Genomic DNA, 1,153,433 nt, shown 5'->3' with positions numbered 1-1,153,433 from the left:
TCTCTGCATGATCCACTGAATTAGGTTCATCATACAATAACCCTAACACCTGAAAAAAGGTGTCTACATTAAGCAAAGCAGGATTCCCAGATTCCAGGGAAAATGCCCAATCCTGAGGATCACCACGCAACAGGGAAATAACAATTTTAACCTGCTGAATGGGATCACCAGAAGAACGGGGTTTCAGAGCAAAAAACAGTTTACAGTTATTTTTAAAGCTCAAAAATTTGGACCTGTCCCCAAAAAACAAATCAGGAGTTGGAATTTTAGGCTCTAAAACCGGAGTCTGAACGATATAATCGGAAATACCCTGTACTCTAGCAGCAAGTTGGTCAACACGAGAAACCAATTCCTGAACCTCCATGCCAGCGCCAATCTCCTGAGCCACCCAGAGGAAAAGAGGGAAGGAAAGACAAAACAGGCTACAGAAAAAAATGGCTCAGCACTTGTCTTCCCTTCTTCTGAGATGCGTTTAACTCATTGTTGGCCAGTTGTACTGTTATGATCTGGTGGCCTAGGAGCAGCATGAGACGTACTCTAGAGAAGGTGGTACCTGTACTGACCGCAGACCCTGAACTTAGCACCGCAACTAGAAGTAGCCGTGGGATGTACCTAACACTCCCTAGACACCTCGACACAGCCTAAGAACTAACTTCCCCTAAAGATAGAAACGGAAAACTATCTTGCCTCAGAGAAAATCCCCAAAGGATAGACCGACCCCCACAAATATTGACTGTGAGAGGAGAGGGAAATGACATACGCAGACTGAAATCAGGATTTAGCAAAGGAGGCCATTCTAGCTAAAAAGAAAGAATAGGACATAGTACTATGCGGTCAGTATTAAAATACTAGAAAATAGCCACCACAGAAAATACAAATCTCCACATCTGACTAAAGACATGGAGGGTATATCTGCATCTCCAGAGACACAGCTTGGCTGCAATAAATCCTTCACAGACAAAGCTGGACAAGACAAAACATGAAAATGCATTGAACAATATGGTCCACAGCATGTGGACAGCAAAAACAAAGCCAGAACTTATTTTTGGTGAAATGAACAGCAAAACAGGAGAGACCAGGTATGGATGAGAATCCTCCAAAAACAATGGACAACTGGCACTGACTAAAGGATCAAGCAAGACTAAATAGCCCAGTCCAAATTGCAACAAGTGGACACACCTGATAAATGCTGCGATCCAAAGACAGCAGCACTACCACTCATAACCTCCGGAGGGAGCTCAAGAGCAGAATTCACAACAGCTCGATTTGCCTGCCATGCGGGTGGTGTCCACCTAAAAGGACAGAGAGAGAGAGAGGACCTTGTACAAAGCCTCAGGCAGCAAGGGACTGAGAACACAGCGCAGTAAGGAAGGCTTCCAACCCCACCTGGCTAAGGGGATTCCAAATCGCTTCCAGGCTGCCCGGGTTCCAAAGATAACCTGTACCTGAACTGCTTCAGTAAAAGTTAAAGAGACTGCAACCTTGTGTCCTCTAATTCTTTCCTGCACTCCACCATCAACCATCCCTGTTACCATCTTCACAGGGATCCCTGGGGACCAAGCTCTACCTGTGGGGAGCTATACCATCTAAGCTGCAAAACCATCAGCCCCAGAGGACCCCTGTAAGCAGCATTGGCCACCCCTGGCCGAATACCACATGTGGCATCATGAACATTCCTATATTAGACTTTAAATCCCACTACACTTTTCCCCTTTTATTGGACGCCCAGGGCCACGGACAAGGTCACTGCCACGATGACACATCCATTTAAGAACCAGCCCGATACCTGGTTCTAGCCAGCGCTCCATAAGCATCAAAATATTGTTCAAAATATTATCTGTATTATATTGCTCATCCATAGACTATTCTGTGGTTTGGAGTACATTTCATTGGTATATAAACCTCTCAAAACTTTATTGTCTCGATTTTTCTCAGCGGCTTTGTGACAAAGCCTGAAGCAAAACCTGATACCAGGAAAGTGAATGAGAATCCTGAAGTGTCATGCACACGTTGCGTATTTTTGACTTGTAGATTTGGTGCACAAAATAATTTGCAACATGTTAATTCTCTGTGCGTTTTTGCCCTGCATTTTTCAACATTCACTTCATTTAAATCAATCAAAAACACAGGCAAAAGTGCACCAAAAATGCGTGTTTTTGCAGCTGCGTTTTTCCTGCCAAGAGATTTAGAAATGGTGCAGAAATTTTACTCAACACGTACAAATACCCTTATCATTATATTGCTCACTCATAGACTATTCCATGGTCTGTAATACATTTCTTTGGTATATAACCCTCAAAAGTGCACAGCCTTTATAAGTCTAGGAGTACCGATGCATGACAATTTGAACAGAATGTGTCCTTTATGTCTAATACAGTGTGCATCTGAGTCACTTATTTTTGGCACTTCTTGCTTCCTTGATAAATTACACTGAAATTTCCTATTTTTTTAATAAAAAAAATATATTTTGGTTTACTTAAATTTTTTTTCATATTTTGTCTCATATACAAGTCATTATGCAGGAAAAAATGTTTCTTAACTTTTTTTATTGTAAAATTAAATTTCTCGTGGGTTTGAAATGTTTTATTGTCACTCGTTAAAGTGGAGTAAAGGTGTGACACCATTGTTCTCAGCAGTAGTGTTGAGCATTCCGATACCGCAAGTATCGGGTATCGGCCGATACTTGCGATATCGGAATTCCGATACCGAGATCCGATATTTTTGTGGTATCGGGTATCGGTATTGTAGGTGTAAAATAAAGAATTAAAATAAAAAATATTGTTATATTCACCTCTCCGGCGGCCCCTGGAACATCACCGCGAGTCACCGGCGTCCGGCAGGCTTCTTTGTTCAAAATGAGCGCCTTTAGGACCTGCGGAATGACGTCGCGGCTTCTGATTGGTCGCGTGCCGCCCATGTGACCGCCACGCGACCAATCAGAAGCCGCGACGTCATTCCTCAGATAAATTCCTAGAATGAGCGCCTTTAGGACCTGTGGAATGACGTCGCGGCTTCTGATTGGTCGTGTGGCGGTCACATGGGCGGCACGCGACCAATCAGAAGCCGCGACGTCATTCCGCAGGTCCTAAAGGCGCTCATTTTGAACAAAGAAGCCTGCCGGACGCCGGTTCCTCGCGGTGATGTTCCAGGGGCCGCCGGAGAGGTGAATATAACAATATTTTTTATTTTAATTCTTTATTTTACACATTAATATGGATCCCAGGGCCTGAAGGAGAGTTTCCTCTCCTTCAGACCCTGGGATCCATCAGGATACCTTCCGATACTTGATGTCCCATTGACTTGTATTGGTATCGGATATCGGTATCGGCGATATCCGATACTTTTCGGGTATCGGCCGATACTATCCGATACCGATACTTTCAAGTATCGGACGGTATCGCTCAACACTACTCAGCAGCGATCTGGGAGTCAGAGATTCTTCAAGGGTCTTCCCCATGCTGTTCTACTTCCATTCAGCACTTTTCCCATCCATTTGAACATTTGCATCTCTCATCAGACCTCTTTGTAGGGTCTGCGGGTCTTCTGTAAGAAAGCTCGGCTTTCCCATTGACACCCCTTATTTTCATTATTTAAAACGAGCATGCAAGTATTAGGAATTGCTCGATTCAAGCAATGAGCACCCGAAAATTTTAGTGCTCATTCATCCTTAATCACAGGTGTTCATGTTGTGTGATAAATCTGACGTACGTTTCCACAATGAATATTTGGTAAGTTTTGGGTGTTGTAAATTTTCATCAGCATTTCTCATCTATTAGTTAAATAAGGTTACTTCTACTTTTTCATTGTTTTTTTAGTGCATTTTTTTACATTGCATTTTTGACGTCACATTTTTTGTCTCATTTTGGGCTGCCATATATTAAATAAAGCTGCTTTCATTTTGATACTTCCTGATAATTTTATTGATCCAATCAAGTGTGGATTATACAGCTCTGGCAAAAATTAAGATGCCATCACATCAAAACCCAGTCATGGGCAGCCCAATCTCCAGACCTGCTCCCCATTGAAAACCTCTGGAATGTAATCAGGAGGATGATGGATAGTCACAAGCCATCAAACAAAGAAGAACTGCTTACATTTTTGCGCCAGAAGCAGTGTGAAAGACTGGTGGAAAGCATGCCAAGACGCATGAAAGCTGTGATTATAAATCATGTTTATTCCACAAAATATTCATTTCTGAACTCTTTCTGCGTTAAAACATTAGTATTGTTATTTCTAAATGATTATGAACTTGTCTTCCTTGCATTATTTTAGGTCTGAATAACTGTTTTTTTTTTTTTTTAATTTTGACCATTTCTCCTTTTCAGAAAAAAAAATACAAAATTTATTGCTTGGAAATTCGGAGACATGTTGTCAGAAGTTTATAGAATAAAAGAACAATTTACATTTTACTCAAAAATATCTCTATAAAGAGAAAAATCAGGCAAACTAAACATTTTGCTGTGGTCTCTTAATTTTTGCCAGAGCTGTATGTGTCTCTAGTGCATTTCCTCATTGAAAATGGTTTTCTCCTATCATTAAACACTAAAAAGGGACATATAAGCAGTATCCTTGCGCTGTTTTCTTTTCACAGACCTACTGACTTTCATTGGTCGATATGATCGGATCAAAAACAGACATGTCCTCATTTTTAGTAGATATTTGGTACACAAAAAAAGCACATGAAGATATGCATATTAAAACTTTGGGACTATGTTCTGTTCCTGAAAAACACGAATCAAACATATACAGTACATGAGAAAACTGCCATCTGAATAATATCTAAGGGTTTGTTGTGATTAGACAAATAAGCTTGGTTTATTCTAGAAACAGTGCTTTGGCTTTCCATTGGTTGCGTCTGGTATCTGGTCTGAGCTGTGATGCTACACACAGCCTGTGGGCACATATGGCATGGTTCATGTTAAGAAGCAGCCCAGTTCACCTGATTCTGTATTATCCCTTTAACATAATTTTTTTTAGTTTGCATCCATCTGAGAAAGTGTATAAAACTACATCCTATTGTTATGTGATTATACATGTAGTAGGTTTTTGATTCCAAAAATGTATCGTTTTATTTTCCTTAAGAGTGAAAGATTTGTTTTATAATCTGAGTAAACTGGGGAATTTCTAATAAAATGTATATATATAGTACAAGTCATAAAGGTGGCTATAGAGCTTTGACCTGTTGTATTAAACCATAGTTGTCAATGTTTTTTAGCACTTAAGACTTTCTTCTTTCATACTCAGCAAAACTCAGGATGAAAGGGCACACAAAACTGAAAGCTACTGCTGGAAAGTTAAAAACTATCTGCGCAAAATTACAATTTAACGAACAGGATAAAGTGTTCTTGATGATTAGGTCAAAATAAAGGAAAACTAAAAAGAGAAAGAAAAAGCCTTGTAAGCACTAGCATCAAAAACACAAGGGTACTTTTACTCATTGATCACCACTCTTAAGGGTTTTGGTTGATCTTTCTTGCTTCTATGCCAAGTCAACTAAGTTCTTGACTTGATACAACATAAAAAAAACTAAAACTATAAAGAAATAAAAATAAAAGTAAATGAAGTGAAGATCAAACTATTTCCATCTACTGACACTTTGTAAAAAGTGTATACTAGTATCCCATGACATAAACACACCGTTTATGTTAGGTGCATTTATAGTCCTTTGCAAAATTATTCAGCCCCCTTAAAAGGTATCATATTTCTCTGGATTAGATCTCATTCAGATATCAATTTTTATGGTATAAGTACCTACCATGTTTTCTTGTACTTTTGATATTTTATTGCTCTGTTTTGTTCACATGACTAATTTTTTTCCTCAGACTGTGTGGTCTGCACAAAATCAAGGAGATAAGTCTGACAGTGATCCGAGTGTCTGCTCAAACTCGCCATTGCAAGTCTATGGGTCCTTGAAAAGATCCGGACTATACACTGATGCCATCCTTCACAATCTGACTTTCACAGACTGTTTGACAGCAGAAGCTTGAGAAACCTCCACCTTTTTTTCTTAATCTGAGAAAAACTGATGAAACTCTGACCAATCTCTGGTGGTGAAAATGGACACATTGACCAAACTCTAATGTCTATGATCAGAAACACTGATGAAACTGAGGCCAATCTCTGATGGTAAAAATTGAGACGATGAGCAAATGCTGATGACACTTTGATGAAAAAATACTGATGAAATTCAGAACAATTTTCTTGTATTAGAAATTCACTGACATCTAAATGAGACCACTTTTACACGAGTATTTTGGTCCAATATTTCACACAATATTTCTTTTGCAAACCAATATGCTTTTAAATTACTGTATTTTTCGGAATATAAGACGCACATAAGAGGCACCCCAAGTTTAAAGGAGTAAAATAGGAAAAATTAGAAATTTTAACCTGTCATCAGGATAAGGCATGTCAGGGGTCAAAAGTGCATCTTACAATTTACACCACATTGAGCTGAGTGCTTAATCTGCGCTTGCACTGACAACTAGTGCCATTTTCCTGAAGCCCACTGCAAAGTAAATAAGTACAGCAGGGTTTTCACTCCTGCCGCCGCCAGCTTCCTGCAGCAGCAACCCTGCTCCTGCCTCCTGTGACTTCTCTCCACCACTGTCCCCCACCCTGTAAGCTACATTCGGTGTTAGGGCTAGCAGAACACACCAAATAGTATAAAGGGAGATATGAGGTGCATTCACAGTCTGGGGTCCACCGTGCAGAGATGGAACCTGCTGCTGAGTAATGGCAGAGGGACGCTTGCTCACACGTGGGTTAGACCTCACACAGTGTGAATGGGAGTGAACTCTGGTGCTTCACAGAGTCGCTTGAATGAATGCTGTGCCTTGTTAATAGTCACAGGGTGCAGCTGGTGGGATCCCTATGATTCACCCCCTCTATGCTGGTGATTGGACTCGCTCTGACCCTCGGTGGCTTTTGAGCCTGCACCTGAAGATGCCCTGAATCAGATGCTGAGTCCAAGCAATCTTGTCTTGTGCAGGCATGTACTATGGAGGACAGAGAATGAACTTCAATCCAATATTGCAGCCAGCGTGCAGCCAGCGGGTAAGGAAAGGGTGAATCAAAAACCCCAAAACCCCGCCTCCATGGCTGAAGATTGTTCCCTCCAAATTCAGGTGACAGTGTCCCTTTAAGGAGCTTTCACCAGTTTCAGTCATACATCCACACATACACAATATCAGATTTATACTAACGCATGGCCGAGCGGCCATGCAAGCCTTTTATAGATGTAGCCTTCCGGGACCTTCCTAGTCATCCAATTGGAGCTGCTACAGGACCTGGGCATGTGATCTCCGACCTCCAAAGAGCGGTCATCCCATGGGCATGCTCAGTAGATGAAAAGCAGGACTTAGTCCCTGGAAAGTCTGCTTGCCGCTGATCAATACTGGTTACAAAGGCTGAACCTGGGGCAGAAGATGTAACCAGACGCACAGTATCAGCTTGAGCCAGATGCTGGGACCAACATCTCTGCTGAGCAGACTCCACTGTGGCTGGGGAAGAATGGGAGACCACAGAGGACATGGTTCAAGATTCCCCCTGTGCAGCGGCGGGAACTCGACACCTAACATTCGGACTACAAATTTGGGAAAAATAGTGTGTCTTATAGTCCAAAAAATACTGTAAGTTTTCCAATTAAGGTTTTTTTCCTGAGCTGCGAGAAATCCAAGTTTAGACAGGTCAAAGATATTTTTCCAATGATGATAATAAGCCTCTGTCTATCAATCACTAAGGGTAAAGCCAGACAGCAAACTTGTGATATAGTCATCATACAGTCAACAAAGTAAAAAAAAACTGCATTTGGTTGACTGCATGCAGCTATTGCATAAAAAACATACCTTAAAGGGAAACTGTCAGCAGGATTGTTCACAGTAACCTACAGCTACACACAGTGTCAGGTCGGGGCCGTTGTTGCCGATATACTTTCCGCTGAGGGATCAGTGACCTGTCAGAAGCCATACAGATGAAAAACCTAATCAGAGCACCACATGAAGACCACCGACGTGCCACCCCGAAGCACGAGCATATCATTAACTAAAAACTGAAAATAAAGATTAAAAATGAACCACAAGATGGATTTCATCAACCAAGGTATCATTTTAATCTGTATAACAGCGCTGACCTGACAGTGTGTGTAGGTTACTGTGCACAATCCTGCTGACAGGCTCTCTTTAACACAGAACTGTTGTGAACTCCTCTAAGGAGGAGCTAAGCTATGCAACATAAAGCTACAATCGCAAAGTGACTTGAATTGGGCTTTAAAATTTGGATCATTTAGTCATAAAACACTGTCAAAGCATATTTTTCTACTTAACTCACGTGTAGTCAACTGCAGTTATTTGAGCTCTATATTTTCAAGTAAGATCAGTAGCACTGTGACACTGTATCGTGAAGCTATATGCAAACAGTGCATATTTGGTGAAGATATTCTGCATAGAAAATCCACAGTGTAATATAGCACCAGTTAAGTTAAGGAGATCTTAAAAATCTCATCTACATGTTCCAGAAATCTTCCGCACATAAATTGTCCTGCTGTGTGAATTTTAAAATCATATAGAGTAAAGAGAAAGCCAGCTCACCTAGTACTTGAAGTCCAGCTTGCACGGAACCAGATGGATCCACACCAGATAATATGCTCAAGGAAAAAAATGTTGTTGTTCCAGCGTCTGGTAAAATAGTTATTTTTTTATTTATTAAAAATGTACAAAAATTACAAAGGTTGCATAGACAGGGCAAGGGAGCAAGACGCATTTTGAACTCTCACTTGCGTTCTTTATCGTAGCTGTGATAAAAACGCAAGCAAGCATTGGAAACGTCTCTTGCTTCCTTGCCCTGTCTATGCAACCTTTGTAATTCTGAAAATATGAAGCAGAAATCCACATTAAATCAACGTGTGCGTGTACCTTAAAGGTATGTGCATACGATGTCTCTCAGGTGGGTTTGCCCCCAAACTTGCCTGAAAAAGAGACAATTAAAAGTTTTAAAAGATAAAGCTCAAACTCAAGATACATAATAATCAAATACCCTGGAGTAAATAAATAAACAGCAGTAGTGCATGAAAATAATATAGGGTACTTATTTAACAATTTTTATTTAAAAAAAAATGCAAAAGCCATCCCACCCACCAGTTCATGATGATCCTAATCAGGACAATCCTAATCTCAAATATGAAAACCTTACCGTATTTCAAGTGACATTCATGTGAACTGTAGAATGTACGCCCGCAAGGGCAGGGTCCTCGCCCCTCTGTATCAGTCCGTCATTGTTAGTTTGTTTACTGTATGTGATATTTGTAACTTGTATGTAACCCCTTCTCATGTACAGCACCATGGAATCAATGGTGCTATATAAATAAATAAATAAATAATAATAATAATAATAATAATAATAAGGGCTGAGAAGGACTGAGCCCAGCTAGTTAACACAGAGCTATGGGGAACCACGTAGATATAATGTCCAACTTAAAGAAGTGAGTGTAATTGACCCAGCTTTGTGTAGTGCCAGAACCCCTGACATGTAGAAATGGGTGACAGCCCACTGTGTCACCTTCACCATCACCTTCACCTGCATAGGAAGCGGGGAACCCCAAGGACAGTCCGATCTCTCAAGGGTGGTAGCCCCATCTTGAGCTGCCTGGAGGAGCCTCTCTCATGCCTATCATTATGCAACAATGGTTCATTCTGCTCCCTTCCTTCTCAGATCACACCCACCATACCAGTGATGTTGCCCCTCCATTTTCAGGACCGTGACCCTGGTTCCAGCTGTCAGTTATTGCAGCCATCAAGCCAAGAGATCCGTCTCTACTGCCCACTGATTTAACAAGATGTGATGACTGGCCCAAAACTCTTTTATGGACCCCCATCTCTGCTGCCGGTCATATGTAACGACCTCCCCCCTGAATGCGAACAGTCAGTACCTTGCAGCTAGCAGACCCTCTAACATGTCTCCAGCCCTGGTCATGGCTCACCTTTTTCTCTCTTCCGACCAGCCTAAGCTCCACAGTGCACTCACTAGTTCCTAGATCCTGTCTTTCTCATCTGCAGTCTGCAAGAACCCCAGCGGTGAAGGCTGTGACCTGGGTTCGGGCCTTGGTGGTTCTAGGAAAGCAGCCAGTTCTGGACCACAGGCTCCTGCCACCTCCACTGTCATGCCAGCTTGGTCTGGCTAGGATATTCTTCTGATGACTGTCTTGGGAGCTTCGTGGGATTCTTTCATCTTTGTTGCTTTGTAGTCCACTAAGCACATTACTTCAAATCTGAAAAAAATGCCTCCTTTTTTGAAGTGTTATATACCACCGAAATGTAACACAAAGCACCTAATTATCTATAGATGATGACTAATTGAATCCAGACAAATTTTCAACACTTTTTTGGAGTGTTTTATACCACCGAAATGTAACACTCTATGAATGACAATATAGTTATAGTTTACAGACTGTACAGCCCTAAGCCATGCCTTCAGACTGTATTCTGCCACTCTCCAAGGTCCTGTAACTGTCCCTCCCTAGGCTAAATGCAGATTGTATCTGATCAAAACAGCAAAGTACAAAATTAGCTTTTAGAAGGTCTGTTAGTACGATGGTTAACCATCACCACCAGTATCAACACTGGAGGACTGTGCACACAGGCTTATACAATGACTCTCTCAATCCAATGAGAACTGTCCCTGAGCTGTGCAATGGTGTCAGTCTGCTGAGCATGGCAGCGGCTGTCCTTTTTTAACCTGTGCTTGAAAACCAGGAATTCCTGGTGCAGTATCGCGGTGCAATGTCTGTCGCAATGGTTGCCTGCTGTATAGTCCCTGGCTTCCTTCCTTACTGCTGGGTCATGGACCCGATGTCACGTGACATTGCCTGCTCATGTGATAGGGCGGAGCTTACAGGTCCTTGCGTTCAGATGCATAATGCTCAGTAGGCACATAAGTCATGTGACATCGCCCTCTCATGTTATAGGGCAGATCTTACATGTCCTTGTGTTAAGATACGTAATGTGCAGGAAGCACATAATTATATACTAATGACATTTGCTTGGGAATAGAGTTGAGTGACTTTTACTTTTTTAGGATCGAGTCGGGATTTGCGAAACCCGACTTTCTCAAAAGTCGGGTCGGGTGAAATCGGCCGATTATTGCGAAAAGTCGGGGGCCGACCGAAACACGAAACCCAATGCAAGTCAATGGGGAATCAAAGTCGGCAGTGAGTGGAGGACAGGAAAACACCTACAGTGCCCATTTTAATGCCAAAAACATCAATTCTTATTTCTCAAGCTTGTCAATCTTAATTTACTTTATAATAATAGTTAGGTATTGAAAACAGGGGCTCATTTGGCTAAGGTTGTGGGGGGGCAGGGCTGGCTCAAGATTTTCGTGGGTCCAGGAAACGCGGAATACGTCACGGCGGTGGAGCAGGGAGAGGTAAGTATTTCAACTTTGCAAGTGCTGTGATCCTGAGCAAGCAGGGGGGGCCCACTAGTTGGCACTGGCACAGGGCCCCTCGTAGTACGGCGGTGTGTTTGATGGCGGGCGGCGCCTTCCACTGCAAGAGACACTTTTGCGTACTATGAGGGACCCTGTGCCAGTGCCAACAAGTATGCCCCCCACCTGATGAAGGAACCTGCACTTTCATCTGCACCTTCCTCTTTGTCCCCGTGTAAGGTGGTATAGTATGTGGGAAGGGGAACCTGACTTTCAGCAGGGTCAGATTCTGACTGTGTAGAGTGCAAGGGGAATGTAGTGGTCTGGGTCAATGTACCAGCAGACTCATCTAGCAGTGGCTGGGCAATGGGCAGGATGAGGAGGAAACACAGATATAGGCCCAAAATGAAAAAGTAGGCTAAAAGCAGTTCAAAATTGGTAACAGAACTAAACAGGCGGCATTGCTTTGTTCAGCGGAGGACAACTGTAATGAGAGGCTCACACAGACTTAGTAGGCCTAAAATAAAAAAGTAGGCTAAATGCAGTTCAAAATTGTTAAGAGGAGTACACAGGCGACATAGCTTTGTTCAGCGGAGGGCAACTGTAAAAGGAGGCTGACACAGTTACTAGGCCCAAATAAGTAAGTAGGCTAAATGCAATTCAAAATTGGTAACAGGAGTACAAAGGCGGCATAGCTTTGTTCAGCGGAGGGCAACTGTAAAAGGAGGCTGACACAGTTACTAGGCCCAAATAAGTAAGTAGGCTAAATGAAGTTCAAAATTGTTAAGAGGAGTACACAGGTGGCATTGCTTTGTTCAGTGGAGGACAACTGTAATAAGTGGCTCAGACAGACTGAGTAGGCCTAAAATAAAAAAGTAAAGTAAATAAGGCAGCACACTGCAGCGCTGAAACATGCAAACTTGAAACATGAAATTTGAACTGCATTACTGCACTAGAAATATGAAAAATGAGAGCGTTTAGCGCATAAAAATGGCCAATTTTATGTGTACCTGGCAGCCCCTTTACGGCATCTCTCTTATACCAGGTACTACACTTGCCTTACCTCGCTGAGAATAAACATCTCCATCTGAATGGGTACATGTGAAACCTCTTCTTGGACTCAAATTCTCTCTTTCTGTGGAGGGGTATTGGACCTGCTGTAATTAAAACACCTGTGGCTAGGGGGCGGAGTGCACGATCAGTTGGCTAAAGAATACATTTCAAGAACCTGACCGGCACATCCAAACATAGACTAAGTGTGAAAAGGTGCTGAACCTAGAGTCGCCAACTCGTATATAGTTAAGTAAATAAGGCAGCACACTGCAGCGCTGAAACATGCAAACTTGAAACATGAGTTGGCGACTCTAGGTTCAGCACCTGTTCACACTTAGTCTATGTTTGGATGTGCCGATCAGGTTTTTGAAATGTATTCTTTAGCCTTCTGATCGTGCACTCCGCCTCCTAGCCACAGGTGTTTTAATTACAGCAGGTCCAATACCCCTCCACAGAGAGAGAGAATTTTAGTCTAGGAAGAGGTTTCACATGTACCCATTCAGATGGAGACGTTTATTCTCAGCGAGGTAAGGCAAGTGTAGGACCTGGTATAACAGAGATGCCGTAAAGGGGCTACCAGGTACACATAAAATTGGCCATTTTTATGAGCTAAACGCTCTCATTTTTCATATTTCTAGTGCAGTAATGCAGTTCAAATTTTGTGTTTCAAGTTTGCATGTTTCAGCGCTGCAGTGTGCTGCCTTATTTACTTAACTATATACGAGTTGGCGACTCTAGGTTCAGCACCTGTTCACACTTAGTCTATGTTTGGATGTGCCGGTCAGGTTTTTGAAATGTATTCTTTAGCCTTCTGATCGTGCACTCCGCCTCCTAGCCACAGGTGTTTTAATTACAGCAGGTCCAATACCCCTCCACAGAGAGAGAGAATTTTAGTCTAGGAAGAGGTTTCACATGTACCCATTCAGATGGAGACGTTTATTCTCAGCGAGGTAAGGCAAGTGTAGTACCTGGTATAAGAGAGATGCCGTAAAGGGGCTGCCAGGTACACATAAAATTGGCCATTTTTATGCGCTAAACGCTCTCATTTTTCATATTTCTAGTGCAGTAATGCAGTTCAAATTTCGTGTTTCAAGTTTGCATGTTTCAGCGCTGCAGTGTGCTGCCTTATTTACTTAACTATATACGAGTTGGCGACTCTAGGTTCAGCACCTGTTCACACTTAGTCTATGTTTGGATGTGCCGGTCAGGTTTTTGAATCAAAATAAAAAGTAGGCTAAATGCAGTTCAAAATTGGTAAGAGGAGTACACAGGCGGCATAGCTTTGTTCAGCGGAGGAGGACAACTGTAATGAGAGGCTCACACAGAATTAGTAGGCCTAAAATAAAAAAGTAAAAAAAAAACAAAATTGAGCTTAAATTGAGTTGGTACACATGCAGAGGTTAAACGCATGTTCACATTGGACACAAAACATTGAAACCTACAAGAGAAAAAAGTAAACGAAAACCCTGATGTAACTAAGTAAAAAAGCAAAAGTGCATTTAAATAACACAGTTTTTAGTAATACTGTTTTTTGATCAAAAAATAGCACAATAAAAAAGTAGGCTAAATGCAGGTCAAAATTGGTAAAAGGAGTACACAGGTGGCATAGCTTTGTTCAGCGGAGGAGGACAACTGTAATGAGAGGCTCACACAGACTTAGTAGGCCTAAAATAAAAAAGTAGGCTAAATGCAGTTCAAAATTGGTAAGAGGAGTACACAGGCGGCATAGCTTTGTTCAGCGGAGGAGGACAACTGTAATGAGAGGCTGACATTTACTAGGCCCAAATAAGTAAGTAGGCTAAATGCAGGTCAAAATTGGTAAGAGGAGTACACAGGCGGCATAGCTTTGTTCAGCGGAGGAAGACAACTGTAATGAGAGGCTCACACAAACTTAGTAGGCCTAAAATAAAAAAGTAAGCTAAATGCAGGTCAAAATTGGTAAGAGGAGTACACAGGCGGCATAGCTTTGTTCAGCGGAGGAGGACAACTGTAATGAGAGGCTCACACAGACTTAGTAGGCCTAAAATAAAAAAGTAGGCTAAATGCAGTTCAAAATTGGTAAGAGGAGTACACAGGCGGCATAGCTTTGTTCAGCGGAGGAGGACAACTGTAATGAGAGGCTGACATTTACTAGGCCCAAATAAGTAAATAGGCTAAATGCAGGTCAAAATTGGTAAGAGGAGTACACAGGCGGCATAGCTTTGTTCAGCGGAGGAGGACAACTGTAATGAGAGGCTCACACAGACTTAGTAGGCCTAAAATAAAAAAGTAGGCTAAATGCAATTCAAAATTGGTAAGAGGAGTACACAGGCGGCATAGCTTTGTTCAGCGGAGGAGGACAACTGTAATGAGAGGCTGACACAGTTACTAGGCCCAAGTAAGTAAGTAGGCTAAATGCAGTTCAAAATTGGTAAGAGGAGTACACAGGTGGCATAGCTTTGTTCAGCAGAGGAGGACAACTGTAATAATTGGCTCAGACAGACTGATGTTGTGAATTCTGCTCTTGGGTTCCCTCCAGTGGTTGTAGGTGGGAATGCAGTTGTCTCTGAGTCACAGTCCTGGCCAGGTATATCTGCTGATTGCAGTTCTGACTGGGATATTTAGGTGTTCACGATTCATTAGTCCTTGCCAGTTGTCAATGTTTCTTCTGAAGTGTTGGATCACTTTCTGGCTTCTCCTGCTCAGCTGTCAATTCAGCAAAGATAAGTGTCTGGTTTTTGTTTCTGTGGCACACATGCAGTGTGCTTATATTCTGTGATATTCATTTGTTTTTCTCTTGTCCAGCTTAGACTGTGTTAGTGTTTTCTCGGTCTTGTTGGATTCTCTGGAGATGCAGATATACGCTCCACATCTTTAGTTAGATGGTGGAGTTTTTGTATTTTCTGCTGTGGATATTTTTGGAAGGATTTTTAATACTGACCGCTTAGTATCCTGTCCTATCCTTTCCTATTTAGCTAGTGTGTGCCTCATTTGCTATATCCTGTTTCCTGCCTACGTGTGTCTTTTCCTCTACTACTCATAGTCAATATTTGTGGGGGCTGCTTATCCTTTGGGGTTCTGCTCTGAGGCAAGGTAAAAATTCCTATTTCCATCTATAGGGGTATTTAGTCCTCCGGCTGTGTCGAGGTGTCTAGGTTTTGTTAGGCACACCCCACGGCTACTTCTAGTTGCGATGATAAGATCAGGGTTTGCGGTCGGTATAGTTACCACCTACTCCAGTGAAAGTTTTCATGCTGCTCCAAGGTCACCTGATCACAACAGACTGAGTAGGCCTAAAATAAAAAAGTAGGCTAAATGCAGTTCAAAATTGGTAACAGGAGTAAACAGGTGGCATAGCTTTGTTCAGTGGAGGAGGACAACGGTAATGAGAGGCTGACACAGTTACTAGGCCCAAATAAGTAAGTAGGCTAAATGCAGTTCAAAATTGGTAACAGGACTAAACAGGCGGCATTGCTTTATTCAGTGGAGGACAACTGTAATAAGTGGCTGACACAGTTAGTAGGCCAAAATAATAAAGTGGGCTAAATGTCTGCCAAAAAAATGTTCATAAATAAACTGGTGGCATAGCTAGGTACAGGGGTGGGCTCCTCTGCTGAGTAGCAGACAGTGGTAGTTGGTGCAAAGTATTAACTGGTCTAAATGGAGGCCAGGGCCCCTGTATATTTTTACTATCATCTATCATTTCAACAAATTTGTATTGGCAGTGCCATTGAAGGATTTAACAGCACAGACTACACAGTGGTGGAGCAGGGAGAGGTAAGTTTTGCAAGTGGTAGAGCACTGTTCGACCTGGGGGGGAACACTCTCTCGTGGGCGGCAAAACTGGCACAGGGCCCCTCATATTACGACTTTGTGTCTGACGTTGGTTGTGCACCACCACCATGAGAGACACTTCATTGTACTATGAGGGACCCTGTGCCAGTGCCGTCGCCCAAGAGTGGGCACACCCACCTGTCCAGGCAAACGGCACTCGCACGGATGCTTGCGCCAAGTGGTGACCACGGCCCTGTGGAGGGAGTCAGCTCATTTAGGGAGGTATAAAAATGGCCTATGGTGGACATTCAGCAGCTGCAAATGGAGGAATTGGAGCAGTCAGTAAGAGGACGCCAAAAGCAAGACATTTTTCAGGCAAGCTACGTGTCAGCAGGGGAAGGTGGGGCAAAATAATTTGAAATCTATGATTGGTTCATTTTAATGAAGGTTAGATCATCAACATTTCGGGTAGCCAGACGTGTCCTTTTTTTGGTCAGTATTGAACCAGCACCACTGAATACTCTTTCTGATAGCACACTAGCTGCTGGGCAAGCAAGCTCCTGCAATGCATATTCTGCCAATTCAGGCCTGTTGTCTATTTTAGATGCCCAGTAATCAAAGGGGAATGACCTGTAAGGGAGAACATCGATAAGGGAGGAAAAATAGTTCGTAACCATACTGGACAAATGCTGTCTCCTGTCACTTTGAATCGATGCAGCAGTACCTGTCGTGTCTGCCGTCACTGCAAAATCACTCCACAACCTGGTCATAAAACCCCTCTGTCCAACACCACTTCAGATTTGTGCACCTCTAACACCTCTGCCATGTTGCCCCCTACAGCTCGTATGAGAACCATCACCGCCGCTGTGTGCTGGGAATGCCTGAACCAAACGGTCTACAAGAGTTGCTTTGTTTGGTAGCCAATATTTGCTCAAGGTTCTCATGTGGCATGATATTTTGTAATTTTCCTTTATGTCGTGGATCCAGGAGGCAGGCCAAGCAGTACTCGTCATAGGTCATCATTTAGATAATGCAGGGGTCCCTTTTTAGGATACGCAAGGCATACTCAGCCATGTGGGCCAATGTTCCAGGTTTCAATTCACTGCTATTGCTGGGTTGAGGAGCACTTTCCTGCAAATCAACATCATTTGTGTCCCGCAAAAACCCTGTACCTGACCTTGCAACGTCACCAGTTTCTATTGCCCCCTGAAAAGCATCCTCCTCCCATAAATATTCATCCCCATCATCGTCTTCCTCCTCTTCGTCCGCCACCTCGTCCAGGAGAGTTCCCTGAGCAGACAATGGCTGACTGTCATCAAGGCTTCCCTCCTCCTCGGCTGCAGACGCCTGCTCCTTAATGTGCGTCAAACTTTGCATCAGCAGACGCATTAGTGGGATGGTCATGCTTATGATGGCGTCATCTGCACTTACCAGCCGTGTGCATTCCTCAAAACACTGAAGGACTTGACACAGGTCTTGTAGCTTCGACCACTGCACACCAGACAACTCCATGTCTGCCATCCAACTGCTTGCCCGTGTATGTGTATCCTCCCACAAATAAATTACAGCACGCCTCTGTTCGCACAGCCTCTGAAGCATGTGCAGTGTGAAGTTCCACCTTGTTGCAACGTCGATTATTAGGCGGTGCTGGGGAAAATTCAGCAATTGCTGATGGTTCAGCACACGGCTGGAGTGTACGGGCGACCAGCAGATGTGCGGGCAAAGTCTTCGCACCTTCAGGAGCAGGGCTGGTAACCCCGGATAATTTTTCAGGATGCACTGCATCACCAGGTTCAAGGTGTGAGCTAGGCAAGGTATGTGTTTCAGTTCTGAAAGGGCTATGGCAGCCATAAAATTCCATCCGTTATCACTGACTACCTTGCCTGCCTCAAGATGTACACTGCCCAGCCATGACTGAGTTTCTTGCTGCAAGTACTCGGCCAGTACTTCCGCGGTGTGTCTGTTGTTACCCAAACACTTCATTTCTAACACAGCCTGCTGACGCTTACCACTAGCTGTTCGATAATAGGACACCTCGTGTGCAACACTGGCAGCTGCGGATGGAGTGGTCGTGCGACTGCGCTCTGTGGACGAGCTTTCGCTTCTGGAGGAGGAGAAGGAGGGGTGGCGAACGCCTACAGCCAACTGTTTCCTAGACCGTGGGCTAGGCAGAACTATCCCACTATGGCTGTCCCTTGTGGACCCTGCATCCATCACATTAACCCAGTGTGCCGTGATGGACACGTAACGTCCCTGGCCATGCCTACTGGTCCATGCATCTGTTGTGAGGTGCACCTTTCTACTGACTGATTGCCTCAGTGCATGGACAATGCAGTTTTTGACATGCTGGTGGAGGGCTGGGATGGCTTTTCTTGCAAAGAAGTGTCGACTGCGTTAGTCATAGCATGGTACTGCGTAGGCCATCAGGGCTTTAAAAGTTTAGCTTTCAACCAACCAGTAGGGCATCATCTCTAACGAGATTAGTCTAGCAATGTTGGCGTTCAAACCCTGTGTATGCGGATGAGAGAATGAGTACTTTCTTTTCCTAACGAGAGTCTCTTGTAGGGTGAGCTGGACTGGAGAGCTGCATATGGTGGAACTAGCAGGGGTGGTGGTGGACATGGCAGATTGAGAGAGGATCGGTGATGGTATTCTTGATGTTAGCCTACATACAGTGTTTCCTACCAAGAACCTTGTGATTCCCTGACTGCTTTGGCCTTGCGACGATACCTCCACATTTGCTGCTGGTGGTGTCCTAACCGGTGGGCTTACAGTGAGGGAAGCAATGTAGCGTTGCTGACAACCTTCATTCTGAGCTGGTGTACCAACGGTACGGGACGTTTGGTAGTTAGTCCAGGCTTGCAAGTGCATGCTGGATAAATGTCTAAACATGCACGTTGTATTTAAATTTTGGTGATTCTTCCCTCTGCTAAAGGTCTTTGAGCATATCTTATAGATAACTTTGCACTGATCATTCGGATCTTGGTGAAAACATTCCCACACTGCACTCTTCCTACTATGGAATACCTTTTCAGGCATTGCACGCTGTTCTACTTTCACCGGATGGTCACGCTGTCCTAAAACTGTTTTTGCTTTTGACACACGTTTTTGGTCAGATACGGGCCTGCCAGATGAATGCTGTTGCGATGTAGATGGCTGCTGCAGATCATCCTCCTCCACTTCTGAGCTACTGGCAGCGGCACACTCTTCCCCCAATGGCTGCCAATCTGGGTCAACAACTGGGTCATCTATCACCTCCTCTTCAATGTCATGTGCACCTTCCTCTGTGTCACCGTGTAAGGTGATATAGCGTTCGGGACGGGGCACCATAGTCTCATCAGGGTCAGATTCTGGCTCAGTACACTGCGAGGGCAATGTAGTGATCTGAGTCAATGGAACAGCATAATAATCTAGATGTGGCTGTGCATCAGTGCACTCCATGTCCGATTCATCTTGTAATGGGCTGTTAACAATTTCCCTTTCTAACCAAGGCACGGTATGTGTAAAGAGCTCCATGGAGTAAACTGTAGTGTCGCGTGCCGCATCCTTCACTTTTGGTTTGGGTGAAGGACACAAGGAAGTGACTTGTTCCTGACCGGGAGCATCCACTGACAACTCGCTGCTTTTATATTTGGAACTTTCTAAAGAGGAGGCGAAAGAGCTAGAGGCTGAGTCAGCAAGGAAAGCCAAAACTTTTTCCTGCTGCTCCGACTTTAAAAGCAGTTTTCCTACTCCCAGATAAGGGAGCCTTCGAGGCCTTGTGTAGCCAGACGATGACGCTGGCTCAACACCTCAAGCCTTAGGTGCTATTTTGCTTTTCCCACTACCACCAGATGCTCCACCACCACCACCACCATCATTACCAGCTGGCAACGAACGCCCACGGCCTCTTCCACCATACTTCCTCATTTTGGGGAAAATCTAACCAAAATAACAACCGTTATATGGTACTGTAAAGCAACGTAGAAGGTGTACATAAACTTGTTGAGAATTTAAATCTCCCTTTTTTTGGGGAGACTGAACCAAAACTCAGGCCCAGTGTATAACACTACAGATATACGCCAAACAGAGCTGACGTAGGTCCACTTTGTGACAATTTAAATCTCCCTTTTTTTGGGGGGAGACTGCACCAAAACTCAGGCCCAGTGTATAACACTACACAATGTAAGTGGCAGAACGTGCCTGGCTGATGTACGACAAACTAACAGAACTGACGTAGATCCACTTTGTGACAATTTAAATCTCCTTTTTTAGGGGGGCGACTGCACCAAATCTCAGGCCCAGTGTATAACACTACACAATGTAAGTGGCAGAAATTGGCTGGCTGATGTACGACAAACTAACAGAACTAACGTAGATCCACTTTGTGGCAATTTAAATCTCCCTTTTTTGGGGGGAGACTGCACCAAAACTCAGGCCCAGTGTATAACACTACACAATGTAAGTGGCAGAAGGTGGCTGGAAGATATACGACAAACTAACAGAACTGACGTAGATCCACTTTGTGAAAATTTGAATCTCCCTTTTTTTGGGGGGGAGAATGCACCAAAACTCAGGCCCAGTTTATAACACTACACAATGTAAATGGCAGAACGTGGCTGGAAGATATATGAAAAAATACAAGGACTGTAGTACAATTTCAATCTCCCTACAATGATCTCACGACAAGTATGGCAGCAATAAAAAGGACTGCTGCACACAGAAGTGTGGACAAAGAAACAAGAGAACTGTGCAGAAAGGAGCAACAGGATTTTTGCTTTTAAAAAAGCAGTTGGTTTGCACAGCGGTGGACAAACAGCAATGCAGCTATCAGGGAGCCTTATAAGGCAGTCTAATAAGCTACAGCGCTGATGCACAAAAATATAAACTCCACTGTCCCTGCAAACAAATGGTGGTGTTGGACAGTGGAAATCACTACAGCACAAGCAGTTTCGGGGCTTAATCTTCCCTCCCTAACTATATCCCTTCTTCTGATGCAGCTGCGGCAACCTCTCCCTATGCTACGATCAGCAGAAGTAAGATGGCGGTTGGCGTGCACGCCCCTTTATAGCCCCTGTGACGCCGCAGAAAGCAAGCCAATCACTGTCATGCCCTTCTCTAAGATGGTGGGGATTGAGACCTATGTCATCACTCTGCCCACACTCTGCGTCCTCCTTCATTGGTTGAAAAATGGCGCTGAAAGCGTCATACGAAACGCAACTTTGGCGCGAAGATCGCCGACCTCATGGCCGATCCTACACTTGGATCGGGTCGGGTTTCACAAAACCCGACTTTGCCGAAAGTCGGCGATTTTTGAATTTGTCCAATCCGTTTCACTCAACCCTAACCAACAGTCCTTTTTAGGGCTAATTCGAGGGTCCTGAGATTGCAGCGCTAGGTAGACAGGGGAGTCTATGTGCGCATTTCCACATCAGTGCAAGGCCTCCAGGCACTGTATATGAGTACATAGCTCTCACTGCATACCTCCAAAAGCTCCATTACTGTCTGCTACGGCTTATTTAGTATATATCTAGCTGCAGTTTTCTGTGGCTTTTTTCTTCTTCACCTGACACCTGCTCCTTTTATTCTAAAGCAATCCATAGCCCCCTTATTTTAACATTTAGTTGCTTGTTCACACTGCCTACTACAGCCAGGTTATTGAAATCTAAGAACGTGCCAATCTACCATATTTTTTTGTACCAGACACCAGATGTGAGTGCGCCCAAAATTTTTTTTTGTGTCATAGCCAACTTGTTGACACAATTTAGTTGTGCACAAAAAAATCAAGGCCACATTTAGATCAGTCTGTTATCTGAGGCTGACGGCTGATGTATCTGGTGCAAAAATCATAGCTTTGCAGGCATTCGTATCATAGTTCTGTATGCTAGCCTTGTTGTTTTTTTCCTTTTTTAAATTCGCCTAAAATAAAAATATTTTATACAGTCTGTTATGTCAGGCTGAGGCCTGGTGTATCTGTGTTTGAAAAATCGTAGCTTCGTAGGCATAAGTTGCATAGTTCTGTCTGCTAGTTTTGTTCCACTTTTTTTTTTCAAAAATTCACCCCCCCAAAAAAATTTTTTTTATACAGTCTGTTATGTCAGGCTGAGGCGTGGTGTATCTGTGTGCATCAGTTTCATAGTTCTGTCTGCTAGCCTTGTAGTACTCCTTGTTAATTTTTTCCAAATTTCACATACAAGAGAAAAAAAATTATACAGTCTATTTTCTGTGGCTGCGGCCTAGTGATGGAAAAATCGTAGTTTTGCATGCATACGTATCAAAATTCTGTGTGCTAGCCTTGTTCTCCTTTTTATTCAAAAATTCACCCCCCAAAAAAATATTGGTGTATCTGTGTTGGAAAAATCGTAGCTTCGCAGGCATAAGTTTCATAGTTCTGTCTGCTAGCCTTGTAGTACTCCTTGTTAATTTTTTGCCAAATTTCACATACAAGAGAAAAAAAATTATACAGTCTATTTTCTGTGGCTGCGGCCTAGTGATGGAAAAATCGTAGTTTTGCATGCATACGTATCAAAATTCTGTGTGCTAGCCTTGTTCTCCTTTTTATTCAAAAATTCACCCCCCAAAAAAATATTGGTGTATCTGTGTTGGAAAAATCGTAGCTTCGCAGGCATAAGTTTCATAGTTCTGTCTGCTAGCTTTGTTCCACTCTTTTTTTTTTTTTCTAAATTCTCCAAACCCCCCCCCCAAAAAAAAAATTATACAGTCTGTTATGTCAGGTTGAGGCCTTGTATATCTGTGGGAAAATTGTAGCTTTGCAGGCATAAGTTTTATAGTTCTGTCTGAAGGACAACATCTGCAAAGAGTTTGTATGTTCTCTCCGTGTTTGCGTGGGTTTCCTCCGGGTACTCTGGTTTCCTCCCACACTCCAAAGACATACTGATAGGGAATTTAGATTGTGAGCCTTAACGGGGACAGTGATGATAATGTGTGCAAACTGTAAAGCGCTGCGGAATATGTTAGTGCTATATAAAAATAAAGATTATTATTATTATTATTAGCCTTGTCGTACTCATTTTTAATTTTTTTCCAAATTTCACATACAAGAGAAAAAAAAAATTATACACTCTGTTATCTGTGGCTGTGGCCTGGTGTATCGGTGGTGGAAAAATTGTACTTTCGCAGGCACACGTATCATAGTTCTGTGTGCTAGCCTTGTTCTCTTTTTCTTTTCTTTTTTTTTTTTTTCAAAAATTCACCCCCCCCAAAAAAAAAAAATATATACATTCTGTTCTGTCAGGCTGAGGCCTGGTGTATCTGTGTTTGAAAAATCATAGCTTCGCAGGCATAAGTTTCATAGTTCTGTCTGCTATCCTTGTTCCACTCTTTTTTTATTTAAATTCTCCAACCCCCCCAAAAAAAGTTTATACAGTCTGTTATGTTAGGCTGCCGTCACACTAGCAGTATTTGGTCAGTATTTTACATCAGTATTTGTAAGCCAAAACCAGGAGTTGGTAATAAATACAGAAGTGGTGCATATGTTTCTGTTATATTTTTCCTCTATTTGTTCCACTCCTGGTTTTGGCTTACAGATACTGATGTAAAATACTGACCAAATACTAATAGTGTGAAGGCAGCCTTATTGCCTTGTTCCACTCTTTAAAAAAAAAAAAATTATACAGTCTGCTATGTCAGGCTGAGGCCTGTTTTATCTGTGGTGGAAAAATCATAGCTTTGAAGGCATACTGATCAAATATAATTTAGCTCCAAATACATACATTTGTGTTGAGCTTTTGAAATAGTTCAGTAGTCCATTTAAAATGGGCAAGGCAAGGGGCAAGGGACGGGGAAGTGGACGTGAAGCTGATGGTGCATGCAGAGGGCAAGGTCGTGGCCAAGCTGAAAGTGGTCCACAGCAAAGACCCACATGTTCGTGCTCGACCTTCCTGTCCCAATTTCTAGGGGACTGCAGAACACCACTATTGAAGCCAGAGCAGTGTGAAACGTTTGTTGGTTGGATAGAGGATAATGCTTCCAGTCACTTAGCCACTATCACCACTACCATGACTTCCACACGATCAAGTCTGAGAAGCCATGATTGTGGACCAGATTTTACTCACTCTGATCCTCCTTCCTCCCGCCATGCCGAGTGCCCTGAGACAACTGATCCCCCACTTGGACACTCCGAAGAGCTGTTCAGTTTTCCCTTTAAAGATTCTGGACTCTCGGCCGGTATTCCTGTTTTTATTCCTGTCTTCTACTCTACTTATATACAGCACTATTTTACATTAAAAAAAATACAGGCCAGATATTTGGCAGTGTGGTATTTCCGTGACAGGCCTCATATACTGTATATGCGTGCTCCAAGTTTGGGCACTTTAGGGCACTTTAGGCCAGTATTCCAGTTTTTTTCTTGTCTGTTACTCTACTTATAGACACATAGAGAAAAGCAAAAAGCCAGCTCACCAGGCAGCTACAGCAGGTGCACGGAACTTCCACGTTGATCCACGTAGTATAAATAGAAAGACGAAAAAGGGGGGGTATGTTCCAGCTCCAAAGTTTAAAATTAAGTCCTTTATTGATACATGATAAAAGCGTAAGCTGAATAACTCTCCACAGCACAATAGGAAACGAGCTACGCGTTTCGATCTTTGCAGATCTTTGTCAGAGCTACAAATGAATAAAACCAGGAATACTATATAGCCACCACCAGCCAATAGACAACAGTCTCAAAATCACATGACAGGAAAGAATCCCATTGGCGAAAACAATATAAAACAAAGAAGGAAAAATAATACACATATACATTAAAATTTGTGTGAACACATTAACCCTTATCCGGCTGAATAGGTACAATTGTAACTATTCCGTTTTAAAATTGCAATAACTTTTTTTTGAAAAGACGTAGAGGGCTGAAATTTCGTGACATCTCTACATTTTTGGTCCAGAATATATTGGCCAAATTTCAATAAAATATCTCCACCCGCTTCCGAGATAAGGGGTCGAGATCTTTTTGCATCCATAACAAGCTGCATAGGTACAAATGTACCTCATATATTTTGAATGAAGATAATGCAAGGGAAAAAGCATAAATTTTTTTTTAATGATAATGCTATTTAACTATTATAAACAAGTAAAAAACTGTTCATTTACATTATAAAAGAAAATGTAAGAAACTTTTTTTTATTGATTTTCTTTGCAAGTAATGCATGTTGGCTTTGCTACAGAGTGTTCATCGCAAATGGGTTTCACACAAACCACACAAGACTTTCTAGTCTTGCGTTGTTTTCGCCTCAGGTCTCTGCAGACATAGCAACTACCAACAACAGGGGAGGGTCCACGACTACCATGAGGTATTTTGGGGCCAGCTGCTGGCTGCGATGCTACCACAATGCATCGTCCAAGCACCATTTCTACTGCACCTCGAAGAAAATGATTTCTCATTATCATTTTGTTTGTACTACGATCTTCAATTGCAATCATACACAGCTGATTTGCGAGATCTTTCAGGAACTTTCTTCGTTGATCCTTTGCCCTGAAGCTTGGATTGTGTTCTCTGTAGATGATGTAGGATGCTAACCCACTGACATCAATCATATTGTAGAAAAATGCCAAAGTCCAACGTGATGTTCGTCGTTTCACAGTGTACTCTCCCAACATTTTATCCATAACATCAACGCCACCTTTTGTTATGTTGTAGTATTTTATTATCTCTGGCTTGGCTGCTAGTGTCTCTTCAACTTCTCCCGTCATGTGCATAGATGATAGAAGCACGACTGATTTGTTCTTCTTTGGTACATATGAACAGACTGTTGCATCATGATTGTAGGCAAAATTTGTCGAGTATACAGGCCTTTCTTTGGCAGGCTGCATGTTGTTAGGTAGGAACCTTTTGTTTTTTCTCACTGTACCAACTAGTGTCATGTTCCAGGAGTTCAATACCTTAGCTAGTTCCATGGTTGTAAAGAAGTTATCGGTGGTGACATTTCTTCCAGAGCCTTTATACGAGCTCACTAGGTCCAATACTGTTCGTTCTCCAATGTTTACTTGTCGAGGACCATCAGTTGGTTTCCCAGTGTAGAGCTGACCTTGTAAAGGGTAGGCATTTGATGAGTCACAAGCCCAGAAAATCTTTATGCCATATTTAGCTGGTTTTGAAGGTATATACTGGGTAAATTTAGTATGACCTCTAAATGGAAATAATTGCTCGTCGACGGTGATACAATGATATGGCTTGTAGGCTCTCTCCAGATTACTGTTCAGCATTGTCCAGATGTCCCGTATTGGTGCAGCTTTATCTGTTTGCACACGTTCTGCACGTGTATTTTCGTTGTCAAACCTGATAAATCTGAGTATCATCTTGAAGCGGTCACGAGACATGGCTGCACGTATAAGAGGCAGAGCAGCAACATTCCACATTTCCTCCAGATTCTCTTTGTTGGCTCTGTGCACACCAGCAGCAATCAGTATGCCCAAAAATGCATGAAGTTCAGTTTCAGTAAATTGCTTGAATGTTTTTTGTGGTGGCCGTTTGGAAGAATCAGGAAAACGTTGTACCAGTTCGTTGTTGTAAGCATCACAAACTCTCTTGGCCTTTCGATTCGTTTCCCGTAATATGATGTCACACATCTCGGGAGTCATGATGGACTTGAATAGCTCTTTTGCTGTATATAGGTTGCTGATTGCTGCAGGGCCACCTCTTTGTCGTAGGACATTACGAGATTTTGTTTGTGCATTTGGCAGTGGATTACTGCACCATTGAGTTTCATCCTTAGCAGTCCAAATGTCGCCTGCACTTTGAGGCACAGAATCATCCTCAACACTTTCGTCTGATTCGTATTCATTTTCATGCTCTATGACCATTTCTTGTTCAATGTCTGAATCTTCTTCAGTAACATCCACTTGTGGTACATAGTTTTCATCATCAGATGGAACATATGGTTCATCCTCATGCTCAGAATCAGATTCTTCTAGCATTCGCATTATTTCGTCAGACGTAAATCTGTAAATATGAAAAAATGTAAAATAAATAATTTTCCGAAATACTACATTATTGGCTTTTCACAAAATTATACTAACCTGCAAACACGTTTTCTTGGATTATGGCGGAAACTAGATCCAGCATTACTATCACTCATGATGACTTGCTAGATGAAACATCGTAAAACAATATGTAGATACTAATTATTATCCATTTTTCGTATAAAAATTATACCTATAGTGATAAGTTTCATACAAAATATATGTAAGCCAAGTCCAGGCTGAAAGACAATTTGACTGTTCTGTCCCCACATAATGAGAATAAAGGTATAACTGGCTGTTAGATGCTGTGAGACTTTCCTACCTTCGTTTCCAAGAAATTGAAGACTTCACAAGCCTAGAAATGTGTGCTCACAGCAATGAGATGAACAGCAAAATGGCTAATGAGAGGAGGGAGGCAGGAAGACAAGTAGAAGCCACTCCCAGTTTGAATTAACTTAATTGACAGCAACATAAGTGACCAGTAACAACACTGAACAATAGATATCAGCATAACATTTGTAGCTGAATGAACTTTAGTTTCTGAAACCAAGTAAAGTCTTCCCACAGTGGAGGTATATGTGAAGGTACAATTGTACCTATGCAGCCTGTTAAGGTTGTAAAATTATGCAGCCTGACAAGGGTTAAACACATAAGAAAAACACACGTTAGTTTCACATGCTCATGACAGGGACACTAGTAATGATACATCAATTCATTGCGTTTGTTGAGACCAGCAGGGAAGCGAGTGCTCAGGTGATAAATCCAAAATGCCTCACGCATCAGTAGACAGCGTCTGGAATCCCCTCCCTGCAATGGTTTGTTAACTCGTTCTATTCCATAAGCACGGAAACTTTTAGTGCTACCTGAATGCTGAATAATGAAATGCCTGGAGGCTGCCGACACTGAACGAACAGACTCACCAGACTTCCCTATATCGTGTAAATGTTCACTGATCCGAGTCTTCAACTTGCGAGAGGTACAGCCAACATAAGATAAGTTACAAATTGTACAGTCAATTTTATATACTACTGAAACAGTATTGCAATTAATATACCCCTTTATATTAAAGTGCTTGGAAGCACTAGAATCATCAAATGTCTTTGTGACTTATGCATGATCGCACGTCTTGCACCTATTGCTGCCACATTTATAGAAACCCGTATAATTTAACCAGGTTTTATTCTTATTTATACTGGAACAAAACATACTTGGTGAAACCCTATTCCCAACAGTGAGGGCTTTTCTTGATATTACATTAATTCCTGTATCTAAAATTTTGGCCAAACTGCTGTCTTCATACAAAATTGGTAAAAATTTATTAACTATATTTTTTATTTGGTTAAACTGAGAACTAAACTGAATACAGATATATGGCTTACTATTTGTTTTGGCAGAAATAGGTGCAGAAGAAATTGATGTTTTAGGTATAATTAAATCATCACGATCTTTTCGTGCAACAATTTTCTCTGCCCTGTTCAGCATCCAATATGGATAATTGCGGCTTTTTAGTTTACCAGAAGCTATGTTTATTTCATTTTTTAAAATGTTCTTATTACTGCAGTTTCGTTTAATTCTTGTAAATTCCCCAACGGGGATAGATTGGATGGTGTGCACAGGGTGATTACTATCAGCATGGAGTATGGTGTTGCCACTGAGAAATTTGTGATGGGTTCTAGTCTCTATCATCTGATCAGCATCACCAGTCAAACTCAAATCCAAAAAATGTATCTGTTTCTGATCATGTCTATATGTGAAACGTAAATTATACCCATTTGAATTGATGTAACTAATGAAGTCAGGTATGGCAGATACCTCAGCGATCCAAATAATAAGTAAATCGTCGATGTATCTGCCATACCAACCAATCTGTGAACGAAAAGGATTAGAAGCTGAAAATATATAATTATGTTCCCAAAAAGCCATGACAAGGTTAGCCAAAGAAGGTGAAAATTTGGCACCCATGGCCACTCCAGATCGCTGCAAATAATAACGAGAATCAAAAGTAAAAAAGTTATGTGTCATGAGAAAAAAGGTAACTTGCAAAATATATTGTTTCAAATCTATGGAATAATTGCTGAAATTATCAAGATGGAATTTGAGACCTTGCATGGCTACACTGTGGGGAATACATGTGTATAACGAAACCACATCACAGCAGAGCCATGTAGATTCAGCTGTCCATTTTTTATCTGCAAATAAACCCAAAACTTCCTTTGAATCTTTAATATAGCCTGGGATTCTACCCACAAGAGGCTGCAAAAGCGAGTCCACCCACTCACAAAGATGTTCATTGGCTGAGCCTATTCCTGAGACAATTGGTCTCAAAGGAGGAATAGCTTCCTTCTTGTGCACTTTTGGTAGTCCGTGCAAAATGGGACAGATGGGATCTTGTACCACCAAATAATCGAACTGTTTCTTTGTTAGAATACCAAGGCTATAACCTTCCTCTATTATTTTGTCTGCTTTATTCTTAAAGTCATTGGATGGATTAACCTTAAGTTCCGTATATGTTGTCACATCCGATAAAAGTTCCATGATCTTAGAATGATAATCTATTGTATTGAGTACCACCACAATTCCACCCTTATCGGACATTTTTATTATTATGTCCTTATTATTTTGCAATTGCTGTAAAGCATCCCATTGTTTGCGCGAAAAATTACTTGTAGACCTGATTCTACCAGAGGTTACATCATCATCCAAGATTTTTAATTCTCGCTCCAACACCTCCTGGAATCTGTCCATGCAATCAGATCTAGACTGGATGGGATAAAAATATGGATTTTTAGTGGTGAAATTGTGGGATTGATCAATTGTTGCTTCCTCAGATAAATTTTCGTTACTTAATGTCTGCAAGGTGACAAGTGAAATTTGATCTTGAAAATCCAAACCTCGGAATTCATTAATATGTGCAGTATCCTCATGTTCCTGATGCTGGATGTCCAGAACCTCTGAATTATTCAAAAAGTGTTTTTTAATAGTTAGATTACGTATAAATTTATTTATATCCAGAAGAGTGGTAAATAAATCAAACCTTTGACTTGGAACAAAATTTAATCCTAAGGATAAAACTGCAAGTTGATCCTGAGTTAGAGGATGAGACGATAAATTCAAAACATTTTCATTCACTTGAAAAGACGCTTCCTGTTGCGGGTGACAACTCCTTGATTTCCTGCGGTGTTTCCTACCACCACGTCTTTGGCGTTTTTTGAGTGGCGGAAAAATTTCCTTCTTCCCATATTTGCTGTGTCATTTAAAGATACATCTGATACACTAGGATTGTTATCTGAAGAGTCTGGATCAGACGAGGTGAAATTCACATGCGATTTCGCTGCTGTATGCCTGCGGTGAGTCTGATTGCGTTTTAAAATGGACTTCGGGTTCTATTCAAATTCTCCCATTGTCCCCATTCATACACCTTATTGGTGGCATAATCGTTCAGATCTCTGGTGAACTTCCTCTTCTTTCTTTCCATAATATCTTCCTCTAATACTGAAACATTTTCATGCATTTTGTTAATGAGAGACTCAAACTGTGATAACGATTTAAACTGTATTAAGGACGAATTCACATCATCCATTTGTTTTTGTATTTCCTTGAGTCTGATATCCTCATGTTTGACAATAAGTTTCATTAAATTCAGCGAGCAATTTCTCAAGATATTATTCCACTCTTCCATAAAGTCAGATGAATACACAGTGGTGGGTAGTTTTTTTATACGCAAGCCACGCGGAACCATATCCTTAGCTAGGTAATTGTTCAAAGTAGTTTGGTCCCACCACACTTTGGTCTCTTGTGAAAGCAATTTCTCTAAACTGTTCACACCGTCCTGCAAGTCTGGTGTGATGTTAGAGTCAATAGTATCATGAGAAAACACGTGTGCTGCCTTCTGAGATCTGTCTCGGCATAGATCAGTAGCCATAGCTAAATTTTCAAGGAAAATTCCTTTTTCCTAATACATGTGCTTTAAATATGAGCAAAAAATATGCAAAACATTCACGTGGGAGTAATTCCTCGGAGCAACGGCAATCAAAATTGTAGACACATAGAGAAAAGCAAAAAGCCAGCTCACCAGGCAGCATTCAGGTAGCACTAAAAGTTTCCGTGCTTATGGAATAGAACGAGTTAACAAACCATTGCGGGGAGGGGATTCCAGACGCTGTCTACTGATGCGTGAGGCATTTTGGATTTATCACCTGAGCACTCGCTTCTCTGCTGGTCTCAACAAACGCAATGAATTGATGTATCATTACTAGTGTCCCTGTCATGAGCATGTGAAACTAACGTGTGTTTTTCTTATGTGTTTAATGTGTTCACACAAATTTTAATGTATATGTGTATTATTTTTCCTTCTTTGTTTTATATTGTTTTCGCCAATGGGATTCTTTCCTGTCATGTGATTTTGAGACTGTTGTCTATTGGCTGGTGGTGGCTATATAGTATTCCTGGTTTTATTCATTTGTAGCTCTGACAAAGATCTGCAAAGATCGAAACGCGTAGCTCGTTTCCTATTGTGCTGTGGAGAGTTATTCAGCTTACGCTTTTATCATGTATCAATAAAGGACTTAATTTTAAACTTTGGAGCTGGAACATACCCCCCTTTTTCGTCTTTCTATTTATACTACGTGGATCAACGTGGAAGTTCCGTGCACCTGCTGTAGCTGCCTGGTGAGCTGGCTTTTTGCTTTTCTCTATGTGTCTACAATTTTGATTGCCGTTGCTCCGAGGAATTACTCCCACGTGAATGTTTTGCATATTTTTTGCTCATATTTAAAGCACATGTATTAGGAAAAAGGAATTTTCCTTGAAAATTTAGCTATGGCTACTGATCTATGCCGAGACAGATCTCAGAAGGCAGCACACGTGTTTTCTCATGATACTATTGACTTTAACATCACACCAGACTTGCAGGACGGTGTGAACAGTTTAGAGAAATTGCTTTCACAAGAGACCAAAGTGTGGTGGGACCAAACTACTTTGAACAATTACCTAGCTAAGGATATGGTTCCGCGTGGCTTGCGTATAAAAAAACTACCCACCACTGTGTATTCATCTGACTTTATGGAAGAGTGGAATAATATCTTGAGCAATTGCTCGCTGAATTTAATGAAACTTATTGTCAAACATGAGGATATCAGACTCAAGGAAATACAAAAACAAATGGATGATGTGAATTCGTCCTTAATACAGTTTAAATCGTTATCACAGTTTGAGTCTCTCATTAACAAAATGCATGAAAATGTTTCAGTATTAGAGGAAGATATTATGGAAAGAAAGAAGAGGAAGTTCACCAGAGATCTGAACGATTATGCCACCAATAAGGTGTATGAATGGGGACAATGGGAGAATTTGAATAGAACCCCGAAGTCCATTTTAAAACGCAATCAGACTCACCGCAGGCATACAGCAGCGAAATCGCATGTGAATTTCACCTCGTCTGATCCAGACTCTTCAGATAACAATCCTAGTGTATCAGATGTATCTTTAAATGACACAGCAAATATGGGAAGAAGGAAATTTTTCCGCCACTCAAAAAACGCCAAAGACGTGGTGGTAGGAAACACCGCAGGAAATCAAGGAGTTGTCACCCACAACAGGAAGCGTCTTTTCAAGTGAATGAAAATGTTTTGAATTTATCGTCTCATCCTCTAACTCAGGATCAACTTGCAGTTTTATCCTTAGGATTAAATTTTGTTCCAAGTCAAAGGTTTGATTTATTTACAACTCTTCTGGATACAAATAAATTTATACGTAATCTAACTATTAAAAAACACTTTTTGAATAATTCAGAGGTTCTGGACATCCAGCATCAGGAACATGAGGATACTGCACATATTAATGAATTCCGAGGTTTGGATTTTCAAGATCAAAATTCACTTGTCACCTTGCAGACATTAAGTAACGAAAATTTATCTGAGGAAGCAACAATTGATCAATCCCACAATTTCACCACTAAAAATCCATATTTTTATCCCATCCAGTCTAGATCTGATTGCATGGACAGATTCCAGGAGGTGTTGGAGCGAGAATTAAAAATCTTGGATGATGATGTAACCTCTGGTAGAATCAGGTCTACAAGTAATTTTTCGCGCAAACAATGGGATGCTTTAGAGCAATTGCAAAATAATAAGGACATAATAATAAAAATGTCCGATAAGGGTGGAATTGTGGTGGTACTCAATACAATAGATTATCATTCTAAGATCATGGAACTTTTATCGGATGTGACAACATATACGGAACTTAAGGTTAATCCATCCAATGACTTTAAGAATAAAGCAGACAAAATAATAGAGGAAGGTTATAGCCTTGGTATTCTAACAAAGAAACAGTTCGATTATTTGGTGGTACAAGATCCCATCTGTCCCATTTTGCACGGACTACCAAAAGTGCACAAGAAGGAAGCTATTCCTCCTTTGAGACCAATTGTCTCAGGAATAGGCTCAGCCAATGAACATCTTTGTGAGTGGGTGGACTCGCTTTTGCAGCCTCTTGTGGGTAGAATCCCAGGCTATATTAAAGATTCAAAGGAAGTTTTGGGTTTATTTGCAGATAAAAAATGGACAGCTGAATCTACATGGCTCTGCTGTGATGTGGTTTCGTTATACACATGTATTCCCCACAGTGTAGCCATGCAAGGTCTCAAATTCCATCTTGATAATTTCAGCAATTATTCCATAGATTTGAAACAATATATTTTGCAAGTTACCTTTTTTCTCATGACACATAACTTTTTTACTTTTGATTCTCGTTATTATTTGCAGCGATCTGGAGTGGCCATGGGTGCCAAATTTTCACCTTCTTTGGCTAACCTTGTCATGGCTTTTTGGGAACATAATTATATATTTTCAGTTTCTAATCCTTTTCGTTCACAGATTGGTTGGTATGGCAGATACATCGACGATTTACTTATTGTTTGGATCGCTGAGGTATCTGCCATACCTGACTTCATTAGTTACATCAATTCAAATGGGTATAATTTACGTTTCACATATAGACATGATCAGAAACAGATAAATTTTTTGGATTTGAGTTTGACTGGTGATGCTGATCAGATGATAGAGACTAGAACCCATCACAAATTTCTCAGTGGCACCACCACCATGCTGATAGTAATCACCCTGTGCACACCATCCAATCTATCCCCGTTGGGGAATTTACAAGAATTAAACGAAACTGCAGTAATAAGAACATTTTAAAAAATGAAATAAACATAGCTTCTGGTAAACTAAAAAGCCGCAATTATCCATATTGGATGCTGAACAGGGCAGAGAAAATTGTTGCACGAAAAGATCGTGATGATTTAATTATACCTAAAACATCAATTTCTTCTGCACCTATTTCTGCCAAAACAAATAGTAAGCCATATATCTGTTTTCAGTTTAGTTCTCAGTTTAACCAAATAAAAAATATAGTTAATAAATTTTTACCAATTTTGTATGAAGACAGCAGTTTGGCCAAAATTTTAGATACAGGAATTAATGTAATATCAAGAAAAGCCCTCACTGTTGGGAATAGGGTTTCACCAAGTATGTTTTGTTCCAGTATAAATAAGAATAAAACCTGGTTAAATTATACGGGTTTCTATAAATGTGGCAGCAATAGGTGCAAGACGTGCGATCATGCATTAGTCACAAAGACATTTGATGATTCTAGTGCTTCCAAGCACTTTAATATAAAGGGGTATATTAATTGCAATACTGTTTCAGTAGTATATAAAATTGACTGTACAATTTGTAACTTATCTTATGTTGGCTGTACCTCTCGCAAGTTGAAGACTCGGATCAGTGAACATTTACACGATATAGGGAAGTCTGGTGAGTCTGTTCGTTCAGTGTCGGCAGCCTCCAGGCATTTCATTATTCAGCATTCAGGTAGCACTAAAAGTTTCCGTGCTTATGGAATAGAACGAGTTAACAAACCATTGCGGGGAGGGGATTCCAGACGCTGTCTACTGATGCGTGAGGCATTTTGGATTTATCACCTGAGCACTCGCTTCCCTGCTGGTCTCAACAAACGCAATGAATTGATGTATCATTACTAGTGTCCCTGTCATGAGCATGTGAAACTAACGTGTGTTTTTCTTATGTGTTTAATGTGTTCACACAAATTTTAATGTATATGTGTATTATTTTTCCTTCTTTGTTTTATATTGTTTTCGCCAATGGGATTCTTTCCTGTCATGTGATTTTGAGACTGTTGTCTATTGGCTGGTGGTGGCTATATAGTATTCCTGGTTTTATTCATTTGTAGCTCTGACAAAGATCTGCAAAGATCGAAACGCGTAGCTCGTTTTCTATTGTGCTGTGGAGAGTTATTCAGCTTACGCTTTTATCATGTATCAATAAAGGACTTAATTTTAAACTTTGGAGCTGGAACATACCCCCCTTTTTCGTCACTCTACTTATATACAGCACTATTTTGCATTGAAAAAATAAAAAATACAGGCCACTAGGGTTGAGCGAAACGGGTTGGCAATTTTCAGAAGTCGCCGACTTTTGGCAAAGTCGGGTTTCATGAAACCCGACCCGACCCCTGGGTGGGCTCGGCCATGAAGTCGGCGATCTTCTGAATCTGGAATCGGAATTCCGATACCGATTCCCGATATGTTTAAGATATCGGGAATTGGTATCGGAATTCAGATTTAAGTGTAAAATAAAGAATTAAAATAAAAAATATCGCTATACTTACCCTCTGACACGCCCTGGTACTAACCGGGAACCTTCCTTCGAATCAGCGCTTCCAGGACCTGCGGTGACATCGCGGTGACGTCGCGGTTTGTGATTGGTCGCGTGACCGCCCATGTGACCGCTCGCGCGACCAATCAGAAGCCGTGACGTCACCGCGACGTCACCGAAGGTCCTGGAAGCGCTGATTCGAAGGAAGGAAGGCTGCCGGAAAGAAGCAGGGCGCGTCCGAGGGTGAGTATATTCCTATCAGGTATATACTAAGAGATCGGTACAGAGGGGAGAGGACCCTATTCTTGTGGACTTACATTATATGGGATAATGGGAAGAGACAGAAGGGCAGGGTGCGGCAGCTCTTGAAATACAGCTGAAATGTCAAAATATCTAGCTTCTGTTATAGAAAATGCAGGGGCTCCTTTTTAACGTCCTCAACCAACCAGTTCAGTATGAGTAGGTGATGTATTGTCAGAATATGGACCAAGAACAGCAGGCTTCAGTAGTTATGAGTCCTGGCCACGTGCTGTTGCATGTGCTTTTGCTCTGGCTCTTCCAGTCATCTAGAAGATTTTGCCTTCGTAATCCAGAGACAGAGTACAGAGGAGCAGAGTGTGAACGCTTGGGCGGTGTTGTACTCTGTCTCTGGATTACGAAGGCAAAATCTTCTAGATGACTGGAAGAGCCAGAGCAAAAGCACATGCAACAGCACGTGGCCAGGACTCGTAACTACTGAAGCCTGCTGTTCTTGGTCCATATTCTGACAATACATCACCTACTCATACTGAACTGGTTGGATGAGGACGTTAAAAAGGAGCCCCTGCATTTTCTATAACAGAAGCTAGATATTTTGACATTTCGGCTGTATTTCAAGAGCTGCCGCACCCTGCCCTTCTGTCTCTTCCCATTATCCCATAGAATGTAAGTCCGCAAGAATAGGGTCCTCTCCCCTCTGTACCGATCTCTCATTGTAAATTTTTTCTTCTGTAAACGATATCTATTTCTTTGTATGTAACCCCTTCTCATGTACAGCACATGGAATAAATGGTGCTATATAAATAAATCATAATAATACTATATGGTTATTTCCACTTGACAGTCCATCCAACATGTTATTAAATCAAAATCTTGTTTTTCTGAAAACTCTGTTCAGCTGTGCACAAACTATATCAAATTGGTAGCTAGACCCCAGTGGATCTTGTCACAGTGTCATGTTGACTACAGTCCACAGATGTTATCTAGATCCATAATCTCTCCTCTACTTTACCAGCAAGATGAATTAATAGTAAAAGACCGTGGTATTGATGGAGCTGTTGTTTTCTTGCCAAATAAACTCAATAAGATCAATGAGGTGGTTAGCGGCACACAGAATGGAGAAATAGTAAAGATATCAATTACTTTCACATTTGAGTTAACACACACTTCACCAACTTGTTTTCGCTTTTACAACATTATATTCCGAAGCTTTGAAGAAAAAGCTGAATATATTGTGAAACAAATAGCCCTCATTACCCAGGAAGAGGGGGGCGTGTTTAGACAGGGGACCTGACCGTAAGCTGAGGGAAAAAAATGCAAAGCAGAAGTGAGTCCCCAGCTGTCAGCGTGTGACCAGCAAGGGGGCAGTGCATTACGCACCTGAAGCGCCGGCGTTGTGACCAACTGCAACAGACAAATCCAGTGACCTAGAGGCAGGGGGGTCAGCTTAAGAGAAAGCGGGCATGACAGCAGAGATTTTTGGTGTGGATAAGCAGCGCATAAGCTGAGTAGTGTGCTCCGTCCTTAGAGCACTGGCACCGCAAAGGACTGTTCCTATTTGCGCCCGCCAATAAAAGTGGTACTGCCAGAAAGCAAGGAGCCATATGCCCAGTGACCACCAGAGAGCGAGACACTGTGCGCTTTATGACCATGAGTACAGTGCATGTGTGCAGTAGAGAGAGCCAGTTGCTAAACAATAATTAAAGAGCACAGAGGACTAACAGAGGATGTTGGTATGGTCAGCAAGGTACTCCCAAACTTTGCACTCCATGTGAGAGTCGCCTCAGGCCTCAGGGTCAGGGTGATGTGAAAGTCTGAGAAAACTCTTCCCAAACTTTGCCAGTGTTCCACTGCCTCTGCTGCTTTGGTGTAGTCTCTTTCACCTGTACTCCTTGCTTGGCCAACGAACTGTGACCTCTTCTGCCAGCATTTTCAGATTTGAATTTTTCAGCAAGAAGGGCCCTATGGTCCTCCAGCATTGTAGTACACCTGTCTGCCTCTGGAATAAGAGATATAAAGTTCTCCTTGTAGCATGGGTCTAGAGGTGTCACCAATCAGTATTGCCTGTCACCCAAAATTTTGAGAATGTGAGCGTAATGGGAGAGGCAGCGTAACATAAACTCAGCCATGCGTGCAAGACTGCGAACAGTCAATACTTCTGTGTCCTCACCAAGAGGACAACTGACCATGGTCTCCTCCTCCTCCTTGTCCTCAGGCCTCCACGACTTTTGACAAACCTCAGTAATATCATTGTAATTACATTATTGTAAATACATTCCCCTGTAGTTTTTATCTCCCCCACCTCATTGTAGATTGTAAGTTGTCACGAGCAGGATCATTTTTTGAGGGGTTTAATTATTGTTATGATTGTTACTTAGTGTAGATTGTAAGCTGTCATGAGCAGGGTAGTTTTATTCCTGTTTAATTATTGCAGTATTGTTATCGTTGTTATTTAGGTCTGTTGTGTTTGAAACTGTAAATATGTTGACACTATATAAATAACTATAAATATTAATATTAGAACACAGAGAAGCAGGATGGAGATCTTAGTTATGGCGTTATTGCCGCTCACCATCTTGGTGAATTCCTCAAAGTTTTGGAGGATGGTACATATGTCTGACATCCATGTCCACTCCTGAGATCTTATGTGTGAAGTCAGAACTGAATACCGATGGCCTTGTTGGTAGTCAACAACTGCCCTATTCTGCTCACAAATCCTTTCCAAAATATGCAGTGTAGAGTTCCAATGAGGACCAGTCGGTGAGCCAGAAGCTGCAACCACTGCAGAAGCACTGCAAGGGTGGATGAAGCTCTAGCTGACTATCTAAAATGAGTACACAGAGCCTCGTACTTTTCCTAGCAGATCTGGCACCTCCATGTCACTTTTCACTTTTTATGAGGAGGTGCAGGAGCTGGAGACTGTGGGGGCAACCCAGATTGACTTAGGGCCCGCCATACTCTGGGTTGGGAGATTGTGCACCATCCTAAGGTCGGACTGGGTCCCAGCATCCACTATGTTAACCCAGTGTACCGTTAGTGAGATGTACCGTCCCTGACCATGAGCACTTGTCCACGTGTCTGTGGTTAGGTGGACTTTTCCTATAACAGCATTGGAAAGGACATGGGTAATGTTGTGGGACACATGACTGTGTAATGGGAGATCCGCGACTCTGCCCTCTCTTTCAAGATACATATCCAAGCCCTTGCCTCCTCATGCCCACTACAACTAATAAACTTTTCCATGATCCGTACATTCCAAGAAACTGTGAAAATGTTTGTGCACTCCCTCATGATCTCCCGCCTCCACTATTGCAACCTTCTACTCTCTGGCCTCCACTCTAGCTCTCTTGCACCACTCCAAACTATCCTAAAGTCTGATGCCTGAGTAATCCAACTGTCCCTCTGTTATTCCCCAGCCTCTCCTCTCTGCCAGGCCCTTTACTGCCTTCCAATTGCCCAGAGGATACAGTTCAAAACTCTAACTATGACATACAAAGCCTTCCACAACCTGTCTCTATACATCTGTAACATGGTCTCCCAATGTCCGACTGGGTCATGGCTTCCTCTACGCTAAACCAACGTGCCATCAGCGAGATGTACAGTCCCTGCCCACAAGCACTTGTCCACGTGTCCGTGGTTAGGTACCCTTTCCCTGTAACAGCATTGTTGAGGGCCCGGGTAATGTTGTGGGACACATGATTGCTTGTGTAATGTTGCTACAGCAGACCGGGAAAAATTGTGGTGGCTGAGTAACGAGCACCTTGTAATGGTCACCGCCATCAGGTTGCGGAAAGCTTACGTCTCCCACGGGCCTAAAATGCAACATTTCGAGCGCAAGCAGACGAGAAAAGTGTGAATTTAATACTGTGGCATTGGCTGCGTATTTCCGCTTGCGTTCCAAGGACTGGGGTATGGACAACTGAACGCTGCACTGGGACAAGGATGTGGAGGTGCTTGTTGGTGGTAGTTGAGTTTGTGTGCAACTGCAGATGCAGGACATGAGGCATCTTTGCATGCACTATGGATAAGGGATTGGCTTGCACGCACAGCATCGGAAGAAGCAGTGTTATCACCCCCATACACTGTTCATGGAGCCTTGTGTTCAACCAACAAAGTTGGGTGCTTTGCTGCCATGTGCCTGATCATGCTTGTGGTGGTTAGGATGGGAGTTTTGCTACCCCTACTGATGCGGACATGGCCGGTGGTGCAAATGGCCTTTTTGGGGTTATTGGCAGAGTCTTTTAAAAACAACCAGGCTGTTACTGGGACATTGTGCCTCCCTCTCCCACACCACCTCCTCACCTCGACCCCGGTCTTTCGGTGTTCCCCAAGGCTCAGTTCTAGGACCCCTACTCTTCTCCATCTACACCTTCGGCCTGGGACAGCTGATGTAATGGCACGCTTTGCAATATCATCAGTACCCCGATGACACGCAGATCTACAGTTAGGTCCATATATATTTGGACAGAGACAAGATTTTTCTAATTTTTGTTATAAACATTTCCACAATGAATTTTAAACAAAACAATTCAGAAGCAGTTGAAGTTCAGACTTTCAGCTTTCATTTGAGGGTATCCACATTAAAATTAGATGAAGGGTTTAGGAGTTTCAGCTCCTTAACATGTGCCACCCTGTTTTTAAAGGGACAAAAAAGTAATTGGACAGATTCAATAATTTTAAATAAAATGTTCATTTTTAGTACTTGGTTGAAAACCCTTTGTTGGCAATGACTGCCTGAAGTCTTGAACTCATGGACATCACCAGACGCTGTGTTTCCTCCTTTTTGATGCTCTGCCAGGCCTGCACTGCGGTAGTTTTCAGTTGCTGTTTGTTTGTGGGCCTTTCTGTCTGAAGTTTAGTCTTTAACAAGTGAAATGCATGCTCAATTGCGTTGAGATCAGGTGACTGACTTGGCCATTCAAGAATATTCACTTCTTGCTTTAATGAACTCCTGGGTTGCTTTGGCTTTATGTTTTGGGTCATTGTCCATCTGTAGTATGAAACGACGACAATCAGTTTGGCTGCATTAGACTGGATCTGAGCACACAGTATGGCTCTGAATACCTCAGAATTCATTCGGCTGCTTCTGTCCTGTGTCACATCATCAATAAATACTAGTGACTCAGTGCCACTGGCAGCCATGCATGCTCAAGCCATCATACTGCCTCCGCCGTGTTTTACAGATAATGTGGTATGCTTTGGATCATGAGCTGTACCACGCCTTCTCCATACTTTTCTCTTTCCATCATTCTGGTAGAGGTTGATCTTGGTTTCATCTGTCCAAAGAATGTTCTTCCAGAACTGTGCTGCCTTTTTTAGATTTTTTTAGCAAAGTCCAGTCTAGCCTTTTTATTCTTGATGCTTATGAGTGGCTTGCACCGTGCAGTGAACCCTCTGTATTTACTTTCATGCAGTCTTCTCTTTATGGTAGATTTGGATATTGATATGCCTACCTCCTGGAGAGTGTTGGTCACTTGGTTGGCTGTTGTGAAGGGGTTTTTCTTCACCATGGAGATTATTCTGCGATCATCCACCACTGTTGTCTTCCGTGGGCGCCCATGTCTTTTTGCATTGATTAGTTCACCAATGCTTTCTTTCTTTCTCAGGATTTACCAAACTGTAGATTTTGCCACTCCTAATATTGTAAAAATTTCTCGGATGTGTTTTTTCTGTTTTCACAGCTTAAGGATGTCTTGTTTCACCTGCATGGAGAGCTCCTTTGACCGTATGTTTACTTCACAGCAAAACCTTCCAAATGCAAGCACCACACCTCAAATCAACTCCAGGCCTTTTATCTGCTTAATTGAGAATGACATAACGAAGGGAATGCCCACACCTGTCCATGAAATAGCCTTGGAGTCAATTGTCCAATTACTTTTGGTCCCTTTAAAAACAGGGTGGCACATGTTAAGGAACTGAAACTCCTAAACCCTTCATCCAATTTGAATGTGGATACTCTCAAATGAAAGCTGAAAGTCTGAACTTCAACTGCATCTTAATTGTTTTGTTTAAAATTAATTGTGGCAATGTCTATAACCAAAATTAGAAAAATGTTGTCTCTGTCCAAATATATATGGACCTAACTGTACCTATCTGTACCTGACATTACCTCCTTACTGACTAAAATCACACGTCTTCCCACTATTTCACCCTTTTTTTCTGCTCGCTTTCAAAAAGTGGACATGGACAAAACAGAATACATCATCTTTCAACCATCTCACGCTAAATAGACATGAGAGCTGTGTATGCATCATTCGGTACCACTTTAGTAAGAGGGAAAGTTTGCCAGAGGGAAAATGATTTTCCAGACATTCACAACCATTTTTGCACATTTTTTGCAGCTGTGATCTTCATCTTCTTGGTGTGGATGTGGTAAATTTCAAAGTCGTCATTAATACCATCAGTGTCCATATCTTGTAAAGAGGAAATCTGGTGTTTCCCAGGGTCGTGGTTATCTACAGTTAGTGGCATTCCTTTAACAGTGTTCTTTACAGTTGAACAAATAATTTTCGACTGTGAAATTTTGATATTATTGGTAATATGTATGGGTGAAGATGAAGAAGCTCATGCCACAGGTGTGTTTATAGTTACGGACGGTGCACTCCTCTTTAAGCTTAGTTTTTCACAAGCATCCATCAGTTTGTTTGGTTTTCCTCCAACACTGATCTGCTTTCTCTAATTCAGCATCTCACGAACATGTTGCCCTTTAGACAGACTAATGCGTCTTTGGCAACATATTTTTGACAAGCATTTTTTTTGCCGAGTCTAACATGTGCATATGTTACAGCGATCTTCTGACGGGCATGAAGCACATTCTGGTAATTGGTGGTGGCTAAATGACTAATTACTATTATTATTATTTATTTATATAGCACTATTGAATCCAGGGTGCTGTACATAAGAAGGAGTTACATACAAATTACAGATATCACTTACAGTAAGCAAACTAAAAATAACAGACTGATACAGAGGGGCGAGCACCCGGCTCTTGCGGGCTTACATTCTACAGGATTATGTGGAAGGAGACAATAGGTTGAGGGTTGCAGGAGCTCCGGTGTAGGCGAGGCAGTATCTCCGGTAGTGATAAGGAGGCAGCGGGGTCAGTGCAGGCTGTAGGCTTTCCTGAAGAGGTGGGTTTTCAGTTTCTGTCTGAAGTATCCGAATGTGGTTGAATGTCGGACGTGTTGGGGCAAAGAATTCCAGAGGATGGGGGATATTCGGGAGAAGTCTTGGAGGCGGTTGGATGAGGAGCGAATAAGTGTGGAGGAGAGGAGGAGGTCTTCGGAGGATCGGAGATTATGTGAGGGAAGATATCGGGAGATTAATTCAGAGATAAATGGAGGAGATGGGTTATGGATGGCTTTGTAGGTCAGTATTAGTCATTTGAACTGGATACACTGAGGGAATGGGAGCCAGTGAAGAGATTTGCAGAGGGAAGAAGTGGAGGAGTAGCGAGGAGAGAGATGAATTAGTCAGACAGCAGAGTTAAGGATGGACTGGAGAGGTGCAAGGGTGTTACCAGGGAGGCCACAGAAAAGGATGTTGCAGTAGTCAAGGTGGGAGATGATTAGGGCATGCACAAGCATTTTAGTAGATTGACGGTGGAGGAAAGGACAGATTCTGGAGATATTTTTGAGCTGGAGGTGACAGGAGGTGGAGAGCTTGGATGTGCAATTTGAAGGACAGGGCAGAGTCAAAGGTTACTCTGAGGCAGCGGACTTCCGGTGTGGGGGAAAATGTGATGCCATTAATTGCGATAGATAGGTCAGGTAAGGAAGATCTATGGGATGGAGGAAACATGATGAGTTCAGATTTCTCCACATTGAGTTTGAGTAAGCGAGAGGAGAAGAAGGAGGATATGGCTGATAGACACTCCGGGTGCTGGAAAGCAGAGCGGTGACGTCATTGTAATCATTGTAGGCTGTTTCCTGGATCTCATAATTCCCATAGCCACCACTGTTTTTAATCATGTATATTTCCATTCCTGTCATCACCATGCTCCTTTTCCTGATCACTTCATCTAACGATTCGTCTGCCATATTTTTACTAAAAACCAGCACCTTTCCAGCAGCAACTGTGTAGGAAACCACTTTACAGTATTGCAAGGTGTTTATGATGCCCGTAAACAATTTTTTTGTAAAAATTAACCCCCCCATGGGGAAATGTTTGTCAGCCCATGCAAAAAGTGTATGGACTTTACAAGTCTAGGAGATCTGCTCCTTTATATTGGGCCTACTTTTTAATGAGGCCTTCATCAACTTCTCATCATTCTTCACCACTAGATCACCAGGGTTAATGTGTTCTGTGCTGTTACAGTCAGTCCAATTTTTGGCAAGGGTGTCTACAGTGCCCATAAAATATTTTTTAAAAATGTACACCCCATGGGGAAATGTTTGTCAGCCCATGCACTTAGTGTATGGGCATTACAAGTGTAGGATACACGCTCCTTAACATTGGGCCTAGTTTTTAATAATGACTTCCTCCACATATCATCATTCTCCGCCACTAGAACACCATGGTGAACGTGTTCTGTGCTGCTACAGCCATTCAATTTTTGGCCAAGGGCGTCTATGATCCCCATAAATAATTTTTTAAAAATGTAACCCCCATGGGGAAATGTTTGTCAGCCCATACACTTAGTGTATGGCATTACAAGTCTAGGAGACCCGTTCCTTTAAATTGGGTCTAGTTTTTAATGAGGCCTTCCTCCACCTCTCATCATTTGATCACCAGGGTTCACGTGTTCCGTGCTGCTACAGACAATCAATTTTTTGGCAAGGGTGTCTGTGATCCCCATTAAATATTTTTTTAAAATGTAACCCCCATGGGGAAATGTTTGTCAGCCCATACACTTAGTGTATGGACATTACGAGTCTAGGAGACCCGCTCTTTTGTAATGTGACAGTTTTTTTATGAGGCTCTCTTCCATGTTTCTTCCAAGGGGGATTGGGGTGCGTACAATTTTAGGTCAAGGCAGAACTTGCATTCAATGCATAAGGAAACAGTATGGCAGGACCAACTGAAGAATGTGAAGTGGGTTTTCCTGTGGCCATCCAGTACCTGGGTTCAAAGGCTTATTCTGGTGCATATGACTTGATAGCAGGGCAGGCCTTGCAGGTAATACATAAGAAAACAGTATGGCAGGACCAACTGAAGAATGTGAAGTGGGTTTTGCTGTGGGCATCCAGTACCTGGGTTGAAAGGCTTATTGGGGTGCATATAACTTGATAGCAGGGCAGGCCTTGCATTCAATGCAACATTTTTTCAGTAATCTCTCCTGTACCTCTCGTGAAAGGGGTATTGGGGTGTGTTGTACTTTTTGGCAGCCCAGCCACTAACTTTATAGGCAATAACAGCATAGGAGACCCACTGTTTAATAATGGCCCTCTAAGAATATTAATGCACCTGATGCCCCTCTAAAAATAGACTTTGAGACTTTAAGACTGAGTCCCTCTTTCTTAAATGAAACAAGATGTGTCTCCTTTTGTGTCACACACAACATGGCCAGCTAGGTTTACAATGACATTTCCCAGTGAATGCATTTGTATTGTTGAAAGCAATGTAAATGTTGAAAAACGCATCAAAATCGCTGCGTGTGAACATAGCCTAAGTGGTGGAGGAACATTTTGGTTTGAGATTAAGTATTTTGCCTTATATACAAGTCATTACCCTGGAAAGAATGTAGCTTAACATATTTCCCAGCAAAATCCATTTTGGTTTCGTTTTTGTTTGTTTTTTGGTGCACCTGTAAAAATGGCTTGAAACTCTGACAACATTGTTGACAGCTGTGACCTTGGAGTCAGAAATGCTTCCAGGGGCGATCCTCAGGATGTTCCCATGTCATTTGAGCAGAGTTTCCATTATTTCCAGTAGTTTTTAGACCTTAAAAGGACCCCCGGGAGGGATCGCGGTAAAAATACTCGGGTTTCCCCTAGACTTACATTGGGCTCGTTGCTCGGGTCGAGTACCCGAGTATTCCAACTTGCTCGACCCAAGCAACAAGCACCCGAGCATTTTAGTGCTCGCTCATCACTAACTATAACCCTTTGCAAATGTATCTACAGATTTAATGACGATTTTGACTCCAGGGGCATTTTCCAGAAACAAGCAGCAGTGAATGTTGCTGAGTGAAAATTGAAAACTGCTGTAGCAGTGACCAGTACATTATGCCCAGTTCATGCTTCCGGAGACACGCACCAGAAAATTAGGTGGGCTCTGATCACTACAGAAATGCCAAACATGTGGGAGCAAAATATGGTTTAGGCACAATGGGGCTTAGAAGAGTGGTTTGACTTCTGGATTTGGGAGCAGAGAATTTGCTGAATTTCTTTTTGGGGGGCAAGGACCCATTTTGCTTTTCCAGAGCCTTTGTGCTACCAGAAACGTGGAAGCACCTATATGTCTGTTAACAGATGACAGACCTGAGTGAAGGCTTGCTTTTTGTGAATTAAGTTGAAGCTTTTATTGGGAACATTTTACATGCCATTTATTATCTCATTTATCCGGCGCTCTACGCTGAGCACTTACATCGGGGTTTCCATTTAAATCTCTGAGTGACATGACAGATGAAACTCCCGATGGATCCATTCACTATAATGAGGCAGCAGAGTTACACTGGACTCCATCTGGCCTCTGTTCAGCGGTGTTCTTCTTTTCAGAAGTGCAAAAAACTGTGGCCAACAGCACTTTTACGCAATCCTTAAAAGAGCGACACCACTGGATCACAGGTCCTATGGCATCCAAAGTGTCTCCATCTGCCTCATTGTAGGGAATCTTTCACCGGGGGTCCTGTCTGAATCACATATTCAGAGATTTACACTGAAACCCCACAGAGCGCAGGATAAATGTGCGCCGAGCATTACTGCAATCTTTGGGAGGCAGAATTAAAAAATCAACAGCATGTGAAAAATTGGTTTTATTTATTCTTTACACCGTTCCCGGTGCAATATACATGAATAGGTAACTTTATGCTTCAGGTCGGTGTGATTATAGTGATAACAGATTTATTACTGGGTTTTTATGTTTGGCTGCTGTCACGCTCTAAAAGACGCTTTTTATTGCAAAAACTAGTTCTCGCATCACCATATTTTGAGAGCTATAATTTTTCCCTATTTCGGCCCACAGAGTCATGTTATAGCTTGTTTTTTGCAGGACGACCTTTATTGGTACTATTTTTTGATAGCTTTCTATTACGATTTTTGAGAGACAAAATGAACAAAAAACAGCAATTCAGGAAATGCTTTTTGTTTTTGTGTTTTTAGACCTTTCCGCATGAAGTAAACTTGGTAAGGCAGCTTTATTCTTCAGATCTGTACGAATACACTGATACCCAATTTATATTTTGTTATATTTTAGTGCTTTTACACAATAAAAACTATTTTATAGAAAAATAAAATATTTCAGTTTGTTTTTTATTACATTTGCAAAAAATTCTACATTTCTGTTTTTTTTTCAGTCTAGATGGGGTGCAGAGTGTACATTAATGTGACAAAAATTTACTTTTTTTAATTTACCAAATGGTTGCAATGAAACAAAGAGTGAAAATTTTAAAGGGGTCTGAATACTTTCCGTACCCACTGTAAGTGCTGAGTTTCTTTTTACTGTTTTAAATGTCATCCAGAAATGATTCCTTTCCTTTCTAGAATAATATATACAATCTATTTGGTGACTATACCTACAGAATTATTCATTAAATATATATAATAATATATTTTGTTTTTTAAAAAAGTTTTCTTAAAATTATTTAAAGGAAGTTGGATGGGAAGGAAACTGTCCTGATGATAACAAACACATTACACTGGCATTAATAATGCAAATGCTTCTATGAAGCTCAAACAATCTCTGCTATATCTTCAAATTGTTATTGTGGTTTATTCTAAGATTTGGAAAACGCTAGAGAGCGTGGCTTTGTATAGAGATGCTTTTATCTTGACGGAATGAATTTGAAAATGCTTTACAACAATGGCCTTGAGAATACTTTGAATTCACTATGGGCCTCTCCTTTTCATATCCTACTTTAAAATGGAGCTGCTGTGGATGTTGAACCACACCTACAGCTTGTGCCCAGAGAGCAAAGCAAATGAATAGGTCAGGCACCTGACATATTTCCATCCAATTTCAAGGGTAAAATGTGTTCATTTTCTGACTAATGGCATGTCATTTTGCTGAAGCCTTTGGTCGCGAATTAATCCTGGAATCAAAACAGATTTTCCAGGGAGCAATCTTCCATCAAGTATTGATTTTTTTACACTCATGGAGCCCGTACTCCCTAATTTAACCTGACAATGATTCTGAACAATGGGCTAGAAGCACCTTAGAAACTCACAGAAGAACTTTTCACCATAATTCTTTTTCTCTAAAGTACAACACAAAATGTAACCACTGTGTACCGACTGGTCACTAAGGGACACAAATGTTGCAAAAAACTGTTCTAATTTGTTTTTGTTCTGCATTTGCAATGAAAATGAACAATGTCATGTAGTCAAAAGAAATTCTGAGATGTAAAAGGAAAATGCATTCATATATATTTATTACTTTATCCCATTATTTACTTCTGATGCACCGCAACTTGGACATACTTTCTGACTTTATAATACTTTATTTTTTAATGCTTTTAATTTTATTCAATCTCATTCAACCTCTTGTCACCTTTCACAAATAAATGAACACACTTATGAGATGATTCATGTGGCGTAAGAGCATTAATTTACTTTCTGCCTTATGCTCCTGCATGCAGTTTCACCAGCCGGATCAGGCTGGCAGGGCTCTTTAACACTTGGTCATTTTTTATGCGCCAGGAAACCTCTTAATATGGATGACAATATACTTTCATCCACTGGAGGTATATGTTAGAGGTGAAAATTCCATGTATAGACTTAGGTAAGACTAAGGTAATGTCAAAGAATGACCAATAATGTACTATGATAGTGAACTATAAAAAACAAATCTGTCACTAAAAACCTTTGATCCCACTGCTCATATTGAGCTATGAGTTCCTAAATAGTGATGAGCGAATATACTTATTGCTCGAGTTTTCCCGAGCTTGCTCGGGTGATCTCCGAGTATTTATGATTGCTCGGAGATTTAGTTTTTGTTGATTCAGCTGCTTGATTTACAGCTATTAGCCAGCCTAAGTTCATGTGGGGGTTGCCTGGTTGCTAGGGAGTCCCCACATGTAATCAAGCAGTCTAGTAGTCGCAAATCATCTACCTGCGGCAAGGAAAATTTGATCTCCGAACACTAGCAAATTCTCGGAGACCACCCGAGCGTGCTCTGGAAAACCTGAGCAACGAGTATATTCGCTCATCGCTATTTCTAAATATAGAAGTGTTTTTCCTTCATTCAAGGGTTGACTTATTTTCATTAATGGTCAAATTTTCAAAATGCTTGTAATATTAAAAAACTGCAATTTCCATATTACAAATCCTTTGAACTTTCAAGAGCAGAGGGATTTTAAATTGTATAGTTTACTACTAGTGATGAGCGAATATACTTGTTACTCGAGATTTATCGAGCATGCTCGGGGGTCCTCCGAGTATTTCTTAGTGCTCAGAGATTTCGTTTTTCTTGCCGCAGCTGAATGATTTACATCTGTTAGCCAACATAAGTACATGTGAAGATTCCCTAGCAACCAGGCAACCCCCACATGTACTTATGCTGGCTAACAGATGTAAATCATTCAGCTGCGGCAAGAAAAACTAAATCTCCGAGCCCTAAAAAATACTTGGATGACCACCGAGCATGCTCGAGAAATCTCGAGTAACGAGTATATTCGCTCATAACTATTTACTACGCATGGCCTTGGTTACAGGTCACCTCAGAATGGCCATTTCTCCTAGGCAAGGAGCGTGACGCTGATTGCTGTACAACCTTCAAATGCTACTTTGAAGCTGACCGGACTTGGCCAGCCTCAGTGTCCCTGTGCTTCTCAAATTTTGTTTCAGCATAGCATAATGTATAGTTCAGACCAGCAGCACAACCAAGTTTGTGGTCTGAATTGTCAATCTATAGGAAGACACCTACCCCCTCCTCCCATAAGAAGAAATCCGGGAGGCAGGGGAGCAGTGTACTCTTGAAACCAGAATATGAGCACACCCCTTTAAGGCTGTAGCAGGGAATTCAGTTGTGAAAAAATATGAGAGAACATAAGTAAATATAAAAAAAATTGTAAAATAATAAATAACATGAGAACAATAAGAATGCCTCCATCCACCAAAAAACAGCACACATTTACAAATTTAAGCACACTAGTAAACGACATGCTGTGCCTTAAAAGTGATTTTCATGCACATCAAGTGCCAAACAGCCCAAATCATAACCATTACCCCAATCCACCTGTCACGACTCAGTTGTCAGGTGTCCTGGGAACAGTGGCTCCTTCCCTGTCCCTAGCTAGCACTGTTCCCTGGCTTACTTCTGACAATGAAGATGCTGGGGCCACGTACCTTGCCATAGTTCCTGACTTCACCCCCAGTCTGTACCCTTCCCCCACCCAGGGAAGAGGGGAGTAGTAGTGTACTTTAATACACCAAACAGACTAAAAAGGTACCACAAGGATAAAGGAAAATGCCAATTATACAAATATACTCACACAAACAACATAGGAATGCATCGGGGAGTGGAGGATGGGGTAAAACTAAAGTAGAAAAAGGAGGGGAAATTAGCACAGTTAGCAGAGAACACCTATCAACAGTCACAGATAAATCTACCAAATGCCTTCTCAAATAACAACAACTAACCAACTGTTAAGGCTAGCGGAACGCACAGAGTAATGAGAGATAGATACAAGGTGTGTTCACAGCCTGGGGTCCACTGTGCAGAGATACCTGCTGCTAAGTAATGACAGATGGACACAGAGCTCACATGTGGGTTAACCTCACCTCGTGTGAAATGTAAGCGACCTCTGTTGCTTCACAGAGTCACGCTGTACACAGAAAACTATTACCCTAACTAGGGTTGCGCTTGCTCTGGAACTCTTCTGTGCTAACCGCACACATGAAGGAACCAGATGCTAAGCCAAGGCTAATTGCCCCCACTGACGCTAGCTTCCTGCCTGAGTATACAGCCCCAGAGATAAACAGACTCTCCACATATGACTGAGTGGTAGAGTATCCACTGGCAACAGCCAAACAGAATTGATACTAGCGCATGGCCATGCGGCCTTGCAAACCTTTTATAGTTGTAGTTTCTTCAGGACCTTCCTAGTGGATCAATAGGAACTGCAACAGGACCTGAGCATGTGACCCCCGACCTCCAATGAGAGGTCTTCCTGTGGGCTTGCTCAGAAGGAGAAAAGCAGGACTTAGTCCCAGAAGCGTCTGCTCGCCGCTGACCAGTACTGGCTACAATGGCTGAGCCTGGAAGGGCAGTAGTAACCAAGCGCACAGTATCTGCCTGAGCCAGACGCTGGGACCAATGTCTCCACTGGGCAGGCTCCACTGCGGCTGGAGAAGAATGGGAGACCGCAGCGGAGGTGGTTTGAGATTCCCCCTGTGCAGCAGCAGGAACTCGAGACCTAACATTACCCCCCATCTTAGGGCTCCCCTCCTAGGACCTCGCTACGCTCAAAGGCAGCAATGAGCTGCGAAGCTCGAATGTGCTTAGCAGGCTCCCAGGACCTGTCCTCTGGGCCATAACCTTTCAATCCACCAAATAAAATTTTTTGCCACGTACCACCTTACACTTCAAGATAGCGTTCACCTCGTAATCGTCTGTAGAAGAACCAGATGTCCCGGCAGATGACTCAGAAAACCGGGACATGTGTATAGGCTTTAAAAAGGACATATCAAAGGTGTCGTTGATACCTAGGCGTGGAGGAAGGGCCAGATGGTAGACCACAGGGTTAACCTATTCCAGGACCTTGAAGGGACCCAAGTAGCGAGGTGAAAACTTAGTGGACTCAACTTGCAGCCTGATGTTACGGGTGGAGAGCCACACTAAATCGCCAGGAGCAAAGGAGCAACGGTCGGTGTGGGGCTCCGATGTGCATCGGCAGAGGACCTCATTCTCTCCTTGGAGGTCCGTATGGCATCCTGAGTGGGGTCCCAAATGTCCCGTGCCTCCACAGCCCAGTCTGCCACCCTGGAGTCGGCGGAAGGCAAGGGCATAGGCACAGGAACCTGCTCATGCTGACCGTAGTTAAGGAGGAATGGGGTCTGTCCAGTGGAGTCGGCTATGGCATTGGTCGGTGCAAACTCTGCCCACAGTAGCAAGGATGCCCAGTCATCCTGACTGGCTGAAACAAAATGTTGCAGATATGTGACCAAGGTCTGGTTGTCCCTCTCTACCAACCCATTCGTCTCGGGATGGTATGCTGAAGAGAGATTCAACTCGATGCTCAGTAGACGACAAAGCTCTCTCAAGAACCAAGACGCAAACTGGGGACCCCGGTCTCTGACAATATTGTCCGGCATACCGTGAAGATGGAAAATGTGTTTTATAAACAACGCTGCCAAGGCCCGTGCAGAAGGTAGCCGTGGAAGCGGCACCAAGTGCACCATTTTAGAAAAATGGTCGGTGACTACCCAAATGATGGTGCAGCCACGGGACTTGGGTTAGCCCACCACAAAGTCCATCCCGACCATCTCCCAGGGCCTGCCTGCCACCGGCAGGGGATAAAGTAACCCAGCTGGCCGTTGTCGAGGAGACTTATTCTTGGTGCAGGAGACTCACGCCCGAATATAGTCTCCAACATCACGAGCCATATGCGGCCATCAGTACGTCCTCACTAGAAGCTCAGATGTCCTTTTGTAAACCCTGTCAGCACTGACGCGCTGCCACGTCTAAGCAGGGTGACTCACCCACACTGTGGGAGATCCCGAGGTCAGATAGCATAGGGAAAGCTCAGGCAGATAGGACCTGCGCAGCGTGCTAAAGGTAGCAGAAAACAGAAGGACCTATGATCATGTGACCACAGGGGGCGGGGCTTAGCGTCCTGCTACTGGGGATAAGTGCAGGATTCTACAGGCACCCTGAAATAGAGGAAAAGAAAACTCAAGTCGTACAAATGTGGGTCAGACACAGAGAGGGCGGCGAGGTACCGAAGGGACGAGCAGAGAATAGTCAGAACGTAAGCAAGTAGTCATACACAGAGATAGCAGCGCAGTACAAAATGGACAGACAGAACCAGATCAGAACCAGACAAGCATAAATTAGTACAGGCACAAAGCACAGGCACAAAATACAGGCACAACATGGTCACACACACTCGGTCAAGAGTCAGAGTATAAGCGACATAGGATGGCTCCACAATGAGGCTATAAAAAGCCTCCCAAAATAGCAGAGTGAGACCATCCAAGTTAACCCTAAAACCACCTAATCCCAGAAACTCAGCAGACCATGACATTTTGGTCCCAAAGTGTCCACCCACCCTGGACTCACTCAGCCCAGGAGAGAACCTCCAGTCGTGAATTTGATGGCATAAAAATCTTTGCCGGGGGCACAGACTCTAGCGAAACCGGAGCCACGGTCCTCAGGCTCTCAGAAGGGACAATAAGCCGAGGTTCCTCCTCCGCTAATGACACTACAGAGCAGGAGAGAGCTTCGGCACGAATGTTCTTCTCCCCGGAGAGAAAATGGAGGTTGAATTGAAACCGGGAGAAGAACAAGGACCATCTGGCCAGGCAAGAATTTAGCCGTTGGGCAGTCTGTATATAGACAAAATTCTTGTGGTCAGTGTAAACTTGGAAGGGAAAGCGAGCCCCCTCCAGGAGGTGTCTCCACTCTGAGAAAGCCAACTTCATGGCTAGCAACTTCCTGTCACCGATGGAATAATTACTCTCCACCGGTGTGAAGGTCTTAGAGAAAAAGAAGCAAGGATGTTTCTGACCTTGAGCATCCATTTGGAATAGGACTGCTCCAGTACAGAAAGATGAGGCATCCACCTCCATTATGAAAGGTTTATCTATATCGGGGCAATGTAGAATGGGATCGCTAGCAAAGTGGGACTTAATAGAGAGGAAGGCCTTGGAGACCTCTTCCGGCCACAATTTGGGATTTGCTCCCTTTTTGGTGAGGGCAACTAAGGGAGCTACCAAAGTTGAGAAGTGAGGAATGAACTGGCGATAGTAATTAATGAACCCCAAAAAGCGCTGCACTGCTTTGAGAGAATGGGGTTCCTGCCAGTCCATCACAGGCTGTAGCTTGGCAGGATCCATAGCCAACCCCTGGGCAGAGATGATATAGCCCAGGAAAGGTAAGGACTCCTGTTCAAACACACATTTCTCCAACTTTGCGTAGAGGGAATTTGCCCGTAAGAGGTCGAAGACTCTGCAAACATCTCTCTGGTGGGAGTCAATATCTGGAGAGTAGATGAGAATATCTTCCTGATAGACTACGACCGAGGTGGAGAGCATATCCCGGAAGATGTCGTTGATGTTGGTGTGAATGTAGGCAGCTCTGACCGGTACTGAAGTTGTACATTATCAGCAGATGATGATGATATCAGTCCTCCCCCCTCTGCACCCAGGGCTGAGCTGTCTGCTGCCTGATGTGTCTGGGGGTTGCCTACTGCATTGTGTGTAGGGGGATTTTCACCTTCTTCCCCCGATATCACAACTGGCAATGGCTGGACTGTGCCAGGGACACAGAAGGGGTGCCTTGTGCAGTAAGCACCACACTGTTTGAATTGGGCGTTGGCCCAGCAGGCAACAAAGAAGAAGAAGAATCTGAAACAGGAGGAGATATATGGGGCAGAGAAAAAGGAGGACAAGAAGAAGAAGAAGGAGGGGTTGATGAAAGGTGTATAGGAGGAGGAGGTGAGGAGTGAGGAAAAAAGAACAGAGGGAGGAGAAGATAGGAGGTGTGGAGGAGAGAGAAGAGGAGGAAAAGAGAGGCATGGAAATGGGTGTGGAGAAGGAAGAGCAAGAGGAGATAGGTGTGGGGGAGTGAAGAAGAAGGAGAGAAAAAAGGGTGAGTGAAGGAGGAAAGAGGTGTGGAGAAGGAGAAGGAGGAGTAGATGAGAGAGATAGAGATGTGTGGAGGAGAGAGATAGAGAGAGGGAGAGAGAAAAGTGTGGAGAAAGAGGAGAGGAAGGGAGAGTGAGAGAGAAGGAGGAGGAGAGAAAGAGTGACAGAGAAAAAGGAGGATAGAGAAAAGAATTCCTCCTCTTTCTGTGCAGTCTTAGAGGGCCTGGTTGGAATAATGATGCCCTCTCCCTGTAGGGAGGGACGGGGTGCACCACATACTGTGCAAAAACTCTCTATACCATGGATTCTGCTGAGAGCAGACTGCACAGATCTAATGTATGGGGAGGCGCTGATGGCTTAATACCTTTCCCCATTTTATACACATAAAAATCACTTCCTGGTTTGCTCACATATCCTTCTGTACCACCTAAACGATGTAAGCTCTGCTGCTACTTTATACCATGTATTAGTATTCAGCAATTTAACATCAGCTAACTTCCCTTATTTTCCTTTCTACGTCATGCCATTCCGCAGCTTGACGTCTGCCATTCTGATGAATTTCACATACTTTATACCTTCGAAAATTATTCACATACTTAACACCTTCGTGTTCTGCCACTATCTGGGGGGCCGTTTTCTCATCAGGAAGTAAAAGACCCTCCTGTTGCTTGGCCACCTTATTTCCCATTGCAAAAATAAAAAATAAAAAAGACAACAACAAAAAACTTCAAAAAAATTGGTATATTAAAACACAAAAACCAAAAAGGAAAGAAAATCTTTAAAAAATTGGTACAAAAAGTTGAAACCAAAAGAAAAGAAAACCATCAAAAACTTGGTACACAACCAAAACCTTAAAATGTTGATACAAAAGGAAAAACTTTAAAAAAGTAAAGAGACAGAAAGGAAAACGTTGGAAAACTTTAAAAAACTTAAAATTTAAAAAAACTTTTAAATGAAAAAAGGCAGAAGGAAAACCTTCAAAAGAGTAAAAAGTTAAGACGGCTTTCTCTTTTTTTTTTCTCTTCTGTGCTCCATCGCAGTCAGACACACACAATTCCCCTTTTCTTATGCTGCTGTATCTAAAGCCGCTAAAATCACGTATCTGAAAACAAGTATGTTACAGCAAAAATGATAGATACTATTTAGTTTCACTTCTCCAAAAAATAACTACACCATAGCCAGCACTGCAGAAACAGGAAACTTAGCAAAAAAGAAAAAAAAATATGTGACAGTGTGATTTACAATGCATATATCTTTGTTAGCAGCGTGGAGAAGGGGAAAAGAAAAAAAACTTCTCTACACAATTGTATGCTCTTAAAGCAGCAATACACGACATGAACGGAAACAGATACAGATGTCCGGGAGATGCCCTTTTTATTAGTCTGTGACACTTGCAGGTTACTCTGAGAACAGACTACTGCCAATCGCACTGGGCACACCTGTGCCCGGGCCGCCTGAGTGAGAAACACAACAAGCGGGAAATCTACCACCCCGGTGTGGTCGTCCTCACTGGCTCACAGGCACTACGGGAATCTACAGTAGCCCTCTAAGTTATCACTACCCGAGCCTGGAACATGGGACTACTTGCCCTGGGACTACCTGTCCCTCCTATGCACGGGAATCCTGCAATAACTTATCGAGCGATTTGACCTCCTGCAGTCTGTTACCCAGCAACCACAAGCAAAACAGTCACCATTCCAACTGTCTCCTGGATCTTACACAAACATGGAACACATACACGGCACACAGCAGACACCTTGACTTATTTCCCAGGGTTTGTTGGATACGGGCTTGGACTTTTTACACTACCTGTGAATGTGGTGGTGACCACACCTGACCGGCAAGCGGTATAGACCCGGACTGGGCACAGGGGACTTTCAGGTAAGATGATAACATTTTCTTACCTTACTTATGGAGCTGCGCAGTCTCCGTCCAGTGAACCAAGGTCGTGGCCAACACCTCCGTCTCTCCAGTCAGCAGGGTCCCCTGTGTGTTTCGTCCATGCCCCACACTAGGCGCCAGTTGTTATGGAAATTTGGGTTGGATAAATCTATCCCTGTGTGTGCTGCGGCCGTTCCCAATAAAACTGAGTATTTTGTGCGCTCATCAAGAATGGACTGTACACCATTGTGACAGAAAAGCATTCCATCAATACTGATGATTTATTATACATACATAGTTTTATAATTGCATATAGAAAGGAGTGGTTAGGGGTGGTTAGTTATTTACCATATTGTCAAGCTCCTCTGGTATTGGTTATCTAAATATATATGGAATATTGTGATTAATGCACATATGAATGCTGATTAAGCAACTAAAATGTAGTTCTCTGCATCTAGGACAAAGTTGAGACATCTGATCAGCACTTAATACATCTGGTGCTGTTCCGCTTTTGCCTGGAAAACACTGAGGAACCATCTGGCCTAGCTCATGTGGTCAAATCGAGCAATTGATTATAATGTATATATTAGCTGTGGATATATGAGTATATATGATAATAGAGGAGTATACATGCAAGTGAGATCTACATGATATATATATATATATATATTTCTATCACAATGATATAGCCAAGAAAGGCACGGACTCCTGCTCAAACACACACTTCTCCAACTTGGCGTAGAGGGAGTTTGCCTGTAGGAGGTCGAAGACTTTGCAAACATCTCTCTGGTGGGAGTCTATATCTGGAGAGTAGATGAGAATATCATCCAGATAGACTATAACTGAGGTGGAGAGCATATCCCAGAAGATATCATTCACAAAGTCTTGGAAAATGGCAGGCGCATTACAGAGCCCAAAGGGCATCACCAGGTATTCATAGTGCCCGTCCCTGGTGTTAAATGTCGTCTTCCATTCGTCCCCCTCACGGATGCGAATCAGGTTGTAAGCACCCGCAGATCTAGTTTAGTAAAAACCCTTTCTCCCCGAAGCCTATCAAAGAGCTCAGATATCAGTGGCAGTGGGTACTTGTTCTTAACGGTGATGGCATAAAGACCCCTGTAATCTATGCATTGACGTAATTCTCCATTCTTCTTCTGCACGAAGAAGAACCCAACCCCTGCGGGTGACATTGGCTTCCTAATGAATCCTCTTGCCAGATTCTCCTGGATGTACTGAGACATTGTTTCCATCTCCGGGAGAGATAATGGATAGACTCGACTCCGAGGAGGCTCAGCACCAGGCAAGAGGTCAATAGGACAGTCATAGGGGCGGTGAGGCGGAAGGGTCTCCACAGCCCTTTTGGAGAAAACATCCGCATAGGGCCAATAATGCTTGGGGAGAGAGGAAAGATCTGCGGGTACCTCAGTAGTCTGTGGACCACGCTACAGTATATGAGGGGAGTGGTACCGTAACCAAGGTAACCCTAACAGGACCTCATCAATTCCCTCAGGAATGACAAGTAAGGAAATAATCTCCTGATGAGATAGCGATATAAATAGAGTAAATGGGATGGTCTGGTGTGTTATCTGTGAGGGCAGTGTCGACCCATTCACCACTCGGACGGTCACATGTTTGGCGAGCATCACCAGGGGTATTGCGTGTCGTTGGGCGAAGGCAGATGACATAAAATTGCCATCTACCCCAGAATCCATGCAAAGCTCTACTATATGAGTGGATGGGCCTATGGTAATTGTCCCCTTAAAGGATAGTTTGGAGGAAAACGTCACCGTGTCAAGTGTATCTCCTCCTACAACCACTAGACGCTGACGTTTTCCCGACTGCTGGGAACATCTGGAGGCAAGATGTCCTGACTGCCGGCAGATATTACAGACCTTGAGTGCACGAGCGGTCCGGGACTTAGATCCCACTCGTGACACCTCCATGGCCTCATGTGACTCGGGCGCATGGACTGGAGATTCCCAAGGTTTGTCAAAGGTGGGAGCCAGCCGAAACCTCTGCCTACACTGGGCTTGCTCCAACCTTCGCTCATTAAAACAAAGGTCTATGCGAGTTGATATTGCTATTAGCTCCTCCAGTGTGGCGGGAATCTCCCTAGTGGCCAAAGCATCCTTCACATGGTCAGCCAGCCCCACTCCAAAATACAGGGATGAGGGCTTTATCCGACCACTACAGCTCAGATGCTAAGGTGCGGAAGTGGACGGCAAAATGGCTGACCAAGGATGAGCCCTGAGTCAATGCCAACAGTTGGAGCGCCGTATCATGGGTGACTCAAGGTCCTAAAAAGACCTGTTTCAGAGTGCTCAGGAACAACGGAGCACTCTGCACCACATGATCGCCATGCTCCCACAGCGGCATAGCCCACTCCAACGCCCTGTCTGACAGGAGAGACATAATGAATCCCACCATTGCCGGCTCTGTAGGGAAACATGCAGCCAGGAGCTCGAGGTGTATAGAGCACTGGCTCTTGAAACTACTAAAAGATTTGCTATCACCAGAGAATTTAAACCTACATAGAAAATAAATACCAATAATATCTTAAATAAGGAGAAAGGATACTAAAATCTAACATATAAACCCAAAAGAAAGTATCCAAAACCAATATAACAACATATAAATTTTATTTAATAAAACACAACACCACATGATTGTACAACATATTTAAAAAGCATATACAAAATGCTGCAACGAAACATAAAAACAAAGAATTCATGACAAGGTATATACTCAATATGTATGTGAAAAAAATCACCAGAGAATTTATCTGGCAGTGGGAGGCGAGATAAGGTCAGAACAGGGGTGGCAGTGGACAAAGTTGCTGCAGCCATGCTAGCAGCCTGAACAGCTACTGCGGTAACATCCACAGCTGAGGTTGTGCGCTCGAGAGCCGCCAACCTCCCCTCCAGCTGCTGGATGTACCACAAGGGTTGCTGTTAATCCGCCATTATTAGCCAGACCCTGGCGCTAGTATACTGTTAGGGCTAGTGGAACGCACCGAGTAATGAGAGATAGATACGAGGTGCGTTCGCAGCCCGGGGTCCACCGTGCAGAGATACCTGCTGCTAAGTAATGGCGGATGGACACTGAGCTCACACGTGGGTTAACCTCACCCAGTGTGAAATGTAAGCAACCTCTGTTGCTTCACAGAGTCACGCTGTACACAGAAAACTATTATCCTAACTAGGGTTGTGCTTGCTCTGGAACTCTTCTGTGCTAACCATACACATGAAGGAACCAGATGCTAAGCCAAGGCTAATTGTCCCCACTGATGCTAGCTGCCTGCCTGAGTGTACAGCCCCAGAAATAAACAGACTCTCCACATATGACTGAGTGGTAGAGTATCCACTGGCAACAACCAAACACAATTGATACTAGCGCATGGCCGTGCAGCCATGCAAACCTTTTATAGTTGTAGCTTTTTCAGGACCTTCCTAGTGGACCAATAGGAGCTGCAACAGGACCTGAGCATGTGACCCCCGACCTCCAATGAGAGGTCTTCCCGTGGGCATGCTCAGAAGGAGAAAAGCAGGACCAGTACTGGCTACTATGGCTGAGCCTGGAAGGGCAGCAGTAACCAAGCGTGCAGTATCGGCCTGAGCCAGACGCTGGGACCGACGTCTCCACTGAGCAGGTCCACTGCGGCTGGAGAAGAATGGGAGATTGCAGAGGAGGTGGTACGAGATTCCCCCTGCGCAGCAGCGGGAACTCAAGACCTAACACCAACACCCTCCAATCATGCAGAAAAAGCTACAATGGCAATGAGTGCTTGCCAGGGCCCAGAATATAAAAGAAGGAGATGGGATTTGCCCACAGTGAATAACTGGGATCCTTACTGCAGGAAAGCTTCCAGGAGTCCTCAACTGTGCATATTAACCTCAGCACTACTGAAAGAATATTCAGAAAGAGAACCGTAGGAGCTTTCACACATCAGTTTTTTTGCCATCATTCACAATCTGTCGAATTAAGAAAAAACGGATTCGTTGCAGATTGTGAAAAACTGATGTGACGGATCCGTTTTTTTCACTGGATCAACTAGTTAATTGGATCCTAAAAAAATTGGAGCATGCTCAGTTAATAAAAACAGAATCCATAGCCGGATTCCGTCATTTGACGGATCCAGCGTCGCTATAGGCTTCCATCAGTGACGCTGCTACCATTAGGCGATTTGAGCTCTTTGGCTCAGGTGGCAGAAGAGAGGGGGCGGCAGATTCTGTAGTACCCGTATATACTCGAGTATAAGCTGAGATTTACAGCCCATTTTTTGGGGCTGAAAGTCCCCCTCTCGGCTTATACTCGAGTCATACCCGGGGGTCGGCAGGGAAAGGGGGATGGGGGGTGTAATTATACTCACCTACTCCCGGCGTGGTCCCTGCACGTCACAGCTTCTTCCAGCACTGCAGATTCTTCCTGCACTGAGAGGTCACATGGTACCGCTGATTACAGAAATGAATATGCTGCTCCACCTCCCATAGAGGTGACCGCTCAATACAGGAAGAAGATGCAGTGGTGGAAGAAGCAGGGACGCAGCGCCAGGAGCAGGTGAGTATACGGGGAGGGGGAGCGCAGTGCTGCGCGATATTTACCTCTCCTCGTTCCAGTGCGGCTCCGTCTTCAGCGTCCTCTGGCAGTGACACTCAGGTCAGAGGGCGTGGTGGCGTAGTCAGTGCGCGCCCTCTGCTGAACGTCAGTGCCAAAGACGGAGCCGCACGAGGAGCAGGTAAATATTGCCAGTGCCAGGGTCCTGAGCGAAGAGAGGTGAGTATGTGATTTTTTTTTATCGCAGCAAAAGCATATGGGGCAAGTGGCTGTACAGAGCATCTTATGGGGCCATAACACTTGTGCAGCATTATATGGGGCAAGTGACTGTACGGAGCATCTTATGGGGCCATAACACTTGTGCAGCATTATATGGGGCAAGTGACTATACGGAGCATCTTATGGGGCCATAACACTTGTGCAGCACTATATGGGGCAAGTGACTATATACGGAGCATCTTATGGGGCCATAACACTTGTGCAGCACTATAAGGGGCAAGTGACTGTACGGAGCATCTTATGGGGCAATAACGCTTGTGCAGCACTATATAGAGCAAATATCTCTATGGAGCACCTTATGGGGCCCTTATTACCCTTTATGTAGGATTATATGGGGCATATTTTAATATGGAGCATCTAATGGGGCCCATCAAACTTTATGGAGCATTATAAGAGGCTCCTGATTCAATATGGATATTCAAAAACACTTAACCTACTGATGTCTTAATGTGTCTTAATGTAATGTAAATTAATTTTACTTTTATTGGTATCTATTTTTACTTTTGAAATTTACTGGTAGCTGCTGCATTTTCCACCCTAGGCTTATACTCGAGTCATTAAGTTTTCCCAGTTTTTTGTGGCAAAATTAGGGGGGTCGGCTTATACTCGGGTCGCCTTATACTCGAGTATATACGGTAACTGGATTTGCGCTGCTAGGTTTTTTTTGTTTCTTTTTTATAAAACTCTGGGCTCAAGTAACCGCCCCCCCTCCTCCCTCCCTCCTTCCCGCCCCCCCTCCAGCAGGGACTGTGTGGGGGGGGGACCATTTTTCCGTTCGCCTCAGGCAGCAGAGAGGCTAGGTTCACCCCTGACTTCCATTCTAGGAAATGACAAACGGTGAAGGATTTGTCACTGTCCGTTTTTTCGACGGACACAAAAAACGTTACTATGTCCGATTTTCTCCGAACGCCGGATAAATAATTTTCGACGGATCCGGCGAACGACGGATGAAACGTGAGGCCATCCATCGCAATCCGTCTCTAGTACAAGTCTATGAGAAAAAAATGGATCCGGCGGCAACATTTGCCAGATCCGTTTTTTTTCAAAATTCCCCGGAATGAGACTGACGGCAAAAGACTGATGTGTGAAAGGGCCTTATATGTTCTGCAGGGCTGGTATTTACCACTGTCACCATATGGTGGTAATATCGAATTTTGTCTTTGTATGGAGATTTATTTTCAGTAACAGCGCAGTGATCTGCTTAGGCTCCCCTACATCTACTATTAAGGTGCACTACCATAGTTGTAATCAGGGTTACATGGATAGAGACCCATTCAGAAAGTTTCTCCCCCGATCCAAACCCCTAGCTATGCCTCTGATTTGTATCCAATAAAGTGCAAAAATACAGTCCAGCAAGGATATATACGAAAAAGTAGTTCACTTTCAGTGCATACTGCTACTGTACCTCAATGTCCGTTTAAGGGGTATCGGTCAGCAGGTTTTTGCTAGCTCATCTGAGAGCAGCATGATGTAGGCAAAGAGACCCTGAGTCCAGTGATGTACTGTATGGACCAAACGTTTGGACACACCCTCTCATTTAAAGATTTTTCTGTATTTTCATTATTATGAAAATTGTAAATTCACACTGAAGGCATCAAAACTATGAATTAACACATGTGGAATTATATACTTAACAAAAAAATGTGAAACAACTGAAAATATGTCTTATAATCTAGGTTCTTCAAAGTAGCCACCTTTTGCTTTGATGACTGCTTTGCAGACTCTTGGCATTCTTTTGATGAGCTTCAAGAGGTAGTCACCGGGAATGGTCTTCCAACAATCTTGAAGGAGTTCCCAGAGATGCTTAGCACTTGTTGGCCCTTTTGCCTTCACTCTGCGGTCAAGCTCACCCCAAACCATCTCGATTGGGTTCAGGTCTGGTGACTGTGGAGGCCAGGTCATCTGGCGTAGCACCCCATCACTCTCCTTCTTGGTCAAATAGTCCTTACACGGTGTGGAGGTGTGTTTGGGGTCATTGTCCTGTTGAAAAATAAATGATGGTCCAACTAAATGCAAACCGGATGGAATAGCATGCCGCTGCAAGATGCTGTGGTAGCCATGCTGGTTCAGTATGCCTTCAATTTTGAATAAATCCCCAACAGTGTCACCAGCAAAGCACCCCCACACCTTCACACCTCCTCCTCCATGCTTCACGGTGGGAACCAGGCATGTAGAGTCCATCCGTTCACCTTTTCTGCGTCGCACAAAGACACGGTGGTTGGAACCAAAGATCTCAAATTTGGACTCATCAGACCAAAGCACAGATTTCCACTGGTCTAATGTCCATTCCTTGTGTTCTTTAGCCCAAACAAGTCTCTTCTGCTTGTTGATTGTCCTTAGCAGCTATTTTACCATGAAGGCCTGCTGCACAAAGTCTCCTCTTAACAGTTGTTGTAGAGATGTATCTGCTGCTAGAACTCTGTGTGGCATTGACCTGGCCTCTAATCTGAGCTGCTGTTTATCTGCGATTTCTGAGGCTGGTGACTCGGATAAACTTATCCTCAGAAGCAGAGGTGACTCTTGGTCTTCCTTTCAAGGGGCGGTCCTCATGTGAGCCAGTTTCTATGTAACGCTTGATGGTTTTTGCCACTGCACTTGGGGACACTTTCAAGGTTTTCCCAATTTTTCGGATTGACTGACCTTCATTTCTTAAAGTAATGATGGCCACTCATTTTTCTTTACTCAGCTGCTTTTTTCTTGCCATAATGCAAATTCTAACAGTCTATTCAGTAGGTCTATCAACTGTGTATCCACCAGACTTCTGCACAACACAACTGATGGTCCGAACCCCATTTATAGGGCAAGAAATCCCACTTATTAACCCCTTCCCGACCTGTGACACAGCGTATGCGTCATGAAAGTCGGTGCCAATCCGACCTGTGACGCATATGCTGTGTCACAGAAAGATCGCGTCCCTGCAGATCAGGTGAAAGGGTTAACTCCCATTTCACCCGATCTGCAGGGACAGAGGGAGTGGTAGTTTAGCCCAGGGGGGGTGGCTTCACCCCCCCATGGCTACGATCGCTCTGATTGGCTGTTGAAATTGAAACTGCCAATCAGAGCGATTTGTAATATTTCACCTAAAAAACTGGTGAAATATTACAATCCAGCCATGGCCGATGCTGCAATATCATCGGCCATGGCTGGAAACACTTATGTTCCCCCCCCAGTCCACCGATCGCCCCCCCAGCCCCCCGATCTGTGGTCCGCTCCCCTCCGTCCTGTGCTCCGCTCCCCCGTCCTCCTGTCCGCTCCCCCCGTGCTCCAATCACACCCCCCGTGCTCCAATCAAACCCCCCCGCACTCCGATCCCCCCCAGTACAGCGATCCCCCCCAAGGTCCTCCGATCCACCCCCCCTGTAGTCCGATCCCCCACCCCGTGCTCCAATCCCCCACCCCGTGTTCCGATCCACCCCCCCGTGCTCCAATCCACCCCCCCGTGTTCCGATCCACCCCCCGTGCTCCGACGCCCCCCCGTGCCCTGATCTCCCCCCCTTATACTTACCTAGCCTCCCGGGGTCCGTCCGTCTTTGCTGGGCGCCGCCATCTTCCAAAATGGCTGGCGCATGTGCAGTGCGCCCGCCAAATCTGCCGGCCGGCAGATTCGTTCCAAAGTGAGTTTTGATCACTGAGATATAACCTATCTCAGTGATCAAAATAAAAAAAATAGTAAATGACCCCCCCCCCCTTTGTCACCCCCATAGGTAGGGACAATAAAAAAAAATAAAGAATGTTTTTTTTTTTTGTTCCACTAATGTTGGGGTAAGAACTAGGGTTAGGGTTAGGGATAGGGTTAGGGTTAGGGGTAGGGTTAGGGTTAGGGGTAGGGTTAGGGATAGGGGTAGGGTTAGGGTTAGGAATGTGCACACGTATTCTGGTCCTCTGCGGATTTTTCCGCAGAGGATTTGATAAATCCGCAGTGCTAAACCGCTGTGGATTTATCGCAGATTTACCGCGGTTTTTCTGCGCATTTCACTGCGGTTTTACAACTGCGATTTTCTATTGGAGCAGTTGTAAAACCGCTGCGGAATCCGCAGAAAGAAGTGACATGCTGCGGAATGTAAACCGCTGCGTTTCCGTGCAGTTTTTCTGCAGCATGTGTACAGCGATTTTTGTTTCCCATAGGTTTACATTGAACTGTAAACTCATGGGAAACTGCTGCGGATCCGCAGCGTTTTCCGCAGCGTGTGCACATACCTTTAGAATTAGGCTATGTGCACACGGTGCGGATTTGGCTGCGGATCCGCAGCAGTGTTCCATCAGGTTTACAGTACCATGTAAACATATGGAAAACCAAATCCGCTGTGCCCATGGTGCGGAAAACACCGAGCGGAAACGCTGCGTTGTATTTTCCGCAGCATGTCAATTCTTTGTGCGGATTCCGCAGCGTTTTACACCTGTTCCTCAATAGGAATCCGCAGGTGAAATCCGCACAAAAAACACTGGCAATCCGCGGTAAATCCGCAGGTAAAACGCAGTGCCTTTTACCCGCGGATTTTTCAAAAATGGTGCTGAAAAATCTCATACGAATCCGCAACGTGGGCACATAGCCTTAGGGTTAGGGTTGGGTTGGAATTAGGGTTGTGATTAGGGTTAGGGGTGTGTTGGGGTTAGGGTTGTGGTTAGGGGTGTGTTGGGGTTAGGGTTGTGATTAGGGTTACGGCTACAGTTGGGATAAGGGTTAGGGGTGTGTTGGAGTTAGAATTGAGGGGTTTCCACTGTTTAGGCACATCAGGGGGTCTCCAAACGCAACATGGCGCCACCATTGATTCCAGCCAATCTTGTATTCAAAAGGTCAAATGGTGCTCCCTCACTTCCGAGCCCCGACGTGCGCCCAAACAGTGGTTTACCCCCACATATGGGGTACCAGCATACTCAGGACAAACTGCGCAACAATTATTGGGGTCCAATTTCTCCTGTTACCCTTGAGAAAATAAAAAATTGCTTGCTAAAACATCATTTTTGAGGAAAGAAAAATGATTTTTTATTTTCACGGCTCTGCGTTGTAAACGTCTGTGAAGCACTTGGGGGTTCAAAGTGCTCACCACATATCTAGATAAGTTCCTTGGGGGGTCTAGTTTCCAAAATGGGGTCACTTGTGGGGGGTTTCTACTGTTTAGGCACACCAGGGGCTCTGCAAACGCAACGTGACGCCCGCAGACCATTCCATCAAAGTCTGCATTTCAAAAGTCACTACTTCCCTTCTGAGCCCCGAAGTGTGCCCAAACAGTGGTTTACCCCCACACATGGGGTATCAGCGTACTCAGGAGAAACTGGACAACAACATTTGGGGTCCAATTTCTCCTGTAGCCCTTGGGAAAATAAAAAATTCTGGGCTGAAATATTATTTTTGAGGAAAGAAAACGTATTTATTATTTTCACGGCTCTGCGTTATAAACTTCTGTAATGCACTTGGGGGTTGAAAGTGCTCACCACATATCTAGATAAGTTCCTTTGGGGGTCTAGTTTCCAAAATGGGGTCACTTGTGGGGGGTTTCTACTGTTTAGGCACACCAGGGGCTCTGCAAACGCAACGTGACGCCCGCAGACCATTCCATCAAAGTCTGCATTTCAAAAGTCACTACTTCCCTTCTGAGCCCCGAAGTGTGCCCAAACAGTGGTTTACCCCCACACATGGGGTATCAGCGTACTCAGGAGAAACTGGACAACAACATTTGGGGTCCAATTTCTCCTGTAGCCCTTGGGAAAATAAAAAATTCTGGGCTGAAATATTATTTTTGAGGAAAGAAAACGTATTTATTATTTTCACGGCTCTGCGTTATAAACTTCTGTAAAGCACTTGGGGGTTGAAAGTGCTCACCACATATCTAGATAAGTTCCTTTGGGGGTCTAGTTTCCAAAATGGGGTCACTTGTGGGGGGTTTCTACTGTTTAGGCACACCAGGGGCTCTGCAAACGCAACGTGACGCCCGCAAACCATTCCATCAAAGTCTGCATTTCAAAAGTCACTACTTCCCTTCTGAGCCCCGACGTGTGCCCAAACAGTGGTTTACCCCCACACATGGGGTATCAGCGTACTCAGGAGACACTGTACAACAACTTTTGTGGTCCAATATCTCCTGTAACCCTTGGGAAAATAAAAAATTCTGGGCTAAAATATTATTTTTGAGGAAAGAAAACGTATTTATTATTTTCACGGCTCTGCATTATATACTTCTATGAAGCACTTGGGGGTTCAAAGTGCTCACCACACATCTAGATAAGTTCCTTTCGGGGTTTAGTTTCCAAAATGGGGTCACTTGTGGGGGGTTTCTACTGTTTAGCCACATCAGGAGCTCTGCAAACGCAACGTGACGCCCGCAGAGCATTCCATCAAAGTCTGCATTTCAAAACATCACTACTTCACTTCCGAGCCCCAGCATGTGCCTAAACAGTGGTTTACCCCCACATATGGGGTATCAGCGTACTCAGGAGAAACTGGACAACAACTTTTGGGGTCAAATTTGTCCTGTTACCCTTGGTAAAATAAAAAATTGCGGGCTAAAAAATCATTTTTGAGAAAAGAATTTTTTTTTTTATTTTCATGGCTCTGCGTTATAAACTTCTGTGAAGCACTTGAGGGTTCAAAGTGCTCACCACACATCTAGATTAGTTCCTTTGGGGGTCTAGTTTCCAAAATGGGGTCACTTGTGGGGGATCTCCAATGTTTAGGCACACAGGGGCTCTCCAAACGCGACATGGTGTCCGCTAATGATTGGAGCTAATTTTCCATTTGAAAAGCCAAATGGCGTGCCTTCCCTTCTGAGCCCTGCCGTGCGCCCAAACAGTGGTTTACCCCCACATATGGGGTATCTGCGTACTCAGGACAAACTGGACAACAACATTTGTGGTCCAATTTCTCCTATTACCATTGGCAAAATAGGAAATTCCAGGCTAAAAAATCATTTTTGAGAAAAGAAAAATTATTTTTGATTTTCATGGCTCTGCATTATAAACTTCTGTGAAGCACCTGGGGGTTTAAAGTGCTCAGTATGCATCTAGATAAGTTCCTTGGGGGGTCTAGTTTCCAAAATGGGGTCACTTGTGGGGGAGGTCCAATGTTTAGGCACACAGGGGCTCTCCAAACGCGACATGGTGTCCGCTAATCATTGGAGCTAATTTTCCATTTAAAAAGCCAAATGGCGTGCCTTCCCTTCTGAGCCCTGCCGTGCGCCCAAACAGTGGTTTACCCCCACATATGGGGTATCTGCGTACTCAGGACAAACTGGACAACAACATTTGTGGTCCAATTTCTCCTATTACCATTGGCAAAATAGGAAATTCCAGGCTAAAAAATCATTTTTGAGAAAAGAAAAATTATTTTTGATTTTCATGGCTCTGCATTATAAACTTCTGTGAAGCACCTGGGGGTTTAAAGTGCTCAGTATGCATCTAGATAAGTTCCTTGGGGGGTCTAGTTTCCAAAATGGGATCATTTGTGGGGGAGCTCCAATGTTTAGGCACACAGGGGCTCTCCAAACGCGACATGGTGTCCGCTAACAATTGGAGCTAATTTTCCATTCAAAAAGTCAAAAGGCGCGCCTTCCCTTCCGAGCCCTGCCATGTGCCCAAACAGTGGTTTACCCCCACATATGAGGTATCGGCGTACTCGGGAGAAATTGCTCAACAAATTTTATGATCCATTGTATCCTATTGCCTATGTGAAAATGAAAAAATTGAGGCGAAAACATTTTTTTGTGAAAAAAAAGTACTTTTTCAATTTTACGGATCAATTTGTGAAGCACCTGGGGGTTTAAAGGGCTCACTAGGCATCTAGATAAGTTCCTTAGGGGGTCCAGTTTCCAAAATGGGGTCACTTGTGGGGGAGCTCCAATGTTTAGGCACACAGGGTCTCTCCAAACGCGACATGGTGTCCGCTAACGATGGAGATAATTTTTCATTCAAAAAGTCAAATGGCGCTCCTTCCCTTCCGAGCCTTACCATGTGCCCAAACAGTGGTTTACCCCCACATGTGAGGTATCGGTGTACTCAGGAGAAATTGCCCAACAAATTTTAGGATCCATTTTATCCTGTTGTCCATGTGAAAATGAAAAAATTGAGGCTAAAATATTTTTTTTGTGAAAAAAAAGTACTTTTTCATTTTTACGGATCAATTTGTGAAGCACCTGGGGGTTTAAAGGGCTCACTATGCATCTAGATAAGTTCCTTGGGGCGTCTAGTTTCCAAAATGGGGTCACTTGTGGGGGAGCTCCAATGTTTAGGCACACAGGGGCTCTCCAAACGTGACATGGTGTCCGCTAAAGAGTGCAGCCAATTTTTCATTCAAAAAGTCAAATGGCGCTCCTTCCCTTCCAAGCCCTGCCGTGCGCCCAAACAGTGGTTTACCCCCACATATGCAGTATCAGCGTACTCAGGACAAATTCGACAACAACTTTCGTTGTTCATTTTCTCCTTTTACCATTGGGAAAATAAAAAAATTGTTGCTGAAAAATCATTTTTGTGACTAAAAAGTTAAATGTTCATTTTTTCCTTCCATGTTGCTTCTGCTGCTGTGAAGCACCTGAAGGGTTAATAAACTTCTTGAATGTGGTTTTGTGCACCTTGAGGGGTGCAGTTTTTAGAATGGTGTCACTTTTGGGTATTTTCAGCCATATAGACCCCTCAAACTGACTTCAAATGTGAGGTGGTCCCTCAAAAAAATGGTTTTGTAAATTTCGTTGTAAAAATGAGAAATCGCTGGTCAAATTTTAACCCTTATAACTTCCTAGCAAAAAAAAATTTTGTTTCCAAAATTGTGCTGATGTAAAGTATACATGTGGGAAATGTTATTTATTAACTATTTTGTGTCACAAAACGCTCTGGTTTAACAGAATAAAAATTCAAAATGTGAAAATTGCGAAATTTTCAACATTTTCGCCAAATTTCCGTTTTTATCACAAATAAACACAGAATTTATTGACCTAAATTTACCACTAACACGAAGCCCAATATGTCACGAAAAAACAATCTCAGAACCGCTAGGATCCATTGAAGCGTTCCTGAGTTATTACCTCATAAAGGGACACTGGTCAGAATTGCAAAAAAACGGCAAGGTCTTTAAGGTCAAAATAGGCTGGGTCATGAAGGGGTTAAACCTGACAGGGCATACCTATGAAGTGAAAACCATTCCTGGTGACTACCTCTTGAAGCTCATCAAGAGAATGCCAAGAGTGTGCAAAGCAGTCATCAAAGCAAAAGGTGGCTACTTTGAAGAACCTAGAATATAAGACATACTTTCAGTTGTTTAACACTTTTTTGTTAAGTGTATAATTCCACATGTGTTAATTCATAGTTTTGATGCCTTCAGTGTGAATATACAATTTTCATAGTCGTGAAAATACAGAAAAATCTTTAAATGAGAGGGTGTGTCCAAACTTTTGGTCTGTACTGTATCCCTTACAGTGTAGCCTTTCACATAGTTTTTAAATTTAGCAATACAGTAGAGCTGAGAAAGCTAACCCTCCACCTCCAGGCTATTTATGTATGTAGTATATTGACAGTGAGCTTCTTGTCACAGGAGGGTTGCGGAGTCCCATGAGTGTCAATGCAACAGATAGTCACAGCAATGAAAATGTCCTAGTGATAAAACCTTCAATGTAAGTAACCAATACCACACAGCCTGACCTCATTGAATTTTGTGTTTTACCCCCTCCCTCATGCTGTCATCTGATTACATTGCAAAAACCTACTGACAGATTCCCTTTAAGTTAGCAGTATGCACCAAAATATATCCTTGCATAGATGCTTGCTGAACTGTATTTTTGCACTTTATTGGATAAAATATTTCTATTTGAAGAATACTGTTGTAGAGTATTTCAATTTATATGAGATTTTAGAGAATGTGAGACACCTCTGGCACATCGAATTGGACTTGCTGTGCTCGTTCCTGATTTTTTAAAATAATCTGTTCTACTTTACACATATCTACTTTTACATCTTAACTAGAACTTTTGGATCTGAATAATTACCAACTATTAGAGATGAGTGGATTGATCTGCAGAGGATCGAGTTCAAGCTGAATTTCCTGAAGTTCATGGTTACACGCAAATTTGAACTTTGTAAATCTTTTTGCGAGGATAATCCAAAAAACATTAATGCTAGGCACCATTTCCCACAATAATGAAGACGTAGTGAGCGTGCTATAGTTATCTACTACAGCAGTATAGCCACTCACAATGACTGTGAATTGATTGAGCTGTAAAATACTGCAGTAACAGCATCTTAATAGCTTTCATTTTTTTAATACAGTGCAAGCAAGGAGGGTCAGTATTACTCCCATCATTGCTAATTATGAAACTAAAATCAAACTGAATTCAGAGCTTGTGTGTCACTGAAATCTCCATTAGGGTACAGTCAATCAACCGTATAATTTGTACCAAGATTCTACGGCAGTGCACGGACTGGCGGGAGGCTCTCTGGAGCATGACAGCTTCAAGTATTTCTATGCAGCTGTCACGTTCGGTTTGAAAGAGCCATGGCCAGTCCGAACATTGCCATCTGACTGCACTCTTATCCTGAACCTTAAAGGGAACCTGTAAGCAGTTTTGGCTGATATAAGATGCCGCCGCCTTTCAGGGCTTATCTACAGCATTCGGTCCGGTCCGATGGGTGTCGAAGGTCCGAGTCCAGCACCTCCCATCTTCTTGTGCCGCCGCCCTCCTGTTGCTTTCTTCACTCCCCGGCATCACGCTCATGCGCAGGCAAACTTATCTGCCCAGAGTAAAGTACTGTAGTGCGCAGGCGCTGTGCCTCTCTGACTTTTCCAAGTGCCTGCGCACTGCAGTACTTTGGTCTGCCCTCAACAGGACAGATATGTACACCTGCGCAGGAGCGCAGTGCTGGGGATCGATGAAGCAACAGGAGGGCAGCATCGCAAGAAGATGGGAGGCAACAGACTGGGACCTGCGACACCCATCGGACCGGACTGCCCTCCGGGTAAGTATAATAAATCTTATTTTTCTTATCTTTCATGTCGGATTGGGGGCTTATGTACAGCATTATAGAATGCTCTAGATAAGCCCTAAAAGGCAGTGGGCGTATCTTATATCTGCCAATACCGCTGACAGGTTCGCTTTAACATACAGCTGTTTACCTAGCAAAGTAAATGCAAAATTAGTTGTTTAAAATAATATTTTTAGCCCTCTTTATTGCTCTAATAGACTAGTACTAAATGCGTGAACACACCACCTGGAAACAGCAGCCAGTTGCAGTTGCTTGGATTTGGGACCTGATTACACCTAGATATTCTGGTCCTATCCTATTTGGAAAAGGCACGTGGCCATGTTATTTTTTATTTTTAATATAAAAAGTCTTTTTTTTTTCTGTTTTGTTTATTTTATATACCTCTCACCCCACAACCATATTGTCTGATGCTGCCACATGTTCGTTTCTTGTCGTGAACCTGCGAGCAGCAACTTCACAACCTATAATTTTTTTATTTCTTTAAATTACGTTTCAGTTTAGTTGCAGGGAGAGTATCATCAATATTTAAAAAAGAAATAAATAAAAAAAGAAAAGCAATATAAATAAGGTTACATTTTTGCAACTGTTTGAATAGTCGAATTCAACAATCGCAGGCGCCACAACAATACTGTTGGCTGTCGCTGCAAATTTCCATGTATGTACTTAAATAGTAAACTTTTTATTTAGGGTTAAGCATTTTTTGTTAGAGTTTGCAGAATTTTAAACCAAAAATATCTATTCCCCTCTCAGTTTTTCTTTCAAGTTTGCATAAGTTTTACTTTTTGCCTACCTGTTTCAATATTCTAATTTAGCAATGGTCAATCACATAACTACACACATTGGCAAAATTATTGATACTCTTCTATTAAAGTAAGAAAAACCTACAATAGTCACTAAAATAACATACACTGACAAAAGTAATTTCAATTGACCCCTGGACGAAGCATTTCATTGCGAAACGCGAGTCGGGTGTGGTGGGTCTCCAGGAGCGCTCCATGGTAATTATTATATCATATACACTTTGTATTCACTTTATACTGTGTTTTCTTTTACCTATTTTCCTCTGCATGTATGTACATGGTCACTTGGCACATATGTCATGTATTAGGATTTAGTTATTATTATACTCGGAGTGTGCTTCCTGGACAGCCCACCTTCTTTTCCTGTGCTGTGGATTTTATCTATCACTGTTTACATTTTAAGAAATTTTCAATAAAGTATATATGGTTTTTATTTGATATTGTGTGAAGGATGGTTTTCTTGGTGTTTCATAATTTCAATTTAAATAAATTATTGAAAATCAGACATTGCTTTGGAATTGTGGTTCAGCCGAATAATTTAAAAAAAAACTTATGAAGATGGTCTGGACAAAAATGATGGTGCCCTTAACTTAATATTTTGTTGCACAACCTTTCGAGGCAATCACTGGAAACAAATGATTTCTGTAACTATTTATGAGACTTCTGTGCAACTAATAAAGCAAATGATGTTGTCATCGTCGCTCACCATCTTTGTGGAGTCTTCAATGTTTTGGAGAACTGCACAAATGTCAAACATCCATGCCCACATTTCAGTTCTTATGGAATTCTGACCAGAATACTGACTTGCGTATTGTATCTGGTATTCCACAACTGGCCTCTGCCGCATGCGCAGTGTGTCACACACCAGTCGGTGAGTTGGCACTTGCATGTGCTGCTGCAGCACTCCCAGAGCAGTGGCAGCTGTAGCCCACTTGGTGAAATGGGCACTGACTAGGTGTATCTCAACCAAAAGCTCTGACAAATCTGGATAGATTTTCAGAAACTGCTAAACTGCCAAACTGAGCACTTGGGCCAAGCATGGTACATGTGTGAGCTTGCCAAATTTCACAGCCGCCTACAAGTTGCGGCCATTACTATACACGACCCTGCATGGTTGTAGGTTCAGCAGTAAAAACCACAGATCTGTCTGGTCTGTTATTCCTTTCAATAATTCTGCCGCAACGTGCAGTTTGTCTCCAAGCAGAGCCTGTTGCCACTTCGCTGAGGCAGTGCCGCAGAGCTTCCAGCTGATGCAGATGTGGTGCTCTGAGATATTTCACACAAAGCTGGTTCTACAGTATATATGACAATAGTCAGTTTTTGTCGCAAAAACATTTTGGGAACTTTACTAGGCCAAGCATTGTTTAAACATTTTAACCCACCGTAATTTTACACACATCACACTAAACTGTATGGATGACTAATTGAATCCAGAAAAAAGTTTTCAACATAAATATTTTGAAAGTGTAGCTGATGTATTTCTTCACTCATAAATGCTTTGCAGAAAGTGCAAAGCCAAGAAAAAATTATAAGGAGGGTATTACAGTAATCCTCTTCAGATGTCTCCTTCTTCTCTTTAATCTCAGACTGCCTCCACCTGCTTCCTGGAGCCCAATTTCCATTGCCTGGGCTGTCAATGATCCAGCTTCGCGTAGTGCCAAAACCCCAACATGTGGAATTTTGTGACGGCCCAATATGTCACCTTCACCATTGCCTGCTCCCGCAATGAGTCTTGGGGAACCTCAAGGACAGTCTGATCTCCCAGGAGTGATAGCCAATCTCAAGCTGCCTCGAGGAGCATCTCCCAAGCCTGTTCATTTCTCAAGAAGAGTTCATCCTGCTTCCTCCTTTCTGGGATCACACCAACTGCATAGGCCTGCTGGTTGAACAGGATGTGATGACGTGTCCTAAACTCTTCTATGGATCTCCATCTCCACTGCTGGTCATACGTAACAACCTCCCCCAGGATAAAAACTGTCGGTATCTGTGGCTAGCAGGCCCACTAGCATTTCTCCAGCCCTGGTCCTGATTTGCCTCCTTCTCTCTTCTAACTAGCCTACGCCCTTCAGCCTTCTCACTAGCTTGTGGTTCCTGGCTCTCCCATCTGCAGTCTGCAAGAAACACAGCAAGTTAAGGCTGCGGCCTGGGTTCAAGCTTTTGTGGTTCTGGGAAAGCGTCAGGTTCCAGACAACGGCTACTGCCTGTCATGCCAGCTTGGTCTGGCTCCAATATTCCTCTGGCCACTCCCTCAGGAGTCTTTTGAGATTCAGCTATCTTTGCCACCTTGTCGCCCACTAAGCATGTTACACTGTATGGATTACTAGTTGAATCCCCAAAAAATTTTGAACGCTTTTTTGGAGTCTTATATACCACAGAAATGTATTCCAGAGCATGTAATACCCTATGGATGAGTAATTGAATACTGAACATTTTTTGAATGCTTTTTTAGAGTGTTGTATACCACTGAAATGTAACAGAAAGCAAGTGAGTCGCCTGCCAAGGCCGTGGGGTACCCGGTACTGGGTCTGGTGTTCACAGGGGGATGTCATGGTGGCGACCCTGTCCGTGGTCCTGGGCGCCCATGTAAAAGGGGAAATTGCATAAAGTTTATGCTTGTGACGCCACTTGTTGTATTCAGTGAGTGGGGACCGACGCTGCTTTAAGGGGTCCTCTGGGGTGATGTTATCGCAGCTAGATGGTGTAACTTCCCACAGGTAAAATATATCCCCAGGGCTCCCGGTGTGTAGATGGAAGAAGGTGAATCGCACAGTAAAGAACGAGGACACAGGTTTGCAGTCTCTTTACCTGGTTTACTGAAGACTTCAGGTAGCCACAGTCCAGGGTACCAGATCACAGGGCAGGCTGGCTTGGAAGCGAATCCAGAGTCCCCTTTATCAGGTGGAGTTAAAAGCCTTCCTCTAGCGCAGTGGTGTTGTAGTCCCTTACTGCCTATGGCTTCAGATAAGGTCCTCACAGTTCTTCTCTCTGTCCCCCATATAGGATAGGACAATACCTGCATGACAGGTAACTCGAGCCTTTTTATAGGGACTCTATCACGCCCCAGGCTCTATGTGTTGCTGTGTCTCAGGTGTGTGTGGCAGACACATAACTTGCAGTTCAGCTGTCCTGCCGGTTTCTGATGTAAGTCTTAGATTCCCTTACAACCTCGGTGGTCCGGCTACCGGTTATCTGTGCTTAGCTATGGAGACAGTCTGCTCGCTGCTGTCCTCCCCCTGGTGTCTCCTCTTCTGTGCTTTGGTCTCCTGCACACTCACTGAACAATGTTTGGCTTTCTGTATGTCTCTTACTCCAGGAGCTGTAGTACTTCAGACTACACTGCCCATTCAGACCTTCTGACACTCTGTGTCCGTCTGCTCTCTCCTCTGTCTCTGACAATCTGACCTCACTTTCCCTCCAAACCACAATATATATGGGGAGTCATCTAGGAATAGGATCAAAAGCTCCCCCCTGTGGCCTGGTGTGTGAATATGTTGTATGTATTTTGGTTACCTGATAAAAGATATCCTTCATCACTTCATCACTCTCCCCGTGAGGAAAGCAATGCTACTGTGATGACCAGGACCCTGGGCGCCACAAAAGTAATACTCTATGGATGAGTAAAATAAATCCAGATAAGTTTTTGAATTCTTTCTTGGAGTTTTACATACCACCGTAGTGTACCCAGAGCACGGAATACTGTACAGATGAGTAATTGAATACTGAAATATTTTTGTATGCTTTTTTTTGAGTGTTATATATCACTGAATTTTACCCCAGAGCACATAATACTCTATGGATGAGTAAGTGAATACCGTAAAAACGCTTTTTTTTAGTGTTATATAGAACCAAAATGTAGCAGAAAGCATGTAGTAGTATGACATGGACGATTAAAAAAAAATACTAACTTTCTTTGAACGCTTTTTGGAGTGTTATATACCATTGAAATGTACCCCAGAGGATTTTTTCAACGCTTTTCTGCAGTCTTATACACCATCTTCCAAATTATTATGCAAATTATATTTTTCTCGGATTTTTCTAAATGGTAGGTGCAAATGACAGTCAGTCATCACCCATTAGAGTATACATCAAATTTTATTGAAGATACCTCCCAATGATAACAGTATAATCTCCAAAATGAATAAAAACTCAAAATGCACTGTTCCAAATTATTAGGCACAGTAGTATTTCTAAACATTTGATATGTTTTAAGGAACTGAAAATGCTCATTTGTTGAATTTGCAGCATTAGGAGGTCACATTCACTTGTCAAAAAAGCTATTTAACTCCAAAACATCCTAACAGGCCAAGTTACATGTTAATATAGGAACCTTTTTTAGATATCACCTTCACAATTCTTGCATCCATTGAACTTGTGAGGATTTGGAGAGTTTCTGCTTGTATTTTTTGCAAGAAGTCAGAATAGCCTCCCAGACCTGCTGTTTTGATGTGAACTGCCTCCCACCCTCATATATATTTTGCTTGATGATACTCCAAAGGTTCTCTATAGGGTTGAGGTCAGGGGAAGATGGTGGCCACACCATGAGTTTATCTCCTTTTATGCCCATAGCAGCCAATGACTCAGATGTAGTTTTTGATGAATGAGATGGTGTATTGTCATGCATGAAGATCATTTTGCTCCTGAAGGCACATTTCTGCTTTTTATACCATGGAAGAAAGTTGTCAGTCAGAAACGCTATATACTTTTCAGAGGTCATTTTCACACCTTCAGGAACCTTAAAGGGCCCAACCAGCTGTTTCCCCATGATTCCGGCCCAAAACATGACTCCTCCACCTCCTTGCTGACTTCGCAGCCTTGTTGGGAAATGGTGGCCATCCACCAACCATCCACTACTCCATCCTTCTGGACCGTCCAGGGTTGTTCGACACTCATCAGTAAGCAAGACTGTTTGAAAATTAGTCTTCATGTATGTCTGGGCCCACTGCAACTGTTTCTGCTTGTGAACACTGTTTAGGGGTGGCCGAATAGTAGGTTTATGAACCAAAGGAAGCCTTTGAAGGATCCTACACCTTGAGGTTTGAGGGACTCCAGAGGCACCTGCAGCTTCACATATCTGTTTGCTGATTTGTAATGGCTTTTTAGTAGCTGCTCTCTTAATACGATGAACTTGCCTGGCAGAAACCTTCCTCATTATGCCTTTATCAGCATGGACACGTCTGTGCTCAGATTCAGCCACAAACCTTTTAACAGTACGATGATCTTGCTTACGTTTTTGGGAAATATCTAATGTTTTCATCCCTTGGCCAAGGCATTGCAATATTTGATGCTTTTCAGCAGCAGAAAAATCTTCTTTCTTTCCCATGTTACTGGAAAACTGTGGCCTGCTTAATAATGTGGAACATCATTTTTAAGTAGTTTTCCATTAATTGGAATCACCTGGAAAACTAATTATCACATGTGTTTAAGATTGATTTCAGTGATCCATTGAGCCCTGAGACACAATACCATCTATGAGTTTATTTGAAAAACAAAACAATTAAATCTTTATGACACTTAAATCCAATTTGCATAATAATTTGGAACACGGTGTATTCCACCAAAAAGTTACAGAAAGCACCAAATACTATATGGATGACTAATTGATTACAGACAAGTCATGCTTTATTGAAGTTTTATATACTATCAAAATGTCACAGAAAACATCTAATTCTCTATGGATTACTAATTGAATCCAAACATTTTTAAACACTTTTTTGGAGTCTTATATACCACCAAAATGTCAGAGAAACCACCTAATTCTATATGGATGACTAATTGAATACAGAAACATTTTTTCATGCTTTTCTGGAGGGTTATATACACCACCAAAATGTACCCAAGAGCTCTGAATACTTTATGGATGAGTAATATAATACCAGAAAAAATGCTTTTTTTTGGAAGGTTACAAACCACAGAAATGTACCGCAGAGCACGTAATAGTATTTTGATGAGTAATTTAATACAGCAAAATTTTGGAACACTTTTTTGGAGTGTTATATACCAATGAAATGTAACCAAAAGCATGTAATACTCTATATATGAGTAATTTAATCCAGATACATTTTTTAACTCTTTTTTGGAATTTTACATACCATACATTTTTTCATTCTTTTTTGGAGAGTTACACAGGAAAGAAATGTAACAGAAAGCACGTAATACTTTATAGATGAGTTCTTGAATCCAGATATTTTTTAAAAGCCTAATTGGAGGGTTATATACCACCAAAATGTTTCGAAAAACCACTTGCTTTTTCGTCTTCAGCTTCTCTTCCGAAAGCTCTGCAAGTGGACGTGTTAACTTGACTGAAAAGCGCCAGGCAGAGTGCCGATTGGAGGGGAAGTGTTTGTATTATGGTAGTTCAGAACATCTGATCTGCTTCTGTCCCGTGAAGCCGGGAAACTTCAGAGCCTACGGTCGGTAGAAGAGGCTTCCCTGGGTGAGGATTGTCACTCTCCTTTGCTGCAGATAGATGTGTCCTTATCCTTCGGCACGGTCAGTTTTTTGGAGCATGGCTACCTGGACTTTGGGGCCACGGAAAACTTAATTCAACAAGTGGTGGTGGATCGTTACCGGATTCCAGTCCAGCATCTTCCGAATCCTTTGCGGGTGACCTCCATGGATGGCAAACCCTTGACCAAGCCTATTTGGTTCCAGACTGAGCTAGTGGAACTTTGGATAGGCCTGACACATTCAGAGAGAATCTGTTTTTATGTTTTACCAGGTTTATCTCACCCCTTGCTCTAAGGGTTACCATGGCTTCAAGCACATGAGCCCATCTTAAACTGGAAGACTGGAGAAGTTCTGCGATGGGGAGATTTTTGCTCTGATCGATGTATCGTTTCCATCCGTTCTGCTCGGCCTCCAGTGGAGCCAACTGCTCTGCCAGGTTTACCATCCTCTTATTGGGCCTTTTCAGATGTCTTTGGGAAAAAAGAAACAGAAAGGCTGCCTCCACACAGGTTGTATGACTGTCCCATTGATCTTCAGGCATGTCTCCTCCACGGGGGCAAATCTATCCTCTTTCTCATGCAGAGACCCAGGCCATGTTTGAGTATATCCAGAAGAACTTGGCTAGAGGTTTTATCCATAAATCATCTTTCCGGCCGGTGCGGGATTCTTTTTCATCAAGAAGAAGGATGGATCTCTATGGCCCTGTATCGACTGCAGAGGGTTGAACCAGATCACGGTAGAAAACAGATACCCATTGCTGCTTATTTCAGAGCTGTTTGATCGCTTCAGGGGAGCCAAGATCTTAACCAGATTAGATCTCAGAGGTGCCTACAACCTGATCCATATATGTCAGAGAGACAAATGGATAACAGCCTTCAACACTCGAGATTGACACTATGAATACCTGGTCATGCCATTTGGCCTTAGTAATGCACCCACGGTCTTCCACGAGTTCATAAATGACATTTTTAGAGATCTTCTCTATTCCTGTGTAGTTGTCTACTTGGATGACATTTTGATTTACTCCACTGATTTAGCCACTCATTGAAGGCATGTTCGCCAGGTCTTGCTAAGGCTCAGGGAGAATAGATTGTACGCCAAGTTTGAGAAATGCGTCTTCGAGCAATCCTCTTTGCCTTTTCTTGGTTATATTGTCTCGTCCACAGGTCTAAAGATGGATCTAAAGCGATACAACAGATCCTGGAGCTCGTTAACTATTACCGTCAATTCATTCCACACTTCTCAACTCGAGTGGCACCCATCTCGGCTCTAAGTCAGAAAGGCGTTAACCCCAGCAGAGGAGGCCTTAACTTCACTGAACAGAGCCTTCTCTTCTGTGCCAGTGCTCCATCGACTGGTTACTGATAAACAATCTTTCTCAAGGTAAATGCTTCCTCTAAAGGTGCTGGAACGGTACTTTTCCAAAAGCCTTCTACCGGTCTCTTGTGGATTTTTTGAAGGTTTTTTTCCACTGCCAAAAGGAATTATTCCATTCCAGATCGAGAATTGCTGGCAGTCAAGTTGGCTCTGCAAGAATGGCAACACCTCCTCAAAGGAGCAGTCCATCAGGTTGTCATATTCATCGATCATAAAAACCTTGCCTACCTCCAATCTTTACAGAGGTTGATTTAACTTTGTCCTTCATTTTCGCCCAGCTGATAAGAACATCAAGGCCGATGCACTTTCTAGAGCCTTCCTGCCTCCCGACCTTGGAGAAGAACTTCAACACATCATTGATCCATTCAGGTTAGTATCAGTAGCCTCTGTCAATCTTTCTTGGCTTCCTCCCAGAAAAACCCTCATCTCCGCCTCAAACAGGAATCGTGTCCTTCGGTGGGGTCACTCCTCCAAATTGAGCGGTCATGCCGGACAAAGGAAAACTTTGCAACCTATTTCCCATTATTATTGGTGGCCTACGATGGGGAAAGATATCCTGGAATATGTCACAGCCTGCCCTTCATGTGCCTGTAACAAGACTGCTAAGCGTCTTCTGGACGGTCATCTCTTGCCACTTCCTGTCCATTCCGTTCCCTGGCAGCACATTGCTATGGACTTTATTACGGATCTTCCCATCTTTTCTGGCTGTTCTGCTATCTGGGTAGTGGTGGATCACTTTTCAAAGATGGCTCACTTTGATCCTCTGTCTGGTCTTCCTGCTGCTCTTGAGTTTGCCTGCATTCTGTCTGTGAACCGTCAATGTCCAGCCAGTATCCTGCTAACACTGTTTGTCTTCTCAGACTGTCTACCATTCGTTACTCCGCTACTCAGGACTATACCAGTGCTGCCTGTTACAGCCCCGTCTCACTCAGCTGCTCGTCATTCCATCATCCAAAACAACATCTGTACTGCCAGTGCTAGTTCCGTCTTGCTCAGCCGCTTGCAGTCGGTCTAGCCTACCACCACCTGCTATCTCGGCCACTCCACCTGCTCTGCTGGGCCAGCTGCCACATGTCCAGGGTCTAACTGGAGGTAGCACCTGCATCCCTTGGACATTCCAATCTGACCCTGCTCAAGGGGTCTTACTTCGTGTGTCTAGGGCTTGCATAGTCACGCCCCCTTCGGAGCCCCCCAAGCTGTGGTCCTGAGCTTCCACTAAAATATCAATAAACGAATGTACACTGCAACATCTGTGCCTCCGCTTCCATTCATTCAATATACTATATCTACTACATTTACCTTATCCACCCAGTCAGTGATTCCATCATAGAAGGAAATTAGATTAGTCTGGCATGACTTGTTTGCTATAAACCCATGCTGGCTCTGGTTAATTACTGTATCCTAGTACTTACATACATGCTGTTTAATATCCTGTTCAGAGATCTTTCCTGGTAGAAAAGTAAGGCTCCAGCTAATAATCGCTGAATAACTAGCACTTCCGATCACCCATATACTTGAGTGATATCTGAGTATCTCCGAGCACATTCACTCATTCCTAGTGGATATCTGATATTATGTCACTTAAAGCTTTTACTTTACTTTCAGTAACATCTTGACAAACGTAGAAACCTAGAATTAATGTTGCAAGAACCATTGTATATTTTAATATATCAATGGAATAGCCTTTTATAATGGATTGCCTATTGAGCTAATAATGGTAAACAATGCACTTTAATATATTATTAGAATATCTTTATATGACGCATCATCGTTTGAGTAAAGTACTTCATATTTACATCATTTTGAGAGTGTGTAATGAACTTTTTTAGGTGATGCAATACTACCCATCTTAGCTTTCTTGCACCTCTCCTCTTCCAAAATGAGTTAACTCCACAATTAAGTTGACTTCAGTACTGCCACTGCTGTTGCTGGCCGTAAACTGCCGCACATCTCCTTGCTTGCCATGATATTAGTCTCTAACGTGCTGTTCCACTGTAACAGCCACTGCTGCATCCTTGGAACAGCTATGCCAAGCACATATTTCTTGACTGCCCAATGTGTTCATAGTGCTAGACTGTATTGCTATTGCTAGTGCTGAGGCTGCTGTTATTGACCCAAAACTGCCAGCATCTCCTTGCTGTCCTTGTCCTAGCACTTTAACATCCTTCTCCTTGCTCAGCCAATGCACAGTCACAAATCTCCTGGTTGCCCAAGGTGTTTCAAAGTGCTGGCCAGGCTTGCACAACAGAAGGCTCGCCAAATGATGTTGTGCAACTTGCAGAAAACTGGCAGAATCTGGTTCTCATTTCCCTATATTCAGCTGTGCTCTCGTCTTTAAGACATGAATATTGTTAAACTCTTTGGCGCTGGGACAGGGGCAGAGCAGAGCAGCGCTCAACAGCCCTGGCCCGACATGCCCTGGCCCCGATGAGGCCATTATGCAACGCTGTGATCTCATCATACTGCTGTCGGTGCAACAATACAGAAGAGGCCAGGACGCGACCGGAAGCAATAAGCTGTAAGAGTCAAACATTGAATATCCTATTATAGGAGGAGGGGGTTGCTGTTGCTTTTGAAAGGAGCTGAGAGAGGGAACATTATAGAGATGAACTGTGTGTTGAGGAATATTATAAACAGGAGCTGTGTGTGTGGGGATAATATGGAAAGGAGCTGTTTGGGAGGGAATATTAGAGGGGGTAGCTGTGGAGGGAGGAATACTACAGAGGGAATATGTATGGGTTGAATATTACAGAGAGGAGCAGTGTGAAGATGATATTACAGAGAGGAGCTGTATGGGGAGAATATTATACAGAGCAGATGTTTGGGGCGGAATATTATGGACAAGAGCTGTGTTGGGCTACATTACACAGAGGTGCTGTGTGGGAGGACATTACAGATAGCAGCTCTTTGGGAAGACATTATTGAGAGGAGCTGTGTGTGGGGACATTATAGAGAGTAGCTGTTTGGAGGGAATATCATAGAGAGGAGCTGTGTGGTGGGAATATTAAGAAGATCAATGGTGTAGGGGGAATATTATGGAGAGTTGTGTGGGATGGATATTATGGAAAGGACAAAGTGAGGGAATATTATAGAGAGGGGCAGTGTGGGAGAATATTATGGTGAGGGCAGTGTGAGGAGGACATTTTGCAGAGGGGCAGTGTAGGGGGATATTTTTTGGAGGGCCTTTGTTGGGGAGATATTTTGCAGAGTGGCAGTGTGGAGGGATATTTTGCAGAGAGGCATTGTGGGGAGATGTATTGCAAAGGGGCAGTGTGCAAGGGATATTTTGTAGAGTGGCAATATGGGGGATACTTAGAAGGGCAGAGGGGATATATTCTGGAGAACAGCAGTGTTTAGGGGTATTTTGTGGAGGTAGCATGGTGAGGAGACAATTATTTATTCAATAGTGCAGCATGGGAGATATCTTTATTTATGCAGCGGTATAATGATACTTATTTTTAAGGGCACTGTCTCGGGAAGCACCGCTGAAGACAGAAAAAAGGGAAGTCTGCAGAAATTAGCTCTGGGCATGAAATCTCATCATGACATCTCGACTACATGGAAACAAAAGGGATGGGAACAACCAGAGAAGATTTCAACTATAAGGTGGCTAGATGTAAATGTTTATTTGTGATACTGCCTGTGTTTCATCAGTACTGTGTTCCTGTATAGTTCATAGTCTGATAATGGCTGGTAACAACAACTCCCAGTATCTCTGTACCATTGTTAAGGACCTACTGGGAGTTGCAGGTTTACGTGACACAAGTGTATATGAAACTGACCTGAAACTGCAATTGATTACTCTATTAAGCTTTCTGATGTATTCCTGTACTGACAATGGTTCTGGTTCTGCATTCATATACTGACAGTGGTTCTACTCATGTAGCAACTCATAATGTGCTTCATGTTAAAATTGAAAATTACTGAAAACTTTTTAGTTTTTAGATTATGAGAAGGGTTTGGTTGAGTTTCTGCTCCAAATACTCATTGTAAGTTTGGGTGTGTTTACATTGATTTTATGGAGCATTAACTCTCCAAATCCTTCTGAAATACTCAAAACTTGGTTTTGTTGATGTATTCATGTGAATACCACTTTAACCCCTTAACGACCGCTGATACGCCTTTTAACGGCGGCAGTTAAGGGTACTTAAACCACAGCGCCGTTAATTAACGGCGCTGTGGAAAAAGTAAATAGCGCCCCCCAGAGTCCGATTTTCTCCGGGGTCTCGGCTGCCAGGGGTAGCCAAGACCCCAGAGAACATGATTCGGGGGGGTTTTTACTGACCCCGCTTTTGCGAACGTCGGTAATTAACCGTTTACTGGCGATCGTAAAAAAAACGCTGTTTCCCTTTTAATTTCTCTGTCCTCCGATGTGATCGCACATCAGAGGACAGAGAAATGGGGTCCCAGATAACCCCCAATACTCACCTGTCTCCTCCAGTGCTCTTCGTGGCTCCCGATGGGCACCGCCATCTTTTTCCGGTGGGCGCATGCGCAGTGCGCCCGCCGGCCGGCACCGGGAGGATCTTTGGGGTCTCGGCTGCCGGGGGTAGCCGAGACCCCAAAGAACATGATCGGGGTCGGTTATACCGACCCCTGTTTTGCGATCGACGGTAATTAACTGTTTACCGGCGATCGCAAAAAAAATAAAGTGGTGTGTAATTCTCTGTCCTCTGATGTGATCGCACATCAGAGGACAGAGAAATAGGGGGATTCGGGGACCCTATTATACTTACCGGTGTCCCTGGGTCCTCCTGCGTCCTCTCCTGCCCGCCGGCGTCTTCTTTGGGAAACAAAATGGCGGGCGCATGTGCAGTGCGCCCGCCATCTGTCGCCATCTGCCGGCCGGCAGGAGAAAGCAGTTGGGGCTAAAATTAGGGTTAGGGTTAGGGCTAGGGTTAGGGCTACGGTTAGGGCTAGGGCTAGGGTTAGGGTTAGGGCTAGGGTTAGAGTTAGGGTTAGGGTTAGGGCTAGGGTTAGGGCTAGGGTTAGGGCTGAATTTAGGGTTAGGGTTGGGGCTAAATATAGGGTTAGGCTTCTTTCACACTTGCGTCGGTACGGGGCTGTTGCAATGCGTCGGCCCGACATACCGATGCACGTTGTGAAAATTGTGCACAACGTGGGCAGCGGATGCATTCTTTCAACGCATCCGCTGCCCAATCTATGTCCTGGGGAAGAGGGGGCGGAGTTACGGCCACGCATGCGAGGTCAGAAATGGCGGACGCGACGTACAAAAAAAGTTACATTGAACGATTTTTTGTGCCGACGGTCCGCTAAAACACAACTGATCCAATGCACGTCGCGATCCGTCGGCAATACAAGTCTATGGGCAAAAAACGCATCCTGCAGGCACATTTGCAGGATCTGTTTTTTGTCCAAAACGACGGATTGCGATGGATACCAAACGATGTAAGTGTGAAAGTAGCCTTAGGGCTAGGGTTAGGGTTGGGGCTAAAGTTAGGGCTAGGGTTGCGGCTAAAGTTAGGGCTAGGGTTGCGGCTAAAGTTAGGGCTAGGGTTGCGGCTAAAGTTAGGGTTAGAGTTGGGATTAGGGTTAGGGTTTGGATTAGGGTTGGCATTAGGGATACGCTTGGGATTAGGGTTAGGTTTGGGATTAGGGTTAAGGTTAGGGTTGTGATTAGTGGTGTATTGGGATTAGGGTTAGGTTTGAGGTTAGGGTTGAGATTAGGATTAGGGGTGTGTTGGATTTAGGGTTTTGATTAGGGTTATGGTTAGGGTTGACATTAGGGTTGTTTTGGGGTAAGGGTTGTGATTATCGTTAGGGTTGTGATTAGAATTATGGATCGGGTTGGGATTAGGGTTAGGGGTGTGTTGGGGTTAGGGTTGGAGTTAGAATTGGGGGGTTTCCACTGTTTAGGTACATCCCAGGGGGTCTCCAAACACGATAGCCAATTTTGCGCTCAAAAAGTCAAATGGTGCTCCCTCCCTTCTGAGCTCTGCCGTGCGCCCAAACAGTGGGTTACCCCCACATATGGGGCATCAGCATACTCGGGATAAATTGGACAACAACTTTTGGGGTCCAATTTCTCCTGTTACCCTTGTAAAAATAAAAACTTGGGGGCTACAAAATCTTTTTTGTGGAAAAAAAAATATTTTTTATTTTCACGACTCTGCATTATAAACTTCAATGAAGCACTTGGGCATTCAAAGTTCTCACCACACATCTATATAAGTTCCTTGGGGGGTCTAGTTTCCAAAATGGGGTCACTTGTGGGGGTTACTACTGTTTAGGTACATCAAGGGCTCTGCAAACGCAACATAACGCCCACAGACCATTCTATCTAAGTCTGCATTCCAAAACGGCGCTCCTTCCCTTCCGAGCTCTGCCGTTCGCCCAAACAGTGGCTTACCCCCACATATTGGGCATCAGCATACTCGGGATAAATTGGACAACAACTTTAGTGGTCCAATTTCTCCTGTTACCCTTGTGAAAATAAAAACTTGGGGGCTACAATATCTTGTTTGTGGAAAAAAAAATATTTTTTATTTTCACGACTCTGCATTCTAAACTTCTGTGAAGCACTTGGGCATTCAAAGTTCTCACCACACATCTAGATAAGTTCCTTGGGGGTCTAGTTTCCAAAATGGGGTCACTTGTGGGGGGTTACTACAGTTTAGGTACATCAGGGGCTCTGCAATCGCAACATAACTCCCACAGACCATTCTATCAAAGTCTGCATTCCAAAACGGCGCTCCTTCCCTTCCGAGCTCTGATGTGTGCCCAAACAGTGGTTTACCCCCACATATGGCACATCAGCGTACTCGGGATAAATTGGACAACAATTAATACTGTCCAATTTCTTCTGTTACCCTTGTGAAAATAAAAACTTGGGGGCTACAATATCTTTTTTGTGGAAAAAAAATATTTTTTATTTTCACAGCTCTGCATTCTAAACTTCTGTGAAGCACTTGGGCATTCAAAGTTCTCACCATACATCAAAATAAGTTCCTTAAGGGGTCTAGTTTACAAAATAGGGTCACTTGTGGGGGTTACTACTGTTTAGGCACATCAAGGGCTCTGCAAACGCAACATAACGCCCACAGACCATTCTATCTAAGTCTGCATTCCAAAACGGCGCTCCTTCCCTTCCGAGCTCTGCCGTGCGCCCAAACAGTGGTTTACCCCCACATATGGGGCATCAACATACTCGGGATAAATTGGACAACAACATTAGTGGTCCAGTTTCTCCTGTTACCTTTGTGAAAATAAAAACTTGGGGGCTACACTATCTTGTTTGTGGAAAACAAAATATTTTTTATTTTCACGACTCTGCATTCTAAACTTCTGTGAAGCACTTGGGCATTCAAAGTTCTCACCACACATCTAGATAAGTTCCTTGGGGGTCTAGTTTCCAAAATGGGGTCACTTGTGGGGGGTTACTACAGTTTAGGTACATCAGGGGCTCTGCAATCGCAACATAACGCCCACAGACCATTCTATCAAAGTCTGCATTCCAAAACGGCGCTCCTTCCCTTCCGAGCTCTGCTGTGTGCCCAAACAGTGGTTTACCCCCACATATGGCACATCAGCGTACTCGGGATAAATTGGACAACAATTAATACTGTCCAATTTCTCCTGTTACCCTTGTGAAAATAAAAACTTGGGGGCTACAATATCTTTTTTGTGGAGAAAAAAAATATTTTTTATTTTCACAACTCTGCATTCTAAACTTCTGTGAAGCACTTGGGCATTCAAAGTTCTCACCACACATCTAAATAAGTTCCTTAAGGGGTCTAGTTTACAAAATGGGGTCACTTGTGGGGGATTTCCACTGTTTAGGCACATCAGGGGCTCTCCAAACGCGACATGGCGTCCGATCTCAATTCCAGCCAATTCAACATTGAAAAAGTAAAACGGCACTCCTTCTCTTCCAAGCTCTGCGGTGTGCCCAAACAGTGGTTTACGCCCACATATGGGGTATTGACGTACTCAGGAGAAATTGCACAACAACTTTTGTGGTCTAATTTCTCCTGTTACCCTTGTGAAAATAAATATTTGGGGGCAAAAAGATCATTTTTGTAGAAAAAATTTGATTTTTTATTTTCACGGCTCTACGTTATAAACTTCTGTGAAGCACTTGGGGGTTCAAAGTGCTCACCACACATCTAGTTAAGTTCCTTAAGGGGTCTAGTTTCCAAAATGGTGTCACTTGTGGGGAGTTTCCACTGTTTAGGCACATCAGGGGCTCTCCAAACGCAACATGGCGTCCGATCTCAATTCCAGCCAATTCTGCATTGAAAAAGTCAAAAGGCGCTCCTTCACTTCCAAGCTCTGCGATGTGCCCAAAAAGGGGTTTACCCCCACATATGGGGTATCGACGTATTCAGGAGAAATTGCACAACAATTTTTGTTGTCTAATTTCTCCTGTTACCCTTGCGAAAATAAGAATTTGTGGGCGAAAAATCATTTTTGTGTAAACTAATGCGATTTTTTTATTTTCACGGCTCTACGTTATAAACTTCTGTGAAGCACTTGGGGGTTCAAAGTGCTCACCACACATCTAGATAAGTTCCTTAAGGGGTCTAGTTTCCAAAATGGTGTCACTTGTGGGGGTTTCCACTGTTTAGTCATATCAGGGGCTCTCTAAACGTGACATGGCTTCCGATCTCAATTCCAGCCAATTCTGCATTGAAAAAGTCAAAAGGCGCTCCTTCAATTCCAAGCTCTGCGGTGCGCCCAAAAAGTGGTTTACCCCCACATATGGGGTATTGGCGTGTTCAAGAGAATTTGCATAACAAAATTTATGGCTACATTTCTGTTTTTACACATGTGAAAATTTAAAAAAATGGTTCTGAATTAAAATGTTTGCAAAAAAAAGTTAAATGTTCATTTTTTCCTTCCACATTGTTTCAGTTCCTGTGAAGCACGTAAAGGGTTAATAAACTTCTTGAATGTGGTTTTGAGCACCTTGAGGGGTATAGTTTTTAGAATAGTCTCACACTTGGTTATTTTCTATCATATAGACCCCTCAAAATGACTTCAAATGTGATGTGGTCCCTAAAAAAAAATGGTGTTGTAAAAATGAGAAATTGCTGGTCAACTTTTAACCCTTATAACTCCCTAACAAAAAAAAATTTGTTTCCAAAATTGTGCTGATGTAAAGTAGACATGTGGGAAATGTTATTTATTAACTATTTTTTGTGACATATCTCTCTGATTTAAGGACATAAAAATACAAAGTTTGAAAATTGCAAAATTTTTAAGATTTTCGCCATATTTCCATTTTTTTCATAAATAATCGCAAGTAATATCGAAGAAATGTTACCACTAACATGCAGTACAATATGTCTCAAAAAACAGTCTCAGAATCAGTAGGATCCGTTAAAGCATTCCAGAGTTATAACCTCATAAATTGACAGTGGTCAGAATTGTAAAAATTGGCTCGGTCATTAAGTACCAAATTGGCTCTGTCACTAAGGGGTTAAATGTTCTAAAATAGGTCTTTTTTAAAAAGCTTGTTGACAACAAGCCATAGTTTTTTGATTTGATAACAGTATTCCAGATTTGTGTCCAAAAAGATCATTTTTGTATGGCATGAAATAAAGCCTTTTTAAGAGTATGCACAGCAGAAACTTTTGCACCTAAACTGCTGCACCAATATTTTCAGTATGCAGTGCTGAAAAATAATTGATTTCAGAAATTTCATGCACATGCTCCTTTTTTTATTGCATATTTGAAGCAGTTTACAATCTGCAGCATGACAATTGACATTTTTTCAGTGTTTTTGCAGTGTTTTTAATCCATTCTAATGAATAGGAGGGAAAAGTATTAGAAAGCATGGAAAACATGTCAAAGCTGTAGCTGTCTTGCAGAAATCGGTGCTGGCATGGCGTACCTTGACCAGAAGCTCTGGTAAATCTGGGTATGGTTTCAGGAACTGCTGAACTGCCAAACTGAGCACATTTGCCAAGCATGGTACGTGTTTGAGCTTGTGAAGCTTCACAGTCGCCACCAGGTTACATCCATTATCACACACAGCCATGCCTGGCTGGAGGTTCAACTGTAAAAACCACAGGTCTGTTATTCCTTTAAGTAAGTCTGCTGCAGTGTGCGGTTTGTCTCCTATACAAATTAGCTTTAGCATAGCATATTGCTGCTTCGCTAAGTTAATTGTTATGAAGGCAATCCAGTAACACAGTGTGCCAGTAATCAGAGCACATACAGTGATCTGACAATAACCCAAAAACAATAGAACGAGCTCTGAGACGTGGAATCTCTGTAGACCGCAATACCTGAACCTATCCTAAACACAATTAAAGGCAGCTGTGGATTGCGCCTGACACTACCTATGCAATTCGGCACAGCCTGAGGAGCTGACTAGCCTGAAGATAGAAATACAAGCCTGACTTGCCTCAGAGAAATACCCCAAAGGAAAAGGCAGCCCCCCACATATAATGACTGTTAGCAAGATGAAAAGACAAAACGTAGGGATGAAATAGATTCAGCAAAATTAGGCCCGATATTCTAGATAGAGCGAGGATAGCAAAGAGAACTTTGCAGTCTACAAAAAACCCTACAACAAAAAACCACGCAAAGGGGGCAAAAAGACCCACCATGCCGAACTAACGGCACGGCGGTACACCCTTTGCGTCTCAGAGCTTCCAGCAAAAACGAATAGATAAGCTGGACAGAAAAAAAAGCAACAAAAGCAAAGAAGCACTTATCTAAGCAGAGCAGCAGGCCACAGGAAAGATCCAGAAGCTCAGATCCAACACTGGAACATTGACAAGGAGCAAGGAAGACAGAATCAGGTGGAGTTAAATAACAAGGCAGCCAACGAGCTCACCAGAACACCTGAGAGAGGAAGCCCAGAAGCTGCAGTACCACTTGTGACCACAGGAGTGAATTCAGCCACAGAATTCACAACAGTACCCCCCCCTTGAGGAGGGGTCACCGAACCCTCACCAGAGCCCCCAGGCCGACCAGGATGAGCCACATGAAAGGCACGAACAAGATCTGGAGCATGGACATCAGAGGCAAAAACCCAGGAATTATCTTCCTGAGCATAACCCTTCCATTTAACCAGATACTGGAGTTTCCGTCTAGAGACACGAGAATCCAAAATTTTCTCCACAATATACTACAATTCCCCCTCCACCAAAACAGGGGCAGGAGGCTCAACAGATGGAACCATAGGTGCCACGTATCTCCGCAACAACGACCTATGGAATACATTATGTATGGAAAAGGAGTCCGGGGGGGTCAGACGAAAGGACACAGGATTGAGAATCTCAGAAATCCTATACGGACCAATAAAACGAGGTTTAAATTTAGGAGAGGAAACCTTCATAGGAATATGACGAGAAGATAACCAAACCAGATCCCCAACACGAAGTCGGGGACCCACACAGCGTCTGCGATTAGCGAAAAGTTGAGCCTTCTCCTGGGACAAGGTCAAATTGTCCACTACCTGAGTCCAGATCTGCTGCAACCTGTCCACCACAGAATCCACACCAGGACAGTCCGAAGACTCAACCTGTCTTGAAGAGAAACCAGGATGGAACCCAGAATTGCAGAAAAATGGAGAGACCAAGGTAGCCGAGCTGGCCCGATTATTAAGGGCGAACTCAGCCAACGGCAAAAAGGACACCCAATCATCCTGGTCAGCAGAAACAAAACATCTCAGATATGTTTCCAAGGTCTGATTGGTTCGTTCGGTCTGGCCATTAGTCTGAGGATGGAAAGCCGAGGAAAAAGATAGGTCAATGCCCATCCTACCACAAAAGGCTCGCCAGAACCTTGAAACAAACTGTGAACCTCTGTCAGAAACAATATTCTCAGGAATGCCATGCAAACGAACCACATGCTGGAAGAACAAAGGCACCAAATCAGAGGAGGAAGGCAATTTAACCAAGGGCACCAGATGGACCATTTTAGAAAAGCGATCACAGACCACCCAAATGACTGACATCTTTTGAGAAACGGGAAGGTCAGAAATGAAATCCATCGAAATATGTGTCCAAGGCCTCTTCGGGACTGGCAAGGGCAATAGCAACCCACTGGCACGAGAACAGCAGGGCTTAGCCCTAGCACAAATCCCACAGGACTGCACAAAAGTACGTACATCCCGTGACAGAGATGGCCACCAGAAGGATCTAGCCACTAACTCTCTGGTACCAAAGATTCCTGGATGACCAGCCAACACCGAACAATGAAGTTCAGAGATAACTTTACTAGTCCACCTATCAGGGAGGAACAGTTTCTCGGCCGGACAACGATCAGGTTTATTAGCCTGAAATTTTTGCAACACTCGCCGCAAATCAGGGGAGATGGCAGACACAATGACTCCTTCCTTGAGGATACTCGCCGGCTCACATAAACCCGGAGAGTCGGGCACAAAACTCCTAGACAGAGCATCCGCCTTCACATTTTTAGAGCCCGGAAGGTACGAAATCACAAAATCGAAGCGAGCAAAAAATAACGACCAACGGGCCTGTCTAGGATTCAAGCGCTTGGCAGACTCGAGATAAGTAAGGTTCTTATGATCAGTCAATACCACCACGCGATGCTTAGCTCCTTCAAGCCAATGACGCCACTCCTCGAATGCCCACTTCATGGCCAGCAACTCTCGGTTGCCCACATCATAATTACGCTCAGCAGCAGAAAACTTCCTGGAAAAGAAAGCACATGGTTTCAACACTGAGCAACCAGAACCTCTCTGTGACAAAACCGCCCCTGCTCCAATCTCAGAAGCATCAACCTCGACCTGGAACGGAAGAGAAACATCTGGTTGACACAACACAGGGGCAGAACAAAAACGACGCTTCAACTCCTGAAAAGCTTCCACGGCAGCAGAAGACCAATTAACCAAATCAGCACCCTTCTTGGTCAAATCGGTCAATGGTTTGGCAATGCTAGAAAAATTACAGATGAAGCGACGATAAAAATTAGCAAAGCCCAGGAACTTTTGCAGACTTTTCAGAGATGTCGGCTGAGTCCAATCCTGGATGGCTTGGGCCTTAACCGGATCCATCTCGATAGTAGAAGGGGAAAAGATGAACCCCAAAAATGAAACTTTCTGCACACCGAAGAGACACTTTGATCCCTTCACAAACAAAGAATTAGCACGCAGGACCTGGAAAACCATTCTGACCTGCTTCACATGAGACTCCCAATCATCTGAGAAGATCAAAATGTCATCCAAGTAAACAATCAGGAATTTATCCAGATACTCACGGAAGATGTCATGCATAAAAGACTGAAAAACAGATGGAGCATTGGCAAGTCCGAACGGCATCACTAGATACTCAAAATGACCCTCGGGCGTATTAAATGCCGTTTTCCATTCATCTCCTTGCCTGATTCTCACCAGATTATACGCACCACGAAGATCTATCTTAGTGAACCAACTAGCCCCCTTAATCCGAGCAAACAAGTCAGATAACAATGGCAAGGGATACTGAAACTTAACAGTGATCTTATTAAGAAGGCGGTAATCAATACACGGTCTCAGCGAACCATCCTTCTTGGCTACAAAAAAGAACCCTGCTCCCAGAGGTGATGACGATGGGCGAATATGTCCCTTCTCCAGGGATTCCTTCACATAACTGCGCATAGCGGTGTGTTCAGGCACGGATAAATTAAATAAACGACCTTTAGGGAATTTACTACCAGGAATCAAATTGATAGCACAATCACAATCCCTATGCGGAGGTAGGGCATCGGACTTGGGCTCTTCAAATACATCCTGATAATCAGACAAGAACTCTGGGACCTCAGAAGGAGTGGATGACGAAATAGACAAAAATGGAACATCACCATGTACCCCCTGACAACCCCAGCTGGATACCGACATAGAGTTCCAATCCAATACTGGATTATGGGTTTGTAGCCATGGCAACCCCAACAAGACCACATCATGCAGATTATGTAGCACCAGAAAGCGAATAACTTCCTGATGTGCAGGAGCCATGCACATGGTCAGCTGGGCCCAGTACTGAGGTTTATTCTTGGCCAAAGGTGTAGCATCAATTCCTCTCAACGGAATAGGACACCGCAAAGGCTCCAAGAAAAACCCACAACGTTTAGCATAATCCAAATCCATCAGATTCAGGGCAGCGCCTGAATCCACAAACGCCATGACAGAATACGATGACAAACAGCATATCAAGGTAATGGACAGAAGGAATTTGGACTGTACAGTACCAATGACGGCAGACCTATCGAATCGCTTAGTGCGCTTAGGACAATCAGAAATAGCATGAGTGGAATCACCACAGTAGAAACACAGCCCATTCAGACGTCTGTGTTCTTGCCGTTCAACTCTGGTCATAGTCCTATCGCACTGCATAGGCTCAGGTTTAATCTCAGACAATACCGCCAGATGGTGCACAGATTTACGCTCGCGCAAGCGACGACCGATCTGAATGGCCAAAGACATAGACTCATTCAAACCAGCAGTCATAGGAAAACCCACCATGACATCCTTAAGAGCCTCAGAGAGACCCTTTCTGAACAAAGCTGCCAGCGCAGATTCATTCCACAGAGTGAGTACTGACCACTTCCTAAATTTCTGACAATATACTCCTATATCATCCTGACCCTGGCACAAAGCCAGCAAATTTTTCTCAGCCTGATCCACTGAATTAGGCTCATCGTACAGCAATCCGAGCGCCAGGAAAAACGCATCGACACCACTCAATGCAGGGTCTCCTGGCGTAAGAGAAAATGCCCAGTCCTGAGGATCGCCGTGCAAAAAAGAAATAATAATCAAAACCTGTTGAACTGAATTACCAGAAGAATGAGGTTTCAAGGCCAGAAATAGCTTACAATTATTTTTGAAGCTCAGAAACTTAGTTCTATCACCAAAAAACAAATCAGGAATAGGAATTCTTGGTTCTAGCATAGATTTCTGATCAATTGTATCTTGAATCTTTTGTACATTTATAACGAGATTATCCATTGAAGAGCACAGAGCCTGAATATCCATGTCCACAGCTGTGTCCTGAAGCACCCTAATGTCTAGGGGAAAAAAAAGACTGAACACAGAGCTGAGAAAAAAAAAATGATGTCGGAACTTCTTTTTTCCCTCTATTGAGAATCATTAGTATTGGCTCCTTGTACTGTTATGAAGGCAATCCAGTAACACAGTGTGCCAGTAATCAGAGCACATACAGTGATCTGACAATAACCCAAAAACAATAGAACGAGCTCTGAGACGTGGAATCTCTGTAGACCGCAATACCTGAACCTATCCTAAACACAACTAAAGGCAGCTGTGGATTGCGCCTGACACTACCTATGCAACTCGGCACAGCCTGAGGAGCTGACTAGCCTGAAGATAGAAATACAAGCCTGACTTGCCTCAGAGAAATACCCCAAAGGAAAAGGCAGCCCCCCACATATAATGAATGTTAGCAAGATGAAAAGACAAAACGTAGGGATGAAATAGATTCAGCAAAGTGAGGCCCGATATTCTAGATAGAGCGAGGATAGCAAAGAGAACTTTGCAGTCTACAAAAAACCCTACAACAAAAAACCACGCAAAGGGAGCAAAAAGACCCACCGTGCCGAACTAACGGCACGGCGGTACACCCTTTGCGTCTCAGAGCTTCCAGCAAAAACGAATAGATAAGCTGGACAGAAAAAACAGCAACAAAAGCAAAGAAGCACTTATCTAAGCAGAGCAGCAGGCCACAGGAAAGATCCAGAAGCTCAGATCCAACACTGGAACATTGACAAGGAGCAAGGAAGACAGAATCAGGTGGAGTTAAATAACAAGGCAGCCAACGAGCTCACCAGAACACCTGAGAGAGGAAGCCCAGAAGCTGCAGTACCACTTGTGACCACAGGAGTGAATTCAGCCACAGAATTCACAACAGTTAATGCTGCAGAGCTTCTGGCTTCCAGCTGATGTGGACAATGTACTCTGAGATACCACTTTGGAGATGGAGGACGAAGAGGAGCAGAGGGGTTGCAGGAACTACTGTAGGAGGCGGAGGCAACCTTGATAGGAGTAGGGCCAGCAATCCTCAGAATCAGGGGCACATACGCCTTTCCAGGGTGTGACTCTGCCCCAGTCTCCACAGTGTTCCCCGTTGGACGTCATGGAAATGTAGCATCCCTGCCCACAAGTGCTCATCCACTTGTCGGTCGTTAAGTGAACAAAGCCAGCAAGTGCGTTGGTAAGGGTATGGGTGATTTTCCTGTACACGTGCTGGTACAAGGCCGGGAAGAAACACCAGGAGAAAAACTGGTGACTGGGGACAGAGTAACAAAGGATGGCTGCCGCCATGAGTCAGCAGAAATCCTCCGTGTCTACTAGCCTAAATGGCAACATTTGCATGGCAAGCAACTTGGAAATGTGCCCATTTAGCATTTGGGCCTGTGGTTGGGTAGCTTGGAACTTTCTTTTTTGTTATAGGGTCTGGTATAGGGACGGCTAGATGCTGGACTGGGACAAGAATTTGGAAGTGATTGATAATGGTAATTCAGAATGTACAAAGATAGGTGCAAGACAAGAGGCATCTGTTCCAGTGTTTTGGACTGGGGATTGGGAAGCATCAATGGTGATTGAGAAGAACCAGTGGTGTCACCTGATGGCACCAATCATGGACCCAGGCATTCGGCCCACCGAGTCGGGTGTTTAGATAACATGTACATGATCATGCTGGTGGTTAGATTCTTAGTGGTCAGGTCCCTCCTGATCTTTACATGGCACAGGTTGCAAATGGCCATTTTGTTTGTCTCATAACTCTTTTAAAAGTCCCAGACTGGGGAACACCAAACTCTTTGATGGAGAAAATCAAGAATGTCAGTGATCTGCAGAACAGTTGCCCCCCTTCTCCCTCTGATTACCCCACTGGCTCTTTCTGTCTGCTTTGGTGCAGCTGAACTCTCCCCCTCAGTGCTGCTGGCCTCACTCTGCTTGCCAGTTTCCTGTTTGGGTCAGTGACTTCGTCATCCATGACCTTGTCTTCCACCACTGCACCCTGGTCCTCCTCACTTCATGACCTAATAACAACGAGACGTGACAACTATGTCTCATCATTATCTTACTCCATGTCCCAAATTTTCCATTCCCCAACATCATTTTCTTGTGGCTGGGGCTTCTTTAAGGTTTGCGTATCATTAAACAGCATGTCCTCCTGTCCCTCTTTTTAGCCTGCAGATTGAGAGTGCACAATCAAGAAATTTTGTAAAACGCTCCTTGGAGTGTTCCAATGTGGGATCACTAGTCTAATGGGACTCAACATGGTGGGAGGAAGGAGGATAAGCGCTCCAGACATTAGGTTGGTTGGACTTGATCGTGTGGAAGACTGTGTTGTGCTGCCAAGCCTGCTGGAAGCATTGTCTGTTATCCAATCAACCACCTCTTTACACTGCTCTGGCTTTACATTGCTCTGGCTCTGTACTGTGCCTGTCTGAGAAGTGAAACAGGAGCCTATGTGTCGTGGATGTTTTTTGTGCTCCAACAACAGGCATAGCCACACCTGCCCCACGTCCTTGGCATCTGAAATGCAGCAGGCAAGGTCTAAATCAAGCCTCTATTAATACTTCTTTTTTGGGGAATATATGGATCGCCCCCAGACACAGGGCCACAGGTTACTCGGTACCGGTCCTTTCTGTTTCAGTTCTGGGGTTGTCACGGTAGCTGGACCCGGTTGTTACCCTGCTAAGGGGCGTCCAATAAAGGGTGATGGTGCATAGTGCAAGGAATAACGAGGACACAGGGTTCAGTTTCTTTACCTTTTACTGAAGGTTTCAGGATCCTCAATCCAGGGCACTGTCAACAGGGCTGTCTGAGACCGGCCGGTCTGAAGGCACATCCAGAGTTCCCTTTGCAGGTGGAAATCAGTGTCTACCCACTAACGCCTGTGTGTTGTAGTGCTTCCCTGCTGAGCATTCAGGATAGTCCTCACAACTTCTGTTCTTGTTCTTTCTAGACCTTTCTCTTCTCCGTCCCCCAGGTATGTTATGGCTAGGACGCAACTTTATGACAGGTAGGCCTGGAGTTATTCTGGAACCCTAGTGTCGCCCCTCTCCCACGATTGCCTCCTATGTCCTTCTTAGGTGTTGTATGGTAGACAGTCAACCTGTAATTAACTGTCCTGCCGCCGTTTGAAGTAATGCGTGGAGACTGTTACTTCTTCGGTGCTCCGGCCACCGACTATGCGCCTCAGTAAGATGTTGCCGTTCTCGGGGCACGACTCCTACTGGATCTCCTGTGTGCTGATCTCGTTTCTCACTGTTCCACAATATCCTTCGCTTCGTGTCTCTTTCTTAGGATACCGCCGCAAGGTAGTGCAGGCGCGGTTCTGTAACAATCTGTCCTTTCGCTAGGTACCTGCCAGATTTCCCAGTTCTGACAGGTCCTCCCTGGAGCTCTCCCAGGCTTCGTTCTGCCTAACTTCCTGTCCGACCCCTAGTTTTACCAATGTGAGAAGTGGGCCCATAAATAAGCCTTTTGCTCCCCCTAGTGGCCGGAGTGTGAAGTGTAATGTGTGCTGGTGATACCTGGTCAGTAGAATCCCTTCAGTGCCATCAGACGTACCATCACTCCCCTTAGTGGCAGAGCGATGTTACTGCAACGACCAGATCTCTGGGGCGCTGCACTCTCCCCCGGTGAAATCCAGTACTCCCGGACTGGGAAAAGAAGAACAACAATACATGTTAATAGAAAACACACAAAAATTCTTATATATATACTATGAACAAATAAATATTACAGTGCTTTCCGTTATGGAAGGTAAGGACGCTTGAATGTTGTAAAAGATTGGTCATGCACAGTCCATGACTCCCAGTTCTGTAGGTGCAACCATAGAATAGCAGGGAGCACGGGTAAACAAAGGGGCCCCTGTGAAAGTTTTGGAGTGATTCACTGTCCATCACACCATTGTCCATTTTTAACCTATAACACAGATATTTACACAAGCATTTTCAACCAAATAACAACTATCATTAGTATCGCCAAGGTCTATAACGAAGTGGAGTCTGATTCTTGGTGCTACGCGTGGACCTCCGCAGCGCAGGGGTTGCTACTGGCCTGACAGGACCCGCTACGCTTGCTATCGCTAGTGTACTGCACTGTCTTCTAGCTACACTTCTAGTGAGTCTGGGCAGCACTGGCATACTTGCGTCCTCAGTGCTACCACTATTAGTGGTGGGCATGGCAGATTCACCGATGACAGAGGGAGGACCCGCTGGTTCGACTGTTGGCATCGCATCTTCTGGTGGGGTCGGCTGCGCTGGCGGGTCCAGCTGCCCTGGCACCACATTTAGTTCTAGCGGTTTCGGTTGACGGAACGTTAGGACAGGTACCACAATGGCCTGATTTATTTGAGTCCAGGACTGGGGAAAATCGACAAGAACATTGTGTATCATCTTCTCTTCTTCCACGGGCGGAGAAGTCCTGGGATCTATTTCCCCATCTTTCAGCTTATCAGGGCATATTTTCAGGTGGTCTCGGGATATGGCCGCTGAGGTCTCTCCTCCGTCTCTACTGATGAGACAGACCTTTGTATTGTCGAAGTCGGAGGGGAGAATGGTATACGGTTCCTCTTCCCATTGATCAGCAAGCTTGTGTAGTCTCCTCTTTCTTTTTAGTACTTGCTTACCAGATGCCAATGCAGCCGCGGGAGCATGCTGGTTGTAGTCCCTCTCTTGCTTCTGTCTGGCCTGAGCGAGACTCTTTTCCACACATTCCTGTACTTTGCGGTACCTCTGCTGTCTCTCGGTATCCCAATCCGCATCTGGTGATATATCTTCGGGGGTCAGAACCCCCATGTCCAGATCGACGGGTAGCTTGCTAGACCTTCCTCGCATCAGGTACACTGGGGTGCAGTTGGTGGAATTCACCGGGATGTGGTTGTACATGTCCTCCAAGTTTGGTAACTTTGTAGGCCACAAGTTCCGCTCCTCTACAGGTAAGGTTTTCAGTAAGTCGATCACCACTTGGTTCATCTTCTCACACATCCCGTTGGTCTGTGGATAGTACGGCGTGGTTCCGATCTTCTTACACCCGTCAAATTGCAGAACTCCTGGAACACCTCCGCCTCAAATGCCGGCCCTTGATCGGTCAACACCTTCTCTGGGTACCCATGGGGTCGACAGAAGTACTGCTGGAAGGTTTTGGCAGCCGTCCTAGCTGTCAGTTCTTTGACTGGTATGACTACCAGGAATCTGGAATAGTGGTCCACAATGGTGAGAGCGTAGATATACCCTGACCGGCTAGGTGTTAGCTTTACGTGATCCAGCGCGACCAACTCGAGCGGCCGTTTGGTGATGATGGGCTGCAAGGGAGCCCGTTGGCTGTCACGATCCTTCCGGCGTAGGCTACAGGGGCCACACTCGACACCACTTCTCGATGGCCTTCCTCATGCCGACCCAGTAAAACCTCCCACGGAGTAGCCTCTCCAGCTTTCTCCATCCGAAGTGTCCTGCCCCGTCGTGGTACGCTCCCAGGACCATGGGCACATCTTGTCTGGGGACCACAATCTGCCACACTAATTCATGGGTGCGAGGGTCGATGTTCCTTCGGCACAGCTTGCCATCGTGAAGAAACAGTTTGCCCCTCTCCTTCCACAACTGTAATGTCTCCGGTGGATCATCCGGGCCAGGATGCAAACCTGCCTATGTCAGGAGCTCCTTCACCCAACGGACCGCAGGGTCACCATCCTGGTTCTCTGTCCACCCGTGGTGGGGCAGGGGATTCAACAGGGTGCCCTTTTTGTTTCTGCGCCTGTTCTCCACCTGTGGGAACACTGAGTTGCCTTGGGATGATGGAAAGCGGGCAGCTCCACTTCTTCAAATGCTTCTGGGTCTTCCTCCGTTTCGGGTAGGTGAGGCATTCGGGACAATGCATCGGCATTCGCATTCTTGTGCCCCGCCCGGTACTTGATGGTGAAGTCGTAATTGGACAACCGGGCCATCTACCGCTGCTCCAAGGCGCCGAGTTTCGCTGTGTCCAAGTGCGTAAGTGGATTATTAATTTCGCTGAGGCCAGATAGTGCTTGAACCTCTCCATCATGGCCCAAACGACTGCGAGGAACTCCAGCTTGAAGGAACTGTAGTTGTCTGGGTTCCTTTCAGTGGGGCGAAGCTTCCTGCTGGCATAAGCGATGTTTGTTCCTTCCTGTTTTGCCTTTATGTGTAGTAAGATGTTATTCTAAAATAAAATTTATTATAGTAGGTTGATCCCACTGTGTGCATATTCTTTTCTTTTGTGTTTGGTTTGTACATTGTATATGCACGTGGCTGATCCCTTGAGCATACATATTTTTTGTGCGGTGCCCGCCTCTTTCTGTTTTTCAATTGTTCGTTTTGTGCCTGGTGTACTTATTTGACCAGGGTTTCTTGGCAGTGGCACGCATACATTTATTATTATGGATTTAGAAACTCGTGAGGCCGCTTGGCGTGACCAGGCGTCGGATGTTTTTGGTGCGGGAGTTGGTGTAGAGGGTGTTGTTGTTGAACAGGATGAGGGTTTTTCCAAGCTATGTAGCGATATTGCTTACCTACACAAGTCATTGACTAAGGTGTGGTGGAATACGAAGAGCTTAGAGGAGTATAAAAGATTGGGCCTGATCCCTAGGGGACTGCGCGTGTAGATCTTCCCGGCTTGGGAAGTGGATCCCACATTTAAAAAGACCTGGGAGGATGGCTTATCAAGGTGCTCAACTATACTGATTGATATGTTACTTGAACATGATCGTGCCCTTTTGGTTCAACTTAGGGAGGATATTAAGTTGAAGGAGGGTAAGCTTCAGGCCTTTGACCTGCAGAATCAGGTTACCCCCTTCAAATTACGCCTAAAAACCTCCATTGATACCTTTGAAAAGGAAGTGATTAAAGGTAAAAAACACAAATTCCAACGAGATAAATTGGATTTTGATAATTCAAAGGCTTACAGATGGTCACATCGTGGTAACAATAGGAGGGCGGTTCCGATAACACAAGGGGACAGAGCACAAGTTGAACCAATTGAACCCGTCTCCAGCGATTTTTTATCTTCGGACATAAGCGATCAGGAAGGCGGAGCAGGAGGGGGAGACGTAGGCGCCCCCAGTCTAAGGCCCAGGAGGGGACCTCTACAGAATTGGACAGTGGGTCGCAAGAGAACCACGAGGAAGAACAATCGGAGATTTTAATGCAAGATAGTGCCAGGGGAGATGGGTTGGGTAAGTTGCAGATTGTTAACCTGTCAACATACTCTTTGTCACCTGAAGAGATCTCCTTGCTTTCTAAAGGACTGTCTTTCTCCCCCACGAATTCACTCAATAAATTCGAACTAACTAAAGACTTGTATCTATTTTGTAGGCAGCTTATGTTCAAGTTGCTCTACCATAAACCACCAGTGATTGATACCATGCCGGATGAGGACAGACGGGTATTTCGTGATTTGCTGGAGCTCCTTGAGGAAAATGAGAGGGATGATGGTAAGTCCCGTAGATTTATGGGGCGGATTCCGTCCCAAGCCTCACCACCTTTTTTCCTGTTTCCAGTCATACAGATTTTTTTTGAAACTGTCAGTAGAGATATTCAGAATCTTAGGGTAAGGCATTTGGGTACAAAAAATCTGACCCGGGAGGAGGCTCATTCTTTGCAACATCTAAAAAACAAGATTCTTTCGTCATCAAAGAGGCGGATAAAGGGGGCAATATCGTGATCTGGCCCAAAGATATGTATGTGACTGAGGCTAAGAGACAACTACTAAACACTTCTCATTATCAGGTCTTGCCCTCGGATCCTACGGACATCTTTAAGAAGCATCTTGATGGTCTTGTCTCGACTGCATTTGACTTGGGAATTATCAACAAAAGGGAAAAGGCTTTCCTGAGTATTGATATGCCTAGAATACCAACGTACTACATGCTCCCCAAGGTCCATAAATGTCTGGACAACCCCCCAGGTAGGCCGATCATATCGGGGATTGGGGGGCTATTTGAGCGGCCCTGTATATACTTGGACTACTTCCTGCAGCCTCTGGTCTTTACTCTGGAGTCATATATACGGGACTCGATGCACCTAATAGAAAAGATTGGTAAGCTGGAAATACCCAATGACACCTTTATCGTCACACTTGACGTAGAGTCCCTATACACCAGCATTGACCATAGGCTGGGTTTGGAGGCAGTCACATACTTCTTGGATAAGAAGTCAAGCAGGGACAGGGATCATGACCGCTTTTTACTTGATCTGCTGAAAATAGTCCTGGAGAAAAACTATTTTGTCTTCGACCGCGTCTTTTATAGACAGGCATCTGGCACCGCTATGGGTGCCAGGTGCGCACCATCATACGCCAATCTCTATATGGGGTGGTGGGAGGAGACTCATGTTTACAAACTTCAGCAATATCGGGAACGGGTGCTTGAATGGCACCGTTTCATCGATGATGTTCTCTTTTTTTGGACAGGGACTTTGGATGCATGTAATGAATTTATCAATTTGCTTAACAGGAACCCATGGAATATCAGACTCACATCCAAAATATTCTCTGCTGAAGTGGATGTCCTGGACCTGAACATCATCAGGAGCAATAATTGTATCACTACGAGCCTACATAGGAAGAAGACGGCCACCAATAGCCTACTTCATTATGACAGCACACACCCGACCCATCTCCGCAATAGTATACCTAAAGGACAATTTCTGAGGGTTAAGAGGAACTGCTCGGCTGAGGATGACTTTCGGGCAGAATCAAAAAAACTCACGGAAAGGTTCCAAGCCAGGGGGTACCCGCTTAAGGTGATTTCACGAGCGTTCCAACACTCTCAGCAGTGTGAGCGGGAGGACATTTTGAAACCAAGACAGAAGGAAAGCACACGGACAATAGACTTGATAACTGTATATCACAATCAGTGGGGAGATGTTTATGATATTCTTAAGAAAAACTGGAGTATCCTACTCACGGAACCTAAATTACATCCTTGGTTGGCCCCCACGCCTAGGATGGTGGCCAGAAGGTCGCGGAATCTCAAAGATGAGTTGGTGTCTAGCCATTTTAAACGGGCATCTATGAAGATTGGCACTGGGGGCCGCATCTTTGGGTCTTACCCGTGTGGTGGTTGTAACATTTGTGGTTTCATGATATCCGACACGGGTCTAACACTACCACACATTCCAAAAAGGATTGAACCTTTATCGTACTTTAACTGCCGCACCAGGAATCTGGTGTATGCCCTGGTATGTGGGTGCCCCAAGTTATATGTGGGGTACACGACACAGGAATTAAGACGTCGGGTGCAACAGCACCTATCTGGCATTAACACGGCCAGAAAGGACTGGGAGAAGGGCAAACAACTTTCATCGGTGGCAGGACATTTTTTAAAAGAACACGGGGGCTCTGCAAGGGGTCTGAGAGTCATGGGGCTTGAGGGGGTTAAACCTGACATTAGGGGTGGTAATATGGTGTTGGACTTGGTACTGTATTGCCTTTATGTGTAGTAAGATGTTATTCTAAAATAAAATTTATTATAGTAGGTTGATCCCACTGTGTGCATATTCTTTTCTTTTGTGTTTGGTTTGTACATTGTATATGCACGTGGCTGATCCCTTGAGCATACATATTTTTTGAGCGGTGCCCGCCTCTTTCTGTTTTTCAATCATAAGTGATTACTCGTTCCTTGCCCTTCTGGACCTGGGACAGCACCGCTCCCTGCCCCACGTTGCTGGCGTCCGTGTACAATACAAATGGTTGGTCGTATTCCGGGTAGGCTAGTACTTCCTCTCCCGTTAATGCCGATTTTAAGCAAGTGAACGATCCTTCCAGTCCATCGTTCCAATCCAACTGGGTATTCTTACCCTTGGGTTTCTTGGGCTGGCCCACCAACAGGTCTTGCAACGGCGCGGCCTTCTTGGTGAAGTCCTTGATAAACCTCCGGTAGTAACCCACCAACCCAAGGAACTGCCGGACCTCATGAATGTTACTGGGCTGCGGCCAGTCCTTGATCACCGTGACCTTGTCGGGGTCTCGGGCCACTCCTTCGGCACTCACCACATGGCCCAGGTACTGTTTGAGCAGATGGCATTTGGACGGTTTCACCTTTAAGCCAAAGTTGGACAGCGCTTCAAAGACCTCGGCCAGGTGCTTCAGATGGTCTTCATAGGTCTTAGAGAAGACAATGACATCGTCCAGATACAGCAGCACGGTCTCAAAGTTCTTGTGTCCCAAACAGCACTCCATCATCCTCTGGAACATCCCCGGGGCTTTACACAATCCGAAGGGCATGTAGTTGAACTCGCAGAGACCCATCGGCGTCGTGAAGGCTGTCTTTTCTTTGTCCGCCTCTGCCACGGGAACCTGCCAATACCCACTGGTGAGATCTAAAGTAGAAAAGTAATTAGCAGACTTTAACCCAGCCAAGGACTCCTCTATCCTAGGCAGGGGGTATGCGTCCTTATGTGTAATGCGGTTTAATTGCCTATAATCCACACACATCCTCATGGTGCCATCTTTCTTTCTAACGAGGACTAATGGAGGTGCCCAGGGGCTACAGCTGTCTCTCACTACCCCAGCCTCCTTCATCTCTCGCAACAAGTCCTTGGCACACTGATAATGAGCTGGGGGTACAGGACGGTATCTTTCTTTTACGGGCGGGTGATCTCCTGTGGGGATGTGATGTTGAATCCCTTTTACCTGCCCGAAATCAAGGGGGTGTTTGCTGAATACCCGCTCATACTCGTGAACCACCCTGTAGGCCCCCTGTATCTGGTGAGATGGAGTAGCATCAGTGCCCACATGTAATTCTTGGCACCAATCTTTTGATTGCTCTGCAGAGCCGTTGTCCTCCGCCGACTTGGACGGAGCCAAGGGCCCAGGTGCCTGTATCACACTATTATTAACAGTAAACAGCTTGGCAAGTGTGACATATTTAGTTAGGTGGACTTCCTCCTCCCCGCAGTTAAGAACACGTACCAGCACCCTCCCCTTGCGGACGTCAACCACCCCTCTGGCTGTCAGGAGGGTAGGCCTATTCTCTGAATACACAGGTTCTACCAGGGCCTGATAGTCTTTACCCCCGAGACCTATGGCTGCCCGACACCATATTAACATTTCACTCCTGGGGGTATTGCAATGGGGTTCGAATCACTCACTGTGACCCGGCCAATTTCACCACCAGTCAGCTCCACTTGCTGTCTCCGCATTAGGGCTCTGATTTCTTTCTGTAAGGCACGTTGTTCACTGTGACCAGCTGTCTCTGCCACTTGCTGCAACAAAACAATAACTTCGGCAAGACAATTTTCTATGACATTAGTACCGATGTTCATCATGGGGTTATGTTCACGCCGGTCAATATCAACAATGACAATTCCTTGGGCCTCCAATTCTACCCACCCTGTTGTGAATTCTGTTGTCAAGCTCCCTCCTGTGGTCATGAATGGTACTTCGGCTGGTTCTGTCCATGGGCTTCCTCTGGTGGTTGTGAGTGGGGCTGCGGCTTCTGAGTTTCCTTCCACAGGTGACGAGGTTAATTCGTTAGCTGGCTGCTCTATTTAACTCCACTTAGATCATTGCTCCATGCCACCTGTCAATGTTCCAGTATTGGTCTGTTCGCTCCTGGATCGTTCTTGTGACCTGTCTTCTCCAACAGAAGCTAAGTTCCTGCTTGTTTTTCTCTTGTTTGCTATTTTTCTGTCCAGTTTGCTATTTTGATTTTTGTCTTGCTTGCTGGAAGCTCTGGGACACAGAGGGAGCGCCTCCGCACCGTGAGTCGATGTGGAGGGTCTTTTGCGCCCTCTGCGTGTTTTTTTTGTAGTTTTTGTGCTGACCGCAAAGTCACCTTTCCTATCCTCTGTCTGTTCAGTAAGTCGGGCCTCTCTTTGCTAAATCTATTTCATCTCTGTGTTTGTGATTTTCATCTTAACTCACAGTCATTATATGTGGGGGGCTGCCTTTTCCTTTGGGGAATTTCTCTGAGGCAAGGTAAGCTTATTTTTCTATCTTTAGGGCTAGCTACTTCCTTAGGCTGTGACGAGTTGCATAGGGAGCGTTAGGAGCAATCCACGGCTATTTCTAGTGTGTGTGATAGGATTAGGGATTGCGGTCAGCAGAGTTCCCACGTCCCAGAGCTTGTCCTGTATTATTGTAACTATCAGGTCTTTCCGTGTGCTCTTAACCACCAGGTCCATTATTGTAATAACCACCAGGTCATAACACCACCCCACCTTAATAGTGACCTCTTTATATCCCACTTGCGGCAGTGGCTGACCATTGCTAGCTATTATGGTGAAATCATCATCAGGGGCACGGGTGATGTCAGTGTCCTCCCAATAACGCCTATAAAGAATGTAGGGCATAGTTGTCACCTGGGAACCGGTGTCCAGCAAAGCGTTCATGGGGATACCGTCGATCATGATGGGGAGAACAGGACGCCCCCCGACATATTTGGCTCTCCAATTTTGCGGGCCTGGGCATTCTACTCCTGGGGGCTGGCCCTTGGCCCCAGGGGTTGCTCGTTTAACTGACAGTACCTTGCAAGATGGCCCACCTGATGGCAGCGGCGGCAGATAGTTCGTCCATCCTGATGAAAACGATCGTCGTCTCTGCCTCTGGTCGATGGAACCCTCCTTGGTCGTTGCCAGGGGACATCCTCCGGTCTGGAAGCCAGCTGGATCTTCTCCTTGGGGGCCTCCTGTATGGACTTGATGGTCCGGGCTAGGGCAGCAATGCTCCTGGTCAGTTCCTGTACCTGGAGGCGCAGTCCTGCAGGGGAGTCGTCGTCCAGGATCTGGGCATCGGCCTCGGCGGAGACAGGTGCGTCCGGCGCCACCTCCTGGTGGTATGTGAGGGCTTGCCACCTGGGAAGTGTGGCACGGCTGGGCTACCGCTCCGGTAGCCCCTGGATAGCTTTATCTTTGAATTGCGCGAAAGTCAGGTCTGGATTCTGCATGGCCAGGAAGTGTAGCTGGGTTCTTTGGTTACTGCACAGGAGCCCTTCGATGAACCGCTCTTTCAGGAGTTTATTTTCATCTTGCATGCTGCTTGGATCACTTTGCTTGATGGCCTGCAGCGCCTCCTGCAGATTAAGGGCATAGTCCCGTAAGCTATCCTGCGGCCGCTGCTTGCACTCATAGAACGTCAATTTAATTTCCGTAGCGGTGCGGGTGTCAAAGGTGGCTTTAAGCTTGGCAAATACTTGTTGCGCAGTTTTCTTGTCCGCAGCGGGCCAGGACTTTACTTCCCTCAATGCCACTCCAAAGAGTTGGCCGATTATCATATGAACCTTCTGAGGCTCCGTCAAGGGATAAAACTCGAGCAGGCTACAAATCCCTTCTTTAAAGTCAGCTAACGTATGAGCTTCTCCAAAGTATCGCGGGAGCTAGGCGGCCCCCGGTAGGTACGGCATAGAGAAGGGCATTATGGCTGCTGTAGCGGCGGCACTATCTGGCTGGTTGGTGGGAGCGGTAAGCCCCGCGGCCTCTAGCGGTGATACCAGGTTTGTGGCTGCGCTTACCGCGGAATCCGGAAGTGCTCCCGAGTCTGCAGCTGTGGCCGCCGCCTCCGCTCCTCCGGGATCCGACATGGCCATTCCTCCCCTTTGCTAATCTGTCGGGGTCAGGGTTCTCCTTCCGGGGTCGGCGCCTCACCGCGTCTTCCGCTCCACGCACTTTTTCAGCCAGCTCCACCCACGAAGCTATGGCTCCTCTCTTCGCGCTCCACACAGCGCGGCAATGGCGGACTTTTGGCGGCAAATAGTGGTACACAGTCTTTGCAATAAGTCACAGTTCAATCACAGTTCCAAGGCACACATGACCTGATTCTTCAGGCTTAAGTACAATCTTGTTTGTGACGCCAAGTTGGATCACCCCCAGACACAGGGCCACAGGTTACTCGGTACCGGTCCTTTCTGTCTCAGTTCTGGGGTTGTCACGGTAGCTGGACCCGGTCGTGACCCTGCTAAGGGTGATGGTGCGTAGTGCGAGGAATAACGAGGACACAGGATTCAGTTTCTTTACCTTTTATTGAAGGTTTCAGGATCCTCAATCCAGGGCACTGTCAACAGGGCTGTCTGAGACCGGCCGGTCCGAAGGCACATCCAGAGTTCCCTTTGCAGGTGGAAATCAGTGTCTACCCACTAGCGCCTGTGTGTTGTAGTGCTTCCCTGCTGAGCATTCAGGATAGTCCTCACAACTGTTCTTGTTCTTTCTAGATCTTTCTCTTCTCCGTCCCCAGGTATGTTATGGCTAGGACGCACCTTTATGACAGGTAGGCCTGGAATTATTCTGGAACCCTAGTGTCGCCCCTCTCCCACGATTGCCTCCTATGTCCTTCTTAGGTGTTGTATGGTAGACAGCCAACCTGTAATTAACTGTCCTGCCGCCGTTTGAAGTAATGCGTGGAGACTGTTACTTCTTCGGTGCTCCGGCCACCGACTATGCGCCTCAGTAAGATGTTGCCGTTCTCGGGTCACGACTCCTACTGGATCTCCTTTGTGCTGATCTCGTTTCTCACTGTTCCACAATATCCTTCACTTCGTGTCTCTTTCTTAGGATACCGCCGCAAGGTAGTGCAGGCGCGGTTCCGTAACAATCTGTCCTTTCGCTAGGTACCTGCCAGATTTCCCAGTTCTGACAGGTCCCCCCTGGAGCTCTCCCAGGCTTCGTTCTGCCTAACTTCCTGTCCGACCCCTAGTTTTACTAATGTGAGAAGTGGCCCAATAAATAAGCCTTTTGCTCCCCCTAGTGGCCGGAGTGTGAGGTGTAATGTGTGCTGGTGATACCTGGTCAGTAGAATCCCTTCAGTGCCATCAGACGCACCATCACTCCCCTTAGTGGCAGAGCGATGTTACTGCAACGACCAGATCTCTGGGGCGCTGCATATACATGGTCCACAAAAAGAAAAGATGAGGCGTGGGGGCCAGTGCTATCAGGGACACAAGGTATCAAGTGGTCACATGCTTGCAGTTAGTCAACCCCCACTTGTAGTAAAAATCTCGTCAAAAAATGTAGATAGAAACCAACTTTCTCAACTACTAAAGATATTTTGTTTTGTCCCTCATACAGGTACAACTTAACTTAAATATGGGCCTGCAAAGGTTCTATTGTAACTTGCACCTTAGAGCACAGTTCTCTAAACCGGAAAACACTATAAGACTGATGGCCCACCATGGGTCACATGTGTGTCAGATGCTACGACAGTCACTCTTCATCTGACTGCAGAAGGTCTCTGTGTTTGGCATTGCAGACATCTTCTTAATGCTTATGAATTGTGGAGCCAGTGGCAACCTCCCTCTGGCTCTAGTTCACACACCTGGACCTGGGTGTTTATAGACTCTCAGTCTGCTTCAGAGAGTCGCTGGTGATATTCACATTTTTCCTTGGAAAGTCTTGGAGCTATTGCAGTCAGCTTACTTCTCTGGTGCTGTTTGGTGTTACCTCTCTGAGTCTGCTCAAGCTAAGTTGCTTCCCCCCTGTTCGTCTCCCTCCTTCTCTTTAGTGTACAGTAGGGACTGACCAGTACCATCCCCCCTTCTCTATACAGGGCCTAGCTCTAGGATTATATTAGGTTCCTGCTCTGCAATTGGTGTGGAACCAATATAGAGACGGTAAGGGAGGCAGGGTGTTTTTAGATCTGCCTAGTTGTCTCCACTCCTCCTTTCCCTTGTGTTTGTGTTTCCTTCCTCTCTTCCCCTCGTGTTGCACTTAGGTCTCTTTCACACTTCCATTTTTTACAATCAGTCACAATCCGTCAAAATGTTGAAAAGACGGATCCTGTGCAGATTGTAAAAAACTGAAGCACTGGATACATTTTTTGATGGATCCGTCAAGGCAGTTGTTGCCAGAATTTAAGGCTACGTGTACACGTTGTGTATGCGTCTTCGCCGTGTTTTTTTGTGTGTTTTTTCCCCGTTCCCAGTGATGCCTTGTGAGACAATGACTTGTGATAACGTAGCGGTGTCACGAGACCGCTACATCATCGGGTTACTGTTGCAAGGCATCACTGGAAATGGGAGCTGCCGGGAGCATCGCGAGCATTGGGAAGGCTGCGGGGGACGCAGGAAGCTGAGAATATCATGTTTTTTTATTTTTTAAATTATTTTTAACATTATATCTTTTTACTATTGATGCTGCATAGGCAGCATAAATACTGTAGTAAAAAGAGAGAGCGAGAGAGAATTTCCCTGACTCAAATTTCTTCCAGGCATGCTCAGTTTCAAAAGACGGCATCCGTCGCTGGATTCCTGCTTTTGACAGTCAGTGATGGATCCTGCGTCCATAGGCCTCCATTATAGCCAACGACAGACAGCACAGCATCTGTCGCTGACCGATTTTCTGACGCACACAAAAAAACGTTTCTATGTGTGTTGTCCGACGGAGAGCAATTTTGCGATGGATCCAGCGCATGACGGATGAAACGGAAGACCATCTGTGTTATGACCTGGTGGTCAGGACAATAATGGACCTGGTGGTTAAGAGCACACGGAATGACCTGATAGTTACTGATAATAAAGGACGAGCTCTGGGACGTGGGAACTCTGCTGACCGCAATCCCTAAACCACACTAGAAATAGCCGTGGATTGCGCCTAACGCTCCCTATGCAACTCGGCACAGCCTAAGAAACTAGCTAGCCCTGAAGATAGGAAAATAAAGCCTACCTTGCCTCAGAGAAATTCCCCAAAGGAAAAGGCAGCCCCCCACATATAATGACTGTGAGTAAAGATGAAAATACAAACACAGAGATGAAATAGATTAAGCAAAGTGAGGCCCGACTTACTGAACAGACCAAGGATAGGAAAGGTTACTTTGCGGTCAGCACAAAAACCTACAAAAAGACCACGCAGAGGGCGCAAAAAGACCCTCCGCACCGACTCACGGTGCGGAGGCGCTCCCTCTGCATCCCAGAGCTTCCAGCAAGCAAGACAACAAATTAAATAGCAAGCTGGACAGAAAAAATAGCAAACCAAAGAAATACAAGCTGGAACTTAACTTCTGATGGGAAGACAGGTCACAAGAACGATCCAGGAGTGAACTAGACCAATATTGGAACATTGACAGGTGGCGTGGAGCAAAGATCTAAGTGGAGTTAAATAGAGCAGCAGCTAACGAATTAACCTCGTCACCTGTGAAAGGAAACTCAGAAACACACACCAGAGGAAGTCCATGGACAGCACCAGCCGAAGTACCATTTATGACCACAGGAGGGAGCCCGACAACAGAATTCACAACAGTACCCCCCCCTTTGAGGAGGGGTCACCGAACCCTCACCAGAGCCCCCAGGCCGACCAGGATGAGCCAAATGAAAGGCACGAACCAGATCGGCAGCATGAACATCAGAGGCAAAAACCCAGGAATTATCTTCCTGACCATAACCCTTCCACTTGACCAGGTACTGGAATTTCCGTCTCGAAACACGAGAATCCAAAATCTTCTCCACCACATACTCCAACTCCCCCTCAACTAACACCGGGGCAGGAGGATCAACGGATGGAACCACAGGCGCCACGTATCTCCGCAATAACGACCTATGGAACACATTATGGATGGCAAAAGAAGCAGGAAGGGCCAAACGAAATGACACAGGATTGATAACCTCAGAAATCTTATACGGACCAATGAAACGAGGCTTAAACTTAGGAGAGGAAACCTTCATAGGAACATAACGAGACGACAACCAAACCAAATCCCCAACACGAAGTCGGGGACCCACACAGCGCCGGCGGTTAGCGAAACGTTGAGCCTTCTCCTGGGACAATGTCAAATTGTCCACCACATGAGTCCAAATCTGCTGCAACCTATCCACCACAGTATCTACACCAGGACAGTCTGAAGACTCAACCTGCCCTGAAGAGAAACGAGGATGGAAACCAGAATTGCAGAAAAACGGCGAAACCAAAGTAGCCGAGCTGGCCTGATTATTAAGGGCGAACTCAGCCAACGGCAAAAAGGACACCCAATCATCCTGATCAGCAGAAACAAAGCATCCCAAATATGTTTCCAAAGTTTGATTAGTTCGTTCGGTTTGGCCATTTGTCTGAGGATGGAAAGCCGAGGAAAAAGACAAATCAATGCCCATCCTAGCACAAAAGGATCGCCAAAACCTTGAAACAAACTGGGAACCTCTGTCAGAAACGATGTTCTCCGGGATACCATGTAAACGAACCACATGCTGGAAAAATAATGGCACCAAATCAGAGGAGGAAGGCAATTTAGACAAAGGTACCAAATGGACCATCTTAGAAAAGCGATCACAAACCACCCAAATGACCGACATCTTTTGAGAGACGGGGAGATCCGAAATAAAATCCATAGAAATATGCATCCAGGGCCTCTTTGGGACCGGCAAGGGCAAAAGCAACCCACTGGCACGAGAACAGCAGGGCTTAGCCGGAGCACAAGTCCCACAGGACTGCACAAAAGAACGCACATCCCGCGACAAAGACGGCCACCAGAAGGATCTAGCCACCAAATCTCTGGTACCAAAGATTCCAGGATGCCCAGCCAACACTGAACAATGAATCTCAGAGATAACTCTACTAGTCCATCTATCAGGGACAAACAGTTTCTCCGCTGGGCAACGGTCAGGTCTATCAGCCTGAAATTTTTGCAGCACCCGCCGCAAATCAGGGGAGATGGCAGACAAAATTACCCCCTCTTTGAGAATACCCGCCGGCTCCGGAACACCCGAAGAGTCAGGCACAAAACTCCTTGACAGGGCATCAGCCTTCACATTCTTAGAGCCCGGAAGGTACGAAACCACAAAATCAAAACGGGAGAAAAATAACGACCATCGAGCCTGTCTCGGATTCAACCGTTTGGCAGACTCAAGATAAGTCAAATTCTTGTGATCTGTCAAGACCACCACGCGATGCTTGGCTCCTTCCAGCCAATGATGCCACTCCTCGAATGCCCACTTCATGGCCAACAATTCACGATTACCAACATCATAGTTACGCTCAGCAGGCGAAAACTTTCTAGAAAAGAAAGCACATGGCTTCATCACTGAGCCATCAGAACTTCTTTGCGACAAAACAGCCCCTGCTCCAATCTCAGAAGCATCAACCTCAACCTGAAACGGAAGCGAAACATCTGGCTGGCACAACACAGGGGCAGAAGAAAAACGACGCTTCAACTCGTGAAAAGCCTGTACAGCCGCAGAAGACCAATTGACCACATCAGCACCCTTCTTGGTCAAATCAGTCAACGGTTTAGCAACAGTAGAAAAATTAGCGATGAAGCGCCGATAAAAATTAGCAAAGCCCAGGAACTTTTGCAGGCTCTTCACAGATGTCGGCTGAGTCCAATCGTAAATGGCCTGGACTTTAACAGGGTCCATCTCGATAGTAGAAGGGGAAAAAATGAACCCCAAAAATGAAACCTTCTGAACTCCAAAGAGACACTTTGACCCCTTCACAAACAAGGAATTCACACGAAGGACCTGGAACACCATTCTGACCTGCTTCACATGAGACTCCCAATCATCCGAAAAGACCAAAATATCATCCAAATACACAATCAGGAATTTATCCAGGTACTCTCAGAAGATGTCATGCATAAAGGAATGAAATACTGATAGAGCATTGGAAAGCCCGAATGGCATAACCAGGTACTCAAAATGGCCCTCGGGCGTATTAAATGCTGTTTTCCATTCATCGCCTTGTTTAATACGCACAAGATTATACGCCCCTCGAAGATCTATCTTGGTGAACCAACTAGCCCCTTTAATACAAGCAAAGAAATCAGACAGCAACGGCAAAGGATACTGAAATTTGACTGTAATTTTATTAAGAAGGCGGTAATCAATGCAGGTCTCAAAGAACCATCCTTCTTGGCCACAAAAAAGAACCCTGCTCCTAACGGTGATGACGACGGGTGAATATGGCCTTTCTCCAAGGAATCCGTTATATAACTCCGCATAGCGGCGTGTTCTGGCACAGCTAAATTGAACAATCGGCCCTTAGGAAACTTACTACCAGGAATCAAATTAATTGCACAATCGCAATCCCTATGAGGAGGTAGGGCACTGGCTTTGGGCTCATCAAATACATCCCGATAATCCGACAAAAACTCTGGAACTTCAGAAGGTGTGGAAGACGAAATAGACAAAAATGGAACATCACCATGTACCCCCTGGCAACCCCAGCTGGACACAGACATAGATTTCCAGTCCAATACTGGATTTTGAACCTGTAGCCATGGCAACCCCAAAACGACCACATCATGCAGATTATGCAACACCAGAAAGCGGATATCCTCCTGATGTGTAGGAGCCATGCATATGGTCAATTGGGTCCAATACTGAGGCTTATTCTTGGCCAAAGGCGTAGCATCAATTCCTCTCAATGGAATAGGATACTGCAAGGGCTCCAAGAAAAAACCACAGCGCCTAGCATACTCCAAGTCCATCAAATTCAGGGCAGCGCCTGAATCCACAAATGCCATAACAGAATAGGATGACAAAGAGCAAATCAGAGTAACAGACAATAGAAATTTAGACTGTACCGTACCAATGGTGGCAGACCTAGCGAACCGCTTAGTGCGCTTATGACAATCGGAGATAGCATGAGTGGATTCACCACATTAAAAACACAGCCCATTCCGACGTCTGTGTTCTTGCCGTTCAGCTCTGGTCAAAGTCCTATCACATTGCATAGGCTCAGGCCCATGCTCAGATAGTACCGCCAAATGGTGCACAGCTTTACGCTCACGCAAGCGTCGATCGATCTGAATGGCCAAGGACATAGACTCATTCAGACCAGCAGGCATGGGAAACCCCACCATGACATCCTTAAGGGCTTCAGAAAGACCCTTTCTGAAGATTGCTGCCAGGGCACATTCATTCCACTGAGTGAGCACAGACCACTTTCTAAACTTCTGACAATATATCTCCGCTTCATCCTGACCCTGACACAGAGCCAGCAAGATTTTCTCTGCCTGATCCACTGAATTAGGTTCGTCATAAAGCAATCCAAGCGCTAGGAAAAACGCATCAACATCACGCAATGCCGGATCTCCTGGCGCAAGGGAAAATGCCCAGTCTTGAGGGTCACCACGTAACAAAGAAATAATGATCTTTACTTGTTGAACAGGGTCACCTGAGGAGCGAGGTTTCAAGGCAAGAAACAATTTACAATTATTTTTGAAATTCAAGAACGTAGATCTATCACCAAAAACAAATCAGGAATAGGAATCTTAGGCTCTGACATCGGATTCTGAACCACAAAATCTTGAATGTTTTGTATCCTTGTAGTGAGATTATCCATCCAAGAGGACAGACCTTGAATGTCCATGTTTACACCAGTGTCCTGAACCACCCAGAGGTAAAGGGGAAAATTGAGACAAAACACACTGCAAAGAAAAAAAAATGGTCTCAGAACTTCTCTTATCTCTCTATTGAGATGCATTAGTACTTTGGGCCACCTGTACTGTTATGACCTGGTGGTCAGGACAATAATGGACCTGGTGGTTAAGAGCACACGGAATGACCTGATAGTTACTGATAATAAAGGATGAGCTCTGGGACGTGGGAACTCTGCTGACCGCAATCCCTAAACCTATCAACCACACTAGAAATAGCCGTGGATTGCGCCTAACGCTCCCTATGCAACTCGGCACAGCCTAAGAAACTAGCTAGCCCTGAAAATTGGAAAATTAAGCCTACCTTGCCTCAGAGAAATTCTCCAAAGGAAAAGGCAGCCCCCCACATATAATGACTGTGAGTAAAGATGAAAATACAAACACAGAGATGAAATAGATTAAGCAAAGTGAGGCCCGACTTACTGAACAGACCGAGGATAGGAAAGGTTACTTTGCGGTCAGCACAAAAACCTACAAATAGATTACGCAGAGGGTGCAAAAAGACCCTCCGCACCGACTCACGGTGCGGAGGCGCTCCCTCTGTGTCCCAGAGCTTCCAGCAAGCAAGGCAACAAATTAAATAGCAAGCTGGACAGAAAAATAGCAAACCAAAGAAATACAAGCTGGAACTTAGCTTCTGATGGGAAGATAGGTCACAAGAACGATCCAGGAGTGAACTAGACCAATACTGGAACATTGACAGGTGGCATGGAGCAAAGATCTAAGTGGAGTTAAATAGAGCAGCAGCTAACGAATTAACCTCGTCACCTGTGAAAGGAAACTCAGAAACACCTACCAGAGGAAGTCCATGGACAGAACCAGCCGAAGTACCATTCATGACCACAGGAGGGAGCCCGACAACAGAATTCACAACACATCTGTCACAATCCTTCGCTAAAACAAGTCTATGAGAAAAAAAACGGATCCAGCAGAAACATTTGCTGGATCCGTTTTTTTCAAAAAACGATGGATTTTGATGGAAACAAAAAGACGGAAGTGTGAAAGAGGCCTTAGTCTTCCCACACTGTGTGTGACACCATGACACCTCCTGAATAGATCTCAAATACCTTGGTCTATGCTCTCCTAGTACCTACATGCCCACCAGGGACAACCTCCCTGTGGAAACCTTTATCTCACTTGTGCACAGAGACAACAGTGTTATTGAGATGGATATATATTTTGGAAGTACCATTAATCTAGGTCGGTAATTAGTTTATGGTTATAGAGAAGGAGATCAACCGCGGTATGCTATATTGCATAGCAAACCTATCTAAACAAGAGAGAGAATCCAAATAAATATTGCCTAAAGACAAAACACTTGTAATAAAACCAGCGGATAAGGGAGGACAGAGAGTGTTGATGGACCAGACTATCTAGCTGAGATTTACCTACAATTAAGCAACACACAGGTATACAGAGCAGTTTCACATAACCTAACATCCTAAATTGCCACCAAGATTAACCCCTTAGCGACCGCCGATACGCCTTTTAACGGCGGCCGCTAAGGGTACTTAAGCCACAGCGCCGTTAATTAACGGCGCTGTGGAAAAAGTACATAGCGCCCCCCAGAGGCCGATTTTCTCCGGGGTCTCGGCTGCCGGGGGTAGCCGAGACCCCAGAGAACATGATTCGGGTCGGTTTTCACCGACCCCGCTTTTGCGATCGCCGGTAATTAACCGTTTACCGGCGATCGCAAAAAAAAAAAAAAACGCGATTAGTATTGTGTTTCTCTCCCCTCTAATGTGATCGGACATTAGAGGGGAGAGAAATAGGGTCCCCCGAGCCCCCCACGGTACCTTATGTACCGGAGAAGGTGCCCCCCCGGTCCCCGACCCTCCTCCTTCCTGCCCGGGCTCCAAAATGGCGGGCGCATGTGCAGATGCGCCCGCCAAAGCCTAGCTTCCCCCGGTGTATTGGGGTCTGTTTTTACAGACCCCCTGGAGCGATCGCAGACCCCCTGGAGCGATCGCAATCCCAGGGGTCTTTACAGACCCCCGGGATTGCGATCGCTGCAAATAGTTTGTAAAAAAAAAAAATGCTTTGCATTTCTCTCCCCTCTGATGTGATCGCACATCAGAGGGGAGAGAAATAGAGCCCCCGAGCCCCCCACCATACCGCCTGCTCCTGTCCCCGGTCCTCAGTAGTGGTCCCCGGTCCCCAGCCCACTGCTCCTGGCCCCCCTTCTTCTTCTCTGCTGGAAGAAAATGGCGGGCGCATGCGCAGTGCGCCTGCCATGATCTGCCAGCAGAGACCCAGCAACCTATGAGAATTTTCTCATTGGCTGCTGGGTTTTGATTACTGTAATATGCCCAATTACAGTGATCAAAACCCCTAATATTTGATAAACATGGCAGCACTTGGGCTGTACCTTTCTCTTCTCTCCTTGTAGTTGTTCTAGGAGAGAAGAGAGAGAGACTACAGTTCAAGTGCTGCTCTGTCAGTGACAAAAAACATAATATCTGCCTCCGCCAGCATCCCATTTACCCACCCCCGTTCTCCGTAATCCCAGAGGATTATAAAAAAAAAAAAAAAAAAAAGAAAAAAAAAATTATAATTTTTTTTTTAAATTTTTTTTAGGGTTAGGGTTAGGGTTAGGGTTAGGGGTAGGGTTAGGGTTAGGGTTAGGGTTAGGGTTAGGGTTAGGGGAGGAATTAGATAAAATGGCTCGCAGAACTTTTAGCGCGGAGCAAGCTTACAGCCTGCTTTGCTCCGGCAGCTCCGGCAGCGAAACAGATTCTGCCCCTGAAGTTGAGCAGTTTTCAGACAGTGATGACGACTCTTCCTCCACGGGATCCCCCAGCCCGGTGGTAGCGGAGTCGGTCGTCACTGCTGAAGCTTCAGAGGCAGGACCAAGTACCGCAGTCCCCCCACCGCTGTGGTATAATGACACCTCATTTTCCCCTCAAATTCCCCCTTTTTCTGCAGTCCCTGGAATAAAAGTAGATGTCGCCAATTTTACCCCCATTGATTTTTTTGAAATTTTCATTAGCCCCGAAGTCCTGCAATTAATCGTCCACCAAACTAACCTATATGCCCGGCAATATATTTCCCAAAAACCCACTGCCTTTCATTCCCGTTCCTGGATCCCCACAAATGTCCCCGAAATTAAAAAATTCTTAGGCCTCACCCTGAATATGGGTATAGTAAAAAAACCCACTCTCCGCTCTTACTGGGCAACAAAAGCTGTCCACTGCACCCCTGTATTTGCAGCCATCATGTCCCGAGCCCGTTACGAAGCCCTGATGAGATTCCTCCACTTCAGTGACAATGCCCAAGCTCTCCCAAGAACTGACCCCAACTACGATCGGCTAAATAAATTAAGACCCCTAATTTCCCTCCTAAAAACTTCCTTTCTAAATTCCTATACCCCAGAGCAAAATATGGCAGTCGACGAGTCCTTGATGAGCTACAAGGGCCGTCTTTCATTCCGCCAATTTATTCCCTCCAAGAGAGCCAAATACGGCGTAAAATTATATAAAGCTTGCGAGAGCTCATCAGGGTACACGTCCACCTTCCTAATTTACGAAGGTAGGGACCGCCAAATAAACCCCCCAAACTGCCCCCAGACAATTGGTATCCCAGGCAAAATTGTCTGGGAGCTAATGACGCCCTTTCTCAATCAAGGGTACCACGTGTACACAGATAATTATTACACGAGTATCCCCCTATACAAATCCCTCCATGCTGCAAGTACAGGGGCCTGTGGGACAGTGAGGAAAAACAGAGTGGGGTTTCCGTCACAGTTGGTGTCCAGACGTTTGGAGAGGGGGGCGTCATTTTCACTTGCAAGCGACCAACTACTTGCAGTGAAGTGGAAAGACAGGAAGGACGTCTATATGCTTTCCACACTGCATACGGACACCACTGTGACGGTCAGAGAGAGGGGTGCCACCAGGGACAAAGAAAAACCTGTCTGCGTCACAGAATATAATAGACATATGGGTGGCGTAGACCTGTCAGACCAGGTTCTGCAACCATACCTGGTCAAGAGGAAGACCAGGGCGTGGTATAAAAAGGTGGGAATCTATCTAATTCAGACTGCCACCTACAACAGTTTTGTCCTATACAAAAAATCTCAAGGACCACTAACTTTCCTGCACTTTCAGGAAAAAGTAGTAGAGAGCCTCATATTTGAGTCCATGGCACCGGGGGAAGCCTTCGACTCTGAGGATTCCCGGAGACTGTCAGAACGCCATTTTCCTCACCCTGTCCCTGTCACTCCCACCCAAAGGTATCCTCAAAAAAGGTGCCGAGTTTGCAGAAAGCATGGCAGGCGGAGTGATTCCCGATTTTATTGCCCCACATGCCCATCCCAACCAGGCCTTTGTATCTCCCCCTGTTTTGAGACCTACCACACCACCTACAATTATTAGTTTGTTTGTTTTTTCAATCATTTTTATTTTCTGCTTAGTGGCCCCAGTAGTACAATTTGGAACAATTGATAAATATTTTAATTAGTAGATCCCATTTTACCCCATTTCACAATTAATTCCAGAATTTGATCAATCCCATACCAAACTACTATTCCAACAAATTCTCATCCACGTACCCACGTCTGTACGCTCTAGAGTGTGGACCCCACAAATGTTCTTGCAAAGTCAGGTCATCTGAAAATTCTACGACTCGATCAATCCCATACCAAACTACTATTCCAACAAATTCTCATCCACGTACCCACGTCTGTACGCTCTAGAGTGTGGACCCCACAAATGTTCTTGCAAAGTCAGGTCATCTGAAAATTCTACGACTCGATCAATCCCATACCAAACTACTATTCCAACAAATTCTCATCCACGTACCCACGTCTGTACGCTCTAGAGTGTGGACCCCACAAATGTTCTTGCAAAGTCAGGTCATCTGAAAATTCTACGACTCGATCAATCCCATACCAAACTACTATTCCAACAAATTCTCATCCACGTACCCACGTCTGTACGCTCTAGAGTGTGGACCCCACAAATGTTCTTGCAAAGTCAGGTCATCTGAAAATTCTACGACTCGATCAATCCCATACCAAACTACTATTCCAACAAATTCTCATCCACGTACCCACGTCTGTACGCTCTAGAGTGTGGACCCCACAAATGTTCTTGCAAAGTCAGGTCATCTGAAAATTCTACGACTCGATCAATCCCATACCAAACTACTATTCCAACAAATTCTCATCCACGTACCCACGTCTGTACGCTCTAGAGTGTGGACCCCACAAATGTTCTTGCAAAGTCAGGTCATCTGAAAATTCTACGACTCGATCAATCCCATACCAAACTACTATTCCAACAAATTCTCATCCACGTACCCACGTCTGTACGCTCTAGAGTGTGGACCCCACAAATGTTCTTGCAAAGTCAGGTCATCTGAAAATTCTACGACTCGATCAATCCCATACCAAACTACTATTCCAACAAATTCTCGTCCACGTACCTATGTCAATAAGCGTTAGAATGTGGACCCCAGAAATGATCTTGAAAAGTGAGATTATCTGAAAATGAATTCTAGGACTTTATTACTCAAACATTTTTGACCATTTATCTAACTTTGACTGTTTTTATAACTGTCTTGCTACACAAAACTTTGGCTTCCATTTATATTACTTATATTTATGTTGATGATACGGGCATGATCATTTTATTGTAGGATTTCTAAAAAATGAGGAAGTTCCGTACTTATACACTATGGGCTTTACTTTATGGTTCTTGCCGAACCTCTGGTACCAGACAATACTTTCTATAGAGAACTGGTTGTTTTGTGCATATAGCGGTTCTGACCTTGGCGGGTGGGAGCTTGCTATGGTGTACCACGTCTATTGGCACATTCGTCTCTCATATAGGGATTGATGGAGCTAAAAGGACGTTGTACGACCAGTCTCTGAAAGTGTCTGCCATTCTAGCCCTGATGGTGTTCTTTCATCTTTGGAACAAACTCCGCTTTGCCACATAGTTGGCTGCATTTTCCTACACATTTTGCCCTTCATTCCAGTACAGTTTATTCTTCCTGCTACAATATACGCAAATGCGGGACAACTGTTTTGTTAGCAAGACCAATTTTATAGTCAGCCATTGTGTTTTAGGAGCATGCCTCCCTCTGTGAGTAATAATTCCTGGAAGGATTTTCTTTTTTGCTCAATGTCTCTAGAAGCTTTGAATGGGTCCTGGATCTTCAATTTCAAATAAAGCCAAATTTGTCACATTGTGCCCCTTTCTGTCCAAGCCCTGCCATTTGTCCAAACAGAACTTTTTTACTACATATGGGATATTGCTGCACTCATAATAAAGTGGGTAACGAATTGTGGGGTCCACTTTTTGATGTTATTTCTGAAAAATCGAGACATTCAGGTCTAAAACAAGATTCTCGTGGAAAAAAATGAATTTTTTCAATATGACAACCTAATGTTATCAAACTCTGTGTCATACATGTGGGTTCAAATTGCTCAATATACCCCTGATTAAAATCTTTGAGGGGTGTAGTTTCCAAAACGGGGTCAGTTGTGGGGGGTTTCTGCTGTTAGGCACATCTACAAACCCAAAATGACGTCCGCTCTCACAATTAAGAGATTAAAAAGTCAAACAGCGCGCCTTCCCTTCCAAGCTCCGCAGTGCGCCCAAACAGAGGTTTACCCCCACATACAGGGTATCGACATACTCAGGACAAATTGCACAACAACTTTTGGGGTCTATTTTGTCTTGCTACCCTTGGGAAAATAAAAAATTGGGGGTGAAAAGATCATATTTGTGAAAAAAAAATGATTTTTAATTTTTTCGGCTCTACGTTATAAACTTGTGTGAAGCACTTGGGGGTTCAAAGTGTTAACCACACACCTAGATAAGTTCCTTAGGGGGTCTAGTTTCCAAAATGGTGTCACTTGTGGGGGGTTTCCACTGTTTAGGCACATCAGGGGCTCTCCAAACGCGACATGGTGTCCTATCTCAATTCCAGAGAATTCTATGTTGAAAAAGTCAAATGGCGCTCCTTCCCTTCTGAGCTCTACTGTGCACCCAAACAGAGGTTTACCCCCACATACGGGGTATCGACATACTCAGGACAAATTGCACAACAACTTTTGGGGTCTATTTTGTCTTGCTACCCTTGGGAAAATAAAAAATTGGGGGTGAAAAGATCATTTTTGTGAAAAAAAAATGATTTTTAATTTTTTCGGCTCTACGTTATAAACTTGTGTGAAGCACTTGGGGGTTCAAAGTGTTGACCACACACCTAGATAAGTTCCTTAGGGGGTCTAGTTTCCAAAATGGTGTCACTTGTGGGGGGTTTCCACTGTTTAGGCACATCAGGGGCTCTCCAAACGCGACATGGTGTCCGATCTCAATTCCAGAGAATTCTATGTTGAAAAAGTCAAATGGCGCTCCTTCCCTTCTGAGCTCTACTGTGCACCCAAACAGAGGTTTACCCCCACATACGGGGTATCGACATACTCAGGAAAAATTGCACAACAACTTTTGGGGTCTATTTTGTCTTGCTACCCTTGGGACAATAAAAAATTGGGGGTGAAAAGATCATTTTTGTGAAAAAAAAATGATTTTTAATTTTTTCGGCTCTACGTTATAAACTTGTGTGAAGCACTTGGGGGTTCAAAGTGTTGACCACACACCTAGATAAGTTCCTTAGGGGGTCTAGTTTCCAAAATGGTGTCACTTGTGGGGGGTTTCCACTGTTTAGGCACATCAGGGGCTCTCCAAACGCGACATGGTGTCCGATCTCAATTCCAGAGAATTCTATGTTGAAAAAGTCAAATGGCGCTCCTTCCCTTCTGAGCTCTACTGTGCACCCAAACAGAGGTTTACCCCCACATACGGGGTATCGACATACTCAGGACAAATTGCACAACAACTTTTGGGGTCTATTTTGTCTTGCTACCCTTGGGAAAATAAAAAATTGGGGGTGAAAAGATCATTTTTGTGAAAAAAAAATGATTTTTAATTTTTTCGGCTCTACGTTATAAACTTGTGTGAAGCACTTGGGGGTTCAAAGTGTTGACCACACACCTAGATAAGTTCCTTAGGGGGTCTAGTTTCCATAATGGTGTCACTTGTGGGGGGTTTCCACTGTTTAGGCACATCAGGGGCTCTCCAAACGCGACATGGTGTCCGATCTCAATTCCAGAGAATTCTATGTTGTAAAAGTCAAATGGCGCTCCTTCCCTTCTGAGCTCTACTGTGCACCCAAACAGAGGTTTACCCCCACATACGGGGTATCGACATACTCAGGACAAATTGCACAACAACTTTTGGGGTCTATTTTGTCTTGCTACCCTTGGGAAAATAAAAAATTGGGGGTGAAAAGATCATTTTTGTGAAAAAAAAATGATTTTTAATTTTTTCGGCTCTACGTTATAAACTTGTGTGAAGCACTTGGGGGTTCAAAGTGTTGACCACACACCTAGATAAGTTCCTTAGGGGGTCTAGTTTCCAAAATGGTGTCACTTGTGGGGGGTTTCCACTGTTTAGGCACATCAGGGGCTCTCCAAACGCGACATGGTGTCCGATCTCAATTCCAGGGAATTCTATGTTGAAAAAGCCAAATGGCGCTCCTTCCCTCCTGAGCTCTACTGTGCACCCAAATAGTGGTCCCTCCCCACATATGGGGTATCGGCATTCTCCGGACAAATTGCACAACAAATTATGTGGTTCATTTTCTTTTTTTACACATGTGAAAATAAAAAAAATTGATTCTGAAGTAAAATATTTGTGAAAAAAAGTAAAATGTTCATTTTTTCCTTCCACATTGCTTCAGTTCCTGTGCAGCAACTGAAGGGTTAATAAACTTCTTGAATGTGGTTTTGCGCACCTTGAGGGGTGCAGTTTTTAGAATGGTGTCAATTTTGGGCATTTTCTGCTACATAGACCCCTCAAACTGACTTCAAATGTGAGGTGGTCCCTAAAAAAAATGGTTTTGTAAATTTTGCTGTAAAAATAAGATATTGCTGGTCAAATTTTAACCCTTATAACTCCCTAATAATTTTTTTTTTTTTTTCCAAAATTGTGCTGATGTAAAGTAGACATATGGGAAATGTTATTTATTGACCATTTTGTGTGACATATCTCTCTGATGTAAGGGCATAAAAATTCAAAGTTTGAAAATTGCAAAATTTTCAAAATTTTTGCCATATTTCCGTTTTTTTAATAAATAAACGCAAGTAATATCGAAGAAATGTTACCACTAACATGAAGTGCAATATGTCACGAAAAAACAATCTCAGAATCAGCGGGATCCGTTGAAGCGTTCCAGAGTTATAACCTCATAAAGTGACAGTGGTCAGAATTGTAAAAATTGGCCTGGTCATTAAGTACCAAATTGGCTCTGTCACTAAGGGGTTAAGATACTCCTTGACTGCCACTCACAAAGGGGCATGATAAACCAAGAGGTAAGGGAGTATCTAACAAAATCAGATCCAATTCATAAAAAATTAAATAAACCTCTTGGAAGACCTATAGTGATGAACAGAATCCAGCTTATCCCCATTGGCCATACTAATGGAGTGAATCCTAACGCCATTAGCTAAAAAAAACGAAATATTTTTTGTTGGACTTCAATTAATTTATGCACCTAATAAAATCTTTAGGTTTCCTATCACCCTCGGCCTTCCTTGTAACCTGAGATATTAGTAGTTTAAACATGTCCATGACTCATGAAAAGAGTCTAAGAGCCACAGACAAATTATTAAGAGAGGAAAATATGGACAGGGAAACAAGGGATTTTTGTTCCGATTTATTATAACTGGTATTGAAGGAAAATTTCTTCACCTTTCAAGACAACTTTTACAGTATATTCAAGTACAAGGGACAACCATGGGAGCTAACGTGGCGCCCCCCCATGCAAATTGCATATTTGTCATTTTTGAGGTAGACCGCAGTTATACCAATTTACTTTTCCGTCATCACTCATACCTATGGCATGGATACCTTGATGATATTTTCTGTATGTGGGACTGACCATTGGAACCACTTTTAAGTTTTGATACCTCTATTAATAACTAGCTGAAGAGCCCAGCGTTGCCCGAGCATAGGAACTAACTGTGGTTAGTTATAGCACCTCACTTCACTCATTTTCAACCTCACATCTCTCATTTTTCCCCTCACTCCTCTCATTTCCCCCTCACACCTCTCATTTTTCCCCCACACCTCTCATTTTCACCTCACACCTCTTATTTTCCCCTCAATCCTCTCATTTTCCCCTCTAACACCTGTCATTTTGACCTCACACCTGTCATTTTTCAATCACTCCACTATTTTCCCCTCACTACTCTCCTTTTGCACTCACACCTCTATATTTTCACCTCACACTTCTCATTTTCACCTCACAGCTCTCATTTTCCTCTCAGTATATACCTTTATGTCATCTCCCCTGTACATAGTATACTAGATGGTGGCCCGATTCTAACGCATTGGGTATTCTAGAATATGTATGTATATAGCAGCCACATAGTATATAGCACAGGCCACGACATATTCTTGAATACCCGATGCGTTAATACAGGGCACGCAGTATATAACAGTTGCCATGCAGTATATAACACAGCCAAAACAGTATATAACACAGCCCACGCAGTATATAACATTGCCCACATAGTATATAACACTGGCCACATGCAGTATATAACGCAGCCCACACAGTATATAACACTGCCCACATAGTATATAACACTGCCCACGTAGTATATAGCAGCCATGTAGTATATAACGCAGCCCACGCAGTATTTAACATTGCCCACATAATATATAACACTGCCCACATAGTATATAGCAGCCATGTAGTATATAATGCAGCCCACACAGTATATAATATTGCCCACATAGTATATAACTCTGCCCATGTAGTACATAGCAGCCATGTAGTATATAACGCATCCCACGCAGTATGTAACACAGCCCACATAGTATATAGCAATGTGGGCACTATATGAGTGGTTAAAAAAGACTTAAAATAAAAAATAAACATATACTCACCTTCCAAAGGCCCCTTGTAGTCCTGGCACCTGTGTGCGGTGCACGTGGCAGCTTCCGGTCCCAGGGTTGGTATGAGCGCAGGACCTGTGATGACGTCGCGGTCACATGACCATGACGTCAAGGAAGGTCCTTCTCGCATAGCATCCTTGGCACCGGAACCTGCTGCTTGCACTGCCGAGGACAGCGCACACGTCGGCAGGTGAGAATAACCTTTTTTTATTATTATTTTTAACATTAGATCGTTTTACTATTGATGCTGCATATGCAGCATCAATAGTAAAAAGTTGGTCACATAGGGTTAATAGCTGTGTTAATGGAGTGTGTTACACCGCGGCATAACGCGGACCATTAACGCTGCCATTAACCCTGTTTGAGGGCTGACTGGAGGGGAGTATGGAGCGGGCACTGACTGTGGGGATGAAGGAGCGGCCATTTTGCCGCCGGACTGTGCCCGTCGCTGATTGGTCGTGGCAATGGTCGTGGGCGTTTTGCCACGACCAATCCGCGACTTGGATTTCCATGACAGACAGAGGCCGCGACGAATGAAAATCCGTGACAGACAGACAGACAGAAAGACAGACAGACAGACGGAATTGACCCTTAGACAATTATATAGTAGATACCTGTATGTCATCTCCTGTATGTAGTATATACCTGTATGTCCTCTCCCCTGTATATAGTATATACCTGTATGTCATCTCCTCTTGTATGCAGCGCTGGCAAAAATTAAGAGACTACTGCAAAATTTTCAGTTTATCTGATTTTTCTCTTTATAGGTATATTTTTGAAGAAAATGTAAACTATTGACAACATGTCTCCAAAGTTCCAAGCAATAAATTTTGTATTTATTTTTTGAAAGTCAGAAATGGTCAAAATAACAAAAAAGTGCATTGCTTACAGACCTCAAGTAATGCAAGTAAAACAAGTTTATAATCACTTAGAAACAACAATACTAATGTTTTAACTCAGGAAGAGTTCAGAAATAAATATTTTGTGGAATAACAATGATTTTTATGCACAGCTTTCATGCATCTTGGCATGCTTTCTACCAGTCTTTCACAGTGCTTTTGGGTGACATTATGCCACTCCTGGTACAAAAATTTAAGCAGTTCTTCTTTGTTTGGCTTGTTGTGACTATCCATCTGCCTCTTGATTACATTCCAGAGATTTTCAATGGGCTTCAGGTCTGGAGATTGGGCTGGCCATGACAGGGATTTGATGTGGTGGTCCTTCATTCACACCTTGATTGACCTAGCTGTGTGGCATGGTACATTGTCCTGTTGGAAAAACCAGTCCTCAGGCCAGGATACTGTCATCTGATAAAATGCCAAGCAACCATATGTTGGCTGAATCAATATGATTCATCCTCATGCTCAATGTTAGCTTTTTCTTTCTTGTTCTGTGTGATGTCCTCTCCTTTTTTAATTATTCTTTAGATATTATTCAATAAAGTGTCCATTTTATTTAAATTTATTGCAGGTTAATCTTTGCGAAGGACGTATGAATTAAGCTGCAGACAAGGTTATCCTGGAAAAAACAGCTGATTCCTTCTGCTCTGGCAGTTCCCCAATTCTGAGGACTGGTTTTTCAGCAGGACAATGCACCATGCAACACAGCTAGGTCAATCAAGGTGTGGATGAAGGACCACCACATCAAACCACGGCCATGGCCAGCCTAATCTCCAGACCTGAACCCCACTGAAAACCTCTGGAATGTAATTAAGAGGAAGATGGATAGTCGCAAGCCATCAAAGAAGAACTGCTTAAATTTTTGTAACAGGAGTGGCATAAGGTCACCCAAAAGCAGTGTGAAAGACTGCAGGAAAGCATGACAAGACGCATGAAAGCTATGATTAAAAATCATGATTATTCCACAAAATATTGATTTCTGAACTCTTCCTGAGTTATAACATTAGTATTGTTTTTTTTCTAAATGATTATGAATTTGTTTTTGTTTTTCATTATTTGAGTTCTGCAAACAATGCATTTTTTTGTTATTTTGACCATTTCTCATTTTCAGAAAATAAATACAAAATGTATTGCTTGGAACTTCGGAGATATGTTGTCAGAAGTTTATAGAATAAAAGAACAATTTACATTTTACTCAAAAAATAAAAGAGAAAATGTAAAGAGAAAAATCAGACAAACTGAACATTTTGAAGACACAAAAGAGAATAGTAAAACCAAAAACACTCAGTTTGAAAAAATGTTGCAGTAATCCGCAAGTGCTAGTAAAAGATGTAAAAAACAGGGTATTTGGTTGATACGTTTTTTGCAAAAAATGTATACTAAGCTGCTCTACCAATCTTCACGGTATACCCTTATCAGAGCAGTCCTAACTAATGTATGCAATCCCTATCTGATGTATTTAAAAACCTGATCATCTGTATATAACCTGTGTGAACAGGGTTCAGAGAGGAAAAATCCATGTGTGCATACAGGGTAGAACAGCTTTTGTGCAGATAGCCCAAGAGGAGTGGTGGAACTCCCCAGTCTTGTAGACACAAGAGAACAATTATGGAAACAGGAACACATGGGCTACTTGCACAGTGAACAAGTCTGTATGATCATGTTCACACACCACCAAGAAACCTGAAGACACAAAAGAGAATAGTAAAACCAAAAACACTCAGTTTGAAAAAATGTTGCAGTAATCCGCAAGTGCTAGTAAAAGATGTAAAAAACAGGGTATTTGGTTGATACGTTTTTTGCAAAAAATGTATACTAAGCTGCTCTACCAATCTTCACGGTATACCCTTATCAGAGCAGTCCTAACTAATGTATGCAATCCCTATCTGATGTATTTAAAAACCTGATCATCTGTATATAACCTGTGTGAACAGGGTTCAGAGAGGAAAAATCCATGTGTGCATACAGGGTAGAACAGCTTTTGTGCAGATAGCCCAAGAGGAGTGGTGGAACTCCCCAGTCTTGTAGACACAAGAGAACAATTATGGAAACAGGAACACATGGGCTACTTGCACAGTGAACAAGTCTGTATGATCATGTTCACACACCACCAAGAAACCTGAAGACACAAAAGAGAATAGTAAAACCAAAAACACTCAGTTTGAAAAAATGTTGCAGTAATCCGCAAGTGCTAGTAAAAGATGTAAAAAACAGGGTATTTGGTTGATACGTTTTTTGCAAAAAATGTATACTAAGCTGCTCTACCAATCTTCACGGTATACCCTTATCAGAGCAGTCCTAACTAATGTATGCAATCCCTATCTGATGTATTTAAAAACCTGATCATCTGTATATAACCTGTGTGAACAGGGTTCAGAGAGGAAAAATCCATGTGTGCATACAGGGTAGAACAGCTTTTGTGCAGATAGCCCAAGAGGAGTGGTGGAACTCCCCAGTCTTGTAGACACAAGAAAACAATTATGGAAACAGGAACACATGGGCTACTTGCACAGTGAACAAGTCTGTATGATCATGTTCACACACCACCAAGAAACCTGAAGACACAAAAGAGAATAGTAAAACCAAAAACACTCAGTTTGAAAAAATGTTGCAGTAATCCGCAAGTGCTAGTAAAAGATGTAAAAAACAGGGTATTTGGTTGATACGTTTTTTGCAAAAAATGTATACTAAGCTGCTCTACCAATCTTCACGGTATACCCTTATCAGAGCAGTCCTAACTAATGTATGCAATCCCTATCTGATGTATTTAAAAACCTGATCATCTGTATATAATCTGTGTGAACAGGGTTCAGAGAGGAAAAATCCATGTGTGCATACAGGGTAGAACAGCTTTTGTGCAGATAGCCCAAGAGGAGTGGTGGAACTCCCCAGTCTTGTAGACACAAGAGAACAATTATGGAAACAGGAACACATGGGCTACTTGCACAGTGAACAAGTCTGTATGATCATGTTCACACACCACCAAGAAACCTGAAGACACAAAAGAGAATAGTAAAACCAAAAACACTCAGTTTGAAAAAATGTTGCAGTAATCCGCAAGTGCTAGTAAAAGATGTAAAAAACAGGGTATTTGGTTGATACGTTTTTTGCAAAAAATGTATACTAAGCTGCTCTACCAATCTTCACGGTATACCCTTATCAGAGCAGTCCTAACTAATGTATGCAATCCCTATCTGATGTATTTAAAAACCTGATCATCTGTATATAACCTGTGTGAACAGGGTTCAGAGAGGAAAAATCCATGTGTGCATACAGGGTAGAACAGCTTTTGTACAGATAGCCCAAGAGGAGTGGTGGAACTCCCCAGTCTTGTAGACACAAGAGAACAATTATGGAAACAGGAACACATGGGCTACTTGCACAGTGAACAAGTCTGTATGATCATGTTCACACACCACCAAGAAACCTGAAGACACAAAAGAGAATAGTAAAACCAAAAACACTCAGTTTGAAAAAATGTTGCAGTAATCCGCAAGTGCTAGTAAAAGATGTAAAAAACAGGGTATTTGGTTGATACGTTTTTTGCAAAAAATGTATACTAAGCTGCTCTACCAATCTTCACGGTATACCCTTATCAGAGCAGTCCTAACTAATGTATGCAATCCCTATCTGATGTATTTAAAAACCTGATCATCTGTATATAACCTGTGTGAACAGGGTTCAGAGAGGAAAAATCCATGTATGCATACAGGGTAGAACAGCTTTTGTGCAGATAGCCAAAGAGGAGTGGTGGAACTCCCCAGTCTTGTAGACACAAGAGAACAATTATGGAAACAGGAACACATGGGCTACTTGCACAGTGAACAAGTCTGTATGATCATGTTCACACACCACCAAGAAACCTGAAGACACAAAAGAGAATAGTAAAACCAAAAACACTCAGTTTGAAAAAATGTTGCAGTAATCCGCAAGTGCTAGTAAAAGATGTAAAAAACAGGGTATTTGGTTGATACGTTTTTTGCAAAAAATGTATACTAAGCTGCTCTACCAATCTTCACGGTATACCCTTATCAGAGCAGTCCTAACTAATGTATGCAATCCCTATCTGATGTATTTAAAAACCTGATTATCTGTATATAACCTGTGTGAACAGGGTTCAGAGAGGAAAAATCCATGTGTGCATACAGGGTAGAACAGCTTTTGTGCAGATAGCCCAAGAGGAGTGGTGGAACTCCCCAGTCTTGTAGACACAAGAGAACAATTATGGAAACAGGAACACATGGGCTACTTGCACAGTGAACAAGTCTGTATGATCATGTTCACACACCACCAAGAAACCTGAAGACACAAAAGAGAATAGTAAAACCAAAAACACTCAGTTTGAAAAAATGTTGCAGTAATCCGCAAGTGCTAGTAAAAGATGTAAAAAACAGGGTATTTGGTTGATACGTTTTTTGCAAAAAATGTATACTAAGCTGCTCTACCAATCTTCACGGTATACCCTTATCAGAGCAGTCCTAACTAATGTATGCAATCCCTATCTGATGTATTTAAAAACCTGATCATCTGTATATAACCTGTGTGAACAGGGTTCAGAGAGGAAAAATCCATGTGTGCATACAGGGTAGAACAGCTTTTGTGCAGATAGCCCAAGAGGAGTGGTGGAACTCCCCAGTCTTGTAGACACAAGAGAACAATTATGGAAACAGGAACACATGGGCTACTTGCACAGTGCACAAGTCTGTATGATCATGTTCACACACCACCAAGAAACCTGAAGACACAAAAGAGAATAGTAAAACCAAAAACACTCAGTTTGAAAAAATGTTGCAGTAATCCGCAAGTGCTAGTAAAAGTTGTAAAAAACAGGGTATTTGGTTGATACGTTTTTTGCAAAAAATGTATACTAAGCTGCTCTACCAATCTTCACGGTATACCCTTATCAGAGCAGTCCTAACTAATGTATGCAATCCCTATCTGATGTATTTAAAAACCTGATCAACTGTATATAACCTGTGTGAACAGGGTTCAGAGAGGAAAAATCCATGTGTGCATACAGGGTAGAACAGCTTTTGTGCAGATAGCCCAAGAGGAGTGGTGGAACTCCCCAGTCTTGTAGACACAAGAGAACAATTATGGAAACAGGAACACATGGGCTACTTGCACAGTGAACAAGTCTGTATGATCATGTTCACACACCACCAAGAAACCTGAAGACACAAAAGAGAATAGTAAAACCAAAAACACTCAGTTTGAAAAAATGTTGCAGTAATCCGCAAGTGCTAGTAAAAGATGTAAAAAACAGGGTATTTGGTTGATACGTTTTTTGCAAAAAATGTATACTAAGCTGCTCTACCAATCTTCACGGTATACCCTTATCAGAGCAGTCCTAACTAATGTATGCAATCCCTATCTGATGTATTTAAAAACCTGATCATCTGTATATAACCTGTGTGAACAGGGTTCAGAGAGGAAAATCCATGTGTGCATACAGGGTAGAACAGCTTTTGTGCAGATAGCCCAAGAGGAGTGGTGGAACTCCCCAGTCTTGTAGACACAAGAGAACAATTATGGAAACAGGAACACATGGGCTACTTGCACAGTGAACAAGTCTGTATGATCATGTTCACACACCACCAAGAAACCTGAAGACACAAAAGAGAATAGTAAAACCAAAAACACTCAGTTTGAAAAAATGTTGCAGTAATCCGCAAGTGCTAGTAAAAGATGTAAAAAACAGGGTATTTGGTTGATACGTTTTTTGCAAAAAATGTATACTAAGCTGCTCTACCAATCTTCACGGTATACCCTTATCAGAGCAGTCCTAACTAATGTATGCAATCCCTATCTGATGTATTTAAAAACCTGATCATCTGTATATAACCTGTGTGAACAGGGTTCAGAGAGGAAAAATCCATGTGTGCATACAGGGTAGAACAGCTTTTGTGCAGATAGCCCAAGAGGAGTGGTGGAACTCCCCAGTCTTGTAGACACAAGAGAACAATTATGGAAACAGGAACACATGGGCTACTTGCACAGTGCACAAGTCTGTATGATCATGTTCACACACCACCAAGAAACCTGAAGACACAAAAGAGAATAGTAAAACCAAAAACACTCAGTTTGAAAAAATGTTGCAGTAATCCGCAAGTGCTAGTAAAAGATGTAAAAAACAGGGTATTTGGTTGATACGTTTTTTGCAAAAAATGTATACTAAGCTGCTCTACCAATCTTCACGGTATACCCTTATCAGAGCAGTCCTAACTAATGTATGCAATCCCTATCTGATGTATTTAAAAACCTGATCAACTGTATATAACCTGTGTGAACAGGGTTCAGAGAGGAAAAATCCATGTGTGCATACAGGGTAGAACAGCTTTTGTGCAGATAGCCCAAGAGGAGTGGTGGAACTCCCCAGTCTTGTAGACACAAGAGAACAATTATGGAAACAGGAACACATGGGCTACTTGCACAGTGAACAAGTCTGTATGATCATGTTCACACACCACCAAGAAACCTGAAGACACAAAAGAGAATAGTAAAACCAAAAACACTCAGTTTGAAAAAATGTTGCAGTAATCCGCAAGTGCTAGTAAAAGATGTAAAAAACAGGGTATTTGGTTGATACGTTTTTTGCAAAAAATGTATACTAAGCTGCTCTACCAATCTTCACGGTATACCCTTATCAGAGCAGTCCTAACTAATGTATGCAATCCCTATCTGATGTATTTAAAAACCTGATCATCTGTATATAACTTGTGTGAACAGGGTTCAGAGAGGAAAAATCCATGTGTGCATACAGGGTAGAACAGCTTTTTGTGTTCCTGTTTCCAAACTGAACATTTTGCAGTGGTCTCTTAATTTTTGCCAGAGCTGTATACAAGAGGAGATGACATACAGGTATATTCTATATACAGGGGAGATGACATACAGGTATATAATATATACAGGGGAGATGACATACAGGTATATACACAGGGGGAAATGAGAGGTGTGAGGGGAAAATGGTGGAGTGATCAGAAAATGACAGGTGTGAGGTCAAAATGACAGGTGTTAAGGGGGAAATGAGATATAGCTGTATGTTATCTCCTCCTGAATATAGTATATACCTGTATGTAATCTCTTCCTGTATATAGTATATGTCATCTCCCTTGTATATAGCATATACCTGTATGTCATCTCCCCTGTATATAGCATATACCTGTATGTCATCTCCTCCTGTATGTAGTGTATACCTGTGTGCCATCTCCTCCTGTATATAGTATATACTTATGTGTCATCTGCTCCTGTATATAGTATATACCTGCATGTCATCTCCTCCTGTATGTAATAGATACCTGTGTGACATCTTCTCCTGTATATAGTATATACGTATATGTTATCTCCTCCTGTATATAGTATATACCTGTGTGTCATCTGCTCCTGTATATAGTATATACCTGCATGTCATCTTCTCCTGTATATAGTATATACCTGTGTGTCATCTCCTCCTGTAAATAGTAAATACCTGTGTGTCATCTCCGCTGTATATAGTATGCACCTGTATGTCATCTCCTCCTGTATATAGTATATACCTGTGTCATCTCCTCCTGTATATAGTATATACTTATGTGTCATCTGCTCCTGTATATAGTATATACCTGCATGTCATCTCCTCCTGTATGTAATAGATACCTGTGTGTCATCTCCTCCTGTATATAGTATATACCTGTGTGTCATCTCCCCTGTGTATAGTATGTACCTGTGTGTCATCTCCTCCTGTATTAGACCTCATTCACACATTATTAGGTCAGTATTTTTACCTCAGTATTTGTAAGCTAAAATTTGGAGTAAAACAATCAGAGGAAAAGTACCGTATATTAGAAACACGTCACCACTTCTGTATTTTTCTCCCACTCATGGTTTTGGCTTATAAATACTGAGTTAAAATACTGACCAAATACTGAATGTGTGAATGTGGCCTTATACACAGCCTCCACCTGCAGCACTTCACTCTTCTCTATATACAACCTCATACTGCAACAGCACCTCACTTCTCTCATTTTCCCCCTGACGTCTCTCATTTCCCCCACACATCTCTATCCATGAGGCTCCTCCCTTTCCCTTGATGTCATACCTCAGAAAAGCAACTCCATTCTAGACATGACGGAGCTAGATGTGGCCTGTGCCTGCTATGTGGAGTGGGCGTGGCTATGTGGAGTGGGTGTGGCTCGAAACATACACACAAACATACACTCAACTTTATATATATAGATGTGCAGCCAGAACTACAGTTCAACATGCAACACAGTAAATCTAAAATCAACTTTTTAGACACTTTAATCTGCAAGGACAAAAATGGGATCCTATCCATTGATATCTTCACCAAGGACACAGATCGGAACAGTCTACTAGATTTCTCAAGTTTTCATCCCTAAAAAATCAATCCCTATATCACAATTTGAAAGAGTAGACAGAATAGTGTTCTAGGAACACACTAAACAGATCAGATTAGAGGAGATGGAGAATAAGTACCTGGCCAGGGACTACCCTGGTAAACTTCTCTCTGGAGCAAAAAGTAAACGATCAGAACCAAGAGAAATGAATACTTTTAAGAGAGTCGCTTCTGTCCATACTTACTCTTACCGCATTCATAATGTCATTAGCAAACACTGGTCCGTCCTCTGCAATAGTTACCTGAACATTACCGAATTCCAAGAACCATTCCTTCCCTGTTACAGATGCCCCACTAATCACAAGAACAAATTTGTTTAGCAGATGCAGGCTCAAAATCACTAGTCCCCAAAAAGTTGTTCCTTCTCACACAAAAACAGTGAACCTTCCTCTGTTTGAATTGTATACAGTGCAACAATGTACAAAAGGGTCAACTGATATTCAGGCCCTATACAGGTCAGGGAATCCCTATAGAAGGCTTTTTCACTTGCAAACCATCTTATGAGGTTTATGCTATCAAATGCCCATGTGGTCTAATATATGTAGGAGAAATGACGCAACTAGTACGGAATAGAATCTCACAATATAAATGGAACATAAGATGCAATTACCTCTTCCCTTTGATTTCCATGAAATGGGACATAATGTTGTACAATGGAGATTCTAGGTATTTGAACAAATCCAACCATTCAGAAGAGGACAAAACAGGATTAAATTCCCCCCAAAAAGAGGCTTTTTGGACCTTCTCTCTACAAACGTTGGAACTGAAGGGTATATAACACAGGCAACGCAGTATATAACACAGGCAACGTAGTATATAACACAGGCCATGCAGTATATAACACTGGCCATGTAATATATAGCACAGCCCACACAGTATATAGCATCCACATAGTAGATAACACTGCCCACGCAGTATATAGCAGCCACGTAGTATATAACACTGCCCATACAGTATATAACAGTGGCCACGTAGTATATAGCACGCAGTATAGAACATAGCCGACGTAGTATATAACACTGCCCACATAGTATATAACACTGCCCACATAATATATAACACTGCCTATGTAGTATATAGCAGCCACGCGGTATCTAACACAGCCCACATAGTATACAGCAGTGTGGGCGCCATATCCCTGTTTAAAAAATAATTAAAATAAAAAATAGTTACCCCTGGGATCCAGCGAAGCTCCGGCGATATGCGCACAGCTGCCGCCTTCCTCCGTTCACTGATATATACATACATATTGTAGAATAGCCGATGCGTTAATACAGGCCACACAAAATATAACAGTGGCCACCCAGTATATAACACAGCCACGTACTATATAACACAGCCCACGCAGTACATAGCAGCCACGCAGTATATAACACAGGTGACGTAGTATATAACACAGGCCACGCAGTATATAACACTGGCCACATAATATATAGCACAGCCCACGCATATAGCAGCCACATAGCATATATCACTGCCCACGCAGTATATAGCAGCCACATAGTATATAACACTGCCCACGCAGTATATAACAGTGGCCACGTGGTATATAGCATGCAGTATAGAACATAGCTGGCAGGCCACGACCAATCAGCGACAGGCTTAGTTCGGCCGTGAATTGGCCCCTCCCTACTCTCCTCCAGTCAGTGCCTCCTCCCTACTCCCCTCCAGTCAGTGCCAGTGTGTCACCCCATCCCAGACCAACTTTTTACTATTGATGCTGCCTATGCAGCATCAATTGTAAAAAGATATAATGTTAAAAATAATAAAAAAATAAAAAATTGTGCTATTCTCACCTTCCGACGTCCACCGATGTGCGCAATGCTGCTGCCAGCTTCCGTTCCCATTGATGCATTGCGAAATTACCCAGATGACTTAGCGGTCTCGCGAGATCGCTAAGTCATATGGACGACGGATGGTGAGTATATAACTATTTTTTATTTTAATTTTTTTTAACAGGGATATGGTGCCCACACTGCTTTATAGTACATGGGCTGTGTTATACACTGCGTGGGCTCTGTTATATACTACGTGCCCTGTGTTATATACTACATGGGCTGTGTTATATACTGCATGGGCAGTGTTATATACTGCGTGGGATGTGTTTATACTGCGTGGCCTGTGTTATATACTGCATGGCCTGTGTTATATACTATGTGGGCTGTGTGATATACTGCGTGGGCTGTGTTATATACTATGTGGGCTGTGTTATATACTGCGTGGGCTGTGCTATATATTATGTGGGCTGTGCTATATATTACATGGGCTGTGTTATATAATACGTGGGCTGTGTTATATACTATGTGGGCTGTGTTATATACTGCATGGGCAGTGTTATATACTGTGTGGGCTGTGTTATATACTGCATAGCCTGTGTTATTTACTGCGTGGCCTGTGTTATATACTATGTGGTCTGTGTTATATACCACGTGGGCTGTGCTATATATTACGTGGGCTGTTATATACTACATGGCTGCTATATACTATGTGGATGTCTGTTGCGTGGGCTTTGCTATATACTATGTGGCTGCTATATACTACATGGCTGAGCTATATACTACGTGGCTGTGTTATATACTACGTGGCTGTGCTATATACTACGTGGCTGTGCCAAGCGCGACGTACATACATACATACATATTCTAGAATACCCAATGCTTTAGAATCGGGCCACCATCTAGTATAATATATTTCTTTATCAATTGATGTATGGTCCAGATACGTGCACATGTCTTTTTTACTTATCTAGTACTACTGTTTGCCACTATCTATTTAATAAAGGCAATTTTTTATTGATTATATATTGTTCGGTATTTTTATGATAGTCCGTCTCTTTGGGGTTTTCTTTTAGCTTAAGCTATAGACGGAGTAAACGTTATAAGGCAATGGACGTCAGATTAGATAAAAATAAAAGGTACCTTGTTTCCAGCACTTGTTAGGTAAAATAACATCATTTTAAATAAAGTGATTTGCCTATGTACAACATTATTTACCAATTATGATCATGTCGTCAAAGGACAGTGACCATTTGTGGTTTATTAATTTTATAAAAAATTACAAGTGATCAATCAGCCACACAAGGGCACTGCCAAATTGCATGGCCACTAAAAATAACCAAATGATATACCTCTATATGGCAAATTTTAAATAATTTGATAAATAACAGCTCAGAAAGTAAAAGTATTTGATTTAATCAGTTGATTGATCTATGATCTTTTCACTCTTGATTCATCACAATGTAAATCTCAGTAATATTTGTAAATACAAATAAAATATAGATTATCATTCACTGTAAAAATAATTCTACTAAATTTGAAATTGTTGTAGTCTTTTGACAATATGAACAATCTTTTATCTTATGTTTATATGGGAATCTCTGAAGTTTCTGTATTTTATGAGCACAGTTCTAAACTATAGAAACCACTCTAACTAAGGCAATGTTTACTGGATGCTTACTTGGTTTAGTAATAAATCCTTCAAGTCTCTTGAACTAAGAGAAGTTGGAAAAATATTCTTTTGTTTCTGTTTTTTTCATGTAGGCATAAAGATCTCCAGAGGGCATTAACTGCAGACAATGCTGTATGTTACTGTCGCCCAGATCTCAATCTTGATTGGCCAGATGCCTCTCACCATGGTATAATGTAGATTTACAACCTCAATGTGCTGCATTCTAGCAGACTGTGCTGTCTTAAGCATTTTAGATAAATATTTCCCCATACACTCTGAGTTAGGTTAACCATTGGCAACACAGATAACAGCTTTAAGCTTACAGTTACATTTTCTATCCAAAATGCCTAAATGGCCAGTTACAAAGCTAAATTGGCCTCTGGAGAGAAGGAAAACACTGGACTTATTTATCAGCCCACATGTCACTTTAAGAGCTTTTGGCACTCTACCAGACTCTATGAATTTGTCTTTCACTTCAGACACAATGAGATATCTAGTACAGAGAATTGTACTGTGCATATGTTCCTTATAAATTGTAATATCTATGACTTCAATTTGTGCGTCTACTTTGTTTTTTTATAATGCAAACACATACATACATATAAATCAACAGTTTGAGGTTTAATATGAATCGTAGATGATTTACTTTTAAAGGGTGTCTCAAAAGAAATGAAACGCCAATAAATAATTCAAATGGTTCCACAGATGGTGATCTAATTTTTTACAACAAGCTGTAAGCCATGTCACCAATATTTTAGCCATATTGAATTAATCTTCAGTTTTCCAAACGGGATAATAGGTTTGTGACACATCAAACTAATACAGTAGAGAATTTGACGAGTAAAACAATGGAGTGTTTCATGTTAATGTCACTTTATTCACTTTGATGTTAAAACGTTTTTCTTCTGTACATAGGACAGCACGGTGGCTCAGTTGTTAGCACTGCAGCCTTAGAGTGCTGGAGTCCTGGGTTCAAACCCCACTAAGGACAACATCTGCAAAGAGTTTGTATGTTCTCTCCGTGTTTGCGTGGGTTTCCTCCCATATTCCAAAGACATACTGATAGGGAATTTAGATTGTGAGCCCCAGCGGGGACAGTGATGATAATGTGTGCAAACTGTAAAGCGCTGTGGAATATGTTAGCGCTATATAAAAATAAAGATTATTATTATTATACAGGTAATGTAAAGAATGGAATTATCTCAACCAGAATGTGTTGAAATTGGCCTCATTTCTGGTAAATGAATCACAGGTCATCAAAGAAGATTTCAACAAATGCTACCTTTCATTAGCCACTATCCACAGAGCAGCACCTGAAAGGGAAAATGAGGGTTTATACAATGCTGCTGTGTCACTCATTGTGCAACATCTATTTAATGGTCTATAGCAGATGCAGCAGCATTTACATTTTATTAGGGTATTATTTATGTGTAACCAGTATTTGCTGATTTGAAGCATGGCTGACCCCATATTGCCCAGACCCATGACTAGTCTTACACTTCAAGTTCTTTCTGAAAAAGACCTGAAAATCAAAGCTTTTTTGTCTTCTAGATTTTGATTTATTTACTACATAATGTGAACTTTGAAATTGGTAAGAAGTTTTACAATTGCCCTGTGGTTAATGGAGGGCCAATTTGGGTGGTATTGGATGAAATCTACTACAATGATATTTTATTTACCAGAAAAGACGACAATCTCAACATTTTATGTTTTGGGAAAATACCATCCCTGTTAGGGCTAGCGGAATGCACCAAATTATAAGAGAGATGGTATAAGGTGCGTTCGCAGCCCGGGGTCCACCGTGCAGAGATGGAACCTGCTTCTGAGTAATGACGGACTAACTTCAACCTGTGTGAAGGAAGCAAACCCTGTTGTGTCACAGGGCCGCAGTACTGCACCAAGAGCGCAAGCAAGGAGTCTCAGGACTCTATCCCAAGACACAGGATTATAGTACATTCAAACCACTTGCACTCGACACCGCAACTGGGGTGTCAAAGTAACAGAAAATATAACTTAAAGCGCAAGAGTGCGTGCTGTGCCGCTTTGGCGGACGCCACTAGCCACCCATACTTGGGATAGGAAAATGCTCTATAAGTGCACGGCGCCGCACTGGCAGTTACAGCAATAGATGCTGTATCGTGTGTCTTTATGTTGACAGCTTAGTCGGGCGCTAGACAGCAAGCATCCACCTTTTGCAAACAGTCATGCACAAGGGAGGGGATTTTAAAGAACGACTTGCACTCATCAACACACACATGATTCCAAATGTACACTAGCACATGGCCGTGCGGCCATGCAAACCTTTTATACCTGCAGCAAGAACAGGACCTTCCCAGAAGTACCAATGGGAGCCAGCCACAGAAGAAGAACACCTTCAGGACCTTCCTAAAGGACCAATTGGATTTGCTGCAGTATCTAAGCATGTGACCCTTGATCTCCAATGAGAGATATTGCCCTGGGCATGCTCAGAAAGGGAAGAGCAGGACTTAGTCCCAAACACGTCTGCTCACCGCTGCCCAGTACTGGCTACAATGGCAGAAGCTGGAAAGGCTGCAGAAACCAGTCGTCCAGTATCAGCCTGAGCTAGACGCTGGGACCGATGTCTCCGCTGAGCACACTCCACTGTGGCTGGAGAAGAATGGGAGACTGCAGTGGAGATGGTTCGAGATTCCTCCTGTGCAGAGACAGGATCTCGACACCTAACATGGCTTCCCCCTCCTTGGACCTTGCTACGCTCGAAGGCAGCAATGAGCTATGGAGCTTGAATGTGTTCAGCAGGCTCCCAGGACCTGTCCTCTGGGCCATAACCCATCCAATCCACCAAATAGAATTTTTTGCCATGTACCAACTTGCACCCCAAAATAGCGTTCACCTCGCAATCGTCTGTAGACGAACCCGATATCCCAGCAGATGACGCGGAAAACTGGGACATGTATACGGGCTTCAAGAGGGACACATGAAAGGGCATCTAAAATAGACACCTGGCCTGAATTGGCAGAATATGCATTACAGGAGCTCGCTTGCCCAGCTGCTAGTGTGCTAACAGAAAGAATCTTCAGTGCTGCTGGTTCAATACTGACCGAAAAAAGGACACCTCTGGCTACCCGAAATGTTGATGATCTAACCTTCATTAAAATGAACCAATCATGGATTTCAAATTATTTTGCCCCACCTTCCGCTGCTGACACGTAGCTTGCCTTAAAAATGTCTTGCTTTTGGCCTCCTCTTACTAGCTCCATTTCCTCCATTTGCAGCTGCTGAATGTCCACCATAGGCCATTTTTATAACTCCCTAAATTGGCTGACTCCCCCCACAGGGCAATGGTCACCACCTGGCGCAAGCACTCCGTGTGAGTGCCGTTTGCCTGGACAGGTGGGTGCGCCAACTCTTGCACTCGGCACTGGCACAGGGTCCCTCATAGTACAATGAAGTGTCTCTGATGGTGGTGGTGCACAACCAACGTCAGACACACCGTCGTAATATGAGGGGCCCTGTGCCAGTACCGCCGCCCACGAGAGAGTGTTCCCCCCAGGTCGAACAGTGCTCTACCACTTGCTCTCCCTGCTTCACCACTGTGTAGTCTGTGCTGTTAAATCCTTCAATGGCACTGCCAATACAAATTTGTTGAAATGATAGATGATAGTAAAAATATACAGGGGCCCTGGCCTCCATTTAGACCAGTTAATATTTTGCGCCAACTACCACTGTCTACTACTCAGCAGAGGAGCCCACCCCTGTACCTAGCTATGCCACCAGTTTATTTATGAACAATTTTTGGGCTGACATTTAGACCACTTTATTATTTTGGCCTACTGTTGTGAATTCTGTTGTCGGGCTCCCTCCTGTGGTCATGAATGGTACTTCGGCTGGTTCTGTCCATGGACTTCCTCTGGTGGGTGTTTCTGAGTTTCCTTCCTCAGGTGACGAGGTTAATTCGTTAGCTGGCTGCTCTATTTAACTCCACTTAGATCTTTGCTCCATGCCACTTGTCAATGTTCCAGTATTGGTCTAGTTCACTCCTGGATGTTCTTGTGACCTGTCTTCCCAGCAGAAGCTAAGTTCCAGCTTGTATTTCTTTGGTTTGCTATTTTTCTGTCCAGCTCGCTATTTTTATTGTTGTCTTGCTTGCTGGAAGCTCTGGGACGCAGAGGGAGCGCCTCCGCACCGTGAGTCGGTGCGGAGAGTCTTTTTTGCGCCCTCTGTGTGGTCTTTTTGTAGGTTTTTGTGCTGACCGCAAAGTAATCTTTCCTATCCTCGGTCTGTTCAGTAAGTCGGGCCTCAGTTTGCTAAATCTATTTCATCTCTGTGTTTGTATTTTCATCTTTACTCACAGTCATTATATGTGGGGGGCTGCCTTTTCCTTTGGGGAATTTCTCTGAGGCAAGGTAGGCTTTATTTTTCTATCTTCAGGGCTAGCTAGTTCCTTAGGCTGTGCCGAGTTGCATAGGGAGTGTTAGGCGCAATCCACGGCTATTTCTAGTGTGTTTGATAGGATTAGGGATTGCGGTCAGCAGAGTTCCCATGTCCCAGAGCTCGTCCTTTATTATCAGAAACTATCAGGTCATTCCGTGTGCTCTTAAACCACCAGGTCCATTATTGTCCTGACCACCAGGTCATAACAGTACAGGTGGCCCAAAGTACTAATGCATCTCAATAGAGGGATAAGAGAAGTTCTGAGACCATTTTTTTTTCTTTGCAGTGTGTTTTGTCTCTCTCTTCCCCTTTACCTCTGGGTGGTTCAGGACACTGGTGTAAACATGGACATTCAAGGTCTGTCCTCTTGGATGGATAATCTCACTACAAGGGTACAAAACATTCAAGATTTTGTGGTTCAGAATCCGATGTCAGATCCTAGGATTCCAATTCCTGATTTGTTTTTTGGTGATAGATCTAAGTTCTTGAATTTCAAAAATAATTGTAAATTGTTTCTTGCCTTGAAACCTCGCTCCTCAGGTGACCCTGTTCAACAAGTAAAGATCATTATTTCTTTGTTACGTGGTGACCCTCAAGACTGGGCATTTTCCCTTGCGCCAGGAGATCCGGCATTGCGTGATGTTGATGCGTTTTTCCTGGCGCTTGGATTGCTTTATGACAAACCTATTTCAGTGGATCAGGCAGAGAAAATCTTGCTGGCTCTGTGTCAGGGTCAGGATGAAGCGGAGATATATTGTCAGAAGTTTAGGAAGTGGTCTGTGCTCACTCAGTGGAATGAATGTGCCCTGGCAGAAATCTTCAGAAAGGGTTTCTCTGAAGCCCTTAAGGATGTCATGGTGGGGTTTCCCATGCCTGCTGGTCTGAATGAGTCTATGTCCTTGGCCATTCAGATCGATCGACGCTTGCGTGAGCGTAAAGCTGTGCACCATTTGGCGGTACTATCTGAGCATGGGCCTGAGCCTATGCAATGTGATAGGACTTTGACCAGAGCTGAACGGCAAGAACACAGACGTCGGAATGGGCTATGTTTTTACTGTGGTGATTCCACTCATGCTATCTCCGATTGTCCTAAGCGCACTAAGCGGTTCGCTAGGTCTGCCACCATTGGTACGGTACAGTCTAAATTTCTATTGTCTGTTACTCTGATTTGCTCTTTGTCATCCTATTCTGTTATGGCATTTGTGGATTCAGGCGCTGCCCTGAATTTGATGGACTTGGAGTATGCTAGGCGCTGTGGTTTTTTCTTGGAGCCCTTGCAGTATCCTATTCCATTGAGAGGAATTGATGCTACGCCTTTGGCCAAGAATAAGCCTCAGTATTGGACCCAATTGATCATGTGCATGGCTCCTGCACATCAGGAGGATATCCGCTTTCTGGTGTTGCATAATCTGCATGATGTGGTCGTTTTTGGGTTGCCATGGCTACAGGTTCATAATCCAGTATTGGACTGGAAATCTATGTCTGTGTCCAGCTGGGGTTGCCAGGGGGTACATGGTGATGCTCCATTTTTGTCTATTTCGTCTTCCACTCCTTCTGAAGTTCCAGAGTTTTTGTCGGATTATTGGGATGTATTTGATGAGCCCAAAGCCAGTGCCCTACCTCCTCATAGGGATTGCGATTATGCAATTAATTTGATTCCTGGTAGTAAGTTTCCTAAGGGCCGATTGTTCAATTTATCTGTGCCAGAACACGCCGCTATGCGGAGTTATATAAAGGAATCCTTGGAGAAAGGCCATATTCGCCCGTCGTCATCACCGTTAAGAGCAGGGTTCTTTTTTGTGGCCAAGAAGGATGGTTCTTTGAGACCTTGTATTGATTACCGCCTTCTTAATAAAATTACAGTCTAATTTCAGTATCCTTTGCCGTTGCTGTCTGATTTGTTTGCTCGTATTAAAGGGGCTAGTTGGTTCACCAAGATAGATCTTCGAGGGGCGTATAATCTTGTGCGTATTAAACAAGGCGATGAATGGAAAACAGCATTTAATACGCCCGAGGGCCATTTTGAGTACCTGGTTATGCCATTCGGGCTTTCCAATGCTCCATCAGTATTTCAGTCCTTTATGCATGATATCATCCGAGAGTACCTGGATAAATTCCTGATTGTGTATTTGGATGATATTTTGGTATTTTCGGATGATTGGGAGTCTCATGTGAAGCAGGTCAGAATGGTGTTCCAGGTCCTTCGTGCGAATTCCTTATTTGTGAAGGGGTCAAAGTGTCTCTTTGGAGTTCAGAAGGTTTCATTTTTGGGGTTCATTTTTTCCCCTTCTACTATCAAGATGGACCCTGTTAAAGTCCAGGCCATTTACGATTGGACTCAGCCGACATCTGTGAAGAGCCTGCAAAAGTTCCTGAGCTTTGCTAATTTTAATCGGCGCTTCATCGCTAATTTTTCTACTGTTGCTAAACCGTTGACTGATTTGACCAAGAAGGGTGCTGATGTGGTCAATTGGTCTTCTGCAGCTGTAGAGGCTTTTCAGGAGTTGAAGCGTCGTTTTTCTTCTGCCCCTGTGTTGTGCCAGCCAGATGTTTCGCTTCCATTTCAGGTTGAGGCTGATGCTTCTGAGATTGGAGCAGGGGCTGTTTTGTCGCAAAAAAGTTCTGATGGCTCGGTGATGAAACCATGTGCTTTCTTTTCTAGAAAGTTTTCGCCTGCTGAGCGTAACTATGATGTTGGTAATCGTGAGTTTTTGGCCATGAAGTGGGCATTCAAGGAGTGGCGTCATTGGCTGGAAGGAGCCAAGCATCGCGTGGTGGTCTTGACAGATCACAAGAATTTGACTTATCTTGAGTCTGCCAAACGGTTGAATCCAAGACAGGCTCGATGGTCGTTATTTTTCTCCCGTTTTGATTTTGTGGTTTCGTACCTTCCGGGCTCTAAGAATGTGAAGGCTGATGCCCTGTCAAGGAGTTTTGTGCCTGACTCTCCGGGTGTTCCTGAGTCAGCGGGTATTCTCAAAGAGGGGGTAATTTTGTCTGCCATATCCCCTGATTTGCGGCGGGTGCTGCAAAAATTTCAGGCTGATAGACCTGACCGTTGCCCAGCGGAGAAACTGTTTGTCCCTGATAGATGGACTAGTAGAGTTATCTCTGAGATTCATTGTTCAGTGTTGGCTGGGCATCCTGGAATCTTTGGTACCAGAGATTTGGTGGCTAGATCCTTCTGGTGGCCGTCTTTGTCACGGGATGTGCGTTCTTTTGTGCAGTCCTGTGGGACTTGTGCTCCGGCTAAGCCCTGCTGTTCTCGTGCCAGTGGGTTGCTTTTGCCCTTGCCGGTCCCGAAGAGGCCCTGGATGCATATTTCTATGGATTTTATTTCGGATCTCCCCGTCTCTCAAAAGATGTCGGTCATTTGGGTGGTTTGTGATCGCTTTTCTAAGATGGTCCATTTGGTACCTTTGTCTAAGTTGCCTTCCTCCTCTGATTTGGTGCCATTATTTTTCCAGCATGTGGTTCGTTTACATGGTATCCCGGAGAACATAGTTTCTGACAGAGGTTCCCATTTTGTTTTGAGGTTTTGGCGATCCTTTTGTGCTAGGATGGGCATTGATTTGTTTTTCTCCTCGGCTTTCCATCCTCAGACAAATGGCCAAACCAAACGAACTAATCAAACTTTAGAAACATATCTGAGATGCTTTGTTTCTGCTGATCAGGATGATTGGGTGTCCTTTTTGCCGTTGGCTGAGTTCGCCCTTAATAATCGGGCCAGCTCGGCTACTTTGGTTTCGCCGTCTTTCTGCAATTCTGGTTTCCATCCTCGTTTCTCTTCAGGGCAGGTTGAGTCTTCGGACTGTCCTGGTGTAGATACTGCGGTGGATAGGTTGCAGCAGATTTGGACTCATGTGGTGGACAATTTGACATTGTCCCAGGAGAAGGCTCAACGTTTCGCTAACCGCCGGCGCTGTGTGGGTCCCCGACTTCGTGTTGGGGATTTGGTTTGGTTGTCATCTCGTTATGTTCCTATGAAGGTTTCCTCTCCTAAGTTTAAGCCTCGTTTCATTGGTCCGTATAAGATTTCTGAGGTTATCAATCCTGTGTCATTTCGTTTGGCCCTTCCTGCTTCTTTTGCCATCCATAATGTGTTCCATAAGTCGTTATTGCGGAGATACGTGGCGCCTGTGGTTCCATCCGTTGATCCTCCTGCCCCGGTGTTGGTTGAGGGGGAGTTGGAGTATGTGGTGGAGAAGATTTTAGATTCTCGTGTTTCGAGACGGAAACTCCAGTACCTGGTCAAGTGGAAGGGTTATGGCCAGGAAGATAATTCCTGGGTTTTTGCCTCTGATGTTCATGCTGCCGATCTGGCTCGTGCCTTTCATTTGGCTCATCCTGGTCGGCCTGGGGGCTCTGGTGAGGGTTCGGTGACCCCTCCTCAAGGGGGGGTACTGTTGTGAATTCTGTTGTCGGGCTCCCTCCTGTGGTCATGAATGGTACTTCGGCTGGTTCTGTCCATGGACTTCCTCTGGTGGGTGTTTCTGAGTTTCCTTCCTCAGGTGACGAGGTTAATTCGTTAGCTGGCTGCTCTATTTAATTCCACTTAGATCTTTGCTCCATGCCACTTGTCAATGTTCCAGTATTGGACTAGTTCACTCCTGGATGTTCTTGTGACCTGTCTTCCCAGCAGAAGCTAAGTTCCAGCTTGTATTTCTTTGGTTTGCTATTTTTCTGTCCAGCTCGCTATTTTTATTGTTGTCTTGCTTCCAGGAAGCTCTGGGACGCAGAGGGAGCGCCTCCGCACCATGAGTCGGTGCGGAGGGTCTTTTTTGCGCCCTCTGTGTTGTCTTTTTGTAGGTTTTTGTGCTGACCGCAAAGTAACCATTCCTATCCTCGGTCTGTTCAGTAAGTAGGGCCTCACTTTGCTAAATCTATTTCATCTCTGTGTTTGTATTTTCATCTTTACTCACAGTCATTATATGTAGGGGGCTGCTTTTTCCATTGGGGAATTTCTCTGAGGCAAGGTAGGCTTTATTTTTCTATCTTCAGGGCTAGCTAGTTCCTTAGGCTGTGCTGAGTTGCATAGGGAGCGTTAGGCGCAATCCACGGCTATTTCTAGTGTGTTTGATAGGTATAGGGATTGCGGTCAGCAGAGTTCCCACGTCCCAGAGCTCGTCCTTTATTATCAGTAACTATTAGGTCATTCCGTGTGCTCTTAAACCACCAGGTCCATTATTGTCCTGACCACCAGGTCATAACAGCCTACTAACTGTGTCAGCCACTTATTACAGTTGTCCTCCACTGAAAAAGGCAATGCCGCCTGTGTACTCCTCTTACCTATTTTGAACTGCATTTAGGCTACTTACTTACTTGGGCCTAGTAACTGTGTGAGCCTCTCATAACAGTTGTCCTCCTCCGCTGAACAAAGCTATGCCGCCTGTGTACTCCTCTTACCAATTTTGAACTGCTTTTAGCCTACTTTTTTATTTTAGGCCTAGTAACTGTGTCAGTCACTCCTTACAGTTGTCCTCCGCTGAACAAAGCAATGCCGCCAGTTCAGTCCTGTTACCAATTTTGAACTGCATTTAGCCTACTTTCTTATTTGGGCCTACTAACTGTGTCTGCCCCTCATTACAGTTGTCCTCCGCTGAACAAAGTAATGCTGCCAGTTTAGTCCTGTTAGCAATTTTGAACTGCATTTAGCCTACTTACTTACTTGGGCTTGGTAACTGTGTCAGCCACTCCTTACAGTTGTCCTCCGCTGAACAAAGTAATGCCGCCAGTTTAGTCCTATTAGCAATTTTGAACTGCATTTAGCCTACTTACTTATTTGGGCCTAGTAACTGTGTCAGCCACTCCTTACAGTTGTCCTCCGCTGAACAAAGCAATGCCGCCAGTTTAGTCCTGTTAGCAATTTTGAACTGCTTTTAGCCTACTTACTTTTTGGGGCCTACAAACTCTGTCAGCCTCTCATTACAGTTGTCCTCCACAGAACAAAGCAATGCCGCCAGTTTAGTCCTGTTACCAATTTTGAACTGGATTTAGCCTACTTTCTTATTTGGGCCTATATCTGTGTTTCCTCCTCATCCTGCCCATTGCCCAGCCACTGCTAGATGAGTCTGCTGGTACATTGACCCAGACCACTACATTCCCCTTGCACTCTACACATCCAGAATCTGACCCTGCTGAAAGTCAGGTTCCCCTTCCCGCATACTATACCACCGTACACGGGGACAAAGAGGAAGGTGCAGATGAAATTGCAGGTTCCTTCATCAGGTGGGGAGGCATACTCATTGGCACTGGCACAGGGCCCCTCATAGTACGCAAAAGTGTCTCTGGCAGTGGGAGGCACCGCCCGCCGTCAAACACACCGCCGTACTATGAGGGGCCCTGTGCCAGTGCCAACTAGTGCCCCCCCTGCTTGCTCAGGATCACAGCACTTGCAAAGTTGAAATACTTACCTTTCCCTGCTCCACCGCTGTGACATATTCCGTGTTTCCTGGGCCCACGAAAATCTTGAGCCAGCCCTACCCCCCCACAACTTTAGCCAAATGACCCCCAGTTTTCAATGCCTAACTATTATTATAAAGTAAATTAAGATTGACAAACTTCAGTAATACAAATTGATGTTTTTGGCATTAAAATGGGCACTGTAGGTGTTTTCCTGTCCTCCACTCACTGCCGACTTTGATTCCCCAATGACTTGCATTGGGTTTCGTGTTTCAGTCAGCCCCCAACTTTTCGCAATTATCGGACGATTTCACCCGACCCGACTTTTGAGAAAGTCGGGTTTCGCGAAACCCGACTCGATCCTAAAAAAGTAAAAGTCGCTCAACTCTAAGAGGGAGGTCTCCCTCTCTCATATAATTTGCCCTCCTGTGATTCGTTCACTGGGTGCTAAAGGTTGTGGCAACCAAAGGTGAAAGAATGACATCTGATTCAATCTGGGAGCCTATTAGGTACTGCCATTAGCAGGGTGTAACAAGTGTATTGTCAGTGACGCTGATATGTTGCTTTCTATTCTATTGTATTAAACATAAGTATTGCAGGGCATTAGACCAGTGATTAAACTGTCAAATGTTCACGTTTCCAAGAGGGTCTAATTAAAAAATGGAAAAATAAAAAAATTATGGCTCTTGGAATATGGCAATACATAAAAAAAATTTCCTACAAAATTGTTCTTCATGTACAAAAAGTTTCTCAGCATAAAAAGCCTATAAAAATGTGGTATCACTGTAATTGTACTTGATGCAAAGACTATAGCTTTTTTAACACGCTTATTGCATTGTGTACAGCGCAAATTAAAAAAAAGCTGATCTTGAATTGCCATTTCTTATTCATTCCTCCTCCCAATAATAGGAATAGAAAGCGATCAAAACATGCTATGTACCTCAAAGAGGTACCAATAAAGAGTTCAACGCATCCTCCCCCAAAAAACAAAACGAGCCTTCATACAACTCTGTCAGTTATAAAAATAGAAAGATTATAACTCTCAAAATGTGGTGTTTAAATGTAGCTAAACATAAAAAACTACAACTGTATACATGTGATATTGCTGGAGTCATACTGCCCCGAACAATAAAGCCGTCTTATTACTTATACCGCAGTGAATGGCTTAAAAAAATTAAAACAATTCTTGACCTGCTATTGATTTGTTGTTCATTCTGTCTCAAAAAAAAAATGAAGCTTGGTTTACATTTTCCTGTGCTCTGCCATGAGCACTTACACTGGGGTTGCCATCTAAATCTCAGAAAAACTGTATTCAAATGAAACCCCCTACAGAACCATTTGCTATATTGAGACAGATGGAGTTACTTTAGACTCCAGCTAGCCTTTTTCCTCCTGACAGTGTCCCATATTTTTTGGCATGCACAAAAGCACAATTGACCACACTTTTGTGCCCCCTAAAATGATGGGCACTGTCGGAACAGACGCCAGACGGAGTTAATAAGGACTATGTCATTAAAGTAAATGTATTCCGTCTGAGTTCCATGTTTCGCCGAATTAGAAACAACGATGTAAGTGCTCATCATAGAACACCAGATATCAATTAAAGCTTCAATTCAACAAAAAACAAGCCCACACTCAGATTTGTCCTCTGTCAGTAGAAATATAGGGGGGTTTATGTCAGTAGTAGCACAAAGGCTATGGAAAAGTGAAATTGATCACCTTAAAAAAATTCCAAGTAAATTTACTCTCCTAAATGTCCTCTTCTCTTCTGAGTCTCACAGTGTACCTAAACTTAAGTGTCCACATAAATGGTAGCGGAAACCCCACTTTGTGGATTTCTTGAGGAATGTAGTATTCCTAATGGGGTCACTTGTGGTGATTTTCTGCTGCTTCTATTTATCAGGTGCTCTAGTACATTTATTTAAACCAAAATTTCACTCCAAAAGTCAAATAGTACATCTCCCCTTCTAATCCCCTCCAAGTGCCTAAACATTAGTTTCGACCACATATGGAATATTGCCACATTCAGGAAAAAAAACATTATTTTTCATTTTAATGGCCCTTTGTTATAAAATTCTTTGAATCACCTGTGGTTCTAAATTCTCAATACATCACTAGTTGAATTCTTTGAGGACTGTAGTTTCCAAATTAAGGTCACTTGTCGGGGGTTTCAACTGTTTTGTCATTTCAGCAGGTTTTCAGATTTGAAATGGCATCAACAATCTATTCAAGCAAAAATTATGCTCTGAAAGTTAAATAGTTTTCCTTCCATTCTGCGTTCTCCGACAACATATGGGGTATTGACATATTCAAGAGAAAATGCACAACAAATTATACAATCCCTTTTTTTGTCAACTCTAGATGTTTGTGGAAAAAAATATTTTCATTTTTTAAAATGTTTCATTTTCCTAACCCACTGTTATAAAATTCTGTGAAGCACCTGTTGGTTAAAGTGTCTCAACACTCCACTAAATGAATTTCTTCATGGGCGTAGTTTACAAAATGAGTCACTTGTGGGGGGTTCTGCTGTTTTGGCATCTTTTGGACTCTGCAAATATGATATGGCATCCTTAATTTGTGGCAGAGACATTTACAAATAAAAGTCAAATAACAGGCTCCTTACCTTTTTAGTACTGCCATGTGCCCAAACAGTAGTTTTGGGCTATATCGGGTCTAAGGTCTAACGTTTCTTCTTATGGAGAGTGACATACCAGCTCTGGCTTGTCAAGGTAAGGAGGCTTATTTGCCGTGCAATGCTCCTCTGGGAAATTTAATATGCAAATTGCCTCTTCAGAGAAAAAGAGGACTTAAACTCTATAGCGCCACCTGTTGGAAATAGCGATCATACAAGTCACAATCAACCTTTTAACGAGTCGTGCAATATGACTTAAGATAAAAGCCAAATCAGTATCTCAATTTGCAAATTCGTAGTATCTCAATTCGCCCCGGCTATATCGGGGTATTGACATACTTGGCAACAAATTTAGAGATGTTTTTTCCTCCTAACCATTCTGAAAATGAAAAATTTGTAGATAAAGCAACTTTTTTTTGAAGAAAAATGTACTTTTTAAAGCTCTTTTTTCACTACCTTAATTTCTGTGAAGAGCTCACAAACTTAATTTATGGAGTTTTGAATACCAAGAGGGATGCCGTTTTCAAAATGGGGTATCATTAGAGTTTTTCTGACGTGTAGCCGCTACAAAGTCACTTAAAAACTGAAGTGGTCTCTAAACACAGGTTTTATATATTTCATGGAAAGAAAAATAAAAAATTGTTGTTTAAAGGGAACCTGTTACCGGAATTTGGCGGGGAAAGCCGAAAAGCATTAGTGCGCATGCGCCGGAGCGCTATGTCCCGGAAGTATTTAGCTGTGTTCCGGGACATAGTGTGTCAGCGCATGCGCACTAATGCTTTTCGGCTTTGCCCGCAGTTGGGCAAAGCATACTGCGTGTGCGCAAGGCAATCTTGCCTTGCGCAGGCATGTACTACGAGGACAGAGAATGAACTTCAATCCAATATTGCAGCCAGCATGCAGCCAGCGGGTAAGGAAAGGGTGAATCAAAAACCCCAAAACCCCGCCTCCATGGCTGAAGATTGTTCCCTCCAAATTCAGGTGACAGTGTCCCTTTAACAATACAATAATTAAAGCAACACAAGACGACCCTGCTCGTGAGAGCTTACAATCTACAATGAGGTGGGGAAATACAAAGTAAAGGTGTGAGTCTATTTGCCTACCAGGAGTGGTGGCTGCTGTGAAGTGGGGTCCCAGGGTCGCTGCTGGAGATGGCAAGAGTGGAGTGTTGCTGCAGGCCGCAGGCTGGGATGAGGGGTTGTTCGGATGTGCGGCGTGCCACTGCGGGTGTTTGATGCTGAAATGTCATCTGCTGAGATCTTGGTGCCGAGATCTCCCCAGGCAGCCATTTTCACAGAGTCCACTGCATAGGAAACCATGTAACTGCGGGGGCTCTGGCCTTTCACAAAACGTTGTAAGAGCCCCCGCAGCTCCAAACACCCCTCATCCCAGCCTACAGCCGGCAGCAACCCTTGCCTCCTCCAGCAGCAACCCTGGGAACCTGCTCCACTGTGGCCTTAAGGCATATCCGCATTATAAGACGTACCCCCATTTTCACAAATTTTTTGGGAAAAAAGTACGTCTTAAAATCCAAAAAATACCGTAACTATTTTGTGAGGCATCTGTTTTACGGACATAGAAAAAAATTAAATTAAGAATTTGTAGACTTTTTTATCAAATAGCCAATATTTTTATATTTTTACAAATAACCACAAATCATATCTATCTAAATTTACCACTAACATAAAATGCAATCTATATATATAATTGTCTAAGGGTTTTTCTGTCTGTCTGTCTGTCCTGGAAATCCCGCGTCTCTGATTGGTCGAGGCCGCCAGGCCTTGACCAATCAGCGACGGGCACAGTATCGACGTAAAAATCCCGCGTCTCTGATTGGTCGAGGCCGCCAGGCCTCGACCAATCAGCGATGGGCACAGCGACGATGATGTCATAAAGGACGTAGACATCCCGTGTCTCTGATTGGTCGAGGCCGCCAGGCCTCGACCAATCAGCAACGGGCACAGCGACGATAATGTCATAAAGGACGTAGAAATCCCACGTTTCTGATTCAGCGACGGGCACAGTATCGACGTAGATGTCATAATGGTTGCCATGGCGACGATGATGTCATAAAGGTTGCCTCGACCAATCAGCGACGGGCACAATCTGCCGTGAATTCTGGAATCATCATTGTCCATATACTACGGGGACATGCATATTCTAGAATACCCGATGCGTTAGAATCGGGCCACAATCTAGTCTTCTATATATATAATTGTCTAAGGGTTTTTCTGTCTGTCTGTCTGTCTTTCTGTCTGTCTGTCTGTCCTGGAAATCCCGCGTCTCTGATTGGTCAAGGCCGCCAGAATCGGGCCACAATCTAGTGTATCAATAAACATTCTCAGAACCACTGGGATTGCAGAAACATTCCAGAGTTATTACCACAGAAAGTGATATGTCCGATTTAAAACATTTGGCCTGGTTAAACACTATAAATTACAAAACTTAATATCTGCCTTTTTGTGATTAAGGTAGCTGATAAACCCCCTGCATGTCGTCAACATTCACAATTTTTTTTTATAGACTTTATAACTTGTTACTGGGAAAGTTCATTTACCTCGATTGCATACTTTTCTAACACATGGTTTTGTTGCCCTCTTCAACAAATATGATTTTCATGATATACTTGGATCTGAAGTCATTCAATACTAATGACATTTTGCATTGATTTTACTCTTACAATTATCATAGGGTCAAAAACTTTGTGGTAGGAATCACGCTTCTCAAATTTCATTTAATTTACCAATCACTTGGGCATCATGTATAGTGCTTTTGTCAGAATGAGGTAATTCTTTTATCCTAGAAATACACAATTACACAGCAATTAGGTGAAGTACATTGTCTATCTTTGTGTCCAGAAGCGAGATATTAATTTTAAAAGGATTGACGTCAAATTTTATATCTATGGATCTTTTTTTCTTAATGGTAGTTTGTTGTCATTTTATTACTGTTGTATTGTAAGTATATAAATATCTATTTTTTACGATTGACTATTTTTTCATGTGGAATTTTTACCTGAAGTTACTTTATTTTTGTTTGTACATTATAATTTTGTCTTCAGAAAACATGAATCTTTAAATATTAAGCAATGTAAGTAAATCTATATAATATATACACCATGGCCCCGATTCATCAAGGCGTTTAAGCAAGAAACATAAAATTGCGCCAAAAATTTAGCAACTTTTCACATTTTCTAGTCAGTTTTGAGTGCCTCCACCAAAATGGGCGGAGTTGTGAGTGATTGGGGCAGGATGGGCATATCTCGCCCTACACATCCAATCAATCAGAAGTGGTGGTGTTTCTTACACTTTAAGGCCAAAGTCACACTAGAGAGTTTTACGGACGTATGAGAGGCGCAAAAACTACGCATTGCACACGGACCAATGATTCTCTATGGGGCAGCTCCTATTTGGCGTATATTACGCATCCGTATTTTACGGGCGTAGAAAATCACAGCAGGCTGCGTTTGTCAGTGCATTGCACAAAAAATACGCCAATGAAAGTCTGTGGGTGCGCGAAAAATACGGATTACACACGGACCAACAGTGTGACTTGCGTAAAATACGCAAGAGTTCAGCAGGTGACAGGAAATGTGCCAAGCCCTCAATCAGGAAGCTTAGACATGCTAATTAGCTGAAAAAGCCAGAGAGACACCTCCACGGAGTCTCCTGCAGCATGGCTTCAATAATAAATGTGGACATGCTTCTCATCCTGGTCAAAGAAAGGCCCTAAATTTTTTGACCAATGGGATGCAAACTATGCGAACAGGGCAAGGAAAGAGGCTGCTTGGAGGAGCATATGTGGAATCCTTTTCCCAGAATATGAGCAGCGGCCACATGAGGTCCAGAGGCAAATTAGTAAGTACACACATGTTTCTCTATTAATTAATATTGCAAACTGCATTACCTACATGGATGTAGGCCTATTGTTATTTTCATTAAGATTAATATAATTTATTTATATATCACCATTAATTCCATGGTGCTGGACATGAGAAAGGGGTTACGTACAGAGTTTTATAGATGTCGTTTAAAGTAACCAAATTTACAATGACATACTGCTACAGAGGGGAGAGAACCCTGTCCTTGTGGCCTTACATTCTATGTATGTTCCATTATATCGTATTGTGCTGTTTGTGATCTTTTTTAAGAAATGCAGGTTACTAGGCCACTTTAAAATCTGTTAAATCACTGACACCTTGTGGTACCACTGTGCACAAGGGCCTTATATATATATTTTTTCTCTTTCATTGCAGTGGAAGATGTTACGAGACGATAGCGCAGCATACGCGACCAGTATAGGAAAGAATGGTAGCAGCGGGCCTGGAGTGGGTCAACAGCGCCTGCCAAAAAGCGCAAATACATTTATTATGACCGACTCTCCTTTTTGGATCCCGTAAGTAAAAACATCAAAACACATTACACATATGTTTTTTAACGGTAAAATTTAAAATTTTAATTACTTATTCTCATACTTTACTAACAGAACACAGTCCAACCTCACTGAGAGGGAGACCAGCTCAGACTTGGAGGCCATGATAGATCCGGTTGGGGAAGGAGAAGAGGAGGCTGGCCCATCTTCACATCCTTTCAGTGACATCCCTCCTGCAACATCTTCAGTTGCACCACAAGATCCGGCAACAACTGGCCAAGAAGCTGCACCACCACCCACAGCAGCACTAGATCCAGTAAGCCAGGATGATACAGGAAACAGTAGCAGCCCTACTGTTCCACTGGAGACATCCCCACAGCCTGCTGTCATTTCCCGCCATGGCTGCAGAAGGAGAGAGCTGCAAGAAAGTCGCAGGAATGTGGACACTGGGGTCCTTAATTATTTGGCCAGGTCTGCACAGGATGATGGTGAGGAGGGCTATGCGAGGAGCCTGGCCTGGTACCTCCGTCCCATACCCAGTGAGGTGAGACTTCGTGTTAGAGGGTGTTTTCAAATACTTATTGATGCATGTACCCCACCAAATGAACCGTATGAATGGTTTGAGTTCATTGAGAGGTGGCAGTTGTCAGCACGTAATGTCCTGCGCCTTCCATCATCTCAACAGGTGCATGCTCAACAGGTATTTGAAGCACCCCCTCCACGTGTTCCTACACCTCTACCCATTACCACCCAAAACCCAAGGCCAGCACATTACAATATGCCATCATACCATCAACTTTCCCAATATGGCCACTTGTCCAGACCCAGTGCTGGAGGCTTGTCCAACCTGGGTTTGAATGACATGGCCATATTGGGGGGGGGGGTTATGAGGCAAGCCTTATTTACAGCATCATGAGGGCCATACTCAAAACCCTTATAGCCAATACCCAACTGGCCAATATGAGCAAGGGCATCATTTTGAGCAGGGACCGATATTATACACACAGGATGATGGACAATTAGCCCAACAAAGGCCACCTGACCAGGACTCTGAGCTGCCGCCATCATCTACACCAACTTACTGAAATCTGTAATGAGAATTGTTTTATGATGATTCAATTTTTTTTGGTGCTAACCATGTTTTTGTTTGACTCTGCTGTGATAGCACTTTGTTATATTTATCTTACAAAATGGGTTATGTCAAGTTTAAAAAAAAAAATCATATGATATTAATATGGTGTTTAAACACAAAAAAAGGCTTTTGCTATATTAAAAAAGTATAGTCAAAAGTCAATTTCAGTTTGTTGGACCAATCATTACAACATCATACTCAATTACTCAGTTCATAAACATCTGTTACATAAGTCAATGAATCACACATCGTTAAGTAATTTAAGTAATTTATGCATATTTTAAGAAAATATATATAAATATAAAGGAAAAAAATTACAACATAGAAACAGCATTATCTTGCCAGGGAGTAGCTCCCTGAGGAGAAACAAAATAATTTGTAAAACTATCCCTAACTTTTATGCCAGAAAGGGGACGCCACTGAGGAAGGACTTGTGTTGTAGGCCTACCTACATTTGCCAACATTCCTTCACCACTGTCAGCTGAGGAGCACTCATGAATTCTTGTTATGTTGTGTAAAACAACACAAGCTTTTATGACTTTATTAACATTTGCCTCACTCAGCTGAATGGCAGACTGGAGAACACGCCATTTGGATGCCATAATGCCAAAGGCGCACTCCACCAGTCGCCATGCCCGTGAAAGTCTGACATTAAACACACGTCGCCGGTGGTCCAGGTTGCGCCGGGGATAAGGCTTCATGACATGCCTGGTCAATTGAAAGGCCTTATCTGCCACAAGTACATGTGGGACTGCTTCAGCATTGGAGCCTGGGAGTTGTCGTGGTGGTGGGAGGTCCAACAGGTTTTCACGTAGCCGCCAACCCATAATGGATGCATTGAAGACTCTAGAGTCTTCATTTCGCCCATATTCCCCAATATCTACAATTATAAACCTGTGGTTACTGTCAAATACAGCTAACAGAACTACAGAGAAAAATTGCTTATAATTGAAAAATTGGGTGACCGAGTTCGGCGGCTTACGCACCCTGATATGTTTCCCATCCAGGGCTCTAATAGAGTGTAGAAATTGACAAGAATCAGAAAATCCACGGGCTATTTTCAGTCAATCCTCCATTTTGGGCTCCGGCATCACAAGTTCATGTAGTTTGGCCCATATTTGAACATATGTATTACGCACAATGCCTGAAATAGTGGACCGCCCTATCAGAAATTCAAGATGTATTCCCGCATAAGACAATCCACTTGACAGGAATCTGAAAGCACACAAAAAACAAAAAAAAAATTAGCTATGTTACAATGCTTTGAAAAAACCCTAACAAAGCAAAGTAATATGAGGATATAAAAAGGCAGGAGACCAGTGTACCTTTCTAAATTTACACTGGATACTAGCATTTACCATTTACTACATATTTGTATAGGATTTAGTAAAAATCGATTCATATAATTTAAATATGATGCTATGAAAATAAAAATAGTACAAAAAACTTCATCAACATACAGTATGTGAGGATGGTGAATACATACCGTAAGGTAAGGAGAAGACGCTCCTCTGCAGATATGCATTTCTGCATCCTGGTATCCTGATATGTTATTCCTGGACATACTGTCTCCAACAAGATATAAAAGGTGGGTATTGTCATGTGACAGTATTGGAAGAATTTGTCCGGATGTTTCCGCAGAGCTGAATAGAGCCTGTGAAAATACCCTTTAGTGAGGCGTTGACGCAAAAGTGGATGCACCCACATCCCTCTCCTCCACCTTCGCGGATCAACTACCACGGGGTATGGCTGGCCAAAGTAGCATGACAAGACCCAATTAAATATAAACATAAGGATGAATGACCTCGGGGAGATCAAAACATCCAACACCGTGGAGACACCATCACGTGTTTCTCAACGCAGTGATCCAGAACACTGCCCCCATCCCTTATGGGAAATATGCAAATGCATGTAGAAAAGCCGCGAAGACACCATCACGTGTTTCTCAAAGCAAGCAATAAATAGCCAGGTCTTTCACCGGGAAGGAACAACCACGGGAAGGGCAGCATCCAAAAAGGAAAACCACCTATGCCAAAACATGGTATCCATCCACAGACAGCTGTTTCGGGGTATTTGCCCCTCTTCACTGTGGAGTAGGAAACTGGCTATTAGGAGCAGTGCCTAGTAAAAGGACTATAAACATAAGGATGAATGACCTTGGGGAGATCAAAACATCCAACACCACGGAGACACCATCATGTGTTTCTCAACGCAGTGACCCAGAACACTGCCCCCATCCCTTATGGGAAATATGCAAATGCATGTAGAAAAGCCACGGAGACAACATCACGTGTTTCTCAACGCAAGCAATAAATAGCCAAGTCTTTCACCGGGAAGGAACAACCACGGGAAGGGCAGCATCCAAAATGAAAAAGGAAAACCGCCTATGCCAAAACATGGTATCCATCCACAGACAGCTGTTTCGGGGTATTTGCTCCTCATCAGTGTGGAGTACGAAACTGGCTATTAGGAGCAGTGCCTAGTAAAAGGACTATAAACACAAGGATGAATGACCTCGGGGAGATCAAAACATCCAACACCGCAGAGACACCATCACGTGTTTCTCAAAGCAGTGATCCAGAACACTGCCCCATCCCTTATGGGAAATATGCAAATGCATGTAGAAAAGCCGCGAAGACACCATCACGTGTTTCTCAACTCTAGCAATAAATAGCCAGGTCTTTCACCGGGAAGGAACAACCATGCGAAGGGCAGTATCCAAAAAGGAAAACCACCTATGCCAAAACATGGTATCCATCCACAGACAGCTTTTTTGGGGTATTTGCCCCTCATCAGTGTGGAGTAGGAAACTGGCTATTAGGAGCAGTGCCTAGAAAAAGGACTATAAACATAAGAATGAATAACCTCGGGGAGATCAAAACATCCAACACCGTGGAGACACCATCACGTGTTTCTCAACGCAGTGACCCAGAACACTGCCCCCATCCCTTATGGGAAATATGCAAATGCATGTAGAAAAGCCGCGGAGACACCATCACGTGTTTCTCAACGCAAGCAATAAATAGCCAGGTCTTTCACCAGGAAGGAACAACCATGGTAAGGGCAGCATCCAAAAAGGAAAACCACCTATGCCAAAACATGGTATCCATCCACAGACAGCTGTTTTGGGGTATATGACCCTCACCAGTGTGGAGTAGGAAAATACCCCGAAACAGCTATCTGTGGATGGATACCATGTTTTGGCATAGGTGGTTTTCCTTTTTGGATGCTGCCCTTCCCATGGTTGTTCCTTCCCGGTGAAAGACCTAACTATTTATTGCTTGTGTTGAGAAACACGTGATGGTGTCTTCGCGGCTTTTCTACATGCATTTGCATATTTCCCATAAGGGATGGGGCAGTGTTCTGGATCACTGCTGTTGTGAATTCTGCTTTTGGGTTCCCTCCAGTGGTTGTAGGTGGGAATGCAGTTGTCCCTGAGTCGCAGTCCTGGCCAAGTGTATCTGCTGATTGCAGTTCTGACTGGGATATTTAGGTGTGCAGGATTCATTAGTCCTTGCCAGTTGTCCATGGTTCTGGGAGGTTGTGGATCTTCGTCTGGTTCCTCCAGCCTTGCTGCCATTTCAGCAAAGATAAGTGTCTGGTTTTTGTTTCTGTGGCACACATGCTGTGTGCTTAATAATTCTGTGCTATTCATTTGTTTTCTCTTGTCCAGCTTAGATTGAGTCAGTGTTTTTCTCTGTCTTGCTGGATTCTCTGGAGTTGCAGATATAGGCTCCACATCTTTAGTTAGATGGTGGAGTTTTTGTATTTTCTGCTGTGGATATTTTTGGAAGGGTTTTAATACTGACCGCTTAGTATTCTATCCTATCCTTTCCTATTTTAGCTAGAGTGGCCTCTTTTGCTAAATCATGTTTCCTGCCTGCGTGTGTCTTTCCTCTACTACTCACAGTCAATATTTGTGGGGGGCTGCCTATCCTTTGGGGTTCTGCTCTGAGGCAAGGTAGTATTCCTATTTTCATCTATAGGGGTATTTAGTCCTCCGGCTGTGTCGAGGTGTCTAGGATTTGTTAGGCACACCCCACGGCTACTTCTAGTTGCGGTGATAAGTTCAGGATTTGCGGTCAGTATAGTTTCCACCAACTCCAGAGAAAGTTCCATGCGGCTCCAAGGTCACTGGATCACAACACACTGCATTGAGAAACACGTGATGGTGTCTCCGCGGTGTTGGATGTTTTGATCTCCCCGAGATCATTCATCCTTATGTTTATAGTCCTTTTACTAGGCAGTGCTCCTAATAGCCAGTTTCCTACTCCACACTGATGAGGGACAATACCCTGAAACAGCTGTCTGTGGATGGATACCATGTTTTGGCATAGGTGGTTTTCCTTTTTGGATGCTGCCCTTCCCGTGGTTGTTCCTTGCCGGTGAAAGACCTGGCTATTTATTGCTTGCATTGAGAAACACGTGATGGTGTCTCCGCAGCTTTTCTACATGCATTTGCATATTTCCCATAAGGGATGGGGGCAGTGTTCTGGATCACTGCGTTGAGAAACACGTGATGGTGTCTCCATGGTGTTGGGTGTTTTGATCTCCCGAGGTCATTTATCCTTATGTTTATAGTCCTTTTACTAGGCACTGCTCCTAATAGCCAGTTTCCTACTCCACACTGATGAGTGGAAAATACCCCGAAACAGCTGTCTGTGGATGGATACCATGTTTTGGCATAGGTCCTATTCCTTTTTGGATGCTGTCCTTCCCGTGGTTGTTCCTTCCCGATGAAAGACCTGGCTATTTATTGCTTGTGTTGAGAAACACATGATGGTGTCTCCGCGGCTTTTCTACATGGATTTGCATATTTCCCATAATGAATGGGGGCAGTGTTCTGGATCACTGCGTTGAGAAACATGTGATGGTGTCTCCGCGGTGTTGGATGTTTTGATCTCCCCGAGGTCATTCATCCTTATGTTTATAGTCTTTTTACTAGGCACTGCTCCTAATAGCCAGTTTCCTACTCCACACTGATGAGGGGCAAATACCCCAAAACAGCTGTCTGGGGATGGATACCATGTTTTGGCATAGGTTGTTTTCCTTTTTGGATGCTGCCCTTCCCGTGGTTGTTCCTTCCCGGTGAAAGACCTGGCTATTTATTGCTTGTGTTGAGAAACACGTGATGGTGTCTCCGCGGCTTTTCTACAAGACCCAATTAAATAACACCCACTGAGTTGGTGTGAATTGCAGGAGGTCACACATATTTCACAAGTACCACCAAGAAACCTACACAAGCACAGCAACAAAATGGCCATATGGGAGGGTTTCAGCTGTTGTAGAGGCCTTACATAAGGTTTATGCTGATGATTTAAATTATTTTCAGGCCTCAAAATGTCCATTTTGTAAGGTTGCATGAAAAAAACGCATTACGGATGCCATACGGATTACTGTACATACGGAGGTTTACATGCGTAAAATATGCAGCCACACCTTGCCTACGAATGACATACAGATCACTGTTTTGGGATCATTTCTGCGTATTACACCTGTAAAAAATGGACCGTACTTTCATACGCCAAATGTGACGCTGGTCTAAATGTTACTGAAGTCTTTATCTATACTAACACCAGACACACAGAGGTGCATGCCACTAATACATTGGGCCAAATTCCTTTAGTGGCATGCGCCTCTTAATGAATTCAGCTCATACCTTTCCTGCATAAATATATGCTTTGGTTTCTATGCTATGTTTTGTTCTGCTATCTCTCTCGGTGACTCGGAGAAACTTATCCTCAGAAGCAGCGGTTACTCTTGGTCCTCCTTTCCTGGGGTGGTCCTCATGTGAGCCAGTTTCTTTGTAGTGCTTGATGGTTTTTGCCACTGCACTTGAGAACACTTTCAAAGTTTTCCCAATTTTTCGGACTGACTGACCTTCATTTCTTAAAGTAATGATGGCCACTCATTTTTCTTTATTTAACTGCTTTTTTCTTGCCATAATACAAATTCTAACAGTCTGTTCAGTAGGACTATCAGCTGTGTATACACCAGACTTCTGCACAGCACAACTGATGGTCCCAACACCATTTATAAGGTGAGCTAGACCGCAGAGTGAAGGCAAAAGGGCCAACAAGTGCTAAGCATCTCTGGGAACTCCTTCAAGATTGTTGGAAGACCATTCCCAGTGACTACCTCTTGAAGCTCATCAAGAGAATGCCAAGAGTGTGCAAAGCAGTATGTAGAAGGGAGGTTCTCCAAAATGTATATCTTTTAGTGATATATAATTCCCCTACATGTGCTCAGTTGCCCCCTCCTCAGGCTGGTATATCAGGTTTCATTTAGGACTTAGGCCAGTGGGCAATAGACTTGTGACCTCACCCCCACACACCTGGGGCTGGACATGCTTCTTCTAGCTGGACATAAAAGGCACAAGACACATGTGCTCTGCCTCTTTTGCTGTGCCTGCATGCTGGAATGATCATGGATCCACATGTTGGATAAGTACTCTGTATCCCCTTTTCTTACTAGGCCCTGTAACCTTTTAGGCCTTAGGGTTAGTAAGCTATAGATGGGGATGGCTGATATTGTATGTGTTATTTGGGTAATCGGGCAGTTAATTGTGGGTTTTTATATTGTGGTGATATTGTTGTGATATTATTGGACATTGTGGGTTATTACTGTGTGATACTGTTGAGATATCACTGTATACTGTAGTGATATTACTGTATCAGAGTTGTGATATCTGTATATTTGTATATATATATTTATAGTCGCCAGTTGGGTATAAATATATATGTATGTTATAAACTGCAGACTTGTGTGTGTGTAATAAATACCCTTTATTGTTACACTGTTTTGTCTCAGTTAGTATATAGCATAAGGAAAAGATAACGTTGAGGCGAATTAAGTGGATATTAATTGTTAATAGCCAAGTTCGGCGATAATAGTTAATATCGGACTTCAATAGAGGTGTAGGGAGCGTTCTTCCTTTGGTAACCATAAGGTTTAATTTTTTGTGGGGGGAGCCCTTCCTTTTACACAGTCATCAAAGCAAAAGGTGGCTACTTTGAAGAACCTAGAATATAAGACATAATTTCAGTTGTTTCACACTTTTTTGTTAAGTATGTAATTCCACGTGTTAATTCATAGTTTTGATGCCTTCAGTGTGAATGTACAATTTTCATAGTCATGAAAATACAGAAGAATCTTTAAATGAGAAGGTGTGTTCAAACTTTTGTCTGTACTGTAGAGACCCTATAAAAAGACTCGCACTGCCCACCATATGGGTAACTGTTCCAGTGCAGGAGAGAGAGGGCTTTGTCAGGGAGCCACAGGCAGCAAGAACCTTTCATACGAGCGTGAGCAGGAAGGCTTACGGACCTCACCTGGGAGAGGGATCCACCATTGCCTCCCAGCCAGCTGAACCATATCACCACTTGTTCCTGGTACCCAGGACTGTGGCCTGCTACCACCAGTAAACCAGGTCAAGATGTTACAACCTTGTGCCCTCCTTTTATTTGCCAGCATTCACCACCCTTGCCATACAGATTGGGAACCATGGGGACCCCACTTCACCTGTGGGAAGTGTCACCAACTTTGCTGCAGTAACATTACCCCAGAGAACCCCTTTGAGCAGCATCGGTCCCCTTTGACCGATAACCACAGGTGGCGTCACAAACACAAATTTTATTACAACTCCCTTAAAAGACCTTTCCCTTTTACTTGGGCACCCAGGGCCATGGACTGGGTCTCAGCCACCGTGACATCCCCTTTAACTACAGGACCTGGTACCGAGTGATCCCACTGCCCTGGCGAGTGACTCAACCTGGCATCACAAACAGGATGGACTGACCCATTAAATTGGGTCCTGTGCACCATGAACTGTATTGGACTGTGTAATGGCCGTCATTATTGCAGCACGAGATAGATAGAGAACAGGAGAAGATGTGTTGCCGTGGGTGGAGTTCAAGAACCGGCACGAAAGCTGGGCCCGCCCACTACAGAGACTTTAATGCGGAAAAAACATGTCCGTCAGAAGGATGGATCTGCCCCCGGAGATGGCCGGCGGGAAAGAGGAGCAAAGACATCCCATGAAGCAGGAAGGAGGGAGATGTGGGAAAGTGTGGCCGCAGCATGGCTGCACGCTACCCGGTAGAAGCAATGGTGGACAGCAGTGAAGAGCCACCAGGACCTGCTGACACCAAAGAGAATGTCCCCGGTCAGCAACAAGAAACCCCCGGACCTGATGACCACCTTGGATCCGGAACTCCTCGGTGCGGAGATAGAGGAGCTGGCCTGACAACTCATGTGGACCCAGATGACAGTGGTAGCAGCATGGAAGCAGTCCCTGATCAGAAGGATGATGACAGAACAGCAACAAAACTTACCACCAGCGCTCACAACCCGAGCCAGAAAGAGCGGTACTGCTGAAAAAGATGGCAGCGCCGACAAAAGACCCGGAGCCCGCACCTTTAACCCCAGCAGAGCTGGAAAGTGAGACGATGCCGAAGGAGACGACGACATCACAGCAACAGGCCCTGCAACCAGTGCACCTGACCCCAGCGGAGGTGGAAAAGGACACGGGCATAGGAGAGACAGGTATGCAAACTGCCCCGGTAGCTGAAGAAACCAGGAGACAAAGTAACCTTTACCCAGCACCATGGTGAAAGCGGATATTATGCCCTATGTGTAAAAGGTGCCCAGGACAATGTACCAATACCCGTGTAGCCACTGAGAGTGGAGTGCATAACCAGGCTACACAAACCCCTGTTGATGGACTGTTTCCTATGGAGTCACCTGTTGTGACATACACCAAAGAACTTCCCCAGTCAGGAAGCTGTGGACACCAGGATCTACCCTGGAAAAGGAAGTAAAGAGACAGTTGCCTGCTTTTAAAATGTTTTGATTATGTTTATTGATGTTTCTTACAGTTTAAAGAGACAGTAAGGTAATGAACAGTGCTTACCTGAGAACATTCACTTGTATATAGTTGGCACCTCTTAAGGTGCCCCTTATTGGTTTTACCATGCGCCGGCAGCGTGTGTGGAATCCGTTTGCCCTGTTGTTTTACAGACAGAAGAAAAACCGTCTGACGGGGCTGAAGACCAGGTCTGGTTGTTGTGCCTTGTAGCCCACACAAGAACAATATTGGGGGTTTATGATGGTTCCCCGGTATCATTGTTGCTATTGATGCACAAGGACACCCTGTTATTGAAATGGTCGCAATTTCCACATGTTTGCACTTTTCTGCATTTTTGTAAATATGTTATGCAATGTTTTAAGAAACTATACCTCCCATAAAGGGAAGCCTAAGTTTTGCCTGTTAAACCTGTTGACATGCATGTCCAAAAATGTTTGCATCTTTAACCTGTACTGTTGTTTTTCTTTTCCAAGTCCGGGAGTACTGGAGTTAAAGGGGGGGAGTGTAACACCCCAGGTAACTGGTTGTTACAGTGATGTTGCCTTCCTTTTGAGGAGGGTGATATCATTCTTGGAGGCAAGGAGGATTCCCTTTACCAAGTAAAGCACCTACATGTAACACATTCTGAATCCAGGCCAGAAGGGGGAGCTCTGAACCCGGATTCAGGGGAGCTTCCCCCAGATATATGTATTCTGGTCTGGCAGAGGAGTTAGAGAGTTGTTCAGAAACAGTGGAGGAGAGAGGGAGAAGAGCAGAGAACGGGGCCGTGCAGCCACATGTGAGCTGCAGCTCCCGGAAAGGAAGATAATCTGAAGGGTTGGAATGTAGTGAGCATCTGAGGAAAGGAGCACTGGAGAAGGAAAGAGCTTAGAGGGGAATTGTGACTGGGCACTCTCTGAGTCAAAGCTCAGGAACCGGGCACCGGGAGCCCAAGGTTGCGTTGAACTCTATGTTGCACCGCAAGACCTTTCCCTTTTACTTCGGTGCCCAGGGCCACAGACCGGGTCGCAGCCACCATGACATCCCCTTTAAGTACTGGACCCTTTACTGAGTAACCCCACTGCCCTGGGGAGCGACTCACACGCACACTTATTGTGGTAAGCTGACTATTCTACCTTTTTTCCAGTCACACAGACACGTTTAGTCCACCATGCCGGCTAACATCCTATTGGTCATGACAATAATAATAGATTAGGCTGTAACTACACTTAAGAACCCTTTTTTCTAAAGCTGGCAAAGCCATAGACAATTTTCCAAAATTATTGTTCATTGAATAAAATTCAACAACAAATTATCATGAAAACCATAAAGTGTGGAAACTGTACTTTGTGACTCTATTGAAGTAGGCAAAGTGGGCCTAATGCAATCTGACACAGTGACATAAAAGTTCCATTTAAACAAGACAACTTCTGTTCCTTGTTGTTGGTGTGCAAAACTAACTTAAAGCCTTTACATTTGGTCAAAATACACAAAATTAACTTAGTTGAGCACCAACTAAACATTACAGTCACTTACAGGCCAGTACACATACTACAAAACTACAAACACTTTCTACATATTGTTTCCCCTCGCCCAAATTTCATTATAGAATGTAAGCTTGCGAGCAGGACCATTACTACTCCTCTCACTGTTTAACTATGTCAGAGAAACAATAGAAATAGAGAAAAAGACTAGCACATCCAAACTAATGTGAACAGGCGACAACCAAAAAGATATGTATGTTGAAAAATGATAAAGGTTGCACCATGATTTACCAAGAATGATAACTCTAGAACAGGGGTAGGCAGTTATTTTTTCAAAGGACAACATAAGAAACTGGGACTGTGGTGGAGGGCCAAACCAATTGGCTGATCATAATTCTCTTTACGGCTATGTTCACACACAGCGTTTTGTTTCTGAAGCCAAAACCTGCTCTCTTGGCAGTAAAACTACAGTGTTGAAAACACCAGTTTTGCTGCATTTTGTTCGGTGTGGATTACAGGTGTGCTTTGTCTACATAAGTAGTCTAATAAAGTTGGTTTTATTTCCCAGAAATGCTTAAAAAATGCTGCAAAAACAGTTATTGGGTATTTTGCTGCATTTTTGCACTTCTCATAACTTTGTGTGGGTGTCAGTGGAAAACGCTGAAAGAATTGAAATGCTGCAGACTAAAAAAACTGCCATTCTCAAATTCTCATCGCTTCGACTCATACTGTAAAATGCATCCTAGGACCAGCGCTGAGTATCCATGACAGTTCCTGGTGCCTGTTATTGTCTGAAGTGCTCACGTCACGTCTACAAAGCTGCAGCCAGTCGATGAGCTCATTGGCTATGGGCGAGTCATGGCGTCAGTGCACATGGAGCACACACAGATCAGCCACCAGAGAACATGGGGCACACACAGACCAGCCACCAGAGTACATGGGGCACACGCACAGACCAGCCACCAGAGTAAATGGGGCACACACAGACACACATGCATGCACACACACAGACCAGCCACCAGAGTACATGGGGCAAACATACAGGCACACACACACAGACATGAGCACACACACACAGACACAAGCACAGACCAGCCACCAGTACATGAGGCACACACAGACACACGCATAGACACACACCAGAGTATATGGGGCACACACACAGGCGCACACATACACACACAGGCAAGAGCACACTCACACAGACACATGCACAGACCAGCCACCTGTACATGGGGCACACATGCACGCATACAGACACACACACAGACATACATGTGGCACCCCAGGAGTACAGGTACCACAGTGGTATTGCCTTCCTCTCGGGGAAGGTAATGCCATGCCTGGAGACAGGAGGGATCCCTTTGGCAGGTAATCTTACATGCAACATTTTCTGACTCCAGGCCAGAAGAATGAGCTCTAAACCTGGCTTAAGGGGAACTTGCCTGTATACATCCTGGTCTTGAGGAGGAGTCAGTTAGTCTGCTGCAGACTAGAGGACAGTTGAGCATTGGTAGCAGACAGTGAAGGAGCAGAGAAGGACTTAGGAACTAGAGGAGGACTGCTACTGGGCCTCTCTAAGCTAAGCGCAGAAACCGGGCACTGGGAGCCCTAGGTAGTGAGGAACTACAGAATCGGAGGGCAGGAAACTAAAAGGGACTTGCCCACATAATACCTGAGGTACAGCAGCAATCAGAGTCTGAAGTCACCGTGGACAGAGAACCCAAAGAGACGGCTCAAGTTTCCTATCTTGCAGGTACTGTCCCTGGACAGGGAAGAAAGAGGGCCTTGTTAGAGAGCTACAGGCAGCAAGGGACCACAGATCAGCGCATAGTGGAAGGCTCCCAAACTGACCTGTCAAGGGGATTTCCACCTGTCTTTGGGCTGCCTGGACTCCATCGTAACCTGTTGCCGGTACCCTGGACTGAGGAGGTTTAACACCAGTAAACCAGGTAAAGACTGCAACTCTGTGTCCTTCATTTATTTGTCAGCATTCACCATTCCTGCCAAGTGCAGCGGGAGCCCTGGGGACATTGCTTCACCTGTGGGAAGCGACACCATCTTGGCTTTAGCACCATTGCCACCAGAGGACCCCTTTAACCCCTTTACCCCCAAGGGTGGTTTGCACGTTAATGACCGGGCCAATTTTTAAAATTCTGACCACTGTCCCTTTATGAGGTTATAACTCTGGAACGCTTCAATGGATCCTGGTGATTCTGACATTGTTTTCTCGTGACATATTGTACTTCATGACAATGGTAAAAATTCTTTGATAGTACCTGCGTTTATTTGTGAAAAAAACGGAAATTTGGCGAAAATTATGAAAATTTCGCAATTTTCCAACTTTGAATTTTTATGCAATTAAATCACAGAGATATGTCACACAAAATACTTAATAAGTAACATTTCCCACATGTCTACTTTACATCAGCACAATTTTGGAACCAAAATTTTTTTTTGTTAGGGAGTTATAAGGGTTAAAAGTTGACCAGCAATTTCTCATTTCTACAACACCATTTTATTTTAGGGACCACATCTCATTTGAAGTCATTTTGAGGGGTCTATATGATAGAAAATACCCAAGTGTGACACCATTCTAAAAACTACACCCCTCAAGGTGCTCAAAACCATATTCAAGAAGTTTATTAACCCTTCTGGTGCTTCACAGGAATTTTTTGAATGTTTAAATAAAAATGAACATTTAACTTTTTTTCACAAAAAATTTAATTCAGCTCCAATTTGTTTTATTTTACCAAGGGTAACAGGAGAAAATGGACCCCAAACATTGTTGTACAATTTGTCCTGAGTATGCCAATACCCCACATGTGGGGGTAAACCACTGTTTGGCCGCATGGCAGAGCTCGGAAGGGAAGGAGCGCCGTTTGACTTTTCAATGCAAAATTGACAGGAATTGAGATGGGACGCCATGTTGCGTTTGAAGAGCCACTGATGTGCCTAAACATTGAAACCCCCCACAAGTGACACCATTTTGGAAAGTAGACCCCCTAAGGAACTTATCTAGAGGTGTGGTGAGTAGAGTTGAGCGACCTTGACCTTTTTAGAGTCGAGCCGGGTTTCGCGAAACCCGACTATCTCAAAAGTCGGGTCGAGTGAAATCGGCTGATTATGACGTAAAGTCGGGATCGACCGAAACACGAAACCCAATGCAAGTCAATGGGGCAGCATAGTCGGCAGTGAGTGGGGGCCAGGAAAACACCTAGAGTGCCCATTTTAATGTCAAAACCATCCATTCTTCTTAATGAAGCTTGTCAAGCGTAATTTACCTTATAATAATTGGAAGGCATTTGAAATTGGGGGTCATTTGGCTAAAGTTGTGGTGGGTAGGGCTGGTTCAAGTAATTAGTGGGCCCAGGAAATCTGGACCACGTCACGGCAGTGGAGCAGGGAGAGGTAAGTATTTCAACTTTGCAAGTGCTGTGAACCTGAGCAAGCAGGGGGGGCCCACTCGTTGGCATTGGCACTGGCACAGGGCCCCTCAAAGTACAGCGGTGTGTTTGCACGGCGGGGGCGCCTCCCACCGGCAGCAACACTTTTGCGTACCATGAGAGGCCCTGTGCCAGTGACGTCACCAACTAGTATTCCTCCCCCCACCTGATGAAGGAACCTGCACTTTCATCTGCACCTTCCTGTTTGTCCCCGTGTAAGGTGGTATGGTATGCGGGAAGGGGGACCTGACTTTCAGCAGGGTCACAATCTTGCAGTGTAGCGTGCACGGGAAATGTTGCATTATGGGTCAATGTACCAGCAGACTCATCTATCACTGGCTGGGCAATGGGCAGGATGAGGAGGAAACACAGATATAGGCCCAAAGAATAAAGTGGGCTAAATGCAGTTCAAAATTGGTAACACAGGACTAATCAGGGGGCATTGCAGTGGAGGACAACTGGAATGAGAGGCTGACACAGAGAGTAGGCCCAAATCAGTAAGTAGTCGAAATGCAGTTCAAAATTGGCAACAGTAGTAAACAGGCGGCACAGCTTTGTTCAGTGGAGGAGAACAGCAAGGAGTGGCAGACACCGATAGTAGGCCCCAACCCAACTAGTAGGCCAAATGCAGTCTAACATTAACAACTACTTAACGAGCGCCTGAAAACGGAATTTCAGGACAGGAAACCAGGAGAACAGCAAGGAGCGGCAGACACCGATAGTAGGCCCCAAACCAACTAGTACGCCAAATGCAGTTGTTCCGTTTAACCACAATTTAATGAGAGCCTGAAGATAGAAGTTTAGGAAAGGCAACCTGGAGAACACCTTGGAGTGGAACACACCATCTCTCTACACCCCATACCCAATTTGTAGGCCTAATGCAGCGTAGTTTCCAACAACTACTAAACGAGAGCATGATGATCGAAGCATTGGCGAGGAAACCTGGGGAACACCTTGGAGTGGAACACACCATCTCTCTACAGTGGAACACACCATCTCTCTACACCCCATACCCAATTTGTAGGCCTAATGCAGCGTAGTTTCCAACAACTACTAAACGAGAGCCGGAAGATCGAAGCAATGGAGAGGAAACCTGGGGAACACCTTGGAGTGTAACACACCATCTCTCTACACCCCATACCCAATTTGTAGGCCTAATGCAGCGTAGTTTCCAACAACTACTAAACGAGAGCCGGAAGATCGAAGCTCAGGAAAGGCTACCTGGAGAACACCTTGGAGTGGAACACACCATCTCTCTACACCCCATACCCAATTTGTAGGCCCAATGCAGCGTAGTTTCCAACAACTACTAAACGAGAGCCGGAAGATCGAAGCAATGGAGAGGAAACCTGGGGAACACCTTGGAGTGTAACACACCATCTCTCTACACCCCATACCCAATTTGTAGGCCTAATGCAGCGTAGTTTCCAACAACTACTAAACGAGAGCCGGAAGATCGAAGCTCAGGAAAGGCAACCTGGAGAACACCTTGGAGTGGAACACACCATCTCTCTACACCCCATACCCAATTTGTAGGCCCAATGCAGCGTAGTTTCCAACAACTACTAAACGAGAGCCGGAAGATCGAAGCAATGGAGAGGAAACCTGGGGAACACCTTGGAGTGTAACACACCATCTCTCTACACCCCATACCCAATTTGTAGGCCTAATGCAGCGTAGTTTCCAACAACTACTAAACGAGAGCCAGAAGATCGAAGCAATGGAGAGGAAACCTGGGGAACACCTTGGAGTGTAACACACCATCTCTCTACACCCCATACCCAATTTGTAGGCCTAATGCAGCGTAGTTTCCAACAACTACTAAACGAGAGCCGGAAGATTGAAGCAATGGAGAGGAAACCTGGGGAACACCTTGGAGTGGAACACACCATCTCTCTACAGTGGAACACACCATCTCTCTACACCCCATACCCAATTTGTAGGCCTAATGCAGCGTAGTTTCCAACAACTACTAAACGAGAGCCGGAAGATCGAAGCTCAGGAAAGGCAACCTGGGGAACACCTTGGAGTGGAACACACCATCTCTCTACACCCCATACCCAATTTGTAGGCCCAATGCAGCGTAGTTTCCAACAACTACTAAACGAGAGCCGGAAGATCGAAGCTCAGGAAAGGCAACCTGGGGAACACCTTGGAGTGTAACAAACCCTCTCTCTACACCACGGAAGGGCTGATTCTTAGGAAGGAAGGCTGTCGGAAAGTAGCAGGGCGCGTCCGAGGGTGATTATATTCTTATTAGGTATATACTCACCCTCGGACGCGCCCTGCTTCTTTATTTGTAATGAATGTTTATTTGCAATGTGGTTTTGACTTACTCTATTTTTTTGGTAAATAATGATTTTATTATTTTCATTGTTTTGCATCTTCTTGGCAATAATATAAAGAAGACGCGACAGGACAACACTCGGTGGATGCCATATCTGTGTTTAAAATTGAAAAAACCTTTCAGTTAACTACTTGCAGGAGAAAGTTATTGTAGCTGGTGGCCATTTTTAGTACTGTACCAGATTTTTGTTGTATGTGTTTGTTTTTAATGTTAAAATGTCTGCATTTGATATCTCTCCAGTATTTTCTTTTTTATAAGCAAAATACTTATTTTTATATTTTCTGATGTTGGTTCCAGGGGTACACGGGCAGCAGTGGTGTGGTCAGTGGAGGCCTAGTGGAAGGAGTGACCGCAGACAGGCATCGAAGGCCTAAAATAATAACACATGGCTGTAGGCAATTTTAAATTGGTTACAGGGGTACACGGGCAGCAGTGGTGTGGTCAGTGGAGGCCTAGTGGAAGGAGTGACCGCAGACAGGCATCGAAGGCCTAAAATAATAACACATGGCTGTAGGCAATTTTAAATTGGTTCCAGGGGTACACGGGAAGCAGTGGTGTGGTCAGTGGAGGCCTAGTGGAAGGAGTGACCACAGACAGGCATCGAAGGCCTAAAATAATAACACATGGCTGTAGGCAATTTTAAATTGGTTCCAGGGGTACACGGGAAGCAGTGGTGTGGTCAGTGGAGGCCTAGTGGAAGGAGTGACCGCAGACAGGCATCGAAGGCCTAAAATAATAACACATGGCTGTAGGCAATTTTAAATTGGTTCCAGGGGTACACGGGCAGCAGTGGTGTGGTCAGTGGAGGCCTAGTGGAAGGAGTGACCGCAGACAGGCATCGAAGGCCTAAAATAATAACACATGGCTGTAGGCAATTTTAAATTGGTTCCAGGGGTACACGGGCAGCAGTGGTGTGGTCAGTGCAGGCCTAGTGGAAGGAGTCACCGCAGACAGGCATCGAAGGTCTAAAATAATAACACATGGCTGTAGGCAATTTTAAATTGGTTCCAGGGGTACACGGGCAGCAGTGGTGTGGTCAGTGGAGGCCTAGTGGAAGGAGTGACCACAGACAGGCATCGAAGGCCTAACATAACAAAAATGTCAATACAATGGTATTGTCAGTGGCAGGCATTGAAGGATGTCAGCGCATAGACTAAACATTGGTGGAGCTGTGAGATAATTTTGCAAGTGGTAGAGCACTGTTTGAGCTGGGGTGGGGGGAAACTGTCTTGTGGCCGGCGGTACAGGCCCAGGGCCCCTCATATTACAACGGTGTGTCTGACGTTGGGTGCGCACCACCACCGCCAGAGACACTTTATTGTACTAGGAGGGACCCAGTGGCAGTGCCGTCGACCAAAAGCGGGCACACCCACCTCTTCAGACAAACAGTACTCTCACGGGTGCTGGCGCCAAGTGGCGATACCACGGCCCCGTGTGGGGACTTTGGCCATTTAGGGAGGTGTTAACATGTCGGATGCTGGACAATCAGGTGCTGCAAATTACGAGATTGGAAAAGTCGTTCAGAATAGTCCACAGGCAAGACCTTTACATAGGAAAGCTAGGTGTCAGCCGGGCAAGGTGGGGCAAAAGATTTCGAAATCCAGTTGTGGTTCATTTTAATGAAGGTTAGATCATCTACATTTTGGGTAGCCAGACGAGTCCTTTTTTCTGTTAGTATTGAACCTGCAGCACTGAATACTCTTTCTGATAGGACACTAGCTGCCGGGCAAGCAAGCTCCTGCAATGCATATTCTGCCAATTCTGGCCAGGTGTCTAATTTTGATGCCCAGTAATCAAATGGGAATGACGGTTGAGGGAGAACATCGATAAGGGATGAAAAATAGTTTGTAACCATACTGGACAAATGTTGTCTCCTGTCACTTTGAATTGATGCTGCAGTACCTGTCCTGTCTGAGGTCATAGCAAAATCACTCCACAACCTGGTCAGAAAACCCCTCTGGCCAACGCCACTTCTGATTTCTGCCCCTCTAACTCCTCTGGTCTGCTGGCCCCTGCAGCTCGTGTGAGAACGATCACGGGCGCTGTGTGCAGGGAATGCCAGAAGCAAATGGTCAACAAGAGTTGATTGTTTGGTTGCTAATATTAGTTCCAAGTTCTCATGTGGCATTATATTTTGCAATTTGCCTTTATAGCGAGGATCAAGGAGGCAGGCCAACCAGTAATCGTCATCATTCATCATTTTAGTTATGCGTGTGTCCCTTTTGAGGATACGTAAGGCATAATCCGCCATGTGGGCCAAAGTTCCAGTTCTCAAATCTGCGGTTGTGCTTGGTTGAGGGGCAGTTTCAGGCAAATCCACGTCACTTGTGTCCCTCAAAAAACCAGAACCCGGCCTTGCCGCGCCATCAATTTCCAGTGGCCCCGGAAAAGCTTCCTCATTAAAAATATAATCATCCCCATCATCCTCCTCGTCCTCCTCCTCCTCTTCGCCCGCTACCTCGTCCTGTACACTGCCCTGGCCAGACAATGGCTGACTGTCATCAAGGCTTTCCTCTTCCTCAGCTGCAGACGCCTGATCCTTTATGTGTGTCAAACTTTGCATCAGCAGACGCATTAGGGGGATGCTCATGCTTATTATGGCGTTGTCTGCACTAACCAGCCGTGTGCATTCCTCAAAACACTGAAGGACTTGACACATGTCTTGAATCTTCGACCACTGCACACCTGACAACTCCATGTCTGCCATCCTACTGCCTGCCCGTGTATGTGTATCCTCCCACAAAAACATAACAGCCCGCCTCTGTTCACACAGTCTCTGAAGCATGTGCAGTGTTGAGTTCCACCTTGTTGCAACGTCTATGATTAGGCGATGCTGGGGAAGGTTCAAAGAACGCTGATAGGTCTGCATACGGCTGGAGTGTACGGGCGAACGGCGGATATGTGAGCAAAGTCCACGCACTTTGAGGAGCAGGTCGGATAACCCCGGATAACTTTTCAGGAAGCACTGCACCACCAGGTTTAAGGTGTGAGCCAGGCAAGGAATGTGTTTCAGTTGGGAAAGGGAGATGGCAGCCATGAAATTCCTTCCGTTATCACTCACTAGTCACTACCTTGCCTGCCTCAAGATCTACAGTGCCCAGCCACGACTGCGTTTCTTTCTGCAAGAACTCGGACAGAACTTCCGCGGTGTGTCTGTTGTCGCCCAAACACTTCATAGCCAATACAGCCTGCTGACCTTTGCCAGTAGCTGCCCCATAATGGGAGACCTGGTGTGCAACAGTGGCAGCTGCGGATGGAGTGGTTGTGCGACTGCGGTCTGTGGACGAGCTCTCGCTTCTGCAGGAGGACGAAGAGGAGGAGGAGGGGGTGCGAACGGCTACAGCCAATTGTTTCCTAGACCGTGGGCTAGGCAGAACTGTCCCAAACTTGCTGTCCCCTGTGGACCCTGCATCAACCACATTTACCCAGTGTGCCGTGATGGACACGAAACGTCCCTGGCCATGCCTACTGGTCCATGCATCTGTTGTCAGGTGCACCTTTGTGCTCACAGATTGCCTGAGTGCATGGACGATGCGCTCTTTAACATGCTGGTGGAGGGCTGGGATGGCTTTTCTGGAAAAAAAGTGTCGACTGGGTAGCTCGTAGCGTGGTACAGCGTAGTCCATCAGGGCTTTGAAAGCTTCGCTTTCAACTAACCGGTAGGGCATCATCTCTAACGAGATTAGTCTAGCTATGTGTGCGTTCAAACCCTGTGTACGCGGATGCGAGGCTAAGTACTTCCTTTTTCTAACCATAGTCTCATGTAGGGTGAGCTGGACTGGAGAGCTGGAGATCGTGGAACTAGCGGGGGTGCCGGTGGACATGGCAGACTGAGAGACGGTGGGAGATGGTATTGTTGCCACCGGTGCCCTAGATGCAGTGTTTCCTACTACGAAACTGGTGATTCCCTGACCCTGACGGCTTTGGCCTGGCAAAGAAACCTGCACAGATACTGCAGGTGGTGCGGAAAATGGTGGCCCTACACTGCCGGAAGGGATGTTGCGTTGCTGACTAGCTTCATTGGCCGAGGGTGCTACAACCTTAAGGGACGTTTGGTAGTTAGTCCAGGCTTGCAAATGCATGGTGGTTAAATGTCTATGCATGCAACTTGTATTGAGACTTTTCAGATTCTGTCCTCTGCTTAAGGTAGTTGAACATTTTTGACAGATGACTTTGCGCTGATCAATTGGATGTTGTTTAAAAAAATGCCAGACTGCACTCTTTCTAGCATCGGATACCTTTTCAGGCATTGCAGACTGAGCTTTAACCGGATGGCCACGCTGTCCTCCAACAGGTTTTAGCTTTGCCACACGTTTTGGGCAAGATACGGGCCCGGCAGATGGAACCTGGTGCGATGTTGATGCCTGCTGCGGCCCCTCCTCCTCCGCTTCAGAACTGCTGCCGCCTGCACCCTGTTCCCCCAATGGCTGCCAATCGGGGTCAAGAACTGGGTCATCTATTACCTCTTCTTGTAGCTCGTGTGCAACTTCGTCTGTGTCACCGTGTCGGTCGGTGGTATAGCGTTCGTGATGGAGCAACATAGTCTCATCAGGGTCTGATTCTTGATCAGCACCCTGCGAGGGCAATGTTGTGGTCTGAGTCAAAGGACCAGCATAGTAGTCTGGCTGTGGCTGTGCATCAGTGCACTCCATGTCAGATTCAACTTGTAATGGGCATGGACTGTTAACTGCTTCACTTTCTAAGCCAGGGACGGTATGTGTAAAGAGCTCCATGGAGTAACCCGTTGTGTCGCCTGCTGCATTCTTCTCTGTTGTTGTTTTTGCTGAAGAGGACAAGGAAGCGACTTGTCCCTGACCGTGAACATCCACTAACGACGCGCTGCTTTGACATTTACCAGTTTCACGAGAGGAGGCAAAAGAGCTAGCGGCTGAGTCAGCAAGATAAGCCAAAACTTGCTCTTGCTGCTCCGGCTTTAAAAGCGGTTTTCCTACTCCCAGAAAAGGGAGCGTTCGAGGCCTTGTGTAGCCAGACGACGAACCTGGCTCCACAGCTCCAGACTTAGGTGCAATATTTTTTTTCCCACGACCAGCTGATGCTCCACCACTACCACTACCCTCATTACCAGCTGACAATGAACGCCCCCGGCCACGACCTCTTCCACCATACTTCCTCATTGTTTTAAAAACGTAAACAAACTAACGGTATTTGTTGCTGTCACACAAATTACACGGTGAGCTATAACTTCAGTATGATTTAGCTACCCCTTTACAGGTGAGTGAGACCACAATGAAAATCAGGCACAATGTTACACACTCTGTTGTTGGTGGCAACAAATGAGAGAGATGCCACACACGCAGGACTGTCACTGAAGCACAAATGTAAATATTAATCTCCCACTGATTTGATTTTTTTTTTTTTTTCAGGGAGACTTTAGGAAAAAAAAAAATAGAATAAAATGATTTTTTCAGGAACAATTTAGAAACCAAAGAAAATAAAATGATTTTTTCAGGGAGAATTTAGAAAACAAATAAAACAAAAAAAGGCTTTCTATGGCCCACTGAGTGAGAGATGACGCACACAGGAGTCAGGAGTGGCACACAAGCCCAGAGGCCAATATTTATCTCCCACTGATTGATGTAGTGATTTTTTCAGGTAGATTTTGGAACCCAAATCAAGCTAAAAAAAATAATAGGCTTTCTATGGCCCACAATTGGAGAGAGAGAGAGAGATGGCACACCCAGGAGTCAAGACTGGCACACAAGCAGAAAGGGCAATATTAATCTCCCACTGATTTGTTTTTTGTTTTTTTGTTTTTTCAGGGAGACTTTAGGAAAAAAAAAATAGAATAAAATGATTTTTTCAGGAAGAATTTAGAAACCAAATAAAATAAAATGATTTTTTCAGGGAGAATTTAGAAAACAAATAAAACAAAAAAAGGCTTTCTATGGCCCACTGAGTGAGAGATGACGCACACAGGAGTCAGGAGTGGCACACAAGCCCAGAGGCCAATATTTATCTCCCACTGATTGATGTAGTGATTTTTTCAGGTAGATTTTGGAACCCAAATCAAGCTAAAAAAATAATAGGCTTTCTATGGCCCACAATTGGAGAGAGAGAGAGATGGCACACCCAGGAGTCAAGACTGGCACACAAGCAGAAAGGGCAATATTAATCTCCCACTGATTTGTTTTTGTTTTTTGTTTTTCAGGGACACTTTAGGAAAAAAAAAATAGAATAAAATGATTTTTTCAGGAAGAATTTAGAAACCAAATAAAATAAAATGATTTTTTCAGGGAGAATTTAGAAAACAAATAAAACAAAAAAAGGCTTTCTATGGCCCACTGAGTGAGAGATGACGCACACAGGAGTCAGGAGTGGCACACAAGCCCAGAGGCCAATATTTATCTCCCGCTGATTGATGTAGTGATTTTTTCAGGTAGATTTTGGAACCCAAATCAAGCTAAAAAAATAATAGGCTTTCTATGGCCCACAATTGGAGAGAGAGAGAGAGATGGCACACCCAGGAGTCAAGACTGGCACACAAGCAGAAAGGGCAATATTAATCTCCCACTGATTTGTTTTTTTTTGTTTTTTTTTCAGGGAGACTTTAGGAAAAAAAAAATAGAATAAAATGATTTTTTCAGGAAGAATTTAGAAACCAAAGAAAATAAAATGATTTTTTAAGGGAGAATTTAGAAAACAAATAAAACAAAAAAAGGCTTTCTATGGCCCACTGAGTGAGAGATGACGCACACAGGAGTCAGGAGTGGCACACAAGCCCAGAGGCCAATATTTATCTCCCACTTTTTTTTTTTTGTTCCAGGGAAAATTTATAAACCCAATAAAAAAAATAATAAATAGGCTTTCTATGGCCCACTATCTGAGAGACAGAGAGAGATGGCATGCTTAGGACTGGCACACAAGCCCAAAGGCCAATATTATTCTCCCTTTTTTTTTAAGGGAGAATTTATAAAACGAAAAAAAATAAAATAAATAGGCTTTCTATGGCCCACTATTTGTGAGAGAGATGGCACGCTCAGGACTGGCACACAAGCCCAGAGGCCAATATTAATCTCCCACTTTTTTTTTTTTCCAGGGAAAATTTATAAACCCAATAAAAAAAAAAAAAATAAATAGGCTTTCTATGGCCCACTATCTGAGAGAGAGAGATGGCACGCTTAGGACTGGCACACAAGCCCAAAGGCCAATATTAATCTCCCACTGATTGATTTATTGATTTTTTCAGGTAGAATTTAGAACCCAAATAAAGCAAAAAAAAAAAAAAAAAGGGCTTTCTATGGCCCACTGAGTGAGTGATGATGCACACAGGAGTCAGGAGTGGCACACAAGCCCTGAGGCCAATATTTTTCTCCCACTGATTGATGTAGTGATTTTTTCAGGTAGATTTTAGAACCAAAATCAAGCAAAAAAATAAATAGGCTTTCTATGGCCCACAATTGGAGAGAGAGAGAGAGATGGCACACCCAGGAGTCAAGACTGGCACACAAGCAGAAAGGGCAATATTAATCTCCCACTGATTTGTTTTTTTTTTTGTTTTTTTCAGGGAGACTTTAGGAAAAAAAAAATAGAATAAAATGATTTTTTCAGGAAGAATTTAGAAACCAAAGAAAATAAAATGATTTTTTCAGGGAGAATTTAGAAAACAAATAAAACAAAAAAAGGCTTTCTATGGCCCACTGAGTGAGAGATGACGCACACAGGAGTCAGGAGTGGCACACAAGCCCAGAGGCCAATATTTATCTCCCACTTTTTTTTTTTGTTCCAGGGAAAATTTATAAACCCAATAAAAAAAATAATAAATAGGCTTTCTATGGCCCACTATCTGAGAGACAGAGAGAGATGGCACGCTTAGGACTGGCACACAAGCCCAAAGGCCAATATTAATCTCCCTTTTTTTTTAAGGGAGAATTTATAAAACCAAAAAAAAAAAAATAAATAGGCTTTCTATGGCCCACTATTTGTGAGAGAGATGGCACGCTCAGGACTGGCACACAAGCCCAGAGGCCAATATTAATCTCCCACTTTTTTTTTTTTTTCCAGGGAAAATTTATAAACCCAATAAAAAAATAAATAAATAAATAGGCTTTCTATGGCCCACTATCTGAGAGAGAGAGATGGCACGCTTAGGACTGGCACACAAGCCCAAAGGCCAATATTAATCTCCCACTGATTGATTTATTGATTTTTTCAGGTAGAATTTAGAACCCAAATAAAGCAAAAAAAAAAAAAATGGGCTTTCTATGGCCCACTGAGTGAGTGATGATGCACACAGGAGTCAGGAGTGGCACACAAGCCCTGAGGCCAATATTTTTCTCCCACTGATTGATGTAGTGATTTTTTCAGGTAGATTTTAGAACCAAAATCAAGCAAAAAAATAAATAGGCTTTCTATGGCCCACTGAGTGAGTGATGATGCACACAGGAGTCAAGAGTGGCACACAAGCCCTGAGGCCAATATTATTCTCCCACTGATTGATGTAGTGATTTTTTCAGGTAGATTTTATAACCCAAATCAAGCAAAAAAATAAATAGGCTTTCTATGGCCCACTGAGTGAGAGATGACACAGACAGGGATGGCACTCTAGCAGAAATGTCAATCTTAATCTCCCACAAAAAAAAAAAAAAAAAACAGGGAGTGTCCTTCAATTACTATCTCCCTGCAGTGATCTCAGCCAGGTATGGCAGGCAGCAATAAGGAGTGGACTGATGCACAAATTAAATAAAAAGTGTGTACAAACCAAAAAGATAGCTGTGCAGAAAGGAAGGAACAAGAGGATTTGTGCTTTGAAAAAAGCAGTTGGTTTGCACAGCGGCGTACACACAGCAATGCAGCTATCAGGGAGCCTTCTAGGGCAGCCCAATGAGCTACAGCGCTGAGGGGAAAAAAAAAAAAAATGTAGCTTCCACTGTCCCTGCACACCGAAGATGGTGTTGGGCAGTGGAAATCGCTACAGCACAAGCGGTTTGGTGGTTAATGGACCCTGCCTAACGCTATCCCTGCTTCTGACGAAGCGGCAACAACCTCTCCCTAAGCTCAGATCAGCAGCAGTAACATGGCGGTCGGCGGGAACTCCCCTTTATAGCCCCTGTGACGCCGCAGACAGCAAGCCAATCACTGCAATGCCCTTCTCTAAGATGGTGGGGACCAGGACCTATGTCATCACGCTGCCCACACTCTGCGTTTACCTTCATTGGCTGAGAAATGGCGCTTTTCGCGTCATTGAAACGCGACTTTGGCGCGAAAGTCGCGTACCGCATGGCCGACCCCGCACAGGGGTCGGATCGGGTTTCATGAAACCCGACTTTGCCAAAAGTCGGCGACTTTTGAAAATGAACGACCCATTTCGCTCAACCCTAGTGGTGAGCACTTTGACCCACCAAGTGCTTCACAGAAGTTTATAATGTAGAACCGTAAAAATAAAAAATCATATTTTTTCACAAAAATGATCTTTTCGCCCCCAATTTTTTATTTTCCCAAGGGTAAGAGAAGAAATTGGACCCCAAAAGTTGTTGTACAATTTGTCCTGAGTACGCTGATACCCCATATGTGGGGGTAAACCACTGTTTGGGCGGATGGGAGAGCTCGGAAGGGAAGGAGCGCCGTTTGACTTTTCAAAGCAAAATTGACTGGAATTGAGATGGGACGCCATGTTGCGTTTGAAGAGCCACTGATTTGCCTAAACATTGAAACCCCCCACAAATGACACCATTTTGGAAAGTAGACCCCCTAAGGAACTTATCTAGAGGTGTGGTGAGCACTTTGACCCACCAAGTGCTTCACAGAAGTTTATAATGCAGAGCCGTAAAAATAAAACAAAATTTTTTTCCCACGAAAATTTTTTTTTTAGCCCCCAGTTTTGTATTTTCCTGAGGGTAACAGGAGAAATTGGACCCCAAAATTTGTTGCCCAATTTGTCCTGAGTGCGATGATACACCATATGTGGGGGGAACCACTGTTTGGGCACATGGGAGGGCTCAGAAGGGAAGGAGTGCCATTTGAATGCAGACTTAGATGGAATGGTCTGCAGGTGTCACATTGCGTTTGCAGAGCCCCTAATGTACCTAAACAGTAGAAACCCCCCACAAGTGACACCATTTTGGAAAGTAGACCCCCTTAGGAACTTATCTAGATGTGTGCTGAGCGCTTTGACCCACCAAGGGCTTCACAGAAGTTTATAATGGAGAGCCGTAAAAATAAAACAAAAATTTTTTCCCACAAAAATTATTTTTTAGCCCCCAGTTTTGTATTTTCCTGAGGGTAACAGGAGAAATTCGACCCCACAATTTGTTGTCTAATTTGTCCTGAGTGCGCTGATACCCATATGTGGGGGGGAACCACTGTTTGGGCGCATGGGAGGGCTCGGAAGGGAAGGATCTCCATTTGGAATGAGGACTTAGATGGAATGGTCTGCAGGTGTCACATTGCATTTGCAGAGCCCCTAATGTACCTAAACAGTAGAAACCTCCCACAAGTGACACCATTTTGGAAACTAGACCCCATAAGGAACTCATCTAGATGTGTTGTGATAGCTTTGAACCCCCAAGTGTTTCACTACAGTTTGTAACGCAGAGCCGTGAAAATTAAAAAAAAAATCTTTCCCCCCAAAATTATTTTTTAGCCCCCAGTTTTGTATTTTCCCGAGGGTAAGAGGAGAAATTCGACCCCAAAAGTTGTTGTCCAATTTGTCCTGAGTACGCTGATACCCCATATGTTGGGGGAAACCACCGTTTGAGCGCATGGCAGAGATCGGAAGGGAAGGAGCGCCATTTGGAATGCAGACTTAGATGGAATGGTCTGCAGGCGTCACATTGCGTTTGCAGAACCCCTAATGTACCTAAACAGTAGAAACCCCCCACAAGTGACCCCATATTGGAAACTAGAACCCCCAGGGAACTAATCTAGATGTGTTGTGAGAACTTTGAACCCCCAAGTGTTTCACTACAGTTTATAACGCAGAGCCGTGAAAATAAAAAATCTTTTTTTTTCCCACAAAAAATATGTTTTAGCCCCGAGTTTTGTATTTTCCCAAGGGTAACAGGAGAAATTGGACCCCAAAAGTTGTTGTCCTATTTGTCCTGAGTACGCTGATACCCCATATGTTGGGGTAAACCCCTGTTTGGGCACACGGGAGAGCTCGGAAAGGAAGGAGCACTGTTTTACTTTTTCAACGCAGAATTGGCTGGAATTGAGATCGGACGCCATGTCGCGTTTGGAGAGCCCCTGATGTGCCTAAACAGTGGAAACCCCCCCAATTATAACTGAAACCCTAATCTAAACACACCCCTAACCCTAATTCCAACGGTAACCCTAACCACACCTCTAACCCTGACACACCCCTAACCCTAATCCCAACCCTATTCCCAACCGTAAATGTAATCTAAACCCTAACTGTAACTTTAGCCCCAACCCAAACTGTAGCCCTAGCCCTAACCCTAGCCCTAACCCTAGCCCTAACCCTAGCCCTAACCCTAGCCCTAACCCTAACCCTAGCCCTAACCCTAGCCCTAACCCTAACCCTAGCCCTAACCCTAGCCCTAACCCTAGCCCTAACCCTAGCCCTAACCCTAACCCTAGCCCTAACCCTAGCCCTAACCCTAGCCCTAACCCTAGCCCTAACTCTAACCCTAGCCCTAATGGGAAAATGGAAATAAATACATTTTTTTAATTTTTCCCTAACTAAGGGGGTGATGAAGGGGGGTTTGATTTACTTTTAGAGCGGGTTTTTTAGCGGATTTTTATGATTGGCAGCCGTCACACACTGAAAGACGCTTTTTATTGCAAAAAATATTTTTTGCGTTACCACATTTTGAGAGCTATAATTTTTCTATATTTTGGTCCACAGAGTCATGTGAGGTCTTGTTTTTTGCGGGACGAGTTGACGTTTTTATTGGTAACATTTTCGGGCACGTGACATTTTTTGATCGCTTTTTATTCCGATTTTTGTGAGGCAGAATGACCAAAAACCAGCTATTCATGAATTTCTATTGGGGGAGGCGTTTATACTGTTCCGCGTTTGGTAAAATTGATAAAGCAGTTTTATTCTTCGGGTCAGTACGATTACAGCGACACCTCATTTATATCATTTTTTTATGTTTTGGCGCTTTTATACGATAAAAACTATTTTATAGAAAAAATAATTATTTTGGCATCGCTTTATTCTCAGGACTATAACTTTTTTATTTTTTTGCTGATGATGCTGTATTGTAGCTCGTTTTTTGCGGGACAAGATGACGTTTTCAGCGGTACCATGGTTATTTATATCTGTCTTTTTGATCGCGTGTTATTCCACTTTTTGTTCGGCGGTATGATAATAAAGCGTTTTTTGCCTCGTTTTTTTTTTTTTTTTCTTACGGTGTTTACTGAAGGGGTTAACTAGTGGGCCAGTTTTATAGGTCGGGCCGTTACGGACGCGGCGATACTAAATATGTGTACTTTTATTGTTTTGTTTTTTTTATTTAGATAAAGAAATGTATTTTTGGGAATAATATATATTTTTTTTTTCATTATTTTGGAATATTTTTTTTTATTTTTTTTTACACATTTGAAAATTTTTTTTTTTACTTTTTTACTTTGTCCCAGGGGGGGACATCACAGATCAGTGATCTGACAGTTTGCACAGCACTCTGTCAGATCACTGATCTGACATGCAGCGCTGCAGCCTTCACAGTGCCTGCTCTGAGCAGGCTCTGTGAAGCCACCTCCCTCCCTGCAGGACCCGGATCCATGGCCATCTTGGATCCGGGGCTCGAGCAGGGAGGGAGGGAGGTAAGACCCTCGCAGCAATGCGATCACATCGCGTTGTTGCGGGGGGCTCAGGGAAGCCCGCAGGGAGCCCCCTCCCTGCACGGTGCTTCCCTGCACCGCCGGCACATCGCGATCATCTTTGATCGCGGTGTGCCAGGGGTTAATGTGCCGGGGGCGGTCCGTGACCGCTCCTGGAACATAGTGCCGGATGTCAGCTGCGATAGGCAGCTGACACCCGGCCGCGATCGGCGGCGCTCCCCCCGTGAGCGCCGCCGATCGCGCTGGATGTACTATCCCGTCCATGGTCATAGGGGCCCACCCCACATGGACGGGATAGTACGTCCGATGTCAGAAAGGGGTTAAGCAGCGTCGGTCACCTCTGACCGAGAACCACAGGTGGTGTCACGAACTTTCATTATTTCCACAACCCCTTTAAAGGCTTTAAAGTCCGTCCCTTTTACTTGGGCGCCCAGGGCCATGGACCGGGTTGCCACCACCATGACCACCCCTTTAATTGCGACCGGACCCGGTACCAAGAACCCAACTGCCCTGATGGGGACTCAACTTGGCGTCACAAACAGGATGGACCGACCCAGCAAAAGGTTTTGTGCGCCTAAGAGACTGTACTTATAGGCTGAACTGGATGGACAAATGTCTTTTTTCGGCCTTACTAACTATGTTACTATGTTACTATGTTACTTAAAAGAGAGACTTTATTGTATTGTGTGCCAGAGACTTTAATGGGTTTCTAAAACATCGCCATCAAAACATCGCGATAACTGTGTCACATCATAACTGCTGCCATAACTGCGTCACATGGTACGTGCACTTTATTTTCAAAATAACCAGCAAAAACATCCGCCAGAAAGAACGCCGCAAGGAGCGCAGGAAAAGTGGGGTGTGCCATTGTGGGCAAAGCCTGAAGAGAGAGCGCGAAGAGGAATCGGGTGCCGTGCTGCGAGAGGAACCGCAAGTGAAGACGCCGTGCAGCAGAGCCACAAGTGAGGACGCCACAAAGTGCTCGACGGAGGACCGGGAGAAGTGCCCAGCTGTGCAGAGGAGGAACCACCGCAGACCGCGCACAGGAGAGATGCCGGGCCTCTACATGGTTAGCAAGGGGACATGTCTGACCCAGGAGGATAATTGGTGGCGGACAAAGCCGCAGGCCCCATGATGCCCCCAGACCCCACTGTGGTCACAGCCGCGGGTCCAGTAATGCCACCAGGTCCTGCAGTACCCGCAGCTCTTACAAGCCATCTGGACCCCGCCGCAGTAACCTCTCCCATAATGCTGCTATCCATGCCCAATGTACCAGGAGCGGCCTGGCTTCCATAATATTCTGGGGAATCCCATAAACTCAGTGACTTTAAGGAAAGGCTCTGCAGCCTATTTGAGGTCTTTTCCCTGACAGAACATCAAAAGATTAGCATCCTAACTGGCCAACTGATTGGCGCAGCCCTAAAAGAAGTAAAATCCTGGCCAGATATGGAAAAAGGAACTGTGCAGCAGATATTTACCAAACTTAAAACCACTTTTGACACCCGCACTGCTGCAGAAATTAAAATTAGTTTTTTTTCGGGTGCAAACAACAGGCACAGGATAGCATATGGGACTATGCCCTTAATCTGCAAGAGGCACTATGGGCCATCAAACAGGTTTACCCTAACAGCTTACAGGATGAGGACAGGCTCTAAAAGGAACAGTTCATTGAAGGGCTCCTGTCCAACACCCACAGGACTCAGCTACGCATCCTGGCCTTGCAAAACCCTAACCTGGACTTTGCACAATTTAAAGATAGGGCCATACGGGTGCTGCATGAACCTCAGCACAGTGCCCTCTAGGTGTCCAGGCCTCATGTGCCACCTGGAGGTGGAACCCTGCCATCAGGTCCCTGTTGAGGCCAACGCACAGATCTTGGATGATGACCCCTCCACAGGACTACTCCTCCAGGTGCAGGAACTGACTAAAAGCGTAGCTGCGCTAGCCAGGACTGTGCAGTCCCTACAGGAACCCCCAAAGGAGAAGATCAAGCTGGCGTCCCCTGGTGATGACAGAAGAGGATCCCGCCGACCAGAGGAAGAGACGATAACCATTATCATCAGGACGGATGACCCATCTGCCGCCGCTGCAACCAGGCAGGACACATTGCAAGGTACTGCCATTTAAATTAGCGACCCCTGGGGTAGAGGGCCAACCCCTTGGAATAGGACGACCAGGCCCACAAAATTGGCGAGCCAAGTACGTTGGATGATGACAGGTTCTCCCCATTGTGATCGACGGCATCCCGATATACGCTTTACTGGACACTGGCTCTCAGGTGATGACTATGATTTACATTCTCTATAAACGCTATTGTATGGATTTTGATATTACCCGTGGCCCAGATAGTAATTTGACAATAGTAGCCAGTAATGGTGAGCCTTTGCCACATGTGGGGTACAAGTAGGTAACCATTAAGGTGGGGTCGGTAAAATTGAAGGCCCATGGACTGGTGATTGTTGATATTGACCGACGAGAATGTAATCCCATGATGACCTTAGGTACTAATGTCATAGAAAACTGTCTGGTCAAGGTTATTGTCTTGTTACAGGTGGCCGAAACTGATGGTTCCAGTGAACAACGTGTCCTGCAAAAAGAAATCAGAGCCCTGGTGCAGAGACAACAGGTAGAATCATCTGGTGGAGAAATTGGACATGTCCCAGTGAGTGATCCGATCCCCATTGCAATACCCCTCAGGAGTGAAATGTTAATATGGTGTCGGGCAGCAATAGGCCTCAGAGGTAAGGACTACCAGGCCCTTGTAGAACCTGTGTATTCAGACAGTAGGCCCACTGTCCTGACAGCCAGAGGGGTGGTTGATGTCCGCAAGGGGAGAGTACCAGTACATGTCCTTAACTGTGGAGAGAAAGAGGTCCATTTTCCCAGATATGCCACTCTTGCTAAACTGTTTACTGTTAATAATAATGCAATACCAGCAACAGAACCCTTGGTCCCATTCACCAATGTGCCAAGAGTATGTTACGAGAGATGATGGAGGCTGGGGTAATCAGAGATAGTTGTAGCCCCTGGGCAGCTCCATTAGTTCTCATCAGGAAAAAGGATGGTACAATGAGGATGTGTGTTGAGTACAGGTAGATAAACCGCATTACACACAAGGATGCCTACCCGTTGCCCAGAATAGAAGAGTCATTAGCTGCTTTAAAATCTGCTAACTATTTCTCCACCTTGGATCTCACTAGTGGGTATTGGCAGGTTTCTGTAGCAGAGGCGGATAAAGAAAAGACTGCCTTCACGACACCGATGGGTCTCTCTGAATTCAACTACATGTCGTTCGTACTCTGCAACACACCAGGAACATTCCAGAGGATGATGGAGTGCTGTCTTGGGCACAAGAATTTTGAAACCGTCCTGTTGTACCTGAATGATGTCATCGTCTTCTCCAAGACCTATGAAGACCACCTGAAACACCTGGTCAAGGTGTTTTTTAAGCTCTGTCTAACTTTGGCTTGAAGGTAAAGCCATCTAAGTGTCACCTGTTAAAGCCCAAAGTGCAGTACCTGGGCCATGTGGTAAGCTCTGAAGGAGTGGCACCAAACCCTGACAAGGTCACCGTGATCAGGGACTGGCCGAAGCCCAGCAACATCCACAAAGTCTGGCAGTTCCTCGGGTTGGTAGGCTACTACCGAAGATTCACTAAGGATTTCACTAAGATAGCCACACCCCTACAAGACCTGTTAGTGGCCCAATCCAAGAAGTCCAAGAGCAAGGGCCCTCTGTTTGAGTGGAACCATAGGCTGGAAGGATCCTTCACTCAGTTGAATTTGGCTCTCACGGAAGATGAGGTACTGGCTTACCCTGACAATGACCAACAGTTTGTGCTGTACACGGATGCCAGCAATGTGGAATTGGGAACAGTGTTGTCCCAGGTGCAGAAAGGCAAAGTAAGAGTAATTGCCTACGCAAGCAGGAAGCTTCGTCCCACTGAAAGGAATCCCGAGAACTACAGTTCCTTCAAGCTGGAGTTCCTCGCCATAGTCTGGGCAGTAACAGAGCGCTTCAAACACTACCTGGCCTCAGCAAGATTCACAGTTTTCATGGACAACAACCCGCTGACACACCTGGAGACTAGTGATGAGTGAACATGGTCGCCACTACTCACCTGAGTATCACTATGATTGGTGTACTCGGCGAGCACCGAGCATTTCCGGGATTATTCGGTGGAAACCCAGCATTTTTGGCGGACTTTAGAGACCCATTTACAATGCAAGGATTGTCTGCCAGCTGCCAGGCCAGGCAGCCATCTTTGTTATGGTCGTGCAGTGATTGGCTTGGCCACACAGCATCATTCCGAGTATAAGAGACCTGGCGCCGCCCTGCTCGCCGCATTCTGCTACGGATTCAGTGAGAGTAGGGAGAGCTGCTGCCAAGATAAGGTGGATTTTAGAGTTAGTATAGGTCTGCAACTCTTAAATCCACAACTCCTGAGAAACCAACAGTCCTTTTCAGGGCTATTTCGTGGGTCCCTATATTGTAGTGCTAGGTAGGCAGGGCACAGCATATCCACATCAGTGCAAGGTCTGCAGGCACTGTCTGTGCATCCATTGCTCCCACTGCATCCCTCCCAAAGCTCCATAACTGTCTGCTGCTGCTGCAGCTTCTTTACTATATACCTAGTTGCATTTTTTTATTTACCAAAAATTCACCCCCCCCCCAAAAAAAAAAAATATACAGTCTGTTCTGTCAGAATGAGGCCTGTTTAAAAATCATAGTTTGTCAGGCATACGCAGCATAGTTGTGTGTGCTATCCTTGTTCCACTTTTTTTTTTTTTTTGGTGTTTTAAATTCACCAAAAAAGCCTCATATATCTGTGTGATCCAAGTTTTTGTATTATAGGCTGTTTTGCCACTGTTTTTGCTGTCTGCTACTCTAATTATATACAGCATTTAAATAAAAAACAGGCCCCATATTTGCCAGTGTGGTATTTCCGTGACAGCCCTCATATATCTGCGTGCTCCAAGTTTGGTCATTGTAGGCCAGAGGACCACAATTTTGGCTGTCTGTTACTGTAATTATATACAGCACTATATAGCTTAAAAAATATAAAAAGGTCACATATTTGCCAGTGTGGTTTTTCCGTGACAGCCCTCATATATCTGCGTGCTCCAAGTTTGGTCATTGTAGGCCGGTGTACCACTTTTTTTGCTGTCTGGTACTATAATTATAAACAGCACTATTTAGCTTAAAAAAATATATAAAAAAGGCCAAATATTGGCCAGTGTGGTATTTTTGTGACAACCCTCATATATCTGCGTGCTCCAAGTTTGGTCATTGTAGGCCAGTGTACCACTTTTTTTGCTTGCTGTCTGATACTCTAATTATATACAGCACTATTTAGCATAAAAAAATATAAAAAGGCCACATATTTGCCATTGTGGTTTTTCCGTGACAGCCCGCATATATCTGTGTGCTCCAAGTTTGGTCAATGTAGGCCGGAGGACCACTTTTTTTGCTGTCTGTTACTGTAATTATATACAGCACTATTTAGCATAAAAAATATTAAAAGGCCACATATTTGCCAATGTGGTATTTCCATGACAGCCCTCATATATCTGTGTGCTCCAAGTTTGGTCATTGTAGGCCGGAGGACCACTTTTTTTTGCTGTCTGTTACTCTAATTATATACAGCACTATTTTGCATAAATTAACTTCACAAAAAAGCCCCCAAAAATTGAATACACGATATATGAATAAGAGGGTGCTCGACTGTACTGTAGAGGTGCCAGGAGAAAAAATAAACTATTATCTTAAAATAGAAACTCCGGCACACAATAAAAATGCGTATATTCAATTGTTCATCAATTTTATTCCAAAGGAAAAAAGGTTGGTGGGTTCCACATGCAAAAGAAACTTTAAACAGCTTATATGTAGTCTCAACGTTTCGGCATATAATTGTAAAGCCTTTTTCAAGAGATCGCTGTTTATAAGTATATAAAGCAAGGGTGGAACTCCCACTTAGCAGAAAGACGCCGCTTATGAGTCCGGTGTGGAGGTCCGGGAGGTCACAGACTCCTCCCGGACCTCCACACCGGACTCATAAGCGGCGTCTTTCTGCTAAGTGGGAGTTCCACCCTTGCTTTATATACTTATAAACAGCGATCTCTTGAAAAAGGCTTTACAATTATATGCCGAAACGTTGAGACTACATATAAGCTGTTTAAAGTTTCTTTTGCATGTGGAACCCACCAACCTTTTTTCCTTTGGAATAAAATTGATGAACAATTAAATATACACATTTTTATTGTGTGCCAGAGTTTCTATTTTAAGAAAAATTGAATACAGTCTGTTATGCTTTTCTGGCACCTCAGGTGCTCTGCTGATGTGACATGGCACCCTCAAACCAGTCAAGCAAAAATGTGAATTCCAATATGGTGCTTCTTCCATTCTGAGCTTTGCCTCAAAAGTAGTTATCAACCACATATTGGGAATCGGCGCACCCAGGAGAAACTGCACAACAAATTTTGGGGTCCTTTTTCTTGCTATCCTTGTGAAAATGTAAAAATTGGGCTAAAAACATTTTTGTGGGAAAAATGTGATTTTTTTAAATTTCACTGCTCTGCTTTATTAAATTCTGTGAAGTAGCTGCGGGGTCATAGTGCTAACCACACATCTAAATACTTTCATTGAGGGGTTTAGCTTCCAAAATTATGTCACTATTGGAGGTTTTACTCTGTTTAGGCACATTGGGGGCTTTCAAAACACGACATAGCACTGGCAGACCATTCCATTAAAGTCTGTGTTCCAAAACGTCACTCCTTTTTTTCCGAGCCCTGCAGAGAGCCTAAACAGTATTTTACCCCCACATATGGGGTATCTGTGTACTCAGGAGCAATTGAACAACATATTGTATGGTGTAGTTTCTCCTGTTACCTTTATGAAAATGCAAAATTTGGGACTAAAAACTTTTGCGGGGAAAATGTGATTGTTTTTACTTTCACAGCTCAATGTTACAAACTTCTGTGAAGCAAATTGGGGTTCATGGTGCTCATCACACATTTAGAAAAGTATTCTGAGGGGTCTAGTTTCCAAAATGGTGTCATTTGTTGGGGGTTTCTACTGTTTAGGCACATCAGGGGCTCTACAAACGTGATATTTTGCATTTAAAAAGTCAAACGGTGCCCCTTCCCTTGCAAGCCTTGCTGTGTACCCAAAAAATAGTTTCCCCCACATATGGGGTATCGGCATATTCAGGAAAAATTGCACAACAAATTATATAGTACAGCTTCTTTCTGTTGCCTTTGTGAAAATGCAAAATTTGGGGGTAAAAAACATTTTTGTGGGGAAAATGTAATTTTTTTATTTTCACGGCTCAATGTTATAAACCTCTGTGAAGCACCTGGGGGTTCAATGTGCTCACCGCACATCTAAATCAGTTCCCTGAGGGGTCTAGTTTCCAAAATGGTGTCACTTGTGGGCTGTTTCCACTGTTTAGGCACACAGGAGTTCTCCAAATTCATCACTATCGTCCACTAATTATTCCAGCAAATTCCATATTCAAACAGTCAAATGGCACTCCTTCCCATTCAAGCCCTGCCGTGTGCCCAAACAATGTTTTTTCCCCACATAAGGGATCTCGATATGCTCAGGTGAGATTGCACAGCAAATTTAGGGATCAATTTTTTTCTGCTACCTTTGCGAAAATAAAAAAATTGGGGGTCTAAAGTAACATTTTTGTGACAAAAAGTTAAATGTTCATTTTTTCCTTCCACATTCCAAAAATTTCTGTGAAACACCTGAAGAATTAATAAACTTTTTGAATGTGGTTTTTAGCACCTTGAGAGCTGCAGTTTTTAGAATGGTGTCAATTTTGAGTATTTTCTGTCATTTAAGCCTCTCAAAGTCACTTCAAATGTGATGTGGTCCCTAAAAAATGGGTTTGTAAATTGTGCTGGAAAAATGAGAAATTGCTGGTCAACTTTTAATCCTTATAACTTCCTAACAAAAAAAATTATGTTCCAAAAACTATGCTGATGTAAAGTTGACTTGTGGAAGATGTTATTTATTAAGTACTAGCTGAAGAGCCCGGCATTGCCTGGGCATAGTAAATATCTGTGGTTAGTTATAGCACCTCACGTCTCTTATTTTCCCATCATGCCTCTCATTTTCTCCCTTACACCTCTCATTTTCCCCCTCACTCCTCTTATTTTCCCCCTTACACCTCTCATTTTCCCCCTCACTCCTCTTATTTTCCCCCTCACTCCTCTCATTCCCCCCTAACACTTGTCATTTCGACCTCACATCTGTCATTTTCCGATCACTCCACTATTTTCCCTCACTCCTCTCATTTTGCACTCACACCTTTTCAGTTTCACCTCACACCCCTCATATTCACCTCAGTATATACATGTTTGTCATCTCCCTTATATATAGTATACACCTGTATGTCTTCTCTTGTATATAGTATATACCTGTATGTCATCTCCCCTGTAAATAGTATATACCTGCTGTATGTCATCTCCTCCTGTATATTGTATATACCCATGTGTCATCTCCTCCTGTATATATTATATACCTCTATGTCCTCTCTTCTGTATATACTATATACCTGTATGTCATCTCCTCCTATATATAGTATATACCTGTATGTCATCTCCTGTATATAGCATATACCTGTATGTCTTCTCCCCTGTATATAGTATATACCTGCTGTATGTCATCTCCTCCTCTATATGCCTATGTGTCATCTCCTCTTTTATATAGTATATACCTGTATGTCATCTTCTCCTGTATATAGTATATACGTGTGTCATCTCCTCCTGTATATAGTATGTACCTGTAAGTCATCTCCTCCTGTATATAGTATATACCTGTATGTCATCTCCTCCTGTATATAGTATATGCCTGTGTGTCATCTCCACTGTATATAGTATATACCTGTGTGTCATCGCCCCTGTATATAGTATGTACCTGTATGTCATCTCCCCTGTATATAGTATATACCAGGTTGTCATCTCCTCCTGTATATAGTATATACCTGTATGTCATCTCCTCCTGTATATAGTATATACCTGTGTGTCATGTCCTCCTGTACATAGTATATACCTGTATGTCATCTCCTGCTGTATATAGTGTATACGTGTGTCATCTCCTCCTGTATATAGTATATACCTGTGTCATCTCCCCTGTATATAGTATATATGTGTGTCATCTCCTCCTGTATATAGTATACACCTGTGTGTCATCTCCTCCTGTATATAGTATATACCTATGTGTCATCTCCTCCTGTATATAGTATATACCTGTATGTCATCTCCTGCTGTATATAGTGTATACGTGTGTCATCTCCTCCTGTATATAGTATATACCTGCAAGTCATCTCCTCCTGTATATAGTATATACCTGTGTGTCATCTGATCCTGTATATAGTATATACCTGTGTGTCATCTCCTCCTGTATATAGTATATACCTGTGTCATCTCCTCCTGTATATAGTATATACCTGTGTGTCATCTCTCCTGTATATAGTATATATCTGTGTGTCATCTCCCCTGTATATAGTATATACCTGTGTGTCATCTCCCCTGTATATAGTATATATGTGTGTGTCATCTCCCCTGTATATAGTATATACCTGTGTGTCATCTCCCCTGTATATAGTATATATCTGTATGTCATCTCCTCCTGTATTAGACCACGTTCACACGTTATTTGGTCAGTATTTTTACCTCAGTATTTGTAAGCTAAATTGGCAGCCTGATAAATCCCCAGCCAACAGGAAGCCCTCCCCCTGGCAGTATATATTAGCTCACACATACACATAATAGACAGGTCATGTGACTGACAGCTGCCGTATTTCCTATATGGTACATTTGTTGCTCTTGTAGTTTGTCTGCTTATTAATCAGATTTTTATTTTTGAAGGATAATACCAGACTTGTGTGTGTTTTAGGGTGAGTTTCATGTGTCAAGTTGTGTGTGTTGAGTTGCATGTGGTGAAATGCATGTAGCGACTTTTGTGAGATGAGTTTTGTGTGGTGACATGCGTGTAGCAACTTTTTGTGTGTCGAGCTGCATGTGACAGGTTAGTGTAGCAAGTTGTGTTTTGTGCAGCAAGTTTTGCGCATGGCGAGTTTTGTGCGTGGCGAGTTTTATGTGTGGTGCATTTTGAATATGTGCAAGTTTTGTGTGAGGCAACTTTTGCATGTGTTGCAACTTTTGTGCATGTGGCAATTTTTCCGCGTGTGCAAGTTTTGCGTGTGGCGAGTTTTCCATGAGGTGAGTTTTGCACATGTGGGAGTTTTGCGTGAGCCTAGTTTTGCATGTGGCGAGTTTTGCGCGTGGCGAGTTTTGAGCGGCGACTTTTGTGTTTCGACTTTTGGTGTATGTGTGGTGAAATGTGTGCTGAGGGTGGTATATGTGTTCAAGCACATGGTAGTGTGTGCGCCTTTTGTGTGTGTGTTCATATCCCCATGTGTGGTGAGTATCCCATGTCGGGGCCCCACCTTAGCAACTGTATGGTATATACTCTTTGGCGCCATCGCTCTCACTCTTTAAGTCCCCCTTGTTCACATCTGGCAGCTGTCAATTTGCCTTCAACACTTGTCCTTTCACTTTTTCCCCATTATGTAGATAGGGCCAAAATTGTTTGGTGAATTGGAAAGCGCGGGGTTAAAATTTTACCTCACAACATAGCCTATGACGCTTTCGGGGTCCAGACGTGTGACTGTGCAAAATTTTGTGGCTGTAGCTGCGACGCCTCCAACACTTTTCCTTTCACTTTTTCCCCATTATGTAGATAGGGGAAAAATTGTTTGGTGAATTGGAAAGCGCGGGGTTAAAACTTCACCTCACAACATAGCCTATGACGCTCTCGGGGTCCAGACGTGTGACTGTGAAAAATTTTGTGGCTGTAGCTGCGACCGTTCAGATCAATCCCGGACATACACACACACACATACACACACACATTCAGCTTTATATATTAGATTTTGTGTGATGTAAGAGTAAAAGTATGCAAAAGTTTCAACATTTTTGCCAAATTTCCTTTTTTTCACAAATAAATGCAAGTCATATTGAAGAAATTTTAGCACTCTCATGTAGTACAATATGTCACAAGAAACTAATCTCAGAATCAGTGGGATCCATTGAAGCGTTCCAGAGTTATTATCACATAAAGTGACACTGGTCAGAATTGAAAAATTTGGTCTGGTCATGAAGGTGAAAACAGGCTCGGGGTGAAGGGGTTAAAGGCATAAAAATTAAAAGTTTGAAAATTGCTACAATTTCAATTTTGTTGCCAAATTTTTGCTATGTTCATAAATTAACACAAATATTATAGAGCAAAATGTACCACTATCATGAAGTACAACATGTCACGACAGAAAAAACAGTCTCAGAATCACCGGGATATGTTGAAGCGTTCCAGAATTATTACATCATAAAATGATTGTGGTCAGAATTGTATAATTTAGCCTGGTCAGGAGGGGTTAAGCATGGTGACCTGCACACCAAAAAAAAGTGTTATGTGTCAAGCAGTCTTTTTTTATAAATTGGTGTCATAAATCAGCAGTGTAGACTAGACAAAATACATTTACTGTATCTCATGAATATTTTGACAATAGAGAACAAGTCAAAGGATCAGACTTACTGTTAATTTTTCAAATTAATTGGAAATGTTATTTAAATGGTATAAAATTGATTCGAAAGGAAATATTTATATCTTTGGTAAGTACATCTTCTAATATGTCAATTTATTGACAAATGTTTTGTATAAAATAGCAACTGGGTTGATGATGTAGAGAAGATACTCCTTTTGTTAGAAAACCTAGATTACATCACCAATGCAGACACTACCAATGTCAGCAATGGGAAATTCTGTAGGAGACTTTAGCATTTACAGCAGTATGCGTTTAGCATAGCATATGAGTGCAGCGCCCCAGAGATCTGGTCGTTGCAGTATGACACTCTGCCGCTAAGGGGAGTGATGGTACGTCTGATGGCACTGAAGGAATTCTCCTGACCAGGTATCACCAGAACACATTACACTTCACACTCCGGCCACTAGTGGGAGCAAAAGGCTTTATTTATTGGGCCACTCCTCACACTGGTAAAACTAGGGGTTGGGGAGGAAGTTAGTCAGAAGCTGACTGGGTTGGATTCAGGTAACATCCCGTGGCAGGGGGTGTTGCAGGGAGAAGACACAGGGGGGTCCCTGTCAGGCGTGGGAACCTGGCAGGTGCCTAGCAAACAGAGCAGAACGTAACAGAACCGTGCCTGCACTACCTTGTGGCGGTATCCTAAGAAAGAAACACGAAGGGAAGGATATTGTGGAACAGTGTAAACGAGATCAAGCACAAAGGAGAACCAGTAGGAGTCATGCCGTGAGACCGAGGCAACATCCTACTGAGGCGCGTAGCCGGTGGCCGGAACACCGCGGGAGTAACTGACTCTAGGCCTTACTTCGAACTCCGCAGGACAGTTAATTATAGGTTGGCTGTCTACCTTAAATTTCCTACGAAGACATAGGGGGCAACGCATGGAGAGGGGCGTCTCTAGGGTCCCGGAAGAGCTCTGAGCCTTCCCGTCATACGGGTGCGTCCTAGCCATAACATACCTGGGGGACGAGAAACTAGTAACATCTGGAACTAAAGAGAGAGAGAGAGCTGTAGAGACCGAACGAACGAACGAGAACAGCAGTTGTGAGGACTATTCCGAATGCTCAGCAGGGTAGGACTACAACACACAGGCGCTAGTGGTAGGCAACGATTTCCATCTGCGAAGAAAACTCTGGAAGTGCCCATCGGACCGGCCGGTCTCAGATAGCCCTGTTAAACGTGCTCTGGATTGAGGATCCTGAAATCTTCAGTAAAGAGGTAAAGAGACTGCAACCTTGTGTCCTCGTTATTGACTGCACCTCACACCATCACCATCCACCTTACTGGGAAGCCCTGGGGACACACTTCACCTGTGGGAAGGTATACCATCTAGCTGCCATTCCATCACCCCAGCGGACCCCACAGCAGCGTCAGTCACCCTGACCGAACACCACAGGTGGCGTCACAAACCCCTGATAGACTGTACTACCCCTTTCATTGGACGCCCCTTAGCAGGGTCACGGACCGGGTCTAGCCACCGTGACAGCCTCAGAACCGAACCAGAGAGGCCCGGTATCGAGAACTAGTGGCCCTGTGTCTGGGGGCGCTCCATGACCAAAAAAGGGCAACGTTAGGGAGGTGCTCTCTGGTGAACTATCTTAAGGCTGAAAGAGAGGAGACGCTCTTCTGGTGAGCTGTGCAAAAAAAAGCATAGCACAATCTATATTTTCTGTCTGTCTCTTTTTCGGGTCACTTTAGTCAGGGTATCGTGAGTAGAACAGATGATTTCCGATAGTTGAAGTTTCCACCAGGTGTTGTCATCTTGTATTAGCAGAACATGTAGAACTTGATTATTGCTCATGTTAGCATATTTAAGAAGTTACAAAAAGTAGAACAAAATGTGATACCTTGTATAAAATCTGCCACCCTGTATGATCATTGGAGTTCCTACTCTGCATCCTCATCAATCGGCAAAGAAAAGGGGCAGCAGGGATTATTTAGTCCTACGCTCCTTTCTAAATTATGAACGGGACGATGCTGTAGAAAAACAGTAAGAGGGGCACAGAGGTCAATCTGCCTTTCCATTCTGAGGAATAATGGACCCCAAATGACCATAAAATGAGGATATTTTCTATTTTAATAGACCATTTATATACCATCACCTTATAATATTAGAATACTGCTAAAAAAAGGATATTTACTTGTGTGTTAAAAGAAAACAAAACTCTGACCAAATCGTCAATGCTTATCAGCAATGAACATGCACATATAGTGCCTTGAAAAAGTAATCACAGCCCATGAACTTTTCCACATTTTTTCACGTTAAACCCACAAGCATAAATGTGTTTTATTAGGATTTTATGTGATATACCAGTAACAAGTATTTATGAAATGTAAAGGAAAAGCATAATTTAACTATGATTACTGTAAAGGGAATCTGTCACCAAGTTACTAATCTGAAAACAGTATAATGTAGAGATAGAGAGCCTGATTCCAGCGATGTGTCACTTACTGGTCTGCTCAGTGTAGTTATTATAAAATCATTGTTTTATTAGCAGAAGATTATCACTAGAGGACTACTTGTTCTGCTGCCAGCTAGTCCAACCCCACCTCTTCCACTAATTTCCACAGTGTACACAGAAAGTTGTCAACCAGTGATGTCGGCAGGGTGACACAGAGCTCAGCATTCAGAGAACTGCTAGATCTGCAGCAGATAAAATAGGGATTTTATGAAAACTGCAGACATCAGTAAAGGCTGCAATCAGGGTCTTTGTTGCTATCGCATGTTGCCCTCAGATGAGGCAAAAACCTGGTGACGTTCCGTTTAAACATTTTAATTTTCTGTCCCCCTCGCTATAGGATAATATTAGGACACTTAAACTGAAGCACTTGATTTAGGTACAGAAACTGTTGCAATTTATAGGTATATTTATACAGAAATCATATACTGAAAATGACTAAAAAGTCTTAAAAATTCAACTTTATATCACATTTCATGTCAAACAATTCTTTATTCTTATGGTACAAATTAAAAGTGACAGATCTGAATCTTTTAAGAAATACACAAAGTGCAGCTTTTACAGACCATACAGATATTGCTCTAGATTAATTACAGTTTTGTTCCAGTCTATAAAATTTAAAGCAACCTGTGCAGTTAAATCAGCTTTGGTTTCAGTGTCAGAGCAGTAAGGAGCTTCCAGAATAGTTTTTTATCCTCCAAGTCACAAGTCCACCACATTAAAACGCCACTTCCCGAGGAAACATAATTTGTTTCTCAGCGCTGTCTTTTCATTAAGTTCAATGCTAGGAATGAGAATCTAAAGCAGTGTGTTATTCCAGTCTGTTCGACCATTTGGTAAGCACGTAGAATGAGAAAAAGCTTTGGTGTGCCACAAATGAAATGCACAAAGTAAAATACATCGAGAGTAGAAGTGAATAATAAAACCTCTCCAGAGGTGGAAAAACTGACGTGAATTTACTACCGCAGGATTTCAGCCATTTGTGCTGTATATGCACCAACGTCTACAATATTGGAGCCTTGAAGAGCAGCGTCGTGAAGCCACGAGGAACATGTATGTTCTGTTTTCTTTGTCACACCTTAATATTGCAAGATTGTCAGCAACATTTAGCCATGGTTATACAATGTGCATATACCTTCATACATTGAGCTTTGGTCCAGCATTAAGACAAGCAAAGGCATTTTACATTTGTCTTTTTGGTTACAGCTTGATTTTTTTGATACGCCTCTACTTTTTCGAAAATTTTCCATCTCTTATGTCTGTCAAAGATTTATTAGGAAACCAAAACCTTAATCAAATATTCGGTTAAAAAAAGATAAAACTGGAAGGCTGAGTTTTTGTAAAGTAGCAGATCCACATTTTTGTGTAAAAGAGAAATATGCTATGGATACAGACAAATCTATATTTAATATTCTGTTGTTTTTTTTTTATATAAAAGGAAGCTAGAATCTGATTCATGCTGCCCAAACCATGGCCGACATGAATCGGGCACTGGCTGTGTAATTGCAGTTGTGTATGTTTCACTCAGAATCTCTGAAATTTCAGAGAGAACACACTTTAAAAAGCCGGCCGAGGACTGTGCGTGTTGGAAGACTAGTCCAAGGCAGGTCCTTGACGGCCTTTCCTCTCCTCAGTCCTCCTGGCAGGTATGTTTCTCCCTAAACTCAAACAAAGGGTTCCCTTTGAGTCTAATGCATACTTTACCTTTATGTCTCTTAATTTCTACTTGGACACAAATAATTTTTAATTTTATCTGATTTGCGAAAATTAAATTGTGTCAAGCTTCATTGTAATGTATAATGGTTGCATTGTCTTCTAGAAGTATTTCTCCTTCTGAACAATATGGCTAGGTTCACATTGCGTTAGGGCAATCCGTTAAGCGCATAGCGCTAGCGGATTGCGCTAACGCAATGTTTGTTTAGGGTCCGCATTCGGCGTCCCTGCTAGCGCAGATCCGTGATCTGCGCTAGCGAGGGACGGACCTCGGACGCACCTCGGCAAGAAGCGTCCGAGGTCCGTCACAAAAGAACAGCACATCGCTAGCGCGTGCCGAAAATGGCATGCGCTAGCGATGCGCTACAGCAAAAAATAACATTGCTGTCAATGAGTGCGCTAACGGACCCGTTGCATGGCGTTAATTGCGACATTTTCGCTGTGCAATGTAGTCCGTTAGCGTTAACCCATTAACGCAATGTGAACCTAGCTTCCTTGTAGGGCTCATGCACAGAACCGATTGCATCGTACAAGTGCTTTTTCTGGTTTTCACAGATAGCACTTACCTTATGATATTTTATGGTGCTGTGCACATGTCCAATTTTTGCTCAGACTGAATGTTCTGAGGGAAATTTGGTGACGTCCAATTTCCATCCACGTGAGGTCCGATTTTCATGGATTAACATAATGAAGAGGGTGGAGAAACTTTTCTTTTTTTCTCTCTCCATCTCCAAGAAAAATTGATGCCCCTCTGATTAGAGGCTGATCAGAGTCTTATAACCAAAATCGGACCATTTTTCTTGGATGTAGAGAAAACAGTCTCAGTCTACATGTGCACCTACCCAAAGGAAAATAATGTGGCACACAGGGTATCTGCAGTTTACAATGCAGGACTCCAGGGTCTCCTCGTGCTACCTCTCCAGATGACACTTGTGGGTCATGCATTTGACATATTTAGGCCGGTTTCACACTTGCGTTCCCCTGATGTGCGGCGGGATGCGGACTTCCTCCGTGAAGCCCCACCCTCAGCCGCACCTCCGCTATTATCTCCGCCTACATCTGTATGCGGCCTGCACGCGACCTGCGTACCTATATTTAACATTAGGTACGCAGGTCGTGCGGCTGTATGCAGATGGTGCCGCATGCGTCGTTTTGACGATGCGGCAAAAAAAAAATGCTACATGGCTGCGTCTCCGCTGGTCGCCGCATCGTCAAAACGACGCATGCGGCACCATCCGCATACAGCCGCACGACCTGCATACCTAATGTTAAATATAGGTACGCAGGTCGCATGCGGGGAGGTGAGGCCGAGGGCGGGGCTTCACGGAGGAAGTCCGCAGCCCGCCGCACATCAAGGGAACGCAAGTGTGAAACCGGCCTTAGATACTTCCAATGCTAGATCATTTCTATTTGTTCAGACTGTTAAAGTATGATCTCATGCAAAAAAATCAGGTATTTGCTTCTAGGCTTAAAATGAAAGGTATTCACAGCCAACCACAGTATGAGTAATACTGGGCAATGCTGGTCTATTAATTAGTCAGTCTATTAAATCTGTGTTATCTTTACCTTTAGAATAGTTAATTTGACATTTTTCTACTTAAAACAAAGTAATAATTTTGAAAAAAGTTATAACACTATGAAGATTTTTTTTACTATTTTAATGGCTATAAATTATTTTATAACTAATCATTTCGATAACGAAGATCTAAATCCCAGAAGACCTTTTAATTTTTTTTTTTTTTAAGATACAGTGTGGATATTTCATTTGCTTCACGATAGTAAAGTTTGATTTGCCAAGTTAACTCTCAGATCTAAATTTGAAAGCAAAAAGTTTTGTTTTCTTTTTGCTATATGCATGATCTAATAAATTCTAGACTTGTTAGCTTGTTTTGAAATAATGAAGCATAGAACATTTCATTGATTTCTAACTGAATAAGTTTACACAGTATTATATTCATTGTGGAAGTAGTATGAGAATCTGAGCCAAAACTTGAATAAGGGTTTTACATGATATTGATGACGTTTTGGCCATAGGTTTCACTCGTTGTATTACATTGAATGCCCTTGGGTGACAGAGGGGCTCCACATTCTCTGCACCTCATTTAGTTATGGATCTTGATCTAGCCCTGGGATAGATAATGTTTAAACATTAAGTTTGCACATTTTTTTCTACCACGCATTATTTGGGAGACAAGTTGGAAGTGAACCTGTGCCTATGATTGGGATGTGTGATATCCGGAAAATTCTTACTCAAATCTTGATGTCACTCACTACAACTCACAATTGTGGTGGCCATCTTTGTAAAGCCTACTCAGAACACCGTTTACTATTGTTTTTCTGTTCATGGTCTGTTCAGTGGAGCTGCTACTTTGGGTCTCAGCACAAAAGTGGACATCAACATATTATTTTAAATGAAAGTTTAACTATACAATAAGAATTCTTCAGCTTCCATTCAATATACAGTGTCCAAAACACAAACAATTAAACATAAATGTACAAAAGAAAAGTGCATATTTTCCCCATTTTTGTTTCTCTTTTTTTTTTACAAAAGTGATATGATCTTTATATGCAATAAGTTAAAAGGGATAAGAGGCTACAAACAATTATGGTTCACATATTTACATTACATCTTTCTCATCGAGTTTTTTATTCTTGTCGGGCCTGCAAAAATTACTAAAATGAATATCGGAAGCATTACATCACATTTCAAGAATACAAAAACATAATATAAAATTATAAAACAGTAAAAAATGTTACCGTGTGTCAAGAGCTGACTCAGTGGCTCAATGTAGAAGGGACTGACTGTTTTTGGAGACTTGCACATATTTTGTGGATATTTACACTCGCTTTATAAGCTGTGTTAGAAGAAAAAAACGTGCAAGTTTCTCCAATGGTGGAGACAGATCAGTATATACACACATCCCATATCATTTTGGTTTTCTGCTGCTTTAACAGTCCCACTCCAGACTGCAGACTAATAAAGAATTAAATCATTCTTAGATTTTTATGACTGATATTTGGATATAAAAAACATAGGTGTTCTATTTCTAAAAGATTTTTCCTTTGGTGTGTACATTTTTGAGGTAAACATAATTGTGCATCGTTACCTATCATAAACATTTGTGGCCAATTTGCTGAAAATCGCATAGATTTAAACACTAGGTTTTATTCTTTTTATTTATATGCTGATATTATTTTGTCTAGAATGCATGCTGGTCCCAACTAGCTCTGAAAAACATATACACACTTATTTAGCTATGCTTTTAGCATAGTTTTCTCAAGGTAAATGGTGTGAAATGACCAGTTTTGGAAAAAAAATGATTTTGCTATACTCTGGTCAGGAGATGTTTATGCTATATGTGTTAATACGTAACTACCCAGTGGTTGCGATGTGAATTGTCAATATTGTCAATATTTTGCATTTTTATGGTGAAAAATTGGAGTCATTAACAAAATTTGCAGAAAGAAAAGGGTGGATAAATCTGTAGATGAACACTAGTGTTTCTTAGAGTTTGCAAGTTGTGTATTTGCAGTAAGAATTTGGACATGCAACACAGTGGAGACAGTAGTTGTATAGATTGTTGACACACACTTGTCCATACATCCTAAATCATGAAAAATGTTAGCTTCCCCCTCAGCATAATTTGTTTAATTGGCAAACCAGCATTCATTTACATTTCTTATCATTCACATTTGTAGATATACAAATAAGTTTGTAGATGTACATATGGTCCAAAGCTGCATTCACCAGTTTCTGTGTTTACGTGCTGAAATTTCCCAGCATTCCTTGTTGCTTCAAAAAATGAACATGCAGCTCTGTATGGGAATTTGTATTCAATTTGTAATCTGGGAAGCATCATCATTGTACTGGTCATTGTACAATAACAGGAATTAGAAAAAACGAATTCTCCCACTGATCAGAGGAGCTCAGCTAAGCAGTCACAGATGTATCTCACAAGAATCTGGTTGTTTCCAATGATGACCAGCAGAATTCTGAATGCAGCTCTGAAATGTAATACTAGTTGCAAGCTAGAATTAGCAATGTATTGTTTTTACAAAGCTACCAAATTATTTGTAAATTAATCCTGTATAAAAATTTGAGATGAGGGAATTTCACAAAATTCATTTTCGGCAGTTTCACTCTAATCGGTTGACATATTCAATTAGATTCAAACACAATTTGGTTGTATCAAAAGTGCCCTCTCCAGACCTCAAAGCATGATAAACAGAGGGGAGGGAAAGGGTTAAAAAAAACAAAAAAAAAATCATATTTGCATGTCCAGGACCAGGGAAGCTACGGTGGTGAAAGGAGTCACTTAAAGGTCTATAACAGATGTATGTAAAATATATATTATTTTAACCCATTTCAAGCTCTAAAAAAATACAAGAAAATGGCAACTAGCTAATAATTAATTAATATTAATATTGAAGCGTAACTGTACTTTCAAGAAACTTTTCAGAAAAACCTGTCGTCTTTGTGAGCACAAAGAATATACCTGGTAAATATATGCAGTGTATTCCGCATGTTCACCAGTTTCCCCACTGCAGGCTCTATCTTTTAATTTGAAATGTACTCTTCATTCCTTAATTAGCATACAGAAAAAGCAGCAGCAGAAGGTGGAGGAGATTGAGCAGCAGTACTCAGCTGTGTGGATGTGAATCAGCTATCGGGTAAGGTAAAGACTTGTTAGAAAGCTCAGAACAATATTTTTGTGTCTCTGCCTTTTTGCTCACTTTATTCCTTATACCCCATCTTACCCACAGTTCTAGCATGAAAAGCATGTGATTTATTCTGTGTTTCTTTAAAACATTTTGCTTTAACAGGATAGGGAAGACGCGAGAAGACATCTGAATTCATCACAGTGCACAACACAGCATTGCAAATAAAATACACAAATATACTTTCCGGAACTTTTCAGAATAAACTATCATATGTTTGCACATAAAGGGTACAACTATATTAACGATTGTGTGCTTATAATCTTCACTTTCACCAATTTTCCCCTCTGCAAGGCTCTTTTCTTTTAATTTGCAAGTTACTCTGAGCTGTTAGGAGATTAGCTATTATGAGATCTTCTAAACCTATCAGAGCACATTTTTAGGGTACACACGTCATTTTTTAGTTTGCACACAAAACGTAGCAGCAGAGTTATGAAGGAAATTACAGTGTGATTTGCATAAGGGTGAATCTAATGCTAGGGTAAGGTAAAAGATTTGTTAGAAAGCTCAGCACAATCTCCCTCTGCCTGTTTTCTCATGCTGCTCCTCACATCTTACCCCAATTTCATCTTCTTTGAGTATAATCAGAGATGTAACCAAACACCTCTCTGTGCTCGCTCTCTATCTTCTGTTAAGCAAGACAAGATGTAGCTATTTTTCAGAGTGGATGATAAGTTTTGTAGGTAGTGGGAGAGTACTATAGATTTCTCTGGTAAGATTTGTTACAAAGTTTCTAAAAGCCCAATACATATGAAATAATGGGGGCGCAGCAAACAACCATTCGTCAGTTGGGTTGGTCTGCAGTAAAAAAAAAAAAACTACAATGGTCATGTTTTTTATGGTTTGATGATACAGCTGGTGTTTATGATTGTCAGAATATACCTAACATATTAGATCAATTTTGTGAATGCTAACAAATGGTCGTCAGTTGGCCATTGGTGGCAAATAACATTCATTCCCTTTGCCAAGTTAGCAGACGATCGTTCATTTTGAGTAAAACCAGTCATCTCGGGCCAGTTTTCAACAGATGTGTTTGTGGACTTTTAGATTCTCTTGTGCTTTTAATTCATACAGTTTGTTGAAAATACAGTTCCCATATAAACATGTCTCATCAAAAAATTAATGCTATATCTTAAGCTTAAAGATAGTTGCAGGATGATATTACATTCTGAGCTTATTGTTTGTTTGCGTTCCTACAATTTACTATGCTCGATTTTTGTAATATGAGGAACCAATCCTTACTTTCTCCCAATTCTTTGATTTGTGACCTTTGCACGGAGTCCATAAATGTGGCAGTTCTGTATACTATTCATTCTGTTTGTGTAGTGCATCAGGCATTTACAATATCTCTTATCTGAGTGGCCACACTCCACAAATAGCATAGCACTTACATTTGATGCAAATAACATTCACTTAGCAAATGCAACATCTGTATTTTACTCTGGTTGAAATGTATAGAGCCCCAAAATAAGATCATGTGGCTATTGGTTTAAGAGGATCTGTCAGCGGGATATTCGACCCCTAGATAAAGGCATGAGTGTAAAGCCCCTTTAATGCTTATTACATTCGAACCTTGCTTGTAGTAATCTGTTGGGTCATTTTTGAGATATCTATCCTTGAAGTTTTAACCGTAAGTGCAGCGGGGTGGGCGCTACACTTCCTGCTCTCCTGTGCTCTCTCCCTTTTCCTTGTCAACCGCAAGCCTTCCTTTTTTGATTTGATAGGCATCCATTGATCTTGTGGCATAATTAAAAGCTTGCTGCGCATATGCCATTTTTTTTGATGAATCAAACCCAGACAATGACAGTGGTTGCGCAGGTTACTGAGAGAAAAGTGACCTGTCTATCAAAGTCTGGAGGCCATTGGGGGGTGGACAAAAGGCAGAGCATACAGAAAGGCTGGAAGTGCAGTGTCTGCCCCTCTGAACTTGAGATTAAAACTTCAAATATGGATTTCTCAAAAATACCCCAACTATGAATGGGGTATGAATATATAAACATTAAAGGGGTTTAATTCATATAACTTTAGTTAGGGGTCAAGTACCCTGCTGACAGGTCGTCTTTAAAGAAACAGTGATATCAGTAGCATGACGAGTGACATCCCATGCTAATGACCCATAGATAATTATTTTGTTGTATTAACATATATGACATTATTTATGGTTGTACATGCAACGTCATGAGGACCATCACCAAAATTTGTAGTTGATAGCATGTTTTGGTGAACGTGTTAAGATTCAGCAACAGCCGATAGTAAAGTTCATTCTGTTGTGACATTGTGCGGCACCTTACCTGACAAGTGACATACGCATTAGCACATTTAAATAGCACACGTTACTTCATACAATGTTCTTAGTGTGACTTTATGATACTGCTGTCGGACATTGATTGTCTATGTGTGGCCCTAGCCTTAGACACTACCTGCAGCTTCCTCTAAACTTCAAGGTTAAAGGACCAACACTTTTAATATTCGAGATGAGTAATATGGAGAAAAACTGTGTATGTTGAGCTGTCTGCAAGTATCTCATCATGCACTGATTTCAGTCTAAAAACACGGAAATCTCTTGTTTCTTTCTGGTCAGATTCACACTATAAAAGCATTAAACACCCGGTCACATAAACCAATAAACAGCTCTCTATGCACATGTGAGAAACACCCTATTGTTCCTTCAGTTTACTATTTGGTTTGTTTTGTTGAGCTGCTTTTTAAGATTGTGAATATTTTTCTTTGGCTAAGAGACTTTGGAGAGAAATCAGAAAATGGCTGCAGAACACAATCGTGGAAACTCTATTTCATCTCCTATCATTTTGGAATGGAAAAAAAATGTCCTTGGTGGACAAGGAAACTACACGCACCAAGAAAATAATAATTCATTGGCACTGTATGATACAAACCAAATAGAATTCATTCTTCTCATGTATAAACATGAAAATGGCTGTTCGCATAACTGCTTTGCCTTAATGTAACACAGTTGAAATTCTAGTGAAAAAATAGTACGTGACAAAATATACATAAAGGAACAGTTTTAAATAAAACGTAAATTGTTCTTATTTTTGTTTTTCGCACAATAGAAAGTGAGATGTGAAACACAACCTTAAGCTCATTATAGAGAAGTCCAACAATCTAGGTTTGCAACACCATTTTTCTGGCTTTGGTTATCAGTGAAGATTTTGTAGTGAATGAGCACTTTAGAACCTGAAAGTCTACAATCGATCCTCCAGGTGGCAGGCTTGTTTTCTTTTTACATAGATAAAACATTATCCTGTTTTTCAAACACTGTTCGCATTGTCATATTATACACACAGAGTATTCAGTTATTTGGTATTTTTTTGACGTCCATAGAAAAAAAATCCTTTTTTTTTCTGAACTACTATCACACACACTAAGTGTTGTGCAATGTTTTTGGAAAACTCATGAATACAGTTCATTAATAAATTGTTCTGTCCACCTGTGTTTTGCTCAATTTTTTACTTACAAGAATGATGAACAGGCATTTCACAGAGTTCAATCTCAAAGTTTTAGGAATTCTCTTCCATTGAGTCTGTTAAAGACTCCATAGGGACTCCTGTGCCTGGCTCATGCTGTTTTAAGCGTTTTATTGTGTTCTTGAGTGCCTGTCGCTTGTTGCAGAACCACACCCGGACAACTTCCCGGTCATAGTTCAGCTTCTCTGCGATTTCCGTCATTTCCTGTCCGGATGGGTGTGTGTTCTTCTCAAAATGGGCGTTCAAGATCTCTAACGCCTGTGGAGTGAATGACGTGCGCCTCTTGCGTTTTTTTGAAGGCTCGCTGCCGATAAATTCTGTCAGATTCTGCATACCTGCTCGGTGGCGGGCCTCAGCCTCGGCCATCCACCTCTCAAGGACTGGCTTTATCTTCTGGGCACTTTTAGGGGTGATGTCCAGCTTTTCAAACCTGGCAGGATACAAAAGGCCAGGGTTCAGTTTGGCTGTCAGACTGCTAGCTATAGTGTTCTCTTGGGCTTCCTGTGGTAGGAAAAAGTGGCTTCTCAGGATGGTGTGTCTGAGGGGAAAATTGAAAAAGAAGAGTCTTACACTGATGCTCTGCCAGGGTGGGACTTCCTGCCTGCCTAACCAATGGACTGGCAGAGGTAATTAATAAGGACATTATGTTCTATGATAAAACAATTCTAATCACAGACATGCAACATTTAAAATATCCATTATTAAAGAAAGAAAAATGTATAACTTATTGTGAATCAAAAAACAAAATAAAGTGTACTGGATCAGCAAGAAGCGCAGCTTCACGGTTTGGAATAAACTTCAGTTTTGTTTGTGCCACTTTTTAAAATTTTTTTTTGCATAGTAGGTTATAAAAATGATGATTGACTGATTTTAGTAATGATTTAGGAAAGCAACAACTTTTCCTGTATAGCCCATTTCTGGCATGTACATGCATAGCGGATGACTGTGAAGTCTAGGTTGGTAAGTGTTGGTAACTCTCTAACATAGGTTGCTTTTGCTATTTGTACAGAATCTGAAGCCCCAGAGGCATCATACTTTTCTCCTGGATGAAATACTGCTGGAGATGTTAAAACAGTTGTCCACTTTTGGGGACCTATTTTTTAATTAAATGCATGAATTTGTGGCTAAAATATTTTTACAGTTGGGTTTTAATAAAAAATGTTGAACCATTTGGCTATTGCAGGAGAAAAAACTGGGTGACAAACAGAGTGCAATAGGGTTTGTGATCTGATGGTATAGGAATAAAGAATGAGAAAATTGCTCACCTGATAAGGTTGTGATCACACAACTCTTTCTGAGCAATAAAACCAGCTGCTCCAAGCCACCGGTTAAAAAATCTGAAACGTATTTCGAAGAACATGAGGGTCGTTTTATGCACTTCTGGTGGAGTTACACGTATGAATCAGGACACCCAAGATGGATCAATACGTAGTTTTATTTTCTACGCGTTTTGAAGTTATCCAACTTCTTCTTCAAGAAATAACAGTAAAAACTGTGGTTATTTCCTGAAGGAGCTGAATAACTTTGAAACGCGTAGAAAATAAAACCGCGTATTGATCCATCTTGGGTGTCCTGATTCATTGGTGTAACTCCACCAGAAGTTCAGAAAACCACCCTCATGTTCTTCAAAATACATATTTGGCTATTGCGGGCTCTTTGTTTCCATGCGCATTCAACTTTTATGTGGTCTGCATTCATAAATCACTTGAGAGGAGCAAAAAAAGACAGATGAAAAAAGCGGCCTGACGGATTCTCAGCTAACTCATCCTGCAACCAGCAATAGATAGACTGCAACACAGAGATGATAGAAAGCAAATGGTGAAAAATGATTAATGAAACCCAAATGCAAAAATGATATTTAGCCTCAATTACATACATTTAAGTAAAAACAAAAATTTCCGGAATGGTGGGCAACGCCTTGAGCCACACCGAGTATTAAATTGAGCAGGAAAACACTTATTAGACATATAACGTAGTAAGATTGCTCTTTACCTTGTGTTAACCTTCCTGATATCTCTGCTGCCACCAATGACCATTAACATCTGGCTTATTGTATATTGGGTTCAGGACAAAAATGAAAGGTAAATTCAGTGTTGTTTCTTTCGCTGGGGGTTACTATAAACTTGTGAGAGCTCAATAAAAACATGTTTCAAAAGCCCTGCTGTAGACAATTGTACAGATCACTGATTCCTCAGATTCTTTGATTATATGAACTGTGTTCTATTTCCACTGAAAAGTGTTGCCTCACTTATAATCAAGTCTAAATTTTTAATTGAACCTGACATATGATCCATTGGCAGCATGCATCAAGCACTAATTGTATGATTTCAGCCAGGTATGTTTCACCCTGAAATGCTGCGGAATTTCAGATAAAAAATATACTTTCAAAGCTGTTGGGGACCGAACTTTGCAGGAAACTAGTCAGAGAGGTGTGTCCTAGTGGCTCTTCCCTGCCCGTTTCCCTAGATTGACAGGTCTCTGCCTATGTCCATGAAGGACACTTTTAGAAAGACTTCCCTGAACAACAGATGAGTGTAGCTGATTCTTATGGATTCCTACCATTTCTGGGTTGATGTCACTGCTGGACATCTTCCATTTTTCAATGGAAGTAAGCATGTCTTTCATCTGCAGCACTAAGTTTCTTTGGCATATCAATACGCCTACAGTCCTAAACATTGTTCATTTCATTTTCTATTGCTTCTACAAAAAAACTTGACCAGCACATGAAACCCGTCTGTTTTTAACTCTTTGCCTGGGAGGGAGAGACTTTGCTGATACAGTGTAACTAGCATATGTTTTGCTGCTGTTCTCAGTCTTGCCATTGGATATGACATGTGACATGAAAATGTTTTCCACAACATTAACTTTGTCTGCTTGGCCAATACAAAGTAGCATGCCACGCTGCCACTGTAGTATAGTACATAGTTGGTGTTTGCAAAACCGATGTGGCTATTTTGCAGTTAGTAAAGTACAATGATTGTGGAAATACAATGTGTAGAGAGAAAACTGTATGTTACTGGAAGTATTTATACATATTTGTATTCTATTTCTGTATAATGATACACTGCTGGTTTATGGATTTGAGTGCACCTGCACGTCCAATATAAATAATATTAACAGTAAATTAACACATTCTTATGTTTTATTCAAAGCTTTATTCCATGAAATGGAGAAAATCCTAAATTGTTACTCAACAGAAAAGGAGGTGGTATTTAGATCATTGGTGTTTCTTATCTGTGTTGATTCTTCACTACATGAGATTTGGTATAACAATATACAAGTCATGAAACAAATTTCCCAGCAGTGATATCCTTGTATAGACTGAATAAAGGTTATTTTCTACAGGGAGGTATCTTATAAGAAAAAACAGTAGGGGATGCCATAGAAGTGAGAGGATCCTATGGAGCTTTTTGTATTTAACAACAATCAATGGGTTTTATGGAAAATCATTGAGCAAAATGTGAGCTGCAAGCTCACTACCCCATACTGATGTTATTTATAACCTTAGTCTTAAACTGCGGGAAAAGTACACTTCTGTTCTACAGGGAATACATTAAAAATATAAAGAGCGGATAAAGAGACAGAGCATTTCATGGATCACCAAGAACAAAATCCACTTAAATGAGCCCAGATTTGGTTGGCTTTTTGTGACAAACTCCAAGGTCTCAGAAAACAATAGAAACCTCTTCGCTAAATATTTGCTGCCTTAATCATAAAGTTCATTTTAAAGGGAGTCTGTCAGTCCAAACTCACAGTATAAACTAAGCACATCACCTTGTAAGAGACATAGCCCCTGGAATAAAATTGCTCTTCTAGTGTTCTAATGACTGCCTCCATTCTACAGACATTAAAGTTTAATGAAATATGCTAATTAGGAAGCTCAGTGCACCCTTGGTGTGGCCAAGAGGCTAAGTGCACCATTTAGTCCACTGGATTAATATGCTGTGGTGTTCCTCAATCGTAATTAGAGTTGGCTTGTCTGGTGGAAGCATTGGCTGCAGAGAAAGCTCAAACGAGCCAGTAGTGTCAATCACAAGTGAGGGAGGCAGGGCCATGTCAAACAGTTGGTTGGAACGGTGTGCTGAGCCTCTTGGCCACACCAAGGGTGCTCCGCATATCCCAATTAGCATTTTAGATTAAACTTTAGTTTCTGCAAAACAGAAGATCACCCACTTCTATTTTAGTGATCTGTGGAGGTTTCTGCAGCTGGACCCCTATTTTAAAGTCATTTTCTGACTTATCAAGGAACTGAAAAATGTTCACAATAACACACATGAGAACCATGATTTATGTCACATGCCACCATATATAACTCTTTATCCCTATATACAGTGGGGAAAATAAGTATTTGATGCGCTGCCGGTTTTCCCACCTACAAAGAATGGAGATGCCTTTAATTTTTATCATAGGTACACTTCAACTGTGAGAGAATCTAAAAATGAAACCAGAAATTCACATTGCATGATTTTTTAAAAATTAGATTGCATGAAAAAGTGTTTGATCACCTACCAACCAGCAAGAATTTTGAGTCTCACAGACCTGTTAGTTTTTCTTTAAGAGGTCCTCCTACTCTGCACTCATTACATCTATTAATTGCACCTGTTTGAGCTCATTACCAGTATAAAAGACACCTGTCCACACACTAAATCACTCTCCAACCTCTGGCCAAGACCAACACCATGGCCAAGACCAAAGAGCTATCTAAGGACATCGGGGACAAAATTGTAGACCTGCACAACGCTGGGATGGGCTACAGGACAGCAGGCAAGTAGTTTGGTGAGAAGGCAACAACTGATGGCAAAATTATAAAAAAATGGAAGAAATACAAAATTACTGTCAATCTTCTTTGCTCTGCGGCTCCATGCAAGATCTTGCATCGTGTGGTGAGGATGATTCTGAGAAATATAAAAATCAGCCTAGAAAAACACGGGGGGACCTGGTCAATGAGCTGAAGAGATCTGGGGTCACAGTCTCAAACATTACCATTAATAACACACTACTTAAAATTCTGCAGTGCACGCAATGTTCCCCTGCTCACGCCAGCACATGTTCGGGCCCATTTGAATTTAGCCAATGCCCATCTGGATGATAAGTTTGCTAAGTTGGCAGATGAGGGGGGTGCCAGTACAGGGGTAGCACTGCTGCAGCCAGACATGTCCTCTGAAAGCTGGAGGAGTGACTGCTCCAGTAAGGAGGGAAATAGGAGAGCAGGGCAGGCCAGACAGGTGCTGGTAGTGGGCGACTCAATTATTAGGGGAACAGATAGGGCAATCTGTCACAAAGACAGGGATCATCGAACGGTGTGCTGCCTACCTGGCGCTCGAGTCCGACACATCGCTGATCGGGTGGACAGATTATTGGGAGGGGCTGGTGAGGACCCAGCGGTCATGGTGCACATTGGCACTAATGACAAAGTTAGAGGTAGGTGGAAGGTCCTTAAAGATGATTTCAGGGAATTAGGCTGCAAGCTGAAAGCAAGGACCTCCAACGTGGTATTTTCCGAAATACTGCTGGTACCACGTGCCACGCCAGAGAGGCAACGGGAGATTAGGGAGGTTAATAAGTGGCTCAAGAATTGGTGTAGGAAAGAGGGGTTTGGGTTCCTGCAGAACTGGGCCGACTTCTCAGTTGGCTACAGGCTCTATGCTAGGGACGGGCTGCACCTCAATGGGGAAGGTGCAGCTGTGCTGGGGGAGAAAATGGCTAGAAGGTTGGAGGATTGTTTAAACTAGGAATTGGGGGGGAGGGTATTCATTTTATAGGAGGGGAAGATAGTGCAGACAGAGACCTGGGCACAAATAAGGAAGTTGGGGGTGGCGGTGGCATGGGGGGTGGGGTCAGAACAGTTAATAATTTAAGAAATAGAAGTACAGAGAGGAACATAAAGTGCATGTATACTAATGCCAGAAGCCTCGCCAACAAAATGGACGAATTAGAACTAATGTTGTTGGAGCATAATTATGACATGGTGGGGATATCTGAAACATGGCTGGATGAGAGCCATGACTGGGCTGTTAACTTGCAGGGCTATAGCCTGTTCAGAAATGACCGTACAGATAAGCGAGGGGGAGGGGTGTGTCTATATGTAAAATCGTCCTTAAAACCCATCCTGCGCGATAATATAGGTGAATTTAATGAAAATGTAGAATTCCTGTGGGTGGAGATAAGGGGAGGGGGAAAAAATAATAAATTACTGATAGGGGTTTGTTATAAATCTCCAAAAATAATGGAAGCAATGGAGAATATCCTCGTAAAGCAAATAGATGAAGCTGCGACTCAAGGAGAAGTCATTATTATGGGGGACTTCAACTACCCTGAAATAGATTGGGGAACAGAAACCTGCAGTTCCAGCAAAGGTAATCGGTTTTTGACAACTATGAGAGACAATTACCTTTCACAACTGGTTCAGGACCCAACAAGAAAGGGGGCACTGCTGGACCTAATATTAACCAACAGGCCAGACCGCATATCAAATATAAGGGTTGGGGGTCACTTGGGAAATAGCGATCACAAAATAATAAGTTTTCATGTATCCTTTAAAAAGATGTGTAGTAGAGGGGTTACAAGGACACTAAACTTCAGGAGGGCAAATTTCCAACGGATGAGAGAGGATCTTGGTGCAATTAACTGGGACGATATCCTGAGACACAAAAATACACAAAGAAAATGGGAGACGTTTATTAGCATCCTGGATAGGACCTGTGCACAGTATATACCGTATGGGAATAAACATACTAGAAATAGGAGGAAACCAATATGGCTAAATAGAGCTGTAAGGGGCGCAATAAGTGACAAAAAGAAAGCATTTAGAGAATTAAAGGAAGTAGGTAGTGAGGAGGCATTAAATAAATACAGAAAATTAAATAAATTCTGTAAAAAGCAAATCAAGGCAGCAAAGATTGAGACAGAGAGACTCATTGCCAGAGAGAGTAAAAATAATCCTAAAATATTCTTTAACTACATAAATAGTAAGAAACTAAAAAATGATAGTGTTGGCCCCCTTAAAAATAGTCTGGGTGAGATGGTGGATGAGGATGAGGAAAAAGCCAATATGCTAAATGACTTTTTTTCATCAGTATTTACACAAGAAAATCCCATGGCAGACAAAATGTCTAGTGATAAAAATTCCCAATTAAATGTCACCTGCTTAACCCAGCAGGAAGTGCGGCGGCGTCTAAAAATCACTAAAATTGACAAATCTCCGGGCCCGGATGGGATACACCCTCGAGTACTGCAGGAATTAAGTACAGTCATTGATAGACCATTATTTTTAATCTTTAAAGACTCCATAATAACAGGGCCTGTGCCACAGGACTGGCGTATAGCAAATGTGGTGCCAATATTCAAAAAGGGAACAAAAACTGAACTCGGAAATTATAGGCCAGTAAGCTTAACCTCTACTGTGGGTAAAATCCTGGAGGGCATTCTAAGGGACGCTATACTGGAGTATCTGAAGAGGAATAACCTCATGACCCAGTATCAGCACGGGTTTACTAGGGACCGTTCATGTCAGACTAATTTGATCAGTTTCTATGAAGAGGTAAGTTCCGGATTGGACCAAGGGAACCCAGTGGATGTAGTGTATATGGACTTTTCAAAAGCTTTTGATACGGTGCCACACAAAAGGTTGATACATAAAATGAGAATAATAGGGATAGGGGAAAATATGTGCAAGTGGGTTGAGAGCTGGCTCAGGGATAGGAAACAAAGGGTGGTTATTAATGGAGCACACTCTGACTGGGTAGCGGTTAGCAGTGGGGTACCACAGGGGTCAGTATTGGGCCCTCTTCTTTTTAACATATTTATTAATGACCTTGTAGGGGGCATTCAGAGTAGAATTTCAATATTTGCAGATGACACTAAACTCTGCAGGGTAATCAATACAGAGGAGGACAATTTTATATTACAGGATGATTTATGTAAACTAGAAGCTTGGGCTGATAAATGGCAAATGAGCTTTAATGGGGATAAATGTAAGGTCATGCAGTTGGGTAGAAGTAATAAGATGTATAATTATGTGCTTAATTCTAAAACTCTGGGCAAAACCGTCAATGAAAAAGACCTGGGTGTATGGGTGGATGACAAACTCATATTCAGGGGCCAGTGTCAGGCAGCTGCTACAAAGGCAAATAAAATAATGGGATGCATTAAAAGAGGCATAGATGCTCATGAGGAGAATATAATTTTACCTCTATACAAGTCACTAGTTCGACCACACTTAGAATACTGTGCACAGTTCTGGTCTCCGGTGTTTAAGAAAGACATAGCTGAACTGGAGCGGGTGCAGAGAAGAGCGACCAAGGTTATTAGAGGACTGGGGGGTCTGCAATACCAAGATAGGTTATTACACTTGGCTATTTAGTTTGGAAAAACGAAGACTAGGGGGTGATCTTATTTTAATGTATAAATATATGAGGGGACAGTACAAAGACCTTTCTGATGATCTTTTTAATCATAAACCTGAAACAGGGACAAGGGGGCATCCTCTGCGTTTGGAGGAAAAAAGGTTTAAGCATAATAACAGACGCGGATTCTTTACTGTAAGAGCAGCGAGACTATGGAACTCTCTGCCGTATGATGTTGTAATGAGTGATTCATTACTTAAATTTAAGAGGGGACTGGATACCTTTCTGGAAAAGTATAATGTTACAGGGTATATACACTAGATTCCTTGATAGGGCGTTGATCCAGGGAACTAGTCTGATTGCCGTATGTGGAGTCGGGAAGGAATTTTTTTCCCCAATGTGGAGCTTACTCTTTGCCACATGGGTTTTTTTTTGCCTTCCTCTGGATCAACATGTTAGGGCATGTTAGGTTAGGCTATGGGTTGAACTAGATGGACATATAGTCTTCCTTCAACCTTAATAACTATGTAACTATGTAACTATGAAGCATAGGAAAAGGTCATGTGGTCAGATGAGACCAAAATAGAACTTTTTGGTATCAACTCCACTCACCCTGTTTGGAAGAAGAAAAAGGATGAGCACAACCCCAAGAACACCATCCCAATCATGAAGCATGGTGGGGGAAACATCATACTTTAGGGGTGCTTTTCTGCACAGGGGACAGGACGACTGCACTGTATGGAAGGGAGGATTAATGGGGTCATGTATCGTGAGATTTTGGCTAATAACCTCTTTCCCTCAGTAAGAGCATTGCAGATGGTTCGTGGCTGCATCTTCCAGCATGATAATTGCGCAAACTACACAGCCAGTGCAACTAAGGAGTTTATCCGTAAGAAACATTTCAAGGTCCTGGAGTGGCCTAGCCAGTCTCCAGACCTGAAACCAATACAAAATCTTTGGAGGGAGCTGAAACTCAATGTTGCACAACAACAGCCCCAAAACCTGAAATATTTGGAGAAGATTTGTATGGAAGAGTGGGCCAAAATCCCTACTGCAGTGCGTGCAAACTTGGTCAAGAACTACAGTAAACATCTGACCTTTGGAATTGCAAACAAAGGTGTCTGTACCAAATACTAAGTACTGTTTTTCTATTGTATCAAACACTTATTTCATACATATAACATGCAAATAACAATAACATGCAAATTAATTATGTAAAAATCATAAAATGTGATTTTCTTGACTTTTTTTAAGATTCTGTCCCTCACAGTTGAAGTGCACCGATGATAAAAATGATAAAAATTGCAGGCCTCTCCATTCTTTGTAGGTGGGAAAACTGGCAAAATCTGCAGTATATCAAATACTTATTTTCCCCACTGTAGGTTCTTATTACGAATAATTTTAGATGTTGTACAATTCTGAAAATTCTTTTTTATGCATGAATATTTATAAATTAAGAAACAGGGGCACACATACATTTGATCATTCCCAATGGATCCAATTCAGGAAGCTTTGGCAGTCTATTCCAGCACTAGAAATGATGTGTGAGAAAATCAGATGTCAACAAAACCACTGAAATCTGTAATTGGCTGCAACAGTCAGGTGTTTAAAAGAGTACTCTATCAGAGGAAAATCTTATGATCTTATCGTGAATGCTAGTAGCCACTTGACTGTTGCTGCCAATAACAGGCTTCAGTGGTCCTGTTGAAGGACAGTGCAGATATTACAACTGGAGTCCTCCAGTGTGGCCTGTACCAAATTCATAGGGGTAATAGAAGGTGAGCATGCCTCCATTTGTTAATTGGAAAATATTTATGGGGAAAAAATTACAGCTTTGGACACCCCTTTTATTTCTAAAATATTTTAAAGCTTCTACTAAGATCTACTCTTTTTTTACTATTTATTATTTTCTATATTTATTCTTGATGTTCAGTTTCAATATTACCTTAGGTTTTTATGGGTCTTTTGTGACAATAAGTTAATTTTTAAAAGTTAAAATCGCCTTAGTTTGTTAGAGGGAACTGCATAAAATGTACTTGCTTAATTGTGATTGATTAGGTTTTATACTGTTATGTAAATCTTATATATAATTGCCTAGAATTCTACTTCCTGCAATTTGTGCCAACTTCCGTGGCTTTGTCCGGAGCTAATGTCCGGAGCTAATGTCCGGAGCTAATGTCCGGAGATAAGTGACGTCAACAGTGTCCAGTGTCTGATTGGTTGCCGCCTCCTGCGAGCGACCAATCAGAAACGTGCCGTACTGTGACACACTCCGCCCGCCATTTTGGTGTGATTTTTGAATTTTTACCTCACAGCAAGTTTCTACTGCGTGGAGGCGGGCCCAGTGACGTTGCTCTTCAAGCTCCTGCCGAATTTCAAGTATATATGGATTCTAGACTCCCGATTCTTTAGAATCGGGCTGCCATCTAGTAATAAATATTTATTTAATAAAAAAATAAGTTATCTATGTAACTTTTTAAGTCATTTCTATTTAACCCCTTAAGCCCCGAGGGTGGTTTGCACGTTAATGACCGGGCCAATTTTTACAATTCTGACCACTGTCCCTTTATGAGGTTATAACTCTGGAACGCTTCAACGGATCTTGGCGATTCTGACATTGTTTTCTCGTGACATATTGTACATCATTTTAGTAGTAACATTTATTCGATATAACTTGCATTTATTTGTGAAAAAGACGGAAATTTGGCGAAAATTTAGAAAATTTCGCAATTTTCCAACTTTAAATTTTTATGCCCTTAAATCACAGAGATATGTCACGCAAAATACTTAATAAGTAACATTTCCCACATGTCTACTTTACATCAGCACAATTTTGGAACCAAAATTTTTTTTTGTTAGGGAGTTATAAGGGTTAAAAGTTGACCAGCAATTTCTCATTTTTACAACACCATTTTTTTTTAGGGACCACATATCATTTGATGTCATTTTGAGGGGTCTATATGATAGAAAATACCCAAGTGTGACACCATTCTAAAAACTGCACCCCTCAAGGTGCTCAAAACCACATTCAAGAAGTTTATTAACCCTTCAGGGGTTTCACAGGAATTTTTGGAATGTTTAAATAAAAATGAATATTTAACTTTTTTTCACACAAAATTTATTTCAGCTCCAATTTGTTTTATTTTACCATGGGTAACAGGATAAAATGGATGCCAAACATTGTTGTACAATCTGTACTGAGTACGCTGATACCCCATATGTGGGGGTAAACCACTGTTTGGGCGCATGGCAGAGCTCGGAAGGAAAGGAGCGCCATTTGACTTTTAAATGCAAAATTGACAGGAATTGAGATGAGACGCCATGTTGCGTTTGGAGAGCCCCTCATGTGCCTAAACATTGAAACCCCCCACAAGTGACACCATTTTGGAAAGTAGACACACTAAAGAACTTATCTAGATGTGTGGTGACCACTTTGACCCACCAATTGCTTCACAGAAGTTTATAATGCAGAGCCGTAAAAATAAAAAATCATATTTTTTCACAAAAATGATCTTTTCGCCCCCAATTTTTTATTTTCCCAAGAGTAAGAGAAGAAATTGGACCTCAAAAATTGTTGGCCAATTTGTCCTGAGTACGCTGATACCCCATATATGGGTGTAAACCATTGTTTGGGCGTATGGCAGAGCTCGGAAGGGAAGGAGCGCCATTTTACTTTTCAATGCAAAATTGACTGGAATTGAGATGGGATGCCATGTTGCGTTTGGAGAGCCCCTGATGTGCCTAAACATTGAAATCCCCACAAGTGACACCATTTTGGAAAGTAGACCCCTTAAGGAACTTATCTAGAGGTGTGGTGAGCACTTTGACCCAACAAGTGCTTCACAGAAGTTTATAATGCAGAGCCGTAAAAATAAAAAATCTTATTTTTTCACAAAAATGATCTTTTCGCCCCCAATTTTTTATTTTCCCAAGGGTAAGAGAAGAAATTAGACCACAAAAGTTGTTGTGCAATTTGTCCTGAGTACGATGATACCCCATATGTGGGGGTAAACCACTTTTTGGGTGCATACCAGAGCTCGGAAGGGAAGGAGCGCCATTTGACTTTTCAATGCAAAATTGACTGGAATTAAGATGGGACGCCATGTTGGTTTGGAGAGCCCCTGATGTGCCTAAACATTAAAACCCCCCGCAAGTGACACCATTTTGGAAACTAGACCCCATAAGGAACTTATCTAGATGTGATTTGAGAGCTTTGAACCCCCAAGTGTTTCACTACAGTTTATAACGCAGAGCCGTTAAAATAATTTTATTTTTTTTCGCAAAAATTATTTTTTAGCCCCCAGTTTTGTATTTTCACAAGGGTAACATAATAAATTGGACCCCAAAAGTTATTGTCCAATTTGTCCTGAGTACGCTGATACCCCATATGTGGGGGGGAACCACTGTTTGGGCGCATGGCAGAGCTCGGAAGGGAAGGAGCGCCATTTGGAATGCAGACTTAGATGGATTGGTCTGCAGGAGTCACGTTGCATTTGCAGAGCCCCTGATGTACCCAAACAGTACAAACCCCCCACAAGTGACCCCATATTAGAAACTAGACCTCCCAAGGAACTTATCTAGATGTGTTGTGAGAACTTTGAACCCCTAAGTGTTTCACTACAGTTTATAACGCAGAGCCGTGAAAATAAAAATTCTTTTTTTTTTCACAAAAATGATTTTTTAGCCCCCAGCTTTGTATTTTTACAAGGGTAACAGAATAAATTGGACCCCAAAAGTTGTTGTTCAATTTGTCCTGAGTACGCTGATACCCCATATGTGGGGGGGAACCACTGTTTGGGCGCATGGCAGAGCTCGGAAGGGAAGGAGCGCCTTTTGGAATGCAGACTTAGATGGATTGGTCTGCAGGCGTCACGTTGCATTTGCAGAGCCCCTGATGTACCCAAACAGTAGAAACCACCCACAAGTGACCTCATATTTGAAACTAGACCTCCCACGGAACTTATCTAGATGTGTTGTGAAAACTTTGAACCCCCAAGTGTTTCACTACAGTTTACAACGCAGAGCCGTGAAAATAAAAAATCCTTTTTTTTCCCACAAAAATGATTTTTAGCCCCCCAAATTTTTATTTTCCCAAGGATAACAAGAGAACTTGGACCCAAAAAGTTGTTGTCCAATTTGTCTCGAGTACGATGATACCCCATATGTTGGGGTAAACCCCTGTTTGGGCGCACGGGAGAGCTCAGAAGTGAAGGAGCACTGTTTTACTTTTTCAATGCAGAATTGGCTGGAATTGAGATCGGACGCCATGTCGCGTTTGGAGAGCCCCTGATGTGTCTAAACAGTGGAAACCCCCCCAATTATAAATGAAACCCTAATCCAAACGCACCCCTAACCCTAATCCCAACTGTAACCCTAACCACACACCTAACCCTGACACACCCCTAATTCTAATCCCAACCCTAATCCCAACCGTAAATGTAATCCAAACCCTAACCCTAGCCCTAACCCTAGCCCTAACCCTAACCCTAATGGGAAAATGGAAATAAATACATTTTTTTTAATTTTATTATTTTTCCCTAAGGCTAGGTTCACATTGCGTTAGGGAAATCCGTTTAGCACTAGCGGATTGCGCTAACGCAATGTCTTTTTAGGTGTCGTGTTTAGTGGTCGCGTTAACGTCCCCGGTCTGGAAGATCGGGGATAGGACCTCGGGCGTGCCGCGGACGCTGCAAGAAGCGTCTGAGGCGCGCCACAAAAGAATGGCACCTTGCTAGCGCGAGCCGAAAATGGCACGCTCTAGCGATGCGCTACACCAGAAAATCACATTGCTGTCAATGGTTGTGCTAACGGACCCATTGCACGGCGTTAATTGTGACATTTTCGCCGTGCAACGCTGTCCGTTAGCGTTAACCCATTAACGCAATGTGAACCTAGCCTAACTAAGGGGGTGATGAAGTGGGGTTTGATTTACTTTTATAGCGTTTTTTATATCGGATTTTTATGATTGGCAGCCGTCACACACTAAAAGACGCTTTTTATAGCAAAAAAGTTTTTGCGTCTCCACATTTTGAGACCTATAATTTTTCCATATTTTGGTCCACAGAGTCATGTGAGGTCTTGTTTTTTGCGGGACGAGTTGACGTTTTTATCGGTTACATTTTCGGACATGTGATAGTTTTTGATCGCTTTTTATTCTGATTTTTTGTGAGGCAGAATGACCAAAAACCAGCTATTCATGAATTTCTTTTGGGGGAGGCGTTTATACCGTTCCACGTTTGGTAAAATTTATGAAGCAGTTTTATTCTTCGGGTCAGTACGATTACAGCGATACCTCATTTATATCATTTTTTTTATGTTTTGGCGCTTTTATACGATAAAAGCTATTTTATAGAAAAAATAATTATTTTGGCATCGCTTTATTCTGCGGACTATAACTTTTTTATTTTTTTGGTTATGATGCTATATGGCGGCTCGTTTTTTGCGGGACAAGATGACTTTTCAGAGGTACCATGGTTATTTATATCCGTCTTTTTGATCGCGTGTTATTCCACTTTTTGTTCAGCGTTATGATAATAAAGCGTTGTTTTTTGGCTCGTTTTTTTTTTTTTTTTCTTATGGTGTTCACTGAAGGGGTTAACTAGTGGGCCAGTTTTATAGGTCGGGTCGTTACAGCCGTGACGATACTAAATATGTGTACTTTTATTGTTCTTTTGTTTTTTTTTATGTAAAGAAATGTATTTATGGGAATAATATTTTTTTTTTTCTGCTTTATTTAGGAATTTTTTTTTTACAAGTGTGGAAATTTTTTTTTTTACTTTTTCACTTTGTCCCAGGGGGGGACAATACAGATCACCGATCTGACAGTGTGCACAGCACTCTGTTAGATCGGTGATCTGACATACAGCCGGGCAGGATTAGAGCTGCAGCTACAGCCTGATCCTGACCCGGAAGTGCTCCCTGCAGGACCCGGATGCAGCCCGGCGGCCATTTTGGATCCGGGGACTGCAGGGAGAAGACGCTCGGTACACGGTGAGCACATCACCGTGCACCGATCGTCTCAGGGAAGCCCGCAGGGAGCCCCCTCCCTGCGCGATGCTTCCCTGCACCGCCGGCACACCGCGATCATCTTTGATCGCGGTGTGCCGGGGGTTAATGTGCCGGGAGCGGTCCGTGACCGCTCCTGGCACATAGTGCCGGATGTCAGCTGCGATAGGCAGCTGACACCCGGCCGCGATCGGCCGCACTTCCCCCGTGAGCGCGGCCGATCGCATATGACGTACTATCCCGTCCCTGGGAATTAAGTCCCAGGTCACCTGGACGGGATAGTACGTCATATGGGATTAAGGGGTTAAAGGAGTTTTGGGAATTACTTCATGAAACAGTGCCACTCTTGGTCATAGACTTGCATAGACTGTCTGATATTGCATCCCAGCACCATTTCAGTAAACTGAGTAAACAAGTGATACTGCCTATGGACCTACCACATGTGCATGTCAGTGTACATGAATGACATTCAGGGCCGGACTGGGACTAAAATTCAGCCCTGGCATTTGAAGTTACACAGGCCCACTTGTCACATGGTGACTGTATAATATCTTTGTACACTTGTAGGTTACAAGAAGTGAGGGGAGTGTAACTCGACTATATAACATATAATCACAGCTGTATCCAGCATTACAGCTCAGTCCTATTTATTGCTTTTAGATGCAGTACCAAGAAAAGCCGCTACTTTACCTACATAATTGGATCTCATAGATAATGAAGGGATGAGAAGGCCAAAGGCTATGGAACCTCATTCTGATGCTCCATAAACTTTGTCTACAGACACTTTTGGTTCCGCTGCGCAGCACGAGACCCGGTGACTCTGAAGAGCGGTGACTTTAGTAACATCACCGCTCTTCAGATATTCAGAGTCTTGCGCTGAGCTCGGCGACTGTGAAGAGCGGTATTGTTACTACCGTCACCGCTCTTCAGAGTCGCTGGGTCTCGCCAGGTCTGGGCTAGTAGTGGGGGTGTCTGATAGGCACCTCTCCATTACTTACATCAGGGATTGATAGCAGCTGACATTACAGAGCTGACATCAACCCTAAAAATGATTACACATACCAGAATTAAATGCTCTGGCAGCTGGGAAAAGCAGTAGAGTTAGCGCTATTCCCAGGTGTCGGGTGCCAACTACAACTGTCATCATCCTTGCCTCATCTCCCTGCGAAGCATTTCTGTTGTATTTACATGCGCTGATCTCAGGCCGCTAAACGAGTGTGATCGACAATAGTGAAGTCATTCGCTTGTTTCCCGGTCTCTTTACATCAACTGAGAAAGAATGATGGGGACAGAACAATCACAATTAGATCAATCTGTCCCCATACAGTATCATGTTATCAGCAGCACATCTACAGTTTACACCAGCGATGTGCTGCTGAGAACAAGGATTTCTGTTCCCACATAAACAATCCAATCACTCGATGAATAAGCAGCATTTTACATGTTTAGTATAATACACCCCATAGTCCTCCATATATTATAATGTGCACCTCAGTCCTCCATATATTATAATACACTCCTCAGTTCTCCATATAGTATAATACACTCCTCAGTCCTCCATATAGTATAATACACTTCTCAGTCCTCCATATAGTATAATACACTCCTCAGTCCTCCATATAGTATAATGTACTGCCACAGTCCTCCAAATAGTATAATATACTCCTCATAGTGCTCCATATAGTATAATGCACTGCCATTGTCATCCATGTAGTGCAGTTCACTTCCCATAGTATAATGCACCCCATAGTTCTTCATAAAATATAATGTATTCCCCATAGTCCTCGATACAGTATAATGCAGCCCACATATAGTATAATGATACCACTCCAGCGTATAATGCAGCCACCCCACAGAATATATTGTAGCTCCCTGAGTATAATGTAACCCCCCAGAGAATATAATGCAGCCCCCTTCTATAGTATAATGCAGCCCCTGCATATATATGGTAGCCTCCTCATAGAGCATAATGCAGCCCCCATAGAATATAATGTAGCCCCTCCATATAATACAATGCAGCCCTCCTCATATAGTATAATGCAGCTCCCCATAGAGTATGATGCAATCACCCCTCATAGAATATAATACAGCCCCCATAGAATATAATGTAGCCCCCATAGAATGTAATACAGCCCCCCATAGAATATAATACAGCACCCCATAGAATGTAATACAGCCCACCTCCCCACAGAATATAATACAACTCCCCATGGAATATAATGTAGCCCCATAGAATGTAATACAGCCCCCCCATAGAATGTAATACAGCCTCCCCATAGAATGTAATACAGCCCAGCCCCCATAGAATGTAATACAGCCCAGCCCCCATAGAATGTAAAACAGCACAGCCCCATAGAATGTAATACAGTCAACCCCCATAGAATGTAATACAGCCCCCCCATAGAATGTAATAAAGCCCCCCATAGAATGTAATACAGCACAGCCCCCATAGAATGTAATATAGCCCTTCCCCATAGCATGTAATACAGTACAGCCCCCATAGAATGTAACACAGTCCAGCCCCCATAGAATGTAAAACAGCACAGCCCCATAGAATGTAATACAGTCAACCCCCATAGAATGTAATACAGCCCCCCCCCCATAGAATGTAATAAAGCCCCCCGTAGAATGTAATACAGCACAGCCCCCATAGAATGTAATATAGCCCTTCCCCATAGCATGTAATACAGTACAGCCCCCATAGAATGTAATAGAGCCCCCCATAGAATGTAATGCAGCCAGCCCCCATAGAATGTACAGCAACCAGCCCCCATAGAATGTAATAAAGCCCCCAATAGAACGTAATACAGCAATGTAATGCAGCCAGCCCCATAGAACGTAATGCAGCCAGCCCCATAGAATGTAATGCAGCCAGCCCCCATAGAATGTAATGCAGCCAGCCCCCATAGAATGCAATGCAGCCAGCCCACATAGAATGTAATAAAGCCCCCAATAGAATGTAATACAGCAATGTAATGCAGCCAGCCCCCATAGAGTGTAATGCAGCCAGCCCCATAGAATGTAATGCAGCCAGCTTCATAGAATGTAATGCAGCTAGCCTCCATAGAATGTAATGCAGCCAGCCCCCATAGAATGTAATGCAGCCAGCCCCCATAGAATGTAATGCAGCCATCCCCCATAGAAAGTAATGCAGCCAGCCCCTTAGAATGTAATGCAGCCAGCCCCATAGAATGTAATGCAGCCAGCCCCATAAAATGTAATTTAGCCAGCCCCCATAGAATGTAATGCAGCCAGCCCCATAGAATGTAATGCAGCCATCCCCCATAGAATGTAATACAGCCAGCCCCCATAGAATGTAATGCAGCCAGCCCCCATAGAATGTAATACAGCACAGCCCCCATAGAATGTAATACAGCACAGCCCCCATAGAATGTAATACGGCCCCCCCAATTGCCCCACAATCCAGTTTTTACTCACTGATATATTACAAAAAACACTCCTCAGTGTCCTCACCTCTCCTCGTGCCCAGCGCTGCTCCCCAGTCCTGTCTCAGCAGCTGCAGTCTGCCCGCCCGACACACAGCAGGTGCGCGTTGATATGACGTCATCGCACGCCCGCAGTGTCAGCGCGAGGCAGAGCGAGGAGTGATGGGAGAGGGAGCGACAGCGGACGCTCTTTCCTCCATCATTGCATTCAACTGTACCAGCATGATGCCGGTATAGTTGAATGCGGGGCGGGTGATTGGGGGGGGTGAGTTGGCGCTGGCAGGGGGAGTCGGCCCTGGCACTGATGATAGCGGCAGCGGCCAACTCCTGGCACCGGCCCCTCTGGTATTTGTCAGAAGTGCCCGATGGCCAGTCCGGCCCTGATGACATCACAGTAATATTCTGAATGATTTGTCAAAAAAAGAGTGATCAGATATTGAAACAATAGGAAAACTCTGGTCCTAAATATAATAATAATAATAATAATAATAATAATAATATTTTTTATATTTTGGGGGCATTGTATAGTAGCTATTCCTCATTTGCAGAAAATATTAAAAAAAACTTTATAGTATAAAAGATTTTTTATGAATTAAAAAAAAAGTTGCAACAGAAATTTTGTGCAAATACAGGAAGGTAGTCATGCAATAATATCTGATATTCTTTACGTATATTCATGTACAATGTGTCCTTACCTGCAGATAGCTGACTGGCTATAGGCCGGACCTTCTGTGGCGCTTAAAGCTTGGCCCACTTGCGTTTGAGTCAAACCAAGTGAAAGGCGTCTAATTTTAAAAGCTTTAGCAAACTCTCTGATTTCTTCCAGATTTACCCCATCAACCTCTCCACTGGCAGTTTGCGGATCTGTTAAAGAAATGGTGATGATGAGACGCATGTATTTATTTTGTTTGCTTATATAGCACCAACATTTTCTATAGCACTTTACATGCATTGTCTCCATTGGGCCTCACAAAGTTGAGCGAATTTGTTAGGATTTGGTCAACAAATCAGAATTTGCCATATTCGTGCCATATTTGAACCCTATTCGTGCCGAATGTATGTTTGATGACTGGTTCCGAACATATTTGGTCATTTCTACTCCCATTGACTCTAATGACATTCGACTGTGTTCAAGAAATATTGCAAAACAATATTCGATGCTGATCGTATTTGGAACCGAATCCAAACAAATTCGCTCACCTCTACTCACAATCTGTCAGTATGTCTTTTAGAGCATGGAAGAAAATTCATGAAATCTTCAAGATGATGTTTACATTGATAAGGTTTAACCCCTTCACGACATGCGCCGTACTAGTACTGTGCATGCCGTGTCACCCCCTTTGATGTGGGCTCCGGCGGTGAGCCCACATCAAAGTCGTGACATGTCAGCTGTTTTGTACAGCTGACATGTGCGCGCAATAGCGGCGGGTGAAATCGCTATTCACCCGCCGCTATTAACCTGTTAAATGCCGCTGTCAAACACAGACAGCGGTATTTAACTACCGCATCCGGCCGGTCAGCCAGAAATGACGTCATCGCCGACCCCCGTCACATGATCGGGGGTCGGCGATGCATCAGGAAGGTAACCATAGAGGTCCTTGAGACCTCTATGGTTACTGATGCAGGCCTGCTGTGAGCGCCCCCCTGTGGTCGACGCTCACAGCACACCTGCATTTCAGCTACATAGCAGCGATCTAATGATCGCTGTTATGTAGCTGAGCCGATCAATTGGTGCCAGCTTCTAGCCTCCCATGGAGGCTATTGAAGCATGGCACAAGTAAAAATAAAATGTTTTTAAAAATATGAAAAAAATATAAAAAATATAAAAGTTTAAATCACCCCCCTTTCGCCCCATCCTAAATAAAACAATAAAAAAAAAATCAAACATACACATATTTGGTATCGCCGTGTTCAGAATCGCCCGATCTATCAATTAAAAAAAAGCATTAACCTGATCGCTAAACGGCGTAGCAAGAAAAAAATCTGAAGCACCAGAATTACGTTTTTTTGGTCGCCGCGACATTGAATTAAAATGCAATAACGGGCGATCAAAAGAACGTATCTGCGCAAAAATGGTAACATTAAAAACATCAGCTTGGCACGCAAAAAATAAGCCCTCACCCGACCCCAGATCACGAAAAATGGAGACGCTAAGGGTATCGGAAAATGGCACTTTTTTTTTTTTTTTTTAGCAAAGTTTGGAATTTTTTTTCACCACTTAGATAAAAAATAACCTAGTCATGTTAGGTGTCTATGAACTCGTAATGACCTAGAGAATCATAATGGCAGGTTAGTTTTAGCATTTAGTGAACCTAGCAAAAAAGCCAAACAAAAAACAAGTGTGGGATTGCACTTTTTTTGCAATTTCACCGCACTTGGAATTTTTTTCCCGTTTTCTAGTAAAAGACATGGTAAAACCAATGGTGTCATTCAAAAGTACAACTTGTCCCGCAAAAAATAAGCCCTCACATGACCATATTGACGGAAAAATAAAAAAGTTATGGCTCAGGGAAGGAGGGAAGTGAAAAACGAAAACGCAAACCAGCGACTTGAAGGGGTTAAGCCCATGACCCCAGTTCTGCAAGTCAACAGTGCTAACCACTGAGTAGCAGAAATATTATGTTCATGCATGCTTTTTCACATATTTTTTTAGTGCAGTAGATTGATTAGCATCATAATTAAAGGGTATCTGTCATTAAAAAAAAATAGTATCATCCTGCAGCCTAAGTGCTAATCTGTGGGTAAATACTAGAATTGCAGCTGCAGGGAGAAAATAAAGTTATATTCTCCCTGCAGCAGCTTGGTTCCAGTCGAGCGGGTGGTGCCGGAGGCTGTAATCTGTCTGCATTCTGTACAGAATGACATGCTTGTATTACACCCATTGATCCTTGAGTGATATCTGAGCCGGATGCCATTCAAGGTGCAAAGTGATTGATTACAGCATGTTCATTATGTACTGATCACAGATCCTAGCGCCACTCACTTAAAAGGAGCCGCATAGCTTTAGGGAGAATAAAACTTAATTTTCTCATTGCAAAAGAACATCCCATTATATAGCCACATATGTTTTAGATGGTTTTTATCTGCGGATTAGTACTATTGCTAAAGATTAATGTCATTTTTATGACACAATGATTAAAAGAATATTCACCTTTAGAAATTCAATTCAGTCTTTTTTTGCCATATGGCATAAAAGGAAGCAGAAGATCAGAGATCAGAAATGTATATCATGTTCATACTCTATGGAAGTACAGTAGAGGGACATCTGATCATCTGGATACATTATAGCTATAATTGTAGTCAACAACACATAAAAATGCCAACATAAATTGCTATAGTGAGATAAAAAATAACTACCCAAACCCACAAGGATAAAATAACAAAGCAATGTACAGTGTGTGTTAAAGATGTGGGCAAAGATACACAGTACATTATTGCTATGTGGGATACAGCAACTATCCCCTTTAAGTATTATTTTGGTTGTCCTTTAGCATTTTATGAGGTCACAAGCAAAATGCCATAAAGTATTTTTTCAAATTTATATATTTTTTCTGAAAAGCTTGTAGCCAAAGCAGCTTTTGCTTCTAAAAAGGGCACCTAATTGTAGACACATACTAGGTGAGGAAGATCCCTTTGGCGCCAGATAATGCAGTCAATTTAGGACTTATCAAGGGAAATGACATAGCTGCTGGAGACCACAACTTTTTACTGAACCTTGCGTAAAGAAGGTTTTCGGACAAATAAAATCACCCTAAATCATAAAGGTAGAGACACGGATTGTGAAACTCAGCTGTATTCTCAATGTAATTTTTATGTTCATCAGTATAGAATGTTACAGTATCTTAACTTTACAGAAGTTAAGAAAAACCTAGAATATTTAGCTCTTGTGTTTAGAGCCATGGCCAGACATTGACTGCAAATGGACCCTGTGTAAGAAAAGTGTCAGGGCCTACAAACCTTCAAATGCAACAATATAGACAAAGATACAATACATACACTTACATACTACACAGAAACCACACACATTTGAACACAGGACAATAGCTGCTCACACATTACACACATGACACACACACCAAGCACACATGACACACACACCATGCACACATGACAGACACACACACCAATCAAACATGAAACACACCAAGCACATATGACACACACACCAAGCACACATGACACACACACACCAAGCACACATGACACACACGCCAAGCCTACATGACAAAACACACCAAGCACACATGACACACACACCAAGCACACATGACACACACCAAGCACACATGACACACACACCAAGCACCCATGACACACACACACACACACCAAGCACACATGACACACACGCCAAGCCTACATGACACAACACACCAAGCACACATGACACACACACCAAGCACACATGACACACACCAAGTACACATGACACACACACCAAGCACACATGACACACACCAAGCACACATGACACAAACATCAAGCACACATGACACACACACACCAAACACACATGACACACACCAAGCACACATGACACACACATCAAGCACACATGAAACACACACCAAGCACACATGACACACACACCAAGCACACCTGACACACATATCAAGCACACATGACACACACCAAGCACACATGACACACACATCAAGCACACATGAAACACACACCAAGCACACAACACACACACCAATCACACATGAAACACACCAAGCACATATGACACACACACCAAGCACACATGACACACACACACCAAGCACACATGACACACACACCAAGCACACATGACACACACATCAAACACACATGACACACACATCAAGCACACATGACACACACATCAAGCACATATGACACACACACCAATCACACATGAAACACACCAAGCACATATGACACAACACACCAAGCACACATGACACACACACACCAAGCACACATGACACACATGCCAAGCACACATGACACACACATCAATCACACATGACACACACATCAAGCAGACATGACACACACATCAAGCACACATGACACACACACCAAGCGCACATGACACACACACACCAAGCACACATGACACACACCAAGCACACATGACACACACCAAGCACACATGACACACACCAAGCACACATGACACACACATCAAGCACACATGACACGCACACCAAGCACACATGACACACACACCAAGCACATATGACACACATCAATCACACATGAAACACACCAAGCATATATGACACAACACACCAAGCACACATGACACACACACACCAAGCACACATAACACACATGACACACACATCAAACACACATGACACACACATCAAGCACACATGACACACACATCAAGCACACATGACACACACACCAAGCGCACATGACACACACACCAAGCGCACATGACACACACCAAGCACACATGACACACACCAAGCACACATGACACACACCAAGAACACATGACACACACACATCAAGCACACATGACACGCACACCAAGCACACATGACACACACAGCACACATAACACACACCAAGCACACGACACACACCCCAATCACACATGACACACACACCAAGCACACATAACACACACATCAAGCACACATGACACACACACCAAGCACACATGACACACACCGAGCACATATGACACACACCAAGCACACATAACACACACATCAAGCACACATGACACGCACATCAAGCACACATGACACGCACACCAAGCACACATGACACACACACCAAGCACATATGACACACATCAATCACACATGAAACACACCAAGCATATATGACACAACACACCAAGCACACATGACACACACACACCAAGCACACATAACACACATGACACACACATCAAACACACATGACACACACATCAAGCACACATGACACACACATCAAGCACACATGACACACACACCAAGCGCACATGACACACACACCAAGCGCACATGACACACACCAAGCACACATGACACACACCAAGCACACATGACACACACCAAGAACACATGACACACACACATCAAGCACACATGACACGCACACCAAGCACACATGACACACACAGCACACATAACACACACCAAGCACACGACACACACCCCAATCACACATGACACACACACCAAGCACACATAACACACACATCAAGCACACATGACACACACCAAGCACACATGACACACACCGAGCACATATGACACACACCAAGCACACATAACACACACATCAAGCACACATGACACGCACACCAAGCACACATGACACACACAGCACACATGACACACACCAAGCACACAACACACACCCCAAACACACATGACACACACACCAAGCACACCTAACACACACATCAAGCACACATGACACACACAGCACACATGACACACACCAAGCACACGACACCCCCCCAAGCACACATGACACACACACCAAGCACACATGCAGCAGATAAGCCAATTACAGGCCTCACACAAAGGATAAAGGCTGCACAATAATACGTAAACTACACCTGCCAATTGCTCATTAAATGCGCACCATATAACATTTTCTCAGAAATCAAATGATGGTCACAAACCACTTTTACATAGGACACAGGCAGAAAATGCCACAGACAAGCCAGTTACAGATACTAACACGTGTTGCAGCAAGATATTATGGTGCATAAAAGTGTAATTCTACACAAAATGTAACTTCTTCATTGGCTTTTGCTGGGGTATTTTATCCAGTGACAGTTTTCTGCTGCACCTAGTTAACTAAGTGATACGTCATGGGAAACGGGGTCCCTAACTCATGCTACTATAAGATTACATAACAAAAATCTGCTGACAGATTCCTTTAATCCTACATTATTTGCTGGCAGCTGAAATTAATAATTCTCTTCCTCTGGGCCCCTTTGCAGAAGTACCGATTGAGCATACGGTATGTCCATTCCTGTCTACAGGCACAACAATTATTATGCTATTTGATCTTGTATGTTTTTTTTCAGAGTCCACATTGGCTCACTAGTTAGATGCCACAGTGGTTTTAGTATGTTAAAAATTAGTGATAATACTTTGACCCTTAAAGTTGCATAAGCAGACAGGGCAAAGAAAATATACTCTATGGGTCATTGAATGAATGACAACAATTTAGTTATGTGACAGAGTGACTAATGAAAACTAGACCTACTGTAGTGTCATTGCGATTGGGCCAAACGTCAGAGCAATAGTAGAAAGTAAAATACAATAGTAAAGTATTTGGAAAAATAGCAATAAAAAGAATGCATATGTGAAAACAAAAACAGCCATCATTTCCAGTGTAAATACTGCAAGTCTCAGCACATTCACCCTGACAATGATGTGTCTTATGGAGAATGTCAGTTTTATGTTAGGGAGTAAACTGCTCTGGATAATGAGCGCTGTGTTGTGTTTGCAGGTTACGGGCAACAAGGCCATCTTCTTCTATAAATTACTAAAATGTGTTTGGTGTTTTAACATTATTAAGGAATTAAAAACAACTGTGACAGGCTATAGTTATAATACCTTTCTAAGAAACCAAGGCAAGAAGTAACCGAATAGAAAAAGAATGACATCAGAAGTAAATACTTACTGCTGACTAACTGACCAACACTCAAAGCTGAAGAAGAGGAAGAAGAAGAGGAAGAAGACGAAGATTGGCGGACTGGACTTTGAGCCATTGATGCTTGATTATGAGCCAAGTGCAAAAGATTTGCCTGTGATGTTGCTGGACCCACTGGCACTTGTGCTGGTTGATGGAGCTATATATCAAAATATAAGAATATGTGCATTGATCATATGTGCTAGAAATAACACAGATATACGTACAAAAAATGTTATTCAGATTTTACATTTCTTATTGTATTTTAACTTGTGCCAAACTGTGCTGCAAAATAGTAGTTATTACTCATCTAAATTAAACAGTGGTCTAATCCGATACCTATTTTTAAACCTTGTGAATTAAGATGAAGAATAGAGCTTATTTCCTTCACTGGTAGCGTAGAAACTGGGGAGCAAACAAAAGCACAATAAGGTCTTAACTTGCAACACGGTGAGAAACCAATTGTGGGTGCTAACTCAGCTGGTGCGGTTGCAAAATAGCAACATGCACAACAACATAAATCAGCTGCAGTAGGACACGGGTCCGTAGACCGAAGAGGATATTCAACCAGTGGAGGAAAATACATATCTGATTTAATCAGCAGCAGCGCAGAATCAGACACCATATCCCATATAGGGACTTACAACTGGTGGTGCTAAAATAAGAAATACCACATCTCCTCTTCAGGACATTGCCTCAGAATGGAATAGCTTGGGAAATGCTAGTGACTTCACTGGCTGTTTCTATCTGCCCCACTGACTATTATTAAAGTCGGCATGTTCATACTACCACAGCAGGAAGTGGTAATCTAAAAGTCACTATGACATTGATTGGAGACATGGGGGTAGTAACTAACATCTGCTACTAACTTAATGGGTAGTTCTTCTTTATTCGTGAGCTCCCCTCTCTCCAGCCTCCCAGTTTACTGCTTGCCAGGGGGAGGTGTGCTCCTGAAGATTCACAGTTCAGACTAGCAGCATAATGAGCCGATGCTCTTAATGGTACTCTCTCAGATGCTGCTAGCAAAGGCAGCTTTGCCACTAAAGCGTCAGAGAAGGGCAAGATTCCTGAAGCTGTTATGGCTAGTTTCAGGGCAACAGCCTGCAAAAAGTGCACTTTCCTTCACATATGTCAAAACTTATAGTTTGCAAAGGTGGTCAGAATTTTTTAGAAGAATTTTTCAATGTTACCATTTGAAAAGTTGAGACCGTGCCTTTAAATGAACTATAAATATAAAATACTGCAAATAAAAAACCCTGCAACATCTCAATGAAAGAATACTTAAAATGTTGGAAAATGTTTGATATGTCATAGTGATATGTCACAAGTTTTGCTGAGACCCCCACAGATTATTAAAGATGAAAAACAAGCTCAGCTGGGTACTGTAGCCCAAAGTTTCTGATCGGCTTCTGCCACTTCATTTGTGAAATGATGCTACAATTTAAACTGCTAAAACAATTGAGAAGTCTCTTTGTGTGTAACAATGATGGCCATTTTTCCCCTTCCTTCCTCCCCTCAGTCATGAAGCTGTCTGCAGCAGAAGTTTCCCTCCTCCACCCTATATGCGGTAGTACTCCAAAAATGCTAATTCCTGCCCCTTTGCTGAGCCCTGCCCTTCATCCGCTGTCAGCAGAAACAGTTCTCATTATTTTTCCAGAGCTTATATGAAATAAGACTGGCAAACGGTAAGGCTGGAGTCTCACTTGCCATATAACAAATTGGTCCGATTTTGAGGCCGGGAATCGCACAAATTTTCCCGAACATTGATCCATGTGTAATCCGTTTGCAATGCGAGGATGTGATTTCCTCGCATCTAGAAACAATGTGACATCCGTATGCAATGCGATTTTAACATGAGCTTTTACATACAGCAGTTCTCTCTATGTAAAAGATCATGTTAAAATCGCACTGCATACGGATGCCAAACGGATGTAGCACTGATGGTCCGTGTGGTGTGCAAGTTTTTCTCGCACCCATAGACTTGCATTGGCGAGTCTCGGCCGATATACGTTGCAGATTGCAGCATGCTGCGATTTCATTCGCACGTATAAAACGGCCGAGAAAAAAACGGTGATGGGAGCTGCCCCATAGATCAACATTGGTCCGAATGCTATGTGATTTTTTCTCGCATAGCACTCATCCATATTATACGGTAGTGTGACTCCGGCCTTACGTTCATCATTTATTTCTAGGTTCACTGTTTGTTTAAATGGGTTCATACAATACACCTCTGGGAGACCTGCTCCTTCTTTTGTGGTCACATGAAAGCAAGGTATGTGTACAGTAGAACCCTTGATCACAAACTGTGATTTCTAAATTGGATTTAGTTGTATGGAGAAGGGATCAAAGTGATTAGAGATCTGTGAGTGAAGAAGAGAATAAAGGTTACAGTTACTCCAGTAAGGACAGCTACACATTATAGTCTTATCCTAAAAGAGAAGAGTGGTATAAAGGAAAGTTTTATTTTTTTCCCTATTAGTTTTGGAGGTTGAATGTACCATATACATTAAAATTACTCATAGTGTAGAATGTCTGGCAATATATCACTGGCAAATCAATCCTGACAGCTTAAAAGAAAGACACTTTCCAACTTTTAGCTCAAACATAGTAAATGAAAGGGGTTGTCCCACAACTGCAAATAGGTAGATATAGTAGAACTGTTTGGAGGGGTCCAATATCTTTGTTCCAGACTTAGGAAACATTTATCTTAAGCACAATGGCCCCTTAAGACCCTTTTTGTTTTTGGGATAGCACAGCTCTTTAGTGTGCTCTGTCAGGTACCATAGTCCCCTCATTCTAGGAAATAGTGGGGGCTTGACCTTTCCGCAAGATGTTATAAATTATAGTTTGTTGTTGCATAATGAAGTCTACTGGAGTGCAAGCAGTGTCCAGTACCTCTAAGGAACTTGTCATTAGTTAGAAGTATGGTACATGGACTGACCATTCACAAAATATCATTTTGTTGCTAATCATTTTTCATAACATAAAAAAACTGCTGACACAAATCTTTGTTTAGACCTTTGGGGGTAAGTTAAAAAGCTAACGCATGCACCCAAGCGACATACTTAGGGCTGTCTACTGAAAACACTCAAAAAGGAATTATTCTAAAAAGGACTGTTTGCCAATTACAAATTAAGTACATTTTAAGATAAAGAAAAATATTTTCAGTGACTTTTTATTTTCTCAGCTTCATCTGTGCACTGAGCATGTGCTGAGTGGCGGTAGAAGGGAGAAATACATTCAAACTTCCCCTTCAAAGCACCATTTATAATAACAGTGTCTTCTTATGAGGGACATTGGGTCATCTGTAGACATTGGGAACCTAGATGCAACTACTACCTGTGTGCCCCTTATGGATGCAAAGATATTGATCATGGGTTGATTAAAGAGCATAGGGTAATAATGTTTCCCCATGTGCTTTTGATTTTAAGCACATAGATGGCACATTGGCTTTTTATAAAATGAGGTGCGGTAGGTAGAATCTCAATCCGCTATCTATTATCAAATTTAACATTCCATCCCATCAATGGCCCAATTCAGCTTTTTTTTAATTAGATAATAAAATAAAACTTTAAAAGGTCACAACATATTTTGCAACTCATAGTTGCGCAAACATTTTATGACTTCTGGCATTTTTTTTTACAACAGTCTCAACCAGTTCCGACAACCATTTAAAATAAAGGGATAGCTGAATCGGGAGAGGGTGTTGCTGAGCGTTGTTGATATTTTAATCACAATTTATGCTCCAAAAATGGTGTAAATTACAAAAGAATGGTGTTCCAGTTTGGAGGTCGGTTAAAAGATGGAGTGGAGGACTGTTAAAAGATGCTCTAAATTCAATAGGAAGAGCACACCTCTTAATAAATTTGTGGCGTCTAACGCCAAAGCACCCTTGCAAAATACTAGCCAATGCGGCCAGTTAATGTTCTTTATGTAGATAATGCACAAGTTTTGTTTTCAGTCTTGTGACATTCATCAGACAAGCTGTGGTAAAAAATATACTTAATAAGTACATAGCAGACCCATCTATATATAAAAAGGATGAGATAGAAGACTATAATGAAATATTACGTTATCTAATCAGTCTAAACAATTACCCTGTTCTGGACTAGTGTTACTTAACAAATCTACATTGAAGACACGTACCTGAGGAATGTCAGCACTTATACATTTTGGATTACAACACATCTCATAGAGTTATATATATAAACCCAGTAAATGGATACGGATCACAAATTTGTAAACTAACAATAATAACACTGAGGTACACAGCAGTAAGGCTAGGTTCAGATTGTGTTAGGGCAATCCGTTTAGCACCTAGCGCTAGCGGATTGCGCTAACGCAATGTGTTGTAAAGGGGTCGCGGGGAACGGACCGCGTGCGCGCCTCGGACGCTGCAAGCAGCGTCCGCGGTGCGCCACAAAACACCGGCACATCGCTAGCGCATGCCGAAAATGGCACGCGCTAGTGATGCGCGTCCCCATTGCTGTTAATGGGCGCGCTAACGGACGCGTTGCACGGCGTTAATTTCGCCATACACCTTAGATGGCTGATGGAGGAACAAAGCTTTGGCCGATCATTTGCCCAACTTTCATCTCAGCCGTCTCTTACACAGATATAGACAAAAAGCGAAGGCAGCACACCAGTTCATGGTGAAAAAAGATGGCTATTTAATTGTCCACATATAGATTTGTTCTTCTGTCCGCTCCTTTGTTTCCTATGAAAAAGCTTCTGACAGAATTCTCTGTCAGTGACTTATCTCTAGAAGAAAAATGTGATTGATAATCTGAAAGTGAATTTACCCTATTAACATCTTCCCAAGAATCAGTCGGACAGTGCCCCTATACACTTTAAAGTATTGGCCGAACCTCTTGATATCGGTGGACGACATGAGACTAAAGGTACCTTCACACTGAACGATATCGCTAGCGATCCGTGAGGTTGCAGCGTCCTGGATAGCGATATCGTTCAGTTTGACACGCAGCAGCGATCAGGATCCTGCTGTGATGTCGTTGGTCGCTGCAGAAAGTCCAGAACTTTATTTCATTGCTGGACTTCCTGCAGACATCGCTGAATCGGCGTGTGTGACGCCGATTCAGCGATGTCTTCACTGGTAACCAGGGTAAACATCGGGTTACTAAGCGCAGGGCCGCGCTTAGTAACTCGATGTTTACCCTGGTTACCAGCATAAATGTAAAAAAAACAAACACTACATACTTACCTTCTGCTGTCTGTCCCTGGCGCTCTGCTTTCCTGCACTGGCTGTGAGCGCCGGCCAGCCGGAAAGCACAGCGGTGACGTCACCGCTGTGCTCTCCGGCCGCTGTGCTCACAGTCAGTGCAGGAAAGCACAGCGCCGCGGACAGACAGCAGAAGGTAAGTATGTAGTGTTTGTTTTTTTTACGTTTACGCTGGTAACCAGGGTAAACATCGGGTTACTAAGCGCGGCCCTGCGCTTAGTAACCCGATGTTTACCCTGGTTACCAGGGGACCTCGGCATCGTTGGTCGCTGGAGAACTGCCGGTGTGACAGCTCTCCAGCGACCAAACAGCGATGCTGCAGCGATCGACATCGTTGTCGGTATCGCTGCAGCGTCGCTGAGTGTGAAGGTACCTTAATGCGTATGGAAGGATTAACCCCTTAGTGACCGAGCCAAATTTTTGAAATCTGACCAGTGTCACTTTATGTGGTAATAACTCTGCAACGCTTCAACAAATCCCAGTGATTTTGAGAATGTTTTTTTGTGACACATTATACTTTATGATAATGGTAAATTTAGTTCAACATTTTTGTGTTTATTTATAAAAAATATAAAAAATTTGAGAAAAATGTTAAAAAATTCGCAATTTTCTAAATTTGAATGATTATCCCTTTAATCCAGATGGTCATACAACAGCAAACCATTAATAAATAACATTTCCCACATGTCTGCTTTACATCAGCATCATTTGTAAAATGTTATTTTATTTTGTTAGCATTTTAGGAGGTTTAAAAATGTAGCAGCAATTTTTCATTTTTTCAAAGAAATTTACCACATTTATTTTTTAGGGACTTATCCATGTTTGAAGTGACTTTAGGGGTCCCATATATTGGGAAACCCCCAAACGTGATACCATTTTAAAAACAGCACCCCCTGACATATCAAAAACTGCTGTCAGGTAGTTTATTAACCCTTCAGGTGCTTTACAGGAATTAATGCAAAGTGGCATGACAGAAATGAAAATGTGTATTTTTACCACCTAAATGTTGCTAACTTCTAAACAGATTACAAAAGCAGTCAGACTCTAAGGCCGCTATTTGGTCATGAATTGCCATCGCAAACATCAGGACAGCAAAATCATGATCTGAGGGCACCAATTGGGATAAAGAAGAAGCCCCCACACTCTGTTAACCGTTTATAATGATGTAGTCACTATTGACAGCAGCATCTAAGGGGTTAAACAGATTTAGATGGTGCAAATACTGACCGTGGCTGATGCAGCAAGTTGTCAGCTATAGTGTACAACCAACAGATGCTGGATTGTCATCTGTATGGGGAGGCTATTCTCTTATATCTCAGGTCAGTTAAAAGACGTATTGGCGGTCATTAAGGGGTTAAGAGACATTGTACCCATTGGTGCAGGACGTAAAAGGCAGAACATCCATAAACAGCGCTGTAGACATAGCAATGCTGAACAGGAAAGCATCTCTGATTTTACACTCCTTATCTGTTAAAAAATGTTCACATGCTCCCATGACATGTTATCATATGGTGTTATTTTCCCTTATTAAGGACCTATATTATGGACCTGCAGTGAATTCCACTTTCCACTGTGTGGATCCAAACACAAGGCTGAGGTCAATGGGGTCAATGGAAACCACAACATCTTGTTTATCAGTAAACTGTAACTGATTTTAATAGTCATGTATACTAATGAGCTAATAATCCTCCAAATGTATATTTCATTAGAGGCATCAATGGTAATGGCAGCAATGTATGTACATACAGTAACATCCACGTTTAATAGCCCAGACTTTTAGCATTAGGAAAGGCTGATTTTATTGAAGAGAGTTGCAAAGTCATACAGTGTGACTACTTTTAGACTTTGATGTATGAGGCCCAAGGTATTTTCAGCAGTACTCAGCATGAACAAAATTAATTTCTTTTATTATAAAATGCCAAGCCAATAATCTGTAAACAGCTATCTCCATGGCCGCCTAAGGGCTAACTACATTTTCCCATATGAACTCACTTACTAGACACTATTGGTTGATACTACAATGGATGTCACAGAAATCGCCCCCTACTTAATGAGCCTTGGAGACTTTTTTCCCTACGTGGAAATCATGCACCAAACACATGATGACTAAAATGAACACTTAGAACGTGGAATGTGCCAATTGTTATTTCAATGTTTGTAGAAACTTCACATTCTAATGTCAGAACCTGTTTTTTATAGAGATAATGGATTCTATTTATTATTACTGTTATTACTATTATTTTTAATATATTTATATTACTTTTCCAGGCAACAAGATGACTTTTGGCATTAGTGGCATCTCATGGTCTTTCTTTTTTTAAAAAAAATAGGACATTCTTCAACAGATGGAGAGTTTCTTAAAAAAGCACTTTGTTAATCAATCACAATACGCTACAAATGCAGTAGAATGCTGCAGCCCTTCAATAAATGCACACAGATTGTGGTCTTCAACTTTCTTAATACTTCTGATATATTTAAATAGAGCCTTTCACTGCTTTTTTCATGCTAAACTCGGTACCTTATGGTAAAGTGACTGAAAATTAATAAAATTTACTTCTCTCTGTTCTGAAGATATTTTCTTTCAACGTTTAGGGTGGGGTCTAAGGGGTAACGTTTCTCCTTATGGAGAGTGACATACCAGCTGGATTGTCAAGGTAAGGTGGCCGTTCAATGCTCCTCTGGGAAATTAAATAATCAAATTGCCTCTTCTGAGATAAAGAGGACTTAAACTTTATAGCGCTCTCCATAACTCTCCATAAGGAGAAATGTTAGCCCTTAGACCCCAGTCCAGAGCCTCTCACCTAGCCAAATCAATTCTCATGCTTCACACTGACGAGGGCAAACAGCCCAAAACACCGTGTCTGCGAATTGAGATACTGATTTGGCTTTTATCCTAAGTCATATTGCACGACTCGTTAAAGGGTTGATTGTGACTTGTAGGATCGCTACTTCCAACAGGTGGCACTGTAGAGTTTAAGTCCTCTTTATCTCAGAAGAGGAATTTCGTTGCCTGTGTGGATTGGACCTTTAGAAATATGTTTACTTAGAAAATTGGTGACGTGTTCAATACTTCTTTCACCCGCTGTATCTCTATAATGCTTTACATTAAGGTCAATGGAGTATGAATCGGACAATGAGTGTAATAAATTCATGACGTTTCCTATGTCTTCACACATGTAAAACCCCCAGTAATGCACACTGCAGAGATACCGCAGTTCAGTTTTACAAAATATTTAAGCTTATTTTGCTTGTAATACAATAATTCATAAATACCTTAAAAAAGCAAATGGTTATATTTAATAAGCAAATTACCTGTTGGCCAGGTTTGAGTGGAGAAAGCGTAATCCCCTGGGTATTGATCACTGGTAAAATTTGGTTTCCTATTACAGTGGCAATGATCTGTCCCTGGGCGTTGGTCAGCAGCTGTGGAGTGATGGGTTGCACTTGAAGTCCCTGAGCTCCGCTTCCCGCTTGGTTTGATGACACTGGGCTTGGCATGAGTGGAATTGTTCCAATAATCTGTAAAGAATGACAGTCGTCCGCATATTATTAACATTTAATGATAAAGTTCCTTCTCCAAATATATAACATGGACAACAGTTATCTATGATGATTTCAATTGTACAACATAGGCCAAGTGACTCGCAAGAAGGTTGAGATAAGAAAATAAAAGTCTAAAGGCCCCTTCACATTAAGCGACGCTGCAGCGATTCCGACAACGATCCGGATCGCTGCAGCATCACTGTTTGGTTGCTGGAGATATTGGGTATCTGCGCTAGCGGGATCGGCAAACGCGATCCCTTTTGAGACATTGCATTAGCGCAGTCCGTAGCGCTATGCGCTAAACGGACTGCCCTAACGCAATGGGAACCTAGCCTTATTCTGAAACATCATAAAAACTTTCTGGTTAATGCAGCTGGAACTTCTATACTGCTTTACTGCATATATGGAATCATATGTATAGACGATCTCAGCATTTCTCTGATTAGATGTCCCATCACTTTTGCCTCCATTGGATTTCTTAGCAGTCCTAAGTGAAATATAAGGGTGCTTTGTGGCCCTTGACTTGAGTATCTAATGCTGATTTATTACTGACTATTCACTGCTTTCAGATGTCCACACCGCACCATATTTGTTTGTTTTTTCTTTACTACTTCATTTTTCATTCTAAATTAATTTTAAATTTGTTTACCTATGTTGACTTAATTTCTTTAAATACAATTTGTTTACCGCTCCCATTGTATGGCCTTCATTATGTGGATGGAGCTTTTTTCTCTTATAGTCTTGTCTCTACTGTATTCTCTGATATTTACATTGAGAATGTTTTTTTCTGGAGTATTTGACTGTTGACATTTTGTATGTCTATGGTTTATACATACTGCTGTGCTTTTTTATGTTTGCTCTGATTGGCTGACCCATGTGGTTTGTTTTTTCCATGAAGTAAAAAATTATTCCAAGAAACTAAATATAAACACTTGCATAGTTTTTATAAAAAATGGACTCAATGGGGATCCCTGGTCTACTCTGTGGTGGTGCATTATTTGCATTTAGCTTTAAGGTGGTAAGAAATGTTAAATATCTAACGTACTCTCGCCACATTGATTATATTTTAGCTGGTATATTATTCTGACATTTACAGGCACTTAAGAACTATCAGCATTATTGAAAGTCGTTATTTGAAACCTAACAAGAATTACAAGTTTCAAGCCAGTGTATGACTTCAAGATCTGAATATTGAATTATGTGATTTTAAGCAAAAGTTGTTAGTGGGCTACAATAAATTGTGTTCACTTAATTGAAGGTATAAAACTTTTTAAGAAACCTGACAGCTGGTATTAGAGGGACTTCAGATAGACCCTTTTCTTGTTGCACCTATGGTCTTTCCTTTTTAAGTCTACTCAAGCCCAAAATTCTGTTTAGAATAATTATATAATATATTTTTAAGGTTAGGGCTCTGTTTTTTTAAAACAGAAATCTGAACCACCTATGATATAGTTCAATGTTAAAATTCTGGCTGCCTGTAGTCATCACCTTGGGGGGAAACTTTAAAGCTCTCTGAAGGTGAATATATTATGTTTAAAGGGAGCTATATACATCTGTTTGAACAGGGGCATAACAATCGTGGTCGCAGGGGGTGCGACCACAACTGGGCCAGTGTGGGAGGGAGGCCCCTCTACGCCTACTTCAACTGGAATTAAATTTGAGGATGAATATTCAACTGAAGCGCATTGCAGTGCATGAGTCCCTTCACTGCAATACAATCCGCAGGCCAATCAAAGGCTAATAGGTGACAACGGCCTGCCAGTCACGTGCGGCGCATGACAGTGATGTCATGCTCTGCCTGTGCTGCCACATTGAAATCAGCTGCAGAAGACACCACATGTCATGGGTGTGTAAGAAGGTAAGAATTGTTTTTTCCTTTAATATGTAGGAAAAGAGCGGCAGAACATTTTTCCAGTAAGGGGCCACGGATGATGCTCTAAGCCAGAAAAACCAAGGAAAGGTCCTTCAGGCGCTAATTCTTAGGATGGAAGCGTCCGAGGGCGCGTCCGAGGGTGAGTATATTCCTAATAGGTATATACTCACCCTCGGACGCACCCTGGTTCTAACCCGCAGCCTTCCTTCCTTCCCGCATGACGCCCATGTGACCGCTCACGTGACCAATCACAAGCCGCGACGTCATCGAAGGTCCTTCAGGCGCTGATTCTTAGGAAGGAAGGCTGCCGGTGAGAACCAGGGCGCGTCCGAGGGTAAGTATATCAATATTTTTAATTTTGATTCTTTATTTTACACTTAAATATGGATCCCAGGGCCTGAAGGAGAGTTTCCTCTCCTTCAGATCCTGGGAACCATTAGAAACCCAATGCACTGCATTGGGTTTCGTGTTTCGGCCGACCCGGACCCCGACTTTTCTATAGGATTGGCCGATTTCACTCGACCCGACTTTTGAAAAAGTCGGGTTTCGTGAAACCCGACCCGATCTTATAAAAAGAAAAGTCGCTCAACCCTACTGAGGAGTCTTGATACTCTATCAGAGACATCTTTGATTTGGGCACCTGGAAGACAGCACACTTTTCGAGAGATGATATCCTGTCGGCAGATAGATGCTTCTGTTCCTTTCAGTGGGGAACCTCCCATGACAACCGCTTTCCTTTTCTTCTTCAGCGCAGAGCTCCTTTTTCTCCCTTCAAGAGGCTCCTGATTGCAGAACAGAGTGTTCTTTGTGGGCAAAGCACTTTTTGATTTACATCTTTGTAGTAGTTCTGTGTGACTGCCTGGTAGCAGTTCTTCAGTCCATCAGAGTCCGGCAGCTGACAACGGCATGCCAGTCACAAGCGACGCATGGCAGTGACATCATGAGCTGCCGATGCTGTCACACTGAAATCGGCTACAGAAGAGGATGCGGCATGTCATAGGAGTGTAGGAAGGTAATTATAAAAGGAAGGGACCCATGATGGTGGACATTACAGTAGAAAGAGATACAGGATGGGGGTCATTATAACAGAATGGGGCTTAGGATGGGGGTCATTTTACCAAGAAGTGTCCCAGGATGAGGGACAGTATACTAGGCTACTGGACATTGCTAAAACATGGAGGACATTATAACAAGAAGAGGCTAAGGATAGGGGACATAGGGATACTATACCAGGAAGAGGCTAGGACAGGGGGTATTATAACCAGAAGGGTCACAAGATGGGGGACATTATACAAAAAAGGGGCCTAATATGAAAGGAATTATTACATAATGTGGGCCACAATGCGGAGATCATTAAAGGAAACAGCCAGTATGGGGAACATTATTATATGGGGGCAGACACACAAATCTTTACAGGATCCTATCCCATTGTACTCTAGATATGCCACTGTGTTTGACTCAAGTTTTTCTTTTTGGTGCCAGAAGAAAAAGAAGCACAAGAACATAAAGAGAAACTAACTTCATGATAGCAAGGACGTTGTTAATAACAAGAGAACATTTATAAGACCTATTAAAGACTTGCACCGTGGTGTCAAGAGAATGGTAAACTTCCATTTCTCAGATTTCTTTTAAATCGGTACAATAGATAACTAATGCCATATTATTGAACAATGCATGCATGTATTTGCTATGACTCAAAATGCAAGTTTTTATTACTGCTAAGGTTATTGAAAAAATACTTTCCCGAGCTTCTTCCTTCTCATAGCCTTAGGGAATTTATAAGAATTGGTCATCATATCCAAATAGCTGTAACATTCATTGTGGAGACGTAGCATTGTATCTTAATTGACCAGATGACTATTTTTAGCAAACCAAGAAGAAGACTGTTATCTGTATGTTGATTTTAGAATTTATTTGTTGGTCAAGAAAACAGACTTTTGCTTGTATAAGCCTGTAATATTGACATTTCATATAACATAATGTGCTCTTCTCCTTGATTACTAGCGATGTTTACTGATATGCTAATTATGGATTGTGCAGGCCAGATAGTTTGGTGACTTTGAAAACAGAGAAGGAAAAACTATGCAAATAGATTAAATAATCAAGTAATTCTACTTAATCTCATCTCCATTCTTACCCTTTATGTCAATGCTGAATGAAGGACACTTGTTATGTATAAAAATATGTTGCATATGTGAAAAAAAGGGAATCCAGCTCCAAGAGATAAAATCACTTAACTTTAATAGTATTCATTTAAAATAGAAGTAGGCTGTAAGACATACAAAAACCTGGTATACCGGAAGGAGAGTGCCTGTCTAAACTGTATGCGTTTCGAATACACAAGTGTTCTTAGTCTCAGTTAGCTCTGACCAGGCATAGCATCAACTTATACAAAGACATAATAGGTGTGGAAAGAGTGGAAAAACACCTTCAACAAATGTATAAGACAATGAATTAAATGTCAAAAAACTGGACTTGTCAAACTTATGTCGATGAAACAAACAAAGAACAGTCAATAACGCAACATAATTTATTTTTTAAGGTTCAAACCTGATGGAACATGTATATTTAACAAATATATCCAAAACACTTCCTTATCACTTAATTTCATCTCTCTGTCCCCACCCAGTGGTTTGTCTATTGTAAACGGTAACAAAATGTTTTGATAAATTAGAAATATACGTGTAGTTGGTTGTGAAATGTCATATAAATGTTCTCTTATTCTATTTTTTAATATGCGAATAGTGGAAGCAATATATTGGAGTTTACATGCTGAGCACTCAATAATATAGACCACATGGTCAGAATTACAATTCAAAACATTTTAATTTTGTAGATTTTTTCATTTTTATTATCTGAAAAAGTCAAAGTTTTTTAGAATGTGAACAAGTGTTACATGGAAATTGTCGACACTTGTAAAATCCTGTCATGGTCAACCAATGAGATGGTCTCGAATTCGTTTTTGGATTGTTAAAGCTTGGAGACAAATACGGTAACTCTCTTACGTCGGTGCACTTCTTGCCACTATCTTAAGGCCATTTTTTAAAATATTGCCCATAGCATCATCATTTCTGAGAATATTCAAATTGCGATGTATAATATTTGAAATTGCTTTAAAGTGAGAGCTATATGTCAGTGCCAAAACAGGTTGTTCTGATTTAGGGTTTGCAATGGTATTACAGCCACTATTCACACTAGGATCAGGATTGATTAGATCCTGTCTAGATCTGGAATCTACAATTTGAAAAGCTTGATTAATAGTCCAGCTGGGATATTTCCTTTAAATAAGACGGCTTTTTATATTGTTCTTTTCAGTTTGAAAAAAAGAAAGATCACTACAATTGCATTTTGCTCTTAATGTTTCACCTAGTGGAATTGATTTACTGGTATGGAAAGGGTGGAAACTGTGTGCATGCAGTATGGTGTTCCCTGCAGCTGATTTGCAATGTGTGCAGCGGGTGATGGCTTGGTGTGGAATTCCTGATAAACAAAGATCAAGAAAATGTATTGACTTTTTTTGAAAAAATATGTAAATTTTAAATTGAATGGATTATTATTGATGTAATTAAAAAATATAGGAATTTTAGAAACATCATTATTCCAAACAAGCAAAAGTCATCAATATATCTAGAATACCATTGTATGGACTCAAAAATGGATTATAAGTGGTAAAAATCTATAAATCTTTCCACCAAGTCATCACCAAATTGGCCACCAACAGGGAGAATTTAGCACCCATGGAAACTCCACTGTTTCGAAGTTCTCTGCCAGACTCATCTCTAGCATATACAATATATTATCACTGATCATTGCATTTTGACAGGGGGAATGCAGTATGTAAAAACAACTGGTATTTCATTTTTTTTTTCTTTACAGTTGTCACAATCTTAGTCAGGAACTTGCAGCTCTCTGGCGCCCCCTACCCTGCTGGCCAATAAAGGTATTGACAGAGAATAAGAAAATGAGCGCAGCTGCCCTAATTTATGTTGAATATTGCGGCACGTGATGTGATGGGATGTATACTGCATATAACACCGGTTCCTCATAGCAACAAATATATATCCCGATCCAGTCACCATCAAGTCCCCAACACCACATAAATATGAAAACTATGCTGCCACCATGGACCTCTTATAGGTGGATCAGACACCTATTTGGTAGCATGAATTTGAGCGGAGTACGACGCGGATCGCTCATAGAGGAAGAAGAACGTAGCTAGCAAATTTATAATTATAATCCGGAAAAATCGGCAGTGTTTACAAAACATACAAACGATATTACTAAAGAGACAAAATACAAATATGTACAAACAGTTATGAAATAAAACAGGTTGAAATATGAAACTTGTTAAATGTCAGAAACAGGTATAACGTGTCGATAAAGGGGAGGAGAGCATGGTGTCCAGCTGTCTTTCCTGGCTCTGAATGCATGCCAAAGATGGGCAATCCTGTTTTATGCTTCCGCCATAAAACTAAGAACTCCCACTTTGCTGACCTCACATATGGGCTGTTTTCTGGGAGATACACCTATTTTGGAATGTTATCAATAACTTCTTTTCTTCATATCTTTGGCCTGGAAACTCGCAGTCCAACAATATTGGCATTATTTTTCCCTTGCAATTTTACAGTTTTTTAGAGTCCACACAGACGGTATGTCTGTGAGTTGCTGGTGGGCAGAAATTCATTTCCCAGGTTTCTGAAAGCCCTAGACGCTGCAAAATGCTACCATGCATAACCCAAAGTGCCCAGATCCTGGAAATCTAATTTTCATGTTTCTGGGATTAATGTTCATTATTAAATTTGACTTTGAGTGTTATGCCTAGATGAAAAAAATGTAGGTAAAAAGTATTCAGCTCTGTTAGTGCTTGTAGGTAGGGTTGAGCGAAACGGGTCGGTCACTTTCAGAAGTCGCCGACTTTTGGCAAAGTCGGGTTTCATGAAACCCGACCCGACCCCGGTGTGGGGTCGGCCATGAAGTCGGCGATCTTCTGAATGTGGTATCGGAATTCCGATCCCGATTTCCGATATGTTTGCAATATTGAAAATCTGTATCGGAATCCATATTTAATGTAAAATAAAGAATTAAAATAAAAAATATCGCTATTCTTACCCTCTGACGCGCCCTGGTACTAATCGGGAACCTTCCTTCCTTCAAATCAGCGCTTCCAGGACCTTGCGGTGACGTCGCGGCTTGTGATTGGTCGCGCGGCCGCCCATGTGACCGCTCGCGCGACCAATCACAAGCCGCGACGTCACCGCGACGTCACGCAAGGTCCTGCAAGCGCTGATTCTTAGGAAGGAAGGCTGCCGGAAAGAAGCAGGGCGCGTCCGAGGGTGAGTATATACCTAATAGGAATATAATCACCCTGCTTCTTTCCGGCAGCCTTCCTTCCTAAGAATCAGCGCTTGCAGGACCTTGCGTGATGTTGCGGCTCGTGATTGGTCGCGCGAGCGGTCACATGGGCGGCTGCGTGACCAATCACAAGCCGCGACGTCACCGCGACGTCACCGCAAGGTCCTGGAAGCGCTCATTCGAAGGAAGGAAGGTTCCCGGTTAGTACCAGGGCGCGTCCGAGGGTAAGTATAGCGATATTTTTTATTTTAATTCTTTATTTTACACTTAAATATGGATCCCAGGACCTGAAGGAGAGTTTCCGCTCCTTCAGACCCTGGGAACCATTTAAACCCAATGAACTGCATTGGGTTTCGAGTTTCGGCCGACCCCGACCCCGACTTTTTTATAGGATCGGCCGATTTCACTCGACCCGACTTTTGAAAAAGTCGGGTTTCGTGAAACCCGACCCGATCCTATAAAAGTAAAAGTCGCTCAACCCTACTTGTAGGCAATAAAACTCAGCATTCCAAAGCTGTCCATTTGCCTGAAGGGAGGGGGGGGTGGAAATCCATAGAGAGAGAGAGAGGGGCTGCATGCAGGTCCCACAGAAACCAATGGTGGGAGTGGTAGTAGTGGGCCAGCTCAGGACCAATGGAAAATAATTCATATTTTCCTGACACCTCCCCCTTTTAGACTGCGCTACGGAGGCAGGACCTTTCGGTGCTCCTCCATGCACATCTCTGCGGGCTCTCCAGAGATAGGCTTCTTTGTGGGTTACTCAGCGTCTTCTGACAGGTCTGGGACTCCTGGCTATGGGTAGCCAGATGTGATGCTAAGGCCCCGAATTTACATGAACCCTCTGGGACCCATTCTGGGTCAATCCCACTTGATGATGAGAGTCCAGAAGACAGGGCGTTTCTTGCACTCTGGGCTCTTGGGCCGTGGGTGACAGCGCCTGGACAGGCTGTCTCCCCAGGGGAATACATTTTCCTATTTCTCCAACAGGCTATGGGACATACCTTGACGGACTCTGGGTACAATTGTCCCACTTCTCTGACAGGCTAGGGGCATCTTCCTGACAGACAGTAAGACTCACCTTTTCTTCACCCTGCCCGGCTGTAGGACATACCTTCCCACACCCTGGATGGGCTGAGGGTAACACCTTCCCTGGTCTCCTTTTTAACTTAGAGGCTTTCCTAACTGGGTGCAGCTATCATGGGCCATGTCACAGTCCATCGTAACACTGGTCAAGTGCACAGGACTACCTGTTTCATGATCTCTGAGCCTGCTCCCATTACCCTTAGCATTTATGCTGGCTCCTTTTTGGAGACCCTCAGCAGCATCACCCCACAGCGTGATGTGGCTGAGCCCTCCTGTACCACAACACACATTTTTATTATGCATCACATTAACATTATGGGCACTTGCATCACATGACTTATTAAGATCTGGGAGGGTTGTCAGGGATGTATCAGGCAACCAACCATCCCAGATCAGTTCCCAATAAAACATTGTTGAGGAGGTTCTCCAACACCCCCTCTTCCCTTATTCCCCTTCCTGCACCCCAATCCAGAAAAACCCGGGTCATCGGTAAGAGATGGCAAACACCCCCAAAAACAGTGACAGTCAGGGTCTTCCCAGGAATGAGTTCCTCCGGTAACACAATCTCAGGGTGCTATAGAGTTTGTTCTGCACCAGTGTCCTTAAGCCCAACAATAATGGTGTTGCCCACAGTAACGGGTTGCAAATTTTCACAGACTATCCTAATGAACCCCCCCACAAAAAGAATAGCTGCACTAGGCCCTGGGGCCTCAGGTTTGGGGTTCATCTTCTGCCTCTGGGCAGACAAGGCTGATGTGACCAGTCCGGTCACAGGTATAGCAGTGACGGGAGTCATATGCAGGGCGGGTGCTGGAAGATGGGGGCAGTCCCCCTGAAGGCCAGCTGACAGGGGCACTGGGGTGGTCGATGGCTTACCCCTGTTCTTGCTGACAATGACTGGCTTCCACATCTCCAGCTTACGATTGGCCTTGTAGGTGTCGGCAATCTGCACTGTTTATCCACCTCTTTTGGATCCCAGTCCAGCACGAACTGTCGCCCCTCAGCCGGACAAAGATGTAGGAACTGGTCTTTCACCATCAGGTTCTTTAGCTGCTGATAGGTGGTCGCTGACAGTCTTTGGACCCACTGCTCAAAGTGGGTTCTGAGCCCATGAACCACATCGCTCATTGGTCCACATTATGGGTTCTGGAACCTTTTAAGGTAGACCTCAGGAATCAGCTGGTACTTTCTTATCAGGGCCTGCTTGATTGCCTCATATTCCCCATCTTGGTCTCGAGGGTGAGAAGCAAACACCTCCAGAGCTTTCCCTCTGAGCCCGGGAGTCAAATATTGGGCCCATTGGTCCTCAGGCAGCTGGTACTGTCTGCACCCTTTTTCAAACCACTCGCTGCTAAAAGTACATTTTTCTCTGAAATTTCACAGTGTTTCAGAGTCAAATACATGATGCCCATGGTTTGGGCAGCATGTATCACTTCACGGGTTCCCTTTAATTGAAAATTTGAATTGCCACCAATTATTGGTAGTACAGTAAATTCTATAATAATGTATGCATTTATTTAGAATATATAATAAGACAATATTAAAAACATAATTTCCTTAATTTGGAAAACTAAATTTAATATGGAAGACAAGTCTATTTGTCCCTAAATATTTTCATTATATACTGCATGTCCTGTTCCCCATTGGCCTATAAACTACACTGGGTATAAAGAGTTTCACGTCTCCAATGTAATTTATGAGAAAACCTCTTATGAGAGAATTTAGATGCAACTGTGCATGGCTGTCTGACATTTTTCTATTTGTTTCATCAGAAAATAGTTATCATTCTCTGGAATACAGATACTATTTTCAATTTCCTGTTTTCAGCCTTAAAATGTTCCATGGCTTGACAGCCTTAGATCTGTCATCACATTTCTAAACCCAAGAATTATGCTGATTCTTCAGTGAGGGGATGACTTGTGGCATAGTGTTGCATTCTTAATTTTAGGAGATTGGTTGGATTTCTACTTATAACATCCATATATACAGATTCATTACTTTTCAATACTTTTTTTTATATATTGCTGGCTTTCAATTGAACCCTTTTCATTTGTATGACACTATATTTGGGGATACTATGTAGGGCGCTATTTTTGGGGAGCACAATATGTAAAGGGCAATTTTGACCTTAATATCTATGGCACAAATTTTAGGGAGGGCAGATGGAGTGTTTGCAACTAAGCTCACAAGCTTTTAGCTAATACCTGTACATATTATGGTGGTGCATAGTCTACACATTTAGCACCCGGGCAAGTGCCAGGGCCCAGAGCAGGCGGGGACACTGATGCGCTATGAGCGCCTAATGCTAGTGCCACGAGTGATGACACGCCTGTGAGACTTCTGCCCGAGCAGTCACGGCGCAGAGAGACGGAAGATGGCGACGCTGAGGAGTCCAGAGCAGAGTAACAGCCAGCGAAGGGAGGTGAGTATTTAAATTTTTTTTATGTTTGAAGCATTATATGGGGCCCATTATTTACTGGAGCATCATATGGGGCCCATTATTTACTGGAGCATCATAAGGGGGCCATTATGTATGAGATTATATGGGAAACAATATATATAGAGCAATATATGGGGTTCATTGTGTATGGAGCATTAGATGGGGCTCATTATTTATGGAGCAATATATGGGGCTTGTTATATATGGAGCATTATACAGGGACCATTATATACTCTATGGAGTATTATGTGGGGAACATTATGTATGAAGCAATATATGGGGCTTATTGTGTACGGAGCAATATATGAGGCTCATTATGTATGGAGCCTTATATGTGGCTCATTATGTATGGAGCAATATATGAGGTCCATTATTCTGTATGCAGCATTATATGGGGTTCATTATTCTGTATGAAGAAATAAAGGGGGTACATTATTCTGTATGGAGCACTATACTGTTCAGTTTCTGAGCTATTGATATCACTCATGTAATGTAAGAAGTAAGTTAAATCTTTGGCATTGTTTTACACCTATATTTCTCTGCTGTATCTGTGCATAATGAATTATGGTATGTGTTAAAGGGGACCATTAAGACTCTTTCGCCTGGGGCCCATAAAAACTGGGAGCCGGCCCTGGCCCTGTCCATGTCACAGACATCTAAAAGGATGTTTTATGATGAACTATTGGACAACAAAGGTCCTATACATTGTTCTTGCATAGGTGCCCTCTTCTGAATATGTCCTCCCCAGAATAGCATCCAGTCTATACCACATTGCCCAGAACAAGAGCTATTTGGCCTCCCTGGAGTGCTGTACAGGCTCTATGCACATGGCAGTACCAATAAGTTTATCTGATCTTTTAAATAATGGGATTAATAGTGGCAGGTAGAAGGCAAACAAGTATCAGCCCTGTTTGTCCTGCTATAAAGCTTTTGGGGGTATACAGGCAGTGGTAACTAGATTTTGCCATTTCCAAATCTGTAGAAAATGGCATTATTAACATTTTTGCTAAGAATTTTTTGATTTTTTTTCTATGCAATGCATTGATATTTCATAGTCCAGATTCTTATTTTACAGAATATCATTGCAGACCATGCATAAAAATAATTAAGTAAAAAGGGCAGCACACTGCAGCGCCAAAACATGCAAACTTGAAAACACGAAATTTGAACTGCATTACTGCACTAGAAATATGAAAAATGAGAGCTTTTAGCGCATAAAAATGGCCATATTTATGTGTACCTCGTAGCCACTTTACGGCATCTCTCTTATACGAGGTCCTACGCTTGACCTACCTCACCGAGAATAAACGTCTCCATCTGAATGGGTACATGTGAAACCTCTTCTTGGACTCAAATTTTCTCTTTCTGTGGAGGGGTATTGGACCTACTATAATTAAAACACCTGTGGCTAGGAGGCGGGGAGTGCACGATCAGAAGGCTAAAGAATACATTTCAAAAACCTGACCTGCACATCCAAACATAGACTGAGTGTGAACAGGTGCTGAACCCAGAGTCGCCAACTCGTATATAGTTAAGTAAAAAGGGCAGCACACTGCAGCGCCAAAACATGCAAACTTGAAAACACGAAATTTGAACTGCATTACTGCACTAGAAATATGAAAAATGAGAGCTTTTAGCGCATAAAAATGGCCATCTTTATGTGTACCTCGTAGCCACTTTACGGCATCTCTCTTATACGAGGTCCTACGCTTGACCTACCTCACCGAGAATAAACGTCTCCATCTGAATGGGTACATGTGAAACCTCTTCTTGGACTCAAATTCTCTCTTTCTGTGGAGGGGTATTGGACCTACTATAATTAAAACACCTGTGGCTAGGAGGCGGGGAGTGCACGATCAGAAGGCCAAAGAATACATTTCAAAAACCTGACCTGCACATCCAAACATAGACTGAGTGTGAACAGGTGCTGAACCCAGAGTCGCCAACTCGTATATAGTTAAGTAAAAAGGGCAGCACACTGCAGCGCCAAAACATGCAAACTTGAAAACACGAAATTTGAACTGCATTACTGCACTAGAAATATGAAAAATGAGAGCTTTTAGCGCATAAAAATGGCCATATTTATGTGTACCTCGTAGCCACTTTACGGCATCTCTCTTATACGAGGTCCTACGCTTGACCTACCTCACCGAGAATAAACGTCTCCATCTGAATGGGTACATGTGAAACCTCTTCTTGGACTCAAATTCTCTCTTTCTGTGGAGGGGTATTGGACCTACTATAATTAAAACACCTGTGGCTAGGAGGCGGGGAGTGCACGATCAGAAGGCTAAAGAATACATTTCAAAAACCTGACCTGCACATCCAAACATAGACTGAGTGTGAACAGGTGCTGAACCCAGAGTCGCCAACTCGTATATAGTTAAGTAAAAAGGGCAGCACACTGCAGCGCCAAAACATGCAAACTTGAAAACACGAAATTTGAACTGCATTACTGCACTAGAAATATGAAAAATGAGAGCTTTTAGCGCATAAAAATGGCCATATTTATGTGTACCTCGTAGCCACTTTACGGCATCTCTCTTATACGAGGTCCTACGCTTGACCTACCTCACCGAGAATAAACGTCTCCATCTGAATGGGTACATGTGAAACCTCTTCTTGGACTCAAATTCTCTCTTTCTGTGGAGGGGTATTGGACCTACTATAATTAAAACACCTGTGGCTAGGAGGCGGGGAGTGCACGATCAGAAGGCTAAAGAATACATTTCAAAAACCTGACCTGCACATCCAAACATAGACTGAGTGTGAACAGGTGCTGAACCCAGAGTCGCCAACTCGTATATAGTTAAGTAAAAAGGGCAGCACACTGCAGCGCCAAAACATGCAAACTTGAAAACACGAAATTTGAACTGCATTACTGCACTAGAAATATGAAAAATGAGTGCTTTTAGCGCATAAAAATGGCCATATTTATGTGTACCTCGTAGCCACTTTACGGCATCTCTCTTATACGAGGTCCTACGCTTGACCTACCTCACCGAGAATAAACGTCTCCATCTGAATGGGTACATGTGAAACCTCTTCTTGGACTCAAATTCTCTCTTTCTGTGGAGGGGTATTGGACCTACTATAATTAAAACACCTGTGGCTAGGAGGCGGGGAGTGCACGATCAGAAGGCTAAAGAATACATTTCAAAAACCTGACCTGCACATCCAAACATAGACTGAGTGTGAACAGGTGCTGAACCCAGAGTCGCCAACTCGTATATAGTTAAGTAAAAAGGGCAGCACACTGCAGCGCCAAAACATGCAAACTTGAAAACACGAAATTTGAACTGCATTACTGCACTAGAAATATGAAAAATGAGTGCTTTTAGCGCATAAAAATGGCCATATTTATGTGTACCTCGTAGCCACTTTACGGCATCTCTCTTATACGAGGTCCTACGCTTGACCTACCTCACCGAGAATAAACGTCTCCATCTGAATGGGTACATGTGAAACCTCTTCTTGGACTCAAATTCTCTCTTTCTGTGGAGGGGTAATGGACCTACTATAATTAAAACACCTGTGGCTAGGAGGCGGGGAGTGCACGATCAGAAGGCTAAAGAATACATTTCAAAAACCTGACCTGCACATCCAAACATAGACTGAGTGTGAACAGGTGCTGAACCCAGAGTCGCCAACTCGTATATAGTTAAGTAAAAAGGGCAGCACACTGCAGCGCCAAAACATGCAAACTTGAAAACACGAAATTTGAACTGCATTACTGCACTAGAAATATGAAAAATGAGAGCTTTTAGCGCATAAAAATGGCCATATTTATGTGTACCTCGTAGCCACTTTACGGCATCTCTCTTATACGAGGTCCTACGCTTGACCTACCTCACCGAGAATAAACGTCTCCATCTGAATGGGTACATGTGAAACCTCTTCTTGGACTCAAATTCTCTCTTTCTGTGGAGGGGTATTGGACCTACTATAATTAAAACACCTGTGGCTAGGAGGCGGGGAGTGCACGATCAGAAGGCTAAAGAATACATTTCAAAAACCTGACCTGCACATCCAAACATAGACTGAGTGTGAACAGGTGCTGAACCCAGAGTCGCCAACTCGTATATAGTTAAGTAAAAAGGGCAGCACACTGCAGCGCCAAAACATGCAAACTTGAAAACACGAAATTTGAACTGCATTACTGCACTAGAAATATGAAAAATGAGAGCTTTTAGCGCATAAAAATGGCCATATTTATGTGTACCTCGTAGCCACTTTACGGCATCTCTCTTATACGAGGTCCTACGCTTGACCTACCTCACCGAGAATAAACGTCTCCATCTGAATGGGTACATGTGAAACCTCTTCTTGGACTCAAATTCTCTCTTTCTGTGGAGGGGTATTGGACCTACTATAATTAAAACACCTGTGGCTAGGAGGCGGGGAGTGCACGATCAGAAGGCTAAAGAATACATTTCAAAAACCTGACCTGCACATCCAAACATAGACTGAGTGTGAACAGGTGCTGAACCCAGAGTCGCCAACTCGTATATAGTTAAGTAAAAAGGGCAGCTCACTGCAGCGCCAAAACATGCAAACTTGAAAACACGAAATTTGAACTGCATTACTGCACTAGAAATATGAAAAATGAGAGCTTTTAGCGCATAAAAATGGCCATATTTATGTGTACCTCGTAGCCACTTTACGGCATCTCTCTTATACGAGGTCCTACGCTTGACCTACCTCACCGAGAATAAACGTCTCCATCTGAATGGGTACATGTGAAACCTCTTCTTGGACTCAAATTCTCTCTTTCTGTGGAGGGGTATTGGACCTACTATAATTAAAACACCTGTGGCTAGGAGGCGGGGAGTGCACGATCAGAAGGCTAAAGAATACATTTCAAAAACCTGACCTGCACATCCAAACATAGACTGAGTGTGAACAGGTGCTGAACCCAGAGTCGCCAACTCGTATATAGTTAAGTAAAAAGGGCAGCACACTGCAGCGCCAAAACATGCAAACTTGAAAACACGAAATTTGAACTGCATTACTGCACTAGAAATATGAAAAATGAGAGCTTTTAGCGCATAAAAATGGCCATATTTATGTGTACCTCGTAGCCACTTTACGGCATCTCTCTTATACGAGGTCCTACGCTTGACCTACCTCACCGAGAATAAACGTCTCCATCTGAATGGGTACATGTGAAACCTCTTCTTGGACTCAAATTCTCTCTTTCTGTGGAGGGGTATTGGACCTACTATAATTAAAACACCTGTGGCTAGGAGGCGGGGAGTGCACGATCAGAAGGCTAAAGAATACATTTCAAAAACCTGACCTGCACATCCAAACATAGACTGAGTGTGAACAGGTGCTGAACCCAGAGTCGCCAACTCGTATATAGTTAAGTAAATAGGGCAGCACACTGCAGTGCCAAAACATGCAAACTTGAAAACACGAAATTTGAACTGCATTACTGCACTAGAAATATGAAAAATGAGAGCTTTTAGCGCATAAAAATGGCCATATTTATGTGTACCTCGTAGCCACTTTACGGCATCTCTCTTATACGAGGTCCTACGCTTGACCTACCTCACCGAGAATAAACGTCTCCATCTGAATGGGTACATGTGAAACCTCTTCTTGGACTCAAATTCTCTCTTTCTGTGGAGGGGTATTGGACCTACTATAATTAAAACACCTGTGGCTAGGAGGCGGGGAGTGCACGATCAGAAGGCTAAAGAATACATTTCAAAAACCTGACCTGCACATCCAAACATAGACTGAGTGTGAACAGGTGCTGAACCCAGAGTCGCCAACTCGTATATAGTTAAGTAAAAAGGGCAGCACACTGCAGCGCCAAAACATGCAAACTTGAAAACACGAAATTTGAACTGCATTACTGCACTAGAAATATGAAAAATGAGAGCTTTTAGCGCATAAAAATGGCCATATTTATGTGTACCTCGTAGCCACTTTACGGCATCTCTCTTATACGAGGTCCTACGCTTGACCTACCTCACCGAGAATAAACGTCTCCATCTGAATGGGTACATGTGAAACCTCTTCTTGGACTCAAATTCTCTCTTTCTGTGGAGGGGTATTGGACCTACTATAATTAAAACACCTGTGGCTAGGAGGCGGGGAGTGCACGATCAGAAGGCTAAAGAATACATTTCAAAAACCTGACCTGCACATCCAAACATAGACTGAGTGTGAACAGGTGCTGAACCCAGAGTCGCCAACTCGTATATAGTTAAGTAAAAAGGGCAGCACACTGCAGCGCCAAAACATGCAAACTTGAAAACACGAAATTTGAACTGCATTACTGCACTAGAAATATGAAAAATGAGTGCTTTTAGCGCATAAAAATGGCCATATTTATGTGTACCTCGTAACCACTTTACGGCATCTCTCTTATACGAGGTCCTACGCTTGACCTACCTCACCGAGAATAAACGTCTCCATCTGAATGGGTACATGTGAAACCTCTTCTTGGACTCAAATTCTCTCTTTCTGTGGAGGGGTATTGGACCTACTATAATTAAAACACCTGTGGCTAGGAGGCGGGGAGTGCACGATCAGAAGGCTAAAGAATACAGGTGTTTTAATTATAGTAGGTCCAATACCCCTCCACAGAAAGAGAGAATTTGAGTCCAAGAAGAGGTTTCACATGTACCCATTCAGATGGAGACGTTTATTCTCGGTGAGGTAGGTCAAGCGTAGGACCTCGTATATGAGAGATGCCGTAAAGTGGCTACGAGGTACACATAAATATGGCCATTTTTATGCGCTAAAAGCTCTCATTTTTCATATTTCTAGTGCAGTAATGCAGTTCAAATTTCGTGTTTTCAAGTTTACATGTTTTGGCGCTGCAGTGTGCTGCCCTTTTTACTTAACTATATACGAGTTGGCGACTCTGGGTTCAGCACCTGTTCACACTCAGTCTATGTTTGGATGTGCAGGTCAGGTTTTTGAAATGTATTCTTTAGCCTTCTGATCGTGCACTCCCCGCCTCCTAGCCACAGGTGTTTTAATTATAGTAGGTCCAATACCCCTCCACAGAAAGAGAGAATTTGAGTCCAAGAAGAGGTTTCACATGTACCCATTCAGATGGAGACGTTTATTCTCGGTGAGGTAGGTCAAGCGTAGGACCTCGTATAAGAGAGATGCCGTAAAGTGGCTACGAGGTACACATAAATATGGCCATTTTTATGCGCTAAAAGCTCTCATTTTTCATATTTCTAGTACATTAATGCAGTTCAAATTTCGTGTTTTCAAGTTTGCATGTTTTGGCGCTGCAGTGTGCTGCCCTTTTTACTTAACTATATACGAGTTGGCGACTCTGGGTTCAGCACCTGTTCACACTCAGTCTATGTTTGGATGTGCAGGTCAGGTTTTTGAAATGTATTCTTTAGCCTTCTGATCGTGCACTCCCCGCCTCCTAGCCACAGGTGTTTTAATTATAGTAGGTCCAATACCCCTCCACAGAAAGAGAGAATTTGAGTCCAAGAAGAGGTTTCACATGTACCCATTCAGATGGAGACGTTTATTCTCGGTGAGGTAGGTCAAGCGTAGGACCTCGTATAAGAGAGATGCCGTAAAGTGGCTACGAGGTACACATAAATATGGCCATTTTTATGCGCTAAAAGCTCTCATTTTTCATATTTCTAGTGCAGTAATGCAGTTCAAATTTCGTGTTTTCAAGTTTGCATGTTTTGGCGCTGCAGTGTGCTGCCCTTTTTACTTAACTATATACGAGTTGGCGACTCTGGGTTCAGCACCTGTTCACACTCAGTCTATGTTTGGATGTGCAGGTCAGGTTTTTGAAATGTATTCTTTAGCCTTCTGATCGTGCACTCCCCGCCTCCTAGCCACAGGTGTTTTAATTATAGTAGGTCCAATACCCCTCCACAGAAAGAGAGAATTTGAGTCCAAGAAGAGGTTTCACATGTACCCATTCAGATGGAGACGTTTATTCTCGGTGAGGTAGGTCAAGCGTAGGACCTCGTATAAGAGAGATGCCGTAAAGTGGCTACGAGGTACACATAAATATGGCCATTTTTATGCGCTAAAAGCTCTCATTTTTCATATTTCTAGTGCAGTAATGCAGTTCAAATTTCGTGTTTTCAAGTTTGCATGTTTTGGCGCTGCAGTGTGCTGCCCTCTTTACTTAACTATATACGAGTTGGCGACTCTGGGTTCAGCACCTGTTCACACTCAGTCTATGTTTGGATGTGCAGGTCAGGTTTTTGAAATGTATTCTTTAGCCTTCTGATCGTGCACTCCCTGCCTCCTAGCCACAGGTGTTTTAATTATAGTAGGTCCAATACCCCTCCACAGAAAGAGAGAATTTGAGTCCAAGAAGAGGTTTCACATGTACCCATTCAGATGGAGACGTTTATTCTCGGTGAGGTAGGTCAAGCGTAGGACCTCGTATAAGAGAGATGCCGTAAAGTGGCTACGAGGTACACATAAATATGGCCATTTTTATGCGCTAAAAGCTCTCATTTTTCATATTTCTAGTGCAGTAATGCAGTTCAAATTTCGTGTTTTCAAGTTTGCATGTTTTGGCGCTGCAGTGTGCTGCCCTTTTTACTTAACTATATACGAGTTGGCGACTCTGGGTTCAGCACCTGTTCACACTCAGTCTATGTTTGGATGTGCAGGTCAGGTTTTTGAAATGTATTCTTTAGCCTTCTGATCGTGCACTCCCCGCCTCCTAGCCACAGGTGTTTTAATTATAGTAGGTCCAATACCCCTCCACAGAAAGAGAGAATTTGAGTCCAAGAAGAGGTTTCACATGTACCCAATCAGATGGAGACGTTTATTCTCGGTGAGGTAGGTCAAGCGTAGGACCTCGTATAAGAGAGATGCCGTAAAGTGGCTACGAGGTACACATAACTATGGCCATTTTTATGTGCTAAAAGCTCTCATTTTTCATATTTCTAGTGCAGTAATGCAGTTCAAATTTCGTGTTTTCAAGTTTGCATGTTTTGGCACTGCAGTGTGCTGCCCTTTTTACTTAACTATATACGAGTTGGCGACTCTGGGTTCAGCACCTGTTCACACTCAGTCTATGTTTGGATGTGCAGGTCAGGTTTCTGAAATGTATTCTTTAGCCTTCTGATCGTGCACTCCCCGCCTCCTAGCCACAGGTGTTTTAATTATAGTAGGTCCAATACCCCTCCACAGAAAGAGAGAATTTGAGTCCAAGAAGAGGTTTCACATGTACCCATTCAGATGGAGACGTTTATTCTCGGTGAGGTAGGTCAAGCGTAGGACCTCGTATAAGAGAGATGCCGTAAAGTGGCTACGAGGTACACATAAATATGGCCATTTTTATGCGCTAAAAGCTCTCATTTTTCATATTTCTAGTGCAGTAATGCAGTTCAAATGTCGTGTTTTCAAGTTTGCATGTTTTGGCGCTGCAGTGTGCTGCCCTTTTTACTTAACTATATACGAGTTGGCGACTCTGGGTTCAGCACCTGTTCACACTCAGTCTATGTTTGGATGTGCAGGTCAGGTTTTTGAAATGCATGCATAAAAATAAGACATGTGAAGAATATGTGCATTATATGTAACAAGTTGTATAACCTGCCTATATAATGATACATGAAAAGTTTGCACATGGATGGACGTTAATGTAACACAATAGCTTCTTATATCCTAGATAACCAGATACCAAGACATTAGACTGACATCTTCAAGTGAATTTGCTCAGTGAACGTAAACATTAACCTTACATTACTAGCTTTTATGCTTTCCTATATGTATAGTCTTTTGTTGGCCACATTAGTCTACTTGTAACCCTCCAATGGTTCTGAATAGACCGCTTTATACTCTTTGCTAATTAAAGCTCTATTAAAAAGCAAACTTTGTATTTCATTAACCCATGCGTACCAGAGTAGATGGTTCAGAAATCCATACAAACAGCCCATAGCAATTTTTAGGGGCTTACAAATAAATAATGTTTCTTTGATGGCTCTGACCATCTTTGTGACCTGATTATGTCACAGAGTGTCAGCCACAGAGACACTACAAAGGGCATAGCATCCCATCAATTCTATTTCCTATCTCTTCCATGAGCCTTGTTAGAAGCACAAAATCTATCAGGCCTCATTAGCACCATTTACCATCAATGAGCACGGAGAACCCCTTCATCACAATAATGAGAACAACTGCACTCATTCTCTCGTCTAATTGGATCAACTCACCCTTCCCATCTACTTATCCATTAGCAGCTAATTGTGTATTAAAATGCTCTGAAGGTTGCTTAACGGCGTAGGTCCTGACCACGAGTTCAATTTCCTGAAGCAAAAATATGTTGATCTCCTTTTTCAAGGCGTGTGTCCCTGAGAAGTAAATTTGCAGCTGTTTTCTAGCGGGGCTTGCTATATTTATTATATATTACATACAAAACATAATGCACAGATTTGTTTTAGTAATTTTAACCCCATCAAGGTGCAGCCTATTTTGGCATTTGGGATGTGGTGATTTTTGTTTTTTGTTCTTTTATCTCCTCCCTCTGAGAGCCATGGTTGTTTGCAGAATTACCATGTAGATTAATTTTAGGCTATGTAGGTTGTGGTGACTTTTTATTCAGTTTTTTGGAAGCAGAATAAATAAACATTAATTCTGACTTTTTTGTATAGAATTCACTAGGCAGGTTAGATAGAGTGATCATTTTATAATTTAGGTTGTTAGGATTGCGGTAATACTGGTTAAGTAACATTTTTTTGCTTTTGTTTTTTTTACTTAATAGAGTATTTCAAACAGTGAAGTTAAAAAGTCATTTATTAGCAGTTAGCAGTACCAAACACATTGGTAAAAGCATTGCAAGAGCAATAATATAGCCTATGTTCACACTGCATAATAAGGGCTGGTTTTAGTGGCAGAGGAGGTGTTAGCTGGAGCATGTCCAGATTATCCATATACCCTTTTAATTTTGCTTGAAGTGAGCCATTAAAGTGGTAGTCCACTACTTTTTAATTGACTGATCCTCAGGATAGGTCATCAGTGTCTGATTGGTCGTGCTCCTACACTCTGCACCCCCCCATCGATCAGATGTTATCAGTGCCGGTGTTAGCGGATGTCGGCCAGAACTGCACAATTGCAGAGCTGATCAGTCTTCTGGTAGTGGATGCAGTGGGGGTGTTGTGCATCTGCCTCCTATTGACTTGAATAAAAGATGGATGTGTAGTACTCTGCCGTTTTCACTACCAGAAGATGGAGTAACTCCGCAATTTCTGCCCAGCAGCCGTCACCACTGATGCCAATAATAGCTGATCGGCAGGGTGCCAAGTGTCGGGTCCCATCCGATCAGACATTGATGACCTAAGATAGGTAATCAGTGAAAAAGTAGTGGACAACCTCTTTAACTTTTTAAAAGATGCCCTGGAGCGTCACTTTCAACTGTGTCTGTATTGTGTTAGTACTGAGACTTATGGAAGATCAGAGCACTTATGGCTATCTGCCTTGCAAGTCCCTCTTTCTCTTGGGCCACAGGCCTGTTACGGCACCTTTAGTATTATTTAAAAATTTTGGTGAAGAAAGGGTTATTACCATTTTCTAAATATTTAGAATTGAGAGTCTCCAGTGGTTGATACCTTTTAATGGCTAACAAATTGCAAGCTTTCGAGACTACTCCAGTCCCTTCATCAGGCATAGACTAATACAAATTCTGAAGAATCACATATTTATTCACAATACAGCCCAGAAATAATGCCATAGATTAGGCAGGTGACGTGAAGCAGAACTAACATTATATGAGAGCGATAAACAGTTGTGTCCATAAATATTGGAACAGTTCATAGATAAGGAGTGTGAATGTTTTATTGTCCTCTGACTGGGGTCTGGTTCCGTGTTATGATGCCCCCACATGGTCTGAGGAGCAAATTCCTTAATTGATGTAAAAAGACATTGGAATTTGCATAGGACTCTCAATTCTAAATATTTTTCTATCCACTGGCTAACATGGTACCAAGATATATATCTTTCCTATACCATTTCCTATGGGACACAAAGGAATAGTGGCACTCAGCGGTCCTGTAAAATCCAATGACCATGAACAGTAGAAGTGCGGGAGAATGCAAAATGATCGTCATCCTGCACATGTTCCCTCTCTGCAGCCAGTTTTGAATATGTTTTTCTGAATAAAGACATTGGATTTTACAGGACCATTAAGTGGCACTATTTTTTCTTCTCATATACATGAACACTATTTTTGCCAGACGTACAAATGGTGGCCAGTATATGTGGAGAGTACAGAGAGCAAAATTTTACCGGGTGGGGCACTATTACCATCTTTTAAAACCCTGGTGCACAAAAATGGGGCTCAGCTATGACACCTTTATTTTTAGGACATTCTCTATAGAATCTAGCACTAATATTTTCACATGCACTGTGTGGCACTTTTTTTTTTAGAGGACTAGTCAGTGGTACCAGGCCCGTGGTACCAGGCCGCTAGGCGAGAGTCTCGCATACCTCTTACCTTCTGACATCCCCTAGATGGCATTTGATTTGCCAGGGCTGTTGCAATGTCTTCTGTGCTACACGACACACAAATGGCATTGTGCCAGCCATGCCTAATCAAACGTCACACCGAAGATGCTAGAAGGTAAAAGATCCAGAGGACTCACTCTCATCACTGCTCATCTCCAATGCCAATGCATTCTGATGACTGTAGTACACTCTTATAGCACATCTGGCCATTGAAAACTACACTACCATACCACATAACAAATGTTTGTTTTTTACAAACATCTCTTAGTTTTTGTCACTTTGTACATTTATTGACATTTTGTGTTATTCCTGGTTTTTAGAATGTTCCATTAGAGAAACATAGAGAAAATGCCAGCAAAAGACAAATACTGTGTATGTAGAATTTTTAGCGTTTTACTACAAACTTTGTAATACTATTTGTTGTTAAAAGTATGTTAAAACAAGTAAATCCAGTTTAAAGAATACAAACTACAACATGATCCCTGAAATTCACCCCCACTATCATGGTGATTGATCTCGCTCTGACCCTCGGTGGCTATTGAGCCTGCGCCTAAGGGGATGCCCTGAGTCAGGTGCTGAGATCAAGTGGGGGTTCCCACCCTACACTGACCGGTTGTCAGGACTAATTAAAGATGTACCGCACAGAGTGCGTACAGCGCTGCTCTGGTGGACGCCACTAACCACCCTAACTAGGGCTAGGAAAGCACACTAATTGTGCACGGCGCAGCACTGGTGGTCGCTGCTGGTTTGACACAGTAAGGATAGTGCTCTTGTGTTAAGGATAGCACTGACAGGCGCTAGGTAGCTCCACCATTCGCGAGCAGTTATTAACACTAGGAATTGGTATGATTTAGGAGCATTCACCAGAATAGGCATACATCCACAAACACACGATAACAGGTTTATACTAGCGCATGGCCGAGCGGCTATGCAAACGTTTTATAACTGTAGCATTCTGGGACCTTCCTACTGGTCCAATTGGAGCCCCCACAGGACCTCAGCATGTGACCCCCGACCTCCAATGAGAGATCGTCCCTTGGGCATGCTCAGTAGAGGAAAAACAGGACTTAGTCCCAGGAGTGTCTGCTCGCTGCAGATCAGTGCTGGTTACAATGGCTGAGCCTGGAAGGGCAGCAGTAACCAAGCGCACAGTATCTGCCTGAGCCAGATTCTGGAACCGACGTCTCTGATGAGCAGGTTCCACTGCTGCTGGAGAAGAATGGGAGACCGCAGCGGAGGTGGTTTGAGATTCCCCCTGTGCAGCAGCAGATACTCGACACCTAACATGGGGGAGCTGGGAAGTAGACCCCAATCAGTCTGTACTGCTGACTTAACCTAAGGACAACCCCTCAAATTAAAAAATAATCTAGTGCTACAAATAAGCCATGATGTGGTCAGACATTTGGAGCACTAAACAGGATAACAGTAAGTATAATGTAAATTTGTCAACAAACATTATACAAAAATGCAAATAAAAAGAAAAAATGGTAAAATACTGAAAGCTTCGCAGTTTGCAGTTTGGTTTCCTTGTAGGTAACGTATGCAGGTAGTGGCAAACTGTTCATTTTTCAGTATTCACTGTTACTTTTCAAGAATCCTTAACAGTGGGAATTCTCTTTAATAGTAACCTATACAAGACATGAATCATGGACACTGGAAATGAAAGTAGCCAACAAAGGTTGGAATGTGCACCTCAAGTTTAACATTGCCGATTTAGAATGTTGTCAAGTCCGGACTTTATTCCGTCCCATTGATCTAACTTCACACTACCAACTTTAACAGAAAGCTCAGCATGAGGCAGAAAGTACAGTGACTCTACTCAAAGGACCTTTCAAGTATTGCGAAGGAAAAACTCTTAATATACCCTAAATCTCATAACTCAACTTGTCAAGGACAGTGCCAGGGACAATATAAACTATTTATTAAAATGTAGAAGGGAAACATAAGAGAAATATCTGATTGTATGCAGAATTATCAGAGTCTTATCTTTCTTTACTATATTGAAGATTATCATCATTACCTTGACAATTTTATATGGTTCACTAAAGGAGACTTGCTGTCCTGCTTTCCTACTTTGCATTTGCTTTCCTGACACTTTTTCTAACATTTTAAAGCAATTTTTAAGTTTATATTTTTTCTTCAAAATTTCCTTGCAAAATAATTACACAAAATTTTTTAAATGTATTACCATGTATATTAATATATAGATCCTATAAAAAATGTAAAGCCATAAGGGTATATTTATCAAACTAAACGGTGCTAGAATTTAGGCACAATTTGCACAAAAAACTGTCTTTTATGACTTCCACCATAATTATTATGTGTTTTTGCACCTTCTCCAATAAGGAGGTTTAATCTCACTGAAAACGGTGTAGTTTGTTGGAAAGATAGTGTGGCAGAATCTAAGCTTACCAAGTGATGGGTTAACAAAATATGGCTTATCAGAAAAAATCCAGCTAAAATATAACATTCATTTGACTCAAATATTAAAATAGTCAAAAAGGAGACCAGGAAAAGATTATTGCATACCGTATAACAATAGCAATAAACTGTAAGATACTATAAGCATTAGATAGCCAAAATTTAAATGTGGAGTACTCTTTCACCCTAGTGATGCCCTGAGAATCATCCCTTCCTGGCTGCGGAGGTTGGCACCCTAGCTTGGATGCAATCTGGCATCCACGCTCACCAATAGCTAGCCCTAATGTTCCCTGTTCTACTCTGATCTAGGGTTACTTATCACCTTCAAAACAGCCAACAAACCTCTAAAGTCATTATCCATTAAGAGGGGATAGAAATTCACTCTTAGGGTGGTCAAAAAGCAAGGGACTATATATTGGAAAGAGGTAAACCATACGTAGTCCAAAGCCATAAAAAAATAAAGAGATTTTCACACATCGAACTATAACATAAGTGATTAAATACCACTAAAGAAATTACACACGTACAGTATAAAATCCAAATACTTGAACAGGCCACATATTTTGCACATACCTTACTCAAGTGAATATAACCTTTCCATATAATGCCACAACAATAAATACTAATAGATAAATGAGGTAATTGTCCAGCCAGATAAATCAGATGGGAATCCTCACTTTCTCTCATATGTCCCTAGTAGATGTCCCTGCCTCGCTGCGGAAGTTGGCACCCTAGCCTAATCACAATATGACACCGCCGCTCAGCGACTGCTACTCCTGCTTCAACCTAGTATATGTCCTATGCTATAATAAGCCTGATAAAGACAGCATCCTTATAACCATGATGCTACTCAGAAACAAGTCAAAAATTGATGTAAGAAGGACCATGACCAGATTATTAGATAGCCTAGGTCAGATCTTGACAGTAGAAATTGAAAAATTCCAATACAACACAGATATATAACCTAATTCAGGTATGTCAGTAGAAATTAAAATACTTAAACACAACACTGATATAACAGTGGATAATGTCTTGATCATTTTTAACATACACACGTGATCCCCTAAATATCTGCACAGGATGCAGTGCCCCTTATGGCAGGTGAAAACAATCAAGTCTATGTAGCAGTTCAAGGGACATTCGAATCACAAAGGAAACAAATAGGGTATAATAAATTCAAAGGCCTATAGTGAGCCAAACAAAATAACAAAATTAGAAAAAGGCAATAAACTCAAATATAAATTCAAATGCATATACCAAGGCATCAGATTGTGTACTACTTATCTGCAGGCGCTGTCATACAAGTATACTCGATGCATTTCCCCTCCGTCCTATGGTTCCTCAGGAGGCTTATGGAACAAACCATGGCCAAAGGACATCTGTAGTTGGTTGTGGCCTGTTTGCACTAAAAACGGTGTAGCTTTTTGGAAAGAGAGTGTGGCACCAACATTTGCAAATTTCTGGCATGAAGTAAGCCAATAAATAGGTGGTATAATGATATACTTATCATTATTATTATACTCTATGGTGTGGGGATGATGAATGAGGAGTAGAATGAAGAACCAGGGAGTGAGAAACACAGATAGATCATGCAGAGCTTTCTAGCAAGTCTTCTACCTCACCCATAGCTGGATTCATAGCCACACAGCTCAGTATTGCAATGTAATATCTAGTAATATCTGCAGCGTAATATCTGTAATGCTGCTACGGATTTTCTATGCGTTAAAAAGGAATAAAGAGCAGGAAGATTTCATTTCTATTATGGAAGACATCATGGCAGCTAGTTTTCTTCCATCAGCTCAGAGTCAAAAGATGGAGCTTGCAGAGGAAAGAGCTGGTGAAAATACAGGATACCATTCATATAATGGTCAGAAATGATGTTATTCTTCATTTTCACACAGGACCCGCTTTTTCTGAAAAGTTATTTGAAAGTATGATTACTAGTGATGAGCGAGTATACTCCCTCATCACTAATTATTACCTTTTAAGTTTAGAAAAATGTCTCTTTTCAAAATGTTGAAATGTCTTCCTTTCACTTCCCACCTAAAACATTTTATTACCTATTAAAATAGGTGTTAGTTACAAGTGATTCTTTATTATTTCCACAAATATTATGCAACATGTTTTTTGTTTTATTGCTTTTCACATGGTATTGAGTAAAATAGCTAGTATTGTCCTAATACTCTCATGTGAGCAGCTCAGATGACAATGAGTTACAATTTTAACAGTGCTTTTTCCTTTATGCTCAAACTGACCAATAATCGTAGAAGTCTTTGAAGAAACTCTGTTTAAGATCTGCTGTTTGCGATGATCGTCTGATGAAAGGGATTGAAAGACGGGTTAAAGTAGACATTGAAAGGTTATTGTAGAGGGCACATTGTTCATACAATCCTCTTTTAATATGTGCGGTGTGCACCTGCGATAAGATGATTCATTAGATATGGTCTCATTTTGACAACCTCCATCGTTCAACAACCAGGATGGTGATGGAACAATTCTGCTCAAACCCTATAAATATGACAAGGTCAGCAAATTTTCGGGATCTTAAATGGGAGTTAAAAAGGCTTCAGATGTATCTTTGTTTAGTATGTAAGAAAAAAAATGGAACTGAGGAAAAGATGTTCAATTAACTAAACCCTTGCAGAAATAATCAACTAATGAACAAACAGAAAAAATGCAATGAATGCTTTTACCAGTCAAATAAATGATTATTAACTATTGCTTATTTGCAATAGTGCTCATATTAATAAGGGAGGCATATTACGCACCTTGAAAAAGAGCAGCGAAACGCGCATCGGTGGCGGCGTGGCACGGGTCTGGCTATTAAACATACAATGGGTAAGCATAATTAAGTTTGGATATGTATTGTGAGCTGCTACTATGCAAAAAAATACACTTGATTGATTGAATTAGCTCCTTTGTCACATTTGTTATGCCTCCCTTGTTAATATGAACACTTGGCACTTTACTGTTTTGTTACATTCATGCTGCGATACCTGTGACCAGTTGGTATCCAATCTCTTTCTATTTGTATGTTTCTTTTAATTGTGATTTAATTACCATGTTACTATATGATGGATAATAACATTTGTATATTTTATGATATCTTTGGACATATTACTCCTATTTTTTTCTGGTTGAAGGTTACCAAAATATGCTTAAAGTAGTGTTCAGGCTTGAGGTTAAAGTCTGCAGCCATCCTATGTGAAATCAGATTGGATTCTTCCGTGCTGGCTTTGGGAGCAGGCGGTCAGTAACTTGAAGTGACTGCAGACTTTTGAATCCTCACAACATGTACAGTGCAAGCTATAAGGACTCTCTGGTGTCAGCAAAGCGGGTGGTCACATGACCACAAGCATTTAATTTAAATACTTATGGACACATTCTGACTAGACGCGCCACGCACATCTAGTTGGCACGTAACCAAATGTTTGCAGATTGCATACTTGTGGTCACGTGACTGTCCACCCTACCACTGAATCCTTAAAACATGTGTACACATTGTCAGGATTCAAAAGTCTGCAATCATGTAGAGTGACAACAGACTTTAGCCTCAAGCTTGGAAACCCATTTAATAACTAAACAGAGCAAATGGTCAGCATAATAAACTTAAAGGGAATATGTCAAATGATCAATTTATTTGAATCAGATTTTTATGATAGTTATTTTTTAAGTTTGACAATTTTTTTCATATTACGTAAAAAAATCTGAAATTTTGCAATTTTCACACTGAATAGTATGCAGTCCAGCGGTTATGGCCACAGGAGCAGGCTGGCACTCAGTAGGCGCTGCAGAGATAGGACTCAGTGGTACCTCTGTGATGGTGAGCGTAACGATGCTCTGAAGTCTGTACTTGTCACTGTGCAGGAATCCCTCTGGGCTTTGTGTTGTCAGTCAGGAAGACACTGCTAACCGAGTGGGAAGGCACGGATAGCTGGCGTGAGGGAGTAAACCATCTCTGTGCTCTCACACTGGTTCCCTGCCAAAACCCCATCTTCCCACGCACTCCGCTATTTAAGTCGGACCCGCCCCCATCAGTCAGGTGTCCTGAACTGCTCCGGTCTACAATCTCTTCGCCCCGGAATAATGGTGACAGCCCTGACAGTTCCAGCCCAGACACGCAAGAGATACAGTTAGCCTGGCTCTCCTCCCTACACCTAATTAAAGACTCTCACTTTATTTTTGGCATAGACATTGGAAGTAAGACACTGCCTTGAACCCTAACTTTTGTATAGAAGTGATCTGAGCTTCATACATGAGAATGCTCTGGCAATGTCAAAAGTCATTATGAAGGGAGGAGGAGCAGATGAGCTTGTACATCACCTATGGTGAATGGTGGATCATGTGTTATCTACTGTATATAGAGGCATCACCTTTCATCGTCTGTGATGATAAAGACACTGCTAAAAAGGCTTCTGAAAAGATCAGGATGTGTGGTCCTTTAAATTAAGACTAGGGATGAGCAAGCACTTAAGTGCTCGGATGCTTGTTACTCAAACCAAATAATTCCTAATACTGCGATGCTCATTTTGAGTAACAAGTATAATGGGGGTCAACACCTCCAAGGCATAGAGGGACAGCTCATGATAGGTGTCAAACTTTGAGACTCAATAGTTGAAGGTCACAGAGGCATTAGTGAGTATGCTGGTTTTGTCTTTTCGCTCCTTGCCAGAAATACCCAGTCATCAGACTATTGATGCTGGGAGGGTGTCATTAAATTGGCCCAGTCCTTTCACAGTGTACCCTTGCCACTGCTGCACCTGATGTCTATCTCCCTCACCTCTCCTCCTTGGTTGAGCAAGGGAGCTTGCCCACTGAAGATAGCGTCTGATTGGAATTTATTCAACATACAGTATTTTCAACCATGGCCTTCAGGTATAGCACCATTTTAGTAGACCACTCTGCCTCAGGAAGGAGAGATGCATGGTTCACCTTGTAGTGTGGGTCTAGCAGGGTGACGAACCAATACTCTTTTTTGGCCAAGATGACTATAACGTGAGGGTCACAGGAAAGCCAGCAGTACATAAAATCGGCCATATGTGCAAAGGTCCCTACAGCCAAAACATCCATGTCTCCAACATGATGAAGAATCTCCATCATCTCCTTCTCTTCTTCCCTCTGTTCCTCCTCACTACCCTCCTCAGCTTATCCATATAGGAGATATGGTATGAAACTTGTGTGTATTAGCCTCTGTTGCGCTAGCAAACAACTCCTGTTCCATCTATTACTTCTCAGCCTCCACCTCCTTATTGTTACCTAATTTGCAATGAGCACATGAGAAGAGGTTGGGCTGGGTAGTATCTACCGGTCACATGTCTTCCTCTACCTCCACCTGGTCTGCATGCAAAGCTTTAGGTTTAATTGCCAGCAGCGACTGTTTAAGTAGGCTCAGAAGCAGGATTGTTGTTCTGATTATGGCATCATCACCGCTCGCCACCTTTGTGGAGTCCTCAAAGCCTTAGAAAATGACACAAATGTCAGACATCCATGCCCACTCTTCTGTTGTTATATGCAGAGGCTGACCAGAATATTGATGGGTGTGTTGGAGCTGGTATTGGAAAGATGGCCTCTGCTGCTCACAAAGCCTTTTCAGCATGTGCAGTGTGGAATTCCAGCACGTGGTGACACTGCACATCAGTTGTTGAGCTGGCACTTGGATAAACTACTGCAGCACTGCCAGAGTGGTTGCAGCTTTAGATAACTTGCAGAAATGGGCGCTAATGTGGCGTACCTTGACCAGAAGCTCTGGAAAATCTGTGTATGTTTTCAGAAATCGCTGTACTACCAAGCTGAGCATGTGGGCCAAGCATGGTACTTGTGTGATCTTGCAAAGCTTCAAAGCCGCCACCATATTATGGCCATAGTCACACACTACCTTACCTGGTTGTAGGTTTATCAGCAAGAGCCACAGATCTGTCTGGTCTGTTATTCCTTTCAATAACTCTGCAATGGTGTGCAGTTTGTCTCCTACACAAATTAGCTTCAGCAGGGCCTGTTGCCGCATCATTGAGGCAGTGCTGCAGAGCTTCCAGGTTCCAACTGATGTGGATGACGTGTTCTGAGATAACACATCGGAGATGGAGGATGAGAAGGAGCAGGAGGAGATGCAGGATTTGGTGTAGGAGGTGGAGGAAATCCTGATAGTAGTAGGACTAACCATCCTCGGCATCAGTCGCACATGTGCGATGCCAGCGTGGGACTCTGCCCCAGCCTCCACAATGTTCATCCAGTGTGCCATCAGGGAAATGTAGCTTCCCTGGCCACAACTGTTATGTATAGAATTACCAATTAAAAATTAGGTTGTATTAGCAAGGTAGAAGGTAATAAATTAAAATATAACCTTTAATGATAAAATTTAGAAGAGATCATCAGACTCAAGGACTAAATAATAAACATATAAACACACAATGGCATTCAAAATACACCAGCAATATTGTGATTTGAAGTGTGGGACAGAGAAAAATGTGTCCTCATACACAATAAAATATAGCTTATAAACTATGAGTTAGCAGATAAATAAGTAAATAGGAATGTTCTTACGAAATTTCTGAGTGGATGTTTACAAATTAGAACCAGATCTAGTCCCTCTGCTGTTACAATAAAGTGGAGGTTCCTATTTAGAATTAAAGAGGTGGAGGGGCTAATTTCATAGCCGCACATTACCCCATCATCAAAAGAACCTCATATGATCACTGCTGTCAATGCCCCTTGGTACTACCATGGGCATGGTACCATAGGGAGATTGTTCCTATTTACCATATAAACTTGTGTATAAGTTGAGATTTTCAGCACATTTTTTTGTGCTGAAAATGCCCCCCTCAGCTTATACACGAGTCATGGTCCAGAAAGCCATCTGGGGAAGGGGAGATGAGCAGCGGCAGGAGCCAGTGGCTGTGACATCATACTCACCTCCTTGTGCCATCGCTGAATGTCCCTTCATCTCCACTGTCCCAGTGCAGCAGCGCTTCCTGTGTTGAGCGGTCATGTGGTACCGCTCATTAAGGTGATGAATATTCATGTGTCTCCACTCCCATAGGCATGAAGCGCATATTCATTACCTTAATGAGCGGTATCACATGACTGCTCAGCACAGGAAGAGCTGCCATCGGGACAATGGAGTTGCAGGGACGTGCAGCGACGGCGTGAGGAGGGTGAACATGATGGAGGAGGATGGGAGAGGACGGGGAGAGCCGAGCTGAGCCATGCATACAAGAATGGGATGGAGGAGCCCACCCATGCATACAAGATAGGACGGGGGAGCTATGCATACAAGGATGGGACGGGGGAGACGAGCCATGCATACAAGATGGGACAGGGGGGAGCCATGCATGTAACATGGGGACCGGGGGAGCTATGCATACAACAGGGGGAGCCACACAGAGCAGGACCGGATGGGGGGAGCCACACATAGCAGGACAGGTTTGAAGGAACAATACATACCCGACTTATACTTGAGTAAATAAGCTTACCCAGTTTTCCATGGCAAAATTAGGTGCCTCAACTTATACTCGGGTCGGTTTTTACTAGAATATAAATGGTACTTATTTATCTGCTAACTCATAGTTTATAAGCTGTACTTTATTGTGTTTGAGGACACAGTTTTCACTGTTCCACACACCAAATCACAATATTGCTGGCGTGTTTTGTGTCATTGCTTGTATACTACATATGATTATAATTGAGTCCTTGACCCTGATGTTCTCTTTTAAATATTATCATTAAAGGTTACTGTATATTTTAATTTATTACCTGTGATTGGGTGTCCGGGAACTTTCATTTTAGTTTCAAGGCCTGTGGTAGGGACAGCTGAATGCTGTGCTGTGACAAAGATTAGGAAGTGTCTGATGATGGTAAGTCATAATGTGCAAGGATAGGTGCAGGGTGGGAGGTATCTGTGCCAGTATTTTGGACAGGGGAATAGAAAGCACCTAGGACAGTGGAAGAGGCAGTAGTGCCACCTGCTGGCATCAATTGGGGCCCAGGTATTTGACCCACCGAGTTGTGTGCTGAGATGACATATGCCTGATTATGCAAGTGGTGGTTAGTCTCTTAGTAGTCAGGCTCCTGCTGATCTTGGCATGGCTAAGGTTGCAAATTACCATTTGTTGTTGTCCCAGAACTCTCTTTAAAAAAGTCCCAGACTGGGGAACACTTAACTCTTTGATGGAGAAATTCATGAGTGTCGGTGCTCTGCGGAACAGTTGCCCACCTTCTCCCTCTAGTCACCCCACTGCCTCTTTCTGCCTGGCAACATGTCATCCTGTCTCTTTCATTCAAGAAATGATGATTTAAGGAGCTCCTCAGAGTGTCCTAGTGTGGGATCACTGGTCTCCTGGGACTTGACATGGTGGAAGGAAGGAAGATCAGGGTGAGGAATAAGTGATCCAGACTCTTGGGTGGTGAGACTGGACTATGTGGAAGACTTGGTGGTAATGGCAAGTATGCTGAAAGCATTATTAGCTATTCGACCACCACCTGTTTGCATTAGTGTGGCTTCAGAAGTGGTGTCCCGTGTCTCCTTACAAAGTTGGATAGGAAGCTATGTGTTGTGGATGTGCGTGTTGCTTGTGCTTCAGCAACAGTCGCACCTGTCCCATGGACTCACCGTCTGCATGCACCATCATTAGCACTCCAGTTGATCATCCTTTACCACATGCCTTACACATTTTCTAATTGCTCGGTGTCTGGAAACCAATTGAAACTAATTGAAAGATTAATTTTATACAAAGTTGCTTCAGCTATGTATTTAGCAACAGATTGAAAAGCCCTAAGCCCTGACTAGAGGCTGTATTCAGCCACTCCCTTTGCTGCAGCAGTTGTTTTTAGGCTAAATGCAGAATGAATTGCATAAAAACAGAAAAAGCATGAGCACCAAAAGCACCACTAGAGGACTCTGATTAATTAAACCGTGCACTCAAAGGTCTGAACAACTATTCTCTCCCTCTAATCACAAATGTCCCTGAGCTGCACATGACATCAATGTGCTGTGCATGATGGTGCCAGTCCTTTTCTAATCTCTGATGAGGTATGTGGCCATAAAACCACAGTAATGCGATGTGTAAGAAATTTCTCACTTTAAACTGTGGTGAACTCACTGAGCTCAGCAGTGCACTATGAGACTTTTTCTTACAGTGATAGTAGTGATCTCCGTTAAGTCATCACAGTTCATTGGCCCAGCTCACAGCAAAGTGAGCTGGGTACACCACCTTAGTGACCTGCGGTAACCTCAGAGGTGGACTGGGCAGGGTGGCAGAGAGGCATTTGCCCCCCAGGCCGGTTAATTATCAACAGAAAGGGCCACCCTCCCACCTGCAGCATGTACTATCTATTCAAGACCATCTGGCTGCAGCCACACACAGTTGACAGCGGGCTGGACACTTCACACACTGTGCAGTCTGAGACTGCATTGCTATGGCACCCATCTCGCTGGGCTTGGATGAGCGAGCTGGCCAGGGTTCACACAGGGTTCAGAGAGGTGTTTCATGTACAGCGTGCTACGTAATCACGTCTCTAAACCCTGAGACTGAGGGTGAAGACATCCAGCCGATGCCATTACAGTGCCACAGGCTGCAGCTTTTGAATGGAGAGAAAACTAGTGTATATAGTGGTCCCACAGTCCACTCCCACACTCCCTGCTGCCCAGTGCCTGTGCCCTGCCCTGCGGTAAGTGAGGTAGTGATGTGTCTGAAGGATCTGAGAGGAAGAGCAGACTGTTTGATGTGAATGACTGGGAGCTAAGCCAAATTTTTTTCTTCCTTGCTGTTTGCTTAGCTTCCTCCTACTTGACTGGAGGCTGGGAGGGGTTGTGGAGCAGAGCAGTGTTTACAAGTGGGGAATGCTTGACTTGTTGCATCCTTTCTTAACCCCTTAGTGACAGAGACAAATTTAAAAAATCTGACCAGTGTCACTTTATGTGGTAATAACTCTGGAACGCTTCAACAAATCCCAGTGATTTTGAGAATGCTTTGCCATGAAACATTATACTTCACAATAATTATTAGGTTGATATGTTTTGCTTTTATTTATAAAAAATATCAGAAATTTGACAAATGTAAAAAAAATAGCAATTTTCAAACTTTGAATGACTATCCCTTTAATTCAGATAGTCATACCATAGCAGAACATTAAGGCTGTGTGCACACGTTGCTTTTTTTTCGCGATGAAAACGCTTAAAATGCTTACAAAATGCTTCCCATTATTTTTAATGGAATTCCGCATTGTTGTGCCCATGCTGAAAAAAAACGCAGCATGTTCATTAATTTTGCGGAATTTCGGCGGATTTGCCGCTATATTATTGTATTGGGAAGCTCCTAAAAAAGTGAGAAAAACGCAAAAAAAAGCAAGCGGATTTCCTGCAAAAGGAGTCTGGTTTTTATCAGGAAAATTTGGCAAACATTCTGCAACGTGTGCACATAGCCTTATAAATAACATTTCCCACATGTTTGCTTTACATAGGCACCATTTGTAAAATGTTATTTTCAATTATTAGCATTTTAGTAGGTTTACAAATGTAGCAATAATTTTTCATTTTTTCAAGGAAATTTACAAAATAATTTTTTTAGGGGCCTATCCAGGTTTGAAGTGGTTCTGGGGGTCCTATATATTGGAATACACCCAAACTGATACCATTGTAAAAACAACACCTCCTGACATACTGAAAACTGCTATCAGGTAGTTTATTAACCCTTCAGGTGCTTTTCAAGAATTAATACAAAGTGGCATGATAGGAATGAAAAAGTAGATTTTTACCACCTAAATATCGTAAACTTTTTAACAGGTCAGTGTAGCCGGCAGACTAAGGCCGCTATTTGCTCATGAATTGCCATGACAAACATCAGGACCACCCAGTCATGATCTCAGTGTGCCGATGGGGATAAAGAGGGAGAAGCCACACTCTTTTAAACATTTATATGACATAGTCGTTATTGACAGCAGCATCTAAGGGGTTAAGCAGATGTGGATGGTGACAACACTAATCGTGGCTGATGCAGCAAATTGTCAGCTATAGTGTCCAGCTGACGGCTGCTGGATTGTCTCCTGTATGGGGATGCTGTTCTCTTATATCTTAGGACAGTTAAAAGACGTATTGACGGTCATTAAGGGGTTAAAGGGACCACCGATATTAGCTGGTGCGGGGTCACGCAGGACAGAATCACTGAAGAGCTGCTTACATAACGAGCTCAGGAGAAAGACACCAGACACTGCTGCTCAGGGGTACTCACTGCCAGCGAGCGGCATCACAAGGTGGCTACAGTCATCACATAATATGTAATAATGGTATAATCACCAGTGACACTGAGAAAGCTTTAATTGTCAGAGTGCCCCCATAAGCAGTCAGGGAGTACACATGAACTATGCCATAGCGCCCCCATAAGCAGTCAGGGAGTACACATAAACGATGCCAGAGCACCCCCATATGCAATCAGGGAGTACACATGAACAATGCCAGAGCGCCCCCATATGCACTCAGGGAGTACACATAAACGATGCCAGAGCCGAGCGCCCCCATAAGCAGTCAGGGAGTACACATCACAATAATAGAGCACCCCCAGAAGCAGTCAGGAAGTAAATATAACAATACCAGTGCAAAGAAACAATGCCAAAGAGTACATATAACAGTACCAGAGTGCCCCCATAAACAGTGTCAGACAGTACACATAAGCAGCGTCAGGTTATCCATATAAACAGTGTCAGACCTTACACATAAGCAGAATACACATAAGTGCCAGAGTGCCCCCATAAACAGTGCCATATTGTCTCCAGTGTCATATTGTCCTCATAGACAGTGTCAGACAGTACACAAACAGTACCAGAGTGCACCAATAAACAGTGTCAGTATGCATAAGCAGAGCCAGAGAGAACAAATAAACTGTACCAGAGTGCCCCATAAACAGTGTCAGAATGCCCCCATAAACAGTGTCAGTTGTCCCCATAAACAATGCCAGAGAGCACACAGAGCCAGGGTGCCCCCATAAACAGTGCCAGGGTGCCCCCATAAACAGTGGCAGACAGTACACATGAACAAACAGTGCCAAAGGGCCCCTACGAACAGTACCGTTGTCCCCATAAGCTGTACCAACCTACCCACACTCAGTGCCAGAATGCACCATAAACATTGCCACGGTCTCCCTATAAAAGTGCCAGAGTTCCACTAACAGTACCCAAACGGTGCCAGGATGTGCCCATAAAAGTGCCAGTGTGTCCTATAAACAGTGTCAGTGAGTACACATACACTGTACAAATGTGGAAATGTCGTCTACAAATATCAGATATTAGAAAATAACACAAGTCAGCAATACAAACTAGGAGGGCCTGATCCCAGGAGTTACAATCTGAGAAAATGGCTAAAAAGCCTTCACTAGACACCTGCACAGCCGTATATTGAGGCCCAGGCTTTATAGGTAAGGGACTGGAGTGATAACAGTGGGAAAAGTAGCACTATGTGCAAGAAGAGACGTTTTTTGAGGCAAAAAGAGCCGTCTCCTTTTGTTGAGCGGAGCCGAGTGAGCCGGATCACCAAAAAGAGCTGGACTGCCCATCACTAGTGTCCAGTGTTCATCCATGTCCATACATCCCCTATCCTGGCTGCACACACTGCTGGAGAGTGCTGTTAATGGCCATCTGACTCTGCAGCAGTGCAGTGCTCCTGTGACAATGAATTCATTATAGTCTCTCATCCAAATAAAGATCCAATAAGTGATGTCCGTGTGGAGTGTAATGAAATACCTGAACGCCGCTGTAGTGTTAGGGTATGTTTCCACGTGGCGTATTTGCTGTAGATTGGATGTTGTGTGGCGCCCCAGGGTCCAGGTCGTCACAGTGGCATTGCTTTCCTCTCGGGGAGAGTGATGCTACGTTTGGAGGCAAGAAAGGATAACTGCATCCAGGTATCACAAACATGCAACACATTCACACTCCAGGCCACCAGGGAGAGCTCTTGCTCCTCTTTATTAGGTCATTCACCACATATATATAACTGGTAGTCTGTAGGGAAAGTTAGTCAGTTCCAGACAGAAGTTAGTTGCTGGCTGAGCTCAGCTTAGTTAGTTTCAGACCAGAGTCTGAGGAAGAGAGAAGGTTAACGGAGCTGTGCATGCTCTCAGACCTGCAGCACCCAGAAAGAGACATTGAAAGGCAGAATTGTATTGCAGCGAGCATGAAGGAAGTTGAATCAAAGGAGAGGATGCCAGAAGGGGACCAGCCCTGCTCAGGCTGTCACCTTCTGAGGCGCAGAATCCTGGTAGCCGGAACACCGAGGGAGTAAGGACCTCTATGCCTTATCTCAGAGACCGGCAGGACAGCTAATTGCAGGTTACCAGTCCGCACCTACACCCAGGAGGCACGGTGACGCCTACAGAGCCGGGTTATCTAAGAGACTCTATAAACAGGCTTAAGTCACCATTCTTACGGGTTTTGTCCTATCCTAAATGGGGGACAGAGAGAGCACATCTGTGAGACCCTTATGTGAAGCCATAGGCAGTAAGGGACTACACCACCGCAGCGCAAGGGAATGTGTTATGATCTGGTGGCCTAGAAGCAGCATGAGATGTACTCTGGAGAAGGTGGTACCTGTACTGACCGCAAACCCTGAACTTAGCAGCGCAACTAGAAGTAGCCGTGGGGGGTACCTAACACTCCCTAGACCCCTCGACACAGTCTAAGAACTAACTTCCCTGTTGTGAATTCCGTTCTTGGTTGTAAGTAGTATTTTTGTGAGTTCTGCTCTTGGGCTCCTCCTGTGGTCTTTAGTGGTATTGCTGCTTCTTGGATTTAGCTTCTCAGCTGTTTCCATTAATTGTCTTTTGGGCTCGGCTATATTAGTCTGGCCTTAGCCCTCAATCAATGCCAGTTGTCAATTGTCTCTGCCTGGAGTCATTGCTCTTTGGATTGTCCTGACTCTCTGACCAAGTTCTGCAAAGCTAAGTCCTTCTATGTCCTTTGCGGTTCACTTATTGTGGACTTGTTGTTTTGTACTGTCTTGTTTTTTGCTCATTTGTCCAGTTTATCAGTATGGATCTATTTAGCTAAACTGGAAGCTCTGGGCAGCAGAGTTTGCCCTCCACACCTTTAGTTAGGTGTGGAGATTTTTGCATTTCTCTGCGGTGGACTTTTTCTAGTTTTTTCTACTGACCGCACAGAGCTCTTTCCTGTACTTTCCTTTTTAGCTAGAAGTGGCCTCCTGTGCTCAATCTTGTTTCATACTACGTATGTCATTTCATTCTCCTCTCACAGTCATTACATGTGGGGGGCTGTCTTTCCTTTGGGGATTTTCTCTGAGGCAAGATAGTTTTCCTGCTTCTATCTTTAGGGGAAGTTAGCTCTTAGGCTGTGACAAGTTGCCTAGGGAGCGTTAGGAGCAATCCACGGCTGCTTCTAGTTGTGTGTTGAGCTTAGGGTCTGCGGTCAGTATAGATATCACCTGCTCAGAGCTAGTCTCATGTCGCTCCATAATCACCAGACCATAACAGTACAACTGGCCAAAATTGAACTGAATGCCTCTCAAAAGAAGGAAAAGAAAAGGAGTTTTGAGTCATTTTTTTTTCTTGGGTTTGTTTTGTCTTTTTTTTTCCTCTTGATTTCTGGGTGATTCTGGATTTGGATGCAGGCATGGATGTTCAAGGGTTATTTTCTCGTGTGGATCAGCTTGCTGCAAGAGTACAGAATATCAAAGATTTTGTTGTTCAGACTCCTGCCTTAAAGCCTAGAATTCCTACTCCGGATTTGTTTTACGGGGATAGATCTAAGTTTCTGAACTTTAAAAATAATTGCAAATTGTTTTTTGCTCTGAAACCCCGTTCCTCTGGTGATCCCATTCAGCAAGTAAAGATTGTTATTTCTCTGCTACGTGGCGATCCTCAGGACTGGGCATTCTCTCTTGAGTCAGGGAATCCGGCATTGCTTAATGTAGATGCATTTTTTCAATCGCTCAGATTATTGTATGATGAACCTAACTCTGTAGAGCATGCTGAGAAAACACTGTTGGCCCTGTGTCAGGGTCAGGAAGCAGCAGAGTTATACTGCCAGAAATTTAGAAAATGGTCTGTGCTCACTGGATGGAATGAGGATGCTCTGGCAGCCATTTTCAGGAAGGGTCTTTCTGAAGCCCTTAAAGATGTTATGGTGGGGTTTCCCACGCCTATTGGTTTGAGCGAATCTATGTCTCTAGCTATTCAGATTGATCGTCGCCTGCGTGAACGCAGGGTGGTGCACCATATGGCAGTGTCCTCTGAGCAGAGTCCTGAGTCCATGCAATGTGATAGGATTTTGACTAGAGCGGAACAGAGGGGGTACAGACGTCAGAATGGGTTGTGTTTTTACTGTGGTGATTCAGCTCATGCTATTTCTGATTGCCCTAAGCGTATTAAGAAGGTCGCCAGATCTGTTACCATTAGTGCTGTGCACCCTAAATTTCTCCTGTCTGTAACCCTGATTTGCTCATTGTCATCTTTTTCTGTCATGGCATTTGTGGATTCAGGTGCTGCTCTGAACTTAATGGACTTAGAATTCGCTAGGCGCTGTGGTTTTTCTTTGCAGCCTTTGCAGAGTCCCATACCCTTGAGGGGTATTGATGCTACACCATTGGTCAAGAATAAACCTCAGTATTGGACTCAGCTGACTATGTGCATGACTCCTGCACATCAGGAAGATTGCCGTTTTCTGGTGTTGCATAATTTACATGATGATGTTGTACTGGGTTTTCCATGGTTACAAGTACACAATCCAGTGCTGGATTGGAAATCAATGTCTGTGACTAGTTGGGATTGTCAAGGGGTAGATAGTGACGTTCCTCTGATGTCTATTTCCTCTTCCCCCTCTTCTGATGTTCCTGAATTTTTGTCGGATTTCCAGGATGTATTCGATGAGCCCAAGTCCAGTTCCCTTCCTCCACACAGGGACTGTGATTGTGCTATTGACTTAATTCCTGGTTGTAAATTCCCTAAGGGCCGACTTTTCAATCTGTCTGTACCAGAGCATGCCGCCATGCGGAGCTATGATAAGGAGTCTTTAGAGAAGGGGCATATTTGGCCGTCTTCATCACCATTGGGAGCGGGATTCTTTTTTGTTGCCAAGAAGGATGGCTTCTTAAGACCCTGTATTGATTATCGCCTTCTTAATAAGATCACGGTCAAATTCCAATATCCTTTACCTTTGCTCTCTGATTTATTTGCTAGGATTAAGGGGGCTAGTTGGTTTACCAATATTGACCTTCGAGGGGCATATAATCTTGTTCGTATTAGAAAGGGTGACGAATGGAAAACTGCATTCAATACGCCCGAAGGCCATTTTGAATACCTGGTGATGCCTTTCGGGCTTTCTAATGCTCCTTCTGTGTTTCAGTCCTTTATGCATGATATTTTCCGCAATTATCTTGACCAATTCTTGATTGTGTATTTGGATGATATTTTGATTTTTTCTAATGATTGGGAGTCTCATGTGAAGCAGGTCAGGATGGTGTTCCAGATCCTTCGTGATAATGCTCTATTTGTGAAGGGGTCTAAGTGCCTATTTGGAGTTCAGAAGGTTTCTTTTTTGGGGTTTATTTTTTCCCCTTCGTCTATAGAAATGGATCCTGTTAAGGTCCAAGCCATTCATGACTGGATTCAACCCACATCTGTGAAGAGCCTTCAGAAATTTTTGGGCTTTGCTAATTTTTATCGTCGTTTCATTGCTAACTTCTCTAGTGTGGTTAAACTCCTGAGCGATTTGACTAAGAAAGGCGCTGATGTGACTAACTGGTCCTCTGAGGCTGTCGAGGCTTTTCAGGAACTTAAACGCCGATTTACTTCTGCCCCTGTCTTGCGTCAGCCGGATGTTTCTCTTCCTTTTCAGGTTGAGGTTGACGCTTCTGAGATTGGGGCAGGGGCCGTTTTGTCACAGAGGAATTCTGATGGTTCCTTGATGAAGCCATGTGCCTTCTTTTCTCGGACGTTTTCTCCTGCGGAACGCAATTATGATGTCGGCAATCGGGAGTTGTTGGCTATGAAGTGGGCATTTGAGGAGTGGCGTCATTGGCTTGAGGGAGCCAAGCACCGTATTGTGGTCCTGACCGATTTACCTTGAGTCGGCCAAGCGGCTGAACCCTAGACAGGCTCGGTGGTCCCTGTTTTTCTCCCGTTTTGATTTTGTGGTCTCGTATCTTCTGGGATCTAAGAATGTTAAGGCGGATGCCCTCTCTAGGAGTTTTTTGCCTGATTCCCCTAAAGTCCTTGAGCCGGTTGGCATTCTTAGGGAAGGGGTGATTTTATCTGCCATCTCCCCTGATTTACGGCGGGCGCTTCAGGAGTTTCAGGCTGATAAGCCTGAACGCTGTCCTGTGGGGAAGCTGTTTATCCCTGATAGATGGACAAGTAAGGTAATTTCTGAGGTCCATTGTTCTGTGTTGGCTGGTCATCCTGGAATTTTTGGTACCAGAGATTTGGTTGCTAGGCCCTTTTGGTGGCCTTCCTTGTCGCGGGATGTGCGTGCTTTTGTGCAGTCCTGTGGGACCTGTGCCCGGGCTAAGCCTTGCTGTTCCCATGCTAGTGGGTTGCTTACACCTTTGCCCATTCCGGAGAGGCCTTGAACGCATATTTCCATGGATTTTATTTCAGATCTTCCTGTGTCCCAGAGGATGTCTGTTATCTGGGTGGTTTGTGACCAGTTCTCTAAAATGGTCCATTTGATACCTTTGCCTAAATTGCAAACAGTTTCCCCACTGGACAGCGGTCAGGTTTATCAGCCTGAAACTCCTGAAGAACCCGTCGTAAATCAGGGGAGATGGCAGAAAGAACTACCCCTTCCTTCAGAATGCCGACCGGCTCAAGAACCCCAGGGGAATCAGGAAAAAAGCTCCTAGAGAGGGCATCCGCCTTAACATTCTTAGTACCAGGAAGGTACGAGACCACAAAATCAAAACGGGAGAAAAACAGGGACCATCGAGCCTGTCTAGGGTTCAGCCGCTTGGCCGACTCAAGGTAAATCGGTCAGGACCACAATACGGTGCTTGGCTCCATCGAGCCTGTCTAGGATTCAATCGTTTGGCAGACTCGAGGTAAATCAGATTCTTATGATCGGTCAGGACCACATGGTATCCATCCACAGACCCCGAAACAGCTGTCTGTGGATGGATACCATGCTTGGCATAGGTGGTTTTCCTTTATTGGATGTTTTCCTTTATTGGATGCTGCCCTTCCCTTGGTTGTTCCTTCCCGGTGAAAGGCCTGGCTATTCACTGCCTGCGTTGAGAAACACGTGATGGTGTCTCCGCAGCTCCTCTACTTGCATTTGCATATTTGGGAGCAGTGTTCTGGATCACTGCGTTGAGAAACACGTGATGGTGTCTCCGCGGTGTTGGATGTTTTGGTCTCCTGAACATCCATGTTATTACTAGGTTCCGTAGCCACCCAGAGATTAAGAGGGAGGAAAAGACAAAACAGGCTAAGGAAAAAAAAATGGCTCAAAACCTTTCCTCCCTTCTTCTGAGATGCAATTAACTCATTGTTGGCCAGTTGTACTGTTATGATCTGGTGGCCTAGGAGCAGCATGAGACGTACTCTGGAGAAGGTGGTACCTGTACTGACCGCAAACCCTGAACTTAGCAGCGCAACTAGAAGTAGCCATGGGGGTACCTAACACTCCCTAGACCCCTCGACACAGCCTAAGAACTAACTTCCCCTAAAGAAAGAAACAGGAAACCTATCTTGCCTCAGAGAAAATCCCCAAAGGATAGACAGCCCCTCACAAATATTGACTGTGAGAGGAGAGGGAAATAACATACGCAGACATGAAATCAGGATTTAGCATAGGAGGCCATACTAGCTAAAAAGAAAGAATAGGACAGAGTACTATGCGGTCAGTATTAAAACACTAGAAAATATCCAAAACAGAAAATACAAATCACCACATCTGACTAAAGACATGGAGGGTATATCTGCATCTCCAGAGACACAGCTTGGCTGCAAAAAATCCTTCACAGACAAAGCTGGACTAGACAAAACATGAAAATGCACAGAACTATAAGGTCCACAGCAGATGGACAGCAAAAACAAAGCCAGAACTTATCTTTGTTGAAATAAACAGCAGAACAGAAGAGACCAGATATGGATGTGAATCCTCCAAAAACAATGGACAACTAGCACTGACTAAAGGATAAAGCAGGACTAAATAGCCCAGCCCAAATTGCAAAAAATAGAAACACCTGATAAATGCTGCGATCCAACTACTGCAGCACTACCACTCATAACCACCGGAGGGAGCCCAAGAGCAGAATTCACAACAGGAAAGCTACTGATTTCCACCTGGACAAGGGAACTCTGGACTTGCCTCCAAACCGGCCGGACTCTGCCTGCCCTGTGATCTGGTGCCCTGGACTGTGGATGCTGAAGTCTTCAGTAAAGGTAAAGAGACTGCAACCTTTTGTCCTCGTTCTTTTCTGCACATCTCACCCTACCACCATCTACACACTCGGAAGCCCTGGGGATATACTTCACCTGTGGGAAGGTATACCATCTAGCTGCCATAGCATCACCCCAGTGGACAAAGCCAGAACTTATCTTTGTTGAAATAAACAGCAGAACAGAAGAGACCAGATATGGATGTGAATCCTCCAAAAACAATGGACAACTAGCACTGACTAAAGGATAAAGCAGGACTAAATAGCCCAGCCCAAATTGCAAAAAATAGAAACACCTGATAAATGCTGCGATCCAACTACCGCAGCACTACCACTCATAACCACCGGAGGGAGCCCAAGAGCAGAATTCACAACAGGAAAGCTACTGATTTCCACCTGGACAAGGGAACTCTGGACTTGCCTCCAAACCGGCCGGACTCTGCCTGCCCTGTGATCTGGTGCCCTGGACTGTGGATGCTGAAGTCTTCAGTAAAGGTAAAGAGACTGCAACCTTTTGTCCTCGTTCTTCTCTGCGCATCTCACCCTACCACCATCTACACACTCGGAAGCCCTGGGGATATACTTCACCTGTGGGAAGGTATACCATCTAGCTGCCATAGCATCACCCCAGTGGACCCCTTAAAGCAGCATCGGTCACCCTGACCAAATACCACAGGTGGTGTCACGAACATAATCTTTATCCCTTTAAAGACCTTTCCCTTTTATACGGATGTCCCAGGGCCATGGACCGGGTCAGCCACCGTGACATCCTTCTGTGAACATTGGACCCAGTACCGAGTACCCCACGGCCCTTGGGGGTGATCCAGTTGCATACAGATAGATATAGTATATAATATATTCAATTATATTTGTTTTGTGTGTGCATGGTATGTGATATTATGGTCTTCAATGGAGTATGTAAAAGAAGAGGTTGGACAAGGAACTGACATCACAATTATTTTATTTATTTTTTGTTAAATAATATATCTTTATTTAGCTTTCAAAAATGCATACAAATATGCAGAGAAAGCCTCATGAAAATACGCATTAAATCCATGCGGATTTTTACATGTGTTTTCTGGCAAGAGAGGAAGAATCTGTGCAGAAAATTCCACAGGCAAATCCGCAACGTGTGCACATACCCTTATAGTGCCATTGTTTGGACTTTGCAGCCTTCTGCCCCGATCAGGAGTCAGATATTTAATTACACTCCATTTTATCACATAGTGGATCCTTCTTTGCATATATTCTGCTTATATTTCTTTCTCACTTTGACTGTAATAATATAGGCACATAGAAACCTTTGGGTTGTATTACGTCATTTTTTGAATAGCAAACTGAATTAGATAGTATTAACAGGTATATATGCAAAGATAGTGTTTGTGCCAGTCTTATTAGTGCATTTGCTCGGTAGAACACTTAAAGTCGTCTATCTGATATTTATTGATTTAAAGGGAATCTGTCACCTACTTTTGCCACTATAAACTGCGGCCACCGTAATCAGAGGCTTATCTACAGCATTCTGTAATGCTGTAAATAAGCCCCCGATGTAACCTGAAAGATAGAAAAACAAGCTATATTATACTCACCAGGGGCGGTCTGATGCGGTCTTGGTCCGGTGCCTCCTATCTTCATACAATGTTGTCATCCTCCTTGCTTCTGTCGTGGCTCCTGCACAGGCGTAATTCTCTGGCCTGTTGAGGGCAGAGCAAAGTACTGCAGTGGGCAGGTGCCAGGAAAGATCAGATAGGCCCGGTGTCTGCACACTGCAGTACTTTGCTCTGCTCCCAGCAGGGCAAATCAGTACGCCTGTGCAGGAGCCGCAACAGGAAGCAAAGAAGAGGACGACATCATATGAAAATGGGAGGTGCCGGACTCAGACCGTGACGCCCATTGGACTGGACCGAACCGGGACCGCCCCTGGGTGAGTATAATCTAACTTGTTTTTCTTATCTTTCAGGCTACATTGGGGGGGGGGGCTACTACAGGAGACCCAAGCCTTAAGATAGGTCACGGCCCGTTTCACAGTGGGCCACTGCATTGTGCTTGCCCCCAGGCTAAAATTTGCAAGCCAGCCCTTGGGTAACCTCAATGACGTCACTGCTAGTCACTGATTCTGCTGATTATTCTCCCGTGGTTTTCAGCATGGACTATCGCATCTTGACACTGTCCAGGTTGAAAACCACTAATCCCAGACATGGATTATGGCGTGGGACAGTACGTCAGAAAGGTCAGGGATATGTTTGTTTTTTGTTTTGTTTTTTTTTACAGGAGACCTGGGCTTCAATGGAATGGGTGTTAGATGAACATTATTGTTGTTTATTATTTTCTGTTTTTTAAAGGGGACGAGGGCTTCAATGGAATGGACATAAGGTGAGTATAACTTTGTTTTTTATTTTTAAATAAAAAAATAAAACAGTGTGTATTTTTATTTCAAATAAAGGACTATGGAGTTAGTAATGGATAGGTTGTCTTACAGACGCCTCTTCATTAATAATCTTTGGGCTTGATGTTACCTGACAGTGCAAAGGTTACATCAACCTTTCAAATATTAACACCACTTGCCACTGCTACAGGTCAAGTGGGAAAAGGCAGACAAAGCACCAGAATTATCGCATCTAATAGATGCGTCTTTTCTAGGGCAGCTGTGAGATGCTATTTTTAGGATGGGAGGGGCAATTACCGTGGCTCCTTATCAGCCTGAGAATACCAGCCCCCAACTGTCTGTGTTAGCTTGGCTGATTGTCAAAAATGGGGGGACCCAATTCCTTTTTTTTTAATTATTTATTTAAATAATTTTAAAAAAATGGCATGAGGACCCCTCTATTCTTGATAACCAGCCATAATAACACTGACAGCTTTTTAAAAAATTTTTATAGTGCAGGCGCCAGCTGATGAACACTTTCATCAGCTAGAGTCTACTCTCGCTGTTATTTGTGGCAGCAGGTGTAGGCTGTTGGGAGTAGTACTTTCTCATCAGCCGATGCCTCGTTGACTGGAGGTAAGGAGGTAAACGTTTTACCGCCGATCAGAGCTGCCGGTGACAGCGTGGGAAACACTCAATGTTCGGGATACCGAACCCGAACAGTAACACAGACTTCCTAGAGAAGTCAGTATTCGGTGTCCGTGCCAGAATATTAGATGTTCGGTATGGAATCTGAAATTTATTGTTAGGGTTTGCACTTCTATATAGATCAGACTTTTATAGACAGGCTGACACTTGATATGTTTATTTTCTTAATTGTTTAATTTCTTTATTCTTGAACAAGGAAAAGGGGCAAGGTTTAAACTTTTTTCTATGATATTTTTGCAACTTTTTTTACTCTTTTTTTTAAATTCCTTTTAGAGGACTTGAACTCGTAATCATTTGATTGCTCAGATCATTTATTGCAAACCTACAGAATTCCAGTATACAGGGTTACTTATGTTCTCCTATGAACCTCAGCTCAAAGTAAGACTAAAATGTGAATCATGGAGGCCTTTAGCAGGACATTAACTTCCATGGTAACCCAACTGCTCCCCTTGATTGCATTGCGCAGGTGGGGATTTAGCAAACAAGCCATTAAAATTTTAATGATTGACAGTAGCATTTAAAAGGTTAAAGGGGAACATTCAAAGCTAGCGCCATCTTTCTACTCTTACAGGAAAATTCTGGCTGTGTAAAACATCCTGCATCTGTCTGGTAGGGAGCATAATTAGTCTCTAAGCCCACTCTATACACCCTGCACTTGACTTATATGAAAATTTCATTAAGACCCTAAGGTGGTGCTTCTGTTTATATGTATGGAAGTCTTAGGTTATGTACACACAGCATCTTTTTTTCAAGCAGGTCCGCTCCAAAACCTACCTAAAAAAATGCCCAGAGAATGCTCAAAAATTAATATATGCTTTTCCATATAAAAATGTCTTGCTGTTAATAGGTTCAGTATTTTGAGTGTCTTATAACCACTTCAGATTTCCTAAGACATCAAGTGGTGGAAGTAAACTGACCATTCTTCAGGCAGCTTCCTCTCTAGAGACGCTGTGTACAAGTCAATGGGAAGGCTCAAATGCCACCTGGAAGATGCACTGGTGTCTTGAGGATTATAGCAGCATGCATGCTTCAAAAAATGCGAGTAGCTTCTTCATTGATCATGAATGAAGTAAAAAAAAAATCTGAAAATTAAAATAAAACATGTGCATAAAGTACGATGATGTAAAAAATTGCTAAAAAAGACGCTTCAGAAAAAAAATGCTGATGTCTTGAAAATCTTAATCGGATCACCCACAAGAAAAAGACGTTGTCTACACATACCCTAATGTATCCCATTGACATTAATAGGATCCTACTACTGTGAAAGAAAATGCTTCCATTTCCATGAAAAACAATTACATCTTATGGAAAAATATCTCATTGGTGCCTACTGGTCACAAACAAAATAAACTGGAATATTGCCAGAAACTTTCTTATAAATTTACAGAACACTTAAAAAAACACAGTGCCAAAGCAAACATATTTTCAGCCTGTATATCTCTGGAAATTATTTCAGTGATGTAAAATTATTTGGTAGTCTAAAATTAAAGATGTATTGAATGAATCTGGGTTTTTTTGTGTGTAGAGTTGCTCTTGCAAAATCCACAGTAGCAAACAAATCTGACCATTGTGAATTTACCCATAAAGTAGTGGAAGTTTCTACAGAAGTCAGTTTGACTTCACAATCTATGACAACGTCATCCATGACTGAACCACAGAACAGTGAGAACGCCATCAATGGATTGTGCACCTATAGCTCCTCTCCTACATAATTTTTTCGATAATTGTCAGGTGCTCCATATTTATTTCTTTTTATGTAATTCCTTATACATGACAATTATATTAAAGAAAAAAAATTGACTAAAAACTCATACATACCTGTCCTTGTGCATTTGTGACTAGCTGACCAGTAACCCCTTGCAGACTGGAGAGTGCATTCCCAAATGCTTGTGAACTTGCTATGGAGCCCATGGCAGCGGCTGCAGCTGCTGCCTGGTTTGCTAAGGGATTATTCACCATCTAAAAGAATAAAAAAGGGAAACATAACTAAAAATAGTTTTCATGTGTAAGTGTCTTAATTTTAGTTATTATGTTATATAGTGTCATCGTATTCTGCAGCGCTTTTCGGACATCATCTTTACCGACCCCATTGGGGCTTACGATTTAAATTTCTTGTCAGTATGACTTGGGAGCATGGTAGCAAACCGGAGAACCCAGAGGAACCCCACACAAACATAGGGAGAATATACAAACTCCTTGCAGATGTTGTCCTTGGTAGAAATTGAACCCAGGACCCCAGGACCCCAGGGCTACAGTGCTAACTACTGAGCCACCATGCTTAATCTTACTACATAACAATATTTAATATACTTTATTCACAAACTGGGCCCTTTTATCAATATTAGGCACTTCAAGTACATTTGTCTGGCAAAATTCTTATTAGGTCTCTAAAGCACTGTATTGCTGACATTTTCTCCCATACAAGCAGTGCTTAGCAAGACATTTTTCAACAAAGGTTAGAAAATCAAGCCATGCCTCTAGAATAAAATACATACACAGGTACATTATGGATTTGTAGACCCTGGCATAATATACCCTCACCGGCACTTCACTTCACATGAGAAATTTCTCACGGTGCTTGCGGTGATCTCATTGAGATCATTGCAGCTCATCCTCACAGCTCACAGTTAAATAAGCCTGGGAACGCACCTTCAGTGACTGGCGGTTACCTCTATGACATCACCGCTCGTCACTGAAGCTGTGCTCACAGCACCTCATTCCGTCCTGGTTTTCAGCCTGGATGGTTGTATCATGGCACCTTTCAGGTTGTAATCCAGTTATTGAAGAGATTATTGAGAATCTTCACTTTGTACAGGTGAGGTATATGGTTGTTATTATTTTTGTTTTTTTACAGGGCATAAGGTGAATATAACTGTTCTTTTTTATTTGTATTTCAAATAAAGGAGTCTATGTCTTTCTTTCAATAAAAAGACTTTATTCTGATTGTGTCGTTTTTTGCAATCTAGCTATGGGTTTAGTAATGGGGGTGTCTTATAGACTCCTCTCCATTACTAACTTGTGAGCTTGATGTCCGCAGCCATAAAACATCTGACATCAACCCCTCAACCACTACCCCACTTGCCACTGCACAAAGGCATGTGGGAAGAGCAGAGAAAATTGCCAGAAATTGGGCATCTAACAGATGCACCTTTTCTGGGGTGGATGCGAGCTGCTATTTTTAGGCTACAGGGGCCAATATCCATGTCCCTTTACCAGCTTGAGAATACAAGCCCACAGCTGTCTGCTGTACCTTGGCTTGTTTTCAAAAATGATGGGACCCACACGCCATTTTTTCTAAATGATTTATTTAAATTTTTTTTTTTTTTTAAACGGCATGGAGACCCCTTTATTCTTGACAACCAGCTATGATATAGCTGACAGCTATAAGTTTTGCTAGCACTGGTTATAAAAAATAAAAGAGACCCCCACATCATTTTTATTTATTTATTTTTAGGACGGGTGTCAGCTAGTGAATACTCCCATCAGCAGCGCCAGCGTCAGCAGGCGTAGGCTGATGGAAGTAGAACTCTCTCTTCCCAGCTGATGCATGTGATCAGAGGTAACCTTTTTACCGCCAGTCAGAGCTGATGGCTCGTGCTATAATCTAACAGCATGGGAACTTCAGCTCTCTGACTGTTATGGCTGGCAATCAGGCAACACAGCGTGCAGTAATCAGCGCACATACAGAGATCTGGCAATAACCAAAAACAATAGGACAAGCTCTGAGACGTGGAATCTCTGTAGACTGCAGTACCTGATCTATCCTCACACAACTATAAGCAGCAGTGGATTGCGCCTATAACTACCTATGCAACTCGGCACTGCCTGAGGAGCTGACTAGCCTGAAGATAGAAATACAAGCCTGACTTACCTCAGAGAAATACCCCAAAGGAATAGGCAGCCCCCCACATATAATGACTGTTAGCAAGATGAAAAGACAAACGTAGGAATGAAATAGATTCAGCAAAGTGAGGCCCGATATTCTAGACAGAGCGAGGATAGCAAAGAGAACTATGCAGTCTACAAAAAACCCTAAAACGAAAACCACGCAAAGGGGCAAAAAGACCCACCGTGCCGAACTAACAGCACGGCGGTGCACCCCTTTGCTTCTCAGAGCTTCCAGCAAAAGTTAATAGCAAGCTGGACAGAAAAAACAGAAAACAAACTAGAAGCACTTATCTAGCAGAGCAGCAGGCCCAAGGAAAGATGCAGTAGCTCAGATCCAACACTGGAACATTGACAAGGAGCAAGGAAGACAGACTCAGGTGGAGCTAAATAGCAAGGCAGCCAACGAGCTCACCAAAACACCTGAGGGAGGAAGCCCAGAGACTGCAATACCACTTGTGACCACAGAAGTGAACTCAGCCACAGAATTCACAACAGTACCCCCCCCTTGAGGAGGGGTCACCGAACCCTCACCAGAACCCCCAGGCCGACCAGGATGAGCCACATGAAAGGCACGAACAAGATCTGGGGCATGGACATCAGAGGCAAAAACCCAGGAATTATCTTCCTGAGCATAACCCTTCCATTTGACCAGATACTGGAGTTTCCGTCTAGAGACACGAGAATCCAAAATCTTCTCCACAATATACTCCAATTCCCCCTCCACCAAAACAGGGGCAGGAGGCTCCACAGATGGAACCATAGGTGCCACGTATCTCCTCAACAACGACCTATGGAATACATTATGTATGGAAAAGGAGTCTGGGAGGGTCAGACGAAAAGACACCGGATTGAGAATCTCAGAAATCCTATACGGACCAATAAAACGAGGTTTCAATTTAGGAGAGGAAACCTTCATAGGAATATGACGAGAAGATAACCAAACCAGATCCCCAACACGAAGTCGGGGTCCCACACGGCGTCTGCGATTAGCGAAAAGCTGAGCCTTCTCCTGAGACAAGGTCAAATTGTCCACCACCTGAGTCCAGATCTGCTGCAACCTGTCCACCACAGAATCCACACCAGGACAGTCCGAAGACTCAACCTGTCCTGAAGAGAAACGAGGATGGAACCCAGAATTGCAGAAAAATGGAGAGACCAAGGTAGCCGAGCTGGCCCGATTATTAAGGGCGAACTCAGCCAACGGCAAAAATGACACCCAATCATCCTGGTCAGCGGAAACAAAACATCTCAGATATGTTTCCAAGGTCTGATTGGTTCGTTCGGTCTGTCCATTAGTCTGAGGATGGAAGGCCGAGGAGAAAGACAGGTCAATGCCCATCCTACCACAAAAGGCTCGCCAGAACCTCGAGACAAACTGGGAACCTCTGTCAGAAACAATATTCTCAGGAATGCCATGTAAACGAACCACATGCTGGAAGAACAAAGGCACCAAATCAGAGGAGGAAGGCAATTTAACCAAGGGCACCAGATGGACCATTTTAGAAAAGCGATCACAGACCACCCAAATGACCGACATTTTTTGAGAAACGGGAAGGTCAGAAATGAAATCCATCGAAATATGTGTCCAAGGCCTCTTCGGGACCGGCAAGGGCAAAAGCAACCCACTGGCACGTGAACAGCAGGGCTTAGCCCTAGCACAAATTCCACAGGACTGCACAAAAGCACGCACATCCCGTGACAGAGATGGCCACCAGAAGGATCTAGCAACCAACTCCCTGGTACCAAAGATTCCTGGATGACCGGCCAGCACCGAACAATGAAGTTCAGAGATAACTTTACTAGTCCACCTATCAGGGACGAACAGTTTCTCGGCCGGACAACGATCAGGTTTATTAGCCTGAAATTTCTGCAACACTCTCCGCAAATCAGGGGAGATGGCAGACACAATGACTCCTTCCTTGAGGACACTCGCCGGCTCAGATAACCCCGGAGAGTCGGGCACAAAACTCCTAGACAGAGCATCCGCCTTCACATTTTTAGAGCCCGGAAGGTATGAAACCACAAAATCAAAACGAGCAAAAAATAATGACCAACGGGCCTGTCTAGGATTCAAGCGCTTGGCAGACTCAAGATAAGTAAGGTTCTTATGATCAGTCAAAACCACCACGCGATGCTTAGCACCCTCCAGCCAATGACGCCACTCCTCGAATGCCCACTTCATGGCCAGCAACTCTCGGTTGCCCACATCATAATTACGCTCAGCAGCAGAAAATTTCCTGGAAAAGAAAGCACATGGTTTGAACACTGAACAACCAGAACCTCTCTGTGACAAAACCGCCCCTGCACCAATCTCAGAAGCATCAACCTCGACCTGGAACGGAAGAGAAACATCAGGTTGACACAACACAGGGGCACAGCAAAAACGACGCTTCAACTCCTGAAAAGCCTCCACGGCAGCAGAAGACCAATTAACCAAATCAGCACCCTTCTTGGTCAAATCGGTCAATGGTCTGGCAATGCTAGAAAAATTACAGATGAAGCGACGATAAAAATTAGCAAAGCCCAGGAATTTCTGCAGACCCTTTAGAGATGTCGGCTGAGTCCAATCCTGGATGGCCTGAACCTTAACCGGATCCATCTCGATAGTAGAAGGGGAAAAGATGAACCCCAAAAATGAAACTTTCTGCACACCGAAGAGACACTTTGATCCCTTCACGAACAAGGAATTAGCACGCAGTACCTGGAAAACCATTCTGACTTGCTTCACATGAGACTCCCAATCATCTGAGAAGATCAAAATGTCATCCAAGTAAACAATCAAGAATTTATCCAGATACTCACGGAAAATGTCATGCATAAAAGACTGAAAAACAGATGGAGCATTGGCAAGTCCGAACGGCATCACCAGATACTCAAAATGACCCTCGGGCGTATTAAATGCCGTTTTCCATTCATCTCCTTGCCTGATTCTCACCAGATTATACGCACCACGAAGATCTATCTTGGTGAACCAACTAGCCCCCTTAATCCGAGCAAACAAGTCAGAAATCAATGGCAAGGGATACTGAAACTTAACAGTGATCTTATTAAGAAGGCGGTAATCAATACACGGTCTTAGCGAACCATCCTTCTTGGCTACAAAAAAGAACCCTGCTCCCAATGGTGACGACGATGGGCGAATATGTCCCTTCTCCAGGGACTCCTTCACATAACTGCGCATAGCGGTGTGTTCAGGTACGGACAAATTAAATAAACGACCCTTAGGGAATTTACTACCAGGAATCAAATCGATAGCACAATCACAATTCCTATGCGGAGGTAGGGCATCAGACTTGGACTCTTCAAATACATCCTGAAAGTCCGACAAGAACTCTGGGATGTCAGAAGGAATGGATGACGAAATAGACAAAAATGGAACATCACCATGTACTCCCCGACAACCCCAGCTGGTTACCGACATAGAGTTCCAATCCAATACTGGATTATGGGTTTGTAGCCATGGCAACCCCAACACGACCACATCATGCAAATTATGCAGTACCAGAAAGCGAATAACTTCCTGATGTGCAGGAGCCATGCACATGGTCAGCTGGGCCCAGTACTGAGGCTTATTCTTGGCCAAAGGTGTAGCATCAATTCCTCTCAACGGAATAGGACACCGCAAAGGCTCCAAGAAAAATCCACAACGTTTAGCATAATCCAAATCCATCAGATTCAGGGCAGCGCCTGAATCCACAAACGCCATGACAGAATACGATGACAAAGAGCACATTAAGGTAATGGACAAAAGGAATTTGGACTGTACAGTACCAATAACGGCAGAGCTATCGAACCGCCTAGTGCGTTTAGGACAATTAGAAATAGCATGAGTAGAATCACCACAATAGAAACACAGTCTGTTCAGACGTCTGTGTTCTTGCCGTTCTACTTTAGTCATAGTCCTGTCGCACTGCATAGGCTCAGGTTTACTCTCAGACAATACCGCCAGATGGTGCACAGATTTACGCTCGCGCAAGCGACGACCAATCTGAATGGCCAAGGACATGGACTCATTCAAACCAGCAGGCATAGGAAATCCCACCATTACATCCTTAAGAGCTTCAGAGAGACCCTTTCTGAACAAAGCCGCTAGTGCAGATTCATTCCACAGAGTGAGTACTGACCACTTTCTAAATTTCTGACAATATACTTCTATATCATCCTGACCCTGGCATAAAGCCAGCAGATTTTTCTCAGCCTGATCCACTGAATTAGGCTCATCGTAAAGCAATCCGAGCGCCAGGAAAAACGCATCGACACTACTCAATGCAGGGTCTCCTGGCGCAAGAGAAAACGCCCAGTCCTGTGGGTCGCCGCGCAAAAAAGAAATAATAATCAAAACCTGTTGAATAGGATTACCAGAAGAATGAGGTTTCAAGGCCAAAAATAGCTTACAATTATTTCTGAAGCTCAGGAACTTAGTTCTGTCACCAAAAAACAAATCAGGAATCGGAATTCTTGGTTCTAGCATCGATTTCTGATCAATAGTATCTTGAATCTTTTGTACATTTTCAACGAGATTATCCATTGAGGAGCACAGAGCCTGAATATCCATGTCCACAGCTGTGTCCTGAAGCACTCTAATGTCTAGGGGGAAAAAAAGACTGAAGACAGAGCTAAGAAAAAAAAAAATGATGTCAGGATTTCTTTTTTCCCTCTATTGGGAATCATTGGTGTGGCTCCTTGTACTGTTATGGCTGGCAATCAGGCAACACAGCGTGCAGTAATCAGCGCACATACAGAGATCTGGCAATAACCAAAAACAATAGGACAAGCTCTGAGACGTGGAATCTCTGTAGACTGCAGTACCTGATCTATCCTCACACAACTATAAGCAGCAGTGGATTGCGCCTATAACTACCTATGCAACTCGGCACTGCCTGAGGAGCTGACTAGCCTGAAGATAGAAATACAAGCCTGACTTACCTCAGAGAAATACCCCAAAGGAATAGGCAGCCCCCCACATATAATGACTGTTAGCAAGATGAAAAGACAAACGTAGGAATGAAATAGATTCAGCAAAGTGAGGCCCGATATTCTAGACAGAGCGAGGATAGCAAAGAGAACTATGCAGTCTACAAAAAACCCTAAAACGAAAACCACGCAAAGGGGCAAAAAGACCCACCGTGCCGAACTAACAGCACGGCGGTGCACCCCTTTGCTTCTCAGAGCTTCCAGCAAAAGTTAATAGCAAGCTGGACAGAAAAAACAGAAAACAAACTAGAAGCACTTATCTAGCAGAGCAGCAGGCCCAAGGAAAGATGCAGTAGCTCAGATCCAACACTGGAACATTGACAAGGAGCAAGGAAGACAGACTCAGGTGGAGCTAAATAGCAAGGCAGCCAACGAGCTCACCAAAACACCTGAGGGAGGAAGCCCAGAGACTGCAATACCACTTGTGACCACAGAAGTGAACTCAGCCACAGAATTCACAACACTGACAGGCGGTAATGATCTTACTACCAATCAGATCCATCGCTGTTTCTCGCGCTGTCTTGCAGATGATAGTGTGGGAAAAAAACAATGTTTGGGGTGCCGAACCCGAATAGTAACACGGGCTTCCTTGCAAAGTTGGTGTTCCGGGTCCATGCCCGAACGCTAGGTGCTCTGTACAGACCCCAAACTTTACTGATCGCGATTGCCCATCCTATTCCTGAGGCTATTTAAGAACTGAAGTTGAGAATTAGTGCAGTATACACTATGTAATAATATTCTATGTTCTGCATACAGACAGCTGCTACAGTATATACATCATAAATAGCATATTGATCAAGTCCAGGATTGTCTTGACATCTTGTCTTTAGCATTTTGATTTCACTCGAGCATGCGAGTGTTCTACGCAGTATCTGGGGGAGATAAAGCTTACAACTGGGAGCTCTGCTAATGCGACCGCTCCCGACTGTAGGCTACCGGGGAATGAATGAGACACAGCGGGCGCAGGCTCAATAACTAGCGGTGACGTCACCGAGACTGCGCTCCCTCACTGCCTGACCGGAGGTAACCTCTGGACCGTGGGAAAATGCCAGGGAAGAGGATACCGCAGGTAATGTATCTATTCTATTCTATATATTCTATCAATCTATCTATCAATCTATCTATTCATTCTATCTATTTTATCAATCTGTCTATTCATTCTGTCTATTCTATCAATCTATCTATTCATTCTATTGATCTATTCATTCTATCTATCTACAGGAAGTTGTTTTTTTTTCTCTGTGTGCACTCAACTTTATTGGCATGCACAAAGAGAAAAAAAAACACATGAAAAAAAACGCATCAAAAACTCAGGGAAAAACGCACCTAAACCTGAGTTTTGGTGCAGCTTCTTTCCTGCCAAGATGATCAGGTTTTGCTGCAGAAAAAAAATGCAGCAAAAAAGCCCTGTGTGAACTTACCCTGAAAATTACTTTACTAGGACACTTGTTTTCATTCCAGTAGAAAAAAAATGCTTGTAGGTGGTTTCCAATCCCCTGCCTTTCCAAAGTATACTTTCCTGCCTTTAGCTTCAATGCTATTAGAACATACTCATTTGGAGTACAGATGATGGCAGTAAAATGGTCAGATCAGTCCCTGTATCTCACTACCTCCATCGATAAATCGTGGCAGGAGATTGTTCTAATAACCACAACACTCAGACAAAGAGACAGCTGCTATCATCTGTACTCCAAATAAGATCAATGCAGCTGAAGGCAGGCAATTAGACGGGTAAATGCATGAGTTTTGAAGCCACTTACAACATTTTTTTTACAGGAAAAAAGATTTAGTGCCCAGTTCATCAATTCTTTTGTGCCACTATTGTCATGTAAAAAGCTTTTAAAAGTCACATAATATTGACACAAATGGCGGCTGCACTAATCATATGCATCTTTTGGAGTTCTCACACCATTTTCGTCAAGCTACAACAAGGTGGGCAAAGCTGGTGTGGGTTGGGGGGTGGCAATTACCATTTATCAAATTCATCATGAGCGGTGGCTTTCGCTACTCCACTCATTGTATTTGTGGTATGGAGTACACAGAGGTGCACACCACTTGTCCAGCATTCCTGATTCATGAAGAGGCACATGCCTCTTCGTAAATCAGGAGCAGCGTTAGACTGGAGCACCATGGGCCCACCAGAGAAAATCATTCTTGGGGCCCACTATGTAGCTACATAGAAATAAATACAAGACCACCAATTGTGTGGTAAAACACGCTAGTATCAGGGTATAATATAAGGTAGTACAGATCTTAATTATGTAGCAGGGGTTGGGGTAGAATCATAGAGGGGTAGCCCCCTCATAGAATATAATGTTGCCCCCTCATAAAATAATGCAGCCCCCCTCATAAAATATAATGCAGTCCCCACCATAGAATATAATATAGCACCCTCATAGGGTATAATGCAGCCCCCTTCATATAGAATAATGCAGCCCACCACAGAATATAATGCAGCCCCCCCCATAGAGTATACTGTAGCCCCTCATAGGGCATAATGTTGCCCCCTTATATAGTATGATATAGCCCCCAGAATATAATGTAGTCCCCTGAGAGAATAATGCAGCCCCCCCCATAAAGCATACTGTAGCCCCCTCATATAGTAATATGTAGCCCCCGGAATATAATGTAGTCCCCTGAGAGAATAATGCAGCCCCACCACAGAATATAATGCAGCCCCCCATAGAGTATACTGTAGCTCCCTCATATAGTATGATGTAGCCCCCCAGAACATAATGTTGTCCCCTGAGAATAATGCAGTCCCCCCACAGAATATAATGTAGCCCCCTAATAAAGTATAATGCAACCCCTCTGCACCCCCATCTTTGTCCTCATCACCACCTCCATCATTACCTTCTCCCCCACCACCCCTATCATTCTCCCCCACCACCCCCATCACTGCCCATTCCACCACCTCCATCATTGCCTCCTCCCCCACCACCATTATTGTCCATTTCATCACGTCCATCATTGCCTCCCCCACCACCACCATTGCCCTTTTTCATCAAATCCATCATTGCCTCCCCCACCACAATCATTGCCCATCACCTCCATCATTGCCTCCCCCACCATTATTGCCCATCACCTCCATCATTGCCTCCCCACCATTATTGCCTATCAACTCCATCATTGCCTCCCCCACCATCATTGCCCATCACCTCCATCATTGCCCATCACCTCCATCATTGCCCATCACCTGCATCATTGCCTCCCCCACCATCATTGCCTAATCATCTCCATCAGTGCCTCCCCCAACATCATTATCCATCACCTGTATCATTGCCCATTACCTCCATCATTGCCTCCCCCACCATCATTGCCCATCACTTACTTCATTGCCTCCCCTCACCATCATTGCCCATCACTTCCATCATTGCCTCCCCTCACCATCATTGCCCATCACCTCCATCATTGTTTCCCTCCAACACCATCATTGCACATCACCTGCATCATTGCCTCCCCCCACCAATATCATTGTTCTTCCACACCACCCCTCACACACACACACACACAGCACCGTATCACTCTCTCACACTCACACACAAAGCACTGCACTACAAACACACACGTAGGCACACAGACATACACACACTCACACACAAAGCACTGCACCACATACACACATGCAGGCACACAGATGCACAGCACAGCTCACCTCCCCACAGCAGCAGCACATCCAGGCAGCCTCTTCCTCGCCGGCAGCTTTCTGTCTGAGACAGCATGCTGGATGATGACGTCATCCAGCTCTGCTGTCTCAAACAGGAAGCAGGACATCGGGATGTGCTGCGCTGTGTGTCTGTGTGCCTGCGTGTGTGTATATGTGGTGAGGTGCTTTGTGTGTGCATGTTTGTGGTGCAGTGGGGGGGCTTTACATGTGGGCAGTGTTAGCTGCAGCCTGCGGCTAACGCTGCCCGCTATTAAAGAGAAATGTTAATATTCATTTTGCTTTAGCAGCGGGGACAGGATCCTGTCTCCAGCTGCTGCTAGGCTGGCACAGCGGGGTCCCCTTGACTGAGGGGCCCCATAGCCACTGGCTGGTGGCCCCTGGAGCAGTGGGGGCCCTAGGCAGCTGCTGGCATAGTATGCCAGCAGGTGTCAGTACCTGGGCCCATCAGAGAATCCTCCGGTTCAATGCTGGTCTTGTATCAGGCCCTTATCCCCTGATAATGGGATTTGAACATTTTTGCAGCTTTTCATGTTTCATAAAGTTATTAAAGAAAATGATGAAAGTTTAGCTATTCATTAACAGCTACATGTCCATCCCTAAGGTTTGTTGATGCTATAATATAAGCCTTATTGTAACGCACCAATTACACTTGGTAATAAATACATCATTGTTCATGTTGTTGAAGAAGCTTTGAAAATGTTTTGAATACGTTGAAGAATTTCAGGATAACCCCCTTCAATTATTCAAGGCTTATTTCTGGGAAAAAAACAAAAACGAAAAACAGAATTATTGGTTGTGCCTTTCAGGAAGAACTGTCATAGATAGATTGATGTCCAACTAATAGGTCTCTATTCTATACAGTGTGATTTTTTTTCCCTTTCCCTTAGGAGATAACTACCGTCTTTGAACACTTTTCCTTCATTCAGGAGACGTATTGAATTTTCTTTTTAATGTGAACCATATAACTTTTTCTCCTGCGCAGGTCATGAATCCTATGTAAGAGGGAAGGAGTATGATTCTTTGAAGACTAGAGAATCCTGCTTTTGTTAGGGCCAATGTGAAACTGCACGACTTTTTGTTTTGAAAGCAAGAAATGTCATAGGTCTGTCTATAATGAAAATAGAGAAACTATATTTTGCCTCGATTACATTGCCATTCACGCTTATAACAGATATATATTTTACTTTAGAGCATGTGGCTGGTACAGTCTAAACTAAATATGCAGTAAGTGCCAAATCTATGGGTAAAATACTGTTTGTCAAATGACTTCCACAAGCAATGCTACATTCACATATAAGTTTCCATTTTTATATTTGTGTAAAACAGACCAATTTTCTTGCATATGTCTTCATTTCACATGTTGTTTCTTATCCTTTGTTAAAATCTGAAGCAGCCCGTCTCCTCCACCCAACTTCATTGGATTGCAAATTACAGATAGAACATGCAGAGGGGAAAACTGGCAATAATGCAGGATAGAAGTCACATAATGGCCATAAATTGTGTTATTGCTAATGTGAACATAGGACAGTCTATTTTGAAATGTTACTTGAAAGCATAGCTATTAATAAATAGCAGTTATTATTATTATTATTATTTATTTATATAGCACCATTGATTCCATGATGCTGTACATGAGAAAGGGTTACAAACAAATTACAGACATCACTTACAGTAAGCAAACTAACAATCACAGACTGATAAAGAGGGGAGAGAACCCTGCCCTTGCGTGCTTACATTCTACAGGATGGTGGGGAAGGAGACAGTAGGTTGGGGGTTGCAGGAGCTCCAATGGTGTTGGTGAGGCAGTAGCTCCAGTAGTGGTGAGGAGGCAGTGGGGTCATTGCAGGCTGAAAGCTTTCTTGAAGAGGTGGGTTTTCATGTTCCGTCTGAAGGATCTAAATGTGGTTGATAGTCAGAAATGTTGGGGCACAGAATTCCAGAGGATGGGGAATATTCAGGAGAAGTCTTGGAGGTGATTAGGTGAGGAGTGAATAAGTGTGGAGGAGAGAAGGAGGTCTTGGGAGGAATGGAGATTAGGTGAGGAAAGATATCGGGAGATTAGGTCAGAGATATATGGAGGAGACAGGTTGTGGATGGCTTGTAGGTCATTATTAGTAATTTGAACTGGATATGCTGAGGGAATGGGAGCCAGTGAAGAGATTTGCAGAGGGGGGAAGCACTGGAGTAGAGAGGAGAAAGATGGATTAGTCGGGCAGTAGAGTTAAGGATGGACTGGAGAGGTGCGAGAGTGTTAGCAGGGAGGCCACAGAAAAGGATGTTGCAGTAGTCGAGATGGGAGATGATGAAGGCATGCACAAGCATTTTAGTAGATTGAGGGTTGAGGAAGACATGGATTCTGGAGATATATTCTTTAGCTGGAGGCGACAGGAGGTGGAAAGAGCTTGAATGTGTGGTTTGATGGACAGGGCAGAGTCAAGGGTTACTCCGAGGCAGCAAACTTCCGGTATGGGGGAAAGTGTGATGTCACTAAGGGCTCATACTCACTTGTGAGATACTCGGATGAGTCTCGAATGTTAATATACCCGGCGCTGCTGCCGGCACTCAGATCAGAGCGTGTAGCCGCATGCTCCGCTCCTGAGTGCCATGTGCAGTGCCGGGAATTAACATGCGAGACTCATCCGAGTTTCTTGCAAGTGAGTATGAGCCCTAATGGTGGTAGATAAATCAGGTAAGGAAGATCTGTGAGATGGAGGAAAGAAGATTAGTTCAGATTTGTTTAAATTAAGTTTGAGGAAGCAAGAGGAGAAGAAGGATATGGCTGATAGACACTCCGGGATTCTGGACAGCAGTGAGGTGACGTCTGGGCCAGAGAGGTAGATCTGAGTGTCATCAGCATATAGGTGGTACTGGAATCCATGGGACTTTATAAGTTGTCCTAGGCCAAGTGTATAGATAGAGGTGTGTGAACAGGTTCCTACAGACTTGTTCAATGTGCAAGTAGCCCATGTGTTTCTAGTTCTACAAGTGTATAGATTGAGAAGAGTAAGGGTCCTAGAACAGAGCCTTGGGGGACTCCAACAGAAAGACGGTGGGATGAGGAGTTAGTGTGGGAGAGGGAGACACTGAATGTTTGGTTGGAAAGGTATGAGGAGATCCAGGATAGGGTGAGGTCTTTGATGCCAAAGGAGGAGAGGATCTGTAGTAGGAGGCAGTGGTCAACTGTGTTGAAAGCAGAGGACAGGTTTAGAAGGAGGAGAATAAAGTATTGTCCGCTAGCTTTGGCTGTAAGTAGGTCGTGACTCGTTAGTAATTTTGGTCAGGACAGTCTCAGTGGAATGATGGGGACAGAAACCAGTTTGTAGATTGTCAAAGCGCAAGTTATATGAGAAGTGGGAGGAAAGTTCAGCGTGGACGTGCTGCTCCAGGAGTTTGGAAGCAAAAGGGAGCAGCAATATTGGGCGATAACTGGACATAGCATTTGGGTTAAGGGTTGGCTTTTTAAGGATAGGTGTGATTGTGGCATATTTGAAAGCAGAAGGGAAGGTACAAGAAGTTAGTGATAGGTTGAAAAGATGGGTTATGGATGGGATAAGTGTGGTGGTGACGTTGGGGAGGAGGTGGGATTGGGTCTAGTGCACAAGTGGTGAGGTGTGATTTGGAGAGGAGACAATTAAGCTCACCTTCAGTGATGTTGGACAGGGAGGTTATGGGGTTTGGGCATTGGTCTGGTGTATAAAGGGGTTGTGGAGGTTGAACAATAAAGACTTGCCTTGTTTGGTCGATCTTATTTTTGAAGTGTGTGGCAAAGTCCTCAGCAGAGATGTGGTAGGTTGAAGGGGGCAGTGGTGGGCGGAGGAGGGAGTGAAAAGTTTGAATAACTGTTTGGGGTTGGAGGATAGGGAGGATACAAGGGTTGTGAAGTAGGCCTGTTTAGCAGAAGTAAGGGCAGATTTGAAAGCAAGCATTGCCTGTTGTAATGCCGTGAAATCATCTTGCAAATTTGTTTTCTTCCAATGCCGCTCTGCAACCCTGGACACTTGCCGGTGCTTTTCAGTGATGTTATTGTGCCAGAGTTGACTATTGATACGTTGAACTCTGCCATGAATGAGAGGGGCGACCGTGGCAACAGCTGATGCAAGAATGGCATTGTAGAAAGCAGCGGCACTGTGTCGTGGAATGAGGATATGGATGCCAGTGGTAGGATAGAGTCAAAGAGTGTGGGTGTTTAGGTGTGCTAGGTTCCTGCATGGGTGCTCATGTTCCTGGACATGGGTGAGGAGGACAGGTATGAGAAAGTGAGTAGATGGTGGTCGGATAGATGGAGAGGGGAGGTGGTGAAGTTAGATAGAGAGCAGAGACGGGTGAAGACGAGGTCTAGTGTATGTTCGTCTGTCTGGTGGCTGCGGAGGACCACTGAGTAAGTCCAAAAGATGAAATGAGCGACAGGAGTTTGAGGCTGTTGACTGAAGGGTATCAGTGGGGATGTAGAAGTCACCCATGATGATAGTGGGGATGTCAGTGGAAAGGAAGTTGAAGAAGTCAGGTAGAAATTTGGTCAATAAAGGCAGTGACTGGGCCCGGAGGTCAGTATATGACGGCCTCTTGGAGGTTGGATGGAGAGTAGATGCGGACAGAGTGGACTTCAGAAGAGAGGAGGATAAGGAAAGGAAGAGGTGGGATTGGATTAAGGGTGCAGTTAGTGGAAAGGAGAAGACCCACACCTCCATCATGTCTATTGCCGGGGCGAGGCGTATGGGTGAAGTGGAGGCCGCCATAACACAGCGCAGCAGGGGAGGCGGTGTCAGAGGGTGTCAGCCATGTTTCTAAGTGTTGCTACTGTGAAAATAAAAACTTTTCAGTGTCATTAGATTCTCTATTGAACAATCCTTTTGTGTAGTCGTTTATAGGTATACTTCAAAGTTCAGCCGCTCTGGCTACTGTCATCTTCTTCCTCCCAAATTTTTAGAAGGTTTTTAGTGTTTGTCGTGTTACAGAAAAAGTGAATCTGCCATTCAATGATCACTGTTTTATAAGGATTCACTTCCACGATGAGCTTTTGGTGCTACAGAATTTCTGCACCATTTTTGCACCAATTATTTAAATTAAATTACTTGCATTTTTTCTGTGCTTTTTTATCGTGTTTTTGACGCTGTGTTTTTAGTCTCTGGCGTGTCATGCTTTAAATAAAGCTGCTTTGTTTTGAAACTTTCTAGTATTTGGCAGATTTCAATAGTTTTTGATGGACTGCCGAAATGCACTAAAATCGCATGTGTGTTTGTTTCCTGCAGATTTTCAGCATCTAATGCAATTCTATAGGAAAAGTCCATGCAGAAAACTCAGTGTACTCGCAAGGGAAATTGACATGTTATGGATATGAAATACGCAGCGCAGGTCATTTTATGCTGTGCTAAAAAGAAGCACAGTGGGCATGAGATTTCCATAAATCTCATCCACTTTGCTGGAACTGTAAGACGCAGCAAAAATATGAAGCATCAAAAATGCACCAACAGTTTATCATTAGTGTTGAGCGATACCGTCCGATACTTGAAAGTATCGGTATCGGATAGTATCGGCCGATACCCGAAAAATATCGGATATCGCCGATACCGATATCCGATACCAATACAAGTCAATGGGACATCAAGTATCGGAAGGTATTCTCATGGTTCCCAGGGTCTGAAGGAGAGGAAACTCTCCTTCAGGCCCTGGGATCCATAGGGATGTGTAAAATAAAGAATTAAAATAAAAAATATTGATATGCTCACCTCTCCGGCGGCCCCTGGACTTCACACTGCTAACCGGGAGGCTTCTTTGTTTAAAAAGCACGCCTTTCGGACCTGTGAATGACGTCCTGGCTTCTGATTGGTCGCGTGCCGCCCATGTGACCGGCACGCGACCAATCAGAGGCCGCGACGTCATTCGCAGGTCCTCAATTCCTATAATTAGCAGTTTTGTGAATGAGAATGACGTCGCGGCTTCTGATTGGCCGCGTGCCGGTCACATGGGCGACCAATCAGAAGCTGCGACGTCATTCGCAGGTCCTTAATTCCTAGAATTAGGAGTTTTGTGAATGAGAATGACGTCGCGGCTTCTGATTGGTCGCATGGCGGTCACATGGGCGGCACGCAACCAATCAGAAGCCGCGACGTCATTCTCAGGTCCTAAAGGCGCTCATTTTAAACAAAGAAGCCGGCCGGTTACCAGCGTGATGTCCAGGGGCCGCCAGAGAGGTGAGCATATCAATATTTTTTATTTTAATTCTTTATTTTACACATCCCTATTGATCCGATACCGATACCCGATACCACAAAAGTATCGGATCTCGGTATCGGAATTCCGATACCGCAAATATCGGCCGATACCCGATACTTGCGGTATCGGAATGCTCAACACTATTTATCATGTGAACAAACTCTAAGTCTGCTGGATAACATAACTCAACCCTTTCCCCTTTTCCTGTCAGCACGCTGATCATAAGCAAATAGAATAAATAAGCATAAGGCCGGTTTCACACGTCAGTGGCTCCGGTACGTGTGGTGACAGTTTCCTCACGTACCGGAGAAAGTAACTCACGTGGACACATTAAAATAAATGTGTCTGTGCACATATCAGCGTGTTTTCATGGACCGTGTGTCCGTTTGCAAAACACGGGGACATGTCAGTGTTCGTGGGAGCGCACGGATTACACGGACCCATTAAAGTCAATGGGTCCGTGTAAACACGTACCACACACGGATGCTGTCCATGTACCATCCGTGTGCCACCTGAGGACCACACGGAACAGTGCTAAAGTGCTGTCCCCTGTGTGTGGTGCTGAAGCCGGCATTCATCCCTTCTGTCCTGCTCGGCTGAAAGCAGCGCTTGCAGGAGAGAAGGGATGAAAAATCAGTTTTTTTTTGCTAAAAATAAAGTTTAGGGGTCATCTAATGCCTCCCACCCCTCCACCCCCCCCTTGCGCCTGCCCGCTTGCAAAGAAATACTCACCTAGCTCCTGCGATGCCTCCTCTCAGCGCTGCAGCTTGTCCTGTGTGAGCGGTCACGTGGTACCGCTCATTACAGTGATGAATATGCAGCTCCATCTCCCATAGGGGTGGAGCCGTCACGCAGTACCGCTCATTACAGTGATGAATATGTGGCTCCACCCCTATGGGAGGTGGAGCTGCATATTCATCACTGTAATGAGCGGTACCACGTGACAGCTCACAAAGGACAAGCTGCCAGTGCTGAGAGGAGGCATTGCGGGAGCTGGGTGAGTATTTCTCTGCAAACGAGCAGGCGCACGGGGGGTGGGAGGTGACCCCAAACTTTATTTTTAACAACAAAAAAAACCCTTGATTTTTCATTCCTTCTCTCCAGCGAATGCTGCTGGGGAGAAGGAATGAATGCTGGCTTCAGCACGAAAAGCAGGGGACAGCGCTTAACTGTGGCGCTGTCTCCTGCATGGTCCGTGTGGTCCTCAGTCGGCACACGGGCAGCACACGACTGCCGGCCGTGTGCCACACTGACGTGCCACGTGAGCACATGGACATGGATAACTCCGGTACCGATTTCTCCGGTACTGGAATTATCTGGATGTGTGAGACTGGCCTAAGGCTAAGTTCTCACAATTAGCATTCAGTGCTTTTTTGATGCTGCAGCATTTTGTTAAAAATGTGCTAAATTAGGTTACTTGTGTATTTTCCTTGTGGTTTTCTGTATGCTTATTTTTTACATGTTTTTCATTATTTTTATAGTATTTTATCAGCTGCAGTTTTGTCTCTTTTTGGCTTGCCATGCTTAATTGAAAACAACTTTATTTCGTACTTTCTGTTACTAAGCTTTGATAAAACTTTACTGATAAAGTCATGTGCGATTACATGATTATTTTTTAGTGCATTTCCATTCTGAAAATGTAATAAAAATTATATGCGTTTTTTACCTGCAGATTTTCCTCATCTCGTTCAAGTCAATGGGGAATATCCACAAATAATACTCCACAATTATCGCAAAATAAATTGAAATGTTACAAATATATAATATAAATCCCATTCATCTTGCAGAAACTGTAATATCCCACATTTTTTGTGCAGCGAAAATATGTAAAACGCACAGAATACTCATCATGGGAATGTACTGTAGTCTTAGCCATCTTTGTGGTTTGGTCTTGATGAAGAGGTTTGAAAACCTTGAAACAATTGACAATAAACCACATTCATGCTTCACCTTCGTGTGTGATTGTATCTCTGAACCACCATATTCCTCATTCATAGCAACGTAAGGTCATGTTCACACATTCAGTATTTGGTCAGTATTGTACATTAGTATTTATAAGCCAAAATCAGGAGTGGAACAATCAGAGAAAAGTATAGAAATAGAAACACGTCACCTCACCACTTCTGCATTTATCACCCACTCCTGGTTTTGGCTTACAAATACTAAGGTAAAATACTGACCAAATACTGAATGTGTGAACATGGTCTGAGGCGTCTGATTTAATCAATGCAGAGACTGCTGTAATCACAGAACTTTATTTTGCAAGTTCTCTACATACATAGAGCTTACATATTGAGCTAGCCACATGTATATCATAAGATCATAAGATGCACCGAGGACTGAACGGGTGGCGGTGAATAGTTGAGGGGCCGAGGAGGTGAGCTGATGGTGAGAATAACAATTGTTGTAATTTTTTACATATTATGTCTCCACTGATCTAATTTCCCAAGAAAAAACGCTTGAAAAGGCAAACCCAAATTTTGCCTGATCTGCTTATGTCTACATATAATACCCAATGGCACATTTCACTTTGTTGGCCCTGCACTATTTGTACTGTGCAAATTGTAATCATAATAACCCTTATCTGTAATATATTTTTCTCCTTTTGTACTTGGCTCCACTAATTTCATGAAGTCTTACAAACTTTAATGCAGCAATGTCTGGCGTGTTATTTACACTCACACAAAGGGTCTGAATCACTAAAACTTGAGTTTTGTACACCAGTTATAATGAAGGCACTGCTAGCATAAGGGTACCGTCACACAGTGGCATTTTGATCGCTACGACGGCACGATTTGTGACGTTCCAGTGATATATCCGTGACGTTCCAGCGATCTCGCTGTGTCTGACACGCTCCTGCGATCAGGGACCCCGCTGAGAATCGTACGTCATAGAAGATCGTTTGAAACTTTCTTTCATCGTCTAGTGTCCCGCTGTGGCGGCATGATCGCATGGTGTAACAAAGGTGTGCACGATATTGTATACGATGTGCGCATAGTAACCAACGGCTTCTACATCGCACATACAGTTAGACCCATATATATTTGGACAGAGACAACTTTTTTCTAATTTTAGTTATAGACATTACCACAATGAATTTTAAACAAAACAATTCAGATGCAGTTGAAGTTCAGACTTTCAGCTTTCATTTGAGGGTATCCACATTAAAATTGGATGAAGGGTTTAAGAGTTTCAGCTCCTTAACATGTGCCACCCTGTTTTTAAAGGGACCAAATGTAATTGGACAGATTCAATAATTTTAAATAAAATGTTCATTTTTAGCACTTGGCTGAAAACCCTTTGTTGGCAATGACTGCCTGAAGTCTTGAATTCATGGACATCACCAGACGCTGTGTTTCCTCCTTGTTGATGCTCTGCCAGGCCTCCACTGCGGTGGTTTTCAGTTGCTGTTTGTTTGTGGGCCTTTCTGTCTTAAGATTTGTCTTTAACAAGTGAAATGCATGCTCAATTGGGTTGAGATCAGGTGACTGACTTGGTTATTCAAGAATATTCCACTTCTTTGCTTTAATAAACTCCTGGGTTGCTTTGGCTTTATGTTTTGGGTCATTGTCCATCTTTAGTATGAAATGATGACCAATCAGTTTTGCTGCATTTGGCTGGATCTGAGCACACAGTATGGCTCTGAATACCTCAGAATTCATTTGGCTGCTTCTGTCCTGTGTCACATCATCAATAAACACTAGTGACCCAGTGCCACTGGCAGCCATGCATGCCCAAGCCATCACACTGCCTCCGCCGTGTTTTACAGATGATGTGGTATGCTTTGGATCATGAGCTGTACCACGCCTTCGCCATACTTTTCTCTTTCCATCATTCTGGTAGAGGTTGATCTTGGTTTCATCTGTCCAAACAATGTTCTTCCAGAACTGTGCTGGCTTTTTTAGAGTTTTTTAGCAAAGTCCAGTCTAGCCTTTTTATTCTTGATGCTTATGAGTGGCTTGCACCGTGCAGTGAACCCTCTGTATTTACTTTCATGCAGTCTTCTCTTTATGGTAGATTTGGATATTGATACGCCTACCTCCTGGAGAGTGTTGTTCACTTGGTTGGCTGTTGTGAAGGGGTTTCTCTTTTCCATGGAGATTATTCTGTGATCATCCACCACTGTTGTCTTCCGTGGGCGCCCAGGTCTTTTTGCATTGATGAGTTCACCAGTGCTTTCTTTCTTTCTTTCTCAGGACGTACCAAATTGTAGATTTTTGCCACTCCTAATATTGTAGCAATTTCTCGGATGGGTTTTTTCTGTTTTCGCAGCTTAAGGATGGCTTGTTTCACTGGCATGGAGAGCTTCTTTGACCGCATTTTACTTCACAGCAAAACTTTCCAAATGCAAGCACCACACCTCAAATCAACTCCAGGCCTTTTATCTGCTTAATTGAGAATGACATAACGAAGGGATTGCCCACACCTGTCCATAAAATAGCCTTGGAGTCAATTGTCCAATTACTTTTGGTCCCTTTAAAAACAGGGTGGCACACATTAAGGAGCTGAAACTCATAAACCCTTCATCCAGTTTTAATGTGGATACCCTCAAATGAAAACTGAAAGTCTGAACTTCAACTGCATCTGAATTGTTTTGTTTAAAATTCATTGTGGTAATGTCTATAACCAAAATTACAAAAATGTTGTCTCTGTCCAAATATATATGGACCTAACTGTACGTCATGAAATTATCGCTCCAGCGTCGTGCATTGCGAAGTGTGACAGCAGTCTACGACGCTGGAGCGATATTGTTACGATGCTGGAGCGTCACGGATCGTGCCGTCGTAGCGATCAAAATGCCACTGTGTGACAGTACCCTTAGATGTGTCTAATTAATGATCTTACCATCGATCAGAGGCAATGTTTGCTACACTGTCACCTGCATGACAAACACTGGATATTCGGGCCCTCCATTCATGCGAATGGGGTCCTGGTTCGGGTTCGTGGTACTGTTCTGGCACCCAAACCCAACTTTTTTTTTACTGTTCGGCTGAACCCGAACATCCAGGGGTTCACCCATCACTATGTGTTAGTCTTGTACTGCAATAGACTATGGGAAAACAATTGCACAAAAATAATGTAGCATTTTAAAAAGGCGCTAAAGATGAATTAGTCCAAAAGATCTGGATCAGGAAAACTATGCCCATTTTGCTGAGCAAAAATAGAAAGATGAAAGTAAGTAGTTAATTTAAAAAAGTGCAAATAAATAATAAATAAGGCGCAAACATAAAAATCACTATTAGAACCATATTTACTCCAGAAAAATGGTGCACTTTCAAGAATTTAGGGTAAAAAGGATAACGAATAGCACAAGACAAGATGTTTTATCAAGAACCAACACCAATCATGGGAGTGTGCGCTTCATACCATGTCAGGTCAATAAATTTGAATTTAAAAAATGTACTTGGAGAGTAAATGCATCAGAGATTAGATTATTTTTCTACTAGGGAGATAAAAATTATATTTTATTTTTATTAACAAGATGAAAGCACATGCTACTATTTTCAAGCCTATTATCATATAGCAGGGCCCACTACAAAGACTTTCAGAGGTCTGTGCATCCTCTATCAAAAAGTCATTGTTAACCCAGTAATAATATTGCCTCTTCTGTGTAGTCTACTGCTGAGGCAGATGCTGTATTGTCATCATTATCACTTTTGCACCATACAGAGTCCACACTTCCCCCTTATTTTGCTGTTGTAAACATATAGTCAGTCTCAATGGGAGTAGCACATACTCAACAATTACAAGCATGATGCAAGCGCTGGTTTATGTCTAAGCTCTGAATACCATTGCAATGCACGACCACTTCCAACTTGGTATATTTATTTTCGGAGATGGCTCTTTATTTGTTATCTTATTTTTAGTTTGCTTTTTAAGTTTTTTATTTAATTTTTGTTTCTGCTCAATGAAGCTGTTGTTAAATTGGAGAGTATGATCTTTGCTATTTGTAACTCACAGCTGATTGCCGTCTCTTCCCTAACAAATACTCAAATATATATGAACCATATATTTGGAATTATTCAGTGCTCAGCATAAATGAGTGCACCCCATTTGAAAAGTAAGCTTTTAATCAATATATCACTGACTGCAAGAACATTTTCCAAAATTTTAAGAAGACTGAGTTTCATAGAACATTTTTTAACCTATAACATTAAAATAAGATAAATAATACAAATTAGTTTATGCCAAAATGAATACACCCACGTCAAAAACTACTACATCTAGTATTGTGTATAACCTCCAGAATTTAAGTAAAGTACAGAGAAGACGGCGCTCCAGATTCCAGCAGGTGATCAGATAGGGTCCAACTCCATAATGTATGCAGAAAAAAATCTGGCACTTTAAATTTGGAGTGCCAGATTCTTTTCTCCATAGTTTAAGGACACACAAAGTCTTGTAGGTATGGAGATACTGTATATTGCAACATCTGTCTTTTTCTATTTTTCAAGAACGACCTCTTTTAGAGCCTGAATGCTGGATGGAGAGTGATGATCAACTTGTTTCTTCAGTATTCTATATAGGTGTTTCAGTTGGACTCAAATTTGGAGACATACTTGGCCACTGAATCACTTTTACCTGTTCTTCATAAATGCACCATTGTTATGATGGAAAAGTGCAGGTCTACCGAAGGCAAAAAGTGATGGTAATATCCTTTCCTTCTATATAAAGTAGTACATCTGTGAATTCATGATATATCAATGAATTGTAGCTCCCCAACAACAGCAGCACTCACATAGACCAATATAAGGACACTGCCAACACCATGTTTCACTGTAGGCACTATGCATTTTTCTATAATCATTTTTCTAAATGCATTGTGACTACAGTCAAACATAGTGGTGGCAGTGTCTTTCTATAGGGCTGCATGACTGCTGATGGTGTCTGTAAGCTAAATTTTGATTTGATGCTATCATGAATTCACAGACGCACTGCTCTATATTAAAAGAGAAGATTCTAGAATTATTTGATTTGTTGCTTTTTTTGCACACATGTAAGGTTTATTCCTGATTGGTCCATAATTTAATCAAAGTTACAAAGCATAGTAATCTGTTTTTTTTAAAAAATACTTAAGCTATAAATATTATAGCTATATGACAACTATACAATAATTGGGAACTGTAATATATTCCAACATTCTTGTATGTACTCGTGCAAGCATAATAGTTACAGATGGTGAGATGCTTGGTCACAATTTAACCCTGCTGTTCTGTTGGTCAAAAATGACCGACTTTGAACTTCAATATTCTTTAAAATATTCAAGATGCGGCTCTGAAACCCGTGGCCGACTGACCCATCCTCATTTAAGTCAATCAACCACAAGTTTCAGAACCGCATCTTGAACACCCCAAAAAATACCAAAGTTCAAAATAGGTCTCCCCAGACCAAACAGAACAGCAGGGTTAAGTGCCTGTTAGTCAAAGTTCATTTATGAAATGCTTCTTACCATCATATAACCCAGCCATCATCTATCCCATCTCAGAATCTGAAAAATTCTTATTGACAGTAACTTCTCTAAGTAGTGAACACGTAGAATGCTAATATATTTCAAGGCGCCATTATTTACAGCCAGATGTGTTTTTATTCATGGTAGTGTGCCATTGAGATTGTGATCTTAATGCCCTTACATGTTCGGCAAAGGCACAGGTGTGCACAGGAGGACGGCTATGTTTAACTCCATTGCTGTGGGCTGCTGTCCAGGCGAATTACTGATGAAATGAAATGCAGTGCCTCCATACAGTGATGATTTCATTCATAAAATAGAGGTTGTAGAGCAGTGTACAGATATTTTGCATGTTGAAATATTTAGAACAATTACTTTACATGGAAAATAGTGTACCTTATCTTGTCGAGCTGATGTGTAAACTATTTTGACTTTGCATGTTGGTAATGACTTTACTAATATCCAAGGAAAAAATAGTAGCATATCTACAATACTTGTGTATATTTCTATATGTATGTGTATAATATTTCTCTAGTCGGCACATCAGAATACACCAGTAAAACAAAAATTAGCAGAACTTCATAAGTGTTGCTAATTTCTCCTCCCATGATATTGGATCTAATGGAGAAATCTTCTGCACTGAGCTCAGAGGCAGACGAACCTTAGAGTTCTATGTCTTGTTAGAAAATATGGCCCTCATATTCCCCAGACCTGAATCAATCTGAGAACATTATTAGTGCACCTGACATTGCCACAAAATGTCCAAAATGACGTTCCACTGATGCCCTGATCCAGGTTTGGGAGGACATCTGCCAGAACACCATCCTCTGTCTCATCCGGAGCATGTTCAGATTTTGTTAGTAGTGTATACAGGCACATGGGAGTCATAAAATTAAACACTACTGAGTCACACTATGCTCAAATTAACCAAAATTGGATCCACCAGTTATTTAAATTATTTACTTTGATTTTTGAGATCTGATGGGCTATTTAAGTGTTCATTTATTGATAGATAGATAGATAGATAGATAGATGGATAGATGGATAGATAGAAACTAATATGTGCAATGGCTAGAGTAACAAACAATAGGAAGCATAAATGTGCTATTAAATTGCTGTTTTCCTTAGACAGCTACACAGTGATAAAGGGATCAAGGCGTGAAATGTGATACAGGTCCCACAGCATTTCAGTTGGACAGATTGCTTGTCTTCACTAAGATAGAGTATCCTATGCCCTCGACTCTAAGACACAAACATAACTTTCCACTTTAATGCTACAAATTAAAAAAAAGGAAAGATAGAGGAAACAAATCTTACAGTTTGCAGAAATTCAACTTTCTGGTAACTGTAAATTATGAAGCAAAGAATTGGGTTAGTAAAGTTCAGTAGAAGTATTATTCCTTTATTTTAGAAATAATATACTTACTGTTCTGAAGCTGATAAACACAAGTATCTATACTTGTTTACATACTTATACAAATATACTGTATAAAGTAGGTATACTACACTCCTCAACATTAAAATTGCAACAGCAAAAAGAAAAACTCATGGAAGTATAGAAGTGTCAGGATGGATTGACAATAGATGATATGCAAAATATGAAAATCAAATTAGCAAATATCTCAATTCTCATTCAGCTAAGTGTACAAACGCCACTCATAGAAATACACTTACACGCCTTGGTTGCTCTCATTGAGGATATTAATCGTTGTCTGAAGAATGTTTTGTCATGCTGAATGCACTTGGGCATGCAAATGATCAAGATTTGTTACTGGCAGGTCCAAAGTTACTTAATGGAAAACAAGTCTAAGGCCGGGGTCACACTGGCGACTTAAACGGACGAGTGCAATGCGATTTTGCACTCGGACCAATGTTAATCTATCAATCGCAGCATGCTGCAATTGTCACCAATTATCGGATTGGACTCGCCAATGCAAGTCGATGGGTGCACTGAAAAATCGGATTACAAACAGACCACAAGTGTGACTTCTGATTAAATCGCAAGACTTCTCCAGGTGACAGGAAATTGCATCAGGCATTGTCAGGAAGCTTTGGCATGCAAATTACCCAGGAACAGATAGTAAAAAAAACAGGAACAATGCCTCCACGGATTCCTACAAGCATGTTGATGCTTATTAATGTCGAGATGCTCATAGTTCAGGTCCAGGAGAGGCCTGAACTATGGGACCAGAGAGATGCCCACTATGCCGACAGAGCATGCAAGGAGGCAGCGTGGTGAAGAATCTGTTGCCAAATGTTCCCAGGTTATGCAGACAGATCTCGGGGTAACCAGGAGAGAATTGGTAAGTAAAATAATGTCAAAATGTGCAAATTGTTCTAACTATGTTACTATGTTATGTAAATTTAATTTTTAGAATGTTGCAGCAAACTAAAATGTACAATATTCATATGTTATATTGGATTTTAAAAATGTCCCTTCCTATTCAGCTAAACCGTTTAAAAGTAATACACCACATTGTTATGTGGCAAACTTTACACAATATAATTTATAGATCCATGTCTGTTGTCCCCAATTATTTTTTAAATGCAGTAATTACAAAATTTAGCACACAACAAATGTGTTGCTTTTATTATTGATGTTTTGCCCATATCTTAGTCAGTATATAGGTGAATGCTTTGGCCTTAAGTAATAAAAAATGTCCTTACCCATACCTCAAAGCCTCATCATTGTAGTGATTTTCCTTTCAAGTATGTTCTGATGAAGGTCCTTTTTCGCCCTGATATCGTTACTACTTTTGTATTATTTTTCAGGAGCCGTTAAAAAAAAACATGTAATTTTTATATTGAATGCAAAGTAAATGTTTTTATGCTCAGAACATATCCATATTTGTGGTTATAACACTTGTGTTTTGTGTTACATTGTAGTGAATGATGTGACAAGGCGCTGGCGCCGCTGTAGGGACTCATATAAGAGGGAGAGACAGCTGCGGGCCCGAAGTGGAGCGGATGCAACCAACAAGAGGAAATATCTCTACTTCGACCGCCTGAATTTCCTAGCTCCGGTTATGGCTCTGAGACTGTAAGTGCATGGCTTTATAAAGGTTATATTTTATTTTGGTGTCAACTAGTGATGTTTATTTTTTATTTTATTATAAATATAGCAACGAGTCAAACCTTACAGAGAGGGAGACGGCTTCCGACTCCGAGGTGCAAATAGATCCAGTGGGTGTTGTTGCTGAACAGGCTGGTCCTTCTTCATCACTTTCAAGATGCACCCAAGCGCCACCACCACCACCACCAAGACCACCACCACCACCGGAATCTGTAAGCCAGGCAGCACATCCAGAGGAACATAGCATCAGTTGCAGCCCCACCATGCCTCTGGATGCCTCTCCCCAGGCTTCAGCCATCCCACGGCGACCCGGAGAAGGAGAAAAATAGCAGCTTCTGGCACAAGGAGGCAGGTGGACAGAGGTGTTTTAGATTATTTGGCCACAGCTGCTCATGATGATGTGGAGGAGGCTTATGGATGCAGTCTGCCATGGTATCTCAGGGCTATTCCCCGTAAGTACAGGCTACGTACCAGAGGGGCTATACAAATAGTCCTGGACGCCGGCACCCCACCAAATAATCCCAGCACTGTATTTAATTTTTTAGAAAGGTGGCAGCTTTCAAATGACAATCAAATACATAAGCTGGGAAGCCACCAAGTGCAGGGTGAATCAGCCTCTCATCCTCCTTCTGCACAGATGCCAACACCTCCGCCTCAGCCAGCAATAAGAACATATATGCCTCAACAGGTCTAATATATGGGCCATAGTGCACATGGCCATTATGGCCAGTTGAACATACCCAATGTTGTAGGCCGGCCACAACATGGGTATGGGCGACATGGCCATATTGGGGGATACAGTCACATTGGGCAGCCCTACAATCAGGACAACCCCCAACATTTTCAAAATTATCCCTACCAAAACCCACAGCTGGATCCTGGCAGGATCCAACAGAATCCAGGTCTGTCTGTCAGCACACATGGTGACACTGAGGTTGTCCAGCAACATAGCCAAACCTCCCAATCAGGACCACCGCCTTCCCCACCCTCGACCCACCATCAGTTGTAGGTTTTCATTTGTGACACAGTGAGTGCCTTAAATTTTTTGAAAGAATATTTTGATGTTATGTTTTATATTTTTTCAGTCAAATGGGATTGTAACATTATGCCATATGTTTAAAATATGGTTATTTAAGTTTTTAAGAAAAAAAAACATACATAAGAATTAAAAAATTGAATTCACAATGACTGCTTGTTGATGTTATAACATGTTATGTAATTTTTTAGATAAAGCTAACAGGAGAGCAGTAGGAAAACAACAACAAATAAAAGGTCAACTGGAAATATTTTATGATAGCAAAATCAAAAAGCACTACATAGATAATGCATCCTCTTGCCAGGGAGTAACAAAATAAGTAGCGAAAACATCACGTACTTTTGTCCAGAGAGCGGATGACGGGAAGGGATCATATGTGTCCTAGGCCTATACACATTGGCAGACACAACTTCAGCACCATCAGATGAGGAGCATTCATGAATTCGGGTGAAGTTATGTAGGACCACACATGCTTGGATTACCACATTTACATTAGCTTCACTCAGCTGAATGGCTGACTGGAGTTACCCGCCACTTGGAACAAAGAATCCCAAAGGCACACTCCACCAGTCACCGTGCACGTGATAGGCGCAAGTTAAATATTCGTCGCCGGTGGTCAAGGTTTCTATGGGGATATGGCCTCATGACATGACGGGTCAATTGAAAAGCCTCATCTGCTACAAGTATATAAGGCACCTGTTCAAGATTGGAGTCTGGAAGCTGACGTGGTAATGGTAGGTCCAACTCATTATTACGCAGCCGCCAACCCATAATGGAAGAATTGAAGACCCTGGAATCTCCAGTTTTTCCATAGGCCCCAATATCTACAATTATAAACCTGTAGTGACTGTCGACCAGGGCCAACAACACTACAGAAAAATATTGTTTATAATTATAGAATTGGGACCCTGAGTTCGGCGGCTAACGCACACGGATGTGCTTTCCATCCAGGGCTCCAATACATTGAGGAAACTGGCACATGTCCTGAAAACCACGGGATATGCGCAACCAGTCTGCCATTTTTGGCTCCGGCATGACTTCTTGATGTAGCCGGGACCACATTTCTGAACATGTTAAGCAGACAATGACTGATATTGTTGACTTTCCTATTAAAAATTCTAAATGACGAGCTGCATATGAAAGGCCAGTCAGAAGGAAGCTAAAAAAAAAAAAAATTAGAAGACATGCCAACAAACAACAGACAAAGCATTGATGAAACTTTTACAGTGGCTAAGTTCTAAAGCATGCATGTACAGCATATAATTAGATGCCATGGCTTGTTTTTTAAATACGCAAGCATATATTGTGCATGGCTACTTGTTATTAAAACAATATATTCAGAAATGTAAACAATAAGTAAGGTCCAAGGGCAGGAAAGTAATTATGCTGATTGAAACATCATCAACATATAGTTGTCAGACATACCGTAAGTGTTGTGAATTCCGTTCTGGAGCTCCCTCCTGTGGTTGCTAATGGTATTTTTGTGAGTTCTGCCCTTGGGCTCCCTCTGGTGGTTTCGAGAGGAACTGCTGCTCCTTTAGGTAGCTGTAGCAGCTACTTTCACTAATCGCCTTGCCTGGGTTTGTTATTTAAACCTGCTCTGCGCTTTAGTCCATGCCTGCTGTCAATGTTCTAGGTTGGATTTGGTTCTTTCCTTGGAATTCTCATATGGCCAGTCCTTGTCTGCAAAAGATAAGTTTTTGCTAGTTTTTGTTTGTCCATTTGTTTGGACTCTATTGCTTTGCTAATATGTCTCTTTTTGTCCAGCTTGTCACTATGTGTTATTCAGGCTAGCTGGAAGCTCTGGGAAAGCAGATTTGCCCCTCCACACCGTGAGTCGGTGTGGAGTTCATTTTTGTAAACTCTGCATGGATTTTGTAGTTTTTATACTGACCGCACAGTATCCTTTTCTCTCTGTCTATCTAGTTTAGTATTGGCCTCCTTTGCTGAATTCTGTTTTCATTTCTTTGTACGTCATTTCCCTCTCCATTCATAGTCAATATTTGTGGGGGGCCATCTTTCCTTTTGAGGGTTTTCTCTGAGGCAAGATAGCTTTCTATTTCCTTCTTTAGGGGTAGTTATTTCTTAGGCTGTGAAGAGGTGTCTAGGGAGAGTCAGGAACATCCCACGGCTATTTCTAGGGTTGTTGTTAGGATTAGGGACTGCGGTCAGTAAAGATACCACCTTCTCAGAGCTCGCTCCATGTTGCGTTTTAGCCACCAGGTCATATCAGTGTGGCCTCTTAACCACCAGGTCATAACAGTACAGCAGGCCAAAAATGAATTAAATGCATCTCAAAAGAAGGAAAAGAAAGTTCTGAACCATTTTTTTTTTGTGCTCTGTTCTGTCTTTTTTTTCCTCTTGATATCTGGGTGGTGCTGGATATATGCTCTGGTATGGAGGTTCAGAGTTTGTTTTCTCGTGTGGATCAACTTGCTGCAAGAGTCCAGAGTATCCAAGATTATATTGTCCAGACTCCGGCTCTAGAGCCTAGAATTCCTACTCCTGATTTGTTTTTTGGGGACAGATCCAAGTTTTTTAACTTTAAAAATAGCTGCAAATTGTTTTTTGCTTTGAAACCCCGATCTTCTGGTGATCCCATTCAGCAAGTAAAAATCATCACATCCTTACTGCGTGGTGATCCTCAAGACTGGGCTTTTGCTCTTGAAACAGGGGATCCGGCATTGTTGAGTGTGGATGCATTTTTTCAAGCACTCGGATTGTTGTATGACGAACCTAACTCAGTAGAGCATGCTGAGAAAACACTGTTGGCCCTATGTCAGGGTCAAGAAGCGGCAGAGTTATACTGCCAGAAATTTAGAAAATGGTCTGTGCTCACTAAGTGGAATGAAGAGGCTCTGGCTGCTATTTTCAGAAAAGGTCTTTCTGAAACCCTTAAAGATGTTATGGTGGGCTTTCCTAGCCTACTGGTTTGAGCGAATCTATGTCTCTAGCCATACAGATTGATCGACGCTTGCGTGAGCGCAAGGTGGTGCACCATATGGCAGTGTCCTCTGAGCAAAGTCCTGACTCTATGCAATGTGATAGGATTTTGACTAGAGCAGAAAGACAGAAATTCAGACTTCAGAATGGCCTGTGTTTTTACTGTGGTGATTCTACTCATGCTATTTCTGATTGCCCTAAGCGTACTAGGAGGGTTCCTGGGTCTGTTACCATTAGTACTGTACAGCCTAAATTTCTCTTGTCTGTTACCCTGATTTGCTCATTGTCGTCCTTTTCTGTTATGGCATTTGTGGATTCTGGCGCTGCCCTGAACTTAATGGACTTAGAATTTGCCAAGCGCTGTGGTTTTTCTTTGGAGCCTTTGCAGAGTCCTATTCCCTTAAGGGGGATTGATGCTACGCCATTGGCCAAGAATAAACCTCAGTATTGGACTCAGTTAACCATGTACATGGCTCCAGCACATCAGGAAAATATTCGCTTTTTGGTGTTGCATAATTTGCATGATGTTGTTGTGCTGGGTTTTCCATGGTTACAGGTACATAACCCAGTGCTGGATTGGAGATCTATGTCTGTAACTGGTTGGGGTTGTCAGGGGATACATAGTGATATTCCTTTGATGTCCATTTCCTAGTCCCCTTCTTCTGAAGTTCCTGAGTTTTTGTCGGATTTCCAGGATGTATTTGATGAGCCCAAGTCCAGTTCCCTGCCTCCTCATAGGGACTGAGATTGTGCCATTAATTTGATTCCTGGCTGTAAGTTCCCTAAGGGCTGACTTTTCAATCTGTCTGTGCCAGAGCATGCCGCTATGCGGAGTTATGTAAAGGAGTCCTTGGAGAAGGGGCATATTCGCCCGTCTTCGTCACCGTTGGGAGCGGGATTTTTTTGTTGCCAAGAAGGATGGCTCCTTGAGACCCTGTATAGATTATCGCCTTCTCAATAAGATCACTGTCAAATTCCAGTCCCCTTTACCTTTACTTTCTGATTTGTTTGCTCGGATTAAGGGTGCCAGTTGGTTTACTAAAATCGACCTTCGAGGGGCGTATAATCTCGTGCGTATTAAACAAGGTGATGAATGGAAAACAGCATTTAATACGCCCGAAGGCCATTTTGAATATCTTGTGATGCCATTCGGGCTCTCTAATGCTCCATCGGTATTTCAGTCCTTTATGCATGATATCTTCCGGAATTATCTGGATAAATACATGATTGTGTATTTGGATGATATTTTGGTTTTCTCCGATGATTGGGAGTCTCATGTAAAGCAGGTTAGGATGGTATTTCAGGTCCTTCATGCTAATGCGTTGTTTGTGAAGGGTCTAAGTGCCTCTTTGGAGTTCAGAAGGTTTCTTTTTTGGGTTTCATTTTTTCCCCCTTGGCTATTGAAATGGACCCTGTTAAAGTCCAGGCCATTCATGATTGGACTCAACCTACATCTGTAAAGAGCCTTCAGAAATTTTTGGGCTTTGCCAATTTTTATCGCCGCTTTATTGCTAATTTTTCTAGTGTGGTGAAGCCTCTGACCGATTTGACGAGGAAGGGCGCTGATGTGGTGAATTGGTCCTCTGCGGCTGTTGAGGCCTTTCAGGAGCTTAAACGTCGTTTTACTTCTGCCCCTGTGTTGCGCCAGCCAGATGTTTCTCTCCCTTTTCAGGTTGAGGTTGATGCTTCTGAGATTGGGGCAGGGGCCGTTTTGTCTCAGAGAAATTGTGATGGCTCTTTGATGAAACCGTGTGCTTTCTTCTCCAGAAAGTTTTCGCCTGCTGAGCGTAATTATGATGTCGGCAATCGGGAGTTGTTGCCTATGAAGTGGGCATTTGAGGAGTGGCGACATTGGCTTGAGGGAGCCAAGCATCGCGTGGTGGTCTTGACTGATCACAAGAATCTGATTTACCTCGAGTCTGCTAAGCGGTTGAATCCAAGACAGGCTCGGTGGTCTCTGTTTTTCTCACGTTTTTATTTTGTGGTCTCGTATATTCCGGGTTCTACGAATGTGAAGGCTGATGCCCTTTCTAGGAGTTTTTTGCCTGATTCTCCGGGAGTTCTTGAGCCGCCTGGGATCCTCAAGGAGGGGGTGATTCTTTCTGCCATCTCCCCTGATTTGCGGCGGGTACTTCAGGAGTTTCAGGCTGATAAACCTGACCGCTGTACTGTGGAGAAATTGTTTGTTCCTGATAGATGGACTAGTAGGGTAATTTCTGAGGTTCATTGTTCGGTGTTGGCTGGTCACCCTGGGATTTTTGGTACCAGAGATTTGGTGGCTAGGTCCTTTTGGTGGCCTTCCTTGTCGCGGGATGTGCGTTCGTTTGTGCAGTCCTGTGGGACCTGTGCTCGGGCTAAGCCTTGCTGTTCCCGTACCAGCGGGTTGCTTTTGCCTTTGCCTATTCCTGAGAGGCCCTGGACGCATATTTCCATGGATTTTATTTCTGATCTTCCTGTCTCTCAGAAGATGTCTGTCATCTGGGTGGTTTGTGACCGGTTTTCTAAGATGGTCCATCCTAAGTTGCCTTCCTCCTCTGATTTGGTTCCATTATTTTTTCAGCATGTGGTTCGTTTGCATGGTATTCCGGAGAATATTGTGTCTGACAGAGGTTCCCAGTTCGTTTCTAGGTTTTGGCGGTCCTTTTGTGCTAGAATGGGCATTGATTTGTCTTTTTCTTCAGCATTCCATCCTCAGACAAATGGCCAAACGGAGTGAACCAATCAGACCTTGGAAACCTATTTGAGATGCTTCGTGTCTGCTGATCAGGATGATTGGGTGACCTTTTTGCCGTTGGCTGAGTTTGCCCTTAATAATATGGCTAGTTCTGCTACCTTGGTTTCGCCTTTCTTTTGTAACTTTGGTTTTCAACCTCGTTTTTCTTCAGGGCAGCTTGAGCCTTCTGACTGTCCTGGTGTGGATTCCGTGGTGGACAGTGTAGCGTGGCTAAAGGATGTCTAATCGATGGGAGATATGTGTCTTATAGATAGCTTGTTGCTGTGATGTAACCATGGCTACCTATATGTGTTTCAGGACCTGTGGTGATGTCACAACCACATGTCTGGTCATGTGATGGGTTCTGGGTGTGGTTAGACATATAAAAGAAAGCCTAATGCTTAACACAGGTAGGTATGTGTGGAGGTGAAACCCTCCTGAGTGTGTTACGGCTTCAGGACTGAGCCGGATGAACTGGACACTTGTTTTTCTTTACCTGAACCAAAGGCTATTTGCTTTCTGTTGTTTGCCACATGGTTTATGAAGCAATAAACCCAGTGAACTTTAAAGGAACACGTCTCCTGAGTGTCAGCCGTCGCAGCTGAGTGAGTGAAATCCTTACAATTGGTGGTAGACGTGCGAGCAGCGTTCCCAGCGGAGACGTGAGTTTATTTTGAATGTCCTGGGTCAAGGCTGTTGCAAGCCAGCAAGCATTGCCGGAGAAAATGGAGGACCTGCTGAAACAATTGGTCCAGATGCAGTCACAGCAGGAGAAAAGGCAGAGCCAGCAGGAGCAAAGGCAGCAAGAGACCAACAGGCTGTTGATGCAGCAGATACAACAGAGCCAGCAGGAGCAACGGCAGCAGATGCAACAAAGCCAGCAGGAGCAACGGCAACAGTTACAACAGAGCCAGCAGCAGATGCAGCAGAGCCAGCAGGAGCAACGGCAGCAGATGCAGCAGAGCCAGCAGGAGCATCAGCAGCAGATGCAGCTTCTGGCAACCGCCATCCAGGGCAAGGCGAGCGCCCCAACCCCAGGTTTGGCTGATGACACCCACGTCCGGAAAACGGTAAGACGCGCATTGCAGAAAATGACTCCCGGGGATGATGTTGAGGCCTTCCTGACGGTGTTTGAGAGGGTCGCTGAGAGGGAAAAACTTCCGCCAGAGCAGTGGGCAGAGGTACTTGCGCCATACCTGACGGGAGAACCCCAGAAGGCGTACTATGATTTGACCTTGCAGGATGCCAAAGAGTATCACAAATTGAAAGCCGAGATTCTCGCACGTTTGGGGGTGACACTGACTGTCAGGGCACAGCGAGTTCACTCCTGGGGCTATCACCGGGACAAACCACCTCGTTCCCAAATGTTTGATCTGTTGCACCTGGTCCAGAAATGGCTGCAGCCAGAGTCCTCTGCGCCTGCACAGATGGTAGAACGGGTGATGATGGATCGGTTTGTCCATTCCCTCCCGAGGCCTATACAGTCTTGGGTTGCCCAGGGTGATCCCCAGAATGCCGACGAGCTGATCGGACTGGTTGAGAGGTACCAAGGGTTGGAAGGCTCCTTCGGGAGGCAGCCCATGCCGTACTGGGGATCCCAGAAGGCAGCTGAGTCCCAAAAAGGGGTGGTGCGTCCAAGGTCACAAAGGGCGGGGGAGGTGGTGCCCAAGGTCCCCACGGGTGATATTATTTGTTGGAGGTGCCACAAGCCAGGACATATAGCTGCCCGTTGTTCCCAAACCACTGAGCAGATGGACTGCAGCATGGGACGCCGTTGTTCATACTATGCGTATCCAGCTTGCAGTGTGAACTCTCCGCCCAACGAGGGACCTCAAGCATGTCCCGTGAAGGTGAACGGTCAAGCAGTAACGGCACTGTTAGACTCGGGGAGCCTAGTGACCCTGGTGAGGGCCACTTTTCCTCTCCACCTGCTCCCGGGAAAGAAGGTCGGAGTGCGGTGCATACATGGTGATGCAAAGGACTACCCTGTGGCCAGTGTGAACATTGAAACGACATGTGGCACGGAGTCCCACATAGTCGGCGTCGTTCAGGACTTGTTGCACCCTATAATTATTGGCCGGGATTTCTGTTTGTTTTGGGATTTGTGGGGGAAAGGTTCTGAGCTCCCTAGCAAGAGTAGGGAACCAGTGAACCCGGGAAGGGTGGTGCCACACCCAGAGTCAAACAGATTTCCTTTTTGTGTCCTGGCTGGAGATGAGGAGGAAGTGTCCCCTGCATCTGACATTCTGGAGTTAGAGGTATCCGGTGAAAATTTTGGGACTGCCCAACATAGGGACCCCACTCTGAGGGAAGCCTTTAATAATGTCACAGTTATTGACGGGGTGGTACAGGAGCCGGGGGCAGACACAAGATTTCCCCATTTTCTAATGAGCAGGGAGTTGTTGTACCGGGTCACGAAAATAAGGGAGGAGTTGGTAGAGCAGTTGGTAGTGCCGGGTCCATATAGACGGAAGGTGTTGGACATGGCCCATTCACACATCTTGGGTGGACACCTGGGGGTGGAAAAAACGCAGGAACGGGTTGTGCAGAGGTTCTATTGGCCTGGGTGCCACCGGGAAATAGTGAACTATTGCAGGTCCTGCCCTACATGTCAGCTAACTGCTCCCACTCCTCATTTCCGGAACCCCCTTGTGCCACTGCCCATTATTGAGGTGCCATTCGAGAGAATTGCCATGGACTTGGTCGGTCCCTTAGTTAAATCAGCCCGGGGCCATCAGTATATATTAGTCATCCTGGACTACGCCACACGCTATCCTGAGGCAATTCCCTTGAGAAATTCTTCTTCAAAGAGTATAGCTCGCGAGTTGGTCCATGTCTTTTCCCGGACAGGTCTGCCGAAGGAGATCCTGACTGACCAGGGGACACCTTTCATGAGCAAGGTGATGAGGGAACTATGCAAAGCCCTGAAAATCTCCCAGCTGAGGACCTCGGTGTACCATCCCCAGTCAGATGGCCTTGTTGAGAGATTTAACAAGACACTGAAGAGCATGCTGAGAAAAGCTATAGAGAAAGACGGTAGAGACTGGGATTGTCTCTTACCCTATTTGATGTTTTCCATTCGTGAAGTTCCACAGGCCTCCACAGGTTTCTCACCGTTTGAGCTTCTGTATGGCCGACATCCACGAGGACTCCTGGATATAGCCAAGGAAACCTGGGAAGCCGAAGTCACGCCCCACAGAAGCGTCATTGAGCATGTGGCCCTGATGCAGCAGAGGATTGCAAAGGTGATGCCTATCGTGAAAGAACACCTTCTCCAAGCACAAGAAGCTCAGGCCAGGGTCTACAACCGGTCTGCAAGAGTGAGGAAATTCAATCCGGGAGACCGAGTTCTTGTGTTAGTTCCGACAGTGGAAAGCAAGTTCTTGGCCAAATGGCAAGGGCCATATGAGGTTGTCGAGAAACTTGGTGAAGTAAACTATAAAATTCACCAACCAGGAAGACGGAAACCATTCCAAGTATACCATGTCAACCTTATCAAGCCGTGGCAAGATAGAGAGCCGACAGTAACTCCATCGTTGTTAAGCAACCCAGAAGATGAGGTTGGAGCGGTTACTATAGCGGAGACGCTATCGGAGTCCCAGAAACAGCAATGCCGGGAGTTACTCCAGAAAAACAGGGACCTGTTTTCCGAGTTGCCTGGGTACACGAAGGTCATAGAGCATGAGGTCCTGACAGAGCCCCATGTGCGCGTGAACGTGAAGCCTTATAGAATTCCTGAGGCCCGTCGAGAAATAGTCTCCAAGGAAGTGGAGCGTATGTTGAAGCTTGGAGTCATTGAGGAATCCAAGAGCGGTTGGTCGAGCCCAATTGTCCTGGTCCCAAAACCTGATGGGGAGTGGAGATTTTGCAACGACTATAGGAAGTTGAATGAGGTCTCCAAGTTCGACGCATATCCCATGCCCCGAGTTGATGAGCTCATCGAAAGGCTTGGGCCCGCCAGGTACATAACCACCTTGGATTTGACGAAGGGGTATTGGCAGATCCCCATGGCACAGGAAGCCAAGGAGAAGACGGCGTTTTCTACACCAGATGGATGCTTCCAGTATGTCCGGATGCCATTTGGCCTACAGGGAGCTCCGGCCACCTTCCAAAGGGCTATGGATAGAGTCCTTGCACCCCACAAGGCATACGCTGCTGCGTACCTAGATGATATCGTCATCTTTAGCCCGGGCTGGGAGAGTCATCTGGAGAAAGTCCAAGCGGTGTTTGATGCTATAAGAGAGGCCGGATTTACAATAAACCCGAAGAAGTGTGCATTGGGTAAAGAAGAAGCTAAGTACCTTGGATACATAGTGGGTCATGGAGAAATAAAACCACAAATCAGTAAAGTGGAGGCAATTCAAACATGGCCAAAACCAGTTTCCAAGAAGCAAGTTAAAGCCTTCCTGGGAATCGTGGGATATTACAGGAGGTTCATCCCAAACTTCGCCACAATGGCGGCGCCTCTGACTGACCTGCTAAAAGGGACAAAATCAGTAATGGTTAAGTGGTCCGAAGAAACAGATTCAGCCTTCCAAGAAATGTAAGCAACCCGTTCTAATGGCCCCAAACTTCAAGAAAGAGTTTATTCTTCAGACAGATGCCTGAGATGTTGGGGTGGGAGCAGTCCTTTCCCAAGAACTACATGGAGAGGAGCATCCTGTTCTCTATCTGAGTAGGAAGCTGTCCTCGTCTGAAAAGAACTACTCAGTCGTTGAAAAGGAGTGCTTGGCCATAAAATGGGCAGTCGACACATTACAGTACTATTTGCTGGGACGTAAATTTAGACTGATATCCGACCATGCCCCACTTAGGTGGATGAGGGAAACGAAGGGTAGAAATGCTAGGGTCACCCGTTGGTTCTTAGCCCTGCAGGACTTCTGTTTCCATGTGGAACATAGGGCCGGAAAGCTGCACGGTAATGCTGATGCCCTGTCAAGAATCCCTTGTCTAGTGGGAGAAAGTGCCAAGCACCACGGCTTTAGGCAGAGGGGGGAGGTATGTAGCGTGGCTAAAGGATGTCTAATCGATGGGAGATATGTGTCTTATAGATAGCTTGTTGCTGTGATGTAACCATGGCTACCTATATGTGTTTCAGGACCTGTGGTGATGTCACAACCACATGTCTGGTCATGTGATGGGTTCTGGGTGTGGTTAGACATATAAAAGAAAGCCTAATGCTTAACACAGGTAGGTATGTGTGGAGGTGAAACCCTCCTGAGTGTGTTACGGCTTCAGGACTGAGCCGGATGAACTGGACACTTGTTTTTCTTTACCTGAACCAAAGGCTATTTGCTTTCTGTTGTTTGCCACATGGTTTATGAAGCAATAAACCCAGTGAACTTTAAAGGAACACGTCTCCTGAGTGTCAGCCGTCGCAGCTGAGTGAGTGAAATCCTTACAACAGGTTGCAGCAAATTTGGACTCATGTGGTGGACAATTTGACGTTGTCTCAGGAAAAGTCTCAACGTTTTGCTAACCGTCGCCGGTGTGTTGGTCCCCGGCTTCGTGTTGGTAATTTGGTCTGGTTGTCTTCTCGTCATGTTGCTATGAAGGTTTCTTCCCCTAAGTTCAAGCCTCGCTTTATTGGGCCCTATAAGATTTATCAATCCAGTGTCTTTTCGTTTGGCCCTTCCAGCTTCCTTTTCCATTCATAATGTGTTCCATAGATCCTTGTTGCGGAGATATGTGGTACCTATGGTTCCCTCCGTTGATCCTCCTGCTCCGGTGTTGGTTGAGGGGGAATTGGAATATGTGGTGGAGAAGATTTTGGATTCTCGTTTTTCGAGGCGGAAGCTTCAGTATCTGGTCAAGTGGAAGGGTTATGGCCAGGAGGATAATTCTTGGGTTGTTGCCTCCGATGTTCATGCTGCCGATTTGGTTCGTGCTTTCCATTTGGCTCATCCTGATCGGCCTGGGAGCTCTGGTGAGGGTTCGGTGACCCCTCCTCAAGGGGGGGGGGGTACTGTTGTGAATTCCGTTCTGGAGCTCCCTCCTGTGGTTGCTAATGGTATTTTTGTGAGTTCTGCCCTTGGGCTCCCTCTGGTGGTTTCGAGTGGAACTGCTGCTCCTTTAGGTAGCTGTAGCAGCTGCCTTCACTAATCGCCTTGCCTGGGTTTGTTATTTAAACCTGCTCTGGGCTTTAGTCCATGCCTGCTGTCAATGTTCTTGGTTGGATTTGGTTCTTTCCTTGGAATTCTCATATGGCCAGTCCTTGTCTGCAAAAGAACAGTTTTTGCTAGTTTTTGTTTGTCCATTTGTTTGGACTCTATTGCTTTGCTAATATGTCTCTTTTTGTCCAGCTTGTCACTATGTGTTATTCAGGCTAGCTGGAAGCTCTGGGAAAGCAGATTTGCCCCTCCACACCGTGAGTCGGTGTGGAGTTCATTTTTGTAAACTCTGCATGGATTTTGTAGTTTTTATACTGACCGCACAGTATCCTTTTCTCTCTGTCTATCTAGTTTAATATTGGCCTCCTTTGCTGAATTCTGTTTTCATTTCTTTGTACGTCATTTCCCTCTCCATTCACAGTCAATATTTGTGGGGGGCTATCTTTCCTTTTGGGGGTTTTCTCTGAGGCAAGATAGCTTTCTATTTCCTTCTTTAGGGGTAGTTATTTCTTAGGCTGTGAAGAGGTGTCTAGGGAGAGTCAGGAACATCCCACGGCTATTTCTAGTGTTGTTGTTAGGATTAGGGACTGCGGTCAGTAAAGATACCACCTTCTCAGAGCTCGCTCCATGTTGCGTTTTAGCCACCAGGTCATATCAGTGTGGCCTCTTAACCACCAGGTCATAACACGTAACATAACAATAAGCCGCTCCTCAGCAGAAATAGCTTTGCGAATCCTGGTGTCCTGAAACGTGATCCCAGTGTGCACAATCTCCAACAAAATATCAAATGTAACAAGGGTCATCCGACAATATTGAAGAAACTTGTCCAGATGGCTCCGCAGAGATGAGTAGTGACGGTGAAAATGGTCTTTAGTTATCCTCAAAAGTGGATGGACCCACATTCTTCTCCACCTTCTCGGATCCACAATCACAGGGTACGTTTGGATAAAACCCAATTGTAAAGCACCCACTCAGTGGTGTTAAATGTCAGTCTGTCTGTCATGTTTGTCACAAAGCAGAACTAACACAAACCAAGCAAAGTTGGGAGGCTCACACCTGTTGTAGAGGCAATAAATAGGGGTCTGGCTGATGATTTAAATTACTTTCAGGCCTAAAAAACGCTATTTGTTCATTTTGGTTGCTGCCGACAAAATATCGCCAGACGGATTTCGAACGGATGTCAAACGGACGCTCAGATGCGAGGAAATCGCATCCTCGCATTCCAATCGGATGACAGACGAATCACTGTTCAGGAAACATTTGTGCGATTCTCGTCTGTCTAAAACGGACCGATTTTTTAGACTTTGTGTGTGACTCCAGCCTAAAACATATTTGGCCTGGCATTGTCATGTTGAAAAATAATTCCTGGGGTACGTAGTTGAAATGTTCATGCTAGTGATGAGCGAGCATACTCGGTAATGCTCGTTACTCGCCCGAGCATCACTGTACTCTGTGAGCACCGAGCATTTCCTGATTTGCTTGGCGGGAGCTCAGGTCTCTGCCCTGCAGGATTGGCGCTCGTTACAGAGCCAATCAACATGCAGGGATTGTCTGCCATGCACTGTAATGCCATAACCATCCTTGTAGTTGACCTGGCGCCGCCCGACTCGGCGCATTCAGCTCCAGAATCAGACATTGTAGGGAGAGCTGCTGTCGAGATAGGGTCAGATTTGTGCTTTTATTAGTTAGTGCGGGTCTACCATCACAGAATCCCCAAATCCAGCTAAACCAACAGTCCTTCTTAGGATTAATTACTGTGTCTATAGATTGCAGTGCTAGGTAGGCAGGGGAGTGTATGTGCATATATACACATCAGTGCAAGGCATACTGGCACTGTGTGTGGCTATATAGATATTGCATACATCAAGAGGGTCCATTACTATCTGCTGCTGCTGCCTATTACAAATGTATCTAGCTCAAGGTATCAGTGGCTAGCAATAATTTTTTTTTGCACCTAATCCTGATATTTTTATTCCAAAGCAATCCAGACCCCCCTTTTTTTTCTCCATTTGCTTATTGACAATGCAGACTACAGCTAGATCATTTTAGTACTACAGCGTGAAAATCTAGCAATTTTAAATGGCTTTGCCCATCCCAGGCATCACATCTGAGTACGCAGAAAATGGTGGTATTTTTTGTGGTACTGTAGTATTTTTTTGAGTGTCTTATAAAAAATGTTGACACCATTTTGCTGACCCCAAAAATATTTATCTGCCCAAAAAATATCTAGCTGCTCAAAAAAAATGTAGCTGCCCCAAAAATATTTAGCTTGCAAAAAAATATTTAGCTTCCCAAAAAATATTTAGCTACAGTTCATATATTTAAACACTGTGTTTTGTCCACCACACGCATCGCATATCATTGCACTAAATATTTTACAATTTTAGTCCTTCAAATAATTTTTCTTGTAGTGTCATAGCCTAGTTATTGACACAATTTTGTTGGGCCAAAAAAAAAAATCCTGGCCACATGTTTAACAGTGTGCTATCTCCGTCAGAAGCCTGATCTTTCTCTGGCCTACAAATTGTGGCATTTCAGGCCTACATTCTCCTTTTTTGCCTGTGTCTTACTGTAATTCTATACAGTATTTTTCGGTAAAAAATAAACATACAGGCTACATGTTGAACAGTTTGGTATCTCCTTCAGCTTTCTGATCTATCTGTGGGCTACAAATTGTGACATTTCAGGGCTACACTGCCTTTTTTTGTTGTGTCTTACCCTAGTTCAATAGACTACTTTGGGGTGAGAAATGTAAAAATACAGGCCACATATTGAACAATCTGGTGTCTCCGCCAGAAGCCTGATCTCTCTGTGGCCGACAAATTGTGGCATTTCAGGTCTACATTCTCCTTTTTTGCCTGTGTCTTACCGTAAATCTATACAGTAGTTTTCGGTAAAAAAACAAACATACTGGCCACATACTGAACAGTCTGGTATCTATATCAGATGCCAGATCTATTTGTGGGCTACAAATTGTGTCATTTCAGGGCTGCATTCCACTGTATTTGCTGTTTGTTACCCTAGGTCTAAACACTCTTTTGGGGTAAAAAATAAAAACACAGGCCACATATTTTACAGTATGGTATCTCCGTGACATGCCTCATCTAGCTGTGGTGTACAAATTGTGGCAATTCAGGCCAACATTCCACTGTATTTGCTCTCTGTTACCCTATGTCTATACACTATTTTGGGGTAAATAATAAAAAAATACAGGCCACATATTGAACAGTCTGGTATTGCCGTCAGACACTATGTAAACCTATGGAAAACCAAATCTGCAGTGCACATGGTGCAGAAAATACGGAATGGAAACGCTGCATTGTATGTTTCGCAACATATCAATTCTTTGTGCGGATTCCGCAGCATTTCACACCTGCTCCTCAATAGGAGTCCGCAGGTGTAAAACCGCAGGAGAAATCCGCAAAAAAACTCGAAATCCACAGTAAATCCGTGGTAAATCAGCAGGTAAAACAAACTGCATTTTACCTGCGGATTTTTCAAAGAGGTGCAGAAAAATCCGCACACTAATCTGAAACGTGAGCACTTAGCCTTACATTATATTCTGAAGCCTTGAAGAAGATGATGAATATATTATGAAGCAAATAGGTGTGAATAATTATCACCCAAATCATGTTACAGAAGTCGGAACATACATGTGTGGCAATGATTTAGCACTGAAATATTGAAGTATGAGACTAGTATCATCTTGTGGATTGATGTGAGCCACAAAGTCCTTCAAAATGAAACTGTTCTGGATGTAAGGCACAATTTGCTCTTGAAAATTAGACCATGCCTTCTATGATGCTTGCTTTAAAGAACTGATTGGCCAGATATGTATGGACTCAAGAAGACCGGGCTGCGGGTACCTGTGCTGCTCCGGGTCCGGAACAGTCAAGGCTGCATCCCGTTTCCCTGGGAAAGGAATAGGGGAATGGACAGGCCCCATTACCCAGGAAGAGAGGGTGTGTTTAGACAGGGAACCTGGCCGGAAGATGAGGGAAAAACATGCAAAGCAGGAGTGAGTCCCCTGATGTCAACATGTGACCAGCAAGGGGGGCAGTGCACTACGTACACAAAGCACCGCACTGTGACAAACTGCAGCAGACAGACTCGGTGACCTAGAGGCAAGGGGGCCAGCTTAAGAGAAAGTGGACACGACAGCATAGATTTTAGCAGGGACAATCAGCGCGAAGGAGGCTGAGCAGTGTGTGTGCTACATTCTTAGAGCTCTGGCGCCGCAAAGGACTGTTCCCATTGTCACCCACCGCTAAAAGTATTACTGCCAGAGAGCGATGCACCGTGCGCTGCGTGACTGTGAGTACAGTGCACGTGCAAAGTAGAGAGAGCTAGTTCATGCCATGTGTCCAGCTTGGATATCAAATAATTATAAGGCACAGAGGAATCACGGAGGACGTTGGTAAGGTCAGCAAGGTACTCCATCAGCATCTTCCCAAACTTTGCACTCCTTATGAGAGTACCCCGTGCCTCAGGGCCAGGGCGATGGGAGGGTCTGAGAAAACTCTCCCAGAACTTTGCCAGTGTTCCACTGCCTCTACTGGATTGGAATTGTGTCTCTCTCACCTGTACTCCTTGGTTGTCCAATGAACTGTGACCTCTGCTACCAGCATTTTCAGAAGGGAAATGTTTTAATAATTCCGCAAGAGGGGCCCTCTGGTACTGCAACATTTTAGTACACCTGTCTGCCTCTGGAATAAGAGATATAAAGTTCTCCTATTAGTGTGGATCTAGAAGTGTCACCAATCATTATTGCCTGTCTTTCACCCAAAATTTTGAGAAAGCGAGGGTCACGGGAAAAGCAGCGTAACATAAAGTCAACTGAATGTGTGCCAGACTGCTAACAGGCAAGACCTCTGTGTCCTCACCAAGAGGACGACTGTTATGGACCTGGTGGTTAGGAGCACCCGGAACGACCTGATGGTTAAACTAACACAGGACAAGCTCTGGGAAGTGGAAGCTCTGCTGACCGCAACCCCTAATCCTATCACACACACTAGAAGTAGCCGTGGAGCGTACCTAACTCTGCCTAGACGCCTCTTCACAGCCTAAGAGCTAACTAGCCCTAGAGATAGAAAATAAAGCCTACCTTGCCTCAGAGAAATTCCCCAAAGGAAAAGGCAGCCCCCCACATATATTAACTGTGAGTTAAGATGAAAGTCACAAACACAGAAATGAAACAGGTTTCAGCAAAGGAGGCCAGACTTACTAAACAGACAGAGGATAGGAAAGGTATCTTTGTGGTCAGCACAAAAACTACAAAAAGACCACGCAGAGTGTGCAAAAAGACCCCCGCACCGACTCACGGTGCGGAGGTGCCACTCTGCATCCCAGAGCTTCCAGCTAGCAAGGCAAAATCATGATAGCAAGCTGGACAAGAAAACAAAGAACAAATAATTAACTAGCAGGGACTTAGCTTCTGCTGGAGTAGACAGGTCACCATAAAGATCCAAGAGCGAACTGAACCAGTACAAGAACATTGACAGCTGGCATGGAGTAACGATCTGAGTGGAGTTAAATAGAGCAGCCAGCCAAAGAATAAACTAAGTCACCTGTGGAAGGAACCTCAGAACCAGCAGCTCCATTCACAGCCACCAGAGGGAGTCCATGGACAGAACTCGCCGAAGTACCATTCATGACCACAGGAGGGAGTTCGATAACAGAATTCACAACAGTACCCCCCCTTGAGGAGGGGTCACCGAACCCTCACCAGAGCCCCCAGGCCGATCAGGACGAGCCAAATGAAAGGCACGAACTAGATCGGCAGCATGAACATCAGAGGCAAAAACCCTGGAATTATCTTCCTGACCATAACCCTTCCACTTGACCAGGTACTGGAGTTTCTGTCTCGAAATACGAGAATCCAAAATCATCTCCACAACATACTCCAACTCCCCCTCGACCAACACCGGGGCAGGAGGATCACCGGAGGGAACCATAGGCGCCACGTATCTCCGCAATAACGACCTATGGAACACATTATGGATGGCAAAAGAAGCTGGAAGGGCCAAACGAAATGACACAGGATTGAGAACTTCAGAAATCTTATACGGACCAATGAAACGAGACTTAAACTTAGGAGAGGAAACCTTCATAGGAGCATAACGAGACGACAACCAAACCAAATCCCCAACACGAAGTCGGGGACCAACACAGCGCCGGCGGTTAGCGAAACGTTGAGCCTTCTCCTGGGACAATGTCAAATTGTCCACCACATGAGTCCAAATCTGCTGCAACCTGTCCACCACAGAATCCACACCAGGACAGTCCGAAGGCTCAACCTGCCCTGAAGAGAAACGAGGATGGAAACCAGAATTACAGAAAAAAGGCGAAACCAAAGTAGCCGAGCTGGCCCGATTATTAAGGGCGAACTCAGCCAAAGGCAAGAAGGACACCCAATCATCCTGATCAGCAGAAACAAAGCATCTCAGATATGTTTCCAAAGTCTGATTAGTTCGTTCGGTTTGGCCATTTGTCTGAGGATGGAAAGCCGAAGAAAAAGACAAATCAATGCCCATCTTAGCACAAAAGGACCGCCAAAACCTTGAAACAAACTGGGAACCTCTGTCCGAGACGATGTTCTCCAGAATGCCATGCAAACTAACCACATGCTGGAAAACCAATGGCACCAAATCAGAGGAGGAAGGCAATTTAGACAAGGGTACCAAATGGGCCATCTTAGAGAAGCGATCACAAACCACCCAAATGACCGACATCCTTTGAGAGACAGGGAGATCTGAAATAAAATCCATGGAAATATGCATCCAGGGCCTCTTCGGGACCGGCAAGGGCAAAAGCAACCCACTGGCACGAGAACAGCAGGGCTTAGCCCGAGCACAAGTCCCACAGGACTGCACAAAAGAACGCACATCCCGTGACAAAGAAGGCCACCAAAAGGATCTAGCCACCAAATCTCTGGTGCCAAAGATTCCAGGATGACCAGCCAACACCGAACAATGAACCTCAGAGATAACTCTACTAGTCCATCTCTCAGGGACAAACAGTTTCTCCGCTGGACAACGGTCAGGTCTATCAGTCTGAAACTTCTGCAGCACCCGCCGCAAATCAGGGGAGATGGCAGACAAAATTACCCCCTCTTTGAGAATACCCGCCGGCTCCGGAACACCCGGAGAGTCAGGCACAAAACTCCTTGACAGGGCATCAGCCTTCACATTCTTAGAGCCCGGAAGGTACGAAACCACAAAATCAAAACGGGAGAAAAACAGCGACCATCGAGCCTGTCTAGGATTCAACCATTTGGCAGACTCGAGATAAGTCAAATTCTTGTGATCCGTCAAGACCACCACGCGATGCTTAGCTCCTTCAAGCCAATGTTGCCACTCCTCGAATGCCCACTTCATGGCCAACAACTCTCAATTGCCAACATCATAATTGCGCTCAGCAGGCGAGAACTTTCTAGAAAAGAAGGCACATGGTTTCATCACCGAGCCATCAGAACTTCTTTGAGACAAAACAGCCCCTGCTCCAATCTCAGAAGCATCAACCTCGACCTGAAACGGGAGCGAAACATCTGGCTGGCACAACACAGGGGCAGAAGAAAAACAACGCTTCAACTCCTGAAAAGCCTCTACGGCCGCAGAGGACCAATTGACCACATCAGCACCCTTCTTGGTCAAATCAGTCAACAATTTAGCAACACTAGAAAAATTAGCGATGAAGCGACGGTAAAAATTAGCAAAGCCCAGGAACTTCTGCAGGCTCTTCACAGATGTCGGCTGAGTCCAATCATAAATTGCCTGAACTTTAACAGGGTCCATCTCAATAGTAGAAGGGGAAAAAATGAAACCCAAAAATGAAACCTTCTGAACTCCAAAGAGACATTTTGACCCCTTCACAAACAAGGAATTCGCACGAAGGACCTGGAACACCATTCTGACCTGCTTCACATGAGACTCCCAATCATCCGAAAAGACCAAAATATCATCCAAATATACAATCATGAATCTATCCAGGTACTTTCGGTAGATGTCATGCATAAAGGACTGAAACACAGATGGAGCATTAGAAAGCCCAAATGGCATCACCAGGTACTCAAAATGGCCCTCGGGCGTATTAAATGCTGTTTTCCATTCATCGCCCTGTTTAATACGCACAAGATTATACGCCCCTCGAAGATCTATCTTGGTGAACCAACTAGCCCCCTTAATCCGAGCAAACAAATCAGACAGCAGCGGCAAAGGGTACCGAAATTTGACCGTGATCTTATTAAGAAGGCGGTAATCAATACAAGGTCTCAAAGAACCATCCTTCTTGGCCACAAAAAAGAACCCTGCTCCCAACGGTGATGACGACGGGCGAATATGACCTTTCTCCAAGGATTCCTTTATATAACTCCGCATAGCGGCGTGCTCTGGCACAGATAAATTGAACAGTCGGCCCTTAGGAAACTTACTACCAGGAATCAAATTAATAGCACAATCGCAATCCCTATGAGGAGGTAGGGCACTGGATTTGGGCTCATCAAATACATCCCGGTAATACGACAAAAACTCAGGGACTTCAGAAGGAGTGGAAGATGAAATTGACAACAATGGAACATCACCATGTACCCCTTGGCAACCCCAGCTGGACACAGACATAGATTTCCAATCCAATACTGGATTATGGACCTGTAGCCATGGCAACCCCAAAACGACCACATCATGCAGATTATGCAACACCAAAAAGCGAATATCCTCCTGATGTGCAGGAGCTATGCACATGGTCAATAGAGTCCAGTACTGAGGCTTATTCTTGGCCAAAGGCGTAGCATCAATTCCTCTCAATGGAATAGGATACTGCAAGGGCTCCAAGAAAAAACCACAGCGCCTGGCAAACTCCAAGTCCATCAAATTCAGGGCAGCGCCTGAATCCACAAGTGCCATAACAGAATAGGACGACAAAGAGCAAATCAGAGTAACGGACAAAAGAAATTTAGACTGTACCGTACCAATGGTGGCAGACCTAGCAAACCGCTTAGTGCGCTTAGGACAATCGGAGATAGCATGAGTGGAATCACCACAGTAAAAACACAGCCCATTCCGACGTCTGTGTTCTTGCTGTTCAGCTCTGGTCAAAGTCCTATCACATTGCATAGGCTCAGGCCTATGCTCAGAGAATACCGCCAAATGGTGCACAGCTTTGCGCTCACGCAAGCGCCGATCGATCTGAATGGCCAAGGACATAGACTCATTCAGACCAGCAGGCGTGGGAAATCCCACCATGACATCCTTAAGGGCTTCAGACAGACCCTTTCTGAAAATTGCCGCCAGGGCACACTCATTCCACTGAGTAAGCACAGACCACTTTCTAAACTTCTGACAATATACCTCCACTTCATCCTGACCCTGACACAAAGCCAGCAAGATTTTCTCTGCCTGATCCACTGAATTAGGTTCATAAAGCAATCCAAGCGCCAAAAAAACGCATCTACATCACGCAATGCAGGATCTCCTTGCGCAAGGGAAAATGCCCAGTCTTGAGGGTCGCCACGCAACAAAGAAATAACGATTTTTACTTGTTGAACGGGGTCACCAGAGGAGCGGGGTTTCAAAGCAAGAAACAATTTACAATTATTTTTGAAATTCAGGAACTTAGATCTATCCCCAGAAAACAAATCAGGAATTGGAATTCTAGGTTCTAACATCGGATTCTGAACCACAAAATCTTGAATGTTTTGTACCCTTGCAGTGAGATGATCCACACAAGAGGACAGACCTTGAATGTCCATATCAACACCTGTGTCCTGAACCACCCAGAGGTTAAGGGGAAAAGAAAGACAACACACACTGCAGAGAAAAAAAAATGGTCTCAGAACTTCTCTTATCCCTCTATTGAGATGCAAAGCACTTTTGGCCAGCTGTACTGTTATGGACCTGGTGGTTAGGAGCACCCGGAACGACCTGATGGTTAAACTAACACAGGACAAGCTCTGGGAAGTGGGAGCTCTGCTGACCGCAACCCCTAATCCTATCACACACACTAGAAATAGCCGTGGAGCGTACCTAACTCTGCCTAGACGCCTCTTCACAGCCTAAGAGCTAACTAGCCCTAGAGATAGAAAATAAAGCCTACCTTGCCTCAGAGAAATTCCCCAAAGGAAAAGGCAGCCCCCCACATATATTGACTGTGAGTTAAGATGAAAGTCACAAACACAGAAATGAAACAGGTTTCAGCAAAGGAGGCCAGACTTACTAAACAGACAGAGGATAGGAAAGGTATCTTTGCGGTCAGCACAAAAACTACAAAAAGACCACGCAGAGTGTGCAAAAAGACCCCCGCACCGACTCACGGTGCGGAGGTGCCACTCTGCATCCCAGAGCTTCCAGCTAGCAAGGCAAAATCATGATAGCAAGCTGGACAAGAAAGCAAAGAACAAATAATTAACTAGCAGGGACTTAGCTTCTGCTGGAGTAGACAGGTCACCATAAAGATCCAAGAGCGATCTGAACCAGTACAAGAACATTGACAGCTGGCATGGAGTAACGATCTGAGTGGAGTTAAATAGAGCAGCCAGCCAAAGAATAAACTAAGTCACCTGTGGAAGGAACCTCAGAACCAGCAGCTCCATTCACAGCCACCAGAGGGAGTCCATGAACAGAACTCGCCGAAGTACCATTCAAGACCACAGGAGGGAGTTCGATAACAGAATTCACAACAGACGACTGACCATGCTCTCCTCCTCCTCCTTGTCCTCAGGCCTTCCATGACTTTCTACTAACTTCTGCACTATCATTGTAAATGCATCATTGTAAATACATAATTGTAAATACACCCCAGTACTTTGTATCTCCCCCACCATATTGTAGATTGTAAGCTCTTTTGAGCAGGGTCGTTTTATTTTGCTTTAATTGTATTATTGTTAATGCTGTTACTTAAGACTGTTGTGTTTGAAACTGTTAAACTGTAAATATGTTGACGCTATATAAATAATGATTTTTATAACTATAAGAACACAGAGAAACAGGATGGTGAAGCTAATTATGGCATCATTGCCACTCACCATCTTGGTGGATTCCTCAAAGTTTTGGAGGATGGTACTTATGTATGACATCCATATCCACTCTTGAGATCTTATGTGTGAATTCTGAACTGAATACCGACGGCCTTGTTGATGATGGTAGTCACCAACTGCCCTCTTCTGCTCACATATCCTTTCCAACATCTGCAATGTACAGTTCAAATGCATGGGGACATCACACACCAGTCGGTGAGCCATAAGCTGCAAACGCTGCTGAGCACGGCAAGGGCAGCTGAAGCTGTACCTGACTTTCTAAAATGGGCACGCAGGGTGGCATACTTTTACAAGCAGATCCGGCAGCTTTGGGTACCTTTTGAGAAACCGCTGAACAATGAGGTTAAGCACATAGGCCAGGCATGGTAAGTGTGTTAGCTCGCCTTGCTTCAGATCTTCCACAAAGTTCCTGCCATTGTCATGAGTCATGACCATATTAGTCCATAGATAAGTCCAAAGAACACATTCGACTATGATACACACACAAAGACCTCCCAAAGAAATAAGGATATTTAAGCAAGCCAATAAATGGCTTTATGCCATATAGCTGAACATACTGGAAATAGATAATATGTATGAGAGAACCTAAAGGGAAAACCCCCATATCAAAAAGTGCCAAGTACACAGGTGAAATAAACCACGCATATAGATATTCTATTTGAAGGGCTGCAAGTAATAGTACCAGCGTATTTACCCTACTATTAGTACTCACAAATCCTAATAAAACCTCAAACAGCGTGCCAATAATAATGCAGGTTAATTTGCCAGACATAAGGAAACCTCACAACATATTTACCGCAGTGGGACAACACCAGACCCGAGCAGACCCCTACGTGCGTTTCGCCCCCGGAAGAAGAATTCAAACAATGCTGATTGAGGTTTTATCAGGATTTGTGAGTACTAATAGTAGGGTAAATACCCTGGTACTATTACCTGCAGCCCTTTCAATAGAATACCTATATGCGTGGTTTATTTGATCTGTGCACTTGGCACTTTTTTATATGGGGGTTTTCCCTTTAGGTTCTCTCATACATATTATCTATTTCCAGTATGTTCAGCTATATGGCATAAAGCCATTTATTGGCTTGCTTAAATATTCATGACAGCTGTATATATACTGGTATCAGTGTATGATTTACATGGGATCTGTTCATAAGATCGGAGGTACTTTTTCACCATGTTTGGATGTGTATAATAGCCTGTGGCTCTTTATCTTTTTGATACAAATAAATTATATGTTTTTGAACCTTACATTCATTGTGGCCTATCCTTATTTCTTTGGGAGGTCTTTGTGTGTGTATGATTGTCATGACCATGTCTGGCTGCAGGTTCAGCGGTGTCAGCCACAGATCTGCCTACTCTTTCAGAGCTGTCCATAACTCTTCAATATTATGCGGTTTGTCACCTAAGCATATTAGCTTCTGTACAGCCTGTTGCCGCTTGGCTGAGGCAGTGATGCAGTGCTTTCAGCTTGTGACTGATGTGCTCATTTTGGAGATGAGGCTCAAGAGGAGATGAAGATGTGGGAGCTGTAGACTGTGGGGGCAACCCTGATTGATGTAGGGCCCACAATCATCGGCGTCGGGAGGACATTTTCCATCACAAGGTTCGACTGGGTCTCGGCTTCCACTATGTTAACTCAGTGTGCCATCAGTGAGATGCACCGTCCCTGCCCACAAGCACTTGTCAATGTGTCCATAGTTATGTGGACTTTGCCAGTAACAGCATTGTGGAGGGCATGGGTAATATTGTGGAACACATGCCTGTGTAATGCCGGGATGGCACACCGGTAAAAATTGTTCTGCATATTCGGTGCCTCGGGGTGATCCTCGACTCTGCCCTCTCTTTCAAGCTACATATCCAAGCCTTTGCCTCCTCCTGTCCACTGCAACTAAAAAAGATTTTCCATATCCGTACATTCCTTGACCAAGAAACTGCAAAAACGTTTGTGCACGCCCTCATCATCTCCCGCCTTGACTATTGCAACCTTCTACTCTCTGTTCTCCCCTCTAGCACTTTTGCACCACTCCAATCTATCCTAAACTCTGCTGCATGACAAATCCAACTGTCCCTCCATTATTTCCCAGCCTCTCATCTCTGCTAGGCCATTCACTGCCTTCCTATTGACCAGAGGCTACAGTTCAAAACAATAACTATAACATACAAAGCCATCCACAATCTGTCTCCTCCATACATTTGTGACATGGTCTCCCATGGTCCGACTGGGACATGGCTTCCACTGTTAACCCAGTGTGCCGTCAGTGAGATGTACTGTCCCTTCCCACAAGCACTTGTCCACGTGTCTGTGGTTAGGTGCACTTTCCCAGTAACAGCATTGTTGAGGGCCCGGGTAATGTTGTGGGACACGTGCTTGTGTGATGCCATGCTGGCAGACCGAGAAAAATAGTGGCGGCTGGGGACTGAGCACCTTGGGACGGCCACCGACATCATGTTGTGGAAAGTTTTCGCCTCCACAAGCCTAAAATGCAACATCTAGAGAGCAAGCAGATGAGAAATGTGTGAATTTAGTACTGTGGCCTGTGGCGCTTTGGCCGCGTATTTCCACTTGCATTCCAAGGACTGGGGTATGGACAACTGAATGCTGCCCTGGGACAAGGACGTGGACGTGCTTGATCACGATGCTAGTTGAGTTTGCTTGCAACTACAGATGCAGGGAAGGATGAATCTTTGCATTCACCATGAATAGGGGATTGGCTTGCATGAACAACAGCGGAAGAAGCAGTGGCATCACCCGCACTGTTCATGGAGCCTGGTGTTCGGCCCCCAAAGTCGAGTGCTTTGCTGCCATGTGCCTGATCATGCTGGTGGTGGTCAGGATGGTAGTTTTGCTACCCCTGCTGATGCGGGCATGGCCGGTGGTGCAAATGGCCTGTTTGGGGTTATTGGCAGAGTCTTTAAAAAACAACCAGACTCGGGAACACCTAACAATTGTACTACCTCCATTGTGTTGGTGTTATGGGGACATTCAGTGTCCCCCTCTCCCACATCACCTCCTCACCTTGCCCCATGTCTTTCGGTTTTCCCAATGCTCAGTTGTAGGACCCCCCTACTCTTCTCCATCTACACCTTCTGCCTGGGACAGCTCACAGAATCCCACGAATTGCAATACCATCTGCACGCCGATGACATGCAGATATACCTATCTGGACCTGACATCACCTCCTTAATGACCAAAATCACGCAATGTCTGTCCTTCTTTTCTGCTCGCTTTCTAAAAGTGAACATGGACATAACAGAATTCATCATCTTTCACTCATCACACTCTACCCCTCCACCAGACCTATCCATCAATGTTAATGGCTGCCCACTTTCCCCAGTCCCACATACTCGGTGCCTTGGGGTGATTTTCGACTATGCTCTCTCTTTCAAGCCACATATCCAAGCCCTTGTTTCCACCTGCCGACTCCAACTCAAAAACATTTCCTTACATTTCTTGACCAAGAAACTGCAAAAATGATTTTGCATGACCTCATCATCTCCCGCTTCGACTATTGCAACCTTCTACTCTCTGGCCTCCCCTCTAGCACTCTTGCACCACTCCAATCTATCCTAAACTCTGCTGCCCGACTAATCCACCTGTCTCCCCATTATTCCCCAGTCTCTCCTCTCTAAACCCTAGAACTATGACATACAAAGCCATCCACAACCTGTCTCCTCCAGAAATCTGTGAAATGGTCTCCCTGAACTTACCTACACGCAACCTTCGATCCTCTCAACATCTCCTTCTTTACTCCGCTCTTATCTCTTCTTCCCCCAACCGCATACAAAACTTCTACCGTGCTTCACTCATACTCTGTAACTCTCTACCACAACACATCAGACTACCGGCTACCACGAAAACATTCAAAATGAACCTCAAGAACAACCTCTTTCGATAAGCCTACAACCTGCTGTGATCCTCAGTCTACTGAACCACTGCACAACCAACTCTACCCTCCACTATTTTATCCTCACCCATCCCCTGTAGACTGTGAGCCCTCGTGCGAATGGTCCTCCTCTCTCCTTCTGTACTTGCGTGTGACATGTATTGCTCATGTTTATTGTAGTTGTCTATGTATGCCCCTTTTTCACATGTAGAGCGCAATGGAATAAATTGCGCTATAAAAATGACTAATAATAATATCATCAGTCACCTCGTCTTTCACTTCCGCACCCGGGTCCTCCTCCTGAGTTTCTGGAAATTGTGTCTCATCATCACCCACCTTTTGTGACATGTTTCCACCGTCGCCTTTGTGTGACCATGGCTGCTCAAATATTTGGGCACTACTACATGCGATATCATCTTGCCCCGCTTCAAGTGTTTCAGACAAGATGCCTGAATCTCTAAATGGGAAAGGGAACAGCTCTTGGGAGTGTCCAAGTGTGGGATCAGTTGTCTACAGGCAATCGACATGGTGGGAGGAAGGAGGATCAGGGTGCGGAATACGTGGTCCAGACTCACAGCTACTCAGACTTGTCCGTGTGGAAGACAGGGTTCTGGTGGTGGTAGCAAAATGACTGGTGGTGGCAAAGTGACTGGAAGTATTATCTGTTATCCAACCAGCAACCTTCTGACACTGCTGTGGGTTCAATACATGGTGTGCTGATGTGTTCCCCTAGTAATTGGCACAGAAAGGTCAAGTGAGAAAATGTGGGTGTTTGGTGTGGCCCAATTTCAGCTTGCCAACAGCCTCAGCCTCTGCATGCACCATCACCATCACGTCCACTTCCCCATCCCTTGCCACACGCCATGACCATTTTAAATCTACTACATTATTTTCCTTGTTCACTCTAAATGGCTGAATTTGGAGCACACTTATATGTTATCCATGTGTGGGAAACTCACAGTTTAAAATATCTGGCCTGTAGGTAAAAAAATTTTTTTTTCATCAAACTTGTGTCAATAACTTTAGTAAGAGGCAGGAAAAACAGTTCAATGGAGGACTCAAATGAAACAATTTGTAGCCCACAGATAGATGAGGCATCTGACTGAGACAGGCCACTCTCAAATATCATGCCTGTTTTTTGTTTTTTTGGGGGCAGAAAAATTGTGTGAATAAGTAGGCTAAGACACAACCCAAAAAAATGATGGAGGCCTGATACCTTTTGGTCACCTGGGTCACCTGATCAAGCTTGGGAGGAGAAGATTAATCCTTTTTGTGCTGCCTGTCAGCAGGTCTCACACTGCATTAAAAATGGCCAGTCCACATAAAAATGGTGAGCATTTATATGAAAACCACAGTATATATGGTATCCCCTAGAAATGGCTTCTTAGTGGGATACCACACATCCTCCACATCTCTTCAGACACCACCACTAGAACACCAGGGTGAACGTGTTCCGTGATGCAACAGCCACGTTATTGTTTGCAAAGGGATGTTTGTGGTCTCAGCAGAGTTCACCTATTGTTTCTTGTGTCTCCCCCACTCCCAATAAGGAGTACAAAAAAATCATTTATTAAAAAATTATAGGGTTGTACATGAAGAGCAAATAGGTAGTGGTGGTATGGCATTGTGCCCTGTCAACACTAGAGTACCTTTTTTTTTAAATTACCAGCCTTACATAAAAATTTTAAAATGCAGATGAAGTTGATAGAAAACCAAAATCTATGTCCTCCCAGCATTCCTCTTTACACATCTCAGTATTTAGATCATTATTAGCGGGATCTATTTGCTTTTAACATTTCTCTGTCTTCAGATCACAGATATCACAACATGCTTCAGCCACAGGGCAACGAGTATGGCCTACGGTAAAACAGTTGAGGATGACATTTTTACAGTGTGAAACATTAATTAGTCATAAAAAAATATTTCTCTAGAACACAGTACTGAGTCCAGCGTGAGAAACCGCCGGAACAAGACTTTGCTTAGCGGTGTACACGAATCCTGGGTAGCAGAGCACGGGCCTAGACGCCCGTCTCTCCTGGTGTTGCACACCTGGTTCAGTCTCCGGCATCAAGTCTGAGTCACCTCCAGGCTCGGAGGATAGCGGGGGATTGCCGGTTAGTCATCCATTAGCGGTGGACCTGTATGCAGAGGTATTTTTGAGTCGGTCTGCACAAACGGATCGTTTTGCCCTCACAGTGGATACAGCACCAACTCACCAATCAGCTTTCTTGCCTGGGCTCTGGTTTCTTTCCCGCACGCAGTGTTATTTATCTCGGCCCCGCCTACTACAGTCACATGCAAGGTTTGATCCTGGAATGAAAGTCTTCCTCCTTGCAACATGGGTGACAGCCCCGGCAGTTCCGGAGCCAGCATGAGAAAGGTACCCCCGTTCTGGTTCTTCCTCTCTTTACAATTCTGTAACACTTTACTAAGAGGTAAAGTTTGCCCAAGAGAAAATGAAATTCCAGACAATCATGGCCCTTTTGGTACATTGTTTGCAGCTGTGATCTTCATCTTCTTGGTGGGGTTGTGGTAAAGTTCCAAATCGTCATTAATACCATAATCGTTCATATCTTGTAAAGAGGAAGTCAGTTGTTTCCCAGGTTCATGCTTAACTACATTCATTGGCATTCCTTTAAGAGTATTCGTTACACTGGAACAAATATTTATCAGCTGTGACATTTGGATATTCTTGGTAATATGTATGGGTGAAGATGAAGAGGCTTGTGCCACGGGTGTGTTGATAGTTACGTTTTTCACGAGCATCTATCAGTTTGTTTGGTTTTCCTCCAAAACTAATCTGCTTTGTATAATTCAGAATTTCACGAGCATGTTGCACTTTGCCCTTTATATGGACACGTATGTCTTTGGCAACATATTTCTTACGGGCATCTTTTATGCAGAGCTTCAGACGCGCATCTGTTACACTGATCTTCTGACAGGCATGAAATGCATTCTGGTAATTGGTGGTGGCTAAACGACTAATCATTGTAGGCTGTATCCTGGATGTCATTACTCCCATAGCCACTGCTGTTATTAATCCTGTACATTCCCATTACTGCCATCACCATGACCCTTTTTCTGATCACTTCATCCAACGACTTGTCCGCCATATTTTTGCCAAAAACCTTCACCTTCCCAGCAGCAACTGTAGGAAACCACGTTACTGTTATCCAGGGTGTTTATGATGCCCGTAAAAAAAAAGTTTACACACTATGTTGATGTGTACCCCCCAGGGGGAAATGTTTGTCAGCCCATACACTTTGTGTATTTCCATTCCAAGTATAGGAGACCTGCTCCTTTGTAATGGGAAAAAAATTATGAGACCCTCCTCCTCATTTCTTCCAAGAGGGATTGGGGTGCATGCAAATTTGGGCCAGGCCTTGCTTTCACTTCATGGGCAAACTTTATGGTAGTAAAAAAAAAATAATAATGGGAACTTTTGTTTCATGTGGCCATCCAGTACTTGGGTTCAAAGGCTTATTGGGGTGCATATACCTTTGGTGCAGGGCAGACCTTGCATTCAATGCATAGACTAACAGTATGGAAGAACCAAATGAATAATGTGGACTTGGTTTTCCTGTGGCCATCCAGTATGTGGGCTCAAAGGCTTATTGGGGTGTCTGTAACTTTGGGGCAGGGCAGGCCTTGCATTCAATGCAAAAGCAAACAGTATAGGAGTACCAAATGAATAATGTGAACTTGTATTTTCTGTGGCCAGCCAGTACGTGGGTTCCAAGGCTTATTGGGGTGCCTGTAACTTTAGGAAAGGGCATGCCTTGCATTCAATGCATAGGCAAACACTATGGGAGATCCACTTTCTTATAATGGTAATATCTTTTCAGGAAGCCCTCCTGTACATCTTGTGAAAGCGGTATTGGGATGCGTCCTAATTTTTGGCAGCCCAGCCACTCACTGCATAGGCAATAACAGTATAGGAGACACATTCTTTAAGAGTGACCCTTTAAGAATATTAATGGCACCTGATGCCCCTGCAAAAATAGGTTCTGTGACTTTAAGAGTCCCTCCTTTATAAATAAAACAAGTTTGTCTGATGATGTGTCACAAACCACATGGCCAGCTAAGGTTGTTCAATGTTGCAATTACGTTTCCCAATGAATGCATTTGTATTGGTTGAAAGCAACGCTAAAGTTGAAAAGCGCATCAAAAATGCTCCGTATGAACATAGAACAAGTGGTGGAGGAACATTTTTGTTTTGGGTTAATTATTTTGCCTTATATAAAATTCATTACCCTGGAAAGGATGTTCATTAACATATTTCCCATGAAAATCCATTTTTGTTTAGTTTTTGTATGTTTTTGGGTAAGCATGTAAAAATGGTGTAAGGCTCTGACAACATTGCTCAAAGCTGTGACCTGCGAGACAGAAATACTCCCATGTCATTTAAGCACTGTTTACATCATCATACATTGTCAGATGTTTTTAGACCCTAAAAGGACCCCCGGGGGGATCGCAGTAAAAATGCTCGGGTTTCCCATAGAGTTACATTGGGATCGTCGTTCTGGCCGAGTACCCAACGATTACAAATTGCTTGACCCGAGCAACGAGCACCTGAGCATTTTAATGCTCGCTCAGAGTCATCACTAGTCCATACCTCTTTTTCCACAATTAAATCAATACAACACCAAGTGGTTAGATTACCTCCAATAAAGACTAAAGAGGCCTGGCTGCCATACGATATACTGTGTATCACCACATCATGATCCCTGGAGTATGACTGGTATCACATTCCCTCATGAAGGCCTCTTCATTGGCCTCACTCCACCGGTCTCCAAGTCAATCATGGTGCAGAGCAAGACTACAATGGAGGCTGGAATGAAGGTTTATCATCTTCGGCGATAGTAACATAGTAACATAGTAACATAGTTAGTAAGGCCGAAAAAAGACATTTGTCCATCCAGTTCAGCCTATATTCCATCATAATAAATACCCAGATCTACGTCCTTCTACAGAACCTAATAATTGTATGATACAATATTGTTCTGCTCCAGGAAGACATCCAGGCCTCTCTTGAACCCCTCGACTGAGTTCGCCATCACCACCTCCTCAGGCAAGCAATTCCAGATTCTCACTGCCCTAACAGTAAAGAATCCTCTTCTATGTTGGTGGAAAAACCTTCTCTCCTCCAGACGCAAAGAATGCCCCCTTGTGCCCGTCACCTTCCTTGGTATAAACAGATCCTCAGCGAGATATTTGTATTGTCCCCTTATATACTTATACATGGTTATTAGATCGCCCCTCAGTCGTCTTTTTTCTAGACTAAATAATCCTAATTTCGCTAATCTATCTGGGTATTGTAGTTCTCCCATCCCCTTTATTAATTTTGTTGCCCTCCTTTGTACTCTCTCTAGTTCCATTATATCCTTCCTGAGCACCGGTGCCCAAAACTGGACACAGTACTCCATGTGCGGTCTAACTAGGGATTTGTACAGAGGCAGTATAATGCTCTCATCATGTGTATCCAGACCTCTTTTAATGCACCCCATGATCCTGTTTGCCTTGGCAGCTGCTGCCTGGCACTGGCTGCTCCAGGTAAGTTTATGAGTCCATCTTTTGTCTTTGACACCGTGATATCTGGAGAATGATCTGGAGACTACACGAGAAATGCCATGAAGACGTTTTATGGGGGATTGTCACATCCGCCAATAATCCATGAATGGTCATGTCCCACAATGATCCAGATGGCTTGGAGAGCAGTCACATCAGTAATTCGACCATTCTCCAGTCTCCACTCCAGTCAGAAAACACAAAGCAGATCATTAGAATCTCTGCCTGTGACCAGTGATAAACTTAATGACGTCACCGCTGGTTAGAGGTAGAGCTTCTTATGCTCTGCTTAGTGTGAGCAAGCTTATGTAGAGAGCGGCCGCATCACTGATAGGACCGCTCTCCAAAACATCTGGATTATTGTGGGATATGACTATTAACAAATTATCGGCAGATAGGTTAGTATAATATTGGTTTTTTATTTACATTTTTGGTGAATAAATGGGTAAAAGAGGATATGGGGAGTTTTAATTTCAAATAAAGGAGTCTGCGTGTTTATTTCAATTTACGGACTTTACTGTCTATGTGTTTATCACATTTGATCACAAGGTCAGGATGGACTTCATAGTGGTCCCACAATAATAAGGTCATTTGGGTCATCTCCGATCAGTTTCCCAAAATGTTACACCTGGTTCCTCTTCCTCGTATACAATACGCATTCATGGTACTATTTATTAAGCATGCATTCCACCTTCATGGAATGCCTGACAAGATTGTCCTCAGTAGGGTTGAGCGACTTTTACTTTTTTAGGGTCGAGTCGGGTTTTGCGAAACCCGACTAACTCTAATGTCGAGTCGAGTGAAATCGGCCGATTATGGCAAAAAGTCGGGGATCGACCGAAACACGAAACCCAATGCAAAGTCAATGGGAATTTTTTTTTTTTTTTTTTATTTTTGTTTTAATTTTTTTTTTCTCTCTCTCTCTCTCCCTCCCTCTCCCTCTGTCTCTCCCCTCCGTCCCTGAACAGATAAGCTGGTGTTACACATTGCAAATCGCTACTGCGCACAATCGACAATATGACGATAGGCGTCCACGCCCCTAAGACCTATGTCATCACTCTGCCCACGCTCCTTCATTGGCTGAAAAAATGGCGCCAAGTGCATCATATGAAACGCGACTTTGCCGCGAAAGTCGCGTACCGCATGGCCGACCCCACACAGGGATCGGGTCGGGTTTCATGAAACCCGACTTTGCCAAAAGTCGGCGACTTTTGAAAATGAACGATCCGTTTCGCTCAACCCTATTCCTCAGTTCACGTCTCATTTTTGGAGGGAGCTTTGTCACCTGCTCAATATAGAGCTCAACTTATCTTCTGCGTATCATCCTGAGATGAATGGCCTGGGGTAGAGGACCAATCAGACTCTGGTCACTTATCTACAGCATTTTGTGTCCACCAGGCATGACAACTGGTCATCCCTGCTGCCTTGGGCAGAGTTTGCTCTAAACAATGCCGTCTCTGACTCCAAGGGGCAGACTCCTTTTCTCCTGAACTAAGGTCAGCATCCGCGTGTCCCTGTGCCCATGCCCATTTCGTCTTCTGACCCGAGGGTGGTGGACTGGGCAGTGACAGTGAAGGCTCGTGACATCTGGGACTGCACGCAGGATGCAAAGAAAGTGTCTAAGGAGAGAATGAGGGCTTCTTCGTCCTGCCCCTGTCTTTGCCTCAGGAGATTTAGTGTGGCTATCAGCTCGTAACATCAAGCTGCGTGGAGTCCACTAAATTTGCTCCCTGCTACTTAGGTCCTTGCAAGGTTCTTAAGCAGGTGAATCCTGTAGTTTATCACTTCAGTATTCCACCTCACTTGAACATCTCCGACACTTTTCATGTGTCTCTTTTGAAACCCATGTATATGGTGTGACGGGTGTACGGCAGAGCAAGAAGGGACAACAGGCCGAGGGATGATTCAACAGATTTATTATCAAGAACGCTGGAACAACACATGCAGGTAGATCTACAGAGTCCGCAATTAGTCCAACAGAACAGGTTCGGGGGCACCTCCCGATAATCCTTGTGCCAGCTAAGAAAGCAATAGTCCACACAAGTGCAAGGGATCCCAAAACAATCCCACGAGCGACGAGATATGTCCTCAGCTCAAGTCTCGCCCCATTCGCTTCCGCAGTCACAGATGGACATGGGGTCTTGCCTCAGCTAAGAATCCCCACTCCTTCTCCTTCAAGGATCAACTCACATCTGATCTCAAAATAAGAATGGATTGTCTGAGCTCCTGGGATCCGCCCATGAATGGGGGTAGGGGTCACACCTTCTATTCAATGGTTGGGTCCACTAGAAGATTCTAGACTGGTGGGCTCCGCTTAGGCTATCTAGTATGTACATATGACTAGCCACCTGCTGTGAGGAAGAATGGCTCTTCTTTCACTAGTGGTATTGACAAAGCTTAATCACATTATAGCTTAGGGCTGCAAGTATTGGGGGAAGGAGATATATTGTTACAGGTGAACTCCCAGCCCAAGAAAATACATAAATTACAGCTAATAGACACCAGAGAACAGTTACATACATCAAATGGCATATTATTCAAATACAGGACAGGGCAAAAGTACATATCATGACAATCCCTTCCCCTCCCAATTTGTGTACGTACCAGGGACCTCTACAGGTCGCTGGTTAAGTACACACAGGCAGAGCGTAACTTACATGTGGCTTCATGCAGCCACGAATTGGCATCGCAGCTCTCCCACATCATTGCCCAGGAGAACATCCGCAGGCAGACCACCCATCACCCCAACCACACATCGCCTGACCCCAAAACCAAAGTTCAGATCCACAGTGGCTGTGGGAATAGTCGTCCATTGTCCACCAGCCAGTTCAATGACAATCCCAGGTCCTGGATGGATTGCCTCAGGCCGAACCACTCGGGGATCAGCGAGTGTGAGGAAAGCCCCTGAGTCACAAAATCTAATAAGTCTCTGTCCATCCAGCACGACCTCCTGCAAGTGCTTACCTCGATGAGCAGAAGTCGTCATAGCTGCAGGTCGCACACCATAAACTCCTAGTGGTGCAACATGGGTGGGTGAGGCACTAGCCAGTCCTCACATAGTGGTGACACGTCGTCCTCCATGGCACTTGGCTGTACATAATTAATAATACGACTGGGTACAGGATTAATACTCATTTGAACAGCTGGGCAGGAGGCTTGCAGATGCCCCGGCTGTCCACATCGATAGCATCTGTGCTGGGTCTCACTCCATCCAAGGCGTCCTCTTGGGCGAGGGGTAAGGGAACCTGGAGGCCGGCTCCCACCTGAAGGTGCTGTAGGGGTTTGAGGATGACTTCTCCATGAGCTGGCTGGGCATGAGGCCTGCAGATGCCCCAGATGCCCACAACCATAACACCTGCGCTCTGCTACTTCCTCTCCTCGTCGTATTCCAGAAAACGCAGTAGAAGCAACTGGAGGCACATTTACACGGGTATCAGCATGAGGTGGTGGCTTAGAGGAATTGGGAACAATGGGGACAGAAGAACAGGGGGCCACCGGTGTTGTGGAGCTGGTAGGCCTCTCTCCATCCTCCAACAGAACCCTCCACTGAGGCTTGATGGTGAGAGCCTCATCAGCTAGAGCTTGCAGCTTCCTCCACAGTGGCTGGTCTCCTCTCACACACCCATTCCCGGATCTCAGCAGGGCACTTGAAGTAAAACTGCTCTTTTAAGATAACCTGGAGGAAGGTCTCCCAGGTTAAGGCCTCCTCTGCCTCCAGCCAGCGATGACATATTTGTTTGAGTCTGTGGGCATACATCTTGAAAGACACTTCCTCATCACAGGCTAAAGTACAGAACTGAGTCCTGTAAGTGTCTGGGGTAACAGCATAATGTTCTAGAATAGTCCGTTTAATCTCCGCATACTCACAGTTCCCCTGAGGGTCCATAGCTCTATAGGCTGCGGCAGCTCCACCCTCTAAGAGCCCCACCAGATGTCGGACTCGGTCCCTTTCCGGGACTTCCATTAATCGACACTGATGCTCAAAGTCCTGGAAGAAGCCCTCAATGTCGACTGCAGCCTCATTAAAAGGCTTGAAGTCTTTGCGGGACACTCTGGGGAGTTCCCTCATGGTGGGTGCTGGGGTTAGAGTCTGTCTGGAGCTTCTAGCTGCTTCCAAAGCGATCTGCCTCTCCAGCAATGCCATCTCCTGAGCTCTGTGAATGGCCTCCCTCTCCTGAGCTCTGTGAATGGCCTCCCTCTTATCGTCCATGGTGGCCTCTTCTCCCAGCAATGCCAACTCCTCCTCGTACCACACAACCCACTGACTCCTTTGGGCATTTACCTCCGGCTGCAGTCTTTCCTCCATTTGCTGTGAGGGTCTTTCCTCAGCGTCACCTTGCAGGCGAACTCCTTCCAAAGCCTCAATAAGCTGCTCCTTGGAGAGTCCCTTAAAACGGACTCCTACTTCATGGGCCTTTGATTGTAGGCTCACCAAAGTCCAGTTCTTGTACTCTGCGGTGTTGGTTCCCGATGTTGGGCCATTGTCCTCCATTCTTTCTGCTCTGATCCCACTGCTTGCCACCAGTCTGTGACAGGGTGTACGGCAGAGCAAGAAGGGACAACAGGCCGAGGGATGATTCAACAGATTTATTATCAAGAACGCTGGAACAACACATGCAGGTAGATCTACAGAGTCCACAATTAGTCCAACAGAACAGGTTCGGGGGCACCTCCCGATAATCCTTGTGCCAGCTAACAAAGCAATAGTCCACACGAGTGCAAGGGATCCCAAAACAATCCCACGAGCGACGAGATATGTCCTCAGCTCAAGTCTCGCCCCATTCGCTTCCGCAGTCACAGATGGACATGGGGTCTTGCCTCAGCTAAGAATCCCCACTCCTTCTCCTTCAAGGATCAACTCACATCTGATCTCAAAATAAGAATGGATTGTCTGAGCTCCTGGGATCCGCCCATGAATGGGGGTAGTGGTCACACCTTCTAGTCAATGGTTGGGTCCACTAGAAGATTCTAGACTGGTGGGCTCCGCTTAGGCTATCTATTATGTACATATGACTAGCCACCTGCTGTGAGGAAGAATGGCTATTCTTTCACTAGTGGTATTGACAAAGCTTAATCACATTATAGCTTAGGGCTGCAAGTATTGGGGGAAGGAGACATATTGTTACAGGTGAACTCCCAGCCCAAGAAAATACATAAATTACAGCTAATAGACACCAGAGAACAGTTACATACATCAAATGGCATATTATTGAAATACAGGACAGGGCAAAAGTACATATCATGACATATGGCCTTGTTTTCGGGGACCCCTGCTGTGTGTTCGGATACGTCCTCTGATGATTTTGAGGTCAATGCTATTGTCGGGTCCAAAATGGTGCACGGTGAGAAATTATTTTTGGTTGACTGGAAGGATCATGAACCAGAGGATAGGACCTGGGAGCCTACTGAGCATATTCGTGTTCCTCGGCTTATTGCGGCTTTCGAGCATGGTGAACGTCGCTGGGTGGATGCTAGCGGTGGGATAATGTTAGGCATCGGGATTTTCTCGCTGCATGAGATAGATCCCAAGCATTTTCTGGTCCTGTGGTCTCCCATTCAAGTCCAGCTGCTGCAATTGCTGCTCAGTACAGACGTCGGGTCCCAGCATCTTGCTCAGGCTCATGCTATACGTTTGGTTACTGCTGGCTCTCTAGCCAAGTCTATGGTTGTGATGGTGTGATATGTTATGTGGGAATCATTCTGTGTATATTTATACTTTACTGATTTTTATAGTGTTCTCTTGTTGCCCTGTATCATTCTGTGTATTCCCCATATTGTCTAGAGACTCAATTACCTTCCAAACGGCTGATAATTGGATTAGCTCACTAAAGGTACCTTCACACTGAGCAACTTTAGAACGAGAACGACAGTGATCCGTGACGTTGCAGCGTCCTGGATAGCGATCTCGTTGTGTTTGACACGCAGCAGCGATCAGGATCCCGCTGTGACATCGTTGGTCGTAGCTAGAAAAACTTTATTTGGTCATCAGGTCGGCGTGATTCGTCATGTTTGACAGCAAAAGCAACGATGCCTGCAATGTTTTTTCATGGAGCTAACAACCAGTGAGAACGATAAGTATGTCACTGGATCGCTCCTGCATCGTTCAGCTGTTGCCGTGTTTGACGTCTCCTAGAGACCTAAACAGCGATGCTGCAGCGATCGGCTCGTTGTCTATATCGCTGCAGCCTCCCTTAGTGTAACAGTACCTTTACTGTCTGCAGCCTGACTGTATCTATGCCTCTTAATGAACCCCCTGTAGTGCCTTAATCCCCTAGACACCTTTGTCAGGTCTAGGAAGCCTGAAAACCACCCCAACCTGTCTGACTACCCCAGGGCATAATGAGGGGAGGTTGGGGAGGACAGGAGCTGGGAAGTTAGTTCCTGTGTGGTGATGGTGTGAACACAGCACTTCAGATAGAAAGGAAAGCATATGGATTTTTTATCCTGTCTGCTGGATTATTGGACTCTCATCTGCTTGGACATTTTATCCTGATACTGAACTTCATTCGTGTTCTGGACTATTGTACCCTCAGTGTGATGGTTTGTATATGGACCTTTTAGCTTTGCCTATAATAAAGGTCTTGGGATTGTTCACACTTTCCTTGCTCTTTGATTGTGTGGTATCGGAGCAGGACCCCGTGCCAATGGTAACCAGTGATATACTGGTGCAGCCTTGCACTCTGGAGTCTAAGTCCAGAGATCACCTTACTGAGCATGTCCGTGATGTGGTGTCCTCCCATTGTTTGTCAGACGTTAGCTGCTCTGGTGATGTGGCAGCTCTGGATTGGCCCTCGGGCGATGCCTCTACCGACTGGGCGTGAGTGTTTGGGGTGCAGCCTAGCATATAAAAGGCTCTCAGCGGTGCACATGGGAGCATTGGTGTCATTTATGTTCGGTGTGTGAGTGGATACTCTGCAACTCTGTCTGCTAGTTTTGTGTGTGCCTGTCTGTGCTCAAGGACTGTACACATTGGCAGACAGGTAGCCTACCTATGCAGTTTTGTACCCATGACTCAACACCTGAGTTTCTAGCCTGCTACATGTTTAGGGTGCCGGTCAGTCACGAGTTCTGTAGTGTCAGGACTTGGGTGTGCGGTTGGCACAGTTTAGTTGCAGAGCTAGCTCTATCCACGTGCTCACATCCCTGTGGCGCTAACGGGGTATAGCACTTACCATCTTTTGGGCAGTGTCTCTCAGTGAAGTAACTGAGCTTGGTACTTTGCATTCCAATCACACTGTGTGGCGTTCATACAGTGTGCTTAGGTAACGCTCGCTGTTTTGTTCCATCTTTATTCTCACTAGCAGCAGGTTCCATCTCTGCACGGTGGACCCCGAGTTGTGATTGCACTTTATCTTTTATTTTATTTAGTGCAATCCACCAATGTGTAAATGGGTTAGTAACTGGCTTAGTGATAGAAAGCAGAGGGTGGTTATAAATGGTAAAGTCTTTAACTGGGTCGCTGTGACCAGTGGGGTACCGCAGGGGTCAGTATTGGGACCTGTTCTCTTCAACATATTCATTAATGATCTGGTAGAAGGTTTACACAGTAAAATATCGATATTTGCAGATGATACAAAACTATGTAAAGCAGTTAATACAAGAGAAGATAGTATTCTGCTACAGATGGATCTGGATAAGTTGGAAACTTGGGCTGAAAGGTGGCAGATGAGGTTTAACAATGATAAATGTAAGGTTATACACGTGGGAAGAAGGAATCAATATCACCATTACACACTGAATGGGAAACCACTGGGTAAATCTGACAGGGAGAAGGACTTGGGGATCCTAGTTAATGATAAACTTACCTGGAGCAGCCAGTGCCAGGCAGCAGCTGCCAAGGCAAACAGGATCATGGGGTGCATTAAATGAGGTCTGGATACACATGATGAGAGCATTATACTGCCTCTGTACAAATCCCTAGTTAGACCGCACATGGAGTACTGTGTCCAGTTTTGGGCACCGGTGCTCAGGAAGGATATAATGGAACTAGAGAGAGTACAAAGGAGGGCAACAAAATTAATAAAGGGGATGGGAGAACTACAATACCCAGATAGATTAGCGAAATTAGGATTATTTAGTCTAGAAAAAAGACGACTGAGGGGCGATCTAATAACTATGTATAAGTATATAAGGGGACAATACACATATCTCGCTGAGGATCTGTTTATACCAAGGAAGGTGACGGGCACAAGGGGGCATTCTTTGCGTCTGGAGGAGAGAAGGTTTTTCCACCAACATAGAAGAGGATTCTTTACTGTTAGGGCAGTGAGAATCTGGAATTGCTTGCCTGAGGAGGTGGTGATGGCGAACTCAGTCGAGGGGTTCAAGAGAGGCCTGGATGTCTTCCTGGAGCAGAACAATATTGTATCATACAATTATTAGGTTCTGTAGAAGGACGTAGATCTGGGGATTTATTATGATGGAATATAGGCTGAACTGGATGGACAAATGTCTTTTTTCGGCCTTACTAACTATGTTACTATGTTACTATGTAACCCCAACAGATTTTTTCCTATTTACTAAGTAGAATTTAACACAGGGGTATCAAACTGCATTCCTCGAGGGCCTCAAACCATGCATGTTTTCAAGATTTCCTTAGCATTGCACAAGGTGCTGGAATCATTATCTGCAGGTGATTAAATTATTACCTGTGCAATGCAAGGAAATCCTGAAAACATGACCTGTTTGCGGCCCTCGAGGAATGCAGTTTGACACCCCTGATTTAACAAATGCCTTAAAACAAATATTTTTTTTTTTAGGAAAACTCAATAATTAAAAACGCAGTGTGTGAAAAAAACACATTTTATATGTTGAATCTTTTATTTGAAAAGAAAAAGAAAATTAAAAACTGCCTAAAAAATCTATATCAAATAATGATATATAAACATATAGCTAGCATACATGTTAACAACCGGTGATTTTTACTAAGCTCTAAGTAGTCTTATGTACTGAACATTAGTATTTTCTGCTACAGACACGGTCTTTTTCACCATCATATTTTTCTATCTTGTATAATGTTAGATTTGAAAATCGCGTGCAAGTGCAATTTACCATGGCAAATAACACACAGCGGGATCTAATGAAGGGACATCTATAGACATATGCAGTAGCTTGATTAACTCCTACTGTGTGTTGTTATATGAAAAATCAGCAGAATGGAAAAAAATGCTTTATTACTTTAAAAAGGTTTTTTCTCTGTTTTTATTTTTTTAGTAAAAACATGTCACAAACTGGCACACATAAAATGTGCGGTCTTGATAATATGACCAATTGCCCTATTACCTTAATGTATAATCAGATGCCGTTTCAATTTATGCCAATTTTCACCAATCCCAGCTGGTATTGATTTGTATTAGACAAATCAATGATCATTCAGGGCATACTAATGATACTGCTTGGATACCAACCAACCGGAGTTCTACCTGGGCCCTGATGCACTTTAATTTTTTCTATCTGTACTTTATTGCTCCTGATCTGTGCTTTTGCTTTTAGCTCGTCTTTAGTCATTTTACAGCTCTATATTTTTTGGAAGATTAATAGTTCTTCCATAGAGCAAATGTTAGTATAATATCAATATAACAGTTGGATAGGTCATATATATGCACATAAGTAGTTGCTAGCCCCTTACCCACCTACCTACAGGATGCATTGCTTGGATGATTGTCTTGAAAACAATAAAAAGTACCCATATAGATAAAGCTGAAATTTCTAATATATCTATATTATTCTGATATTTATTTAATATTTATCAGGTATATTTTGATACCACTGTAACTTTTTAACAGTTTTTTTTAAAACCAATACTAAGCATTAATGTAACTCATATCACAACAGTAAGATCTTCCCATAAACCAGACTAGGGCTCAAGTGCCGATAATATTATACAAGTCTTTTTCAAACCTGCAAAAGTCATTTTACCAAATGGTAGAATACATCTCAACTACAGTTATAATAAAAGATCTATAATACATTACTGTCATTTGTCCATAAATTTGCTCTCAGGCCAGTAGACGCACCAGCCCATGTAATTTTGTGAAAAGGGAAAGAATTAGACTGTAAACTATAAAATAGATACCTCGGTGATAATAGTGGGGAAAAACAAGCATAATATCCCATTCGCAAAATCTCACCTAAAAATTTTAGAGAAACATAGAGAAATTCCAGTCATTTCTCATTACTCTGAAGGTCAACCTTGCTGGGAAAATTGTTTCTGCTTTACAATTCCCCAAACTGTAGAAAGCGGTTAGAGTCCTGGACAAAAACTAATGTTGCATTCAAAGGGAAAAGAGGCTGATACGGCAAGCTGCAATAATAAGAGAATTTTTACTCTTTCCACTTCCCCGTGAACCTAATCAACTGTGACATGAGAAAATATACTAGGCTCACCCAGCCAGAATGCGACTGCCACCTGAAAGTGTCCTCAATATTCCACTGTTTGGGACTCTACAATGATCCTTCCGACATCAATTTTGTACATGTACATCAAAATGCCATTAGAAATGCTTACAAACACCTCCTGCTCACAGTTCTGCTTTCAGACTCCAATCGAAACCCTACTGTAAAGACTCCCCAGTGGTTGGCTAAAGGTTTCTTTCGTTTACTAATTTGAAAGCATTTGCTAATGGAGTGTTGTCTTGAGAGATCTAAAACCCGGCATGCCAGAATGTCATTAGAGGCAATATCTTTATACTCAATGTTCTGTTAATCCTTTCAAAACAATTCAATAGTATTCATTGACCTACCAAATTGTATTCTTTACTGAAATTAATGGTATGCGCTAATTGCAGTACGTGGTAAAGACCACAGTGTTTCAGCATATATTACATTAATGCAGTCGAAGGGATGTGAAGTGAGCTGTTTGTTCACTAGTATAACTCAACATGCATCCGAGTGGGACCGAGCCTGTGGATTAGTGTATTAAAAGGGAATAATAATCTCTATACAGCGTCACGCAGAGACACAGCTGCATATTGGAACGTGTGTGGTCATGATGCTAAAGTTGCCGCATATCTATTACACCCCAAGGCATTGTTTGTTTCTTTTATTAAAATGTGAAAAGAAAGTTTTGGAGTGAGTAGAAAGTGTAAGGTATCAGAGCTATCAGATAGGAATAAAGGAAAAACTCAACAGTGAAGTTAAATATTATTCCCTAAGCCAGTGAAGCCCAACTGGCAGACCTGCCATCTTATGTAAATTCCCCAGGGAAGACAAATTCATATGGCGTATTTGTTTTACTTAGGTTATTGTTCAGCCATGAGCACTACAGTGTGGGCTTCTCAACCACGTAAAATAGGCATAACATTTACTTTTTACATATTTTTAATGGGACAGGCTCTCTATTACAGTACACCCAGAGGAGCATCTTAAAGACACATATCAGCTGTCATCACTACCCTGATCTGTCTCTGTCTTACTTTTGCATAAGACATGTTCTTACCATATGGCCAAGCTTCTGATTCTTTTTTCTATTCTAGCCCCACCTTTTTGAAATAGCCATCTGCATGCGATCAATGGGCACTAATAGCGGATACTTTGGAGATATAACCTTAAGATTCCTTGGGCAAAGCCCATACCCCCTGAAGGGAATTTAGTGTAAAAGTCACAAAATACTTTAAAATGTGTCCACCCATTTTGTCATGCTCTTTTACAAATGCCATGACAATGTTTGAGCGTTGTTAGATTGCTTCGTTTTGCCAGTGGCAATGAAAGAAGTTGAATGAAAATATCATACAAACCTATATGTCAAAAGCTTTTTGATGTACCTCAATACTTTACATACTACATTAGGGCTATATAGTGAGTTGGTAACATTTGGTTGTTCAAGAGGTTGGAGTAAAATGATCTTTTACCCCAACCACATTGCAACCTCCTGTCATTGGATTAATCCCGCAGCCGCAGTTAGGCTACACTAAGCGGTCTTTAACTGTACATGGAGCAATGTTCAATTTTAATAATTTTCCAGTTTAAACTTGCCCATCAACAAATACAAAAATTCACTTGTTACTGTTTCAATCTGTTAGCCAGGTATAAATGGCTGACAAAGCATTTACCCTTGTGTAAACAGGTACTATTTCCCCTTCAACTATATACAACGTATTAGATGAACAGTAACTAATAATTACACATATGACCATTCATACCAATTCCCCTCCCTATCATAGCTAAGTGAAAATCAAAAATTAGTACAAGCACTGACCAACTGCCTATTTATTGTCATTTGCCACTTTTCATTGGTAAGTTCATAGGTAGATTATGAGGAGAGCAATCTGGGCTACCGCTCAGAGCTCGGAGCTCTGGGAGGCCATGGCCAGATTGCACTCATTATAATGTATCCCGGCAATCCTGGAGCTCTGCTACCTACAATACAGAATAGCAGCACAGCTCCAGGAGAGCACCTGTCGCCTCTGCGATGATGTCATTAGCCATTACGCCCCAGCATGAACGGGCTTCTAGTAGAAGTGGAGTCTCTGGAACCAGAGCAGGGAGATGGGAGAATGGGAGCCATGTGACTATGTGGTGTTTTTTTTCAGAAACATGTGTATGACTTGTGTCCCTATATATGGGCTATGTAAGGGCTAGTACTGTTTATAGGTTGCTTTGTGGAGGTTCATCCTGCATATAGGGAGTTATGTGGGGGCTCATATTGTATATACGAGCTTATGTGAGGGCTCATACTGTATATAGGGGGCTCATACTGCACATTAGAGGCTATATGAGGGATCAGTCTGTATATTGTAGGCTATATGAGGGCTCATACTGAATATAGGACCAAAAGAGGGGGAAAATGTGTCAGAAGAAGATACCATTATGCTAAGCACACAACTGTTCTGTCCATATATTATTTATGTATAGTGTAATCCATGTCCATAGAAATGTGACTGCGAGATATATGAGTTTTTAAATTACGGTAACTAAATACATAAAGAATTTTTAAAGGTTTTTTTTTGTTATGGATTACATGTATAAGGGCCCCATAAGTTGATATCTTTGGTTGTTGATTGAGGGGGCTATTTGGGGGCTCATATTGTATGTAAGGGGCCATGTGGGGGCTCATACTATATATACAAGGGAATGTCAGTATACTTAATTCTGCTAAATATTAAGTCATACGATTAATATTAAAAATAATTATAATTAACATGTTAATATTAATATTGAGCATAATTAATTTGCTCCACAATTGTCACGGTCTCTCATGTGACCCCTTGGGAAAATTATTCTCCCATCCCTGCTCTATTATTCATAACGCTATGTTATGTATAGTGTTGTACATAAGGGAAAAAATATGCACCAGAGCACCTGTGTGTTGCTCACATGACCTATCACATGATCTATAAAAAAGGGATCATGGGGCGTGTCACTTGATACATCGGGAACTTTGGGGGGGCACGCCTTCTAAACTGCCAGAGGCCCTGTCTACTCTTAACCCGCTCCTGGGTAGGTTATCTTTCATTTTAATGCATCTGACTTCTCTTTTTTTGCCTGCAATGTCAAAAAAAGACTTGTCAATAACATATTCGTCAGGTAGCTACAGGGACATAGTAGATCCAAAATAGAAAAGCTGACCCTTGATTTCTGTCACTGTGGTGGGCAGTTGTTTTTTTAATTGGAAATATGTACAGGTGCTTTTCATAAAATTAGAATACCATCAAAAAGATAATTTATTTCTCTTCTTCAAAACAAAAAGTGAAACTCATATACTATATAGAGTCATTACAAACAGAGTGATCTATTTCAAGTGTTTATTTATGTAAAATGTTGATGATTATGGCTTACAGCTAATGAAAACCCAAAAGTCATTTGCTCAGTAAATTAGAATAATTATCAAAAAACACCTGCAAAGGCTTCCTAAGCCATCCTAAGTTTCAGCAGGCTCCACAATCATGGGGAAGACTGCTGACTTGACAGATGTCCAGTAGGCAGTCATTGTCACACTACACAAGGAGGCTAAGCCAGAAAAGGTCATTGCTAAAGAATCTGGCTGTTCACAGAGTGCTGTATCCAAGCATATTAATGGAAACTTCATTGGAAGGAAAAAGTGTGGTAGAAAAAGGTGTACAAGCAACCGGCATAACTGCAGCCTTGAAAGGATTGTTAAGAAAAGGCCATTCACAAATTTGGGGAGATTCACAAGGAGTGGACTGCTGCTGGAGTCATTGCTTCAAGAGCCACCACACGCAGACATATCCAGGACATTTGCTACAAGTGTCGTATTCCTTGTGTCAAGTCACCCATGACCAATAGACAATGCCAGAAACATCTTACCTGGGCCAAGGAGAAAAAGAAGAAGTCAATTTTTCATTTCTTTTGGAAGAGTGGAGAGGCACATAATCCAAGCTGCTTGAGGTCTAGTGTGAAGTTTCCACAATCTGTGATGGCTTGGGGAGCCATGTCATCTGCTGGTGTAGGTCCACTGTGTTTTATCAAGACCAAAGTCAGCGCAGCCGTCAACCAGTAAATTTTAGAGCACTTCATGCTTCCCTCTGCCGACAAGCTTTTTGGAGATGGAAATTTTATTCTCTAGTAGGAGTTGGCACCTGTCCACACTGCCAAAAGTACCAATATCTGGTTTAGAAACAACAGTATCACTGTGCTTGATTGGCCAGCAAACTCACCTGACCTTATCCCCATAGATAAGCTATGAAGATGAGAGACATCAGACCCAACAATGCAGACAAGCTGAATGCTGCTATCAAAGCAGCCTGGGCTTTCATAACACCTCAGCAATGCCACAGGCTGATCGCCTCCATGGCACAATGCATTAATGCAGTTATTGATGCAAAAGGAGCCTCAACCAAGTATTGATTGTATTTACTGAACATACATTTCAGTAGGCCAACATTTCGGATTTTAAAATAATTTTTAAGCTGGTTTTATTAAGTATTCTAATTTAGTGAGATAATGACTTTTGGGTTAGAAGTAGCAGAAATAAACACTTGAAAAAGATCACTCTGTTTGTAATGACTCTATAAGACCGGGTTCACATTTGCGTTCGGCCCCGCGTAGGGCTGCGTACTTTTTCCCTTCATATCCGCACAGCTGCAACATGTTAAAGACAGGTACACAGGATGCATGCCCCGCTGTGTGAACATAAAGGGAAAAAGTATGCAGTCCTACGCAGGGCTGCCGAACGCATATGTGAACTTAGCCTTAGAGGTTCACTTTTTGTGTTGAAGAACTGAAATAAATTAAGCTTTTGATGATATTCTATTTTTGTGAGAAGCTCCTGTATATATATATATATATATATATATATATATATATATATATATATACTATAACATACTATACATATACATTGGAAATGGGGCAAATCAATTCATTTGACCTGGATCAGCTATTGGTTCAGTAATTAATGGCTGTCGGACATGGGCTCTGCAAACTGCCTCTTTAGTGATTACAACCATGGCTTCTATTTTGATTTGTTGGCCTGGAGCGACATCATCGCTGGCTGTAGTGCTATACACATGCCAGAACAGCTAATCAAAAGAAGAGCCTCGGATGTCTGGAGTTAGGAAGCAGTTTTCAGGGCTCCCGTCCAAAAGTTTCAGTCAGGGGTGGTAAAAATACAGCAAAGTAGTAATGCTTTAAAAAATAAGTGTTAATATTTTATTTTCATCCCTTGACAAAATGAAAAGTGAATGAACACATTCACATTAAATCAAATCAATATTTATTGTGACAATCAATTGCCTTCAAAACAGCATCAGTTCTTTTAGGTACACTTGTACAAAGTCAGGGATTTTGTAGGATTATAGTCAGGTGTAGGAGTAACCAGCTACACCAAGCAGGTGATAATGAACAGCATTTTTATACATAGGTTGAAAACAGAGGGGCAAATATGAAAAAAGTGGATGATCATTAAGGCATTTCAAGGCAAGGTGATAAAGGGGTTAAAGGGACACTGTCACCTGGATTTGGAGGGAACAATCTTCAGCCATGGAGGCGGGGTTTTTGGGTTTTTTATTCACCCTTTCCTTACCCGCTAGCTGCATGCTGGCTGCAATATTGGATTGAAGTTCATTCTCTGTCCTCCATAGTACACGCCTGCGCTGTGCAAGATTGCCTTGTGCAGGCATGTACTACAGAGGACAGAGAATGAACTTCAATTCAATATTGCAGCCAGCATGCAGCCAGCAGGTAAGGAAAGGGTGAATCAAAAACCCCAAAACCCCGCCTCCATGGCTGAAGATTGTTCCCTCCAAATCCAGGTGACAGTGTCCCTTTAATAAATGTCAGCAGGTCATAATAACTCGCAGCTGCTGATTGGTCAGCAGTGGGGCAGTTAAGTCATGTGGTATCCACATTGTTATCACACTCATGTCTGTTGAGTGCAGGAGGCTACGTGGGGGTGAAAGCTGTTGGGCACGTGCCCCTTCTGCCTTCCTTTATATTCTGGCCCACTTGTTGCGTATTTTCATTATTTTGCTTACGTCTTGTAAGCAAACATTACAGCGCATTGTAGTTTGCAGCAGAAGGATTTAATAGCATAATATTGATATTTACTTACACTCTATGCACAATGTATGTGATTGATGCAATACATATATTTTTTACCACAAAATTTCATTAGCACCTTATTTTTCTCTTGTGTTGTTTACAGGAAATATTGCAAACATTTGACATATAAATTCAGCATTTGACTGACATTCATGAACATTTAATCAATAGCAATGTGTATTTTTATCGTGTAAATGCAATAAGTAAAGGGTCAGGGAATGCAATAACTTATTAGAGCAATAAGGTACAGTCACTCAATTTTCACGTCGGATTATTTTGTTGGAGAATTCTTTGTTTAGCGTTGAAGAGTCTCATTGAAAAGTTTGTGCGGCTGGTAGATGATGCTCAGCATTTATGTTTTCTAGAAAGTGCTGTATGGTATTGATTTCTGCCACAGCCACGATTTTGTTAGGATTAATGTGATGTTATCTGTTTTAGTATGTTTGTTTGTGCCTATAAATAATATTTTAGTGATTTGGAAAATGGTTTAATTTTTGGGAGTTTTTTCTAGTCCTGTTTGGCCCAGAAAGTGATAGAAGAAAGACTCGGGAATTTACTGTTGGTGGGGTCAGAAGAAGGATGGGGAAGATCGCCGTTTCATCATTACCTTATTATATAATCATTATTATATAATAATAATAATACCTTCTCAAGTGCTTGTCTATAGTGAGCAACACAATACAGAATGGAATGTATAGTACAAAGCAGGGACGGACATAACATTTTTGCAACCTGTACAGCTGATCAGGATTCCAAGAAATAAGGGGGGCCCATTTAAACCTTCAAAGCTATAAAGGGGTGCATAATCAGGAACTATTTGATTGTAAAGGGCCCACATTCTCTTCTGGCACAGGGGACCTCCTTTGTCTGTATCAACCTTTGCTGCAAAGTGATGCATGCTTTTAAAACTGCAGGACTTCTGTTAATGTTTAACAGTCCAGACTATATAGATAGGCTACTGTTGTAGGGGATTCATTGGACTTCCTATCCAGACTGCTGTAATCAGGGAAAGTCCAGAAAACTCAGCCACACTGCTGTTATTGGGGGTAATCCAGAGTAATGCTGCTGTTTGAAGCACTCAGGACTATACATACAGACTATCATTATAAGGGATAATAATAATAATAATAATAATCATTATTTTTATATAGCGCTAACATATTCCGCAGCGCTTTACAGGTTGCACACATTATCGTCGCTGTCCCCGTTGGGGCTCACAATCTAAATTCCCTATCAGTATGTCTTTGGAATGAACCAATCTGCTCAGCCTGACTATTACTATTGGGGGACAGTCCAGATTACTCAGGCAGATTCTTCAGTTTGGGGCAGTCCAAACTATATACACAGGTTTTTTTGATAGGGGATGATTCAAGCTACTCATTCTTCATGTTTGGCCACTTTAAAATAAAATACCTATATTCACCACTGATGCCAGCACCGTTTCAGCGGTGTCAGTGGAACGCCCGCCAGGGCCATTGAGCACTCAGTACCGGGTCTGGTACTTAAAGGGGATGTGTCACGGCGGCGGCAACCCAGCCCTTGGCCCTGGGCGCCCAAGTAAAAGGCACGGTCTCTAAAGGGGTTTGTGAAATAAAGTTTCTAAAATAAGAAATGTTCATGATGCCACCTGTGGTGCTCAGTCAGGGTGACCGATGCTGCGTAAAGGGATCCGCTGGGGTGATGTTATGGCAGCTGGGATGGTATGGCTTCCCACAGGTGAAGCTGGGTCCCCAGGGCTCCCGCTGTAATAGGGACAGGTGGTAGGTGGTGTAAAAAAAACAGAGGACACAGGGTTGCAATCTCTTTACCTCTTTACAGATGGATTCAGGCAGTCACAGTCCAGGGTACCGGATCACAGGCACAGGTATGGTCCGGCCTGCTTGGAAGCGAATCTGGACTCCCCTTTACCAGGCAGGGTTGGAAGCCTTCCTACTAGTGCTGTGGTGTAGTCCCTTGCTGCCTTAGGCCTCACACAAGGTCCTCACATTTCTTCTCTGTCCCCCTTGTTGGTAGGACACTACCCGTACGACAGGTAGCTCGAGCCTTTTTACAGGATCTCTATCATGACCAGGGCTCTATTTGCTAATGTGTCCTCAGGTGTCAATTGTGGACAGATAGCTTGCAATCTGCTGTCCCACTGGTTTCTGCCGTGGGGCATAGAGTTACCCCCACAACCTTGGTCTTCCGGCTACTGGTATCTGCGCTCAGCATGGAGGAAGCCCGTCACAGCTTCTCTCTCCAGCTCTTGACTCTCCTTTGCTCCTTTCCCTCCTTCCCTGTCTCTACAAACTGTTCTGTTCTCATTCCTTATAGGAGCTGCAGCACCCTTCGTGGCTGCACGGCCCCATCTTTCTCTCTCAGACTCTCACCGTCTGCTTCCTCTCCGTTCTGCTCCTCTGACAGTCTGTCTAACTCCTCCCCCAGACCAGAATATTTATGTATATATGTATATATATATATATATATATATATATACAGTGGGGCAAAAAAGTATTTAGTCAGTCAGCAATAGTGCAAGTTCCACCACTTAAAAAGATGAGAGGCGTCTGTAATTTACATCATAGGTAGACCTCAACTATGGGAGACAAACTGAGAAAAAAAAATCCAGAAAATCACATTGTCTGCTTTTTTAACATTTTATTTGCATATTATGGTGGAAAATAAGTATTTGGTCAGAAACAAACAATCAAGATTTCTGGCTCTCACAGACCTGTAACTTCTTCTTTAAGAGTCTCATCTTTCCTCCACTCATTACCTGTAGTAATGGCACCTGTTTAAACTTGTTATCAGTATAAAAAGACACCTGTGCACACCCTCAAACAGTCTGACTCCAAACTCCACTATGGTGAAGACCAAAGAGCTGTCAAAGGAAACCAGAAACAAAATTGTAGCCCTGCACCAGGCTGGGAAGACTGAATCTGCAATAGCCAACCAGCTTGGAGTGAAGAAAACAACAGTGGGAGCAAAAATTAGAAAATGGAAGACATACAAGACCCCTGATAATCTCCCTCGATCTGGGGTTCCACGCAAAATCCCACCCCGTGGGGTCAGAATGATCACAAGAACGGTGAGCAAAAATCCCAGAACCACGCGGGGGGACCTAGTGAATGAACTGCAGAGAGCTGGGACCAATGTAACAAGGCCTACCATAAGTAACACACTACGCCACCATGGACTCAGATCCTGCAGTGCCAGACGTGTCCCACTGCTTAAGCCAGTACATGTCTGGGCCCGTCTGAAGTTTGCTAGAGAGCATTTGGATGATCCAGAGGAGTTTTGGGAGAATGTCCTATGGTCTGATGAAACCAAACTGGAACTGTTTGGTAGAAACACAACTTGTCGTGTTTGGAGGAAAAAGAATACTGAGCTGCATCCATCAAACACCATACCTACTGTAAAGCATGGTGGTGGAAACATCATGCTTTGGGGCTGTTTCTCTGCAAAGGGGCCAGGACGACTGATCCGGGTATATGAATGAATGAATGGGGCCATGTATCGTGAGATTTTGAGTGCAAACCTCCTTCCATCAGCAAGGGCATTGAAGATGAAACGTGGCTGGGTCTTTCAACATGACAATGATCCAAAGCACACTGCCAGAGCAACGAAGAAGTGGCTTTGTAAGAAGCATTTCAAGGTCCTGGAGTGGCCTAGCCAGTCTGCAGATCTCAACCCTATAGAAAACCTTTGGAGGGAGTTGAAAGTCCGTGTTGCCAAGCGAAAAGCCAAAAACATCACTGCTCTAGAGGAGATCTGCATGGAGGAATGGGCCAACATACCAACAACAGTGTGTGACAACCTTGTGAAGACTTACAGAAAACGTTTGACCTCTGTCATTGCCAACAAAGGATATATTACAAAGTATTGGGATGAAACTTTGTTTCTGACCAAATACTTATTTTCCACCATAATATGCAAATAAAATGTTAAAAAAACAGACAATGTGATTTTCTGGATTTTTTTTTCTCAGTTTGTCTCCCATAGTTGAGGTCTACCTATGATGTAAATTACAGACGCCTCTCATCTTTTTAAGTGGTGGAACTTGCACTATTGCTGACTGACTAAATACTTTTTTGCCCCACTGTATATACACACACACAGGGAAGCTCCCCTGAAACCGGGTTCAGAGGTCCCCCTTCTGGCTTGGAGTTAGAACTGTGTTGCATGTATGTGAATACCTGATAAAATGGATCCTTGCTCGCTTCCAAGCATGACATCACTCTTCCCGTGAGGAAAGCAATACCACTGTAATAACCAGGAACCTGGGGTGTTACATCTGCACTCATGTTCTCAGGACTCACGTGAGGTTGCTATGTCACTTGAGCCCTGCACCCAATCAGCGCTGGTGTCACTGTCCCCAGCCTCGGACAAATCCAACCTCAAAATGAAGTCAAAGAGGAGCCGCAATCCTGACTTCCTGTTTATGTTCAATATGTCTGAAGGCAGGGACATTGACACCAGAGTTGATTGGTCATAGGGATCATGTCACGCAACAACCTCATGTTAGCCCCGGGAATGCAAGTGCCAAAAACGCTGTAATGACACCTGCACTGAATATGATTTAATGGAGTCAAACATGAGGAATAAAAAGGGGTTGTCCAAGTAGTGTACAACCCCTTTAACCAAACTGTAATCAGGGGCAGTCCTGGATTCTCAGCCAGACCTTTTCTACTGTGGCAGTAAGAACTATTTAAAGTTGTTGCTGTTATCGGTGACAGTATAACCGTGCAAAACTTAGCGAGCTGAATTGACGCAAAGAGAAGCTAAATGCGATGACCATAGTGAGTATGGCGGTGCGGATGAGGCATGCGAGCTACTACAATGACATAGAAATTCAGAAGGTACCCATTAGTTGAGATTGGACGTGTCCTGGTTTAATTCCACTGCTCATAGTTAGTGTTGAGCATTCCGATACTGCAAGTATCGGGTATCAGCCGATACTTGCGGTATCGGAATTCCGATACCGAGTTCCGATACTTTGTGGTATCGGGAATCGGTATCAGATCCATATTAATGTGTAAAATAAATAATTAAAATAAAAAATATTGATATACTTACCTTACCTTACGTCATTCTCAGGCCCTAAACTCCTCATTCTAGGAATTTAGGACCTGAGAATGACATCACGGCTTGTGATTGTTCGTGTGGTGGTCACATGAGCGGCACGCGACCAATCAGAAGCCGTGACGTCATGGAAGGCCCTAAACGCACTCATTTTAAGCAAAGAAGGCTGCCGGTTACCAGCGATGATGTCCAGGGGCCTCCTGAGAGGTAAATATATCAATATTTTTAATTTTAATTCTTTATTTTACACATTAATATGGATCCCAGGGCCTGAAGGAGAGTTTCCTCTCCTTCAGACCCTGGGAACCATCAGGATACCTTCCGATACTTGGTTTCCCATTGACTTGTATTGGTATCGGGTATCGGTATCGGCAATATCCGATACTTTTCGGGTATCGGCCGATACTATCCGATACCGATACTTTCAAGTATCGGACGGTATCGCTCAACACTACTCATAGTGGATCATGTGCAGGGTATTCTCTTACAGCTGACTTCTTGAAAGTATAGCTTTGTTCTGGGTAGTATCTTGAATGGAGCTGCTCCTGTGAGGGATGATGCATGTAGAGGAGCTGCGGAGACACCATCACGTGTTTCTCAACGCAGGCAGTGAATAGCCAGGCCTTTCCCCGGGAAGGAACAACCAAGGGAAGGGCAGCATCCAATAAAGGAAAACATCCAATAAAGGAAAACCACCTATGCCAAGCATGATATCCATCCACAGACAGCTGTTTCAGGGTTTTTGCCCCTCATCAGTGTGCAGTAGGAAACTGGCTATCAGGAGCAGTGCCTAGTAGAAAGCCTATAAAGGCACAGATGATTGACCTCGTGGAGACCAAAACATCCAACACCGCGGAGACACCATCACGTGTTTCTCAATGCAGTGATCCAGAACACTGCCCCCAAATATGCAAATGCATGTAGAGGAGCTGCGAAGACACCATCACGTGTTTCTCAACGCAGGCAGTGAATAGCCAGGCCTTTCCCCGGGAAGGAACAACCAAGGGAAGGGCAGCATCCAATAAAGGAAAACATCCAATAAAGGAAAACCACCTATGCCAAGCATGGTATCCATCCACAGACAGCTGTTTCGGGGTTTTTGCCACTCACAGCTGTCTGTGGATGTATACCATGCTTGGCATAGGTGGTTTTCCTTTATTGGATATTTTCCTTTATTGCATGCTGCCCTTTCCCATTGCTACTGCAGAGAAACTGCCAGCCCAACATACAGAGACTCCTGCAGCAGTGTGAATGTGCTACTTCCTGCTTCCAGTTCACTCTGAGAAAAAGACTACAAAGATTTAACCCCGGAGTCTCCAGTTCCCTGGAGACAGAGGAGAGACTTCAGAATCTTCAAGTGCTGCTGGTGACTGTACCCACGTTGGAATAAGGACCCTCTAGTCAGGACCTCACTGGACTGATAAGTTACAAAAACACTCGTTAACCATTTCTATTCCGCTTATCTGTTTCATAGCTTCAGTTAGCTTGCTGTGTATTGTTATACTGTTTGCTTTATCTCTACTAACCCCCTGTTTTCTCCCTGCGAGGAGAATCTTACTCCTGTTAATAAATCCCCCTCAACAGTTGGTCTGTCTGTTCCGTGGTGACATACTCAACCCTGCACCCTAATACAATACTATAGAGTCTACCTATTGGGGTGCATTATGCAATATAGAGTCTGCCTATAGGGAGTGCATTGTACAATATAGAGTCTGAGTATAGGGGGTGCATTATGCAATATAGAATCTGTTTGGGGGGTGCATTATACAATACTAGATTGTGGCCCGATTCTAACGCATCGGGTATTCTAGAATATGCATGTCCCTGTAATATATGGACAATGATGATTCCAGAATTCGCGGCAGACTGTGCCCGTCGCTGATTGGTCGAGGCAGCCTTTATGACATCATCATCGCCATGGCAACCATTATGACATCATCGTCGCTGTGCCCGTCACGGCCTCGACCAATCAGAGAGCTGGGATTTCCAGGGCAGACAGACAGACAGAAAGACAGACAGACAGACAGACAGACAGAAAGACAGACAGACAGACGGAAAAACCCTTAGACAATTATATATATAGATAGAGCCTCCCTTTGGGGAGTGCATTATACTATATTGAGGACTATCTGATGCATTATACTATATGGAGGCTATCATACAGTGTAGAGATTACAGTGTTGGAGCAATCAAACAGTTTTGGGACTACTAAAGGCTCAGTATACAGTGTGGGTGGGACTATACAGTGAGGGGGCATTACACTGTGTATAAGAGAGCATCATGCTGTGTATAGGAGAGCTGTACAGGGGGAAACGCAGGAAATTTTTAAATGTAAAGTGGGCACTTATTGTCATAGGGGAACTCAGGTTACTATGACTGTCAAAGGGGCACACAGAGGGCATTATTACTTTCTAGGGTTCAAAATGTGGGCACTGATTTCTAGGGCACTTGCACACAGCATTACTGTATTCTAGAGGGTTGCTTTAGAATTTAGAGGGCACACAGAACCACACAGTAGGTGCAGTAATAGGGACACATACAACAGCAGCGGCTCAGCATTGGGGTATCAGCAGGATGAGGAGTTTGCGCAGGTTGGGAATAATCCCATTGGGCACATTGTTGAAAATATGAGAAGTGAAATGTGTCTTTCTTGTAATTTCTGCAGCTGAGTCTTGGCTGGAAGAAGTCGTCATGTCGGTCTAGGCCAGATGGAAAAGATGTGAAAAGTGAACTATTCCATCAGTAAGAATGTGAGCGGTAAGTCATCATCTATAACTGTATTGTAATCTCTTATATGTTCTATTTGACTGGTATCTATCTACCACTGACCATATGGCGGTAATATCAATGTTGGTCTTTGTATAGAGACTATTTACAACAACACCGCGGTCATCTGCTGAGGTTCTCCTACATCCACTATTAGGGTGCGTCACCCAGTTGTAATCAAGGTTACCTGGATAGTATTCCTCAGTTTAATATTTTTAACACATCAATGCCAAGAGTAATTTTTTTATTAGGGCTCAACTATACCTGGACTAAACCCCATTGACTGAAGCAGAAGAATCTCATTGGATTGTTGATATTAAGAAAGATAGTAAGTTCTTCATTCCTTGCCTATACTGAGCCTATACTACTGTGAACAGGAGTAAGTTGCTATCTGCAAATTGTAGAGACAAAATGACACAGCAGCACTCTCTATACACTAAGCATTATGCAAACATAGGATAAAAGAAATTGAAACAGCACCTGTTCATACTTTATCCTGTTCGGAGATTCTGATCAGTGTTTTAGTAGTTTTAGTAGTAGTACACTATTGGAGGGTGAAAAAAATCCCACATCCCACATTTTTCTGATAACCCTTTATAGAAAAAAACAGTCTTCTACAGAATAGAAAAAGTCTGGAACCACGTTTTGCTTCTACTGCGCAAACAACCTGCTGCATATTTATTATCTGTAACATATTCTTTTTAATCTCTTCAGGAGTCTTTCAGGGATGCTAATAATTAAACAGGATATTATTTACATCACAATATGGATTCCTGGCCATCTAATTTTATGGTTTAGGCGCTAGCATTCACGGCTGATTAGTCTTTAATTTCATAAATACCTACACATTAGGTATGAAACAAATTTTTCTCTCGCACTATTAGCATGTCATTATTTTTCATAGCATGAAATAACATTTAATTTTCGGATTAAAGAACTGATTGAAGTTTCCTAGGTGAAAATTTTCAAGCACTTGAAAAAAAACATTTATTAGCTACCCACCACATTTTAAATAGCTTTTATAATAAGCAACATTCTCTGTAGAATATAGGTAAGATGAACTAATATTACTAGATCGAAGACCTAATAGTATCCACTTGACCATAGGAAATATAATGCTGTGTATAAAAATTTGGGGAAGTGAGAAACAGTGAAGAGTAGACCGCTTCAGGCTTCTTTCCTTAAAGGGGTTGCTGGTCTAAATTGATAAGTCCACAATCACTCTGTGTGACTGCAGACTTATGAACCTCCCCAACGCACACACTGTGCACTGCGAAGATTCACCTGCGCCGGAGTCCGGAACATCAGAGATGCACGCGTTATGCATAGTCCCGACCAGAACCCTTCTAGTGAGCGCGGCTTCACTTCATACACTTGTATAGAGCGAGGTTGCACCCCATCTAGGGACAAGGTCGTCCAGTCGGCAAGTTCATTTTGTGGGCGCGGGCTCGTTCAGGACAAGTGTATGAAGCGAGGCCGCTTCCCAGTAGATGGGCCCTTGCCGGGAGTATGCATAATGCTCCCGGCTCAGAAACCGGTGAATCCTCACAGCACAGAGTGCATGCGCTAAGGGGGATTCAGACGTCTACGGTACAGAGTGACTACAGACTTATGAATTTAGACCAGACAACCCCTTTAATGTGCAGTCTCCTAAACTTGTGCTATACATATAAAAATTCTGCAATTTTAAGGACTATCAATCAAAGTACCATGCGAAAAATGTTAAAAATCCAAAGTGGTAAAACTAGAAGTCTTTATTGAAAATATTTATAAAAACTTGCACCAATGTGCATGGGTAATCTTTGCCAGATTTTACCCATGCATATTGGTGCGACTTTTTCTAAATATTTTCAATAAAGACTTCTAGTTTTACCACTTTGGATTTTTCACATTTTTCACATGGTTCACTGACTGCAGGTTTCCTTTTGTGGATTCTTCTGTGAAGGTGGGCTGACTTTTTTCTTTTTACATCATTCGAAGTGGTTAAAGGGAACTTGACAGCTGATACATGCTGCATGATCCACTGGCAGCATAAATCAGACACTTGGTGCATGTTCTTTGCCAGCCAGGTATGTTTCTTCCCGCCTGCTGCTAGTGACTGACTGGTCTCTTCCTAAGTGTGCATATAGGGAGAGACGTATCTATTGCATGGGACCAGGTGGGGAGAAGATGCCTGTCTGACTAGTACCCAATGTGTCTTGGTCCAGTCAGCTTTCAAAGTATTTTCTTCTCTCAAATACTGCAGCATTTTAGAGTCAAATATACCTGGCTGAGAGTATGCAATCAGCACATGATACATACTGCCCATGGATGGATCTATAAGCTCTTAGGTTCTCTTTAAGTAGTAGACATGGTAAAATAGAAATGATAGCTGGGTCAGAGTCCAGAAGGGTTGGGCAGCATATACACGACAAGCAAATGAAGGAACAAAGTGAAAGGCAAAAACAGAGTGAGCATCAGTGGATTAATCCAGAAGGGTCATCAAGAAACTAATTGGACTGAAACACTAGGTTGCAGACAGAATATCACACTAGTAAATATAAACATAATACGATAATTGATAAAAGATACAACAAATATAAAGGTGCATTTATACTTGCCAAACACAACTGTTAAAAGGGAGCTGTTACTTGCAGAAAAAAATTAAATGAATAACTTGTATAAATCTCTGAACTCCCTTGATTCTGATGGTCTTTTTACTTTTGTGCTGAATCACTTAGTTGCAGAGATATTCACATTTGTTGATTTTGGAGCGCAGTATGTGAAACCTCTGCTTGCAAACCCACTGGGCGTTTCTCTGGAGATGTGTGTTTTGAACCTTCCTTCACAGACCCTGACAATCTAATCACAGCTTGGTGGGTGATTTAAACGTTTAGTAGTCTAAAACACTGCCAAGCTTTGACTGGCAGTGTCTGGGTGTGGTGACAATGAGCCTCCAGAGGATACTCTGAAGATATGCTCAGTAAGTCTGCAAGCTATAATTTCACATACTGCACTCCAAAATCAACAATTATAAATATCTATGCAATGTAGTGACACAACACAAAACAGAAAAGAACGACAGAAGAATGGGTAGTCAGAGAGTCAGGCTGACCTGAAGTTTATGTGCACAGAACGTATATTAATTCAATCGCTCTGGGTGCTCAGAATCTCATTGTTATTGGCAGTGCTTCTCCTGCTTACACATGTGCTGCCCATGAAGATTATTTTAATGCCAACATGAATGATCCAATTGCCTGAAAAATGAGCACTTTGCTGGTTCATCGGATGACTGCTGTCCTGTTTACACAAGTCGATAATATGCAAATGAGCATTCTAACGAATGCGCATTCCTGATTATCGGCTCATCTAAATGGGTCTCAGAACTCAAGACTTAGGCTACTTTCACACTTGCGTCATTTGGCGTTCGTCGCAATGCGTCGTTTTGGGGAAAAAACGCATCCTGCAAATGTGCCCGCAGGATGCGTTTTTTCCCCCATAGACTTGTATTGCTGACGGATCGCGACATATGGCCATATGTCGCGTCCGTCGTGCACTGGATGCGTCGTGTTTTGGTGGACAGTCATCATGAAAAAAATGTTCAAGGGAACGTTTTTTCGTATGTCAGATCCTGCATTTCCTACTGCGCATGCGCGGCCGGAACTCCGCCCCCTCCTCCCCAGGACTTTAGCATGGGCAGTGGGTGCGTTGAAAAACTGCATCCGCTGTCCACGTACGTTGTGCCGAATTTTCATAACGTCCATCGGTACGTCACGCCGAAGCTTAGCGACGGCCCCGTACCGACACAAGTGTGAAAGAAACCTTAGGGTATGTGAACACGTTGCAGATTTTCCTGTCGAATTTCCTGTGCAGATTCTTCCCTCTCTTGCCAGAAAACGCCGGTGCGTTTTTGCTGCGTTGTTGATGGTTTTTTCCATGCGAATTTGTATGCGTTTTTGAAAGCTAAATAAAGATCTATTATTGAACAAAAAAAAGATTTGTAATGTCATTTCTTGACCAACCTCCTCTTTTACATTTGTCCAACCCACACTCCATTACACACAGATAGACAGACAGAAAGACAGACAGATAGAAGGAATGAGATAGATAGATAGATAGATAGATAGATAGATAGATAGATAGATAGATAGATAGATAGAAGGAATGAGGCCGGCATCACACTAGAGAGTTTTACGGACGTATGAGAGGCGCAAAAACAACGCATTGCACACGGACCAATGATTCTCTATGGAGCAGCTCCCATCAGCCGTATATTTCGCAACCACATTTTACAGGCGTAGAAAATCGCAGCATGCTGCGTTTGTCAGCGTATTGCACAAAAAATCCGCCAATGAATGTCTTGCCAACCTTGCCAACTGAATTACATACAGAACACTGTTTTGGGAATATTTCTGCATATTGTGCCCATAAAAATGGACCGTATTTTCCTACGCCAAGTGTGACGCCGACCTGAGCTAGATAAATAGATAGATGGATAGATACAGTAGATAGATAAATTGATAGATAGATGATAGATAGATAGATAGATAGATAGATAGATAGATAGATAGATAGAAGAAATGAGATGGATAGATAGATATATGGATAGTTAGGCTACTTTCACACATCAGTTTGTTTCCGTCAGACAGGATTTTTTGAAAAAACGGATCAGTTGCAAATAGTGAAAAACTGATGCAACTGATCTGTTTTTTTTTTTTAAAAAGAGAGAGCGAACGGAAAATGTGCATGATTTGAATGGAAACATGCATGAAAAATGGATTCGGAGCCCAGATTCATCATTTAACATCTCAGTTTCATACGTTTTTTGCCGGATCCATAGCTGTGCATTTTTTCGCTGGACAGAAAAACCGTTCCTCTGTATGTTTTCTCCGTCTGGCGGAAACAGCTTTTTTGATGGATCTGGCAAGAAATGGATGAAACATGTAGCTATCAAGCGAAATCCGGCGCTAATACAACTCTATGAGAAAAAAACGGATCTGGCAGAAAAAAAAGGATCCTTTTTTCTCAAAACTCGCTGGATTGTGCCTGAGGGCAAAAACCCGATGTGTGAAAGTAGCCAGATAAATATATGGATAGATATAACTATCTATCTATAAATATATCTATAGATAGATATATCTATAGATAGGCCGATGTTGATTAATGAGCATAAAGAAAAAAACAGGAACAAAATGGCGAGGGCTCCTGCACAATTTTCTGCGCCAGAGGGGGAAAGCTGACGGCCGGGGGCCAATATTTGTAGCCTGGGAAGGGGGTAATACCCATGGCCCCTTTCCAGGCTATGAATATCAGCCCACAGCTGTCTGCATAGCCTTTACTGGCTAATAAAATAGGGGGAACTCAAAAAAGTGACGTGGGGTCCCCCTATATTTTATAGCCAGAAAGGGTACGCAGACAGCTGCGGGCTGATATTCATAGCCTAGAGAGGGGCCATGGACATTGGCCCCCCGGCTACAAATACCAGCCCCCAGCTGTAAGATGCGCCAATTCCGGCACTTAGCCCTTCTCTTCCCACTCCCCTGTAGCGGTGGGATATGGGGTAATAAGGGGTTAATGTCACCTTGCTATTGTAAGGTGACATTAAGTCGGGTTAATAATGGAGAGGCGTCAATAAGACGCCTATCCATTATTAATCCTACAGTAGTGAAAGAGTTAAAAAAAATAAAGACACCGCCGAAATAAGCATTTTATTATTCTTAATTTAACCATATACTCCCCGTCCTACACAGTCCAATTAATAACGAGTGTCCGACAATGATCTCCTCTGTAGAACAGTGACATCGGGCGATGTCACTGCTCTATAGGCCTCCAGTGACACACTGACAGGAGACAATGGCTCCTACAGTGCTTCACTGAGAGGCTACCTTAGTTCACTGGTCTCACTTTATGCCATTGCTGCGTGGGAACTTTCTCACACAGCAGTGCCACAAGTGAGACTAGGGACTATTTTTTACAGTGGCGGAGGAATACAGTGCGGAAGGATACCTCCCTCTCGTCACTGTATTCCTGGAGCCCATGGAGAGTGGTCGCATCAGCTGATGCTGCTGCTCTCCATGGGAGATCGTCGTGGGACACTCATTTTAATTGGATTTCTGCGGGTCAGGGAGGATATTGATTGTTTGTTTAATATTTTTTACAGGTGACACTGGCTTTGGGGAACAAAGTGACAAGTGATGGTGTGTATGTACTCTATGTTATATGTACTGTATGTCTGTATGTAGGTATTGTATGTAATGTATAAATGTACTGTATGTATGTATTGTATGTCTATATGTATGTACTGTATATTATATGTTGTATGTACTGTCATATGTTGTATGTTCTGTCATATGTTGTATGTTGTATGTACTGTCATATGTTTTATGTACTGTCATATGTTGTATGTTGTATGTTCTGTCATATGTTGTATGTTGTATGTACTGCCATATGTTGTATGTACTGTCATATGTTGTATGTACTGTCATATGTTGTATGGTTTATGTACTGTCATATATTGTATGTAATATCATATGTTATATGTTGTATGTTCTGTTATATGTTGTATGTACTGTCTTATGTTGTATGTACTGTCATATGTTGTATGTTGTATGTTCTGTCATATGTTGTATGTTCTGTCATATGTTGTATGTTGTATGTTCTGTCATATTTTGTATGTTGTATGTACTGTCATATGTTGTATGTTCTGTCATATGTTATATGTTGTATGAACTGTCATATGTTGCATGTTGTATGTTTTGTCATATGTTGTATGTTGTATGTACTGTCATATGTTGTATGTACTGTCATATGTTGTATGTTCTGTCATATGTTATATGTTGTATGTTCGTGTTTTTTTTTACATTCAACACATTAGCCGGATGATGGGACTACTACTTTTCCATCATTGGCTAATGTGTCAATCACTGCCACTGCAGCAGGCATAGCCCGATGGGACTTGTAGTCCCATCGGACGATGCCTGCATGCGCACACACCCCCAAGGACCCCCCACAGCCTGCCGCAGACCCCTTACAGCCGTGCACAGACCCCCGACAGCCCCCCGCAGACCCCCGACAGCCCGCCACAGACCCTCAACAGCCGCACACAGACCCCCAACAGCCCGCTGCAGACCTCTGACAGCCCACTGCAGACCCCCGACAGCCCGCTGCAGACTCCCACCAGCCCTGCACAGACCCCTGACAGCCTGCCGCAGACCCCCGACAGCCCGGCGCAGACCCCCGGCAGCCCGGCGCAGACCCCCAGCAGCTCTGCACAAATGCCTGACAGCCCCGCGATCCCCGCAGACCCCCGCGATCGCCGCAGACACACACAAACACCCGCACACAGACACGCACATCTTCCCCACACACACACAGTCTCCGCCCACGCACACATTCTCCACACACACTCCACCCACACACTCTTCCCCCCTCCCGAACTGCAGCGTTTCTCGCAGCAAAACCGCAGATCTTTTTTACATCTGCGGCTTTGCTGCGGATGTGCCCGACTCAATGCAAGTCAATGGGGGCAGATCCGCACAAATAAATGACATGCTCCTTCTTTTAACCCGCAGCTCTTTCAGTGCGGAGTTTTCGGCACCATTAGCACAGCATTTTTTTTGTCCATTGATTTACATTGTACTGTAAATCACTTGTGGATCTGCAGAGTTTCAGCGTGGAAAAAAGCGCTGCGGATCTCCAGGAAATTCGCAACGTGTGCACATGGCCTAAAAGTGTGGGGTCAAAACCACTAATTGGAGACTTAATATGTAATGTGTTTTAGACTTTCAGCTTTTCCAACCATATGGTATGGCTTCACTGCAAAAGGGCATGTGCATAGAAGAAGGGGGTGTAGCCTAAATTTGACACCATGTGCCAAAAAATGCACCAATGTTTTGCCATAAGTAATAGGTGAAGCAAAATTAGACCAGACAGTCTAAAGATGCACCAGGTTTTTCAAGCGCCGTAAAAGAGATTGATATATTTTAAACCTGTCTAAACTAAGTTTACACAGTCTAGTCCATTAATGGGAAACTTCTGTCCCAAAGGCCATTTACAACCCACGATAATCTTTTCTCTAGCCTCCAAACAGATTCCCAGGGACCAAAGTGCTTGGGCCGACAGCTGCATTTTGACAGCTGCCAGCCCTTTCATTTTTTATCACTTTGCGACCATGCACACACAGCGTTCATTACAGGATGATACGGCACGTGCAATGGAAGATTAAGTTGTCCAGGACTACTCTCTGGGTGGAGTTAGCGTGCAATGCGTTTCCGTCCCACAGAAGAACACAGCAGCAAATCCTGTGATATGTATGCCCGAGTTCTGTGTCTCCAGTGATGTATATGCCCTAGTCCAGTGTCTCCAATGATGTACATGCCTCAGCTCAGTGTCTCCTGTCATGTGTATGCCCTACCTCGTGTCTACTGTCATGTACAGTTAGGGCCAGAAATATTTGGACAGTGACACAATTTTCGCGAGTTGGGCTCTGCATGCCACCACATTGGATTTGAAATGAAACCTCTACAACAGAATTCAAGTGCAGATTGTAACGTTTAATTTGAAGGGTTGAACAAAAATATCTGATAGAAAATGTAGGAATTGTGCACATTTCTTTACAAACACTCCACATTTTAGGAGGTCAAAAGTAATTGGACAAATAAACATAACCCAAACAAAATATTTTTATTTTCAATATTTTGTTGCAAATCCTTTGGAGGCAATCACTGCCTTAAGTCTGGAACCCATGGACATCACCAAACGCTGGGTTTCCTCCTTCTTAATGCTTTGCCAGGCCTTTACAGCCGCAGCCTTCAGGTCTTGCTTGTTTGTGGGTCTTTCCGTCTTAAGTCTGGATTTGAGCAAGTGAAATGCATGCTCAATTGGGTTTAGATCTGGAGATTGACTTGGCCATTGCAGAATGTTCCACTTTTTGGCACTCATGAACTCCTGGGTAGCTTTGGCTGTATGCTTGGGGTCATTGTCCATCTGTACTATGAAGCGCCGTCCAATCAACTTTGCAGCATTTGGCTGAATCTGGGCTGAAAGTATATCCCGGTACACTTCAGAATTCATCCGGCTACTCTTGTCTGCTCTTATGTCATCAATAAACACAAGTGACCCAGTGCCATTGAAAGCCATGCATGCCCATGCCATCACGTTGCCTCCACCATGTTTTACAGAGGATGTGGTGTGCCTTGGATCATGTGCCGTTCCCTTTCTTCTCCAAACTTTTTTCTTCCCATCATTCTGGTACAGGTTGATCTTTGTCTCATCTGTCCATAGAATACTTTTCCAGAACTGAGCTGGCTTCTTGAGGTGTTTTTCTGCAAATTTAACTCTGGCCTGTCTATTTTTGGTATTGATGAATGGTTTGCATCTAGATGTGAACTCTTTGTATTTACTGTCATGGAGTCTTCTCTTTACTGTTGACAGATACACCTACTTCACTGAGAGTGTTCTGGACTTCAGTTGATGTTGTGAACGGGTTCTTCTTCACCAAATTAAGTATGCGGCGAACATCAACCACTGTTGTCATCCGTGGACGCCCAGGCCTTTTTGAGTTCCCAAGCTCACCAGTCAATTCCTTTTTTCTCAGAATGTACCCAACTGTTGATTTTGCTACTCCAAGCATGTCTGCTATCTCTCTGATGGATTTTTTCTTTTTTTTCAGCCTCAGGATGTTCTGCTTCACCTCAATTGAGAGTTCCTTTGACCGCATGTTGTCTGCTCACAGCAACAGCTTCCAAATGCAAAACCACACACCTGGAATCCACCCCTGACCTTTTAACTACTTCATTGATTACAGGTTAACGAGGGAGACGCCTTCAGAGTTAATTGCAGCCCTTAGAGTCCATTGTCCAATTACTTTTGGTCCCTTGAAAAAGAGGACTCTGTGCATTACAGAGCTATGATTCCAAAACCCTTTCTCCGATTTGGATGTGGAAACTATCATATTGCAGCTGGGAGTGTGCATTTTCAGCCCATATTATATATATAATTGTATTTCTGAACATGTTTTTGTAAACAGCTAAAATAACAAAACTTGTGTCACTGTCCAAATATTTCTGGCCCTAACTGTATATGCCCCAGCCCATGTCTCCTGTCATGTGCATGTAAGGGGATGAAGGATTATGTTCCCTTTTTGCTTTTCCTCCTTAACAGGTCCTGCTACTGTCTGTTTTATTATGATATACAGTACAGACCAAAAGTTTGGACACACCTTCTCATTTAAAGATTTTTCTGTATTTTTATGACTATGAAAATTGTAAATTCACACTGAAGGAATCAAAACTATGAATTAACACATGTGGAATTATATACTTAACAAAAAGTGTTAAACAACTGAAAATATGTCTTATATTCTAGTTTCTTCAAAGTAGTCAGCTTTTGCTTTGATGACTGCTTTGCACACTCTTGGCATTCTCTTGATAAGCTTCAAGAGGTAGTCACCGGAAATGGTTTTCATTTCACAGGTGTGCCCTGTCAGGTTTAATAAGTGAGATTTCTTGCCTTATAAATGGGGGTGGGACCATCAGATTTGTTGTGCAGAAGTCTGGTGCATACACAGCTGATAGTCCTACTGAATAGACTGTTAGAATTTGTATTAGGGCAAGAAAAAAGCAGCTAAGTAAAGAAAAACAAGTGGCCATCATTACTTTAAGAAATGAAGGTCAGTCAGTCTGAAAAATTGGGAAAACTTTGAAAGTGTCCCCAAGTGCAGTTGCAAAAACCATCAAGTGCTACAAAGAAACTGGCTCACATGAGGACCTCCCCAGGAAAGGAAGACCAAGAGTCATCTCTGCTTCTGAGGATAAGTTTATCCGAGTCACCAGCCTCAAAAATCGCAGGTTATCAGCAGCTCAGATTAGAGACCAGGTCACACAGAGTTCTAGCAGTAGACACATCTCTACAACAACAGTTAAGAGGAGACTTTGTGCAGCAGGCCTTCATGGTAAAATGGCTGCTAGGAAACCAATGCTAAGGAAGGTAAGAAGCAGAAGAGACTTGTTTGGGCTAAAGAACACAAGGAATGGACGTTAGACCAGTGGAAATCTGTGCTTTGGTCTGATGAGTCCAAATTTGAGATCTTATGTTCCAACCACCGTGTCTTTGTGTGATGCAGAAAAGGTGAATGGATGGACCCTACATGCCTGGTTTCCACTGTGAAGCATGGAGGAGGAGGTGTGATGGTGTGGGGGTGCTTTGCTGGTGACCCTGTTGGGGATTTATTCAAAATTGAAGACATACTGAACCAGCATGGCTACCACAGCATCTTGCAGCGGCATGCTATTCCATCCGGTTTGCGTTTAGTTGGACCATCATTTATTTTTCAACAGGACAATGACCCCAAACACATCTCCAGGCTGTATAAGGGCTATTGGTCCAAGAAGGAGAGTGATGGGGTGGTCACCAGACCTGAACCTAATCAAGATGGTTTGGGGTGAGCTGGACCACAGAGTGAAGGCAAAAGGGCCAACAAGTGCTAAGCATCTCTGGGAACTCCTTCAAGATTGTTGGAAGACCATTTCCGGTGACTACCTCTTGAAGCTCATCAAGGGAATGCCAAGAGCGTGCAAAGCAGTCATCAAAGCAAAAGGTGGCTACTTCGAAGAACCTAGAATATAAGACATATTTTCAGTTGTTTCACACTTTTTTGTTAAGTATATAATTCCACATGTGTTAATTCATAGTTTTGATGCCTTTAGTGTGAATTTACAATTTTCATAGTCATGAAAATACAGAAAAATCTTTAAATGAGAAGGTGTGTCCAAACTTTTGGTCTGTACTGTATATGTTATTATATAATGGTATTGCTACATGGTTGCATGTACTACCACCTACTTATTATGGTACTGCTACATTCTTAGTGTATTACCGTGTCTTGTATATAAGCATTGTATGTTTTAGTAAAGTATACTGTATTCGCACTTATAAGGGAAAGTGTAGTGCACCTGTTGGCCACTAGATGGGGGGCATTTTTAGTGCACACAGTTCCTAAGTAGCACATAAAGTAAGTATAAAGTTAATTGTAGGATGGGCTACTGCTTGGTAAGCTAGTGTGTCTCAGCAGCAACGCAAAGTGAAGAGAAGTGAACTTTAGCTATCCACAGCTGCAGTACAGATAATCAGCGGATTAGAACAGTTTGAAGACTCAAAATGTGGCAACTCATTGTTTGGGCAGAAACCCTTAGAACTGGTGCAAAACAGTCAAGGGACCCCACGGAAGCAGTCAGCACATACAGTAAAGATGTGGTGCAAAGGCAGAAAGCAAAACAGAAGGGTAGTACTCTCTTTCAGAGGCTTTATACTCTGGAGATTAATGATCTTGTGTCTGGGGTGAAACAGACTGGGGGAAGCATACCCGTAGCAGAGCTGCACAGAGAAAATACTGAGGAACCGTCAGGAACGGTCCGACCCGGGCCTGCACTTTGAGAATAAGAGCAACACAGGGAAAGAAAAGGATTACTGTTTTGTGAAACCTGTTGTAAAGTATGTTAAGTCTTTGGATGTGCTGTGTAACAGAACCAGTAAAGATGTTATTGTTTAAGTTGATTTGGACTGTGTCTCAGTTTCTCCTGACTCACCTGGAGGGAATCTCCCACAGCAGCAGAAAAGGGAATTCGAAGGAGCTGGACCTGAAACCTGAAGGCACAGGTATACTGACAAATGGAGAATATGTTTCTTTGAGGGGAGGCCAGGACACCGATGCTCAGGTGTCATCGGCCATGACTACGGCCCTGGACCAGAACTTTACATGTATGCCCCAACACCATGTCTCGTGTCATGGATCAACATGTTAGGGCATGTTAGGCTAGGCTATGGGTTGAACTAGATGGACTTATAGTCTTCATTCAACCTTAATAACTATGTTACTATGTTACTATGTGTATGCCCCAGCCCGTGTCTCCTGTCATGTATATCCCCCAGCCCTTTGTATCCAATCCTGTGTATGCCCCAGCCTAATGTCTCATTTCATGTGTATGCTCCAGCTCGATATCTTCTGTCATGTGTATGCCTAAGCCAATGTCTCCTGTCATGTGTATACCTCAGCCCAATATCTTCTGTCACGTGTATGCCCTAGCCCCATGCCTCCTGTCATGTGTATGCCTCAGCCAAGTGTCTCCTTACATGTGTATGCCCAAGTCCTATGTCTCCTTTCATGTGTATGCCCAGCCAAGTGTCTCCTGTCATGTATATGCCCCAGCCTGCTGTTTCCACCCATGTACAGTATATGCTCCAGGCCCAGTGTTTCCTGTCATGAATGTGCCACAGCCTCAGTTTCTACTTTGTGATGTACATACAGCAGCCTCAATGTCTCTTGTATGATGTATATACAGCAGCCCCGGCATCTGCTGTGTGATGTATATACAGCAGGCTCAGTTTCTCGTGTGTGATGTATACAGCAGCCTAGGTGTCTCCTGTGTGAAGTATATACAGCAGTATGGGTGTCTGATGTGTGATGTATAATGCAGAGCGCCACTGCTTAAGGTCTATAAATATAATGTGACCATTGATGGATTTCCCACTGTAGCTTGACATGCAGTGTAACATACATCTGTGTTTGGCACGACTTACTGCTGCACTTATAGCAAAGAGTCACTTGTGCTCCAGACTCATGTAAACCTGGAAAAGCAGTTACGAATAGCAAGATCCTCTATACCACCTAACATCACACGTAGCACCAAAGAGAAGCAGCGCCAGTCATCACGTTTGGGGTGGGTTAATTAATTGTATGACAATATAAAACAAGGTAATCTTCAGGTTGATAATATTGGCCAGCCTCCAAAGGATGGTATATATATTCAAATGGCCCTTGGTAGAAAAAAGGTTAGTATTGATAAATATGTCTAATTTAGGTGAAAATCTAGCACACCTCTGTCATTCACCTCATACACTAAGCTACAAACATAACACACTATACTAAAATCATGGCTCTGAGAATGAAATACATAACGAAGTTACACAAGATTTGATAAACCTTGCTGCTGTACTACATTTGTGCACACGTAGGTGGGATCTCTGCGGATTTTTCCGCACCTGTTTTTGTAAATCCGCAGGTAAACCGCACTGCGAATTTACTGCTGAATTACCGTGGATTTACCGCGGTTTTTGTGCGGATTACACCTGCAGTTTTACACCTGCGGATTCCTATTATGGAGCAGGTGTGAACAGCAGCGGAATTCACACAAAGAATTGACATGCTGCGTAATAAAGAACGCAGCGCTTCCGCACATTTTTTTCTGCAGCATGTGCACTGCGGATTTTCTTTTCCATAGGTTTACATGGTACTGTAAACTCATGGAAAACAGCTGCGAATCCGCAGCGTCAAAACCGCTGCAGATCCGCAGCGTGTGTAAATACCCTTAGGCTCTGATTCGTCATTTAAATAATTTTTTTGTCACTTTCCTTTTTTTTGTAGTATTTGTTGCCATTTTCTCACGCCAAATTCAAACTGGGGTGCGCTATTCATGAATTTGGGTCAAAATAAAAAAATGGGGTTTCTTCTTGTCTTGAACTGTTTTTGCAACTTTTGGCACCAAAGTCACAGATTGATGCCAAAGTAACAAATGATGCCACAAAATTTCATACTCAAAAATACATCAGGAGGGAACTGGAGTGAAGTTGCACCAAACTTTGTGATTTTTAAAGGGAATCTGTCACCCCAAAAATCTTATATGAGATAAGGCCACCAGCATCAGGGGCTTATCCACAGCATTCTGTAATGCTATAGATAAGCCATCGATGTAACCTGAAAGGTAAGAAAAATAGGCTATATTATACTCACCCAGGGGCGGTCCTGCTGCAGTCCGGGTCCGATGGGCATCGTGGTCCTTTTCCGGCGCCTCCTATCTTCATACGATGAAGTACTGCAGTGCGCAGGCGCCGGGCCTCTCTGACCTTTCCCAGAGCCTGCACACGGCAGTACTTTGCTCTGCCCTCAACAGGGCAGACAAAGTATGCCTGCGCCAGAGCCGCGGCAGGAAGACAAGAAGAGGACTTCATCGTATGAAAATGGAAGGTGCCGAACCCGGACTGAGACGCCCACCGGACCCGGACCGCAGCGGGACCGCCCCTGGATGAGTATAATATAAGCTGTTTTTCTTACCTTTCAGGTTACATCAGGGGCTTATCTACAGCATTATCTCTTATACGATTTTCGGGGTGACAGATTCCCTTTAAAAATGTTGCATTGATGAATTAGAATAAAACATCTGGAATTACTAGACTCCGCTCACAAAGCAAAAAACAAAACAAAAAAACAGGCAAGCACATATATTAAAAAGCTGGCATGGGTACAATAATGAATTGGTGCAAACAAAAAAAGGCTCAAAACACACAAAACTGGACAAAGAAACAGGCGCAAAAGCAATGTTGAATCAGGATCAGGACACAGTCTTCTAGGAATATAGAAGAAAATAAAGTTGTTAATGTCCTGCTGACCAGTGCTGGAGGCATAATAAATCCCTGCTCTCTTATCCAAGTGGGTGGGGCCTAGCAATCGGTTGTCTTAATGCAGACAGAGAAAAGCTAAGAGGCCTTTGCTGCAGCCAGTTGTCTTACTGCCAGAGGCAGAACCATGAGGTGGAGAAATGGCAGAGCTACCAAAACACTCTTTATATACTTTGTATCTCAGTACTTTGTATCTCAGTTTAATTGTAATATGAAATAAAGTAGGATCACAGAAAGGGAGAAGATGTTTTTTATATATTTTATATTTAGCCTTTTTACAATATTCATCAATGTATGTGAATGCACTAAGTATTATGTAGTTCACCATTACTACTTTTATCTCTCTATTTGTGCAGATGTAAATGACCTCTTTACAAGTTTACAACTTTTAGTGAAGTGTTCACAATGCATGGACTGCACACAATTATTTTTTGTGTGAATACTCCAGGTTTTTTTTTATTATTACTTTCTTCAGGTGTCAAAACCTATGAATGCCCCTTTGTGATGACTTAGGAAGTTTCCATAGTTCCTAAAAGTTGATGGATTGGTCCAATTATGCTTGATAACTCATAATTCAGATAAAAAAGAACTGAGAAAGAAGATTGCGCTTTTCCTGAATGGGCAATTTGTTTTATAAAGTCAAGAAATTACAGCTAAGGACGAGAGAAAATAAATCATGAAAAAACTGCTTTACTATTGATCTTCTGCTAGATGTATCTGCCAGGATCCTTTCTCTTAGTTTTATGTACTTGAACTCATATTTTTCTCAACCCTTTCATTGCCAGAAGGGCCTACAGAGAAACATAAAGCTATAAATGTATTCTAAGCTTCCAGTGTTCTGATCAGTCGGCCAAACTCTTTGCTTGGATTTTTGAATTATTTTGTCAAATTACAGTTTATGTTAAACTACTACAGTCTCTTAGACATGTTAAATCAGAATTCAATTTACCCATAACGCAAATTTCATAGCCAACTTCGGGAAAATAACTAAAACATCCTAAGTATTATATCACCAGTCAACCTTGTAATCTATACTATGACCTATAGACATTGCTTTGAAGCCAAGCAAAACTTTACTATCATTATTTTTAACTTTGTGTTGTAAAAGTAATTTTAGTTAATGCAGAATGCTTACAAATAGTTTTCACAAACCTAATAACGTCATCTTAGAGGTAACTTCATTCCAATCCTTGCTGAATATATCAGTGCCAAAACCAGTTTCCATCATCTACTCAATATGACCATGACTAAAACATTCTTCTAAAGCTATTACAATGTTAACTAATAAATCATTCATTGTCCTCTGAAAAATGAAAACTATAGCAATTAAATAAATATTTAGGAAGGATTACGTTAAAAACATTTTAGTAAAACAGGAATTATTTGAATCTAAAATATTAACCCCTTCATGACCCAGCCTATTTTGACCTTAAAGACCTTGCCGTTTTTTGCAATTCTGACCAGTGTCCCTTCATGAGGTAATAACTCAGGAACGCTTCAATGGATCCTAGCGGTTCTGAGATTGTTTTTTCGTGACATATTGGGCTTCATGTTAGTGGTAAATTTAGGTCAATAAATTCTGTGTTTATTTGTGGTAAAAACGGAAATTTGGCGAAAATTTTGAAAATTTCGCAATTTTCACATTTTGAATTTTTATTCTGTTAAACCAGAGAGTTATGTGACACAAAATAGTTAATAAATAACATTTCCCACACGTCTACTTTAGATCAGCACAATTTTGGAAACAAAATTTTTTTTTGCTAGGAAGTTATAAGGGTTAAAATTTGACCAGCGATTTCTCATTTTTACAACGAAATTTACAAAACCATTTTTTTTAGGGACCACCTCACATTTGAAGTCAGTTTGAGGGGTCTATATGGCTGAAAATACCCAAAAGTGACACCATTCTAAAAACTGCACCCCTCAAGGTGCACAAAACCACATTCAAGAAGTTTATTAACCCTTCAGGTGCTTCACAGCAGCAGAAGCAACATGGAAGGAAAAAATGAACATTTAACTTTTTAGTCACAAAAATGATTTTTCAGCAACAATTTTTTTATTTTCCCAATGGTAAAAGGAGAAACTGAACCACGTAAGTTGTTGTCCAATTTGTCCTGAGTACGCTGATACCTCATATGTGGGGGTAAACCACTGTTTGGGCGCACGGCAGGGCTTGGAAGGGAAGGAGCGCCATTTGACTTTTTGAATGAAAAATTGGCTGCACTCTTTAGCGGACACCATGTCACATTTGGAGAGCCCCCATGTGCCTAAAAATTGGAGCTCCCCCACAAGTGACCCCATTTTGGAAACTAGATGCCCCAAGGAACTTATCTAGATGCATAGTGAGCCCTTTAAACCCCCAGGTGCTTCACAAATTGATCCGTAAAAATGAAAAAGTACTTTTTTTTCACAAAAAAATTTTTTAGCCTCAATTTTTTCATTTTCACATGGACAACAGGATAAAATGGATCCTAAAATTTGTTTGGCAATTTCTCCTGAGTACACCGATACTTCACATGTGGGGGTAAACCACTGTTTGGGCACATGGTAAGGCTCGGAAGGGAAGGAGCGCCATTTGACTTTTTGAATGAAAAATTATCTCCATCGTTAGCGGACACCATGTCGCATTTGGAGAGACCCTGTGTGCTTAAACATTGGAGCTCCCCCACAAGTGACCCCATTTTGGAAACTGGACCCCCCAAGGAACTTATCTAGATGCCTAGTGAGCACTTTAAACCCTCAGGTGCTTCACAAATTGATCCGTAAAAATGAAAAAGTACTTTTTTTTCACAAAAAATTTATTTTCGCCTCAATTTTTTCATTTTCACATGGGCAATAGGATAAAATGGATCCTAAAATTTGTTGAGCAATTTCTCCCGAGTACGCCGATACCTCATATGTGGGGATAAACCACTGTTTGGGCACACGGCAGGGCTCGGAAGGGAAGGCGTGCCTTTTAACTTTTTGAATGGAAAATTAGCTCCAATTGTTAGCGGACACCATGTCGCATTTGGAGAGCCCCTGTGTGCCTATGCAATGGAGCTCCCCCACAAGTGACCCCATTTTGGAAACTAGACCCCCCAAGGAACTTATCTAGATGCATACTTAGCACTTTAAACCCCCAGGTGCTTCACAGAAGTTTATAATGCAGAGCCATGAAAATAAAAAATAATTTTTCTTTTCTCAAAAATGATTTTTTAGCCTGGAATTTCCTATTTTGCCAATGGTAATCGGAGAAATTGGACCACAAATGTTGTTGTCCAGTTTGTCCTGAGTATGCAGATACCCCATATGTGGGGGTAAACCACTGTTTGGGCGCACGGCAGGGCTCAGAAGGGAAGGCACGCCATTTGGCTTTTTAAATGGAAAATTATCTCCAATCATTAGCGGACACCATGTCGCGTTTGGAGAGCCCCTGTGTGCCTAAACATTGGAGATCCCCCACAAATTACCCCATTTTGGAAACTAGACCCCCAAAGGAACTAATCTAGATGTGTAGTGAGCACTTTGAACCCTCAAGTGCTTCACAGAAGTTTATAACGCAGAGCCATGAAAATAAAAAAAAAAAATTATTTTCTCAAAAATGAATTTTAGCCCGCAATTTTTTATTTTCCCAAGGGTAACAGGAGAAATTTGACCCCAAAAGTTGTTGTCCAGTTTCTCCTGAGTACGCTGATACCCCATATGTGGGGGTAAACCACTGTTTAGGCACATGCTGGGGCTCGGAAGTGAAGTAGTGACGTTTTGAAATGCAGACTTTGATGGAATGCTCTGTGGGCGTCACGTTGCGTTTGCAGAGCCCCTGATGTGGCTAAACAGTAGAAACCCCCCACAAGTGTCCCCATTTTGGAAACTAGACCCCAAAAGGAACTTATCTAGATGTGAGGTGAGCACTTTGAACCCCCAAGTGCTTCACAGAAGTTCATAACAGAGAGCAGTGAAAATAATAAATACGTTTTCTTTCCTCAAAAATAATTTTTTAGCCCAGAATTTTTTATTTTCCCAAGGGTTACAGGAGAAATTGGACCACAAAAGTTGTTGTCCAGTTTCTCCTGAGTACGCTGATACCCCATGTGTGGGGGTAAACCACTGTTTGGGCACACGTGGGGGCTCAGAAGGGAAGTAGTGACTTTTGAAATGCAGACTTTGATGGAATGGTCTGCGGGCGTCACGTTGCGTTTGCAGAGCCACTGGTGTGCCTAAACAGTAGAAACCCCCCACAAGTGACCCCATTTTGGAAACTAGACCCCAAAAGGAACTTATCTAGATGTGTGGTGAGCACTTTCAACCCCCAAGTGCTTTACAGAAGTTTATAACGCAGAGCCGTGAAAATAATAAATACGTTTTCTTTCCTCAAAAATAATTTTTTAGCCCAGAATTTTTTATTTTCCCAAGGGATACAGGAGAAATTGGACCACAAAAGTTGTTGTCCAGTTTCTCCTGAGTACGCTGATGCCCCATGTGTGGGGGTAAACCACTGTTTGGGCACACGTGGGGGCTCAGAAGGGAAGTAGTGACTTTTGAAATGCAGACTTTGATGGAATGGTCTGCGGGCGTCACGTTGCGTTTGCAGAGCCCCTGGTGTGCCTAAACAGTAGAAACCCCCCACAAGTGACCCCATTTTGGAAACTAAACCCCCCAAGGAACTTATCTAGATATGTGGTGAGCACTTTGAACCCCCAAGTGCTTCACAGACGTTTACAACGCAGAGCCGTGAAAATAAAAAATCATTTTTCTTTCCTCAAAAATGATGTTTTAGCAAGCAATTTTTTATTTTCTCAAGGGTAACAGGAGAAATTGGACCCCATTAATTGTTGCGCAGTTTGTCCTGAGTATGCTGGTACCCCATATGTGGGGGTAAACCACTGTTTGGGCACACGTCGGGGTTCGGAAGTGAGGGAGCACCATTTGAATTTTTGAATACAAGATTGGCAAATCAATGGTGGCGCCATGTTGCGTTTGGAGACCCCCTGAAGTGCCTAAACAGTGGAAACCCCTCAATTCTACCTCCAACACTAACCCCAACACACCCCTAACCCTAATCCCAACTGTAGCCATAACCCTAATCACAACCCTAACCCCAACACACCCCTAACCCTAACCACAACCCTAATTCCAACCCAACCCTAAGGCTATGTGCCAACGTTGCGGATTCGTATGAGATTTTTCAGCACCATTTTTGAAAAATCCGCGGGTAAAAGGCACTACGTTTTATCTGCGGATTTTCCGCGGATTTCCAGTGTTTTTTGTGCGGATTTCACCTGCGGACTCCTATTGAGGAACAGGTGTAAAACGCTGCGGAATCCGCACAAAGAATTGGCATGCTGCGGAAAATACAACGCAGCGTTCCCGTGCGGTATTTTCCGCACCATGGGCACAGCGGATTTGGTTTTCCATATGTTTACATGGTACTGTAAACCTGATGGAACACTGCTGCGGATCCTCAGCCAAATCCGCACCGTGTGCACATAGCCTAATTCTAAAGGTATGTGCACACGCTGCAGAAAATGCTGCGGATCCGCAGCAGTTTCCCATGAGTTTACAGTTCAATGTGAACCTATGGGAACCAAAAATCGCTGTACACATGCTGCGGAAAAACTGCACGGAAACGCAGCGGTTTACATTCCGCAGCATGTCACTTCTTTCTGCGGATTCCGCAGCGGTTTTACAACTGCTCCAATAGAAAATCGCAGTTGTAAAACCGCAGTGAAATGCGCAGAAAAACCGCTGTAAATCCACGATAAATCGGCAGCGGTTTAGCACTGTGGATTTTTCAAATCCACTGCGGAAAAATCCGCATAGGACCAGAATATGTGTGCACATACCGAAACCCTAAACCTAACCCTACCCCTAACCCTACCCCTACCCCTAACCCTACCCCTAACCCTACCCCTAACCCTAACCCTACCCCTAACCCTACCCCTAACCCTAACCCTAGTTCTTACGCCAACCTTAGTGGAAAAAAAAAAATTCTTTATTTTTTTTATTGTCCCTATCTATGGGGGTGACAAAGGGGGGGGTCATTTACTATTTTTTTTATTTTGATCACTGAGATAGGTTATATCTCAGTGATCAAAATTCACTCTGGAACGAATCTGCCGGCCGGCAGATTCGGCGGGCGCACTGCACATGCGCCCGCCATTTTGGAAGATGGCGGCGCCCAGGAAAGAAGACGGACGGACCTCGGGCGGCTAGGTAAGTATAAGGGGGGGGAGATCAGGGCACGGGGGGGGCGTCGGAGCACGGGGGGGTGGATCGGAGCATGGGGGGGGGGTGGATCGGAACACGGGAGGGAGGATTGGAGCACGGGGGAGGATTGGAGCACGGGGTGAGGGATCGCTGTGCGGGGGGGTGGATCGGAGCACGGGGGGGGTCGCTGTGTGCGGGGGGGGGATCGGAGTGCGGGGGGGTTTGATTGGAGCGCGGGGGTGTGATTGGTGCACGGGGGAAGCGGACAGGAGGACGAGGGAGCGGAGCACAGGACGGAGGGGAGCGGACCACAGATCGGGGGGCTGGGGGGGCGATCGGAGGGGTGGGGTGGGTGCACATAAGTGTTTCCAGCCATGGCCGATGATATTGCAGCATCGGCCATGGCTGGATTGTAATATTTCACCAGTTTTTTAGGTGAAATATTACAAATCGCTCTGATTGGCAGTTTCACTTTCAACAGCCAATCAGAGCGATCGTAGCCACGAGGGGGTGAAGCCACCCCCCCTGGGCTAAACTACCACTCCCCCTGTCCCTGCAGATCGGGTGAAATGGGAGTTAACCCTTTCGCCCGGCCTGCAGGGACGCGATCTTTCCATGACGCATATGCTGCGTCATGGGTCGGAATGGCACCGACTTTCATGACGCAGCGTATGCGTCAAAGGTCAGGAAGGGGTTAAGTGTCATAGAGGAAGCTTATGGGGCTTCGATTCTATTTTAATGCCTTCGTGACCTTGGGTTTTTCCATTTTTGAGTTTCCATATTTTGCTCCCCTCCTTCCCAGAGCCATAACATTTTTATTTTTGCGTCAATATGGCCATGTGAGGGCTTGTTTTTTGTGGGACTTGTACTTTTGAACGACACCATTGGTTTTGTCATATAATGTGCTGGAAAACGGGAAAAAAATTGTGTATTTTTTTATTATTATTGTTTTATTTTGAATGGGGAAAATGGGAGGTGATTTGAACTTTTATATTGTTTTATTTTTTAATATTTTTGAAAACATTTTTTTAACTTTACACTTGCTTCAATAGAAGCTACGATCAGCCGATTGATTGTGCTATACACAGCAGGGCTGCAGCCCTGCTCTGAGTAGCAGAAGTGCTTACTTGCTATGAGCACCAACTGCTGGGTGGCGCTCATAGCTATCTAGCAATGATGACCACAATGGTCTTCTGTAGACCCCAGGTTGTCATGCCAACCCATCAGCGACCCACGGTCATGTGATATGGGCACCGATGAGCTGAATTAGTGATGCACTTCTGACGCGATTGTGTTAAATGCTGCTGTCAGAGATTGACAGCGACATTTACCATTTTAACGGCTGTGGGGCACTTGTCAGCTAATAAAATCAGCTGACATGTTCCAGAAAGTTGCAGGCTCTTTGCTGGAGTCCGCAACAAGCAGGGGGAGGCCACCTGACTGCAAACTCTTTTTCTAAGACCAGACAACCCCTTTAACGTATTGCTTAATAGAGGAGTTTAATAAGATTTGTACTAGCTGTGCAAGAAATATAATAATGTGGATATCAAAAGGTATACATTCACATGAATTTGATTTTTCTTAGTCTATTGAAAATAATACACTTCAAAAATCTCCAACTACTTTCTGTCTGTCATATTGTGCAGACCTATGGTTAAAGACTACAAACCTTGTGTCTAGTCAGATCTCCCAGTCATGTATAATTCCACTCCCTATCTGCTGCATAGTGCTGTCTGCAGGTTAGTCAGAAAAATAAGAAAACAGCAGTGTAATACATAAATGCAAATCAAATCCCTATATTTAAAGTTCCAAAATACACGAATATACAGTGTTATCAAATACCTATAAAATATTGTTACATTTGCTGACAGCTCTTGATAACGATGTACCCAGCTCGGGGGTTATAATCAAGTCACTTCTTTATTACCCATTACTATAATAATGTAAGGAATTACCATAAGGATTCTACTCTAAATGTACTATTTTGATAATGTTCAGTATTTGGTCAGTATTTTACATCAGTATTTGTAAGTATTTGTAAGCCAAAACCAGTGGGTGATAAATGCAGAAGTGGTGACTAGAGATGGGTGGACACCTGGATGTTCGGGTCCGGCAGTTACAAAAAAGTTCACTTGAATGGGAGACTGAACATCCAGTGTTTGCCATGCTGTCATGTGCATGACAGTGCAGCAAACACCGCTTCTGATCGGCGGTGAAATCATTCCCACCAGTCAGAGATGCTCGGTCCCCATGCTGTCAAAGACAGCATGGGTGCTCAGTAGTATTGAGCGATACCTTCCGATAATTGAAAGTATCGGTATCGGATGGGATCGGCCGATATCCAAAAAATATCGGATATCGCCGATACCGATACTTGATACCAATGCAAATCAATGGGACACAAATATCGGAATGTATCCTGGATGGTTCACAGGGTCTGAAGGAGAGGAAACTCTCTTTCAGGCCCTGGGATCCATATTGATGTAAAAAATAAAGAATAAAAATAAAAAATATGGATATACTCACCCCTCCCTGGCTGTCACCGCTGCAAGCGTCTGCCTTCCTGAGAATGCAGAGAGTGAAGGACCTTCGATGACGTCGCGGTCAGGTGACCGACCGCTCACATGACTGCGACGTCATCGAAGGTCCTTCACTCTCTGCATTCTTAGGAATGGAGGCAGACGCTTGTAGCGGTGACAGCCAGGGTTCGTCGGAGGGGTGAGTATATCCATATTTTTTTTTTTTATTCTTTATTTTTTACATGAATATGGATCCCAGGGCCTGAAGGAGAGTTTCCTCTCCTCCAGACCCTGGGAACCATACGCACCGCACACGCCGAAGATGACTGGGAACTTATAGGATCTTTCGATTCCGATTTCCGATATCAGAAAAATATCGGAACTCGGTATTGGAATTCCGATACAGCAAATATTGTACGATACCCAATATTTTCAGTATCGGAATGCTCAACACTAGTGCTCAGCTGTGAACGGAGGTATAAAGTTTACCTCCAGTCACTAGTGTCAGCAGATGGGACTACAGCTCCCAACATATAAAGAAAAGCTGACAGCACTCACTGAGCTAGGACATACATTCCTGATACAAGGAACCCATTTGGAAAACAGCAGCAATCAAATAAAGTAAGAACAGCATCCAATCCAGCACTTGAGAAAGACCTTTTGCTGGTCAAAACGTTGCCATGATAAATGGCAGAATAAAGCTCTTTTTCTATTACTACACCTGGATTGGATGCTGCTCTTACCTTTTTGGGACTACAGCTCCCATCATCTGCTCCCATCATCTGCTAATAACAGCGAGAGATGGAGTGGCTGATGAGTTTTTCTCATGGTGCTAGCAGGGATCTCACCGAGGTCACGGCAGTTCAGCCTGGCTGGGAACGCAGCCTCAGTGACCGGAGGTAACCTAAATGACGTCAAAGCCTGGACGGTCGGATCTTGGCACTGTCCACATTGAAAACTGTTTTTCCCCCAGACATGGATTACGGCATGGGACAGAACAACGGACAGTTGACTGATGTTGTAGATTTTTATTTTTGGTCTATTACAGGAGACGAAGGCTTCGGTGGAATTAGGTGTTAGGTGAGTATAACTGTGTTTGCTATTTTTAAATAAAAAAGTAAAAGTGTTTTGTTTTATTTCTAGTAAAAGACTTCTGGCTGTGTCTTTATTTCCAATACAACTATAGGATTAGTAGTGGATAAGTGTCTCCATTACTAAGCCGTGGGCTTAATGTCACCTGACAATACAAAGGTGGCATCAACCCCACAAATACGAACCCCACTTGCCACTGCTACAGGGCAAGTGGGAAGAGCAAAGCAAACACCAGAATTGGAGCATCTAATAGATGTGCCTTTTCTGGGCAACAGCAGGTTGCTATTTTTATGCTAAGGGGGCAATATCCATGGCCCCTTACTAGCCTGAGAATGCCAGCCAACAGGTGTCTACTTAAGCAAGGCTGGTTGCCAAAATGGGGGACCACACGCCATTTAAAAAAAAAATGCTTTAAATAATTAAAAAATGCGTCTTGGGGACCCATCTATTCTTGATAACCAGCCTTATTGAAGCTGACAGTTGAGGGCTGCTGCCCCCAGCTGTGAGTTTTGCCTGGCTGGTTATCAAAAATACAAGGGAACCCACTCCGAGTTTTATGTTAATTATTTATTTAAAGCCCATATAAAAAGAAAAGAAAGTATGAACCGGTTCACTCCCCGCACCCTACCTGCAGCACGAAAAGCATGTCCTTACTCCGATATATGGAAGAATAAAGAATTTTTAATACATCGCTTGGTGAGTGCCACCTTTTCTTTTTCTTTGGATGTTCAATTTATTTACAGCGCAGTGGTCGGCTAATGAATATACCCATCAGCGACTCCTGCTCTCGCTGTTATTAGAAGCAGCAGGTTCGGTTGATGGGAGCTGTAGTCCTATTCGCTGAAACCATTGACCAGAGGTAAACTATATACCTCCGATCACAGCTGAATGCTCAGTGTCTTTTGACAGCGTGGGAACCGCGGCTCTCTGACCGGCAGAGATGATTTCACCGCTGATCAGAAGCAGTGTTTACTGCACTGCCATGCACATGACAGCGTGACAAACACCCGTTGTTTGGGCAGCCAAAACCGAACAGTAAGGCTGCCGTCACACTCGCAGTATTTGGTCAGTATTTTACATCAGTATTTGTAAGCCAAAACCAGGAGTGGGTGATAAATGCAGAAGTGGTGCATATGTTTCTATTATACTTTTCCTCTATTTGTTCCGCTCCTGGTTTTGGCTTACAAATACTGATGTAAAATACTGACCAAATACTGCTAGTGTGACGGCAGCCTAACACGGACTTCCTGATGAAGTCCGAGTTTGGTGTCCGTGCCCGAACATTAGGTGTTCTGTACGGACGCCGAACTTTACTGTTTGGGTTCACCCATCTTTAATGGTGGCGTGTTTCTATTATACTTTTCCTCTGATTGTTCCTCTCCTGACTTTGTCTTACAAATACTGAATTGATGTAAAATACTGACCAAATACTGAATTTGTGAACCTGGCCTTAAAGGGAATCTGTCACCAGGTTTTTGCAATTCCATCTGAGAGCTGCAGTTTGTAGAGGCAAAGACCCTGTTGTGTCATTTACTGGGAAAATAACTGCAAAATAACATATTTGGGTCCACCACTTTACAGCTGGTGTAATTTTTATTCTATTATATATACATATTTGTAATCCTGTCCTGATACGAGTACATATATTATTATTATTATTATTAATTATTTTATTAATTGCCATTTCTACCCAATAAAGGAATTTTTTTAAACTATTTTCTGCTTGCGATACACTCTTTGGCTATCCATGTTTCTGGTTGGTGTGGTTGGTCTCTCAGTCTAGTGGTAAATCATTGCTTCGCACAGAACACTGTGACTGTTGTATTTTTAAAAAAATATATATATATACATATACAATTTCTTTTAATGCTCGTGGTGTGTCTGTGTTTTAACTGGACTGAATCCTGTAGTTTTGATAAAATCACTGTTTTATTTGCTGAACATCTAACAGTTCTTTGAATTCTGTGGCTCACACTTGCAGCAGAGTTTGGGTCCAGTGTCATTAGCATCTCGTATCAGATGTTATACGCAAGGGTGATGTGTGTAAAAACAGGCTTCTTTGCGATTTACCTCTTATTAAGAATCCCCAAAATAGAGGATTTAAAATGTTATTTTAGGGTGGTTTCACATTTGCGTTTTTTTTTTTTGCGTTTTTGCGGTAAAAAATGCAAAAAAAAGCATGCGTTTTTTCCCCTATATTTAACATTAACAACGCATGCGTTTTTTTGTATGCGTGTTGACGCGTTTTTGCAACGCATGCGTTTTTTTCTGCATGCGTTGTGTTGCAGAATTGCAACATGTAGTATTTTTAGCGGCTTTTTTTTCATGCGTCTGCATGCATTAAAAACGCATGCGTTTAAAAAAAAAACAAAAAAAAACACACTGATAAACCACCCCACACCATAAAATTGATAAAGGGATCCTACCCCTAACCCTAACCCTACCCCTAATCCTAACCCTACCCCTAATCCCTTTAAGGGTATGGCTAGGGTTAGGGTTAGGGTTAGGGGTAGGGTTAGGGTTAGGGGTAGGGTTAGGGTTAGGATCCCTTTAGGGGTAGGGTTAGGGTTAGGGGTAGGGTTAGGATCCCTACCCCTAACCCTACCCCTAACCCTAACCCTAGCTCTTTCTGTTTATAGTGGGTATTTTACTTTATTTTGATGATTGGCAGCTGTCACACATTTATCTGCATGCGTTAAAAAAACGCAAACGCATGAAAAAACGCATGTAAACGCGTCAAAACGCCGCATTTTTTTCACCACATTCAAAAACGCATGCGTCAAAAAAACGCAGCATTTGCACGTGTTTACATGCGTTTTTTCACCATGCGTTTTTTTAAAAAAACGCATGCGTTTTGAAACACAATTGTGAAACCAGCCTTACACTTCCCATTACCTAGCCACCTCTACTACAAGTGTCTGATCTCCTACGCAAGGAGGACAACGCTTGCAAGCTCTTTGCTAAACAGCTTGAGAGCGCTGCTCTGACGTTGGCTAAGTGACTGTATCTGGAAAGCTTCAGGGCCCCTGCCATTGTTGCAGAGGCAAAGGTCCTTTTCTTGAAGAAACAGAGTGCACCGATCAGACCAGTGACCAATCATACCTCTGGTCCAAGCTGTTAATCATCAGAAGTGTACCACCCCCAGCAAGCAGGAAGCGGGAGGCTGAGATTGCGGGGGCTCCTAAAGATACGTTCATTAGACCATCCTTTAATTTCATTGCTACTAGATGTATTAATTCTGTCTTACCAGAAGTGGCCGTCATTGAATACGGTAAATGCAATGAGATAGATATGTCATATCTGGTCTTTATGTCTTTTCATAGAAGTTTATTATTGGACTACAGCTGCAGGGAAGACATGGCACCTGCTGCTTAGTACTGAATGTCTAGTACCAGTAGTTCTCGGCCACTGGAAAAAAGCCAAAAGAAAGGCTGGAATAAGCCTGCTGATGAGCTGCCCAAAGCTGGCTTGTGTTACGGATCAACCAGAATCCAGCTCCCTCTCCTCCGCCTGCGCTGATGTAACTCACTGGAGTGGCAAATTACATCAGACCTACAGCTGTAACCCGACATTATGATTAATTTGATCAGTAATTTCTCCTGTTTTTCATTTTAATCGGTGCGACTGTTCTGCTGTGACAGGTCTTTCAGATCTAATTAAGATAAATTTCAGAGTAAAAGACTTGGCAGAATTTTCAAGTCAAATCCAAGCTTCAAGTGTGAAGACTAGAGGCACTAATCAATCAAGTTCTGCAGAAAATATGCAGGGCTTTAACTCAGCAATCAACCCATTAATACCTAAGCAAATTTCACATTCTTCTGGACTGTTTAGTCATTCTCGCAAAACAGTCTGGCAAAAGAGTGAGCCTCTCATTATATGTATATGATCATGGCCCTGTCAGTGTGCACTAAGAACAAATAGCCCAAAGCAGTCATGGCAATTCTTGCAGACCTTAGCTCTCCAAATATTAAATGCAACCTTTACCTATTGATTTGTTCTGAAGCCGAACAAACCTTATGAGTATGTTGTCCTTACCTGCTAGTGCCTATAATAGGATCAGGAAAAGGCAAGCGCAATGCTTAGTCCATATGTTTTCAAATACTTTTATCAGTCTCGTAATAATATAACAACGGTGATCTAAAAATGTAAAAATGCAAGCTAGAGAACAGAACCTTTTATTTTTCTAGCTATCTATCATCCATGATCTATCTATCCATCTATATGTCTTTCTGATCTACAAAAGCATGAAAATATTGAATTTTAATTACCGATTGTGGCCAGAATAATGGTGTGGTGAAAACACCTAAAAGTTGCAAAATTTGACAGATCTCTGGCATGAAAGATTTGGTGAATCGGAGGCTTGGTCTCTAACGATGCACATTAATATAAAGCATTATAAGAGTTATCCAGGACTTATATCTGCTACAGTGTCTGGATATAAGCAATGTACTGGGCAGACCAGCACATCTATATAGATAAAAACGAACGTGTATATGTGTGTGTGTATATCGACGATGATGTCATAGTGGTTGCCATGGTGATGATGATGTCATAATGGTTGCCATGGCTACGATGATGTCATAATAGGATGCAATGGTGACGATGATGTCATACTAGGTTGTAATGGTGACGGTTATGTTATAACTAGATTGTGGCCCGATTCTAACGCATCGGGTATTCTAGAATATGCATGTCCCCGTAGTATATGGACAATGATGATTCCAGAATTCGCGGCAGACTGTGCCCGTCGCTGATTGGTCGAGGCAACCTTTATGACATCATCATCACCATGGCAACCATTATGACATCTACGTCGATACTGTGCCCGTCGCTGAATCAGAAACGTGAGATGTCTACGTCCTTTATGACATCATCGTCGCTGTGCCCGTTGCTGATTGGTCGAGGCCTGGCGGCCTCGACCAATCAGAGACGCGGGATTTCTACGTCGATGCTGTGCCGGTCTCTGATTGGTCGAGGCCTGGCGGCCTCGACCAATCAGAGACGCGGGATTTCCAGGACAGACAGACAGACAGAAAGACAGACAGACAGACAGAAAGACAGACAGACGGAAAAACCCTTAGACAATTATATATATAGATAGATGTTTGCCTTGGCTACGATGATGTCATAATAGGATGCAATGGTAATGGTGATGTCATAATGGTTGCCATGGCGATGATGATGTCATGATGGTTGCCATGGCTACGATGATGTCATAATAGGATGCAATGGTGACGGTCATGTCATAATGGTTGCCTAGGTGACGATGATGTCATAATAGGTTGCAATAGTGATGGATATGTCATAATGGTTGCCATGGTGATGATGATGTCATAATAGGATGCAATGGTGACGGTGATGTCATAATGGTTGCCATAGTGACAATGATGTAAAGAAGCTGCGGAGACACCATCACGTGTTTCTCGACGCAAGCAGTGAATAGCCAGGCCTTTCCCCGGAAAGGAACAACCACGGGAAGGGCAGCATCCTATGAAGGAAAGCCACCTATGCCAAGCATGGTATCCATCCACAGATAGTGACAATGATGTCATACTAGGTTGTAATGGTGACGGTTATGTCATAATGTTTGCCATGGCTACGATGATGTCATGATAGGATGCAATGGTAATGGTGATGTCATAATGGTTGCCATGGCGATGATGATGTCATGATGGTTGCCATGGCTACGATGATGTCATAATAGGATGCAATGGTGACGGTGATGTCATAATGGTTGCCATGGTGATGATGATGTCATAATAAGTTGCCATGGTGACGATGATGTCAGAATGGTTGCCATGGTGAAGATGATGTCATAATAGGTATATGTGCATGGAACTATGGGATGGAGGATGTGTGATGGGTATATGGGCACGGGACTATAGGATGGAGGATATGTATGATGGGAATATGGGCACGGGATCATGGGATAGAGGATATGTATGATGGGAATATGGGCACGGGACTATGGGATGGAGGACGTGTGATTGGTATGTGGGCACAGGACTATGGGATGGAGGATGTGTATGATGGGTCTATGGGCATGGGACTATGGGATGGAGGATGTGTATGATGGGTCTATGGGCACGGGACTTTGGGATGGAGGATGTGTATGATGGGTATATGGGCATGGGACTACTGGATGGAGGATGTGTATGATGGGTATATGGGCACGGTACTATGGGATGGAGGATATGTATTATCGGTATATGGGCGCGGGACTATGGGATGGAGGTTATGTATGATGGGTATATGAGCACAGGACTATCGGATGGAAGATAATCATTATAATCTATTATTCATATATTGCTTAGTGGCTGTTGCCAATGTATTACAGTTTATCTGTTTGTTTTTTTAACTTGAGGTGTTTGCTCTGTATATTGCATAAATCTGAACACTGGCAGAGCAGCTGATTGTTGAGGGTGGTTGTGGGACCCTCATAGAAATTATATTGATGACCTATCACACACCTTGTTATGTAGGTTCCAGACAACCCATTGAATTTGAACGGTAATATCAAATACAATTGTTGACTCTCAGAAATGAACAATTAATACAATTTTTCTCCACATGTGTTGAGGCTGTCTAACAGCCGCAAATCATGCAGCTTCAGGGACTCGTACATAATATTCGATCACTCCCAGATACTTGGATAACTCTTGAGTGTGCTCAGATATGACATTTTCTAAGCACGTTCTTTCATCCCTACTGTGCAGCCCTTTCAAAGATAAGCCAGTTGATCCCTTTACAGCCCCAAGGTCAAAATCACATTTTGAAGTTGCGTCTCCAGCTCCTCAGCCTGTTACTGCACTCTATCTCCAGCACCACCCTCTTCTGGTTAAGTGACATATCAATGGCCATGTATCAGAGAATACAACTGTTTAATCAACCAAATTAAGGTGGCAGTAGGGAAGGGAATACAGTGTGAGGCTGACGATCTGGAAGTACATGTTCATGCCCCAGTGCACTTTCAGACTGATGTTTATTAAACTTCAAAATGTGATTTCTCATACTGGTCATTGCTTTGGGGTCATATAAGGATTAAGCATCTTATACTTAAAAGGGCTAAATAATCATGTAAATGGTTTGGGTGAGAAAAGGAGGGGGCATAGGAGTTTCTAACATATTCCCTTTAAATTCTCATTTGTTTTCTGTACAAGCTTCTATAGTCACAATGGTGGGAAAATTCCAACTTCTGAGGACTCACAGGCTTGGGTTATATCACTGCATTCAACCATATAGCACATCCACCCCAGTCCAGATTCTCGCCAAACTAATCTGTAGGGTTGATCAGTTGATATAAATTGACTGGGTAATGAAATAACTGTACCAATGAAAAGAAAGAGATTTTTATAGCCTTGTGTCATTCTTTTGTCCCATCTATATATTTGATCACATATCCACATGACAGGTGTGTGATCAGTGGGTCCAAATACTTGGACCCCCATTAATCTAATGTCCTGTGTGAGTGGAGTAGTTGTGTGAATGTGTGACCACTGCTCCTGCTCCCATGAACAGTAAAAAATGCCCCTTCTTTGGATCGGACCCCCATCTATCTATGGCTTCTCAACTTATGGATAGGTGATAAATTATATTGATAGTATGTCCATTTAAAAAATATCCCTCAAACATCTCACAATTCTTACCCTATTTGAGAGCACAAAGCATAAAAAATTGATTACTCAGATTAAGCTAAAAAAACTGTTTTGAAAAAAAAAAAAAACCCATTCCATGTATTTATTATACAGTAATATGAAATTTCACTTTAATAGAGAAGTGGCGTGGAACAATATAAGAATGTCAATGTTCTGCCAGATGATGATGTAGTGTTAATATTTGTTCATTTTGTGAAACTTTTAGTCATTTCACCTAGGCTAGTGCCTTTCATTTAATTTCCTCTCTGAAGAAACAGCAGTGTTGGTATCTGTATAGAAATAATTGTTGTTATCCTTCAGAGTTTTTGAAACAAACAACATCATCATTTTGAATTACTGTCTTCTCTTGACAATCTTTGCATTGCACTAAACTAATATCCTTCAGATGGATTCTGAATAATGTAGAAGGATGAAACTGGCAGAAAATAAGACGGAATCAAAGAATCTTAAATGAAATTTAAGCTGTCAAGTATTAAGCTTGGTTTAATATTACACAACACTATTACAAGCCGTTTTATGTTCGGAATTTATACATTTGTATTGAATTTATACATTTGTATCTGAATTTGTAATTTCATTCCCATGATGTGCTACACTAGATCACACCAGATACACAGAAGAATATAGATGCCAGGTGTGTGGCTTGAATAATGGATCAGCTATATATGGGGTCCAAGCATAGAGACCCCTTAAATGCTGCTATATCAGGCAAAGTCACACGTTGTGTGGACATCTTTGTGCCTAAACAAGGAAGGGACTATGGGGGCTTCCTTTTTCTGATGATACATTTATCAATTCTGAATGGGATTGTCCTATAAAGAGAATCCATTGCTATCATTTATTAATATAGGGATATCGTCATAATACACTAATAATAAGTGTATGAAGGGAGATATGTGTCACTACGCATACTGCGGCCAGTGATGTAGAACCAGAATATGTCTTGCCCCCAGCAAGCTACATGCTGAGAGGGTTAATTTAAATTTAGACATGCGGCTGGCTTTATGTGACCTGACCACCAATAAAGTGGGAGGGAGGGTGCTCACCGTACCCCCTCCTGCAGAGCCGACACCAGCATGTGTACCAGCAGGACCTGCTGTGATGTCACAATCATGTGATCATCACATGGTTAAATACTTGGACATGAGAAACAGTCTGTGTGGCGTCTTCGGAGAAGTGGAACTCCAATGTGGCTACAGGAGGAGCTAAGGACGTTGCTTGTGTTAGTGAAACCTGCAAGGAAAGGACTTTGATGGACATTATCTTTGTTTTGCTTTACCGTTCTACCAGCAAGGCTCTGTTTAGTTTGCTGAACCCTGCTAAAGTTTATGCTGTCCACAGTAAACCAGCAGTTGAACTACTACCAGAACCATTCTGGCTACCTTGTGAAGCAGCTGAGTGAGTCAACCCCTCACAGGATATACAAGTACAATATACCTGTTAAACAACCCTCAGACAGGGAGAACTGAGAAGACTCCTATTTCTGAGAGGTTATGGAGTGTTACATGATACTTTTCAAAAACTGCTATTTGCTGAGATTGATCATGGGATCATGTATTATATTCTGTGACTCAAAGTAATTGAATTTTGTCTGATTTTGTTTGTTGTATTCCCCCTTTGAATTGTAAAATGTTGCAATATATACTTCTCATCACTGAAAATGGAAAACCAAGAAGAAAAAGTCATGGAGTCATGGAAATCACAGGATCAATAGACTTGTTAATGATATTCAAATGATGAAAAAATGGAAAGAAAATTTGCAAAACATCTTGATTTATACAGTCTCGAGCATAAGTGTCACACACTGAAATACATCTACGCACATTGGCATGCTATCAATTCTATCACTTAGGAGAAATAACCGTACCACTGATTCCATGACCAAATCAATGTAACGCTGAGTTGTTAGTATATCTATATATATAATCTGAGTGTATGTATATGTGTGTGTATGGATCAAGCACTGCCCACTGCACATAGCCCTACCCACTTCACACGCAAAGCACCGTCCACATGGCCCACGTTGTTAGGGCACACGGGCGGAGACACATTCACCTCGAAAGCAACCATGCAAAACTCACCAGCTGCATTGTCCCAGCCACTGCGAGCTACAATCAGGGCCGCCGCCTTCAGAGTATCAGTATCACGGCAGGCACATGCCAAATCTAGCTCTGCGGTGTCTAGAATGCAGTTGCTCCTGTGAGGCATGATGTCAATGGAAAGGGAGGAGCCTCATGGATTACACCGCTGTGCTCATAACAGAAAGTTGCTGTGCAGGTGTGAGGGGAAGAGAGGCGTGAGGGGGAAATGAGGGGAGGGGAAAATGAGAGGAGTGAGGGGAAATAGTGGAGTGAGGGGAAAATAGTGGAGTGAGAGGAAAATGAGAGGTGTGAGGTGACAATGAGAGGTGTGAAGGGAAAATGAAGAGGTGTGAGTGGAAAAGAGAAGTGAGGGGAAAATAGTGGAGTAGTAGGAAAATGACAGGTGTGAGGTCTAAATGACAGGTGTGAGGGGGGAAATGAGAGAAATGAGGGGAAAATGAGAGATCTGAGGGGAAAATGAGAGATGTGAGAGGAAAAATGAGAGGCGTGATGGGAAAATGAGAGAAGTGATTTGCTGCTGCAGTATGAGGCTGTGTATCGAGAAGACTGAGGCGCAGCAGGTGAAGGCTGTGTATAAGGCCACATTCCCACGTTTAGTATTTGGTCAGTATTTTACCTCAGTAATTATAAGCCAAAAACACGAGTGTGAGAAAAATACAGAAGTGGTGACATGTTTCTAATATACTTTTCCTCTGATTGTTTTACTCCAAGTCTTAGCTTACAAATACTGAGGTAAAAAAACTGACCAAATAACGTGTGAACAAGGTCTAGAAAAGTGTAGCACTGCAGAAGAAATAGGCTGTGTATACGATACACTTTATTGCAATTAGTGCAATTTCTCTCAGGATCAAGTGTTTCCAATTGTACATGGAAGTGGAGTGTGAGGTGCTGTGGGGGGAGGCGATTATATGTGCACACGATGCAGATTTAGTGCAGAATTGCACGCTGCAGATTTCAAAGAAGTGCACGTCGCTTCTTTTGTGCAGTTCTGCAGTGTTTCTGCGCAGATTTTTCTGCACCATGTGCACAGCTTTTTTTTCACATTGATTTACATTGTACTGCACAGAAACTGCACAGAAACTGCACAGAAACTGCATAGAAACTGCACAGAAACTGCACAGAAACTGCATTGAAACTGCACAGAAACTGCACAGAAACTGCATAAAAACTGCACAGAAACTGCATTGAAACTGCACAGAAACTGCACAGAAAGTGTAAAAGCTGTGCTTTATGTGCAATATAATCATTATAATTTGTTATAACTAACCACAGTTAGTTACTATGCCCGGTCTCTTCAACTAGTCTGTAATAAAGACTGGCTATGTGCACACGTAGGAAATGTGGTGCAGAATTTTCTGCACTAAATCTGCATCTCCTGGCAGAATCCGCAGGTGCGTTTTTGATGCGTTTTTTATGCGGTTTTAGGCCGGCTTCACACTTGCGAGTTTTACGGACGTAAGAGCGTAGAAACTACGTCCGTAAAACTCGCAAAAAATACGGCACAATTATTCTCTATGCCCCTGCTCCTATCTGCCGTATTTTACTGATCAGTATTATACGGCTTTCTACGGCCGTACAAAATCGCAGCATGCTGCGTTTGTCACCGTACTGCGCAAGAAATACGCCAATGAAAGTCTATGGAAGCGTGAAAAATACGGATTACACACGGACAAGCAGTGTGACTTGCGAGAAATACGCAGCGCTGTTAGAGAGAAAAGCCGGTAATTCAGTGCGGTGTACAGTAAAATCACACTGACAGCTTACAGTCCAATAGGTAGAATAAATGTGTACACATAGAATAGGTATATATATATATATATGTCAGTGAGACACATATATGTATATATATTACTATTTATTCCAGCGCTATACAGCTTGAAAGCCGGTAATTCAATTACCGGCTTTTTCTTTCTCCTTCCTAAAACCCGACATGATTTGAGACATGGTTTACATACAGTAAACCATGTCTTCTCTCCATTTTTTTGCAGATTCCACACTACTAATGTCAGTAGTGTGTATCTGCAAAATTTGGCCGTTCTAGCTCTTAAAATAAAGGGTTAAATGGCGGAAAAAATTGCCGTGGGCTGCCGCGCAATTTTCTCCGCCAGAGTAGTAAAGCCAGTGACTGAGGGCAGATATTAATAGCCTGGAGAGGGTCCACGGTTATTGGCCCCCCCTGGCTAAAAATATCTGCCCCCAGCCACCCCAGAAAAGGCACATCTGGAAGATGCGCCTATTCTGGCACTTGGCCACTCTCTTCCCATTCCCGTGTAGCGGTGGGATATGGGGTAATGAAGGGTTAATGCCACCTTGCTATTGTAAAGTGACATTAAGCCTAATTAATAATGGAGAGGCGTCAATTATGACACCTATCCATTATTAATCCAATTGAATGAAAGGGTTAAATAAAACACAAACACATTATTTAAAATTATTTTAATGAAATAAAAACAATGGTTGTTGGAGTATTTTATTCTACGCCCAATCCAATCACTGAAGACCCTCGTTCTGTGAAAGAAAAAACATAATAAACCAACAATATACTTACCCTCCGCAGATCTGTAACGTCCAACGATGTAAATCCTTCTGAAGGGGTTAAAACATTTTGCAGCAAGGAGCTTTGCTAATGCAGGCTGCTCCTCGCTGCAAAACCCCGGGGAATGAGTCTAAATATAGATCAATGAGCTATATTTAGCTTCATTTGCGGTGAGGCGCCCTCTGCTGGCTGTTTATAGATCGTGGGAACTTGCCTAGAAAGCCTGGGAGCTTTCTAGGAAATTTCCCACGATCTATGAACATCCAGCAGAGGGCGCCTCACCGCAAATGAAGCTAAATATAGCTCATTGATCTATATTTAGACTCATTCCCCGGGGTTTTGCAGCGAGGAGCAGCCTGCATTAGCAAAGCTCCTTGCTGCAACATGTTTTAACCCCTTCAGAAGGATTTACATCGTTGGACGTTACAGATCTGCGGAGGGTAAGTATATTGTTGGTTTATTATGTTTTTTCTTTCACAGAACGAGGGTCTTCAGTGATTGGATTGGGCGTAGAATAAAATACTCCAACAACCATTGTTTTTATTTCATTAAAATAATTTTAAATAATGTGTTTGTGTTTTATTTAACCCTTTCATTCAATTGGATTAATAATGGATAGGTGTCATAATTGACGCCTCTCCATTATTAATTAGGCTTAATGTCACCTTACAATAGCAAGGTGGCATTAACCCTTCATTACCCCATATCCCACCGCTACACGGGAATGGGAAGAGAGTGGCCAAGTGCCAGAATAGGCGCATCTTCCAGATGTGCCTTTTCTGGGGTGGCTGGGGGCAGATATTTTTAGCCAGGGGGGGCCAATAACCGTGGACCCTCTCCAGGCTATTAATATCTGCCCTCAGTCACTGGCTTTACTACTCTGGCGGAGAAAATTGCGCGGGAGCCCACGCCAATTTTTTCCGCCATTTAACCCTTTATTTTAAGAGCTAGAACGGCCAAATTTTGCAGATACACACTACTGACATTAGTAGTGTGGAATCTGCAAAAAAATGGAGAGAAGACATGGTTTACTGTATGTAAACCATGTCTCAAATCATGTCGGGTTTTAAGAAGGAGAAAGAAAAAGCCGGTAATTGAATTACCGGCTTTCAAGCTGTATAGCGCTGGAAAAAATATTAATATATATACATATATGTGTCTAATGACATATATATATATATATATATATATATATATATATATAGACAGTATATATATATATTTTTTTCTTTTTGGGACACATGGATCATTTCTATAGCGGTATGTTGGTTTTGCAAGCCTGCGAGAAAACCACGCAGTATGGATGCCATACGGATTACATACGGAGGATGCCATGCGCAAAAAACGCTGACACACCCTGCCTACGGAGGAGCTACGGACCACTATTTTCGGGACATTTCAGCGTATTACGGCCGTAATATACGGACCGTATTTTCATACGCTGAGTGTGAAGCCGGCCTTAGTGCTTTTTTGTGCGGAATTGATGCGGATTTTGTGCAGTTTTTGTGCAGTTTTTACCACTGTGGATTTCTATTAATGGAGGGGTGCAGAAACGCTGCAGAAACGCACAAAAGAAGTGACATGCACTTCTTTGAAACCTGCAGTGTTTCTGCGCAGATTTTTCTGCACCATGTGCACAGCTTTTTTTTTCCACATTGATTTACATTGTACTGTAAATCACAGTGCAGATCTGCAACGTTTCTGCAGCAGAAAAATCTGCTGCAGATCTGCACTAATTCTGCACTAAATCTGCATCGTGTGCATCTGGCTACCATACATTATGCCACCATAATACCAACAGTAGGAAGAGTGTGACATTTCTTTGTGAAAGCCTCTTCATGGCATTACCCACATGATCTTCAGAAAAATCTCCAGCTATCGTTGCATCCAAAATAAAAACAGGGCTCAACGCTGAAAAGGATAGACCTCTATTCCAGCCTCTATTGCTCCATTACATCCATTTTCAAACCACATGGGTAAAACAGAGATGATGTCTTCATTTAGAAATATCACACCGGTCCTACTGCCATGATTATGGTATGAGTATGGCATAATCTACAGTAACTGGGCCACTATAGTATTCATTGCAAGTACGCTAACAGTGGCACTACATTGATTTGGAGGTGGAACCAGTGATACGGCCTTTTCCTCAAAGCGTCCCAAGCCATTTTTCAACATGACAATTCCAGAGACCACAAGTTGCTCTCGTTACTGTGAAAAGAATATGTAACCTATATGTGCTTCCAAGGTCTGCAGGATCATCGGAGTTGTCACTCATCCAGCACATCTGGGGAGTCATTGGATAGCAACTACAAAGAAAGCCGCCAGCAGTGGATCTTGATGATTTGCTTGCCCAAGTGCATTCAGCATTGCAGAACATTCCTCAGACAAGCATTAATAACCTAATTGAAAACAGACAAGTGAATGTATTTCTGCCCACAATGCTCATATTCAATACTAAATAAATCAGCTTCCATATTTTCATCATTTTCATATCTTTAACATTTCTATTGATCCTGTGATTTCCATACTTCTTTGATTTTTCCTTCTTGTTGTTGCATTTTCAATGTTGAGGAGTGGAAATCAGTGCTATCCTTATATATTATTTCTAATCTCTCTTTTTCGGTGATTACTTTGTATCTCCGTTCATACTGCACCCACACACACAAATGATACACCACTTGAAAGGTAAACTTGCCTCCTTCAGCAAGAAAATAGCCAAACAAATCACACATCCATGATGTTATCTGTGATCACAAAGTACAGTTTAAACATTCATTTTCATAAATCTGGTTTATGAAAATTAATGTTTAAACTGTATTTTGCGATCACATCGTGGATCTGTGGCTTGTTTGGCTATTTTCTTGCTGAAGGGGCCAAGTTTACCTTTCAAATGGTGTATCATTTGTGTGTGTGTGTTGTATGAACGGAGATACAAAGTAATCACTGAAAAAGAGTGATTAGAAATAATATATAAGGATAAATACCGGTCTGTGTTCATCATGTCATTAAATACATTTACATTTGACCAGCTTGCTTTTTTGGAAGTTGCCTGCGCCCCCTACGACCAATGTGCGAAAATTTTGCGCGGGCCAACTAGTATTAATAATAAATATATTATAACAATTAAGAACTGCCCAGTTTGTCACTTTGGTGGCTGTTTAGTGAACGTAAATGACTCAGTTGTATACCTACTTTACTTTGATATCAGACAGATGCACACATTTAAAGAGCTCTATCTCAGCGACAGGTTCTCTGTAAACGTGCATATATTGTATTCCATCGGTCCTTAAACAAGACATATCACTACATAATGTTACTAGTAATAGGGTTATTACTGTGACAACATTATAGATTTTTTATGGGTAAATGAGTTATTGCTGCCATTGACACATGATATATGATATGTGCAGAGAGAATCTAATGAAGCCTAGACTGTCTTGCATATATAGGCAGAGAAAAACACCACGGCAATCAGCATATTTTTATATTGAGTATTTAATAAACCAAAACCATTTTCTTCTGTTCTCGATATTCTGCTCTTCTGTTAGAATCATCATTAAATTGTTCAAGAAATCCATCATTTTTAGAAGGTTCCATAAAACTCAAACATTGGACAAATGTGATCACGTCAGTGTTTTTAGGCAAGCTGTATTTTAAACGTGCTGGTTATTGGCCAGTATTATCTTAGATGGCTGTAAGGTGCCCAGATGGCTATTCCACATGACTCCTCTTACACATGCATACTCCATTCAACTGAGTGTTAATGTGTTTTCAGTGGGATGAGATGTAAGTCTCTGCCAGATACTTCTGATGGCAGTGTATTTCCCCAAGGCCTGAGTGTTGAAAGTCATCAGGCCAAATTCAACTTTTTCCCAACAGATGTTAGGAGTCAGGAGGCCCCTAAACTCATAAGAGAGCTGGTGGGTCCTGCCAAAGTCGTCAGGTTCTACCAACTCTGGTCTTATCTGTATGGGCACCACTACTGTTTATGTCTAGCTATAATCAATATCAACCAAACAGAGAAAACATGTATGACACCGAATGTCATACTGATGGTAAAAGGACCAATTAACAGACACTCTATTAAACATACAACCTACAAGAGCCATAGAGTACAAAAGTCCCAATATAAAAAGTATCAAATTTTATTACACCAAATTAAGGTAACAATAATAGACATTAAGTCACAAAAAGGCATAAGACGGGTGGCGCACAGTGTCAAAGAGAAACCATTGTGCGATTCCACACATATTAATAGCAGGCAAGACTCTTTAATCGATCCCATGCCTGCTATTTATATGTGTGGAATCGGACAATGGTTTCTCTTTGACACTGTACGCCACCCGTCTTATGCCTTTTTGTGACTTAGGCTACTTTCACACTAGCGTCAGATTCGGATTGCGTCAGGCCGAGATTCCGCCGCTAGAGTTTGTTGTGCCACACAACGGAGGCAGCGGATGCATTTCTCCGGCGCATCCGCTGCCCCATTGTGAGGTGCGGGGAGGTTGGGGCGGAGTTTCGGCCGTGCATGCGCGGTCGGAAAAAGGGGTCCGTCGGCTGCAAAAAACGTTACATTTAACGTTTTTTGCTCCCGGCGGTCCGCCACAACACGGCGCAACCGTCGCAAGACGGTTGCGATGTGTGTCAATACGTCGCAATGCGTCGGTAATGTAACTCTATGGGGCAAAAACGCATCCTGCAAACAGCTTTGCAGGATGCGTTTTTTCCCCTAAACGACGCATTGCGACGTATTAAAAAAAAACGCCAGTGTGAAGTAGCCTTAATGTCTATTATTGTTACCTTAATTTGGTGTAGTAAAAATTGATACTTTTTATATTGGGACTTTTGTACTCTATGTTTATGTCTAGCTATAGCCTTTGTGCAGTTTTTACTCTAGAAATGATCATGTTGATAAAAATGGATATAGGAACAGCTTAAAGCTAATTCACTGCAGCTGCAGAATGGTATTTGAACACTACGAGGGCTTATATAACATCAACATAAAGTTAAAGTAGAAAACTAACTTGCTTACCTGCATTGGGTTTGGCGGGGTCATTGGGGATGGAAGGCCATGTCCTGGTGAGTGATTGGGCTTTTGGGGAGAGCTGCAGGGCTGCTGGCTTGTAGCGAGTTGGTTCTGGCTTTTGCTCGGTGTTTGGTTTTGCTGCTGTTGCTGATTTTGTTGCTGCTGGGATGGCTGTGAGGGATGAGGCTGCGATGATTGCTGGGGCGATTGCTGATGCTGAGCTGTAGCTTGCTGTTGCTGTTGTTGTTGCTGTTGCTGCTGTTGCTGTGATCCTTGATGATGATGGTGGTGATGATGCTGATGAAGCTGCTGTAGATGCTGAAGTTGTTGAAGTTGTGAGTTCAGGGATGAGGTAGCTGTAATCCACCAAAACAATTTATCATATAATCTTGCTTTATAATTAGATTTGACTTATCTTTTAGACATAGTAAAGATGCAGCATTACTACCAGTCACATACAACTTCATCTCTTTACTAAGGAAAAGGTCAGATAACATTCAGAAGACTTTTGAAATAATGGAAATGCTTTTAATTAGTGCAAGTTGTCTATAACACTAAGTACTTATATAAATACACATATGTAACACTGTTATCTTTGCACTCGATGACTATATGGTCCACTATGTTATCACTTAGGCCCAATTATTACATGTTAAGGTACTGTCACACTAAGCGACGCTGCAGAGATACCGACAACGATCCGGATCGCTGCAGCGTCGCTGTTTGGTCGCTGGAGAGCTGTCACACAGACAGCTCTCCAGCGACCAACGATCCTGAGGTCCCCGGGTAACCAGGGTAAACATCAGGTTACTAAGTGCAGGGCCGCGCTTAGTAACCCGATGTTTACCCTGGTTACCATCGTTAAAGTAAAAAAAACAACCACTACATACTTACCTACCGCTGTCTGTCCCCGGCGCTCTGCTTCTCTGCTCTGGCTGTGAGCGCCGGGCAGCCGGAAAGCAGAGCGGTGACCTCACCGCTGTGCTTTCCGGCCGCTGTGCTCACAGCCAGAGCAGAGAAGCAGAGCGCCGGGGACAGACAGCGGTAGGTAAGTATGTAGTGGTTGTTTTTTTTACTTTAACGATGGTAACCAGGGTAAACATCGGGTTACTAAGCGCGGCCCTGCGTTTAGTAACCCGATGTTTACCCTGGTTACCAGCGAAGACATCGCTGAATCGGCGTCACACACGCCGATTCAGCGATGTCAGCGGGAGATCCAGCGACGAAACAAAGTTCTGGACTTTCTTCCCCGACCAGCGATATCACAGCAGGGGCCTGATCGCTGCTGCCTGTCACACTGGACGATATCGCTAGCCAGGACGCTGCAACGTCACGGATCGCTAGCGATGTCGTCTAGTGTGACGGGGCCTTTAACATTAAAGGGAAAAATCTCACCAGGTTCTCACCACTCAATCTTAAAACAGCATAATATTAAGACAGTGTCTGATTCCAGTGATGTGTGACTTACTGGGCTGCTTACTGTACTTTTGATAAAATCACTGTTTTATCAGCTGGAGATTATCACGACAGGACTAATAAACTTGCTGCCATGTAGTCATCAATACTCAAGAGCTCTGTATAACCCCATGCCCACCACTGATTGGCAGCTTTCTGCCTATGCACAGAGCACACAGGAAAGTGCCATTCATTGGTGTGAGCATGGTTATACAGAGCTTAGAAACCTAATAGATCTGCAGCAGATAAAATTGTGATTTTATTGAAACTGCTACAAGCAGCTCAGTACTACATCACTGTAATAGGTCTCTGCCCCTACATAATGCTGCTCTCAGAGGGGGAAGAGAAATGCTAATTCCAGATTCGCTTTAAGTTCAATGAATAAACAAAACAGAGTAAACTTCTATTCTTCACCTAGTGGTACGCAGTTAACTATGTAATGAATGCCAGTTGCTTAGAAAATCAAATCTCTCTATAATAATATATCAAGAAGTGAGGCTGTTTATACACATTAAAAATATGTCAACCGACAGCCTTTTCTTGCCACCACTTTATACACATGCACGCTCAGTTAGGTGGAGCAGCTGTTGTCAGTAGGAGGTGGGAGAGTTGCTGATACCGGACACCTTAGGGTACCGTTACACTATACGATTTACCAATGATCACGACCAGTGATACGACCTAGCCGTGATCGTTGGTAAGTCGTTGTGTGGTCGCTGGGGAGCTGTCACACAGACAGCTCTCCAGCGACCAACGATGCCGAGGTCCCCGGGTAACCAGGGTAAACATCGGGTTACTAAGCGCAGGGCCGCGCTTAGTAACCCGATGTTTACCCTGGTTACCAGCGTAAAAAAAAACAAACAGTACATACTTACATTCCGGTGTCTGTCCCTTGCCGTCTGCTTCCCGCACTGACTGACTGCCGGCCGTAAAGTGAAAGCACAGCGGTGATGTCACCGCTGTGCTCTGCTTTCACTTTACGGCCGGCAGTCAGTGAGTGCGGGAAGCAGACGGCAAAGGACCTGACGGACACCGGAATGTGAGTATGTACTGTTTGTTTTTTTTTACATTTACGCTGGTAACCAGGGTAAACATCGGGTTACTAAGCGCGGCCCTGCGCTTAGTAACCCGATGTTTACCCTGGTTACAAGCAACGATCCAGCGATGACAGCGGGAGATCCAGCGACAAAAGAAAGTTCCAAACGATCTGCTACGACGTACGATTCTCAGCAGGGTCCCTGATCGCTGCTGCGTGTCAGACACAGCGATATCGTATGGATATCGCTGGAACGTCACGAATCGTGCCGTCGTAGCGATCAAAATGGCACTGTGTGACGGTACCCTTAGTGAGCAGCTTAACTCACTGAGAATGGAAGGATTCAGAAGTTGAAATTCAACCACCTATTCTCCAACGCTCTGATGTGTGTTGTGGGAGGAAAGTCAGAAGGCCCACATTACTCATTAGAATATTGATGGATTTTGTTATTATATATTTAAAGGGAATCTGTCAGCAGGTATTTTCTATGTAATCTGAGGGCAGCATGAGGTATGGGGTTAAATCACAGATCTCAGCAATGTGTCATTTATTAGGCGGTGTGCTGTTGTTTACTTACAGTGAAAGTTTTTTCACCAGGACATTATAATTGTCAGACTCTGCCCCCTCTTGTAATAAGCAGCTCACTGTCTATAGACTATGAACACAGAGAGCCTGTTGCGGGCAGAATTAGCTTTCTCATCTCAGCTTCATCATGCATCTAAGAACTCTGATTGTGTCAGACCTGCTGCACCCAGTAAACTCAGTGATATATCGCTGGATTTAGGGTCTCTTTTCCCACATCATGCTGCTCTCAGATGAGGTAGCAAAAACCTTCTAACAGATTCCCTTTAAAGGCTCATTCAGACGTCAGTGCAGATCAGTCCAAGATCAGACAGAAATGCTCAAACTGTAGTGATCTGAGCATAACAGCTTTATATATTTCTGTGAAGCTGTCACGTTTGGGTTTGGAGACCCGAGGCCAGAGTCGAAGATCCACGGACGTGTGAATGGGTGGTAATTTGTATTGCAAGCTATGATCAGTTTGAACCCATTTTGCAAAAATAAAATTCAAAACATTGTTCATGAGTGAACGTTCATTTTCAACCACTTGCCGTTCTCTACCCCATTTGCACCCTCTACGGCTACACCATTGGGCAAGTCATGAAGAAATGTAGCCATCGAGGGTCAACCTGATTGATTCACAAATTGGCTTCTTAGAAATGATTGCACGATTAGTTTACACAACTCCAATAAGTTTTTGTTTTCCAGTTAGGAGAATGCTGTTATTTCCTTAGTTCAGATTTATCCCCCCACTACATATATCGGTAGAAGCGCAGATTTTACATAAAGTGTGATATTATTACATAGTAAAGACAATAGATGGGACCACATAATCCAGAAATAGCCATCGTAATGTACTTTAGCCTCTATACTTGGCAAGCTTTAACAGTTTTCACCTTTAAAATGACATAGTAACTCCTAAGGCCTGATAGTGTTCTCAATTCAATATTGCTTTATAACACTAAATTTGGCCAGGGAAATATCATCCAGTTCACAGCTTTAAAAAAATGGAAAAAAAAGGAAAGAAATGGCACGTGTTGAAAGTTATTATTGTGCTGTTCTCAGGGTCAGCGCAGTTCAATTATACTTTTAGGTCTCATTTTATCGTGAACATTGGTAAGGTATCTACTTTAAGCCCATTGCTGTTCAGATAAATTAAGCACACCCCTGCCATGTAAGAACTGTATTTTCGTGATGGCTTCCAGTCGCCAGCATTCAGCCCTGTTGTAAAACCTCCCTACAAATTATATGTCATTTTGTCACTTAGTTTTGAGTACGACATGACAAAAACCTGTCTTTAGATTCTAGCAAAATGAAATCAAGGTGAAAAAAATTGCTTAATTTAGATACTTTAATGGCTAATGTGGTCACTGTTTAAGAAAAACTACAATAGGAAAAATGTCTGAATAAATAAAAACGGAAAAACAGCTTGGAAATTAGTTAAAACAATAAAAAAATAATTGCTTAACTATTTAATCCCCTGCACTGTAACACTACTGTTCTGGTGGTCCTCACTGGTTCTGCAGCAATGATGTCACACTGAGGGGTCACATGACAGAGGCTGATGCTAGTGATTGGCTGTGATTGAACTGTGCACTTGACATCATCACTGTAGGACTGACAGGGACCACCGGGGGACCACCGGAGTGGCTGAAAGGCCATGAGATTAAATGGCTTAATGCTGCTTATTTTCTTGTTTTGCCTCAATTCCAGTTATAAATCTGTGGCCACCCTTTTAATCAGATGTGGGTAATTGAAAGGGAACCAGTAACTTGCCATAAATCTGTATTTTTCTGGTGTAAATGCAGCTGTTTTCTCAATCTTGAGTTGTAACTCTTTTGGTTATGTACCTTTCCATGCCTGAGATATGCTCTTTTCATTCCTATATGTAAGTCTAGTCTTTTTAACCAAGTGGCGTGGTCCTCAACTCTTCTTTATGGAAGTATGCTTGAGGACCATCCCCAGTTGGCCTAAAAGGCTAGATTTACATATAAGGAAAGGAGTGCCATATCTCAGAAATGGAAAGACCCATGAACAAAAAATAGAGGGGCAGGGATACTTATACCAGGTAAAAAAAATTATGGCAAGTGACAGGTCCTTTTTAAAAAAAAAAAAAATCTGTAAATTTTTTAAACTTTTTTTTCCCGAAGTCCAAATTTAGATTTTTTTTTCCTTCTTGCAATCATTTTTAGGGAGTATAGCAGTCACTTTAGACATGATATAATCACTGCTGATAAGTTATTTACATCCTCTTCCCTCCAGAATCCCAGTAGTAGCTGCTAGGCTGGAGTCGCACACAATGTATAAAAAATCTGTCCGGTTTTGTCTGCCGAGAATTGCACAAATGTTCTCTGTATGGTTATCTGTATGTCATCTGTGTGCAATGCCAGGATGCGTTTTTTTCTCAAAAAAGTATCCGTGTGTCATCCGTATGTCATCTGTATGGTGAGATTTTCTCACACACTTGCAAAATGATCAAATAATGGCTGAGCCTTTCCTGTCACCTGCCCAATGCCTGAGAATTTTTCACAAGTCACACTCATAGTCCGTGTGCTGTGCGATTTTTTTCTCGCACCCATAGACTGAGATATGCGGACAATCGCAGCATGCTGAGACTTCACTTGCACGTATAATACGGCCGAGAAAACAATGGATAATAGGAGCTGCCCCATAGATTAACATTGGTCCGAGTGCTTTGGGATTTTTTATTGCTTAGCTCTTGCCCGTATTACTCTGTAGTGTGACCCCGGCCTAAGACTGTGTCAGTACTTGACATAGATGTCAACACATATTATGAGAATAAAACCCTACCAATCCTGAAGGTGGGAGCCCAAAATCAAGCCATGATGGCATTTAGGACAAGTGAATGCTTTTTTTCTTAGCTTTTATGGCCCACCACCGGTGCTGAAATGATTGAAAGGATTTTAAAGGGGTAATCCCATTTTATAACGTGGCAGAAAATAACTAAAATGTTATATTACTTTATGATTGGTAGGGTCTGACCTCAGGGACCTTTTGAGCCCTCACAGATCTTGAGAATGAAGGTGTCTGGCCACGGGTTGTACATGGGAACTGCAGAACAGTGTCATTCATGGGTCCACAGCAATACATTGCAACAGTGGTCACTTCATTCTCATGATCAGTGAGGGTCCCAAAGATCAGCTTTCTACTGATTATACAGTAATTACAGCTCTATGAAAGTAGCCCTCTTTTGTTACATGTATTTTTTTTCCATTATCGACAATGTTTTTTTTCATCCCACAATCTGTATAAAAAAAAAATATAGAATTAATGAAATTTCCGCATTGTCTACTCCCTCTTTTTAGGCTAAATTTCCTGTTGTTTTAGGAAATTCACATGTATTTTAGGCACAAAGAAAGAGTTTCACACTACGTGTTTTACATTCAAGCAACTATTGAATGGGTGCAAAGATAATTGTGAAGGCAGGGGAAGCAGGGTCAGCGGTGACATCGCCTATTGTGGGTGGTGGATCCTATTACCAGCTGTGTTATCAGTCACTGTAATCCTGCCTCTGATGATATGGACTCTGCTGAAAACTGTTTCTGAAATTGACAAGGTATGAGTCTGAAAAAGCTCCAGTAGCCCATGTAAAAATTGTAAGTTTTTAAAATCTTTTTATTAATTGTGATGTGAAAAAAAATGCATTTTTTTTAGGAATACATGTAACATCAAAACCTGATTTAGACAATTACCGTACTCATTTTCTGATGATAGCTGACAATGTCTGTATGCTATTTATATTGTTGCTTTACTGCCAAATCAATGTTTTTATTATAAATGACGGCTATTGAATCAAATGGAAAAGATTAGATTGCATACGTTTTGAAAAAAGTGACTTTTATTTTTGTTCCAAAAACATAAGCTATTACTTCATGTACGGTAAGTGAATTGGGTTGAGTCACAGTAGAATACAAAACCCAGACTCAGAAGAAGAGCAACCATTCATCAGTCCAGAATGAGAACAAATGTTATCAGAAGGTGCAGGAGCAAATCTTGGAGTTATGGTCCATGATGAGCAGTGTGAGAATGGCCCACCATTGCCCGAGAGCACTAGTCAGTAGACCTTGGCTCTGCCACAATGATGGGCCCCAAAAGACTGTCAGAAGACAACTTAATCGGAATCTGACTTTAGTGTTATTGTTTGACCTTATTATATGCCTGTTGATCTTTATAGAGGAATCATTTTCCATGGTGGGCTCAATCTAGCAATAATGGTAAGGCATAAAAAAGTGAATTTAATGTTGTTTATCATAAATAACACTAAGAATATGGTGATCAATAAAGAACTGGAAATGCTGTAAAATATTTCAGCAACCTATTATCTGCATATTTGATCATGCATAAACTAAAGAGCAAGCAAAATTAACTTTCAGATGTATTCACAAAACTGCACAAATGAAATGTAGGTACGTGTTGAAAGCTGTGCCTCATGCTATCCAGTTATTAAACCACGCACACAGTGGTATGGTGCGCTCATGACTTGAACTTACTAAACTAAAATATTTATTGTCTAAAATTCCTGTCAAGTCTATATCTTTCTCAGCTGTCATGACAGGAGATGGGAAGATTCACACAGAGATACAGCAAGAGTCATTGCATAGTCCAGCAGGTGTGATGACATGCTACTAGCACTTCTTCCTTGCACACAGCAGATAGATTACACGCAATATTTTAGTGCATCAAAGCAGCAATAGGTCAGGACTTGAGAAAATCGAGGACTCAACCTGTGTCTATAACTGTAGCTAGCTGCTGGATACTGTAACCTACATTGCTTCTTACTTTACTGTGCGTGACCAGATACCTTATATACTCCAACCCGAAAATCTACAAAATATCCTCTGCCTCATAGCTTCAATAGTTCTCTGCCATTCTCTCTATACTCAGTCATCTGCTTAAGGCTGCAACATTTCAACTCATTGTAACTTAATAATGGGTAAAGGAGAGTTCCAACCACTTACATTTTTTTACGACTTTTCTCCTTACTGGTTCCAACTACTCTAGTTCAGATGCTTCCTGGGTTCCCTGCAGGACTCTGCACATTCTACTTTGCCTAGATACAGTAGACATGTAACTGCTACTGCCACAACACATTACCACTACAGCCAGTGATTGGCTGCAGTGGTCATATGTCCGACCAGATAGAATCAGAAGTACAGAGACCGTACGGTATCTTGCTGGCATCAGAACAGAAGCAGCTTTCGGTTGATAAGTTGAACTCTTTTTTCATAGCATTCTAAGCATTTTAGAAAAAAATAGTGGTCACATAAGTCCAAGTAGCTGGAGAATAAAGTTAAAAAAATCAAGAAAATCATTGCAAATAGAATTCTCTGTTTTTTACATAATTTTAATTGCTTGCTTACGCTCTCACATAAAGACCCTGACAAACAACTCTACACATCTCCTAAACCCCATGTCCTGAACCTCTTTGACTGTGACAATCATTGAGGTATGCTGCCATTGTCTTCCAAGGTTCTGCTAACCATAGATTTATATCTATACTCTTCAGTTTTTTGGTATAGCTATAGGTACAAGTCAGCGAAAATAATGCATGGCAGTTTCCATAATACAACAGATTATACAATTATACAATTGCACACTATGAACTCCATTGACAATGCTTTTGTTTCCATGTTCAAGAATGGATACAGCAAAAAAAAAACAAAATCTCAAATCCATAGTTGCAACCATGTTTTGGACTTTATTTGAAAACTGAAATTTGAGGCTCCATCTGTGGCATGTCAGAACTTTATTTTTCAGGGGTTCAGATGGAACTCCCAATGGAGTCCAATGCGTGTAACCGAAATGTGTGAGAAAGTCGAAAATGCATATGTGAGCCTCATAATAGAGAATGAAAAAGCTCCAATGGAAAGAAGGGTGTACTGCCAGACAGATCAAATGTCCACTGGTGAAGAGAGAAAGAGCTGCTGGTGATTTATTATGCACTTACATAGTGCCATCATGTTCCACAGAGCCTTACAGACATTATCATCGCTGTGTCCAATGGGGCTCACAATTAAATTTCCTATCAGTATTTCTTTGGAGTGTGGGAGAAAACTGGAGTACCCAGAGCAAACCCCCATGCAAAAATGAAGAGAACATGTAAACTCCTTGTAGATGTTGTCCTTGGTGTGATTTGAACCCAGGACCACAGCACTGCAAGGTTACAGTGATAGCTACTGAGCCACCATGCTGCATAAAGTACCGATTTCTGTGGATACTGTTTGTGTGTCCAGTACTGACTGTCCTGCAAAATGTCACCCGACGGACATAAAAGGTAATTTAGACTGAATTCTTTTCTCTTGATTTGGCCCTTTCATTTCTTAATTGACAGTGACTTTGTATGGGTGAACACAACCTTTCTTAGGCTCTTGTTGATATGTAGAATACAATAATGCCAGTCTCCTGGGAAAGCCTGTGCAACGATTTATGTGGAGATGCCAGAAGTCACTGTTTCACATCTTGAATTGTTTCCCCAGACATTTTCGGATGTCCTCTATCATGCCTATCAAGTAATGTTCCTGTACATTCCAGCTTATTCACCATTGACAAAATACAAGGTTTAGACTGCGGATTTAGTTCTCCAAACTTCTTTAGAAACTCACTTTGGCACCTCTTTAAGAACTCCATTTTCCAATAAGTTGTCACACTGAAAACATTCTCTTCCAAACTGTATCTGTACAACTGATGAAGTAGGAATTCGGCAGGAGTGAAATTCAAGCACCACACACAAACTACTGACACGCAGTGTAGTGGAGACGAACGACGGGGCAACAAGTTGGTGAAACCATTCGGCATGAGGATGTTTCTCATTGCTGTCGTTGAGGTTCATTGCTCTCTCACTAAGTGGCGTATCTAGGGGGAATTTGCAATAGGGTGCACAATTGCGCCACTTAATGCTGCAGTCTGAGATGTCTCCCCTGGCGGCAGCATTTTACCACCCCCCGGACTGAGAGTCGGCTGTTCTCTGAACCAGTTTTCAAACTGACAGCCAGTTCAGAGAAAGTGCAGCGTGTCGGCAGAAGCGAATAAAATTTAAGCTTTGCGGGGTCAAGAAAACGTCAGCAGTGTGATCAGGTCAAATGATCGTACTGCTGATGTCACTTGCCAGAGCTACAGAGGCGTGCATTGGTGGTAAGTGAAGACAATGAAGATTAGGTGTAATGGGGCAGATTTAGTGTGGGGGCCGATCTAGTGTGTGGTTGTTGGAAGAGGCTTGGGGTAGATTTAGTTTAACTGGGTGCGGAAGATTTATTGGAAAATAGGTGCATTAAAGCGGTTGTTCAAGTTTGTGATCAGTGTAGTCATTTTATGTGACTGCAGACTTCTGGATTCTCACAGTGCGCACTGCATGCTGTCAGGATTCTCTCGTGCCGGCGATTTGCATACATGCAGTCATGTGCTGACTAGACATGCGTGGCCTCATTCAATGAAAATGAATTGAGTGAGGCTGGACACGTCTAGTTGGAATGTGGTCAGAAGTATACAAATCTCATACTTTTGCTGACATTACCATCCACACTTACCTCTGGCAAGGGAAAATCCTAAAAGTGTGCAGTGCATGCGTTGTGAGAATTCATAAGCTTGCTGTCACATAGAGTGACTACAGACTTTCATCTCAAAACTAGACAAGCTCCTTAATTACAAAATGAAGCCCTGCAGCCAATCCTAACGACATGTCATATACTCACTGTCAGGATTCTTGCTTGCAAGTTTCATCAGTCATCACATGGCCACTTCACTCACATGCGATTTTCATACTTACGGTCACTTGACAACTAGCTTCTCTTCCAGGTTCTTCTGTTTTTCACTAAACATTGAGAGAATTAGGAAGCTCATCGGCGCATGATGGTAACTGTGCAAATCACAAATGTGCTTTGGGGGAGCCCAACTGAATTCTTGCCTCAGGTGCCAGAAAACCTAGATAAGCCTCTGCTTTCACTTCTCATGAACCAAAGCACTCCTGTGTATGGGAGAGTTGGCTAAGATTGCTGTTGTGCAAACGATCAATCGAAAGACCAATTGTTCTGCCAACAGCCAAATAATGTCTATGTCCAGCATAAGTCTTGATAGGACTCCTAGGAAGGATATTTTGAAACCTGCATACTACTGAACTTCATGAGCAGTTTAAACATAATTTTTTAAACCAGTTTTGACCATGCCGTCATGAACATCATATGTAAATTACCTTATCACAGGTTGGCTTTAATTCTTTTTACGTTTAGGTGAAAATTTACTCTTACTCCTTTATCTTATTTTATTCTTGTTTATTATTGTTTGTGTTTCCATTTTCTGACACCTCTATCATTTTTATTTTTCAGTTGATAGAGCAGTGCTTGCAAGTTTTTTGCATGGCGACTTGATATTTCCCACCATCCTGTAGATTGTAAGCCCGCAAGGGATAGGTCCTTTCCCCTTTGTATCAGTCTGTCATTGTTACATAGTAACATAGTAACATAGTTAGTAAGGCCGAAAAAAGACATTTGTCCATCCAGTTCAGCCTATATTCCATCATAATAAATCCCCAGATCGCTCACTGTAAGTGATATCTGTATTTTGTTTGTAACCTCTTCTCATGTGCAGCACCATGGAATCAATGGTGCAATATAAATATATAATAATAATAAATCATATTTTTATTAACACTGTTATTTTTGTAACATCATTAGTTATAAATGGGGAAAAAGTTAATTTAATGTTCAATCTTTATGTTTACTTTGTTTTTAATCGCTGCGGAATATGTTGGTTCTATGTAAATGAAGATTATTATTAGTATTATTAGTCCTCTCAAAGGACTTGAGCCTGCAATCGTCTGGGCTTCACAGAAGTACTGACACACATGAATTATCCACCCCCCCATACTCGCTGACTGTTGGCCTTCAATACACCATCAGAAATTGACCATGACTAACATAATTCAACATCATTGCTGTTAAACGCAGATACTGGCTGTATAACTGTAGAATACAGCCTACATCTTCCAAGTATGGTGCAGGCTCAGCTCCTAAGCCCACTCCATTTACTGGCACCCGCTGCATGACATAAAGGTAGATAATGTAGTGGGAAGTTTTTGTATTTTTAAGCTTCCATCTAAGGGTGGTTTCACACTTGCGTTTTTGTCTGCAGCGTTTTTTTTCAAAAAAACGCATGCGTTTTTTTTTCCTATCTTTAACATTGAAAACGCATGCGTTTTTTTGTGTACGCGTTTGGTCGCGTTTTTTGACGCATGCGTTTTTTTACTGCATGCGTTCATTTTCTGAAATGCTACTTGTAGTATTTTTAGAAGCGTTTTTTGGACCAAAAAAAAACGCATGCGTTTTCATGCGTTTTTTTTGGGTCAAAAAATACATTGGAGTCAATGGGGACGCATGCGTTTTTTGGTGCATGCGTTTTTTGCGGTAAAAAACGCATGCGTTTTTTTATTAAAAAACCAGAAAACACACTGATATGCCACCCCCCAGCATAAAGGTGATAAAGGGAACCTAACCCTACCCCTAACCCTACCCCTAACCCTAACCCTACCCCTAACCCTAAGGGATCCTAACCCTAACCCTACCCCTAACCCTACCCCTAACCCTAACCCTAACCCTACCCCTAACCCTAAGGGATCCTAACCCTAATCCCTTTATGGTTAGGGTTAGGGGTAGGGTTAGGGTTAGGGGTAAGGTTAGGGTTAGGATCCCTTAGGGTTAGGGTTAGGGGTAGGGTTAGGGGTAGGTTAGGGTTAGGGGTAGGGTTAGGGTTAGGATCCCTTAGGGTTAGGGGTAGGGGTAGGGTTAGGGTTAGGGGTAGGGTTAGGGGTAGGGTTAGGGTTAGGGGTAGGGTTAGGGTTAGGATCCCTTAGGGTTAGGGGTAGGGTTAGGGTTAGGGGTAGGGTTAGGGGTAGGGTTAGGGTTAGGGTTAGGGGTAGGGTTAGGGGTAGGTTAGGGTTAGGGGTAGGGTTAGGGTTAGGGTTAGGATCCCTTAGGGTTAGGGGTAGGGTTAGGGGTAGGATCCCTTTAGGGTTAGGGTTATGATCCCTACCCCTAACCCTACCCCTAACCCTAACCCTAACCCTAACTATTTCTGTTTATAGTGGGTTTTTTACTTTATTTTGATGATTGGCAGTTGTCACACATTTTTCTGCATGTGTTTAAAAAACGCAAACGCATGAAAAAACGCATGTAAACGCGGTAAAACGCCGCGTTTTTTTCACCACATGCAAAAACGCATGCGTCAAAAAAACGCAGCGTTTACACGCGTTTACATGCGTTTTTTCACCATGCGTTTTTTTGCGTTTTTACCGCAAAAACGCACCCGAAAAAACGCCAATGTGAAACCAGCCATACATAGCATTTTTTTTTTGTTTCAATCTAGATTTTTATTCGTGTAGGCTTTATTCACACATCATTATTTTTGATCAGTATTTCATCAGTATTTGTGTGCCAAAACCAGTGGTGTCTCCAAAACACAGAACAGTTGTCATTCTTCCAATTATAGTTTTTCTCTGTAAGGTTCCACTCCTGGTTTTGATATACACTGTTAAAAAATACTAACCAAATACTGACATGTGGATTAGGTCTTATATTAATACATTCATGCTTTTTATGGTCGTTCTCCTATGGAGAATCCTATCTGAAAATGCATGACAAAAATCTGCATTTCAAGTGAACTAAAAAGTTGTTAAAAAAATGGAAGTTTGTAGTGATATTCATATTTTTCTTTTGACTTTCAACCAACATCTGGATCAATCACATTTGATGCAATAAAAGTGGGAAAGTATGAAAAAAAATGCTGCCAAATATATGGTTAAAAAAGCCCTTAGAATTTGTTTTTTTAACATTGATGAGCTGAATTAAGAACAAAGAAAATCAGAGGTGTACACTTTGGCAAAATTGATAAAAACTGGTAAAAATCCAATCAGAAGGATAAAAGTCATCACTGTATTATTTACAGAAAACAAATATAAAACCACTTATAAATAGTATGACAAGTGTATTTCAAGTTATCATCACATTTGTGTGTTTTCCGAGCAAGTTTGTTTATTAAAGGCGAGACATAATAATTTACATTTACTTACAAAAGATTTTTTATTGCTTTGTAGTTTATTTTTTTTACAAACTAAAATCAGAAATATTTTCCTGCACTGCACGTCAATAAAGAGAAAAGTGCAAGCCATTTCCAAATACTATATTTGAGAAAACATCTTTCCAGCAATATGTTTCTATCTAATTTCTTTTCTTACTGCAACACGCTGGCTGTTACCAGGCCGCAGACACAGTCACTAAAAATATTTTCTCTATAAAGGTTAGGAAAATTCCCTGTGGTCAGCTCAGGAGCTTGTGAACCTTAGCACAATAAAGCCAGCTTTAGGGTATAAAGCCAACCTTCCAACACAATAAAAAGAAAAGAACGCGAAAACTGGATCCCTCGAAGAGCAATAACACCAACATCCCTCATTCCAAGTTACACGGCATATCGCTGCAAAGTGAGATGATCAATATTAGCCACTGACTGTATCTGTGATTGCAGCCACTGGTAGCAGCTCTCCATTTGTTTAGCATAGCTCAATATTATGTAAGCCTGGTAAAGAGTTTTCTGCCCTCCCAATGTACACTAGAAATTGCCTCACATGGCTAATATTAAGAAATATGCACATATTCTTTTTTTAAATCCCTGTCCCACGCATGTAGTATCAGTCATATGGCTTCTGACTAGTCTTTATTCACTTTGCCCTAGAGATAGCAAGACGTGCAAAACTAGTGATTCCCACTGACATAGCAGTACCGGTCATATTGCGTTATTAGCTGCAGTCTGGTCTGCGGCTTTTTGATTGATTTCAACTATTTAGCTACAGCTGCAATGCAAAGCAATGTATTGAGTTGTATACAATTGGGTGAATTGCCGCTGTGACTCTATAGTTAAAGCACGACTTCAGCATTGTTTTTCAATTACAGCGCTGGAGTGGTGTCACTAATCTAAGTTTCCTGCTCCTAGTCTTATACTTACTGGCCGCCATTTTCAACTGCTCTCAGGGCTGCTCTGGTTGGTTTCCAGCAATTTGTGACCTGCAGACTAGTGATGAGCGAGTATACTCGTTACTCGGGTTTCCCCGAACATGCTCAGGTGGTTTTGGAGTATTTTGGTGTGCTTGGAGATTTAGTTTTCAATGCTGCAGCTGCATGATTTGCGACTGCTAGAGAGCCTGAATACATGTGGGCGTTGCCTGTTTGTTAGGGAATTCCCACATGTATTCAAGCTGTCTAGCAGCCGCAAATCATGCAGCTTCGGGGACAAAAACTAAATCTCCGAGCACGTCCAAAATACTCAGAGGCCACCCGAGCATGTTCGGGGAAACCCATGTAAGGCTACTTTCACACTAGCGTTTTTTTCAATACGTCGCAATGCGTCGTTTATGGGAAAAAAACGCATCCTGCAAAGTTGTCTGCAGGATGCGTTTTTGCCCCATAAACTAAAATTAGCGATGCATTGCGATGCATTGACACACGTCGCAACCGTCGTGCGACGGTTGCGCCGTGTTGTGGCAGACCGCCGGGAGCAAAAAACGTTACATGTAACGTTTTTTGCTGCCGACGGTCCGCCATTTCCGACCGCGCACGCGCGGCCGGAACTCCGCCCCCACCTCCCCGCACCTCACAATGGGGCAGCGGATGCGCTGGAAAAATGCATCCGCTGCCCCCGTTGTGCGGCGCATTCACTGCTAGCGTCGGTACGTTGGCCCAACGCACTGCGACGGGCCGAGTCCGACGCTAGTGTGAAAGTAGCCTAACACGTATACTCACAAATCACTACTGCAGATCACTCTAGGGCACAACTCAGTGTAAGTCTCTGATAGCCAGAACAAGGATCTCATAGATTTACATTGAGAGCTTGTGACTGTTAGCTCTGACTTCCGGTCAGTTAGAAATTGCAGTTATAAGATGGCAAGGCAGGGCTGGAACAGCACCAGGAAGACTGTGGCTGGTAAGTATAATACCAGGGGCATGGAATTTAGATTAGTAGCACCACTCCAGAAACGCAATAAAAAATGCTGGAGTGGTGCTTTGAAATCAAATCAGTAGCGCTACAAAAAGTCACAGTATAGTCCAGATCTTAGGGTTGTGTGTGCACTAAACATCAAGTAAAGAAAAGGCAAGCAGAGAATATTTTAACCATTTGTTTGTCATGGGATTTAACAAGTAAATATGTACAATTAGCTTATTTTACCCATATTCCTACCCCCTGTGGTCACAGGACTTATAGCAGCCATAGCTTTAGTTCTGCCACTGACAAAACACTGACAATAGTTAGAGTAGTTAGAGATCACCTCTCAGTTAAATTATCCACTTAGTTCTTTAACATATTGTATCAGTGGCAGAGATTTCTATGACTGAAAATCTGTATTACCCCTATGAATCTGGTTGTTTCTATGGCAAGATTTTTAATTATGACTCGTTTAGGTGGTTAATGTCATTCGATTACAGGTTCAATTTGCTCAGAGGCAACTAAACACAGATTACCACACTACATTATATATTGAATATTGTACCAAATCATTAAATAATAAATATCACTTTTATGAATCTAACTGCCTATAAAATAATTTAAAAGGTTCGGGCACACAGGTCCTATAGTGTTTATATTATTCCTCAATTGTGTATATTCACAGGGCTCAGATACACTGATCATGCTATGTCTGCAGTAGTCATGTATTATATTATCACAACCCTTTGCTGTCTGTTTATTAAGACACATAATAATAGAACACCTTCCCCAAAACATTTCCCTGAGGACTCAGATTCTTCAGGGGAGAATGGGGGTACGGCAAGGATGCAGTTCCTTCAGAGGAGGAAAAGGCATTGGAGCAAGTTTCTACAGCAAGCACATGGACATTTCTGGACTGTCGCAGAAATGTATTCTATATATTTGACATTTTTGCACCCTACCAGAGGAGGCAAGATTTCTATGGCTAGCATGTTCTTATGGATTCTAAAGAACAGTGTTAAGCTGCGGTCAGATGGCCGTATGTTCTTTCATAGAAGGTCATCGTAGTGTAGTCTCATTCTCTTACATGAGAGAATTGCAGCACAGGTGTGGAAAAGACGGAGAACTTAATTTCTCCATCTTTTCCACTGATGACACCCAAGTGCAGACCTATATTCAAAGCAAGCTGCTGCCGAATTGGCATGGAAAAAGATTGCAGATCTGCACGGCCCTAAGATCACAGATCTGCACTGCTCATTGATCTGAGTGCTATCCAATCAAACATGTGTTTCACGCTCATGTGAACGAGCCCTTACAAATAGTAGTTATCCATCTCCATCCATATTTGACTTGAGTACTGCCAAGTTCTTCTGGTTTACAATGTGACCGTATTTTGTACAATAGAAATTTCGGGATAATCAAAAAGAGGAAAAAATCAAAAGTATTCGAAAACCGTTCTGATGAGTTATTTTACCTTATCCATGAAGATATTCATTTTCTACGTACAGGTTTCCAGTATAACGCATTAGTCTATTCAGCTGCCATCACAAGTAAGATTTGCTGTTAAAAAACTAGGGTTTTATATCACTACCACATTTACTATTGTTGAAATATTTGGTCCTTTTATAATGAAATTTTCAAATTCTTCACGTATCAGGTCGATATGGAGTGAGGGGCTGGAATGTTTCAATTTATTGTGTATGTCGCAGATGATTCTTCTCAGTAAGTGGCATGGAATAGAATATAGTGAACAAAAGATTAAAAAAGAGCTTATACCAGCCATCTCTTCCCTATCTCCTCATCAGACAGACTAAAATATTATGGACAATGGAATATTGAGTGTACATATTCCACCCTTGTTCTTTTACTTTCATGTGAAGCTTGTGTTCTGTGCAATCTGCAGCTCACAGACATTTATCTTCTTAGGACATGTTTTAAATAGGATAAAGAAGCACAAAATGGGAATTGTAAAATTCTAGAGTCAAATGTGAGTGGCATAGCTATAATTCTTTATGAAGTAGCAGGTAAGATTGATTGTCAGGGGTCGTAAGGCTAGGTCAAACTTGGCTTATTCGTCAGCTGAATGTCATTTTTGTTTTCCCTGTCACTAGATAGCTTTTAAAAAAATGCAACTCCTTCCTCATTATCTGGGACTTGGCTGCTTTCCTGCCATCCAGTATTAATGAAACTGTGCTTCAAACCTGGCCTTCATCTTTGAGGTTCTCCTTTATGTGCTTCACTTTTTTTGTAATACTAGGTAGTATGGCATATCTTTAAAACATATTCTCCCTGAGAGGGTATTTGTAAAAAAAAAAATGTAATAACAGAATAACATTTTATTGTATAAAACACGTTTGGCTAGTTTCTATGTGTATGCATATTGATTCTGTATGTACCACTATTATGCAAAGGTATATACTCAACTATAGGAGGTTAAATGTAAATTTTACATGAGAAGTGCCACAACTAAACTCCATCACAGAAGAGGGTCATGCCCTTTTACTTAGTCGATAGTATCAGATTACTGATATTATGCCCATTAAGTACAACTATTATTTTCAATTATATCTTTTTCATAATACAAGGAAAGACTATACATTCAGAATATGATGAATTGTTGCTTACTGTTAGGGTTGGCGGATTTCACTAAATAAAAATAAATAATAAGGTGCAATCGCAACTCGGCGTCCACCGTGCAGAGATGTATAACTGCTGTTAGTGTGAACAATAGCGGGACACAACAGCGTGCGACCACTATAACTGTACTGTTTTAACACCACACAGTACGAACAATACGCAAAGTAATTAGCTCAGTTACTCCACACAGAGATACTGCACACAATATGCTGCGTACTATACCCTGTTAAACGTCACAGGGATGAAAGCAAGTGGATTGCGCTCACTCTGCAACTAAAGTGTGTCAATCGCACACAAGAATGAGGCAGATGCTGAGCCAAAGGAACAACTCATGTGAAGCTAGGTGGAAAGCCCTAACGCTTTCCCTGAGAGGTGTAGCCTGAGGGTTTGACTTGCTCTGTTACTCAGCTGTGCTAACCGCGCACATGCAGGAAACAGATGCTAAGCCAAGGGGTAGCTACCCTGTCCTAACCCTACCTTACCAAAGAAAGAACTCTTAGTGTACAGAGCATCACATGCAAACAGAGTGGTAGAGTATCCACTCACAAACACCACACATAAGCGATACCAGCGTGCCCAGGTGCACTGCCGGTGGCCTTTTAAACCCTAGGCTCCACCCCAAACACTCACGCCCAGCCGTCCATGGCATCGCCCGCAGGCCAATACGGAGCTGCCACATCACCAGAACAGCTAAAGTCCGACCACCAATGAGAAGACGCCACATCACAGACATGCTCAGTAAGGTGATTTCTGGACTTACAATTAGGAGCGCAGGGTTGCAACAGAATATCACTGTCACGCTGCACAAATGCAGGTGTGTGCAGACTTCACGAAAGAGAGTGACAGAAAAAGAGGTCACACTTGCCAGGTGGCGACAGAGAGTGGTAAAAACAAGCCAAGTCCGTAACAGTCAGTAAGCGTATAGTTTAAAGGGGAAAACAGAACTCGTGGTCAAAATACAAGCCGAGGGTCCGAACCAGCCAGGAGCAAAGGTACCAGAGACATGAGACAGAGATTGGAGTCAGAGTAAGCCAAAAGGTCAAAAAGCCAGACAGACGTGTGGTAACAAAAACGGGAAACAGGAGACAAAGTCAGAGTTTAAGCCGAGTCACAAATGGAGGGGATACACACCAGAGTCAAACTAGGTTGGGTACAGGAGACAGGTCAGGAACAGGTAAGGGAGGTCAGCGGCAAAAAGGAACACAGGGGTTTCACAGGTAGCAGTTCCAGCAAGCCCAAAACTATCACTGACACAAGCTGCCAGCAAGAGAACCAAGAAATAGCCACTCCCAAATCAAAGAGAGGCAGGAATAGTTAACCCCACCATGACCAGGCCGGAGCAGGAGAAACATGGCAAAATCCGACCCGGATCATGACAATCACTGGTTCCCATAGACTTATCTGGAGAGCCAGCAGAAACCAAGTGAATAACATGAGCATGAGCAAGATGCTGGGACCGACATCTATACTGAGCAGCACCCGCTTTGGCTGGACCTGAATGGGAGACCACAGCATCAGGCCATGCTTGGGATCTATCACACGCAGTGGGAGAATCCTGATGCCTAACACTTACATTTTATTTAAAGGGGTGGTCTTCTTTAGAAAAGTTTGTCATGTGCTACAATATTCACAAAAGAAAACAAACTGTACTACTAATCTTTCCCAGGTCCAGCGGCTCTTTGCGCTGCCCAGGCATCATCAGCAATGATGACACTGAAGACCGTCACTGACCTCAGCAGCTCTACAAGTATAGGAGGCATGCTCCTTAGAACTGACATCTTTGTTTTACCGAAATGGGGCTAATTCAAGGGTAGAAGGAAGGTATTCTATAGGGCCCATCTCCTTTGTCATTGAAAGGTCAGATACAGCTATTACCAGGTGGACTTTGCCTTATGATAAATCCAAGATTCGTTGATTCCTCAAGCCTCTTAATAAATTTGCCTCATATTTCAGCTGTCATGTGACACCATAAGGAATTTACTTCAGTCAGGGACTAGTGTACATTTCTTTCATAATTTACACCACTTTCAAAAAGTTGGCAGAACTGGCTAGAAGTGATGTAAAAAATTCAAAAGAATTCTGTAGAAAAACTTTCATGAATGTGATGCTTTTACCTGGTTCTAAATTAATCAAAAAAATATTTCCAAAGTCAATATGTATAGTCATCCCTTCAGTTTTACATTTTAATAAAGAATAATAATACCCACTGTACATTTTTTGTGCATTTCTAATAACTTAGATCTATTTATAAGGCACAACCTTCATTTTATTTCAATGTAACACTAACTATCCATTTGAGAGTATCACAGTTTTTGAAATTCAAATTCATCAGATTTGAGCATATTTTCAAAAAGAAAAATAGATTTACAGTAAACAAATTTGCCAAGAATGGTAATTTTGCAAAGATTTGAATTTCCTTCAAAAGATATATTCCAACACTCTGAGGTCTCCTCCTACAACTGCAACTGTTTTCACTACCTGTGAAGCACTAACACTTTAACACTAAAGTAGCCTTAGTATAGGTGTGGTGTATACAGTTCTCAAATTTAACTTGTAAAATAGGTGTGCAAAAATAAATATGATCATTTAAATGATTATGTTTTTTTCAATTTTTTTTAACAGAATTTCACCCTCTTCCAAAAAATGATACAATAAGAAATGCTGGGTAGGTACACATCCAAAAAGCCAGCAGCTACTGGGAGCTGTATTGGTGTGGTATGTACTGTGAGGTAGACAGTTGAGTCTAGATTTTAGGGAATTTACTTTTGTATTTATAAAACATAATTGATCCTTCACAGAAAAGTATTGACAACAAAATGCAATCAAGAGCACCATCCCTGACTAATATTGATTTTATATATTTTTTTCTGCAAAAAAGTATTGTGCTGCCTTGCTGCTGCTTTGCAGTGCATTTAGATGTGTAATCCTAAAAATGAAAGCAAAAATGTTCAGTCATAATTGAAACACACCACATCACTAACCAATCACAGTAGCACTGCTGCTACTACTGACACATGTTCAATCACTCAACTCCTCAAGCTTAAAGCCCTTTATTTTGATTGAGACTGATTGCAGTGAGTAGCGAGAAGGACTCCTTCAGTATTGTCCAAAATTCCTAATATAGTAGATAGAAAAGGGTTGTCCCTATGAATAACCTACATAAAGTACTAAACATTTTAGTAAAGGGGTTAAAGCTTTACTACTGGTGAACGCACTGCCAGGGCTACTGGGTCGGTGGGACTGCAAAGGGTAATAGGGGAACTTCTATTGTTAATTCAAAGGGGAAAAAGTGCGGCTACTTTTAAACCCAAGATTTTTGGGTTTAAAGGTGGCCATACACATTAGGTATTAGATAAAAGTGAGTAGATGATTGAACAGAGGTTTACCAAGTAATTTTCTTGTTTACAATTGTTACTTATATGTAGCCATCTATATTTTTGCTCATATTGGCCATTATAGTTAGGACTAGGGTTGAGTGACTCTTACTTTTTTAAGGTCGAGTCGGGTTTCGCGAAACCCGACTTTCTCAAAAGTCGATTCGAGTGAAATCGGCCAATTATCGCGAAAAGTGGCGTCGGGGATCGACCGAAACATGAAACCCAATGCAAGTCAATGGGAAATATGTAATCCGTATGGAATCCGTACTGCAAGATTTTCTCGCAGGCTTGCAAAACCGACATACGGACATACAATGGATCCATGTGATCAAAAAATCATAAAAACATATGTACTGTCTATACATATATATATATATATGTCATTGAGACACATATATATATATATATATATATATATATATATTTACTTCAGCGCTGTATAGCACAAAAGCCGGTAATTCAATTGCCAGCTTTTCATTTCTCCTTCCTAAACCCGACATGATATGAGACATGGTTTACATTCAGTAAACCATGTCATATTCCCATTTTTTTTGCATATTACAGACTACTAATGTTAGTAGTGTGTATGTGCAAAATTTGGGCACTGTAGCTATTAAATTTAAGGGTTAAATCGCGGAAAAAATTGGCGTGGGCTCCCGCACAATTTTCTCTGCCAGAGTGGTAAAGCCAGTGACTGAGGGCAGATATTAATAGCCTAGAGAGGGTCCACAGTTATTGGCTCCCCCCTGGCTAAAAACATCTGCCCCCAGCCACCCCAGAAAAGGCACATCTGGAAGATGCTCCTATTCTGGAACTTGGCCACTCTCTTCCCACTCCCGTGTAGCTGTGGGATATAGGGTAATGAAGGGTTAATGTCACCATGCTATTGTAAGGTGACATTAAGCCAGATTAATAATCACGAGGCATCAATTATGACACCTATCCATTATTAATCCAATAGTATGAAATGATTAAAAAACACACACACAATATTGCAAAGTATTTTAATGAAATAAACACACAGGTTGTTGTAATATTTTATTCCACTCTCAATCCACCTGAAGACCCTCGACCTGTAACAAATTAAAAATAATAAACCAACAATATCCCATACCTTCCGATGATCTGTCATGTCCCATGATGTAAATCCATCTGAAGGGGTTAAAATATTTTACAGGCAGGAGCTCTGCTAATGCAGCTATGCTCATGCCAGTAAAACCCCAGAAAATGAATGGAAAGTAGGTCAATGACCTGTAGTTACCTTCAATCGTGGTGATACGCCCTCTGCTGGATGTCCTCATATGACCTCGAGGCTGGGAAAATATTCAGAAAAGTTCCCACGCTCGAGGTCATATGAGGACATCCAGCAGAGAGCGCATCACCGCGACTGAAGGTAACTACAGGTCATTGACCTACATTACCTTCATTCCCTGGGGGCCGGGCTTTACAGGCACGAGCACAGCTGCATTATAGCAGAGCTCCTGCCTGTAAAATATTTTAACCCCTTCAGATGAATTTACTTCGTGGGACGTGCCAGATCATCGGAAGGTATGGGATATTGTTGGTTTATTATTTTTAATTTGTTACAGGTCGAGGGTCTTCAGGTGGATTGAGAGTGGAATAAAATATTACAACAACCTGTGTGTTTATTTCATTAAAATACTTTGCAATATTGTGTGTGTGTTTTTTTAACCATTTCATACTATTGGATTAATAATGGATAGGTGTCATAATTGACGCCTCTCCATTATTAATCTGGTTTAATGTCACCTTACAATAGCAAGGTGACATTAACCCTTCATTACCCCATATCCCACAGCTACACGGGAGTGGGAAGAGAGTGGCCAAGTGCCAGAATAGGCGCATCTTCCAGATGTGCCTTTTCTGGGGTGGCTGGGGGCAGATGTTTTTAGCCAGGGTGGGGCCAATAACCGTGGACCCTCTCTAGGCTATTAATATCTGCCCTAAGTCACTGGCTTTACCACTCTGGCAGAGAAAATTGCACTGGAGCCCACGCCAATTTTTTCCGCGATTTAACCCTTAAATTTAATAGCTACAGCGCCCAATTTTGCACATACACACTACTAACATTAGTAGTGTGTAATATGCAAAAAAAATGGGAATATGACATGGTTTACTGTATGTAAACCATGTCTCATATCATGTCGGGTTTAGGAAGGAGAAATGAAAAGCCGGCAATTGAATTACCGGCTTTTCTGCTATATCACGCTGAAGTAAATATAAATATATATATATCTCAATGACATATATATATATATATATACATATATATAAAAATGGTGCTGAACGCGTCATACGAAACCCGACTTTGGTGCGAAGATCACCGACCGCATGGCCGATCCCACACTAGGATCGGGTCGGGTTTCATGAAACCCGACTTTGCCAAAAGTCGGCGACTTTTGAAATTGTCCGATCCATTTTGCTCAACCCTAGTTAGGACTAATCAAATATTTTGAATGACATTCGACAAAGGACAATAGATCTTTCTGCGAATGTTCTTTCAAAGAAGGATCATATGAAAATGTAAGATAGATTGGTAAAGACTGTGTCTTTATTTACCATATAACTATAGGATTAGTAATGGATATGTGTTTTATAGATGTCTCTCCATTAGTAAACTATGGGCTTGATGTCACCTAACAAAACAAAGGTGACATCAACCCCACAAATATGAATTTCATTTGCCACCGCTACAGGGCAAGTTGGAAGAGCCAGGCAAAGCACCGTAATTGGTGCATCTAATAGATGCAAATTTTCTAGGTGGCTGCGGGCTATTTCTAGGCTCTCTATCTCTATCTCTAGGCATATCCATGGTCCCTTACATGTCCACATTGGTCATTTCCTTTACGAATCCTGCTCATACAAGTACTATACATATGACCAGGTTTTTAAATACATCAGATAGGGATTACACACATTAGTTAGGACTGCTCTAATATAGGTATACCTTGATGTTTGGTAGAGCGGCTTAATATATATTTTTTTTGCAAAAAACATATTAACCAAATACCCTGTGTTTTTCCATCTTTTTACTAGCACTTGCTTTTTACTGATATTTTCTTCAACAGAGTATTTTTTGGTTTTACTGTGCCGTATTGGTGTTTCAGTTTCTTGGTGGTTTGAACAGTGTCCTTACAGGCTTGTTCACCATGTGCTCGACTCATGTGTTTGTTTTAACCAATTGTTTTCTTGTTTCTACAAGACTAGGGAGGTTCCCACCCCTCCTTGTGAGACGTGCACATAAAAGCCATTCAATGCTACGTGTCCACATTGGAAATTTCCTTTCTGAATCCTGCTCATACATGTACTATACATATGACCAGGTTTTTAAATACATCAGATAGGGATTACATACATTAGTTAGGACTGCTCTAATACGGGTATACCTTGACGTTTGGTAGAGTGGCTTAATATATATTTTTTGCAAAAAAACGTATTAACCAAATACCCTGTGTTTTTCCATCTTTTTACTAGCACTTGCTGTTTACTGATATTTTCTGCAACAGAGTATTTTTTGTTTAACTGTGCTTTTTGTGTTTCATGGCCCCTTACTAGCCTGAGAATACCAGCCCCAGCTGTCTGCTTTAGCAAGGCTGCTTGTGAAAAAATCGGGGGTGGGGGGAAACCAATGATGTTTTTTAAATTATTTGTTTAAATAATTAAAGAAATTGGAGTGAGGACCCCTCTACTCTTGATAATCAGCCTTGCTAAAACAGTCAGCTGAGTGTTGCAGCCCCATGTGTAAGTTTTGCCTGGCTGGTTATCAAAAATATCATGCGTTTTTTTTCAATTATTTATTTAGAGCGCAGGTGCTAGCCGATGAATACACCAATCAGCTGATCCTCCTCTCACTGTTATTAGTGGCAGCAGGGGTCGGCTGTAGTCCCATTAGCCTACAGCAGCAACCGGAGGTAAACTTTATACCTCCGATCATAGCTGTGGGTTCACAATGTCATTTGACAGTGTGGGAACCCCGGCTGTATGATTTTACCGCCGCTCAGAAGTGGTGTTTGCCACTTTGTAATGCACCTGACAGAGTGACAAACACTTGGTGTTCAGGAGGCCAAACCCAAACAGTGATATGGACTTTTTGGTGAAGTCCGTTTTCGGTATCCGTGCCTGAATAGCAGGTGTTCATTATGGACACCAAACTTTACTGTTCGGGTTTGCCCACCTCTTGTTAGTAATGTAATAAATACAGTTATTGATAATTTGAGGATTTTCTTTTTCATGATCATGTGGCAAATTGTAATAATTTCACAATATAAGACAGTAGTTGGATTTCTCCTGGATTCCATGCATAAAATTAGGATACAGAAAGGAACAGTAAAGGGCATACATTTTCCAAGGCAAATGATGAATAGGCACCAATACTCCCATGGGCTATTTTTTTCAGAAAAGATGATATAGTGATCTTTATCATCAAGTTTTTATGTATATGGATGTGATGACTATCCTTTGGGACCTTCAAAACCGCTTTTCATCCTTTCCCACGTTAGCTTATAACAAATCAATTTAATACATTATTCATTTAATGTTAAAGTTCTCATTGCTAGTTATTTTAGGTTTTCACAACATTATTATGACACAGAGACTGAAGAGTAATTGAAGATGAAATTTAAACAATCTCAATCTTAAGGAAGAAACACCATTTGCGATAGCAAGGCTTTATTCTGGGATAATAAGTGGATTGCATTCTATAGCCTTGTTGTATGTAAAACATATTAGCAAATTTTAAGTTAATAGAATTTTAAGTTATTTATTTCAAGATGACAGCTTTGATGCTCCATATGTTCAATAATTGTAGCTGTTCAGTGGGGCCATCACATTAGATATTACAGCAGGGCAAATTAGATACATTTAGATAACTTTTCCTCTCCATTGGAAAATTGCAGCAGATGGAAAGTCAAATACTGAGATTAAGCCTTTAACCTTCGTCCGGCTGACTAGGTACAATTGTAACTATTCCGTTTTAAAATTGCAATAACTTTTTTTCAAAAAGCTGTAGAGGGCTGAAATTTCGTGACATCTCTGCAGTTTTGGTCCAGAATATATTGGCCAAATATACCAGTGGAGGTATATATGAAGGTACAATTGTACCTCTGCAGCCTGTTAATGTTGTAAAATTATGCAGCCTGACGAAGGTTAATAGAGATAAGCACAGTGTAAATGGAGGGGTAGACACAACTGGTGATGCCATTTATCAACTCCTCTTTAACCCCTTAGCGACCGCCGATACGCCTTTTAACGGCGGCCGCTAAGGGTACTTAAACCACAGCGCCGTTAATTAACGGCGCTGTGGAAAAAGTGAATGGCGCCCCCCAGAGTCGGATTTTCTCCAGGGTCTCGGCTGCCGGGGGTAGCCGAGACCCCAGAGAACATGATTCCGGGGGGTTTTTAACCGACCCCGCATTTGCGATCGCCGGTAATTAACCGTTTACCGGCGATCGCAAAAAAAAAAAAAACCGCGATCTCTTTTTAATTTCTCTGTCCTGCGATGTGATCGCACATCGGAGGACAGAGAAAAGGGGTCCCAGGTAGCCCCCCAATACTCACCTATCTCCCCCGATGCTCCTCGTGTCTCCCGGTGGGTGCTGCCATCTTCAAAATGGCGGGCGCATGCGCAGTGCGCCCGACGGCCGGCACCGGGAGAATCTTTGGGGTCTCGGCTGCCGGGGGTAGCCGAGACCCCAAAGAACATGATCGGGGTGGGTTTTACCGACCCCTGTTTTGCGATCGCCGGTAATTAACTGTTTACCGGCGACCGCAAAAAAAAAAAAAAGCAAAGTGTAATTCTCTGTCCTCTGATGTGATCGCACATCAGAGGACAGAGAAATAGGGGGATTCAGGGACCCTAGCATACTCACCTGTGTCCCTGGGTCCTCCTGCTGCTCCTCCTGGCTGCCGGGGAAAAGAAAATGGCGGGCGCATGCGCAGTGCGCCCGCCATCTGTCTCCATCTGCTGGCCGGCAGGAGAACAGCAGTTGGGGCTAAAATTAGGGTTAGGGGTAGGGTTAGGGCTAGGGTTAGGGGTAGGGTTAGGGGTAGGGGTAGGGTTAGGGTTAGGGGTAGGGTTAGGGTTATGGGTAGGGTTAGGGGGAGGGTTAGGGCTAGGGTCAGGGCTAGAGTTAGGGGTAGGGGTAGGGTTAGGGGTAGGGCTAGGGTTAGGGGTAGGGCTAGGGTTAGGGCTAGGGTTAGGGCTAGGGTTAGGAGTAGGGTTAGGGCTAGGGGTAGGGTTGGGGCTAGGGGTAAGGGTAGGGGTAGGGGTAGGGCTAGGGGTAGGGTTAGGGCTAGGGTTAGGGCTAGGGTTAGGGCTAGGGCTAGGGGTAGGGTTAGGGCTAGGGGTAGGGTTAGGGCTAGGGGTAGGGGTAGGGTTAGGGCTAGGGGTAGGGGTAGGGTTAGGGGTAGGGTTAGGGGTAGGGTTAGGGCTAGGGTTAGGGTTAGGGCTAAGGTTAGGGCTAGGGCTAAATTTAGGGTTAGGGTTGGGGCTAAATTTAGGGTTAGGCTTCTTTCACACTTACGTCGGTACGGGGCCGTCGCAATGCGTCGGCCCGACATACCGACGCACGTTGTGAAAATTGTGCACAACGTGGGCAGCGGATGTAGTTTTTCAACGCAGCCGCTGCCCAATCTATGTCCTGGGGAGGAGGGGGCGGAGTTACGTCAACGCATGCGCAGTCAGAAATGGCGGATGCGACGTACAAAAAAAGTTTCATTGGACTTTTTTTGTGCCGACGGTCCGCCAAAACACAACTGATCCAGTGCACGACGGACGCGACGTGTGGCCATCCGTCACGATCCGTCGGCAATACAAGTCTATGGGCAAAAAACGCATCCTGCGGGCACATTTGCAGGATCCGTTTCTTGTCCAAAACTACGGATTGCGACGGATGCCAAATGACGCAAGTGTGAAAGTAGCCTTAGGGCTAGGGTTAGGGCTAAAGTTAGGGCTAGGGTTGGGGCTAAAGTTAGGGTTAGAGTTGGGATTAGGGTTAGGGTTTGGATTAGGGTTGGTATTAGGGTTAGGGTTGGCATTAGGGTTACGCTTGGGATTAGGGTTAGGTTTGGGATTAGGGTTAAGGTTAGGGTTGTGATTAGGGGTATATTGGGATTAGGGTTAGGTTTGAGGTTAGGGTTGAGATTAGGATTAGGGGTGTGTTGGATTTAGGGTTTTGATTAGGGTTAAGGTTAGGGTTGACATTAGGGTTGTTTTGGGGTAAGGGTTGTGATTATCGTTAGGGTTAGTGATTAGGATTATGGATCAGGTTGGGATTAGGGTTAGGGGTGTGTTGGAGTTGGGTTGGAGATAGAATTGGGGGGTTTCCACTGTTTAGGTACATCAGGGGGTCTCCAAACACGACAGCCAATTTTGCGCTCAAAAAGTCAAATGGTGCTCCCTCCCTTCTGAGCTCTGCCGTGCGCCCAAACTGTGGGTTACCCCCACATATGGGGCATCAGCATACTCGGGATAAATTGGACAACAACTTCTGGGGTCCAATTTCTCTTATTACCCTTGTGAAAATAAAAACTTGGGGGCTACAAAATCTTTTTTGTGGAAAAATATATATACATATTTTTTTATGACTCTGCATTATAAACTTCTGTGAAGCACTTGGGCATTCAAAGTTCTCACCACACACCTAGATAAGTTCCATGGGGGGTCTAGTTTCCATAATGTGGTCACTTGTGGGGGATTTCTACTGTTTAGGCACATCAGGGGCTCTCCAAACGCGACATGGCGTCTGATCTTAATTCCAGCCAATTCTACATTGAAAAAGTAAAACGGCACTCTTTCTCTTCCAAGCTCTGCGGTGCGCCCAAACAGTGGTTTACCCCCACATATTGGGTATCGACGTACTCAGGAGAAATTGCAAAACAACTTTAGTGGTCTAATTTCTCCTGTTACCCTTGTGAAAATAAAAATTTGTGGGCAAAAAGATCGTATTTGTAGAAAAAATGCGATTTTTTTTTCACGGCTCTACGTTATAAACTTCTGTGAAGCACATGGGGGTTCAAAGTGCTCACCACACATCTAGATAGGTTCCTTAAGGGGTCTAGTTTCCAAAATGGTGTCACTTGTGGGGAGTTTCCACTGTTTAGGCACATCAGGGGCTCTGCAAACGCAACATGGAGTCAGATCTCAATTCCAGCCAATTCTACATTGAAAAAGTAAAACGGCACTCCATTTCTTCCAAGCTCTGCGGTGCGCCCAAACAGTGGTTTACCCCCACATATTGGGTATTGACGTACTCAGGAGAAATTGCACAACAACTTTTGTGGTCTAATTTCTCCTGTTACCCTTGTGAAAATTAAATTTTGTGGGCAAAAAGATCATTTTTGTAGAAAAAATGCGATTTTTTTTTTTCAGGGCTCTACGTTATAAACTTCTGTGAAGCACATGGGGGTTCAAAGTGCTCACCACACATCTAGATAAGTTCCTTAAGGGGTCTAGTTTCCAAAATAGTGTCACTTGTGGGGGGTTTCCACTGTTTAGGCACATCAGGGGCTCTCCAAACACGACATGGCGTCCAATCTCAATTCCAGCCAATTCTACATTGAAAAAGTGAAACGGCGCTCCTTCACTTCCAAGCTCTGCGGTGCACCCAAACAGTGGTATATCCTCACATATGGGGTATCGACGTATTCAGGAGAAATCGCACAACAACTTTTGTGGTCTAATTTCTCCTGTTACCCTTGTGAAAATAAGAATTTGTGGGCGAAAAGATCATTTTTGTGTAAACAAAAGCGATTTTTTATTTTCACGGCTCTACGTTATAAACTTCTGTGAAGCACTTGGGGGTTCAAAATGCTCACCACACATCTAGATAAGTTCCTTAAGGGGTCTAGTTTCCAAAATGGTGTCACTTGAGGGGTTTCCACTGTTTAGGCACATCAGGGGCTCTCTAAACGTGACATGGCGTCCCATCTCAATTCCAGCCAATTCTGCATTGAAAAAGTCAAACGGCGCTCCTTCACTTCTAAGTTCTGCGGTGCGCCCAAAAAGTGGTTTACCCCCACATATGGGGTATTGGCGTATTCATGGAAAATTGCATAACAAAATTTATGGTTACATTTCTGTTTTTACACATGTGAAAATAAAAAAAATGGTTCTGAATTAAGATGTTTGCAAAAAAAAGTTAAATGTTCATTTTTTCCTTCCACATTGTTTCAGTTCCTGTGAAGCACGTAAAGGGTTAATAAACTTCTTGAATGTGGTTTTGAGAACCTTGAGGGGTGTAGTTTTTAGAATGGTGTCACACTTGGGTATTTTCTATCATATAGACCCCTCAAAATGACTTCAAATGTGATGTGGTCCCTAAAAAAAAAATGGTGTTGTAAAAATGAGAAATTGCTGGTCAACTTTTAACCCTTATAACTCCCTAACAAAAAAAAAATTGTTTCCAAAATTGTGCTGATGTAAAGTAGACATGTGGGAAATGTTATTTATTAACTATTTTTCGTGACATATCTCTCTGATTTAAGGGCATAAAAATACAAAGTTTGAAAATTGCTAAATTTTAAAAATTTTCGTCATATTTCCGTTTTTTTCATAAATAATCCCAAGTAATATCGAAGAAATGTTACCACTAACATGAAGTACAATATGTCTCGAAAAAACAATCTCAGAATCAGCGGGATCCGTTAAAGCGTTCCAGAGTTATAACCTCATAAAGTGACAGTGGTCAGAATTGCAAAAATTGGCTCGGTCATTAAGTACCAAATTGGCTCTGTCACTAAGGGGTTAAAGTCGAACCCTTGGGGAATAGTGGCTCAGTGAGTAATTTTCTTTCTTAATACTACCAGTTGGGAAATAACCCTATGGCAGCCCCTATATGACAGTCCATTCAGTGGACTGGACAGTTACTTTTAAGAGGTCATGTCACCAGTGCAAAATTGGCCAGATTTTGCTCTTATTTTATTCTTGCTGCTCTGCTGAGTATTTTACTTTTGTTTCTTTTTAAAATTCACTATATGGTTCCAAAGATTTGGGACTTTACATTTAAAGTGCCAATTTGTGTGTGTGTGTGTGTGGGGGGGTATTATCAAGGAGCATTGCTCATAGGAGAATCTCTGGGGGCATATTTTTAGTATGCTCTGCATAATTACCCAGTGAGCCATGCCCACTTGGGAAAGACCATAATAAATAGCACTAAATAAAAAGCACCATATCTTTGCAACTGATGACAGATTCAAAAAAACACAGAATACTCAGGTGAATTGTCAGAGTAAAATCAGAGTAAACTGGCCACTTTTACCTGATAATGTATCCTCTTTACAACATATGGTTCCTAAACAAAAATCAGCAAAAATATAAATTAAATTCCAACAAATGCATAAGCAGTAAGTAATTTTCTGGAAGGAAAGTGTGGTTCCATACTTCACAGGGAAATATTGCAGAGCATTGGAGGTGTTATAGGAAATATTTAAAAATCTCCTACAGAATGAAGGAATCAGCTGCTGGTGGAGCACAAAAGGGTCTTAAGCATTAAAAAAATAAAGCGTGAAATAGCAAAACTTAATTCAGTGTTATTAATATGCACTAAATCAGTGGTTATCAAAATTACTTCTCGTGGACTGCTGGCATCTGTGATGGAAGAATGAGATAATATGTTTGCTCACAGTTGACATATTTTATTTGCATATGTATCGGCTACTGACATGTTGCATTAAAGAGTTGGATTTGGCGAAGTGCCAGTATATTTGTTCTTGAGAACCATAAAGCGGCCACAGCACAGGAGTTTTCACTTCAACTCTAGCTTGATGACTAGACAATATATTTATGGCAGTTTTACTGTTATTAACTTGGATAAAGATACAATTAAAATAAAATAAAACATTCATTGGGCAATATATTGCATTTATTTTGTAGCATGGTTACATAGGCTGAAAAAAGACTTAGGTCCATCAAGTTCAGTCTTTCTCGATTAATCATATTTTTTCTATCTCTAGATTATTTATAACTCACAATGCCATTTGTTGAGATAAAAGCATCCAGCCCATTTCTAATTGCTGATTTAGTGTCTGCCATTACTACCTCTTGTGGTAGGGAATGCCACAGTCTGACTGATCTAAGGTCATGGTCACACGTTTTTGGTAAGCTTTTCACCTCAGCATTTTTCAACCAAAGCCAGGAGTGGGTAAAAAGTGTGGAAGTGGTGACATGTTTCTATTATATTTTTCCTCTGATTGTTCCACTAATGGTTTTTGGCTTATAAATACTGAAGTAAAATACTGACCAAATACTGAACATGTGAGTGTGGCCTAACTGTAAAGAATTATTTTCCTATTTGGCTTCCGGAATCACCTTTCCTCCACATGTACTGAATTCCTCCTGGTCCTTTGTAGGGTCTTTGGAAGGAATCAGTCATGCACTAGTCCTACTTGTACATATAAATGAGAGCTCCTCTGAAGTTAAACAAGTCCAACTTTCAGAACGCTCTTTATAGTTCAGACCGTCCATCCCAAGTAATAATCTAGTTTCTTTGAACTGATTCTATTAAAGTACTACATTCTAAAACAAAAGAAAAAAGTGTTTCACTTCCTCACATAAAAATCATTTGATGAAAAGGCAGAGTCCACGTTAAGAACGAAGTGTTTTGGCACAGATCCTGTGTCTTTGGTAGCTGACATGGGTGCCTTATATCAGCCAGTTTTTATTTAGGGAACAAACTATTAGGCTGGAGTCACACTAGCGAGTTTTACGGACGTATGAGTGCAGAAAATACGTCCGTAAAACACGCCTAACAAACGTCCCAATTATTCTCTATGCCCCTGCTCCTATCTGCCGTATTTTACTGATCAGTATTATACGGCTTTCTACGGCCGTAGAAAATCGCAGCATGCTGCGTTTGTCACCGTATTGTGCAAAAAAAGCCAATGAAAGTCTATGGAAGCCAGAAAAATACGGATTACACACGGACCAGCAGTGTGACTTGCGAGAAATACGCGGCGGTGTTAGAGAGAAAAGCCGGCAATTCAGTGCGGTGTACAGTAAAATCACACTGACAGCTTACAGTAGAATAGGTAGAATAAATGTGTACACATAGAATAGGTATATATATATATATGTCAGTGAGACACATATATGTATATATATTATTACTTCATACAGCGCTAGATAGCTTTAAAGCCGGTAATTCAATTACCGACTTTTGCTATCTCCTTCCTAAGCCCGACATGATATGAGACATGGTTTACACCCAGTAAACCATGTTATATCCCCATTTTTTTGCATATTCCACACTACTAATGTTAGTAGTGTGTATATGCAAAATTTGGCCGTTCTAGCTATTAAATTAAAGGGTTAAATGGCGGAAAAAATTGGCGTGGGCTCCCGCGCAATTTTCTCCGCCAGAGTGGTAAAGCCAGTGACTGAGGGCAGATATTAATAGCCTGGAGAGGGTCCATGGTTATTGCCCCCCCCCCCCCTGGCTAAAAACACCTGGCCCCTAGCCACCCTAGAAAAGGCACATCTGGAAGATGCGCCAATTCTGGCACTTGGCCACTCTCTTCCCATTCCCGTGTAGCGGTGGGATATGGGGTAATGAAGGGTTAATGCCACCTTGCTATTGTAAGGTGACATTAAGCCAAATTAATAATGGAGAGGCGTCAATTATGACACCTATCCATTATTAATCCAATACTAGTAAAGGGTTAAAAAAAAACCACATTATTAAAAATTATTTTAATTAAATAAAAACAAAGGTTGTTGTAATATTTTATTCTACGCTCAATCCAATCACTGAAGACCCTCGATCTGTAACAGGGTTAAAATATTTTGCAGCCACGAACTCTGCTAATGCAGCGTTGTTCCTGGCTGCAAAACCCCGGGGAATGAAGGTAAAGTAGGTCAATGACCTATATTTACATTCATTTGCGGTGAGGCGCCCACTGCTGGTTGTCCCTAGATCGTGGGAACTTTCCTAGAAAGCTCCCAGGCTCGAGTTCATATGAGGACAACCAGCAGAGGGCGCCTCTTATGAACTCGAGCTTGGGAGCTTTCTAGGAAAGTTCCCACGATCTAGGAACAACCAGCAGAGGGCGCCTCACCGCAAATGAAGGTAAATATAGGTCATTGACCTACTTTACCTTCATTCTCCGGGGTTTTGCAGCAAGGAGCAGCGCTGCATTAGCAGAGCTCATTGCTGCAAAATATTTTAACCCCTTCAGACGGATTTACATCGTGGGACTTTACAGATCTTCGGAAGGTATGTATATTGTTGTTGTTTTTTTTTTGTTACAGATCGAGGGTCTTCAGTGAGTGGATTAAGCGTAGAATAAAATATTACAACAACCTTTGTGATTTTTTCATTAAAATACTTTTTAATAATGTGTTTGTGTATTGGATTAATAATGGATAGGTGTCATAATTGACGCCTCTCCATTATTAATTTGGCTTAATGTCACCTTACAATAGCAAGGTGGCATTAACCCTTCTTTACCCCATATCTCACCGCTACACGGGAATGGGAAGAGAGTGGCCAAGAGCCAGAATAGGCGCATCTTTCAGACGTGCCTTTTCTGGGGTGGCTGGGGGCAGATGTTTTTAGCCAGGGTGGGGCCAATAACTGTGGACCCTCTCCAGGCTATTAATATCTGCCCTCAGTCACTGGCTTTACTACTCTGGCGGAGAAAATTGCGCGGGAGCCCACGCCAATTTTTTCCGCCATTTAACCCTTTAATTTAATAGCTAGAACGGCCAAATTTTGCATATACACACTACTAACATTAGTAGTGTGGAATATGCAAAAAAAAAAGGTGATATGACATGGTTTACTGTATGTAAACCAGGTCTCATGTCATGTCGGGTTTTAGGAAGGAGATAGCATTTGAATTACCGGCTTTAAAGCTATCTAGCGCTGTATGAAGTAATAATATATATACAGTACATATATGTGTCTACTGATACATATATACAGTGGGGCAAAAAAGTATTTAGTCAGTCAGCAATAGTGCAAGTTCCACCACTTAAAAAGATGAGAAGCGTCTGTAATTTACATCATAGGTAGACCTCAACTATGGGAGACAAACTGAGAAAAAAAAATCCAGAAAATCACATTGTCTGTTTTTTTAACATTTTATTTGCATATTATGGTGGAAAATAAGTATTTGGTCAGAAACAAACAATCAAGATTTCTGGCTCTCACAGACCTGTAACTTCTTCTTTAAGAGTCTCCTCTTTCCTCCACTCATTACCTGTAGTAATGGCACCTGTTTAAACTTGTTATCAGTATAAAAAGACACCTGTGCACACCCTCAAACAGTCTGACTCCAAACTCCACTATGGTGAAGACCAAAGAGCTGTCAAAGGACACCAGAAACAAAATTGTAGCCCTGCACCAGGCTGGGAAGACTGAATCTGCAATAGCCAACCAGCTTGGAGTGAAAAAATCAACAGTGGGAGCAATAATTAGAAAATGGAAGACATACAAGACCACTGATAATCTCCCTCGATCTGGGGCTCCACGCAAAATCCCACCCCGTGGGGTCAGAATGATCACAAGAACGGTGAGCAAAAATCCCAGAACCACGCGGGGGGACCTAGTGAATGAACTGCAGAGAGCTGGGACCAATGTAACAAGGCCTACCATAAGTAACACACTACGCCACCATGGACTCAGATCCTGCAGTGCCAGACGTGTCCCACTGCTCAAGCCAGTACATGTCCGGGCCCGTGTGAAGTTTGCTAGAGAGCATTTGGATAATCCAGAGGAGTATTGGGAGAATGTCCTATGGTCTGATGAAACCAAACTGGAACTGTTTGGTAGAAACACAACTTGTCGTGTTTGGAGGAAAAAGAATACTGAGTTGCATCCATCAAACACCATACCTACTGTAAAGCATGGTGGTGGAAACATCATGCTTTGGGGCTGTTTCTCTGCAAAGGGGCCAGGACGACTGATCCGGGTACATGAAAGAATGAATTGGGCCATGTATCGTGAGATTTTGAGTGCAAACCTCCTTCCATCAGCAAGGGCATTGAAGATGAAACGTGGCTGGGTCTTTCAACATGACAATGATCCAAAGCACACCGCCAGGGCAACGAAGGAGTGGCTTCGTAAGAAGCATTTCAAGGTCCTGGAGTGGCCTAGCCAGTCTCCAGATCTCAACCCTATAGAAAACCTTTGGAGGGAGTTGAAAGTCCGTGTTGCCAAGCGAAAAGCCAAAAACATCACTGCTCTAGAGGAGATCTGCATGGAGGAATGGGCCAACATGCCAACAACAGTGTGTGGCAACCTTGTGAAGACTTACAGAAAACGTTTGACCTCTGTCATTGCCAACAAAGGATATATTACAAAGTATTGAGATGAAATTTTGTTTCTGACAAAATACTTATTTTCCACCATAATATGCAAATAAAATGTTAAAAAAACAGACAATGTGATTTTCTGGATTTTTTTTTCTCAGTTTGTCTCCCATAGTTGAGGTCTACCTATGATGTAAATTACAGACGCCTCTCATCTTTTTAAGTGGTGGAACTTGCACTATTGCTGACTGACTAAATACTTTTTTGCCCCACTGTATATATATATAGACAGTATATATGTTTGTTTTTTTTTTTTTTACACATGGATCCCTTGTATAGCCGTATGTTGGTTTTGCAAGCCTGCGAGAAAAACACGCAGTACGGATGCCATACGGATTACATACGGAGGATGCATTGCGCAAAATACTCTGACGCACCCTGCCTACGGAGGAGCTACGGACCACTTTTTTGGGGACTTTTCAGGGTATTACGGCCGTAATATACGGACCGTATTGTCTTACGCTGAGTGTGACTCCAGCCTTAGGCTGTGTGACCACGATGAATTTTCGCCAATGCATATTTTTGCTGCCTCAAAAACGCCATGTCTTTCAGTTACAGCAGAGTGGATGGGATTTATAGAGAACTCATGCCCACTGTGCTTCTGCATAAACTGACTTGCGGTGTGGGTTTCAAATACGCAGCACGTAAATTTCTCCTGTGAGTTACACTGAGTTTTATGAGGAGAATTTCGCCTTAGACCTGCATTAGATGCGGAAAATCCACATGTAATAAATAGAAATGTGTTTTTAGTTATCAAAAATTCAGTAACTTTATTTTAACAAAATAGACAAAAAAAACAGCAGCATCAAAAATGCGATAAAATCGCACATATAAAAACGCACTCAACCGTGCAATGAAAGAACGCAACTAACATGATTTATATAATAGGTGCATAAATGAGGCAGAACATTTGCAACATCAAAAACTCATCAAGGGAACATAGCCTTATATTCAGTGGGCTAAATAAGTATTTGATCCCTTGCTGATTTTGTAAGTTTACCCACTGACAAAGACATGAACAGTCTATACTTTTAAGAGTAGGTAAATTTTAACCTTGAGAGATAGAATATCAAAAATTATATAAATTTATTTGCATTTTGCAGTGAGAAATAAGTATTTGATACCCTACCAACCATTTAGAGTTTTGGCTCCTAAAGATCAGTTAGACGCTCCTAATCAACTCATTACCTGCATTAAAGACAGCTCTCTTACATAGTCACCTTTATAAAAGACTCCTGTCCACAGACTCAATTAATCAGTCAGAATCTAACCTCTACAACATGGGCAAGACCAAAGAGCTTTATTAGGATGTCAGGGACAAGATCATAGACCTGCACAAATCTGGAATGGGCTACAAAACCATAAGTAAGATGCTGGGTGGGAAGGAGACAACTGTTGGTGCAATAGTAAGAAAATGGAAGAAATACAAAATGACTGTCAATGGACATCGATCTGGGGCACCATGCAAAATCTCACCTCATGGGGTATCCTTGATCATGAGGAAGGTGAGAGATCAGCCTAAAACTCAATGGGGGGAAATTGTTAATGATCTCAAGGCAGCTGGGTCCACAGTCACCAAGAAACCATTAGTAACACATTATGCTGCAAAGCTTTAAAATCCTGCAGTGCCCACAAGGTCCCCTTGCTCAAGAAGGTACATGTGCAGGCCCATCTGAAGATCGCCAATGAACACCTGGATGATTCTGTGAGTGACTGGGAGACGGTGCTGTGGTCCGATGACACAAAAATTTAGGTATTTGGCATTAACTCAACTCGCAGTGCTTGGAGGAAGAGAAATTCTGCCTATGATCCAAAGAACACCGTCCCCACTGCCACTGGAGGAGGAAACATTATATTTTGGGGGTGTTTTTCTGCTAAGGGTACAGGACTACTTCACCACATCAATGGAAGAATGTATAGAGCCATGTACCGTAAAATCCTGAATGACAACTTCCTTCCCTCTGCCAGGATATTAAAAATGGGTCATGGTTGGGTATTCCTGCAGGACAATAATCCAAAACATACAGCCAAGGCAACAAAGGAGTGGCTCAAAAAGAAGCACATTAAGATCACATGGAGTGGCCTAGCCAGTTTCCAGTCCTTAATCCCATAGAAAACTTATGGAGGGAGTTGAAGCTTCACGTTGACAAGTAACAGCCTCAAAATCCTAATGATTTAGAGATGATCTGCAAAGAGGAGGGGACCAAAATTCCTCCTGACATGTGCACAAACCTCATCAACTACAGAAAACGTCTGACTGCGGTGCTTGCTAAAAAGGGTTTTGCCAACAAGTATTAAGTCTTGTTTGCCAGAGGGATCAAATACTTATTTCTCACTGCAAAATGCAAATAAATTTATATAATTTATACAATGTGATTTTCTGGATTTTATTTGTGATATTCTATCTCTCAATGTTAAAATTATCCTACCCTTAAAATTATAGACTGTTCATGTCTTTGTCAGTGGGCAAACCTACAAAATCAGCAAGGGATCACATACGTATTTCCCCCACTGTATGTGAATGAAAATTAGTTACATACATTGGATTTTCTGAACAAGTTTGTGGAGGAGGCAAGTTTTCCAATTTCTGCAATACACTTTATTATGAATGGAATTGTAGCAGAAAATCTGATTTCTGCCTCATCTTAGGCTGCACTCACTTATTTTTTTATTTTTTTCTCAAGCGATTTTCAACCATTTTTTCATGTGATAAATAAAAAGATTGAGTTTTTCCAGTGAAAGACAGCATGTGGATGCTATTGTATATTTCAGGTTTTTTTTTTTTGTGGACCCATTCTTCTGCATGGCCGAATTTGATCTCAGTTGGATCTCAATCAGATGTGTCTCCATTCTAATTTGTTAAACAGATGGGTGTGTTAAAACAATATGCAAATTGGTATTTTTTTTAATCTAATAAGTCTTCATTATCACTCTACTAATCTGGGGAAATTAGGGTTATCAGTATATAAGATTTTTACCTTCATCAATTTACAAAGAGTAAAAATAAAATATTGCTAAATAATTGCGCCTAATCCCAAACCGTCAGACGGGCATTTATTTCACGGCTCTTACAAGCACCATTTTACAAAGTACTGCAATGAACCTTGCATTAGTGATGGACTAGCTTTGAGTTACATGAAAGGATAACACAGATCTGCATCCCCATAAACTCTCTATGGACACTTGTAATTAATTTGATCTTCTCCAGTCATTAAGTTAGATTCATAGTGAGTTCTCCTTACTCTGCTCTGTTAATTCACTGGAGATCATTTCTCAAGAATCATTTAGTTAAGCAGCACTGTTGGATTACATTTAAATCCCTAAAATGGTTTGTAATTGATGTCATTTTATGAACATTCGCTTCTGCCGAGACCATTCTTAAATGCCCAAGCTCACGGGAGCACAGTGTGGTAATATACGGAGCGCCTGTCCCTGGAGATACCCAGTTAAATTAAAAATAGCTGGAAACAGCATATTAGTCACCGCTCATGAATCACTGATCAACCAGAATTTCATCTGCAGTTTTTTCTCTTTTTGGGGGTATTTTTCTCAAAACATATTATTTCTGTTTCTAAGATATAAGAAACTAAATATACAGTATCTCCAGATAATTTTGAGACATGATGATACATTTCTTATAACAGATGGCATGGGGAAAAAAAGGAATTTAAAATTACATTTTTAACCCATTATCTACCAATGTCCTTTTTTTGGGACGCCTTATCTTTAGCTTCTAGCAACTAAGATTTTATAATTTTTATAATTAGGTCCAATTGTTTGTGTTGTGTTTGTAAAATGAATGTTTTCTAAATAGGAAATCATGTCATTGTCATTTTTAATTGACTATTGGGACGCCCTTTTCTGAAAAATCCGTATTTGAAAAAATTTTGCAAATTATGTTTCTGATTCATTAGGACCCAAATCATTAAAAATCTGTCATTAAAAAAAAAAAAAAATTTTGCTAATTTGGCAAGTAATGGGTTAAAACCAGTTCCATACACATTGCTGATGCCTGTAAAAACTGTTTATGCCTGGTCTTGAGCCGGGCCTCTGTTCTCCGAATAATGTTCCCTTCACTAATCTGTCTTCCAATATCGTCCAATTTGTAACTGTCAATAAAGTGACTCCACTAGCTCTCTCAGGGACCATTGAGTCTGTCTCAGGACACAGAACAGGATAGTGAGGGTTAACCAATATAGCCAAAATCAGAGACGTTTAAGTGTTTTTCACAAATGGAACTCATACATATTGTACTCCATGGGGCTGTTTACATGTCCATTTTTTTTGCTAACTAAGTGACCCACATATAACCACCTTGTCAGATTTTGATCCAAGTCTTGGATTCAATTTGCCAATGCAAGTCTACAAGTACGTGAAAAAAATTGGACAACACTTGGATGCCATCAGTGTGCTTTGTGAGAAACGTCCATTTTATTTTTCATGTGATAAAAAACTGATGATAAAAATGGAAACACTTACCAAATACTGATGAAAAGCTGATCAAAGGACCATTTTTTGCATACCAGAAAAATCATGAGACCTTACTCTATGAAACTAATATCAGGATTTCTTTTGCCCAGAAACCCTTAGAAGAGGTTGTGTTGCAGCTCTCATCTCCACATTGGGTGTGGACAAACATTGTTGCCCGGAAAGTGAGACATTTGCTCTCGAAAGCATCCTATAACTGTCTCCTATTATATCTTGTCACTTAGAATAGAAAACATGCATGATATCCACCAACAATCCAACATCCATACAACAAAGTTAAAAAAAAAACAAATGACAGTATGAAATACTACAACTGTATCTACCTGAGTTGTTGTATGTGGCTATTATACACATATTACTCACAACTATGCCCCAACATCAAAGTTAAGGTGACAAGAACTAGAGAAGAAACATCAAGTCAAAAATATATGACCCCCTTACAATTATTACCGTGCAGTTCTCGAAGTTGTTTTCATACTACAAAGCAGTCACTATTAATAGGAAGCACAGTCTTTGTGTGAGTGTTTGATTTCATGGCACTATTTCAGTTTTTCACCTCTCAGCTCAACTGTTGAGACACATGGTGATATATATAAATGTTGAGCCTTTATGTTTACAAAATAATTGGAACAGCCAATTTCACCATTAGCAATATCTCTGCAAAAGTTAAAAAAAAAATCCTTTATTCCAACCTTACATACTTCAGATGTACTTACAGGATGAGCTTTCATGACAAGATGAGACAAATTGCTGCTATCTTCTTTAATTTGATCTGTAGCAGAGGGGTTGAACAATGTACCTTTCTTAGACGTTTGTGGACATGACTTGTTTTCAGCCCAAAAGAAAAAAAAAGGTGGAAATGCAGGTCACTGATTATCTGGAATATCACTCTGGCTCTCAGAAATTCTTTAAAATGAAGGGGAATGAAAAGTAATTTTGTTAAGTGTTTGTTATTCAACACATCTACTAACATTAGCAATAATATACAAGTTTAAGCTATTCTGGAAGTATGAGTAACCTTCATAAAGTGCCACTTAGAAAAAAATCTTATTTCATCAATAAAAAAAATACAGCATAAGTCATACAGGTGATTTTGTTAAAGTGTTTCTCCAAGAAAGGTATTTATCACTTATCCAAAGGATACATAATACAAATCTGATTTCTGAGGGTCACCAACCCACTGAACCACCATAATCAACAGAAAAAGTCACATGTTCATCCTCTGTATCATCAGTATTAGGCCGGGGTCACAACTGACGTATAAACATAAGGTCCATTTTTATGGCCAAGATACGCAGAAAAGTTCCTGAACAGTGATCCGTATTCAATGCTAGGATGCGATTGTTTCTCCAAAAAGTATTTGTGTGTCATCCATATGGCATCCGTACAGCGGCTTGCAAAATGGACATAAAATGGATCCATGGGCTCAAATATTTGTGAACACTTATGAACAGTCTTTATATATATATATATATATATATATATATATACACTGTATATACTTGAGTATAAGCCGACCGAGTATAAGTCGACCCCCCTAATTTTGCCACAAAAAACTGGAAAAACTTATTGACTCGAGTATAAGCCTAGGGTAGGAAATGCAGCAGCTACCGGTGAATTTCAAAAATAAAAATATATGCTTCATACCGTTCATTATTGCCCCATAAGATGCTCCATATAAAGCTGTGCCACATATAATGCTCCATACATTTCATTATGGCCCCATAGATGTTCCATATAAAGCTGTGCCATATAGAATGCTCTGCACCATTCATTATGGCCACATAAGATGCTCCATAGAAAGCTGTGCCACATATAATGCTCTGCACCGTTCATTATGGCCCCATAGATGCTCCATATAAAGCTGTGCCATATATAATGCTACATACCATTGATTATTGCCCCATAGATGCTCCATATAAAGCTGTGCCATATAGAATGCTCTGCACCGTTCATTATATCCCAATAAGATGCTCCATATAAAGCTGTGCCACATATAATTCTCTGCACTGTTGATTATGGCCCCATAGATGCTCCATATAAAGCTGTGCCATATAGAATGCTCTGCACCATTGAGTATTGCCCCATAGATGCTCCATATCAAGCTGTGCCGTATAGAATGCTCTGCACCGTTAATTATGGCCCCATAGATGCTCCATATAAAGCTGTGCCATATAGAGTGCTCTGCACCGTTCATTATGGCCCCATAGATGCTCAATATAAAGCTGTGTCATATAGAATGCTCTGCACCGTTGATTATGGCCCCATAGATGCTCCATATAAAGCTGTGCCATATAGAATGCTCTGCACCGTTCATTATGACCCCATAGATGCTCCATATAAAACTTTGCCATATAGAATGCTCTGCACCGTTCATTATTGCCCCATAGATGCTCCATATAAAACTGTGCCATATAGAATGCTTTGCACCGTTGATTATTGCCCCATAGATGCTCCATATCAAGCTGTGCCATATAGATTGCTCTGCACCATTGATTATGGCCCCATAGATGCTCCATATAAAGCTGTGTCATATAGAATGTTCTGCACCGTTGATTATGGCCCCATAGATGCTCCATATAAAGCTGTGCCATATAGAATGTTCTGCACCGTTCATTATGGCCCCATAGATGCTCCATATAAAGCTGTGTCATATAGAATGCTTTGAACCGTTGATTATGGCCCCATAGATGCTCCATATAAAACTGTGCCATATAGAATGCTCTGCACCGTTCATTATGGCCCCATAGATGCTCCATATAAAACTGTGCCATATAGAATGCTCTGCACCATTCATTATTGCCCCATAGATGCTACATATAAAGCTGTGCCATATAGAATGCTCGGCACCGTTCGTTATGGCCCCATAGATGCTCCATATAAAGCTGTGCCATATAGAATGCTCTGCACCGTTCATTATTACCCCATAGATGCTCCATATAAAGCTGTGCAATATATAATGCTGCTGCGGCAATAAAAAAACAAATGACATACTGACGTCTCTTGCTGCCCGCAGCTCCTCAGCGTCCCATCTCACTGACTGTTCAGGCAGAGGGTGGCGCACACACTAGTACGTCATCGCGCCCTCTGACCTGAACAGTAAGTGCAGAGGACGGGAAGACGGAGCAGTGCCCGGCAGGTGGAACGTGGACAGGTAAATATGTAATACTCACATGCTCCCGGCGTCCCTGGCTCCTTATCCCGGACAGATGGTCTCCGGGTGCCGCAGCCTCTTCCTCTGTCAGCGGTGCGGTCACCGTTACCGCTCATTAGAGGAATGAATATGCGGCTCCACCCCTATGGGAGTGGAGTCCATATTCATAACTTTAATGAGCGGTCCCACGTGACCGCTAAACAGGGGAAGAGCTGCGGCACCAGAAGACCATGGGACAGGCAATGACAATGCCAGGAGCCCCGGAAGCAGGTAAGTATGCGACAGACCTCTCTCCCCCTCACCCACCGACCCTGCCGCCGACCATGACTCGAGTATAAGCCAAGAGGGGCACTTTCAGCCCAAAAATTTGGGTTGAAAATCTCGGCTTATACTCGAGTATATACGGTATATATATATATATATATATATATATATATATAATATACAGTGGGGCAAAAAAGTATTTAGTCAGTCAGCAATAGTGCAAGTTCCACCACTTAAAAAGATGAGAGGCGTCTGTAATTTACATCATAGGTAGACCTCAACTATGGGAGACAAACTGAGAAAAAAAAATCCAGAAAATCACATTGTCTGTTTTTTTATCATTTTTTTTACATATTATGGTGGAAAATAAGTATTTGGTCAGAAACAAACAATCAAGATTTCTGGCTCTCACAGACCTGTAACTTCTTATTTAAGAGTCTCCTCTTTCCTCCACTCATTACCTGTAGTAATGGCACCTTGTTTAAACTTGTTATCAGTATAAAAAGACACCTGTGCACACCCTCAAACAGTCTGACTCCAAACTCCACTATGGTGAAGACCAAAGAGCTGTCAAAGGACACCAGAAACAAAATTGTAGCCCTGCACCAGGCTGGGAAGACTGAATCTGCAATGGCCAACCAGCTTGGAGTGAAGAAATCAACAGTGGGAGCAATAATTAGAAAATGGAAGACATACAAGACCACTGATAATCTCCCTCGATCTGGGGCTCCACGCAAAATCCCACCCCGTGGGGTCAGAATGATCACAAGAACGGTGAGAAAAAATCCCAGAACCACGCGGGGGGACCTAGTGAATGAACTGCAGAGAGCTGGGACCAATGCAACAAGGCCTACCATAAGTAACACACTACGCCACCATGGACTCAGATCCTACAGTGCCAGACGTGTCCCACTGCTTAAGCCAGTACATGTCCGGGCCCGTCTGAAGTTTGCTAGAGAGCATTTGGATGATCCAGAGGAGTTTTGGGAGAATGTCCTATGGCCTGATGAAACCAAACTGGAACTGTTTGGTAGAAACACAACTTGTCGTGTTTGGAGGAAAAAGAATACTGAGTTGCATCCATCAAACACCATACCTACTGTAAAGCATGATGGTGGAAACATCATGCTTTGGGGCTGTTTCTCTGCAAAGGGGCCAGGACGACTGATCCGGGTACATGAAAGAATGAATGGGGCCATGTATCGTGAGATTTTGAGTGCAAACCTCCTTCCATCAGCAAGGGCATTGAAGATGAAACATGGCTGGGTCTTTTAACATGACAATGATCCAAAGCACACCGCCAGGGCAACGAAGGAGTGGCTTCGTAAGAAGCATTTCAAGGTCCTGGAGTGGCCTAGCCAGTCTCCAGATCTCAACCCTATAGAAAACCTTTGGAGGGAGTTGAAAGTCCGTGTTGCCAAGCGAAAAGCCAAAAACATCACTGCTCTAGAGGAGATCTGCATGGAGGAATGGGCCAACATACCAACAACAGTGTGTGGCAACCTTGTGAAGACTTACAGAAAACGTTTGACCTCTGTCATTGCCAACAAAGGATATATTACAAAGTATTGAGATGAAATTTTGTTTCTGACCAAATACTTATTTTCCACCATAATATGCAAATAAAATGTTAAAAAAACAGACAATGTGATTTTCTGGATTTTTTTTTCTCAGTTTGTCTCCCATAGTTGAGGTCTACCTATGATGTAAATTACAGACGCCTCTCATCTTTTTAAGTGGTGGAACTTGCACTATTGCTGACTGACTAAATACTTTTTTGCCCCACTGTATATATTCATATTTCATACAGTGCTAGATAGCAGAAAAGCCGGTAATTCAATTACTGGCTTTTGCTAAGTCCTTACCAAACCCGACAGGATAGGAGACATGGTTTACATACAGTAAACCATTTCATATTCTTTAGATTTTTACATATCCCTCACTAATAATGTTAGTAGTGTGTGTGTGTGTGTGTATGCAAAATTTGGGAGCTCTAGGTGTTAAAATAAAGGGTTATATCACGGAAATTGCACGGGAGCCCACGCCAGTTTTTTCAGCCAATAAATATACGGCTGATGGAAGCTGCCCCATAGAGAAACAATGGTCTGTGTGCAATGCGTTGTTTTTGCTCCTTTCACTCGTCCGTATGTCTGTCTACTGTGACTTAAATATATCCAAAGGGACTCACAAGCGCACTGCCATTCCACACATTAACTATTCTCTGTAGTGCAAAACACTCAACTTATGATATCAAAATTAGATACATTTGTGCTTTTTAAATGATTACTAGAGTATTGATTATTGTCTATGCTACAAACTATCTGGTAAAACTCTGGTACCAATGCAGCAGTGCATTCTTGGCGTGGCCAAGCAGTTCAGTTCACTTTACAACATATTGGTTTCCATTTACCTCCACCTGGATTTATAGATGCTGGAGGGGGGAGAGATAGAAAATATGTGGGTGGGAAGGGGCACTAAACCTATTGACCTATTAAGGGGACACTGAACGCCTGTGCGTGGTTTGAGCAATCATTTTGTGTGATGAGATTCCTTTTAAGCAGATTTTCAAGTGAGAAGACTCTTCTAGTATTAACTGCTAGGGACACTAATAATACTATGAGTTGCAGGATACTCCGGTCATATGGGAGCGCATAGGACACAGATGAAAGGATTAAACGTTTCTTTGTTTATTGAAATTCACAACGCGTTTCGACGTAACAGCTCTGTCTTCATCAGGTGGCAGTACTAATACAGACTATTCTACATAGTCTGCGACTGATGACGAGCTTCACACTCACACAATTTAATTTCCCTATAGCTGATCTGCGCTCTTTAATTTCATAGTGGTGTCTATTGGGAATTGCAGATAATGCCACAACCTTAAATATCACATAGTGTACTTGTAAATGATTAGTACGCTATGAACATATAAACAATGCAATGGGATCTATAACAGGTCTGTGCCTGCAAGCCTCCTTATATGGCAAATAGTGCGCTTCTATAAGAGTTTCTAAATATGACTTTCAGCTGCAGTAAAGGTCATTTTGGCATTAGGTCTGCAAGGAAGAAATTGTACAGTAATGCACATGAGAGTACAATATGGGAAATATACAAAATGTCCTGATGCATTTTACATTTTCTAACCTCTAGATGTGAAACTAAATTAAGTATTAACAAGAACAAGATCTGTCTGTCTGTCTGTCTAGATAGAGAATTTCTATAGCTATCTATACAAATCACAGCACTTGAGGAATAGTGAATAGTGTTTATTCACCCATGTTGATACAGGAAAGATATATATTTGGTACCTTGTTAGCCAGTAGATAGAAAAATATTTAGAACTATATGGAAGCCCGATGCTATTGCTTTGGGAGGGCGGTAATGTCACGATGGGGGCAGGCTTTGCAGCAATGAGAATCTCTCCCCAATGTGCTCACCCACCTACCCACTCTCTCTTTCCCAATATGCTGACTTCTCCCGTCTGTGCTCTCTTCTTTGACCTGTCCACTCCATGTGCTATCCCCCTTGTCTGCTGCCTCTCTCCTTCCTGTGCTGTGTTCTCCCCTCATGTGCTGTCCCGTTTGACTTGTCTCCCTCTTTGCTCTGTCTCTCTCACCCCTGTGCGCTTTCTCTCTCCCCATCTGCTGTCTTCTCCTCTCATGTCATCTCTTCTTTGACCTGTGTACCCCATGTTCTCCTCTTGTACAAAGATGGTGGTGGTCAGTGAATCATTCGGCTGATCACGGCGGTGGCGTGTTCACGACGGTGTTTCGCTGGTGGTACCGCACAAGAGGCTGTGTACGACGTATACATTCTGTGTGTGTGGTGCGTACGGCATATACAGTGTGTGTGCGGTGCATACGGCATATATACAGTGTGTGTTTGTGTGTGTGTGTGTGGTGCGTACAGTTTATACAATGTGTGTGTGTGGTGCGACAGTGTTCCGCTGGTGGTACCACGCAAGAGGCTGGTACCACCAGCAGTTTCCATATTGAGACACCCATCGCTTGGGTGTCCCAATATGGAGGTCGGTGAACTCCCGCCGCTTGGAATTCTGGGATTCAGACACATCTGGATGGAAAAGACATTACAAGGTAAGAATATATTAAGATTGAGAGTCCTCCATGGTTTATACCTTTTAATGGCTAACTGAAAAGATGGTAACAAATTGCAAGCTTTCGAAACTATTCAGGCCTCTTCATCAGGCATAGACTAATACAAATTCTGAAGAATCACATGTTTATACACAACACAGCAGGAAGATAATGCAATGGATAAGACAAGTGAGATGACGCAAAGCTACCATTATGGGAGAGGGGAAAAACTGTTGTGTCCATAAGTATTGGAACAGATTATAGATAAGGAGTGTGAATGTTTTATTGTCCTCTGATTGGGGTCTGGTTCTGTGTTGTGATGCCCCCACTATGTCTGAGGAGCAAATTCCTTAATTGATGTAGAAAGACATAAATCCATGTAACACATTCATTCCTGCACTGAGAGTGTCAAAGGTCGTCATCAGCTTTTACTCCCAGACCCTTCTGTCTCTCTGAGATTTGAAATTACCCTTTAATGCAAGTAATCTCATGTTCATGGTGCTGTGATCAGGGAGATAAAAATGTTTTGCCACAGGTAGATCTATTCTTTTTTCTCTATTGTGTGGCGATGAGAGTTTATCCTTGTTCTCAGTTTTTGCCCTGTCTCCCCCTACATACAGACCCCCAGTTGGACATTTAGTAAAAATAATTAGGTACACCACATTAGAAGTGATGCAGCTGAAAGTACCTGGTATCTTGTAGTCCTGATGTGAATTGGGGATCTTTATCTTGTCTGTGGTCATTATAAATAGACAGGTTTTACATTTTTTCTGGTTGCAAGGAAAAGTTCCTGCAGCTGTTTGAGAGGACAGGGAGCTTCTGACAATGATACTTCTTAGATTTGGGGGCTGCCTAAAGCACAGTAGTGGGAAGTCTGGAAAAATGGATTGTAAGCGGGTATCTTTTTGTAGTAAATGTAATTTCCATGCAGCTCCCCTTAGCACCTCCAGATTTGGATTGTAGGTGACTACTAGAGGCAACCGGTTATTTTTTTCTTTAGCTTTGTAATGTAGGAGATGATTCCTTGATATTCTAGTTGCTCTTCTATTTTGATTTTGAATTGTTCTTGGATGTAGCCCTGATTCAAAAAGGTGACCAAGGTGTTCATCCCTATCCATGGGGTTGGATCATATAGGTTTGTATCTGATGGCTTGGCTGTAGACAATAAAATTTTGTATGTGTTTTGGATGGAAACTGTCCCATTTAAGGTATGTTGGACGGTCGATTGGCTTCTGATATAGGGATGTTTCTGTTTCATTGTTCTGAAGCTTAATGATGGTGTCCAAAAAGTTAATTTCAGTGCTAGAGTAGTTGAGTGTTAAGTTGATGGTGGAATGAAATTGATTAAACTGGCTTCATCAAGATGGCACTGGCAGTGTCTGCGCAGTAGAATCTATCGGAACACAATTTTTCACATCTAATATCAGTCTAAGACATGCACCGCAGGTCAGTTTACGTTGAGTAAAAAAAAGCACAGTGGGCATGAGATTTCTATATATCCTATCCACTTTGTAGGAACAGTGAGACACTGTGTTTTTGACACATATCAAAAGCTCACCTAAAATTCATGACTTTGTATGTCATCATGGGCACACAGCCTAAATATGTGCTTTCTATGACCCGTGACAGCATTTTCCAGTAATGCATTCGTGGCTGCAATGACACACCCAAACACTGGTCCACGCTGCCCGTGTATCAGACAGCATGGATCAGCAGATAGTTTCCTTTTGAATAACTGTACAAATAGTTACAAACAATTCAGAAACATTGAAAAGACACTAAGGGCTTATCATGGTACATATAAAGTTGTTTGGATATTAAAAGTGGAAATTAATAAAACTTACTAATGAACTTCAATTATGAAGTCTCATTAATCTACTGATTTCAGTGCCAGCCCAATGGTAGAGGAATCCCCACATCCGTGAATACAGAGACTCACAAGGGGGCAGACTTACAGTTAGGTCCATATATATTTGGAGAGAGACAACATTTTTCTAATTTTGGTTATAGACATTACCACAATGAATTTTAAACAAAACAATTCAGATGCAGTTGTATTTCAGACTTTCAGCTTTCATTTGAGGGTATCCACATTAAAAGTGGATGAAGGGTTTAAGAGTAGTGTTGAGCATTCCGATACTGCAAGTATCGGGTATTGGCCGATACTTGCGGTATCGGAATTCCAATACCGAGATCCGATACTTTTGTGGTATCGGGTATCGGTATCGGATCAATAGGGATGTGTAAAATAAAGAATTAAAATAAAAAATATTTATATGCTCACCTCTCTGGCGGCCCCTGGACATCACGCTGGTAACCGGCCGGCTTCTTTGTTTAAAATGAGCGCCTTTAGGACCTGAGAATGACGTCGCGGCTTCTGATTGGTCGCGTGCCACCCATGTGACCGCCACGCGACCAATCAGAAGCCGCGACGTCATTCTCATTCACAAAACTCCTAATTCTAGGAATTAAGGACCTGCGAATGACGTCGCGGCTTCTGATTGGTCGCGTGCCGGTCACATGAGCGGCACGCGACCAATCAGAAGCCGCGACGTCATTCGCAGGTCCTAAAGGCTCTCATTTTAAACAAAGAAGCCGGCCGGTTACCAGCGTGATGTCCAGGGGCCGCCGGAGAGGTGAGCATATCAATATTTTTTATTTTAATTCTTTATTTTACACCTCACTATGGATCCCAGGGCCTGAAGGAGAGTTTCCTCTCCTTCAGACCCTGGGAACCATCAGGATACATTCCGATACTTGATGTCCCATTGACTTGTATTGGTATCGGATATCGGTATCGGTGATATCCGATATTTTTTGGGTATCGGCCGATACTATCCGATACCGATACTTTCAAGTATCGGACGGTATCGCTCAACACTATTTAAGAGTTTCAGCTCCTTAACATGTGCCACCCTGTTTTAAAGGGACCAAAAGTAATTTATGTCATTCTCAATTCAGCAGATAAAAGTCCTGGAGTTGATTTGAGGTGTGGTGCTTGCATTTGGAAGGTTTTGCTGTGAAGTAAACATGTGGTCAAAGGAGCTCTCCATGCAGGTGAAACAAGCCATCCTTAAGCTGCGGAAACAGAAAAAACTCATCCGAGAAATTGCTACAGTATTAGGAGTGGCAAAATCTACAGTTTGGTACATCCTGAAAAAGAAAGAAAGCACTGGTGAACTCATCAATGCAAAAAGACCTGGGCGCCCATGGAAGACAAAAGTGGTGGATGCTTCAAAATAACTCAGTGTCCCAAGTGTTTTTCATATATATTAACATGCCTGAAATGTTGAATCTGTAAGAAAAAAAACACACCTGAAGCATTTTCTAAATGTCGGGCAATTGGAGATGTATATTAGATACTGTGCAAGCAGACCGCTTATGTCGAACATCAGCGCTAACACCACTCCACCACCCCAGCTTAAACCTGGGTTCCAGGGTCCTCTGTGCCCGATGGGTACCATTAGTGGAATTTATCGTACCCAGGGGCATAACGATTGCAATTGCAGAGGGTTTGACTGGGCCCGTGCAGGAAGCCTGCCGACGGCAGCACCTGCTTCAGCTACCATAGTCAGGTAGACCAACAAAAGTTTTATCCACAACTGCCTGGAATATTGTTTGGGATGCAAAGCAAAACCCAAAAATAACATCAGCTGAAATTCTGGACTCTCTGAAAACTAGTGGTGTGGCTGTTTCAAGATGCACATTAAGGAGGTACTTGAAGATAAATGGGCTGCATGGTAGAGTCTCCAGAAGAAAGCCATCACTACGCAAATGACACAAAGTATCTCACCTACAATACGCAAAACAGCACAGAGACAAGCCTCAAAATTTCTGGAACAAGGTAATTTGGAGTGATGAAACCAAAATTTAACATTTGGCCACAACCATAAATGTTACAGTTGGAGAGAGGTCAACAAGGCCTATGATGAAAGGATCACCATTCCTACTGTAAAGCACGGAGATAAATCACAAAATGACAATACCACCACATATTGGGAGATAACATATTAATAATACTCCATTATAAGTCATTTACCCCCATGTGGATACTTAATCCTACCGGACACATCCATTACGCAACAAAACAAATTCCACCAGAGAATAATGATGTACTCATCCAAAGTTATTTATTATATATCAATCTTTATTAGAAATTTTAAAACATAACACAACCAGGTGCGTGTGTAAAGTACAACCTGAAAAATAGTAATACACATAAGGCACCACACACCCCTGTGCATCCCCACCCATATCAGATGCTATCACGGAATACTCTATTATATTCCTACGGGATCAAAGCCCAGAAGGTACTTATACCCCTGCACTAAAAGCCTGTCACATGTGTGACTCGCAATCACCTGTCTCCAAGTGAGACTACATGGCATAGTAGAGAATTCTCATATACTTACTATAAAGTGCAGAGTGCTCGATCAGTTGTGGGGAGTCAGGGGAGTGTGTGCCTATCCCAATGCGCGTTTTGGTCCGTCCTTCGTCAGGGGTGCCCAATAACCAAGAAAAATTATCTTTCACAATTGGTGCAGAATCCAACCAGAGGAACAGCACTTTTAGACCGAATACTATCTAATAGATCTGACAGAATAAGAAATCTGCAGGTCGCAGGGCATCTAGGAAATAGCAACCACAATATTGTACAGCTTCACCTGTCTTTCGCTAGGGGGACTTGTCAGGGAGTCACAAAAACACTGAACTTTAGGAAGGCAAAGTTTGACCAGCTTAGAGATGCCCTTAATCTGGTAGACTGGGACAATATCCTCAGAAATAAGAATACAGATAAGAAATAGGAAATGCTTAAGAACGTCCTAAATAGGCACTGTAAGCAGTTTATACCTTGTGGGAATAAAAGGGCAAGAAATAGGAAAAACCCAGTGTGGCTAAACAAAGAAGTAAGAGGGGCAATTAACAGTAAAAAAGAAAGCATTTAAACTACTAAAGCAGGATGGCACCGTTGATGCTCTAAAAAACTATAGGGAGAGAAATACTTTATCTAAAAAATTAATTAAAGCTGCCAAAAAGGAAGCAGAGAAGCACATTGCTAAAGAGAGCAGAACTAACCCCAAACTGTTCAACTATATTTAACTATATCAATAGTAAAAAAGAATCATAAGTGAAAGTGTAGGCCTCTTAAAAAATTGTGAGGAAAGAATGGTTGTAGATGATGGTGAGAAACCGGCTAAATAAGATTAAAATAGATAAATCTCCGGGTAAGGATGGCACACACCCACGAGTACTAAAAGAACTAAGTAATGTAATAGACAAGCCATTATTTCTTATATTTAGGGACTCTATAGCGACGGGGTCTGTTCTACAGGACTGGTGCATAGCAAATGTGGTACCAATATTCAAAAAGGGCTCTAAAAGTGAACCTGGAAATTATAGGCCAGTAAGTCTCTATTGTTGGTAAAATATTTGAAGGGTTTCTGAGGGATGTTATTCTGGATTATCTCAATGAGAATAACTGTTTAACTCCGTATCAGCTTGGGTTTATGAGGAATCGCTCCTGTCAAACTAATCTAATCAGTTTTTATGAAGAGGTAAGCTATAGACTGGACCAAGGTGAATCATTGGAGGTGGTATATCTTAATTTTTCCAAAGCGCTTGATACCGTGCCACACAAGAGGTTGGTACACAAAATGAGAATGCTGGGTCTGGGGAAAATGTGCGTAAATGGGTAAGTAACTGGCTTAGTGATAGAAAGCAGAGGGTGGTTTAAATGATATGTTCTCTCACTGGGTCACTGTGACCAGTGGGGTACCACAGGGGTTCGTTTTGGGACCTGTTCTCAACATATTTATTAACGATCTGGTAGAAGGTTTACACAGTAAAATATTGATATTTGCAGATGATACAAACCTATGTAAAGCAGTCAGTACAAGAGAAGATAGTACTCTGCTACAGATGGATCTGGATAAGTTGGAAACTTGGGCCGAAAGGTGGCAGATGTGGTTTAACAATGATAAATGTAAGGTTATACAGGGAAAGAAGGAATCAATATAACCATTACACACTGAACGGGAAACCACTGGGTAAATCTGACAGGGAGAAGGACTTGGGGATCCTAGTTAATGATAAACTTACCTGGAGAAGCCAGTGCCAGGCAGCAGCTGCCAAGGCAAACAGGATCATGGGGTGCATTAAAAGAGGTCTGGATACACATGATGAGAGCATTATACTGCCTCTGTACAAATCCCTAGTTAGACCGCACATGGAGTACTGTATACAGTTTTGGGCACTGGTGCTCAGGAAGGATATAATGGAACTAGAGAGAGTACAAAGGAGGGCAACAAAATTAATAAAGGGGATGGGGGAACTACAATACCCAGAGAGATTAGCAAAATTAGGATTATTTAGTCTAGAAAAAAGCCAACTGAGGGAGATCTAATAACTGTGTACTGTATAAGTATATAAGGGGACAATACAAATATCTCTCCGAGAATCTGTTTATACCAAGCAATGTGACGGTCACAAGGAGGCATTCTCTGTGTCTGGAGGAGAGAAGGCTTTTCCACCAACATAGAAGAGGATTCTTTACTATTAGGGAAATGAGAATCTGGAATTCATTGCCTGAGGAGGTGGTGATGGCAAACTCAGTTGAGGGGTACAAGAGAGGCCTGGATGTCTTCCTGGAGCATAACAATATTGTATCTTACAGTTATTAGGTTCTTTAGAAGGACGTAGACCTGGGGATTTATTCTGACGGAATATAGGCTGAACTGGATAAACAAATGTATTTTTTCGGCCTTGCTAACTATGTTACTATGTAACTTAACAATGATTCAAAACACAAGGCCAAGTCAACCTGTCATTGGCTACAGCAGAATATCATTGAGCCACTCTGGGGAGATCTCAAGCGTGCAGTTCATGTTAGACAGCCCAGGAAATTACAGGAACTAGAGGATTTTTGACAAGAAGAGTGGGCAGCTTTACCATCTGAGAAAATAAAGAACTTCATCCACAATTACCACAAAAGACTTCAAGCTGTCATTGATGTTAGAGGGGGCAATACACGTTTTTAAGAAATGGGGTATGTGAACTTTTGATCAGGGTCATTTGGATGTTTTGAGTTGTCATTATGATTTAAAAAAAGAAAACACAGTAGTTTGACAATAATTGGCTTCACCCAACCACTAACCATGAGTGGAGAAAAAGTTTTGGTGTTATCATTCATATTCTCTGAAAAAAGGCCAAGAAAGCAAAGATTATACCTGGCTATGAACACTTTTGCGCACAACTGTATAGCAAGGAAACAATCCTACATCCCACATGTGGTGTGGGAAGTAGGATACTATACACATTGCAAACAAGAAGGGTTATATTAAACAGACAAGCCATATTTTTTATTTTTTATAGTAAAAAACAAATCGCCATAATCAAGAAATTTAAACACATTTGTATACCTAACAAAGTGTATATGTGTAAAAATGTATTTTAGTTTTTTTGAATATTTCTGTGTTATAGCAGTCCAATATTAGACCTGTGCACCAACCCAAATACCTCTATTGGTATCCATTGGTTTTCATCCAATTTCCCTAACCAGATAGGTTGAGGTCACTTGGACATTAATATGGCTATGTTTTCATTGAAGAGCTTAAAAATAATTTGATACAATACAAAACCTGCAAGTGTTATACATATATATTCCCATCAACTAGAAGGTTTTCATTATTTTTACTTTTACTTGTCACAAATGGAATTTTTGTGGTAAATTCTGCAAACTTGGCAAATTTGAATTTCAAGCTATCCACGCAACTCTAGTGATCAATTTGTTGTCTGCAGTTACTGCAGTTTTAATGCCACAAGTAATATACTATGAAAAGGGGCATGCAGGGACTCTGTGGCCAAAGAATCCACTTAAATCTGGAGCCAAACCTGCCTAACCTTGTGTTAAGGCTCACGGAACACACCAAATAAATATAAAGATAATAATAAGGTGCGTTCGCAGTCTGGGGTCCACCATGCAGAGATGGTAACTGCTTCTCGGTAATGGCGGACACAAGTGGCGGCATTGCACTGGACACACGTGGGTTAAAAGCCACCCAGTGTGTAGTTGCGATGAACTCTGTTACCTCACAGAGCTACTTTACGCTGTGCGATCTTTTTATAACGGCAGCCTTCTGGGACCTTGCAGATGGCCCAATCTGAGCTGCTTGAGGACCTGAGCATGTGACCTCCGAACACCAATGAGCGGTCTTCTCATGGGCATGCTCAGATGGGAAAAAGCAAGACTTAGTCCCAGGAGTGTCTGCTTGCTGCTGACTAATGCTGGTTGCTATAGCTGGACCTGGAACGGCAGCAGCAACCAGATGCACAGCATTAGCCTGAGCAAGATGCTGGGACCGACATCTCTACTGAGCAGGCTTCTCTGTGACTGAAGAAGAATGGGAGACCGCAGAGGACACCTACATAGTTTAAAAAACTTAACATGATAGAGTGAGAGCCATCCAGCTGCATATCCCCCTCCAAGTCAACCTTAGGCCCCTTTCACTCCTTTCACATTGCATTTTTGCCCTCGTTCAGTGGTCCCGTCGGGGCTTGCGTCCAAACCCCCTGTATTTGCTGATAGACTCATTAACTATCATGGTACCAACAAATACAACATGTGCTCTGTCCGAAATAATTTTCAGGCGTATATGCCTACTGAAGGTGGTCGCTCAGACATTGTCCAGCACATCTGAGTGTCTATCCCAAGTAGGTGTATTCGTACAAAAACAATGTTCAACAGAACACATGTTGACTCTGTTGGCATCATTATTATCAATGGCCCCATCGGTGCACAAGCCTGAATCCCATTTTGCGAGGGGGGTCGGATGCAAGCCCCAAGGGGACCACTGAAGTTGGGCACAAACTGTTATGTAGGCAATCCAGTGACACAGTGTGCCAGCAATCAGAGCACATACAGTGATCTGACAATAACCCAAAAACAATAGAACGAGCTCTGAGACGTGGAATCTCTGTAGACCGCAATACCTGAACCTAACCTAAACACAACTAAAGGCAGCTGTGGATTGCGCCTGACACTACCTATGCAACTCGGCACAGCCTGAGGAGCTGACTAGCCTGAAGATAGAAAAACAAGCCTGACTTGCCTCAGAGAAATACCCCAAAGGAAAAGGCAGCCCCCCACATATAATGACTGTTAGCAAGATGAAAAGACAAACGTAGGGATGAAATAGATTCAGCAAAGTGAGGCCCGATATTCTAGATAGAGCGAGGATAGCAAAGAGAACTTTGCAGTCTACAAAAAACCCTAAAGCAAAAAACCACGCAAAGGGGGCAAAAAGACCCACCGTGCCGAACTAACGGCACGGCGGTACACCCTTTGCGTCTCAGAGCTTCCAGCAAAACGAAATGACAAGCTGGACAGAAAAAGTAGCAACAAAAGCAAAAAGCACTTATCTAAGCAGAGCAGCAGGCCACAGGAAAGATCCAGAAGCTCAGATCCAACACTGGAACATTGACAAGGAGCAAGGAAGACAGAATCAGGTGGAGTTAAATAACAAAGCAGCCAACGAGCTCACCAGAACACCTGAGAGAGGAAGCTCAGAAGCTGCAGTACCACTTGTGACCACAGGAGTGAATTCAGCCACAGAATTCACAACAGTACCCCCCCCTTGAGGAGGGGTCACCGAACCCTCACCAGAGCCCCCAGGCCGACCAGGATGAGCCACATGAAAGGCACGAACAAGATCTGGAGCATGGACATCAGAGGCAAAAACCCAGGAATTATCTTCCTGAGCATAACCCTTCCATTTAACCAGATACTGGAGTTTCTGTCTAGAAACACGAGAATCCAAAATTTTCTCCACAATATACTCCAATTCCCCCTCCACCAAAACCGGGGCAGGAGGCTCAACAGATGGAACCATAGGTGCCACGTATCTCCGCAACAACGACCTATGGAATACATTATGTATGGAAAAGGAGTCTGGGAGGGTCAGACGAAAAGACACAGGATTGAGAATCTCAGAAATCCTATACGGACCAATAAAATGAGGTTTAAATTTAGGAGAGGAAACCTTCATAGGAATATGACGAGAAGATAACCAAACCAGATCCCCAACACGAAGTCGGGGACCCACACGGCGTCTGCGATTAGCGAAAAGTTGAGCCTTCTCCTGGGACAAGGTCAAATTGTCCACTACCTGAGTCCAGATCTGCTGCAACCTGTCCACCACAGAATCCACACCAGGACAGTCCGAAGACTCAACCTGTCCTGAAGAGAAACGAGGATGGAACCCAGAATTGCAGAAAAATGGAGAGACCAAGGTAGCCGAGCTGGCCCGATTATTAAGGGCGAACTCAGCCAACGGCAAAAAGGACACCCAATCATCCTGGTCTGCAGAAACAAAACATCTCAGATATGTTTCCAAGGTCTGATTGGTTCGTTCGGTCTGGCCATTAGTCTGAGGATGGAAAGCCGAGGAAAAAGATAGGTCAATGCCCATCCTACCACAAAAGGCTCGCCAAAACCTTGAAACAAACTGGGAACCTCTGTCAGAAACAATATTCTCAGGAATGCCATGCAAACAAACCACATGCTGGAAGAACAAAGGCACCAAATCAGAGGAGGAAGGCAATTTAACCAAGGGCACCAGATGGACCATTTTAGAAAAGCGATCACAGACCACCCAAATGACTGACATCTTTTGAGAAACGGGAAGGTCAGAAATGAAATCCATCAAAATATGTGTCCAAGGCCTCTTTGGGACCGGCAAGGGCAAAAGCAACCCACTGGCACGTGAACAGCAGGGCTTAGCCCTAGCACAAATCCCACAGGACTGCACAAAAGTACTTACATCCCGTGACAGAGATGGCCACCAGAAGGATCTAGCCACTAACTCTCTGGTACCAAAGATTCCAGGATGACCAGCCAACACCGAACAATGAAGTTCAGAGATAACTTTACTAGTCCAACTATCAGGGACGAACAGTTTCTCCGCCGGACAACGATCAGGTTTATTCGCCTGAAATTTTTGCAACACTCGCCGCAAATCAGGGGAGATGGCAGACACAATGACTCCTTCCTTGAGGATACTCGCCGGCTCAGATGAACCCGGAGAGTCGGGCACAAAACTCCTAGACAGAGCATCCGCCTTCACATTTTTAGAGCCCGGAAGGTACGAAATCACAAAATCGAAGCGGGCAAAAAATAACGACCAACGGGCCTGTCTAGGATTCAAGCGCTTGGCAGACTCGAGATAAGTAAGGTTCTTATGATCAGTCAATACCACCACGCGATGCTTAGCTCCTTCAAGCCAATGACGCCATTCCTCGAATGCCCACTTCATGGCCAGCAACTCTCGGTTGCCCACATCATAATTACGCTCAGCAGCAGAAAACTTCCTGGAAAAGAAAGCACATGGTTTCAACACTGAGCAACCAGAAACTCTCTGTGACAAAACCGCCCCTGTTCCAATCTCAGAAGCATCAACCTCGACCTGGAACGGAAGAGAAACATCTGGTTGACACAACACAGGGGCAGAACAAAAACGATGCTTCAACTCCTGAAAAGCTTCCACAGCAGCAGAAGACCAATTAACCAAATCAGCACCCTTCTTGGTCAAATCGGTCAATGGTTTGGCAATGCTAGAAAAATTACAGATGAAGCGACGATAAAAATTAGCAAAGCCCAGGAATTTTTGCAGACTTTTCAGAGATGTCGGCTGAGTCCAATCCTGGATGGCTTGGACCTTAACCGGATCCATCTCGATAGTAGAAGGGGAAAAGATGAACCCCAAAAATGAAACTTTCTGCACACCGAAGAGACACTTTGATCCCTTCACAAACAAAGAATTAGCACGCAGGACCTGGAAAACCATTCTGACCTGCTTCACATGAGAGTCCCAATCATTTGAGAAGATCAAAATGTCATCCAAGTAAACAATCAGGAAATTATCCAGATACTCACGGAAGATGTCATGCATAAAAGACTGAAACACAGATGGAGCATTGGCAAGTCCGAACGGCATCACTAGATACTCAAAATGACCCTCGGGCGTATTAAATGCAGTTTTCCATTCATCTCCTTGCCTGATTCTCACCAGATTATACGCACCACGAAGATCTATCTTAGTGAACCAACTAGCCCCCTTAATCCGAGCAAACAAGTCAGATAACAATGGCAAGGGATACTGAAATTTCACAGTGATCTTATTAAGAAGGCGGTAATCAATACACGGTCTCAGCGAACCATCCTTCTTGGCTACAAAAAAGAACCCTGCTCCCAGTGGTGATGACGATGGGCGAATATGTCCCTTCTCCAGGGATTCCTTCACATAACTGCGCATAGCGGCGTGTTCAGGCACGGATAAATTAAATAATCGACCTTTAGGGAATTTACTACCAGGAATCAAATTGATAGCACAATCACAATCCCTATGCGGAGGTAGGGCATCGGACTTGGGCTCTTCAAATACATCCTGATAATCAGACAAGAACTCTGGGACCTCAGAAGGAGTGGATGACGAAATAGACAAAAATGGAACATCACCATGTACCCCCTGACAACCCCAGCTGGATACCGACATAGAGTTCCAATCCAATACTGGATTATGGGTTTGCAGCCATGGCAACCCCAACACGACCACATCATGCAGATTATGTAGCACCAGAAAGCGAATAACTTCCTGATGTGCAGGAGCCATGCACATGGTCAGCTGGGTCCAGTACTGAGGTTTATTCTTGGCCAAAGGTGTAGCATCAATTCCTCTCAACGGAATAGGACACCACAAAGGCTCCAAGAAAAACCCACAACGTTTAGCATAATCCAAATCCATCAGATTCAGGGCAGCGCCTGAATCCACAAACGCCATGACAGAATACGATGACAAAGAGCATATCAAGGTAATGGACAGAAGGAATTTGGTTGTACAGTACCAATGACGGCAGACCTATCGAACCGCTTAGTGCGCTTAGGACAATCAGAAATAGCATGAGTGGAATCACCACAGTAGAAACACAGACCATTCAGACGTCTGTGTTCTTGCCGTTCAACTCTGGTCATAGTCCTATCGCACTGCATAGGCTCAGGTTTAATCTTAGACAATACCGCCAAATGGTGCACAGATTTACGCTCGCGCAAGTGTCGACCGATCTGAATGGCCAAAGACATAGACTCATTCAAACCAGCAGGCATAGGAAAATCCACCATGACATCCTTAAGAGCCTCAGAGAGACCCTTTCTGAACAAAGCTGCCAGCGCAGATTCATTCCACAGAGTGAGTACTGACCACTTCCTAAATTTCTGACAATATACTTCTATATCATCCTGACCCTGGCACAAAGCCAGCAAATTTTTCTCAGCCTGATCCACTGAATTAGGCTCATCGTAAAGTAATCCGAGCGCCAGGAAAAACGCATTGACATTACTCAATGCAGGGTCTCCTGGCGCAAGAGAAAATGCCCAGTCCTGAGGGTCGCCGCGCAAAAAAGAAATAATAATCAAAACCTGTTGAATAGGATTACCAGAAGAATGAGGTTTCAAGGCCAGAAATAGCTTACAATTATTTTTGAAATTAAGAAACTTAGTTCTATCACCAAAAAACAAATCAGGAATAGGAATTCTTGGTTCTAACATAGATTTCTGATCAATAGTATCTTGAATCCTTTGTTCATGTGTAACGAGATTATCCATTGAAGAGCACAGACCCTGAATATCCATGTCCACACCTGTGTCCTGAAACACCCAAATGTCTAGGGGAAAAAAAAGACTGAACACAGAGCTGAGAAAAAAAAAATGATGTCAGAACTTCTTTTTTCCCTCTATTGAGAATCATTAGGTTGGCTCCTTGTACTGTTATGTAGGCAATCCAGTGACACAGTGTGCCAGCAATCAGAGCACATACAGTGATCTGACAATAACCCAAAAACAATAGAACGAGCTCTGAGACGTGGAATCTCTGTAGACCGCAATACCTGAACCTAACCTAAACACAACTAAAGGCAGCTGTGGATTGCGCCTGACACTACCTATGCAACTCGGCACAGCCTGAGGAGCTGACTAGCCTGAAGATAGAAAAACAAGCCTGACTTGCCTCAGAGAAATACCCCAAAGGAAAAGGCAGCCCCCCACATATAATGACTGTTAGCAAGATGAAAAGACAAACGTAGGGATGAAATAGATTCAGCAAAGTGAGGCCCGATATTCTAGATAGAGCGAGGATAGCAAAGAGAACTTTGCAGTCTACAAAAAACCCTAAAGCAAAAAACCACGCAAAGGGGGCAAAAAGACCCACCGTGCCGAACTAACGGCACGGCGGTACACCCTTTGCGTCTCAAAGCTTCCAGCAAAACGAAATGACAAGCTGGACAGAAAAAGTAGCAACAAAAGCAAAAAGCACTTATCTAAACAGAGCAGCAGGCCACAGGAAAGATCCAGAAGCTCAGATCCAACACTGGAACATTGACAAGGAGCAAGGAAGACAGAATCAGGTGGAGTTAAATAACAAAGCAGCCAACGAGCTCACCAGAACACCTGAGAGAGGAAGCTCAGAAGCTGCAGTACCACTTGTGACCACAGGAGTGAATTCAGCAACAGAATTCACAACAACAAACTAAATGTGAAAGGGACTTAGTCTAGTGTACACTGATGAATTTCTTGACGATCGCCCGAAAATGATGTTCAACAGAGAACACATTGACACTGTTGGCATCACTATAGTCAATGGCTCATTCAGTGCACATGCCCAAATCCCGTCTTGGGAGGAGGATCGGATTCAAACCCCAAGGGGACCACTGAAGTTGGGCACAAACAAAATGTTAAAGGGGCCTTAGTTTCGTATACATTGATGAATTTCTTGAAGACAGCAGAATTTTCAAAACAATTTGACATAGCCCACAAATTGAGATATGGAGATATGGATTCACTAGAAGGTTTGAGAACATGACATATATATGATTTTATTTTTTCCTACAAGATGTGTTAGAGGTAGAGTTGAGCGACTTTTACTTTTTTCGGATCGAGTCGGGTTTCGTGAAACCCGACTTTGTCAAAAGTTGGGTCGGGTAAAATTGGCCGATTATTGCAAAAAGTCGGGGGCTAACTGAAACACGAAACCCAATGCAAGTCAATGGGGAATCAAAGTCAGCAGTGAGTGGAGGACAGGAAAACACCTACAGTGCCCATTTTAATGCCAAAAACATCAATTCTTATAACTTAAGCTTGTCAATCTTAATTTACTTTATAATAATAGTTAGGCATTGAAAACTGGGGGTCATTTGGCTAAAGCTGTGGAGGGGTAGGGCTGGCTCAAGATTTTCGTGGGCCCAGGAAACGCAGAATGTCACGGCGGTGGAGCAGGGAGAGGTAAGTATTTCAACTTTGCAAGTGCTGTGATCCTGAGCAAGCAGGGGGGGCCCACTCGTTGGCACTGGCACAGGCCCCTCATAGTACGGCGGTGTGTTTGACGGCGGGTGGTGCCTCCCACTGGCAGAGACACTTTTGCGTACCTTGAGGGGCCCTGTGCCAGTGACGTCGCCAACGAGTATGCCCCCCACCTGATGAAGGAACCTACACTTTCATCTGCACCTTCCTCTTTGTCCCCGTGTAAGGTGGTATAGTATGCGGGAAAGGAACCTGACTTTCAGCAGAGTCAGATTCTAGCTGTGTAGAGTTCAAGGGGAATGTACTGGTCTGGGTCAATGTACCAGCAGACTCAGCTAGCAATGGCTGGGAAATGGGCAGGATGAGGAGGAAACACAGATATAGGCCCAAATAATAAAGTAGGCTAAATGCAGTTCAAAATTGGTAACAGGACTAAACAGGCGGCATTGCTTTGTTCAGTGGAGGACAACTGTAATGAGTGGCAGACACAGTTAGTAGGCCCAAATAACAAAGTAGGCTAAATGCAGTTCAAAATTGGTAACAGGACTAAACAGGCGGCATTGCTTTGTTCAGTGGAGGACAACTGTAATGAGTGGCAGACACAGTTAGTAGGCTCAAATAATAAAGTAGGCTAAATGCAGTTCAAAATTGGTAACAGGACTAAACAGGCGGCATTGCTTTGTTCAGAGGAGAACAACTGTAATGAGTGGCAGACACAGTTAGCAGGCCCAAATAATAAAGTAGGCTAAATGCAGTTCAAAATTGGTAACAGGACTAAACAGGTGGCATAACTAGGTACAGGGGTGGGCTCCTCTGCTGAGTAGCAGACAGTGGTAGTAGGCGCAAAGTATTAACTGGTCTAAATGGAGGGCAGGGCCCCTATATATTTTAACTATCATCTATCATTTCAACAAATTTGTATTGGCAGTGCCATTGAAGGATTTAACAGCACAGACTACACAGTGGTGGAGCAGGGAGAGGTAATTATTGCAAGTGGTAGAGCACTGTTCGAGCTATGGGGAGCACTCTCTCATGGGCGACGGTACTGGCACAGGGCCCCTCATATTACGCGGTGTGTCTGACATTGGTTTTGCACCACCACCATCAGAGACACTTCATTGTACTATGAGGGACCGTGTGCCAGTGCCGTCGCCCAAGAACGGGCCCACCCACCTGTCCAGGCAAACGGCACTCGCACGGGTGCTTGCGCCAGGTGGTGACCACAGCCCTGTGGGGGGGAGTCAGCCCATTTAGGGAGCTATAAAAATGGCCGAAGGTGGACATTCAGCAGCTGCAAATGGAAGAAATGGAGAAGTCAGTAAGAAGAGGCCAAAAGCAAGACATTTTTCCGGCAAGCTACGTGTCAGCAGGGGAAGGTGGGGCAAAATAATTTGAAATCCATGATTGGTTCATTTTAATGAAGGTTAGATCATCAACATTCTGGGTAGCCAGACGTGTCCTTTTTTTGGACAGTGTTGAACCAGCAGCACTGAAGACTCTTTCTGATAGCACACTAGCAGCAGGGCAAGCAAGCTCCTGTAATGCATATTCTGCCAATTCGGGCCAGGTGTCTATTTTAGATGCCCAGTAATCAAAGGGGAATGACCTGTAAGGGAGAACATCAATAAGGGAGGAAAAATAGTTAGTAACCATACTGGACAAATGCTGTCTCCTGTCACTTTGAATCGATACAGCAGTACCTGCCATGTCAGCGGTCATTGCGAAATCACTCCACAAACTGGTCATAAAACCCCTCTGTCCAACGCCACTTTGGATTTGTGCACCTCTAACTCCTCTGCCTTGTTGCCCCCTACAGCTCGTGTGAGAACCATCACCGCAGCTGTGTGCTGGAAATGCCTGAACCAAATGGTCTACAAGAGTTGCTTGTTTGGTAGCCAATATTTGCTTAAGGTTCTCATGTGGCATTATATTTTGTAATTTTCCTTTATATCGTGGATCCAGGAGGCAGGCCAATGAATAATCGTCATCAGTCATCATTTTGATAATGTCCCTTTTTAGGATACGCAAGGCATACTCAGCCATGTGGGCCAATGTTCCAGGTGTCAATTCACTGCTTGTGCTGGGTTGAGGAGTGACCTTGCAACGCCACCAGTTTGTATTGCCCCCTGAGAAGCATCCTCCTCCCATAAATATTCATTTCCATCCTCCTCCTCTTCATCCGCCACCTCGTCCAGGAGAGTTCCCTGAACAGACAATGGCTGACTGTCATCAAGGCTTCCCTCCTCCTCTACTGCAGACACCAGCTCCTTAATGTGAGTCAAACTTTGCATCAGCAGACGCATTAATGGGATGCTCATGCTTATTATGGCGTCGTCTGCACTTACCAGCCGTGTGCATTGTTCAAAACACTGAATGACTTGACAGAGGTCTTGTAGCTTCGACCACTGCACACCAGACAACCCCATGTCTGCCATCCAAGTGCCTGCCCGTGTATGTGTATCCTCCCACAAATAAATTACAGCACGCCTCTGTTTGCACAGCCTCTGAACCATGTGCAGTGTGGAGTTCCACCTTGTTGCAACGTCGATTATTAGGCGGTGCTGGGGAAGATTCAGCGATCGCTGATGGTTCAGCATACGGCTGGAGTGCACGGGCAACCGGCGGATGTTCGAGCAAAGTCTTCGCACCTTCAGGATCAGGGCTGGTAACTCCAGATAATTTTTGAGGAAGCACTGCACCACCAGGTTCAAGGTGTGAGCCAGGCAAGGTATGTGTTTAAGTTCTGAAAGGGCTATGGCAGCCATAAAATTCCTTCCGTTATCACTGACTACTTTGCCTGCCTCAAGATGTACACTGCCCAGCCATGACTGAGTTTGTTGCTGCAAGTACTCGGCCAGTACTTCCGCGGTATGTCTGTTGTTGCCTAAACACTTAATTTGTAACACAGCCTGCTGACACTTACTACTAGATGTTTGATAATGGGACACCTCGTGTGCAACACTGGCAGCTGCGGATGGAGTGGTCTTGCGACTGTGCTCTGTGGACGAGCTTTTGCTTCTGGAGGAGGAGGAGGGGTAGCAAATGCCTACAGCCAACTGTTTCCTAGACCGTGGGCTAGGCAGAACTATCCCACTATGGCTGTCCCCTGTGGACCCTGCATCCACCACATTAATGCAGTGCACCGTGATGCTCATGTAACGTCCATGGCCATGCCTACTGGTCCATGTATCTGTTGTGAGGTGCACCTTTCCACTGACTTATTGCCTCAGTGCATGGACAATGCGATCTTTGACATGCTGGTGGAGGGCTGAGATGGCTTTTCTCGTAAAGAAGTGCCAACTGGGTAGGTCATAGCGTGGTACTGCATAGGCCATCAGGTCATTGAAAGCTTTGCTTTGAACCAACCGGTAGGGCATCATCTCTAATGAGATTAGTATGGCAATGTGGGTGTTCAAACCCTGTGTACGCGGATGAGAGGAAGAGTATTTTCTTTTCCTAACTAGAGTCTCTTGTAGGGTGAGCTGGACTGGAGAGCTGCATGAGGTGGAACTAGCGGTGGTGGTGGTGGACACGGTGGATTGAGAGAGGGTTGGTGATGGTATTCTTGATGTTGGCCTACATACAGTGTTTCCTACCAATAAACTTGTGATTCCCTGACTGCTTTGGCCTTGGGACGATACCTCCACATTTGCTGCTGGTGGTATCCTAACCAGTGGGCTTACAATGAGGGAAGCAATGTAGCGTTGTTGACTACCTTCATTCTGAGCAGGTGCACCAACGGTACGGGACGTTTGGTAGTTAGTCCAGACTTGCAGGTGTATGCTGGTTAAATGTCTATGCATGCACGTTTTATTTAAATTTTGAAGATTCTTCCATCTGCTAAAGGTCTTTGAGCATTTCTTAGAGATAACTTTTGACTGATCATTCGGATTTTGGTTAAAAAATTGCCACACTACACTCTTCCTACTATGGAATACCTTTTCAGGCATTGCACGCTGTGCTACTTTCACCGGATGGCCACGCTGTCCTAAAATTGTTTTTGTTTTTGACAAACGTTTTTGGCCTGATACTGGCCTGCCAGATGACAGCTGTTGCGATGTAGATGGCTGCTGCAGATCATCCTCCTCCGCTTCTGAGCTACTGGCAGCGGCACCCTCTTCCGCCAATGGCTGCCAATCTGGGTCAACAACTGGGTCATCTATCACCTCCTCTTCAATGTCATGTGCACCTTCCTCTGTGTCACCATTTAAGGTGCTATAGCGTTCGGGACGGGGCACCATAGTCTCATCAGGGTCAGATTCTGGCTCAGTACACTGTGAGGGCAATGTAGTGATCTGAGTCAATGGAACTGCATAATAATCTAGCTGTGACTGTGTATCATTGCACTCCATGTCCAATTCATCTTGTAATGGGCAGTTAACAATTTACCCTTCTAACCCAGGCACGGTATGTGTAAAGAGCTCCATGGAGTAACCTGTAGTGTTGCCTGACGCATCCTTCACTTTTGGTTTGGGTGAAGGACACAAGGAAACGTCTTGATCCTGACCGGGAGAATCCACTGACGACTCGCTGCTTTTATATTTGGATCTTTCTGAAGAGGAGGCGAAAGAGCTAGAGGCTGAGTCAGCAAGGAAAGCCAAAACTTTTTCCGGCTGCTCCGGCTTTAAAAGCTGTTTTCCTACTCCCAGATAAGGGAGCCTTCGAGGCCTTGTGTAGCCAGATTATGACGCTGGCTCAACATCTCGAGCCTTAGGTGCTATTGTGCTTTTGCCACTACCACCAGATGCACCACCAGCACCATCAGCACCAGCTGGCAACCACCGCCCACGGGCTCTTCCACCAGACTTCCTCATTTTTTGGAAAATCTAACCAAAATAACAAACGTTATATGGTACTGTAAAACAAGGTAGAAGGTGTATATAAACTTGTCGAGAATTTAAATTTCCCTTTTTTGGGGGGGACTGAATCAAACCTCAGGCCCAGTGTATATAACAACGCAATGTAAGTGGCAGAAAGTGGCTGGCTGTTATACGACAAACTAACAGGACTGAAGTATACCCACTTTGTGAGAATTTGAATCTCACTTTTTTGGGGGAGACTGAACCAAAACTCAGGCCCTGTGCATAAAACAACACAATGTAAGTGGCAGAAAGTGGCTGGCTGATATACAACAAACTAACAGAACTGAAGTATATCCACTTTGTGAGAATTAGAATCTCCCTTTTTTTTGGGAGACTGAACCAAAACTCAGGCCCAGTGTATATAACAACGCAATCTAAGTGGCAGAAAGTGGCTGGCTGATATACGACAAACTAACAGGACTGAAGTATATCCACTTTTTGAGAATTAGAATCTCCTTTTTTGGGGGGGAGACTGAACCAAAACTCAGGCCCAGTGTTTTTAACAACACAATCTAAGTGGCAGAAAGTGGCTGGCTGATATACGACAAAATAACAGGACTGAAGTATATCCACTTTGTGAGAATTTGAATCTCACTTTATTTGGGGGGAGACTGAACCAAAACTCAGGCCCAGTGTTTTTAACAACGCAATCTAAGTGGCAGAAAGTGGCTGGCTGACATACGACAAACTAACAGGACTGAAGTATATTCACTTTAGGAGAATTTGAATCTCCCTTTTTTGGGGGGAGACTGAACCAAAACTCAGGCCCAGTGTATATAACAACGCAATCTAAGTGGCAGAAAGTGGCTGGCTGACATACGACAAACTAACAGGACTGAAGTATATCATAGTTATTAAGGTTGAAGGAAGACTTTAAGTCCATCTAGTTCAACCCATAGCCTAACCTAACTTGCCCTAACATGTTGATCCAGAGGAAGGCAAAAAAAACCCATGTGTGGTAAGCTCCACCTTGGGGAAAAAAATTCCTTCCCGACTCCACATACGGCAATCAGACTAGTTCCCTGGATCAACGCCCTATCAAGGAATCTAGTGTATATACCCTGTAACATTATACTTTTCCAGAAATGTATCCAGTCCCCTCTTAAATTTAAGTAATGAATCACTCAGTACAACATCATACGGCAGAGAGTTCCATAGTCTCACTGCTCTTACAGTAAAGAATCCGCGTCTGTTATTATGCTTAAACCTTTTTTCCTCCAAACGTAGAGGATGCCCCCTTGTCCCTGTTTCAGGTCTATGATAAAAAAAGATCATCAGAAAGGTCTTTGTACTGTCCCCTCATATATTTATACATTAACATAAGATCACCCCTTAGTCTTCGTTTTTCCAAACTAAATAGCCCCAAGTGTAATAACCTATCTTGGTATTGCAGATCCCCCAGTCCTCTAATAACCTTGGTCGCTCTTCTCTGCACCCGCTCCAGTTCAGCTATGTCTTTCTTATACACCGGAGACCAGAACTGTGCACAGTATTCTAAGTGTGGTCGAACAAGTGACTTGTATAGAGGTAAAATTATGTTCTCCTCATGAGCATCTATGCCTCTTTTAATGCATCCCATTAGTTTATTTGCCTTTGTAGCAGCTGCCTGACACTGGCCACTAAATATGAGTTTGTCATCCACCCATACACCCAGGTCTTTTTCATTGACGGTTTGCCCAGAGTTTTAGAATTAAGCACATAATTATACATCTTATTACTTCTACCCAAGTGCATGACCTTACATTTATCCCCATTAAAGCTCATATGCCATTTATCAGCCCAAGCTTCTAGTTTACATAAATCATCCTGTAATATAAAATTGTCCTCCTCTGTATTGATTACCCTGCAGAGTTTAGTGTCATCTGCAAATATTGAAATTCTACTCTGAATGCCCCCTACAAGGTCATTAATAAATATGTTAAAAAGAAGAGGGCCCAATACTGACCCCTGTGGTACCCCACTGCTAACCGCTACCCAGTCCGAGTGTGCTCCATTAATAACCACCCCTTGTTTCCTATCCCTGAGCCAGCTCTCAACCCACTTACACATATTTTCCCCTATCCCCATTATTCTCATTTTATGTATCAACCTTTTGTGTGGCACCGTATCAAAAGCTTTTGAAAAGTCCATATACACTACATCTACTGGGTTCCTTTGGTCCAGTCCGGAACTTATCTATTCATAGAAACTGATCAAATTAGTCTGACATGAATGGTCCCTAGTAAACCCGTGCTGATACTGGGTCATGAGGTTATTCCTCTTCAGATACTCCAGTATAGCATCCCTTAGAATGCCCTCCAGGATTTTACCCACAGTAGAGGTTAAGCTTACTGGCCTATAGTTTCCGAGTTCAGTTTTTGTTCCCTTTTTGAATATTGGCACCACATTTGCTATACGCCAGTCCTGTGGTACAGACCCTGTTATTATGGAGTCTTTAAAGATTAAAAATAATGGTCTATCAATGACTGTACTAAATTCCTGCAGTACTCGAGGGTGTATCCCATCCGGGCCCAGAGATTTGTCAATTTTAGTGATTTTTAGACGCCGCCGCACTTCCTGCTGGGTTAAGCAGGTGACATTTAATGGGGAATTTTTATCACTAGTCATTTTGTCTGCCATGGGATTTTCTTGTGTAAATACAATATCCACTTTGTGATAATTTGAATCTCACTTTTTTTGGGAGAGACTGAACCAAAACTCAGGCCCAGTATATAAAACAACACAATTTAAGTTGCAGAAAGTGGCTGGCTGATATACGACAAACTAATGGGACTGAAGTATATCCACTTTTTGAGAATTTGAATCTCACTTTTTTGGCGGGGTAGTCTGAGCCAAAAGTCAGGACCTGTGCATAAAACACCACAATGTAAGTGGCAGAAAGTGGCTGGCTGATATACGACAAACTAACGGGACTGAAGTATATCCACTTTTTGAGAATTAGAATCTCCCTTTTTTAGGGGGGGGGGAGACTGAACCAAAACTCAAACCCAGTGTTTTTAACAATGCAATCTAAGTGGCAGAAAGTGGCTGGCTGTTATACAACAAACTAACAGGACTGAAGTATATCCACTTTTTGAGAATTTGAATCTCACTTTTTTGGCGGGGTAGTCTGAGCCAAAAGTCAGGACCTGTGCATAAAACACCACAATGTAAGTGGCAGAAAGTGGCTGGCTGATATACGACAAACTAACGGGACTGAAGTATATCCACTTTTTGAGAATTAGAATCTCCCTTTTTTAGGGGGGGGGAGACTGAACCAAAACTCAAACCCAGTGTTTTTAACAATGCAATCTAAGTGGCAGAAAGTGGCTGGCTGTTATACAACAAACTAACAGGACTGAAGTATATCCACTTTGTGAGAATTTGAATCTCCCTTTTTTGGGGGGAGACTGAACCAAGACTCATTTCAAAAACCTGACCTGCACATCCAAACATAGACACAGTGTGAACAGGTGCTGAACCTAGAGTCGCCAACTCGCATATAGTTAAGTAAATAAGGCAGCACACTGCAGCGCTAAAACATGCAAACTTGAAAACACGAAATTTGAACTGCATTACTGCACTAGAAATATGAAAAATGAGAGCTTTTAGCGCATAAAAATGGCCAATTTTATGTGTACCTGGTAGCCTCTTTACGGCATCTCTCTTATACCAGGTCCTACGCTTGCCTTCCTCACTGAGAATAAACGTCTCCATCTGAATGGGTGCATGAGGCTACCAGGTACACATAAAATTGGCAATTTTTATGCGTTAAAAGCTCTCATTTTTCATATTTCTAGTGCAGTAATGCAGTTCAAATTTCGTGTTTTCAAGTTTGCATGTTTTAGCGCTGCAGTGTGCTGTCTTATTTACTTAACTATATGAGAGTTGGCGACTCTAGGTTCAGCACCTGTTCACACTGTGTCTATGTTTGGATGTGCAGGTCAGGTTTTTGAAATGTATTCTCTAGCCTTCTGATCGTGCACTCCGCCCCCTAGCTTCAGGTGTTTTAATTACAGCAGGTCCAATACCCATCCACAGAGAGAGAGAATTTTAGTCTAAGAAGAAGTTTCACATGCACCCATTCAGATGGAGACATTTTTTCTCAGTGAGGAAGGCAAGCGTAGGACCTGGTATAAGAGAGATGCCGTAAAGAGGCTACCAGGTACACATAAAATTGGCCATTTTTATGCGCTAAAAGCTCTCATTTTTCATATTTCTAGTGCAGTAATGCAGTTCAAATTTCGTGTTTTCAAGTTTGCATGTTTTAGCGCTGCAGTGTGCTGCCTTATTTACTGAACCAAGACTCAGGCCCAGTGTATATAACAACGCAATCCAAGTGGCAGAAAGTGGCTGGCTGACATACGACAAACTAAAAGGACTGAAGCATATCCACTTTGTGATAATTTGAATCTCACTTTTTTTTGAGGAGACTGAACCAAAAATCAGGCCCTGTGCATAAAACAACACAATGTAAGTGGCAGAAAGTGGCTGGCTGATATATCACAAACTAACAGGACTGAAGTATAGCCACTTTTTGAGAATTAGAATCTCCCTTTTTTGGGGGGGAGACTGAACCAAAACTCAGGCCCAGTGTTTTTAACAATGCAATCTAAGTGGCAGAAAGTGGCTGTCTGATATACGACAAACTATCTACTTTGTGAGAATTAGAATCTCCCTTTTTTTTGGGAGACTGAACCAAAACTCAGGCCAAGTGTATATAACAACGCAATCTAAGTGGCAGAAAGTGGCTGGCTGACATACGATAAACTAACAGGACTGAAGTATATCCACTTTGTGAGAATTTGAATCTCACTTTTTTGGGAGAATTTGAATCTCACTTTTTTTGGGGGGAGACTGAACCAAAACTCAGGCCCTGTGCATAAAACAACACAGTGTAAGTGGCAGAAAGTGGCTGGCTGACAAACGACAAACTAGCAGGACTGAAGTATATCCACTTTGTGAGAATTTGAATCTCCCTTTTTTTTAGGAGACTGAACCAAAACTCAGGCCCTGTGCATAAAACAATGCAATCTAAGTGGCAGAAAGTGGCTGGCTGACATACAACAAACTAACAGGACTGAAGTATATCCACTTTAGGAGAATTTGAATCTCCCTTTTTTGGGGGGGAGACTGAACCAAAACTCAGGCCCTGTGCATAAAACAACACAATGAAAGTGGCAGAAAGTGGCTGGCTGATATACAACAAACTAACAGGACTGAAATATATCCACTTTGTGAGAATTAGAATCTCCCTTTTTGGGGGGAGACTGAACCAAAACTCAGGCCCAGTGTATATAACAACGCAATCTAAGTGGCAGAGAGTGGCTGGCTGACATACGACAAATTAACAGGACTGAAGTATATCCACTTTGTGATAATTTGAAACACACTTTTTTGGGGGGGTTGTCTGAGCCAAAAGTCAGGACCTGTGCATAAAACACCACAATGTAAGTGGCAGAAAGTGGCTGGCTGATATACGACATACTAACAGGACTGAAGTATAGCCACTTTTTGAGAATTAGAATCTCCCTTTTTTGGGGGGGAGACTGAACCAAAACTCAGTCCCAGTGTTTTTAACAACGCAATCTAAGTGGCAGAAAGTGGCTGGCTGACATACGATAAACTAACAGGACTGAAGTATATCCACTTTGTGAGAATTTGAATCTCACTTTTTTGGGAGAATTTGAATCTCACTTTTTTTGGGGGGAGACTGAACCAAAACTCAGGCCCTGTGCATAAAACAACACAGTGTAAGTGGCAGAAAGTGGCTGGCTGACAAACGACAAACTAACAGGACTGAAGTATATCCACTTTGTGAGAATTTGAATCTCCCTTTTTTTTAAGAGACTGAACCAAAACTCAGGCCCTGTGCATAAAACAACGCAATCTAAGTGGCAGAAAGTGGCTGGCTGACATACGACAAACTAACAGGACTGAAGTATATCCACTTTGTGAGAATTTGAATCTCCCTTTTTTTTAGGAGACTGAACCAAAACTCAGGCCCTGTGCATAAAACAACGCAATCTAAGTGGCAGAAAGTGGCTGGCTGATATACGACAAACTAACAGGACAGAAGTATATCCACTTTGTGAGAATTTGAATCTCAGTTTTTTTGGGGAGACTGAACCAAAACTCAGGCCCTGTGCATAAAACAGCACGATGTAAGTGGCAGAAAATTGCTGGCTGATATACGACAAACTAACAGGACTGAAGTATATTCACTTTAGGAGAATTTGAATCTCACTTTTTTTTGGGAGACTGAACCAAAACTCAGGCCCAGTGTATATAACAACGCAAGCTAAGTGGCAGAAAGTGGCTGGCTGATATACGACAAACTAACAGGACTGAAGTATATCCACTTTGTGATAATTAGAATCTCCCTTTTTTGGGGGGGAGACTGAACCAAAACTCAGGTCCAGTGTATATAACAACGCAATCTAAGTGGCAGAAAGTGGCTGGCTGACATACAACAAACTAACAGGACTGAAGTATATCCACTTTGTGAGAATTTGAATCTCACTTTTTTGGGGGAGACTGAACCAAAACTCAGGCCCAGTGTATAAAACAACACAATGTAAGTGGTAGAAAGTGGCTGGCTGATATATATACGACAAACTAACAGGACTGAAGTATATCCATTTTTGGGGGGAGACTAAACCAATACTCACGCCCAGTGTACATAACAACGCAATCTAAGTGGCAGAAAGTGGCTGGCTGACATACGACAAACTAACAGGACTGAAATATATCCACTTTGTGAGAATTTGAATCTCACTTTTTTTGGGGGGAGACTGAACCAAAACTCAGGCCCAGTGTATAAAACAACACAATGTAAGAGGCAGAAAGTGGCTGGAAGATATATGAAAAAATTCAAGGGCTGTAGTACAATTTTAATCTCCCTACAATGATCTCAGGAAAAGTATGGCAGCAATAAAAAGGACTGCTGCACACAAAAGTGTGGATAAATAAACAAGATAACTGTGCAGAAAGGAGCAACAGGATTTTTGCTTTAAAAAAAACAGTTGGTTTGCACAGCAGCGTGCAAACAGCAATGCAGCTATTAGGGAGCCTTATAAGGCAGCCTAATAAGATACAGAGCTGATGCACAAAAATCTAGCCTCCACTGTCCCTGCAAAAAAATGGTGGTTTGGACAGTGGAAATCGCTACAGCACAAGCAGTTTGGGGGTTAATCTTCCCTCCCTAACTATATCCCTTCTTCTGATGAAGCTGCAGCAATCTCTCCCTATGCTAAGATCGGCAGAAGTAAGATGGCGGCCGGCGTGCACGCCCCTTTATAGCCCCTGTGACGCCGCATAAAGCAAGCCAATCACTGTCATGCCCTTCACTAAGATGGTGGGGACTGAGACCTATGTCATCACGCTGCCCACACTCTGCGTCCTCCTTCATTGGCTGAAAAATGGCGCTGAAAGTGTCATATGAAACGCAACTTTTGCGCACAGATCGCTGACCTCATGGCCGATCCCACACTAGGATCGGGTCGGGTTTCATGAAACCCGACTTTGCCGAAAGTCGGCGATTTTTTAATTTGTCCGATCTGTTTTGCTCAACCCTAGTTAGAGGGATTGGACACTTTAGGAAAATATTAACATAATCCATTGGAAACATGATTGTAATAAACTTACTAATGTGCTTAGCAAAAGTTCTGTGCCTTTTTGGCACCTTCAAAAGTCACTTTCCCTCAGACAACCAAACAAAAACTTGAGCTAGTATTGTCTGCAAAGTGCAGACGTGACCGGCTTCATGTGCAGCTCAATTTTATCATCCACGTATCCACGTATCAGACAAGTGCCAGAGCTACCTGCGATTTATATGTATTAGTCTCGTCTGTAAATCAGACCAAAGATGTGCATGCTATGCTTTCTCCAGGCAGATCACTGGTCCATGTAGAAATTTAGCTATGTGCACTGGCACATAGACCATAGTAGGTGTGTATGCGTTTTGTGTGTGGCCCATGGTGCATATGGCGTCCATATAATAAGCTCATCTGAAAATCACAGCCAGAGACCTCACAATGTTCCTTTCCATATGGCTGCAGATGCAGAAGCATGTGATGAGGTGGATCATACAGCGTCTTTTATTGTACGTGCCGCAGAAAACAAGTTCAGGTGCAGTGTCTTACAATGGAGGAGGCATACTGCCGTGCTCCAACATCTGTGGCTATAACATGGACCAGGAATCGTGAGCGGTGAAGAAGATGCTGCTGTCATAAAATTGATTCCATGATCCAATTAGCACCTCTACCAGTCCATAAACTTTTTTCATTTTAGCTTGAGTTAAGAGGATGTTTATCTATACTGTTAATACAAAGTATCAGAACTAAAGATACCGCAAATATCTAGTGAGATACATTATAGATGTAATACTGATTTTCAGACTGTTAAGGAAAACAGTAAATTGCTGAAATTGCATGTCACCCAAAACCTTGCACTCTGTACGCTTTTGACATCAGTGCCTATGATGAAGATGTGGTAAATTCTATTAAAAGTAACATTTCCACAATGTGTTTCAGGATAATAAATTGATAGACCGCAGTGCAATAATCAATAGTTTTATCTTCTCCGGCATGTTTTGTTTCTGTCCAGTATTTCTTCTGGGTAATCAGCCTGTTTTGATGAAGTGATTACTAGGTAATACTATCAATGAGCTATCAGGATTAAATAGGTCCCACAAATCCCTCAGCTTTTGGTGCAATTTCTGTGAAAAATGAATATGTTCTCTTTGGCTCTGCCACAAGCACTGGACATTATCACAAACTGTTTGAAAAAAAGATTGATTTCAGTTGAATATAGCAATTATAACAGTGCACTTATTTCCACCCTCCAGCTACGGCTGCTGCTTGATTGTCCAGATATAGGATTAGGAGAACACAAGGCTGTCAGGTTTTACTCATTACGTAAAAAAAACTGTCACTCTCACCTTTAATCTTTATCTAAACATGTGATAGACATGTTCTATATTATAAGCCAGTTCCTTCTCTACAGTCATACCACAACATGTTGAAGGAAAGAGGAGTAGACATATGACCTTATACATCTACAAAGTACATCAATAATGCAGTAGGCAGAAAAGTACTCTATGTGGTGGTGTGGACACAGCAAAATGTTGACATCTAAAATGGGAATTTTTGAAAGAGCATTCTCTTGCTCAATTAAAATATAAATAAGAAAAGTAATATATTCTGGTTAGTATCTATGTTATCTACTAGCTGAAGAGACTGGCGTTGCCCTGACATAGTAACTAACTGTGGTTAGTTATATCAAATTATAATGATTATATTGCACTTAAAAACATCATATATTCAACACTACAGATTTTCATTTCCCCCCTCACATCTCTCATTTTCCCCCTCAGATCTCTCATTTTCCCCTCACATCTGTCATTTTCCCCTCATTCCAATATTTTCCCGTCACTCCTCTCATTTTCCCCTCACTCCTCTCATTTTCCCCTCTCTTCTCATTTTCCTATCACTCTTCTCATTTTCACCTCACCTTTCTCTTCCCCTCACACTTGCACAGCAACTTCCTGTTATGAGCACAGCGGTGTAATCAATGAGGCTCCTCCCTTCCCCTTAACATCACGCCTCACAGAAGCAACTCCATTCTAGGCATGACAGAGCTAGAAGGTGACAGCCCTGATTGTAGCTCACATTGGCTTGGTTGTCGCAGCAGGTGAGTTTTGCAGGGTGGCTTTCGAGATGAATGTGTCTCCACCAGTGTTCTCTAACAAAATGGGCGTTGTGGAGAGGGCTTTGCGTGTGAAGTGAATGTGGCTATGTGGAGTGGGTGTGGCTTGATACATATACACAATGTTAGGGGTCAAGTTCCCGCCTCTGCACAGGGGGAATCTTGGGCCATCTCTGCTGCGGTCTCCCATTCTTCTCCTGCCGCAGTGGAGCCTGCTCAGCGGAGACGTCAGTCCCAGCGTCTCGCTCAGTCTGACTCTGTACAAAAAGTTACTGCTGCTTTTCCTGCTTCTGCCATTGAAGTCAGTGCTGGGCAGCGGCGAGCAGACGCTTCTGGGACTAAGTCCTGCTTTTCTCGTCCTGAGCATGCCCAGAGTAAGATCTCTCAGTGGAGATCGAGGGTCACATGCTCAGATACTGCAGCTAAAGCCATTGGTCCTTCAAGAAGGTCCTGTAGGTGCTCAGGCTCTGTGGCAGCCTCTCATTGGTCCTTCTAGGAAGGTCCTGTACGTGCTGCAACTATTTAAGGCTCACATGGCCTCACGGCCATGCGCTAGTATCTTTCTATGTTATATGCTTTGAGCCAGTGTGGTCATATAAGTTTGTGTTCAGGGACCCGGCTGAAATAAGCCCCTAGAATGCTGGCACCTCTGGTGAGGAGATTGTATGTGTATGTATTAAGGGACCTGGCTGAAATAAGCCCCTTGAATGCTGGCACCTCCGGCGAGGAGTTTTGTGTGCATGCATGACCACTGACTGCTCTCAGTTGTGTAGTTAGCCTGTGCCTCTGTGAAGTCTAAACAGGGCGCAGTGCTTTGTTTTCACGGCTACTCTGTGAAATAACAGAGCTAGTTCACAACGCCATATAGTGCCGCCGTTTGCTAGCAGCAGGTTCTCCTGCATTGTGGTCCCCGGGCTGTGAACGCATCAATAACAATAAAACATCTATATTAACTTGGTGCGTTCCGCTAGCCCTAACACACATACACATATACATACACTACACATACATACAGCTTTATATACAGTACAGACCAAAAGTTTGGACAGACCTTCTCATTTAAAGATTTTTCTGCATTTTCATGACTATGAAAATTGTACATTCACACTGAAGGCATTAAAACTATGAATTAACACATGTGGAATTATATACTTAACAAAAAAGTGTGAAACAACTGAAATTATGTCTTATATTCGAGGTCCTTCAAAGTAGCCACCTTTTGCTTTGATGACTGCTTTGCACACTCTTGGCATTCTCTTGATGAGCTTCAAGAGGTAGTCATCGTGAATGGTTTTCACTTCACAGGTGTGCCCTGTCAGGTTTAATAAGTGGGATTTCTTGCCTTATAAATGGGGTTGGGACCATCAGTTGTGTTGTGCAGAAATCTGGTGGATACACAGTTGATAGTCCTACTGAATAGACTGTTAGAATTTGTATTATGGCAAGAAAAAAGCAGCTAAGTAAAGAAAAATGAGTGGCCATCATTACTTTAAGACATAAAGGTCAGTCAGTCCGAAAAATTGGGAAAACTTTGACAGCGTCCCCAAGTGCAGTGGCAAAAATCATGAAGCGCTATAAAGAAACTGGCTTACATGAGGACCGCCCCAGGAAAGGAAGACCAAGAGTCACCTCTGCTTCTGAGGATAAGTTTATCCGAGTCACCAGCCTCAGAAATCGCAGGTTAACAGCAGCTCAGATTAGAGGCCAGGTCAATGACACACAGAGTTCTAGCAGCAGACACATCTCTACAACAACTGTTAAGAGGAGACTTTGTGCAGCAGGCCTTCATGGTAAAATAGCTGCTAGGAAACCACTGCTAAGGACAGGCAACAAGCAGAAAAGACTTGTTTGGGCTAAAGAACACAAGGAATGGACATTAGACCAGTGGAAATCTGTGCTTTGGCCTGATTAGTCCGAATTTGAGATCTTTGGTTTCAACCACTGTGTCTTTGTGCGACTCAGAAAAGATGAATGGATGGACTCTACATGCCTGGTTCCCACCGTGAAGCATGGAGAAGGAGGTGTGATGTGTGGGGGTGCTTTGCTGGTGACACTGTTGGGGATTTATTAAAAATTGAATGCATACTGAACCAGCATCGCTACCACAGCATCTTGCAGCGGCATGCTATTCCATCCAGTTTGCGTTTAGTTGGACCATCATTTATTTTTCAACAGGACAATGACCCCTAACACACCTCCAGGCTGTGTAACGGCTATTTGACTGAGAAGGAGAGTGATGGGGTGCTACACCAGATGACCTGATGGTTTGGGGTGAGTTGGACCACAGAGTGAAGGCAAAAGGGCCAACAAGTGCTAAGCATCTCTGGGAATTCCTTCAAGATTGTTGGAAGACCATTTCCAGTGACTACCTCTTGAATCTCATCAAGAGAATGCCAAGAGTGTGCAAAGCAGTCATCAAAGCAAAAGGTGGCTACTTTGAAGAACCTAGAATATAAGATATAATTTCAGTTGTTTCACACTTTTTTGTTAAGTATATAGAATTCCACATGTGTTAATTCATAGTTTTGATGCCTTCAGTGTGAATGTACAATTTTCATAGTCATGAAATTACAGAAAGATCTATAAATGAGAAGGTGTGTCCAAACTTTTGGTCTGTACTGTATATATATATGTACAGTGGGGCAAAAAAGTATTTAGTCAGTCAGCAATAGTGCAAGTTCCACCACTTAAAAAGATGAGAGGCGTCTGTAATTTACATCATAGGTAGACCTCAACTATGGGAGACAAACTGAGAAAAAAAAATCCAGAAAATCACATTGTCTGTTTTTTTAACAATTTATTTGCATATTATGGTGGAAAATAAGTATTTGGTCAGAAACAAACAATCAAGATTTCTGGCTCTCACAGACCTGTAACTTCTTCTTTAAGAGTCTCCTCTTTCCTCCACTCATTACCTGTAGTAATGGCACCTGTTTAAACTTGTTATCAGTATAAAAATACACCTGTGCACACCCTCAAACAGTCTGACTCCAAACTCCACTATGGTGAAGACCAAAGAGCTGTCAAAGGACACCAGAAACAAAATTATAGCCCTGCACCAGGCTGGGAAGACTGAATCTGCAATAGCCAACCAGCTTGGAGTGAAGAAATCAACAGTGGGAGCAATAATTAGAAAATGGAAGACATACAAGACCACTGATAATCTCCCTTGATCTGGGGCTCCACGCAAAATCCCACCCCGTGGGGTCAGAATGATCACAAGAATGGTGAGCAAAAATCGCAGAACCACGCGGGGGGACCTAGTGAATGAACTGCAGAGAGCTGGGACCAATGTAACAAGGCCTACCATAAGTAACACACTACGCCACCATGGACTCAGATCCTGCAGTGTCAGACGTGTCCCACTGCTTAAGCCAGTACATGTCCGGGCCCGTCTGAAGTTTGCTAGAGAGCATTTGGATGATCCAGAGGAGTTTTGGGAGAATGTCCTATGGTCTGATGAAACCAAACTGGAACTGTTTGGTAGAAACACAACTTGTCGTGTTTGGAGGAAAAAGAATACTGAGTTGCATCCATCAAACACCATACCTACTGTAAAGCATGGTGGTGGAAACATCATGCTTTGGGGCTGTTTCTCTGCAAAGGGGCCAGGACGACTGATCCGGGTACATGAAAGAATGAATGGGGCCATGTATTGTGAGATTTTGAGTGCAAACCTCCTTCCATCAGCAAGGGCATTGAAGATGAAATGTGGCTGGGTCTTTCAACATGACAATGATCCAAAGCACACCGCCAGGGCAACGAAGGAGTGGCTTCGTAAGAAGCATTGCAAGGTCCTGGAGTGGCCTAGCCAGTCTCCAGATCTCAACCCTATAGAAAACCTTTGGAGGGAGTTGAAAGTCCGTGTTGCCAAGCGAAAAGCCAAAAACATCACTGCTCTAGAGGAGATCTGCATGGAGGAATGTGCCAACATACCAACAACAGTGTGTGGCAACCTTGTGAAGACTTACAGAAAACGTTTGACCTCTGTCATTGCCAACAAAGGATATATTACAAAGTATTGAGATGAAATTTTGTTTCTGACCAAATACTTATTTTCCACCATAATATGCAAATAAAATGTAAAAAAAAACAGACAATGTGATTTTCTGGATTTTTTTTTCTCAGTTTGTCTCCCATAGTTGAGGTCTACCTATGATGTAAATTACAGACGCCTCTCATCTTTTTAAGTGGTGGAACTTGCACTATTGCTGACTGACTAAATACTTTTTTGCCCCACTGTATATATATATATATATATATATATATATATATATATATATACGTCATAGAGCATTGAGCAGTTACAGGTGAAATCCACACAAAATGACCTTTTGACCCATCATATTGGAGAGAATAACATTAATGAAATCCAATGATCTTGAACCAAGGATTTCCATAATGAAAGTATTCCATTACCCTATAAGACCCCTTTGGCCCTTACTAAAACATTTCTATTCAACTGAAAATTGGAGAATCTGGGGTAGATTGATAAATGTAGTAACTTTATAGCATGTAGTCACTTTACATACTTTAAACTTCTGTTCCTTATGCCACCTCCTACAGTTGTGTCCACTACTACAAATCCAATACAATGACACATATACCGTAAATGGAGGGCATTATTAGGCTATGATCACTGAATCATATTGTCAGTACTGTCCATGATAAAAACTGAAAGCACACGGAACATTGTTAATCAAAAGAACTGTTCACAGCAAGTCATTTTGTTTTTCTTTATTCACTGACTGAACGTTTGTATGAAAAAACTCACAACATGCACTGGTCTTCTCTGTACTTTGGATGAGACCTGCTTATTCAAGTTTATGGGTGCACAAAAAATTACATATCATACGGATCAACCATATAGCATCCGATTATTATGGTTACATTGCAACTTTTTTTTTGTGGTCTTGTAAATTGTAATAACTGCTGATGTATAAAAACGGACGCCATGCAGATGAAAGGCGTTAGTTTATTCTGGATTGATGTTATTTGATTTTTATACACTGATGTGAATATAGCCGTATACTTGTGGTTAATAAGCTGAGCTAGAATAAGAGGAACATGCAGTAGTAAAAAACTGAAAAAGAGCAAAATATAGAGAATTATAAAATAATAGGTTCATCTTTTTTTTTAGAAATACCACTCAAAACAGACTTGGCCATAAACATGATCAGAGAAACATCTCTGCGGCCCCGATCCTCCTATTGATCTGTGGTTTGCAACCTGTGGATCTCTAGCTGTGGTGAAACGTTATTTCCCAGCATGTTGTGACGGCCACAGACTGTCAGGGCATGGGGCATGCTGAGTGCAGCAGTTTACCAACTGGAGAGCCGCATACAATGGCTTCAAAAGACAGGAGTAACCTTGGAAGTCAGGAACTAGACTATATAATATTTCCTGCTAAGAAGAACAGTAGTTCATCTCTACCCCCCATATTAAAATAAACATTTTTTTATATTTGGATAATAAATAAATAAATAATATATAAATATATACCTAATATATATATATATATATATATATATATATATATATATATATATATATATATAAGAGAGATTCTCCTCCATGGTATTACACTTAGTTACTCTGTTTCTACAGAATGTACATTGAGCATCCGCCAATGGACGGTGCTAAATCACAGTGCGGGAACATGATGTGCCTATTCAAGACTCATCTTTGTTAAGTTTACCCTTGTGTCTACTATCCAGATCAACCAAATAAATCACACCGCAAGAAGATTATGTTTAAAGAGCAGCATTTAAGAGATAATAAAATCCCAGTCTAGGTGAATGCTAATGAGCAGCGGGGGAATATATGAGGGGAGCTGAGCTTACCATTAAGGAACTACTCATGCTTAAATAATTCATGAGCGAACAAAATATAATTGCCTGACATAACAATACGGTATTATTATAACCTGTATGCCCATATTAAAAGGTTAAACATGTCACATGTGGTGGCAGATTCTCTTTAAACTTTCTACACAGCTATTTTTAATTCAGTTAATATCTGTCGTTAAACTTTTATATGAAAATTGTGATCATTATTATCACCTGTCTGATTGGTTTCTCGTTTAGTTGTAATCCTACAATACCCCTGATTTGTGCAAGTGTGCCTAGAAGAACTTGATTAAATTCCTATTTCTCTTTTGTTCACTTTGCATTTTGTTAATTGCTAAAAAAATGAATTATTATTAACACCTTTTTTTTTAAAACACCTTTATTTTACAGCACTTTTTCCACACCTGTTTAAAAGTTTTCTCACTGTATAGTACTTATGCAAACTTTATTTTTAGTGGCTATTATAATCCATAATTTACCAACTTATTATATCACATATATCACATTTTATGCCAGCTATATATCCACTTTATACTATAATGTTTCGTTCCAACTAAATGAAACCAAAGCTAAGCCTGCAGCAATCATTAGACTGTTCTGTAAGAGATTTTACTATAGAAAAGATATACCGTACTCACAGAAATAAGGTGTCTGGGGGTCTCCAACACCAGAATTATCCTAATAATTGTTTTTGAATTACTTGAATTGTTTAATGAATAAGTATGGGCAGGAGTAGAAACTCCAAGGCTTTGAGACACAATTTTCATTTAAATATTGCACCCTTTTGCAACAAGACAGATCCCTGTCTCATATTCATAGGAGTTCCATAGACAGTGGGGAAAATAAGTATTTGATACGCTGCCAATTTTGCAAATTTTCCCACCTACAATGAATGGAGAGGTCTGTAATTTTTACCGTAGGTACACTTCAACTGTGAGAGACAATCTAAAAATAATAACCACATCGTATGATTTTTACATAATTAATTTACATTTTGGAGTAGTTTTTTTCCGATAACTTTCATCATGTATATAGAATTACTATGGATTGTGTGCCTTGGAAATTTATTTTAGCAAATTTAGCATCACAAGCTATAATAAATGTTAATGATTAAAAAATGTAAACAATTTATGTAAGATAATAAACAATAATGTAGGTCTTTCTTTAACATTTAATTATAATAATCCCTTCCTGAAAAAGCCCGTTCTGACCATCAAGCCACATTTTTCAAATTTTTCAGACGTGTCATTTTATATGGTAATAATTTTGCAATACTTTTACACAATCTTTGTGGTTCTGATATTGCTATTTTCATGACAAACTGATATTTTGTTAATGGCCATAAAATTAGCACGTATTAATGAAAATAATGGAAATTTACAGTTTGCAATTTTCAAGTTTTTAACCCCTTCATGACCTTTGGATTTTCTGTTTTTCTGTGTTCGATTTTCGCTCCCCTCCTTCCCAGAGCCATAACTTTTTTATTTTTCCATCAATATGGCCATGTGAGGGCTTATTTTTTGTGAAATGAGTTGTACTTTTGAACAACATCATTGGTTTTACCATGTCGTGTACTAGAAAATGGGAAAAAAATTCCAAGTGCGGTGAAATTGCAAAAAATGTTCAATCCAACACTTTTTTTTTGTTTGGCTTTTTTGCTAGGTTCACTAAATGCTAACACTGACCTGTCGTTATGATTCTCCAGGTCATTATGAGTTCATAGACACCAAACATGTCTTGGTTCTATTTTATCTAAGTGGTGAAAAAAATTTCAAACTTTGCTAAAAAAAAAATAATGTGCCATTTTCTGATACCTGTAGCGTCTCCATTTTTCGTGATCTGGGGTCGGTTGAGGGTTTATCTTTTGCGTTCGAAGCTGACGTTTTTAATGATACCATTTTGGTGCAGATATGTTCTTTTGATCGCCCAATATTGTGCAACATGTAATCCCTTAACCCCTTTACCCCCAAGGGTGGTTTGCACGTCAATGACCAGGCCAATTTTTACAATTCTGACCACTGTCCCTTTATGAGGTTATAACTCCGAAACGCTTCAACGGATCCTGGTGATTCTGACATTGTTTTCTCGTGACATATTGTACTTCATGATAGTGGTAAAATTTCTTTGATAGTACCTGCGTTTATTTGTGAAAAAAACGGAAATTTGGCGAAAATTTTGAAAATTTCGCAATTTTCAAACTTTGAATTTTTATGCAATTAAATCACAGAGATATGTCACACAAAATACTTAATAAGTAACATTTCCCACATGTCTCCTTTACATCAGCATAATTTTGGAACCAATTTTTTTTTGTTAGGGAGTTATAAGGGTTAAAAGTTGACCAGCAATTTCTCATTTGTACAACACCATTTTTTTTTAGGGACCACGTCTCATTTGAAGTCATTTTGAGGGGTCTATATGATAGAAAATACCCAAGTGTGACACCATTCTAAAAACTGCACCCCTCAAGGTGCTCAAAACCACATTCAGGAAGTTTATTAACCCTTCAGGTGTTTAATAGGAATTTTTGGAATGTTTAAATAAAAATGAACATTTAACTTTTTTACACAAAAAATTTACTTCAGCTCCAATTTGTTTTATTTTACCAAGGGTAACAGGAGAAAATGGACCCCAAAAGTTGTTGTCCAATTTGTCCTGAGTACGCTGATACCCCATATGTGGCAGTAAACCACTGTTTGGGCGCATGGGAGAGCTCGGAAGGGAAGGAGCGCCGTTTGACTTTTCAATGCAAAATTGACAGGAATTGAGATGGGACGCCATGTTGCGTTTGGAGAGCCACTGATGTGCCTAAACATTGAAACCCCCCACAAAGGACACCATTTTGGAAAGTAGACCCCCTAAGGAACTTATCTGGATGTGTGGTGAGCACTTTGACCCACCAAGTGCTTCACAGAAGTTTATAATGCAGAACCGTAAAAATAAAAAATCATATTTTTTCACAAAAATTATATTTTTGCCCCCAATTTTTTATTTTTCCAAGGGTAAGAGAAGAAATTGGACCTCAAAAGTTGTTGTCCAATTTGTCCTGAGTATGCTGATACCCCATATGTGGCAGTAAACCACTGTTTGGGCGCATGGGAGAGCTCGGAAGGGAAGGAGCGCCGTTTGACTTTTCAATGCAAAATTGACAGAAATTGAGATGGGACGCCATGTTGCGTTTGGAGAGCCACTGATGTGCCTAAACATTGAAACCCCCCACAAGTGACACCATTTTGGAAAGTAGACCCCCTAAGGAACTTATCTAGAGGTGTGGTGAGCACTTTGACCCACCAAGTGCTTCACAGAAGTTTATAATGCAGAACCGTAAAAATAAAAAATCATATTTTTTCACAAAAATTATATTTTTGCCCCCAATTTTTTATTTTTCCAAGGGTAAGAGAAGAAATTGGACCTCAAAAGTTGTTGTCCAATTTGTCCTGAGTACGCTGATACCCCATATGTGGCAGTAAACCACTGTTTGGGCGCATGGGAGAGCTCGGAAGGGAAGGAGCGCCGTTTGACTTTTCAATGCAAAATTGACAGGAATTGAGATGGGACGCCATGTTGCGTTTGGAGAGCCACTGATGTGCCTAAACATTGAAACCCCCCACAAGTGACACCATTTTGGAAAGTAGACCCCCTAAGGAACTTATCTGGATGTGTGGTGAGCACTTTGACCCACCAAGGGCTTCACAGAAGTTTATAATGCAGAACCGTAAAAATAAAAAATCATATTTTTTCACAAAAATTATATTTTTGCCCCCAATTTTTTATTTTTCCAAGGGTAAGAGAAGAAATTGGACCTCAAAAGTTGTTGTCCAATTTGTCCTGAGTACGCTGATACCCCATATGTGGCAGTAAACCACTGTTTGGGCGCATGGGAGAGCTCGGAAGGGAAGGAGCGCTGTTTGACTTTTCAATGCAAAATTGACAGGAATTGAGATGGGACGCCATGTTGCGTTTGGAGAGCCACTGATGTGCCTAAACATTGAAACCCCCCACAAGTGACACCATTTTGGAAAGTAGACCCCCTAAGGAACTTATCTGGATGTGTGGTGAGCACTTTGACCCACCAAGGGCTTCACAGAAGTTTATAATGCAGAGCCATAAAAATAAAACAAATTTTTTTTCCCACAAAAATTATTTTTTAGCCCCCAGTTTTGTATTTTCCCTAGGGTAACAGGAGAAATTGGACCCCAAAAGTTGTTGTCCAATTTGTCCTGAGTACGCTGATACCCCATATGTGGGGGGAACCACCGTTTGGGCGCATGGGAGGGCTCGGAAGGGAAGGAGCGCCATTTGGAATGCAGACTTAGATGGAATGGTCTGCAGGCGTCACATTGCGTTTGCAGAGCCCCTAATGTACCTAAACAGTAGAAACCCCCCACAAGTAACACCATTTTGGAAAGTAGACCCCCTAAGGAACTCATCTTGATGTGTTGTGAGAGCTTTGAACCCCCAAGTGTTTCACTACAGTTTGTAACGCAGAGCCGTGAAAATTAAAAAAAAAATCTTTCCCCCCAAAATTATTTTTTAGCCCCCAGTTTTGTATTTTCCCGAGGGTAAGAGGAGAAATTCGACCCCAAAAGTTGTTGTCCAATTTGTCCTGAGTACGCTGATACCCCATATGTGGGGGGAACCACCGTTTGGGCGCATGGGAGGGCTCGGAAGGGAAGGAGTGCCATTTGGAATGCAGACTTAGATGGAATGGTCTGCAGGCGTCACATTGCGTTTGCAGAGCCCCTAATGTACCTAAACAGTAGAAACCCCCCACAAGTAACACCATTTTGGAAAGTAGACCCCCTAAGGAACTCATCTTGATGTGTTGTGAGAGCTTTGAACCCCCAAATATTTCACTACAGTTTATAACGCAGAGCCGTGCAAATAAAAAATATTTTTTTTTCCACAAAAATTATATTTTAGCCCCCAGTTTTGTATTTTTCCAAGGTTAGCAGGAGAAATTGGACCCTAAATGTTGTTGTCCAATTTGTCCTGAGTACGCTGATACCCGATATGTGGGGGGGAACCACCGTTTGGGCGCATGGGAGGGCTCGGAAGGGAAGGAGCATCATTTGGAATGCAGACTTAGATGGATTGGTCTGCAGGCGTCACATTGCGTTTGCAGAGCCCCTAATGTACCTAAACAGTAGAAACCCCCCACAAGTGACCCCATATTGGAAACTAGACCCCTCAATGAACTTATCTAGATGTGTTGTGAGAACTTTGAACCCCCAAGTGTTTCACTGCAGTTTATAACGCAGAGCCGTGAAAATAAAAAATCTTTTTGTTTTCCCACAAAAATTATTTTTTAGCCCCCAGTTTTGTATTTTCCCAAGGGTAACAGGAGAAATTGGTCCACAAAAGTTGTTGTCCAATTTGTCCTGAGTACGCTGATACCCCATATGTGAGGGTAAACCCCTGTTTGGGCACACAGGAGAGCTCGGAAGGGAAGGAGCACTGTTTTACTTTTTCAACGCAGAATTGGCTGGAATTGAGATCGGACGCCATGTCGCGTTTGGAGAACCCCTGATGTGCCTAAACAGTGGAAACCCCCCCAATTATAACTGAAACCCTAATCTAAACACACCCCTAACCCTAATTCCAACGGTAACCCTAACCACACCTCTAACCCTGACACACCCCTAACCCTAATCCCAACCCTATTCCCAACCGTAAATGTAATCTAAACCCTAACTGTAACTTTAGCCCCAACCCAAACTGTAGCCCTAGCCCTAACCCTAGCCCTAACCCTAGCCCTAACCCTAGCCCTAATCCTAGCCCTAGCCCTAACCCTAACCCTAGCCCTAACCCTAGCCCTAACCCTAGCCCTAAAGGGAAAATGGAAATAAATACATTTTTTTTTATTTTTCCCTAACTAAGGGGGTGATGAAGGGGGGTTTGATTTACTTTTATAGCGAGTTTTTTAGCGGATTTTTATGATTGGCAGCCGTCACACACTGAAAGACCCTTTTTATTGCAAAAAATATTTTTTGCAATACCACATTTTGAGAGCTATAATTTTTCCATATTTTGGTCCACAGAGTCATGTGAGGTCTTGTTTTTTGTGGGACGAGTTGACGTTTTTATTGAAAACATTTTCGGGCACGTGACATTTTTTGATCGCTTTTTATTCCGATTTTTGTGAGGAAGAATGACCAAAAACCAGCTATTCATGAATTTCTATTGGGGGAGGCGTTTATACCGTTCCGCGTTTGGTAAAATTGATAAATCAGTTTTATTCTTCGGGTCAGTACGATTACAGCGATACCTCATTTATATCATTTTTTTATGGTTTGGCGCTTTTATACGATAAAAACTATTTTACAGAAAAAATAATTATTTTTGCATCGCTTTATTCTCAGGACTATAACTTTTTTTTTTTTTTGCTGATGATGCTGTATGGCGGCTCGTTTTTTTGCGGGACAATGTGACACTTTCAGCGGTACCATGGTTATTTATATCTGTCCTTTTGATCGCGTGTTATTCCACTTTTTGTTCGGCGGTATGATAATAAAGCGTTGTTTTTTGCCTCGTTTTTTTTTTTTTTTCTTACGGTGTTTACTGAAGGGGTTAACTAGTGGGACAGTTTTATAGGTCGGGTCGTTACGGACGCGGCGATACTAAATATGTGTACTTTTATTGGTTTTTTTTTTATTTAGATGAAGAAATGTATTTATGGGAATAATATATTTTTTTTTTTTTCATTATTTTGGAATATTTTTTTTTAATTTTTTTTACACATTTGGAAAAATTTTTTTTTACTTTTTTACTTTGTCCCAGGGGGGACATCACAGATCAGTGATCTGACAGTGTGCACAGCACTCTGTCAGATCACTGATCTGACATGCAGCGCTGCAGCCTTCACAGTCCCTGCTCTGAGCAGGCTCTGTGAAGCCACCTCCCTCCCTGCAGGATCCGGATCCGCGGCCATCTTGGATCCGGGGCTGGAGGGAGCAGGGAGGGAGGTGAGACCATCGCAGCAACGCGATGACATCGCGTTGCTCCGGGGGTCTCAGGGAAGCCCGCAGGGAGCCCCCTACCTGCGCGGTGCTTCCCTGCACCGCCGGCACATCGCGATCATCTTTGATCGCGGTGTGCCAGGGGTTAATGTGCCGGGGGCGGTCCGTGACCGCTCCTGGCACATAGTGCCGGATGTCAGCTGCGATAAGCAGCTGACACCCGGCCGCGATCGGCCGCGCTCCCCCCGTGAGCGCAGCCGATCGGCTATGACGTACTATCCCGTCCAGGGTCAGATAAGCCCAGGGCACCTCGACGGGATAGTACGTCTAAGGTCACAGAGGGGTTAAAAAGCAAAAACTTTAATTTTAAATTATTTTTAAAAAGAGAACACCTAATCCCAGTGCAGAAAGGTAAGGTGTTCTCTTTTTAAAAATAATTTAAAATTAAAGTTTTTTCTTTTTAAGGGATTACATGTTGCACATTAGATTCCTTTTCCCTGTTGTTATTATATGTTTTTCTGGTTGATTGCCATTTTAATGCAAAGTCGTGGCGACCAAAAAAACGTAATTTTGGTATTTCAAAATTTTTTCACGCTATGCTATTTAGCGATCAGATTAATCCATTTTTTAATGAAAGATCAGGTGATTCTGAACGCGGCGATACTAAATATGTGTAGGTTTGATTTTTTTATTGTTTTATTTTGAATGGGGCGAAAGGGGCGTGATTTAAACTTTAATTTTTTTTTATTTTTTTCACATTTTTTTTTACTTTTTTTTTACTTTTGCCATGCTTCAATAGCCTCCATGGGAGGCTAGAAGCTGGCACAACTCGATCGGCTCAGCTACATGGGAGCGATCATCAGATCGCTCCTATGTAGCTGAAATCCTGCATTGCTATGGGCGCCAACCACAAGGTGGCGCTCACAGCAATCCAGCATCAGCAACCATAGAGGTCTCAAGGACCTCTATGGTTACTATCCTGATGCATAGCTGACCCTGATCATGTGACGGGGTCGGCGATGCGCTCATTTCCGGCCCGATGGCCGGAAGCACAGGTTAAATGCCGCTGTCAGCTTTTGACAGGGGCATTGAACTAGATAATAGTGGTGGGTGGATCGCTATTGCGGGCACATGTCAGCTGTTCAAAACAGCTGACATGTCCCGGTTTTGATGCAGGCTCACCGCCGGAGCCCACATCAAAGCAGGGGATCTGACCTTGGACGTACTATCCCGTCCAAGGTCAGAAAGGGGTTAATTTCCATGCCCTATGAATGTTACTATGTAACATCTATCATATTTAAACTTTAGGTATGTCTTATTTTGGTTTAGGTGTTAGTAGAGATGAGCAAATCTTTTCGGCTCCCTCAGTTGGCAAAGAATAACACTTATGGAATAAGCTGCACCAGCTGATCAGCTATTCTGCTCCGCAGCTGCAATACCCAATTTGTGATATGATAAAAAAAAATTACTTTTGGGGCATAAATCAGGGTTCTGGAGGGACATTTGACTTTGTGAGTGCAATTTTGACTCATTGATTGTGGATGCCATATTACATTTGAAGAGCACCTGACGTGCCAAAACTGCAGAAATCCTCTATTATGAAAAGTTCCCAGGCTCGAGTTCATATGAGGACATCCAGCAGAGGGCGCATCACCGCAACTCGAGGTAACTACAGGTCATTCACCTACATTCCATTCATTTGCCGGGTTTTTACAGGCAGGGGCAGCTGCATTAGCAGGCTTCTGCTTGTAAAATTAGTTAACCCTTTCAGATGGATTTACAGCGTTGGACGAGACTGATCATCGGAAGGTATGGAATATTGTTGTTTGTTTTGTTTACATTTGTTTCAGGTGACAAAGGTCTTCAGGTGGATTATCAGTATAATAAAATATTACAACAACCTGTGTATTTATTTAATTAAAATACTTTGTAATAATGTGTGTGTGTTTTTTTAACCATTTCATACTATTGGATTAATAATGGATAGATGTCATAATTGACGCCTCTCCATTATTAATCTGGCTTAATGTCACCTTACAATAGCAAGGTGACATTAACCCTTCATTACCCCATATCCCACCGCTACACGGGAATGGGAAGAGAGTGGCCAAGTGCCAGAATAGGCGCATCTTCCAGATGTGCCTTTTCTGGGGTGGCTGGGGGCAGATGTTTTTAGCCAGGGGGGGGGCCAATAAACATGGACCCTCTCCAGGCTATTAATATCTGCCCTCAGTCACTGGCTTTACCACTCTGGCGGAGAAAAATGCGTGGGAGCCCACGCCAATTTTTTCTGCGATTTACCCCTTTAATTAAATAGCCATAGCGCCCAAATTTTGCACATACACACTACTAACATTAGTAGTGTGGATTATGCAAAAAAAGGGATATGAGATGGTTTACTGTATGTAAACCATGTCTCATATCATGTCGGGTTTGTGAAGGAGATAGGAAAAGCCGGCAATTGAGTTACCGGCTTTTCTCCTATCTAGCGCTGTATGATATATTAATATATATATACTAGCTATTGAACCCGTTCTATGCCCGGGTGGCGAGCATTTATATTGGTATATTGTCTCCATCCTGGTATGTGCTGCTCCATCCTGCGTCCCCATCCTGTCATGCGCTGCTCCATCCTGCGTCCCCATCCTGTCATGTGCTGCTCCATCCTGCGTCCCCATCCTGTCATGCGCTGCTCCATCCTGCGTCCCCATCCTGTCATGTGCTGCTCCATCCTGCGTTCCCCTTCCTGTCATGCGCTGCTCCCATTCTGCGTCCCCATCCTGTCATGCGCTGCTCCCATCCTGCGTCCCCATCCTGTGATGTGCTGCTCCCATCCTGTGATGCGCTGCTCCCATCCTGCGTCCCCATCCTGTCATGCGCTGCTCCATCATGCGTCCCCATCCTGTCATGTGCTGCTCCATCCTGCGTCCCCATCCTGTCATGCGCTGCTCAATCCTGCGTCCCCATCCTTATGTGCTGCTGCATCCTGCGTCCCCATCCTTATGTGCTGCTGCATCCTGCGTCCCCATCCTTATGTGCTGCTGCATCCTGCGTCCCCATCATTATGTGCTGCTCCATCCTACGTCCCCATCCTTATGTGCTGCTCCATCCTACGTCCCCATCCTTATGTGCTGCTCCCATCCTGCGTCCCCATCCTTATGTGCTGCTCCATCCTGCGTCCCCATCCTTATGTGCTGCTGCATCCTGCGTCCCCATCCTTATGTGCTGCTGCATCCTGCGTCCCCATCCTTATGTGCTGCTCCCATCCTGCGTCCCCATCCTTATGTGCTGCTCCATCCTGCGTCCCCATCCTTATGTGCTGCTGCATCCTGCGTCCCCATCCTTATGTGCTGCTGCATCCTGCGTCCCCATCCTTATGTGCTGCTGCATCCTGCGTCCCCATCCTTATGTGCTGCTCCATCCTGCGTCCCCATACTTATGTTCATGCTGCATCCTGCGTCCCCATCCTTATGTGCTGCTGCATCCTGCGTCCCCATCCTTATGTGCTGCTGCATCCTGCGTCCCCATCCTTATGTGCTGCTCCATCCTGTGTCCCCATCCTTATGTGCTGCTGCATCCTGCGTCCCCATCCTTATGTGCTGCTGCATCCTGCGTCCCCATCCTTATGTTCATGCTGCATCCTGCGTCCCCATCCTTATGTTCATGCTGCATCCTGCGTCCCCATCCTTATGTTCATGCTGCATCCTGCGTCCCCATCCTTATGTGCTGCTCCATCCTGCGTCCCCATCCTTATGTGCTGCTCCATCCTGCGTCCCCATCCTTATGTGCTGCTGCATCCTGCGTCCCCATCCTTATGTGCTGCTCCCATCCTGCGTCCCCATCCTTATGTTCATGCTGCATCCTGCGTCCCCATCCTTATGTGCTGCTGCATCCTGCGTCCCCATCCTTATGTGCTGCTCCCATCCTGCGTCCCCATCCTTATGTTCATGCTGCATCCTGCGTCCCCATCCTTATGTGCTGCTGCATCCTGCGTCCCCATCCTTATGTTCATGCTGCATCCTGCGTCCCCATCCTTATGTTCATGCTGCATCCTGCGTCCCCATCCTTATGTTCATGCTGCATCCTGCGTCCCCATCCTTATGTGCTGCTCCATCCTGCGTCCCCATCCTTATGTGCTGCTCCATCCTGCGTCCCCATCCTTATGTGCTGCTCCCATCCTGCGTCCCCATCCTTATGTGCTGCTCCATCCTGCGTCCCCATCCTGTTATGTGCTGCTCCATCCTGTGTCCCCATCCTTATGTGCTGCTCCCATCCTGTGTCCCCATCCTTATGTGCTGCTCCATCCTGCGTCCCCATCCTGTTATGTGCTGCTCCATCCTGCGTCCCCATCCTTATGTGCTGCTCCATCCTGCGTCCCCATCCTTATGTGCTGCTCCATCCTGCGTCCCCATCCTTATGTGCTGCTCCATCCTGCGTCCCCATCCTTATGTGCTGCTCCATCCTGCGTCCCCATCCTTATGTGCTGCTCCATCCTGCGTCACCATCCATATGTGCTGCTCCATCCTGCGTCCCCATCCTTATGTGCTGCTCCATCCTGCGTCCCCATACTGTTATGTGCTGCTCCATCCTGCGTCCCCATCCTTATGTGCTGCTCCATCCTGCGTCCCCATCCTTATGTGCTGCTCCATCCTGCGTCCCCATCCTTATGTGCTGCTGCATCCTGCGTCCCCATCCTTATGTGCTGCTCCATCCTGCGTCCCCATCCTTATGTGCTGCTCCATCCTGCGTCCCCATACTGTTATGTGCTGCTCCATCCTGCGTCCCCATCCTTATGTGCTGCTCCATCCTGCGTCCCCATCCTTATGTGCTGCTCCATCCTGCGTCCCCATCCTTATGTGCTGCTCCATCCTGCGTCCCCATACTGCCTCTGACCCGCTCGGCGCCGAGTGCTGGGGGGCCTGAGCAGGCGGGGACACCGGCGCGCTGTGGGGGTCAGGTGCCGGTATCGCCGCCAGCTCAGGCCCCCCCAGCACTTACTATACTCACCTGTCCGGCGTTCCATCGCTGAGCGCCGCCATCTTCCCGGTCTCCTGGCTGTGACTGTTCAGTCAGAGGGCGGCGCCGGCGCGCATTAAGCGCGTCATCGCGCCCTCTGAACTGAAGGTCACAGGCCGAAGACCGGGAAGATGGCGCCGCTCAGCGATGGTTACTATCCTGATGCATAGCTGACCCTGATCATGTGACGGGGTCGGCGATGCGCTCATTTCCGGCCCGATGGCCGGAAGCACAGGTTAAATGCCGCTGTCAGCTTTTGACAGGGGCATTGAACTAGATAATAGTGGTGGGTGGATCGCTATTGCGGGCACATGTCAGCTGTTCAAAACAGCTGACATGTCCCGGTTTTGATGCAGGCTCACCGCCGGAGCCCACATCAAAGCAGGGGATCTGACCTTGGACGTACTATCCCGTCCAAGGTCAGAAAGGGGTTAATTTCCATGCCCTATGAATGTTACTATGTAACATCTATCATATTTAAACTTTAGGTATGTCTTATTTTGGTTTAGGTGTTAGTAGAGATGAGCAAATCTTTTCGGCTCCCTCAGTTGGCAAAGAATAACACTTATGGAATAAGCTGCACCAGCTGATCAGCTATTCTGCTCCGCAGCTGCAATACCCAATTTGTGATATGATAAAAAAAAATTACTTTTGGGGCATAAATCAGGGTTCTGGAGGGACATTTGACTTTGTGAGTGCAATTTTGACTCATTGATTGTGGATGCCATATTACATTTGAAGAGCACCTGACGTGCCAAAACTGCAGAAATCCTCTATTATGAAAAGTTCCCAGGCTCGAGTTCATATGAGGACATCCAGCAGAGGGCGCATCACCGCAACTCGAGGTAACTACAGGTCATTCACCTACATTCCATTCATTTGCCGGGTTTTTACAGGCAGGGGCAGCTGCATTAGCAGGCTTCTGCTTGTAAAATTAGTTAACCCTTTCAGATGGATTTACAGCGTTGGACGAGACTGATCATCGGAAGGTATGGAATATTGTTGTTTGTTTTGTTTACATTTGTTTCAGGTGACAAAGGTCTTCAGGTGGATTATCAGTATAATAAAATATTACAACAACCTGTGTATTTATTTAATTAAAATACTTTGTAATAATGTGTGTGTGTTTTTTTAACCATTTCATACTATTGGATTAATAATGGATAGATGTCATAATTGACGCCTCTCCATTATTAATCTGGCTTAATGTCACCTTACAATAGCAAGGTGACATTAACCCTTCATTACCCCATATCCCACCGCTACACGGGAATGGGAAGAGAGTGGCCAAGTGCCAGAATAGGCGCATCTTCCAGATGTGCCTTTTCTGGGGTGGCTGGGGGCAGATGTTTTTAGCCAGGGGGGGGGCCAATAAACATGGACCCTCTCCAGGCTATTAATATCTGCCCTCAGTCACTGGCTTTACCACTCTGGCGGAGAAAAATGCGTGGGAGCCCACGCCAATTTTTTCTGCGATTTACCCCTTTAATTAAATAGCCATAGCGCCCAAATTTTGCACATACACACTACTAACATTAGTAGTGTGGATTATGCAAAAAAAGGGATATGAGATGGTTTACTGTATGTAAACCATGTCTCATATCATGTCGGGTTTGTGAAGGAGATAGGAAAAGCCGGCAATTGAGTTACCGGCTTTTCTCCTATCTAGCGCTGTATGATATATTAATATATATATACTAGCTATTGAACCCGTTCTATGCCCGGGTGGCGAGCATTTATATTGGTATATTGTCTCCATCCTGGTATGTGCTGCTCCATCCTGCGTCCCCATCCTGTCATGCGCTGCTCCATCCTGCGTCCCCATCCTGTCATGTGCTGCTCCATCCTGCGTCCCCATCCTGTCATGCGCTGCTCCATCCTGCGTCCCCATCCTGTCATGTGCTGCTCCATCCTGCGTTCCCCTTCCTGTCATGCGCTGCTCCCATTCTGCGTCCCCATCCTGTCATGCGCTGCTCCCATCCTGCGTCCCCATCCTGTGATGTGCTGCTCCCATCCTGTGATGCGCTGCTCCCATCCTGCGTCCCCATCCTGTCATGCGCTGCTCCATCATGCGTCCCCATCCTGTCATGTGCTGCTCCATCCTGCGTCCCCATCCTGTCATGCGCTGCTCAATCCTGCGTCCCCATCCTTATGTGCTGCTGCATCCTGCGTCCCCATCCTTATGTGCTGCTGCATCCTGCGTCCCCATCCTTATGTGCTGCTGCATCCTGCGTCCCCATCATTATGTGCTGCTCCATCCTACGTCCCCATCCTTATGTGCTGCTCCATCCTACGTCCCCATCCTTATGTGCTGCTCCCATCCTGCGTCCCCATCCTTATGTGCTGCTCCATCCTGCGTCCCCATCCTTATGTGCTGCTGCATCCTGCGTCCCCATCCTTATGTGCTGCTGCATCCTGCGTCCCCATCCTTATGTGCTGCTCCCATCCTGCGTCCCCATCCTTATGTGCTGCTCCATCCTGCGTCCCCATCCTTATGTGCTGCTGCATCCTGCGTCCCCATCCTTATGTGCTGCTGCATCCTGCGTCCCCATCCTTATGTGCTGCTGCATCCTGCGTCCCCATCCTTATGTGCTGCTCCATCCTGCGTCCCCATACTTATGTTCATGCTGCATCCTGCGTCCCCATCCTTATGTGCTGCTGCATCCTGCGTCCCCATCCTTATGTGCTGCTGCATCCTGCGTCCCCATCCTTATGTGCTGCTCCATCCTGTGTCCCCATCCTTATGTGCTGCTGCATCCTGCGTCCCCATCCTTATGTGCTGCTGCATCCTGCGTCCCCATCCTTATGTTCATGCTGCATCCTGCGTCCCCATCCTTATGTTCATGCTGCATCCTGCGTCCCCATCCTTATGTTCATGCTGCATCCTGCGTCCCCATCCTTATGTGCTGCTCCATCCTGCGTCCCCATCCTTATGTGCTGCTCCATCCTGCGTCCCCATCCTTATGTGCTGCTGCATCCTGCGTCCCCATCCTTATGTGCTGCTCCCATCCTGCGTCCCCATCCTTATGTTCATGCTGCATCCTGCGTCCCCATCCTTATGTGCTGCTGCATCCTGCGTCCCCATCCTTATGTGCTGCTCCCATCCTGCGTCCCCATCCTTATGTTCATGCTGCATCCTGCGTCCCCATCCTTATGTGCTGCTGCATCCTGCGTCCCCATCCTTATGTTCATGCTGCATCCTGCGTCCCCATCCTTATGTTCATGCTGCATCCTGCGTCCCCATCCTTATGTTCATGCTGCATCCTGCGTCCCCATCCTTATGTGCTGCTCCATCCTGCGTCCCCATCCTTATGTGCTGCTCCATCCTGCGTCCCCATCCTTATGTGCTGCTCCCATCCTGCGTCCCCATCCTTATGTGCTGCTCCATCCTGCGTCCCCATCCTGTTATGTGCTGCTCCATCCTGTGTCCCCATCCTTATGTGCTGCTCCCATCCTGTGTCCCCATCCTTATGTGCTGCTCCATCCTGCGTCCCCATCCTGTTATGTGCTGCTCCATCCTGCGTCCCCATCCTTATGTGCTGCTCCATCCTGCGTCCCCATCCTTATGTGCTGCTCCATCCTGCGTCCCCATCCTTATGTGCTGCTCCATCCTGCGTCCCCATCCTTATGTGCTGCTCCATCCTGCGTCCCCATCCTTATGTGCTGCTCCATCCTGCGTCACCATCCATATGTGCTGCTCCATCCTGCGTCCCCATCCTTATGTGCTGCTCCATCCTGCGTCCCCATACTGTTATGTGCTGCTCCATCCTGCGTCCCCATCCTTATGTGCTGCTCCATCCTGCGTCCCCATCCTTATGTGCTGCTCCATCCTGCGTCCCCATCCTTATGTGCTGCTGCATCCTGCGTCCCCATCCTTATGTGCTGCTCCATCCTGCGTCCCCATCCTTATGTGCTGCTCCATCCTGCGTCCCCATACTGTTATGTGCTGCTCCATCCTGCGTCCCCATCCTTATGTGCTGCTCCATCCTGCGTCCCCATCCTTATGTGCTGCTCCATCCTGCGTCCCCATCCTTATGTGCTGCTCCATCCTGCGTCCCCATACTGCCTCTGACCCGCTCGGCGCCGAGTGCTGGGGGGCCTGAGCAGGCGGGGACACCGGCGCGCTGTGGGGGTCAGGTGCCGGTATCGCCGCCAGCTCAGGCCCCCCCAGCACTTACTATACTCACCTGTCCGGCGTTCCATCGCTGAGCGCCGCCATCTTCCCGGTCTCCTGGCTGTGACTGTTCAGTCAGAGGGCGGCGCCGGCGCGCATTAAGCGCGTCATCGCGCCCTCTGAACTGAAGGTCACAGGCCGAAGACCGGGAAGATGGCGCCGCTCAGCGATGGAACGGGGACAGGTGAATATAGGCCGATACTCACCCTCCTGGCGGTCCCTGCTTCTGCGGTGGAGATCGCGGTGTGCGTTCAGTGTGAACGCACACCGCGATCTCCCGGGAGCGTCGCTCTGTGAGGCCCAGACTGCGCCGGCGCTTGCGCAGTCTATAGAGGCTTCGGACAGAGTGACGCTCCCAGCGTTATATTATAGATGTCTCACTGACATATATATATATATGGACAGTACATATAATTTTACGATTATTTGAGCCCATGGATCCATTGTATGTCTGTATTGCAAGCCTGCGAGAAAATCTCGCAGTACGGATGCCACACGGATTACATACGGAGGATGCCATGCGCAAAATACGCTGACACACACTGTCTACGGATGACATACGGATCACTATTTTGTGGACTTTTCTGCATATTACGGCCGTAAATAACAGACCGTATTTTCATACGCCGAGTGTGACGCCGGCCTTAAAAATCTAAAAACCCCACAAGTGACCCTATTTTCAATACTAGGTGCCTCTAAGATTTATTTTGTACCCAAAAGTGCTTCACAGGATTTTAAAACATTGGGATGTAAAATGGGAATATTACATTTTTTCCACTAAAATGTTTCTTAAGTGGCAAAGTTTTTATTTTTACATGAGTAATAGTAGAAAACTGACCAAAGAATTAGCAAGACAATTTGTCATCAATATGCAGATACCTATTATGTGGTCAGAAACTACTGTTCAGGACATTGCAAAGCTCAGAAGGGAAAGTGTTTCACAGAATTTTAAACCATTCATCTGTGTGGGATTAAAATCACATTATATCACTAATAATAACAATAAATAATGTTTTACCCCCTAACTTTTCATTTTCACATGAGGAAATAGATAAAAATGGACTCTACAATTACACAATATCTCACAAATATGGCAATGCCCCATACTGTTTGCGAACATACCAGTGCTTGGAAGATAATATGGCTATTCGACATTAGTAGAGCAGTTTTTCCTGGAATACTGTAGCTTACAGGTGCCATTTTTAATGCCTCTATGTACCATATCAGCAGAAATCCCATAATGTATGCTGTATTGGAAATTATACTCCATCTGAGAATTGATCTCCAGGTGACTATTTTGACCCCATAGGTGATTTCCAGAAATAAGTATAAGGTGGTGTGACATTGTGCCCAGCTTGAGCTTCTGGAAACACTCACCCATTAAATTAAGTGGCACTTGTCAAGCTGCTGCACTGCAGTATAGCGCAACCTCCACCAGAGGGAGCTTGGGAGGGAAGTGAGACAGCGTATACAGAGAAGCACCACAGATCAGCAGCACAGGCGCCAGCAAGTGGCGAGAGTGGTCAGACAAGCCGGGTCAAAATGCAATCGGAAGCAGAAGTACAAGAAGGGATAAGAAGTAAACATGGTCAGACAAGCAGGAGGTTCAGCAGCGGTCAGAAGCGGATAAGACAAAGTCAGAAAACAGAAGCGAGTACGAAATACATGCCAAATCCGGTACCAGAGAATCAAACAGATAAACAGACAAACAGAGAAACGCTGTGGGGAAAAGGGCAGACAGAGGGAGTTAACAGACACAGGACAAGTCAAGGTTCACAGCAGGACAAATTAAGAGCTACTAGAGTCAGGATCACACATCGAAGGCAGAACTATAGCTGACACTGCCAGCAAGATGGAGCTCAGAACAAAGGGGGGCATTGGATATAGGAGCACACATTTCACTTGATTTATTTTAGGTGGGAGCCATGTTGCTCTTTCAAAGCATTTGTTCTACCACTAATGGGAGTTTGTATTTTGTGGGTTGAGTTGAAGCTTTTATTGGTGGTATTTTGGGAAACATAAGAATTTAGATCATATTTAAGGATTGGTCTACCTCTGTGAAGCACAGGATTCAGACAAAACCCCTGACAGAACAGTTCATATTAATGAGGTAGGTGGAGTCAATTAGGACTTCATATGGCCTCTATTCTGGCAATGCCCTTTTCCTTAGGCCACATACACATGTGGAGTATTTCGTGAGTTTTTCTACATGAGTATTTGTAAGCCAAAACCAGGAGTGGAACAGTCAAAGGAAAAGTGTAATAGGAACACGTCACCACTTCTGCATTTTTCACCCACTCTTGGTTTTGGCTTACAAATGCTGAAGTAAAAAACTCATTAAATACTCTATGTGTGCAAGTGAACTTAGAGGTGGCCAAAAGCATGGTTGACTGCACTTTTGTGCATGTCAAAAAAGATGAGACACCACCGGGAAAGAGATCAGATGGAGTCTAAAGTGACAACATCTGCCTCATTATAATGAAATGTTTTGTTAGGGGTTTCTTCTGAATACTGTTTTTTTAAGATCTAGAAACTACAATGTAAGGGCTCGACACAGAGCACATGACAACTTTGAACGTAGTCTTATCGTGATTTTTAGGAGGCAGAAAGAACAAGCCCATAGTTGTTCAAAAATTGTATTTGTTTTTATGCCATTCATCATGGGGTATGAGTGATAAGACAACTTTATTCTTCTAATCAGTATTATTGCAACAATACCAGATATATGTCATTTTTGTATATTTTTCTACCTTTACACAATAATGCTTTTTTTTAAAAAAAAAAATGCATTGGCATATTTTGAGAGCTATAACTGTTACATTTTTATCCCATCAGAATCATGTGAGGGCTTGTCTTTTTGCAGGATAGGTTGATGTCTTTAGTGGAACCATTGTGGAGTATATAGCATTTTTTGATCATTTTCTATTCTGATTTTTGTGGGCAGAATGGCAAAGAATAGCAGCTCAGATTTTTTTTAAGTAATTTACTGTGTGGAATAAGCGACAAGACAGCTTTATTCTTCATATCAGATTCATATAGGCTTTTTTATTTTGTATGTTTTGCTACTTTGCAAACTAGGAACAATTTTGTAGAAAAAAATAATACATTATATTTCCATATTCTTAGAGCCGTAACTTTTTTCTTTTCCATTAACAGAAGGGTTGATTTTTACAAAATAAGGTGACGTGATGAGGTGATTTTTATCATTATGCAACTTTTTGATTGTTTTATTTTACTTTCTATGCTGACAAATGATCAAAAAGTGTTTTTGCTGTGATTTTTAGTTTTTTTTACGATGTTTTCAGTAGGGGTCAAATAAAGTGACAATTTTATAAATAGGGTAATTGCAGACATAACTATACCAAATATGTGTAATTTTTTATTTTTTACTTATTGACCTGTGACAGATGCTGTGCGCGCGCGATTGCCGTAGGGTGTCAGCTGATTCTGACAGCTAACACCTTGCACTCAGTACCAGGAGCAGTCCCACATCGATCTTGGAACTTTAACCGCCCAAATACTGCGATCGAACTGAGCTGCAGCATTTTGGGAGCAGGCAGAGGGAAGAAAGCCTCTTTGCCCTTGGATTGGAGACCCCGCGACATAATTGCAGAGTTTCGATCGTTGCCATGGTGCCCCGATATCGTCATAATGACATCTGAGTCACCAGAGCTGGCAAAGTTGCTTGATCAGTTTGCATAGCATAGGGATGTTACTGCATTTCTGTGCTATGCAAGGGATCAGCCTGCAAAAAATGAAAGTCTCATAGAGGGACAAAGTAAAAAAAACAATTTTTTAAATTGTAGAAATATTTTTTCAAATTAAAAACAGTAATAAAAGTAAGTTAAATATATTGTACCCAAGAATAAATATTTTTATGAAAAAAATAAACAATAAAAGTACACATATTTGGTATTGCCGCATCCGGAATGACCCAGTCTATAAAACTGTCCCACTAGTTAACCCCTTTAATGAACACCATAAAAAAAGCAAAAGGCAAAAAAATAATTATTTTTTCTATAAAATAGTTTTTATTGTTTAAAAGCGCCAAAACATAAAAAAGATATAAATGTGGTATCATTGTAATCGTACTGACCTGAAGATTAAAACTGCCTTATCTATTTTACTATGCGCGGAATGACATACAAAACCCCACAAATTACTGAGTTGCTGTTTTGCTGTTTTCTGTTCATTCTGCTTCCAAATAATTGGAATAGAAAGTGATCAAAACATGTCATGTGTCTGAAAATGGTACCAATAAAAACGCCAACTCGTCCTGCAAAAAACAAGACCTAACGTGACTCTGTGGGCCTAAATATGGAAAAATTATAACTAAAACTATTTTTTTAGTAATAAAAAGCGTCTTTTAGTGTGTGACAGCAGCCAAACATAAAAACCCGATATAAATTTGGTATCGCTGTAATCGTACCAACCATAACAATAAAGTTGCCATATCACTTATACTACACGAGGAATGGAGTAAAAAATAAATAAAACCAATTCTTAAACTGCTGTTCATTTTTTCATTCTGCCTCCCAAAGATCACAGGCTCGGCGCACATTTATCTTGCGATCTGCATTGAGCGCTTACCTCAGTGTTTTCATGCAAATCTTTTAAATACGTGATTCAGACGGAACCTCCTTCGGAAGATTCCCTATAATGAAGCAGATGAAGGAACTGTGGACGACATAGGACCTGTGATCCAGGGGTCTCTGTCTTTTTAGGATTGCATAAAAGTGCCATCTGCCACAGTTTTGTGCATCTCTGAAAAGAAGGACAGACAGAGTCCTGAGTAACTCTGCTGCCTCAGTATAAATGTGATTCCTAATGTTATGTAAAATATTTCTAAAAAAAGCTTCAACGCAATCCATAAAAACAGCAAGTGTCCACTTGTTAGGCGTCAAGAGGGTAGATCCTAAGCCTTGTCTGCTTCTGCGGTCTCCCATTCAGCTTCGGCTGGTGAGCAAAGACATCAGTCCCAGCGTCTTGCTCAGGCTTGTGCTGTTCGTTTGGTTACTGTTGGTTTTCCAGCCAACTCTATGGTAACCAGCTATAGGCAGCAATGAACAGACGCGCTGGAGGCTATGCCCAGGAATCGCCCTACTGAGCATGCTCGTGATGTGGCAATGTCTCATTGGTGGTCGGTCGTAAGCTGCTCTGGTGATGCAGCAGCTCTGGATTGGTTCATAAGCAAGGTCCTGTCTGACTTTGCATGACTTGAATGTGTTAAAGTTCCTCTGACATGCACGCTGGCATGCTAGTATCATTCACTTTTCGTGTGTGTATGGGACATCGCTTCACCGTGGTCTTTGCCAGAATGTGCTCAGGGTTGGCGGAAAGCCATTAGAATCCCGTTACGCCGGAGAGAAGGTTCTCTGTGTGGGTTCAGGGCTGGCGTCTAGCCATTAGAATTCAAACACCTCCAGAGAGGAGTTTGTTGAGTGCTTTTGCTGTTTGTGTGACTGCAGTTTGCCTTTTACCCCATGAGTGGGCTATGTTCCCCTGTGAGGTGAACAGGGGTCGAATCTAGCGCCATACCTGTTTCCGTTTCTGTGTGCGAGTGACACAGCTCAGTTGCAGAGCTTCTGTTTGTTTCTGCGTGCGAGTTCAGTTCATGTGCTGTTCACACTGAGTGGAGTTTAATGCAGTGTGTGCAAGCAATCGCTCGCTGTTTGTTCCACATTGCTCACAATAGCAGCAGTTTAACATCTCTGCACGGTGGACCCCAGGTTGCAAATGCACTTTAATATTAAATTTATTTAGTGCAATCCATCAACTTTAACACCACTCACGTCTATTATCTGTTAACTGAAATATAGGGGCTACCACATTACTAGTAGCACAAAGGCTCTGGAAAAGAGAAATTGCTCCTCGCCCCTCAAAAGAAATTCAGCAAATTCTGTGCTCCCAAATGCAAATGCCTCCCTCCCTTCTGAGAGTCACAGTGTACCTAATCCAGCCTAGCTTATGGGTGCAAGTCTCCAGAAGGATGAGCTGGGCATAAAATACTAGCCACTATAAGGTACTGGTCACTACAACATTCTGGTCACTACAGAAAACTGGTCACTACAACGGCAGTTTGCAATTTTCCCTTGGCAACATTCATTGCTGTTTGTTTCAGGAAAAAAACCCATTGAGTCAAAATCCTCACTACACATGTAGATAAATTCCCAAAGGGGTATAATTTTCAAAATGGGGTCATTTGAAGGATGGATTCTGCTCTTCTAGCACTTAGGCGCTCTGTATATGGAGTTTGCAATCTATTCTAGGAAAATCCGCGCTCCAGTAAACAAATAGCGCTTCATCCCTCCCAAGTCTCTCCATATGGCTTAGCAGTACTGTACAGCCACATGTGTTCTGTAGAAATTGTGGGACAAATTTTGTTGCCATTTTTACTCACTTCTTGTTTGAAAATGTAAGATCTGGGGCTAGAACAAAATTTTGGTGGTAAAAATGTAATCATTTTTTCTTCAATGCCCAATGGTATAAAATTCTGTGACACACCCGTGGTGTCAATATGATCACTGTACCCCTAGATTAATTGGTCGAGGGGTGTAGTTTGTAAAATCAGGTCACATATGGGAATTTCTGCTGCTCTAGCAACTCAGGGGCTCTCTCAGTGAGTCATGTCACCCACAAACCATAACAGTAAAATCTGTACTATAGTATGGCACACCTTCCCTTCTGAGCTTTGCACTGTACCTGAAAAATATCTCCCAATTACTGTACATGTAGGGTGTTGGCGCACTCAGGAAAAATGGACCTCAGTTTGTTGTAAAAACAATGTCCTATTAGTCCTTAGAAAAATTAAAAACTTGGGACTTAAACAACATTTTAGTGGTAAAAATGTAATTATTTTTTCTTCATCTCTCAGTGGTATGAAATTCTGCGAGGCACAAGTGGTGTCAATACAATAATATCACTGCATCCCTAGATACATTTATCGGGGACTGTAGTTTGTAAAATGAGTTCTCATATGTTTCTGTTGTTCTGGCACCTCAGGGATACATGGCACCCTCAAACCATTCCAGCAAAATCTGAACTCCAATATGGTGCTTCTTCCCTTCTGAGCTTTGCACTGTGCTTCAAAAGTAGTACTCCCCCACATATGGGGTATCAGCGTTTTCAGGAGAAATTGCACACCAAATTGTATAGTACAATTACTCCTGATAACCTTCTGAAATTAAAATAATTGGGCTTAATTAACATTTTTGTGGGGAAAATGTGATTTTTTTTCACGGCTCAACGTTATAAACTTCTGCGAAGCACCTAAGGGCTCAAGGTGCTCATCACACATCTAAAAATATTCCTTGATGGGTCTAATTTCCAAAATGAGGTCACTTGTGTGGAGTTTTCATTGTTTAGGCACATCAAGGGTTCGCCAAATGGGACATGGTGTCCACCAATGATTCTAGCAAATTTTACATTCAAAAAGTCAAATGGTGCGCCTTCCCTTCCGAGCCCTGCCATGCGCCCAAACAGTAGTTTTCTCCAATATATGAGGCATCGACGTACTCAGATGAAATTGCACAGCAAACTGTGGGATGCATTTTCTCCTAATACCCTTATGAAAATTGAAAATTTGGGGCTAAAAAACATTGTGTTTCTTTTATTTTCACAACTCAACATTATAAACTTCTGTGAAGCTCTTGGGGATTTCATGTTCTCACCATAGATCTAGATAAGTTCCCTGAGGGGTATAGTTTACAAAATGGTGTCACATGTGTGGGATATTTATTTGTTAGGCACATCAGGGGCTCTCCAAATGCGACATGGCATCTGCTAATTGTTCCAGCAAATTTTGTATTCAAAAACTCAAATGGCACGCCTTCTTTTCTGAGCTCTGGTGTGCGCCCAATCAGTGGTTTTGCCCCACATATGGGGTATCGGCATGCTCAGGAGAAATTGCACAACAATCTTTGGGGTCCAGTAAAAATAAAAAAAATTGGGTCTAACTTCTTCACATTCCAAAAAATTCATGTGGAGCACCAAAAGGGTTAATAATCTTCTTAAATGTGGTTTTGAGCACCTTGAGCAGTGTACTTTTTAGAATTGTGTCACTTTTGGGTGTTTTATATCAAATAGACCCCTCAAAGTAACTTCAAATGTGAGGTGGTCCCTAAAAAAAGGGTTTTGTAAATTTTGTGATAACAATGAGAATTCGCTTGACAACTTTTAAGCCTTATAACTTACTAACAAAAAAAATTGGTTCAAAAATTGATCTGATGTAAAGTAGACATGGTGGAAATGTTTTGTGTAGCATATCTCTCTGATTTAATTCAGGAAAGATATCTTGGTACCGTGTTAGCCAGTGGATAGAAAAATATTTAGAATTGAGAGTCCTCAGTGGTTTATTACCTTTTTAATGGCTAACTGAAAAGTGTTGTGCATAAATATATAATCCTTCAGAATTTGTATTAGTCTATGCCTGATGAAGAGACCTGATTAGTCTCGAAAGCTTTCAATTTGTTACCATCTTACCACCTTAGGGGTTAAAGGGGTTAAAAATACAGGTTTTATTGGGGGAAGATTTTTCATAATTTTTACATTCTTTGTTTTGTGTTGACTCTCACAATCCTATGTATACTGTGACTACTATTGAACATGACATCTAGAAGGCTAAGCAGCCATCAATCATGCAGGCTCCGGCCTTGTCTGTTGCTGCAGAAGCTTGGCTGATAGTTCAGCTGAGCTCCCAATGGTGATCATGCGGGTTCAACTCCTTAGCCTGAATAATCACCATGATTTCATAATGCAGGAACAAATGTCGGAAAGGGGTTAATAAAATAGTGTATATATATATATATATCTAAGTACTTATTCAGATGGTCACGTCATGTACATGTTCTCTCCAGTTTTTTCACAGATTGATATCTATTATGGTGTATGGACATTTTCACGAGTTCTTTTCTTTACTGACACAATATCTGAAAAAAACAAAAAAAAAAAACAAACCTGTCTGTTTTAGATCTGGTTTGAAGGTCAAAATAGCTCATTCAAATCAATGGGTCAGTAAAAAAAATGGACAGTGCACTGATATCATCCTTGTCATCCCTATCCATTTTTTTTACTATTTAATGGGGAGGAGAAGTTTGGAATTTTTTTTTTCATACAAGAAAAATGGCTGCAATGAATGAAAACGCAACCACATGACCTAAAAGTGGCTGAAAATAGGATGTAGCACACGGATAAAATGTTTTTCTCTTATGTAAAAAATAAGATGTCTGAATAAGGCCCGATATTATTCATCTGCCTATCGGTAGTGACTTTCACATCTATTTAGGATTATTTTACAAACAATATTACATTACTAATACGACAATAGGCATAGTATTGATTTCACTTCACATATTGTCATAGTGGCATTGTAAATATTATGTGTACGTAGAAACAAATCACAGCGCACACTGCTTGTAATAAAAGCTCATTGTCTCCCTGTTGTCCTTCTGTGCAAGGGAGACCAGTGTTTAGTGCCTCTCGCTGGACCATGCGCTGTTATTATAAAGTCTGCATGCTCACATCATGTGTCATCTGACCAAAGGAGAGTCTACAAAGTGAGAGCCTCATGCAAAATTTATGCTTATATGGCTGTTTCAGTGAGTGGGAAAATCAATACTGCGGGCTTGATGCACAGAAATGACTGAGTGCTTTCTGACTGACACTAAAAGCACCGAGAGATTGAGAGGCGGCATTTGCTGCTCAAGGAATTGAGTGTATTAGAGCCTTATAATAGTCTGCTCCCCTTATATTACCCTTTCTCCTGGATTATTTTTTGATAACAATTATGATTGTGGGGTTTAAGGCAATTACACTATTACAAAGGAAAAAAGCTCCTTTTTATATCTTCGTAAAGCTGTCATATATTTCAAACCATAACTGCCTTCCAATTATTCCGCAACAATGTGCTCCTGTAGAAAGACTGTCTTAACGGATATATATTAGCCTTATATGTTTTATAAATAAAAATCACAGCCGCAGTGCAATCTTTGGAGAACGAGCTTCTCAATTTCATAGATTTTATGTTAGAAGGAATAAATGTGTAACAGGCCGTAAGTCTACAAGAAGGGGACTTCATGGACAGCTAGAAAACAGCAGCTGAATCCTTAGTCCATTCAATAAACAAAACGAGGGAACACAGTGAACAAAACACACTCTTAGATCCTTAAATGTTACGTATTGAGGCTGGAACATAACGACTTTTTTGGCACATGTGGTAATGACTATATAATGTATGTCATTTAATGCATGTCACTTAAAGGGAATTTGCCAGCAGGTTTTTGCTCTGTAATCTGAGGACAGCATGAGGTAGGGATTACAACACAGAATTGAGTGGTGTTACTTATCAGGCTGTGTGCTGATGTTTACTTATAATGAAGGTTTTATCACCTGTTTATTATCATTGTCCAGGCTATGGCAGCTACAGCAGTGCATGAGGCCCAGTCCAACAACTGCCCCCACCCTTGATAAGCAGCTTCTTGTCACTAGACAATGTACATAGAAAACCTGGTGTGGGCGGGGTTAGCTTTCTCAGCTTTGCTTCACGCTACAGCTAAGAAGTCTGATTGTTTCACAGCTGCTGCACTGAGTAAACTAAGTGATACATTGTTGGATTCAGGGTCTGTTTTCCTACTTCATGCTGCTTTCAGTTACTGATAGTTACTTATGATCAGTAACTCATTTCTCAAGTACTGTAGTATTAAATGATGCCCACTGAAAGAGAGCCTGTCATGTCCCTAAACACAATTAACCTCCAAATGTGGGGTTAAACTGCAGGACAATAAAGTTCAAAAACTATGCAGCCAATGCAATGAAAACCCAGCTGCCGGGAGGAAATTAATGTTATACCTCCTGACTGCATGCGTATTTCAGTCATTGAAACATGCCTGGAATGGCTACAGTCATTATTTAGTACAAAATGATCGGCGTCTATAATCACGCCCTGGCACATTGAGTGGCAGACATCTGTTAGCCACCGGGATTCTTCCTCTGCAGAAGATGGATCTCAAGCCTTGTTGTCTCCTGCGGTCCCCCATTCAGTCTCGACCGCAGTGAATGCTGCTGAGCAAAGACGTCGGTCTCAGTGTCTTGCTCAGATCAGAGCTGTACGCTTGGTTACTGCTGCTTCTCTGGGTTCAGCTATAGTAACTGGCAATACTCTGCAGCGTACAATCACTCCTGAGACACAGTCCAGGTTTCGCTCTACTGAGCATGCTCATGGGTCGACTTCTCGTTGGTGGTTGCTCGTCACATGCTCAGGTTCTGGTCTGGCTCCGGATTGGCCAGTGAACAAGGTCCTGTCAGATTGACAGAAACTATAAAAGAATCTTTGGTGCACCCATTGGTGCGCTAAGATCATTTATGTTTGGTGTTAGTGAGGAAACTAACGGTAGTGTGGACCCAGATGTATGTGCTCAGGGCAGGCTCAGTGCCTTTAGAATTCCAGCTTCTCTGGAGAGGAGTTGTGTGGTTGAATTCAGGGCAGGCGCTAGTGCCTTTAGAATTCCGACCCCTCCGTAGAGGAGTTCTGTGAGTGCTTAGGGTCCACTACCATTTTCTCCGTGCCGCAGTGGTGCTTGCATACTCCTGTGATGCTAACAGGGTACGTATTTAGCGCCGTATTCACTCGGTGTGCCGATAAGCATGGTTTCATAGCAGAGTTTTTTTTCCATCACTGTGTGCAATTGGCACAGCCACGTGCTAATGCACATTAACTCAGTGCGAGCCTGTTACGCTTGCTGCAAGTCTCACCATTGTTTTCTTAGCTGCAGTGTACCATCTCTGGACTCCGGATGGTGAACGCACTTCATTATTATAATTTATTTAGTGCGTTCTGCCCCACCATAACACCATTTCTGCAGTGACAGTGCAGAGTCAGCTGACAATTAAATTGACAGGTCATGCTAACAGCCCCAATTCATTGCATATTGAGCGGTAACAGCACTGGCAAGCCTTAATGACTGAAAGCCAGAGGCTGCAGGGAGAAATAAAGTTAATTTTCCCTGAGTTGTCATGTTTTCAGTACAGTAGACGCACAGCTGTTTGAACGTCATATCTGCAGGTTAATAGTGCTTGGGGACATGAGAGGTTCCCTTTAAATAAATTTCCCTCCATGTATTTCATGACGTTGCTGAATCTGATAAAGTGAGATGCTCTTTTGTAATGGTTCCAAACTGTAACTATGGTATATAAAGGGAATTTTAAGCCCACTCCAACTCTACGATGCCCATATGCTTTAATAAAGCATGCACATATTGGATTACAACTCGATTCAGGTCTATTGAACCAAAAGAACTGGTATCTCCATTCGTCTTACTGAATTAAATAAAGAAGAAGTGGATCTCAAGATCGGTGGGGATCAGTAGTCAGACCCCATTACCTACATGATCATACCTTTAAAACTTGTTCTGTAGATAGGTGATAAATGTATCTAATGGGAAAACACCTTAAATGAAGAGAAAAGCAAAATAAAACATGGGTTTTCAAAGACGTAGCATCGCTCATCAATATTTGATCTATGAGGGTCTAACTTCTGCGACCCACCATCATCAGTGTAATTAAGGGGCCTCTTTAGTTCTAGCTCATTCACGTGAAACATTTGAATACGACAAAGTAGTGGTACCAGGAGTTTTTTTCAAAAGTATCTCCCCAACAAATGATTTTACATTATAAATAAAAATGTAGTTCACCCTGAGAAAGATAGACTGAAATTATTGTTGGTGGAAATAGAGGTGGCCGGATGTAAACTGTGTACAGAGCCGAACATCACAGCTCTGCGCTCTGCTTAGTGGCCATTTTTGAGAACTGCAGCTCAGATCTTATTTAACTGAAAGCCATCGTAAGTTAGTTACAAACACTAACTGTCAGCAGAGGCCTGCTTCATAATTTCCAGGCAATTGCCCCTTTACAGCCCTGATTTTGACATCAAGATTTATTTGTTTTATATAAAAATGACTACGTTGTTGCAGCTGAAATCCTGATTATGGAATAAGGAATATCACAGAGAGTACAGAGAGAATGAAGTCAAAAATTTAAATTTATCATGATATAAAATTTGCTTTCATCCCTTTTGTTTTACTGGATTCCTACAGCCAAGGAATCATGACACTATAGCATATAAATAATAAAAATACAAATATATGCATTTTTCTAATTTTTATAATATAATACTAATATATTTCAATAGTTAATAATTCTGAGATTAAATTGTGTTTTATTGTATATCGTAATTCTAAGATATTCTAAGAGTATATACATAATAATAATAATAATAATAATAATAATAGTGTCATATATCTAATAAGCATTAGAAAAGCAGAGAGTGGTCACTTCCCACACAGCAGTGCTCGAAATTCACATAGGAAATAAAGTATATATAGCAAAACAGGGAAAAGAAAATATAGTTATTTAAAACAGGTCATGCATACTGAATGTTAGTGTTAGGGGTCGAGTTCCCGCTTCTGCACAGGGGGAATCTCGAGCCACTTCCGCTGCGGTCTCCCATTCTTGTCCAGCCGCAGTGGAGCCTGCTCAGCAAGGACGTCGATCCCAGCGTCTTGCTCATTCTCACTCTGTTCTGAGAGTTAGTGCTGCTTCTCCAGTCTCTGCCATTAAAGTCAGTGCTGGTCAGCAGCGAGCGGACTTCTCTGGGACTAAGTCCTTGTCTGCATGTACTGAGCATGCCCAGCGTAAGGTCTCCCGTTGGAGATCGAGGGTCATGTGCTCAGGCTCTGCAGCACATTCCATTGGTCCTCTTGGCAGGTCCTAGAAGGGCAAAAGTGCTGTGGCCACTTCCTGTGCTGCTGCTATATAAACTGCGCATGACCGCACGGCCATGCGCTAGTATTGTCTTACAATTGCTTATGTGTGTATGTTGTGAGTGCAAGTCGTCCTTGGAAACCCCTACCCTATTGAATGTCTGTTCGCGGAAGGTGTATGGCTGCTACCTAGCGCCCGACTTAGCCTACAGCACTAAACACACATCACAGCGTCCTGTAGCTGTGCCTGCCAGTACGGCGCCGTGCGCCTGCCTTGCGCTTTCCATACCCGAGTCTGGGTGGTTAGTGGCGTCCGTTAGTGCGGCATCGCTCGCACTCTTGTGCACATAGATTTCTTAAGGTTCTCTACACACCCAGTTGCGGTGTTACGCCAGCAAGGGTCTAATCGGGCTCCAATCCCTTCTGGGGTTAAGTCCGCTGACCACTTGCTCGCGCACTAGTGCGGTACTGCGGTCCTGTGAATTAACAGGATCGCTTTCTTCACGCTGGGTGAGGTTTAACCCACGCGTGTATACTTTAGTGTACCGCCATATTGTCTGCTAATTGCTAGCAGCAGGTTCTCACCTGCACGGTGGACCCCGGACTGCGAACGCACCTTTATCATCTGTCTTGGTGCGTTCCGCCAGTCCTAACAGAATACTAGCGCCAGGGTCTGGCTAGTAAAATGGCGGACGATCAGCGTTTACAGCGGTACATCCAGCAGTTGGAGGGAAGGTTGGCGGCTTTTGAGCGTTCAACCTCAGCTGTGGATGTTACTGCTGTCGCTGTTCAGGCTGCAAGTGTGGCTGCAGCTACCTTGTCCACTGCCGCTCCTGTACCGACGCTATCTCGCCTCCCGCTACCAGAGAAATTTACTGGTGACAGTAAATCCTGTAGGGGTTTCGTGAGTCAGTGCTCAATACATCTCGAGCTTCTGGCCTCTCGTTTCCCTACAGAGCGGGCTAAGGTGGGCTTTATAATTTCTTTATTGTCGGACAGGGCGTTGCAGTGGGCTACGCCGCTGTGGGAGCGTGGCGATCATGTGATGCAGAGTGCTCCGTTATTCCTGAGCACTCTGAAACAGGTCTTTCTAGGACCTCGTGTCACCCATGACACGGCGCTCCAACTGTTGGCACTGACTCAGGGCTCGTCCTTGGTCAGCCTTTTTGCCGTCCATTTCCGCACTCTGGCATCTGAGCTGGAGTGGTCGGATAAAGCCCTTATCCCTATATTTTGGAGGGGGCTGGCTGACCACGTTAAGGACGCTCTGGCCACTAGGGAGATTCCCACCACACTGGAGGAGTTAATAGCAGTATCTACTCGCATTGACCTCCGTTTTCACGAGCGGAGGTTAGAGCGAGCCCAGTGTAGGCAGAGGTTTCGGCTGGCTCCCACCTTCGCCAAACCTTTGGAATCTCCAGTTCAGGCTCCTGAGTTCCAGGGACCTAAGGTGGTGTCACGAGCGGGATCTAAGTCCCAGACTGCTCGTGCACTCCAGGGTTGCCATGTTTGCCAACAGTCAGGACATCTTGCCACCAGATGTCATCAGCGGTCGAGGAAACGTCAGCGTCTAGTGGTAGTAGGTGGAGGTGCACTAGACACTGCGACGTTTGCCTCCAAATTGTCCTTTAAGGGGACAATTACCTTTGGCTCATCCTCCCACTCGGTAGACCTCTGCGTGGATTCTGGGGCGGAGGGCAATTTTATGTCTTCTGCCTTCGCCCAACGTCACGCAATACCCCTGGTTATGCTATCCCAACCAGTAACGGTACGAGTGGTGAATGGGTCGACACTCCCCGCACAGATAACACATCAGACCATCCCTGTTACTCTGTCCCTGTCGCCATCCCATCAGGAGATTATTTCTCTGCTCGTCATTCCTGAGGGTATTGATGAGGTCCTGTTGGGGATACCTTGGCTACGGTACCACTCTCCTCACATCGAGTGGTCCTCAGGCAGAATTCTGGGATGGGGTGAATTATGTGGGGGTAGGTGTCACCGAGAGTGCGTTCAGGTTGCTACTACTGAGGTACCCGCAGATCTATCCTCTCTCCCCAAGCAATATTGGTCTTATGCAGATGTGTTCTCCAAGAAGGCGGCGGAGACCCTTCCGCCCCATCGCCCCTATGACTGTCCTATCGATCTCTTGCCTGGTGCTGAGCCTCCCCGGGGTCGAGTCTATCCATTATCTCTCCCGGAAACAGAGGCAATGTCTCAGTACATACAAGAGAATCTGGCAAGAGGGTTCATTAGGAAGTCAGTGTCACCTGCTGGGGCAGGGTTCTTCTTCGTGCAGAAGAAGAATGGAGAACTACGTCCATGCATAGACTACAGGGGTCTTAATGCTGTCACAGTTAAGAACAAGTACCCTTTGCCGTTGATATCTGAGCTTTTCGATAGGCTTCGGGGAGCTAGAGTGTTCACGAAACTAGATCTGCGGGGTGCTTACAACCTGATTCGCATCCGTGAGGGGGACGAGTGGAAAACGGCATTTAACACCAGAGATGGGCATTATGAGTATCTGGTGATGCCCTTCGGGCTCTGTAATGCACCTGCCGTTTTTCAAGACTTTGTCAACGACATCTTCCGGGATATGCTTTCCACCTCGGTTGTAGTCTATCTGGATGATATTCTCATCTTTTCTCCAGATATTGACTCCCACCGGAGAGATGTTGGCAGAGTCTTCGACCTCCTACGGGCAAACTCTCTTTACGCAAAGTTGGAGAAGTGTGTGTTTGAGCAGGAGTCCTTACCTTTCCTGGGCTATATCATCTCCGCCCAGGGATTGGCTATGGATCCTGCCAAACTACAGGCTGTGATGGACTGGCAAGAGCCCCATTCTCTTAAAGCGGTGCAGCGCTTTATGGGGTTCATAAACTATTACCGCCAGTTCATTCCCCACTTCTCAACTCTGGTAGCTCCCTTGGTAGCCCTCACCAAGAAGGGAGCGAATCCCAAATTGTGGTCGGAAGGGGTCTCCAAGGCCTTCACTTCTATTAAGTCCCACTTTGCTAGCGCTCCCATCTTACATCGTCCCGATGTGGATAAGCCATTCCTACTGGAGGTGGATGCCTCGTCCGTTGGTGCTGGAGCAGTCCTCTACCAAAAGGATGCTCAAGGTCGGAAGCATCCATGCTTCTTCTTCTCCAAGACCTTCACGCCAGCGGAGAGGAACTACTCCATCGGGGACAGGGAGTTGCTAGCAATGAAGTTGGCCTTTTCGGAGTGGAGACACCTTCTGGAAGGTGCGCGGTTTCCCTTCCAAGTTTACACGGACCACAAAAATTTGGTCTATTTGCAGACAGCCCAGCGGCTAAATTCTCGCCAGGCCAGATGGTCCCTGTTCTTCTCCCGGTTCCACTTTTCCCTTCATTATCTCGCCGGGGAGAAGAATATCCGTGCTGACGCTCTCTCTCGCTCCCTTATGTCAACTGAGGAGGAGGAAGAGGAGCCTCGGCTTATTGTCCCTTCCGAGAGCCTGAGAACCGTGGCGCCGGTTTCGCTAGAGTCTGTGCCTCCGGGCAAGACTTTTGTGCCCATTAATTTGCGACCGGAGGTTCTCTCTTGGGCTCATTCGTCCAGGGTGGGTGGACACTTTGGGACAAAGAGGACATCTGAGCTACTGGCGAGGACGTACTGGTGGCCGCATATGGTCCGGGATGTCAGGGATTATGTTCTGGCGTGTGTCTCCTGCGCCAAAAATAAATCTCCGCGTCAAAGGCCAGCTGGTTTGCTCTATCCCTTGCCGGTGGCAGATAGGCCCTGGGAGATGGTCGGGATGGACTTTGTTGTGGGTTTGCCCAAGTCTCGCGGCTGTACCATCATTTGGGTCATCACCGATCATTTCTCAAAAATGGTGCATTTGGTGCCGCTGCCGCGGTTACCTTCTGCACGGGCCTTGGCAGCGTTGTTCATCAGACATATCTTCCGCCTACATGGTATGCCAGACAAAATTGTCAGTGACCGGGGTCCCCAGTTTGCGTCTCGGTTCTGGAGAGAGCTCTGTCGTCTTCTCAGTATTGAGTTGAATCTCTCTTCCGCTTATCATCCCGAGACGAATGGGTTGGTAGAGAGGGCCAACCAGACCTTGGTCACATACCTGCGACATTTTGTTTCAGCCAGGCAGGATGACTGGGCATCCTTGCTATCATGGGCAGAGTTTGCACTGAACAACGCCGTTGCCGACTCCACTGGACAAACCCCATTCCTCCTCAACTATGGTCAGCATCCACGGGTACCTGTGCCTATGCCCGTGTCTTCCGCCGACTCCAGGGTGGCAGACTGGGCTGTGGAGGCACGGGATATTTGGGACCGCACTCAGGATGCCATTCGGGCCTCTAAGGAGAGAATGAGGTCCTCCGCGGATGCTCATCGGCGCCCCGCCCCGACCTTTGCTCCTGGCGACTTGGTGTGGCTCTCCGCCCGTAACATCAGGCTGCGAGTTGAGTCCACTAAATTTGCTCCTCACTACTTGGGTCCATTCAAGGTCCTCGAGCAGGTTAATCCTGTGGTCTATCGTTTGGCCCTTCCGCCACGCCTGGGTATCACCGACAACTTTCATGTGTCCCTCTTGAAACCCGTGTATATGTCCCGCTTTTCCGAGTCATCTGCTGGGACATCGGGTTCGTCTACGGACGATTATGAGGTGAACGCTATTTTGGGGTGCAAGGTGGTGCGTGGTAAAAAATTTTATTTGGTGGACTGGAAGGGTTATGGCCCCGAGGACAGGTCCTGGGAGCCTGTTGAGCACATTCGGGCTCCGCAGCTCATTGCTGCCTTCGAACGTAGCGAGGCCCAAGGAGGGGGGGGCCCTAGGAGGGGGGGTAATGTTAGGGGTCGAGTTCCCGCTTCTGCACAGGGGGAATCTCGAGCCACTTCCGCTGCGGTCTCCCATTCTTGTCCAGCCGCAGTGGAGCCTGCTCAGCAAGGACGTCGGTCCCAGCGTCTTGCTCATTCTCACTCTGTTCTGAGAGTTAGTGCTGCTTCTCCAGTCTCTGCCATTAAAGTCAGTGCTGGTCAGCAGCGAGCGGACTTCTCTGGGACTAAGTCCTTGTCTGCATGTACTGAGCATGCCCAGCGTAAGGTCTCCCGTTGGAGATCGAGGGTCATGTGCTCAGGCTCTGCAGCACATTCCATTGGTCCTCTTGGCAGGTCCTAGAAGGGCAAAAGTGCTGTGGCCACTTCCTGTGCTGCTGCTATATAAACTGCGCATGACCGCACGGCCATGCGCTAGTATTGTCTTACAATTGCTTATGTGTGTATGTTGTGAGTGCAAGTCGTCCTTGGAAACCCCTACCCTATTGAATGTCTGTTCGCGGAAGGTGTATGGCTGCTACCTAGCGCCCGACTTAGCCTACAGCACTAAACACACATCACAGCGTCCTGTAGCTGTGCCTGCCAGTACGGCGCCGTGCGCCTGCCTTGCGCTTTCCATACCCGAGTCTGGGTGGTTAGTGGCGTCCGTTAGTGCGGCATCGCTCGCACTCTTGTGCACATAGATTTCTTAAGGTTCTCTACACACCCAGTTGCGGTGTTACGCCAGCAAGGGTCTAATCGGGCTCCAATCCCTTCTGGGGTTAAGTCCGCTGACCACTTGCTCGCGCACTAGTGCGGTACTGCGGTCCTGTGAATTAACAGGATCGCTTTCTTCACGCTGGGTGAGGTTTAACCCACGCGTGTATACTTTAGTGTACCGCCATATTGTCTGCTAATTGCTAGCAGCAGGTTCTCACCTGCACGGTGGACCCCGGACTGCGAACGCACCTTTATCATCTGTCTTGGTGCGTTCCGCCAGTCCTAACAGTTAGTTAATATATTTTATTAAGTGAGTCAATACAAATAGCTATAAAACCCACTAAAACATCATGATAAGTGTTAAAGTCGAAAACTCCCCTTATCTCATCATATAAGACAGCAAAACTCCTAGAAAGTAAAACATATTAAATTCAATGTAAAGTGCAAAAAAATGTGTGCAATATATGATGGTCTCAGTTATTAAATGAATCAGATAAGGTATATCAATATACTGTATAACAATAGAATAATAAGTAGATAAATAAATATTAACAGAATAAATACTACAAAAAAACAAGGAGGTATGACAAAGGAGAATAAAGGGTATGAAATAGCCCCACGCGGGTCATCACAAATGTCACTTTTTCTGGGGGCATGAGCCATTCGTTATAGCTACCTTTTCTTTTTTTCTCTTCCTACTATCCTTTCACTATTACTACTGTTACTAGTAATAATAAAGGTATGATATATTTAGTAATAAATATAACTATTACTACAACTAAAAATAATAATACATATGTATATATATTTTAATAACGTACACTAATAATAATAGTATGATATATCTAACAATATATATTACTACTATTAATAATTAATAATAATAATAATATATATGACTAATAATAATAGTAATAATATACATAATAATAATGTGATATATCTAATATACTACTACTACTAATAATGTAATATATCTAATATACTAATAATAATGTGATATATCTAATATATTACAATTACTACTACTGCTAATAATAATAATAATAATAATAAGATACATCTAATAATAATAATCACAATCGAAAGTTTGCATCTAGTGATTTCCAGTGAATGGGAGGATTAGCTGTGGCTTCCTTGCCCATTGCTATTCAAGCAATTTCCTAATATACGAGTGTAGGTCATCCATGGGTGAAACTATACATTGAATATAAATATATATTCAGCATTTCCTTTCATAATACCTAAAAAAAACCTTCTTCTACATTTTTGTGTTTTCTAGAGGACTCGTAAACTGTTCATACTAATCACAAAGAAATACATTACTACACGGTGATGGCGCCACATGGAACAATCCATCATGTTCTTGTTTCTAAATATCTTGCTCTCAACATTGCCTTGTTAGATGATTGCCTCCGGTTCTGTCTGCCAGGACAGTTTCATTTGGAAACCTGCTGTGTCTCTTTATGGGGGAGGGCAATGGGAATGATGTGAAGCTTGAACATTGACAATGGCTGGATCCTTTTGTGATGGACAATAAATTCTGTGGCAAACACAAGTCAGGTATCTAACAAGGGACATGTGGCATGGCTACAATTCCTTTCCTACAGTTGTTTTTCCTTCTAAACTTTTTCTGCCAACTAAAAATAGCATAGCCATTATTAAACTGTGTCCTGTATACACATGTATCTCTCTATTTCATGTCTATTGACCTAACAAGCTGATATCTCTCGTTAGCTTTACCTAATCTTTAGTTCTTTAGCATAGAATAAGATACTTTCTAAATAATCCATCACACCTGATGACCAGTGAAGTCGTTTCTTTGAGGAGGAATATTGTTTCAGGTATATACAATAAAAGACACAATTTGTACTATAACTGTAATATATATATAGGCAATTTTTCTTCTTTTTAATTTACATGCCTAGGATATTATTTACCTTACAGTTGAACTCAGCAGAATAGATAATCTCCAATTTTCCGAGATGAAGCTTCAATACATGATTTTGTGTCTCATTCAATTAAATGACTCAGAGGACTATATTCAGGGAATTTATGCAGAAGAAATGATGTAGAAACAGATAGCTCATGAAAGGTAATTATGTCAATACCTGTCATTGTCAAATGAATATGTATGAGACTCACTACATTCAACAAGACTTCCAATGTGAGCTACTTGGAGATTTCAGATAGCATTGCTGGATTTCACAAGCCCTCATTAGACCAGGTGTTAATTGAACAAGAAAATACCGGATATTTTATGTTACTTATTTATATACTGTAAATATTTTGCATGAAGTACCGTATATTAAGACATACCGGACCATAAGACGCACCCCAAGTTTTGGAGTGGAAAAAAAATCTTCAGATAAAATGGTGGTTGTCTTGTAGTCCGTTTTAACAGTGGCTTACCTGTGGGGTGGCTGCAGTACAGCAGAGTCACAGGAAGCAGGGTCACTTTCTCAGAAGACCTGTGGTGACAGGAGTGGGACAATTCTGCAGGCACTTGACTTTCAGAAGATGTCAGCACTAGGGTTGAGCGAAACGGGTCGAAATTTTTCAAAAGTCGCCGACTTTTGGCAAGGTCGGGTTTCATGAAACCCGACCCGACCAAAGTGTGGGGTCGGCCATGAAGTCGGCGATCTTTTGAATCTAGAATCGGAATTCCGATACCGATTCCCGATATGTTTAAGATATCAGGAATTGGTATCGGAATTCAGATTTAAGTGTAAAATAAAGAATTAAAATAAAAAATATCGCAATACTTACCCTCTGACGCGCCCTGGTACTAACCGGGAACCTTCCTTCCTTAGAAGCAGCCTTCCAGGACCCTGCGGTGACGTCGCGGTGACGTCGCGGCTTGTGATTGGCCACGCGGCCGCCCATGTGACCGCTCGCGCGGCCAATCACAAGCCGCGACTTCACCCGCGACGTCACCGAAGGTCCTGGAAGGGCTGATTCTTAGGAAGGAAGGCTGCCGTTAAGAAGCAGGGCACGTCCGAGGGTGAGTATATTCCTATTAGGTATATACTCACCCTCGGACGCGCCCTGCTTCTTTCCGGCAGCCTTCCTTCCTAAGAATCAGCCCTTCCAGGACCTTCGGTGACGTCGCGGCTTGTGATTGGCCGCGCGAGCGGTCACATGGGCGGCCGCGCGGCCAATCACAAGCCGCGACGTCACCGCGACGTCACCGCAAGGTCCTGGAAGGCTGATTCTAAGGAAGGAAGGTTCCCGGTTAGTACCAGGGCGCGTCAGAGGGTAAGTATTGCGATATTTTTTATTTTAATTCTTTATTTTACACTAAAATATGGATCGCAGGGCCTGAAGGAGAGTTTCCGCTCCTTCAGACCCTGGGAACCATGGAAACCCAATTCACTGCATTGGGTTTCGAGTTTCGTCCGACCCCGACCCCGACTTTTTTATAGGATCGGCCGATTTCACTCGACCCGACTTTTTCAAAAGTCGGGTTTCGTGAAACCCGACCCGATCCTATAAAAGTAAAGGTCGCTCAACTCTAGTCAGCACCATTGAGTGGAGTCCCCTTTTCCATTGATTTACCTGCAGTGGGCTTCGGAAAAATGGTCTCTGCTCAGATTGAGAACTCGGGAGTCATCTTATGAGAGCCCAGAGAAGGCAGCATCGTCCTACCCCTAATGCTGCCACTGGCCTCTGGAAGCAGCGACCCTGCCTCCTGTGACCCCACTCCACTGCCACCTCCCACAAGTTAGCTCACTTCGAAATATAAGATGCACCACAATGTATCACCAAAATTTTGAGGAAAAAAGCATGTCTTATAATCTGAAAAATACGGTATATGTTACCTTTATCCAATATCTCCTCAATATGTAAACTTTGCAGTTTATAGGTATCAGTATTTATAATCTAAAGCTTTATGTGGCTCTAAAAGTAAGAAGGGGCACAAATACGACCATTATATTTGTTACGAATCTGGATTTTAGTTTGCAAATACTGACACAAATACTTACCAAAATACAACAATGTGAGACAGGCCTTAATGGGCTATCTGGCTCAGAGAAAGATATTAAAATACCATAACTAAGAAATTTTCAGTTAATAAAGATGATCTCCTATTCCAAGCTTACTTGTTAACCTGAAATATTGGCTGCTATGACTATTTATTGCTCTATAGGACCCTGTTCATTCCTTGACATGTTACCTTGGACAAGAAAACTGTGCAATTTTTCATTTCCCTTGTTTTGGCACTACAAGAAAATTTCTAAACTGGACATTCTATTTAACCCCTTCCCGATATTGGATATACTGGTACATCCAATGTCGGTCCCTGTTTATGATGGTGGCTCAGGAGCTGACCCTGTATCATACCCATTAGATGATAGCTGTGTCACACAGCCAGTCTCTACCTCTAACAGCAGTAATAACCCACTGCTATTGACTCCATGAATTATAGAGTCAATTTCTGGTAGAGGCCGCCGGATGCTGATCGGTTGCCATGTTAGCCAGGGGTCTGCTGAAGGCTCTCATGCATGTCATGATGGCAAGACTGTAATTTTTACTATGTACTACAAAGAAATAAAGACTTCAGGTCACCTTAAAGATAGTACAAGTTGTCAGACAATTTCAGATTCAAGCCCTATATGAGGACTAAAACATAAAGAAAAAGAAAATTTTTTAAAAATATAAAAAGAACATAAAAAATAATGTTACCCCTCTTTTTCCTAATGACAAATAAAGAAAATCTTAAAAATACACATATGTGTTTTCTTTGCATCCACAAAAGTCTGATGTCTAAATATATAAAGTTAAACACCAAAATCAGAAAAAATAATTGAAATGCAGAATTGTAGTTTTTTGGTTGCTGCAGCTCAGCTAAATTGTCGAATAAGAAAAAAATCTAAACTTTGTATCAGTACCAAAATGGTAATAATAAAAACATAGTATCACCACAAAAAATAAGCCCTTACACAGGTCAATATAAACATGAAAACATTAAAGGTCTTGAAAGGGTGACAGTGCCAAACCTTTCTTTTTCAGAAAATCCACATTTTTTTCCCCACTACTTAAATAAGAAATAAATAATTATATTTAATTCTTTCCACAATTTCACCGCACTTGGAATGCTTTTCTAGCACATTGATTGGTTAAATAAATGGTGTCATTCAAACATGCAACTCATCCGGCAACTACAACTCATCTACAAAAAAAATATAAATATATGGTAGAAAAAAAAACACAAAAATGGAAAATCGCCTGATCTGGAAGGGATTAATATCCTGTCTGTATACTACATACAGTGGCTTGCGAAAGTATTCACCCCTTCTACTTTTTTATTTTGTTACATTACTACCTGTGTTTAAATACTTTTGTTTTCCAATTTGTGTGTGATGCATCAGCACTAAATAGTGTAAGTTGGTGAGTTGAGAAAAATATAGGCATAAATTACATTTATGGGACCAAATAACTAAAAATCGGCATGTACACATGTATTCATCCCTTTTGATATGAAACCCCTAAAAATGTCGGGTGCAAGCAATTACCTTCATAAGTCACATGCTAAGTGAAAGGAAGTCCAACTGTGTGCAATCTGAGTGGCACATGGTCTGTTAGTATAAAGGCGGCAACACTATTAAGCAAGAGGCACTACTAACCAAACAACACTATGAAGACCAAGGAGATCTCCTAACAAGTCAGGGACAAAGTTGTTGAAAAGTAAAGTAGTAGTCCTAGTATGCATGGCCCCATGCCTATCCTGGTATGCAAGGCCCCCATTTTGACCTAGCATGCATGGCCTCATTCCTATCCTGGTATGCAAGACCCCATCTCGTCCTAGTATGCATGGCCCCATCCCTATCCTGGCATGCAGGGCCCCTATCTCCTCCTAGTATACACAGCCCCATCCCCATTCTGGTATAATTGGCCACTAATCCCATTCCTGGTATGCATGGCTCCATCAGAAAGCATTCAAAAAAAATTACACTTACCTTCCCGGCACTCCCTTGCAATATCTTGTTCCGGTGCTAGCAGCTGCTTTATGCTTCTAAGCAGCTCATGACAAGGACAATATGCGCTGATCACAAGCAGAGCACAGCTGCCAGAATACTCACTGCTCTCCACACAGGGACTGAGAGCGCAGAGAGCAGTGAGTATTCATTGCTCTTCAGTAGCGTGCACAGTGTCAGCTGGATCCTTCCTGCAGCTGCCAGCGGTCACGTTTCGCTACATAAGAGAAATAAATATTCACCTCTCTGGGCATGGAGAGAGATGAATATTCATTTCTCTTAAGTAGCGGCATATGTGACAAACAGCAGCAGCAAGAAGCCGGCGGCTGACACTGTGCACACTACTGAAGAGCAATTAATACTCACTGCTCTCTGCTTGCACAGTCCCGGCATGGGAAGCAGTGAGTATTCCGGCAGCTGCCCTTCAGCTTGCAAGCAGCACATGACGTACCTGCCATGCGCTGCTTACAAGCATGATGCAGCTGCTGGCATAGGAACAAGATGCTGCAAGGGAGCGCTGGGAAGGTAAGTGTAATGGGTTGTTTTTTAACATTTTCTGATGGGGCCATGCATACCAGGATGGGGGTGGGGCCAATTATAAAGATGGAGCCATGCATACCAGGACTGGAGTTGGGGGCCAATCGTGCCAAGACCTTATTAAAGAGAAATTAATATTCATTACCCTCCATGCCCAAGGGCATGGAATGCACTGAATATTTATTTCTCTTTAGCAGCAGGCACAGGATTTAGCCTCAGCTGCCAGCTCCAGCCTCCTGTGACCCGCTGCTCCACCGATACCACTCCCCCACATCCCCACCACAGCCAGAGCCAGTACATCTGGACTATAAGACGCATCCCCCATTTTACTCCACATTTTTGGGTGAAAAAAGTGCATCTTATAGTCCAAAAAATACAGTAATTTTTTTTCCAAAAAAGAAAATATAATCACTTGTAGCAGTTCAAGCGGTTTTTAACAATTTCAAACCACCATAATTTCACACAAAGCAAGTTAAACTGTATTTTTGACAATAGTCAATTTTTGGAAAAAATAAACTTTTGTCACCTGTATCAGGCCAATCAGTTTTTAAATATTTCAAACCACCATAATTTCACACAAAGCACGTTAAACTGTGTGGATGACAATAGTCAATTTTTGGAACAAAAAAGTTCTTGAACTGTAGCAGGCAAAGTGGTTGCTACAAATTTTAAACCACCATAATTTTACACAAAGCACGTTAAACTGTATGAATGACAGTCAATTTTTGGAACACAAAATTTTGTGAACTTCAGCAGGGCAACCGATTTTTTACAAATATTAAACCACCATTATTTTGAGCAAAGCAAGTTAAACTATATGGATGACAAAAGAGAGAAAATGTAATCATGTGAGGCAGTTCAAGCGGTTTTTAACAATTTGAAACCGCCATAATTTCACACAAAGGAAGTTAAACCGTATTGTTGACAATAGTAAATTTTAGGAACAAAATTGTTTTGTCACCTATAGGAGGCCAAGTGGTTTTTAAACATTTTAAACCACTGTAATTTTACACAAAGTATGTTAAACTGTATGGATTACAATAGTAATAGTAGGCAGAATGTATCACATAGAAACAGAAAAAGAACAAGATTAGAAGGAGTTTTGGTATGGTGGTTCAGCATCAGCACCAGTAGCACCACTAGAGGACTCTGATTAATGAAACTGTGCACATACAGGCCTGTGCAACTACTCTCTCCCTCCAATCACAACTGTCCCTGAGTTATGCAATGGCATGAGTGTGCTGAGCGTTGCGGCATCAGTCCTTTTAAAACCTCTGAGGAGGTAATACAGCCAGCCAATCACAGTAATGCCACTACCAAGATGGCTTCGGTTCAGTGACTGGCAGGCAATCTCCCCATGTTTATTGGCTTTGCAACAGGCACCAAACATGCAGGATGGGGATTCAAGCAATCAATCTGAGTGCTGAGCATATATCCGAGCACCCAGATTTTCGAGTGATATCCTCCGAGTATCACCGAGCACTTTCGCTCGTCACTAGTGTCCATCTTACCTTATCTTAAATTTTTAGCTCTGGTTCTCCGAATGTAAACAGCGGGTGGAGCCAGAACAGAATGGTTCTGCTCACTGCATAGTGGCAGCTGCTGAGAACTGCAGTTCAGCTTCTTTTCAGTTGAGCATGAATTGAGCTACAGTTCTCAGCAATTGATTTTTCTAGTGCTTGCATAGATTTAATAAAATGAGTCAATTTTAAGAACATAAAAATGTAAAATAAATAAATAAATAATTGACTGAATTACTCATTAAAGGATTATTCCCAAAATCACAAGTTATCCTTTATCCATAAAGGTTAGAACACTGATCGCTGGGGTTGAACCATTAGGACCCCCAGTTAACCTGAGATTGGGGCTCTGGAACTAAAATGATGGCAGCACTGTCCTGAATGGAGTGGAAGTATGCATGCTCAAAATAAATTCCATTCATTCTCTAGGAGGTGCTGTAAAAAGCCAAGCACAGAGCTCAGCAGTCAGTAGTCCCATAGAGAATGGGTGTAGTGGCAGACTAGCATGCACATGCTCCATTCTAACTGGAATTAAAAGTGTCTCATTCTGTTGATTGGTTGGGGTTCCAGCAGTCAGACCCCCGCATATTTAAAAGCTATCACCTATCTAGTGGATAAATGACAATGTCCATTCACTTGACAACTCCTTTAAAGGGAACCTGTCAGCAGGATTGTGCACAGTAACCTACACACACTGTCAGGTCAGTGCCGTTATACTGAATAAAATGATACCTTAGTTGATGAAATCCGTCTTGTGGTTGTTTCTTAATCTTTGTTTTCAGTTTTGTGTTAATGAGATTCTCGGGCCCTAAGGCAGGATTGGTGTATGTGGTGCTCTGATTGGATATTCATAATGCAGACTACTGACAGGTCACTGATCCCTCACTAACCTGCCCCCTAGTTTGCATAATGATTACCAGCACATACTGAATGGGGAAAAAAATGCTTCTGCAGGCAGGTATCAGACGTGGCACCGGCAATGCAACATAATCGCATTTTTACTGGGCACTTAATCCCTTAGGGCACGAGAATCTCATTAACACAAAACTGAAAATAAAGATTAAGAAACAACCACAAGACTGACTTCCTCAACCAAGGTATCATTTTATTCAGTATAACGGCATCAACCTGACACTGTGTGTAGGTTAATATGTACAATCCTGCTGACAGGTTCCCTTTAAGGCATAGGTACTGCGAGATACTTCTGGTAGTTTATAGTTGTCCTCTAAGGGATGAATAGTTTATCTGCTAGCATTGTGAACAATTTATTGATAATGTCTTAATATACATTTATAACAGTGCAAGGGGGTGTGGGTAGCACCTCCACCTTCCTTACATTTACACTGCATGTTCTGAGAATTACATCATAAAATGTTAATACTCAAATAATTAACACTATATATTCAGAGAAATGAAACAAAAAGAAAAAGCCATTTTTAGCACACATCATGAATAAATATTCCCAATGATATTCTATACGGCACTGAGCAGCAATTTATTTGGATATTTTTCCCTGCTAGTTTAGTGAATTCCCCTAGTGCAAAATTCAGAATTGCATATGAGATATTTGAGTGTCTCAAACGATGTATGATAAATGAAGTAGCATGCTACTTATACGCTTATCATGTTCTTTGACTAGCAACAGGTTCAGCAAAGGGCACAGCCAGTAAATGAAATTTTCCACCAGGACAATATATCATCAGAAGAAATGTATGCACTGAAAACTTACAAGCTCATTCAAGATGTGGACAAGGTGTGAAATGGTAAAAAATGAGAAGCAGGAGCAGCAATACAGAACATTTGAAATTCAGCTGCATTTTCATATGCATTGAAGATGCTACATTACATATATATATCACAATACAGAAGAAACTATAAAAGTTTTTTAACATCACATGTGAGAAATAAATTTCCACAATGTTACAAGCAGGATGCTGCTTACTCTTAAAAATAGTGCAGTTGTAAAGACCATTTGCTAAGTTTAGCTGAGTCATAGAGGCAAATTCATATACCTTTTGAGCAAGCGTAGAGTCTACAGAAAATTCTACACAATTTTTAAATTTGGTAGCAATTATTAAAAGCATTTTCAGATTTTCTGTACAATATTTGTTAAAATAATATAAGACAAGCCAAATCAAAATTGTGAGTCGTGAGACTGTTACCTTTTTATACAGTAAATTAACCCCTTCATGACCGGGGGATTTTTCGTTTTTCCGTGTTCGTTTTTCGCTCCCCTCCTTCCCAGAGCCATAACTTTTTTTATTTTTCCGTCAATTTGGCCATGTGAGGGCTTATTTTTTGCGGGACGAGTTGTACTTTTGAACAACATCATTGGTTTTAGCATGTCATGTACTAGAAAACGGGAAAAAAATTCCAAGTGCGGTGAAATTGCAAAAAAAGTGCAATCCCACATTGGTTTTTTGTTTGGCTTTTTTGCTAGGTTCACTAAATGCTAAAAATGACCTGCCATTATGATTCTCCAGGTCATTACGAGTTCACAGACACCAAACATGACTAGGTTATTTTTTATCTAAGTGGTGAAAAAAAATTCCAAACTTTGCTAAAAAAAAAAATAAAAAAATTGCGCCATTTTCCGATACTCGTAGCGTCTCCATTTTTCATCATCTGGGGTCGGTTGAGGGCTTATTTTTTGCGTGCCGAGATGACGTTTTTAATGATAGCATTTCGGTGCAGATATGTTCTTTTGATTGCCCGTTATTGCATTTTAATGCAATGTCGCAGCGACCAAAAAAACGTAATTCTGGCGTTTCAAATTTTTTTCCCGCTACGCTGTTTAGCGATCAGGTTAATACTTTTTTTTAATTGATAGATCGGGCGATTCTGAGCGCGGCGATACCAAATATGCGTAGATTTGATATTTTTTTTATTGATTTATTTTGATTGGGGCGAAAGGGGGGTGATTTAAACTTTTATGTTTTTTTTATTTTTTTCACATTTTTTTAAACTTTTTTTTTAAACTTTTGCCATGCTTCAATAGTCTCCAAGGGAGGCTATAAGCAGGCACAGCACGATCGGCTCTGCTACATAGCAGCAATCTGCTGATCGCTGCTATGTAGCAGAATTGCACGTGTGCTGTGAGCGCCGACCACAGGGTGGCGCTCACAGCGACGGGCAATCAGTAACCATAGAGGTCTCTAGGACCTCTATGGTTACCATTCACAAGCATCGCCGACCCCCGATCATGTGACGGGGGTCGGCGATGACGTCATTTCCGGCCGCCCGGCCGGAAGCGGTAGTTAAATGCCGCTGTCTGCGTTTGACAGCGGCATTTAACTAGTTAATAGGTGCGGGCAGATCTCGATTCTGCCCGCGCCTATTACGGGCACATGTCAGCTGTTCAAAACAGCTGACATGTCCCGGCTTTGGTGCGGGCTCACCGCGGAGCCCTGCATCAAAGCAGGGGAGCCGGCATCGGACGGTATAGTACGTCCGATGCCGGTAAGGGGTTAAAGAATAACTAAGCCTTTTTTATTTAATTATTGATCATTCTTTGCAAAGTTATACATTTTTTTAATATACTCCATTAGTTTATCTTGTTTCCTTTTTGGTCAAAGTCCATGCTGAAAGGACTGTTTCAACTGCCTTGTTCATGCATTTAAAGCAGCTGCTTTGAACTGCAGGTCTATCGTATATCTAAACTCCTGTGTGGGGTTATCGACTCTCCTTCCTTCCGTCAGACAAGGAGAGTGTTTTTAAATGGTGTCTCAGCATGGAGGAATGGAGTAGAGAATCTCACTTTGCAGTATGGATATTTGCTAGACCTGCAGTTCAAAACAGTTACTCTAAGTGCATGAACAAGGCGGTTTAAACAGTCCTTTCAGCATGGATAGTGAATATAATGTATTGAAGTACATTACAAAGGTTATTAACTTTTCAAAGACTGATCAATATTTAAATGAAAACATTTAGTTATGCATTAAAGCAGATCTGTCATCGGACTATGCTGTCATGGAAAGGCAGCATAGTATGGAGACAAACAATTCGCCAAAACTATATAAAAAAGCGTTATTATATTTGGCTAATCGCAGAGTTCAGAGAATACTTAGTTCATAGTTTATGAATTAGCTTAATTTTGTCCATTGATCAAACGGAACAAAGGGAGACATTAATTTTATCCTGACATTGCTTATATTTTGTAACCTTTACTCCTGTTTGTTTTATCGTTTCCTGTTCTAAGTTTTTATTATGCCTTTTTTGTACCTTGTTTTGTAGGAAAAGGTTATAGCACATTGTGTACTGAAGAACATACTGACTCATGCAACTTTTACATTTATATTCATTTTCTTAATATGAATAAAGTGATATTTTAATAGACTAATTGAATATTAATAGTGTTACCTTACGCTGACTTTTGTGAACAGCATTTTTACTGTGCACTGCTTTTTTATAACACATGCATCTCCATATCTTTAGCTATAATAATCCCACCACAGTTCTTGTCTCCACCCACCAGTAAAGTCTGACCCCTCACTAGCCTTTGCACTTCTTTATTTTCTGAGAAAATGACTAGTGATGAGCAAACATGCTCAAATAAGATTATGTGTTGCGAGTGTCGAATGGCCGGTCGCGAGACATGCAGCTGAGCTCACTTGAACATGCTTTGCGAGCATGCCGAAGACATTCTGTTAGCACTTGAGCATGCTCGGATAACACCATATCTGAGCACATTCGTTCATCACTAAAAATTACCTATTGTTTAAACCTGGTTATTGTTTTACATGTATTTAAAAAAAGTCAATGTTTTTTTTTCCATATTATGCTCTTTATTTAAAAAAATATATAATTAATAATCCTCCAATTAGGATATGGCAGTTGCTACTGATAACATTTCATGGAGAGGAAAGAGGGAAAAAGGAAGAGGAGGAGTTAGAACCAGAGCTTCTCCCTCTCCTTCCCCCTCCCACCTACATAACATCTTATTAACAGCTGCCATCTCCTATTTAAATAATGTATAAATATGTCTTTGCTGAATACATATTTTACCTGAGAATTGAGGATTTAAAAAATTTATGATCAGTCCAGGAGGAAAAAAAGCAGATTTCTCTGATAAGATATATGACAAAGTTTCTTATTTTGATGCGTAATATTGATTTGTGAATTAAATTTTAAAATGATGGTTACTCTTTAACCCCTTCACGAGATATTGCGTATATGTACTTCATATGTAATTTTCCCAACTCTGATGCGAGCTCAGTGTCTTTCTCAGCACATGATAGCTAATTTAATTAGCCATCATGCGCCTTTAACAGCTGCAGGTGGATCATAGCTCTACTCATGGCTGTTAACCAGTTAAGATTGATAGCAGGATTTAACACGTGTCAGCAGGAAGTACATCATAAACTTTGACTATCGGTGACCCTGTCACATGAATGGGAATCACTGATTGGTTGTCATGACAGCTGGGATCTTTTCCTGTCTTCCAGTACTATATATAGTAAAATCGATGGTGTCATTCAAAAGTGCAATTTATTCTGCAAAAAACCCTCAAACAGTTATAGTGATGGAAACATAAAAAAGTTATGGCTCTTGCATGAAAGTGAGGAAAAACTAAATCAAAAACTGGAAAAGCATGGTGTGAAGCATGGCGTGAAGGGGTTAATTCCCCAAACCTAAGTTGAGCAAGCTCTACATTTGGTTTAATTTAAGCTCCTAAGAACAATTATTGCCTCTTCCTAATTTAACACACAGCACACATGGGGTTTTAAATGGTGCCAATAGTTATAACAAAGAGTGTATAAAACAAAACCTTTTGAATGGTATAAACAAAACAAAACTCTGCTAATTGCAGCACTCAACTATTCCATCAGTCCACAGAGTCACATTCAAATACAGCAGCTTCTGTTTTTTTATTCATCAAGATAAGTTTTCCTTATATCTAAATTACACCATAGGTCATAAGGTTTGTTTTATAAAAATAATAGTGGTTGGATAATACTGACCTACAAAGCCATACATAACCTGTGTCCTCCATATATGTCTGAACTAATCTCCTGATATCTTCCCTCAAGTGATCTCCGGTCTTCCCAAGACCTCCTTCTCTCCTCCACACTTATAAGCTCCTAATCCAACCGCCTCCAAGACTTCTCCCAAATATCCCCCATCCTCTGGAATTCTTTGCCCCAACACGTCCGACTATCAACCACTAGGGTTGAGCGACCTTTACTTTTATATGATCGGGTTGGGTTTCACGAAACCCGACTTTTGAAAAAGTCGGGTCGAGTGAAATCGGCCGATCCTATAAAAAAGTCGGGGTCGGGCGAAACTCGAAACCCAATGCAGTGCATTGGGTTTCCATGGTTCCCAGGGTCTGAAGGAGCGGAAACTCTCCTTCAGGCCCTGCGATCCATATTTTAGTGTAAAATAAAGAATTAAAATAAAAAATATCGCAATACTTACCCTCTGACGCGCCCTGGTACTAACCGGAAACCTTCCTTCCTTAGAATCAGCCTTCCAGGACCCTGCGGTGACGTTGCAGTGACGTCGCGGCTTGTGATTGGCCGCGCGGCCGCCCATGTGACCGTTCGCGCGGCCAATCACAAGCCGCGACGTCACCCGCGACGTCACCGAAGGTCCTGGAAGGGCTGATTCTTAGGAAGGAAGGCTGCCAGAAAGAAGCAGGGCGCGTCCGAGGGTGAGTATATTCCTATACTGCTTCTTTCCGGCAGCCTTCCTTCCTAAGAATCAGCCCTTCCAGGATCTTCGGTGACGTCGCGGGTGACGTCGCGGCTTGTGATTGGCCGCGCGAGCGGTCACATGGGCGGCCGCGCGGCCAATCACAAGCCGCGACGTCACCGCGACGTCACCGCAGGGTCCTGGAAGGCTGATTCTAAGGAAGGAAGGTTCCCGGTTAGTACCAGGGCGCGTCAGAGGGTAAGTATTGCGATATTTTTTATTTTAATTCTTTATTTTACACTTAAATCTGAATTCCGATACCAATTCCCGATATCTTAAACATATCGGGAATCGGGATCGGAATTCCGATTCTAGATTCAAAAGATCGCCGACTTCATGGCCGACCCCACACTGGGGTCGGGTCGGGTTTCATGAAACCCGACCTTGCCAAAAGTCGGCGACTTTTGAAAAATTTCGACCCGTTTCGCTCAACCCTATCAACCACATTCAGATCCTTCAAATGGAACCTGAAAACCCATCTCTTCAGGAAAGCCTACAGCCTGCACTGACCCCGCTGCCTCCTCATCACTACCAAAGCTACCGCCTCACCAACACTGGAGCTCCAGCAACCCTCAACCTACTGTCTCCTTCCCCATATTCCTGTAGAATGTAAGCCCGCAAGGGCAGGGTCCTCACCCCTCTGTATCAGTCTGTCATTGTTAGTTTGTTTACTGTAAGTGATATCTGTAATTTGAATGTAACCCCTTCTCATGTAAAGCACCATGGAATCAATGGTGCTATATAAATAAATAATAATAATAATAATGGTAGACATTTTAAATATATTTGGGTGACTGACTATAGCTTCACTAAATGAGGTCTTGTTTTTTTTACAAATTGAACTGTAGTTTTTTAAGTACTCATTTTACCAGGTACGTAATTAAGAATTATACCGGTGTTAACTTTTATAGATTAAAAAAAAACAATCATTCCATCATTTATTTAAAGATGTATTGGTATACAGTATATACAGTAACATTATCTCTATGTACCAGTACATTTTGCCTTTTGAGAGGAAGAAAGAGTACTATTTAGACCTTCAGGCAGAGAAAATCCTCCTAAACTCAGATGCAGCCTGTAGTTCTGTTCTAATCTGTAGCCTGTCATGCTACAGATTGTGAGCTTGAATCCTAGGAAAGAACACATGTGCACAGCCTCTTGCAGCAACAGCATGAAAAGCTAAATGTGCCCACAAGTCTGACAGGTGGGAGTGAACAGTGTAATATTCTGTATACATAAATGAAAAATACAGTGTGGTATCACTGCAGCCATTTGGTAAATTTAAAAAAGTTCATTGTTTCACATTAATGTACACGCTGTACCCCATCTTTACTGAAAACAAAATGGAAATGTAGAAATGTTTGCAAATTAAAAAGTAAAACTGAAATATCACGTGGTCATAAATATTCAGGCCATTTGCTCAGACACTAATATTTAAGCCACATGCGGTCCATTTCCTTGTGATCCTCCTTGAGATGGTTCTACTCTTTCATTGGAGTCCAGCTGTGTTTACATAAACTGATAGGACTTGATTTGGAAAGGCACACACCTGTCTATATTAGACCTCACAGTGCATGTCAGACCAAATGAGAATCATGAGGTCAAAGGAACTGGCCAAGGAGCTCAGACAGAATTATGGCAAGGCACAGATCTAGCCAAAGTTAGAAAATAATTTATGCATAACTCAATGTTCCTAAGAGCACAGTGGTATTCATAATCCTTAAAAGGAAGAAGTTTGGGAAAACCAGAAGTCTTCCTAGACCTGGCTGTCAAGCCAACATGAGCAATAGTGGGAAAAGAGCCTTGGTGAGAGAGGTAAAGAAGAACCCCAAGATCACTGTGGCTGAGCTCCAGAGATGCAATAGGCAGATGGGAGAAAATTCCACAAAGTCAACTATCACTGCAGCCCTCCACCAGTTGGGCCTTTATGGCAGAGCGGCCAGACGGAAGCCTCTCCTCAGTGCAAGACATATGAAAGCCCGCAGAGAGTTTGCTAAGAAACACATGAAGGACTCCCAGACTATGAGAAATAAGATTCTCTGGTCTGATGAGATGACAATAGACCTTTTTGGTGATAATTCTAAGTGTTATGTGTGGAGAAAACCAGGCACTGCTCATCACCTGCCCAATACAATCCCAACAGTGAAACATGGTGGTGGCAGCATCATGCTTTGGGGGTGTTCTTCAGCTGCAGGGACAAGATAACTGGTTGCCATTGAAGGAAACATGAATTCGGCCAAGTACAGAGATATCCTGGATGAAAACCTCTTCAAGAGTGCTCTGGACCTCAGACTTGGCCGAAGATTCACCTTCCAGCAAGACAATGACCCTAAGCACACAGCTAAAATAACAAATGAGTGGCTTTAGAACAACTCTGTGACCATTCTTGACTGGCCCAGCCGGTGCCTTGACCTAAACCCAATTGAGCATCTGTGTAGAGACCTGAAAATGGCTGAGGATCCCAAAATCCAGGTGTGAAAAACTTGTTGCATCATTTCCAAGAAGACTCATGGCTGTATTAGCTCAAAAGGGTGGTTCTACTCAATATTCTACTCAATACTGAGCAAGTGGTCTGAATACTTATGACCATGTCATATTTCAGTTTTTCTTTTTTAATAAATTTTCAAAAAAAAATTCTACATTTCTGTTTTTTTTCAGTCAAGATGGGGTATATAGTGTACATTAATGAGAAAAAAATGAGCTTTCCTGAATTTACCAAATGGCTGCAATGAAACAAAGAGTGAAAATCTTAAAGGGATATGAATACTTTCCGTACCCACTGTACCTCTTGTCTGGATGGTAACAGTTTTTTAATTTTAACTATTGGGGAGCAGCTCTTGCTTATGTATTCCACACGCCCATATATTTGTGTAAACGTGTAAGCTCCATAAGGGTCTGGGCAAGTATATTTCTTAGATAGTACACTCTGGAATACTATTCCATTAATGTAACAATAAAATGTAGAAGAAATGGTGCTTTCTCTGTATTTCTTTCTATGTATTGAGCTCACGTCATGGGTATCACAGGATGGTGGCATCTGACTTAGGAGATCACAGATTTATAAATGTCACTGTAGCTAAGTAGTTAATCTGTGTTTATCTGTCTGGCACCAGATTTATAGATGGAGCCTATAAAATGTTATAGTTTGAGGTTAAGGATCATTTGAACTTTTCCTCAGCATACGGTTTTACAGGATGTGTAAACTATCACATTTAAGTTCAGATTAATAACAATGGAAAAGGACATCACAGAAAAAAATATAAAGTATATACCTTGTTGACTTATCTAGTCAGATCCACAGATTCAGCAGTTACAGATGTAGCACAGCTGAGTTTTCTTTATTTACATATTTTAACACCATTTCTCGGCGAGATCCCTTACATTTGTATACCTCTCATTTGCGTTCCAATATCTTAGATGTTTAATATTATACCTTGTCTTTTAGGGTATGTGCACACGTTGCAGATTTGCCTGTGGAATTTTCTGTGCAGATTCTGCATCTCTTGGCAGAAAACACAGGTAAAAATCTGCGTGGATTTGATGCGTTTTTGATGCAGACTTTCATGCGTTTTTTTCATGCGGATGGGTATGCGTTTTTGAAAGCTAAATAAAGATCTATTATTGCACAAAAAAAAGAATTGTGATGTCATTTCTTGTTCACCCACTTCATTTACATACACCATTGAAGAATAATGTTTACACATACAGAAAGATAGATAGATAGATAATAGATTATAGATAATAGATAGATGGATGATAGATAATAGATAGATAGATTATAGAATAGATACAGTAGATACAGATAATAGATAGATGTATAGATAGATCTATCTAATCTATAGATCTGTCTATCTGTTGTCTATCTATCTATAGATCTATCTATCGATAGATCTATCCATCTATCTATAGATATATCTATCCATCTGTAGATAAATAGATAAATCGATAGATAGATAGATAATACCTAGCCCGATGTTTAGTAATAAACATAATAAAATGGTACATAAACAGTTAAAGACACACACACAATCTGCATAAGGCCGGGGTCACAATTGCGAGAAACTTGCATGTGTCTCGCCCCTCAATACCCGGTACTGCCGCTGGCACTCAGGACTGGAGCGTTCAGCTGCATAGAAATAAATTCAGCCGCATGCTCCGGTCTCGAGTGCCGGCGGCAGTGCAGGTGCACAAGTGTGACCCCGGCCTTAAAAGCAATACCTGTTTAATTTATACAAAAATTGTAAAAAAAAATTGCGTAGGTGCCAATATTTATAGCTTGGGAAGGGGTTAATACCCATGGATCTTCCCAGCCTATGAATATCACCCTGCAGCTGTATATTTAGCCTTTAATAGCTATTAAAATAGGGGACCCCCCAAAAAAATGACATGAGGTCCCCCTATAATTAATAGCCAGAAAAGGCTATGCAGACAGCTGCAGGCTGATATTCATTGCCTAAAAAGGGGCTATGGATATTGGGCCCCCCTGGCTACAAATACCAGCCCACAGTCACCCCAAAAATGGCACATCTGTAAGAAACGCCAATTCCGGCACTTAGCCTCTCTCTTCCCACTGTCCTGTAGTGGTGGGCGGTGGCATAAGGAGTAATAGAATAGAGGGCTAATGTCACCTTTGAATTGTAAGGTGACATCAAGCCGGCTTAGTAATGGAGAGGTGTCAATAAGACACCTCTCCATTACTAATCCTATAGTTGTTAATGGGTTAAATAAACACACAAACATGCAGACTAAAGTATTTCAATGAAATAAAACACCAATGCAAATACTCCTTGGTCCAACATAGTCCATTTAATAACCAGTGTCCCACAACAATCTTCCCTATAGAGCTGTCACATCAGGAGATGTGACAGCTCTATAGGCCTCCAGTGACACACTGACAGGAGACAATGGCTCCAGCAGTGCATCAATGAATAGGTTACCTGAGTTCAGGCTCTCACTTTATGGCAACGCTGCGTGGGAGTTTTCCCACGCAGTGGTAACGCAAGTGACAGTATGAACTATATTGAACTAATGGCGATGTGATACCGTGCAGAGGATTATCTCCTGTTTCTGTACAGAGGAGCCCGTGGAGAGCGGTCGCATCTGCTGATGTGACAGCTCCTCACAGGAGATCACCGTGGGACACTCGTTATTAAATGGATTACATCGGATCAGGGAGTATACTGTTGTTTTTTTTATTTTTATCTTTCTTTACAGGCGATCAAGGGCTTCGGGGTCTAGGTGATTGGTGAGTATATACTGTATGTTGTATGTACTGTATATCTATATGTATGTACTGTACTTGTGTATGTGCATTTTTTTTACACAGTAGCCTGTCACTGTAGCAGGACGATGCCTGCCTACATACAGCCACGGACACACACACAGCCCCGCAGACCCCCGCACACCCACGCATACACACACAGACACACACAAACACCCGCACACAGAGACGCACATCTTCTCCGCACACACAAAGTACCCGCCCACACACAGTCTCCGCCCACACTCCGCTCACAAACTCTTGCCCCTCCCTATTTGCAGCATTTCTCGCAGGCACATCCACAGCAAATCCGCAGATATTTTATAAATCTGTGGTTTTGCTGTGGATTGGCCTGACACAATGGAAGTCAAAGGGTGCAGGAGCGCTGCAGATCCACAAAAAGAATTGACATGATGCGGAAAATAAAACGCAGCAAATCCGCGTGTTTTTTCCCGCAGAATGTGCACAATTCTCAATTTCACATTGACTAACATTGCTTGTGCAATACACTGCGGATTTGATGCAATTCCACGCATCCAAAAACGCTGCGGATCCGCAACATGTGCATATAGCCTGCAGGTAGCAAAATACAATGCAGCAATCAGTTCCCGGGTTGAGAAATGCTTGGAATGAGGATGCGGTGCATGGAGGCTTCAGGCTGGTTTCCTGAGCAAGTGAACAGTGAAAAAAAAGGGAAAATCCAGCAACTGAAAAATAAACAAAAACATCACATTTATTTGTAGATTAAAACATGAAAAAGTAAAGCTTTAAAAACAGTGTAATGGTCAACGCTTTTAGAGCTTCCCTAGCTCTTAATCATGCACTGTAGGTCATGTTAAACCATTAAGCCCCGAGGGTGGTTTGCACGTTAATGACCGGGCCAATTTTTACAATTCTGACCACTGTCCCTTTATGAGGTTATAACTCTGGAACGCTTCAACGGATCTTGGCGATTCTGACACTGTTTTCTCGTGACATATTGTACTTTATGATAGTGGTAAAATTTATTCGATATAACTTGCGTTTATTTGAGAAAAAAACAGAAATTTGGCAAAAATTTTGAAAATTTCACAATTTTCCAAATTTGAATTTTTATACCCTTAAACCACAGAGATATGTCATGCAAAATATTTAATAAGTAACATTTTCCACATGTCTACTTTACATCAGCACAATTTTGGAACCAAAATTTTTTTTTGTTAGGGAGTTATAAGGGTTAAAATTTGAACAGCAATTTCTTGCTTTTACAACACCATTTTTTTTTTAGGGACCACATCTCATTTGAAGTCATTTTGAGGGGTCTATATGATAGAAAATACCCAAGTGTGACACCATTCTAAAAACTGCACCCCTCAAGGTGCTCAAAACCACATTCAAGAAGTTTATTAACCCTTCAGGTGTTTTACAGGAATTTTTGGAATTTTTAAATAAAAATGAACATTTAACTTTTTTTCACACAAAATTTATTTCAGCTCCAATTTGTTTTATTTTACCAAGGGTAACAGGAGAAAATGGACCCCAAAAGTTGTTGTACAATTTGTCCTGAGTACATTGATACCCCATATGTGGGGATAAACCACTGTTTGGGCGCATGGCAGAGCTCGGAAGGAAAGGAGCGCCATTTGACTTTTCAATGCAAAATTGACTTGAATTGAGATGGGACGCCATGTTGCGTTTGGAGAGCCCCTGATGTGCCTAAACATTGAAACCCCCCACAAGTGACACCATTTTGGAAAGTAGACCCCTTGAGGAACTTATCTAGATGTGTGGTGAGCACTTTGACCCACCAAGTGCTTCATAGAAGTTTATAATGCAGAGCCGTAAAAATAAAAAATCATATTTTTTCACAAAAATGATCTTTTTGTCCCCAGTTTTTTATTTTCCCAAGGGTAAGAGAAGAAATTAGACCAGAAAAGTTGTTGTGCAATTTGTCCCGAGTACGCTGATACCCCATATGTGGGTGAAAACCATTGTTTGGGCGCATGGCAGAGTTCGGAAGGGAAGGAGCGCCATTTGACTTTTCAATGCAAAATTGACTGGAATTGAGATGGGACGCCATGTTGCGTTTGGAGAGCCCCTGATGTGCCTAAACATTGAAACCCCCCACAAGTGACACCATTTTGGAAAGTAGACCCCTTGAGGAACTTATCTACATGTGTGGTGAGCACTTTGACCCAACAAGTGCTTCATAGAAGTTTATAATGCAGAGCCGTAAAAATAAAAAATCATTTTTTTTTCACAAAAATGATCTTTTTGCCCCCAATTTTTTATTTTCCCAAGGGTAAGAGAAGAAATTAGACCACAAAAGTTGTTGTGCAATTTGTCCTGAGTACGCTGATACCCCATATGTGGGTAAAAACCATTGTTTGGGTGCATGACAGAGCTCGGAAGGGAAGGAGTGCTATTTAACTTTTCAATGCAAAATTTACTGGAATTGAGATGGGATGCCATGTTGCGTTTGGAGAGCCCCTGATGTGCCTAAACATTGAAACCCCCCACAAGTGACACCATTTTGGAAAGTAGACCCCCTAAGGAACTTATCTAGATGTTTTATGAGAGCTTTGAACCCCCAAGTGTTTCACTACAGTTTATAACGCAGAGCCGTGAAAATAAAAATTCTTTTTTTTTTCTTCACAAAAATGATTTTTTTAGCCCCCAGTTTTGTATTTTCACAAGTGTAACAGGATAAATTGGACCCCAAAAGTTGTTGTCCAATTTGTCCTGAGTACGCTGATACCCCATATGTGGGGGGAAACCACTGTTTGGGCACATGGCAGAGCTCGGAAGGGAAGGAGCGCCATTTGGAATACAGAGTTAGATGGATTGGTCTGCAGGTGTCACGTTGCATTTGCAGAGCCCCTGATGTACCCAAACAGTAGAAACTCCCCACAAGTGACCCCATATTGGAAACTAGACCCCCCAAGGAACTTATCTAGATGTGTTGTGAGAACTTTGAACCCCTAAGTGTTTCACTACAGTTTATAACGCAGAGCCGTGAAAATAAAAATTCTTTTTTTTTTCACAAAAATGATATTTTAGCCCCCAGTTTTGTATTTTCACAAGGGTATCAGGATAAATTGGACCCCAAAAGTTGTTGTCCAATTTATCCTGAGTACGCTAATACCCCATATGTGGGGGGAAACCACTGTTTGGGCGCATGGCAGAGCTCGGAAGGGAAGGAGCGCCATTTGGAATACAGACTTAGATGGATTGGTCTGCAGGCGTCACGTTGCATTTGCAGAGCCCCTGATGTACCCAAACAGTAGAAACCCCCCACAAGTGACCCAATATTGGAAACTAGATCTCCCAAGGAACTTATCTAGATGTGATGTGAGAACTTTGAACCCCCAAGTGTTCCACTGCAGTTTACAACGCAGAGCCGCGAAAATAAAAAAATCTTATTTTTCCCACAAAAATGATTTTTAACCCCCCACATTTTTATTTTCCCAAGGATAACAAGAGAACTTGGACCCCAAAAGTTGTTGTCCAATTTGTCCTGAGTACGCTGATACCCCATATGTTGGGGTAAACCCCTGTTTGGGTGCACTGGAGAGCTCGGAAGGGAAGGAGCACTGTTTTACTTTTTCAATGTAGAATTGGCTGGAATTGAGATCGGACGCCATGTCGCGTTTGGAGAGCCCCTGATGTGCCTGAACAGTGGAAACTCCCCAATTCTACCTGAAACCCTAATCCAACAACACCCCTAACCCTAATCCCAACGTTAACCCTAACCACACCCCTAACCCTGACACACCCCTAATTCTAATCCCAACCCTAATCCCAACCGTAAATATAATCCAAACCCTAACCCTAACTTTAGCCCCAACCTAACCCTAACTTTAGCCCCAACCCTAACCCTAACTTTAGCTCCAACTCTAACCCTAACTTTAGCCCCAACCCTAACCCTAACTTTAGCTCCAACCCTAACCCCAACCCTAACCCTAGCCCCAACCCTACCCCTAGCCCTAACCCTAGCCCTAACCCTAGCCCCAACCCTAACCCCAACCCTAGCCCCAACCCTAGCCCCAACCCTAACCCTAGCCCTAACCCCAGTCCCAACCCTAGCCCCAACCCTAGCCCCAACCCTAGCCCTAACCCTAGCCCCAACCCTAGCCCCAACCCTAGCCCTAACCCTAGCCCTAACCCTGATGGGAAAATGGAAATAAATACATTTTTTTAATTTTATTATTTTTCCCTAACTAAGGGGGTGATGAAGGGGGGTTTGATTTACTTTTATAGCGTTTTTTATATCGGATTTTTATGATTGGCAGCTGTCACACACTAAAAGATGCTTTTTTTATAGCAAAAAAGTTTTTGCGTCTCCACATTTTGAGACCTATAATTTTTCCATATTTTGGTCCACAGAGTCATCTGAGGTCTTGATTTTTGCGGGACGAGTTGACGTTTTTACTGGTAACATTTTTGGACACGTGACAGTTTTTGATCACTTTTTATTCCGATTTTTATGAGGCAGAATGACCAAAAACCAGCTATTCATGAATTTCTTTTGGGGGAGGCATTTATACCGTTCCGCGTTTGGTAAAATTGATAAAGAAGTTTTATTCGTCGGGTCAGGACGATTACAGCGATATCTCATTTATATCATTTTTTTATGTTTTGGCGCTTTTATACGATAAAAGCTATTTTATAGAAAAAATAATTATTTTGGCATCGCTTTATTCTCAGGACTATAACTTTTTTATTTTTTTGCTTATTATGCTTTGTGGCAGCTCGTTTTTTGCGGGACAAGATGATGTTTTCAGCGGTACCATGGTTATTTACATCCGTCTTTTTGATCGCATGTTATTCCACTTTTTGTTCGGCGGTATGATAATAAAGCGTTGTTTTTTGGCTCGTTTTTTTTTTTCTTACGGTGTTCACTGAAGGGGTTAACTAGTGGGACAGTTTTATAGGTTGGGTCATTATGGACGCGGCGATACTAAATATGTGTACTTTTATTGTTTTTTTTTTTTTTTAGATAAAGAAATGTATTTATGGGAATAATATTTTTTTTTTATTTATTTATTTATTTAGTAATTTTTATTTTTTTTTACACATGTGGAAATTATTTTTTTACTTTTTTACTTTGTCCAAGGGGGGGACATCACAGATCGCCTATCTTACAGTTTGCACAGCACTCTGTAAGATCGGCGATCTCACTCACATCGCTGCAGGCTTAAAGAGCTGCAGCTGCAGCCTGCTCCTGATCCGGAGGTACTCCCTGCAGGACCCGGATGCAGCCCCGCGGCCATTTTGGATCCGGGGCCTTCAGGGAGAAGACGCTTGGTACAAGGTGATCACATCACCTTGTACCGATCGTCTCAGGGAAGCCCGCAGGGAGCCCCCTCCCTGCGCGATGCTTCCCTGTACCGCCGGCACACCGCGATCATGTTTGATCGTGGTGTGCCAGGGGTTAATGTGCCGGGAGTGGTCCGTGACCGCTTCTGGCACATAGTGCCGGATGTCAGCTGCGATAGGCAGCTGACACCCGGCCGTGATCGGCCGCGCTCCCCCCGTGAGGGATAAATGATTCTGACTCCCTGCAACACCCACTAGGGAGAGTCTGCTGCAAGCAAGTTTATACAACTCAAAATAAGTGTCACCAATATGTCATGAATATTAAATACTAGCTGAAGAGTCCAGCATTGCCCGGGCATAGTAACTAAGTAAGTTATAACAAATTATAATGATTATCCTCCATCCCATAGTCTAGTGCCCACATATGCATCAAACATCCTCCATCCCATAGTCCAGTGCCCATAGACCAATCAAACATCCTACATCCCATAGTCCTGTGCTCATATACCCATCCTACACATCCTCCAACACTTAGTCCCATGCCCATATACCCATCATACATATCCTCCACTCCATTATCCAGTGCCCATATACCCATCTATATATATAATTGTCTAAGGGTTTTTCCGTCTGTCTTTCTGTCTGTCTGTCCTGGAAATCCCGCGTCTCTGATTGGTCGAGGCCGCTAGGCCTCGACCAATCAGAGACGGGCACAGCATGGCGACGCTGATGTCATAAAGGTTGCCTTGACCAATCAGCGACGGGCACAGTCTGGCGCGAATTCGCCTCGACCAATCAGCGACGGGCACAGTATCGACATAGATGTCATAATGGTTGCCATGGCAACGATGATGTCATAAAGGTTGCCTCGACCAATCAGCGACGGGAACAGTCTGCCGCGATTTTCTGGAATCATCATTGTCCATATACTACGGGGACATGCATATTCTAGAATACCCGATGCGTTAGAATCGGGCCACAATCTAGTCATACATATCCTCCATCATATAGTCCCATGCCAATATACCCATCAAACATATCCTCCATTCCATAGTCCTATGCCCATATACTCATCATACATATCCTCCATCCCTTAGTCCAGTGCCCATATTATTTATTATTATTATACATTTTTATAGTGCCATTTATTCCATGGTGCTTTACATGTGAACGGGGCAAATATAGACAAGTACAATAAACAGGAGTAAAACAAGGCATACACAAGTACAGGAGGAGAGAGGACCCTGCCCGCGAGGGCTCACAGTCTACAGGGGATGGGTGAGGATACACTAGGAAAGGGTAGAGCTGGTCATGCGGCGGTTCAGTAGACTGGGGGTCACACATCCTCCAACCCATAGTCCAGTGCCCATTTACCCATCACACATTCCCATCCCATAGTTCCGTGCCCATATGCTCATCACACATCCTCCATCCCATAGTCCAGTACCTATATACCCATCACACATCCTCCATCCCATAGTCCAGTGCCCAAATACCCATCAAACATATCCTTCAACCCATAGTCTGGTGTCCATATACCCATCATACAACCTCCATCCCATAGCCCAGTGCCCTTTTACCCATCATACACATCCTCCATAGTCTTGTGCCCATATACCCAACATACACATCCTTCATTCCATAGTCCAGTGCCCATACACCATCATACATTTCCTCATCCCATAGTCCCATGCCATATACCCATAATACGTATCCTTCATCCTATAGTCCCGTGTCCATATACCATCATACACATCCTCCATCCCATAGTCCAGTGCCCTTATACCCATCATACACATCCCCCATAGTCTTGTGCCCATATACCCACCATACACATCCTTCATTCCATAGTCCAGTGCCCATATACCATCATACATTTCCTGATCCCATAGTCCCATGCCATATACCCATAATACGTATCCTTCATCCTATAGTCCCGTGTCCATATACCATCATACACATCCTCCATCCCATAGTCCAGTGCCCATATACCATCATACACATCCTTAGACCCATAGTCCCGTGTCCATATACCCATTATACATATCCTCCATCCCATAGCCCCGTGCCCATATACCCATCACACATCCTCTAGCCCATAGCCCCGTGCCCATATACCCATCACACATCTTCCATCCCATAGTCCAGTGCTCATACACCCATCATACATATCTTCCATCCCATAGTCACGTTCCCATACACCCACCATTCATAGTCCAGTGCCCATATACCCATCATAGATCCTCCATCCCATAGTCCCATGCCCATATACTCATCACACATCCTCCATCCCATAGTCCCGTGCCCATATAGTCATCACACATCCTCCATCCCATAGTCCCATGCCCATATACTCATCACACATCCTCCATCCCATAGTCCCGTGCCCATATAGTCATCACACATCCTCCATCCCATAGTCCCATGCCCATATACTCATCACACATCCTTCATCCCATAGTCCCGTGTCCATATACTCATCACACATCCTCCATCCCATAGTCCCGTGCCCATATACCCATTATAGATCCTCCATCCCACAGTCCCATGCCCATATACTCATCACACATCCTCTATCCCATAGTCACAAGCTGGGTGGCGCTGAGCAGGGAGTTGCTGGAGATGTGCTGTTATGTAACCTGGCAGTGTGGCTTTGTGTGCGGCCGCTGATGTGATTTTCAACACTGGTAACAATAGAGTGGTTTTAAGGAGGCGGAGGTTATTCATTTCTGTTTATTGTCTGGGGGGCAGACAATGGCTGGGAGATTATGTTCCCTGGAATGCTAGATTTCTCCCAAGAGGTCAGTGTGCATTTTGAGGTGTTGTAGAGTGGGAAAACTGTTGCTCACAGCAACCAATTACAGCTCAGCTTCTTTTAAACAGCTTTGGTGAAATGAAAGATGCTTAGTGATTGGGTGGGGCTATGTGGAGTGGGCGTGGCTGATATACACACATATACACACAAACATACACTCATTTTTATATACATAGATAAATATTTGAGTCTAAAAAATAATGGACAGGTAGAAAGTGCTCCTTTTTTATGTCACAATTACAACTTCTGCCATTTTTGGGTACATACGTGGCAATGAGGAATGTAGAAGATAATGCAGTTGTATCCAAGACTAGGTGCCAAATGCACCCGAATTTTAGAATTCAACGTTTATGGACGGCACATGACTTTTCTGCTTGTATGGAATGTAGGAGAGCTTCCACTATACTTGACTGTGCTTGCTGTGTTAGACAGTCGGCATATGCCCCTAACAGCAGCAACAATCAGGGTGTCACACGGTGTTCACAAATTGATTGCCATGACACTCAGGGCTGTTTGTAATTACTGTAACTGTCATCTTTGTCCCCCTTTGAAGCTTTTATAGAAGATTGTTAATTTCACTATACATTGCAATATCGAAGTATTGAAATATATAGCACACGTGATCGTAGTTTCAAGTCCCCTAGTAGGCTAAAATAATGTAAATAACTAAGTTTCAAAATATTAAATTAAAAATATGAAAATTTTATTCACCTCTATTTTCCCAATACAAAAATAAAGACATGAAAAAAGTCCATAACAGTCTGATCTTTCAAATTTTTAAATTATTTAAAGCACCACTCAAGCATTTTTTAATGTAACCACTAGAATGGTGTCACTAATGTAAGTTTCGTGCTTCTAATAATATACTAACTAGCCGCCGTCTACATCTGTTATCAGCGCCGCTCTCGTCGGTCTTATGCAGTTCAGACCTGCCGTCTTGTTCCAGGATTTGCTGGGCTATCTGGAAATCACAACTGAATGTAAGTCTATGAGGACCAGAACAAGACTCATAGACTTAAGGTACCGTCACGCTCAGCGACGCTGCAGCGATATAGACAACGAGCCGACCTAAACTAGATCGCTGGAGCGCCGCTGTTTAGGTCGCTGTAGAGATATCAAACACAGCAACTCCAGAACGATGCAGGAGCGATCCAGTGACGTAACGGCGACTCACTTCTCGTTCTCGCTGGTTGTTAGCTCCATGTCAAACAGCCGGAGTGTACCGATCCGACACACATCTAGGGGCCCTATGCTCGTTGCTGGCGTCGTTGCTTTTGATGTCAAACATTACGATACACGCCGACCTAGTGACGAAATAAAGTTCTGGACTTCTAGCTCCGACCAGTGATGGCACAGCGGGATACAGATCGCTGCTGTGTGTCAAACACAACGAGATCGCTATCCAGGACGCTGCAACGTCACGGATTGTTGTCATTCTCTTTGCAAAGTTGCTGAGTGTGACGGTACCTTTACACTAAGAGCTTGTGACTGTTACCTCTGGCTTCCAGCCAGTCAGACGTTTTGCTCACCAGATGGAAGTTTGGGACCCGCAAAGTGTTAGGAAAAGCTGAACGTGGTGGCTGCACGTGCCCTTAACCCCTTTCCAACATTGGTTGTACTGTAATAGTACGCCGATGACGGACTCCCTTCCTTTGATGTGGGCTCCGGCGGTGAGCCCACATCTTTCCCGCTACATGTCAGCTGATTTGAACAGCTTACATGTGCCGGTAATAGCTTTGGGTGCAATTGCGATCCACTTATGGCTATTAACTCATTAAATACCGCTGTCAAATGCTGACAGTGGAATTTAAGTTGTGCTTCTGGCTATCAGGCAGGAAACCTGTCCACCAGATCGCAGGTCACCAGTTTATTGGCATGACAACCAGAGGTGTCTATGAAGTCGTAATGACCTGGAGAATTATAATGGCCAGTCAGTTTTAGCATTTAGTGAACCTAGCAAAAAAAAAAACAAGCAAAAAAAGTGTGGGGTTGCACTTTTTTTGAAATTTCACCGCACTATTTTCTAGTACACGACATGGTAAAACCAATGGTGTCGTTCAAAAGTACAACTCTTCCTGCAAAAAACAAGCCCTCACATGACCATATTGACGGAAAAATAAAAAATATATGGCTCTGGGAAGAAGGGGAGCAAAAAATGAAAATGCAAAATCAAAACTACCTCTGGCCGTTAAGGGGTTAAAAAATGTAGCAAAAATGGATCAAACCAGAGAATGTTTTCCAAAAAGATACCAATGAAAAGGGCTGCTTGCCACGTGAACAACAAACCTTTATATAGCTCCACTGACAGAAAAATATAAAATGATGATTAACCAAATATTTTTTTTGCACAGTTTTGAATTTTTGTAACCACTAAAGTATGAAAAAGGTAGGGAAATTTCCATAATCATACTGTGCTTGCCAGAAAAATTATATTGCCAGGTGATTTTTTACTGAATACTGAAAGTCATAAAAACAAAAACTAAAAAAAAGGTGAAAGTTGTATGTTATTCACCATTTTACCACGCTTGGAATTTTTTTTCCCATCTTTCAGTACTTTTAAAGGGAATCTGTCACCACATTTGATGTATCTGCCTATTAATGTGGACATGCAGGTTATAGACTGCTCAAAATAGTCCTACTTGTATGTCTCATATCAGATGCCTTCTTGTGGAAAAAATCATCTTCCAAGCTATGGGGCGGATGTTGCCTGGACTGTAATGCTGACTCCTCACTTCACTAGCTTAGCTTTCCCCTCCCATCAGTGTCACAGTGTCGTCGTGACATCTAATTTTTGTCCAGAAATCCTGCGCTTGTCCACGGAAATTGTCGACCTTCCGTTTTTGTGTTCTGACTAGTGTTGAGCATTCCAATACCGCAAGTATCGGGTATCGGCCGATACTTGCGGTATCGGAATTCCGATACCGAGATCCGATACTTTTGTGGTATCGGGTATCGGTATCGGATCCATAGGAATGTGTAAAATAAAGAATTAAAATAAAAAATATTGATATATTCACCTCTCCGGCGGCCCCTGGACATCACGCTGGTAACCGGCAGGCTTCTTTGTTTAAAATGAGCGCGTTTAGGGCCTGCGAATGACGTCGCGGCTTCTGATTGGTCGCGTGACGCTCATGTAACCGCCACGCGACCAATCAGATGCCGCAACATCATTCGCAGGTCCTAAATTCCTAGAATTAGGAGTTTAGTGAATGAGAATGACGTCACGGCTTCTGATTGGTCGCGTGCCGCTCATGTGACCTGCGAATGACGTCGCGGCATCTGATTGGTCGCGTGGCGGTCACATGAGCGGCACGCGACCAATCAGAAGCCGCGACGTCATTCGCAGGCCCTAAACGCGCTCATTTTAAACAAAGAAGCCTGCCGGTTACCAGCGTGATGTCCAGGGGCCGCCGGAGAGGTGAATATATCAATATTTTTTATTTTAATTCTTTATTTTACACATTAATATGGATCCCAGGGCCTGAAGGAGAGTTTCCTCTCCTTCAGACCCTGGGAACCATAGAGGATACCTTCCGATACTTGGTGTCCCATTGACTTGTATTGGTATCGGATATCGGTATCGGCGATATCCGATATTTTTCAAGTATCGGACGGTATCGCTCAACACTAGTTCTGACCTTTTATTGGCATTGACTTTGTGTTGCTTCCGTGCAGCTGCCGGAGAGTCACTGCTACTTCTGCTCTAGAGATCTCTGATTCTCGCAGAAGCAGCATGAATTGTTTAATACTCAAGTCTATCTCTACATGGCAGCCTACTGCTACAACTGGGAGGATGGCCAATCTGTAAACAGCTACAGTATATATGGCTCCTCTTCAGATCAGGTAATAGCAGAAAGTTTTATATAGGAGCATGTCCACAAGCATTAAAGGGAATCTATTGGTAAGTTTTTGCAATTGAATCTGAGAGCAGTATATATAATATAGGGGCAGAGAGCCTAATTACAGTGAGTTACCAGGCATTGCGTTTCTGATTCAATAAAATAAAGCTTTTATTAGCAGGAGATTAACACTACAGGATTAGATGTCTCATGCCCCCTAGTCAACTGCTTTGTGTAACCCCACCCCAATTAACAACTTCCTGTTACACAGAAAGCTGCCAATCAGGGGTGTGGGCTCAGCATTCTGAGCATTAATAGATCAGAGTCTTTCTTTATTTTTTTTTTTTTTTATTTTTTTTTTATATAGCGCTAACATATTCCGCAGCGCTTTACAGTTTTTGCACACATTATCATCACTGTCCCCAATGGGGCTCACAGTCTAGAATCCCTATCAGTATGTCTTTGGAATGTGGGAGGAAACCGGAGTGCCCGGAGGAAACCCACGCAAACACGGAGAGAACATACAAACTCTTTGAAGATGTTGTCCTGGGTGGGATTAGAACCCAGGACCCCAGCGCTGCAAGGCTACTGTGCTAACCACTGCGCCACCGTGCTGCCCCTACATCATGCTGCTCTCAGATTAAATAGCAAAAACCTGCTGACAGATTCCCTTTCAAGCCATTTATGGCATAAACAATGATCCTCTGACATTGAAAGCTACAATTGCAATCTTTATGTACTTGGCTGTACTGACAGTGTGTAGAGCATTGCTTTAGTCTGATAATTAATATTATATGGCTAAATTTTCATTAATTATAACAGTGTGTGAGATGCACTTGAGGATCCGGAGCTGTAATTGATCTGTCTCATTATCTCACCCGCCACAGCTCTTCTCATGGTTTGTGTAGATGCTATCTGATCATGCACTGATGTACTTGTGGTTAGTAAATGATGGGTCTTCAACTATCTGAGCTCAGTTCATCTCCCTGGAGCCTCTTTACCCTTTTGACATTCTTTTGCAAATCTGCCAGAAAAATTCACTTTCACACTGGGATCATTACACAAAGGTCCTGAGTAAGCAGCTATTAATTAGGGTGATTAAGCCCAGGGCTGCAATTATAAACCACAAGGCACACTTAGCATTTCTTCTCCATTCTTGTCTTTTTGCAGCACTAATGTTCCTGAAAGCTTCATTTACCACCATTTACTGATTACATAAACCAGCATATACTGTTACTGAAGGGCAATGCTGAAAACCAATACCAAAAATGACATTACTATAGAAACCACTGCAAAATGTGTGAATTATATGACTAATAACCTAGTTGTCATATATTTATCTATTTTATAGGTATTACTTTGATTTTATATATTCTGATGCATCCAAAAATCACAGACATACAGTGGGGCAAAAAAGTATTTAGTCAGTCAGCAATAGTGCAAGTTCCACCACTTAAAAAGATGAGAGGCGTCTGTAATTTACATCATAGGTAGACCTCAACTATGGGAGACAAACTGAGAAAAAAAAATCCAGAAAATCACATTGTCTGTTTTTTTAACAATTTATTTGCATATTATGGTGGAAAATAAGTATTTGGTCAGAAACAAACAATCAAGATTTCTGTCTCTCACAGACCTGTAACTTCTTCTTTAAGAGTCTCCTCTTTCCTCCACTCATTACCTGTAGTAATGGCACCTGTTTAAACTTGTTATCAGTATAAAAAGACACCTGTGCACACCCTCAAACAGTCTGACTCCAAACTCCACTATGGTGAAGACCTAAGAGCTGTCAAAGGACACCAGAAACAAAATTGTAGCCCTGCACCAGGCTGGGAACCCTGAATCTGCAATAGCCAACCAGCTTGGAGTGAAGAAATCAACAGTGGGAGCAATAATTAGAAAATGGAAGACATACAAGACCACTGATAATCTCCCTCGATCTGGGGCTCCACGCAAAATCCCACCCCATGGGGTCAGAATGATCACAAGAACGGTGAGCAAAAATCCCAGAACCACGCGGGGGGACCTAGTGAATGAACTCCAGAGAGCTGGGACCAATGTAACAAGGCCTACCCTAAGTAACACACTACGCCACCATGGACTCAGATCCTGCAGTGCCAGACGTGTCCCACTGCTTAAGCCAGTACATATCCGGGCCCGTCTGAAGTTTGCTAGAGAGCAATTGGATGATCCAAAGGAGTTTTGGGAGAATGTCCTATGGTCTGATGAAACCAAACTGGAACTGTTTGGTAGAAACACAACTTGTCGTGTTTGGAGGAAAAAGAATACTGAGTTGCATCCATCAAACACCATACCTACTGTAAAGCATGGTGGTGGAAACATCATGCTTTGGGCCTGTTTCTCTGCAAAGGGGCCAGGACGACTGATCCGGGTACATGAAAGAATGAATGGGGCCATGTATCGTGAGATTTTGAGTGCAAACCTCCTTCCATCAGCAAGGGCATTGAAGATGAAACGTGGCTGGGTCTTTCAACATGACAATGATCCAAAGCACACCGCCAGGGCAACGAAGGAGTGGCTTCGTAAGAAGCATTTCAAGGTCCTGGAGTGGCCTAGCCAGTCTCCAGATCTCAACCCTATAGAAAACCTTTGGAGGGAGTTGAAAGTCAGTGTTGCCAAGCGAAAAGCCAAAAACATCACTGCTCTAGAGGAGATCTGCATGGAGGAATGGGCCATCATACCAACAACAGTGTGTGGCAACCTTGTGAAGACTTACAGAAAACGTTTGACCTCTGTCATTGCCAACAAAGGATATATTACAAAGTATTGAGATGAAATTTTGTTTCTGACCAAATACTTATTTTCCACCATAATATGCAAATAAATTGTTAAAAAAACAGACAATGTGATTTTCTGGATTTTTTTTTTCTCAGTTTGTCTCCCATAGTTGAGGTCTACCTATGATGTAAATTACAGACGCCTCTCATCTTTTTAAGTGGTGGAGCTTGCACTATTGCTGACTGACTAAATACTTTTTTGCCCCACTGTATATATGTTAGCTCAGAAAATGGCAAGTATAAAGCGTTTATTCAAGTTACATAATTAAAGGGAATCTGTCATTTAATTCAAAATGCCTGAACACAGCCAACATGAATCAGGGACAGGCTCCATTTACTGCAGATATCTATATTTTGCATAGCCTAGAAAGGAGCTGGGAGCTGGAAAAACAGACATCAGAATGGGTCCTTGTCAGCTGTTCCCAATCCACCTTGACTTCATTGACAGATCTCTCGTTATTCACAATTGAGTCTCAAAAGATGTGGAGAAGTAAGCGAGTACCCTCCCAAATCACTGTTCAACCCGAACTGGCTCAGCGGTGCTTTTCCTGAATGATCAACCGCTGATGTCAATCTACTAGAAAGGAGTGATTCTCTATAAAGTATACCAGTAAGCATAATTCAACCAAGACTGACAGATTACTTCTTAAAAATTAGTCTATTTGAGCCTTGGGCACACAAATACAGCTCTGACAAAAATTAAGAGACCATTGCACAGTTTTATAAAAATCAGCTTCTCTACATGTCTGAACGCCATTCCATTCCAGTGTCAGTTGAATTCCAACCAGAGTAAATCTCATTCTACTTAATGTGCTTCTGATTACGTGATCACCTGAACCAAATCATATTTAATGAGGAAAAGTATAAAAAACACTGCTGTGGTGTTCGCAATCATCTTGCAATAGGACAAGCTGGATAGCAAATCAAGTGCTAGTAATATCCCAAAAGTAATACGAATTCAAAAATAACTTTTAACCATGCCAAAAGAGTTGAAAAGAAAAGTCTTGAATAAGGAAAAGAAGGGCTCAATTCTAGCTTTACTACCAGAGGGACATAGTGAGCGTCATGTTGCCTCCATCCTTAAAATGTCTAAGACGGTAGTCCATTACAACAAGGTCAAGCAGCAGACAACAAAGCTACAGACCGGCAGAGGACGAAAACGACTCTCTACTGACCGGGAAGACCATCATCTTATTCAAATGTCACGCAGAAACCGCAGGATGACATCAAGTGACCTACAAAAGGAATGGCAAATGGCAGCTGGGGTGAAGTGCAAGGCAAGAACAGTTCGTAACAGGCTCCCAGAGGCAGGGCTCAAGTCATGTAAATTTAGAAAAAAGCCTTTCATCAATGAGAAGCAAAGGTGAGCCAGGCTGAAGTTTGCCAAAGACCATAAGGATTGGACCACAGAGGACTGGAGTAAGGTAATCTTCTCTGATGAGTCTAATTTTCAGTTTTTCCAAACAATTCGTCATCTAATGGTTGGGCAGAGACCTGGAGAGGTGTACAAGCCACAGTGTCTTGCACCCACTGTGAAATTTGGTGGAGTATCGGTGATGATCTAGGGATGCTTCAGCAAGGCTGGAATTGGGCAGGTTAATCTTTGCGAAGGACGTATGAATCAAGCCGCATACAAGGTTATCCTGGAAAAAACAGCTGATTCCTTCTGCTCAGGCAATGTTCCCCAACTATGAGGTCTGGTTTTTCCAGCAGGACAATGCGCCATGCCACACAGCTAGGTCAATCAAGGTGTGGATTCAGGACAAATCCTTGTCAAGGCCAGCCCAATCTCCAGACCTGAACCCCATTGAAAACCTCTGGAATGTAATCAAGAGGAAGATGGATAGTCACAAGCTATCAAACAAAGAACTGCTCACATTTTTGTACCAGGAGTGGCATAAGGTCACCCAAAAGCAGAATGAAAGACTGGTGGAAAGCATGCCAAGACGCATGAAAGCTGTGATTAAAAATCATGGTTATTCCACAAAATATTGATTTCTGAACTCTTCCTGAGTGAAAACATTAGTATTGTTGTTTCTAAAAGATTATGAACTTGTTTTTTTTGCATTATTTGAGGTCTGCAAGCAATGCATTTTTTTTTTGTTATTTTGAACATTTCTCATTTTCAGAAAATAAATACAAAATGTATTGCTTGGAACTTCGGAGACATGTTGTTAGTAATTTATAGAATAAAAAAACAAAGAGAAAAATCAGACAAACTGAAAATTTAGCAGTGGTCTCTTAATTTTTGCCAGTGCTGTAGTCATTTTTTATTTTTGCTTTTTCTTAACTAAATTTTGTGACCCATAACTTTATGATTGCCTTATATATTACAGTTGTGAAATTCTGGAAATCACATGATGAATAAACATATTAATCACATGCAAATAACGAAAAAATGGAAAAAAAAAATCAGAGCATCTCTATTTATTCAGGAGCTGCTTTTAAACACAACAATGCCATGCCGCATCTTGCTCATGCTTCTGTGAGAAGCTTGGGTGTCCTAAATATACTATCATGGCCTGCAACATCTCTGGACTTGTCTCTAAATGACTACACATGGGATGACATTGGCAGACAATGGCATAAGGAGCTGCCAGCAGCAGATCTTGATGACTTGCAAGTCTAAGTACATTTAACATGGCAAAACGTTCCTCAGACAACCAATAATAACCTCATTGATAACATGTCAAGGCATGTAAGTGCATGTGTTTCTGCACGTGGCACTCATACTCGATATTGTTTGCATCTTTCTATTATTTGCATATCATTCATTTATCTATCGATCCTTTTATTCTATAATTCTATGACTTTTTCTTCTTGGTGTTGCAGTTTTATTGTTGAGGAGTGTATGACGCGCTGTACATTGTAACTTCAAATGCAGAACACTATAGAACTAGTTCTTTAAGAAAAGTAGCAATGTCGGGAAATATGTGCTTTATCTGTGTTCTTTCCTACTTGTGCCCTGAAATCTTATAACCTCTACATATAACCTATAGAGGATGGCTGATTTATGTTTACATTTATTTCTCGGTGGCATCCAGCAGTATATCAAGTGCTATTCATCCATCAGTGAGACGCATTTCTTAAGTACAGAGAGCATCTCGGCTGGTTTTATGAACTGGATTACAACCATAATCATTTCTAGATTATTTTTCTCGCCTTGCCGCTGGCTTTTTTATTGTTGTGTTTGAAGTTTATTTGCCTAATTGCCTCGAGTGGCAGTAGACTCTTCACGCACCATATTCCTTCAATACTAAAGCCTTGGCAAACGGCACCAGGATAATTGGCCGTTCTACATGTGGACCTTTTAATTTCATATTGGAGAAAGAACATGGAAAAAGTTATCCTAGCAATAAAATGTGAAAGTGAGCTCTCTGTGCTGGAAATTCTATATAATACCTGTTCACTCTTTGGACAATGCCCTCATAATGCCAGAGCAAGTGCAAGCGGCGGTTAAATTGTATTGGCGCACACTTGATGTTCTCCTTTAATAGCACCCAGTAAAAGGCTGAATGGATTCAACAACAGTAGCTGAAAAAAGTGCAATGAGTCATATTAAAGGAAAATGGAGTAAAGGATACACGACTTTCCAGTGAACACAATTTCATATTGTAGGCAATCTATGATAACACCATTTTCATTTCAATTCAGTCCCATAAAATTACCACTAACATTACAAGTCATGCAGAACGCAGATAAATGTAAAAATGTCACAGAACTCTTCCAGATGGGACTTTTAGTTCCACTAGATCACCATCCACTTTTTTACTTGTCTAATATTTCATTACAGGCTTCCATAAGTTAATTTTCCTTCCAGTGACCATGTAAAACACAAATCAATTTTCATTTAAAATGCCTGACTACGGATTGTTCTTGAAAGCTCAAACCATATGCTCGAGTGAGCTCCTAGGCATCCATAATGTACATTAAAAAATGTTTGGTTTCTCCAGTTTCAGTCTATTTTTTAGGGCATTTTCTGCTATGAATGTACGTAGATAGATAAATAGATAAAAAGATATATATACGGTACATAATATTTTTTTCAGATTTTATTTATATATTTAAGGGGAGTATCACAAATTACAAATCATCAGACCAGAAAAGAGATTCCGCACTCAGAATTTGTACCATGGTGATGTATGGACTGTAAAATCAGTGCATACTGTCAATCTGTAGGTCGCCATATGGTGCATCTGTTAGGCAATGTATTTCTCCACTAATTTCTGTGTATTGCAGTATGTAATATGTACGGTAATTGCCATTTTTTGCCAACAGCACATCCCTAAACAAAATTAAATAAAAAGGTATCTAAAAGTCATGAATACAAAAATATTGTACCATTGACAGAAACAATGGGTTGAACGAAGATACCAAGTCATTTTTTTACCACACAGTGAAGACCATAAAAAAAACAAGCAACAATGGCAGAAATGCATTTTTTTGCATCATTTCACCCTACATAGATTTTTTTCTTGTTTTTCAGAATATTAAGTAGTGAATTAAAGGGTGAGGTAGAAAAAAAACAAATAACAATAAGCGCTATACGGTTTAATCTGAGTGACAACGGGGAGGCAAAAATCAACGGTACTCACCTGGTACGGTTGTGTGACCACAACCATTGAAAAGCTCAAGGCTGCTGCAGAACCACGGCTCAGATAACAATTAAAATGGAATAATAGGGTTAATTCGATGCTACCGTTAGTCAAAGATGAACAGTATCCAGGAATACAATTTATTTGTCAACTCGTTTCGAAGTTCCAAACTTCTTCATCAGTACAAACCATAGTGTCAGTGTGGTTTGTCCTGATTAAGAAGTTTGTAACTTTGAAACGGGTTGACAAATAACCCTCATTTCTGGATACCATTCTTCTCTTCCATCTTTGACTACCGGCAGTGCAGAATTAATTATATCATTCCATTTCAGTTGTGAATTACTGCATATACTCGAACACTTGAGTATAAGCTGACCTGAGTATAAGCCGACCTGAGTATAAGACAAGGCACATAATTTTGCCACGAAAAACTGGGTAAGCTTATTGATTCGAGTATAAGCCGGGTATGCATTGTCCCCTCATCCCTATCCTGGTGTGCATGGCTCCCGCATCCCTGTCCTTGTTTGCATGGCTTCCCGTCCCTATCCTGGCATGCATGGCTCCTTATTCCCTGTCCTTGTATGCATGGCCCCCTGATCCCTGTCCTTCTATACATGGCTCCCCAGTCCCTGTCCTTGTATGCATGGCTCCCCCATCGTTGTCCTGGTATGCATGGCTCCCTCGTCCCTGTCCTTGTATGCATGGCTCCCTCGTCCCTGTCCTTGTATACATGGCTCCTTATCCCCTGTCCTTGTATGCATGGCCCCCCGATCCCTGTCCTTCTATGCATGGCTCCACCATCGCTCTTCTTGTATACGTGGCTCCTTATCCCCTATCCTTGTATGCATGGCTCCCTGGTCCGTGTCCTTGTATGCATGGCTCCACCTACGCTGTCCTTGTGTGTATGGCTCCTTATCCCCTGTCCTTGTATGCATGGCTCCACTATCGCTGTCTTGGTATGCATGGCTCCACCATCGCTGTCCTTGTATGCATGGCTCCTTATCCCCTATCCTTGTATGCATGTTTCCTATTAAAAAGCAAACATCCTACTCACCTTCCTGTGCACCCTGATGCATCTCACTCCCGTACCAGCAGCTCTTCCTGCCGAGCGATCACGTGTCCCCGCTCATTAAGGTAATGAATATTCACTCCACGCCTATGGGAGTGGAGAGGAGTGCATATTCATTACCTTAATGAGCGGGGCCACATGATCATTTGGCCGGAAATGCTACTGGCACCAGAAACAACAAGATGCATCGAGGGCGTGCAGGAAGGTGAGTAGGATGTCTTCTGCAAGCTGGCAACTGTGGGTGTTACTGTGTGCTCTATAAGAGAAATGAATATTAATTTCTCTTTAGCAGCGGGCACAGTTACAGCCGCAGCCACCGACTCCTGCCTCTGTGACCCGCTGCTCCGCCAATCCCCCTCCCTCACTGGCCATCTGGGCAATGACTCATGTATAAGTTGAGGGGAGTGTTTTCAGCACAAAAAATGTGCTGAAAAATTCGTCTTATACACGAGTATATATGGTAAATGGTAGAATTCAAAACTACAATTTGTATATCAAAAAGCAAGTTCTCATATGGCTATGTCATTAGAAATATTAACTAGTTAATGATATGATAACAAAAGGCCATGACTGTCTACGTGTTACCATCTGTCATCCTAGTTGCATCCATTTTATTCTTATACATTTTTTTCACTTTAGCAGATGGCCAGTCTGAACTTTTTTGTCCGTTGACTCTTAGCAGTGAATCAAAAACGGATGAAACTTGGATGAATCTCTGAAGTACAAAGTCTATCACCCATGTTTTATCCATTCTCTACTAATCCCCATAGATTTTAAAGGGGTTTTCCCACTAACAAAGTTGGTTTTAATCAATAGATCTTGGAATAATAATCATTACCTCAATTGATGTGTTTAAAAATGTTCCTGTGTGGATAAAATCTTATAAGTGTGCCCTTGCTATGTATTGTATTCCATACAGGGACATGGTCTGATCATACAACAGCTCCTGGGCAGGGGAGGAAGAAAAATGGTATACAGACATTACAGCATGGGATCACAAATAATTCTTTCTTTGAGATAAAACATTTTTTATAAACAGGCAGGGAAATGTTTTATCTCACAAAAAGAACCAGCTGCGATCCCGTGCTGTGCTATCTGTACTATATTCTCTTTTGTTTCCACCCCTGCCCAGGAGATGTGATATGATAAGACCATGTTCCTGTATGGTCAGACACAGCTAATACACAGTACACAGCAGGGCCACATTTATCTGATTACACTGGTCTACAAAAAAAAAATTCTGGCATGGACTTTAAGAACAGTTTTAGGCCTGTCCCACATGTTCAGATAATTCCGGTACCGGAAAAATCGGTACCGGAATTATCCGTGTCCGTGTGTCTGTGTGCTTACCGTGAACATCAGTGTCTCACACGTGCGGCAGCCGTGTGCTGCCCGTGTGCCGGGTGAGTATTTTAGTAACAGCGGGCGGGCGCACAGGGGTTGGGAGGGGGGAGGGGACAAAGATCTTTATTTTAAACACGAAAAATAAAAAAAAAGGATTTTTCATATCTTCTCTCCAGCGAACGCTGCTGGAAAGAAGATATGAATGGCGGCTTCAGCACCATGCTGGGGGGACAGCGCTTACTGTAGCGCTGTCTCCAGAACGGCACACGGACAGCGTCCGTGTGCGGTACGTGTTTTACACGGACCCATTGACTTTAATGGGTCCGTGTAATCCGTGCGCTCCCACGAACACTGACATGTCTCCGTGTTTTGCACATGGACACACGGTCCGTGAAAACATGCTGACATGTGCAGAGACACATTGATTTCAATGTGTCTACGTGAGTCAGGGTCTCCGGTACGTGAGGAAACTGTCACCTCACGTACCGGAGCCACTGACATGTGAAACCGGCCTTAGACTAATTTGAGTGTGCTGAATTCAAATCTAATCTTATAATTTCTCTATCACAACACGTTTTTGCGCAATAGGTATTTAGCACATTTTCATGAATTCCATGACAAATATAAGTAGTGTATGAAAAGTGCCGGTTTATACGGTTCACTAAGGTAAATTTAGTTTTCATTTAGTCTCCCAATAAATGTGAGAATATCTTTGTATTCTTTGAACATGCATAATTCCCATTTGTTATGATAACACCCTTGTTTTTTGTGCTACTGGACGGTAGAGCTACAGCAGAGCATTGGGTGTAAACTGAATGGCCTCAGTGACAGAGTTTGGCATCTGGCAATAAGAATGTCATCCATGATCCTCTAGTGGATAGGAAGAACATTGTCTTTCCTCCCTTACACATAAAACTTGGATTGATGAAGCAATTCATCAAAGCTCTCAATCACAGTGGAGAATGCTTTAACTATATATGTTCAACTTTTCCTAGTCTTAGTGAAGAGAAGAAAAAGGCTGGAATATTTGATGGACCTCAAATAAGAACACTTATGAGAGACCCAAATTTTATCACATCAATGAATGAGACATAAGAAAGAGCTTGGAATGCATTTTGTAATGTGGTGCAGAATTTTCTAGGGAATAAGAAAGCAGACAACTATGAAGAGATTGTGGAAGAGCTACTAATGAGTCTGCGAAATCTTGGATGTAGAATGAGTATCGAGATTCACTATTTACACAGCCATTTGGACTTTTTTTCCAGAGAATGTAGAATGAGTATCAAGATTCACTATTTACACAGCCATTTGGACTTTTTTCCAGAGAACCTTGGGGATGTGAACGAGGAACAAGTGGAGCGTTTTCATCAGGACATTAAAACAATGGAAGAACGGTATCAAGGCCGGTGGGACTCACATATGATGGCTGACTATTGCTGGAGCTTGATGAGAGACAACCCAGAAGCTGTACATCACAGATCAGCCAAGAAAAGAAAGTTCAAATAACTGCCATTTGTCATTCATCTGTGTGCCATATATATGTGTTTTTAAATTTTGTAGTTTAATTCTGTAAGTATATTTGATTTGCTGTACATAGACTTTGTAATCTTTGTTATTCCTTGATTAAAAATATACAATGTAGTATCGAAAATCATGTGTTTTTATCATAAAACATTAGATAGGAGTAATTTTCATCAAAAATTGAAAATCTCGAAATCCTGATGTGATAGCCAAAAACGGAGTTCATATTCGTAATCAGCAGCCAAAATTGACTTAAAATATGTTTTAAAATCTTTTGCCAGAAAAATTGCGTTGACCAGTGTTATCTCAGCACAGGAACATTTTATTTAAACACATCCAATTGTGGAAATTATTATTATTCCAAGATCTATTGATTAAAATCAATTTTACAATTAACTTTGTGGTAAAAACCCCTTTAATAGTCACATCTGATCTGCAAAACTGATGAGATGTGCTATTAGTATCACATACAGGAGACAGTGATCTTTTTTAAAAATGATGATTGTATGGATCAACAAAACTTGATTCTTCTTGAGAAAAACTAATGGACAGCACAAAAACCAGATCAACAAAACTTGATTCTTCTTGAGAAAAAAAATGGACAGCACAAAAACCTGTCACATACATGTGTGAATGTAGCCTCAGATAGGACCTTGACCCCTTAAGAGTACACCCACGTCGGAATTCCTCCCTTTGATGGGGATTCTGGCACTGAGCCCGCATCTTTCCTGGCACATGTCAGCTGTTTAGAATAGCTGACATGTGCATCTAACAGCCGAGGATGGAATCACGATCCAACCGTGGCTGTTCACTAGTTAAATATCGCAGTCAATCGCTGACAGCAGCATTTAACTTGTGCTTTCCAGAAGCATGCCAGAAATACCGCCCATTGGTGACCTCGTCACGTGATCGCAGGTCACCGATGGGCTGGAATGATTATCAAAGGTCTCCAGCAGACCTCTATGACGCTCATAGCAAGTGCTCAGATCTGCCACATATAAGTGATCTGTTCATCGTCTGCATGTAGCAGAGCCTATCAAAGTAGTGCAGCTTCTAGTCTCCCATGGAGACTATTGAAGCATGCAAAACCTACAAAAAAAGTCGTTAAAAGTATTCCAAAAATAAAAAATATATAAAATATATATATAAGTTCAAATCACCCCCTTTTTGCCCCATTCAAATTAAAACAATAGAAAGAAATCAAACATACACATATTTGATATTGCCGTGTTCAGAATCACTCGCTCTATAAATATAAAAAAAGGATTAACCTGATCTCTAAACAGTGTAACGAGAAAAAAATTCTAAATGTCAGAGTTACGTTATTTTGGTCGCCGCTACATTGCAATAAAATGCAATAATGAGTGATCAAAAGATCATATCTACACAAAATGGTATGAATAAAAATTTCAGCTCGACTTGCAAAAAATAAGCCCTCACCCAACCCGAGATCACGAAAAATAGAGATGCTACAGGTCTCAGAAAATGGCACAATTTTTTTTTAACAAGATTTTTTTTCCACTTTAATAAAAAATAACCTAGACATATTTGGTTTCTATGAACTCGGAAAAACCTGGAGAATCATGACGGCAGTTTAGTTTTAGCATGTAGTGATCATAGCGAAAAAAAAAACTGTGGAATTGCACTTTTTTTGCGATTTCACCACACTTGGAATTTTTTTCAAATTTTCCAGTACACAATATGTTAAAACTAAAGGTGTTGTTTAAAAATACATCTCGTCCCCCCCAAAAAACAAGCACTCACATGGCCATTTTGACCAAAAATAAAAAAGTTATCGCTCTGGATAAAAGGGGAGCAATAAAACAAAAACGCAAAAATAAAAAATACCTTTGGTCATTAAGGGGTTAAAGTTGCCAGCAACCACTTTTACTTATCTAACATGGTTGGAAAAATTATATTATGCAAAAGGTAATTTTACCAGTATAGAATAATCAGAGTTGCATTGCAGTTCAATTTTTATGCGATGTGTGTGTAACTTTTAGTGTAGTGTAAAGCTAGTCAGATGATATTTTGGGGGCATTTATTTTGTCCTTTGTTCCATTTGCTTTTCTTTTTCTTCTTCAAATTATTCAGATAATCCAAAAGCTATTTGATTGTGCATGCAAAAACTATGCTTGAACGCTTAATTCTAAGCCATTATACCTCAAGTCATTATGGTAACAATGTTACAGTGCATGTTATATGACTCGTAGATTTCTCAATTATGATATATACTTGAGAAAATGGAAAAAAAATGTTGAACATTTTGACTTTTTTATACCTTAGTATAAAGTCAATAGGTAACGCAAAATAATGGCAGCTAGTAACTTCACATGGATGTGTTACCTATGCCTCTTGTGCAATATCACATATATGAATGTTTGTAAGGGTAAAAAAAAATACAAGTCACAATGACGACTAAAAATGTAACATAGTTTGAGGAGGAATTACATTTTGGAGCATAATCCTTTGTACTTAGTGACCAATTACATTACCGTATTGAAATAACATGTTTGCCTGTAATTTATGGTTCTCATTTCCTTGCAACCAATGCAGTACCCATTCTTCTAATGTATAGCACTTACTTATTACCTCTTGTTATCTCCTCCTCATCACTTCTGTTCTTCGCCCAAGAATAGATTTTAGGCTCACAACAATAAACAATATGGTAGTGATAAAACAGTAGACATGCAATGTGATGGACACATAGATTGTATAAGCATCAGTCCCAACACCTCCTATCTAGACATATCTCCAAACACTTACAAACAGAACGTATCTAACACTGGAGGCCATGATTTCATGCTTCTTAGCCAAGTATTCCCTAATCAAAGAGATTTCAACCAGCAGCTATGACATTACTATTACAACAAGCTGTAGCGTTGCGATTTGCAGCTTCTCTTTGTACCTTATGTCATTGTCTTGATTAATAAATGAAGTCAGCCAGTAGAGTTAGGTGCAATCTTCCTTCACATGGCTTAGCAGCATCGCTAAGAGATAAGTTGACATGATAGTGAGCGTATATTTTCAACTTGGGTAAGAGTAACATAAATATGTGGATGCTGCAATTTCAACCATCAACATCCCTAGATTAAAATGGATCTGTCATGAGATCTCACAATACACGCTGATGCAATACTTTGAAAATCCAACTGAAGAGTGAAAGCTTTCATTACTCCAAGTATATTCAATCTACGCCCCCCAACCTGACAGATAGCTGCAGCTTGTACAGAGAAGAGTGATACGTCAGCAGCAGGAGGGACACTGAGGAGATGTCACTCAAGCTAGATAGGAGAAGATTGAGGCTAGGTGGGTAAAACTTTATAGGATTTTAAAGCCCTAAATTTTTAAAATAAGCAGATCAGCCTTAACAGGTTTAAGACACCTAATAGTTTATGCAGCTCGTATTGTGAATCTGGTGAACTATCCACTAAATATAGGAGCCTCAGGACCTAACAAATGAGTCCATCTGCAGCAATATCGAAACTGTAGATTTATTGTGAAACAATACTAGCATGACAGGACCCACCTGTGCAAAGGTTAAAGGGGGAAAAATGTGTCACATAACCGTGAATGCGGGTAACGCCTTATAATGCATATGGGCAAGAGAAATAGAGTAGGTAGGACTTCCGACTAGATGGAAGAATAATTTAGGTAGTCAGACTAGTGTATTTCTCTCTTTTGCTAGTCTCTTTCTTTCACATTTCTCTGCCTGTGTCTATCAAGATGCAGAGAAAGTCTTAGTCTATCTCTAATATGATGTATGACAAATGTTATAAAGGGGATATAACATCACCACTATAAAGTATGATTCTACATTATGAGAAATCTGTGATAAAGAAGCCACCTATTATAATTGTTAATTAAAGGCAACGTGTCAGCTGATACATGTTGCCTAAACTGCGGGCAGCATGAATCACGGCCTGGCTGCATGATTGCAAACAGGTATATTCTTCTCTAAAATGCTCCAGTGTTTAAGAGAAAATATCGTTAGTATATCCTCCCGGAGACCAAAGCCAAGGATGAGACCAAACCAGCACTGTTCCTGTCCAGATGCATCCAGTGCTGCTAAAAGTGATTGACAGGTCTTTCATTATGGCAAAGACCTGTCAATCACCTGCAGCAGCATGAGAAGAAGATGGCCAGGGGCGGAGCCGGACCGGTTCTTTAACCCCTTAACCCCCGTAGGTATTTTTGCTTTTGCGTTTTTGTTTTTTGCTCCCCTTCTTCCCAGAGCCATAACTTTTTTATTTATCGGACAATATGGCCATGTGAGGGCTTGTTTTTTGCGGGATGAGTTGTATTGTACTTTTGAATGACACCATTGGTTTTAACTTATCGTGTACTGGAAAATGGGAAAGAAATTCCAAGTGCTGTGAAATTGCAAAAAAAGTGCAATTCCACAATTGTTTTTTGTTTTGCTTTTTTACTATGTTCCCTAAATGCTAAAATTGACCTGCCATTATGATTTTCCAGGTCATTACGTGTTCATAGACAACAAACATGTCTAGGTTTTTTTATGTAATTAGTGAAAAAAAATTCAAAATTTTGTTATAAAAAAAATGCTGAGCCAAATGCTCAGCAAAATTTTGGAAACATAATTTTTTTGATAGGAAGTTATAAGAGTTAAAAGTTGACCAGCAATTTCTCATCTTTACAACAACATTTGCAAAACCATTTTTTTTAGGGATCACATCACATTTGAAGTGACTTTGAGGGGCCTATATGGCTATGTGCACACGATGCGGATTTAGTGCAGATCCGCAGCGGATTTTTCCCACCAGAAACGCTGCAGATCCACACTGTGATTTACAGTACAATGTAAATCAATGGGGAAAAAAAAAAGCTGTGCAGATGGTGCAGAAAAATCCGCGCGGAAACGCTGCAGATTTAAAAGAAGTGCATGTCACTTCTTTTGTGCGGATCTGCCGCATTTCTGCACCATTCCATTCTAGAAATCCGCAGTGGTAAAAACCACAGAAAATCGGCACAAAATCCGCAACAATTCCGCATAAAAACCACACCAAATCTGCATAAAATCCGCGGCAAATCTGCACCTGCGGTTTCTGCCAGTAGATGTGGATTTTGTGCAGAAAATTCTGCACCCCATTCTGCAACGTGTGCACATAGCCTATGACAGAAAATACCCAAAAATGACACCATTCTAAAAACTGCACCCCTCAAGGTGCTCAAAACCACATTCAAGAAGTTTATTAATTCTTCAGGTGCTTCACAATAATTTTTGGAATGTGAAAAGTAAAAATAAACATTTACTTTTCTTTCACAAAAATTTTCCTTTAGACCTAGTTTTTTTACTTTCACAAGGGTTACAGGAGAAAATGGACCATACATTTTCTTGTGCAATTTCTCCGCAGGTACCCAAACTGTAGGGGAAATCTACTGTTTGGGCGCACAGAAGTTCTTGGAAGGGAAGGAGCACCATTTGACTTTTTGACTGTAAAATATGCTGGCATAATTAGAGGACGCCATGTCGCGTTTGAAGAGCCCCTGATGTTCGTCAACAGTGGAAACCCCCCACAAGTAACACCATGTTGGAAACTAGACTCCTTAGGGAACTTATCTAGATGTGTATTAAGAACCTTAAACCCACAGGTGCTTCACAGACGTTTATAACGTTAAGCCATGGAAATAAAAAAAATCAAATTTTTCCAAAATAAATCTTTTTTAGCTCAATATTTTGCATTTTCATAAGGGTAACAGGTGAAATTGCTCCATAATATTTGTTGTGCAATTTTGATACCCAATATGTAGGGAAATACTACTATTTGAGCACACGGCAGAGCTTGGAAGGGAAGGAGCGCCATTTGACTTTTTGAATGTAAAATTTACTGGAATAATTAGCGGATGCCATGAGGCGTTTGGAGAGCCCCTGATATGCCTAATCAGTGGAAACCTCCCTCAAGTGAGCCCACTTTGGAAATTATAACCCTTTATTCCCCGGCCTCTCCCCTCTGTCAATCCCTTTACTGGCTCCCCATTGCCCAGAGACTCCAGTACAAAACCCTAACCATGACGTACAAAGCCATCCACAACCTGTCTCCTCCAAACAAATGTGACCTCGTCTCCCGGTACTTACCTACACGCAACCTCCGATCCTCACAAGATCTCCTTCTCTACTTCCCTCTTATCTCCTCTTCCCACAATCATATACAAGATTTCTCTCGCGTATCACCCCTACTCTGGAACCCTCTACCACAACACATCAGACTCTCGCCTACTATCGAAACCTTCAAAAAGAACCTGAAGACCCACCTCTTCCGACAAGCCTACAACCTGCAGTAACCACTGATTGACCAAACCGCTGCATGACCAGCTCCATCCTCGCCTACTGTATTCTCACCCATCCCTTGAAGATTGAGAGCCTTCAGGGGCAGGTTCCTCTCTCCTCTGTCACGCTAGTTCTCACGCAACAATGCCAAAAATCTATATTTCATACAAATCGGATTGATGCAGAACCAAATATTGATATCTAACCATTAGTGTTGAGCGATACCGTCCGATACTTGAAAGTATCGGTATCGGATAGTATCGGCCGATACCCGAAAAGTATCGGATATCGCCGATACCGATATCCGATACCAATACAAGTCAATGGGACACCAAGTATCGGAAGGTATTCTGATGGTTCCCTGAGTCTGAAGGAGAGGAAACTCTCCTTCAGGCCCTGGGATCCATATTAATGTGTAAAATAAAGAATTAAAATAAAAAATATTGATATATTCACCTCTCCGGCGGCCCCTGGACATCACGCGGGTAACCGGCAGGCTTCTTTGTTTAAAATGAGCGTGTTTAGGACCTGAGGAATGACGTCGTGGCTTCTGATTGGTCGCGTGCCGCCCATGTGAACACGACACGACCAATCAGAAGCCGCGACGTCATTCCTCAGGTCCTAAATTCCTAGAATGAGGAGTTTAGTGCCTGAGAATGACGTCGCGACTTCTGATTGGTCGCGTCGCGGTCACATGGGCGGCACGCGACCAATCAGAAGCCGCGACGTTATTCCTCAGGTCCTAAACGCGCTCATTCTAGGAATTTAGGGCCTGAGGAATGACGTTGCGGCTTCTGATTGGTCGCGTCGCGGTCACATGGGCGGCACGCGACCAATCAGAAGCCGGACGTCATTCCTCAGGTCCTAAACTCGCTCATTTTAAACAAAGAAGCCTGCCGGTTACCCGCGGTGATGTCCAGGGGCCGCCGGAGAGGTGAATATATCAATATTTTTTATTTTAATTCTTTATTTTACACCTCACTATGGATCCGATACCGATACCCGATACCACAAAAGTATCGGATCTCGGTATCGGAATTCCGATACCGCAAGTATCGGCCGATACCCGATACTTGCGGTATCGGAATGCTCAACACTACTAACCATCTGAGATGGCGAAACTGGAGAGATTCGTTCATCATAGCAGCTTCTGCCTCTTCAATCTACAAACCTTAGACTCTATGTCTGTTTCCCACAGTAGATATCCTGTTTCAATCACCGGGGCACTGCAGGGAGCCTCTGGCGTTAAAGAGTGTTTTAATTAGTTTTGTCATTTTTTAGCTATCACTAATTTCCTTTACCCCATATGGCCACTGTGTATTTCTACTTCTAGGAGTTTGAGTGTAAGCTCTTTTTCCCTGATGTTCTATGTGGATGGGTGGGGTGAGTAAATGTGCCTCTAATAGATTTTAATATCTCTCTATGATACTATGGTACACATCTCGCAGGTTGTGGATAATGTGGAGAGATACCTATTGTAGTCACCACCACACCTAATGCCTCTCAAGTCTCTACTCAAGCCTTTCTTGTTGCAAACTAGCCATAAAGCATTTACAGTAGGCGGCAGACTGACTTTGAATTACTCTTAGACTCACATTTGATTCTTATCTTATTTTTTCCCCAACTAATCAAAAGCTACCTGTGACTTTTAATGAAATGGTTCCTAGCACGAAACAGTGCAATTAAATAGTGAGCCCCAATGGGGAGAGGGACTGATGTAAATAGTAGCAATATCTGTACGGCACTATGAACATTCTTAGTTCACATCTAATTCTTTTGCTTACGTTTAGCATGTACACCAAGAAAGTTCACAACAAACATATGAAATGTGTCCAAAGAGTTTCATTAGTCAAACACAGAAGAAAAAAAAAATGTTTTTTTTTCATCTGTCTGATATCCATCAAAAGAGGCATGGAGTTAACTAACATAAAAAGGATATTCTATTTCTATCATTTTTAAGGCTGTGCTATTAATAATACAAAGAATATACCACTCCAAATTTTTTTTTTACATTGTAGCCTATAGATGTTGGACACCACAGTATGGCATCCGTCTAATAGATATATACTGCACATTATGAGCTTTTAATTTTATATTCGTTAAATAGGTACCATTTTAACCTGTAAGAACCTGACACTCATAGGCTATGGATGCTATTGTAGACTGTGGGTGTTGGATGGTACTGTTAGGCATCTGTCATAGCCTTTATGAAGTCCATACATTTCGACCAAACAATTAAAAAGGAAAAATAACATTATATACTAATAGAAAATGACTTTCAGAACTTGTTTGATAAGTGAATATTGTTATTTCCAAAACTGATGATTAAGAATATCTGTCCAAAATGTATGAACGCCATAACCTGCATATAAGCGGGCAGTACACAGTAGAGAAATGGGCACTTTTCTAGAACCTATCTAAGATTTGATTTCTCATTCTTTTCATGGGCAACTGGACTCCAAACATCACTGCATTCCTGTGCTTAAATTAGACATTACAGTTGACTTCCATTATGCCGCCAATGAGCTATGAGGTTTTCATGAACACTTCTACTTCATGTCGTCTAGAATCCTTTCCCCATTGTATATCAACTACTTCCCAGTTCATAAATTGCCTTCCTCCAATGATTTTCAAGATTTTCTGCTTGAAAAGTTACATAGCATTTTTGTAATTCAAGTGCTTAGGATGGAACAAATGAAATGTAGCAATCTAACATCAAAAGAAGCACTGCCTTCTACCATTATAACAAAAAGATAGGCATTTATGTAACCTGCATCCAACCCCCATTGACATGTTCAACATTTAGGACATTTTGCTATTTTTCATATATCACATTTGTATTTCTTGGAAACATGTGCCCCATACATAATGAATTCATGTATTAATTGACTGACAAGTTGTAAAATTTTAAAAATACACTATTTTTATGGATTTATTTTACGTTTATTTTTTATGTATTTTATAATGCATATAATTCATAGAATTGTTATGTAAATATATAAGTATTGAACAAAAACAGACTTGAACTTCCGGAGGAATTCTAAAATTCTTTTCTAAATTACCAATAAATGTGTACCTATGTATGCCTTCAATTTCATGAGGTATGTCCTATTGGAAAAATACAAAGTAAATAATTCTCAACAATCCTCACCATTATTTATTTATATATTTATCTATTATTTTATGGACCTTTTATCCCTTTTTTATCAATAACTTACATTTTAGCCAACTGCAGTCATTCTTTGTAGGTATTACTTTTGTTTTATAGCAAATCGATTTGCCACAAATCTGACTTCCTGGCAAAGCTGACAAGTTGGAAGATTCACTAATCTCTCACCAAGGCTCTTCTCCCATGATTGCTCAGTTTGGCTGGACAGCCAGGTTAGGAAGACTTCTGGTGGTCCCAATCTTCTTCCTTTTAAGGATTATGGAGGCCATTGTGCTCTTAAGAACCTTGGGTACTGCAGAAATTCTGTTGTAACCTTGGCCAGATCTGTGCCTTGCCACAATTCTGTCTCTGTGCTTCTTGGCCAGTTCCTTTGACCTCATAATTTTCATTTGGTCTGACATGCACTGTGAGCTGTGAGGTCTTAAATAGACATGTGTGTGCCTTTCCAAATCAAGGCCTATCATTTTAATTAAGCATAGCTGGACTCCAATGAAGAAGTAAAACCATCTCAAGGAGGATCACAAGGAGATGGACAGCATGTGACTTAAATTTGAGTGTCTGAGCAAAGGGTCTGAATATTTAGGACCATGTAATATTTCAATTTTTCTTTTTTGTTAAATTTGCAAACATGTCTATATTTCTGTTTATTTCAGTCAAGATAGGATGCAGAGTGTACGTTAATGTGTAAAAAAATGAATTAGTTCAAATTACTAATACTGACCTACAAAGCCATCCATAACCTGTCTCCTCCATATATCTCTGAACTAATCTCCCAATATCTTCCCTCACATAATCTTCGGTCCTCCCAAGACCTCTTTCTCTCCTCCACACTTATTCGCTCCTCACCCAACCACCTCCAAGGCTTCTTCCGAATATCCCCCATCCTCTGGAATTCTTTGCCCCAACACGTCCAACTATCAACCACATTTGGATCCTTCAGACGGAACCTGAAAACCCATCTCTTCAGGAAAGCCTACAGCCTGCACTGACCCCGCTGCCTCCTCACCACTACCGAAGCTACCGCCTCACCAACACCGGAGCTACCGCCTCACCAACACCGGAGCTCCTGCAACCCTCAACCTATTGTCTCCTGCCCCATAATCCTGTAGAATGTAAGCCTGCAAGGGCATGGTCCTCGCCCCTCTGTATCAGTCCGTCATTGTTAGTTTGCTTACTGTAATTGATATCTGTAATTTGTATGTAACCCCTTCTCATGTACAGCACCATGGAATCAATGGTGCTATATATATAAATATTAATAATAATTATGATAATAACTTTTTTGAATTTACCATATGGTTGCAATGAAACAAAGAGTGAAAAATGTAAAGGGGTCTGAATACTTTCCACACCCACTGTATCATTGCAAAAGTGTGTAGACAGAAGCAAGTGAGCATTGCCAGACATTAATGGGAATAGGCATGCAAGTTAAGCTTTAAAAGATTGTCCAGACATACAATATTCTTGAACTATTCTTACCATAGTTCATCAATATCAGATCACTGGGAATCCAACACTAAAACTTGTTATTAGTGTTGGTAGTGGCCAGGCATAAACATTGAACGTTGATGAACAGCACAGGTCTGTTCAGTATGTAGTGACTACTGCTAAGAATTAATGTCTTCAAAATGTGATGCTGCAGAAGAATGTTATTAATACCATAGATGGCAAGGAGAATAAAAAAATAAATTTTTGCAAAAATAAACTCAGACATATCACTTCAAGCTATCGTCACCAAGCTACAACTTGCCTACACTGGATACATCATAAAAAGACAGCAATCACTGGACAAGAACAACAAGGTTGGAAGAATAGAAGGAACAAGGCGAAGTAAGACCAGCCATCTGATGACCTGATACTATAAAGATAACAACAGAGAAGACACTGGTGGACCTATCAAAGCTTAAATAAGATCGATGCTGTTCGGCTCTGTTCAATGTTTATATAACTATTAGCAGCTAATAAGAGTGGTTGGACCAAATGTTCTGGTACTGATGACGCATCTTAAGGAAAGATCAGCAGCAAGCACATCAGTAAGCCAAAAAAAATCTCTTTTTTAAAATACCATGTGCATGTGAAAGAATGGTAGACTGTACTGTCATGTTCCTACCACTGAAGACACCAAGCTCGTTATGTAGATAATGTCATGTGTTTATACATATATTGTGTTATGTGAAATGTGAACTAGTTACTGTAGTTTTAGTGTATATTATAAATAGCCTGTGATATGGGAGTGTACAGCATAGGTAGAGATATAAATTAGAATCTAGGACATAAGATGAGGGCAATATCATAGTACAAACTGTTATTAGAAGAGTAACTGTAGTTAGCTAAGACATAGGGCATGATACACTTAATGTTTGGGACTTGACCACGGTGGGAGTGAATAGTGCTAGTGAAAAGCAGGTATTTCCTGACAGCTAGCAAGATAGGCAAAAAAGTAATTAAGGTCAAGTTCAAGTGCAGTGTGCTGCTAGCATCAGCAAGTATCTATCGGTCATGGCAGTGGAAGGCATCAGTCATGGCAGTGGAAGGCATTAGTAGAATTCCTACATTCTTCCAGTGTCCAGAGTTCAGGGATCAGTATTGGTACATTATAAAGTGCCATATGCTCTGGTGTGGGGATGATAGATGTGAAACCACGAGAAGAAAAGGTAAAGTATCCCAGGTGGACTGCAGAACTACATGGGAAATCCCAGGGGCTGAGAGAGCCAGTGAACGTGGTGATAGTCCAGGAGGAATGGATAGCGATACTGAAGGCATGCTGTACTAAGGAAACAAGGAATGGGAAGTGAATTTGAACTGTCTATTAAAGTTTTGGTTAATGAAAATAATCGGGTGTTACTTAATCTATGTGCAGTGGCCCCTGAAGATGGAGGCCTGGAGAAGGAAAAACAGCAAAATGAGGCAGAGATGCTTACCTGCCTAGGCCTCTAAACAAATGCACTATCAGGATGCAGTGGACCCATATGGTTAAGATGGAAACTACACAGGTGCAGCATAACCGATGAGGCAGTCACTCTCAACCTACCAAACTAATGGAGGGGGTGGCTACTTGGCACATTGCTGCACATAAAAGACTTGTTTGTGGAGCTGTTCACACAATGGAGATGCACAGCATCCAGGCAAGCCTAGTAGTGACACCCTTCTATTAGATCAGGCGGGCCTGCCCAGCGCTATCCAAATGCACCCCATGTGAACAGACACCACAGTTTACAAGACAAAAATGGGCCCAACTGCACCCCGAAAAAAGTGCAAAAAACACACAAAAAAAAAAAAAAAATTTTGTGAGATATTAGTTTATACTTTGGCCAAAATACGCTAGCTCGTAACCCGTGTCAAGGGTCCCCACGCTTACAAGTCCTAATTCTAAACAGCAAGAGAAGGCAAAGGTTTGTGGCCTACAAGTGAGTGTGAACCTTTCCACACATGATAGCACATTGAACTTGGACACAATTTTCCTGTAAAGTGCAGGGGCATTATGGAGCATTAGCTACTGCCTGCGGTCACTTAACACATGCACAAAAAATACTATCAGTGCATACTGTACGTAAGTTGCACAATGTTATGTCGGCAAAGAGGTAAAACATTTTTTTTTTAATGTGAGGTAAATGTATCACACTTTGCATTTCTCCTTCAAATACATTGCACTAAATCTCATTCCCTCAAGTCTAATCTCGGAATCTGCTGCAAGGAGACATTGCATGTTTACATACGTCCATGCACACTAATGCATGTATCCCCAAGGATGCCATATGTACATCCCATGGATATTCCCTGTAGATATTCCCTGCTTGGTTATTATTTTATCAAAGACAATATTGAGGTAGCCATTACCATATTTTGTACATATTCTGGATACATTATTTACTGTGATATGGAGTTATATTATATGCATATATCTATGTACACTCCTAAACATTGAAATTTCAACACCAAAAAGGAAAAATCATGGAATTATGAAACTCAGAGGGACATGTTAATGATATGCAAATGAGGAAAAATGGACACAAAGTTTTTTAAACATCTTGATTTTTTTCAGTATCAACTATGAGAGCTATGCACAGAAATGCACTCAATGACACACCTTGACATGCCATCAATAGAGTTATTAATGGTTGTCTGAGGAATGTTTTGCCTCACTATGTGTACTTGGGAACACAAATAATCCAAATCCACTGCTGGCAGCTCTCTTTGCATTTTCTAACTAATGATTTCCCAGAAATGCTTGATGTGAGACAAGCCCAGAGACGCTGCAGGACACATTAGCACATTTCGGCCATATAGACTGGTCACAATAGCACTAGCAACATATGGCATGGCATTTTCTTGTTGAAACATGACTCCTAGTACACTTTGGAAAAATGGCAGTAACACTGGTTCTGAAATGAAATTAATGTAACATTGAGATGTTATTGTACCTGGAATGAAGACTAGAGGGGTCAGGCTAAAATTCATTATGCCAATCAACACAATAATCTCAGTAGTATGACTGGTAACCTGGTATGAAGAATGGCGCATAGTGATCCATTCTGTACAGCAAATGAAATTAGATGTTGCATACCAAGCATGAAATGTCAAACAAAGTCTACACAAACTATCAGAAAGCATTTGAATGAGATTGGGCTACAAGTCAGACGTGCACTTTCAGGTGCTCCACTGACCTTACACCACCGCTCTCAAAGGAAATAAAGGTGCAGAGCAATGTAGCAATGGAGACTGGAATGGAGGTCTATGCTCTTCAGTGATGAGTTCCACTTTTGTCTTGGACGCAATGCTAGCCGGAGCTTGGTCTGGTGACCACATGAGCAATAACATGAAAAGGCTTTCACCAGGAACTGTGAAAGAGTCACAGGAATTGTTTCTCACCATCAAAATGCCAAGCTGCAGGTTGCTTGAGCTACTAAGAGAAACCTAAGTTATGTGGCTTATACATATCACCATGTCCTGCAGGATCTGCATACTTGCCTCCCATCAATCACATCTGGACATCATTGATTGGTATTTCTAAAGGGAGCTGCCAGCAGTGGATGTTGATGATTGGCATGTTCAAGTGCATTCAGTGTGGCAGAACATTCTCCAGACAACCACTAATAACCTCATTGATAGCATGATAGGGTAGGTAGTTCTGCATGTGCTTCTCATACTTGATACTAAGAGAGATAACTTGAAATTGTTGTTTCCATTTTTTATCGTTTGCATATCATTAACAGTGATTTCCATAAGTCCATGACTTTCCCTCTTGGTGTTGCAATTACAGTATTAAGACATGTATGCTGTACAAAAGACTGAAGACAGATTGCTGTGCAGTACACAGATATACATACATATACATACATGCCTTTGTATATAAATATATACAGGCTCGGACTGGCCCATAGGGTAACAGGGGAATCCCACATTGGGCCCCTGTGCAGATCTGGGCCCCCAACCCCACTGTATGGGCAGTACTTGGCATAAGTCAGTTGATTCACATTGTACAGCAAAAAGCAGCATCTCATCATTCATTAACCAAACTACCTGGTTTATTATTATATAGAGATACAGATAAATTTGTGAATGAGGTTAGTGTAATATCAATATGCAGGTGAAAAGTGGGCCCCCCCAAAGTCAATGTTACTGGTGGACCCTTTGCTTCCCAGTCCGACACTATCTACTATATAATTGTCTAAGGGTCACTTCCGTCTTTCTGTCTGTCCTTCTGTCTGTCCTTCTTTCTGTCACGGATATTCATTGGTCACGGCCTCTGCCTGTCATAGAATCCAAGCCGCTGATTGGTCTCGCCAGCTGCCTGTCATGGCTGCTGCGACCAATCAGCGATGGCCACAGTCCGATTAGTCCCTCCCTACTCCCCTGCAGTCAGTGCCCGGCGCCCGATCCATACTCCCTGCAGTCACCGCTCACACAGGGTTAATGCCAGCGGTAACGGACCGCGTTATGCCGTGGGTAACTCACTCCGTTACCGCAGCTATTAACCCCGTGTGACCAAGTTTTTACTATTGATGCTGCCTATGCAACATCAATAGTAAAAGGATCTAATGTTAAAAATAATTAAAAAAATAAAAAATCATTATATACTCACCTTCCGCCGCCTTTCCCGCTCCTCGCGACGCTCCGGTAACCGCTCCATGCAAGCATCAGGTTCCGGTGGCAAAGATGGTATGTGACAAGGACCTGCCATGATGTCATGGCCATGTGACCGTGACATCATCACGGGTCCTGCGCTACCAACTTTGGGACCGGAAGCTGCCGAGTACACCGCACACAGGCAACATGACTACAAGGGCTCCCTCGGAAGGTGAGTACATGTTTATTTTTTATTTTTTAACCTGAGACATACGTGGCTGGGCAATATACTACATAGCTGGGCAATATACTACCTGACTGGCAAATATACTACGTGGCTGGGCAATATACTACGCGGCTCTGTGCTGTATACTATGTCACTGGGCAATATACTACATAACTGGGCATTATACTACGTGGCTGGGCAATATACTACATCACTGGGCAATATACTATGTCACTGGGCAATATACTATGTGGCTTGGCAATATACTACGTGGCTGGGCAATATACTAAGTGGCTGGGCAATATACTATGTGGTTGGGCAATATACTACATGACTGGGCAATATACTATGTGGCTGGGCAATTTACTACGTGGCTGGGCAATATACTATGTGGCTGGGCAATATACTACGTTGCTGGGCAATATACTACGTGGTTGGGCAATATACTATGTGGCTGGGCAATATACTACGTTGCTGGGCAATATACTACGTGGCTGGGCAATATACTATGTGGCTGGGCAATATACTATGTGGCTGGGCAATATACTACGTGGTTGGGCAATATACTATGTGGCTGGGCAATATACTACGTGGTTGGGCAATATACTATGTGGCTGGGCAATATACTACGTTGCTGGGCAATATACTACGTGACTGGGCAATATACTACGTGACTGGGCAATATACTACGTGGCTGGGCAATATACTACGTGACTAGGCAATATACTACGTGACAGGGCAATATACTACATGACTGGGTAATATGCTACGTGGCTGGGCAATATACTACGTGGTTGGGCAATATACTACGTGGCTGGGCAATATACTACGTGGGCTGTGCAATATACTACGTGGACATGCATATTCTACAATACCCAATGCGTTAGAATCGGGCCACCATCTAGTGTATATATATATATATATATATATATATATATATATATATTATATATTTATGTAATTGCAACATCAAGAGGGAAAGGTCATGAGATTAAGGATATGTTATATATATATATATATATAATCTGTGTGTTTATATGTATAAAAACATAATCTGTGTTATGCACAGCAAGGTCTGTCTCTAGCCTTCTCTGCAGAATGGAATATGTTGATTTTATTACTAACAATTATTTCAGTTTCAGTTTGCCATTTTCATGCCAGTTGTCCTTTGTCTGCCTAGTAATTCTTTTGCTTGTCCAGAACGGATCCATTTGTCAGGATGCATTGTCCTAATTTGCAGCTTACGTGCATTTCATCCTCTCCTCGGCAACGCCTCCCTGATCTGTTAAACTGAATACCTTTCATGGTTTTGTAATAAACTGGAAGTGAGTAACAGTGGGATATCAAAGGAAATAATACTCTTGTTGCCGTTGCTTCTGGGGTAGCCTCCTGAATGTGGCTTATACGATATATCATCTTTCCTGACACCTTTCACTCTCAATTATTTGGCTGCTGTCAAAACAAATCCATCAAATTACAGTGCTGTGTCTTCATGCTACCATTCTATTGTAAGCTGGCTGCATTAGCTTTGAAATAGAAGGAAGTATACATTTTTATCTGTATTATTTATTTAAGACTGCATTCTCCCCAGCGAGTTATCTCACAAGCATGGCAAATTCAAATTATCTTATGTCAAATGCTGAATAAGTTCTGCTACAAAATGTGCTTTTTCAATCATAGCACACCAGGGAATATGCACACATAAAAGGCCCAGTGTATGATGGAAAAATATATATTTTATTACATTATTACCACTATAGTCCAATGTTGTATGCTTTATTATGTACATACGTGGATGATCACAATCAAATTTAATGCAGCCGCCAAGGTATGACCGATCAAGGCAAAATGTAAAACTCAGCTTGTCTGATTTCATACTGCTCTCTTACCCCTCCTAGCGTTAAACACATTCCATTAATGATCATATATTATTCATTGTCTGTACCATTGTTGTGTGACTTCAGGTTTATTAAGTTAAGTGCAAATGGCAAATGTAAAACAATATATATCATATAGTGGGATATATCAATTTCATATAGAGGTGTGGGGACTGATATGTCTGATGTTAAAGATTTCATTTCAGTTATATCAATGTGTTGTAGAACTGAAGTGGTGAACAATCTGCCAGATCATGGGAGATCATTTGCTTATGTCTAAGTTACCTTTGAAAACTGTAAAGAGGTTTTTCAAGAGAGAAAAAAGGGAGAAAAAAATGTTAAGTGGTCTTTCATTAGCTTAAAAATAAATTAGAGAAGTAATATGGCCATCTATGCCATGAAGCTCCCATTATGGTGTTTAACCGGTCCCTGATTGTATCCAATTTTTGGTCCGGTCTCTTTGCAAAAGCCCAAAACTACACACACGTCCAATCAATTGCTAAGCCAAAAACTTGGTAAGCATTAAAACCAGAGCTAAGACAGGTTTTTTATGCCTTTTTATTATAATGCATGGAAGGACATAAAAAAAATCAACTCAGAGCAGCTCAAACAACTCTAATAGCCTAGTGCTACCCTATCTGCACTATGTATTCTATTACCTAAAGGAACATACTGTAGAACTGGAAAATACCATGAAATTGTATATATCGGCACTGTAAGATTAGGTAAAATGTTTCCTATGTCATTAAAATACCATAATACCTTGATTAAAATAATTTAGAACCTTAAATCACAGAAGGAAAAAAGTTTCTCTCTATATATTTTATATTATATACAGTTGAAACCATAAGTTTACATACACTATACTGTAAGACACACATGCATGTTTTTCTCAATATCTGACATGAAATCAGAATAAACCTTTCCCATTTTAGGTCAATTGGGATTACCATAATTAGTAATATTTGCAAAATGCCAGAATAATGAGAGACAGAGAATGTTCTATGGAATTTTAAGTTTACATACATTTCACTAGTATTTGGTACCATTTCCTTAATCTGAATGACTTGGGTCAAACGTTTGGGATATCCTTCCACAAGCTTCTCACAATAGTTGGTCAGAATTTGGGCCCTGTGCCGGATTGCTATGATATATATACAGTGCCTTGCGAAAGTATTCGGCCCCCTGGAACTTTTCAACCTTTTCCCACATATCATGCTTCAAACATAAAGACACCAAATGTAAATTTTTGGTTAAGAATCAACAACAAGTGGAACACAATTGTGAAGTTGAATGAAATTTATTGGTTATTTTAAATTTTTGTGGAAATTCAAAAACTGAAAAGTGGGGCGTGCAATATTATTCGGCCCCTTTAACTTAATACTTTGTTGCACTACCTTTTGCTGCGATTACAGCTGCAAGTCCCTTGGGGTATGTCTCTATCAGTTTTGTACATCGAGAGACTGAAACTCTTGCCCATTTTCCCTTGGCAAACAGTTCGATCTCAGTGAGGTTTGATGGAGATCGTTTGTGAACAGCAGTTTTCAGCTCTTTCCACAGATTTTCTATTAGATGGAGGTCTGGAGTTTGACTTGGCCATTCTAACACCTGGATACGTTTATTTGTGAACCATTCCATTGTAGATTTTGCTTTATGTTTTGGATCATTGTCTTGTTGGAAGACAAATCTCCATCCCAGTCTCAAGTCTTTTGCAGACTCCAACAGGTTTTCTTCAAAAATGGTCCTGTATTTGGCTCCATCCATCTTCATCAATTTTAACCATCTTCCCTGTTCATGCTGAAGAAAAGCATGCCCAAACCATGATACTGCCACCACCATGTATGTCAGTGGGGATGGTGTGTTCAGGGTGATGAGCTGTGTTGCCTTTACGCTAAACATATCGCTTGGCACTGTTATCAAAAAGTTCGATTTTGGTTTCATCTGACCAGAGCACCTTCTTCCACATGTTTGGTGTGTCTCCCAGGAGGCTTGTAGCAAACTTTAAACAACACTTTTTATTGATATCTTTGATAAATGGCTTTCTTCTTGCCACTCTTCCATAAAGGCCAGATTTGTGCAGTGTATGGCTGATTGTTGTCCTATGGACAGACTGTCCTACCTCAGCTGTAGATCTCTGCAGTTCATCCAGAGTGATCATGGGCCTCTTGGCTGCATCTCTGATCAGTCTTCTCCTTGTTTGAGATGAAAGCTTAGAGGGACGGCCGGGTCTTGGTAGATTTGCAGTGGTATGATACTCCTTCCATTTCATTATGATCACTTGCTCAGTGCTCCTTGGGATGTTTAAAGTTTTGGAAATCATTTTGTATCCAAATCTGGCTTTAAACTTCTCCACAACAGTTTCACGGACCTGCCTGTTGTGTTCCTTTGTCTTCATGATGCTCTGTGTGCTTCAAACAGAACCCTGAGACCATCACAGAGCAGGTGCATTTATTCGGAGACTTGATTACACACAAGTGGATTATATTTATCATCATTAGGTATTTAGGACAACATTGGATCATTCAGAGATCCACAATGAACTTCTGGAATAAATTTGCTGCACTGAAAATAAAGGAGCCGAATAATATTGCTCGCCCCACTTTTCAGTTTTTGAATTTCCACAAAAATTTAAAATAACCAATAAATTATGTTCAACTTCCCAATTGTGTTCCACTTGTTGTTAACTCTTCTTGACCAAAAATTTACATTTGGTATTTTTATGTTTGAAGCATGATATGTGGGAAAAGGTTGAAAAGTTCCAGGGGGACGAATGCTTTCGCAAGGCACTGTATATATATATATATATATATATATATATATATATATATATATATATATATATACTGTATATATATATATATATATATACTGTATATATATATATATATATATACTATATAATTGTCTAAGGGTCACTTCCGTCTGTCCTTCTTTCTGTCGCGGTTATTCATTGGTCGTGGCCTCTGTCTGTCAAGGAAATCCAAGTCGCTGATTGGTCGTGGCAAAACGCCCACGACCATTGCCACGACCAATCAGCGACAGGTGCAGTCCGGTTGCAACATGGCCGCTCCTTCCTCCCCGCAGTCAGTGCCCGCTCCATACTCCCCTCCAGTCAGCGCTCACACAGGGTTAATCGCAGCACTAATGGACCTCGTTATGCCGCTGTGTAACACACTCCATTAACACTGCTCTTAACCCTGTGTGACCAACTTTTTTACTATTGATGCAGCCTATGCAGCATCAATAGTAAAAGATCTAATGTTAAAAATAATTCAAAAAATAAAAAATCATCATATATGCACCCTCCGGCGCCTTTCCCGCTCCTCACGATGCTTCAGTGACCGGTCCATGCGTTGCGGTCTCACGAGATGATGACGTATCGGTCTCGCGAGACCGCAATGCACTCTTGGGACCGGAGCGCGCGAGAAGCATCGGTAAATGCTTCCTGGATCCAGGGGCCAACGGAAGGTGAGTATATAACTATTTTTATTTTAATTCTTTTTTTTAACAGGGATATGATGCCCACATTGCTATATACTACGTGGGCTGTGCAATATACTACGCGGGCTGGGCAATATACTACGGGGGCTGGGCAATGTACTATGCGGGCTGTGCAATATACTACGCGTGCTGGGCAATATACTACATGGGCTGGGCAATATACTACGTGGGCTGTGAATATACTACGCAGGCTGGGCAATATTCTACGCAGGCTGGGCAATATACTACGTGGGCTGGGCAATATACTACGCGCGCTGTGCAATATACTATGCGTGCTGTGCAATATGCTACGTGGGCTGTGCAATATACTATGTGGGCTGTGCAATATACTACGTGACTGGGCAATATACTACATGACTGGGAAATATACTACGCGACTGGGAAATATACTATGTGGCTGGGCAATATACTATGTGGCTGGGCAATATACTATGTGGCTGGGCAATATAGTACGTGACTGGGCAATATAGTACATGACTGGGCAATATAGTATGTGACTGGGCAATATACTACGTGGCAAGGCAATATACTACGTGGCTGGGCAATATACTATGTGGCTGGGCAATATACTATGTGGCTGGGCAATATACTACGTGAACTGTGCAATATACTACGTGGACATGCATATTCCAGAATACCCGATGCGTTAGAATCGGGCCACCATCTAGTATATATATATATAATCGTCTAAGGGGTACTTCCGTCTGTTTGTCTGTCTGTCTGCCTGTCTGTTTGCCTGTAACGGAAATCCCACGCCAGCAGGCTGCGACCAATCAGCAACAGGCTTAGTCTGGCCAAAAATTGGCCCCTCCCTACTCTTCTCCAGTCAGTGCCCCCTCCCTACTCCCCTCCAGTCAGCGCCATTGTGTCTCCCCATCCCGGACCAACTTTTTACTATTGATGACCGCTAAATCATCTGGGTTATTTCGCAATGTACCACTGGGAACGGAAGCTGGAGGCAGCATCGCGCGCATCGGGACAGCTATGGTGGACAACGGAGGGTGAGTATATAACTATTTTTTATTTTAATTTTTTTTAACAGGGATATGGTGCCCACACTGCTATATACTATGTGGGCAGTGCTATATACTACGTGGGCAGTGTTATATACTACCTGGCCTGTGTTATATACTGTGTGGGCTGTGCTATATATTACATGGGCTGTGCTATATATTACGTGGGCTGTGCTATATATTACATGGACTGTTATATACAACGTGGCTGCTAAATACTATGTGGCTGCTATATACTACGTGGCTGCCATATACTACTTGGCTGTGCTATATACTACGTGGCTGTCTGTGTTACGTGGGCTGTGCTATATACTATGTGGCTGCTATATACTATGTGGCTGCTATATACTACGTGGCTGCTATATACTAAGTAGCTGTGCTATATACTACGCGGCTGTCTGTGTTAAGTGGGCTGTGCTATATACTATGTGTCTGCTATATACTATGTGGCTGCTATATAGTACGTGGCTGCTATAAACTACGTGGCTGTTTTGTATACTACGTGGCTGTGCTATATACTACGCGACTGTGCTATATACTTTGTGAGCTGTGTTATATACTACGTGGCTGTGCATTCTAGAATACCCGATGCGTTAGAATCGGGCCAACGTCTAGTATATATATATACTGTATATATATGTACACACTGCTCAAAAAAATAAAGGGAACACTTAAACAACAGAATATAACTCCAAGTAAATCAATCTTCTGTGAAATCCAACTGTCCTCTTAGGAAGCAACACTGTTTGACAATCAATTTCACATGCCGTTGTGCAAATGTAATAGACAACAGATGGAAGTTATTGGCAATTATCAAGAAACACTCAATAAATGAGTGGTTTTGCAGGTGGGGACCACAGACCACATCTCAGAACCAATACTTTCTGGCTGATGTTTTGGTCACTTTTGGATGTTGGTTATGCTTCACACTCATGGTAGCATGAGACGGACTCTACAGGTAGTGCAGCTCATCCAGGATGTCTCATCAATGCGAGCTGTGGCAAGAAGGTTTGCTGTGTCTGTCAGCGTAGTGTCTAGAGGCTGGTGGTGCTACCAGGAGACAGGCCAGTACACCAGGAGATGTGGATGGGGCCATAGGAGGGCAACAACCCAGCAGAAGGACTGCTATCTTAGCCTTTGTGCAAGGAGGAACAGGAGGAGCACTGCAAGAGCCCTGAAAAATGACCTCCAGCAGGCCACAAATGTGCATGTGTCTGCACAAATGGTTAGAAACCGACTCCATGAGGATGGTCTTAGTGCCCAACGTCCACAGATGGGGGTAGCGCTTACAGCTCAACACCGTGCAGGACGTTTGGCATTTGCCACAGAACACCAGGATTGACAAATTCGCCACTTGCGCCCTGCTGTGCTCTTCACAGATGAAAACAGGTTCACACTGAGCACATGTGACAGATGTGACAGAGTGGAGAGCGATCTGCTGCCTGCAACATCCTTCAGCATGACCATTTTGGCAGTGGGTCAGTAATGGTGTGGGGTGGCATGTCTTTGGAGGGCCACACAGCCCTCCATGTGCTCACCAGAAGTAGCCTGACTGCCATTAGGTACCAAGAGGAGATCCTCAGACCCCTTGTGAGACCATATGCTGGTGCCGTTGGCCATGGGTTCCTCCTAATGCAGGACAATTCCAGACCTCATGTGACTGGAGTATGTCAGCAGTTCCTGAAAGATAAAGGCTTGAAAGTATGGACTTGCGCACCCGTCCCCCAGACCTGAATCCGATTGAACACATCTGGGACATCATGTCTCTCACCATCCACCAATGTCATGTTGCACCACAGACTGTCAACAGGAGCATGCCCAGGCATTGTAGGGAGGTCATACAGGCACGTGGAGGCCACATACACACTTAGCATCATTTCCTTGTCTTGAGGCATTTCCACTGAAGTTGGATCAGCCTGTAACTTCATTTTCCACTTTGATTTTGAGCATCATTCCAACTCCAGACCTCCGTGGGATATTATTTGTGATTTACGTTGATCATTTTTAGGTTTTCTCGTTCTCAACACATACCATTATGTAAAATGAATAAAGATTTACAACTGGAATATTTCATTCAGTGTTATCTAGGATGTGGGATTTTAGTGTTCCCATTATTTTTTTGAGCAGTGTATATATATATATATATATATATATATATATATATATAGCAAGTTAGCATTTCCACTACAAACAGGCGCTCTAAAATATTTCATGTGTGTGGCAGAGATAATCGTATTATTGCGGCTTCTAGTCTCCCATGTAGACTATTGAAGCAAGTGAAAAGTAAAAAAAATGTTTTGAAAAACATTAAAAAATAAAAAAATATGAAAGTACAAATCACCCCCCATTCAAAATAAAACAATTAAAAAAAAAAAAGAATACACATATTTGGTATCACAGCATTCAGAATCGCCTGATCTATCAAGATATAAAAATAATCCGATCGGTAAACAGTGTAGTGAAAAAAAAGTCAACCCACCAGGATTACATTTTTTTTGGTTACCCCAACAAAGAATTAAAAATGCAATAATGGGTTGTGATGGGCACACACCTGGATGTTCGGGTCCAGGTGAACAGTTGCAAAAAGTTCGAATTCGGGTAATAATAATAATAATTTGTATTTATATAGCGCCAGCATATTCCGCAGCACTTTACAATTAAGTGGGGACATGTACAGACAATGAATTCAATACAAGTTAAGACCATTTAAACAGTGACAGAACAGGAGTGAGGTCAGAACGGTACCCAGACCCGAACCCGGACTCCATTGTGGGGGCCCGAACATCCAGTATTTATGACGCTGTCAGGTCCATGACAAGGCGGCAAACACTGCTTTTGATCGGCAGTGAAATCATCCACACTGGTCAGAGAGCCGTGGCTCCCATAAAGTCAAAAGACAGCATGAGTCCGCAGCTGTGATCGGAGGTATAAAACTCACCTTCTGTCACTGGTGTCAGCTAATGGGACTACAGCTTCCATCAATCGACACCTGCTGCCGCTAAGCGACTGATGGGAGTATTCATCAGCCGGCTCCTGCGCTGTAAATAAATAATTAAAAAAAACCTGGCATGGGTTCCCTCATATTTTTGATAACCAGCCAGGCAAAACTCAAAGTTGGGAGCTGCAACCCTCCTCTGTCAGTTTCAGCAAGGCTGGTTATCAAGAATGGATGGGTCCCCATGCCAAATGTTTTAAATTTTTAAATAAATAATAAAAAAAAACGACGTGGGGACTTCCCATTTTTGACAACCACTTTTGCTAAAGCAGACAGCTGGGGCTGGTATTCTCAGGCTGGTAAGGGGCCATGGAAATTGGCCCCCCAGCCTAAAAATAGCAGCCCGCAGCTGCCCAGAAAAGGCGCATCCATTATATGCACTATTTCTGGAACTTTGAATGGCTCTTCCCACATATTCCTTACTAATCCTATAGTTAAGTTGTAAATAAAGACACAGCCAGACCGCTACAGGGCAAGTGGGAAGAGCCAGACAAAGCGCCAGAATTGGCGCATCTAATAGATGCACCTTTTCTGGGAAACTGCAGGCTACTGTTTTTAGGCTGGGAGGAGGCAATATCCTCTGGACATTTCTCTGGACAGGCATCCTGGAGGAGTGTCAAGAATTCGTTGAGATGCTCAACAACAACCCCTGGAATATACGCCTCACGTCGCAGTACTCACAGACAGAAATCGAATTTTTGGATTTGAAACTCAGTGTGAAGGACTCAAGGATTATGACCACTCTGTATCGCAAACCCACGGTAGCTAACAGTTTATTGCATTTTTCAAGTTTCCACAATCAGCATTGAAAGAAAGGAATCCCGAAAGGCCAATTTTACAGAGAGAGGAGAAATTGCAGTCAACAGGAAGACTTTGTGAGACAGTCCCATGAACTTACCACATGATTTCGAGAGAGAGGTTACCCTAAAAAGGTAATCTCACAGGCCTTTACCGCTGCAAGGGACAGTAACAGGGAGGGTCTACTGCAACCTCGGGCTAGGCCGCCAGGGAAACCATTGGGGATAGTCACGGCTTTTAAGAATCAGTGGCACGATGTACAGGGAATTCTATCTAAATATTGGGGCATTTTGCGTAGTGAGTCCAAACTTCATCCCCATATTGCTACTCAACCGAGTCTAATAGCGAGGAGGACTTGGAACTTCAGGGACTGCTTGAGCCACAGCCACTTCCAGCGACCAGCTAGGAGACTCAATAGGGGGGTCAGACTCACCGGTACATTCCCTTGTGGGAATTGTAACATTTGTCCTTTTACTGTTGTTGATGAAATAATTACCGTGCACTCTTTACCCTCACAGATTCCCATCAAGACGTAGTGCAACTGTAAATCACGTAATCTGGTGTATGCCCATGTCCCAAAGTGTACGTTGGACAAACAACACAAGAACTGAGAAGACGAATCCAGCAACATTTTTCTAACATCACAACGGCTAAAAAAGACAGGGCAAACGGGAAGACTCTTACATCCGTAGCCTCACACTTCTTGGCTGAATATAATTCACAGTGGAGAGAAACAAAGATTTTGGGACTTGAGGGGGTCCAAACTGACATCAGAGGTGGTGACATTACCTTGAAACTATTGAGACGGGAATCCAAATGGATTTTTTAATTGATCTGCGTGACTCCGTTTGGCCTCAATGAGGACTTACTGTTTACTGGTTTTTATAAACAGATTTGATGTCCATTCTGTCCATATAGACAGCATTCCCACCTTTAGATCTAACTTTGGTACAGGTAGTGAAGCGACCTTTGAATGCTTTATTCAGTATCTTTTTGTTTGTCTAATGTCCTTCTTGCCTATATAGACAGCATGCCTCAAATTACACATATTCAGTTTGGGTAGGGGTTCGATATTTGGGCTCCTACCATTTTGTAATTGCTGTGTTCGTATGGCGGTGGTCAAAATTGTCTTACTTGTCGTAGGCTACCAGTATGGCCAATGGTCTATCATAACAAGATTTTGTCTCCAAGCCACCTGAATGAGTGACATTGGATGTACTAGTTGACAGTATTCTTGATGGTCTAAAAAATTCTTTCCCCATACCCTTGTGATGTCTCTTTCTCCCACCCACATTTATGTGCTGGTATATTGGTGATTTTGCTTTATTCAAGGCATTGATCTGAGCAGGGATCAACATATCTTGCATGTGTTTTTTTCTCCCATCACCAGTGATAGACTTGATATGTTTACCTTAAGGTACCTTCACACTCTGCAACTTTACAACGAGAACGACAACGACCCGTGACGTTGCAGCATCCTGGATAGCGATCTCATTGTGTTTGACACGCTTCAGCGATCAGGATCCCGCTGTGCCATCGCTGGTCGGAGCTAGAAGTCCAGAACTTTATTTGGTCATCAGGTCGGCGTGTATCGTCATGTTTGACAGTAAAAGCAACGATGCCAGCAATGTTTTTACATGGAGCTAACAACCAGCGAGAACGATAAGTGAGTCGCCGTTACGTCACTGGATCGCTCCTGCATCGTTCTGGTGTTGCCGTGTTTGACGCCTCTACAGCGACCTAAACAGTGACGCTGCAGCGATCGGCTCATTGTCTATATCGCTGCAGCGTCACTGAGTGTGACGGTACCTTTAGATGGGCACTCAGCATGGGTCCAATGTTTGTACCTTTGTGTGCTGGCTTGAGCACTGGATTGTCACTGTTACAATCTATTGAGATTAAGTAATAGAGCATGAAGTAAACATCAAATGTATGACTCTTCTCTTTACATGCTAATAGGAGTTATTGCTATGCACTGGCTTGTTAGTCATATACTCTGGATATGTCTATGCATATGGGTGCGTTTGAAAACACTAAATTACCCAGGTGACTACCTGGACTCTACGTATTGCAGTGTTTTTGTACTAATTATTTAGGTTTCGTCGTATTAGTGTAACAGAGTAAGGCCAATCGTATGGCCTGATTCGCACTTATACCTATGTGCCTTAACTAACAGCGATATCCCTGTGATCAAATGCTGGACCATGTGCTAGTGTCTGGGTATTTGTACACATTTACATAAGCGGGCCTGTACCTTCATTCTTGTTTAGGGATAACCTGAACATATATGCGCCTGAACCAACAATAACATCCATTTGATGATAATCTGGACAAAGAGTCTGGGCTTGGGTATCGGTCTTTACTTATATGAGTGTGCCTGCACCTATGTGCCTTCTGAATAAAGATTGCCTTGTATCGCACACCAGACGTGCGCCTGCGCTGCAGCACACTTGTTTATCTGTAACTAGGCTACCCAATTGGGGAAGTGCGCAAGCGCTGCAAGCTAGGCTTGAATGTTGTCTTGGCAATTTTGGGAGAGTGATGCACTTCCGTTCTAGAGACGCCGACGCCTGCGCTCTGTGTCGAATGCTGGGTTCAGGGGAGTGCTGTCACGCTCACGCCCTGACTGGTGGGCGTGAGTTTGGGGGGTTTGTGGCCCCACTGAGCCACAAACCAGACTACCCTGGAAGGGGCGTGACTATGACAGCTTCCTGGGTTTTCACTGGAGTCTCTGATGGTGAGGTCAGGCTTGTGCAGCAGGCAGCTGCCAGGTGCTACTCTAGGGTGGTGTCTGGCTGTGGCTGCTGATCCCACTTGGAAAACAGGAACACTAGGACAGGTGCGGACATCAGGCAGGACTTGCAGAAGAGCATGGCCGAAACTCAGATGAATAGGCTGGCACAGCTGAGACACAGGGCTGGCAGAGACATGGCAGAGAACACAGGGCTGGCAGGCATGGCAGAGAACACAGGGCTGTCAGGCATGGAAGAGAACACAGGGCTGGCAGGAACAGCAGAGAACACAGGGCTTGCAAGCATGGCAGAGAACATAGGGCTGGCAGGAGCGGCAGAGAACACAGGGTTGGCAGGAACGGTGTATGAAGGTGTGGTGTATGAAGGAACAGGTAGGGATTAGGGTTGAGCGAAATGGATCAGACAAAATAAAAAATCGCCGACTTTCGACAAAGTCAGGTTTCATGAAACCCGACCCGATCCTAGTGTGGGATCAGCCATGAGGTCGGTGAGCTGCGTGCAAAAGTCGCGTTTCGTATGACGCTTTTAGTGCCATTTTTCAGCCAATGAAGGAGGTTGTAGAGTGTGGGCAGCGTGATGACATAGGTCTCGGTCCCCACCATCTTAGAGAAGGGCATGACAGTGCTTTCTGCGGCATCACAGGGGCTGTAAGGGGGCATGCACTCCGGCCGCCATCTTACTTCTGACGATCTTAGCATAGGGAGAGGTTGCTGCAGCTTCATCAGAAGAAGGGATATAGTTAGGGAGGGAAGATCAACCCCCAAGCCGGTTGTGCTGTAGCGATTTTCACTGTCCAACACCACCATTTTTTGCAGGGACAGTGGAGGCTATATTTTTGTGCATCAGCTCTGTAGCTTATCAGGCTGCCTTATAAGGCTCCCTGATGGCTGCATTGCTGTTTGCACGCTGCTGTGCAAACCAACTTCTTTTTTAAAAGTAAAAATGCTGTTGCTCCTTTCTGCACAGTTATCTTGTTTATTTGTCCACACTTTTGTGTGCAGCAGTCCTTTTTATTGCTGTCATACTTTTCCTGAGATCATTGTAAGGATATTGAAATTGTACTACAGTCCTTGTATCTATTTTTTCATATATCTTCCAGCCACTTTCTGCCACTTACATTGTGTTGTTTTATGCACTGGGCCTGAGTTTTGGTTCAGTCTCCCCTCAAAAAAGTGAGATTCAAATTCTCACAAAGTGGATATACTGCAGTCCTATTAGTTTGTCGTATGTCAGCCAGCCACTTTCTGCCACTTACATTGCGTTGTTTTATGCACTGGGCCTGAGTTTTGGTTCAGTCTCCCCCCAAAAAAGTGAGATTCAAATTCTCATAAAGTGGATATACTGCAGTCCTGTTAGTTTGTCGTATGTCAGCCAGCCACTTTCTGCCACTTACATTGCATTGTTTTATGCACTGGGCCTGAGTTTTGGTTCAGTCTCCCCCCAAAAAAGTGAGATTCAAATTCTCACAAAGTGGATATACTGCAGTCCTGTCAGTTTGCCGTATGTCAGCCAGCCACTTTCTGCCACTTACATTGCGTTGCATTACAGGAGCTCCCTTGCCCTGCTGCTAGTGTGGTATCAGAAAGAGTCTTCAGTGCTGCTGGTTCAATACTGACCGAAAAAAGGACACGTCTGGCTTCCCAGAATGTTGATGATCTAACCTTCATTAAAATGAACCAATCATGGATTTCAAATTATTTTGCCCCACCTTCCCCTGCTGACACGTAGCTTGCCGGAAAAATGTCTTGCTTTTAGCCTCCTCTTACTGACTTCTCCAATTCCTCCATTTGCAGCTGCAGAATGTCCACCATAGGCCATTTTTATACCTCCCTAAATGGGCTGACTCCCCCCACAGGGCCATGGTCACCACCTGGCGCAAGCACCCGTGCGAGTGCTGTTTGCCTGGATAGGTGGGTGTGCCCACTCTTGGGTGACGGCACTGGCACAGGGTCCCTCATAGTACAATGAAGTGTCTCTGACGGTGGTGGTGCACAACCAACGTCAGACACACCGTCGTAATATGAGGGGCCCTGTGCCAGTACCGCCGCCCATGAGAGAGTGTTCCCCCCAAGCTCGAACAGTGCTCTACCACTTGCAATACTTACCTCTCTCTGCTCCACCACTGTGTAGTTAAAATATACAGGGGCCTTGGCCTCCATTTAGACCAGTTAATACTTTGCGCCTACTACCACTGTCTGCTACTCAGCAGAGGAGCCCACCCCTGTACCTAGCTATGCCACCTGTTTAGTCCTGTTACCAATTTTGAACTGCATTTAGCCTACTTTATTATTTGGGCCTATATCTGTGCTTCCTACTCCTCCTGCCCATTGCCCAGCCACTGCTAGATGAGTCTGCTGGTACATTGATCCAGACCACTACATTCCCCTTGCACTCTACACAGCCAGAATCTGACCCTGCTGAAAGTCAGGTTTCCCCTTCCTGCATACTATACCACCTTACACGGGGACAAAGAGGAAGGTGCAGATGAAAGTGCAGGTTCCTTCATCAGGTGGGGGGGCATACTAGTTGGTGACGTCACTGGCACAGGGCCCCTCATAGTACGCAAAAGTGTCTCTGCCAGTGGGAGGCGCCACCCGCCGTCAAACACACCGTACTATGAGGGGCCCTGTGCCAGTGCCAACGAGTGGGCCCCCCCTGCTTGCTCAGGATCACAGCACTTGCAAAGTTGAAATACTTACCTCTCCCTGCTCCATGACGTATTCCGCGTTTCCTGGGCCCACGAAAATCTTAAGCCAGCCCTGCTCCCCCACAACTTTAGCCAAATGACCCCCCGTTTTCAATGCCTAACTATTATTATAAAGTAAATTAAGATTGACAAGCTTAAGTAATAAGAATTGATGTTTTTGGCATTAAAATGGGCACTGTAGGTGTTTTCCTGTCCTCCACTCACTGCCGACTTTGATTCCCCATTGACTTGCATTGGGTTTCGTGTTTCAGTCGGCCTCCGACTTTTCGCAATAATCGGCCAATTTCACCTGACCTGACTTTTGACAAAGTCGGGTTTCGCAAAACCCGACTCGATCCGAAAAAAGTAAAAGTCACTCAACTCTAGTAGGGACCTGTTCGCACTGGAGGTGCAGGTAAGGAAACAAGCAGAAAGGAAAGAAGTATGAAGGAACAGGTTGGGACCTGTTCACACAGGAGATGCAGGTACGGAAACAAGCCAGGAGGAAAGGAGAATGAAGGAACAGGTTGGGGCCTGTTCACACAGGAAGAGAAGTGCAAGGCTGCAGATAGGAGCGGAAGAGCAGCAAGAGATAGTGTAGCAACAAAAGTTAAGCAGATCAGAACCGCAAGGAATGCGGAGAGGAGCTGCAGCAAGAGATTTCTGCAGAAGCTAAGCAGAGCGGAGCCACAAGGAATGTGGAGAGGAGCTGCATCAAGAGATTACTGCAGCAGCAGAAGGTAAGCAGAGTAGAAGGGAGCAGAACCGCAGGAGTGCAGAGCAGAGGCAAAGCTACAAAGGTACAGAGCAGGCAGAGCCGCAAGAGTGTGGCGCATAAGCATACTGAGAACACAAGGAAAGACACAGCAGGGAAGGAAGCCACAGACAAGGAGACAGAGATAGGACTAAGTTCAGACAAGGTAATGGAACAAGACAAGGGACAAGAACAAAGACACAGGACCAGGATATTCTGCCTCCTGGAGGACGGACAGCAAGATCAAGGCAAGAACACAGAGAAAAGCCTCTAGAGAGGGAGTAATGCAGAGCAAGGCCTGGCAAACTCAGAAGCTAAACACAAAATGAGCTAACACATTGCACAAGCCCAGTCCATTGGGTGGAGCTGCACTAAATACTGGACGCCTCTTGGTAATTGGTCAGGAACAGATTAGACAGGTGCACCTGATTCCTATAAGAACCATAGAGTTCAGGCACCTCCCCCCTATACAAACAGTCAGGAAGCATGCAGAGAGCAGAGGAACAGAATATGGAGCTGGCAAGAAACAGAACCACATCATAGCCTGGAGCAGTGGGTAAGAGTGTGAGAGATGGGAGGCCATGCCATGATGCCATCAGAGTTGTTACAAGTGCATTGAACTTCCTGTCTACTCCACGCGGCGGATCAGAAGTAACACAGCTGCATGTGGTATTGTAAATTAATTAGGGTGTATTTAAACAGAGGGCACACAATACGGTCATTACCCCTGACGAAGCCACCAGATGGTGGCGACACGCGTTGGGCATCTGCGCTGCCTGCACTAGATTCTGCTAGGTCCTAGGTTGCTTCACGGTATTGCATGTGGTTGGTCATATGGAAGGGACCATTTTTGGGGGCATGTATGCCTTGATATCCCTTTCTTTAGTCCTCAGACCTATTGGGGTGTGTTGTTGACTATTCATTATGTGTTATTTTTAGTATAATAAGCAACCTGCCTTTTCATGACTAGCTGTACCCTGGACTATCATTTTTTAGTCTACCCTAATACTTGATGGTTTGTTATTGTACTATGTGCAATTACTGGCATGTTTATCTAGTCAGAGGAGTATTGAACTTCTAAATGTACGAAAATGTCATTGGCTTTACACTTATATGGGTTTTTTATATGTACTATGGTGTGACAATCACATTACGGCAATGCTGTCTATATAGGCACCCTATTGCAGGTTATCTTTCCATTGTACCTAGGAGTCATGTGCAGGTTGTAGCCTTATTGGGGGCTTATTTACAGGGCAAAAGTGTGTCCCTTTTTAAATGTTTTTAACCCCTTCATGACCCAGCCTATTTTGACCTTAAAGACCTTGCCGTTTTTTGCAATTCTGACCAGTGCCCCTTTATGAGGTAATAACTCAGGAACGCTTCAACGGATCCTAGCGGTTCTGAGATTGTTTTTTCGTGACATATTGGGCTTCATGTTAGTGGTAAATTTAGGTCAATAAATTCTGCGTTTATTTGTGATAAACACGGAAATTTGGCAAAAATTTTGAAAATTTCGCAATTTTCACATTTTGAATATTTATTCTGTTAAACCAGAGAGATATGTGACACAAAATAGTCAATAAATAACATTTCCCACATGTTTACTTTACATCAGCACAATTTTGGAAACAAAATTTTTTTTTGTTAGGAAGTTATAAGGGTTAAAATTTGACCAGCGATTTGTCATTTTTACAACGAAATTTACAAAACCATTTTTTTTAGGGACCACCTCACATTTGAAGTCAGTTTGAGGGGTCTATATGGCTGAAAATACCCAAAAGTGACACCATTCTAAAAACTGCACCCATCAAGGTACTCAAAACCACATTCAAGAAGTTTATTAACCCTTCAGGTGCTTCACAGCAGCAGAAGCAACATGGAAGGAAAAAATGAACATTTAACTTTTTAGTAACAAAAATTATCTTTTAGCAACAATTTTTTTATTTTCCCAATGGTAAAAGGAGAAACTGAACCACGAACGTTGTTGTCCAATTTGTCCTGAGTACGCTGATACCTCATATGTGGGGGTAAACCACTGTTTGGGCGCACGGCAGGGCTTGGAAGGGAAGGAGCGCCATTTGACTTTTTGAATCAAAAATTGGCTCCACTCTTTAGCGGACACCATGTCACGTTTGGAGAGCCCCCGTGTGCCTAAAAATTGGAGCTCCCCCACAAGTGACCCCATTTTGGAAACTAGACGCCCCAAGGAACTTATCTAGATGCATAGTGAGCACTTTGAATCCCCAGATGCTTCACAAATTGATCCGTAAAAATGAAAAAGTACTTTTTTTTCACAAAAAAATTTTTTAGCCTCAATTTTTTCATTTTCACATGGGCAACAGGATAAAATGGATCCTAAAATGTGTTGGGCAATTTCTCCTGAGTACACCAATACCTCACATGTGGGGGTAAACCACTGTTTGGGCACATGGTAAGGCTCGGAAGGGAAGGAGCGCCATTTGACTTTTTGAATGGAAAATTATTTCCATCGTTAGCGGACACCATGTCGCGTTTGGAGAGCTCCTGTGTGCCTAAACATTGGCGCTCCCCCACAAGTGACCCCATTTTGGAAACTAGACCCCCAAGGAACTTATTTAGATGCCTAGTGAGCACTTTAAACTCTCAGGTGCTTCACAAATTGATCTGTAAAAATGAAAAAGTACTTTTTTTTCACAAAAAAATTCTTTTCGCCTCAATTTTTTCATTATCACATGGGCAGTAGGATAAAATGGATAATATTTTTTCTTTCCTCAAAAATGATTTTTAGCCTGGAATTTCCTATTTTGCCAAGGATAATAGGAGAAATTGGACCCCAAATATTGTTGTCCAGTTTGTCCTGAGTACGCTGATACCCCATATGTGGGGGTAAACCACTGTTTGGGCGCACGGCAGGGCTCGGAAGGGATGGCACGCCATTTGGCTTTTTAAATGGAAAATTAGCTCCAATCATTAGCGGACACCATGTCACGTTTGGAGAGCCCCTGTGTGCCTAAACATTGGAGATCCCCCAGAAATGACACCATTTTGGAAACTAGACCCCCAAAGGAACTAATCTAGATGTGTGGTGAGGACTTTGAACCCCCAAGTGCTTCACAGAAGTTTATAACGCAGAGCCATGAAAATAAAAAAAAAAAATTATTTTCTCAAAAATGATCTTTTAGCCTGCAATTTTTTATTTTCCCAAGGGTAATAGGAGAAATTTGACCTCAAAAGTTGTTGTCCAGTTTCTCCTGAGTACGCTGATACCCCATATGTGGGGGTAAATCACTGTTTGGGCACATGCCGGGGCTCGGAAGTGAAGTAGTGACGTTTTGAAATGCAGACTTTGATGGAATGCTCTGTGGGCGTCACGTTGCGTTTGCAGAGCCCCTGATGTGGCTTAACAGTAGAAACCCCCCACAAGTGACCCCATTTTGGAAACTAGACCCCGAAAGGAACTTATCTAGATATGTGGTGAGCACTTTGAACCCCCAAATGCTTCATAGAAGTTTATAATGCAGAGCCGTGAAAATAATAAATACGTTTTCTTTCCTCAAAAATAATTATTTAGCCCAGAATTTTTTATTTTCCCAAGGGTTACAGAAGAAATTGGACCCCAAAAGTTGTTGTCCAGTTTCTCCTGAGTACGCTGATACCCCATATGTGGGGGTAAACCACTGTTTGGGCACATGCCGAGGCTCGGAAGTGAAGTAGTGACGTTTTGAAATGCAGACTTTGATGGAATGCTCTGTGGGCGTCACGTTGCGTTTGCAGAGCCCCTGATGTGGCTTAACAGTAGAAACCCCCCACAAGTGACCCCATTTTGGAAACTAGACCCCGAAAGGAACTTATCTAAATGTGTGGTGAGCACTTTGAACCCCCAAGCGCTTCATAGAAGTTTATAATGCAGAGCCGTGAAAATAATAAATACGTTTTCTTTCCTCAAAAATAATTATTTAGCCCAGAATTTTTTAATTTTCCCAAGGGTAACAGGAGAAATTTGACCCCAATATTTGTTGTCCAGTTTCTCCTGAGTACGGTGATACCCCATATGTGGGGGTAAACTACTGTTTGGGCACATGCCGGGGCTTGGAATTGAAGTAGTGACGTTTTGAAATGCAGACTTTGATGGAATGCTCTGCGGGCGTCACGTTGCGTTTGCAGAGCCCCTGATGTGCCTAAACAGTAGAAACCCCCCACAAGTGACCCCATTTTGGAAACTAGACCCTGAAAGGAACTTATCTAGATGTGTGGTGAGCACTTTGAACCCCCAAGTGCTTCATAGAAGTTTATAATGCAGAGCCATGAAAATAATAAATACGTTTTCTTTCCTCAAAAATAAATATTTAGCCCAGAATTTTTTTATTTTCCCAAGGGTTACAGGAGAAATTGGACCCCAAAAGTTGTTGGCCAGTTTCTCCTGAGTACGCTGATACCCCATGAGTGGGGGTAAACCACTGTTTGGGCACACGTCGGGGCTCAGAAGGGAAGTAGTGACTTTTGAAATGCAGACTTTGATGGAATGGTCTGCGGGTGTCACGTTGCGTTTGCAGAGCCCCTGGTGTGCCTAAACAGTAGAAACCCCCACAAGTGACCCCATTTTAGAAACTAGACCCCCCAAGGAACTTATCTAGATATGTGGTGAGCACTTTGAACCCCCAAGTGCTTCACAGACGTTTACAACGCAGAGCCGTGAAAATAAAAAATCATTTTTCTTTCCTCAAAAATTATGTTTTAGCAAGCATTTTTTTAGATTCACAAGGGTAACAGGAGAAATTAGACCCCAGTAATTGTTGCGCAGTTTATCCTGAGTATGCTGGTACCCCATATGTGGGGGTAAACCACTGTTTGGGCACACGTCAGGGCTCGGAAGTGAGGGAGCACCATTTGACTTTTTGAATACGAGATTGGCTGGAATCAATGGTGGCGCCATGTTGCGTTTGGAGACCCCTGATGTGCCTAAACAGTGGAAACCCCTCAATTCTAACTCCAACACTAACCCCCCCACACCCCTAACCCTAATCCCAACTGTAGCCATAACCCTAATCACAACCCTAACCACAACCCTAATTCCAACCCTAACCCTAAGGCTATGTGCCCACGTTGCGGATTCGTGTGAGATATTTCCGCACCATTTTTGAAAAAATCCGCGGGTAAGAGGCACTGCGTTTTACCTGCGGATTTTCCGCAGATTTCCAGTGTTTTTTGTGCGGATTTCACCTGCGGATTCCTATTGAGGAACAGGTGTAAAACGCTGCGGAATCCGCTCAAAGAATTGACATGCTGCGGAAAATACAACGCAGCGTTTCCGCGCGGTATTTTCCGCACCATGGGCACAGCGGATTTGGTTTTTCATATGTTTACATGGTACTGTAAACCTGATGGAACACTGCTGCGAATCCGCAGCGGCCAATCCGCAGCCAAATCCGCACAGTGTGCACATAGCCTAATTCTAAAGGTATGTGCACACGCTGCGGAAAACGCTGCGGATCCGCAGCAGTTTCCCATGAGTTTACAGTTCAATGTAAACCTACGGGAAACAAAAATCGCTGTACACATGCTGCGGAAAAACTGCACGGAAACGCAGCGGTTTACATTCCGCAGCATGTCACTTCTTTGTGCGGATTCCGCAGCGGTTTTACAACTGCTCCAATAGAAAATCGCAGTTGTAAAACCGCAGTGAAATGCGCAGAAAAAAACGCGGTAGATTCGCCATAAATCCGCACCGGTTTAGCACTGCGGATTTATCAAATCCGCAGCGGAAAAATCCGCAGAGGACCAGAATACGTGTGCACATACCGAAACCCTAACCCTAGCCCTAACCCTAACCCTACCCCTAACCCTAGCCCTAACCCTAGCCCTAACCCTAACCCTACCCCTAACCCTAACCCTACCCCTAACCCTACCCCTAACCCTACCCCTAACCCTACCCCTAACCCTACCCCTAACCCTAACCCTAACCCTATTCTAACATTAGTGGGAAAAAAAAAAATTCTTTATTTTTTTATTGTCCCTACCTATGGGGGTGACAAAGGGGGGGGGTCATTTATTATTTTTTTTATTTTGATCACTGAGATATAATCTATCTCAGTGATCAAAATGCACTGTGGAACGAATCTGCCGGCCGGCAGATTCGGCGGGCGCACTGCGCATGCGCCCGCCATTTTGGAAGATGGCGGCGCCCAGGGAGAAGACGGACGGGACTCCGGCTGGATCGGTAAGTATGATGGGGTGGGGGGGGACAACAGGGGGGGGATCGGAGCACGGGGGGGGGATCGGAGCGCGGGAGGCGTGGAATGGAGCACGGGGGGCGTGGAACGGAGCACGGGGGGGCTGGAATGGAGCATGGGGGGGTGGAACGGAGCACCGGGGGGGGTGGATCGGAGTGCAGGGGGGGGTGATTGGAGCACGGGGGGGTGATTGGAGCACGGGGGGAGCGGACAAGAGCACGGGGGGGAGCGGAGCACTGGACGGAGGGGAGCCGGAGCAGTGTACCGGCCAGATCGGGGGGCTGGGGGGGCGATCGGTGGGGTGGGGTGGGAGCACATTAGTATTTCCAGCCATGGCCGATGATATTTCAGCATCGGCCATGGCTGGATTGTAATATTTCACCAGTTATAATAGGTGAAATATTACAAATCGCTCTGATTGGCAGTTTCACTTTCAACAGCCAATCAGAGCGATCGTAGCCACGAGGGGGTGAAGCCACCCCCCCTGGGCTAAACTACCACTCCCCCTGTCCCTGCAGATCGGGTGAAATTGGAGTTAACCCTTTCACCCGGCCTGCAGGGACGCGATCTTTCCATGACGCCACATAGGCGTCATGGGTCGGATTGGCACCGACTTTCATGACGCCTACGTGGCGTCATGGGTCGGGAAGGGGTTAAATGTTAGTGTCTTGTTATTGTTTGTATATTTACATGAATAAAGCTGTGTTCAATTTTTCGCTATATCCAAACGTGTGGTGATCCCCGTTTATATGACCTATCTTGCTTCTTTGTGCTTCATTATTGGTCATTTTATGGGTCTTGGTGTGTAACCCACTGACCGTGGTGCCCCCTCAATTCTTATATACAATATCCATGGTCCCTTACCAGCCTGGAAATACCAGCCCCCAGCTGTCTGCTTTAGAAAGGCTGGTTGTCAAAAATAAGGGGGACTCCATGCAGTCTTTTTAATTATTTATTTAAACAATTAAAACATACAGTGTGGGGACCCTCTATTTTTGATAACTAGCCTTGACATAACAGCACGACATACACCTGGTGTTCGGGCAGCCGAACCCGAACAGTATCACAGACTTCATGTTGAAGTCCGTGTAAGGTGTCCTTGCCTGAACAGTAGGTGTTCAGTATGGACGCCGAACTTTACTGTTCAGGTTCGCCCATCTCTAATAATGGGCGATCAAAAGATTGTATCCACACCAAAATAGTATCAATAAAAATGTCAGCTTGGCATACAAAATATAAGCCTTCACTCAGCCTCAGATGATGAAAAATGGAGACGCTACGGATCTCAGAAAATTACACATTTATTTTTTTTAACAATTTTTTTTTTCACCACTATAATAAAAAAACCTATACATATTTGGTATCTACAAGCTCATAGTGACCTGGGGGATCATAATGGTAGGTCCGTTTCAGCATTTGGTGAATATGTTAAAAAAAAATCTAAAAAAAAGTTGTGGAATTGCACTTTTTTGCAATTTCACCGCACTTGGAAGAAGGGGAGCGAAAAACAGAAATGCAAAATGAAAAAGGGCAGCGCCGTGAAGGGGTTAAAAAGTTCAAAAATATTTTAGAAGAACTCAAGTGACCTAGAATATGTTTTTGTTTAAAGGATTGTTTTTTCCGTGCAGCCGAAGTAAAAACAAAATAACAAATAAGTTCCAGGCATGTGTTATCATCACCAAAAACAGACTCATGACTCTAATAACTAATGTAGCTTTATAGAAAACTGACAGGGCATAATGATCACAGTGGCAGAGTGTGTCATTGTGATTGGGCTTTTGCGAGAGGAGGGTCAGCTGACCCAATTTCATCTGGCTGTGCGTCCTCAAATGTATGAGAAGATTATACCAGAATGGGGATATTGAATGAGGATAGAGGGTATTATACCAGTATGGGGAAATTATACCAGAATAGGGGCATGATATGATCATGGGGACATTATTCCAGAATAGGGGTCAGTATACTAGGATGAGGGACAGTATACCAGAATGGGTGCATAATACCAGGATGCTGGCATTATACCAGGATTGGGGGCATCATACCTGAAGGAACTTATGCCAGACTGGGGGACATTATACCAAAATGGGGACATTATGCTAGAATGGGGGCATTATACCAGGATGGCTACATTATATCAGAATTAGTGCAGTGATACAAAGATCTAATTAAAAAGTATAATTCTTGGAAGACATTCTATGTTGAGATATGGTCCCAGAATACGAACGATGAAGATAAAGGTAGTATCACTTTACATTAACAAACTGCTATATAGCACTGTTAGGGGTCGAGTTCCTGCCTCTGCACAGGGGGAATCATGAGCCATCTCTACTGCAGTCTCCCATTCTTCTCTCTGCCGCAGTGGAGCCTGCTCAGCGGAGGCATCGGTCCCAGCATCATGCTCAGTCTGACACTGTGTAAAGGGTTACTGCTGTCCTTCCAGCTTCTGCCATTGTAGCCAGTACTGGTCAGCAGCGAGCAGACATCTTTGGGACGAAGTCCTACATTTCCCCTTCTGAGCATGCCCAGGGTAAGATCTCTCATTGGAGATCAAGGGTCACATGCTCAGGTACTGCAGCAAATCCTATTGGTCCTCTAGGAAGGCCATGAAGGTGTTCAACATCTGTGGAAGCCTCTCATTGGTCCTTCTAGGAAGGTCCTGTACTTGCTGCAGCTATAAAAGGTGCACATGACTGCACGGCCATGCGCTAGTATCAATTTATTTATGAGCTTAGCACCAGTGTGGTCACGTTTGCATGCAGTCAGGGACCCAGCTGAAATAAGCCCCTAGAATGCTGGCACCTCCGGCGAGGAGTTTTGTGTGTGTGTGTATTCAGGGACCCGGCTGAAATAAGACCCTAGAATGCTTTCACCTCCAGCGAGGAGTTTCATGTTTGCATTTGACTGCATGACCACCATCTGCTCTACCAAGTAGCTGTGTTCCTCTGTGAGCCAAACAGGGCACAGCGTTATCTTTGCTAACAGACTCTGTGAAGTAACAGAGTCTGCTTATACTACTACTAGATGGTGGCCCGATTCTAACGCATCGGGTATTCTAGAATATGCATGTCCACGTAGTATATTGCACAGCCCACGTAGTATATTGCCCAGCCACGTAGAATATTGCCCACACACGTAGTATATTGCCCAGACACGTAGTATATTGCCAAGACACGTAGTATATTGTCCAGCCACGTAGTATACAGCACAGAGCCACGTAATATATTGCCCAGCAATGTAGTATATTGCCCAGCCACGTAGTATATTGCCCAGCAACGTAGTATATTGTCCAGCCACCCAGTATATTGCCCAGTGACGTAGTATATTGCCCAGTTACCTAGAATACAGCACAGAGCCACGTAGTATATTTAGTATATTGCACAGCGATGTAGTATACAGCACAGAGCCACGTAGTATATTGCACAGCGATGTAGTATACAGCACAAAGCCACATAGTATATTGCACTGCGATGTACTATATTGCCCAGCCACGTAGTATATTGCCCAGCCACGTAGTATATTGCCCAGTGACGTAGTATATTGCCCAGTTACGTAGTATACAGCACAAAGCCACGTAGTATATTGCACAGCGATGTAGTATACAGCACAGAGCCACATAGTATATTGCACTGCGATGTACTATATTGCCCAGCCACGTAGTATATTGCCCAGCCACGTAGTATATTGCCCAGCGACGTGGTATATTGCCCAGCCACATAGTATATAGTCCAGCCATGTAGTATATTGCCCAGCAACGTAGTATATTGCCCAGCAACGTAGTATATTGTCCAGCCAGGTAGTATATTGCCCAGTGACATAGTATATTGCCCAGTTACGTAGTATACAGCACAGAGCCACGTAGTATATTGCACATCGACGTAGTATACAGCACAGAGCCACGTAGTATATTGCACAGCAACGTAGTATATTGCCCAGTGACGTAGTATATTGCCCAGTTACGTAGTATACAGCACAGAGGCACGTAGTATATTGCCCAGTGACGTAGTATACAGCACAGAGCCACGCAGTATATTGCCCAGCCACGTAGTATACAGCACAGAGCCACGAAGTATATTGCCCAGCTACGCAGTATATTATGCAGCCACGTATGTCACAGGTTAAAAAATAAAAAATAAACATACTCACCGAACGATCCGAGGGCCCTTTGTAGTTCTAACAGACTCACCATTCTGGTTGCTGCTCCTCAGCGTCCTGTCTCTGCACCTCCTGGGATCCAACGGCGCTGTGCCGATGGGCGTGCGGCTGCTGCCATCTTGCGTTCCCAGGATGCCTTGCGAAATTACCCAGATGACTTAGCGGTCTCGTGAAACTGCTAGGTCTTCTGGGTAACTTCACCAAGCATCGCTGGGAAAGGAAGATGGCGGCAGGCGCGAGCACCTCAGCGGACAACGGAGGGTGAGTATAGCAGGTTTTTTGTTTTTTTTACTATTTTTAAAATTACTTTTTTTACTATTGATGCCGCATAAGCAGCATTAATAGTAAAAGGTTGGGGACACACAGGGTTAATAGCGGCGGTAACGGAGTGCGTTTCCTGCGGCATAACGCGGTTCGTTACCGCTGGCATTAACCCTTTGTTAGCGGTGATCGGAGGGGAGTATGGAGCGGGCACCGGGAACACTGACTGCAGGGAGTATGGAGCGGAGCGCCGGGGACACTGCGGGGAGTATATAGCGGAGGGCCGGGGACACTGTGGGGAGCGGGGAGTATGGAGCGGGCGCGGGCCACTGACTGCGGGGAGTAAGGAGTGGCCATTTTCTTCCGGACTGTGCCCGTCGCTGATTGGTCGTGGTTGTTTTGCGGCGACCAATCAGCGACTTGGATTTCCATGATAGACAGAGGCCACGACCAATGAATACCCGTGACAGACAGACAGACAGAAGGACAGACGAAAGTACCCCTTAGACAATTATATAGTAGATATTGTACCACCATATCTAGCAGCAGGTGCTTTCCTGCATGGTGGATCCTGGGTTGCGAACGCACCAACTTCTCCTAATAAATATATATTCGGTGCGTTCCGTCAACCCCAACAGGCACTGCTGTAAAGTAACTTGTCAACTACATAATTTTAATCTACATGCACCTCAAGCTATGCAGGGTAAATGAACACTTACAATTTTACAATTGCTCTACAAAATATACTTGCTATTAAATATTGCATCGCAGATTATCTATCTACAAATGTGTCATTCCTCACCTTTTATATTGGCTCAAAGTACCCTGAGAAATGTGTAGTACAAGTATATTAGGTTTTCAGAAAATGACCGATTTTCTGATCCTCTGCCACAAGGTGCCTATGCTATATAGTTTTATGTGTTGCCACATAACAGTTGTGATGTGAATTGTAACCTGTCAAGAGCTTTGCTAGCATATCATAAAATTTTATCATATTCATTTGATGAGAAATTGGAGTCCTCAACTATATTTAAGAAAATATAAGGTTGAACACAAGAGATGAGCAAATGAGGTGAATCTCCCAAACCATTTTTTGTATTGGCTTTATGCGTATTCAGCAAAATGATGGCCAGTCATCTGACTTTTCACACATGCGTTCATGTTAAACCCACAAACTTAAATGTGTTTAATTGGGATTTTATATGATACTAGATGTAGATGGAGGCCCAATGCTATCGCATCGGGAGGGCGGTAATGTCACAATGGGGGCAGGCTTTGCAGCATTGAGAATCTCTCCCCCCATGTGCTCACCCACCTATCCACTCACTCTTTCCCTTTTGTGAGTTAAAATATTGTTTAAAAACAGTCAGTGAAATATTTTACCTGACAAGATGAATCCTCTGTAATCCCCTGCTGTAATGTCAGTATTGTCTTTTGATTCCTCCCCTGCTAAGAAGATGTGGTATGCTCCATACATGGTCAGACACAGAGAATTTTTAAAATGAACTTTCGTTCGTGGGAAAACCCCTTTAATGTGACTTTAGACACGTCGTGCATCTGCCGCCGGAATCAGCCGAATTATCCACTGCGCCTGTGCGGAATTCGCGCAGGCACAGTAAATCAGACCACTGCCATCTTTGTGCAGACAGATAACGGTGGTCACTTAAAACTGCGCATGTGCTCCTGTACAAAGATGGCGGGGGTCAGTAAATAATTCGGCTGATCCCGGCAGCGGTGTGTTCACGACAGTGTTCTGCTGGTGATACCATGCAAGAGGCTGCATATGGCGTATATAGTGTGTGTGTGTTGCGTATGGCATATACAGTTTCTGTGTGTGGGTCGTATGGCATATACAGTGCGTGCTTGTGTGTGCCTGTGTGGTGCGTATCAAGTATAGAAATATACCGCACACTCAATTTTGGTATGATGCAAAAAGGTTTTGTGCCAAATTTATTCAAATACAAGATACAAAAGGTTGCCACATTGAAAAAATGGAGGAGAGAACCCAACGTTTTGACCCTCCCGGGTCTTATTCATGGGGTTGCTAGGAGAGTAGAAGAACAACAGTGTAAACATCTGTCTATAATACAGCAACATGATATACATTAGAAATGAGATCGAAAATAAAAATAACAAAATAAAAAAATAACAAATAACACAAGCTAACAAAACAAAACAACAAAATATCACCAATAGGATAAAGATAGAAAATAAAAACAGGCAACCAGAAATCGTGAAGGACTGGCAATCGGAAGCGACAGGAATCAGTTTCTCTAGACATGTTGGGTCAGGTGAGAAATATACATTTAAATTACCTCTGGTTCTTGTTATAATTATATACAATAGTGGCAATGATGGAGGAAAATAAGCGATCCCTTCCAGGTATGTCCTGTCATTATGATAAGATCTATATTAGACCACGAAAGTATACAAAATATAGGCATAGAAAACCGTGTAGGTATCTGACAAAAGTAAATCTATAGGTGTGTAATGTATGCTGTAGGTGTTCCCATATAGGTGATCCCGTCAGGTATGAGCTAGGAACCAAAAGGAAGGGTCCCCTATGGTATGTCATAAAGTGTGAGGGAAAAGGTCGTAGTAGCAGTGGGAGGTCTGCTATCTATGTGCCAGACCCATATAGTGTGTCCATAATCCAGGGAGAAGGGATGGTAAAGGAGAGGGAGGGAGGAGAAATAAATACCTTTGTATAGGGTCAGATAAATTCTCTGTGTCCCGAGTATATGGAGCCTGATAGGGGAGGCTGTCTCACTGTGAAAAAGGCCTATCCGTTAGGAGGTATAGTAAATATACAGACTTATATAGACTGCAGGGCAGATGGCTTATGAGGTGCTGGCTGTAGGAGATCTCCGTACCTGTTAGAGCTCGTTTCTTAGTATGCTGTCAGCGGCGCTCCTGCGCCCTGCTGTGGGAGTGTGGTAGAAGCGAGTAGCGGTACTGCTTAAGAATACCGCCGAACCGGAAGTCCCGGACCGGAAGTGGCGCGGTGTGCATCGCGCCTGCGCAATCAGTGCTGAGCATTAGTGAGGGCAAACTTGCCCAGAGGAGGGAGTATTTTGCATGACGTGTCATGAACTGCTCTAAGGAAGGGGTGGGAACTAGCCAAGAGGTGGGGACGGGCAGGGGCACAGAGACCGGAAGTAGCGCGGTGCGAACCGCGCATGCGCAGGTCGCGCTAGAACATAGTAAGGGCAAGCCTGCCCAAACGTGGGAGTGTCCAAGCGCTATGATTGGTACGCTGAGGAACGCGTACCAATTGGTACGCGCTACTTCCGGTCTCTGTGCCCCTGCCCGTCCCCACCTCTTGGCTAGTTCCCACCCCTTCCTTAGAGCAGTTCATGACACGTCATGCAAAATACTCCCTCCTCTGGGCAAGTTTGCCCTCACTAATGCTCAGCACTGATTGCGCAGGCGCGATGCACACCGCGCCACTTCCGGTCCGGGACTTCCGGTTCGGCGGTATTCTTAAGCAGTACCGCTACTTGCTTCTACCACACTCCCACAGCAGGGCGCGGGAGCGCCGCTGACAGCATACTAAGAAACGAGCTCTAACAGGTACGGAGATCTCCTACAGCCAGCACCTCATAAGCCATCTGCCCTGCAGTCTATATAAGTCTGTATATTTATTGTACCTCCTAACGGATAGGCCTTTTTCACAGTGAGACAGCCTCCCCTATCAGGCTCCATATACTCGGGACACAGAGAATTTATCTGACCCTATACAAAGGTATTTATTTCTCCTCCCTCCCTCTCCTTTACCATCCCTTCTCCCTGGATTATGGACACACTATATGGGTCTGGCACATAGATAGCAGACCTCCCACTGCTACTACGACCTTTTCCCTCACACTTTATGACATACCATAGGGGACCCTTCCTTTTGGTTCCTAGCTCATACCTGACGGGATCACCTATATGGGAACACCTACAGCATACATTACACACCTATAGATTTACTTTTGTCAGATACCTACACGGTTTTCTATGCCTATATTTTGTATACTTTCGTGGTCTAATATAGATCTTATCATAATGACAGGACATACCTGGAAGGGATCGCTTATTTTCCTCCATCATTGCCACTGTTGTATATAATTATAACAAGAACCAGAGGTAATTTAAATGTATATATCTCACCTGACCCAACATGTCTAGAGAAACTGATTCCTGTCGCTTCCGATTGCCAGTCCTTCACGATTTCTGGTTGCCTGTTTTTATTTTCTATCTTTATCCTATTGGTGATATTTTGTTGTTTTGTTTTGTTAGCTTGTGTTCTTTGTTATTTTTTTATTTTGTTATTTTTATTTTCGATCTCATTTCTAATGTATATCATGTTGCTGTATTATAGACAGATGTTTACACTGTTGTTCTTCTACTCTCCTAGCAACCCCATGAATAAGACCCGGGAGGGTCGAAACGTTGGGTTCTCTCCTCCATTTTTTCAATGTGGCAACCTTTTGTATCTTGTATTTGAATAAATTTGGCACAAAACCTTTTTGCATCATACCAAAATTGAGTGTGCGGTATATTTCTATACTTGATTGACTTGGATCACACGGTCCGTTATACCAGCACCTCCGTGTCCCAGACTCGAGTGCACACCATCACCCATATATTTGTGTGGTGCGTATGGCGTATACAGTGTGTGTGTGGTGCGATGGTGTGGCGCAAGAAGCTAGTACCACCAGCAGTTTCTATATTGAGACACCCATCACTTGGGTGTCCCAATATGGCGGTCAGTGAACTTCCGCCGCTTGGAATTCTGGGATCCGGACATATCTGGACGGAACAGGATGTGAAGACATTACAACGTAAGTATATATTAAGATACCAACACAAAGTATTATTTGTGAAGTATAAAAGAAATGATACACTGTTTTTTTAATAATTTAAAAAATATCAATCTAATAAATCAATACTGTGAAGGACCACCTTTCGCAGCAAGTACTGTTGCAAGTTTTTTTGAGTATGTATCCACTACCTTCATACATCCAGAGGCTGAAATGATTCTTTTTTGCAAATTAGCTCTAGTTCAGTGAAATTAGATGGAGAGCATCTGTGAACAATAATTTCAAGTTTTGTCACAAATTCTCAGTGGATTTAGGTAGGGACTTTGACTTGGCCATTCATGGGTATGTTGTGATCTAAACCATTCCATTGGAGCTCTGGCAATATGTTTAGGGTCACTCCCCTACTGGAAGGTGAACCTATGCCTCAGTATCAAGTTGTTTGCAGCCTCTAAGGTTTTTTCCAGAATTGCCCTGTAATTAACTCCTTACATCTTCCCATCAACGCTGACCAGCTTCCCTGTCTCTGATGAAGAAAAGTCTCAACACAGCATGATGCTGCCACCACTATGTTTGACTATGGGGATGGTGTTTTCAGGGTGATATGCAGTGTTTGTTTTCTACCACATAAAGTGTTTTGCATTCAGATCAAAAGTTTATATTTTCATCTGAACAAACCACCTTCTTCCACATACAAGACTAATTGAGGCTTGCTTTAAAAAAAATCGCTTTTTTCTTGCTACCGCTCCATAAAGGCCAAAATTGTCGAGTGTATGGCTAATAGTTGTCCTGTGGACAGGGTGGCCATTGCGTCTTACCTGCTTCTATATTTAGTACTCTTCTTGCTTGGAATGTCAGTTTAGTTCAGTGCTCTGTGAAATGTTCAGAGCTTGAAACACTTTTCTCTGCAACTTTATCTCTGATTTGTCTGGTGAGTTTTCATGATGCTGTTTAATCCCTAATGTTCTAAAACAAAAACTCTGAGGCCTTCACAGAACAGCTACAGTTTTACTGAGAAAAAATTACACACAGGTGGACTCAATTACTAATTATGTTACCTCGGGAGGCGATTGGTCACTCAGGATTTTATTTAGGGGTATATTTTTTAGTCTTCCTCCTCTCCGAGCTAGAACTTCCTGTGCCGGTAAGGGTTTGAATGATGCCCATTTTTACATTGTGACACCACCCTCGGCTTTGCCAGCACATAAAAGCATTGCTTTCCAGTTGAGGAAAATCAGAAAAGACCGGAGCTGGAAGAAGCGAGTAGAGTCAGATGGGGAGATACGGCTGGGGACAGGTAAGCGGAGTGGTGAGCATTAGTGTTGAGCGATACCGTCCGATATTTGAAAGTATCGGTATCGGATGGTATCGGCCGATATCCAAAAAATATCGGATATCGCTGATACCGATATCCGATACCAATACAAGTCAATGGGACTCAAATATCGGAAGGTAACCTGTAATGGATCCCAGGGTCTGAAGGAGAGGAAACTCTCCTTCAGGCCCTGGGATCCATATTCATGTGTAAAATAAAGAATAAAAATAAAAAATATTGATTTACTTACCCTCTGACGCGCCCTGGTAGTCACCGCTGCAACCGCCTTGCTTTCGTTCCGAAGAATGAGCACGTAAAGGGCTTTCGATGACGTTGCGGCTTGTGATTGGTCGTGTGAGCGGTCACATGACCGCTCAGCGACCAATCACAAGCCACGACGTCATCGAAGGCCCTTTACGCGCTCATTCTTCGGAACGAAAGCAAAGCGGTTGCAGCGGTGACGACCAGGGCGCGTCAGAGGGTAAGTATATCAATATTTTTTATTTGTATTCTTTATTTTACACATTAATCTTAATCCCGATACCGATTCCCGATATCACAAAAATATCAGAACTCGGTATCGGAATTCCGATACCGCAAATATTGGCCGATACCCGATACTTGCGGTATCGGAATGCTTAACACTAGTGAGCATACTTTCTTTTTATAATTTTAAACTCCTGAGCTTATTATGGTTTGCGGTCTGGAGAATTTGCTTGCCAAATTAGACCAATTGACAAATGTGAATTTTGGCAGATTCTCTCATCACTAATGAACACAATTGGATCAACAGATATACGGTACTGATTTTTTAAAATCTTTTTATACTGTATTTAGCTATCTTTCTAATTTTCTATTTTTCTTGCTTTTCACATGTTGATGTATAGTATGACACACCTGTGACCATAAAATAAAAAGTCTACAAAAAACAACACTGAAGAAATATTTTCAAATAGCATTAAACCATATTGGTTACATCACTGTGTGGACATTGTAAAATAAGTGATCTAATTTATGGAGTGATAAAATAAGCATAGGAAGAGTGTTACAAAATTACTGTCCAATATCCTTATTTACAACTGTTGTTAGTTAACCAACATTATGTATCGGAATGAAAGCACAACCATTTCTCATGAATTATAGCCGCAATGCAAGGCATTCCTTCATATCGACCCATCATTTGTCCTCACTCACACAGAAATATAACCATTCAATTACTGGCATCGTCCCTCTATTCTATGATTTTGTCCAGAATTCTTAAGATAGCAGAAAAGTTTTTTTTTTTTCAAATTGCCATTTTTATGTGTATAGTGCCTTAACCACACATTTTATATTCGAGTCACACAGGCATAAAATTATTCTTTATGTCTTCTAAGAAGAGGCCAACTAAGACCTGGAAATGTCCTTTTTAAGTTATTAAATGGAGAAACATACAGCTAGATTTGTATTGTTACGTTTCATAATTGTTTGGTGCATTTAGATTAGATTTTGGAATACATAAAATCTCACAATTGGATGTTAAATAAAATGTTCCTGTGCTGAGATAATCTTATAAATGTGCTCCTGCTGTGTCCTGTGTAATGACTGTGTCTGACTAGAAAAATATTTAGAATTGAGAGTCCTCAGTGGTTGATACCTTTTAATGGCTAACTGAAAAGATGGTAACAAATCGCAAACTTTCGAGACTACACAGGTCTCTTCATCAGGCAAAGACTAAAACAAATGTGTGTCTGACTAATCATTCCAAAGTCCCTGGCAGGGGAAGAAGCAAACGAGTACAGTCATTACATGGAACATGATCTGATCATAACTCCTGGGCACTATTTTCATGCCAAGATTATTTTTATTCCAAGATCTATTCGTTAAAATGTACTTTGATTGTTTGACACCCTCTTTTAACATCTAGTCCGACTCCACCCCATCAGCTCTTCACAGCATTACTGTAGGTGATAGATAGATCTCTTCTATAGCGAAGAGCTAGAACAGTGCAGGGAAACGCTGGTCATGAGCGATACTGGACAAGTCTTGTCCTTGGCTAAGGTTCCTGGCCAGATTTTCAAACTATATTTTCTCTGAAACGCAGAAGCTCTTCATAGAAACCTATATCTATCATGTAGCCAAATTTCAATTCTGGCCATTAACAGGTTGCCTAGCACAAAGCAGGTGACAGCTTCCTTTAATCATGAGATACAGATGCAGCAAAGTTTAACTTGACAAATAATACATCTTGATAACTTGTCACAGAAGGTTATATCATTTAAGAAGATTAAAATAACATTGCACAAGCCATTAACCAATGTCAAGTGTCAAATTACACTTTTTTTTGTGCTGTGATATCTCAGTGCTCATGTTATCTGCTTTAAGTTAACTTTAAACCAAAAGAACGGGGCAAATAATATGAGCTCCACCATATAAAAACTACAAAAACCCAAAAGAAAATGGATACTAGAGCGAATAAAATGTAAGGAAAATTTATTGAAATATTCAAAATTATTCAGACAACAATAACAAATAAATTATTAATCTCCTGGCTCTTACTGAAACCTGGATCCAGCAGTCAGACACCACCGCTGCTGCTGCTCTCTCATATGGTGGACTACATTTTTCTCATACCCCAAGATCGGACAACAGAGCAGGTGGAGGCGTTGGTCTGCTCCTTTCACCCAAATGTACTTTCCAAGTTATCCCCCAAGTACCCTCACTTGTCTTCCCTTCCTTTGAGGTCCATGTGGTCAGACTCTACGTCCCCTTCTCCATGCGAGTGGCGGTGGTGTATCGTCCACCCGGCCCCTCTCATCAGTTCCTGGATCACTTTGCCACCTGGCTTCCACACTTTCTCTCCTGTGACACCCCCACCCTTATCATGGGTGATTTCAACATCCCCATTGCCTCTCCCCTCTCCCCACCTGCTTCTCACCTTTTATCTCTATCCTCCTCTTTCGGCCTCTCGCAGCATACTAACTCTCCAACACATGAAGATGGAAACTCCCTTGACTTGGTCTTCTCCCGGCTTTGCTCAGTGGATGATTTCACAAACTCCCCTCTCCCACTCTCTGACCACAACCTTCTTTCATTCTCTATCAAGAACTGCCATCCCGCTCAGGTCACCCCCACTTTCCACACTTATAGAAACATACAGGCCATTAGCACCCAGAAACTTATGAAGAACTTGCAGTCCTCATTGGCCCCAATCTTCTCCATCTCATGTCCTGATTCTGCTCTGAAGTATTACAATGAAACCCTGCAAAGTGCTCTGGATGAAGCTGCTCCTCCTATACATAAAACAACTTGGCACAGACGGCAACAACCGTGGCACACACTGCAAACACGTTTCCTGCAGCGGTGCTCCAGGTGCGCAGAACGTCTGTGGAGAAAATCTAATCTACCCGAAGATTTCATCCATCCAAGTTCATGCTAAAGACATACAATTCTGCCCTTCACCTCTCCAAACAAACCTACTTCAACACCCTCATCACCTCCCTGTCCAATAACCCTAAACGTCTCTTTGACACGTTCCAGTCCCTACTCAACCCAAGAGAGCAGGCCCCAACCACGGATCTCCGTGCTGACGATCTGGCCAATTACTTCAAAGAAAAAATTGACCACATTCGACAGGAAATCATCTCCCAAACTCTTCATACCATGCACTGTCCTCCCTCCCCCACTGCATCTAGTTCACTCTCTGACTTTGAAGCAGTTACAGAAGAAGAAGTAAGCAGGCACCTTGCATCTTCTCGCCCGACCACTTGCACCAGTGACCCCATTCCTTCACATCTCCTCCAGTCCCTTTCCCCGGCTGTCACCTCTCACCTAACAAAAATATTCAACCTTTACCTCACTTCTGGTATTTTTCCCTCCTCATTTAAGCATGCCATCATACATCCATTACTTAAAAAACCATCCCTCGATCAAAATTGTGCTGCTAATTATAGACCTGTCTCTAATCTTCCCTTCATCTCTAAACTCCTCGAACGCCTGGTCCACTCCCGTCTTACCCGCTATCTCTCAGATAACTCTCTTCTCGACCCTCTTCAATCTGGCTTCCGCTCTTTACACTCTACTGAAACTGCCCTCACTAAAGTCTCTGATGACCTACTAACAGCTAAATCTAATGGTCACTACTCCATGCTAATTCTCTTGGATCTCTCTGCAGCATTCGATATTGTGGATCATCAGCTCCTCCTCACTATGCTCCGCTCCATCGGCCTCAAGGACACCGTTCTCTCCTGGTTCTCCTCCTATCTCTCTGACCGATCCTTCACTGTATGTTTTGCTGGTTCCTCCTCCTCTCACCTTCCCCTTACTGTTGTGGTTCCTCAAGGATCAGTCCTAGGCCCCCTCCTCTTCTCGTTGTATACTGCCCCTATTGGACAAACAATCAGTAGATTTGGTTTCCAGTACCATCTCTATGCTGACGACACCCAATTATACACTTCTTCTCCTGATATCACGCCTGCCTTATTAGAAAACACCAGTGATTGTCTTACCGCTGTCTCTAACATCTTGTCCTCCCTCTATCTGAAACTAAACCTGTCAAAAACTGAACTCCTCGTGTTCTCTCCCTCTACTAACCTACCTTTGCCTGACATTGCCATCTCCGTGTGCGGTTCCACCATTACTCCAAAGCAACATGCCCGCTGCCTTGGGGTCATCCTTGATTCTGACCTTTCATTCACCCCCCCACATCCGATCACTGGCTCGCTTTTCTTACCTGCATCTTAAAAACATTTCTAGAATTCGCCCTTTTCTTACTTTCGACTCTGCAAAAACTCTTACTGTTTCACTTATTCATTCTCGTCTGGACTATTGTAACTCTCTACTAAAGGCCTCCCTCTTACCAAACTTTCCCCGCTCCAATCTGTCCTGAATGCTGCTGCCAGGATCATATTCCTCACCAACCGTTACACCGATGCCTCTACCTTGTGCCAGTCATTACACTGGCTACCCATCCACTCCAGAATCCAGTACAAAACTACTACCCTCATCCACAAAGCACTCCATGGCTCAGCACCACCCTACATCTCCTCTCTGGTCTCAGTCTACCACACTACCCGTGCCCTCCGCTCCACTAATGACCTCAGGTTAGCATCCTCAATAATCAGAACCTCCCACTCCCATCTCCAAGACTTTACACGTGCTGCGCCGATTCTTTGGAATGCACTACCTAGGTTAATACGATTAATCCCCAATCCCCACAGTTTTAAGCGTACCCTAAAAACTCATTTGTTCAGATTGGCCTACCGCCTCAATGCATTAACCTAATGATCCCTGTGTGGCCTATTTAAAAAAAAATAAAAAATCAGGTTCCTCGCATTATGTTCTCATTCACTTTATGCAGTTAATAGCCCTCTGTGTCTGTACTGCTACATACTTAGGCAGTTAACTGGTTCATGCAGCTTTACATGAACACCCGAGCCTTACACTATGGCTGGTCCGAATAACTATAGCAATTGTTACCATCCACCTCTCGTGTCTCCCCTTTTCCTCATAGTTTGTAAGCTTGCGAGCAGGGCCCTCATTCCTCCTGGTATCTGTTTTGAACTGTATTTCTGTTATGCTGTAATGTCTATTGTCTGTACAAGTCCCCTCTATAATTTGTAAAGCGCTGCGGAATATGTTGGCGTTATATAAATAAAAATTATTATTATATTATTATTATTAACCCCTTAATCCCATATGACGTACTATCCCGTCCAGGTGACCTGGGACTTAATTCCCAGTGACGGGATAGTACGTCATATGCGATCGGCCGCACTCACGGGGGGAGCGCGGCCGATCGCGGCCGGGTGTCAGCTGCCTATCGCAGCTGACATCCGGCACTATGTGACAGGAGCGGTCACGGACCGCTCCCGGCACATTAACCCCCGGCACACCGCGATCAAAGATGATCGCGGTGTGCCGGTGGTGCAGGGAAGCATCGTGCAGGGAGGGGGCTCCCTGCTGGCTTCCCTGAGACGATCGGTACACGGTGATGTACTCACCGTATACCGAGCGTCTTCTCCCTGCAGTCCCCGGATCCAAAATGGCCGCCGGGCTGCATCCGGGTCCTGCAGGGAGCACTTCCGGGTCAGGATCTGGCTGCAGCTGCAGCTCTAATCCTGCCCGGCTGTATGTCAGATCACCGATCTGACAGAGTGCTGTGCACACTGTCAGATCGGTGATCTGTGATGTCTCCCCCTGGGACAAAGTGAAAAAGTAAAAAAAAAAATTTCCACACGTGTAAAAAAAAAAAAAAAAAAATTCCTAAATAAAGAAGAAAAAAAAAAATATTATTCCCATAAATACATTTTTTTATCTAAAAAAAAACCAAAAAAACAATAAAAGTGCACATATTTAGCATTGCCGCGTCCGTAACGACCCAACCTATAAAACTGGCCCACTAGTTAACCCCTTCAGTGAACACCGTAAGAAAAAAAAAAAAAACGAGCCAAAAAACAACGCTTTATTGTCATAACGCTGAACACAAAGTGGAATAACACGCGATCAAAAATACGGATATAAATAACCATGGTACCTCTGAAAACATCATCTTGTCCCGCAAAAAAAGAGCCGCCATATAGCATCACAACCAAAAAAGTAAAAAAGTTATAGTCCTCAGAATAAAGCGATGCCAAAATAATTATTTTTTTCTATAAAATAGCTTTTATCGTATAAAAGCGCCAAAACTTAAAAAAAATGATATAAATGACGTATCGCTGTAATCGTACTGACCCAAAGAATAAAACTGCTTCATCAATTTTACCAAACACGGAACGGTAAAAACGCCTCCCCCAAAAGAAATTCATGAATAGCTGGTTTTTGGTCATTCTGCCTCACAAAAAATCGGAATAAAAAGCGATCAAAAACTGTCACGTGTCCGAAAATGTAACCGATAAAAACATCAACTCGTCCCGCAAAAAAGAAGACCTCACATGACTCTGTGGACCAAAATATGGAAAAATTATAGATCTCAAAATGTGGAGACGCAAAAACTTTTTTGCTATAAAAAGCGTCTTTTAGTGTGTGATGGCTGCCAATCATAAAAATCCGATATAAAAAACGCTATAAAAGTAAATCAAACCCCCCTTCATCACCCCCATAGTTAGGCTAGGTTCACATTGCGTTAATGGGTTAACGCTAACGGACAGCGTTGCACGGCGAAAATGTCACAATTAACGCTGTGCAACGGGTCCGTTAGCACAACCATTGACAGCAATGTGATTTTCGGGTGTAGCGCATCGCTAGAGCGTGCCATTTTCGGCTCGCGCTAGCAAGGTGCCGTTCTTTTGTGGCGCGCCTCGGACGCTGCTTGTAGCGTCCGTGGCGTGCCCGAGGTCCGATCCCTGATCTTCCAGAGCGGGGATGTTAACGCGACCACTAAACACGACACCTAAAAAGACATTGCGTTAGCGCAATCCGCTAGCGCTAAACGGATTTCCCTAACGCAATGTGAACCTAGCGTTAGGGAAAAATTATAAAATTAAAAAAAATGTATTTATTTCCATTTTCCCATTAGGGTTAGGGCTAGGGTTAGGGCTAGGGTTAGGGTTAGGGCTAGGGTTAGGGCTAGGGTTAGGGCTAGGGTTAGGGTTTGGATTACATTTACGGTTGGGATTAGGGTTGGGATTATAATTTGGGGTGTGTCAGGGTTAGGTGTGTGGTTAGGGTTACAGTTGGGATTAGGGTTAGGGGTGCGTTTGGATTAGGGTTTCATTTATAATTGGGGGGTTTCCACTGTTTAGGCACATCAGGGGCTCGCCAAACGCGACATGGCGTCCGATCTCAATTCCAGCCAATTCTGCATTGAAAAAGTAAAACAGTGCTCCTTCACTTCCGAGCTCTCCCGTGCGCCCAAACAGGGGTTTATCCCAACATATGGGGTATCATCGTACTCGAGACAAATTGGACAACAACTTTTTGGGTCCAAGTTCTCTTGTTATCCTTGGGAAAATAAAAATTTGGGGGGCTAAAAATCATTTTTGTGGGAAAAAAAGGATTTTTTATTTTCACGGCTCTGCGTTGTAAACTGTAGTGAAACACTTGGGGGTTCAAAGTTTTCACAACACATCTAGATAAGTTCCGTGGGAGGTCTAGTTTCCAATATGAGGTCACTTTTGGGGGGTTTGTACTGTTTGGGTACATCAGGGGCTCTGCAAATGCAACGTGACGCCTGCAGACCAATCCATCTAAGTCTGCATTCCAAATGGCGCTCCTTCCCTTCCAAGCTCTGCCATGCGCCCAAACAGTGGTTCCCCCCACATATGGGGTATCAGCGTACTCAGGACAAATTGGACAACAACTTTTGGGGTCCAATTTATTCTGTTACCCTTGTAAAAATACAAAGCTGGGGGCTAAAAAAATCATTTTTGTGAAAAACAAAAGAATTTTTATTTTCACAGCTCTGCGTTATAAACTGTAGTGAAACACTTAGGGGTTCAAAGTTCTCACAACACATCTAGATAAGTTCCTTGGGAGGTCTAGTTTCTAATATGGGGTCACTTGTGTGGGGTTTGTACTGTTTGGGTACATCAGGGGCTCTGCAAATGCAACGTGACTCCTGCAGACCAATCCATCTAAGTCTGCATTCCAAATGGCGCTCCTTCCCTTCCGAGCTCTGCCATGCGCCCAAACAGTGGTTCCCCCCCACATTTTGGGTATCAGCGTACTCAGGACAAATTGGACAACAACTTTTGGGGTCCAATTTATTCTGTTACCCTTGTGAAAATACAAAACTGGGGGCTAAAAAATAATTTTTGCGAAAAAAAAAAAAAATTATTTTAACGGCTCTGCGTTATAAACTGTAGTGAAACACTTGGGGGTTCAAAGCTCTCAAAACACATCTAGATAAGTTCCTTAGGGGGTCTAGTTTCCAAAATGGTGTCACTTGTGGGGGGTTTTAATGTTTAGGCACATCAGGGGCTCTCCAAACCAACATGGCGTCCCATCTTAATTCCAGTCAATTTTGCATTGAAAAGTCAAATGGCGCTCCTTCCCTTCCGAGCTCTGCTATGCGCCCAAAAAGTGGGTTACCCCCACATATGGGGTATCGTCGCACTCAGGACAAATTGCACAACAACTTTTGTTGTCTAATTTCTTCTCTTACCCTTGGGAAAATAAAAATTTGGGTGTGAAAAAATCATTTTTGTCAAAAAATAAGATTTTTTATTTTTACGGCTCTGCATTATAAACTTCTGTGAAGCACTTGCTGGGTCAAAGTGCTCACCACACATCTAGATAAGTTCCTTAAGGGGTCTACTTTTCAAAATGGTGTCACTTGTGAGGGGTTCCAATGTTTAGGCACATCAGGGGCTCTCCAAACGCAACATGGCGTCCCATCTCAATTCCAGTCAATTTTGCATTGAAAAGTCAAATGGCGCTCCTTTCCTTCCGAGCTCTGCCATGCGCCCAAACAGTGGTTTACCCCCACATATGGGGTATCGTCGCACTCAGGACAAATTGCACAATAACTTTTGTGGTCTAATTTCTTCTCTTACCCTTGGGAAAATAAAAAATTGGTGGCAAAAAGATCATTTTTGTGAAAAAATATGATTTTTTATTTTTACGGCTCTGCATTATAAACTTCTGTGAAGCAATTGGTGAGTCAAAGTGGTCACCACACATCTAGATAAGTTCCTTAGGGTGTCTACTTTCCAAAATGGTGTCACTTGTGGGGGGTTTCAATGTTTAGGCACATGAGGGGCTCTCCAAACGCAACATGGCGTCCCATCTCAATTCCTGTCAATTTTGCATTGAAAAGTCAAATGGCACTCCTTTCCTTCCGAGCTCTACCATGCGCCCAAACAGTGGTTTACCCCCACATATGGGGTATCAGCGTACTCAGTACAGATTGTACAACAACGTTTGGCATCCATTTTATCCAGTTACCCTTGGTAAAATAAAACAAGTTGGAGCTGAAATAAATTTTGTGTGAAAAAAAGGTAAATATTCATTTTTATTTAAACATTCCAAAAATTCCTGTGAAACCCCTGAAGGGTTAATAAACTTCTTGAATGTGGTTTTGAGCACTTTGAGGGGTGCAGTTTTTATAATGGTGTCACACTTGGGTATTTTCTATCATATAGACCCCTCAAAATGACATCAAATGAGATGTGGTCCCTAAAAAAAAATGGTGTTGTAAAAATGAGAAATTGCTGGTCAACTTTTAACCCTTATAACTCCCTAACAAAAAAAAATTTTGGTTCCAAAATTGTGCTGATGTAAAGTAGACATGTGGGAAATGTTACTTATTAAGTATTTTGTGTGACATATCTCTGTGATTTAAGGGCATAAAAATTTAAAGTTGGAAAATTGCGAAATTTTCTAAATTTTCGCCAAATTTCCGTTTTTTTCACAAATAAACGCAAGTTATATCGAATAAATGTTACCACTAAAATGAAGTACAATATGTCACGAGAAAACAATGTCAGAATCGCCAAGATCCGTTGAAGCGTTCCAGAGTTATAACCTCATAAAGGGACAGTGGTCAGAATTGTAAAAATTGGCCCGGTCATTAACGTGCAAACCACCCTCGGGGCTTAAGGGGTTAATTTCATTGGGACGCATATAGAAAAGGAATGGACGACAACATAGTGTCACATACAGGCCAAAAGAAGGTAGCAGGATTTCATAAATAAATTACTACAAATATCATGTAGGCTGCACACATAAATCAATTGATAATCTCAAAATGATATCACTCAATGGTGTGAACATGGATAACAGTAATCACATAAAGTCAAATAGTTCAGGATAGAATAATGGATCTATATTCAGCATCAAATAAGTAGATATAGCAATAAAGTGCCAATAGTGCAATATACAAAGTAAGAGTCACACTAGCAGCTGTGCATATTAAAGTGCCAATAGTGCACTACATAAACCCATCGTGGGTGCCACATAGGCAGCTGCAGTAATTGATAATCTTAAAGTGCTAGCACTTTGTAAATGAAAATGATGGAGTCCCACAAAGCAGGAGAAGATATAAAAAGGAAAATTGTGTACAAGTTGCCCTTTCCTCAGTTCAAAATGTAATTAAGAAATGGCAGTTAACAGGAATAGTGGAGTCCAATATAAGGTCTGAAAAAGCAAGTAAAATTTCAGTGAGAGCTGCTCATAGGATTAGTAGAGAGGCAAATCAGAACCTCTGCTTGACTGCAAAAGACCTTCAGAAAGATTTAGCAGACTCTGGAGTTATGGTACATTGTTCTACTGTTCAGAGACACCTGAGCAAATCAGAAGAAAACCTCTCTCTTGCATCCTCACCATAAAATTCAGCATCAGAAGTTTGCAAAATAACATCTAAACAAGCCTAATGGATTTTGGAAGCAACTCCTGTTGACTGATGAGGTTAAAACAAAACTCTTTGGCCACAATGATCAAAGGTATATGCGGAGAAAAAAAAGGCACAGAATTTAAGGAAAAAGAACATCTTGCCAACCATTAAGCATGGGAGTGGATCAATCATGCTTTGGGGTTGTGTTGCAGCCAATGGCATGGGAAAACATTTCACTGGTAGAGGGAAGAATGGATTCCATGAAATGCCAACAAATTCTTTATGCAAATATAACACAATCTGTAAAAAAAGCTGAAGTTGAAAAGTGGTTGGCTTCTACAAACGGAAAATGATCCTAAGCACACATTAAAATCCACAATATACTACTTCAAAGGGCACAATCTGAAGATTTTACAATGGCCCTCACAATCCCATGATCTGAACATTATTGAAAATCTGTGGCTAGACCTCAAAATATCAGGGCATGCAAGATGACCTAGGAATCTCACAGAACTGGGAGAAATTTCCAAGCAACAATGGGAGAAAATCCCTCAAACAAGAATTAACCCCTTACCGGCATCGGACGTACTATACCGTCCGATGCCGGCTCCCCTGCTTTGATGCAGGGCTCCGCGGTGAGCCCGCACCAAAGCCGGGACATGTCAGCTGTTTTGAACAGCTGACATGTGCCCGTAATAGGTGCGGGCAGAATCGCGATCTGCCCGCACCTATTAACTAGTTAAATGCCGCTGTCAAACGCAGACAGCGGCATTTAACTACCGCTTCCGGCCGGGCGGCCGGAAATGACGTCATCGCCGACCCCCGTCACATGATCGGGGGTCGGCGATGCGTCTGGATGGTAACCATAGAGGTCCTAGAGACCTCTATGGTTACTGATCGCCCGTCGCTGTGAGCGCCACCCTGTGGTCGGCGCTCACAGCACACGTGCAATTCTGCTACATAGCAGCGATCAGCAGATCGCTGCTATGTAGCAGAGGCGATCGTGCTGTGCCTGCTTCTAGCCTCCCATGGAGGCTATTGAAGCATGGCAAAAGTTAAAAAAAAAAGTTTAAAAAAATGTGAAAAAAATAAAAAAAAAGGAAAAGTTTAAATCACCCCCCTTTCGCCCCAATCAAAATAAATCAATAAAAAAAATATCAAATCTACGCATATTTGGTATCGCCGCGCTCAGAATCGCCCGATCTATCAATTAAAAAAAAGTATTAACCTGATCGCTAAACAGCGTAGCGGGAAAAAAATTCGAAACGCCAGAATTACGTTTTTTTGGTCGCCGCGACATTGCATTAAAATGCAATAACGGGCGATCAAAAGAACGTATCTGCACCGAAATGCTATCATTAAAAACGTCATCTCGGCACGCAAAAAATAAGCCCTCAACCGACCCCAGATCATGAAAAATGGAGACGCTACGAGTATCGGAAAATGGCGCAATTTTTTTTTTTTTTTTTTAGCAAAGTTTGGAATTTTTTTTCACCACTTAGATAAAAAATAACCTAGTCATGTTTGGTGTCTATGAACTCGTACTGACCTGGAGAATCATAATGGCAGGTCATTTTTAGCATTTAGTGAACCTAGCAAAAAAGCCAAACAAAAAACAAGTGTGTGATTGCACTTTTTTTGCAATTTCACCGCACTTGGAATTTTTTTCCCGTTTTCTAGTACACGACATGCTAAAACCAATGATGTCGTTCAAAAGTACAACTCGTCCCGCAAAAAATAAGCCCTCACATGGCCAAATTGACAGAAAAATAAAAAAGTTATGGCTCTGGGAAGGAGGGGAGCGAAAAATGAACACGGAAAAACGAAAAATCCCCCGGTCATGAAGGGGTTAAAAGACTCTTGTCTGACTACAAAAAGCGTTTACAAGCTGTGATACTTTCAAAAGGGGTACTACTAGGTACTAATCATGCGTAGTGCCAAAACTTTTGCATCATCTTATTTTCGTTTTTGTAAGTTTTAAAATGTAAAAGATGAAAATATATATTTTTTTGTCTAAAGTAGAAAGTAAAAGTGTCATCTTTAATTTTAAGCTTTTTAGAGATAATTTCATCTTCAACTTGCTTATCTGTTCACAATAACAGTAATTTTGACCAGGGGTGCACTGCTATGTATAGCATAAGCGATCAGCTTCAAGTACCCAAATGGGACTACTGAATATAGGAAAAAGTAAAAATAAAATGTTTTTAAAAATAAGAAAAAAAATCCACACAAAGTTCAAATCAACACCCTTTTGCCCCAATAAAAATAAAACAATTTAAAAAATACACATATTTGGTACCCATGCATTCATAAAATTCCGATCTATCAAAATCTAAAATAAATTAATCCGGTTGGAAAACGGCATAATATGTACACTTGTATAGAATTAATATTCCATTATTGAACAAATTATTAAATGATCTTACAATTGTCTTGTGTCTAGCAGTATCACTCGCTTGCATGTGGGTTTTTTCAATTGTTCGCCTTTTCTGTATTTTACTTACACCTGATTATTACATTGTTTTTATGTTGATCATGTGATATGTTTGTTTCTATTGGTGGATGGTCATTTAAATGTTTATGTGATCAGTTAGATTGCAGCTCTGACAAAAAATGCTATGTGCGTTTGAAACGCGTTGCTGCTATGCTTTCTTTTTATTAGCACTTTTTTCATGTTTGTACATGTTCTTCAATAAATTTTGCAAAATCTCTGGAAGCTAGATCAATCATTTTTTGCCTGCAAGCTTTTACTAAGCAGTCCAAGTACATCAGATGGGCACATGAAGGATAGGGCATAGCAATTCCCACTTCCTTCCTCCTTAGCAAAACTCATCTTTTTTTGCCACCTGTTTGTTCTCAACTACCCCCAAGCCCACTGTCTCCATCAGCCTCAGGAATTCGTTGTCTACCCCGGCAGTGCACCTGTGACCAGCTACCTGCCCCCCCATGTAATTCCATATCCACCGACCTCATGATGTCAGAAGACCAGTCCCATTACTTGGAAACTGGCCTGAGCCCTAGGCTCTGGACACTGTTAGAATGTCCATCAAGGAACTCTATTTGGCCTCCCACTGCCTTGAATGGTTGACCCATGCTGCCCTTAGCAACCCACCCCATCTGAACTTGGTCTTCGCTATCCACTTCACTAATTGACATTGAACTCCCAATAACCAGGAAGTGCCCCCTTTTTATCAGCAGTAGGGCCCACCCACTAGACTTAAGGTACCGTCACACTAAACGACGCTGCAGCGATACCGACAACGATATCGATCGCTGCAGTGGCGCTGTTTGGTCGCTGGAGAGCTGTCACAAAGACAGCTCTCCAGCGACCAACGATCCCGAAGTCCCCGGGTAACCAGGGTAAACATCGGGTTACTAAGAGCAGGGCCGCGCTTAGTAACCCGATGTTTACCCTGGTTACCGTTGTAAATGTAAAAAAACAAACACTACATACTTACATTCCGGTGTCTGGTCATGTCCCTCGCCTTCAGCTTCCAGCACTGACTTAGCGCCGGCCGTAAAGTACAGCGGTGACATCACCGCTATGCTGTGGTTTATGGCTGGCCGGCGCTCACCAGTCAGTGCGGGAAGCTGACGGCGGGGGACCTGACCAGACACCGGAATGTAAGTATGTAGTGTTTGTTTTTTTACATTTACAACGGTAACCAGGGTAAACATTGGGTTACTAAGCGCAGCCCTGCGCTTAGTAACCCGATGTTTACCCTGGTTACCAGTGAAGACATCGCTGAAACGGCGTCACACACGCCGATTCAGCGATGTCAGCGGGAGATCCAGCGACAAAATAAAGTGCTGGACTTTCCCCAGCGACCAACGATCTCCCAGCAGGGGCCTGATCGTTGGTCGCTGTCACACATAACGATTTTGTTAACGATATCGTTGCTACGTCACAAAAAGCAACGATATCGTTATGTGCGACGGTACCTTTATCCTATTCTTAACTATTTCTTGTCTTTCATGCTAAACCTAGTTATCCTTATTCTATACACTATGCTATCCTAAGCTTGTCTTATGCTATACTCACATTATGCATTAACACCTTATATACGTTACATAATTTATAATAGATTCAATTACATTAGACACATGTTACTTTAACATATAAAGCCGCACAATGGACTACACATAGCATATCTGTTGTCTTCAGGGGCAGGAACAGGATAAGACAGTCCACATCCCTATAGCTACATTCCAGGAGATGAGTTAACTCCTTACATCCCAGCCCATTGATTTCTACTATAAATAGCAGTTAGCTGCTTACCTTCTTCTCAATACCTCTCTGCTTTTGACAGGCTCTTATCAGTCCTGTAGAATCACAATCTCCAGTGTCAACAGTTTACAGGGCATTTCTCCTCAGCTCTCTTGTGGAGCCATGTGTTTTTTTCAAAGTCCCTGTTATCTCTATATGTAAATATAGTGATAACAGTTTAAGGTACCTTCACACTAAACGATATCGCTAGCGATCCGTGACGTTGCAGCGTCCTGGCTAGCGATATCGTTCAGTGTGACACGCAGCAGCGATCAGAATCCTGCTGTGATGTCGTTGGTTGGGGCTAGAGGGCCAGCACTTTCTTTGGTCGCTGGCTCTCCCTCTGACATCGCTGAATCGGCGTGTGTGACACCGATTCAGCGATGTCTTTGCTGGTAACCAGGGTAAACATCGGGTTACTAAGCGCAGGGCCGCGCTTAGTAACCCGATGTTTACCCTGGATACCATCCTAAAAGTAAAAAAAAACAAACGCTTCATACTTACCTTCGGCTGTCTGTCCCCGGCGCTGTGCTTCTCTGCACTCACTGTGAGCACAGCGGCCGGAAAGCAGAGCGGTGACGTCACCGCTCTGCTTTCCGGCCGCTGTGCTCACAGCCAGTACAGAGAAGCACAGCGCCGAGGACAGACAGCAGAAGGTAAGTATGAAGCGTTTGTTTTTTTTACTTTTAGGATGGTAACCAGGGTAAACATCGGGTTACTAAGCGTGGCCCTGCGCTTAGTAACCCGATGTTTACCCTGGTTACCGTCATCGTTGGTCGCTGGAGAGCGGTCTGTGTGACAGCTCTCCAGCGACCAAACAGCGACGCTGCAGCGATCCGGATCGTTGTCTGGATTGCTGCAGCGTCGTTTAGTGTGAAGGTACCTTTAGACTCAGAGCAATGATAGACATTTAGGGTATGTGTACATGTTCAGTTTTTTCGCGTTTTTTTGCGATAACGCATTACAAACTGCAGACATATGCATCCTATCATTTAGAATGCATTCTGCAATTTTTGTGCACATGATGCGTTTTTTTCCCCTAAAAAAACGTATTGCGGTAATAAAAGCAGCATGTTCATTAATTTTGCGGTTTTTTTGCATTTTTCCCGCTATTCTATGCATTTGGGAAAAAACGCACAAAAATGCACCAAAAACGCAAAAAAAATGCATGCGGATTTCTGGCAGAAATGTCCGGTTTTTGTCAGGAAATTTCTGCTACAAAATCCTGACGTGTGCACATACCCTCAATATGTTGTAGCAGGACAAGAAGCTCATGACCAAAACTTTCAAGGAGGAGTGCTTAACCCCCCAAGCACCTGAAAAGTAATGAGACCTGTTCAAGAGACATCTTGAGAATATTCCTTTAAGATTCAAAGTGATCGCAAACAGCAGAAGCAAATGCACAGTGTGTGACTGCAAAAATCAAAAATAATTTGACAACTTCTTTTTGCTGCTTGATTTTCAGAATTGCTGCATCTCTTACACATTTTTTTTATTAAATTCTAGTGAATTTGATCCCATGGGTGCATCTAAAATATAGGTGGCAATGTGCAAGTAAATATTCTGTCAATTGATGACTCTGTGTAGCCCAAGCATGAATGATTTTCCACCCCAGGACAACCCCTTTTGTGAATAAAGACTTTCTGTGAGTCCTTCAGCTTGTTTTGCTGGGGAAAGCCAAGACTCTTCTTCTACTTTTGTGCTTGGCAATGGAAGAAAACTTTAGATTTGGTAATCTATGACAAAACTGCATAGAATATAAAGATTTCCAAAAACAGTGCTGTTCCTGGGCTGTGCATGGTAAAACTGTTTAACGCCGTTCATTTGAATAAAGCTGACCTAGAAAACTAACCAAAATCCACAGAAAATATTGGTGTGATTTCTCAAAACAAAATTATGTTTCCAATGCTTTAAACTAGGGATTGTGTATTGCAGTAAAGGGGTTGTCTTCTCTGAACAATCATCTCTCTAAAGGCAAGATCCTTTGGCGATCACCAAACAGTAAAAAGAAAATGCATTAGGATCCATTCATTTGGGGAAAAAATGTTATCAGTGTTTTGGATCAGATATTCAACAGTTTGATCAGTGTCAGGATAGTCATCAGTGTTTCATCTTTTTTTCTCATATGCAAAATGAACTGGTGGAGGCTTCTCAAGCTTCAGATAGAGAAAAACGGACAGCACTAGCATGCAGCGAAGATCCAATCAGTGTGTTATTTGAATTTTTCATGGACCCATAGACTTGAATGTGCGATTTTGATCAGTGAAATCTGAGTCACATGACCAACAACTCACGGCACACGCAAAGGAGAATCCTCACAGTGTGCGCAATGCGAGGATTCACAAGTCTGCAGTCACAAAGCGTGACTGCAGACCTGTAGCTTAAGACCTGAAAACCCCTTTAATTGTTTGTGAGACGTCCTACTGCCATGTAAAAGAAAAAGACTTTCCAGTCTCGCTCCACTACTGCAACAAGTCTCACCTTGTGAATATTCTAGCACTGGCTCAGATGGAAACGTTGGAAGCGCTATTATCATAGGCCTAGGATACTTCAGTCCACACTAATCCATATAGGACATGCTCATTAGAAGAATCCTTTTATCAGACTACTGGCTGCTTAAGTTTTCCTGACAGCCAAAAAGCAAACTCTAAGTTCGGATGCTAAATAAATGATTTCAATACACAAGAGCCGAAAGCATTAAAGTAAACAAAATCAGATGAGGTGTGCTTTCTGAAAAGAGAAACCATTGGAGATGTTTTCTTATTGTTGCCTTGCCAGTGTTTGCTTCTATTAACCATCACACAATGCTTTTAAACTAGCGAGGTGCCCTACATAAGATATAGGATTGGATGCGCCTCTCCTGCATATCCAATAACCTTATTTGGCATTTTGCATTCATTTTATAAATAATAAATGCAATCCCTTCAACCTCCCATCACTTTAAATAGTTTACTTCATGTAGAAAGGTAGTTTAAACAACTCTTTTGCTCCAAGGGATAGTAATCCAATGGGGAAAATGCTTGTTATAGATTATATGTCATATTCTCCTGCACTGTGCAGGGCCATTGGGGTTTTTTTTCTCACTAAAAATAAGGAGCCATGTGAAGCTTTCGTTATTTTGTTTGTTTTTTTCTTTATATTTTCTTCGACATAATGATGCAACCATTTGTTAAGAAGTCACCACATAACAATGACAAAATTCCCTTGCCTAAAGCTTCATTTTCAATCTTTCTGCCACAAACCGTCAAAGTTGTTGAAGCATACAGATCTCCCTACACTCCGGCATCTGTCTTCAATGCGCTCAGTTCACTTTTCTCTGCTCAGGAACAACGCATCCTCCAATTCCTGTCTTATGCCAAAACGAACAAATTAGCAGCATAGAGGACATGTATTGGCATGTTGTGTCCTGAATCTACACTACAAAGGTGGCTTTTCTTCTTGAGGCACACTTTTGTATTTCTGTGTAAGTCTGTTGTGGCCAGGGGCACGTGAGGGTATCCATCCAACTTGCCACCCTTATGACATATAGTATAGCGGTTTTATTCACTTGTCCAGGCTATTAGTTTAGCTGAAAAATACCTTAAATCTTATTCAGACAGAATTGGCACATGAGTAAAATAATGCTTTCATTGTTTTTCAATTGAAGCCAATTCAAGGAAAACCAAAAAACACAAGGGACCGCATTCTCCTTTAAATGGGAATACATTACCTCCATCATCAGACTGGTGCTGTACTACAAGTGCCATGTGTTAAGCCATGTAAGTGCTTACATGGTGTGTCTACTCCGGAATATATACTACTTATGGTAAGCTATCATAGGAATATGACCTACTGATTAAATGATTAAATCAGGTTCTTGCATGTATTGTATTTTATTGGCAAGATTTTCTTTTTCATGTTACAATCTTTATTTCATTTTTTTCAGTAATCTGGTATTTTCTCAGTGGCCACTAAAGACTCATACTTTCTACTCTTAGAGGAATAGCTTTCAGCAGACTCCTTATCATCAGAGGCAGGATTACAATGGCAGGTAACACATCTATACACAGTTCATAAAATAGGATCCACCAATCACAATAGGTGATGTCACAGCTGACCCACTTATCCCTTCACATGGACCTTTGTACAGGCCCATTAGACACTTCAATAGAAAGATAGTGTGAGATCTGAGAATAGTGGCTATGTACATGTGTTGTTTCCTGTAACAACAGGAAGTAAGAGTTTAAAAAAGCCCCAGTGGCCAGTATGAAAACTGCAATACTTGTACTATTATTTTTAACATAGATGTGGTGTATAAAAAAAATAACATCGCCAAAAAATTGCACTTAACACAAAATCCTGATTTAACATCAGGCCAATTTCTGATGATATCTTTCCTTCAAAGAAGTATATTGCCTGCATTGTTTAGTGTTTGAAAGGCAATATTAACAGTACAGGTCCAAATGCTAAGGACAGAGGATCCAGATAGGCGAATGCATGATGGAAGCTTTGGGGTAGGCTTACCATAATTTTTCTGCAAATGTGCATTTTTTTTACAGGTATATCTGAATTATTACACGGTTAGTAATAATTACAGCCATGTGCATTGTTTTGTGCCTACTACCATGCTATCTCAGTACATTCCATATTTTATGCAGGCACTGAAACACCTAAGAGTCCTCTAAATATTCTGAATAAGGAGTCCTCCATATGTGAATGACCAGGGACAACTCCCAATCTTTTTTCTTTACAAAGAACTCAATCGTGGAATAGTGTTGAGCAAGAGGAACAAAACACCATTGCCTAGGACTGATTTAAATTAGAAGTAAATCTTATCTGCCCTTCAAATTTTTAGACTTTTAGCCCAGCAGAGGCATGTCTGATAAATATTAGGTTTAGGGTACTACCAAACAAAGGTCGCCTTGTTGTGGCTGCTGAGCTCACAAGACTTAGTCAATTTGTTGGCTAGAAACCTTCAGTTTAAAAGAATATTCTATATAGAAATCTAAATTTCATATATTCAATGTTTGCAAATATCTTTGTTTATATGGAGTGTTGCAGCAGTCTTTGGGTTTTATACTATGCAGTCATAGAAGCTTGTACCTGTTTTCACTTGCTTTATCCTCTTAGAAGGAGCTGGTCACATTCTGTTTTTTTTATTTTTTGTAATATACTATTGGAGATGAATATTAGGTTATGTTATTTGCAACCGCTTCCACACCCTTCAATTATTGTGCATTGGAGACCACAGTGTACAATAAATATCCTTTCAGGGCACTTTTGATTTGGTCAAAATCAATTTTTTTACCTTTTCAGATATATGGGATCTTAATTATATTTTTTTTTAAATTGCCTCTTCACTACAGGGTGGGCCACTTATTTGGATACACCTAAATAAAATGGGAATGGTTGGTGATATCAACTTCCTATTTGTGGCACATTAGTATATGAGAGGGGGAAAACTTTTCAAGATGGGTGATGACCATGGTGGCCATTTTGAAGTTGGTCATTTTGGATGCAACTTTACTTCTTTCAGTGGGAAGAGGGTCATGTGACATATCATACTTATTGGGAATTTCACAAGAAAAATGATGGTGTGCTTGGTTTTAACATAACTATATTCTTTTATTAGTTATTTACAAGTTTATCTTTGTTTACAGCCATTGACATGTCGCAGAGGTTAACACATGAGGAGAAGATAGAAAATGTGTTGATGTCTGGTGAACGCAGTACCAGGGTCATTGCAGCAGATTTCAATGCAAGACACTCTTCGAGACCACCCATCTCCCATGCTACAGTTAGCAAACTGCTTGCCAAATTTCATGAAACAGGTTCAGTGTTGGATTTGCCAAAATGTGGACGCAAGAAAACTGTCACTAATGAAGAAACATCAGTGGCTGTCTTAGCTTCATTCAGCAAGAGCCCACAGTGCAGAACTCGCCGCATGTCACTGGAGAGTGGCATCAGTCAAACATCCCTTTGGCGGATATTAGCTACTCACAAATGGCACCCTTACAAAATCCAGCTGCTGCAGCATCTCAACGAGGATGACACAGATTTGGGCACTGAATCTGCAGAATGGGCAAAACAAAAATTGGAACAGGACCCTCAGTTTACACAGAACATTATGTTCAGTGATGAGGCTAACTTTTTGTGAATGGTGAAGTTAACAAACAAAACCACCGCTATTGGTCTGACACTAATCCACAGAAATAGATCCCTCCAAGACTGTTGGAACACAAAAATTGATGGTATGGGTGGTATATGGAGTACAAAGATAGTGGGGCCATTCTTCATCAATGGAAAACTCAATGCCACTGGATATCTGAAATTGCTACATGACGGTGTGATGCCCTCTTTATGCACTGAAGATGGTACGTTCCCTGAGTTTTTCCAGCAAGATGGTGCACCACGACATTATGGTTGTCAAATCCGAGCATTCCTAAATGAACAGTTTCCTGGAAAGTGGATTGGTCATCATGGGCCAGTTGAATGGCCACCAAGGTCTCCCAATCTGACCCCCTTAGACTTTTCTCTTTGGGGTCATCTGAAGGCAATTGTCTATGCTGTGAAAATGCAAAATGTGCACCATCTGAAACAAATGGATACTGGAAGCCTTTGGTAGCATGTCTTCAGCGGTGTCGCTATCAGTGTGTCAAGAGTGGGAGAAGAGAGTTGCACTGACAATCCAACACAATGGGCAGCACTTTGAACACATTTTATAAGTGGTCATAAACTTGTAAATTACTCATGAAAGAAAAACGTTACGTTAAAACCAAGCACACAATTGTATTTATTGGTTTGATGTGTCACATGACCCTCTTTCCATTGGAAAAAATAAAGTTGGATCCAAATTGCCCAACTTCAAAATAGCCTCCATGGTCACCACCCATCTTAAAAAGTTTTCCCTTCACATATACTAATGTGCCACAAACAGGAAGTTGATATCACCAACCATTCCCATTTTATTTAGGTGGATGCATATAAATGGCCCACCCTGTACTGTCAGACAGTTTTCTCCTTAAAGTGATTGTGCCACAAGCAAAGGTATATTTTAATCCACAGATTTCAGAATAAAAATAAACTCCACAATTGGATGTGTTAAAAAAATGTTCCTGTGCTGAGATAATCTTATAAATGTGCCCCTGCTGTGTACTATATAATGGCCATGTCTGACTGTACAGGGACATGGTCTGATCATACCACAGCTCCCAGGCCAGTGGAGGAAGCAAAAGAGAGGATACAGAGAGGATAGCGGGGGGGTCACAGCTGATCCATTATTTAAGGTAAAATATTGATTAAAAACAGGCAGTGAAAAGTTTTACCTCACAAAAAGAATTAGCTAAAATCCGCAGTTGTCCTTGTCTCTGTACTCTCTTTTGCTTCCTCCCCTGCCCAGGAGATGTGGGATGATCAGACAATGTTCCTGTGCGATCAGACAATGTTCCTGTACGGTCAGACGCAGCCATTACACAGTACATAGTGGACGCAGCCATTATACAGTACATAGCATTGAAACATCCAATTGTGGAAATTATTAGTATTCCATGATCTATTGAATAAAATATATTTTTGTTCATGCAACAATCCCTTTAAATAGGATGAGTAAGAAGAGTAAGGTAGAGGTTTGTGAACTGTGAAGGCCATGCAGTTAAATACATATATATATATATATGTATATATATATATATATATGTATATATATATATATATATATATATATATATATATATATATATATATATAGTATATATACAGAATGTTTGCTTTCTAGGCCTTTTTTCAGAGAATATGAGTGATAACACCAAAACTTTTTCTCTACTCATGGTTAGTGGTTGGGTGAAGCCATTTATTGTCAAACTACTGTGTTTTCTCTTTTTAAATAACAATAACAACCCAAACATCTAAATGACCCTAATCAAAAGTTCACCTATTAAAGGTAACATACAGGTGTTTGTTTGTAATCAGTGTGTGTGCATAAAAGCTAGTATCCAGAAAGACTCTTGCATCTTTCATCCAGCCACTGACATTTCTGGATTGTGAGTCACGAGGAAAGCAAAAGAATTGTCAACTGATCTATGGAAAAAGGTAGTTTAACTGTATAAAACAGGAAAGGACACAAAAAGATATCCAAGGAATTGATAATGCCAATCAGCAGCGTTCAAACTGTGATTAACAAATGGAAAATCAGGGGCTCTGTAAAAACAAAACCACGGTCAGGTAGACCAACAAAAATGTCGTCCACAACTGCCAGGAAAATTGTTTAGGATGCAAAGAAAAACCCACATATCACATCATCTGAAATACAGGACTGACTGAAAAGTAGTGATGTGGCTATTTCAAGATGCACAATAAGGATTCACTTGAAGAAAAGTGGGCTGCATGGTCAAGTCACCAGAATAAAGCCATTACTGCACAAATGCCACAAAGTATCTCACCTACAATACACAAAACAGCACAGAGACAAGCCTCAAATGTTCTGGAACAAGGTAATTTGGAGTGATGAGACCAAAATTGAACTTTTTGGCCACAGCTAATGATGAGCTGTGTCTCATTGCTCGGGTGGTCTCTGAGTATCTATGACTGCTCGGAGATTAAGTTTTCATCGCCTCAGCAGCATGATTTACAGCTATTAGCTAGCTTGATTACATATGTGGATTACCTAGCAACCAGGCAACCCCCACATGTACATAGCCTGGCTAATAGCTGTAAACCATTCAGCTGCCGTGATGAAAACTAAATCTCCGAACACTAACAAATACTTGGAGACCACCCGAGCAATGAGTACACTTACTCATTACTAGCCCCAACCGTAAAAGTTACATTTGGAGAGAGGTCAACAAGGCCTATGATGAAAGGAACACCATTCCTACTGTAAGGCAAGGAGGTGGATTGCTGATGTTTTGGGGATGAGTGAGCTACAAAGGCACAGGGAACTTGGTCAAAGTTGAAGGAAAGATGAATGCAGCATATTATCAGCAAATACTGGAGGCAAATGCACTCATCAGCCCTGAAGCTGCGCAGGGGACGTACTTGGACATTCCAACATGACAAGGATGCAAAACACAAAGCCAAGTCGACCTATCATTGGCTACAGCAGAACAAAGTGAAGGTTCTGTAGTGGCCATCTCAGTCTCCTGGGCGACTCTGGGGAGATCTCAAGAGCGCAGTTCATGCTAGACAGCCCAGGAATTTACAGGAACTGGAAGCTTTTTTGCCAAGAAGATTGGGCAGCTTTCCCATCTGAGAAACTAAAGAACCTCATCCACAACTACCACAAAGTACTTCAAGCTGCAATGATGTTAGAGGGGGCAATACACGGTATTAATAAATGGGGTATGTGAACTTTTGATCAGGGTCAGTTGGATGTTTTGGGTTGTCATTATGATTTAAAAAAAGAAACACAGTAGTTTGACAATAAATGGCGTCACCCAACCACTAACCTTGAGTGGAGAAAAGGTTTTGGTGTTATCATTCATATTCTCTGAAAAAAAGCCAAGAATGCAAAAATTCTGCCGGGGTATGTAAACTTTTGAGCACAACTATACACATATACATATACATATATATATATATATATATATATATATATATACATATATATATATATATATATATATATATATATATATATATATATATATATATATATATATATATATATACATGTATATATAAACTATCTTCCTAAATGAAAATGATAATGGAATATGTTGTGCATCGGTGCTACACTTAAAATTCAGCAAATACAAGTAAATATGACTGACTAGTCTACTCCGGTATAGGGAAGGTGTGACAAGATCCTTATTACAGTGAGAAGAGTAGGGATTACAGGAGACAAATTGCTGCTGTTTTATTCATGGAACATTAGCATATTACAAGGCACAATCCACGTTAGGCGCCGTGGTACAGTAATTACATTAGCTGCTGTGAGCTGGAGACTGTCTTCATAACTTATAATAGAAGACCTAGAACTGCTCTCGGCTTCTCAGAAGCTGGTCTACATGTTGTATAACTTCAGCTAAACTGACACACATGAATATAAAAGCTTCACTCCAGATACATACAGCGCTGGCGGTACTTGCAGTATGCATGTGATGACTATTATTGGTCCTTGTCATTCATGTTCTGCTTGTGGTAGCATACAGAAGTACCTGGCCTAAGCTATTCCTCTAAGTGAAACATCATTGTTATCATTACTGACATTGGTGCTCATTAAAATACATAAGTTAGACACTGGATTTGTGTAGTCCCTGAAAGCTATTTCATGTTCCTTGCAGGGATATACAAATGAATAACGACGGCATCCATTTACTTAAAGGAAAAGTGAAATTTGGACTCGTGATTCATAAAGAAGGGTCACAATTACAGTTTTGAAGACCTATGTATATATTTTTACTGAACTATATCTACAAATATGCATAAGAACTTGTCAATACTTAAGACTTACGTGTTTTATTTCACATTATTACCGTCCAAAAATGAAGAATTATATTTTTCAATTAAACATTTGTTACAGCATAAAAAAAATTTGCATTTTATAAATGGAATCAATATTAAAGTGGTTACATACTGATGACTTATTCCAGTTCCCTTACTGGGTCATGGAAGCCAGGGCATTTTGTTATGACCTGGTGGTTAAGAGGCCACACTGAAATGACCTGGTGGCTAAAACGCAACATGGAACGAGCTCTGAGAAGGTGGTATCTCTACTGACCGCAGTCCCTAATCCTAACAACACAACTAGAAATAGCCGTGGGATGTTCCTGACACTCCCTAGACACCTCGTCACAACCTCAGATATAACTACCCCTAAAGAAGGAAATAGAAAGCTATCTTGCCTCAGAGAAACCCCCAAAAGGAAAGACAGCCCCCCACAAATATTGACTGTGAAAGGAGAGGGAAATGACGAACACAGAAATGAAATTAGATTTAGCAAAGGAAGGCCAAACTAAACTAGATAGACAGAGAGCAAAGGATACTGTGCGGTCAGTATTAAAAACTACAAAATCCACACAGAGTTTAAAAAAATGAACTCCACACCGACTCACGGTGTGGAGGGGCAAATCTGCTTTCCCAGAGCTTCCAGCTAGCCTGAATAAGACATAGTGACAAGCTGGACAAAAGAGACAAAACGCAAAGCAATAGAGTCCAAGCAAATGGACAAACAAAACTAGCAAAACTTATCTTTTGCAGACAAGGACTGGCCATATGAGAAATCCAAGGGAAGAATCAAATCCAACCAAGAGCATTGACAGCAGGCATGGACTAGAGCCCAGAGCAGGTTTAAATAACAAACCCAGGAAAGGCGATTAGTGAAGGCAGCTGCCACAGCTACCTAACGGAGCAGCAGTTCCACTTGAAACCACCAGAGGGAGCCCAAGGGCAGAACTCGCAAAAATACCATTAGCAACCACAGGAGGGAGCTCCAGAACGGAACTCACAACAGCATTTATCCCAGGGACAGCAAGCAAGGGGCGCTTGTCAGCTGTTCTCCAATCAGGTTTTCAAATTGACAGCAACCTCAGAGAACACGCTAGCCCCCTGCATTCAATTGTTCTCATGCTTCCAATTGAAGCTCTGATCACCATCACTTCTAGGTCAGGGAGATGTGAACAACATGATCCAAGAGTTTTAAGAGTTTTATTGAGGGTGTAGATATAATTTGAGGAGACAATATGGGTTGAGTAAAGTGTGCAGGAGAGTATAGGGGAAAAAGTATGATCGGACAGAAAGGGGGGAATAGTATGAGGAAACAGAATGGGGGGGCAATGTGAGGAGATAGTGAGGGGAAAAGGGTGAAGTGACATTAGGGGGAAGTATGAAGGGACAGTATGAGGGAGAAATATATCAGGGAGCAGTGTGAGGAGACAGTATGGGAAAGAATAGTGTGAGAGGACAGAATGGGAAAGAAGTGTGAGGGGACAGTATAGGGAAATTAAAGTGTGAGGGGACAGTATGAGGTGAATAGAGTAAGGGGACAGTATGGTGAGGGAACAGTATTAGGGGAAGTGTGAGGAGACAGTATGGTGGGAAGTGTGAGGGCACAGTATGGGGGATAGTGTGAGAAAACAATATGGGAGGGAAAGTATGAGGGGCACAGTATACAGACTAGTGTGTAGGGGGACAGGATAGAGGGGGGCAGCATGGAGGGACAGTAGGAGAGCCCTGTAAGGATGGGGCAGCATTCAGGAGTGTGTGAATAGGGGGAATTGTATAGAAAATTGGGCAGAATTAGAGGGACACAGTGTGTGGAGACAGCATGAAGAGGGGACCCAGTATAGAAAGAGGGCAGCATTGTGGGGGACACTTAATATAATTAGTGAGTTATAGCTAATCAGGAAGGACAGTGTGGCTGTTACAGCTAATAAGGAAGGGCAGTGTGGTAGTAAAAGTTAATAAGGGTGGACAGTGGTTATGGATTATAAGGGTGGACAGTGTGGAGGAAATATTTTATAGCAAGAAACAGTGTGGATGTTGTGTACCATAAGAAGGAGTATGTGTGTTGGTCATATTTTGAGCATAGAGCACAGTGAGCTGCAATTATTGGGCTCAACATAGACATTTTAGAGTGGAGCATTATAATGACACTAATTTTTAAATGCACTGTGTTGGAATGTGCTGCAGAAGTCTAGAGAAGATAGAAGATATATTGTGGATGGAAAAAGTGATCAAGGTGTCTGGACAAAATTAAAAAAAGAGAAAGACTCCAATTAGAGATGTTATCTATAAGGTACCTGGGTGTAAATGTTTATTTGCGACACTGACCATGTCTCATCAGTAATGTTGTTCCTTTATAATAATCTTTATTTTTATAATAATCTTTATTTTTATATAGCGCTAACATATTCCGCATCACTTTACATTTTTGCACACATTATCATCACTGTCCCCGATGGGGCTCACAATCTAAATTCCCTATCAGTATGTCTTTGGAATGTGGGAGGAAACCGGAGTACCCGGAGGAAACCCACGCAAACACGGAGAGAACATACAAACTCTTTGCAGATGTTGTCCTTGGTGGGGTTTGGACCCAGGACTCCAGCGCTGCAAGGCTGCAGTGCTAACCACTGCACCACCGTGCCGCCCCCGTTCCTTTATGATTTGCAGTCTGAGGATGGCTATAAGCAACATCTACCAGGATCTCATTAACATTGTTAAACACATACTGTGAGCTGTATGTTCATGAGATACAATTGTCTATGGGGCAGACCGAATATTGCAGTTGATCACTGGCTAAGATTGGAGATATAGTCATGTACTGATAGTGATTTTGAAGATGTATTTGTGTACTAATGATGGTTTTGATGCAGTATTCCTGTAATGGTGGTGGATCTGGTGATCTATTTCTGTACTGCTGGTGTTTGTGTTGCTGCATTTCTTTAGTTATGGTGGTTGTGATTCAGTATTTTTGTACTGATGGTTGTTCTGCTGATGTATTCATGTACTAAAGGTGCTTCTGGTCATGCAATCCTGTACTGGTGGCTGTAATGTTGTGTTTCTGTCATGTTGGTGGTTCTGGTGCTGTATGTCTCTACAGATGGTGGTTCCAGTCCTGTATTTCTGTATTGTTATTGGTGCTGATTTATTACACATGTAGCAAACCTTAACACCAGATTACATGGTGCGTGACTTTGTTAATAAAGTATTGTGATGACGGGCAAGTTAAGGATTGTATTTATGTTAGGAGCATTAATTTTAAAAATCAGTACTGTAGCATGTCAAAGCGTAACAGTGTGTAATTTACTTACTGTCAGGACTTTGCTTTACGTGCAGGTTGTAGCGGTCATCATATGACAACGTACATGTGATTTTATGTTTATAGTCACTTGCCTACTGGCTTCTCTTCCTTCTTCTTAATGATCAGTGGTATCACAAAGAATCACAAAAAAGGATGACAGGCAAACCTTACCCATGGCAGAATAATAGCTATGCTTTTCTTCACCTGAATTTATTTTGTTGCACTAGTGATATACTTATATAAGCTGGCACTACTGCTTACCACTATAATTGGTTTTGGATTTTATGATAATTTTTTTTATTCCAACTATCTAAGAGTCTTAACTTTTTAATCAGAGTTATCTCTTGTTCTGGCCTACCAACAGGCAAAGTACCATAAAAAATAATCATAATTCACTTATCAAATCTTCTGTTATTCCAACACAATCGCTCAAGTCGTCAAAATTGGTTCTGCAGCAATTACATCACGTGTATCTTAAATATGACCACTGTGACTAATCACAGTGACCTGTTGCAGTCATGTTAATAATGGCTATGGCATCATTGCCCCAAATGGGAACACAAGAGTGGTGTTATTGGAACAGAGAAGATTTCAAGGGGTTTTCTCATGTTCTATGTTTAGGAGCACACCGCTCCCCTGCCTCCTGGCTTTTGGCTTAGCAGGGAGCTGATGTGCTCCTGATGATTGATAGTTCAGGTTGGCTCCATAGTAGCGCTGCTGGCTTGATCTGTTTATTCCCTGATTGCGCAGGCAGAGGCAATTTTGCTTCTTCTACATTGGAGGAGCGGTGTGGGACTGAAGATGGCCGGGTACAATGATCTGGCCAGCTTTAGAGCAGTGATCCTTGATAGAAAACTGGCCATCTCTGTGTTGTATCAGTGCTTTAGTAACATACGCAAGGAACTGTAAAATATAGGATTAAAAATTTGTTGATTCTTAAAAACGTAGATAATTTTTAATAAGAGGTAAATTCTAAGGTTGCTTGTTTTTACAAGCATGCCACAATTGTACCAATTTAACAAGATGAGACAACCTCTTTAAAAGTGAGTTATGGTTATTTTTTATGTTTTTATATTACTTGCTGTTAGGCAGCTTTTGTAAAATCCCACACAACCCTTGCATGTTTGTCTTATATTCTTATTCAATTTGTGTATGTAATTTTTACGTTTGATATACAGAACAACTGATGATAAATGAGATCTACTTTTTTTCTGTCCTATACGTGAATGTCACATACTGTCACGTACAGGTATCACCCACTGCGACTGACGTTTTATATATTCTCTTCAATAATATAGATTATTCGTTTGTTCCTGTGGATAATTTCCCAAAAAAAAAAAACTCGTAGGACATTGGGAAAGGGTAGGAGAAAATAGAAAAAGAAAAAAAAATTGTATTTGTTCAATATTTGAAATAGGACGGCGGTTTCCATGAAAAATAACATGACAAAAAGAAGAATTTGCATCTTTATTGAGCTATTTATGAATGTGTAATTCATGCAATATCCACAGTGGCTTCAGCTTGTTCCACTGCTGGCATGTTGTTTGATACTCTGTAAATCATATGTGCTGTGTGAACAGGGCAGAAACGGGCATTCATTTCCTCATAGCTAAGAAAAGTCAATGCATTTTTTACATGTTTCTTTTCAGGATAGTCTGGACGATGGTGATATTTGAAATAAAAAATAGGTTTCGGTTACTTTTATTTTCTAAAGAACTGTTGTGTATGCAGTGAAGTCTAATCTAATATCCCAAATGTATAAAATTGTATACCATCTAAAAATATGAAATTATAAACAAAACATATCTGTGTCTATCTCATATCTTTTATGCATATCATATTTATATATCAATCTATCTGTTTATCAATCTATCGCTATTGATCTATTTTATATAATTATTTTCTATTTCCCATCTATCTCCCTATGTCGTATTTGTCTATATCATAGCTAGCTAGCTATCTGTTATTTATCGCTCTTATATCTATGTATCTTTATCTATCTATCTATCTATCATCTATCCTACATATACAGTTATGTGCAAAATAATAGCAGTCTAATTTGTTTAATTCCTGTTTTTGGCAGAAAAGATTAGACAACATGGGACTAATTGTAGGCGAGTAATAGGCAACCAGCAGAATCAACAGTCATGACATGCACGCTGCTAATTGGGTGTAATTGACTCACCTAATGAAAGGGGAGTCTTCTAATTAATATAAATGTGGAGTTCAATTAGTAAGATCATTCATTCAGTGAATAAACAGGTGTCAATTAAGGCCCCTATTTAAAGGAAATGTTGTACCTGGTGGTTTTAGTCCTTGGTCAGTGAGTAAAATGGGTTGTTCTAGACATTGCATCGATGGAGAAAGAACTTTGATCAATAAGTTCATTAGAGAGGGAAAAACATGTAAAGAAGAGCAGGAAATAATTGGCTGTTCAGCTGAAAAGCTTTTCAATGCTTTAAAATGTCAAACAGAACCCGAAAAACATGGTAGGAAAAGAAGTACTACCCTCCGCATAGATAATAGAATCACAAGAATGGCAAATAGGAATCCAAAGATCAGCTCCATGGAGATCAAAGAAGATCTTTATTTAATGGTGAGTCCTGCATCCCTCAGTAGACTCCAATGCAAAGTAAAACTATTTACAAGAAACCCTCGTAAAGTATTGCTAATAAAAAGGCATGATGAAAATGCTACAGTTTGACAAAGAACAAATGGATGGGCTTAAAGAGATGCAGCACAAAATTCTACAGACAGATGAGAGGATGGTTGTTCTTATTATGTCTAAAAGGCGCAAACAGTTTGTGAGGTGACCCATAAACACTGAATTCAAGGCACAGTACATTGTGAAGACTCATGGATGTCCAAACATAATGCTTTGGGGATGTTTCTCATACTACAGAGTTGGGGCCATCTATCGCATATCAGGGACCATGGACCAGTTTTATATATATCAAAACACTGGAAGAGGCCATGTTGCCTTATCCTGAAGAAGAAATGTCCTTGAAATGGGTGTTTCAGCAGGACAATGACCCCAAACACACCACAAGTGGGCAACATCCTGGATCCAGACCAACAAGATTGATGTTATGAAGTAGCCAGTCCAATCCTTAGACCTCATTCCAATTGAGGATTTGTGGAGTGACATCAAAAAGGCTGTTTTTGATAGAAAACCTAACAATGGAAAAAAAAACTATGGAATATAGTCCGGTCAGCTTGACTGGAATATCTGTTCACAGTTGTCAATTGACCCCATGCCAGATAGATGTAAAGCAGTTATGAGACATAAAAGTTACACAACTAAACATTAATTCAGTGATAAACAGAAAAGCAAAGTCTGTAAAAAATTATTTCAGTTTATACTGTAAATATTCGAGTTTGTAAATTAAAATGCAGACACTGTTATTTTTATGAGCAGCCTATATTCCATTTTCTTCATTTTCAGTTTAAAAATTGATATTTTGTTCATGTTTTCACTTAGAATTGAATGTGCCTTGTTCCCAGTACCTTTGTCTATATGGAAATAAATGCTATCATTATTACATGTACGGCATGTTGGGTCTCCCCCATTGATGTGGTCTCCGACACTGAGCCTATATCTTTTCCGGCACATGTCAGCTGATTTAATCAGCTGACATGTACCCCTATCAACCGCAGGTGGAATCGCGATCCAACCATGGCTGTTAAAATGTTAAATGCCACTGTCAATCTCTGACAGCGGCATTTAACATGATCACCGATGGTTTGACCTGACAATTCAGGGTCTGCAGGAGAGCTATGAATGCCACTCAGCGGTCAGCGCTCATATCAAGTGATCATTTCTGCTACACACAGCAGGTCTGAAGCCCTGCTGTGTGTAGCACAGGTGATCAGATGATTTCAGCTTCCAGTCTCCCATAGAGACTATTGAAGCAAGTAAAAAAAAATGTTTTTAAAAACATTTAAAAAACTTAAATATAAAAGTTTAAATCACCTTCCATTGGCCCCATTCAAAATAAAACAATTAAAAAAAATATTAAAAAATACACATATTTGAAATGCCTGATCGATCAATATTTAAAAATAATTAGTCCGATCGGTAAACAAAGTAATGAGAAAAAATCTAAACACCTGAATTACTTTTTTTGGTTGCCGCAATATTGCATTAAAATGCATTAACAGGCGATCAAAACATCACACCTACATCAAAATCGTATAAATAAAAACAGCTCAGCACACAAAAAAAAGCCCTCACCCAACCCCTGATCATGAAAAATGGAGACGCTTTAAATAAAGGTGACAGAGTCCCTTTAAATAAAAAAGAAACTATACAGGTTTGGTATCTACGAACTCATAACGACTTGGAGAATCATAATGACAGTCAGTTTTACCATTTGGTGAACATGGTAAAAAAAAAAAGAATTGTGGAAATGTCAATTTTTTTTTGCAATTTCACCACACTATATGGTAAAACCAATGGTGCCATTCAAAAGTACAACTCGTCCCACAAAAAAACAAGCCCTCACATGTCCATATTGACAGAAAAATAAAAAAGTTATGACTCTGGGAAGAAGGGGAGTAAAAAATGGAAATGCAAAAACGAAAATGGGCTGTGGCGTGAAGGAGTTAAACACACTGCTATTATTTTGCACATAACTCTGTCTTTTTAGTTATCTATCTAATCTATATCTATCTATATATGTCACACATTATCTATCTCACATTAATCTAATAATTATCTAATTATTTAATAATTATCGATCTATCCCATATCTGACTCTCAAATCTCTATCTATCTATCTACCTATCTATCTATCTATCTATCTACATGTATCTATCTCATGTATATATATATCATACATATATCAAGATTTCAAAACTTTGCTCATCCAAACATGCATTTTTGGTCTTGGAAATGGTCATCATCATATATTCTGTTAATTAGAATGAACAATAACCATATGAAACCACCGATGACTTCAAACTTTGGTCACCGGACATGAAATAACATTGACATCATTTTGCAGTTTTTATGCTAAATCGCAGTTCATCTGTCTGGGCGCAATGGGGAACAGTTGACCATTGACCATTTTATAGGGAAGCATCCCTATTCCAGGACTATTAGTCGCTGCAGTTTTGTCACATATGTAGTTACGTGGTCGGCCGGTAACAGAACCTGGCTCAATCTTTCTAAAACGCTAAGTCAATATTTACAACAATGAATTCTACAAACTATTTCTGCGTATTTTTAGTGCAAAATGTGGCCTGTTAATTTTCATCTGTCAAAGCGTTCACCTTTCTAGTGCTTGAAGCAGAATATACAAATAGCTGGAGCGAATCTCCAAGGCACGCAACATAATCAGCCCATCTGTGTGTACTTACAGCTGCTTTGCTTGCATGAAATCACCAGGGAACAGCTACAACACATGCAAGAAATTGCAAAATGATTGTCAGTCATTTCTCTATTTGCAATTTACAGCAGTTACCTGTGACTTTTCTAGACTTATTAAGTTTTGGTGTCACGTACTTTGCTTGTCATAGCAGAACTCATGTATATCTCATTTACTACATGCCTGTGAAGTTTTAGTAAATGCGATGGATCTCCATATTTTCAGGGTTAAAAACCGTCAGTGCCAAGTTGCATCTTAGTTGGACCAATATGTCACATACAACAACCTTTTTCTTAGATTTTATTATAGGTCACAGAAAGGACTTAGGGAGATATTTTAATTACATGCAAATTGGTGATAAAGACATGACTACCGCTATAAAGCAGTTTGCAATAGCATGAGAGGACATATCTGGGACTTTAAAAAAGTACCTAAGCACTAACAGGCAGGTAGTTGCTACCTTCCTGCCTATTATTCCGGGCTCTGTTCTCAGACAGCACAGAGTGGTAACAGACTTCCGCTGATGGAACATTGCGGCAGTTTGTCTTTCTGTTGACAGGGCGGGACTAATTTGGGGAAGTCAGCCGTCAATCAGCATGGCACCAGTAGTCCCGCCCTGCCAACAGGAAGACAAACTGCTGTTATATGGACAGGGAGCAGCTGAATCTCTGGCAGGAGCAGTCAATGGTAGGTGCCAGGTGCAACAGGCAGGTAGTTGCCTCCATTAGTAACTACATGCCTTTTTATTTTAATTTATTTTTAAGTCCCGATATCCACTTTAATATGAACACTATTCAGTAAATTATGGTTTAGTAAAACTCTTAACATTAGTATTTTCATTTTTTTTATCTTTGATTTCTGGTATCATTATAGATTTAATGTCCGTAATACTTTGCTAAAAAAAAATAAACGAAAGGGCAAAAATTACTTATCACATGTGCGAAGCCTTCATATTTTCTGGGAAGACCTAGTGGCAAGAATACCTTCCAAAGGAAAACTGAGTAGTGTATATGCAAATTTAAATTTTGGGTGTTTATATGCTGTGGGATGAAGAGAAGGTCATGAAAGAAAGAAAAGTAAAATGATTTAGGACGTACGAGGTGCTGTAAGAAGACAAATGTCAAAATGCAAACAGTACAGACCAAAGTTTGGACACATCTTCTCATTTAAAGATTTTTCTGTATTTTCATGACTATGAAAATTGTACATTCACACTGAAGGCATCAAAACTATGAATTAACACATGTGGAATTATATAATTAACAAAAAGTGTGAAACACCTGAAGTTATGTCTTATGTTCTTCAAAGTAGCCACCTTTTGCTTTGATGACTGCTTTGCATACTCTTGACATTCTCTTGATGAGCTTCTAGAGATAGTCACCGGAAATGTTTTTCACTTCACAGGTGTGCCCTGTCAGGTTTAATAAGTGGGATTTCTTGCTTTATAAATGGGGTTGGGACCATCAGTTGTGTTGTGCAGAAGTCTGGTAGATACACAGCTGATACACAGTTCTACTGAATAGACTGTTAGAATTTGTATTATGGCAAGAAAAAAGCAGCTAAGTAAAGAAAAGCGAGTGGCCATCATTACTTTAAGAAATGGAGGTCAGTCAGTCCGAAAAATTGGGAAAACTTTGAAAGTGTCCCCAATTGCAGTGGCAAAAACCATTAAGCGCTACAAAGAAACTGGCTCACATGAGGACCGCCCCAGAAAAGGAAGACCAAGAGTCACCTCTGCTTCTGAGGATAAGTTTATCCGAGTCACCAGTCTGAGAAATCGCAGGTCCAGGTCCAGATCAATGCCACACAGAGTTCTAGCAGCAGACACATCTCTACAACAACTGTTAAGAGGAGACTTTGTGCAGCAGGCCTTCATGGTAAAATAGCTGCTAGGAAACCACTGCTAAGGACAGGCAACAAGTAGAAGAGACTTGTTTGGGCTAAAGAAATGGACATTAGACCAGAGGAAATCTGTGCTTTGGTCTGATGAATCCAAACTTGAGATCTTTGGTTCCAACCACTGTGTCTTTGTGCGATGCAGAAAAGGTGAACCGATGGACGCTACATGCCTGGTTCCCACCGTGAAGCATGGAGGAGGAGGTGTGATGATGAGGGGGTGCTTTGCTGGTGACACTGTTGGGGATTTATTCAAAATTGAAGGCATACTGAACCAGCATGGCTACCACAGCATCTTGCAGCAGCATGCTATTCCTTCTGGTTTACATTTAGTTGGACCATCATTAATTTTTCCACAGGACAATGACCCCAAACACACCTCCAGGCTGTGTAAGGGCTAATCGACCAAGAAGGAGAGTGATGGGGTGCTACGCCAGATGACCTGGCCTCCACAGTCACCAGACCTGAACCGAATTGAGATGGTTTGGGGTGAGCTGGACTGCAGCGTGAAGGCAAAAAGGGCCAACAAGTGCTAAGCATCTCTGTAAACTCCTTCAAGATTGTTGGAAGCCCATTCCCGGTGACTACCTCTTGAAGCTCATCAAGAGAATGCCAAGAGTGTACAAAGCAGTTATCAAAGCAAAAGGTGGCTACTTTGAAGAACCTAGAATATAAGACATAATTTCAGTTGTTTCACACTTTTTTGTTAAGTATATAATTCCACATGTGTTAATTCATAGTTTTGATGCCTTCAGTGTGAATGTCAATTTTCATAGTCATGAAAATTCAGAAAAATCTTTAAATGAGAAGGTGTGTGCAAACTTTTGGTCTGTACTGTACATGAAAAAAAAAGGAGCCAATTTGGTTTATCCGCACTGCTGGTGGGCAATGAAGATCCAAATGGAAGCTTAATAATAAAGGTTTTTTTTTTTGGGGGGGGGGTATTTCAGTCAACACATTTCAAAGTAATTCCAGACGTCTTCTTCAGGACCCAAACCATACATATGGTCCTGGAGATCGTAATTTTTGCTATATACAGTAAAACTGTGGTATTGCTGAATATAACACAAGCAATCATACATTAGCAGATTCAATTACCCCAAGGGGACAAACAAATACAGCGAAAAGTAAAAATAAATGTTTTAAAAAATATGAAAAAATATATTTTAACCCCTTTCCGTAAATTTATGCCGACGTCAGACAACCTCCCTTTGATGTGGCTCCAGTGGTGAGCCCACATCTTTCCCAGGACATGTCAGCTGTTTTGAACATCCCAGGTGCAAACTACTGGTGAATAAATGAAATGTTGCCAGCACAGACTCAGTGACTAGCGATGCCATCACTGAAGCTGCGCTCCCTCACAGCTTGAACTAAGATGAGTGTGGGAAAATGCCAGCTGATTTTCTCACACTTGAGAGTTCAGTGCAGGTCAGGCTGTGAGGGAGCGCAACATCAGTGACATCACCTCTATTCACTGAAGCTGTTCTTGCAGCCGGCATGAACTGCTGTGACCTCATGCCAGGCTTTTTCCCATGGTCCTGAAGTCACAGCAGTTCATACCGGCTGCGAAAACAGCTTCAGTGAATAGAGGTGATGTCACTGATGCTGCACTTCCTCACAGCCTGACCCGCACTGAACTCTTGAGCGTGGAAAATCAACTGGCATTTTCCCACACGCGAGTTCATCTGAGTTCAGACTGTGAAGGAGCACAGCTTCAGTAATGGCATCGTTAGTAACTGAGTCTGTGTCAGCAGCATTTCATTCATTCTCCAGTAGTTCACAGCTGGGTCGGTCGCATTAACACCGCTCCTGGTTGTAAACTGTATATATACCCCAGATATGGATTATGGCATGGGACTTAATGTCGGACCGGTATGGGTATATTGCTGGTTTGTTATTTTTTCTTTATTACAGGAGATCGAGGGCATCGAATGGATTAGCAGTATAATAAAGATGGCAAAACTGAGTGGTGTATGATTTCATTATAATAGTTTATTCTTACTGTGTAGTGTTTATTTAAACCTTTATCAACTATAGGATTAGTAATGGATAGGTGTTTTATTGACACCTCTCCATTACTAAGCCGGCTTAATGTCACCTTAAAATACAAAGGTGTCATAAACCCCCAAATATTATCCCATATGCCACCACTACAGGGCAGTGGGAAGAGAGAGGCTAAGTGCCAGAATTAGCACATCTTAGAGATGCGCCATTTCTGGGGTGGCTGTGAGCTGGTGTTTCTAGAGGGGGGACCAATAACCATGGTCCCTTCCTAGGCTATGAATATCAGCCCACAGCTATCTGCATAGCCTTTTCTGGCTATTAATAATAGGGGGATCCCACATCATTTTTTTAAGCCCCCCTATTTTAATAGCCAATAAAGGCTAAATTTACAGTAGCGGGCTGAGATTCAAAGCCTGGGAAGATCCAAGGGTATTAACCCCTTCTTAAGCTATAAACATCGGCCCCCAGTCGCTGGCTTTCCCTCTCTGGTGCAGAAAATTGCTTGGGAGCCCACTCTATTTTTTCCCAGGAAAAATTATTTTATTCAATACATACAAGTCCCATAATTTGCACACACACTATACTAATTGTAGTGGTCACTGACATCTATATATCAAACTATTCTGTATGTGTTTACTGTATGTAAACCATGTCTCCTATCCTGTCGGCTCCTGCAGTGATTTTACAGAAGCCAACAAATTAATTAAGGGCTATTCTACTATGTACAGTATCTCTCTATGAAATATAAAGAAATATAACGTATATATATATATATATGTGTGTCACAGATATATACAGTGGGGCAAAAAAGTATTTAGTCAGTCAGCAATAGTGCAAGTTCCACCACTTAAAAAGATGAGAGGCGTCTGTAATTTACATCAGGGGTCCCCAACTCCAGTCCTCAAGGCCCACCAACAGGTCATGTTTTCAGGATTTCCTTTGCATTGCACAGGTGATGCAATTATTACCTGGGCAAGACTAAGGAAATCCTGAAAACATGACATGTTGGTGGGCCTTGAGGACTGGAGTTGGGGACCCCTGATTTACATCATAGGTAGACCTCAACTATGGGAGACAAACTGAGAAAAAAAAATCCAGAAAATCACATTGTCTGTTTTTTTAACAATTTATTTGCATATTATGGTGGAAAATAAGTATTTGGTCAGAAACAAAATTTCATCTCAATACTTTGTAATATATCCTTTGTTGGCAATGACAGAGGTCAAACGTTTTCTGTAAGTCTTCACAAGGTTGCCACACACTGTTGTTGGTATGTTGGCCCATTCCTCCATGCAGATCTCCTCTAGAGCAGTGATGTTTTTGGCTTTTCGCTTGGCAACACGGACTTTCAACTCCCTCCAAAGGTTTTCTATAGGGTTGAGATCTGGAGACTGGCTAGGCCACTCCAGGACCTTGAAATGCTTCTTACGAAGCCACTCCTTCGTTGCCCTGGCGGTGTGCTTTGGATCATTGTCATGTTGAAAGACCCAGCCACGTTTCATCTTCAATGCCCTTGCTGATGGAAGGAGGTTTGCACTCAAAATCTCACGATACATGGCCCCATTCATTCTTTCATGTACCCGGATCAGTCGTCCTGGCCCCTTTGCAGAGAAACAGCCCCAAAGCATGATGTTTCCACCACCATGCTTTACAGTAGGTATGGTGTTTGATGGATGCAACTCAGTATTCTTTTTCCTCCAAACACGACAAGTTGTGTTTCTACCAAACAGTTCCAGTTTGGTTTCATCAGACCATAGGACATTCTCCCAAAACTCCTCTGGATCATCCAAATGCTCTCTAGCAAACTTCAGACGGGCCCGGACATGTACTGGCTTAAGCAGTGGGACACGTCTGGCACTGCAGGATCTGAGTCCATGGTGGCGTAGTGTGTTACTTATGGTAGGCCTTGATACATTGGTCCCAGCTCTCTGCAGTTCATTCACTAGGTCCCCCCGCGTGGTTCTGGGATTTTTGCTCACCGTTCTTGTGATCATTCTGACCCCACGGGGTGGGATTTTGCGTGGAGCCCCAGATCGAGGGAGATTATCAGTGGTCTCTGATGTCTTCCATTTTCTAATTATTGCTCCCACTGTTGATTTCTTCACTCCAAGCTGGTTGGCTATTGCAGATTCAGTCTTCCCAGCCTGGTGCAGGGCTACAATTTTGTTTCTGGTGTCCTTTGACAGCTCTTTGGTCTTCACCATAGTGGAGTTTGGAGTCAGACTGTTTGAGGGTATGCACAGGTGTCTTTTTATACTGATAACAAGTTTAAACAGGTGCCATTACTACAGGTAATGAGTGGAGGAAAGAGGAGACTCTTAAAGAAGAAGTTACAGGTCTGTGAGAGCCAGAAATCTTGATTGTTTGTTTCTGACCAAATACTTTTTTTCCACCATAATATGCAAATTTGTTTAAAAAACAGACAATGTGATTTTCTGGATTTTTTTTTCTCAGTTTGTCTCCCATAGTTGAGTTCTACCTATGATGTAAATTACAGACGCCTCTCATCTTTTTAAGTGGTGGAACTTGCACTATTGCTGACTGACTAAATACTTTTTTGCCCCACTGTATATATACAGTTAAGTCCATATATATTTGGACAGAGACAATATTTTTCTAATTTTGGTTATAGACATTACCACAATGAATTTTAAACAAAACAATTTAGATGCAGTTGAAGTTCAGACTTTCAGCTTTCATTTGAGGGTATCCACATTAAAATTGGATGAAGGGTTTAGGAGTTTCAGCTCCTTAACATGTGCCACCCTGTTTTTAAAGGGATCAAAAGTAATTGGACAATTGACTCCAAGGCTATTTCATGGACAGGTGTGGGCAATCCCTTCGTTATGTCTTTCTCAATTAGGCAGATAAAAGGCCTGGAGTTGATTTGAGGTGTGGTGCTTGCATTTGGAAGATTTTGCTGTGAAGTAAACATGCGGTCAAAGGAGCTCTGCACGCAGGTGAAACAAGCCATCCTTAAGCTGCGAAAACAGAAAAAACCCATCCGAGAAATTGCTTCAATATTAGGAGTGGCAAAATCTACAATTTGGTACATCCTGAGAAAGAAATAAAGCACTGGTGAACTCATCAATGCAAAAAGACCTGGGCGCCCACGGAAGCGAACAACCAAGTGAACAACACACTCCAGGGTTCACTGCACGGTGCAAGCCACTCATAAGCATCAAGAATAAAAAGGCTAGACTGGACTTTGCTAAAAAAAATCTAAAAAAGCCAGCACAGTTCTGGAAGAACATTCTTTGGGCAGATGAAGCCAAGATCAACCTCTACCAGAATGATGGAAAGAGAAAAGTATGGCGAAGGCATGGTACAGCTCATGATCCAAAGCATACCACATCATCTGTAAAACACGGCGGAGGCAGTGTGATGGCTTGGGCATGCATGGCTGCCAGTGGCACTGGGTCACTAGTATTTATTGATGATGTGCCAGGACAGAAGCAGCCGAAGGAATTCTGAAGTATTCAGAGCCATACTGTGTGCTCAGATCCAGCCAAATGCAGCAAAACTGATTGGTCATCATTTCATACTACAGATGGACAATGACCTCAAACATAAAGCCAAAGCAACCCAGGAGTGTATTAAAGGAAAGAAGTGGAATATTCTTGAATGACCAAATCAGTCACCTGATCTCAACCAAATTGAGCATGCATTTCACTTGTTAAAGACTAAACTTCAGACAGAAAGGCCCACAAACAAACAGCAACTGAAAACCACCACAGTGAACGCCTGGCAGAGCATCAAAAAGTATGAAACACAGCATCTGGAGATGTCCATGAGTTCAAGATTTCAGGCAGTCTTTGCCAACATAGGGTTTTCAACCAAGTACAAGAAATGAACATTTTATTTAAAATTATTTAATTTGTCCAATTACTTTTGGTCCCTTTAAAAACAGGGTGGCACATGTTAAGGAGCTGAAACGCCTAAACCCTTCATACAATTTTAATGTGGATACCCTCAAATGAAAGCTGAAAGTCTGAAATTCAACTGCATCTGAATTGTTTTGTTTAAAATTCATTATGGTAATGTCTATAACCAAAATTAGAAACATTTTGTCTCTGTCCAAATATATATGGACATAACTGTATATACAGTTAGGGCCAGAAATATTTGGACAGTGACACAATTTTCGCGAGTTGGGCTCTGCATGCCACCACATTGGATTTGAAATGAAACCTCTACAACAGAATTCAAGTGCAGATTGTAACGTTTAATTTGAAGGGTTGAACAAAAATATCTGATAGAAAATGTAGGAATTGTACACATTTCTTTACAAACACTCCACATTTTAGGAGGTCAAAAGTAATTGGACAAATAAACATAACCCAAACAAAATATTTTTATTTTCAATATTTTGTTGCAAATCCTTTGGAGGCAATCACTGCCTTAAGTCGGGAACCCATGGACATCACCAAACGCTGGGTTTCCTCCTTCTTAATGCTTTGCCAGGCCTTTACAGCTGCAGCCTTCAGGTCTTGCTTGTTTGTGGGTCTTTCCGTCTTAAGTCTGGATTTGAGCAAGTGAAATGCATGCTCAATTGGGTTTAGATCTGGAGATTGACTTGGCCATTGCAGAATGTTCCACTTTTTGGCACTCATGAACTCCTGGGTAGCTTTGGCTGTATGCTTGGGGTCATTGTCCATCTGTACTATGAAGCGCCGTCCAATCAACTTTGCAGCATTTGGCTGAATCTGGGCTGAAAGTATATCCCGGTACACTTCAGAATTCATCCGGCTACTCTTGTCTGCTCTTATGTCATCAATAAACACAAGTGACCCAGTGCCATTGAAAGCCATGCATGCCCATGCCATCACGTTGCCTCCACCATGTTTTACAGAGGATGTGGTGTGCCTTGGATCATGTGCCGTTCTGTCATGATTCCAATGGCAGGGAATCACAAAAGGACAAGCACCAACGAGCTCTAGGGTGATGGAACCTGAGCTGACCGCGACCCTAAACCTGAACACACAAATAACAATAGCCGGGGAACGTGCCTACGTTGATCATAGACGTCTCGCACCAGCCGAAGATCTAACTTCCCCTATTAGAAGAAACACAGACCTCTCTTGCCTCCAGAGAAATACCCCACAGAAATAGCAGCCCCCCACATATAATGACGGTGAAATGAGAGGAAGGCACATACACAGTATGAAAACAGATTCAGCAAAATGAGGCCCGCTAAAACTAGATAGCAGAGGATACAAAAGTAAACTGCGCGGTCAGCAAAAAACCCTTCAAAAAACCATCCTGTAATTACTTGAACTCATGTTCCAACTCATGGAACATGAGGAGCAATTACAGCCCACTAAAGCAACCAGCAGCAAAGAGACAATTATATGCAAGCTGGACAAGACAAAAATAAAGCAAAACGTGGAACAAGAAAATCAAAACATAGCTTGTCCTGAAGATTACTGAAGCCAGAAGCTGAGGTAACAAAACACTCTGATAACCTTGATAGCCGGCGGGGAAATGACAAGAAAGCCCGGTTAAATAGGAAACTCCCAAATCCTAATAGAACAGGTGGACACCAGAGACAGCAGAACACAAATCACCCAGTACCATCAGTAACCACCAGAGGGAGCCCAAAAACAGAACTCACAACAGTACCCCCCCCTTGAGGAGGGGTCACCGAACCCTCACGAGAACCACCAGGGCGACCAGGATGAGCCCTATGAAAAGCGCAGACCAAATCATCAGCATGAACATCAGAGGCAACCACCCAAGAATTATCCTCCTGACCATAACCCTTCCACTTGACCAAATATTGGAGTTTCCGTCTGGAAACACTAGAATCCAAGATCTTCTCCACAACATACTCCAATTCTCCCTCCACCAGCACCGGAGCAGGAGGCTCAAGCGAAGGAACAACAGGTACCTCATACCTCCGCAACAACGACCGATGGAACACATTATGAATAGCAAACGATGCCGGGAGATCCAAACGAAACGACACAGGGTTAAGAATTTCCAAGATCCAATAAGGACCGATGAACCGAGGCTTGAACTTAGGAGAAGAGACCTTCATAGGAACAAAACGAGAAGACAACCACACCAAGTCCCCAACACGAAGTCGAGGACCCACGCGGCGACGGCGATTAGCAAACTGCTGAGCCTTCTCCTGGGACAACTTTAAATTGTCCACCACATGACTCCAAATCCGATGCAACCCATCCACCACCATGTCCACTCCAGGATAATCAGAAGGCTCCACCTGACCAGAGGAAAAACGAGGATGAAACCCCGAATTACAAAAGAAAGGAGAAACCAAGGTAGCAGAACTAGCCCGATTATTAAGGGCAAACTCGGCCAGCGGCAAAAAGGTAACCCAGTCATCCTGATCAGCAGAAACAAAACACCTCAAATAAGTTTCCAAGGTCTGATTAGTTCGCTCCGTCTGGCCATTCGTCTGAGGATGGAATGCAGACGAAAAGGACAAATCAATGCCCATCTTAGCACAGAACGTCCGCCAAAATCTAGACACAAACTGGGATCCCCTGTCAGAAACGATGTTCTCCGGAATCCCATGCAAACGAACCACGTTCTGGAAAAACAGAGAGACCAACTCAGAGGAGGAAGGCAACTTAGGCAAGGGTACAAGATGAACCATTTTAGAAAAGCGGTCACACACAACCCAGATGACAGACATTTTTTGAGAGACAGGGAGATCCGAAATAAAGTCCATGGAAATGTGCGTCCAAGGCCTCTTCGGGATAGGCAAAGGTGACAACAATCCACTGGCTCGAGAACAGCAAGGCTTAGCCCGAGCACAAACCTCACAAGACTGCACAAAAGAACGCACATCCCTCGACAAGGAAGGCCACCAAAAAGACCTGGCCACCAAGTCTCTAGTACCAAATATTCCAGGATGACCTGCCAACGCAGAAGAATGGACCTCGGAGATGACTCTACTGGTCCAACTATCTGAAACAAACAGTCTCTCAGGCGGACAACGATCAGGTTTACCCGCCTGAAACTCCTGCAAAGCACGTCGCAAGTCTGGGAAGACGGCCGACAAAATCACCCCATCCCTAAGGATACCAGTGGGCTCAGAATTTCCAGGGGAGTCAGGCACAAAACTCCTAGAAAGAGCATCCGCCTTCACATTCTTTGAACCTGGCAGGTATGAAACCACAAAATTGAAACGAGAGAAAAACAGTGACCAACGAGCCTGTCTAGGATTCAGACGCCTGGCAGACTCAAGGTAAATCAGATTTTTGTGATCAGTCAAGACCACCACACGATGTCTAGCACCCTCCAGCCAATGACGCCACTCCTCAAATGCCCACTTCATGGCCAAAAGTTCCCGATTACCCACATCATAATTCCGCTCAGCGGGCGAAAATGTTCTAGAAAAGAACGCACATGGCTTCATCACCGAGCAATCGGAGCTTCTCTGTGACAAAACCGCCCCCGCTCCAATCTCGGAAGCATCAACCTCAACTTGGAAAGGAAGCGAAACATCAGGCTGACGCAACACAGGAGCAGAAGAAAACCGGCGTTTAAGTTCCCGAAAGGCCTCCACAGCCGCAGGAGACCAATCAGCAACATCAGCACCCTTCTTAGTCAAATCCGTCAAAGGCTTAACAACACTAGAAAAATTAGTTATAAAACGACGATAAAAATTAGCAAAGCCTAAGAACTTCTGCAGACTCTTAAGAGATGCAGGCTGCGTCCAGTCACAAATAGCCCGAACCTTGACGGGATCCATCTCAATAGTAGAAGGGGAAAAAATATACCCCAAGAAAGAAATCTTCTGGACTCCAAAGAGACACTTTGAGCCCTTTACAAACAAGGAATTAGCCCGCAGGACCTGAAACACCTTCCTGACCTGCTGAACATGAGACTCCCAGTCATCAGAAAAAACCAAAATATCATCCAAATACACAATCATAAATTTATCCAGATATTCACGGAAAATATCGTGCATAAAGGACTGGAAGACTGAAGGAGCATTAGAAAGTCCGAAAGGCATTACCAAATACTCAAAATGGCCCTCAGGCGTATTAAATGCGGTTTTCCACTCATCACCTTGCTTTATTCGTATAAGATTATACGCACCCCGAAGATCAATCTTAGTGAACCATTTAGCCCCCTTAATGCGAGCAAACAAATCAGTCAACAAAGGCAAAGGATACTGATATTTTACGGTAATCTTATTCAAAAGACGATAATCTATACAAGGCCTCAAGGACCCATCTTTTTTGGCCACGAAAAAAAAACCTGCTCCCAAAGGGGACGAAGATGGACGGATATGTCCCTTTTCCAAGGACTCCTTAACATAATCCCGCATAGCAGTATGCTCTGGCACTGACAGATTGAACAAACGACCTTTAGGAAATTTACTACCAGGAATTATATCTATAGCACAATCGCAATCCCTGTGAGGAGGAAGCGAACTGAGCTTAGGCTCCTCAAAAACATCCCGATAATCAGACAAAAATACAGGAACCTCAGAAGGAGTAGATGAAGCGATAGAAATCGGAGGTGCATCATCATGAACCCCCTGACATCCCCAGCTTAACACAGACATTGTTTTCCAGTCAAGGACTGGATTATGAGTTTGTAACCATGGCAGACCAAGTACTAGAACATCATGTAAATTATACAATACCAGGAAGCGAATCACCTCCTGATGAACGGGAGTCATACGCATGGTCACTTGTGTCCAGTACTGAGGTTTATTCATAGCTAAAGGTGTAGAGTCAATTCCCTTCAAAGGAATAGGGACTTCCAGAGGCTCAAGACTAAACCCACATCGCTTGGCAAATGACCAATCCATAAGACTCAGGGCAGCGCCTGAATCTACATAGGCATCGATGGAAATGGATGATAATGAGCAAATCAGAGTCACAGACAGAATGAACTTAGACTGTAACGTACTAATGGCAACAGACTTATCAACCTTTTTTGTGCATTTAGAGCATGCTGATATAACATGAGCTGAATCACCACAATAAAAGCACAACCCATTTTTCCGCCTATAGTTTTGCCGTTCACTTCTAGACTGAACTCTATCACATTGCATTGTCTCAAGTGCCTGTTCAGAAGACACCGCCAAATGGTGCACAGGTTTGCGCTCCCGTAAACGCCGATCAATCTGAATAGCCATAGTCATAGACTCATTCAGACCCGTAGGCGCAGGGAACCCCACCATAACATCTTTAATGGCCTCAGAAAGGCCATCTCTGAACTTTGCAGCCAGGGCGCACTCATTCCACTGAGTAAGCACTGACCATTTCCGGAATTTTTGACAATATATTTCTGCTTCATCTTGCCCCTGAGAGAGAGCTAATAAAGCTTTTTCAGCCTGAATTTCCTGGTTAGGTTCCTCATAGAGCAAACCCAATGCCAGAAAAAACGCATCCACATTAAGCAACGCAGGATCCCCTGGTGCCAATGCAAATGCCCAATTTTGAGGGTCACCCCACAGGAAAGATATAATAATCTTAACCTGCTGAGCAGGGTCTCCAGAAGAGCGAGATTTCAAAGAAAGGAACAGCTTGCAATTGTTCCTAAAATTCAGAAAACTAGATCTATCTCCAGCAAAGAACTCTGGAATAGGAATTCTAGGTTCAGACATAGGAGCATGTACAACAAAATCTTGTATATTTTGAACCTTAGCAGCAAGATTATTCAAGCTGGAAGCTAAACTCTGGACGTCCATGATAAACAGCTAAGGTCAGAGCCATTCAAGGATTAAGAGGAGGAAAAAAAAAAAATCAGCCTGGCTGCAATTAAGGCTAGGCAGCAACCTCAGAGGAGAGAAAAAAAAAAAAAAAAACTTCCTCAGACTACTTTTCCTCCTACTTCAGCCCAAACATTTTGGCCGGCTATACTGTCATGATTCCAATGGCAGGGAATCACAAAAGGACAAGCACCAACGAGCTCTAGGGTGATGGAACCTGAGCTGACCGCGACCCTAAACCTGAACATACAAATAACAATAGCCGGGGAACGTGCCTACGTTGATCCTAGACGTCTCGCACCAGCCGAAGATCTAACTTCCCCTATTAGAAGAAACACAGACCTCTCTTGCCTCCAGAGAAATACCCCACAGAAATAGCAGCCCCCCACATATAATGACGGTGAAATGAGAGGAAGGCACATACACAGTATGAAAACAGATTCAGCAAAATGAGGCCCGCTAAAACTAGATAGCAGAGGATACAAAACTAAACTGCGCGGTCAGCAAAAAACCCTTCAAAAAACCATCCTGTAATTACTTGAACTCATGTTCCAACTCATGGAACATGAGGAGCAATTACAGCCCACTAAAGCAACCAGCAGCAAAGAGACAATTATATGCAAGCTGGACAAGACAAAAATAAAGCAAAACGTGGAACAAGAAAATCAAAACTTAGCTTGTCCTGAAGATTACTGAAGCCAGAAGCTGAGGTAACAAAACACTCTGATAACCTTGATAGCCGGCGGGGAAATGACAAGAAAGCCCGGTTAAATAGGAAACTCCCAAATCCTAATAGAACAGGTGGACACCAGAGACAGCAGAACACAAATCACCCAGTACCATCAGTAACCACCAGAGGGAGCCCAAAAACAGAACTCACAACACCGTTCCCTTTCTTCTCCAAAATTTTTTCTTCCCATCATTCTGGTACAGGTTGATCTTTGTCTCATCTGTCCATAGAATACTTTTCCAGAACTGAGCTGGCTTCTTGAGGTGTTTTTCTGCAAATTTAACTCTGGCCTGTCTATTTTTGGTATTGATGAATGGTTTGCATCTAGATGTGAACCCTTTGTATTTACTGTCATGGAGTCTTCTCTTTACTGTTGAATTAGAGACAGATACACCTACTTCACTGAGAGTGTTCTGGACTTCGGTTGATGTTGTGAACGGGTTCTTCTTCACCAAATTAAGTATGCGGCGATCATCCACCACTGTTGTCATCCGTGGACGCCCAGGCCTTTTTGAGTTCCCAAGCTCACCAGTCAATTCCTTTTTTCTCAGAATGTACCCAACTGTTGATTTTGCTACTCCAAGCATGTCTGCTATCTCTCTGATGGATTTTTTCTTTTTTTCAGCCTCAGGATGTTCTGCTTCACCTCAATTGAGAGTTCCTTTGACCGCATGTTGTCTGCTCACAGCAACAGCTTCCAAATGTAAAACCACACACCTGGAATCCACCCCTGACCTTTTAACTACTTCATTGATTACAGGTTAACAAGAGAGACGCCTTCAGAGTTAATTGCAGCCCTTAGAGTCCATTGTCCAATTACTTTTGGTCCCTTGAAAAAGAGGACGCTATGCATTACAGAGCTATGATTCCTAAACCCTTTCTCCGATTTGGATGTGGAAACTATCATATTGCAGCTGGGAGTGTGCACTTTCAGCCCATATTATATATATAATTGTATTTCTGAACATGTTTTTGTAAACAGCTAAAATGACAAAACTTGTGTCACTGTCCAAATATTTCTGGCCCTAACTGTATATATATATATATATATATATATATATATACATATATATATATATATATATATATATACAAACCTATTCTATGTGTATATATCTATTCTATCTATTCTATTCTAATCTATTCTATTCTATTCTATACTGTACACGGCAGATTATTTGCCAGCTTTTAATCTATCTATCTATCTATCTATCTAATAAATATATATATATATATACAGTATATATATATTTTGAAGAATATTTGGTTTTAATACGATGAGCTTTTACCTACAGAGAACTGCTGTATGTAAAAGCTCAGGTTAAAATTGCATTGCATACGGATGCCATACGGATGTCATATGGTTACTAGATGCGAGGAAATCGCATCATCACATAGCAAACGGATTGCACATGGATCACTGTTCGGAGAACATTTGTGCGATTCTCGTCAGTTAAAATTGGACCGATTTTTTTATACGTTAAGTGTGACTCCAGCCTTACGAGAAAAACGGACCGAGTTGCATCAGTGATTTTCAAAATATGGCTGGACAGACATCTGTCAGAGATGGTTAAGTGAATCATGCATTGAGCAGAGGGTTGGACATGATGACCCTGGAGGTTCTTTCCAACTCTAACATTCTATGATTCTATGTCTTCAGATTGTTATCACAGTTTGATCTGCTTTTTATCAGTTTTTCTAGCATGTGAAAAAAAGGCATTCAAAGCCTGTCCAATATTTTCACAGACCCTTCAGCATTGCCGACTGTGATCCGATACTAAGTTCAACACATCACGGGTCTCCATGATTTTGCCCAGACTAGTTGGTCAAAAATGGAATCTCAAATATAATGAGTACAAGGGCTATCCATAAAAAACATGGATACAACTCATACACAAACAACTGACTTGTGAATGAGCCTTAAAGGGAACCTATAACTTGTCTGATCTGTGGACAGAATGGTCTAGAGCAGTGTTTCTCAACTCCAGTCCTCAAGACCCCACAACAGGTCATGTTTTCAGGATTTCCTTAGTATTGCATAGGCGATGGAATTAATGCTTGAGAAGGTGATGAAATTATCACCAGTGCAATACTAAGGAAATCCTAAAAATGACCTGTTGTGAGGTCTTGAGGACTGCAGTTGAGAAACACTGGTCTAGAGAACGAGAAGCTGAGAAGAATGATATATAGGGTTGTGGGACAATATTCAGACTAAGTTGTAGCTTATTCAATGACATCACTGTAACTTATATGTATCTGTCCTTTTGGTGGCCTAATAGTGAATGACAGCTATGTCTGCATGCAGTCATGTAGGAAAGGCTGTCAATCACTGAATAGGACCACCCAATTGACTCATTCATACAATACCCGGGATTTTCAATAAATAAAATGCAAGTGATACTTAATCTTTTCTCTCAAAAATGTACAACAATCTGATCAGCTCACTCTGCTCTTTACCATCCCGCCTGCAGATCAGACACCATTTTCATCATGACAGGTTCCTTTTATGTTTTAGCCTACAGCTGTTTGCTCAGCAAAGTAAGGAAGAAACAGTGAGGATCTTTTAACTAGCTATTTAAGACCATGGGCAGATGTACAAGCCAATGCATGAATGAACCTTTTACTCTTAGCGGGAGTATTTGGGCTATGAACCTGCGTGATAAGGTCTGATGATCTGATCAATACCGTCTTGTTCTACTAGTTTGCCTTCTATAAGTACAGATTCAAGAAGAACTTTAACAAACTTTTATGAGAAGCTGTAATGGAGTAATTGTAATAGATTTCTAGTATTACTGTAGACTATTAGTGCTCAGAGCCTAAGAGAAGCAATTTACTTCTATAAGCTGTTACTTTCCATTACAATTGTTGCACCTTCGAATGTTCTTTATGGCTAATCTAAACAATTGCTTGCTCATGGTAATTTATGCTGTTTTATCGTAATAAAAACGGCTTCATAAATGGAAGTTTCTCCTTTTGGCAGATTTATAAATGCCAAGAAATGTCATTTTAAAGAACCCTGAAATTGGGTTTACTTAAAAAAAATCTAATATTGTGCACATAAGGCTTCGTTATTATGTAATGAAGCATTATCTTTTGCACTAGTGGATCGGTAAGGCTCTGACTTCTGGCTCCCTCACCAGTCCATAGAACAAGGATCTGAAATGCCCCAGAGAAGCTACGCCCTACTCATTTCTTATGGAACTTCCAAGTATAGGCGCTTACTGAGTTGGACTGTTTCCAGCAGTTTTATACAGGATGAAAGGCACAGTGCTGCACATGGCCGGCCACCGCTCCGATCCAATGCAGCATTTCAGGACCCCACCCTTAGGAACAGTGGGGTTCTAGTGTTTGGACTTTCACCAATTGGCAAATTACCACTTTGAATAGAAAATATTAGTTTTAATGTTCGGAATAACCCCTTAAGCAAAGTGAAGTAACTAATTCACGTAAGTGACTTCATTGACTCGTTCTTAGTGTACTCAACACCTCACCATTACTTGTGGGCAATGGTCGGTTAAAAGTAACGCAGCTAGTGGTGAAGAGTATGGTTACTGCACACAGATAATAGGGCACTCGATTATTAAACGTAATGGTAAAGTCAGTGATCTCATGATTTACTCTCTATTTGAATTTATGGTTGGAAATTAGTTGAAAAAATATATGATGTATGGATAGTAGACTCATTTCATCAGATCCAGAGACCGTTTTGAAGAATCGATGAAGAAGAGAAGTTTTCAAAATTGTTCTTCCTGCTTTATCCACATCTACAGAAATTACCCAATTCTAAAAAAAAAATGGAACCTACAGTGGGGCAAAAAAGTATTTAGTCAGTCAGCAATAGTGCAAGTTCCACCACTTAAAAAGATGAGAGGCGTCTGTAATTTACATCATAGGTAGACCTCAACTATGGGAGACAAACTGAGAAAAAAAAATCCAGAAAATCATATTGTCTGTTTTTTTAACATTTTATTTGCATATTATGGTGGAAAATAAGTATTTGGTCAGAAACAAAATTTCATCTCAATACTTTGTAATATATCCTTTGTTGGCAATGACAGAGGTCAAACGTTTTCTGTAAGTCTTCATAAGGTTGCCACACACTGTTGTTGGTATGTTGGCCCATTCCTCCATGCAGATCTCCTCTAGAGCAGTGATGTTTTTGGCTTTTCGCTTGGCAACACGGACTTTCAACTCCCTCCAAAGGTTTTCTATAGGGTTGAGATCTGGAGACCGGCTAGGCCACTCCAGGACCTTGAAATGCTTCTTACGAAGCCACTCCTTCGTTGCCCTGGCGGTGTGCTTTGGATCATTGTCATGTTGAAAGACCCAGCCACGTTTCATCTTCAATGCCCTTGCTGATGGAAGGAGGTTTGCACTCAAAATCTCACGATACATGGCCCCATTCATTCTTTCATGTACCTGGATCAGTCGTCCTGGCCCCTTTGCAGAGAAACAGCCCCAAAGCATGATGTTTCCACCACCATGCTTTACAGTAGGTATGGTGTTTGATGGATGCAACCCAGTATTCTTTTTCCTCCAAACACGACAAGTTGTGTTTCTACCAAACAGTTCCAGTTTGGTTTCATCAGACCATAGGACATTCTCCCAAAACTCCTCTGGATCATCCAAATGCTCTCTAGCAAACTTCAGACGGGCCCAGACATGTACTGGCTTAAGCAGTGGGACACGTCTGGCACTGCAGGATCTGAGTCCATGGTGGCGTAGTGTGTTACTTATGGTAGGCCTTGTTACATTGGTCCCAGCTCTCTGCAGTTCATTCACTAGGTCCCCCCGCGTGGTTCTGGGATTTTTGCTCACCGTTCTTGTGATCATTCTGACCCCACGGGGTGGGATTTTGCGTGGAGCCCCAGATCGAGGGAGATTATCAGTGGTCTTGTATGTCTTCCATTTTCTAATTATTGCTCCCACTGTTGATTTCTTCACTCCAAGCTGGTTGGCTATTGCAGATTCAGTCTTCCCAGCCTGGTGCAGGGCTACAATTTTGTTTCTGGTGTCCTTTGACAGCTCTTTGGTCTTCACCATAGTGGAGTTTGGAGTCAGACTGTTTGAGGGTGTGCACAGGTGTCTTTTTATACTGATAACAAGTTTAAACAGGTGCCATTACTACAGGTAATGAGTGGAGGAAAGAGGAGACTCTTAAAGAAGAAGTTACAGGTCTGTGAGAGCCAGAAATCTTGATTGTTTATTTCTGACCAAATACTTATTTTCCACCATAATATGCAAATAAATTGTTAAAAAAAACAGACAATGTGATTTTCTGGATTTTTTTTTCTCAGTTTGTCTCCCATAGTTGAGGTCTACCTATGATGTAAATTACAGACGCCTCTCATCTTTTTAAGTGGTGGAACTTGCACTATTGCTGACTGACTAAATACTTTTTTGCCCCACTGTATATTTTGAAGCTTTTTTTTAAGCTAAGCAATATATGTATCCTTGCCATCCTATAAATTTCAGTATAATTCAGCCACATAACGGCTGTAGAAGAAAAGGTACAGCGTTCATTATGGCTAAAATGTGTCTATGCCTGGCAAATACTCCCGGCATTCTCGATTTACTATCTGTTTAAAAATTCTGATGATTACTGGATTTCTATTTCAATATTGTCATAAACAAGCAAAATCCATGAAGGGGTCAGCTCTAAAGTTACAAGCAAAAATTAGACTAATAACCTACATAAGAGGAGCCATTAAAACAAGCCCTTAGTGGTTGTGTATCCTCAGCAAAGAATTCAGAGTAGGTAAGCAGAATGAATTCATGACGTATGGCATTGTGTCCCATTACTTAATGTTTATTTATAATACTATATATAAAAACAAGCAGCTCCACACATTTTATAATGCCTGTTACTTCATTAAGATTTTATCATCCACCTCCTCTAAAAAGCCTCTTCCCTCACTTTGTTAAATCTGCTTTTACTCGGTGCTGTTTCTGCATTATTTTAATCTTTGCTTCCCTACTTTACATGCACTCTCAAATTTTAAACAAGTAAAATTTGTGCATTAGCTTGCCCTTTTTCATTTATGATTTATGACTGACAGGTTCCTTGCTGCAACTTAATGGTATGAGAGAGACATTATTTTAAACATTAAAGTGAAAACCATTTACAAGTATGATAAGAGAGGTCTGCTGACATTAATCTTTAAAATAGCCACAAGGTGCTGCATAAGCTGGTGCTCCACCAACAGGTGAAACTCAGGGGACAGCAGAGAAAACAGAATAAACTAAACTGATAGCACAACTTGCTTAAAAATACTTTGCATACTCTGATAATCTGATAATATACACAATGTAAATACACCATCAGTCTATATTACGGTAAGTATATATATATATGTGTATGTGTGTGTGTGTGTGTGTGTGTGTGTGTGTGTCTGTGCTTCTCAATAAATTAGGATATCATCAAAAAGATAATTTATTTCAGTTCTTCAATACAAAAAGTGAAACTCGTATATTCATTACAGAGTCATCTATTTCAAGTGTTTATTTCTGTTAATGGCTTTTGGGTTTTCATTGGCTGTAAGCTATAATCATCAACATTATCTCAGTAGAATATTTAACAAAAAAACACCTGGAAAGGCTTCCTATGCATTTAAAAAGTTTGTTTCAGTAGGCTCCACAATCATGGGGAAGACTGCTGACTTGACAGATGTCCAGAAGGAAGTAATTGACACACTCCACAAGGAGGGTAAGCCACAGAAGGTCATTGCTAAAGAAGCTGGCTGTTCTCACCATTGCTCCTAGTGTTCAATATTGGCTGACATCACTGACAAAGCACCAGCCAATCACTAAGCTCAGCAGCTCTGAGCAGGGAATTGCATTTACAAGGGCAGAGCTGCTGAGATCAGTGACTGACTGCCGTGATTGACTTCAGCGCTGCAGTCAATATCAATCACCAGTAAGGGTGATGGAGACTCAGGGCTACACTTGGGAATGGTGAGAAAAGCATGTTTTGTTTTGTTTATTTTTTATAACAAACTGTGGCCAGGGGCCTGGATTTTCTAAAAGGGGTCAACACCTTTCAGATCATGGGTTCAGATAGGGAATTATGTCCCTTGACTAATGTCAAGCTGTCCATTCTTGACTGGCAGTTGTCACTTTGCCCAGGAAAGACTGCCCAACAACTACATTCTTTTCCCCCTAGCAACCAAAGCTGATTTGCCTCTGTGCCGAGTGGAATGAATAAGCAAGAAGCCTGGGCAAGGCTTAAAACACAACATTTTTTACGGTCTCAGTAAATCAAAGGGGTTGGACAGGATAATCTCTTGTTCCCAGAAATGGTGCCATACCAGTTCAAGGGTTGTCTCACGTTTCAGATAACCTGTTTTTGGTATCAATGATTTTTTAATTATGAACAATCTTTTTAAGTTACAGAAAGTAGTTAGTAAAACCAACTTGATTTTATGTGAATTCAAGAGTAGATGGAGAGGAGCATTACTCCTAGACCCTGTGGACGGCTGATTATCCCTGTTCTGAAAACGTTTATGAGTGTAGAGTGATAATAATCCTAAATTACATGACTTTAGTGCAGAGCACGGTGTTGGTGAAGTCCTTTGCCAAGCTTTACATCTGGTAAAACATGCCACATGGACTTACCTTGTAGATTTTGCAATGGCAGAGTCATTATTCCTCCGGCTGCTGCAGCTGCCACCAGGCCTTGAATGTTTGTGAGATTGGCTGTAGGCAATGTCAGCACCAGTCCTTGCTGCCCCCCAAGTTGTCCGGCCATGTTGAATGGGATAAGGATTGGCTGGTTGAGGCCAGGAGCACCCCCTGGCATCACTCCAGCTACCGCTGATGCCAGTTGTTGTGCTGCTAGCAGGGGCTGGAAAAAAAACATAAATCTGAGTTAAGCAAGTATGGGGTTATATGGCTCAGAAAACAGAAAAATCTACAATGGTACATTGAAAAGCATTTCATAAAGCTTTCTACTTTATCAATTGGCTGAGTGTTGTTTACTGTATACTGATCTGAAAATGCAATGAATAAAGCACAAGATGTGACTAAAGTACATAAAACCATATATTGCTAGAGCCATTGTTTAGTACGTGCATATAATAAAATAGAAGAATTGGATATAAACACACAAGACACATGAATTACCAATATCTACACAAATACATCATGCTTTCCCACGAGACACATTTTACTCTATTCCACAAATAAGGCATTTCCTAGCCATTTCGGCTTAATAAAATAAGATGTGTTTTTAGCAAGCCACCTTTGTCTAACATACCCATATCATCCCCTTGGGCAATATCTACCAACACACAATAGGCCATTGGTGAAAACACTTGGGGAGCTTCATTTATTATTCATGTCATATACAAACAGTGCGCCAGTCTCTCCCTGAGGGCAGAGTGGCAGTTTGATCAACAGGGTGCACACTGGTATTGTTTTCCAGCAGTCTTCTAGATGCAAAGTGTTGGAAAACCTTAAATAAATGAATTATGCTGACTCTGATTATGAAATTCTACCCTCTTCACAAGTGTCCAATGCCGTAATTGATAATGTGCATATGTCATTAAAATTGGCAGAAATGCAATGAAACACTTTCGCCAATGAGTCTAATGTTTATGTAATGAATCTATTATACAAGTGGATGGGGATATCTCGTAGTATCATGGTTACTGGACAAAAAATAACAGAACAATTTTTCTAATCCTGGACAACAGCTTTCATGTTTATTCATTAATTTATAGGAAATTCCAACAAAAAATTGCTGTTTGTTGTACCCACTTTCTAAATTCAGTGAGTGGCATTCAAGTTGACAGCTCATTAAAAGATCTAAAGCCTTTAAAGAAGCAAGATGATGGTTTAGTGATTTCAGAACTGAGGTTCTGGGATGGTATGAATGACATCCCATAACATTGAATTCATACATATTAGTGTTGCAGTCCGAGTTCAGACCATGATGCATGGACTGTCCACTGGTCTCCTGACCCAAACGCCTTAGTCATAAATGAGGCTATCAAGTCCGTGCATCATGCTCTGTAGTCAGACTGTAACACATGAACATGAGAATGAGGCATTACTCTAGGGTAAGCATGAATCTGACAAAGGGGAATTAGATTTTGGCCCTACTGAGGACAGAGACTAATATGAGTGATAACAATCTCCAGATTGAAAAGATGAAACTTATTGGTGCTATATATATATATACAGTATATATATATATATATATGCTGTATATATATATATATATATATATATATATATATACATACAGTAAATGCTATAATTCTGGACTATAACATACATTGTTTTTTACACATTAAACAAAATATTCATCTGAAGAATATATAGTTAAAGATGAGATATAACTTATAAACTCTTGGAAGAAAAGGCAGATATCAAGTATGTCATATTCCAATTAAATCAGACAGAGAGACACTATTTAGTCAAAAGTTTCCACCATAACCATTGCAATCAAAAAATGAAGCACACAGCTATGCAACTGCTAGAAATATGGGTGATACTAAATCAATAAGTTACTATATTGTACACTGTCATAGGATGCCACTTTGCCTCAGTCAGTTTCTGAAATTCCTGAACTGTTCGGTGTTCCCTGTCATGATCCCAATGGCAGGGGATCACAAAAAGGACAAGCACAGATACAAACAAGCTCTAGGGCGATGGAACCTGAGCTGACCGCGACCCTGAACCTAACACACAAATAAAAGTAGCCGGGGAACGTGCCTACGATGATCCTAGACGTCTCGCTCCAGCCGAAGATCTAACTTCCCCTATCAGAAGAAACACAGACCTCTCTTGCCTCCAGAGAAATACCCCACAGCAAATAGCAGCCCCCCAAATATAATGACGGTGAAATGAGAGGAAAGCACATACGTAGTATGAAAACAGTTTCAGCAAAATGAGGCCCGTTAAAGCTAGATAGCAGAGGATACAAAAGTGAACTGCGCGGTCAGCGAAAAACCCTTCAAAAAACCATCCTGAAATTACTTGAACTCATGTGCCAACTCATGGTACATGAAAAGCAATTTCAGCCCACTAGAGCAACCAGCAGCAGAGAATCACATATCTGCAGGCTGGACTAAAAACCAAATTAAGCAAAACACAAAACAGGAAAATCCAAACTTAGCTTGTCCAGAAGGTTCTAGGAGCAGGGAGCAGAGGTAACAAGACACACTGGATACATTGATAACCGGCGAGGAAATGCCAGCAAAGCCAGGTTAAATAGGAAACTCCCATATGCTGATGGAACAGGTGGAACCCAGAAACCCAGGAAAGACAAGTCACCCAGTACCATCAGTAACCACCAGAGGGAGCCCAAAAACAGAACTCACAACAGTACCCCCCCCTTGAGGAGGGGTCACCGAACCCTCACGAGAACCACCAGGGCGACCAGGATGAGCCCTATGAAAAGCGCGAACCAAATCATCAGCATGAACATCCGAGGCAACCACCCAAGAATTATCCTCCTGACCATAACCCTTCCACTTGACCAAATACTGGAGTTTCCGTCTGGAAACACGAGAATCCAAGATCTTCTCCACAACATACTCCAATTCTCCCTCCACCAGCACTGGAGCAGGAGGCTCAAGAGAAGGAACAACAGGTACCTCATACTTCCGCAACAACGACCGATGAAACACATTATGAATAGCAAACGATGTCGGGAGATCCAAACGAAACGACACAGGGTTAAGAATTTCCAAGATCCTATAGGGACCGATGAACCGAGGCTTGAACTTAGGAGAAGAGACCTTCATAGGAACAAAACGAGAAGACAACCACACCAAGTCACCAACAAGAAGTCGAGGACCCACGCGGCGACGGCGATTAGCAAACTGCTGAGCCTTCTCCTGGGACAACTTCAAATTGTCCACCACATGACTCCAAATCCGATGCAACCTATCCACCACCATGTCCACTCCAGGACAATCAGAAGGTTCCACCTGACCAGAGGAAAAACGAGGATGAAACCCCGAATTACAAAAGAAAGGAGAAACCAAGGTAGCAGAACTAGCCCGATTATTAAGCGCAAACTCGGCCAGCGGCAAAAAGGTAACCCAGTCATCCTGATCAGCAGAAACAAAACACCTTAAATAAGTTTCCAAGGTCTGATTAGTTCGTTCAGTCTGGCCATTCGTCTGAGGATGGAATGCAGACGAAAAGGACAAATCAATGCCCATCTTAGCACAGAAAGTCCGCCAAAATCTAGACACAAACTGGGATCCCGTCAGAAACGATGTTCTCAGGAATCCCATGCAAACGAACCACATTCTGAAAAAACAGAGGGACCAACTCAGAGGAGGAAGGCAACTTAGGCAAGGGTACCAGATGAACCATTTTAGAAAAGCGATCACACACAACCCAGATAACGGACATTTTTTGAGCGACAGGGAGATCCGAAATAAAGTCCATGGAAATGTGCGTCCAAGGCCTCTTCGGGATAGGCAAAGGTGACAACAATCCACTGGCCCGAGAACAGCAAGGCTTAGCCCGAGCACAAACCTCACAAGACTGCACAAAAGAACGCACATCCCTCGACAAGGAAGGCCACCAAAAAGACCTGGCCACCAAGTCTCTAGTACCAAATATTCCAGGATGACCTGCCAACGCAGAAGAATGGACCTCGGAGATGACTCTACTGGTCCAATTATCCGGAACAAACAGTCTCTCAGGCGGACAACGATCAGGTTTAGCCACCTGAAACTCCTGCAAAGCACGTCGCAAGTCTGGGGAGACAGCAGACAAAATCACCCCATCCCTAAGGATACCAGAGGGCTCAGAATTTCCAAGGGAGTCAGGCACAAAACTCCTAGAAAGAGCATCCGCCTTCACATTCTTTGAACCTGGCAGGTATGAAACCACAAAATTGAAACGAGAGAAAAACAGTGACCAACGAGCCTGTCTAGGATTGAGACGCCTGGCAGACTCAAGGTAAATCAAATTTTTGTGATCAGTCAAGACCACCACACGATGTCTAGCACCCTCTAGCCAATGACGCCACTCCTCAAATGCCCACTTCATGGCCAAAAGTTCCCGATTACCAACATCATAATTCCGCTCAGCCGGCGAAAACTTTCTAGAAAAAAACGCGCATGGCTTCATCACTGAGCCATCGGAGCTTCTCTGTGACAAAACCGCCCCCGCTCCAATCTCGGAAGCATCAACCTCAACCTGAAAAGGGAGCGAAACATCTGACTGACGCAACACAGGAACAGAAGAAAACCGGCGCTTAAGTTCCTGAAAGGCCTCCACAGCCGCAGAAGACCAATTAGCAACATCAGCACCCTTCTTAGTCAAATCCGTCAAAGGCTTAACAACACTAGAAAAATTAGTTATAAAACGACGATAGAAATTAGCAAAGCCCAAGAACTTCTGTAGACTCTTAAGAGATGTAGGCTGCGTCCAGTCACAAATAGCCTGAACCTTGACGGGATCCATCTCAATAGTAGAAGGGGAAAAAATATACCCCAAGAAAGAAATCTTCTGGACTCCAAAGAGACACTTTGAGCCTTTTACAAACAAGGAATTGGCCCGCAGGACCTGAAACACCTTCCTGACCTGCTGAACATGAGACTCCCAGTCATCAGAAAAAACCAAAATATCATCCAAATACACAATCATAAATTTATCCAGATATTCACGGAAAATATCGTGCATAAAGGACTGGAAGACTGAAGGAGCATTAGAAAGTCCAAAAGGCATTACCAAATACTCAAAATGGCCCTCAGGCGTATTAAATGCGGTTTTCCACTCATCACCTTGCTTAATTCGTATAAGATTATACGCACCCCGAAGATCAATCTTAGTGAACCATTTAGCCCCCTTAATGCGAGCAAACAAATCAGTCAACAATGGCAAAGGATACTGATATTTTACGGTAATCTTATTCAAAAGACGATAATCTATATAAGGCCTCAAGGAACCATCTTTCTTGGCCACGAAAATAAAACCTGCTCCCAAAGGGGACAAAGATGGACGGATATGTCCCTTTTCCAAGGACTCCTTAACATAATCCCGCATAGCAGTATGCTCTGGCACTGACAGATTGAACAAACGACCTTTAGGAAATTTACTGCCCGGAATTAAATTTATAGCACAATCGCAATCCCTGTGAGGAGGAAGCGAACTGAGCTTAGGCTCCTCAAAAACATCCCGATAGTCAGACAAAAACACAGGAATCTCAGAAGGAGTAGATGAAGCGATAGAAATCGGAGGTGCATCATCATGAACCCCCTGACAACCCCAGCTTAACACAGACACTGATTTCCAGTCAAGGACTGGATTATGAGTTTGTAACCATGGCAGACCAAGTACTAGAACATCATGCAAATTATACAGTACCAGGAAGCGAATCACCTCCTGATGAACGGGAGTCATACGCATGGTCACTTGTGTCCAGTACTGAGGTTTATTCATAGCCAAAGGTGTAGAGTCAATTCCCTTCAAAGGAATAGGGACTTCCAGAGGCTCCAGACTAAACCCACAGCGATTGGCAAATGACCAATCCATAAGACTCAGGGCAGCGCCTGAATCCACATAGGCATCGACGGAAATGGATGATAATGAACAAATCAGAGTCACAGACAGAATGAACTTAGACTGTAAAGTACTAATGGCAACAGACTTATCAACCTTTTTTGTGCGTTTAGAGCATGCTGATATAACATGAGCTGAATCACCACAATAAAAGCACAACCCTTTTTTCCGCCTATACTTTTGCCGTTCACTTCTGGACTGAATTCTATCACATTGCATTATCTCAGGTGACGGTTCAGACGACACCGCCAAATGATGCACAGGTTTGCGCTCCCGTAAACGCCGATCAATCTGAACAGCCATAGTCATAGACTCATTCAGACCAGCAGGCGCAGGGAACCCCACCATAACATCTTTAATGGCCTCAGAAAGGCCATCTCTAAACTTTGCAGCCAGAGCGCACTCATTCCACTGAGTAAGTACCGACCACTTCCGAAATTTTTGACAATAAATTTCTGCTTCATCTTGCCCCTGAGAGAGGGCCAACAAAGCTTTTTCAGCCTGAATCTCTTGGTTAGGTTCCTCATAGAGCAAACCCAATGCCAGAAAAAACGCATCTGCATTAAGCAACGCAGGGTCCCCTGGTGCCAATGCAAATGCCCAATCCTGAGGGTCACCCCGCAGGAAAGATATAATTATCTTGACTTGCTGAGCAGGGTCTCCAGAGGAGCGAGATTTCAAAGAAAGAAACAACTTGCAATTGTTCCTAAAATTCAGAAAACGAGATCTATCTCCAAAAAAAAACTCTGGGACAGGAATTCTAGGTTCAGACATAGGAGCATGTACAACAAAATCCTGTATATTTTGAACCTTAGTGGCAAGATTATTCAGGCTGGAAGCCAAACTCTGGACGTCCATGATAAACAGCTGAGATCAGAGCCATTCAAAGATTAAGAGGAGGAGGAAGTAGCCAGGCTGCAATAAGGCTAGGCAGCAAACTCTGAGGGGGGGAAAAAAAAAAAAAAAAAAACTTCCTCAGACTACTTATCCTCCTACTTCAGCCAATACAATTAACACTTTGTGGGCCGGTTATACTGTCATGATCCCAATGGCAGGGGATCACAAAAAGGACAAGCACAGATACAAACAAGCTCTAGGGCGATGGAACCTGAGCTGACCGCGACCCTGAACCTAACACTCAAATAAAAGTAGCCGGGGAACGTGCCTACGATGATCCTAGACGTCTCGCTCCAGCCGAAGATCTAACTTCCCCTATCAGAAGAAACACAGACCTCTCTTGCCTCCAGAGAAATACCCCACAGCAAATAGCAGCCCCCCACATATAATGACGGTGAAATGAGAGGAAAGCACATACGTAGTATGAAAACAGTTTCAGCAAAATGAGGCCCGTTAAAGCTAGATAGCAGAGGATACAAAAGTGAACTGCGCGGTCAGCGAAAAACCCTTCAAAAAACCATCCTGAAATTACTTGAACTCATGTGCCAACTCATGGTACATGAAAAGCAATTTCAGCCCACTAGAGCAACCAGCAGCAGAGAATCACATATCTGCAGGCTGGACTAAAAACCAAATTAAGCAAAACACAAAACAGGAAAATCCAAACTTAGCTTGTCCAGAAGGTTCTAGGAGCAGGGAGCAGAGGTAACAAGACACACTGGATACATTGATAACCGGCGAGGAAATGCCAGCAAAGCCAGGTTAAATAGGAAACTCCCATATGCTGATGGAACAGGTGGAACCCAGAAACCCAGGAAAGACAAGTCACCCAGTACCATCAGTAACCACCAGAGGGAGCCCAAAAACAGAACTCACAACAGTTCCCTGACCAACTGCATAGGATTCTAGAATCAACATGCACAATGGCATACATTGGCATAAATGCAGAATGATAAATGTAGGCCGAAGTTGTGACGTCATGTAAAGCACATTGGACTGAATTGCCAGTGAAGCAATAGAAAAAGTTTTCTAGAGTAAAGAATCATGTTTCACTTTCTGGAAGCCTAATGGATGAATCTGTGACTAGTAATACCCAGAAAATACATAAATAGGGAATACTATGAAATCTGATGGAAGCGTAGGGAGTCTGAAAGTGTAAGAGGGTTAATGGCTTGTAGATTTCTGACTGAATGGTGTGTAGGAGGGTGCTGGGGTGAGCGAGGATATGTGAGTGTGAAGGAGAGAATGTTGTGGTCAGAGAGGGGAAGCGGTGAGTTATCTATGTAGGAGATTGAGCAGAGCCGGGCAAAAACCAGGTCCAGGGTGTTACCGTCCTTGTGTGTCTCAGAGGTTGAGAGCTGTGAGAGGCCGAGAGAAGTGGTTAGTGACAGAAGCTGGGATGCAGATGTGGAAGTGGGACTGTTAATGGGGATGTTGAAGTCTCCCAGGATAAGGGTTGGTAGTTCTGAGGACATGAAGTGCGGTAGCCAGGCAGAGAAATGGTCCAGGAAGCGCTCACCCACCCGCTTCCTGGACCATTTCTCATCCTGGCTGCCGCACTTCATGTCCTCAGAACTACCAACCCTTATCCTGGGAGACTTCAACATCCCCATTAACAGCCCCACTTCCACATCTGCATCCCAGCTTCTGTCACTAACCACTTCTCTCGGCCTCTCACAGCTCTCAACCTCTGAGACACACAAGGACGGTAACACCCTGGACCTGGTTTTTGCCCGGCTCTGCTCAATCTCCTACATAGATAACTCACCGCTTCCCCTCTCTGACCACAACATTCTCTCCTTCACACTCACATATCCTCGCTCACCCCAGCACCCTCCTACACACCATTCAGTCAGAAATCTACAAGCCATTAACCCTCTTACACTTTCAGACTCCCTACGCTTATCATTGTCCCCAATCTCTTCCTTTTCCTGTCCTGATCTGGCGGCACATCACTTCAATGACACTCTTAGAAGCACCCTTGACCAAGTAGCTCCCCTCACCCTCAGGACCTCCAAACACAGAATAAAACAGCCCTGGCTCACATCGCAAACCCGATTTCTCCAGCGATCCTCTAGGTGTGCTGAACGCTTATGGAGGAAAACACGCACACCAGAAGACTTCATACACTTCAAATTTATGTTAAGGACCTATAACTTTGCCCTTCACTTCGCTAAACAGACCTACTTTACCACTCTGATCTCCTCACTATCCAACAACCCCAAGAAACTTTTTGACACCTTTCACTCCCTCCTCAGGCCAAAAGCACAAGCCCCTATCACAGATATTTGTGCTGGTGACCTAGCCTCCCACTTTATAGAGAAAATAGACAATATCCGTCAGGAAATCCGCTCCCAACAACTAAGTTCAGTGACTCCCATCCCTCCCCTCATTGCCCCTGGTTCACTCTCCACATTCGATCCCATCACAGAAGAAGAAGTCTCCAAGCTCCTCTCCTCTTCTCGTCCGACTACATGCACTACCGACCCCATTCCCTCACATCTCCTCCAGTCTCTCTCTCCAGTTGTCACAAGTCACCTAACTACAATCTTTAATCTCTCCCTCTCCTCTGGCATTTTCCCCTCCTCCTTCAAACACTCTATCATTACTCCATTACTAAAGAAACCCACCCTCGACCCATCCTGCACAAACAACTACAGACCGGTCTCCAATCTCCCCTTCATCTCTAAACTCTTGGAGCGCCTGATATACTCCCGCCTTACCCGTTACCTCTCCACTCACTCCCTCCTAGACCCTTCACAGTCCGGTTTCCGCCCCCTACATTCGACAGAAACTGCACTTATCAAAGTGACCAATGACCTTCTGACAGCAAAACGTAATGGTGACCACTCTCTGCTCATTCTTCTCGACCTTTCTGCAGCTTTTGACACTGTTGACCACCCTCTCCTGCTCTCTAGGCTCCAGTCACTAGGCATTAAGGACACTGCTCTCTCCTGGTTCTCCTCCTATCTTTCCGACCGCTCCTTCAGTGTTCTGTTCTCTGGCTCCACTTCATCTCCTATTCCTCTCACTGTTGGGGTACCTCAGGGCTCAGTCCTTGGCCCCCTTCTGTTCTCTCTCTACACGGCCCCAATTGGACAGACCATCAGCATATTTGGCTTTCAGTACCATCTTTATGCCGACGACACACAACTATATACGTCATCCCCTGACCTTACCCCCGCTGTACTACAGAATGCCACTGACTGTCTGTCCGCAGTCTCCAACATCATGTCCGCTCTCTATCTGAAACTCAACCTCTCCAAAACTGAACTTCTTCTGCTCCCACCATCTACTAACCTCCCTAAATCTGACATTTCCCTCTCCGTGGGTGGCACCATAATAACACCCCGGCAGCAGGCGCGCTGTCTGGGTGTTATGTTTGACTCCGATCTCTCCTTCACCTCCCATATACAATCTCTTGCCCGCTCGTGCCGCTTACACCTAAAGAACATCTCTAGAATCCGCCGTTTTCTCACCATGGAGACAACTAAAACCCTCACGGTAGCCCTGATCCAATCCCGCCTGGACTACTGTAACGCTCTATTAATTGGCCTCCCCCTCACTCGACTTTCCCCTCTCCAGTCCATCCTTAATGCAGCAGCCAGGGTCCTCCATCTGGCTAATCGTTACTCGGACGCGTCCGCTCTTCGCCAGTCGTTACACTGGCTACCCATTCATTACAGGATACAATTCAAAGTACTTGTTCTCACCCACAAAGCTCTCCACAGTGCGGCACCCCCTTACATCTCCTCCCTCATTTCTGTCTATCAGCCTAATAGACCACTGCGCTCTGCAAATGACTTTCGGCTAACCTCTGCACTAATCCGTACCTCCCACTCCCGACTCCAAGACTTCTCCCGTGCTGCGCCAATCCTCTGGAATGCTCTACCCCAAGATATTAGGACCATCCATAATTTGTATAGTTTTAGGCGCTCGCTCAAAACACATATGTTCAGAGCGGCCTATCACGTTCACTAATCAAAGTTATGTTATGTTTGTGTGTGTGTAGCCCATTCACTATCCCCATCTATTCCCCAACCCCTGAAGATGGCTGGACCATGATTGTAAATACATCATTGTAAATACACACCTGTACTTTGTATCTCCCCCACCTCATTGTAGATTGTAAGCTCTCACGAGCAGGGTCGTCTTATTTTGCTTTAATTATTGTATTGTTAACGTTGTTACTTATGACTTTTGTGTTTGAAACTGTTAAACTGTAAAGCGCTGCGGAATATGTTGGCGCTATAGAAATAAAGATTATTATTATTATTATTATTATGGAAGCAGGATAGTAGAGTTTCAGTGTTTGATGCCGGTCTATTTCATTTCCAGTGAAGAGTGATGTAAATGTTATTAATATGCACAGGCGTTTTACACAGTTCTCTTTTCCAACATTGATATTCTCACCTATTATGCCTCCAGTACCAACTTCTCAACCTTTCCTCTGCCTCAGTTGGCATACTCTGCTCTACTGCGTCTTGAGTTAGCTTTACATGGTAACCCAGCGTGCATCTGCGAGGTTTTGTTCTCTGGCTTTATAGGCTGGCTCAGGCATCGCCTGAATATTAAAGTGGTTGACCTCCTTGCTACTACTGTGCACCACTGCAAGCTTTGCATTGGACCATGACAAACTAAGCTTTGCTATCTTTGAGCCAGAACTAGTGCACTGCTGCCAGCTTTGGTTTGTACTTAGTAACAAACTCAGATTGTCCAGACTCTGGGAAGTCTAATCCGTACTGTCATTGAATTTGTGACAAACTCAGCTGTACTATATAACTTGCCTTGGATGCTGTAGCAAATCCTATTGTTAATTTTCGCTATTGTACTGTTCCTGTATTGACACTGAATTGTAGCCATAACTTCTCTCTGTTGCACCCGTTGCTCTAACCTCATTCTACACAACAAGTTGGTGTGTCTACAATTCTGCTTTTGTTATTCCAGTCTCGTGCCTTCTGCTTCAGTGTGCTTTTTCAGCTCCTGTAACTCCTACTGAGCTGTTCTGCTGCACCAACACCCTCAGTCTCTATAAAGTACTACATCAGTACTGCTCTACTGGATTAAGGGTTTTAAAGATCCACCTCTTCAGGCAAGATGTAACACTTTCTGTGAAGAGTTTGGGGAAGCCCATACCTGTTCCACAATGACTTGTGCAAACTGATGTCAATAAAGACATGGCTTGTTTAGTTCGGTGTGAACTTAAGTGAACTGCAGAGCAACCTGACATCTTCTCCAATGAACACCTTTATGGGTGAATTGTAGCTCCAACTGAAGCCAAACCCAATGGAAGCCAAGTCCTACAGACATACTCTACATCAGGGGTGTCAAACTGCATTCCTCGAGGGCTGCAAACAGGTCATGTTTTCAGGATTTTCTTGTACTGCACAGGTGATAATTTAATCACCAACTCATTATTTGTGTAGGTGATTAAATTATCACCTGTGCAGTACAAGGAAATCCTGAAAACATGACCTGTTTGCAGCCCTCGAGAAATGCAGTTTGACACCCCTGCTCTACATACTCTAAATATTTTGTAAAGCCTACCAAGAAAATTAGGGCCCACTATATGCAACTAAATAAAAGAAACTCAGTACACAGCCCATAAAAAGTAGTTTTACATCTTGCCAATTGAAGGCTACAACTTATTTATTAGAAACAGGACTAACAAGAGGGGAGGGAGTGTTGCATTGTATTTTAGGAAATATCTCCACAGAGATCCAAGCTTCAGACACTGGTAGCAGCTCTGTAAAAACTGTTTGGGTATAAATACAGTCAGAGAAGACCAGACAGGGTACTATTGTGGGTGTTTACTATAGGCCACCTGGACAGACTGAAGATATGGATGAACTCTTTTTACATCAGACGTCTCTGTTTTTATAAAAGTATGACAAAGTGATCATGGGAGATTTTAACTATTCAGATATTTATTGGGAATCTCAGGCAAAAGTAATGGGTCCAGAAAATTCTTATCTTCTCATGCTGACAACTTTATCTTTCAAAAGATAGAAGAGAGAAAAGAGGATCTGCAATCTTGGACAAAATTCTTATTAACATGGAAGAGATGGTTGAGGAAGCAAAGGTGGCTGGGAGTTTAGGAGGCATCGATCATGCTCCATTTCATCCTCAAAATTTAGATTACAAGAGGAGGAAGACAAGTGAGGATTCAGACTTTAAGGTTGGATTCCAGAAAGGGAGATTTTAATGGACTCAGAAAGAGGGTAGGAAAGGTCCAATGGCTGGATGTTCTAAAGAACAAAAATCAAATAAATAGGGCAGCACACTGCAGCGCCAAAACATGCAAACTTGAAAACACGAAATTTTTAAACTGCATTACTGCACTAGAAATATGAAAAATGAGAGCTTTTAGCGCATAAAAATGGCCAATTTTATGTGTACCTCGTAGCCACGTTACGGCATCTCTCTTATACGAGGTCCTACTCTAAACCTACCTCGCTGAGAATAAACGTCTCCATCTGAATGGGTACATGTGAAACCTCTCCTTGGACTCAAATTCTCTCTTACTGTGGAGGGGTATTGGACCTACTATAATTAAAACACCTGAAGCTAGGAGGCAGGGAGTGCACGATCAGAAGGCTAGAGAATACATTTCAAAAAACCTGATCTGCACATCCAAACATAGACTGAGTGTGAACAGGTGCTGAACCCAGAGTCGCCAACTCGTATATAATCAAATAAATAGGGCAGCACACTGCAGCGCCAAAACATGCAAACTTGAAAACACGAAATTTTTAAACTGCATTACTGCACTAGAAATATGAAAAATGAGAGCTTTTAGCGCATAAAAATGGCCAATTTTATGTGTACCTCGTAGCCACGTTACGGCATCACTCTTATACGAGGTCCTACTCTAAACCTACCTCGCTGAGAATAAACGTCTCCATCTGAATGGGTACATGTGAAACCTCTCCTTGGACTCAAATTCTCTCTTACTGTGGAGGGGTATTGGACCTACTATAATTAAAACACCTGAAGCTAGGAGGCAGGGAGTGCACGATCAGAAGGCTAGAGAATACATTTCAAAAAACCTGATCTGCACATCCAAACATAGACTGAGTGTGAACAGGTGCTGAACCCAGAGTCGCCAACTCGTATATAATCAAATAAATAGGGCAGCACACTGCAGCGCCAAAACATGCAAACTTGAAAACACGAAATTTTTAAACTGCATTACTGCACTAGAAATATGAAAAATGAGAGCTTTTAGCGCATAAAAATGGCCAATTTTATGTGTACCTCGTAGCCACGTTACGGCATCTCTCTTATACGAGGTCCTACTCTAAACCTACCTCGCTGAGAATAAACGTCTCCATCTGAATGGGTACATGTGAAACCTCTCCTTGGACTCAAATTCTCTCTTACTGTGGAGGGGTATTGGACCTACTATAATTAAAACACCTGAAGCTAGGAGGCAGGGAGTGCACGATCAGAAGGCTAGAGAATACATTTCAAAAAACCTGATCTGCACATCCAAACATAGACTGAGTGTGAACAGGTGCTGAACCCAGAGTCGCCAACTCGTATATAATCAAATAAATAGGGCAGCACACTGCAGCGCCAAAACATGCAAACTTGAAAACACGAAATTTTTAAACTGCATTACTGCACTAGAAATATGAAAAATGAGAGCTTTTAGCGCATAAAAATGGCCAATTTTATGTGTACCTCGTAGCCACGTTACGGCATCTCTCTTATACGAGGTCCTACTCTAAACCTACCTCGCTGAGAATAAACGTCTCCATCTGAATGGGTACATGTGAAACCTCTCCTTGGACTCAAATTCTCTCTTACTGTGGAGGGGTATTGGACCTACTATAATTAAAACACCTGAAGCTAGGAGGCAGGGAGTGCACGATCAGAAGGCTAGAGAATACATTTCAAAAAACCTGATCTGCACATCCAAACATAGACTGAGTGTGAACAGGTGCTGAACCCAGAGTCGCCAACTCGTATATAATCAAATAAATAGGGCAGCACACTGCAGCGCCAAAACATGCAAACTTGAAAACACGAAATTTTTAAACTGCATTACTGCACTAGAAATATGAAAAATGAGAGCTTTTAGCGCATAAAAATGGCCAATTTTATGTGTACCTCGTAGCCACGTTACGGCATCTCTCTTATACGAGGTCCTACTCTAAACCTACCTCGCTGAGAATAAACGTCTCCATCTGAATGGGTACATGTGAAACCTCTCCTTGGACTCAAATTCTCTCTTACTGTGGAGGGGTATTGGACCTACTATAATTAAAACACCTGAAGCTAGGAGGCAGGGAGTGCACGATCAGAAGGCTAGAGAATACATTTCAAAAAACCTGATCTGCACATCCAAACATAGACTGAGTGTGAACAGTGTTTTAATTATAGTAGGTCCAATACCCCTCCACAGTAAGAGAGAATTTGAGTCCAAGGAGAGGTTTCACATGTACCCATTCAGATGGAGACGTTTATTCTCAGCGAGGTAGGTTTAGAGTAGGACCTCGTATAAGAGAGATGCCGTAACGTGGCTACGAGGTACACATAAAATTGGCCATTTTTATGCGCTAAAAGCTCTCATTTTTCAAATTTCTAGTGCAGTAATGCAGTTTAAAAATTTCGTGTTTTCAAGTTTGCATGTTTTGGCGCTGCAGTGTGCTGCCCTATTTATTTGATTATATACGAGTTGGCGACTCTGGGTTCAGCACCTGTTCACACTCAGTCTATGTTTGGATGTGCAGATCAGGTTTTTTGAAATGTATTCTCTAGCCTTCTGATCGTGCACTCCCTGCCTCCTAGCTTCAGGTGTTTTAATTATAGTAGGTCCAATACCCCTCCACAGTAAGAGAGAATTTGAGTCCAAGGAGAGGTTTCACATGTACCCATTCAGATGGAGACGTTTATTCTCAGCGAGGTAGGTTTAGAGTAGGACCTCGTATAAGAGAGATGCCGTAGCGTGGCTACGAGGTACACATAAAATTGGCCATTTTTATGCGCTAAAAGCTCTCATTTTTCATATTTCTAGTGCAGTAATGCAGTTTAAAAATTTCGTGTTTTCAAGTTTGCATGTTTTGGCGCTGCAGTGTGCTGCCCTATTTATTTGATTATATACGAGTTGGCGACTCTGGGTTCAGCACCTGTTCACACTCAGTCTATGTTTGGATGTGCAGATCAGGTTTTTTGAAATGTATTCTCTAGCCTTCTGATCGTGCACTCCCTGCCTCCTAGCTTCAGGTGTTTTAATTATAGTAGGTCCAATACCCCTCCACAGTAAGAGAGAATTTGAGTCCAAGGAGAGGTTTCACATGTACCCATTCAGATGGAGACGTTTATTCTCAGCGAGGTAGGTTTAGAGTAGGACCTCGTATAAGAGAGATGCCGTAACGTGGCTACGAGGTACACATAAAATTGGCCATTTTTATGCGCTAAAAGCTCTCATTTTTCATATTTCTAGTGCAGTAATGCAGTTTAAAAATTTCGTGTTTTCAAGTTTGCATGTTTTGGCGCTGCAGTGTGCTGCCCTATTTATTTGATTATATACGAGTTGGCGACTCTGGGTTCAGCACCTGTTCACACTCAGTCTATGTTTGGATGTGCAGATCAGGTTTTTTGAAATGTATTCTCTAGCCTTCTGATCGTGCACTCCCTGCCTCCTAGCTTCAGGTGTTTTAATTATAGTAGGTCCAATACCCCTCCACAGTAAGAGAGAATTTGAGTCCAAGGAGAGGTTTCACATGTACCCATTCAGATGGAGACGTTTATTCTCAGCGAGGTAGGTTTAGAGTAGGACCTCGTATAAGAGAGATGCCGTAACGTGGCTACGAGGTACACATAAAATTGGCCATTTTTATGCGCTAAAAGCTCTCATTTTTCATATTTCTAGTGCAGTAATGCAGTTTAAAAATTTCGTGTTTTCAAGTTTGCATGTTTTGGCGCTGCAGTGTGCTGCCCTATTTATTTGATTATATACGAGTTGGCGACTCTGGGTTCAGCACCTGTTCACACTCAGTCTATGTTTGGATGTGCAGATCAGGTTTTTTGAAATGTATTCTCTAGCCTTCTGATCGTGCACTCCCTGCCTCCTAGCTTCAGGTGTTTTAATTATAGTAGGTCCAATACCCCTCCACAGTAAGAGAGAATTTGAGTCCAAGGAGAGGTTTCACATGTACCCATTCAGATGGAGACGTTTATTCTCAGCGAGGTAAGTTTAGAGTAGGACCTCGTATAAGAGAGATGCCGTAACGTGGCTACGAGGTACACATAAAATTGGCCATTTTTATGCGCTAAAAGCTCTCATTTTTCATATTTCTAGTGCAGTAATGCAGTTTAAAAATTTCGTGTTTTCAAGTTTGCATGTTTTGGCGCTGCAGTGTGCTGCCCTATTTATTTGATTATATACGAGTTGGCGACTCTGGGTTCAGCACCTGTTCACACTCAGTCTATGTTTGGATGTGCAGATCAGGTTTTTTGAAATGTATTCTCTAGCCTTCTGATCGTGCACTCCCTGCCTCCTAGCTTCAGGTGTTTTAATTATAGTAGGTCCAATACCCCTCCACAGTAAGAGAGAATTTGAGTCCAAGGAGAGGTTTCACATGTACCCATTCAGATGGAGATGTTTATTCTCAGCGAGGTAGGTTTAGAGTAGGACCTCGTATAAGAGAGATGCCGTAACGTGGCTACGAGGTACACATAAAATTGGCCATTTTTATGCGCTAAAAGCTCTCATTTTTCATATTTCTAGTGCAGTAATGCAGTTTAAAAATTTCGTGTTTTCAAGTTTGCATGTTTTGGCGCTGCAGTGTGCTGCCCTATTTATTTGATTATATACGAGTTGGCGACTCTGGGTTCAGCACCTGTTCACACTCAGTCTATGTTTGGATGTGCAGATCAGGTTTTTTGAAATGTATTCTCTAGCCTTCTGATCGTGCACTCCCTGCCTCCTAGCTTCAGGTGTTTTAATTATAGTAGGTCCAATACCCCTCCACAGTAAGAGAGAATTTGAGTCCAAGGAGAGGTTTCACATGTACCCATTCAGATGGAGACGTTTATTCTCAGCGAGGTAGGTTTAGAGTAGGACCTCGTATAAGAGAGATGCCGTAACGTGGCTACGAGGTACACATAAAATTGGCCATTTTTATGCGCTAAAAGCTCTCATTTTTCATATTTCTAGTGCAGTAATGCAGTTTAAAAGTTTCGTGTTTTCAAGTTTGCATGTTTTGGCGCTGCAGTGTGCTGCCCTATTTATTTGATTATATACGAGTTGGCGACTCTGGGTTCAGCACCTGTTCACACTCAGTCTATGTTTGGATGTGCAGATCAGGTTTTTTGAAATGTATTCTCTAGCCTTCTGATCGTGCACTCCCTGCCTCCTAGCTTCAGGTGTTTTAATTATAGTAGGTCCAATACCCCTCCACAGTAAGAGAGAATTTGAGTCCAAGGAGAGGTTTCACATGTACCCATTCAGATGGAGACGTTTATTCTCAGCGAGGTAGGTTTAGAGTAGGACCACGTATAAGAGAGATGCCGTAACGTGGCTACGAGGTACACATAAAATTGGCCATTTTTATGCGCTAAAAGCTCTCATTTTTCATATTTCTAGTGCAGTAATGCAGTTTAAAAATTTCGTGTTTTCAAGTTTGCATGTTTTGGCGCTGCAGTGTGCTGCCCTATTTATTTGATTATATACGAGTTGGCGACTCTGGGTTCAGCACCTGTTCACACTCAGTCTATGTTTGGATGTGCAGATCAGGTTTTTTGAAATGTATTCTCTAGCCTTCTGATCGTGCACTCCCTGCCTCCTAGCTTCAGGTGTTTTAATTATAGTAGGTCCAATACCCCTCCACAGTAAGAGAGAATTTGAGTCCAAGGAGAGGTTTCACATGTACCCATTCAGATGGAGACGTTTATTCTCAGCGAGGTAGGTTTAGAGTAGGACCTCGTATAAGAGAGATGCCGTAACGTGGCTACGAGGTACACATAAAATTGGCCATTTTTATGCGCTAAAAGCTCTCATTTTTCATATTTCTAGTGCAGTAATGCAGTTTAAAAGTTTCGTGTTTTCAAGTTTGCATGTTTTGGCGCTGCAGTGTGCTGCCCTATTTATTTGATTATATACGAGTTGGCGACTCTGGGTTCAGCACCTGTTCACACTCAGTCTATGTTTGGATGTGCAGATCAGGTTTTTTGAAATGTATTCTCTAGCCTTCTGATCGTGCACTCCCTGCCTCCTAGCTTCAGGTGTTTTAATTATAGTAGGTCCAATACCCCTCTACAGTAAGAGAGAATTTGAGTCCAAGGAGAGGTTTCACATGTACCCATTCAGATGGAGACGTTTATTCTCAGCGAGGTAGGTTTAGAGTAGGACCTCGTATAAGAGAGATGCCGTAACGTGGCTACGAGGTACACATAAAATTGGCCATTTTTATGCGCTAAAAGCTCTCATTTTTCATATTTCTAGTGCAGTAATGCAGTTTAAAAATTTCGTGTTTTCAAGTTTGCATGTTTTGGCGCTGCAGTGTGCTGCCCTATTTATTTGATTATATACGAGTTGGCGACTCTGGGTTCAGCACCTGTTCACACTCAGTCTATGTTTGGATGTGCAGATCAGGTTTTTTGAAATGTATTCTCTAGCCTTCTGATCGTGCACTCCCTGCCTCCTAGCTTCAGGTGTTTTAATTATAGTAGGTCCAATACCCCTCCACAGTAAGAGAGAATTTGAGTCCAAGGAGAGGTTTCACATGTACCCATTCAGATGGAGACGTTTATTCTCAGCGAGGTAGGTTTAGAGTAGGACCTCGTATAAGAGAGATGCCGTAACGTGGCTACGAGGTACACATAAAATTGGCCATTTTTATGCGCTAAAAGCTCTCATTTTTCATATTTCTAGTGCAGTAATGCAGTTTAAAAATTTCGTGTTTTCAAGTTTGCATGTTTTGGCGCTGCAGTGTGCTGCCCTATTTATTTGATTATATATGAGTTGGCGACTCTGGGTTCAGCACCTGTTCACACTCAGTCTATGTTTGGATGTGCAGATCAGGTTTTTTGAAATGTATTCTCTAGCCTTCTGATCGTGCACTCCCTGCCTCCTAGCTTCAGGTGTTTTAATTATAGTAGGTCCAATACCCCTCCACAGTAAGAGAGAATTTGAGTCCAAGGAGAGGTTTCACATGTACCCATTCAGATGGAGACGTTTATTCTCAGCGAGGTAGGTTTAGAGTAGGACCTCGTGTAAGAGAGATGCCGTAACGTGGCTACGAGGTACACATAAAATTGGCCATTTTTATGCGCTAAAAGCTCTCATTTTTCATATTTCTAGTGCAGTAATGCAGTTTAAAAGTTTCGTGTTTTCAAGTTTGCATGTTTTGGCGCTGCAGTGTGCTGCCCTATTTATTTGATTATATACGAGTTGGCGACTCTGGGTTCAGCACCTGTTCACACTCAGTCTATGTTTGGATGTGCAGATCAGGTTTTTTGAAATGTATTCTCTAGCCTTCTGATCGTGCACTCCCTGCCTCCTAGCTTCAGGTGTTTTAATTATAGTAGGTCCAATACCCCTCCACAGTAAGAGAGAATTTGAGTCCAAGGAGAGGTTTCACATGTACCCATTCAGATGGAGACGTTTATTCTCAGCGAGGTAGGTTTAGAGTAGGACCTCGTATAAGAGAGATGCCGTAACGTGGCTACGAGGTACACATAAAATTGGCCATTTTTATGCGCTAAAAGCTCTCATTTTTCATATTTCTAGTGCAGTAATGCAGTTTAAAAATTTCGTGTTTTCAAGTTTGCATGTTTTGGCGCTGCAGTGTGCTGCCCTATTTATTTGATTATATACGAGTTGGCGACTCTGGGTTCAGCACCTGTTCACACTCAGTCTATGTTTGGATGTGCAGATCAGGTTTTTTGAAATGTATTCTCTAGCCTTCTGATCGTGCACTCCCTGCCTCCTAGCTTCAGGTGTTTTAATTATAGTAGGTCCAATACCCCTCCACAGTAAGAGAGAATTTGAGTCCAAGGAGAGGTTTCACATGTACCCATTCAGATGGAGACGTTTATTCTCAGCGAGGTAGGTTTAGAGTAGGACCTCGTATAAGAGAGATGCCGTAACGTGGCTACGAGGTACACATAAAATTGGCCATTTTTATGCGCTAAAAGCTCTCATTTTTCATATTTCTAGTGCAGTAATGCAGTTTAAAAGTTTCGTGTTTTCAAGTTTGCATGTTTTGGCGCTGCAGTGTGCTGCCCTATTTATTTGATTATATACGAGTTGGCGACTCTGGGTTCAGCACCTGTTCACACTCAGTCTATGTTTGGATGTGCAGATCAGGTTTTTTGAAATGTATTCTCTAGCCTTCTGATCGTGCACTCCCTGCCTCCTAGCTTCAGGTGTTTTAATTATAGTAGGTCCAATACCCCTCTACAGTAAGAGAGAATTTGAGTCCAAGGAGAGGTTTCACATGTACCCATTCAGATGGAGACGTTTATTCTCAGCGAGGTAGGTTTAGAGTAGGACCTCGTATAAGAGAGATGCCGTAACGTGGCTACGAGGTACACATAAAATTGGCCATTTTTATGCGCTAAAAGCTCTCATTTTTCATATTTCTAGTGCAGTAATGCAGTTTAAAAATTTCGTGTTTTCAAGTTTGCATGTTTTGGCGCTGCAGTGTGCTGCCCTATTTATTTGATTATATACGAGTTGGCGACTCTGGGTTCAGCACCTGTTCACACTCAGTCTATGTTTGGATGTGCAGATCAGGTTTTTTGAAATGTATTCTCTAGCCTTCTGATCGTGCACTCCCTGCCTCCTAGCTTCAGGTGTTTTAATTATAGTAGGTCCAATACCCCTCCACAGTAAGAGAGAATTTGAGTCCAAGGAGAGGTTTCACATGTACCCATTCAGATGGAGACGTTTATTCTCAGCGAGGTAGGTTTAGAGTAGGACCTCGTATAAGAGAGATGCCGTAACGTGGCTACGAGGTACACATAAAATTGGCCATTTTTATGCGCTAAAAGCTCTCATTTTTCATATTTCTAGTGCAGTAATGCAGTTTAAAAATTTCGTGTTTTCAGGTTTGCATGTTTTGGCGCTGCAGTGTGCTGCCCTATTTATTTGATTATATACGAGTTGGCGACTCTGGGTTCAGCACCTGTTCACACTCAGTCTATGTTTGGATGTGCAGATCAGGTTTTTTGAAATGTATTCTCTAGCCTTCTGATCGTGCACTCCCTGCCTCCTAGCTTCAGGTGTTTTAATTATAGTAGGTCCAATACCCCTCCACAGTAAGAGAGAATTTGAGTCCAAGGAGAGGTTTCACATGTACCCATTCAGATGGAGACGTTTATTCTCAGCGAGGTAGGTTTAGAGTAGGACCTCGTATAAGAGAGATGCCGTAACGTGGCTACGAGGTACACATAAAATTGGCCATTTTTATGCGCTAAAAGCTCTCATTTTCCATATTTCTAGTGCAGTAATGCAGTTTAAAAATTTCGTGTTTTCAAGTTTGCATGTTTTGGCGCTGCAGTGTGCTGCCCTATTTATTTGATTATATACGAGTTGGCGACTCTGGGTTCAGCACCTGTTCACACTCAGTCTATGTTTGGATGTGCAGATCAGGTTTTTTGAAATGTATTCTCTAGCCTTCTGATCGTGCACTCCCTGCCTCCTAGCTTCAGGTGTTTTAATTATAGTAGGTCCAATACCCCTCCACAGTAAGAGAGAATTTGAGTCCAAGGAGAGGTTTCACATGTACCCATTCAGATGGAGACGTTTATTCTCAGCGAGGTAGGTTTAGAGTAGGACCTCGTATAAGAGAGATGCCGTAACGTGGCTACGAGGTACACATAAAATTGGCCATTTTTATGCGCTAAAAGCTCTCATTTTTCATATTTCTAGTGCAGTAATGCAGTTTAAAAATTTCGTGTTTTCAAGTTTGCATGTTTTGGCGCTGCAGTGTGCTGCCCTATTTATTTGATTATATATGAGTTGGCGACTCTGGGTTCAGCACCTGTTCACACTCAGTCTATGTTTGGATGTGCAGATCAGGTTTTTTGAAATGTATTCTCTAGCCTTCTGATCGTGCACTCCCTGCCTCCTAGCTTCAGGTGTTTTAATTATAGTAGGTCCAATACCCCTCCACAGTAAGAGAGAATTTGAGTCCAAGGAGAGGTTTCACATGTACCCATTCAGATGGAGACGTTTATTCTCAGCGAGGTAGGTTTAGAGTAGGACCTCGTATAAGAGAGATGCCGTAACGTGGCTACGAGGTACACATAAAATTGGCCATTTTTATGCGCTAAAAGCTCTCATTTTTCATATTTCTAGTGCAGTAATGCAGTTTAAAAATTTCGTGTTTTCAAGTTTGCATGTTTTGGCGCTGCAGTGTGCTGCCCTATTTATTTGATTATATACGAGTTGGCGACTCTGGGTTCAGCACCTGTTCACACTCAGTCTATGTTTGGATGTGCAGATCAGGTTTTTTGAAATGTATTCTCTAGCCTTCTGATCGTGCACTCCCTGCCTCCTAGCTTCAGGTGTTTTAATTATAGTAGGTCCAATACCCCTCCACAGTAAGAGAGAATTTGAGTCCAAGGAGAGGTTTCACATGTACCCATTCAGATGGAGACGTTTATTCTCAGCGAGGTAGGTTTAGAGTAGGACCTCGTATAAGAGAGATGCCGTAACGTGGCTACGAGGTACACATAAAATTGGCCATTTTTATGCGCTAAAAGCTCTCATTTTTCATATTTCTAGTGCAGTAATGCAGTTTAAAAATTTCGTGTTTTCAAGTTTGCATGTTTTGGCGCTGCAGTGTGCTGCCCTATTTATTTGATTATATACGAGTTGGCGACTCTGGGTTCAGCACCTGTTCACACTCAGTCTATGTTTGGATATGCAGATCAGGTTTTTTGAAATGTATTCTCTAGCCTTCTGATCGTGCACTCCCTGCCTCCTAGCTTCAGGTGTTTTAATTATAGTAGGTCCAATACCCCTCCACAGTAAGAGAGAATTTGAGTCCAAGGAGAGGTTTCACATGTACCCATTCAGATGGAGACGTTTATTCTCAGCGAGGTAGGTTTAGAGTAGGACCTCGTATAAGAGAGATGCCGTAACGTGGCTACGAGGTACACATAAAATTGGCCATTTTTATGCGCTAAAAGCTCTCATTTTTCATATTTCTAGTGCAGTAATGCAGTTTAAAAATTTCGTGTTTTCAAGTTTGCATGTTTTGGCGCTGCAGTGTGCTGCCCTATTTATTTGATTATATACGAGTTGGCGACTCTGGGTTCAGCACCTGTTCACACTCAGTCTATGTTTGGATGTGCAGATCAGGTTTTTTGAAATCTAAAGAACAAAAATGTCCAAGAAGAATGGGAGATTTTGATAAATTAAATTCTTACTGAACAATCGATAACAATCCCAAAAAGAAGGAAGAATTGGAAGAATTTAAAGAGACCAGAACACAGAAATTAATCACTTGCTAAAAAGGAAAAAAGAAATGTATATTAAATGGAAAGTGGGCATGTCTAAAGAAGAATACAATTCTGTTTGCAGGGAATGCAGGGTAAGAGTTAGAAGATGTAAAGACAATAATGAAGTTAAGCTTGCAAGGGAGCCCAAAAGCAGTAAAAAAGGATTTTGGGGGTATGTCAAAAACAAAAGACAAGTCAAAGATGCTATACATTTTTTTTCAGGATTAAGAAGGTGAAGTAATCAAAAATGATGTTGAGAAGGCCAAACTTTTAAATTCCTATTTTGCATCTGTGTTCTCTAAGAAAGCAATTGTAAACGGAGCCACAGAAAGAATAAAAAAATCCACATTATCCATAAACAGAGGATGGTAAGGGAACACTTAGCTATTTTAAATGAATTTAAATCTCCTGGTCCAGATCAATTACATCCTAGAGTACTGAAAGAGTTAGCAGAGGAAATTGCAGAACCACTAGCCAGAATCTTTGAAAAAGCCTGGAGAACAGGAGAAGTCCCCAGAAGATTGGGGAAAGGCAAATGTTGTCCCTATCTTCAAAAAAACAAAAGAAGATGGAGTAAGAAAATTACAGGCCAATCAGCCTACTTCTATATCTGGAAAGATTTTTGAACAAATTATTAAACAGCATGTATGTAAGTACTTGGATTAGAATTCAGTAATTACCCAGAGCCAACATGAGTTTGCAGCAAACAAGTCATGACAGACTAATTTAGTTTCCTTCTATGATGGAATCACTGACTAGGTAGATCAGGGAAATGTGGTAGATATAGTATATCTCGACTTAAGCAAAGCATTTGATAAAGTATCTCATACTACCCTTATTAAAAAAATGACAAAGTATGGGATAGACAAGGCTATGGTTAGGTGGTTTCATAACTGGCTCAGTGATCGAATTCAAGAGTAATAAATGGTTGCTCATACAATTGGAAGAGTGTTTCAAGTGGGGCACCAAAAGGCCCTGAATGGATGTCACAGTGTTGAGGGATAATCCCTATTCTCATTTGCACATGGAAACACAAGAAGCAAAGGAATAATACTGAAAGGGAGAAAATACAGATTAGTATTAGAAAAAACTTTGTGACAGTAAAGGTGATCAATGAGTGGAACAGGCTGCCACAAGAGGTGGTGAGTTCTCCCTCATTGGAAGTCTTCGAACAGAGGCTGGACAGACATCTGTCTGAGATGGTTTAGTGAATCCTGCACTGCATTGAGCAGGCGGTTGGACACAATGACCCTTGAGGTCCCTCCCAACTCTAACATTCTATGGTTCTATGAAAATTGACTGCAATGGCAAAATATAGGTAACACTCCACATATATATCACAAGTGCAAGCATCACCATTATGCAGCATTTACTAATTCACAAGTGCCAGTATGATATAGCATTTACTAGAATAAAAGTGATTCTTTTGAGCCCATTATACAGAAATTCCTGACATAAAAATGGGGTGAGATAGTTAATGGGGTTGCCAACTACATGAATAAAACCGTGACATGTAAAATAGAAACAGCATATACTCACATATACGCACTTTCCTATAGCATCATTTCAGTGATGTTGGCACTGTGTTAGTCAGCAATCGAATGATATGTCATGTGAGTGCTGCAGCCTACCAGCCACCTCTGATGGGCTGTAGCACTCAGATTTTCCATCAAAAACTGTTTTGTTTGGGAGAAGTATGAGGACTGTAGCCCATCAGTGGCATCTTAAAACTTTATGCCAGCATTTTGTATTCATCTTGATTTTGAGCTTTAACAAATCAATAATACTAATAGGCAGTCATGGACCATGTCATTAAGACCCCATTATTGTCAGTCTGCTTGAGTGTTGAATAATTAATGTTTCCTTCAGTGACAATACAAAAAGCAGTCACTCAGAATTGATCACTCTTTTATATACAGTTTTTATTGTGCCATGCTTTTGCATTTTATTTTTTAGACTAAGTGAGAATCCAATAAAACAATAGTTAAAATATGTAGAAAAAAGAAAACAATGGAATTTCAGCAAAAAGCTGAAATCTAGTTTTGGGGTCAAATAGGTGGCTGAAAGGCAGACAACTAGGTTGTTACATGGAATGACCCTGGACTATCCCTAAACAGTTTCTCATCTGCGTTCCTGCCTTCCAGCAGAGGTTAGCACCCTTGATATGTGATATTGGCACCCCGCTTCTCAGCGGCTGTCCCTCCTAGCCCTAATGTGCCCTATTATAAAATTCGGGACACACCAACAGTAGTAGGACCTGTCAGTCAAAGGAGAAATCCTCAAATAATTGCATTGAAGACTATAATGCCCAGGATCAATTCCTGAAAATTACCACCATAGACAAGGCCCAAACATAAAGACAAAAGGCAAAAAAGGGGGGCAAAAAGGAATTGATTAAATAGGAGAAACAAAAAGGTGGTAATTAGTCCAGACCCAATAATATAAAAACAGATATTCAGATACACTGACAACAGTACCCATCAACTAGTCCTAATCTGTATTATGAGCACCTAGATAATATCAAAGAGTATATGTTTGCAAAAGCGGCGGATCTGGGCAATCATTGGCTGCCCTCTAGGAGTACAGAAATAGATGAGGGTTGAGACAGCCGCTGTGGAACAGGGGTGCTATGTCTGCAAAAATATAGGGTACCAACTTCTGCTGTATAGATAAGGACTCAGACATTAGGATACAGATTAGGTCTAATTGATGAGTACTGTTAGTGTATCTGAATATGTTTTTTTCTCATTATTATTATTATTGGGAGGGTTTTGCCAACCTTTTTTGCCCACCTTTTTTGCCTTTATGCAAAACCTTGTCATTATAGTCTGCAATGTAATTACTTGAGGATTTCACCTTTGACAGACAGGTCCTACTGTTGTTGGTGTGTCCTGAATTTTATAATAGGGAACGTTAGGGCAAGGAGGGACAGCCGTTGAGGAGCGGATATGCCAATATTTCATATCAAGGGTGCCAACCTCCACTGGCAGGCAGGAGCGCAGACGAGAAACTGTTTAGGGATAACTGAGGGTCAACCCTATTTGCAATGTGTTATGTGTTTTACATGTCGTTAGTTCTTTTTATAATTAATATTCATTAAAAGTTATATTTTTTTGGGGGGAGGTCTTCACATGTGAGCCATTATAGATAGACCCTGACCCTCTTGATTATTTTTTTACATTCATTTATAGTGCATGGAACAGAAAGTCTCCCTCATAATGAAAGATTAGAAAAGTTGGGCTTCTATAACAGAAAAAGAATCCCTCAGAGGCAATGTCTTTCATATGTATAAATACAAGTGTTTTGGATATAAAGAACTTGCACACGACCTTCAAAAGACCATGCAACGGACGAGGGCATTCATTACGTGGGAGAAAAGATGATTTCTGCAGCTAAATAGGAAAGGATTGTTTTCAGTCAGAGCAGTCAGACTATGGAATGCCCTACCACAAGGGCTAGTAAAACACAAAAAGAACCTGGGAAAAGAAAGTGCAATAGGGTCTTATGCAATGACAAAGCGGTGTCAGGAAAAGGGGAGAATTACACTCCCGTTGCTAAGTTGCTGAATAACAACAAATAACAGGCATATAACAGCTGCTGCACAGATACTAGTCGAGAAGACGACCACAGACGCAGAGGAGAAGAATGCACTGCTGAAATAGAATAATCGGAGAAATTACAACATTTATTTAAACAGGTTTAAAAGTCAACGCGTTTCGAGGTCATGCAGGACCTCTTCATCAGGACAAACCTGGTGAGACTGTATGATATAGCTGTCTTTTATGTTATGTTTCTTGAAAAAAGCGCCAATGGCATGTCAATGTTCAAATGTGTAAAGAGGATGAGCGCGGATGCTAGTCAATTTTCCAATTTGAAAAGCAAAATTAAATTGACACCAGAATACTAGTATGTATTTCAATTATACTTACAGAATCCAAGGGAAGCAAAATGAGATAATTTTACAGATTATTCGATTTCAGCAGCACATAAGTGATACCTCTGTTCTTCTCCAAGAGCTAGCAATGGCAGACACTATATCAGCATATAAAAAGTGCTGGATTTTTTTTTTCACAACAAATGGCTTTGCGGGTTATCAATAATCTAGTGATAATGTATAAATGGTGGATAAATTTTGAAATTGATGGGCCTGTGACTTTTTTCAACCTACTGTATGTAACTAAGCAAGCTTGGATAAGGTGAAGGATAGAGATGAGCGGTGTTCGAGTCGAACTGTTCACCAATTTCAAATTCGAGCTGTTTTGGGCGGTGTTCGAGTCGTTCGACGAACTCGAACAATTTGCTTAAAATTCGGCTGTTCGAGTTTCTGTTCGATAACTGCTCGTTCACCAAAAGCCTAACTAAATGTTGCACATTAAAACTGTTTATCATTGTTAATAGACTGTTTCAGTATATAGTAAGCGGGGGGGATGGGCGGGGGATAGACCTGTGCTGAAATAATGCCGATCTCCATTTTTTTTTCTTTCCCGCATTTACAATGGGGCGGTACAGTCTCTGAGCAGTGCACACACACACAGCAATGTGCATGTGATGCACACAAGCATGGGTATGTGTCATTGGCTGTGTATGTCACATGTCCTTGCCCTATAAGAACCAGCCATTTGCCCCGTCGCCACCATTTCTCCACTGCTGCAGCTTAGTGTTAGACGGCACTGCTGCTGCTGTGGGCGCTATACAGTCTAAGAGTGTTTTTTGGAGCGAATTTTCAGAGAGATAGGTTTAGGGAGTCGGGAGGAGTCGGGACTAGTTGTAATATCAGCCTTTTTCAGGGTAGGTTACAGCAGTTCATAGCACTGTTTGCCAGGCAGGTCTGTGCCAGTGCTGTGCAAGTGTTTGTCACAGCATTTGGTGTAATCTAGCTCAGCCAATCCTTTTGGACTAGTAGCATTGTCTGGTAGTCATCTGAGTAGCCCGCCTATGAAGCTAGCTACACAGCCTGTGTATCTCAATTTTTACTGCATTTAACCCAGTTAATAGTTTTGGGCATAGGAGCAGTGTCTGCACATCAGCAGAGTAGCCCGCCTGTGAAACTAACTATACCGCCTGTGTATCTCAATTTTTACTGCATCTAATCCAGTTAATAGATTTGGGCCTAGTAGAATTTGGTGCTCCTCAGCAGCGTACCCCACCCATGAAGCAAGCTACACCGCCTGTTTACCTAACTACTATTTTGTAACGGCATATAGCCCAGGAAATCCTTTTGGGCCTAGTAGAATTTAGTGCTACTCAGCAGCGTACCCCACCCATGAAGCAAGCTACACCGCCTGTTTACCTAAGTACTATTTTTTAACAGCATCTGGCCCAGGAAATCCTTTTGGACCTAGTAGCAATTTCTGCTACTCAGCAGAGTACCCCACCCATGAAGCAACCTATATCTGTGTCTCCTCCTCCTTTTACTCCTCCACCTCTTTTCTTTTCGCATAACTATATGTAGTTGTGAATTTTCCATGTGTTTGTTGTGTCTTCTGAGCAGTTCGTCAGCTTTTGGACACATTTTAAGGTGTTTTTTATGTGTTTTCTATGTGTTTGTATGTGTTTGTGTTTGCCTGCCATTGGTTTCAATGGGGTTCGATGGTGTTCATCGAACGTTCGACGAACATTCGTCGAACACGTCCCTGTTCGACGAACTGATCCGAACCCGAACACTAGGGAGGTGGCTCAACACTAGTGAAGGACACTCTGAAGCTAGTAGCTTTTCCTAACGTATAATTTAATGTTCTTATATGTCTCAATTAAACAGATGACCATTTAACTGTATAAGAAACATACTGTGTTTTCCTATTCAGAGATCAACACTGCAAAACAATGTACACCTTGTAGTATACATTTTTTTTATATATCGAGCATTTCCAAGCCTGCTGGCCCACCAATAATGACAATTCTTCCAACCTGACTATGGACACTGTTGAATGTATACTTCCTAGGCATATGTGCTCAGCGGTAGCCAAAAAAATAGTTTGATGCCTAAGCATAAGATTACTACCTTTTTCCTCTTAATAGCAACTAATAAGCCATATATATTCATTAAAAGGGTTATTTTACTAAGCTGCATCTAGATATGCATTAAAGGGGTTGTTCAGCCTTTGGCTACAAGTCTGCAGATACTCTAGCAGAGTCTAGACTTGTGAATTCTCACATAATAATAATAATAATCTTTATTGATATAGCGCCAACATATTCCGCAGCGCTTTACAGTTTAACAGTTTCAAACACAAAAGTCATAAGTAACAACGTTAACAATACAATAATTAAAGCAAAATAAGACGACCCTGCTCGTGAGAGCTTACAATCTACAATGAGGTGGGGGAGATGCAAAGTACAGGTGTGTATTTACAATGATGTATTTACAATCATGGTCCAGCCATCTTCAGGGGTTGGGGGATAGATGGGGATAGTGAATGGGCTACACACACACACAAACATAAAATGACTTTGATTAGTTAACATGGTAGGCCGCTCTGAACAAATGTGTTTTGAGCGAGCGCCTAAAACTATGCAAATTATGGATGGTCCTAATATCTTGGGGTAGAGCATTCCAGAGGATTGGCGCAGCACGGGAGAAGTCTTGGAGTCGGGAGTGGGAGGTACGGATTAGTGCAGAGGTTAGCCGAAAGTCATTTGCAGAGCGCAGTGGTCTGTTAGGCTGATAGACAGAAATGAGGGAGGAGATGTAAGGGGGTGCCGCACTGTGGAGAGCTTTGTGGGTGAGAACAAGTACTTTGAATTGTATCCTGTAATGAATGGGTAGCCAGTGTAACGACTGGCGAAGAGCGGACGCGTCCGAGTAACGATTAGCCAGATGGACGACCTTGGCTGCTGCATTAAGGATGGACTGGAGAGGGAAAAGTCGAGTGAGGGGGAGGCCAATTAATAGAGCGTTACAGTAGTCCAGGCGGGAGTGGATCAGGGCGACCGTGAGGGTTTTAGCTGTCTCCATGGTGAGAAAAGGGCGGATTCTAGAGATGTTCTTTAGGTGTAAGCGGCACGAGCGGGCAAGAGATTGTATATGGGAGGTGAAGGAGAGATCGGAGTCAAACATAACACCCAGACAGCGCGCCTGTGTTATTATGGTGCCACCCACGGAGAGGGAAATGTCAGATTTAGGGAGGTTAGTAGATGGTGGGAGCAGAAGAAGTTCAGTTTTGGAGAGGTTGAGTTTCAGATAGAGAGCGGACATGATGTTGGAGACTGCGGACAGACAGTCAGTGGCGTTCTGTAGTACAGCGGGGGTAAGGTCAGGGGATGACGTATATAGTTGTGTGTCGTCGGCATAAAGATGGTACTGAAAGCCAAATCTGCTGATGGTCTGTCCAATTGGGGCCGTGTAGAGAGAGAACAGAAGGGGGCCAAGGACTGAGCCCTGAGGTACCCCGACAGCGAGAGGAAGAGGAGATGAAGTGGAGCCAGAGAACAGAACACTGAAGGAGCGGTCAGAAAGGTGGGAGGAGAACCAGGAGAGAGCAGTGTCCTTAATGCCTAGTGACTGGAGCCTAGAGAGAAGGAGAGGGTGGTCAACAGTGTCAAAAGCTGCAGAAAGGTCGAGAAGAATGAGCTAAGAGTGGTCACCATTACGTTTTGCTGTCAGAAGGTCATTGGTCACTTTGATGAGTGCAGTTTCACGGACATCACGGACACTGCACACTGTGGGGATTCTCTGATGATGGGAGCAGGCAGTCATGTGACTGAAAGTATGCAATTGTATAGTTCAAGCCACTTTTCGACTAGCCTGTATCAATGCAAGTGTATTGAGCGAGGCCGAGTCCATCTATTAGGCATGTGACCTCATGTATGCAAATCATATACTTGCAGTCACGCACCTGCTCCTGACATCGGCACCAAAGGATCCTCATAGCACGTAGTGTACGCAATGTAAGGATTCACAAGTCTCAGTCTCTTAGACTTGTACCCTAAAACTGGACAACCCATTTAAACCAAGGGTCTTACAACTAGGGGAGCAGTCATAGCAACCATAACTACTATGGGGCCTAGTTGAAAGATAAACCCATGTCTACCCAAGTTTGAGGGGTTAATAATGAGTAGAGTCCAAAGTAAAGATAAGCTTTTTATTCATGTAGATGATCATAGAATCACTCTTTCCAGGTTTTGCTATGAAACCTACTGCCCTGCATATAAAATAAACTTTTTTCTTTGTAACTTGTATAAAAAAATCTAGATTTATCTTAGTAATAATTTTAAGTTTCAAATTAAATTCGATTAATAATGAATTGACAATCCACATTATTTACATTTTGTGGTGAAATATTTGATTGCACATTAAGACATTAAGTAAGTCAATTGTTTAAAGGGAACCTGTCACCCCCAAAATCGTAGATGAGCTAAGCCCACCGGCACCAGGGGCTTAGCTACAGCATTCTGTAATGCTGTAGATAAGCCCCCCCCATGTATCCTGAAAGATGAGAAAAAGAGGTTAGATTATACTCACCTGGGTGGGCGGTCCGATCCGATGAGCGTCGCGGTCCAGTCCGGGGCCTCCCATCTTCTTAAGATGATGTCCTCTTCTTATCTTCACGCTGCGGCTCCGGCACAGGCGTACTTTATCTGTCCTGTTGAGAGCAGAGCAAAGTACTGCAGTGTGCAGGCACCGGGCCTCTCTGACCTTTCCTGGCGCCTGCGCACTGCAGTACTTTGCGTCATCCTATGAAGATAGGAGGCCCCAGACCGGACCATGATGCCCATCGGACCGGACCGCAGCAGGACCGCCCCTGGGTGAGTATAATATAACCTCTATTTCTCATCTTTCAGGATACATCGGGGGCTTATCTACAGCATTACAGAATGCTGTAGATAAGCCCCTGATGCTGGTGGGCTTAGCTCATCTTCGATTTTGGGGGTGACAGGTTCCCTTTAAAGTGAACCTGATAACTGATACTTGCTGTGTGATCCACTCGCAAGTATCAACTACTGGATGGATGATTTCTGCCAGGTACATTTAACTATGTAATGCTACAGCGTTTCAAAGAATAGCGTAGTTTAAATGCTGCCGGGGTTCGCAAAGGAGGCTAATTAGACAGGCAGGTTCCCAGTGGGTTTCCTTTCCTGCTGCCCTTGAGTGATAGGTCTCTCCCTAAACATGCTCAAAGAGAGAGATCTAAGAAGACTTTTGGCTCAGTATCCAGCTATTAAACTCTGTTTCTCTCCCTGATGAAGCTGGACAGCAGCAGCAATACGCGTGGGACTTTCTCACTCCCTTCCCCTCGCATTCTGGCTCCCTAACACCTTGAAGTCTCTCGCATACCTGATCTTCATCTATGCACACCACAAGGCTTTGCTCTCGAGTCTGACTACTTCTTGCCAGGCAACAAACACATGGGGTAGGCTTGTGACCATTCTATCTTTTTACAGGAACTACGATATGGCAATTGGTCAGCCATTGCCTTATATCTGAATTTTTCCCTGTACCTATACCCCTTTATGCTTATTCTTATTTCCATTTTTGTGCACAATCAGGTTGCATTATTTATACTCCAACAGGGGCCCAATTTACCTGCCTATTATTTTGCAATACATGCTTTCTTTGGCTCAGCTTTCTAAGACAATTTTGGGGATGCCCATTTTTGTCGTATTGCCCTGACATTAGGATGATGATTTAAGGTATATTTGTATGCCATAGATTTGGACAATATTACATACCATTTATGCATGTTATTGGCCTTGTTGTTATGTGTGTTTTTTTGTGACAATTATTTTTGTTATATATTATCTCATCTAGGCTTATAGCACTGCACAGGGTACTGTATTATTTTGGCATTTCCACATGGAGTAGGGTGTTTCCACTATGTTTTTAATTGGTTTTAAATTTGTTCATGTGTCTTGGCTATAATAAAGGTTATATATTTCTCTTTTTGACATACAGTAGGTGTGCGCAAATTTATGCATTGGCTTCTTTTTTTCTCTTTGTCATGCATTCTCCATAAATTTTGTAGCACCCTGAATTATATGACAATATTTATATTTTTGTCATAGTAGTGTACCTGATATCTTACTATCTATTTCTCTGAAATGCAGCACAGAGTCAAGCATACCTGGCTGAGATAATACACACAGTGTCTGATACATGCTGCTTGTGGATCGGGCAGCATGTATAAGTTATCAGGGTCCCTCAAGTAGAAACTGGAATTGTGGATCCCAATGGCAGACTCTTACTGTTGCTGTTGCTATGATCTGACTTCAACACCAACATTTTAGGGCATGTCCAAATGTTGACATTGAGGTTTTATTGCATATTGCAAATGGAGCGCCCCATTAGGACCCTGAGGGTACTCAGTACCAGGTCCGGTCGTCATTAAAGGGGTGGTCATGGTGGCAGCGACCCGGTCTGAGGCCCTGGGTGTCCAAATGAAAGGAAAGGTCTTTAAAGGAGTTATTATAAATAAGAATGTTCTTAGTAAGAATGTTCAAAGGGGTCCTCTGGGGACTGATGGCACTGCAGCAAGGATGGTATGGCTTCCCACAGTTGAAGCTGAGTCCCCAGGGCTCCCGGTGTATTTGGCAGAGATAGTGTGGTGCCAGAAATAATCAGATGACAAAAGGTTGCAGTCTCTTTACCTGTTTACTGGTGATTCACAGCCACAGTTCAGGGTACCGGTAACAGGTGTTGGTAAGGTCCGGTTGGCCTGGAAGCGAGTTGAATTCCCTTTCCAGGTGAGGTTGTAAGCCTTCCTTCTTGCACTGTAAAGCGAGTCCCTTGCTGCCTATAGCTTCACACAAGGTCCTCTCTTTCCCTGTCCTAAGGGAGTACCTGCATGGTAGACAACGTGAACCTTTTTACAGGTGTCTCTCAGATGACTCCGGGCTCTGTATGCTGCTTTACCTTCGGGTGTGGGTGCGGACAGACTACCTAGAATCTTCTGCCCTTCAGTTCTGCTATGGGACATACAGTTCCACACAGCCTCGGGCTCCTGGTGCCTGGTTCCTGCGCTTCAGCATAGAAGGAGCTCAGTCGCAGCTACCTTCCAGCTCCCTCCATGATTCTCCTGTACTTATTCCCTCTGGTAGGTTACAGATACAATGCTGTCTGCTTCTCCTCTCTGGTCTGGAGCTGCAGCACCACGTGGCTGCACAGCCCCAGCTCTCTTGCTCACTCTCACTGTCTGTCTGACACCAACTAACTCCAGACTCAACTAACTAACTCCCCCTCAAAGCCAGAATATATATCTAGGGAAGCTCCCCTTAAACTGGGTTCAGAGCTCCCCTTCTGGCCTGGAGTCATAACATGCTGCATATATGTACCACTTGTTAAAGGGATCCTTCTCGCTTCCAGGCATGGCATCACTCTCCCCGAAAGGAAAGCTACACCACTGTAACAGCCGCCTTCTTGTAGTGTTACCCAAACCCTAGAAATGCTAAGTTTGTTCAAATGTTTGGATATTCTCAGGGAGGGAAGGAAGCAGAAGCTTTCTATTTGAAATATGTTATAGAAATGGGACAAGACTAAAGTTTTCTACTTGAAATAGCTCCAACAGTGAGAGAAAGGTAGAGGATTGCATGGGGAATAGATATCGGAGAGAAGACATCATTATAAATCCAGGAGAGTGGCAAATATTGACATTTTCCTCATGGAATTTTTATTAAAAAAACAATCATGTTTAAAACAAGAAAAAACTCAAAGCCTATGTAATAAACCATTATATCAAGGTAATTACTGATAGTTTAAGCAGAAACCAAATCAATTCAGTATTCAAGGGTGGTGAATTAAGGATTAGAATTAGTGTGGATGAACGAGACCTAACCATGCATGGAAGCTAAACTTGTGAAATGCAGATGTAAGGAAGAACTTTCAAACAATGTCAACTCACCAGGTCTTGATGTTACGCACTTCCCTTCATCTGACACAAACATTCTTTAGTTTTCAGAAACTGAACAGCTACTAATAATACAAATTTAATGATTGCCAAAAGCAATATGATTTCAAAAATCCCTCAGGAGATCTTAATATATTTGAGATGTTACATTCAGCATCCACCTGTCTTTTCTACGATGCCACTTACTCGTTGAGATATCAAAGTCAAGCAAGAGAACAAGAAGAGTGTGTCATAATAACATGCATTACATTAGACGGGAGACACTTCATTGTATATTCACACACTAAAGCATTTGCCCTAAATATGTATGAGTAGAGAACAAGCATACTAAATGGTTTCACAACAAGTTTTCTAAGTAGTACAAGTGAATGTGAAGTTAATATATACAAGCCTACAGCACACAACCACTTCTTAGCTGTACCTACAATATTTTAACTAAAAACTACTTTACCTCACACTTTTACCATGGTATTAACATATACAAATTATGATGACCATTTTGAATTTGTCTTTTTGTGTCATTACTCCACTTTAGCCACGCATCACTAGGAATTGCCATAGATATCTGATTAATTGGAGTATAAACTCTGAGCCCATTGCTGGTAAAGAACATAATGTGATTGAGATGTTCTGAAAATGAAGTACTACTTCAATTTTGTACAACTCCACTTCAGATTTTGGAATTCCATAAGGTAGACCTTGACTATTCCAGTCCAAATGGGCTGAGCCCAACAAGAGTCAACAGGACACTAAAGGGGAATTCTCAAGGTATTAAATTGCTTTACTTATTTTAACAGCATGAAAATGAGAACATTTGCAACTGACTTTCCTTTTTTCATATGTCATTCTCCTGCAATAAGAGATTTTATCTTTCATAGTGTAGAGCTGGTATCCATGGAGCTTAGCCACTAGTGCATGCCCAAACCCTGACTGAAAGTGCAGGAGCTACATTCCAGAAGGGCAGTTAACTCTTAACATCCCAGTCATCTTTTTACATACCATTGACTTCTATACAGCATCAAGCTCAGTTCCTGACAAGCTGCTGTTCTTAATCTTCCACAATCCCCAGCCCACAGCATCAACTTCTACCAGAGCTGTTCTCCAAATGCCCTGTTATCTCTATGTAGTAGTAATGTAGATGCTACCCACATACAGCTGAATGTGTTAGAGCAGAACTTGTGCTGAGCTTTATAGTTCTACTAATCTTACAGCTATGCTATTCACCAAAACTGTCTCTCAAGGAGGAGAGTCTGCCCTGTCAGAAACAAGGAAGTAAGGAAACTGAAACAAATAGAGAAAAATCCTTTCAGTGGAACAGTAATTTCCTAGTGCAACTGCTAATCTTTTCAATGAGGGTCAACGCAGCCAAGCTACTACCTATCAGACATGGATTACATATACTAAATCACTAGAAGTGTGACCACATACAAATAAATTGGCCTCACCATGGTACAATTAAAATCATGTTTATTATAATAATTAAAACAACATATATAGGTAAGTAACTCACAAGGGTGCTGGTACCACAAAAGGAGGGACTTTACTACCATAGGTACCCCACAAATACTGCGCTGACTATGACAACGAATAAAGACAATATCTCACAAAGATGACATGCCTAAATGTATATCCTGGTCAATTATACGTATGCCGACCTGGCTATAAGTATACATAAAACTGGATAGCTGAACGCTTATACTCCCAGTATCCCAGGAGAGCCATGGGCCCCCATAGAAAGGCATAAACATCCGAATGATATAAGATAGTAAGTTACCTGTCAGTCAGTCACTAAGGGGTAAACCTCGGCGTCCCTCTGCCCCGACGCGCGTTTCACACCGCTTCTTCAGGAGGCGTGTCAGGGCAGGGGGTTTAGCCGGCTAAAATATATTGGGCAGTGGAAGTGAAACAAGGAAGTAAGGAAACTGAAACAAATAGAGAAAAATCCTTTCAGTGGAACAGTAATTTCCTAGTGCAACTGCTAATCTTTTCAATGAGGGTCAAGGCAGCCAAGCTACTACCTATCAGACATGGATTACATATACTCTAAGGAAGTGGACAAGAGAGAAGAATATAGTTGAAGTTGATACCTAGCTGAGTAATTGCAAGGGAACACCCCCAGTTGCTGGTTAAAGGCGAAAGTGAAAGAAAAAAAAAGAATTACACTAGTAGGAACCTATTACAGTAGTTGGAACCTATGTTTCCACAGGAAGAGTTTTGATGACGACACCAGGTCAGGTGACACCTGTGCTGCAGTTACTAAATACCAAAGATCTGGTCTGGTCAAGATGAGATAGTTGGTGGCAGAACCTATACCAACACCGGTCGTGTGGCTGTTAGGTGGGCTTACAGCCACTATCGCCACAGAAGGGTCTGCGAGTGGTCAGAAACCGAAGAAGGCCTCAGCTGTGAGGAAGTCTGTGACCAGCGTCAGTAGAAGTCTTTGACCAGTGCCAGTAGAAGTCTGAGAGCAGTGCCAGTAGAAGTTTGTTACCAGCTCCAGTAGATGTCTGTGAGCAGCGCCAGTAGAAGTCTGTGATTATACCAGCAGAAGTCTGTAAGCAGCGCCAGTAGAAGCCAGTGACCAGATTCTAAACAATCTTGTGAGGTGACCTGGCGGTAGCAGAGGACAGTTCCTGTTGGAACTTCCAGTATAGCTGTACGATACAGGGTTTGGGCTGGAGCTGTGCTTCAGGGAATGGAGATGGCCAGTGTGACCAGCACTCTGCATGCACTGGGATTCACATAACTAGAACTTACAGCCGAGCTGAAATACCAGTGAACCCCTCTAGGGCCAGTGTAAGGATCAGAGGACTTTACAGAGATTATGACAGAGATGGGCCCAATACTGACAGTGACACCCGTGAAGTGGAGACATAGACATATATATATATATATACAGTACAGACCACAAGTTTGGACACACCTTCTCATTTAAAGATTTTTCTGAATTTTCATGACTATGAAAATTGTATATTCACACTGAAGGCATCAAAACTATGAATTAACACATGTTGAATTATATACTTAACAAAAAAGTGTGAAACAACTGACAATATGTCTTATATTCTAGGGTCTTCAAAGTAGCCAAATTTTGCTTTGATGACTGCTTTGCACACTCTTGGCATTCTCTTGATGAGCTTCAAGAGGTAGTCACCGGGAATGTTCTTCTAACAATCTAGAAGGAGTTCTCAGAGATGCTAAGCACTTGTTGGCACTTTTCCCTTCACTCTGCGGTCCAGCTCACCCCAAATCATCTAGATTGGGTTCAGGTCTGGTGACTGTGGAGGCCAGGTCATCTGGCGTAGCACCCCATCACTCTCCTTCTTGGTCAAATAGCCCTTACACAGCCTGGAGGTGTATTTGGGGCCATTGTCCTGTTGAAAAATAAATGATGGTCCAACTAAACGCAAACCAGATGGAATAGCTTGCCACTGCAAGGTGCTGTGGTAGCCTTTGTGGTTCAGTATGCCTTCACCAGCAAAGCACCCCCACACCATCACACCTCCTCCTCCATGCTTCACGGTGGGAACCAGGCGTCCATCCGTTCACCTTTTCTGTGTTGATCAAAGACACGGTGGTTGGAACCAAACATATCAAATTTGGACTCATCAGACCAAAGCACAGATTTCCACTGGTCTAATATCCATTCCTTGTGTTCTTTAGCCCAAACAAGTCTCTTCTGCTTGTTGCCTGTCCTTAGCAGTGGTTTCCTAGCAGATATTTTACCATGAAGGCCTGCTGCACAAAGTCTCCTCTTAACAGTTGTTGTAGAAATGTGTCTGCTCCTAGAACTCTGTGTGGCATTGACCTGGTCTCTAATCTGAGCAGATGTTAACCTGCGATTTCTGAGGCTGGTAACTCAGATAAACTTATCCTCAGAAGCAGAGGTGACTCTTGGTCTTCCTTTCCTGGGGCGGTCCTCATATCAGCCAGTGTCTTTGTAGCGCTTAATGGTTTTTGCCACTCCACTTGGGGACACTTTCAAAGTTTTCCCAATTTTTCTGACTGACTGACCTTCATTTCTTAAAGTAATGATGGCCACTCGTTTTTCTTTATTTAGCTGCTTTTTTTTTGCCATAATACAAATTCTAACAGTCTATTTAGTAGGACAATCAGCTGTGTATCCACCAGACTTCTGCACAACATAACTGATGGTCCCAACCCCATTTACTGTATTTGGCAAGAAATCCCACTTATTAAACCTGACAGGGCACACCTGTGAAGTGAAAACCATTCCCGGTGACTACCTCTTGAAACTCATCAAGAGAATGCAAAGTGTGTGCAAAGCAGTCTTCAAAGCAAAAGGTGGCAACTTTGAAGAACCTAGAATATAAGACATATTTTCAGTTGTTTCACACTTTTTTGTTAAGTATATAATTCCACATGTGTTAATTCATAGGTTTGATGCCTTCATTGTGAATGTACAATTTTCATAGCCATGAAAATACAGAAAAAAATCTTTAACCCCTTCACGACTTTGGGATTTTCCGTTTTTCCGTGTTTGTTTTTCGCTCCCCTCCTTCCCAGAGTCATAACTTTTTTTTTCTGTCAATATGGCCATGTGAGGGCTTATTTTTTGCAAAACAGGTTGTACTTTTGAACAACATCATTGGTTTTAGCATGTCGTGTACTAGAAAACAAGAAAAAAATTCCAAGTGCGGTGAAATTGCAAAAAAAGTGCAGTCCCACACTTGTTTTTTAATTGGCTTTTTGCTAGGTTCACTAAATGCTAAAAATGACATGCCATTATGATTCTCCAGGTCAGTACGAGTTCATAGACACCTAACATGTGTAGGTCATTTTTTATCTAAGTAGTGAAAAAAAATTCCAAACTTTGCTAAAAAAAATAAAATAATTGCGCCATTTTCCGATACCCGTAGCTTTTCCATTTTTCATGATCTGGGGTAATTTGAGGGCTTATTTTTTGCATGCCGAGCCGGCGTTTTTAATGATACCATTTTGGTGCAGATACGTTCTTTTGATCGCCCATTATTGCATTTCAATGCAATGTCGCGGTGACCAAAAAAATATAATTCTGGCGTTTCAAATTTTTTTCTCTCTACGCCATTTAGCGATCAGGTTAATCCTTTTTTTTATTGATAGATCGGGCGATTCTGAATGTGGCAGTACCAAATATGTGTTGTTGCTTTTTTTATTGATTTATTTTGAATGGGGCGAAAGGGGGGTGATTTAAACTTTTATATTTTTTTTATTTTTTTCACTTTTTTTTTTACTTTTGCCAAGCTTCAATAGCCTCCATAGGAGGCTAGAAGCTGGCACAACTCGATCGCCTCTGCTACATAGCAGCAATCATCAGATCGCTGCTATGTAGCTGAATTCCAGGTGTGCTTTGAGTGCTGACCACTGGGTGGTGCTCACAGCAGGCCAGGATCAGTAACCATAGAGGTCTCAAGGACCTCTATGGTTACTCTGCAGAAGCATCGCTGCCCCCCGATCATGTGACGGGGTCGGCGATGCGCTCATTTCCGGCCGGATGCGCCGGTTAAATGCCGCTGTCAGCGTTTGACAGCGGCATTTAACTAGTTAATAGCGGCGGGTGAATCGCGATTTCACCGGCTGCTATTGCGGGTACATGTCAGCTGTTCAAAACAGCTCACATGTCTCGGCTTTGATGCGTGCTCCCCGCCCTGCATCAAAGCGGGGTATCTGACCTCAGATGTACTGTCCCATCCGAGGTCAGAAAGGGGTTAAATGAGAAGGTGTGTCCAAACTTTCAGTCTGTACTATATATATTTATATATACACACATATTGTTAGGAGTCGAGTTCCCGCCTCTGCACAGGGGGAATCTCGGGCCATCTCCGCTGCGGTCTCCCATTCCTCTCCTGCCGCAGTTGTGACTGCTCAGCGGAGACGTCAGTCCAAGCGTCTTGCTCAGTCCCACTCTGTACAAAGAGTTACTGCTGCCTTTCCTGCTTCTGCCATTGAAGTCAGTGCTGGGCAGCGGCGAGCAGACGCTTCTGCGACTAAGTCCTGCTTTTCTCATTCTGAGCATGCCCTGAGTAAGATCTCTCAGTGGAGATCGAGGGTCACATGGTAGGAAGGTCCTATTGCTGCTAGGACTAACTCCTGCTTTTCACACACTGAGCATGCCCATGGTAAGATCTCTCAGTGGAGATCTAGGGTCACATGCTCAGTTATGGCAGTCTCTCATTGGTCCTTCTAGGAAGGTCTTTTTCTTGCTGCAGCTATATAAGGCTCACATGGCCGCACGGCCATGCGCTAGTATCAATGCATGACATGAGTTTTGCGCCACTGTGGTCACGCTTGTGTGTATTCAGGGACCCGGCTGAAATAAGCCACTAGAATACCGGCACCTCCGGTGAGGAGATTGTGTGTTTGGTTACAGGGCCCCGGCTGAAATAAGCCACTAGAATACCGGCTCCACCGGTGAGGAGATTGTATGTTTGCCTCCTGGACTGCGTGACCACAAGCTGCTATCTGCTCAGCAGTTACTGTGTATTCCTGTGGAGTTTAACAGGACACAGTCCTTTCCTTATAGCGACTCTGTGAAGCAACAGAGTTCGCTTCTACCGCCATATCGTGCCGCTGTTTGCCAGCAGCAGGTTCTATTCCTGCACAGTGGACCCCGGGCTGCGAACGCACCAAATAACATCTCTATATTTACTCGGTGCGTTCCGCCAGCCCTAACACATATAAATAGACTTTCCTTTATGTGTTAGTTTAACCCCTTAGTGACCGAGCCAAATTTTTGAAATCTGGCCAGTGTCACTTTATGTGGTAATAACTCTGCAACGCTTCAACAAATCCCAGTGATTTTGAGATTGTTTTTTCGTGACACATTATACTTTATGATAATGATAAATTTTGTTCAACATTTTTTGTTTATTTATAAAAAAATATCAAAAATTTGAGAAAAATGTTAAAAAATTAGCAATTTTCTAAATTTGAATGATTATCCCTTTAATCCAGATAGTCATACAACAGCAAACCATTAATAAATAACATTTCCCACATGTCTGCTTTACATCAGCACCATTTGTAAAATGTTATTTTATTTTGTTAGCATTTTAGGAGGTTTAAAAATGTAGCAGCAATTTTTCATTTTTTCAAAGAAATTTACAAAATTTATTTTTTTAGGGACTTATCCATGTTTGAAGTGACTTTAGGGGTCCCATATATTGGGAAACCCACAAACGTGATACCATTTTAAAAACAGCACCCCTAAACATATTGAAAACTGCTGTCAGGTAGTTTATTAACCCTTCAGGTGCTTTACAGGAATTAATGCAAAGTGGTATGACAGAAATGAAAATGTGTATTTTTACCACCTAAATGTTGCTAACTTCTAAACAGATTACTACAGCCGTCAGACTCTAAGGCCACTATTTGGTCATGAATTGCCATCGCAAACATCAGGACAACAAAATCATGATCTGAGGGCACCAATTGTGACAAAGAAGAAGCCCCCACACTCTGTTAACCATTTATAATGATGTAGTCACTATTGACAGCAGCATCTAAGGGGTTAAACAGATTTAGATGGTGAAAATACTGATCGTGGCTGGTACAGCAAGTTGTCAGCTATAGTGTACAACCGACAGATGCTGGATTGTCATCTGTATGGGGAGGCTATTCTCTTATATCTCAGGTCAGTTAAAAGACGTATTGGCGGTCATTAAGGGGTTAATAAATAGTTTTGGCTAAGTACCAATGTCTCCTCATTGTCTGCGCTGTTGCATCCAAGTAACCTGCTTACAGTACCATGAATGGAATTAGTACAAAAATTCCATAGAATGAACATCATAAAATATGAATGTCATAAAGATGACTACTGTGGGACAGATGAATCACCCCAGTGATGATCAACGAAGGCTCAGGGCAGCTATGTTAGAAGTTTGTACGAGACTTTTAATTGAGATATGCAATCCAGTTGGTAACAGAAAGTTTTCCAGATTTCCAGACAAGGTATTATTATCAACGTATACAGTCATGTCAAAGTTTTGAGACTGACACATAATTTTGTACATCTTTAAATTATTACTGAAGTACAATTATCAGCATTTTATAAGTTTTTGAAGATTTATTGCGAAGTACATCAAATTTGTGCAAAACAAAACGCTCAAAATTTACAAGGTTGATCATAATATTTCAAAACTTCTGCAATTTGCCCTGAATCCTGACTGATGGCATCCCATTGTTGCCCAATCGGTGCTTAGCATGTATCACAATTTCTTTGCTTTTGTTTGCCAATCCTTTTTTTGAGTAATGAGGGTGATTAAATAGTGATCTGTCTTGCTAATAAACTTAGAAAAATTGCTTTAAATTCTTTATACCCCCAAAAAAGCAATGGTGCAAATGTTAGATGAATAAAACATGCAAAGTGGAAATCCGGTACAATGTGTGCCAATTGATATTACTAACAGGATGAGTTTACATACCGTGTTTGCACATGCTGCTGACACTGTAGCTCGCTGACATTGTGACTCTCCAAGCTGCTGGTAGAAAAGACCGGCTTGCCACTTTGAGTGAATGTATGGAGAGTGTGGCGAATTGAAACATTAAGTTTCTCTATGGGACAGGAATCTGCAGTGTAGAGCCAGGAGTACTCCGGCCGGTAGCGTCCCTGGGTACCCGGCAGGAAAATGGCCGACAGTGCTTAGAGATGGCGTGTGACATCACAAAAAGCAATACGAGAAGGACCAAAAAGCATTCCAACGCGTTTTGGGGAGTACACGGCTCCCCTTTTTTGTGACGTCACACACTGTCTCCAAGCACTGTCGGCTCTACAGTTTTAACATATGAAATTGCAAAAAAAAGTGCAATCCCATAGTTGTTTTTTGGGTTCTTTTTTACCATATTCACTAAATGCTAAAACTGACCTGCCATTGTGATTTTCCAGGTCATTATAAGTTCATAGACACCAAACATGCATAGGTTTTTGTTTATTTAAGTGGTGAAAATTTTTTCAAAAGTTTGTTAAACAAAAAAAATTGCACCATTTTCTGATACCCATTTTGAGCTGACGTTTTTAATTATACCATTTTCGTGCAGATACGATTTTTTGATCACCCATTATTGCATTTTAATGCAAAGTTGCAGCGACAAAAATAACGTAATTCTGGCGTTTTGGCATTTTTCACATTGCACTGTTTAGCGATTGGGTTAATTTTTTATGTTGATAGATTGGGCAATTCTGAACACGGCAATACAAAATACAGCTCGGCAAAAATTAAGAGCCCACCACATCAAAACCCTGTCATGGGCAGCACAATCTCCAGGTCAGAATCCCATTGAAAACCTCTGGAATGTAATCAAGAGGATGATGGATAGTCACAAGCCGTCAAACAAAGAAGAACTGCTTACATTTTTGCGCCAGAAGTAGTGTGAAAGACTTGTGGAAAGCATGCCAAGATGTATGAAAGCTGTGATTAAAAATCATGATTATTCCACAAGATATTGATTTTTGAACTCTTCTTGAGTTTAAACATTAGTATTGTTGTTTCTAAATGATTATGAACTTGTTTTCTTTGCATTATTTGAGATCTGAAAGCACTGGAGACTAGGGTTGAGCGACCTTTACTTTTATAGGATCGGGTCGGGTTTCACGAAACCCGACTTTTTCAAAAGTCGGGTCGAGTGAAATCGGCCGATCCTATAAAAAAGTTGGGGTCGGCCGAAACTCGAAACCCAATGCAGTGCATTGGGTTTCCATGGTTCCCAGGGTCTGAAGGAGCGGAAACTCTCCTTCAGGCCCTGCGATCCATATTTTAGCCGCGACGTCACCGCAAGGTCCTGGAAGGCTGATTCTAAGGAAGGAAGGTTCCCGGTTAGTACCAGGGCGCGTCAGAGGGTAAGTATTGCGATATTTTTTATTTTAATTCTTTATTTTACACTTAAATCTGAATTCCAATACCAATTCCCGATATCTTAAACATATTGGGAATCGGTATCGGAATTCCGATTCTAGATTCAAAAGATCGCCGACTTCATGGCCGACCCCACACAGGGGTCGGGTCGGGTTTCATGAAACCCGACCTTGCCAAAAGTCGGCGACTTTTGAATATTTTCGACCCGTTTCGCTCAACCCTACTGGAGACATGTTATCAGAAGTTTATAGACTAAAAGAACAATTTACATTTTACTCAAAAAATATACTGTATATACTCGAGTATAAGCCGAGAATTTCAGCCCATTTATATAGGCTGAAATTTCCCCTCTCGGCTTATAGTCATTCCCAGGGGTCGGCAGGGGAGGGGGAGCTGCAGTGGGGTAATAATACTCACCTGATCCTGGCAACGCCCCTTCATGTCCCTGGTTCCCGGGCACTGGCAGCTTCTTCCTGTAGTGAGAGGTCACATGGTACCGCTCATTACAGTAATGAATATGGACCCGACTCCACTCCCATAAGGGTGGAGCCACATATTCATTACTTTAATGAGCGGTACCATGTGACTGCTCACTACAGGAAGAAGCTGCCAGGGAACAGACGTGCAGGGATCGCGCCAGGAGCAGGTGAGTATAACGCAGTGCGCGATATTCACCTGTTCCCCGTTCCACCGTCGGCGCCGCTCCGTCTTCTGCGTCCTCTCCAGTGATGCTCAGGTCAGAGGGCGCGACGATGCGATTAGTGCACGCCGCCTTCTGCCTGAACAGTCAGTGCAGAGGACGGGGAAGACACAGCGGTGCCCATCGGTGGAACGGGGAGCAGGTGAATATAGCAAGTGCCGGGGACCTGAGAGGTGAGTATGTGATTTTTTTTTAATCGCAGCAACAGCGTATGGGGCAAATGTCTGTATGGAGTATCTTATGGGGCCATGTGCAGCATTATATGGGGAAAAAATCTGTATGGGGCCATGTGCAGCATTATATGGGGCAAATATCTGTATGGGGCCATGTGCAGCATTATATGTGGCAAATATCTGTATGGGGCCATGTGCAGCATTATATGGGGCAAATATCTGTATGGAGCATCTTATGGGGCCATGTTCAGCATTATATGTGGCAAATATCTGTATTGGGCCATGTGCAGCATTATATGGGGCAATTATCGGTATGGGGCCATGTGCAGCATTATATGGGGCAAATATCTGTATGGAGCATCTTATGGGGCCATGTTCAGCATTATATGGGGCAAATATCTCTATGGAGCATCTTATGGGGCCATAATCCGCATTTGTGCAGCATTATATGGGGCAAATATCTCTATGGAGCATCTTATGGGGCCATGTGCAGCATTATATGGGGCAAATATCTCTATGGAGTATCTTATGGGGCCATAATCAGCATTTGTGGAGCATTACATGGGGCAAATGTGTCTATGGAGCATCTTATGGGGCCATAATCAAAATTTGTACAGCATTGTATGGGGCATATTTTAATATGGAGCATCTTATGGGGCCCCTCATAAACTGTATGGAGAATTATATGTGGCGTATTTTGTATGGAGCATCTTATGGGGCCCATCATGAACTGTATGGAGCATTATATGGGGCTCCTGATTCAATATGGATATTCAAAAACACTTAAACTGCTGATGTCTCAATTAATTTTACTTTTATTGGTATCTATTTTTATTTTTCAAATTTACCAGTAGCTGCTGCATTTTCTACCCTAGGCTTATACTCGAGTCATTAAGTTTTCCCATTTTTTTGTGGCAAAATTAGGGGTCTTGGCTTATACTCAGGTCAGCTTATACTCGAATATATACGGTACCTATAAAGAGAAAAATCAGACAAACTGAACATTTTGCAGTGGTCTCTTAATTTTTGCTAGAGCTGTATGTGTATGTTTGATTTTTTTATTGTGAATGAGGCGAAAGGGGAAAGATTTGAATTTTTATATTTTTTAATATTTTTAAAAACTTTTTTTTACTTTTTGCATGCTTCAATAGTCTCCATGGCAGACTAGAAGCTGCAGTACTTTGATCGGCTCTGCTACATACAGGCGATGATCAGATCGTCTGCATGTAGCAGAAATGCTCACTTACTATGAGCACCGACCACCAGGTGGCACTCATAGCAATCCAGCATTGGCAACCATAGAGTTCTGCTGGAGATCTCTGGTTGTCATGCCAACCCATCGGTGACCTGTGATCACGTGACGGGGTCCCTGATGTGCGGGATTTCTGGTGTGCTTGCCGGAAGCGCAAGTTAAATGCCACTGTCAGAGATTAACAGTATTATTGAACTAGTTAACAGCGGTGGGTGGATCGCGATTCCACCCGTGGCGGTTGCGGGCATATGTCAGCTGTATACATCAGCTGTCATGTGCCCGGAAAGGGGTGGGCTCAGCGCCGGAGCCAGCACCAAACAGGGGGAGTCCGACATCGGCGTAGTATTACGCCCGATGTTGGAAAGGAGTTAATGTGTTTCTTGGAGAGAAGTTGCTTGCTGCCCTTCCTGACACCAGGCCTGATGCCCCAGACACCCCACCGATAAGCTGAAATTTATTTGGTTGCTGAATATAAACAATGTACAAATCTGAACATAGCATTGTTTTTTTGTCCACAGCTGAAAAAGGAACCTTATTTCTTATTCACTTGAATGAGTTATAGCAGTGTTCCTCAACTCCTGTCCTCAAGAGCCACCAACAGGTCATGTTTTGAGGATTTCCTTAATATTGCACAGGTCATTGAATGCTTGCCTGTCCAGGTGATGCAATTATCACCTGTGCAATACTAAGGAAATCCTAAAAACATGACCTGTTGGTGGCTCTTGAGGACCGGACTTGGGGAACACTGAGTTATAGTCTATTTAATTGAATAGGAGATAGCTGCAGTACCTGACAGTGATCACTAAAAAACATCCATGTCTGCTACTGTATGTGTTTCCGTGTACATTGCATATATCGGACAACCAAGCAAAGTTTAGCTAATCGGTGTGGGTGGAAAGTTTCAGAACCCCACTGATCTCAATTTTTGTGTCCTGGACAATCCTTTAATAGGATTAAACAAACAGGAACAACAGACATGCTCTAAAATGTTGTTCCATCCTTGTTCAAAAATAAGAAATATTACACAATCACGCAGCATAAAGAGATCATCCTTCTTAACTTTCTTTTACTTCTTTTAAATAATTTAAATAATATAATAGATATAATATTCTTTAACTAAAATATCAATTTTACAGTTACAGTCATCTGGGGCCGTAATATGGCGTAAACTTAATCTAACACTGACATTTGTACTAAATTTCCACTTGTTTTTAGATAAATTCTCCTGCACTACAGTATATTAATATCTATACCACGGTTTCTCCATATTATCTACTTTGGCCTCATCAGGCAAACCAAGACAATGACATGGCCCCTCCTAAAGACCAAGATAATGTTTGAAGCTCACCATTGGCAGTGGATGACTAAACTAAAAATTGAAAGTAGCTCTCAATTTTTTCTTTTGGTCTCCAATGCAACGTCTCAAATATAATATTAGTCAATGGAGTTGATAAACTAAATTTTGCCTAAGTCAAAGAAAGGACACGTAATTAATTACTTCTATGAAAACTGCTTCACCCTACCAACAACACGCGGGTATCTCACCAGTGAGGCCAGCCTCACAGTCTGGGAATCATTGGGCTATTCTAAGGATGTATCAAGACCTTTGTCGATCTACACTTTTATTATTTATACTGACACATTGACCCGTCCATCCAGGCACTGGTACCTACTGTACCACTGCAGTCTGTACCATTTGAGTGAATCTACAGCAAAGTCGTAGCTTTTGGAGCTGTTGTGGCATGGCGTTCTGCTTCACCACTACCTCTATCTGTGAATATTCTCTTACAATACAGGAACCAAGAAAGTCACTTTGCAAAATCATGTTTAAACAGTTAAACACAAGCTTGGAAAAATGAGCGTGAGCTACTTATCTAACAGTCAAATGTTCTCCGCAGGGAGCTATTTTGTCTAACAAGCTGCTTTTCCATATTTAATGTAGAAAAAAGCGTTGTGACACATGTCTTCAACATTTCCAATTTATGTATTTTGCATTTAGAAGTTTTGATAAAAATGACTTCTTCTTGAAAGTTCTACTTTATATTGTGGAAACATTGTGATCTAGTTATAACCTAGGTATTCTTGTAACAACTAAAGTAGCACCAAAACACAGTACAAAGGCCTATTTTACCATACAGAAATGTTTCTAGTGGTCCTCAGAGATGAAAAAAAGGTCCCTAGTCTGAAATGGCTGATAACAGGGAACAATAATCTGCATTTAGGTATAATATCTACATTTAGGTATAGTGTCCTCTTTTAGTGGAAAGCAAGTTTAAGTGTAGGGAATAATTGTGGACCAGTTAATCTACATGGGATGTGCTACTTTGTTTGCACTCACTTTTATAATTAAATGACTATAATTTTATGATTAAATGACTAGTCTATACAATACCATTTCATGAAGAGTCTACCTGGTGACCGATGTTCTCTGAGATAAGCTACGATCTCTGTCTACCAAGCTTAATACATCTCTGCATAGTTAAATAGCAAAATGACATAAATCTGTTCTCTTTGGCGCAGTAAAAGTTACGTCATATAAAAATCCTCAGCAATAGAAACCCTTTGAAAGAATGAAGAAAAAAAACATTCTAAATAAACCCAACAAATGTGCATGAAATCATTCTCAAATTCCTCGATTTGTAGATATTGTATTACCTGAGGCCCAACCGAGAATCCAGGATGAGATTGGCTGAGGTGATGAGGATCATTCGCACCCGACTCAGCCGGCACGGAGTTGCCTCTGGCCCCTACAATGTAAGGAGAGCGTGTGTCTCATTATGTGAAGCAGAGATCAGCATGTTACATTTCACTAGTGATGTCACGGAGCATCAGGCTGAAAATGATATGCTTAAATGGTTTATCAATAACCCCAGAGCTCAAATCACTTATCAGCTGCAAAAATTATGCTAATGCTCATTCAGAGCAGCCGACTCATTCAGGGAGATACAGCGATCTGACAGCGGAGAAACTGAACCTATCATCAGTGCGGCTAATGTGGCTCGCATTATCCATCAATTTACATACATGACTTCCCAGCGTGACTGTGTAGTGCCATTTCTCTTCATGCTCCAATGAATGAGAGCTTGTGTAATTCCTAAACATTGTAAAAATAAAGAAACACTGAGAGACGGGTTTTCCTTTACCATAGATGAGCTAACATCATCATGTTTGTTTCCTAATAATCAAGTAAGCAAATAAAACTAATCCCTGCATCTTTACTATGTCTATCCCCATCACAAGCATTATACTGTATAACACTAATTGCACGTCATCTAAATGTATATATGTATAATATGGATTTAAGAATTCTTGTAATAGATGTTATCAAAGAAATTAACTTTTTTTTTTCTCTAAGTGATACTTCTTCAACTTTCCCCGCCTCCTGAAACCATTATTCCCTCTGAGAAAACAGCACAACTCTACCTTGCTCAAGACAAGAAGTACTGCGAGCTCACTGTGGGGCAGCCTAGTATACTCAATGGGGACAGAACGGTGAGGAGGACAGAAGAGGAAAGTGAGAACACAGGCAGAGAGAGACAAAGATTCGGCAAAGCTTTCTGACTAGTATTTACCTTACCCTACAGCTGGATTCACATCTACACTGCTCAGTTCTACAGTATAATTTCCTCCATGCTGCTGCTGCTTCTGACTGTGTGCTAAATAAGGAATGTAGAGAAGCTTTCTTTGTGCTGGGTATTAGAGACATTATAGCAGATAGTCTGCTTACATCAGCTCAGAGTCATTGCAAATTGAGAGATTGAAACCTGCATAGCATAAATCTAGAGAAAATTCTAAATAAAGTGATATAATGGTTAGAAATATTGTTATTCCTCATGCACTCACGTGGAAGCTTATAGTTACTTGAAAGTATAATTACCCTTTAACTGTTATACATTAAACTTTTAAACTTTTTCAAATCCAAACTCTCCAGAGGTCTTAATTCTTTAGCAAAAAACCCAGTTTTTGGAAAGTAACATTTGGAGGGTGATTTTTTAATGTTAAATTTTAGCCAAATAGATTTGTGCGTACTTCTTTTGTCTTTTTTTCACAAAAATGTTTCAGATCTATCAAAGCTTATACTCCAGGTTTTTACATCTCTCTTCTCCCATTCCCTTCTTTCAGTGTTAGACATAGCAGTGAGTAGGCAGAGGGGATTATACACAGATCTCCACAGAATAGAGAGGTTAAACTACTTTGAAGGAGATGTGCAGTCTAAGAGAAAAAGTCAGCATTCACTCTATGTGACAGTAGACTGAAGAATCATGACAGTGAGCAATGTACACACTGCCATGTGACTCCATGTATGCAGTTTACACACAAATCTCACATCCAACCTATATTACTGGGAGGACACTCCCACATAAGAATTATCTGGATCAGGCTGCAAACTGCATATCAGGATGTGAAGTAATGAAGACTTCAGTCTGAAACATAGTGTAATTATATTAACTAAATATAGCAATTAACAAATGTATAAAAAAAAATTCCATTCACAAAGCATCCACAGTCTTTTAAAATACCCATCCAATGTAAAATTAACCTCTTCAAGACATGCGCCGTAGTAGTACTGCTTTGCGGGAAGTGAAAACAGCAGTACTAGTATGGTACACTGATCGCACGGCACTCAGCGTGAGGCCACGTGATCAGGTGTGGGTGTCAGCTGTATGTGCCAGCTGACAGCCCTCATCAAAGGCCACGATAATACCATAAAAAATAAAAAAAATGAGGCAAAAAACAATGCTTTATCATTATACCGCCAAACAAAAAGTGCAATAAAACGCGATCAAAAAGACGGATGTAAATAAAAATGGTATCACTGAAAATGTCATCTTCCTGAATTTCTGTCTCACAAAAATAGAAATAGAAAACAATCAAAAAATGTCATGTGCCCAAAAATGGTACCAATAGAAACGTCGGCAAATCCCTAAAAAAACAAGCCTTCACATGACTCTGTTGGCAGAAATAGGAAAAAATTATAGCTTTCAAAATAGGGTGATGCAAAAACTAGTTTTCTCAACAAAAAGCGTCTTTTAGTGTGTGACAGCATCCAAACATAAAAACCGGATATAAATCTGGTATTGCTGTAATCCGAAGAAAAAGTTGCCTAATCACTTATACCACATGAGGAAAGGCGTAAAAAATAAATAAAACCAATTTTTCACATGCTGTTGATTTTTTTATTCTTGATCCCAAAGATTGCAGTAAGGAACGTCGCACTTTTATCCTGCACTCTGTGCTGAGCGCTTACTCCGTGGTTTCTGTGTAAAACTCTGAAATACGTGATTCAGACAGAACCTTCGGTGGAAGATTCTCTATAAAGAGGCAGATGGAGGCAGTGTGAACTCCATCTGACCTTAGATCTGGCGGTGTCTGTCTTTTTAGAATTGCATAAAAGTGCCATTGGCCACTGTTTTGTGCACTTCTGAAAAGGACACTACTGAACAGATGAAAAAAGGAGTCCAGAGCAACTCTGCTACCCCATTATAGTGAATGGATCCCTTGGGGGTTTCATCTGAATCACGTCACTCTGAGATTTAGATGGAAACCCCAAAGTACCGTATATACTCGAGTATAAGCCGAGAATTTCAGCCCCTTTTTTTAGGCTGAAATTGCCCCTCTCGGCTTATACTCGAGTCATAGCCAGGGGTCGGCAGGGGAGGGGAAGTGGCAGCTGTCTAATAATACTCACCTGCTCCTGGTGTGGTCCCTGGTTCTCCGGGCGCTGACAGCTTCTTCCTGTAGTTAGCGGTTACATGGTACCACTCATTAGAGTAATGAATATGGACTTCACATTATATAGGGCAAATATCTATATGGAGCATCTAATGGGGCCATGTGCAGCATTGTATGGGGCAAATATCTGTATGGAGCATCTTATGGGGCTATGTGCAGCATTATATGGGGCAAATATCTGTATGGGGCTATGTGCAGAATTATATGGGGCAAATATCTGTATGGATCACCTTATGGGGCCATGTGCAGCATTATATGGGGCAAATATCTCTATGAAGCATCTTATGGGGCCATAATCGGCATTTGTGGAGCATTATACGGGGCAAATATCTCTATGGAGCATCTTATGGGGTCATAATCAACATTTGTGCAGCATTATATGGGCTTATTTTAATATGGAGCATCTTATGGAGCCCATCTTACACTGTATGGAGCATTATATGGGGCGTATTGTGTATGGAGCATCTTATGGGGCCCACCATGAACTTTATGAAGCATTATATGGGGCTCCTGATTCAATATGGATATTCAAAAACACTTAAACTACTGATGTCTCAATTAATTTTACTTTTATTCGTATCTATTTTTATTTTTGAAATTTACCAGTAGCTGCTGCATTTTCCTCCCTAGGCTTATACTCGAGTCATTAAGTTTTCACAGTATTTAGTGGCAAAATTAGGGGGGTTGGCTTATACTCGGGTCGGCTTATACTCGAGTATATACGGTAAGTGCTCAGCGTAGAGCGCCATATAAATGTGATACCTAGCGTTATGTAAACTGATCTCAATAAAAGCTTCAACTAAATCCACAGGTCACCTGTTAACAGAAATATAGGGGTCTTCCACGTTACTGGTAGCACAAAGGCTCTGGAAAAGCTAAATTGCTTCACGCTCCCCAAAAGAAGTTCAGCAAATTCTTAGCTCCCAATCCAAATGCCCCCCCTCCCTTCTGAGCCTTAATGTGCCTAAACCACATTTAGCACCCACATGTTTGGCATTTCTGTAGTGATGAATTACTGCTTAATTTACAGGTGAGTGTCTCCAGAAGCATGAGCTGGGCATAATGTACTGGTGACTGTAACTTACTGGTCACTACAGCGCACTGGTCACTACAACTGCAGTTTGCAATTTTCACTCATCAACATCCACTGGTGCCTGTTTCTGGAAACGACCCATGAAGTCAAAGTCATCACTACATCTGTGAATAAATTCCCAAAGGGGTGTAATTTCCAAAATGGGGTCACTTGAGGGGGTTTCCACTGTTTAGGCACATCAGATGCTCTCCAAACGCAACATGGCGTCCGCTAATTATTCCAGTAAATTTTACATTCAAAAAGTCAAATAGTGCTCCTTCCCTTCCAAGCCCTGCCATGCTCCCAAACAGTAGTATTTCCCCACATATGTACTCAGGAGAACTTCCACAACAAATTGCATTGAGCAATTTTACCTGTTACCCTTATAAAAATTCAAAATATGGAGCTAAATAAGATTTGTTTTGTAAAAATGTTATTTTTTTTATTTCTACAGCTCTACGTTATAAACTTCTGTGAAGCACCTGTGGGCTCAAGGTGCTCAATACAGATCTAGATAAGTTCCATAAGGGGTCTAGTTTCCAAAAATGTGTAACTTGTGGGGGGTTTCCACTGTTTAGGCACATGAGGGGCTCTCCAAATGCGACACGGCATCCGCTAATTGTTCTAGCATATTTTAGATTCAAAAAGTCAAATGATGCTCCTTCCCTTCCAAGCTCTGCCGTGTGCCCAATCATTAGTATTCCCCCACATATGAGGTATCAGTGTACTAAGGAGAAATTGCACAACAAATTTTATGGAGCAATTTCTCTTGTTATCCTTATGAAAATGCAAAATTTGGAGCTAAAAAATATTTATCTGGGAAAAATGTGATTTTTTTAATTTTCACGGCTTAATGTTAAAAACTTCTGTGAAGCACCTGGGGGTTCAAGGTGCTCAATACACACCTAGATAAGTTTTCTAAGGGGTCTAGTTTCCAAGATGGTGTCACTTGTGGGGAGTTTCCACTGTTTGGGCACATCAGAGGCTCTACAAACGCGACATGGCAACTGCTAATTATACCAGCAAATTTTACATTCAAAAAGTGAAATGGAGCTCCTTCCCTTCTGAGCCCTGCCGTGTTCCCAAACAGTAGATTTCCCCCACATATGCAGTATCGGCACGCTCAGGAGAAATTTCACAACAAAATGTATGGTCTATTTTTTCATGTTACCCTTGCGAAAGTAAAAAAATAGGTCAAAGGAAATTTTTTGTGAAAGAAAAGTAAATGTTTATTTTTTTCTTCCACATTCTAAAAATTCCCATGAAGCACCTGAAGGGTTGATAAACTTCTTGAATGTGGTTTTCAGTACCTTTAGGTGTGCAGCTTTGAGAATGCTGTCACTTTTGGGTATTTTCTGTCATATAGGCCCCTCAAAATCACTTCAAATGTGAGGTGCTCGCTAAAAAAAAGGTTTTGCAAATTTTGTTGTAAAACATAATTGTGCTTATGTAAAGTAGACATGTGGGAAATGTTATTTATTAACTATTTTGTTTGATATGACTCTTTGATTTAAGGGCATAAAAATGAAAAGTTTCAAAATTGCAAAATTTTCAACATTTTCGCAAATTTCCATTTTTTTAACAAATAAACCCAAGTCGTATCAAGGAAATTTGACCACTATCATAAAGTACAATATGTCGCGAGAAAACTTTCCCAGAATCACTGAGATCTATTGAAGCGTTCTAGAGTTATGACCTTATAAAGTGACAGTGGTCAGAATTGTAAAAAATGGCTTGGTTAGGAAGGTGAAAGCAGGCTTCGGGGTGAAGAGGATAGTTAATAAAGAGATATTTTTTCCATGTTTGCAATTTTCAATACATCCCTTTCAGATGTTATTTTGTTCCATCCTGTCAATGGTTGCATAAGGGACATTATTTTTTTTAAGGATTATGGTTGGATCATGAGTGTTCAGGTTTTTCAGTGATCAGATTTCTTTATTATCAGCTTTGTTTCAGATTGCCTTGTGCAGGCATGTACTACGGAGGACAGAGAATGAACTTCAATCCAATATTGCAGCCAGCATGCAGCCAGCGGGTAAGGAAAGGGTGAATCAAACACCCGAAAACCCCGCCCTTATGGCTGAAAATTGTTCCCTCCAAATTCAGGTGACAGAGTCCCTTTAAAGGGGCTAAACTGCAGTATCAGGATCATACTCCTTCAGGAGCCAGCTAGAGACAAGAATATCTTTGATCTATTTTCCCTGCCTCTACTGGATTTACCAATGATTGCCCTCAACTGAAACCTTTGCAATAATTCAATACCTAAGCCTGAAAATACTGTACCTCATTACATTATAGAAAACTGATAAAGGTATGGGAGCAAAAGCCAAACAATGTATACAAAATTTTAATTTTTATTAAGTTCCAAAAACATTAAAAACAACAATTAAAATGGAGGATGTAACACATAGACTCCCTCGGAAGAAGCAGTACTCGAAACGCTCTTCAGGGGTGCTTCTGTGGCCACCACACAGGTTGTACTTGTTTCTGTTATTCACTATTGGTGTTATTTGTTTTCAGCCCATGCATTGCATTCTATTATCTTCTATGTGTTGCTCCCATTGTTTTTGGGTACTGATCCTTTGATTGTCTGTATGCTGTTCAGTAGCAGGAATAATCTTTATATTTCGGAGCCACATTTATTTATTACCATTTGGCATTTTTTCAATTATATTTATATTTGTTTCAGAGTTCCTTGACTGTTTGAGTGGCTTTATCTCTATATAGAAAATATATTTTTGTATCTCGTATATTTTTCTAACACTTTTCAAGGTACTTACCATTATCACTGTAGGAATTTATTCCACGATATTATGACAAATTTAGGTGAAATCACCCTTCTCTGTTTATTCTTTAAATGTGTGGCCTATGCCTATGTGTGATATCATCATTTTTAATTGCTGTTTTTAACATTTGTAGAATTTAATAAAATATACACTGATTGGCTAATGGTCTCATATCTTATAGGGGAGAGCCCTTTACCTTGCTCTATTAGAATCTCTCATTACATTTTAAACTTCAGGTTGTTTTTTTTCTAATTTGTAATTTTCAGTTTTTACAATGTATTTAACTAAAAGTATATTTTTAATGCTATCAATAAAATATGCATGGAAATTTTGTAGAGGTATGGTGGGAAGCTTCCGGGAATTGGTATCCGGGCCCACCACTAAACTGTAAATGACATCACATGTTTCTGTGATGTCACCACAGTTGATACTGTCTATAGAAACCTAAAGAACTAATTTGGATAGTTCCATCCAATATGATATAACGAAACATCATAGCGCCAAACTGGTATCCTACAGCATACTCTGCATTCCACTGCGCCACAGTAATAAAAACTGTTACATGTATCAAATGATGTGTCTCAGCATGGTCTTAATTAAAAGAGTTTTCTATTGTCAAAAAAGCTCTTTCCAAAGCTGCTGTTATATATATGGTGCTTTACTCACCGTCCCTAGGTCTAGCACTGAGTCTCAGCCGCTGTTTTGCAATATATTACTACCAGCAGCCGTAACATCATGCCAACAGTGCTGCAGTCAATCAGTGAGCAGCTTTTGCTGTCTGCTTGGTCAGCGCCCCTGGGCTCTTGGCATGATGTTAGTGCAACCGACACTGGGAGCAGCAGCAGAGACTCTGGGGAGGATGAGTAAAGGAGAATTTTGTAAAAAAAAAAAAAAAACCTCCCATAAAAGGTTTTTCGGGACATGGAAAACTCTTTTAATTAAGACCATGTCGAGACCAATAAATGAATAAATGAAACAGACCTTTTATCAGAATGCAGACAGTACTGTCAGATAACAGTTTGGCGTTATGACGTTTCATGATATTTGCATCATGTTTTCCAAAAAGGGTAAAACCCCTTTAACATACAGTGGGGCAAAAAAGTATTTAGTCAGTCAGCAATAGTGCAAGTTCCGACACTTAAAAAGATGAGAGGCGTCTGTAATTTACATCATAGGTAGACCTCAACTATGGGAGACAAACTGAGAAAAAAAAATCTAGAAAATCACATTGTCTGTTTTTTTTAACATTTTATTTGCATATTATGGTGGAAAATAAGTATTTGGTCAGAAACAAACAATCAAGATTTCTGGCTCTCACAGACCTGTAACTTCTTCTTTAAGAGTCTCCTCTTTCCTCCACTCATTACCTGTAGTAATGGCACCTGTTTAAACTTGTTATCAGTATAAAAAGACACCTGTGCACACCCTCAAACAGTCTGACTCCAAACTCCACTATGGTGAAGACCAAAGAGCTGTCAAAGGACACCAGAAACAAAATTGTAGCCCTGCACCAGGCTGGGAAGACTGAATCTGCAATAGCCAACCAGCTTGGAGTGAAGAAATCAACAGTGGGAGCAATAATTAGAAAATGGAAGACATACAAGACCACTGATAATCTCCCTCGATCTGGGGCTCCACGCAAAATCCCACCCCGTGGGGTCAGAATGATCACAAGAACGGTGAGCAAAAATCCCAGAACCACGCGGGGGGACCTAGTGAATGAACTGCAGAGAGCTGGGACCAATGTAACAAGGCCTACCATAAGTAACACACTACGCCACCATGGACTCAGATCCTGCAGTGCCAGACGTGTCCCACTGCTTAAGCCAGTACATGTCCGGGTCCGTCTGAAGTTTGCTAGAGAGCATATGGATGATCCAGAGGAGTTTTGGGAGAATGTCCTATGGTCTGATGAAACCAAACTGGAACTTTTTGGTAGAAACACAACTTGTCGTGTTTGGAGGAAAAAGAATACTGAGTTGCATCCATCAAACACCATACCTACTGTAAAGCATGGTGGTGGAAACATCATGCTTTGGGGCTGTTTCTCTGCAAAGGGGCCAAGACGACTGATCCGTGTACATGAAAGAATGAATGGGGCCATGTATCGTGAGATTTTGAGTGCAAACCTCCTTCCATCAGCAAGGGCATTGAAGATGAAACGTGGCTGGGTCTTTCAACATGACAATGATCCAAAGCACACCGCCAGGGCAACGAAGGAGTGGCTTCGTAAGAAGCATTTCAAGGTCCTGGAGTGGCGTAGCCAGTCTCCAGATCTCAACCGTATAGAAAACCTTTGGAGGGAGTTGAAAGTCCGTGTTGCCAAGCGAAAAGCCAAAAACATCACTGCTCTAGAGGAGATCTGCATAGAAGAATGGGCCAACATACCAACAACAGTGTGTGGCAACCTTGTGAAGACTTACAGAAAACGTTTGACCTCTGTCATTGCCAACAAAGGATATATTACAAAGTATTGAGATGAAATTTTGTTTCTGACCAAATACTTATTTTCCACCATAATATGCAAATAAAATGTTAAAAAAACAGACAATGTGATTTTCTGGATTTTTTTTTCTCAGTTTGTCTCCCATAGTTGAGGTCTACCTATGATGTAAATTACAGACGCCTCTCATCTTTTTAAGTGGTGGAACTTGCACTATTGCTGACTGACTAAATACTTTTTTGCCCCACTGTATATATGCCTTAATAATTTAACAATATTTTAGGACTTTATAATGACAATAAAATTGACTACTGCATACAAGTCGATGGGTTTGCCTATTCCCATGGCCTCGTGTCAATCAGAGAAGGGCCACAAAATAGGATTAAGTAATAAATGTGCAAAGCTATAATGCGTAAATTTGAAAATCTGATTAATCTGTAATATCCTTTGTGCAGAAAGTCAGAAATGGACATTGCTCTGGGAATACTTACAAGCACTCAGCTGAAATATCTAAATTGATTTTGGAACAAACTAATAAAAACACAGAGACTTGCTGACATTTTTATAAAGTGATTTCTGTCAAAATACGTCTGGCATTTAAATGACCACTGTCATTTTCAGACCGAGAGAAGATGCCCTATTGTAATTCTAAGAAACCAAACAAAGAAAACAGTTTCCCTAAATATCACTCATGAAAACCATGATTTTTCCTTAGAACAAAATTAGTTATAATGGAGAGTTTACATCTACGGCGCAGGATCATCATCGGGTATCATTTTAGAAAAGCAGTTTATCACAATCTATCAGACATTAAATTATATGGGGATTACATTAGATAGGGGGAATGACTAACTATATAAAGAGAATATAACAGGTATATTTCCTTCTACAAAATGGGCCCCCAAAGTCCAAAGCATAAGAAAAATCAACATATACAATAATACATTTGTAAAATATCCACCTCTCAGTAAGCCAATAGGATAACATTTTATGAGTTTCTAAGGCTGAGTCCATACGGTCCAACCAAAATTAGTTCTTTTTAGCTGTGGTTTGCAAATTCTCAGTATAACCATGGTATTTTTTAGATAATCTAAGTAAAAAAACTTGCTTTAACCATGATAAGTGAACTCCAGCTCAATGAAACTGAAGCAACGTTCTCACAATGAGTATTTGGTGAGGTGTTTGCTGCATTTCTGTACTTAATAGGTAAATTTGATTACTTGTTTTATTTCATTGATTTTTTTTACTGCATTCTTCATTATGTTTTTGATGTTTCAATTTCTGTCTCTTGTTGGTATTTCATATTTTAAATAAAGCTGTTCTGGTTTTGATACTTCCTGGTATTTGGATATGACAAAAATGTATTGATACAGTCATGTGTGAATTTTAGTGTGTTTCCGCAGCAGAAATACATTAAAATCGCACATGCAGTTTTGCACCTGTGGATTTTTCACATCTAATGCAATTCTATGGGGAAAATCCCCAAATAAAACTCAGCGAACCCGCAAGAGAGACTGACATGTTACATATTTCAAAAATGCTGCTTGCAGCATTAAAAAAGCACAGTGGGGTTGAGATTTCTATCAATGCCATCCACTTTGTGTTAGGCTACGTTCGCATTTGCGTTGTGCGCCGCTGCGTCGGCGACGCAACGCACAACGCAGATAAAAACACACCAAAACGCACGCAAAAACGCTGCGTTTTACGACGCATGCGTCCTTTTTTGCTGAAATTTGGACACAAGAAAAATGCAACTTGTTGCGTTTTCTGCGCCCGACGCTTGCGGCAAAAAAACCGAATGCCTCGCACAACGCAGCACAACGCATGTCTATGCGTCCCCCATGTTAAATATAGGGGCGCATGACGCATGCGTCGCCGCTGCATCGCCCGACACAAACACACAAAACGCTAATGTGAACGTAGCCTTAGGCACGAGGATTCTCCCACTGCACGGGGTGGATCCCAAGCCTTGTCTGCCTCTGTGGTCTCCCATTCTGCTTTGGCTGCAGTGGGGGCTGCTCAGCAAAAATGTTTGTCTCAACGTTTTGCCCATACTCATGCTGTTCGCTTAGTTACTGCAGGCTCTCCAGCCAAAGCTATAGTAACTAGCAATAGGCAGCAGCAAACAGGCCTTCCAGAGGCTAAGTCAACAAATCTCCCTATTGAGCATGCTCGTGAGGTGGCGACCTCTCATTGGTGGTCGGTCATCAGCTGCAGTTCCGGATTGGTCCACAAGCAAGGTCCTGTCTGACTGGACTTGAACAGGAACATATGTGGCACCTCTGGGGTCCAATCACCACAGGGGTACTGCACCTCATCCAGAGGTATGGTATCCCACTCTCCGGAAAGGAGGGAGCACTACCCAGGACTCGCACCCAACACAAACCAGTTCAATCGGGGCACCTGTGGTACCCTTAGGGAGAAAGGACTCATCCCAGGCTGGATAGAACTGGGTGGTGGGAGTGGGTGGGTAGGTAGTAAAAAAGGAAGCGGGAAGCACGAGTGAGTCAGAGTGTGAGAGGAGAAAGAGTGACCAAAGAAGAAGGAGTGAAAGAACAGAGCTGAAGAGAGAATTGAGAGGGAGAGACAGAAGGAAGCTCCCAGGAGGACAGAAGTGGTCCTAGGGGCACAGGAAGTGCAGAAGCCACCCAGACATGGAGGGACCAGGTCGCAGTCAGGGGACTGATCCCAACTTAGTGGAAATCTGCAAGTTCAGCTAAGAAACCGGAGGCTGTGGCTTTTGCAAGAGTCACATCCACATCCACTCATACTTCACCAAAAAGGCAGCCATATATCATCCAGGGGACTGAGAGGATGTCGCCCGACTAGGTTCATGACTGCTGGCTTGGGACACTGTGAGTAAGGCGCTGGGCAGGAGAAGTGGAACCCAGCTTAGTGAGACAGCCAGAGAAAGGCATATGAAAGGAGTCCTGGAACGGTGCATCCTAATCTACCTGGGAGTTTGCTGGACCACTGACCCGGAGAACACAGCATCCAGCTGGCGTTTGTGGACTGGAGAACTGTGAGTAAAGTGGAAACTGCACCTGTGTCCTTTCCGTTATTTCTACAATACCTGCCCTGCCTACCACAGCCACCATCATCATAATCAACACAACATCTGCCCTGGGGTTAGCTCTACACATGGGGAGCTACACCATCTATATAATCTAGCTGGGTAGTAATCCAAATAAGAATATGCAAAAGCAATAGCGGTTGGATACTGGATAAAACGTAGCTTTTATTAATACTAAAAATAAAATTAAAATATGAAAGACCACTAAAGAAACAAAATACAAAAACCAGGGATCTGTGGTACGTGTGCCCTAAACCAAACACAGCAAGGGGAAGACAAATAGACGTAGACATACAACAAACAATTGACTGTGTTTATTGGTCCTAATGTATTAAATAGAGACCAAAATAGATAGCATATAGTACCGAAAAAACTGGGAAGTACTAGTCAATATATATCTCTCGGTATGTTATTATGGTAATGTGGTGTCCCTTATGTCGTCACTAGGTACCATAACTGATACATGCCACAGCCATAAATCGAGCGTGTCACCTAAAGCATTCCCTTTGTTGATATACAGATATTGCTACCAGGCGCATATAGCGCCACCACCCTAAGCTAGTTGTATACAACAACAAAAAAGTGTACTGGGTGTGTAAAAACAGTCAATAATAAAGCAGTAAGTCACCAAAGCCTCATAAGAAATATATAATGCACTAGACACTTGTATAGCGAACCTGTATCTCACCCATAGCCTAGCTAATGAGCGTTATAACAGTGGTCAGTGCAGACCATATACCTTTAGTGTGGATACAGCATTATATCTGAATGCAACCCGATTACTGTACAGCCATATAGAATTGCACAGATAGATCCCGCTTTCTATTGCGGGTTAGAATCACCACACATTTAACCCACTGTTGTGGGTGGATCACACCAGAGTCCGTCGATTACGTTTGCCGTGGTAAGGTAATGGTGAGGCCGTGACATAAGACAGCGTCTCCCGACACGTTTCATCCTACCGGAATCATCAGGGGAGCAAGGTATGACTGAGCCGCCTTACCGATCTCCCTCACTCCTGTGTCATTTGTATGTTCGGACCAACAGCGCGTGAGCGATGCTCCGCCCATGGCGTGTGACGCGTCTGAGGTCGTATAGAGTACTTCCGGTATGATGGGTCAGTCGTCTGGTATGTTTGGAACGCACGCAATGCATCTCGGTGGGACGCATAGCTCCCGCAAGGTGCGCCTGCGCCGTAAACCAGGCACAGTTGCTGACCCTCCTACCGTACTCATAATATAGAACCCTATAAAGTATAAAGGATCCCTGATAGGGCTGCACCAAATAAGGGTGGAACAATAAGTATATACAAACACCCCCTATGGGCAGACCCTAAGAAGGGGCGGACACAAAAAAATCTAGCGCCGACCCATACCCAAAGCGGCATGATACAGAATTAACCTATATCAATAATGGTGTGACACACCAAAAGGAAGGACAGATGGCCTGGGATAAGGCTTAAGATGACAAAAAAAGGAAAATCAAATAAGGACAGAAGTATATATAGTAGGCCAAAGAAAGGCACGGCCAAAAAAGGTTCGGTTGGCTATGAATTCATTTATTTGAATGTGACACCACGGACCCATGTGCCAATAGGAAACAGAGAGTGCAGGGGTGGTGCCGGGGAACCTGCAGGCCCTATAGAGAACTAGACCCTATTGTTCTATCTGTACCCCGCCTATCGCGGAGGTTGGCACCCTACAAGAGAAAGACGAAGAGAAATGGCGCCCCCACTCAACGGCGGCTATCCCTAACTGCATAGCCCTATTTTGTCCCTGAATTGTGCATGGGAGATAGAAAAGGATACGGTGGTTAATTCCAAGAAGGATTTCTCTAGAGGGTGGGGCATCTTTCCCTACCGACTATGGCCTACCTAGCGCAGGGGTTGGCACCCTAAAAACCTGCGCAAATGGCGCCCCCACTCCACGGCGGCTTTCCCTCATTGCAAAACCCTCAATCAATGGAGTGTAATGGAGATGAGTATTATAAAAAGCAACTGTAAGATTGTACCTCATTCAGGCCAGCTGGCTGCACGGTTCTCAGGGTAAATATCCACCTGCTCTCTTTTTGTAGGATCAATTTGTCCCAATCTCCTCCTCTTGCTGGAGGGGTTATTTTATCAATCCCAATAAACGAAATTTCTTTAAGATTACCACGATGGAAATTATTCATGTGGGTTGCCACTGGAGTATCTCTTCTATTGGCGATGTCCTGGAGATGTTCACCAACCCTTTTCCGAAATTCTCTCTTTGTTTTGCCCACATACTCCAAACCACACCCACAAGTGGCTTTGTAAATCACTCCTTTAGTGCGACAATTAATAAAGTGTCGGATGGAGTATGACGTGGCAGTAACATTGCTCTGGAAAGTTTTTGTTGATGTAATGGAGGCACAGGCCTTACATGCGCCACATTTGTAGCATCCTTTTGTTTGATTCATCCACCCAGGTTTGTTTTCTGGTTGATAGTGGCTGTGAACCAATCTGTCTGATAAAGATCTACCTTTTTTGTAGGTGATCTGAGGCCATTCAGGGATGTGTTTACTTATATCATTATCCATCTGGAGTACTGACCAGTGTTTCATCAAAATCTTTCTGACGTCACCCGCTCCGTTAGAAAACCTGGTAATAAAGCGAATGACATCATTGTCCTCAACATTAGGTTTGGGAATCAGTAACTGTTTTCTCTCCTTTTTTAGGGACTCCTTGTAGGCCCTATTAAGGATCCCTTCCGGGTAGCCCCTCTCTAAGAATCTATTTTTCAAGTCAGCCGCTTGTTCTTGGAAGGTGTCAGGATTGGAGCAATTTCTACGGATTCTCAAATATTGCCCTTTTGGTATACCTCTTTTTAGTGTAATGGGGTGGTTACTTTCCCATCTAAGGAGGGAATTGGTCGCTCTTTCCTTCCTGTGTGTTTTTGTGCTGATCTCACCATCCTGCTTTCTTTCAATGCAGATGTCAAGGAATGCCAGTTTTGTTGAATTTGCCTCATACGTAAAGTGAAGACCTAGATCATTAGTAGTACTCCATCCGACACTTTATTAATTGTCGCACTAAAGGAGTGATTTACAAAGCCACTTGTGGGTGTGGTTTGGAGTATGTGGGCAAAACAAAGAGAGAATTTCGGAAAAGGGTTGGTGAACATCTCCGGGACATCGCCAATAGAAGAGATACTCCAGTGGCAACCCACATGAATAATTTCCATCGTGGTAATCTTAAAGAAATTTCGTTTATTGGGATTGATAAAATAACCCCTCCAGTAAGAGGAGGAGATTGGGACAAATTGATCCTACAAAAAGAGAGCAGGTGGATATTTACCCTGAGAACCGTGCAGCCAGCTGGCCTGAATGAGGTACAATCTTACAGTTGCTTTTTATAATACTCATCTCCATTACACTCCATTGATTGAGGGTTTTGCAATGAGGGAAAGCTGCCGTGGAGTGGGGGCGCCATTTGCGCAGGTTTTTAGGGTGCCAACCCCTGCGCTAGGTAGGCCATAGTCGGTAGGGAAAGATGTCCCCACCCTCTAGAGAAATCCTTCTTGGAATTAACCACCGTATCCTTTTCTATCTCCCATGCACAATTCAGGGACAAAATAGGGCTATGCAGTTAGGGATAGCCGCCGTTGAGTGGGGGCGCCATTTCTCTTCGTCTTTCTCTTGTAGGGTGCCAACCTCCGCGATAGGCAGGGTACAGATAGAACAATAGGGTCTAGTTCTCTATAGGGCCTGCAGGTTCCCCGGCACCACCCCTGCACTCTCTGTTTCCTATTGGCACATGGGTCCGTGGTGTCACATCCAAATAAATGAATTCATAGCCAACCGAACCTTTTTTGGCCGTGCCTTTCTTTGGCCTACTATATATACTTCTGTCCTTATTTGATTTTCCTTTTTTTGTCATCTTAAGCCTTATCCCAGGCCATCTGTCCTTCCTTTTGGTGTGTCACACCATTATTGATATAGGTTAATTCTGTATCATGCCGCTTTGGGTATGGGTCGGCGCTAGATTTTTATGTGTCCGCCCCTTCTTAGGGTCTGCCCATAGGGGGTGTTTGTATATACTTATTGTTCCACCCTTATTTGGTGCAGCCCTATCAGGGATCCTTTATACTTTATAGGGTTCCATATTATGAGTACGGTAGGAGGGTCAGCAACTGTGCCTGGTTTACGGCGCAGGCGCACCTTGCGGGAGCTATGCGTCCCACCGAGATGCATTGCGTGCGTTCCAAACATACCAGATGACTGACCCATCATACCGGAAGTACTCTATATGACCTCAGACGCGTCACACGCCATGGGCGGAGCATCGCTCACGCGCTGTTGGTCCGAACATACAAATGACACAGGAGTGAGGGAGATCGGTAAGGCGGCTCAGTCATACCTTGCTCCCCTGATGATTCCGGTAGGATGAAACGCGTCGGGAGATGCTGTCTTATGTCACGGCCTCACCATTACCTTACCACGGCAAACAAAATCGACGGACTCTGGTGAGATCCACCCACAACAGTGGGTTAAATGTGTGGTGATTCTAACCCGCAATAGAAAGCGGGATCTGTCTGTGCAATTCTATATGGCTGTACAGTAATCGGTTTGCATTCAGATATAATGCTGTATCCACACTAAAGGTATATGGTCTGCACTGACCACTGTTATAACGCTCATTAGCTAGGCTATGGGTGAGATACAGGTTCGCTATACAAGTGTCTAGTGCATTATATATTTCTTATGAGGCTTTGGTGACTTACTGCTTTATTATTGACTGTTTTAACACACCCAGTACACTTTTTTGTTGTTGTATACAACTAGCTTAGGGTGGTGGTGCTATATGCGCCTGGTAGCAATATCTGTATATCAACAAAGGGAATGCTTTAGGTGACACGCTCGATTTATGGCTGTGGCATGTATCAGTTATGGTTCCTATTGACGACATAAGGGACACCACATTACCATAATAACATACCGAGAGGTATATATTGACTAGTACTTCCCAGTTTTTTCGGTACTATATGCTATCTATTTTGGTCTCTATTTAATACATTAGGACCAATAAACACAGTCAATTGTTTGTTGTATGTCTACGTCTATTTGTCTTCCCCTTGCTTTGTTTGGTTTAGGGCACACGTACCACAGATCACTGGTTTTTGTATTTTGTTTCTTTAGTGGTCTTTCATATTTTAATTTTATTTTTAGTATTAATAGGAGCTACACCATCCTTGCTGCGCTACCATCACCCCAGAGGATCTGAGTGCAGCATCGGCCATTATAGCTGAACACCACGGGTGGCATCATAAACAATTCCCCATAAATTTCATTTTTCCCTTTAATTACAATTTCACTGTTATTTGATGCCTAGGGCCACGGACCGGGTCACTGCTGCCATGACACATCACCTTTAAGAACTGGCCCGGTACCGAGTACCCCACTGCCCTTTGGGGTGCTCCACATATAAAAGGTTTCCTGGAGCGCACGCTGGTGCACTAAGATCATTTATACCTTTTGAGTGTGTGGAACATAGCGGTAGTGTGGACTGGTCTGTATGTGCTCAGGGCAGGTGTATAGCCTTTAGACTTCCGGCACCTCTGGAGAGGAGTTTGTGTGCGTGCACATGCTGCATTTGTGTCCACTACCTGATCCCCTGCCTCTGTGAGGGTTGCGTTCTCCTGTGAGATTAACAGGGATTGTGTTTAGTGCCATACCTGCTCTGTTATTGTGTGTGACTGTTACAGCTCTACTGCTAAGCATATTTTCCATTAATGTGTGCGACTGACACAGCTCTATTGCAGAGCATCTTTTCCGTTGCTGTGTGCGAGTGACACAGCCTCGGGTGCTATACACTGAGTGACGTTTAACTCAGTGCGAGCTAGCTATCGCTCGCAGTGTGTTCTGCCATTATTCACATTAGCTGCAGTTTTCCATCTCTGCACGGTGGCCCCGGGTTGTGGTCGCACTTCATCATTATTTATATTTAGTGTGATCCGCCAAACCTAACACTTTGCTAGAATTGTAAGATACTGCGCTTTTGTGTAAACATGAGCAACATTGAAAAAAAATCACCAAAAACTCTTAATGAGAGTTTGACCTCAAGGTGTCAAAGAGACTTCTAGGTGGGAAAAAAAAAGATTGCACAAATCTCCAGAAACATTTTCAGGGAATTATATTTATTAGTATACAGGGGCGACATATCAATGGTGCAAAATGTGCAGCCACACAGGGGCCCAAAAGGTAAGGGAGGCCATTTCCACCTACAAAGCAGGTAACATTTTCAACTGTAATGAGCTATTAAACTGCAAAGGGCCCATATGTTGTTCTTGTACCTTTTTGGTCTGTGTCTGCCAGTGTTAGTATATATTCAGGAATATTTAGTGCAAGCATACAGAATGATGGGCAAAAGCACATGGTTTAAGCTGGTTTTCTTGGTGAGGAACCTCATTGTGCCTCATACTTTTCACATGAAAAACATTGAAAGGGCTTTCTATTAACTATTTTTTTTTATAACGGCCTAAAAACTAACAGGCGGGAAGTGGGTAACTGCCTGTCTATTCTACCCAGCACTGGCTAAAAGCGGTAACAAACCACTCTTGATCCTGATTGTGCTGCTTAAGAGAAGCTCTTCCTCTTCCGGGCTGCTCTGATGACTGGAAGCGACTGCAAATGTCATGCTAATTGACAGCCAACTTCCCACAGTTAGGGAAGCTGCAGAATCACCGGCAGGAGTGGTCTGTAACTGCTCTGAGCTGGCAGAGAGCTGGCCCGCCTTGTGCAGATGCCGGGTACCTTGTCCTGTGTCAATCACAAGACCAAAAATGGAGTCTGAAGGATGTGGCCTCCCAGCTGATCAGGACGCCAAAGCTAATAAGCATATATCAGTAAGTTATCTTACTATTCAACATTATTAGACATTATCTATCTATATGATCATCTAAAGGCACTTCCGTCTGTTTGTCTGTCACGGAAATACCGGGGCACTGATTGGTCGCGGCTGGCTTGGCACGACCAATCAGCAATGGGCACAGTCCGGCCCGATTTTGCCCTTCCCTACTCCCCTCCAGTCAGTGCCCCCTCCCTACTCCCCTCCAATCAGTGCCCCATTGCGGTTTAGTAGTCCGTTAAACGGACTACATTACACCGCGGCATAACGCGGTGTAATGCAGTCCGTTAACGCTGCTATTATCCCTGGGTGACCAACCTTTTGCTATTGATGCTGCCTATGCAGCATCAATAGTAAAAAGATCTATTGCTAAAAATAATTAAAAAATAAAAAATCATTATATTCTCACCTTCCGGCGCCTTTCCCTCTCCTCATGACGCTCCGGTCCCAAGAATGCATTGTGGCAATGACCGGAGATGATGTAGTGGTCTCGCGAGACCGTTACATCATCACATGTTATTGCCGCAATGCATTCTTGGGACCAGAGCATCGCTAAACGCCTGGGCTGGATCCGGGGACCGCCAGAAGGTGAGTATATAACTATTTTTTTATTTTAATTCTTTTTTTAACAGGGATATGGTGCCCACATTGCTATATACTACGTGGGCTGTGTTAGATACTACGTGGGCTGTGTTATATACTGCATGGGCTGTGTTATATACTGCGTGGCCTGTGTTATATACTACATCTCTGTGCTATATACTATGTGGGCTGTGTTGTATACTACGTGGACTGTGCTATATGCTATGTGGGCTGTGTTATATACTACGTGGGCTGTGTTATATACTACGTGGGCTGTGTTATATACTACAAGGGCTGTGCTATATACTATGTGGGCTGTGCTATATACTACGTGTGCTGTGTTATATACTATGTGGGCTGTGTTACATAGTACGTGGGCTTTGCTATATACTACTATACATATTCTAGAATACCCGATGCGTTAGAATCGGGCCACCATCTAGTTAAGGTACCGTTACACTAAACAATTTACCAACGATCACGACCAGCGATACGACCTGGCCGTGATCATTGGTAAGTCGTTGTGTGATCGCTGGAGAGCTGTCACACAAACAGCTCTCCAGCGACCAACGATGCCGAAGTCCCCGGGTAACCAGGGTAAACATCGGGTTACTAAGCGCTGGGCCGCGCTTAGTAACCCGATGTTTACCCTGGTTACCATTGTAAATGTAAAAAAAAAAACAGTACATACTTACATTCCGGTGTCTGTCACGTCCCCCGCCGTCACCTTCCCGCACTGACTGTCAGTGCTGGCCGGCCATAAAGCAGAGCACAGCGGTGACGTCATGACGTCACCGCTGTGCTCTGCTTTACGGCTGGCCGGCGCTGACACAGTCAGTGCGGGAAGCTGACGGCGGGGGACATGACAGACACCGGAATATGAGTATGTAGTGGGTTGTTTTTTACATTTACAATGGTAACCAGGGTAAACATCGGGTTACTAAGCGTGGCCCTGCGCTTAGTAACCTGATGTTTACCCTGGTTACAAGTGAACACATGGCTGGGTCGGCGTCACATACGCCAATCCAGAGATGACATCGGGTGATCCAGCGACGAAATAAAGTTCTGGCTTTCTAGCTCCGACCAGCGATGTCACAGCAGGATCCTGATCGCTGCTGCATGTCAAACACAACGAGATCGCTATCCAGGACGCTGCAACGTCACAGATCGCTATCGTTATCGTTCAAAAGTTGCTCAGTGTGAAGGTACCTTTAGACATAAATTTTGTAGGTTAGAAACAAACTTTAAAGCATGAATCTATCATTTATGCTTTAGCATTTATACATTAATATATCCAAATCGATATGTGGGAATTTAAAGATAAAAGATGGTTATAAAATTCATAAATTCATTAAAAGTGACTGATTGATGAAGGATAGATTTTGTAAAACATATTTAGACATTTTCTTTTCATTGTTTGCTAAACCGTATTATCTTATCATTTTCTTGTCCAGATTTCTGTAAATGTATTTGACCACTTTTTCTGAATTTCACACTATGCCGCACTCTGCAGCAATATCTATATTTTTCATTGTGCATTACAAATACTGTACAGTTTCATTGCTATATTTCCTTATAGCTTGCATGTTTGAAAATTGGATCCAAGGAGAAGTTCTAACTCATTGCTAACACAATCTAATACAGTTCAAACAATGGGCAAAATAAATAAGACATTGTAGGTGAGATATAGCAAGAAGAGCCATTCCATGTGCAGCAATGAGCATCTTCTGTTTGACAGTCCATGCATTTCTTATGAACTATGGTGTACATTCTGACTCTGCTCCAGTCTACCACAAATGTGTTAACTCAAACATAATCATCTATGGGTCACAGGGATCTTCCATGTTTCCCATGATAATAAGATGACATCTCCTACTCAAGCTGTTGACTATGCAGGTTATATATTAAAAAAGGATATTTCTGAATAGTATTATTGCACACCAAGATAGAGGGAAATGCTATAAATCAAAAAGTATGTATTCCATTGCTGCCAGATTTTTTGTAATGTACCCTAAAAAAGTTTGCATACATCTTAGTGAAACATTTTCTACAATTAATGTTCACTTTTCCTCTATAAACTTATGTTTTACTATGGTTACAGTCTACAAGCAAACTCTGCATAGTCTGATACTACAGCCATACTGCCTTCCATCTGTCTACATACTATGTTTGATCTATTTATTTGGCTAATCTCTGCTTTTTCCTAAATCTATCTAATGCTCTGCTTTGTTGATTCCTATTTTTTGGCCTTCTCCTGTTCACAACCTACTGGTATTGAAGTGGCCTGACAATACACTGCCAGACTGCTCCAACAGGTAGCAGCTCCTCTGTGGATCCATCCCAGGAGCCCCTGTGTAAATCCATATACCTGTACAGGAGTTAAATAGTGAAGGCCACAGTGGCTATCACTAAGCCTGTCCATGAAACCCTATTTGTAGAGCTGCTAGGATACCATGCACCGTGCCCCCATGAGAATCACAAGCACAGAAATTCACATACATATATACAATAATGCATTTATACATTAGGCAACATATACACATTGTGTACATTCTATTCTATCAAGCTGCAAATGCTGCTACCACTCTGCTTTATATGCTACATTGCAACAGCAGGAGTTTACTGTTCAGGTTACTGTGATGTCAGGAGTTGCTGATGTTTCCTTTTTTTTTTGGTCTGGGTCGTCCTCCCCCAAGAGCCTTTGTGCAGCTTAATCCCCTGCACAGACCGCCCCTGATGACCATACTGGTTTGGGCACCATTTTTAACTGATCTGATAAATCTAACAAAGTTGATTTAGTATTAATGGAAAATGTGGGGTAGGAATTAATACAGTAGGAATTAACAGATAATTATCTTTCCAAATGTACCTAATGAAAAGTAATTTACAGATTTGTTTGATATGCTGTTAATCCAATCTGCACGACAAGTGTATTGAATTTGTAATGGGTTTATCAAAATTGGAATAAAAGCTGAAATACCCACAGGGTCCAATGATTGGTTGCTCGAGTCACGAGACAGAGAGTAGAGATGGGCGAACCTGAACAGCGAACATGCACATGACAGCGTGTCAAACACTGGATGTTCGGGCCCCACCTTCAAGTGAATGGGGTCCGGGTTCGGGTACTGTTCTGGTACACGAACCCAAACATTTTGTAACTGTTCGGCCGAATCCAAAAGATCCGAACATCCAGATGTCCGCCCATCTCTAATAGCAAGAACTAATGTTATACTATAAGCCCATAGATTGACTAGATAAGTTTATTTTTATAATTCAGTACATTTTCCTTTCTTTTCGACAATTTTGAAAAATGAAAAGCTCATCTTTTAACCCCTTCATGACCCAGCCTATTTTGACCTTAATGACCTGGCCGTTTTTTGCAATTCTGACCAGTGTCCCTTTATGAGGTAATAACTCAGGAACGCTTCAACGGATCCTAGCGGTTCTGAGATTGTTTTTTCGTGACATATTGGGCTTCATGTTAGTGGTAAATTTAGGTCAATAAATTCTGCGTTTATTTGTGATAAAAACGGAAATTTGGCGAAAATTTTGAAAATTTCGCAATTTTCACATTTTGAATTTTTATTCTGTTAAACCAGAGAGTTATGTGACACAAAATAGTTAATAAATAACATTTCCCACATGTCTACTTTACACCAGCACAATTTTGGAAACAAAATTTTTTTTTGCTAGGAAGTTATAAGAGTTAAAATTTGACCAGCGATTTCTCATTTTTACAACGAAATTTACAAAACCATTTTTTTTTAGGGACCACCTCACATTTGAAGTCAGTTTGAGGGGTCTATATGGCTGAAAATACCCAAAAGTGACACCATTCTAAAAAATGCACCCCTCAAGGTGCTCAAAACCACATTCAAGAAGTTTTTTAACCCTTCAGGTGCTTCACAGCAGCAGAAGCAACATGGAAGGAAAAAATGAACATTTAACTTTTTAGTCACAAAAATTATCTTTTAGCAACATTTTTTTTATTTTCCCAATGGTACAAGGAGAAACTGAACCACGAAAGTTGTTGTCCAATTTGTCCTGAGTACGCTGATACCTCATATGTGGGGGTAAACCACTGTTTGGGCGCACGGCAGGGCTTGGAAGGGAAGGAGCGCCATTTGACTTTTTGAATGAAAAATTGGCTCCACTCTTTAGCGGACACCATGTCACGTTTGGAGAGCCCCCGTGTGCCTAAAAATTGGAGCTCCCCCACACGTGACCCCATTTTGGAAACTAGACGCCCCAAGGAACTTATCTAGATGCATAGTGAGAACTTTGAACCCCCGGGGGCTTCACAAATTGATCCGTAAAAATGAAAAAGTACTTTTTTTTCACAAAAAAATTCTTTTAGCCTCAATTTTTTTCATTTTCACATGGGCAACAGGATAAAATGGATCCTAAAATTTGTTGGGCAATTTCTCATGAGTACACCGATACCTCACATGTGGGGGTAAACCACTGTTTGGGCACATGGTAAGGTTCGGAAGGGAAGGAGCGCCATTTGACTTTTTGAATGAAAAATTATCTCCATCGTTAGCGGACACCATGTCGTGTTTGGAGAGCCCCCGTGTGCCTAAACATTGGAGCTCCCCCACAAATGACCCCATTTTGGAAACTAGACCCCCCAAGGAACTTATCTAGATGCATATTGAGCACTTTAAACCCTCAGGTGCTTCACAAATTGATCTGTAAAAATGAAAAAGTACTTTTTTTCACAAAAAAATTATTTTCGCCTCAGTTTTTCATTTTCACATGGGCAATAGGATAAAATGAATCCTAAAATTTGTTGGGCAATTTCTCCCGAGTACGCCGATACCTCATATGTGGGGGTAAACCACTGTTTGGGCACACGGCAGGGCTCGGAAGGGAAGGCGCGCCATTTGACTTTTTGAATGGAAAATTAGCTCCAATTGTTAGCGGACACCATGTCGCGTTTGGAGAGCCCCTGTGTGCCTATGCATTGGAGCTCCCCCACAAGTGACCCCATTTTGGAAACTAGACCCCCCAAGGAACTTATCTAGATGCATATTGAGCACTTTAAACCCCCAGGTGCTTCACAGAAGTTTATAATGCAGAGCCATGAAAATAAAAAATAATTTTTCTTTCCTCAAAAATGATTTTTAGCCTGGAATTTCCTATTTTGCCAAGGGTAATAGGAGAAATTGGACCGCAAATGTTGTTGTCCAGTTTGTCCTGAGTACGCTGATACCCCATATGTGGGGGTAAACCACTGTTTGGGCGCACGGCAGGGCTCGGAAGGGAAGGCACGCCAATTGGCTTTTTAAATGGAAAATTAGCTCCAATCATTAGCGGACACCATGTCACGTTTGGAGAGCCCCTGTGTGCCTAAACATTGGAGATCCCCCACATATGACCCCATTTTGGAAACTAGACCCCCAAAGGAACTAATCTAGATGTGTGGTGAGGACTTTGAACTTCCAAGTGCTTCACAGAAGTTTATAACGCAGAGCCATGAAAATAAAATAAAAATTTTATTTTCTCTAAAATGATTTTTTAGCCTGCAATTTATTATTTTCCCAAGGGTAACAGGAGAAATTTGACCCCAAAAGTTGTTGTACAGTTTCTCCTGAGTACGCTGATACCCCATATGTGGGGGTAAGCCACAGTTTGGGCACATGTCGGGGCTCAGAAGGGAAGTAGTGACTTTTGAAATGCAGACTTTGATGGAATGGTCTGCGGGCGTCACGTTGCGTTTGCAGAGCCCCTGGTGTGCCTAAACAGTAGAAACCCCCCACAAGTGACCCCATTTTGGAAACTAGACCCCGAAAGGAACTTATCTAGATGTGAGGTGAGCACTTTGAACCCCCAAGTGCTTCACAGAAGTTTATAACACAGAGCAGTGAAAATAATAAATACGTTTTCTTTCCTCAAAAATAATTTTTTAGCCCAGAATTTTTTATTTTCCCAAGGGTTACAGGAGAAATTGGACCCCAAAAGTTGTTGTCCAGTTTCTCCTGAGTACGCTGATACCCCATATGTGGGGGTAAACCACTGTTTGGGCACACGTCGGGGCTCAGAAGGGAAGTAGTGACTTTTGAAATGCAGACTTTGATGGAATGGTCTGCGGGCGTCACGTTGCGTTTGCAGAGCCCCTGGTGTGCCTAAACAGTAGAAACCCCCCACAAGTGACCCCATTTTGGAAACTAGACCCCCCCAAGGAACTTATCTAGATATGTGGTGAGCACTTTGAACCCCCAAGTGCTTCACAGACGTTTACAACGCAGAGCCGTGAAAATAAAAAATCATTTTTCTTTCCTCAAAAATGATGTTTTAGCAAGCAATTTTTTATTTTCTCAAGGGTAACAGGAGAAATTGGACCCCAGTAATTGTTGCCCAGTTTGTCCTGAGTACGCTGATACCCCATATGTGGGGGTAAACCACTGTTTGGGCACATGTCGGGGCTCGGAAGTCAAGTAGTGACGTTTTGAAATGCAGACTTTGATGGAATGGTCTGCGGGCGTCACGTTGCGTTTGCAGAGCCCCTGGTGTGCCTAAACAGTAGAAACCCCCCACAAGTGACCCCATTTTGGAAACTAGACCCCCCAAGGAACTTATCTAGATATGTGGTGAGCACTTTGAACCCCCAAGTGCTTCACAGACGTTTACAACGCAGAGCCGTGAAAATAAAAAATCATTTTTCTTTCCTCAAAAATGATGTTTTAGCAAGCAATTTTTTATTTTCTCAAGGGTAACAGGAGAAATTGGACCCCAGTAATTGTTGCCCAGTTTGTCCTGAGTACACTGATACCCCATATGTGGGGGTAAACCACTGTTTGGGCACACGTCGGGGCTCGGAAGGGAAGGAGCACCATTTGACTTTTTGAATAAAAGATTGGCTGGAATCAATGGTGGCGCCATGTTGCGTTTGGAGACCCCCTGATGTGCCTAAACAGTGGAAACCCCTCAATTCTAACGCCAACACACCCCTAACCCTTATCCCAACTGTAGCCGTAACCCTAACCACAACCCTAACCCCAACACACCCCTAACCCTAACCACAACCCTAATTCCAACCCAACCCTAACCCTAAGGCTATGTACCCACGTTGCGGATTCGTGTGAGATTTTTCCGCACCATTTTTGAAAAATCCGCGGGTAAAAAAAAGGCACTGCGTTTTACCTGCGGATTTACTGCGGATTTCACCTGCGGATTCCTATTGAGGAATAGGTGTAAAACGCTGCGGAATCCGCACAAAGAATTGACATGCTGCGGAAAATACAACGCAGCGTTTTCGTGCGGTATTTTCCGCACCATGGGCACAGCGGATTTGGTTTTCCATAGGTTTACATGGTACTGTAAACCTGATGGAACACTGCTGCGGATCCGCAGCGGCCAATCCGCTGCGGATCCGCAGCCAAATCCGCACCGTGTGCACATAGCCTAATTCTAAAGGTATGTGCACACGCTGCGGAAAACGCTGCGGATCCGCAGCAGTTTCCCATGAGTTTACATTTCAATGTAAACCTATGGGAAACAAAAATCGCTGTACACATGCTGCGGAAAAACTGCACGGAAACGCAGCGGTTTACATTCCGCAGCATGTCACTTCTTTCTGCGGATTCCACAGCGGTTTTACAACTGCTCCAATAGAAAATCGCAGTTGTAAAACCGCAGTGAAATGCGCAGAAAAACCGCGGTAAATCTGCCATAAATCCGCAGCGGTTTAGCACTGCGGATTTATCAAATCCGCTGCGGAAAAATCCGCAGAGGACCAGAATACGTGTGCACATATCGAAACCCTAACCCTACCCCTACCCCTAACCCTACCCCTAACCCTACCCCTAACCCTAACCCTACCCCTAACCCTACCCCTACCCCTACCCCTAACCCTACCCCTAACCCTACCCCTACCCCTAACCCTACCCCTACCCCTAACCCTACCCCTAACCCTAACCCTAACCCTAGTTCTAACTCCAACCTTAGTGGAAAAAAAAAAAAAATCTTTATTTTATTATTGTCCCTATCTATGGGGGACAAATGGGGGGGGGTCATTTACTGTTTTTTTATTTTGACCACTGTGATAGATTATATCACAGTGATCAAAATTCACATTGGAACGAATCTGCCGGCCGGCAGATTCGGCGGGCGCACTGCGCATGCGCCCGCCATTTTGGAACATTGCGGCGCTCGGGGAAGAAGACGGACGGACCCCGCCAGGATCGGTAAGTATAAGGGGGGGAGATCAGGGCACGGGGGGGCGTCGGAGCACGGGGGGGGAGGGATCGGAGCATGGGGGAGAGTGATCGGTGTGCGGGCGGGTGGATCGGTGTGCAGGGGGGGTGGATCGGAGCACGGGGGGGATCGGAGTGCGGGGGGGTTTGATTGGAGCACGGGGGGTGTGATTGGAGCACGGGGGGAGCGGACAGGAGGACGGGGGAGCGGAGCACAGGACGGAGGGGAGCGGGCCACAGATCGGGGGGCTGGGGGGGCGATCGGAGGGGTGGGGTGGGGGCACATTAGTATTTCCAGCCATGGCCGATGATATTGCAGCATCGGCCATGGCTGGATTGTAATATTTCACCATTTTTTTAGGTGAAATATTACAAATCGCTCTGATTGGCAGTTTCACTTTCAACAGCCAATCAGAGCGATCGTAGCCACGAGGGGGTGAAGCCACCCCCCCTGGGCTAAACTACCACTCCCCCTGTCCCTGCAGATCGGGTGAAATGGGAGTTAACCCTTTCACCCGATCTGCAGGGACGCGATCTTTCTGTGACACAGCATATGCGTCACAGGTCGGATTGGCACCGACTTTCATGACGCATACGCTGTGTCACAGGTCGGGAAGGGGTTAAAATATCTCCAAATAGTATTATTTTTTCTTGCTATATGTGATATCACTGCTTCTCTCAATCCTGGCTCATCAATTTCACTTAGAATATATAATTTCGGGAATCAGATTCCTTTTCACATTTACAGTTAAAATTCCGATGCTGCAAAGTTTTAGAACTGAGGGTCAGTTTGTAATGTCAGATTTTGTTTAAACCATTATGATAAAGTAATAAGAGACATTGGGGGAAGGGGGCAAATACTATGCTGATAGGATGGAAATGAAACAGTTTATCCTTCCACGTGTTGATGTATATGAGTTTGGCAATGTGTGGCTTCCTAACCTCTCTTTTCATAAGGGTAATATTGAAAGGTATAAACACTACAGATCACATAAAAGAAGCAGTGAAATCGGCTGACTTTAACAGGATTAAATGATAATGAAAATACATAATAGCCTAAACCTTTCACTTCACATAAATACCAGAGTAAATTGTTACAGCTCAGCTTTTAGCCCTTCCATCACATCACATCACGGTTACATTCTGCTTTTCTCATTTTAGGCATCACAAGTAATTGAAAACTATCTACTGGTGAAAAAAAAGATGCTATTAATTTAAGTGCATTTATAGTGTGTTATGCCACTAATAGACTTAGCTGACATTAAGCCTTTATCCTTTTTACAAATCATTATTTTATTGTCCTCTCATTTGTAAGATTTTTGTTCCACTTAAAGCAGAGTGGAGTGAAAGCTTCGCTGGCTTCTATTATGTTATTGTCCTGTCATTACTTTAACTCCATTATATTCCACAAAATAGGCATCAAAATCCATTTGTCATATTATTTATTCCTAAGGATTATGTTCGGATTCAGCTGTCATGTTGTGCCGACTAAACATAATTTGCCATCAATGTAAAATTCCTTCAGATTTGTTTTATAATTTTAGAGCAGTTGTTTTATGGTATGAAATCATTATGATGTAATAATAATAATGATGAGTTAATAATAAATGTTGTACTAAACAATTAGATCCAAGTAGGAAGAATTTTTTTTTGTTATGAAAAGAGTAAGTATCATTTTTGATGGTCCTTCAAGAATACAGTGGGCAAGAAAAGTATTCAGACCGCTTTAAAATTTTTACTCTTTGCTTCATTGCAGCCATTTGGTAAATTCAAAAAAGGTCATTTTTTCACATTATTGTACACTCTGCACCCAATCTTGACTAAAAAAAACAGAAATGTAGAAATTTTTGCAAATTTATTAAAAAAGAAAAAATTAAATATCACATGGTCATAAGTACTCAGACCCTTTGCTCAGACATTCATATTTAATAATAATAATATAATAATCTTTATTTATATAGCGCCAACATATTCCGCAGCGCTTTACAGTTTAACAGTATCAAACACAAAAGTCATAAGTAACAACGTTAACAATACAATAATTAAAGCAAAATAAGACGACCCTGCTCGTGAGAGCTTACAATCTACAATGAGGTGGGGGAGATGCAAAGTACAGGTGTGTATTTACAATGATGTATTTACAATGATGGTCCAGCCATCTTCAGGGGTTGGGGAATAGATGGGGATAGTGAATGGGCTATACACACACAAACATAACATAACTTTGATTAGTGAACGTGATAGGCCGCTCTGAACAAATGTGTTTTGAGCGAGCGCCTAAAACTATGCAAATTATGGATGGTCCTAATATCTTGGGGTAGAGCATTCCAGAGGATTGGCGCAGCACGGGAGAAGTCTTGGAGTCGGGAGTGGGAGGTACGGATTAGTGCAGAGGTTAATCGAAAGTCATTTGCAGAGCGCCGTGGTCTGTTAGGCTGATAGACAGAAATGAGGGAGGAGATGTAAGGGGGTGCCGCACTGTGGAGAGCTTTGTGGGTGAGAACAAGTACTTTGAATTGTATCCTGTAATGAATGGGTAGCCAGTGTAACGACTGGCGAAGAGCGGACACGTCCGAGTAACGATTAGCCAGATGGACGACCCTGGCTGCTGCATTAAGGATGGACTGGACTATTTAAGCCACATGCTCTCCATTTCCATGTGATCCTCCTTGAGATGGTTCTACTTCTTCATTTGAGTCCAGCTGTGTTTAATTAAACTGATATGACTTGATTTGGAAATGTACACACCTGTCTATATAATACCTCACAGCTCACAGTGCATGTCAGAGCAAATGAGAATCATAAGGTCAAGGGAACTGGCCAAGGAGCTCAAAGACAGAATTGTGGTGAGTCACAGATCTGGCCAAGGTTACAACAGAATTTCTGCAGTGCTCAAGGTTCCTAGGAGCACAGTGGCTTCCATAATCCTGAAATGGAAGAAGGTTGGGAAAACCAGCAGTCTTCCTAGACCTGGCCATCCAGCCAAATTGAGCAATCCTGGGAGAAGAGCCTTGGTGAGAGAAGTAAAGAAGAGCCCCAAGATTACTGTGGCTGAGCTCCAGAGATGCAGTAGGGAGAAGGGAGAAAGTTCCACAAAGTTAACTATCACTGCAGCCCTCCACCAGTCAGGCCTTTATGGAAGAGTTGCCCGACGGAAGCCTCTCCTCAATGCAAGGCATATGAAAACTTGCAAAGAGTTTGTTAAAAAACACATGAAAGGTTCTCAGACTATGAGAAAAACTATTTTCTGGTCTCATTAGACAAAGATAGACCTTTTTGGTGATAATTCTAAGCGGCTTGTGTGGAGAAAACCAGGAATTGCTCATTACCTCCCAATACAATCCCAACAGTGAAACATGGTGGTGGCAGCATCATGCTATGGGGTTGTTTTTCAGCTGCAGGGACAGGACGACTGGTTGTCTTTGAAGGAAACATGAATGCTGCCAAGTACAGAGATACCCTGGTTGAAAATCTCTTCCAGAGTGTTCTGGACTTCAGATGTCGCCAGAGGTTCACCTTCCAACAGGAAAATCACCCTAAATACACAGCTAAAATAAAAAAGCAGTGGTTTCAGAACAACTCTGTGATCATTCTTGACTGGCCCAGCCTGAGCCCTGACCTATATCCAATTGAGCATCTCTGTAGAGACCTGAAAAAGGCTGTCCACCAACGTTCACCATCCAACCTGATGGGACTGGAGAGGATCTGCAAGGAAGAATGGCAGAGGATCCCCAAATCCAGGTGTGAAAAACATTCCCAAAAGGGTGCTTCTACTCAATACTGAGCAAAGGGACTGAATAGTTATGACCATGTGATATTTCAGTTTTTCTTTTTTATTAAATTTGCAAAAATGTCTACATTTCTGTTTTTTTCGGACAAGATGAGGTGTAGAGTGTACATTAATGTGAAAAAATGAACTTTTTGAAATTACCAATGAAACAAAGAGTAAAAAATTTTAAGGGGTATGAATACTTTCCATACACACTGTATATCAATTGATTCCTGAGTGCGTCATTTGTGACAGAAATTAATGTAATAAATATTATTAAACAAAGCACTTTGGAGCATTTGTGTATTTCCTAGGTCATCCTATAATTATTATGGCATACAAGTGCTTCTCACAAAATTAGAATACTGTATAATCAAAAAGTTGATTTATTTAAGTCCTTCAATACAAAAAGTGAATCTCATATATTATATAGCATCATTTCAAACAGAGTGATCTATTTCAAGTGTTTATTTCTTTTAATGTTGATGATTATGGCTTACAGACAATGAAAACCCAAAAGTTATGATCTCAGTAAATTAGATTACTTTATAGCTCCAGCTTGAAAAATGATTTTCAAATCTGAAATTTTCACCTACTTAAAGGGAACCTGTCACCCCGTTTTTTCAGATTGAGATATAAATACTGTTAAATAGGGCCTGCGCTGTGCGTTACAATAGTGTATGTAGTGTACCCTGATTCCCCACCTATGCTGCAAAATACATTACCAAAGTCGCCGTTTTCGCCTGTCAATCAGGCTGGTCAGGTCGGGTGGGCGTGTTCACAGTGCTGTTTCTTCCTCAGCTTTACGTTGGTGGCGTAGTGGTGTGCGCATGTTGAAGTGACTAATCCACTGTGGGCACGTGAACAAGCAGCGCGCGATCTGCGCTATCACCCCCTTGTCATCGGTGGGGGCGGCCATCTTCCTGGGGCCGCGCGTGTGCAGATGGAGTGCTCTGCTGCAAGGGGCTTCAGGAAAATGGCCGCGGGATGCCGCGCGTGCGCACAAGAGATTGCGGCGGCCATTTTCCCAAAGCCGAGTTTGCATCTCGGCTTTGGGAAAATGGCCGCCGCGATCTCTTGTGCGCACGCGTGGCATCCCGCGGCCATTTTCCTGAAGCCCCGTGCAGCAGAGCACTCCATCTGCGCACGCGCGGCCCCAGGAAGATGGCCGCCACCACCGATGACAGGGGGTGATAGCGCAGATCGCGCGCTGCTTGTTCACGTGCCCACAGTGGATTAGTCACTTCAACATGCGCACACCACTACGCCACCAACGTAAAGCTGAGGAAGAAACAGCGCTGTGAACACGCCCACCCGACCTGACCAGCCTGATTGACAGGCGAAAACGGCGACTTTGGTAATGTATTTTGCAGCATAGGTGGGGAATCAGGGTACACTACATACACTATTGTAACGCACAGCGCATGCCCTATTTAACAGTATTTATATCTCAATCTGAAAAAACAGGGTGACAGGTTCCCTTTAAATGTATGTTCAGTAAATACACTCAATACTTCGTCAGGGCTCCTTTTGCATCAATTTCTGCAGTAATGCGGTGTGGCATGGAGGTGATCAGCCTCTAGAGAAAAAAGTTGAGCTACATGCCCCAGCCAGCTCACCGACAGCCACAGGTGCTCGTAACTCCCTCTAGACTTGATGTGGATCAGCAAGATACAAGGGCAGGCGTTCCAGCTCCTTAAAGCTAATTCTTTATTATACAAAAGCTAAAACATAGTATCAGGTAAAATCCTCGCTAAATGTGGATGTGCACATCAGGCACTGACAGTCTAGCGATGCGTTTCGATATTAGAGCAGATCTTTGTCGCAGCTAGCTTTTTTTAACAATCCTTTCAAGGCTGGAGTTATGCCGGTGGCGTGTGCATCTTTTTCTACTACACTTTTTCCTTCCACTCAACTTTCCATTAATATTCTTGGGTACAGCACTCTGTGAACAGCCAGCTTTTTTAGCAATGCCCTTTTGTGGCTTACACTCCTTGTGAAGTGTGTCAGTGACTGCCTTCTTGACATTTGTCAATTCAGCAGTCTTTCCCTTGATTGTGGAGCCTACTGAAACAGACTAAGGGGCCTTTTTATACACTTAGGAAGCCTTTTCAGGTGTTTTTTGTTAATTATTCTAATTTACTGAGATAACGACTTTTGAGTTTTCATTGGCTGCAAACCACAATCTTCAACATTAACAGAAAAAAACATGTGAAATAGATCAATCTGTTTGCAATGACTCCATATAATTTACGAGTTTCACTTTTTGAATTTAAGAACTGAAATAAATCAACTTTTTGGTTATACATTATTCTAATTTTGTGAGAAGCACTTGATGATATTCTAATTTAGTGAGAAGGACCTGTAGTAACATAATTCCAAGTCTATCTTCTTTGTTATTATGGCCTAAATGATAAATACTGAACTCGTCATGAGCATTTACTTGTTGGAGCTTATATACTCTACAATCCTGCAAATAAAGTGATTGATAAAAGGATATTAATTACGGGAACTGTCTTATGCCTTATGTTAAATGCCTTATGTTAAACTGTCAGAGTCTAACAGGTCAGTCAATATAATCAATGACATTTTGTTGCTCACAAGCATGTTAATACGGTGTATTTTTGTTTAATGATTAGCTGGGATTTATTAGTCAGAAAGTGAAGTTGATCTGTTAGAAGCAGGAAATATAAATGTAAGGAATCAGGATCCGTATGAGGGCCAAATTGTGATGGCTCAATGACTAGGTCAGGGGATCTCCAAATCTGAAGGTGTTGTGTGGTGTTCATCACTTCAAAAATAATCCAGTATTCGGGATTAAAACTTGCTCTTTGCTTTTTATTTGTAGATTACATCATGAAATCCAAAGTCCTTCCCATTGTAGGAGACATAAAAGTTAGCTTACATGTTTCAAGCATCTCATTTCTTGGTTATAGCAAAGTAGTTGTGCGGTGTTCCTATCAAAAGTGATCCAAGCCAATGAGTAAAGTGGCAACAGGGTGTTTTAGTGCATATTGCTGAAATAAATGCTAGAAAAAGGCAAGTACATTACAATTTCCTGCATATGGGAAAAAAGCAGCCATACTTATCAATACCTGGTGACAATACTACATTACAAGATGCATCAGGCCTCCCTGATAAAAGGCAGAGGCAGCACATTACAAAATACTTATGAAACAAACACTCACACACATATCATCCATGTAGTGATGGCTGTTCAGTATGATATGGATAAGGCTTGCATTAGGTGGTAGTCATACATATATGTATTGCACTACGCAGTCTATTGGTCATATTATTCATATTATTAGATCAGATGGGCTCCCCAGCACTACTGCATGTAAGTCCACCCCAAAAGAAAAGACATCCAAATTGCCCCCCACTAGCACTATAAGGCTTGAACAGATCCTGAAAAAATGAAAAAATTACATGAAGGATTAGTTGATATTTTGGCAAAAATATATAAGCTCATATGGGGTCCTCATTGTCTTGCGAATTCCTACACTAAAATTCTAAGCAAATAATTGAATATCCAAAATACATCACAATAAAAAAACAGCTTGGTAATCTTCATATGAATAAAGAATATTCCTGAGATCACTGGTAATTATATTTTATCCAGCCAACCAGTAGCCTAATTTGTATCGATGAGGGTTAAGAACCCAAAACAAGATTTGAAATTTAGCACCTTTTTCTTTTGACAAGCCTTTGTTTTGCTTAACATCCTGTGTCAAAGCTTGTTAAAAGGTCAGACATTGGATTGTTGGTCAGCTACCTCCAATGGGTGGTACTAGAAAGCCAGCTTTCTTCCTTTTAAAAGACAGCTAATTTGCCTACATTATTTTTGAGCAAATTATATGTAATAGTTTGACCACATTGTGTAGACATCTATTGTTATACTATATGCCACTTACATAAACAGTTCAGGGCTTGGAATTTGAGCACTACAAATAGTACGGAAGCGATAGTTGTATTTCTGTCCAGCATCTTCACTGACACCTCCACCTTGTGCCAGTCATTGCACTGGTCACCCACAGAGCTCTCCACAGTTGTGTCCCACCCTACATCTCCCCTTGTCATGCCGTTCTGTCTGTCTCTGGTTTTCAACATGACAGGCACTGGACAAGCGGTGGATACTGCGTCCATGGTCCGCATACACCAGCCCACTCTCACTTCGCGGTCTGCTCCCTTTTAACCCTTAGGAGCCACTCACAGCAACAGGGACTCCCTGTCCATTCACTCACCAGGAGTACCCTATTGATTAATAGAGTGAGGTACATTGATGAAGGACTAGTGATTAGACCGAAACGTCTACCACTATATGTATTTTACCTCATTAATAAACCCCTCTTCTTCACTGCATTTACGCATTGGTGTGTGCCAAGTTTATTGTCATATGTCTCTGGTTTTCGGCATGACAATGCATATGTTTGCTTTAACCCTTTACTCTTTTCCCCCTAATTTGAGCTGGGATACAGCTGGCTGTTACCTTAATGGAGCCTTCTCAGTTCCCTGCTCTGCTGCGCAGTCGTACATGGGCATTTAGGTATTTGCCCTGCTGCATACCTTCCTCGTGTGCGGTCCCTGGTTGCTGCTGTGAAGCTGTCTGTGGGTTGTGAGGTCATTTGCAGCTGGTGCATGGCTTTCTACGTGGTTCAGTGCATGCAGTCTCAGCCAGGTGCCCTGAGTCACAGATCCTGCACTGTGTGCTGTAATGGTTTCTGTGTGTGCTTAGGGCGTGAGCGGCCACACCTCCCCTGCTTTTCTCAGGGTTAGGGTGTGTACTTCAAATGCTGTCCCCAGCCAATTGCTGAGGGGCAGCTCATATATAAAGCTCCCCTGCCCTATGGGCGGGGCCTGAGCTACACTCACAAAGCTCCTGAACTTTGCTATGTGTGTTTCTGTTCCTGCACCTCCCCTGTCTATGTTTTGGTACCAAAGTCCTTGCCTTGATTCCTGTTTTGTCCTGTTCTGGCGCCTGTCCTCGAGGCGGTAAATCCAGGCCTAAATCCTTGATCCTGTACCTGTCCTGTACCTGAACCTGTCTGAACTGTGTCTGCTGTGATTATGTTCCTGGAATCCCTTTGCATCTGAAGCCTCACTCCCAATGACTTTGAGTCTCTTGAAACCAGTGTTTCTGCTGAGCATCTACTACTCTGTGCTCTGACTACCATGCAGTGTTAACACCGTCTGGCTCATGTCCAGTACGGCGGTGTCTGCACCATCACGCTTGAGTTCCTTCCTAGGTCCTATGCCCGGAGTCTGATGACCGCAGTCTGGAACCTGATGACCGCTGTATGGAGCATGGAGCCTGTAGGTCATGTCAGATGTCCGGAACCGAACGACTCCTGTCTGATGTCTGCCGGTGACCCTGGGTCCAGATGTCCTGATGTCCTGTCTGTACCCTGATGTCCTGCCTGTGTCTTGATGACCTCATGGACCCTGATGTCCTGATATCCTGTCTGTTCCCTGATGTAACCTGATTTCCTGGGCTGCCACGCCAGTGTCCCAGCTGATGACCTGGGCTCTAATGCCAGGGTCCCAGATATCTATCCGGTATTCCTGTGTCCTGATGCCCTGCCTGGGTCCTGATGTCCTGAGGTCTTTCCTGAGTCCAGATGTCCTGATGTCCTGTTTGTATCCTGATGTCTTGCCTGTACCCTGATGTCCTCGTGTACCCTGATATCCTGCCTGGGTCCTGATGTCCCGCCTATCTGTGCCTCGGTGATCCGTTGGTGCCTTGGGTCCACTGGGTGGTACCCTTCTGAGGTGTGGAATCTGGAGCCTGATATCATCATGTTTTGTTTATGTACTGTCTGACTTTACTTTAGTAAACTTTACTTTCTCTATACCTGAAGTATTGGTGTAATCAAGTCATATGTGTTTCTTTCCTTGTCCACATGCTCAGCTGCCACAGAACCCCGGTCGCTGCCCTCCCCTAGTTCGGGTAGGCCGGGTCCCCCTCTGCAGTTTAAAGGGTCCGTATTGCATCCCCGGGGGACGCGCGCCCCATGCCTTCTGAGTTTGGTCGGCTTGGGGGCGTCTATGGGCTGGGCCGCATTGGTGGCCGCAGCTGATCGTGACACCCCTCATCTTTGTTAATTACCTTACCCGTATTCTCCATTCTGCAACTGATTGAAGACTAACATCTCCCATAAACTCATTCGCAAGATGCTTTCACTGCACTCAAACAAGCAAAACTCGCATTCAAATCAGCTCTCACCTCTGCTAGACAGGCCTATTTTACATCCCTCGTATCTTGTTTATCCCCAATCCCAAACAGCTGTTCAACATTATTAACTACCTCCTCCGCCCACCACTGCCCCCTCCGAGTTCCCTAATCATTGCCGAGGACTTCGTTATGCACTTAAAAAATAAGATAGACCAAACAAGGCAAGTCTTTGTTGTCAAACCACAACAACCCCTTTGTATACCAGACCAATGCCCTAACCCCATAACTTCCCTCTCCAAAATCACTGAAGGGGAGCTTGCTCATCTTCTGTCCAAATCACAGCACACCACTTGTGTGCTTGACCCCATCCCACCTCCTCATTAACCTCACCATCACACTAATCCCATACCTAACCCATCTCTTCAACCTATCACTAACTTCTGGTACCTTCCCCTCTGCTTTCAAACATGCCGCAATCACACCTATTCTCAAAAAGCCATCCGTTGACCCAAACGCTAAGCCCAGCTATCACCCCATATCTTTGCTCCCATTTGCTTCCAAACTCCTTGAGCAGCACGTCCATGCTGAACTTTCCTCTCACTTTGCATCTAACTCTCTCTTTGACAGCCTACAATCTGGCTTCCGTCCCTACCATTCCACTGAGACTGCCCTGACCAAAATTACTAATGACTAGGGTTGAGCGAAACGGGTCGTTCATTTTCAAAAGTCGCCGACTTTTGGCAAAGTCGGGTTTCATGAAACCCGATCCGACCCCTGTGCGGGGTCGGCCATGCGGTACGCGACTTTCGCGCCAAAGTCGCGTTTCAATGACGCGAAAAGCGCCATTTCTCAGCCAATGAAGGTAAACGCAGAGTGTGGGCAGCGTGATGACATATGTCCTGGTCCCCACCATCTTAGAGAAGGGCATTGCAGTGATTGGCTTGCTGTCTGCGGCGTCACAGGGTCTATAAAGGGGAGTTCCCGCCGACCGCCATGTTACTGCTGCTGATCTGAGCTTAGGGAGAGGTTGCTGCCGCTTCATCAGAAGCAGGGATAGCGTTAGGCAGGGTCCATTAACCACCAAACCGCTTGTGCTGTAGCGATTTCCACTGCCCAACACCACCTTCGGTGTGCAGGGACAGTGGAAGCTACATTTTTTTTTCCCCCTCAGCGCTGTAGCTCATTGGGCTGCCCTAGAAGGCTCCCTGATAGCTGCATTGCTGTGTGTACGCCACTGTGCAAACCAACTGCTTTTTTCAAAGCACAAATCCTCTTGTTCCTTCCTTTCTGCACAGCTATCTTTTTTGTTTGTACACACTTTTTATTTAATTTGTGCATCAGTCCACTCCTTATTGCTGCCTGCCATACCTGGCTGAGATTACTGCAGGGAGATAGTAATTGAAGGGCACTCCCTGTTTTGTTTTTTTTTTTTGTGGGAGATTAAGATTGACATTTCTGCTAGAGTGCCATCCCTGTCTGTGTCATCTCTCACTCAGTGGGCCATAGAAAGCCTATTTATTTTTTTGCTTGATTTGGGTTATAACATCTACCTGAAAAAAATCACTACATCAGTCAGTGGGAGAAAAATATTGGCCTCAGGGCTTGTGTGCCACTCTTGACTCCTGTGTGTGCCATCTCTCAGTCAGTGGGCCATAGAAAGCCTATTTATTTTTTTGCTTGATTTTGGTTCTAAAATCTACCTGAAAAAATCACTACATCAATCAGTGGGAGAAAAATATTGGCCTCAGGGCTTGTGTGCCACTCCTGACTCCTGTGTGCATCATCACTCACTCAGTGGGCCATAGAAAGCCCATTTTTTTTTTTTTGCTTTATTTGGGTTCTAAATTCTACCTGAAAAAATCAATAAATCAATCAGTGGGAGATTAATATTGGCCTTTGGGCTTGTGTGCCAGTCCTAAGCGTGCCATCTCTCTCTCTCAGATAGTGGGCCATAGAAAGCCTATTTATTTTTTTTTTTATTGGGTTTATAAATTTTCCCTGGAACCAAAAAAAAAAAAAGTGGGAGATTAATATTGGCCTCTGGGCTTGTGTGCCAGTCCTGAGCGTGCCATCTCTCTCACAAATAGTGGGCCATAGAAAGCCTATTTATTTTTTTGCTTGATTTGGGTTCTAAAATGTACCTGAAAAAATCACTACATCAATCAGTGGGAGAAAAATATTGGCCTTAGGGCTTGTGTGCCACTCCTGACTCCTGTGTGCATCATCACTCACTCAGTGGGCCATAGAAAGCCCTTTTTTTTTTTTTGCTTTATTTGGGTTCTAAATTCTACCTGAAAAAATCAATAAATCAATCAGTGGGAGATTAATATTGGCCTTTGGGCTTGTGTGCCAGTCCTAAGCGTGCCATCTCTCTCTCTCAGATAGTGGGCCATAGAAAGCCTATTTATTTTTTATTTTTTTTATTGGGTTTATACATTTTCCCTGGAAGAAAAAAAAAAAAGTGGGAGATTAATATTGGCCTCTGGGCTTGTGTGCCAGTCCTGAGCGTGCCATCTCTCTCACAAATAGTGGGCCATAGAAAGCCTATTTATTTATTTTTTTTTGGTTTTATAAATTCTCCCTTAAAAAAAAAAGGGAGATTAATATTGGCCTTTGGGCTTGTGTGCCAGTCCTAAGCGTGCCATCTCTCTCTGTCTCTCAGATAGTGGGCCATAGAAAGCCTATTTATTATTTTTTTTATTGGGTTTATAAATTTTCCCTGGAACAAAAAAAAAAAGTGGGAGATAAATATTGGCCTCTGGGCTTGTGTGCCACTCCTGACTCCTGTGTGCGTCATCTCTCACTCAGTGGGCCATAGAAAGCCTTTTTTTGTTTTATTTGTTTTCTAAATTCTCCCTGAAAAAATCATTTTATTTTATTTGGTTTCTAAATTCTTCCTGAAAAAATCATTTTATTCTATTATTTTTTTTTCCTAAAGTCTCCCTGAAAAAAAAAAACAAAAACAAATCAGTGGGAGATTAATATTGCCCTTTCTGCTTGTGTGCCAGTCTTGACTCCTGGGTGTGCCATCTCTCTCTCTCTCTCCAATTGTGGGCCATAGAAAGCCTATTATTTTTTTAGCTTGATTTGGGTTCCAAAATCTACCTGAAAAAATCACTACATCAATCAGTGGGAGATAAATATTGGCCTCTGGGCTTGTGTGCCACTCCTGACTCCTGTGTGCGTCATCACTCACTCAGTGGGCCATAGAAAGCCTTTTTTTGTTTTATTTGTTTTCTAAATTCTCCCTGAAAAAATCATTTTATTTTATTTGGTTTCTAAATTCTTCCTGAAAAAATCATTTTATTCTATTATTTTTTTTTCCTAAAGTCTCCCTGAAAAAAAAAACAAAAACAAATCAGTGGGAGATTAATATTGCCCTTTCTGCTTGTGTGCCAGTCTTGACTCCTGGGTGTGCCATCTCTCTCTCTCTCTCCAATTGTGGGCCATAGAAAGCCTATTATTTTTTTAGCTTGATTTGGGATCCAAAATCTACCTGAAAAAATCACTACATCAATCAGTGGGAGATAAATATTGGCCTCTGGGCTTGTGTGCCACTCCTGACTCCTGTGTGTGTCATCTCTCACTCAGTGGGCCATAGAAAGCCTTTTTTTGTTTTATTTGTTTTCTAAATTCTCCCTGAAAAAATCATTTTATTTTATTTGGTTTCTAAATTCTTCCTGAAAAAATCATTTTATTCTATTATTTTTTTTTCCTAAAGTCTCCCTGAAAAAAACAAAACAAAAACAAATCAGTGGGAGATTAATATTGCCCTTTCTGCTTGTGTGCCATTCTTGACTCCTGGGTGTGCCATCTCTCTCTCTCTCTCCAATTGTGAGCCATAGAAAGCCTATTATTTTTTTAGCTTGATTTGGGTTCCAAAATCTACCTGAAAAAATCACTACATCAATCAGTGGGAGATAAATATTGGCCTCTGGGCTTGTGTGCCACTCCTGACTCCTGTGTGCGTCATCTCTCACTCAGTGGGCCATAGAAAGCCTTTTTTTGTTTTATTTGTTTTCTAAATTCTCCCTGAAAAAATCATTTTATTTTATTTGGTTTCTAAATTCTTCCTGAAAAAATCATTTTATTCTATTATTTTTTTTTCCTAAAGTCTCCCTGAAAAAAAAAAAAAATCAAATCAGTGGGAGATTAATATTTACATTTGTGCTTCAGTGACAGTCCTGCGTGTGTGGCATCTCTCTCATTTGTTGCCACCAACAACAGAGTGTGTAACATTGTGCCTGATTTTCGTTGTGGTCTCACTCACCTGTAAAGGGGTAGCTAAATCATACTGAAGTTATAGCTCACCGTGTAATTTGTGTGACAGCAACAAATACCGTTAGTTTGTTTACGTTTTTAAAACAATGAGGAAGTATGGTGGAAGAGGTCGTGGCCGGGGGCGTTCATTGTCAGCTGGTAATGAGGGTAGTGGTAGTGGTGGAGCATCAGCTGGTCGTGGGAAAAAAAATATTGTACCTAAGTCTGGAGCTGTGGAGCCAGGTTCGTCGTCAGGCTACACAAGGCCTCGAACGCTCCCTTTTCTGGGAGTAGGAAAACCGCTTTTAAAGCCGGAGCAGCAAGAGCAAGTTTTGGCTTATCTTGCTGACTCAGCCTCTAGCTCTTTTGCCTCCTCTCGTGAAACTGGTAAATGTCAAAGCAGCGCGTCGTTAGTGGATGTTCACGGTCAGGGACAAGTTGCTTCCTTGTCCTCTTCAGCAAAAACAACAACAGAGAAGAATGCAGCAGGCGACACAACGGGTTACTCCATGGAGCTCTTTACACATACCATCCCTGGCTTAGAAAGTGAAGCAGTTAACAGTCCATGCCCATTACAAGTTGAATCTGACATGGAGTGCACTGATGCACAGCCACAGCCAGACTACTATGCTGGTCCTTTGACTCAGACCACAACATTGCCCTCGCAGGGTAATGATCAAGAATCAGACCCTGATGAGACTATGTTGCCCCATCACGAACGCTATACCACCGACCGACACGGTGACACAGACGAAGTTGCACACGAGCTACAAGAAGAGGTAATAGATGACCCAGTTCTTGACCCCGATTGGCAGCCATTGGGGGAACAGGGTGCAGGCGGCAGCAGTTCTGAAGCGGAGGAGGAGGGGCCGCAGCAGGCATCAACATCGCAACAGGTTCCATCTGCCGGGCCCGTATCTTGCCCAAAACGCATGGCAAAGCCAAAACCTGTTGGAGGACAGCGTGGCCATCCAGTTAAAGCTCAGTCTGCAATGCCTGAAAAGGTATCCGATGCTAGAAAGAGTGCAGTCTGGCATTTTTTTAAACAACATCCAATTGATCAGTGCAAAGTCATCTGTGAAAAATGTTCAACTACCTTAAGCAGAGGACAGAATCTGAAAAGTCTCAATACAAGTTGCATGCATAGACATTTAACCACCATGCATTTGCAAGCCTGGACTAACTACCAAACGTCCCTTAAGGTTGTAGCACCCTCGGCCAATGAAGCTAGTCAGCAACGCAACATCCCTTCCGGCAGTGTAGGGCCACCATTTTCCGCACCACCTGCAGTATCTGTGCAGGTTTCTTTGCCAGGCCAAAGCAGTCAGGGTCAGGGAATCACCAGTTTCGTAGTAGGAAACACTGCATCTAGGGCACCGGCGGCAACAATACCATCTCCCACCGTCTCTCAGTCTGCCATGTGCACCGGCACCCCCGCTAGTTCCACGATCTCCAGCTCTCCAGTCCAGCTCACCCTACATGAGACTATGGTTAGAAAAAGGAAGTACTTAGCCTCGCATCCGCGTACACAGGGTTTGAATGCACACATAGCTAGACTAATCTCGTTAGAGATGATGCCCTACCGGTTAGTTGAAAGCGAAGCTTTCAAAGCCCTGATGGACTACGCTGTACCACGCTACGAGCTACCCAGTCGACACTTTTTTTCCAGAAAAGCCATCCCAGCCCTCCACCAGCATGTTAAAGAGCGCATCGTCCATGCACTCAGGCAATCTGTGAGCACAAAGGTGCACCTGACAACAGATGCATGGACCAGTAGGCATGGCCAGGGATGTTACGTGTCCATCACGGCACACTGGGTAAATGTGGTGGATGCAGGGTCCACAGGGGACAGCAAGTTTGGGACAGTTCTGCCTAGCCCACGGTCTAGGAAACAGTTGGCTGTAGCCGTTTGCACCCCCTCCTCCTCCTCTTTGTCCTCCTGCAGAAGCGAGAGCTCGTCCACAGACCGCAGTCGCACAACCACTCCATCCGCAGCTGCCACTGTTGCACACCAGGTCTCCCATTATGGGGCAGCTACTGGCAAACGTCAGCAGGCTGTATTGGCTATGAAGTGTTTGGGCGACAACAGACACACCGCGGAAGTTCTGTCCGAGTTCTTGCAGAAAGAAACGCAGTCGTGGCTGGGCACTGTAGATCTTGAGGCAGGCAAGGTAGTGACTAGTGAGTGATAACGGAAGGAATTTCATGGCTGCCATCTCCCTTTCCCAACTGAAACACATTCCTTGCCTGGCTCACACCTTAAACCTGGTGGTGCAGTGCTTCCTGAAAAGTTATCCGGGGTAATCCGACCTGCTCCTCAAAGTGCGTGGACTATGCTCACATATCCGCCGTTCGCCAGTACACTCCAGCCGTATGCAGACCTATCAGCGTTCTTTGAACCTTCCCCAGCATCGCCTAATCATAGACGTTGCAACAAGGTGGAACTCAACACTGCACATGCTTCAGAGACTGTGCGAACAGAGGCGGGCTGTTATGTTTTTGTGGGAGGATACACATACACGGGCAGGCAGTAGGATGGCAGACATGGAGATGTCAGGTGTGCAGTGGTCGAAGATTCAAGACATGTGTCAAGTCCTTCAGTGTTTTGAGGAATGCACACGGCTGGTTAGTGCAGACAACGCCATAATAAGCATGAGCATCCCCCTAATGCGTCTGCTGATGCAAAGTTTGACGCACATAAAGGATCAGGCGTCTGCAGCTGAGGAAGAGGAAAGCCTTGATGACAGTCAGCCATTGTCTGGCCAGGGCAGTGTACAGGACGAGTTAACGGGCGAAGAGGAGGAGGAGGACGAGGAGGATGATGGGGATGATTATATTTTTAATGAGGAAGCTTTTCCGGGGCCACTGGAAATTGGTGGCGCGGCAAGGCCGGGTTCTGGTTTTTGGAGGGACACAAGTGACGTGGATTTGCCTGAAACTGCCCCTCAACCAAGCACAAACGCAGATTTGAGAACTGGAACTTTGGCCCACATGGCGGATTATGCCTTGCGTATCCTCAAAAGGGACACACGCATAACTAAAATGATGAATAATGACGATTACTGGTTGGCCTGCCTCCTTGATCCTCGCTATAAAGGCAAATTGCAAAATATAATGCCACATGAGAACTTGGAACTAATATTAGCAACCAAACAATCAACTCTTGTTGACCGTTTGCTTCTGGCATTCCCTGCACACAGCGCCCGTGATCGTTCTCACACGAGCTGCAGGGGCCAGCAAACCAGAGGAGTTAGAGGGGCAGAAATCAGAAGTGGCGTTGGCCAGAGGGGTTTTCTGACCAGGTTGTGGAGTGATTTTGCTATGACCGCAGACAGGACAGGTACTGCAGCATCAATTCAAAGTGACAGGAGACAACATTTGTCCAGTATGGTTACAAACTATTTTTCATCCCTTATCGATGTTCTCCCTCAACCGTCATTCCCATTTGATTACTGGTCATCAAAATTAGACACCTGGCCAGAATTGGCAGAATATGCATTGCAGGAGCTTGCTTGCCCGGCAGCTAGTGTCCTATCAGAAAGAGTATTCAGTGCTGCAGGTTCAATACTAACAGAAAAAAGGACTCGTCTGGCTACCCAAAATGTAGATGATCTAACCTTCATTAAAATGAACCACAACTGGATTTCGAAATCTTTTGCCCCACCTTGCCCGGCTGACACCTAGCTTTCCTATGAAAAGGTCTTGCCTGTGGACTATTCTGAATGCCTTTTCCAATCTCGTAATTTTCTGCACCTGATTGTCCAGCATACGACATGTTTACACCTCACTAAATGGCCAAACTCCCCACACGGGGCCGTGGTATCGACACTTGGCGACAGCACCCGTGAGAGTGCAGTTTGTCTGAAGAGGTGGGTGTGCCCGCTTTTGGTCAACGGCACTGCCACTGGGTCCCTCCTAGTACAATAAAGTGTCTCTGGCGGTGGTGGTGCGCACCCAACGTCAGACACACCGTTGTAATATGAGGGGCCCTGGGCCTGTACCGCCGGCCACAAGACAGTTCCCCCCCCCCCAGCTCAAACAGTGCTCTACCACTTGCAAAATTATCTCACAGCTCCACCAATGTTTAGTCTATGCGCTGACATTCTTCAATGCCTGCCACTGACAATACCATTGTATTGACATTTTTGTTATGTTAGGCCTTCGATGCCTGTCTGTGGTCACTCCTTCCACTAGGCCTCCACTGACCACACCACTGCTGCCCGTGTACCCCTGGAACCAATTTAAAATTGCCTACAGCCATGTGTTATTATTTTAGGCCTTCGATGCCTGTCTGCGGTCACTCCTTCCACTAGGCCTCCACTGACCACACCACTGCTGCCCGTGTACCCCTGTAACCAATTTAAAATTGCCTACAGCCATATGTTATTATTTTAGGCCTTCGATGCCTGTCTGCGGTCACTCCTTCCACTAGGCCTCCACTGACCACACCACTGCTGCCCGTGTACCCCTGGAACCAATTTAAAATTGCCTACAGCCATGTGTTATTATTTTAGGCCTTCGATGCCTGTCTGCGGTCACTCCTTCCACTAGGCCTCCACTGACCACACCACTGCTGCCCGTGTACCCCTGGAACCAATTTAAAATTGCCTACAGCCATGTGTTATTATTTTAGGCCTTCGATGCCTGTCTGCGGTCACTCCTTCCACTAGGCCTCCACTGACCACACCACTGCTGCCCGTGTACCCCTGGAACCAATTTAAAATTGCCTACAGCCATGTGTTATTATTTTAGGCCTTCGATGCCTGTCTGCGGTCACTCCTTCCACTAGGCCTCCACTGACCACACCACTGCTGCCCGTGTACCCCTGGAACCAATTTAAAATTGCCTACAGCCATGTGTTATTATTTTAGGCCTTCGATGCCTGTCTGCGGTCACTCCTTCCACTAGGCCTCCACTGACCACACCACTGCTGCCCGTGTACCCCTGGAACCAATTTAAAATTGCCTACAGCCATGTGTTATTATTTTAGGCCTTCGATGCCTGTCTGCGGTCACTCCTTCCACTAGGCCTCCACTGACCACACCACTGCTGCCCATGTACCCCTGGAACCAATTTAAAATTGCCTACAGCCATGTGTTATTATTTTAGGCCTTCGATGCCTGTCTGCGGTCACTCCTTCCACTAGGCCTCCACTGACCACACCTCTGCTGCCCGTGTACCCCTGGAACCAATTTAAAATTGCCTACAGCCATGTGTTATTATTTTAGGCCTTCGATGCCTGTCTGCGGTCACTCCTTCCACTAGGCCTCCACTGACCACACCACTGCTGCCCGTGTACCCCTGGAACCAACATCAGAAAATATAAAAATAAGTATTTTGCTTATAAAAAAGAAAATACTGGAGAGATATCAAATGCAGACATTTTAACATTAAAAACAAACACATACAACAAAAATCTGGTACAGTACTAAAAATGGCCACCAGCTACAATAACTTTCTCCTGCAAGTAGTTAACTGAAAGGTTTTTTCAATTTTAAACACAGATATGGCATCCACCGAGTGTTGTCCTGTCGCGTCTTCTTTATATTATTGCCAAGAAGATGCAAAACAATGAAAATAATAAAATCATTATTTACCAAAAAAATAGAGTAAGTCAAAACCACATTGCAAATAAACATTCATTACAAATAAAGAAGCAGGGCGCGTCCGAGGGTGAGTATATACCTAATAAGAATATAATCACCCACGGATGCGCCCTGCTTCTTTCCGACAGCCTTCCTTCCTAAGAATCAGCCCTTCCGTGGTGTAGAGAGAGGGTTTGTTACACTCCAAGGTGTTCCCCAGGTTGCCTTTCCTGAGCTTCGATCTTCTGGCTCTCGTTTAGTAGTTGTTGGAAACTACGCTGCATTAGGCCTACAAATTGGGTATGGGGTGTAGAGAGATGGTGTGTTCCACTCCAAGGTGTTCTCCAGGTTGCCTTTCCTGAGCTTCGATCTTCCGGCTCTCGTTTAGTAGTTGTTGGAAACTACGCTGCATTAGGCCTACAAATTGGGTATGGGGTGTAGAGAGATGGTGTGTTCCACTGTAGAGAGATGGTGTGTTCCACTCCAAGGTGTTCCCCAGGTTTCCTCGCCAATGCTTCGATCATCATGCTCTCGTTTAGTAGTTGTTGGAAACTACGCTGCATTAGGCCTACAAATTGGGTATGGGGTGTAGAGAGATGGTGTGTTCCACTCCAAGGTGTTCCCCAGGTTTCCTCGCCAATGCTTCGATCATCATGCTCTCGTTTAGTAGTTGTTGGAAACTACGCTGCATTGGGCCTACAAATTGGGTATGGGGTGTAGAGAGATGGTGTGTTCCACTCCAAGGTGTTCCCCAGGTTGCCTTTCCTGAGCTTCGATCTTCCGGCTCTCGTTTAGTAGTTGTTGGAAACTACGCTGCATTAGGCCTACAAATTGGGTATGGGGTGTAGAGAGATGGTGTGTTCCACTCCAAGGTGTTCCCCAGGTTTCCTCGCCAATGCTTCGATCATCATGCTCTCGTTTAGTAATTGTTGGAAACTACGCTGCATTAGGCCTACAAATTGGGTATGGGGTGTAGAGAGATGGTGTGTTCCACTCCAAGGTGTTCCCCAGGTTTCCTCGCCAATGCTTCGATCATCATGCTCTCGTTTAGTAGTTGTTGGAAACTACGCTGCATTAGGCCTACAAATTGGGTATGGGGTGTAGAGAGATGGTGTGTTCCACTCCAAGGTGTTCCCCAGGTTTCCTCGCCAATGCTTCGATCATCATGCTCTCGTTTAGTAGTTGTTGGAAACTACGCTGCATTGGGCCTACAAATTGGGTATGGGGTGTAGAGAGATGGTGTGTTCCTCTCCAAGGTGTTCTCCAGGTTGCCTTTCCTGAGCTTCGATCTTCCGGCTCTCGTTTAGTAGTTCTTGGAAACTACACTGCATTAGGCCTACAAATTGGGTATGGGGTGTAGAGAGATGGTGTGTTCAACTCCAAGGTGTTCTCCAGGTTGCCTTTCCTGAGCTTCGATCTTCCGGCTCTCGTTTAGTAGTTGTTGGAAACTACGCTGCATTAGGCCTACAAATTGGGTATGGGGTGTAGAGAGATGGTGTGTTCCACTCCAAGGTGTTCCCCAGGTTTCCTCGCCAATGCTTCGATCATCATGCTCTCGTTTAGTAGTTGTTGGAAACTACGCTGCATTAGACCTACAAATTGGGTATGGGGTGTAGAGAGATGGTGTGTTCCACTCCAAGGTGTTCTCCAGGTTGCCTTTCCTGAACTTCTATCTTCAGGCTCTCATTAAATTGTGGTTAAACGGAACAACTGCATTTGGCGTACTAGTTGGTTTGGGGCCTACTATCGGTGTCTGCCACTCCTTGCTGTTCTGCTGGTTTCCTGTCCTGAAATTCCGTTTTCAGGCGCTCGTTAAGTAGTTGTTAATGTTAGACTGCATTTGGCCTACTAGTTGGGTTGGGGCCTACTATCGGTGTCTGCCACTCCTTGCTGTTCTCCTCCACTGAACAAAGCTGTGCCGCCTGTTTTACTACTGTTGCCAATTTTGAACTGCATTTCAACTACTTACTGATTTGGGCCTACTCTCTGTGTCAGCCTCTCATTCCAGTTGTCCTCCACTGCAATGCCCCCTGATTAGTCCTGTGTTACCAATTTTGAACTGCATTTAGCCCACTTTATTCTTTGGGCCTATATCTGTGTTTCCTCCTCATCCTGCCCATTGCCCAGCCAGTGATAGATGAGTCTGCTGGTACATTGACCCATAACGCAACATTTCCCGTGCACGCTACACTGCAAGATTGTGACCCTGCTGAAAGTCAGGTCCCCCTTCCCGCATACCATACCACCTTACACGGGGACAAACAGGAAGGTGCAGATGAAAGTGCAGGTTCCTTCATCAGGTGGGGGGAGGAATACTAGTTGGCGACGTCACTGGCACAGGGCCTCTCATAGTACGCAAAAGTGTTGCTGCCGGTGGGAGGCGCCCCCGCCGTGCAAACACACCGCTGTACTTTGAGGGGCCCTGTGCCAGTGCCAATGCCAACGAGTGGGCCCCCCCTGCTTGCTCAGGTTCACAGCACTTGCAAAGTTGAAATACTTACCTCTCCCTGCTCCACTGCCGTGACGTGGTCCAGATTTCCTGGGCCCACTAATTACTTGAACCAGCCCTACCCACCACAACTTTAGCCAAATGAACCCAAATTTCAAATGCCTTCCAATTATTATAAGGTAAATTACGCTTGACAAGCTTCATTAAGAAGAATGGATGGTTTTGACATTAAAATGGGCACTCTAGGTGTTTTCCTGGCCCCCACTCACTGCCGACTATGCTGCCCCATTGACTTGCATTGAGTTTCGTGTTTCGGTCGATCCCGACTTTACGTCATAATCGGCCGATTTCACTCGACCCGACTTTTGAGATAGTCGGGTTTCGCGAAACCCGGCTCGACTCTAAAAAGGTCAAGGTCGCTCAACTCTACTAATGACTTATTTACAGCCAAAGCTAACACTCAATTCTCTATACTCACCCTTCTAGACCTGTCCTCTGCCATCAACACAGTTGACCACTGCTTCCTACTACAGATCCTCTCTTCCTTTGGTTTCAAAGATCTTGCCCTATCTTGGATCTCCTCATACCTTACCAACCGCACATTAAGCGTTTCCTACTCCCATACTATCTCTTTATCTTGCCCCCTCTTTGTTGGTGTCCCTCAAGGCTCTGTCCTAGGACCCTTACTCTTCTCAATCTATACACTAGGCCTGGGACAACTCATAAAGTACTATGGCTTCCAGTACCACCTGTATGCTGATGACACTCAGATCTACCTCTCTGGCCCAGATGTCACCTCTCTGCTCTCCAGAATCCCAGAGTGTCTGTCAGCCATATCCTCCTTCTCCTCTTGCTTCCTCGAGCTCAACATGGACAAATCTGAACTAGTTATCTTTCCTCCATCTTGCATATCTTCCCTACCTGATCTACTGTATCTATCAAAATAAATGAAATCACAATTTCCCCTGTCCCCGAAAACTGCTGCCTCGGAGTAACCCTTGTCTCTGCCCTGTCCTTCAAACCACACATCTAAGCTCTCACCACCTCCTGTTGCCTCCAGCTCAAGAATATTTCCAGAATCTGTCCTTTCCTCAAACCTCACTCTACTAAAATGCTTGTGCATGCCCTAATCATCTCCTGCCTTGACTACTGCAACATCCTCCTCTGTGGCCTACCTTATAACACCCTCGCACCCCTCCAGTCCATCTTTAGCTATGCTGCCTGACTAATTAATCTCTCTCCTCACTACACACCTGCTTCCCCTCTTTGCAAATCCCTTCACTGGCTTCCAATTTCCCAGCGTATCCAATTTAAGCTACTAACACTGACCTACAAAGCCATCCATAACCTTTCTCTTCCGTATATTTCCAAACTAATCTCTCAACATCTTCCCTCACATTATCTCCGGTCCTCCCAAGACTTCTTTCTCTCCTCCTCGCTTATTCACTTCTCATCCAATCGCCTCCAAGACTTCTTCCAAATATCCCCATCCTCTGTAATTTTGAACCCCAGCATGTCTGGTTATCCATCACATTTCGATCCTTCAAAAGAAATCTGAAAACCCAACTCTTCAAGAAAGCTTACAACCTGTAATGACCACACGGCCACCTCAACACCATCAGAGCTACTGCAACCCCCGACCTACTGTCTCCTTCCCCATAATCCTGGAGAATGTAAGCCCACAAAGGCAGGGTCCTCTTCCCCCTGTATCAGTCTGTCATTGTTAGTTTGTTTACTGTAAGTGATATTTGTATTTTGATGTAACCCCTTCTCATGTACAGCACCATGGAATTAATGGTGCTATATAAATAAATAATAATAATCCAAACCAACCATTTCCACATCCAAGACTTCTCTCTTGCTGAGTCAGTGTTGTTGAAAGCAATAACCCTGACAATTTGACTAATACCCAGCCCCCACATTTTTAAGAGTATTTTAAAAACACATCTCTTTAGACAAGTCTATCACCTTACCTCACTGTCTACTCCCTCCATTCATCTGTTTCCACATCCTTCATAGACCCAATAGCACTTGATAACTTTGCTTAGATACTGGCTGATGACCGGCATTTGCAGCTTATGATATACCCTATTATTATAATGATAGCTGGACCGTACATAACAAGGACGTTCTACTTATTGTGTCCCCCTCATTTCCTTATAGATTGTAAGCTTGCGAGCAGGGCCCTCACTCCCCCTGTAATTGCTGAACTTTGTGTTACTTTTAATGTCATTAATGCTTGTACAAGTTTCTGATTAATTATAAAGTGCTGCAAATGTTTTGACACTATAGAAATAAAATCATTATTGTTATTGTTATTATTATTAGTGTCACATTCACATAAGAGTGCAAATATATTATCGTAATATGCTTGAATGACTAAAGTGCACTGCCTATGTTTTATATATTAGTTCATAGAATGCCTATGATTAAACTAGAAGTATAGAACAATCTCCTGATTCTTTAATACATTTTCTTATCCACCTACTGGTCAAGCCTTACCTCAAATCCTTGTGTGACCTCCTGCATACAGCACATCTATTCAAGCTAAAAATGAAGCTCTTCTACATATAAAGCTATTCTACAAAATAAAATATGATTTTAATATTTTAAATAAATGTACATCAATAATGTATTTAAAGTTATTATTTAATCTCCATAGCTTTCTGCAATTTTTTTTTTAAATAGTAGTGTTTTCATCAGCCGGCTTCCTCTACCAGATGCTGTTTTTTATGTTTGTAATAAATTCTCATGTTAAATGCATTTTAAAAAATCAATAATAAATAAGTACGCCAACACTTACCCTCAGAACAATGGTGATGTTATTTACAAAATTAAAAAATACCAAACGAATGGCAAGGGACTTTCTAACCAATTCATTACTACCTTCCTTATTGTATACCGCCCGGCTGCATAATCTGTTTATTGAAATTGAAATCTTTGGAAGCAATCCTCCACATAGACATTACGAATAAGCATCCTGTACAATAAGAGAATGCTTAATGCAATATTAACATGATATGAGCCGAGCTTTAAATGCCCTCAGGCTTTTACCTACTTGAATTAAGCATTTTAACACTCTGTGTTCTTCCAGTGCATTAAGTTCGATATTTAATTTACAGGATGTAAAATGCAATATCCACAGATTACAACAAAAACGAAAATTGAAGACACAAACAAAATTGTTAGCAAGACAAGCAATACCTATGTTCATTAGATAAGCCAGATACTCCACTCTTTTTCCCCTAAGCAGCTGGGTAGCAAAGGCGGATTGATTTTACTTTTGTCCATTCCCGTTTAATAGCCTTAAACCTCATTGAACTTGCTGATGGCTAACAAAACATTTCTACCTCTGAGTCTAGACAAGTGACCTTTTCTAGATGTACTTGTACGGCCGCTCAGTAAAATTAGGAACACCCTCCTCATACAGCCTCCTAGATCTATATTTTTCTGCCACTTGATTATAAAGAAATAACTTATTTTGATGCATTAAATAAGTGAAACGATTATAGCCAGATTCTGACTGGTATTGACTCTAGAAATTAAAGTGTAAAAAAGCTCTTTAAAGAAATGTTGTCCCCAGGTTGTTGAACCCTCATCTGAGAGCATCATAATATAGGAGCAGAGACCATGATTTCAGCAATGTATCATTTACTGGGCTGTATGCTGTTGTTCTGATAAAATCATTTTATATTACGTTATTTTTAATCTGTTAGGATTATGTTTTTAATCTATTCTGCTGCAGATCTTTGAATGCTGAGCTCTGTGTGACTCCACCCTAGTCACTGATTGGAAGATTTCTGTGTACACTGTGAATAGGCAGAACGCTTTTCAATCAGCAGGTTTACTAGTTCTCTAGTGATAATCTCTTGTTTAATCTCAATGCTAAAATGGTGATTTTATCAAAATGACAACAGGCAGCCCTTTAAGTGACACATCAGTAAAATCCAGATCTCTGTCTTTACATTATGCTATCAGATTAGGTGGCTAAAAGCTGGTGAAAGATTCCCTTTATGGTACCTTCACACATAACGATTTCGTTAACGATATTGTTGCTTTTTGTGACGTAGCAACGATATCGTTAACGAAATCGTTATGCGTGACAGCGACCAACGATCAGGCCCCTGCTGGGAGATCGTTGGTTGTTGGGGAATGATCAGGACCTTTTTTTGGTTGCTGATCACCCGCTGTCATCGCTGAATCGGCGTGTGTGACGCCGATCCAGCGATGTCACCGCTGTGCTCTGCTTTATGGCCGGCCGGCGCTGACACAGTGCAGGGAAGCTGACGCCGGGGGACAGACACCGGAATGTAAGTATGTACTGTTTGTTTTTTTTAACTTTTACAACGGTAACCAGGGTAAACATCGGGTTACTAAGCGCAGCTCTCCAGCGACCACACAACGACCTAAACAGTGACGCTGCAGTGATCGGCATCGTTGTCTGTATCGCTGCAGCGTCGCTAAATGTGACGGTACCCTTGAGTAGTTAGCAAACATCTTTAGTAGGCACATTAAAATCGAAGTCTCAGGGTGTGCAATCGCGATTAGTCCCATTGGTGAGGATGACCTAATGTTATTTTCATTTGGACATGTGTCTTCAGATGTCCTTCCTATTGAAATCCATTGCGAAGCAGAGAGTCACTGTGCTGCAGCAACTTCACATAGGCCTTTGATGTGATACTGGTGGTGTGACATCATTGTGCCACCTGCTCTGTAACTGCAAGCCTCTGACAGGCTATATGCCCATGATTATAAAGTACTTGTGGAGCAGGGAGACAGCCAGGAGAAGGAGAAATAATACACAGCCATTTGGCATGGAAGTGGGGACCAATGAAAGATATGTTTGTTCTTTTTATTAGCAGTGGAGCCAGATTATGGCGGCAGAATGGGGGTCATATAAGGAGGTAGTAGTATGGAGGAAATATAGGGAAACATTTTAACTACAGTATATTAGGGTCAGTAAGTGAGACAATATAACTATGTGGGGTCAATTAATAGGATATTATTACAATAGGGGGCAACCAGGGGGACATTGTTAAAGAGGTTTTTTTTTACTATTTTTGACCCCTTTCCAAATGTCTTACCTTTTCTTAAAAATCACTTTACTAATATACTTTTATTAAATCTCCTGTTTCTATGAGCACATTTCTGTGTGAGTCATGTAATTCATTGCTGCCATGCAGCCTTTACTTCCTGCTCCGTTACTTCCGATCTGAGCACCAGAATTGCCTTGCGCAGGCGTGTACTATGGAGGACATAGAATGAACTTCAATCCAATATTGCGGCCAGCATGCAGCCAGCGGGTAAGGAAAGGGTGAATCAAACACCCGAAAACTCCGCCCATATGACCGAAAACCGGTCCCGCCAAATTCAGGTGACAGGTTCCCTTTAACTCTAAAAAATAACCCATCACCTATCATTGTTTGTGAACACTCAGTCATTGACGCTATTGCCTCCTGAGATTCCACCATGGGGCAAATTTCACACATCTATAAACAACAACAAGACTGAGACAAATACAATGGAGGTTAAGTCTAAATGGAAAGCAGAGCTGGGAGAAATTTCTGTGTGACAATGGAGAGAAATCCTGGAACTATACCCATAGTTATCTCCTTGTGAATTGCAAAGATTATCACAAATATATCTTGTCCACAGGATGTACAGAACTCCAAGCTTCCTTTTCAAAATAGGTCTTCTCCCAAATGCAAATTGCCCTAGTTGTGGTAGCGAGACTGGTCACTTATTGCACATGATGTGGGAGTGTTTTTCCATAGAAACCTTTTAGAAGTGAGTATTTGATTTTGCAGAGGGAGTATTTGAGGTGAGACTGGAACCAGAGCCTGGTAGATGTATACTGGGTCTTTTGGGGAAAATATAGATGTAGACTCTCCAATAGTTTTGGACATCTCAAGGATTCTCTTTCTGGCACGTAAGCTGTTGGCATATCATTGGCTAGATCCGAACCCGTCAACATTAAAAAGATTGTCTGGTCCAAAATTATAGTCTGCAGTCACTCTGTGTGACTGCAGACGTATGAATCCACCCAGCGCACGCAATGTGTGCTGCGGTGATTCACCAATTTTTAAGCCAAGACCAGTGGGTACATATGCATTATGCATATTCCCAGCTGTAGCCCGGCTAGTGGGAGCAGTCTAATTCTATACACTTATCACTAGATGGGACGCAGCCTCGCTCAATACAAGTTTATGGAGAGAGGCTGCATCAATTAGTCAGGCTGTGGAGTAGGCCTAAAGCATACGTACTCGCTCAGAAACTGGCAAATCCTCGCTGCGCACAGTGCATGTGCTGTGAGGATTCGTAAGTCTGTAGTCACACAAAGTGACTGCAGACTTATCATTTTGGACTGAACAGCCCCTTTAACAGAATTGAAGAATAAAGTGAATAATATTATACTTATGAAGAGAGGAGTGTATCAGAAGAGAAATGTCATGGGGAAATATAAGTTGACTAGATGGTGGCCCGATTCTCGCATCGGGTATTCTAGAATATGTATGTAGTTTATTTATGAAGTTTTCAGAATAATGCAATTTATACACAGGATTCGGCGGGCCGGCCATGACCAATTAGCGAAGCGTGGTTCAAATTCCATGCCAATTTGCGGGCGGACTGCGCCTATCGCTGATTGGTCATGCCCGGCCACGAACAATCAGTGAAGCCAGGGCCGGCTTCAGGTTTTTGAGGGCCCCGGGCGAAAGAGTCTCAGTGGGCCCTCCTCTTTAACATATACCATGATTCATGATGCACAGATACAGCAGAGAAATATAGCACAGCCAAGTAGCGTATAACACAGCCAACGTAGTATATAACACAGCCCACATAGTATATAGCACAGCCACATATTATATTGCCCAGCCACGTAGTACATTGCCCAGCCATGTAGTATATTGCCGAGCCCACATAGTATATTGCCCAGCCCATGTAGTAAATAGCACAGACACGTAGTATATTGCCCAGCCACGTAGTATATTGCCCAGCCACGTAGTATATAGCACAGACATGTAGTATATAGCACAGACACGTAGTATATAGCACAGACACGTAGCATATTGCCCAGCCACGTAATATATTGCCCAGCCACGTAGTATATTGCCCAGCCACGTAATATATTGCACAGCCATGTAGTATATAGCACAGAGACGTAGTATATAACAGTGCCCATGCAGTATATAACACAGGCAACGTAGTATAGAGCACAGCGATGTAGTATATAGCCCAGCCACAAAATATATAGCACAGCCACATAGTATATAGCACAGCCCACATAGTATGTAGCACAGAGATGCAGTATATAACACAGCCCACGCAGTATCTAACACAGCCCACATAGTATATAGCAATGTGGGCATGCAGCGCCCCAGAGTCCTGGTTCGTTGCAGTAATGTTGTTCTTCCACCAGGGGGAGTGATGTTACATCTGAAGGCAATGAAGGAGATCTGCTGTCCAGGTATCACAGCCACACACACACTTCACACACCAATCCACCAGGGGAGCTAAGGGTTCTATCTATTAGGCCACTCCTCACATAGTGTAAAACTGGAGGGTTGGTTAGGAAGTTAGCGAGTGCAGTTGGAGGAGAGGAGAGTTCCTGGCTGGGGAACGATGAGGAAAGGTCTCCCGGTCGAGCTGGCTGGGGTGATCCCTGGTCAGATCCAGACTGAAGTCTGAGGAAGAGACAAGGAAGGACATGGAGCTGCGCCTGCAACCCATGCAGCAGCATCCTAAGAAAGGACACAAAAGGAATTCTGCTGTAGTGAGTGAGAAATGAAGTCATAGCAACAGGAGTGAAACATCAGTGGGAGACCAGCTAGAAGCAGGCTGTCTCCATCTGAAGCGCAAATCCGGTGGCCAGAATACCTAGGGAGTAAAGAGCTCTATGCTGTTACTTCAGAGACTGGCAGGGCAGTTGATTTCAAGTTGGCTGTCTGACATTTATACCTAAGAAGACACAGTGGCAACTTGTGGGGGTCGGGGCGTCTCTATGGTCCCTATAAACAAGCCTCAGGCCATCAGTCATACGGGTTTTGTCCTATCCGTACCATCTGGGGGACAGAGAGGAGTAACAACAGTGAGGACCTTATGGTAGCTTATGCAAGTAGGGACCTACTACGTTTCTGTGTGCTAGGGGAAGGCTATTAAATTCCTCCAGGATAAGGGGACTATGGAATTGCCTTCAGACCGGCTGGACTCAGCCTACCCTGTGGTCCCTACCCTGGACTGTGGATGCTGAAGCCTTCAGTAAAAGGTAAAGAGACTGCAACCCTGTGTCCTCATTATTCACTGCGCCTTACACCATCCACATCTACACTCTGGGAAGCCCTGGGGACATACTTCACCTGTGAAAAGGTATACCATCTAGCTGCCATAACATCACCCCAGTGGACCCCTAAGCAGCATCGGTCACCCTGACCGAACACCACAGGTGGCATCACGAACTTTATTCCTTTAAAGACCTTTCCCCAATTTACAACGGACGTTCCCCTAGGGCCACGGACCGGGTCAGCCACCGTGATATCCCCCCGAACCAAAGGACCCGGTGCCAAGTACCCCATTGCCCTACTCTGGGGGCGATCCAGGCACCATATCCCTATTGCCCAGCCACATAATATATACCACAGCCACGTAGTATATAGCACAGCCCACATAGTATATAGCACAGAGATGTAGTATATAACACAGCCCACGTAGTATCTATCACAGCCCATGTAGTATATAGCAATGTGGGCACCATATCCCTGTTAAAAAAGAATTAAAATAAAAAATAGTAATATACTCACCATCCGTCGACCCCCCGGATCCAGCCAAGGCATTTACTGATGCTCCTCGCGACGCTCCGATCCCAAGAGTGCATTGCGGTCATCATCTCGCGAGACCGCAATGCATGGACCGGTCACCGTAGCGAGGAGTGGGAAAGGCCTGGTCTGCATCCGGGGGGCCGACGGAGGGTGACTATATAATGATTTTTTATTTTTTTATTATTTTTAACGTTAGATATTTTTACTATTGATGCTGCACACCGTATAATGTGGTGTAATGGAGCCATTAACCCTGTGTGAGCGCTGACTGGAGGGGAGTATGGAGCGGGCACTGACGGCAGGGGAGTAGGGCGCAGCCATTTCCCCGCCGGACTGTGCTCATTGCCGATTGGTTGTGGCCATTTTGCCGTGACCAATCAGCGACTTGGGATTTCCGTGACAGACAAACAGACAGACAAACAGACAGAAGTGCCCCTTAGACGATTATATATATATATATATATATATATATATAGATGAGGGGACCCTGGATAGATACTCCAGACCTGCCTTCCTACACACTATTAAGAGATAATGCGATCCTATCTTTCTATTCTAAATCCTCTTACACTTAGGATTTAGTCCTTAAGGTACCTTCAACACTGAGCCACTTTAGAACGAGAACGACAGCGATCCGTGACGTTGCAGCGTCCTGGATAGCGATTTCGTTGTGTTTGACACGCAGCAGCGATCAGGATCCCGCTGTGACATCGCTGGTCGTAGCTAGAAGTCTGGAACTTTATTTGGTCGTCAGGTCGGCGTGATTCATCATGTTTGTCAGCAAAAGCAACGATGCCTGCAATGTTTTTTCATGGAGCTAACAACCAGCGAGAACGATAAGTACGTCACTGGATCGCTCCTGCATCGTTCTGCTGTTGCCGTGTTTGACGTCTCCTAGCGACCTAAACAGCGACGCTGCAGCGATCGGCTTGTTGTCTATATCACTGCAGCGTCGCTTAGTGTAACGGTACCTTTACACTCAGGACTTGAGAAAGCAAAGAGTTAAGTGACCCTTATAGAGCTGTGCTCACAGAGACAAAGGAGGTAATAAAAGTACATTTGAAAAGTGATTTTTAGGAAGAGCTAGGTCATACGAAAGGAGGTCAAACCCATTTAAAGTCCTTCCCAACATGCGCCGCATGTATACGGTGCGCAAGTGTCAGCTTTTTATGAGAGCTGACACCCTGCAGCAATGGCCACGATCGGTAGTAGCTGTAAATAGAAGCATTGCAAAGTATTAGGTCATCAACCTGTCAGTGTGAAGTTGATGTCCTATCCTGGGACAATGTGAAAAAGTTTAAAAAAAAGTTAATAAAAATTGTAAAAATATTTAAAAAATTTCAAAAATAAATAATAAAAAAATTAATCCAATAAATACATTAATTTATGTTAAAAAAAAAAAGTACATATATTTGGTATCGCCGCATCCAGAATGACCAGACCTATAAAACACTCTCTCTACTTAACCCTTTCAATGAACATCATCAAAAAATAAATGAAAAAGCAAATAACTATGCTTTACAATCATACTGCCGATCAAAAGTGGAATAAATGCGATCAAAAACATGAATGTAAATAAAAATGGTATCTCTGAAAAAGTCATCTTGTCCTTCAAAAAAGAAAGCCACCATACAGCTCTGTCAGCAGAAAATTAAAACATTTAAAGCCCTCAGAATGAAGGGATGCAAAAATATTTTTTTCTCTAAAATAATTTTTATTGTGTAAAGGCTCCAAAACATATAAAAATGATATAAATGTGGTATTGCTGTAATCATACTGACCCGAAGAATAAAGCTGCCTTATCAATTTTACCAAACACAGAGCATCCTTAAAAAAAAAGCAATTCTTGAATGGTTGGTTATTGTTTATGCTGCATCCCAAAAATTGGAATAGAAAACAATCAAAAAATGCAATGTGCCCAAAAATACTAGCAATGAAAACATCAACTTATCCAGCAGAAAACAAGCCCTCAAATGACTCTGTTGGCAGAAACATGGAAAAATTATATTTCATGTCACTCAGAGATGTAGATGTAAACCCCAATGTAAGTGCTCAGCGTAGAGCACCAGATAAATGTGATCCCAAATGTTATGTAGAATGTTCTCAATAAAAGCTTCAACTCAATCCACAAAAAAAAAGCAAGTCTCCGCTCAGCTTAGTCATCTGTTAATGGAAATATTGGAGGCTTCCACGTACAGGTAATACAACGGCTCTGGAAAAACGCTATGGCTCCTCTCCCCCCAAAAGAAATTCAGCAAATTCTAAACTCCCAAATCCAAATGTCCCCCCTCCTGAGTCTCAGTGTGCCTAATTGCTGCTTGTTTCTGGAAAACACCCATGGAGTCAAAGTCGTCACTACACCTGTAGATAAATTCCCAAGGGGGCATAATTTCTAAAATGGGGTCACTTAGGGGCTCTTATATGTAGTCCACAATCTATTCTAGCAAAATCTGCACTCCAGGGGGAAAATAGCGCTCTGTCTCTTCCGAGTCTCGCAGTATGGCTAAGCAGTACTGTACAGCCACATATGGGGTATTTTCATATTCAACAGAAATTGTTGGACAAATTTGTGCACCACTGTTACCCATTCCCAGAGTGGAAATATAGAATCTGGGGCTAAAACTAAATTTTGAACTATAAGACTTTCCTACAAAATTTTTGAAGAAAAAAGTATGTCTTATAGTCCGAAAAATACTGTAATTTATTTCTTCATTGCCCAATGGTTTAAAGTTATGTGACACATCTGTATTGTCAATATTATAACTGCACCCTTAGATTAATTCATTCAGAGGTGTAGTTTGTAAAATGGGGTCATTTATGGGGGTTCTGCTGTTCTGGTACCTCAGGGGTTCTGCCAAAGTGACACAGCATCCTCAAACCAGTCCAGCAAAATCTGAACTCCAAAATGGAGCTTATTCTCTTCTGAGCTTTGCACTGTGCCTCAAAAGAATTTTTCACCAACATATGGGGTATTCATGTACTCAGAACAAATTGCACAACACATTTTGTGGTCCATTTTTCCTGTTAAGCTTGTGAAACAATGTAGGCCTAAAAGAACATCTTTGTGGTAAAAAAATGTGATTTTTGTATTTTCATGGCTCATTGTTATAAACTTCTGTGAAGCAACCGGGGTTTAATGTGCTCACCACACATCAAGATAAATTCCTTGAGGGGTCTAATTGCCATGACTTCCGCTAATTATTGCAGCAAATTTTACAATCAAAAAGTCAAATGGCGCTACTTCCCTTTTGACGTCAGCCATGTGCCCAAACAGTGGTTTTCCTCCACATATGCAGTATCGACATCCTCTGGAGAAATTGCACAAGTAAATGCAAGTCATATTGAACAAATTTTATCACTGTCGTGAGGTACAATATGTCATGAGAAAAAATTCTCAGAATTGTTGTGATCCATTGAAGCGTTCCAGAGTTACTATCACAGTCACTATCTAGTGGTAAAATTGTATCTGGTCATGGTGTGACAGTATTTGTCCCTTGTGTGTAGTCTTGGTATAGTGGGTTTTGCTCAGTTACAGGATGTGGGTTATATTCAGACAATATGAGGTAGGAATATATGGTCATGGAATCACGGCATTATTTCTTGTATGTGTTATTATTGGTATATTGGTCTTGGTATAGTGGTTTTGTGTTTTTGTTCAGTATAGCATAGGAATAATCTTTTTTATTCAGAAATTATATGACTGTTTTAATATAAGTAGTGGTTAATTTACTAATGTACTAAATAGAAAAAATACTTATAAAACACAGCAATAAGATAAGTTTTTGTCAGCTTTTATATGGTATTGGTGTGTTTTTCAACACTATTAATGCAACTGGGGCCTATGTTTCTGAACAACATGCTAATGTGCATGGGGGCTGTGGGGCCCAAAAACAATAAATAATATTTATTGCAACAATTATTGGTTATTTAGATTCTGAATTGTGGAGTAGAATAATGGCTATAACAATAACAATAATAATATTTATTAGTATTTTATTTAAGTACCTTTATGGTATTTTTAGTAGTGTTTTTTTGCAATGACTAAAGTCCGTCACCTCTGTTTGGAAGGTCTGCTGACCAACCCCTAACCGCAATTTTTTTTAGTAATAAGCCCAGTTTAACATCATCGTTATGGTATTTGTGATGCATGAAATAGTGATGGGAATGCCAGCAGGCGAGGAGGTTTAAAGGGATTCCATCTCGCTGTCACAAAATACTGACCTCGCCCCCGAACAGGGGTCCTACACATTGATCTGCTCCTCCCTCTTACAATTAATAGTGGATTATATTACACCTAGGAGGTGTTTTATGCTAAGCTATTAAATAGCAAGGAGCCCACATGCAGTTCTTACCTGTCTACTGTGATCTCCCTTGCCCAGAATATAATACCAGATTACTAGAGGACTAGCAATGAGTCAGCTTCAAACTAATCTAAGGTATTACAGCATCTAAAGTGAATAACACAATTAAATGTTGTCTTCTAGTTTTCTGGCAGTAAAAATGACTTATTGTATAATAAGTTTCTAAATCATTTAAAGTTTCAGTAACTATTTTCCAAAACTGAAATTTTTGTCAATGATTTCAAACATTCCCCCTTAGGAAGCTGCAAACCTGGCTAGAATGTGTATTGCTTATGCAGATGCACAGCTTATGCTCAACTTTTAGATGTAAATAAGAATATATTCTTTCCATGATTGCAAGCAAAAACTTGAAGAGAGATTAAAAGCGGACCTTTAACAGGACAAAAGTGGCCAGGTTTTTCTGTTATTTTATTCCCGCTGCATTCCTGTATGTTCTGTTTTCTACATCTATGTAGATGCAAGCAACTAATATTGTTGAAAGATAAAAAAAACTGCCTCACAAAGTGTGTGTGTGTGTTACATACAGTACTGATTTTATGCTCACCTATTTTAAAGGGAATCTGTCAGCAGGCGTTTGGTATGTAATCTGACAACAGAGGTAGGGACAGAGAACCTAATTCAAGGAATGTATCACTTAGTTTCCTGGATGCAACAGTTATTACAGAGTCACGGTTTTCTCTGCTGCAGATTTACCAGATCTGAGATGCTCAGAAGGTATGTTCATCATGTTCTGCAGTGTCTAGGGGAGAACAATATGTTTGTCAAATTGTCCAACACTCCTTGCCTTACCTTGACTACCCTGCTTCCAGCCAGGGTCCTGAAAATGTTTCTACTGTTCTCTCCTGGTTTTGTCCCCAAAAGTTGTGAGCCATGCAGCGGTTAATGGGCTTCACCAACTTTTACAGACAAATTTTTACTTTTATTCCACACTTATCATCCCTCATAGCACCTATCTTCTCCTTATCCAAGAAGGGCACTAATGCTAGGATCTGGCCTGAGTCGGCCGTGTCGGCCTTCTAGCATTTCAAAGAGGACTTTCTGAGAACTCTAGTGCTGCATCACCCCGATCCTAACAAACAGTTTCTCTCGGATGTTGATGCCTCCTCTTCTCAAAGAACTTATTCTGGGAGGTCTGCCCCTTGCGGTTTCTTCTCTAAACTGTTTTAGCCGGCCCAGCAAAACTATGCTATTGGAGATCATAAACTCCTGGCCTTCAGGATGGTGCTCAAGGAATGGCGACATCTACTGGAAGGTACCAGCTTTCCGGTAATAATATACAAGGGCAATAAGAATTTGATCTCCTAATGGTTAAATCTTGTTGTTTTGACTTCATGTTACACTTCCATACTGGGTAGATGAATGTCAAAGCAGATACTCTGTCTTTATCCTTTGACATGACTGATTTCACCGAGGAGTCGCAGGCGCAGCACATCATCGACATGCTCAGTATTGTTGAATCTGCCCCGTCCTTCTGAAAGACATTCCTCTTGGTGATAACTTTGTTCCTACTGCTAGGATGAGGAGATTTCTGTCCTGGGGACACAAATCCAAGCAAGCCAGCCATATGGGCATACGTAAATCTAGCGAGCTGATTGCTCACCGCTTCTAGTTGCTCTTCCTGGCCAAGGATGTTCAGGACTTCGTAACCGCTTGTTCACAGTATTCCAGAAACAAGTTCTCCAGGAACAACCCTGCAGGTCTTCTGCCTTTGTTGGTTCCTTCCACTATCTGGCAACATATTGCTATGGACTTCATCATGGACCTGCCCCTCTTTGATACCACAACACCATCTGAGTTGTTGTGGATCAGTTCCCTAAGATGGCTCACTTCATTCCTCTGGCCAGTTTTCTCTCTGCGCCCAAACTCACCTTGCAGTTTTTCCAACATGTGTTTTGTCTCCATGGTATTCCTCTCCATATTGTTTCTGATCTCTGAGTCCAGATCACTTCGGTTTTGTAGAGCTCGCAGATTCTCTTTTCTTCTTTGTATACTCCCAGCACCCTCAAGTGCCCTCTCTTATGTCTGCTTCCTCTGGGGTATAAGCAGCTGATTCCTCTTGTGGCAACTACCTCCAGATTTGGTGGCACTGGCAAACTCAGACCTTCTTCTTTAAGACCATGGTCCGGATGAAGACTCATGAGGACAAGAAGAGAGGTTTGCAGTCTTAGTATCACCCAAGATATAAAATCTGGCTGTCATTCTGGAATATTCGCCTAAAGGTTTCTTCTTACAAGTTCACCGCACAGTAACTCGGTCCGTCAAGTTCCTCAGACAAATTAATCCAGTGACCTACTGTCTTCAACTCCCAGCAAATCTATGGGTCCAAAACAATTTTCATGTCTCATACCTGAAGCCGCTGGTCCTGAATCACTTCTTGAATCCCTATTTTTCTTCCGATACCCCTGATCCTGAGGGTCCCTTGGACGTCTTTGAGGTTACGAATATTTTAGATTCAAGGGAGGATCTTGTATCTAGTGGATTGGAAGGGCTTCGGTCCTGAGAAGAGATACTGGGAGCCTGCGGAGAACATCTGTGCACGTTATCTTGGAAAGCTTTCTCTATCGGTAAGGACAGGAAAAGTAGGGGCTTAAAGGGGGTACTGTCATGGAAGTAACGTGCATGAGTTCCCAGAGCCATGCTACTCACTGTGTTTGCCACTTTCCTCATTCCTGTATCATGTTGCCGCATGGAGTACATCATACAGGACTTCCAACTCTGCTGCATATTCCTACTGGCTTTAAGGAGGCGTGGCCAGATTGTGCCAGAATTCAACCCTGCTGTGTCCTGCAGGATTTTGTTTCTCCAGCCTTTCCCCTGCCAGAAAGGTATATATTATGCTGCTCCTCCTCCTGTTCCCTGCCAGAACTCAGGTTCATGTTCATGTTCTTTTCCATCATTCAGTCTAGTGTTTTGTCTCGTCTCACCTATTACTGACCAAGTTTGTTTACCAATTCTGTATGACCTCTCCACTCCTGTTCTCAGATTAGTTTAGTGAACCCATGCTGCCTGCCCTGACCTTGAACCATCTGTCTATGCTTCTGTCTTCACCCCTCTGTGCTCTGTGTGCCTGCTTTGACTCCTAGGTCAGCTGCTGCAGGATCGGCAGACTGCCTTGGAGTGACACTTAGTGGCTACATGAGGCCAAGCCTATCCTCACCACTAGAGGCTCTAGTGAAAGCCATGTAATCACTTAAAAGCATCAAAAATTGAACACAACGCGTCAGAGTGGAGAGTGGTTCGGACATCAGCTGAGACGCGTCTCCACGGCAACTCCAGAGCAGAGAGCCAGCGGAAGCACACACCGTGGGTGGTGAGGCTGAAGGAAACACGTTGCGCCGGGCGGGGGAGTAGTCAGGCATCACATGACCGTTCCGAGTGCTATGAGGTCACAAATCGTATAGCACTCTTTCGATGTATACGCTATGGTGAGCGAGCAATAAACGTCACTTCCAGGTCACATAGTACGCATTAGGTCCCAGAGAGTCTGAAGAGTGGTGACGTCACTGAGAAAAGGAAAAGAACAAGGCTGGATACTGGAGAAAGTGGCAATAGGTGACTATATTAATACACTCACACTACATTTCATGCATATACACACATTTAAGGAAAAAAAACTAATTATGGGAGTGTTCCCGTAATATATGTGGATCATTCTGGGGCAGTTTGATTTGTAAACCTGCCTCATTATGTGAGTAAACATATTAAAATATATGCATACAAGTTAGTTGTAACAATCCAACTTTATTTTTTTTATAAACAACTTTTAAAGTCCAAATTACAAAAGTCATTTTTAGCAAAGGCACTATCATGGGCAAACAGATGTTGTTTGTAATGACGATAACGCAACTACAATATCACAAAAAGTGCATCTATAGAAGTCAAGACCGATCATTCCATAACCTTCACTGCATGAGCACAGTAAGTCTCTAAAGGCTGCAGGCGACTTTTACTCTGGACTATGTTTTTTGTCAGATCAATGACAAGTCACGTTAACAGCAGTATTTAATTCTATCAATATGTGACCAATTGTGTTAGATTGTTTGTTCATTGATTTTGCTTAGTGCCAGAGTTTGAGCTTTTAAAATGTAACTACTTTCCCCTGAGTCACATTGCACAATGACAAATGGGGAGTGTCTGCATAACCAGTGCTCTCAGACACTAAGATCCCCATAACTGGCATATAACACCCTTTCTGATAATTGCTGATTTTATCTGTCAACTGGTGACTTTGTTTTTTTAAAATTTTTCTACCAGAACCATTTACCGTATTTCCATTATATTTGCAAAGGGAGTATCAACTCATGACTTTTGGGGCTTGATTAAAGTATATCGCCTCTTCAGACGACAATTAAAAGGTAGACACCACCCAACACAAGACAATGGTTGTTTGTAGTCCTTGTAGTAGTAATTTTTAGGTCTAAGGGTATGTTCCCATGGTCAGCAAACGCTGCGGGTTGGACGCTGTGTACATCCGCAGCATCCAACCCGCAGTGGCCAGATGTTAGAGCATAGTGGATGGGATTTCAAGAAATCCCATGTCAACTATGCATGCACTGGCACCCACGGATTCCCTGCGGAGACAGACATGCTGTGTGTCTTTCCAGACTGCAGCATGTCTATTTAGTTTATTCAGTCTATGCAAGATAAATATCACCTGTACAATGTATTGGACGTTGTGATTCCACACGATTCAATGAACACATGCAGAATCACCTGCGTTCAAAAGCCAGCAGTGCTTTGGACACTGCGGACATGTGCTACGTCCAAAGCGCTGCCTATACTAAATGTGTGCACATACCCTAAGGCCTCAGACAGACATAATTTTTTTTTACATATGAGAAAAACAGACCAAGCTTCATCAGTGATTTTTATCAGTTTCATCAGATTTTCATCAGAGTTTGCTCAGAGTATCATCAGTTTTTGTTATTGATGAGAAAAAAAAAGTTTCTCCACCTTCTATCTATCAATGAAAAATGACAGTTCACAGATGGCATCCGATTGCTTTCTTATTTTTTCACAGACCCATAGACTTTCATTGCCGAGTTTGGTCAAACACTTCGAGTTATATCTCTGTGATTTTGCCTGCACCACTCGGTGCACACAAAATCAAGGACATGTGATCAGCAACATAGACTGTCATAGGTATGAGTGCTATCCATGAAAAAAAAAAGATAGCACATGTGCATGAAAACCTGATGTGAGAATGAGCCCTTGGGCTGTGTTCACCGCTGAGGTAATGCCGTGGCTATAAACTGCAGCAGCCCTGTAATGCTGCTGTCTTTCCACTGTTTGGATATAATATTATTTATTATTATAGTGCCATTTATTCCATGGTGCTTTACATATGAGGAGGGGTATACATAATAAAAACAAGTACAATAATCTTGAACAATACAAGTCACAACTGGCACAGGAGGAGAGACGACCTGTGAGGGCTCACAATCTACAAGGGATGGGTGAGAATACAGTAGGTGAGGATAGAGCTGGCCGTGCAGCGGTTTGGTCGATCGGTGGTTACTGCAGGTTGTAGGCTTGTCGGAAGAGGTGGGTCCTCAGGTTCTTTTTGAAGGTTTTGATGGTAGGTGAGAGCCTGATATGTTGTGGAAGAGAGTTCCAGAGTAGGGGTGATGCACGAGAGAAATCTTATATGCGATTGTGGGAAGAGGAGATAAGAGGGGAGTAGAGAAGGAGATCTTGTGAGGATCGGTGGTTGCTTGCAGGAACGTACTGGGAGACGAGGTCACAGATGTATAGAGGAGAAAGGTTGTGGATGGCTTTTTATGTCATGGTTAGGGTTTTGTACTGGAGTCACTGGGTAATGGGGAGCTAGAGAAGGCGATTCGAGAGGGGAGTGGCCGGGGAATAGGGGAGGGACAGGTGGATTAGTCGGGCAGCTGAGTTTAGAATAGATTGGAGGGGTGCAAGAGTGTTAGAGGGGAGGCCACAGAGCAGGAGGTTACAGTAGTCAAGGCGGGAGATGATGAGGGCATGAACTAGGGTTTTTGCAGACACTTGGTTTAGGAATGTACGGATCCGTGAAATATTTTTGAGTTGAAGGCAGCAGGAAGTGGAAAGGGCTTTGGATATGTGTTTTGAAGGAGAGATCAGTGTCAAGGATTACCCCCAGACAGCAAGCTTGTGGGACTGGGGAGAGTGGGCAGCCGCTTACTGTAATGGATAGGTTCGTTGGGGGGTTGCGTGAGATGGGGGAAAGACGATGAATTCTGTTTTGTCCATGTTAAGTTTTTGAAATCTAGCGGAGAAGAAGGATGAAATAGCGGATAGACATTGCGGGATTCTAGTTAGTAGGGTAGTGATATCTGGTCCAGCGATGTAGATCTGTGTGTCGTCAGCATAGAGATGATACTGAAAACCATGAGATTCTATGAGCGTCTAATACAGGAGAATATTGTCTGAAACCTGCGTGAAAAAGCGCTCCCCAAATGTAGTGTTCACATACTGTTCTCCTGCAGAATGAATTAATCTTGCAGTCAAACAACTGTTTCACCTACACCCTGTGAGGCCATTTCAATCCGCCACATGGTCTTGAATGTGAAACACTGTTTTCCAACAAGATTAGTTATTGTGCGTGGAAACAGTGGAAAGATTGCAGTGGAACAGGGCTGTTGCAGTTTAAGATTGAACACAGCCTAAGGCCGGCCTCATACTAGCGTGTTTTACGGACGTAAGAGAGGTGCTGAAAATACGGATTGCATACGGTACAATGCTTCTCTATGCCCCAGCTCCTATCAGCCGTATTTTACTGATCCGTATTATACGTTGTTCTACGACTGTAGAAAATCGCAGCATGCTGCGTTTGTCACCATATTGCGCAAAAAATATGCCAATGAAAGTCTATGGGGGCCAGAAAAATACAGATTACACACGGACCAGCAGTGTGATTTGTGAGAAATACGCAGCGGTGTGCTATAGAAAAGCTGGCAATTCAGTGCGGTGTACAGTAAAATCACACTGACAGGTTAGAATAGAAGAGCTAAAATAAATGTCTACACATAGTATAGGGGTAAATATATATATATATATATGTCAGTGAGACACATATATGTATATATATTAATATTTCATACAGCGCTAGATAGCTTAAAAGCCGGTAATTCAATTGCCGGCTTTTGCTATCTCCTTCACAAACCCGACATGATATGAGACATGGTTTACATACAGTAAACCATCTCATATCCCTTTTTTTTTGCATATTCCACACTGCTAATGTTAGTAGTATGTATGTGCAAAATTTGGGCGCTCTAGCTATTAATTTAAAGGGTTAAATCGCGGAAAAAATTGGCATGGGCTCCCGCACAATTTTCTCCGCCAGAATGGTAAAGCCAGTGACTGAGGGCAGATATTAATAGCCTGGAGAGGGTCCATGGTTATTGGCCCCCCTGGCTAAAAACATCTGCCCCCAGCCACCCCAGAAAAGGCACATCTGGAAGATGCTCCTATTTTGGCACTTGGCCACTCTCTTCCCATTCCCGTGTAGCGGTGGGATATGGGGTAATGAAGGGTTAATGTCACCTTGCTATTGTAAGGTGACTGTTGTGAATTCTGTGGCAGAGCTCCCTCCTGTGGTCACAAGTGGTACTTCGGCTGATTCTCTCTGTGAGCTTCTGTTGGTGGAGGGAAGTGGTACTGCGGCTTCTGAGTTTCCTCCCTCAGGTGATCTGGTGAGGTCGTTAGGTGCTTCTCTACTTAACTCCACCTAATGCTTTGATCCTGGCTTCCTGTCAATGTTCCAGTGTTGGACTTTCCCTGGATCATTCCTGTGGCCTGCTGCTCTGCATAGCTAAGTTCTTCTTTGCTATTTGTTTGCTATTTTTTCTGTCCAGCTTGTCTAATTTGTTGCTGGAAGCTCTGGGATGCAAAGGGTGTACCTCCGTGCCGTTAGTTCGGTACGGAGGGTCTTTTTGCCCCCTTTGCGTGGTTTTCTTTAGGGTTTTGTGTAGACCGCAAAGTTATCTTTTCTATCCTCGCTCTGTTAAGAAAGTCGGGCCTCACTTTGCTGAATCTATTTCATCTCTACATTTGTCTTTTCATCTTAACTCACAGTCATTATATGTGGGGGGCTGCCTTTTCCTTTGGGGTATTTCTCTGAGGCAAGGTAGGCTTATTTTCTATCTTCAGGCTAGTTAGTTTCTCAGGCTGTGCCGAGTTGCATAGGCAGAGTTAGGCGCAATCCACGGCTGCCTCTAGTGTTGTTTGGAGAGGATTAGGGATTGCGGTCTGCAGAGTTCCCACGTCTCAGAGCTCGTTCTATGATTTTGGGTTATTGTCAGATCACTGTATGTGCTCTGACCGCTATGTCCATTGTGGTACTGAATTGCCTTTCATAACAGGTGACATTAAGCCAGGTTAATAATGGAGAGGCATCAATTATGACACCTATCCATTATTAATCCAATAGTATGAAATGGTTAAAAAAAAACACACACACACATTATTACAAAGTATTTTAATGAAACCCCTTCAGATGGATTTACATTGTTGGACGTGACAGAACGACGGAAGGTATGGGATATTGTTGTTTTTTATTTTACCTCTTTTACAGAACGAGGGTCTTCAGGTGGATTACCAGTATAATAAAATATTACAACAACCTGTGTATTTATTTCATTAAAATACTTTGTAATAATGTGTGTGTGTTTTTTAACCATTTCATACTATTGGATTAATAATGGATAGGTGTCATAATTGACGCCTCTCCATTATTAACCTGGCTTAATGTCACCTTACAATAGCAAGGTGACATTAACCCTTCATTACCCCATATCCCACCGCTACACGGGAATGGGAAGAGAGTGGCCAAGTGCCAGAATAGGCGCATCTTCCAGATGTGCCTTTTCAGACGTGGCTGGGGGCAGATGTTTTTAGCCGGGGGGCCAATAACCATGGACCCTCTCCAGGCTATTAATATCTGCCCTCAGCCACTGGCTTTACCATTCTGGCGGAGAAAATTGTGCGGGAGCCCACGCCATTTTTTTCCTTTAAATTAATAGCTAGAGCGCCCAAATTTTGCAAAAAAAGGATATGAGATGGTTTACTGTATATAAACCATGTCTCATATCATGTCGGGTTTGTGAAGGAGATAGCAAAAGCCGGCAATTGAATTACTGGCTTTTAAGCTACCGTATCTAGCGCTGTACGATACATTAATATATATATATATGTATATATATATATGTGTGTCTCACTGACATATATATATATATATATATATAGACAGTATATATGTTTTTACGATTTTTTGAGAACATGGATCCATTGTATGTCCGTATGTCAGTTTTGCAAGCCTGCGAGAAAATCTCGCAGTACGGATGCCATATGGATTACATACAGAGGATGTCATGTGCAAAATACGCTGACACACCCTGCCTACGGATGAGATACGGACCACTATTTTGGTGACTTTTCTGCGTATTACGACCGTAAACTACGGACCGTGTTTTTATACGCTGAGTGTGAGGCCGGCCCAAAGTTGCTCATACCTGCTCATCAAATAGTCTTTCTAGACTTCCTCTGCGCATATGGCCCTATACACATGTGGAGCTAAGTGTGCAGGTCTTCTGCACGGGGCGAGAGGAGGTGATAGCTTATAGCCAGAGAGAGAATCGGGTGGTTAAATTAAAAATGCCCAACTCATAATCTCAGCATAATCTGTTGGACAAGAGTGTGGAGGCCTCCATATACATTAGATGGTCATCTGGTCTTGCTGGAATTGGTGGGTTAGGTCATCTACTGTAATGTTTATGATGGGGCCTATAGAATTCCATTACCTAGAATAGAACCAGTGCATGATACTCGCCGGGTATCAGCCTGTTGCCTCTACAAATGCAGTGCCTATAACCATATATTAATAGCTCTTCATGCCCACTGTAACATCGGCTGGAGCAGATGCCTGGTCAAACACTTGAAATACAATCTATTAATTTTTGAGTCTTTCTTTAAATTATTAAAACTGTGTTTCTTTAAATTCCATTAGGAATTCCTTTGCTTTCCAATGCATGAAGCTCTGCTGTACAATATAAATATTCTAACCTCACGTGAGTAAAAAAAGTGGCTGCCACAAAATATGTTGTGTAGCAAAAAATAAACAATATGATAGATGTTCTCTTTTTCATGGGTTAAAAATTCCAGGTCATGGTATTGATTGTGTGAAGATGCCGTAAGCTTTTTAGTCCTTTCCAGTGCTCAGCTTATCAATTTACTTGCAAATGGTTCCCTAAAGTATTAACCCAGGTTAATTATTCGTCAAATATGATTATGCAGTGGTAATGTAAAAAATCGGAAGTGCGGGATGGAATTTTTCACTCCAGCAGTTTGGCTATTGCGGCAGCTGCTGGAATTGCTGGAGTAATTACTAGGCCATTCCAGCTGGTGGATCTGTATTTTGGTTCAGAAAAAGGATGAGAAAAAATATGAAATGGAAAAAAAAGTCAGAGAAGCGGGAATATAAGCTTTGCCAATCGACGTAAGGAGAGATTTCACAGCTGCCACTGGTGATAAATGAGAAAGTGAGGGCCAGCGTCCAATCAATACATGTAAATGCTCCTCATCATTACCGCTTTTTATACACACTTCTCAATTAGCCTTTCCTCCCACTGGTAGGGAGCATTGTCACGCTTTCTGGACTGTGAAAGTGGCTGCGCTCTCAGCTCACCTGCAAGTGTATCACTCGGCACTACTGGAGCCGCCTGAAGCTCCGTCTGGCAGCAGGTGGCAGGGAAAGTGCGAATTTCCTGCCCAATGAAATCCTCAGCCCTGCCATGTAATTAAATACCTGGTTAGTTTCATATATTGCTCTACAGCTTGTTAATAATAATAAATAGAAACAAAAATTTTTTTCCCCTTTCAGAATTTTTGTGACTAGATACATACAGGCAAAACCAAATCTAAATATACGCAATTATACAAAACAGGGGTCAGAACTAAAAAAAGGAAAACAATGTTTTATAGCTCTAGGATGGGTGCATATTTATATAGTGTGAGAACATTTATATATTGTGTTCCAATAAACCTGAAAAGCGGTCTTGTGCAAAACCACAAGTTGCTGGATCAGATTTTCATTAGTGTTTGGTTTAAGTGTCTATTTTTGCAATCATTGTTTTATCCATTTTTCAGGCTTCATCTACTAACTATAAAGGGGTATTCCCATCTCCAAGATCCTATCCCAATATGTAGTAGGCATAATAATAATAATAATAATAATAATAGTGGCCAATACCTTCAGTTAGAAATGTAGTATAGTTCTTATGATTTGTTATGTCTCTTTCCTCATGTGCAGGCATTGCAGGACCTTCAGTTTCCATGGTTATGACCACTAGCAAATAGCTGACTTCACCAGTGATCGTAACCATGGATTCCTAAGGTCTTGCAATGTCAGAACATCAAGAAAGAGACATAGTGAATCAGAAAAACTATACTACATTTCTAATTGGAGGTGTTTGCTAATATTATTACATCTACTACATGTTGGGATAGGACCTTGGAGATAGGAATATCCCTTTAAACAAATAAAAAGGACAACACAATATTAGCCCCATAGACTATAATGGGGTATGTGTTCTATCTCTTCAAAGGATAGAGCATGTATTAGGCCGGGATCACACATGCGAGAAACATGTCCGTGTCTCGCAGGTGAAATCCAAGCTCTGGCGCCGGCACTCCAGAGCGGAGCGTGCGGCCGCATAGCAACACATGGAGCCGCACGCTCCGCTCTGGAGTGCCGGCGCCAGAGCTTGGGTTTCACATGCGAGACACGGACGTGTTTCTCGCATGTGTGATCCCGGCCTTATGTGTGAAAACAGATGCCTGAATGCGACCCGAGGAGAAGCTTGGAACTTTTTAACTTTTTTTTAAATATGAGAAAAATAAATGAAACATTGTGGAAAAAATGATCACACTGTCCAAACACTGATTAAAATCTGGTCCAGCAGACTAACACTAATGGAAATCATTATGTTTTTTCTCATATGAGAAAAAACGAACGTGTCAATGGGGCCTAGGACTTTTACACATTCATTTTCTTGTGGTATAAGTGCTATCCATTTATTTCTTTTAGGATGGATCACGGACCTTTTCTAATCAATGTGCCTATATTTTACGTATTTTTTATGTGGACTGATTGTCTTATTTTAATCTATATTACAAATCAAAACCTGTGAAAAAAATGGATAGAACATGGATGTCCTGTGTGTGCTGTCCTGTCCGTATTTTACTTGTTAATGAGAAGAAGCTAAGGAAGTTTTCTCTTCATATCAAAAGAACAGAGGCAAGAAACGGACACATGGTCCAAAAATGTCTTACTGCGCTGCAAAAAAACAGACTGTTTTATACATATGATAACATAAGTGAAATGTGGAACTGAATGGTCATAGGGCTCATTCAGACAAGCTTACCAGGGTATGTACACATAATGTATTTTTTGGGTGGTACCCTCTGTAACCCGCCTGAAAAAGCGCTGAACAAATGTTAAAAGCTGTGCATATTGTCAGTCTTTTGATCGTCTTTATCTGCTTCACCTTTGTAAAGACGTGAAGCTCATAAAAGAAGTGACGAGTCCATTCTTCAGACAGCTTCTGCTGGGAAGTCACCCACTAGGTGATATGTACAAGCTAAATAAATTCCGGATAGCAACGAAGCTGAAGCCTAAAGTGACTCTAAGGGTATGTGCACACGTTGCGGATTGTCTGCGGATCCGCAGCGTTTTTTGAGGTGCAGAAATGCTGCAGATCTGCAATTGATTTACAGTACAATGTAAATCAATGAGAAAAAAAAAGCTGTGCACACTTTGCAGAAAATCCGCTGCGGAAACGCTGCGGTTTAAAAGAAGTAGCATGTCACTTCTTTTTTGTGAATCTGCAGCGTTTTTGTACCCACTCCATTATAGAAAACCGCAGGGGTAAAAAATGCAGCAAATCCGCAAGAAAACCACAGCAAAAACGCACAAAAACGCTGCGGAACCGCACAAAAAACGCGACAAATCCGCAGGTGCGTTTTATGCCAGGAGAGGAAGAATCCGCACCAGAAGTTCCTAGGCCGCAATGTGTGCACATAGCCTTAAAGTGCCAAAGAAGACACTTCAGCTCTTCAGGAAAAACTGCCAGCATCTTCCTGAAGAAACAAATTACACTGCCATATACTGTATAGATGAACCAGTACATTATGATAATTTATGTAATACTTACATTAAAAATGCCTCTGATAGGACTAAAACAAACAGAAAATCATGGAATATACTTCATACAAAGCAATACATTGAAAAAAATATAGGGGGAAAATCATCAAAGTGTTTACACCTGAAAACTGGCATTAAACACTTCAAACACACCAGTTTCAATCATCTCCAACAAAATGGGCAGAGCTTGGAAGGAGCTGGGGCAGCACGTATCTTATGCTAGAAATGTTACTCCAGTCATTGACTAGAATAACATTTTGGGTAAGACGCCCACACTTTATATGATGCAACCAAATCATTAAGTGCACATGCACCTCTTAAAAAAGCACTCCCATAAAAGTGTCTATCCTTTTAATCCCTTCATGACATGCGCCGTACATGTACTGCACATGTCGTGTCTCTCCCTTTGATTTTGATTTGTTTTGAAAAGCTGAAATGTGCTCTTAAAAGCCGCTGGAGAATCACGATCCATTCATGGCTGTTAACCTGTTAAATGCCGCTGTCGATCTCTGACAGCAGCATTTTAATGTGATTGCGCTGGAAGCGCGTCACTAATACCGCCCATCGGCGCCCATGTCGAAAGACCGCTGGTCACCAGTGGGTTGGCATGACCCCTATGGTTGTCTTTGCCGGATTGCTCATTGCTGGATTGCTATGAGTGCTGCCCAGCGGTCGGCCTTCATAGCAAGTGAGCATTTCAGCTACACACAGGCAATCTAATCATCACCTGTGTGTAGCAGAGGCGATCAGAAGATCTCAGCTTCTAGTCTCCCATGGAGACTTTTGAAGTAAGTGAAAAGTAAAAAAAAAAGGTTTTTAAAAATATAAAAAAATAAAAAAAATATAAAAGTTCAAATCACCCCGTTTTGCCCCATTCAAAATAAAACATATATACACATGGTATTTTTGGTCACTGCAACATTGCATTAAAATGCAATAAAGGGCAATCAAAAGATTGTATTTACACCAAAATGTTATCATTAAAAACGTCAACTCAGCGCATAAAAAATAAGCCCCAGAACACGAAAAATGGAGACACTACAGGTTTTGGAAAATAGTGCTATTTTTTTTTAACATATGTTGGATTTTTTTCATCAATTAAATAAAAAACAATCTATACATGTTTAGTGTCTATGAACTTGAAATGACCTGGAGAATCATAATGGCAGGTCAGTTATAACATTTGGTGAACATGGTAAAAAAAAAACCTCACAAAAACAGTTACACTTTTTTGGCAATTTCACCATATTTGGAATATTTTTCCTGTTTTCCAGTACATGATATGGTAAAACGAATGGTGTTTTTCAAAAGTGCAACTTCTCCTGTAAAAGAAAAGTACCACATGGCCATTTTAACAGAAAAATAAAAATGTTATAGCTCTGGGAAACAGGGGAACAAAAAACAGAAAAGCATAAACGAAAATGGGCTGCGACATGAAAGGGTTAATATATTCCAGTCACCATACTATACAGCACTATAGCACTGTGTACTTACAATTGCTTATTTTGCCTTTCTACTCATATAATCCTAATCTTTTCTCTGCTCTATGTACAAGCAGGAAGTCTCTTGTCCCTCCATTTATCATCCCCCTCTCCAACTCCTGACACAGCTGCTCTTTCTCCCCCTGCTAGGGATTTTTTCAGTGATTGATGACCCATACATGGAAAATTGACCTCCTGTTTCTACATAGAGCTTAGAAGAATTCAGCTAGTCAGTTTTTAATCATGTGATGTCATAGACCTAATGGAAAAGATTAGAACTATCTGGGTAGAAAGGCAAAATGAGCAATTGTAAGTATACAGTGCTGTATAATATGATGACTGCAATATATTGATGATAAAAATATTATGGGAGTGCTTCTTTAATGAATTTAGAGCATCTTATTCCTGCACAGTCCATATTAACACTGACGAGCAACATGCCAGTCTCAATGAATCAAAGCCATAGTGATTAGTGAAGACAGCATAAAAATGACATTTTTCAAATACTTATCAGCATTTTTATTATACCTTTTATATGCTATTTAATAATACAAATCCTTGTCTGGTTAAAGAAAAGGCTGTACAAAGATATTTCTGCGCTAAAATAAAAATGGCTATTGACTAAATATGTTCTTAAAAGGGTTGTTTCATGAAGACAAACTTTTGAGACAGCTGCCCAAGTCAATCAGCTTGTTAGCTTGGGTCTAGATTTGGGTCCCAAAACTCTCAGCTCTCTGCTGTTTTCACTTGGATAAGTTATCACTGGCTGCTGTAGAATAAATTTAATAAAACTGTGGTGGAAGAGTCAGTTGAAACGGAGCTGAAATACTTGTATTTCCCATGCAAAAGACCCTTTGTACCTTGTTCTCATTTCGCATTTAGGCATAAAGAAAAAGATTGTCTTTTTGTTATTATAAGTGGTGAGCGAGTATACTCGTTGCTCGGGTTTTCCTGAACATGCTAGGTTGGTCTCTGAGTATTTGTGACTGCTCGGAGATTTAGTTTTTGTTGACGCAGCTGCATGATTTACGGCTACTTGCCAGCCTTAGTACATGTGGGGGTAGCCTGGTTGCTAGGGAATCCCCACATGTATTCAAGCTGTCTAGCAGCTGTAAATCATGCAGCTACGACAACAAAAAACAAAATCTCCGAGCAATCACAAATACTCAGAGACCAACCTAGCGTGTTCAGGAAAACCCGAGCAACGAGTACACTCGCTCATCACTAGTTATTATGGATTAGACCCGTATTCAACACTGCAGTCTGTGCTTCTATCCTGAAGAAGTTGGATAACTTTGAAATACATAAATAATATAAACCGTATATTCCTTCACCCTGCGTGCCCTGCTTCATCCATGGAACTTCATCAGCAGCGTAGAAAACCACCTATACATCCCAACCGAATAGTGTTTTCTACCAAGCACTATAGACTAGTCGGACAGGCAGGTGCCCAGCAGCTTCTCCCTGCCCGCTGACAGTGATCGATAAGCTTCTGCCTATACATACATGTAGGCAGAGACTTGTCAATCCAGGGCAGAGGATGGGGAGAAGCCACTGGGGACCCATCTGTCTGACTAGTCTCCAGTCTGGCTGCAGTGTTTCAGAGTAGAACATATATGGCTGAGATCATACAGCTAGTGGCTGATACATACTGCCCATGGATTGGGCAGTATATATCAGATGTTAGGTCCACTTTTATGAGAGCTGCCCTAATAATATTGCATTATCACTTGCAGGTGTTGACTGTATTATACAGCCAACACCCCTCTCTAACAGCAAGGATAACTATAACCCCAACCACTGAACTAGAGGCAGGAGGTTCACAGGGTTTATAGAAGTAAAACATTTCCTTAGGAAACATACCAGCCTTGCATTTACAGGAGGTGATGATAGGCCCCTGAACGCATCAACACATAACAATGCTCACAGCCACCCCATAGACCAGGGGTGGGGAATCTTTTTTCTGCCAAGGGCCATTTGGATATTTATACCATCCTTCAGGGGCCACATAAACTCCACCCACAAAGTACATCCTGACTCTGGCATTGGTTTCAGGACATAATCTTTCATTGCATGCCCTTCAGTGTACAGTAGTGAACATTGCGTGTGTGTGCTAACAGAACAAGAAGAAATTAATGAGCTGGTTGTAATCAAAATACACCTCCCTGCCCAAGAATGCAGCCCCTGAGAATCTTCTCGAGGGCCTGATAAAAGGTCATCGAGGGCCATAGGCCATAGGCCATTACATATAACAAATAGATTGCTACATTTTGTCTTGTCCTGATTATTTGTAAAAAAAAAAAAAAAGACTTCCAACAGAATGGTGCGAGTCGACACCTATCCTTCAGAATGCCTTTACACTTGGTTTATATTGCATGAAAAAACAGATCCATCAGAATTGCATTGTTCAACGGGACAGAACAATAAAACAAACAGCTTTAACCAAGACTGAACCCCCACTGAAAACTTAAGGGTCTGTGATTGAATTAGCTGGAGTTAATGAAAGGCAAATAAAAAAATGAAATGTGATGTAAGCAGGTCGTAAACACTTAAGGTACCGTCACACTAGACGATATCGCTAGCGATCCGTGACGTTGCAGCGTCCTGGCTAGCGATATCGTCCAGTGTGACACGCAGCAGCGATCAGGCCCCTGCTGTGATATCGCTGGTCGGGGAAGAAAGTCCAGAACTTTATTTCGTCGCTGGATCTCCCGCTGACATCGCTGAATCGGCGTGTGTGACGCCGATTCAGCGATGTCTTCGCTGGTAACCAGGGTAAACATCGGGTTACTAAGCGCAGGTCCGCGCTTAGTAACCCGATGTTTACCCTGGTTACCATCGTTAAAGTAAAAAAACCAACCACTACATACTTACCTACCGCTGTCTGTCCTCGGCGCTGTGCTTCTCTGCTCTGGCTGACAGTGGCTGTGAGCACAGCGGCCGGAAAGCAGAGCGGTGACGTCACCGCTCTGCTTTCCAGCTGCCCGGCGCTCACAGCCAGAGCAGAGAAGCACAGCGCCGGGGACAGACAGCGGTAGGTAAGTATGTAGTGGTTGTTTTTTTTACTTTAACGATGGTAACCAGGGTAAACATCGGGTTACTAAGCGCGGACCTGCGCTTAGTAACCCGATGTTTACCCTGGTTACCGGGGACCTCGGGATCGTTGGTCGCTGGAGAGCTGTCTGTGTGACAGCTCTCCAGCGACCAAACAGCGACGCAGCAGCGATCCGGATCGTTGTCGGTATCGCTGCAGCGTCGCTTAGTGTGACGGTACCTTTAGGGTCCAATTTATCAAAACTGTTATGTCAGAATTCTGGAGTAAAAAGCTCTAAAATGTAGCAAAATTTTAACCCCTTAATGAATGGAGCTTTTTTCAATTTTGCATTTTTGTTTTTCGCTCCCCTCCTTCCCAGAGCCATAACTTTTTATTTTTCCGTCAATATGGCCATGTGAAGGCTTATGAGTTGTACCTTTGAATCACACCATTGGTTTTACCATGTTGTGCACTATAAAATGGGAAAAAAATTCCAAGTGCGGTGAAATTGCAAAAAAAAGTGCAATCCCGTACTTGTTGTTTGTTTGGCTTTTTTGCTAGGTTCACTAAATGCTAAAACTGACCTGCCATTATGATTCTCCAGGTCATTACAAATTCATAGACACTAAAAATGTCTAGGTTATTTTTTATCTAAGTGGTGAAAAAAAATTCCAAACTTTGCTAAAATAAAAATTGCGCAATTTTCCAAGCGTCTCAATTTTTCATGATTTCGGGTCAAGTGAGGGCTTATTTTTTGCGTGCAGAGCTGACATTTTTAACTATGCAATTTTGGTGCAGATACGTTCTTTTAATCGCCCGTTATTGCATTTTAATGCAATGTCGCGGTGATGAAATAAACGTAATTCTGGCGTTTTGAATTTTTCTCTCGCTACGCTGTTAATACTGTTTTTTTATTGATAGATTGGGCGATTCTGAAAATCAAATATGTGTATGTTTGATTTTTTTTATTGTTTTATTTTGAATGGTGTGAAAGGTAGGTGATTTGAACTTTTATAATTTTTTTATTTTTTTCATATTTTTAAAGCAATTTTTTTTCATTTTGCCATGCTTCAATAGCTTTCATGGGAGGCTAGAAGCTGGCATAGCTCAGATTGTTCCTATGTAGCTGAATTATAGCATTACTATAAGCGCTGACCACAGGGTGGCGCTCATAGCAATCTGGCATCAACAACCATAGTGGTCTTCAGGAGACCTCTGGTTGTCATGCTAAAGCATCACTGACCACCGATCATGTGACGGGGGTCAGCGATGCGCGCATTTCTGGCCCGATGGTTTGACAGTTTGACTGTGGCATTTAACTAGTTAATAGGCATGGGCAGATAGCGATAGTGCCCCCGCCTCTTGCAGGCACATGTCAGCTGTTCAAAACAGCTGACATTTCCCGGCTTATACCGTCCGATGCCAGAAAGGGGTTAACTCAATGAGATGCTAAAATTTTGTATCTTATAGTGTTATTGTGCCATTTCCTCCCAGCGTCACAGACTGCTCCTGCTGGGGATTCAGAAGCCTCTACTGATGTCAAGTCTACAGAGTGGAGCTGTCTAACTGGGGTAGCCAGCTGTCAATCAGAATGACCTCGAAAGTCCCGCCCCATCACAACAGCAGAAACCTCTGAATCCCTGGCACTGTGCTCTGCTTTACAGCCGGCCGGCGCTGACACAGTCAGTGCGGGAAGCTGACGCCGGGGGACGTGACAGACATCGGAATGTGAGTATCTACTGTTTTTTTTTAACTTTTACAATGGTAACCAGGGTAAATATCGGGTTACTAAGAGCGGCCCTGCGCTTAGTAACCCGATATTTACCCTGGTTACCCAGGGACTTCGGCATCGTTGAAGACAGTTTCAACGATGCCGAAGTCTTTCCCCTGATCGTTGGTCGCTGGAGAGAGCTCTCTGTGTGACAGCTCCCCAGCGACCACACAACGACTTACCAACGATCACGGCCAGGTCGTATCGCTGGTCGTGATCATTGGTAAGTCGTTTAGTGTAACAGTACCTTTACTTGTGAATAAAAAAGGTGAACAACTTTGGCTCTCTTGGTGTCTGAAGCTTTGGGAAATTAGTTGCATAGAATTTGGCTATGTTTTTTTTTTACAATATTCTACAATTTTTGTTTGCATAAAAAAAATAAAAAAGCAATTATTTCCCCTTCACAAAAAGAACTACACTAGATATGTAAAAACTCAGTATAACTGCACATGACAAACAAGCACACCTTTCTTGCTGACACTGATTTCAGATATTTTTTCTTTACAAAATATTGTGCTACCTTACTGCTGCTATCTAGTGCATTAAGAATGAAGAAAAAAGTGTATTTAAAATTCAAATGCAGCAGGACACATACCATGTACATCATATCATTGATCAATCAAACTGAGTCTGACACCACTGCTGACACCTCACCTATCTCCACTATCAATTAAATCAATTATTTGCAGATCACTGTAGTTATCTTCTTTACTGCTGAAGTTATTCAACACATTACTGTATGGAGTATTTTTCTAATGTTTTAGGACTAACATTGCTGCTGCATTCACTATCTCGACTTCTATATGGGCAGTAGTATCAAAGTCTGTTTTGATTGGCTTTGATATACTATGTGATGTGATAGATATAAGGCATTATGGTGAAGCCAGCACGGCTGCACCTGAGGTCATTTCAGCCTTCTGATGCAATCTTCTGTAATATGTTAAATAGTGGCGGGCATTCTGAGGCAATTTGAACAAATCAATAGCAAATTACAAAAATTTGAATGCACCTGCAAATTTCTAAAAATTCATCACAGATTTGGTTCACATGAAATTAATATGCTGGTCTTTGTTTGGGGCCCTTTGCATTATTTTTAAGATAATTGAAATTTGTTTGTGTTACTTATTTGTAATATTGTTGTTAAATGGCAAATTGTAAAAAAAAGGATGAGATATTAAAAACAGAGTAAGTTATTTTTCCTATACATTTTATTAAAGCATTCAACACCAAATTATTATTTTAGAAATCAGTTTTATCTTGGAAGCTTTTACAGTAACCAGATGCCATAGCAAACATTCAAAGGAAGGCATTACATGGCAACTGATGCTTAGTGAGGGCAACCACAGCAGGCATGACACAATCAATACCCATTGAGCTACCTCCACTGGGAAGAATAGAATTGCAGAATAGTGTATGATTTTGCTTGCAAAGAGATTTCTGCCTCAAACATGGAAAAATAAAGTGTGAGCTACTCATACAGCACATTGATATAAACACAGCATACAGCTTTCATACTGTCAGTCCTTGATGGTTAGAAGACTCTAACAAACATAATGTGCCTCAGAGAATCTAAATATTTCAATTTCTGTCAATTATTTCCTTGCCCCTGTGCCTCATCAGTATGACAGATCATAATGCCCACAACAACCTCTTTCCTGTGGTTCCCATATGTGTCCTTTGACCCAAGGCTATTACCATGCAAAGGCAAGTCCAGGTTTATCTTTGTGATTCTTTAAGACATAATTGCTTTAGCCTCCAGAAAAGCCAGGCAGGACCCTGATTATCTTAAACATATTTTCTGATGCATTTTAATGTTTTTGACCAAGTTCCCTATTGGGTTTTGTCTGCAGGCGAGATAATCTTCTGTTACCTTACAAAAGATAAATCTGTCAATTTGTTTTCTATTTTACACTACTTTTGACATTGTTGTTTTGATGCATGAAAGTTTTGCTGTATTTTCCAGTTTGTAAAATGTGTTTATTGCCATATTCAAGTGTTGTCCCATCAAAATCTTAACTTCATAATAGTAATATTTGGGAACACTTTTGGCAGGAAAAGTTTGATAGGAAGTTGATTTTAAATGTGTGTGAAATATAAAGGGAATAAATATAGAGAGTCGTTGTATGAGTAATCAACAATGGCAGTTTGGTGAAGTCAGACACTCCTGAATAATGAAAAGGAGTGGCATGCACCTCTGCACTATGCCAGTGAATGTCAGCCTGTTATGAATTAGATGAGGTGTATAGTCACGCCCCTGCTGTGCCCCTCCAGCTCCAGCTCCATCTATTTTGGAAGAGATGATAAATACTGTTATGAAAATGCCAAAATTTGCAAAGTTTTGTGACTTTATAAACAATTTTCTTTGATGAATTGGCAAAATTAATTTAGATGAATTGGTGCCAATGTGATTGGGTTATGGCAAATTATTATTGTTATTATTATTTATTGTTATAGCGCCATTTATTCCATGGCGCTTTACATGTGAGGAGGGGTATACATAATAAAAACAAGTACAATAATCTTAAACAATACAAGTCATAACTGGTACAGGAGGAGAGAAGACCCTGCCTGTGAAGGCTCACAATCTACAAGGGATGGGTGAGGATACAGTAGGTGAGGATAGAGCTGGTCATGCAGCTCTATCCAAATAAAGTAGGCTTTGTTCAAGTATCCCAGACGAACTATGTTAAGACAAAGGGAACTATCTAACTGAATACTGAGCCTTACCAGCACGGCAAACCCTATTTTCTATTGATCGCAAGTGAAAGGCCACAGGCCATAAATAAATGTACAACGTGAGATGTGGCCATTAAAGTAAGTTGATGATGGAACAACAGTTTCACCCACCAAACACATTTTAGTCTCTATTGGCTGCTAAAGTCATTCAAAACTGCATATGTGTCCAACGACATCTTGCAGACGATGAAAATTCTGTTTTGGAATGTTGTTTTAACAGCAGAATTGATCACAAACAAATAATCTTTGTCCGACTATCAAGTGAAGGATTTTTAAACTCATCAAATTGAGTTCCAGAATATGATGGGATAGCCTAAGTCAACTAAAATCGTCATTTCTTTGCCAGGGTTTGTTGGTAATGATTTAGATGATTTATGTTATGATTCATCAACTTTATCTAAATGTCTATGGGCACCTGACCAGGTATAAAATGAAAAAAAGGAAAAACAACAATAACACAGATAGGACAGTTAACGGTCGGTATGTCTGTCCCTGGGTTAAGGTCAACTTGGCATTAAACTAAACTTTGCTTTTGTAAACGGTATTTCCATTATCTCCCAATCTGCTGAACATTTGTCTTCTTCCACTGTGTTCTTTCCTTTCTCATCACGCGTGTGTTTGTAATACCACATTGATGTACAGAAGTTACCACTCTGCCATGACAGTGACAAAAAGGAAACGATTTGTGATGCCAGGGTGCACTTAGTTAGCCTCTGTTTCTAGGTATTTTTATGTAATGTGGTGTACTCCAATTAATCCAGGAAAGAGGATAGACATATGGTTTAGTGTAACCATTTACTTGTGTAAGGATCACAGGTACATTTTTCTTAATGGTTCTTGAACAGTTTCCCATCTATTGCAGCAAGCAGTTACTGTGAAGTGAGATGGTCGTTCTCAGGCAAGGTCCTGGTGCAATTGTATGTATCCTAGGTGCTAAGATTTCGCAGCTGGTCATTTGTACATATGCTGTATGATCCTGGCCCACGTTGACTGCAGCTGAGACCTTGGTGTTTTACATAGGGGAGCTATGGCTGATCTCCTACCTGCTTCCTCAGCTTCCTTAGACTCTTATCTTTACAGACGATAAGGTGGTCCAGATACACCAGTACAGTGTGTAGAATGGTTTATTCAAGTTCACACAGACTTAAATTTTACTTTTTAAGATGTATTATTTTTTATTTAATTCAGAAGGCAGCATTATAAAGGATGTCTAGGTATTTTTTTGCATTAACCATACCCTCCACAATATGAAGCCTTCCAACACCATTGGTTGCCATACAGCCCCAGACCATTACTTTCATCGGATGTTTCACAGAGAAGCTGAAACACTCTGGCTTGTACTCTTCATGTGGGAACCTTCTCACACAAGACTTGCCATCATTTCCTAAAATGCAAAAAGTGCTTTCATCACTAAATAGCACTTTTTCCCACTCCTCCTTCCTCCATTTTAAATATTTTAATGCCCACAGTTTTCGCCTTTGTCTTTGTATGGCTGTCATCAATGGCTTCTTTCGGGCCTTGCACCCTCTCAATCCTGCTTCCAAACATCTCTTCCTAACAGTTGATGTTGCTACCTCAATATTGCACTTTTCTTGCCTTTCTCGCAGAAGCTGAGGAGAGGTGAGCTTTCGATTGGCAAGGGATGTTCTTATAAGTACTCTATCCTCCCTTTTAGTTGACTTTCTGGGCCGACCAGATCTGGGCCTGTCCTGGGTGATTCCAAGCTGCTTATGTTTCTGCAAAATTCTTATGACCGTACTCTGATTACAGCCGACCTTCCTTGCGATCTGGGGGCCAGTATAACCCTCTTCATGTAGCACCACAACTCGCACACGATCCTCCGCTGACATGAAGGCTCCCATCATAAAACCCTACAGTATGATTCACTAGATAGACCAACAGATAAAACAAACAAACAAACCAGCAGATGTGATGCAATGTGATTGGCTGCCATATCCAGGTTATGATTGGTCACAAGAACCTCATCTGTGATTGGCTAATTTTGGATCTGAAGCTGTACAATATTTAGTTCTGCTTTCAATTCCCATATTGTTGCAATATTTTCAGGCAAAACTGCTTCAAAAGCTAAAAATATTACAGGGAGAGAATGCAAAATTGTATTCTGAACAAAACCATATAAAATATGTCATATTAGCATCAAAGATATTCGACAGAAAATGTTTAAAACTTGAAAAATCAATCAATTTATCCTATGCCTATGCAGGACTTTTGAACACCACTGTAGCTCCACGTCGGGCGTTGTTAGTCACACACCTGCCTGGTTCTTCCAGGAGGAACTTTCATATACACTCCGACTCCATCCTCTTGAGGGAGCAGGTGTACATGCAATGAGCTGATATGCTTTTCATATACAGTTTGTTTCTAGAAGCATCTTGGCAAACGCCTTTTCACTTTAGCAGTATAACATATTAACCCAGTAGTATCCTGAGCATATTAGTGCAAACATGAGTCTGCTACCTTGCACTATAGGATATCTGCATCCTGGTACAATAAGTGCATTGACCATTATACGCTGCAATAACTGGTCATGTACAGACATTTGCACATTTGTACTAAAAGATAACTGTGAACACTCTGTTGTACCCTGATTTGGGGTACTACTACATACTACATACTTCATGCATGAATGGCATGTGGAAAAATTGGCTTCCAGCTCGTGCATAGCACATAGAGCAAGCCGGTTAGTTTGAATTACTGTGACGTCAAAGAGAAGAGAACAACGGAGCTGGAAACCGGAGAGAGCAGAGGTAGATGAGTATATTAATACACTCACACTACATTACATGCATGTACACATACACTTAAGGAACAAAAAAGTTAGTGAGGGCTTCTTTAAAGGGACTGCCTTTGAACATGCCATCTCAAATACAGTTATTGCTATGTGGTCTTTAAAGAGATTGTACTCCTTCATTAAGGATGTGGTCTGATACTACATTTTGCACTGTAGTTATGTCATGTGATAATTAAGAAATCTGTTCAACCTAAACATCTGGATCACACTGGGAAGCCCCTTGTATGCTGTGACAACTCGCTGTCAGTTGTCGGAGTGTATACAATACGGATTGTTAAAAAAAGGTACAATCCATTTCAGGAGCATTATCTATATTATTAGATATCTTTAGAAAACTGTATTTAAGAAATAACTTCTACCTGTCTGCAGCACACAATAACTGTGTGAACACTATGCTTGGTATAAAAAGTGAAAGAAGAACATAATGGTGCTCTATATCTATAGAGATATACTAATACAATACTGCATCATAATGGCTGGGATCAACTCATGTAAAATAATAATGGCATTTGTAGGCCAACACAAAAATCTTATATATAATTGCCTAGAATACTACTTCCTGCAATTTGTGCCAACTTCCGTGGCTTTGTCCGGAGCTAATGTCCGGAGCTAATGTCCGGAGCTAATGTCCGGAGCTAATGTCCGGAGATAAGTGACGTCAACAGTGTCCAGTGTCTGATTGGTTGCCGCCTGCTGCGAGCGACCAATCAGAAACGTGCCGTACTGTGACACACTCCGCCCGCCATTTTGGTGTGATTTTTGAATTTTTACCTCACAGCAAGTTTCTACTGCGTGGAGGCGGGCCCAGTGACGTTACTCTTCAAGCTCCTGCCGAATTTCAAGTATATATGGATTCTAGACTCCCGATTCTTTAGAATCGGGCTGCCATCTAGTCTAATATATAATTGCCTAGAATACTACTTCCTGCAATTTGTGCCAACTTCCGTGGCTTTGTCCGGAGCTAATGTCCGGAGCTAATGTCCGGAGCTAATGTCCGGAGCTAATGTCCGGAGATTAATTGCCTAGAATACTACTTCCTGCAATTTGTGCCAACTTCCGTGGCTTTGTCCGGAGCTAATGTCCGGAGCTAATGTCCGGAGCTAATGTGCGGAGATAATGTCCGGAGCTAATGTCCGGAGCTAATGTCCGGAGCTAATGTCCGGAGATAAGTGACGTCAACAGTGTCCAGTGTCTGATTGGTTGTCGCCTGCTGCGAGCGACCAATCAGAAACGTGCCGTACTGTGACACACTCCGCCCGCCATTTTGGTGTGATTTTTGAATTTTTACCTCACAGCAAGTTTCTACTGCGTGGAGGCGGGCCCAGTGACGTTGCTCTTCAAGCTCCTGCCGAATTTCGTCAAAAAAATGATAATACCATTTACCAAAACTATATATATTTAGTTGTGAAGTGGTTCAGTCACATTTTCACACCAATTTTGAACTTTTGTTTGGTGTTTTCTCCATATACTGCCTATTATTTTTGTTCTTTCTTACTATTATTTATTAATTGTATTATTCTTACATTTGAATAAATAAAGTATATATGGATTCTAGACTCCCGATTCTTTAGAATCGGGCTGCCATCTAGTATATAATAAACGGGTTATCAAGGACTAGTTTATTTTTTTTACTATTGACAGTTATTTTCTGATTTGGGCTCCGTCTGTCTTTGGCTGGTGCAAAAGCTGCCCACCTAAATTGGCACAATATCATTTTTAAGGGCTTCAGGTGCAGCCACATCATGGCCCCATCACAGCCACAAATCATAGAGTTGGATGGGACTTCCAGGGTCATCATGTCCAACCCCCTGCTCAATGCAGGATTCATTAAACCATCTCAGACAGATGTCTGTCCAGCCTCCATTGAAGGAGAACTCACCACCTCTCGTGGCAGCCTGTTCTGCTCATTGATCACCCTAACTGTCAAAAAGTTTTTTCTAATATCTAATCTGTGTCTTCTCCTTTTCAGTTTCATTCCATTATTTCTCGTGTTTCCATATGTAAATGAGAATGAGGATGATCCCTCTACACTGTGTCTGATTAAGACATGAACCTGACCTTAGTCTCCAAAGATTCCGAGGGTATGCCAAAAATGTCTAATACATGTATATTCTACCTCATGATCCTAGACTTGTATCTCAAGAATGAGGCTCCATCTTATTCTATAATGAATGGTGGGGTGGTCAAGAATTCATTGCTCTCTTGATTAAATTCTATAGGAGTTTAGAAAAACCCACATGTGCTTACAAGTATGGCCACCTTTCTTTTCACAATGACACGAGACAGTGTCCCATTTTTGGGACCGAGAGGTGGTAACATGCATCTAACAAAATGTATTTAAAAAAAGTTTTTAAATCAAATTGCCTCTTCAATTATTAAGCTCCCTTCTGGTTTCTCCATGTGAGTATGTGGTTTTGTAGGACAGGGATGCGATTTTTCAGTTAATAAAAATAAGCTTTTTTTTGTACCTTCTATAATGTATACACAGTTGCTGACATGAGTAGACTTAAGTGGAAAAAATGTTATTAATGACTAAGAAGCTCTGAGCCTTGTCTGATAAAAATCAGCAGCTAGTGGTGCGATGGAGTGGAGAGATACGATGTCCGTCAATGTCACTCTATGTTTATGGCATTATATGTATGTGTCAGTGCATTTCATTGTGTTTATGGACATATGTGCCTCCTCATTGTATTTATGACTGATCAGTCCTTAGTTATTACCAACAGGTATATGGTATATATATATAGAAATAAAAAAAATATTATGCATGAAATTAATATATGTTCATGTTTCACATCCTTACCTCCTCACTCTCCATTCACATTAGTTAATAGGATGTACTAGTAAACTACAAGCTGTCACAACGCATCTCATCACAACAATCAGTAGAAAAAAGGAAATTAAAAGATCCAATGGCACTGGATTCCATTTCAGTCATTAGCTTTGAGGTAGTGGCAGAGAACAATTCAAAGGACCAGACCCCCGTGTGGTTCTTTAGTCCTCAGGGGACGTTACCACTAATGCTGTTTTACGCCCCACTTCTTTACAATGACTAGTATACACAAATGAATCAATGCATGTTTGGTACAGATCTTAAGTAAGAAAAGCAAGCGTATTAAATTGATAGTGCTTCGTTGTAACATAACCTCTGACATTACAATCTATTCCAATTATTTTAATGTCAGGCTTTGCTGTATGCACAAATGTGATGGTTTTTCACTAGCAGTACCAAGTAATTGCGCTGAAAAGAAATATCTACTAATAAATAGAAGAGCTAATTAAAGGGAACCTGTCAGTAGGATCAACCCTCCTAAACCATCTATATAGGCATGTAGATCATAGAGAGCTGAATGAAATAATACCTTGATGTCTTATTCCTGAGAGATACACATTTTTTGTAATATGTAAATGAGCTATTAAGATCTATGAACTGGACACAAATCTCCCTGAGAATCTTCCTCTGGAGCTTATTTTAAATGAAAAGACGTGTTACCAGTGTAAGACATGTAGATCAAAAGAGCAGACTGTCAGTCATTACATGTCTCACACCAGTAACACCACTCTTTAATTTAAATTGAGCTAAGGAAGGACGATTCTCAGGGAGATCAGTGTCCGGCCCAAAGATCTTAGCAGCTTATTTACATATTAATGAAAACATGTATTTCTTCAGAATAAGACATTGGATAGCAGATGTTAAGGTATCATTTTATTAAACTTTCTATGAACTGCAAGACCATATAGACTGGTTAGGAGGGATGATCCTATAAACAGATTCCCTTTAAAGTAAATTGAGAGTAGGTGTTCGCCCCTAAGGTCTCCGCCATGTGTTCTCAACCATTTGCAAAACCTAAGCCATTTTTGCATGTTTGGAAATGGTTAAAAAACATGTCCGAGGAGGTCACACCTGAAAAACTTTGCTCAATCGCAATCGCTTTCTGGATTTTCCACCTTGAGACTTGCTCTCCATTAGAACTAAATAAAGTTATGGTGTGAAATCACACATTATAATTGGAATAGCAACAATGGTTATTTTGACAAGTTTATATTTTATATTCTTTCTCTTTTTTATCTGTGCCTATTATAATTTTTTTAAGTTTCTGTTTATTATAATAAATGGAATTAATATAGACTGCCATGAAAAGCAGGCCACCCACTGGAGAAGGTTATCAAAGTAATCCAGGCATATAGAAGGATTCACAGTATATACAAATGAGGTATTTCCAAACAAATACTTCTGAAAGCACTCAGCGAAATTCAAAAACATCAAATACAAACATGCATATGAAGAATATACATACTAACACCCATTAATCACTCCTCTGCTTAGAGTTCGTGGAGAAACAATGCAATAAGTAAGAAATCCAATGAAGTAAGCCCCATTAGCTAATAATCTAGGGGGTTGCCTCAATAGCATATAAAGCCTTAGACTCAAGCCAGAGTCACCAGACCCATTTATTTGGACATTTCCTGGACATATATAAAGTTCTTTATAGAAGGGAATATATTTGGTAACTACATTAAACCAATGAGAAAGGGAGGATTAGCTGTCAATGTATGCATCAGTATGACCACTTTCTTGGCACAGAAAAAAAGAATGTAAAACAAGAATCATTTGAAGAAATTCTGGATTAAATCATCCAAGACACATTTGCTGGGAGAGTATCCTAAGAATCTCAAAATGGACATGCATGAAGAGGACTATCTCTGACCAGAATGGTGAGAGATTGGGACATAAACAGATGGCATAAATAAAAGTTAATTGAGCTATTCCTCATATAAAGCAAAGATTGGAATCAGAGATGCTCATTTTCTGCAGTCTATTAGGTTGGTTGTAATCTATATCTAAGAATCTGAAGCTGAAGACAAAAAGGAGTACTGCCACTTCTCCCCAATCACCATCCTGAAGCTCCAGTATACAATGTATCACCTCCATTTAGCAATGGTATTTTGCAAAGAGTTTAAAGGGACTCTGTCACCTCAATTTGGCGGGATATTAAAATGAGTTGCTACTGGTCAGATGGGCGGCATATCCTCCTAATTTCTCCACTCGTCTGTCTCTTTTATTCCGCAATAGTTTAGTGCATAAGAGTATGCATGTGCCATAGTTGGCACGTGCACCTGCAGTCTTTGGTGGCGCACGCGCAGTATGCTTTGCCCTACTGCGGGCAAAGCCGAACACATTACTGCGCATGCGCCCGCGTACTATGTCCCAGAACACAGTGAAATACTTCCGGAACATAGTGCGTGAGCGAAGATGTAGATACCAAATTATTTATACATGTCAATAGCTTAGGCAGATTTTTCAATGTCAACGAAAACTTTAGCTTAGTGCTACCTGCTTGTATTTGTTGGGAGACAAACTGTCAGGTAAGGCCTCTTTCACACTTCAGTTGTTTGGCGTCAGTCTAAAACCGCCATTTTCCTCAAATAACGGATCCGTCATTTTTTTTGACGGATCTGCTATTTTCCCATAGACTTGCATTAGCGACGGATTGTGACGGATGGTCGTCCGTTCCATCCGCCATGCGACGGATCCGTTGAAATTTGGCGGACGTCATATAGACATAGACGTACATTATAACGTGTTTTGTCAACGCCGAAATGGCGGATGGCGACGGATCCGTCGCATCCGCCATTCCATAGGATGGCCGCCTATGGGCGACGGATTCGTCGCGACCGTCATTTCGGCAGATCCATCGCCCCAATACGCTTTTTCAATTGCGCATGCTCCAAAAAGTAGATACTTTTCCAAGACAACCCCCAAGTAACGGATCTGTCAAAAAGACGGATCCGTTAGAATCATTTTCTCAACAATTGTGACGGATCCGTCAATCGGTCACTATGTCGGAAGTGACTGACGCCAAACAACTGAAGTGTGAAAGAAGCCTAAAGGAGTTCCTGTGTTGAAGATATTGAACAAAGGCAAAATTAGGTAGATAATAGCAAGATTTCATAAAGTCAAAGGTTGGGAAGGTGGACGGGTCAAAAAATAGTTGACTAACCCAAATATCACAGTCCAACTCTTACCCAGAATATAACTGATTTTGCCTATAGTATAACTGAGGTCTGATATAGCAAATGGGGCAGATGGCTGTTGTACCACAGGATAGTATAACAGTGATATAAATGAGTAAAGCATTGTTCTAGCCACCACTTTAAGTGGCCAGGTTTGGGATGATACAGATTTTGATATCTGTAAATGAAATTAAGTTAACTCTGATAAAAGCCAAGAGGGTCTCCATATAATTTGTGGCTGCGTTTCTCATATCTATGTCTATTCAGTTTGCATATACTAAATGTGTCGATAGATAATAATTATACATATGGGGAGCAGCTAGACATCGTGGCACTTTTGGGGCTAGGAAGATCACCAGTTTGAATCTAGGGGATCTACCCTGCCAAGGCCATTGAAGAACCCTAAGGGAAGGAAAATAGGATTAGAATGAAATAAATCTAAGAATTTCATAAGATATATCATTTCTACCTAACAGGGATAAAGGGAGAGCCTTTCATTTATTCTCAGTAGGTTCTACCAAACGATTTAACTGCCCATACTGCTATAGAATAGGCGAGATCTGTATCATAAGATACTTGAAGTGAGAGGCCAGGAGATTGTTTGGTGGGGGGTTTTGAGTCTGCATGAGACAGAAGGCAGATTTTGACCAATTAACTCTCAAGCCAAAGAATATTCCAAATTTCTCCACAAGATCTCACAAAGTAGTTAGGGAAAAAACAAAATCAGACAGATGCAGTAAAGTGGCATGTAAAAGTTTGGGCACCCATGGTCAAAATCACTGTTATTGGGAATACCGGTAGTTAAGCAAGTTGAAGATGAAATGATCTCTAAAATGGCTAAAGTTAAATAAATAACTGAGTGAAGCATAGGATATAGTAAAAAATTATAATAAAGATTAAGGCTATGTTCACATGCAGCTTTTGTGCAGTGTTTCTTTGCTGATTTTTTTCTGCAGAAAAAAAGCTGCATTTTACAGTACCAGTAAAAGCTGTGGAAAAGAGGTCTAATTTCCAAAATGGGATAAATTGAGGGGGATTCTGCTCTACTAGCACTTAGGGGTTCTGTATATGAAGTCCGCAAATTATTCAAGCAAAATCTGCCCTCTAGGAGGCAAATAGCGCTCCGTCCTTCCGGAGTCTCACTGTGTGGCTAAGCAGTACTGTACAGTCACATTTTGGGTATTTTTACATTCAGCAGAAATTGTGGGAAAAATGTTGGTGCTATTTTTACCCATTTCCCAGTGTGAAAATGTAAAATCTGGGGCTAAATGTTGGTGGTAAAGATGTAATTATTTTCTCTTCACTGCCCTGTGGTACAAAAACTTTTCGACACACCTGTGGTGTCAATATGACCACTGCACCTCAAAATGAATTCATTGATAGGTGTAGTTTGTAAAATGGGGTCATTTATGTGGGGTTCTGCTGTTCTGACACTTCAGAGGCTCTACCAATATTACATGGCACCCTCAAACCAGTCCAGCAAAATATGAACTCCAATATGGTGCTTATTCCTTTTTGAGCTTTGCACTGTGCTTCAAAAGTAGTTTCCGACCACATATTTGGTATTCCTGTACACAGGAGAAATTGCACAACAAATTTTAGGATCCAATTTATCTTGTTACGCTTGTGAAAATAAAAAAATTGTGACTAAAACATTTTTTTGCGGGGAAATGTGATTTTTTTATTTTTACGGCTCAACATTATAAACTTCTATGTTAGGGGTCGAGTTACCGCCTCTGCACAGGGGGAATCTCGGGCCATCTCCGCTGCGGTCTCCCATTCCTCTCCTGCTGCAGTTGTGCCTGCTCAGCGGAGACGTCAGTCCAAGCGTCTTGCACAGTCCCACTCTGTACAAAGAGTTACTGCTGCCTTTCCTGCTTCTGCCATTGAAGTCAGTGCTGGGCAGCGGCGAGCAGACGCTTCTGCGACTAAGTCCTGCTTTTCTCATTCTGAGCATGCCCTGAGTAAGATCTCTCAGTGGAGATCGAGGGTCACATGGTAGGAAGGTCCTATTGCTGCTAGGACTAACTCCTGCTTTTCACACACTGAGCATGCCCAGGGTAAGATCTCTCAGTGGAGATCTAGGGTCACATGCTCAGTTATGGCAGTCTCTCATTGGTCCCTCTAGGAAGGTCTTTTTCTTGCTGCAGCTATATAAGGCTCGCATGACCGCACGACCATGCGCTAGTATCTATGCATGACATAAGTTTTGCGCCACTGTGGTCACGCTTGTGTGTATTCAGGGACCCGGCTGAAATAAGCCACTAGAATACCGGCACCTCCGGTGAGGAGATTGTGTGTTTGGTTACAGGGCCCCGGCTGAAATAAGCCACTAGAATACCGGCTCCACCGGTGAGGAGATTGTATGTTTGCCTCCTGGACTGCGTGACCACAAGCTGCTATCTGCTCAGCAGTTACTGTGTATTCCTGTGGAGTTTAACAGGACACAGTCCTTCCCTTATAGCGACTCTGTGAAGCAACAGAGTTCGCTTCTATCGCCATATCGTGCCGCTGTTTGCCAGCAGCAGGTTCTATTCCTGCACGGTGGACCCCGGGCTGCGAACGCACTAAATAACATCTCTATATTTACTCGGTGCGTTCCGCCAGCCCTAACAGTATACTAGCGCCAGGGTCTGGCTGGTAAATGGCGGACGATCAGCGTGTACAGCGGTACATCCAGCAGCTGGAGGGTAGGTTGACGGCTCTCGAGCGCACAACCTCAGCTGTGGATGTTACCGCAGTCGCTGTTCAGGCTGCAAGTGTAGCTGCAGCCAGTTTGTCCTCTGCCACCCCTGCTCCGACTTTATCCCGTCTCCCGCTTCCAGACAAGTTTGCTGGTGACAGTAAGCTATGTCGGGGATTCGGGAGTCAGTGCTCCATACATCTTGAGCTTCTGGCTGCACGTTTTCCTATGGAACGGGCGAAAGTGGGATTTATTTTATCCCTTTTGTCGGGCAGGGCGTTGGAGTGGGCAACGCCGCTATGGGAGCGCAATGATCGTGTGGCGCAGAGTGCTCCTCTCTTCCTGGACGCTCTTAAACAGGTCTTTTTGGGACCTCGTGTCACCCACGATACCGCGCTCCAATTGTTGGCAACAACACAGGGTTCGTCCATGGTCAGCCAGTTCGCCGTCCAATTCCGGACTCTGATCTCTGAGCTGGAATGGCCGGATAAAGTCCTTATTCCGGTGTTCTGGAGAGGACTGGCAGACCATGTGAAGGACGCCTTGGCCACCAGGGAGATTCCCGCCACACTGGAGGAGCTTATTTCTATATCTACCCGCATCGACCTCCGTTTTAATGAGCGGAAGTTGGAGCGGGCCCAGTGTAGGCAGAGGTTTCGGCTGGCTCCCACCTTCGCCAGACCTCTGGAATCTTCCGTTCAGGCGTCCGACTCCCATGAGGCCATGGAGGTTTCTCGAGCGGGACCTAAGTCTTGGACCGCTCGAGTACCCGTGGTTTGCAGAAATTGCCAACAAGAAGGACATTATGCCAATAAATGTCCACGGCGGTCGAGTAAACGATCGCGTCTAGTAACCCTTGGAGGAGGTTCACTAGACACAGCGGCATTTTCCTCCAAGCTGTCCTTCAAAGGGACAATCATATTAGGCTCTTACTCTCTAACAGTCGAGCTTTGTGTGGATTCTGGAGCTGAGGGGAATTTCATCTCCTCAGCTTTTGCTCTGCGCCATGCAATACCTCTGGTGATGCTCGCCAAACCGGTGACTGTTAGAGTAGTGAATGGGTCAACACTTCCATCTCAGATAACACACCAGACTGTCCCTTTCACGTTAGCTATGTCCCCATCCCACCAGGAGATAATTTCCTTTCTTGTCCTTCCCGAGGGAATGGATGAGATTCTGCTGGGAATACCCTGGCTCCGTTTCCACTCCCCACATATTGAGTGGTCCTCTGGGAGGATATTGGGTTGGAGTGATTCATGTAAGGGCAGATGTTTGAGAGAGTGCGTTCAGGTTTCTACCACCGAGATACCTGCAGATCTTTCTTCCCTTCCCAAATGCTATTGGTCCTATGCAGACGTCTTCTCCAAAAAGGCTGCGGAGACCCTTCCACCTCACCGCCCCTATGACTGTCCTATTGATCTCTTGCCTGGAGCAGAACCTCCTTGGGGACGGGTCTATCCCCTCTCCCTCCCGGAGACAGAGGCTATGTCCCAATACATCCAGGAAAATTTGGCAAGAGGGTTCATTAGGAAGTCAGTGTCACCTGCAGGGGCAGGGTTCTTCTTCGTGCAGAAGAAGAACGGAGAATTACGTCCTTGCATAGATTACAGGGGTCTTAACGCCATCACCGTTAAGAATAAGTACCCATTGCCCCTGATTTCTGAGCTCTTTGATAGGCTACGGGGAGCAAGGGTATTTACCAAATTAGATTTGCGGGGTGCTTATAACCTGATTCGCATCCGTGAGGGGGATGAATGGAAGATGGCGTTTAATACCAGGGATGGGCACTATGAGTATCTGGTGATGCCCTTCGGGCTCTGTAATGCCCCAGCCGTCTTCCAAGACTTTGTCAATGACATCTTCCGGGATATGCTCTCCACCTCGGTCGTAGTCTATCTGGATGATATTCTCATCTCTCCAGATATTGACTCCCACTGGAGAGATGTTGGCAGAGTCTTCGACCTCTTACGGTCAAATTCCCTCTATGCAAAGTTGGAGAAGTGTATATTTGAGGAGGAGTCTTTACCTTTCCTGGGCTATATCATTTCCGCCCAGGGATTGGCTATGGATCCTGCCAAACTACAGGCTGTGATGGACTGGCAAGAACCCCATTCTCTTAAAGCGGTGCAGCGCTTTATGGGGTTCATTAATTATTACCGCCAGTTCATTCCACACTTCTCAACTTTGGTAGCTCCCTTGGTAGCCCTCACCAAGAAGGGAGCAAATCCCAAATTGTGGTCTGAAGAGGTCTCCAAGGCCTTCTCTTCTATTAAGTCTCATTTTGCTAGCGCTCCCATCCTACATCGTCCCAATGTGGATAAGCCGTTTATAATGGAGGTGGATGCCTCATCCGTTGGTGCAGGAGCAGTCCTCTTCCAAAAGGATGCTCAAGGTCGGAAGCATCCTTGCTTCTTCTACTCCAAGACCTTCACACCAGCGGAGAGGAATTATTCCATCGGGGACAGGGAGTTGCTAGCGATGAAGTTGGCTTTCTCGGAGTGGAGACATCTCTTGGAGGGGGCTCGCTTTCCCTTTCAAGTCTTCACGGACCACAAAAATTTGTTATATTTGCAAACAGCCCAGCAGCTAAATTCTCGCCAGGCCAGATGGTCCTTGTTCTTCTCCCGGTTCCACTTCACCCTCCATTATCTCGCTGGGGAGAAGAACATTCGTGCTGACGCCCTCTCTCGCTCTGTTGTGTCATCTGAGGAGGAGGAAGGGGAACCTCGGCTTATTGTCCCTTCTGAGAGCCTGAGAACCGTAGCTCCGGTTTTGCTAGAGTCTGTGCCTCCGGGCAAGACTTTTGTACCCATTAATTTGCGACCGGAGGTTCTCTCTTGGGCTCATTCGTCCAGGGTGGGTGGACACTTTGGGACAAAAAGGACATCTGAGCTGCTGGCGAGGTCGTACTGGTGGCCACATATGGTTCGTGATGTCAGAGATTACATTCAGGCATGTGTCTCCTGTGCCAAAAATAAATCTCCTCGACAATGGCCAGCAGGGTTACTCTATCCCTTGCCGGTGGCAGACAGGCCCTGGGAGATGGTCGGGATGGACTTTGTGGTGGGTTTGCCCAAGTCTCGTGGCTGTACCATCATTTGGGTTGTCACCGATCATTTTTCTAAAATGGTGCATTTGGTCCCGCTTCCACGGTTACCTTCTGCATGGGCCTTGGCAGCGTTGTTCATAAAACACATCTTCCGCCTACACGGTATGCCGGACAAAATTGTCAGTGACCGGGGTCCCCAGTTTGCGTCTCGGTTCTGGAGAGAGCTTTGTCGTCTTCTCAGCATTGAGTTAAATCTCTCTTCCGCATATCATCCCGAGACGAACGGGTTGGTAGAGAGGGCCAACCAGACCTTGGTCACATATCTGCGACATTTTGTCTCAGCCAGGCAGGATGACTGGGCATCCTTGCTATCATGGGCAGAGTTTGCGCTGAACAACGCCGTGGCCGACTCCACTGGACAAACCCCATTTCTCCTTAACTATGGTCAGCATCCGCGGGTACCTGGGCCTATGCCCGTGTCTTCCGCCGACTCCAGGGTGGCAGACTGGGCTGTGGAAGCACGGGATATTTGGGACCGCACTCAGGATGCCATTCGGGCTTCCAAGGAGAGAATGAGGTCCTCCGCCGATGCACATCGGCGCCCCGCTCCGACCTTTGCTCCTGGCTACTTGGTGTGGCTCTCCGCCCGTAACATCAGGCTGCGAGTGGAGTCCACTAAGTTTGCACCTCGGTACTTGGATCCTTTTAAGGTCCTCGAACAGGTTAATCCTGTGGTCTATCGTTTAGCCCTTCCGCCACGCCTGGGTATCACCGACACCTTTCATGTGTCCCTCTTGAAACCCGTATACATGTCCCGGTTTTCCGAGTCATCTGCTGGGACATCTGGTTCGTCTACGGACGATTACGAGGTGAATGCTATTTTGGGGTGCAAGGTGGTACGTGGTAAAAAGTTTTATTTGGTGGACTGGAAGGGTTATGGTCCTGAGGACAGGTCCTGGGAGCCTGCTGAGCACATTCAGGCTCCGCAGCTCATTGCTGCCTTTGAGCATAGCGAGGTCCAAGGAGGGGGGGGCCCTAGGAGGGGGGTAATGTTAGGGGTCGAGTTCCCGCCTCTGCACAGGGGGAAAACCGGGCCATCTCCGCTGCGGTAGCCCATTCCTCTCCTGCCGCAGTTGTGCCTGCTCAGCGGAGACATCAGTCCAAGCGTCTTGCTCAGTCCCACTCTGTACACAGAGTTACTGCTGCCTTTCCTGCTTCTGCCATTGAAGTCAGTGCTGGGCAGCGGCGAGCAGACGCTTCTGCGACTAAGTCCTGCTTTTCTCATTCTGAGCATGCCCTGAGTAAGATCTCTCAGTGGAGATCGAGGGTCACATAGTAGGAAGGTCCTATTGCTGCTAGGACTAACTCCTGCTTTTCACACACTGAGCATGCCCAGGGTAAGATCTCTCAGTAGAGATCTAGGGTCACATGCTCAGTTATGGCAGTCTCTCATTGGTCCTTCTAGGAAGGTCTTTTTCTTGCTGCAGCTATATAAGGCTCGCATGGCCGCACGGCCATGCGCTAGTATCTATGCATGACATGAGTTTTGCGCCACTGTGGTCATGCTTGTGTGTATTCAGGGACCCGGCTGAAATAAGCCACTAGAATACCGGCACCTCCGGTGAGGAGATTGTGTGTTTGGTTACAGGACCCCGGCTGAAATAAGCCACTAGAATACCGGCTCCACCGGTGAGGAGATTGTATGTTTGCCTCCTGGACTGCGTGACCACAAGCTACTATCTGCTCAGCAGTTACTGTGTATTCCTGTGGAGTTTAACAGGACACAGTCCTTCCCTTATAGCAACTCTGTGAAGCAACAGAGTTCGCTTCTACCGCCATATCGTGCCGCTGTTTGCCAGCAGCAGGTTCTATTCCTGCACGGTGGACCCCGGGCTGCGAACGCACCAAATAACATCTCTATGTTTACTCGGTGCGTTCCGCCAGCCCTAACATTCTATGAAGCACCTGTGGGTTGAAGGTGCTCACCTCACATCTAGATAGGTTCCTTGAGGGGTTTAGTTTCTAAAATGGGGTCATTTGTGGGGGTATTTTTACTCTTTAGGTACATCAGCGGTCTCCAAACGCGGCATGGTGTCCGCCAATGATTCCAGCAAATGTTTCTTTAAAAAAAAATCGGTGCATTTTCTCTTGTTACCCTTGTGAAAATCAAAAAATTGAGGCTAAAAGAACATTTTTGCTGGAAAATTTAGATTTTTTTATTTTTGCGGCTCAACGTTATAATAAACTTCCGTGAAGCACCTGTGGGTTCGGGGTGTTCACCACACATCTAGATTAAATGTGTTCTGGTCTTTAAAAAAATGGTTTTGCAAATTTTGTTGGAAAATCGAGAAACACTTTTTAACCCTTAAAACCTCTTAACAAAAAACCCCTGTGGTTTAAAAATAGTACTGACGTAAAGTAGACATGAGGGAAATGTTATTTATCAACTATTTTGTGTGACATATCTCTGATTTAAGGGCATAAAAAATAAAAGTTTGAAAATTGATAAATTTTCCAAATCTTTGCCAAATTTCCAATATTTTCACAAATAAACACAAGTCATATCAAACAAATTCTACCACTATCATAAAGTACAATATGTCACGAGAAAACAGTATCAGAATCAGTGGGATCTGTTGAAGCGTTCCAGAGTTATTACCACATAATATGACAATGGTCAGAATGGTAAAATTTGGCTTGGTTAGGAAGGTGAAAACAGGCTTCGGGGTGAAGGGGTTAAGCGTACAATACCTAAGATAGAAACAAAATGAACATATGCCCTGATGTAAGTAAATCAGTAAAAGCAATAATATTTTTAAATAACATAGGGTACTTAATAAACACCGTTTTTCATCAAAAAAGCTTAAAGGTCATCCCAGCAGTGTCTTGACAATGTGTACGACAATCGGGATCGTTCTAACCTCTAGTATTAAAGCCTTACCATGTGTCAAAGTGACATCAATGTGAATAAGGGCCAAGCAGGATGCATGGTAAGGTTTTAATAGTAGAGGTTAGGATCATCTCTATGGATGGCAGCAGGGTATATGTTCATTTTGGTCTTATCTTAGATTTTGTCTCCATAAAAAAATGCTGTAAAAAAGCTGAACATATCCTAATGTTGAATCATCCCATGGTAATAATTCAATATCAGAATCAGAATTCATATTCACTTTGCTACTTTGTTTATGTGTTATCATTAAATTAGTAGTAGAAAATGACACAAATAAACGTAAATTTAACATGTTGGTACTAACCACTCCCATAACTAACACCTCTACAACTTCCAGTGATCATATGTCTTCAAAAGAAGGATGGTGACTGGACAGCTCTTCTTAATCAATAATATCCTACTATTTGTTAATATATTCTTTATGGTGTATTGAGAAGGGGGATATACTGTATGACTCCCTGAAATAAATCATATTGTTTACAGAAAAATTGCTAATGTTATGACTCATTTTGGCAATCTAATTTGTGTGTGTGTGTGTGTGTGTGTGTGTGTGTGTGTGTGTGTTGGGGGTGGGGGGGGGTTACCAACAAGAAGATCAATAGTTCTCAAGTCCTGCCAGACCACTCTGGCATCAAATAAACTGCAGGTTATAGTAAGTATAAAGAATAAAACTTTTTTATTCTATTTGTAATCAGCTGATAAAATCCAACTTGCAAAACTCAAGGTAAATTGACAGGTCAAACTTACATGCTTTGAGTGTATCAAACAATCTTAAATAAGTTCTCCAAGAATCTTCAAAAATGGCACCAATCACGTAATTCAAAAAGTAGTTTGACCTTGTCTTGTGTCAAGACAGGCTGCAGTCTGAAGAAACACAGCTCCTGAGATCTGTGTCTCAATGACAGAGGAGCTGTATTGTAAGCATACATACCAGAGCTGCCAGAGAAGTGTATGGTGTAACAGGAGAAGAAATAAATCTTCTCGTCGGCTGACTGAGCATATAGGACTAAGGGCTTGTTCTCACATGCGAGAAACACGTCCGTGTCTCGCATGTGGAAATGAAGTTCTGGTGCCGGCACTCCGGAGTTGAGCGTGCGGCTGCATGTGTTGCTATGCGGCCGCACGCTCTGCTCTGGAGTGCCGGCGCCAGAACTTCGTTTCCACATGCGAGACACGGACGTGTTTCTCGCATGTGAAAACAAGCCCTAAGGCTGGAAAAAAAATCCTTTGTTTTCCGTCAGATGAGAAGAATATTTATTTCCTCTGATGTTGAAGCCCTTCTATATGGCTCATGGATGTATGTATGCTTACACTACAGCTCATTTCAGTTGTAACACAGCAGTGTTTATTTAGACAGCAGCTTGTCCTCGCATGTAACCAGGACAGGCTGCCGTTTGAATTACATGACAGGGGCCAAATAGTTACATTCTTGGAGAACTCCGTTAAATATTAGTACTAATTATAAAGTAATATGCATAATCACACTGTTGTTTTCAGTTATTAAATAATATATTATAATTATATAATATATTAAATAATATATTATAATTATACAGGGTGGGCCATTTATATAGATACACCTAAATGAAATGGGAATGGTTGGTGACGCAGATTGGTGTGCTGAATTTGCAGAATGGACAAAACAAAAATTGGAACAGGACCCTCAGTTTACACAGAACATTATGTTCAGTGATGAGGCAAACTTTTTGGGTGTGCCATTTGTATGGACACACCTAAATAAAATGGGAATGGTGAGAGTTTTCTTGTGTATGGTGTCTTGCATTGAAATCTGCGGCAATGACCCGGGTACTGCATTCACCAGACAACACCATTTCTTCTCCTTGCGTGTTAAACTCTGCGACATAGCAATGGCTGTAAACAAAGAAAAACTTTTAAATAACTCATGAAAGAATAAAGTTACATTAAAACCAAGCACACCATTGTTTTCCTTGTGAAATTCTCAATTAGTTTGATGTGTCACATGACCCTCTTCCCATTGAAAAAAATAAAGTTGGATCCAAAATGGCCGACTTCAAAAACACCCATCTTGAAAAGTTTCCCCCTCCTACGTACAAATGTGACACAAACAGAAAGTTTATATCACAAATCATTCCCATTTTATTTAGGTGTATCCATATAAATGGCTCACCCTGTATAATATAATATTATATTATCATTAATAAAGTAGTTCATGACTAATATGCTAATTTGTATAACTTCAGATTTGACACTGCAATAAGTGAACCAGCCGCTTTCTTACAGAACTTGACCCTTTGCGTGAAGTGCAGTTCGCATTGCTTGATTTCTCCCTTACTGAAAATGTGATAATGGTGCCTATTAAGTCTTTTCCTTCAGGCAGGACACCGGAGATGGATGGCCTGCCTAAAATCTATATTGAGGAGTTGTGCCCATTTTTGCTTAAAACTTTTAACTCTGTCAGGATTTGAGTACACTTCCAGCCTAAATGAGAGAAACCCAGTTCATGGTTATTCTAATGCCAGGGAAAGACCTTTGTTCATCTATCTCATACTGTCTGATTTCTTTGTTGAACTTTGCTATTACATTTTTTCCAAAATACTATCCATAAGACAGATTCACACATATCCGTCTCTCCAGATTTATGGCTGGTAAGAGTACAAATACTAATATAAGCTTCCTTTTCTTAAAGGGATTTTCCACTACTAGAACAACTCCTCATTCTGAATGTTTGCCCCTTTTAAAATAAAAACTCTTAGGCTATGTGCACACGTTCAGGACTTCTCACAGAAAATTCCTGAGAAAAGCCTGAAATTTTCTGCAAGAAATCCGCAAGAAATCTGCATGCGTTTTTCCGCGTTTTTGCCACGTTTTTGATGCGTTTTTTTTCCAGACATTTCCCAATGCACTTTGTAGTGGGAAATCCGCAAAAAACCCACAAAATTAATGAACATGCTGCATTTTTTACCGCGATGCGTTTTTTTCGCGGAAAAAAAAAGCATCATGTGCACAAAGCATGCGGAATTCATTCTAAGTGATGGGATGCTTATTGTATGCGGGGTTTTTTTTTTGCAGTTTTATAGCATTTTTATCGGGAAAAACGCAAAAAAACGCAAAAAAACAGCAAAGTGTGCACACAGCCTTAGACTCACCTCCGGTGTTGGCACCATTCCAGTGGTGTCGACACTTGAGTTCCTGGGGTTCATGTGTGGTGGTTAATGTCACATAAGCCAGCTGCAGCTCTCACCTCCTGTGTTAGGGTTGGCGGAACGCACCGAGTATATATATATGTATAAACTAGATTGTGGCCCGATTCTAACGCATCGGGTATTCTAGAATATGCATGTCCCCGTAGTATATGGACAATGATGATTCCAGAATTCGCGGCACACTGTGCCCGTCGCTGATTGGTCGAGGCAACCTTTATGACATCATCGTCGCCATGGCAACCATTATGACATCTACGTCGATACTGTGCCCGTCGCTGAATCAGAAACGTGAGATGTCTACGTCCTTTATGACATCATCGTCGCTGTGCCTGTTGCTGATTGGTCGAGGCCTGGCGGCCTCGACCAATCAGACGCGGGATTTCTACGTCCTTTATGACATCATCTTCGCTGTGCCCGTTGCTGGCAGTATACACGAACTCTGTTAACTCCACAGAGTCACTAGAAATAAGATGCTGTGCCCTGTTAGTGTCACAGGGGAACACAGCTAACTGCTGAGCTGGAGACTGACTGCCTCCAGCTCAGCAGTTAGCTGTGTTCACGCACCCAGAAAAGCATACAAACATACACATACAGGCACAACCACAATTTACAAGCTCATGAGGTGATACTAGCGCATGGCCGTGTGGCCATGCAAACCTTTTATAGCTGCAGCAGCTTCAGGACCTTCCTAGGGGACCGATGGAAGTTTGCTACAGTACCTGAGAAACTTCAGGACCTTCCTAGAGGACCAATGATAGCTGCTGCAGTACCTGAACATGTGACCCCTGACCTCCAATGAGAGGTCTTAACTTGGGCATGCTCAGTGTTTGCAAAGCTGGACTTAGTCCCAGAAAAGCCTGCTCGCCGCTGACCAGTGCAGGCTACAACAGCAGAGCCTGGAAAGGCAGCAGTAACCCTTTGCACAGTAACAGGCTGAGTGAGACGCTGGGACCAACGTCTCCACTGAGCAGGTTCCACTGCAGCTGATGCAGAATGGGAGACTGCAGCAGAGACGGCTCGAGATTCCCCCTGTGCAGCGGGAACTCGACTCCTAACATCCTGTTGATTACTTATATGTCCAAAGATGGGGACAGTGACACCAGCACTGATTGGGCACAGGGCTCATGTGATGGAACGGTGGTCCACACATACACAGATCATTGTGGCCAAAGAGTTCTATTTTAATCTCATTTGTCCACAGAACATATTTCCAAAATGCTTTAGGCTTGTTTAGATGTTATTTTGTATACTTCTAATGCTGAATTTTATGGTGAGGACACAGGAGAGGTTTACTTCTGATGACTCTTCCATGAAGGTTGTATTTGTGCACATGTTTCTGAACAGTAAAACAATGTACAACAACTCCAGAGTCTGCTACATCTTTCTGAATCTCTTTTTCAGTTAAGTGGTGGATCTGATTTGCCTCTCTAGCAGTCCTACGAGCAGCTCTCATTGAAATTTTGCATGATCTTCCAGACTTTATATTGATCTCTACTGTTCCTGTTAACTGCCATTTCTTAATTGCAACTGAGGAAAGGGCAACTTGAAAACGCTTTTCTATCTTCTTATAGCCTTCTCCTTCTTTGTGAGCCTCGACCATTTTCATTTTCAGAGTGCTAGGCAGCTTCTTAGATGAACCCATGGCTGTTGTTTTTTGGCACAATAATAGAAAAGGCTGGGTTTTTATAATGCTGGGAAATTTGCATCACTTGGCCTTTTCTAATGATGATAGTAAAATAGCCATAACCCAAACAGGCTAATTAAGGTATGAAACATTGTTCAAAGATATCTGAGTGTTAGGGCTAGCGGAATGCACCGAATAAATATAGATGTTTTATTGAAATTGATGCGTTCGCAGCCCGGGGTCCACCGAGCAGGAGAACCTGCTTCTAGCAAACGGCGGAACTATATGGCGGTATGAACTAACTCTGTTATTTCACAGAGTAGCCGTGAAACCAAAGCACTGCGCCCTGTTAGACTTCACAGAGGCACAGGCTAACTACCCAACTGAGAGCAGTCAGTGGTCATGCATGCACACAAAATTCCTCGCCGGAGGTGCCAGCATTCTAGGTGCTTATTTCAGCCAGGTCCCTGAATACATACACACACAATCTCCTCACCGGACGTGCCAGCATTCTAGGGGCTTATTTCAGCCAGGTCCCTGAACACAAACTTACATGACCACACTGGCACAAAGTACATAACATAGAAAGATACTAGCGCATGGCCGTGCGGCCATGCAAGCCTTAAATAGTTGCAACACCTACAGGACCTTCCTGAAGGACCAATGGCTTTAGCTGCAGTATCTAAACATGTGACCCTCGATCTCCACTGAGAGATCTTACTCTGGGCATGCTCAGAATGAGAAAAGCAGGACTTTGTCCCAGAAGCATCTGCTCGCCGATGCCCAGCACTGACTTCAATGGCAGAAGCAAGAAAAGCAGCAGTAGCTCTTTGTACAGAGTCAGACTGAGCGAGACGCTGGGACTGACGTCTCCGCTGAGCAGGCTTCACTGCGGCAGGAGAAGAATGTGAGACCTCAGCGGAGATGGCCCGAGATTCCCCCTGTGCAGAGGCGGGAACTCGACCCCTAACATCTGAGTATACATATCTCCAACGTTGCCCAAACTATTTTACCTGCCCATTTTCTTTTTGTAATTTTTAAAATGTAAAAAAATGTCAATATAATTTTGTTTGCCTAAAATACAAAGGAAAGGTGTCATCTTTAACCCTCCGTCACATACAATATTCGGACTAACGAGTTCACATACAATGTGCCTGTCAGGCGCCTGCTGGAAAAATACCTATAATATCTAATGTTTGCAATTTCAGTGCTCTAAAAGTGATCAGTGACCTTCATAGGGATGTAATAAAAGAGACTACACATAATCAGTTGCAAAAAAAAACATTTACTTAACATAAAACTAATAACTATGAAATACAAACTTTTCAAAACTCCCGCCAAATAGTCCCCAGTTCAACTCTCTCAAAAAAATTTACAAAGAAAATTTTTGAACACAAACTTAATTTTAAGGTACCTTAAGTACTATTAAAAACATATTCAATCAGAAGTAGATGCTGAGGTTTCCCCAGAAAAGTCACACTTGCAGAGCAAATAGCAAGAATTACACACCATTTTTGCATGTGTCAGGCAAATTGCTTTATGACATTTGAGACATTCATAATTTGAAAGCCTTCTGGTTCCGCTTTCCGTTTGGCAGGTGGTGCATCTCCTTCTTTTGTGAGGTGGTGCAGATGGTGACTTTTCACAATCTTCTTCTGGGCGGAACCTTTTGAGCTGAACTTGAAGGCGAGAGGGGATACCGATTGTTTTCACGCTTCTCCTGCGTAGCTCTCCAAGTACTAGTTCATGGGCCAATTTTTTTCAGATACAATCGTCTACGGAGTGGTTCAAGCTTGTTTTCAAGATAAATTACTTGTGAATTTATACCACCCAAATTCAACATAGCAAAAAATATGACCATTGGCCAGCGTTTGATGTTTCTGCTGACGTTGAAAGTGGAGCACATCTGATCTGCTGTATCCACACCCCCTTTGTTGGCATTGTAAAATGTAATTATCTCCGGGTTTTTTTCTGCCCCAGTCCCAGGATCGATGGCAGCATTATCATGAAGTGTTGATAGAAGAAGTACGATTTTTTTGGCATGTGGTACATAGGAAACTAAAGCCTTTCCATTATGGAATGCAAACATACTGCTGTACTGTTGTCTCTCTTTCACACTTACAAACTGTGGCGGCAATTCCCTTTTGTTTTTTCTTACAGTTCCCACATATGACAGCTTCTGAATTTTCAGATAATCAATCAGATCACAACTTGTAAACCAATTGTCAGTTGTAATATTGCAACCCGATCCAAATAAGGGTTCAGCCAGTCTTTTTACAACATCAATGGGTTTGTTGCTCACACAGTAAGGACCTTCTGGTTGTTTTCCTGCATAAACTTCCAGGTTGTAAGTGTAGGTCTTACTGGCATCAACAAGGGCATACATTTTTATTTCATATTTGTTTGGCTTTGATGGAATATATTGACGAAAGGCACATCTACCACGAAAACCAGGGAGCATTTCATCAATAGTTAGATTCTCTCCAGGGTAATAACTTTGTTTACAGTTTACAACAAATCTTTGAAATATATCACGAATTGGAGCAAGTCGGTCATGTGTTTTGCGTTCGGTTCGGGTAGTTCTGTCGTCAAACCGAAGGCAACGAATTAGAATCTTGAATCTGTTTATGGACATAACAAGGCTAAATTTTTCAACTCCATCCCCATCTTTACCCCAAAGTTCCTCCAAACTTTGTCTATTTGCCCTATAAGCTCCTGCAAGGTACAGTAATCCAAAAAAAGCACGCAGTTCTATTTCATCTGTGGGCTTGATGGTTCTGTTGCAGATGTACTTGTCCTTTATAATGTCTATATATTGGTTGGTATATGTGACAATAGAGTCCAGAATGCCATCTGTAAATATACTGTTCCAGCATTCAACTGCAGTTTTTGCATTACGTGCAGTTCCTATTACTGCAGGAAAGTGAGTAATAATGTTTAAAGGTTCCCTACGTTTTTTCTGGAATGGCTTCTTGTTCCATTTAGTTTTTTATCTTTTCCAATATAATATGATCCAACTTCTTCATCCTCACCACTGTCACCATCTTGCTCTGTTTCAGAATCCAGGACACATTCTTCCACCTCATCATGAGAATCAATCTCACTTTCCTCTCCTAAATCCTCATTCAGTGTGAGGTCTCTATCATCTAACAGCATGTTTGTTACTTCCTCAACATCAAGTTGTTTGGATAAATTGTACATTTTCCTCTCCATTTCAGCAGATAATCTGAAGCAAGAGAAGGAATATGTTAGGGAACTACTGTATATGCCTGAGCAGCACACTTTCTTTTATAAAATCTACCTTATTTCTATGAAATATCCTCAAATTTTGTGCTATACATTCATAAAACAAGCTAAATAAACTATTGTGATGAATAAAAACATAAAATACCAACCTTACTGAATGTGACATATTCACATACAATGAGCCTGAGAGATCTGTGCAGCTATATCCTCTCCCCTGAAGCTCTGAAATCCAACTGTGATTTCACAGACCTTCAAGAGACAGGAGACTACCTGGAGGGAGGGGGTTTCCTCACAATCTGGTGAGGAAGGAGAAATGAAAGTAAAAGAGAAGCGCCTGTCAGATCAGTTGTATGTGACGGAGGGTTAAAAAATTGGAGTTGATAGTATTCTGAAGAGAACAACATGATGTTTTTTTCTTTATTTGAAGACCTACATAGAAAAATCAAACGCCTTATTTTCCTCTGCCAGAAACGTGCAGTAAGGTGATTTTTATTATTCAGCTAGTAAGTCGTAGAATATTTCCTTCAGTCTTTGGATCTCAGAAAGAAGTGAATCAGGCAGAAGGACAGAAGGTCACAAATTAATACTGGTCATTGCTCAAAGTGTGTTGGTTATAAATAATAAAAAAGGAGAAGGTGAAGGACACTCAAATATAACCGAGGTCCTGAAAGGAAATAATCAAAGGGAAATGAAATCTAATTTCAGGATTAAAAAAAACTGGCAACTTTGAAGCTTAGTTAAAGTTCAGCATTTGGTCAGAGGGAAGAAATTGTCAGGGTCTTCACATGATTCACAGGTAGAAGAGAAGAACAACTGAGAAGGTCTATTGTTAGCTTATATTTGTATATATGTAGCAATTTAATACTAATAATATTCTTTAATGTAGCACATAAGTGTTGGACTTGCAGAAGATCAATATGAATAATTGATGTGTTTGTAATTGTATATGTACAGTATATGAGATTGGCTTTTATGATACCACAATATTTATATCTTACTGGCTGCTTTTGTACATGGAATATAATGCAGTGTAAATATTAATAACCAATTATTTCACATAAGGGTACATAAGGGTATACCTGATAACATGCATAAATAACTATAAGGCCTTGTTCACACATAGTGCAAATGATGCACTTTTTCTGCGTGCTTTCTGCAGGTGACTACACTAAAGTACGCAATAACAAACATTTATGATTTTTCCATTTTTTTCTGCATTTTTATGTGCTTTCTTTTTTGTTTGTTGCATTTTTTGTGCCAATTTGAAGCAGCATTTTTATTGCATGTTTTTACTGCAGAAAAGCTTTGATTCAGTACTTAAAGATGTAACTGCTTTTTTTACATGCTTTTTTGATGCTTGCCATATAATAAAATGCAATTTTTAACAGCTTTTTTAACCACACAGTGGGTCTGTGTCTTCATGAAATCAAATCCACTTGGCTTGGACAGTTAAATGCAGCAGATTTTCAGCACTAAAAGCCTCAGCAAAAAAAAAAAAATGCAGTATCTACGCTATGGTATCTGAGAGCTTGGGTTAAGAGACTGCATCATTTTTTTCCAAGATTTTATATTTTGTCAATGCATTAAAAATGAACCTATTTTGCAGAAAAGCTTGACTCAAAATTAAAATTTTATGCATACAATTAGGTCCAGAAATATTTTGCACAGTGACACAAGTTTTGGCATTTTAGCTGTTTACCAAAACATATTCAGGATATAGTAAAATAATTAATATGGCCTAAAAGTCCAGACTTTCAGCTTTAATTTGAAGGCATTCACATCCTAGTTGGATTAATGGTTTAGGAATTACAGTTCTTTAATATGTAGATGCCTTTTTTTAACCCCTTTCTGACATCGGACGTACTATCCCGTCCATGTGGGGTGGGCCCCTATGACCATGGACGGGATAGTACGTCCAGCGCGATCGGCGGCGCTCACGGGGGGAGTGCCGCCGATCGCGGCCGGGTGTCAGCTGCCTATCGCAGCTGACATCCGGCACTATGTGCCAGGAGCGGTCACGGACCGCCCCCGGCACATTAACCCCCGGCACACCGCGATCAAAGATGATCGCGATGTGCCGGCGGTACAGGGAAGCTTCCCGCAGGGAGGGGGCTCCCTGCGGGCTTCCCTGAGCCCCCCGCAGCAACGCGATGTGATCGCGTTGCTGCGAGGGTCTCACCTCCCTCCCTGCTCCCTCCAGCCCCGGATCCAAGATGGCCACGGATCCGGGTCCTGCAGGGAGGGAGGTAGCTTCACAGAGCCGGCTCAGAGCAGGCACTGTGAAGGCTGCAGCGCTGCATGTCAGATCAGTGATCTGACAGAGTGCTGTGCAAACTGTCAGATCACTGATCTGTGATGTCCCCCCCCGGGACAAACTAAAAATGTAAAAAAAAAAAAATTTCAAATGTGTAAAAAAAAATAAAAAAAAATATTCCAAAATAATGAAAAAAAAAAAAAATATTATTCCCATAAATACATTTCTTTATCTAAATAAAAAAAAAAACAATAAAAGTACACATATTTAGTATCGCCGCGTCCGTAACGGCCCGACCTATAAAACTGGCCCACTAGTTAACCCCTTCAGTAAACACCGTAAGAAAAAAAAAAAAAACGAGGCAAAAAACAACGCTTTATTATCATACCGCCGAACAAAAAGTGGAATAACACGCGATCAAAAAGACAGATATAAATAACCATGGTACCGCTGAAAACGTCATCTTGTCCCACAAAAAACGAGCCGCCATACAGCATCATCAGCATAAAAATAAAAAAGTTATAGTCCTGAGAATAAAGCGATGCCAAAATAATTATTTTTTCTATAAAATAGTTTTTATCGTATAAAAGCGCCAAAACATAAAAAAATGATATAAATGAGGTGTCGCTGTAATCGTACTGACCCGAAGAATAAAACTGCTTTATCAATTTTACCAAACGCGGAACGGTATAAACGCCTCCCCCAAAAGAAATTCATGAATAGCTGGTTTTTGGTCATTCTGCCTCACAAAAATCGGAATAAAAAGCGATCAAAAAATGTCACGTGCCCGAAAATGTTACCAATAAAATCGTCAACTCGTCCCGCAAAAAACAAGACCTCACATGACTCTGTGGACCAAAATATAGAAAAATTATAGCTCTCAAAATGTGGTAACGCAAAAAATATTTTTTGCAATAAAAAGCTTCTTTCAATGTGTGACGGCTGCCAATCATAAAAATCCGCTAAAAAAACCGCTATAAAAGTAAATCAAACCCCCCTTCATCACCCCCTTAGTTAGGGAAAAATTAAAAAAATGTATTTATTTCCATTTTCCCATTAGGGCTAGGGTTAGAGTTAGGGTTAGGGCTAGGGCTAGGGTTAGGGCTAGGGTTAGGGCTAGGGTTAGGGTTAGGGCTAGGGTTAGGGCTAGGGTTAGGGCTAGGGTTAGGGTTAGGGCTAGGGTTAGGGCTAGGGTTAGGGCTAGGGCTAGGGTTAGGGTTAGGGCGAGGGTTAGGGCTAGGGCTAGGGTTAGGGCTAGGGTTAGGGCTAGGGTTAGGGCTAGGGTTAGGGCTAGGGTTAGGATTAGGGTTAGGGCTAGGGCTACAGTTTGGGTTGGGGCTAAAGTTACAGTTAGGGTTTAGATTACATTTACGGTTGGGAATAGGGTTGGGATTAGGGTTAGGGGTGTGTCAGGGTTAGAGGTGTGGTTAGGGTTCCTGTTGGGATTAGGGTTAGGGATGTGTTTGGATTAGGGTTTCAGTTATAATTGTGGGGTTTCCACTGTTTAGGCACATCAGGGGCTCTCCAAACGCGACATGGCGTCCGATCTCAATTCCAGCCAATTCTGCGTTGAAAAAGTAAAACAGTGCTTCTTCCCTTCCGAGCTCTCCCGTGTGCCCAAACAGGGGTTTACCCCAACATATGGGGTATCAGCGTACTCAGGACAAATAGGACAACAACTTTTGGGGTCCAATTTCTCCTGTTACCCTTGGGAAAATACAAAACTCGGGGCTAAAACATATTTTTTGTGGGAAAAAAAAGATTTTTTATTTTCACGGCTCTGCGTTATAAACTGTAGTGAAACACTTGGGGGTTCAAAGTTCTCACAACACATCGAGATTAGTTCCCTGGGGGGTCTAGTTTCCAATATGGGGTCACTTGTGGGGGGTTTCTACTGTTTAGGTACATTAGGGGTTCTGCAAACGCAATGTGACGTCTGCAGACCATTCCATCTAAGTCTGCATTCCAAATGGTGCTCCTTCCCTTCCGAGCTCTGCCATGCGCTCAAACGGTGGTTTCCCCCAACATACGGGGTATGAGCGTACTCAGGACAAATTGGACAACAACTTTTGGGGTCGAATTTCTCCTCTTACCCTCGGGAAAATACAAAACTGGGGGCTAAAAAATAATTTTGGGGGGAAAGATTTTTTTTTTTTAATTTTCACGGCTCTGCGTTACAAACTGTAGTGAAACACTTGGGGGTTCAAAGCTATCACAACACATCTAGATGAGTTCCTTAGGGGGTCTAGTTTCCAAAATGGTGTCACTTGTGGGAGGTTTCTACTGTTTAGGTACATTAGGGGCTCTGCAAATGCAATGTGACACCTGCAGACCATTCCATCTAAGTCCTCATTCCAAATGGAGCTCCTTCCCTTCCGAGCCCTCCCATGCGCCCAAACAGTGGTTCCCCCCCACATATGAGGTATCAGCGCACTCAGGACAAATTGGACAACAAATTGTGGGGTCGAATTTCTCCTGTTACTCTCGGGAAAATACAAAACTGGGGGCTAAAAAATAATTTTTGTGGGAAAAAATTTTTGTTTTATTTTTACGGCTCTCCATTATAAACTTCTGTGAAGCCCTTGGTGGGTCAAAGCGCTCAGCACACATCTAGATAAGTTCCTAAGGGGGTCTACTTTCTAAAATGGTGTCACTTGTGGGAGGTTTCTACTGTTTAGGTACATTAGGGGCTCTGCAAACGCAATGTGACACCTGCAGACCATTCCATCTAAGTCTGCATTCAAATGGCACTCCTTCCCTTCTGAGACCTCCCATGTGCCCAAACAGTGGTTCCCCCCACATATGGTGTATCATCGCACTCAGGACAAATTGGGCAACAAATTTTGGGGTCCAATTTCTCCTGTTACCCTCAGGAAAATACAAAACTGGGGGCTAAAAAAATAATTTTTGTGGGAAAAAAATTTGTTTTATTTTTACGGCTCTGCATTATAAACTTCTGTGAAGCACTTGGTGGGTCAAAGTGCTCACCACACCTCTAGATAAGTTCCTTAGGGGGTCTACTTTCCAAAATGGTGTCATTTGTGGGGGGTTTCAATGTTTAGGCACATCAGTGGCTCTTCAAACGCAACATGGCGTCCCATCTCAATTCCTGTCAATTTTGCTTTGAAAAGTCAAATGGCGCTCCTTCCCTTCCGAGCTCTCCCATCTGCCCAAACAGTGGTTTACCCCCACATATGGGGTATCAGCGTACTCAGGACAAATTGTACAACAAGTTTTGGGGTCCAATTTCTTCTCTTACCCTTGGGAAAATAAAAAATTGGGGGCAAAAAGATAATTTTTGTGAAAAAATATGATTTTTTATTTTTACGGTTCTACATTATAAACTTCTGTGAAGCACTTGGTGGGTCAAAGTGCTCACCACACCTCTAGATAAGTTCCTTAGGGGGTCTACTTTCCAAAATGGTGTCACTTGTGGGGGGTTTCAATGTTTAGGCACATCAGTGGCTCTTCAAACGCAACATGACGTCCCATCTCAATTCCTGTCAATTTTGCATTGAAAAGTCAAACGGCACTCCTTCCCTTCCGAGCTCTCCCATCCGCCCAAACAGTGGTTTACCCCCACATATGGGCTATCAGCGTACTCAGGACAAATTGTACAACTACTTTTGGGGTCCAATTTCTTCTCTTACCCTTGGGAAAATAAAAAATTGGGGGCGAAAAGATAATTTTTGTGAAAAAATATGATTTTTTATTTTTACGGTTCTACATTATAAACTTCTGTGAAGCACTTGGTGGGTCAAAGTGCTCACCACACCTCTAGATAAGTTCCTTAGGGGGTCTACTTTCCAAAATGGTGTCACTTGTGGGGGGTTTCAATGTTTAGCCACATCAGGGGCTCTCCAAACGAAACATGGCGTCCCATCTCAATTCCAGTCAATTTTGCATTGAAAAGTCAAATGGCACTCCTTCGCTTCCGAGCTCTGCCATGCGCCCAAACAGTGGTTTACCCCCACATGTGGGGTATTGGCATACTCAGGACAAATTGTACAACAATGTTTGGGGTCCATTTTCTCCTGTTACCCTTGGTAAAATAAAACAAATTGGAGCTGAATTAAATTTTTTGTGAAAAAAAGTTAAATGTTCATTTTTATTTAAACATTCAAAAAATTCCTGTGAAGCACCAGAAGGGTTAATAAACTTCTTGAATATGGTTTTGAGCACCTTGAGGGGTGTAGTTTTTAGAATGGTGTCACACTTGGGTATTTTCTATCATATAGACCTTTCAAAATGACTTCAAATGAGATGTGGTCCCTAAAATAAAATGGTGTTGTAGAAATGAGAAATTGCTGGTCAACTTTTAACCCTTATAACTCCCTAACAAAAAAAAATTTTGGTTCCAAAATTGTGCTGATGTAAAGTAGACATGTGGGAAATGTTACTTATTAAGTATTTTGTGTGACATATCTCTGTGATTTAATTGCATAAAAATTCAAATTTGAAAAATTGCGAAATTTTCATAATTTTTGCCAAATTTCGGTTTTTTTCACAAAAAAACGCAGGTACTATCAAAGAATTTTTACCATTGTCATGAAGTACAATATGTCACGAGAAAACAATGTCAGAATCACCAGGATCCATTGAAGCGTTCCAGAGTTATAACCTCATAAAGGGACAGTGGTCAGAATTGTAAAAATTGGCCCGGTCATTAACGTGCAAACCACCCTTGGGGGTAAAGGGGTTAAAGGGACCAAAAGTGATTGGAAAATTATCTTAAATGCTCTTAAATGAGCTGCATTCCTATCCTCTTATTATTTCATCATCAATTAATAAGGTAAAATGTCTGCAGGTGATTTCAGGTGTGACATCTACATTTTGAAAAAAAAAGTAATTAGTTACTGAGATCACAGAAATTTTAGGAGCTGCCAAATTAACAGTTTGGTAAGTTGAGCAAAAAGAGAGTGCACTGGTGAGCTTAGGAACTCAAAAGACATGGATTTCCATGGAAGACAACAGTGGTGGATGGTCACAGAATCATTTCCATAGTGTAGAAAAAACCCTTCAGAAAATCCACTCAAGTGAAGAACACTCAATAGGAAGTAGGTGCTTCAGTCTACCATAAAAAGAAGACTTCATAAGAACAAATACAGAGGGTTCACCACAAGGTGCAAACCATTAGTTAGCTTTAAAAATAGAAAGTCCAAAAAAATCTAAAGAAGCCAGTCCAGTTTTGGAAAAGAATTCTTTGGACAGATGAAACTAAGCTAAACGTCCACTAGAATGATTGGAACAAGAAAGTATGGAGAAGGCTTGGAACAGCTCACGATCCAAAGCACACCACTTCCTCTGTAAAACATAGTGCAGTAAATGCATAGTATGTGCAGTAAAAAGGGAGTAGAATGGCTAAAAAAAACACAAGAACCACATTCTCAAAAAAAATGCGTACACAAGGTATAATGAAAAGTGCACAAATCCAATTAGTTTTCAAAGCTGCTATTATTTACTTGTAGTAAAAATTCCAACAAGATAGTATAAATACAAGAAAAAATAGATCATGGATAATTGCATGGGTATAAAGCACATATATGCTGCATAGAATAGCCTTTAAAGCTGGTATCACCAGTAAGTCTTGTGAGACAATCAAAAGCAAATTTGCGGAGTAAGCTTCAACAGTAATAAAATTTAATTACTGATATTAATTCTGTCTTTGTTTTTCTATGGCACTATTTCTCTTGGGGAGACCATGAGCTAAAAAAACATTGACGAAAAAGCTGCCTCTCTAAAGGCATGTACTGTATTGTAGATAGTTATCATATTGATCGATGTCTGAACCTTTAGCAAGGTTCTCAATATGAATATGGATTATTAGCTAAATCAAAAATCTTTCTTTTTCGAGGAGTGCTAATTTCATAGTTTTTTTCCTAGACAGTGTTACATGCACTTCAAGACTCCCTATACTGGCATACCCTCCACAGCAGAAAACGTACCTCCAAGAATAAAGTAAAATAAATGGCTAAAGGAAAAGTAATTGTAACTTAACTCCTAAATAGTCTTGAATTAGGAAATCACAATTTTTTTAGAAGGTGATCACCATAGAATTACAATAGTCGCCAAACTTTCCATTAGTAGGTGGAAGACTTTTCATGTTGCCGTCTGAGGCCACTCGTTTCCCTACCCAGGAGGCTAAATGAAAACTAATATATGGGGAGAAAAAAAACTAATGGTGTAGAGAAATAAGGCATTTTTGACACCTCCTACATTATTTTTAAAACGCAAAGTGAGCAAACTAAATCAAATCAATATTTGGTGTGACCCCCTTTAACTTAAAAAAAAATCAAAGCATCCATTCTGAACTTGGCAAGGAAGTTTTTCCAAACATCAGTTATTCTCTAGATGTAGGCTAAAAAAATCCTCAGCAAGCTCAACGATGCTGGGCTAAGTGGGGGCCATATCATCACTTCCTGGGCTCCTTTTTCTTTACTATGAAGATAAATCTTAATGACATTGGCTGTATGTTTGAAGCTGTAGTCCTGATGTAGAATAAATGTGGAACCAACCTTCCTAGTGGAATTGCAAGAAGGATAAATATTTTCCTGTATTTCATAGCATTGGAGACACCATTAATTTTGACCAATTAGCCAACTTCATTTGATGAAATGCAGTCCCAAACTGGCAACAGAATTCCTCCTCTATGCTTCACTGTTGACTGTACACTTTCATTATTGTACCGGTCTCCTGACCATTGTAAACTCTCCACCCTAATTGCTATGTTTTCATGATGGTTGAGTTGCTTGTTTCCATGCCAAAAGAATTATTTTTGGCCATATTTCTTCATTGAAGGTTACTTCTAGCCAGAATTATTTGAACAATAGATGAGTGTAGCTGGTTCTCACTGGTTTCAGAAAGTTTTGAGCTAAAGGCACTGCTGAACATCTTCAAATTTCAACGATAAGTAAGCCTGAGGTATCTTTCATCTGCTACATTAAGTTTCCTTAGACGATCACTGTGTCTACAGTCCTCAATGTTGCCCATTTCTTGGTGTCCTCAGTGTTGGGAAACACAAACATATACGTATCTATCATGCAGTAGCATAAAGGAGACATCTGACTGGCTCCAAATATATTCTTCAGCAGATAAATACACCAAACATATAGTCAATGTGATTAAAAGGAACCTGTCACCAAATTTGTCCTGTGTCAACTAAAGTTATGACCTTAATCAGCACCTGTGCTGTAGTTCATCAATGCTTATATAACCCCCTGACTCCCCCTGTACAGACCCCAAAAAACCTTTTGAAGTTCTCCAGTGCTTTACGTTAATCCTGTCAGTCCAGTCTGAAGGGCGTGGTTTCTGCTGTCTCCATCCCTACTCCTGGCTTCTCTATCCTTCCTCCCAGTTGCTCACAGCTTTCCTCCTGCTGTAATTGATGTGGATGAGCCGAAAACATAAGTGTACATGGGCCGTTATGATTTAGGCTGTGCCCGCAATAGGTCATAATATAGTGCGCTGGTATGAGCCAACAATTTCTCTGCGCAGGAGCAAGATTTCAACCGATTATGTCGATGGCACAGAAGGCATCATCCATGTCAATTACAGCAGGAGGAAGGCTATCAGCAACTGGGAGGAGAGACAGAGAAGCCGGTAAGAGGAATGGAGAGAGCAGAAACCAGGCCCATTGGATCAGACTGACAGGATTATCATACAGTGCTGGAGAACTTCAAAAGAATTTTTGGTGGTATACAGGGGGAGTCAAGGGGTTATATAATGATTGATGGACTGCAGCATAAGCGCTGATTAAGGTCATAATTTTAGTTCCCTTTAAGCAGTATCTTCAACATAAAGTAGAACAAAGAGCCATGGAAGTCATGATGTGGCCTACACAGAGCCCTGATTTCATCAAGGCCTTTTTAGGATTATATTGGGAAATAGAAAGATTTGCACAAGCTAAATCCACAGAAGATTTGTGGTTAGCTCTTCAAGATGTTTGGAACAACCTCCCTGCTGAATTCTTTCAATACCTAGAAGAACTGATGCTTTTATGTTGTTGTGAAGGCAAAAGGAGGTCACATGGGACATTGAGTTCATTTAGATTTATCTTTTCTTCATCCATTTAGCATTTTGTTAATTGATAAAATTAAACTCTTAACACTTTTCTATTTTTTTAAAGCATTCTTATTTTATAGTTGGTATACATACTTGATCAATTAGCCTAAAATAATTCCACTTATCTATTATAAGTACCCTTACTATACTCACCACATGATAAACATGCAGAAAAAGGAGTTTTAGAACCAATAATTTTAAGTTTATCTATGAGTAAATGTGAGATGAGATTACATAGTTCTTGGCTACAGAAACTTCAGTGGCCTCAACTCAGGTGTATTGGTCATTTATAATGATCACTCCAAGTGAGTGCCACTCTTTTCAATTGCGTGGTGCACTTGAAGAGGAAGCCTTTGAGGTATTGAAAGCTCTGCAATTTCTGCAAAGTGCAAGTTTAATGAACAGACTGTCTTGCTACATATAAAGTGAACATATGCTATTGTGTAATGATACTGATTATCTCTGCACATTTCAAGTCATCAAATGCCTATCGAAAGCTGCCGCAGAAAGGATTTCACTAAAAATAAAACATAAATAAATGCAGCTTTTCAGATTTCTTTACAGCCCAATAACACTTTACAAATACTAGCTCCTAATGGCTCATGAATTATTGTAGTAATAGCCTGTTATCAGTAAGTAAAAACTCTGCAATAAAATTCATTTGAAATGTTTTTAAGTATGGTCAAAATATACATACTTAGTGCTAAAAGTGTAAAATAGCTATTAAAAATCTAATTCTGTCATCAGTAACTATGTCATGGCTAAAGTTGCACTTATCTTCAATTTCAACCTCTATAAATGCACCTCTGCATGAGAGAATCTTGGGTCTCATTGCAGCTTTAAATCAGCTGCCAAAACACTATAAAGTGACGTGATCATCTATTGATCTCAGTTGTTTATACTCCAAAAGGTTTAATTTATATGGATACAAGAGGACAATGGATCCTCTTCCATATCCAAGCTGTCGCCTACAAGTCATATATGACATAGAAAATGGGGGCAACTTAAAGGAGTTCTTCCAGTCTCAAGGTACTATGTGACTGCAGACTTAACCCCTTAACGACCACCGATACGCCTTTTAAACAGCGACAGTTGATCGCCGAATAACGGCAATCACAGAAAAAAAAGGCTGATTTTTCCATTCATTTCTCTCTCCTTTGATAAGATCTAGCATAGAGGAGAGACAAATGAGTCCCTTGAGTCCCTCCATTACCTCCGCCATCCCCGGATTCTCCTGCTCCGTGCCCTCTGGCCCTCCACATCATCTTCCGGGAAGAAAATGGTGGGCACATGCGCAGTGCTTCTGCTGAGATGTGCCGGCTGGTACCCGGCAACAATAGGAGATTTTTCCTATTGGTTCATCTTCATCGCTGGGATAGACACTATTACAGTGAACAAAATAAATAAAAAAAGTCACCCTCTTAGATAAATATAATAAAATTTAAAAATTGTCATTTTTTCAATTCTTTGCCGATAGGGTTAGGGTTGGGGTTTGGGTTAGGGTTGGGGTTAGAGCTGTGGTTAGGGTTGTATTAGGGTTAGGTTTGGGGCTGGGTTAGGGTTGTGGTGTTGGGATTAGGGTGATGGTGTTGTGGTTAGGGTGTTGTAGTTAGGGGAGTGTTAGGGTTGGAGTTGTTGCTAGGGTTGTGATTAGGGTTAGGGTTGTGTTGGGATTAGGGTTGTGGTTAGGGTTAAGGTTGGGATTAGGGTTAGGGGTGTGTTGGGGTTAAGGTTGGGGCTGTATTAGGTTTGGAGTTAGAATTGCGGGGTTTCCACTGTTTAGGCACATCAGCGGATCTCCAAAATGCAAATGCGACATGGTGCCCACCATCAATCCCAGACAATTTTGCGTTCAAAGCCAAATGGTGCTCCCTCCATTCTAAGCCATGCCTTGCACCAAAATATTGACTCTCCTCCACATATGCGGTATCGACGTACTCAGGAGAAATTGCACAACAAATTTTGTGGTCCATTTGATCCTGATACCCTTGTGAAAATAAAAAAAATTGGGTATAAAGTACATTTTTTGTCAAAAAAGTTAAGTGTTAATTTTTTCCTTCCACATTGCTTTAATTCTCGAGAAGCATCTGAAGGGTTAGTAAACTTTTTTAATGCGGTTTTGGGCACCTTGAGGGGTGCAGTTGTAGGGAGGTGGACCAGGCTAACGGTCCCTCTTGTGTGTCTGGGCGGGAACTGTCGGGACTGTCACCATTATTCCTGGGGGAAGAGATTTCTGACCGGAGCAGGCCAGGACACCTGACAGATGGGGACGGGTCTGATATAAAAGGAACTGAGCGCGAAAAGATGGGAGTTTTGACAGATGAGAATTTTCTGTCATATTTAACCCCCAAAGTCACTTCAAATGTTAGGTGATCCCTAAAAAAAATGATTTTGCTAATTTTATTGGAAAAATTTGAAATCGCTGTTGGTCAACTTTCAACCCTATAATGTCCTAACAAAACAAATTATGTTTCCAAAATTATGCTGATGTAAAGTTGGCTTGTGGGAAACTTTATTTATCAACTATTTTGTGTGACATGACTCTGATTTAAGGGCACAAAAATTAAAAGTTCAAAATTTTCATAGTTTTTGCCAAATTTCTATTTTTTATCTTAAATAAATGCAAGTCATATCGAAGAAATATTACCACTAACATGAAGTACAATATGTTAAAAAAACAATCTCAGAATCAGTGGAATGCGTAGAAGCGTTCCAGACCTATAACTTCAAAAAGTGACAGTGGTCAGAATTGTAAAAATTGGCTTGTCATTAAGGGGTTAAGAATCTTCATACCACATGCACTGCACACAGTGAGGATTCTCAGTGGCAGTGACAGGAAGTCCTGTTACCGCTAGTATTTGATGTGTATACTGTGGCCTTTTTCCAACTAGACTTTCTAGAATCAAACAATACAATTGCATTGAGAAAAGTCGGATATAGTCTAGCTGGCATGTCACCGCATTTTTGCCAGTCACATACTTGCAGTAACCGCCTTCTCCCAGCACCAGCACAGGAGAATTCTCTCTTTGTGCAATCTGGGAATTCATAAGTCTGCAGTCATATAGAATGACTGCAGACTTGTAGTTGAAGAAATGTCAACCCTTTTAACATGGTTTCTATAGCCTTGTGTCTGGATCTCATATTAGTGGAAGCTCCACTATTAGGGTACCGTCACACTATACGATTTACCTACGATCACGACCAGCGATATGACCTGGCCGTGATCGTAGGTAAATCGTAGTGTGGTCGCTGGGGAGCTGTCACACAGACAGCTCTCCAGCGACCAACGATGCCGAGGTCCCTGGGTAACCAGGGTAAACATCGGGTAACTAAGCGCAGGACCGCGCTTAGTTACCCGATGTTTACCCTGGTTACAAGCGTTAAACTAAAAAAAAACAAACAGCACATACTTACATTCTGGTGTCCGTCAGGTCCCTTGCCGTCTCTGCTTCCCGCACTCAGTGACTGCCGGCCGTAAAGTGAAAGTGAAAGCACAGCCGCTGTGCTCTGCTTTCACTTTACGGCCGGCAGTCACAGTGCCGGAAGCAGAGACGGCAAGGGACCTGACGGACACCAGAATGTAAGTATGTGCTGTTTGTTTTTTTTTAGTTTAACGCTTGTAACCAGGGTAAACATCGGGTAACTAGGCGCGGTCCTGCGCTTAGTTACCCGATGTTTACCCTGGTTACAAGCGAACGTATCGCTGGATCGCATCGCTAGATCGGTGTCACACACACCGATCTAGCGATGACAGCGGGAGATCCAGCGATGAAAGAAAGTTCCATACGATCTGCTACGACGTACGATTCTCAGCAGGATCCCTGATCGCTGCTGCGTGTCAGACACAGCGATATCGTAACGATATCGCTGGAACGTCACGAATCGTACCGTCGTAGCGATCGAAATGTTATAGTGTGACGGTACCCTTAGAACTCTCACAATCCTGAAAACAGGTTTGTCCACAGCAGGAAGGGGCCATGGATTGCAAGATTTTCAGAAAAGAGCTAAGTGAAACTTTGGGGGTGTGGATCATGACAACTTTGGGCAAGGGTTTTTTTTTATTAAATGAACTATTGAAACCCATTCTGGACCTGTCAAATTTTCATTTTTCCTCCCTTTCTTACAAGAGCCATAATTTTCTATGCATAAGTTTATAGGGCCATACGAGGGCTTATTTTTTGCAAGGCAAGGAGTAAATTTGAATGGCACCATTAATTTTACTATCATGTAATGAAAAACAGGAAAAAAATATTAAGCAATGTGAAATTGTGAAGGAAGTTCAATTCTCCCACTGTTTTTCGGATTTTAATTCGGGATACACTGTGCAGTAAATATCCTTTGCTACCATGATTCTCTATTCTAACTCAGTTAGATTATGGAGACACCAAAATTGCAAAAAAAAAATTATATTCTGGTAATGAAAAAAAATATGAATTTTGTAAAATAAAAAAAATTGTACCACATATTTCTGAATCTCATAAGTTATAACTTTATTTTTCAATTTCCACTCATATAGCTGTGTGAGGGTTTGTTTTTTTGCGTGCCAAGATGACATTTTGGGTACATATGATATAGTGATCATTTTTTATTGCAATATTTTTTTGGAGGACTGTGGTGACTGAAAAAGTACAAATCTGAAGTTTTGATTTATTTTTTTTAATTAAACATATTTTAATAACATTTTATATTTTGAAAAGCCCATCTGTTTTGGGTGTGATGATATAAAATAAGTTTCTCATAATTTTATTTATTTACTTTAAAATGGGAAAAGAGAGTAATTTCAACTTTTTTAAAATGTTTTTAATATTTTTAAACCTATTTTCTTTTGTCTAGTTTCCCGAGCGGATTTCAATCTGTGATCATTTGATCTCTAATTCTTAAAACTGCAATACAAAACTATTTCTAGTATAAATTGCCTTCTGTGAAGCTCAGCCCATAGCCAAGATAACCCATGGGGTCAGTGGACCCGATGGCCGGACTGGATGTCGTACAGCAGAGGAAGAAGTTAAAATGGTCATACAGAGTGGAAAACTGCATGGTGGGCTGTCACATTTTTGTGTCCACACAGATTTTGCACTAGGAGGGCTTGTTTTGTATAGAACCTACAATTCTATATGCTCTCACTGATCTAGACAGAAACCTTGAGAGATTTCCTAACGGCAAATTATTGAAAATATCTACGTGCATGGAGAGTGCTCCAATATGTCACAAAGCTGGACAGATACGAGCCAACTGGAGATGTCTATCAATTTTTGGCCACTGTCACAGTGGAGAAACAGGTGAACAATGAGGTCAGTATTATTTTTGTTTTTTTACACCTTATGCCTTTTACCTATGTGATCTTGAGATGACCAGGAATATTCAATTAGCATCTAATAACTTTGATGCAAATTTTCCTACCAAATTTGAGCAAGCTGTCATATGTGAATCTCCATAGATTCGCACATTTCTAGTGCAAAGTTATATGAATTTATATTCACTATGAATTGTGGAACCATTGTGCTCCTGTAACTGTAGACCTGAATACAATCATGGCCAAAAGTGTAGGCACTCTTAAAATTGTTTCAGAAAATGGAGTCTTTCGCCCAGAAAATTATTGCAATTATACTTGTTTTGTTATACACATTTCCCTCAAATTACTATTTGGTTGCACACACTTTTGAATTAATAACTGCAATCAATCACTTCCTATGAACTCTGAACTGGAATTTTGGAACACTCTTCTTTTGCAAACTGCTCTTGGTCGCTCATATTTGAAGGGTGCCTTCTCCCAACAGCAATTTTTAAATTTCTCCAGAGGTGTTCAATGGGATTTAGATCCAGACTCATTGCTGGCCACTTCAGAACTCTCCAGCGCTTTGTTTACATTTTTTTCTGGGTGCTTCTTGAAGTAAAGTATATAGTAAGCGTTGTGATACAGCAGTTATTCCATGGCAAAGAACCAACTTCCATCTTCTCTCTTCACACAGGTATAACTTCCCACCTCTGCTTGCTGTCTCATCTGCTGCAAAAGACTCTAATGGTACAACTTCCCACCTCTGCTTGCTGTCTCATCTGCTGCAATAGACTCTAATGGTACAACTTCCCACCTCTGCTTGCTGTCGCATCTGCTGCAAAAGACTCTAATGGTACAACTCCCCACCTCTGCTTCCTGTCTCATCTGCTGCAATAGACTCTAATGGTACAACTTCCCACCTCTGCTTGCTGTCTCATCTGCTACAGTAGACTCTAATGGTACAACTTCCCACCTTTGCTTGCTGTCTCATCTGCTGCAATAGACTCTAATGGTACAACTTCCCACCTCTGCTTGCTGTCTCATCTGCTGCAATAGACTCTAATGGTACAAATTCCTACCTCTGCTTGCTTTCTCATCTGTTGTGAATTCCGCTCTTGGGCTCCCTCCTGTGGTTGTAAGTGGCACTTTTGTGAGTTCTGCTCTTGGGCTCCCTCTTGTGGTTTCTAGTGGTATGGCTGCTCCTTGGAGTTAGTTGTCATCAGCTGCCTCCACTTATCTTCTCTTCTGCTCGGCTATTTAGGTCTGGCTCTGTCTTCAGCCAGTGCCACTTGTAAATGGTTTCTGGTTGGATTCACATCTCTTTGGAGTTCCCTGTTATCCTGACCAGTTCAGCTAAGCAAAGTTTTTGCTTGCTCTTTTCTGTCCATAGGTTGTGGACTTATCCATTCTGTGCTTTCTTTGTTTGTCCAGCTTATCAGTGTGAATTTATTCTGTCTTGCTGGAAGCTCTGGGAGGCAGATTTGCCCTCCACACCTTTAGTCAGGTGTGGAGTTTTTTTTTGTAAACTCTGTGTGGATTTTTGTAGTGTTTTATACTGACCGCACAGTATTCCATCCTGTTCTATCTATTTAGCTAGACTGGCCTCCTGTGCTCATCCTGGCTTCATTCTGTGTATGTCTTTTCCCTCTCCACTCACAGTCATTATTTGTGGGGGGCTAATCTATCCTTTGGGGATTTTCTCTGAGGCAAGATAGTTTTCCTGCTTCTTTCTTTAGGGGTAGTTAGCTCTTAGGCTGTGACGAGATGCCTAGGGAGAGTTAGGAGCATTCCACGGCTACTTCTAGTGTTGTGTTGAGCTTAGGGACTGCGGTCAGTACAGTTACCACATCCTTCAGAGCTCGTTCCATGTTGCTCCTAGACCACCGTATCATAACACTCATCTGCTGCAATAGACTCTAATGATACAATTTCCCCCTTCTGCTTGCTGTCTGCTCTCTGTCATATGCCGCTTTGCCATCTAGAACCATATTTTAATGTGCCTGCTACTTCATTGGTATAATTCATTTGGTGCATTGTACTTAATACTCACTGTTGCATATCCATGACTGGGGTTAGTGTAGATCTTATCTGGTGGAAGGTGTTAAAATAGATGTTGCCAGGCTGAATGTCTTTGATCATCTAACAAAAACACCCTGTGTGCTGGTCCTAGCTGCCAAATTATCCCCACCAATTCCCACAATCCATCTCTTCTGACCCAGCAGTCTAGACTATAAATTTAGAAACATCCTTATGGGTGCACGCATGTGGGGGAGCACGCAAGCATTCCAGGAGAAAGCGTCACGAAGCTAAACTTCTTGATACAGCAGTTATTCCATGGCAGTTAGTCAGGGCAGGAGTCAAGTAACCCACACTCTGCTCTCCCTTCTATCCATGTGCTTTATTCCTATTCTCCTATGTTCCCTTGCAATCCTCATTCACTGCACAATCCCCCCTCCATCACCACTCATATACATCAGCCCCTCTATACTTCCCTCTACCATGTACAGCTCCCATGCACTTCTTACCTTCCTGAAAAACCTCAGCCCATCTTGCCCAAACACACTGCACAAAAAACTTCATATAATTCCAAAAACTACTTGCTTTTTATCTTCCTACTCCTACTGATTTCAGGGGACATCTCCCCCAACCCTGGTCCACCATCCACCAACCTCAACCCCTACCCTATCTCACATTGAAACCTTAATAATCTTACTAATATTAATTGCACTCCTTCATCTCCTTCTTTCAATTGTGCCCTTTGGAATCCATGGTCTGTATGTAACAAGCTTCCTTTCCTACACAATTACTTTCTGAAAAACTCTCTTAATCTATTGGCCCTCACGGAAACCTGGATTCAGGACTCTGACACTGTCTCTCCTGCTGCCATTTCCCATGTTGGCTTACAATTCTCACATTCCCCGAGACCCACAAACAGACATGGAGGTGGAGAAGGCATACTCCTGTCCCCACAATGCATGTTCCAGGTTATCCCCCCAACTCCATCACTCTCATTCTCTTCTTTTGAGGTCCACATCATCAGGCTCTTTCGTTCCCTCTCCCTCAGAGTAGCAGTCATATACCAGCCCCCAAGCTCACCCACCCACTTCCTGGACCATTTCTCTGCCTGGCTGCCACACTTCATGTCCTCAGAACTACTAACCCTTATCCTGGGAGACTTCAACATCCCAACTATCAGCCCCACTTCTACATCTGCATCCCAGCATCTATCACTAACCACTTCTCTAGGCGTCTCACAGCTCTCAACCTCTGAAACACACAAAGACGATAACATCCTGGACCTGGTCTTTGTCCGGTTCTGTTCAATCTCCTACCTAGATAACTCACCGCTTCCCCTCTCTGACTACAACATTCTATCCTTCACACTCACAATTCCTCGCCCACTCCAGCACTCTCCTACCTACCACACATTCAGAAATCCACATGCTATTACACCTCACGCACTTTCAGACTCCCTACACTCCTCATTGTCCACAATCTCTTCTTTTTCCTGTCCTGATCTGGCAGCACATCACTTCAATGACACTCTTAGAAGCACCCTTGACCAAGTAGCTCCCCTCACCCTCAGAACCTCCAAACACAGAGTGAAACAGCCGTGGCTCACATCGCAAACCCGATTTCTCCAGCGGTGCTCTAGGTGTGCTGAACGCTTATGGAGGAAAACACGCACACCAGAAGACTTCATACACTTCAAATTTATGTTAAGGACCTATAACTCAGCCCTTCGCCTCGCCAAACAGACCTACTTCACCACTCTGATCTCCTCACTATCCAACAACCCAAAGAAACTTTTTGACACCTTTCACTCTCGCCTCAGGCCAAAAGCACAAGACCTATAACAGACATTTTTGCTGATGACCTGGCCTCCCACTTTTTAGAGAAAATAGATAATATTCGTCAGGAAATCCACTCCCAAACACCAACTGCATTTCCCCTGGTTTACTCTCCACATTCGATCCCATCACAGATGAAGAAGTCTCCAAGCTCCTCTCTTCTTCTCGTCCGACTACATGCACCACTGACCCCATTCCCTCACACCTCCTCCAGTCTTTCTCCAGTCATCACAACTCACCTAACTACAATCTTTAATCTCTCTCCTCTGGCATTTTCACCTCCTCCTTCAAACACTCTGTCATTACTCCATTACTCAAGAAACCCACCCTCGACCCATCCTGCAAATAACTACAGACCGGTCTCCAATCTCCCCTTTATTTCTAAACTCTTGGAGAGCCTGGTCTACTTCCGCCTTACCCGTTACCTTTCCACTCACTCCTTCCTAGACCCTTCACAGTCCGGCTTCTGCCCCCTCCATTTGACAGAAACTGCACTCATCAAGGTGACCAATGACCTTCTGACAGCAAAATGTAATGGTGACCACTCTCTGCTCATTCTTCTCGACCTCTCTGCAGCGTTCGACACTGTTCACCACACTCTCCTACTCTCTAGGCTCCAGTCACTAAGCATTAAGGACACTGCTCTCTCCTGGTTCTCCTATCATTCTGACCACTCCTTCAGTGTTCTGTTCTCTGGCTCCACTTCATCTCCTCTTCCTCTCACTGTTGTGGTACCTCAGGGCTCAGTCCTTGGCCCCCTTCTCTTCTCCCTCTACACAGCCCCAATTGGACAGACAATGAGCAGATTTGGCTTTCAGTACCATCTTCATGCTGATGACACGCAACTATACACATCAACTCCTGACCTTACTCCCGCTGTACTACAGAACGCCAGTGACTGTCTGTCTGCAGTCTCCACCATCATATCCGCTCTCTATCTGAAACTCAACCTCTCCAAAACTGAACTTCTTATGCTCCCGCCATCTACTAACCTCCTTAAATCTGACATTTCCCTCTCCGTGGGTGGCACCATAATAACACCCCGGCAGCAGGCGCGCTGGATGTTATGTTTGACTCTGATCTCTCCTTCACCTCCCGTATACAATCTCTTGCCCGCTCGTGCCGCTTACACCTAAAGAACATCTCCAGAATCCACCCTTTTCTCACCATGGAAGCAACAAAAACCTTCACTGTCGCCCTGATCCACTCCCGCCTGGACTACTGCAATGCTCTATTAATTGGCCTCCCCCTTGCTCGAATTTCACCTCTCCAGTCTATCCTTAATGCAGCAGCCAGGGTTGTCCATCTAGCTAATCGTTACTCGGACACGTCCGCTCTTCGCCAGTCGTTACACTGGCTGCCCATTCATTACAGGATACAATTCAAAGTACTTGTTCTCACCCACAAAGCTCTCCACAGTGCGGCACCCCCATAGATCTCCTCGCTCATTTCGGTCTATCTGACTAGCCGGCCTCTGCGCTCTGCAAATGACTTTCGACTAACCTCTGTACTAATCCGTACCTCCCACTCCCAACTCCAAGACTTCTCCCGTGCTGCACCAATACTCTGGAATGCTCTACCCCATGATATTAAGACCAGCCACAATTTGCATAGTTTTAGGCGCTCGCTCAAAACACATTTGTTCAGAGCAGCCTACCACATTCACTAATCAAAGTCATTTTATGTTTGTGTGTGTGTAGCCCATTCACTATCTCCATCTATCCCCCAACCCCTGAAGATGGCTGGACCATCATTGTAAATACATCATTGTAAATACACACCTGTACTTTATATCTCCCCCACCTTATTGTAGATTGTAAGCTCTCACGAGCAGGGGAGCCTTATTTTGCTTATTGTATTGTTAACGTTGTTACTTATGACTGTTGTGTTTGAAACTGTTAAACTGTAAAGCGCTGCGGAATATGTTGGCGCTATATAAATAAAGATTATTATTATTATTATTATTATTATTATGTTTGGGGTCATTGTCCTGCTGGAAGACCCATGGCCTAGGGTGCAGACCTAGCTTTCTGACATTACATTGTAACCCAAAATCCTTTGGTAATCTTCAGATTTCATGATGCCTTGCACACAGTCAAGGCACCCAATGCCAGAGGCAGAAAAACAACCCCAAACATCTTTGAATCTTCACCATATTTGACTGTAGGTCTCATACCATTTTCGGTAAACAGTAGAATTTTTTGCTTTACCAAAAAGCTCTATCTTGGTCTCATCAGTCCACAAGACACTTTCCTGGAAGGATTAGGCTTACTCATGTACATTTTCGCAAACTGCATTCTAGCTTTTTTATGTCTCTGTGTTAGCAGTGGGGTCTCTTGCCATTTCGTTTAATTTCATTCAAATGTCAACGGATAGTTTGCGCTGACACTGATGCACCCAGGGCCTGCAGGACAGCTTGAATTTCTTTGGAACTTGATTAAGGCTGCTTATCCACCATCCAGACTATCCTGCTTTGAAACCTTTCATCAATATTTCTTTGCCATCCACCCGAGATTAGCTACAGTGCCATGGGTTGTAAACTTCTTTATTATTTTGCTCACCATGGACAAAGAAATATCAAGATCTCTGGAGATGAATTTGTAATCTTGAGATTATTTGTATTTTTCAACAATTTTGATTCTTAATTCCTCAGACAGTTCTCTTCTTTTTCTGTTCTCCATGCTTAGTGTGGCACACACAGACACACAATGCAATGATTGAGTCAACTTCTCCCCCTATCTGGCTTCAGGTGTGATTTTCATATTGCCCACACCTGTTACTTGCCACAGATGAGTTTGAACAAGGATCACATGTTTGAAACAAAGTTGTTTACGCACAATATTGGTAAGGTGCCAACTATTTTATCTGGCCCATTTTGGGGGTTTTGGGAGACAATATATCCAATTTATTTTTTCTCTGTTTTTGTTGTATTGTTCCAATACACAGAAAGGAAATATACATGTACAACAAAACATGTACAATTGCAATAATTTCCAGGGAGAAATACTTAATTTTTTAAATATATATATGTGTATACAAATACACAAATATAATGGTATACTCTGGCACATTTTATAGTGGACATTGTTAGGTGATAATTGACAATAATTTCAGGATATGTACAACTTTAAGGAGCTGTCTCTTCAAACCACCCCTTATAAATTGAAAATAGCAAAAGGAGGTGGTTTTATGGTGGTCATTCACAGTGGTCATTCAGATGAATACATGTCCATACAGTGAGTACGAAAAGTATTCAGACCCCTTTAAATTTTTCACTTTTTGTTTTATTTCAGCCATTTGGTAAATTCAAAAAAGTTCATTTTTTCTCATTAATGTACACTCTGCTCAATTGGGCAGCACGGTGGCTTAGTGGTTCAAATCCCACCAAGGACAACATCTGCAAAGAGTTTGCATGGGTTTCCTCCGGGCACTCTGGTTTCCTCCCACATTCCAAAGACATACTGATTGGGAATTTAGATTGTGAGCCCCATTGGGGACAGCGAAGATAATGTCTGTAAAGTGCTGCGTAATATGTTAGCGCTATATAAAGATTATTATTATTATTAATTGGGTTTAGGTCATGGTTCTGGCTGAGAAATTCAAGAATGGTCACAGAGTTGTTCTGAAGCCACTCCTTTGTTATTTTAGCTGTGTGCTTAGGGTCATTGTCTTGTTGGAAGGTGAACCTTTGGCCAAGTCTGAGGTCCAGACCACTCTGGAAGAGGTTTTCATCTCTGTACTTGGCCACATTCATGTTTCCTTCAATGACAACCAGTCATCCTGTCCCTGCAGCTGAAAAACACCCCCATAGCATTATGCTGCCACCACCATGCTTCACGGTTGGGATTGTATTGGGCAGGTGATGAGCAGTGCGTGGTTTTCTCCACACAAACAGCTTAGAATTATCACCAAAAAGGTCTATCTTTGTCTCATCAGACCAGAGAATCTAATTTCTCATAGTCTGGGAGTCCTTCTTGTGTTTTTTTTAGCAAACTCTTTGTGGGCTTTCATATGTCTTGCACTGAGGAGAGGCGTCTGTCGGGCCACTCTGCCATAAAGGCCTGACTGGTGGAGGGCTGCAGTGATAGTTGACTTTGCGGAACTTTCTCCCATCTCCCTACTGCATCTCTGGAGCTCAACCACAGTGATCTTGGGGTTCTTCTTTACCTCTCTCACCAAGGATCTTCTCCCACGATTGCTCAGTTTGGCTGGACGACCAGGTCTAGGAAGACCTCTGGTGGTCCCAAACTTCTTCCATTCAAGGATTATGGAGACCACTGTGCTCTTAGGAACCTTGAGTACTGCAGAGATTCTGTTGTAACCTTGGCCAGATCTGTGACTTGCCAAAATTCTGTCTCTGAGCTCCTTGGTCAGTTCCTTTGATTTAATGATTCTCATTTGGTCTGACAAATGAAGTCCGATCAGTTTAATTAAACACAGCTGGACTCCAATGAAGGAGTAGAGCCATCTCATGGAGTCTGAGTCTTTCCAGAGTGTCTCTCCCTTCTGGTTCGTAGACTGATGTCCCATGCAAGGAACCCTATGATATACATGTGCACTAATAGAAACAACTATTTTAATTATTTTTTACTTAGTGGAGACACTGTGTATGAGTTTGGGGGGAGGAGCCAGTGTCATGTAAAAGTTTGTGCGTTCTTGGTCAAAATTACTGTTATTGTGAACAGGCAATCAAGTTGAAGATTTAATGATCTCTAAAAGGCCTAAAGTTAAAGATGACACATCTCTTTTGTAATTTTTAAAATATAAAAAATGACTATATATATATTTTTTTTGCCTAAAATACAAAAAGGAAAATTGGTCAATGCAATAGTTTGGACACCCTGTATGGTTAGTACTTAGTAGCACCACCTTTTCAAAGTACCACATCTTGTAAACACTTTTTGTAGCCGGCCAAGTGCCTTTCAATTCTTGTTTGAGGGATTCTCATACATACTTCCTGTGAGATTCCTGGCTCATCTTACATGCACTACTATTTTGAGGTCTAGCCACAGATTTTCAATGATGTTCTGATCAGGGGACTGTGAAGGCCATTGTTAAACCTTCAGGTTGTGCATTTTGAGGTAGTCTATTGTGGATTTTGACGTGTGTTTAAGATCATTATTCATTCATTAGTAGAAGTGATCCTCTTTTCTAGAGATAGGGGAACCCGAAGAGTAAACTTTGAAGTCCATACCGAACACCTACTGTTCGGGCACGGACACCGAACACGGACTTCACCAGGAAGTGAAGCAAACACTGCTTCTGATGAGCAGTAAAATCATCACCACCTGTCAGATAGCCACAGTTCCCATGCTGTCAAAAGACAGCTAGAGCGCTCAGCTGTGATAGGAGGTATAAAGTTTACCTCCAGTCACTGGTGTCAGCTGATGGGACTACTGCTCCCGTCAGCTGATGGGACTACTGCTCCCATCAGCCAACACCTGCTACCGCTAATAACAGTGAGAGCAGGAGAGGCTGATGAGAGTATCCATCAGCCGGCGACTACGCTGTAAATAAATAATAAAAAAGCGGCGTGAGTTCCCCTGTAGTTTTGATAAGCAGTTGTAAGGACTCTGGATTCCTTGTTTATCTGTGGTGTTTTATTGCCATTTTCCAAGATGGCATCTACTGCCTCAAATCTGCTCATGTGATCTGACTTCCCTGTCTTTATAAGCCTGGCTTGCTTCATACTCTTTGCTTGTGTATTCTGCCTGAATCCCTGGCTTGTGCTGCAAGTGACTTCCCCTCTTCAGAAACTCCGGTTGACCTATTCAGCTAACCTTCTCAGCTCTCAGATGTTCTCCTGCATTACTTTGCATTCTTATCCTGCCTGCTGGGACATGTAAGCTCATCCTGCTACAGCTAAGCTTGCTTGATTTCCACTGCTAGCATATTTGACTGTTTCTGGACTTGAAGCTCTGCACTGCTTCTGGACTCTTTGCTAATATTGCCAGCCCTGGTATGAACTGTGTTTTATGATCTGCATTTCCCCAGAAAGTGCTACGCCCATAAGACTTTGCCTGCAGTCAAGCTGCAAACAAACTATTCCTAAGAAGGACCCAGTTTGCCGTCCACTTGAACTGTTGTGCACATGCTGCACCCACGTTTGTGCGTTTGAATATTGACCTTGCCTGCAGTCGAGCTGCAAGGAACTTATCCTGATTTCACCTTATTTGCTGTGTTTTGAACTTGCTCACGCTTCGCACAAGTGTTTGTTTTGAATAATACAGACTTATCACTATATTTGGTTCTGCTGCATATTTGTCTCAAGCCAAGAGATTCCTGAGTGTTCCACTTTAATTGTTACAGCAGTCAGGCAAAGCTCACAGATGGGGGTTGCAACCCTCAGCTGTCAGCTCCAGCAAGGCTGGTTAACAAGAATAGAGGGGTCCCCACCCTGTATTTTTTAATTATTTAAATAAATAATTTTTTAAAACTACGTGGGGTCCCCCCATTGTTGTCGCCTTTTAATAACTAAGCCGTGGGCTTGATGTCACCAGGCAATGCAAAGGTGAAATCAACCCCACAAATATGAGCCCCACTTGCTATTGCTACAAGGCAAGTGGGAAGAGCCTGGCAAAGCGCCAGAATTGGCACATCTAATAGATGTGCCTTTTCTGGGTGGCTGTGTACTGCTATTTTTAGGCTGGGGGATCAATATCCATGGCCCCTTTACTAGCCTTAGAATTCAAGTTTCCAACTGTCTGCTTTAGCAAGGCTGGTTGCCTAAAATGGGAGATACCCCATGCTGTTTTATTAAATCATTTATTTAAATAGTGAAAAAATATGGCATGGGGAGCCCTCTATTCTTGATTACTAACCTTGCTTAAGCTCACAGCTGAGGGATGCAGCCCCCAGCTGTGAGTTTTGCCTGGCAGTGGAACCTACGCCATTTTCTTTTAAATTATTTATATACAGCACGGGAGCCAACTGATGATTACTCTCATCAGCCTGCTCTCAGTTATTAGCGACAGCAGGTGTCGGTTGATGAGAGCAGTAGTCCCATCATTTGACACCAGTCACTGGAGGTAAACTTTATACCTTTGATCACAGCTGGGGGGTCACGCTGTCTTTTGACAGCGTGGGAGCTGCGGCTCTCTGACCAACGGTGATTATTTTACTGCCAAACAGAAGCAGTGTTTGCCATGCTGTCATGTGATTTTCGGGCCCCAATGGGGTCAGGGTTCAAGTTCGGGTCAAGATACTGCTCTGGTACCTGAACCTCAACTTTTTGTAACTGTTCTGCCGAACCCGCCTTACCCGAACATCAAGGCGTCCACCCATCTCTACTATTTTCAACTTTAGCTTTTTTTGTATGTTATGTTTGCATCAAGAAGTTATCTGAGTACACAAATCTCCCAGGGTGTCCAAACATTTGCATCAGCCCATTTTCCTTTTCGTATTTTTAAAAATGTAAAAAATGGCATTTATTTTGGTCTAAAATACAAAGGAAATGTGTCATCTTTAACTTTAGGCCTTAGGGGGACCAATCCTTAGGTAAGTCATAAATATCTGATTAGTAGCAGTGAGACTCCCAGCATTCCGGCTAATCAGCTGTTCCTGATGCTAGTGGTGGCTGGTATTGCTGAGTTGCGGTGTTGCACAGCTCCATTAATGGTCTAGTGGCCAAAGTGGGGTACTGTATATCTACCCCCTATTCAAATAGCTGCTGCCGTTGGAGACAGCTGATTGGTGGGGGTGCCATCAATGTAAAAGTTCTGAACAACCACTTTAAGTGCCCTATAAAACAAGTGCACATTAAATGCATTTTATTAACCCAACTCCAGTGTTTATTTTACTTTACAGTGGTATGAAAGGGACCCATGCGCTTTAATGCTCAAGGGTCCATCTAGGTCTGCTCTGGTAGGATACAGCATTTCAGCTTGAAAGATGACATCATTCAAAAGATACTGAAGTGCTCAGCTACTAACCATTGTCTAATGTCTCTATTCCTCACAATATTTAAAAGGAAATCAATATATATTGCTGTAGCAATTCTATGAGTTTATGTTGTGTAATGATACTTTTTTTGTTCCATGTCTCAAAAAATTACAACACAAGTAAACATAAAGAAATAGCCTGAGGCCCATTTTGCACAGTATTTGCTCATATTATCTGTGCTGTGCCTTAAAGTCAATTGCTTCATGCTGAAGAACACCCCATATTTTTATTTTATTTGATGGTCTATTTTTACCTATTGTGTTTTCAATTTGTGAAAAGCCATGAAGGAATAAAAAAAATACAAATATTCATAAATGAATAATGACCTATATGTTTATAACAAACGTCTTGTATTTTTGTTGTTATCCTCTATGCCCAGCAGTATTTATTCACATACTGTATTTCATAAGGAAACAAGAATGGATGACGGCAGGAGATAAAATATGTATTTGAAGAAAGACTCAAATGAGACTTGCAAGAAAAAGACATGTCGTTATACAACACATCAATCTAAGAAAATGGCTCCAGCATTACATCTTTTACAAGGGTTTATATCACCTCTGGCATTGTTTCTTTTAAGGAAAATGAAATGCTGGCATGTGTGAGGCAAAAGAAGAGGTTCTATTAGAATAATCTCTCCATAAGGAGGCTTTAACTGTAACCTACTTACTGACCCGTGAAGGGTAAATGCTACATTACTGGAGCCACATATTCATGCTACCCACTGAAAAAGACAGATGAGCTATAGATTTACTTTAAATTACTCCAAGATGAATAAGCAGGTAGTGCAATCTGGAGGGAAATCATCAACTTCATCATGCACCTGCAGTTTAAGTGGTACAGGTCCTGACAGGGGATTATGGTTTAGCCAAAAATGATCTTCACTGGTTTTCCGGATGGACTTATGTAAACGACTCCCTGCTATTTCAAAGACATAGCATTGTAATTTTAACTTCATGTACTGAATAAATGGTTTTGCTTGACACAACTTAAAGAGGTTGTCCGGTGAAAACAAGTTATCACCTACTTAAAGAATAGGCAAAAAACTGTAGATCGCTGGGTGTTCCACCACTGGACCCCAGGCTGATTGACAGAACAGGCAATTTGTATCCCCGATAGAATGGAGTAACAGTGTGCATTCTCGACCAGCGCTCCATTTATTCCTTATAGGGCTGCTGAGCCTTTGCAGCTTTTTTCTGTAGCCCCATAAACAAAGAAATGGAGCAGCAGTCAGACATCTGACCTGCTGTGCTATTATATAGGATAAAACTTTCCCATTGGGGATAAAAGTTCCTTAATATGCTGATCAGAACAGTTTCCGGGGGTGAGACACCCATTGATCAGCAAATTATCACCTATCCTTTGACTTTTTCTCACTGGATAACCCCTTCAAGGATAAATGTAAAGTTAAATAAAGACGTGCTACACATCTCAATCAATGGAGTTGTCCAACTAGTGTATATTTTTTGTACAGATCATGAAAAACAAAAATCTTTAGCACTTACATACATTGAAAAATGATCCAAAAATCAATTTTACATTTACTCCCATAGTATGATGCCACCTGGTGTCTAAGTGCAAATCCACATAGCAAGCTGAGTGCTGGTGGTCACTATGCTCAGTCTCCCCAACCCCTGGATCTTCTCTACTATTCTTTGTGTAGTGAATGGTCCTTTGTTCATTCACCAGCAGTCTATACAAATTACTTCTACATTGCTGGTCAAGGAAATATCAGTCTGTGCAGTAGCACAACAATATACCGCAAAACGAAGACTGCTTCTGTGAATTATCTAGTGACCAAACAAATATTCTTTCTCTTCACTCAACTAGACTCTGTGGTAAAATTATTATTAACTATGCAGAGTAACATACTTACAACTGTCAGACGGAGAAGGAGACTGACTAGTCAATTTATCGGGAATTATTTTAATAGCTGCCAAGGGGACAGGAGACAAGACTGAGGAACCTACTTGGGAGTATATATGCAGCTACTACACCAGAGGGGAGAGGATAAAAGAAGATACAAAATTTTAAAATTTTATTTTTGGGGTAGAAATTAATACAAAGTATGAAAGTAAAATAGTGGATACCTTTTACAAGAGCTTGATCTGGGAAATGCTTTTTAACATGGACTTAACATAAATTAAATGTGATAGGGTACTGTTACCATGGATCACAAATGCAACTCTATGACCTGTAGTTTAAGTCAACATATGAAATAATCTGATCTTTATGAATGCTACAAAATGTAATTTGCCTATTTTCCAGTGATTCAGAGATTTCCATTCATTTTTTGTATGCTCTTACTCTTCAATACACTCTTTAAAAAAATTGTCTGCTCGACAGAGGAAATATATCTTCATTTGAAGACTGTGCTATAAATTTATAGCCTCTGAGACAGTGGGCAAAAACCTTTTATGGATGAGGAATGTAAGAGGTCAAATCATCAGCAGTTAAAAGCTGTTTTTTTTAGTCTTTTTGTAGAGATTAGTGTAAATTATCATTATTAATTCATATCTCAGAAATAGGACAATCTGTCATATTATTATCCCATGCTCACATCAAGTGGAGCAGCAGCAAGCACCACTTTTATTTGGTGATACGTTGATCTCAGGCACACATGCTGAGACTTCCAAAGTCAACGCATGGAACCATCAAGATAAATTTTCATATTAACCTTGGATGACTGCAGTAGTAGCTCATCTTCTCGATGGGTGGTATTAGTAGACTACAGATCAGACTACGCTGTTATTAAGTGCTAGCAGGTTCTTGTGTACATAGAACAATGGCCAGAAAATAGTTGGAAAGCTTGTGGATTAGAGACAAGGTTACAGCAAGTACTCATAGCCATGATCTCTCAGCCATGATCCTTCTCAGAGTGTTCAAAATGTGGAAAACAAAAGTTAGGATCTCCATTTAAGCTGATATTTTCTTCAGTTATGAGATCCACCACAAATCACACTAATAAGGTGAAATAATCCCATACTATCCAGCATTGATAACACTGACCAACACAAAAAAAATCATCAGCAAAGGTAATATGTCTGTTTTATTAAGTTTGATGTGCTGATTCCAAAAAATATGCTTAGTTTTGCTCTTTAACAAAAAGTTTCTGAGATAGAAGTATTTTTGTTATAGACTCTGCTATGTGTGTGGTTCTTTTACACCAAAAGGCCAAATACGTTCAATCACTCATGATATTAAAAAAATGTACCAGATGTACTTAAGTCTATACTTGGTGATCAAGACACAAGCTGGGCCCCTCATGTAATATGCTCAAGTTGTTCAAATGGTCTTCGTGACAGGTTGAATATGAGGAAAGTAGCTATGTCATTTCCTGTTCCCATGATTTGGAACCCCAAAATCATAGTGATGACTCCTACTTTTGTTTTGTCAAACTGAAGGGCTTTTCTACAAAGAACAAATATAAGATTAATTACCATGAACTTCAATCTGCAATTTGGCAAGTTCCACACGATGGTACCTTGACAGTTCCTGTACCACCATTGTCTGGATTGGATGAAAATGAAGTAGAATAGGAAGACTATGGAGCTGAGGCTACTGACAAAGACATGAGACCTCAGGTCAAGATGAGTATGTACCTGACGGAGCAGCCAAGCAGCCAGAATGCTTTACTCAACGTGAATTATATGATCTCATCAGAGACCTTTCATTGTCAAAAGATAAAGCTGAACTTCTTGCATCTAGGTTGAAACAAAAGAATTTTCTACATGATGATGATGTCAAAGTGTGTTATTACCAAAAAAAAGTAACACTTTAACACAGGGGTGCAAAGTTAGTCCGCCTCCACGTGGTGCACCCTGGATAACGCTAAAGGACTAACAATCTTGATGACCAAACAATCAAATTACATCTAGATCTCTTGGTCAATATATTTTACATCATTTCAACTCTGATTTCTGTTCTTTTGTCCCCTTTCAATCACTGTTTATTGTTCGTTATTTATTCTTATATGATGTTAAAAATATATGTTCATACGATTAAATAAAATAAACTTTAACACAATTTTTCACAGTTGATGGACCAATGGTGTACTGTAACAATGTAAATGGCCTCTTTGAAGAGCTGAAACAAGAGTATTTTGTTGCAGATAGGCAATTGTTTATTGACTCATCCCAGAGAAGTTTGAAAGCAGTGTTGCTTCGCAAAGGAAATATGGAGCCATCAATCCCTATTGCTCAGTCATGTCATCTAAAGGAAAGTTATGAAAATCTGTTAGTTGTTTTGGATGCTATACAATTTAAACATCATCAATGGAATATCTGTGGAGATTTGAAAGTGATTGGTCTGCTAATGGGAATGCAAGGAGTTTTCACAAAATATTGTTGCTTCTTGTGTTTATGGGAGAGTAGAAATACAGTAAAGCACTATGTTTGCCGTGATTGGGAACAGAGAAACATCTATGCTCCAGGTACAGACAATGTTCAGCATAATCCTTTAGTTGCTCCAACAAAAATCTTTCTTCCCCAATACATATAAAGTTGGGATTGATTAAAAATTTTGTAAAAGCCATAGCAAAGACAAATTCACAAGGATTCCTGTACATTTCACAGAAATTCTCCAGCATTTCACCAGCGAAACTAAAGGAAGGGGTATTTGTTGGTCCTCAGATCAGAGAGCTTATGAGAGATGATATCTAATATATAATTGCCTAGAATACTACTTCTTGCAATTTGTGCCAACTTCCGTGGCTTTGTCCGGAGCTAATGTCCGGAGCTAATGTCCGGAGCTAATGTCCGGAGCTAATGTCCGGAGCTAATGTCCGGAGATAAGTGACGTCAACAGTGTCCAGTGTCTGATTGGTTGCCGCCTGCTGCGAGCGACCAATCAGAAACGTGCCATACTGTGACACACTCCGCCCGCCATTTTGGTGTGATTTTTGAATTTTTACCTCACAGCAAGTTTCTACTGCGTGGAGGCGGGCCCAGTGACGTTGCTCTTCAAGCTCCTGCTGAATTTCGTCAAAAAAATGATAATACCATTTACCAAAACTATATATATTTAGTTGTGAAGTGGTTCAGTGACATTTTCACACCAATTTTGAACTTTTGTTTGGTGTTTTCTCCATATACTGCCTATTATTTTTGTTCTTTCTTACTATTATTTATTAATTGTATTATTCTTACATTTGAATAAATAAAGTATATATGGATTCTAGACTCCCGATTCTTTAGAATCGGGCTGCCATCTAGTCTTATAATAATTATGGTGTTCCATGGAAACTATACATGTCACAGAAAAACTATATACATTTTTTAAATCAGGTCAAAAAGATCAGAAAAGTACAAAGTCACCTGCGATGATTACAAAAAATATTTTTTGTAGACCTGTGTAATCCAGCATTTGATTCATTATGTTACATAAAGTAGCATTTTACAAAGCAGCATGCAGCAGATGGAATAGAGATACTTGGTTTTGTGAGAAGGCCTCCATTACTACACACATCTATACAAAGATGAGATGACATTGCTAAAACATCTTCATTGTGTTGCTGGGTCAGAAAGTAACAGAAAACCATTGGCATCCAGATGGAAACTGTCAGCTACCTATTTATTGCTTGTAAATGAGTCCACTGTCCACCTATTAGCAAGACAGTATCTGAAAAAGATGGGCAGCAAAATGCTACTCGTTCTCTTTACCATGTGTAATGTGGGAATAGGTATGATGGCTGCTTGTGCTGAAAACCTAGCAAACATGCTAGTCAACACAGTCAGGGTTAAATGCCTGGTGTAAGGCTTAAGGCTAGGGCTACACAGCGGCAAAGGTCACAAGACCAAAAATGTCCATGTGCTGCTGCTAAATTGGCGCATAATGCAGGTGAATGACATTGCACTGCAACCCCTAGTGTACCACGGCTACGGCAAAAAGTCATAGTGATATATTTTGTAACTTGCTTGTCACTGCACTCTAGACAAAACATCATATACAGGTGATGGAACAATTTTTATTTACAACAGCATTCTTTTGAATATACACCATGCGTTATCTGCAGAGAATTGTGTAGCTTAGGCTGGGGATACATAGCGATTTTGGCAGCGACACAAGTTGCTACAAGCTGCAACATTGTAGTATAATACAGATGAATATTAAGACCTGTAAGGTAATGAGGCAAGAACATTTTTAAAAAATATCTCTCCTAGTCTGATTTTTTTGCATTTTGATTGTTGCGGGTTAGAGGTTGCAATATTATCCCATTCACCTGCATTGCACTTGCTTGTCACATTGCACTGTGTTGTGCATCATATTAGGCTGGTTTCACATTTGCGGTTTTGTCCGCAGCGTTTCTTCCGCAATTAGCCGCATGTGTCGTGTATTCCTATCTTTATCATTAGGGACGCATGTGTCTGCGATCGGTTGCGTTTTGCAGCGTTTGATGATGCATGCATCGTTTCGTCGTCTGCGGTTTGGCGCGGTAAACGCTACATGTAGTAATTTCAGAGGCATCAATCTGCCGCCTAGAAACGTATGCGGTTGTTAGCGGAAGGAATGCGGCAAAAAAAACGCATTACGGTTTATGTGAACGCATGCATTGCACCACAGGAAAACATGTCTAGACACTGATTAGCCACCCCCCCCCATAGAAACTGATAAAAGGAGTGAGTGGGCATTTGCAGATCACTACTCAGCAGACTGGGAACAGGAGAACAAGCTCTGAAGCTGTGAGGAAACTACACTCTGAACAGTGTGAGTATCAAAGCCAATGTCTTGATTTTCTATTTTCTGTCTCTATGTGTCCTAATTTCTGTCTTTTTTTTTGTTGCTGCATGCATCAGAATGTCATCTTCTTCTGAGGAGCAACGGCTTGGACCTGCACAAGGGGAAAATATCAGTGAAGTGAGTACTCACCTCTTTAGATTGGTAAGTATTCACTGTCACATCTACACATGTGACAAATTTTTTTTTGCACAGGCAAGAAACAGCTTGATGCTTAAATCCAGGTTGAAATAAAAGCTCTCCATGTGAAGATCCATCATGATACAGGATACAGTAGCAAACTGTTAAGATTTCAGCAGTCCAAGGGTCTATATATAGATATCCCATAATACACGCCCACTGTAGTCCCATTGGCGGTGTCTGTTTATCTAGATTTTTCTCCTGTTAAATTTTCCACCATGCGCAAAAAAACGCAAACGCATGCAAAACGCATTAAAAAGCGTGTAAACGCCGCGTTTTTTAACCGCATGTGTTAACTTATGCGTCTAAAAAACGCTGCATTTCTGCGCGTTTGCATGCAGTTTTTCATGCGTTTGAGGTTGCGGATTAAACGCTGCGGATTGTAACGCAAATGTGAAACTAGCCTTACACTGTGATGTAGCAGCAGTACATAGTGATCCTTGACCCTGCAACTTGTATTGTAGCAAAGAAGATAAGAAGATGGAGGGCATCGTCAGCGAGAATTAGCAAAAGGGATCTACCTAAAGCATGTCAAAAATTGATACAAGAAGGCAAAACTAAGAGGCATGCTATTAAGAGGGACCACCAAAATATTCAAAATTGTAAAGTTTATTAAAGACCATAAAACACTCAAATTATTAAAAACATTTAAAACAGATATACTGTACATGCCCCACAATAGGGTTACACCACCGGACATGGAAACCAATGCACAGAAAATCAATACACAAATAGTGTGGCACAAATGCTAGAAATTTTAATATAACATAGCTGGCCTCTGATTAAGCACCTGTGTAAGGCTGGTTTCACATTTGCGATTGTGTCCGCAGCGTTTCTACCGCATATATCCGCATGCGTTGTGTATTCCTATATTTAACATTAGGGACGCATGCGTTTTTAATTGTTCACGTTTTGCCACGTTTGATGTCGCAGGCGTCGTTTCGTCGTTTGCGGCTTGGCGCGGAAATGTAACATGTAGTGAGTTTTAGAGGTGTCAATTTGCTGCCTGAAAACGCATGAGGTCGATTGCGCAAGGTTTGCGACAAAAAAAGCATTGCTGTCTATATGAACGCATGCGTTCTCAAGCACGTGCGTTTGGTTGCGTTCATGAACGCATGCGTTTCACAAGAGAAAAACATGTCTAGACACTGATAAGCCACCCCCACATAGTAGGTGATAAAGGGAGGTAGTGGACATTTGCAGGTCACTATTCAGCAGACACTGAAGCAGATGAGACACAGGCTACATCTTGGAGGAAAACAAGACACTGAACAATGTAAGTATATCCTAGCCAATGGCTTTATTTTCTATTTTCTGTCTCTACATATCCTAATTTCTTGCATTTCTTTCTTTCTACATGCATCAGAATGTCTTCTTCTTCTCATGAGGAGTTTCTTCCTGGGCCGTCGGAAGTCGAGCATGTCAGTTAGGTGAGTACTTGCCTCATCAGATTGGTAAGTATTCACTGTCACATCCACACATGGGACAATTTTTGTTTTTCATTTTTTTAAAGCTCTTCTTCATCTGCGGCAGAGACTGGGCAGGAGCAGCAGAGTCAAGGTCAGGTGGAAAGACGGCAGTGGGTACATATACAAGGCTGACTGTTTTATGTATCCTCAGTGTAATATTCTTGAATCTTCCTTTCTTTCCATTTGTATTTCTTTACTTTTTTCTTCTGGAATCCTTTTGTATATTGACTTTCCTATTCATGCCATTTCTCAGCATCTTTTTTCTTTCTTTTCCTTATGTTAATTGACCAAACTTTAATGACTTTATTTAATTTTTAGGTTCCACAACAGGAGGATGATCTAATTGTGAATGACCTCCTCATCTCCCTGGTCCAGGAGCGAGTCCTGTTGTGGGACACCCGGGATCCACTGCACTCAAACAACGTCACGATGCGGCGCCTATGGAATGAGGTGGCCAAAGGGATGTGGGATGGCTGGGACAATGCCCAGACTCGGGTCCGAACTGCATTTTGTAAGTATTGCACTGCAGTGTGAAGCAGCAGAGACCTTGGTCGTGCTCACTCAACTGTGTGTGATGAAAGAAACTCTCAGGAGCTTCTCTCATCACACACAGTTGTGTGAGCATGGCAAAAAGTCCATTTTCTGACCATAATGTTTTTTTTAACAATGGCCAAAGTCAAAACACGTTGGCGTTCGATGAAGGACCGCTTCAACGAGGACCTGCGTCAAGAGAGCCGTGTTCCCAGTGGTTCAGGAGCAAGGATCCAAAGATATAAATACCATCGTGTTCTGGCAATTTTAAGACCGGTCCTTGCCCAGAGAACGTAAGTATTTATCACGTGCATTAGGTTGTATTGTATTGCCATAATCTGTATTTTTATATTCCACAGGATTTTGCGTCTGGTTATTATTTGGTATTAATTTTCTTTTTCCTTTTTTCACAGCACATGGAGCACTACTGTTGGCCCAGGTTCTGGAGCGGTCCTTCATCCGACATCCACGGACCCATCCCAGCCATCCAGCAGCGCAGCAGCAAGTGGGCCTTCCACACTAACTGGAGACCAGGGAGCTGGTCCATCAGGTCTTCCCCTTTCGCAGTCCTCTTCCACTGCCCCTTTTTTTGGGCTCCTCCCAGCAGTGGCAGAGGGCTTCGGACAGTCAAGGCTTTGGGTGACCGAATGTATGTTTCACATAGCCTCTTGAATGCACGTATCCAGGAGGTCACCAAAAGCCTTGACCAAGTGAAAGCCAACCTCCAGAGGCCAGCACATCATTTTTTTAACCAAATTAAGCAGGGCATGTCGGAACACCTTACTCCTGATCTCCAGCTGAGTGTCATGCAGGCCTGCAATGCTGCTTACATGCAGGCTATGCAGCAGAGTCGGTATTTCCAGCAGTGTCGGCATATCCACCTGTGCCTTCACTGTCACAATTAACCTCAATGCCGACCTCTGCTGCATACCACTGCACGGCCACCTCAATTCCTTCCACAGTCGGACACTACTACCGCGCCACCACCATGCCGAGTGCAGTTGGACATCCCACTGCCACCACCATGTCCATGACAACTGCTGCTCCTGCTTGGAACTCCTCCACTGACACCATGATGCAGCAGGACCCTGGCATGGCCTTCCGTACTGCCACCACCACGATGCAGCAGGACCCTGGCATGGCCTTCCGTACCGCGACCACCACGATGCAGCAGGACCCTGGCATGGCCTTCCGTACCACCACCACCACAATGCAGCAGGACCCTGGCATGGCCTTCCATACCGCCACCACCACGATGCAGCAGGACCCTGGCATGGCCTTCCGCACCGCCACCACCACGATGCAGCCAGACTCTGGCATGGCCTTCCGCTCTACAAGCGCTATGGACTCTGGCATGGCTGTACGCTCTACGAGCGCTATGGACTCTGGCATGGCTGCACGCTCTACGAGCACTATGGACTCTGGCATGGCTACACGCTCTATGAGCACAATGGACTCTGGCATGGCTGCACGCTCTACGAGCACTATGGACTCTGGCATGGCTGCACGCTCTATGAGCACTATGGACTCTGGCATGGCTGCACGCTCTATGAGCACTATGGACTCTGGCATGGCTGCACGCTCTACGAGCACTATGGACTCTGACACGGTGCAGCCGGACCCTGACAGGTCACCCACCACCACGCCACGCCATATGAGCCCACCAAGACCTCCCAGAACCCAGCAAAACAACCCCCCCCAAAAAACACAGAGGACTCTTAGCATTCCTCCCCCTTCACCTCCCAATGTGTCTGTAATGTTAGGTTTGTCTCACCCTTCCAGTGCGTCTCAAGCCTCTCATGTGTCAAGTCCCATCCCCGAACTACCAGACCCCACTAGTTTCATTGCCCCTTCTCCTGTCACCTCTGCGTCGTCCACGGTTAGCCAGGCCTCAGTGCTTCACACCCTCCGTTTACATCACTCTACCCCAAGCCGGCGCAGTTAAATAAATTTTTTGGGTTGTTAAAAAATAAATACAATTTGATTTGCCACAATTATGTTTGGTTTATTGTGTCTATCGCCGCCGGCAACACACACCATGCGCCAAATAAGAAACTTCGTCACACACTTAATTTTTGGGCCACATCATATCTCCAGTAGTTATAAAAAAAAGAGTGCAGCTTTGTGTGTCTTTAGTATAAAGATATGAGGTGGGCCAAAAAATAATAGATGTATTATCTCCATAATCTCTTCTTTCTGCTTAGTCTGTGACTAGTGTTGCAGTCTGAAGAGAAAATGGCGGAAATACAGTGCAGAACTCTACTGAACAGGTCAGGTGTCAAAAAACTCATTAGTTAGGACACCTGACCTGGTGAGTAGAGAACTGCCTTGTATAACCTCCATTTTCTCTTCTCTGTACATAATCTATTAGACACAAATTGAAGGGACGATGGTGGTCACACACGGCATATCATTGCTCACCTGCACAGGTCTCAGAACTAGTGAATTCATGAGGCTGTTATATGTGCATCCTGAATTCATTATTTCTGACACTTGACTTGATGAGTATAGATCTCTTTAGTGTGATAGTCATTGTCTCTTCATTCTGTGTCCAATGGATACTGCAGAACAGAATCAGGACGCAATGATGTCACCAAGTGTAAAGCAACATGGCTGCCATAACACAAGCAGTATGTGGTCAGTGTTTTATATCTGTATTTGTAAGTCAAAACAAGGAGTGGAACAATTAGAGCTAAATTATGATATTAACATAATAACTAGCACCTGTGTCTTTATCACCCACTCCTGGTTTTGGATTACAACAACTGATATTAAATACAGACCAAATACTGCTAGTTTTAGGACAGCCTTGATTTGTAGAGGAAAAACATAGGAGACATGGCCAACACAACCAAAACTAAAGTTTATTAATGAGAAATATTATTATCATTTCAGAAAATTAATGGTACAGATCTAATTACAACAGGACATTTACACAACATTGTCCTGCCATGACACACGTCCAATATCTGAATCAAAAAAGGCAGCAAATTGGTCCCGCATGTGACTAACTGCTGCTGTTGACCGCAGCAGGTGATGCTGGAAATCGGGCATTGGGTGTGCAACTGGTTCATCCAGTTCAATGTTGGGTTGCTCCTTAGCCATTATATAATTGTGCAGAACCACACAGGCTTTGACCACCTCGTCGACTGTTTCCACTTTTAGATTTATGGCTGATGCAAGAATGCGCCATCTAGAGACCAGAATGCCAAAGGAACACTCTACTGTTCTTCGGGCCCTGGTCAGTCTGTAGTTAAAGATCGTTCTAGTGTGGTTCAAGTCCTGACTGAAATAGGGCTTCAGTAGGTTTTCACACATCTGAAAGGCCTCATCCACAACCATAACAAATGGCATCGGTGGACCTTGAGTGTTGGGCAGAGGTTGTGGTGGGGGAAAATTGAAATTTTTGCCATACACACGGCGGCCCATATCCGAGTTCTTGAAAGTCTGGGAATCGTTGCCACAATCATAAGCTCCAATGTCCACGGCGATGAAGCGACAGTTCGCATCAGCTATTGCCATGAGCACAACAGAAAAATATTTTTTATAGTTGAAATACTCCGATCCTGTTCTGGCAGGTTTGATAATGCGGATGTGCTTTCCATCCACCGCTCCTAAACATTTGGGGAAATCACACACATTCCAGAATTTTTCAGCAATTTCAAGCCACATGTCCGCGGTGGGTAGGGGTATAAACTCATCCCGGAGTACATTCCACAAAGTCTGACAGGTGTCTGCAACTATTCCAGACAGGGTGGATATTCCAAGCTGGTATTGGAAGTGGAAGGATGATAAACTCTCTCCGGTTGCCAGAAATCTGTAAGAAAAATAAACCCCCCAAAAATTACAAACTATTCTATTTATGGTGTGGTTACGCTAAAGAAAGAAAGGAAAATTCCCAAAACATACATGTCAGAAAACACAAAATTTGGACTGTCATTGGTTTAGATTTGGAGCGTACCTTAATGTAACCAGCAAACGTTCCTCCGGTGGAATCGCTCTACGGAGCTGGGTGGCCTGTCTCCGCATGGCTCCTTGGACACGAGCAAGCAAATCCCGGAACGAGTCTTGTGACATCCTTGTATATTCATGGAATTTCTCCGGGTTCGCATTAAGCTCGCCATACAGCATGTGATAGGCTTCACGGCTCTCACGTAGTTCGATAATGGGGTGTCTCAAAAAACGCCTACGTTGTCTCCTTCTCCATCTTTCGCGATTTCTGTCTTGCTCCCAAGCAAAAGCACAGGCAAGAAACAGCTTGATGCTTAAATCCAAGTTGAAATAAAAGCTCTCCATGCGAAGATCCATCATGACACAGGATACAGGAGCAAAATCTGAAGGTTACAGCTGTTCAGGGGTCTATATAAAGAAATCCCATAATACACGCCCTCTGTAGTCCCATTGGCGTTGTCTGGTTATCTAGATTTTTCTCTTGTGAAATTTCTCATCATGCGCACCAAAAACGCAAATGCAGGAAAAAACGCATATAATCGCTTACAAACGCGGCGTTTTTTTAACCGCATGCGTTACCGCATGAGTCTAAAAAACACCACGTTTGTACGCGTTTATATGGGTTTTTTCTATTACTTGCGGATGCGTATTAAACGCTGCGGATTTAAACGCAAATGTGAAACTAGCCTTAAGGTACCTTCACACATAACGATATTGTTAACGATATCGTTGCTATTTGTGACGTAGCAACGATATCGTTAATGAAATCGTTATGTGTGACAGCGACCAACGATCAGGCCCCTGCTGGGAGATCGTTGGTCGCTGAACAAAGTCCAGAACTTTATTTCGTCGCTGGACTCCCTGGAGACATCGCTGGATCGGCGTGTGTGACACCGATCCAGCGATGTCTTCACTGGTAGCCAGGGTAAACATCGGGTAACTAAGCGCAGGGCCGCGCTTAGTAACCCGATGTTTACCCTGGTTACCATGCTAAAAGTAAAAACAAACAAACACTAGATACTTACCTACCGCTGTCTGTCCTCCAGCGCTGTGCTCTGCTCTCCTCCTGTACTGGCTGTGAGCCGGAAAGCAGAGCGGTGACGTCACGCTCTGCTTTCCGGCTCCCAGCCAGTACAGGAGGAGAGCAGAGAAGCAGAGCGCAGCGCGCGCTGGAGGACAGACAGCGGTAGGTAAGTATCTAGTGTTTGTTTTTTTTTACTTTTAGGATGGTAACCAGGGTAAACATCGGGTTACTAAGCGCGGCCCTGCGCTTAGTTACCCGATGTTTACCCTGGTTACCGGCATCGTTGGTCGCTGGAGAGCGGTCTGTGTGACAGCTCTCCAGCGACCAAACAGCGATGCTGCAGCGATCCGGATCGTTGTCGGTATCGCTGCAGCGTCGCTTAATGTGAAGGGGCCTTTAGATGTGCCAGTACCTCACAGCCACCAAGGGGAACTGAAAAACTTGTGAGAGACTGATCAGGATAAGGACAGAAATGCTTACATGTAAACTGTGTCAAAGTGAGCGTCTTGTATTGTATTGTGGCAAAAGTGCAATTGTAGGTTTAGGAAGCACATGCTGACATGCTTGTCAGGTTTCTTGTGACAGAGAGCTGATATGATAACCATAGCTGAGAGATCCAAAGGTGTTACCACAGAGAAAAACTGTCAAAAGCTTTGATGATGCTATGGACATTTACACTCGACAGCAGTAAGACCACACTTCAAGTAGTAAACTCTGAGCACAGAGACCCAATGGTGGTGCAGGCAGACCCCAGGAGATGATGTGTAGTAGTATCCTAATAACTAGTAGTAGAGAAACTGAGATTCGCTTGTTGCGTTATCTATGATACCTAAGATTCAAGAGTACCTTAGGAGAAGTTGTGTAAAGCTTGCACCACCGTACCTCTGATGGGAACTTCTATAGTCTTTTACGTTCAAGTTTCTGTTCCTCGCAGGAGAGATTACTCATCTTTAAGTTGAACCTAGTATTTCCCCTCTATCTTTGCATCACATTCATATCCTAAAGTTCCTGCAATGCTTGATAGGTGCACCTGTGCTTCATGTGTGAGACAATTACGAAGGCAATGGCCACATCCCTCTGTTCTGAGCATACTTGTGCTTAGTTCTAGGACCACTTTGCTATGTGTTTGTGAGCTCTATCAACAAGAGATGCCCCTTGAACCAAAATTGGCCTTACACATACCCCATAAACCAATCACTGGAGATCACCTCTAGAGTGATGGTACCTCACCATAAAATACAGATCCAATGGGCATCCTTTCCACTTCTACAGTAGGTGCTGTTCCTCAAGCCCCAGCTCCAAACAGATGCTGTTTCTCCTCCACATTGGTTCAGACCCTGTCATTGATAATCTAATATGTCACTGGTGGCCTCTATCTGGACACATGGCAAAAACATTGCTTGGGCCATTAATCTCCTTATCAGCACCTCTACTGCAAAGTGATGGCACACATTGTGACTGTCATCAAAGGTCACCCAACAATAGTACCCTATCTAGTAAAACAAAAATGGTCAAAGTTGATGTCCTCATGCCAACTTTGTCCTATATGTGCAACTAGTGTATAAAAAAGTTTTAAAATTCAGCACAAGCTCCATGCATATATATTTTAATATCTATTTCCCCCCCCCCATTCACTTTTCTATTAACACAGTCAAATATGTGAAATAGATGTAATTTCTCCAACTTTCCGAACGCAATGTGATAATGTGCTCCTAAACTCAGTAATGCCACTAACGTGTATGTATGCTTGTCACGGGGATCAAAATCTCATTTATACCAAACCCATCATTTACAGATGATCTATTGAAAATAGTAACAATTTTAAATGTGTGTCAAACCTCTCCTTTCATGGAGAGAATGAAAATTTTAGTTTTGTATTGTATTGTAAAAAATCTATGTAAAAGTCATTACTGCTGTTATATATTGGATTTTTCATAAAAAGAATATAAAATATGTTGAATAATTTCAAAATTAGGGATATAAAATATTATTGATTGTAAATGCATGCACGCTCTCTGACTTCCACTAAATTCACTTCTTGCCCGGCTTTGTCTGTGAGCTTTAGTTAATCTCTTTATTGCTTGATATTATTACTGTTTCTGCTTTATTATCACTTTTCTGTAATTTAGGAAGAATGTCGGCAGGTCCGGTGAATAAAACAAAATATAAAAATTAATTTGGTTATTTACACATTTATGTGTGAAGTTATGAAGCCATATATTTATATATTATGATCCTAATATACTTTTTTCATTATAAAGTATTCGATTTTTTTTAAGGGCTGTTTATTCAATAAGTGTTTTGTTATGCCACTCTGGAACACTTTTTAAGGTGATTTTGCAGGATCATGCCATCAACAATATAATTTTTGCAATGTTAAAGCTGACTCTTACAAGTTGGCGACACAAAAACTGAGTATTGTATAAAAGTAATAAACATAAATAAAAGTACATAAATTTGGTGTTCCCATAACCATCCTGATCCACAGAATAAAGTTAACACTTTATTTGTGCAGCAGATAAAAAAATGTAAAAGTTACCATTTCATAAAAACAAAAGAATTGGGGTTTTTTCTTTATTTCTTCCATGAATAGTTAATAAAAGTTGATATTAGGTTGTATCTACCCCCAAACTGATGCTACACACAAATAAAAAAACTCATCCTGCAAAAAACATCTCTTCATACAGATAAACATCAAAAATTTAATATTAAGCCCAAATTAGGCCTGGTCATTAACGGGAACGTCTCAGCTTCTCCAGTCTCCTAAAACAGCCACCATGTCTTCAATGAACCCTTGAAGTACTTCCTAACAAGCCTTGGCTTATAGACTTATGAATCTCCATAAAATCAATTTTATTGCTGGGCTTGTGATTTGCTAAATTGTAGGTAACTAGATGTGGAAATATTGTTTATCCCTGTAGGGCCGGCATCCATGCACGATTCACACGCCGCTGCGGCCACTGTCCCTCACTTCTTCATTTTTCAACTCTGGCTGCTACCCAGGGTCTGGGCAAGGCAGGCACCAACTGCATCATCCTAATGTATCCCCACCCAATGGCTGGAAGACACTTATTATTTAAGGAACCTCCACCTACATGGAGGTGCCTGTGCAACGTTGCTAGTCTTTTACTAACATGCTTGTTAGTTCTCAGGTCCCTGTGTGCTAGTACCCGCTAGTTCAGCTAGTGTCTGCCCATCCCTAGCCATAACTGCTGGTTCTTGTCTTGTTTCTGTCTGTCCTTACTAGTACCTGCCTTGTCAGTCTGTTTATCTGCTGGAACTGCCTGCACCTGCCATGCCAGTCTGTATATCAGCCAGACCTACTTGCGTCTTCCATGCCAATCTGTATATCAGCTGGACCCACTTGCACTTGCCTTGCCAATCAGTATATTAGCCGGATTCGCCTGCACTTGCCATACCAGTCTGTATATCAGCCGGACCTGCCTGCTCCTGCCATGCAAATCTGTATATCAGTCAGACCTGTCTGCAGCTACTAGTTCCTATCCGTACACAAGCTGGACCTGCCTGCACCAGACAGTGCTTATCTGTTTACCAGCCATATCCATCTGCATCTGCGATTCTTGTATTACTGCCGTGTCTGCCTGTACCAGCTGTACTCTCCCACCGGCCTTTCCAGCTACCTATTTCTTGTGGGTTAGTTGCTGTGTCTGTCCTGGAGTAGCATCTGGTGTCCATCGGGAACCAAGCTTAACCCCACCATCATGGGCTCTAGCGAAGAGTCAGGTGCTCACCTAGTCACTCCCCTCCAGGCTTTCCTCGGACCACGGCACAATGGTTCCACCATTCCCTTTACAATTCCAAAATGATCCTCAAACTAATCATGTTATTATGCCCTTTTGGGTGTGAGTGACATTGCCGGCTCTTTACAAATCTCTACCTCCCTAGCAATGCCAATGAAACCCTGTGTATCTTTCCTGGCGTCTTTGGTGCACTTTGCATGCCTGGAGAGGCAGCAGCAGTGCAGGACTCAGCTAGCAGTGAGATATGCAAAGAGTTGATGGTGACAGCTGTGTGAGTCCTGAGTTATTGCTGATCTATTAGCATGTGTTACAATACAGCTGGGGAGCATACACCTAGTTTCACTGCACATTGTCAGGAGGCAGAGATTGGTAAAAAAAAAAAAAAGAAGTGACACTGCTTTTGCAAATCCTGTCACTCATACCCACAGGACCATGATGACATGATTAGTGGGATGACTTGTCTGGTGAAGTCAACACCCTCACAACTGATCTCTCACTAATTAGCATATTGCAAGACAAGTTATAAAATCTGTAAGCCATGAAAAGGGCCTCTTTAGAAAGTACATAAAGAGTTCAATAAAGACAGGGTGGTGTGTGTTTTGGGGGACCTGAGGAAGCTGTATGATTTCCTTTTAGGTATTAAGGATGCATAATCTTAAGTCTGTGCTCATTCTGTTGTGCAATTAAATTGTTCATGGGCACAATTTGTAATTCAAACACCAAATATGGTTAAGGTTGTTGTGACATATGGATGGAACATAACAATTTTCATGAACTAATTATTAAAATCTCCCTAACTAGCAAGTAGAATTCCATGCAAAGAGGAAATGTCAAAGATGCCCTTAGATTGTTCAGTTGTGTTAAAATTGTCAGATAAAATGGCTTAAGGTACCTTCACACTAAACGATATCGCTAGCGATCCGTGACGTTGCAGCGTCCTCGCTAGCGATATCGTTTAGTTTGACACGCAGCAGCGATCAGAATCCTGCTGTGATGTCGTTGGTCGGGGCTAGAGGGCCAGAACTTTCTTTGGTCGCTGGCTTTCCCGCTGACATCGCTGAATCGGCGTGTGTGACACCGATTCAGCGATGTCTTCGCTGGTAATCAGGGTAAACATCGGGTTACTAAGCGCAGGGCCACGCTTAGTAACCCGATGTTTACCCTGGATACCATCCTAAAAGTAAAAAAAACAAACGCTTCATACTTACCTACCGCTGTCTGTCCCTCGGCGCTGTGCTTTCCTGCACTCACTGTGAGCACAGCGGCCGGAAAGCAGAGCGGTGACATCACCGCTCTGCTTTCCGGCTGCCCGGCGCTCACAGCCAGTACAGAGAAGCCCAGCGCCGGGGACAGACAGCGGAAGGTAAGTATGAAGCGTTTGTTTTTTTTACTTTTAGGATGGTATCCAGGGTAAACATCGGGTTACTAAGCGCGGCCCTGCGCTTAGTAACCCGATGTTTACCCTGGTTACCGGCATCGTTGGTCGCTGGAGAGCGGTCTGTGTGACAGCTCTCCAGCGACCAAACAGCGACGCTGCAGCGATCCGGATCGTTGTCTGGATCGCTGCAGCGTCGTTTAGTGTGAAGGTACCTTTAGCCAAAACATCAGTGTAAACAGTATACCACATATACTCCTCTGTTGTGTGAGCCTATGTATTCCTAACTTCTGGTAATGGAAAGACCTTATTTCTATGAAATAGAGGTGCACTTGACTTCTAGCTATTCCGGTAATTTCATAGAAGAGGATCGGTGGTGGCACATGCACATTACCGCTATATTTACACAGGAGGTTTTAAGACCCATGTTCTTTGGATCGGTTGATCTGACCAGCAGTCAGATGAGATTACCAATGATCTCACTTTTCAGTGTACCATAAATGTAGATTAGTACTGAATAGTTTCTGTACAGGCACATTTCATTCTGCATAACTACTATAGCAGAAGTATTTGTACGGTAAAATAGAGACACTGTTCCTGATTATACAACTTTTTTTTACCAAAATGCCATATGCTGTTACTAAAACTTTCCTCTATTGGAGACCTGCTTTTCTTTTTTTATATCCATGGGAAAAATGTTCTAGGAAATAGTCTTTAATAAGACAAAAGTGGTCAATAAAATAATGTCAGCTTGGTATCTATTGATTTCTGTGATGAAAGTTCAAATCAACAATCTAAACTACAATATTGAAAATGATGTATATGTAAGGCACCATGGTGTTCAGTTACACCTGGAAGCGCTTACCTGGGGCTTGCACATATACATGACCAGTTCTGTGCATAGAATTAGTACCACGACACCTAAATATATGATGATATTAATCTAGAGACTATTGTGACAATGTGTGAAAATGACATTTAAACTGAAATGTCATTAAAATGAAAAGTGTCATGACGAATAAAGAAGTAATTCACACGAGCCCTACTATTACAGAGACAACCGCTTCCAGAGACAACCGCTTCTTGAAGGCACAAAAAATGTATCATTTAATAAAAACACATGCTATACTTACCTCCCAGACTGGCACTGCTCCTCTACTCTCAGCACCACATTCCCTGCCAGTCACTTCACAAAAGCAATGTTAAGTGAACGCAGCAGCCAATCAGTAACTGCCTATTGGCTGTAGCCATCACAATTTTGTCTGAACAGAAGAAACAATAGTCCAAGAGGTAAGTATAGTTTTTTTGTTTTATGATGTGCCTTGGGGCTATTCCAGTAGTGGACAACCCTTTTAAGTTATACAGTATTAGACTATCATTATACAAAATAGATATGCTGTAATTATAAAATTGTAATTAAAGTAGTGTTCTACCATTTTTTGCTTAAATAGGGCAGAATAGTCTAATATTAAGGAATAATGTAGATGATTTGGGTATGCCTTGTGTATACCTGCAGAATACATTTCTTATGATGTCTCTGGCTTTGTAGAAGGGTGGAATCACACTGTCCTTTGTCCTATGTAATGTCAAATGATAGATCACTGACATTTGTAGGACAGTTGTCCACTAACACTGCCTAGTCTAAGTGTATCCTATGTGATGCAGCTTCACATTGTGAAGTATCAATGTGCCACAAGATACAGTTTCATACTGAAGAGTCTTAGTATGATATGATGCAGCTTCAGCTTGCTTCTCCTGTCTCCTACTTGTGAGAAAGTTCTCCCTGTCAGATCTTACAAAAAGGAGGCAAAAAATAACAGTTTTAATCTACATCTCAAAGTAATGAAATGTAGATTCTTTACACAGCTGTCACAGATTTTACAGACAGATAGTGTGAGTTAAAGGAGTTAGTTACTGTATAGACTATTATATAACTTATCTTTTACTATACAAGATAGAAATGTTATCTATAGCTGTATCACCAGACACAGGGCTGACTGAGGAGGCATCTGGAAGCTGCCAGGAGAGAGTTGATAGGTGAAGATGTCATCATAGACTGATCTTCTGCCTACAAGTTTCAAAATGTACAGCTATAACTGTAAGGAAATTTGTACACAGTAAGCATGCATGCAAAAAAAGATTGAGTCGTACTTTAACCCCTTCATGACCATGGGATTTTTTCATTTTTCCGTGTTAGTTTTTCACTCCCCTCCTTCCCAGAGCCATAACTTTTTTATTTTTCCGTCAATTTGGCCATGTCAGGGCTTATTTTTTGCGGGACGAGTTGTACTTTTGAACGACATCATTGGTTTTAGCATGTCGTGTAGGGTTGAGCGAAACGGATCGAAATTTTTCAAAAGTCACCAACTTTTGGCAAGGTCGGGTTTCATGAAACCCGACCCGACCCCAGTGTGGGGTCGGCCATGAAGTCGGCGATCTTTTGAATCTAGAATCGGAATTCCGATACCGATTCCCGATATGTTTAAGATATCGGGAATTGGTATCGGAATTCAGATTTAAGTGTAAAATAAAGAATTAAAATAAAAAATATCGCAATACTTACCCTCTGACGCGCCCTGGTACTAACCGGGAACCTTCCTTCCTTAGAATCAGCCTTCCAGGACCCTGCGGTGACATCGCGGTGACGTCGCGGTGACGTCGCGGCTTGTGATTGGCCGCGCGGCCGCCCATGTGACCGCTCGCGCGGCCAATCACAAGCCGCGACGTCACCCGCGACGTCACCGAAGGTCCTGGAAGGGCTGATTCTTAGGAAGGAAGGCTGCCGGAAAGAAGCAGGGCGCGTCCGAGGGTGAGTATATTGGGTTTCGAGTTTCGTCCGACCCCGACTTTTTTATAGGATCGGCCGATTTCACTCGACCCGACTTTTTCAAAAGTCGGGTTTCGTGAAACCCGACCCGATCCTATAAAAGTAAAGGTCGCTCAACTCTAATGTCGTGTACTAGAAAACGGGAAAAGAATTCCAAGTGCGGTGAAATTGCAAAAAAAAGGGCAGTCCCACACTTGTTTTTTGTTTGGCTTTTTTGCTAGGTTCACTAAAACTGACTTGACATTATGATTCTCCAGGTCAGTACGAGTTCGTAGACACCTAACATGACAAAGGTTATTTTTTATCTAAGTGGTGAAAAAAAATTCCAAACTTTGCTAAAAAAAAAAAAAAAATTGCGCCATTTTCCGATACTCGTAGCGTTTCCATTTTTCGTGATCTGGGGTCGGTTGAGGGCTTATTTTTGCATGCCGAGATGACGTTTTTAATGATAGCATTTCGGTGCAGATACGTTCTTTCGATCGCCCGTTATTGCATTTTAATGCAATGTCGCGGCGACCAAAAAAACGTAAATGTGGTGTTTCGAATTTTTTTCCCGCTACGCTGTTTAGCGATCAGGTTAATGCTTTTTTTAGTTGATAGATCGGGCGATTCTGAGCGCGGCGATACCAAATATGTGTAGATTTGATATTTTTTTATTGATTTATTTTGATTGGGGCGAAAGGGGGGTGATTTAAACTTTTATATTTTTTTATTTTTTTAACATTTTTTTCAACTTTTTTTTTTTACTTTTGCCATGCTTCAGGCTAGAAGCAGGCACAACGCGATCGCCTCTGCTACATAGCAGCGATCTAATGTTCGCTGCTATGTATCAGAAATGCAGGTGTGCTGTGAGCGCCGACCACAGGATGGCGCTCACAGCCACCGGTGATCAGTAACCATAGAGGTCTCTAAGACCTCTATGGTTACCATCCTGATGCATCGCCGACCCCCGATCATGTGACGGGGTCGGCGATGACGTCATTTCCGGCCGTCCGGCCGGAAGCGGTAGTTAAAAGCCGCTGTCTGCGTTTGACAGCGGCATTTAACTAGTTAATAGGTGCGGGCAGATCGCGATTCTGCCCGCGCCTATTACGGGCACATGTCAGCTGTTCAAAACAGCTGACATGTCCCGGCTTTGATGCGGGCTCACCGCGGAGCCCTGCATCAAAGCAGGGGATCTGACCTTGGACGTACTATCCCATCCAAGGTCAGATAGGGGTTAAAGGTCAAGGGTATTTTTGGTGGCATTTTTTTCTTGACTTTATGAATACTTGCCTAAAATTCATTTTTGCTATTTGGAAAAAAATGCACCATTTGCCTCCTCTAGCCTCTATGTTGCATTGTCTATTCCTCTTTCGAAATACGTTAACTATGCATCTGTCAGTGGACCTGTTCTCACTGGAGAGTTTATAACTTGTATCTTTTTTTCTTCTAATCTCCTCTCTGCACACTTACACCAACATAAATGTTGAGTTGAACTCAACTGAATGTGCACAGCCAGTGGCCAAAATGTGTTCTATTAATTACAACATTTGTCAGTGCTGTTATCATTCTCTTCATCACTACCATCAATGATGATAACGCTTTACTTGGCAAACATTATTTTCCAGGTAGAGTGTCAGAAAAGAGCCATCGGCAAACAAATATTTAAAATGATGGAAATTAGTTTGCTAACCAACAATGATGGACGAGTAATTGCCTAAGCACTAGCAATCAATGTTTGTCTAGTTGCAGCCTTACCAAAAGTATACAGCCTTATGCGTATGGTTGGAGCTGTGTTGCGTTCAGCAGTAAAGAATTGTTGTTTCTTTTTTTAACAAATAGGTAGTGGCACTGATCACACATTAAAGGTGTTTTCTTAAATTTGGAAATTATCCCATATCCATAGGTTAGGTGGATAACTTTCTGTATGATGGGAGTCCAATCACTAGGATGCTCATTGATCCTGAGAATAGGAGTGATGGTGGTCAAGTGCTGTGCTTGGCTATCTCCTCCAGTCCTATTAATAATAAAAGGAATGGCAGTGCGCATGACTGACCAATGACCACCACTGCATTAACAAGGGGCTCTGAAAAACTGAGGATTTCAGGATCGATTGGGTCCCAACAGTGGGACCCCACTGATCAGGAAGTTATCTTGTATCCTGTGGATAGGGGATAACTTACAAACTTGAAAATACCCTTTAATGTTAGCTAGGGTATGTGCACATGACGACTTTTAGACATCAATGTACTCGTTCAGTTCTCAAGCAGGAGACACTTCAGGAAAATGTTGGCAAGTCATATTTTATTGTGGCTTTGCCGCCAGTGTTTTTTTAATCTACTTGCATGTATAAAATAGGGAGCATCTTTCAAGCAGAAAATCGGTCAGAAGAATGGTCAGGTCACTTATTTTAACGACTTCACAATTTTACAAATGTGTAGCGGTTAAAAGTAGCTGAACAGACTGGACAAATGCGTAGGAAACAATTTTTCCATTACTGTGCATGTCTATTCTTTTTAACGTTTATTAAAGGGAACATGTCAGGTCCCTCATGCCCTCCAATCCATCAGCATTCAGCCATATTTGATTAAACTCCCTCCCTAACCAGCCCTGTATTATAACATAAATCAGTATATAAATGCTTTAAGGAGGGTTTTGACTAGTCAATGTGGTGTTAGTTCCCCAGACTAGTCAGCCGTCTTTCTATGTTAGCACGCCCCTGTGGGCGTGATAACATAATTTGCAAGAGTGATGATGTATGCAGAGGTGTGCTGTGTCTGATTTGATTCAATAGAAAAGGAAGCAACATTTAGGGCTTGCTCACACGAGAGTACACATCAGACGAGTGCTATCGGATGTGATATTGGATAGCACTCGGACCAATGAAATTCAATGGGCAGTGCTGATGCCCGATTTTTTTCACTAGGAGAATCAGTATGCTGTGATTTCAGTCTGAAATCAGATGACACTCGACCATTCATGTCTATGGGTGCGTGGAAAACATTGGATTACACACGGATGATATCTGAGTGCATTCTCATTTCCGCAGACTCACACAATGGAGAAGATAAAGATATTTTGATGAATACTTTTTTTGGTTTAAAAAATGGACAATTTTTATTAACCCCTTCATGACCCAGCCTATTTTGACCTTAACCCCTTCATGACCGGGGGATTTTTCGTTTTTCCGTGTTCGTTTTTTGCTCCCCTCCTTCCCAGAGCCATAACTTTTTTATTTTTCCGTCAATTTGGCCATGTGAGGGCTTATTTTTTGCGGGACGAGTTGTACTTTTGAACGACATCATTGGTTTTAGCATATCATGTACTAGAAAACGGGAAAAAAATTCCAAGTGCAGTGAAATTGCAAAAAAAGTGCAATCCCACATTGGTTTTTTGTTTGGCTTTTTCGCTAGGTTCACTAAATGCTAAAAATGACATGCCATTATGATTCTCCAGGTCATTACGAGTTCATAGACACCAAACATGACTAGGTTATTTTTTATCTAAGTGGTGAAAAAAAATTCCAAACTTTGCTAAAAAAAAATAAAAAAAAATTGCGCCATTTTCCGATACTCGTAGCGTCTCCATTTTTCATCATCTGGGGTCGGTTGAGGGCTTATTTTTTGCGTGCCGAGATGACGTTTTTAATGATAGCATTTCGGTGCAGATACGTTCTTTTGATCGCCCGTTATTGCATTTTAATGCAATGTCGCGGTGACCAAAAAAACGTAATTCTGGCGTTTCGAATTTTTTTCCCGCTACGCTGTTTAGCGATCAGGTTAATACTTTTTTTTAATTGATAGATCGGGCGATTCTGAGCGCGGCAATACCAAATATGCATAGATTTGATATTTTTTTTATTGATTTATTTTGATTGGGGCGAAAGGGGGGTGATTTAAACTTTTATGTTTTTTTTATTATTTTCACATTTTTTTAAACTTTTTTTTTTTACTTTTGCCATGCTTCAATAGCCTCCATGGGAGGCTAGAAGCAGGCACAACCCGATAGCCTCTGCTACATAGCAGCGATCTGCTGATCGCTGCTATGTAGCAGAATTGCACGTGTGCTGTGAGCGCCGACCACAGGGTGGCGCTCACAGCGACGGGCAATCAGTAACCATAGAGGTCTCAAGGACCTCTATGGTTACCATTCACAAGCATCGCCGACCCCCGATCATGTGACGGGGGTCGGCGATGACGTCATTTCCGGCCGCCCGGTCGGAAGCGGTAGTTAAATGCCGCTGTCTGCGTTTGACAGCGGCATTTAACTAGTTAATAGGTGCGGGCAGATCGCGATTCTGCCCGCGCCTATTACGGGCACATGTCAGCTGTTCAAAACAGCTGACATGTCCCGGCTTTGGTGCGGGCTCACCGCGGAGCCCTGCATCAAAGCAGGGGAGCCGGCATCGGACGGTATAGTACGTCCGATGCCGGTAAGGGGTTAAAGACCTTGCCGTTTTTTGCAATTCTGACCAGTGTCCCTTTATGAGGTAATAACTCAGGAACGCTTCAACGGATCCTAGCGGTTCTGAGATTGTTTTTTCGTGACATATTGGGCTTCATGTTAGTGGTAAATTTAGGTCAATAAATTCTGCGTTTATTTGTGATAAAAACGGAAATTTGGCGAAAATTTTGAAAATTTCGCAATTTTCACATTTTGAATTTTTATTCTGTTAAACCAGAGAGATATGTGACACAAAATAGTTAATAAATAACATTTCCCACATGTTTACTTTGCATCAGCACAATTTTGGAAACAAAATTTTTTTTTGTTAGGAAGTTATAAGGGTTAAAATTTGACCAGCGATTTGTCATTTTTACAACGAAATTTACAAAACCATTTTTTTTAGGGACCACCTCACATTTGAAGTCAGTTTGAGGGGTCTATATGGCTGAAAATACCCAAAAGTGACACCATTCTAAAAACTGCACCCCTCAAGGTACTCAAAACCACATTCAAGAAGTTTATTAACCCTTCAGGTGCTTCACAGCAGCAGAAACAACATGGAAGGAAAAAATGAACATTTAACTTTTTAGTCACAAAAATTATCTTTTAGCAACAATTTTTTTATTTTCCCAATGGTAAAAGGAGAAACTGAACCACGAATATTGTTGTACAATTTGTCCTGAGTACGCTGATACCTCATATGTGGGAATAAACCACTGTTTGGGCGCACGGCAGGGCTTGGAAGGGAAGGAGCGCCATTTGACATTTTGAATCAAAAATTGGCTCCACTCTTTAGAGGACACCATGTCACGTTTGGAGAGCACCCGTGTGCCTAAAAATTGGAGCTCCCCCACAAGTGACCCCATTTTGGAAACTAGACGCCCCAAGGAACTTATCTAGATGCATAGTGAGCACTTTGAACCCCCATGTGCTTCACAAATTGATCCGTAAAAATGAAAAAGTACTTTTTTTTCACAAAAAAATTCTTTTAGCCTCAATTTTTTCATTTTCACATGGGCAACAGGATAAAATGGATCCTAAACTGTGTTGGGCAATTTCTCCTGAGTACACCAATACCTCACATGTGGGGGTAAACCACTGTTTGGGCACATGGTAAGGCTCGGAAGGGAAGGAGCGCCATTTGACTTTTTGAATGAAAAATTATTTCCATCGTTAGCGGACACCATGTCGCGTTTGGATAGCTCCTGTGTGCCTAAACATTGGCGCTCCCCCACAAGTGACCACATTTTGGAAACTAGACCCCCCAAGGAACTTAATTAGATGCCTAGTGAGCACTTTAAACCCTCAGGTGCTTCACAGAAGTTTATAACGCAGAGCCATGAAAATAAAAAATAATTTTTCTTTCCTCAAAAATGATTTTTAGCCTGGAATTTCCTATTTTGCCAAGGATAATAGGAGAAATTGGACCCCAAATATTGTTGTCCTGTTTGTCCTGAGTACGCTGATACCCCATATGTGGCGGTAAACCACTGTTTGGTCGCACAGCAGGGCTCGGAAGGGATGGCACGCCATTTGGCTTTTTAAATGGAAAATTAGCTCCAATCATTAGCGGACACCATGTCACGTTTGGAGAGCCCCTGTGTGCCTAAACATTGGAGATCCCCCAGAAATGACCCCATTTTGGAAACTAGACCCCCAAAGGAACTAATCTAGATGTGTGGTGAGGACTTTGAACCCCCAAGTGCTTCACAGAAGTTTATAACGCAGAGCCATTAAAATTAAAAAAAAAAATTATTTTCTCAAAAATGATCTTTTAGCCTGCAATTTTTTATTTTCCCAAGGGTAACAGGAGAAATTTGACCCCAAAAGATGTTGTCCAGTTTCTCCTGAGTACGCTGATACCCCATATGTGGGGCTAAACCACTGTTTGGGCACATGCCGGGGCTCGGAAGTGAAGTAGTGACGTTTTGAAATGCAGACTTTGATGGAATGCTCTGTGGGCGTCACGTTGCGTTTGCAGAGCCCCTGATGTGGCTTAACAGTAGAAACCCCCCACAAGTGACCCCATTTTGGAAACTAGACCCCCAAAGGAACTTATCTAGATGTGTGGTGAGCACTTTGAACCCCCAAGTGCTTCATAGAAGTTTATAATGCAGAGCCGTGAAAATAATAAATACGTTTTCTTTCCTCAAAAATAATTATTTAGCCCAGAATTTTTTAATTTTCCCAAGGGTAACAGGAGAAATTTGACCCCAATATTTGTTGTCCAGTTTCTCTGGAGTACGGTGATACCCCATATGTGGGGGTAAACCACTGTTTGGGCACACGTCGGGGCTCAGAAGGGAAGTAGTGACTTTTGAAATGCAGACTTTGATGGAATGGTCTGCGGGCGTCACATTGCGTTTGCAGAGCCCCTGGTGTGCCTAAACTGTAGAAACCCCCCACAAGTGACCACATTTTAGAAACTAGACCCCCCAAGGAACTTATCTAGATATGTGGTGAGCACTTTGAACCCCCAAGTGCTTCACAGACGTTTACAACGCAGAGCCGTGAAAATAAAAAATCATTTTTCTTTCCTCAAAAATGATGTTTTAGCAAGCATTTTTTTAGATTCACAAGGGTAACAGGAGAAATTGGACCGCAGTAATTGTTGCGCAGTTTATCCTGAGTACACAGATACCCCATATGTGGGGGTAAACCACTGTTTGGGCACACGTCAGGGCTCGGAAGTGAGGGAGCACCATTTGACTTTTTGAATACGAGATTGGCTGGAATCAATGGTGGCGCCATGTTGCGTTTGGAGACCCCTGATGTGCCTAAACAGTGGTAACCCCTCAATTCTACCTCCAACACTAACCCCCCCACACCCCTAACCCTAATCCCAACTGTAGCCATAACCCTAATCACAACCCTAACCACAACCCTAATTCCAACCCTAACCCTAAGGCTATGTGCCCACGTTGCGGATTCGTGTGAGATATTTCCGCACCATTTTTGAAAAATCCGCGGGTAAAAGGCACTGCGTTTTACCTGCGGATTTTCCGCGGATTTCCAGTGTTTTTTGTGCGGATTTCACCTGCGGATTCCTATTGAGGAACAGGTGTAAAACGCCGCGGAATCCGCACAAAGAATTGACATGCTGCGGAAAATACAACGCAGCGTTTCTGCGCGGTATTTTCTGCACCATGGGCACAGCGGATTTGGTTTTTCATATGTTTACATGGTACTGTAAACCTGATGGAATACTGCTGCGAATCCGCAGTGGCCAATCCGCAGTGTGGGCACATGGCCTAATTCTAAAGGTATGTGCACACGCTGCGGAAAACACTGCGGATCCGCAGCAGTTTCCCATGAGTTTACAGTTCAATGTAGACCTATGGGAAACAAAAATCGCTGTACACATGCTGCGGAAAAACTGCACGGAAACGCAGCGGTTTACATTCCGCAGCATGTCACTTCTTTGTGCGGATTCCGCAGCGGTTTTACAACTGCTCAAATAGAAAATCGCAATTGTAAAACGGCAGTGAAATGCGCAAAAAAAAACGCGGTAAATCCGCCATAAATCCGCAGAGGTTTAGCACTGCGGATTTATCAAATCCACAGTGGAAAAATCCGCAGAGGACCAGAATACGTGTGCACATACCGAAACCCTAACCCTAGCCCTAACCCTAGCCCTAACCCTAACCCTAACCCTACCCCTAGCCCTAACCCTACCCCTAACCCTAACCCTAACCCTACCCCTAACCCTAGCCCTAACCCTAGCCCTACCCCTAACCCTACCCCTAACCCTAACCCTAACCCTACCCCTAACCCTAATCCTACCCCTAACCCTAACCCTACCCCTAACCCTAACCCTATTCTAAAATTAGTGGAAAAAAAATTTTCTTTATTTTTTATTGTCCCTACCTATGGGGGTGACAAAGGGGGGGGGGTCATTTATTATTTTTTTTATTTTGATCACTGAGATATAATCTATCTCAGTGATCAAAATGCACTTTGGAACGAATCTGCCGGCCGGCAGATTCGGCGGGCGCACTGCGCATGCGCCCGCCATTTTGGAAGATGGCGGCGCCCAGGGAGAAGACGGACGGGACCCCGGCAGGATCGGTAAGTATGATGGGGTGGTGGGGGACCAAGGGGTAGGGATCGGAGCACGGGGGGGGAAATCGAAGCGCGGCAGGCGTGGAACGGAGCACGGGGGCGTGGAACGGAGCACGGGGGGCTGGAACGGAGCACGGGGGGGGTGGAACGGAGCACGGGGGGGTGGATCGGAATGCAGGGCGGGTGATTGGAGCACGGGGGGTGATTGGAGCACGGGGGGAGCGGACAAGAGCACGGGGGGAGCGGAGCACTGGATGGAGGGGACCGGAGCAGTGTACCGGCCAGATCGGGGTGCTGGGGGGGCGATCGGTGGGGTGGGGTGGGGGCACATTAGTATTTCCAGCCATGGCCGATGATATTGCAGCATCAGCCATGGCTGGATTGTAATATTTCACCCGTTATAATAGGTGAAATATTACAAATCGCTCTGATTGGCAGTTTCACTTTCAACAGCCAATCAGAGCGATCGTAGCCACGAGGGGGTGAAGCCACCCCCCCTGGGCTAAACTACCACTCCCCCTGTCCCTGCAGATCGGGTGAAATGGGAGTTAACCCTTTCACCGGATCTGCAGGGACGCGATCTTTCCATGACGCCACATAGGCGTCATGGGTCGGATTGGCACCGACTTTCATGACGCCTACGTGGCGTCATGGGTCGGGAAGGGGTTAAGCTGATGTGAACATAGCCTGTGCGTAGTAGTGTCTGTGTTGAATATTGGTCGTATTTTATTTTTTATACAATCGGGGGAATGAAATTATTTATGTTAAGGAGGCACATGTTAAGGAGCTGAAACTCCTAAACCCTTCATCCAATTTTAATGTTGATACCCTCAAATGATAGCTGAAAGTCTGAACTTCAACTGCATCTGAATTGTTTTGATTAAAATTCATTGTGGTAATGTCTATAACCAAAATTAGAAAAATGTTGTCTCTGTCCAAATATATATGGACCTAACTGTAATTGTATGTTACATTTTTGAAGGTAATAAGTCTAAAAAGATGTAACATGGAGGACTGCAATAAGAGACAGCAGAGCTTAGATCCCAAGAAGCTGAAAGGGTATTGCCATATTTTCCTATGTATATAAATAAATCTTTGTGCACATAGTAAGGGCACGGCGTAGCAGTAGTACATAGATGTGGCATGAAGATATTATTTGTACTCTTTATAGGGGTATTATTTGTGTATTATGTCTGTTAGCTCAGTATGGCTTTTTGATCATTTTACAGACGATGTATGAGACTATTTGTAGGCATAGTGCAGATCCTTACTGCATCATATCTGTGCACATAAATTTGATGACTTTGTATTGGTGGTATTATTTGCACATTGTAACTCATTTTTACATGTTATGTTTGTATTTTTTGGGAGATAAATCTCTATGACCACATTGCAATAAAAGACAAAGTAGTGGACACTAACTGTATTGTAAAGTATTTAGTGATAAAGGGGTTGTCCTATGAAAAACATTAGGCTAAGGCTGCTTTTGCTTTAAAATAATAAAATATGCAGGACCAACATACTGAACCCCTACTGCTCCCCACTGCTACCTGTCAGTGTTTGCTGATAAGGCACATGAGTCCATGACGGCTGTAGCCAACTACTGGACTCACTGGTGAAATGCAGGAAGACTGCATGAGACAGAGAAGTCCAGTACTGAGCTGCCAAAAAATTGTTGACTTGATTTCACCATTGCAGCCCAGTCAACAAAGAGTGTAATGAGCAGTGAAGAGGAAAGGTTCTGCTTCATATCTCTCCTGGCAATGGATGTCGCTATCAGCACCTTACTGCAACTGCCTACGCTTTAGACTGGTTCTTTCATTTGCATACTTGAATGAGAGTATCTGATCAAGACCGATGAAACCGAAAAATCAAAATTTGTTTATACATAATTCTGTGAATGAATAAACAGTATTTTTTGTTGAGTTACAGATTCTTATTTGTATATACTTTCAAGGGAATCTGTCAGCAGGTTTTTGCTATGTAATCCGGAGACAGAAGATTGATAAGTCTATGCCTCTCTTATCAAGCTTCAAAGTTATGTTTGCTTACAATAATTGTTTTAGCACCAGGAGCTTATCAACACTGTGACTAGCTGGTTCTGTTAGTCCTGGTCCCACACACCCCCTCCTGTCATAAGCATCTCACTGTCTATGGACATTGCATATACAGAGCCTAGTGTAGGCGGGGTTAGCTTCCTCAGCTCTGCTATATTGCTAAATCTAAAAGCTCTGATTGTGTCAGAACTGCTGCACCCAGTAATCTAAGTGATACATTCTTGGATTCAGCTTCTCTTTTGCCTACATCATGTTCTTCTCAAATGAGGCAGCAAAAAGCAAAAACCTGCTGACAGATTCCCTTGAAAGGGTCGGGACCCTATCCGTGCACCTAGAAATTGGCGGATTGGCCATACTTCCTTTGTAATATATTTTTATACTCATTGTTTATGAAACCATACAACAACTTTAGCTATTCTGGCTATACTGACTGACCAAATATGTCTCCGTCAGATAAAAGCAGGCTCGGAATGGCCCTGAGCCAAGTATTGGCCTTTCTGTATAGAAGCCTCCTCCTTCACACACAAGGTGCAGTAGTGCAAAGCTGTTTCGGATCCTCCATCTGCGACTGTGAAGTAACACAAGCCAATGGAATTTAATGGGAAGCACGGTGGCTTAGTGGTTAGCACTGCAGCCTTGCAGCGCTGGGGTCCTGGGTTCTAATCCCAACTTGGACAATATTTGCATGCAGCAGTCGTGACATCACCACTGCAGCAATATCAACTGGTGCATCGATGGTAAGAAAGCACTGGACTGGCTGATTTTCTTATTCTTTAACAGAGCATGTGGCTTGATAAAAACTAAAAGTGGACAAACCCTTAAATTTTTTTTCTCAGCTTTTTGTGTCAAGAAGGGGGTGTTTGATGTGAAGTTTCACTATGTAAAAAAGTGTATGTCAGAAGATGGACTGTAGCTGAATAAGAAGCAGCAGTTGTAGGGCTTGTTCCCACATTGCAGATTCCCTATGCATTTTCTGTCCAGATTTGTGAATAGGACCAATTGCAGCATACTGCAATAGTAACAAATTGAATAAAATTTCAGGAATGCTTCAGAAAATGTACATGTTGTGTGGGTTTTTAAATCCATAGGGTATTATTTATTTCTCCTGATTTTTACTGTCGATTTCCCTCTTTGCAATGGATAGTGTTTTTTTTTTGTTTTAAATTGGCAATGGATTTTTTTCTGTTACGTGTGACCATACTTTTACAGTTCCAACATATTCACTAAATAAGTGTGGTAAATACAACGGTAGGACAGCACATTGGTGAACCATGAAATTGATCACAATTGTTAGTGACTGTGTGGATGCTCTACAGCAGGGCTCTCCAACCTGTAGCTCGGGAGCCATATGTGGCTGGCGGCCCCATGAATTGTGGCTCGAGACTGTCTGCCAACTTGTTGGATTAGGTCCAGGTCTAGCAAACAGGTATGAAGAGTACATCTCAAAATGGTGAATTTTGTGAGTAGCCCTGCACAGGAGTGCAGATCTGGATGCACATTTACTGGTCTTAGGGGTTTAGAGATGTTTTAGGTATGGTACGCTGGAGGATGGTACTACCTGTTAGAGGAGGTGCTCAAAGCTGGATGTGACAGTGTGTTGAGAGTCCTTGCTGGGAGAATACTGAATGGGGGCATTGTGGGAACCCCTGGATCTCAGTCTACTGCTTTGGAGTGATTTATGTGGAAAAGCTTTGGTGGTCATTATACCTGTTATCATTATACCTGTAAGGGGGCTTTGGTTGACCCTACTTTGCAGTGGGTGGGAGCTGGATGTGGCTCACGACCCTCTCTCAGTGCTGAATGTGGCTCGTGACCCTCTCTCTAAGCTGAATGTGGCTCTCAAGGTCAGAAAGGTTGGGGACCACTTCTCTACAGGGTGCTGCCTGGACTCTGTGTGGTTATGCTATGCTTCTATTGGAACTTTGAATTATTATTATTAATCCACTCTACGGTCATAAGATTTAGGTATTTTATGGCACTGTTTACTGAAGTTATTCGGTCATTATACTTCAAAATTGCACAATGAAAATCAGATGTAAGTTCAGTCACAGTTTGATGATATTGGACAATACTATTTCACAATTATGGTTGTATTATTCAGCCAATACATGGCGGTGGTTTTCAGTATCAGGTGCACAGTTTCAGTTACTGTATGGTATCGGCCTTGCTCTTATTCTCGGCTATTGTGTTGTGTATGGAGGCAACTTATTCTTTCTATTATCAGTAAGGAGACAATTGCTTAAGTCCTTTGGGATTAAATGCTATTATGTTGTGGCGGCTATGCACTTTACGTGAACTGCCATAAAATGTTGCCATAGTTGTGTACGCACAGGAGCTATGATTGTGTCATCTCATTCAGGAGCCAGTTGTGTTATACAGTTGATATCCCAATTTTTTTGTTGGGACTTTAGATAACTGAAAACAGGTGCTATTTGCATGTATTTTTAGTGTGGAACTTGAAGGTTGGTTATCTTAGTGGGTCTTTCGCAGCCCAGTCTAACACTAGGTAAATGTATGCGGGAGAAAAAAAAGCAATGAGTAGGAGATAATATTGTCCTGATAACCCAAAAATGTTGGAGTAAAATAAGACTTTTCCATCTATATATTGCAAGTCATATAACTAATAGTGTGTGACATCTTTATGGTCTGTTGAGAGACATATGTTAGGTGACAATCCTGCTATATTACATGCTCTACACAGAGTGCAGAATTAAGTGAGAATTTTGACCAGATCATCAATTTGATGCAGATTTTCTAACTTCAAGCTTGAATGCTTATTGTATAAAGCAGATTAGGTGATTTGTATAATGAGGGAAGGTAGGCCTTAGGATACAACACCCCTTATCAAGGTGTGCAAAATTATTAGGCAGATTTTTTTTCCTCTGGCAAAATTGGCCCCAAAAAATATTTAAAGGGAACCTGTCACCCTCCCCCCCAGGCATTTTTAACTAAAAGAGCCACCTTGTGCAGCACTAATGCTGCATTCTGTTAAGGTGGCTCTTTTAGTTGGGGTCCCTGCCAACGCTGAACTATTCATTTTTAGAATTTGCCTTTCCTTCCTGTAGTTTGTCAGGGGGCATGTCTTTTCCCCCCTGATACAAACGCCTCCCAGCCATCACTCAGGGCCTCCGTGTGCCGAGCGCCGCCTTCACTTCCTTCCTTAACATGAAACCTTCCTGAAACCTGACCACCACTGAACAAGATACAGAACGTGAAATGTCAAGACTTTGCCAATATCTCAAAGTTTTATGGACTGATGAGATGAGAGTGACTCTTGACAGACCAAATGGAAGGACCAAAGGATGGATGAGTAACAGCACAGAACTCCATTTTGACTCGGACGCAAGCAAGGTCCAGCTGGACCTTTTTGGGTTGAAGGTAGACTCAAAATCAACTCTCAAATCTACTACCAGTTTGTAGAAACATTTATTTCAAGCAGTGAAAAAGCCTGGATTTTTCAAGAAAACCATGATTATTGTCAAGGACCATGCACCATCCCACACATTGATGAATGTCACTTCTTGGACAGCCAGGAAAGACCTTAAAACGCAACTGTAATTATATAAATAAATAAAACACATGAAAATAACAAACTTTATACTATATGTTATGAGAGAAATTTGCTTCTTTCTTCTCCTGGACTAATCTTTCACTCTCAATTCTTGGGTTGGTGCTGCCCAAAAAGTTGACTACCATCAGATTAGGAAATTAATGAACTTTATAGGTGGAAGATTTATGATTGTTATTGAATAGAAGGGCGGCTATATTGTCACTGATTTTTTTTTAAACTATCAGAATTTATTTTTGTACATTTTTGGTTGTTTCTTTACTATTCTCCCTTTAACAGATGAAAATAAATTGAGATGGAAAATGTTTGTCTTTTGTTGCAATTCCTATTTAGTTTTCAGGTTTATTAAACTTTTTTATTGAATGACAAAAAATAATCCATAAAAGAAGAGAAAGAGAAAAGAAGAAGTGAAAACACCCAAGTGATAAAATATAGAAATCTTTTTTTCCAACTGAAAATAACAATAAAATACTAATACTGGGGAGGGGAGAATTATAAGACAGGATAAAGCCAGAGCAAAAAACTGTTACAATCAGTACAACAATGTTCAATACAGGGAAATTCAAATAACAGCAAAAAACTCCAATCAAGGTCACTATAATATACAGTGTAGTCGAGTCATATAGTGGGCAGATAAATGGATGACCAAGTTACATAATGAAAAGCATTGTAAACGCTGATTAGTGCAAGTGCAAGATGGGCTAAACTACCACGGGTAGCCACAGTATATGAGGGATGAAAAAAAGAGGGTATAATAGCAGCTTAATTCACAGTATCAGTTATATATATAGATATATATACATATATATATATATATATATACACACACTGCTCAAAAAAGTAAAGGGAACACTAAATTCCCACATCCTAGATATCACTGAATTAAATATTCCAGTTGTAAATCTTTATTCATTACATAGTGGAATGGGTTGAGAACAATAAAACCTAAAAATGATCAACGTACATCACAACTAATATGCCACAGAGGTCTGGAGATGGAATGATGCTCAAAATCAAAGTGGAAAATGAAGTTACAGGCTGATCCAACTTTAGCGGAAATGCCTCAAGACAAGGAAATGATGCTCAGTAGTGTGTGTGGCTTCCACGTGTCTTTATGATCTCCCTACATTGCCTGGGCATGCTCCTATTTTCGTCGGATGGTCTCCTGAGGGATCTCCTCTCAAACCTGGACTAAAGCATACGCCAACTCCTGGACAATCTGTGGTGCAACGTGACGTTGGTGGATGGTGCAAGACATGATGTCCCAGATGTGTTCAATCGGATTCAGGTCTGGGGAACGGGCAGGCCAGTCCATAGCTTCAATGCCTTCATCTTGCAGGAACTGCTGACACACTCCAGCCACATGAGGTCTGGCATTGTCCTGCATTAGGAGGAACCCAGGGCCAACCGAACCAGCATATAGTCTCACAAGGGTTCTGAGGATCTTATCTCGGTACCTAATGGCAGTCAGGCTACCTCTGGCGAGCACATGGAGGGCTGTGCGGCCCTCCAAAGAAATGCCACCCCACGCCATTACTGACCCACTGCCAAACCGGTCATGCTGAAGGATGTTTTAGGCAGCAGATCGCCCTCCACAGCGTCTCCAGACTCTGTCACGTCTGTCACATGTGCTCAGTGTGAACCTGCTTTCATCTGTGAAAAGCACAGGGCGCCAGTGACAAGTTTGCCAATCCTGGTGTTCTGTGGCAAATGCCAAGTGTCCTGCACAGTGTTGGGCTGTGAGCACAACCCCCATCTGTGGACGTCGGGCATTCAGACCATCCTCATTGAGTTGGTTTCTAACCATTTGTGCAGACATGTGCACATTTGTGGCCTGCTGGAGGTCATTTTGCAGGGCTCTGGCAGTGCTCCTCCTGTTTCTCCTTGCACAAAGGCTGAGGTAGCATCCTGCTGGTGGGTTGTTGCCCTCCTATGGCCCCCTCCATGTCTCCTGGTGTACTAGCCTGTCTCCTGGTAGCGCCTCCAGCCTTTGGACACTACGCTAACAGACACAGCAAACCTTCTTGTCACAGCTCTCCTTGATGTGCCATCCTGGATGAGCTGCACTAACTGAGCCACTTGTGTGGGTTGTAGAGTCCATCTCATGCTACCATGAGTGTGAAAGCACAAACAACCTTCAAAAGTGACCAAAACATCAGCCAGAAAGCATTAGTACTGAGATGTGGTCTGTGGTCCCCACCTGCAGAACCACTCCTTTATTGAGTGTCTTCTTAATTGCCAATAACTTTCATCTTTTGTCTATTCCATTTGCACAACAGCATGTGAAATTGATTGTCAAAAAGTGTTGCTTCCTAAGTGGACAATTTGATTTCACAGAAGTTTGATTTACTTAGAGCTATATTCTGTTGTTTGTGTTCCCTTTTATTATTTTTTGAGCAGTGTATATATACTGTATATATGTATATATATATATATATATATATATATATATATATACAGTATATATACTGTTGTGCTCAAAAGTTTACATACCCTGGCAGAATGTTTGCTTTTTTGGCCTTTTTTTCAGAGAATATGAATGATAACACCAATACTTTTTCTCCGGTTGGCTGAAGCTATTTATTGTCAAACTGCTCTTTTTAATTTGTAATGACAACCCAAAGCATCCAAATGACCCTGATCAAAAGTTCACATACCCCATTTCTTAATACTGTACAGTATATTGCCCTCTCAAACATCAATGACAGCTTGAAGTTTTTTGTAGTAGTTGTGGATAAGGTTCTTTACTTTCTCAGATGGTAAAGCTACCCACTTTTCTTGGTGAAAAACCTCCAGTGCCTGTAAATTCCTGGGCTGTATAGCATGAACTGTATGCTTGAGATCTCCACAGAGTGGCTCAATGATAATGATAATGAGGCTCAGTAGACTGAGATGACCACTCCAGAACATTCACTTTTTTCTGCTGTAGCCAATGATAGGTTGACTTGGCCTTGTGTTTTGGATCATTGTCATGTTTGAATGTCCAAGTATGTCCCATGCGCAGCTTCCGGCTGATGAATGCAAATTTGCCTCTAGTATTTGCTGATAACATGCTGCACTCATCTTTCCTTCAACTTTCACCAAGTTTCCTGTGCTTTTGCAGCTCACACATCCCCAAAACATCAGCGATCCATCTCTGTGCTTTACAGTAGGAATGATGTTCTTTTCATCATAGGCCTTGTTGACCTCTCTCTAAATGTAATGTTTATGGTTGTGGCCAAAAAGATAAATTTTGGTCACATCACTCCAAATTACCTTGTTCCAGAAGTTTTGAGGCTTGTCTCTGTGCTGTTTTGATCTACGTAATCTTGAAAAAGACTTAAGTCGAAATGCGTAGATCTGGACACAGTGGCAGTGTACCAGACAATTGATACATATGGATTGATATTTAATATGGAATAATAAATATATATTTTTAATTCACCCACACCTATTGCTGGATCACGCTCCTTGCTTTAATTCTGCTACATTTGGACTGCTCCTCCAGATCCGTGCAAGGTGTTGGATGATGTATGGGGATCATCAGGAGGCTTGGTAAGCTAACTTTACTTGATATTAATAAAAAGCACTCCAAGTACGGTATCTAGCAAATCAGTATGTGCAAAAAAAAATTAAACTAGTTACATCAGGTTAAAATGGGATACCTAAGTGAGACTGTGTGTGCTCAAACAAAGAACCCCAACTCACGTTTCGCAATTGCTTCTTCCTGGCACACGCCCTCAGGAAGAAGCGACTGTGAAATGCACTTTGGGGCTCTTTGTCTGAGCACAGACAATCTCATTCGAGTATCCCATATTTATCTGGGTCTGAATTACCTTATCTCTATGTAGATTTTTACATTATGTGCATTTTTGATATACAGTGAGAAAAATAAGTATTTGATACACTGCTGATTTTGCAAGTTTTTCCACCTACAAAGAATGGAGAGATCTGTAAAAAAAAGAAAAAAAGAAAATCACATTGTATGATTTTTACATAATTAATTAGAATTTTATTGCATGAAATATGTATTTGATGCAATAGAAAAACAGAACTCAATATTTGGTACAGAAACCTTTATTTGCAATTACAGAGTTCAGACATTTCCTGTAGTTATTAACCAAGTTTGCACACACTGCAGCAGGGATTTTGACCCACTCCTCCATATAGATTTTCTCCAGATCTTTCAGGTTTCAGGGCTGTCGCTGGCCAACATTGAGTTTCAGTTACCTTCAAAGATTTTTTATTGGATTCAAGTCTAGAGACTGGCTAGTCCACTCCAGGACCTTGACATGCTTCTTACGGAGCCACTCCTTAGTTGCCCTGGCTGTGTGTCTGGGGTCATTGGCAGCCTGGAAGACCCAGCCACAACCCATCTTACTGAGGGAAAGAGGTTGTTATCCAAAATTGCGTCATACATGACCCTGTTTATCCTCTTTTCAATACGGCTTCGTAGCCCTTTCATGTTTGCAGAAAAGTACCCCCAAAGTATGATGCTTTCCCATCATGCTTCACAGTTGGGATGGTGTTCTTGGGGTTGTACTCATCATCCTTCTTCCTCCAAACACGGTGAGTGGAGTTGATAACAAAAAGTTCTATTTTGGTCTCATCTGACCACATGACCTTCTCCCATGCCTCCTCTGGATCATCCAGATGGACATTGGTAAACTTCAAATGGGCCTGGACATGTGCTGGCATGAGCAGGAGGACCTTGGTGCCATGCAGGATTTTAATCCATGGAGGCGTAGTGTTTTACTATTAGTAGTGTTTAAGACTGTAGTCCCAGCATTTTAGTTCTAGGCTGATTCTTTGACCTTTCTCAGAATCATCTTTACCCCGTGAGGTCAGATCTTGCATGGAGCCCCAGACGAAGGAAAATTGAGGGCATCATGTGTTTCTTCCATTTTCTAATACTTGTGCTAACTGTTGTTGACTTCTCACCAATCTACTTGCCTGTTGTCCTGTTGCTCATCCCAGCCTTGTGCAGGTCTCCAATTTTTTCTCTGATGTCCTTAGATAGCTCTTTGGTCTTGACCATGGTGGAGAGGTTGGAGTGTGATTGAGCAGGTGGACAGGGGTATTTTGTACAGGTAACAAGTTCGAACAGATGCAATTAATACAGGTAATGAGTGCAGTGTAGGAGCGCTTCTAAAAGAAAAACTAACAGGACTGTGAGAGCCAGAATTCTTGCTGGTTGGTAAGTGATCAAATACTTATTTCAGGCAATAAAATACAATTTAATTATTTAAAAATCATAAAATGTCATTTTCTTTTTTTTTCTTTTTAGATTCTGTCTCTCACAGTTGAAATGTGTATCAAACACATATTTTCCCGACTGTACAATAAGAGCATTTTTTTTAGTCCCTCATATACAGTACTGTGCTTACCTGTATTAGTTTAACCCATCTTTCACTTACACTTTTCAGCATTTACAATGCTTTTCATCATGTAACTTGGTCATCCGTTTATCTGTGGCCCTACTATATTATGGTAACCTTGATTTGAAATTTTTTGCTATTTTTTGGATTTCCCTGTATTGAACATTGTTGTGCTCATTGTAATTGTGTTTTTCTCTGGCTTTACTCTGCCTTCTATTTCTCCTCTTGTATTAGTATTTTATTGTTTTTATCAATTTGATAATAAAGACTTCCATATTTTATCATTTGGATGTATTCTCTTCTCTTCCTTTTTGGGTTATAGATACTATTGTAATACCCTTCTCTATTTATTGGTCTTACATAGCTATTGACTGACAACACTGCAGTTATTCACTAATAAAATGAATCATCAAAAAATACAAATTGCCTAATAATTGTGCTCACAGTATATGTCCTAGACACCCGTACTTCATCCATGGGTAATCAGTATAAATCTATAAGACAAGGAATGTAATCTAAAAACTTTGGAACAGTATTTACAAATTTTCCTTTTGGAAATGTGTTTCCATTGTTACAAAAATGTTTTCATTAATGTGCCATTCCTGACATGCCACCTAATAATGAAAATGTTACCAGGTAAGCACAGTAGTGATGAGCGAGTGTACTCGTCGCTCAGGTTTTCCCGAGCACGATCAGGTGATCTCCGAGTATTTGTTAGTGTTCGGAGATTTAGTTTTCATCACGGCAGCTGAATGATTTACAGCTATTAGCCAGGCTGAGTACATGTGGGGGTTGCCTGGTTGCTAGGGAATCCCCACATGTATGCAAAGCTGGCTAATAGCTGTAAATCATGCTGCTGAGGCGATGAAAACTTAATCTCCGAGCAGTTACAAATACTCAGAGACCACCCGAGCGTGCTCGGGAAAACCCGAGTATAAGCACAGGCCAAATTCTATAAAAACAAAACAAAAAAATGAACCGCCATACAAGTGGATAATAAGATCTATTCTACATTTATAAATTCTGTTAGGATTAGTGGCAGAAAAAAATGGTAATTTGTATTTATTTTTGTGTGTTAGTTTTATTTTAACATTTTCATCATTAAATCAACGCATTTATTTTGTTTTGGAATATTTTAACATGTCTTATTTGAATAGAACATAGAACCCACAAATGGAAAGTCTTAGAAATACTTTTAGTATGGTATGACAAAAGATGAAATTGTTAGGTTTAACAATCCAATTCAGAAAATAAATTCTGCACACTTACCAAAATGATTACAAATGCATTTATAAGCTATTTTCTAGAACATCAAAACTGAAATGACTACACAACAGTTCTATCATTAGTTTACCCTCTCTCACCATCACATCTTGCTCTGGGTCTATAATGCATTTTTAACTCTCAGGTGTTTGCTCAAAGACTCTCAAATACAATCTAAATTCTGCTGTCAAGCAACGCAATTATTTTTACTAATCCATTGAGGATGGTGCAAGCAGAAACATTTGAACTGAGCCAGTACAATTATCTTATGGCTCATTCATGCAAACGCAAGTGGTGTTATGTAAATAGCTGCTAACACTTTTTCTATACATGAGTGCTTTGTGTTAATTTTTCTACAGCATCAAATAATTTTTGTTAACAGTCGATTCTGAAACTTCAAAGGCAGAAGAAGTAATAAGATCAAACATAAATATAAGCGAGGGAAAGAGATTTTTCTTTATGATAATACAGACAGGGACATTTCCTAAGCACTCTACAAGTTACTGTAACAGGTGTATCACAAATACAGTTGTGCAGCTCTTTACATATCATTCGACAAACACATACATAGTGCCCATTTGCTTAAAATATGCCAAAACATTGTCTTTTTACAATGAGTCTGTAATAATTTGCAGTTTTTTCTGCGTAGGGAAGCATAGCCCACTGTTCTTTCCTATACAAATGGATACAGTAAAATTGGTTTCATATGTGGAGCACCCCATAGGACCGTGGGGTACTTGGGCTAGGTCCAGCGGTACTTAAAGGGGTGGTCACAGAAGCTATGACCCGGTCTGTGGCCCTGGGCGTCCAATCAAAGGGCATGAAGTGTAGTGGAAAATTAAGTCTATGGAGAAAAAAGGGAAAATGTTGTTGACGCCACCTGTGGCACTCAGCCAGGGATGGCCGACGCTGTTTAAAGGGAACCTGTCACCTGAATTTGGCGAGACCGGTTTTTGGTCATGTGGGCGGAGTTTTTGGGTGTTTGATTCACCCTTTCCTTACCCGCTGGCTGCATGCTGGCTGCACTATTGGATTGAAGTTCATTCTATGTCCTCTGTAGTACACGCCTGCGCAAGGCAATCTTGTTTATCAGCCTACCCGTTCTCTACGTTTCGCAACTGACTTCCGACTATCATTCACACTAATCCGTACCTCCCACTTCCAGCTCCAAGACTTCTCCTGAGTTGCAACAATTCTCTGAAATGCTCTACCACAAGAAATTTGGACTAAGCACAACTTACACAGTTTTAGGCACTCCCTAAAAACACAACTGTTTAGGGTGGCCTATCACGTTCCCTAATTGAAGTCCTTTTATATCTAGCCCATTTTCTATTTCTCTGAACATAATTCTCCATCAAACTTCAAGGCACCCAAAAGCACTACAAACAAATGCAGCATTTAGCAGGCATGTAGAGGGAGCGAGCCCCCTCTCCACTCGGGTTGGCACCCACGTGACATCATCGTGGGTGCCCGATCATTGCCATGGTCACCCAATGTCATCATGATGACATCCGGGTCATCAGGCTAAAGCACGCCCCTTAAACCATGTGCATAGCACGGTTTCAGGGGCTTGTGTCAGTGCAGCACTCACAGTTATAATCCATTGCAATGATTGTGATCAAAATGTGATCAAAAAGATGAATGTAAATGAAAAAAGGTGTTACTGAAAACGTCATCTTGTTCTGCAAAAGACAATCCACCATGAAGCTCCATCAGCAGAAAAATAAAAAAGTTATAGCTCTCAGAATGAAGCAATGCAAAAATAATTATTTTTTATATTAAATAGTTTTTATTGTGTAAAAGCGCCAAAACATAAAAAAAAGTGGTATAGCTGTAATAACACTCACCCGAAGAATAAAACAATTAAAAATGTTACCACACACTGAACGGCAAAAAAAAAAAATCACTCACTAGTAGTGTTGAGCATTCCGATACCGCAAGTATCGGGTATCGGCCGATACTTGCGGTATCGGAATTCCGATACCGAGATCCGATATTTTTGTGATATCGGGTATCGGTATCGGATCAATAGAAATGTGTAAAATAAAGAATTAAAATAAAAAATATTGATATGCTCACCTCTCCGGCGGCCCCTGGACATCACGCTGCTAACCGGGAGGCTTCTTTGTTTAAAATGCGCGCCTTTAGGACCTGCGAATGACGTCCCGGCTTCTGATTGGTCGCGTGCCGCCCATGTGACCGCCATGCGACCAATCAGAAGCCGTGACGTCATTCGCAGGTCCTCAATTCCTAGAATTAGGAGTTTAGTGAATGAGAATGACGTCGCGGCTTCTGATTGGTCGCGTGCCGCCCATGTGACCGGCACGCGACCAATCAGAAGCCACGACGTCATTCTCATTCACAAAAACTCCTAATTCTAGGAATTGAGGACCTGCGAATGACGTTGCGGCTTCTGATTGGTCGCGTGCCGGTCACATGGGCGGCACGCGACCAATCAGAAGCCGGGACGTCATTCGCAGGTCCTAAAGGCGCGCATTTTAAACAAAGAAGCCTCCCGGTTAGCAGCGTGATGTCCAGGGGCTGCCGGAGAGGTGAGCATATCAATATTTTTTATTTTAATTCTTTATTTTACACATCCCTATGGATCCCAGGGCCTGAAGGAGAGTTTCCTCTCCTTCAGACCCTGGGAACCATGAGAATACCTTCCGATACTTGATGTCCCATTGACTTGTATTGGTATCGGATATCGGTATCGGCGATATCCGATATTTTTCGGGTATCGGCCGATACTATCCGATACCGATACTTTCAAGTATCGGACGGTATCGCTCAACACTACTCACTAGTTATTGTTCATTCTGCCTTCCAAAAATAAAATCGAAAGCGATCCAAAAATGTTATGTGACCAAAAATAGTACGAATAAATATGTCAACTCGTCCCGCAAAAAACAAGCCCTAACATGACTCTGTCATCCGAAATATGGAAAAATTATAGCTGTCCAAAATATGGTGATCAATAAAAAGTATTTTTTAGTGTGTGACAGCAGCCAAAAATAAAAACACAATAAACGGTAAATCTGGTATCTCTGTAATTGCTCCGACTCGAAGAATAAAGTCGTCTTATACCACATGAGGAACGGCACAAAATCTAAATAAAATCAATTCACCTGCTGTTGATTTTTTCATTCAGCCTCCCAAAGATCGCAGTAAGGCTTGGCTCACATTTATCATGCACTCTGCAGTGGGCGCTTACACCAGGGTTTTGGTATAAATCTTTAAAATATGTGATTCAAATAGAACCCCCCATGGAAGGTTCACTATAATGAGGCAGATTCAGTCACTGTGGAGGCTGTTTGGTCTGTGATCCGGAGCTGTCCGTCACTTTAGACGTGCATAAAAGCGCCGTCCGCTACAGTTTTGTGTACTTCTGAAAATAAAAAAACTGGTGAACAGATAAATGTGATCCCAAACGTTATGTAAAATGTTCCAAATTAAAGCTTCTTTATCTTCCACATATTTGGCAATTCTGATGTCATGAGAGATCGCCTAATTTACGGGTGTGTGTCTCCAGAAGCATGAGCTGGGCATAATATACTGGTCACTACAACATACTGATCACTACAATGTACTTGTCACTACAATGGCAGTTTGCAATTTATTCTGTAACATCCACTGCTTCTTGTTTCTGGAAAATACCTATGGAGTCAATATCATCACACCTGTAGAAAAATTCCCAAAGAGGTATAATGTCCAAAATTGGATGACTTGAGTGGGGATTCTGCTTTTCTAGCACCTAGGGGCTCTGTATATGGAGTCCACAAACTATTTTATAAAAATCTGGGCTTCAGGAGGCAAATAGCGCTCAGTCCCTCCAGAGTCTTGCCATATTGCTAAGCAATGCTGTATAGCCAAATATGGGGTCTTTCTTCATTCAGCGAAAATTGTGGGACAAATTTTAGGGCCATTTTTACCCATTTCTCCTTTTGAAAATGTAAAATCTTGGGCTAAAACATAATTTTTGTGGCAAAAATTTAATTCATTTTTCTTCACTGCCCAATGGTTTAAAATTCGGTGACATACATGTGGTGTCTATATGATCACTGCAACCCTAGATTAAGTCATTAAAAGATGTAGTTTGCAAAATGGGGCTTTTCCATTGGGTTATGGCACCCACAAACCATAACAGTTAAATCTGCACTATAATATGGCACCCCTTCCCTTCTGAGCTTTGCACTGTGCCTGAAAAGTATTTCCCATTTACATGTAGGGTATTGTCGCAGTCAGGAGAAACTTTTACAATAAACCGGTCCAATTTTTCCTATTAATCCTAAGAAAAATACACACTTAGGTAGGAGAAAAAAGGAACATCTCCGCGCTGCTGCAAGAAGAATTCCAAAAATTGTACAGGTTTCAACGTGGTTTATTCTACGCGTTTCAGGATTCAGGTGACCCCTTCATCAGGACATACCACAAATATGACAATATTTTCTCCTACCTAAGTGTGTGTTTCAATCAGGTCCTGCACTGACCTGTGGATCTGCAGCAGCCGCCATTAATATATGTCCTTCCTTCAATCTCATCAGGTGAGTAGTTCTCTTGGTGGGCAACTTTGTTTAACGTTTGATAAGACCCTATTTGCGCTATTGTGTCTCCCTCTTTTCTCCTAAGAAAAATAAAAATGTAGGGCTAAAACAACATTTTAGTGGTTAAAATGTAATTATTCTTTCTTCACCACCCAATAGCATAAAATTCTGGGAGGCACATGTGGTGTCAATATGATTATTGCATGCCTAAATTAGGTAATTGTGTAGATTAGTTTGTAAAATGATATCATATATTGAGTGACATGGCACCCTTGAACCATTCCAGCAAATCTGAATTGCAATATGGCGCTTCTTCCCTTATGAGCTTTGCACTGTGCCTCAAAAGTAGTTTTTGACCACATAAAGAGTATAGGCGTACTCAGAAGACATTGCACAACAAACTTTGGGGTCCATTTTCACCTGCTATCCTTATGTAAATGAAAAAAATGGGGTTAAAACAACAGTTTTGTGGGAGTAGTTTATTTTTTCATTTTCACAGATCAACACTGTAAAATTTTGTGAAGCACCTGGGGGTTCAAGGTGCTCACCATACATCTGAAAAATTCCTTGAGGGGGTCTAGTTTCCAAAATGGGGTAACTTGTGCTTTTTTCTTCAAAGTTTTATTCACACCAGGGGCTCTCCAAATAAGACATAACGCCCGCACACATTTCCATTAAAGTCTGCATTCCAAAACGTCACTCCTTCCTTTCTGAGCCCTTCCTGTTGCCCAAACAGTATTTTTTCCCCACATAGGGGGTATCAGCATAGTCAGGAAAAATAAAACAACAATTTGAAATGTGAAATTTATTCTGTTCTCTTGTGAAAGTAAAAAAAGTGGATCAAAAATAATATTTTTGTAGGAAAAAATGTGATTTTTTAAAAACATTTTCACAGCACAATGTTATAAACTTCTGTGAAGCACCTGAGAGTTCAAGATGCTAACCACACATCTAGATGCTTTTATTGATGGTCTAGTTTCCAAAATGGCACCATTTGCTCAGGTTCCACTGTTTAGACGCATCAGTGGCTCTCCTGGTGTCCAGCCAATTTTGCATTCAAAAAGTTAAACACTGCTCCTTCCCTTCCGAGCCCTGACATGTGCACAAATAGTATTTTTCTCCCTCATATGAGATATCAGCATACTGAGGACAAATTGCATAATAATTTTTGGGGTCCTTTTTTCCTGTTACCCCTGTGAAAATTAAAAAAAAAGGTATTGTGGAAAAAAATATTTTTTGTTTTCACTTTTCACGGCTCAACATTATACATTTCTGTGAAGCACCTGGGCGTTCAAGGAGCTCACTACACATCTAGATAAGTTCCTTGAAGGGTCTAGTTTAAAAAAAATGATTTCCAAAAGGGACATGGCATCCATTTTCGATTCCAGCCAATTTTGCATTCAAAAAGTCAAGCGGTGCGCCTTCCCTTCCGAGCCCTGCAGTGCTAAACAGTACTTTTCCCCCACATATGGGGTATCAGCATGCTCAGGAGAAATTGGACAACATATTTTGCTGCCCATATTCTCCTGTTTCACTTGTGAAAATAAAGAAATTTGGGTGTAAAGTAAAATGTTTGTGAAAAAAAGTTAAATGTTAATTTTTTCCTTTCACATTCCATTAATTCCTGTGAAGGGTTAACCCCTTCATGACCCAGCCTATTTTGACCTTAAAGACCTTGCCGTTTTTTGCAATTCTGACCAGTGTCCCTTTATGAGGTAATAACTCAGGAACGCTTCAACGGATCCTAGCGGTTCTGAGATTGTTTTTTCGTGACATATTGGGCTTCATGTTAGTGGTAAATTTAGGTCAATAAATTCTGCGTTTATTTGTGATAAAATTGGCGAAAATTTTGAAAATTTCGCAATTTTCACATTTTGAATTTTTATTCTGTTAAACCAGAGAGATATGTGACACAAAATAGTTAATAAATAACATTTCCCACATGTTTACTTTACATCAGCACAATTTTGGAAACAAAATTTTTTTTTGTTAGGAAGTTATAAGGGTTAAAATTTGACCAGCGATTTGTCATTTTTACAACGAAATTTACAAAACCATTTTTTTTAGGGACCACCTCACATTTGAAGTCAGTTTGAGGGGTCTATATGGCTGAAAATACCCAAAAGTGACACCATTCTAAAAACTGCACCCCTCAAGGTACTCAAAACCACATTCAAGAAGTTTATTAACCCTTCAGGTGCTTCACAGCAGCAGAAGCAACATGGAAGGAAAAAATGAACATTTAACTTTTTAGTCACAAAAATTATCTTGTAGCAACAATTTTTTTATTTTCCCAATGGTAAAAGGAGAAACTGAACCACGAATGTTGTTGTCCAATTTGTCCTGAGTACGCTGATACCTCACATGTGGGGGTAAACCACTGTTTGGGCGCACGGCAGGGCTTGGAAGGGAAGGAGCGCCATTTGACATTTTGAATCAAAAATTGGCTCCACTCTTTAGCGGACACCATGTCACGTTTGGAGAGCACCCGTGTGCCTAAAAATTGGAGCTCCCCCACAAGTGACCCCATTTTGGAAACTAGACGCCCCAAGGAACTTATCTAGATGCATAGTGAGCACTTTTAACCCCCAGGTGCTTCACAAATTGATCCGTAAAAATGAAAAAGTACTTTTTTTTCACAAAAAAATTCTTTTAGCCTCAATTTTTTTATTTTCACATGGGCAACAGGATAAAATGGATCCTAAAATGTGTTGGGCAATTTCTCCTGAGTACACCAATACCTCACATGTGGGGGTAAACCACTGTTTGGGCACATGGTAAGGCTCGGAAGGGAAGGAGCGCCATTTGATTTTTTGAATAAAAAATTATTTCCATCGTTAGCGGACACCATGTCGCGTTTGGATAGCTCCTGTGTGCCTAAACATTGGCGCTCCCCCACAAGTGACCCCATTTTGGAAACTAGACCCCCCAAGAAACTTATTTAGATGCCTAGTGAGCACTTTAAACCCTCAGGTGCTTCACAAATTGATCTGTAAAAATGAAAAAGTACTTTTTTTTCACAAAAAAATTCTTTTCGCCTCAATTTTTTCATTTTCACATGGGCAGTAGGATAAAATGGATCTTAAAATTTGTTGGGCAATTTCTCCCGAGTACGCCGATACCTCATATGTGGGGGTAAACCACTGTTTGGGCACTCGGCAGGGCTCGGAAGGGAAGGCGCGCCATTTGACTTTTTGAATGGAAAATTAGCTCCAATTGTTAGCGGACACCATGTCGCGTTTGGAGAGCCCGTGTGTGCCTAAACATTGGAGCTCCTCCACAAGTGACCCCATTTTGGAAACTAGACCCCCCAAGGAACTTATTTAGATGCATATTGAGCACTTTAAACCCCCAGGTGCTTCACAGAAGTTTATAACGCAGAGCCATGAAAATAAAAAATAATTTTTCTTTCCTCAAAAATGATTTTTTAGCCTGGAAATTCCTATTTTGCCAAGGATAATAGGAGAAATTGGACCCCAAATATTGTTGTCCAGTTTGTCCTGAGTACGCTGATACCCCATATGTGGGGGTAAACCACTGTTTGGGCGCACGACAGGGCTTGGAAGGGATGGCACGCCATTTGGCTTTTTAAATGGAAAATTAGCTCCAATCATTAGCGGACACCATGTCACGTTTGGAGAGCCCCTGTGTGCCTAAACATTGGAGATCCCCCAGAAATGACCCCATTTTGGAAACTAGACCCCCAAAGGAACTAATCTAGATGTGTGGTGAGGACTTTGAACCCCCAAGTGCTTCACAGAAGTTTATAACGCAGAGCCATGAAAATAAAAATAAAAAAATTATTTTCTCAAAAATGATCTTTTAACCTGCAATTTTTTATTTTCCCAAGGGTAACAGGAGAAATTTGACCCCAAAAGTTGTTGTCCAGTTTCTCCTGAGTATGCTGATACCCCATATGTGGGGGTAAATCACTGTTTGGGCACATGCCGGGGCTCGGAAGTGAAGTAGTGACGTTTTGAAATGCAGACTTTGATGGAATGCTCTGTGGGCGTCACGTTGCGTTTGCAGAGCCCCTGATGTGGCTTAACAGTAGAAACCCCCCACAAGTGACCCCATTTTGGAAACTAGACCCCCAAAGGAACTTATCTAGATGTGTGGTGAGCACTTTGAACCCCAAGTGCTTCATAGAAGTTTATAATGCAGAGCCGTGAAAATAATAAATACGTTTTCTTTCCTCAAAAATAATTATTTAGCCCAGAATTTTTTAATTTTCCCAAGGGTAACAGGATAAATTTGACCCCAATATTTGTTGTCCAGTTTCTCCTGAGTACGGTGATACCCCATATGTGGGGGTAAACCACTGTTTGGGCACACGTTGGGGCTCGGAAGTGAAGTAGTGACGTTTTGAAATGCAGACTTTGATGGAATGCTCTGCGGGCATCACGTTGCGTTTGCAGAGCCCCTGGTGTGCCTAAACAGTAGAAACCCCCCACAAGTGACCCCATTTTAGAAACTAGACCCCCCAAGGAACTTATCTAGATATGTGGTGAGCACTTTGAACCCCCAAGTGCTTCACAGACGTTTACAACGCAGAGCCGTGAAAATAGAAAATAATTTTTCTTTCCTCAAAAATGTTTTAGCAAGCATTTTTTTAGATTCACAAGGGTAACAGGAGAAATTGGACCCCAGTAATTGTTGCGCAGTTTATCCTGAGTACACTAATCTAGATGTGTGGTGAGCACTTTGAACCCCCAAGTGCTTCACAGAAGTTTATAACGCAGAGCCATGAAAATAAAAATAAAAAAATTATTTTCTCAAAAATGATCTTTTAGCCTGCAATTTTTTATTTTCCCAATGGTAACAGGAGAAATTTGACCCCAAAAGTTGTTGTCCAGTTTCTCCTGAGTATGCTGATACCCCATATGTGAGGGTAAACCACTGTTTAGGCACACGTCAGGGCTCGGAAGTGAGGGAGCACCATTTGACTTTTTGAATACAAGATTGGCTGGAATCAATGGTGACGCCACGTTGCGTTTGGAGACCCCTGATGTGCCTAAACAGTGGTAACCCCTCAATTCTACCTCCAACACTAACCCCCCCACACCCCTAACCCTAATCCCAACTGTAGCCATAACCCTAATCACAACCCTAACCCCAACACACCCCTAACCACAACACACCCCTAACCCTAACCACAACCCTAATTCCAACCCTAACCCTAAGGCTATGTGCCCACGTTGCGGATTCGTGTGAGATATCTCTGCACCATTTTTGAAAAATCCGCGGGTAAAAGGCACTGCGTTTTACCTGCGGATTTTCCGCGGATTTCCAGTGTTTTTTGTGCGGATTTCACCTGCGGATTCCTATTGAGGAACAGGTGTAAAACGCTGCGGAATCCGCACAAAGAATTGACATGCTGCGGAAAATACAGCGCAGCGTTTCCGCGCGGTATTTTCTGCACCATGGGCACAGCGGATTTGGTTTTTCATATGTTTACATGGTACTGTAAACCTGATGGAATACTGCTGCGAATCCGCAGCGGCCAATCCGCAGCCAAATCCGCACCGTGTGCACATAGCCTAATTCTAAAGGTATGTGCACACTGCGGAAAACGCTGCAGATCCGCACCAGTTTCCCATGAGTTTACAGTTCAATGTAGACCTATGGGAAACAAAAATCGCTGTACACATGCTGCGGAAAAACTGCATGGAAACACAGCGGTTTACATTCCGCAGCATGTCACTTCTTTGTGCGGATTCCGCAGCGGTTTTACAACTGCTCAAATAGAAAATCGCAATTGTAAAACCGCAGTGAAATGCGCAGAAAAAAACGCGGTAAATCCGCCATAAATCCGCAGCGGTTTAGCACTGCGGATTTATCAAATCCGCAGCGGAAAAATCCGCAGAGGACCAGAATACGTGTGCACATACCGAAACCCTAACCCTAGCCCTAACCCTAACCCTAGCCCTAACCCTACCCCTAACCCTAACCCTAACCCTAGCCCTAGCCCTAACCCTAACCCTACCCCTAACCCTAACCCTAGCCCTAACCCTAGCCCTACCCCTAACCCTACACCTAACCCTAACCCTAACCCTAGCCCTAACCCTAACCCTAACCCTAACCCTACCCCTAACCCTATTCTAACATTAGTGGAAAAAAAAAATTTCTTTAATTTTTTATTGTCCCTAACTATGGGGGTGACAAAGGGGGGGGGTCATTTATTATTTTTTTTATTTTGATCACTGAGATATAATCTATCTTAGTGATCAAAATGCACTTTGGAACAAATCTGCCGGCCGGCAGATTCGGCGGGCGCACTGCGCATGCGCCCGCCATTTTGGAAGATGGCGGCACCCAGGGAGAAGACGGACGGGACCCCGGCAGGATCGGTAAGTATGATGGGGTGGGGGGTGACCACGGGGGGGGGGATCGGAGCACGGGGGGGAATCGGAGCGCGGCAGGCGTGGAACGGAGCACGGGGGCATGGAACGGAGCACGGGGGGCTGGAACGGAGCACGGGGGTGGAACGGAGCACCGGGGGTGGGTGGATCGGAATGCAGGGGGGGTGATTGGAGCACGGGGGGGTGATTGGAGCACGGGGGGAGCAGACAAGAGCACGGGGGAGAGCGGAGCACTGGATGGAGGGGAGCCGGAGCAGTGTACCGGCCAGATCAGGGGGCTGGGGGGGCGATCGGTGGGGTGGGGTGGGGGCACATTAGTATTTCCAGCCATGGCCGATGATATTGCAGCATCGGCCATGGCTGGATTGTAATATTTCACCCGTTATAATAGGTGAAATATTACAAATCGCTCTGATTGGCAGTTTCACTTTCAACAGCCAATCAGAGCGATCGTAGCCACGAGGGGGTGAAGCCACCCCCCTGGGCTAAACTACCACTCCCCCTGTCCCTGCAGATCGGGTGAAATGGGAGTTAACCCTTTCACCCGATCTGCAGGGACGCGATCTTTCCATGACGCCACATAGGCGTCATGGGTCGGATTGGCACCGACTTTCATGACGCCTACGTGGGTGTAGTTGAGGCCTTGAGGGGTGCAGTTTTTAGAATGGTGTCACTTTTTGGTATTTTCTGTCATATAGGCCCCTCAAAGTCTCTTCAAATTTGACGTGGTCCCTAAAAAATGTTTTTATAAATTTGTTGGAAAAATGAGAAATCGCTGGTCAACTTTAAACCCTTCTAACTTTCTAACAAAAAAATTCTGTTTGAAAAATTGTGCTGATGTAAATTAGAGATGGGGTAAATGTTATTTATTACCTACTAGCTGAAGAGCCCGGTGTTGCCTGGGCATAGTAAATATCTGTGGTTAGTTATAGCACCTCACGTCTCTTATTTTCCCATCATGCCTCTCATTTTCTCCCTTACACCTCTCATTTTCTCCCTTACACCTCTTATTTTCCCCCTCACTCCTCTCATTTCACCCTAACACTTGTCATTTCGACCTCACATCTGTCATTTTCCGATCACTCCACTATTTTCCCTCACTTCTCTCATTTTGCACTCACACCTTTTCATTTTCACCTCAGTATATACATGTTTGTCATCTCCCTTATATATAGTATACACCTGTATGTCTTCTCTTGTATATAGTATATACCTGTATGTCATCTCCCTTGTAAATAGTATATACCTGCTGTATGTCATCTCCTCCTGTATATTGTATATACCCATGTGTCATCTCCTCTATTATATACCTGTATGTCATCTCTTCTGTATGTACTATATATTTGTATGTCATCTCCTCCTATATATAGTATATACCTGTATGTCATCTCCTGTATATAGTATATACCTGTATGTCATCTCCCCTGTATATAGTATATACCTGCTGTATGTCATCTCCTTTATATACCTATGTCATCTCCTCTTTTATATAGTATATACCTGTATGTCATCGCCTCCTGTATATAGTATATACGTGTGTCATCTCCTCCTGTATATAGTATGTACCTGTAAGTCATCTCCTCCTGTATATAGTATATACCTGTGTATCATCTGCTCCTGTATATAGTATATACCTGTGTGTAGGGTTGAGCGACTTTTCTTTTTATAGGATCGGGTCGGGTTTCACGAAACCCGACTTTTTCAAAAGTTGGGTCGAGTGAAATCGGCTGATCCTATAGAAAAGTCGGGGTCGGGGGTCGGCCGAAACACGAAACCCAATGCAGTGCATTGGGTTTCTAATGGTTTCCAGGGTCTGAAGGAGAGGAAACTCTCCTTCAGGCCCTGGGATCCATATTTAAGTGTAAAATAAAGACTTAAAATAAAAAATACTGATATACTTACCCTCGGACGCGCCCTGGTTCTCACCGGCAGCCTTCCTTCCTAAGAATGAGCGCCTGAAGGACCTTCGATGACATCGCGGCTTGTGATTGGTCGCGTGAGCGGTCACATGGGCGTCACGCGACCAATCACAAGCCGCGACGTCATCTAAGGTCCTTCAGGTGCTGATTCTTAGGAAGGAAGGCTGCGGGTTAGAACCAGGGCGCGTCCGAGGGTGAGTACCTATTAGGAATATACTCACCCTCGGACGCACCCTCGGACGCTTCCTTCCTAAGAATTAGTGCCTGAAGGACCTTAGATGACGTCGCGGCTTGTGATTGGTCGCGTGACCGCCCATGTGACCGCTCACATGACCAATCACAAGCCGCGACGTCATCGAAGGCCCTTCAGGCACTCATTTTTAGGAACGCAGGCTGCCGGTTAGAACCAGGGCGCGTCCGAAGGTGAGTATATCAATATTTTTTATTTTTATTCTTTACATTACACTTAAATATGGATTCCGATACCGATTCCCGAGATCGCAAACATATCGGAACTCGGTATCGGAATTCCGATACCAGATCAGAAGATCGCCGACCTCATGGCCGACCCCAAACTGGGGTCGGGTCGGGTTTCATGAAACCCGACTTTGCCAAAAGTCGGCGACTTCTGAATCTGGCCGACCCGTTTCGCTCAACCCTACCTGTGTGTCATCTCCTCCAGTATATAGTATATACCTGTGTGTCATCTCCACTGTATATAGTATATACCTGTGTGTCATCGCCCCTGTATATAGTATGTACCTGTATGTCATCTCCCCTGTACATAGTATATACCAGGTTGTCATCTCCTCCTGTATATAGTATATACCTGTGTGTCATGTCCTCCTGTATATATTTTATACCTGTATGTCATCTCCTCCTGTATATAGTATATACCTGTGTGTCATGTCCCCTGTATATAGTATATATGTGTGTGTCATCTCCTCCTGTATATAGTATATACCTGTGTGTCATCTCCTCCTGTATATAGTATATACCTGTATGTCAACTCCTCCTGTATATAGTATATACCTGTGTGTCATCTGCTCCTGTATATAGTATATACCTGTGTGTAATCTCCTGTATATAGTATATATCTGTGTGTATTAGACCGCATTCACACATTATTTGGTCAGTATTTTTATCTCAGTATTTGTAAGCTAAATTGGCAGCCTGATAAATCCACAGCCAACAGGAAGCCCTCCCCCCCGGCAGTATATATTAGCTCACACATACAGATAATAGACAGGTCATGTGACTGACAGCTGCCGTATTTCCTATATGGTACATTTGTTCCTCTTGTAGTTTGTCTGCTTATTAATCAGATTTTTATTTTTGAAGGATAATACCAGACTTGTGTGTGTTTTAGGGCGAGTTTCATGTGTCAAGTTGTGTGTGTTGAGTTGCATGTGGCGACATGCATGTAGCAACTTTTTGTGTGTCGAGTTGCATGTGACAGGTTAGTGTAGCAAGTTGTGTGCAGCAAGTTTTGCGGATGGCGAGTTTTGCGCGTGGCGAGTTTTATGTGTCTTGCGTTTTGAGTATGTGCAAGTTTTGTGTGAGGCAACTTTTGCATGTGTTGCAACTTTTGTGCATGTGGCAATTTTTCCGCGCGTGCAAGTTTTGCATGTGGTGAGTTTTCCATGAGGTGAGTTTTGCACGTGTGTCGAGTTTTGCGTGAGGCTAGTTTTGCATGTGGCGAGTTTTGTGCGTGGCGAGTTTAGAGCGGTGACTTTTGTGTTTCGACTTTTATGTGGCAAGGTTGGTGTATGTGTGGTGAAATGTGTGCTGAGGGTGGTATATGTGTTCAAGCACGTGGTAGTGTGTGGCGCATTTTGTGTGTGTGTTCATATCCCCGTGTGTGGTGAGTATCCCATGTCGGGGCCCCACCTTAGCAACTGTACGGTATATACTCTTTGGTGCCATCGCTCTCACTCTTTAAGTCCCCCTTGTTCACATCTGGCAGCTGTCAATTTGCGTCCAACACTTTTCCTTTCACTTTTCCCCATTATGTAGATAGGGGCAAAATTGTTTGGTGAATTGGAAAGCGCGGGGTTAAAATTTCACCTCACAACATAGCCTATGACGCTCTCAGGGTCCAGACGTGTGACTGTGCAAAATTTTGTGGCTGTAGCTGCGGCGCCTCCAACACTTTTCCTTTCACTTTTTCCCCATTATGTAGATAGGGGCAAAATTTTTAGTGAATTGGAACGCGCGGGGTTAAAATTTCACCTCACAATATAGCCTATGACGCTCTCGGGGTCCAGACGTGTGACTGTGCAAAATTTTGTGGCTGTAGCTGCGACGGTGCAGATGCCAGTCCCGGACATACCTACATACATACACACACACACATTCAGCTTTATATATTAGATTTTGTGTGACATAACTCTCTGATTTAAGGGCATAAAAATTAAAAGTTTGAAAACGTAAATATTTTTCTCCAAATTTCTGATTTTTTACAAATAAACACAATTCATATTGAATAATTTTACCACTATCATGAAGTACAATATGTCATACAAAAAAACTTCAGAATCAGTGGGATCTGTTGAATCATTCTAGAGTTATTACCTCATAAAGTGACACTGGTCAGAATTATAAAATTTGGCCTGGTCATGAAGGTGAAAACAGGCTTGGGGTGTAAAGGGGTTAAAATGTTTTTTTTCATCTTTAATTATATTTTTTGTACTTGTTTGCAGACATAAAAAATAACACAAATAACAATATTCACCTTCCCCAGGTTCAAGGGTGCCTCTGTATCACTGCTCCAGTCTTTGCTGAAAGATCGACTGAGCCCAGTGATAAGCTGCACCAGTCACGGATGCTGTAGCCGTGGCATAACTCTTGCAGCCTCCTGAAAGACAGGAGCGGCAACAGGGAGGCAAAATATATATCCTTGGACAACCCTTTTAGGCTGGAGTATCTTCTCTAGGAGAATAAAATATCATAATGTATCTATTTATCAAATTTAAAATACCATAATATGTACAATGCAGCATATATTAATTTACTTTTGTTTTTTTAAAGAGTTGGTTGGGCTAAGGGTACCGTTACACTAAACGACTTACCAACAATCACGACCAGCGATACGACCTGGCCGTGATCGTTGGTAAGTCGTTGTGTGGTCGCTGGGGAGCTCTCACACATACAGCTCTCTCCAGCGACCAACGATCCGGGGAAAGACCCGGCATCGTTTAAACTGTCTTCAACGATGCCAAAGTCCCCGGGTAACCAGGATAAACATCGGGTTACTAAGTGCAGGGCCGCGCTTAGTAACGTGATATTTACCCTGGTTACCATTGTAAAAGTTAAAAAAAAACACTACATACTCACATTCCGATGTCTGTCACGTCCCCCGCCGTCAGCTTCCCTGCATTGACTGTGTCTGCAGCGCCGGCCATAAAGCAGAGCACAGCGGTGACATCACCGCTGTGCTCTGCTTTACGGCCAGCGGCACTGACAGTCAGTGCAGGGAAGCTGACGGCGGGGGACGTGACAGACATCGGAATGTAAGTATGTAGTGTTTTTTTTTTAACTTTTACAATGGTAACCAGGGTAAATATCAGGTTACCTAGCGTGGCCCTGCACTTAGTAACCCGATATTTACCCTGGTTACAAGTGAACACATCGCTGGATCGGCGTCACACACGCCAATCCAGCGATGACAGCGGGTGATCAGCGACCAAAAAAAGGTCCTGATCATTCCCCATGACCAACGATCTCCCAGCAGGGGCCTGATCGTTGGTCGCTGTCACACATAAGGAGATCGTTAGCAAGATTGTTGCTACGTCACAAAAAACGTGACGTTGCAACGATATCGTTAACAATATCGTTATGTGTGAAGATACCTTAAAGGTACCTTCACACATAACGATATCGTTAACGATATCGTTGCTTTTTGTGACGTAGCAGCGATATCATTAAGGAAATCGTTATGTGTGACAGCGACCAACGATCAGGCCCCTGCTGGGAGATCGTTGGTCGCTGAACAAAGTCCAGAACTTTATTTCGTCGCTGGATCTCCCGTGGACATCGCTGGATCGGCGTGTGTGACACCGATCCAGCGATGTCTTCACTGGTAACCAGGGTAAACATCGGGTAACTAAGCGCAGGGCCGCGCTTAGTAACCCGATGTTTACCCTGGTTACCAGCGTAAAAGTAAAAAAAAAAAAACAGTACATACTTACCTACCGCTGTCTGTCCCCGGCGCTGTGCTCTGCACTCCTCCTGTACTGGCTGTGAGCGTCGGTCAGCCGGAAAGCAGAGCGGTGACGTCACCGCTCTGCTTTCCGGCCGCTGTGCTCACAGCCAGTACAGGAGGAGTGCAGAGAAGCTGAGCGCCGGGGACAGACAGCGGTAGGTAAGTATGTACTGTTTGTTTTTTTTTACTTTTACGCTGGTAACCAGGGTAAACATCGGGTTACTAAGCGCGGCCCTGCGCTTAGTAACCCGATGTTTACCCTGGTTACCCGGGGACTTCGGGATCGTTGGTCGCTGGAGAGCTGTCTGTGTGACAGCTCTCCAGCGACCAAACAGCGACGCTGCAGCGATCCGGATCGTTGTCGGTATCGCTGCAGCGTCGCTTAATGTGAAGGGGCCTTAAGGTACCTTCACACATAACGATATCGTTAACGATATCGTTGCTTTTGGTGACGTTGCAACGATATCGTTAAGGAAATCGCGATGTGTGACAGCGACCAACGATCAGGCCCCTGCTGGGAGATCGTTGGTCGCTGAGGAAAGTCCAGAACTTTATTTCGTCGCTGGACTCCCTGCTGACATCACTGGATCGGCGTGTGTGACACCGATCCAGCGATGTCTTCACTGGTAACCAGGGTAAACATCGGGTAAATAAGCGCAGGGCCGCGCTTAGTAACCCGATGTTTACCCTGGTTACCAGCGTAAAAGTAAAAAAAAACAAACAGTACATACTTACCTACCGCTGTCTGTCCCCGGCGCTGTGCTCTGCACTCCTCCTGTACTGGCTGTGAGCGTCGGTCAGCCGGAAAGCAGAGCGGTGACGTCACCGCTCTGCTTTCCGGCCGCTGTGCTCACAGCCAGTACAGGAGGAGTACAGAGAAGCAGAGCGCCGGGGACAGACAGCGGTAGGTAAGTATGTACTGTTTGTTTTTTTTACTTTTAGGATGGTAACCAGGGTAAATGTCGGGTTACTAAGCGCGGCCCTGCGCTTAGTTACCCGATGTTTACCCTGGTTACCGGCATCGTTGGTCGCTGGAGAGCTGTCTGTGTGACAGCTCTCCAGTGACCAAACAGCGACGCTGCAGCGATCTGGATCGTTGTCGGTATCGCTGCAGTGTCGCTTAATGTGAAGGGGCCTTTAACACAAACCACTGTTTAAACAAACCATGCTGATTAACATCATTAATGCAGGAACCTGCTGGGCACTTCACTAATCTTGTTAACCAATTTGCCATCAGCAGGCTCAAACAGTACAACTTGCTTGACATGCATGACCCATCGCTCCCGTCACCCCTAGGCTCTTTAAACTAAATGAATAGAACCCACTCTAACGAACATAAACAATAATATTAACAATATTTACATATTCTATGTTCAGATCTAGAACCAGTGTTTGGTCTGAGGCATTTTTCCATGGATAATCATAAGATACAATACCTACAAGATTTCACACACTAGTCTAAAAAATTGTTCTTTGGTCTGAATGGCGGAAAAACTGTCAAAAGGTTCATGCCTGTTAAAAAATGTGGCCAATTTTCATCTGCCCCTAAATTAGAAAATAAAAGTCCCACCTGCTATGAGAAAATGTGTGCCATTGAAAGGCTTTAGTATTTATAAATCTGATAAAAAGTTGAAGTATTTGCCCACTCTTAGCAAGCCAAGCTGACTTTCCTTTGCACTTTTCTATTTTGACATGTGAAAAGTAAATTTTTAATTTTTTTGCGCAATTTGTGACTTTTACAGTTAAAAAATAACTGGCATAAACAGCTAAGTAAATGTGGTTCAGTACTTTTGAACTAGAACAATTTTCTCTAGCCTTGAATTAAGGCTCCCATTAATATAGTGTTACCTGAATAATCATTCAGACGACTGCTATATCTCTTGACACCTCCTCTTCCTTCATACACAGGAACATTCAGCTCATCAAAGCACACCTGTGTTCTTTTTGAAAGAGCTGCTGCCAGACTAATCTGGCAGCAGCTTATCTCTTGGAGAACAGAAGGATTGGCCATCGGAATTTCTAAGCTCCTTTTTCCAACATCATTTGTTCAGGGAGGGCCCCATACACATTAGACTGTCAGTCGATACTGCCATTATCGGAAGGTTCACCTGAATTTAACGTACATGGAGGCTTCATTCTTCCCTGCTGAATAAACATGCTGTAGTGGGTCTGATAAGAAAAAAATATGTTTTACATAACCAAGGTGACGCCTTTAAGCTTCAAAAAGACCTTTTCACCTAATGCATATCTCTGCAGGATGGAAAATATTATATTTATCATTAGTTACGCAGTCTTAAACACATAAGATTTTTTTCAGGCAGATTCCACTCCTCACGAAGACTAGCTACAACCAAGCAGACAACCGATGGTGGTACTTCAGCGGTCCTGTCCACCACTTGATGTCCTGTATGGGAGACAACTATATGACTGCAGCCCACAACTGTTAAATATAGGAGAACTTGAAGTATTTAGTATTATAAAAATATCATTTTATTAAATACAAAAAGTATATAAAAGATACAGAGAACTATGACACATTACAGACAAAAATATATAACATGGAAATATAAAGGATAGTGTGATCCCAAAAGTGCGAGGATGCAAAAGGGGTCAAGATCCTGGACAGATAGAGGGAAAACAGTGCACAGTATGACAATACAATAAATAGCATGGGATTAGTATACCATAACTACTAATCACGGGGATAATCTCCTTCCACATGTATTTACTAAGGATCCCCGCCGTGCATATTTCCCCACATGTCAAAAGAGGGGGCAACTGCCACCTAAAAACAATCAATGCATTATAAGGGGTTAATTACCCATGGTGTTCGTGGAACAGTCCAGGACCCGACCTCTCTCCCCGACTCGCGTTTCGCGAGAATGGATCTCGCTTCCTCAAGGGGGCGTGATATCTTGGTCCTGGTCGTAGCGTATGCGCATGCGCACTCACATGGGATACCATTGGTACGTTGCCGGTCACGTGACCGGAACGACCTGGCATATAACGCTGACGCCCATTCAATTGAGACCACGCCCCCTTGAGGAAGCGAGATCCATTCTCGCGAAACGCGTGTCGGGGAGAGAGGTCGGGTCCTGGACTGTTCCACGAACACCATGGGTAATTAACCCCTTATCATGCATTGATTGTTTTTAGGTGGCAGTTGCCCCCTCTTTTGACATGTGGGGAAATATGCACGGCGGGGATCCTTAGTAAATACATGTGGAAGGAGATTATCCCCGTGATTAGTAGTTATGGTATACTAATCCCATGCTATTTATTGTATTGTCATACTGTGCACTGTTTTCCCTCTATCTGTCCATGATCTTGACCCCTTTTGCGTCCTCGCACTTTTGGGATCACACTATCCTTTATATTTCCATGTTATATATTTTTGTCTGTAATGTGTCATAGTTCTCTGTATCTTTTATATACTTTTTGTATTTAATAAAATGATATTTTTATAATACTAAAAACTCCAAGTTCTCCTATATTTAACATAGTATTATAGAGTTGGTATTTTGTATATTAACCTAATATGCTGGTCTTTTCTACATATTTTGCTAAGCCCACAACTGTGTATTATAATGCCTTTTAGCACTATAGAATAGAGGTTACTTGTTGGAGAAACCTGGATGTAACTCTTAAAAGTTCAATCCCTTTATGGCCGGCTTCACACTTGCGAGTTTTACGGACGTAAGAGCGCAGAAACTACGTCCGTAAAACTCGCAAAAAATACGGCACAATTATTCTCTATGCCCCTGCTCCTATCTGCCGTATTTTACTGATCAGTATTATACGGCTTTCTACGGCCGTACAAAATCGCAGCATGCTGCGTTTGTCACCGTACTGCGCAAGAAATACGCCAATGAAAGTCTATGGAAGCGTGAAAAATACGGATTACACACGGACAAGCAGTGTGACTTGCGAGAAATACGCAGCGCTGTTAGAGAGAAAAGCCGGTAATTCAGTGCGGTGTACAGTAAAATCACACTGACAGTTTACAGTAGAATAGGTAGAATAAATGTGTACACATAGAATAGGTATATATATATATATATGTCAGTGAGACATATAGCTCCTCCGTAGGCAGGGTGTGTCAGCGTTTTTTGCGCATGGCATCCTCCGTATGTAATCCGTATGGCATCCGTACTGCGTGGTTTTCTCGCAGGCTTGCAAAACCAACATACCGCTATAGAAATGATCCATGTGTCCCAAAAAGAAAAAAATATATATATATACTGTCTATATATATATATATATATATATATATGTCATGAGACACATATATGTATATATATTAATATTTATTCCAGCGCTATACAGCTTGAAAGCCGGTAATTCAATTACCGACTTTTTCTTTCTCCTTCCTAAAACCCGACATGATTTGAGACATGGTTTACATACAGTAAACCATGTCTTCTCTCCATTTTTTTGCAGATTCCACACTACTAATGTCAGTAGTGTGTATCTGCAAAATTTGGCCGTTCTAGCTCTTAAAATAAAGGGTTAAATGGCGGAAAAAATTGGCGTGGGCTCCCGCGCAATTTTCTCCGCCAGAGTAGTAAAGCCAGTGACTGAGGGCAGATATTAATAGCCTGGAGAGGGTCCATGGTTATTGCCCCCCCCCCTGGCTACAAATATCTGCCCCCAGCCACCCCAGAAAAGGCACATCTGGAAGATGCGCCTATTCTGGCACTTGGCCACTCTCTTCCCATTCCCGTGTAGCGGTGGGATATGGGGTAATGAAGGGTTAATGCCACCTTGCTATTGTAAGGTGACATTAAGCCTAATTAATAATGGAGAGGCGTCAATTATGACACCTATCCATTATTAATCCAATTGTAGTAAAGGGTTAAATAAAACACAAACACATTATTTAAAATTATTTTAATGAAATAAAAACAATGGTTGTTGGAGTATTTTATTCTACGCCCAATCCAGTCACTGAAGACCCTCGTTCTGCGAAAGAAAAAACATAATAAACCAACAATATACTTACCCTCCGCAGATCTGTAACGTCCAACGATGTAAATCCTTCTGAAGGGGTTAAAACATTTTGCAGCAAGGAGCTTTGCTAATGCAATGCTACTCCTCGCTGCAAAACCCCGGGGAATGAGTCTAAATATAGATCAATGAGCTATATTTAGCTTCATTTGCGGTGAGGCGCCCTCTGCTGGCTGTTCATAGATCGTGGGAACTTTCCTAGAAAGCTCCCAGGTTTTTTACTACAATTGGAAAGCTCCCAGGCTTTCTAGGAAAGTTCCCACGATCTATGAACAGCCAGCAGAGGGCGCCTCACCGCAAATGAAGCTAAATATAGCTCATTGATCTATATTTAGACTCATTCCCTGGGGTTTTGCAGCGAGGAGTAGCATTGCATTAGCAAAGCTCCTTGCTGCAAAATGTTTTAACCCCTTCAGAATGATTTACATCGTTGGACGTTACAGATCTGCGGAGGGTAAGTATATTGTTGGTTTATTATGTTTTTTCTTTCACAGAACGAGGGTCTTCAGTGACTGGATTGGGCGTAGAATAAAATACTCCAACAACCATTGTTTTTATTTCATTAAAATAATTTTAAATAATGTGTTTGTGTTTTATTTAACCCTTTACTACAATTGGATTAATAATGGATAGGTGTCATAATTGACGCCTCTCCATTATTAATTAGGCTTAATGTCACCTTACAATAGCAAGGTGGCATTAACCCTTCATTACCCCATATCCCACCGCTACACGGGAATGGGAAGAGAGTGGCCAAGTGCCAGAATAGGCACATCTTCCAGATGTGCCTTTTCTGGGGTGGCTGGGGGCAGATATTTGTAGCCGGGGGGGAGGCAATAACCATGGACCCTCTCCAGGCTATTAATATCTGCCCTCAGTCACTGGCTTTACTACTCTGGCGGAGAAAATTGCGCGGGAGCCCACGCCAATTTTTTCCGCCATTTAACCCTTTATTTTAAGAGCTAGAACGGCCAAATTTTGCAGATACACACTACTGACATTAGTAGTGTGGAATCTGCAAAAAAAATGGAGAGAAGACATGGTTTACTGTATGTAAATCATGTCTCAAATCATGTCGGGTTTTAGGAAGGAGAAAGAAAAAGCCGGTAATTGAATTACCGGCTTTCAAGCTGTATAGCGCTGGAATAAATATTAATATATATACATATATGTGTCTCATGACATATATATATATATATATATATATATATATATATATATATATACAGTATATATATATTTTTTTTCTTTTTGGGACACATGGATCATTTCTATAGCGGTATGTTGGTTTTGCAAGCCTGCGAGAAAACCACGCAGTACGGATGCCATACGGATTACATACGGAGGATGCCATGCGCAAAAAACGCTGACACACCCTGCCTACGGAGGAGCTACGGACCACTATTTTCGGGACATTTCAGCGTATTACGGCCGTAATATACGGACCGTATTTTCATACGCTGAGTGTGAAGCCGGCCTATATCTGTATTTCACCAATTGCACGACATCTGTATATAGTGTAGCTGAGTCATAAGACAATAGATTGCTGGTGGACTGATGGAGACATCAATGTGTGATATCTAAAACCAGGATCCTACTACTACTGCTTATGAAACTTGATACATTAAGGGGATTGTCCACAGGATAGGTGATAAATTATTGTTATACTGCATCTGGTGATGAATTATTATATTACTGTGATCCACACTGATCAGCAGAGTGGGGAATATTTATCCACATTAGAATGGAACTACAATGTGCATGCTCAACCTGCGCTCCATTCATTCCACATGGTTGCAGAGCTCTGCGCTCAGCTTTTTCCAGCAGACATATACAGCAATCAGACTAGTTCCCTGGATCAACGCCCTATCAAGGAATCTAGTATATATAACCTGGAACATTATACTTTTCAAGAACGGCATCCAGTCTCCTCTTAAATTTTAGTAATGAATCACTCATTACAACATCATACGGCAGAGAGTTCCATAGTCTCACTGCTCTTACAGTAAAGAACCCGCGTCTGTTATTATGCTCAAACCTTCTTTCCTCCAGACGTAGAGGATGCCCCCTTGTCCCTGTCTCAGGTCTATGATTAAAAAGATCATCAGAAAGGTCTTTGTACTGTCCCCTCATATATTTATACATTAAAATAAGATCACCCCTTAGTCTTCGTTTTTCCAAACTAAATAGCCCCAAGTGTAATAACCTATCTTGGTATTGCAGACCCCCCAGTCCTCTAATAACCTTGGTCACTCTTCTCTGCACCCGCTCTAGTTCAGCTATGTCTTTCTTATACACCGGAGACCAGAACTGTGCACAGTATTCTAAGTGTAGTCGAACTAGTGACTTGCATAGAGGTAAAATTATGTTCTCTTCATAAGCATCTATGCCTCTTTTAATGCATCCCATTATTTTATTTGCCTTTGTAGCAGCTGCCTGACACTGGCCACTAAATGTGAGTTTGTCATCCACCCATACACCAAGGTCTTTTTCATTGACGGTTTTGCCCAGTGTTTTACAATTAAGCACATAGTTATACATCTTATTACTTCTACCCAAGTGCATGACCTTACATTTATCCCCATTAAAGCTCATTTTCCATTTATCAGCCCAAGCTTCTAGTTTACATAAATCATCCTGTAATATAAATTTGTCCTCCTCTGTATTGATTACCCTGCAGAGTTTAGTGTCATCTGCAAATATTGAAATTCTGCTCTGTATGCCCCCTACAAGGTTATTAATAAATATGTTAAAAAGAAGAGGGCCCAATACTGACCCCTGTGGTACCCCACTGCTAACTGCAACCCAGTCCGAGTGTGCTTCATTAATAACCACCCTTTGTTTCCTATCCCTTAACCCACGTACACATATTTTCCCCTATCCCCATTATTCTCATTTTATGTATCAACCTTTTGCATGGCACCGTATCAAAAGCTTTTGAAAAGTCCATATACACTACATCCACTGCGTTCCCTTGGTCCAGTCCAGAACTTACCTCTTCATAGAAATTCATCACATTAATCTGACAAACGGTCCCTAGTAAACCCATGCTGATTTTGGGTCTCAGATACTCCAGCATAGCATTTCTTAGAATACCCTCCAGGATTTTACCTACAGTAGAGGTTAAGCTTACTGGCCTAAAATTTCCATGTTCAGTTTTTATCCCCTTCTTGAATATTGGCACCACATTTGCTATACGCCAGTCCTTTGGTACAGACCCTGTTATTATGGAGTCTTTAAAGATTAAAAATAATGGTCTATCAATGACTGTACTTAATTCGAGCAGTACTCGGGGGTGTATCCTATCCGGGACCGTAGATTTGTCAATTTTAGTGATTTTTAGGTGCAGCCATACTTCTTGCTGGGATAAGCAGGTGACATTTAATGTGGAATTTTTGTTATCACTGATCATTTTGTCCGCCATGGGATTTTCTTGTGTAAATACTGATGAAAAAAAAAACATTTAGCATATCAGCTTTTTCCTCATCCTCACCCACCATTTCACCCAGACTATTTTTAAGGGGGCCAACACTATCATTTTTTAGTTTCTTACTATTTATGTAGTTAAAAAAAATTTAGGATTATTTTTACTCTCTCTGGCAATGAGTCTCTCTGTCTCAATCTTTGCTGCCTTGATTTGCTTTTTACAGAATTTATTTAATTTTCTATATTTATTTAATGCCTCATCACTACCTACTTGCTTTAATTCTTTAAAAGCTTTCTTTTCTTCTATAAGAGCTTTGTCTGGTAAACACTTAAAATGGGGTTGAGCTGTAGTACACAATTAGGCCATGGACAAGTATGACTTCGTTTCCAGTACATTTTTAGATATTAATACAACCAGCATCTTGTCTATCCAAGGTTTTTTTTTTTCTATTGAGCTATCGATGTAAGAAAATTTCAGAAAACAACAACATATTTTTAAAATTCTTAACAGAAGACAAAGAATAAATGAACCCACTTGCTAACAGTAAAATTAAAATAAAATATATATTTTTTGAAAATCTTAATAGATGACTAGGGATAAATTAGTGTACTAGCTAGACAAATTAATTTTCTTGCCATCTGTTGGCTTCAAAGGTTTGTACCGCTTTCGAGAAAAAGGCTGCAACTGATATTGCTCTCGACATCTTCGCATTTATTTTGGACAGTTATTTTTTGCCACATCCTAAGACAACATTCTCTACGTTTTATCCTTATTCTTGCAGCTCTCCCTGAATTCTATTAAAGATAGCAATTTTTAAGAAAAATTAAAGGTTTGAATCAAAAATAAGTCTCTTTTACGCAATCTTAACATCACACCTCAAATAGGATGGAGGAAAATTTTCATTTCGTTCCCCTCCCGGCTAGAAAAGTGTATTACTAAATAAAGTGACAAAACATCTTGGAAACTAACATAAACGTGCAATTTTAATGCCTCCTAATCACACAAATCAATACAAGATTTTTTGTACTTGTGCATGACCTTCCTCAAATTATCCCTCCATTTTGGCTGAATCAGAAAGAGCGTGGGCTATTTGATAAAACACTAAGTGTGTGAAATGAGAGGCCTCATCACTTTTGCCAGACTCCTTTTGACAGCATGATGATAGAAGCATCACATCCCTGGAAGAGAAAATGCAAACTGACAAGAGATGAGCCTTTAGATGTTGAATATAATCTTGAATTGTGCTTGAAGTGCCTTATTATCTTGTCTTTTGATGTCTGAAGGGGTGGTTCATTGTTAGGGGAAAAAAAGGAGAACAGTCGCACATCTTTACCGTCTTTAGAGGGGAAAAAACTGTTTGGCCTTTAACAACTGCTTTTCCGTCTAATGTCCATTTCTTTCTGACAATAAATATGTCAGGCCATCAGTAAGTGACAAACAATTTGCTTTACATGCCAGGCTTTTATTGCTTGTGGTAGCTCATGTGGAAGCTTATTTCTAAAAAGCATTTTAAATTAGCGCCATTACAAATGCTAAACGAGTCGGGATCCTTATGCAGATATTGGCGCGCTTTTTATTATTGCGCTTTCCAGCTGAGTGGGTTTCTATTCACTAAAGTTATGTTTTGTCACTGGAAAGACCTTTCAATACGATCTTGGCATGAGCGTGAAGAGGCGCACACTAAGTTCGAGCGTTGTTAATTCGCTATTAATTGTGACAGAGCCTTACCACACCGATATACTGTCATGTTCCTTGTCATCACCTGTTAAAATATGCATGTTAAGATGTGTTAAGTTCATCTGTAGAAAAAATGGAGACATTGCAGGCCACTATCTACATTTTTTATATTTAATAAGCAAGAATATCACTATCCGGATTCACAAAAAGTGAGGTGCTGAGAATTAAACCCCCTATACATATTAGATGGCTGTTGGCCAAAGAATGTTTTGGAAAATAGTTCATCCAACAGCCATCTTGGCCGTCTTTCCCCTACACAAGAGCTCTTAGTCGTCTGAGTGCTCCTATGTTTTCTATGAGAAAGCCACCAACAGAAATCTCTGCATTCAGCTTAGCTCCTGGAGAACAAAGCGATCTGCAATCCAAAATCAGACATGCCCGATCAACATCTCCTCGACAATCAGTTGGACAATCCCCAATACACATCAGTCTGTCGGCCGAACCCATCTATAATGGTGAAATGTGAATGGGGGCGTTTAAAAGGAATATTTTACAGTTAAGAATAGGAATCAGTAGGCAAATTAAAAAATAGGCTTTGAAAATGACTACAGTATATTTCTTTGACTACTCTACTAAATGTATGTAATAAATTACATAAAATAGAATCCATAACCATTACAATCTTTCCAAAAATTTAAGATGTTAATGAGGCTGTCCAATAGTAAATTATTTTCTTTTTTAGCCATGGGTTAATTACAAATAATATATGGAGGCATACTTCCTTTCAGTGCCCCATTGGATCTATTGGAGGATACTCGGGAGGTCTGTGCCAGCTGTCAAAAGGTGTCTACCCTGCTTGCAAGTCCTATCACTGCTGAAACCTGTAATTGGCTGCAGCGGTAAAGTGAGTAAAAGAAAATCCCTGTGAGGCAGATACAGCTAAATAAAATTAAAAATGTTTGCTTTCACAAAACCCCTTTAATTTTGGTAACTGCAAAATTCATTTCATATGCATAAAAAAGGTTGTTGCTGCGGTAAGTTCTTACATTTCAACATAATCCATTCAGATGAATGGATCCACCGCTGTATGAACAATTCAAAAAATCTTTGCAATGGATGAGAATGTTTTCCAAGAAGGTGATACAAACTGCTGCTTAAACTTGAAATTTCTAATTTTACATTTTATCATTTTAAATTTTTTTTTAAATTCTATATTGTATATTATTTTATTAGATAAATTGGCATGGAAAATTATGACTGGTTAACAGCTCAAAGTTAGCTTATGATCGAAGGATGAGGATGCCAAAAGCAATGCCTTCCTACGAGTACATTCAATCAGTTAAGAAAAAATGTAGGGTATATTACTTTGTTTTCTAGGGCTACTTTAACACCATCCGTATTTTATAATATTACATTTCACACCAATTTTATACATTATATTATTCCCGTTTTGAAAGTATCTTCTCTTAAATATGAAAACATATTCTTTTCAGCTTGCACAGTACAAATGCTGGTGACATATTTCAGTACTATGCGGAAACAGTTTGAAATAGCAGAAAGTATGATATTGAGGAAAAAAATTCTCAAAATCATGTCAAAGAAACCTTACACTGTATACTTAATTTAAATTTAAAAATATATTAACAAGTCTGTGGAAACAAGGAAAAAAGCCAAAGTTTATAATATTTTCATGTCCTACTTTTGCCAAGGATGAATTAACCCATAACGAATTTTCTTATATAAAAACTAATAACATTTGGAATGATGTTAGAATATAGAACAGTAAGACTAAATACTTCTGGCTCCCAGGGGGAGAGAAATGCTGTTAGGGCAAAACTAGCATGAAAGTATCCTACTTGAATTCATCCAACAAGTTTAAAGTGCTTGGTCACTTTTTCTTCATTTTAACCAAGGCTTTGGGGAAACACTTATGTGACTCTTAGGCCTCTTTCACACTTCCGTCTTTCAGCTCCCATCGAAATCCGTCGATTTTTGAGAAAACAGGATCCAGCAAATTTTTCTGCTGAATCCTGTCTTTTCCCACAGACTTGTATTAGCGACGGATTGTGACGTTTGGCCATCCGTTTCATCCGTCGTGCACTGGATCCGTTGGAAAATTGCTGTCCGTCTGGCAGAGAAAACATTAAGAGGAATGTTTTTTCTGCACGTCGGAAAATCGCTCAGTGATACTGCGCTGCCCGTCGTTGGCTATAATGGAAGCCTATGGATGCAGAATCCATCGCTGACTGTCAAAAGCAGGAATCCAGCGACGGGTTCCATCTTTTGAAACTAAGCATGCATGGAAGAATTGCCAGTCAGGGAAATTCTCTCTCGCTTGCTCGCTCTCTCTTTTTACTATTGATGCTGCCTATGCAACATCAATAGTAACAAGATATAATGTTAAAAATATAAAAAATAGCAATATTCTTACCTTCCGGCGTCCCACGCAGCGTTACCGATGCTCCTGGCAGCTAGCGTTCCCAGTAATGCATTGCGAAATGACCTGATGACATTGCGGTCTCGCGAGACCGCTACGTCATCAGAGGTGATTGCACGCAAGGCATTACTGGGAACGCCAGCTGCCAAGAGCATTGGTAACGCTGCGCGGGATGCTGGAAGGTAAGAATATTGCGATTTTTTATTTTTTTTAATTTTATTAAACCAGAGTTGTGTTGTGCATGCATTTTCGCAGCGGAAAATCGCTGCGAAGATGCATACACAACAGGTGCACATAGCCTCGACGGGTCCATCAGAAAAATGGGCCCAGTGCACCCATTTTTTACAATCTGCACAGGATCCGTCATTTCAACATTTTGATGGATCCTGTGCAGATTGTAAAAACAGAAGTGTGAAAGAAGCCTTACAAATGCATAAGTATTGCAGGTTCTCTTCCTACATTTGTAATTGGATCCTTCCAAAGGGACTGCACAGGCAGTGATCAAGCATGTGACCAGATCTGTCCATCAACCACCTGCAACCGAAAGCAGCTTTCACATGTGCAGCTTTTCAACTGGAAGAGCAATGGAAAGATCTGGTCACATGCTCCTCCATCAGCAGCCATTTTGAGAGGAGCAGCTCTGTGCTGCCTGTAAGGAAGGCTAAATTAACAGATTAGTGTTTCCACATTCTATCTTCACCGCAGCTTTGGATAAACATACATTTTACATCCACAATAAAAGTGAACAAACTTTTTTCAAATGGGATTTTTTTTAACTTTATTAGGTTATACACCTGAGCACTAGGGACAGGACATGTGGTGTGCAAAGAAAGTTTACATTTTTTTACATGCATTATTTTAAATGCCCATTATTCCATCATAGTAGTTATAGGAGCTACAGTTATTACTATACTTGCATGACTGTGCTGCTCCTAATACATAACCAACTGGTGGTGACCAACAGGGGACCCATTCCAGGTAACGATATTTGTTGAAAAATTAACTTTTTATCTGATTTGCCAATGTTTGAGATGGTGACTTGAGCATAGGTGACACGTGAAGTTATGTCGTGTGTTGTTCTTTTAGGGGCTCACTTGGCACAGAGCGAAAAAGCCTGAAGAAGGCATCACTTCCTGGAGGAAAGTGGAAAGGAGTCAGATGGAGTAGAGAAAGTCCTAGGGCAAACATACATATGCTGTGGACTGAGCTACAGGTGCCCATGGGGAAGAGGAACTTACTCACTTTATTCCATATTAGTCACTGTATATAGGATGCTGCTCTCTCATTTCCCCATGAAAATTTTCCTAAGACATAACTTGCACACCGATCATCCTCAATGAATGCCTTTCTAAAATTACCGTAATGATTTTAGGGATTTTAGTTAGCTGGTTTTTAAAAGGACTCAAACTCTGGACCTGCATTGTGGAAGGCAGAAATGCTAACAGCGAGCCACAGTTACACTGTTGTGTATGACAGACGTTTTTCTGCCAAACAATCCAATTGTCATTCTTCTTCCTTATAGGTATGTTGTACTGGAACCATACAGGTCATTTTGTAAATATCCATACATATCAGTACATACAGGTAAAGGAAAGAAAGCTGATTTTTCTTTGGTCACATAAAGTTACTGAAAAGTAAAGGCTTAAAAACAATTACTTTAAGCGCAATTTTAATACACTGTTTTAAATATGTGACACAAAATAATAAATAACATGGCAAATTTTGCACATTCTTATAATCGTAAAAACGTATGAAATATAGTGAAAACTTATTTTATGGTAAATGGCAGAAATAAGCATGGTGTAAATGTTGGGGTCTTTTTTCTGCATTTAACCCATAATAAAAACTTAATATAGTTGCAATGTGCTTGGCAATAGATGTGTTTGGAAAAATGGTGCCTAAAAAGCTCTAAATTATCTCACAAAACATTATCCCTTATGATGATGTTTACTGGAAAATAAAAAAAAGAATTATGGCTTTCATTACTATAAACGTGGGAAGTTGAAAAAATAATTATTCTTGTGGCCTAAAATGTAACACCCAAATTTTCATCAGTAAAAGGATTAATTTACAAATTTCCATAAAACAAAAAAGAGAAGCAGCTGTATACAGCATTCCTTGGGAACAATTACAATAAAATATATTTATGCTTGTTGTACTTGTACATAATGTGTGTGTATACATGTAATGTGTATGTATACATCTAATGTATATATGCATGGGTAATGTGTAAATGTGTGTACATGTATATACAGTACATGTGCATATTTTATTTCTGCGCATATGTATACGTGTCTAATGTGAATATGCGCATGATACATGTGTGTATATATATATATATATATATAATGAGGGGAGACTCAGATCCAAGTGCTGCCCAAAGGCCCTTTAGCTGTCATTGTCAGCACCTGACTAGGTCAGAGGCACAATATTGAGAGTGGAATCAAGGTTACCTTTGGATTATTGGGTTTAGAGTAAGGCTTATGCCGGGTTTACAGGACACAGTAGAATTTATTAAATGGCCAACAATTGTATTTTATCTAATGTCCTGCTTAGACTAGCCGACCGTGCATCTTTGAGCATTGAATGATTGTCAACTAGTGGTGAGCGAATGTGCTAGAATAACGTCTTACCAGAGCATGCTTGGGTGTTATCCAAGCATCTGGTAGTGCTTGCATATTGTGCTCAAGCCCCTGCGGCTGGATGATTCATGGCTGTTAGACAGCCTCAATGCATGTGGGGATTCCCTAATCCCTAACAAACAGGCAATCCCCACATGTGTTGAAGCTGTCTAACAGCTGTGAATCATGCAGCCGCAGGGGCTTGAGCATAATATGCAAGTACTAACAGATGCTTGGCTAACACCAGAGCGCGCTCGGATAAGGCGTTATACAAGCACGTCCGCTCATCACTATTGTCAACGTGATAATTTAGGGGCCGACAACAATCATATTACCTGCAGCACATCACCTGTTTAAAAATGATGACGTGCCGCCAATAAAAATGACTTTACTGCATTGTTACAAATCATTGCATCTGACAAACAAGTGTTTTGTTCATTCATCAAGTGATTAGTGACCAGTTTAGATGGGTTTATAATCTGAAATAAGTGTTCCTGTGAATGCTCGTTTTCCAATTATTGTCCCATCTTAATGGGCACAATCATATGAAAAGTTTGCACTATCACGAGCTTCAGTACATCAATAATTCTCTAGAATGACAATGGGCCATTATTGGGGCTCTCAACAGACATTGTTGTCTAATGAGGCAATCCTGTACCTTAACGCGGGGCTCTAACTAATTGGGACCCATAGAAAATGAGATGGGCCCCTACCATTTAATAAAAGGAAAGTAACACAGCAGCAAAAATAACATTAAAAAAGCAACTATAACAATAGCAATATATTGTTAAGAAGGCTATAGTAGGGAGAGCTGGCCATCTTAACCTAGGGGCCTCACAGCAGATGGTTTGGCTTCTATAGCTATAGTTATACCTATGCTTGTCAGGGGATTTGGATGCACTGTAAGTTAGGAAGCAGGTACAGTATGTCAAGATTTGCCCCCCTCTCTGTGAGCCAGGGCAAACAGACAGCCATTGGAGAGAGCAAATCTCATCTGAAAAAGGATCATACATTTCACAGTGTTTTTCATTTCTGACGTAAAGAGCAGAGGTACTGAAAACTATTGATCCATTTTCCCGTATCCAAATGGTAGGTCCTTGAAATTGAGTTTTTAGATGACTTGGTTGATTTACCAGTATTTGTGGGGCTATTTTTAAAGCTTCATGATTCACACCTTGAAATGCTGTCTTAGTTCATTCATTTAAGATGAGCAATTTTATCTTAATCAAATTTGAGTAACATTTTACGAAAGTTGCAGGTGCTGGCAAATTCAAATAATGCTCAATTTGATTTGTGCTACTCAACAAATTGCAAAAAAATTGCATCAGTCACGATAGGCTGACATAACCTCAGGCATAATCGCACTGGCTTGCCCATATTGCCTTGCAGCTATCACAACATATTGTATAGCACAGCTAATCAGAAGAGACTTTCATAGGCTACATAAAAGCACAGGCAATTAATGCAGCAACCATTTTTAGGTCATTTAGTATAGTGATAGTTTGTCGAGGCTCACTACTCAGCAATAGGGATATAAAGAAACATTGGACAAATACTCCAGACAGTAAAGTGTTGTATAACTGCGGAACCTAAGAATAGGAGTATTAGTCTGGGAATAAAACCAAGACTCAAAAAAGGTGTAGAGACTGAGAGACATAGGGGAGGTGCCAGCATCAGTGTCAGACGTGGCATGATCAATCAGTAATATGGTGCAGCTGGCTGTTATCCTGCTGCATTTGAAATAGAACAGGTTCAGTCAAGTGTATGCAAAATATTCCATTTATTTTTCATCCAAAAAAACAGACTATTTTTCAATCATATTGTCATCAGTATGCAGAACCTACTTTTACATCCATATACCATACGTCTATCCATTTTGTACAATCGAAGCGCATCTGGTTTTTACATGAAAAATTTAATAACTATTGAAAGGCCAGAAACATTTTCCTTTGTTAACAATTGTGCCCATGGATGGACAGCACAAGGACCAATGGGTGTCCTTCAAATTATATTTTTTTTACACGCATGGTGTGCATTTAAAAAAATTGCAGCATGCACTATTTTGAACTGCATTTGAGACCAAAATTGCCTTTCTATAAGTCAATGCTGGTGCAAAAAAATGGATCCCATATGGATTATCAGCCGAATATCATGCGTTTTTCATGAATCCATTACAATTGTTAGCATAAGAAACGATTTGACCTTTTATTATTTATTAAATTGAGCATGTAATGCTATGTGGATGTACAAAACGGATATGTATGAATGTAACAGAAGATTCTGCATACACTAAACTGAATAATAGCGTTATAATGGGTGAGTCTGATACAAAATGTGGATCAAAGCAGTGTATGATCTGATTTTTTAGATGTAGCCCATGCTCTTGTGAACTACCACAATGACATGCATTGGTCCTTGTCTTGTCTGTATGAAATTAATTTTACAAAAAGATAGCACACAGGTGCTTAATATTCTAGTCTGATTGAGCCTTTGAAATTACATGATTTTTATTTATTCATAATGCACTAAAAAGCAGAAGTAAGACAATACAACACATTATTTTTTGCTGAAAAAAATCTCAAATAAATGTCAGAAACATGCTTGCATGTCCCAAGTAGCTGTACTAAGTTTTTGCTTTTTACATTAAATCCTTTTTTAAAGGGTGGGAATAGCTTTTATATTTTAAAAAATGAAAAAAAAATCCATAAAACCACAACGTGGAAGCAGCAAATACTTTTATGTATTTATTTTGCACATAAATAATTCAATTAATTACTATTCAAATTTGTTGCAGGTGCTGACTTTTTGGTGTTGTACTTACCTGGCATTTCTTGCTTTTTCACTTTTGGGGGAAGTAGTTGTATTTTGTTGAAAAAATAGAAAAATAAATTAAAATGTGTTGACATTTAACTGTGCATTTTTCTAAATTGTGTGCATGTGTTTTGCTAGTCCAATTTAACAACTTTTCATATCACCTAAAACGAGACACGGAAGCATATGCCAATGTAAAATACAAAAAACTTTACTCAAAAATAACTCTAAAATAAATGGGATATAAAAATGGAGACACTCATACAAAAAAACTGCATACCAGGTAAGTATATAGGTATAGGAAAGTTTATAGTTGATTTTATTGGAAAGTGCCATAAATGAAGCTAGATTTTGTAGGTTTTTTCATATCACATGTACACTGCAGCCTGCTGCCATATTTTGCTTTCTGTACATGCACTTCTCATCCTAGCACTTCTCATTACGTCCTTTTTGGCAAGATTTGAAGAAATGAAATTGAAAAGATTGTCAAAAGTTAATTATAGTATTGTTTAAATTGTATGGTACAAGGAGAAAAGAGGCAATGGCAATGGACAGATTAGCATAAACAAAAACAAAAACGCAAAAACCCATACCATTGCTAAGAATGTGAAAGCAACCAGCAGCAGAAGCATCACCACCAACAGCACCAGGAGTCACGGCAGTTGTACTAGTAAATACAGGCCACAATTGGCCACCTTTACCTCTAGCCAGCATATTAGTGGACAAAAAAATGTTAAGTGCATTGTGGAATATATGGCAAATCACTCATCTCAGCCACAAATGACTGAGAGGATTAAAAGGGCTGCACTCACTTCCCTGCAGTATTTACCATGCCTACTGGAAAAGGACGTCTTCAGGCGGCAGAGCTGGAGTTAGGTACTACAGTTTCGAGCATCGCCACCCTCTGAAGATGTCCTGGAGCCATGCTGACACAAGCTGCTGAATAGGTGAATGCAAGGCCTGTTCTCTGCTTCTATCTCTGCTGCTACATCTTGTCACATTGTAGCTTCTAGAATTACCCTCAAACGAATTGTCATGAAGGGGCAGCGCTGGTGTCACTCACTGTTTCTATCACCGGCCTTGATGATGATTCATTTGAGAGTGGTACTAGAAGCTGTGAAGTGGTGCTGGGGTCACTCACTGCTTCTATCTCCATCTCCTGACAATGCAGAGTGCGGGTGCTGCACTCACCTCTCCCACAGCTTTTCTCAACATGAATTCATGGCATCTTGAGAGGGCAATTATGCAAGAAACAGTAGTAGTAAGTATCTGCAGCTCTGCCCCTTGATGACGATTCGTTTGACGGTGGTGCTATCTCCATCTCCTGACAATGCAGAGTGCGGGTGCTGCACTCACCTCTCCCACAGCTTTTCTCACCATGAATTCATGGCATCTTGAGAGGGCAATTATGCAAGAAACAGTAGTAAGTATCTGCAGCTCTGCCCCTTGATGGCGATTCGCTTGACGGTGGTGCTATCTCCATCTCCTGACAATGCAGAGTGCGGGTGCTGCACTCACCTCTCCCACAGCTTTTCTCACCATGAATTCATGGCATCTTGAGAGGGCAATTATGCAAGAAATAGTAGTAAGTATCTGCAGCTCTGCCCAATGATGCCCTCTTCTTCCAGGAGGGGAGATAGACGCTGCAGGGAAGAGAGTGCAGCCCCAGCCTCCTGTAATATCCTGTTTGAGACACCTCTGAAACAGCATGTCACAGAAAGTGAAATAAAAAACACATTTAGGGTTCAGTTATATACAGAGATGTGTAAGGTATTGTATAATAATGCTAATTACAAAAATGGTTAAGGTATACAGATAGATATTTGGAAAGGACACTTTAGGTGCCTGTCCACCACATTACATTATTCTCCATGAATAAATACACAAAATAGAAAAATATGCTGAACCTGATGAATTAAAATATCAAAATATTCACAGACAAATGGAATATTGGAATATCTGAATGCAAGTGTGAATGAAGCCTAGTGTATTCAAGTGTTCCCAAAAAGTACCATGTGAATTGTTGGCTTCGTACAGGTGAATAATAAGCTTGTGGCAGCATAAATGTTGATTTTGAAATAAACCTGCCATTTCCTTGGACCTGCACATAAAATAATGAAATATGGATTACAATTTACACTTCTGAATGCCCTATAAAGCTACTTTTGCTATTGAATGCAAAAGCTGCTAAGTATTTTGAATAAAGTTATTTCCGTACACATATTTTGATTAACATTAAATCATTGCCCTGATAAAGAGACATAAAACCTAAAAATCAGTTTAAAAAAAATGAAACAAAAAAGCACACACTTGTCTACTTCTTAAGCTTCAATGGTTTGTGCAAGTTCCTCAAGCACAAAATCTTGAGAAATCTTTGGCAAAAGGTGTGGTACCTTTTTATCATTACCTTTCCATATTTCACATGGTATGCCAGCCTTTAGGTCATTAGTAAATGAGTATGGGTAAGTCTTGTTTAGTGTAAGTTGCAGTCAGGGAAATGTTCCCGCTGCCTCCTGATTGGAGGCACTGTCCCATGACAGTAATTAAAGGGGTTTTCCCACAAAGCACATTTTAATTAATAGATCTTAGAATAATAATAATCATTTCCACAATTGGATGTGTTAAAAAATGTTCTTGTGCTGACCATAATCTTATAAGATTATGTCAGCACAGATAAAAAAAATTTTAAAACACATCCAATTGTAGGACTTATTACTATTCCAATATATATTGATTAAAATGTTGATTAAAATTAACTTTGTTCTTGAGAAAATCCCTTTAAAAGGGTTCTACTACGTGGTCATGTATGGTGCATAAATTATATATGCCATAAGTGTCCTAAGGAGAGGACCTCTACATTCATTTTTAAGGTAGATCTGAAAAGTTAATCACCTGGTAATTATAATTATGAGTCCAAAGGAGTGAATCACTTTTTATAATGTCATTTTTATTTCCTTGGTGATAGCTATACTGAACTGACACTTGCATTTCTGTCAACCATCACTTCTAAGGAGTAACATCCTTCAGAGAATCACTATTAAATTTGCTACCTTCAAGATGCCACTTACTTATACTTGTCAAGTAATCTTTCCCATCAATACTTTATAAGATCCTTATAAATGAAAAATGTGATGCAAAAGCAATTACTTAGATAACTTAATATATACAGTTTCCTCATAAAAAAATCTGAAAATATTAGTTTGGTTAACAGGCTTTACCCAGGATGAAGATCTGGAGATTGTCATAAAGTTTCCTGCATGTGGATTTATATGATATATTTAAAGGGACACTATCACCTGAATTTGGAGGGAACAATCTTCAGCCATGGAGGCGGGGTTTCGGGGTTTTTGATTCACCCTTTCCTTACCCGCTGGCTGCATGCTGGCTGCAATATTGGATTGAAGTTCATTCTCTGTCCTCCATAGTACACGCCTGCGCAAGGTGCTTCACGACTGTTGGAGCGCATGGCAGAGCTCGGAAAGGAAGGAGCGCTGTTTGACTTTTTCAACACAAAATTTGCTAGAATTGAGCTCAGACACCATGTCACGTTTGGAGATCCCCTTATGTGCCTAAACAGTGGAAACCCCCCACAAGTAACACCCTTTTGGAAACTATACCCCCCCAAGGAGTTTATTAACTCTTCACATGCTTCACAGGAATTTTTGGAATGTAGAATGGAGAAATTAGACCCCAAAAGTTGTTTTACAATTTGTCCTGAGTACGATGACACCCCATATGTGTGGGTAAACCACTGTTTGGGTGCATGGAAGAGCTCGGAAGGGAAGGGACGCCATTTGACTTTTTCATTGCAAAAATGGCTGGAATTGAGATCAGATGCCATATCGCGTTTGGAGAGCCCCTGATGTGCCTAAACAGTGGAAACCCCCATAAGTTAACCCATTTTGAAAACTAGACCCCCCAAGGAACTTATCTTGATGTGTGGTGAACACTTTGATCCCTTAAGTGCTTCACAGAAGTTTATAACGTAGAGCATGAATATAAAAAATAACATTTATTCCACAAAAATTATATTTTCGCCCCCAATTTTTTGTTTTCCCAAGAACAGCAGGAGAAATTGGTCCAAAAAGTTGTTGAGCAATTTCTCCTGAGTACGCTGATACCCTATATGTGGGAGTAAACGACTGTTGGAGCGCATGGCAGAGCTCAGAAAGGAAGGAGCGCTGTTTGACTTTTTCAACACAAAATTGGCTAGAATTGAGCTCAGACACCATGTCACGTTTGGAGATCCCCTTATGTGCCTAAACAGTGGAAACCCCCCACAAGTAACACCCTTTTGGAAACTATACCCCCCCAAGAAACTTATCTAGATGTGTGGTGAGCACTTTGAACCCCTAAGTATTTCACTAAAGTTTATAATGTAGAGCCGTGAAAATAAAAAATCATATTTTTTCCATAAGGGCTAATAGAAATTTTTTTTACAACAAACTGAGGTCCACTTTTTCCTGAGTGCGCCAATATCCTACATGTAATCGGGAAATATTTTGAAGGCACAGTGCAAAGCTCAGAAGGCAAGGCCAGATTTAACTGTTATGGTTTGCAGGTGACATGACCCACTGGGAGAGCTCATGAGGTGCCAGAACAGCAGAACCCCCCCATAAGTGACCCCATTTTATGAAATCCACCTCTCAGTGAATTCACCTAGGGGTGCAGTGATCATATTGACACCATGGGTGTGTCACAGAATTTCATACCACTGGACAGTGAAGACAAAATAGCTATATTTTTACCTCCAAAATTTTGTTTTAGCCAAAGATTTTACATTTTCACACAAGAATTGGGTAAAAATGGCACCAAAATTTTTCCCAAAATTTCTACTGAACGTGGCAATACCCCATATGTGGCCAGAGAGACTCGGGAGGAACGGAGCAGCTTGAAATAGACTTTGGTGGCCATCTTGAATGATTTCTCTGAGAACCCCTTCAAATCAGATTTCAAGCGTATTTTTCTTCAAATATTTACCTTTTTTTTTTCAAATTTCAATGTCACTATATTTTAAAAAAAAAATCAGAAATCTAGGAATTTTCATATGTCCACTCAGCCTATTGCTAGACTCATGCTTCCAGTTCATTGCAGAATACTTTTCAGAAGTCTCATTATCACCACAGACAGGATTACAGGTAACAAGGATCTAATATACCATCCATAAAAGGTTATGTAAAGGTACCGTCACACTAGACGATATCGCTAGCGATCCATGACGTTGCAGCGTCCTCGCTAGCGATATCGTCCAGTGTGACAGGCAGCAGCGATCAGGCCCCTGCTGTGCTGTCGCTGGTCGGGGAAGAAAGTCCAGAACTTTGTTTCGTCGCTGGACTCCCCGCAGACATCGCTGAATCGGTGTGTGTGACGCTGATTCAGCGATGTCTGTTGTGAATTCTGTGGCGGAGCTCCCTCCTGTGGTCACAAGTGGTACTTCGGCTGATTCTCTCTGGGAGCTTCCGTTTGTGGAGGAAACTGGTACTGCTGCTTCTGAGTTTCCTCCCTCAGGTGATCTGGTGAGGTCGTTAGGTGCTTCTCTACTTAACCCCACCTAATGCTTTGATTCATGCTTCCTGTCAATGTTCCAGTGTTGGACTTGTGTTTCTCTGGATCATTCCTGTGGCCTGCTGCTCTGCATAGCTAAGTGCTTCTTTGCTATTTGTTGCTATTTTTTCTGTCCAGCTTGTCTATTTGATTTGCTGGAAGCTCTGGGACGCAAAGGGTGTACCTCCGTGCCGTTAGTTCGGTACGGAGGGTCTTTTTGCCCCTTTGCGTGGTTTTCTTTAGGGTTTTGTGTAGACCGCAAAGTTATCTTTCCTATCCTCGTTCTGTCTAGAATATCGGGCCTCACTTTGCTGAATCTATTTCATCCCTACGTTTGTCTTTTCATCTTACTCACAGTCATTATATGTGGGGGGCTGCCTTTTCCTTTGGGGTATTTCTCTGAGGCAAGGTAGGCTTATTTTTTCTATCTTCAGGCTAGTTAGTTTCTCAGGCTGTGCCGAGTTGCATAGGTAGCGTTAGGCGCAATCCACGGCTGCCTCTAGTTGTGTTTGGAGAGGATCAGGGATTGCGGTCTGCAGAGTTCCCACGTCTCAGAGCTCGTTCTATTATTTTGGGTTATTGTCAGATCACTGTATGTGCTCTGACCTCCATGTCCATAGTGATACTGAATTGCCTCGCATAACAGATGTCTTCGCTGGTAACCAGGGTAAACATCGGGTAACTAAGCGCAGGGCCGTGCTTAGTAACCCGATGTTTACCCTGGTTACCATCGTTAAAGTAAAAAAACAAACACTACATACTTACCTACCGCTGTCTGTCCCCGGCGCTGTGCTTCTCTGCTCTGGCTGTGAGCACAGCGGCCGGAAAGCAGAGCGGTGACGTCACGACAGACAGCAGTAGGTAAGTATGTAGTGTTTGTTTTTTTTACTTTAACGAAGGTAACCAGGGTAAACATCGGGTTACTAAGCGCGGCCCTGAGCTTAGTTACCCGATGTTTACCCTGGTTACCGGGGACTTCGGGATCGTTGGTCGCTGGAGAGCTGTCTGTGTGACAGCTCTCCAGCGACCAAACAGCGACGCTGCAGCGATCCGGATCGTTGTCGGTATCGCTGCAGCGTCGCTTAGTGTGACGGTACCTTAACAGTTCACCTCCTCCCTGTCCCTTTACAATAACCTTTATCCAAAGCATGCTCACAAAATACTTTAGTACAATTTAATAGGGTTAGTCTTAGGCTATTGCTGCTTATGTGGCTGCTCAAAGAATATGAAGTATGAGGCGAAATTTAAAATGAGTGGCTTTTGTGGATATTGCAAGATTACTGTTTCGGAGATAGATAGATAGATAGATAGATAGATAGATAGATAGATAGATAGATAGATAGATAGATAGATAGATAGATAGATAGATAGATATGATGTGGAAAATTAAAAAAACAACTTAAAATATTTATTTAACAGTAAAACCTGATTTAAATAATAATAGATCATTTTCTGAATACTAATTCTCTTTTAGCATGATGTGGTTAAGGGCACCCTCTCATAAGACACACTGTATTTTTATTCTAAATCAACAATTCACATTGACTTTTTTAAACTTCTGCTTTCAGAAAAACATGTATTGTGACTTTTTTAGTCTCCATTTAGTCCCCAAACAAACAATAGAATGATATCACTTTAGAAAGTGCACTATGTATTCAATGTAGGAATGCAGCAGTAAAACAGCGTCTGACCTACTGCTAGAGATGCTATAGAAGTACATCTTTTCATGGGCAAAACAAAGCGACTATGAAGTCTCTGTGAATGTTTTGTAGACGACTTGTGTGTGATAGGAGTTAATCGTAACAGGTAGTTTAATAACCTTTTCACTACATTTACAGAAAAAAACAGGTCTATTTTTTAAAATGCGATATTGAAATATTTATCACTTATTAAACAATTTATTGTTTTTATTAGGCAATTGTGTCACATGAATATATTTGAATTTATTTATATTAAAAAATATTTATTTATTTTTTTCTATTTATCTACATTTTCTTCTTTAATTCAAGCATGTATTTTCCTCATTACAGGGTGGAGCCTCACTCAGACTCCTCAGGCCTCCATTTGTATTACTAGATGTGATTGACCACAACTGTGAACCATGTTAGTGTTATTAACCCCTTCATGACCCAGCCTATTTTGACCTTAAAGACCTGGCCGTTTTTTGCAATTCTGACCAGTGTCCCTTTATGAGGTAATAACTCAGGAACACTTCAATGGATCCTAGCGGTTCTGAGATTGTTTTTTTCATGACATATTGGGCTTCATGTTAGTGGTAAATTTAGGTCAATAAATTCTGTGTTTATTTGTGATAAAAACGGAAATTTGGCGAAAATTTTGAAAATTTCGCAATTTTCACATTTTGAATTTTTATTCTGTTGAACCAGAGAGTTATGTGACACAAAATAGTTAATAAATAACATTTCCCACATGTGTACTTTACATCAGCACAATTTTGGAAGCAAATATTTTTTTTCTAGGAAGTTATAAGGGTTAAAATTTGACCAGCGATTTCTCATTTTTACAACGAAATTTACAAAACCATTTTTTTTAGGGACCACCTCACATTTGAAGTCAGTTTGAGGGGTCTATATGGCTGAAAATACCCAAAAGTGACACCGTTCTAAAAACTGCACCCCTCAAGGTGCACAAAACCACATTCAAGAAGTTTATTAACCCTTCAGGTGCTTCACAACAGCAGAAGCAACATGGAAGGAAAAAAATGAACATTTAACTTTTTAGTCACAAAAATGATCTTTTAGCAACAATTTTTTTATTTTCCCAATGGTAAAAGGAAAAACTAAACCACGAAAGTTGTTGTCCAATTTGTCCTGAGTATGCTGATCCCTCATATGTGGGGGTAAACCACTGTTTGGGCGCATGGCAGGGCTTGGAAGGGAAGGAGCGCCATTTGACTTTTTGAATGAAAAATTGGCTGCACTCTTTAGCGGACACCATGTCGCATTTGGAGAGCCCCCGTGTGCCTAAAATTTGGAGCTCCCCCACAAGTGACCCCATTTTGGAAACTAGACGCCCCAAGGAACTTATCTAGATGCATAGTGAGCACTTTAAACCCCCAGGTGCTTCACAAATTGATCCGTAAAAATGAAAAAGTACTTTTTTTTCACAAGAAAATTCTTTTAGCCTCAATATTTTCATTTTCACATGGGCAACAGGATAAAATGGATCCTAAAGTTTGTTGGGCAATTTCTCCTGAGTACACCGATACCTCACATGTGGGGGTAAACCACTGTTTGGGCACATGGTAAGGCTTGGAAGGGAAGGAGCGCCATTTGACTTTTTGAATGAAAAATTATCTCCATCGTTAGCGGACACCATGTCGTGTTTGGATAGACCCTGTGTGCCTAAACATCGGAGCTCCCCAACAAGTGACCCCATTTTGGAAACTAGACCCCCCCAAGGAACTTATCTAGATGCCTAGTGAGCACTTTAAACCCTCAGGTGCTTCACAAATTGATCCGTAAAAATGAAAAAGTACTTTTTTTTCACAAAAAATTTATTTTCGCCTCAATTTTTTCATTTTCACATGGGCAATAGGATGAAATGGATCCTAAAATTTGTTGGGCAATTTCTCCCAAGTACGTCGATACCTCACATGTGGGGGTAAACCACTGTTTGGGCACACGGCAGGGCTCGGAAGGGAAGGCGCGCCTTTTGACTTTTTGAATGGAAAATTAGCTCAAATTGTTAGCGGACACCATGTCGCGTTTGGAGAGCCCCTGTGTGCCTAAGCATTGGAGCTCCCCCACAAGTAACCCCACTTTGGAAACTAGACCCCCCAAGGAACTTATCTAGATGCATACTGAGCACTTTAAACCCCCAGGTGCTTCACAGAAGTTTATAACGCAGAGCCATGAAAATAAAAAATAATTTTTCTTTCCTCAAAAATGATTTTAGCCTGGAATTTCCTATTTTGCCAAGGGTAATAGGAGAAATTGGACCCCAAATGTTGTTGTCCAGTTTGTCCTGAGTACGCAGATACCCCATATGTGGGGGTAAACCACTGTTTGGGCGCACGGCAGGGCTCGGAAGGGAAGGCACGCCATTAGGCTTTTTAAATGGAAAATTAGCTCCAATCATTAGCGGACACCATGTCGCGTTTGGAGAGCCCCTGTGTGCATAACCATTGGAGATCCCCCACAAATGACCACATTTTGGAAACTGGACCCCCAAAGGAACTAATCTAGATGTGTGGTGAGCACTTTGAACCCTCAAGTGCTTCACAGAAGTTTATAACGCAGAGCCATGAAAATAAAAAAAAAATTTCTTTTTTCAAAAATGATTTTTTAGCCCGCAATTTTTTATTTTCCCAAGGCTAACAGGAGAAATTTGACGCCAAAAGTTGTTGTCCAGTTTCTTCTGAGAACGCGGATACCCCATATGTGGGGGTAAACTACTGTTTGGGCACATGCCGGGGCTCGGAATTAAAGTAGTGACGTTTTGAAATGCCGACTTTGATGGAATGCTCTACGGGCGTCACGTTGCGTTTGCAGAGCCCCTGATGTGGCTAAACAGTAGAAACCCCCCACAAGTGACCCCATTTTGGAAACTAGACCCCGAAAGGAACTTATCTAGATATGTGGTGAGCACTTTCAACCCCCAAGTGCTTCACAGAAGTTTATAACGCAGAGCCGTGAAAATAATAAATACGTTTTCTTTCCTCAAAAATAATTTTTTAGCCCAGAATTTTTTATTTTCCCAAGGGTTACAGGAGAAACTGGACCACAAAACTTGTTGTCCAGTTTCTCCTGAGTATGCTAATACCCCATGTGTGGGGGTAAACCACTGTTTGGGCACATGTCGGGGCTCAGAAGGGAAGTAGTGACTTTTGAAATGCAGACTTTGATGGAATGGTCTGCGGACGTCACGTTGCGTTTGCAGAGCCCCTGGTGTGCCTAAACAGTAGAAACCCCCCAAAAGTGACCCCATTTTGTAAACTAGACCCCCCCAAGGAACTTATCTAGATATGTGGTGAGCACTTTGAACCCCCAAGTGCTTCACAGACGTTTACAACGCAGAGCCGTGAAAATAAAAAATCATTTTTCTTTCCTCAAAAATGATGTTTTAGCAAGCAATTTTTTACTTTCTCAAGGGTAACAGGAGAAATTGGACCCCAATAATTGTTGTGCAGTTTGTCCTGAGTATGCTGGTACCCCATATGTGGGGGTGAACCACTGTTTGGGCACACGTCGGGGCTCGGAAGTGAGGGAGCACCATTTGACTTTTTGAATACAAGATTGGCTGGAATCAATGGTGGCGCCATGTTGCATTTGGAGACCCCTGATGTGCCTAAATTGAGTGGAAACCCCTCAATTCTACCTCCAACACTGACCCCAACACACCCCTAACCCTAATCCCAACTGTAGCCATAAACTAATTACAACCCTAACCCCAACACACCCCTAACCAGAACCCTAACCTCAACACACCCCTAACCCTAACCACAACCCTAATTCCAACCCTAACCCTAAGGCTATGTGCCCACGTTGCGGATTCGTGTGAGATTTTTCAGCACCATTTTTGAAAAATCCGCGGGTAAAAGGCACTGCGTTTTACCTGCGGATTTACCGCGGATAGCCAGTGTTTTTTGTGCGGATTTCACTTGCGGATTCCTATTGAGGAACAGGTGTAAAAAGCTGCGGAATCCGCACAAAGAATTGACATGCTGCGAAAAATACAACACATCGTTCCCGCACGGTATTTTCCGCACCATGGGCACAGCGGATTTGGTTTTCCATATGTTTACATGGTACTGTAAACCTGATGGAACACTGCTGCGAATCCGCAGCCAAATCCGCACCGTGTGCACATAGCCTAATTCTAAAGGTATGTGCACACGCTGCGGAAAACGCTGCGGATCCGCAGCAGTTTCCCATGAGTTTACAGTTCAATGTAAACCTATGGGAAACAAAAATCGCTGTACACATGCTGCAGAAAAACTGGACGGAAACGCAGCGGTTTACATTCCGCAGCATGTCACTTCTTTCTGTGGATTCCGCAGCGGTTTTACAACTGCTCCAATAGAAAATCGCAGTTGTAAAACCGCAGTGAAATGCGCAGAAAAACCGCGGTAAATCCGTGATAAATCCACAGCGGTTTAGCACTGCGGATTTATCAAAATCCACTGCGGAAAAATCCGCAGAGGACCAGAATACGTGTGCACATATCGAAACCCTAACCCTAACCCTAGTTCTAACTCCAACCTTAGTGGAAAAAAAAAAATTCTTTATTTTATTATTGTCCCTACCTATGGGGGTGACAAAGGGGGGGGTCATTTACTGTTTTTTTATTTTGATCACTGTGAGGTTTTATCACAGTGATCAAAATTCACATTGGAACATCAGTGTTTCCAGCCATGGCCGATGATATTGCAGCATCGGCCATGGCTGGATTGTAATATTTCACCAGTTTTTTAGGTGAAATATTACAAATCGCTCTGATTGGCAGTTTCACTTTCAACAGCCAATCAGAGCGATCGTAGCCATGGGGGGGTGAAGCCACCCCCCCCCTGGCTAAAGTACAACTCCTCCTGTCCCTGCAGGCCGGGTGAAATTACAGTTAACCCTTTCACCCGGCCTGCAGGAGCCCAATCCGACCATGACGCATATGCTGCGTCATAGGTCGGAATGGCACAGGTTTTCATGACGCATACGGTGTGTCAAAGGTCGGGAAGGGGTTAATGAGACAGCCAGTGATGTCATATTATTAGCTGATGCAGCCAGTAGTACATCAGTGAAGCGGAAGTTGGTACGAAGGAAAAGTGACCGCAGTCATGCTCCATGAAATGTTGTATACCGCACAAGTAACATGTTTATTACTCACTGACCATAGATTTTAATATACCAATGTAAATAAAGTGTGTCTTGTAAATTGTATGGGAAGTTTTTAAATAAATAAATAAATAAACACATCAAGTCGACTGTCAAATAAAATTTGTTCAATCAGCCAAAATAAGGTATATAGAACTAAACACTACTGTCCAAGCTCTACTTAGAAGTTAGAAAGTTAGAAGTGGTATCTTGGTTACAACTACAGTTCTAGAATTCATGGGATCGTGTAATATATTTTAAAGCGGTGCATGCTTTATTTCTTATATTGCTGGAATATTTTACATTGCCACTTAAATTAAAGGGATTCTCCAAGAAGGCAATAAAATGGCCCATGTCCCATAATTCAAACAGCAACTCGTCCTAGTCATGTGTAGGGATGGCAAGCAGTCTGAAGAAACACAGCTCCCGAGAGCTGTGTCTCAACTGACAGAGGAGCTGTGACGTAGGCACACAAATGTCTGTGAGCCAAGGAAAAGGACTGTGACATCAAAATAAATAAATCTCCTCAGCTGACTGAGTTCAAAGGATTTTCTGTCCACCATTAGTCTACCATGCAGTCAGTCGAGATGATTTATTTCTTCTGATTTCACATCCTTATCCTCTGCTCACTGAGGTATATGTGCTTATGAAACCTGTATTCTGTAAGTTGAGGCGCATGTCATGGTGTTTACTGTTTGTATTTCTTCAGACTGCAGCTCATTTTGACACATGATTTACATGACTGGGAGCCCATGTTTGAAAAAGCATCTAGCAAAACGGCATCGCCAGGGTGGTGACACATTACATCCTACCTCACAAGCACTAGGCACTTTATGAAATTCTTGCCTCACTTCATGCACTAAACAAGCACTGACCAGCAATGAAACATCCAATTTCCTCTTTCATTGGGCTATATAAAGGCAATAGCCCAGCCGGTAACTAATACTCCTGTTTGAAAAAGCATCTAACAAAACGGTGTCATGGGTATGGTGACACGTTACATCCTACCTCACAAGCACTGGGCACTTTATGAAATTCTTGCCTCACTTCATGCGCCGAACAAGCACTGACCACCAGCAATGAAACATCCAATCTCTTCTCTCATTGGGCTATATAAAGGCAATAGCCCAGCTGGTAATTAACACTCCTGTTTGAAAAAGCATCAACAAAACAGTGTTATGGGTATGGTGACACGTTACATCCTACGTCACAAGCACTGGGCACTTCGTAAGTAGACTGTTCTTTCCTTGCACTTTTTAGACATCCTTTTGCTTCAGCAATGCAATGATTAATGATTACGGTATGTCTTGGGCTTACCAATATATGCACATACACTTTATAAGTAAAAGCTGTTGATTTACCTATGTTTGAATCCTGAAGTGTGGAGTCTATAGCTAGGATATGTGTAGCCATCCTATTTCTTACAATTTTTGCCCGTGATGATGATTTTTAACAGGAAATATTCATCATGCTACCAATGATAACGTGTCACTTCTTGTTCTATCTGCTTGGATTTTTATATTATTATATTTTTTAATAATATGAATTAAAAATGTATTGTTTTTAAAGTGCGGTACTTCTTGCAATGGACCCTCCTTTCCCTAATAAATTTTATAATTAGGGATTCGTTATCATATTATCATGTAGCAGTATAAAGTATGAGCAATCTAACGATTGCAGGTTGAAGCCTCCTAAGGACACTAAATAATAAAGTTAAAAAAAAATCATTAAAAAATGTTGTAATAATATATTTAACAAAAATCCTAAAACTTTATCCCCATACCCCCAGAGGTATTTTTGTTCTTGTGTTTTCATTTTTTGCTCCTCTCCTTCCCAGAGCCATAACTTTTTTTTTATTTTAGGTCAATATGGCCATTTGAGGGCTTGTTTATTGCAGGACGAGTTGCACTTTTGAACAACATCATTGGTTTTAACATATCGTGTACTTGAAAGTGGGATAAAAATTCCAAGTGCGGTGAAAAAGCAAAAAAAGAATCCCACAGTTGTTTTTTTATCATGTTCGCTAAATGCTAAAACTGACATTCCATTATGATTCTCCAGGTCATTACGAGTTTATAGACACTAAACATGTCTAGGTTCTTTTTTGTCTAAGTAGTAAAAAAATTCCAAATTTGTTGAAAAAAAAGTGCCATTTTCCAATACCCATAGCGTCTCCATTTTTTGAGACTTCAGGATGGGTGAGGGCTTATTTTTTGCTTACCGAGCTGACATTTTTAATGATGCCATTATGGTGCAGATATGATTTTTTGATCAACTATTATTGCATTTTAGTGCAATGTTGGGGCAACCAAAAAAATGTAATTCTGGCATTTTGACTTTTTTTCTCACTATGGGATTGGGTTATTTCTTATTTATATTGATAGATCGCGCAATTCTGAATTTGGTGATACCAAATATGTGTATGTTTGTTTTTTTTTCATTGTATTATTTTGAATGGGGCGAAAGGGGGGTGATTTGAACTTTTATATATTTTTTATTTTTTTAATACTTTTAAAAATATTTATTTTTACTTTTGGCATGCTTCAATAGTCTCTATGGGAGACTAGAAGCTGCCATAATTTAATCAGCTGTGCTACATACAGGCGATAATCACTGGGTGGCGCTCATAATAATCCGACAGGGACAACCATAGAGGTCTGCTGGAGACGTTTGGTTGTCATGCCAACTCATCAGCGACTTGGGGTCATGTGACAAGGGCACCGATGGGCAGGATTTCGGACATGCTTGCCAGATGCCCTTGTTAAATGCCACTGTCAGAGATTGACAGCTGCATTTAACTAGTTAACAGCCTCAGGTGGATCGCGATTCCACCCATGGCTGTTAGAGGCACATGGCAGTTGTTCAAAACAGCTGACATGTGCTGGAAAAGATGTGGGCTCAGCGCCAGAATCCACATCAAAGGGAAAGAGTCCGACATCTGCATATTATTACACCAATGTCGGAAAGGGTTTAAATCCCATCATTTGTCCCACTCAAAAATAAATAAAATAATGTAAAAATGTAAATATATATTTATATACAGAAGTCCAATCTATGAAAATATAAAATTATATAAACAGTATAGTAAACATCAAAAAGAAAGAGAAATTGAAATGTAAGAGTTGCCATTTTTTGATAATCATCCTCCCCAAAAAATGCAAAAAAAATAAAAATTGTGCACACCTCCAGAACTGGATCAATAAAATCATCAGCTCACTCTGCAAAACACTCACTCTGCAAAACTCACAGCTGCATAAACATAAAAACAAAAAAGTTATGGGTCTCAGAAGATGGTACTATAAACAATTTTTTAAATAAATTATAATCTACATTCACAATTTATTTTTTAACAAACAAATTTAAAGAAAAAGTGATATTTTTGTAGCAAGGTAATTAAAACTAGAAAAACATTTTCTCAGGTCATTTTTACTACATTTTTGACCTCCATGAAAACAAAAACCACAGAACAATAATGGAATTGTCTTTTTTTATCATTTCATCCCACTTTGAATTTTTTCTTTGCTGACCAAAATTAAACTGACCAGCACATCCGTTCATACAATGGATGCTGGTGGAGGAAGAACGTGTGACCAGACCATTCTGTCAGCCTCCTCCAATAGTATAGCACCTCACATGTTGGAAGCTATTTTTTTATTGGAGGAGGCTGACAGACAGGTCTGGTCTCTGCCCCTTCACCAGCAGCCATTGTATGAACGTAAATGCTTTTTGTAAGGAGAGCTGCATTGACCAACTTCTACCTGAGAATCCCTCAGTGAGCTCATTCCGACGTCTAACAGAAACATTTGTAACAATTCTTTATCTGTCATTTTCTAAGCTCCTTTCAGCTAATCTACAACCACAAACTACATTAGGTGAATTTACAAACAAACAAACGTCTGTAAAAGTGAAACCCAATTGTAAAAATGATTTCTAGTCCAAAATATATGTACCGTATTTTTCGGAATATAAGACACACCGGACCTTAAGACTCACCCCAAAAATTCAGAAGGAAAATGGGGAAAAAATTAATGCGTCAAATGGGGGTCCGTCTTATAGTCCTGAATTAAGCTTACCCAGGGGGGATTGGCAATGCTGGAGAGCGGAGCCACAGGGGGTGTTTGGTGGTCCGATGATGGTATGACCCAGACTGGTGCACAGGTTTGGCAGTGCCGGGGGCTGCGGCAACATTTTATGAAAGCCCTGAGCCCCCACACATCCATTGCCGCATTGCGGTGATCTCCTGGAAATCACATCCCAGTCTGGTGCTGCAGGTTCTGTGGTGCTCGGTGGTGCACGGTCTTATGGGGGGCTCCGGTGACATTTTGTGAAAGCCTCCACACTTCTATTGCCTCGATGCTGTGGCCTCCGGGAAAATGGCCGCCAGAGGCGGTGCATGCACAGATTGAGATCTCGGCAACGATCTCAATCTGCGCATGCGTTGCCTTCAGTGGCCATTTTCCCAGGGGCCAGATTGATTCCCCAAGCGCAGATTGAGATCTTGGCAACAAGATCTCATCCTGAGATCTCAGGAGATGAGATCCTGTGCATGCACCACCTCCGGCAGCCATTTTCCCTAAGACCACAGCATCGAGGCAATAGAAGTGCAAGGGGTTTCACAAAATGTCACCAGAGCCCTCTGCACCATTGAGCACTGCCGAACCTGCTGCACCAGCCACACCAGGCTGGAAAGGGAGTGAGATCATCTCCCTGCAGCGTCGGACCACCGTAAGCATCACCTGACTCCTGCTGCCACAGCGCTAACTGTAAGACCGGCCTCACCCTAGCGAGTTTTACGGACGTAAGAGAGGTGCTGGAAATACGGATTGCATACGGTACAATACTTCTCTATGCCCCTGCTCCTATCAGCCATATTTTACTGATCCGTATTATACGGTCTTCTACAGCCGTAGAAAATCGCAGCATGCTGCGTTTGTCACCGTATTGCGCAAAAAATCCGCCAATGGAAGTCTATGGGGGCCAGAAAAATACGGATTACACACGGACCAGCAGTGTGACTTGCGAGAAATACGCAGCGGTGTTAGAGAGAAAAGCCGGCAATTCAGCATGGTGTACAGTAAAATCACACTGACAGCTTAGAAAAGAATACGTAGAATAAACGTGTACACATAGAATAGATATATATATATGTCATTGAGACACATATATGTATATATATTAATATTTAATACAGCGCTAGATAGCTTTAAAGCCGGTAATTCAATTGCCAGCTTTTGCTATCTCCTTCCTAAACCCGACATGATATGAGACATGGTTTACTGTTATGATACGGTGGTCTAGGAGCAACATGGAACGAGCTCTGAAGGAAGTGGTAACTGTACTGACCGCAGTCCCTAAGCTCAACACAACACTAGAAGTAGCCGTGGAATGCTCCTAACTCTCCCTAGGCATCTCGTCACAGCCTAAGAGCTAACTACCCCTAAAGATAGAAGCAGGAAAGCTATCTTGCCTCAGAGAAAATCCCCAAAGGATAGATTAGCCCCCCCAAATAATGACTGTGAGTGGAGAGGGAAAAGACATACACAGAATGAAACCAGGATGAGCACAGGAGGCCACTCTAACTAAATAGATAGGACAGGATGGAATACTGTGCGGTCAGTATAAAACACTACAAAAATCCACGCAGAGTTTACAAAAAAATCTCCACACCTGACTAAAGGTGTGGAGGGCAAATCTGCCTCCCAGAGCTTCCAGTAAGACAGAATTAATTCACACTGATAAGCTGGACAAACATAGAAAGCACAGAATAGATAAGTCCACAATCTATGGACAGAAAAGGGCAAGCAAAAACTTAGCTTAGCTGAACTGGTCAGGAAAACAGGGAACTCCAAAGAGATGTGAATCCAACCAGGAACCATATAGAAGTGGCACTGGCTGAAGATAGAGCCAGACTTAAATAGCCGAGCAGAAGAGACGATAAGTGGAGGCAGCTGATGACAGCTAACTCCAAGGAGCAGCCATACCACTAGAAACCACAAGAGGGAGCCCAAGAGCAGAACTCACAAAAGTGCCACTTACAACCACCGGAGGGAGCCCAAGAGCGGAATTCACAACAGTTTACATACAGTAAACCATCTCATATCCCCATTTTTTTGCATATTCCACACTACTAATGTTAGTACTGTGTATGTGCAAAATTTGGGCTCTCTAGCTATTAAATTAAAGGGTTAAATGGCAGAAAAAATTGGCGTGGGCTCCCGCGCAATTTTCTCCGCCAGAGTAGTAAAGCCAGTGACTGAGGGCAGATATTAATAGCCTGGAGAGGGTCCACGGTTATTGCCCCCCCCTGGCTAAAAACATCTGCCCCCAGCCACCACAGAAAAGGCACATCTGGAAGATGCGCCTATTCTGGCACTTGGCCACTCTCTTCCCATTCCCGTGTAGTGGTTGGATAAGGGGTAATGAAGGGTTAATGTCACCTTGCTATTGTAAGGTGACATTAAGCCAGATTAATAATGGAGAGGCGTTAATTATGACACCTATCCATTTTTAATCCAATAGCATGAAATGGTTAAAAAAGCACACACACATTATTAAAAATTATTTTATTGAAATAAACACAGATTGTTTTAATATTTTATTGTTTTCTCAATCCACCTGAAGACCCTCGCTCTGTAACAAATAAAAAATAATAAACCAACAATATACATACCTTCTGTTGATCTGTAATGTCCCACGATGTAAATCCATCTGAAGGGGTTAAAATATTTTGCAGGCAGGAGCTCTGCTATAATGCAGCTGTGCTCCTGCCAGCAAAACCCCGGGGAATGAAGGTAATGTAGGTCAATGACCTGTAGTTACCTTCATTCGCGGTGATGCGCCCTCTGCTGGATGTCCCTCGAGCGTGGGAACTTTCATTAAGGGTTAACAGGGATTTTTATGTAACACAACAATAGATCAAGCAGGGGGGTATTATTATAAAGGTAACAACAGTTCATCTTATCAGTCTCTGCGCAATGGTAGGAGGTGGCTGGAAGATCCATTGGTGGCACTGCAGAAGTTTCCAATCCGGTCCCACAGAAAGGTGATGCACTGTCTTCTTGCGGTGTTGAATCCTCCGGGTCCATCGGCACGTGGTCTCCTAGTATGAGCACAAGACGTTGTATAGGTGTAGGTCCGCGGCACAGCGGATGTAGAAAACAGTTCAGCAGACAAGGCCCAGCAGTGACGGCCACTGGAGCAGGCCGGCACTCAGTAGGCACTGTAGGGATAGACCTGTGAAGTGCATACTGGTCACTGTGCCATGCGGGGATCTCTCTGATCTCTGTGTCGTCAGTTGGGATGGCACTGCTAACCGAGTGAAAAGGCATGGGTAGCTGGCATGGGTAAGTTGAGAGGGAATCAACCATCTCTGTGCTCTCACGCTGATTCCCCGCCAAAAGCCCTGTCTTCCAGCGCACACCGCTATTTAAGTTGGACCCACCCCCATCAGTTAGGTGTCTTGAACTGCTCCAGTCAGAAGTCCCCCAGAATAATGGTGACAGCCCCGACAGTTCCAGCCCAGACACGCAAGAGGGACCGTTAGCCTGGCTCTCCTCCTTACAAGTGGATCAGGGTGGAGTAGAGTCTACTACTTGGTATTTAGATTAGTGGCTACCTATTACACAACTAAATCAAGGAGTATTTATTCATCAAACACAGAATTCTTATTCATTATTGCCAACATATGTGTTAGGAACTTGAGGATTACTTTCTTGGTGTAACTTGCAGTCAAGGACTAGATGATTTTTAACTAGACCTTTGATCCCATCTGTTAGGAGTTGAGTTCCCTCCACTGCATGGGGGGAATCTCGAGCCATGTCTGCTGTGGTCTCCTATTCTGCTTCAGCCACAGTGGAGCCTGCTCAGCGGAGAGGTTGGTCCCAGAGTCTCGCTTAGCCTGATACTGTGCAAAGGGTTACTGCTGCCTTTCCAGGTTCTGCTTTTGTAGCCAGCACTGGTCAGCGGCGTGCAGGCTTTTCTGGGACTAAGTCCTGCTTTGCACACACTGAGCATGTCCACAGGAGGACCTCTCATTGGAGGTCTGGGGTCACACACTCAGGCCCTGTAGCAGCTCCTATTGGACCACTTGGAAGGTCCTGGCCTGCTACAGCTATAAAAGGTTTGCATGGCTGCATGGCCATGTGCTAGTATCAAACCAAAGTCTATGAACTCAGCGCCAGTGTGGTCATGTCTGGATGTGGTTAGGGTTTGGCTGAAATAAGCCCCTAGAATACCGGCACCTCCGGAGAGAAGTTTGTATGTGTGTATTCAGGACCTTAGCTGAAATAAGCCGCTAGAATACCGGCACCTCCGGTGAGGAGTTGTTTGCCTGTTTCTCTGACTGCATGACCACAGTTTTGCTCTGTTTGGTAGCTGTGTACCGTAACAGGGCACAGCATCTTGTTTCTAGCGAATCTGTGGCGTTAACAGAGTTCGCTTATACCGCCATATAGTGTCGCCATTTGCCAGCAGCAGGTTCCTCTCCTGCACGGTGGACCCCGGGTTGCGAATGCATCTATTAATACATATATATATATATATATATATACTCGTTGCATTCCGCCAACCCTAACACATCTTAATACTGTTGATAACCACTAGGTTTCTGGACGCTTATGTGGTATGTCAAGTCAGTTCTCTAATTTTAGTATTGGTAAGTGAAGTTCATGTAATGAGAATATGGACCTCGTCACTCTGTCAGCCAACTGGCACCTTTTTTGAGTAATGAGATGTTGAATTTTGGTAAGTCATCATCAAACAAACCCAGCTTCTAATAAACTTCTCTTCACTGGAGGCTGCACATGATAACTCACTTTTCTCCATTCCCTTGGAGGGCTTAAGTAATCACAAATCTCCCGTGAAGAAATTCTACTTATGTTTTTCTTCTTCATGTCTTCTTTCTTTTAACATGAGGACGTCTGATGTATTATTTATCTCAAGACGTGTGCCAGTAAGATCCCAATCAACTGAAATCTCTGGATTTCAGACAAATTATCGGTTTATTATCGTCTTATAAGAAATCAACTTGAAAACCTGCTGAAACCTTTAGCATTTTTGGACAGAAAGGAAGTGTTTCTTCCACAACTGAACTCTGTTAATTAGGAAAATACTCATGTCTCCGTGTGCATATCAGGTACTTCAAAGTAGAATGCGCTGTGCTCATCTAGTTACTTATTATTAGTGACACAAGGCGTACAAGCATGCATTTCAAATCAATACCAACACTGTGATCTACTTTTATTAAATGGAGGTTTCCTATCAATTGGATTTCTAATTATTGTGCAAAATTTCAAGGCATTTACCTTGAACTTCCACTACATTAAGTTAAATCTTTTAAAGCAAAATAGCTGTTTTGATGCCTGGAATGTGAATTCATTTAAATATTACAGGGAAAAGACTGAGTACAAAGCTTTGCAAAATGCACTTGACAGTAAATTTGCCTTATTAATATTTACTCACAGGAAAGTTGTTGTTTTTGCACTTTATTCTGCAACAATTTACCACTAAGAGTCAACATACTAATCAAGATCAGCATGTAATTGGGACAGGCTGTCACAAACTCTTAGGGGAAAAGTTACCTTTGTGGCTCTGTTGCCGTGATTTGTGCCAGATTTAACAAAGCGTGGCACAGAGTTCAGTGAACTTGGTGCACGTAATGTTTCTGTCTGGAGCTATTTCTTCAATTTTCACTCCAACCCTTGTATATGCAACCTTTAAAAAAGTCACAATTTATAAATCTGACTTAACCCAATTTGAATAGCCATACCCATAGCTATAACCATACCCAGAAATGACCAACTTCTAAAAGTGGCAGGAGTGGCTTAACCCCTTATCGACATTTGGCGTAATAGTATGCCGATGTCGGGGTCCCTCCCTTGATGCAGGGCTCCGGTGGTGAGCAGCTGAAAAGTGCCCGCAACAGCCGTGGGTGGAATCACGATCCACCCGCGGCTATTAACTAGTTAAATGCCACTGTCAAACGATGACAGCGACATTTAAATTGCGCTTCCGGCATTCACGTCGGAAATACGCACATCGGTGACCCATGTCACATGATCGCAGGTCACCAGTGGGTCGGCATGACAACCCGAGGTCTCATTGTCACTGCTGGATTGCTGTGAGCTCTACCCAGTAGTTGGCGCTCATAGCAAGTCAGCAATTCTACTACATAGAGGTGATCTGACCATCACATCTATGTAGCTGAGCCGATCAAGTTGTGTCAGCTTCTAGTCTCCTATAGAGACTATTGAAGCATGGCAAAAGTAAAAAAAATGTGTTTAAAAGTATAAAAAAATATAAAAGTTCAAATCACCCCCCTTTCTCCCTATTCAAAATAAAACAATAAAAATAAAATCAAACATACACATTTTCGGTATCGCCGCATTTAGCATCGCCCGATCTATCAATAAAAAAAAAGATTAACCTAATCGCTAAATGGCATAGCGAAAAAAAAAGTAAAAACGCCAGAATTACCTGTTTTTTGTCACTGTGACATTGCATTAACCCCTTCCCGACCTTTGACGCCACGTAGGCGTCATGAAAGTCGGTGCCATTCCGACCCATGACGCCTATGCGGCGTCATGGAAAGATCGCGTCCCTGCAGATCGGGTGAAAGGGTTAACTCCCATTTCACCCGATCTGCAGGGACAGGGGGAGTGGTAGTTTAGCCCAGGGGGGGTGGCTTCACCCCCTCGTGGCTACGATCGCTCTGATTGGCTGTTGAAAGTGAAACTGCCAATCAGAGCGATTTGTAATATTTCACCCATTATAACGGGTGAAATATTACAATCCAGCCATGGCCGATGCTGAAATATCATCGGCCATGGCTGGAAATACTAGTGTGCCCCCACCCCACCCCTCCGATCGCCCCCCCAGCCCTCCGATCTGGCCGGTACACTGCTCCGGCTCCCCTCCGTCCAGTGCTCCGCTCCCCCCCGTGCTCTTGTCCGCTCCCCCCGTGCTCCAATCACCCCCCCGTGCTCCAATCACCCCCCCTGCACTCCGATCCACCCCCCCCCGTGCTCCGTTCCACCCCCCCGTGCTCCATTCCAGCCCCCCCGTGCTCCGTTCCACGCCCCCCGTGCTCCGTTCCACCCCTCCCGCACTCCGATTCCCCCCCCCGTGCTCCGATCCCCCCCCCGTGGTCCCCCCCACCCCATCATACTTACCGATCCAGCCGGGGTCCCGTCCGTCTTCTCCCTGGGCGCCGCCATCTTCCAAAATGGCGGGCGCATGCGCAGTGCGCCCGCCGAATCTGCCGGCCGGCAGATTCGTTCCAAAGTGCATTTTGATCACTGAGATATAATCTATCTCAGTGATCAAAATAAAAAAAATAATAAATGACCCCCCCCCTTTGTCACCCCCATAGGTAGGGACAATAAAAAAATAAAGAAATTTTTTTTTTTCCACTAATGTTAGAATAGGGTTAGGGTTAGGGTTAGGGGTAGGGTTAGGGGTAGGGTTAGGGGTAGGGTTAGGGTTAGGGGTAGGGTTAGGGCTAGGGTTAGGGTTAGGGCTAGGGGTAGGGTTAGGGTTAGGGCTAGGGTTAGGGGTAGGGTTAGGGGTAGGGTTAGGGTTAGGGCTAGGGTTAGGGTTTCGGTATGTGCACACGTATTCTGGTCCTCTGCGGATTTTTCCGCTGCGGATTTGATAAATCCGCAGTGCTAAACCGCTGCGGATTTATGGCGGATTTACCGCGGTTTTTCTGCGCATTTCACTGCGGTTTTACAACTGCGATTTTCTATTTGAGCAGTTGTAAAACCGCTGCGGAATCCGCACAAAGAAGTGACATGCTGCGGAATGTAAACCGCTGCGTTTCCGTGCAGTTTTTCCGCAGCATGGGCACAGCGATTTTTGTTTCCCGTAGGTTTACATTGAACTGTAAACTCATGGGAAACTGCTGCGGATCCGCAGCGTTTTCCGCAGCGTGTGCACATACCTTTAGAATTAGGCTATGTGCACACGGTGCGGATTTGGCTGCGGATCCGCAGCAGTGTTCCATCAGGTTTACAGTACCATGTAAACATATGGAAACCAAATCCGCTGTGCCCATGGTGCAGAAAATACCACGCGGAAACGCTGCGTTGTATTTTCCGCAGCATGTCAATTCTTTGTGCGGATTCCGCAGCGTTTTACACCTGTTCCTCAATAGGAATCCGCAGGTGAAATCCGCACAAAAAACACTGGAAATCCGCGGAAAATCCGCAGGTAAAACGCAGTGCCTTTTACCCGCGGATTTTTCAAAAATGGTGCGAAAATATCTCACACGAATCCGCAACGTGGGCACATAGCCTTAGGGTTAGGGTTGGAATTAGGGTTGTGGTTATGGTTAGGGGTGTGTTGGGGTTAGGGTTGTGGTTAGGGGTGTGTTGCGGTTAGGGTTGTGTTTAGGGTTATGGCTACAGTTGGGATTAGGGTTAGGGGTGTGTTGGGGTTAGTGTTGGAGGTAGAATTGAGGGGTTACCACTGTTTAGGCACATCAGGGGTCTCCAAACGCAACATGGCGCCACCATTGATTCCAGCCAATCTCGTATTCAAAAAGTCAAATGGTGCTCCCTCACTTCCGAGCCCTGACGTGTGCCCAAACAGTGGTTTACCCCCACATATGGGGTACCAGCATACTCAGGACAAACTGCGCAACAATTACTGGGGTCCAATTTCTCCTGTTACCCTTGTGAATAAAAAAAAATGCTTGCTAAAACATAATTTTTGAGGAAAGAAAAATGATTTTTTATTTTCACGGCTCTGCGTTGTAAACGTCTGTGAAGCACTTGGGGGTTCAAAGTGCTCACCACATATCTAGATAAGTTCCTTGGGGGGTCTAATTTCTAAAATGGGGTCACTTGTGGGGGGTTTCTACTGTTTAGGCACACCAGGGGCTCTGCAAACGCAACGTGACACCCGCAGACCATTCCATCAAAGTCTGCATTTCAAAAGTCACTACTTCCCTTCTGAGCCCCGACGTGTGCCCAAACAGTGGTTTACCCCCACTCATGGGGTATCAGCGTACTCAGGAGAAACTGGACAACAACTTTTGGGGTCCAATTTCTCCTGTAACCCTTGGGAAAATAAAAAATTCTGGGCTAAATAATTATTTTTGAGGAAAGAAAACGTATTTATTATTTTCACGGCTCTGCATTATAAACTTCTATGAAGCACTTGGGGGTTCAAAGTGCTCACCACACATCTAGATAAGTTCCTTTCGGGGTCTAGTTTCCAAAATGGGGTCACTTGTGGGGGGTTTCTACTGTTTAGGCACATCAGGGGCTCTGCAAACGCAACGTGACGCCCGCAGAGCATTCCATCAAAGTCTGCATTTCAAAACGTCACTACTTCAATTCCAAGCCCCGGCATGTGCCCAAACAGTAGTTTACCCCCACATATGGGGTATCACCATACTCAGGAGAAACTGGACAACAAATATTGGGGTCAAATTTCTCCTGTTACCCTTGGGAAAATTAAAAAATTCTGGGCTAAATAATTATTTTTGAGGAAAGAAAACGTATTTATTATTTTCACGGCTCTGCATTATAAACTTCTATGAAGCGCTTGGGGGTTCAAAGTGCTCACCACACATCTAGATAAGTTCCTTTCGGGGTCTAGTTTCCAAAATGCGGTCACTTGTGGGGGGTTTCTACTGGTAAGCCACATCAGGGGCTCTGCAAACGCAACGTGACGCCCACAGAGCATTCCATCAAAGTCTGCATTTCAAAACGTCACTACTTCACTTCCGAGCCCCGGCATGTGCCCAAACAGTGATTTACCCCCACATATGGGGTATCAGCGTACTCAGGAGAAACTGGACAACAACTTTTGGGGTCAAATTTCTCCTGTTACCCTTGGGAAAATAAAAAATTGCAGGCTAAAAGATCATTTTTGAGAAAATAATTTTTTTTTTTTTTTCATGGCTCTGCGTTATAAACTTCTGTGAAGCACTTGGGGGTTCAAAGTCCTCACCACACATCTAGATTAGTTCCTTTGGGGGTCTAGTTTCCAAAATGGTGTCATTTCTGGGGGATCTCCAATGTTTAGGCACACAGGGGCTCTCCAAACGTGACATGGTGTCCGCTAATGATTGGAGCTAATTTTCCATTTAAAAAGCCAAATGGCGTGCCATCCCTTCCGAGCCCTGCCGTGCGCCCAAACAGTGGTTTACCCCCACATATTGGGTATCTGCGTACTCAGGACAAACAGGACAACAATATTTGGGGTCCAATTTCTCCTATTATCCTTGGCAAAATAGGAAATTCCAGGCTAAAAAATCATTTTTGAGGAAAGAAAAATTATTTTTTATTTTCATGGCTCTGCGTTATAAACTTCTGTGAAGCACCTGGGGGTTTAAAGTGCTCAATATGCATCTAGATAAGTTCCTTGGGGGGTCTAGTTTCCAAAATGGGGTCACTTGTGGGGGAGCTCCAATGTTTAGGCACACAGGGGCTCTCCAAACGCGACATGGTGTCCGCTAACAATTGGAGCTAATTTTCCATTCAAAAAGTCAAATGGCGCGCCTTCCCTTCCGAGCCCTGCCGAGTGCCCAAACAGTAGTTTACCCCCACATATGAGGTATCGACGTACTCGGGAGAAATTGCCCAACAAATTTTATGATCCATTTTACCCTACTGCCCATGTGAAAATGAAAAAATTGAGGCGAAAAGAATTTTTTTGTGAAAAAAAAGTACTTTTTCATTTTTACAGATCAATTTGTGAAGCACCTGAGGGTTTAAAGTGCTCACTAGGCATCTAAATAAGTTCCTTGGGGGGTCTAGTTTCCAAAATGGGGTCACTTGTGGGGGAGCGCCAATGTTTAGGCACACAGGAGCTCTCCAAACGCGACATGGTGTCCGCTAACGATGGAAATAATTTTTCATTCAAAAAGTCAAATGGCGCTCCTTCCCTTCCGAGCCTTACCATGTGCCCAAACAGTGGTTTACCCCCACATGTGAGGTATTGGTGTACTCAGGAGAAATTGCCCAACACATTTTAGGATCCATTTTATCCTGTTGCCCATGTGAAAATGAAAAAATTGAGGCTAAAAGAATTGTTTTGTGAAAAAAAAGTACTTTTTCATTTTTACGGATTAATTTGTGAAGCACCTGGGGGTTCAAAGTGCTCACTATGCATCTAGATAAGTTCCTTGGGGCGTCTAGTTTCCAAAATGGGGTCACTTATGGGGGAGCTCCAATTTTTAGGCACACGGGGGCTCTCCAAACGTGACATGGTGTCCGCTAAAGAGTGGAGCCAATTTTTGATTCAAAAAGTCAAGTGGCGCTCCTTCCCTTCCAAGCCCTGCCGTGCGCCCAAACAGTGGTTTACCCCCACATATGAGGTATCAGCGTACTCAGGACAAATTGGACAACAACTTTCGTGGTTCAGTTTCTCCTTTTACCATTGGGAAAATAAAAAAATTGTTGCTAAAAGATAATTTTTGTGACTAAAAAGTTAAATGTTCATTTTTTCCTTCCATGTTGCTTCTGCTGCTGTGAAGCACCTGAAGGGTTAATAAACTTCTTGAATGTGGTTTTGAGTACCTTGAGGGGTGCAGTTTTTAGAATGGTGTCACTTTTGGGTATTTTCAGCCATATAGACCCCTCAAACTGACTTCAAATGTGAGGTGGTCCCTAAAAAAAATGGTTTTGTAAATTTCGTTGTAAAAATGACAAATCGCTGGTCAAATTTTAACCCTTATAACTTCCTAACAAAAAAAAATTTTGTTTCCAAAATTGTGCTGATGTAAAGTAAACATGTGGGAAATGTTATTTATTAACTATTTTGTGTCACATATCTCTCTGGTTTAACAGAATAAAAATTCAAAATGTGAAAATTGCGAAATTTTCAAAATTTTCGCCAAATTTCCGTTTTTATCACAAATAAACGCAGAATTTATTGACCTAAATTTACCACTAACATGAAGCCCAATATGTCACGAAAAAACAATCTCAGAACCGCTAGGATCCGTTGAAGCGTTCCTGAGTTATTACGTCATAAAGGGACACTGGTCAGAATTGCAAAAAACGGCAAGGTCTTTAAGGTCAAAATAGGCTGGGTCATGAAGGGGTTAAAATGTAAATAATGGGCAATCAAAAAATTGTATCTGCACCAAAATGGTATCATTAAAAAGTCAGCTCGGTGCGCAAAAAAAATAAGCCCTCACTCAACCCGAGATCACGAAAAATGGAGACACTACGGGTATTGGAAAATGGCGCAAACTTTGGATTTTTTTTTCACCACTTAGATAAAAAGAATCTAGACTTATTTGGTGTCTATGAACTTGTAATGACATGGAGAATCATAATGGCAGGTCAGTTTTATCATTTAGAGAACCTGGCAAAAAAGTCAAACAAAAAACAAGTGTGGGATTGCACTTTTTTTGCAATTTCTCCTTGGTCAAAATTGCTGTTATTGTGAACAGTTAAGCAAGTCGAATATTAAATTATTATTATTATTATTATTATTATTATTATTATTTTTATTATTATTATTAAGGGGCTAAAATTAAAGATGATACATTTCCTTTGCATTTCAGGAAAAAAAAAAATATATATATTTATACATATATATATATACTACCGTTCAAAAGATTAAAGTCACCCAGACAATTTTGTGTTTTCCATGAAAACTCATACTTTTATTAATCAAATGAGTTGACAAATGAATTTAAAATCTAGTCCAGACATTGACAAGGTTCGAAAAAAAGATTTTTACTTGAAAATTATAGGATGAAATTGGTTCCAATCAAGCGCTGTCTACAGGGTGTGGCATTGCGTTGCAAAATGGAGTGATAGCCTTCCTTATTCAAAATCCCTTTAATCTTGTACAAATCTCCCACTTTACCAGCACCAAAGCAACCCCAGACCATTACATTACCTCCACCATGCTTGAAAGATGGCATCAGACACTCTTCCAGTATCTTTTCAGTTTTTCTGCACAAATGTTCTTCTGTGTGATCCAAACACCTCAAACTTGGATTCGTCTGTCCATAATACTTTTTTCCAATTTTCCTCTGTCCAATGTCTTCTTTTGCCCATATTAATCTTTTCCTTTTATTAGCCAGTCTCAGATATGGCTTTTTCTTTGCCACTCTGCCCTGAAGGCCAGCATCCCGAAGTCGCCTCTTCACTATAGACATTGATACTGGCGTTTTGCTAAGAATAGACTGTAGAGTTTCACATGAAAGTTCTTTTTTTCCGGCCATTTTGAGAGTTTAATGAAACCAACAAATGTAATGCTCCAGATTCTCAAATAGCTCAAAGAAAGATCAGGTTTATAAGTTCTCTAATCAGCCAAACTGTTTTCAGCTGTGCTAACATACTTGCACAAGGGTTTTCAAGGGTATTCTATGCATCCATTTGCCTTCTTACACAGTTAGCAAACACAAAGTAGCATAAGAACACTGGAGTGATGGTTGTTGGAAATGGGCCTCTATACACATATGAAGATATTGCATTACAAACCAGATGTTTGCAGCTAGAGTAGTCATTTACCGCATTAACAATGTATAGAGTTTATTTCTGAATCATTTAATGTTAGCTTCATTGGAAAAAACTGTGCATTTTTTAAAAAAAATAAGGAAATTTCTAAGTTACCCTAAACTTTTGAACAGTAGTGTATATATTATTATTGTTATTATTATTATTATAAATTTTTATAGCGCCATTTATTCCATGGCGCTTTACATGTGACTGGGGCAAACATAGACAAGTACAATAAACATGAGTAAAACAAGGCACACACAAATACAGGAGAAGAGAGGAGCCTGCCCGCAAGGGCTCTCAGTCTACAGGGGATGGGAGAGGATACACTAGGAGAGGGTAGAGTTGGTCATGCGGCAGTTTTGCAGACAGAGGATCGCTGCAGGTTGTAGGCTTGTCGGAAGAGGTGTGTCTTCAGGTTCCTTTTGAAGGTTTCCGTGGTAGGCGAGAGCCTGATGTGTTGGGGTAGAGAGTTCCAGAGTATCGGGGAAGCACAGGAGAAGTCTTGGATGCGGTTGTGGTAGGAAGAGATGAGAGAGGAGTAGAGAAGGAGATCATGAGAGGATCGAAGGTTGCGTGCAGGTAAGTACTGGGAGACCATGTCACAGATGTATGGAGGAGACAGGTTGTGGATGGCCTTGTATGTCACTGTTAGTGTTTTGAGCTGTAGTAATATATATATATATATATACATATATATTATTTATTACATTTTAAAAATTACAAACGTTTGTAATTGCAAAAGTTTGAGCACCCTTGGAGATGTGTGTTCTCAGATAACTTTGAGCAAGGTTTCAGACCTTAATCTGTTAGTATTATGGCTTTTTCACTATCAGGCCACGTGCACACGTTCAGGATTTTTGGCGTTTTTTTGCGTTTTTTCGCTATAATAACGTGATAAAAACGCGAAAAAAACGCTTACATATGCCTCCTATTAATTACAGTGTATTCCACATTTCTAGTGCAAATGTTGCTTTTTTTTCCGCGAAAAAATCGCATTGCGGAAAAAAAAGCAACATGTTCATTAAAAATGTGGAATTGCGGGGATTCCGCACACCTAGGAGTGCATTGATCTGCATACTTTCCGCATGGGGCTGTGCACACCATGCGGGAAGTAAGCAGATTATGTGCGGTTGGTACCCAGGGTGGAGGAGAGGAGACTCTCCTCCACGGACTGGGCACCATATAATTAGTAAAAAAAAAAAAGAATTAAAATAAAAAATAGTCATATACTTACCCTCTGATGGCCCCGGTGTCTTCCCGCCTCTCTGCGCTGCATGCTGCCGCTTCTGTTCCTATAGATGGTCTGTGTGAAGGACCTACGATGACGTCGCGGTCCTGTGATTGGTCGCGCGACCGCTCACGTGACCGCTCACGTGACCGCAACGTCATCGAAGGTCCTGCACACACACACACCATCTATAGGAATGGACACCGCTGAGGAGATCGGCTGTCTGCAGGGTGAGTATAACCTTTTTTTAATTTTTTTTATTATTTTTAAACATTCTATCTTTTACTATAGATGCGGCATAGGCAGCATCTATAGTAAAAAGTTGGTCACACTTGTCAAACACTATGTTTGACAAACTTGGAAAACTTTAGCATTCTGCAAGCTAATTACGCTTGCAAAATGCTGAGAAAAACGCGAAAAAAACGCGGATTTCTTGCAGAAAATTTCCGGTTTTCTTCAGGAAATTTCTGCAAGAAATCCGGACGTGTGCACATACCCTTATAGTTAGGAAAGACCTAGTGATGCAAATTTTCCAACTTAAAAAAAAATAGCCTACTCTAAACTTGTGCCAAAAAGCAGCAGACATGGGTTCTTCTAAGGAGCTGCCTAGCACTCTGAAAATGAAAATGCTGGAGGCTCACAAAGGAGGAGAAGGCTGTAAGAAGATAGCAAAGTGTTTTCAAGTAGCCCTTTCCTCAGTTCAAAATGTAATTTAGAAATGACAGTTAACAGGAACAGTGGAGGTCAAGGTAAGGTCTGGAAAATCAAGCTACTTTTCAGTGAGAGCTGCTTTTTGTTGGCTGGGTGTATTGGGACGCCTGTCCCTGTGGGGTGCATAAAATGTATATAGTGCTGGGCAGTAAGCCTGAATAATACTATCAGCGTACTTGTGTGACTGGCGTTCTACTCAAGCCTCATTTCTGTGCATTTTTGTCTACTAGGCAGCCATCCCTCCATAATTTTGATAGGTGTGTGGGTGGATGTTTCTATCAGTAGTTTGCACCTGTGCTGCCCTTTCCTTTATAACGGGGCCTTCTGCATCCTGCTAGTGCATTTGTTTCCTTTATGGCATGTTTTTCTTAATTTTTCTATGTTAGCTGCTTTTCAAAATTAGTGTTAGGACTCCAAGCATGAGGACGCTTGACGTTGTGTTGCGAGCTGATCTATTTTGGCCAAAATATCAACCAATACCTCATTTAATGTATTTATCATATGCATTATTTTTTAATATTTTATTGCACTTTTTATCACATTTTGCAGGATGCAGCCAGGCCCCTTTTTGATGGCTTGGTGTACTAGGGCATCGGTTCCCTGTGGGGTGCATGTATATAGTGCAGCGCTGTCCGCCTGACCACATACTATGGGCATCATCAATAGGCTTTAAGCTGGACACTTTGCATCACACATACCTGTGTGACTGACGTTCTACTCAAGCTTCATTTGTGTTCAATTTTTCAACTAGGCCGCCAACCGCTCCATAATTTGCTAGACGTGTGGGTGGATGTTTCTATCAGTAGTTTGCACCTGTGCTGCCCCTGCCTGTATAGTGGGGGGCCTGCTGCATCTGGTTAGTCCATTTATCATCTGACAGGTTGTGGTAAGGCTCTTTCCTTATGGTATGTTTTTCTTAATGTTTCTATGTTAGCTGTTTATAAATATCCAAATGGCCTTTGGCAGAAATAAAGTTCCCCACCCCTCTGCTAGAGCATAGAGAAGGATAAGTCAGGTTCCTCAGTTATCAGATTTGTGCTGGTATGTTTAAAATCTAACTGGTTCCTTATTAAAGAACGTGGGTCTGACTAGGACTTTTCCTTCTTTCTTTCTTTTTCTCTTTCTTTCTTTCTTTCTTTCTTTCTTTCTTTCTTTCTTTCTTTCTTTCTTTCTTTCTTTCTTTCTTTCTTTCTTTCTTTCATTCTTTCTGTATTTCTCTGTCACATTAACACTATGATACTCAGAATAATTATGTAATTTAAGACGCTCATATTGTTGTATAATCTTGGTTAATGCTCTGACAATGTGTATTGTTAACTTTGAGTTCTCTAAATTTGCTATCCTACCCCTGTATATTTTCTAATCCAACTTATTGTGCTTCCTTCCCATCTCCTTTTTATGTACCCTTTTCCCTTTCCCCTTTTATTTAGATAAAAATGCAATAAATATAATTTAAAAAAAATCTAACTGGCGCTATAGGCATGGGTAAAACAACTTTAAAAAGAATAACCGGTTCAGGTTTTATCACCAATTAATTCTAATTTAATTTAAGGGAGCTTTTACTGTTATTTATTTTTCTTTTAATACTACCTTTAACATTATTTAAATACAATTTTGCTTTTATTATTAATCACAACCAACGTGATGTCCGTTCTAATATGGGCACCACACTTTTTATGTACAGCCATTGCTGAGCCTATAGGACAATCTGGTATGCGAGGGGTTAATGCGAAGGGGCGGAGGTAGTCAGCCAAGCCGCTGGTAATACAAGCGGCTTCACATGGAGGGGTCCGTAACCCTGACGAAGAGGTGCACTCCACCTCGAAACACGTTGGTTGAATCTGACTCCCCTGTGTTTCCATAGATAAGTGACGTCACTTTTAGGTCGAACGGCCGAGCAGTATTGGCCATCTTCCTTCCTTCCTCGTGTAACCTGGGATGCTACCGACCGGGGCGCCTCTGGCTCTGCACTTTACAGTACTTCCTCCCCTCTGCACGCTCTGTTCCACGAGCGGCACAGGAACCACGCATACCGGAGGTATCTACCCTATGGACAACAGGGCATCTTGATGCAGCATCGTACAGGTATGTGAAATAGATTATATATGCACCAGGCTGTTATCCTTTAATTATTAAACCCTCACAAGGAAGGTCTAACACACCCTAGTCTCTGACTGCAGCCTGCTGGTTACAACATTTACCTTTAATGTGGGTATCTACATACTCTCGTTTGGAAACAGTGGAACTTTTTGTTTTAACCAATCCTTTGTAGCGAGACATTTCTTAGCGCGGTCTTTTTTAACGCTTACTAACTTTAAAAAGAAGTATTTGGATTAAGCAAGGGGCCAGATTAGCCTACTAAATATTCTGTCCCATCAAGACACATCTAATTTTGGACTTTAAGGCAGAACCATATTTTCTGTTTTTGCCTTTTTACAAAAACTATAACTTTTTATTTTCTCAATCACATAGCTCTGTTAATTTTTGTTTTCTTACAATGCAAAACAAATATTTCTTATTTTTATTTTATAAATTAGGTTGGAATTTTTTATCCCACAAGAGGCCTTTCTCATTTTGTATTTCTCTAAACTTAGTTGTAATACTTGTCTATTCCAATATAGTAATGATGACAGTTTATGAGCTATCGGTCAGTATTAAAAAATATTATCACTGGTGATCATCAATTGCAATGCTGTAAAAAATGTAAATGCCAGGAATGATAAATGGTAAATGCCTCTTAGTTATATTTACATAAGATATTACCATCTGGCACATAGTGCAGATAGTATGGACTGTGCTTCCAAGCCTTGTGTGCTATTTTGGAAAATACAAGACATACTATGCTGTACCATAATCTGGCATCTTCATGTACAGATTGACTGTCCCCCCAAATGATATTTACAGTGTCTAAATATTGCCATCATACAGTGACTAAATAATAAAGTCACATATTACCTATATAATACTACCATATGTGCCTAGATAATACCACCATACCATAACTGGATAAAGCTTCCACTCCATGACTGCATAATACCATCATACCATGACTTTATAACAATCCCCTATACTCTGACTGGGAAACATGAGCATACGTAAAATGGATGCACCACCATCTGTAAATGTATAACACCTCCATAAAGTGACTGGAAACAGTTCCACCTCTGCCTGACCAGATAATACCACTGTGCTTTAACTACCACCAGAGGGAGCTTGAGAGGGAAGTGAGACTGCATACACAGAGAAGCACCACAGAACAGGAGCACAGGAGCCACCAAGTGGTGAGAGAGTGGTCAGACAAATCGAGTCAAAAAACAATCAGAGGCAGAAATACCAAAGGGATCAGCAGTATACAAGGTCAGTAACAAGCCAGGAGGTTCTACAACGGTCAGAAGCAGATAAGGAAAAGTTGGAAGGCAGAAGTGACTCCGAATACAAGCCAAGTCATAAACCAGAGAATCCTACCGACAAACGGAAACTCTGGGAAAAGGGCAGACAGAGGGAGTTAACAGACACGGGGTGGGTCAGGGATCACAGCAGGACAAATCAGGAGCTACCAGAGTCAGGTTCACACGTCGAAGGCAGAAATATAGCTGACACCGCCAGCAGGATGCATAGGAGCTAAACAGCAAATCTGAACCTGAAATCTTGACATGATCCGCCTGGAAAAAGAGCAGACAGGATTAAACCCTGGAATGGATCAAGACAACTACTACTTGATGTGCACATTAGAAATAGACATTTTCATGTCAACTATTCCCATGAACCTCATGTCACCAATTTTGGTCATCCCCAATTAAAGTACAGTATATAAGAGCCCAAGTGTCAGTTCCTTCTCTGTTACTTCGACTCTCAGCACCTCCCATTTGACCCCTAGTCCAATGTTTCACTCTCTCTTTCTGATTCATAACAAGGAAAAAATCTTTCCTATATACTCTATCTTACTGAGATTCCAGCCCCTTCCCAGTCACTTATAGTATACTATTAGAAGAAACACAGACCTCTCTTGCCTCCAGAGAAATACCCCACAGAAATAGCAGCCCCCCACATATAATGACGGTGAAATGAGAGGAAGGCACATACACAGTATGAAAACAGATTCAGCAAAATGAGGCCCGCTAAAACTAGATAGCAAAGGATACAAAAGTAAACTGCGCGGTCAGCAAAAAACCCTTCAAAAAACCATCCTGTAATTACTTGAACTCATGTTCCAACTCATGGAACATGAGGAGCAATTACAGCCCGCTAGAGCAACCAGCAGCAAAGAAACAATTATATGCAAGCTGGACAAGACAAAAATAAAGCAAAACGTGGAACAAGAAAAACAAAAACTTAGCTTGTCCTGAAGATTACTGAAGCCAGAAGCTGAGGTAACAAAACACTCTGATAACCTTGATAGCCGGCGGGGAAATGACAAGAAAGCCCGGTTAAATAGGAAACTCCCAAATCCTAATAGAACAGGTGGACACCAGAGACAGCAGAACACAAATCATCCAGTACCATCAGTAACCACCAGAGGGAGCCCAAAAACAGAACCCACAACAGTACCCCCCCCTTGAGGAGGGGTCACCGAACCCTCACGAGAACCACCAGGGCGACCAGGATGAGCCCTATGAAAAGCGCGGACCAAATCATCAGCATGAACATCAGAGGCAACCACCCAAGAATTATCCTCCTGACCATAACCCTTCCACTTGACCAAATATTGGAGTTTCCGTCTGGAAACACGAGAATCCAAGATCTTCTCCACAACATACTCCAATTCTCCCTCCACCAGCACCGGAGCAGGAGGCTCAAGCGAAGGAACAACAGGTACCTCATACCTCCGCAACAACGACCGATGGAACACATTATGAATAGCAAACGATGCCGGGAGATCCAAACGAAACGACACAGGGTTAAGAATTTCCAAGATCCTATAAGGACCGATGAACCGAGGCTTGAACTTAGGTGAAGAGACCTTCATAGGAACAAAACGAGAAGACAACCACACCAAGTCCCCAACACGAAGTCGAGGACCCACGCGGCGACGGCGATTAGCAAACTGCTGAGCCTTCTCCTGGGACAACTTCAAATTGTCCACCACATGACTCCAAATCTGATGCAACCTATCCACTACCATGTCCACTCCAGGACAATCAGAAGGCTCCACCTGACCAGAGGAAAAACGAGGATGAAACCCCGAATTACAAAAGAAAGGAGAAACCAAGGTAGCAGAACTAGCCCGATTATTAAGGGCAAACTCGGCCAGCGGCAAAAAGGTAACCCAGTCATCCTGATCAGCAGAAACAAAACACCTCAAATAAGTTTCCAAGGTCTGATTAGTTCGCTCCGTCTGGCCATTCGTCTGAGGGTGGAATGCAGACGAAAAGGACAAATCAATGCCCATCTTAGCACAGAACGTCCGCCAAAATCTAGACACAAACTGGGATCCCCTGTCAGAAACGATGTTCTCCGGAATCCCATGCAAACGAACCACGTTCTGGAAAAACAGAGGGACCAACTCAGAGGAGGAAGGCAACTTAGGCAATGGTACAAGATGAACCATTTTAGAAAAGCGGTCACACACAACCCAGATGACGGACATTTTTTGAGAGACAGGGAGATCCGAAATAAAGTCCATGGAAATGTGCGTCCAAGGCCTCTTCGGGATAGGCAAAGGTGACAACAATCCACTGGCTCGAGAACAGCAAGGCTTTGCCCGAGCACAAACCTCACAAGACTGCACAAAAGAACGCACATCCCTCGACAAGGAAGGCCACCAAAAAGACCTGGCCACCAAGTCTCTAGTACCAAATATTCCAGGATGACCTGCCAACGCAGAAGAATGGACCTCGGAGATGACTCTACTGGTCCAACTATCCGGAACAAACAGTCTCTCAGGCGGACAACGATCAGGTTTACCCGCCTGAAACTCCTGCAAAGCACGTCGCAAGTCTGGGAAGACGGCCGACAAAATCACCCCATCCCTAAGGATACCAGTGGGCTCAGAATTTCCAGGGGAGTCAGGCACAAAACTCCTAGAAAGAGCATCCGCCTTCACATTCTTTGAACCTGGCAGGTATGAAACCACAAAATTGAAACGAGAGAAAAACAGTGACCAACGAGCCTGTCTAGGATTCAGACGCCTGGCAGACTCAAGGTAAATCAGATTTTTGTGATCAGTCAAGACCACCACACGATGTCTAGCACCCTCCAGCCAATGACGCCACTCCTCAAATGCCCACTTCATGGCCAAAAGTTCCCGATTACCCACATCATAATTCCGCTCAGCGGGCGAAAATTTTCTAGAAAAGAACGCACATGGCTTCATCACCGAGCAATCGGAGCTTCTCTGTGACAAAACCGCCCCCGCTCCAATCTCGGAAGCATCAACCTCAACCTGGAAAGGAAGCGAAACATCAGGCTGACGCAACACATGAGCAGAAGAAAACCGGCGTTTAAGTTCCTGAAAGGCCTCCACAGCCACAGGAGACCAATCAGCAACATCAGCACCCTTCTTAGTCAAATCCGTCAAAGGCTTAACAACACTAGAAAAATTAGTTATAAAACGACGATAGAAATTAGCAAAGCCCAAGAACTTCTGCAAACTCTTAAGAGATGCAGGCTGCGTCCAGTCACAAATAGCCCGAACCTTGACGGGATCCATCTCAATAGTAGAAGGGGAAAAAATATACCCCAAGAAAGAAATCTTCTGGACTCCAAAGAGACACTTTGAGCCCTTTACAAACAAGGAATTAGCCCGCAGGACCTGAAACACCTTCCTGACCTGCTGAACATGAGACTCCCAGTCATCAGAAAAAACCAAAATATCATCCAAATACACAATCATAAATTTATCCAGATATTCACGGAAAATATCGTGCATAAAGGACTGGAAGACTGAAGGAGCATTAGAAAGTCCGAAAGGCATTACCAAATACTCAAAATGGCCCTCAGGCGTATTAAATGCGGTTTTCCACTCATCACCTTGCTTTATTCGTATAAGATTATACGCACCCCGGAGATCAATCTTAGTGAACCATTTAGCCCCCTTAATGCGAGCAAACAAATCAGTCAACAAAGGCAAAGGATACTGATATTTTACGGTAATCTTATTCAAAAGACGATAATCTATACAAGGCCTCAAGGACCCATCTTTCTTGGCCACGAAAAAAAAACCTGCTCCCAAAGGGGACGAAGATGGACGGATATGTCCCTTTTCCAAGGACTCCTTAACATAATCCCGCATAGCAGTATGCTCTGGCACTGACAGATTGAAGAAACGACCTTTAGGAAATTTACTACCAGGAATTAAATCTATAGCACAATCGCAATCCCTGTGAGGAGGAAGCGAACTGAGTTTAGGCTCCTCAAAAACATCCCGATAATCCGATAAAAATACAGGAACCTCAGAAGGAGTAGATGAAGCGATAGAAATCGGAGGTGCATCATCATGAACCCCCTGACATCCCCAGCTTAACACAGACATTGTTTTCCAGTCAAGGACTGGATTATGAGTTTGTAACCATGGCAGACCAAGTACTAGAACATCATGTAAATTATACAATACCAGGAAGCGAATCACCTCCTGATGAACGGGAGTCATACGCATGGTCACTTGTGTCCAGTACTGAGGTTTATTCATAGCTAAAGGTGTAGAGTCAATTCCCTTCAAAGGAATAGGGACTTCCAGAGGCTCAAGACTAAACCCACATCGCTTGGCAAATTACCAATCCATAAGACTCAGGGCAGCGCCTGAATCTACATAGGCATCGACGGAAATGGATGATAATGAGCAAATCAGAGTCACAGACAGAATGAACTTAGACTGTAACGTACTAATGGCAACAGACTTATCAACCTTTTTTGTGCGTTTAGAGCATGCTGATATAACATGAGCTGAATCACCACAATAAAAGCACAACCCATTTTTCCGCCTATAGTTTTGCCGTTCACTTCTAGACTGAACTCTATCACATTGCGTTGTCTCAAGTGCCTGTTCAGAAGACACCGCCAAATGGTGCACAGGTTTGCGCTCCCGTAAACGCCGATCAATCTGAATAGCCATAGTCATAGACTCATTCAGACCCGTAGGCGCAGGGAACCCCACCATAACATCTTTAATGGCCTCAGAAAGGCCATCTCTGAACTTTGCAGCCAGGGCGCACTCATTCCACTGAGTAAGCACTGACCATTTCCGAAATTTTTGACAATATATTTCTGCTTCATCTTGCCCCTGAGAGAGAGCTAATAAAGCTTTTTCAGCCTGAATCTCTTGGTTAGGTTCCTCATAGAGCAAACCCAATACCAGAAAAAACGCATCCACATTAAGCAACGCAGGATCCCCTGGTGCCAATGCAAATGCCCAATTTTGAGGGTCACCCTGCAGGAAAGATATAATAATCTTAACCTGCTGAGCAGGGTCTCCAGAAGAGCAAGATTTCAAAGAAAGGAACAGCTTGCAATTGTTCCTAAAATTCAGAAAACTAGATCTATCTCCAGCAAAGAACTCTGGAATAGGAATTCTAGGTTCAGACATAGGAGCATGTACAACAAAATCTTGTATATTTTGAACCTTAGCAGCAAGATTATTCAAGCTGGAAGCTAAACTCTGGACATCCATGATAAACAGCTAAGGTCAGAGCCATTCAAGGATTAAGAGGAGGAAAAAAAAAATCAGCCAGGCTGCAATTAGGGCTAGGCAGCAACCTCAGAGGAAAAAAAAAAAAAAAAAAACTTCCTCAGACTACTTTTCCTCCTACTTCAGCCCAAACATTTCTGGCCGGCTATACTGTCATGATTCCAATGGCAGGGAATCACAAAAGGACAAGCACCAACGAGCTCTAGGGTGATGGAACCTGAGCTGACCGCGACCCTAAACCTGAACACACAAATAACAATAGCCGGGGAACGTGCCTACGTTGATCCTAGACGTCTCGCACCAGCCGAAGATCTAACTTCCCCTATTAGAAGAAACACAGACCTCTCTTGCCTCCAGAGAAATACCCCACAGAAATAGCAGCCCCCCACATATAATGACGGTGAAATGAGAGGAAGGCACATACACAGTATGAAAACAGATTCAGCAAAATGAGGCCCGCTAAAACTAGATAGCAGAGGATACAAAAGTAAACTGCGCGGTCAGCAAAAAACCCTTCAAAAAACCATCCTGTAATTACTTGAACTCATGTTCCAACTCATGGAACATGAGGAGCAATTACAGCCCGCTAGAGCAACCAGCAGCAAAGAAACAATTACATGCAAGCTGGACAAGACAAAAATAAAGCAAAACGTGGAACAAGAAAAACAAAAACTTAGCTTGTCCTGAAGATTACTGAAGCCAGAAGCTGAGGTAACAAAACACTCTGATAACCTTGATAGCCGGCGGGGAAATGACAAGAAAGCCCGGTTAAATAGGAAACTCCCAAATCCTAATAGAACAGGTGGACACCAGAGACAGCAGAACACAAATCATCCAGTACCATCAGTAACCACCAGAGGGAGCCCAAAAACAGAACCCACAACACTCTTCCCTGAACTAAGTGTGCTATCACATTGCATATTAGCACCAATTCAATGGCCCTGTCAGGGCTTATGTCCAAACCCCTCGCAAAAAGGAATTCAAAAGGATGTACTGATGAGCCATCAATATTAATGGTGTCAACAGAGCGAACATACGCTCTGACGTGCATAATTTTGGGGAGTAAACGCCTGCTGGAGTCAGAAACCCAGACGTAGTAGACTGGATCATGGTTTTCCCTCCAGCAGGTTTACACGGTCAAAAATGATTCATGGTAGAGCACACGTTCACTTTGCTGGTTCCATTATAGTCTATGGTCCCATCAGTGCACACATCCGAATTTCGGTTTGCGGGGGGAGGTTTCGACACAAGCCTATATGGAGCCCACAAACGTGTAACTAAATGCAATGTGAAAACACCCTAAAAGTTGATGGGTCCGCTTTTCTCTCTGTACTCCTTAATTATGAAAAAAACTGTGATCATTCTCTCCTCCTCATAGAGCTCCTAAAGATGTTTCAAGCAATTATTCATAAGGGTGAAATGGTGTCAGGCAGTGTTGGACAGGGAGCCAAGGGCCAACCAGTAACTAACTGCAGGACCCCACTTTTTAACTAAATGCAAATGTGACATTATCCTCAATCACAAATGCATAGAACAATGAACTGGGTAGATTCATAAATGAATAATATGCAGCCTTTGTAAGTACATAATTATTCAAGTATTTAGAGCCAATTATTGCTCAGATAAGAGGGTGGTGGTCCACTCTTGCAAATGAGCCAAGCGGAGGATTCTCCTGTTCCTGTGGACCAGTCCAAGCCTGGTGTCAGGTAATAAACAGGAGGAATAGGTGTTCTTCTCTGCAGCTTTAATTTTACAATATCCCATTGTCTAGTAATGACACCATCCAGACAATTGTAACTTGAAACTTAAAAATATATAAAATAATTGCAGAATCAATCCCTTAACGTGAGGGAGTGATCTATAATATGCTCGTGTGGTGTGGGGATTCCTTGCCTTTGCCCTTTAAATCTATTAGCAAAATTCAGACTAACATAATCATATAAAGCTTTTGGCTCAGTTGTGTCCTAATGGTAGGTTCAGACATAATGTATTTGCTGTAGAAAATTTTCACTGGATAATCCACACCAAATCATATGGACATTGTTGAGGATTTCCATGTTAGGGCTAGCGGAACGCACCAAATAATTAGAGAGATGGTATAAGGTGCATTCGCAGCCCAGGGTCCACCGTGCAGAGATGGAACCTGCTGCTGAGTAATGACGGACTATATGGCGGTACAATGAGGATACACACACGGGTTAACTTCACCCTGTGTGAAGGAAGTGAACCCTGTTGCGTCACAGGGCCATGGTACCGCACAAAGAGCGTAAGCAAGGAATCACAGAACTCTATCCTAGGGCACAGGATTAGAGTTCGTGTAGACCTCTTGCACTCGACACCACAATTGGGGTAACAGAATAACTGAGAAAGTAACTTAAATTCACAAGAGTGTGTACTGTGCCATTCTGGCGGACGCCACTAACCACCTAGACTTGGGTAAGGAAAGCGCTCTTATAGCGCACGGCGCCGCACTGGAGGTCACAGCAATTTAGACGCTGTTTCGTGTGTTATTATGCTGATAGCTCAGCCGGGCACTAGATAGCAGACATCCACCTTATGCGAGCAGTCATAAACAAGGGAGGGGATGTTTAAAGAATGACTTGCACTCATCAACACACACACATTTTCAAATGTACACTAGCGCATGGACGTGCGGTCATTCAAACCTTTTATAGCTGCAGCAAGTACAGGACCTTCCCAGAAGGACCAATGGGAGGCTGCCACAGAAGTTGAGCACCTTCAGGACATTCCTAGAGGACCAATGGGATTTGCTGCAGTATCTAAGCATGTGACCCTTGATCTTCAATGAGAGATCTTACCCTGGGCAAGCTCCGTATGTGAAAAGCAGGACTTAGCCCCATAAAGACCTGCTCGCTGCTGAACATTGCTGGCTACAAGGACAGAGCCTGGAAGAGCAGCAGTAAACAGTCGTCCAGTATCAGCCTGAGCTAGACGCTGGGACCAACGTCTCTGCTGAGCAAACTCCTCTGCGGCTGGAGAAGAACGGGAGACCGTAGCGGAGATGGTTTGAGATTCCCCCTGTGCAGAGGCAGGAATTCGACACCTAACATTCCATGAGCAAAACTTCTGATCTAGTTTGGTTTAAAATAAAAAATTATATTCTTATTTTGCCAATGCCCTGCCGCTCCATGTTCTTTGCCAGTCTCCGTATTCTAGCACCCTACAATGATGTGTTGTCACTAAGTGACAGCTACAGCCTGTGATCTGAGGCAGTGGTCACATGTCTGCACAACATATCATCTCTGAAGAAAAAAGTACAGAGAACTGGAAAAGTGATGCTATGGGAATGCCGGAATTTTGTCAAGGTGAGTACAGCACACTGCTCTTCTTATTTTACCATTCCGCTTGTACATGCAGATTTTTGGCACATCCACAGGTAATCTGTAGTAAAATCGGCAACAACAGAACTTATTGGGGATTTTATTCCCGTTGAACTCAAGAAATGGGTGGATATTGGGGAGTAGAGATGAGCAAACATTGTCAGCTCCCTCCTCATTATGCGGCAAGCTATAGTGCTTACTGAAGAAGCTGCATCGGGAGCCCGGATACCTGGAGCGCTCCCGATAATCAGCTCTTTGTCGGTGCAGCTGCATATGTTGTGGCTGTGTGACAGTCACAGCAAATGCACGGAGAAGCTGTCTGTTGTGATTGTCACAAAGCCGCTACACATGCAGCTGCAACGCCGAACAGTTGATTATCGGGAGCGCTCCAGGTATACGCATTCCTGATGCATTTTTGGCTATAGCTTGCCGAATAAGGAGGGAGCTGACGATGTTTGCTCATCTCTATTGGACAGGACATCATGCAAGGGCTGGGCAGCAGAGAATGAGATACCTGTTGAGATGAGGAGTCCCGCAAAGGAGACCAAGCAATGTGAAATAGTGTCGTTTCTAGTTTCTATTACGGCCATGGGTCTGCCTCTTCTGTACATACTCACTTGGATGAGTAAAGTAATAACATAGGCACAACGCGCACTATATGTTGTAAAAATGTGTAATTGTGGTTTTGGCTTTCCCCATCTCGATGTGCCAGTAGGGGGTAAGATACAACCCTGACAAGGCCAAAATTGACATTTTATGAACATGAGTCAATAAGAAAAAAATAATCATCATCACATTGGTAAATCATAGGACAATCATGTGGGCATGAACTGCATATAACTCAGCTGACAATTTCCCTTAAAGACTTAACCTAAATAACATACAGGCATGAGACAATTTTTCTCTGTTCCATCTCACTTGAACCTGATACAGACCTACAGTAGAGATTGAGGCAGCAAACAAGCACAAATCTGCCCGGCCTATCATTTACAGAGAAGTGTCTCCATGATTTGATTTTATTATAACAAGAATCCACTCAAGAGCCATGTTTCAAGCAGATCTCTGAGATACAGAATAAAGAAAAAAAGGAAACTTAGGGCACATGAAGAAAAAATGACATTTATAAGGGCTGATTTCTTCCAGTCAGAGTGCTGTGGCTGACGCTGAAAATCAATAAGGCCGAATGAATGAGACTGCCAGTAGCTCAGCGAGAGATTACATATTTGGATGGAAACATGAATGGTAAACAGCACAGGGTTTTAAGGCAGGATCACATGCAATGAAATGGTAAATGGTGTGTATAATAGACTAGCAATCTACCCGCTCATGGGTGTCCACAGGAATGCCAGGATTTGTTTAGGATCATATGCACTGGTTATAAAATTGATGCATGCAATATCATTTCTATGCAAACTGCAGAAAAAAATGAAATGGAGGACACTAAGCACAGAGCTAATGTTTCCAATGTGAGCATAAAACATGAAATAAGAAAAACGCAAAGGTCCAAAATATTACTTTGTGAAATGTATGACATTACAACTCCAGGAAATAACTGATATAGGAGGAAACATACTGCAATACCATAAACATTCACAGCCAGGACACAAACGCTCCACCGCCTCAGTACATACATATTAAATGCTTATTTAATGCAAAGCTATTTATGCCCATGTCCTTCAGGCTACAAGTGTACCGTCATGTGTGCTCCTGGTCACCGTGAAACACATTTATTAACTGTCGCAGCGACGTTTCATTTAATTGCCGTAAATCCTGACGTGGATGTGACCTTATATAAAAATACATTTCTAAAGGGATTGCGATTAGTTATGAGCGATCGTGCTCGGATGCTAGCCGAGTGACTGCAGAGTGCTCGAAAAATATGTTCTAGTCCCCGCGGCTTCATGTCTCCCGGCTGTTCGACAGCCACAACCTATGCAGGGATTTCCTGTTTGTTATAAAATCCCTGCGTGTGTTTCAGCTGTCGAACAGCCGGGAGACATGCAGCCGCGGGGACTAGAACATATATTTCGAGCACGCCGGAGTCACTTGGTTAGCGCCCCAGCGTGGTCAGATAACATCTTATCAGAGCACGCTCGCTCATCACTAATTGTGACACCACTTCAAGAGAACCTGTCCTTGATTCGTGCTCCCCAAGCAGCGAGCAGCATGAATCACAGCCTGGCTACAGAACTGAAGTCAAGTATATGTTTCTTTTAAATGCTTTGGTATCAGAAAAAATATTCATTAAAGATCCAGACAGAGACCATAGATGGAGAGCAGACCAGTCCAGTGCTGCCCCGGCCGGCTTGTCCCAGTGCCCTACAGCTCCCCCAATGCTGCAGATGCTAACTTTTCCCAGATTTAGCATCCATAAGCGCACAGTTTGGAGCAGTGTCTCAACCATGTCGCTAGTTTGAGCTGCCAATCTTCAGTGGCGCTCCGCTCTCCAACAAGCAGGTCGGTCGGAGGCAGAGGAGCAGTGCCCTCCTGAAGAAGATACTGTGCACAATGTATCTCCCAAGCAGCTAATGAAGCGCTATGATTGACAGCTACATCAATGCATCGGAGGCCTCTGGGTCAGTCACCTACGTAACGAAACATTGGGGAGTCTCTTCTGTATATGATAATGCAATTTCCTCGTTCAAACCCCAAAGTGTGAAGGATGTGGAAACCTTTGGGGACATTTTACTTCCTTAAATGCAGGCATTCTATCATTAAATACATTTTTGCAATTGAGTGTCACTCAAAATGTTGCAGCACTTTTCTTCTATAGCATCTGTATTGTACTGTCCATTGCTGACTGCAGAATGAGTTATCTGGGAATCTGTCTGTCGGCTCATCTGACGGGGAGTTTGTAATAATTTGATGTCTTTTTTAACTCCTCTCAGCTGATTTCTGACCACTACGTTCAGCTGAACTTTCATATAGTCATAAGTAAGCTGAGATGAGCGCAAAAAAAGATAAGGAAGTTACAAACTCTATGTCAGATTGAGCTTACTGACAGATTCTCAGATAACTCATTCTGCTGTCAGCAAAAAACAGTATACGGCCGGGGTCACACTGACGTATCTTCCCTGATGACACTCCGGTCAGAAGTCAGAGTGTGATCCGAGTGTCATCTTAGTGTGATCCAATTCTCACTTGAGAGAGCTGCAGCACAGGTGAGAAGATGGAGAACTAATTTTCTCCATCTTCTCCATTGTCTGAGTCCATGGATGTCAGTGTATACGCAGATAACATTGGAGTGCAGTCCGATATTTCACATGCACCCATAGACTTGAATGAGTGCACGTGATCCAAATTCCAGAGCATTTCGCAGCATGCTGCCATTATTTTCTTATGCTGTATCAGTGTGAGATTACAGATCTGCCCTATCTGATAAAACATCACATAGCACTCGGAGTCGGGAGTGTTATTCGCTCATGTGAGCGAGCCCTTACACAGGGGCCAGACAAGACAAATGGTGCAAAAATTTAAAACAAATATTTTTAGCCCAAAATACCTGCATTTAGGTAAAAACATAATGCCCCTGAGGGTATCTATATCATTAAATATTGCCTTTAACTGTAACACAATCACAAAGGTGTAATGAATTCTACAAATATATAAAAGACTTTTCCAGATACCCTTAAAATAAGTTTCTCCATATAAAATATAGTAATGTATATAAATGTATCATACAGTTTATTTTAGAGCTAGTTGCTCATTTAAGTAAGTACACCAGCCTCATCACGTCTAAGAAATCTATTCAGTAACGTATGCAGTTTATATAGTAAAATCGGGTGGTGACAGCCCCCTGTAAAGTGTTTTTACACTCTACACTCAGATGCAATACATTGGGGTGACAGACACCAGGTATAAATGGATATAAATGCACAGTTTGGGGCTCTAAGCACATACCTTCGTCGGTATATCTGGGTAGTGTAGGCGACCTTCACATTGTTTCGAGGATTCCACAAAAATCCCCTTAAAAACAGGATTCAGAGGATTTTATGGGGATCCAGGCAGAATTTCCTGATTGTAGTGCAGAAGTGCAGTGTGAACAGGGCCGTATACAAGTGCTATACATTTTATGCTTCTGCATCAGCACAAGCTCAGAATATTCTTCCTCTATGCTTTACATTGCAGCTCTGATTGTTTATATTAGGCTACTTTCACACTAGCGTCGGACTCGGCCCGTCGCAGTGCGTCGGGCCAAGGTTCCGATGCTAGCAGTGAAAAGGAGGCACAACGGAGGCAGCGGATGCATTTTTCCTGCGCATCCACTGCCCCATTGTAAGGTGCGGGGAGGTGAGGGTGGAGTTCCGGCATGCGCGGTCGGAAAAAGCGGTCCGTCGGCAGCAAAAAAAATTACATGTAAGGTTTTTTGCTCCTGGCGGTCCGCCACAACACGGCGCAACCGTCGCACGATGGTTGCAATGTGTGTCAATGCGTCGCAATGCGTCGCTAATGTTAATCTATGGGGCAAAAACGCATCCTGCAAACAACTTTGCAGGATGCGTTTTTTCCCCTGAACGACGCATTGCGACATATTGCAAAAAACGCCAGTGTGAAAGTAGGCTTAGCTGTTTATAAGCCGGCCACAAGCTCCCAAGGAAGTCATGCCGATGGTGGGCAGAAAACTAATTAATAGCAAAGAATTATTTGGTAACAGTCACAAAATATTGAAAATAGGAAGCCTTGGCTCAGTCTGTCTCATGATATAAATTAGGTGATTACAACACAAAAGAAAATTATAGATATACCGTCCCTCACCTAATTGGAATATGGATAGTCCACAGCGTCACTTGTATCCACAGCCATAGGGCCACTATACCGCCACGTATCTGTCACTTACACTACGCTCACACAAGGCCCGCTGCTGCCCCGTCATTACATGCAGATGTGTATTTCTTTTACTCTTGTCTACATTTACAGAAAGGGTTTCTTCCAATCTGCCTTTTCTCCGGCATGTCCTGGCCCCATGCTGGGCACAGATTTTACTTTCGGGTGCAGTTTATGTATTATTATGTCCAAATGTGCCATTAGCAGCTCAAAATAGCCGTTGTGACCACAACCTGCACATTACCTGGCTTCAAACTGTATTTTGCACATAAATTGTGAAAACCCATAAAAATATACAATAACCTTTGTCATAACTAACAAATCAAAACATTATACCTGTAGATTTACGCGATAACAACATAAATAGCCTTCATAAAAAAGGGCGGGTTAGTGGAAACTTATTGTTGTGGGGTTTTGTATTACATCTGAACTCATGAGTATGTGTGTGTATATATATATATATATATGTATATAATTATGTGAGTGTGTACAGAATATAGATGTGTGTGTATGTGTATATAATTATATGTGTGTACAGAATACAGATGTGTCTGTATATATGTATATAATTATACATGTGTGTACAGTATACAGATGTGTGTATATATGTATATAATTATATATGTGTGTACAGAACACATATGTATGTAAGTATATATATGTTTGCTTCTAAAATATATACACACACAAATATATATACATATATATACTGTATACTGTATATTTATATATTCTACATGTTTGTATATATATATATATATATATATATATATATATTTGTGTCCGTGTATGTTCAATATATTCATGCACTCTGCATTGGAAAAGTCATGAACCAGCAGTAATGGCCTTTGCACCACTTGAAGGATCAATAAGATGCTTAATTTTGAAATTTAACTAATAGGAGACAACAAGAGCAAAAATGTAAAGTCCTGCTGCTCTCTGCATTAGTATTAATACCTAGCTGCCATAACACGGTCACATACAATCACGTATGGCCTCCACCACTGTGTTCCCTGCGCCTATCATACTACTGACAACTGTGCGGACATGAAAACTCTACGGAGATATTACCCGGCCTGAACTTATGGCCTCAGAGCTGCAAGACAGCAATGATATCTCCTACCTGCTCATTGTGTTTTCCCAGACAGCTAGAAAACAGGTATACGTCGTATTTTAAATCAGTGGTTATGTTATATATCATTAGATCCATCATCACATCACGAGTTACCATCCTGACATATTACACAGTAGTCATTGTCATTAGCATACATTCTTCTCCACCTACACTTTTCATTCAGTCTTTATCTATATAATAAAAAAAACTGGAAAAAAAATCTGTGTGTTTATTGTCTTCACAAAGCACCAGAGAATTCGCTGACAAGAAAAAGAGCGCACCCATCTGCATATTACTACATGTAACAGCTCCACCAAATTCTGCCCTCTGGATACTTGGAGTCATTGTGTAAATCTTTGTAGCCAGAAGTTCATTGTGACAACAGCTGCATAGATGAACTATGTTTCTCAGGGTATACATGCTTCATGTGAGCTCTTAGTTTGAGATCACAACTAGTGGCTGGAACCCCCCATTAAAAGGATCCTGTCAGGTACTTCATGATGCCTGATTGACGGACAGCAGGAACTCTCGACAGGTTCCCTTGTTACAGACAGCTAGGTTCTAATCTCATACGCTGCCGGGTTTCTGAGAATAGTTTTAGGATCAAGCATATAGATCCAACCTGTCAATCAAGCTGAGCTGGGCAGTGGGAATCAAAGGGGTGCCACCTGATGGACCCTAGTCGCCAGACCTGGACACTTCTTCCCGAGCCTGCCCCAGTTTTTACACCTGCTAAACTCTCCGTCAAGAAGGATTCTGTCAAGGTGTAATGCTACCTGTGGTTTGGGCACCATGAGAATAAGGTCAGATCCCTAAAGTGAAACACCATGGAATATAGAATATAGAATATTACTACAGTTCTTTTGTGGACTGTAAAACTATTAAGCAAACTGTCAGCAATTGCGTCCTACAAAGAATTCCTAACTTTCACAGAACGTTATTACTCTGCACACTTTGCCCTGAAGTCTTTCTAGCTTCTGCCTTACAAGTGTCCCTCTAGATAGTGATAACACCTCACATCTTAGGAAACTACATGGGAGATCTATGTGTTTTCAACATTTTGAACCCCCAGCACCTTAGATAAAGCATTGTCCTGTAGGAAGGATTTTTAGAACCTGCCCTGGCGACTATATTGAGCATCTACTTTCCAGTAATATTGCCGCACACATTCAGCATCACTGAGAGTACTAGTCATGTCTCGCACATATCACATCCTTGTGTCTGCAAACATGGCGGCTTATGTCCACATAACAGGACACCATATTGTTAAGACCTTTGTAATATTCATCCAGCAACTGGCATGTCACCAAGTAGTTAACATTTGAAATAGTTTAGTTTTTACATTTCAAATATTGTGAATCAAAAAAGTAAAACTTTTTTTAGTATTAGATGTAAATGTGCGCAAAAATGACTGTAACCGATCCATAAAGAAGTCATCCTGCACGTGGCCGCTTCCTAACCACTAGCCATCCACACGTGGGTATTGTCCCTTATATTAACAGGACTTCTGATGGTAAACAGAAGAGGATGAGATGAACGTGTGCTGGAGTATATGGGGGCACATCTCTCACCACTCTGCACTATACCTGGAGTTATGGCTTGTGCTTATTTCATGCATTAAGAAGTAATACTTCCCTGTATAACACAAGTCTACAACTATCAACTTAATATCTACGGTATATAATATCTGTATACTGCAGACTGTGAGTCCTCCTTCCTTATGTACCTATGTGCCTTGTTTTTTTCTCATGTTTAATGTATTTGTCTATATTTGTCCCCTTTTTCACACGTAAAGCGCCATGGAATAAATGGCGCTATAAAAATGTATAATAATAATAATAATAATAGCTATCAATTTAATATCTATCTAATATCTATTCATCTATCCTATCTATTTGTCTCTCTATCTAATTTTGCTATATTTATCTATCTCATATCTATCTATCTATCTATCTATCTGTCATCTGTCTATTGATCTCTATCTATTTATAACCATCAATCCTTCTATCTATCCATCCCATATCTATCGATCTAATTTCTCTATATTTATCTATCTCGTACCTATGTATCTCCATCTATCCTTCTATCTATGTACCTATCTATCTAACTATCAATCTACATATTTCTATAGGTATCTATTATCTATGTTTTAAATATCCATCTACAGTACCAATAGTATCTATATCTGTCTTGCTCTGTCATCTATCTATCTATCTATCTATCTCTCTATTATCCATCCACACACATATGTAAAGTACTTGGAAAGTAGTCATTTAGCAAATAACCCAATATGTGTGTATAGAGAATCCACGTTTTGGACAACATCAATATACTTATTACTGCTGTCATGTAGTAAATTAGTTGTTGAGTCCATTCAGTTATTAAAAGGTATATAAAAAACTGATTTCATTTGTTGCCTGATTTAATTAAATAAACCACTGTAAATAATTTAAATCGTCCACTTACATTCCAATGTATATAGTCATGAACCACAAAGTCCACATATACACGATACACTACACTCCTTCGCTCCCTAAAACCACAATAACATACATCACTTTACCCACAAAAAAAAGTTCATCACAACAGAGATTAGAAACTAACCCTGCGAGACATATAAAAGTACATATAAAAGTAAGACTACTAAAACACGTTCTTCCCAAGGACACACTAAAACTATAGTATCTTTCTATGGGGTGCTTTGATAAGAGATGAGAGGACAGGTAGAGATGGTGTCCATAGTAGTTTATATAAGAATTATTCATTTTCAAACAGAAATCAAAGCAAAGTCTGGGAGAAATATGATTTTTTTAAAAATCAAAATATCTTCTATACTGCCTATGAAACTATTAACGATAACGCATCTTTTTGATGTTTTTGTAAAGTGCTACGTGACATGTTTTCTACTCATTTGTATGACATATAGCAGACCTTTTAATTAACATTTTCCCTTTACAATTTTGTAACAAAGTTTGTTAACAACCACGTTGAAACGTTTTTTTTTTATTTTGGGTCATTTTGTTCACATACAAAAAATCTTATCTTGACATTATTAACTTACTCCTAACTTGATTGTTATCTAATAGATATGTGTGCGTATATATATATATATATATATATATATATATATATAAATTACCTTTTACATTTTGGTTTAGTCGATACTTTAAAGGTCTAAAATATGTTTTTAAAAAAATCTGATGGAGACTATTTTCTTTAATTTGGAAAAAAAAAATCAATCTGCAGCTGAAATAAATGAACAGAAAATTCTTCTTGATTACCTAATCTCAACCCGAAAATGAGACCTTGAAGCCTGATCTGTCTTGTGTGAGCGATATCATTCACCCTAGCCTTTGCTCCTCTCTGTAATTGGAGATCACAGGTGCTGGAGTGGACTTCCACTATGCTATCCATTTGAATGACAAATGCCTGTGAAAAAGTGGAATACACAGCACACTGCCCTACCAGACGCAGCATTACATGCTTATTTACAGGGGGATCATTACATCAGGGGGGCTTTCACCCGTCTTATCATTAGCTTTCACGATTTAGGCCATGGCAGTTTTGCCTCCAACTTGCAAACAAAATCCATACTTCTCTTTAGCAACACTCAGACTACAGACATTTTCTAACGTCATGATGAAAGAATAACTTGAGGATAAAATCGAAACAAATAATAAAAAATCTGTGAAGTGAAACAAAATATTTATAAAACCGAGCCTTTTTCTCATTATGAGGTCTATATTCGTGCGCCGAAGGCCAAGCGGTCCCAGAATGGGTTAATCGGAGCCAGACTTATCACCAGAATGCGAACCCTTTAGGATCACGTTTTCTTTTAACATATGCAAAAGGACATGACATGAATGTAACAGGCAATATCCATAATAGTAATAATAAGGGGGGACGGGGACGCGTTGGACGGCGTGGTGCAAGCAAAATTAAATACCTAGACGGACTTACCGAAGAGCTTGCTGGGAGTGTCCTCACCATCATTTGATTCCACGGGAGCAAGAAGGGGCTCGTTCAGCTCACTGTCTGAAGTAGCTGCCTTGTCTTCACCTCTCGACTCTGCATTCATCTCACTCCGCAGCAGCAGCAAGGGCTTACTGACTTTTCCGGCTATCATTGGATCCTAGTTATGGGGGGGGGAAATCAAGAGTGAGCGAAATAAGGAACTAAAGTGGATGCTCCGGTGTTAGTGCACTCACTCCAACACCTTCCCCCTCTCCGGCTCTCCCTTACACACACATACACACACACCGTCTCTCTTATCTCCCCAGCTGCTCCTGTTGTTATTGCTGGCTGCAGTCAAGTGAAGAGCTATTACAGATCCAATGAGTTTTCCATTACACCCCACCCTATTAAAGCCCAACTATCATGTGAAAGATTCAGAATGCTTTCGGGAGAGCGAACTTCTTTGAAAGCATGCTTACAATCATCTTCGTAAATGCATGATATGCTGGGCTGGCTCCTCACTTGATGGTACTTCAACAAGGCACCCCTGGCTGTATGAAGAAATCCCTCCACATATTGCACCAGAGTGTAATTATACACATTCACAAAGTACCTGCCTCCCTCCTGTCACTCTCTCTGCCCCTTTCTGCCCCCTTTACGCTGCCTCGGAATTATGCAAACGCCTTCTCATTACAAAGTGATTAACCTGGTGTTAATACAAAATGAGACACTGTTTCCAAATAATCAAATCAATATTTTTTTGTTTTCCTAGCCAGAAGATCCCGAATGTTTTGCCGCTGGGTGTGAATAATTTGAAACTTTATGGTTTTGTCTGCTCGGTTTAGTGGTGCTGAAAGGGACAGCAGTCTATTGAAAGCAGTGCAGCCTATTGAAAGGGACAGCAGCCTATTGAAAGGGTCAGCTCCCCACTGTAGGGTCAGATGGGTATTGTGCGGCACAATGACAGTCTTGGCACTGCCACGACACACATACATTGCAAGCAGAGGTACACTTCATCCTACCATTACATCTTGGGTTCAGTTATGCTTACTATTACTTATATCTACATGCTATGAATGTGAACAAACAGGCAGAAAATACAGCAAAAAACAAAGCAGTCTAGAAAGTTCAAGTGCAAGACTAGTCATTTTTATTTCAGGACAATAAAGGAGATCCCAGTCTGCACATAATCCAGTTTCCCGCAGCTCCAAGAAAACTTTAAGGTTAAAAAAATACAATATATTATCCGAATATTTTATCTAATCAGAGAAACAAAATCAATACTTACAAAACAGTAACAATTGTTCTTATTGCTGCGGCATTAAGGCCCCAAAAGGGTAGGAATAAAATGGACTTGCTGGCGATTGGGTCTGTTCTCCTCGTCTCAGTCAGAGGCCATTGTGGGGTCATAGACTCTTCCACAATTCTCTATTCCCTCTGCATAGTTTTTTTTTTATTATTGTGGCGGGTATCAAGACAATAATGAAATAGGGAAGAAGGTACAATGACCCTGTGGTGTTATCTGTCAGCTATTTATTGCTAAGTTCATGCCTAAGTGACTCTAATGTAGAGAACAGGTGACCAGCGTGCTAGGAGGTGGGCTAGGATGCTCCTAATACCCCATCATCACATTGGTCGATGTGCGCCTGTGGGTTCTTTAATGTATTCATGTCTGAAAACTGAATTTGATATGACACATGATAATCTATGAAAATGTTAATCAATACAAATAGTTTAAGCTGTCATCAAATGCACTTCTGTAGTCAATACTCATATTGCTGCAAACAATGTCACTGTCACCGAGGCTTAATTTGCACAGCACTTAAATATCGGAGTCCGTGCATCAGTGCACTCCTCCCGAAATCCTGTAGGTAAACACATTTTCTCCCTATTTAAGGCTGGAGCACTCAGCATGCATTTAGCTGAGTCGAATCCTACCGTTTGAATACCTTGATAGGTCCACTGGAGGGCAAAATTAATACTTAATTGAATCTCACAGTCATCAAAATAATCAATACTTTTTTATTATTTATTCTTTACAGTCTGTTGACTGTTTCAAACCTCGGAGGGGATGGTGGAAAGGATTCATGGCTTCGAAACACTGTCATTTAACAAGGTAATTTTCAGCGGCGCATTAGGGGTTGTGAAACATATAATAAAACAAAAATGGTGGCTGATAATAGGAAGAAAGAAAAGAATTATATTTCTGCCTTCTAATAAAACAAGATAAATAAAAAAATAAATAAAAAAAAAAGCTGGTGCAGAGAAAGGAAAATAAAAAGGGGGGAGGGAGGCTGAAGGGAGAAGGAGGATAGGTAGGAGCTGGGTTTTGAAAGGTTTTATCATATCAAGAGCAGAGCTGAGCTTTCATAATGCTGACATTTCTCATCCTGACAATCCTAAACAAGTGAAAAGGATGGGATCGCTGATATCATCTTTCATCACATCCTCCAGCTTAAGAACCAACATGACAGGTCCTCTTCTCCATACACTGTTAATTACTAAATAAAACACTCCTGCGCTAGGAAGGGTGGCAGCACGTAACCCAAAGCAGGGGTCTACACAAGCCGCAAAGTGGGTCTTAAAAAATTTGTTTTTGGTTGGAGATCAAAGGGGTCAGTAGATAATAAAGAGGATACAATAACGTACCGGGAAAGCTAAAGCCTCTGGAGACCAATTTATGATAGGTCCTTACACAAATGTATGGAGGAGTAAGGCTTTCATGATCGGGCAGAAGAGACCCTCGCCTATACTGTGGAGAAGATATACATAACGTGATCCCGAGGCTTAATTCATAGGTTAATTCAGCTACTGGCTCTCCATGAGCAATCCTCCGGGACAAAGGAAAGAGGATCTGACCATGTATGAGAAAGGAGCAAGACAGTAGCGGAGGTAGAAATGGAAGCCAGCATTAGTGCAACTTCAGAGCACTGCACACACAATGTTAGAAACGTTATTACGTAAATTGGAAAATAAAACAAAAGCAAAACTAAGATGTCGGTATAAATCATTAAATTCACAACTTCATATCTGTTTATATTATTTGCGAAATGCATAGAAAGCAACGCCATCATTTTTATTCTTTATTATTTGGGGATTGTGAACCAGATCTGCATTTGTCTTACTGCATTTTAGATCTGCTTCATTTGGCAGCAATTTGAATTTGAGGTGGTCAAAATCCACCTCCTATGTAGCCGCTGGTTCTCTTTCTCCCCATTGCTTTTTACTGCAGCTCTGCTTAGTTAGGTTGGCTGCTGTGTATAAGTGCAAGCCCACTAGAATCTCTACAGAAGTATCTAAACCACCAATGAAGAAGTTTAGTATTCCTTTACATTTATTTTTCCAAGACCTAAGTCTTGTAGCAAAAGGATACATTTTTCTAGCATTTTTCCCCTAAATGCATGTATTTTAGTTTTCTACATCCTCTATATATCACAATACAGAGCATGCTGCAGAATGAGTTAACTGTGAATCTATCAGTGAGCTCATCTGAAAGCAAAATTTGTAAGACTTATCTATTCTTCTTAAAAATTCAGCTTTCAATGGGTCACAAATCACATACAGTCATTTACAGATTTGACTATTAACTCATTTAACTCATTCTGCAGTCCATGTACTGTGAAAAATAGAGACCGTAGAAGCCAAAAGGTTCACATTTTTTAATGAAACCCTAATGCAAAAATTATTTTTAGCCTAAAATATATGCATCTAACTTAAAAAAAAATGACTCTGGTGTCCATATACTTGAGGCGTGCTGTGTAGGGTTGAGCGAAACGGGTCGAACATTTTCAAAAGTCGCCGACTTTTGGCTAAGTCGGGGTTTCATGAAACCCGATCCGACCCCTGTGCGGGGTCGGCCATGCGGTACGCGACTTTCGCGCCAAAGTCGCGTTTCAATGACGCGAAAAGCGCCATTTCTCAGCCAATGAAGGTAAACGCAGAGTGTGGGCAGCGTGATGACATAGGTCCTGGTCCCCACCATCTTAGAGAAGGGCATTGCAGTGATTGGCTTGCTGTCTGCGACATCACAGGGGCTATAAAGAGGCGTTCCCGCCGACCGCCATCTTACTGCTGCTGATCTGAGCTTAGGGAGAGGTTGCTGCCGCTTTGTCAGAAGCAGGGATAGCGTTAGGCAGGGTCCATTAACCACAAAACCGCTTGTGCTGCAGCGATTTGCACTGTCCAACACCACCCTCGGTGTGCAGGGACAGTGGAAGTTTTTTTTTTTTTTTTTTTCCCCTCAGCGCTGTAGCTCATTGGGCTGCCCTAGAAGGCTCCCTGATAGCTGCATTGCTGTGTGTACGCCGCTGTGCAAACCAACTGCTTTTTTCAAAGCACAAATCCTCTTGTTCCTTCCTTTCTGCACAGCTATCTTTTTTGTTTGTCCACACTTTTTATTTCATTTGTGCATCAGTCCACTCCTTATTGCTGCCTGCCATACCTGGCTGAGATTACTGCAGGCAGGGAGATAGTAATTGTAGGACATTCCCTGTTTTTTTTTTTTGTTTTTTTTTGGTGGGAGATTAAGATTGGCAATTTGGCATTTCTGCTAGAGTGCCATCCCTGTGTGTGCCATCTCTCTCACATAGTGGGCCATAGAAAGCCTTTTCATTTTTCTGTATTTTTTTTTGTGGGGTGTATAAATTCTCCCTGATAAAAATACAGTGGGAGATTAATATTGGCCTTTGGGCTTGTGTGCCAGTCCTGAGTGTGCCATCTCTCTCACAAATAGTGGGCCATAGAAAGCCTATTTTATTTTTTTGGGGGTTTTATAAATTCTCCCTGAAAAAAAGGGAGATTAATATTGGCCTCTGGGCTTGTGTGCCAGTCCTGAGCGTGCCATCTGTGCCAGCCCTGAGCGTGCCATCTCTCTCACAAATAGTGGGCCATAGAAAGCCTATTTATTTTTTTTTTTGGTTTTATAAATTCTCCCTGAAAAAAAGGGAGATTAATATTGGCCTCTGGGCTTGTGTGCCAGTCCTGAGCGTGCCATCTGTGCCAGCCCTGAGCGTGCCATCTCTCTCACAAATAGTGGGCCATAGAAAGCCTATTTAATTTTTTTTTTTGTTTTATAAATTTTCCCTGAAAAAAGGGAGATTAATATTGGCCTCTGGGCTTGTGTGCCAGTTGTGAGCGTGCCATCTGTGCCAGTCCTGAGCGTGCCATCTCTCTCACAAATAGTGGGCCATAGAAAGCCTATTTAAATATTTTTTTGGTTTTATAAATTCTCCCAGAAAAAAAGGGAGATTAATATTGGCCTCTGGGCTTCTGTGCCAGTCCTGAGCGTGCCATCTGTGCCAGTCCTGAGCGTCCCATCTCTCTCACAAATAGTGGGCCATAGAAAGCCTATTTTATTTTTTTTTTGGGTTTTAGAAATTCTCCCTGGAAAAAAAAAGGGAGATTAATATTGCCCTTTGGGCTTGTGTGCCAGTACTAAGCGTTCCATCTCTCTCTCTCTCTCTCTCAGTCAGTGGGCCATAGAACGCCTATTTTTGGTTTTATTTGTTTTATAAATTCTCCCTGAAAAAATCATTTTATTTTATTTGGTTTCTAAATTCTTCCTGATAAAATCTTTTTTTTTTTATTATTTTTTTTTCTAAAGTCTCCCTGAAAAAAAAAAAAAAAAACAGTGGGAGATTAATATTGGCCTTTCTGCTTGTGTGCCAGTCTTGACTCCTGGGTGTGCCATCTCTCTCTCTCTCTCTCTCTCTCTCTCCAATTGTGGTCCATAGAAAGCCTATATTTTTTTTCCTTGATTTGGGTTCTAAAATCTACCAGAGAAAATAACTACATCAATCATTGGTAGAAAAATATTGGCCTCTGGGTTTGTGTGCCACTCCTGACTCCTGTGTGCGTCATCTCTCAGTCAGTGGGCCATAGAACGCCTATTTTTGTTTTTATTTGTTTTATAAATTCTCCCTGAAAAAATCATTTTATTTTATTTGGTTTCTAAATTCTTCCTGATAAAATCATATTTTTTTTATTATTTTTTTTTCTAAAGTCTCCCTGAAAAAAAAAAAAAAAAACAGTGGGAGATTAATATTGGCCTTTCTGCTTGTGTGCCAGTCTTGACTCCTGGGTGTGCCATCTCTCTCTCTCTCTCTCTCTCTCTCTCTCTCTCCAATTGTGGTCCATAGAAAGCCTATTTTATTTTTTTTTGGGGTTTTAGAAATTCTCCCTGGAAAAAAAAAGGGAGATTAATATTGCCCTTTGGGCTTGTGTGCCAGTACTAAGCGTTCCATCTCTCTCTCTCTCTCTCTCTCTCAGTCAGTGGGCCATAGAACGCCTATTTTTGGTTTTATTTGTTTTATAAATTCTCCCTGAAAAAATCATTTTATTTTATTTGGTTTCTAAATTCTTCCTGATAAAATCTTTTTTTTTTTATTATTTTTTTTTCTAAAGTCTCCCTGAAAAAAAAAAAAAAAACAGTGGGAGATTAATATTGGCCTTTCTGCTTGTGTGCCAGTCTTGACTCCTGGGTGTGCCATCTCTCTCTCTCTCTCTCTCTCTCTCTCTCCAATTGTGGTCCATAGAAAGCCTATATTTTTTTTCCTTGATTTGGGTTCTAAAATCTACCAGAGAAAATAACTACATCAATCATTGGTAGAAAAATATTGGCCTCTGGGTTTGTGTGCCACTCCTGACTCCTGTGTGCGTCATCTCTCAGTCAGTGGGCCATAGAACGCCTATTTTTGGTTTTATTTGTTTTCTAAATTCTCCCTGAAAAAATCATTTTATTTTATTTGGTTTCTAAATTCTTCCTGATAAAATCACATTTTTTTTATTATTTTTTTTTCTAAAGTCTCCCTGAAAAAAAAAAAAAAAACAGTGGGAGATTAATATTGGCCTTTCTGCTTGTGTGCCAGTCTTGACTCCTGGGTGCGTCATCTCTCAGTCAGTGGGCCATAGAATGCCTATTTTTGGTTTTATTTGTTTTCTAAATTCTCCCTGAAAAAATCATTTTATTTTATTTGGTTTCTAAATTCTTCCTGATAAAATCACATTTTTTTTATTATTTTTTTTTCTAAAGTCTCCCTGAAAAAAAAAAAAAAAAACAGTGGGAGATTAATATTGGCCTTTCTGCTTGTGTGCCAGTCTTGACTCCTGGGTGCGTCATCTCTCAGTCAGTGGGCCATAGAACGCCTATTTTTGGTTTTATTTGTTTTCTAAATTCTCCCTGCAAAAATCTTTTTTTTTTTTTTGGGGGGGTTTCTAAAGTGTTCCTGAAAAAAATAAAAAAAAAAAAAAAATAATAGTGTGACATTAATATTAACATTTGTGCTTCAGTGACAGTCCTGCGTGTGGGGCATCTCTCTAATTTGCAGCCACCAAAAAAAGAGTGTGTAACATTGGGCCTGATTTTCGCTGTGGTCTCACCAACCTGTAAAGGGGTAGCTAAATCATACTGAAGTTATAGCTCACCGTGTAAGTTGTGTGACTGCAACAAATAACGTTAGTTTGGTTACGTTTTTAAAACAATGAGGAAGTCTAGTGGAAGAGGTCGTGGCCGGGGGCGTTCATTGTCAGCTGGTAATGAGGGTAGTGGTAGTGGTGGAGCATCAGGTGGTCGTGGGGGAAAAAATATTGCACCTAAGTCTGGAGCTGTGGAGCCAGGTTCGTCGTCCGGCCACACAAGGCCTCGAACGCTCCCTTTTCTGGGATTAGGAAAACCGCTTTTAAAGCCGGAGCAGCAAGAGCAAGTTTTGGCTTATCTTGCTGACTCAGCCTCTAGCTCTTTTGCCTCATCTCGTGAAACTGGTAAAAGTAAAAGCAGCGCGTCGTTAGTGGATGTTCACGGTCAGGGACAAGTCACTTCCTTGTCCTCTTCAGCAAAAACAACAACAGAGAAGAATGCAGCAGGCGACACAACGGGTTACTCCATGGAGCTCTTTACACATACCGTCCCTGGCTTAGAAAGTGAAGCAGTTAACAGTCCATGCCCATTACAAATTGAATCTGACATGGAGTGCACTGACGCACAGCCACAGCCAGACTACTATGCTGGTCCTTTGACTCAGACCACAACATTGCCCTCGCAGGGTGCTGATCAAGAATCAGACCCTGATGAGACTATGTTGCCCCATCACGAACGCTATACCACCGAACGACACGGTGACACAGACGAAGTTGCGCAGGAGGTACAAGAAGAGTTATTAGATGACCCAGTTCTTGACCCCGATTGGCAGCCATTGGGGGAACAGGGTGCAGGCGGCAGCAGTTCTGAACCAGAGGAGGAGGAGGGGCCGCAGCAGGCATCAACATCGCCACAGGTTCCATCTGCCGGGCCCGTATCTTGCCCAAAACGCGTGGCAAAGCCAAAACCTGGTGGAGGACAGCGTGGCCATCCGGTTAAAGCTCAGTCTGCAATGCCTGAAAAGGTATCCGATGCTAGAAAGAGTGCAGTCTGGCATTTTTTTAAACAACATCCAATTGATCAGCGCAAAGTCATCTGTCAAAAATGTTCTACTTCCTTAAGCAGAGGTCAGAATCTGAAAAGTCTCAATACTAGTTGCATGCATAGACATTTAACCACCATGCATTTGAAAGCTTGGACTAACTACCAAACGTCCCTTAAGGTTGTTGCACCCTCGGCCAATGAAGCTAGTCATCAACGCAACATCCCTTCCGGCAGTGTAGGACCACCATTTAGCGCACCACCTGCTGTATCTGTGCAGGTATCTTTGCCAGGCCAAAGCAGTCAGGGTCAGGGAATCACCAGTTTCGTAGTAGGAAACACTGCATCTAGGGCACCGGCGGCAACAATACCATCTCCCACCGTCTCTCAGTCTGCCATGTCCACCGGCACCCCCGCTAGTTCCACGATCTCCAGCTCTCCAGTCCAGCTCACCCTACATGAGACTATGGTTAGAAAAAGGAAATACTTAGCCTCGCATCCGCGTACACAGGGTTTGAACGCCCACATAGCTAGACTAATCTCGTTAGAGATGATGCCCTACCGGTTAGTTGAAAGCGAAGCTTTCAAAGACCTGATGGACTACGCTGTACCACGCTACGAGCTACCCAGTCGACACTTTTTTTCCAGAAAAGCCATCCCAGCCCTCCACCAGCATGTTAAAGAGCGCATCGTCCATGCACTCAGGCAATCTGTGAGCACAAAGGTGCACCTGACAACAGATGCATGGACCAGTAGGCATGGCCAGGGACGTTACGTGTCCATCACGGCACACTGGGTAAATGTGGTGGATTCAGGGTCCACAGGGGACAGCAAGTTTGGGACAGTTCTGCCTAGCCCACGGTCTAGTAAACAGTTGTCTGTAGCCGTTCGCACCCCCTCCTCCTCCTCCTCCTCCTCGTCCTCCTGCAGAAGCAAGAGCTCGTCCACAGACCGCAGTCGCACAAACACTCCATCCGCACCTGCCACTGTTGCACACCAGGTCTCCCATTATGGGGCAGCTACTGGCATACGTCAGCAGGCTGTATTGGCTATGAAGTGTTTGGGCGACAATAGACACACCGCGGAAGTTCTGTCCGAGTTCTTGCAGCAAGAAACGCAGTCGTGGCTGGGCACTGTAGATCTTGAGGCAGGCAAGGTAGTGAGTGATAACGGAAGGAATTTCATGGCTGCCATCTCCCTTTCCCAACTGAAACACATTCCTTGCCTGGCTCACACCTTAAACCTGGTGGTGCAGTGCTTCCTGAAAAGTTATCCGGGGTTATCCGACCTGCTCCTCAAAGTGCGTGGACTTTGCGCACATATCCGCCGTTCGCCTGTACACTCCAGCCGTATGCAGACCTATCAGCGTTCTTTGAACCTTCCCCAGCATCGCCTAATCATAGACGTTGCAACAAGGTGGAACTCAACACTGCACATGCTTCAGAGACTGTGCGAACAGAGGCGGGCTGTTATGTTTTTGTGGGAGGATACACATACACGGGCAGGCAGTAGGATGGCAGACATGGAGTTGTCAGGTGTGCAGTGGTCGAAGATTCAAGACATGTGTCAAGTCCTTCAGTGTTTTGAGGAATGCACACGGCTGGTTAGTGCAGACAACGCCATAATAAGCATGAGCATCCCCCTAATGCGTCTGCTGATGCAAAGTTTGACGCACATAAAGGATCAGGCGTCTGCACCAGAGGAAGAGGAAAGCCTTGATGACAGTCAGCGATTGTCTGGTCAGGGCAGTGTACATGACGAGGTACCGGGCGAAGAGGAGGTGGAGGATGAGGAGGATGATGGGGATGAGTATATTTTTAATGAGGAAGCTTTCCCGGGGGCACGGGAAATTGGTGGCGTGGCAAGGCCGGGTTCTGGTTTTTTGAGGGACACAAGTGACGTAGATTTGCCTGCAACTGCCCCTCAACCAAGCACAACCGCAGATTTGACAACGGGAACTTTGGCCCACATGGCGGATTATGCCTTGCGTATCCTCAAAAGGGACACACGCATTACAAAAATGATGAACGATGACGATTACTGGTTGGCCTGCCTCCTTGATCCTCGCTATAAAGGCAAATTGCAAAATATTATGCCACATGAGAACTTGGAACTAATATTAGCAACAAAACAATCAACTCTTGTTGACCGTTTGCTTCTGGCATTCCCTGCACACAGCGCCCGTGATCGTTCTCACACGAGCTCCAGGGGCCAGCAGACCAGAGGTGTTAGAGGGGCAGAAATCAGAAGTGGCGTTGGCCAGAGGGGTTTTCTGACCAGGTTGTGGAGTGATTTTTCTATGACCGCAGACAGGACAGGTACTGCAGCATCAATTCAAAGTGACAGGAGACAACATTTGTCCAGTATGGTTACAAACTATTTTTCATCCCTTATCGACGTTCTCCCTCAACCGTCATTCCCATTTGATTACTGGGCATCCAAATTAGACACCTGGCCAGAATTGGCAGAATATGCATTGCAGGAGCTTGCTTGCCCGGCAGCTAGTGTCCTATCAGAAAGAGTATTCAGTGCTGCAGGTTCAATACTAACAGAAAAAAGGACTCGTCTGGCTACCCAAAATGTAGATGATCTAACCTTCATTAAAATGAACCACAACTGGATTTCAAAATCTTTTGCCCCACCCTGCCCGGCTGACACCTAGCTTTCCTATGAAAAGGTCTTGCCTGTGGACTATTCTGAATGACTTTTCCAATCTCGTAATTTTCTTCACCTGATTGTCCAGCATACGACATGTTTCCACCTCACGAAATGGCCAAACTCCCCACACGGGGCCGTGCTATCGCCACTTTGCGCTTGGACCCTTGAGAGTGCTGTTTGTCTGAAGAGGTGGGTGTGGCCGCTTTTGGTCGACGGCACTGCCACTGGGTCCCTCATAGTACAATAAAGTGTCTCTGGCGGTGGTGGTGCGCACCCAACGTCAGACACACCGTTGTAATATGAGGGGCCCTGTGCCTGTAACGCCGGCCACAAGACAGTTCCCCCCCCCAGCTCAAACAGTGCTCTACCACTAGCAAAATTATCTCTCACAGCTTCACCAATGTGTAGTCTAGGCGCTGACATCCTTCAATGCCTGGCACTGACAATACCATTGTTTTGACATTTTTGTTATGTTAGGCCTTCGAAGCCTGTCTGCGGTCCCTTCTTTCTACAACTACTACACTGACCAGGCCACTGCTGGCCGTGTTACCCTGGAACCAATTTAAAAGTGCCTACAGTCAGCCCAATTTTGTTATGTTAGGCCTTCGAAGACTGTCTGCCGTCACTCCTTCCACTAGACTTCCACTGACCATACACTGCTGCCCATGTACCCCTGGAACCAATTTAAAGTGCCTACAGCCAGCCCAATTTTGTTATGTTAGGCCTTCGAAGCCTGTCTGCGGTCACTCCTTCCACTAGACTTCCACTGACCAGACCACTGCTGCCCGTGTACCCCTGGAACCAATTTAAAAGTGCCTACAGCCAGCCCAAGTTTGTTATGTTAGGCCTTGGAAGCCTGTCTGCGGTCACTCCTTCCACTAGGCCTCCACTGACCACACCACTGCTGCCCGTGTACCCCTGGAACCAATTTAAAATTGCCTACAGCCAGCCCAATTTTTTTATTTTAGGCCTTCGATGCCTGTCTGCGGTCCATTCTTTCAACTACTACTACACTGACCAGGTCACTGCTGCCCGTGTACCCCTGGAACCAATTTAAAATTGCCTACAGCCATGTGTTATTATTTTAGGCCTTCGATGCCTGTCTGCGGTCACTCCTTCCACTAGGCCTCCACTGACCACACCACTGCTGCCCGTGTACCCCTGGAACCAATTTAAAATTGCCTACAGCCAGCCCAATTTTTTTATTTTAGGCCTTCGATGCCTGTCTGCGGTCCATTCTTTCAACTACTACTACACTGACCAGGTCACTGCTGCCCGTGTACCCCTGGAACCAATTTAAAATTGCCTACAGCCATGTGTTATTATTTTAGGCCTTCGATGCCTGTCTGCGGTCACTCCTTCCACTAGGCCTCCACTGACCACACCACTGCTGTCCGTGTACCCCTGGAACCAATTTAAAATTGCCTACAGCCAGCCCAATTTTTTTATTTTAGGCCTTCGATGCCTGTCTGCGGTCCATTCTTTCAACTACTACTACACTGACCAGGTCACTGCTGCCCGTGTACCCCTGGAACCAATTTAAAATTGCCTACAGCCATGTGTTATTATTTTAGGCCTTCGATGCCTGTCTGCGGTCACTCCTTCCACTAGGCCTCCACTGACCACACCACTGCTGCCCGTGTACCCCTGGAACCAATTTAAAATTGCCTACAGCCAGCCCAATTTTTTTATTTTAGGCCTTCGATGCCTGTCTGCGGTCCATTCTTTCAACTACTACTACACTGACCAGGTCACTGCTGCCCGTGTACCCCTGGAACCAATTTAAAATTGCCTACAGCCAGCCCAATTTTTTTATTTTAGGCCTTCGATGCCTGTCTGCGGTCCTTTCTTTCAACTACTACTACACTGACCAGGTCACTGCTGCCCGTCTACCCCTGGAACCAATTTAAAATTGCCTACAGCCATGTGTTATTATTTTAGGCCTTCGATGCCTGTCTGCGGTCACTCCTTCCACTAGGCCTCCACTGACCACACCACTGCTGTCCGTGTACCCCTGGAACCAATTTAAAATTGCCTACAGCCATGTGTTATTATTTTAGGCCTTCGATGCCTGTCTGCGGTCACTCCTTCCACTAGGCCTCCACTGACCACACCACTGCTGTCCGTGTACCCCTGGAACCAATTTAAAATTGCCTACAGCCAGCCCAATTTTTTTATTTTAGGCCTTCGATGCCTGTCTGCGGTCCATTCTTTCAACTACTACTACACTGACCAGGTCACTGCTGTCCGTGTACCCCTGGAACCAATTTAAAATTGCCTACAGCCATGTGTTTTTATTTTAGGCCTTCGATGCCTGTCTGCGGTCCATTCTTTCAACTACTACTACACTGACCAGGGCACTGCTGGCCGTGTACCCCTGGAACCAACATCAGAAAATATAAAAATAAGTATTTTGCTTATAAAAAAGAAAATACTGGTGAGATATCAAATGCAGACATTTTAACATTAAAAACAAACACACAACTAAAATCTGGTACAGTACTAAAAATGGCCACCAGCTACAATTACTTTCTCCTGCAAGTAGTTAACTGAAAGTTTTTTTAAATTGAAAACACACATATGGCATCCACCGAGTGTTGTCCTGTCGCGTCTTCTTTATATTATTGCCGAGAAGATGCAAAATAATGAAAATAATAAAATCATTAATTACCAAAATAATAGAGAAAGTCAACACCACATTGCAAATAAACATTCATTCCAAATAAAGAAGCAGGGCGCGTCCGAGGGTGAGTATATACCTAATAAGAATCTAATCACCCTCGGACGCGCAATGCTTATTTCCAACAGCCTTCCTTCCTAAGAATCATCCCTTCCGTGGTGTAGAGAGACGTTGTGTTACACTCCAAGGTGTTCCCCAGGTTGCCTTTCCTGAGCTTCGATCTACCGGCTCTCGTTTAGTAGTTGTTGGAAACTACGCTGCATTAGGCCTTCAAATTGGGTATGGGGTGTAGAGAGATGGTGTGTTCCACTCCAAGGTGTTCCCCAGGTTGCCTTTCCTGAGCTTCGATCTTCCGGCTCTCGTTTAGTAGTTCTTGGAAACTACACTGTATTAGGCCTTCAAATTGGGTATGGGGTGTAGAGAGAGGGTGTGTTACACTCCAAGGTGTTCCCCAGGTTGCCTTTCCTGAGCTTCGATATTCCGGCTCTCGTTTAGTAGTTGTCGGAAACTACGCTGCATTAGGCCTACAAATTGGGTATGGGGTGTAGAGAGAGGGTGTGTTACACTCCAAGGTGTTCCCCAGGTTGCCTTTCCTGAGCTTCGATCTTCATGCTCTCGTTTAGTAGTTGTCGGAAACTACGCTGCATTAGGCCTACAAATTGGGTATGGGGTGTAGAGAGAGGGTTTGTTACACTCCAAGGTGTTCCCCAGGTTGCCTTTCCTGAGCTTCGATCTTCCGGCTCTCGTTTAGTAGTTGTTGGAAACTACGCTGCATTAGGCCTTCAAATTGGGTATGGGGTGTAGCGAGAGGGTGTGTTACACTCCAAGGTGTTCCCCAGGTTGCCTTTCCTGAGCTTCGATCTTCCGGCTCTCGTTTAGTAGTTCTTGGAAACTACACTGCATTAGACCTTCAAATTGGGTATGGGGTGTAGAGAGAGGGTGTGTTACACTCTAAGGTGTTCCCCAGGTTTCCTTGCCATTGCTTCGGTCTTCCGACTCTCGTTTAGTAGTTGTAGAAAAGTACACTGCATTAGGCCATACAAAATGGGTATGGGGTGGAGAGAGATGGTGTGTTACACTCCAAGGTGTTCCCCAGGTTGCCTTTCCTGAGCTTCTATCTTCAGGCTCTCATTAAATTGTGGTTAAATGGAACAACTGCATTTGGCGTACTAGTTGGTTTGGGGCCTACTATCGGTGTCTGCCACTCCTTGCTGTTCTCCTCCACTGAACAAAGCTGTGCCGCCTGTTTACTACGGTTGCCAATTTTGAACTGCATTTCGACTACTTACTGATTTGGCCCTACTCTCTGTGTCAGCCTCTCATTCCAGTTGTCCTCCACTGCAATGCCCCCTGGTTATTCCTGTGTTACCAATTTTGAACTGCATTTAGCCCACTTTCTTCTTTGGGCCTATATCTGTGTTTCCACTTCATCGTGCCCATTGCCCAGCCAGTGATAGATGAGTCTGCTGGTACATTGACCCATAACGCAACATTCCCCGTGCACGCTACACAACAACATTGTGACCCTGCTGAAAGTCAGGTTGCTCTTCCCGCATACCATACCACCTTACACGGGGACAAAGAGGAAGGTGCAGATGAAAGTGCAGGTTCCTTCATCAGGTGGGGGGAGGAATACTAGTTGGCGACGTCACTGGCACAGGGCCTCTCATAGTACGCAAAAGTGTTGCTGCCGGTGGGAGGCGCCCCCGCCGTGCAAACACACCGCTGTACTTTGAGGGGCCCTGTGCCAGTGCCAATGCCAACGAGTGGGCCCCCCCTGCTTGCTCAGGTTCACAGCACTTGCAAAGTTGAAATACTTACCTCTCCCTGCTCCACTGCCGTGACGTGGTCCAGATTTCCTGGGCCCACTAATTACTTGAACCAGCCCTACCCCCCACAACTTTAGCCAAATGACCCCCAATTTCAAATGCCTTCCAATTATTATAAGGTAAATTACGCTTGACAAGCTTCATTAAGAAGAATGGATGGTTTTGACATTAAAATGGGCACTCTAGGTGTTTTCCTGGCCCCCACTCACTGCCGACTATGCTGCCCCATTGACTTGCATTGGGTTTCGTGTTTCGGTCGATCCCGACTTTACGTCATAATCGGCCGATTTCACTCGACCCGACTTTGGACATAGTCGGGTTTCGCAAAACCCGGCTCGACTCTAAAAAGGTCAAGGTCGCTCAACTCTAGTGCTGTGTTCTGTGACAGATGCGGTTATAGACTAGACAACACCTTTAAACTTTGTACTGTCCCTAAACTAAAAGACTAGATCCAGAGAAATCTGCAGTTGCACAACTTTTTATTAGTATAGGTACCGTCACATTAAGCGACGCTGCAGCGATATAGACAACGATGCCGATCGCTGCAGCGTCGCTGTTTAGTCGAAGTGTGGTCGCTGGAGAGCTGTCACAAAGACAGCTCTCCAGCAACCAACGATGCTGAAGTCCCCGGGTAACCATGGTAAACATCTGGTTTCTAAGCGCAGGGCCGCGCTTAGTAACCCGATGTTTACCCTGGTTACCAATGTAAATGTAAAAAAAAAACACTACATACTTACATTCCGGTGTCTGTCGCTTCCCCCGGCGTCAGCTTCCCTGCACTGTGTAAGCGCCGGCCGTAAAGCAGAGCAGTGACGTCACCGCTGTGCTCTGCTTTACGGACGGCCGGCTCTGACACAGTGCAGGGAAGTTGACGCCGGGGGACGCGACAGACACTGGAATGTAAGTATGTCGTGTTTTTTTTTTTTTACATTTACAATGGTAACCAGGGTAAATATCAGGTTACTAAGCGCGGCCCTGCGCTTAGTAACCCGATGTTTACCCTGGTTACAAGTGAACACATCGCTGGATCGGCGTCACACACGCCGATTCAGCGATGTCAGCGGGTGATCCAGCGACGAAATAAAGTTCTGGCCTTCTAGCTCCGACCAGCGATCTCACAGCAGGATCCTGATCGCTGCTGCGTGTCAAACACAACGATATCGCTATCCAGGACGCTGCAACGTCACGGATCGCTATCGTTATCATTCTAAAGTTGCTCAGTGTGAAGGTACCTTTAGTGCAGAGCAGCAAAAATCGAACATGCAGAGCAGCAGTGGAGGGCTGGACAACGCTCCTATGCAGATAAATGAAACAGCAATGCAGCTAACAATGAGCAAGTGGTCCCAACCTTTCATACAGTGAGAGCCACATTCAGTGATCCTCCCTCTCCTCCTCCTGCAAAACTGACACCCAGTGCCTGGTATACCAACATCCAGGGGTACACTCTTTACTCTTGAGATAAAGAAAAACTTCTGTCAAAAATTTTCTCAATTTATTGCAGTAATCATATTATATAGCACTGTGTACTTAGAATTGCTCATTTTGCCCTTCTACTCAATAAGTTCTTCTCTTTTCCATTAGGTCTATGACATTACGTGAATAAAACCTGACTAGCTGAATCCTCCTAAGCTCTATGTAGAAACAGGAGGTCAATTTTCCCTGTTTGGGTCATGAGTCACTGAAAAAGTCACTGGTGGCGGAGGTCGGAGCAGCTGGGACAGGAATCGAAGTGGGGAATTATAAATGCATGGACTAAAGACTTCCCGTTTCTACATAGAGAAAAGAGAAAGAAAAGAGAAGAATTATCTGGGCAGAAAGGCAAAATGGGCAATTGTATGTACCCAGTGCTGTATAAAATGTTGATTGAAATATATAAAAACTTTGAATTGAGTGCTTCGTTAAGTATTTTTACATCAAGTATATTCCCCATACTATTGCATCCCACTTCAAGCACCAATATAACTGGTAATCTGGTAATATCATCATGTATCACCTCACCAGTGACTGTGCATCCAGAACTGATCTTCTGCATAGGGCTACTCACAAAAGTCACCATGTAGAGACCTTCTCTGCTTAGCTGTTTGCTAGACCTAGCACAAATGCAGAAGGCTGGCAGACCTCTGTGAGAGAAAAGACATGGACCCACGAGCCACACATGGACAGAGACATCTGTGTGGCACCCCAGGAGTTCAGTTACCACAGTGGTATTGCTTTCCTCTTGGGGAGGGTAATGCCATGCCTGGAGACAGGAGGGATCCATTTGGCAGGTAATCTTACATGTAACATTTTCTGACTCCAAGCCAGAAGGGTGAACTCTAAACCCAGTTTAAGGGGAACTTCCCTATATACATCCTGGTCTGGAGGAGGAGTCAGTGACTCTGGTGCAGACAAGCAGACAGTTAACAATTGGTAGCATACAGTGAAGGAGCACAGAAGGACTAAGGAGCTTGAGGAGGACTGCTACTGGGCTTCTCTAAGCTGAGCGCAGAAACCGGGCATCGGGAGCCAGAGATCGTGAGGAACTACAGGTCCCACGGCAGAACCGGAGGGCAGGAAACTAAAAGGGACTTGCCCACATAATACCTGAGCTACAGCAGCAATCAGAGTGCGGGGTCACCCTGGACAGAGACCCCAAAGAGACGGCTCAAGTCGCCTTACTGTCCCTGGACAGGGAAGAAAGAGAGCCTTGTTAAAGAGCTACAAGCAGCAAGGGACCACAGACCAGCGCATAGTGTAAGGCTCCCAAACTGACCTGTCAAGTGGATTTCCACCTGTCTTCGGGCTGCCTGGACTCCATCTTTACTTGTTGCTGGTATCCTGGACTGAGGCTGTTTAACACCAGTAAACCAGGTAAAGACTGCAACCCTGTGTCCTCCATTTATTTGCTGGCATTCACCATCCCTGCCAAACACATCGGGAGCCCTGGGGACCCTGTTGTGAATTCTGTGGCAGAGCTCCCTCCTGTGGTCACAAGTGGTACTTCGGCTGATTCTCTCTGGGAGCTTCCGTTTGTGGAGGAAAGTGGTACTGCGGCTTCTGAGTTTCCTCCCTCAGGTGATCTGGTGAGGTCGTTAGGTGCTTCTCTACTTAACTCCACCTAATGCTTTGATCCTGGCTTCCTGTCAATGTTCCAGTGTTGGACTTGCTTTTCCCTGGATCATTCCTGTGGCCTGCTGCTCTGCATAGCTAAGTTCTTCTTTGCTATTTGTTTGCTATTTTTTCTGTCCAGCTTGTCTAATTGTTTTGCTGGAAGCTCTGGGACGCAAAGGGTGTACCTCTGTGCCGTTAGTTCGGTACGGAGGGTCTTTTTGCCCCCTTTGCGTGGTTTTCTTTAGGGTTTTGTGTAGACCGCAAAGTTATCTTTCCTATCCTCGCTCTGTTAAGAAAGTCGGGCCTCACTTTGCTGAATCTATTTCATCCCTACGTTTGTCTTTTCATCTTAACTCACAGTCATTATATGTGGGGGGCTGCCTTTTCCTTTGGGGTATTTCTCTGAGGCAAGGTAGGCTTATTTTCTATCTTCAGGCTAGTTAGTTTCTCAGGCTGTGCCGAGTTGCATAGGCAGAGTTAGGCGCAATCCACGGCTGCCTCTAGTGTTGTTTGGAGAGGATTAGGGATTGCGGTCTGCAGAGTTCCCACGTCTCAGAGCTCGTTCTATTATTTTGGGTTATTGTCAGATCACTGTATGTGCTCTGACCGCTATGTCCATTGTGATACTGAATTGCCTATCACAACAGTACAGGAAGCCAAAAGTGCTAATGATTCTCAATAGAGGGAAAAAAGAAGTTCTGAGACCATTTTTTTTTCTTTGCACTGTGTTTTGCCTTTTTTTTCCCCTAGACATTTGGGTGGTTCAGGACACAGGTGTAGCAAGGGACATTAAAGGTCTGTCTTCATGTGTGGATCAGCTCACGGCAAGAGTTCAAAATATTCAAGATTTTGTGGTCCAGAATTCTTTGCTTGAACCGAGAATTCCTATTCCAGATTTGTTTTTTGGAGATAGAACTAAATTTCTGAGTTTCAAAAATAATTGTAAACTATTTCTGGCTTTGAAACCTCGCTCCTCTGGTGACCCAGTTCAACAGGTTAGGATCGTCATTTCTTTTTTGCGTGGCGACCCTCAGGACTGGGCATTTTCTCTTGCGTCAGGAGATCCTGCATTAAGTAATATCGATGCGTTTTTCCTGGCGCTTGGATTGCTGTACGATGAGCCTAATTCAGTGGATCAGGCAGAAAAAAATTTGCTGGCTCTTTGTCAGGCTCAGGATGAGATAGAGGTATATTGTCAGAAATTTAGAAAGTGGTCCGTGCTCACTCAATGGAATGAATCTGCGCTGGCAGCTATATTCAGAAAGGGTCTCTCTGAAGCCCTTAAGGATGTCATGGTGGGATTTCCTATGCCTGCTGGTTTGAATGAGTCTATGTCTTTGGCCATTCAGATCGGTCGACGCTTGCGTGAGCGTAAATCTGTGCAACATTTGGCGGTATTACCTGAGATTAAACCTGAGCCTATGCAGTGCGATAGGACTATGACCAGAGTTGAACGGCAAGAACACAGACGTCTGAATGAGCTGTGTTACTACTGTGGTGATTCCACTCATGCTATCTCTGATTGTCCTAAGCGCACTAAGCGGTTCGCTGGGTCTGCCACCATTGGTACAGTACAGTCAAAATTTCTTCTGTCCGTTACCTTGATCTGCTCTTTGTCATCGTATTCTGTCATGGCGTTTGTGGATTCAGGCGCTGCCCTGAATTTGATGGACTTGGAATATGCTAAGCATTGTGGGTTTTTCTTGGAGCCCTTGCAGTGTCCTATTCCATTGAGAGGAATTGATGCTACGCCTTTGGCCAAGAATAAGCCTCAATACTGGACCCAGCTGACCATGTGCATGGCTCCTGCACATCAGGAGGTTATTCGCTTTCTGGTGTTGCATAATCTGCATGATGTGGTCGTGTTGGGGTTGCCATGGCTACAAGCCCATAATCCAGTATTGGATTGGAAATCCATGTCGGTGTCCAGCTGGGGTTGTCAGGGGGTACATGGTGATGTTCCATTTCTGTCAATTTCGTCATCCACCCCTTCTGAGGTTCCAGACTTCTTGTCTGATTACCGGGATGTATTTGATGAGCCCAAGTCCGATGCCCTACCTCCGCATAGGGATTGTGATTGTGCTATCAATTTGATTCCTGGTAGTAAATTCCCAAAAGGTCGACTGTTTAATTTATCCGTGCCTGAGCACACCGCTATGCACAGTTATGTGAAGGAATCCCTGGAGAAGGGGCATATTCGCCCGTCATCGTCGCCATTAGGAGCAGGGTTCTTTTTTGTAGCCAAGAAGGATGGTTCGCTGAGACCTTGTATAGATTACCGCCTTCTTAATAAGATCACTGTTAAATTTCAGTACCCCTTGCCATTGTTATCTGATTTGTTTGCTCGGATTAAGGGGGCTAGTTGGTTCACCAAGATAGATCTTCGTGGTGCGTATAATCTGGTGCGAATCAGGCGAGGCGATGAATGGAAAACTGCATTTAATACGCCCGAGGGTTATTTTGAGTATCTAGTGATGCCATTCGGACTTGCCAATGCTCCATCAGTGTTTCAGTCCTTTATGCATGACATCTTCCGAGAGTACCTGGATAAATTCCTGATTGTGTACTTGGATGACATTTTGATCTTCTCAGATGATTGGGAGTCTCATGTGAAGCAGGTCAGAACGGTTTTTCATCCTCAGACTAATGGCCAGACCGAACGAACCAATCAGACCTTGGAAACCTATATGAGATGCTTTGTTTCTGCCGATCAGGATGACTGGGTGTCCTTTTTGCCTTTGGCTGAGTTCGCCCTTAATAATCGGGCCAGCTCGGCTACCTTGGTTTCGCCATTTTTCTGCAATTCTGGGTTCCATCCTCGTTTCTCTTCTGGACAGGTTGAGTCTTCGGACTGTCCTGGTGTGGATACTGTGGTGGACAGGTTGCAGCAGATTTGGACTCAGGTAGTGGACAATTTGACCTTGTCCCAGGAGAAGGCTCAACGTTTCGCTAATCGCAAACGCCGTGTGGGTCCCCGACTTCGTGTTGGGGATCTGGTTTGGTTATCTTCTCGTCATATTCCTATGAAGGTTTCCTCTCCTAAGTTTAAACCTCGTTTCATTGGTCCGTATAGGATTTCTGAGGTTCTTAATCCTGTGTCTTTTCGTCTGACCCTCCCAGACTCTTTTTCCATACATAACGTATTCCATAGGTCATTGTTGCGGAGATACGTGGCACCTATGGTTCCATCTGTTGACCCTCCTGCCCCGGTTTTGGTGGAGGGGGAATTGGAGTATATTGTGGAGAAGATTTTGGATTCTCGTGTTTCAACACGGAAACTCCAGTATCTGGTTAAATGGAAGGGTTATGCTCAGGAAGATAATTCCTGGGCTTTTGCCTCTGATGTCCATGCTCCCGATCTTGTTCGTGCCTTTCATGTGGCTCATCCTGGTCGGCCTGGGGGCTCTGGTGAGGGTTCGGTGACCCCTCCTCAAGGGGGGGGTACTGTTGTGAATTCTGTGGCAGAGCTCCCTCCTGTGGTCACAAGTGGTACTTCGGCTGATTCTCTCTGGGAGCTTCCGTTTGTGGAGGAAAGTGGTACTGCGGCTTCTGAGTTTCCTCCCTCAGGTGATCTGGTGAGGTCGTTAGGTGCTTCTCTACTTAACTCCACCTAATGCTTTGATCCTGGCTTCCTGTCAATGTTCCAGTGTTGGACTTGTTTTTTCCATGGATCATTCCTGTGGCCTGCTGCTCTGCATAGCTAAGTTCTTCTTTGCTATTTGTTTGCTATTTTTTCTGTCCAGCTTGTCTAATTGTTTTGCTGGAAGCTCTGGGACGCAAAGGGTGTACCTCTGTGCCGTTAGTTCGGTACGGAGGGTCTTTTTGCCCCCTTTGCGTGGTTTTCTTTAGGGTTTTGTGTAGACCGCAAAGTTATCTTTCCTATCCTCGCTCTGTTAAGAAAGTCGGGCCTCACTTTGCTGAATCTATTTCATCCCTACGTTTGTCTTTTCATCTTAACTCACAGTCATTATATGTGGGGGGCTGCCTTTTCATTTGGGGTATTTCTCTGAGGCAAGGTAGGCTTATTTTCTATCTTCAGGCTAGTTAGTTTCTCAGGCTGTGCCGAGTTGCATAGGCAGAGTTAGGCGCAATCCACGGCTGCCTCTAGTGTTGTTTGGAGAGGATTAGGGATTGCGGTCTGCAGAGTTCCCACGTCTCAGAGCTCGTTCTATTATTTTGGGTTATTGTCAGATCACTGTATGTGCTCTGACCGCTATGTCCATTGTGATACTGAATTGCCTATCACAACAGGACCCCGCTTCTCCTGTGGAAAGTGACACCATCTTTGCTGCAGCATCATCTCCCCCAGAAGAGCCATTTAAGCAGCGTCGATCACCTCTAACCGAGAACTACAGGTGGCGTCACGAGCTTTCATTATTTCCACAACCCCTTTAAAGACTGTCCCTTTTACTTGGGCTCCCAGGTCCACGGACTGGGTCGCTGTCACCATGACAACTCCTTTAATTGCGATCGAACCCGGTACCGAGTACCCCACTGTCCTGGCGGGCGACTCATCTGCAATAACCAATGAAAATGGATCACATATGAAAAATAATCAAGTAACCGAAAGCTGGGCTCTGAAAAGAGTATTTCTGGTCACGGGGCTTTATGTGCACAATATAAGTACACAGACACACACAGGCCAATAGTCAGTGCTCAATAGCACATAAGCAATTTAATGCATGCACTATTCTTGCCCACTTTACAGAAAATACAGTGCTATTTTTAATTGACACCAGATTCTATCCCTCCAATATACGGATGAATGCACGTAGGGACACAAGGACTCCATGACTGGTCCAAAGGCGACAACATTCGTGTGAATCTGGCCTTGAGCATTATTGATATTGAATATTCTATTCATTTAAAAATCTAATGTACAATACTGAGCTTCCCCAGTGCAGGGTCTGCAGAGTTAAGGCCCCGTCACACATAGCGAGATCGCTAGCGAGATCGCTGCTGAGTCACAAGTTTTGTGACGCAACAGCGATCTCAGTAGCGATCTCGCTATGTGTGACACGTAGCAGCGATCAGGCCCCTGCTGTGAGATCGCTGGTCGTGTCGGAATGGCCTGGGCCATTTTTTGATCGTTGAGGCCCCGCTGACATCGCTGAATCGGCGTGTGTGACGCCGATTCAGCGATGTCTTCGCTGGTAACCAGGGTAAACATCGGGTTACTAAGCGCAGGGCCGCGCTTAGTAACCCGATGTTTACCCTGGTTACCATCGTTAAAGTAAAAAAACAAACGCTACGTACTTACCTACCGCTGTCTGTCCCCGGCGCTGTGCTTCTCTGCTCTGGCTGTGAGCACCAGGCAGCCGGAAAGCAGAGCGGTGACGTCACCGCTCTGCTTTCCGGCCGCTGTGCTCACAGTCAGTGCAGGAAGCAGAGCGCCGAGGACAGACAGCGGTAGGTAAGTATGTAGCGTTTGTTTTTTTACTTTAACGATGGTAACCAGGGTAAACATCGGTTTACTAAGCGCGGCCCTGCGCTTAGTAACCCGATGTTTACCCTGGTTACCCGGGGACTTCGGCATCGTTGAAGACAGTTTCAACGATGCCGAAGTCTTTCCCCTGATCGTTGGTCGCTGGAGAGAGCTGTCTGTGTGACAGCTCTCCAGCGACCAAACAGCGACGCTGCAGCGATCCGGATCGTTGTCGGTATCGCTGCAGCGTCGCTAAGTGTGACGGGGGCTTTACATCGCTTTCTGCTATTTACCCAGAGATTACATCTAATCACTGGGGTTTCTAGAATTGGGCACCCTGAGGTTAGCTCATCCTCAGGGCCCCTCTAGCAAACAAGTCTTGTCCACGGAGCTTAGAGACTACAAAGGGGAACCACATAATAATACTTTGGGGAGTTTTGCATTACTGTTTTCCGGCCACATTTTTTGTCACTGAATTCTGTGTGGAAAAAGAAAATTAGCAAAAAAATATGGAAAGAGCTGTTGTAGGACATGAAGAATGCAAGACTCCTGTAAGGAAAACAAGATGGACCTACATCTGAAGTCTATAGGCAAATAAGTGATTGGAACTTTCTAGATTAACAAAGCAAGATGAAAAATATAAAGAGATATTAGAGGTCACATATCCAGTCAAGAGAAAAACTAAATACATCCTCTGTGGTGTTACGTTACTGGGTATAATAAAACATAAACCATCTGGTCCTATGAAGTTCTTAAAAGTAGGTGAAAACAACCTCAGATGCACACAGAGCATAACAAAATTACCAAAACGAGACCCTAATGCAGAAGCAGTGAGTGAAAAATTAAGTACACCCCATGATTCAATAGCTTGTAGCACAACCTTTAGCAGCAATAACTTGAAGCAATCGTTTTCTGTTTGACTTCATCAGTCTTTGATATTGTTCTGGAAGAATTTGGGCCCGCGTTGCTTTAAATATCATTTAAAGGGAACCTATCACCCAGTTTTCTATATATAAATTAAATCCACCTAGTGTAAGTCGTCTTGGTCAGCACTCCAGCAAACTGTTCATAAGTGTCTAGCTTCCCCACATACTGTATCTAAGAAAATTCCTTTTATAATCCTCCCACACAGGGATGGAAAGGTCCTATGGGTGTCGCTCAGGGTTGTAACTTGACATTTTACTTTTTGAGTTTATTAAAAATCACAGACGGACAATATTTTTACAGACACATTGGAAAACCATAATAAATCATTATGATTATAAGTGATCCATGTCTATAGCACATGATATGATGGAAACATGTGCTGAATTCACTGTAATATGTAAAATGATGATAATTGCAGTCAAAATAAACTGTAGGAGTTTTGTCAGCTTCAAAAAAATCAAGGACGCTTTAAAAAAATTTTACGGACAAGGCAAAAAGGAGTGCTACATTTTAAAGTACTGGCAACCCTGGTCTTGCTGGTCAGCGCTGGATGCCGCCTCGGTCCCTGCAATCACTGGCCCTCCTGCCTTGATTGCAGGGACACAGGAGGTGCTGAGTACAGGCCAGCAACACACATTTGACAGTACTGTACTGATTAGCATAAAGTGCAGGAAGATTATAAAAGGTATTTTTTAGATTTGTGGAGCTATGTTTAGAGAGCTGGGCTCTTATACACAGGTTGTTGGAGTGCTGTATAAGACAACTTAAGAGTGATGGATTTAGTTTAAATGGTATAAATTTTGTGACTGGTTCCCTTTAAGTTCAATACATTTATTCACATTTATCTATGCACAGCTCTTTTAAGATCTCACCGCAGCATTTGAGTTGAAGGTATCCAGGCCCTATGGCTGAAAAACAAGCCCAAATCATCACCTCTCCATCACCATGCATGATAGTTGGTATAAGATGTTTTTACTGATGTGATTTTCTTGGTTTTCACCAAACATTTTGCAGGGCATTATGGCCAAACTCATCCACTTTGATCTTTTCTGCCCAAAGCCTGGGAGCTTTCTAGGTAAGTTCCCACGATCTATGAACAGCCAGCAGAGGGCGCCTCACCGCAAATGAAGCTAAATATAGATCATTGATCTATATTTAGCCTCATTCCCCGGGGTTTTGCAGCAAGGAGCAGCCTGCATTAGCGGAACTCCTTGCTGCAAAATGTTTTAACCCCTTCAGAAGGATTTACATCGTTGGACGTTACAGATCTGCGGAGGGTAAGGATATTGTTGGTTTATTATGTTTTTTTACTTACAGAACGAGGGTCTTCAGTGACTGGATTGGGCGTAGAATAAAATACTCCAACAACCATTGTTTTTATTTCATTAAAATAATTTTAAATAATGTGTTTGTGTTTTAATTAACCCTTTACTACAATTGGATTAATAATGGATAGGTGTCATAATTGACGCCTCTCCATTATTAATTAGGCTTAATGTCACCTTACAATAGCAAGGTGGCATTAACCCTTCATTACCCCATATCCCACCGCTACACGGGAATGGGAAGAGAGTGGCCAAGTGCCAGAATAGGCGCATCTTCCAGATGTGCCTTTTCTGGGGTGGCTGGGGGCAGATATTTTTAGCCAGGGGGGGGCCAATAACCGTGGACCCTCTCCAGGCTATTAATATCTGCCCTCAGTCACTGGCTTTACTACTCTGGCGGAGAAAATTGCGCGGGAGCCCACGCCAATTTTTTCCGCCATTTAACCCTTTATTTTAAGAGCTAGAACGGCCAAATTTTGCAGATACACACTACTGACATTAGTAGTGTGGAATCTGCAAAAAAAATGGAGAGAAGACATGGTTTACTGTATGTAAACCATGTCTCAAATCATGTCGGGTTTTAGGAAGGAGAAAGAAAAAGCCGGTAATTGAATTACCGGCTTTCAAGCTGTATAGCGCTGGAAAAAATATTAATATATATACATATATGTGTCTCACTGACATATATATATATATATATATATATATATATATATACCTATTCTATGTGTACACATTTATTCTACCTATTGGACTGTAAGCTGTCAGTGTGATTTTACTGTACACCGCACTGAATTGCCGGCTTTTCTCTCTAACAGCGCTGCGTATTTCTCGCAAGTCACACTGCTTGTCCGTGTGTAATCCGTATTTTTCACGCTTCCATAGACTTTCATTGGCGTATTTCTTGCGCAGTACGGTGACAAACGCAGCATGCTGCGATTTTGTACGGCCGTAGAAAGCCGTATAACACTGATCAGTAAAATACGGCAGATAGGACGCAGGGGCATAGAGAATAATTGTGCCGTATTTTTTGCGAGTTTTACGGACGTAGTTTCTGCGCTCTTACGTCCGTAAAACTCGCAAGTGTGAAGCCGGCCTCATACGTTATTTCGTGTGTCCTTTACTTTAAGTTTGTAAAGTTGTATCTTTTAGATTATATACATTGAGAAAATGAAAGCAAGAGTTTGCAAATGTATATATTTTATTTAAATTTAAAGGCGTTGTCCACTACTAGGACAACCCCTTGATGGTTCACCTTAATTGAATATGTATGACATACAAATTAACTAATAATAATATAATAAACTGCAGTATAACTTTTGCAGTGTAATAATGCTGTATGCTGCCTGCCAGTTTTAATTCAGGGAACGCTTGTCAGAATTATGTTCATTGAACCTGTAAAGCCATATGAATTAAAATTGACAAAAAGTAGCCTCCTGGTTACTTTAAAAAATAAGTCCTGAGAGAGTTCTGTGACTGTCCTGAGCCTGTCCTGTGCCTGTCCTGTGCCTGTCCTGTGCCTGCACTGTGCCTGTACAGTGTCTGTGTCTGCACTGTGCCTGTCCTGTGCCTGTCTTGTGCCTGTGTCTGCAATGTGCCTGTCCTGTGTCTGCAATGTGCCTGTCCTGTGCATGTCCTTAGCCTGTCCTAAGCCTGTCCTGTGCCTGTCCTGTGTCTGTCTTGTGCATGTCCTGTGCCTGCACTGTGCCTGTCCTGTGCCTGTGTCTGCCCTATGCATGTCCTGTGCCTGCACTGTGCCTATCCTGTGCCTGTCCTGTGCCTGTGTCTGCCCTGTGCCTGTCCTGTGCCTGCACTGTGCCTGTCCTGTGTCTGCCCTGTACCTGCTTTACACCTGCCCTACCTGTCCTGTGCCAGCACTGTGCCCGTCCTGTGCCTGTCCTGTGCCTGTCCTGTGCCTTCACTGTGTCTGCCCTGTGCATGTCCTGTGCCTGCACGCTGCCTGCCCTGTGCCTGTCCTGTGCCTGTCCTGTGCCTGTCCTGTGCCTGCACTGTGCCTGTCCTGTGTCTGCCCTGTACCTGCTTTCCACCTGCCCTATCCTGTGCCTTCACTGTGACTGTCCTGTGCAAGTCCTGTGCCTACTCTCCTTCACTTTTTAAGTCATTGACAACCCTTCAGGCAACTGCTCTGTATTCATGTATTTACATTAATGTAATACTTTCATACTTTTACAAATTATTTTTAGGCAGTCTTTGTGAACTGCAGAATTTTGTTGCTTTGTGCATTGCAGAATTTTGACGTCCAATGCGCCGCCATTATCAGCGCCATCTGATTGACCACCCCTAATATGAACAATAATGTTACTAAATTCCTATTCACAGTATTCCTAAAGTGCCAGAAAAGATCCCTTATACTGTATACACAGTGCATTTAAGATAAGGATGCTGTATTTTCTACTATAAAAATTTCACAAAAATCATGTTTAATTTCCAAAGTGTTTTATTTGTGAACCAATTTGCAAATTCCTCCCTAAATCCACAGTTATGCCTACATTTGTTTCGTACAGTTCACCTTGTACTCAAAGGGAATAGCAGAAATAAAGCAACTCTTCCTAGGGGGGCTGCCAGTAGCTTTGTTAGGAGACTTGCTTGTGCTGTCTGGAGTCTAGGAGATTACTCCTCAGTCTGATGGCTGCTGGACAATTTAGGAGAAGCAAGAATGCCATATTTAGGAGCAGGGGCGTAATGACCGCGTTTGCAGAACAGAAAAACAGAAAAAGACGTCAAGCTATATAAAGGGGACCATCACAGCAATCTATACAAAAATAAACAAATTTTATATTGTCCACATGAGGAACCACCCCCCTGACCTGCTCCTGATGAAGCCACTTAGGTGGTGATACGCGTTGGGCTCTGTGCCCCCTGGACCTCTGGTGATTGGTGATATGGTCATGTTCTCTTAGCAGGGATATCTGCAGCAAAAAATCCTCTTGCTGTGGTATCTATATTGAGCATGTATGCGTCATTTCATGCGGTATTTTGCTCCATTTTTCTGCTCAGCATCTGTTGATGCACAGAACCTTAATTGGACAGGTATTAGAATTGACAACATTGGGTCATCATTGTCTCTATTCATGTATTTTACTGTGTCCTTTTTTTGGGTACTTGTTCCAATGATGTCGTTAAACATCACATTTGATGTAGCTCTATGTGTCAGACATATAAGTTGTTACCCAGTCCTCCTTTATAACCTCTGTGCCTCCTTTGGTATAGGCAAGTTTACCCATTAAACATCTAAAATCTTATCTTAGAGAACATTTGATCTGCATGGTGGGCATAGAATATTGATTAGCAGTTATATCGTATCTGCTGATTACTTAAAACTCATTCCTACCTGTCCTGCGGGCTGTGCCAATTTACATATTGTTGCATTATTGATGTATCCCTGTTATTTTCTTAGTGGTAGTGCCTATATTTCTATCTATGACAGTTGTATTGTTATATTATACACATTGTCTCTTATTGTTCCTCACCATTTCCATGTCCAGGGGAGTGGTTCCTCATGTGGAACCTATGATTACATTTTGGTTTTAAATGCTTTTAATAAGCGTGGTGTGTCTTTTTTGGTTGACAAAATAAAATTTGTTTATTTTTGTATAGATTGTTGTGGTAGTCCCCTTTATATAGCTTGACGTCTTTTTCTGTTTTTCTGTACTCCATTTATGTCAAGCGTAGGGTTGATCCCCTCTCTTTGGTATTGCTATCATGCTTTGATGGTGCCCTCCACCCTTTCCTCGTTTGACCGCGTTTGCAAAAGTCACGACCGCAACCCGGCCCATAAGAGTGAGGGGTCCACTGATATCTGCACAAACGTCAACTCGATGTGTGTCCATGGATGCACATTCAGCTAAACTGTATTGCGGGGCATAGACCCGCTGGGTCCGTGTGCCACAATACACGCTGCTGGCCAATCAGAGGCCAGCAGTGTGCACGTGACACTGCTGTGATGTCATGTGCTCCCGTCACTTGCACTCTGAAGTCAGCTGCCATCTGCAGAAGAGGATGCCGTGTGGCGGGGAAGCAGAGAGAAGGTGAATATAATTGTATATATAATTGAATATACTGTATATATCAGAATGGGGCCCAGGATGAAGGACATACTGTATACCAGGAGGGGGTGGTCCAAATTGTGCACCAGGACTCATTGGACTCTAGTTACGCCATACAAGGGAGATGTGTATAGTTGGGGAGTTTTTTATTTATATTTAAGGGCATTGAATCAGGGCTAAAAATAACTTTTACTATTTGGATTTCATTACAAATGTTACACTTTTTGCATTCTATAGCCTCGGTATGACTGCAGAATGAGTTATCTGAGAATCCATCAGTGAGCTCATTCTGATGATCTGACCGGGGAGTTTTTAGTCATTTTTATCTCTCTTTGTGCTTTCCTCTGATTTATGACCACAGACCACATCAAAGCTGAATGTTCACTGAAACAAAGGCCCTGTGGAAGTCAAACTGTGAAAACTATTTAACGAAATCCAATTGCACAAGTGATTAGTAGTATTTGTAATCCAAAACCAGGAGTGGGTGATAAATACAGAAGTGGTGACGTGTTTCTATTTTGCGTTTCCTCTGATCGCCCACTCCTGTTTTTGGCTTACAAATACTGATGTAAAATACTGAATGTGTGACCGTAGCTTATGAGTCTAATTTTCATGTTCAGAATGGGAGATGTATTTTATAATACGGCCCAGTAGAAGTGAGAAGCCACAGACGTGTAAAGCGCCGCTGACATTAATCTGATGGTGCAAATATTACTTTCTGAACATACTGCCATCTAGCAATCACTAGTGGTACTGCTATACTACAAGGGTAAACTACACATAAGTTCTACAGCAACTTCTATAGCTATTGCTTTTAAAAAAAATTCCAGCTATCTTTTCTTTTAACTTAGTGAAAATATAACAAACAAACATGTGCCTTCCTTTATAGTATGAATGGAACTTGTCACCATGAAAATGTTTTCTAATCTAGTGGCATCATGATATAGCGCAGAAGGACTTGAGCAGATTGATAATTTTTTTGGAGGGGAAAGAGGGGTCCAATGGGTGGTCCCAACCAGTGATTGACAGCCTTCAGTGCATTAAAGAGCGTACAGATGTATCTATCGGACAGTGGCCAGGAACACTGGACTCCTAAATTCTTTATGAACCCAGATTAATATGAATCTTTTCCAACAAAACTACAAATTTTCTGCTCAGCACCACCTGCTCTACAACCTGCTTTCATGGATTGGCCTGTATGTGCCCTATTAAAGATTCCCTTTACTTTCCTTACATTTAATTGTTGAAGTCTGTGCCAGTCTTAAGTAAATGATACACTGCTCAAAGGGAACACTAAAATTCCACATCCTAGATATCACTGAATGAAATATTCCAGTTGTAAATCTTTATTCATTACATAGTGGAATGTGTTGAGAACAATAAAACCTAAAAATGATCAAAGTAAATCACAACTTATATCCCTCGAAGGTCTGGAGTTGGAATGATGCTCAAAATCAAAGTGGAAAATGAAGTTACAGGCTGATCGAACTTCAGTGGAAATGCCTCAAGACAAATAAATGATGCTCAGTAGTATGTGTGGCCTCCACGTGCCTGTATGACCTCCCTACAAAGCCTTGGCATGCTCCTGATGAGGCGGCAGATGGTCTCCTAAGGGATCTCCTCCCAGACCTGGACTAAAGCATCCACGATCTCCTGGACAGTCTGTGGTGCAACGTGCCGTTGGTGGATGGTGCGAAACATAATGCCCCAGATATGTTCAATCGGATTTAGGTCTGGGGAATGGGTGGGCCAGTCGATAGCTTCAATGCCTTCATCTTGTAGTAACTCCTGACACACTCCAGCCACATGAGGTCTGGCATTGTCCTGCATTAGGAGGAACCCAGGGCCAACTGCACCAGTATATGGTCTCACAAGGGGTCTGAGGATCTCATCTTGGCACCTAATGGCAGTCAGGCTACCTCTGGCGAGCACATGAAGGGCTGTGCGGCCCTAAAAAGAAATGCCACCTCACACCATTACTGACCCACTATCAAACTTGTCATGCTGAAGGATGTTGCAGGCAGCAGATCACTCTCCACGGCATCTCCAGACTATGTCACATCTGCCACATGTGCTCAGTGTGAACCTGCTTTCATCTGTGAAAAGCACAGGGCGCCAGTGACAAATTTGCCAATCCTGGTGATCTGTGGCAAATGCCAAGCGTCCTGCATGGTGCTGGGCCGTGAGCACAACCCCATCTGTGGACGTCGGGCACTCAGACCATCCTCATGGAGTCGGTTTCTAACCGTTTGTGTAGACACATGAACATTTGTGGCCTGCTGGAGGTCATTTTGCAGGGCTCTGGCAGTGCTCCTTCTGTTCCTCCTTGCACAAAGGCTGAGGTAGCGGTACTGCTGATGGGTTGTTGCCCTCCTACGGCCCCCTCCACGTCTCCTAGTTTACTGGCCTGTCTCCTGGTAGCGCCTCCAGCCTCTGGACACTACGCTGACAGACACAGCAAACCTACTTGCCACAGCTCGCATTGATGTGCCATCCTGGATGAGCTACACTACCTGAGCCACTTGTGTGGGTTGTAGAGTCTGTCTCATGCTACCACAAGTGTGAAAACACAACCAACATTCAAAAGTGACCAAAACATCAGCCAGAAAGCATTGGTACTGAGATGTGGTCCGTGGTCCCCACCTGCAGAACCACTCCTTTATTGAGTGTGTCTTGATAATTGCCAATAATTTCCATCTGTTGTCTATTCCATTTGCACAGCAGCATGTGAAATTGATTGTCAAACAGTGTTGCTTCCTAAGTGGACAGTTTGATTTCACAGGAGTTATTTTCTGTTTTTTAAGTGTTCCCTTTATTTTTTTAAGCAGTGTATATTATTCTGATATATTATCAGCGAGATAAGCAAAGCAATAGTCAATATCAACAGCAATTATGCAAAAGTGCTTTATTGGAACTCTTAGGGGGTGATTTATCAAGACTGGCAATTCTCTTACCAGTCGACGAAGGGGCGTATTGGCTAATGTCTCTTAATGAAATCAGGTGGAGCGCGTTGTGGTATGCACCTCACCACAAATATTACTCCAGCCTCTGCTAGAGGTGCTACAATACCAGATGTGCAGGAGATCACCGCCGCCCCCACACGTAACGTCACTAGTAGTGATAAGCGAATATACTCGTTACTCGAGATTTCCCGAGCATGCTCAGGTGTCCTCCGAGAATTTTTTAGTGCTCGGAGATTTATTTTTCATCGCCTCAGCTGAATGATTTACATCTGTTAGCCAGCTTGATTATATGTGGGGATTCCCTAGCAACCAGGCAACCCCCACATGTACTTATGCTGGCTAACAGATGTAAATCATTCAGCTGCGGCAATGAAATCTAAATCTCCGAGCACTAAAAAATACTCGGAGGACACCCGAGCATGCTCGGGAAATCTCGAGTAACGAGTATATTCACTCATCACTAGTCACTAGTCTCAGCTGGGTATTCCGGCACAGCTTTGTTGCCAGCTCATTACTACAGATCTGAGCCGACAATAGAGCGGAGGCGGTCACTGTGCACATCGCATAGTGCACAGCGCACAATGTAGGGACGAGTCCCGCCCCTGAAACAAGCATCACTGCTGATGCTTCTTTTCAGGGAGGGGTCTGGGGCTGTGACAGTGACCACAGCCTCTGCCTCCTGGTCAGATGACGCTTTGTTTAAGAACCCAGAATGCACTGGGGCCTCACAAAGGAATTGTCATCAGACAGGAAGTAAAAAAAATTGACTAGCAGTTAGATAGAGTAGTTAGGGCACGGTAGGGAGTTTTTAAAGCAGGTAAATTAGAAAATAACTTAGAATTATGGCATCCAATAGATAAGATTTAGATAAAATTTACTTTAGCCTTTAGACCATCCGTTAAATGGCATCTTTTCCAGCATGGTGATGCATCCTGTGTAGTTGTGAAGCCCAATATCTGGCTATTTTTAACTGTTTTCTTAGTTTAAAGCAAAACTGAAACATTATAACAGTGGCAAAACCACGTGAAAGCAAACAGAAACCTTATGTAACTACACCTTAAAGGCCCCCCACATACAGATATCAACAGGTTTAGCAACACCCTAAAGTGCATGAGGGCACCAACCAACCAATCATTCAGAGATGTCAATTGGGCATTGTTTGATTTCAGACTGATGATTGCTTTGTTCCCTGGAGATAAGCCCCTATCAAGGATATCTGTTGGCGGTTTTCTCATAGAGAACACAGGAGCGCTGGTCCTAACAACAGTATTGACCAAGACGGCCTTTGGCTAACAGCTATCTATTGTGTATGGGGGGCTTTAGGCTTTTGTCACATTGAGTTAAATCCTTCTGTCAGAGGTAATGGTCTATAGGATTCCTAAACCTACACTTTAGATCACAGGCTCCAATGCAACTCACTATAAAGGTATACACCTACACTGTCCAAAATGCCTCTGTATATGTATGCAATTAGGCAAAAAAAAGGAAAGATCCAGCCACACACCTAAACATTATTGGATCCAAACACCACCAACTTATTTCTGCAGTTTCCTTACCATTTCAATAGGTAAATAATGACATACGTCGCCCATAGGCTCTAATGCTGCACATGTAGGTTTTTTATTGTCTTTCTTCAAAGGCTTTTAGTGGCATCATTTATTAACAATTTTTACTTACATTTTTCCTGCAGTTTTTGGGGTTTTATAGCAAAGCTAATGAAAAAAAAAAAACTTTAAGAAATTCAATATGAAAAACATACTGTGTTCTCATAAAAACTCCTAAGCACAGGCAAATAACGCCATTTTTGCAGACAAAAAAATTCCTATATATGTACACTTTTTATTAATGATTCTACGTGTCATTTCCAGTAAGTACTAGTGATAAGCAAATATACTCCCGCTCGGGTGTCCTCCGAGTCTTTTTTAGTGCTCGGAGTTTTAGTTTTTATTGCCGCAGCTGAATGATTTACATCTGTTAGCCAGCATAAGTACATGTGGGGATTACCTAGCAACCAGGCAACCCCCACATGTACGTATGCTGGCTAACAGATGTAAATCATTCAGCTGCGGCAATAAAAACTAAAACTCCGAGCACTAAAAAATACTCAGAGGACACCCGAGCGTGCTCGAGAAATCTCGAGTAACGAGTATATTCGCTCATCACTATTCTGTACATGTCAGATTTACTGGGGTAGCTGGAATAGCAATCTGGTTAAAGCTGTTTGTTGCGGGTCTGAACAAAGAACCACAGTGCCCTGTATAGTGATCTTCATCTGGCCGTGACTATGATTGCATCAGTCTATGTTTAGATGCAAGATTATTTTTGTTTGTGTTTCTTTTTCTCCTATAATGATATCCGTCTTAACCTCTTAGGGCAAAAAATTGGCCTTGTCTGTATGTACATTGTAAAAGTCTGAGAGATAATCAATGTAATCAATGTGATCAGTCTGTCATTGTCAGCCTAAATTGCTGGTTATTTATTAGCATTCCATTTCTATCTGGGCTTGACACGCTTAACAGTAGGCTTTCATGTGCTGTTTTGGGGTGAAAATTGCATTACAAAATGTTGTCATGATAAATGAAAACATTTATCTCATGTGGGTCCTCTAAAGACAAACATTTCTGATATTTTATTGGATCTGTGTGATTTTTGTTTTGAGCGAGTTGTAGAGCAGTTTAGTTGTTTTTGTTGTTCATCTTCATTGTTACATTTCATAAAGTATTCTCACCTACAGCATTTTGATATTAGACATTTCCATAGTAGAATCCTACAAATACAGTGACCTTTCATTTTTTTACGATCAGTAGGAGAAAGACATGGTCAAAATTTCTTTTAAAAAAGCACTACACCCCCTGTAATCCCCCGACAATCAGCAGTTTTCAATGAAAGCTCTCTGCAGATATAGTTATGTAAAGCCCACATCAGATTTCAAATCTCGCTATACAGATGTTCTCTGCCCTGGTCTATAGAGGGGCAGCAGCTAAGCCAGATCTATACCAGGCCAACATTTGCTGTGTTAAACAGGCGACATCTGCATGTAACAGCAGTGACCAGAGCTAGCGCTGATCGCTGCAGATGAACCATTTAAAAGCCACTGCCAATCATTGAGATTAGAATTTTAAAGGAATGGTTGCCGCTGTGGGTGTTCACTGGGCTGCTGATGCATTACCATAGCAGCCTGGAGCATAATGAAGGCCCCATCATTGTCATTGTCATCTTGATACTGCTATGAAGCCAAATCACAAATAGGGCTTCATAGGAGGATATCAATTTCTTTACATACTGCATTGCAGTAGATTGCATAAGCAATTAAATTATTTCAGGATCAACTCCCCTAAGGAGACTGAATCACAATTGAAAATGAAAAATAAAATGTTTAAAAGTACCGTAGTGAATACTTTTCTGCCCAATGATGACAGAAGTATTCTAGGAGTGATACCTTTATTGGCTAACCTGAAAATAATATGTTTGCAAGCATTCAGAGCACAGTGGCTCCTTCTTCAGGCAAGATTACAAGATTTTACAAGATTGCAAGATTTTTTTTTGTAATCTTGCCTGAAGAAAGAGCCACTGTGCTCTGAAAGCTTGCAAACATATTATTTTCTGGTTAGCCAATAACGGTATCACTCCTTGAATACTTCTGTCATCATTGGGCAGAAAAGTATTCACATTGATTTTTCTGGCTAACACGGTACCGCAATACAATTTGTTATTGTACATCATAAAAGTACTGTATATATTTGAGTATAAGCCAATCCAAATATAAGCCAAGGCACCTAATTTTGCCATGAAAACTGGGTAAGCTTATTGACTTGAGTATAAGCCGGGTATGCATTGCCCCCTCATCCCTGTCCTGCTATGGGTGGCTCCCCCCTGTCCTGTCCTGGTATGTTGTGGCTGCACCGTTTTGTCCTGGTATGTGTGGCTCCCCCTGTTGTATGCATGGCTCCACGATCCCGCATGGCTCCAGGGTTCCGCATGGCTCCCACACTCCCGCATGGCTCCAGGGTCCCACATGGCTCCCATGGTCCCGCATGGCTTACATCCCCCGTCCTACTCACCATGCTCACGCGTCCCTGCATCTCTGTCCTGGCGCCAGCAGCTTTTCCTTGTTCCTGTGCTCAGTGGTCACATGGTATGCGCTCCACGCCTATGGGAGTGGAGACACATGCATATTCATTACCTTAATGAGCGGTACCACCTGACCGCTGAGCACAGGAACAGGAAGGGCTGCCACCACCAGGACAGAGATGCAGGGACTGAGATGCAGCGACGGAGGGTGAATATTGATGTCTTCTGGAAGCCGATGGCTGCAGCTGTCGCTCCCCCTCTCCCTCTGTCATTCTGGACAATGAAATTCAAGGGAAAAGAAAGCGGTCACTAGGGAGCGCTGAGAGGGTCACAGTTAGAATTGAAAGCAAAAGGTCCACTGCAGCTCCAGCCGTTAACCTTCTAGGAGGATACAAAATGCAGTAAATAGTAATAACGGTCCTAGGAGCGCTGGAAATGAGACCAAAACAAGGATTTTAGTGTTGAACCACAACGCGTTTCAACGGTTAAACCGTCTTCATCAGGTGGAAGTTTCTTCCACCTGATGAAGACGGTTTAACCGTTGAAACGCGTTGTGGTTCAACACTAAAATCCTTGTTTTGGTCTCATTTCCAGCGCTCCTAGGACCGTTATTACTATTTACTGCATTGTGGACAATGACTCATGTATAAGCCGAGGGGGCGTTGTCAACACAAAAAATGTGCTGAAAATCTCGACTTATACACAAATATATACGGTATTTTTTACAATTTTATAAATATATTTTGTGCGAGGCAGACATAGTTCCTGTGCGCAGGCGCAGGCAGAATGTAGGAGCGCTTGTAATCTCACTGGCTGGCTTCCCAACACGTGGGTATGGGAGGCTTTGTCATGCGCAGTAAGCCTTAGGGAACGCCGAATTCAGCGGCTATTCAGTCCTCCATGTGACTCCATCTGTCCGGCGGGGTAAGCGCTATGTTTTATTAATATCTGAGGATATGAATCATTACATATATATTAGAGAATAAAATATAAACAGCTTTAAAAGCGGCAATACCAGTGGGTATGTGGAAGTAAGAGAAGTCTAAAGCACCTTAGCACAATGCACTTTATTCACCAGGGTAACACATGGAGCGTTTTTTAAGTATGATGTAAAATTATCACAACTGTAAGCATATGTATGGCTATTTATTATGTAAATGATTGAGGGTTATCTGTATATAAGGACACAATTTGTTACCACCCACTGCTTGAGAAAGGCTCAGTGTGAGCCGAAACGTCGCGAGATGTGGGTCTGAAATAAACTTCACGGCTTTTTCACCTTTACAAATTATTGGAGTGCTGCCTTCTTTCTCTGCCTGGTATATATATATATATACATATATATATATATATATATATATATATATATATATATATATATATATATATATATACAGCTCTGGCAAAAATTAAGAGACCACTGCAAAATGTTCAGTTTCCCTTTTTCATCTCTTTGTAGTTATATTTTTGAGTAAAATGTAAATTGTTCTTTTATTCTATAAACTTCTGACAACATGTCTCCGAATTTCCAAGCAATAAACTTTGTATTTTTTTCTTTACAAAGTAAAATGGTCAAAATAAAAACCTCAAATAATGCAAAGAAAGCAAGTTCATAATCATTTATAAACAACAATACTAATAATTTAGCACAGCAAGAGTTCAGAAATCAATATTTTGTGGAATAACCATGATTTTTAATCATAGCTTTGATGCGTCTTGGCATGCTTTCCAGCAGTCTTCCACAGTTTCTGGCCAAAAATTTAAGCAGTTCTTCTTTGTTTGATGGCTTGTGACTATCCATTATCCTCTTGATTACATTCCAGAGGTTTTTAATAGGGTTCAAGTCTGGATATTAATTTTTGCCACAGCTGTATATATCGTCCTCTTCCCAAAGTTCAAAAGATAAAGATATACAAAAAAAGTAAACATCTTTGTTAGTGGTGTGTCTATAGAGTTCAGATATTTAAGCTTTAAACCGCACATCAAAACATGAAAAGGCAAAAAAAAATCAAGACACCTGAATTGCTATTTTTTGTTTCCACACTTACAGTACCATAAAAAGTGAAATAAAAAGCTGTCAAAATGTCATATGTACCCCAAAGTAGTATCAATAAAAATTCACCATGTACAAAAATAAGCCCTCACAGATGTTGACTATCAGAAAAATAAAAAAGTTACAGATCTCAGAAAATGGTGATACAAACCAAATGTGGTTTTTAAAAAATTCTGAATACTTTTAACCTCTAAAGTAAAAAAAAAATTATAAGTTTAGTTCATTTTTCCATGTCATTATTACTACACATTGAATACCACAAAAAAAAACTAAACTAAAAATATGTTGGAATTTCACCATTTTACTCCACTCAGATATTATTTCCCATTTTTCAGTATATTACATGGTAAAATAAATGTTATCATTAGTGATGAGCGAGTGTATGACTGCTTAAAGAGATTTAGTTTTCATCGCGGCAGCTGAATGATTTACAGCTACTAGCCAGGCTGAGTACATGTGGGGGTTGCCTGGTTGCTAGGGAATCCCCACATGTAATCAAGCAGGCTAGTAGCTGTAAATCATTCAGCTGCCGTGAAACCCGAGCAACGAGTACACTTGCTCATCACTAGTCATCATTCAAAACTGCAACTTATTTCACAAAAAAACAAGCTCTTATATCTCTATGTGGACAGAAAAAGAAAAAGATATGGGTCTTGGAATAAGAAGAGGAGAAAAGCAAAAGGCAAAGGTGGAAAATCAAACAATCATGATGGGGTGAAAACAGGTATGCATCATTATAAAATCAAATCTACATATAGCTGTCACGCTGCAGCACTGCAGGTAAATGGAAACTCCACTAGATGGCAGCAGAGTGGAGAGAGGGCTGAAATCCTGCTCAGAGCAGACCAGCAGAACTGCAGCGAGGCTACCACCAGGTGGCAGCAGAGTAGTCAGACAAGCTGGGTCGATACCAGAGAATAGCATAGTACCAAGAGAAATCCCAAACACAGAGTCAGAGGAACACCAAAAAGGTCAGAACCAGTCCATAGCAGAAGTACCAGAAGGAAGAGACAGAATCAGGTCAGAGCCAAAGCAGAGTTGAATACCAGGGAATCCAAACACACAGGGACACACAGAGTTGGGGAATCGAGAGAGGAATGAACAGACATGGGCAAAGACAGCTAAATGCAGCAGGACAAACCAGGGTTTCACCAGAGCCAGCTACAAATGCAGCAGGCAAGAAATATAACTCACTGCCTGCAGGATGCAGCGCAGAGAAATAGCAGACCCAACACCAGAACGAGGCAGAGAAAGTTCACTCCTGACATGACCAGACCAGTAAAGGAGAGGCAAGACCCTAAACGTGGTCTGGATCATGACAGCACCCTCCTCTCAAGGGGGGCCACCGGACCCACAGGTTTCCCAGGAAACGTGCATGAAAAGACCAAACCAACTGATTATTATTATTATTTATTTATATAGCACCATTGATTCCATGGTGCTGTACATGAGAAGGGGTTACATACAACTGATCAGCATGGACTGATCGTGCCGGGACACAAGATCGATCCTCAGGACCGTAATCCTTCCAATGTGCCCAGTACTGAAGCAAACTACAAACCATTTGAGAATCAACAATCCGTTCAACTTCTTACTCAGTTTGTCCATCCACAAAGACAGGAGGTGGAGGGGGTGGAGACCCAGCAGAGGAAGGTACAAATGACTTAAGGAGAGACTTATGGAACACATTGGAGATAAGAAGTAACGGAGGTAAGCGTAAACGAAAGGCAACTGGATTGACAACCTCAATGATCTGGAAAGGACCAATAAACTTGGGGAAGTCTCAGACATATGTTCTTGGTAGACAACCACTCTCCTACCAGAAATTTATGTCCTACAGATCGTCGCTTATCAGCAAAATGTTTCTGTTTGCCCTGAGCTACCCCAATGTTCTTCTGGTCCTCCCTCTAAACCTCCCCCAACCGTTGAACCGCTGAATCAGCCCCTGGACACCACAAATCCAGCCTGGAAAATTAACCAAAATGGGGGTGAAAACCATAGTTACAGAAAAACAGAGAAGTGCCAGTGGACTGATTAACCTTATTTTTAAATGCGAACTCAGCCACGGGCAATGAGGAACACTAATCATCCGGCTGGGACTTGGCAAGCCACTGCAAAATCTGTTCCAGTGACTGATTGGTCCTCTCTGTCTGACCGTCGGCCTCGAGATGGTAGGCAGAGAAGGTCAAGCTAATACCCAATCTCTTACAAAATGCCCTCCAAAATTTGGACATGAATTGCACGCATCTGTCACACACTAAATTCAGAGGCACACCATGCAACAGCACAATGTGCTCAATAAACAACTTAGATAGTGTTTCAGCATTAGGTAGTCCTGCCAAAGGAACAAAATGCACCTGTTTGCTAAATCTCTCAACCACTACCCAGACCACAGTTTTGCCATTGGAAGGAGGGAGATCAGTGATAAAATCTATGGACAAATGAGTCCAAGGTCTATCCGGAATTGGCAATGGCACCAATTCCCTGGCCGGCCGGATATGGGAGACTTTAGCATGGGCACACATATCGCAAGCAGACACAAACACGGCGATGTCAGAAGACATGGAGGACCACCAAAACAGTCTAGCAATAGCTGTCCAGGTGGCCGTGACTCCCAGATGTCCACTGAGAGCAGATTCATGGAACTCCTAGAGAACCCTCAACCGATACTGAACTGGGATGAAGAGCTTGTTATCTGGGAATGACAGAGGAGCAAGAGACTGAGCCTCACTAATTTCAAGTTCCAATTCGGAAGACACCCCAGCGACAACCACCCCATGCTGAAGAATAGAGGAAGGAGGTTCGTAGGCATCGGCCTTAACATTCTTGAAACCAGGCCGAAAGGTGATATAAAAATGAAAACGTGAAAAAAAAGAGACCACCTCGCCTGTCTAGGAGTCAAATGTTTGGCAGACTCAACCTAAGACAGGTTCTTGTGGTCCATAATTACCGTGATCCGATGAACAGCCCCTTCCAAAAAATGCCTCCATTCTTCAAAAGCCAAATTTATGGCTAATAACTCCCGATTCCAGACATCGTAATTTCTCTCTGCTGGAGAAAATTTCTTGTAGAAAAAGGCACAAAGTCCTAAGTTAGTCAAAGTAACATGTCCCTGAGACAGCACCGCGCCCACTCCCACCTCCAGTGCGTCCGCCTCTACAATGAATGGTTCAGATGGAACACAGGAGCAGGCACAAAACATTTTTTCAATGTAGAAAAGGCTTCAACTGCCAGAGAAGACCAGTTTTTAAGATCAGCCCCCTTACGAGTGAGATCAGTGAGAGGCTTGACCACCTGAGAAAACCCCTTAATAAATTAGCGATAATAATTGGCAAAACCCAAAAACGATAAAGACCGTTGAGGTCTCTGCGTTGCACCCAATCAACAATGGCCTGTACCTTTCCAGGGTCCATACGAAACCCATTGGTAAAAAGGATGATCCCTAGAAAGGACAGCTCTTGGACACAAAATGAACACTTCTCATGTTTAGCGAACAGAGAGTTCTCCCGTAACCTCTGAAGAACTGCACGTAAATGACCCATGTGAGATTCTTTGTCAGATGAAAATACAAGAACGTAACCCTGCGCTGCTTGAAATATAGAAGTCCAAATGGATATTCAGATGAAAAAGTGGTTTTATTCAATGCGTTTGAGTAGAGTTGAGCGACCTTGACCTTTTTAGAGTCGAGCCGGGTTTCGCGAAACCCGACTATCTCAAAAGTCGGGTCGAGTGAAATCGGCCGATTATGACGTAAAGTCGGGATCGACCGAAACACGAAACCCAATGCAAGTCAATGGGGCAGCATAGTCGGCAGTGAGTGGGGGCCAGGAAAACACCTAGAGTGCCCATTTTAATGTCAAAACCATCCATTCTTCTTAATGAAGCTTGTCAAGCGTAATTTACCTTATAATAATTGGAAGGCATTTGAAATTGGGGGTCATTTGGCTAAAGTTGTGTGGGGTAGGGCTGGTTCAAGTAATTAGTGGGCCCAGGAAATCTGGACCACGTCACGGCAGTGGAGCAGGGAGAGGTAAGTATTTCAACTTTGCAAGTGCTGTGATCCTGAGCAAGCAGGGGGGGCCCACTTGTTGGCATTGGCACTGGCACAGGGCCCCTCAAAGTACAGCGGTGTGTTTGCACGGCGGGGGCGCCTCCCACCGGCAGCAACACTTTTGCGTACTATGAGAGGCCCTGTGCCAGTGACGTCGCCAACTAGTATTCCTCCCCCCACCTGATGAAGGAACCTGCACTTTCATCTGCACCTTCCTCTTTGTCCCCGTGTAAGGTGGTATGGTATGCGGGAAGAGCAACCTGACTTTCAGCAGGGTCACAATGTTGTTGTGTAGCATGCACGGGGAATGTTGCGTTATGGGTCAATGTACCAGCAGACTCATCTATCACTGGCTGGGCAATGGGCACGATGAAGTGGAAACACAGATATAGGCCCAAAGAATAAAGTGGGCTAAATGCAGTTCAAAATTGGTAACACAGGAATAACCAGGGGGCATTGCAGTGGAAGACAACTGGAATGAGAGGCTGACACAGAGAGTAGGGCCAAATCAGTAAGTAGTCGAAATGCAGTTCAAAATTGGCAACCGTAGTAAACAGGCGGCACAGCTTTGTTCAGTGGAGGAGAACAGCAAGGAGTGGCAGACACCGATAGTAGGCCCCAACCCAACTAGTAGGCCAAATGCAGTCTAACATTAACAACTACTTAACGAGAGCCTGAAAATGGAATTTCAGGACAGGAAACCAGGAGAACAGCAAGGAGTGGCAGACACCGATAGTAGGCCCCAAACCAACTAGTACGCCAAATGCAGTTGTTCCATTTAACCACAATTTAATGAGAGCCTGAAGATAGAAGCTCAGGAAAGGCAACCTGGGGAACACCTTGGAGTGTAACGCACCATCTCTCTCCACCCCATACCCATTTTGTAGGCCTAATGCAGTGTACTTTTCTACAACTACTAAACGAGAGTCGGAAGACCGAAGCAATGGCAAGGAAACCTGGGGAACACCTTGGAGTGTAACACACCATCTCTCTCCACCCCATACCCAATTTGTAGGCCTAATGCAGTGTAGTTTCCAAGAACTACTAAACGAGAGCCGGAAGATCGAAGCTCAGGAAAGGCAACCTGGGGAACACCTTGGAGTGTAACACACCCTCTCTCTACACCCCATACCCAATTTGAAGGCCTAATGCAGTGTAGTTTCCAAGAACTACTAAACGAGAGCCGGAAGATCGAAGCTCAGGAAAGGCAACCTGGGGAACACCTTGGAGTGGAACACACCATCTCTCTACACCCCATACCCAATTTGAAGGCCTAATGCAGCGTAGTTTCCAACAACTACTAAACGAGAGCCGGAAGATCGAAGCTCAGGAAAGGCAACCTAGGGAACACCTTGGAGTGTAACACAACGTCTCTCTACACCACGGAAGGGCTGATTCTTAGGAAGGAAGGCTGTTGGAAATAAGCATTGCGCGTCCGAGGGTGATTATATTCTTATTAGGTATATACTCACCCTCGGACGCGCCCTGCTTCTTTATTTGGAATGAATGTTTATTTGCAATGTGGTGTTGACTTTCTCTATTATTTTGGTAATTAATGATTTTATTATTTTCATTGTTTTGCATCTTCTCGGCAATAATATAAAGAAGACGCGACAGGACAACACTCGGTGGATGCCATATCTGTGTTTTCAATTTAAAAAACCTTTCAGTTAACTACTTGCAGGAGAAAGTAATTGTAGCTGGTGGCAATTATTAGTACGGTACCAGATTTTAGTTGTGTGTTTGTTTTTAATGTTAAAATGTCTGCATTTGATATCTCTCCAGTATTTTCTTTTTTATAAGCAAAATACTTATTTTTATATTTTCTGATGTTGGTTCCAGGGGTACACGGGCAGCAGTGGTGTGGTCAGTGGAGGCCTAATGGAAGGAGTGACCGCAGACAGGCATCGAAGGCCTAAAATAATAACACATGGCTGTAGGCAATTTTAAATTGGTTCCAGGGGTACACGGGCAGCAGTGGTGTGGTCAGTGGAGGCCTAGTGGAAGGAGTGACCACAGACAGGCATCGAAGGCCTAAAATAATAACACATGGCTGTAGGCAATTTTAAATTGGTTCCAGGGGTACACGGGCAGCAGTGCCCTGGTCAGTGTAGTAGTAGTTGAAAGAATGGACCGCAGACAGGCATCGAAGGCCTAAAATAAAAAAATTGGGCTGGCTGTAGGCAATTTTAAATTGGTTCCAGGGGTACACGGGCAGCAGTGGTGTGGTCAGTGGAGGCCTAGTGGAAGGAGTGACCGCAGACAGGCATCGAAGGCCTAAAATAATAACACATGGCTGTAGGCAATTTTAAATTGGTTCCAGGGGTACACGGGCAGCAGTGGTGTGGTCAGTGGAGGCCTAGTGGAAGGAGTGACCGCAGACAGGCATCGAAGGCCTAAAATAATAACACATGGCTGTAGGCAATTTTAAATTGGTTCCAGGGGTACACGGGCAGCAGTGCCCTGGTCAGTGTAGTAGTAGTTGAAAGAATGGACCGCAGACAGGCATCGAAGGCCTAAAATAAAAAAATTGGGCTGGCTGTAGGCAATTTTAAATTGGTTCCAGGGGTACACGGGCAGCAGTGGTGTGGTCAGTGGAGGCCTAGTGGAAGGAGTGACCGCAGACAGGCATCAAAGGCCTAAAATAATAACACATGGCTGTAGGCAATTTTAAATTGGTTCCAGGGGTACACGGGCAGCAGTGGTGTGGTCAGTGGAGGCCTAGTGGAAGGAGTGACCGCAGACAGGCATCGAAGGCCTAAAATAATAACACATGGCTGTAGGCAATTTTAAATTGGTTCCAGGGGTACACGGGCAGCAGTGCCCTGGTCAGTGTAGTAGTAGTTGAAAGAATGGACCGCAGACAGGCATCGAAGGCCTAAAATAAAAAAATTGGGCTGGCTGTAGGCAATTTTAAATTGGTTCCAGGGGTACACGGGCAGCAGTGGTGTGGTCAGTGGAGGCCTAGTGGAAGGAGTGACCGCAGACAGGCATCGAAGGCCTAAAATAATAACACATGGCTGTAGGCAATTTTAAATTGGTTCCAGGGGTACACGGGCAGCAGTGGTGTGGTCAGTGGAGGCCTAGTGGAAGGAGTGACCGCAGACAGGCATCGAATTCCTAAAATAATAACACATGGCTGTAGGCAATTTTAAATTGGTTCCAGAGGTACACGGGCAGCAGTGCCCTGGTCAGTGTAGTAGTAGTTGAAAGAATGGACCGCAGACAGGCATCGAAGGCCTAAAATAAAAAAATTGGGCTGGCTGTAGGCAATTTTAAATTGGTTCCAGGGGTACACGGGCAGCAGTGGTGTGGTCAGTAGAGGCCTAGTGGAAGGAGTGACCGCAGACAGGCATCGAAGGCCTAAAATAATAACACATGGCTGTAGGCAATTTTAAATTGGTTCCAGGGGTACACGGGCAGCAGTGGTGTGGTCAGTGGAGGCCTAGTGGAAGGAGTGACCGCAGACAGGCATCGAAGGCCTAAAATAATAACACATGGCTGTAGGCAATTTTAAATTGGTTCCAGGGGTACACGGGCAGCAGTGGTGTGGTCAGTGGAGGCCTAGTGGAAGGAGTGACCACAGACAGGCATCGAAGGCCTAAAATAATAACACATGGCTGTAGGCAATTTTAAATTGGTTCCAGGGGTACACGGGCAGCAGTGCCCTGGTCAGTGTAGTAGTAGTTGAAAGAATGGACCGCAGACAGGCATCGAAGGCCTAAAATAAAAAAATTGGGCTGGCTGTAGGCAATTTTAAATTGGTTCCAGGGGTACACGGGCAGCAGTGGTGTGGTCAGTAGAGGCCTAGTGGAAGGAGTGACCGCAGACAGGCATCGAAGGCCTAAAATAATAACACATGGCTGTAGGCAATTTTAAATTGGTTCCAGGGGTACATGGGCAGCAGTGGTGTGGTCAGTGGAGGCCTAGTGGAAGGAGTGACCGCAGACAGGCATCGAAGGCCTAAAATAATAACACATGGCTGTAGGCAATTTTAAATTGGTTCCAGGGGTACACGGGCAGCAGTGGTGTGGTCAGTGGAGGCCTAGTGGAAGGAGTGACCGCAGACAGGCATCGAAGGCCTAAAATAATAACACATGGCTGTAGGCAATTTTAAATTGGTTCCAGGGGTACACGGGCAGCAGTGCCCTGGTCAGTGTAGTAGTAGCTGAAAGAATGGACTGCAGACAGGCATCGAAGGCCTAAAATAAAAAAATTGGGCTGGCTGTAGGCAATTTTAAATTGGTTCCAGGGGTACACTGGCAGCAGTGGTGTGGTCAGTAGAGGCCTAGTGGAAGGAGTGACCGCAGACAGGCATCGAAGGCCTAAAATAATAACACATGGCTGTAGGCAATTTTAAATTGGTTCCAGGGGTACACGGGCAGCAGTGGTGTGGTCAGTGGAGGCCTAGTGGAAGGAGTGACCACAGACAGGCATCGAAGGCCTAACATAACAAAAATGTCAATACAATGGTATTGTCAGTGGCAGGCATTGAAGGATGTCAGCGCATAGACTAAACATTGGTGGAGCTGTGAGATAATTTTGCAAGTGGTAGAGCACTGTTTGAGCTGGGGTGGGGGGAAACTGTCTTGTGGCCGGCGGTACAGGCCCAGGGCCCCTCATATTACAACGGTGTGTCTGACGTTGGGTGCGCACCACCACCGCCAGAGACACTTTATTGTACTAGGAGGGACCCAGTGGCAGTGCCGTCGACCAAAAGCGGGCTCACCCACCTCTTCAGACAAACTTCACTCTCACGGGTGCTGTCGCCAAGTGTCGATACCACGGCCCCGTGTGGGGAGTTTGGCCATTTAGTGAGGTGTAAACATGTCGTATGCTGGACAATCAGGTGCTGAAAATTACGAGATTGGAAAAGGCATTCAGAATAGTCCACAGGCAAGACCTTTTCATAGGAAAGCTAGGTGTCAGCCGGGCAAGGTGGGGCAAAAGATTTCGAAATCCAGTTGTGGTTCATTTTAATGAAGGTTAGATCATCTACATTTTGGGTAGCCAGACGAGTCCTTTTTTCTGTTAGTATTGAACCTGCAGCACTGAATACTCTTTCTGATAGGACACTAGCTGCCGGGCAAGCAAGCTCCTGCAATGCATATTCTGCCAATTCTGGCCAGGTGTCTAATTTTGATGCCCAGTAATCAAATGGGAATGACGGTTGAGGGAGAACATCGATAAGGGATGAAAAATAGTTTGTAACCATACTGGACAAATGTTGTCTCCTGTCACTTTGAATTGATGCTGCAGTACCTGTCCTGTCTGCGGTCATAGCAAAATCACTCCACAACCTGGTCAGAAAACCCCTCTGGCCAACGCCACTTCTGATTTCTGCCCCTCTAACTCCTCTGGTCTGCTGGCCCCTGCAGCTCGTGTGAGAACGATCACGGGCGCTGTGTGCAGGGAATGCCAGAAGCAAACGGTCAACAAGAGTTGATTGTTTGGTTGCTAATATTAGTTCCAAGTTCTCATGTGGCATTATATTTTGCAATTTGCCTTTATAGCGAGGATCAAGGAGGCAGGCCAACCAGTAATCGTCATCATTCATCATTTTAGTTATGTGTGTGTCCCTTTTGAGGATACGTAAGGCATAATCCGCCATGTGGGCCAAAGTTCCAGTTCTCAAATCTGCGGTTGTGCTTGGTTGAGGGGCAGTTTCAGGCAAATCAACGTCACTTGTGTCCCTCAAAAAACCAGAACCCGGCCTTGCCGCGCCACCAATTTCCAGTGGCCCCGGAAAAGCTTCCTCATTAAAAATATAATCATCCCCATCATCCTCCTCGTCCTCCTCCTCCTCTTCGCCCGCTACCTCGTCCTGTACACTGCCCTGGCCAGACAATGGCTGACTGTCATCAAGGCTTTCCTCTTCCTCAGCTGCAGACGCCTGATCCTTTATGTGCGTCAAACTTTGCATCAGCAGACGCATTAGGGGGATGCTCATGCTTATTATGGCGTTGTCTGCACTAACCAGCCGTGTGCATTCCTCAAAACACTGAAGGATTTGACACATGTCTTGAATCTTCGACCACTGCACACCTGACAACTCCATGTCTGCCATCCTACTGCCTGCCCGTGTATGTGTATCCTCCCACAAAAACATAACAGCCCGCCTCTGTTCACACAGTCTCTGAAGCATGTGCAGTGTTGAGTTCCACCTTGTTGCAACGTCTATGATTAGGCGATGCTGGGGAAGGTTCAAAGAACGCTGATAGGTCTGCATACGGCTGGAGTGTACGGGCGAACGGCGGATATGTGAGCAAAGTCCACGCACTTTGAGGAGCAGGTCGGATAACCCCGGATAACTTTTCAGGAAGCACTGCACCACCAGGTTTAAGGTGTGAGCCAGGCAAGGAATGTGTTTCAGTTGGGAAAGGGAGATGGCAGCCATGAAATTCCTTCCGTTATCACTCACTACCTTGCCTGCCTCAAGATCTACAGTGCCCAGCCACGACTGCGTTTCTTTCTGCAAGAACTTGGACAGAACTTCCGCGGTGTGTCTGTTGTCGCCCAAACACTTCATAGCCAATACAGCCTGCTGACGTTTGCCAGTAGCTGCCCCATAATGGGAGACCTGGTGTGCAACAGTGGCAGCTGCGGATGGAGTGGTTGTGCGACTGCGGTCTGTGGACGAGCTCTCGCTTCTGCAGGAGGACGAAGAGGAGGAGGAGGGGGTGCGAACGGCTACAGCCAATTGTTTCCTAGACCGTGGGCTAGGCAGAACTGTCCCAAACTTGCTGTCCCCTGTGGACCCTGCATCCACCACATTTACCCAGTGTGCCGTGATGGACACGTAACGTCCCTGGCCATGCCTACTGGTCCATGCATCTGTTGTCAGGTGCACCTTTGTGCTCACAGATTGCCTGAGTGCATGGACGATGTGCTCTTTAACATGCTGGTGGAGGGCTGGGATGGCTTTTCTGGAAAAAAAGTGTCGACTGGGTAGCTCGTAGCGTGGTACAGCGTAGTCCATCAGGGCTTTGAAAGCTTCGCTTTCAACTAACCGGTAGGGCATCATCTCTAACGAGATTAGTCTAGCTATGTGTGCGTTCAAACCCTGTGTACGCGGATGCGAGGCTAAGTACTTCCTTTTTCTAACCATAGTCTCATGTAGGGTGAGCTGGACTGGAGAGCTGGAGATCGTGGAACTAGCGGGGGTGCCGGTGGACATGGCAGACTGAGAGACGGTGGGAGATGGTATTGTTGCCACCGGTGCCCTAGATGCAGTGTTTCCTACTACGAAACTGGTGATTCCCTGACCCTGACGGCTTTGGCCTGGCAAAGAAACCTGCACAGATACTGCAGGTGGTGCGGAAAATGGTGGCCCTACACTGCCGGAAGGGATGTTGCGTTGCTGACTAGCTTCATTGGCCGAGGGTGCTACAACCTTAAGGGACGTTTGGTAGTTAGTCCAGGCTTGCAAATGCATGGTGGTTAAATGTCTATGCATGCAACTTGTATTGAGACTTTTCAGATTCTGTCCTCTGCTTAAGGTAGTTGAACATTTTTGACAGATGACTTTGCGCTGATCAATTGGATGTTGTTTAAAAAAATGCCAGACTGCACTCTTTCTAGCATCGGATACCTTTTCAGGCATTGCAGACTGAGCTTTAACCGGATGGCCACGCTGTCCTCCAACAGGTTTTAGCTTTGCCATGCGTTTTGGGCAAGATACGGGCCCGGCAGATGGAACCTGTTGCGATGTTGATGCCTGCTGCGGCCCCTCCTCCTCCGCTTCAGAACTGCTGCCGCCTGCACCCTGTTCCCCCAATGGCTGCCAATCGGGGTCAAGAACTGGGTCATCTATTACCTCTTCTTGTAGCTCGTGTGCAACTTCGTCTGTGTCACCGTGTCGGTCGGTGGTATAGCGTTCGTGATGGGGCAACATAGTCTCATCAGGGTCTGATTCTTGATCAGCACCCTGCGAGGGCAATGTTGTGGTCTGAGTCAAAGGACCAGCATAGTAGTCTGGCTGTGGCTGTGCATCAGTGCACTCCATGTCAGATTCAACTTGTAATGGGCATGGACTGTTAACTGCTTCACTTTCTAAGCCAGGGACGGTATGTGTAAAGAGCTCCATGGAGTAACCCGTTGTGTCGCCTGCTGCATTCTTCTCTGTTGTTGTTTTTGCTGAAGAGGACAAGGAAGCGACTTGTCCCTGACCGTGAACATCCACTAACGACGCGCTGCTTTGACATTTACCAGTTTCACGAGAGGAGGCAAAAGAGCTAGAGGCTGAGTCAGCAAGATAAGCCAAAACTTGCTCTTGCTGCTCCGGCTTTAAAAGCGGTTTTCCTACTCCCAGAAAAGGGAGCGTTCGAGGCCTTGTGTAGCCAGACGACGAACCTGGCTCCACAGCTCCAGACTTAGGTGCAATATTTTTTTTCCCACGACCAGCTGATGCTCCACCACTACCACTACCCTCATTACCAGCTGACAATGAACGCCCCCGGCCACGACCTCTTCCACCAGACTTCCTCATTGTTTTAAAAACGTTACCAAACGAACGGTATTTGTTGCTGTCACACAACTTACACGGTGAGCTATAACTTCAGTATGATTTAGCTACCCCTTTACAGGTGGGTGAGACCACAACGAAAATCAGCCACAATGTTACACACTCTGTTGTTGTTGGCAACAAATGAGATGGCACACACGCAGGACTGTCACTGAAGCGCAAATGTAAATATTTATCTCCCACTGATTTGTGTTTGTTTTTTTTAAAAGGGAGACTTCAGAAAAAAAAAAAATTAAAAAAAAATTATTTTTTACAGAAGAATTTATAAAACAAATAAAATGAAATGATTGTTTCAGGGAGAATTTAGGAAAAAAAAAAGGCTTTGTAGGGCCCACTGAGTGAGAGAGGACGCACACAGGAGTCAGGAGTGGCACACAAGCCCAGAGGCCAATATTAATCTCCCACCGATTGATTTAGTTATTTTTTTTGGTAGATTTTGGAACCCAAATCAAGCAAAAAAATTAATAGGCTTTCTATGGCCCACAATTGGGGAGAGAGAGATGGCACACACCCAGGAGTCAAGACTGGCACACAAGCAGAAGGGGCAATATGAATCTCCCACAGATTTTTTTTTTTTTTTTCAGGGAGACTTGAGAGAAAAAAAAATACAAAAAAAATGATTTTTTTCAGGAATAATTTAGAAACCAAAGAAAATAAAATGATTGTTTCAGGGAGAATTTAGAAAACAAATAAAACAAAAAATAGGCTTTCTAGGGCCCACTGAGTGACAGATGACGCACACAGGAGTCAGGAGTGGCAAACAAGCCCAGAGGCCAATATTAATCTCCCACTGATTGATTTAGTGATTTTTTTTGGTAGATTTTGGAACTCAAATCAAGCAAAAAAATTAATAGGCTTTCTATGGCCCACAATTGGGGAGAGAGAGAGAGATGGCACACCCAGGAGTCAAGACTGGCACACAAGCAGAAGGGGCAATATGAATCTCCCACAGATTTTTTTTTTTTTTTCAGGGAGACTTGAGAGAAAAAAAATTACAAAAAAAATGATTTTTTTCAGGAATAATTTAGAAACCAAAGAAAATAAAATGATTGTTTCAGGGAGAATTTAGAAAACAAATAAAACAAAAAATAGGCTTTCTAGGGCCCACTGAGTGACAGATGACGCACACAGGAGTCAGGAGTGGCACACAAGCCCAGAGGCCAATATTAATCTCCCACTGATTGATTTAGTGATTTTTTTTGGTAGATTTTGGAACCCAAATCAAGCAAAAAAATTAATAGGCTTTCTATGGCCCACTATTTGTGAGAGAGATGGCACGCTCAGGACTGGCACACAAGCCCAGAGGCCAATATTAATCTCCCATTTTTTTTTTCCAGGGAAAATTTATAAACCCAATAAAAAAAATAATAATAAATAGGCTTTCTATGGCCCACTATCTGAGAGAGAGAGATGGCACGCTTAGGACTGGCACACAAGCCCAAAGGCCAATATTAATCTCACACTGATTGATTGATTGATTTTTTCAGGTAGAATTATGAACCCAAATCAACCAAAAAAATAAATAGGCTTTCTATGGCCCACTATTTGTGAGAGAGATGGCACGCTCAGGACTGGCACACAAGCCCAGAGGCCAATATTAATCTCCCACTTTTTTTTTTTCCAGGGAAAATTTATAAACCCAATAAAATAATAAAAAAATAGGCTTTCTATGGCCCACTATCTGAGAGAGAGAGAGATGGCACGCTTAGGACTGGCACACAAGCCCAAAGGCCAATATTAATCTCCCACTGATTGATTTAATGATTTTTTCAGGTAGAATTTAGAACCCAAATCAAGCAAAAAAATTAATAGGCTTTCTATGGCCCACTGAGTGAGAGATGGCACACACAGGAGTAAGGAGTGGCACACAAGCCCTGAGGCCAATATTTTTCTCCCACTGATTGATTGATTGATTTTTTCAGGTAGAATTAGGAACCCAAATCAACCAAAAAAATAAATAGGCTTTCTATGGCCCACTATTTGTGAGAGAGATGGCACGCTCAGGACTGGCACACAAGCCCAGAGGCCAATATTAATCTCCCATTTTTTTTTTTTCCAGGGAAAATTTATAAACCCAATAAAAAAAATAATAATAAATAGGCTTTCTATGGCCCACTATCTGAGAGAGAGAGATGGCACGCTTAGGACTGGCACACAAGCCCAAAGGCCAATATTAATCTCCCACTGATTGATTGATTGATTTTTTCAGGTAGAATTATGAACCCAAATCAACCAAAAAAATAAATAGGCTTTCTATGGCCCACTATTTGTGAGAGAGATGGCACGCTCAGGACTGGCACACAAGCCCAAAGGCCAATATTAATCTCCCACTGATTGATTGATTTATTGATTTTTTCAGGTAGAATTTAGAACCCAAATCAAGCAAAAAAATTAATAGGCTTTCTATGGCCCACTGAGTGAGAGATGGCACACACAGGAGTAAGGAGTGGCACACAAGCCCTGAGGCCAATATTTTTCTCCCACTGATTGATGTTGTGATTTTTTCTGGTAGATTTTGGAACCCAAATCAAGCAAAAAAATAAATAGGCTTTCTATGGCCCACTGAGTGAGAGATGACACAGACAGAGATGGCACTCTAGCAGAAATGTCAATCTTAATCTCCCACAAAAAAAAAAAAAAAAAAAAAAAAGGAACTGTCCTTCAATTACTATCTCCCTGCAGTAATCTCAGCCAGGTATGGCAGGCAGCAATAAGGAGTGGACTGATGCACAAATTAAATAAAAAGTGTGGACAAACAAACAAGATAGCTGTGCAGAAAGGAAGGAACAAGAGGATTTGTGCTTTGAAAAAAGCAGTTGGTTTGCACAGCGGCGTACACACAGCAATGCAGCTATCAGGGAGCCTTCTAGGGCAGCCCAATGAGCTACAGCGCTGAGGAAAAAAAAAAAAAAAGGAGCTTCCACTGTCCCTGCACACCGAAGGTGGTGTTGGGCAGTGGAAATCGCTACAGCACAAGCGGTTTTGTGGTTAATGGACCCTGCCTAACGCTATCCCTGCTTCTGACGAAGCGGCAGCAACCTCTCCCTAAGCTCAGATCAGCAGCAGTAACATGGCGGTCGGCGGGAACTCCCCTTTATAGCCCCTGTGACGCCGCAGACAGCAAGCCAATCACTGCAATGCCCTTCTCTAAGATGGTGGGGACCAGGACCTATGTCATCACGCTGCCCACACTCTGCGTTTACCTTCATTGGCTGAGAAATGGCGCTTTTCGCGTCATTGAAACGCGACTTTGGCGCGAAAGTCGCGTACCGCATGGCCGACCACGCACAGGGGTCGGATCGGGTTTCATGAAACTCGACTTCGCCAAAAGTCGGCGACTTTTGAAAATGTTCGACCCGTTTCGCTCAACCCTACGTTTGAGTACTATGACTCCTTCATCGGGAAACTACAAAAGTATATACTTTCTGTTTTCTTTTTACTCTGGCTGGTCAGGAAGAGACCGGTGGATCTGCAGCAGCTAATATTTCTATGAACCTGTGTTTAGGCTCTATATTGTGAGTAAAATCTGATTAGAGGTATCTCTTAATACCCAGATAAGACTCTATTGCACTTTTACTTTCCTTCCAGATTTTTATCAAAGAACGTCATCTAGATATACCACCATAAAGTGCCCAATGAAGTCAGAAAATACATCATTAATGAAATTTTGAAAAAACGCTAGCGCATTCGTGAGACCAAGGTCATGACCAAATTTTCAAACAAACCCTCAGAGGTGAGAAATGTCATTTCCCCCTCCCGAATACGGATAAGATTATATCCTCCCCTGAGGTCCAACTTGGAAAACCACTTAGCCCCAGATAATTGGTGGTAAAGATCTGGAATAAGCGGGAGGGGGCAGGCATTTCTCACAGTGATTTTATTTAGTTCCCGAAAAATCGAGGCAATGACAAAAAAGAATCCAGCAGCCACAGGAGAGACAGAGGGACAGATGTGAACTTTACATAAACTTTCTGAGATGTAATCTTTCATAGCAGTACGTTCCGGGCCGGAAAGATTGTACAAATGGGCCTTGGGCAATTTAGCACCCGGAATGAGATTAATAGTTCAATCCTAGGGGCGATGTGGCTGCAAGACCTCAGCCTCTTTTTCCCAAAACACATCCTTTAAATCTTTTAGCTACTCCGGAATACCCTCCAGATTAATGTATGACACCAGAACAGCAGAAAGACAACCATTTGAACAATTAGGACCCCGTTTCACAATATCCCAAGATTCCCAGTTAATATCAGGATTATGCAACTGTAACCAGGGGAATCCCAACACCAGTCCCGCTGGAAGAATATCCAGAACATAACATGAAATGTGTTCCTGATGCAAGGAACCCACCTTGAGGAGAAAATCCTCAGAGACAAGCTTAACAATATTCTTAATCAGCGGTGTCTTATCAATGGCAAAGAGGGGGGGCTGGAGGAACGGAGTTAAAGAAAGCCCCCCATGACTGCGTTGCCAGGGGAACGCAGGAGAGCAATTTTTAAATGTGAATGCAGGGAGAAGGGATTGGTTCTGGAGATGGGGAGGGGTAGAGGGGTGGTCTAGTGGGGGGGGCGGGTCATGGAAAAGTGCGGGAAAGGGGCCATTACTGCTGGAATATCTGACCTGAGAAGACGTGCAGTATGGCCTCCTCCGTGGACGAAATCCTGGGGCAGCTGCGGGAGATGGCGAGGTCGCGGCGGGGAGGCTGGCTGGAGGACCAGCTGGCATCTTTGCTGGGCAGTCCGGGAGCCCAGGGGACCAGATCCAGGAGGACCCGTCCTCCAGAGCGACTGTCGCCGGAGATTGGAGGGCGCAGCAACCGCCGGCCACGGAGCCCCTCCCGGGACCCTGCGGTATGTGCGGGCCGGCGGTCACCTTCTTCCCCCGGCCCGGCTTCCGGCAGGAATCCACAGGCCGGAGTTGCCGGCGCTGGACGGCGGTCGGGAGCAGCGGCGGCGCAGGCACAAAGAGGAACACAGGCCGCACCGGAAGTGCCGGGAGGACTTCCGGTTTGCGGCTCCAATATGGCGGCGCCCAGCAGGAGCGGTACCCGGCGGGCAGCGGCGGTGTCTGCGGCGCCGGCGACGAGGAGCAGAAGGCAGGGAGCGACGGGAGCAGCGACCAGCAGCGGAATGGCGGCGGGTACCACGGGGCTTGGTTCACCCCTGGTGCCTGGCAGAGGCGGTGCGGCAAGAGGCAGAGTGGCGGGCGGGCGTACCTCAACCCCACAGCCTGGCCCAGCACGGCGGGGAAGAGCGGTGGCAACTGCTGGGGCTCGTGGGAGAGCCCAGCAAGAAGACAGGTCCGGAGTCGGGCTGGCGGCTGCCAGGTCCAGGTCACCCAGAAGGTCCAGGGAAAACTCCAGTTCTCCTGCTCCGGTCCCCCCTGGTGACGTGGAGGCCAGGGGCGCGGGCCTGGAGCAACACAGCGGCGCAGAGGATTCCGGTTTCAGGAGCGACCCGCGGGAGTTCGGGGATCGCACGGCTGGCGGGGACACAGCACCCGCACAGCTTGGTGAGTATGAAAATGATTCTGTTGCTGGGTTTGATAGTGGTGCTCGGGTTGGGGATAGTTGGTATAGGGGGGTCGATTTGGCAAGGAGTGGGGAGCCCAGCACAGTAGGGGTTCCGGGGGTCAGAGAGCTCCTGGCGGGTATGTCCCAGATACTGAGGAGACTGGATGGGGAGGGCCGGGATGGTGTGCGGTCGCCTCCGTTAGGGGCTTGGTTGCCGGTTTCTGGTACGGGTTCGGGAGGGGGAGGCGGATCCGATAGGGCGTGCGGGGTAGAACTGTCGTCATCGGCGGGGGTGTCGGTGTCGGTACAGACGGATAAGGAAAAAGGGGATAGAATTAGGTTGGATGATAGAGCTAAAGGGGAAGTTTATGTGTGTTTTGAGGGGCCGTTGGGTGCTCATTTAAAGAAAGAGGTTAAGGAGAAAATATGGAAGGACGAATATGTAGAAATTTTTTCCTTGTTGCCTCTGGAGAAGTTTAATCTGGATAAGGGTAAGAAAGAAGATAGCAAGAAGGAAGAGGAGGAGAAGAGGCGTTGGCGATTGATACCGCAGACGTTTGTGAATTGGCAACAGGCGTTTTTTATTTTGGCGGGAGTTATAGGTGAGAAGTTCCCGGAGAACTGTACGGGTTTGTTCTGCTATGTTGATGCGATAGGGGAAGCATACAGGGCGTACGGGGGCCAGGCGTGGTTACGTTACGATGAGCAATTTCGGCAGAGGAAGGCTATTAGGCCAGAGATAAAGTGGAAACAGAAAGACATAGGTTTGTGGTTGAAGGTAATGGCCCCGACGAGGTTTGGGCAGTCCTTTCATGGGGGCGGAGGAAGTAGCGGTCAGCAGTCGGGACAAGGAAGTGGGGGTCAGGGGTCGCAAGGGGTTAAGGACAAAACAGGGACGTGTTGGCAGTTCAATGACGGCCAATGCAAATATGGCAGCACATGCAAGTTCAAGCATGTTTGTTACCACTGCGGAGGGGCCTCACATGGAGCGGCCAAGTGTTTCAAGAAAGCGAGGGGCAAACCAGGGGTGGGAGGCGGTCATGGGGGTGACACCGGTGAAGGTTCTAAGGATGGCCCCTTATCTAAGTAGGTATCCGGATAGGGAAAAGGCTAGATTGCTGTGTGAGGGGTTTTCTGAAGGGTTTAGAATTCCTCATCCGGCTCATGCTATCCCCTTTTCTAAGAAGAACTTGAGGTCGGCTAATTTGCAGCCTGATGTGGTTACGGCTAAATTGGCAAAAGAAGTTGAGCTGGGACGCATGGCGGGGCCGTTTAGTGTTTTACCCGTGGAGGGGGTGGTTGTGTCACCGCTTGGGGTGGTTCCTAAAAAAGAGCCCAACAAGTTTCGCCTTATTCAGCATCTGTCTTATCCGAAGGGCCAGTCAGTTAATGACGGGATAGTGGAGGATCTCTGCTCTGTGGTTTATACCTCCTTTGATACTGCCGTGCAATGGGTGCGGAGGTATGGTTCAGGTGCACTAATGGCTAAGACAGATGTTGAATCGGCTTTTCGGTTGCTTCCGGTTCACCCCGATAGTATCCCGCTGTTGGGATGTTTTTGGAATGGAGGGTTTTACTTGGATAGGTGTTTGCCGATGGGTTGTTCAATTTCCTGCTCGCTGTTTGAAGCTTTTAGTACTTTTCTGGAGTGGGTTGTTCGGGATGTTTCCCAGGTTCCGTCGGTTATTCATTACTTAGACGATTTTTTGTTCGTTGGCCCCCCGGATTCTTTGCTGTGTGGCAATTTGCTGGCTACGATGGAGTGGGTGGCAGGTCAGTTTGGGGTGCCTTTAGCACGTGACAAAAAGGAAGGACCTGTTACGGTGTTGAGTTTTTTAGGAATTCTTATAGATTCGGTGAAGATGGAGTGTCGCTTGCCTGAGGAGAAGCTCTTGGCCTTACGGCAAGAGGTATTGAGATGCGAGAAGCTGCGCAAGGTTACATTGAAAGAGCTTCAGTCGTTGTTGGGGCGGTTAAACTTTGCGTGCCGGATCATGCCGATGGGCAGGATTTTTTGTAGGAGATTGTCGAGAGCTACGGCCGGTGTGCGGTCTGCGCATCATTTTGTACGCTTGAAAAGGGAGCACAGGGAGGATTTGGTGGTTTGGAGGCTTTTTTGGACAACTATAATGGCAGGGCCCTGATTCAACAGGAGGACTTGAACGATTTCGATTGTGAAATTTTTACGGACGCGGCTGGTAGTGTCGGATACGGGGCTTATTGTGCTGGAAAGTGGAGCGTTGGGGGATGGCCGGAGTGGTGATGTGATGCGGGGTTTACAAAAAATTTGGCGTTGTTGGAACTGTTTCCAATTGTGGTTTCGGTGTTCATTTGGGGCAGTACGTTTCAGGATAGGCGGATACGTTTCCATTGTGATAATTCGAGTGTGGTATCGGTGATCAATAGTCTGTCATCTTCATCTCCTCTGGTAATCAAATTGGTTCGGGAGTTAGTTTTGCGGTGCTTGGAGTTGAATACATGGATTTCAGCTGTACATGTTCCCGGTGTGCAAAACTCTATAGCCGATGCTTTGTCTCGTTTGCAGTGGGCGCTTTTCCGGGAGTTGGCTCCAGAGGCGGATGATGCAGGAACGACATGCCCTTTTTATTTGTGGCAGATAGTTGCGGACGAGGAGGACGTCTGATACAGTCGTCAGTGTCAGGAAGGACGTGGTCAGGTTATGAGGCGTCGTGGCATTTGTGGGAAGGGTGGTTGGATCAGTTGGGTTCAGTTGAATCGGATGACGATAAGGTGATGGCGTTGTTGCTTTTCATCGGTTCGGTGGTTGAATGGGGCTGGTCCGTATCGAAGTTGAATAAATTTATAGCTGGGGTTGCTTTTGGTTTCAAGCTTCAGGGTTCTGTTGATGTTACTAAGGAATTTTTGATTCGGCAGGCATTAAAAGGTTTTAGAAGGGGTTTTTCAACGTGTGACACTCGGCGGCCCATATCGTTCGGGATGTTGGAACGTTTGGGTGTAGTCTTGGGGGAAGTTTGTAGTTCTCATTATGAAGCTGTTCTGTTTCGACTGGCTTTTTCGTTAGCCTTTTTTGGGGCGTTGAGAATAGGGGAGCTGGTTTCCCCTAGCAGGTTTACAGCTGGGGGTTTGTTGGCGGGGGATACTGAATTTTGGTCAGGTGGGGTTGCTTTTTGGATCCGGCGGTCAAAGACTGATCAGTTGGGGAAAGGAAGGCATGTGGTTTTGGGAAAAGTGATTGGGGGGACAATGTGCCCTCATAGGTGTTTGGAAGAGTATTGGGGTTTGGATCCGGATAGGTCGGGGCCACTTTTGCGGCATCGTCAGGGCGAATTTTTGTCGCGGTTTCAGTTTACGGCTGTTTTGAGACAAGCTTTGACAATTTTGGGCCTGGATCCGGCGTTATTTGGGACGCACTCCTTCCGAATTGGGGCAGCATCGGAGGCTGCTGGTTTAGGGCTGGATCCGGAGGTTATTCGGCGGATTGGTAGGTGGTCGTCGAATCGTTATTTATCTTATGTGCGTAACTGATTTGTTATTTGTTTAGTAGGGGTATTAATCATTGTTGTATTTTTGCAGGGCGGACCCCACTGCTGGCGTGGATTTTCAGCCATTCTTTCGTGCATTGGGGGGCGATTCGTGCTGATGTTAGACACGATGGTAGGCAATTGGGATTTCAGAGGGAGGCGGTGGTGGTCCGTTGGTTGGGTTTTCGGGGCATGTCCTGGCGGGGGTTTTTGACCGAATTTTCTCGATCGGTTAGTTTGGATCGTTCTCCGGATATGGTTGTTGTGCATTTGGGTGGTAATGATTTGGGGTCTAAGCCGGTGAGAGAACTAATTCGGGACATACGGTATGATCTATTGCGATTGTGGGTATCCTTCCCAGGGATGGTTACGGTGTGGTCCGACATTGTGCCCAGAAAATCGTGGAGGGCAGCTCGCTCTATGAAGGGTATCAATAGGGCTCGGGTGAAGCTAAACAGGGCTGTGGCGAGTTTTGTTTCTCGTAACGGGGGGATGGCGGTTCGCCATTTTGAGTTGGAAGCTGGTGTTGGAAATTACTGGAGGAGCGATGGCGTTCATTTGAACGATATTGGCTTGGATTTGTGGATGTTGGCAATACAAGAAGGAGTGGAGAGGGCCATGGCGGTGGTGGGGCACTCGCGAGCCTGAGGTGTTCAGTGCTGCTCGTGTTTGGCGGGGGGCGGGGTTCTTGGAGTTGGTTTCATGGGGCTGATCTGGCTTTGGTTTACTGGCTCTGGACGGGGATTTGACCTCGGGAGCTTTGGGGTTGGTTTGCCCGGTAAACGGGTTACATGGTGCCCTCGAGCTGGTGGTTACGGCTGGGGGTAAAGAAGGGGTTTTTACATGTTGGTTTTGGGCTTTGCCTATTAGGTGCCAGATTTATTAGCTCCAAGAACCCTCCCCTCAAGTTTTTATACAAATGTATAAATGGTTTTTTATGTTTGTTATTTAATAAAATGGCCGCTGTGGCCAAAATTATCCAAAAGAAATAAGTGTTGTGTTTTAATTTAGGGGGTATTAATTAGTTGGGAGAGTATAAGGATCAATGTGATAAGAGAGGCCTGGTATATCGGAGGTCCCATCTTGGAATACGCAGTCATGATATGGATTGGGGTTTCAAGCCTAAAGATACCTTCACACTGAGCAACTTTAGAATGATAACGATAGCGATCCGTGACGTTGCAGCGTTCTAGATAGCGATCTCGTTGTGTTTGACACGCAGCAGCGATCAGGATCCTGAACTTTATTTCAGCGATGTGTTCACTTGTAACCAGGGTAAACATCGGGTTACTAAGCGCAGGGCTGCGCTTAGTAACCCGATATTTACCCTGGTTACCATTGTAAATGTAAAAAAAAAACAACAACACTACATACTTACATTCCGGTGTCTGTCGCGTCCCCCGGTGTCAGCTTCCCTGCACTGTGTCAGCGCCGGCCGGCCATAAAGCAGAGCACAGCGGTGACGTCACTGCTCTGATTTACGGCCGGCGCTTACACAGTGCAGGGAAGCTGACGCCGGGGGACGCGACAGACACTGGAATGTAAGTATGTAGTCTTTTTTTTTTTTTACATTTACAATGGTAACCAGGGTAAACATTGGGTTACTAAGCGTGGCCCTGCGCTTAGTAACCCGATGTTTACCCTGGTTACCCGGGGACTTTGGCATCGTTGGTCGCTGGAGAGCTGTCTGTGTGACAGCTTTCCAGCAACCACACAACAACTAAACAGCGACGCTGCAGCGATCGGCATCGTTGTCTATATCGTTGCAGCGTTGCTTAATGTGACGGTACCTTAACTGTCCCTATCGTAAGGTACCTTCACACCGAACAACATTACAACAATAACGACAGCGATCCGTGACATTGCAGCGTCCTGGATAGCGATATCGTTGTGTTTGACACGCAGCAGCGATCTGGATCCTGCTGTGACATCGCTGGTCGGAGCTAGAAGGCCAGAACTTTATTTCATCACTGGATCACCCGCTGACATCGCTGGATCGGCGTGTGTGATGCCGATCCAGCGATGTGTTCACTGGTAACCAGGGTAAATATCGGGTTACTAAGCGCAGGGCAGCGCTTAGTAACCCAATGTTTACCCTCGCTACCATTGTAAATGTAAAAAAAAAACACTACATACTTACATTCCGGTGTCTGTCACGTCCCTCGCCATCAGCTTGCCGCACTGACTGTGAGCACCGGCCGTAAAGCACAGCGGTGACGTCACCGCTGTGCTCTGCTTTACGGCCGGCCGGTGCTCACAGTCAGTGCGGGAAGCTGACGGCGAGGGACGTGACAGACACCGGAATGGAAGTATGTAGTGTTTTTTTTTTACATTTACAATGGTAACCAGGGTAAACATTGGGTTACTAAGCACGGCCCTGCGCTTAGTAACCCGATGTTTACCGGGTTACCCGGGGACTTCGGCATCGTTGGTCGCTGGAGAGCTGTCTGTGTGACAGCTCTCCAGCGACCACACAAGGACTTTCCAACGATCACGGCCAGGTCGTATCGCTGGTCGTGATCGTTGGAAAGTTGCTGAGTGTGACGGTACCTTAACTCTTGGACACCAAGCTTAAGTCAATGAAGTTAATGGACGACCCACAGTCCAGAAAAGCTGAAGTGGGTGTGTAACCATCTTCACAACAAAGTTCCACCTCTGACAAAATCTTTTGAAAAGAGGACAAAGGTACCTGAGAGTCTAGGTGACCTCCTCTACAATCACCCAGACTTAGGCATTTCCCGGCAACTTGTTAGTCGGTGGGTAAGAGGGGCAGTCCTTTTTCCAATGTCCAGTACTTCCACAATGAAAACATAATCTCCCTTCATGTCATCATTTTCTCTCCTTCTTCTTGAGGTTAGTGGCCCCAACCTCCATAGGTTCCGTATATGGCATCACTTCGGAATTAACAGGATGTAAAGGAACCTCTCGCTGAAATAAACATCTTTACCGCAACCTCCGATCCATATGAATCTCCTGAGTAATGGCCTCCTCCAAGGAGCTGGGTGGTGGATGGAGAGCCAGAGCATCCTTAAGATGATACAACAGTCCTCTCCTACACTGACATCTTAGCACAGAGTAGTTCCAGGACACTTTGGTGGACCACCATTTAAACTCTGAACAATACCATTCGGCAGTGAGTTTACCCTGGGAGAGACCCATGATCGTGTCCTGTGCCACCCTGCCCGGTCTGGTTAATCAAAAATCAGTCCTAAAGCCTCAAAGATACCATCCACATACTCACCTTCAGTGACAGTAGCAGGTAAAGAAAAAGCCCAAGTTTGAGAACCCTACCGGAGTAAAGAAAAATTATCCCCACCCTTTGACTCTCATCACCTGAGGATCGGGGTCTAAGTGAGAAAAGCAGCTTATAACTTTCCATGAATGTACAGAACTTCACTTTTTCTCTGGAGAAAGTATCTGGGAGCCTGACCGTAGGTTCAGGAAAGTGCAAAAAGACATCCATGGGGTCCGAGTGCTTACAGGCTGATTGTGTCGTAGAACCCTGAAAAGACTTAACCATCTCAGTAAGTTCCCTCTGGAGGTGATTATGGGAAGTGGCCAAGGCTCTATGTTCCACAGACAATTCCTGCATCACTTGAGTCAAATTAGACATCTGATCCACCAGGGTATGAAGCGGATCCATAGGGAACAAAAAAATTCTGTCTAAGGGTGGTTTCACACTTGCGTTTTTGTCTGCAGCGTTTTTTACCAAAAAAACGCATGCGTTTTTTCCCCCTATATTTAACATTGAAAACGCATGCGTTTTTTGGTGTACGCGTTTGCACGCGTTTGTGAACGCATGCGTTTTTTTACTGCATGCGTTCATTTTCTAAAATGCAACTTGTAGTATTTTTGAGGGGCGTTTTTTTGACCAAAAAAACGCATGCGTTTACATGCGTTTTTTTTGGGACAAAAAATGCATTGGAGTCAATGGGGACGCATGCGTTTTTTTGGACATGCGTTTGCATGCGTTTTTTTGACGCATGCGTTTTTTTTTAAAAGATTGAATTAACTGTAGATAAGGTTGTCTAGACACTGATAAGCCTCCCCCATAGCAGCAGGGTTATAAATGGAAGGTTGGGGGAAGTTTCTGGTCACTTCTCATCAGACTCCAAAGAAGACAAGACCCTGCCCGGACGCATTGTTGGACAAGACACAGAGCAATGTGAGTATATCCTAGCCAATGCATTCATTTTCAATTTTTTGGATCTACATGTCCTAATTTCTTCTATTTTTTTCTTTCAACACGCATCAGAATGTCTTCTCCGGAGTCTTCGTCTGATGAGGAGTTCCAGCCACGTCAATCAGAAGTGGATCACGTCAGTGAGCTTAGTTTTTGGTCCTTCAGCTTGGTAGGTATTGACTGTCGCATCGACACATGAGACAATTTGATTTTTTTTTTTTATAGAGCACTTCAACTGAGGGACAGAGAGGTACTGAGCAGCGGAGTCAAGGGTCGGTGGGAAGACGTCAGCGGGTATGTATACCAGGCAGACTGTCCTTATTGAAATATTCTTGAATCTTCCTTTCTGTACCCTTGTTTTTCTTTAAATTTTTCTTGTATCATCCTTTTCTGAAAGTTGTCTTTCATATTCCTGCCCTTTCTCATCTTCGTGTCTTTTTTTTTTCCCAATGTGGTTGAGCAAACTTAAATGATTTTCTTTTAATTTTAGGTTTCACAACGGGACGACAACCGGATTGATAATGACCTGCTGATCACTCTGGTCCAGGAGCGAGTCCCGTTGTGGGACAGCCGGGATCCACAGCACGCCGTCGATAGTGTTCTCCGTCGTTTGTGGAGTGAGGTGGCCCAAGCATTGTGGGATGGCTGGGAGAATTCCCTGCCACGGGTCCGTAATGCATTTGGTAAGTATTGCACGGCAGTGTGAAGCAACAGACCTTGGCCATGCTCTCTTGACTGTGTGTCATGAAAGAAACTTTTCGTAGTTTCTGTCATCACACACAGTCAAGAGAGCACGGCCAAAAGTCCTTTTTCTGACCATTATATTTTATTGTTATTTCACAGTGGACAAACTAAGAACACGTTGGCGTTCCATGAAGGACTGCTTCAACAAGGACCTGCGTGCAGGGAAGAGTGCAGCTAGTGGTTCCGGAGCAAGGCACCGGCTCTACAAATATCACCGTGTGCTGGCCTTCCTGAGACCGGTCCTTCTCATGAGAACGTAAGTATTTCTCACATGCCTCCGGTTGTATTGCATTGAGATAATCTGTCATTTTTAATTCAACAGGATGTACCGTCTTGTTATAGTTTGGTATTAATTTTCTGTTTTCTTTTTTCACAGCACACACTGCACGACTGTCGCCACAGGTTCTGGAGCGGTCCTTCAGCCGGCAGCCACGGACCCGTCCCAGCCATCCAGCAGCGCAGCACCAGGTGGGTCTTCCACACTCACTGGAGACCAGGGGGCTGGCCCATCAGGTCTTCCCCTTTCGCAGTCCTCTTTCGCTGCACCCATTTTTGCGGGCTTATCCCGGCAGCGACAGAGGGCTTCGGATAGGTCCCTCATGCTCGAGTTTTTGCACTTGAGCTCGGTTTTACACGAAGCTATCAAGGCTTTAGGTGACAGAATGGATGTGTCCCATAATCTCTTAGATTGCCGCATCCAGGATGTCGCCAAAAGCGTTGATCAAGTGAAAGCTGACCTCCAGAAGCCAGCTCATCATTTTTTTAATCAAATCCAACGGGGCATGTCGGAACACCTTAGCCCTGATCTCCAGCTGAGTGTGATGCAGGCCTGCAATGTTGCTTTTGTGCAGGCTATGCAGCAGAGTCAGAGTCGTAAGGTGGCGGCATATCCAACTGTGCCGTCACTGTCACAAGTAAACACCATTCCTACCTCTGCTGCATACCACTGCACGGCCACCTCTATTCCCTCTACAGGTGTACTCCACTACAGCGCCAACACGATGACGAGTGCTGTTGGCCATCCCACCGCCACCACCGTGACAACCGCTGCTCCGGCTTGGACCTCCTCCGCTGACACCACGATGACGCAGGACCCTGGCGTGGCTTATCGGCCCGGCCCCCTCCCGATGCAGCAGGACCCATCCATGCCATATCAGACCGGCCCACCCCCGATGCAGCAGGACCGAGGCCTGGCATATCGGACCGGACCCACCCCGATGCAGCAGGACCGAGGCGTTGCTTTCCGGGCAGGACACCCCCCCATGCAGCAGGACCCAGGCCAGGCGTATAGGATGGCCCACCCCCCCATGCAGCAGGACCCAGGCATGGCGTATCGCACCGGGCCCCCCATGATGCAGCAGGACCAAGCCATACCTTTCCGGGCAGGACCCACCCCGATGCAGCAGGACCCATCCATGGCTTTATGTTCCCCCCCACCAGCAATGCAGCAGGACACTGGTATGGGCTTTGTTTCCCCCCCCAACGATGCACCAGGACCCTGGGAGGGTTTTATGTTCCCCCCCCATCGAGGCACCAGGATCCTGGGAGGGTTTTTGTTTCCCCCCCCCCCCCCCAATGAGGCACCAGGACCCAGGCGAGACTTTAACTTTCCCCCCCACTACAATGGTATTGGACTCAGACATTGCCGAGCGCTCCACAATGGAGACGGACTGTGTAATTGTGGAGCCGGGTCCTGACGTGTCTCCCGCCCACACTTTACAACCTAGCCCAAGAAGACTTCCCCCAACCAGGAAAACCCCACGGAAAACAGGCAAAACGCATAAAAAACAAAAAACTTTGATTATTCCTCCCCCCTCACCTACCGATGTGTCTCAACCTTCCAGTGTGTCTCAAGCCCCTCATGTTTTAAGCCCCATCCCCGAACTTCCAGACCCTTCAAGTTTTCTTGCCCATTCTCCTGCCACCTCTGCCTCCTCCACGGTGAGCCAGGCTTCAGTTCTGAATACCCCCCAGTTACGTCACTCAACCCCAAGCCGGCGTGGTACAACCCGCCGCGGTACAAAAAAATAAATTTGGTTGTGTTTCCTCAATAAAAAAAAGTTTATTTGCAACAATTATGTTTGGTTTATTGTGTCTTTCACCGCTCTCAATACACACCAATAAACTTCGTCACACACTTATTCTTTTGGCCAAAACATATCTCCAGTAGTATAAAATACCAGACAACATCTATATGTGTTTCTTTAGTATACAGATATGAGTTGGCCAAAAAAATAGTAGTTATTTCCATACTCTTATTTTTAACTAGTGTAGTGTCACTGTACAAAGAGAAAATGGTGGGAATCAAGTTCAGAACTCAACTGAACCGGTCAGATGTCAAAATAGACACCTGACCTATTTAGTTGATTACTGACTTGTATATTCACCATATTCTATATAGCACATTATGTGACAATGTTTGACAAACTGATGGGACAATGGTTGGCACACGCTAACTATCTATCCTCACCTGGGCAGGTGTAAGAAATTTTGAATTCATGATCATGTATATGTTCATCATGAATTCATTATTTCTTACACTTGACTTGACAGGTATAGAGAGCGTGCCAGTCTTGACGCAATGACGTCAAGAAGATTACCAATAAATAAATTAAAATCTGGTTACATTATTATAAGTATGCGGCCCGTGTTTATATCATTCTTTGTAAACCAAAATAGGGAGTGCAACTGAGGTCAATTATGATGAAAAAATAAAAATTATTCCCTCATCAACTATCACCCACTCCTGGTTTTTGATTACAAATTATGATATACATATCTACTGCCCATCTTTGGTCAACCTTTGTTTAGACAGGAAAAAGACAGGAGACATGGTGAACACAAAAAAGTTTATAAATTAGAAAAATTTGTATCAGTATTTAATAATTGGTAAACATTAACATACAACAGGACATTTAAACAACATTGTCTTGCCATGAAACCCGTCCAATATCGGACACAAAATAGGCCGCAAATTGGTCCCGCATAAGACCAACGGCTGCAGTTGACCGCATCGGGTGATGCTGAAAATCTGGCAATAGGTGTGAAACTGGTTCATCAAGTTCAATGTGGGGTCGCTCCTTAGCCATTATATAATTGTGTAGAACCACACAAGCTTTGACCACCTCGTCCACTGTTTCCACTTTTAGATTGATGGCTGTTGCAAGAATGCGCCATTTAGCAACCAGAATGCCAAAGCTGCACTCTATGGTTCTTCTGGCCCTGGTCAGTCTGTAGTAGAATATTCTTCGAGTGTGGTCCAAGTCCCTACTAGAATAGGGCTTCAGGAGATTTTCACACATCTGGAAGGCCTCATCCCCAACCATAACAAATGGCAGCGGTGGGCCTTGAGTGTTGGGGAGAGGCTGTGGAGGGGGGAAATTAAAATTGTTGCCATATACCTGACGGCCCATATCCGAGCTCTTGAAGGTCTGGGAATCATTGCCACGGCCAAAAGCTCCAATGTTCACGGCGATAAAGCGACACTCCGCATCCGCTATTGCCATGAGCACTACCGAAAAATATTTTTTATAATTAAAAAACTCAGATCCAGTTCTGGCAGGTTTGACAATGTGGATGTGCTTCCCATCCACTGCCCCTAAACAGTTTTGAAAATCACACACGTTAAAAAATGTTTTTGATATTTCCCGCCACATGTCCACGGTGGGTACGGGTATAAACTCCTCACGGAGTACATTCCATAACGCACGACAGGTGTCCACAACAATTCCGGAGAGGGTTGAGATTCCAAGGCGGTATTGGAAGTGCAGGGAAGATAAACTCTCTCCTGTGGCAAGAAATCTAGAAGAAAAAGAAACAAAAAAAAATTTAAAATCGGCTCTTAATGGTGTGTTTAAAAAAAAAAAAAACACACATAGAAAACATGTCATAACAAAAAAATTGCACGGTCATTGGTTTAGTTTTGGAACGTACCATAATGTCACTAACAGACGTTCCTCAGGTGGAATTGCTCTACGGAGCCGTGTGTCCTGTCGCCTTATGGATACTTTGACACGAGCCAGTAAATCCCGGGAAAGAATCCTGAGACATTCTGGTATAATCCTGGAATTTCTCCGGGTTGGCATTCAGCTCCGCATAGAGCGTGTGATATGCTCCACGGGTTTCACGCACTTCAATGATGGGGTGCCTCCAAAACCGCCGACGCTGTCTCCTTCTCCATCTTTGGCGGTTTCGGTCTTGCTCCCAAGCAAAAACACAGGCAAGGAAAATTTTGAAGCTGAACTCCAGTTTGAAATAAAAGCTCTCCATTGAAAGATCCATCATGACACCGGAAACAGTAGCAAGCTGTGAACATTTCGGTACCCCTAGGGTCAATATATTTAGAGAAAATCACATACGCCCTCTCTATTCCCATTGGTTGTGTTACTGGTGACCTTTTTTTTTTGTTTTGTTTTTTTCTAAAAATTGCTCAAAAAAACGCAAACGCATACAAAAACGCATGTAAACGCGTGTAAACGCTGTGTTTTTTTGACGCACGCGTTCAACGCGTGCGTCAAAAAAACACAGCGTTTACACGCGTTTACATGCGTTTTTGTACCATGCGTTTTTTTTAAAAAAACGCATGCGTTCAAAAACGCAAGTGTGAAACCAGCCTAAGCCGTAGGGGTCCCCAACCTGTAGCTCGGGAGCCACATGTGGCTCGCGGTCCCAGGAATTGTGGCTCATGACTGTCTGCCAGCTTGGTGCATTAGCTCCAGGTCTAGTAAACATATATGAAGAGCACATCTCAAAATAGTGAAATTTTGAGTAGCTCAGCACAGAAGATCAGATATGGATGCACATATATTGGTCTTAGGGGTTTAGAGATGTTTTAGATATAGTATGCTGGAGGATGATACTACCTATTAGAGGAGGTTCTTGAAGCTGGATGCAACAGTGTGTTGGGAGTCCTTGATGGGATAATACTGAATTGGAGCATTGTGGGAACCCCAGGGTCTCAGTGCACTGCTTTGGAGTGATTTCTGTGGAAAAGCTTCGGTTATCATTATACTCGTAATGGGGGCTTTGGTTGGCATGACTTTGAAGGGGACAGAAGCAGGATGTTGCTCATGACCCCCTCTCAGAGCTGAATGTGGCTCGCAACCCTATCTCAGTGCTGAATGTGGCTCTCAAGGTCAAAAATGTTGGGGACCGCTGGCTAAGGCCAGTTATAATGTCATGCTGCAGCACTACAGGTAAATGCAAAGTCCACTAGATGGCAGCAGAGTGGAGAGAGGGCTGAAATCCTGCTCAAAGCAGACCAGCAAAACTGCAGCGAGGCTACCACCAGGTGGCAGCAGAATAGTCAGACCAGCTGGGTCGATACCAGAGAGTAGCATAGTACAAAGGGGAATCCCAAACACAGAGTCAGAGGAGCGCCAAAAGGTCAGTACTGGTCCGTAGCAGAGGTACCAGAAGGAAGAGACAAAATCAGGTCAGAGCCAAAGCAGAGTCGAGTACCGGGGAATCCAAACACACAGGGACACACAGAGTCGAGGTGGGGAGAGAGGAATGAACAGACAAGGGCAAAGACAGTTAAATGCAGCAGGACAAACCAGGGTTTCACCAGAGCCAGCTACACACACAGTAGGCAGAAAATACAACTGCCACTGCCCTTAGGATGCAGTGCAGAGAAATAGCAGACCCAACACCGCAACGAGGCAGAGAAAGTTAACACCTGACATGACCAGACCGGAACAGGAGAGGCAAGACCCAAAACCTGGTCTGGATCATGACATAGGAACAGTATGGATCCCTAAAGGGGTTTCCACTACTCGGACAACTCCTTCTGAATCCCTATATTCCCCCCCCCCCCACAGTAAAATATTAAAACCTGCACTCACTTCCAGTGTTGGCACCATTCCAGTGGTGTCACATCATAATATTACCAATGCATCATAAGTCACCCTGAAAAATTGCTCCTATGGCAACTGATTTGATGACATACGTGGCTCTTCTCAGCAGTGGCAAAATCCTTTTGCTTGGCAATGGTTGCAGAGAAAAGCAACAAGTGCATCAGGCCTGTTGTTTTAAAGCACATTGCAGCCAAAAGTAATTTAGAAATGTTATCAAGTGACCATAAACTGACTGCAATCATTCTATAAAAATGTTGTAAGTATACGTAGTTAAAAAAGTAATAATCATTAATTTCCCACCATCATTAATTAATAAGTTTTTGAATATTAAGAGGAAGGGATAAGCAGAGCCATGTCTGTAAATATACTGGAAAGCTAACAGCTAACCATGCTCTAAATGTCTGATATCTTCTTAGTTATCAAGTGAGATGTCATTCATCACTGTACCTGTTGGCCTGGTTGATCTCATCTTCGAATGATCTTGCCGGTAAAAGCTTTTGTTATCATGTATAGTCTAGACATGTCATTGATAAAATGTATTCTTCATTGACAATAGCCTCCATTTTTGTTAATGTCATGTGGGACTGTAGCCTTTTATTGTACAGAAAAAAACAATCCATCAGATCTATAGTATACAGAAACACATGACATTTTATGGAAGAGAGGTCCCAAGACCAGGTATATGTATATAGATTATGGGAAGGAATTGATCGGAGAGTCTCAGCTTCTGCTTAAATCATAGATACATTATCTCACACTTAGATTCTGCAAAAGATTTTTGCAAATATACTGAATGCCTTTATATAATGCATTCTCCATTGGCTGTAGCTTTATTAATATAGTGATGTACTGTGGTTTAGGATCACATAACTATATAAGAGTATATATAGCAGTATATAACTATTTTTAACACAGGTATATAAATAATAAACAGCTATATACAGTGGCATGTAAAGGTTTGGACACCATTGGTCAAAATTACTGTTATTGTGAACAGTTAAGCAATTTGAAGATGATATGATCTCTAAAAAGCCAAACATTAAAGATTACACATTTCCTTTGTGTTTTAGACAATATATATATATATATATATATATATATATATATATATATATATTCATCTTTTAAATTTTAAAAATTGCAAAAAAGAAAATGAGCCAATTCAAAAGATTGGGCACCCTACATAGTTAGTATCTAGTAGCACCCCCTTTTGCAAGTATCACAGCTTGTAAATGCTTTTTGTAGCAGCCAAGAGTCTTTCAATTTTTGTTTGAGGGATTTTCATGCACTCTTTCTTGGCAAATTCTTCCAGTTCTTTGAGATTCCTGGGTGAGATTCCTGCTATTTTGAGGTTTCGCCACAGATTTTCAATGATGTTCAGATCAGGGGACGGTGAGGGCCATTGTAAAACCTTCAGCTTGCGCCTTCTGAGGTAGTCTATTGTCGATTCTGATGTGTGTTTAGGATCATTATCCATTTGATGAAGCCATTTTATTTTCAACACTAGCTACTTTTTTTACAGATGATATTATGTTTACATCAAGAATTTTTTGACATTTCATTGAATCCATTCTTCCCTCTACCCGTGAAATGTTCCCTGTGCCATTGGCTGCAACACAATCCCAAAGCATGATTGATCCAACCCACATGCTTTCAGCATGATAATGATTCCGAGCACCAGTCAGGTCAACGAAGGAAAGGCTTCGTAAGAAGCATATGAAGGCCCTGTAGCTGCTTAGCCAGTCTCCAGATCTCAACCCTATAGAAAACCTTTGGAGGGAGTTAAAAGTCCGTGTTGCCCAACAACAGGCCCAAAACATCACAGCTCTAGAGGAGATCTGCATGGAGGAATGGGCCAACATACCACTAACAGTCTGTGCCAACCTTGTGAAGACTTGCAGAAAACGTTTGACCTCTGTCATTGTCAACAAAGGATATATAGCAAAATATTGAGATGAACTTTTGTCAATGACCAAATACCGTACTTATTTTCCGCCATAATTTGCAAAATAAATCTTGCCAAATCAGACAAGGTGATTTTCTGGATTTGTTTTCTCATTTTGACTCATAGTTGTGGTCTATCTATAATGTCAATTACAGGCTTCTCTCATCTTTTTAAGTGGGAGAACTTGCACAATTGGTCGCTGACTAAATACTTTACTTCCCCACTGTAGCTCTTTGGGGCTCTAATGTATGCAGTATGCTAATTTTGATAATTAGATTAATGAATTGCAGTTTATTTGAAGTCCAACAGATATCGAGCAAATCAGGATATTATAGTGATTTTTGTCGAACGGTGACATTCTATCTGCTACAAGTGACAAATACAGTTCAGGTAAGTTTACAACAGAACTCGTTACTAAACTTCTGTGGCTCTCTAGAGGATTCCCATTTGTGACACACTGACAAATGTATTTTAATTTCAAAAGGTAAAGTAGATTCACATGCAGTGACAAACTGCCAATTGTCCAAGGCACTATGGGGACAGTAAAGGCCCCTTCACACTTAGCGACGCTGCAGCGATACCGACAACGATCCGGATCGCTGCAGCGTCGCTGTTTGGTCGCTGGAGAGCTGTCACACAGACCGCTCTCCAGCGACCAACGATGCCGGTAACCAGGGTAAACATCGGATAACTAAGAACAGGGCCGCGCTTAGTAACCCGATGTTTACCCTGGTTACCTTCCTAAAAGTAAAAAAAACAAACAGTACATACTTACCTAACGCTGTCTGTCCCCGACGCTGTGCTCTGCACTCCTCCTGTACTGTCTGTGTGAGCACAGCGGCCGGAAAGCAGAGCGGTGACGTCACCTCTCTGCTTTCCGGCTGACCGACGCTCACAGACAGTACAGGAGGAGTGCAGAGCACAGCGCCGGGGACAGACAGCGTTAGGTAAGTATGTACTGTTTGTTTTTTTTACTTTAACGATGGTAACCAGGGTAAACATCGGGTTACTAAGCGCGGCCCTGCGCTTAGTTACCCGATGTTTACCCTGGTTACCAGTGAAGACATCGCTGGATCGGTGTCACACACGCCGATCCAGCGATGTCCACGGGAGATCCAGCGACGAAATAAAGTTCTGGACTTTCTTCAGCGACCAACGATCTCCCAGCAGGGGCCTGATCGTTGGTCGCTGTCACACATAACGATTTTATTAACGATATCGTTGCTACGTCACAAAAAGCAACGATATCGTTAACAATATCGTTATGTGTGAAGGTACCTTAAGTTGGGAGGGCCTATCAATGTCTAGCATCTCAATTTCAACAGTATCTACATACAATGGTGGAACAGGGAGCAATCAACTCTCTGCTCTACCATTCATCCTTTGCAACTGAGTATCAATGCAGTAGATTTGATAACTTCACTGAATTATGCTGTGTGGAGCCTCAGTCCACACACAGCATAGATTGGAGTGAAAATTTGGGGAATGGGCCTTTTTTTGCCAATCAGTAATCTAAGAAGGCACTATGAGGCCTCATAATGTGTGTGGAGGTCACTGCGGGGGCTTCATGATGTGTGTGGGGAAACTTTACATGCATCATACAATGAGGAGTCACTGCTTTGCCCTCATGTTCTCAACATTGAAGTCAACTACTACTTTTAATACAACTATGTGCAAAAATAACACTTTTTAGTGGGCAGCAAAAACAAAGGTATACCCCTGTTTAAGCACAATATGGTATATTTGTGGGACTTAACTTCTGCAGAACATTTCAAGTGTAATGTACATAAATATTCTCAACTCATTCTGTGCATTGTCTATATGGTATGAGTAAGGCTATGTCAGAAGCTTCCATTGACACGAAGAATAGTACAAGATGCAGGGTTATTATTCCAGTAAAAATGACAGATATGATGGAACCATTCGTTTATTCCAGGTTCCAGATCCAGCACTGCCCTCAATTTCATTTTTCTACTCCTATAATAAAACTGAACAACAGAATTGACAATACAAGTGTGAACTCAGCCTATGCCTCGTGTAGTGAATCTATGAATAAGAAGAACTATCTAAAAAGCAAGCAGAACAACATAGCCCCCTGTAAAGATAATGAAGGGCCATTTACTAAGCTATAGACCAACATGCCTGGTAATACCGCCTGTAAATATTTTGTGCACAGTGCTATACGTGAGTTGGGTCTTGCAAAACAGATAAACCCCAGGGTTGCACTAATGCTCTTTGCAGGATATCATGAACCAATTTCTGAGAGAAATGTTTAGGCCTTGCCTTTGTTGCTTGTTCAGAGAAGATATACACTTTCTCTCACTGTATGCTTGCAGAATGGTCAATCTCTCCTTAGTTTAACCACTTCAACCCTTCACCATCCAACCTGTTTCCCTTTTCTTGACACGACCATATTTTTCAATTCTGACCAGTATCACTTTATGTGGTAACAATGCTGGAACACTTCAATGTATCCCAGTGATTCTGGGAATGTTTTTTTGCCACAAATTGTACTTTATTAAAGTGGTGAATTCAGGCCGATGTTTTACGTGTTCATTTGTTAAAATTTCCGAACTGTCGAGAAAATGTTGAAAATTTAGCAACTTTCGAAATTTTTATTTTTATGCCCTTAAAGGGAACCTGGCACCCCCCTGGGCGTTTTTAAGTAAAAGAGCCACCTTCAGCAGCACTAAGGCTGCATTCTCTGAAGGTGGCTCTTATGCTTAGTATCCCTAGGAATGCTGAAATAATGACTTTTATAAATTTCCCGCCATACCTCTATTGTGTTTCAGAGGTATGTCTTCTACCCCGAAACACAGGAGGCGGCGCAGAGACGCAAGAGGGAGATGATTGACGTCTCGGAGGCGGTTGACACCAGGGGAAAAGACATACATCCGGGACACAATAGAGGTATGGTGGGCAATTTATAAAAGTGATTATTTCAGCATTCCTAGGGATACTAAGCATAAGAGCCACCTTCACAGAATGCAGCCTTGGTGCTGCTGAAGGTGGCTCTTTTACTTAAAAACACCCTGGGGGGTGACAGGTTCCCTTGAAAACAGATAGTTATATCACACATTATAGTTAATAAATAACCGATGTCAACTTTACATCAGCATCTTTTTTTAAGCATAATTTCTTTGTTGTTAGGAAATTAGAAGGGTTAAAAGTTGATCAGCAATTACTAAATTTTCCAACAACATTTAGAACACCATTTTTTTAGGCACCTTATCACATTTGAATTGACTTTGAGAGCAGAATGACAGAAAATATTCAAAGCTGACACCATTTTAAAAACTGCACCCATCAAAGTGCTCAAAACCGCATTCAGTAAGATTATTAACCCTTTAGGTGTCTCACAGGACTTAAAGCAATCTGGAAGGAAAAAATGAAAACTGAAGTTTTTCCAGCAAAAATGATGATTTAACCCCACATGTAGGATTTTCACAATTGTAACAGGAGAAAATGGACATACAACTTGTTGTTCAATTTCTCTTGAGTTCGGCATATCCCATATGTGGTGGAAAACTACTGATTGGAGGTACAGCAGGGCTTGGAAGGGAAGGAGCACCGCTCAGCTTTTTCAACTCAAAATTGTCTGTAATTGATAACGGACACCATGTCACATTTGCACAGCCCCTAATGTACCTAAACATTGCAAACTCCCAACATGTGACCCCATTTTGGAAGCTACACCCTTCAAGGAACTTATCTAAAGGTATTGTGACGTTGAGCACCTTAAACTCACTAGTGCTTCACAGAAATTTGTAATGATGAGCTGTGAAAATTAAAAAAATACATTTTTCATGAAAAAAATATTTGTTTTTTCCCAAAACTTTTATATATGCAAGGGTGAAAGGAGAAAATAGTCTATACAATTTGTGCAATTTTTCCTTAATACAATCCCATATCTGATGGAAAGGGAAGGAGCGCCTAATGAATTATGGAGCTCACTTTTGGCTGGAATAGATTGCAAATGCCATGTCATATTTGAATAGCCCCTGATGTGCCAAAACAGCAGAAACCCCAACCCCATTTTGGAAACTAAGCCTATAGAAAAATTCTTCTAGGCATGTAGTGAGCATTCTTAATCTTTAGGAAATTCACAGAATTATATAACATCAGGCTGAGTAAATGGAAAATTACAATTTTTTCCACTAAAATGTTGCTTTGGCCCCGAGTTTTTAATTTTCAAAATGGATAATAGTAGAAAATTAATGGTACAATTTGTGACGAAATTTCTCATGAGTACGCCAATATCCCATATGTGGTCAAAATCTACTTTTGAGGCACAGTGCAAAGCTCAAAAGGGAAAAATCTCATTAGAGGAGCTGGGTCTCACTAACTGCAGTGAGAGCCAGTGATGCTGGTGAGCATTGTTGTCACTACCTGATGCTTGTGAACAGCAGTCACTTTACTGCTATTCACAGCCTCCAGAGACAAATTTGGGGGATGTGGACTACATTGGAGCTCTGTGGGAACATTTTCAGTAATAAATTGATGAACAAAGGACTGTCTTTTGCTTTTCTTTCTGTCTTTTTATGTTTTTCAGGTATCCATTTCTGGACTTCATTGCATCTGTTGGATTACGGAGGACCTGCGTGGGATTTTTTAATCTTTCCAATAAATCTGTGAGGGTGTTTTTTTTTTTTTTTTGACAAATCACAGCTGTCATCAACCCCAAGTAAAATTTCTCGGGTGACTGACGGTTTGTCTTATTAGGCTGAGAAGGCGCTAATATCCATGGACATTCCCAGCCAAATAAGACCTGCTCCCAGCTATTTTGAGTCCCACACATTTTGACCAGCAAAGGCAAAGAAGACAGCTGAGAGCTGATATTAATATGTTTGGAAGTTCTATGGTTATTGGACCCTTCCCAGCATAATAAGACCAGTTCACAGCCAATAGAAGCCAATGGGGGCCCTAACTTTTGTGCTGTAAACTAGGTGTTCTAAGGCGTAGAGGGCTGCAAAAGGAAGCAAAATGGGAATAAGAGAAGGATAATTGCCCTGCAAACAAATGTGAATAAGAAATTGACTTAACATAACATAGAATTAAAAAATATTCTTGAACCAGGAGGTGGAGGTACAGGTGGAGGTGAGGGTGTTCGTGTAAGAGGCAGGGGAGGAGGTATCCAACACTAGAGATTGCCGAACCTAAACAGTAAAGTTTGGAGTCTGTACCTAACACCTAGTGTCGGTACACAGACCCCAAACATGGACTTCACCAGGAAGTCCTTGTTACTATTTGTCAGTTTCGCACACTGTCATCTATGTGATAGCACAAGAAGCACCAATGGCTCTGACTGGCAGTAAGTTAGTTAACGCGGGCCAGAGCACTGCGGCTCCCATGCTGTCAGATGACAGCGTGAGCCAGCAGCTGTGACCGGTGGTAAAAAGGTTATTACAAGCCACAGGAGATGGCTGTTGAGAGAGTACTACTCTCATCAGCATGTGCCTGCTGCCGCTGATAATTGCTAAATAAATTTGAAGAAATGAAAAATCACATGGGACTTCTTCTATATTTGATAACCAGCGCAGGCAAAACCGACATCTGCGTCCTGCAGCTTTCAGCTGTCAGCTTTATCATGGCTGGTTATCATTATAGAGGAGTCCCATGCTTTTTTTTATCATATGGACCCCCATTTTTGACAACTAGCCAAGTTAAAGCAGACAGCTGGGGGCTGGTATTCTCATACAGGTAAGGGGTCATTTATATTGGCCTGCCCTGCTTAAAATAGCAGCCCACAGATGCCCTCAGCTGTTTTATGGCCGCTGCCATCAAGTCCAGTGGTTAGTAATGGAGATGCATCTATAAGATGCCCCCATTACTGACTCCATAGCTAGACTTTAAGAAAAAAACAAAGCCAGAGTAAAATTCTTTAATTGGAATAATGACACAGACTCCATTATTTGAAATAAAAATTAAAAAAGCACAGTTATACTCATCTTTATGCCTAATACACTGAAACCAGACATGTGTAGAAGACAGAAAATAATAAACAACCATAATACTCATCTTTAAGCCTAATCCACCGATGCCCATGTCACCTGAAAAAGAAGAAAAATAATAAACAACCATATCCCTCACCTTCCCGTGTGAAGATAATCCATTTCTGTCCCATATAGATCCGGATTATTTGGATAGCAGTGACATCAATGATGCGACCGTTATCCACGCCAGTCGGCTACCCATCCCTTTCTGTGCTGTGCAGGACTCGTGTCCAGACCTGGACAGGTCAGTCATGGGGTTCCTGACATTATAACTGGCCATAACAGTAGTCTCCTGTCATTAGGGTGCAGTATGGACCTGATGCTCACCCTGTCTGAGCAGATAAATCACTTGTGTCAGATGCTGCAGAAACTAAACCTAGAGCAACAAGCCCTGGCCCAGTCCCAACAGCAGGTGACGGACACGGTTCAAGGGGCTCTGTCCTCGGAAATTGAGGGGCAGGGGCTAGAGAAGTCGTTTTGTTCTCCCTGAACCCCCAGTTAAGTTACCTGAGGTAACTTTTCTGGTAAAAAAAAAGAATTTGGAGGCTTTAAGGAGGGCTGCAGGCTCTTCTTCCCTTTAAAACCCCGCTCCTCTGGAGATGAAAGTCAGAGGGTGGGCGTTGTCATGTCTCTGCTTAGGGGGGCTCTGCAAGCCTGGGCATTTTCCCTTCCCTCTACGGCCCTGGATAGAATGTTAGTGGATGCATTTTTGGAGGCCCTAGGGCACATTTACGATGATCCTGATAGAGTGCATCTGGCAGAGTATATAGTGATGAGTGTTTGTCAGGGGAAGCACTAGGCCGAGTGGTTTTGCTCGGAATTCAGACATTGGGCTGCGGAGGTTTCATGGGATGACACTGCCCTCTGGGGCTTGTTCCGTTGAGACCTGTCCGAACATCTGAAGGATGCCCTGGTGCTTCATCTTCCACCTGATTCCCTGGAAGGCGTCATGCTCCAAGCAGTTCGTAAGGATCACAGATTACGGGCAAGAGGTGTTATGCAACTGGAAACATCATTGTTCCCCAATGGAGACGAAGCTGTGGCTACTTCTGAGGCTATGGAGGTGGGGGCCATTGCTTTTAAAGAGAAAGAGAGAAGATGTCGTCGTGAGAAGCAGCTGTACTTCTATTGTGGAGAGTCGGGACACTGGAAGAGGGATTTCCCTTCCTGCCCTTCATTATTCAACATGGCGGGAAAAGACTAGGCCTGGGTGGTGGTCAAGGAAGCCATCCAGACTCTCAGGTACACTTTTCCTCATTTGCTAAAGTTTTGCTACCAGTGGAACTGTTAGTGGACGTTTGTCCTTATTTTTCTACAGCTGTTGTGGATTGCGGTTCATCCATGAACTTGGTCAGTTCTCATTTGAATTCCCAATGCAAGATAGGGACAGTTAGACTCGAGACTCCGATGAAAGTGGTGGCCATTGACACCTCTCCCCTCACTAAAGAGGGAATTTGTTACATCTCAGAGGTCTTTTCCTTCAAAGTAGGCTCTGGTCATGTTGAAGAGATAAGTTGTTTTGTCTTGGGGAACTTGACTGCTGGGTTGGTGTTGGAATGCCCAGGTTGCAACTCTATAACCTTATCTTCAATTGGGTAACGGGGGAGATTGTTCAATGGGGCTCTAATTGTGTGAACCATGGTTGTGAATCTAATTATTATATGAGCCCATTAAGTCTGTCTCTGTCATCTGTCGGTTTGGAGGGTAATCCGGAGTACCTGAAGAACTTCGAAGACGTGTTCTCCGAAAGCGAGGCTGAGGTTTAAAGGGAACCTGTCACCCCGTTTTTTGAGATTGAGATATAAATACTGTTAAATAGGGCCTGTGCTGTGCGTTACTATGGTGTATGTAGTGTACCCTGATTCCCCATGTATGCTGAGAAATACATTACCAAAGTCGGCGTTTACGCCTGTCAATCAGGCTGGTCTGGTCAGGTGGGCGTGTTCACAGCGTTCTTTTCTTCCCCAGGTTTCCGTTGGTGGCGTAGTGGTGTGCGCATGTCCAAGGTCCGGATTCCCTGTGCCCACGTGAAGACACAGCGCGCGATCTGCGCTGTCATTCCTTTCATCGGTGCGGGCGGCCATCTTCCTGGGGCCGCGCGTGCGCAGATGTAGTGCTCTGCTGCACGGGGCTTCAGGAAAATGGCCGCGGGATGCCGCGCGTGCGCAGAAGAGATCGCGGCGGCCATTTTCCCAAAGCCGAGATGCAAACTCGGCTTTGGGAAAATGGCCGCCGCGATCTCTTCTGCGCACGCGCGGCATCCCGCGGCCATTTTCCTGAAGCCCCGTGCAGCAGAGCACTACATCTGCGCACGCGCGGCCCCAGGAAGATGGCCGCCCGCACCGATGAAAGGAATGACAGCGCAGATCGCGCGCTGTGTCTTCACGTGGGCACAGGGAATCCGGACCTTGGACATGCGCACACCACTACGCCACCAACGGAAACCTGGGGAAGAAAAGAACGCTGTGAACACGGCCACCTGACCAGACCAGCCTGATTGACAGGCGAAAACGCCGACTTTGGTAATGTATTTCTCAGCATACATGGGGAATCAGGGTACACTACATACACTATAGTAACGCACAGCACAGGCCCTATTTAACAGTATTTATATCTCAATCTCAAAAAACGGGGTGACAGGTTCCCTTTAACCGCCACATAGACCCTTTTATTGTGCCATTGAGTTAGTTCCAAGAGCTAAGCTACCAAAAGCTCGTCTATTCAATTTGTCCAGTCCTGAGTGTTTGGCCATGCAGGAGTATATTGCTAAAAGTCTTCGGAAGGGGCACATACGACCTTCCGTCTCTCCTGTGGCTGCGGGTTTATTTTTCGTTAAAAAAAGATGGCGATTTGCGTCCTTGCCTCAACTTTCGGGAACTCAACAAAATAATGGTGAGAAACACATACCCTCTTTCCCTTATACCAGACTTATGTAACCAATTATCAGGGGCCAAATGGTTCTACAAATTAGATGTCCGGGGAGCTTATAATCTGATAAGGGTTCGTGAGGGAGACGAGTGGACAACTGCGTTCCTCACTTCAGATGGACTTTTTGAAAACCTGGTCATTACTAATGCTCCCTCAATTTTTCAGAATTTCATTAATGTGGCATATGCTGGCCTTATAGAACGTTTTGTCATTATTTATTTGGATGATATTTTGGTGTTTTCCCCGGACAGTCAGACTCATTTGCAGCATCTACGTACCATTCTCCAAAAACTCGGCGAAAATCAGTTGTTTGCTAAATTTTTTATACCAGAACTGTCTTTTTTGGGTCTCGTATGGATCCCAGGAAGGTGTAGGCGATCACTGACTGGGTTCAACCACGAGACCTTAAGGGGCTCCAGGCAGAGGCGTAGCTAGGGGTTCAGCTCAGGGGGGGCGAAACATGTGAGTGGGCCCCTAACAGGCGGACATATCATTAGTGCAAACTATGCGGCAGCACATGGGCCCAAGAGTTAAGGGGGCCCTTTTCTACCTCTAAATAAGGTGCAATTTTGTATTTTTAGAAGTTCTTGGGCTGCAAAGGGCCCATATATTGTTCTTGCACATAGGCTCTTTTCTGTCTGTGTCCACAGACAAAATAAATCTCTATACAATAACCATTACTGATATTACCGCCATACGGTAATACCATATAGTGGTAGAGACCAGTCCTGCATGACATAGAGAGATCACAGTACAGTTATAGATGGTGACTTACAGAGGACTTTCTTTCCGGTGGAGCCATTCACTTTTCCCATCTTTTCCATCTTGCCCAGACTGACAAACTGTGTATACTATTACTTCAACATTTGTCAGTCACCGCTCTGTGTATAGAGAGTGGCGGCTGTAACTGATGGCCCGGGACAGACTGACAGCCGGTACAGCACTATCTGCCACCCAGTAATTAGGCTTCAATGCTTCGTAAGTGCCTACTTAATATTTAAGAGTCCCCCTATGCACAGTAATAATGGCCGCAGCATCGCTGATGAGAGCAGGAGGTCATGTGACGATTTTCTTCTATTGAGAGAAGTCAAACTTGTCTAGTCAACACGTGCAAATAGCAAACGTGGTCGCATGACCGCCTGATCACACCAGTGGTTTTGGGGTCTCATGACGGCAGGTGCACCCCATCATGATTTGGCAGTCTGTAGAGTGACTGCAGACAATTATCCCAAGCCTTTAATAACTTAAAGGGAACCTGTCACCCTCCCAGGGCCTATTAAGGTAAAAGAGCCACCTTCTTCAGCACTAAGGCTGCATTCTGTGAAGGTGGCTCTTATGTTTTTGACCCCTAATAACGCTGAAATATTCACTTTTATAAATTGTCCGCCATACCTGTATTGAGTCCGGGGGGGTACGTTTTCTCCCCCTGACTCAGCCGCCTCGCAGCCGTTCATCATCCCACCAAGCACCGCCTCCTTTCTGTCTTGTGCCGTCACCGGCGCTCTGCAATTATTTCTCGGTCATGCGCAGTGCACGCTGCCCTGGAACTTATATCAAGTGATGTAAGTAGATCGCACCTGCGCATAGCACCAGATTCCCAGGCCCGCAGTGTGAATAAATCATAACACACTGCGGGGCGGGATCTCGGGCCTCCGCTACACGCAGGTGCAATATCAGTACATCAGCTGATGGGAGTTCCAGGGCAGCGCACATGGCGCATGACCGAAAAATGAGAGCCCAGGCATCGTCGCCCGGTGGGATGATGGACGGCTGGGAGGCGGTTGTGTCTGGGGACAAAAGACGTACCCCCCAGACTCAATACAGGTATGGCACGCAATTTATAAAGTGAATATTTCAGTGTTATTAGGGAACAAAAACATAAGAGCCACCTTCACAGAATGCAGCCTTAGTGCTACTGAAGGGGGCTGGCTGTATTAACTTAATATGCCTGGGGGGGTGAGACAGGCTCCCTTTAATAATTTAATTATAAGCAATTTATTCTTATAACATAGAATGCAGCCCGTGGTTACTGTATTGTTATACTTGTTAGGGGGCAGACAGACGGACGTATTTCTCATGTGAGGATCGCATCGCAATCCTCGGACTGACTGTCGGCTCTCCTGACCTGAGGCTGACAGTTACATAGGAATTTATCACGCTGTCAAGCTTATGTCAGGAGAGGTGTCAGGGCCAGTCCGAGGATTGCAATGTGATCGTCGCATGAGTTATACAGTGTCTGTCTGCGCCCGTATGTTAATACTTATCCTTGTTATAGTAATATTAACCTTCTTTGCTATGCTTCTTTTACTAATACTTATAAAAGACCCAGCTCGCAATAATAAAAAGCCCCTGACCTCCCCATCTCCAGCCCACAAGACAGCAACTATTAGGGTATGTTTCCAAGGGGCGTATTGCTTGGGGTTTTGCTGGGGATTGGACGCTCTGTACATCCGCAGCGTCAAAACCGCAGCTTCCAGATGTTACAGTATAGTGGAGGGGATTTTATGAAATCCCATCCCCACTATGCGTACATAGACGCAGGTGACAACCTGCGTAACCGGACATGTGGCGCGTTTTTCTAGACAGCAGCATGTCTATTGATCTTGTGGGGATGCTCCGTCTCCACAAGATAAATAAAACAGTCTATGAATAGGATGCGGTGATTCCACCTGTGTTCAATGAATATATGCGGAATCACCGCGCGTACAACAGGGGGCAGCGCTTTAGGCGGAGCGGGGTATCTGCTGCGTCCAAAGCGCTGTCAATACACCTCGAGGACACATACCCTCACATATGATGGAGTGAATATCTCATAACATTAAACAGTATAATAATAATCAGCCCCCCAGTGCCCCCTCACCTACGTCAGCCCTCATAATACCCTCAATCTCTCCCATTCACCCCCACAGTGCCCTGTCTCCCTCCCACAATACCACCACCCTCTTTCATTTACCCCCACAGTGCCTTGTCCTCCTCTCCCACTTCAGCCCCTACAATAACACAATCCTCTCACATTCACCCCCACAGTGACCATGATATGCCTAAACCGAATTACTCTAATAAACTCCATCCCCACTTACTGATGAAGTTTTCAGGCAGTGAGGAGAACCAGGAAGTGTCCAGATAGATGCAAGGAGGGCACTAGGACCCAGCGTGCCTCATCCAAACCAAGGGTGCACAGCCAGAAAGTAAGTAACTGCATCTGCTGCTGCCAGCCAGGAAGAGATTCCTTGGGTGAGACCACATCGCACTCTGCATGGAGGGGGGCTCTGCAGCCGGCATTGTGCTGCTCTCTCCCTGACACCTCAGACTCGGCAGTGGATCTCCTGGTGGGCCCCTTCAGGTGACTGGGCCCGGGGCAATGGCCCCCTCTGCCCCCCCAGTAGCTATGCTACTGGCTCCAGGGCTTCCTGGGATTCGCCAATTATGATCAAAAATTATTAAGGTGTTTTCTCAGGTCGTTAAACCCCTTACTGATCTTACCCGCAAGGGGGCGGATGTAAAAGATTGGTCAGGGGCCACCAAGGAGTCTTTTTTGGCATTAAAAAAATGTTTCATGTCCCCTCCGATTTTACAACCAGATTCGTCCAAACCTTGTGGAGGTGGATGCTTCTGAGGGGGGTGGGTGCAGTGTTGTCCCAGGGACCTGCCACTTTGACTAATCTCAAAACATGTGCCTTCTTTTCCAAGAAGATCTCTTCCGTCGAGAGAAATTATGATGTGAGCAAAAGAGAACTTTGTGTGGTCAAGTTAGCATTCGAAGAATGGAGACACTTTTTTGAAGGGGCGGCTCACCTGATTTCTGTGATCACTGATCATAAAATTTGGCATATATTGAGTCGGCAAAAAGATTGACCCCTAGATAAGCTTGTTGGTCGCCTTTTTTTCCCCGGTTTCAGTTTTCTATTACTTTTCGTCCTGGTTCTAAGAACCTTAAAGCCAATGCCTTGTCCCGAACTTTTGAGCCTGTGTCTCCCCCTGAGCCGCCATCCTCCATTCTTTGCCCTGGGGTGGTGGTAGCGGGGAACTCGTCAAAGTTGTAATGAGAGATTGTGAGGGCTCATTCTTTGGCCCCTGCTTCCAAGCCAAGAGATAAATTGTTTGTCCCGGACCAGTTTCAGGCTAAGCTCATTCAGGAATTTCAGGAATCTAGATTGAGTGACCATCCTGAGATCGTGGCCACGCGAGAGGAGGTGGCAAGGGTTTTTTCGTGGGCCTCACTGGGTTCTGATGTAAAAAAATGTATATCTGCATGTGGGGTTTGTGCTCGTTCCAAAAGCTCTCATAGCTTTGGCTGGGGAACTGGTGCCTTTACCGGTTCCTGAGAGGCCAGGGGTAATACTGTGATATGGGTGGTGGTGGACAGATTTTGTAAGCAAGCCCATTTTGTTCCTTTAGCCTCATTGCCCTCAGCCAAGACTTTGTCCACATTGTTTGCTCAGCATATGGTCCGTTTGCATGGGGTACCCCTGAATGTTGTGTCTGACAGAGGTGTGCAGTGGCTAAATTTTGGAGGGCATTCTGTAAGAAATTGGGAATTTCTTTGTCTTTCTCTTCCGCATATCACCCGGAGAGTAATGGGCAGACAGAACTCACCAATCAGTCCTTGGAACAGATTCAAGGAAGATTCTGGGTCAGCACCCCCTCCGCTGTTGGTGGAGGGTCACAAGGAATACAGTATGAGGTTGGGCACATTGTGAATTCTCGGCTTGTGCACCTCTCTTTGCAGTATCTGGTGCACTGGAAAGGGTATGGGTCGGAGGATCGCTAGTGGGTTCCTGCTCACTTGGTGCGTGCATGTCTGGTTCAAGAGTTTCATGCTAAACATCCAGGGAGGCCTGGGGGTCCAGTGGCCCCCCATTGAGAGGGGGGTCTGTCATGATCCTATGGTAGGATTTGAGCAGGAGCCTCGGGGTTTAATGCTGGTGGCCTCCCTTTGGATAGGGGAGGGCTTTTTATAGCCGCTGGAGGCTTGCTTCCTTGTTAGTTATACTTCTGCCCTTGGCTGAGTTAAGTGACCCCTGTACGCTTGTGTTTGTGCCATGTGCCTGCCTTGTGAGTTTGCTTCCCGTTTTGACCCGGCCTGTCCCCATTGTCACACTTGCCTGTCAATTAGGTTCTGTCTGTGGATTATCTGGTTCTCTGACCCCAGCTTGGTTTCTGACTTCCCTTTTGGTTATTCCCTCTCCTTTGATTATACTAACTCGGTTTCCTGACACCCACTTGTACCAAGTTATTCGTCTGTTACACAATTGTTGGTGCCCCAGCCAGTCACCCCCGGTAGTACCCCCGGCGCTCCGCTGATCGCTCCAGGGGCTCCAGTGGCTGGCTCTGCCCCAGCCCCTCCTCCTGCTATCATGTGCCACAGGTCCTGCCCATCTGCAACCGTGCTGTTCTGTGTCTACAGGTGCAGTCTACCCGTCCCATTCTGTGCTGTGTGGGACTCGTGTCTGGACCTGGACATGTCGAGCACGGGGTCCCTGACATTATACATGTGGGCACCTTGGACACATGGCTAAAGATTCTCTACAAATCAGGGGCCCCAGGGCTGGACTTATCTGCAAGACCAACTGGTCAGTGTCTATCAAGAAGAGCCATCAGGGTCTGAGGAACCCTATCCCCAGGTTACACAAACAGCAGATGAAGTGATATACCATGTCCACACTATATGGCAGATTAACTACCCTACACCAGCAAACCTCCATTGCCCCAGCCAGCCATACAAGGTCAGTGATATCCAGACTCAGGGACCTCGGAACACTGGGTCTTCTGTCACCCTCATCAGCCCAGATGTTGTCCCCCCAGAACACCATTTACCAAGCCACCAATTGGTCATCTTGGGGGTTGAGGGACAATGCTCAGGAAATGGGCACATTTATGTGGGCAATTTCCCATCCTATGTATGGGGAGAAGGAGCTGGAGGAAGTGTTCCATCGATACTTGCAGATCCGTACTATCAAGCTGAAGAACTGCATGAAAGGTGTTGCAACACTATTCTTCTTCATCAGCTTGCAGGATCCACGGGATGCATAGGATGCTATATTTGGACTCATTGGTTACAAGGTAGGTTCATGTCAGTAACATGTGGAGTTTCCCAGGTCAAGCCAGAGCCCAGGAGGACCAGACCCATGTCACGGGGATCTGAATAAAGAGTCCTCATCTCAAAGTTTCCCCTTGGCAGGATCTGAAACATTATAGGAGAGAAGCTGGAGATGTCTGCTATGCTGATGTACACAAGGATGGAATGGGGATTGTAGACTTATTGGTAGGCAGGACACGGAATATGCATTTAGGAAACTGGATGATACAAATTCTCATGAAGGTGAAACCTCTTACATTCATGTCTGTGCCGATGGACAATCCCAAACAAGTGGAGAAGGATGATAGGAAGTCTATCATGCCTGGCTAATCAAAATGAGGTAGAAATATAACAACAACACATTTATTCCTAACTATGCCAGACACCTTATTCAGTAGGCCCAGGGACATGAGTTATTGTTCATATGAGTCTGAACATTGACTCTAAGGGTATGTGCACACGTCAGGATTTCTTGCAAAAACCGGACATTTCTGCCAGAAATCAGCATGCGTTTTTTTCGCGCTTTTTCATGCGTTTTTGATGCGTTTTTTATGCGTTTTTGGTGCGTTTCTTGTGCGTTTTTCCCAAATGCATAGAATAGCGGGGAAAACGCAGAAAATCCGCAAAATTAATGAACATGCTGCTTTTTTTACCGCGTTTGCGGAAAAAAAACGCATCATGTGCACAAAACATGCAGAATGCATTCTAATTGATAGGATGCATAATGTATGCATTTTTTATGAGTTTTTATAGCATTTTTACCGCGAAAAAATATGAAAAAAAACCTGAACGTGTGCACATAGCCTTATTGTAGGTTGAATTCATGTTTGTTGAGTTGTTGAATGGTTGCTGGTTACTTACTGTATCAGTCCTTGCAGCTTATTGTTCTGCTCTTCTTGAGGGAAAAAGGTGCAGGTTAATTGAACAAATTATATTTGTTAATATGTTAACCCCTTCCAGACATGTGCCGTACTTGTACTGCTCTGCGGGAACTGCATTCCCGCAAACAGCAGTGTAGTACGGCACATTGATTGTGCGGCCTTGTGAGTGCCGTGGCGATCGGGTGTGGGTGTCAGCTGTACGTGATGAAACCTGACTCCAAGATGGCTGCTGGGTCCTTCCATGTACTGCAGGGAAGATGGTTTCCCAGTGCCTACAGAGAACAGATGTCACGATCCGTATTGCGACCAAACGGGTTGTCGATCAGCGGACGGCACAACACACACACAACGGAATTGTATTGGGGAGAGGAAGGCCCTACAGATAGGGAAATGGCAGATGGTCACCACCTGAGCCTGTCCCTGCACTTTCCTAATGCCCTAAGTGGGTCGTTCCCCTCGCCGTTGTCGCAAACCTAAGTCCTTCGCTGTCATTGCCCTGGCCGGCAAGGGGCACTAGCCTCCCCACTGCAGATAATACCACCAAGGGACAAGGTGAAAATACAGCACTTATCTTCCAGAAACCGCTGCCAAGCTCGACACTGCAGATACCACAGCAACAGGATTTCAAACACCAGAAGTGACTGACACCAGAGAGCTGCTCCTGCTAGGCTGGTCTCCAAAGATAAACTCTATCACCAGCAGTCACCTGATGCATCAGGTGACCATTTAATAATAAATAATCTTCCCTGCCTCCTTCCCTGCCTGTCAGATGCCTGTCAGATCAGCGATCTGATGTAATACAGTAATGTCCCACACTGGGACAATGTAAAAAAGTTTTTAAAAAAATTAGTACGTGTAAAAAATGTTTTTTAAAAACCCCCAAATAAAGGAAAAAAAAGAAACCAATCGTTTTCCAATAAATACATTTATTTATGAAAATAAAGAAATAAACAATAAAAGTACACATATTTGGTATTGCCGCGTCCGTAACAGCCCACTCTATAAAACTGTCCCAGTAATTAACCCCTTCAGTGAACACAGTAAAAAAAAAAAATTGAGGCAAGAAACAATGCTTTATCATCATACCGCCGAACAAAAAGTGCAATGAAACGCGATCAAAAGGACGAATGTAAATAAATATGGTACCTTTGAAAACGTCATCTTGTCCCGCAATACACAAACCTCCATTCAACTCAATCAGTGGATAAATATAAAAGTTATAGCTCTCAGAATAAAGTGATGCAAAAATATTTTTTTTCTCTATAAAATATTTTTTATTGTGTGAAAGTGTCAAAACATAAAAAAACTATATAAATTGGATATCGCTTTCATTTTACTGACCCGAAGAATAAAGCCGCCTTACCAATTTTACCACACGCAGAACGGTATAAAAAAAAAGAAAAAACAAAAAGCAATTCCTGAATTGCTGTTTTTTGTTCATTCTGTCTGCCACAAATTGGAATAGAAAGTGATCAAAAAATGTCATGTGCCCGAATATGGTACCAATAGTGATGAGCGAATATACTCGTTACTCGAGATTTCCCGAGCACGCTCGGGTGACCTCTAAGTATTTTTTAGTGCTCGGAGATTTAGTTTTCCTCACCTCAGCTGAATGATTTACATCTCTTAGCCAGCTTGATTACATGTGGGGATTCTCTAGCAACCAGGCAACCCCCACATGTACTTATGCTGGCTAACAGATGTAAATCATTCAGCTGCAGCGATGAAAACTAAATTTCCGAGCACTAAAACATACTCGGAGGTCACCCGAGCGTGCTCGAGAAATTTCGAGTAACGAGTATATTCGCTCATCACTAGGTACCAATAAAAACGTCAGCTTGTCCAGCAAAAAAAAGCCAAGACATGAGTCTGTCAGCTGAAATATGTAAAAATGATAGCTCTCAAAACATGGTGCTGAAAAAACTAGTTTTCGCAATAAAAAGCACTTTTTAGTGTGTGACAGCAGCCAAACATAAAAACCCGATATAAATCTGGTATAGCTGTAATTGCACCAACCCGAATAATAAAGTCACCTAATCACTTATACTGCACAAGGAACGGCAGAAAAAATAAAAAAAAGCCAATCCTTCACCTGCTGTTGAGGTTTTCATTCTGCCTCCCAAAGATCGCATTAAGACTTTTCGCACATTTATCCTACTCTCTGCATTGAGCGCTTATATCTGGGTTTCTGTGTAAATCTCTGAAATAAGTAATTGAGACAGAACCTGAGGCACAAGATTCCCTATGATGAGGCAGATGGAGACACTGTTGGCGCCATAGGACCTGTGATCCGATGGTGTCCATCGTTTTAGGATTGTATAAAAGTGCCGTCAACCACAGTTTTTTGCACTTCTGAAAAGGACACCGCTGAACAGAGGCCATGCGAAGTCCAGAGTAACTTTGCTGCCTCATTAAAGTGAATGGATCCTCGGGGGTTTCATCTGTCACGCCACTCGGAGAGTTAGATGGAAACCCTGATGTAAGTGTTCAGCGTAGAGCGCTGATAAATATGATCATAAATGCTTTGTACAATGTAACAAATAAAAACTTAAACTTAATCCATAAAAAAACAAGCCCTCAATCAGGTCCATCATCTGTTAACCGAAATATAGGGGCTTCCATGTTACTGGTAGCGCAAAGGCTCTGAAAAAGCGAAATGGCTCCTTGCCCCCTAAAAGAAATTAAGCAAATTCTCTGCTCCCAAATCCAAATGCCCCCCTCCCTTCTGAGCCCCAGTGTGCCTAAAACACATTTAGAGCCCACATGTTTGGCATTTCTGTAATGATGAGAGCCCGCCTAATTTACAGGTGCGTGTCTCCAGAAGCATGAGCTTGGCATAATGTACTGGTGACTGCAACGTACTGGTCCCTACACTGTACTGGTCACTACAATGGCAGTTTGCAATTTTCACTCAGCAACATCCACTGCTGCTTGTTTCTGGAAAGTGCCCAAGGAGTCAAAATCATCACTACATCTGTAGATAATTTCCCAAAGGGTTATAATTTCCAAAATGGGATTACTTTAGGAGGGATTTTCTAGCACTTAGAGGCTCTTTATATGGAATCCGTAAACTATTTTAGGAAAAGCTGTGTTCCAGGAGGCAAATAGTGCTCCATCCCTCCTTAGTCCCTCTGTATGGCTAAGTAATACTGCACAGCCACATATGGGGTATTGCCACGTTCAGTAGAAATTGTGGAACAAATTTTGGTGCCATTTTTACCCATTTCCCAGAATTAAAATGTAAAACCCGTGGCTAACTCTCTATGAAAAAAAGAATGAACCAGCTCACCCACAGCGGCGTACAGTTTGCTGAAGCATGGAACTCATGCGGTCACACGTGTAGTACTGATGAGGCAAAGAAGATGTGTTCCAGCTTCTTTGAATCCAGAAAATAATTAGAAATTTACTTTAAAATGCTTCTTAAAAACCATGGCAATGGCAAAGTTCACATGACAAGATTTAGTTACGCATTTCAAATGTTTAAGGCATCCTTTATCAAACTAGCACCTCAGGGGCTCTGCTAATGTAACATGTCACCCCTAAAGAAGTGCAGCAAAATCTGTACTGTAATAAGGAGTTTCTCCCCCTCTGAGCTTTGCACTGTGCCTCAAAAGTAGTTTTCAATAACATATAAGCTATTGGTGAACTCAGGAGAAATTGCATTTTTTCCTGTTGCCCCTGTGAAAATAAAAAATTTGGAGCTAAAAAAGATTTTTGCGAAAAATATGTGAGTTTGTTTATTTTCACGGCTTTACCTTATAAACTTCTGTGAAGCACCTGTGGGTTCAAGGTGATCAATACACATCTAGATGAGTTCCCTAAGGGGTTTAGTTTCCAAAATGGTGTCACTTGTGGGGGATTTCCACTGTTTAAGCACATCAGGGGCTCTCCAAACGCGACATGGTATCCGCTAATTATTCCAGCAAATTTTACATTCAAAAAGTCAAATGTTTCTCCTTCACTTCCAAGCAATGCCATACTCCCAAACAGTTGTTTTCTTCCACATATTGTGTATCTGTGCATTCAGGAGAAATTGCACAACAAAGTATATGGAGCAATTTCTCCTGTACCCAAATAGTAGATTTCCCCCACATATGGGGTATCGGCATGCTCTGGAGAAATTGCACAGCAAATTTCATGGTCCATTTTCTACTGTTACCTTTGCAAAATAAAAAAAAAATAGGTCTAAAGGAACATTTTTGTGAACGAAAAATAAATTTTATTTTTTCCTTCCACATTCCAAAAATTCCTGTGAAGCACCTGAAGGGTTAATAAACTTCTTAAATATGGTTTTGAGTACCTTGAGGGGTGAAGTTTTTCGAATGGTGTCACTTTTGGGCATTTTCTGTCATATAGGCCCCTCAAAGTCACTTTTGTTACACAAAAAAATTGATTGTCAATTTTTAACCCTTATTACTTTCTAAGAAAAGAAATTATGTTTCAAAAATTGTGTTGATGTAAAGTAGACATTTGAGAAATGTTACTTATTAACTATTTTGTGCAATATGACTCCCTGATTTAAAGGCATAAAAATAAAAAATTTTGAAAATTGCTAAATTTTTGACAAATTTCCATTTTTTTCACAAATAACCACAAGTCATATCAAAGAAATTTTACCACTATCATGATATACAATATGTTACGAGAAAACTTTCTCAGAATCAGTGGGATCCATTGAAGTGTCCTAGAGTTATGACCTCATAAAGTGACAGTAGTCAGAATCGTAAAAATTGGCCTGATCAGGAAGATGAAAACAGGCTTCGGGGCGAAGGGGTTAATTACCCATTGCATCAGTCCAAGCAGCTTTTTGTTCTACAGACTTTACAGGACAAAATATGCAGTTTAATTGAACACTCAAACAATGACAGATGACCTCCTACCACGTTCCCCCAATCCTGTGGACAAATGCCTGAATAAGAGCTGTGAAAGGGGGTTCTGCCTCTGCCACCCATGTCTTGCCATCAGCACATTGCCTGAGGAAATGCCACACCAGGGAGCTCCTTTGAGCTGGCTTTGTATTGCTTGTGTTCTCGGCACAGTGGGCAGTAGCAGCCGACATACTGGCTAGTGGACGGCAGCTGAGCTTTTGCACCCTGCTCCCTCTTTTGCTACGCTGCTGGGGCAGCATGATCACCTCCTCTTCCTCTGAACTGCACATGTCACTAGGATAGCCTTCACTCCATGTGGCCTCTAGCCCATGTGCACTAACCCTCCCGTGTACTCATCCTCCAATATAAAAAGTGGTTGGGCATCAGTGCACTCTATGTCTACCACTTCTGGGGCAGGACCAGGTGGATGGGCCAAGGTATCCAAACCAGCAGAGTAATAAAAAAGCAGAAGAGGCTGCTGCATGACTTTGGTTTCAGACTGCACCAGCCTGTATTACAGGCACGCTACACCAAGCTGTATTGTGGGAACGCTACACCAGTCAGTATTATGGGAATGCGGCATCAGCCTGTATTATGGGCACGCTACACCAGGTTGTATTACGGGCATGATAGACCAGGTTGTATTATGGGCATGCTGAATCCAGATGTTATGGCACTCTACACAAGGCTGTTAGTGTTCACACTAGGCAGTCAGCTCAGGTACCCATCTGTTCTGAGATTACCTTGACGATTGGTGGATGGGCTCACAACTTTTGGCCAAATCTTGTGCTAAGAATCTCATGTGTTTTTTCATATATCTCACAAGCCATTATGCTATTCCCATTTCATGTATCACACATTTCCTTGCTCTAGCACAGATTAATTTTGAGTGCAGCCATTAATCTATTTGCTATATGACTTTTGTGGTTATGCACCAGTTCAGATTAGATTGCAGTTCGGTCAGTTTTTCTATATTTACTCTACACAAGGCTGTTAGGGCACTCTAGAGAATTTTTTCTGATAACCTGAACCAGCTTTTTGGGCACCAGGATCCATAGATAGAATGGCTGAGCGACACGTGATCCGGCCTTTATGCAGGTCTAATACTTGACATGGCTGTGGTTAGGCTGGAAGTGCCCACAGCTTTAGAGCTTGTTGATTGGCTTTCAACAAGCTTTATTAGGCTGGCAAATCCGAACAGTAAGGCTGCCGTCACACTAGCAGTATTTGGTCAGTATTTTACATCAGTATTTGTAGCCAAAACCAGGAGTGGAACAATTAGAGGAAAAGTATAATAGAAACATATGAACCACTTCTGCATTTATCACCCACTCCTGGTTTTGGCTTACAAATACTGATGTAAAATACTGACCAAATACTGCTAGTATGACGGCAGCCTAACACAGATTTCCAGTTGGTTTCGCTCCTCGAACTTTAACGGTTGGGTTTGCTCATCCCTACATCTTACTCCAGTGGGCAATAGCTTACACATAGTTTATGAGTTAATTTATTCTATGAAATGCCAGTCTTGATAAACTCCCCCATACTATGTGAAGGAAGCCTTACTGATGCAAAATTCAGAAAATTACGATGATAATAATAATACTAAAGTTAATTGAAATATTATTATTATTATGACATAGAAAGTTGACAGAATACGGTTAAACCTTTAGAATGAGGGTATGTAATAAGCTCAATAAGCAGTACACCATTTGGGTTGCTGAACGCAGACAGAATTTATTAATTTAATATGCATGCGAAGATTTGTAGCTTTGTGTGAACAGAGCTTCCAACCTCAACAAAAATATATTTTAAAATTTATCAACATAGATTTTTGGACTTTTTTAAAGATAATAAGAATCTAATTAAAATTATTTGCAGGGTGGGCATTTACAACTTTTATTTATATGTAATCATAAGGTTTTCATATACACTTACTAATGTGAATGATGTATTTTGCGCTTTTTGTCCTATGCACTGAATTATTGCCCCACATGAGTGACATAAGGGGCATATTTTTATTGGTGCATATATCATCATGGATGCTCTGTATTGCATTGGTGGCCAAGAGCTTCAAAGTCAAAATTCTATCAATACAATACACTTTTGTTAGTTCCCTACATGTAGCTGAACGTGATTTACAAAATCAAGTTTTAAGATTTTTTATTTTTCCTTTAGAATTTGAAGGCAGCAAGTTTTAGGTAAAACTCCTGATTAGAATGACCTGTGAACCTCCAAGGAAATACTAGAATGCTCAGTAGGTTAGTGTACATGTCTCCCAGCAGCGTGTTTAATAAATTAAATTATCCAATACATTTCTTTGTATCGCCTAACTACCAGTGGGCTCTGAAAGCTATTTAAGTCTGTGAGAAATGGAAAGGCTACACACCAATAAAAGTACTCATTTTGGAGTCCAGATAATTTAAAGCAAAGTATTTTCCAGTTGGGACATGTTTAGAGAAATAAACTAAACCACTTTAGGTTAGCAGAAAATAAGACAAGTGTTTGGGTTATAAAAGGTCTTATTTTGGAAAGAAATAGTCAAATAAACTGCAGGTTTGAATATTCTTTACTGTAAGAACACATTGTATCAGTCAAACATATAGTCAATACTCCAAATAATGATTGTGTTTCTACAACCCCCTTAGTTTTTGTTTCAAAACTGCCATATTGGTGGCAAATAAGTAGCATTTAGCACACATATCAACTACACTATTGACACAAAGATCGGGACACAACTCTTTATAACTGAATTCAGATTTTTCATCAGTCCCATTTCTACAGCTGTATAAAATTATTATTATTATTTATTTATATAGCACCAGTGATTCCATGGTGCTTTACATGAGAAGGGGTTACATACAAGTTACAGATATCACTTACAGTAAACAAACTAACAATTACAGACTGATACAGAGGGGCGAGGACCCTGACCTTGCGGGCTTACATTCTACAGGATGGTGGGGATGGAGACAATAGGTTGTGGGTTGCAGGAGCTCCGGTGTTGATGAGGTGGTAGCTTCGGTAATGGTGAGGAGGCAGCAGGGTGAGTGCAGGCTGCAGGCTTTCCTGAAGAGGTTGGTTTACAGGTTCCATCTGAAGGATCCGAATGTGGTTGATAGTCAGACATATTGGGGCAAAGAATTCCAGAGGATGGGGGATATTCGGGAGAAGTCTTGGAGGCGGTTGGGTGAGGAGCGAATAAGTGTGGGGTAGAGAAGGAGATCTTGGGAGGACTGGAGATTACATGAGGGAAGATATCGGGAGATTAGTTCAGATATATATGGAGGAGGCAGATTATGGATGGCTTTGTAGGTCAGTATTAGTAATTTGAACTGGATACGCTGAGGGAATGGGAGCCAGTGAAGAGATTTACAGAGGGGGGAAGCGGAGGAGTAGCGAGGAGAGAGATGAATTAGTCGGGCAGCAGAGTTAAGGATGGACTGGAGAGGTGCAAGGGTGTTAGCAGGGAGGTAATAGAAAAGTATGTTACAGTAGTCAAGGTGGAAAATGATGAGGGCGTGCACAAGAATTTTAGTAGATTGACGGTTGAGGAAAGGATGGATTCTGGAGATATTTTTGAGCTGGAGGTGACATGAGGTGGAAAGAGCTTGGATGTGCAGTTTGAGAGACAGGGCAGAGTAAAGGGTTACTCCAATGCAGCGAACTTCTGGTACGGGGAAAGTGTGACGTTGTTAATTGCGATAGATAGGTCAGGTAAGGAAGATCTATGAGGTGGAGGAAAGATGGTGAGTTCAGATTTGTCCACATTGAGTTTGAGGAAGCGAGAGGAGAAGAAGGAGGATATGGCTGATAGACACTCCGGGATTCTGGGCAACAGGGAGCTGACATCTGGGCCAGAAAGGTAGATCTGAGTGTCATTAGCATAAAGGATGTACTTGAATCCATGAGACTTTATGAGTTGTCCCAGGCCAAGTGTATAGATTGAAAAGAGTAGTGGTCCTAGAACAGAGCCTTGGGGGACTCCAACAGAGAGAGGGTGGGATGAGGAGGTAGTGTGGGAGTGGGAGACGCTGAATGTGCGGTTGGAAAGGTATGAGGAGATTGAGGATAGGACAAGGTCTTTGATGCCAAAGGAGGAGAGGATCTGTAGTAGGAGGCAGTGGTCAACTGTGTAAAAAGCAGAGGACAGGTCAAGAAGGAGGAGTACCGAGTATTGTCCATTAGCTTTGGCTGTAAGTAGGTCGTTAGTGATTTTGGTCAGGGCTGTCTCAGTTGAGTGATGGGGGTGGAAACCAGATTGTAGGTTGTCAAAGATCAAAGCACATAAGTCATACAGTCTGACTTTACAAACATCAGTGAAGAAATGGGTTATTCTAAAGATATCTCTGAATTTAAGCATACTACTGAAATAGGATGTTACCGCTATAACAAGTGTAAGCATTTAGGAACCCCAACAATTTATCCATGAAGTGGCAGACCACGTAAAGTTACAGAGTGGGGTCGTTGGGTGTCGAGACACATAGTGCATAAATGTCACCAATGCTCTGTTAACTCAATAGATGCAATAGTTGGAAGTGTGAACAGCAATCTAACTGCTGACTTGGAAACAATAATCGCTGTGTAAAACTCATTGTGTACAATCCCAGTCAGACCACCATACAAGAGAAGAAATATTGGAAGAAAAAGTCTAATGTTGTAGTCGAAAAGTGACATGTTGGACTAATACACCTTTTTGCAACAAACTTGTAGAGCTGCCCCTTTCTTCCAATATTTCTGTTCAATAGTTGCAGAGTTCCAAACCACAAAAACCATGACGAGCTTTATGGCATGGGTTACCTAGTGTGAGCAACATCACACAAAGCGGACATTACTAAGCAAAATGCCAAGCGTTGGATGATGTGGTGTAAAGCACACCACCGATGGACTCCACTGAAGCAGTGGAAATGTGTTTTGTAGAGTAACCGATCACACTTCTCTATCTGACAGTCTGATGGAAGAGTCTGGGTTTCTGTGAATGCTAGGAGATCGCTAGCTCCCTGACAACATTGTGTCAACAATAAAGAACGTTTGGTGGAGGAGAGATAAAGGTTAGGACCCTTAATTCAGGTCAAGGCAAAACCTAATGCTTCACCATAACAAGACGTGTATTCTTCCAACTTTGAGGGAAAATTTTGGAAAAGGCCTTTTTCTTTTCCAGTATGAACATGCCCCAGTTCACAAAGAAAAGTCGATAAAGGCATGACTGTGATGTGGAAGAACCCTGACTGTTATGAAAGGTAATTCAGTACCACAATGGACATAGAGGTCAGCGCACATACAGTGACCTGTCAATAACCCAAAAAACAAGAACGAGCTCTGAGACGTGGGAACTCTGTTGACCGCAATCCCTAATCCTCTCCAACCACACTAAAGGCAGCCGTGGATTGTGCCTAACGCTACCTATGCAACTCGGCACGGCCTGAGAAACTAGCTAGCCTGAAGATAGAAAATAAGCCTACCTTGCCTCAGAGAAATACCCCAAAGGAAAAGGCAGCCCCCACATATAATGACTGTGAGTAAAGATGAAAAGACAAACGTAGTGATGAAATAGATTTAACAAAGTGAGGCCCAACTTTCTGAACAGAGCGAGGATAGGAAAGGTAACTTTGCGGTCAACACAAAACCCTACAAAAACCACGCAAAGGGGGCAAAAAGACCCTCCGTACCGAACTAACGGCACGGAGGTACACCCTCTGCGTCCCAGAGCTTCCAGCAAGCAGTAAAAAACAAATTGACAAGCTGGACAGAAAAAAACAGCAAACAAATAGCAAAGAGTAACTTAGCTATACAGAGCAGCAGGCCACAGGAACGCTCCAGGAGGAAACAGGTCCAATACTAGAACATTGACTGGAGGCCAGGATCAAAGCACTAGGTGGAGTTAAATAGAGCAGCACCTAACGACTTCACCACATCACCTGAGGAAGGAAACTCAGAAGCCGCAGTACCACTTTCCTCCACCAATGGTAGCTCACAGAGAGAACCAGCCGAAGTACCACTTGTGACCACAGGAGGGAGCTCTGCCACAGAATTCACAACACCTGACTTCAACTCTATTGATCACCTTTGGGATGAGCCAGAACTGAGATTGTAAACCAAACCATTTTGTCCAACATCAATGTGTGACTCTCCCTGGTGAATGAGCAAAAATTCCCTGAGATACTCTCCAAATCTTGAAGAAAAGCTTCACAGAAGAGTAAAAGCTGTTATAAGTGCAAAGTGAGGTCCAACTCCATATTAAAGGGGTTATTCGGGACTTTTAAAATGTTGCTTATTGGGCTACGAACTAACAGGCAGGAAGTTGCTAACAACCTGCCTGTTCTGCACAGGGACGATCTCTAGTGGAAATCCCCTGCTTTTTTTCACCCCTCGTCAATAGTGCAGCACCTTCTTTTCCAGTCTGCTCTGTTGAGAAGGTGTCACTGTAAACATCATGCTCATTGACAGCTGGCTTCTCACAGTTAAGCAGCCGGTAGCTGGCTGTCAATCAGCATGACATCTGCAGAAACACCTCCTCAACAGAGCAGAGAGGAAAAGAATGTACTGCTCTGTCAGTGTGACAATAATGGAAGAGGAAAATCGCTGGCACAGTGGTCTGTGGTTAGCAACTACCTGCAACTAACAATTTTAGATAACCCTTTAATTGTCTATGGATTCAGAATGGGATGTCAAACAACCTTCTGTAGGTGTAATGTCCAGATGTAACAACATTTTTGTCCATACATTATTCTGTGTAAAGCCCTAGTAACCAAAACACCACAATATGCCATGTAGGCTAATCGTGCAGCAGACTTTTCCCAAAAAGTTATATTAGAAGATTTGTAACAAGCTGACATTTTATGTAAAATTGTTAATACTAATCTGAACTAATTTTCATTTAACATCTTACATGTATAGTAGTCATCCAAACAATGCAGGCATCTGCGATATTTTATCAATAGTGACGTAACATGTCATGGAATGAAGTTGAGCAGTAAGTGGGATAAATTAGTCATGAAAGTACATATAGTACAGTTTTTATTTTTTTTTAGGTTCTCTTAGTATTGGGAAAATGTCAGTAAAGCAGACAGATCCATTACACAAAACGTTAGAAAACAGAATGCAGCAGGAAAAGATGGTCCTCCTGGTATTGTGGGACTTTGTGAACTGTTGTGATGACGTGCCGACTACCAACACATAGCCCGCTCCTAGGTTACATGCAGGTAGTCGGAAAGTCATTACTTCATAACAGCTAACAAAAGCCACTAGACCAGCACTGATTTACCTTGTGACTATCAGATGCAGTATTTTTTTTTTACTTTACCAAGCCTCCTGCTTGGTGACTATGTTTCAGAAATCCAGATTGTGACTATATTTTAGAAATCTTAAGCAGGCCCTATTAAGTAATTGCTATTTTAGCTTTTTTTCTAATAAAAACATCCATGTTCAAATGAAACTGTGCTCGAAGCCCGAAAACATCGTCTGAAATTTAGAGTTATATATTTAGCAAAACCCTGTCCTGAATCAGAAACAGTCTCAAACCAATTGGGGCCACAACTTCTGCTGAAATGAATGTGATGTGTAAAGAAATGCTTGGGAGCAATGAAAAGGTTAAGTACTGAGTTCACACTGTGATGTCCAGTGAATGTCTAGTACAGATCGCAGTGTCTGATGTCTACCTGCACTGTGCTAGTGAGCTGAAAAGCATATTTCACAGTTTGATACTGTACCACAAACAAGCTGAAACAATGGTTTACAATATATCCTGTAGCCAAGCACTCAATGAAGTACAAACTCTACAAAATGTCATCACAACAGGAGCAATAAGGAGTTGTGTACATTAAACAGACAAAGATGATATAAAAAGTATGTGCACCCTGTTAAAATGCCTCATTTTTCTCATGTAAAAAAATCATACCAAGATGAATCATTTCAGAACTTTTTCGACCTTTAATGTCACCCATAATGTGTTCAATACAATTGAAAAATAAACGGAAATCTTTTTGGGCAGAAAGAAAAAGACTAAAATAATATGGTTGCATTAATATGCACACCCTTAAGCTAATACTTTGTTGAAGTACCCTTTGAATTTATGACAGCATTCAGTCTTTTTGTGTAGGAGTCTATCAGCATGGCACATAAGAAATTGAAAAACTTCAGCCACTCCTCTTTGTAGTAGTACTACAAATTTATCAAATTATTAGAGTATTTCCTGTCTACATCACCCTCTTCAGGTCACTCATAGATTTTCAGTTGGATTCAGGTCTGGGCTCTGGCTGGGCAAAGCCATGTTTTGGTTGATTTGGAGATATGCTGAACAGCACTAAAGTATAATTCTGCCTCCACCATGCTTCATTGTGGGTATAGTGTTCTTTTAGCTATGTGCATTGTTGGCTTTGTGCATAAAACATGCGTTTTGGTAAACTTGATGTAGGCTTTGGCTAAACATTTCTGGGATCGGATGTTTTTATTTGTAATGAAAAGCTGTCATTTTGTCAAAGTACCCGACAGGTCAGACATATCAACAAAATGGGAGATTGTTTTCTCATGCAGTACACAACCAGTACTTGCCAGAAATTCCTGCAACTCCTTTCATGTTGCTATATTCCTCTTGGCTGTCTCCAGTAACAATTTTCTTCTTGTCTTTTCATTAATTTTTTATGGACGTCCAGTTCTTGGTAATGTCACTGGATTGCCAAATTTAAGTCACTTCTTTATGACCGTCGTCATAGTGTTCAATGGAATAGATAAGACCTTGGAAATTTTTTTGCCCCTTCTGCTGACTGATAAGTTTCAACAATGAAATATTTACTGTTTTGTAAAGGTACCTTCACACTAAACAACTTCACAACGATATCGCTAGCGATCCGTGACGTTGCAGCGTCCTGGCTAGCGATATCGTTGTGTTTGACACGCAGCAGCGATCAAGATCCTGCTGTGATGTCGTTGGTCGCTGCAGAAAGTCCAGAACTTTATTTCGTCGCTGGACTCCCTGCAGACATCGCTGAATCGGCGTGTGTGACGCCGATTCAGCGATGTCTTCACTGGTAACCAGGGTAAACATCGGGTTACTAAGCGCAGAGCCGCGCTTAGTAACCCGATGTTTACCCTGGATACCATCGTAAAAGTAAAAAAAACAAACACTACATACTTACCTTCAGCTGTCTGTCCCCGGCGCTCTGCTTCCTGCACTGGCTGTGAGCGCCGGTCAGCCGGAAAGCAGAGCGGTGACATCACCGCTCTGCTTTCCGGCCGCTGCGCTCACAGTCAGTGCAGGAGGAGTGCAGAGAAGCAGAGCACCGGGGACAGACAGCTGAAGGTAAGTATGTAGTGTTTGTTTTTTTTACTTTTACGATGGTAACCAGGGTAAACATCGGGTTACTAAGCGCGGCCCTGCACTTAGTAACCCGATGTTTACCCTGGTTACCCGGGGACTTCGGGATCGTTGGTCGCTGGAGAGCTGTCTGTGTGACAGCTCTCCAGCGACCAAACAGCGACGCTGCAGCGATCGACATCGTTGTCGGTATCGCTGCAGCGTCGCTTAGTGTGAAGGTACCTTAAGTTTTTTACAGACCATGGCTTTTGCTGTAAAATGCAACTAAGAAAACTTTAATAGATGCAGCTGTGCACTGACTAATGTATAACATGAGTTTATAAATGATTAACTAATTCTGAACACACCGACATCTCCAATTGTATATAAGAGGAGGGGTTCACAATTGTGCAACCACATTACTTTACTTTTCTTATTTTCATTTTCCCCCCTCAATGTGATTTCACCTTGTTTATCAATGGATTTATTACAGATTATCGGTGACATTAATGATGGAAAAAGTTTTGAAATGATTTTTGGTATGATTTTTTACATGACAAAAACTACACAAAAAGTGTGTAGACTTTTTATGTCCACAGTAAATGGGGTATTTTGTATAATGAACATCCAACATTGTGTAAACAATATAAGAATATCAAGTCAATAACCAACTCTGCAGTTAACAATTTGGCTAATATATGCCAAAAAGGAGCTTCTATTTATGCAATTCCCTAATATATAATTTAGCATAGGAGGAAGTATAGTGTTAGTTATAAAAAAAAATAGTAGTTCTAGATTATAGCAATTACTTAAAGGGGTTCTCCAGTCAGTGGTTATCTATAGGATAAATCATCAGTGTCAGATTCTTGGGGGTCTGAGAAAAAGAACCCTCACTGATCAGCTGTTATTTGTTCCATGAGCGGCTGCTGCTAAATACTACAGATTAGTAGTTGTTTTGTAGTACCTGGCAGCAGCCACTAATCATTGAGAGGACCTGTGTTTGCCACTCCGCTCCATGTGTTTACATCCAGTGGCTGCTGGAGCAAATACCTGCTGATCATGGGGATGCCTTTATTGATTACCTATCCTGCAGTTAAGTCATAAATCGTTGTGACCAAGCAATTAATAAGTCCCATTGCTAGTTCCAACAATAGACTATGGAAAAACATAAAGTGAAATTCCTCTTTCCTGCATTTATCAGAGCCAAAAACAGATAATGTATAAAAATACGGTCCGTTTTTTACGGCCGAGATACGCAGAAAAGTTCTTGAACAGTGATCCGTATTCAATGCGAGGATGCGATTTTTTCTCCAAAAAGTATCCGTGTGTCATCCGTATGGCAGCCGTATGGCGAGACTTTCTCGCCGGCTTGCAAAATGGACATAGAATGGATCCATGGGCTCAAATAATCGTGAAAACATATATACAGTCTACTATTAGAAAACACGGCACTCGAAAGATGTAGAGATTGGAGGTGCTCAAGTAGGGTGTCCACCCCGTCAAATAAAGATGAATAAAACTTACATAATGCAGCAGATGCAAGGAGCTCCTTGCTGCTCGGCACATCGCTCCTCCAGGATCCGGTCCTCCAGCGCCGTTATCCCCACTAGGCTCTGATCCTTTCCATGGCGCTCCATATTTAAGTGTGTTCCTATCCTCCAGCATCTGCTGCAGTATGTTCACTTTGTTCTGACGCTCATCCATTCATTTTAGCTTCCATGTCCAGTCAATGTCAAAGAAACGCTCTGACGAAGGTTCGGTGTGGACCGAAAACGTTTAGCAGTTTTGTTTGTCTGGATGCATCAATAAATTAAGAAGCTTTTTCTTCTCACATTGAGTGCCAAGTTTTATTCATCTACTGTATATATACAGTCTATATACAGAGTGGTCCAAAAGTAGGTGGACAGTATGTGTAATAGGGTTATGAAGGGGGAGATTTATCAAACATGGTGTAAAGTGAAACTGACTCAGTTGCCCTTAGCACCCAATCAGTTTACACCTTTCATTCTCCAAAGGGTTTGTGAAGAATGAAAAGTGGAATCTGATGGGTTGCTAAAGGCAACTGAGTCAGTTTCACTTTACACCATGTTTGATAAATCTCCCCCTTCATAACCCTATTACACATACTGTCCACCTACTTTTCGACCACCCTGTATATGCAGGGTGGTTCAAAAGTAGGTGGACAGAATATAATAACATTTATTTCGATTTATTATTATTTATTTTGAATTTTTATTCTGTTAAACCAGAGAGTTATGTGACATAAAATAGTTAATAAATAACATTTCCCACATGTCTACTTTACACCAGCTTAATTTTGGAAACAACATTTTTTTGTTAGGAAGTTATAAGGGTTAAAAGTTGACCAGCGATTTCTCATTTTTACAACAAAATTTACAAAACCATTATTTTAGGGACCACCTCACATTTGAAGTCAGTTTGAGGGGTCTATATGGCTGAAAACACCCCAAAGCGACACCATTCTAAAAACTGCACCCCTCAAGGTGCTCAAAACTACATTCAAAAAGTTTATTAACCCTTCAGGTGTTTCACAGCAGCAGAAGCAACATGGAAGAAAAAAAAGAACATTTAACTTTTTAGTCACAAAAATTGATCTTTTAGCAACTATTTTTTTATTTTCCCAAGGGTAAAAGGAGAAACTGGACCCCAAAAGTTGTTGTCCAATTTATCCTGAGTATGTGGGGGAGAACCACTGTTTGGGCACACATCGGAGCTTGGAAGAGAAGTAGTGAAGTTTTGTTTTGGAATGCAGACTTTGATGGGATGGTCTGCGGGCGTCATGTTGCATTTGCAAAGCCCCAGATGTACCTTAAAACAGTAGAAACCCCCACAAGTGACCCCATTTTGGAAACTAGACCACCCCAAGAAACCTATCTAGATGTGTGGTGAGAACTTTGAACCCCAAAAACAATATCCCATACCCGTCCGCCGTACAGTCATGTCCCAATATGTAAATCCATCTGAAGGGGTTAAATACATTTACATCCAGGAGCCTGCTAATGCAGCCACCCCTGGCTGTTAAAACTGATGAATAAATGGAATGCAGCTTCGTTGACTTGCGGTGCCATCATACAAGCTGAGCTCCCTGGTGGCATAAAGTCATATGAACTGTAGCGTGAGAAAATATTCAGAAAAATTCCCACGCTAGAGTTCATATGAGTTTATGCCACCAGGGGGTGCAGCTTCTATGACGGCACCGCAAGTCAACGAGCCTGCATTCCATTCATTCCCAAGTTTTTACAGCCAGGGACAGCTGCATTAGCAAGCTCCTGATTGTAAATGTATTTAACCCCTTCAGATGGATTTAGAGCGTGGGACATGACTGTACGACAGACAGGTATGGGATATTACTACAACAAAACCAGAGCACATTTTTTGAAGAGAAAAAGGGGCTATTAGCACTAAATAGTGGTAAGAGACCCAAAGCCGACAAAGAAGGCAACCCACTCCATACTTATGATAGAGACAAGGAAAAAAAGGAGTATAATGGGTATATAAATTTATTAAATATACAAAGTGATCATAAACACATATCAAAAGTACAACAATATTATATTACAAGGACATAAGTAAGAGTGCATAAGGATGGTTAAAGGAATCAGGTATCCACCAGTGTGCAGTGCCCAAGATGTAAACCAGTCTGATACAATCAGCTAACTGGTAATGAACATAGCCGCAAGTAGCCGCCGTAATAGTTAATGCAATAAGATGACACAAAGTCTCCAATAGTAGGCACATATAATGCGATGCTTACCGCAAGAATAGAGGGCAGAGAAACACACCGGACTGGAACCAGGATGAAGCAAAAAAACCCCGACGCGCGTTTCGCTTTTGTTATTACCGCTTTCTCAAAGGGAAATAACATGGCTCGTAAATAAATGAAACATTTTTCTCTGATTAGATACATATTTCAAAGTTTCTAATGTCTTCTTTTACTGTTGATTTATGCAAAGTTTCTTGAAACAACAGTAACTTTTTAAAGGGGGTTTTCTGGTTTAGAAAATCTACTTTCAAAAACCCTAGTAAAGGAGTTGATCATGATTAAAAAACATAACTCCTTCCAGAAACAGCACCATATCCATTCATGGCTACATTCTTGTATCACTGCTTGGTTCATTGTATGAATGGGGCTGGACTGTAATATCACTCACCCCCATAGACAATTGAGGCACTGATTCACAAAGAAACCACCCTGTTTCTCTAATCCAGGAAAATCCTCTTAAGAACCCTCCTCTATTATCAGGGGAAGCTAACCATAGCATTTCTTTTACAAATTACTGCTAAATGTTTGGGATCTTGAAGTTTCCTGATCTCACAGCTTTTCTTGTAGACAAATATTAAAGTGGAATGAAAATATCATTGGCCACCTTGTTTTTTTCATGCATAACATATAGAAATAAAGCTCATGTCAAGCTCAAATGAATGACAGAAAGTTGTCAAGTGGCCAAGAAGACTAAATGTTATTTTCAATGAATATACAGTTTACAAAAGTATTATTCTGGTATTGTATCACGCCAGTTCAAAATTGCTCTTTTAAAGATACCCCTAGTTTTGTGAAAATCATCTTCTATAGACGTTAGTCATTTTTTTAATCTATTATAAAAAAAAAGAAAAAATTGTTGTAAGTATATAATACATCTCACTCACAGTCTATTAAAGTGGAAAAAAAGCATTTTGAAGCTGTAAAACTTACACCCAGCGGTGTCCACTTTAGATAAAAAATTTTCATTGATTGGATGGAATGCAAGTCTCATTTTTTGCCCATCGATTCCCCTGGTGACCTTCTCCGAGCATCAAAGCCAAGAACGAACCCAAACTGACCCCTGGCTTTATGTGCATTATTATAGTGAGAGACAGCAGCTACTTACAGTCCAAGCTATTGTCTCCATGGATGTATAATAAAGAATTCTAGAACTGCTCCTGCCGAGAACACTTCATGCACGTTCTCTTTCCTCTTTATAAAAAAAATCATAAAACTATTTTTCTCGCTACAGTTTCTAACCTTTTGTGAACAATTTGGCACATTCACTATAAAGTCCCCACACCTATTCTACCATCATTTATTTTTATTTTTTAATTGCTCCTGGACATTTATGTTACAGTTAAAAGGTATTTTAGAGGTTTGTGTAAACATTGTTATTGCACAGACACATCACCTAAATGCTCTTGCTTTGCTGTCTAAGATGAATGTAATCTCCTGTTCCTTAATATCAAGCAGGATAGAGACTGATTGATGAGAAATCCAGAAAATTGTTATTTCATTTATTTCCAGTATTGTGAAGCTCCAGAAATATCTTTGTATACTTGTTTGCCCATATTAGCAGCTTTATTCTTAAGCTTTACATTTGTTAGTCAGCGAGAGTAGAGTATCTGAAACAGTTGGTTCTGTACATATCAAATATTATATATACATATAAGTATTTATATATATAATATTTGATATATTTATATATATATAATATTTGATATACATATATAGATAGATATAGATATATATTGTTACTACTACTAGTAATAATAATAATATCAAATCTTTTAATTGATTCCTTCAAGGGGCTTAAAAGTCTAGGACTGGTGAGATGATGTCATATGTGTCATATGTGTCATGTGTCATATATGATGTGTATCTATCAATAAGTTCTCTACACTCTTCAAACTTATAGCTAAGTGAGATAAAAAACTGAGCCAGGAGCCCTTAGATTGGCAGCTCCTATGGGCAGTGCCCTCATTCCTTTATCAACACTTGCCTTTTTACTTCTGCTATTATACAGTATATGTTGGCGCTATATATCTACAGGTTGCTATGACAGTTGAGACACTTTTTCACACATCCTCTCATCTCTCTACAACCTACATTAGTCAACCTCTCAACTCCTTGCATTGGCTGCCTCCAGGGAGCAATAGACTGCATCCAAACACACAGTAAAGAAATTTTTTTTGTATACTTCTGCAAACTAGATCTAAAAAAAAAAAAAAAAAATATATATATATATATATATATATATAATGAAATACATTACCATTTGTTAAATAATATTTAAATGTTGGGTTTAATTGACCTGTCCTGGAAAAAGTTCTGGAATGTCAAAAGTAGTACAAAGTAATAACATAAGAATTCCTCCATGAACTGTATGATTTGAATACAGGATGCTACGACTTAATACTGGCTACATATTTGTAATTAATACAGATTATTACGTAGGTTATCGCATTGCATCTAATGCTAATCCTCAAGCAGCCAGTAGTCGCTGCAGAGCAGCAAGCATAAAGCAGTCACATCTACAAGAAAGTTATTTGCTCACACAATACATATTTCATCCCCAAAAAACCCCACTGCTGCGAAAAGCTGAATTTAAACAATGTAAATCTTACCTTGGTGTTGAAAGCATAGCTACTGAGCGGGAGAGTGAGAGGGAGAAGAAAGGGAAAAAGTGCTATTTACACAAATAACAGTAACCCAGATACATCCAGCAGGATGGAAGAAATAGCTCCTCGCAGTGCAATCATGTCTCTCTAGATGTAGAAAAGTATTTTACCACCCTTTGCAACAAATCGGAATGAGCCCATGGACTCCGGTGCGCTGCGGCTGAGGAATTTCATGTCAAAGTCAACTTCTCAGGCAGTCTCCGGGGATCTGCGCTCTGCACATTCTCATGAAGGGTGTGAAAATCAGATTTTCTAAAATGGATCAGTAATTCTCAATGAAGGGGACAAGGATCGATAAATCATTGCTAAGTAGATTGTGAAGGAAAAAATTATTCTTGCGGTGACAGCGCATTAGAGCATTGCAAACAATCTCAATAAACCAAAAGATATCCAATTTCTTACAGAGATTCTTCATGTGTGTTTTTCTTTTAATAATCTATGGTGATGGCTCGGATTAGTGCTGAGGATGCCGCTCAATTACTTGCAGCATGTTCTATAAACAGACCATGACATGCATTGAATATATGTATACCAGGATGGTAATGAGTGGGCTATGTATACCTGGATTGGGGGGAACATATAAATACCAGGATGGGGAGAAGAGCACTCTGTATACCAAAATGGTAATGAGGGGGCCATGTATACCTGGACTGGGGATATATATACCAGGATGGGGGATATTAGTACAGAATTTACCATATTTTCTGCTTCAATTTTTTTTTCTATTTTACTCATCTAAAACCAAAGTGCGTCTTATAGTCCAAAAAATGCGGTAGTTAACATTTGTCTTTGACATACAGGGTAAAACTGGAATACTGTGGATCATATTATCGCGGGATTGACAGTTCTGCTCTCAGGTCATGACATGCTATAGGCCCGCATAGCTGTCCAGTAGAAGCAACTCCCTTCTTCCTATATTCAAATGTATTCGCATTTTTCAGACTCTAATTCAATTGAACACTGTGGCGCCGGGACTGGGAAAAAGCAGTGTGTATCAGTCCTTGCCCCGATGTGCGGCAGTATGACGAGGACAGCATGAGATCATCGCCCTGTTTCCGGCGTCAGGGCTGCACAGGCTGAGGAGACGTCACGCTAGAAAGCACTCCATGGAGGAGTTGAAAAAATGTGCTTTTATTTTAGATGAAGGGGCCAAGGGGAAGGTACTGGAGGACATCATGAAGCATTTGTCAGATTGTGAAAGGAGGCATAGTATAGCGAGGGGCAGTGGGAACAATATGCAGAGACGCAGTTTGGAATGATACTATGGGGAGGGGCAGTGTGGGGGTTTATTATATAGAGGAGGTGTGAGGGAGTATATTATGGAGAGGGGCTGTGTGGGCGTATATTATGGTGAGAGACTGTGAAGGGGTATATTATGGAGAGTGGCAGTGTGGGGTTATATTTTTGAGAGGGGCTGCATGGGGGTATGTTATGGAGTGGGGCAGTGTGAGGGTATATTATGGAGAGGGGATGTGAGGGGATATATTATAGAGAGGGGCTGTGAGGGGGTATATTATGAAAAAAGGCAGTATTGGGGTTCATTATGGAGAGGGGCTGTGAGGGGGGTATATTATGGAGAGGGGCAGTGTGGGGGTATGATATGTTGAGGGGCTGTGATGGTGAACATTATAGAGAGGGGCAGTATGGGGGTATATTATAGAGAGGGACAATGTGGGGGATATTATAGAGAAGGGCAATATGGGGAATGTTTTGCACAGGAAGCAGAATGAGGGGCAATTATTTATTCAGGGATGCAGCATAGGAGATATTCATATTTATGGGACAGTATAATTATACTTTTATATTTAAGGTCACCATGTCGAGAAGTGCTGTTGAAGACAGAGAAGAGGGGAAGTCTGCAGACACAAGCTTTGGGCATGAAATCTCATCATGACATCAAGACAAAATGGAGAAGAAAAGAAGAACGACTTCAACCAGAACAGATGTCACCTACAGGTCCTTCTCAAAAAATTAGCATATAGTGTTAAATTTCATTATTTACCATAATGTAATGATTACAATTAAACTTTCATATATTATAGATTCATTATCCACCAACTGAAATTTGTCAGGTCTTTTATTGTTTTAATACTGATGATTTTGGCATACAACTCCTGATAACCCAAAAAACCTGTCTCAATAAATTAGCATATTTCACCCATCCAATCAAATAAAAGTGTTTTTTAATAACAAACAAAAAAACCATCAAATAATAATGTTCAGTTATGCACTCAATACTTGGTCGGGAATCCTTTGGCAGAAATGACTGCTTCAATGCGGCGTGGCATGGAGGCAATCAGCCTGTGACACTGCTGAGATGTTATGGAGGCCCAGGATGCTTCAATAGCGGCCTTAAGCTCATCCAGAGTGTTGGGTCTTGCGTCTCTCAACTTTCTCTTCACAATATCCCACAGATTCTCTATGGGGTTCAGGTCAGGAGAGTTGGCAGGCCAATTGAGCACAGTAATACCATGGTCAGTAAACCATTTACCAGTGGTTTTGGCACTGTGAGCAGGTGCCAGGTCGTGCTGAAAAATGAAATCTTCATCTCCATAAAGCATTTCAGCCGATGGAAGCATGAAGTGCTCCAAAATCTCCTGATAGCTAGCTGCATTGACCCTGCCCTTGATGAAACACAGTGGACCAACACCAGCAGCTGACATGGCACCCCACACCATCACTGACTGTGGGTACTTGACACTGGACTTCAGGCATTTTGGCATTTCCTTCTCCCCAGTCTTCCTCCAGACTCTGGCACCTTGATTTCCGAATGACATGCAAAATTTGCTTTCATCAGAAAAAAGTACTTGGGACCACTTAGCAACAGTCCAGTGCTGCTTCTCTGTAGCCCAGGTCAGGCGCCTCTGCCGCTGTTTATGGTTCAAAAGTGGCTTTACCTGGGGAATGCGGCACCTGTAGCCCATTTCCTGCACACGCCTGTGCACGGTGGCTCTGGATGTTTCCACACCAGACTCAGTCCACTGCTTCCTCAGGTTCCCCAAGGTCTGGAATCGGTCCTTCTCCACAATCTTCCTCAGGGTCCGGTCTCCTCTTCTCGTTGTACAGCGTTTTCTGCCACATTGTTTCCTTCCAACAGACTTACCATTGAGGTGCCTTGATACAGCACTCTGGGAACAGCCTATTTGTTGAGAAATTTCTTTCTGGGTCTTACCCTCTTGCTTGAGGGTGTCAATGATGGCCTTCTTGACATCTGTCAGGTCGCTAGTCTTACCTATGATGGGGGTTTTGAGTAATGAACCAGGCAGGGAGTTTATAAAAGCCTCAGGTATCTTTTGCATGTGTTTAGAGTTAATTAGTTGATTCAGAAGATTAGGGTAATAGGTCGTTTAGAGAACCTTTTCTTGATATGCTAATTTATTGAGACAGGTTTTTTGGGTTATCAGGAGTTGTATGCCAAAATCATCAGTATTAAAACAATAAAAGACCTGACAAATTTCAGTTGGTGGATAATGAGTCTATAATATATGAAAGTTTAATTGTAATCATTACATTATGGTAAATAATGAAATTTAACACTATATGCTAATTTTTTTAGAAGGACCTGTATAAGGTACCTGGATGTAAATATGTGATACTGCCTGCATCTCAGCAGTACTGTAGTTCCTGTATTATGAAGAGGATTAGGTGAGTTTTAAGTTAGTGTGTGTTCACACTGATTTTTTTTAGCAGAATCTCTCAAAATCCTCAAATACTCAAAACTTGATTCTGGAATATTAATGTACTAACAGTTGTTCTTGTGATTTATTCATGTAATTACCACTTTAACTTTTTTTTTGCGGCCCCTGGGGTTGGTTCATTTTGGCAATGTGGCCCTTGGATCAAAATATGTTGTGCACCCCTACTGTAGGCTACAAATTAAACAGCCACTAAAGCACTAACTAGAATGGTCAATCACCATATTAAAGTCATGCAGCCACCCCAAATTCATAGCAAATTTCGATGATTAAATATTAATTTATTTTATCTTATTACATCATTCCAATGCTTAGCAAGTTTTTAATTTGATATGAATAAAAAATGCTTTTTGTCTTCAGAAATTACTGTTACAAACTTGTTATAGTTCCCCCTAGTGTTAGTTTTATGTGTACAAAAGCATCTGAGTGATGTGACCAAACTACTAAGCATGTGTGACCATTAGTATTGGACCCATTAGATGGACATTCTGGAAAAAATAGAACAACCTTTGGGGCACCATAAAAAGCATGTAGCAGCAACACACAGGAGCACACCTTTAACCATTTAGTGACATAGACAATTTTTTTAAAATCTGACCAATGTTACTTTATGTGGTAATATCTCAGGAATGCTTCAACATATCTTATTGATTTTGAGATTGTTTTATTGTGACACATTGTACTTTATGGTAATGGTAAATTTAGGCCTATATGTTTTGCATTTCTTTATAAAAATATCAGAAATTTTACAAAAATGTCAACAAAATTGTAATTTTCAAACTTTTCAAATGTTATTTTATTTTGTTAGCATTTTAGAAGGTTTAACAATGTAGCAGTAATTTTTCATTTTATCAAGGAAATTTACAAAACCTATTTTCTTAAGGTCCTATTCAGTTTTGAAGTGACTTTGGGGGTCCTATATATTGGAAACCCCCAAAAGTTATACCATTTTAAAAACAGCATCCCACGTAATCAAAACTCCTGACAGGTAGTTTATTAACCCTTCAGGTGCTTTTCAGGAATTAATGTAAAGTGGCTTAACAGGAATGAAGAAATGTATTTTTATCATCTAAATGCTGCTAACTTCTGAACAGGCCACTATAGCTGGCAGAGTCTAAGGCCATTATTTGGCCATGGATTGACATGGCAAACATCAGCCCCATGTGATCAAGATCTCAGGGTGCCAATGGGGTTAGAGAAGGAGTCCCAACACTCTGTTAACTATCTATATATAAAGTCATTATTGACAGCAGCATTTAAGTGGTTAAATGGCTACAGTCGGTACCAACATTGATCGTGGCTGATGCAGCAAGTTGTCAGCTATAGTGTACAGCCGACAGCTGCTGGATTGTCGCCTGTATGGGGATGCTAATCTCTTATATCGCAGGTCAGTAAAAAGACGTATTGGTGGTCACTAAGGGGTTAAATTATTTCAGTTTATCAATTGTTACATTTTGCCTGATCTAGCAGAAAAATATAAATTTAATAGTATGACATCTCCTTTAAGAGCGCACACTCACCACATGAGTGAATGGGACACACAGGAAAAACAATAAAGAACAAATAGCTTTTTATTCGGGTTTGTCCTGATGAAGAAGTTTTGGATCTTCGAAATGCGTTGACTAAAAAAAACGCATTCCTGGATATCGTTCTCTTCCATCTTCTAACCAGCAGTGCACCATTAACCCTTACATTCCAATTACGCACTCACCACATGCAACTTCAACTTCTGGACTATATTATTTCATCAAGCAAAAGATATATAGAGCCCATGTGTTTGACAAATCTGTGCTAGATAGTTTTGCCAGAATATGTATTTTTCCTTGACTTTTTGTGAACCTATAAGATGCCAACTTATTTCTGTTAGCAGGGCAGGAGTGTTATAACTTTACCTATCCAATACATATAACTTCAGTATGTCCTTTCTGTATTCTTACTTTGATTTCTTTTAAGAGTTTGAGTATCTAATGACTTCTCACCTTTGTCTGCAGAATGTCTCTCATCTTCACCTATTATCTCAAATCTGTTCCTCTCTATCATCAGGCAATCACATAAGTCAACACATGATTAAGTTGACATTGAAAATTCATCAAGTGCTTTACGAATGTTCACTTGAACTACATATCAATGTATATCTAATTATGATCCATTTCCTTTATGACTCTAAGTTTTGGTTCATTCTAACAATAACTGGTGTAAAAGCGAATCTGTCACCCCAAAACACAAAGTAAACTAATTAAATATTTATATATGAGTTTTGACCAAAATAAAAATCGTACTTGCAGTAAATATTTAATTGTCAGACTTATTTTAAAAACTCATATTATTCCATATGCAAAACATCATTCAGTCGTCAGTTTTTCCTAACATACCGATTATTTTGATCAGACTCTGATGAGAGTGCGGTTCGAGTGGCAACAGTTTTTCTTGAACATGGAGAAAAAAAAGTTTCTCCACCTTCTCCATTCTGACAGTCCATGAAAATTGGAAAATTGGACTGCACTCAGATGTCATCCAAGTCATGTCATCTCTAACAACACCATTTAACCGGATGTGTGACTTAGCTCCACCCATCAGTGCCCCAGTCATATGATCACAGGGCACAAATGGATTGGCATGACAACCCAGAATCTGCAGGAGACCCCTGTGGTTGTCACTTCTGAACTGCTGTTAGCGCCGCCCAGTGGTTGGTGCTCATAGCAGATGAGCATTTTTGTAACACATAGAAGGGCTGCAGCCATGCTATGTGTAACACAAGCGATCAGAATATCGCAGCTTCTAGTCTTCCATGAAGACTTTTGAAGAAAGAAAAAAGTTTTCAAAGTTTTAAAAAATATTTAAAAATCACCCCCCTTTTCCCCATTCAAAATAAAACAATAAAAAATACACATATTTGGTGCCACTGCATTTCGAAATGTCCAATCTATCAAGATATAAAAAGAATTAATCCGATCGCTAGACGGCGTAACAAGAAAAAAAAAATCAAAACACCAGAATTAAGTTTTTTTGGTCTCTGCAACACTGCAATAAAATGCAATTGTGGATGATCAAATCATCGTATCATTCCCAAAATGGTATCAATAAAAAAGCAATGGTGCTATTCAAAAGTAAAAGTCGTCCCACAAAAAACAAGCTGTCACATGGCCATATAAAGAAGTTATGGCTCTGAGAAGAAGGGGACCAAAAAATAAAAATGCAAAAATGGAAATACCCCTGATCGTTAAGGGGTTAGCTAAAAAAAAATATATATTCTGCAATTTTATTTTTCAACAGTCTGATAATTAAAATATGCTTTTTATTACATTTCTGTTATTAAGTAAAGTGTGTTTACAATTAGTATAGCTTCACTTTAATCTTTTTCATAGAATTATAGAATGTTAAAGTTGGAAGGGACCTTCAGGGTCATCGTGGCCAACCCCCTGCTTAATGCAGCATAGGATTCCATTAAAGGAGAACTCATCACCTCTCGTGGCAGCCTGTTCCACTCATTGATCACCCTCACTCAAAAAAGTTTTTTTCTAATATCTATTCTGTATCTTCTCCCTTTCAGTTTAATTCCATTGCTTCTCGTTTTTCCATGTGCAAATGGGAATAAGGATGATCCCTCTACACGGTGACAGCCCTTCAGAGATTTATAGACAGCTATTAAGTATTTTCTTCCCTTTTCTTCCTTCCTTTTTGCAAGCTAAACATTTCCAGATCCTCTAAGTGTTCCTCAAAGGACATACTCTGCAGCTCTTCTATAAACTTGCTCCAAATATGGTGCCAAGAACTGGAAACAGTATCCCAGATGAGGTCTGTCCAAGGAGGAGTCGAGGGGGATAATTACATCACGTGATCTAGACTCTGTGCTTCTCTTAATACATCCTAGAAATGTGTTTGCCTTTTTTGCTGCTGCATCACACTGTTGACTCATGTACAGTTTGTGATATATTAGTATACCCGAGTCTTTTTCACACATGCTGAGGCTTAGTTCTATTCCTCCCTTTTCTGTAGGTGTAATTTTAGGCTTTTTTTGCCCATATATAGAATCTTGCATTTCTCCCTGTTAAGTACCATTCTATTACTTTCATCCCATTGTCCAAGCTTATCTACATCCTTCTGAATCCTTTCTCTGTCTTCTCTAGTGTTATCTATCCCTCCTAGATTTGCATCGTCTGCAAATTTTGTCAGTTTTCATTCAATCTTTGATTGATATGTAAATGTATGTCCAATTAGGAAAAGGGGTTAAAGCATATAATTATAATATCAATTTTATTATTTTCAATGCTTTCAGATATTCTTAGTAAAACATCAATAATATGTCTAAACAATATTTTAGATTCTGCAGCAATAGAAAATATGGAGGGGATGTTGAGGAAAACATTTCTTATGAGCGAAATGTTAATTAATATATGGCAAGGAGTGCTGAAGGATGAAAAGATTCCAAATAAAACAAGCAGTGACTTACAAATGCAAATGATTGCTAAACAAAAATTTCCTTTATGTGCACATTTCCTGTGCTGTGGTGAAGCTGACGAGGAACGTCAGACAGAATGAAACACATTGCATATGTTGCAGCTGAAATGAAACACTGAGAATGTTTTAAATGTTTTCAACACATCAGCATGAAGCATCGACCTAGTTGGAATCACTTAGATCTAAAATAAATGCACAGATTGTTTTCACAGCGTGTTTCTCTTCCCCAAACCGCAACAGGCATGCTTGTGTCTGCTTCTAGGAAAGGATTTCAGCCCCCTGCCTTGGTCTTCTGTGGCCCATGACCTAATCGATACTAGGGGTGACGAAGCAAAGGAAGCCAGGAGAAGATTATGAAGATGAGGAGAGTGACAGAATTAGCTTACACAATTTGTTCTCTGTCTCACCTTGACCATATCCGGACTTAAAATGAAGAATTTACTAAAGCACCCTGACAACTTAGAGATAACTAGTGTTAAATATGACAATTTCAACCTATGTACCTTGATTTTAAAAAACAGATCTATCATCGACTTTCACAATAGAACCTGCATACACTTCTAAATATATCTTGTAGACATGATAAGGAAGCTGCATTTTTTTTGAAAATGCAAGATATAATAGCTCTATAGTCTTTTATGAAAGTTTAACTCAATCTCTGCCCACCTAGTCTGATCAATAGCATCTCAGTGTCCCTCCTCCCTGTTATAGCTGAGATCTCACATTGCTCAGTACAAGTTGCAGTTGTCAGTAAAGCTGGGTGTGTAGAGACCGAATACATTTAGTCTCATGAGCAACTTCATTCCATAGCTGGACTCATAAAATATCAGGATTATACATGTGAGTATAAAGGGGAACATTTGTTCTTGTGAAGAGTAGTGACAAGCCTGCGTAAGAAAACTTATAGGCCATGCAATGCCACTGTGGGAAATTAAATATGCAAATAGCCTCTTCAGAGGCTAAGAGGACTTTAACTCTTGTCCAACTTACTGGATGTATTAATTCTAAAAGTCAATATCAACCCTTTAATAAGCCTTGCAACATGACTTAGAATAAGAAGCCAAACCAGCTACTCCATTTGCAGCCACATGTTATGAGGTTTTCTTGCCCCTAACGGCAAAGCAGAAGATTTGATTTGGCTAAGTGAAAGATTTCTGTCTGGTGGTCAAATGGGTAATGTTTCTACTTTTTCTTTTTTTGGAAAATAGTGCCAAGAAAGTGTAAGGAGACTTAAAGGCCATGTAATGCTTCTATGGAAAACTAAATATGCAAATAGCCTCTTCAGAGTAGAAAAGTACTTGAACTCTTGTGCCACCTATTGGGTGTAGAAAATTTAAAAAGGGTGTCTGGCCTGGACTCTTACTGTAAGTCATGGGGCAAATTTTCTTAAAGAGTCGATATTGACTTTTAGTATTGCTAATGATATATATATAGTTAATTTGCAATTAATGCTGGATCCTACATGCCCCTTACATTTGATAAATATTAGGTTAATGTTCCATCCAAGACATACAGTTAGGGCCAGAAATATTTGGACAGTGACACAAGTTTTGTTATTTTAGCTGTTTACAAAAACATGTTCAGAAATACAATTATATATATAATATGTGCTGAAAGTGCACACTCCCAGCTGCAATATGATAGTTTCCACATCCAAATCGGAGAAAGGGTTTAGGAATCATAGCTCTGTAATGCATAGCGTCCTCTTTTTCAAGGGACCAAAAGTAATTGGACAATGGACTCTAAGGGCTGCAATTAACTCTGAAGGCGTCTCCCTCGTTAACCTGTAATCAATGAAGTAGTTAAAAGGTCAGGGGTGGATTCCAGGTGTGTGGTTTTGCATTTGGAAGCTGTTGCTGTGAGCAGACAACATGCGGTCAAAGGAACTCTCAATTGAGGTGAAGCAGAACATCCTGAGGCTGAAAAAAAAGAAAAAATCCATCAGAGAGATAGCAGTCATGCTTGGAGTAGCAAAATCAACAGTTGGGTACATTCTGAGAAAAAAGGAATTGACTGGTGAGCTTGGGAACTCAAAAAGGCCTGGGCGTCCACGGATGACAACAGTGGTGGATGATCGCCGCATACTTAATTTGGTGAAGAAGAACCCGTTCACAACATCAACTGAAGTCCAGAACACTCTCAGTGAAGTAGGTGTATCTGTCTCTAAGTCAACAGTAAAGAGAAAACTCCATGACAGTAAATACAAAGGGTTCACATCTAGATGCAAACCATTCATCAATACCAAAAATAGACAGGCCAGAGTTAAATTTGCAGAAAAACACCTCAAGAAGCCAGCTCAGTTCTGGAAAAGTATTCTATGGACAGATGAGACAAAGATCAACCTGTACCAGAATGATGGGAAGAAAAAAGTTTGGAGAAGAAGGGGAACGGCACATGATCCAAGGCACACCACATCCTCTGTAAAACATGGTGGAGGCAACGTGATGGCATGGGCATGCATGGCTTTCAATGGCACTGGGTCACTTGTGTTTATTGATGACATAAGAGCAGACAAGAGTAGCCGGATGAATTCTGAAGTGTACCGGGATATACTTTCAGCCCAGATTCAGCCAAATGCTGCAAAGTTGATTGGACGGCGCTTCATAGTACAGATGGACAATGACCCCAAGCATACAGCCAAAGCTACCCAGGAGTTCATGAGTGCCAAAAAGTGGAACATTCTGCAATGGCCAAGTCAATCTCCAGATCTAAACCCAATTGAGCATGCATTTCACTTGCTCAAATCCAGACTTAAGACGGAAAGACCCACAAACAAGCAAGACCTGAAGGCTGCGGCTGTAAATGCCTGGCAAAGCATTAAGAAGGAGGAAACCCAGCGTTTGGTGATGTCCATGGGTTCCAGACTTAAGGCAGTGATTGCCTCCAAAGGATTTGCAACAAAATATTGAAAATAAAAATATTTTGTTTGGGTTATGTTTATTTGTCCAATTACTTTTGACCTCCTAAAATGTGGAGTGTTTGTAAAGAAATGTGTACAATTCCTACATTTTCTATCAGATATTTTTGTTCAACCCTTCAAATTAAACGTTACAATCTGCACTTGAATTCTGTTGTAGAGGTTTCATTTCAAATCCAATGTGGTGGCATGCAGAGCCCAACTCGCGAAAATTGTGTCACTGTCCAAATATTTCTGGCCCTAACTGTATGCCTTGTCGGGGCTAATTGACTCTCATACATTGGCTAATTTATTTGCTAAGTACCTTCATTTTTTAATTATATTCTACTGTATATAGCAGTAATGCAGTTCATATTTCATATACTCAATGTTTCCTAGATCTTAGTATTTACAGTTTGCTGCTCTATTTTTTTGTTTGTATATTGTGCAGTCATAGCAGCTTTCAACTGATCACAATTGTTTTATTCTGTTCTAAGGTGCTTATCAGTTTTGTGTAGTATACAAAATGTAAAAATGTAGTATATAGTATAGGTGATGACTGTTTCCATATTTGGCTGAGCACTCCTCCCATGATCGTTACAAGTCATTTTTCAAAATAGTGTCCGATCATAAAAAATATCTTGGTCTTGAGGATGTGGTTAATAAAACAGGTCAACATGAATAAATAAATTAGCAAACAAGATGTAAAATGGCACCAAGTTATGTATTGTAAAGAGCACAACAATTGTGTGGAGTTTGCAAGGCGTACATAGTGTGCAAATAATGAGTAGCATTTTTTACATTCCTCTCTTGGGTATGATGTGCATAGGAAGGAGCCTAACCAAATATATGAATTACATTTGGTCTGTATTTTTATGGCAATACTACCCTGTTCAAGATGACAAAGGGTCCAGTAACTATTTGTCTCTTCCTACTCAGCACACTGTTGGAAGTGACAAGTGTTGTAAGAGCCAACATCCTGTGGGTCTTATCAAAAGGACCATTGATTTGGCTATATCAGAGACCTGGATAAAAGGTGTGAGTTCAAGATTGGCCTTAACACAATTTAATTGAGCCGTGAGAACTTGCACAAAAAAATACTGAAATGTTGACAACAAAGGGGCACAAGAACAAGAACTACGTGTGTGAGTGGTTAGGAAAATGGTGCTATTAAAGCAGTATCAGAAGAGGGGCTCTGTCTATTTTCTCTATGGGTGTGTGCTTGGCAACATGCTAATACGTAAATAAAAAAAATGTATTGCAGCTAGAGATGAGCAAAGCAATTGAATGCAAACCTAATTCATTTCCAAATTTTGAAGTTTGTTGGACCCAGCAAATTCAAACAATTAGCAAATTCCTTTGCACAAACTACTAAAATTACAGCTGCTATTTTACACAATGCAGAAGATTGCTTCAGACAGAAAAGGTTCTCGTGACCTTAGGCGTGGTGAGGCAGGCTTTCTCATAATGCCTTCCAGCTATCACATCACATGATACAGCACAGCCAATCAGGCCAGAATATGATAGCCTGCATAAAAACAGAGACAAGGAATGTAGTAGTCACTGTAAGTTGTTAGTTTACTGCAAACATACCATGTGGCCTAAATCATGGCCTGAAGCATCTCCGAACTTGTCTCTCAAGAACATCTGGGCAGCAATTGCAAAGTAAGCTGCCAGCAGCAGATTTTGATGATTTGTGTGCCCAAGTGCATTCAGCATGACAGAAAATTCCTCAGTCAACCATAAATACAATCCTTGGCTGCTATCAGTGAGTGTAAGTGAATGTATTTTTGCACATGGTGCTCAGACTCAGTACTGAAATCAAATCAAGATGTTTTGCAAATCTTTTTTCCATTTTTTCATCATTTTCATATCATTAACACATGTCTATCAAGCCTGTGATTTCCATAATTCCACAACTTTTTCTTGTTTATGTTGTAATTTCAATGTTGTGGCTTGTGGGATAAAAAATCTTATTAGATAGTTACGGTCCTTTTTTATATTACATATAAAAGGGAACCTGTAAGAGCTCTAGGGTCACCAAACTAATTACATTGTTGGGTGCGGAGGTAAACAGCATGATCAAACTGAGTTTGCTGACCACAAATGAATATCGAATTGCCGAGTAACCCAACTTTGAATACTGATGTAAATGAAGCTGCAAGTGCACAGTAGGCGGGCCAATCCAATCAATAGCACTGATTCTCCATATTTCCTGCGAAGCACCATGTGCTTGTCTGACAGATATCAATCAAGTCAATGAGGGTGGTACTAGGCAGGGAATAATGTGGAGGACTGCTGAACTACCCAGAGTCTGAACTTAGTGCACTTGAAACTTCACTTACAAAAAGATCCCTAGTTGATTTTACATGTATGAGAAATGCTTATGGGGCAAGGGTGGTATATGTGATCATGTCTCTCACTACCCTTCCCAGCAGTGCAATTATGTTGGTAACTCTTTAGCTCCTGACAGGTTCTGTCATCAATTTTTTAAATGAGGACATGGCTTGAGTGGACTTTTTACATGTATTATTCTATTGGTATAACAGTGATGAATTCTAGAAAGTTTCTTTAGAGAACTGTGCATATACTACCTGCTTTACCCAATAGTATCCTAAATACTTTTTTTTTTTTTTTTTTTCATTGATTTTTGTTTCTTTAACATAATGATATAATTTAAAATAAAAGAAATAAATAAAAGGAAGTTTAAAGTGTATAAAAGGCATAAGGAGCATTGTTAAAGTTGCTCGGAAAATAAGCCTTGCTTCTGAATCCACAATCCTTTCTGTGGTGTCAACCGTTACCATAATCTTTAAGTGTTCACAAGGAAGGTCATGAAGAATACATTTCACTTGCTGTCAGCAAAACTGGCAAACAACTTTTATTTTCATGTTTAATGTTTATTTGTCAAGGACAACTTGGATCCTTTTCTTCTAAGTTCTTAAACAAAAACATAAAGGAGTTTTATAGAGAACCACTGTTCTCTTCATCTAGTTTTGGCTTTTTGGCTTTTCTGTTAAAATTATTAATCACTTATGCATATTCAGGATGACCCTATAACTAACTGTTCTCAGTCATTTTTTCTATACAAGGATTTTTTTGCATATTACAATTAGAGATGATCGATTCTGCTGAGATTCGAATTCATACAATTGCGTGGATTTTACAGGAAAATCATAGGATGCTATTCATCGCAAATTGAATGTTCCTTATTATGCTCTGGCATCTCTTCAGTAAAAAATGAGTAAGGGTATGTGTCCACGTTCAGGATTGCTTCAGGATTTGGTCAGGATTTTATGCAGGTAAAATCCTGACCAAATCTGCACCTGAGGTCACTGGCAGGTCACCTGCGGTGTTCTTGCGTGTTTTGCTCATTGTAACGACATGCTGCGTTCTGAAAAGACGCGCCGCACGTGCGTTTTCGCGGGTATGCCGCATGTGTTTTTTACTGCATAGTGGAGACGGGATTTCATTAAATCCCCTCCACTATGCTGTAACATCTGGACGCTGCGGCTCAACGCAGCGTCAAAAACGCAGCGTTTCCTGAACGTGGAAACATACACTAATACTCAACTCTCCTCTCACCTGTCCGGTCTTCTGTGCCTCTTCTTTTCTACTTCCCCAGTCATGTGCTTCCGCTTTGTCCTCCTAACTCGGGGCTATGGCTTCTGGTTTGATCAGGTCACAGACATCACTGCGCACCATGCATTCACTCGGATGACGTGCGTTGTATTGACGACACATCATGACATGCTCCGCAACAGTACGGCACACAGTGACATTAGCAGCTTAGTCAAGCAAGAAGCCACGGCCTGGAGATTCCAGGCTGAAGAGAATGTTTGCGACATAGAAGTGGAAAAGAACTGATGCTGGGCCATGAACATCGTGTTGCAGGGATGGTGAGACAGGTGAAGGAGAAAATAGTGGGCACCACAAAAAATATGTAATGGGTAAAGACTAGAGGTGCTACAAATGACTGTGCAAAAATGGGTAGTCAGGTCAGAAAAGCATGAAAACTGGTAAAGAATTGCTCTTTTGAAAAACATAAGTGCTAAACAAAGTAAAAACAATGATAAACACATAAACAAAATGGCAACAGGCAGGGAAATGACAAGATGGAAAATTGCATACAAATAGATTGGTATATATACATATGTGTACAAATAATTACCCCACCAGTCAGGTATACAATATATGTTCAATATTAAAGTAGTCCCAGGTAATACATAATATAGAAGCAGGAAAGATTCCCAATATATTGAAGGTAAATTATGCAAAATACTTAATGCAAATGATAACAATATAATGGGATACCACCAGGGCCGTATTTAGAGTTTATGCTGCCCTAGGCACTTTTCGTGCCGCCTCCCCATTGGTGGGTATGACTAAGGCTGGGATCACACATACGCGAAATACAGCCGAGTCTCGCAGGTGAAATCCCTCCTCTGGCGCCGGCACTCCGGAGCTGAGCATGCAGCCGCACAGCAACACATGGAGCTGCACGCTCCGCTCCCAAGTGCCGGTGCCAGAGGAGGGATTTCACCTGTGATACTCAGCCGTATCTCACGTATGTTTGATTCCGGCCTAATACAGACACTGTCGGCAGTGACAGGCTACTTTCACATCAGCCATTTTTGCCATTCACGGCAGATCCGGCAGTATTTCCGCATCCGCATAAAAAAAAAACCTTGCTCAGGTGCCTCTCCCCTGCATCCTGGTGCCCTCAAGTGCCTAGTAACAAATACGGCACTGCTCATGGGGCACAGCAGTGCAGGAGGCACATGGTACCAACACAAGGGGCGCAGCAGTGCAGGAGGCACAGGGCAGCACAACACACGGGGCACAGCAGTGCAGGAGGCACAGGGCACCACAATACATGGGGCATTGCAGTGCAGGAGGCACAGGGTAAAACAACACATGGGGCACAGCAATGCATGAGGCACAGGGCACCACAATACATGAGTCACAGCAGTTCAGGTGGCACAGGGCACCACAACACACGGGGCACTGCAGTGCAGGAGGCACAGGGTACTAACACAAGGGGCATAGCAGTGCAGGAGGCACAGGGCAGCACAAGACATGGGGCATAGCAGTGCAGGAGGCACAGGGCACCACAATACATGGGGCATTGCAGTGCAGGAGGCACAGGGTAAAACAACACAAGAGGCGCAGCAGTGCAGGAGGCACAGGGCAGCACAACACACGGGGCACAGCAGTGCAGGAGGCACAGGGCACCAGAATACATGGGGCACAGCAGTGCAGGAGGCACAGGGTAAAACACCACAAGGGGCGCACCAGTACAGGAGGCACAGGGCAGCACAACACATGGGACACTGCAGTGCAAGGGGCACAGGGTACCACAACACAAGGGGCGCAGCAGTGCAGGAGTCACAGGGCAGCACAACATATGGATCACAGCAGTGCATGAAGCAGAAGACACAGAGGTGCATGAGGAGAGGATACAGCAGCACATGGAGCACAGTACTGTAGGGGCACAGCAGCACAGTGTAGAATAGTGTAGGGGCACAGGGTATAGTAGTGTAGAGGGCACATCAACACAAGGGGCACAGGGTAGTGTAGGGGTCACAGGGTACATTAGTGTAGGGGCAGAGCAGAACATGGGGCACGGGGTACAATAGTGTAGGGGGCACAGGGTACAGTAGTGTAGGGGGCACAGCAGCACATGTGGCACAGGGTACAATAGTGTAGGGGGCACAGCAGCACATGTGGCACAGGGTACAATAGTGTAGGGGCACAGGGTACAGTAGTGTAGGAGGCACAGCAGCACATGGGGCACAGGGTACAGTAGTGTAGGGGGTACAGCAGCACATGGGGCACAGGATACAGTAGTGTAAGGGGCACAGCAGCACATGGGGCACAGTATACAGTAGTGTAGGGGGCAAAGCAGCACATGTGGCACAGGGTACAGTAGTGTAGGGGGCACAGCAGCACATATGGCACAGGGTACAGTAGTGTAAGGGGCACAGCAGCACATGGGGCACAGGATACAGTAGTGTAGGAGGCACAGCAGCAGAGTACAGTATTGTAGGGGGCACAGCAGCAGAGTACAGTAAGGTAGGGGGCACAGGGACAAGAAATATAGGGGGCACAGCAGCAGAGTACAGTAGGGTAGGGGGCACAGGGTACAGTAGTGTAAGGGGCACAGTGGCAGAGTACAGTAGGGTAGGGGGCACAGGACACAGCAGTGTAGGGGGCACACCAGCAGAGTACAGTAGGGAAGGGGGCACAGGGTACAGTAGTGTAGCGGGGCACATGGGCACAGTAGTGTAGGGGGTACAGCAGCACATGGGACACAGGGTACAGTATTGTAGGGGGCACAGTATCACAAGGTACAGTAGCATAGGGGGCACAGGGCACAGCAGCACTTGCCCCCTGGTTACTATACAGATCAGAGAAGGGCACTTGATACTCAAGGTGCCTCCATCATTTTTCTCTTCCTCCTTCACAAACTCCTCTCATAACATCAGTTCTCCGAGCAGCAGAGAGCGCCGCCCCTGGCACAGCCGCTCTATCCCTGCAGCCACCTGCGAGAGGCGCCCGGTCCTCCAGCACCATATATGAGGGCGGAGCGTCCTGTTCCCCCCACCCCCCACATCGTGGCACCATAGGCACGTGCCCTCAAGTGCCTAGTGGCAAATACGGCCCTGGATACCACTACAGATGGGTTAACCCGAACAGAAATGTTCGGCATTTGTACCGGTCAGTCACTGTTTGGGCCTGAATGACGAACACTGACTTTGTGCTGATGTCCGATGCAGTGCTCATGGTAATGAGAGGGACACAGAAAGAGAGAGAGAGGGAGAGAAAGACAGAGAAAGAGAGAGATCTTGCAGTTCGGGTATCCATTATTTTCAATGGGGTTTGGTTGGGCTGGAAGTCCCAGTACTGTTCTGGTACCCGAACCGAACTTTGTAAAAAGTTTAGGTCAGGTAGCAGAACCCAAACTTCCACCAGTCCACCCATCCCTGATTACACCGATCAACTGTAAAAGTTATTGCACAAAAAATAGCCAATAATGACAATATCAAGGCTGCTTGTGAGTCGCCCGTCAGGGCAGTGGAGTACTCGGTACCAGGTCCGGTCGCAATTAAAAGGGTGGTCACGGTGGCAGCGACCGGGTCTGTGGCCATGGGCGCCCAAGTAAAAGGGATGGTCTTTAAAGAGGTTGTGGAAATAATGAAAGTTTGCGACACCACCTGTGGTTCTCGGTCAGAGGTGACCGACGCTGCTTAAAGGGGTCCTCTGGGGGAGATGGTGCTGCAGCAAAGATTTTATCGCTTCCCACAGGTGAAGCGCTGTCCCCAGGGCTCCCGATGTATTTGGCAGGGATAGTGAATGCCGGCAAATAAATGGAGGACACAGGGTTGCAGTCTTTACCTGGTTTGCTGGTGTTAAGCAGCCTCAGTCCAGGGTACCGGCAACAGGGGTAGATGGAGTTCAGGCAGCCTGAAGACAAGTGGACACTTCCACTATGCGCTGGTCTGTAGTCCCTTGCTGCCTGTAGCTGTCTAACAAGGTTCTCTTTCTTCCCTTGTCCAGGGACAGTACCTGCACGGTAGGCAACTTGAGCCATATCTTTGGGGTCTCTGTCCATGGTGACTCCAGACTCTGATTGCTGCAGGTATTATGTGGGCAAGTCCCTTTTAGTTTCCTGCCCTCCAGTTCTGCCTTGGGACCTGTAGTTCCTCACAACCTCGGGCTCCCGGTGCTCGGTTTCTGCGCTCAGGTAAGAGAGGCCCAGTCGCAGCCTTTCTCTAGCTCCTGATCACTCCTCTGCTCCTTCACTGTCTGCTACCAACAGACAACTATCCGCTTGTCTGCACCAGACTAACTGACTCCTTCTCCAGACCAGGATTTAAATAGGGAAGTTCCACTTAAACCCGAGTTTAGAGCTCCCCCTTCTGGCCTGGAGTTTGAATGTATTGCATGTAAGGTTACCTGCCAAAGGGATCCTCCCTGTCTCCAGGCATGGCACTACCCTCTCCGAGAGGAAGGCAGCACCACTGGTACCCAAACTCCTGGGGTGCCACACTGGCACCGTTTACCACTGTTATTTTTTGAACTGATAACTCTCGAACACTTCAACAGTTCCACTGATTCTGAGAATGTTTTTTCACTACATATTGTACTTCATGATAGTGGTAAAATTTCAATATGACTTGAGTTTGTGAAAAAATCGAAATTTGGTGAAAATTTTTTAAAATTTGCAATTTGCAAACTTTTAATTTTTTTGCCCTTATTTCAGAGAGCTACATCACACAAAGTAGTTAATAAATAGCATTCCCCACATGTCTACTTTATATTAGCAGACCTTTTAAACATTCTTTTAGGAAGTTATAAAGGTTAATAGTTGACCAACAATTTCTCATTTTTCCACCAAAATTTACAAAACCATTTTTTTAGGGATCACCTCACATTTGAAGTGACTTTGAGGGGTCTATATGACAGAAAATACCCAAAAGTGACAAGTCTTTCTGCTACCAGTAATGTGGAAGCCCCCTATATTTCCATTGACAGATGACAGGCCTGAGTGGGGACTTGCTTTTTTGTTCATTGAGTTGAAAATTTTATTTGGAACAGTTTAGATAGCAATTTGGATCACATTTTTCTGGCGCTTTACCATGAGCACTTACATTGGGATTTCCCTTTAAATCTCCATGTGATTCACTGCGACAGCAAAGTGGACTCTGTTCAGTCGTGTTCCTTATTTCAGAGGTGCACAAAACTGTGTCCGACAGCACTTTTATGCACTCCTAGTAAAAAGACGGACATTGTTGGATCACAGGTCAGACGGCATCCACAGTGTCCCCATTTGCCTCATTATAGGGAATCTTCTGCCAGGGATTCCTACTGAAATACGTGTTTTAAAGATTTATGCGCAAACCCTGATGTAAGCACTCAGCATAGAGTGCAAACTAAATATGCGCAGTGCCTTACTGTGATCTTTCGGGAGGCAGAATGAAACAAATCAACAGCAGGTGAACAATTGTTTCTATTTATTTTTTCCGCCTTTCCTCGTATAAGTGATCAGACGACTTTATTCTTGGAGTCAATGTGATTACAGCGATACCAGATTTAAATCTGTTTTTTTGCAGTCATACACTAAAAACTCTTTATCGCAGAAACTAGTTTTTGCATCAACAAATTTTGAGAGCTATAATTTTCCAGACTTCTGCTGACAAAGTCATGTGATGTTTGGTTTTTGCGGTACGAGTTGATGTTGTTATTGGTACCATTTTTGAGCACTTCACATATTTTGGTTGCTTTCTATTCTGATTTTTGGGAGGCAGAATAAATAAAATCCAACAATTCAGGAATTGTTTTTTTTATGCCGTTCTGTGGATGGTAAAATTGATAGGACAGCTTTCTTTTTTGGGTCAGTACGATTACATCAATACCCCATTTATATTGTTTTTTTTACGTTTTGGCGCTTATACACAATAAAAACTATTTTATAGAAAAAAAAATATTTTTGCATCGCTTTGCTTCTGAGAGCTATAACTTTTTAAATTTTCGGCTGATGGAGCTGTAGGACAGTTTGTTTTTTGCCGGACAAGATGTCGTTTTTAGCAATACCATTTCTATTCATGGGTATGTGCACACGTTGCGGATTCTCCGCGGATCCGCAGCGTTTTTTGAGGTGCAGAAATGCTGCAGATCCACAATTGATTTACAGTACAATGTAAATCAATGAGAAAAAAAATGCTGTGCACACTTTGCGGAACATCCGCTGCGGAAACGCTGCGGTTTAAAAGAAGTAGCATGTCACTTCTTTTTTGTGACTCTGCAGCGTTTTTGTACTTATTCCATTATAGAAAACCGCAGGGGTAAAAAAACGCAGCAAATCCACAAGAAAACCGCAGCAAAAACACACAAAAAACGCTGCGGAACCGGACAAAAAATGCAACAAATCCGCAGGTGCGTTTTCTGCCAGAAGAGGCAGAATCCGCACCAGAAATTCCTAAGCTTAATCTGCAACGTGTGCACATAGCCTAAATTAGTCTTTTATTCCACTTTTTATTACGCAGTATGAAGATATCGCATCTTTTTTGCCTGTTTTCTACTTTTTTACGGTGTTCACTGAAGGGGCTAACTAGTGGGACAGTTTTATAAGTCGGGTTGTTCCGGATGTGGCAATATCAAATAAGTGTACTTTAATTGTTTTTTTATTTTTTTGATAATAATATTTATTTATGGGTACAATATATATATTTTTTGTATTATTTTGTGATTTTTAAAAAAATGTTTTTACAAATTTTCTCACTTTTTAAACTTTTTTTTACTTAGTCCCACTATAGGACTTTCACTTTCTGCAGCCTTGTCGCAGGTTTAAGTTATAGCAATGCAGAAGCATTCCTATACAGTACATTATAACCTGTCAGTACTGCAGACACAAGTTAGTCAGATCATGCACTGCGCACGATCTAACTAACTTGTTAGTGCCTGGTGACCCGGATGTTGTCATGATGACATTGGGTTACCATGGCTTTCTTCATTCTGCTTACTCGCTAAATGCTGCAATGTGGGGAGCGGTGCAGGCACTACCACTCCTGGTACTGAGAGCCGAATGTCAGACAACAGGTGGCGAATGATTGTGCCTCTGTGCATGCAAAATCGCCAAGGCATATCCATACGTCCAAGGTCGGTAAGTGTCAGTATGAATGGATACATCCAAGGTTGTGAAGGGGTTAAAGTGACAGATAACATAAAAAAAGTCAAATATACACAATAAATGACATAAATAGCCGCATAAATAGGATGCCACTAATCCTGCAAAAACATGACCATATGAGTGTGACTAAGCTGTATATCAGGAGGACAATATTATTATTAGGAGGATAATATTAATATTAGTATTGGACCCTAATGAGGAATATGACATTTGAAAAGAACCAACGAGTCGCTACCAGATGTAGCTTTGTCAGGGATGTTCTTCTTTAATGTTATCTGCCACTTTGCACTTTAAATTAATATTTATGTGCTGATACTGTCATTATTGGCTATTTTTGTGCATTAAAGGGAACCTGTCACCCCGAAAATCGCGGGTGAGGTAAGCCCACCGGCATCAGGGGCTTATCAACAGCATTCTGTAATGCTGTAGATAAGCCCCCGATGTTACCTGAAAAAGGAGAAAAAGACGTTATATTATACTCACCCAGGGGCGGTCCTGCTGCTGGTCAGGTCAAACGGGCGTCTCTGGTCCGCTGCGGCGCCTCCCATCTTCATTACAAGACGTCCTCTTCTGATCTTCAGCCACGGCTCCGGCGCAGGCGTACTTTGCTCTGCCCTGTTGAGGGCAGAGGATAGTACTGCAGTGCGCAGGCGCCGGAAAGGTCAGAGGCCCGGCGCCTGCGCACTGCAGTACTTTGTCTGCCCTCAACAGGGCAGAGCAAAGTACGCCTGCGCCGGAGCCGTGGCTGAAGATCAGAAGAGGACGTCTTGTAATGAAGATGGGAGGCGCCGCAGCGGACCGGAGACGCCCGTTTGACCTGACCAGCAGCGGGACCGCCCCTGGGTGAGTATAATCTAACGTCTTTTTCTCATCTTTCAGGTAACATCGGGGGCTTATCTACAGCATTACAGAATGCTGCAGATAAGCCCCTGATGCCGGTGGGCTTACCTCACCCGCGAATTTCGGGGTGACAGGTTCCCTTTAACTTTTATACTTGATTGGTGGTAATCCTATTATACTGTTAGCATTAACACAAACTTGTCAGCAAGATTATGCACAGTAACCTACAGTGTCAGGTCGGTGCTGTTAAACTGACTTATGATACCTGGGTTGATGAAATCCGTCTTGTGGTTGTGGTTTAATCTTCATTCTCAGGCTTGAGTAAATGATAAGCTCGTGCTCGGGGGCAGCCTGTCGGGGGTCGTCATGTGGTGCTCTGCACATGTGTTCATCTGTATGACTTCGGACAGGTCACTGATCCCTCAATGACCTTCCCCCTATTTTACATAATGAATGTTATATATATACTTATATATATCTTGAAAAAAAAAACTTCTGCAGGCGGCGCTGCAGCATGATCACATCTGTAATGCGTATGTAACTCATTTCTTTGATGTTATCTGTAAATTAATTTAAAAAAAGAATCAGTTTGAAAATGGTGATGCACCATCTTGCTAAAGAAAAAGAAATCCTCCTCCAAAATGGTGCCGCCGGTGTCTACGCAGTAGCAGCTATCAGCAATCCCTGACAGCTGCTACCGCACAGGCAGCGCCATCTTGGATGAGGAAATTTTTTTCTCTAGTAAGTTGGCATCGGCACCTGTGCAAGAGCAGCTATCAGATCGATGATAGCTGCTTCTCTGCAGGCGCAGCCGGAGCCATTTTCAAACTGACTTTTTTTTTAGGAATTTAGGCTATGTGCACACGTTCAGGATTTCTCGCAGAAAATTCCTGAGAATTCCGGACATTTTCTGCAAGAAATCCGCAAGAAAACCGCATGCGTTTTTGCCGCGGTTTTGCCGCGGTTTTGCCGCGTTTTTTTCCGGACACTTCCCAATGCATTTTGGAGTGGGAAATCCGCAAAAAAAACAGAAAATTAATGAACATGCTGCGTTTTTTGCCGCGATGCGTTTTTTTCACGGAAAAAAACGCATCATGTGCACAAAACATGCGGAATTCATTCTAAATGATGGGATGCTTATTGTATGCGTTTTTTTTGCGGTTTTATAGCGTTTTTATCGGGAAAAACCACGAAAAAACCGCGAAAAAAACGCAACGTGTGCACACAGCCTTATGGATAACATGAAAGAAATGAGTTTCATACACATTATAGATGCAATCATGCTGTGGTGTTTTCCTGCAGAAGAGTTGTTTTTTTTTCAAGATAAATATAATATTCATTATGTAAACTAGGGTTCAAGTCACTGAGGGATCACTGAGGGATCAGTGACCTGTCAGCAGACTGCATTATGAATAGTTAATCAGAGCCCCACATGCACACACCCCCACAGACCACCCCAGGGAGCGAAAATCTCATTAAAGGGAACCTGTCACCCCGTTTTTTCAGATTGAGATATAAATACTGTTAAATAGGGCCTGTGCTGTGCGTTACTATAGTGTATGTAGTGTACCCTGATTCCCCATGTATGCTGAAAAATACATTACCAAAGTCGCCGTTTTCGCCTGTCAATCAGGCTGGTCAGGTCGGGTGGGCGTGTTCACAGCGCTCTTTTCTTCCCCAGCTTTCCGTTGGTGGCGTAGTGGTGTGCGCATGTCCAAGTTCCGAATTCCCTGCGTGCACGTGAAGACACAGCGCGCGATCTGCGCTGTCATTCCTTTCATCGGTGGGGGCGGCCATCTTCCTGGGGCCGCGCGTGCGCAGATAGAGTGCTCTGCTGCACGGGGCTTCAGGAAAATGGCCGCGGGATGCCGCGCATGCGCAGAAGAGATAGCGGCAGCCATTTTCCCAAAGCCACCAACGGAAAGCTGGGGAAGAAAAGAGCGATGTCACCACGCCCACCCGACCTGACCAGCCTGATTGACAGGCGAAAACGGCGACTTTGGTAATGTATTTCTCAGCATACATGGGGAATCAGGGTACACTACATACACTATAGTAACACACAGCGCAGGCCCTATTTAACAGTATTTATATCTCAATCTGAAAAAACGGGGTGACAGGTTCCCTTTAACTGAAAACTGAAAATAAAGGTTAAGGCCCCTTCACATTAAGCGACGCTGCAGCGATACCGACAACGATCCGGATCGCTGCAGCGTCGCTGTTTGGTCGCTGGAGAGCTGTCACACAGACCGCTCTCCAGCGACCAACGATGCCGGTAACCAGGGTAAACATCGGGTAACTAAGCGCAGGGCCGCGCTTAGTAACCCGATGTTTACCCTGGTTACCATCCTAAAAGTAAAAAAAACAAACACTACATACTTACCTAACGCTGTCTGTCCTCCAGCGCTGTGCTCTGCACTCCTCCTGTACTGGCTGTGAGCACAGCGGCCGGAAAGCAGAGCGGTGATGTCACCGCTCTGCTTTCCGGCTGACCGACGCTCACAGCCAGTACAGGAGGAGTGCAGAGCACAGCGCTGGAGGACAGACAGCGTTAGGTAAGTATGTAATGTTTGTTTTTTTTACTTTTAGGATGGTAACCAGGGTAAACATCGGGTTACTAAGCGCGGCCCTGCGCTTAGTTACCCGATGTTTACCCTGGTTACCAGTGAAGACATCGCTGGATCGGTGTCACACACGCTGATCCAGCGATGTCCACGGGAGATCCAGCGACGAAATAAAGTTCTGGACTTTCTTCAGCGACCAACGATCTCCCAGCAGGGGCCTGATCGTTGGTCGCTGTCACACATAACGATTTTATTAACGATATCGTTGCTACGTCACAAAAAGCAACGATATCGTTAACAATATCGTTATGTGTGAAGGTACCTTAAAACAACAACCACAAGACGGATTTCATCAGCCAAGGTATCATTTTACTCAGTATAACGGCGCCGACCTGACAGTGTCTGTAGGTTACTGTGCACAATCCTGCTGACAGGTTCCCTTTAAGTATTTTGCATAATTTTCCCTCAATATATTTGGAATCTTTCCTGCTTCTATATGATGTGTTACCTGGGACTACTTTTATATTGAACATTTATTGTATACCTGACTGGTGGGGTAATTAATTGAACACATATGTATATAACAATCTATTTGTATACAATTCTCCACGGATCATCATGCCATTTCCCTGCCTGTGGTCACTTTGTTTATGTGCTTTTTCATTTTGTTTAGCACTTGTGTTTTTTCAGTAAAGCCATTCTTTACCAGTTTTCATGTTTGGGTGAGTTCCATCTTTTTGTCCGATGGTGGGACAGGTGAGACGTGGGGTAGTAATATTTTCTATTTTTCTGTTTTCTCATCCTTTTCTGGTTCAGCAGAAAAATGCTGAAAATGAATATACATTTTTGTAAAATTCAAGGAGATTTTAATTTCACTTGAATAATTGTGCTAATCTCTAATTACTGTATTATTATTAACATAATTACTTTTTAACTACAGCATATCTAAGCACATTTCTTAATAAAATCATTGGTTCCAAAAAAATCAATATATCTTCATAAAATCATATGACCGCATGTCAAATGGTTCACACAAGTAAAACATTTAACTGTGCTTTTTTGTCATCCTCTGGTTTAAAGGGTCGTAGCAGGAGACTCTTAATTCCTAAACCACAGGAAGTATGAACCTGTCTGCGAATAATGTATCTCGGATGACTAGTCCAATCCCCTAGACAGATAGGTCTCTCTATACACACATAACAAAAGACTTGTCCATCTAGGAAAGCAGGGCGGGGAGAAGCCACCAGGGATCTGCCTCAGACTAGTCATTCGAAAAGCATAATTCCCAGCCAACATTTCAAAGTGTGTTTTCTCTGCAACACTGCAGCGTTTCAGAGCACAACAGGCCGCAATAAAGCAGCCAGTGTCTGACTAATGCTTCAGGCATTCTCATGTCAGATTCCTTTTAAAGGGAACCTGTCACCCCCCTCAGGCGTTTGTAACTAAAAGAGCCACCTTGTGCAGCACAAATGCTGCTTTCTGACAAGGTGGCTCTTTTAGTTATGATGCCTGTACACACTGAAATAATCACTTATAAAATGTGCCCCCTCTTACCCTGAAATCGCCAGGGAGGCGGGTCTTTCCTTCCTAATCAGATGCAGCACAGCCGTCACTCCGGGCCTGTGCGCGCCGGGTGCCACCTCCTCAGCGTTGTTTGAATCTGTCCCGGAGCCTGCGCTGTGTTGTTAACCCTTGGGCATGCGCAGTGAGCGCTCCCCGTCCACTGTCCTCATTTGCAGTCTAACTGACTGCACCTGTGCGGCCGCCCTGCCAGACATCCCACCCCACAGTGTCTTATGTCTGGCAGGGCGGCAACTCATAGAGGACCGGACTGGCCGTCGGGCACTTCTGGCAATGCCAAAAGGGCCGGTGCCAGGAGTGGGCCGCTGCCGCTATTAGCGGCGCCAGGGCTGACTCCTCCCACCAGCGCCTACTCACTCCCCCTGATTGCCCTCCCCGCCCTGCATTCAACTATACCAGCATCTACGACGCCGCTACAGTTGAATGCAATGATGGAGGAGAGAGCGTCTACTGATGCTCCCTCTGCCATCATTCCCCGCTCTACCTCTTACACTGCGGGTGCGAGATGACGTCATATCATCGAGCACCTGCTGTGTGGGGTGGGCAGACTGCAGCTGCTGAGACTGGTGCCGGGAGCAGCGCGGGCATGAGGAGAGGTGAGGAGAGTGTGTTTTTTTTAAATATATCAATGAGTGATAACTGGATTGTGGAGCAATTGGGGGGGGCTGTGCTGTATTACATTCTACGGGGGCTGGCTGCATTACTTTCTAAGGGGGCTGGCTGCATTACA

The 1,153,433-nt window shown here is 42.8% G+C and overlaps 1 protein-coding gene across 2 annotated transcripts; it reads right to left on the bottom strand.

Moving 5' to 3' along the window:
* Positions 1–212,961: 212,961 nt before the first annotated feature.
* On the bottom strand, positions 212,962–1,015,863 carry POU6F2 (POU class 6 homeobox 2). 2 transcript variants are annotated; one of them, XM_069730264.1, is made up of 9 exons: positions 1,015,698–1,015,863; positions 745,792–745,883; positions 695,045–695,273; positions 425,831–426,180; positions 298,220–298,360; positions 248,092–248,298; positions 239,532–239,700; positions 232,607–232,775; positions 212,962–213,545 (listed from the first exon to the last, which is right to left on the bottom strand). In XM_069730264.1, exons 1-9 carry the CDS (start codon positions 1,015,861–1,015,863, stop codon positions 213,149–213,151), a joined length of 1,920 nt encoding a protein of 639 aa, XP_069586365.1. In that variant the 3' UTR covers positions 212,962–213,148. The 2 variants fall into 2 exon arrangements, with proteins under 2 accessions (XP_069586365.1, XP_069586364.1); XM_069730263.1 differs by having other exon boundaries at positions 213,093–213,653.
* Positions 1,015,864–1,153,433: the final 137,570 nt, after the last annotated feature.

Source organism: Ranitomeya imitator, chromosome 6, assembly GCF_032444005.1.
Source record: "Ranitomeya imitator isolate aRanImi1 chromosome 6, aRanImi1.pri, whole genome shotgun sequence".
Classification (NCBI taxonomy): domain Eukaryota; kingdom Metazoa; phylum Chordata; class Amphibia; order Anura; family Dendrobatidae; genus Ranitomeya; species Ranitomeya imitator.
This window is presented reverse-complemented; position numbering and strand designations above follow the sequence as displayed.

Coding starts and splice junctions, on each gene's coding strand:
- POU6F2 (XM_069730263.1), bottom strand. CDS start 1,015,863: ATGATAGCCGGAAAAGTCAGTAAGCCCTTGCTGCTGCTGCGGAGTGAG. Junction 695,274..745,791: donor GATTCTCGGTTGGGCCTCAG/GTAATACAATAT, acceptor TTTTTTTTCCAG/CCCCTGCTAGCAGCACAACA. Junction 213,654..232,606: donor AGCCAGTCAGCTATCTGCAG/GTAAGGACACAT, acceptor TTTTCCCCTCAG/ACACACCATCCTGAGAAGCC.